General features: G+C 39.6%; 2 protein-coding genes and 1 long non-coding RNA gene across 5 annotated transcripts; 1 reads left to right on the top strand and 2 right to left on the bottom strand.

The window, feature by feature from the left end:
* Nucleotides 1–259,409: 259,409 nt before the first annotated feature.
* On the top strand, nt 259,410–1,014,804 carry ADAMTSL1 (ADAMTS like 1). 3 transcript variants are annotated; one of them, XM_059924671.1, is made up of 29 exons: nt 259,410–259,486; nt 578,786–578,913; nt 606,743–606,788; nt 648,403–648,639; nt 701,392–701,518; nt 730,571–730,645; nt 734,071–734,228; nt 744,129–744,240; nt 747,872–748,010; nt 760,638–760,688; nt 765,201–765,405; nt 766,690–766,837; nt 772,173–772,257; nt 789,168–789,469; nt 795,487–795,616; nt 827,559–827,769; nt 841,877–842,056; nt 852,919–853,072; nt 853,925–855,053; nt 879,937–880,064; nt 911,602–911,730; nt 920,771–920,950; nt 924,732–924,866; nt 974,507–974,719; nt 976,328–976,508; nt 979,725–979,932; nt 1,011,358–1,011,467; nt 1,012,260–1,012,480; nt 1,014,007–1,014,804. In XM_059924671.1, the coding sequence occupies exons 4-29, from the start codon at nt 648,616–648,618 to the stop codon at nt 1,014,111–1,014,113; spliced, it is 4,842 nt and encodes a 1,613-aa protein (XP_059780654.1). In that variant the 5' UTR covers nt 259,410–259,486; nt 578,786–578,913; nt 606,743–606,788; nt 648,403–648,615; the 3' UTR covers nt 1,014,114–1,014,804. The 3 variants fall into 3 exon arrangements, with proteins under 3 accessions (XP_059780654.1, XP_059780652.1, XP_059780653.1); XM_059924669.1 differs by lacking the exon at nt 259,410–259,486 and adding an exon at nt 544,569–544,728; XM_059924670.1 differs by lacking the exons at nt 259,410–259,486; nt 760,638–760,688 and adding an exon at nt 544,569–544,728.
* On the bottom strand, nt 973,833–1,031,647 carry LOC132367047 (uncharacterized). The gene is made up of 5 exons (XR_009503654.1): nt 1,031,621–1,031,647; nt 1,020,062–1,020,115; nt 1,019,207–1,019,257; nt 978,568–978,768; nt 973,833–973,956 (listed from the first exon to the last, which is right to left on the bottom strand). It is a non-coding gene; the product is annotated as an uncharacterized LOC132367047 (long non-coding RNA).
* Nucleotides 1,031,648–1,034,482: 2,835 nt separating this feature from the next.
* SAXO1 (stabilizer of axonemal microtubules 1) lies at nt 1,034,483–1,048,860 on the bottom strand. Its single transcript, XM_059924668.1, has 3 exons — nt 1,048,780–1,048,860; nt 1,046,316–1,046,518; nt 1,034,483–1,035,486 (listed from the first exon to the last, which is right to left on the bottom strand). The coding sequence occupies exons 1-3, from the start codon at nt 1,048,785–1,048,787 to the stop codon at nt 1,034,483–1,034,485; spliced, it is 1,215 nt and encodes a 404-aa protein (XP_059780651.1). The 5' UTR covers nt 1,048,788–1,048,860.
* Between the last annotated feature and the right edge of the window lie 104,573 nt (nt 1,048,861–1,153,433).

Raw genomic sequence — 1,153,433 nt, 5'->3', positions numbered from 1 at the left:
AGGAGCACCTCAATACATAAGGCAAATGCTAACAGCCATAAAAGGGGAAATCGACAGTAGAACAATTGTAATGGGGGACTTTAACATCCCACTTTCACCAATGGACAGATCAACCAAAATGAAAATAAATAATGAAACTCAAGCTTTAAATGATACATTAAACAAGATGGACTTAAATGATATTTACCGGACATTCCATCCAAAAACAACAGAACACACTTTCTTCTCAAGTGCTCATGGAACATTCTCCAGAATAGATCATACGTTGGGTCACAAATCAAGCCTTGGTAAATATAAGAAAATTGAAATTGTACAAGTATCTTTTCCGACCACAACGCTATGAGACTACAAATCAATTGCAGGAAAAAATCTATAAAAAATACAAACACATGGAGGCTAAATAATACAGTACTTAATAACCAAGAGATCAATGAAGAAATCAAAGAGGAAGTCAAAAAATACCTAGGGACAAATGACAATGAAAACACGAAGACCCAAAACCTATGGGACACAGCAAAAGCAGTTCTAAGAGGGAAGTTTATAGCAATACAATCCTACCTCAAGAAACAAGAAACATCTCAAATAAACAACCTAACCATACACCTAAAGCAATTAGAGAAAGAAGAACAAAAAAAATCCAAAATTAGCAGAAGGAAAGAAATCATAAAGAACAAATCAGAAATAAATGAAAAAGAAATGAAACAATAGCAAAGATCAATAAAACTAAAAGCTGGTTCTTTGAGAAGATAAACAAAATTGATAAACCATTAGCCAGACTCATCAAGAAAAAAAGGGAGAAGACTCAAAATCAATAGAATTAGAAATGAAAAAGGAGAAGTAAGTAACAGCTGACACTGCAGAAATACAAAGGATCATGAGAGACTGCTACAAGCAACTATATGCCAATAAAATGAACAACCTGGAAGAAATGGACAAATTCTTAGAAAAGCACAACCTTCTGTTACTGAACCAGGAAGAAATAGAAAATATAAACAGACCAATCATAGCACTGAAATTGACACTGCGATTAAAAATCTTCCAACAAACAAAAGCCCACGACCAGATGGCTTCACAGGCAAATTCTATCAAACATTTAGAGAAGAGCTAACACCTATCCTTCTCAAACTCTTCCAAAATATACCAGAGGGAGGAACACTCCACAACTCATTGTATGAGACCACCATCACCCTGATACCAAAACCAGACAAAGCTGTCACAAAGAAAGGAAAGTACAGGCCACTGTAGTATCACTGATGAACATAGATGCAAAAATCCTCAACAAAATACTAGCAAACAGAATCCAACAGCACATTAAAAGGATCATACACCATGATCAAGTGGGGTTTATCCCAGGAATGCAAGGATTCTTCAATATACGCAAATCAATCAATGTGATACACCATATTAACAAATTGAAGGAGAAAACCCATATGATCATCTCAATAGATGCAGAGAAAGCTTTTGACAAAATTCATCACCCATTTATGATAAAAAACTCTCCAGAAAGTAGGCATAGAGGGAACTTTTCTCAACATAATAAAGGCCATATATGACCAACCCACAGCCAACATCATTCTCAATGGTGAACAACTGAAGCCATTTCCTCTAAGATCAGGAACAAGACAAGGTTGCCCACTCTCCCCACTGTTATTCAACATAGTTTTGGAAGTTTTAGCCACAGCAATCAGAGAGGAAAAAGAAATAAAAAGAATCCAAATTGGAAAAGAAGAAGTAAAGCTGTCATTGTTTGCAGATGACATGATACTATACATAGAGAATCCTAAAGATGCTACCAGAAAACTACTAGAGCTAATCAATGAATCTGGTAAAGTAGCAGGATACAAAATTAATGCACAGAAATCTCTTGCAGTCCCATACACCAGTGATGAAAAATCTGTAAGAGAAATTAAGGAAACACTCCCATTGACCATTGCAACAAAAAGAATAAAATCCCTAGGAATAAACCTACCTAAGGAGGCAAAAGACCTGTATGCAGAAAACTATAAGACACTGAGGAAAGAAATTAAAGATGAAAGAAACAGATGGAGAGATAAAGCATGTTCTTGGATTGGAAGAATCAACATTGTGAAAATGACTCTACTACCCAAAGCAATCTACAGATTCAGTGCAATCCCTATCAAACTACCAATGGCATTTTTCACAGAACTAGAACAAAAAATTTCACAATTTGTATAGAAACACAGAAGACCCGGAATAACCAAAGCAATCTTGAGAAAGTAAAACAGAGCTGGAAGAATCAGGCTCCTGGACTTCAGACTATAATACAAAGCTACAGTAACCAAGACAGTATGGTACTGGCACAAAAACAGAAACATAGATCAATGGAACAGGATAGAAAGCCCAGAGATAAACCCACGCACATATGCTCACCTTATTTTTGATAAAGGAGGCAAGAATATACAATGGAGAAAAGACAGCCTCTTCAATAAGTGGTGCTGGGAAAACTGGACAACTACATGTCAAAGAATGAAATTAGAACACTCCTTAACACCATACACAAAAATAAACTTAAAATGGATTAAAGACCTAAATGTAAGGCCAGACACTATCAAACTCTTAGAGGAAAACAGGCAGAACACTCTGACATAAATCACAGCAAGATCCTTTTTGACCCAGCTCCTAGAGAAATGGAAATAAAAACAAAAATAAACAAATGGGACCTATGAAACTTAAAAGCTTTTGCACAGCAAAGGAAACCATAAGCAAGACGAAAAGACAACCCTCAGAATGGGAGAAAATATTTGCAAATGAAGCAACTGACAAAGGATTAATCTCCAAAATTTACAAGCAACTCATGCAGCTCAATATCAAAAAAACAAACCACCCAATCCAAAAATGGGCAGAGGACCTAAGACATTTCTCCAAAGAAGTTATACAGATTGCCGACAAACACATGAAAGGATGCTCAACATCACTAAACATTAGAGAAATGCAAATCAAAACTACAATGAAGTATCACCTCACACCATTCAGAATGGCCATTATCAAAAAATCTACAAATAATAAATGCTGGAGAGGGTGTGGAGAAAAGGGAACCCTCTTGCACTGTTGGTGGGAATGTAAATTGATACAGCCACTATGGAGAACAGTATGGAGGTTCCTTAAAAAACTAAAAAAAGAACTACCATATGACCCAGCAATCCCACTACTGGGCATATATACCCTGAGAAAACCATAATTCAGAAAGAGTCATGTACCACAATGTTCGTTGCAGCACTATTTACAATAGCCAGGACATGGAAGCAACCTAATAGTCCATTGACAGGTGAATGGATAAAGAAGATGTGGCACATATATACAATGGAATATTACTCAGCCATAAAAAGAAATGAAATTGAGTTATTTGTAGTGAGGTGGATGGACCTAGAGTCTGTCATACAGAGTGAAGTAAGTCAGAAAGAGAAAAACAGATACTGTATGGTAACACATATACATGGAATCTAAAGAAAAATGTTGGTTGTGAAGAACCTAGTGGAAGACAGGAATAAAGACGCAGATGTAGGGAATGGACTTGAGGACACGGGGATGGGGAAGGGTAAGTTGGGACAAAGTGAGAGAGTAGCATGAAGTTATATATACTACCAAAATAGATAGCTAGTGGGAAGTAGCCGCATAGCACAGGGAGATCTGCTCGGTGCTTTGTGACCACCTAGAGGGGTGGGATAGGAAGGGTGGAAGGGAGACGCAAGAGGGAGGAGATATGGGGATATGTGTATATGTATTGCTGATTCACTTTGTTATAAAGCAGAAACTAACACACCATTAAGACACCATAGTAAAGCAATTATACTCCAATAAAGATGTTAAAAAAAAGACAACAGTAACATCAAATGCTGGATTAAATGCGAAACTTGGCAGGATGAAAGAATAGTTGGTGTAAACCATGACTGTAATGTAATCCTCTCCACAAGGTTGGTATTATTCCCCCATTTTACCCGGGAGGATACTGAGGCTCAGACAGTTGAAGCATCTTATCCAGGATCATATAGGTAGCTAAAAACATCTGTATGATTCCAAACTCTTATCACACTGTAAATCACTGTCATTTTAGTAGCTGACCACCTTAGATCTACAATAAAGGTACAGTGTTAACTAATTATGGGTCCTCAATACAAACTTGTATTTAAAAATACATTTACATGTTTTTACTTATGGAACCTTAACATTGTGTACAAGAGGGTTGAATGAGAGATTAAGTTATGACCACTTTCCCAGCAGGGATTCTTGGAGCTTAGAGGGATGGCATAGAAGTGAGGAATGTGGTCTACCAGGGAAAGAGTCAGCAGGTTGGAACCAAGCTTGAGTGCAAAAGAGCTGAGTGAGTGGATGCAGAGTTTTTGCTGTAACAGTTTGCCCAGCAGGTACTTAAAAGTCAGTTGGTCAAGGAAAAACAAATTAGGTTGTTCTACTATTAAGCAGGGCTCTGAAGGAGAGTGAAGGTCTTGTGTTTATAGTTCAATGAGAAAACATCCCAGGGCCCTAAGGAGAGAGCTGGCTGGCTGAGGTTTTTGTTTCTTCCTTTCATTAATCAACACCTTCTAACTGTGTAAGACCTTTATTCATTTATTTGGAATCCTGGTCATTCCAAGTCATAACAGCCTAGTTTCTCGACAATATGGACAAAATGGTATTTTTCTGACTTATTCCTCTTTGGCAGAATAGTGTAAATCTGAGTTCCTTGCTTCTCTCTCTCCTCTAGGACTGATGTGCTCGGTGCCTACAATGTGTCTCGTGTGTTTTCCCACAATAACACTCCCAGCCAATATGTAGCATCATTCTCTTTGCAGAGATGGCCACGTGCCTGTCAGGTCTCTGATGTGAGTTTCTGAAATGCTCCTGACATGTAACCACTCCTCGATTTGACATCAAAATATGGAAAACCAGCCTCCTCCCCCAGTGTTGTTACGTGCTGTTACCATGATACTTCACGTTCTTGGATTTCTTTTAGAGATGCTTTAGAAATTATTTAGGAAAAACGATACAGATAATGTTTTAAAAATACTCATGAACCTACCACCTAGAAATAATGTGCATTATATTGTCACGTTCCTTCTTACTTTATTAAAGAATTAAATATTATAGATAGCAGGGAGGTCCTCTTTGCACCTTTTTCCTAATCCTCTCTTTCCCCAGAAGCAACTGCTCCCATGAGTTTCATGGGTTTCTTTCCATCTCTCTTTTTATATTGATATTTTAAACTACGTAGGTGTATGTATTTTAAATTATAAACATTTATATGAATCGTCTATATTATATATTATATTGCATGAAACAATCTGTAACAGTCTGTAACTATTTTATGCCATGCTCTGCTTTTGTGATAGTCATATTGATACATGGAGATCTAGTCATGAATTTGAATGGCTGTTTAATATTTCCATTATATGAATATATCAGAGTTTATGCATTTCTCTATTGATAAACATATAGGTTGATATTCATTGGAGTTACAACACAAAACAGATGGCACACTCATGCTGCTTTATCGAGGAGAATTTAATAAAGGGATTGTTAACGACTGTGTGGGCCAGGTTTCAGAATAAAACAAGGAAGGGTACAGTATCCCACAGAAAAAACAGCACACTTATTGCCATCCCTAGGCCTGACACAGGGCAATTGTTCCCAGAGAGAGAGCTGTCTTGAGAGGCCTGACGTGAGCTGTGTCCTCTGTAGAGATGCAGCTGCCTCCCCATGATCCCTCAAAAAGAGAGGAGAGGAAACACTTTGACTGCATTCTCTTCCCTCCCTCCGGCTTCCCGTTGGGCTCCCCCATTGGATGACAGGGGTTCATTGCTGTAGTCCTTAAAGATGAGCTTCCCAGGTCGCAGCATCACGGAGGAGGGTGGACTCTGGATCTGGAAGGGTAAAAGGAGATATGCAGCACACCTTTGTTTCATAGGTTTTGCTACTCCAGACACTGCTTCAGGGCCCATCTTTGTCATGCCTCCATATCATCTGTCCAGAGTTTCTCAGGGTGTGTATGTATAGCAGTGGAGTTGCATACTCTTAAGGATATAGATTTTCCCCTTCTCTGCATGTTGTAATCTTGTTCTCCAAAGTGGTTGTATTTTTACCAACTCTGCACTCAAGTTCCTTTTCCTGTGTCCTCACCAGCACTTGACATTTTATTATTGCCAAAATTGTGAGTTTGAAATGGTATCATGACATGGATTTGAACATACTTTTCCTTGATTATCTGTGAATTGAATGGCTTTTCCTATGTTGATCAGATATTCTAGTTTCTGTTCCTGTGTTTTGTGATTTGTAGCTGTTGCTCATTTTTCTATTGTGTTGTTTGTCCTTATTGATCTGTAGGAATTCTTTTTTTTTTTTTAAGAATCTTGAATGATATTTATTTATGATTTCTTAGATTTAAAGTTGTAAGTCTTGGTATCTTTAGAAATTTCTTATTTCAAGTATTTATGTAATGAAGGAAATGCAGTCTTTGTGAAATTCAAAAACAGATGTTATCCTAGGGTGGAACGTTTAATTTTGAGGTCCTGTTTGATGCTGAGTACAATTGCTAAGTTGGTTTTTTTTATTGTTTTAATTTTTATTGGAGTATAGTTGCTTTACAATGTTGTGTTAGTTTCTGCTGTACAGCAAAGTGAATCAGTTATACCTATATCCCCTCTTTTTTAGATTACCTTCTCATTTAGGTCGCCAGAGAGCATTGAGTAGAGTTCCCTGTGCTATACAGTAGGTTCTCATTAGTTATCTATTTTATACATAGTACTGTATATATGTCAATCCCAGTCTGCCAGTTCATCCCACCCCCTCATCCCCCCTTGGTATCCATACGTTTGTTCTCTACATCTGTGTCTCTGTTTCTGCTTTGCAAATAAGTTCATCTGTACCATTTTTCTAGATTCCACATATAAGTGATATTGTACTATATTTGTTTTTCTCTTTCTGACTTACTTCACTCTGTATGACAGTCTCTGGGTCTATCCACATCTCTGCAAATGGCACTGTTTCATTCCTTTTTATGGCTGAGTAATATTCCATTGTATATACGTACCACATCTTCTTTATCCATTCCTCTGTTGATGGACATTTAGGTTGCTTCCATGTCCTCGCTAGTGTAAACAGTGCTGCAATGAACACTGGGGTGTGTATATCTTTTTGAATTATGGTTTTCTCTGGGTATGTCCAGGAGTGGAATTTCTGGGTCATATGGTAGTTCTACTTTTAGTTTTTTGAGGCACCTTCATACTGTTCTCCATAGTGGCTGTACCAATTTACATTCCCACCAACAGTGTTGGAGGGTTCCCTTTTCTCCACATTCTCTCCAGCATTTATTGTTTGTAGATTTTTTTTTAAAATTTATTTATTTATTATTTATTTATTATTTTTATTTTTGGCTGTGTTGGGTCTTCATTTCTGTGTGAGGGCTTTCTCCAGTTGCGGCAAGTGGGGGCCACTCTTCATCGCGGTGCGCGGGCCTCTCACTATCGCGGCCTCTGTTGTTGCGGAGCAGAGGCTCCAGACGCGCAGGCTCAGTAATTGTGGCTCACGGGCCCAGTTGCTCCACGGCATGTGGGATCTTCCCAGACCAGGGCTCGAACCCGTGTCCCCTGTATTGGCAGGCAGATTCTCAACCACTGCGCCACCAGGGAAGCCCATTTGTAGATTTTTTGATGATGGCCATTCTGACTGGTGTGAGGTGATACCTCATTGTTGTTTTGATTTGCACTTCTCTAATAATTAGTGATGTTGAGCATCTTTTCATGTGTTTGTTGGCCATCTGTATGTCTTCTTTGGAGAGATGTCTATTTAGGTCTTCCGCCCATTTTTTCATTGGGTTGTTTATTTTTTTGACATAGAGCTGCATGAGCTGTTTATATATTTTGGAGATTAGTCCCTTGTTGGTTGCTTCATTTGCAAATATTTTCTCCCATTCTGAGAGCTGTCTTTTCATTTCGTTTATGGTTTCCTTTGCTGTGCAAAAGCTTTTAAGTTTAATAGGTCCCATTTGTTTATTTTTGTTTTTATTTTCATTACTCTAGGAGGTGGATCAAAAAAGATCTTGCTGTGATTTTTGTCATGGAGTGTTCTGCCTATGTTTTCCTCCAAGGGGGGAGTTCTTTTTTTTTAATTGAAGTGTAGCTGACTTACAATATTGTGTTTGTTTCAGGTGTACAGCAAGTGATTTGATTTTACATATATATATATATGTGTGTGTGTGTGTGTGTGTGTGTGTATGTAAATGTCTGTATTTTTTCTTTTCTTTTCCATTATAGTTTATTACAAGATAGTGAATGCAGTTCCATGTGCTATAGAGTAAATCCTTGTTGTTTATGGGAATTCTTTATGTAACCTGAATTCTAGTCCTCTACTTAGTATGTATGTTGAAAATATCTTCTCCTAGTATGTGGATTATCTTTGAACTCTGTTTCTCAGGTTCTTTGTTCTAATATTTAAAAATTTTATGAAATCACTTTTTCCTTTATTAAACATGTTTAGGTCCTGTTTGTGAACAACTTCCTGACCTGGAGGTCATACAAGTATTCTTATGAAGTATTTTTCTAAATTTTTTAGTCTAAAAGTTTTATTTTTGACTTGTAGGGCTTTAATGCATTTGGACTTTTTGTTTGTTTAATGTGATATAAATATCTAATTTATATTTCCTATGGAAAATTCAGTTATTCGAATACAGTTTACTGACTCATTTCTCTTGTTTACGATGCCGTCTCTCTGATACCCAAGTTCTCATTCAAGCATAGGGTTACATCTGGACCTTCCATTCTGCTGCATGGATCATTCTGAATGTTCCTGCACAGATACAACCATGTTCTCTTTACTGCAATTTAATAAGCTACAATGTTACGAGTTTTGTTATCTGGAAACAATTTCCCTCCTCTCTACTCTACTTCCTTCTCCTCATGCCTTCTTTAGTATGTCTTAGCTGTATTCAAACCTTGACTCTTTCACATGAATTTTATTAATTTTCGTACAGTTTTTTGATTGGACTTGCATGGATTGCTTACGTTAATTTGGGTAGAAATGGCATCTTTATGATATTACGTCTTTCCATTCTTGAACTTGGTATCTCTCACCACTTATCAGGTCTTCTTCTCTGCCCTTCAATCAAATTTCATAATTTTCTCAGGAAGGTCTTGTATATCTTTGGTTGGATTTCTTCCTAACTGCCTCATTATTATTTTTTGTTATTATTGAGACTAGAATCTTTTTCCTCCATTGTGTTTTCTCATTGGTCATTATCAGTGTGAAGAAATGTTATATAATTAGTATGAAGGAATGTTATGTGTTTTATCACTTCTGTATCAGCTTATATTATTCTTTTCTCAGAGTCTTCCATAGGCTTTCCATCTGACTTAGTGTAACATCCAAAGTCATTATGGTGGCTTGTACAGTCCTGCTGTGGTCTGGTCCCTTGACCCCCTTCTGGGTTTATCTCCTACACTTATCTTATTTTTTAAGTTCTCTTCCTGCCTCCCCACACTATAATTAAGCTCCACAATGATGGGGACTTTGTTTTAGTTACCTTTGTATCTTCAGTACCTAGAGCAGTGCCGGGCACATAGTACGCTCTTGGTAAATACTTGTTTGAGTGAGTGAATAAATGAATCCAGCAGCTTTGCTGAATTCTCTGTTAGACAATCAAAGACAAAAGAGTAGAACTCTGTTTACAGTGTGCACATCACGACAGTATTGAAAGAGATGCCCCCTTCATTATGACCCCTTGTCCTCAGGACTCTGGTGTATGCACACATGATTGGCTAATGAGACACCTAAGTGGACACATCATGTTCCTCCTGCATGCATCTCCGCTGAAGTCGTGGAAACTTCTTGTGTACTCAGGCCTTCTCTCCCCATAGGGTGAGCTGTCTCTCCAGGCTGTTTAGCACAACATGGAGGGACATCCCTGATGAACTTGAGTCATTCCCTGAAATGTATATGGGGGCCTCAGCATCTGCTTTGATTGTACTGTTTATAAGCATTGACCCACGTGGCAGTTTGGCCAACAAAAGAGCTGACCTTGGAAGAACACTTTGTCACATGAGTCACTGCATTGCTAGAAGTTCAAGTTGTTCTTACTGCTAGTGATGTTCCACAGTACATTCGTCACTGTGTGCACAAGTGCATTTGCCCATTCACTCATTTATTCATTCTACAACCTTTGATAGAACAAGAGCATGGTTCAGGCACTCTACCTGGTGGGGTAGGTTGTGTAATAACTGTGGCAGAAACTGTACCCTTGGCGGGCTTCATAGTTTATTAGTGGAAATTGTTAAAGTGTTGTGCTCAGGGACACCAGAGAAGAAGAATAATTCATCCTACCTGGCAGAATCTTGGGAGATTTCACAGAGAAGGCAACAATAGAGTTTGGCCTTGTTTGTCAAAAGATAAAGTTTCTAAGGGGAGAATGGAAAACCAGCTTTATAGAAGCAAAGTGTTTTCAATCTAGAAATTTCACTTACAGTAATTTGTCGTATGTGCACAAAGATTTATTTATGAAGATGTTCATTCAGTCATTCAGTATTGTTCATAAATACCAAAAAAATTAAAAGTATTTAAATGTCCATTATTAGGGGATTGGTTTTATAGTCTGCAAACTTTAATCATATTCAGTAAGTCTGCATGCACCCATTTAGAAAGATCTAACATTAAATTTGAAAAAAAAAAAAAAGCCCCAAGGCTCAGAATAAGACATGTAGAAAGGAAAAGGTTATGCTTATATACGCATAGAATAGGATACTCTTTTAGTTATCTATTGCTGCAAGACAAACCACTCCATAGCTTTGTGTTTCCAAACAGGGAAGTTTTTATGCTCTTGATTTTGTGCATGAGGAATCTGTGCAGGACAAGCTGGGAAGACTTACTTCTACTCCAGGATAACTGGTTTCTCAGGTGAGGTCTCTTGAATGGCTGGATTGACTGAAGGAGCCATATATCTGGCTGTTGGTTGGGTTCCTTGGTGTATTTAATATGGCTTCTTCAGTCACAAGTCTGGTGGCTAGGCTGAGATAGTTGGAAGATCTAGGTCTAGCTAGGGAAATCTCTCACTCCTCTCCCACCTCTCCCCATGTGGCATCTTCATGCGGCAAGCTTGGGCTTCCCCACATTATGGCAGTCTCAGGGTAGTAAGACTTCTTATAAGGCAGCTGGCTCCTTCCACAGTGAGCAGTCCAAAAGGTCCAGGTGGAAGCTGCAAGGCTTCTTATAACCTGGCCTTTGATGTTCCAGAATTTTACCTCTACCGCCTTCCATTAATCATGCAAGTCCACTAAGACCAGCCCAAATTCAAGGAATTGGATGCCACCTCTTATAGATGAAAGAGCAAAGAATTTGCAAATGTCCTGATTGTAAACCTAACTTTAGATTGTCTTTAATCTCTCTTTGTTTATATGTCTAAACTCAGATATATAAAAAGTTTGTTAATAGTAATTGCCTCTGGAGAGGGACTCAGAGGGTTTGGGATATTAGGGAGACTTACATTTCATTGTATATTTTTCAGAATGGCTTAATTTGAAAAAAAAAAATCCTCATTCTATCTGCATGATGTTTTCAACTGGAAAAACAGCCCTCAAATCTAGTTATTCATAAAGCTCAGGGGGCATAGGATTGTTTGACTTGTTGGGCACGGCAAGGAGCTCAGTGGTTCAAATTGTCGTTCGGTGTGTCTGTGAAGCATTGGCTCTATTCCACAGATAAGGGGGTTAGATCCTGAGAACAGGGGAAGTAGAGGGCTAGAGTTTTAGTCTAAGTTAAGAGCCTGAAGTTCTAAAAGGGAAAAAAAAATGCAGTTGGGTCTGTTTAGGGTTTTCACTTAAATGGAAATCACTCTGTACAGGAAAGGTTCATGTTTCCCCTAAACGTCCTGAATTCCCACCCCTTCCAGCTCAGCCATTTGATGGTGCTGGACCTGGAATCTGTCAAACCAAAGGTGAAAAGGTACTGGCTTCTCTGGAAGTCCTGAGATCCCTTATGCAGTGCAACAGTAGCATCCAGGTTGTAAGATGGAGGGTAGGTGCAAATGGATGTGGCCTCAGCTAAAAATAATGAAGCATAAGGTAAATGTACATATACACATGTATATGTGTGTATATTTTATGTCATATATATGTATGTGATATCACGTGGCCAGAAAGTTATAGAAAGATTTAATCTGCCACCTTGCATATATATGCCGTGGCTTTCACTTAATGATGAAGAGTAGCTTGCCTCTCCTGTGACTGCCAAGTCTGTTTCCTGTGGCTCTCCAGTTCTTGGCAGCCTTTCAGGCTGTTGAGTCGCCAAAGTGGCTCATCCCTACGTGGGACCTGGAATAGGAGACTCTGTTGGCTATACTGTCAGCAAAAGGAAAGGGGAGGGCTTTTGCTTTCTTAATTTGCTTGGTTTGCTGAAGCATGAGTCTTGAAAAATTCCAAATTTAGGATTGTGGTTATAATGTCTTTTGGGCTTCTAATTTTATGTTTCTTTATTCAATTTTTATTTTAGGAAACTTTTTAATTTGAAAAATTGCAAGGGAGAAAACTATTTTTAAAATATTTGCTGAAGTTTTTTAATAAATGGCAACAAAATACCATGGAAAAATCGGAATATTTCAATTTTTTAAATTCAAGTATGCACAGTTATCCATGAGACTAATATTATGTAAATCAAATAATTTATTTAACAGAAATTTGCAGTTTTCGTGAATACATTTTACCTTGTAATGCTCTTTGAAGTGGTTATAAGGCTTTTTTTGGAAACACATACCCTCAGTGTTTTGCAGAGATGATCTAAGTCTCATAATCAGTTACCCTAAATTTAAAAAATAGTTTGAATGCTGAATTCTGATCTTGTTTGTTTGTTTGGCTATACTGCTTGGTACAAATAGTATTGATAATGATGTTGATTATTGATAGTATTGATGGTGATATTGATTATTGGTAGTATTGATAGAATTGATAATATTGTTGGCTGTGTTCTTTTGATGTAAAACAGAAATTCCAATCAGATTTTTTGTGGTTTAAGCAAATAAGAGACTTGAAGATAGCATAGAAAGTTCCAGAGTAAAGCACCTTATGATTGGGAAACCTAGGTGACTGTAACAGTTTCAGTAGGTTAGGTGCTGGCAGGCCTGAGTGTCTGTAGGAGGACTCAGTTTTCCTGCTCCCTTTCTTTGTTTGGACTGTTGAAAGCGTTCTCCATATTGCCACAGTGGAGCTGGTGTCCTTCCCTTGGCCTAAAAATGAAAGCTAAATGTTGAGTGCACTGCTTTTCTTTTCCTCATTAGTTTGCAACAATTAAAATCATCCTACTTTGGTGCCACTAACATGCATGTTAAAATTACAAGTTGTCAGATGATCCAGAATGTATATTTTATTTTCCTAGTTTTTCATGAAAATGAAAACAAAGAATTAAAAAAATGCTTCAGTGCTCACAAGAAAACTATTAGAAAGATTGATTGGAATTCAAAGATGGATCAAATATATATGTGTGTGTGTGTGTGTGATTTTTTTAAACACATGAGAAAAAATGAAATGTTCCAGAGATACTCACAGATCTATAAAACCTCAGTATGAGGAACACTGCTGGAGAATCAGAGCATAGAGGAGCCCATTGGAAACTCCTTAGAATTCTGTCCTCCACCCCCTTTCTGCCTTTCAGATAGCTCCTGCTGCTACTTCTCTTTAGTCTCATACTTGCTAGTATTGCTGATTGGCATGCCTCAGACCCTAATGGACGCTGAAAGACACTCCCACCAGGGGAAGGCTGCCATCATTGGCCTTACAGCTCTTGGAGATTCTGACACCTCCATTCTCAAGCTTTCTCATCATCTCTGCTACTCCAGCTGCTGCTCTCTTGCCAAGCTATTATTATTATTATTATTTTTGCCTCTCTATAGGTCAATTTCCAATGGTAAGGGAAGCAATAACTCAGATTTGGCCTTTGCTCCCCATTGTAGTGGGTTAATATTATCCCTCCAAAGTTACACCCACCTAGAACCTCAGAATGTGACCTTATTTGGAAGTAATTAAGATGAGTTCCTACTGAATTAGGGTGGGTCCTAAATCCAGTGACTGGTGTCCTTATAAGAAGAGAGGACACAAGAAGCACAGAGAAGATGACCATGTGAAGGAGGAAGCAGGGATTGGGGTGATGCAGCAATAAGCCAAGGAACATCAAGCATTACTGGGAGCCTCTAGAAGCTAGGAAGAGGCAAGGAAAGATGCTTCAGAGGGAGTGTGGTCCTGACAATACCTGGATTTCCAGCTTCTAGCTTCCAAGACAATAAGAGAATAAATTACTCTTCTTTTAAGACTCCCAGATTGTGGCAATTGTGGCAACCCTAGGAAACTAATACACCCACCTGTCAAAATATATTGATCATACCCTCCTTTGTCTCACTTTTCTCTAGCTAGAAAGAGAAAGAAGTCCTTCTTCCAAATGTCTCTTCTTTCATTCTTCCTTCTTGTGTCTTACGTTATTTCACCTCTTTCTAGTCAAATGCCGCTATTTAATGAGGGATGAGTAAGTTTTAGCTGTACAGTGCAAGCCATCCTTTCACACAAACCCCCTTTCCTATTTCCTGTTAAGAGCAGTGTAGACAATAGAGCCACAACAAATGGTTTTAAGATTTGTTTTTCCACTAGACACTCAGATGAGATCATGGGGAAAGGAAGCAACGTGTAGAAACATTCCCTCCATGTTGGGAAATACTTAGCAGTCTTGTTTATTAAAGGCTCAAGTTTTGTGAGCCTTTTTTAAGTTTATTGCATTAATTTTTGTTAAAGGAAGATTATTTTAGCTGACATTTTTCTCTTCCAAGTAAAATTCATGGAGTGCTAACAATGTCTTAGGCTGGATCCTGAGCCAAAATAATTTGGTTATCCCTAGATGAATAATGGCTTCATTAACTGGGCATTGGACAAAATGTTCTTTTCCTCTCCTTGTCCTTAATTACATTAATTAGCTGCGATTTCTGTGGCATTGTATGTTTTGTGCATAACACATTCCAGGGCAGTTCAAGTAAGGTGATTTAAAAATTGGATTTGTGTATCAAAACCCCAAATCCAAACCAAACCAAACCAAAACCCACATTTCTTCCATGCCAATGAAAAGGAAAATAAGTCTTAAAAATTACATTTAAGAACATGTGAGATCTTGCCTGATATAAACAATATGTACTATTACAGAGAGATAACCCTATTAAATTCCATGAGAAATTTTGGCTTGTCATAATTCCAGCAGTAGTTGAGAAAACCCATATCAGTTTGGTATTAATACTGTCATATTTTAAATCAGGGTGAAACCAAATTCTGACTAAGCAGAAATTTAAACTTTTTATTTTATCAGGACCCTAAAAGTAGTCAGTCGAGTACTTCACTAATATTTCCAGATTTTAGAGACTTTGAGAATTGATATCCTTTCTTAAATTATTCTAAAGTTTTCTGTCTGTGGGAATATTAACTTAAAATAATTACCCCTATAGTGCATTAATAGGTTATTTTCAAGCGCCAACAAAAATTCTATACATACTTTAAAATGTGAAAAGGAACCCTGAAAGAATTTGAGTATCTTGAGTATGTTTAAGTTCCCAAAGAAGGTAAAGGAAAAGTTAAATTTGTGCCTAGGATTTTACCGAATGGCATTTAGACTTTTAGCTATGTAATGAAGGTCATTTTAATGTCATACTTTTTTTTTCTCATTTCCTGTTGCCTTCAAGGTCTGCTGCTTTTAGCTTTCCTGGATGATTATTTAATTGATATTGTACAGATGATAATGACAACCCCTCTTTCCCCACCTATAACTTTACTGAGTATTTGAAATATGTCACAACCATGGTTAAATTTTGTAAACTGACCTGGGTTTTTTTTTGTATTTTCTTCTTTTTTTCACCCTGACCCCTGCATCCTGTCCTAGAGTATGACTTTCTCAGTTTGAATTTCCAAGTCTGATCTGACTTATCCATAAAATGGGTCTTTATGACCTTTTGCTAACAGTGGTTTGGGCACTGCTTACCTTTCAGGTCTATCACTGGAGTCACCGAGAGACAGAGTAGTGTATTTGTTAAGGTTAATTTCAGCTGTGATAGAGAACCCAAAGTTTTACAGTGCCTTACACAAGATATAAAAGTGCATTTCTCTTTTTCATCAAACACTGATGGTCCAGGCTGGTTTCTGGCTTCATATCCCCATCCCGGATCCATCTTTCTTGGGTCTCCATTGTTTGTTCTTCAACACACAGTTTTTTTTAATGATTAATATGCTTGATTTTATTTCTTGCAGTTAACCTATTTTTTTTATTATTTATATTACATTTTTTTTCTTTTTTTCCGTTTTATTGACATATAATTGGTATTTAACACTGTATAAGTTTAAGGTGCCCAGCATAATGACTTGACTTACATACATCATGAAATGATGACCACAGTATGTTTAGTCAACATCCACCATCTCATATCAATATAAAATTAAAGAAATAGAAAAAAAAACTTTTTTCCTTGTGATGAGCACTCTTAATATTTCCTCTCTTAATGGCTTTCGTATATAACACACAGCAGTGTTAATTATATTTATCATGTTGTACATTACATCCTCAGTACTTATTTATCTTATAACTGGAAGTTTGCTCAGTAACTCACTTTTATACAGAGCTTTATCATGTAAGGATTATGTTCCCTCGCAGCAGGGAGACTGCTTACCTTTACTATATATAGGTGACAAAAACTGAGTTTTGTAGAGGTTAAATGAGCTAGCCAGAGGTCACAAAAACAACTAAGGGGCAGAGCTGGGAATTGGATCCAGGCATTTTAATTCCCAGTTTCACCCAGACCAGGGTGGAAGCCAGAACCCAGGCAAGGTCTTATCACCTTTAACTGGTACTTGAAAGGCTATCATGAGACCACACTCTAGCACTGGGAGGGCAAGGAAAGCTTGACTCAGAATTTTATTCTTCACTCTGTGTATTCACAGTCTTCACTGTGTGTATCACAAGATTCCTTCTGAATGCTTTTTCAGTCTTTTAATATTTTTCATCCTCTTGGTCTTTTGCTCAGCATCAAGTGTTATGATCTTTGTCTATGGAAATAAGCCCTGGTTAGGGTCAAATTTCTGACACCTCCCATCTCTCAATACTATGCTTCACCTTATACATTCCATGTTAGAGCAGAAATCCAGGGTCAGCTTTGTATGTGAAAGGAAATCTCTTTTTTTTAAATTTATTATTTATTTATTATTTATTTTCGGCTGTGTTGAGTCCTCGTTTCTGTGCGTGGGCCTTCTCTAGTTGCGGCAAGCGGGGGCCACTCTTCATCGCGGTGCGCGGGCCTCTCACCATCGCGGCCTCTCTTGTTGCGGAGCACAGGCTCCAGACGCGCAGGCTCAGTAGCTGTGGCTCACGGGCTTAGTTGCTCCGCGGCATGTGGGACCCTCTCAGACCAGGGCTCGAACCCGTGTCCCCTGCATCGGCAGGCAGATTCTCAACCACTGCGCCACCAGGGAAGCCCTCTTTTTTTTTTTAAAGTTAAAAAATTATTTTATTTTATATTGGAGCATAGTTAATTAACAATGTTGTGTTAGTTTCAGGTGTATAGCAAAGTGATTCATTTATACATATATATCTACCTATTCTTTTTCAAATTCTTTTCCCATTTAGGTTATTACACAATACTGAGCAGAGTTCCCTGTCCTATGCAGTAGGTCCTTGTTGGTTATCTATTTTAAATATAGTAATGTGTACGTGTCAATCCCAATCTCCCAAGAAAGGAAATCTCTTATGGAGCATGTCATCTAAATCATTAATGGCTATAATTATGGCACAGCAGAAAAATATGAGATCATGGCGTAAGCAATGCTTAAAGTCCAGAAATTTCAAGTTCTAGATCTGCTTTATGATCCTCTTTGTGAAGGTTCCTTGAACCAATTTTACAATCCCCTCCTCCCATATATTTAAAAAAAATTATGATTCCTGATATATTTGTACATTTTCAAATTTCAAATGTTTTCATCTATTTTTCTTAAGAAATCTGTTCAATTTTTTTCCTTTGAAGACAACATTGCACAGCATGTAGTTATTTCATTGGCTCAACAGTGATGTCATACTGAAAGTACACAGCCTTTTTGCCAAAGTTCCTAGTGAAGTAATTGTCTGTTGGTATTTAAGAACCCACATCAATTGAAACTATTTCTTATGATGTCACCGGTGTCAGGGCAGGGGTCCAGAAGATAGGATTCCCTCTGACCTTCAGGGCACAGAAACATGCTATTAGCTACCATTTGGCAAAATGCCCTTGAGATAAGTAAATGAGATTAAGAGGTCCATTTGAACAATTCCATTAAAGTACTTTAAAAATTTTAATTTATGATGATTTTCCCAATTTTATCTAGCTCCCTTTCTGAGGCTGAAGTTTTTTTTTTCCCCCCCTCTTATTTTGAAACATTTCAAACATACATAAGAGTCAAACATACATAAGAGTCAAACTATGAAAACCCATATACCTCTGCATAGATTCTACAAATAACATTTTGCTGTTTGCTTTATCACATGTTTATTCATCTATCTCTTGATATTGATGGAGTTTTTAAGCATCTTTAGACACTAAAGAAGGCCAGCTGTTAGACTGTAGACATTTGGGAATTTTAAGGGGAAAATTAGAGCATGGCTACTAGTCCTTCAAGAACATTCTTCATGACAGAAAGAGTGATTTTAAGATAATTATTGTTCAAGTAATACAATGTGTCAGCAATATTGGTGAAATTGAATTTGAAGGTGAAAAAAATTCCATATGAAAAAAATAGAGAATCAAAAGAGATGAGTGCAGTTTTAGAAAGTCCTTATACTCTGATGTTGTTGACTGTAAAGGGATAGACTTTCAATTCAGGAAGCATGAATTCTAGAGTCTTCCTGCTTTTAACATGAGTCACTTGATTATGTTACACCAAGTAGTCCAGACTGAGATCCAAATTGAAGAACACTAAAACTCTGATGGGCCTTTATCTCTCTAGCCTAGCAGAAATCTTTGTTAGTAGATCCCTTCAATTTTATTGTTGAAAGATTCCCAGGAATAACAGAATTCTATACCCTGTCTCCTCATTTTCCTACTTAAGAGACAAATTTTTAAAAAGGAATCCTCAGTGATAATGGGAAGAGTCATGCTGGCTCTCACTTTGCAATCCCCCTTGTGATGGTTAGCTGTGCCTTTGACAAACTAATAGATTTATGTCCCGCAAATTATTATTTTTTAGTTTAGTGGGACATACAGCATAAAAATTAGACAAACTTTTGCAAAGCAAAATTGGAAAGAAAACAGAAAATAGCATGTCCCCTGGACCACCCTGGTCTTTGAGAATTGATCACAAAGTTTACAAGGTTAGTTATTAGTGACACACTATGCATGGAAAAATAGCTCTTCCTGGGTAGTGAAAATATTTTGTTGTTTTCTCGATGAAACACCATATGCTCTGGAGTCTTGTTCATAAGATAGGTCATCCCTGTGTCTTCCTTTCCCAGATTTTTTTTCCTTATGACTTTAAAACCCATTATTTACTGGAACCATATATTCTCCAAACTCTAAAAACAATATTCCATATTGTATGATTCCATTTATATGACATTCTTGAAATAACAAAATTATAGAAATGAAGGACAGATGAGTGGTTGCCAGAGGTTAGGGAGAAGGAGAGAGGCAGGAGCTGGGTATGGTTATTAAAGGGCAACACAAGTGATCATTGTATGGTGATGAAGCTCTTCCGTGTCTTGAATGTAGTGGTAGAAACATGACCATACACAAAGGACAAGATTGCATAAAGTTAAATGCACACATATACACAAATGAGTGTAAGTAAAACTGTGGAAATCTAAGAAGATAGGTGGCTTGTACCATTGTCAGTATCCTGTTTATGATATTATACTGATGTTGTGTAAGATGTTACCATCAAAGTCAACTGGGTGAAGGGTACATGGGCTATCTCTGCATTATTTTTTTTACAACTTCATGTGAATCTACAGTAATCTAAAAATGAAAAGTTAAAATTTATTCAGTGACCTTCTTTGGGGGGGGGGAGTAATTTTCTTGTTTAAAAACAGCCTTCACTTCTAGCTTTTTTTTTCAACTAGCATTTTTACAATTACAGTGACATATATTGAACAACTTGGAAATTAATTGGAATCACTATAAAGTAAAAACTTAATTTTTTAAAACCTCGTGATAATTTTCATTTCTTTCCTACCTATTTTTGATGTATTTTTCAGTAGAACAGTCCCTGTTTTTCCTGATGAACATTTAAAGAGAAGAGAATATTTTATACTAGAATAAAAGTGAACAATTTATTTTAAAAAAGAAATACGATACAACCAAAATTTAGCATATTTTGTACTTTGTATCTCTAGAGAATATACTTACATTAAATAACGATGAATTATTATAGACCATAAAGGCATGCATATTGATTTCTCATTGATTAAATGCTGAATTTCTGGTATTGTGGAATAAAAAATATTCCATCAATGTTAATTACTAACTGATGTGCTGTGTATAGCCTGTTTTTTTTTTTTTAAATTAAAGCCATCATACCACTTATGAAGTTTATCTAATCAATAGAGACAAACCAAACCAAGGGGGTCCTGGTAGAGATTGCTATGTTATCCTTAAAGAAAATTCCATTATACATGATAAATTGGGGTATTCAGGGTTTTGACAATTTCTATGACTAAAAGGAAATTATTTTCAAAATTTCAATTCAATAGGGCTTGGATAATTGATTCTGTAAGAGTTGGAGGCCCCAAGGGCATGCAAGTACCAATCCAAGTACATGTGGTTACTGCGTCTCCAGGCTCTGAGAATGCTAGATAGCTTTGGTCTGCTCTGGATGCTCAGATATCCCAGTTCTCCGGGGGAGCTGCTCCTACATCCCAGAAGTAAAGCCAAGCAGCTTTTTTTTTTTTTTTTTTTTTTTTCCTGGTGACTGCACATCTTCTAGCCTGGGGCTGCTGCCTGTCCAATCACTGTGTTTTCTCTGGTTTGTTTGTCTCCTGCCAAATTTTGAACTAGTGATGCAAATTAATCTCCTATTACTGAGTATCAATTCAGTGGAATAAAAGCTACATTTGCTACCTTATTGCAAATGTAGTGCAAAATATACACATTTTAGGAATGCAGAGGCCCATCAAGAGCTTGTAGGATAGATTCAGGTTAAGATGGGTCCAGGAAACCTACTGAATATGTGAAATGAACACCTCAAGGCACAGTCGTTGCTTTAAGGAATCAAGTCTAGGGGAGAGAGAAGGCATAAGCCATTATAATCAGAGTGCTATGATGGAGGAAGTTTGCTTATTTACTGATTTACTAATTTTTTGTTTTAATATTTTCCTGTAAAATAAAACACAGATACCGAAAACCACAGGAATCAAACATACGGCTTAATGAATATAAGGTGAACACTACCCCAGTCAAGAAATAGAATTTTGCCATCTACTCAGAAGTCTCTTCCATTTGCCATATTCCAGTCGCAAACCCTTCCCTTCTGTAATAAGTAACCATTATTCTGCCTTTATAGTATTTTTTTCTTCCTTGTGTTTTTATTTTTATAGTTTTATCACCACAATGTAATTGTGCAAAATGTACATCCACAGATCATATAGTTTAGTCTTGCCCTTTAAAAAATAAATGCCTTTTAGTTTTCTTTTTGTCTGTATGTCCCCCCATCCCCTGCCCCATCCCTTTCTTTTCCTTAAAATTTTCCATTGTAGAACAAGGGCCATTTGACCAGTAGAGTTTTTCCTGCATCTGGGTTTTGTTGACTGCCCATTCACGATGCAGTTCAACGTGGTCCTCCGTCCTTGATAACTCTCGAAATCGACCACTAGACCCAGAGACCAGATCAGATTCTGCTTCCATCTTTTTGGCAAGACTTTATCACTTGTAGCTTAACATGGCTAGTTGTCTTTCTTTTTTGTGATTTTAGCAAACGTTGATACTTAATGCTTATGTCTCTTCATCCATTAAAGCTTGTACATGGTGATATTCTAATAGTAGCCTTACTTTTTCATTAATAGGTGGATTACATTTAAAGAGAGATTTCCCCTCATCCTGTTGTTTGATTACGTAGTGGTACAGTTTATGTAAGAAAAAAAAAGTGCCTAATATTTCCTTTTATTTAGCAGTTACTAAGATAATTACTTAGTTTTCTATCATCTTTTTTTTTTTTTTTTTTTAAATTTTATAGCTACTTTTATTTATTTATTTATTTATTTATTTATTTATTTATTTTTGGCTGTGCTGGGTCTTCGGTTCGTGCGAGGGCTTTCCCCAGTTGCGGCAAGTGGGGGCCACCCTTCATCGCGGTGCGGGGACCGCTCTTCATCGCGGTGCGCGGGCCTTTCACTATCGCGGCCCCTCCCGCTGCGGGGCACAGGCTCCAGATGCGCAGGCTCAGCAGCTGTGGCTCACGGGCCCAGCTGCTCCGCGGCACGCGGGATCCTCCCAGACCAGGGCTCGAACCCGCGTCCCCTGCATTAGCAGGCAGACTCTCAACCACTGCGCCACCAGGGAAGCCCTATCATCTTTTGATAGTGACCAATATTTTAAAATATCATTATGAACTCATGGATTTAAAGGTATTTGGGTTTCAATCCATTGAAATTTTTATTATTTTTGAAATTCAGATTGACTGAGTTCAAACATTTCTTCAAAAGCCATGATTACTTTTAGTGAGAATGACATTTCAGGACCATAATTTTGACACTAAGGGAAGCTTATCGCTACTGGGTTGATAATTGTCTTTAGGGCTTTCAGTAGACATAGATAGGAAACAAATGAAAACACATGTACACATTCATTCCTATATTTGAAATTTCTGGGAATTCCTGGTATATTCAAACTTAAGGGTCTTAATATTTTTTGCCTGATTTCTTTCCAGACAACTTATACCAATTTATATTCCTACTGCCACATTATTTATAATTTTATGGTTAATTAGGTTAATCTTTTCCCCAATCCAATTTGTCATGATTTGCTATTCTTATGTTCTTAATTTAGATTCGTCTCTAAGTTGTTGAGTATATTTGTAATTCTTTAGAGGTAGGCAATAATAGTAATAATAACAATAATAAGTAACATTTCTTGAGCAACTATTATGAGTCAGGCACTCTCCATAGCACTTTATACATAGTCCTCCAAACAACCCAATTAGGTAAACCTATCATTATTTTGATTTTCTAGATGACAAAATGAGATTTAGGGAGATTGTCTTTCAGTGTAGATTATAAATCTGTAATAGGATTTTTAGTTTCCTTGTCATCCTACTTTATCTGATTTAGTTTACTTTTTTATCTCAGCTTTTTCTTTCTTTATAAATTTCTGTTCCTGATTCATAGAGGTCTTTTTGTGTCCCATTGAGGATGTCAACTGGTTTTCTGAAATATTCTTTTAGTTCCTGTAATAAAAAAATTTTTAATGTATACATTTTCTTCATTTTCTCCCAGTGTTGTCTAATTTTCCTTGTTTTGTCCAAGGTTTTTTTCTGTTTATTCACCCTGGGACAATGAAAAGTCTATCCAGACTTGGTATCTGCCAACAGACTGGGTGTGTAGCTTGCACTTGGCCTTGCTCACTGACCACTTGTGAGCTGTCAGATCTCATTTTCTGTTATTCAACTGGAGGGCAAGTTGCTATGCACTGCTCTTACTGAAATCTTTGTTAACAGACATTTGTCTAATGTGGCTTTATTTGTTTGAAGAGGAATCTTCTCTTCCTTTCTTCCTAGTTCTCTGAAACTGCACTGATTGGTTACAGCAAAGACTACAAATCTTAGCATGAACTGGGTTCATCACATCTTTGTCCTCTACCTCATGCTCATGGTACAATATGTGTTGATTCTACAACTTCCAGGATGCATGTGCCACTAACAGTTCCCATCCTTTTTCTGGGTTGTGTGTGTGTGTGTGTGTGTGTGTGTGTGTGTTGTCTGTATATGTGTTTTCTTCCTGAATACTGCAGTTTCTAAATACATGTTGGAAGAGAAGAACTGAGTGGATGGTATCACAACAACATGCTGGACATTCAGATTGCTTATAGCATGAGCTGTAGAGGTACGGCTGCCCAACATTAGCTGGTTAGTTCAAATGCTAGGTCTCCCAGCCAAAGGCTAGGCAAAGCAGGGCAGATGAAATTCTATCTATATTCATTCAGGTTGGTGAGTGTGCTTTGTTTCAGCTGGTAAAGCAGGCATTGACTACTGATGTTTGATTCTTAGTTTACCTCCACTGTAATGTAATTAGTAGAATTTTCTCCCAGATTCTGACAATGTGTTATTCTCATTTATTGGAGCTGACTTGACTTCATCCATTTCTTAATCTTAGAGATTGCCATGTAATGTTAGGCCGTGCTACACACTAGCTAGAGCCATGACATTTTAAAACTAGCATCCATAAGTGAATTTTGACCATCAGTTGTTTTGAAAGAGCTTTGGGAGACATTTTAACATATTGACAGTCCTTCGTTGGGGTTTTAAGCAATTTCTTTACATGCAGAATGGTTTATAACTACCTCAGTGACATTTCATATAGGATGTTTTTTCTATTCTGAGTACTGCCAGTATTGGCTTTTAATTGCATTGACCCATAAGATAGGTCTGATGTTCTTCACTTGTTCTTTCTTTTGAGGCCTCTCTCTGAATCTTGCTACAGGAGTTCTGTATGATCAAACTTTGTTCCTCCCACAGCTGCAGGAGCTTATCTCCTGATCGAATTATATTATTCACTGTCTAGGATTTTTTTCTTTAGGTGTATACATTGAGCCTTATTTTGATAATTTGCATAAACACCAACTCTGCCTAAAGCATCACAGAACAAAGAGAACAGAAATGGAGTGTTTACTAGATTGCCAGTTGAAATCAAATTTCTCTCTTCTGTTGGGAGAAATAAGCTTTACAGGAAATAGGCAGGAGATGTGATGTTAGAGAATGATGTTTCCTGGCCAATTTTGAGCCTTCCTCAGCAGGGAAGACAACGTGACAATGCTTTCTGGAACAGTGAATGAGAGTGAGTTATGAGGAAGGAAGCTCTGAAATGGCAGAGGCTGACTTTGCCTTCATGAGGTATCTGGTTTCAGACACAGTGTTCAGCCATATTCTAATAAACAAAAAGAAATCATAGTCAGTAAATCAACACCCTTTGGAAGGATTTAAGGTCTTATGCAGCAATTCTCTTTCCTTTACACATCTTACCTTTTCTTCCAGAGCTAAGGAAATGTATATGAAATTCTGTCGAGTATTAGATGCTGTTTATTATCTAAAAAGGAGATCTGAAAAAATAGGTAGAACACCTACTTGTAGATTGAAAACATATGTCTTATCCACACATTATTAAGTTTTTCTTAGAGAGTGTTTTTAACAAGCTGAATATAGATAATTTTTGAAGTCTAATATTTGTAATAGTAACAAAGGAGAAAATAATTTTATGAAAAAGTTATTTTAGCCATATGCAAACTTTTGTTGGTGTTGAGTCCATATTACATCCTATATTAAAATCTAAAATGAAATTCTTTGTAAGGGTAAAAATCATGAAAATAATTCTTGGAGCACAACACTAAGATGAAAAGTCATGTTGCTGTATATTGGTATATGAAATAATATATATGCTTCATTCCATGAATGATTTCCATAATTTCAGTAAAGCCCGATCAGGGCCCAGTTTTGTTTGTTGAAGTAAAGGCACAATCCCGTAAATTCTCGTGTACACACTTTGGAAAAGATAAAACAATATAATAGAATATTGTTATGTTACATTATTATATTATAAAGTACCTGGGATGGACACACATCTATTTAAAATACAAAATTGTTAGATTTCTATTTCCTCCAATGCCCTTTTTAATGCCTTCTCATGAGGAATGTTGTGTTAATTCAAGGACCTGCTTGGGGTCTCCACAGCATAGCTATACATAATAAAAGAGCATGTAGCTCTCTTGCTTATTTAATGAAATAAAGGCTTAGGGAAAGGTGAATAAAAGGACACAACTGGTATTTTCATGTAGACAATGTGTGTGAAAATGTGTGTCTAAAGTATAAGTGGTGTCATGCACAAAAATTGAGTGACTTGGGGTTACCCTTTATGACGTTCTTCAAGTCCAGTAAATGTTAGGTACTTTATCTTCTTGGGCAAAAGGGAGGGATATGTTAAAGGAAGACATTTTTGCCACATTTCTCTCATATGTTCTGGAAATCTTTACATGCAGAGTCAATGACATGCAGCATATTTCTCTCAAGCAATCAGGCCAGACTGTGTTTTAGTTACTGATTTTTACCATTGGATTTTACTGGGGTTTAAGTTGGTTTCAGTGTCAAGTGCCCTTGTATCTGGTGCTGGTGCCTCTTTCTTTGAAAGTTTAGATTTAAGTCCTTCCTTATTTTTTAACTACTTACCTAGAGAAAAAATTGGGACAATCTTAGATCACTGTAGTAACCTTACCCTACACCTTTGGGCTGACCTCTTTCGTCGGCCTTCGGCTTTTAGTTAATCTTCAAGTAGTATGTTTAGATGCTGGATGTACATTTCCATTTGGGTTTTAAGACTGATTTTTCTTATATAATGTGGCCTCATCATCTTTCTCCAGCTCCTACCTTACACCATAAGTATTTCCTGCTTCAATTAATTTTCCAGCCGTTTGTCCAACACCAACAAAAACCATGGGAGTCCTCTTAGATTCTTCCAACATGGACCCATTTTATCTTATCAACAAGTCCTGAAAACCATCCTCTCCAATCTACCCTGACTGCCTTGGTAGCTGTTACTCAGAACATGGCAGTATCCTTCTTACCTGCTCAAATTATTCACATGAGCATCTATGCCATTTTCCTGTTTAAAACTTTCCTGTGACTTACCACTGTACTCAGGATGAAGTCAAAACAGTTAGGCATGGGATACAGGCCTCATGGTGACCTCCCTAAGCCTCTTGGAGGCTGTCCCCTTTCCCTCCTCACCTTTCACTTTGTGCTTCAGTGGTTGTGAGCTGTATAGATGTTCAGGCTTCCATACTGACCTCCCTTCTGGGCCCTGGCTGTTTCCTATGTACAGAACAATATTTGCCTTCTCTGCTGACATGCTCCTTCTCACCCTTCAAGTCTCAGCTTATGAATCATAGTCTCCAGGCTGTTGTCCCTGGTTCTATCTCCTCCATACCCTCACCCCCTCTCAGTCCCTACAAATACACATCCACTCTAGAGATTGGATTAGGTGTTTCTACGCTCCACTGACACCGTGTGTTTACTCCTATGTTTGCAATTGTCTGGGTGCACGTCTGGCATGACACTTATCAAAAATTATCTGATCTTTTGTCTTCCTCATGAAATTCCATGTTTTTTGAGGGTTGAAATCAAGTCTAATGTCTAGTACAGTTCCTGAAGTATAGAAAATGATTGATAAATTACATATACAGTTATATGTCATGCCTTAATAAATGTTTCTCTAAACATTTGCATATATATTTGATGTTTAGTAAATTTGGTTACTGGTACATGCAGATCTGTTTGCACGTGTACACATAAATAATTCTGTTTATATACCAAGACTTTGACTTTTGAAATATGACCTTTCTGCTCTTTGTTTTGTGAAGGGCAAACAGGTATAGGAAAATGAAATGTACCATCAGAACACTGTTTTCTTCAATTGATTTTTTGGGGTTAGGATAAAGGTGCAAAAAGTGTACTCAAACAAACTGCCAAGTATCCTTTGAACATTAAAACAATCTTCTTTTCTGGAGCCAGCTTTTGGCTTTGAAGAATAGCTCCTTGTCTTCTCATCTGAAAAGAGCTAAGTCCTTAGGATCTCTAAACTAATGAATAATCTTGTGACTTAAATTTGTTTTGGCCATTTAGCCTCCAAATGCGTGATAACTATCAATGCTCGTTTGATTTTAAGGGGGCTCTTAAATCTAGGATACACATGGTCAGAGCTAATTAGAAGTCTTCAGAGTTGTAGAATTGGTCCATAATTAAATTAACCTATGAGTATAAAATTTTAAAAAAAAATCCTTAATCCACGAAATACTTGTGTTGTTTCTGGAAAGGTAAACATGTACAGATCTTCCTTGATTTAGGATGGGATTATATCTGATAAACCATAAGCTGAAAATATCTCATGTCCAAAATGCATTTAATACACCTAACCTACTGAACATCATAGCTTAGTTTCGCCTACCTTAAACGTGCTCAAACTCTTTCATTAGCCTACAGTTGGTCAAAATCATCTAACACAAAGCCTGTTTTATAATAAAGTGTTTATTTAATGAATGCTATACTAACAGTGAAAATCAGAATGGTTGTATGGGTTCAGAATGCTTATAAATATAGTGGTTGTTTAAGCTTGTGATTGTATGGCTGACTGGGAGCTGCAGCTACTGCCACAGCCCAGCATCTTCTGCCTGTATATTTGAATATCCCTGTCCAAAAGATACATTTTACCTTCTTAAATGTGACCATTGATCCGGAGGAAATCATTTAATACACCTAACCTACTGAACATCATAACTTAGTTTCGCCTTTTTGTTGCTTAATTTATGGGGGGAAAAAACCAATGTAAAGCACATTAGCTGTGCATTTTCCTTCTGGGAAATTCTAATGAGAACCAGATTAGACTTTCTCCCTATATCCTCAGTGTCTTTTATTCTTCTGTATTTTCATCTTGTCTCTCTATGCCACATTCTGGATAGTTGCTTTTCTGTTTCTTTTTCCTTTTTTTCTATTTTCCAATTCACTAATTTTCTCTTCTGTTATCACACATGGCTATCAGATTTTAATTTTCATCATGTCTATTTTTCATTTCTAGCACTTATTTTTTTAAAGTTATCTGTGTCACTTTTTGTGACTCCCTGTTCCCTGAAGATATTTTCAAGCTTGTCATTTATTTCATTAAGCACTCACAGTTATTTTGATAATTGTAATATCTAAAGTCTCTCTAGAGCTCTTTCTGCTTATTATTTGTGCTGGTTCTTACTTATGTTGCCTTGTTTCCTGTGGGCCTCATTAATTTTCACTGCTGCTTGTCATTGACCCTGGACATGGTGTGAGCCAAATTTATGATCTAGGATGAATATGCCCTTCTTCAAAGATGCTTTGTATTTTCTTCTTCCAGGCACCTGAGGACACAGTCTTTACAAAGCACCTTCCACAGATTTATGGTTGAGTTTCCCTGGCCCACTCAGGCTGCTAGCACCTGAGGTCCAGATCTTCTCAAGGTCCAATCTGCAATCACACATGCTTAGATACAGGCTCTTTTTGTCCTTTTTCTTCTCCTGCTCTGCTCTGTACTAGAGCATCTTTTTCTTTAGTTCTTGGAAGCTGATGGGGGTGGGGCAGGACTTAGTTCTGGGTTACCCTGACTATAGGGTTTAGCCATTGGGGCACCCCTTTAGTGTGTAAGACTTCCCACAATGGCCTTGATTAATGCAGGTTGAGGAAACAAAGGCTCAAGGGTAAGGTGTTAGCATATGTCCTTGGGGCAAAAGTGGCTAGAGGCTCCTAAAAAAGACAAAAGGCACAATTCATGGACAAACCACATACTTATTGCTTAAATATTTTCTATACCATAATTTTATACTTTTAAATACTACTTCTGATTATACACATTCACTACTGACATGGCATGACATTAGTTTAGTGATAAAGCCATGAAAATTATACAGGATTCAATCAAATAATTTATCTATAAGAGTTGTGGCCCTGCCAGACAGGAAGACTATGGATGCAATTAAGAATAAAATCAAGCAGGAAGTAGACTAGCAAATCAAGTGTATGGAATTGCAAACTCAATTCAAATAGCAAAATCAGTTAATGAATAACCTGACCATTTATTCGAGACTATTCCATTTTTAGGGAATGATATATTTAAATGGGCTCACCTGTCTTAAATTTCAGGAGCATTCAACCTCATTGCCAGCCCCCAGAACTCCATCAGAATAAGCAGGTCAGCTTATTGCCACTTAGCACTGAGATGGTAAAGCCAGTTCTTGCTTGGGTTGGTATAATTATTTCCTTAGAACAGGGGTTCTCAAGCCTGGCTGCATATTACCATCACCTAGACTTATTAGAAAAAAAAAATTATCCCCAGAGATTCTGAGTTAAATGGGTTGGATTGGCTTTAGTCTTTTTTTTTTTTCTTTTTTAAAGAATCCTAAGTGATTTTAATGTGTAGTCAGGATTGAGAACCTCTTCCTTATTGGGTAAGCGTATCCTATAACCCTTAAATACTTAGCATTATATATTTTAAAAATACATTCTATTAAAATTTTGTGTTGCATGTGAGAATAAGCTCTGTATATGGTTAGTATTTAAAGATTTCATTAATGTTTAAGAGAATTTGATATTTAATTGACTAGCCTTGTGATTCTTAATTAAAACGTGTAATTAGTTTTAGGATTTGGGATTTTAAAATTGAAATGTAATAAGTTAATTTGGCTAAATTTATAGATAGAATTGGACTGTTAAATGTACTTGAAAGAGACCATATTTATGGGTAATTGACTAGATTTATTAGGATTAATAACCGAGGAATGCTTTGTTTGTTAGGCTTTTGAAGTTTTTAAAAAGAAAATCCCACATATTAAAATTTAAAATGCAGTTTGAAATGTTTAGGGGGTTTAATTATCTAATTTCATAAATGAGACCAAATGTTAATCAAATCGTCCCTTGAAGATGATTAAAAAATATATTTTTGGCTTATAAATAGATAATGAGATTTGTAAGTTCAATTTAAGTACATAAGAAATACTAGAATTTTTAATTTATAACTTCAGTTAGTTGAATATTATTTTCAAAGTAGTCACAGATGGTCTTTTAAGACCATCTTTTAATGGTGTGCTTAAGAACCATTCTCATGAATACCAAAAATACCTACTTTGACACTTGCCAGGTTCTTGTGATTTTTCCTTTTCCCTTCCAAAACTAAAATAGTTTATTTTTTTCTCTCTTTTTGAAAGTGACACACAATTCAGAACACAAAAAGTTGTAAGGAATGAAGTGAAACTCACATTCACAGCACTCTGATAGCAGTTGTTAGCATTTTGAAGTATCCTGCCCAGTAACTGGTTGGCTCACTGACCTATGTCTCTCTATCTCTCTGTCATCTATCTATTTAATATTTCATTGAGTAAATGGGATATTACATGTGCTGTTTTATAATATTCTTTTTCCTTCAGTCTCTTTTGGACATAATGTCCTTATAAATTTCATCTATAAGGATTGCATCGCATTCCACTATGATTTACCATCATTTATATGAGCAACATACCCAATTTATAATTTATTTCCAAACTTTTCTATTATAAGCATGACTATGAGGAACATCCTTGATTTTTTTTTTTTTTTTACATTTAGGCACTTGTGGGATTATTTTCAAGGCTTAATTTCTAGAAGTGGAAATGGCTCTCTGAGTTATGAATCTTTGGAATTCAGAGAAATAAACCTCTTCTTTTGATGGCAGTTAGGCACTTCAGATCATTGAAACCTTCTCCTCCTGTTGAGATGAGTTGGTGGCCGTACTGTAGTTCTCACTGAGACTCTAATGCCTTAGTAGTAAGAGTGTGGAGGGCTGGATCAAAATCCTAGCCTTAACCTTGTCTATCTTTGTTATTTGAATTGTCACTGAAATTTTCAATTTTCTCCTTTCGTAAGGAGAAGATAATAAAATTTCCCTTAAACCAATTTTGGGAGAGGACAGTTTTGTAAAAAAGAGCTAGAATGGAGCCTAATGCACAGTAAAGCTCAGTGCATATTTATTTTCTCGCTACTTGAAGCTGAGAAGATGGAATTCAGTTAATTCCTCCTGGTTCCATGACTGTTTCCATTGCAGAAGAGATTGGGAGGTAATTAACTTTTCTGTTCTTGCTTGAGACCTCATTCTCATATCTCTCTTTCCGGGTAGCTGATATTTAATAAGATTTTGAATAAAATGAAATACCCTATTTACAAAAGAAGCTTCTTAACGTGTTTTGTCAGGACTGAAATATATTTTTGCAATGTTAATAAAACTTCCTTTGCAAAGATAACTAGCAAGACCATTTAAAATAGTTACAGTAGTGTGTCCTTTCTTACACGTACCATAAAACTTAAATGGGCGGATGTAACCACAGGGAAAATAAAATCTTGGAAAACACTTTAGAGTTCTGAATATTACACAAAGAGGCACTTGGGCTAAGATATAAAGTTAAGTATTAGCTTGTAGTATATGAGACAAGGAGGAAATGGATTGATTCAGGCAGAAACATTGTGCTTTGTTGAGTTTGAGTTGGTGCAACTTAGTGAAAAGGGTTTTTCCTCTGAATGAATAACTTTGTATAAATTGCATAGTTGTACATGGGATCCTACAATCTCTAAATATCACCTGGGAAGCAAGTTTAGAGACCATATAATCCAACCCCTTTATTTTATAAGTGGGCAAAATGAGACTCGGGGAGATTCTGATGTATTTGAAGGTTTATGGAGAAACTCGCGTTTTTGTTAGAATGAATTGCAGACACCAACTTCATTTTACACAAAGGGAAGCATGGCTGGAGAATCTGAAGTGCATTGTCAGTGATAAACCAGAATCCAGGGCTAGGACTCTTGTTCCAATGTTCCTCTAACACTGGTCAACACACATACTCAATAGGCAAGAATAATAAATGGTTTTATTCATTAGCCTGAGATTCTTCTATATATGCATGATAACTCAAAATCTATTGAAGTTTGAATCAAACAGTCTAGTTGATCCTTGGATATTTCTTGGAAGCTCTGCGTTCCTGAGAGCAGAAAGGTTTTTAGGGGTATCTTTTAAGGAATATTAGAAAGCCAGTCCCATTTTCCCTCAGGTCAGTTGGTCATTAGAAGACACACATTTCTTTAACTGCTAAGTTGCAGTGACCATTGTCCCTAGGGACTCAGCTGCTGGCCCTCTCTGGTTGTCCAAGTAAAAGCTGACCCATTCATTCAGCTCAATTATCCACAAGGTGCAAGCCCAGGAATTGTGGAAGAGCTACCCCCTCCCCTGCAAATAGTTCTGAGTGCACACCCTAGTAAAAAGCAGCAAACGTAAGAGAAAAACTCAATGTGAACAAATATCAGAGAGCAAGAACGATCCGTAATTCACTAGCTGTGTATAAATAAATGTTCGTTAAGTCTTCTCCTTTTTCTTTCCCCTGCACTTTTCAAAGAAAAGATGCACGTCCAAGTTTAAGACGTTGTTGAATTTACAGAGGATAGACGAAGACATCCATTTAAAATTCTGCTCTTTTTCTCTACGGAGGTTGGAGGTTTCTGGTGAGCCCTCCCCATTGCCCAGGCTAGCAAACCCTAACGGGGCGTGTGGCATCACAGAACAGTAACTTATTTCAAACTCCAGGTGTGTATGCAGTACCAGTGTTGGGCCTTAAGAAAATTTATTACAGATGTCTGGAATTGAAGACTGTTGACTAGGTGCAAACATTACCTCATCGTCCACTTGACACTAGCACAGTTGGGGGGAGATTATAAAGGTAAATACAAATGTGCTAAAATGTAAACGTGGGCTATTTCTTTAGCAAATTGGGTTTTCTTGTTATAGCCATCTCAGTGTTTTATGAGTCAGATAATAGAAATCCTGAAATTAGGGACAGATTTACAGCTTGTTAGGGAAGTTTCCATTAATCCCTTGAATATTTGATACTCATGGTCTCTTTCATGGACTTAGTGAGAATAGCTTCTTTTAATGTCACGTCTCTTTTAGTTGTCAGAGTCTCTGTAAATTTTGATGACAGACAAGACTGTCTTGCATAAGGAGATCTAAAGCAATGGCAGTAGTGGGTGCACCAGGGCAGTTAACACAGACTGGTGTTTCTATCATTGTGTTCATGTCATGTTTTTTTCCCCTCCTAATGGTGGGTCCCCACATGGTAAGCACCGTATTGTAATTATTTTAGAGGGCCAAGGAGGTAGGGCACTGAGGACAATGGATACCATTTGATGATTATTAGCAACAGAAAGTGGCTAAAGGTAACTAAGCAATCTGACCTTATTGTCATATTACATAGGTTGGAAAATGACATGCAGATCTGATCTGTACAGCTAAAGCAAAGAGGATTTAAAGAGAAATATTTATGGACGAGGGAGCTCCTTGGAATATTTGGATCATTTTGGACTCGTAGACTTAACATGTTTGGAATAGGTTACTAAGCAGCCTTTTTAAAGGGCTGGGCAGGGAGAGGCTATTTTGGCCAATGAAACCCCCTGAAATGTGCCTGTTGAAGCATCTGGTAATAAAAGAATTGATTAACCATCAAATCCTTATAGAAGTCAGCCAGCAACATGCTCGTGATGGTCTCTAATGCCTAGCTTTTGCTTTGAAGCCATTGAAACCTTCTCCTGTCTCTCTTTCAAGATCAGTGGAATCAAGTTCCCTAAATGTGTTGCTTGACTATTGGGGTCAAGTGCAGATTCAGTCATCAGGAGTTAAGTGGCTCTTGAAAGGGCTCCTATATTCTTGTTAATCTCTCTGTGATAACCCAGGATGTGCATGCTTGTTTCTGCTGAGACCCCAGCCCAGAAACCCAAGCACATTTGTGTAGCTTTCTGTCAATTACATGGCTTAGGATGGATAGGTTTTGGTCCACTAGAATAGTAATTGCAGAAGTGCAGTCTAAATTCAGTTCTGCGATGTTGGGATTTGCGTTGCCTGGTGTTGATCGTCGCTTCCCCTGTTCTGACATTTATGGCTGTGTTTCATCTTGGAAACAATGTGCGGTTGTAACTGGGAGTTGGCAGGTGCAAGAAAAGAGTAAGTGAAGCTTTATTGGCATTGTTTTATTCCTCAGGATTCCTTTCAGAAGGTGAAATAAGAAATATTGACGAAATTGGGAGAACTGGCCTGTTAAAGCCTGTTAAAGCCTGTTAAATGTGTGACCTGATTCTGAGTTCATATGTTACTTGCAGTTGCCATTGCTGTGGTGAAACATTTAACATTAGGTTTCAAATATTTACCTCAACAATTATTCTTTCCCTCAATGAACAGTAACCGGAATAAGAGATAAGATGGCCCCTAAGTGAATATACTGTAAGTTTCCCTAGGGATTATTACACTGATGTGAAAAATCATGTGTTCACACCAACCCATGTGTTACGAGTTATGTAATTCTTTTATACAAAGTCCCTTATCAGTCTTTAAAAAATCAATTTATTGGAGGAGCTGGCCAAGAGTACCATCATTTTAAAGTGAAATCTCTGACTTCACCTGCCAAGAAGAGCCAATTTGATATTAAGGTCTGTTAACGATTTAACTTTTCTTTGGCTGAAGTGAGCTTGAGTGTGATACTGCTTTCAATTATCAGTGAGACCTTTGCCTTTTTTCAGAGGAAGAGAATATACATAGAAAATATATGTTGGAATAATGATTTTAGTTTTGATTATAAATTATTTTTATACTTTATGTGCATATTGTAAAACAGTTTCAGCTTGATCTACTTCAGTGTTTCTCAACTTTTAAAAGATTATTGCCCCGAACAAGCTTATTTTTAGATATTTTTTTGTTCCAAATTGTTCTCCCTTACCCTCTGCATGAAATTAATACTAAGAATAAGAAGATTTTATTGCGTAGGGTTTTTCACACACTCCCAAGACCCAATTTTCACCCTCTTGGGAGTGATATGGCCCTCACTGAAAATGCATGGCTTACTTTAAATGAATATATATATATATAGTAAACTAATTTTTAAAAGAAACAATTTATGTTTAGTGCAGAAAAATCAGAATACAAACAAAGAGAACATAAAACACACTCATAATCCCACCTACTGAGACACAGTCCATGATTATTCTTTGATATACATATTTGCAAATCCTTGTCTTGATATGTTATGTTTAGTATTTTAGACAAATGAAAAAATAGATTACATGGTATGTAATGTTTTGTAACCTGCTTTGTTAATTATAATATTTGATGAACATTTTTTTTCAGGACAAAAATAGACTTGTACAACATCATTTTTACTGACTGAATGTTTCATTGCTTTGTCAAAATTTTTTTAACCCTATTATTTGATATCTTGGTTGTTTTAGAAATCATTGCATTGATTCAGAATCATTTAGGGAGCCCAGAAATAAACCCACCCACCTACAGTCAATTAATCTTCAACAGAGGCAAGAATATACAGTGGAGAAAAGACAGTCTCTTCAGCAGGTGGTGTTGGGAAAGCTGGACGGCCGAATGTAAATCAGTGAAGTTAGAACACTGTCTCACACTGTACACAAAAATAAACTCAAAATGGCTTAAAGACTTAAATATAAGACATGACACCATAAAACTCCTAGAAGAGAACATAGGCAAAACATTCTCTGACATAAATCATAGCAACATTGTCTTAGGTCACTCTCCCAAGGCAAAAGAAATAAAAGCAAAAATAAACAAATGGGACCTAATCAAACTTATAAGCTTTTGCAGAGCAAAGGAAACCATAAACAAAACGAAAAGACAACTTACCAACTTGGGGAAAGTATTTGCAAATGAGGAGACCAATCAGGGCTTAATTTCCAAAATATACAAACAGCGCATACAACTCAATAACACATAAAAAACAACCCAATAAAAAATGGCAGAAGACTTAAACAGACATTTCTACAAAGAAGACATACAGATGGCCAATAGGCACATGAAAGGATGTTCAGCTTTACTAATTATTAGAGAAATGCAAATCAAAACCACAATGAGCTATCACCTCACACCAGTCAGAATGGCTGCCATTAAAATGTCTACAAATAATAAATGCTGGAGAGGATATGAAGGAAAGAAAACCCTCCTACATTGTTGGTGGGAATATAAGTTGGTGCAGCCACTATGGAAACAGTATGGAGGTTCCTTCAAAAACTAAAAATAGAGTTGCCATATGATCCAGCAATCCCACTCCTGGGCATATATCTGGAGAAAACTCTAATTTGAAAAGATGCACCCCAGTGTTCATAGCAGTACTATTTACAGTAGCAAAGACATGGAAGCAATCTAAATATCCATTGACAGAGGAATGGATAAAGAATATGTGGTGTGTGTATACATACATATATATGTATATGTATGTATGTACATATATACACAATGGAATATTACTCAGCCATAAAAAAGAATGAAATAATGCCATTTGCAGCAACATGGATGGACCTAGAGATTATCATACTAAGTGAAGTAAGTCAGAGAAAGATAAATATCCTATGATATCACTTATATATGGAATCTAAAAATATGATACAAATGAACTTATTTACAAAACAGAAACAGAGTCACAGACATAGAAAACAAAGTTATGGTTACCAAAAGGGAAAGGGGGGAGGGATAAATTAGGAGTTTGGGATTAGCAGGTACAAACTACTATATATAAAATAGATAACAAGGTCCCTACTGTATAGCACAGGGAACTATATTCAATATCCTGTAATAAACCATAATGGGAAAGAATATGAAAAAGAATATATACATTATATATATAATATATATATAGCTGAACCATTTTGCTGTACACCAGAAACTAATACAACATTGTAAATCGATAATACTTAAATTTTAAAAAAAGTCACTGTACTTTCCTTGTAACTAAAACTTTTTGCACATTCCTTAAAATTTTTGAGAAGCAGGATTAAAATCCATGCACACTTTAAAACCTTTATCAACAATCTTGCACCACCTTACATTCCCATTCCCACGCATTAATTGAGGGCGTCCATTTTCCTGCTGCTTAACTAACAATAAGTTATTATCACTTTAAAAAATATTTGCCACTCTGATAAGTAAAACGCTTGTGTTAGTAGGTATTCTTTTATTTCTAGAAAGAGTAGTCTTTTTTTTTCCGTCTGTTTCTTGGCCATTTGCATTTTGTTTAGCCTTTTTCTAACTTAAAAAATGAGCATCTGATTTTTTCTGTAGCATGCAAATGTACAAGGTCAGTGTAAAAACTTATTGTGAGAACAAGCGGATCCTGAATATAAGTTCACAATAAGACAAAGCAGTTATTTGTATTTAAGACACAGATATATCAAATAAGAAGTAAGATTATTTAAACAGAACCTTCTTTGGGATGGCAGAGGATTAGGGAGACCAAGCAAGAATTATTTTCAGATTTAGGGCTTATTAAAATAAGTCATTTTTCTCAAAGGAGAAAGCATCTTTTAAGTTGCTAACATGGCACAGAGAAATTATGTTCTGTCATACGTCTGTAAGTTTACTTTTTATGTGACAAGCTTGACCTTTTGAATAGTGAGAAGAATAGCTCTTTTATTTGGGTGATTTTGTAGATGACCACTTACTTCTACGGTTGAATCCACATCATTGATCCTCAAAAGTTTACACACTTTATCATTGGGATGTTTGGACTCCTCTCATTCTGTTTTTATTCAATTTGTTGACTCAATGAATTTCATCCATTTACTGCCGCAAAATAGTAACTAATTTATATTATGACTCTCAGTGGCCATGAACTATTACTTCACAAGAGGAGCCTCGAGATCTTTGATTCTTTTCATATTTTTCAAGGTAGATTTATGTACCATTGTACACATTTTATTGGCCTCATCTTGAGTTGAGCTCATGACTTCCTAGGTGTCACAATGAATCATTAAGTCCTGTTTTCAACAACAAAACCCAGAAAGCCAGATGTGTTTTTTTTAACATCTTTATTGGAGTATAATTGCTTTACAATGGTGTGTTAGTTTCTGCTGTATAAGAAAGTGAATCAGCTATACGTATACATATATCCCCATATCCCCTCCCCTCTTGCGCCTCCTTCCCACCCCTCTAGGTGGTCACAAAGCATCGAGCTGATCTCCCTGTGCTATGCAGCTGCTTCCCACTAGCTATCTATTTGGCATTTGGTAGTGTTTATATGTCCTTGCCACTCTCTCACTTCGTCCCAGCTTACCCTTCCCCCTCCCCATGTCCTCAAGTCCATTCTCTACATCTTTATTCCTGTCCTGCCCCTAGGTTCTTCAGAACCATTTTTTTTTTTCTTTTTAGATTCCATATATATGTGTTAGCATACGTTATTTGTTTTTCTCTGACTTACTTCATTCTGTATGACAGACTCTAGGTTCATCCCCCTCACTACAAATAACTCAATTTCATTAAGCCAGATGATTTTCAATGAAATGTTGAGAAATGATTATAACCATTGCTTATTTCTAAGCTGAGCCATGTCTCTGGATAATATTGTTTCACTTTTGAAATGACGTTTTTCAAAGGACTGATGATTGTATTATTTCTATCCAAAACTATGACAGCTGTTCTCTACTCTTTGGCATATGAGAACTTAACTGCTACACCAACTTTAACTGGTAGAAAGCCCGTAGGTAGAAAGATGCATGCCCTTTATGGATGGTTAGAATCCTTTTATCAAAAATCTCAGTAACAAAGTGGATGATAAGACATTAAAAGCAAGGAGACATTAACTTTTAATAGAAAATCCCAAATATTTACTTAGTTTCATTAAACATTTTGCCAAGACTTGGTTCTAGATTATATAGCAGCAATAACAACAAATACACACACACACACACACACACACACACACACACAGAGACACACGCAAAGGGTATGTGAAATTCACACATAGACATGTGTTACTCTGTCCTAGATACTGTGCTAGGAGTTAGTCGAGTACATTTTATCCTCACAAAAATATTGTGACCCTTATTTAAAATGGGGAAACCAAAGTTCAGAGAGGGTTTATACCTTTCCAGCTCAATCTACATACTATGTGACTGGTCTGGAATCCGTGTTGCTGTTATTGCAACCCTCTGCCTTTTCCATGACCATCTATGTAAACACATAGACATACAACATTAGATGGTTATATATACAGGCAGGTGGGTCTGAGAAGTGTCTGGTAAAGAGGTTCTAAGCCTCTGGTGGGTTCAGGGACACTGGCGTGACCACTTCAGAAGTCAGCTCGACTACTATTGAGATCTCCGTCCCAAATACCTTAACCTTTTCTCAGACGTGGACAAGCCATGTCTTCTAAGGGGTGAATGGTTATGGTATAGCTCACATCTCCCAGATTCCCTCCCTCAATGGCCCCTGTTTGAGTCACTCAAATTTCCTACTGCATTGCCCAAGACCCATAAGGGAGAAGAAAGATAGCAACCTGAAAGTATTTGATTTCACTAATAAAATTTCAGTCTTGTATGAGAGCTGGGAAAGTGTTCCATCACCTCCTTCTGAGTTTTGCAGTTGTCTTTTTTTTTTTCCCCATACACATGCATACTTGTGTGACTTCTGCTAGCTAGCTTCACATTCTACAACAGTTTGAACCTGGGTTTTATTGGAAGGGAAGAAAACTTTATGCTCATTTAGTCCTTCTCCTTTGTCAGAGGCTTTCATATTCAGGTACTGCTCGGATTTCATGGTGAGACTCTTTCACAGGCTTTGTTTGCCTTTCATGTAACTTTTTTTTACTAAATAAAATGCAGTCTAATGAATGATTCAGCCAACTCATGAGGTTTTCTTGCTTACCTTGGAGGCACTTCCTTGGGAACATGGACAGCCCTCTTCATCCCCGATACCCTGTGTCACCTCCTTGCTCCCCTCCCCCTGCTATTTCTATCCTTTGGAATGGAGACCCCCAACCACCAAGGGCTCTAGGATTGACCTCTCTTCCCAGGAGAGGCCCAGGATGTGTGTTGCCTCTCCCTGCCCACCTTCCATCCCACCTAACACGTTTATTCTCGCCCCTTCTTTGATATGAGACCCTGCTTGCTCACAGGACACACAGAATGGTCACAGAAAGCAGTGACAAAGCCTCCTTTCCTGCACCCTTGTTCCAGGTTATTCTTCCCTGGTTATATACCAGACCCCTGTTGAGGAGAGGTTGACGAGAGAGCAGAGGTAAAGGCTGGAGTGGGTACCTTTCTAGGGGCCAGCATCCTGGGAAGGTTTATCCCTTCCTGCTGTGTTACCTGCACATGTCATTCATTTTAGAAGTGGGTGCCTTCTAATATTTTGTTGCTTGTAAAATATATTTAGTGCCATTCATAGTGTTTAATCCCAGCTATCCTTTTTTTTATTGATCTAAAAATTTTGATGAATGATTTTTCAGTACTTCTGAAAAATACTTGTGTACTTGGTCTCTTTAACCTGTAGGAAGTAAATATTACTATCCAACCTCTTATAATTGGAGAACTGGCAGGTCATACAACTAGGGAGTGAAGGCAAGATTAAAACCCAGGTTTGTGTAATTCCAAAAATCATACTTGGTATGTTATCCATGCTGCCCTCCCACATGATACATGGCCCATTACTGAACTTGAAAAGCAAACTGAATGGAAAATTGCAAATGTGGAGAGAGGAATATTCATCTATTTAAATTGATATGTGATGCTAAGTTTACTAAAGTGAATAGCCAACTTATGGCTTATAAATAACATGATATACCCTAATACTGTATTCCAAAGATGGCAGAGGCAAGTAATACATTCTTACCAGCATGGGATTTATTTCTCTAGGGATTTACATAACATCTCTTCATGGAAAGGAAGAAAGATCATAAAAATGCTGGTAGGTTATCTCGTTGGGTGGAGTTGTAAGAATGATGAAATCATGCAAAAGGGTGTGGCACGTATCTGGCCTTTTATGAAGTTAGGGGAAAGTGTGACATTCATTTCTATTCAGTATGTTAAGTTACATATTTTGTCATGAATTTTTCTCTCTTTCACTTTAAAGATTTTTACTCCACGTGTAAATGGTTCCCTTTCAGATTGTCCATAAAAAATGTAATAAGAGCCTGTCGCAGCTCCCAGAGTTCTATTCAAACAGAAATTCTTTGGCTGTTGGAAATGAATGTGTTTACATTCATGTCTATTGGTCATAAATTTCCATTTTGGGGCAACCTGTTCCAATCTAATAAAAGTGACAAGATTCCATCAATGTCAGGAATCTCAACTTGCTCACCATTAGCCTTTCTCTCAGTCACTTTGCTTGCAGGAATCACATAGTTAGTTATGCTTATTAATGGTGGGAAGTTAGGGAGTGGTTGATCCCTGAAGTTTTTCTAAATCAGTGTGCTGTTTGGATCATCACGTCTACGAATGAAATTGACTATCACATTCTGCAAATTTCTGTTTGTTTTCTGTAGCGTTTTCAAATTTCTTACTGTCCTAAACTTCATGACTGAAACTGTGCACCCACATCTTGTGGGATTTGGATATGCTTCTGTTGAAGAATAGTTGAGTCTAAGATATTCCTTAAAGTCTGGACCTTCGTATTAGTAGGAATATACTTCCTTGTCTTACTTACATTTGTCTATTTTATTGAGAGATCAGAGAGGTCTTTAGAAACCAACGTATGTTTGGATGAGCTGTATTTTGGTTTCCATTTTTAGACCTACAGTGATACTTTGCTGTATTTTCTGTCATTACAGATTATTTCTCCACCTTGGCAGAAATGCCTTAATTTTTTTTTTTTTTTTTGGGTCATTCTATATGATTGGCAGGAGTGATACTCAAAATATTTAGCAACTGGTTCGTCAAAGGCACTGACCAATCTGAACAGCTACTCTGGCCAGATACAAGGGACACTGGCTATAAACAGCTGTGGTAGCTGGGTCCATGCACAAGGGTTGAGTGTTTCTGGTTGGGGAAGTTTTTGGAGCATCTGTCTCAAATAACTCTTTTTGTTTTTTACTTATTGTGCAGTCAGTATCATAGATCACAGAAAATGTTGACAGAGAAACCATTGCAATTATTAAGATGACACTGATGAAAAAGTAATTAGGAATTAGCTTTTATGTCATATTCATGTGGACCTGTAATAATTAGATGGCTCAGTGCAATTCAAAAATGCATTTACTAGGTTTTTGGTGTATCCAGTTCTACTTTGTTTCACCTTTCTTCTGTGAGTGCAACAAACTTCACAAATACTAATTCGCAGCAGGTGTACATAATGTATGAGAGTTAACTACCCCATATTTAAGGTAAAGTTAACAGAACAGGGAGATTAAATCTGAATGCTATCAGATTAGTGGTAAATTTAGGGTCAGGGTTCAAAAGAGATGGTTCATTTACAGTTGTGATTTTTCATGTTCCTCTGATGTCCGGGCATGAGCTCTTCTAGGTAGGCAGAAATGTTTGTTTAAACACTTCACAGTGATATATTAAAGTGGCTACATCAACATTGTCTGTATGCATGTGAAATCCTTGAGAGATTACGCAATTAAAAAGGAAATAGATGAGACCCCTCCCTTCACAGGACCAAAATTCCCTTTAGCTGAATTCACGCTTGGAGAAAGAGATTAACCATTTTTAAAGAGGAATGTCATCTGTTTATGTTTATTTCTTTTTCTCTCCTGGAGATCCTTTCTCACAGTGAGAATGGGTTCTGTAGCACTGCCTAGGGAATCTCAAGCTTTTCTCCCTCCATTTTCTTTCTTTCTTTCTTTCTTAACAGAGAAGGGGAGACAGAAATTAAGGGCCAGCAGTATCTATTCTTTTAGCTACACTTTGCACTGGTACTTACATCTACCCTTTCTTGCTTAAGCTACAGGACCCATCTTTCCAATTTTTTTTTTTTTTTCCCTGAAGGGTAAAAAGAGGAGGTGAGAAACACCATGATCGCTTCATTCCCTTTTAAGTCTGATCAAGGCATGGGGAATCATATTTCTGGTGGGAAATAGGAAGATATTCTTTGAATATCTGCTTTGGCCTGATAGATGCTACTAAACAAGAGTGCTTCTTATCTCTGCTGGCAAAAGAAGGGCAGGCAGTAAAATGCAAAACAGGTAGGTTGGAGAGAAGAGTTATAATGAACCCAAAGACTCAATAGGGAGGAATTTGTATTTTTTGGAGAAAAGAGAGCTAAGTGCTTAACTATTACAGTATGGCAGAGTCACAAAGCCCTTTTATTTTAGATTAGTTGGGAAGAGTTTGGTCTGCAGTTTTGAAAAGACTCAACGGTAAAATTTTAAGTAACTTTAGTTTTATTAATGTAAAGATGAATTTGTTTTAATTCTAACTTTTTATTCTGCTAATTCCTTATTAAATTGTTTCTTCTCAGAAGGCATTAGAAAAAAAAAGTCTTGCCAAGATTGCTTTACTTAGTAGAAGAGATACATTTATAGTTAGTGGTATCTGTATAATAGGAGTTAGAGTGCTAAAAACTTAAACATACTCTGTTATCTGTGGCATAGTAGATAAAAGCGCTGGTTCTGGAATCAGATGATCCAGGTTTAAACCCTAGTTCTCCATCTGCTGAACTTGGGCACTGACTTAACCAAGCATTAATTAATACTTCAGTGTTCTCATGTCTAAAATGACATAGAATGTGTAGCTAAGCCAATGGGCTGGGATGAGGATGAAAGTAATGTAAGTGCCTCAGAATAGTGTCCAGCCCAAAGTAAGTGCTCTGTAAATGTGAATTGTTACCACCGAGTAAACATCAGTCTTTTTATAGTGCTAATATGTGTATCACTCCCTTTCTCATGGGTAAACTTGAGGCTCATCTCTATTAAATGATCACGTTGTAAATTACCAGTGTCCAAAGTGTGTTTTTCATTTTTTTGTTTGTTTGTTTTTTAAAAACAAACTCTTTTGCAATCTTCCCATTGTGCCCAGTCCCACCTCCACGCCCAACCCCCCCGCCCCCCCCCCCCCCCCCAGTACGCCTTCAGGACTGGACCCGGCACCATCACTGGCACCGTGTTCACTGGAAGATGAGTACAGGAATTCTTGGCTTGATTGCTTTTACCTTTCCTGGCACACAAGCCAAGATGTCAGACAAGATGGGTTTGGGGATAGCGGAGACCCTTTTAGTATTAGGCGAAGATGATGCTGATTACGCCACGATGTTATTTTCAGTGAAAGTAACTGCCTCTTTTGTTAACTGGTTCAGAAGGAGCAGGGAGGTAAAGATTAAATGCAGGAATCATTGGGCAAGGCCGAGTTAATTCTTGGAGAACTCGACAACACACTGCCCCATAGTTCTGAAAGGTCATCACAGTGCTACTTAATATTCTTCATGTACTGGGTATTGTTTTCCATATGGAATCCCCAAGTGCTTTCAGCAGCTCGCTTGTTAGCTGCTGACAGCTTTTCACCCAGCGTTTTCTATTCCTCCCCCCCCCCCCCCCCGCCGCCGCCCCATGTCCTCTGCTTTACCCAGATTCTAGATCTTTGCGCTCCACATCTCTTTCCCTGTACTCCCTTCTCACCACCACCACCCCCCTGTTGCATTTTTTATGGTAAATAAAATAATTGTGCAGTGTAAGCCCACTGGGGTAACAAGGCATTTGTTTTTGCATAGCTTTTTGGTAACATAAGCCAGAGGAGGATGGTGAATATTCTTTTATTTACAAACAGTCTACACATAATTCCATTTAACTGTAGATAACAGCGTAAACTGCTTTCTGATTTAACCCCCTTGCTATTTCAGATAAAGAACCTACACAAGCTTTCATTTGAGCAGGGATTTTGCCTAAAAATTGACCCTTTGATAGTGAGCGTCTCAGGGCAATTCTGCATTCCACTGGTGCCATTAGCCTTTAGTATGCGTGTTACAAAGTAGCATACAGAGTTGGATTTATCCCAATCGGTTTAGCATCAAGCTGAAACTTGCACGCAGTCTAAGAAGACAATTAAATCAAGCCAATGGGTCTAAAAATAGGTTCCCCAATTAGAATGTGAGGTCTGGGCTTGAGGGCACTTTCTTGCATTTTGATATTAACTGTAACAAATTAGGGTGTTGGTTACAATTTTATAGGGCCCAAATATCCTGTTGAATAAAGAATGGACTGACATTGGTTGTGATAAAGAGTTATTGTGGCATAGATGGGTGAGGGAATACATATGTATCATATTAGAATTGAGAACATTTGTCCCTCTTCAATACTCTAGCCAGGAAATTAATTCATTGGGAATCTTATTTACACATCTGTTGGTAATGTTTATTACTTGTTAATTCTATGTAAATGGCTCTACTTTTTTTAAAGACAAGTATCTATTTGAAAAGAAAAATGTTTCTCAGCACAGGGATGCCTGTGTGTCACCAAGCTTTATAAACAAGGGCTGGCTCTTGTGTTAACACATGACTGTTCTACACAGGAAAAAAAAGTACTAGTACTGCTTATAAGAATTCACTGCATTTTCTGTTCTGTGCCTTTTACTGTATTTTTATTTACTTGCTATTCTCCAAAGGTGGCCATTTTGAATTGCTTAATATATTTCGTCATCTGAAAATGTCAATGTACTTATGTAATGAAAATGCCAGTATGTATATGGAATTAGCATAGAGATGATGAAAGCAGTTCAGTATTGATCAATAATCATATTTGATTTGGGCTTTTTACTTTGCTTTCCTCAACCATCCTGCACTTTGTTACTTATTGCCACTCACTGAGATTCTGGTCCTGACTAAATAGAAATTGTTCGAGGAAATTTTTTTAAAAAGTGCTAATACTTACCTTCCAGGGGTCTTTTGAAGATCATCCATGTAATACATGGTATAATATATACTAGCATTTCACAAATGGCAGTTAGTATTATTTTAAGAAAACAGACTTTTCATAAAGATGGACACCCGTGGAAAAATCCATCTTTCATTCCGGATCTCTTGTCTTTGAGATCCTGACGCTCCAAATTAGCTGCTGCCACCAAATACTGCCCCTCACTGAAAATGCCATACTGACAGCTCTGTCTTCATCTTAGCTGGAATGACTGGCACCGCTGTATTTTCTGTTCACAAAAATAAAAATACTATTCACCATTAATAAAAATTGTGCCATCCTCCATTAATAAAAATTGGACCACTTGGGCATCTCATGTAGTTCTAGCCTTTCTGTTCTTAACAAGCTAAAAAAGGTCAATTTCACCCAATAAGTGGAAGCAGACATATATTTGAAGAATATGTATTTAATATATGCATATATGCTTACAAACGTATGTCCATACATACCTATACTTGTGCAAATTCGAGTACCATGCCGTTTATTAATAGCAACCAATGTCTCCACAGAAGGCAGGGCATAGTACTGAAAAATAAAATAGTAAAAGTGACAAAAGATAAAAATAATATGTTTAGCATTTCATGTGTACAGAAATGATAAGGTTGGGAGCAGAGCTAGGCACACGGGGGGAAGACTGAAGAAACACGAGTGGCTTGTTAGCAAAATAACCCCAGGCTTCTGGTCCGTGATACCAAGGAAAATGTAGGAATGGTAATACTCACAGATAAAGCTGTATTAATTGAGAGGCTTTTCTGGAGAGAAGAGAAGGAAGTATCTTCTACATGCCGTGAAGATTTACATGTGATTTCCGTAACATCAGGGTATGTTTAGCTAAACATCTTTTTTCTTTTAATAATCATCTGATATTACCAGGTCCTCTGGGGAAGGAAATGCTTTGGAAAAGGAAGTGGTAATGAGGAAGAAAGTCTTAGGAAGTCAGACTGTGGCGTGGGTTGGTGGGTTCTTTATAAGTATTTAATTTCCTGTCTGGGAGGTGGGTTTCTGACTTTGTGTCTTACAAGTGAAGTGACCTATCAAGCTATTTGCTGTGACGTCCGCTGCTTTCCTGCCTGTTTTATCTCCTGGATGCCTAGAATAATATGTGAGGAGACAACAGAAAGCAAGCATATGTTCAATACAAAGGCTCTGTGAAATCTGTGAGCCTGCTGTGCATCAAGCCGATGTAATTCATTTATTTTTTTAAAGCAGTGATGATACACTCTTTCCTCTGGATGACAAATTACAGAGCACTTCTGAAAAGCCCTCTCTTTCGGGAAAACATTCTGCCTCTTTTTTGTTCCTTGCATAGCATCTTTATTCTGTATAATGGAAAAAAAAAAAAAAAGCAACATTGACTGAATACTCCTAGAAAGAAAAAAAAATGATAAAAGAACTAGATTTGAATATGTGATTGTAATAGTGAGCACAAAGGCAATACACATACTGTATACATAACCTTAAGCTAAGAGAAGCAATCCTGTCATAGTTTTCCTGCAGCTATCTAAAATATAAATTATGGCTAAGTCTTGTTGTCTTTTCACTATGTTGGGACCGGAGACTAGAACTGGTTAAGTCTCTTGTAGCAGAGGTGACAGGCAAAGTTTATTTCTGTAGGATCTAATAGGTTAGCTGCAAATAATGATACCTCTCTAAAAAAATACACTAAGAGAATAGTTTTATTTTCCTCAAAGAATACTTTTACTAGTTAGTACTAGGATTTTTGTTAGCCATTGTAGATCTTTGTTATACTTGCAATAGGAAAGATTTACCACCGGTGCTTTCATATTGGGATATATTGATACTTGTCTTCAAGCTGCCCAGTGATCCGCATCACCTTTGATTGTTCAGTTTCCTCCCCAGACAACCATTTCAGATATTTTTCCTGTCTCCTAAAAACCCCTTATATCCCTTCCCTCACATAATTATCTCGTTCTCAAATAAAAATCAAGGTCTTCCAGACTGACCAGCCTCATCTGCTCTTTTTCTTTAGCTTAACCTTTCTCTCCTAGGACCAGAGCCAGAGGAAGGGGAAGGGTGCCTCTCCTCTGAGCCAAGTCCCTTTGGCATCCACAACTTAGATCTTCCTTCTTGCTGCCCCAGGGGTCTTCCTGTGTTCATTATCTTTCTTTGTAGCGTACTTGCTTCCAAACCTTCATACTTCTAGGAATTTATATGTCTTTTTTAACTTGGGAAAAACATCCCTTTGATTCACGTATTCATTCATGATTCATTCAGGCAACATTTGTTGACTACCTATGCATGACTTAGTGTTGGTTGTTTGTAAGCAACAGAAACAGACTTTGGTTACTTTGAACTGAGAAGGAATGTACGGGAAAGATATAAGGGGACCCATAAAATGGGTAGAAAAGTTTAAGGATCTGGTTTTGGAGATGACATAGGCCAGAGCGGTTCGGGAGAATCCAGGTGACAAAGGCTAAAGAAAAAATCGCTTCTGGGATGAATCAGGTTTAACCACCCTCAGCCTCTGTATCACTTTTCTCAAAATTTAAATTCCAGGGAGTGACTGTGTGATTGGCGTGGGATACAACCCCATCCCTAGATCTGAGAAGGGTGGGAAATCTGGATTGACAGACTCAACTAGGACTGCATCCAGTGGGAGAGGGTTAGTCTCAAGATGCTACCGCTAGGAGAAAGAAAATGGGTACCAGTGAGGCAAAAACAATGGCTAGCCATTATAGCCTACAATATGCCAGGCAGCCGGCATGCTGGTCTTCAGAATAGAAGGACAAATAAAGGAAAATTAACATTTATTAAAAGGAAAATCATATGATAAAAATGAGAGAATTGAATGTGAATTTGTAATAATGGGTTTAAAGATAGATGTTGTGCACATATCATGACATATACAGGAGAAATGGTCCCTATTGAAAGATGAAGGGATACAACTGCCAAAGCGTATGAATTGTGGCCCAATCACACTATCTTGTCCCAATGTGTGAATAAGAGACTGGAACTGGTCCAAGATAAGACAGTAGTTGTCCTTGAGGAGCTTATAGTCAGTGGCATCTAGGGCAGGAAGAGGTAATTTTAAGAAAATACAGAAAGCTACTAGTATGGAGACACTGAGAAGGTACACCTCATCTAAGGATGGGCTGATTCTGAGGAGGTTTCCAGGAAAAAAAAAAAAACAACCACACCTCATCTGGAATTTAAGAAGAAATTGTCTGTGGTAGATGGAGTGGTACAGTGGTGGGAAGGGTATTCCTGAAAGAGGGAATAGCAGGAGGAGAGGCAGGGTGACGTGTGTAAAAAGAGCTGTGGAGATTGTGTGGAGAAAGGATTTGAAGGAGTGGTGACTGGAGGTATTGAGTCTGGGCACCATCAACATCTACACAGTAGAGAGGCCAGTAGGATGGGGAGTGGAAAACGCCCGTTGGTTTTGGTAGGTAGGAAGCCAGGGGCGAGCAGGGAAAGAGCAGTCTGAGTGGAGGAGGGCAGACCGAAACCAGATGGTAGTGATGGAGGAGAGAATCGGGCCTGAGGAGGTTGACAGGAAGTGGAGGTTACCGTGTGGAGGGTTGTAGGTGAGAGAGTGTTCTACACTAAAAGGATGAAGTCAAGAAAGGAAGAAAGGAAGTTAGAGAGGAGAAGATTGAGGGGGAGAGTGATACTTAAAGATCAGAGAAACAGGAAGGAATGTTGGCCTTAAATAGATGGCTTATCCTCTGATACTGGAGATGAGGACATGAGAATAGGTGTCAGTATCTGGGAATCTGTGGGTAGGAGGATGAGGATGCTGAGGGAGGAGATTATGGAGAGTCTTGACAGGAAACTAGACACACTTTGGAATGAAAAGAAAACCTGAGTTCAAATTCTGATTCCGCAATATCAAGCTGATGACCTTTGGAAAGTTACTTAACTCCTCTGAGCCTCCCTTTCCCCATTTGTAGAATGAAAAGATGAAAGAACTTACCTCAAATGGTTGTGGCAAACTTGAAACACTGACTATTGTCCCTGACACCTAGTAAGTACTTAGTAGTGGTATCCATTATTATTATTATTAGCATAAGTATAATGAACATAGTATGAGTGAGTGACTTTATAATATACGTCATCGCATGTTTAAGACTAGAGTGTGTAGACTCTAGAGCCATGAGCCCAGCTCTGCCCACACACTTTATCAGCTTTGTGACCTTGGGGCTGAAAATAGTATCTACCTTATAGGGTTACTGGGGAGATTAAATTGATTCGTATAAAACCTTCAGTGAAGATCACATAAGTGGTAACTATTATTAGTGTTTTAATTTGTATTCAAGAGCCAAAACAGCACTCTTCAGTATAGATTGTTATCTCTGTTTTATAAGGGAGGGCCTCAAAGTGCAGAAGGGTTAAACGATTTATCCCGAGCCAGATAACTAGCCAATGGCAGGGTTGGACTACAATGCAACCCAGATTCCTTGTGTCTCCACATTCTATCCACTCAGCATTACCCTGTGACATCTGACTGACTGCCTAACTTTGACCTTTAGTACCTGTTTATCCATACTCTGAATGGCTTAACATCACATACTCCGTGAGTTCATCTTGACCATTAGCTTCCAGGCTCATCCTTGGGTCTAGCCAGCCAGCTTTTTGTCCTGCCTTTGTGACCCACTGCTCAAGCCCCAGCTCCTGGCAGTCTGTATGTATGTGAAGAAGCACGGAAGTAAATAGAAGTTTGATTCACCAAGGGCTGTTCTACAAGTACATGATGGAGGTCACAGATACTTGAGAGAGAGAGGATACCATCATGAGTGCGAGTATTGCATTCGTTTCTGTGAATGTAGTGAAAGAAATTTGTACTGGCCAGGTCCAAAGACGCTGCACACCTGTGCACGCTCTACCTACATGTCTGCATTGCTTTCTCATCAGCTTGGCGAATTGTTTTATTGCCATACGATTCGGTACTTTGGAAACACCCAGAGACTTACCATTTGGATTGTTGTATGGATGCTTGATGATAAAAGTCTGACTCTGTTTCTGCTCTTGTAGCAAATCTGAGGGGAAATCTCAGTTCCAAATGTTGTATAACATCATGACCTTTCTTTGATGTATCGTGGTGTGGCAGACAGATGTACATAAGCACCAACATCCCGAATATTTCAAACTACCCTTGTTCTTCATAACAGGATTAGGAGACAGAATGGGCCTTCTGTGCAATCCAGCTTTACCATATGAAAGAAAACATATATAAAAAGCAGATTTTCCGTATTTAGAAATGAGGTTCTTTGGGGTCAGGTTTTATTTAATTTAAAGACACTTAGGTTTTACATTCAAAATGTGTTCCCACTTCATGGCCTTAAAGAGTCAAACATTAAAGATTGAAAGAAGAATTCCAATAGTATTTTTAAAACAATTAAGCTGCAGAATGTCAATATTTGGACACCTAAAAAGAAAATATTTCTTATAATGAGTGGTAATGTAATCACTAATACACCAAAGGAAGAGTTCATAAGGAAACCTTGAATTCACTGATATTTGAAAGAAGGATAGTTTTAGTTCAACTGCTGAGGAAATGTTTTACTTCAACTAGGAATTAAAGGGTTTTATATACAAATGAAATGATTTTACAATATGGGAAGGATTTGGAGGTAGGGGAAAAAACCCTAAGGATCAGAAATGTTAAACAGGGAACATGAAGGGAAGGATGAGAATGAGAGGTGTGAAAGGAAGAGGGGGAGGGAAAGGGCTGCGTTTCAGACCTTTGGTTGCTTCCATGGGGTGCAAACTGGAAGCTTCTTCTCTAAGTCGTAATGGGACTCACAAAGATAGCCTATGGCCAGCCTGACACATGGGTGTGGACCCCCCAAAACACAGAGCAGATGCAGGCACAAAATGAAGAGGAGGGCAGAGCATGTGAACTGCCACATGCCAGAGAGAGCAGAAACATGCACGGAGGTAAACTGTACATAGGCCCCACAAAAGGTTTCTATTATACTCAGTTATCTGAAACCCATAGAATAGATGCCAATATAAAGCCAAATTTACTAACCTGGAAGCCTGGGATTCTTTGACATCCCCTCTATCTAGGGAATTAATGTCCACGCATCTCATAGGGGCTGTAGAATGGTGCCTCTGATGGGTTACATGGTATAACTAAGGATAAGAACTTAGTACCTGTATTTTCTTGGAAAATGTGGGAAACTAGTATCATTTGGTAGAAGAAGAATCATTGAGACAAAAAAAGCATTGACTGAAGGAGGAAAATTAAATAGAAACGTGGGTGCTAAATAAGTGAAGAGAGGTACCAGATGTAACCAACTGTCTAAAAAGATCTAATAAAATCATTCATTTACCCTAGCAAAAAAATTTAAATTACCTCCTGTGTGCTAAGCCCTGGGCTGGGCCCTTCGTATATAAGGGCAAGTAAGATAGGCGTAGTTTTTTGTTTTGTTTTTTTTTTTTAAACATCTTTATTGAAGTATAATTGCCTTACAATGGTGTGTTAGCTTCTGCTTTATAACAAAGTTAATCAGTTATACATATACAATATGTTCCCATATCTCTTCCCTCTTGCATCTCCCTCCCTCCCACCCTCCCCATCCCACCCCTCTAGGTGGTCACAAAGCACCGAGCTGATCTCCCTGTGCTATGCGGCTGCTTCCCACTAGCTATCTATTTTACATTTGGTAGTGTATATATGTCCATGACACTCTCTCACCCTGTCACATCTCACCCCACCCCTTCCCCATATCCTCAAGTCCATTCTCTAGTAGGTCTGTGTCTTTATTCCCGTCTTGCCACTAGGTTCTTCATGGCCTTTTTTTTTTTTTCCTTAGATTCCGTATATATGTGTTAGCATACTGTATTTGTTTTTCTCTTTCTGACTTACTTCACTCTGTATGACAGACTCTAACTCCATCCACCTCATTACAAATACCTCCATTTCATTTCTTTTTATGGCTGAGTAATATTCCATTGTATATATGTGCCACATCTTCTTTATCCATTCATCTGTCGATGGACATTTAGGTTGCTTCCATGTCCTGGCTATTGTAAATAGAGCTGCAGTGAACATTTTGGTACATGACTCTTTTTGAACTATGGTTTTCTCAGAGTATATGCCCAGTAGTGGGATTGCTGGGTCGTATGGTAGTTCTGTTTGTAGTTTTTTAAGGAACCTCCATACTGTTCTCCATAGTGGCTGTATCAATTTACATTCCCACCAACAGTGCAAGCGAGTTCCCTTTCCTCCACACCCTCTCCAGCATTTATTGTTTCTAGATTTTTTGATGATGGCCATTCTGACCGGTGTGAGATGATATCTCATTGTAGTTTTGACTTGCATTTCTCTAATGATTAATGATGTTGAGCATTCTTTCATGTGTCTGTAGGCCATCTGTATATCTTCTTTGGAGAAATGTCTATTTAGGTCTTCTCCCCATTTTTGGATTGGGTTGTTCGTTTTTTTGTTATTGAGCTGCATGAGCTGCTTGTAAATCTTGGAGATTAATCCTTTGTCAGTTGCTTCATTTGCAAATATTTTCTCCCATTCTGATGGTTGTCTTTTGGTCTTGTTTATGTTTTCCTTTGCTGTGCAAAAGCTTTTAAGTTTCATTAGGTCCCATTTGTTTATTTGTGTTCTTATTTCCATTTCTCTGGGAGCTGGGTCAAAAAGAATCTTGCTGTGATGTATGTCATAGAGTGTTCTGCCTATGTTTTCCTCTAAGAGTTTGATAGTGTCTGGTCTTACACGTAGGTCTTTAATCCATTTTGAGTTTATTTTTGTGCATGGTGTCAGGGAGTGTTCTAATTTCATACTTTTACATGTACCTGTCCAATTTTCCCAGCACCACTTATTGAAGAGGCTGTCTTTTCTCCACTGTATATGCTTGCCTCCTTTATCAAAGATAAGGTGACCATATGTGCGTGGGTTTATCTCTGGGCTTTCTATCCTGTTCCATTGATCTATATTTCTGTTTTTGTGCCAGTACCAAACTGTCTTGATTACTGTAGCTTTGTAGTATAGTCTGAAGTCAGAGAGCCTGATTCCCCCAGCTCCATTTTTCGTTCTCAAGATTGCTTTGGCTATTCGGGGTCTTTTGTGTTTCCATACAAATTGTGAAATTTTTTGTTCTAGTTCTGTGAAAAATGCCAGTGGTAGTTTGATAGGGATTGCATTGAATCTGTAGATTGCTTTGGGTAGTAGAATCATTTTCACAATGTTGATTCTTCCAATCCAGGAACATGGTATATCTCTCCATCTATTTGTATCATCTTTAATTTCTTTCATCAGTGTCTTATAATTTTCTGCATACAGATCTTTTGCCTCCTCAGGTAGGTTTATTCCTAGATATTTTATTCTTTTTGTTGCAATGGTAAACGGGAGTGTTTTCTTAATTTCACTTCCAGATTTTTCGTCATTAGTGTATAGAAATGCAAGAGATTTCTGTGCATTAATTTTGTATCCTGCTACTTTACCAAATTCATTGATTAGCTCTAGTAGTTTTCTGGTAGCATCTTTAGGATTCTCTATGTATAGTATCAGGTCATCTGCAAACAGTGACAGCTTTACTTCTTCTTTTCTGATTTGGATTCCTTTTATTTCTTTGTCTTCTCTGATTGCTGTGGCTAACACTTCCAAAACTATGTTGAATAATAGTGGTGAGAGTGGGCAACCTTGTCTTGTTCCTGATCTTAGTGGAAATGGTTTCAGTTTTTCACCATTGAGGACAATGTTGGCTGTGGGTTTGTCATATATGGCCTTTATTATGTTGAGGAAAGTTCCTTCTATGCCTACTTTCTGCAGGGCTTTTATCATAAATGGGTGTTGAATTTTGTCGCAAGCTTTCTCTGCATCTATTGAGATGATCATATGGTTTTTCTCCTTCAATTTGTTAATATGGTGTATCACATTGATTGATTTACGTATATTGAAGAATCCTTGCATTCCTGGGATAAACCCCACTTGATCATGGTGTATGATCCTTTTAATGTGCCGTTGGATTCTGTTTGCGAGTATTTTGTTGAGGATTTTTGCATCTATGTTCATCAGTGATATTGGCCTGTGGTTTTCTTTCTTTGTGACATCTTTGTCTGGTTTTGGTATCAGGGTGATGGTGGCCTCGTAGAATGAGTTTGGGAGTGTTCCTCCCTCTGCAATATTTTGGAAGAGTTTGAGAAGGATAGGTGTTAGCTCTTCTCTAAATGTTTGATAGAATTCACCTGTGAAGACATCTGGTCCTGGGCTTTTGTTTGTTGGAAGGTTTTTAATCACAGTTTCAATTTCAGTGCTTGTGATTGGTCTGTTCATATTTTCTATTTCTTCCTGGTTCAGTCTCGGCAGTTTGTGCATTTCTAAGAATCTGTCCATTTCTTCCAGGTTGTCCATTTTATTGGCATAGAGCTGCTTGTAGTAATCTCTCATGATCTTTTGTATTTCTGCAGTGTCAGTGGTTACTTCTCCTTTTTCATTTCTAATTCTATTGATTTGAGTCTTCTCCCTTTTTCTCTTGATGAGTCTGGCTAATGGTTTATCAATTTTGTTTATCTTCTCAAAGAACCAGCTTTTAGTTTTATTGATTTTTGCTATTGTTTCCTTCATTTCTTTTTCATTTATTTCTGACCTGATCTTTATGATTTCTTTCCTTCCGCTAGCTTTGGGGTTTTTTTGTTCTTCTTTCTCTAATTGCTTTAGGTGCAAGGTTAGGTTGTTTATTCGAGATGTTTCCTGTTTCTTGATGTAGGCTTGTATTGCTATAAACTTCCCTCGTAGCACTGCTTTTGCTGCGTCCCATAGGTTTTGGGTCGTCGTATCTCCATTGTCATTTGTTTCTAGGTATTTTTTGATTTCCCCTTTGATTTCTTCAGTGATCACTTCGTTATTAAGTAGTGTATTGTGTAGCCTCCATGTGTTTGTATTTTTTACAGATCTTTTCCTGTAATTGATATCTAGTCTCATAGCGTTGTTGTCGGAAAAGATACTTGATACGATTTCAATTTGCTTAAATTTACCAAGGCTTGATTTGTGACCCAAGATATGATCTATCCTGGAGAATGTTCCATGCACACTTGAGAAAAATGTGTATTCTGTTGTTTTTGGGTGGAATGTCCTATAAATATCAATTAAGTCCATCTTGTTTAATGTATCATTTAAAGCTTGTGTTTCCTTATTTATTTTCATTTTGGATGATCTGTCCATTGATGAAAGTGGGGTGTTAAAGTCCCCTACTATGATTGTGTTGCTGTCGATTTCCCCTTTTATGGCTGTTAGTATTTGCCTTATGTATTGAGGTGCTCCTATGTTGGGTGCATAAATATTTACAATTGTTATACCTTCCTCTTGGATCGATCCCTTGATCATTATATAGTGTCCTTCTTTGTCTCTTATAATATTCTTTATTTTAAAGTCTATTTTGTCTGATATGAGAATTGCTACTGCAGCTTTCTTTTGATTTCCATTTGCATGGAATATCTTTTTCCATCCCCTCACTTTCAGTCTGTATGTGTCTCTAGGTCTGAAGTGGGTCTCTTGTAGACAGCATATATATGGGTCTTGTTTTTGTATCCATTCAGCCAGCCTGTGTCTTTTGGTGGGAGCATTTAATCCATTTACATTCAAGGTAATTATCGATATGTATGTTCCTATTCCTATTTTCTTAAATATTTTGGGTTTGTTATTGTAGGTGTTTTCCTTCTCTTGTGTTTCTTGCCTAGAGAAGTTCCTTTAGCATTTGTTGTAAAGCTGGTTTGGTGGTGCTGAACTCGCTCAGCTTCTGCTTGTCTGTAAAGGTTTTAATTTCTCCATCACATCTGAATGAGATCCTTGCTGGGTAGAGTAATCTTGGTTGTAGGTTTTTCTCCTTCATCACTTTAAGTATATCCTGCCACTCCCTTCTGGCTTGCAGAGTTTCTGCTGAAAGATCAGATGTTAACCTTATGGGGATTCCCTTGTGTGTTATTTGTTGTTTTTCCCTTGCTGCTTTTAATATGTTTTCTTTATATTTAATTTTTGACAGTTTGATTAATATGTCTTGGCGTGTTTCTCTTTGGTTTTATCCTGTATGGGACTCTCTGTGCTTCCTGGACTTGATTAACTATTTCCTTTCCCATATTAGGGAAGTTTTCAGCTATAATCTCTTCAAATATTTTCTCAGTCCCTTTCTTTTTCTCTTCTTCTTCTGGGACCCCTATAATTCGAATGTTGTTGCGTTTAATGTTGTCCCAGAGGTCTCTGAGACTGTCCTCAGTTCTTTTCATTCTTTTTTCTTTATCCTGCTCTGCAGTAGTTATTTCCACCATTTTATCTTCCAGGTCACTTATCCTTTCTTCTGCCTCAGTTATTCTGCTATTGATCCCATCTAGAGTATTTTTAATTTCATTTATTGTGTTTTTCATCATTGCTTGGTTCCTCTTTAGTTCTTCTATGTCCTTGTTAAATGTTTCTTGCATTTTGTCTATTCTATTTCCAAGATTTTGGATCATCCTTACTATCATTATTCTGAATTCTTTTTCAGGTAGACTACCTATTTCCTCTTCATTTGTTAGGTCTGGTGTGTTTTGACCCTGCTCCTTCATCTGCTGTGTTTTTCTGTCGTCTCATTTTGCTTATCTTACTGTGTTTGGGGTCTCCTTTTCACAGGCTGCAGGTTTGTAGTTCCCGTTGTTTTTGGTATCTGTCCCCAGTGGGTAAGGTTGGTTCAGTGGGTTGTGTAGGCTTCCTGGTGGAGGGGACTATTGCCTGTGTTCTGGTGGATGAGGTTGAATCTTGTCTTTCTGGTGGGCACGTCCACGTCTGGTGGTGTGTTTTGGGGTGTCTGTGACCTTATTATGATTTTAGGCAGCCTCTCTGCTAATGGATGGGGCTGTGTTCCTGTCTTGCTAGTTGTTTGGCATAGGGTGTCCAGCACTGTAGCCTGCTGGTCGTTGAGTGAAGCTGGGTCCTGACGTTGAGATGGAGATCTCTGAGAGATTTTTGCCGCTTGGTATTACGTGGAGCTGGTAGGTCTCCTGTGGACCAGTGTCCTAAAGTTGGCTCTCCCACCTCAGAGGCACAGCCCTGATGCCTGGCTGGAGCACCAAGAGCCTTTCATCCACACAGCTCAGAATATAAGGGAGAAAAAAATAGAAAGAAAAAAAAGAGAATAAAATAAAATAAAATAAAGCTATTATAATAAAAAATAAGAAAAAAATTATTAAGAGTAAATGTATTCAGAAAAAAATTTTTTTTAATTTTTAAAAATAGATTTATTAATTTTTTATAGTAAAAAATAAGAAAAAAAATTTTAAGAAAAAAATTTATTAAGAAAAAAACATTTTAATTTTTTAAAATAAAAAATATGAAAAAACTTATTAAAAAAATTTTTAATTTCTAAAAATAGAAAATAAGGATAAAATTATTAAGAAAACATATTAAGAAAAAAAAAATTTTTTTAAGTAAAAAAAAAAAAAAATGGACGGACCTAACCCTAGGACTGATGGTGAAAGCAAAGCTATACAGACAAAATCTCACCCAGAAGCATACACATATACACTCACAAAAAAAGGAAAAGGGGAAATTAATATATCCTGCTCCTAAAGTCCACCTTTTGAATTTGGGATGATTCGTTGTCTATTCAGGTATTCAACAGATGCAGGCACATCAAGTTGTTTGTGGAGCTTTAATCCGCTGCTTCTGAGGCTGCTGGGAGAGATTTCCCTTTCTCTTCTTTGTTCGTACAGCTCCCAGCGTTCAGCTTTGGATTTGGACCCGCCTCTGCATGTACGTCGCCTGAGGGCGTCCGTTCCCCGCCCAGAAAGAACGGGGTTAAAGGAGCAGCTGCTTCGGGGGCTCTGGCTCACTCAGGCCGGGGGAGGGAGCGGTACGGAGGAGGCGGGGCGAGCCTGCGGCGTCAGAGGTGTCGTGACGTTGCAGCAGCCTGAGGCGCGCCGTGTGTTCTCCCGGGGAAGTTGTCCCCAGATCATGGGAGCCTGGCAGTGGCGAGCTGCACCGGCTCCCGGGAGGGGCAGTGTGGAGAGTGACCTGTGCTCGCACACAGGCTTCTTGGTGGCAGCAGCAGCAGCCTTAGCATTTCCTACCAGTCTCTGGGGTCCACGCTGATGGCCGTGGCTTGCGCCCGTCTCTGGGGTCTGCGCTGTTAGCCGCGGCTCGCGCCCGCCTCTGGAGTTCGTCTAGGTGGCGCTCTGAATCCCCTCTCCTTGCGCGCCGTGAAACAAAGAGGCAAGAAAAAGTCTCTTGCCTCTTCGGCGGCTGCAGACCTCCTCTCTGGCTCCCTCCCGGATCGCCACGGCACGCCAACCCCTTCAGGCTGTGTTCACGCCGCCAACCCCAGTCCTCTCCCTGCGATCCGATGGAAGCCCGCGCCTCAGCTCCCAGCCTCGCCCACCCCAGCGGGTGAGCAGACAAGCCTCTCGGGCTGGTGAGCGCTGCTCGGTGCTGAGCCTCTGTGCGGGAATCTCTCCGTTTTTCCCTCTGCGCCCCTGTTGCTGTGGGATCCGCGCTGATAGCCGCGGCTCGCACCCGTCTCTGGATTTTGTTTAGGCAGCGCTCTGAATCCCCTCTCCTTGCGTGCCGCGAAACAAAGAGGCAAGAAAAAGTCTCTTGCCTCTTCGGCAGCTGCAGACTTTTTCCCGGACTCCCTTCCGGCTAGCACCAAAGCCTGAGCCTCAGCTCCCAGCCCCCGCCCGCCCTGGCGGGTGAGCAGACAAGCCTCTCGGGCTGGTGAGTGCTGGTTGGCGCCGAGCCTCTGTGCGGGAGTCTCTCCGCTTTGCCCTCCGCACCCCTGTGGCTGCGCTCTCCTCCGTGACTCCGAAGCTTCCCCCCTCTGCCACCCACAGTCTCTGCCCGCAAAGTGGCTTCCTAGTGCCTGGAAACCTTTCCTCCTTCACGGCTCCCTCCCACTGGCGCAGGTGCCGTCCCTATTCTTTTGTCTCTGTTATTTCTTTTTTCTTTTACCCTACCCAAGTACGTGGGGATTTTCTTGCCTTTTGGGAGGTCTGACGTCTTCTGCCAGCGTTCAGTGGGTGTTCTGTAGGAGCAGTTCCACGTGTAGATGTATTTCTACTGTATCTGTGGGAAGGAAGGTGATCTCCGTGTCTTACTCTTCCGCCATCTTGCCCCTAGCTTAGGCGTAGTTTTTGACCTCATGGTGCATACGGACAAATAAGTAAGGGGTGACACATGTTTAACCTGTGTTCTGATGGAAGGTTACACTATAACAGGGCAAAGTGCTAGAGCACCTAATCAGGTTTATCATGTGTCATGGATAGCTTCTCAGGGGACGAGACGCTTAACTGATGCCTGAAGGGGAAGAGATATCCGGGCAAAGACAAGCACACCTGGAAGAGTGACCAGCTGGACCTGGAGAACACCCCAAAGGCCCACGCAGATCGCCAGAGAAGTTGGTGGGGAGGGTAGACCGTTGCTGCAGAAGGGACGGGAGGATGAGAAGCAGCATCTGCTGAGTGCCCATCGTGAGCCAGTGCTTTATGTGCATGCTCGTATTTCATCTTCAGTACAGCAGATTTTGCTTCCATTTCATAGATGAAGAAAAAAGAAGTGCAGGGAGAGTAAGTGACTTGGCCAAGGACACACAGCTTAGTGCCAACCCCATCTAGAACCCAGCTTCAACCATTCTGGCCCCTTAGCCTCTATGCTTCCCACTGTACTACCCTATCTCCCCTCTATGCTTCCCACTGTACTACCCTATCTCCCTTGGTTTCAAGGAAAAAATAACCTATCACATACAGATGGCTATTTAAATTATAAACCACCTAGGTCTTCTTCGCCTTTAAATAATACCAAATCTTTTTGGTGAAAGGGTTTCATGGTCACTCAACAAGTGGGTGGTAGGTATTCGGAGTGTAAGTATAAGAAGCATAATGACAGAAATATAATGGAAGCCAAATGGTATTTAGTTTCCTTGGATCTTCAGTGTATCACGTCATCCTTAGAAATCCAGATCAAATCCCCTCTTGTACCGTCTCGGCTGCCATGTAGATTTCATGGCTTCCTGCTCTGTCCATCTTGTGACCTTAGGACTTTTTTGTATTATAGTTAGTTTTGCATAGTGCTGTCTTTTATGAGTCATAAAATCTGTCTCACAGACTTATTTGGAAGAGTGTATGAGATCATGCATATGTAAATTCCTAGTCCTTCTGTAAAGTACACACTACAGTAAAGTGCACCCCATATGTATATTAGTTGAATGCAGTGGTGAGGTGGTAAATGTTGAATAGCCATCTCTGAGGGAAAAATGTCACTAATTTGCAGCATCTGCCAGTTTCCATTGTGTAAACGCTCCGCTGATTTCAAACTACCCGTGTGATATCATTGAGTGTAGACTTGGGAAGAGATGTGCCAGAGGGTTCCATTATCTAGATTTTCCACTGTACACATACGCTAGATGTAAATAACATTAAGAACACAGAAATGCAGTAAGATAATTAGAAAGTGCTGTGTTTTGAGTACTTGTTACCTTTAATTTCCAAATAATTTATTTAATTGTCAGTTTATGTAATTTAATTTTTAATCATAGCTATGTTTAATAATTGGCTCACAAAATTCTTGAGAATTTAACAATTGGCCCTTCTGGGCTGGTAGCAGCTGGTTCCAACACAGCACTGAATCATGAGCCTCTGAGGCAGGACCTTTTTGTGTTCGTCTTTATGTTTTCAGTGCTTAACTGAACTCAGTTAAGCCTGGAACTCAGAAGATGTTTGGAATATCAATAAATGATGAATAAAAAATTGGACAAATGCAAATGTAAAACCAAGTTACTGCTGCATATAAAAAGGATCTTGGATATATCCCATAGCCTCTGTTGGCCTCAGTTCCTTCATCTATAAGGCAAGGGGCTTGGGCTGACCTAAGGCTCCCCCCATCTCTCACATTCTACCGGTTTTAATGGCCAGAAGCAAAGTCTGTGATTATGTTAACTCTTTTCTTAGCTGTGTGCTTGTATTGCGATGACAACATTATAACTACCTCTTTTAGGACTTAAGCACTAAGTGAATGGTAGATTCAGAACTTACTTTATCTTGAACAGAGATAAAGACTATGTAATTTGCTTTGGTTTACTCTTTGAATCATTAGAACATTTGTCTAGATTTGCTATAAATAGGACACTGTCATGTGCTCCTATACACTTGGATTTAATGGAAAAAAACCCCTATTTCTTTAAGTGATAGAAAAAAGAAATTAGAAACAGAGAAATTCCTCATTTTCAACTATTTAATAAAGCTTTAAATGCTAACTTTTTGGAGCTGTGAGCTTAAGATTAATCTTGCCAAGCATTTCCTTTGAGGGGGAGATCAGAATCAACACTAAAGATGAAGTCTTTAACATTAAGTCTTGTTCCTGAGACTCATCTGATCCTAGAACCCCTTTTCCCTGCAAATGGCAGTAAAACCTCACGGGACACTGGTGTTCCATGGAACCCAGTTTGGAAAATGCCGCTTTTGATGGTTTTCACTGATAACCAGCCATGAATTAGACCAGAAAAAAAAAATGGCTTTACTATTTGTCAACATATGTTGGATAATTTACAATTTTGAAGTTTCGTGTTTTTAATTATTAATTTAGAATTCTACCTTTTCAGGTGTCATACTACCAAATCCATTAACCTGATCTGTAGTAAAAAGCAAAACCAGATGGTAGATTAGTATAATCTCAGAGTAAATGTAGAAAGACTAAGACATTTTCCTCTTCCAGATTTCCTGAAGATATCTCCAGTATAATTTGCCACCTTGGTCACCGTATTGTAAAATGAAGCTGGTGGATTACATAGGCCTGAGAGTCTGTGATTGATACCATTAGCCATTGCAGCCACTGTATAGGGAGCTCTGGCATTGGGGAGGATTATGGTACTAAAGCCTTGAACACATTCACAGAAGTGAAGGGGGAACCAGAGAGGAGTTTGTTTAAGCTAAATGTTCTGATGTTTGAATGTTGACACACTCAACTGTACTTAGGTCCAGGAGAATTTAAAAAAGTGTTTCCCCTGGGAGGATAGACTTGATTTACATGGCACTTCTTTCATTAAATTCAGTGAAGCCTGCAAAAATTGCTAATGAAGGAAAATTATGAAGTATGCTGGCTCAGTTTATTTGCTCTTTCCATAATAATTTGGCCTCCAACCATCTTACACAGAATCTAAAGTAATCAGATTTCAAAGAAATTAACCCCTCATTCTTTAGCTTAAAATTCAAAGGAGGATATTTTGCTTTTATCAAAAAGATTAAGAAGATACGGTAAACCTGGATTGGTAATTTCACTTCATTGTGAGATATTGAGGTTACATTAGACATGAGATTTGAACGTATTTTTAGAATATTTTTAGGTGTCTCCATAGAGCTTTTCAACTTTTCTGAGGCAAGTTACTGCTGTCTCAACACTTTGAAAATAGGACTAGAAGAGATGTTAAACTAGTGGATGAAATGGGTAAGTAAGTCTTTGCTGTTCTGGAATTTGAGATTTTCCTGTTATCCCCTATAGTCCATTCTGTATTTTGCAGTCAGAGTGATCAATATTAACATGCAAATCTGATCAAAACCCTCCTTATATCCCTTTAAAGGACTCCCAGTGCTCTCAGCATGAGACACAAACTCCTCAGCAAGGCTGGGGGGCCCTACCTGATACAACTCTTATCTGCTACTCTCATCCTGAATAAGGTAGGACGCACTTCATTTTATTTACGCCTCTTCCATGGTGTCAGCAACCCCAGCTCTCAGATGCCCGAGGCACCAAGAACAACTCAGGTCAGCAGTGGGTAGTCGTCTACTCAGGGACTCCAGCTACCTGGGCATCTTGAATGTTGCTGGTGGTTTTGCCAGAGGGAAAAAGAGCTCTGGCAGGTCCCACCTCAACAGTTAGGTGCTCTAGCCTGGTAGTGACAACTCATGGCCACAACTAGCTGCATGGCCTCATCCAACCTCAAGAGAGCCAGGAAGACAAGACAACCCTCTGGTGTGTCCAGAGGGCGAGGGGGGACTGGATATCGGTGAGCAGCACTAATGACTGTCACAAGCTTCATGTCTCTTGCTGTTTACTCTCCCCTAGAGGTCTCCAGTCCAGATGCCAGGAAAGCATCATTCATTTAGTCGCTCATGCCCTTAATCATGTCACCGGGTTCATTCCCTCAGCCGGTTCACCCTTGCAATCCCCTCATTCATTCCTCTCTCCATTCTTCCTCCTCCACTTTGCACTGATGCTCAGAATATTCTTCCTCTTCTTCCCTTCATCTTCCTCTTCCCTCTTCCTTTACAATTCAGTGTTTCTACCACCACCTTCAGGAGGCTCTTTATCTGCACTCAACAAAGCTGGCTTATCAGTCCTTTGTCTGGTCTCCCTGTCGTAAATCTTAACACACTGCATTGTGATCGCTTATTTACCCGTCTCTGTCTTGGAGACTGTTGTACTCCGAGTACTTTGCATGATGCCTGGCAAAGAGTCAGTTGGTAAAAACTTTATTACCGTTTTCTGTTTGAGTGAATTAGTTACAAGAGATTCTTTATAGCAAAGAACTTAGCGTCATGGTGTATACGAGAAATTCCTTCACTCTGGTTTTCAGACTATTGCTTTATTTAAACAAAATTATCCATCTCTAGGTCTGTTGATTTTATTTGATGAGAACAGTTCAGAAAATGAATTTTAGATTTCCAAGTGGCTGAGAATATAACTAGCCACTAAAGCTAGTGGCATCAGAAATGGGGTTGAGCAGCAGTGTGTAAGATCAAGTTAAAGTTCAAAGCAAAATATTCCAACTTAATGGCCCTTACGAACATAAAGCAAATGGTCACCAAACAAATCTGCTTGTTCTTAGAATCCAGCCTTGCAGATACAGGTACTCAATGCAAACATGTCAATTTTCTTTCAATACATTATTTTCCTTCATGGAACATTTAGAAAATAAATCAAGGAAGAGAAAATGTAAACATTCCTTGTTCTTAACTTTAAAATCTTCAAAAGAAACTTCTAACCTATGCATCAGTTATATGGGAAATTTAAACTCAAAGTAAGAATAATTCTATTTCTCATTCCACAATTGATACTGTGTGTGGTTGAATTACCCTAGGGGGCAGTTTTGACCACCAGTCACTGTACACTAGCCTGTTTTTCAAATTCTGTCCCACAATTTGCCAAATTTCTCAGAAGAAGCTCAGGCAGCTCTGAGAATTAACACAATCGTTAAGGCAGATACTTAAAGTATACATTAAGGATTAGCTCTGAGCCTTACGTAGAAAAATTGCCAGAAAACTAGAGGGATAACAGCATATAAGCAGAAAGAAAGTTTTCTGACTACACACACATGCACGCACGTATATAATTATTTATATATACATTATATGATATGCTTTAAAGTCTGGAGAGATTGTCACTAGAATATGAAATACCAGGGAAAATCATTATATGGAAAAGGAACACATGCAAATAAAGGATTAAACAACCAGTAGTCTAATTCTATAAAATACTTTCCTCAGATTGTAAGGACCTGTACTTGTTTCCTTCAGAGCCAAAACTGGGAGAGATTAATAGTGAACTCAGTGAATAGGTTCTGAAGCCAGAACTTAACATCTGCTGAGGGATAGCTGTCAATTCCATGAGACGCTGGGGAAGAGGAAACCTATGAGTATCTGCAGTGCTGCTTCTCTGCTTTCTCAACCCAGGAAACATGCACAGCCCCAACAGAGTGGGTGGAGGGCTAGTTTAGCCAAACGGGACTCCCAGACCTAGGTTTGTTCCATTTGGTCAGCATAATCCTAGACCTAAGGGTATTCTTTACATAATTATGAAATCCAAACACTGCTTTGCAATGTACCCAAATCCTTTCAAGTTTATATGTCATACGTATAATGCGCAGTTAATTTTGCTTGTGAATTTTATGTGATCATTATATCTTCATATATAGTTACTTTGGTGTACCACATTTGTTTGGATTATTTTATAACTTCTAAAGGTAGTCAGATTCTCAAAGACATGAAGCATGTGTGGAATGAAAACTATAAAAAATGTTAAGACAGTGTCAGGTATCTTATGAATGGTAGAAACGTGGATAAGAAGAATAATGAGAACAAATTATTCACAAATGACGTGAAAGTGCTAAAAAAGTTCTCATGACTTTATAGATAGCCGAGAACTAATGTGTGATTTGGGGACAAAACAGATATAATTCAGAAAAGATCTTTCGTAACTATGAGATTAAGTTGAAGGTAATTTGAGAGCTACTATTTATGAAAAATAATAGCTCAGTTCTGTTTGAATTATTGTCATGATCATCATCTCAGTCAAATATTATCTATGCATTTTAACAGAAAAATGTTCAACAACTTAAATAAACTCTTACTGAGCCAGGGAGTGGGATAGGCACACAATGCTTACACCCGGTGGTCGGAATATTAACCGCCTGAAAGGGGTGGAGGAGGTCACTCTTGTGCCCATAAGAGAAGGACGATACATGGCAGGCAGCTGCCCCCCTCCCCCTTGTTGGAACTTAGATTCTCATAATTAGAGAAGGCAGGTCTATATGAGGTCACTGGCTCTGGAACTCTGCCTTCTCCCCTTCTTGACGCTTCTGCGAGATGCGTCTTGAGCCTGCCAGACTGAGTCCAGGACCTAACTGAAGCTATCAAATAGGGAACAGAGATCTAAAATTCAGTGTTTTAGAGCTCAAAGGAGTGGTAAGATCACTGAGCCTACCTCTTTCATTTTACAGATGGGAAACCTGAGGCCAAAAGGGATTCTGTGACTTGTCCAAGCTCACACAAGTGAGTAACACAAAAGCCAGACTCTTGACTTTTAGCCCAGTGTATTTTCCATGACACAACACAACACATGAGTCATCGGGAGAATGGAGCCTAGAATTATGAGGGTGGGGCCAGCAGTTGAAGAGAGGGTTAGGTATGTAGCTTTGGCAGAGTGTTCCCTCTAAGACAAAGGGGCCATTCTTAAGAAGACGTCCCTGGTGCGAGCACTGAGAAATCCAAAATACCCAATGAGGTCTTTAGCCGTCAGGATAAGGAGGTTCCTTTCTAGAGAAAGAAACAAGTTTGCCCTGGCGAGGGTCCAAACATTGCAGGTGTTCTCTGTGGGACCACAGTCACAAAATCTTTCCTTGGCTTGTTGGAGAGAACCCACCATGGAAGGGTCTCCCCAGGAACTCTGAGCTACAGGCCCTTGTGGCTGGTAAGGAGGGTGGTGCTTTCTAACAGATGGCTCCCATCTGACCACCAAGTCAGAACAGCTTTTATGAAGACTCTGCTGCTTTCCAGGGTTTCTGGCATGTGCATTCCAAACAGGATCAAGAACATCTGGAGAACTTGGAACCAGCAACACGCTTAGGGCATGGCCTCTAGGCAAACGATCAGCAAACTGAGTCACTGAAATCTCTCTTTTATGAAGCGTTAGATGTAGGTCTGGAAGCAGCACTGAGGCCAGCCCATGTCAGTGGAGTCTACTTTCCTTTGCCCATTTCCCTGGGTTGGGCTTGTCCTGGAGCCCAAGTCTCATATGTGAATGTTGCTTTCCAACAGAGGAATTTAAAAGCATGAGGAAAGAGGATAGCCATGGCTTCCTGAGGGATGCTGAGACAGGTGGCCAAAGACCCAAACCTAGAGCCTTTGCAGATGTCATTGGTGGGTATTAGGAGGGAAACTGTGGGGCGAGGGCTTCTCCCATGATATTGAGAGACGTCTGGAATATTTTGATCCTCTGTAGCATCTTCCACAGTTGATTGAATGAATATGAAGCAGGGGCTTCATTTTTCTTGCTCCACCTTGTGTTTTCTTTGCCTGGAAAGAAAGGAAGAAAGAATGACAAGACAGTTAGTGTGCATAACATAAATTTTACTCTGAAATGGCATTTGTAGATAGGTACCTTTACAGTTAGGACTTGGATTCCAAGATAATTATCTTAGTCCAAAATAGCTTCTTCCCTCCCCTACCATTTCCTCACACAGCAGTGATCATTTCAGCACATATTACTTTGTGATGTTCTGTTTTCTTGTTTGTCTCACCCATAGATTCTGAGTACCTTAAGGACTTTATTTCATGATCCATTCATCCTGTCCCCTTAGCACCTGCTGTTGTACATATTGAATGACAAGAAGTAATGATATTAACAAAGTAATAATTGCTAATGTGCAACATTTTATATGTAGCTTGCGCAGCACTTTCACATATATTGTACCGTTTCAAAGTTTCACTAAGCCCGTAAAGTAAAGAAGGATGATTTCCTTTCAGGAAATTGAACCTCAGATGGAAGTACCTTCCCTTGGGCTCGCAACTAACGACTGATAGAAATTTGATTCCAGCCCAGGTCTTCTGACTCCAAATCAGATGCATTTTTTCAACAGTCTGAAGGATATCTAGATTTCAAAACTATGTGTTCATCAGCGTATAGGCTGACTAAGGTTGATAGTTTTATATGTATACATCATGAGAGATGGAGGTATGTACAGTCTTGAGTGTTTAAGTAAAATTTCAGAGCAACATAATTTTGTAGACTTTTAAATGAAGGAGCTTTATAAGAGTGAAGAGCCAATTCAAAAATCAACCAACCAACCAAACAAAATTAAAGGGACTCTAAAACCTTAAATGAGGACATTCTTGAGTAAAAAAAATGGTCTTTCGTTTCCTGCTTTTGGTGTCACAAGCAATTATGTCTTTAGTTATATGACTTAACTTTTATTTTCCCATCTGAAAAATGATGGAGCTGAACCAAATCGTGTCTCTTTCATTTCCTGTCTTAGTCCATTTAGGCTGCTATAACAAAAATACCATAGACTGGGCGGCTTAAACATCAGACATTTATTTCACAGAGTTTTCACATTTTTGGAGTCTGTGAAGTCCAAGATCAAGGCCCCAGCAGATTTGGTGTCTGGTGAGGGCCCTGGTTCATACATGGCCACCTTCTCACTGAGTCATCACAGGGCAGAAGGGCTGAGAGAGCTCTCTGGGGTCTCTTTTAGAAGGGCACTAATCCCATTCATGAGGGCTTCACCTTTATGGCCTAATCACCTCCTAAAAGCCTCACCTCCTAATACCATTACATTGGGGGTTCGGATTTCAACATATGAATTTTGGGGGTCATCAGCATTCAGTCCATAACACTTCCCCTGGCAAAATTCCCTACTTCTGTTATTCTAATTAAAAGAGTTGGAAGTATTTAATTATAGCTGTACAAAGCATAGTACTCATTTCTAGTGGAAGAACTTCTTTTATCTGCCACTTGAGCAGAGTTACTGAGATGCTGCTAGTTAGGACTCAACAGATGAAGTTCTCCATATACTAAATGGTTAAAAATTAGAAGCCAAGATTTGAAAGGTCACTTTTCATCAGTCTGTAACTATGGGAAAATAGAGAAACTGGGGGTGGGGGGTGTATGTGTTCCTCAAGCATTTGAAACTCATACCCCTAGAAAGTTTTCTCATGCCACTGACCATTACCATCGGTCAAGGACATGGTCAAGCACAGTTGGTAAAACTGCACTGAAGATCGTATTCTGAAAATAAGAAGGTCCATTAAATACACTTTTGCACATCCTATTTATGCTGTTGCCTCTCCACAACCCCAGGACCTGTGGCTGCAGGGCTTTGTGCCACCACTTGACAGTGAGTTTAAGGATGCAACTTGTAAGCAGGACCAGTGCTCCGTTGGCAAGTTGCGGTGCTAACAAATCACAGGCAGAACCTGAAATCCAAAGCCGTGTGAAAATTTAGTACTGTTTCAGTAACCTCATGGAATGGATTTACAGTCACATCAAAGCATGATTTGGGAATGGACGCCTTGGTTCTTTAGGAAATATAAGCATAACAGTGGTTCTTATTCACTCACAGAATATCCTAAAGGGGATCTATTTAAATCTTCTGGTGAGAGAATTCAGAACCTAGAATTATTCCAGCAATAAAATATTGAAACAGCCTAGTGAAAATGAATTCACTAAGGGCTTGTACCTGATGTGTTCAAAACTCAACAATTTTTATGCAAGCTGGGTATGTGTGAAAGGCCCAGAAAATGCAGGCTGAGATCTTTACACAGCCATCTCTGCGTGTAAAATCCTTTTCACTACTGTTTCAAAGCAAACTTGTTAATGCTGGAGGATCATGTTGGATCGGTGGGAATTGCTTGCAGAGGAATAGCAGGGAGGCCAAGGCAGTGGAGACTGTTGACAGCTTGGGTCTGAATCATGCAGAATGATGTTGGCTGATGCACCCCAATACATCAGAACCATTTTCTCTGTGTTTCAGAGTCACTTCTAGGAGTGTATGGAACTTGTGGTAAAACACTCATTCTGTAGGGCCTTCCCTTCTCTATTAATATTTTTAATGAATAAAACTCAAGTATGGTGAACATCAAGAAAAACATGATAAAATTAGACTAGAGTGTAGACATCAGGAACAGCCTGTAAGTGGTAATGGAAATCATATCAATAACAGAAGTCATATTCACTGAATCTTTACTGTGCTGCAGAGAGTATGCTGAAATATTAATTTTTTAAAAACATATTTAGTTATTTGCCTGTGCCAGGTCTTAGTTGCGGAATGCAGGATCTTTAGTTGCAGCATGCAGGCTCTAGTTCCCTGACCAGGGATCGAACTGCTGGACCACCAGAGAAGTCCCTGAAATGTTAATTTAATCCTCACCACATCCCCATGGGGCAGGTATGAATGTTCCCATTTTACAGAATTAAGGAGCTGAGATGGGGAGAAAAGAAGAAGCATGCTCTAGGACTCATGCCCATGAGCTGAGCAGTTAGGGTTGGAACCCAGATGTGTCTATGTTCATATTCTCAATCTCTCTTTGTCTCTCTCCCTCTCTCCCTTTCTCTCCCCCTCTCTCTCGAACTTTGCCAGGAGGGATCTAACCAAAGGATGATAAACAGCCTATGAAAGTTCCTAGAGGGAAGTGGGGAATTTAGATGATGATGATCTCATTTCATGTGCTGATAGAAATTGATTTAAGTTTTCGCTTCCATTAATAGCCTTCTTTTCCTCCTATTCCTACCACTGCCTTGGGGTCACCCAAACCTTGGAGATTAACCATAGGGACATTTTGATGCTACAGCATATTTTGTTTAACACCATTTATTCCAAACTGCCTGTGGCTCGGAGGACTGTGTCACTCCCTTGACATGCATTATCGCTGTGAGCCTCACTGTGACTTAACTAGATGGGTAGCATTCCTATTTTACAGTTGATGAAATGGTCTCAGAAAGTGTAATATTCCTAACATCCTGTACTAATTTCCTTGTGGAGCAGGATGAGAACTGAGGGCTGCCTGACTCTGAGAACCTTCCCACAGGAGAGGACCAGTGCTTCTCATCCCAGGCTACTCAGTAGAAACACCTAGGACTTCAAAAAACAGAAATGCCTGGGTCCCTCCCCAGATCAGTCAAATCAGAATCTCGGGATGAGGGAGGACCTGGGCCTCAGTATTTTCCAAAAGTTCCTCAAGAGATTCTAATGATGGTCACGATTGAGAACTACCACCTCATGGACCACTGATTAAGGTATTTTGTGGAACATCATAATCTTACAGTCTCTTAAAGTATGGTGGCTGAGTGATTAGCTCTTTTTTTTTTTTAAGCTACTATGACAGATCCAGCCCCCTCTGCATAGCCTTATATGCCAGGTAAACAGGTAATCTACTAGATTCTTCAAGGATTTGAACAGGCAGGAATTTTCCTGGTATGAGGTAACAAAAGAGGGAGTCAGAGGAGGTACAGTGAATGTCTGTCTATTCATTCTGATGGCTGCTTCATCTTTCTAGTAGAAATAGAAATGGAATTAGGAACCATTGAATTCAGGACTGTTATTCCTGTGAATACCACAGTACCCAGCTTCCAGCTAGGCTAACAGAGCCTTAGGTGGACTGGGAAGAAAGTTCTGGTCATTGTTCTGACCTTTTGCATCAATGAGCCCCTACTATTGATGTCAGTAGTCACAGGTAATTCTTATCATAGTTTCCTGTATAAGTCTTCCGTCTGCAAGATGATGGTCTACATGATATGGTTTGGCATGTCATAAACTCTATTATATGCATGAGACTTATAGAATCACGGAACAAAGGGTCCTGTGAGTAAATAATTTTCCCCTAACAACATTTGCAAGATACAGGACTGAAGAGAATCCGATGTGTACAGTATTTTTTCTATTTCTTCCTTCCCACCCTTGACCCCTTTCCCAACTCTAAGCACATAGTAAATAATTAAGGAATGGAATAAAAATTCTGGGATAAAATTATTCTAGAAGTCAGAGACTCGGTTGTATTTTTAAAGCTTCCCTAAGATGGTTACCCCACATCCCATAAAGCTACCATGTAAAAAAAGGACCTAATGATTTGTGTTGGTAATTATGGTGTTAAATTTAATTTCACATTGGTGGATGGGCCAGCAGAATGTGGTCTCTGAGTTTAAATTATCAGTATTCTATGTCAAGTTTAAAATCAGTATACTCAAACTGTGGAAGCTGGCTTTGTAGTAGAATCTGTGACTGAAATGATATTTTTTCTAGGAATCACATATGAATACATTGGAAGAGATAATAACCCTGCATATTTGCATACTAGTTGGATGGCAGATACCTAGCATGTATACTCTTATTCTACCCTCTCATGCCCTGTTCCTGGAAGACATTACTAATGGGTCATGGTACTTTATCTCCTCTTTTTCTGGTTAAGCACAGGCATGGACTCAGAAACCCTTCCAACACTGTGACCTATGCAGTGACTACCAATAGAGCAGATTTAGCCCAAAAGATAAAACCTATTTTCCATCTCTATTATAGCAAGTTACAGTTTACAAATGATATTCAAGCCCAATACCTTGTTAATGTTGCTCTTTGCAAAGGTAAAAGCTCTACAAGATATAAGGTGGTAGTGATAGTTTAAAAGATGGCAGAGCTCCTCATATTCATTTTGAATGAGTCTACCTATCATTCTACCTATTTGAATGATAGGTAGAAGCTGCAAGTATTTTTTTTTTTTTGAACATACCTCTGTGTTCCTAAATCCAGCAGAGGAAGTATCCCGCTTTCCTAGACCCTGCTTTTAATAGTTGCTCAATTTCAGTGCTGATAGTTTATTTTATAATCCCCCCACATTGGAGGAGCCAGTTGGGAGAAATCACATTTAGGCCTTACAGGATTGACCATCAAGGAAATTAGAGCTCAATTCTCCCACAACTCATGGAGTCCTACCTGTGGTACCTCTTGTTCTTCTCTTGGATATGACACCAAAGCCACATACAAGCCTAATGATGTGCGCTGCAAGCATTTTTTGTTGGAAGCCGTGTCTTTATAATTGACCATGAAATCATGATCAGATTTTGTCTTGAGTCTAATAGGTTGCATAACCCCACCCCCATCCCGTATACTGGCTAGGTTTCAACTTAGGTAATTATATCCAGCTTCCCAAATTCCAACTTAGTTCATATTGTTCTGTTTCTTTACTTGTCCCCGTTAAAGCTGTATTGTCAAGGAAAAATTGTGGCATTCCACAGGAACAGGCTGCCTTTTCCTGGCATGTAAAGTAATGTCCCTTTGATAAATGACATCACACGTATCAGATCAGTGCACAAGTCATGGCGTTCTTTGTGATAAAAGGAATATCAGTCTCTTTGCTGCCCTCAAAAATATGTCTTAGTATCAGGAATCAGCAAAATATGGCCCATGGGCTAAATACAGCCTGTGACCTTCTTTTTGTATAGCTCTTGAGCTAAGAATAGGTTTAGTATTTTTTAAAGCATTGTGAAAAAACCTACACATGCAAAGAAGAATATGCAGCAGAGACTGTATGTAGCCTGCAAAGCCTAAAATGTTTACTAACTGGCCCTTTACAGAATAAGTTTGCTGAGTCCTGCTCAAGGTGATCATAATAATAATAGTAACAGTATGAATAAAAGCCCACTTACATAGCACTTGTTATATAATGTATTAAGCATTCTTCATGTTTTAACTCAGTTAATCTTCATAAAGACTCTGTGGGATAGTGTGATAGGCAGCCTTTAAGAATGTCCCCAATAATTTGGACTTGAGGACACGGTGGGGCCGGGGAGGGGAAGCTGGGATGAAGTGAGAGAGTAGCACTGACATATATACACTACCAAATGTAAAATAGACAGCTAGTGGGAAGCAGCCGCATAGCCCAGGGAGATCAGCTCGGTGCTTTGTGACTACCTAGGGGGTGGGATAGGGAGTGTGGGAGGGAGACGCAAGAGGGAGGAGATATGGGGATATATGTATACATATAGCTGATTGACTTTGTTATACAGCAGGAGCTAGCACAGCATGGTAAAGAAATTATACTCCAATAATGATGTTAAAAAAAAAAATGTCCCCAATAATTCCTACATCTGGCCTTCATGCCCTTGTGTGATCCTTCCTCCTTAAGTATAGGCTATATTTAGGGACTCCCTTCTAGTGAATAGTGATTTCCTTCTAATGGAATATGGCGTGGATATAGACTATATAGAATATGATTATAGGATATTACCGAGATTAGATTATAAAAGACTGTGATTTCTTCTTGGATTTTCTCTCAGGCTCTTGTGCCCTCCCTCCCTCCCTCCCCATCCTTTTCCTCATTCTCTTTCCTCCCTCCATTTGTTTCCCCCTCTCTCTCTTCCCCCTCCTCCCACCTCTCTTTCTCCCTCTGATTGATCCCTAGAGGAGAAGCCAGATGTCATGTAGAGATGTCCATGTAATAAGAAACTGAAGGCTGCCAGTTAACCCTCTGTGTGGACCAGAAAGCAGATCCCTCCCTCACCCCACTTGAGCCTTCACATGAGACCAAACCCCAGCCAACAGTTTGACTGAGACCTTTTGAGACACCTTGAGCCAGAGGAAGCTAGCTAAGTTGCATTCAGATTCCTGACCCTCAGAAACTGAGATAACAAAGATTTGTTGTTTGAAGTCACTAAGTTTCGGAGTAAATTGTTAGGTATCAATTGTTAGGTATCAATTAAATGCAGATTGTGTTACCTGGAAGTGGGAGTATTGTCGTAACAAATACATAAAATATGGGAGTGGTTCTGAATCCAGGTAGTGGGCAGAAGCTAGGAAGGATATAAGATTTTTAGGAGAATGTTAATGAAAGCTTAAAATACCTTGAATACATTGTTCATAGAATTTGGGGCTTTGCAGACACTGTAGGTGAGAAACTGCAGGAAAGTGAAGAATACTGGAGTAAGTGGGATCTTTGTTATTTAGTGGCAGAAAGTTTAGCGACACTGTGGCCTGTGGTTAGGAGGAAAGTAGAAAATGAGGCTAAGGAACTGGCTGATTTACAAGCAAAATCTTGAAGATGCTGCCTCATTTCTTCTTCTTGATAACAGTAAACTAAGAGGAGAGAGAGAAATTGAGGAATAAACAAAAAGGAGCCAGGACTTGATGGTATGGGGAATTCTTACTCTCCGTAAATGGCACTGATGCTAAAATTAAGAAATGTTTTCTAAGCAAAGATCAAAAACAGGGCAGTGTCCGAAAAACATAAAGACAAAGCTGAGGAAGTGACTGTCAACCTTTTGTTAAGACCTCAGAAAGATAAAATGTAGTGCCTCAGAATACTATTGAGCCACACAAAAGGCTCTTTGAAGAAATTAAGGATATACCTCACACATCCTCTCAATTAAACCACAGGGCCTCTGGGAAGTTTAGGCTGTTATCTCTCAGCCATCTCCTTAACAGCCCAAGGTGGAAAAGGACTAATTTGGAGGAGATTTGTCGTGTGAGTTTTGCCTAATGGGGAGAACTCAAGTAGATTCACAGGAGACTTACTGGGGTCTCGTAACAGCTACATATGCAGAAACATGAAAGCTTGAACTGAGGTGAACAGAGGGCAGAATGAAGAAACGCCTTTGGACCCTCAGAATCCTACTGGCAGGAAGCAGCCTGGGAGAGCTGTTCAGCTGCAAACATATGCTACCTTTCATTAATGAAAGGAAAGATGACTTAGAGTGTAGAGCCCGAAGCCCAGAGGACAGAGCTGAGAGCCATGGAGAATTACTCTCAGGCCTTGAGACCTAATCAGAGAGCTCTCGACATTTTTCTGGCTTGATTTCAGAATTCCTATGGACCAGTGACTCCTCTGCACCTCCCGTTTATCCCCCTTTGAACGGGAACACGTATGGTTATCCTACCTGTATCTCACCCACTGCATTTTGGGTGTATGTGGGGAAGAGAACTTTTCTCTTTAGTTTTGCAAGTCTAGGATCTACATTTGAAGAGATGCACTCAGAAACTAAATCTGAGGAGAGTCATCTGCACCTGGACTTGATTTACATAAACAGATTCTGGGCTTGAGTTGATACTGTCATTGGATGAAACTTTTGGGGGCTGTAGAAGGGGGTGAGTGGATTTTCCATGCTCTGGGGGTGTGAATCATTGGCGATCAGAGGGAGGACTGTGCTAGGCAGCTTCTAAGACAGCCCCCGTCTACTGGCCTTTATGCCCTTGAGCGTGAACAGGATTTAGTGACTCATTTTTAACAAATAGGATATTGCAGAAGTGATGGGGTGTCACTTCCAAGTTATAAAAAAAATTGTGGCTTTTATCCTGGGTGCTCTTTTATTCTCTTTTGCATCTCTTGCTCTGGGCAAAGCCAGCTATTGTGAAGAAGCTTTGTGTAGAAGGATTGAGACCTGCCAACAGCCAGGTGAGTGAGTCAGGAAGCAGATTTTCCTCTCCCCACAGGCAAGTCTTCAGGTGTCCCCGGCCAACTGCTTGGTCTCTGCTGGGAGGTTAAGTTAATTGCAACTGGATAACAGAAAGAAATTGTGAGGTAATAAATGTCTGTTGTTTTTAACTACTAAATTTTGGAATAATTTGTCACATATCAATAAATCACTAATACAGATAGGTACCATTCTTCCCTACATTTTATAGGAGAAATTGAGGTCTAGAAACCTATCCATTGCCATAGCATTCAGATTTGAGCTCAGGCAATCTGGCTGCAGAGCCTGCACTTTGAATCACAAAGATCGTAAGAGAGTGAAGTAAAGCAGATGAGAATGTACATTTGTTGAGTGAGTGACTAGGGCACATCAGCATTAAGAGTGCCTTTGCTGGTGTGTGTGTGGGTATGTGGTCAAACCACATGTATGGCTATATTCACTGTGAACATCTTGGAAAGCAAGGATGTTGCCTTCTGGGACCTTACTTTATTGCCAGGTGGTGCTGGGTACAAGCATATATTTTTAAGGTGGCCCCTTTCTTTCAAGCAATACTTTCTGGAAGTCCAGGCTAGCATTCTGCAACCGGGGGATTCCTGAAACAGTCTTTGGCCTCAAGCCCTCAAAATTTAGGGAGAATGTGGGAGTAAATAAGCCTAAAACAATGGGGTAAGTGCTATAGCTGAGTTCCCCCCTTTTCTCAACGTTTATAACATTGTACACATTATGAGTAAGATGTGGATGTCAGACTCCTAATTTAAGTAACTTTTTGGCCCATGCAAAGGAGGGTTGTTTCGAAGTCATGATTTGCCGGGAAAAAGAAGTCACTTACATTAGTCACTTTTGTATTTAAACTGATACCTTGAAAAGTTTTTATTAATAGACTTAATTTCCTCGAGCAGTTCTAGATTCACAGCAAAACTGAGAGGAAGGTACAGACAGTTCCCTCAGATCCGCTGCCACGACACCCTCTTCAAACTCATAGCCTCCAACTAATACCTTTTAAAAGTGAGGTTGAATCACCAAGTTCTCACTAAGAAATCTCCAATGGTACCATCACATATAAGTAATTTAGTCAGTTCATCATGTATTAACATGCCAGGGACACATGTATTTTCTTTGGTTCCAGGGCTACAATAATAAACTGCTAGGTGATAACTTCAATTTGAAGAATTTAACAAACTTCACTATTTTTTTTTTTTTGCACATTCTTGGTTCTTTCTTTCTTTCTTTCTTTCTTTCTTTCTTTCTTTCTTTCTTTCTTTCTTTCTTTCTCTCTCTCTCTCTCTCTCCCTTCCTTTCTTCCTTCCTTCCTTCCTTCCTTTCTTTCTTTCTTTCTTTCTTTCTTTCTTTTCTTTCTTTCTTTCTTTCTTTCTCTCTCTCTCCCTTCCTTTCTTCCTTCCTTCCTTCCTTCCTTCCTTCCTTCCTTCCTTCCTTCCTTCCTTCCTTCCTTCCATACAAAATGCCACCACCAGGAGACCAAGATTTTCTAGACACAGCTCAATAAATAGTTACACAGCTTAACTTCTCTTCTTCTAAAGGAGATGAGAATGGGGGTGGCAGGTTCTTGGTATGTGCGGTAAGGAGATATATGACTTTCAGCTCTGGGAGGCTGGTCCTGTCAGACTTCTGTGTTTTATTAAGGACATCTGTCAGTTGTCAGAGTGTTTTCCTGGGTTCCTTAGAGGAAGTGTTGATTGACACTGAATGGACCTCTTGAAATGTATATCCACCCTATTGTTGCTTCTGAGCCATCATTTTGGTTTGCTTGTTGATCAGCTACTGGTGAAAGAGTAAAGCATCAGAGACTTTGAAACTTATTGGCACTGTCACTTTTACAATTTCAAAGCTATGATTATATCAAGGAGAAAGATCAGATGCTCTTGGCAATGTAATTTGAACTCTGCTTTTCTTCTCTGAATGCCTAGTGATCGGGTGATAGGTGCACTCAGAAGGGGGCCTGAACACTGGTAGGTGATGGTCCACATCACCTGCGAGCTTATTAAAAAATACAAATGCTCGGGCTCCATCCAGGTGTAATGAGTCAGGATCTCTGGGGCTGGGCCCAGCAAGCTGTGCTTTGACCGGTGATTCCTACACACACCGAAGTTTGAGAAGCAAACTTGTAAACCTGGCCTATAGGTTTGATTAGCATCGTCACAGCTTTCTGAAAGCTGAAATATAGTTTTAGCTCTTCTGGCAAGAGTCACTTTGTTTACAGTAAATTTTTATCTTAACACTTCATTTAAAAATTCTGTATAGTATTGATATTTGACATGTGATTTGCAAGAAATCATTTAAACAGGGGGAAACACCTCAACAGAACAAGTGGATGCTCATATAACTCTCTTTTTCCCGGTGGGCCCTCCTGTAACTTTTGTCTGTCTCAAGATTAATTTTTCTTTTCATTTGAAAGATGCCATTAACTTTACTAATTGTAATAGCTTCAGAATTTAAATTTCTGGTTAGAACTGTAATATCTCTCCTTAAATCCCTTCTTTACAAAACAAGTGATTGTTGTCATGGTTCTGTGGTGCAAGCATAAACTTCCAGTGCCATTACAAAACAATTATTAGCAAGCTCTAATAACCGTTTATTATAGATAAAAAGTGATTTAGTTATATAACTTCTCAGATGACACTATTTAAAAGAAGATGGGTATCTCTTAATCTGTCTGGGGGTCTTCTTGTTAATTGTCAGTTGAACTGTGCCAGGAAATTATTCTGCCATTTATATACTATTTTAAGCTTATTACAGATGTGGAGCCTCATGTTAAGGCTGGAACATTCTTAATCTTTCCTGTCTCTTCAGAACGAGAAGATAATAAACATTTCTGACAAACTGTAATCAAGAACTGGCCTGGTAGTTAATGAACAGGTCAGAAGTGGCCACCAGGGATGTTTCTGAAGAATGTTCATAATGAATGATCATTGGCTTAGACCTACAGCTCCATAAAAGTGGTGATAAAGGGCATGGGGGGCGTGGATTAAAGAGAGGAGGATTCTACATGGCCTCTAAGAGTCATAGTACTCAGTCTTCTCTCATTTTATTAAGACTCCTTCAATATTTCAGGGAGTCTGGGTCTAAACCACCCATCCTGCACTGATCGCCACCTTGGAGAGCTAGGTTTGGTTTAGCACCTTCTCTGTAGCCCTACAAGAAACACCACCAGAAACTAGGAGGAAAGAATCTGAGGTTGAATTTGGATTTGGGCACTACCTCTGCCTCAGAGTGTCCTTAGGAAAGTCATAGCTATCTGAGCAGCTGGCCAGGAGGCAGGCGGCACTTAGGCCCAGGAAGAGGCAAGAGCTTTTGTCCTGTGTTTTCCTTCCTTTGGCAGTACTATTACTGAATACTGATGCTTTAACAGAGGAGGGTACCACACACTATCTTTACCCCTGCTGCCACAATATCCTCCCTCCTAGCCACCGAAAGAGGGCAGGGATCATAAATCCTGCAACAATTCTAGCCTCTCTTACCACTTCTTCCAGGTTGTAGCATACATGTAACACAATGCTTTTTTTTTTAGTTGAAGAAGAGTGTGTGATGAAGTTTGAATATTGTGCTAAATCTGATTTTTATGCGTGTCACATAAGGCTTGTGAATTTCAAATATATTACGTAGAAACAATCTCCCTTTTACTAAGGGATACCATAAAGCAAAAGCAATTTTTAAAAAGCTAACAAGCTTTATAACTCAAATATACACAGAAGCATGATTTATATATCTATGCTAAATTATTTCCATTGTGAACATGAACTCGGAATGTCTCCTCTATAAATATTTACCCTGAAAATGTTTTTTGAGCACCTACAATTTGACCATTTTGGTTCTGGACCATGATGCATGGTTTGGTGCCTGTCTTCTTAGGTAGGTGGAAATTGATCCCCCAGCTCATGGCCTCCCTCCCCAGCCTCTTCTTCCTGCCTCCCTGTTCCCCTTCTTTGGTCCTCTTTCTTTCCTGCTCCCTCTCCCTGCATCCTTAACATTTTTTCATGTGACTTAGTCATGCAGTGGTATGACTGGTTTGGAAGTCATTCTAAAGTGACTGCTTCCTGCAAGTACTTCTTATATTTATGGATTTCTAGATCTCTGTGTCAGAATAGTTTATGATGGGTATCTAAGTTAGCAATTTACCTAGGACAGTGGCTCTCAAATTCTGGGATGCGTTAGAGTCACCTGCAGGGCTTGTTAAACCACAGATTGCTGGGTCCCACTTCCAGAATACCTGATTTAGTAGGTCTGGGGAGGGGCGCAAGGATTCACATTTCTAATAACTTTCCAGTTGATGCTGTTCTTCCTGGGACCACATTTTCTGAACCGCTGACTCAGGACATTGTTTTAGGGGCAGTTTGTTTGTTAATATGTCCTTTATTGTGGAATAATTAGAGAAGAAAAACTTGTGGTAGGATATTTTCAAGGGATGAATGACCGTCTGGGGTTAAGAACCTCATGATCGTCCACTTTCTCCAGACTGCCCTTAATCTCCAGGAAATGCCCTGTGTCTGGCTCATTAACACTTAAATTTACACTCCTGTTGATGGAGCCAGGGTGGCTGTTGGCTTTGGGATTTTATTTTCATTGGGTGGGAATGGAGTTGTATGATGGCATATCATCTCCCCAGATTTCTCCTGCTGGGTGGATTGTGGCCATCTGTGCATAATATTCCAATTTAGGACACTTGTGTGTTTTTTCTGTTGCTTTGTATAAAAATTCCAAATAACTGCTCCGATGTCTCTTCAAAGACTAGTTTAATTATTTTCAATGAAAGCAAACAGGAAGTTTGCTAAATGATCTGGACATTCAAATATGTCATAATGTACAGACTTCACAAGAAGGTAGTTTGGTAAAATTGAATTGTGAAAGAATCTGAACTTATTAAACTGTCATGTTCAGAAAGAAAAGTGAAAATATTTATTTTTTAAAATAATGAGATATTCAATTAAAATACTTTTTCCTTTGTAAGTATTTATTTAAAGGTCTCCCCTCCCTCCCTTTCTTCTTTCCTGTCTGCTTTAAATTATTATTTTGTGTCTGGTTAGATCTTAAATTGATCAAATACTTTAATATAGTTTATTGCTTAATTTTGTATTAGTAAAAATGGATTGGTAGTGTTCTTTGTCTCGATAATAATAAATGTTTTATAATTTCAGTGGTCATTACAGTAATTTTGTTAAAATGACAACAAAGGAAGAACAGCATTTTAAATTTGTATGACTATTATTATTTCCTTTTTCCTAACCCTACTAGCCTGTGGCACACAGATGCCTCCATTCTCCACTTGACCCCTCCATCAGTGACAATTACTATTACTTTTCAAAATTAGTGAATAATATTTTTCAGATTGAGTTAGCATATTCTTCTTACGAGATAGGCCAGGGCTTGGTAGCAAGGTAGATCCATTCTTAGGGTACTAGTTCATGAAAAGAAATCACTTGCTAAAGTTTACTAAGTGCTGTAAACGTAATTTTGGCATATCGTTTCCCCTTCTTTCCAAAGCTCTTTCAGTTGTCCAAAGTCTGCTTCAAATAGAAATACTTATCTGTGAAAAAAAAAAAAAAGGGAAGTTTAAGGAAGGCCCCTCTATTTTGCCTGTTTCCTGGACACAGGGCTAGAAGTATGAGTCTCATTGTAGCCATTTACTGAAACAGAAATGGAAACAGCCTCTCAATATGGTGTCCAGTTTTGAACTTTGGGACAACCGAGTTTCATATTTAGTCCACAGTTAACTCTTACTCTCACCGTCTATTGACCTTAGTGCCAACTTTGCCCTTCGTACTGTAATAAGCATCTCCCATTTGCACCTCTTGAGTATACCCATTAGCCTAAGCTCCTTTAAGAAGGGAGTAACTTTTACATATGTCTGTCCCCCATGTAATACAGCATTGTAGGTGTTCAACACAATTTTATTGATTGTTTTTGTCTTTTCACTTTAACATAGATTATCCTAAGCCCTTTTCTCTAACTCATGTTTTGCCTATGTTCTCACACCCTGTGTTTTCCTTCCCTCTCTTAGAGTAAGAGGACAGAAATCAAAGCTAACAGTTCTTGCTCAGAGAATCTGTTTCTCTCTAGTACTTCTATCCCTCTTGCTTCAATGGCTTCCTTATTTGTCTCATTTTTTTTCTATGAACATACTTTTCTCTTTCCCACCTTGAACCAACCATAGAAAGTTTTGTTTGAATCCCTAGTCCTTTGAGTTAACACTCTTGCTTTCTACACCTTTCACTATCAACCTTCTGGAGAAAATAACCTCCACTTTCTTATCACCTGTCCATTCATTTTCTGGCCCTCTTGTTCCTCAGTGCCACTAAAATGACTCTCTTTAAAAAAACAAACAAACAAAAAAACCAAAAAAAACCCCACTACTCTTTTTAAACATTACTCTTGACTTTCTAATTCCCATAGCAGACCCTCTTCATCTCCCATCTTTCTTTCTTCAAACTCTCCTCTCCTGGCCACTTTGGCACCGTGCCATCTTGAGCTATCTACTCTCTCCATTGATCATTCCCTCCCTGATTTCAATATCACCTCTTCTTTCTATTATTTAAATGTGGATATGCTCCAGCCTTCTGTCTCCCATCCACTTCTGCTGTTTCTTTTTACTCTCTTTCTTTTGTTATTTCCTCTAGTTTCGTGAATTCAACTTTCACTTTATACAAGTAACTCCTACATCTTTATCTCAATCCCATAATTTTCTGCCATGTTCCTGTTCCATGTTTCTATCTGGCTCCTAGAAGTATTCATCTGGGTTTCTCCCCAGGATTTAAACTTAAGCATATATAAATGTAAACTCATAGTTTTCTGTCCCTTCTGTCAAACTACTTTTCCTTTGACTTCTGTACATCTGTGAAGAAAACCATCATTCTTTGTGTGACCTTAGCTCAAAACTTCGTACCACTTTTGGCCATTTTCTCTTCTTCTCCATCCAAATCATCAAGTCCTGGTAGTCTTTCTCTGTCACTCACACCTTCATTTTCAGATATACTCCCTTCACCCTGGCTTAGTCCCTCCCTAACTTACACTTGAACTATTGCTACCAAGATTACATAGGTGGTTTGGTTTCTGTTTTTCTCTATTTTCTACCCATTTGAGCCATCCTGAAGACTTTTTGCCTTATCTTTATAATACCACACAAAAGTTGTATCCTTTGCGGCTCTGCAAATCTCAGTCTCTCCTCATGTTCTAACAAGTAAATTTTAAACTCCTTGGTCAGGTAGTCAGCATGTTCTAGTCTAAACTTGCCTGTTTTACGATATGTAGAACATATCCAGTATTCGAACTGTGTACCCTGTTATCATTGTCTCACGTTTGATCCCAGCAACCCTATTGGTTCACCCAGACTATATAGAATGTTTCTTATAGAAAATGACATTAATTAAAATTATTTTAATAATTAAAGCCATCAACATTTTTTCAAAGACTATATTGTGCTTAAGTTAGTGCATTACTGAACAAAGGACTGTACAAAAAAGAGAACTTGAAGATTCCCATAGCTGTTCCTCTGCTTCCAAGATTCTCAGCTTAGACAAGGAGAGGAAAAATGATATGCTTCAGTTGAGCTGGGCCTATGCTCTCCTATTGGCAGTCAAATGGAGTAGAAGAAAGGCCAGATTGTGTCCCTGTCCTGTAGGGATTGCAATAGTGGGGAGGGAATGCAGTAGCAATAAATTATTCCAGAGAAAGCAGTACAGTTACTTTGTCTGGAATATCCGGTGAGGTGTATGGTTTACTCCCTCACCACCCTGTCAGGTCTGAGCAAATGGCCGCTTTCTCAAGGAGGCCTGCCTGGGTCATCTTATTTAAGGTTGCAACCTCTTTCCCTTGGACACTCCTACTCCCCTTTACCCTGCTCTGTTTTTTCCCCATAGTATTCCCCACCTTCTAATATTCCTTATAGTTTTACCTGTTTTCTATATTCATTGTCTGCTGTTCCCACTAGTATTTAATCTTTATGGGACAGGTGTCATTGACTGTTTTATTATAATGATGCTCCTAGAATGATGTCTGCCACCTAGTAGGTGCTTAGTTAATATATGTTGAATCAAGAAAAAAATTAACTTATTCAACAAATAATTTTTGTCACGCCAACTACATGTTAAGAACTATGCTGTTGATGGGGACCTGTAGTAGAGAACAATACAGACTTGGTCCTTGCCCTTGTCTACCGTACGTCTAGTCAAGAAAACCTAACACCAACATCACAATGAAATGAGATGAGTGTTTTGATCTGAGAACACTGAGCTATAAAGGGACCTTGTAGAGGATGTTGGTAAAGGCTTCCCTGAAATGATGACCAAGCTGAGACCTGAGGATGATTAGGAGTTGGCCAAGTAAAGAATGACATTAGAAGAAGAAAGTGGCCTCTTCCAGGCATAGTTTAAATATTACTAGTTCAAGGAGTTGCAAGAAGTCAAATGGCTGTACTATAGAGAGCGAAAGGAAAGCTGGTGCTGGAAAGAGAAGCAGGTAAGAGGTTAGAGAGGTCTTTTTAAGTCCTTCTAAGGAGTTTGTGCTTTTCCCAAAGGCCAGGGGTCTCTCAGTGCACACTCCATTACCCACAGAATAGAGTGCATTTCAGAGTATGAGTGTCTTCTAGTTGACTTAGCTCTTCAGTGGATTGGAAAAATACTTGGTAGAGAAGCATGCACTTGGTCACAGTCATTTTAGGTATAATGTCACATTTTTATTTGCTGCATTTGTAGCGGTGGAGCAGTCACAATTCTTACCATGGTACGTTTGGTTTGGTATTAACAACAGCTTGTTGTTTAAATAATATTCATATCTTACTTAAAATAGCATAGCACAATTTCACGTTAATCTCCACAGTAATCTGATCAGTGACACATATTGGCAAAGCAAAGAAAATAGTTTTAGGAGGTATCAGAGATCTTTCTTGGTAAGGTCCTACTGTGATACAGGTCTCCTCTAATTAATTATGTGTGAAAATCCTGCTTTTACTCTGCGTATAGGCCAAAGCCCAGACCATATTATTGATGTGAATAGAGGTTTGTTTTAAACTGTCTTTTAATGCTCTCCCTTTAGTCCCTCTCTGTTCTTTTAGAGTTCCCTTATGGAGTTTCCTTCTGTGATGAATGGTTGCCTAGAGGGACACTCTACCCCTATTATTACCTGGGATTGTCGGTTGTTCATCTGACTAGTCTGTATTCTCTACCACTAGCAACCTCACAACTTATCCCTCCTCTGTCCCATCCCTTTTGGGTCTTCCTAGGTGATTTGTTAACTAATCTCTACTAATTTTAATTTATTCTGTTGCCTCTATGACTACTACAGCTCTTGGAAGTATTTGCACTGTAAATGATGAAAGATGCATTAAATCAATTTGTACTCATGAAACTTCAAGCTTCAGGGCTACTGAGTTGGCAATATCTTGTTTTTCAGGAAAAAAAATAAGAGTACAAGGTGGGACTTGTAGCCACTTTAATCCTTATGTGTCTGATACTTGGTCGATTTCTAAGACCTGTCAATTTCCAGGGAATCTATCTCGATGATAAAAGTTCACAAGAGTTTTACTGTCTCCTGAGTGTTTGTGGCAGACCACCCTATTTTAGGTGAAACTGCTTAGCAGTGTAGAGCAAAAACACCCATGTTAAAGGTAGAGGAGCACTGATTCACAATAGTCACAAATAGTGATTTGCTGCCTAACTTCTTGGAAGCTTGTTTACTTTTTTCCTCCTTTTCTAAAATATACTTCTTTCCACTTATTTCCAAAAGATAAGTATGAAATGATTATCAAAGTATTTCAAAACTACACAGGATATACAAATAGGAGCCAGTATTTAAGTGCTCTCTTTTAGAGTTCTGCAGATTTTATTTGTATAACATTTAGGGTAGCTGCTCAAATGAAGAATTCGAGTCTATTGCAACTCATACTGATGTATATAATAAAATTTAAAAGGTTTATATTTGTATTTATTTAACTAGAACTCCAAGTTATAACTTTGTCTTTGACTGAAGTAAAATTGTTCCATGTAAGAGAAATATATCCTCTCCAAATAGAATGTGCAGAAATAGCATCTAAAGATTTATTACAGAAACAAAACAAATGGTGCACAATTAAAATAGCCATGTTCTCCAGGAAAAATGTCCCTAGCAGGCCTCAAAACACCGACTCTACTTTTGGATTTGTCTGGTCTGGCATATATACCAAGAATCAAAGGTATTTTTAGGGTGATGCAATCTTTTATTTTAGTGATCATGATACATGAAATCAAAGGGTGCTCGGGAAAGTGTGATTCAAAATGTGACCCAACAAGAGGTGGTATCCATGGGTGTCAGTGACCTGGCTTGACCCAACTCCTGGGCTGCCGCCATCATGGCCATTAATTACGCCCGTCTATCCCTGGAAGTGTCGGCCTCTCCTCTGTCATCAGGTAGATCATCTGCTCATGCTACTTGCCCATGTGAGCTTTGGTTGTTCATTCCAGGATGGCTAATAATGGGACAGCAGCTTGGGGACATTTCCAAGTGGCATTTTTGGCTGTTGTCCTCTCTGGGCCTCTGGGGATCTTAGAATAGTCCATTCTCCGTATACTCCAAAGCCAAAACCAAAATCAAAACCCAAACCGTTCCTGCCAGCATTTCAATTAATTAGGAAATCAAGAAGGCCCTAATCTCCTTGAAAGATCAACTTGGAAAGACCTTTTCCACTTTAAATAAGTCTGATTTCAAAAGTATTAAATACACTGGTCATCAAAATATCTTTCAACCTGATGGAAATTTAATATTTTTTCTTAACCTAGAACTTTCCTATCTGATATCTTACCTATAGGATTTCAAAGGGCGATAGAGAGAGACAGAATAGAGAAATCAGCTGGCTGGAGCGGCGCGACCTAGGGGAGAAGCACTGGCTCGGGGTCTGCCTGACATGGTGTGAATCCCAGCACTACCTGTTCCAGTCTGTCTTTAAAAAGTTACCGCAAACTTTTCACATGGAGTTTTGGATTAGGTAATGAACGTAAAACACCTAACAGTGAGGAGCAGAATACATGCTAGTTCTACGTCTCCACAGGAATAAAAATGTTATGGAGAGACCATTGTCTGAAATTTACTGATACCGTAACTTCCCACATAGCTCAAGGTCAGATTTTGGACAATAATTAGCAATGATACAGCTGCGAACACATAAGGAAGTTGAAGAATGGATGGGTCACCTGCTGTAAAAGCTATGCAGTTCTTTTCATAGGAAAACAAGGTGTTAACCCTAGAGCATAACCAGATATTCGTGAAATAAAAATGGAATCCCAGGACCTCAGGGATAACAGTGATAAGGAAAAGCTAGCCCCAACGGAGAAATGACTTTACAGGAAAAAAAAATGACACCAAATTTCCTGGGTCATTATTTTAGGAACAAACTGTGTAGCTAATCGCAACAGAATAGTTATCTTGTGCCATTAAGAGAAGAATTGAATTATGTTTGGTGTACTGATTTTATAATACCATGAACTGATTGAGATTTAGACACATAAATAGTTATCTTTATTCATCTGGAAAGTGTCATGTGGACATCACACTGACAGATTAATGGGATATAACTCTATTTTAATGACAAACAGTGTCTTCCTATAGATTATTTTAAGAAATCATTCTCCCCTCAAAGAATCACAGTAAATCAAGAGAGTCTTCCAGTACTTTGGGTGCATTCAAGAACTAACACGAGTGTATTATTATTTTATGAACTTTTCTTGTTATGGGATGGGGTTTCTTTCTGTAAAACAAGCATTTCTCACAAGGAGCTTTCCTCTCACAATACATTGAATGAACTAACTGAGTTAGTTTCCAAGGCAATTACTGATGGGAATTTAAAAAAATTTAGAATGGGAAAACTGTCAAGTTAACCCTGTGGAGACATGCACACATAAACACCCAGAAAAAAAACTTGATTATTTCATCCCATTTCTCTTAATGACTACCATAGATCCAAATAGTATTAAAATTAAGATTTTAGGATGCCCATTTAAAAAAATTAACTTTATTCCTCAGTCAGGGTAAAGATTAGGGAAGGAAGGAAGGTTGATTCTGAGGATGTTTGTATATTTAACTAGCTAATCAGATGTTGAATCTGATTTGTGTCTCTGCTTGGCATGAGGAAATTGGCAATTTTCCTTTGTAGGCATGTGCTGCTATATAGTGCTGTGACACAATGTATACGTAAAGGGTAGGGTAACCATATATTCTTGTTTCCTCGGGGCAGTCCTAATTTATGCCTTATGTCTTAGCATTTTGTCTGGTTTAACATTTATTCAGTATTTATTTTATTTTTTAACAAAGTGTTATCATTAATGGTATATTAAAAATAAACGAGGGTTTATTTTTAATAAAAAATAATAAATAAATTAACAAACCAGGGTTTATTTTTGAGGGGTTCTATCACAGTCTCATTCAGTAGCACATAAGATGCATTTGCAGTGAACGGAGTTTTCCCTTTAAATTGTGATTAAATCTGAAAAACCACTAGTGGTGACCTGCTGCTTTTTCCCAACCCTTTCCAGGACACCTCCCTTTCAATGACAGCATGCTCTCTGATAAAGACGTGGCCTCCTGGACCTGAGTAGATAAGGAGAGCTAACTGCTTCTGGTCTTAAGTCGTGGTAGAAGAAGTTCTTGACACTGCGGTCCCTGCTGGCTACTTGGCTTTCCAGCCAGTTGAGCTGTGGCCCAACCATGCAAAATGAACAAACCCTTCAGGCCACCAGGATGCAGGGCCAGTGGGAAACAGAGTAAATTATGCATTAGGAGTACCTGAACTATGTGTGGGAAATAGAGGTTGAGCAGTCCAGTGCATACAGAGAGAAATCTGAGTAATTCTGTGATTTTTAAAAAAAATAAGCGATTTTTGTCATTTACAGTATGGTACAAATCTATACCAAAGTATTTATTTTATCCACGTAGTCAGAATTATTTCAGGGTTATTAGAGTTCTTACAACCCAAATGGTTCACTGTTTCAACTCTTATTTGGTTTACATTTCTTTCTGGAAGCCAAGTGAAATGGAAAATTAATTTTGGGGAGATTAGATTTGTGAAAACCTGGAGATATAATTTCTGTTTAGTTGTCAAAAGAGTGCCCAATAAGATACCCCGAAAGTCTGAGGCTCAGTTTAAATGATCATTTGTGCTTTTGTTTTTAACCCTTTTATTAAAAATATTTCAATAAACCTATTTGGCCCCAGTGAGTTTTAAGTGTAGTGTAATGAAAATATCAATTTCTCAGGTAATTGCTAACGAATGGGAAAAATGTAGAGAATGCTTATTGACATTTACTTTCCACTGGGGGGGCTGTGGTGATATCAGTAACCACATGAAAACCAAGACAGAAATCTGCTGAAGGAGCATTAGAAGCTATTTCCGAAACTACTAGTTATGTTAAGAAGATTGTATGTGAAGAAGATGATTTAGCACATACAGCTGCAGAAAGTGCTTTTATCATCACTCTGTGAAGCAGGCCCTTTCATTTAGAATAAATGGCTGTTTCCCTGAGTTAATTTAGCTCATTTATTTCAAATTTTCTTGTGCAAAAAGTGAAGCAAGAAGAGTCGCTAATGTGTTAATTTCATTAGCTGGAGAAGAATTTTGCACATGTTAAGTGGTGCAAATTTTATATCAATGTCATTAGCTGCTTCAAATAGACAAGCAATTAAGCTAATTCCAGTAATGGTTTGATTATTTCATTCAATTTATGGAATAAAGGTAAATATTTGGAAGTTAATTCTGTTGAAGGCAAAACCCTTGACACTATTGTAAATGCTATTGTATGTTCAGTTAAAAATCCAAACATAATTGTGAGGTTTTTTTTTTGGCCATCCATAATAATACAATTACACATGGTGGAAGACTGAATCATCCTCAAAATGGCCTTGTTAAAGTAAGAAGCCCACTATCGCGGCCTCTCTTGTGGCAGAGCACAGGCTCCAGACGCGCAGGCTCAGTAGTTGTGGCTCACGGGCCTAGTTGCTCCGCAAGCTCGAACCCGTGTCCCCTGCATTGGCAGGCAGATTCTCAACCACTGCGCCACCAGGGAAGCCCCGGAGTGGCCCCCACTTGCCGCAACTAGAGAAAGCCCTCACACAGAAACGAAGACCCAACACAGCCAAAAAAATTAAAAAAATAAAAATTAATTAATTAATTAAAAAAATAAAGAAAGAAGCCCATAGCAAAAAATTACTTAGAATTGGTTTGGTGTGCATATAATTCATAATTTATGTCCAACCAAGCCGATATTCTACTAAGTATGGTATTCTACCAATTGATAGAGAAATTGTAAATTTCCAAATGTATAAATATTTTCTACATACAGAGGTAGTTTGAATAACTGATATCCACTGATGTTGAATATAAAAACAGATAAGATGCTACAACATGGTAATACATGCTTTCTCTCTTTGCTGTCCATAAATCAGATTTTAGGAATGTTTGAAACTTTGAAGACCCTCTTTGCATATCAACTTCAGTGTCCTATAATCACATTGAAATTTTTAGTATTCTAAATTTGGTTACATTTTGTTCAAAATCAGTTGGGTGAAGTCTTTGATCAAATTATTCAGTACACTAAATGCCAATTTTTTTGTTTTACCTTTAGAACTTTTAGTGAATTGCAATCACTGAAGAAAAAAAAACCTTGCAAACAGTATGAAATTGGAATTGATTTCTCCATAAATATGAGAGGTGCTGAACAAATTAAACCATGAGAGCTTAAATGATGTACAAATTGTAAGTCATAGAGATAGTTACATGTCATATGCAAAAGTCTACCTAGCTTGATTTAGGGAAAATTACATAATATAGCAAACACTAAAAACACTGGGATTCTAATTCTGACTGAACTTAGCAAAATCAATGAATTTCTACCAGAGGAAACTAAAAATAACATTTACTGAGTGTTGATTTTATGCCAGCAACTTTTCATGGACTACCCAGTAAGTCCTGATGACAGCTCTCTGAGATGGGTTAAATAAAATCTCTTCTCTAGATGAAGACATGAGGGGTTGAGATGTCAAGTCACTTGTGCAAGATCATCACTAATATATGAAGATCTGAAACCAGATCTGCTTGATAAGAAAGCATTCTTTATTACTACACTCTACGGCTTCTGAGTAGTTAGGATTATATCAGAATTATCAGAGAAAGCTCTTACAACCCCAGTGGTTCACTGCTACAGCTTTTATTTAGTTGGTGTTTCTTTCTGGAACCCAGTTGAAATGGAAAGTTATATTTTGGGGAGATTAGACTCAGGAAAGCCAGGAGATAAAACTTTTACTCAGTTGTCAATGGAGTGCCCAATAGGATATCCTTAAAAGTTTTGCATTTCAGTCTAAGTCATAGCATATATGTAATACAGAAGGATGAGATTGTCAGGTGACATTTTTCCGAGTTTGCAGTGGTCAAGACCTCCTTAATCTTAGAGATTTGCCAGCTGGGAAAAAACCCACAAGGGACCAGTGGAAATGTTTTGTGGTAAGCAGTGATGGAAGCCAACATTCATAGCTGGATAATTAAATGAGGATTCCTTCTGCAAGGCAAAAACTAGGAGGAAAAATCATTGAAAAGAACATTTATAGTCTAGAAAACCTGAGAGGCTGAAACTGATATAGGCCAGTCTTCTTCAAACATGCCATATACCAGAATTATCTGGGACACATAAAATAGTACCTACATGCCCCACTGAGAAGGGTTGTGTCTGAATTTCAGGCAGTGGGATCCATGTATGTTTTAAGAACTTCTAAGGTGATTTTTTTTTTTAACATCTTTATTAGAGTATAATTGCTTTACAATGGTGTGTTAGTTTCTGCTTTATAACAAAGTGAATCAGCTATACATATACATATATCCCCGTATCTCCTCCCTCTTGTGTCTCCCTCCCATCCTCCCTATCCCACTCCTCTAGGTAGTCACAAAGCACCAACTGATCTCCCTGTGCTATGCGGCTGCTTCCCCATAGCTATCTATTTCACATTTGGGAGTGTATATATGTCCATGCCACTCTCTCACTTCCTCCCAGCTTACCCATCCCCCTCCCCGTGTCCCCAAGTCCATTCTCTATGTCTGCGTCTCTATTCCTCTCCTGCCCCTAGGTTCTTCAGAGCCATTTTTTTCTTTTTTCTTTTTTTTTTAGATGCCATATATATGTGTTAGCATACGGTATTTGTTTTTCTCTTTTTGACTTACTTCACTCTGCATGACAGACTCTAGGTCCATCCACCTCACTACAAATAACTCAATTTAGTTTCTTTTTATGGCTGAGTAATATTCCATTGTATAAATGTGCCACATCTTCTTTATCCATTCATCTGTCGATGGACACTTAGGTTGCTTCCATGTCCTGGCTATTGTAAATAGAACTGCAGTGAACATTGTGGTACATAACTCTTTTTGAATTATGGTTTTCTCAAGATATATGCCCAGTAGTGGGATTGCTGAGTCATATGGTAATTCTATTTTTGTTTTTTTAAGGAACCTCCATACTGTTCTACATAGTGGCTGTATCAATTTCCACTTGCACCAACAGTGCGAGAGAGTTCCCTTATCTCCACAGCCTCTCCAGCATTTATTGTTTGTAGATTTTTTGATGATGGCCATTCTGACTGGTGTGAGGTGATACCTCATTGTAGTTTTGATTTGCATTTCTCTAATGATAAGTGATGTTGAGCATCCTTTCATATGTTTGTTGGCAATCTGTATATCTTCTTTGGAGAAATGTCTATTTAGGTCTTCTGCCCATTTTTGGCTTGGGTTGTTTGTTTTTTTGGTATTGAGCTGAAAGAGCTGCTTGTAAATTTTGGAGATTAACCCTTTGTCAGATGCTGCATTTGCAAATATTTTCTCCCATTCTTAGGGTTGTCTTTTCATATTGTTTATGTTTTCCTTTGTTGTGCAAAAGCTTTTAAGTTTCATTAGGTCCCATTTGTTTATTTTTGTTTTTATTTCCATTTCTCTAGGAGGTGGGTCAAAAAGGGTCTTGCTGTGATTTATGTCATAGAGTTCTGCGTATGTTTTCCTCTAAGAGATTTTTAGTGTCAGGCCTTACATTTAGGTCTTTAATCCATTTTGAGTTTATTCTTGTGTATGGTGTTAGGGAGTGTTCTAATTTCATTCTTTGACATGTAGCTGCCCAGTTTTCCCAGCACCACTTACTGAAGAGGCTTTCTTTTCTCCATTGTACATCCTTGCCTCCTTTGTCATAGATTAGTTGACCATAGGTGCATGGGTTTATCTCTGGGCTTTCTATCCTGTTCCACTGATCTATATTTCTGTTTTTGTGCCAGTACCATGCTGTCTAGATTACTGTAGCTTTGTAGTATAGTCTGAAGTCCAGGAACCTGGATCCTCCAGCTCGATTTTTCTTTCTCAAGATTGCTTTGGCCATTTGGGGTCTTTTGTGTTTCCATACAAATTGTGAAATTGTTTTGTTCTAGTTCTGTGAAAAATTCCAGTGGTAGTTTGATAGGGATTGCATTGAATCTGTAGGTTGCTTTTGGTAGTATAGTCATTTACACAATGTTGATTCTTCCATTCCAGAACATGGTATATCTCTCCATCTTTTTCTATCATCTTTAATTTCTTTCCTCAGTGTCTTATAGTTTTCTGCATACAGGTCTTTTGTCTCCTTAGGCAGGTTTATTCCTAGGTATTTTATTCTTTTTGTTGCAGTGGTCAATGGGAGTGTTTCCTTAATTTCTCCTACAGATTTTTCATCATTAGTGTATAGGAATGCAAGAGGTTTCTGTGCATTAATTTTGTATCCTGCTACTTTACGAAATTCATTGATTAGCTCTAGCAGTTTTTTGGTAGCGTCTTTAGGATTCTCTTTGTATAGTACCATGTCATCTGCAAACAGTGACAGCTTTACTTCTTCTTTTCCGATTTGGATTTATTTTTCTTCTCTGATTGCTGTGCCTAAAACTTCCAAAACTATGTTGAATAATAGTGGTGAGAGTGGACAAGCTTGTCTTGTTCCTGATCTTAGAGGAAATGGTTTCAGTTTTTCACTATTGAGAACGATGCTGGCTGTGGGTTTGTCATATACGGCCTTTATTATGTTGAGGTAAGTTCCCTCTATGCCTACTTTCTGGAGGGTTTTTATCATAAATGGGTGTTGAATTTTGCCAAAAGCTTTTTCTGCATCTACTGAGATGATCATATGGTTTTTCTCCTTCATTTTGTTAATATGGTGTTTCACATTGATTGATTTGCATATATTGAAGAATCCTTGCATTCCTGGGATAAACCCCACTTGATCATGGTGTATGATCCTTTTACTGTGCTGTTGGATTCTGTTTGCTAGGATTTTGTTGAGAATTTTTGCATCTATGTTCATCAGTAATATTGCCCTGTATTTTTCTTCCTTTGTGACATCTTTGTCTGGTTTTGGTATCAGGGTGATTGTGGCCTCATAGAATGAGTTTGGGAGTGTTCCTCCCTCTGCTATATTTTGGAAGAGTTTAGAAGGATAGGTGTTAGCTCTTCTCTAAATGTTTGATAGAATTCCCCTGTGAAGCCATCTGGTCCTGGGCTTTTGTTTGTTGGAAGATTTTTAATCACAGTCTCTATTTCAGTGCTTGTGATCGGTCTGTTTGTATTTTCTATTTCTTCCTGGTTCAGTCTTGGAAGGTTGTGCTTGTCTAAGAATCTGTCCATTTCTTCCAGGTTGTCCATTTCATTGGCATATAGTTGCTTGTAGTAATCTCTCATGATCCTTTGTATTTCTGCAGTGTCAGTTGTTACTTCTCCTTTTTCATTTCTAATTCTATTGATTTGATTGAGTCTTCTCCCTTTTTTTCTTGATGAGTCTGGCTAATGGTTTATCAATTTTGTTTATCTCTCAAAGAACCAGCTTTTAGTTTTATTGATCTTTGCTATTGTTTCCTTTATTTCTTTTTCATTTATTTCTGATTTGATCTTTATGATTTCTTTCCTTCTGCTAACTTGGGGTTTATTTGTTCTTCTTCCTCTAATTGCTTTAGGTGTAAGGTTAGGTTGTTTATTTGAGATGCTTCTTGTTTCTTGAGGTAGGATTGTATTGCTATAAACTTCCCTCTTAGAACTGCTTTTGCGGCATCCCATGGGTTTTGGGTCATCGTGTTTTTATTGTCAATTTTTTCTAGGTATTTTTTGATTTAAACTTTGATTTCATCAGTCTCTCTTGGTTATTATGTAGTGTATTGTTTAGCCTCCATGTGTTTGTATTTTTTACAGATTTTTCCCTGTAATTGATATCTACTCTCACAGCATTGTGGTTGGAAAAGATACTTGATATGATTTCAATTTTCTTAAATTCACCAAGGCTTGATTTGTGACCCTAGATATGATCTATCCTGGAGAATGTACCATGAGCACTTGAGAAGAAATTGTATTCTCTTGTTTTTGGATGGTATGTCCTATAAATATTAATTAAGTCCATTTTGTTTTATGTATCATTTAAAGCTTGTGTTTCCTTATTTATTTTCATTTTGGATGATCTGTCTATTGGTGAAAGTGGAGTGTTAAATTCTCCTACTATGATGTGTTACTGTAGATTTCCCTTTTTATGGCTCTTAGCATATGCCTTATGTGTTGAGGTGCTCCTATGTTAGGTGCATAAATATTAACAATTCTTATATCTTTTTTGTGGATTGATCCCTTGATCATTATGTAGTGTCCTTCTTTGTCTCTTGTAATAGTCTTTATTTTAAAGTCTATTTTGTCTGATTTGAGAATTGCGACTCAGCTTTCTTTTGATTTCCATTTGCATGGAATATCTTTTCCCATCCCCTCACGTTCAGTCTGTATGTGTTGCTAGGTCTGAAGTGGGTCTCTTGTAGACAGCATATTTATGCTTCTTGTTTTTGCATCCATTCAGCCAGTCTGTGTCTTTTGGTGGGAGCATTTAATCCATTTACATTTAAGGTAATTATTGATATGTATGTTCCTATTACCATTTTCTTAATTGTTTTAGGTTTGTTATTGAAGGTCTTTTCCTTCTCTTGTATTTCCTGCAGAGAGAAGTTCCTTTAGCATTTGTTGTAAAGCTGGTTTGGTGGTGCTGAATTTTCTTAGCTTTTGCTTGTCTGTAAAAGATTTAATTTCTCTGTTGAATCTGAATGAGATCCTTGCTGGTTAGAGTAATCTTGGCTGTAGGTTTTTCCCTTTCATCACTTTAAATATGTCCTGCCACTTCCTTCTGGCTTGCAGAGTTTCTGCTGAAAGATCAGCTGTTAACCTTATGGGGATTCCCTTGTGTGTTGTTTGTTGTTTTTGCCTTGCTGCTTTTAATATTTTTTCTTTGTATTTAATTTTTGATAGTTTGATTAGTATGTGTCTGGTGTGTTTCTCCTTGGATTTATCCTGTATGGGACTCTCTGCGCTTCCTGGACTTGACTGACTATTTCCTTTCCAATATTACGGAAGTTTCAATTATAATCTCTTCAAATATTTTCTCAGTCCCTTTCTTTTTCTCTTCTTCTTCTGGGACCCTTATAATTTGAATGTTGGTGCGTTTAATGTTTTCTGAGAGGTCTCTGAGAGTGTCCTCAATCCTTTTCCTTCTTTTATCTTTATTTTGCTCTGCAGTAGTTATTTCCACTATCTTATCTTCCAGGTCACTTATCCGTTCTTCTGCCTCAGTTATTCCGCTATGAATTCCTTCTAGAGAATTTTTAATTTCATTTATTTTGTTGTTCATCATTGTTTGTTTGCTCTTTAGTTCTTCTAGGTCCTTGTTAAAAGTTTCTTGTATTTTCTCCATTCTATTTGCAAAAGTTTGGATCATCTTATGATCATGACCCTGAATTGTTTTTCAGGTAGAGTGCATATTTCCTCTTCATTTGTTTAGTGTGGTGGGTTTTTACCTTGCTCCTTCATCTGCTGTGTGTTTCTCTGTCTTCTCATTTTGCTTAACAGTGTGTTTGAGGTCTCCTTTTCACAGGCTGCTGGTTTGTAGTTCCCGTTGTTTTTGGTGTCTCCCCCCAGTGGCTAAGGTTGTTTCAGTGGGTTGTGTAGCCTTCCTGGTGGAGGGGACTGGTGCCTGTGTTCTGGTGGATGAAGCTGGATCTTGTGTTTCTGGTGGGCAGGACCACATCCAGAGGTGTGTTTTGGGGTGCCTGTGACCTCATTATGATTTTAGGCAGCCTCTCTGCTAATGGGTTGTGTTGTGTTCCTGTCTTGCTAGTTGTTTGTCATAGGGTGTCCAGCACTGTAGCTTGCTGGTCGTTGAGTGGAGCTGGGTCTTAGCATTGAGATGGAGATCTCTGGGAGAGCTTTTGCCGTTTGAGATTATGTGGAGTCGGGAGGTCTCTGGTGGGGCAATTTCCTGAACTCGGCTCTCACACCTCAGAGGCACAGGCCTGACAGCCGGCCAAAGCACAAAGACCCTGTCAGCCACATGTTTCAGAAGAAAAAAAGAAAGAAAATAAAAAAGTAAAATAAAGTTATTTAAAGAAATTATTACAAATAAAAAAAGTTAAAAAGTAAAATAAAAAGAAAAAAGAAAGAAAGAAGAGAGCAACCAAACCAAAAAACAAATCCACCAATGATAACAAGTGCTAAAAACTATACCCCCCCCAAAAAAAAAAAAAGAAATGGATAGACAGAACCATAGGAAAAATGGTCAAAGCAAAGACGTACAGACAGAATCACAGAAAGAAGCATACGCATACATACTCACAAAAAGAGAAAAAGGAAAAAAAAAATATATATATATATAAAAGAGAGCCACCAAATCAATAAATCTACCAATGATAATAAACTCTGAATACTAAATTAAGATAAACATAAAACCAGAAACCAGTCAGTTGTATATAGCACACCCCAAGTCTATAGTTGCTCCCAAAGTCCACTGCCTCAATTTTGAGATGATTTGATGATGTCTATTCAGGTATTCCAGAGATGCAGGGTACATCAAGTTGATTGTAGGGATTTAATCCACTGCTCCTGAGGCTGGTGGGAGAGATTTCCCTTTCTCTTCTGTGTTCACACAGCTCCCGGGGTTCGGCTTTGGATTTGGACCCGCCTCTGCGTGTAGGTCGCCGGAGGGCATCTGTTCTTTCCTCAAACAGGATGAGGTTAATGTAGCAGATGCTTTGGGGGCTCTGGCTCACTCAGGCCAGGGGAAGGGAGGGGCATGGAATGTGGGGCAAGCCTGTGGCAGCAGAGGCCGGCGTGACGTTATAATAGCCTGAGGGGCGCCGTGTGTTCTCCCGGGGAAGTTGTCCCTGGATCACGGGACCCTGGCAGTGGTGGGCTGCACAGGCTCCCGGGAGGGGAGGTGTGGATAGTGACCTGTGCTTGTACACAGGCTTCTTGGTGGCGGCAGCAGCAGCCTTAGCATCTCATGCCCGTCTCTGGGGTCCGCGCTGATAACCGCGGCTCACTCCTGTCTCTGGAGCTCGTTTAGGTGGTGCTCTGAATCCCCTCTCCTGGCGCATCCTGAAACAATGGTCTCTTGCCTCTTAGGCAAGTCCAGACTTTTTCCTGGACTCCCTCCCGGCTAGCTATGGTGCCCTAGCCCACTTCAGGCTGTGTTCACGCAGCCAACCCCAGTCCTCTCCCTGGGATCTGACCTCCAAAGCCTGAGCCTCAGCTCCCAGTCCCTGCCCGCCCCAGCAGGTGAGCAGACAAGCCTCTCGGGCTGGTGAGTGCTGGTCAGAACCAATCCTCTGTGAGAGAATCTCCCCGCTTTGCCCTCTGCACCCCTGTTGCTGCACTCTCCTCTGTGGCTCGAAGCTTCCTCCCCGCCACCCCCCACGTCTACCAGTGAAGGGTCTTCCTAGTGTGTGGGAACTTTTCCTCCTTCACAGCTCCCTTCTAGAGGGGCAGGTCCTGTCCATATTCTTTTGTCTCTGTTTTTTCTTTTTTCTTTTGCCCTACCCAGGTACGTGGGGAGTTTCTTGCCTTTTGGAAAGTCTGAGGTCTTCTGCCAGTGTTCAGTAGGTCTTCTGTAGGAGTTGTTCCACATGTAGATGTATTTCTGATGTATTTGTTGGGAGGAAGGTGATCTCCACGTCTTACTCCTCCACCATCTTGAAGGTCTCCTCCCAAGGTGATTCTTTGTTCAGCCAGAATTAGGAACTACTAGGCCAGAATACTTTCAAGTAATAGAAGGTTGCTGCACTTTAGTTAGCTGGAAAAAATTTACCCTGGGAAAGTAGTTGAGTTCCTTTAAAAATTGTTTAGAGAGTTTTGGGTTATTTAGAAGTAGAGAGACTAGACAATTCATGTTCTTTCACCACTTGTGCTAGAGCAAGCAAAAGATAATTTGGATATATAAGAATAAATCCAGATTTTAGTGAATTCTCCTAAATTATACACTAGGATGATAGAAAAGGAAAGAATATTAATTTAGTGATAATGAATGATTTTCCTGGCACCAATACTAAATATTGGTTCATCCTGTTCCTTCATTCCTCTTCATCCAGTTTCTAGTGAGTTTTTACAACTGCCTCTCCTCATGTATGCTCCCCCTCCCACCCAGTAACTTACTTTCTATCATTTCCTCTTTTTGTCACCCTTGGGAACCATTATTATCATCATGATCAACACTAAATATTTATTAGGCACCTGCTATGTGTAGGCTATTGCACTGGGTACAAAAATAGGTCTATGTCATTTCCTGTAGAGAGTGGACTTTGATGTAGTTTGGGACAGAGGGCATTCATCAAGACTAAGTGCCAAGTGGCTAAGGATCAAACAGATGGTCAGAAAAAAAGATATTGCAAAGTAGTAGGCAGATGCTGTATGGAGTAGCTGCGGCTCAAGCTGGGCCTTGAAGGAAATATCAGGACGTGAGCTGATAGAAATAAAGAGGGTATTCAGCAAAGACCCAGAGGCAGGGAAGTTTATGGCTCTCTCTGAAACAACAAATAGGCCAGAGAGTAGGATAGTTTGCTTGTTTTTCTTAAGTGGGAGGGTCTGAGCTAGAAGGTTAGAACTAGACTTTATGGCTTTTGGTACAGGGAATTTAAGGTGGAGGACAATATTAATAATTTATTCAGCTGATTGTATTGGCTTTTTACTTCACCATCAATTTCTTTAGCATTTTATTACCAATTTATGAGAAGATTAGAAGATAAGCAAGATGGATAAATTTGAATTCATCTGCCAAGATAAGTGTTTAGTGATCTTTCTCCCAGTTTTAGGGTCATAGAACCAGAGCATGTAAGGAGCTTTTGAGAATATTATTTAATCTCTTCATTTTACATTAGCAGAATTTATCTTAGTCAACTCAGAAAGTTATTAGTTGAGTCATACCTGAAATAGAGATCCACTGGCTCCCCTTTCAAAGCTCTTTCCTCTGCAAAGTGCGACTTTCTTCAACTATGTAATATTAGAAAGTTTGGTTCTTTTTCATTTCCTGAATTGTGGCTAATTTGAAAGATTCCAACTCATTTTTACTCATTAGCTTTCATTCTTGATCTTCAGTGTAAAGCAGTGAAAAGTCGAGGTAAGAGCACTGTTGTGACATGGGATTCTGGGTTCTACAGCAGGCTCTGCCTTCTGCTAGCTTACAGTACCTTAGGTAGGTTCCTAGACTTCTGTCGGCCCTGGGTTCCTCATCGGCAAAAAAAAGGTTATATTAGAAGGGCACTACAGTACTGGAGTCTTTATTTGCCCTGAATTGAGTACTTTTTCATGTTGGAAGTGTCACTTGCCAGAAAGTTAGACTGTGTCACAACCGAGTATATGTAGTTGGAGAATTGCAAGATTTATTCTCTTGCTAATTGTATACTGATGTGGTGGGTTATTCTATTACATGTCAAGTATTTCTTAAATTAGCAGTTAGACTTGGCATTAGTGAATGGGGCACCAATGAGTGTAGCTCTGAAGTCTTAGCACAAAGAAAGTGATTTTGCCTTCTTTTGCTGACTCTAGGCAAATTCAGCAAGAAAGAAAAAATCTGCAGAGATGGTTTTGACTAAAACTTGGCATTTTGCTTTAAGTCTGTCCACAAAGATACCCATTCATGATCAATGAATGCTTATTAAATTAGATGAATGGCTAGGTCCCAGAGGGAATTTCATTGCCCAAATACAAAAGCATTGCCCTTCCATAGAAATTCTCACATATAGTGATAGGTCATAGCTTTCCACAGTGAATTTAACTCTATTTTACCCTCATACATTGTAGTCATCATTTTCCATGGATCAGGCTATTTGGCTTTCTAAAAAAATTTTTTTGGATTATTTTATTTAAGTTGCATGTCCCTTTCCTACTCTAGGCCCTGCCACTTGGACGGTACATTTATTTTCTAGACACTTACCTGGCATCTTTGTTTTCTACGTGATATTGTCATAGATAAATTCAAATATGTTAACATTTCTATCACAATCAACAGTTTTGGAGCCAAAAATTCCCTGTTCTAAAGAGAAGAGTAAAAGAAAAGGGGAGATAGGTTTCAGAGAAATCATCTGTAATTAAAATATCTCAGGGGAAAAATACCTGTTGATAGCCATTGTGGAGAGAATCATCTTATTCCTGGATGATGATTCCTGGATTTTTTTTTCTTGGTATTCAAATCCATCAAAACAAAACCACAAGGGCTTTTTAAGGAAATGGCACGTTGAGGCTAAGTTATGCGAGACATATCATAAAGGAAATGTACTAGTTAAAATACAGCCTTGGCTACTGTACTGAAGACACACTCAAACAATAGTGGGTTAAATAAGATAGCAATTTATGTCTTACCTAAGAGTCCGGCTAGTTGGTCCCAGGCTTCTGTGATGGCTCCACAATCTTGAGGGGCACTAGCTATTTCTGTCTTGTTGATCTGCCATCCTCAATGCATGGCTTTCATCTAGTGGTTCAAGATTGTTGTTCCTGCTCTGATCATCACATATACATTTCAGTCAGCAGGAAGAAGAAAAAGAGGCAGGCAAGCTCTTTCCTGTTAAGGACATGATGCAAAATTTACACTATCACTTCTATTCTCATCCGTTTGGCCAAAACCTAGTGACATGGGTCACATCTCGTTGCAGAGGAGGTTAGAGTAGTCTTTAGCTTGGTGACTATGTGCACAGCCAACTTGTTAATATGTTAGAAACGAAGAACTGCAGTCTCTGTCACAGGGAATAAAATGTATTGAATTCATATTTTGTGCAATTAGTTATCTATATAAATAATGACAACTGTAATAATAATAATACCAATAGAATCTACCATTGATTGAACTGCACCTGCCTCATTACTTACATTATATCTAATCTTCCAACAATCTTACAAGTGAAGCAGTAATCTTACAGAGAAGAAAACTGAGGCTGAGAAAAGATAATCAACTTGTCCGAAAATACAGAGCTAGAATAACATCTTTGGAATTGCAGATAAATTCTGATTCCTGGAGATCTCTGAAGGCCAACATAAAGAATTTGGATTTTCTTCTGTAGGATGTCACAATTGAAGAAAATGATAAAAATTAAATGAGCGATGTGTTTTAGGGTCAGGATGGATTGCAGAGTGGAGAAATGGAAGGCATGGAAACGGCTTAGGAACTGACTACCTATATCATGGAGCCTTAGATCCAACTGACAAGGGTGAAGATAAAAATACAGGGACAAATGCAGGAGATGTAATTAGAGAATACTGTAAGGGTCCAGCCAGGAGATGGAAACTATACCAGTTACTTGAACGAGAGACTTTCATATGAGAAGTGTTAACTAGGTGTAAAATTATTAACTAGTTAACCAAAAGTGTTAAAAGTAAAGTCTAAGATAATGATCCTCATCCCAGTGTGATTTTGCCCCCCGATGCAACCCCCAAAACATTTGGCAATGTCTGGAGACATTCTTGGTTGTGGGGAATCTGTGGGGAAAGTTATTGGTGTTTAGTGGGCAGAGGACAGGAATGCTGTTACACATCTTAAAATACACAGGATAAGCCTCAGTAACAAAAAAGTATCCAGCCCGAAATGTCAGTATTGCTGAGGTTGAGAAGCCCTGCTTTAAGGTATTGAGAGGTAGTGACTGCAAGAAGCAGCTACCACCTCTGGGCTTGCAAAGTAAAGGGAGGAGATTGGAATGGTTAAAATTGACAGGATTAGAGTGGGGGGCTTGCAGTGCTAGAACTCAGACCTCTGAGGAGGGGGCACTGGTTAGATGGTGCTCACATCTTGAAGGTGTGGGTGGGATGGTGAGGCTAGTTTGCTAAGTGTTTGAGAAACTACCAACTGGATTCAGCTGAACGGAGAGACTTAAAATTGGCATATGGGTATATAATCAGATGTAGGATGCAGGCAACGAGGAATAAAAAATGACTTTGAAGTAGAATGCTCACTACTACTAATACTGAGAGAAGTACTTCCCCGATTACTTGATTTGGGAAAAAGATGTGTTCAGTGTTTAGATTGTTGACCTCCAAGTGGAATCATCCAGTAGGCAGTAGGATGACAGTAGAGGTCAGGGAATGAAAATAAAGAAATGAGTCCTCCACCAGAGGTCAAACATGAAGCTCTAAGAGGAGGTGAAATCAACAAGGGAGAGACTGAATGGTGAGAGGAACAGAGCATGGAGCATGGAGTTGTCAGAACCAACGCCTTTAGGAATAGGGAGTAAACACATCATGTTCCTAGCATTTGTTATCTTGGAAGGGTTGTTAGATTTTTTATTTGGAAATGTTGCAGCTCTGGTAATAGTTATTCTGTGGTATCATAGTATTTACCAGGTCACTGTGGTTCTTATCTTTAGGCTATTCTTGACCAGAAGTTTATTTTTTCATCAACCCGCTTCTCGTTTATTTGTACTCTATAGAGTCTTTTTGTGATCCCATTCTGCCCATGTTTCCTTTATACGGAAAAGTGTGTGCATATACAAATTTCATGATGATTTTTTTTATAACATCTTTATTGGAGTATAATTGCTTTACAATGTTGTGTTAGTTTCTGCTTTATAACAAAGTGAATCAGTTATACATATACATATGTTCCCATATCTCTTCCCTCTTGCATCTCCCTCCCTCCCACCCTCCCTATCCCACCCCTCTAGGTGGTCACAGAGCACCGAGCTGATCTCCCTGTGCTATGCGGCTGCTTCCCACTAGCTATCTATTTTACATTTGGTAGTGTATATATGTCCAAGACACTCTCTCACCCTGTCACATCTCACCCTTCCCCCTCCCCATATCCTCAAGTCCATTCTCTAGTAGGTCTGTGTCTTTATTCCTGTCTTGCCACTAGGTTCTTCATGACCTTTTTTTTTTTTTTTTTCCTTAGATTCCATATATATGTGTTAGCATACTGTATTTGTTTTTCTCTTTCTGACTTACTTCACTCTGTATGACAGACTCTAGGTCCATCCACCTCACTACAAATAACTCAATTTCGTTTCTTTTTATGGCTGAGTAATATTTCATTGTATATATGGGCCACATCTTCTTTACCCATTCATCTCTCGATGGACACTTAGGTTGCTTCCATGTCCTAGCTATTGTAAATAGAGCTGCAATGAACATGGTGGTACATGACTCTTTTTGAATTTTGGTTTTCTCATGGTATATGCCCAGTAGGTGGGATTGCTGGGTTGAATGGTAGCTCTATTCTTAGTTTTTTAAGGAACCCCCATACAGTTCTTCATAGTGGCTGTATCAATTTACATTCCCACCAACAGTGCAAGAGGGTTCCCTTTTCTCTACACCCTCTCCAGCATTCATTGTTTGTAGATTTTTTGATGATGGCCATTCTGACTGTTGTGAGGTGATACCTCACTGCTGTTTTGATTTGCATTTCTCTAATGATTACTGATGTTGAGCATTCTTTCATGTGTTTGTTGGCAATCTGTATATCTTCTCTGGAGAAATGTCTATTTAGGTCTTCTGCCCATTTTTGGATTGGGTTGTTTGTTTTTTTGGTATTGAGCTGCATGAGCTGCTTGTAAATTTTGGAGATTAATCCTTTGTCAGATGCTTCATTTGCAAATATTTTCTCCGATTCTGAGGGTTGTCTTTTCATCTTGTTTATGTTTTCCTTTGTTGTGCAAAAGCTTTTAAGTTTCATTAGGTCCCATTTGTTTATTTGTGTTTTTATTTCCATTTCTCTAGGAGGTGGGTCAAAAAGGATCATGCTGTGATTTATGTCAAAGAGTGTTCTGCCTGTTTTCCTCTAAGAGTTTTATAGTGCCTGGACTTACATTTAGGTCTTCAATCCATTTTGAGTATATTTTTGTGTATGGTGTTAGGGAGTGTTCTAAATTCATTCTTTTACATGTAGTTGTCCAGTTTTCCCAGCACCACTTATTGAAGAGGCTGTCTTTTCTCCATTGTATATTCTTGCCTCCTTTATCAAAAATAAGGTGACCATATTTGAGTGGGTTTATCTCTGGGCTTTCTATCCTGTTCCATTGATCTATATTTCTGTTTTTATACCAGTACCATACTGTCTTGATTATTGTAGCTTTGTAGTATAGTCTGATGTCAGGGAGCCTGATTCTTCTAGCTCCATTTTTCTTTCTCAAGATTGCTTTGGCCATTCGGGGTCTTTTGTGTTTCCATACAAATTATGAAATTTTTTGTTCTAGTTCTGTGAAAAATGCCACTGGTAGTTTGATAGGGATTGCGTTGAATCTGTAGATTGCTTTCGGTAGTATAGTCATTTTTCACAGTGTTGTTTCTTCCAATCCAAGAACATGGTATATCTCTCCATCTGTTTGTATCATCTTTAATTTCTTTCATCAGTGTCTTATAGTTTTCTGCATACAGGTCTTTTGCCTCCTTAGGTAGGTTTATTCCTAGGTATTTTATTCTTTTTGTTGCAATGGTCAATGGGAGTGTTCCCTTAATTTCTCTTGCAGATTTTTCATCATTAGTGTATAGGACTGCAAGAGATTTCTGTGCATTAATTTTGTATCCTGCTGCTTTACCAAATTCATTGATTAGCTCTAGTAGTTTTCTGGTAGAGTCTTTAGGATTCTCTTTGTATAGTACCATGTCATCTGCAAACAGTGACAGCTTTACTTCTTCTTTTCCGATTTGGATTTCTTTTTCTTCTCTTACTGCTGTGGCTAAAACTTCCAAAACTATGTTGAATAATAGTGGTGAGAGTGGACAAGCTTGTCTTGTTCCTGATCTTAGAGGAAATGCTTTCAGTTTTTCACCATTGAGAATGATGTTGGCTGTGGGTTTGTCATATACGGCCTTTATTATGTTGAGGTAAGTTCCCTCTGTGCCTACTTTCTGGAGGGTTTTTATCATAAATGGGTGTTGAATTTTGTCAAAAGCTTTTTCTGCATCTATTGAGATGATCATGTGGTGTTTCTCCTCAGTTTGTTAATATGGTGTATCACATTGACTGATTTGCATATATTGAAGAATCCTTGCATTCCTGGCATAAACCCCACTTGATCATGGTGTATGATCCTTTTAATGTGCTGTTGAATTCTGTTTCCTAGTATTTTGTTGAGGATTTTTGCATCTATGTTCATCAGTGATATTGGCCTGTAGTTTTCTTTCTTTGTGACATCTTTCTATGGTTTTGGTATCAAGGTGATGTTGGTCTCGTAGAATGAGTTTGGGGGTGTTCCTCCCTCTGCTATATTTTGGAAGAGTTTGAGAAGGATAGGTGTTAGCTCTTCTCTAAATGTTTGATAGAATTCCCCTGTGAAGCCATCTGGTCCTGGGCTTTTGTTTGTTGGAAGATTTTTAATCACAGTCTCTATTTCAGTGCTTGTGATTTGTCTGTTTGTATTTTCTATTTCTTCCTGGTTCAGTCTTGGAAGGTTGTGCTTGTCTAAGAATTTGTCCATTTCTTCCAGGTTGTCCATTTCATTGGCATATAGTTGCTTGTAGTAATCTCTCATGATCCTTTGTATTTCTGCAGTGTCAGCTGTTACTTCTCCTTTTTCATTTCTAATTCTATTGATTTGAGTCTTCTCCTTTTTTTCTTGATGAGTCTGGCTAACGGTTTATCAATTTTGTTTATCTTCTCAAAGAACCAGGTTTTAGTTTTATTGATCTTTGCTATTGTTTCCTTTATTTCTTTTTCATTTATTTCTGATTTGATCTTTATGATTTCTTTCCTTCTGCTAACTTGGGGTTTATTTGTTCTTCTTCCTCTAATTGCTTTAGGTGTAAGGTTAGGTTGTTTATTTGAGATGCTTCTTGTTTCTTGAGGTAGGATTGTATTGCTATAAACTTCCCTCTTAGAACTGCTTTTGCTGCATCCCATAGGTTTTGGGTCGTCGTGTTTTCATTGTCATTTGTTTCTAGGTATTTTTTGATTTCCTCTTTGATTTCTTCAGTGATCTCTTGGTTATTAAGTAGTGTATTGTTTAGCTTCCATGTGTTTGTATTTTTTATAGATTTTTTCCTGTAATTGTTATCTAGTCTCATAACGTTGTGGTTGGAAAAGATACCTGATATGATTTCAATTTTCTTAAATTCACTAAAGCTTGATTTATGACCCAAGGTATGATGTGTCCTGGAGAATGTTGCCTGAGCACTTGAGAAGAAAGTGTATTCTGTTGTTTTTGGATGGAATGTCATATAAATATCAATTAAGTCCATTTTGTTTAATGTATCATTTAAATCTTGTGTTTCCTTATTTATTTTCATTTTGGATGATCTGTCCATTGGTGAAAGTAGGGTGTTAAAGTCCCCTGCTATGATTGTGTTACTGTCGATTTCCCCTTTTATGGCTGTTAGCATTTGCCTTATGTATTGAGGTGTGCCTATATTGGGTGTATAAATATTTACAATTGTTACATCTTGTCCTTGGGTTGACCCCTTGATCATTATGTAATGTCCTTCTTTGTCTCTTGTAAAGTCTATTTTGTCTGATTTGAGAATTGTGACTCAGCTTTCTTTTGATTTCCATTTGCATGGAATATCTTTTTCCATCCCCTCACGTTCAGTCTGTATGTGTTGCTAGGTCTGAAGTGGGTCTCTTGTAGACAGCATATATGAGTCTTGTTTTTGTATCCATTCAGGCAGTCTATGTCTTTTGGTGGGAGCATTTAATCTATTTATGTTTAAGGTAGTTATTGATATGTATGTTCCTATTACCATTTTCTTAATTGTTTTGGGTTTGTTATTGTAGGTCTTTTCCTTGTCTTGTGTTTCCTGCCAGAGACGTTTCTTTAGCATTTGTTGTAAAGCTGGTTTGGTGGTGCTGAATTTTCTTAGCTTTTGCTTGTCTGTAAAGGTTTTAATTTCTCTATAGAATCTAAATGAGATCCTTGCTAGGTTGAGTAATCTTGGTTTTAGGTTTTTCCCTTTCATCACTCTAAGTATGTCCTGCCACTCCTTTCTGCCTTGCAGAGTTTCTGCTGAAAGATCAGCTGTTAACCTTATGGGGATTCCCTTTTATGCTATTTGTTGTTTTTCCCTTGCTGCTTTGAATATTTTTTCTTTGTATTTAATTTTTGATAGTTTGATTAATATATGTCTTGGTGTGTTTCTCTTTGGATTTTTCCTGTATGGGACTCTCAACTCTTCCTGAATTTGATTCACTGTTTCCTTTCCCATATTAGGGAAGTTTTCAACTATTATCTCTTAAAATATTTTCTCAGTCCCTTTCTTTTCTTCTTCTTCTCTTGGGACCCCTGTAATTCAAATGTTTGTGTGTTTAATGTTGTTCCAGTGGTCTCTGAGACTGTCCTCAATTCTTTTCATTCTTTTTTCTTTATTCTGCTCTGCAGTAGTTATTTCCACTATTTTATGTTCCAGGTCACTTATCCGTTCGTCTCCTCAGTTATTCTCCTTTTGATTCCTTCTAGAGAATTTTTAATTTTATTTATTGTATTGTTCATCATTGTTTGTTTGCTCTTTAGTTCTTCTAGGTCTTTGTTAAACGTTTCTTGTATTTTCTCCATTCTATTTCCAAAATTTTGGATCATCTTTACTATCATTACTCTGAATTCTTTTTCAGGTAGACTCCCTATTTCCTCTTCATTTGTTTGGTCTGGTGGGTTTTTACCTTGCTCCTTCATCTGCTGTGGGTTTGTCTGTCTTCTCATTTTGCTTAACTTACTGTGTTTGGGGTCTTCTTTTTGCAGGCTGTAGGTTCATAGTTCCCATTGTTTTTGGTTTCTGCCCCCAGTGGCTAAGGATGGTTCAGTGGGTTGTGTAGGCTTCCTGGTGGAGGAAACTGGTGCCTGTGTTCTGGTGGGTGAAGCTGGATCTTGTGTTTCTGGTAGGCAGGTCCGTGTCCGGTGGTGTGTTTTGGGGTGTCTGTGACCTTATTATGATTTTAGGCAGCCTCTCTGCTAATGGGTGGGGTTGTGTTCCTGTTTTGCTAGTTGTTTGTCATAGGGTGTCCAGCACTGTAGCTTGCTGGTTGTTGAGTGGAGGTGGGTCTTAGCGTTGAGATGGAGATCTCTGGGAGAGATTTCACCATTTGATATTACGTGGAGTCAGGAGTTTTCTGGTGGGCCAGTGTCCTGAACTTGGCTCTCCTACCTCAGAGGCACAGGCCTGACACCCGGCCGGAGCACCAAGACCTTGTCAGCCACACAGCTCAGAAGAAAAGTGGGAAAAAAAGAAAGAAAGAAAGAAAAAAAATACAATAAAATGAAGTTATTAAAATAAAAAACAGAAAGTTATTAAATATACAAGAATTAATAAGTAATAAAAAAAAGAATAAAAAAAGATAGGAAGAAAGAAGAGAGCAACCAATCCAAAAAACAAATCCACCAATGATAACAAGCACTAAAAACTGTACTAAAAAAAAAAAGAAAAAACGGACAGACAGGACCCTAGGACAAATGGTAAAAGCAAAGATGTTCAGACAAAATCGCACAAAGAAGCATACACATACACACTCACAAAAAGGGGAGAAGGAAAAAGATATATATATATCATTGCTCCCGTAGCCCACTGCCTCAATTTCGGGATGATTAGTTGTCTATTCAGGTATTCCAGAGATGCAGGGTACATCAACTTGATTGTGGAGATTTTATCCGCTGCTCCTGAGGCTGCTGGGAGAAATTTCCCTTTCTCTTCTTTGTTCGCACAGCTACTGGGGTTCAGTTTTGGATTTGGTCCCGCCTCTGTGTGTGGGTCACCTGAGGGCACCTGTTCTTCACTCAGAAAGGACGGGGTTAAAGGAGCAGCTGATTCGGGGGCTCTGGCTCACTCAGGCCAGGGGGAGGGAGGGGTACGGAGTGCGGGGCGAGCCTGCGGCGGCAGAGGCCGGCGTGACGTTGCAGCAACCTGAGGTGCGCCATGTGTTCTCCCCGGGAAGTTGTCCCTGGATTACAGGACCCTGGCAGTGGCGGGCTGCACAGGCTCCCGGGAGGGGCGGTGTAGAGAGTGATCTGTGCTCGCACACAGGCTTCTTGGTGGCTGCAGCAGCAGCCTTAGCGTCTCATGCCCGTCTCTGGGGTCCACGCTGATAGCCGCGGCTCGCGCCTGTCTCTGCAGCTCATTTAGATGCTGCTCTGGATCCCCTCTCCTTGCGCACCCTGAAACAATGCTCTCTTGCCTCTTAGGCAGGTCCGGACTTTTTCCCAGGCTCCCTCCCGGCTAGCTGTGGCTCACTAGCTCCTTCAGACTGTGTTCACGCAGCCAACCCCAGTCCTCTCCCTGGGATCCGACCTTCAAAGCCCGAGCCTCAGCTCCCAGCCCACGCCTGCCCCGGCGGGTGAGCAGACAAGCCTCTCGGGCTGGTGAGTGCTGTTCGGCACCGATCCTCTGTGCGGGAATCTCTCTGCTTTGCGCTCTGCACCCTGTTGCTGCGCTCTTCTCCGTGGCTCCAAAGCTTTCCCCCCACCTACCCCCATCTCCGCCAGTGAAGGGGCTTCCTAGTGTGTGGAAACTTTTCCTCCTTCACAGCTCCCTCCCAGAGGTGCAGATCCTGTCCCTCTTCTTTTGTCTCTGTTTTTTCTTTTGCCCTACACAGGTACATGGGGAGTTTCTTGCCTTTTGGGAGGTCTGAGGTCTTCTGCCAGTGTTCAGTAGGTGTTCTGTAGGGGTTGTTCTACATGTAGATGTATTTCTGATGTATTTGTGTGGAGGAAGGTGATCTCCACATCTTTCTCTTCCGCCCTCTTGAAGGTCTCCCTAAAATGTTTATTTTAAGAACGAGATTGTTCCCGAACAAAGTTTGTGTGCCTGATGCACAGTGAGGCCAAACAATACTGAAATGTCAGAGTTTGGAGCAGAGGAAGATTTATTGCAAGACCATGCAAGTAGACAGGTGTCTCATATCCCCCAAATCCCAACCTCCTCAAAGGGTTTCAGCAAAGCACTTTAAAAGGCAAGGTGAGGGAGGGGCAAGGTAGGTGGTTGCAAACTTCTTGGTGTCAGAATCCTTTTTCCTTGCAGCTGTCCACATAGGTCAGGTCACGATCTTCCTGTAACCTCCAACAAAACAAATGTTATTCTCTGTTCAGCAACTTTTAATCTCTATATGCATGGACTCTTAAAGGTCAAAGCCCTGAAATAGGCTATCCTTTATATTTCAGGCTATAGGTAACATTTTTTTACAGAAGGTGCAGAGCCAGCATACCTAAGCACAAGCCACAAAGCACAAAGGTTAAAGCAAAAGGAACAGATCTAATATGGAGCCAGATTTGTTCTTCCCTGTTACAAGACTTTCTGAATGGCTGAAGTTCAAGAAACAGGAAAGTATCTATAGGACACATCCTTAGTTGCCCACCTCCCACCTAACCAGCTTTGTTCATACATTACTCTCTTCCGTGTCATCCTTTGCTTCAGAAAGGATAATCCAGCCCCAGAGAATAGACTCCATGTAACAGTTACCTAGGACTGCTGTAACAAAGTAGCACACCTTGGGTGGCTTAAAATAATAGAAATTTATTCTCTGGAGTTCAGGAGGCCAGAAGTTCAAGATCAAAGTGTCAGCAGGATTGATTCCTTTTTGAAGGAGAATCCAGTCCACAACTCTCTCCTGGCTTCTGATGGTTGCTTGCAGTCCTTTGTGTTTCTAGGCTTATAGCTGCATCACTCCAATCTCTGCCTCCATCTTTACATCACCTTCTTCTCTGTGTCTGCTGCCCCTCTCCTTTCTCTTGAAAGGGCACAGTCTTTAGATTCAGGGCCCACCCTAAATCCTGGATGATCTCATCTCAAGATCCCTAACTTAAATACATCTAAATGAGGTCTCATTCACAGTTACCAAGGGTTAGGATTTGGACATATCTTTTTCAGGGACACAGTTCAACCTACTACATCCTGAATGGTTAAAATTAATAGTAGTGGCCAGTGAATGTTGGTATGTCTAGATATTATGACTGGAATTACAAGGGCATTTTATGAGCATGTGGGGATCTTGTCCAGTGATAGACACTACATGGAGATACTGTAAGGGCAGAGCCAAGAATCAGAAACTTACTTAGAGCCCTGATAGAACTATACCTGAAGCCTCCTATTTTCAGACATCTTACTGTCTAAGACAAAAATATCTCTTTTTTTAAGGCATTTGAGTTGGGAGTTTCCATCTTTTGCAGCCAAAGGAAGTGCAACAGATACGCTATCTATGTTTACATATTTCTTGCAAGCAAATTTAATGGTCTCGGTCATCGAGTGGAAAATTTTAGATACTGTTAGAGTTTTCTCACAACCTAAAATGACATTGAATAAAAAGCAAATTGTATGGAGTTAAAATCTCATTATATAGAAGACATAAAATATCCTGCTTAAACTATTAAAATTAAAGTAAAAATATGGTCTAAGCATTAACTAGTAGGTTCTGATACACCAAATACCTTCTTTAAGTTTACTTTAAAATTTTCTGATAAGTGGGTAATACCTTCTAAAAACAAATATAGAGACTAGTAAACTGTTTTAGTCAAGTTTTCATATATCTATAACAAATTATTAAATACTTGGGTTTGAAGTCAGTAATCTGCTACCTTCCAGAAGTGACTTTTTAATAAGAATTCCCCCTGTAAAAAGAATAAAAAGTAATTTCATTATTATGTAAAGGATTCTAGCCTCAAATCATATGCCAAATCTCTAAACTGGCACAGCTGCTCCACATTGGAAGAATCTCTTTATTTTATCAAACTAAGTCCTCTGTGAAATAATATTGGAGCTTGAAATATATTTTCTCTAAGTCAGACTGTTGTGAAAAAAAAATGCTCTGGGAAATCTGGACTTTTGTAAGTCTATATAAATGCTGATTTTCAGGCTGATTTTACTTATTTTTAAAATTTATTTTCACTTATTTTTAGGCTGGTTTCAGGCTGATTGTTTTTTATTACTGATTTTATTGATATTATTATTTCCTGATTTTATTATATGACTTTACTGGTGTGAACATTTTGTGCTGAGACACTCCTATCAAGGCCCATAGGAACATCTAAAGGGACATTGCAGCAGGTGACACAGGTTGGGAGCCCGACTTACTTTGGTATAAGAGGGAGGGGGAGAGGTGTAGGCTGTGTCATCAACTGGGGTACCATGTTTCCGTGTCAAAACGATTGTTTTTTAGTAAAACAAGGAAATCCTTTTTTAATCCTGTTGTTGGTAAGATGACCATTGCACACCAATTGTGATGTGACATTTTTTCCTATACACTGGAACTTTACATTAGTGCTTTTAGAATTCATTCTAATCATTAAATCACCTTACTTACTCCTTAAAATATCCAGGATATAAAGACTGGGCCTCATTTATTGTGTTACTCTAGGTTGGAAGCTGGACCACATTGGAGAAAGTCATCAATGAAGGGAAAGGTAGGGATATTTGGAACATCAGGCCATGGGTAGATCCCAAGGGACCGTTTCAGTAGCTTGTATCCTCTTGGGATACATGGCTTCAGCCCCAGAATTGGGTTCTCCCTAGAGAGTGAGAAAGATGGAAAGATGCAGACAACTATTTAGATTTTTTTTTTTTTATGTACAGGGAACTCCTGGATTAAGTGGGCATTCTTCAAATACAGTTAGGCTATATGTTTTATATATTCTATTTAAATGGCACATGCCTATCAAATCACTGTCTATATAATACGGCATAAATAAAATGAGAAGAGGTTCTCATGTTGAACCTTTTGGAAAGAAGAGTGACTCTGTCAAAATTTTGATTCACATCTATATTCTAAGATAGCTCTTCTATTTCTCTCTCTGTTGGTTTATTATACTTTGCCTGTGTAAACAGAAGCTGGGTAGACCTAAGCAGATTTTCTCGTACTTCATTGATTCTCTGTGTCTGTTGACGTAGGGAAATAGTAGAGTCATTTCCAAATTTTTCTGTTAACAGCCCTTTGTCTAAACATCTTTCGAGTTAGTTCATGACATGAACAGACAAACATGGAGCTCCTGTGTTTAGAACGGGCAGAATACAAGTACCAGGAGCTCTTCATTTCTGTCTTTTGAAAATCATTGTTACACTTATTTCAGTCAGTGAGTCAATCAACAAATATTTATTTAACTATTACATTTGGAGACATGGCTCTTGCCTGTCTGGAACTTACGGTCTGGATCAGAAAGCAGGCACCATATGCATAACCACACAAATGAATACATACTTCACACTGAGGTAAATGTCCTGAAGGAAAAGAACAAGATGCAGAGCAAGAGAATAACAGAGTACTTACTTGAGGTTGAGTAGACTGGTAAGGCTTTTCTGAAGCAGTGGCATTTAAGCTGAATTTTAAAGGATGAGTAAGAGTTGTCCCAATGGAGAGATGGGGGGAGAATCTTCATTCAGAGGACCCAGTATGTGCAAAGCCCCTGAGGACGGACAAACTTGCTGGTAGTAAGGGATTGGGCTCAGAGAGGCCTAGACTTCCGGTTCTGGTTCTGTGCTGGGAAGGTCTGCGCCTCCTACCTGCCCACCTATCTGTGATCAGGCTCCCTGCCTTCTCTGTGCCTCAGTTGATTCAGGTGAAACGTGGGGCAATAATACATCCTTGCAGTGTTGTCCTGGGGATTAAAGAAAATGACGTAAAGCAGTTGCGTGTAGCAGACACTGTATTAACATCATCGTCATCGTCATTTTTATTAATTTACCTTTTGAAGAATCTTTTTCATGTTGTTTTTTAACTCACTTATGTTTTGTACTGTGTGGTGGTGGGGGGATGTCACATTTTTGAAAGTCAGAGCAGGAAATCCTCTGAACAAATTTTGAAAACTATTAGAATTAGCACAAACCAGAGTGAAATCATCTTTATCGCGCTCTTTATCGGCTACCATCTTTTCAGGAGCTAATAGGTTTGAACATGGGAATCTAATTAAGAAATGGATTGTCTTTCTTTAAATTTTGCCCCTTCTGTTTCCTCAACCTTTCAAGTAAACTTTAGGGAAACGTTTTGTTTTTTTGATCCTTGCCTGTGTCATACTGGGTCAAAATCAAAACCCATGAAGCTAAGAGAACACCAAGTATGTGATTCTGTTCTTCCACTTTTGTGTGGAAATGGGATCTCAGAGCTCAGGACTGTTTTTTTGGTTTTTTTTTTTAGGTATTCTGTTTAGGTAAGATTTTCTTTTTTTTAAATTTTATGGGAGCACAGTTGATTTACAATGTTGTGTTAGTTTCAGGTGTACAGCACAGTGATTCAGTTATATAGGTATACATATTATATATTCATTCTTTTTCATATTCTTTTCAATATATGTTATTATAGAATATTGAGTAGAGTTCCGTGTGCTATACAGTAAGTAGGTCCTTGTTGGTTATCGATTTTATATATAGTGGTGTGTTCAAGGCCTTTTTGCCTGAGTGTTCAGGCTTGCCTTCATGGAGAAGGTCTTCAGGTGGGGCAGTTGCACTGGGGGTAATGCTACTCTGATGCATACCGTCCCTGCTCCGGATTTTGTCCTAAATTTAATAATGAGATGGAGAGGGCAGGAAAGGGAGGAGGTATCTACTTCATTGCTCCTTATATTGCACTTTTATTTTCTAAAAAAATGTCCTCTTGGGAATTAAAATCTTTCATGCTCCTTCACAGTGAAGAGATGAATTTGTTTCCAGAAATTATAAGGCAATTGGTTCAGTATATTTCAGACATGACACTATCTTAATTTTTAAAAACATGGGATATTTTCTGATTTAATGAAAAGTTGTATATTGTAGTAATCATATAATGTACTCCACCTTCTTAATTGTCAACCATTCTTGCTCATTCTGAGTGTATTTCTTTGAACATTGCTTGTCCAAGTCTTTTTGTTAACAAGAAAAAAAAAAACTGAAACAAAATAGAAACCATGAAATCCATTATGATTATCCATTACTCCCATGCTACATTCATTTATTAGTTCTTTGAACAAATATTTACTGAGCATTTACAATGTACCAGGCTCTGAGCAGTCTTCAAGAATAAAACATGGGCAAGACTCTGGTTACTCTGGTCTGTATTTTGCAAACCATTACAGTTATCAGACCGTGTTTTTTGAAGTGAAGGTATCTTTTTTTTTTAAACTGTTGGTGTTCAGCTTTCACTATTTATGACATTTTGATCAATGTTCTGATAGTGTAAAAGTGTAGAATGTGGCATAACACTTTATTCACAGTGTTTTAGTAGTCTGTACAGCTCCAGACATAAAAGGACACAGATACTTATTTATAAGAGAAATTATTTGTCCACATCTTTTATCTGGCATATTTTTCTGATTACACAAGATATCTAGATATAGACATAGAAATATCTTATATATGTATGTGTATATACAGTATATGTGTACATGCACACACACATACACACACAAACACACTGTAGAAAATTGAGACTATGAAAAATCCCAAGGAATAAATTACGTGCAATCCTACCTCCAAGAGATAACCACAATTAATACATTGGATTACAGTCTTCCGTGTTTTATGCTATACCTATGTCGTCTAAGTATGTTGGGAGTGGAACTAGTATTTATTGAATCTTTCTTATTAGGTGCTATTATGCTAGCACATGCTTTCTCATTGAGTTATTCCAACCACCCTTGCAGTGTTATGTCCAATTTACAGATAAGGGACTTTGACTCACCAGTGTCTGTCTCTCAGCTATTAGGTAAAAGATTTGGGGCTGCACACACATGGATAATATTTAAGAAAACCCCTTTTCTATCAAAGTTGTCTTTTCATTATCTAGATAGTTCCATATATATTCAGATGCTTGGCGGGATGAGATTAAAATTAGAAATTGACATTGTCCTGGTGGTAGTGGGGGTGGAGGAGGGCTGCTTTGTAATACATGACATTTTTTCGTTGCTTCCTTTTACTTAAAGAAGCATTTTTATAAAACCAAATCCTTCTGAAGAAGAAGTAACTGAATTGGTCCAACTGCTTACTTGGAACTTCGTACAAAATTTGGAAGGACGTTGATTCTGACATGAGGGCATGTGCCTGGTCCCACCTGGCATCGCTGGAGAGAAGGGAGTGGATTTCTGGTGTGCAGGGCACCGCACCCAGGGAAGAAGAGTCAGCACGGGGTGGCCTGTCTCTCTGTCCCAGGGCTCAGACGCAGCACCCTGCATCCTGTGACTGGACCACGGCTGTCTCTGCTGAGCAGTTTTCCTAAAAACCTGGGTAAAATGACCGCATTTGGTATCTCAACCAAAATATTCAAGTAGTCACAAAGTTCTTTTCAGCACCTATTCTTAGTGTCATAAAAGCAGTTATGTAACTATTACAAACCGAGTTGTAAAATGTAAGACTTCGGGCCTCACAATCACAGCCTGGTTTTATTGGTTCTGTTTTCAAAGCATTTGTTTATAATCTTCGTACTTGCAGTACCTTTCCTCCATGTGGTAAGTGCTGCCACACCCCAGTCAAAGGAAGTGAGTAAAAGTAGGGTGAGGCTCTTGTGCTCTTGAGGATTAAAGTTTTCTCATGGAAACTGTAAAGACTTGCCTAAAAACCCTTCTATAAGCTCTAAATAAGCCCCTAAGACCTACTTGAATATCTATACATGAAACGCTTAATGTATGTTTAAAGACCAAAGTGGTTTTGCTTTCCTAGAGTTCCCTTCTAAAATTCCACAGTCTTTCTAAGTTACAACCACAAGGAATCCTGGATGCAGGCTTCATCTGTATGTCACCTAATCGCCGGTGTGTTGTGTCTTGGAGAGTGCCGTGTGTAAAATCAAGGGATCCACACGTGCCTCTGGCAGTTTAGAATATTTACAATAGAGAAGTATGATGAGGTAGATTAGGATGGAGCTCTGGCTTTGGTTTTATTTATTTATTTTTGTAAACTTTTTTTTTTTTTAACATCTTTATTGGAGTATAATTTGGCTTTGGTTTTAAATTTCCTAGATTTTACAAGTCCAAGTCATACTTTAGCCATGCTGACAAGGTCTAATATTCAGAATATAGGCTGGAAGTCTTTGTGAGAGTAATCAAATGTTATCTATACTTTAATGTTTAGTTCTTAAAGAGTTTTAAAACATACTCATTAATTTGAAATGCTACTACTGCAGCAAACATTTTCTGGAAAATTTTCCTGCCTGAGCTATTGACCAGATCATCATGGCAGAAGAACTCACCTAGGATCAGCTGCGTTTCACCTTGCAAGGGGAAAGGGGCCTTGGGAACAGGTGGGTGTATTCAGGAAGGGTGACATTTTTTTTTTTCCTTTCAGCAAAAGCAAAAACCTTTTCTCCTCCTTGGCCCTACTCCTAAGATATTAATACCATAAAGCAGTCTCTTATACTTAAAAGAAAAAAAAAAACCAAAACACAGAACAGTTTTTCCAAGTTGTAAAATGCTGCTCTGGAGGGGGGAGATTTTCAGTGAGGGGATCTGGGTGTCTGCTGTCACAAATATGGGAGCAGGCTTGCATTCCTTTAGTGTGTGACAGCCTGGACCAGGACTTGCTTCACCTCCTTGCTCTTGAGCGTGGGCTCCATTAGGGCCGCCCACAGCAGCAGCTTAGAGGTTAATGTTCCGTGCAGCTCCACTGTGGAGGGCAGATGAGTCATTCTACCTTCAGAGGGGGACCTGTTGGTGCTTCCTCCCATGGCCTCAGTATAAACAACACACAGGGAGCGGGTTCGTTGTTGGCAAGATCTCTTTCTGTGGGAGGTAGGGAGCAAAAGGAGAGGCAATAAAAAGAGACTTAGATAGTTGAAAACTACAAATCTCAACATGGCAAGCAGTTCAGAGCGTGGTAGCTGGCCAAGAGGAGGAATTTGAAGTGCACAAACACCCGTCTAATCTCGAAGACCCTCCAGGTAGCTCTTCAGCAGGGAACTGTCTGCTCTCTGGACCCCACAGGGGAGCCCCCTCTGGGTTTCTGCTCAGCCTGGTTGCCCTCACTGTCACCGTCTGCCCTTTCTTCAGTTCCTTTTCTCCACTTTTCATTTGTCTCCCTATAGAGGCTTCTTTGAAGACTGGAGCCTAACCTAGACACTCACTCCATCACTTTTTGCTGTGTCTGATTCTCCCTTTCATCAACCAGGACTCTCTCGTTATGGAACAGCTTTAAGGGGCATCTGGAAACATCCAGGTGGGCTTCACATTGTCTGTGTGGAGGAGAACTTCCACATTTGTTCACACGGAGGCCTCCCCTCCCCTACTCCCCGACCCAGACCCCCCAGTAGGTGGTTAGTAGCCTCTCTGGAAATGCGGTCTTTCTGAGGGCGATAGAGACCACAGGCTTTGCATTCTCCACATAAAGAATTACTCTGCACTTAGTCTTCCTGTGCATGGAATCGATGTGCAGTATTGTATCAGATGATTTTTCCCTCCATGATGGGAAATCTTTCAGAAATACCATAATGGGAAACTTAACTGTTTCTTTACTAACTCATTTTTGGGAAATTGGTTATATGGTGCTCGTTTCAGTAATGGTTTTACAAACATCATGTGTAAGGAAATGAATATGTTTTCTAAAAAGGGCAAAGATTTTTCTCTTCTCCCAATATATTCCTAAAATGCCCGTGAAGACCCAGGGAAAGTTGGCTACAGGTGGATTTGCAAAGTTTCTTATCCCAGCTGGGGGGTGTTTGTGACTCAAATATTGAAAACAAGGGAGGACTCATATCAGCAAATTCAGTGTCTTAATTCCCTGGAAGAACAGTTTGAGAGATGTTTTTTCAATGAAAATTGGATTGTGTCCTGACTATGGGCTATAGCTCCTACGTCATCTAGGCCTGGTCCAAAAATCATGTCTTGCCACTTCCAGCCGTGTACTTTGGGCTCCAGCCCTACCTGCTGAAAGCACCAAGCCCCTCTCTGCCTCAGAGCCTTTACACATGTTGCTCCCTCTGCCCCTGATGGTCTTCCAAGCCACTCTTATCTGCTGAATTCTTCCTCACTCGTGAGGATTGCATTTTTTTTAAATTGAAGTATAGTGGATTTACAATATTGTGTTAGTATCAGGTGTACAGCAAAGTAACTCGGTTTTACATATACATATGTACCTGTCTCTCATCTTCTTTCTTCCATTCGTTTCAATCCTAGTTTATTACAAGATATTGAGTATAGTTCCCTGTGCTGTACAGTAAATCCATGTTGTTTTATCTATTTTATATATGGTAGTATGCATCTGTTAATCCCCGACTCCCAATTTATCCCCTTTTCCCTTTGGTAATCATAGTTTGTTTTCTAGGTGATCCTGTTTTATAAATCAGTTCATTTATACTACATTTTAGAGTCCACATGTAAGTAATATCATATAATATTTGTCTTTCTCTGTCTGACTTATTCACTTAGTATGATAATCTCTAGGTCCAGAGGATTGGGTTTTAATGTCACTCTTTCAAAGTTCAAAGGCCATCTTCTTTGAACACCTAGTCTTGTTTAGATCCCCCATATTATCCATCTTAATTGCCTATGTATTTCTTCTTGAGAGCACTTATCTCTACTGTGAATGCATGGACATCTAGATGGTTGTTTTTCATCGTCTCCCTGGTTAGGACATAAGTTACAAGGGCAGGGAAACCTGCTTCCGTGTTCATCATTGTGTCTTCAGTACCCAACAAAGAGTATGGTACATAGAAGTATCTAAATAAATATTTGCCAGATGGATGGGTAAGAGAATGGATAGCTTGGAAGAGTAGATGAATGAAAGAATAGATAAAAGAATGCAAGGGTGTTTAGAACAGTAATCTATAATAATCTTTTTTTTCCTACTTAATTAGGGTCTGAGTACAATCACCATAATTAAGAGCAGGAGATAAACCCTCCTATCCCTTGATGAGATGACAGATGAGTCTATCTTGTGGGTACCTGAAAATAACATTTATACAAAGAGAAGAGACTAAATGGGCACAGGAGCTTCCTGGGAATCTTTGTCTAATATATAATGGCCCTATTTACTTTTGCCATTGTCCAATCAAAAGATTAATCATTGGAAAGAAAATATTACATCTCATTGGTATGTGTGCCATTTGTTACATTTCAGAATGTAATGCACCAACATTGTGAATATTATGAACATGCTCCTTTTTCAATGAATATAAACGAGGAATTGGGGATGAATGGACTTTCACTGATACAGTATAAATACTGGCATTGCTCACATAAGGAAAACAATGTAAAATCCCACACCTTTGACCCATGAAATGGTTCTCATTAATTCTTTCCAAAACAGAGAACTTGCTTTGTCCTTATGTTGTGAATGCACAGAGAGACCATATTAAAACACCTTTGTCTGTATATCTATTGTATCCCTACACCATTTTATTTTATGAATAAGCCCAGGAGGAAGGTTTTCCTCCCATAAATCTTTTACAAGAACAATTCCAGCAAAAGAAACCGCAGATGTAACTGCCAGTTTTAAATTTCTAACAAATTACTCCTCCAGCCCCACATGAGCTTCCAAGTTGAAAGTTTGCAATACTTGCAAATTTTATGGAGATTCCTGCATTTTAGCTTTGGGATGAACTTTGCCAGTGATAAAAGCATGTTCTTATTTAAGCCTAAGGAATACCGGTGTTTAATGTTTACTTAAGATTAACCTCTGCTACTTGGTCCCTGTCCACTATTTTGCCCTCCTTTTCCTCCTTCTTTCTCAAATGTCCCCAGTTTTCCATTAAATTCTGTGCTTCATTGCCTTGGAGGGTGTCACCAAAACAAACTCTTGCTATCATAACACTTATCACATAGTCTCCCCTGAGTAAGTTAATTTTCCCACTGGACCATTAGCTCCTTGCAAAGGTAGGGTGCAGGCCACCTTTGCACCTCTCAGTGCTGGGACAGCAACTGGGGTCTTGAGGATGCTCCGGAAGTGGTGGTAGAATCAACTGAACTGAATATCTTTTATTTTGTTGAGTCACTTATGGTACTAATTTTCTGTCATATATTTTGTAAAATTTTGAAATGTGTATAAAATGGCCATCTCTTAATATAGTGGAGAAAATGATGTTATGGAAGCAAGCATATTCAAGGCTAGTAATATTTTGATACACATGACATATTATTTTGATACACATGGCATATTATAATACAGTTTATGGTACAATTTTGATAGGCTTTAGTGAAACATGGAATTTTTTTCTCAGACACTGATAAAGAAGTGGATACTCTTTTACACATACACACACACACACACACAAACATGACAGTAGTTCAAGGACTGTGTATAAAAGCAAGTACAACAAGGTTTACTCTTAAATGACTGCTCTTGACCTTGTAAAATCTTACCCAGGGATGTTTGTGTATCCCATATTTTTATACTTTCTAAGCTATAAAAGTGAATTTCTACCTCACCTCATTAAATTTTGAAACATTACGGTTTGAACTTAAATAAAAATACAGAATTTGGCTTGATTTCTCAGCCTGTATTATAAATCTTACTTTGGTACCATTTTAAGTTCTCTTTATGTGCATTTTTTTCTCCTAACTCGAAAGTACTCAACAAACCCTTCTTTAAAACAACCTTCAATTTTATTTTTTTGAATAGGTAATACAGTCACATAGCACAAAATTTAAGAGGTGCAAAGTAGAATATAATGATAAGTCTCTTTTCCTTTGTTGATCACCAGCCACTCAGTTTAGCTCCTTGGAATTAACCACTATTGACTGTGGCACAGGTATCTTTTCAGAGTTGGTTTATGCTTATACACGCACACACACACGCATATTTTTGAAAATGCAAGTGGTAGCATACCATATATTCTTTGCACTTGCTTTCACTTCAGAGTATATGTTTAATCCTTTTTTCAACATGGGTCAAATGTTTGTGTTTACCAAGACTTTCCATTTGTGGGCTCACATCAATGTGTGTTGCAAGTCTGTTCGTTTACTGTTGTAAGTAACTCAGATCATCTGTAAAATGACCCTATGGGCTAAGTCACCTGCAATATTTTGTTTTCTTCATTTCAAATGGATGAGTCTGGCTTCTGTCCATGGAGGGTCAAAGTCTCTGTGATTATCTTTATTACCAGTTTCAGCTTCTGACATGTTGGGCAAGACTGAACACAAAGCTGCTTTAGTAAGCTGCCTATAGAAATTTGGCAAAGAAACAAATGCCTATCATTTATTGCTTCTTGTATTTGTCTCCTTAAAAAACGCCTCCTTTTATTTTCGCTCTGACATGTCTACCCTACTGATTTGAATCAGGTTAACTCACTAATTCTTCTCACCACTCTCACCCCAACTTGTAGAAATTCTCAGGTCCTAGAATCCCATTGCCAGCCTTTTCCCACACTTAGCAGATAGGAACATTACCTTACTTATTAACTTTGGGGCTTGTCCTTGCTGGACCAGAAAATGATTTTTTCCGTCCTTTTTATTTATTTATTTATTTATTTTTTTAACCACAGATGTTAAACAGGTACAGTGTCACCTAACTAAGAAAGTGACTCAAACTGAACTAGAGAAGTATTCTGCCTGTTAATAATAATAATGATTCTAACTGTGACTCAGACTCTTTTGCAATGAGGGTTTTAGTGTCATGTATCCTAAGAGTACTCTTCTTCCATTTTGGGGGGTTTCAGAAAATCCAAATTCTGTACCTTCCAACCCAGGAAGTGAGAGTCATACAAGAAAGAACATGACTTCTCATCAGACAGTCTTGATCAAATCTAAATAGTTGCACTTATAAACTAGTCTTGTGACCCTTGACCTGCCACCTAGCATCTCTGATGGTAGCATTAGCAACTACTGTGAGCAAAAGAGGGGCTATGAAAGCATTTCTGAAATGCTTGGGTGGTTAAAATTGAGTAGATTTTTCTTTCATGTAGCCTTCCTTTGTTTCCCATGGATTTCTCATTTTTTGGATGTCTTGTAATATTTATTTGCTTCCACCACAAATCATGGTAACTTCAGTTTTTATTCCCATGGAAATTGGTACTCCTAACCCTTTCCTTGACTATTTCACAGAAGTGCTGTGGAGATCAAACAAGGATAATAGATGTGAGATTTCCCCATAAACTACAAACATATAAAATATTAGTGTGCTGCTTCCTTACACTTGGACAGGAACTGGGTCCAGACTGCTTCATGTGACCCAATCTTGTTTTTCCTCAGTGAGGGTCAGGTTAGGCATTTCCATAGAAGCTGGAATTGTGCTGTATGTGCTGTGCTCATTGCGTTCAATACTCTTTGAAATGAATTTGTTGGAGGCTGGTATCATATCATCTGAAAACAAGCTTCAGTTCCCTGTCTCTTATAAGTCATTCTTTCTTGTATTTCAAAGAGTTCAGTTTGTGGTCAGTCTAGTTGAGTCTATGCAATAGGCAAAATGCATTAAGAGTTTCACAGTCTCTGATAATAGAAATACTTTCAATTATGAAGTGGCGTCTGCAGTTTTCAGTAGAAGAATGACCAGTCATTTGTGTACGGAATCTGAAGCCCAGTAAAATCTTTAAGTGGTTGCTTTGTCATTTACCGGGATATAGGACCTACAAGTCCAAGTTATAGTGTGGCGAGGTGGGCCCAGCTGCAAGCTACACACAGCTCTACCAGTCACCACTTTAGGGGAACTGTCAGTGCTCAATGGTGGATTTATAAAAACAGGAAGAACAGATATTTTATGAACCACATGAGTTCCTGAAAGAGACACAACTAAGGTTGGCCTAGAGAGAAGCTGGTAATGTAGAAGAACATAAAACAGGTTATCTTTATTTTCTGGATATTTCAACCTAAGGACTTAATTTCTGGAACATTTTAGGTTTATAACATTTTCTCCCTAATGAAAAGTGTCATGGTTGACTTATGTGTGAATGTCAGAGAATATGTTCATTTTATGTGAGTCTTTTCAGATAAAGGCAACTCAGAGTTTAACACTGAGTTAAAATTATCGAGTTACTGAACATGAAAATAGCTTGCAGAATATCGCAGCATGTATCTGAATGCTGCTGTAATGTTATTTAATAAATAACATAACATAATAGATGTAATACATAATAAATAGAATAGAGTACAATAAATATATGAGGGACATTGTACAGTAATCAGTTATCCTTTTATTCGGTAAATACTAATTAAACGTTGACCATGCATAAGCTATCTAATGTGTCATAAGCCATCTACCCTTAACTGTAAACGAGTTAAAGACAAAAGTCAGAAATTTATAAGAAGAAGATGATTTTGAATAGTCTGTAAGAAGAAGTGTCACAACATAGACATTTGGAATTAAGGAATTACACAAGATTCTAGAAATTTATAGTACCCCATTGCATAATTGTATTTTATTCATTCAGTCTGTGGGGCTGTAGTGATGGCACTGAAAAAACAATTCTAATCCTTTTCAAAATTCCATTTAAAAAATTATTTTTCAATATTTTCCTGTGATTTGTGACCAGAGACATTGATGAAACCTTCCATTAACAGATACTTAATAACATTATTTCCTCCTTGGTTTTGTTAATTTCCTCAAATTTAGTTTCATTTTGTTCCTTAGGTTGTTGAAAAGAAACTGTTTTGCATAGCACGATATGCCAAGAAAAAAATCACTTTATTAAATAAATTAAAGTAATATACTCTATTTCTATTACGTAAGATTGCATATTTAAAACAATAAATTGGTGTGTCCACCCTTTTATCTTAGAATAGTTAACTAACGGCAGCCTTTAGTTAAGGAGGAAAATATTATATTCTGAACCAAATAGCTTAAATCTGTTTTCTCTTTTATCTAAACATGTTTGTGGAATATTCATTTTCAGTCCTGGAGGAGGCCACAGGGACATGAAGTGTTCAAAATGGGCATAATTCAGTGCTCTTTTGTGGTAGTGAAGCCAGTACCGGGGAAGAGCCAGGTTGAGTGGGACACGTCCGAGGTGGGGCTATCACCCAGGAAAGGACAGTACTCCTCAGTCATTGTGCCGCAGAGAAGAGCTTGTGGATACTGCACACAGATCATATGCTTTGGTTTCTTACATTTAGATGAAAAAATGGGAAAAGTAAACCAGAATCATCTTTCGAGTATCTGCCCATGCGTAAAGTTTTGGGGCTGAGTGATTTGGCTGTCACGAAACACCTTCTTCTTGCAGCTTCCGCCTCTGGCTCTTGCAGAGACGTTTGGCTCTGCACCTCCTTTACGAGTGGGTGTCCTACACCAGAGCCAGGGCTCCAATTTCCATCCTGGTTCTGAATCAGTGATGGCAGGACTCCTATTTTATCCCTCCACTGCCTCCCTCGCTCTCCTCAGTTATGTGTATTTGTATCAATCCCCTCCCTTTTACAAAGTTAAAAAAAAAATTGGTAAACACAGATGCTTCTGCTGTAACTCCATATGGAAACCCACTTTCTGAAATGAGCAAGCTGTAGATCTAGAAAGTGCACTGAGCTGTCTCGAGCTTCCCCTCCTGGGAACGTGCAGCTGGATGGGATTCTTAATTCAAAAGAGCCAAGGAGAAGGGGATGTGTGTTTGGGAGTTGGTGCATACAACGGAATGATCAATGTAATCTGTAGGGACGTGCAGGGGGAAGGCTGCAAAATGTTAATCTGCTCCATCCCAGATGATTCTCAGTCTCTCCAGTTGTCAGTTTCCAGTAGCATTCTAGAGACACTTGGAATTTGAGAAGTCAGGCTTAGATGAACTTTCTGGCTGTTTCTTTGACCATTCACAAGTTAGGATTCCCATTTCATCAGAATTAATTCCAAAGGCCTCTCTGTAAGAACGTAAAGTCAAAGTTCTCCTACCACCTCTTTAATCCATAATTTATATTCACTTTTAAGAATCCAATATATTAATACAGATATATTAATATGTATTAATACTTTGATAGCAGGGATTCTCTTCCCTTTTAATATGCCCTATAGCATAAACCTAATACTGTAAACATTCATGAATGAATATATGGGTCAATAAAAGAATAATTACATGTAGCTTAAAATTAATGATCAATGACTAGATTTCTGTGAAATCTCATTGGCTTATTTGCTTCTTTTTGGTTTTTAAAAAATTTTTTAATTTAATTTTATTTATTTTTTTATATAGCAGGTTCTTATTAGTTATCCATTTTTTGCATATCAGTGTATATATGTCAATCCCAATCTCCTAATTATTTGCTTCTTTTTAACTTATAGATGCATACCTGTTTTTGAGGTTTGTAAATGCTTAATTTCAAATTACATATATGTTTTTGAAAGTTTTATAGACAGGTAGGCTAATATTTTCTGGAGACACCTTTGAGTCATGAAGTTGGAATGAAATACCGAATAGGATTGTAGCTCATCTCCAGCACAATCACACTGGTATTCAGAGATTGATTTATAAAACAGTATTTGCTATAGATTTTGTTTTGTGGGTTCAGAATAAATCTGGGAACAAGGAGAGGGTTGATAAAGATGCAGATTTTTAGTAAATATATTTGAAGCGATTCAGTACCTTGGGGAAAAACAATTTCAAATTCCAAGAGCTTCTCTGCAGCTGGGAAAGTAAATTTCTATAAAACCTTGTTCACAGTTAACTCCAGAACATGAAGACTGGCTCTGTACACTGCATTGACTCATGTGTGTTACCCAGAGGGACAGATTCCCATCTCTTAAGATGTGCCTGCAAGAATTTCCTGTACACAGAGATGGAATAGCTATTGTCTTTGCTGGCCATTTCTGATCACAGAGTAGGGAGACTGTCTTTAAGGATTTAGGTTTTCATCTTAATTACAGTGGGCTAAGCCATGATGTTTCATTATTCCCTTCTCCAAGTTCAGTCATTTGTATGCCTGCTTTATAATTATTGCCATTTTTTCAGGTACTATTATAATTTATTTCATTAAATCAGCTGACTTTACAATTCAATTCATTTAAAAGTACACTTTATATCACCAACAGAAACGGAAAGTCAGTACTACAGGCCATACATCAAAGGTAACTGTAAAAATGCACACAAAGAAAATAAAACAATGTAATTAAATGCTGTTATGTACTGTTGTCTGTCCAAGTCTCTGTGCTTGTGGTCTATTCACTTTTCATTAAATGGGAGATTATCAAGTGCTCAAGAAATTAAATAAATAGGACTACCACAATGACCCTTTCTCCTTCACTGGAGCAGAATGATTCAAAGAGATGAGGAAAGAAATAAGCTTGTGACTGTATTATATCATTTAATTTAGTGACACTGTATTCCTTCAAATCATCTCACATGCTCTGCAAAGCAAATTGAGCTAAAATCCTGTGTATAGTCAGTGGCAAGGGACCCCACATCTTGGGAAATCCTGTTTTCTGATGAAGAAAGGATTTCAGCACGGAAACTGAAAACAGTGATAATCAGGTTACTGGGTATATATTTCTCATATTGCTGGGATGCTAGCATCATCAGATAACTCGTTCTGAGTTAAGGGAAAGACAGTTACAAATGTTCATGACCTTAAGATTCAGAAGGGAGAATTATTTAAATCTGGTTAATTTTAAGGTGGCTTTAAGATATCTAAAATAATGATTTTATCTATACTCCAAACTTTTGAAAATAAATAGTTGATATCTTTACATAATAGGTGCCTGTATGTCTAGGATGCATATGATTATTAGAAGACTAGCACTTTACTGAAATATTGTTCCTATATTTTGGGGTAGTTAGTGACTACTATTCTCAGGAAGTGTTTTGTTGAAATATTTTGCTGGTGCTTATTCCTTTAATTACAGAAGCATCTCCTGGAGAGGTTGAAAAAACATGGCTGTGAGGTCAAAATAAGGATAGTAGCAGCGGGTTCAGTAAACACACTGTTAGATTAGAAACCAAAGTGGCTGAGAGTAAGGCAGACTCTTTGTATTCTGATCTCAGCTCTAACATTTACTATCCACGTAACTTCGGTCAAGTTACTTCATCTTCTTGTGCCTATTTTCTCATTAGTAAGGTGACAGTAATAATAATAGCGTCTACTTCATTTGTTTTATTTAAAAAGTTAATGCATAGAATTATAGCGTTAATACCTGGCGTGCCGTAAACATTCAAAAGCATTAGCTGATGTGACTACTGCTGTTGTTCAGCCCAGATGGCCCTTGGCCATAATGTGAGGTGAGCAATATGAATGCACGAAATGCCACGCAACTACACGGAAACCGTAATCATTGTCATCCCATTGTCATATTTTAAAAATAAAAGCAGAAGGCAGTTTAAGTTAAACATAACAAATTCCTGACTTCGAGAATTACCATCATGCTGATTCGAGTTTTCTTGAGGCCATTACACAGTACGAAGGGGATATTATTACTAGTAAGGCTGAAGTAACACTCAGAGCTGTCGGTAGCTCTAGGCTTTACAACAGCGGTAGGATGTAGGAACTTGGAGAGCGTAGTCTGGAGGCGTGCCACGTGGTGATTAAAAGCTTGTAAGAGAAGATCTATGGAGGAAGGCTAAAGAAATTTGGATTGTTTACCCTGGAAAAGAGAAGTCTTAAGGGTGATTTAATGCTGTTATTGAAGTATAAGAGGGTTCTTTTTTAGAGTCTCATGGTAATCTCTTCTGTAGCTCTCCTGAGATCCAAACAGGAGGAGGTGGGCTGACAGTGTGCAGCACGAAGGATTTAGGGTAGGTAAGAAAAGCTTTGCAACAGAGGGATTTTTTAATAATTTGAGTGGAGGACTATGCGGGTTTGTTTTTTTTTTTCTAGAAGTTTTAATAATAATCATCTGAAGTGGTTCGGTCTGGCCCTGCCTTGAGGCGTGGTGTGTGGGGTATGTTGCCAGAGGCAGCATCTTCTGAGAATTGGTAAAGGGCTGACACACAGACTCTCAGAAGTAGCTGCTTTATGAAGGTCACAACTCTTCTCATTAGTAAGAATGTAAGTTGCCCCAGATAGTAAAGCCCATGATGCAGGTTTATTACGTAGAAATGCAAACATCTCAGTCCTGGGGACCGAAGCTCTCAGCTCAAGCCATGACTCACTGTGTGTCCCCCTGGATCCTTCTATGTTTTTCGTGTTGTGAATCTAGACATTTTAATACACTCAACAAGTTTTCACTGAGTGCCCTCTGTGTGGTAGTAGCTGTGCTAAGTTCTAAGAACCTTCTTTGCCTGCAGGAACCTCATACTCTAACTAGGAAAGGCAGCATGTATTGAATAAAAGAACGATTCCAGTGCAGTATAGTATTGCCGTAGGAGCATTTTGCTCTAGGATCCTAGAGGAGAGTGTCTAGCTTGGCCTTGTGGATCAGTGAAGTTTCCAGTGGCTGTGGCCCTTGATGTAAATCTAAAAAGATGAGTCGGAATTACCAGGTGATTTAAAAACAAAAGAACAAAACTGAAGGGAATTCTAAGCATAGGGAACAGTATGTGAGAAGACATGAAGGTGTAAGGAAGAATGGATTGTTCAGGTAGTTAGCTACGCATCTATAACTATCATATGTTGAGTGGTTAGAGTATTCACTAACCATAGGTGACTACTGAGCACTTGAAATGTGGTATTTGAATTAAGATATGCATTAAGGGATTTCCCTGGTGGCACAGTGGTTAAGAATCTGCCTGCCAATGCAGGGTACATGGGTTCGAGCCCTGGTCCGGGAAGATCCTACATGCCATGGAGCAACTAAGCCCATGCGCCACAACTACTGAGCCCACATGCCTAGAGCCCCTGCTCTGCAACAAGAGAAGCCACCGCAATGAGAAGCCTGAGCACCGCAACGAAGAGTAGCCCCTGCTCACTGCAACTAGAGGAAGCCCGTGCACAGCAACAAAGACCCAGTGCAGCCAAAAATTAAATAAATAAATAAATAAATTAAAAAAAAATTTGTAAAAAAAAGATATGCATTAAATGTAACATACACATAAGATTTCAAGGACAATACAAAACAGAATATATCTCAGTATAATTTTTTTATTTATCGGATGTTGAAATGATAATATTTTAAATGTGTTGAGTTAAAGAAAACGTACCATTTAAACTAATTTCAGCTATTTTGTTTTACTTTTATTAAGGTGATTACCAGAAAAATTTAAATACATACATGGCTTGTACTGGTGGTTTGCATTCTATTTCTGTTGGAATGCCCTGGTCTAGGATATAAAGTTCTGGAAGAAGTGAGGCAAGTGATGGGAGATGAAGCTGGAGAAGTATTGATGGATCAGACTACCATAGAGCAGGAGATTTAGAAATATTTTCTGCAACCTCCCAGTATAAAACACATATTACACTGCCCTATCTATCTATCTATCTGTCTGTCTATCTCAGGTCTATCTATACATACACAGAAGCTTGCAAAAACTGAAACAGAAGGTTCACAAGTTTACCCTTCTACTTGGTAATACACTCTGGTATTGTCTATCCTATTCTATTTCATATTCTTTTAATACTGGTTGAAACTCACTAAATCGATTTTAAAATCCACTAATGGGTCACAATGTACAGTTTTAAAAACACTGAAATACAATCTTATCCACTAAACTGGGCTTTAGCCTTTGGTTGATGAAGTATTTTTTAAATCAGTACTCTGATATTATTGGCTTTATCTTTAGCAACTGTTCATATGTGTAGGGTGGACTGGGTAGAAATGAGGCAATGACCAGAATGCAGACATGGAGTTGAAATCACCGTAATAGTCCATGAGAAAGGTCAGGAGGCTCTAGACTGTAGCCATGGCATTAGTGGGGAAGAGAAGGGTATCTTGAAGGTATCTTGGTATCTTGAAGGTATCTTGAAGGTATCTTGAAGACAAAGGGAATATCTCGTAAGATGGTATATTAATGGGATTTGGTGAGTGATTGGACGTGGGAAGGGAGAGTGTAGGAATCTAGAGTTGAGTCTTTAGTGTCTGATTTGAGTGATGAGAGGAGGCAGTGCCCTTCACAGTGATAAAGAATACAGACAGAGCCAGTTTGGGGAAGGTGAGGAGTTCAGGTTTATATGTATTGATTGGAGATGTCTGCATGGCATCTAGAGTGGACCACTGAGCACAGTCATCAGTGTTCAGCTTAGACATGAGACTGCATATAAATGGAAAAATCCAAGGACACTGTGGAGTGAAAAGAGACTAGGGAAGAGGACTGAATTCAGAGAAATATGAACATGTGAAAAGTCAGAAGAGCAGTAAAAAAAGATCAGAATTGGAGAGCATGGTCTAATGAAGTCAAGAGAGGAGAGAGTGTCAAGGAGGAGTGGATCACTAGTCATTCTACAGAAAGGACAGCTCTGGGAAAAGCTGGTCGGACTTGGTCTAGGAAACTATTCAGAAAAGATGCTTACGTAGAAACATAGCGGGGCCCTGCAGTTGGTTGAAAAATTACAAGAAAAAGAATAGAGATGATGGACCCTTACACAGTTTTTCAAGAATTTTGATTGGAGAGGGAATATGAGATTAAGGAAAGGAGAGAGGGAGATAGGAGTAGGAATGCATGAATGAATGGATGAATGGTAGAAAGTGGAGGATGTAACTTTGTGCAAGTGTTGTGGACATCAAATTTGTCTTTTTTTTTAATTTTAAGAAGGGGAAGAATTTGGTACCCTTCTAAGTGAAGCTAAATGGGCCAATGGAGCGGGAGAATTTGAAGATAAAATCATGAGAGAGGATAATGAAGCAAAGCCCCTCAGGAGATAGAGGGACCTTAGAGCTAAACAGGAAGCCATGGAATGGTGAGTGAAGGGGTGGGACTAGATGGGGAGGATGGTTGTGGGGATGGGTGCTGAGGTGCTGAGCAGAATAGAAGGACTCCATCCCCACCTCCAACCCCACCCCGGGGATCAGACACTCTGTACAGCTGCTGGCCTCAGATACACGGGAGAGGCCTTTCTTCAGCATCAGCCTAGGTCCAGGGGCAAGAGAGGAAGGTGATGGGTTGATTCAGGATCAGAGTCAGGCCAGAGCTGGAGAACCTGAGCTAGACAGGACACGAAGAACAGCACAGCAACGGGAGAGAGGAGGGGCCGAGGGACTGAGGATCTGAATGAGGCCCAAGATTACGTGTATTTTTAATAAAAGAGGAAGAGAACAGAATGGAGAGAAGACTGTAGTGAGGGTTTATGGTTTTAAGTCCAGTTTCCTGAGACAGAGTTTTTGTGGAGAATGACATGTACTCAAGTAGATGATAATCCCATGAACACAAGTGAGCAGGATGTAGAGCTGCAATTTGTTGTCTGTTACTAGATGTTTTCTGGTCTAAAATATTCAAAGATTTGGTCACTCCAGAGAGTATCCATGTGAGCCCTTTAGAATTTGTTTGGATAACAAGGAGAAGAGAGAGAATGTGTGTGTGTGTGTGTGTGTGTGTGTGTGCGCACACCTGTGCGTGTGTGTGTTTCTTATTCTGTCCAGATATTTGGAATGACAGGGATTCCTGCCTTAACCAAAAGGATCTCCGTGGTGAAGAAATAAATAGTTAAGTGAACTGTAGTTCAGGATTCAGTTAAAAGATAAGGAAGTGGTTATATTATTTTTACAGATTCTCAAATATGAAAAATACTTTGTAAATTATTAGAACATGAGAAACATGCAAGGAATGCTAATATCCTCAGTGGGCGGTGATGATCAAGCTAGTGGCAGGTCCAAGTGAAATGGCACTTGTCAATGACATTCTGCTCTTATCCATACACCTAGTAGAGCGCAAGTGAAAATTTCTATTGAGAAGTTTCCCTGTATCAGCGTATGTCCTCAAAGGAAGGAGGTAACTGTCGTAAGCACGTGCCCATTCCTCAGAGCGCAGCCAGTGAATTATTTGATGTACTATGTGTTCCAGGATGACTCGATTTGGGGAGATTGGACATCAGTGCTGGAGAGATCTGGGGAAGGGTGCTAAGTGATGAGATTCATCAGCCTCACTTCCTATGTGTCCCTCGCTAGAACACGATCCTCAACTTAATCCACATTTGAGAAAAAGGACTCTGAGTGCTGTTTTAATATAGAACAAGCTTAACAGTTCCAAGCCATTGACAGTGCCAGAAACTTCCTAAGCCTCTTAGCTATTCTGGCAACTGTGCGAACAAGAACATTGCCCTTCAAGTGGCCAAGCTTGTGTTTTCTGGGTGGTCCCAAAACCATGGGCCTTGGGGATCCCACGTTTGGACTGAATGTGTCATTTTTTCTTGTTTTTCAGGGAAATGATAGTTGCAAAGGCAAAAAATGGGACTGATGGAAGGCCTCTCTGAGTATTTTTCATTTCTTTCAGTGGCAACTGGTAGTTTTTCTATTTCTCACTACTGTTATGCGAAGTGTGATTTCATGTCAGAATCACATTGCTGGAGGGGCAAAAACAGGAATCGAATAAGTGTGACCCTCCAATGTGAGTCACAGTAGAACAACCCAAGCCTGAAGCGTGTTCCAGTGTTAGGTCATTTGTCCAAGTTTTGTACAGGTTCCTGGATTTATATTTGAGGAGTTAAGTCCTGAAGGTCTTGACCCATTCTTCAAAACTCACACATTTTGCTAGTATTCTTTGTGAGCTGTGTGTGGGAACTCAGCTATAGTGTGTTTTGTTTTCGTTCTTAAAGTAGAGAACGTTATTTTCTTCCTTATAAATAATGTGCCTTTAACATTGCTGTTGCCAAAGATTGGTCATCAGCAGGTATCTGAGAGTCTGCATTGCTCAAACAGGAAAAAAAAATTCTTAGACCACCTGTATTTTTTATCAGGACATTTGTGGAAGGTCCACATCTCTTTGGAGGGTCGGTAGCTATTAGGCTGACAATTTTCAGTGCCTACTGAAGGCTGAGAAGGGTGATGGATACTGCTGTCCCCCACTTCACTCTAACAGGGACGGACATACAAAACCATCCTCTGGCTTATATAATATCTCTTCTCTTTTCCAAAGACAAAGTGATATTTTTCCTTACTAGTAAAGATTGTATCTGTTATCCATTTGCGGCTTAGGGGCAGCATGAAGGATATTTTGTGTGCTGTTCAGTTCAATGTTTGTTTCTTGTTCAGGAAGTGACATAATAAAGGTGATGTGGATGGAGATCATTTCCCTTTGGGTAGATTAACAGAATTCTCATCACAGTCATGGTTAACTTCATCAGCGAAGTGCACTGAAGTTCATGCCATCTTAAGAGGCACGGAACAGGCACCTCATGCCTGTCTCCACGTGTTTTCCGTTCTTCTAAATGCCAGGACTCCTTGGAATTTATGGATTGAATATACCTACTGTCAACTCTTCAAAGTAACCCCCAAAGTGTTTGATATACAGCAATTCATAACCTGCATTGCGTGCACTGTGCGGAGAGGGCTGTTACGAAGATGAGTGATTCAGTCCCGGCGGGCACCCAGCCTGTTGAGCATCTACAACTCAACTGATTTTGCTGCCTTCCACTTGGTCACATGTACTCTTGTGAAGCGCTGCCCTATAAATCAATCTGCATATATTTATAGAACTATTAGGATCTAAAGGGGTCACATGTTTTTTTCATTTATATCTTACACATTTGCAGAGGATATTAGATGCCACAGTGGTATTTGCAATCGAGGGATCGGTGAAGGCCTTTGGACAGGGCCATCATGCATATCCAGAAGCAGTGCAGTTCTGAAGAATCAGAATGCTCTCTTTGCAGAGTGAAAATAGGAATACTTTTACCCATGATTTCACTAAATCATGCTTCTACATTGTAAAAACATACATGCAATTTTGATACCCATGGAACTGTACTGGGATGAGAGACCACATGTGATGTACTTGAAGGAGCCCTGGCAAGGAATTAAAAACAATGGGTTCTGGTTCCCACTAAGTGAGTGACCACAAAGAAGTCACCTAGCTTCTGGGGCCTGGGTGTCATCCTTTGATGAATAAGGTAGTCTTAGACATAACTTCAAGATATACTTGAGGACTGAGAATTCTATATCAGAATCCTCTGGCCCTATTTTAGGTTAATTCTCTAAGACCTGGATTTGCGCAAAAGATCGCCAGTATGCCTGGCTCATAAAATTTGGAATTTCTTGTATTAAAGAGGGTGAGGTACAGGAGGAAGCAGATTTCTTTATTTTTCAGTGAATGGTGTAAGTTTTTAGGATCATTTCTCATTTCTTGAAGCATTTCAGAATTCCTTATACTTGGAGCATTGGGGACAAGAGATTGAAAATCCAAGTCCCTTGGCTCTGGTACAGGTCCAAGGTGCCTCCAGCTGATCCACGGCACATTGGCTCTAATGGCAGGTGGCTCGGGCTTTCCTTTGGCTTAACAAATGTCATTTGGAGCTTCTGGGGTTATTTCCTTTTACAGAACTATAAACACAATGCAGGAAGCACCATTCAGGATGTCCTTGTGCTGCCAAAGGATGCAATGATTGGGATGGAGATGCGCGCAGAAAAGTAGATGTGACTTGAACAGAGAAACAAAGAGAATGTAGTCTGTTCTCAGGTGGAGGGGGCTCAGCCATTGTAAGGGTGGGGGAGGGGAGCTGTTGGCTTTCTGTCTCCTGCACTGCACTTGACCCTGGTGAGCTGGGTGCTCTGGCGTTCATCCCTGGAGTGGTGTGGGGAGGTGAGCTCAGGAAGTTCCCGCGCTGCAGCTTGCATTGCATGAATCTCAGAAATCCCTCAGGTTCTGTGTGGGTCTGCTGTGTTTACACAGGACACATGCAAGTGTGGCAATAGCTTCCTTCTTCTGTAAGCTCTCTTGTGCCTCTCACTTTGGCCATATTTTTATTTGGCAAATTTATCCATTTCTCCACTTTGTGTTTTCCATCTTCAGTGAGGGATGCTATTCAGCCAGGCAGAACAAATTTATTTAAAATGAATGTACATTCCTCAATTCCCTCCCTCCTCTCCCCTCCCTCTCCCCCGCTTTCCTCCCTTCTTCCATCCCTCCATCTCTCCCTCCCTCCCTCGCTTCCTTCCTTCTTTCCTTCCTTCCTTTCTTCCTTCTTTCCTTTATAAAAGTTTTGTGAGGGAAAAATGAACTATTTTCTCTGAGCCTTGATACAAAATTTCTTTCTATAATTGATATTTGTATCATTTCTTACTTATTCTAATGCAAATATTGAAATAGCTGCTATTAAAGTTATTAAGACTCCTAGAAGTATGTATGGTAACACTTATATGCATTTTTAAAAATCAAGCACCTAATCTGAGGTTACAGTCAATGTCCAAAAGTTTTATTTGAAGCAAAAAAAGCCATGGCAGTTTAACCCATGTGGGAGCCACTCAGAATTCTGAGGACTCATTTCCCCCCGCCCCTCCCTTCTGAAACTGCAGTTTGATTACTGTGTCATAAAACAAGTTTAACATGTATAGTTTGAAGAAGTCAGTTTCAACATAAAAGCTTTATAAAAGTCAACTACATTACTTTACAACACACCAAAATCATTTACTTTTGGCATATACCCTAGCTGACTGCATTGATTTATCCAAGAAGGAATACAGTTTGATTTCTAAAGGAAGAAGAGGTAAAACCATAGCCAACATCAGAAAATGAATTAGGGAAAAAGAGTAACAATGTTGGCCCTGAGCCTGCTCTGAAAGGGCCGTGTGACCACAGCTCCTTAGAGCTGACCCAGTCTTTGGGGTATTTCCAAGCTGAGGGCTGAGCAATACAGGGAGGTTCCTGCTGAGGGCAGCCTGTGCATATAAAAGATGCTGGCTAAATATTTATTGATAAGCTATTAATGAAATCCTATGTACCCCCGACTGTCATCCAATCCATCTGAACTCCAAAGGAAATAGTGTTGTGTCTACACAAACAAATTGACCTAACTAAAGAACAACTTAAAAAATCGCACAATTTAAAGATCACTTCAGGTTGAATATCCGATTCAAGAACAAGGGTATTAGGTTTTCTTTTAATTAGGTTCCTGTTTCATTTCCCAACACAACTTGGCTTTAAGAATTGTGACTTCCTGAGATCCTTCAAAACAAAGGTCTGTTCCTGTGGTTTGGCTTTTTATTTTGGTCCCTTTCTTTGTGTGGATAGCTGAACCCTAATAAAATCATTGCTCAACATAGGGAGTAACTGAAATGTTTTATGAAATTTCAGTCATGGCCGTGTTGATGCATTACTGGGTGAATACATTATTCTGCACGTGTCATGGAGATCCTCCTGTAGGCCGGGTATGGTCCCCCTTGTTGGGTAGACACAGGTTAACAACACTGACATGGCTCGTAGCTTTAAGGAGCCTAAAGTGTGTAGAAAAAGATAAGTTGTCAACTGCACGCATGGTTACAAGTTGTTGTGAGTGCACTGACAGCGGTGGTGAGGACACTGAGAAAAAATAGCGCCTGATGGGGTGATCAGGAAAGGCCTCTCTAAGGAGCTGAGCATCAGGCTGAGTCTTGAAAAAGAATCACAAGCAGCCTGTGTTCAGATATGTGTGCTTTGTTTCCCTCCCGTTAGAGGGAACAGAACATTTCAAGGCCTCTTAGTGGCGTGTACAGGCAACTAATGTTGGCCAGTGTGGCTGCATCACGTGAGCAAAGATTTGGAGTAAATGCCTTGATGGGGACAGAATTTTGTTGAGTGAATTGAGAACCTTTATGTGTGTGGAGAGGTGTTGGGGATAATATATACGTTGTTGGAACATCACTTTTGATAACCTGGGGAATGTGGTTTGGTGGAGGATAGGAGGAAAACTGAGTAAAGAAGAGGCCTTTGCACTAGTCCAGATGCACCGTTTGATGGTGGCAGCAATGGAGGTGAGTAGCCAAGATTTGCTTGGAATTACCCATTGATAGATTGGCTATGGGAGATGAAGAAAAGGGAGGAACACAGAATGACTCCTAGGCTCCTGGTATATTTAAATGTCTTGACGTTAATAAGAGGGAAAGTATGAAAGAGAAACAGTCTGAAAGGTGGAGGAGGGTGGAGATCTAGTGGTCTCTTTTGGACAAGTAGAATTTCACATGCCTCTGAAATATCCAAATGGAGGTATAAAGTGAGAAGTTGGATATAAAACTCTGAATTTCCAAGGAGGAATTTGGGCTGGAAATATAAATATGGTATTTGTCAATACACAGATTGCGTTTAAAGCCATGGAGAGAAAGAGAGGGCAGAGAACAGAGGTAGGAAGCCTCAGAGGCAGGTGCTGAACCCTCCCACATTAATAGGCCAAGAAGAAGAGGAGGAGGTTGCAAAGGAGACGGAGAAGCAGCAACCAGGGAGTGAGGAAAACTAGAAGAGAGTGACATCATAGAGGTCAAGAGTAAGATAGGGAATGGTGATATGGAAATAATGAGTCCTATGGCCAAAAATAAAGCCCCTTGGGTTTACCAATGTGAAGTCACCAGTGACCTTGTTGAGCAGTTTCAAGGATGGGAATGGTGGTCAGAAGCCACAGTGGAGTGGCTGAGGAGTGAATGGGAGGTGGAGAAGTGTAGCTGTCAAGCAAATGCTACTTCCATGAAAAGATGACTCGTGAAGAAAAGCCAAGAAGTGGAAAAATAGCTGAGAATGAGTGTGGAACCCAAGGAAGATTTTTAAATGTGTATTGACTTTAAGGAGGTAAATGGATAAATAAACTGTGGTACATCCAGACAGTGGAATATTATTCAGCAGTAAAAAGAAATGAGCTATCAAGCCATGGAAAGACTTGGAGGGACCTTAAATGTATATTGCTAGGTGAAAAAACCTATCTGAAGAGGCTACATACTGTATTACTCCAACTGTATGACATTCTGGAAAAGGCAAAACTATGGAGACAGTAAATTTCAGTGGTTGTGGGGTAGAGCGGGTGAGATGAATAGGCAGAGCACAGCGGATTTTTAGGGTAGTGAAATTGTTCCATACGATATTGTAATGATGGATATATGTCATTATACATTAGGCCGAGCCCATAGAATGTACAACACCAAGAGAGAACCCTAAGGTGAACTATGGACTTTGGGTGATCGTGATGTTTCAATGTAGGTTCATCCTTGGTAAAAATGTACCATTCTGGTGAGTCATGTCAATAATGGGAGAGGCTATGTGTGAGTAGGGGCAGTGGGTATATAGGAAATCTCTACACCTTCCTCTCAATTTTATTGTAACCCCAAAACTGCTCTTTAAAAAAGCCTTAAAACATGTGTATGCTGATAGAGTGAGTAGGAGGGAGAGTCTGCTGAGGGGAGTAGAGGATAAACCCAGGAGGAGAAAAGAGATGGAGAGGGATTAGCCTTTTACAGAGGAGTGTCTTGGGGATGTAACGGGAGAAAATGCGGCTGATTTAGGCAATTTTGTGGATGAGAAGTTTGGGCATCACCATTTTGGAGTTTCTGGCATCTCACTGAAGTATGGGATATACTCATCATCTAAAGGTGAGGCGGTAGGAAGGGAGAAAGGTAGGAGATGTGAACCAAGAATGAAGATATAAAACAGTCAAATAGGAGAATAGTGGGAAAGCAAGCCTACTAGAGAAATAAAAATAGTAGCATTGCTGGGCTAGGCTGAGAGCTCATTCAGGGCTTGTGAAAATGGAATTAACATGAAACCAGTATAATCAATATATTTAAAAGCATGACTCATGACATAGAATAAGAATACAATTTTTAATTCTATTTTTCATTTTTTCTCTCCCATTATCCCTTTTATAGTTATGCAGTGGGAAAAGTTTTCTCTCTGTCACAGATTGGAAACTCTGGATAATCCCTATGTTTCCTAGGGAACAGAAGGTCCTACAGGTGTAGTAGGTTGAAAAACACTCTAGATTCAGAAATGAGAATGTTCAGTTCTACTTATTCATCAGTATTTCAGCCTTCAATCTTCATCCAAAGGGAAGACTTCTTTTCTCCCCACACCTCCTTTGTCCTCACAACCAGAGTTGTGTTGGCCTTGACTTTCTGGCTCATCCAGGGCTGGTGCTCAGCGAAAGAGAGAAAAGAAGTATCGAGGATTTCTGCTCTGCTTGACAGATGCAGTTGTCTAAAATGGGTAGATAATTTGGGGGCTTGGCATATATTTAAATCTGTATCATTTTCTGAGTACTTCTGTGGGTTTTCCTAGATTCCCCATTCTAAGCCCCTCCAATGGCAACTCCTGTGATGTAGGCATATTCCATTCCTCTGGCCAACTTCTCCTCTCTCAGCTTCTAGTTTTCCAGAAGTCTAGTCCACACATATTCTCTTTGGGAATCCCATTACCTTCCCAGTTGGTCCTCACACCCACAAGCCAAAAAGGCTTCAAGTCTGGCACTTTCCTTTGTGGCTCATCTTGGCCCTCAAAGAACAACAGTGCTTCCTTTGCTCTGATAAATTGCAGGGTAGTGGATTCCATCCAGCTACCTTTCTGTGGCTCCCACATCGAAGCAGTTTATCAGCTCATGTCTTTTGTCCTCAGTCTTTCCAATACAGGGATGAGAACCTTTGTCCACTGAGCTTCCATCCATAGGTGTGGATTATTGCGTTCTGAGTGGTCCCATAGAAGCAGCCCTCACTAGTGTTGACTTGGGGGGGGCGGTGGATATCCCTAGACACCCCTTCCTTTGTGATGGGTACTAGGCTCAGCGTTCTGGCAGTTCCCACCAAACAAATCCCCCTCTTCTGAAAATGCATCTTGAGTCTTTTACTACCATCCTTAGAGAGGAGGAGTTTTTAAATGTCTGGAATCATTTATACTCTTGTATTTGTTTGTTTGTTTTTTTGGCCACATTGCACGTGGCTTCCGGGGTCTTAGTTCCCCAACCAGGGATTGAACCTGGGCCCCTGCAGTGAAAGCACCAAATCCTAACCATTGGACCACCAGAGAATCCCCTACTCTTGTATTTGAAGATGTGCATTCTGGTTAACATTGGAATTTCATTTCTATCATTTCCTGGTACTTCAAAGTTCCAATGTAATAGCCTTTCAACTTGTTTGCATAATATTTTAAGTGAATCTTGGTACATATCTGAGGAACACCATGATAGAGAGTATCCAGATTTAGTTTTTTTCAGACAAATAGTACAGGCAAATGAGGGTTGGATGTGTTCCTGAAGGGACGATTTTATCAAAGGATCTTAGAATCCTAGCTGGCCCATAAGAATAACTGAAAACAGGAGAGGACTGATGGATAGTGAGGAAGTGGATGGATTGAAGGTCACAATGAAGTTGAAGAATTTTGTAGTGGAAGTTCTAGACCAGATGAGCTGGACAGAGAGGAAATGGTGGTTAGAGTAGATTGTTTACTGATGACAGCAAGAGTCAAAGGATGACCACAGGAGGGCCTGGTAGAGATAGAATGGAGGAAAAGATGATTTGTAGTCAAGTGATGAGAAACCAGAGTGATGGATGGTTCACATTCAGGATGTTCTAGTTCTATGATTTCTGAATGGGTTGAGCACAGGTGAGAAGAATAAACCAGAAGTTAAAGCCCTGAGTAGAGTAGGAGTAGTGACCATACGTTGGTAGAAACATCAAAGAGATATGGGGTGGAGGGTAAAGTATTTGGATGGTGAGAGGCTTAAAGGAGCAGTGTTTTTTTTGTTTGTTTTTTGTTGTTGTTTTTTTAAGACAGAAGGGGAGGCATGATGCAGAAGTAAAAAGGGCAAGCTAGAAGGATACACACAAAATGCCTCTGAAACAAAATTTTAAGATGCCATTATGCACTATGAATGATGATTAATCCTTTTTTCTGAGAATAGGTATATAATACAAGGGACAAAAGTACACTGTAGTAAAAAGGGTGCAGACAACAGCCAGGAAACCAGATTTCTACAAGTAACTGGCTGTGTGATCTGGGACAAGTCACATAACCCTGAATGCCAGAATGCTACTTTGAAAGAGCAGTTTACAAAGCACTTTTGTAATCAAGTCAAGTCATCATTTTATAGGGATAACCACTCTGTGTGTTACGCTTTATATTATCCTTTTCACAATTTGGATACCGAGGCCCAGAAACATTAATTTGCCCCAATGGTAGGATTGGACCTGAATGTAGATCTTCTGGTCCCAAGTTGTATACCATCCATTTCCACTCTAGAATCACCCTGTTATCTTTCCCTTTGGACACAGCAATGCCCATGTAGATTAGTACAGTTTGTATTTTGATTTTAAAAAAACTATTACGATGTCAACCTTAAAATATTTTAACTAGAATTTAAAAATATTTATTAATATTTTATATATTTGTGAGTCAGTATTTTTATGTTAATGATTTATCTGGTGATATGATATTAAAACTAAAAAATTAAAAACTAAAAAAGATTTCTAGTTGTGTCTTCAACAGAAAGACTACTGGGTATCTTGAACTGGTTATTCTTCTGGAAAAAAGGGAACGTTATACAGCTTGTTAATATTTCTTCAGCTTGCAACTTTGAGTTGTGGAAGACTTTGGGAAGTCTAGTCTATCAGAATTAGTAGGCAGAGAGTTAATGTGGTCTCAGAGTGGAAAACTGCTCTTTTAATTCTGAAGACAGCCGAGATGCCAGCCAATCTAGAGCTTACAGATATACGCTCCCTGATATATTTATTACTGTTTTTTCCACAGTTATGCTTTATTGTGAAAAAGAATTCTTTTAAGCTTGTAACACAAATAATTCTTTCCCATTGTTTTTCTGTCTTGTATTACTCTCACTTTATAAAACATTCCCAATTTTAAGAATAGTTCACCATCCCACAACTGACCTTGCACACAGGAATACTCAGGAGTCCTAGTAAACATTTAATAAGCCTTCATGAAAATTGTATGCAGGTGGATCAGAGCAAAACTTTTAAAAATCAATCTATCTGAATGACACGTTTTTGCATATTTTCATAGATCCAGTGCTTTTGTCATTTGGTAAAGCTCATATTCTCGAAGAATTTAAAATCAGGAAATAGAACCTTAAAAATGAGAAAATGACTTTCTTATTATGTTCTTGCCTCTCCCAAACTGAAGAGCTAAAGTAGAATCCCCGATTTTTGTTTATTTGCATTTTTGATGTAATTTTAAGAGTTCAGTTTTTTAAAGATTATGATGCAAGCATATATAAGTGCTATCTGTATTATTTTAACCATTTGTTTTCATACAATGGAGAAAAGCTATATATCTGTGAAAATACAAGGGTATGCTTTGTCACGGGTACACTCTAGATAAACTCTCTAGATGTGCTTATGGCATAAGTACAAGGTTGAGATTATTGAAAAGTCTTTATTATATGATACAAGTTATAAATTGGTAGCTTAATATTATTAAACTGCTTTTGCTTTTTTATGATATGAATCATTCTTTTGGTATACATCTGTTGAAGTAATTTTTTTAACAAAACAAAATGTTAGTAAGCAAATTTTCAACTATAATGATTTTTAATGTTGAAAATTGAATCACATTCTTTAGGACAGCAGGCTTATATAAGGGCATAGCAATACCTTTATGTTGTCAAATAGCATAAAGAGGATAAAGAGGGTGAAACTAAGTATGTGCCCATGTTAAGTTTTGAAGGAGTAGAAAATGTAAATTGAGGGGGAGATTTGCATTTTGCTTACTTCTGTTTAACCTAGATTAATCCCTTCTTTAAGGACACCTAAGGCAAATACTATTCTTCACTTGCCCTCTCTTTAAGCCTCCCCAAGCCAGATGACCCCCAAAGCTGTCCACAAGTCCCTGCACCTCTAGCCTGGCTCTAGATGACCTCCTACTGTAGACTCAAACGGAGGTTGGACTTGTTCCCCTGACAGCCCTCTGCTAGCTGATGTGAAGGAGCTGACAGAGGAAGGAGAAGCTGAGAAAAGGAGGAAGTAGAGAAGGAAGAAGTAGAAGAACTTAAGGGACCAAGGAAGAGTGTCTGGCCTCCATTATCTAAAAATCCTTAAATGACTAAGGACGTGAGAAGGTTGTGATAAGGAGGGTAGGAAAGTCCATAATTAGAAGTGAAAACTAATGTGACCAACTGTACATGGAAATGATATGTCACAGCTTATATTGCCAGGTGCCCTAAGGCTGGGAGAGCCACACTGCTGTCAGTCTTGAAATTTCCTGGTTTAAGTTCAATCTGTCTTTCCAGTTTAAACTGGATCAATTACTGGTCCTCCAAATGAACAGCATAATTTTAAAAATTATAATTCTCACTGATTATTAACACTAAGATGACGATGATGATGGGGAAAAAGAAGAAGAGGAGGTGATGGAGAAGGAGAAGAAGAGCCTATTAACTTACAGGCAATATCATAATTTAGGTGTATACACTCTTTACACCCATGATTTCATTTAACTGTGAAAATTCTAATAGGTAAATATTATTGTGATGCCCATTTCATAGATGGTAAATCTGAGAATTCAAGATGTTAAAGTTACTTGTCCACGATCACACAGTTAGAAAGTGACAAAACAGAGAATCTAAACCAGGAGTATCTGACAATAAATCTGTCTTCCTAACTACTATCCAGCTTCCCATATTAATAATAAATGTGCATTAATAATAAAAAAACTTATATTGCCACGAACTTGAACTCTGATACAATTAATTACTAAGCAAAATAGTATTAGATAAGGGTTGAAAAATGGAGAAATTAAAATCATGTCTTTACTGCAGTAATGTTACAGACCCATGGAATATAGGACTTGAGACCAATTAAAAAAACCTCTTTTTTTTTTTTTTAAAGATTGGGGACCAAACATGAAATTTTGTATCTTTAAATTTGACAACTGCTCAAGTCAGTATGTGAGGTCTTTAGGACCACTGAAATGCTGAGAGTCTAAGGCACTTATGAGAATTAGGAAAGCACTGGTAAGTGTAGGTTCAGGCACTTTAAAAGCAGATATTTCTTGTGTAAGTTCAAGCCTCAAGGTTAGAACTCTGTAAGACTGAAATAATGCCTCACGGTATTCATCTACAATTGGCTAAAGTCATTGAAGAAGAAAGTTATTGTGTTAGGAAATCTTTCAGTGCCAGTGAGACTAGGCTTTTCTGGATAAAAATGCCCATAAGCTTGACTATGGCATACATCACCCAAGAAAAATCTTTGTCTGGTTTTAATGTTTGTATTTAGCCTTTGGCTAGGTTCAAATGCTTTAGGTAATTTCAGGCTTAAACCCTCACTTGTGTAAAGCTCTGAAAATCTCAGAGCACTTAAGAGTTATATGAAATACAGACCTGCAGTCATCTGGAATTCTAATCCTAAACCTGGTGCAACTAGGGCTCTTTATGAGGGACAATTTGCTGTTTTGTACCTGCTCTTCAGAATTGTGTGAATAACCTTGTCCATAAGACATTCATTTTAAACAGTGTTTCTGGATATTCTGCATAACTTGTAAATATTATTCCTGATACTAATGTTAGTTTACGCCTGCTCCCAACATGACATTCTTGCTCTAGCCCTAAAACTTGGGTTATTTCTTCTTTTTTTAGGGTTTACTACCTTAGAAAACTCTTTGCCCCAATTCTCACTTCTAGAGAACTAGACCAAGATGGTAGTCCTGCATTCTCTGCACTCAGTGAATTCTGGATAGGATTCAGTCAAGATGAAATAAAGCATTCTGAAAATTAAGGGAGGCCGATTAATGTATTCACAATGGAAAAATGCTTGCTTCTGATTAGTAAGAAGGAGAGGACTTCTCTCTTCTCCTTTCCCATTGTAAACAAGGTTCCCTACTTCCCATGTGACTTCCTAGAGTGAGCTCCAATTCTTTGCCTTAGCTAAACCCAAGACTCTTATCTTGGGATTACAGATTAGGTGAGTGGGGTCCACTCTTGGGAGTCAGATCAGGAGGTAGTAATGGAATTCTCTTAGCTTCTCATTAGTGTTTATTCATAGACTCATTGGAAAAAAACTGATCAATTACAATCAAGCTCTCTTTCTCCCTGACTTCTTCCTCCTTTCTCTCTCTCTTCCTCCCTCCCTCCCTCTCTTTCCTTCCTTCCTTTTCTTTCTTTTTCTTTCTTTCCTTCCTTCTTTCTTTCTTTCTTTCTTTCTTTCTTTCTTTCTTTCTTTCTTTCTTTCTTTCTCTCTTTCTTTCTCTCTTTCTTTCTCTCTTTCTCTCTTTCCCTCTCTCTCTCTTTCTCTCCTTCCTTCCTTCCTTCCTTCTTTCTCTCTCTCTCTCTCTCTCTCTCTCTGTCTCTCTCTCTCTCTCCCTCCCTCCCTCCCTCCCTCCCCCGCCTCTCACTCTCTCTCTCCCCCAAGTGCCAAACACTATTCTACGTGTTGGAGACAACGAGTGAACAAAACAGACAAAAATCCTTACCTTCATGTAACTTACATTGCAGTGAGGTGAGGCAGAAATATACAACTTAAAATGTATATCTTGTCAGGTGATGCTAAGTGTTGGGGATAAAAATAAAGCAGGCAAGGGGGGATAGGGAGTGAAGGGAGAAGTGATTTTATTTTATTTTATTTTAAATCTTTATTTAAAAATTAATTAATTTATTTATTTTTGGCTGTGTTGGGTCTTTGTTGCTGCGCGTGGGCTCTCTCTAGTTGCAGCGAGCAGGGGCTACTCTTCAATGCAGTGTTCAGGCTTCTCATTGCGGTGGTTTGTCTTGCTGTGGAGCACTGGCTCTAGGCGCATGGGCTTCAGTAGTTGTGGTGCACAGGCTCAGTTGTTTTGTCTCCCAGGCTCTAGAGCACAGGCTCAGTAGTTGTGACGCATGGGCTTAGTTGCTCCGCGGCATGTGGGATCTTCCCTGACCGGGGCTTGAACCCGAGTCCCCTGCATTGGCAGGTGGATTCTTAACCACTGCACCACCAGGGAAGCCCCAAGGAGGACCATGATTTTAAATAGGGCTGTTAGGTGAGTCTCTACTAATCATCTGACATGTGAGCAGACCATGTGGGTATCTGGAGGAAGTGTGTTCAAAGCTGGGGAAACAGCAAGTGTCCATATGCTGAGCGGGGAGCCTGCTGGTGTGTTTGAGAAAGAGCAAGGGGGTAGTGAGACCAGAGAGGAGTGAGAGAGGAAATTAATAGGAGGCATGTTGAGAGAGGGCCAGATTATATAGGACCTTGTAGACTTTGTTTTTACTCTGAATAATATGAGCGTCCTCTGGAGACAATAAAGGTACTAATGCGCAGACTGCCTGGGTTTGAATCCCAGCTTTGCCACTTACCAGCTGTGTGACCCCAGGCACAATACTTAACCTTTCTGGATCTCTATCGTCTCCTCTGTAAATAGGGATGATCATAGTTCCTTCTTCATAGAGTTGTGATGATGAAATGACTTAATGTAAGTAAAGCATGTTGTACAGTGCCTGATACCCAATAAACATTATATATGTGTTGACTGACTGGTTGGCCATTAGAAGGCTCACTCTGGCTGCTGTTTGGAGAATGATGAGAACAAGATCAAGGAAGGAAGCAGAGGTGGCACATCATAGATTGTTTGTGTAATGCAGGCAAGAGGGGGACAGTGGCTCAGACCAGGGCAGTGGCAGTGGTGGTGGTAAGAAATGGTCAGATTATAGAGATATTTTGAAAGTAGAATCAGTGAAACCAGCTGTCAGATTGGGTGTGAGCTGTGAGAGGAAGAAGAGAGTCATGAGGGCTCCAGGACTATTGCTCTCAGCAAATTGTCATTTACCAAGATGGAGGAAGAATATGTGAGAAGCAATTTTTTTTGGGGGGGGGGTGGAATTCAGAAATTTAATTTTTTTGGCATGAGTTTGACATGCCTGTTGGTCATCTATGGGGATTGACTGGGCAGAAGTTGTCTTTGTTACGGAACAAAGCGGGCATCAGATGGAGCCCGACTGAAGGAAGAGCAGACCTCCCCAGAGATAGGGACCACCAGATAGGGGAGTGAAACCTTCAGGCATTTGAGAGTTGCAGTTGTAGTTTGAAGGGATAGAGCCTAACCTTAAATAAAACAGAATGACCAATGACTTGAATTCTCTTGCCTGTGCTTGGTACAAGAGAATTTATAATGAATAAAAAAAGCAAAATAAACAACCCAAATCAACTTCTTAAGAGCCATCACATAATCCTAAATCTCCTTAAAAGTTAGATGAGAATCTCCCTAATGCTGCCTTTCTGAATTCCATGACTATGATAACTACATTCTTCCACATTCTGATTTATTGCCGTAAAAATAAAACATATTATTAAGCAGTAAGATAAGAATGTGTGCTGTACACTCTGATACACAGCATATTAAATACAATCTTAAGTGATTGGTTAACTGTGGTGCTTTGGTTAATTGTACTTTAGAAAGCTTTTAAGTGATTTTATATGACAAGGATGGTTATAGTTGATTAAAATGCTGCTTATGACAAATTCTATAAAAAGCTGAGCCTTGAACCTTAATTAGGAATGACTGTCTTTTAATTTTTCATGTGTTAGCTTTATCTTTTTTATTTGAGTTCAAGGACTTTGAAAACAGTCAATATTTATGCTTTTTATGTTTTCTATATTCAAGACTTAAAATTTTGATGACTTGAAATTGCTGATTGCTTGTAATTTTAAGAAAACGCAAACATTGACCAATTACATAGTTCCACAATCAACTCTTTTTTTGTAAAGCCATCTCCCAATCAAAATTCTCATGAGGTTGAGTTAATTTTGCTATTAGACATTTAATCCTGGCTTTGTTTGACTTGGGTTAGATAGCTACTTTGTTTTATTGATATAAACTTTATTTTTTTGCTTTTGTTTTTCTCATTTATCACAGCTATAGTTAATTTCAGTTATAACCTTCTTTTCACTCCTTCCCTGAATACTTTAAGATTAAAAAAGGGCTGTCAGCCAGAAATTTTTCATGCTTAATTTCATCTCAAAGCACAATCTTTTGGAAGTTTGAGCAAAATATACTTAACATAGGGTATATTTTATAGAAGAAAATTAACTTTCCATTTTTAAAGTAATTAAGTTTTGTGCATGGATAGTTTTTGAATTGACAAACTATAGATTGGAACTATCCATGTGTTTAGCTAGTTTTTAATGAGAAATTCTGGGTCACTTAAATTGGAACAATAGGAAAGTTGTCAGTTCTACAAATCAGCCTGAAGTCTCATAAATTAAAAAAAATTTACATATGTTTCCATAAAATATACTTTCTTACCAATAGATCTAGATCCATGTTGCTCTGTAGTTTTAGACTTGCATTTCATGATAGAAAACTTAAGGTAATGTAAAATGGTACAGCTCCTTTGGAAAATGATGTGGTGGTTCATCAAAAAATTAGACATAAGATTACCATATGACCTAGCAATCCACTTCTGGGAATATACCCCAAAGAGTTGAAAGCAGGCTCAGATATTTATACACCCATCTTCATAGCAGCATTATTCACAATAGCCAAAAGGTGGAATCAACTCAAGTGTCCACTGATGGATGAATGGATAAACAAAATATGCTGTATACATATGATGGAATATTATTCAACCTTAAGAAGGAAAGAAATTCTGGTTCAGGCTATAACATAAATGTACCTTGAAGACATTATGCTAAGTGAAATAAGCCAGTCACAAAAGGACAAATCTCATATGATTCCACATATATGAGGTACCTGGAGCAGTCAAATTCATTGAGCCAGAGAGTAGAATGGTGGTTTCCAAGGGCTGGGGGTAAGAAGAATAGGGAGTTAATGTTTAATGGGTACAGAGTTTCAGCTGGGAAAGATGAAGAGGATTCTGGAGATGGATGGTGGTGATGGTTGCCCAACAATGTGAACATACTTAATGCCACAGAACTATACACTAAAAAAAATGGTTAAATGGTAAATTTTACATTACATATATTTAACCATGATGAAAAGATTCCTTATAAAATAAAGCCTACTCCACTCCACTTTAGCTTGAAATTTAAAACCCTTACCAACTTTATCTCTACCTTCTTTTCTTCATGTCTCTCGGATGTGAAGATGTTTTTCCTGCTGTTCTTCATAACCACCCCACCATTCTCTTTCTCTGCTTATATATACCTGGAATGCTCTTCATGTCACCTCCCTCTCTTCCCTACCCTTTCTGATTCTGCTCACAGCTGCCTCTCCATGAAGCTTTTCTTTCCAGTTGGAGAGAATCTCTTGTTAAGTTGGTAGCACTCTGTGTGTGTATGTACCTAACATCAAAATGGCCAGTCACTTGTTGAATATCATTGATTGCCAACCATTCACTCCACTGCACCATTTTTATTTTTAATTTCTTTGGTATCAGACATAATTTTTCACTTTAAAAATGGTTGCTTCTAGGGAATTCCCTGGTGGCACAGTGGTTAAGAATCCCCCTGCCAATGTAGGGGACATGGGTTCGAGCCCTGGTCCAGGAAGATCCCACATGCCACGGAGCAACTAAGCCTGTGCGCCACAACTGCTGAGCCTGTGCTCTAGAGCCCGCGAGCCACAACTACCGAAGCCTGCGCACCTAGAGCCTGTGCTCCGCAACGAAGAGTAGCCCCCGCTCGCTGCAGCTAGAGAAAGCCCGCACAAAGCAATGACGACCCCACGCAGCCAAAAATTTTAAAAAATAATAAAAAAGAAAGGTTGCTCCTGTAACATTGAAATGGTGTCTTACCTATCCTGTTGTTGTATCTGTGTTTTGCAGAGTCATGCTGAAGTGTGATGATAGTAAATTATCATCCATATTTTTAAAAAAGAACATCAAGAGGGTGAGTCTTTGAAGTAATAAACCTGTGTAGGGACTTGACTTCTACCCTTGTCTCTGGTTGTGCTTCTCTAAGATCTTTGAATGCACCATTTAACTTCTCTCATCCTGAGGTTTTACTCTGTGGACTCAGAATCTTCCTTGTACCGCAAGAATAAGCTATAGCATCATCAGACAGTGTTTAGGACACTCTTGTCTGAGACATTAGAGAGTCAAAGATATTTTGGTCCTGATCCCAGCTTTGTCATTTATCAGCTGTGCAAACTTAGTCCAAGTCACTTAATTTTCTCGATTCTCAGTTTTCTCATTTGCAAATGAGGATAGCTGCCACAATAAGCTTATAGAACAGTGTGACTAACAGAAATTTGTAAACACAACATGCTATGAAAAAAAGTCAAGGAGCGTTATGATTATTAAGGCACGGCCTCATCCATTAGTACAGAGGTAGTACTTGTATCTAAAACGATAAATGAAAAACAAAGCTCACAGAACACTGTGAGGTGTGTGAATAGTGAATGCTGGAGAGGTCAAAAAAAATCATAAAGGTCCAATAAAAACTTTTTATTTTAATAAATCTCATGAAGTTCTCTCCTGATTGAGTTCTTTGGGAATAGTCCGTGTCAGTTTCGAATCCCAATTTGATATTTCACCTGATATTTTTGTTCATCTGTAGATATTTCTTTGATACCTATTCCCCTATCAAGTTGGGATTACCTAGGAGAATAGTCATCCAAAAGTGTTTCCTAGGCATTGTGTATGCTCTAGGTTTGCCTCTTAGGGACCATTAGATGAATAAAACATTGGCCTTACCCCATGGATCTCATAGGACAGTAGGGGAAGAGAAACACATAAAGGAACAATTACAGTTCAACAGAACATATGCCATGTAGGCATAACACATGTAGGCGCCCAAGGCTGTGAAAGCACAGGAGAGAGAGAGATAGACATTGATTATCTCCCTGGGGAAGGCAGGGAAGACTTCATAGAGGAAGTGACATTTGTATCTGGTCATAAAGGATGAGTGGACCTTATCAGGCAAACTACAGTGGCAAGTCTTCCCAGGCAGAGAAAACCGCTTAAACAGAGTTGAGTAAGAGAAATGTGCATGTGTGTGTGTGTATGTGTACACGTGTATGTTCCAAAGTCAAACGCAAATAATTTGGGGATTATCTGCCACCTTTGCTCCATACCACTACTTCTTTTTTCTTAATGTGGATAATTGAGAAATAACTCTCCTGACATTGGAGCTTTTAGAATAAGCTTTTATGCCTGGCATTTGCACTTTGGATTTTCTCAGTCTTTCCTCAGTGCTCAGCCAAGGGGATCCTAGTAAGGAATTTTTCATTTGCTCTAGAATCCCCCCAATTCCACCTCCCACAAAGATAGTCTGGTCAGGATACTTTGGGGCCACCAACAGAATAGCAAGTTGCCAAAATAAATGTTTTCCATCAAGATTTCACACTTGCACTTAATGAAATAGACATTTTCCAAACTGTTTCTTTAGAGCTAAGTTTTTCTTTAAGATTTGTAATGAAAATATTTCATGACCTGTTGACATATTCATATGGTGGTTTTCAAAAGGCAGATTTCGTTTACAAAATGGACTTGGCAACAAGTAGGAATATCTGGGAAGTTGAACAAGGCTGTTGACAGGGAAAATTAGGGCTGAATCATAACTGACATTGTTTTGCAGCTGTGCCATTTTTTAAGACTGACCAATGGGACAGGGTTTATAGAGGCTTCGTGGTAATAATGCTGAGATTGGCAGCTAATGACCATTCATAATGGAACTGCATAGCTGTAGTAGCTGACAAGCACAGAAGAATTAGGTTCTGTAACTGATTTTTTTTTTTTGGTGAACGCCAAAGGAGAAATTATGCCATTTAGAAGAAAGATACTAAAGAATAAATTCTGTAGTATTTTTCTAAGGAGCAGATTAAAAATCAGAAAATTTTCTTTGTAAAATCTGTTCTATATTTTCTTTATCTTGTGTTACCTCATTCAGTTAGCTCTTTTGTTGCTTGAACTAATTGACTAACAGATATCTAATTTAAAATTGTAGTTGCAGTGCAGTTCTGAGCAGAATATATTTTGTTCCCTTCAGTAGCTGAAGATTAAGAAGGGATGTTCAAATTCAGATGTCACAAAGCAGCACTGGAAATAGTTCTAAAAATTAATCAGTTTCAACTGTTCCTTTAGGTTTACAAAATTTGTATTAGATCTATTCTCATTTTTCTAAGTTTCTGCTCCTTATTTCAGTAGACTAAGAGGAAATAAGAAAAATGTAAATATTGTTACTTAGAGTTCTCTAGTGACAAATATAATTATAAAAATCTAATCAAATTCTTTAGGAACTGAGAAACAGGCATGTCTAAAGCTTTCAGCCATCCCTGGAAATGGTATCATAAGACTTTGCAAAGAGTATAGTATGTGAGCTTTGGTCTTGGAAGAGAAATCACTTTTCATAGAGCAAGAGGTCACAGAGGGCTTCTTGGAGAAGGTGGAATTAGAACCAGGTTCAAAATAGGGAGGGTGAGGCTAATTAATGATGGGATTCACTAGGGAGAGAAATATGGGAAGGTCATCGTGCAATGGGGCAACTCCAAGAGGAAGGGAAAGAGGTAGGTAGTTACAAGTCATGAAGGGTACTGGAAAAGTAAGAAGGTCTGAGGTAGAATTCTCAGTTTGGAAGTTGATAGAGTATTTCATTTTGTCAGATACTGGGAAATCATTGAGACAGTAGTTTTCTTGGATAATTTACCCAGAGTAAAATTTAGAATTTAGAAACAGGAGGCCAGGAAAACCTATTGAGTAATAATAGCTGCCATTTTTGATTTGTCTATTAAATACCACTCACTGTGATACAAAAATTGGAAGTATTTTTAAAAAACGCTTTTAAAAAACATATTTCAATTTTACAGATGAAGAAATTAAAACCCAGAGAGATTAGATCTCTATTCTATGATCACTCAGCCAGTAGGTGACAGGCTGAGACAAGACAGCTTTATCTGACTCCATCACCATGTCCCTGACCACCAAATATACTACCGTGTGTGAGCTGATTAGTTATGATCTTGGTATTACAGTTCTCTGCCTACTTCCTTCCTTCCTCCCCCATACACCTATCACCTATATATTTTATTTGATTTTTTTGTACACCTGCCTGATTTTTTTCCATCTTTATTGAGATATAACTGACATATAACATTATGAACATTGCATAAATTTAAGGTGCACAACGTGATGATTTGATATATGTGTATATTATGAAATGATTACCACAATAATGTTAGTTAACATCTCTGTCACCCCACATAATTACCTTTTTCTTTGTGTGTGTGTGTGTGGTGAGAACATTTAAGTTCTACTCTCTAAGCAAATTTCAAGTATATAATACAGTATTGTTAACTGTAGTTACCCTGCTATACATTGTATCCCTAGAACTATTCATCTTATAACTGGCAGCTTGTACCCTTTGACCAATATCTCTTCATTTCCTCCACTCCCCAGCCCCTGGCAATCCAATTCTACTATCTGTTTCTATGCGTATGGCTTTTTTAGATTACATGTGTAAGTGTGATTATACAGTATTTGTCTTTCTCTGACTTATCGCACTTAACGTAATGCCCTCAGGTCCATCCATATTGTCACAAATGGTAGTAGTTCCTTCTTTTTGTGGCTGAATAATATTCTATTATATATACATACTACATTTTCTTTATCTTTTCATCTTTGATGGGCATTTAGGTTGTTTCATACCTTGGCTATTGTAAATAATGCAGCAATGAACATGAGGGTGCATATACCTCTTTAAGATAGTGAGTGAATTTCTTTCACATATATACCCGTAAGAGGGATTGCTGAATCATATGATAGTTCTATTTTGAATTATTTGAGGAACCTTCATACTCAGTTCCATAGTGGCTGCACCAATTTACATTCCCACCAACTGTGTACAAGTGTTCCCTTTTCTCTACATCCTCGCCAACACTTCTTATTGCTTGGCTTGTTGAAAATAGCTATTCTAATGGGTATGAGGTGACATCTCATTGTGACCTTGATTTACATTTCCCATATGATTAGTGATGTTGACTGTGACCTGTTGGCCATTTGTATATCTTCTTAGGAAAAAAATGTCTATTCAAGTCCTTTGCCCATTTTTTGGTTGTTATTTTTTTGCTGTTGAGTTGCATGAGTTCCTTGTATACTTTGGATATTAACCTCTTATCAGATATGTGATTTGCAGATATTCTCTCCTATTCCACAGGTTGCCTTTTCATTTTGTTGATTGTTTCTTTTGATATGCAGTAGTGTTTTAGTTTGATATAATCCCACTTGTTTATTTTCACTTGTGTTACTTGTGTTGCTTGTGCTTTTGGTGCCGTATCCAAAAAATTGTTCTCAAGACCAATGTCAAGGAGCTTTTCCTCTATGTTTTCTTCTAGGAGTTTTGTAATTCCAGGTATTACATTTAAGTCTTTAATCCATTTTGGGTTAACTTCTCTGAGTGGTGTAAGACAGAGGTCCAATTTCATTCTTTCACATGTGAATATTCAGTTTTCTCATTGAATATTCTTGGTTCCCTTATCAAATATTTGTTGACCATATATATGGGCTTTTATTTCTGAACTCTTGATTCTGTTCCTGGTCTATGTGTCCTTTTTTTTTTTTTTTTTAATGCCAGTGGAATACTGTTTTGATCACTATAGCCTAGTAATATAGTTAGCTTTGTTCTTTCTCGAGATTGCTGTGGCTATTTGGGGTTTTTTGTGGTTCTGTATGAATTTTAGGATTGTTTTTTCTGTTAATTTGAAAAACGTCATTGGAAATTTGATAGGCATTACATTGAATATACAGATAGCCTTGAGTAGTATAGAAATTTTAACAATATTCTTCAATTCATGAGTACAAAGTTTCTATTTATTTGTGTCTTCCTCAATTTCTTTCATTAATATCTTACAGTTTTCAGTATGCATTTCTTTCACCTCTTTGGTTACAGTTATTCCTAGGTATTTTATTCTTTTTTGGTGCTATTATAAATGAGATTATTTTCTTAATTTCTTTTTCAGATAGTTTGTTGTTATTGTATAGAAAGGCAACTGATTTTTGTATGTTGATCTTGTATCCTGCAACTTTATGGATTTGTTTATTAAGCAATTTTTTGGTTGAGTCTTAATGTTTTCTATATATAATATTATATCATCTGCAAATAGTTACAGTGTTATTTCTTCCTTTATGATTCAGATGTCTTTTATTTCTTTTTCTTGCCTAATTGCTCTGGCTAGGACTTCCAGTACTATGTTTTTTGTTTTTTTTTTTAAGTATTTGTTTTATTTTTATTTTATTTATGGCTGTGTTGGGTCTTCGTTTCTGTGCGAGGGCTTTCTCTAGTTGTGGCAAGCGGGGGCCACTCTTCATCGCAGTGCGCGGGCCTCTCACTATTGCGGCCTCTCTTGTTGCGGAGCACAGGCTCCAGATGCGCAGGCTCAGTAATTGTGGCTCACGGGCCCAGCCGCTCTGTGGCACGTGGGATCTTCCCAGACCAGGGCTCGAACCCGTGTCCCCTGCATTGGCAGGCAGATTCTCAACCACTGCACCACCAGGGAAGCCCCTCCAGTACTATGTTGAATAAAAGTGGCAAGAGTTGGCCTTCTTGTCTAGTTTCTGATCTCAGAGGAACAGTTTTCAACCTTTTACCATTGAGTGTAATGTTACCTGTGGGTTTGTCATATATGGCCTTAATATGTTGAGGTACATTCCTTCTATACACAATTTGTTGAGAATTTTTAATTGTGAAAGGATGGTATATTTTGTCCAATGCATTTTCTTCATCTGTTGAGATGATCATATGATTTTTATCTTTCATTCCATTACTGTGGTGTATCACATATTGATTTGTGTATATTGAATCACCATTGCATCCTAGGGATAAATCTCACTTGATCATACTGCATGATCATTTTAATGTGCTGTTAAATTGGGTTTGCTAGCATTTTGTTGAGAATTTCTGTATCTGTATTAATCAGAGATATTGGCTTACAGTTTTCTTTTCTTGCAGTATCCTTATGTGCCTTTGGTATTGGAGTAATGCTGGACTTGTAAAATGAGTTTGGGAATCTTCCATCTTTTTCAATTTTGGGGAAGAGTTTGAGAACGATTGGCATTAATTCTTCTTTGAAATTTTGGTAGAATTCACCATCTGGTCCTGGGCTTTTCTTTCATGGAATTTTTTGATTACTAATTCAGTCTTACTCATTACTGGTCTCTTCAGATTTTCTATTTCTTCATGATTCAGTCCTATTATATTGTATGTTTCTAGGAATTAATTTATTTCTTCTAGGTTATCCAATTTGTTGGTGCACAATTGTTCATAGTAGTCCATTATGATTGTTTGTATTTCTGTGATTTCAGTTCTAATATTTTCTTATTCCTTTTAAAATTTTATTTATTTAGGTCCTCTCTTGCTCATGGGAGCAATAGTTTCTAAGATTTTTTAAAATCATCTTTTACTGAAGTATGATTTATATAAAATGCACCCATTAAGAATTCACTTTAATGAGTTTTGACAAATGTACATATTGTAAATTCACCACCCAAATGAAGGTTAGAATATTTTTGTTACTCCAGAAACTCTCCAAATTCCACTTTCCAATTAATTCCTTCTTATCCCTGCTCCAACTAATGACTGATCTGATTTCTATCACTAGAGATTAATTTGACCAGTTCTAGAAGTTTACATAAATAAAATAATATGGTATGTACTCCTTTTGTGTCAGCTTCTTTTACTCAGCATGTTTTTCAATCCATTTTGTTGGGATATAGTGTACATATAATAAATGGCATCCATTCAAGTATACATTTTGATGAGTTTTGACAAGTGTAAATACCTTTGTATCAGATACACTGTTAAGATATACAGCATTTCCATTATCAAAAAGTATTCCCTGTTTACCTTCCGAGTCAGTTACCTATCTCTACTGCAAGCAAACAGTGATCTCTGTCACTCTAGATTAGATTTGTCTTTTCTAGAGTTTCATGTAAATGGAACTGTGTGATCTGCACTCTTTTGGGTCTGGCTTCCTTGGCCAGCATGATGTTTTTGAACATTGTGTGTATCAGTATTACTATATAGCCTTATATTGTAGGCATGTATCAAATTTTGTTAGTCCATTCACTGGTTGATATTTGTCTGTGTTTTTTTCTAGTTTTTGGCTATTATGATTAACACTGCTATGAACTTTAGTGTACAGTATCTTGGTAGTTGTATATTTTCCTTTCTCTTGGGTAAATATTTAGGAATGGTATTGCTGGGTCACATAATAACTGTGTATTTAACTTTATAAGAAACTTCCAGACTATTTTTCAAAGTAATTGTACCCTTGTATACTCCTAGAAATGTATAAAAATTGCTAACATTTCAAATGGTCAGTCTTTCAAATTTTAGTGAATCTAATGGGTATGTTGTGGTACCTCACTGTGGCATTTTCCTGGTTAATGATGTTGAGCATCTTTACACATGAGTATTTGCCATTAATATGTCTTCTCTTGTGAGTCTTTACAGATTTTTTAAATTAGTTTTTGTCTTCCTATTACTTAATTGTAAGAGTTCTTTACATATTCTGGATAGAAGTCCATCATCAAATAAATTTTTTATAGTTTATCTTTTTTTCTATTATGATTAGTGCTTTCTTTGTGTACTGAGAAATCTTTCCCTCCTCCTAAGTGGTGAAGAATTTCTCCTATACTTTTTCCAGAAAATTTATAGTTTCAGCTTTTAGCTTTAGGTCTTTGATCCATTTTGAATTAATTTTTATATATGATATAAAGTAAAGGTCAAAGTTTATTTTTTCTCCAGAATTGGTATCCAGTTTTTACTGAATTTATTGAGAAAATAACCCAGTCTCCTATTGAATTATGTTTTTACCTTTCTCAAAAATTGTGTGGTCGTTTCTGGAATTTATCTTGTCCTATTTATTTATATGTTTATTTTTATTCTAATACTAAACTGACTTGATTAATATAATCTTATAGTAAGTCTTGAAACCAAGTAGTGTAAGTCTTCCAACTTTGTTCTTCCCTTTTCAAGATTATTTTGACTGTTCTAAGGCGTTTGAATTTTCATATGAGGTTTAGAATCAGCTTATCAGTTTATGCAAAAAACGTGCTGAAATTATAATTTGGATTGTGCTGACTCTATTGATCAATTTAGAGGAAAAGGAAGTCTTAACACTGGCGTTTTCAAGTGTCTGTTCTTTGACTTAGATCTTCTTTAATTTCTCTTGGCATTATTTTGTAGTTCTCAGTGTAGAACTTGGATATCTTTTGATAAAGTTATTCCTGAATTTTTAATCTTTTTTGATGCTATCGTAAATGGTATTGTGTTTTAAATAGAACTTTCCAGATGTTGTTGCTAGTCTAGAGACATGCAGTTGATTTGTGTATATTGACCTTGTATCAGGCATCCTTGCTGAATTAACTTACTAAATCTAAGAGTTTATTTTTACAGATTCCTTAGTGTTATTTATACAGACAATGATGTTATCTGGGAACAGTGACAGTTTAACAACTTCTTTTCCTATCTATGAGCCTTCTATTTCTGTATCTTGCTCTATTGCATTGGTTATAACCTCCAGAGTACAATATTGAATATTAATGGGGAGAGTAGATATTCTTGCTTTGTTCTTTATCTTAGGGGAAAGCAGTATTTCATCAAGTAGGATATGAGTTGTTTTCTCTGTCAGTTTATCAGGCTAGAGGAAGTTTCTATCTATTCCTAGTGAGTGTGCTGAGATATTTTTCATAAAAAGGCATTGAATTTTGTTACATTTGTTCCTCTGGAACTGTTGAGGATACTGTTTTGTATTCTGATAATATGGTGAATTATCTTAATTAATTTTCATTACTTTAATTTGTGCATTCTTGGGACAAATCTCATTTGGTCACGATGTATTATCCTTTTTATATGTAGATGAATACTATTTGCTAATTTTTTGGAGAGTTTTTGCATTGATGTTCATGAGTGATATTGGTCTATAAACTTCATTTTTTAAATATCCTTTTCTAGTTTTGGTATGAGGGTTTTCCTACACTCATAAAATTTGTTGGGATGCATCCCCTTCTTCTCTATTTTTTGGAAGAGTTTATATGAGACTTAAGTATTTGATCAAATTCACAGTGAAATAATCTGGACCTGGAGTTTTGAGGGAGGAGTTCTTTAAAGATGAATTCAATTTCTTTAGTAGATAGAGCTCTTGATATTTTCTAAGTATTTTGTGTTTTCTCTCTTTTTTGATTAATCTTGCTAGGGTTCATTAATTTTGTTAATATTTTCAAATATTCCACTTTTGTTTTTTTAAGTTCTCCATTGTTTTCCATTTCATTCGCTCAATTCAGCTCTTTATTATTTCTTTTCTTCTTATTTTGGTCATACTCTTCTCTTTAAGTTTACTTGCCAGCTTTTTAAGGTAGAATCTTAAAAATGAACATGGAAATCACTTACTTTAAACTTTCTTTCCTAATACAAGTATAATATTTGGAGCAGTATTTTTTCTATACACTTTTATAGCTATGTCTCATAAGTCTTGATATTTTCCATTTCCATTAAATTTGAAATATTTTCAAATGTTCCTTGTGAATTCTTCTTTGATCCATGGTAGAAGTTTGTTATTTAATTTCCAGTCATTTGAACATTTTCTAGTTGCCTTATTTTTATTGATTTCTAAGTTAATTCTGTTGTGATCAAAGAATGCATTAAGCCTTAGTTTAGGATTCAGCATAGGGTCTACCCTGGTGTACTTTCCTGGGCAAGCCTCATATAGTTTCTCTCTCATGCACAGTCTAGCCCTTAGCTAAGAATTCAAGAGGGAAACCTCCCCTGCCCCCTCCCCCAACATTCACAGAATTCTGGGCACTTTCTTTGTGCCTCTCTCTTCTCTGGTGTTCTGCTCTGCAGATTCCAGCGAATTCACATACTTTGAACTGTGGTCCATGCCTTCTAATCTCTGCAGGACCACAGTGCTCAGCTGGGACTACAGATCACTGAACTGTAACAGGGAATTGACAAATGTCCCTATACAGAGTCTGGTCAATTCTGGGGCTTACATCGTGAGCCTTTTCTTTCAGGGATTACAGTTTTATGCTGTCTGTATATTAATGTCTGAAAATAGTTTCCTTATATATTTTGTTCAGTTTTATCATTTATGGTAGGAGAATTAATTCATTTATTCCATCATATCTGGAAGTGGAAGTCCATTCCATGAGTTCTTGCATGTTGACAATAATTTTTCTGTGTGTGCCCTTTATATTTGGGAAGTCAGTTTTGCTGCATATGAAATCTTTGGCTCACATTTTCTGCCCTTGAATATTTAACTGTGTTACTCCATTTCTGGCATAATGTGTTGCCCTTGATAAAGTCTGATGACAATCTAATTTCCTTTCCCATTTAAGTCACTGATTGTTTTTGCTTTGATGCCAAATGGATTTTTTTTTTAACTTAAAGTCTGGTAACTTTACTAGGATATGTCTTGGTTTTGGTCATTCTGGAGGTTGATATTCTCTAATATGGGGTATGTTTTTCCAATAGGAAGCTTACATATTTTCCTTTAATTTCAGGAACTCCTTTAAACAATATAGTTTTAGTATTTTTTCCATTCTCTTGTGGTTTTCTTCATTGACTCATTTTATCTGCATTTTAGATTTTCTTTGCCTAACTTTTAATCTTTGTCACTTGCTCTTGAAACCTGTTAATTTCTTCCATCTTCAATTTTAAAGTTTCCTGCTTTTCACCTTCCATTTGTACCAAGGCATTGTCTTCTATGATCATATGTTTGTGTTCCCCCTAATTTAGTTTCTTTTCTGATATAATTTTTCTTATATTTGTAATTATTTTCTGATGCAGTCATTTCATTTATGAGCTTTTCTAATTCTGATTTATGTTATCCTTTGTGTATTGTATCATCTTCTTAATGTGCTTTAGCCTAGTTAAATAGATAACCTAGTTAGTTAAATAGAATTTTACAGTTTTAAACTGTTCCCTTGTGTATTTTTTTCAGCCATGTTTTCTTTGTCTGCAGGAGTGTCATTCAGTTCTTTCATCCTTTTTTGTTCTCAGTAATTTGCATGGGAATTGACCTCAATATTTTTATGTTACTTATTTTTATGTGAAATTTCTTTCTCTGAAGTTTTAGAAGGAGCATCAGGTAGTTTTTCTGACTTCACAGAGCTCCATCTTGTATAGTTTTTATGTGCTATTAAAAATATGGCAAAAGTACAAGTGAAAGACTGGAATTTAAATGAGACATCAAGACTAGTGAAACTGATTTGGGAGTTGTTTACACATAGAGATAATAGCTGAAATGTTTGGGATGGATGAGATCTCCAAAGGAAAACGTGAAGAAAAAGAACAAAGGTCCAAAACCGGGAAATGCTGAAAATCCACACTTTTGGAAAAAGAAGAAAAAATAAGCTTGAGAAAGAAAGAAGGTAGTCTTACAGTCAATAAGAGAAATGGGATGATGCTTTGGGAGTTGAGACGACTGTGACTAAAAAGAGATGGCAGTGGGATTTAAGAGGACATAAAACAAGTTAGTAAAACTAGGGTGGAGTATCCTTGATTAGAGGAGGTGACAGTAGCAGATGTGAAACACTCATTTGGCAAGTTTAGGGTTGGAGAGAACAAGGGAGGTGTTGACATGAATGGTAGAGTTGAATGAAGTCTTTTTTTCCAAGATAATTATAATTTGATTATGTTTGAAAGCCAGGAAGAAAAAAATCTGTGAAGACAGGAAAATTGAAGATGTTAACAAGAGAAGATAAATGAGAAGCAAAGGAAGCATGAGGAAATTAAAGGAAATTTCTTCCTCTGAAGTAGGAAGAAAAGAAGAAAAAAATACATAAGGGATAGACTTGCAGTTAAGAAGGCCAGGAAACATATTGAAAGATACTTAATCTAAAACAATAAAAGATGACAGCTTGCTTTCTGAAATTTCCTGACTCTACTTCTCTCCTCCACTTTTTTCTTTACCTTTTCTTCCCTTCATCTTTGTTTTCCTGTCCTTGCTCAATTTTGAGTCCATTCCATTCTAATTTCTTTTCCGTGTGGGACTCTTTCCTGGAAGGGAGACCTGGCTGCTTAGTATTGAATGCTCACGGGGGCCAGCCTCTCCTACCTTCTCATGGACCCCTTGTACTAGCCTATTATTAGATTGGTCAAACCCTTCTCAGTTCAGCTTCTGTTCTGAAATGGGCCTGCCATCTTTTACAGTAAATACCTGTTGGATATTTGGGGATTCTGGGGATTCTTCCCTTCTCTGATGTTTCATATATCCCGTTTTTTCTCTCTGCTATCGTTCACACAAACGCTAATGCCATGCCAGTGTTTTTTTGTTTTTGTTTTTTGTTTTTTACTGTTGGTGGCTTGTACTCGTCTGCTTGTAGTTGGGGACTCATGGGGATACCTTGTCATGTACTTCTGTTGTATATGATGTCCATGTGGTTTCTTTTCTCCTCCTTCCTTCCCTTCCTTCCATCCATCCATTCATTCATCTAGATGCATTGTCTTTTTAAGTCTACCATGGTTTCTGCCATCTTTCTAGAATTTCTGTAGAGTCCTTTTATTTAAAAATGAACCCTAACTGAAATCAAGTACGGAGAAATGCATTAAATGTGGACTGTGTTTCTTGGAAAGCTTGTTAAACCACTTGCCCTAGGTAGCACAATCCCATCAAAATGTCTGCTGGTTGAGCTACTTCTAAGGGCTCCTAGTCTGGTTCAGCATAGGTCCTGGGAAGAAGGATCACTCTGAACTTGGATGTAAGGGCAGAGGATGGGGGTCTAAGAGATGACAGAGATAAGGCAAGGCAGATAGTTATTATAGGTAGGAGCAAATGCATGCACTATGTTCAAGTAAGAAGGTATAGTTGAGAATCCACCTAATCAATAAAAGAATAGAAGAACTATAGCCCTTAGCTCTTGTGCTGCTATTAAGAGCTCTACATCTTGACTCTAGGTCAGAGGATGAGGTGCCTTGTCTCACAATGATGTTGATTCTATATAGAAGTTAGATAGTGGTGATGAGAGGGCAGAAACACATAAGCAAAACTTACTGTGTTTAGTGCAGGGACATAAATTTCCATTTAACCTCAAAAGATGTGGCAGAATATTTTTATGTTTCTTTTGGATTTTTCATTGAGTGCCTTTTGGGAAAGATGTTACATAAACATACCGTTTTTTAAATATATACTAGAGAAACTTCTCAAAGTTATGCCATTCTAAATCCTGAGGAATGTAATTTGCTACCTTCCAACTTAAGTTGATCTTTTCACACATTGATTTTTTTTTAACATCTTTATTGCAGTATAATTGCTTTACAATGGTGTGTTAGTTTCTGCTTTATTACAAAGTGAATCAGGTATACATATATCCCCATATCTCCTCCCTCTTGCGTCTCCCTCCCACACTCCCTATCCCACCCCTCTAGGTGGTCACAGAGCACCAAGCTGATCTCCCTGTGCTATGCAGCTGCTTCCCACTAGATATCTATTTTACATTTGGTAGTGTATATATGTCCATGCCACTCTCTCACTTCGTCCCAGCTTACCCTTCCCCCTCCCCATGTCCTCAAGTTCATTCTCTATGTCTGCGTCTTTATTCCTGTCCTGCCCCCAGGTTCTTCAGATCCTTATTTTTTCTTTTCTTTTTTTTTTTTTTAAGATTCCATATATATGTGTTAGCATATGGTATTTGTTTTTCTCTTTCTGACTTACTTCACTCTGACAGACTCTAGGTCCATCCAACTCACTACAAATAACTCAATTTCGTTTCTTTTTATGGCTGAATAATATTCCATTGTATATATGTGCCACATCTTCTTTATCCATTCATCTGTTGATGGACAGTTAGGTTGCTTCCATGTCCTGACTATTGTAAATAGATCTGCAATGAACATTGTGGTACATGACTCTTTGAATTATGGTTTTCTCAGGGTATTTGCCCAGTAGTAGGATTGCTGGGTCATATGGTAGTCCTATTTTTAGTTTTTTTAAGGAACTTCCATACTGTTCTCTATAGTGGCTGTATTAATTTACATTCCCACCAACAGTGCAAGAGGGTTCCCTTTTCTCCACACCCTCTCCAGCATTTATTGTTTGTAGATTTTTTGATGATGGACATTCTGACTGGTGTGAGGTGATACCTCATTGTAGCTTTGATTTGCATTTCTCTAATGATTAGTGATGTTGAGTATCCTTTCATGTGTTTGTTGGCGATCTGTATATCTTCTTTGGAGAAAAGTCTATTTACATCTTCTGCCCAGTTTTGGATTGCGTTTTTGTTTTTTTGATATTGAGCTGTTTGAGCTGCTTGTAAATTTGGAGATTAATCCTTTGTCAGTTGCTTACCAAGTTCATTGATTAGTCCTAATAGTTTTCTGGTAGCATCCTTAGGATTCTCTATGTATACTATTATGTCATCTGCAAACAGTGACAGCTTTACTTCATCTTTTCTGATTTGGATTTCTTTTATTTCTTTTTCCTCTCTGATTGCTGTGGCTAAAACTTCCAAAACTATGTTGAATAATAGTGGTATGAGTGGACAACATTGTCTTGTTCCTGATCTTAGAGGAAATGGTTTGAGTTTTTCACCATTGAGAATGATGTTGGCTGTGGGTTTGTCATATATGGCCTTTATTATGTTGAGGTAAGTTCCCTCTATGCCTACTTTCTGGAGGGTTTTTTTTTTTTTTTTTTTTTTTAATGTCTGAAACATTTATATTAACATATTTCCATACAAATACAAATATGATTTTTAGAAATTTCATGTAATGTCTGAAACATTTATATTAACATATTTCCATACATATTTCCATACAAATACAAATATAAGATTTTTAGAAATTTCATGTAATGTCTGAAACATTTATATTAACATGTTTCCATACAAATAACCCAATGAAAGTTTAGTATTAGTTGTTTTGTTTGTTTTTTTATACTGCAGGTTCTTATTAGGCATCAGTTTTATACACATCAGTGTATACATGTCAATCCCAATCGCCCAATTCAGCACACCACCATCCCCACCCCACCGCAGTTTTCCCCCCTTGGTGTCCATATGTCCATTCTCTACATCTGTGTCTCAACTTCTGCCCTGCAAACTGGCTCATCTGTACCATTTTTCTAGGTTCCGCATACATGCATTAATATACGATATTTGTTTTTCTCTTTCTGACTTACTTCACTTTGTATGACAGTCTCTAGATCCATCCACGTCTCAACAAATGACTCAATTTCGTTCCTTTTTATGGCTGAGTAATATTCCATTGTATATATGTACCACATCTTCTTTATCCATTTGTCTGTTGATGGGCATTTAGGTTGCTTCCATGACCTGGCTATTGTAAATAGTGCTGCAATGAACATTCGGGTGCATGTGTCTTTTTGAATTACGGTTTTCTCTGGGTATATGCCCAGTAGTGGGATTGCTGGGTCATATGGTAATTCTATTTTTAGTTTTTTAAGGAACCTCCATATTGTTCTCCATAGTGGCTGTATCAATTTACATTCCCACCAACAGTGCAAGAGGGTTCCCTTTTCACCACACCCTCTCCAGCATTTGTTGTTTGTAGATTTTCTGATGATGCCCATTCTAACAGGAGTGAGGTGATACCTCATTGTAGTTTTGATTTGCATTTCTCTAATAATTAGTGATGTTGAGCATCTTTTCATGTGCTTCGTGGCCGTCTGTATGTCTTCTTTGGAGAAATGTCTATTTAGGTCTTCTGCCCATTTTTGGATTGGGGTGTTTGTTTCTTTGATATTGAGCTGAATGAGCTGTTTATATATTTTGGAGATTAATCCTTTGTCCGTTGATTCATTTGCAAATATTTTCTCCCATTCTGAGGGTTGTCTTTTCGTCTTGTTTATGGTTTCCTTTGCTGTGCAAAAGCTTTGAAGTTTCATTAGGTCCCACTTGTTTATTTTTGTTTTTATTTCCATTACTCTAGGAGGTGGATCAAAAAAGATCTTGCTGTGATTTATGTCAAAGAGTGTTCTTCCTATGTTTTCCTCTAAGAGTTTTATAGTGTCCAGTCTTATATTTAGGTCTCTAATCCATTTTGAGTTTATTTTTGTGTATGGTGTTAGGGAGTATTCTAATTTCATTCTTTTACATGTAGCTGTCCAGTTTTCCCAGCACCACTTATTGAAGAGACTGTCTTTTCTCCATTGTATATCTTTGCCTCCTTTGTCATAGATTAGTTGACCATAGGTGCGTGGGTTAATCTCTGGGCTTTCTATCTTGTTCCATTGATCTATGTTTCTGTTTTTGTGCCAGTACCATATTGTCTTGATTACTGTAGCTTTGTAGTATAGTCTGAAGTCAGGGAGTCTGATTCCTCCAGCTCCATTTTTTTGCCTCAAGACTGCTTTGCCTATTCGGGGTCTTTTGTGTCTCCATACAAATTTTAAGATGATTTGTTCTAGCTCCGTAAAAAATGCCATTGGTAATTTGATAGGGATTGCATTGAATCTGTAGATTGCTTTGGGTAGTATACTCATTTTCACAATGTTGATTCTTCCAATCCAAGAACATGGTATATCTCTCCATCTGTTGGTATCATCTTTAATTTCTTTCATCAGTGTCTTATAGTTTTCTGCATACAGGTCTTTTGTCTCCCTAGGTAGGTTTATTCCTAGGTATTTTATTCTTTTTGTTGCAATGGTAAATGGGAGTGTTTCCATAATTTCTCTTTCAGATTTTTCATCATTAGTGTATAGGAATGCAAGAGATTTCTGTGCATTAATTTTGTATCCTGCAACTTTACCATATTCATTAATTAGCTCTAGCAGTTTTCTGGTGGCAGTTTTAGGATTCTCTATGTATAGTATCATGTCATCCGCAAACAGTGACAGTTTTATTTCTTCTTTTCCAATTTGTATTCCTTTTATTTCTTTTTCTTCTCTGATTGCCGTGGCTAGGACTTCCAAAACTATGTTGAATAATAGTGGTGAGAGTGGACATCCTTGTCTCGTTCCTGATCTTAGAGGAAATGCTTTCAGTTTTTCACCATTGAGAATGATGTTTGCTGTGGGTTTGTCATATATGGCCTTTATTATGTTGAGGTAGGTTCCCTCTATGCCCACTTTCTGGAGAGTTTTTATCAGAAATGGGTGTTGAATTTTGTCAAAAGCTTTTTCTGCATCTATTGAGATGATCATATGGTTTTTATTCTTCAATTTGTTAATATGGTGTATCACATTGATTGATTTGCGTATATTGAAGAATCCTTGCATCCCTGGGATAAATCCCACTTGATCGTGGTGTATGATCCTTTTAATGTGTTGTTGGATTCTGTTTGCTAGTATTTTGTTGAGGATTTTTGCATCTATATTCATCAGTGATATTGGTCTGTAATTTTCTTTTTTTGTAGTGTCTTTGTCTGGTTTTGGTATCAGGGTGATGGTGGCCTCATAGAATGAGTTTGGGAGTGTTCCTTCCTCTGCAATTTTTTGGAAGAGTTTGAGAAGGATGGGTGTTAGCTCTTCTCTAAATGTTTGATAGAATTCACCTGTGAAGCCATCTGGTCCTGGACTTTTGTTTGTTGGAAGATTTTTAATCACAGTTTCAATTTCATTACTTGTGATTGGTCTGTTCATATTTTCTATTTCTTCCTGGTTCAGTCTTGGAAGGTTATACCTTTCTAAGAATTTGTCCATTTCTTCCAGGTTGTCCATTTTATTGGCATAAAGTTGCTTGTAGTAGTCTCTTAGGATGCTTTGTATTTCTGCAGTGTCTGTTGTAACTTCTCCTTTTTCATTTCTGATTTTATTGATTTGAGTCCTCTCCCTCTTTTTCTTGATGAGTCTGGCTAATGGTTTATCAATTTTGTTTATCTTCTCAAAGAACCAACTTTTAGTTTTATTGATCTTTGCTATTGTTTTCTTTGTTTCTATTTCATTTATTTCTGCTCTGATCTTTATGATTTCTTTCCTTCTGCTAACTTTGGGTTTTGTTTGTTCTTCTTTCTCTAGTTTCTTTAAGTGTAAGGTTAGATTGTTTACTTGAGCTTTTTCTTGTTTCTTTAGGTAGGCTTGTATAGCTATAAACTTCCCTCTTAGAACTGCTTTTGCTGCATCCCATAGGTTTTGGGTCGTCGTGTTTTCATTGTCATTTGTCTCTAGGTATTTTTTGATTTCCTCTTTGATTTCTTCAGTGATCTCTTGGTTATTTAGTAACGTATTGTTTAGCCTCCATGTGTTTGTCCTTTTTACGTTTTTTTCCCTGTAATTCATTTCTAATCTCATAGCGTTGTGGTCAGAAAAGATGCTTGATATGATTTCAATTTTCTTAAATTTACTGAGGCTTGATTTGTGACCCAAGATGTGATCTATCTTGGAGAATGTTCCGTGCGCACTTGAGAAGAACGTGTAATCTGCTGTTTTTGGATGGAATGTCCGATATATATCAATTAAATCTATCTGGTCTATTGTGTCATTTAAAGCTTCTGTTTCCTTATTTATTTTCATTTTGGATGATCTGTCCATTGGTGTAAGTGAGGTGTTAAAGTCCCCCACTATTATTGTGTTACTGTCGATTTCCTCTTTTATAGCTGTTAGCAGTTGCCTTATGTATTGAGGTGCTCCTATGTTGGGTGCATATATATTTATAATTGTTATATCTTCTTCTTGGATTGATCCCTGGATCATTAGGTAGTGTCCTTCCTTGTCTCTTGTAACATTCTTTAATTTAAAGTCTATTTTATCTGATATGAGTATAGCTACTCCAGCTTTCTTTTGATTTCCATTTGCATGGAATATCTTTTTCCATCCCATCACTTTCAGTCTGTATGTGTCCCTAGGTCTAAAGTGGGTCTCTTGTAGACAGCATATATATGGGTCTTGTTTTTGTATCCATTCAGCCAGTCTATGTCTTTTGGTTGGGGCATTTAATCCATTCACGTTTAAGGTAATTATCGACATGTATGTTCCTATGACCATTTTCTTAATTGTTTTGTGTTTGTTTTTGTAGGTCCTTTTCTTCTCTTGTGTTTCCCACTTAGAGAAGTTCCTTTAGCATTTGTTGTAGAGCTGGTTTGGTGGTGCTGAATTCTCTTAGCTTTTGCTTGTCTGTAAAGCTTTTGATTTCTCCATCAAATCTAAATGAGATCCTTGCCGGGTAGAGTAATCTTGGTTGTAGGTTCTTCCCTTTCATCACTTTAAGTATATCATGCCACTCCCTTCTGGCTTGCAGAGTTTCTGCTGAGAAATCAGCTGTTAACCTTATGGGAGTTCCCTTGTATGTTATTTGTCGTTTTTCCCTTGCTGCTTTCAATAATTTTTCTTTGTCTTTAATTTTTGCCACTTTGATTACTATGTGTCTCGGCGTGTTTCTCCTTGGGTTTATCCTGTATGGGACTCTCTGCGCTTCCTGGACTTGGGTGGCTATTTCCTTTCCCATGTTAGGGAAGTTTTCGACTATAATCTCTTCAAATATTTTCTCTGGTCCTTTCTCTCTCTCTTCTCCTTCTGGGACCCCTATAATGCGAATGTTGTTGCGTTTAATGTTATCCCAGAGGTCTCTTAGGCTGTCTTCATTTCTTTTCATTCTTTTTTCTTTAGTCTGTTCCGCAGCAGTGAATTCCATCATTCTGTCTTCCAGGTCACTTATCCGTTCTTCTGCCTCAGTTATTCTGCTATTGATTCCTTCTAGTGTAGTTTTCATTTCAGTTATTGTATTGGTCATCTCTGTTTGTTTGTTCTTTAATTCTTCTAGGTCTTTGTTAATCATTTCTTGCATCTTCTCAATCTTTGCCTCCATTCTTATTCCAAGGTCCTGGATCATCTTCACTATCATTATTCTGAATTCTTTTTCTGGAAGGTTGCCTATCTCCACTTCATTTAGTTGTTTTTCTGGGTTTTTTTCTTGTTCCTTCATCTGGTACATAGCCCTCTGCCTTTTCATCTTCTCTATCTTTCTGTAACTGTGGTTTTTGGTCCACAGGCTGCAGGATTATAGTTTTTCTTGCTTCTGTTGTCTGCCCTCTGGTGGTTGAGGCTATCTAAGAGGCTTGATGGGAGGCTCTGGTGGTGGGTAGAGCTCTCTGGAGGGTTTTTAACATAAATGGGTGTTGAATTTTGTTGAAAGCTTTTTCTGCATCTACTGAGATGATCATATGTTTTTTTTTTTTTTTAAAATTTTATTTATTTATTTATGACTGTGTTGGGTCTTCATTTCTGTGCGAGGGCTTTCTCTAGTTGCGGCAAGTGGGGGCCACTCTTCATCGCGTTGCGCGGGCCTCTCACTATCGTGGCCTCTCCCGTTGCGGAGCACAGGCTCCAGACGCGCAGGCTCAGCAATTGTGGCTCACGGGCTCAGTCGCTCCGCGGCATGTGGGATCTTCCCAGACCAGGGCTCGAACCCGTGTCCCCTGCGTTGGCAGGCAGATTCTCAACCACTGCGCCACCAGGGAAGCCCCAGATCATATGGTTTTTATCCTTCAGTTTGTTAATATTGGTGTATCAAATTGATTGATTTGCGTATATTGAAGAATCCTCGCATTCCTGGGATGAACCCCACTTGATCATGGTGTATGATCCTTTTAATGTGCTGTTAGATTCTGTTTGTTAGTATTTTGTTGAGGATTTTTGCATCTATGTTCATCAGTGATATTAGCCTGCAGTTTTCTTTTTTTGTGACAGCTTTGTCTGCTTTTAGTATCAGGGTGATGGTGGCCTCGTAGAATAAGTTTGGGGGTGTTCCTCCCTCTGCTATATTTTGGAAGAGTTTGAGAAAGATAGATGTTAGCTCTTCTCTAAATGTTTGATAGAATTCGCCTGTGAAGCCATCTGGTCCTGGGCTTTTGTTTGTTGGGAGATTTTTAATCACAGTTTCAATTTCAGTGCTTGTGATTGGTCTATTTATATTTTCTATTTCTTCCTGGTTCAGCCTCGGAAGGTTGTGCTTTTCTAAGAATTTGTCCATTTCTTCCAGGTTGTCTGTTTTATTGGCATATAATTGCTTGTAGTAATCTCTCATGATCCTTTGTATTTCTGCAGCGTCAGTTGTTACTTCTCCTTTTTCATTTCTAATTCTATTGATTTGAGTCTTCTCCCTTTTTTTCTTGACGAGTCTGGCTAATGGTTTATCAATTTTGTTTATCTTTTCAAAGAACCAGCTTTTAGTTTTATTGATCTTTGCTATTGTTTCCTTCATTTCTTTTTCATTTATTTCTGATTTGATCTTTATGATTTCTTTCCTTCTGCTAACTTTGGGGGTTTTTTTGTTCTTCTTTCTCTAATTGCTTTAGGTGTAAGGTTCGGTTCTTTATTTGAGGTGTTTCTTATTTCTTGAGGTAGGATTGTATTGCTATAAACTTCCCTCTTAGACTGCTTTTGCTGCATCCCATAGGTTTTGGGTCGCCGTGTTTTCATTGTCATTTGTTTCTAGGTATTTTTTGATTTCCTCTTTGATTTCTTCAGTGATTTCTTGGTTATTTAGTAGTGTATTGTTGAGCCTCCATGTGTTTGTATTTTTTACAGATTTTTTCCTGTAATTGAAATCTAGTCTCATAGCGTTGTGGTCGGAAAAGATAGTTGGTACGATTTCAATTTTCTTAAATTTACCAAGACTTGATTTGTGACCCAAGATATGATGTGTCCTGGAGAATGCTGCATGAGCACTTGAGAAGAAAGTGTATTCTGTTGTTTTTGGATGGAATGTCCTATAAATATCAATTAAGTCCATCTTGTTTAATGCATCATTTAAAGCTTGTGTTTCCTTATTTATTTTCATTTTGGTTGATATGTCCATTGGTGAAAGTGGGGTGTTAAAGTCCCCTACTATGATTGTGTTACTGTCAATTCCCCCTTTTATGGCTGTTAGCATTTGCCTTATGTATTGAGGTGCTCCAATGTTGGGTGCATAAATAATTACAATTCTTTTTTTTAAATTTATTTTTATTTTTTATTTATTTATGTCTGTGTTGGGTCTTCGTTTCTGTGCTAGGGCTTTCTTTAGTTGCGGCAAGCGGGGCCTACTCTTCATTGCGGTGCGTGGTCCTCTCAGTATCGCGGCCTCTCTTGTTGTGGAGCACAGGCTCCAGATGCGCAGGCTCAGTAATTGTGGTTCACGGGCCCAGTTGCTCCGCGGCATGTGGGATCTTCCCAGACCAGGGCTCGAACCTGTGTCCCCTGCATTGGCAGGTGGATTCTCAACCGCTGCGCCACCAGGGAAGCCAATAATTACAATTCTTATATCTTCTTCTTGGATTGATCCCTTGATCATTATGTAGTGCCCTTCTTTGTCTCTTGTAATAGTCTTTATTTTAAAGTCTATTTTGTCTGATATGAGAATTGGTATGCCAGCTTTCTTTTGATTTCCATTTGCATGGAATATCTTTTTCCATCCCCTCACTTTCAGTCTGTATGTGTCCCTAGGTCTGAAGTGGGCCTCTTGTAGACAGCATATATACGGGTCTTGTTTTTGTATCCATTCAGAGAGTCTGTGTCTTTTGGTTGGAGGATTTAATCCATTTACATTTAAGGTAGTTATCGATATGTCTATTCCTATTACCATTTTCTTAATTGTTTTGGGTTTGTTATTGTAGGTCTTTTCCTTCTCTTGTGTTTCTTGCCTAGAGAAGTTCCTTTAGCAGTTGTTGTAAAGCTGGTTTGGTGGTGCTGAATTCTCTTAGCTTTTGCTTGCCTGTAAACGTTTTAATTTCTCCGTCAAATCTGAATGAGATCCTGGGTAGAGTAATCTTGGTTGTAGGTTTTCCCCTTTCATCACTTTAAATATGTCCTGCCACTCCCTTCTGGCTTGCAGAGTTTCTGCTGAAAGATCAGCTGTTAATCTTATAGGGATTCCCTTGTATGTTATTTGTTGTTTTTCCTTTGCTGCTTTTAATATTTTTTCTTTGTATTTAATTTTTGATAGTTTGATTAATATGTGTCTTGGCATGTTTCTCCTTGGATTTATCCTGTATGGGACTCTCTGTGCTTCCTGGACTTGATAGACTGTTTCCTTTCTGATATTAGGGAAGTTTTCAACTATAATCTCTTCAAGTATTTTCTCAGTCTCTTTCGTTTTCTCTTCTTCTGGGACCCCTATAATTAGAATGTTGGTGCATTTAATGTTGTCCCAGAGGTCTGTAAGACTGTCCTCAATTATTTTCATTCTTTTTTTTTTATTCTGCTCTGTGGTAGTTATTTTCAATATTTTGTCTTCCAGGTCACTTATCTGTTCTTCTGCCTCAGTTATTCTGCTATTGATTCCTTCTAGAGAATTTTTATTTCGTTTATTGTGTTGTTCATTATTGTTCGTTTGCTCTATAGTTCTCTTACGTCCTTATTTAACGTTTCTTGTATTTTCTTCATTCTATTTCCAAGGTTTTGGATCATCTTTAGTATCATTACTCTGAATTCTTTTTCAGGTAAACTGCATATTTCCTCTTCATTTGTTTGGTCTAATGGGGTTTTACACTTCTTCTTCATCTGATGTGTGTTTCTCTGTGTTCTCATTTTGCTTAACTCACTGTGTTTGGGGTCTCCTTTTTGCAGGCTGCTGGTTCATAGTTCCTGTTGTTTTTGGTGTCCCCCCCCAGTGGCTAAGGTCGGTTCAGTGGGTTGTGTAGGCTTCCTGGTGGAGGGGACTGGTGCCTGTGTTTTTGTGGATGAGGTTGGATGTTGTCTTTTTGATGGGCAAGACCGCATCTGGAGGTGTGTTTTTGGGTGCCTGTGACCTTATTTTGATTTTAGGCAGCCTCTCTGCTAATGGGTGGGGTTGTGTTCCTGTCTTGCTAGTTGTTTGTCATAGGGTGTCCAGCACTGTAGCTTGCTGGTCATTGAGCGGGGCTGGGGCTTAGCGTTGAGATGGAGATCTGGGAGAGCTTTCGCCATTTGGTATTATGTGGAGCCGGGAGGTGTCTGGTGGACCAATGTCCTGAACTCAGCTCTCCCACCTCAGAGGCACAGGCCTGATACCCGGCTGGAGCACCACGATCCTGTCAGCCACACAGTTCAGTATAAAAGGGAGAAAAAAGAGAGAAAGAGAGGAAGAGAGGAAGGGAGGAAGGGAGGAAGAGAGGAAGGGAGGAAGGAAGAAAGGTAATAATAAAATAAAATAAAATAAGAAGTTATTAAAATAAAGAATTAAAAATTATTAAAAATAAAAAACAATTTAAAAATAATAAGAAAAGAAAAAAAAAAAAGAGAGGAAGAAAGAAGAGAGCAGCCAAACCAAAAAACAAATCCAACAATGATAACAAACAGTAAAAACTATAGTAAAAAACAAAAAAACAAAAACGGATGGACAGAACCCTAGGACAAATGGTAAAAGCAAAGCCATACAGACAAAATCACACAAAGAGGCATACACATACAGACTGACAAAAAGTGAAAAAGGAAAAATATATGTATATCTATATATTAAAAAAAGAAAAGGAAGACAGCAGCCAAATCAATAAACAAATCTACCAAAGATTATAAACTCTAAATACTAAACTAAGATAAACATAAAACCAGAAACAAATCAGTCACAGACAGCAACCCCAAGTCTACAGTTGCTCCCAAATTCCACTGCCTCAATTTTGGGATGATTCGTTGTCTGTTCAGGTATTCCAGAGATGCCAGCTACATCAAGTTGATTGTGGAGATATAATCCACCGCTCCTGAGGCTGCTGGGAGAGATTTCCCTTTCTATTCTTTGTTCTCACAGCTCCTGGCGTTCAGCTTTGGGTTTGGACCTGCCTTTGCATGTAGGTCGCTTGAGGGCATCTGTTCTTCCCTCAGACAGGATGGGATTAAAGGAGCAGCTGATTAGGGGGCTTTTGCTCACTGAGGCCGGGGAGTGGGAGGGGTATGGAATGTGGGGGTAGTTTGTGGCAACAGAGGCCAGTGTGACGTTGCAACAGCCTGAGGGGTGCCATGTGTTCTCCCGGGAAAGTTGTCCCTGGATCATGGGACCCTGGCAGTGGTGGGCTGCACAGGCTCCCTGGAGGGGACGTGTGAAGAGTGACCTGTGCTTGCACACAGGGTTTTTGGTGGCTGCACCATCACCTTTAGCGTCTCACGTCCATCTCTGTTGTCCGCACTGCTAGCTGCGGCTTGCGCCCATCTCTGGAGCTCATTTAGGCAGTGCTCTGAATCCCCCGTCCTCGTGCACCCCAAAACCATGGTCTCTTGCCTCTTAGGCAGCTCCAGACTTTTTCCTGGACTCCCTCCCGGCCAGCTGTGGCACACTAGCACCCTTCAGGCTGTGTTCACGTAGCCAACCCCAGTCCTCTCCCTGGGGTCTGACCTCCGAATCTTGAGCCTCAGCTCCAGCCCCCACCTGCCCCGGCGGGTGAGCAGACAAGCCTCTCAGGCTGATGAGTGCTGGTCGGCACTGATCTTCTTTGTGGGAATCTCTCCACTTTGCCCTCTGCACCCCTGTTGCTGCGCTCTACTCCGTGGCTCCGAAGCTCCCCCACCCACCCCCCATCTCTGCCAGTGAAGGGGCTTCCTAGTGTGTGGAAACTTTTCCTCCTTCACAGCTCCCTCCCAGAAGTGCAGGTCCCATCCCTATTCTTTTGTCTCTGTTTTTTCTTTTTCCTTTTGCCCTACCCAGGTACGTGGGAAGTTTCTTGCCTTTTGGGAGGTCTGAAGTCTTCTGCCAGCATTCAGTAGGTGTTCTGTAGGAGTTGTTCCACATGTAGATGTATTTGTGATGTATTTGTGGTTTGGAAGTTGATCTCCACATGTTATTACTCTACCATCTTGAAGGTCTCCACACACATTGTTTTTTAAAAGTGTTTGTGCATTCATCTGTCGATGGACATTTAGGTTGGTTCCATGTCCTGGCTATTGTAAATAGTGCTGCAGTGAACATTGTGGTACATGTATCTTTTTGCCGTCTCATTTTTTTTTTTTTTTTATGAGTGGGATTGTGTTCCTGTCTTACTGGTTGTTTGGCCTGAGGCTTCCAACACTGGGGTTTGTAGATTACTGGGTAGAGCTTGGTCTTGGTGCTGAGATGAGGAGCTCCATGAGACAGGGAGGATGGGAGGGAGGCTCAAGAGGGAGGGGATATGGGGACATGTGGGTGCATATGGGTGCACCCATATGCATATGGGTGATTCGCTTTGTTGTGCAACAGAAGTTAACACAGTATCATGAAGTAATTATACTCCAATAAAGATCTATTTTAAAAAAAGTGTGTATGTACTCTATTTGATACAAAAAATCTTAAAGTTCACTTATTTCTGAAAGTATTATTTACCAAGTATCTGAGATAAAGACATGGTATATATCATGGTCTTTTTCCTACATGTCATATACAATCATGGCAGATAGTAAATACTTCAAAAAAGTGTTCAAGATGGGAAGGGGTTATTGGTTCAGTTAGCTGTCACATCTACATGAAAGAAACAGAATGGTTAACGCAAGACTTAGAAATGAGCAATGTCTTGGATGATGAATGCAATTTTGACCAACATGATATGGAAGTGGGGAATGAAGAAAGAACAGAGTGTACCATTCAGCCAGAAGGCTTTCTTGAACAAAGGTACAAAGGCAAAAAGCATAGGCTGTACTTGGGCAACACCAAGTAGACGAGGTTGGCTGGAATATATGACATGTATAAAGAAGTTGTGAGAATTAGCCTAAAAATCTTATACATATTATCAAGGGATGAATGGCAGGTAGAGGAATCTTCACTTAATCTTGTAGATAAAGGGATCGTTCAGAAGTTTCCAAATAATAGATTTATGTGATCAGAGCTAGAAGATGACTCTCTGGGGAGGATGGGTCAGAGAGGAGAGAGTACAGAAGTAAGGGGCCCCCAGTTATGATACCTTTGAGTTGAATAACAAAGCTGGTTGTTTTTGTTTAAATTTGAACTGATGGCCTTGAGTCTTAGTATTCTCTTCTCCTTTTACATATATACACATGCTACATTGATGTCTGTTGTCTGAAAAGTAGAGTGTCCAGTGGGAAATGGTTTCTCTATATTTGTGGGCCGTTTCATAGTAAGCAGAGTTGCCAAAACTTTCCAGGATAAAGAGATCTTTAATGATATGTAACAAATTAGATTGTGAAAGGTCAGGAAAACACATTTTTTTCATTGAAAATTAAAGACACCTGGGCTTTTCATTGTAAATATTTTATATGCTTAGTACTAGGCTAACTGATAATTTTAGGGACAATTTGCAGTAAAATATAAGATGTTTAAGCTCATATGCTACATATATTTTGAAAATCAGAGTTGGAAATTTATAACTATGTTCTCTCAAGAGATGATAGTCTTTTCTGAGGATTTTTATGATGTCAAGAACAGGAACGTATTTTAAGAAATAATCTCCTCAGGCTGGCACTATGAAATTCTGAAAAATAGATACAGGACCATCTTAGATTCCTATGGCAAGTAGGCATTACAAGATTATATTCTCTGCTTGATCAACAGTTTTTAAGTGTGAGAATTGTATATTTTAGGCTTACCAGCTGTAAAGTATCTATTACTACACATTTATAGTAGCATCTGCATGCCTGTTACAAAAAGAGCAATGTTGTATGTGATGTGGGCATTTTTTTTTGGAAATAAAATTTAGATCCTTCAACCTACATTCCGTGGAATTGTATATAAGAATTTAAGAGCTGGAAGGGGCATTAGTTATCTTCTTGGTCAGTGTTCTGAATATATGCTCTGTAGAACACTAGTCCTATAGATGGCCTGTAAATAAGAATTTCTGAGGGCATTGCTGCGTACTGCACTTCTCACCTTGCAGATACACATGAATATTAATCTATTGAAGGCTCTGGGATTTTCCTAGTGATAAGCCAGTTTGACTTTTTATAACCCAGAGTTTCTCAAACTTATTTGATCATGTGTATGTGTTTATGAATGTGTGTATGCGCATGTGTGTGAGTGTTCATTCAGTAAATTAACATCTTGTGGCACTCATGTTATTTAGAATATGCTTTGGGAAACTAACTGTTCCTTCTCTTCATTTTGTGGGAAACTGAAGGCCAGGAAGGTTTATTTCTCTCTGCAGGTCACACAGCTCTTGACAGAACTGTGAACCCTATTTCTCAATTCCCATATTGCCACTTCCCTTTTCAGTGATCTCACGGATCCATATGTGATATAGCACTGGCAGTGCTGTAATTATCCTTCTCCTTTTTCCTTAGTTACTAGAAACTTTCCTGCCACTGATAAACTTTTCACTCAAATGGAAGGATGAACTCAGGGATGAGCAACTCCATCCTAAAGACAAAGCCTTTGGCTTGATTCTACAGTGCTTAGTGCTGGAAACTGGAGTCTCCATCATCTCCATTTTGAATTTTGCCCTGATCTGCCCTCTTCCAACTACCACATGTGCTTCCTATACCTGCATGTGACCACAGTCAGGTTATTGGACCGCCTCTTTAATTGGACCGCCAAAAGTAATTATTCATCCCTTGCAAATTCCACTTGTGAATCACTAGTGCTGTATGCTTGCTTTATCTTCCTGTGCCTATTTGTCATTTTATCACTTCCATGATGCTCCAAAGTAAGGATGAACAGGGGCAAAGTAAGGCAAATCAGACTTAAAAGTGTGAGTTAGGGTTTACTCAGCACCTGTGCCCCTAAGAACTTTAGTTTGGGGGAAAGAGGTCAGGGTTGTATCTTAAAAAACATAAATAAATAAAAATAAAGCCTGTAAAAAGAATTCATGGGAGAGAGTAGAAAGAGAGACATAAAGGGTAAGTCAGAAACTCAGTTCTGCTCTAGGCTCTACCCCTTATTAGGTGTGTGAATTTGTTCAAGACACTTAACCTCTCTGACCTCGGTTGTCTCACCTGTAAACCAAATAAATTGTACTAAATGCTCTCTGACCTCCCTTCTAGCTCTAACTTTCTGTGAGCCTATGATCTTGGAGTGTTAATTGTCCATGACCTGATCTCTATGGATAATCAAGATTTGGCTGCATCTATTCACACTGACAGCATCTTGATGGAATGGCCTGGAAAGAGAAGGAAAAGCAGAGTCTCTGTTATGTTTTGACAGCCTTCTAAGCTACACATTTTATTTCATTTAATATTGCAAAATTAAAATCACCTTACTGTTTGTGTTAGAGTATTTTTAAGCCCTTCTTTTTATAAGACACCATCTTCTTAATTTTTGGAGGGTTCTGGATGAGAGAGAAGAATATGGTATTTGAAAGAATGTCACTGTACTGGAGAAATCACATAGCAACAAGAAAGCAGAAAGTAAACTGGCCTCCCAGAGAGTTCTTAGCAGACCTCACCCGTAATGCCAAATGCAATAAAGGACATGGGCTGTTTCCATGGAAAAGGTGTTGCAGAAAGATACAACCCATTAGAATGTATACATAGGCATATTTCTATTTAAGTTAGTGACACCTTATACGGCATAGTCATTTTTCCCTTTGGGAAAAACCATACTGACATATTAGTCAACTAATCCTCCCTGGAGAGTAGAACAAAAAAACACGGGCCCTCTGGACCATGACAGGGTTCTAAAAATTAGGGAAGATCATCAAACAAATTGGCTGCAGGACAGTTTTAGTTACAGCAGTTGGATGCTCCCTTCTGTAACTGAACATGTGCTCAATTCTGCAACATTAGTCAGGAGGTTCTTGATTTATTCTCTGTACAAATACTTCTTTTTTAAAAATTGAAGTATAGTTGATTTACAGTGTTTCAGGTATACAGCAAAGTGATTCAGTTATACATACATACATACATACGTATATATGTTCTTTTTCATATTCTTTTCCGTTACAGGTCATTACAAGATATGAATATAGTTGCCTATGCTATAGAGTAGGTCCTGGTTGTTTATTTTATATATAGTAGTGGGTATCCATTATTCCCCAATTCCCAATTTATCCCTCCCCACCCCCTTTCCTCTTTGGTAACCATAATTTTTTTTTAGTACAGTACTAGAAATTTCTTATCTTTGAACTCCTAGGTGACTCTCAGCACCTCATTTCTTCCCTGGGAGCTTCGTGCAGTGCTCATTCTAAGTTCTCCAATCTATTGCTAGGTGGGCCAGTGATGAGAGGGTTGTGCTTGAAGGGGTGTAGAAGAAGCACACTGCTGAAGGCTGGCATCTCACTTTAGCCCCCCTTACTTTACATCCTGTTCTCCCAGCTTCTCAATGAAAGCAGCTAACTCAGAGAGAGAGGGAGGCTCCCATGAATAGACATTTGTTTTCACATACAATGCCAAACTGGGATGGCTGGCCCATGCTGTTTTGCATCAGCAGATGCTTTAAGAGTGCAGTGAAAACATCTTATAAAGTGAAAACCTATCATTTGTAAAGCTGTAAAGAGAGAGCTTTGTTTGCCCACACAGCATTTCTCAATGGAACCCCTGAGGCTATGAGTTTTTCAGGACAAGTTTCAACTCTGCTTAGGGCACACTTATTGTGCTAAGGAGAAAAGGTCCAAATAAGCAGGGCATACTATTGTGACTCTTGTAAAGACTGCATGAGTTTAAGATCTCTGTCCTTCTGGCTTTGAACTAGAGCCAATTCACAATTACCTGTGATCAAAAAGACAAGAGTGTAGACAAATTAAAATGGAATCCACATAATCTCTTCCTGACATTGAAAATGCCACCCTCACCTTTGCTTGTTTAGTTATTTGCAACAGCAGCTTGCAAGTAGCAAGAATTGTATATTTGAGCTTTGGGGTGAGATTCTAGCCAACAAGAAAAATGGTCTAAGTTTAGATAATAAGAATGGGCCTGATGTCCAATCTAGACATAATCAAATAGACTGTATTTTGCCAGGGCCATGTTTTAAAGGGAGGAAATTTCAAAAAGATACAGTAATACCCACATCAAAACTTTCTTGACAAATTAACAAGAACAGGTTGTAGACTACATAGGTTTGGGATTTTTTAATGCAACTTTTTCCAGTCATTTGGGAATAGAATTTGACTTTTTTCGCAATTCTTCTGATATTCCTTATTCTTCTAATCTCCTATTCTATCTTTTATTAACCCCACATCTAATCTTTCTTGTATACCTGCAGTGCCACACGTGTCCTAGGGGTACAGAGAGGCTGGATTAGATACTTAAGATAGATATGTAAATTACTTTCGTGAGTTGGAGGTAGAATTAATCCACATATAAGGCTATAATAGTTCTCATCCTCTTTCATGATCTGTAAGCTGGATGGCTCCCAACCTAGCAGTTTTACATTGACTGGGTCCAGGAAATATATAAATTTTGCAATTTCAAGGATCTTAACACAGATTTTTAATTGTATTAGTGATAGAATTTACCTCTGACTGCTGTAGTAGAAGTATTTCCTCGCATGCGTAAAGCTGAAACAAAACTTCCTGTGTGGAAATCCACAGTGAGAGAAACTGTTAAACGAGAACGATGTTTTGAAATTGTGCTGAGCATGGCAGTACTTTGGGCTAAAGGCACTGAAGTTCTAGACGATTATGGAAATAACATGATTTTTACAGCTAAGCTCTGGGTCTTAAGAAGAATATAGACTCAAAAAGAAAAAAAAAAAAAGAAATAACACTTTGGAGATTTGAAAATAATTTAAGCAAGAAAAATAAATGAACAAAACAAAAAACAAAGACTCATTTCCTTGAGCTTTGGAGCAGAAAAACACCTGAGGTTTAGACTGTGTTTCATATGCTGCCTTTTCCCCTAAACATTAAATCATCATTGTGAACATGATGTCAACTGCATACCGGCAGACTTTAACCGTGGAAGGCAGGTACATAACCAGGATGGATTAGAACATTACACCACCAGGTGTTAAATGCTGAGTATGGAGTAAGTCTTGGATAGACCAGCTCTTCTCACCCACAGTGCCGAGCCTCTAGTGCAGTTTCCTGCCACTGCACCATTGCTGATTTCTGGTGGGCAAATCGAACAAAATGATGCCTGAAAGAACCCTGTCTCTAAAGCATGTAGCGAGTGGCTTTACACCTCGTGGTTTTAGAAGGGAGGTTGTTATAGACTAGAGCAAAGAATTTCCAGAGCTAAAGCCTCTTTTGAAGAAAGAATCTGTGGGGTTTACATTCCTCCAAGGCCCAAGAATCTTAAATTTGAGAGAAGTGGGCAAAAAAAGTATTCATGTTAACTCTTAAAGACAAGAGTTTTAAAAGATAAAAAATAAATAAATAAATAAATTAATTAAAAAAAAAACAAAACAAAACTGAAGGGCTTCACACCCCCACCTGTTTCCTCCATTGTAAACTTCGTGTATCATAAAAAAAAAAAAAAAAAAAAAAAAGACGAGTTTTGAGAATGGTGATTTTATAGATTTTGGGAGGCCAGATCATGGAGAATGTTACAATGAAAAATAATGGTTTGTCATTAGTAAATAGGAGGTTACGGAGCACCTGGAGTCCTATTCTAGTTTCTTGCATTTATTTAAAGAAAACACAACACTGCACCCTCAATATCAAAGACGGTATTTAGAGCTGTTTTTAATTTTACGCTTATAATCTACTTGAACATAGGTAAGTGAAACCCAGTCACTGGGATGAACCATTTAATATCCCCTGTTATGAACATTGGAGGAGAGGGTTATCTGAATTTTTTTCTTTTTAATTGTATAATTCTTTATATATTGAGGTGAAACTCTTTTCAGTACTAAAATAAATATTACAAGGATGCATTTGCAGTTTAAATTCACCAGAAGTTCCCCGTGAAAGCGCTGGCATGTACAAGGGGGAGAGGGGATACATTTTATTGCTTTCCCTGACAGTGGTATACAATTATTAAAAGTTTGGAACCATAATGAATTGATAGGCCTTAGTCAATCCTACAGTCTTTTCACAACCCACCATCAATTTCATAAAATGACCTAAGAGAATGTTTCATGAAAGACTCTTTTCAACTGCATGTGTAGATACTAGAAGTTTAGGACTTATTTAATACACATTTTGGGGGACTAATTTCCATCCCTCACCTAATTTGCAGTTTGTTGGAAGAAATAAATTCTCCTGATAATATTCCTCCTTTACATTTGTATCTGTTTGTTCCTATTCTTGTACCCTCTTTGTGTCCCCACTTCCCCTAGAGGGGCCCTGGTGTTCTGTAAGGCACTGCCAGGGATCACTCAGGAACATTCAGATGTTTTCTCCTATACAGCAGGTCATTCAGGAAGAGTTTTGATTCTGTGCACATTAACCTGGGGCACAGTTGACCGCAGGCCTTCCTTGGATCATATGCTTGGCCACCTTGGGGACATTCTGAAGAAGGTAGGCGCCCAGGCAATGAATCACCCTCCTGCTGCATATAATCCAACTTCAGCTTAGGACTCATGTGTTCCCTCTTTCCTGAGCATAAATTTAAGGCAGAGCCCTGTGATCTCTTGACCATGTCTTAAAAATTCAAAGGGTATGAATAGAAGGACATCTTTGCCTTAGAACTTGGAGTCCCTGAAACAAACAGATTCATGATGTAACAATAAAACGTAGCCTCTTTAGGAGGTTGGGATTAATATATACACATTACTCTATATAAAATAGATAACCAACAAGGACCTACTGTATAGCACAGGGAACTCTGCTCAGTACTCTGTAATAACCTAAATGGGAAAAGAATCTGATAAAGAATCTATCTATCTATCTATCTATGTATATAAATGAATCACTGTGCTAACAGTGATTAGCTAATGAAACTAACACAATATTGTAAATCAACTATACTTCAATAAAAAAAATATATATATATATAAATTTTTAAAAAAGTGACACAAAATTCTGGGTATAAAATAAATAAGCAACAAGGATATATTGCACAGCACAGGGAAATACAGCCATTATCTTGTAATAACTTCAAATGGAGTATAATCTATAAAATTTTGAATTATTGTACTTTACACCTGAAACTAATGTATTGGCTGGCCAAAAAGTTCGTTCAGGTCTTTCTGGAAGATGTCATGGAAAAACCCGAATGAACTTTTTGGCCAACCCAATAATATTGTGTATCAACTATGCTTCAATAAAGCAATAGAGAGTAGTGGGAAAAAAAGAAAAGAAAAGAAAAAAAAAAATAGCCTAATTCTTCAGCACTGTGAACCCCAGGTCCCTCAGAATTCTTAACTGTTGGCAGCATGGTAATGCTCTTACAATTGTGCGGTGCCCACAGCCCTTTGAATGTACATGGGAGTGACTTATCATTACACTGCTGCTGCCTCTTGCTCCTGCCCATAAAACCAAAGCAGAGAGAATGACAGACTGATACCATATTTCCTTTCATTAACAGTGTCACCTTTTGCTGCTCTGTGTAAATTAATTTATTTCATGAAGGAAAGAGAGGGTGACCTAGATGAAAGAAGGAGGGACTGCCCTCCATGCCTGGCCACTCAAGGCGGATGATGTGCTAATATTTGACCTCTTTCCATGAATCTGAATGCTCTTTATGGCATCTAGAATGGTGAATCTTTTCTGGAAGTTTTCAATTTACTTCCAGATGCCTTTTCTTTATTCATCAATGCTTTAACTTTTTTCTTTCCCCAAAGACTACTTTTAGTTACTCAGTTATCCTTGAATTGGGTTCTCCTCACTGGTGCCCAAGGGCTCCATTTCTCTGAATATTTTCCACAGGCATATATTGTTTGTTTCTGACCTGGATCTGAGAGCTGTTGGCTATAGAGTATCTTGTTCTCAGCTCTCAGGCATCTTATGGCTGATCAAGGCTTATCCCTGATCATTCATTTTTCTCCAGTTGACAGTGATTCCAGGTCGGTCAGTGGATCATTAAGAAGGACATGGTTCTGAGAGCTGTGGTTCAGAGAATGCTATGGGTAGGGAAGGTATAGGACTAGGGAGATTTAGAGAATCTCTGAGAATTCAGGCCACCAGGGTCTAGGACTAAAATCAAGATCCTCAGTTCAAGGGTTGAAGCCTGAAGATAGATGATTTCCTGGGACTTCCTTCCTTTGCATTGTCCTTTGAAACAGCTGCAACTTCCAACCGGGACATCCTAAGCCAGAAGCTTTTATGGGTCCAGAGTTGAGCCTGTCATCCATTGTGTGTCTTCTGCAGGAGAAATACTGGTGGGATGGAATTGTCAGTGGCCATTTTTTTTTATGGCGACCACAGAACTTCAGCTCAGGCGTGAGGACTCCCCAGGCTAAATGGAAATAGGCCCTTTATACTTACTAGGAAAAGCGACCAGTTTACACAAAAGCCACTTAGCTAGGACCCAGAGCACAATTCTCTTTTGATCTTACTTTGCTATGTCTACTTGTAGGTGACAGTTAAGGGGCAAACTGAATCTGGCTGCACATGAACAGTATAAGTTAACCCAACCCTTCCCTCACATCATATGCATCAGTTGATATGGGGGGAAATTAAAACTTAGTTTTTGATCAACTTTGTTTGACAAATTTAAGTGAAGCAAATACGCCTCTCATCTACCTCTGAAGTATAATCTGGTTTTAGTTGATGTAAAAAAAGTAGCAACAATTTCATTCTCTACATTGATGCTCTTTCCATGTGTTTATTCTTCAGTGTCAAGTACAGAAATATGTTGCTGTAAGCTTCCCTTGCTAAAAATAACAGCAAGAAAATTGACCTTTTTGCTTCTAAATGAGTGAAGAATTTTCTCCATCTTAGGTCAGTGCTGAGTTCTCATAAATGTTTATCTATACTATCTTCCCAATCATTATATGACAAGCATTATTTTATAAATCAAGAGCTTATACTCAAGCTAGACACATTGAATTGTAATTTGTCTTAATATCCAAAACTGAAAATAATTTTTGCAGTGGGCAAAACCCCAGATGTGTTTTGTCAGTCCCTTTTTTCACTTAATGTCTAAAGCTTTATGTATTTAAGGAAAATTTTATCCATGTGTTTCTCATTTATTTACACTTAACTCATCAGTATGTTTTGTTTGAGTTATTTGATGTCCAAGAAGTCTTTTTAACCATTTTATGTGCTTACTTTATGTGCCTATGAAATAGGAAGTGATTTTATGCCACAAAAGCAAACTGCGCAAACCTATCATTGTCGACAAATATTTATCTCTGAAAGTTCATGATTGATTTAAAAGTCTGAACAAGAAATTTCTGAATAGTTCTAGACTGATCAACATAAAACTTATGTCTCTTTTCTACAGGCAGTCTTGTGTGTTCAGGGGCTTTTGTAGTTAAATACAGCCTTGTTTAAAGAAAGAATTGGGGGTCAGGGACTTCACAGGGGCATGTATATCAAGTCACTGGCTATTACCATGCAACTCTTTCCTGATACCATTGGTGAACCCACCTCACCATTACCATTCATGTTTTCCAATGTGGTTGTCTTAGTCTGCTCAGGCTGCCATAACAAAATACCATAGACTGGGTGGCTTCAACAACAGAAATTTATTCCTCAGAGTTATGGAGGCTGGAAAGTCCAAGATCAAGGTATGGCAAGGTTGGTTTCTGGTGAGGACTTTTTCTGGCTTGCAGACAGCTGCCTTCTTACCGTGTCCTCACATGGTGGAGAGAGAGAACGAGGGAGCCATAGAGCACTCTCTGGTGTCTCTTCTTTTAAGGACACTAATCCTTTTAGATCAGAGCCCCTCACGTTTATGACCTCATTTAACTTTAATTACCTCCATAAAGGCCCTATCTCCAAATACAGTCACATTGGGGATTGAGGCTTCAACATATCAATCTGGGGCAGTGGGGGACCCAAACAGTCAGTCCATAACAATGGTCACTGGTTAGAAAGAAAGAAAGAAATCTTTTTAGGCATCTTATCAATGAATTTCATATCTGGTATTTTACCAAGAAAACTGTGTCCCCAATAGGTACCTCTTCCCCTGGGCCCTTTTAGCCTTCAGTGTTGCAGAGCAACAAGAATCTTTGAGAGTATTTATTTTTTCATGTTATGGAGGTTCGTCCATTCGTTTGGCACACAGACTGAGCGGGAACTCTGGTAAGTTCTATGAATAGGAGGATGGGTACTGTACACTTCTTGCAGTGCTCAGGCTGGTAAGGGAACTGGATAGTGTAGGAGATGTTATTGAGGTCCTGCCATTCTTGCCTTGGTCCATTTGAATTGACCCACATGCAAGTACAGGCTGGAAGTACAGTGGAGTTAATGTCCCCAAGGAGTCACGTTTCGTTAATAGAGATGAGGTGCTCCGGGTCCCATACCACCTGGTGTGATGGTTCTGAGATATATAATTTCTCAGCCGGATTTCAGGGGCATTGAGACCCAGTTGCCCTCTGCTCATTAAAACGCCCCTTACTGGGTTTCTTCCCTTTCTTGTCTCCCTTTTCCTCATCTGTGCTTCCTGAGATCATTCCCCAAATAAACCACCTGCACCCAGGTTCTTGTCTTATCATTTCTTCTGGGAGAAACCTAAGCTAAAGCACACAGAAAACCAGGAGTTGCAATACAGCGATATGAGCTATAATAGGAGTAGGTGCAGTAAGAGGAGACAGTGGCAGAACACAGACAAGTTATTTCTTTTGGTAGAGATTTGCGGGCGATTTACAAGCTCAAAGTCAATATCTCTCCCTACACTGTAAACCTAATGAAAGCAGAGGTATCATCTATTCACTGCTATATTTCTGGAGTCTACCACAGGACTGGCATATAAGATCTTAACACATATTTGTTGAATGGATAATGCTTCTTTGACAGAGGAAACACTGAGGTTTAGAAGGGTACAATCACTTGTAAGGTCCATCAATCAGTAATGATACTGAATTGCTCATGTTCTAATTCAGAGCTTTCCCTCCAACCAACTCTAAAAGGATAAAGGGTTAGCTAGAAAGTTATGAGGATTAGGAAGTGGGGTAGTATGTACTTAGCCTGGCTTTTCTGAGCAATGATGGTATACTTTGGAAAACAAGTCATTTAGATAGGACTGGATTATAGAAGGTGACTGTTGGCTGGAAAAACAGAGATGAAAGGCAATAGATAGGACAGGTGGGAAGACGTGGTATGCCATGCTAAGCATTTGGACTCTCACTGAGTAATGACGGTGGTAGTGGCATTGGTAGGGCATCATAGAAGGATTTTGGGGGGAGCTCTGTCTGATTACCTTGTAGAAAGAAAATTCTAAGTTTTCTAAGTTTTCTCCTCTGTAGTGAGGCGGATAGATAAGATTGGGCAAGGTTGGAGATAGAAGGATGAATTCCAATTAGGTCTAGAAAAGTGGATTAACCAGATGGATGGTGAGATGTGTAGGTTGAGGTGGAAAAGAGAGTCAAGGTCAGTGTCCTGGCATGAGGTGGGTGGTGCCAGTTCTTTAGACAGAGCAGTAAGAAAAATCATATTTGAGAGTTAACAGACCTCATGGTACCCATGGGGCCTCCAGGTGAGGATATCTGGGTTCTAGAGAGAGAGAGAGATCCTGGTTGGAAATGCAGATCTGGAGAGTCATTACTACCGGTCATCACACGTGGTGATTTGAAGCTATGGGAGTTAATGAAGGAAAAAATAAAGAAACAGTTAAATAGTTCTTACTCTATGCCAATGACTGTTCTGCATGCTTATAAATATTAATTCTATTTAATTATTAAGTATACTTATTATTAAGAATTTTAGGTATTAATTAGCTCTATTTAATGATTAATCACTATACTTATCAATTAAGATACTAAATATTAACTCAGTATCTAACACAACAACCTTAGGCAGTAGATACTGTTATTCCACTTTGTCCATGCGGAAACTTAGGTGCAAAGAAGTTAAGTAACTTTCTCAAAGTCACACAGCCAGTGAGTGATGGAGCTAGGATCAATCAGTTGAGTGAACAGAGAAACAAAAGACAAGTGTCATAACTACAGGGAATGGAATGGGAGCTTGCAATCCTTTAAGACCAATAATGACCATCAAGAGAAGTGAGAGAGGTATCAGGAAAAATGTGGAAACTTAGGAGATCAAAAAAAGGGCTTTCCTTGGGTCATATGCCACTGAGAGATCAAGCAACACAAAGACTAAAAGATATTCATTGGGTTGATTTTACATTGGAAATTGTCAGTTTTAATGAAATGATGCAGGTTGGCCATTCAACTCAAATATTATCCCAGGGTCAGAAGAAACAGCTATGGGCAAAGCTATAAAAACCAAACAGGTTAACCAAACTAGAGGAATCGATTCTAGAGAATTTGTTTGACCTGACTGGTTTGTGCTGCAGATATTATATGAGGAAATTTTGAATGAGCCATGCTTTCTGGAGGCTGCAGCTACCTACCCTGATACCAGAATGGGCAAGCCTTAAGAAGCAATCATGCTAAAAAAGGAAGGAAGGAGGGTGGAATGGAAACCTGAGTGAAAACCACAGTAAAACTTAAAAATTGAAAAAGTTACCCCCATAAAGAATGTTCTCGAAAGTATTTTTGAGACCTAAATTCTTTGCTTTTGATATTGCTCATGTATGAAGAAATAAGTGTTACAAGAGCGTCTGGAGCTCAAAATATCAAGAATAAAAAGAAGATTCATGTTAAATCCCTTGCTGATGGATATTGGCAGCCTACAAGAAACACGTGGGAGAAAGTTCTCAAGCTTGGAGTACAAGGGGAATGACTTTTGCACATGCAGGAAAAAGCATGTCCAAAGACAGCGGTGAAGGCTGGAGGGAATGTGGGAGTTGGAAATCAGTGTAGGCAGGCCTAATGAGGTGGAGACAGTTCTTTCCTCGGTCATGTTTTAAGGTAAGTCAAGAGTGTTTGGACATAAGCTGCTGTGGTCAACTTTCTCCATAAGGGACTTTCGCTGATACCTGCAGTGAATTCATTAGATGTCAATGATAATTGAATCAATTTGGGGTGTTTGCCTGGAAAAGACTGTACTCTCCTTCTGACAAGCCAGGTTTTAAAAAACGAAGCTTTAAATCGGTCAGCTGAAATTGGTTTATGAATTGCTGGAAATCCCTAGACGGATTTCCATCAATTCAAAACATCAGAGACAATCTTGTATTTGCAGTGGGCTTTGAGTTATTCATGAAATCCTATTGAACATCTTTTTTGCATTAATTTAGTGATATTTCTCACTGACGTCAAGGTGATGAAAAATCACGCTAAACCTTACTTGGCTGACTGGAGAGAACTTGGAAACCCACCAGGCATGCTGCAGGCAATTTCTGGAAGGCAGGCAGGGAGACCCGGCATGCCTCAGAAACTATCTCAGAGATGAGTTTTTGAGAAGAACGAGTCTACAATTATGGGAATAAAACTCAAATATATTTAACTGCTGCCATCAGTTTCTGAAAAGTTATAAAAATATGAAAAACATGCCCCAGTGGCAGAAGTAAAGCAGAAGGAGGTATGCTTTAAGAGAAAAATCAGGATTTTATTTACTTACCAAACACTTCTGTAGGTTTTACTATGTTTCTAGCACTTTTCTAATAGCTTTATAAATAGTAACTCATTTAATGTTCTTGACACCCCTTAGGAGGTGGGTACTGTGATTATTCTCATTTTATATACAGTGGTGGTGTGACACAGAGAGGTTACGTAGCATGCTCACACTCACACAGCTGGGATTGAGCTGGGTTTTCGAATTAGGGATCCTGGCTTCAGAGTCTATGCTTTTAGCTACCTTGCATGCTCTGTCTCTTAAAAGAAAGCAGAGGAAACAACATTTCCTTTCAAGAGTCTGTACCTATTATCTCTAATAATACTCAGAATGACTTTCCCATGGGGTAGCTTCTTCTTGATTCTAGTTTTACTACATTGTGCCTTGTAAAACTGTCCTCTGGTATTGTGGAGTGAAGCAGAGACACGACATTGGTAACCTTACAGTGTGGTGTGGTGTTGGTTTTCTTTTCTGTTCTGAGGTCTTCAGCATATGTTGAAAGATTATAAATAGGAATGATTCCCATTGTATAAACTGTGAACGCAAACATTTATGAACAATATATGGACTACATTATTCTCACAGACTGTCCGCAGACAATCAGTAGTTTCAAGAAATTGTGAGAAGCCAAAAATGAGAAAGGAAATATGGGTAAATACCTTCTACAAAGAACTTTTCTCTTGAGACATACATTTTTTTAAAACAAAATCACTATATTTGCACCAGTTATGTTGGACTATTTTGAATAAGATTTTTGCTTTGCAGTGACTTGAAAAGATATCTGCACCCAGCAGCATTATTTCTAATAGCTAAGACCTGGAAATAACCTAAGTGTCCTTCCTATTGAATTGATAAGGAAGTCGTGGTGTATGTATATACAGTAGAATATTATTCAGCCATTAAAAAACAAGGAAATTCTAGAAACCCTATTGTTTGTAACAACATGGATAAACCTTGAGGGCATTATGCTGTGTGAGATAAGTCAAACAATGAAAGACGAATACAGTATGATCTCACATGTGGAATCTAAAACAATAACTCATAGAAAAAGAGATCAGACTTGTGGTTCTACCAGAAGTGGGGCGTGGGGAAGGTAGCACTGGAGGATGGTTGTCAAAAGCTACAAACTTCCAGCTATAAGATATGTAAGTCCTAGCAACATAATGAACACCATAGTGATTACAGTTAACACTGATGGGTGATACATAAACTAAGGGTTCTCATCACAGGAGAATTTTTTTTTCCTTTTTTCTTCTTTCTTTTCTTTTTATTCTATCTATTTGAGAAGATGCCTGTTAGCTGAAGCTTTTGTGGTAATCATTTCACAATGCATGTAAGTCAAACCATCGTGCTGTATACCTTACACTTATATAGTGGTATATGTCAATTATTTCTCAAAAGTGGAAAAAAACTGTGTTTGTGACATAAAGACTCTTGGTTGCTGGGTTTTTAATTTTTTTTAATAACATACCTGTCCGTTTGATTGACAAATTACTTGGAAATAGGGTTCTTCATCTGTTATTGTGGAGATTCTCTATTGATTCTTTTTTTTTTTTTTAATTTTTTAAAAAATTTATTTATGTTTGTGTTGGGTCTTCGTTTCTGTGCGAGGGCTTTCTCTAGTTGTGGCAAGTGGGGTCCACTCTTCATCGCGGTACGCGGGCCTCTCACTATCGCGGCCTCTCTTGTTGCGGAGCACAGGCTCCAGACGCGCAGGCTCAGTAATTGTGGCTCACGGGCCTAGTTGCTCTGCGGCATGTGGGATCTTCCCAGACCAGGGCTCGAACCCTTGTCCCCTGCACTGGCAGGCAGACTCTCAACCACTACGCCACCAGGGAAGCCCCTCCCTGTTGATTCTTTAAAGCCAATAGTAGTTCTCCCAAAAGTCTTTCAGCTCATTATGGATGGGTCTTGTGCTTTACATTGTAAATGTCTCATATAGTAGCCAAAACAATAGGCAATTTTTATTAAAATATACTATCTCCAGTCCAGACTTCTCTCCTTAGACTCTGGTACCCCACTGTCTATTCAGTATCTCCACTTGGATTTCTAATTGATAATCTCAAGTTTAAGATGTCTAAAACAACCATCCTTTTTACCTGCAGCCTTCCCCATCTTAATTGAAGGGAATTCTGTTCTTCAAATTGCTGAAGCCTAAAACTTCAGAGGCATCTTGACTTCTCTCTTTTTCTCCCACCCCTCGTCCAGTCTAGCAACAAATCCTGGCTCTACTTTCAGAATATGTCCAACATCCATTCAATCCTTACTTTACCTCATGCTCCCACCTGTTTTGAACCACCATCTTTACTCAGATTACACTAGTCTGCTAATGGCCTCTGTTTCTCCTCTTATCCCTCTATGGCAACCAAAGTTATCGAGTAAAAATATGCTGACAAATGTCACTTCTCTGCTAAAACCCCTGTAGTAGGTTCCCTTTCAGAGTGAACAGCACCCATTATCTCTTCTCCAACTACTTCCATTCTGGCTTCTCCGCGCCAGTCACCCTGGCTCCCCCATCAGACCCGCTCCTGCCTTGGACCCTTACTTCGGCTGTTTCCACTGCTAGAAAGCTCTTCTCCTGGATATTCCTTCTGCCTTTTTAAAATCTTACCTGAAATGTCACTTCCTTAATGAGGTTCATCCTGACCATCTTGTTTAAAATAGGTCTTTCCTTACTTCCAACTCCCTTTCCCCTTTTCTTTTCCCACAGCACTTGTCAACTGACAAATGGTAGAATTTACTTATTACAATTGATCATTTAGTATCTGTGTCTCCCAACTAGAAAGTATATTCTTCAGGAGCATGAATCTTTGTCTGCTTCGTTCACTGAAAAATCCCAAGTGTCTAGAATAACATCTGACACAGAGTAGATACACAATAAATATTTGCTGAATAAACAAACAAAAGGATTAATGAAAAAATGTGTATTGCATTGGACCTCTCTAACGGAACTATCCCGGACTGCCTTGCCTCTCCACTCCTCCATGGTTAGCCACACGAGGGTTACAAATTTATACTACACATTTTGCTTTAACGCTGGACTATTTAAAGCTTCGCATTCTTTAAACTTCCATTGAACATACCTATTTGAAATACAGTCCTAAAAATAGCATCCACCACTTTAATTAAATCCATCGTGAATGCATCATTATCTAAAACACAAAAATAAACTCCTAGAGAAACATCTGGCAGGTAGGGCTGGATTTGCCATCATGAGTGTCCTCAATTGTCTTTCTATTCTGAGAGTCAAAAAAGGATCACTTGCCTCTTGATTAAAATAAAAAAGAACTATTGCTGCTATTTGAAAACGGAGCTGATGAGCAACAAGTCTGCTTCACTCAATGATTCTTATTAAAGAACAGATTTGCTCCTTGCCTGAGGAGATGTACCTGGGAAACAGTGTGAAATCTCCTTCTATTTTGATTTAAGATGATGAACAATAAACAGTCCTTGAAGCTTCCAGTATCCAAGGACACAGATCTAGTGTTTTCCACCTTGTTTGAATGTTCAGTTTAGGCAACACATGGCAGCTGGACTCAATCCTGTCGTTAGAAACATCCCTAAATGAAAGTGCCCGGTCATTACTCATGATCCAATTGGTATACTTAGAGCAGTGGACCGGCCAGCTTTCAGTCTGAGATGGCCTTTAATGGGGGAGAGGGAGAAAACTTTGGAACGAAGAGGCAGAAAACAAAGATAAACATAGAAACGGCATGGCCAAGTGTTAAAATCGCAAAATGCAGACAGGACAATTTTGTCTCTCCATACTCAGCGGTTAGGATTAGGTGGGACTTAAAAAGCTGCAGTGTCATCTGCCCTGTCAGTTTGACACAGAGTGGAGGCGATTGTCACAAGCCTGTCTAAGCTAATGAGTCTTCATTGGAAACTGTAGTTTATTTAAAGGTACTACTGTTCCCAAGCTGTCTAGGATCTGTGCATTTCCTTTTTTTTTTTAACATCTTTATTGTAGTATAATTACTTTACAATGGTGTGTTAGTTTCTGCTTTATAACAAAGTGAATCAGCTATACATATACACATATCCCCATATCTCCTCCCACTTGAGTCTCCCTCCCACCCTCCCTATCCCACCCATCTAGGTGGTCACAAAGCACCGAGCTGATCTCCCTGTGCTATGCAGCTGCTTCCTACTAGCTATCTCTTTTACATTTGGTAGTGTACATATGTCCATGCCACTCTCTCACTTCCTCCCAACTTACCCTTCCCCCTCCCCGTGTCCTCAAGTCCATTCTCTATGTCTGTGTCTTTATTCCTGTCCTGCCCCTAGGTTCTTCGGAACAATTTTTTTTTAAGATTCCATATATATGTGTTAGCATACAGTATTTGATTTTCTCTTTCTGACTTACTTCACTCTGTATGACAGACTCTAGGTCCATCCACCTCACTACAAATAACTCAATTTCGTTTCTCTTTATGGCTGAGTAATATTCCATTGTATATATGTGCCACATCTTCTTTATCCATTCATCTGTCGATGGACACTTAGATTGCTTCCATGTCCTGGCTATTGTAAATAGAGCTGCAATGAACATTGTGGTACATGACTCTTTTTGAATTATGGTTTTCTCAGGGTATATGCCCAGTAGTGGGATTGCTGGGTCATATGGTAATCCTATTTTTGGTTTTTTAAGGAACCTCCGTACTGTTTTCCAGGGTGGCTGTACCAATTTACATTCCCACCAACAGTGCAAGAGGGTTCCCTTTTCTCCACATCCTCTCCAGCATTTATTGTGTGTAGATTTTTTGATGATGGCCATTCTGACTGGTGTGAGGTGATACCTCATGGTAGTTTTGATTTACATCTCTCTAATGATTAGTGATGTTGAGCAGCTTTTCATGTGCTTCTTGGCCATCTGTATGTCTTCTTTGGAGAAATGTCTATTTAAGTCTTTTGCCCCAACTTCTTCATTTGTAAGATAAGAATATTTGCTGCACCTCCTTCATGAATTTGTGAGAATGACATGAGTTAATCTATAAAAAGGGGTCAGCACAGTAATGGTAAACATTATGTATACATTTACTATTATTCCAGTGAACAATTTTTGTAATCATGATACTCTTACTTTTGATGTAGGCTAGACATTATTATTCGTACCTAAGAATGAGTTCTTGCCTCTCCAAATATCTTTAACAAGATTGTAATGTAGCATGCCAAGGGAGGGACACAGATAAGGCAGTGTGCTACTTTCTACTACTGTAAGTCACTGTTTGGTTTTTGGAGGAGTCTACGCCAGGCTGCTGAATTGGGGGAATGTAAGATGATAACACCACCGGGTTTGGGGTTTAGGGCATGCGTGCATGAGGGTGGCTGGCTTCAGTCTCCCCCTCTTCCATCACTGCTCTGTGAACAGAGACAGAAGGAGATTGATAAGACATCCTAGACCATTATACTGTGTGTTCTTTTAACTGTGGGAGGTCAAAAATTCCTATTTGAAAAAGTTTGAGTTCTATTGAGAAACAGACCAACTTTCTGTGGATTTATTACTACATATATCATTTTTGCCCATGTGTTTGTTATCTATTGCTATGTATATACTCCTAAACTTGGCAGCTTCAAACAGCACACTTTTTTGAAGTCAGTGTTTCTGAGGGTCAAGAACCCAGGACTAGCTTAGCTGGGTGATTCTGGATCCGATTCTCTCTGAGGTTGTAGCCAAGATACATGCTGGGGCTGTAGTCATCTGAAAAGTTGACTGGGCTGAAGGATTGCCTTCCAAGTTCACTCACATGGCTGTTGGCAGGAGATCTCAGTTCCTCACCATGTGAGCCTTTCCATAGGACAGCTTATACCATGGCAGCTGCTTCCCCCAGAGTGAGTGATCCACTGAGCATGCAGGAGAGCCCAAGAGGGAAACCACAGCATCTGCTATAACCTAATCTCAGAAGTGACACAGCATCAGTTTGGCTCAATTCTACTGATCACACACCAACTCTGGTGTAATATGGGAGGGGACACAGGAAATGTAAGTACCAGAGGCAGGGATCATTGGGAGGCCATCTTGAAGGCTGGCGACCACAGCTATATTTAACTTTTTAAGAGGAACTTATATTTCCTTTTTATAAATAAGGAATAAGGCTATAGCCTTAGAATAGTCTGAATTGAAAATAAAATGACAAAAGTTATATCTAAAAGCATGTTTTCGTCATTAAACATCATAATTTTATCTGTGTATGCATACTATTACTGTTTGTGCACACACACACAAAAACACACATATTAGAAATGCAGACTATTAGCCCTTCTCAGATTTACTGAATCAGAATTTACATTTTAACCAAACCCTCAGATAATTCTTATGCACATTAAGTTTGAGAAACACCAGTATAGGATATATTTTAAACTTTTTGTATCATAAAACCTAGTATGTCTTGAAAATTAATAGTGGAATGGAACTAACAAAATTACCTATTAAATTAGTATTTGTTACTAAAGCTCTCTATTCTCTCTGCCCCTCCCCCCAACCCTGACTCCTTTCCTACACACACTCTACACAGAAATACAGTCTGGCTTTCAAGAATATGGAAGTCAACCAAAGCTTTTTTTATCCCCCCTTACAAGAAAATAGGTGGAGTACTACAATGACATTTCAAAAAACCATGTTTTGAGATAAGGTTGTTTTTATTGATGGCAGATGGGAATAGACTTGCAATGGATACAGTTGGCTCAAGGAAAAAGAAATAGTTTTGAAAATCATCAACTGGTATTTGCAAAATGTCATCAGGGACCTTGTTTTTCCCTTGCCGAAAACAAATACAGACAATTCTACATAAAGAAAAAGCTGTGTGTAAAATTCAGCCATGTGTTTGAAATGATTCTCTTTTTTATAAGACAGCTTGAAGTACCGTGACAGTTGTGCATACAAAAAGCTCAAACTAATTTGTTTTTGTGGTATTAATGAATTGGTATTAGTCTTGTTGGCACAGGGATTAATACCTACCCACTATTTCCGTACAGGGTCAGTCCCTAGAGGGGAGACCTTGAAGTAAAAGCAATTATGCAGCCTGCAGCTTATTAAACAAACCATTAAAATGTATTTTTCTCTGATTACAAAAGTAATACAAATTCACTGCAGAACATATGAAAAATAACAAAAATATAAGTTATTTAAAATCCCACTGAAAGATAGCTACTTTAAAAAGAGATAACTTCTATTAATATTTTGACCTGTTCCTTACAGTGTTTTTCTATGGTATACCTCATATATATGTACAGTATACGGATGACATATACACACACATCACACAAGAGGGAAATGCGCAAGACTTCTGCTGTGAGGAAGAAAATTAAAATGATAGCATATTTTTACCATGTAGACACAACTTCCGAAACTGTGGCGAGTTTCTGGGTGACCATTTCCTGCCATCTGTACACTGCCAAACTGACTTTGCACCCAGTGTTTACAACCATCACCCCCTTAGAAGTTTCTAGAACATTTTAGTCACCTCAGAAAGAAACCCCATACCAATTAGCAGTCATTCCCCATTCCTTCCTCCCCCAGCCCTAAGTAGCCACTAACCTACTTTCTAACTCTGTGGACTTGCCTATTCTGAACATTTCATATTAGTAGAATCTTACGACATGTAATCTTTTGTGTCAGCTTCCTTTCACTTAGCATAATGTTTTCAAGGTTCATCCATATTATACCATGAATCAATACTTCTTTTTTTTTTTAACATCTTTATTGAAGTATAATTGCTTTACAATGGTGTGTTAGTTTCTGCTTTAAAACAAAGTGAATCAGTTATACATATACATATGTTCCCATATCTCTTCCCTCTTGCATCTCCCTCCCTCCCACCCTCCCTATCCCGCCCCTCTAGGTGGTCACAAAGCACCGAGCTGATCTCCCTGTGCTATGCGGCTGCTTCCCACTAGCTATCTATTTTACATTTGGTAGTGTATATATGTCCATGACACTCTCTCACCCTGTCACATCTCACCCCTCCCCCTCCCCATATCCTCAAGTCCATTCTTTAGTAGGTCTGTGTCTTTATTCCCATCTTGCCACTAGGTTCTTCATGACCTTTTTTTCCCCCTTAGATTCCATATATATGTGTTAGCATACTGTATTTGTTTTTCTCTTTCTGACTTACTTCACTCTGTATGACAGACTCTAACTCCATCCACCTCATTACAAATACCTCCATTTCATTTCTTTTTATGGCTGAGTAATATTCCATTGTATATATGTGCCACATCTTCTTTATCCATTCATCCGATGATGGACACTTTGGTTGCTTCCATGTCCTGGCTATTGTAAATAGAGCTGCAATGAACATTTTGGTACATGACTCTTTTTGAATTATGGTTTTCTCAGGGTATATGCCCAGTAGTGGGATTGCTGGGTCGCATGGTAGTTCTATTTTTAGTTTTTTAAGGAACTTCCATACCGTTCTCCATAGTGGCTGTATCAATTTACATTCCCACCAACAGTGCAAGAGTGTTCCCTTTTCTCCACACCCTCTCCAGCATTTATTGTTTCTAGATTTTTTGATGATGGCCAATCTGACCGGTGTGGGATGATACCTCATTGTAGTTTTGATTTGCATTTCTCTAATGATTAAGGATGTTGAGCATTCTTTCATGTGTCTGTTCGCCAACTGTATATCTTCTTTGGAGGAATGTCTGTTTAGGTCCTCTACCCATTTTTGGATTGGGTTGTTTGCTTTTTGTTATTGAGCTGCATGAGCTGCTTGTAAATCTTGGAGATTAATCCTTTGTCAGTTGCTTCATTTGCACATATTTTCTCCAATTCTGAGGGTTGTCTTTTGGTCTTGTTTATCGTTTCCTTTGCTGTGCAAAAGCTTTTAAGTTTCATTAGGTCCCATTTGTTTATTTGTGTTTTTATTTCCATTTCTCTAGGAGCTGGGTCAAAAAGGATCTTGCTGCGATTTATGTCATAGAGTGTTCTGCCTATGTTTTCCGCTAAGAGTTTCATAGTGTCTGGCTGTACACTTAGGTCTTTAATCCATTTTGAGTTTATTTTTGTGCATGGTGTCAGGGAGTGTTCTAATTTCATACTTTTACATGTACCTGTCCAATTTTCCCAGCACCACTTATTGAAGAGACTGTCTTTTCTCCACTGTATATGCTTGCCTCCTTTATCAAAGATAAGGTGACCATATGTGTGTGGGTTTATCTCTGGGCTTTCTATCCTGTTCCATTGATCTATATTTCTGTTTTTGTGCCAGTACCAACTGTCTTGATTACTGTAGCTTTGTAATATAGTCTGAAGTCAGGGAGCCTGATTCCTCCAGCTCCGTTTTTCGTTCTCAAGATTGCTTTGGCTATTCGGGATCTTTTGTGTTTCCATACAAATTGTGAAATTTTTTGTTCTACTTCTGTGAAAAATGCCTGTGGTAGTTTGATAGGGATTGCATTGAATCTGTAGATTGCTTTGGGTAGTAGAGTCATTTTCACAATGTTGATTCTTCCAATCCAAGAACATGGTATATCTCTCCATCTATTTGTATCATCTTTAATTTCTTTCATCAGTGTCCTATAATTTTCTGCATACAGGTCTTTTGTCTCCTCAGGTAGGTTTATTCCTAGATATTTTATTCTTTTTGTTGCAATAGTAAACAGGAGTGTTTTCTTAATTTCACCTTCAGATTTTTCATCATTAGTATATAGGAATGCAAGAGATTTCTGTGCATTAATTTTGTATCCTGCTACTTTACCAAATTCATTGATTAGCTCTAGTAGTTTTCTGGTGGCAGTTTTAGGATTCTCTATGTATAGTATCATGTCATCTGCAAACAGTGACAGCTTTACTTCTTCTTTTCCGATTTGGATTCCTTTTATTTCTTTTTCTTCTCTGATTGCTGTGGCTAACACTTCCAAAACTATGTTGAATAATAGTGGTGAGAGTGGGCAACCTTGTCTTGTTCCTGATCTTAGTGGAAATGGTTTCAGTTTTTCACCATTGAGGACAATGTTGGCTGTGGGTTTGTCATAGATGGCCTTTATTATGTTGAGGAAAGTTCCCTCTATGTCTACTTTCTGCAGGGCTTTTATCATAAATCGGTGTTGAATTTTGTCGAAAGCTTTCTCTGCATCTATTGAGATGATCATATGGTTTTTCTCCTTCAATTTGTTAATATGGTGTATCACGTTGACTGATTTGCGTATATTGAAGAATCCTTGCATTCCTGGGATAAACCCCACTTGATCATGGTGTATGATCCTTTTAATGTGCTGTTGGATTCTGTTTGCTAGTATTTTGTTGAGGATTTTTGCATCTATGTTCATCAGTGATATTGGCCTGTAGTTTTCTTTCTTTGTGACATCTTTGTCTGGTTTTGGTATCAGGGTGATGGTGGCCTCGTAGAATGAGTTGGGGAGTGTTCCTCCCTCTGCAATATTTTGGAAGAGTTTGAGAAGGATAGGTGTTAGCTCTTCTCTAAATGTTTGATAGAATTCGCCAGTGAAGCCATCTGGTCCTGGGCTTTTGTTTGTTGGGAGATTTTTAATCACAGTTTCAATTTCAGTGCTTGTGATTGGTCTGTTCATATTTTCTATTTCTTCCTGGTTCAGTCTCGGTAGGTTGTGCATTTCTAAGAATCTGTCCATTTCTTCCAAGTTGTCCATTTTATTGGCATAGAGTTGCTTGTAGTAATCTCTCATGATCGTTTGTATTTCTGCAGTGTCAGTGGTTACTTCTCCTTTTTCATTTCTAATTCTATTGATTTGAGTCTTCTCCCTTTTTCTCTTGATGAGTCTGGCTAATGGTTTATCAATTTTGTTTATCTTTTCGAGGAACCAGCTTTTAGTTTCATTGATTTTTGCTATTGTTTCCTTCATTTCTTTTTCATTTATTTCTGATCTGATCTTTATGATTTCTTTCCTTCTGCTAGTTTTGCGGGTTTTTTTGCTCTTCTTTCTCTAATTGCTTTAGGTGCAAGGTTAGGTTGTTTATTCGAGATGTTTCCTGTTTCTTGATGTAGGTTTGTATTGCTATAAACTTCCCTCTTAGCACTGCTTTTGCTGCATCCCATAGGTTTTGGGTCGTCGTGTCTCCATTGTCATTTGTTTCTAGGTATTTTTTGATTTCCCCTTTGATTTCTTCAGTGATCACTTCGTTATTAAGTAGTGTATTGTGTAGCTTCCATGTGTTTGTATTTTTTACAGATCTTTTCCTGTAATTGATATCTAGTCTCATAGCGTTGTGGTCGGAAAAGATACTTGATACTATTTCAATTTGCTTAAATTTACCAAGGCTTGATTTGTGACCCAAGATATGATCTATCCTGGAGAATGTTCCATGAGCACTTGAGAAAAATGTGTATTCTGTTGTTTTTGGGTGGAATGTCCTATAAATATCAATTAAGTCCATCTTGTTTAATGTATCATTTAAAGCTTGTGTTTCCTTATTTATTTTCATTTTGGATGATCTGTCCATTGGTGAAAGTGGGGTGTTAAAGTCCCCTACTATGATTGTGTTGCTGTCGATTTCCCCTTTTATGGCTGTTAGTATTTGCCTTATGTATTGAGGTGCTCCTATGTTGGGTGCATAAATATTTACAATTGTTATATCTTCCTCTTGGATCGATCCCTTGATCATTATATAGTGTCCTTCTTTGTCTCTTGTAATAGTCTTTATTTTAAAGTCTATTTTGTCTGATATGAGAATTGCTACTGCAGCTTTCTTTTGATTTCCATTTGCATGGAATATCTTTTTCCATCCCCTGACTTTCAGTCTGTAAGTGTTTCTAGTTCTGAAGTGGGTCTCTTGTAGACAGCATATATATGGGTCTTGTTTTTGTATCCATTCAGCCAGTCTGTGTCTTTTGGTGGGAGCATTTAATCCATTTACATTCAAGGTAATTATCGATATGTATGTTCCTATTCCTATTTTCTTAAATATTTTGGGTTTGTTATTGTAGGTGTTTTCCTTCTCTTGTGTTTCTTGCCTAGAGAAGTTCCTTCAGCATTTATTGTAGAGCTGGTTTGGTGGTGCTGAACTCTCTCAGCTTTTGCTTGTCTGTAAAGGTTTTAATTTCTCCATCAAATCTGAATGAGATCCTTGCTGGGTAGAGTAACCTTGATTGTAGGTTTTTCTCCTTCATGACTTTAAGTATATCCTGCCACTCCCTTCTGGCTTGCAGAGTTTCTGCTGAAAGATCAGCTGTTAACCTTATGGGGATTCCCTTGTGTGTTATTTGTTGTTTTTCCCTTGCTGCTTTTAATATGTTTTCTTTATATTTAATTTTTGACAGTTTGATTAATATGTGTCTTGGCGTGTTTCTCCTTGGCTTTATCCTGTATGGGACTCTCTGTGCTTCCAGGACTTGATTAACTATTTCCTTTCCCATATTAGGGAAGTTTTCAACTATAATCTCTTCAAATGTATTCTCAGACTCTTTCTTTTCCTCTTCTTCTTCTGGGACCCCTATAATTTGAATGTTGGTGCATTTAATGTTGTCCCAGAGGTCTCTAAGACTGTCCTCAGTTCTTTTCATTCTTTTTTCTTTATTCTGCTCTGCAGTAGTTATTTCCACTATTTTATCTTCCAGGTCACTTATCCTTTCTTCTGCCTCAGTTATTCTGCTATTGATCCCATCTAGAGTATTTTTAATTTCATTTATTGTGTTTTTCATCGTTGCTTGGTTCCTCTTTAGTTCTTCTACATCCTTGTTCAATGTTTCTTGCATTTTGTCTATTCTATTTCCAAGATTTTGGATCATCTTTACTATCATTATTCTGAATTCTTTTTCAGGTAGACTGCCTATTTCCTCTTCATTTGTTAGGTCTGGTGGGTTTTGACCCTGCTCCTTCACCTGCTGTGTGTTTTTTGGTCTTCTCATTTTGCTTATCTTACTGTGTTTGGGGTCTCCTTTTCACAGGCTGCAGGTTCGTAGTTCCCGTTGTTTTTGGTATCTGTCCCCAGTGGCTAAGGTTGGTTCAGTGGGTTGTGTAGGCTTCCTGGTGGAGGGGACTAGTGCCTGTGTTCTGGTGGATGAGGTTGGATCTTGTCTTTCTGGTGGGCACGTCCACGTCTGGTGGTGTGTTTTGGGGTGTCTGTGACCTTATTATGATTTTAGGCAGCCTCTCTGCTAATGGATGGGGCTGTGTTCCTGTCTTGCTAGTTGTTTGGCATAGGGTGTCCAGCATTGTAGCTTGCTAGTCGTTGAGTGAAGCTGGGTCTTGATGTTGAGATGGAGATCTCTGAGAGATTTTTGCCGTTTGGTATTATGTGGAGCTGGGAGGTCTCTTGTGGACCAGTGTCCTGAAGTTGGCTCTCCCACCTCAGAGGGAGAAAGAAAGAAAGAAAAAGGATAAAATAAAATAAAATAAAGCTATTATAATAAAAAATAAGAAAAAAAATTATTAAGAATAAATGTATTCAGGAAAAATTTGTTTTAATTTCTAAAAATAGATTTATTAATTTTTTACAAGAAAAAATAAGAAAAAAATTATTAAGAAAAAAATTTATTAAGAAAAATTTTTTTAATTTTTTATAATAAAAAATATGAAAAAACTTATTAAAAAATTTTTTTAATATCTAAAAATAGAAAATAAGGATAAAATTATTAAGAAAACATATATTATGAAAAAAATTTTTTTAAGTAAAGAAAAACAAAAACCAAAAAAACGGACGGACCTAACCCTAGGACTAATGGTGAAAGCAAAGCTATACACACAAAATCTCACCCAGAAGCATACACATATACACTCACAAAAAAAGGAAAAGGGGAAAAATTAATATATCCTGCTCCCAAAGTCCACCTCTTGAATTTGGGATGATTCGTTGTCTATTCAGGTATTCAACAGATGCAGGCACATCACGTTGTTTCTGGAGCTTTAACCCGCTGCTTCTGAGGCTGCTGGGAGAGATTTCCCTTTCTCTTCCTTGTTCGCACAGCTCCTGGGGTTCAGCTTTGGATTTGGACCCACCTCTGCATGTAGTTCGCCTGAGGGCGTCTGTCCCCCACCCAGACAGAACGGGGTTAAAGGAGCAGCTGCTTCCGGGGCTCTGGCTCACTCAGGCGGGGGGAGGGAGGGGTACGGAGGAGGCGGGGCGAGCCTGCGGCAGCAGAGGCCGGCGTGACGTTGCAGCAGCCTGAGGCGCACCGTGTGTTCTCCTGGGAAAGTTGTCCCCGGATCACGGGAGCCTGGCAGTGGCGAGCTGCATCGGCTCCCGGGAGGGGCGGTGTGGAGAGTGACCTGTGCTCGCACACAGGCTTCTTGGTGGTGGCAGCAGCAGCCTTAGCGTCTCCTGCCCGTCTCTGAGGTCCGTGCTGATCGCCGCCTCTCGCGCCCGTCTCTGGAGTTCGTTTAGGCGGCGCTCTGAATCCCCTCTCCTCCTCGCGCACCAGGAAACAAAGAGGTAAGAAAAAGTGTCTTGCCTCTTCGGCGGCTGCAGACTTTTTCTCGGGCTCCCTCCCGGCTAGCTGTGGTGCGCCAACCCCTTCAGGCTGTGTTCACGCCGCCAGCCCCAGTCCTCTCCCTGCGATCCGACCAAAGCCCGAGCCTCGGCTCCTAGCCCCCACCCGCCCCGGCGGGTGAGCAGACAAGCCTCTCCGGCTGGTGAGTGCTGCTCGGCGCCGAGCCTCTGTGCGGGAATCTCTCCGTTTTTCCCTCTGCGCCCCTGTTGCTGTGGGATCCGCGCTGATAGCCATGGCTCGCGCCCGTTTCTGGAGCTCGTTTAGGCGGCGCTCTGAATCCCCTCTCCTTGCGCGCCGCGAAACAAGGAGGCAAGAAAAAGTCTCTTGCCTCTTCGGCAGCTGCAGACTTTTTCCCGGACCCCCTCCCGGCTAGCACCGAAGCCCGAGCCTCAGCTCCCAGCCCCGCCGGCCCCGGCGGGTGAGCAGACAAGCCTCTCGGGCTGGTGAGTGCTGGTCGGCGCCGAGCCTCTGTGCGGGAATCTCTCCGCTTTGTCCTCCGCACCCCTGTGGCTGTGCTCTCCTCCGTGGCTCCAAAGCTCCCCCCTCTGCCACCCGCAGTCTCTGCCCATGAAGGGGCTCCTAGTGTGTGGACACCTTTCCTCCTTCACGGCTCCCTCCCACTGGTGCAGGTCCCATCCCTATTCTTTTGTCTCTGTTATTTCTTTTTTCTTTTACCCTACCCAAGTACGTGAGGATTTTCTTGCCTTTTGGGAGGTCTGACGTCTTCTACCAGCGTTCAGTGGGTGTTCTGTAGGAGCAGTTCCACGTGTAGATTTATTTCTACTGTATCTGTGGGAAGGAAGCTGATCTCCGCGTCTTACTCTTCCGCCATCTTGCCCCTCTGATCCCAATACTTCTTTTTTTTAATGGCTGAATAGCATACCATTGTGTGGATATTTTGTGTATCCATTCATGAGTTGTTGTTACCATTTTCCACTACTATAAATCATAATTCTATGAACAGTCATGTGCAAATTTGGTATGGACATAGGTTTTTATTTCTTTTATGTATATACCTAGAAGTGTAATTACTGTCACATTATCGCCTGCTTTTTAAAAATTTTTGCCATTCTACTGAGTATGAAGTTGTATCTCGTTGTGGTTTTGATTTGCATTTGCATTTCCCTAACGATCAATGTTGTTGAGCATCTTTTCAAGTGCTTATGCACCATTTGTATATTTTCATTGGAAAAAATGTCTACTCAAATCTTTTGCCCAATTTTGCCTTTTTATTATGAAGTTGTAATAATTTTTTATATAAATTATATGGATCGTATGGCTACTAGGCCCTTATCAGATATATGATTTGCAAATATTTTCTTTTATTCTGTGGGTTGTGCTTTCACTTTGTTGATAATATCCTCTATACAAACATTTCTAACTTTGATGAAGTCCAATTGAATATGCCTGATGTATGTGATACAGAATATGGATGGCATAGATACACACACATAAACATACATAAAATTAAGGTCATACTTGAACAGGCCTTTAAAAATGGTAATAATTTAAAGAGAATTTCTGAGTGCTTAAGATATGTTATTTCAGCAGAAAAAAAAAGCGCCATTTTAAGGCAAGGCATACTTGACTCCTTTGCGATACAAAGGGCAATTCAGTAAGTATAAACATTTCCTAATGGCTTCAAAAAATAGTTTTCTGGTCCTAAGTTCTCTCTCTAAATATTCTCTCCTTTGAATATATTAAGGAGAATTCCTAGTGACTAATGCCAGAAGCACTGTTGAACTCAAGATATGAAATAGAACTTTCTTCTTTCTTATGAATAAAACTTTCTTCTTTCTCATGAATCTGTTGGAGGGACTCATTCACCAAGTTTGGTATTGGAAAGAAAAATGTTTCACATTCTTAGAGCAGGTTCCGTCTTTTGTTGTTAAAAAAAAGTTAATGGAAGTGCAACTTCATTATTTCTTTGGTTGCTTGTGCTTTTGTTATCATATCTAAGTCATTGCCTAATCCAAGGTCATGAAAATTTACACCTATGTTTTCTTCCAAGAGTTTTATAGTTTAGGTCTTTGATCCATTTTGAGCTAAATTTTCTATATGATAAGGCAGGAGTCCAAGTTCATTCTTTTGCATATGGAGATCCAGTTGCCCCACCACCATTTGTTGAAAAGCCTGTTCTTACCCCATTTAATTGTCATGGTACTTTTGTTGAAAAGCAATTGTCCACCAATGTAAGGGACTTTTCTCTATTGAATCTTTTCTCCACACTGTTGCCAGTGGTTATTCTAAACTGTATATTTGATCATGTTTTTCTGCTACTGAAATGCCTTCAGTGGCTTCCAAGGATTATAAGAAAAATGTTAAATCTGGCCATGTGCAGTGTGCTAGAAAGGGCAGGGGCTGTGAGTGAGGCATAGTTAGTTTTGAATCTGGCTCTGCCTTTTAAGTGTGACCTGGGACAAATTATTCAGTTACAACTAGATTGTGAACCTCACACCAGCAGCGACCTTGCGTGATTTGCTCACCACCAAAGCCCAGCACTGTCACAGAGCCCAATATATCACACACATTCAGAAAGTATTTGTTGAATGGTGAATAAATCTCAGTTTCCTCATCTACAAAATGGAGATTATTATCTGTATAACTATTTCATAAGGTTCTGATCATTGTTAAATTACATAAGATACCCCACTGATCTTTTAAAAATGTTCTTCTTAAATTACTTTCAGAAAAGGGCACAAATCGTAATTGTAAGTGTGATGAATTAAAGTGAACACACTCCACTCACATAACCACCACCACCCAGATCAAGCAACCCAGAATCTCCCCACAAACCCCTTTTTATCACTGCTTCTATCACTCTTCTCTCTATATAGCCAGGTCCCTCTTAGATTTAGTTTTAACATTACCTTCTTCCTGGAAATCCCCTTGGAGCTTTCCATATGGGGCTTAATACCCTTCTATATGCTTCCAAAGCTCCTTTGACATCGTCTTTATCACACTGTACTGTAGCATGTTTTTACTTGCCTGTCTCCCCTGTTTATTGCCGTATCTACCACACTCAGCCGAGTACCCACCGTTTGTAGCAGCCATTCAATAAACACTTGGGGAATGAAATCAGCTGATGTTACTTAAGCCTATTTAATTTCAACCTATCATTATAATATTTTAGAAAACAAAGTGACAGCAGTTTGGCAGAATAACATAGAAATGGCAGAAGATTGGGTGAACTCATGATTTGGGTAAATCTAATAGTAAGCAGCTATCCAAACAACTCTCCATGGGTCTTAATGAGTTATCTGTGAATCTTTGAAAAACGTGTCTATAGTTAGGCCTCTGGATGTAAACACAGCGTGTTGAAAACCCAGATTGCAACAAATAGTTGCAGTGTGGGAAGAGAGAGGGAGCTTCCTACATGAGTTATTTCAGTTTGAGTTATTTCAGTTTGTCGACAGCAGCCTGCATGATCGCAACCGCAGTGCCTTTGCCAACCTGGGTGGGGAAGGAGGAGTGACAAGGCTGACCTTCTAAGCTGTGTGTCCACCAGAATGCAGGGCAGCCAGCAGGGAGGTAGATACGGGTTGTATAGACAACATTTCAGTGGGTAACTAGAACACACTGTTAATAATGTGTGACACATGGCATAGCGGTGAGGGTTTTGTGCCAAGCAGGGTGACCTAGTGGGAAGGCATGTGGAGACAACCAGACCATTTAGACCTGAAGAGAAGCCTATGCTGCTAATAGGAATGATACCGACCAGGGTTCCTGGCCTTCCCCAATCAATAGAAATTGATAAGAGGCCAGAAACTCAAGGCATGGGTTTACTGGGGCCCCTGCTGCATCAGGAGAGAGTGAAAACAAGTAACAGGTTCCCTTGCTCGCTCCCTGAGCGGGGGTGAGCTGGTTCCTTATATGGGGTGAGGATAGGGGTGTGTCCAGGGGTCAGGCCGGAGGGGTGCCTTAGGTGTTTTGCCCACCCCTTTGATGGTGTTGAGGTTCAGGGGGTATGCGCAGCACCCTGCTTTTGCTCCTGACACCGTGTTTTTCGCTCCCGGCTCTTCAGAAGTGGCAACTGGGTGTTTTGGTCTTTTTGTATCTTGTTGTCCATAATTTGCCCCAACTGTGCATGCATGCAGTTATTTTTAGTCCCTTATAGTTTCTTTGTATTTTGTTGCTCGAGGAGAGGTGTGTCCAGTTGCAAGCATTGCAGCACTGCAACAAAGGGTCCCAGGTCCCAGCCTGTCTCAGGAAGAGCAGGTGATAAAACTATTTTCCTTCATAGCATAAGGAAATCCCTTTGTGATTCACTATCTAGGCCACCAGATGCATCGTACTGTACTACAGACAGCATTTTCTGATGTAATAGCAATGTAAAATGGGTGTGGGTGTGTGTGAATGGAGTGGGAGTGGGTTGGGAAAAAAATGAAAGGGGGTTTTTAAGTAATGGAGTGTGTGGGTGTGTGTGGGGTACGTGCACAGGCACATGTGCATACGCACATACACCCCCCCACACACACACACGCTTTAATAGAAGGAGAATACATTTTCATCAGAGCCAAAATGTTCCTCTAGCTTGGTGGGCTTGAAAAGTAATACTTTCAGTTTAGGTGTTAGGCATGCTGCACGTGGAAAGTTTTCACATTTTGTCATCCTTCTTTTAAGGAGTCCTTGCTGTCAGCGCTGAGAAGGTTAGCGACCTTGGGGCTGGGTGGGGAGAGAGGAGAGGTGCATGTCAGTTTCGTTCAATAGAGAGAGTGGAAATGGTCACCAGAAACTCACCACCATACCGGAAGGGCTGTCTACAGCAAAGCCTCCAAGCCCACACCATCTGATTTTCTTTTTTTCACTCACACAGCAGGAGTCTTACATCTGTTTCCCTCGTGTTTCTATGGCAATAGTGTGGCAATGCAGCATATGAAGATTGGACCTTTATTTTTGTTTAGAAGAGGCATGTGCAAATAGATTAGGGCTTCGGTAGATGACCAATTTTAGATGTTTTTCATGTAGAGATGACAAGTTGCCCAATTGTTGCTGAGTTTTACGTACATTTTTGGTCTATCAGATGACTAGTCACATAAAGTTGTCAAGTAGTTTGTATCATGGGAGAGTTTGAGTTAGGTAGAAAGACATAAGCATATAAAGTCTCAAATACAAGTTAAATTTGGGGAGCTTTCTATTAGACTATGATTCTCGTGGGATGTGATCATGGAAAATCAGAATATTGCTTTCTATTTCTTCTTCAGCTATCAATGTCCTCCGAGGGTAATGAGATTTGCATTTATTAACATAGCACCAATGATAGTATTTCTGGATGTCTTCTGTGTTAGTGGAAACAGCCTCAGGTTGTACAATTTGAACTAAAATATTGAATGTGGTACATGAATCACCGTCTTTAATGAAATAAGGCATCACTAAGATTCCACAAATTTAGCACTTCAAATATAAACATAAATTAAAGATCTCTCTCTCACTGTCTTCCCCTCTCCTTCCCCCTCCCCACCCCAATTCCTATTCTCCCTTTTCTATACTGGCTGAGCAAATAAATAAGAAGGTAGTTATTTAGGCTATAGAATAACCCTAACATACAGATAACCATAACAACTAACAGCAGAAGGTAAGTATAGGAGGCTTTTGTGGGTCTTATTAAAAGAACACCAAAGTACAACATTATTTCCTTTTAAAAGGAAGAAGCAGTATTTTGCATTCATTATTCATAAAAACATGGAGACAATCTATGAAGTTTTTTGTAAGACTGACCACAAATACATTAAGATTATGTCTCCTCTTTGTTTAATCCAGATAATGTGCAGAAATTTCTCATTTTAATAACACATTATTTTACCAGTGGTATAATCTGTTTTATATCTATGTCCAGGGAAGAATAAACTCTGGTCAGCCTAGTGTAATGTTATGATGAAAGGAGACAAAAGACCCACCTGCTAAATATATCTTTCCCTCTGAATGCAGTTCTTACCGGTGTTAAATTGTGAAATCCTAAAAGCCTCTTGCAAGCAAATGCGTTTCCAGGAAGTTCATATTATCTTATTGTCACAGAGGTGAGGTGCAGAATCAGAGACTGACAGAGCTGGAGGAGAATTTGTAATCATCTTTGGACTGCATCCTTTTTAAAGATGAGAACATTGCAGTCCAGAGGGGAACAAGGGCCCATCCTAGGTCACATAGTTTGGTGGGGCAGAGTTGGGACTGGACACAGGGTTCCCAGAGGAACACAAGACACTCAGAAGAGACTTTCTCTTTTTTGCCTCATTTATTTCCTCATTATCTTTTCAGTCTCATTCCTTTTCTGCAGGTACATATCTTTCTTCTGTATCAATATGTAGATGAGGGATGGGTCCATAACAAATAAGACATAAGGACGGATACGTTTCTTAAACTTTTATGTTTTTATTTAGTTAATCATATTTATAATAAAATAACAAAATATTAAGCACATCATAAACAGAAAAGCATCCATTCTTTTGGATGAACATGTAACACCAGCTTTTTATGAAAAAGATGGATGACTGTTGAATTCCTTTCAACCCTGAGATTCTGTAATTCTGAGTCAGAACTGCAAAATGGCTAAAGTAGGGGATGTTAGCTGGTATGTGCTTCCCAGGCCACAGGTAGTAGTTTGAGGTCAGGAGAGGAAGGGAATTTTGATCTAGGGAGATGTGTTTAGTAACTGGTTCTTGTCCACATTTCTTACTCTGAATTGCCCATTGTCGGTCCATGTTGGCCTCTTTAGGTCCTGCCCACTGGGGTCTTTGGCAACAAGGTGTGTCCTTGCAGGCACGCCCATCCCACCACAGGACACTGGTTCAGAAAGAGAGGAGTGTAGGGCCCCGCCTCCTGTGGAACTGCCAGCCTCCCGCTAAATTCTCACCATCACAACAACCTCTACAGTTTGTCTCTCTCCTTGTCCCACAGGTCTTCCTCAACCTACTCAGCTGTATCTTTACCTGGTGTCACCTTTTCTGGGAGGGTAGGAAGCACCATGGCCATCAAGCAGCTTTTGCTTGCTGGATATGTTCTTGAAATGGAGAAAGAAAATATTTCAACCCATTTTGAGTTTATTTTTGTGTATGGTGTTAGAGAATGTTCTAATTTCATTCTTTTACATGTAGATGTCCAGTTTTCCCAGCACCACTTATTGAAGGGAATGTCTTTTCTTTATTGTATATTCTTGCCTCCTTTGTCATAAATTAATTGACCATAGGGGGCTAGGTCTACTTCTGGGCTTTGTATCCTGTGCCATTGTTCTGTATTTCTGTTTTTGTGCCTGTATCATACTGTTTTGATGATTGTAGCTTTGTAGTATAGTCTGAAGCCAGGGAGCCTGATTCCTCCAGCTCCGTTTTTCTTTCTCAAGATTTACTTTGGCTATTCAGGATCTTTTGTGTTTCCATACAGATTGAAAAAATTTTTGTTCTAGTTCTGTGAAAAATGCCATTGGTAATTTCATAGGGATTGCATTGAATCTGTAGATTGCCTTGGGTAGTATTGTCATTTTCACAATATTGATTCTTCCAATCCAAGAACGTGGTATATCTTTCCATCTGTTTGTATCATCTTCAATTTCTTTCATCAGTGTCCGATAGTTTTTGGAGTACAGGTCTTTTGCCTCCTTAGGTAGGTTTATTCCTAGGTATTTTGAAATTAATATAGTATTTTAAGTCAATTATATTTCAATAAAAATGAATATTAAAAAAATAAAAATAAAAATAAAATATTTCAAGAATAAACAAATTATTTCACAAGTGCTGCTACTACATTCTCTTATTTTCCAGCTTTCATTTCCTTAATCCTTATAACCAGTTGTCATGATAACATTTCTTATGAAATCCTGGCCAGTTGTATATACATATTCATCATGCCCTCCTGGGTGGAATCAGGCTGGAATAGAATGTTCATTCCATTGTCAGATGAGGGTCAAGACTTTAATCGGCCTGATGGCAAGATTTCCTCTGTTTCACAATTATTGTTACAGAGAGAAGCTAGCAAGTTTTTTAGGGACACTGATGAAGTATTTTAGATGGACAGGAAAATACGTTATTAAGGCATTTAGTGAAAATTAGGAATACAGACTACTAAATATGATATAAAACCCAGCATTATCACTGGACACATAAGGAACACTTTTTTTTTTTTTCCCAACAGACAGTAGTCTGTTCCAGTGCCCTTAGGATCCAATGAATAATCAGTTTCTCTACCGCAACCTTAGAACATGAGCAGAAGCAGTGCAAGCAAGGGCAGCCCCCCTGTGGTTTGGCAGTATATGTCTCTATCATCCACTTTTCTGGACTTTCTTGAAAAGTGGTTGCCATTCCTGGCTCCTGGTTTTAATCAGTTCCATCAGAAACCAACACCTGAGTGGCCTGAAAGCCTCGAGAGCATGTTAAGAACTGAAAGAAACCAGTGTCCCCAAGATATTAACCAATCATAGAAGTAGAAAATGTCTTAGAAAGGGAGTTTGGCCTGGAGCCTTGCTATCCCTGAGAAAGGGTTTATTTGGCTCCAAATCCTGTGTTCTTTCTATAACATCACTGTACCTTAAGTCTTGGTGTCACTGGTTATCTTTGGGTCTTAATTATTTTGACTAAGTTATTTAAGGAAATTTTGATAAGTTATTTTAACTGTTCTCCCCACGTTTTATGGTGTAGTAAGGCATTTGGGGATTCTCTGGGAATAACACCCAAAGTTATACAAATATTTCTATGGGAAATTTGTCTCTGAATAATACTGTTTTAAGTAAAGCTGGAATCTCCAAAGTCATGGCCACAGCATTATTGTAGTAAAGATTATGTGAGTGCTGAGGGATCCTGTGGCAGAGATGTGGTTACTGTTTATGAAGGATTTTTGGAGAAGGACAATGGTGTGCAATGCAGACATCAAGTGACTCAGAGGGTTAATGGAAATGAGGCAGGAGGTTCTTTTCTGAGCTTTCATTTTGAGCTTCCAGGTTCACGTTCTTCTTGAAGTTCTCTCTCCTGTGTCCTAATGATAGACCCTCTAGGGCCTCTCATTTCTTCTTCCTCTCTGGACCTGTTGGTGATGGCCATTCTTTAGAGTAACCATCACCTCGCTCATCCTTTCCCTCAATCATCTTTCTCAAGGAGTTTATGTTTTTACCGAATTTCGGATGATCACTGCTGGATAAATAAAATGAAGGGGAAAAGGTTGAGGTTCAAAAAGCCTCATTCACTCCTGGGTGACCTTGTCTGAGCCACCCCCCTTCCATAAGGCTTGGTGTTGCCATCTGTAAAAAAGAACAGGTGAGATCAGATAATCATAGTAAATTCTTCATAAGGAAGAACCCTAGGCTTCCATTTGGTAACATCGCCGATCATTTCTGAATCTATAGCATCACTGCTGATTGTCACTCAAGTTCTGGGCTGCATTTCCATCTGTTAAAGAACAGTCATTTTTCCTTATGTGTACTTCCAGCCCTAAACTGCAAATTGTCCACCATTGCAATCATGATCTTCCCCACCTAACAAGATACTCTACTTCACTCCCCATTTTCCAGAAGTGCTGTCCCCGGGCACCCAGGCCTAAGTCCCCATGGTCTGTTTTTTGGGCTTTTAAAATTTTTTATTTATTTATTTATTTATTTTTGGCTACATTGGGTCTTCGTTGCTGTGCACTGGCTTTCTCTAGTTGTGGCGAGTGGGGGCTACTCCTCGTTGCGGTGTGCGGGCTTCTCATTGCGGTGGCTTCTCTTGTTGCAGAGCACGGGCTCTAGGCATGCGGGCTTCAGTAGTTGTGGCGCACGGGCTTAGTTGCTCTGTGGCATGTGGGATCTTCCTGGACCAGGGATCGAACCCATGTCCCCTGCATTGGCAGGCAGATTCTTTACCACTGTACCACCAGGGAAGCCCCTCCATGGTCTGTTTCGATCTATTTTTTTTTCACCTACATCCTTTCAGTCATCCATTCTGCCATATTTTTCTTTTAAAAGACCTTGTGTGTTTGTGTTTATTTCTTCCTGTCTATTCTGTGTGTGTGTTAAAATATACATGACACAAATTTATTATTTTAACCCTTTTAAAGTATATGATTCATTGGCATTAAGTACATCCACATTTTCTGCAGCCATCACCACTATTCATCTCCACAACTTTTCCATCATCCCCAACTGAAACTGTTTCCATTAAACTTTCTTCATGTCTACTCTAAATGGCATGTCAGAGTGTCTTAGAATATCAGAGCTAAATAAATTCTTTGAGATCATCTACCACAACCCTTTGACAGCTTATGTAAGGCAACTAGAGCCCAGATGGGTTAAAGCATGTACTCACCAGGCCTTCATTGCACTACTCCTGGATTACATTATACTTTCCTAGCTGGTTTCTTTGCCTCTGGCAACTCCCAACTTCCCATCCATCACATACATTACTTCGAACTGAATCTACTTATTATACTTTTTTTCCTTTCACTCTCTGCTAAGAAACTGTAAGGCTCACGTCCCATTCCCCACCAAACACCAATTTCCCACCATTTTTGTTGCATATCATATATGTCATGTTGGTGGCCTGCCTGCTGCCACGCCCAACACACATACACAAATATACATTCTTTTCTATGGTGGTTGTAACCTATTTATTTTATGTCCCTCTGATTTTCAGACCGGTTCAGGAACTTGCACAGGAGTGCAGAGCTAGGGTTCAGATTCTCTCCCAGGGGGCCCTGGGTAGCCTGTATCTCCTCTGATGCAGTGAGGTGGTCACTGAGATCAGTGGTAAGGGGCCGCCTCAGTCCGCTTTGCTCCAGCTCCAGATGGCCAGGCCAGCTCTCATCACTGCTCTTTCTCTATTTCCTGCCTTAACAACAGTACCCACCAGCATTATTGAGCTGTGTCGGCATGGGACTGGGCCAACCCTTTTCATAAAGTATTTCATATTTATCTGTATTTTACAGATCCAACAACTAAGTATTATACTAGTGATTTTCAATCCTGGTTACACATTAAAATCACTTGGGGTGCTATTAAAAATGACCCATCTTTAGGCTTTATCCCTTGAGGTTTTAATTCCATTGGTCTGGGATGAGAGCCAGAAGCAGTATAACTTGTTCAAAGTCATGCAGCCAATAAATGGTGGAACCCGCATTCAAACCCAGCTAGGGTTCTCAATCCTAGCTGTGGATCAGAATTACCTGTGAATCTGTAAACATTGTACATAAGGGAGGTTATGATGGAGCTAGGGTAAGAGATACCTATAATATTAAAAAACATAAGCAAATAAACAAATTAAATGATTTTAATAGTCAACTAGAATTGAGAACATGGCCATAGCCGCGATGCAATATTACGTCTCTTTGGATCTGATTCAACAAATGCATAACTTCCTCATCTATTCATAAAAAGGCGTTCGTGGGCAAGGTGGCACATTGGGAAGTGTTGGGAGAAGATGGAGTAACAGTAACAATATTGTATTGTTGAATGAAATGGGAATGAAATGAAAATGGGACATGTAATTCTTTAAGTAACCTACATTTGCAAGCCATTATTTGAAATAAACTCCCATTAAACCAGATCTTTGCAATCCTAATTTGGCATAATGCAATTCTGATCATCTAATAGGAACTCCACATGTGGAAGTAAGTATCCATTGTGAGAGGAAATAGGACTCTGACCTGAAAGGTTTTAGTGTAAAGATTTGTGAGTGCTCTGAATGCAAGAACTGACAGGGACGTCCAGCGTGATGCTACTTCTTTGAACTTCTACAGGGACTCGTGAGTTGTTGCTGCGTGGCGTGGGTACCATTTGATTATTAATATCATTAAGCTGATGTCTTGGGAGCACACCCATTATCCTATTTTGGCTTCAGATTCAATTCTGGTTATTGACAAATGGTGGGATGGAGCTGAAATGAACTTTGCTGTTCGAAAGAGGCCCTCAGAGTATAATGTCTCTCAGGGCCCTGTAAAAAGTGCAGTTATATAATTTGTTGAGATGAGTTAAGTGCTAATCATCCTAATGTTTGACATTTACAGATTCTTCCCATAGTACTAAACATTTCACTTAACCACACATTTGACACTGAAAAAGTACTGTTCTATGTAATGTACTCAAAACTTGCCAGTGGGTGAGGTGGTTTTTTCCTTAAAGTAAGCAAACAGCCTGAGATTTACCAAGGTCATTATAGAATACAGGGAAATGAACTCAGTGGAGAAATGAAGCCCAAGCGTCTGAAATGATACTTTGACCTTCAAAATAGGAAACAGAATGGCAGGGTTTGCTGGGGAGACAGACAGCTCTTTTAGCGGTGACAGCAAGGCCATCAGCCAACATAGCGGGATTTACTGGGATAACTAGGATGACTAAACATCCACAGACACACCTTCAGAAAGTGTAGGAAAGGCATTGTCAATACAGAATCGCAGTGATATTCCATCTGGTTAATTACGCTGGTCTCTTCACTTAGAGAAAAGTCACGGCTGGACAAAGGAAGCAATGCTGTTTTTGCTTTGCCTTCTGTCATCATTAGTAACAACTGGTTTTCACCTGGGGGCACATTCGACCTCTGTTTATTTCCTGGTTAAATGAGATATTTCACTACTGCTGATTATAAACATCTGACTTAAAGCTGACCTGCATGTGCAACTCCATATGTGGAATTTGCTTTGGTTCAGTGAGGAGAGTAAAACAGTACAAGAGACAAATAGGTCAGAATTGACTTGTAACAGAGCACGTCATACAAATTATACATTCAGATCACATTTTCAAGGATAAACTTCAACACAGTGTTTAATAAGATTCATGAGATTATCAGGAAAGCAAGTGTTGCAGAATATAAGATCAGAGACTCAAATCTTAAATGTCTTTGAAAGAAATTACTTACTAGGAACTATATTGTATAAAAAGAAGGTGGGCAGTGCTCACCAGTGAGAATCTCATTAAAACAATAAGAGCAATCTGATATTTGAAATCTGCTACCAGTGAGATGGCTGAAATAAACTTAATTTGAAAACAGAATAGTGAATATTTAAATAACAAACTACAGTTTAAAGAATGCATTGCTTATTAACAGCATCTTAATTGTTTTTTTTTTCCACTGAGGGGCAAAGAAAGCACTTAATCATTGCTTCCCAAAATTTCAGTTGTATTTCAGTTTTATCTAGGCTGTTAAGTTTCAACTTCTCATGTGAATCCTCTGCAGGTTATTCATGTGTGTTTACTTGAGCCTTGATTTTTCTGCAATCTAACAGTATGTGAAGGCAGGGGACTCTTGCTGCTGGGACACGGTGACAATACGGTTCTCCTGCTTTCTCTTCTTTGGGCCTCTTCTCTGCCTCCTTGCCTCTGCATCCTCCTCTCCTCTCCCACCACTATCATCACTGCCCTTGTCACTTCTAGCTCCTGTATTGTGTAGCCCTTTGTTAGATTTTACAGAAAATGTTACATCATGAGACTATCAGGAGAGCCAACTATTGTGGAATATAAGACCAGACACACACACACATTATATATATATATATCAGAGGAACAGGCTCAGACATTCAGTTGCAAAAGGAGCCCTGGTGATACTCACCAAAGGAGAGCAGGCAAGCCTTGTGCAAATTAGCACATTTTTAAACGGTTACCTGCAAAGTATGATGATAGAATACATTTACAAAGGGTCACCATGTTTATCCTTAAAATTTTAAGGATATACTGTTTTGTTATGACTTCCACTCTCCCTCTCTAACTCTGGACACGCAGTGCCGTCTTCCTAATGAGGGCCAATGTCACCATCACAGCTCATATTGAGCCCTTTGTTCACGAGATGCTGTATACTAAGGGCTTTTATAGGCTGCCTTTCACAAATAGCCCTCGAGAGGCATAGCATTTCTCTCATTTAAAATGAGAGATAAAAAATAAATAATAAAAAAAATAAAATGAGAGATAAATTAGGAGTTTGGGATTAACATATACACACTACTATATATGAAACAGGTAAATAACAAGGACTACTGTATAGCACAGGGAACTACACTCAATATCTTGTAATAATATATAACAGAAAAGACTCTGAAAAGGAATATATATATATATATGTGTATAATTGAGTCACTTTTTTGTATACTTGAAACACAACATTGTAAATTAACTGTATTTCAATAAAATAAATTTAAAAAATGAGAACTCCAAGGCACAGATTAGTTCATTTCTTTGCCCACGTAGTCTAATAGTTAGAATGCATAGAACCAAGATTCAGACTGTCTTACTCCGTACCCTGTGCCCTACACTGCCTCCCTTTCAGCCGTATAATACTGATGGGGAAGAAGGTAGGGAGAGCATTGACAAGACTCAGTAAGTCAGGTAAGTGGCACAGTGTTTCCCAAATCTGGCTGCACATCAGAATCACCCAGGAGCAATTCTGAAAATGATTGCCAAGGCAGACCTCTGACCTCCTTAATCAGACTCTCAAAGGGTATTCCTTGGAAATCTTTATTTTTAATACATTTCCCAAGTGATTCTGATGTGGGCAGTCAACACAGCATTTCAGAACCGCTGAGTTAGATAATGCACAACAACAAGGGGCATTTAGGCAACAGGAAGTGGCATTCTCTAAAAACACTATATTCAAGAGGTATGTTGGTGTATGTTAATCCCAATCTCCCAATTTATCCCTCCCCCCATTCCCCCCTGGTAACCATAAGTTTGTTTTTTACATCTGTAACTCTGTTCTGTAAATACGTTCATTTGTACCATTTTTTAAGATTCCACATACAAGCGGTATCATATGATCTTTGTCTTTCTGACTTACTTCATTCAGTATGATGGTCTCTGGGTCCATCCGTGTTGCTGCAAATGGCACTATTTCATTCCTTTTTATGACTGAGTAATACAACATATGTACACTACTATATATAAAATATTGATAGATAACTAATAAGGACTTACTGTATAGCATAGGGAACTCAGTGCTCTGTAATGACCTACATGGGAAAAGAATCTAAAAAAGAGTGGATATATATATACGTATAACTGATTCACTTTGCTGTACAGCAGAAACTAACACAGCATTGTAAATCTACTATACTCCAATAAAAAATTAAAAAAAAAACCCAAAAGGTATATTGGTAATAGGGATATAACATGAATTCTGGAAACAGCCCCTGACATGGTAGTATGTTAGGAGAGACAGCTTGGTCAACCAGAGCGCACAGGTAAAGTGCTTTATTCGAGGTGGACGAGAGAATTGCACCAACATGGCACAGGGGAGAGAAGGACTACCTCTGTTTGAGGAAGTCAGCAAAGGCTTCACAGAAGGGCTATCAGTTAAGTGAAACTTTACATTGTCTCTACAGAAGAAAAAAGGATTCTTTCATGTGTCTGTTGGCCATCTGTATATCTTCTTTGGAGAAATGTCTATTTAGGTCTTCTGCCTATTTTTGGATTGGGTTGTTTGTTTTTTTGATATTGAGCTGCATGAGCTGCTTGTAAATCTTGGAGATGAATCCTTTGTCAGTTGCTTCAATTGCAAATACTTTCTCCCATTCTGAGGGTTGTCTTTTGGTCTTGTTTATGGTTTCCTTTGCTGTGCAAAAGCTTTTAAATTTCATTAGGTCCCATTTGTTTATTTGTGTTTTTATTTCCATTTCTCTAGGAGCTGGGTCAAAAAGGATCTTGCTGCGATTTATGTCATAGAGTGTTCTGCCTATGTTTTCCTCTAAGAGTTTGATAGTGTCTGGCCTTACATTTAGGTCTTTAATCCATTTTGAGTTTATTTTTGTGTATGGTGTTAGGGGGTGTTCTAATTTCATACTTTTACATGTAGCTGTCCAGTTTTCCCAGCACCACTTATTGAAGAGGCTGTCTTTTCTCCACTGTATATGCGTGCCGCCTTTATCAAAGATAAGGTGACCATATGTGCGTGGGTTTATCTCTGGGCTTTCTATCCTATTCCATTGATCTATGTTTCTGTTTTTGACAGGGTGAGAGAGTGGCATGGCCATATATACACTACCAAATGTAAAACAGATAGCTAGTGGGAAGCAGCCGCATAGCACAGGGAGATCAGCTTGGTGCTTTGTGACCACCTGGAGGGGTGGGATAGGGAGGGTGGGAGGGAGGGAGATGCAAGAGGGAAGAGATATGGGAACATATGCATATGTATAATGGATTCACTTTGTTATAAAGCAGAAACTGACACACCATTGTAAAGCAATTATACTCCAATAAAGATGTAAAAAAAAAAAAAAAAAAAGAAAAAAGGGAAGGGATGGCATTCCAAGCAGGAGGCTCTGAGATCAAAGGCTGTGAAGCCGGAGAGCAGATATTTGGGCAGCAGCCCCAAGTTGTAGTGTGGTTGGCCTCATACACTGTGGCAAGAAGTGAGAACTGTAGTAACTGGCAGCCATTGGCGTATTTAAACAGGGTAGTGAAAGAAAAGGGCTGCATTTGAAAAAGGTCCAGGGGGCTGAAGTGTGGGGGCGTGGCTTAAAGGAGGTGAGGTTGGAGGGAGGGAGATGGAGATGGGTGGGGAAGCTGAGTAATACTTAAGGTGAAATAGGAAGAAGCTCTAATTGAGGCAGAGCGAGTGTGGAGGAAAAGGAAGGGGTTAATGCAACATGTCTGTGAGAACCTCCGAAGAAAAAGAGAACTGATTGGATGGGGTGGGGAGGGGGAGGCCAGTGAGGGATGAGTCAGGGATGAGGCTACAATTTCTACAGACAATGATGGTATCCCAGGCTTCTGGAAGACTATCTGTTGTTGCTGGAGAAGCACAGTCTAATCCTAGGTTTTCCTTCTATTTTCTTGGCAGAGTCCATCATTTTAATAGAAAATAAATTAAGTTTGAAGACAAGTGAAAAAGGAATTTTATTAATGAAATAATTATAATATTTATAGAAAGAGAAGTGTGGGTCTTTATACTTTTATTCATGCTAAATTGGGACTGGTCAAAGTCTTGGGCCTTCAACAGTCATCTTTGAAAAAGACATGGGGATCTTTTAAGGTATTTTTGTTTGTTTGTTTGTTTGTTTTTACAGTTTTCTGATAGACTAATATTGAAAGCCCAAGCTCCATTAGTCCCAGTGGTCAATCTTAAATTTCTTGACGTGTAAGTCTTTCTGTAGTTGCATTCTAGTAATAAAATGCGTGATGGAATTTTTAAGAAAACACTTTATGGCTCTGCAATATATGAATTTTTCCACCGGGATATATATAATGATGTTGGAGAAAGCTAAAACAATGTATAAAATAAAACCCTGTGGAAGAAAAATAATTGCAAAGAATTCCCACCTGAAATGTTGGAATTTCTATAATGGTAGAGTTCTGTATTGTGTTTCACTATCTATTTTATAATTAAGGGGCCCTTTTAGTAACCAGAAGTTGCGTTTTCAAGCACATTATTCTAGGGCTCTAAGAATTCCATTGGTGGAAAGCAATAACTTTTTCCAAATGTGGGGAGTGAAACATTCAAAAGAGAGGTGCCCTTGGCCTAAGATTCAAACAAGTGAATGCAGACAGGGAGGATTGTTCTGGTTGGGAGGAGGACTTCTCAAGGTAGGGGTTACCTACTGGACAGCTGGACCAAGAATTGAGAAGTCCTGACATACACAACCTTTGGCTCTGGCTTTTGAAATCCTGCAGAGTTGAGTGTGGGACCCTATTGTGCCACATGCTGGCTGTGTGTTCTCAGGCAACCAATTTAAATGCTTGAACCTCATTTTCCTTCTCTATAAGATGAGTTGATAAAACTTGCCTAATGGGAATATTGTCAAAACTATTCAATTAAATGAGGTAATATGTGTTCACATTGCTTTGTAAATTGGAAAGACTTGTGTAGTTGTAATTATTATAGTTTTAGAACTTTCTTAAGTTAAAACCAAGTTGTGTTTATGTATATATCTTGCAAATGTTTTTTCTGGATAGATATCTCCCTGATTATGTATTCTTTACCCACATCGCCAGCAGCTAACACTTTTAAGGCTGGGTATGCTAAGTTTAGGGAAGAATGAACATGAGAAGGCTCTAGGTTTGTGTTATTTGCATTTCAAAATGAGTTACTTGCAATTTTTAACACAATTTGGAGCTTCCAGTGCTAAAGCTGGTGTGCTACCATGGGGTCTGGCTACTAAGATGAACCATAGCTTCTGCTGTGCTGTTCTACCTATGGAAAACCAACTTTGAAAACAAGTGTTCTTGTATTATAAGTGTTCTCAAAATACCTGGCTGAGAAAGGAAGCACTGTAGAGACACAGCAAGCCAGTTCTAGGAGTCCCAGAGAAAAAAGGAGGGTGGAGTTGTGCTTTTTGTAGCATATTTATTAACTCATGCTGGAGCACTAGCATTCCAATGAGATTATTTAGTTTAAAGTAGATCTTATCTGGAGTGGTTAAATTGTCAAGACCTAAGTAACATTGCCTTGAATGGATTGTACCATAGCCATGAGCCTCTTATATGTCCCCATTGACTATGGGTGTGTGAGTAGCTGAGAGTACACGTGTGTATATGTGCATATACTAGGAAGACTAAGAAGACATCGATGAGAAGACGTCTGGATACATGGATCCTACTCTGATATCTGTCACTAAAGAACTATGAGACCTTGGGGGAAATCATCTCACGTGTCTGAATCTCATTTCTTTCCCTTGGAATAAAAAGGGCAGAATATGATGCTCTAACATTTTATGGTCTTGTGACCAACCGACTCACTGATTGATTCAGCAAACCCTGGACTTCATAATATTTTCATTCTAAATGCAATGTTGAAGGGGAAACTGTCATCAGCCTGGTTTACGTGTTCAATATTGAGGCAGCATATTGTATTCCCTAAGTCAGTATTAGATTCTCTCCTTCCCCTCCCAAGGCAGCAGAGGGATCACTGGGGGGGTGTATACACCTGATTCTACAAGGTCCCCCATACCTTAAAGCAGAACAAATGACATCGCTTGTCAGAAGATTTTTTTAAAAATCAAGAGTATTTTCCTTTGTAATGCAGGAAAGCTTCCCAAGCAAGTGATAGAGAGCAGAGTCGAAGAAAAAGGAAGCCAACTTTCTTCTGTTACAATCCATCCTCTTTTAATTTTCCTATTCTGAAAAATCCCTTGCAAATCCACAGAAGAGTTTTCAAATCACTCTAGATGAGAATCCTCCCAAAACAAGTTCCATCCAACTTTAAGGCAGCCAGGAAGTGATGAATTAAGATACTAAATATATGCTCTGTTACCTAACCCTTGTACAAAATGGTAAAAATGGCCATCCTATGTGATTGCCGTGTGTGTAATACTTTAATCTTATAAACTTCATGAGTCAATACAAGCTATACGCATGAAATCACAATTTTTCCCACTGATACTGGGCTAGTGAAGTTTGAAATTTGACACTTGAATTCTTCATTAAGAAATTTCCAAAATATATCCTGCATTTCTTCCCCTAAATTGAAATCTGATTCCTCCTTATTGGTTTCTTATGATAATCAGCCAATCACAAAAGGTCATATCTTTGTCTTCAGAGACTTATGGAATTATTAGAAGCTCTGGAAGTTAGGAGATGCTAATGACCTCACTTCCAAACAGGTCAAATAAAAGTATACAGTATTTTGAGCCAGGGATTGTAATTGAGAGAAATAGCTAAGTGACATTCACCCAGTCAAGTACAAACTATTTACTAGGTATATTCTTTGTATAAGGCACTGGACCGGATGATACAAAGCTGAATCAAGCCCTGGCTTACTCTTACGGAATTAATGACCTTGTAGCAAAGTTAGGCTTGGACAAAAATGACCTAAGTACAACGAAAAAGAGCTGAGGCCATAAAAGGGATACAGTTGAAACAGGAAAAGTTTCTAAGATTTTAGAAAAGCTTTTTTTTCTTCATCTTCTGTGTTGGGGGTCCCTAAGACCACCTTCATGTTCAATGATTTGCTAGAAATCACAGGACTCAATATGTGGTCATAGTCACAGCTATGATACAAAGTAAAATCAAAGGTAAAAGGTGTATATGGCAAAGTCCGGAGGAAACCGGAAGCAAGCTTCCAAGAGTCTTCTCTCCTAATGGAGCCACATGGAATGAGCTGAATTCCTCCAGCAACAAGTTGTGAAAAAGTGTATGAGGTATTGTCCACCAGGAAAGTGGACAATATTGTCCATCAATAGATACTCAGCACCAAAGGATTTGGGGGTCGGGGGCTGGTCATGTAGGCACCCTCTCCCTAGCACATTCCAGAATTCCAGCCTCCCAGAAGGAAAGCAGGTGTTCAGCATAAATCACATTGTTTTGTACAAATAGCCAAGGCCCAGTGAGCCACTCTCTAAGTTCTGGGAATGGTGGGAACCACCCCCGTCCGCCCCTGCTCCCCCTGCAAATCCACCTTCCCAGATGCCAGCCAAGGACCAACCTTCTAAGCAGGCTTTTCGAAGGATAGCAGTGTTTGGGCTGATAAGTTAACTATTTTTTGTACACCATCAAGATCTTGTCTCAAAAAGTATTAAAGGAGAAAAGGTCCCAGAATAATTAGCTTATACTGAATAGAAAAGAGCCGTTCAAAATTGGGCTAACTTGGAACACATTCAAAAGGAGGTACAGTTCCGGTAACGTTCACTCATCTATGCATTTTTTGTGTCCGTATATTATATGGTGAGCTCTGAATAAAGGAGTGAAAACCACTTATTTATTTAAATCTATCACGTGAGTCAACACCCTAGAGTCAGAATGAGATTTCACTTAGACATTCACAAATTTTCACTGAGTGACTGTTTTGTGCCAAACACTATGCCAGGTGCTGGCAGCATGAAGCAGTCAGAGCAGGTTCCTGACCTCACAGAGCTCACAGGTGCACAGACTCCCACCTCCTGGACCCCAGCTCAGTGATGCTGAGCTCATTAAGAAGGGAAGGCCAGTGAAAGAGCGGATGAGGAAGGTTTGGATTTCTCATCAGGTACAGGGAACACCGCCCGCTGGGACATCAGTGCCTTTACATTCCAGAGATCTCTAGGTTGGGATAGAAGGTTCTAAAGAATCAGCTCTGGGCTCCATCGACACGCTGTGCTGCGTCCCAGAACACGGGACCAGTGCTGGGACAGACTCATGAGCCGTGAAATTAAAGCAGTTGAAACAAACACCAGCTCCCACCATTGGAGAAAATGATAGACCTCTCCCTCCACTCCAAGTAGCCAGCTAGAGGCAACACAGTGGCGCCCGGCAACCCAACCACACAGGTGTGGCTGACCCGTCCTCCAGGTAGCCCTCCATCTCCAGGTTGGTGGCCTTCTCTTGGTGGAGGCACCTCTCACTGGATCGGAGAAGTACTTCTTGACGGTGCATTGTTGGCAAATTCCTCACGACAGCTGCCCCGCAGCATCTTCACCCGTCAGACATCCCCGTTGACCTCTGTCACTTTCTCCAGCAGGTGTTAATGAGCAAGGAGCTACTACTACTTCAAACTTAGGAGATTGGCCAGATGCTACATCCCCACAAATGGCTGTGCAGCTGTAGGCAAGTGTCTTAACCTTTCTGAGTAGCCGTCTTCTACTTAGAAAAGAGGATAATCGTATTTCTCAGGGCTTTGGCCAGGTTTAAATGAAACAATGCGTTGATGTCACCCAGCATGACTCCTGAAGAGTAAGCAAACTCAATAAATAGCTCACTTTGTTGGGTAGAGGACACAGAGGGCGATTCCTATAGCTATAGGACCAAGGGCTCCAGGCTCTTTTTCTCCTGCCTGTAATGTCTTCCACAGTTGAGTTATAGAATGAATCTGGAGAGGACTGTTGCTTTTGTTCCCTGCTCCACACACACAACTTGCTGGATACATGAGGACATTGGATGCCAAGCATCGCCCATGTTTCTGTCCCCCACTGTGATTTCTTCAAGTTTCTTGCTGTCATTGTCTTTGCTGCCAAAGGACAAAGAAAAAATGAGTGGGTCAGGAAACAGTGAAATTAAGCTAGCTTCCTTTACCCTAATGACATATGCTCTGTTTTCTTTAAAACTTAAAAATAACCAAAAAACAAAACCTCTCTTGCCTGTAACTCCCATTACCCATCTTTGATCTTCATGGAGGGTGCATGTTCGAAGTCCCCACTGTAGAAGCTGAAGGGTAGGCTTAGGTGAGGGTTTTGGACCTCTGGTGTCTAAGCTGAAGTGTGTCTGGAAGGATGAGTGTGGTCCTTAGAATAGGCCTCTTGTGTTATGTTCTCTCTTGACTGGAACTGCAGTGATCTCCATGGCGAGGGCAAACCCATGGTGAAATGTTGGGATGGCCGCATTATAGAAGGTAACGCTTCTCCCTCTTCTAGACTGAAGCTAGAGTTAGGGTGTTGTTTTATGACAGAGTCCGGCCCTCACGCCAGCAGATGGCTAGAGTCGTTTTCTGCCTCACTTGCTGCTGACACAACCACAATCCGGGGTGTTAACAAATGACCCAGCCCTAGTTAAACTTCCCTTGCAATGGTTCTTTATATAACCTTGAGAAGCAGGTTGGGTCCTCAAGCGTGGTTCTGAGCAACCGTATTCATCACAATTTTTGTTTGGTGGGGAGTTGAGCGGGGGCAGGGGGAGGACGTACTAAGTTAGAAAGCCAAACTGGTAATGTTTGTGAGGCTGCATGCACATTTATCTTGGCTATGTTAAAAAAAAAATAATAACAAACTGGTGTGACTTGCTTTTGGTTCATCTTGACTCAACAGGTATATTTTTATGTGAAAGGTTTATTTTTTTTCCCCCATGATTTGAAGAGTGAATGACTTCCCAAACATAGCCAGGAATGCAGTCAAAAGAAAGGCATGACTCGAGAGGAAGAGGAGAGGATTGAGCATTGGGAATTATGGGCTGTGTTTAGTCTCACTATTGATTTAACCTCTGAGCAAGTTACTTAACCTCTTGTTCTCAAGAACTCTTCTCCACCTCTTGTATAATAGTTCTTGACTAACAGATGTTTTAACAACATTAAAAAAAAATTGGCAAGGCGATCGGCTGACTTCAAATCGATTGGCCCTGTCCACAAGCACAGCTCAGAGCCATCAGACCTTAAAAGTCATGACATGACAGGACTCAGAGCTGATGCTGGTGTTTTCCAACTTTCTCTGTAAAATCTTTGCTGATTTGCAGTACATTATGTTTCCCTCTCAGCAAATCATGAGCATCAGGATTGTGTTTCTGTGTCTTGCTACGTCTCATCTTCCTCAGACTCCTATGAGGCAAACAATAATAGAGAAGATTTCACGAGTGGCCTTCTACATGCCAAATGCCCCTCTAATAGTGTTACATTTAGTGATCCATCCCAGCCTCATAAACAACTTACAGAGTAGGTGTGGCTGAGGAAACTGAGACACAGAGAAGAGAAATGACTTGCCAAAGTTCCTCAGCTAGCGAGAGATAGAGCTAAGGTTTGAAACAAGAAAGTGTGGGATCTCTACACTCATCTACAACACTGTACTGCCTCTCTAAAAAGAGAGTGGCCTTCAACAGGAAACCACAGCAGGGTCACGTCACAAACCCAGCCTCCTAACAAGTGACCAAGGCCATGTGCATGTGTTATAGCTAGTATATAAAAGTGTGAAAACCTACAGACTTCAGAATGAGGTAGGCATGAGTTCAAATCCTACCCCAGCCAGTTTTTACCCTGATCTTTCTGAGCATCAGTTTTCTGGTCTATAAAATTGGGTGAGTAATGTTACCTTTTTGGTATGATTTTGAAGATTAAATGAGCTAGGGTACATGAAGCATTAGTTTGGGTTCTGGAGTCCAGAGGAACTCAGTAAATACTAGATGGAGTGAGAATGATGGTGGTCTGTAGGGGGCAGTCTCAATTCAACCTTGACTGGACAGCCCTGAGCCTGGATAAAGTAGGGCTGATTGGAGTTGATCAAGCTTGGGATCAGAAGTTTTAACCACCGCCCCCTCTCCGCTGCCATCGAGGAGAATGGAGCCAGAGCCACAAGGATGCACTCATCAATGTAATACTCACATTTGGCATGTTCCCTGTAAGGGGTGTGCTCAGAGGGACCCCCTGGGGCCCCTGAAGCAAGTTTCCTTCTCCCTCACTTAGCAATTACATATGAGCTTGGGTCAGCTGGCTCTAATGGGAGGATTTGAAAGAGCAGGTTTGCAGCTTCTCTCCAACCTGAGTCCATCTTCCTTTCCCACAGTCAGTAACTTTCACTTTATTTTTTATGGCGGTGGGAGGGGGTAAGGGCTGGGGAAGTGGGAGGCAATGTTGCTTAGCAGCGAATCTCAGAGCTGCCATGTGCCTTTGTGTTTTTCCAAGCCCGGGTTTTTGTCGCTCGGTCCGATGGAATCATACTGGCGTTCTCCCTTGTCCAAAGCCCATGGGTCAAGTGGAGGCGTGTGCATGCTTCATAAAAGAGTCCCTGTTCCTGCCTGGAGGATGCTTGCTGCTGGGTTTGTTTAACGGATACTTCATGCTGCAAATTCTCCAGTGCAAATCACCTTTTGTTTCTTTTATCCCTGGCAATAACGAAGGGCTGAACTGGAGCTTCAATAATTCTTTCAATGAATCCATGAAGCAGACTCTTTCATTATGGATGTTAGAGGAATGAAAATAATCCGCACAAAGCCACATTTCATTCACAAAGTTTTAAAAGAAGTGAGGGGACTGCCAATGAGGGAACAGTTAATTTTGTTTCTGTAGGAAAATGGGGAAGGGCAGATGAAATATGTTTCAGGACTTTCAAAAAGATTTCTGGTGGGAAGATTTAACAACTGAGTAAAACATTCCCTGGGGAAAGACAGTGTTATTTGGATCTGTGTTCTTCCTGCCTTTGAGAGCTAGAACTTACGACAGAGACAAATTTTGAGAATGGCATTTCTGTAAAGGCTGTGGAAGCCACTTAACATGTCATAATATTGTCTGTTTCTTTATGGCTGAACCTATGCAAAGTTGGCTATTTAAACCGTCTTTCTCCTATTTCAATGCCCCTTTCATCCTTCCTACTGTTTTCTTACTCCTAGGGTGCTTTCTCATTATTTACTTTTGTTTTTAGTTGAATTAAAAACTAATTTTTGTTGCTTATCTATTTTATATATAGTAGTGTGTACAAAATAGATAACCAACAAGGACCTACTGTATACCACAGGGAACTATACTCAATATTTTGTAATAACCTATAAGGGAAAAGAATCTGAAAAAAATAGATACATATGTATGTATAACTGAATCACACCTAAAACTAATGCAGCATTGTAAATCAACTATGCTTTGATTTTTAAAAATCTAAAAACAAAAACAAAACAACAACAGAAACTAATTCTTGCCAACTTACGGGATTTTTTTAGAAGCAGGGAATTTGAAAACTTTCTCTTAAATGAAAGACTTAAGACTTACGGGAATGAAATGCCTGACCCAGATTGGTACCTCAGCATCTTTCATTGAGTCAGTGCTCCTTTCACGATACCAGGCTGAGGATGTTCTGTTTGATTAAAAACGGTGGGACTTTGGTGATGTTACAGGGAAATGAACTCTGACTCAGTATGATGATGAAGATATCCCTCCCTGCTAATATCTGGAGCTGTAAGCAGGCTGCCTCAGGAAGTAGCAAACCCATAGGTAATAGAGTCCCCACAAAGGCTGTGAGAGCTGCTGTTTGAGTTGGGGAGGAGAGGAGCCTCATTCCGGCTGAGGGTCTACAGTGCTATGTATGCTATTTAGGTATAACCTGGGAATTCTAACTAAAGAAGTGAAACGACTCTCAGTGGTATATGTGTGTGTTAAAAGTGGACTGCTGAAGACAGAAAAGACTTCAGAAGCTAAAAGAAAGAAACCCTAAAGGTATAGTAACAACAAGAGCTGAACCTTCTTGAATAATGCTCCATAGGTACTAAACACTTATGACCACCATTTGTTCTTAGTTCTCCAAGGACCACGTAGTGGCTGACTTTAGTCAATTACTACATCTACTGAGCCTCAGTTTCTTTGTAAAAGGCTCATGTTGACAACTCCTAATACTTTACAAACTCAAAGGCATTTTTATCATCATGTTAGTTTTATTTATTAATCCATCAATAAGCACATATAACCTAAAGAATCCATTCATTCTTCTGATATTAAATTGCACTATTAGGGTGCTAGAACAATTGGATGTCCATATGTTAAAAAAAAAAAAACGACCCCAGACACAGACCATACATCTTTCACAAAAATTAACTCAAAAATGAATCATTGGCCTAAATGTAAAATGCAAAACGATACAACTTCTAGATTAAAACATACAAGAAAATCTATGTGACCTTGTATTTGGTAATGAGTTTTTAGATAAAACGCAAAAAGCATAATTCATGAAAGAGAAAGTTGATAAACTGACCTTTATTAAAGTTAAAAGCTTCAGCTCTGCAAAAGAAACTCCTAAGAAGCAACCTAAATGTCCATCGACAGAGGAATAGGTATAAAGAAGATGTGGTGTGTGTATATATATATATATATATATACATATATATATATATATATATATATATATATATATATACATACACACACATACATATATACATACATAACAGAACATTAGCCATAAAAAAGAATGAAATAGTGCCATTTGCAGCAACATGGATGGGCCTAGAGATTATCATACTAAGTGAAGTACATCAGACAAAGAGACAAATATCGTATGATATCACTTCTATGTGGAATCTAAAAATAAAGATACAAATGAACTTATTTACAAAACAGTCCCACAGTCATAGAAAACAAACTTATGGTTACCAAAGGGGAAAGGGGTAGGGAGGGATAAATTAGGAGGTTGAGATTAACATATACACACTACTATATAGATAACCAACACAGGGAATATAATTCCCTGTGCTATATAGTAATGTGTGCGTGTGTGTGTGTGTATATATATATATATCTGAATCACTGTGCTGTACACCTGAAACTAACACAATATTTTAAATCAACTATACTTCAATTAAAAAAATGGCCACAAACTGGGGCAAAACATTTGCAAAACATATATCTGATAAAGGACTTATGGGCAAGAGCTCTGAATAGACAACTCACCAAAGAAGATATGCAGAAGGAAGTAAGCATATGAAAAGGTATTCAACATTATTTGTCATTGGAAAAAGATGCGTTAAAACCAGTGTTACCACTACACACCTGTTAGAATGACTGAAATCCCCAAACCTGACAGTACCAATTGCTGAGGAGGAAGCAAAGCAACAGGAACTCATTCATTCAAGCAGGAATGAAAACTATTACAGCAATTTGAAAGATCGACTATTTGGCAGTTTCTTTCAAAGCTAAATAGAGCCTTACTGTATGACCCAGCAATCATGCTCCTAGGTATTTACCCAATCTATTTGAAAATGTACATCCACATTTGAAAACTCTGCAGGTGAATGTTTAAAGCAGCTTTATTCATGATCATCAAAACTTGGAAGCCACTGATCTGGTGTACGGAATTAGGTGAATGGAGAACTATTCAGCAATAAGAAGAAACGAGCTATCAAGTCATGCAAAAACATTGATGGTAATCTCAAATGCATATTGCTAAGAGAAAGAAGCCAATGTGAAAAGATTACATATTGTATGATTCCAATTTCATGACATTCTCCAAAAGGCAAAACTATAAAGACAGTTGACAGATTAGTGGTTGCCCGGGGTTTAGGAAGACAGAGGAGGGTTTAATAGGTGAAGCACAGGGATATTTTAAGGTGGTGTGTTCTATATGATACTTTAACGATAGATACATTACATGAAGAACAAATATTTTTTAAGCACATGCCATCTGCAAAGCGTCTGCTCAAAAAATATTTGTTGAATGTTTTGGTCTTCAGTGAGCTTGGTAGTGTGCCCTTATAAAGAAGATATGGGATTCAAGGGTTTAGTAGATTTTCATTTTATAGTCTCCATATGCTTCTATATTATTGAAAACAATTTTTAGGAATGTATTTATATGTTATATATATTAAACACAAAATTTATTATGTAGCTTTTTATGGTGATAAAGCAAATTCATTCTATTCTACGTTTCTAAGTGGTTAACACCTCCCTATTCCCCTTTCTCCTTTTAGATTCTCTTTGAGGGTAAGGATCTTATCTTTGAATTATTTACAGCTTTTAGCACAGTGTTCTTCATGTACTTATGTGCTCAGGAATATTTATTTAAGTAAATATTATGCCTTAATTTCTACAAAAACATAGTCCTGGTTTCAAATCGCAGCTCTACTATTGGGCAACGTATGTAACCTCTCTGAAACAGTTTCGTCAACTATTGAATAAAAATAATAGTGCTTAATTTGACTTATGAGAATTTGAAAAGATTCTTAGAATGTTTAGACCAATTCCTAATATAAGTTAGGAATCCAATAAATGGTCTTGAAGAAAGTAATGACTACAGATTGGTAAAAAGAGATTGTATTTCAATTAATCAGGAAAAAAAAAAGGCTGAGTAACCAGAACAAGAAAGATGGTAGGTGGTATGGTGAGGAGGTGGGATGGCTCATCATTCAGCACCTATTGGCCATAATCTTGCTTTCTAGCAGCCCATTGGTTGCTTAGGACCAAGTTTCAGCTGGTCTATCTGCATTATTGTAGAATGGCTGTAATTATTGGGAAATACCTCTTCTTAGGTGTTGTTGACATTGGCGATAATACCCAAGGAGTAGATGTGCTTGACCTTTTATTCATCTTATTTTCACAGCCACCCAGCAAGTGGAGTAGGACTTTTTATAGACTCTTGCACACAGAGTGGAGGCTCAGTGCTATTTGTTGATTGATCCATCCCTGAGATTGTTGCAAAAGACCAAGACAACCTAAGAAATTGTTATTTAGACACTCTTCCATTCATCAGTTGAACTTCAGCGATTCACATTAGCAAGCTTGAAACTGAACATGAATGGTTTGTAGTTCTCAGAGCACGTGTCATTATACTTTGAGAGAACATTCTATTCCACTATTTTCTACAGATCCAAGGCATGGAGCTTGTATCTCCATGTAGCAGATATCACTGTGTTTTGGGCATTTTGACATATTGTTACTACTACAACTTAAGGAAATAAAAATCAAAACCAATGAAGTACACCTACCTACTATGGTACATACCTATCATTCTCTTTCTCCTACTAGACTGTAAGATCGTGAAGGCCAGGGACCATATTTATTTTTGTGTCCACCCCTTCCAGCACCTAGCACAGAACCTACAACATAGCAGAAGCTAAATCAATATTTGTTGAAATAAAATAAGGTAATAAAGGACCAAAAGCTCCTTCACAAATGTAAAGAAGGCTTAAAAACCTTAGAAACATAATAATGTTTTAGCAATGGAAAACATGACAAACTTTTAGAGTTTAAAAAATATAGTTTTGGAAGTGAACAGAGTGGGCTTTTTGAAACCAAAGGAAAAACTCACATTTTTTTTTTCATATTTACATAGTATAAACAAATGGAACATCCTATTTTCAGTGTGAATTTGAAAAAGAATGTTTATTTAACATTCAGTCACCTACACTTCACTGACAGAAATAGAAATGATTAATAGGGTACAGGAATTTATTTGGTATCTATAAAACAGAAATGTCTCTTAAAGTCAAGATCACATACTAAAGTTGAGTCAAATGGGAATCTGCAAAAATATAATTAAAATATGCAACCTTTATAAAGAGTAAGCAAAATATGAAAGCATCCATGAGTTGTGTCTAGGAAAGACAAGAAGGACAAATCATAACACTCTAAGGAATCTTAGCTTTAATAATAAATAAATGTTGATTTTATTTTATTTAGTTTTTGCTTTTCCCAGGGTATTGATAACAGTTGATGATTAGGTTCCAGGCAATGAGGCTGTAAAAATTGATAAGCAGGACCCTCAAATGACTCAGTGGCTAATCCTTCATTATTATACATTTAACACATTTAGTAATATGCTCGGGAGGCACATTTAAATGCAAGAGTTTGGTGAAGCAATTTGAAAAACATGAAAATATTTTTATTAGTGATAAATTTGCTTAAATTCCAGTTGATCAAGTGGAAGACAGGGTCTAACTCTACAGGTAATATGTGTTTACATTATAGGTTTTTTTCCTCATCTACTCCCACTTTAGTATTTGTTTTGACTTTTAGCACTCCACTAGGAAGTTTTTAAAGAGTGGTGGGAATTTTTAAGAGTCTTGTGCTGTAGACAAATAGGTTGTAGACTGATTCACCAAACTTTGGAGACTAGCTTCTCTGGGCCAGGATACTCTACTAGGTGAGGACCTTGAAATGAACCAGACTCTTCTCTCAGGGAGCTCATTGCCTGGTGTGGAGACAAACTTGTGAAGATAGAATTGAGTTCAGTAAGAGTGAACCAGTAGACTTCTATAGGTGGGCATGCAAAGCAGATGGAACTGAAAGTGTGTAGGCATAGAGGAGAGAAGCTGATGATCATAGTGTATCTGGACAGCCACAAGCCATTCAGTGTTGCTGGAGCATTAAAAGCAAAGAAAGAAAGGGTTGGAGAAGAGGGTGCAGGGGCAAGTAGAGGACCAAAAAAAAAAGGCTTTGGGGGCCTTTAAAAGGAGATTGGGTTATAATCTGTAGAATCTGCTACTGGAAATGTGGTTGCTGGACCCCAGCATCAGCATCATCAGGATAAATGTTTCCACCAATCGCTGAACATATGTTCTGTGTCTCCTATTATAAAGGAGGTGGGGAATGACAGCGGAAATAATGGAAATAATTTTAGCTAATTAACCCACAGATTCTCAGAGTTAGAAAGACTCTCAGAATTCATCTAAATGCTTTCTTCAGATCCTGAGTGAAAGCTTACAGTGTCAGAGTCTTTATTACCTACTAAGTAGCCAATTTCATGATCAAGACACCATACTTAATTGTCTGAAAAGTCTATTTTTTCGGGATAAGTTATGGCTAAATTCCACTTTCTTGAAAGCAGATGTGCCAAATTTATTTTCATTCAATTCAACAAATATTGTGCACTTACTAAGTTTAAGGTGTTGTTCGTGGCCTTCCAGGATGATCAGTAGGTCAGGGTCTCTGACCTTGATATCTTTACAGAGGTAAGACAAGTTCCCAAATGACCACAAGAGAGATGAAAGTATGTGCCATTAGAGAAGTAATAATGTGCTGTGCTCTTTTTTGTTTAAAAATGAAGTGCCAGGACTCATATCTCAATAAATTATGACATGTGTCTCCTACACCCCCTCCCCAATGCTGTTTACATTGGAATGTCCACATGTTTTCCCAGCCAAGTGAGTCAGTGAAGATGGAAATACTAATTTATTTGACTGGACATACTCTGCTAGCTTATACTGTCAAAAAACTCCCTGGTTGTTGTAATGATACTACCAAACTCTGTATAGCACTTGAGTTTACAAATCACTTTTCATATGTTAGCTCATGTAATCATTGCAATGACTATGTAAGGTAAGTAGTAATGTTCTCTTCCATTTACATATGAGGGACCTAAGACTCAGTTTAAGCAATTTACCCAAATTATACAGCAGGGAAGTGGTGAGCTAAGACATCCAGGTCCCAAGACTCCAGATCTCAATTAGAAGAGCAGAACCTCTGTGGATGGCAGTGGAGGAGAAATTATACATGCTTAGAGGGTATGGGGAAGATGCAGAGAAGAAGCAGTCTTTAAGGATTGATGCAATTTCAGTACAAGGAGATGGAAGGAAGGCATTCTAGGCAGAGGACATGGCAAAGTTCAAATCATGGATGCAGGAAATGCAGGATGTGCTCATGTAAGAGCCATGGTTCCATGTATGGGTTTGGGAATCATCTGTCCAGAAGAGGTGGCTGACTCTCTGAGCACTAATAAAAATCCCAGGGCAAGTAACAAAAGAGAGAAGAAAAGATGCCCGTGGACATAGCCCTGGAACCACCTGTGGTTAGTGGGTGGGAGGTGTAGAAGGAGCTACCAAATGAGAAACCAAAGGAATGGCCAGAGAGTTAAGATCATTCGAAATGATTATAGAAACCAAGGGGGGAAAGACTTCCAAGAGAGAGTATGTGGTCATTACGGATGGTGACTGAGGACAGATGGGTGAAAGCCCAACCTTGATGAGCTTGGAGAGAGCAAAGCAGTGACTATAGTATTCAGAATGTAAGGAGCAGGTGGGTGAGAAGGAAATGAAGATCAGGAATGGGGTGAGGAAGACCAAGGCAAGTAAGTTTCCTCTCTCTTGGAAGGGGCCCTTCAAGACTTAATGACAGTTCTCAAATCTTCTCCTTCCCTTTGTCAGGCAAAATGCCCTTAATTAATTCAACTGATTGTCTTAGGCTTTCCAGACAGTCACAATCGTATTTTCCTTCTTTAGGAATTGTTGGTTTATCAGTTGTCCTTCTTAATGTTTGGGATCTAATAACTTACTCTGTACCCCATGTAAATGGTTAGTTGAACATGGAGTAGAAGACAGCTATCCTACGTTTCGTTTCCTACACTGTATTTTTAACCACAGCCCCAATTTAAATTAACCACATTTCACTGTTGATTGATTGAGCTTGCAGTCAGTTATGATTCCATGTCATCCACATCCTGTACTTGCCAACTATTGCGGGAGACAACCCAAACGGGGGAGAGGGACCCTGGAGCCGTGGGGTGGAGAGGACACGGGACTGGCGTCCAGAAATCTACATTTTAGTCTGGACTTTGACACATGAAATCTATGTTCTTGGGAAAGTCAGTCAGTTTCTCTCTGGGCTCCAGAGGGAGCTAGATTGGATGATTTCTAAGCCTCTTTCAAGCTCTAAAAATTCTGAAATTAGTAACCGAGAACAATAAAAGATGTTCATTAATTTACTACTCAGATATCTATAGAACTCAACTCTCTGCCAGGCACTGCTGGATTTCAGAACGTAGTGGCGCACGAGACAGAGGTGGTTCTCATCCATGGAGATTATAGTCTCACGGTGACATTCTGAGACTAAAAAGTACTTGGTCAAATGCAGGGAAGAATGGAAAGGATTCACATGAGTATCAGTAGCTTCCATGACATACCTGGCTTACTTTTGCCCTACCTTTCACTGTAGGCCTTTCAGGTCTTTGCAAGCCCTTCTTCTTTTCCTTTTGGGATGCTTTCATGAGGTGGACCTACAAGTAAGTCCTGTTAGCTACCTCTCCTGTTCCAGCCCTTATGGTGATGCCCACTGCCAAGGCCTCTGTGCCTGGGATGCTTGGTGGAAGCACCACATGGCTGCCTGCAGTGTTCACCGCTGATACATTTCCTGCCACTACCCCCCTTTCCTCCTGGCTATCCCTGCCCGCTCTGCACGTGCTTTTTTTTTTTTTTTAACATATTATATCTCCATTTATTTAGATGTTGTTTGATTTCTTTGTTCAGAATTTTGTAGTTTTTTTTTTTTTTGCATTTTCAGTTTTTTTTTTTTTTTAAACATCTTTATTGAAGTATAATTGCCTTACAATGCTGTGTTAGCTTCTGCTTTATAACAAAGTGAATCAGTTATATATATACAATATGTTCCCATTTCTCTTCCCTCTTGCATCTCCCTCCCTCCCACCCTCCCCATCCCACCCCTCTAGGTGGTCACAAAGCACCGAGCTGATCTCCCTGTGCTATGCGGCTGCTTCCCACTAGCTATCTATTTTACATTTGGTAGTGTATATATGTCCATGACACTCTCTTACCCTGTCACATCTCACCCCACCCCCTCCCCATATCCTCAAGTCCATTCTCTAGTAGGTCTGTGTCTTTATTCCCCTCTTGCCACTAGGTTCTTCATGACCTTTTTTTTTTTTTTCCTTAGATTCCGTATATATGTGTTAGCATACTGTATTTGTTTTTCTCTTTCTGACTTACTTCACTCTGTATGACAGACTCTAACTCCATCCACCTCATTACAAATACCTCCATTTCATTTCTTTTTATGGCTGAGTAATATTCCATTGTATATATGTGCCACATCTTCTTTATCCATTCATCTGTCGATGGACATTTAGGTTGCTTCCATGTCCTGGCTATTGTAAATAGAGCTGCAATGAACACTGTGGTACATGACACTTTTTGACCTATGGTTTTCTCAGGGTATATGCCCAGTAGTGGGATTGCTGGGTCGTATGGTAGTTCTATTTGTAGTTTTTTAAGGAACCTCCATACTGTTCTCCATAGTGGCTGTATCAATTTACATTCCCACCAACAGTGCAAGAGTGTTCCCTTTCCTCCACACCCTCTCCAGCATTTATTGTTTCTAGATTTTTTGATGATGGCCATTCTGACCGGTGTGAGATGATATCTCATTGTAGTTTTGATTTGCATTTCTCTAATGATTAATGATGTTGAGCATTCTTTCATGTGTCTGTAGACCATCTGTATATCTTCTTTGGAGAAATGTCTATTTAGGTCTTCTGCCCATTTTTGGATTGGGTTGTTCGTTTTTTTGTTATTGAGCTGCATGAGCTGCTTGTAAATCTTGGAGATTAATCCTTTGTCAGTTGCTTCATTTGCAAATATTTTCTCCCATTCTGATGGTTGTCTTTTGGTCTTGTTTATGGTTTCCTTTGCTGTGCATAAGCTTTTAAGTTTCATTAGGTCCCATTTGTTGATTTGTGTTCTTATTTCCATTTCTCTGGGAGCTGGGTCAAAAAGAATCTTGCTGTGATGTATGTCATAGAGTGTTCTGCCTATGTTTTCCTCTAAAAGTTTGATAGTGTCTGCCCTTACACTTAGGTCTTTAATCCAATTTGAGTTTATTTTTGTGCATGGTGTCAGGGAGTGTTCTAATTTCATACTTTTACATGTACCTGTCCAATTTTCCCAGCACCACTTATTGAAGAGGCTGTCTTTTCTCCACTGTATATGCTTGCCTCCTTTATCAAAGATAAGGTGACCATATGTGTGTGGGTTTATCTCTGGGCTTTCTATCCTGTTCCATTGATCTATATTTCTGTTTTTGTGACAGTACCAAACTGTCTTGATTACTGAAGCTTTGTAATATAGTCTGAAGTCAGGGAGCCTGATTCCCCCAGCTCCATTTTTCGTTCTCAAGATTGCTTTGGCTATTCGGGGTCTTTTGTGTTTCCATACAAATTGTGAAATTTTTTGTTCTAGTTCTGTGAAAAATGCCAGTGGTAGTTTGATAGGGATTGCATTGAATCTGTAGATTGCTTTGGGTAGTAGAGTCATTTTCACAATGTTGATTCTTCCAATCCAGGAACATGGTATATCTCTCCATCTATTTGTATCATCTTTAATTTCTTTCATCAGTGTCTTATAATTTTCTGCATACAGGTCTTTTGTCTCCTTAGGTAGGTTTATTCCTAGATATTTTATTCTTTTTGTTGCAATGGTAAACGGGAGTGTTTTCTTAATTTCACTTTCAGATTTTTCGTCATTAGTGTATAGAAATGCAAGAGATTTCTGTGCATTAATTTTGTATCCTGCTACTTTACCAAATTCATTGATTAGCTCTAGGAGTTTTCTGGTAGCATCTTTAGGATTCTCTATGTATAGTATCATGTCATCTGCAAACAGTGACAGCTTTACTTCTTCTTTTCCGATTTGGATTCCTTTTATTTCTTTTTCTTCTCTGATTGCTGTGGCTAACACTTCCAAAACTATGTTGAATAATAGTGGTGAGAGTGGGCAACCTTGTCTTGTTCCTGATCTTAGTGGAAATGGTTTCAGTTTTTCACCATTGAGGACAATGTTGGCTGTGGGTTTGTCATAGATGGCCTTTATTATGTTGAGGAAAGTTCCCTCTATGCCTACTTTCTGCAGGGCTTTTATCATAAATGGGTGTTGAATTTTGTCGAAAGCTTTCTCTGCATCTATTGAGATGATCATATGGTTTTTCTCCTTCAATTTGTTAATATGGTGTATCACATTGATTGATTTGCGTATATTGAAGAATCCTTGCATTCCTGGGATAAACCCCACTTGATCATGGTGTATGATCCTTTTAATGTGCTGTTGGATTCTGTTTGCGAGTATTTTGTTGAGGATTTTTGCATCTATGTTCATCAGTGATATTGGCCTGTAGTTTTCTTTCTTTGTGACATCTTTGTCTGGTTTTGGTATCAGGGTGATGGTGGCCTCGTAGAATGAGTTTGGGAGTGTTCCTCCCTCTGCAATATTTTGGAAGAGTTTGAGAAGGATAGGTGTTAGCTCTTCTCTAAATGTTTGATAGAATTCACCTGTGAAGCCATCTGGTCCTGGGCTTTTGTTTGTTGGAAGATTTTTAATCACAGTTTCAATTTCAGTGCTTGTGATTGGTCTGTTCATATTTTCTATTTCTTCCTGGTTCAGTCTCGGCAGTTTGTGCATTTCTAAGAATCTGTCCATTTCTTCCAGGTTGTCCATTTTATTGGCATAGAGTTGCTTGTAGTAATCTCTCATGATCTTTTGTATTTCTGCAGTGTCAGTGGTTACTTCTCCTTTTTCATTTCTAATTCTATTGATTTGAGTCTTCTCCCTTTTTCTCTTGATGAGTCTGGCTAATGGTTTATCAATTCTGTTTATCTTCTCAAAGAACCAGCTTTTAGTTTCATTGATTTTTGCTATTGTTTCCTTCATTTCTTTTTCATTTATTTCTGACCTGATCTTTATAATTTCTTTCCTTCTGCTAGCTTTGGGGTTTTTTTGTTCTTCTTTCTCTAATTGCTTCAGGTGCAAGGTTAGATTGTTTATTTGAGATGTTTCCTGTTTCTTGAGGTAGGCGTGTATTGCTATAAACTTCCCTCTTAGCACTGCTTTTGCTGCGTCCCATAGGTTTTGGGTTGTCGTATCTCCATTGTCATTTGTTTCTAGGTATTTTTTGATTTCCCCTTTGATTTCTTCAGTGATCACTTCGTTATTAAGTAGTGTATTGTGTAGCCTCCATGTGTTTGTATTTTTTACAGATCTTTTCCTGTAATTGATATCTAGTCTCATAGCGTTGTGGTCGGAAAAGATACTTGATACTATTTCAATTTGCTTAAATTTACCAAGGCTTGATTTGTGACCCAAGATATGATCTATCCTGGAGAATGTTCCATGAGCACTTGAGAAAAATGTGTATTCTGTTGTTTTTGGGTGGAATGTCCTATAAATATCAATTAAGTCCATCTTGTTTAATGTATCATTTAAAGCTTGTGTTTCCTTATTTATTTTCATTTTGGATGATCTGTCCATTGGTGAAAGTGGGGTGTTAAAGTCCCCTACTATGATTGTGTTGCTGTCGATTTCCCCTTTTATGGCTGTTAGTATTTGCCTTGTGTATTGAGGTGCTCCTATGTTGGGTGCATAAATATTTACAATTGTTATACCTTCCTCTTGGATCGATCCCTTGATCATTATATAGTGTCCTTCTTTGTCTCTTGTAATAGTCTTTATTTTAAAGTCTATTTTGTCTGATATGAGAATTGCTACTGCAGCTTTCTTTTGATTTCCATTTGCATGGAATATCTTTTTCCATCCCCTCACTTTCACGCTGGATGTGTCCCTAGGTCTGAAGTGGGTATCTTGTAGACAGCATATATATGGGTCTTGTTTTTGTATCCATTCAGCCAGCCTGTGTCTTTTGGTGGGAGCATTTAATCCATTTACATTCAAGGTAATTATCGATATGTATGTTCCTATTCCCATTTTCTTAAATGTTTTGGGTTTGTTATTGTAGGTGTTTTCCTTCTCTTGTGTTTCTTGCCTAGAGAAGTTCCTTTAGCATTGGTTGTAAAGCTGGTTTGGTGGTGCTGAACTCTCTCAGCTTTTGCTTGTCTGTAAAGGTTTTAATTTCTCCATCACATATGAATGAGATCCTTGCTGGGTAGAGTAATCTTGGTTGTAGGTTCTTCTCCTTCATCACTTTAAGTATATCCTGCCACTCCCTTCTGGCTTGCAGAGTTTCTGCTGAAAGATCAGATGTTAACCTTATGGGGATTCCCTTGTGTGTTATTTTTTTTCCCTTGCTGCCTTTAATATGTTTTCCTTATATTTAATTTTTGACAGTTTGATTAATATGTGTCTCTCTGTGTTTCTCCTTGGTTTTATCCTGTATGGGACTCTCTGTGCTTCCAGGACTTGATTAACTATTTCCTTTCCCATATTAGGGAAGTTTTCAACTATAATCTCTTCAAATATTTTCTCAGTCCCTTTCTTTTTCTCTTCTTCTTCTGGGACCCCTATAATTCGAATGTTGTTGCGTTTAATGTTGTCCCAGAGGTCTCTGAGACTGTCCTCAGTTCTTTTCATTCTTTTTTCTTTATCCTGCTCTGCAGTAGTTATTTCCACCATTTTATCTTCCAGGTCACTTATCCTTTCTTCTGCCTCAGTTATTCTGCTATTGATCCCATCTAGAGTATTTTTAATTTCATTTATTGTGTTTTTCATCATTGCTTGGTTCCTCTTTAGTTCTTCTATGTCCTTGTTAAATGTTTCTTGCATTTTGTCTATTCTATTTCCAAGATTTTGGATCATCCTTACTATCATTATTCTGAATTCTTTTTCAGGTAGACTACCTATTTCCTCTTCATTTGTTAAGTCTAGTGTGTTTTGACCCTGCTCCTTCATCTGCTGTGTGTTTTTCTGTCGTCTCATTTTGCTTATCTTACTGTGTTTGGGGTCTCCTTATCACAGGTTGCAGGTTTGTAGTTCCTGTTGTTTTTGGTATCTGTCCCCAGTGGCTAAGGTTGGTTCAGTGGGTTGTGTAGGCTTCCTGGTGGAGGGAACTAGTGCCTGAGCTCTGGTGGATGAGGCTGGATCTTGTCTTTCTGGTGGGCACGTCCACGTCTGGTGGTGTATTTTGGGGTGTCTGTGGCCTTATTATGATTTTAGGCAGCCTCTCTGCTAATGGATGGGGCTGTGTTCCTGTCTTGCTAGTTGTTTGGCATAGGGTGTTCAGCACTGTAGCTTGCTGGTCATTGAGTGATTCTGGGTCTTGATGTTGAGATGGAGATCTCTGAGAGATTTTTGCCATTTGGTATTACGTGGAGCTGGGAGGTCTCTTGTGGACCAGTGTCCTGAAGTTGGCTCTCCCACCTCCGAGGTACGGCCCTGATGCCTGGCTGAAGCACCAAGAGCCTTTCGTCCACACGGCTCAGAGTAAAAGGGAGAAAAAATAGAAAGAAAGAAAGAAAGAAAGAAAGAAAGAAAGAAAGAAAGAAAGAAAGAAAGAAAGAAAGAAAGAAAGAAAGAAAGAAGAAAGAAAGAAAGAAAGAAAGAGGCTATAATATAGTGAAGTAAAATAAAGCAATTATAAAGCAAAGCTATACAGAGAAAATCTCCCCCAGAAGCATATACATATACACTCACAAAAAAAAAGGAAAAGGGGAAAAATTAATATATCCTGCTCCCAAAGTCCACCTCCTGAATTTGGGATGATTCGTTGTCTATTTAGGTATTCAACAGATGCAGGCACATCAAGTTGTTTGTGGAGTTTTAATCCACTGCTTCTGAGGCTGCTGGGAGAGATTTCCCCTCCTCGTCTCTGTTCGCACAGCTCCTGGGGATCAGCTTTGGATTTGGACCCGCCTCTGCGTGTAGGTCGCCTGAGGGCGTCTGTTCCCCGCCCAGACAGGACGGGGTTAAAGGAGCAGCTGCTTCAGGGGCTCTGGCTCACTCAGGCCGCGGGGAGGGAGGGGTACGGAGGAGGCGGGGCGAGCCTGCGGCGTCAGATGCCGGCGTGACGTTGCAGCAGCCTGAGGCGCGCAGTGCGTTCTCCCGGGTAAGTTGTCCCCGGATCACGGGACCCTGGCAGTAGCGAGCTGCACAGGCTCCCGGGAGGGGCGGTGTGGAGAGTGACCTGTGCTCGCACACAGGCTTCTTGGAGGCGGCAGCAGCAGCCCCAGCGTCTCACGCCCGTCTCTGGGGTCCGCGCTGATAGCCGCGGCTCGCGCCAGTCTCTGGAGTTCGTTTAGGCGGCGCTCTGAATCCCCTCTCCTTGCGCGCCGCGAAACAAAGAGACAAGAAAAAGTCTCTTGCCTCTTCGGCAGCTGCAGACTTTTTCCCGGACTCCCTCCCAGCCAGCTGTGGTGCACTAACCCCTTCAGGCTGTGTTCACGCCGCCAACCCCAGTCCTCTCCCTGCGATCCAACGGAAGCCCGAGCCTCAGCTCCCAGCCCCGCCCGCCCCGGTGGCTGAAGCCGACAAGCCTCTCGGGCTGGTGAGTGCTGGTCAGCGCCGAGCCTCCGTGCGGGAAGTGCGGGAATCTCTCCGCTTTGCCCTCCGCACCCCTGTGGCTGCGCTCTCCTCCGTGGCTCCGAAGCTTCCCCCCTCTGCCACCCACAGTCTCCGCCCACGAAGGGGCTTCCTAGTGCGTGGAAATCTTTCCTCCTTCACAGCTCCCTCCCACTGGTGCAGGTGCCGTCCCTATTCTTTTGTCTCTGTTATTTCTTTTTTCTTTTGCCCTACCCAAGTACGGGGGGAGTTTCTTGCCTTTTGGGAGGTCTGACGTTTTCTGCCAGCGTTCAGTGGGTGTTCTGTAGGAGCAGTTCCACGTGTAGATGTATTTCTACTGTATCTGTGGGAAGGAAGGTGATCTCCGCGTCTTACTCTTCCGCCATCTTCTCTCCTCCCTCCTGCAGGTGCTTTTGTCTCCCCTGGTATAGCCACTGTCCTTGCTGGGCACTCTTGCTGGTCCATATAACTGATACTCCAAGACTTGAGGGAGCCAGAGCCTTCACCTGGTGAAATGGGAAAGCAGACTTCTATGCTCTATTAGAGGAGTTTTTAGCACCATGCCTTTTTTTTTTTTTTTTTTTCTCTTAAAGATTCCCTCCACTGAGTGAAATCTGAGTAGTACTCACTATGCTGAGTATAGAATTGTTCTTTATTTCTTTGATATCCAAGGCTCTGGGACTAGACCAAGCTGAGATGAACTCTCTCTCAAGAGACTTTTCCATCCCTCACTGAGATAGACCCATCATCTATCAGGCATGCCTAGGTCTCACAATTTAGTGTCCCACTGGGATCTCTGCTACTCACACACACACTTACACACACATACACGTTCATACATAAATATGCATACATGTGCCTATCAAGTACTTTCATTTCCTTACAAAGAGCATACTTCTTTAAAAGGAACAAAATATTTTTAATATAAAAGAATGATAAAGTCATAATAGACAAATATATTCAGAATTCCACTTCTCTTTCCCCAAGAAATACATGGACTGAATTTCAGAAATAACTTGGGGGTTGAGAGACAAAAACGTTTTGAGGAACCAGCTGCCATCGGTGTGGAGTACATTGAGAAAGACAAAAATGGGTGAGGAGGAAAGAGTGGACATTTAAGAATGCTTGCTATGCATTAAGTATAAACCTCCCCATTTCTTGTGTATTTTCTTGAGATACAGAGTAAATATTTGAAATTCTTGCAGTTACATATGCAATATAAATACTGATATAAATTCTCCCAATTTTTTGAGTTTACATTTTTCAGAGACCGGGCCATGGGGTATGTGTTTGCAGTGGCGAGAGGGTATGGTGAACTCAAATATATCTGAATTACACTAAGGATACCATTAAAGCACTATCCAGAGAATTGTGCCTTGAATATTTTTTTTAATGGGGAATAAATTTGCATGGGTCCAAGCTATCCTATTTTTTCTTCTCTGTAATATGGCACATGTTGGTGAGACTTCTAGCCAGGGAAAAGAGAAACTTCTCAAGTTTGTGAAACAATGAAAGCTTACTTGCTCACAAAATAATTTAGTTTATTACCTTGATCTTTTTTGTCTGTAATTAAAGTCATTGAGCCAGCTGTGGGTATCTGCTGTACATCTGCATTTCAGGGCTAGGGTGAAGAATGCTAGAAAAGGAGTGAACTTGGAGCCAGGTAAAGACATTCTGGGTAAGGATCATGGATCAAAATCAGAGCTGTTTCTCATCCACCAGTTCTCATCATTATTTCTCAGTTTTGTAGAGAACTAACTGAGACTTCAGTGTAAAGAGAGCAGAGAGAAGTGTTCCCAGCATTTCTTTAGCATCATGGAGACTGGGTGGCCTTTTTTATACAGATAGGGGTGGTGAATTGGAAATATTAGGTCCAGTCCAGTAGTACTTGGGTCAAAAGAAGAAAAGCTGTTTTAGTTTAGGTCCAGAGCAGGTGCCAACACAGGATGAGGAAGCAAGAGATTTATTGGTGAAAAAGGTGAAGAAGACAGAGGAGGTCAGAAAAGCCATCAGTCTGTAACTTGGACTACCCCTAGTGAAGGAGAGACAAGACCCACAGGTTCGATAGGAAGAGTCTCAGACCATAGTGCAATGCTAAGAAAGGTTTGGCCAGACTGTGGGGGGTCTTTGAGCAGAGGTCACCTGTCAGAGGGGCTCTGCATCTCTCAGGAGTGGACTTGCTTTGGTATCTCTGCTGTGCTCAGTCATTGGCTGGGAGCACCAGTGGGCAACAAGGATGTGAATTCAGAGGACAGCATCTGGGGTCGTCTGTCCATTAAGCTCTGCAGCAAGGGATCTGGGTGGCACATCATTATGGCCTCAAAAGAGCTAATGTAAATAGTAAGCAAGGGGGAAGAAAGACACTCCTGCCCTAATATCTTCATCTTGGTTCAGAATACGAATGGTACCCTGACTTCATATTCCTCTTAGCTAAGCAACTCTCTTTAGAAAAACCTGGGTAATAAGGTTGATCTATATAAACATTTGCTAAGTAAACAATGAAAAGAGTTGATTTCTATCTACCACTGCATGTGTACATAGTCATCTTTATGTTCTTTCCTTTTTTTCTTAAAATTCTCCTCTAGCTGCTCAACTCTCTCCCTGAATTCTTGCCATGAGTGAGGGTTTCATTTTACACGTCAAATTTAAAGCATACACACACACACACAGGTGCACAACTTGAAGACTATGCCTGTTTCTCTGTGTCATTAGGAGATGTGACAATAACATGCCCATTCACCTAGGAGCAGAGCACAGAGGATTCCACCTTTTCTGTTTCATGGGTTCTTTCATTATTTAAGTGTAGATCTGAGTCACAGCTCTTATCAGTGTTCTGAAGCCTAGTGTCTTTTGAATTCTGGAAATTGTACTCTGTTCCCCTTTTGATAGGAATGGAGTAGGATGGTCTTAAAATGTTTGAGAAAAATCAGGGAGAAGAGAGTTGGCTTTATATTTTGGGGAAGTTATTTAAGTTTCTTGAGTTATTTGGCTGTTTTTCCATCTTACATATGCCAAAGGAGATGTCTCAAAACCCACATATTTTCTCTTCCCTATACTTATGAAGGCGATTTATTTCCTCATCTGAAAACATAAGAGCTTGGTGAAGATGGTCTTTAAGTTCTTCTTAGCACTTTCATTTCAGCAACCATGTTTCTGACAAGTGATGGAAATGCCACAGCTTAGCTATAGATCAAGCCCCTATTACACACAGTACATACCCTCTGATGGAATTCCTGGTGTTACCTTTTCTTTCCTTTTTCTTTACCCACTAGTACTGTGAGGGTAGACTTCTCTACATTGTTCGTTTGTTTCACTTATTTTTTTGTAAAAGAATCCTTGTCTCCTCAAGGTAGATATCCATCTACCTTAATGATAAAGTAGATTATTTTTTAAGCATAACTTTTTTCCCCCCTCCTGTAAAGGTTTGCTAGGGTAGTAGAGTTTCTTTTCATTGACATTCTGGGACAGATCTTTAAATTCAACTACATCTGGTCACTTTGTCTCAAACCGTATTATAGCTATTTCTCTAAATCAGACCTGAACTAAGTAGGAACATCTGTACCAAGAATTATGAGGCCCAGCTGAACATTTTGGACCAGCATGTCCCATCTCACTTCTTTCTGCTTTAACCTTTTAGCAATTATCTTTACAATCCTTAGAAATAATAATTAAAGTTGGTAGAAGAACAAACAGAATACTAAAATGGATTTCAGCTCCAAACAGCAGGTATATATAAATGTCAGTGGCTTAAATATGGTTATAAGAATGTTTTTATTAACTTCCCCCCACCGGTCTTCTTGAGATCATGTTTAGCCTTTGCTTCAGGGAGTATAACGCAGCTAATCAGCTTGCATAGTTGGCAGCCATTAACTGGGACACCTGAAGGTACTTTAAGACTTGATTTTCCCAGACAAACCGGCTGTAGAAGTAGGTATGAATATAGGTCTAGGGGCATTGTGAAGTCTCTCTCTACAAAGACTGTCACTCCCCAACACAGCAACTGAAAATACTTTCAAAGTTAAGCCGATGGTTTTCTAAGTGGACCCTTTCAACAATGAAAGTGGGTTCTTCAGCGACACTGCCTCCCCGCTCTCTGTACAAATCTGTGAATGTGTGCAGACAGAATTGCTGATTCTCAAGCATTATAAGCTGGTTGAGCCTTGTCTGGTGGGCGACTATGAGTTTGGAGACATTTATAAATATTTTGGTGCATATTCTCATATACCTCTGAAATACTTCTCCTTCTGCATTTTAATGAGGACATGTCTTTAAGTGAAATTATATGCTGATAATGTTTTCCTATCTTTTACAATTGAATTACTCTTCACTCATTTCCCCATTTTACTATATTTGAATATTCCAATCAGGAATGAGGTTATTGGGATTAATGGAAAGGGACCACTGAGAGTAGATTGGATTCTTTTTCCATAGCGTTTGAGTCCATTAGAATAGCCAGAGACAGGCTGTCAAGTGATTGATTTCCTTCCAAAAATCAGGGACCCTTGTTCATTGCCAAATAGAATTTACTTATATCAGGCAAACGCAGTTTGTTACCAAATGTCAAGATCTTTAATCAAGTTGAAAAGATCTATACTTTTATTTCAAATCTACTTCTTAGTTGATATAATCCCGAAATTTCGTCTGGGGCTATTTGCATTTTTGGCCTAAGCTAAATATATCAATATTTTAAGGGCTAGTGATAGGATATTCATCCTTTGGCTCAGTTTCCTTCAAACCAGAAGTTACTTATCCTTTCACATTGGGAACAGATTTTCTCTTTCTTCCCTTGGCCTCTGAGTAGCGTTGATTTTGGGGATCAGATGGTAATGATATTGGGTGGCAGGGCTACGTTGGGGACCTTTGATTGAGTCCATGTAAGGTCTCATTATTTCTCCCTGTTACTTAGCAGCAACTCTCAGAACTGGAGCTGGAGATTTTTTTGGCTCCAAGAAAACTTTCTATTCAGTATTCAGTAAACACTGAGTGACCTCCTTGTGCCAAGAACTCATAACCCTGACCCAATCATTTCACTACCCACTGGTATTTAAATATAGGTGTGTATTCAGATAACACAGTGGCCAGTTACTTAAGTTGTTTAAATTATTATTCTAATCTGATCAGAATTTACAGCTTCACTATCTTAATTCTTAGTAAACTATGAACCAGAATATGGGCATAAATATACTTTGCAAAATCCTTTTGGTAGGAAAAAAATTTAACAGTGTGGTTTTCAGTGCTGTACTTTATGAGTAATGCTGTAACCTAAATCCTACCCATGGGACAAAAGCTTGGCTACATTTACGTTTTCACAGAAAAACTAAATGAAGAAAGAAGAACAATAAAATGATAATGTGAGGGCATGTTTGTATGTTTAAACTTCTGTTATTTCTACATCCCTTTCTCTCAGCCTGGAAGGAAATGGCTGCCTCCCCTGGAGTTATAAGAACATTATAGCCGCTTAAAAGCTCTGGTCTTAATCCACGCCCATCATCAACATTACAGTTTCTATAGAGATGATGACTCTTCCTTAATGCTGTAGAAGTCCAAAATGTGAACCAGTTGCTCTGAATTGTAACTTTCCAAATTCTAGTCACAACTCACAGAGCAAACTTGTAAGAAGTAGGAAATTCTAAGGCGGGGGTGGGGTCATCTTTTCTTACAACAAAATGTGCACGGGTGAACAGAAAAGTCAGAATACTAACTGGTATTCTCTGGATCCACTGAAAGGCAGGTCAAGCCAAGGAGGACGTCTGGTGCCAGGTTGTGATGGGTGCAAGCTTGAAGTAGAAGACGAAAGTTATCACAGACATAGTTTCTGACTGTGTCCAAAAGCCAAATGCAAGAACTTTTCTTATTATTCAGTGACTTTTGTTTTAAGCTACCTTTATCTTCTTTTTCCCTCTAATGGGGTAGAGAAGACACAGTTATTTGGAAACTCCCTTGTTTCCTGTATTTACCTGTGTCCCTCCCTAAGAGCTCTGTAAGGTATAGAGAGAGAACATATACCACAACAATAAATTGCTTCCATGCTTTCCTGGATCTAATGAGATTCTCTTTTGGGAGCTGGTATTTCTACATTCCTGGATTCTCTAAGGAGTACTCTGGTGTGCCAACGGGCAGAAAGAAAGTCGCTGTTTGCAGCAGGAAATCAGACTGCAATTGGAGAAGCAGTCTTCATCATACGGTACAAATTCTAGCACATGGCAATCTTCATGCTTCCTGAGGAGCAGTCCTTACGAGTCTAGAAATCCTATAGAAACAGATAGGTATCTTAGAAATGATTTTTTGTTTCTTGCCCTATTCCTCTGGATGAATAACCGGGTTTGAATCTAGCAGAGATTTGAGTTTTTAAGAGACACTGTCTCTGGTCCTTAATCCTAACATAGCCACTGGCCACGTACAAAATTCTTCAACTTCTCACATTTCTGTTTTCCCATCTGTGAAACTAACACTGTTGAACCGTAAAATGCCATGGGGTGCCAGTTTTGATGCATTTTTATGATATGCTAACTACCTTAAAACTGCAAGGGGAGTTTTGACATATCAAATGTAAAGTAACCATATTTTCCAAACCCCAAATCAGGAAACCTGGTCTGACCATCAGAAATAGAATTTTTAGTCTTAGTTCTCCTGGAAATTTTCAAATTTCATTCAACATTTAGTTGAATTCAGAGGCTGGGATTGATAGATCAATGAGACATGTTCTCTGTTCTCAAGGAACTAAATATTTGTAATAAGTTGGGTGTAGTGCTGTCATCAGTGTATTTTCATAGAAAACCAATGAAAGGAAGCCTAAAAATGATGGAAATCTGTTAAAGTTGGAGTTCTCCTTGTTGATATTTTCTGTGGGCATAAATGGACCATTGGAGACTGGAACCATGTTCCATGTTAAATATCAGTGCTCCCAGGGTTCTTAGCTCTCATATCTTCTCATTCTCCAACTTTCTCTTGGCAAGCTCATCCATGCCAACCATCATCTACTCCCCACATGATGCCAACACTTCCATATCATCTCCAGACAAGTTTCTTTCCTAGGCACAGAACTCTGCTTTCTTTCCCCAAGGCACCTCATTCTCCGCTTCTCTGGAATCAGATTCCTAATCTAACCCATATACTTGCTTCTCCTCCTCTGTTTTCTATTTTCTTGAAGGTGATACTATCCACTCTGCTATTCTGCTCAAATCCAGACTGAAAACAGGCAGAACCTGAGACTTATCCCCTGCATTCAGTTGGCCACCAAATCTTATGACCATTTCCTTCCCCACCAGCCCCTTGGGTCTTCATAAATTCTCATCTGAATAACTGCAACAATCTGAAACTGGTCACCTCATCTCTATCTTACCTCCTCAGGGCCACCTGCACACACTTCCAAACTCATAAGTCCAAGCAAGACACTGGCTGCTTGAGTCTGTCAGTGACCATGATTCATGATCTGGCCCCTGCCCACTGTACACGTTCTGTTCCCATCACTTGCTCTCATGTACCTCATGCTTCTGTCATGCTAGATGACTTAAAACATACTGAACAGAATCAGATATCTCAAGCCTCCATGCCTTTTCCCAGACTGTTCCCTCTTCCTTGAACAAGAATCTTCCCTTCCCCACTCCCATTCCCCTTGTTCAGCTAGTAAATTCCCACTCATCCTTTAACCTCACTTTAAAGTCTTTCATAATCCTTCCCGGGAGAGGTCATTGCGCTTGCTCTATATTCTCATGGCATCCTTGGCTCACCTAGATTTTTCATTTTATTAATTAAGGTAGCTTAACTGCAGTAAGAAATAGTCTCTAAAATGGATAGTGGTTCAAACACGGAAAATTGTTAATTTCTTTTTTTTACACTTTTCATTTTTTATTGAATTATAGTTGATTTACAATACTATATTAGTTTTGGGTGTACTACATGGCAATTCAATACTTCCATAGACTATACTCCATTTAAAGTTACTATAAAATAATGGCAATATTTCTCCGAGCTGTACAAGACATCCTTATTGTTTGTTTATTTTACATGTAGTGGTTTGTATCTCTTAGTCTCCTATCCCTGTTTTTACCCCCTCCTCTTCCCTCTCATGTTACAGTATTAGGTAAGTGAACAGGTCATGGGGTGGGCTTCTTGCATGCAGTCATTCAGGAAACCAGCTAATGGAGCCTCTGTGACCTTTAACAATGGACTCCAAGATTTTCCTGAGACTCTCTCCATTCCAAACAGACTTGAGGCAAAAGAGCCTGGAGGAGGGAAAGCGGGAGATTTTTATGGGCCAGGCCTGGTGGTATCACCCATCACCTCCACCAGCTAAGACTCAGTCTCAACCACCTTATCTGCAAAGGAGGCTTGGAAATGTACTCTAGGTGTGTGCCAGAGATGATGAGAAGATGGTGGCTTTTGGGAACATCTAGTCATCTCTGCTACATCCACGTACTCATTCGAATGGCTATGCCCTGAAAGGAAGAAATATGTGCTATAGTCAAATATGTGCTATAGTCATGGAGCTCCTGACACATGATAATACTTGAGTAAATGTGTGTACACATGAATGAATGAAAGAATCAGTAAGATAAAGGACTACTCTGGATTTAAATAATAATTCTAAAAATCAGCTTGAAATAGAAGTATAAGATTTATATTTTTATATACCTTTATATATTTATGTATCTCCTTCATTGAAATAGTGTTTGTAAAACACACAAAATATAATTATTATTGTCCATGGTTGATACAGATATTCAAAACTAACTTAAAATTGACCAAATTAATTCGGGTAGTTTAAATTGTCTAATTAGTAATAGCAGTCATGGATAGAAATTAAATTAAAAACAGATATGCACACGATATCTATAGGGGTAAAGTGGTTGTAATTACATTCATCTAACTTATATATTCTTATCTGTTTCCAGGATTAAATTGAATTTTAGTTTAATGAAGACCTTCTGCCTTGGTACATAAATAAAATCAAATACATAAAAGTATTTGATAAGTTGAGCATCTTGGTGAGAATTGTATGACTTAGAAAATGTCAACATTCTTGGGAAAAATAAACAGGCAGAAACTTTCTAAAACAAATACACAGTTATGATTGAGAATTAAAATATAAATCGAATGCACAGGGTGTTTGCTGATTGTTCTTCATTTTTGTAGTGTTAGTGAGTATTCCGTCTTCTTATCTGACATCTCACTGTCTCTTTTCGAGGATATTTGAGTCATTTTTGTCTATTTCTTTAATCAGTTTAACAAAAAGAAACGTGATTTTCACAGGCACAGAAGTTCTCACAAAGAAAGTGCACTGAAGTTTATTAGTCTTATCTTCTGATTGTAGCTTTTAAAAACTATGGCATTGCATGACTAAAGATGGCCACCATTTTGAATAATAGAGTTAGATTCAAAATAGCGTACACTTTTTGGAGAAATAATTTGTAAAATGTCAGTTCAGTAGTGATCAGCATACATTAGTCTTTTTGAAAGCAAGAAAGTAAAAACACATCAATTCTAGGTTACTTTAAATTTGGGTCTTGATCTTTTCCAGAAAGAGAGTTGCACGAGTGTAGCTAGTCCATATCTAGAACTTGAAGAGCCGTGAGTGGTCCTGAATACCAAGTTCATGAATTTGGAATGTACCCAGCAGGAGGTGGGGAATCCTGCAAGCTTCTGAGCAGGGAAGTTACATAGACAAGATGGGTTGTGATGTATATTTAACTGTAGACTCAAGGAATGGTTGACCCTGATGAGAAAAGAACTAAGAGAAATTAATTTTAAATGTAACACGCATTAGGTTAGCTGGAAGGATACATTTCCAAGAATTAATCTTGCAATTCTACCTCTACTTGTATCATACTGGTTAATTCTTACAAAGCAATGTGGGAGAGGAAATAAGATAACCTTTCATTGCACCCTGCCTCTTGATGATTCTATCAGATTTCTCTTACTGCCATAACGAATTACCACAGATTTGATGACTGAAAACAATACAGAAGTATTACCTCACAATTTCTGTAGGTCAGAAGTCTGGCAAGGCATGGCTGGATTCTCTGCTCGTAGTCTCACTGGGCTAAAATCAAGGTGTTGGCCAAAGATGTATTTTTCTAGGGCAAGGGTCATCTTCCAAGCTCCTTCATGGTTGTAGAACTCATTTTCTTCTCATGCTTCCCACATGGCCCCCTCCATCTTCAAGCCAGCAGTGGCGGGTCAAGTCCTTATCACCCTTTGAATCTCCCTGACTTCCTCTTCTGCCCTCAGCCCAGACAAAGCTCTGTTTTTAAGGCTTCCTATGATTACATTGGGCCCATCTGGAAAATCCAGGATACTAACCCTTTTTTGAAGTTAACAAATAAACTTAATTATATCTGCGAAGTCTCTTTGCCATGTTAAGCAATATATTCACAGAGATGACAGTAGGGAGTGAAGGGCCCAAGATTCTGTCCCCCACAATGATACTGACTGTACTGTATAACAACAGAGGCCATTTATATATAAATTATAGAAAATTATACTATCCAAAAGACTGCGGGTTTAAAATTATTTTAATTTATTATGAACTATTGCAGACATTCAGGAAGGATATGATGAAATTAATATGATGAACACCCATATATTCCTTACCAATATTACCAATACCATAAAAAGGTATAAAATTCAAAATGTATAAAAGTTGAAAAGTTAAACTAATATGAAGATAATATGGAGATAATATAATACCTATTGTAGTATTCATTATAGATATTATAAATATGGTCAAAGAGCTTCATGTATGTTAAAAGCTTAGGTTTTTATTTGTTCCTTGAGCAGCATGTGCTTATGATGATAGTAATGGCTGTTATTTACATTGCTGTGCTTAATTTCTGTTGTACAGCACAGTGACACAGTTGTACATATATTCTTTTTTATATTCTTTACCACTATGGTTTATCACAGGATATTGAATACAGTTACCTGTGCTATACAGTAGGACCTTGTTGTTTATCCATCCTGTATATAATAGTTTGCATCTGCTAATCCCAAACTCCCAGTCCTTCCCTCCCCGACTCCCCTCCCCCTTGGCAACCACATGTCTATTCTCTATATCTGTGAGTCTGTTTCTGTTTTGTAGATATGTTCATTTGTGTCACATTTAGATTCTACATATAAGTGATATCATATGATATTTGTCTTTCTCTATCTGACTTACTTCCCTTAGTATGATAATCTCTAGGTCCATCCATGCTGCTGCAAATGGCAATAATGGATGTTATTTATTGAATGCTTATTATATGCAAGTCACTGTACAAAGTGCTTAAGATATATTATCTCCTATCTTCTCAGCGATCCAATAATACTGTTATCTTTCCTGTTTTATGGTGAGTAAACTGAGGCTCAGAGAGGGAGGTCGTAGGAGGCCTGGGTGAAGAGATTATTCCTTGCATTTCTAGGATTTACTTAACAATTTGTTCTTCACCAGAGGAGGTTTGAGTAGCTCAGTGGCAAAATGAGACAGTGAACAGAAAAGGGTTTTAGATTCAGACCTGTATTTGAGTGCTGATTTCAACACTTACTAACTCGGCAAATTCCTGAAACCCTTTCACCTCCAGTTCCTCATTTGTAAAGCATGGCTAATAACAGACACCTCCTGGGGTTGGTGCAAGATAACACGTGTAAAGAACCTGGTATGTGATAAGCTCTAGATAAAAATTCTCCAGTGCTTCCCTCTAGAGTAGCTCAAGTGCATCTGGTTCTAAAGCCCTGGAATAACTCAGGAAGTCAGATGCGGGTGCAGGCCAGCTCCTCCTTATCTGGTAGATATGTAACAGGATGACAGGATCCACATAGAGGCTCAGATCCATAGGACCAGAGGTGGATCCCTGTGGGTCCAAGACCCCTATGTGATGTATACACATGGATATTCCAATGGAATAAGTCTAGGAGCCTGACCACGCTGGACGTGGCCTCGAAGACAACTTATAATCACTGAATTTTGACATTGTACACCAGTCAATTAAGATGTGCCAACTTAGCAGGAGACTTTCCTGGCATCCATCCAATGAGCCACATGCCAGAATGTTCTAGTGGCTCTCGCATTAATATGTATTTCTGTGTGTCATTTTTGATTGCTCTAATCAGACTTGAAATGAATCCAAGAGGTTTCTACAACTCTGAGACATTAATTCCTCAGTGCCCCCTCCCTCCAGGCTCGGTCTGAAGGCTTAATTCGGCTCTCTTATCTCTCTAGGTATGTGGAGACCAAAGCCAAGGGGCTGTTTTCCTGCGGGAATTTACACTGATTCGAAGAGAGAGCCTTCATGAAGATTTCCTGTCTGACCTCTTGAATAGTCACAAAACTGAAGACCCGGTACAGTGCCTCTTCTATTTATTCTTAGAAACACAGAAGTTCAGTTGCTAATTCTGCCTTGTGGTGGTGGTTGGTTTTAGCAAATCTGAAGAGGTTTGGATGGTATTTTCTCATATCTATTAGCAGGGGAGGGAAGCAGAGTGATAGGGCAGTGGACAGACTGTATCGGGCAACTTTCTAACTTTTCCTGTGTCTGGTGACCTTCAAACATTTTACTCGAGTGGTAAAGTTTGTTTGGGGCAGCATGTGGAGAATTCACATTAAAATAACTGATGTTTTGCCAGCGAGTCTGAACGTGAAATGGTAATAATTTAAATGAGTGAAGAAAAAAGGAGATTTATATGTAAAGCCCAAATTGTTGTATGGGTCAGTGGAAACGCCACCATCTTCCAATCCTGGCTTCTTTGTGGATATTTTTACTTCGAAGTATTAGTCGTATTTATTTTATGAAAGTTTGTTTCTCTGGTTGTGGTTTTAGAAGAAAAATGAAAGTCTAGAAAATGAGCTCTCAAATGAAAACAAGTAGTAGAGTTGGAGATGTCAAGATATAGATCCCGCTCTACTTGCAAATCAAGCTGTGATTTGTAATTTGTACTTGGTGTGAGAATTGGATGGATAATTTCTAAAAGTTCTAAGTGTGGCTCTTCGTGGTGATGACCTTGTACTCAGAAGTACATTGAAATTAGAGGATGCTGTATGCACAGCAAACCAGTGGATTCCTTGTCCAGTCGTAAAATGGTAGGATCCCAGGAAATAATGCCTTAGAATACCTCCAAAGCAAATACACCTCCTCTACCCTGCCTTCTTACAGCCCTCTCTCAAGAAGGTGTTTTGGCATCTTTATCTCATAAACTTCTCTTCCAGACACTGAGTAAATTAGCTCTCTCAGTAGCCACTCACAGGCTACTTCTTACTGTTTTTGTCATTTCCACCTTCTCTATGATGGACGTTCACATCCTTTTCAGAGCTTGTGCCCCAGCTGTTACCAGCCAGGGTTCTTGGCCTCCTTAATCAATAGAAATTGATCAGAGGCCAGATAAGAAATTTAGGCAAGGCTATACTGGGGCCCCTGCTGCAGCAGAGGGAAGTGAGAACAAGCAACAGGCTCCCTTGCTAGCTTGCTCGCTGAGGGTGGGGCCAGCTGGTTCCTTATATGGGGTAGGGGGTTTGTCCAGGGGTTGGGCCAGAGGCGTGGCTTAGGTGGTTTCCCCACCCCTTAGGTGGTGTTGAGTGCAGGGGGCATGCGCAGTACCTTGCTTTTGCTCCCTACCCCCTGCTTTTGCTCCAGGCTCTTCAGAAGTGGCAGCTGAGATTTTTGGTCTCTTTGTATCTCATTGTCCAGAATTTGCCCCAAGTGCACAAGTACTCAGTTATTTTCAGTCCCTTATAGTTTCTTTGTATTTTGTTGCTTGAGGAGGCTTTTGTCCAGGTGCAAGCACTGCAGCAAAGGGTCCCAGGTCCCAGCCTATCTGACAGCGTCCGTGGGTAGGAGCGGTATTGAAGTTTCCCAAGGGCGCTATAATTAATTTTCAAATGCTTCTTATAATATATATTATATATATAATATACATATTATATATACATATTATATATATTTTATATATATATGTTTTAAGCTCTGAAAATGCAGAGACTGCCTTTTAAACTTTCATTGTTTGCTCAAGGCAGTTTTGGTGATTCACTAATGGGACACACACATTGCCACTGAAGTTTTATTACTTCTTAAGTGAATTCACGGTATCTTGTAATTATATTTTAATTTTGTCCCGTTTGATGTTATTCAGTATCTGAAGTAGGTTAGCTCATTTTGGATTTGGTTTATGCAAAGTCCTGGAAGTGCTGCTATGAGATACTATATGCAAACTTCATGAGCTAGTCTAATTATTACATAATTTATACCATAAAGGAAATTGAATAATATGAACTAATTATGAACATAATGGAATTATCAAAGTGGTGCCACTAAAAATAATTTTTGTCACCTGGCAAGCATTGAAGGGTGTTGCGAACATTATTATTACAAAGTATTACATTGATTTACATCATGATAAAAATTGCATGCTGGGCTTCCCTGCTAGTGCAGTGGTTAAGCATCCGCCTGCCAATGCAGGGGACACGGGTTCGAGCCCTGGTCTGGGAAGATCCCACATGTTGCGGAGCAACTAAGCCCATGCACCACAACTACTGAGCCTGGCTCTAGAGCCCGCAAGCTGCAACTACTGAGCCTGCATGATGCAACTACTGAAGCCCACACACCTAGAGCCCGTGCTCCGCAACAAGAGAAGCCACCACGATGAGAAGTCCGCGCAACGAAGAGTAGCCCCTGCTCGCAGCAACTAGAGAAAGCCTGTGCGCAGCAACGAAGACCCAATGCAGCCAAAAATAATAAATAAATAAACTTGTTAAAAATAAAACAAAAAACCTGCATGCTGCCGAATTTTCTCAAACTTACTGAGGTCGTAAGTAATTGAGTGGGTGGAAGCATTTAAGCCGAAAGAGAAATTACCGACCAACACAGAGAGTCAGACCTGGAGCTGTACAAGAAAATGTGAGGGAAAAGGAAAGAACAAAGCTTCCTGAATACCAGAAGGTAGTTCAGCCTTCTAATAAGTTTATGACATTCTAACAGTTTCTTTGGAGGGTGTGTCTCTCTATCTGAGAACTTCATTTGGCCCACAGGCTATAAAACTTTTAAAGTGTCACTTTATTTTCCAAAGAGACATGAAAAGATGAATCACCATAATCTCTGTGTTTGTCTAAAGGAAAGAGTTCAAACATGAGTTGTTACTTGTATTCAGAGCCAGAAAAGTGAAATTCCTTTTGTGCCTCTTTTGTGTGTTTCTGCTACATTGGGAGGAAGCAGAATGGTAGAGTCATGAACAAGAAAATTTCCTGGTATGGGTCACAAAAACCACTTCACAAAGGCAGGTGAGTGAGAGAGGAAAAATGGTTGCGCAACATTATCTGTACAGTTGTACAGGCTTTCACGTAGATCCTCCCTAGTAGCCCAATGACATTTATGCACATATTTTACCTCCTTACCAGATTAGTAGCTCTGTTCCTTGAGGCCAGGATCCATGTAGATTCTCACCCCCTTAGCATCTTACCCTGCTCTTGCATATGATAAATGCTTAGTTGTGTTAAGTGTCTGTTGATGGAAGAAGCCCACCATGACTATTCTCTATTGCCCTATGGTTAACATTTTTATATTGAAAACACTTACAGGATTCTATCACAGACTATGCATGAAAAGAGTCTTATAAATGAAAATCCTTCTAAATACAAAGTGATTATTGCTAAAATGGTATGAAAGACTTCAGTTTTTAATGAGGTGATAAACCGTTTGGGATTATTTTACATATGGTCCTTTCAAGCCAGGGTATGTGAATTTGGGGATGTTTGCCTACTAGAAATTTATAGTTGTGGAAGTAACAAATTTATCCCCAATATGTCTAACATTTTGGACAGAGGTAGCATTAACTGTGGGAAACACCTTGTCATACTTCTGGGTAAAATTATTGCCATCCTCTTTTTAGGTGTTTACTTTTTCTTTGCTCATATTCTTTCTTTATCCTTTCAAATAACTTTTGAAAACCAGAACAGCCTTACTTACAACTTGTTTGTGGAACTCTTTCACCTAAAAGCTTAATTTTGGGGGGTCATTTTTGACCTTTAAATGTCACTTCCTCAACTCCTCCTCAGCTAGGGTTTTTCGGCATGAATTGACTTTGACATTGCATTAGAAAAACTTTTTAGTTTTCAGTTTTTCTGCAGGGCAGAAATAGAGACACAGATGTAGAGCACAAAAGTATGGACCCTAAGGGGGGAAAATGGTGGGGGGGGTGTGTGATGAATTGGGAGATTGGGATTGACATATATACACTAATATGCATAAAATGGATAACCAATAAGAACCTGTTGTATAAAAAAATAAATAAAATAAAATTCAAAAATTCAAAAAAAAAGATAATTTGTTTATGACCTCACAGTTGGGAAGATTCTCTTAAGACGTAAAAAGCCCAACCTGTAAAGGAAAATATTGATGCTTTAAATTACATTAAAATTTAATATATCATTAAACATTTAATGTCTAAAAACTTCAAAAAGTAAAAAGTAAAAAGATAAGATACAAGCTGGAAGACATTTTTTGCAATGTATATAACTGGCAAAAAATAATATCTATAATATATAAAGAACTCCTAGAAATTATATTTAAAAAGACAAACAGTCCAGTGGGGAAAAAAACCCAAAAGTCATCAGAAAGAGACATGGTTAGCTAATACTCATTAAAGGTATGTTCAATCTTACTAATCATCAGGGATTTACAATGTAAAATAACAAGGACATGGCATTTGATGCCCATCAGATTGGCAAAAAATTAAAAGAACTGACAAAGGCAGTGTCAGTGAGGAAGAAGTAATTAGAAATACTCCTGTTTTGCTGTTGGGGTATAAATTGGTCTAACTACTTTAAAGAGTAACTTTCCAATGTCTCTAAAGTTGAATATGAGCATGTGCTACATCTCACCAATTTCCCTTTAGGAATCTACCCTGGAGAAACACTTACACATATGTTTAATGCAGTGTTGAATGTTATAGCCTAAAGTTGATAGAAAATCTTAAATATCCATCTGAAGGTAAATGGATAAATAACTTGTGGTTTATTCTTATAATAAAATGCTATCAAAGCAATTCAAATGGATAACTAGATTGACATGCATTAGTATAAATATCAAAAATATAATGTTGAGGGGGAAGATGATACCATTGTGTAATATGATACCATTTATATCAATTTTAATATCACATAACTATTTATTAGATATTATTTAGAGAAAATGTTTATATATAAAAGCAGAGGTGGAAAAATATGCTGCAACCTTGTAATGTTGGTTGCCCTCTGGACAGAGAGAAAAGAAGGGGAATTGGATTGGGAAGGTGTGCATTGTTCACTTTAAGTTTATAATATCTATAATATTTTATTTAAAAACATATGGTGAATGGTAATATATGTTTAAATGGCTAGTGGTTTACAGAACAGTTTACTTTATTATTCATTTCAGTTTTTATGGTTCAAGTGTCTTTAAATACATGCATAATAAAACTTTCAGGATAATATTTGGCAAGTAATCAGCACAAAATAAATGCTGTTTTTATTAGCAATGGTTGAACTGACAAATCTTTGAGGCATAAAATGACAAACCTCAGTGCCCAAGATTTAATATATACACTATTCACATTTTTGCCTCACAATATAATTAAGGAGTAGTCAAATGTAGGACAACAGACCATAAGATCATGGGGCCTCCTATCAGTTCATGAACTGCAACTCTGGTAAATAATGTCAAGATGATGAATCTCAGTATTTAAGGAGAGGGACTACTTTTTCACACTTGACCTTTGGAATTAACTGAAAAAACCATTATCATTTAAGAAAAAAATTTTTTTTCTATATCCAGTTCTAATTTACTTACAGCTTATACAGTTCCTAGCTGCTGAGATGTCCTCCATTTGCTAGGATTCTGTCGTTAACTCCAAACAACAAATAGATAACAAGATTAATTATCTAAAAGGCACCGAAAGTAATAAAATGTGAAACACTAAAAATCCTAACTCCCATGCCAGCAGATTTTTAAGATCAAACAACCTCTCAAATAAAAAACATAATTCTCTTTAAAAATTTTAACATCAGTTAGAAATACATAAATAACACATGTGAATTTTAGGACTCTTTTTGAGCACATTTTCAGGTTTCATACTGTAAGGTCCTTCTCCAAAAAACTTTGCCAGAATGGTGAAATTTCAATATTTAATAAACTATTCTAGGCATGAATTCAACTTTATTCCTCTAAGCTAGTATTCAAATTCCTGAGGTAGTCTCCACTTATAGTTATCCTAAAGTAAACTAGCACACTTTGAAATAAATATCAAATATCTCTAGTAAAAGTTATAAATGTGAGGAGTTGACTATTTGCTGCTTAACTTTGGAACTTTCCTAATAAGCTTAAACTAACTCTATGGGCTGTGATTTAAATTACACCTCAGAAAATCACTTTGGGCACCAAAGAATAATTTATTGCTTCCTTAATATAAAGAGCTAATGTATCTCATGGAAAGACAAATCACTTTCGAAGGAGTTCCTTAGTTGTTTATAAGGTAGTGCTCAAACTATTAGCCCGTGTGATGAGTTTAAATGCCTATCTTTAATACGCCATTTATGACTTAGTTTTGCATGGAGGTCCATCAGTAGTTGAAGGCAACTAGAGAGGAATGGTTACTGACTCCTCTGGCAGCTGGACAAGGTCATTTGGCCAGATATCTGCATAGAGAGGTGCTGAGAACTTTCTGAGAGGTTAGAGGACAGCCTAATGGAATCATGTGACTAAGAGTCCAAATTCTTTCACCGGAATTTAAGAAAATATGAGAGGATATGTGGGTTGTGAGTAGGGGCAAGATGTCCCTTTGATGTAGCACATCGTCTTAGAGGTTATTTTTAAATTTTTCTAATATGGAGAGATGTGGGATTTTTTTAGAGTAGATTCTATTTCAGGGTAGGTAGAAATGTAGGCTTTTAAACAGATTTTAATTAGGTTGGACAATTGAAGCAAAACATTAAAACAACATTATTTACTAGCATGGTATTATTGATTAGATGTAGTCTCTAAATGTTGATTTTAAAATTCCGTATACCATTTTGCTTTTGTTAATAGTAATTTTTAGGTAAGAAGAATAATGTCATATTTTTGTTTAAAAAGCTAAAAATAGAACTATATAGAACTACTATATGACCCAGCAATTCCACTCCTGGGTATATATTCGAAAAAAACAAAAACACTACTTCAAAAAGATACATTCACCCCAATGTTCATTGCAGCACTATTTACAATAGCCAAGACATGGAAGCAACCTAAATGTCCATCAACAGATGAATGGATAAAGAAGATGTGGTATATATATACAATGGCATACTACTCAGCCATAAAAAAGAATGAAATTTTGCCATTTGCAGCAATGTGGACAGACTTGAAGGGCATTATGCTAAGTGAAATAAGTCAGACAGAGAAAGACAAATACTGTGTGATATCACTAATATGTGGAATCTAAAAAGTACAACAAACTACTGAACATAAAAAAGAAGCAGACTCACAGATATAAAGAACAAACTAGTGGCTACCAATGGGGAGAGGGAAGGAGGGGGGACAATATAGGGGTAGGGAATTAAGAGGTACAAACTATTAGGTATAAAATAAGCTATAAGGATATATTGTACAACATGTGGGATATAGCCAATATTTTAGAATAACTATAAATGGAGTAAAACTTTTAAAAATTGTGAATCCCTATATTGTACACCTGTAGCTTATATAATATTGTACAGCAACTATACTTCAATTAAAAAAACAGCATAATTACTCAGTGAAAAGTTTTGAAAAGGGACACATTTTAGTTTTCTTTTGTGTTATCTTATTTGATTTTAACTTGATGTTTACAAACAGGAGAATGACTACTAAAAGAAGGAATAAAGGTCTGTATTACTTAAGTATATATATGTAACTTTTGCTAAAAGAAAATATCATTATCTACAATTAAATTGTTTTACCAAAACTAAAAATGTGGAATTTGATGTACAAGTGTCGCTTATAGAGACAAAACTTGAGGAGTGGTTGTTTTTTTGGGTTGAGGCTTTATTTCCAACTGGCTGTGAGACTTCAGGCAAGTCATGTACTTTCTGAACCTTGTTTTCCTGACATTTATTTTATTTACTTATTTTTTACTGAAGTATAGTTGATTACAATGTTGTGTTAATTACTGCTGTATGGCAAACTGATTCAGCTATTATACATATATATGTTCTTTTTTATATTCTTTTCCATTATGGTTTATCAGAGGATATTGAATATAGTTCTCTGTGCCATACAGTAGAACCTTGTTGTTTATCCATTCTGTATATAGAAGCTTACATCTGCTGACCCCAACCTCCCACTCCATCCCTCCCTTAATTCCCTCCCCCTTGGCAACCACCAGTCTGTTCTCTATGTCCATGATTATGTTTCCGTTTCATAGATAGGTTCATTTGTGTCATATTTTAGGTTCCACATATAAGTGATATCATATGGTATTTGTCATTCTCTTTCTGACTTACTTCACTTAGTATGATAATCTCTGGTTGTATCCACGTTGCTGCAAATGGCATTATTTAGTTCTTCATGACCTTTAAAATAAACATGTTCTGAATGATTCTGCAGCCTTGGATACTGTGTTTCAAATTAGATATTTAATGGAAACTTCAAATTCCTTACAGTTGCTGTTTGATGAACCTCTTTTGATCTCTACTCAAGTCATTTTTTATGCCAAAACCAATTATGTGTTTCTGGAGTCCGGTCTTCCCACCTCCAGTAGACTCGCTTTCCTTCCAATTCTTCACAAACAACTGGCTGCCATTCATTCTCCATGTACCTTTAACAACATAATATTCCTAAAGCTCCACTTTGCCCTTCACACAATGTGTACTTGTATGTCAAAGCTAATTATCTCTTTTGGGAAAGTCAAGCTCCTCAAACACAGTTTAATGTCAAAACCCCTTAGTGTGGCCCCTGCTTAACTCTAACCTTGTCTCTGATGACATCCACTTAGATTTTCTTCACTCCAGCTTGTTCAGACCACACTTTGTTCCTGTATCAAATGATCAGTTCAGTGTTTTGCTCACAGGGCATCTTTTACCTAGAATGTCCTCCTCCGCTTTTCACTAGACCTTCCTTTATTAACCCAACCCTACTCTCCCCCTCTCCAGGAAGCATTCCCTCTGAACTCTCCTATAGCACTCACTGTCCTAGCTCATGGAACCAGCCAGTGCCCCGCCTTCTCAGGCTGCCCAAAGGACCCTATACAGATGTGGAGAGTCCTTGGTTCAAGCTTCAGGGCAGCCCACTACTAGACTCTTAATCTGCAGGGATGATCTGCCAAGAGGGGAGTCTGAGTGCAAGTCTGGGAAAAGAAGCAGGAAATCATGAGATCTCAGAGATTAGGTTATGGTGGAGGAACTAAGAAGGGACGAGGGGAAAAAGGGAAGTGAGGGTTTGGCCAGAAGTGCAGTGGGGCACAAGGGAGTCAAAAAATCAGACTAGGAATTAATTCTGGGATCCTGTTCCAAGAACGTTGTCCATTTGTTGTAGCATCTCTCCTACTCTGCGTCCTCATTTATCTTTTCATACATACAGACCATCTGCCCTGGAAATCTTTCAGGCAAGGAGTATGTTTTACATTACTTTGCCCAGCACACAGAATAGAATTTTAAGCAGAGTAACAATGACATAATAACAATGAAAATATCAATAACTGCAGTAATGAGGATACCACCTATCATTTATTGTCTTCCTCTTCTGCACCAGGTGCTGCCTAAGGCACTTTGCATACATATCTCATTAATCCTAGGAAGAGGGTGATCCCTACCCACCCCCAACAGATGAAGAAATGAAAAAGCAAAGGAATTTAGCCAAGGTTGCAAAACTGATCTGTTACTTAAATGATCATAAAACACTGTACATATGAAGAATACTGATTCATCTCAGCACCTACTATACTCAACACACTAGTCCAGGTGCTACCAGGAGATATAAAGATAAGTTGAACTGTCCTGGCTCTCTAGGGGTTTAGAATATTGACATTTTAATTCTGTTGAAATGTTTTGTTTTTAGATAAACTCACCAGAGTAATGGCAGAATGCTTAGATTATAGGTATCATTTTAGGATACCTCATCCTTTTAATAAGAAAGTCTTCAGAAATAGCACTTGATTTATTTTTTTAAAGGTTGAACCTGATTATACATATATGAAGCAGATTCAAAGGAGCTGCTGAAAATACAGCATTTCAGGTGGACTGTATTTTATTGTCGTTTGCAGTTAGATTCCCACATAGAGTTGTGGCTTTGCATACTCCATTGCCCTTCAATGGGTTTGAGTGTGGATTATGTATGTTCAAATGGCTGCTTGCCTCCAGTTTGAAAGTACAATTTAGTAGACCACTTACCACTGTTGGTTAGTATTCCAAGTTTCTATGGGGACTATTGATCTTCATGTATTACACAGGCCCCAAAGTATGAATTAGTGAGTGTATGGAGAATATATGCAGGAGGCTAAGCTAAATAAGTTGCTGAAAACTATGGTGTCCTGTGCTGAACTCCAATTTGGTATAATTCTTATGAAGAGCAAAAAAACTTGGCTTTAGCTTTTCAAGTACTCTACCTTCTTGGCACCTCAAAATGTATGACCCTCATGGGAATATGGCCAAAAGGTTGTGTCATTTAGTAGCAAATTTACTGTATGTGACTGAAAGCTCCCCAAATAGAGATATTTGCTTCTCTCTTATGTAAGAGAAGTTTTCTAGAGAGAGAAATTTGAGATCCATTATGATCAAAGGTACTAGGGACCCAGGCTCATTCTATTTTTCTCCTAAATCCTTCTAGCCTCTGACTCCCATTGTGTTGGATACGTTGTGATGCTAAATGGCTGCCAGAGCTCCTGCCATTACGCTCATTCTAGGCAATGAGAGGGAGGATGGGACAAACAATAAGGTGCTAATGAAGAAAAAGGCATAAACCAGCGGGCTCACAAGGGCTTTCCCAGAAGCTGCCACTTACTATTTCCTTTAATAGCTCACTGGTAAGGGCTTAGTTACACAGCCATGCCTAGGTGCAGGGGAATCTGAGCCATGCAGTCTTTACACGGTGCAGCCATGTTTTAAGGAAGTTTAAGGAAGAAGGGACAATAAATTCTGAAGTGAGCAGCTAAGATTTTCACCCACAGTGAGATACTAGGTGAAACAATAATTGTAATAAAATTACCACGGTTTGCATACTGAATGCGAAATTCATTTCCCAGTGGCTTTTGCATTTTGGAGGATGATTAAATCGTTTTGGCATTAGTGGTGATGGTTGCACAAAATACTAAGAACCACTGAACTATATACTTTAAAATGGTGAATTTTGTAGTACATGCGTTACAACTCAATTACAAAAATTTGTAGTCTATAAGTTTCAATCTAAAAGGAGAGGACACAGATGTAAAAATCTATATTTCCCAGAATGTAAGGAGGGTAGCTCAAAAGAGAGAGCAAAGGCTATCACAGCATGTCTCAGTGGTTCTCTTTTCTGTAAGGACAGCTGCCTCCCACACCAGGACTCTGCCTGATGCTGGAGTGGAAGGAAAATGCAGGATAACTGGCTGAACTGTGGAGCATTTGGTGCTGATGGTGATGGCTATGAGTATAGCGACAGCAAACGTTTATCATCTCTCAGATACTGGCTATATTTGTTATGTATATGAGAATCATAATAGCAAACATTTTAGATAATACCAAGATAATCTTATGAGAAAACTGAGGCCCCTGTTGGTTAACTAATTTGCCAAGGTCACACCCTTTGTATGGAGTAGAGCCTTGTTTCAGATCCAGTGGTCTGGGTCCATGGTCCATCCTCTTAACTGCTACACTACACTGAAAGGCTTTCTCTTGCTGTCAAAAATGAGCTCTCTGATTTGGAGGAAGAAGTCATCATCTTTTACGGATTTTGTGATTTTTATAATATAAAAATTATATGTGATGATAGTTATTCAAGTGATTTTATGAAGGAGGACTGGACGGCATCTGTCTCAGGATTGCCTTATTCATTTTCATACTAAAATGCTCTCCTGGAGTAATTAGGAACGTGAGATCAATTATCAAGCCACATGTGCATGCGCACGCGTGCGCGCGCGTGCACACACACACACACACACACACAGCTGAGGAAGGTGACCTGCTATGCGAGCCTTGCTTTTAATTAGATATTTAAAGCACATACTTCCTTTATCAAACCTCACCTGATACAATAAGACAAATTTCTTTCACTTTTTTCTTCCAGATGATCCGTTATGGTCCTGGTAAGTGCATGGCTTGCTTTTGACAGGCATAGCATCTTCTTTTAAAATTGAAGTTGTTTGCAGTTTTCTGACCATTTAGGGTACAGATGTTTATTGTACTCTTATTGCTATAATTAAACAATACACGTGAATCTGAAGATTTATTTTTTCACATTTATTTTTCAAGGCAGTTCAAAGCTTGGGCAGTCCTACCTTGGAGCAGAAATATTCTCTTTCAAAATGTATGTACATGGAGCTCTTTTGTATGTAATCAGGGTACATGGATGGGCTGAACACATCAAAACTTGGGGAAATTTACATATTCGTAGAAGTATAACTTTGACTGAGTGTTTTCTTTAGATGGGTGCTGCCTTATGCTATGAATAGTGGATGTTTTTGTATTTATGGCATATCTGTTTCCATACCATCATTTGACTTATTCTGTGACTATCTTAGGGCAAACATTAGGACAAAAATTGTTCAGATATCTTAATTTCAAAACCAAAAATCACATATAGGGACATATGATCTCAACAGAGATATAATAAAAGGATGGTTTTAATGGAAAGACAGTAAGACTCTACCTGGCTTCTTTAAGGAATATCCATTATCTCCAAAGAAATAGAATGGTTCTGGCACATTTTTAAAAGTATTTCAGAATTTATAATTGTGCCTACTCAAATACAGACGTGGTGCGTATAAATGTGAGTCCCACACTCAGGTGTGCAAAGGAGTGACTTCGGTTCTTTTTGTAATCAAATTTAATTTTTCTCACACCACTCTGTTTGGTCTGATGCAGGAAGTTAATTTAGTCCCTTGCAGGTAAATTTAGTCCAAGTTAGTAATCTGGGTGCACAATTGTTTGTCTGTTGTATGCGCACTCATCCCCATCATCTGAGAAGCATGTATAAATAACACCACAGAGAAGAGGCGAAAGGTGCATGGTATATGGTTCTAACCTGGCCTCTCACTCAAGATGTTACCCATCCCACCGGTTCTCGGCATAGATGGGGTTTATGGCCACTCAAAAGAAAACTTGTGGTGGAGGGAAAGGCAGCCTGGACCTCCTGCCAGTGCTGACTGAGCTCTGGGTCCTTGCTACTACCTCCCTGCCCAGGAGCAGCCTCACCCATCACATTCCCGGTGGGAACTGTCCAGGTCTTGTCCATCTGACTAAGCATTATCAACGATAAACATTCTGGCAGACAGGCCACCATTTTCTCTTTCTCTGATAATCCCTGAGTCCCTCTGGAATCCATAGGATATGTTAGATGCTACTCTAGAGCCAAGTGAAACCAGAGTTGAGGGTGTGGACACGTGAGTTGCCTCTTTCATTCCTCGATCTGCACGTCATACCACCATTTCTACTCTGGCCACCAGGGTGACATGAGGACTTTTCTCGGATGCCTGACATCCCCTTCCTCTGAGACAAAGTGGGCAACGTCTTTTCTTCTATAAGATCCCCACACTTAAAGTAGGGGTACGTGCTGCCCTTTTTCCCAAGCAAGACCCTTTCTGGTGGGTGAGAAGGGCATCCAATTTCCAGACTTGTCTCACTGTCTTGAATTCTCTCCATACTCTACCTCCTCAGCTTCCATAGAAGGGTCTCATCATGTGGAGGTAGTTAGGAGAAGGATGCATGGGGAAAAAATGGTACACTAGGTCACATCTACTATCAAATATTAGATTTTTAACCTGAACTTCAGCATTTGAATTTAGAACTCAGGAATTCAACATCTTTGTTCTGTCGTGGTCTGATACTCTTTTACATGGGATTAATGGCGACCTCCATATCTTGTGGAGCAAATGAAAAAAATCAGTTAATATCTCAAATGATTATTCCACTGCACTAACTTATGTGCAACATTCCGTAAATTATATAAAAATGAATTAGCCAGGTTGTATTTACAGATTGGGTGATTTAGGGCATAATTTCATTGTTCCAGTTGAGTTTTGAAGATTCTTGTACTGCTAAACTCTCTACTATTTTGAATTTGCACTGTGGAATTAAATTTTATAGTTCTAATGAGCACAAGGTAATTAAATACCATGACTAGGGAAAAAAACATTTTAACTGTGATTTAAAATAAGAGATATTGTTTTACAGATAGGATTTGGAATCAGAATAAACTTGCCCTGTTGCCTTGTTCCCCAGTGTTGTCTAAAAGAGGGAGAGATTATTTCATCATTCAACAAATAATTCCTAAATGTAAAAAATGCTGACAGAAGTGACAAGCATTTGATTTTCTTTGAATGAATTCCAAAGTTCATTCCACTGCATACATTTCTTGTTCTCCAAATAACTGCTCCGAAAAAAAAATTAAAGTCTGATAGCAACTTTGGTCTAAAAGAGTTATGCACATTAAATTTGATGCCTATGAGCTCTACCCATGGTACCAAAGAAGGCATAGGGATCTTATCTTTTAACTCCTGGAAGAAGAAACTAATTTAAACAAGTTCCAGACTGGTGGGTATGGTGAAGGTGATGTCAATTTTGTTCATTTATGTAGGATTTTTCAAGGATTTCCTACACAGAACCTTTACAAGGACTTTTTAATCCTTACCTACCAATATCAAAATATTTCATTGGTAGTCAAACAGCACAGAGCCTAAGAGCATAATCTTCCTATTTGTCAGGATCAGAGAAGGAAGATTCCTACTTTTACTTTGCTTAGTATCTTGGGAATTTCATAACAGCAAATGCCTGGTCCTGACCAACTATGGTGCTTAGGCAGTCTTTAGTAACTGAGCAGTCACCAGAGACAGACTCAACCTACTTAATAACAAGCTGTTTCAATGTAGGAATGCCAGTGAATTGGCCAGCATTTCCACAACCTATCTAGAGAAGAAAGAAAATAGGAGGCAACACTGTTATTCTTTGAAAGTTATTCCTTGAAAAAGCATCCATATATGTAAAAATCACATACTGAATAGCCTGGACTATCCAGAACATGGTCAAAAATCAGAAAATAAGTAAAATGGATGTCCTAAAAATAGTTATAGTTGACTCACAAAGGCCCCTTGGTCTCTTGTTTTGAGTGTATTATTCTAACTTTGTGTTTGATTTTAAGTGGATTAATTGGTGTGGTTGTCAGATTTTAAAGTAACCTACATGTTCCCTAACTCCTGGTGTTTATGGCCTTGTATAATTCCTTTCCCTTGAATTTGGGCAGGACCAGTGACTTGCTTCTGACTAGTAGAACATGGCAAAAGTGATAGGATGTTATTCCTGTGATTATGTTACATAAGATTCCATCTTGCTAGAAGACTTACTTGAGAGTCTTGCTCTCCTTCTTGCTGGCTTTGAAGAAACCAGCCATCATGAGTCCTATAGACAGAGGAAATGAATTCTGCTAACAACCTGTAAGCCCAGAAGTGGACCCTTCCCCAAATGAGCCACCAGATGAGAAGCCAACCCAGACTGGTACTTTGCAGCCTTGCAGAGGACCCAACTAAGCCATACCCAGACCTCTGACCCACAGAAACTGTGAGATAATGAATGTGTATTGTTTTCAGCCTTTAAGTTTGTGGTAGTTGTTACACAGCATAGCAAGCTAACACAATTTGTTTCTTAAGCTATAAAAGAGAGGTATTGCTACATGAAACAGGTTTTGATTGCAACAAGGGAGGAGACAACTGACAGGTAACAAAACAAAAGATATGAAAACATAAAAGATACGAGATACAAGAACAAAAGATATGAGCTCAAAAATATCACATAGCTGTCTGAACCAAGTTAGCTCAGAAACCAGTAGCCTTATACACCAGAATAATCTCTGAAGGCATAACTGAACAGTAAATGGTATTCATAGTTATCACTCTGAATCCACAAGAAGAGGGTATATCATGCAAAATATATTCTGTGCAAGAAGATAGAGGTCTATGTAATAAAAGTCATGAAAAAATTTCATAATCATTGATGTAGCATTGCATATGTTTGCCCACAGATCTTGGAATTATTTGAGAATTTGATATTTATTCTAGGATTAATTCAAAGAGATCATAAAATAAATGTTTATTATCAGAGTTACATATGCCTTTCTCACAATGTGATATGTCAGAATGCTTATAGAATCTGAAGTGAGAATTTTAAGTTATGAATAAATACTTGAGCTAAAAATTCAAGTATCACTTGTCCATGTAACCTGTGGACAGTTTGGCCTCTGTTTCTGAGCAGGAAAGGTACCTGGAATTGGAAGCAATGAAGAAAGGCTGATATGGTGGTGGGCTGTAGGTTGGTTTTTCCTTTGGCTTGCACGGTACAGGAGGGAGAGAGTTGCCTTGGTCTATGGAAGAGCTAGTAAGAGAAACAACAACCACCATCTGTTTCTTATTAAAAAGACCCAAAGTTCAAGCATATTTTTATAACCATGCCATAAATCTGCTTGAGGTGATTTTTTCATAGTCTTCTCTGCATCCCATGAGATTTGGAGTAGGAAGGGGTCATGTGAGTAAATATTGGAAATGCTCTGGATTCTGCAGATAATGAAGCCCTGTAATCTAGTTCCAGCTCAAACACCTACTAGTCATGTCACCTGAGATTTAGTTTTAGCAGTTGTAAAATGGGGATAATATTCTCTACCATAGAAGTAGACTATGCACCATCAACCCCTTTGACAGACTGTTTGTAGAACAATTTTGTTGCAATATTTTTTGTGAATGGTGCTGTTAAAAAAAAAAAAAAGCAGCTGTCAAACATGTTTATAAAGTCCATAAGATGAGGAGTTTTGAGAAGGATCCCTTTATATAGTTTGGATGTGGGATCCCATTTCAGTTTACAAAGCACTTTTCATTGCAGCCAGTTGTTTGATCTTCTTGGTCATTCTGGGAAATAGGTATTATCATCACATCAAGTCAGCAGTGTCTCCTATTGCTATGTAGTACACACATACAAACACACACACACACACACACACACACACACACACACACACACAATTATTGATTATTGAAGGATGGAGTTGCCCAGTGTCCCATAACTGGTGAATGGTGAAATCAGGACTGAGGGCAAAGACTTTTGACTAGATCCCACGTCTAACTCTGGAATATTTTGACGGAAATCACTTAATTATAAGCAGCAGTAGTCATCTCTTGAGAGCAAAGATGCTTCTGAACCACCATGCTGCCTTTTCATCAGCAACTGTTATGTCATGTTCTGAGTTACTGACTCACGTTTGGAGTGATGAGCAATTCAACCTCAGGCCTAACTGCTTTCTGTCCATGCAGAGTTCTAGGTAAACAGGAAGCCCTTGTCATCAGCCTGTTTCTAGTAACTCCTCTAAGTGGAGTCCATTCCTCATAGAAGATGGTAAAAACATGGCTTTTCTCCTTGTCCCTGGAACCCTGAAGCTAATTAACTCACGTTTAAAGTATTGATACTCTGTGAAAAACTATATTAGATCTAATCAAAGAACTAAAGTTGAAATACAACCTGCCCATGCATTCATGTTGGGGATTATTTATTCTTTAAGTTATTTATTTAGTGATGTAAAGGGTTTAAATATCTAAATATAATAATAATAAATAAAAGAATAAGCTTGCCCAAAAATGTATATAACATGGTCTCTGTTTTGGATCAAAAGTAAAGGAAAAGAAAAAGAAATTTAAATATGTGTATGCATTTATAGGAGCATAGAGAAACATGAAAGAAACAGCTAGATTATTTGGTTTCTCAAGTGTATGAGAAAAGTTAGAATTTATTAACTTTTTAAAGTATATCTGGAGTTTTTTCACTTGTAGCAAGGATCAAATAATAATTTTGTAATTTAAAATTATCCAGTAAGTATAGCAATAGGAAAGAAGGAAGGAAGGAAGGAAAATGAACAATCATTCTCACAGCTGAGAGGGACTTCATTTGCTAACTCATAGATATAATTTATCTTGTTTGTCATTATGAAAGAAATAAGAATATATTGTATATAATTAGGCAGTGTATTTATCCTATGCTTCAATAAATGTTTTAAAATGTCATTTATACATTCTCTGTGATATCTATTGCTTATGTTACAGAAATTTAAGAATTTGAGACTATGGTGGATACTGTAGAGTGTATAAAATGTATGATAAAAAAAACCATTCATCATTGCAGCTAGGTGCAGGGGAGCACAGGATGAACAAACTGTGATCCCGAACTTGAAAAATAAGAAAGACCTAGGAGAGCTCACAGCCTGTTTAATAGTGATGATAAGTGGTTGGCATTCCTACTACCTTCTCTGGCTCCCCTACCCCCATCCCATGTAAAGTCTCTAATATGTTACTTGGCTACTGAAGTCAGAGCATCCTTCAGGTGTCCTCTTAACCGCAGGTTAAGCATCATTAGGAATTGGTTGGCATTGGTGCCAGCATCATTAGGTGCCAGCAGGTGCCAGCATCATTAGGAATTGGTTGGCATTGGTGCCAGCATCATTAGGTGCCAGCAGGTGCCAGCATCATTAGGAATTGGTTGGCATTGGTACTTAACACTTCTTAGGAAATTGAAGCCTATGAAGTCTTTCCATTTGGCTTGCCAGTTTTGTTTTCTCATTGGTCCATGAAAATATGAACTACACTGGTGACCTTAGATGAGACGTTGTTGTCTGGGAACATGGTAACTATCTTCCAAATAGCTGTCATGTAGAAGATGAATTTGACTTTTACTGTATAAGAAAGGGGACAAATGGGTAAAAATCAATGGAGGACAACTTATAGAAATTTTTTTTTTTGCTTTTATTTATTAATTTTAAATTGAAGTATAGTTGGTTTACAATGCTGTGTGCTTTTATTTTATTATTATTTTTTTTATCATAGAGACTTTTAAGACTTATTTTTAAGGGAAACTAGTGCAGGAATTAGAACTGTCCCATGAGGTGTAGTGAATACTTTGTTGCCAAAGCTATTCTGAAGGATTCAGGGATATTGTAGAGGTGATTCATGGGTTAACCCTCCTTGGTGCTTTCACTGTGTCTTATACATACCTTTTATGATTTCTTTATTTCATTGTTTTGTAGTTATTTGTTTATCTGTTTACTCACCTGTTTACATGATGATGATTAATTCATTGGACACTGTTATGAGCCAGGCAGCCCTAAATCTTGTTAGCATGTTTCTTTTTCATTCAATATTCACGATAAGAATTTGAAGCAGAAATGAACATTGTCTGACATGTGAGGAAACTGAGGTGTAGGAAGATTAAGTAACTTGCTTAGCTCACTATGTTAGCAAGTTTGGGCCCTTTACCCCTGCACAGTACAGCTTCCCAAGGCAATTAGTGGCTGAGTGATGCTTGGATGAGAATGATAATAGGCTTGAGTAAGTGGGAAAAGCTGTATCTTAAGTAAATCATTTCTATTTCTCACCAGCTAATTGGAGACAGGCATTAAGAGGAAGGAATTAGTTCCGCTCCAGACTTGCCAGGCTCAACTGTGTATTACCTCCACCAGAGGTGGGGGAGTGGTAGGCACAAGAGCATTGTTCTAAGGGAGATCATAGAGGAAATTGCTCTTCAAATGGCTGTGAATAGCTATATTGAAATTTTATGTGCTGTAATTTCATTAGCTTTCAAAGCATATTTAGTAGGTAAATTTTGCCGTTGTAATTTGCAAAGCAACAAAGTTCCCAGTTGCTCTATAGGAGGCTAGGAGATGTCTAAGATTTTTCTCAAGATAACCGCCAGCCAAATATAAATCTTTATATGGAGCCAGATCCTGTGAACCTAAGGAGTCTTTATACTACTCCAGAGGGCAAGATTGAAGGCCTTTCCCCCCCAATTTTATTTTAAAAAATTAATTTAAAAGTTAGGGATATGATATAGTTTGAAATATGTATGCCCTTCTCATTCTCTGTGCCCATTGGTTCCCCTACTGTACAGAGTAAAAGCCTCATAGGAAATATTTTCTCTTAGGAATTAACTCTTTAAGTTCCCAGAATTATACACGGCTTCTACTCTATTACAGAACTGTTTGGAAGGTACGGAATTTTTTTAATACTTCTCAAATTCCTTCTTTTATGCAGCCCAGTTTTGTGGACTTTTCAACTCTGGGAGAACTGCCCTTTGAAAAGTTTTGTACTCTCTATCAACTATTATTCAATAAATCATTTTCAACAAGTAAGTCAAATAAGCATATTAGTCTATGTGTTGCATTTAAACAGCCCTGTTAAACTGGCTGCATTTTGGCAGGGTGCCCAATTAAAGGTTGTCATAATGAATCTATCTAGAGCAGGAATGCGCTGGGTCAGGTTTCAAATGAAATGTATGTTTTTGTAGAAGTAACCTCTGAGGGGATCCAGCCCTGCAAATTGCATAGTGTGATACAATAGTCACAGAAGCTCAGAAATTTACGGGAATGAATAGACTCCGAACTATGTCATATATTAATCAAAATGGTTTAGTGTCAGCTCTTGCTTTTAAATTCCAGTGAATAAGAAGACAGCTTATTTTCGTAAGGATATCGTGATGTGTGTGTGTATTTTAAGTGCGATGTTATGTGAATGAGTTACGCTTGTCTAACCAACTCCTTTTAATCCTTGACCATTTAAATGGAAAATCCATCTAAGCTGACTTTATTCCATGGAAGTCACTTTTCAGTGGGGGAGATTAGGAGCTGTCATTGTGACCAGCACACTCTAGTACTTTAAACAGAGGGCTGTTATTATGCTTGTCTGAATTTTATCCTTTATTTTGTTAATTAGAGTGACTATTTCAACCAGATTTCAAGCCAGGCTTTTATTGATTGTCCTTGAACAGGGAGAGAATTCAGCTATTTACATAAGAATTAATTTCTGGCCCTGAGTCTAAACGACAGGCTTCTCCGGATTTGAACCCATTAAATAAATCATGGGGGTCCTGCTGAAGAATTACAATTGTTCTTTGAAATTTGACCAAAAGAATTTTTATTGTGTGTTAATTTTTTTGAATAAATTTATTTTATTCGGTTTAAAACCCATCTCTTTGGTTTAACAAACTGTGCCTTCTCATCAGTGTTCATGGCAAGACTGGAAAGAACAGTTCTGACCACCTACCACACGGTGGCGCTATGTCTTTGCCATTCCAGAGTACTGGTGGGTTTTGCTCGGACCCACCCGTAGGGCAAATGAGCTTACTCATTTTTCTTATTAACCTGCCTGCAGGTGTCAAAACAATCCAAATTTCCACATGAAATCTGGGATGATGTTACAAATAAGCAGATGAAAATTATCCTCTTATAATCGTTTTTACAGTGGTAAAGGGAACAGGAGAGGACTCCAAAAGAAATATTTTGGTCATATATTTCTGCTGGAAGATGCCAGTTGGGGAGTGGGTTCCGTGAGGAATGCTTATGAACAGGCCTTGATATTTTGCCTGGGCGGCTGCCTGCCAGACAGTCATCTGGCCTGACAGATGGGGGTGAGGGGGAAAAGAAGTTAGCTTGTGTGCTTGTCCCTCCCTCCCATGCACTCTCAGAAAATTACTAGTAGGAGCTTCCGTTGAGTATGCCTCAGGTCTCCCCACCCAAGGGGCTGAGGAGGACAGGCCTGCTTTTACGAGGAGGCCCAGACACCATGGCTTGGAGATTGGTGGTTCCTCTGGCAACAGAGAACACACCCATACTAGGCCTCGGTTTTCCTCAATCCCTGGAGGCACAAACCTCAGTCAGGGAGTCTAGCAGACTGAGCCCACAGTCTGGAGAAAGTGACCTGTTACCTGGGACCAGAGAGAGGCCTCTTAGTTGAGCATCAGAACCCTGAATTAAAAAAAAAAAAAACTTCTTAAGGGCTCCAGCCTTGGCAGGAAGGCTTCTTCCCTGAATCTAATTATCAGCTTAAAATGCAGTTCCCGGCACAGAGACCCAGCTTCTATGAATCTACAGGCCTGCTTATTAAGATGTCACTTAAGGACTGCAAATAATTGTGACAACTGGCATCAATTCTTAGAGGGCCTTGTGAAGCTTATTATTCCAGAGACTTGTCTTTATTTCTTGAAATATTTTATTCCGCTTATATTCTCTCTCTACATTTCTTGAAGTTATAATACAACATTAGAAAGAAGAGAGTTATCAAAGGAAATTGTAGGATCTTGCAATGGAAACTTTATTGTTATTTTAGTCATGATTGTGTAACTGGCCCCATGATAAATGCAGTTAATATCCATTTGTGATGAAGGAAACTGTACTGGAGTCAAGATATTTGATATTGATGGTTTAGTCTTTCCTGAAAGTGGTATATATATATACATATTTTTTAAAATGAGGTTAGACCTCTTTTTTTTTTTTTAATTTATTTATTTATTTATGGCTGTGTTGGGTCTTCGTTTCTGTGCGAGGGCTTTCTCTAGTTGCGGCAAGCGGGGGCCACTCTTCATCGCAGTGCGCGGGCCTCTCACTATTGCGGCCTCTGTTGTTGCGGAGCACAGGCTCCAGACGCGCAAGCTCAGTAATTGTGGCTCACGGGCCCATTTGCTCCATGGCACGTGGGATCTTCCCAGACCAGGGCTCGAACCCGTGTCCCCTGCATTGGCAGGTGGATTCTCAACCACTGCGCCACCAGGGAAGCCCAAAGTGGTATATTTTTAATGGTCATTTTATTTTCTCATCTTACTGTCTTTGTGCTTAAAAGTAATTGTTTAACTTTTCTAACAGGAATACATGGATTCTTGGTTGCTGCCCTCTATTCTTACGATGACTTATTCTGCTTCTTTCTTCTATATTTTAATAAATCAGTAATGGTGTTCCTAAAAGACCTGTTTCCTCAGACTTTGTTATTGAAAATGCTGTTACTTGGAACATCTCAAGAAGGCACAATTTTAAATTGAGCTGTTCTCTGATCTGGGCAAAAACGTTATATTTCAGTTTCTTCAAATGTACTAAAGAAATGTTATCAAGTTAACTGTGTGAATTGTGATTATTAACAGATCAAATGTAATACAAATTAAACATTTCATGGGAGGTGGTGCCCAGAAATTCATCCTGCCATGTGTGTCCAGTGTTGAGGAGAACATTAAACTTGCAGAACCCTCTTGTGATTTAATTTTCACAATGATTTTTGGAGAAAAGAAATAAGATTTTGGAAACTATAATATTCTCCAGTGGTAAATGAGAGTGACCTTTGGTTCTTGGAGAAGACGCTTCTAGATTCCTCTCACTATAATTTATGAACCACTTCACAGATGTTCAGTGCTACATTTTTACCAGACTGAGGAAATATTTAGAGTATGTTCTGAAGAGAAATTGATGCAGAAGAAAATGTAAAAACATAGAAACACTCAATGCATGGCTTCAAAGAAAGGAGGAAATGCTTGACCAACTTAGAACATTTATATAACCCTATTCCTAGAAGGTTTTATTATTCAACATGTATTTATTGGGTACCTCTTACCTCGAGTACTGCACTAAACACAAACTTTAAAAGTAGATTATGCCTGCTTTATATACTTCCTATTTTAATTTTATGTGTAATATACACAAGAATTATCTAACCACAGACATGAAGGGTATAATGAATATTTAGATTAAAAGTGCTGAAGAAATCAAAGGGACCAGTGGCCACTGAGTCATTGTACCAGATCTGTATTGCCTTCTCCAAGGTTTTTTTTTTAATGATTTTTAAAATAAATTTATTTATTTTATTTATTTATTTTTGGTTGCATTGGGTCTTCGCTGAGGTGCGCAGGCTTCTCATTGTAGTGGCTTCTCTTCTTGCAGAGTACGGGCTCTAGGTGCGTGGGCTTCAGCTAGTTGTGGCACGTGGGCTCAGTAGTTGTGGCTCACGGGCTCTAGAGCGCAGGCTCAGTAGTTGTGGCACACGGGCTTAGTTGCTCCGCGGCATGTGGGATCTTCCCAGACCAGGGCTCGAACCTGTGTCCCCTGCATTGGCAGGCGGATTCTTAACCACTGTGCCACCAGGGAAGTCCTCCAAGGTTTTTTGTTGGGCAAAATCAATAAAGCTACTGTTGTTTAGGTTTTCTATTCCTCTCAGAACATATTCCCAACAGATTCAAACTATTTTCCAGGTCGTATTTGAACCTCAAGAGTCACTGTATATTTCTCAAGTCACTATAAGATGAGAATGATTTTAAATGGTTTAAACGGATGGCTTTTAAAGGATGATCTGATCTGTTGTGAGATTAAGAAGGATAACTAGGAATTTGTAGCAACCTAATCTCAAGTGGGTTAGGAAACTGGGAAAGAATCATATAGAAACAATGTTATGGCAGACAAAGCAAGGGGACCCAGTGACACAGAATATGCAGGATGAAAGGAGTATTATGAAGGGTTCCAGTTTGCTGAGAAACAAGGGAGTTGATGGTGCCTTCACCAGTGATGTCACTGCAAGGAAAGCCTTCTTTGCCTTGGATAAAGGCCTTCTCCCCTCTCCTATGCCCACTCCTTTTCCTTTTTTTTTCTTCACCTGTTAGATTTCAGGTATTGCTATAATGTCCAAATGTAAATGTGAGGAACTAAAAGGAAGAGGGGACAACAAAATAGAAGAGTTAATGGAGAAATGGAAGGAGAAAGAAAAGCACAATTTGCCACGCATATCAAGAGAGAAGGAACAGGCCTGTCTCTTTGGCCAGCCCTCTTGCATGGCAACTCACACAATTTTCCTACAATTGACTGAGCCCCCCAGTATGGGATTTCTTGGGGGAGGATTAAATGTACCTTTCCTTTTCCTCCCAGCCCAGTACTATTTCAATCCCTGTATTAAAATTGTTTGCACTCACTTATCTTTTATCACATTTTTTCCATGAGGATGAAGTATCTGCTTAATAATTCCTCATGTTGTCCTTCTCACTCAGTACACTGCATTTAATTGTATTCAGTGGCTACTCTTTACTATGGACCATAACAGCTACCAGAATTACAGCAGAGAAGAGCTATTGGGTTTGGCTAGAAATTTTTCATTGATAAACCTAGTAAAGAGGACAACTGGAGCAAGAGTTTAATTGTAGTTGGGAAAAAAATAAGGTGCTAAGAGGTGAGGGATGTGGGGAGAAAAAAGACCATTCTTTTGAACTTAGGTACTGAAGTAGTGACCTTAGATTTCTCCTTAGTCCCGGGAAAAAAGCAGAATAAACCGTGATAGAAAAGGAGTGGCAGAGTCAGATGATTTTTCATTAAATAAGAATTATGAACATATTTAAAGGCAGAAAAGAAGTTCCACTAGAGAAGAGTTGCCCAATGTTGGCTGGGGAACAAGTGGTTATCATAGAAGGAGATGAACAGAATAGAAAATTAACAAAAGTCACAAGTGCCGCCTCAGAGGCACTTTTCTCTCCCTCTGACCCCACGCATCTTATGGTCCCTTCCACCGGTCCCGCTACTTGGCCTGGTGATAATGTTGAGATGTCTTGCTTTCTCACCCCACCCATCCCCGTACCATGAGTGGATGGCGCCTGACGAAGGAATGGACAGCATCAGTTCAAGGGGATCAGAGAGTCCTGAGGAGCAAGAATCTCACTTCTCCTGCTGCAGAGGCCACTGTCCCCATCTTCTTTCTTCTCCATGCTTTTCCATCAGCCCTGGCAGTGTACATAACTCATGGCCCAAGTGTCAAGGATTGTGCAAAAGTGATGTTGGCAGAACCCCGGCACCTGAGCCAAAATGGCCAAGGAAAGGCAGCACTTCCCGTGTGCTGCTGCTTCCCTCTCCCCTCCTCCACCCCCCATTCCATGCTGCCCACTCATGCTTCCCTTACACCCAAGTTCTCCAGTTTGGACCCCATTTACTTCCTGCCAAGTCCTCATTTCTTACGATTCACTTAATAGGGGAGTCAGATGATTCAAGTACTTCATACTAAGGAATGAGGGAACCATGAGCTCAATCTTCTCAGGAATTATTGGCTTAGCAAAAAATGACATTGCTACCTCTTCATAATGTCCAAGTTAAGAATGAACGAAAAAAAAAAAGAATGCACGGAAGACTAGTAACCAGTTAGTGCTTTTAAAATCATAGTACCTATAAATTATGAGGGTTAAATTAAATAATACATACAGATACTTAATACTGTGCCTGCCATATAGTAAGCAGTCGATAAAAGTTAGCTGTTATTATTTATATTATTTTATGTTATTTATTTTTGGAGGTATGGGGGATTTCGCCACCAATGTCCAGCAGGAGTAAAATATATAGCCAGCACACTTGAGTTCACCAGTTCTTAACCAGTGAAGTGGTTCTACCCTCCAGTAGGCTGTGTCTAGTTCTTTCTGTTAGAACAGACAGCGTTCTGTCTGTTCCAGCATTCGAGTGTCCACGGGGTGACGTCTCCAGCTCTGTCCTTCTGTATGGCCTTGTCTTTGGTGGTAAGGATCAAGGCAGCCTTTGGGAAGACCTTCTATGTGCCAGGCTGTGTGCTAGGTACTTTCCTGATTTCATTTCATCCTCCTGACAACCTTAAAATCAGGTCTGCATAGCCTCTTTTTATGGATGAGGAACTAGAGCCAAGGGGCTGAGTGACATGCTAGTAAGTGGCAGGACTGGAAACAAACATAAGTTATCTGATTCCAAGTCTCATGCTACTTCTAAGGACATGGCTGAAAGTTTAATAAATGGTTCTGAAGAAGTAATGATGCATTCACATGGAGACATTGCTCTTACTGGTGTTTTCTTTGGCCTTATAATCTGAAAAGAACTGGTACTTGTTGATCTTTGTTTGATAGTTGAATCCATCACTGTAAGACAATTTAGGTACAAGCAAATGCCATGAGCCATAAGCCGTATTTGTAATGGGCATCAGGCATTAGCTTCACACTTGAAAACTTGTTTATTTCAATGCCATTTTAAGTTATTTCTGTTTTCTTTGCTAAAATGGAAGTCATGTGTTCATTTGGTAAGATGTTTAATAAATTGTTAATTAGATGTCCAGATAAAGTGATTTTCTCCGTACGTTTCTCCAAACAATTCATATATCACTTTCCATTTTCTGTTTAGGACCAGTTAAATACATTTGTGTATTTGAGGACATTGAATGTAACATGCTCTGGGTGGAAGTTTTGTAATAAAACTCAAATCCCAGGGACTTTGTCACTCATCTACAGCATAGAGCTTTAGTTCAGGCACATCTTGCATGAAGTTAGAGTTCTCTATATTTACATTCCTTTTTCCACACACCCCCTCTCAAGCCAGTTTCTCTAAACTAAATTCAGTTGGCTGGGAAGTAGATGAGCTACTGATGTGAATAATTTAAGAACTAACGTGAGTTTACTTGCATTTGAAGGTGTGTATATCGTATGTGCATGTGCGTTATTTTATTCTTTGCCTCATCGTAGAAGAAGAGTTCCTTTAATGGAATAGATGAATTTAAGCTCAGTTTTAGAAACCTGGCCACTGAAGCCAACCAAGCTGAGTCGATGGGCCTCCTTGGAGATTCCTTGATAAAATTTTAGGAAAAGCAACCTAGTAGGGCAGGGACGCAGAAATCTGAGAGTATGGAGAATAATCTGCATGAGTGATTCAGAGATGGTTTTACTAAATCTAATTGCAAAAACATTAGTGTATTTTTAGCCTCAGTTTCTTCAATGGTCAAAATCTCTTTAATTCCTCCCCCTAAAGAGTCTATAGATGTCCTTGAAATATTGGTCAGTATTTATATACGTTGTAATAACTATTAATTTTATCCTGGGAAAGTATCCTGAGCAATAATGATCAAAAACCCCTAAAAGTTATACCAAGGATAATAAGCCCATATATAATACCTTTCTTGCTGTGTACTATCATTGAAGTTAGCAGCAGCAAACATGGGTTTTGCACACATCACCTGACTTTGGCTGCTATGATACAGTAATTGTTCACTCAGATAGCATACCTCTCGTGATTTTGTTTTTCAGGGAAACAATGCAACATATACATAAATGTAAATTAATAGAGTACTGCTTCAAGGCATACTTTCTAAATGAATTATCTTTGCGTTGAAAACTTAGTCTAATGCATATAAAAAATTTCGTATCTCTTTTTCCTCTTATTTATGTGATCCTAGCAATTGAATAAGAAGGTAAATAAAATAGAATACTAATAAGGATGAACAGTTATGATGTCTTCTTTAAATGTACTTTTCTTATTCTCCAGAGATAAACACAGTGGCCCTCAGACCCACATAATTTACATGAATTAGAAACACAATTATGCTACCTCTGATGCTGGAGTTCTAGTCTTCATCTCTGCTGATCTTTTTTAACACTGAGAAATGTTATCAAGCTATGAAATATTCAATCTGGAAAAATTCCTGATTGTATCCCTCTGAAAATTCATTTATGTCGCTTGATGTCCTATAACTTAAGATGACGTTTTTTAAAAAAAAAACTGAAAGCATAGACAGTTTATCAAACAGCGTTTCAGAGTTTGAGGAAAGAAGTTGATTTCCCACAGAGAGTGAAATCTGGTCCAGAAATGAATTCAGCACATTGGCTTTATTAAGGAAATGCTTGGCTGTATCTATTTGGGAATCTCCTCGAGTGATAAATTTGATGATTTAGGCATGAACCTTCCAATATGTCTACTGTGTCAGATGATGTTATCTCTGATTAGGGGGAGCATGGTTCGTTATGCTAATAAGTTGCTTTCATCATTATTCATTTTTTAGCCATTTTCATGTATTCTCTTGATATTTTCTCATTAATATTCAAAGTCAACTTGGAGTTTGCCAAACATTTTGAAAGGTTCCTAAGAATATTCCTCTTTCATTTTTTCTCTGCCCCCATCATCCCTACTATAGACTATACAATATCCTGTCCTTAGAAGGAGCAGTGGACTCAAAAACTTTTCATCTTGTTTTGTTGCGATCGGAGCAGGAATTTAAGGGAACAGATCAGGAATTTGAATATGTAAAAACTAATTAAATAATAGAAAAAGTACCGTTACCTCTAGTCTTGTTCTCATAATATATAAGACCATGGGGTTTGAAATCTTAAAGACCTAAATTTGCATCCTTGATCTGTAACTTATTGCCTTTATGCCTTTGGATATATTATCAAACTTACTAACCTTCAGTTTCTCTATCTGCAAAATAAGAATAATAATATCCATATCTTTCTTTTGCTTTGAGAATTTATTGTGAATAATATAGATGAGGTACTCAGTAATACATGACATGTATATATTTAACAAAAGGGGATTTTTGCCTTTTGTAAAAATCTTATATATTAAATTAATATACTTCCTAAACAGTATTTTGTAAGAAAATCACTCAGTATGATTTGCTGTTACCATTTTACTCAGGATTGTGATTGTGATTGTTGGGTAATCTGCAGTGATTGTTATGATAGATGAAATAAAGTGGGTTATAAATAAATAGATAAAATCCATGTGTTTCCCAGACAAACATGAAGTTATAGAGGGAAAGCATGAATGTAGCTTCAGATAGAGTTAGTTGTTTTTTTTTTTTTTTTGGTAAATTTATTTACTTATTCATTTATTTATTTATTTAGTTTTGGCTGTATTGGGTCTTTGTTGCTGTGCACGGGCTTTCTCTAGTTGCAGCACATGGGCTCAGTAGTTGTGGCTCGCGGGCTCTAGAGCACAGGCTCAGTAGTTGTGGTGCACGGGCTTAGCTGCTCTGTGGCATGTGGGGTCTTCCTGAACCATGGCTCGAACCCGTGTCCCCTGCATTAGCAGGCAGATTCCTAACCACTGTGCCACCAGAGAAGCCCAGATAGAGTTAGTTTAAGATTCTGTTTCTAACATAAGCTGTGTGACCAAGAGAAATTTAATTAAACAGGTTTATTTGGTCTTTAATTTGAAAGAACAAAAAAAGATAAAGCTATATAAAGAATTGTTTTGAAGATAATATATGTTAATACTTAAATTAGTGTTTGGGACTTAATATAAAACTCAGCTAATGTCCTTTCAATGAATCCACTCAGTCTTGAGCAGAGCTGGTATACAGTCCTACAAATGGTGATCCCTGATATATCCTAATTATCTTTCAAGTTGGTCCCATCATTGGACTTCATCTATTGCTCTAAGCCCATCTGCCCACTGGAATGTTATTCTGTCTCCCAAACCTCCCTTCATGCCCAACCTGCAGGTACACCCTCATCTGTCAAGAGCCAGACGAAGGCTTTCCTGACTCCTGGTAGAATGGATGACCTTCTTCTGTGCCTCCACCACACCCTGAACACACCCCTACCTTTGCACTGCTAACACTTTTGTCCCCTTATTCATTTGTGTATACACTTCCCTCTTTAAGACTCAGTCCACTCCTTGGAGGCCAGGATCATGTCTTATCTGTTTTTTGTCTCCAATGCTTGTCACAGAGTAGATATTCAGTCTTTTGCTGAGTGGGTTGGTGGATGGATGGATGAGAGAAATAAGCAGATTGGCAGAAAAATGATCCCAAGAGCTCTTTCTAGAATGCCTAGAAATTAGCCAAATGGAACTAAGGATGCTGCCTCCCAACAGGCGTGGTTATATGCAAACTCAGTTATTATGGGACACAAGGTTCTGGGGCTGCCAGGGTCTGTAGGTGTCAGGTGACCACCTTTCCCAGCTCTCCCCTGATCAGGTTATATCCAAGCTTAGACTTTGGTTCCAAAGCCATCCATGAATCCCACAAGGCCATACCATGCTTGCTTTATAAAAAGAGGATGGTGAACTCTTCTGGAGGCCCCCTGCTGAAATCCAGCACCACAGTGCATACAGCTGCATCTCAGCCCTAGGATACCTCCAGTGGGATGCTGAGCGAATGGGGGAGGGGCTGCATGCACCCACTGACACTTCAATGTAGACATGGGTTCCAGGTTGCACAAAGAGATGCTGTTGGTGTTTTCTCCAAGTTCCCTTAAGGATAGACAAGGTGACTTCACAAAGCCATACATATTAAATCTATTAAATGATAATGAAAGAATACAGAGTCTGTGTAATGAAGGAGTTTGGGTGATAGAGAAAAGCAAGTCAATAACTGTACCAAAAAGCCTAGGCTCAGGATAGATACTGGATTGGAAGTGAAATTTGATCACCAGAATTCCCAAAACATAAGAGCTAAGCCCTCAAGAGAATAAAACATATTTGCTCATATATCTATGCATATACATATTTACTCAAAAAGGATTTGAGGTATATTACAAGTTCACATATAATAAGATAGAAAAATATAATAGAAAATCAAAGACAGGGGAAAATACAGACTGTCCTGAAAGGTAAGTTTGGAGGAAATGAGAATGAAGTTATGTAGGCCACAGGATCCAAAGTGGTTAATGCAAGTGTGTCTCAGATTCAGTCCAAACTTCACAGACAAACACTGTCAGTGAAAGAATCTGGTCAAAAGGAGACTTTGCCCCATGTTTATGTGCTAGAAATAGAGTTGAGAAGGAAATAACACCTCCTCCATGACCTCCGTGATCGGCACATTAGCAAAAGAAACACTGAGGAAAAGTTAGGAGTGCCTTCAAGATGGCAGAGGGGTAAGACGTGGAGATCACCTTCCTCCCAACAAATACATCAGAAATACATCTACATGTAGAACAACTCCTACAGAACACCTACTGAACACTGGCAGAAGACCTCAGACTTCCCAAAAGGCAAGAAACTCCCCACGTACCTGGGTAGGGCAAAAGAAAAAAGGAAAAACAGAGACAAAAGAATAGGGACGGGACCTGCACCTCTGGGAGGGAGCTGTGAAGGAGGAAAGGTTTCCACACACTAGGAAGCCCCTTCACTGGTGGAGACGGGGGATGGGCGGGGGGGAAGCTTCAGAGCCATGGAGGAGAGCACAGCAACAGGGGTGCAGAAGGCAAAGTGGAGAGATTCCCATACAGAGGATCAGTGCTGACCAGCACTCACCAGCCCAAGAGGCTTCTCGGCTCACCCTCAGGGGTGGGTGGGGGCTGGGAGCCAAGGCTCGGGCTTCCGAGGTCAGATCCCAAGGAGAGGACTGGGGTTGGCGGTGTGAACACAGCCTGAAGGGGGCTAGTGCGCCACAGCTAGCCGGGAGGGAGTCCGGGAAAAACTCTGGACCTGCCTAAAAGACAAAAGACCATTGTTTTGGGGTGCGCGAGGAGAGGGGATCCAGAGAACCGCCTAAATGAGCTCCATGGATGGGCGTGAGCCACGGCTATCAGTGCAGACACCAGCGACGGGCATGAGACGCTAAAGCTGCTGCTGCAGCCACCAAGAAGCCTGTGGGCAAGCACAGGTCACTATCCACACCTCCCGTCCTGGGAGCCTGTGCAGCCCGCCACTGCCAGGGTCCTGTGATCCAGGGATAACTGCCAGGGATAACACACGGTGCGCCTCCGGCTGTTGCAACATCACGCTGGCCTCTGCTGCCGCAGTCTCACCCCGCATCTATACCCCTCCCTCGCCCTTGGCCTGAGTGAGCCAGAGCCCCCTAATCAGCTGCTCCTTTAACTCTGTCCTGTCTGGGTGGAGAACAGACGCCTCAGATGACCTACATGCAGAGGCGGGTCCAAATCCAAAGCTGAACCCCAGGATCTGTGCAAACAAAGAAGAGAAAGGGAACTCTCTCCCAGCAGCCTCAGGAGCAGCGGATTAAATCTCCACAATCAACTTGATGTACCCTGCATCTGTGGAATACCTGAATAGACAACGAATCATCCCAAAATGGAGGTGGTGGAATTTGGGAGGAACTGTGGACTTGGGGTTTGCTTTCTGCATCTAATTTGTTTCTGGTTTTATGTTTATCTTAGTTTAATATTTAGAGCTTATTATCATTGGTAGATTTGTTTATTGATTTAGTTGCTCTCCTACTTAAAAAATTTTATATATATATTTTTTTTTTCCTTTTTCTTTTTTTGTGAGTGTGTATGTATATGCATCTTTGTGTGATTTTGTCTGTATAGCTTTGCTTTTGCCATTTGTCCTAGGGTTCTGTCTGTTTTTTGTTTTGTTGTTTTTGTTTGTTTTTTAGTATAGATTTTAGTGCTTGTGATCAGTGGAGGATATGATTTTTGGTTTGGTTGCTCTCTTCTTTCTTCCTTTCTATTTTTTTCTTTTTTTAAATTACTTTTTAATTTTTTTATTTTTAATAATTTTTTTTATTTTAATAACTTTATTTTATTTTATTTATTTATTTTTCCTTTCTTTCTTTTTTATCTCACTTTTCTTCTGAGCCGTGTGGTTGACAGGGTCTTGGTGCTCTGGCCAGGTGTCACACCTGAGCCTCTGAGGTGGGAGAGCCGAGTTCAGGACATTGGTCCACCAGAGACCTCCTGGCCCCATGTAATATTAAATGGCGAAAGCTCTCCCAGAGATCTCCATCTCAAGGCTAAGCCCCAGCTCCACTCAAGGACCAGCAAGCTGCAGTGCTGGACACCCTATGACAAACAACTAGCAAGACAGGAACACAACCCCACCCATTAGCAGAGAGGCTGCCTAAAATCATAATAAGTTCACAGACACCCCAAAACACACCACTGGTTGTGGTCCTGCCCACCAGAAAGACAAGATCCAGCCGTATCCACCAGAACACAGGCACCAGTCCCCTCCACCAGGAAGCCTACACAACCCACCGAACCAACCTTACCCACTGGGAGCAGACACCAAAAACAACAGGAACTACAAACCAGCAGCCTGTGAAACGGAGACCCCAAACACAGTAAGTTAAGGCAAATGAGAAGACAGAGAAATACACAGCAGATGAAGGAGCAAGGCAAAACCCAACCAGACCAAACAAATGAAGAGGAAATAGTCAGTCTACCTGAAAAAGAATTCAAAGTAATGATATTAAAGATGATCCAAAATCTTGGAAATAGAATGGAGAAAATACAAGAAACGTTTAACAAGGACCTAGAAGAACTAAAGAGGAAACAAACAATGATGAACAACACAATAAATGAAATTAAAAATTCTCTAGAAGGAATCAATAGCAGAATAACTGAGGCAGAAGAATGGATAAGTGACCTGGAAGATAAAATAATGGAAATAAATACCACAGAGCAGTATAAAGAAAAAAAGAATGAAAAGAATTGAGGACAATCTCAGAGACCTCTGGGGCAACATCAAACGCACCAACATTCGAATTATAGGGGTCCCAGAAGTAGAAGAGAAAAAGAAAGGGACTGAGAAAATATTTGAAGAGATTATACTTGAAAACTGCCCTAATATCAGAAAGAAAATAGTCAATCAAGTCCAGGAAGTACAGAGAGTCCCATAGAGGATAAATCCAAGGAGAAACACGCCAAGACACATATTAATCACTATCAAAAATTAAATACAAAGATAAAATATTAATAGCAACAGAAAAGCAGCAATTAACATACAAGGGAATCCCCATAAGGTTAACAACTGATCTTTCAGCAGAAACTCTGCAAGCCAGAAGGGAATGGCAGGACATACTTAAAGTGATGAAAGGGAAAACCTACAACCAGGATTACTCTACCCAGCAAGGATCTCATTCAGATTTGATGAAGAAATTAAAACCTTTACAGACAAGCAAAAGCTAAGAGAATTCAGTACCACCAAACCAGCTTTACGACAAATGCTAAAGGAAATTCTCTAGGCAGGAAACACAAGAGAAGGAAAAGACAAACCCAAAACAATTAAGAAAATGGTAATAGGAACATACATATCGATAACTACCTTAAATGTAAATGGATTAAATGCTCCAACCAAAAGACATAGACTCCTTGAATGGATACAAAAACAAGACTCATACATATGCTGCCTACAAGAGACCCACTTCAGACCTAGGGACACATGCAGACTGAAAGTGAGGGGATGGAAAAAGATATTCCATGCAAATGGAAATCAAAAGAGAGCTGGAGTAGCAATTCTCATATCAGGCAAAATGGACTTTAAAATAAAGACTATTACAAGAGATAAAGAAGGACAGTACATAATGATCAAGGGATCACTCCACTCCAAGAAGAAGATATAACAATTGTAAATATGTATGCATCCAACATAGGAGCACCTCAATACATAAGGCAAATGCTAACAGCCATAAAAGGGGAAATCGACAGCAACACAATCATAGTAGGGGACTTTAACACCCCACTTTCACCAATGGACAGATCAACCAAAATGAAAATAAATAAGGAAACACAAGCTTTAAATGATACATTAAACAAGACAGACTTAATTGATATTTATAGGACATTCCATCCAAAAACAACAGAATAAACTTTCTTCTCAAGTGCTAATGGAACATTCTCCACGATAGATCATATCTTGGTTAACAAATCAAGCCTTGGTAAATTTAAGAAAATTGAAGTCGTATCAAGTATCTTTTCCGACCACAATTCTATGAGACTAGATTTCAATTACAGGAAAAACTCTGCAAAAAATACAAACACATGGAGGCTAAACAATACAGTACTAAATAATCAAGAGATCACTGAAGAGATCAAAGAGGAAATCAATAAATACTTAGAAACAAAGGACAATGAAAACACGATGACACAATACCTATGGGATGCAACAAAAGCAGTTCTAAGATGGAAGATTACAGCAATACAGTCCTACCTCAAGGAAGAAGAAACATCTCAAATAAACAACCTAACCTTACACCTAAAGCAATTAGAGAAAGAAGAACAAAAAACCCCCAAAGTTAGCAGAAGGAAAGAAATCATAAAGATCAGATCAGAAATAATGAAAAAGAAATGAAGGAGACGATAGCAAAGATCAATAAAACTAAAAGCTGTTTCTTTGAGAAGATATAGAAAATTGATAAACCATTAGCCAGACTCATCAAGAAAAAAAGGGAGAAGACTCAAATCAACAGAATTAGAAATGAAAAAGGAGAAGTAACAGCTGACACTGCAGAAATACAAAGGATCATGAGAGATTACTACAAGCAACTATATGCCAATAAATTGGACAACCTGGAAGAAATGGACAAATTCTTAGAAAAGCACAATCTTCCAAGACTGAACCAGGAAGAAATAGGAAATATAAATAGACCAATCACAAGCACTGAAATTGAAACTGTGATTAAAAATCTTTCAACAAACAAAAGCCCAGAAGAGATGACCTCACAGGCAAATTCTATCAAACATTTAGAGAAGAGCTAACACTTACCCTTCTCAAACTCTCTCAAAATATAGCAGAGGGAGAAACACTCCCAAACTCATTCTATGAGGCCGCCATCACCCTGATACCAAAACCATACAAAGATACCACAAAAAAAGAAAACTACAGGCCAATATCACTGATGAACATAGAGGCAAAAATCCTCAACAAAATACTAGCAAACAGAATCCAACAGCACATTAAAAGGATCATACACCATGGTCAAGTGGGGTTTATCACAGAAATGCAAGGATTCCTCAATATACTCAAATCAATCAATGTGATAAACCACATTAACAAATTGAAGGAGAAAAACCATATGATCATCTCAATAGATGCAGAAAAAGCTCTCGACAAAATTCAACACCCATTTATGATAAAAACACTCCAGAAAGTAGGCATAGAGGGAACTTACCTCAACACAATAAAGGCCTTATATGACAAACCCACAGCCAACATTGTTCTCAATGGTGAAAAACTGAAACCATTTCCACTAAGATCAGGAACAAGACAAGGTTGCCCACTCTCACCACTGTTATTCAACATAGTTTTGAAAGTTTTAGGCACAGCAATCAGAGAAGAAAATGAAATAAAAGGAATCCAAATTGGAAAAGTGGAAGTAAAACTGTCACTGTTTGCAGATGACATGATGCTATACGTAGAGAATCCTAAAGACGCTACCAGAAAACTACTAGAGCTAATCAATGAATTTGGTAGAGTAGCAGTCTACAAAATTAATGCACAGAAATCTCTTGCATTCCTATACACTAATGATGAAAAAAATCTGAAAGAGAAATTAAGGGAACACTCCCATTTACCATTGTAACAAAAAGAATAATATACCTCGGAATAAACCTACCTAAGGAGACAAAGGTCCTGTATGCAGAAAACTATAAGACAGTGATGAAAGCAATTAAAGATGATACAAACAGATGGAGAGATATACCATGTTCTTGGATTAGAAGAATCAACATTGTGAAAATGACTATACTACCCAAAGCAATCTACAGATTCAGTGCAGTCCCTATCAAACTACCAATGGCATTTTTCACAGAACTAGAACAAAAAATTTTACAATTTGTATGGAAACACAACAGACCCTGAATAGCCTAAGCAATCTTGAGAAAGAAAAATGGAGTTGGGGGAATCAGCCTCCTTGACTTCAGACTATACAAAAAGCTACAGTAATCAAGACAATATGGTACTAGCACAAAAAAAGATATATAAATCAATGGAACAGGATAGAAAGCCCAGAGATAAACCCACACACATATGGTCACCTTATCTTTGATAAAGGAGGTAAGAATACATAATGGAGAAAAGACAGTCTCTTCAATAAGTGGTGCCAGGAAAACTGGATAGCTACATGTAAAAGAATGAAATTAGAACACTCCCTAACACCATACACAAAAATAATCTCAAAATGTATTCAGGACCTAAATGTAAGTCCAGACACTATCAAACTCTTAGAGGAAAACATAGGCAGAACACTCCATGACATAAATCACCGCAAGATCCTTTTAGACCCACCTCCTAGAGAAATGGAAATAAAAACAAAAATAAACAAATGGGACCTAATGGAACTTAAAAGCTTTTGCACAGCAAGGAAACCATAAACAAGACGAAAAGACAACCCTCAGAATGGGAGAACATATTTGCAATTGAAGCAACTGAAAAAGGATTAATCTCCAAAATTTACAAGCAGCTCATGCAGCTCAATATCAAAAAAACAAACAACCCAATCCAAAAATGGGCAGAAGACCTAAATAGACATTTCTCCAAAGAAGATATACAGATTGCCAACAAACACATGAATGGATGCTCAACATCACTAATCATTAGAGAAATGCAAATGAAAACCACAATGAGGTATCGCCTCACACCAGTCAGAATGGCCATCATCAAAAAATCTACAAACAATAAATAGTGGAGAGGGTGTGGAGAAAAGGGAACCCTCTTGCACTGTTGGTGGGAATGTAAATTGATATAGCCACTATGGAGAACAGTATGCAGGTTTCTCAAAAAACTAAGAATAGAACTACCATATGACGCAGCAATCCCACTACTGGGCATATACCCTGAGAAAACCGTAATTCAAAAAGAGTCATGTACCACAATGTTCATTGCAGCTCTATTTACAATACCGAGGACATGGAAACAACCTAAGTGTCCATCGACAGGTGAGTGGATAAAGAAGATGTGGCACATATACACAATGGAATATTACTCAGCCATAAAAAGAAATGAAATTGAGTTATTTGTAGTGAGGTGGATGGACCTAGAGACTGCCATACAGAGTGAAGTAAGTCAGAAAGAGAAAAACAAATACCGTATGCTAACACATATATATAGAATCTAAAAAAAAGAAAAACCAATAATGGTTCTGAAGAACCTAGGGGCAGGACAGGAATAAAGACGCAGGCGAAGAGAATGGACTTGAGGACACGGGGAGGGGGAAGGGTAAGCTGGGATGAAGTGAGAGAGTGGCATGGACATATATACACTACCAAATGTAAAATAGATAGCTAGTGGGAAGCAGCCGCATAGCACAGGGAGATCAGCTCGGTGCTTTGTTTCTACCTAGAACAGTGAGATAGGGAGGGTGGGAGGGAGATGCAAGAGGGAGGGGATATGGGAGTGTATGTATATGTATAGCTGATTCACTTTGTTATACAGCAGAAACTAACATACCATTGTAAAGCAGTAATACTCCAATAAATATGTGAAAAAACAAAACACTGAGAACTGATTTTTTTTGAGGGGGGTCAGGGAGGAGGGGAGGCCAGAGAGAGAGAGAGGAAGCAGCAGTGTAACTTACTGAATTATTTCATAGATGTTAGCAGGAGCATCTGAGATTCTGTCGTCTTGAGCTGGACACTAAGTATTATCTTTGTTTCTTTTCCTAAGAACCTGTAACAATATTAATAACACTCTTTAGTTTCCACTGCAGGTTAACTTCTCTTTGGAATTTTCTCAGGCATTCATTAAATAACCCTGTTGCACAGATACAGTATGCACTTGAGAAAACTGAGAAATCTAGTGACTTCCATGCTGAGGAAGTAGATGTACACAGACTCCTAGCCCACCATCATACCATAATGCTTCCGGATAGACCCCTCTGAACTTCTGAAGACTGATTTGCCAGAACCCTTCTATTGTTCATCATGATGTATTTGGGTTCAACCAGAAATTTGCAAGGGAGGAAACTCTACTGGCTGCGGTACAGCAAATCGTTTCCAAAGCCAGCAATCCGATTGCCCTGGATGATAACTTCAACGTAAGATTTGAGAGGCTCTCTCTGTTCAGACTTGTTTGTTTGTTCTAGAATAAGCTTGCAAGAGCATCTATGTTCATTTTAATGCACTATTGTGGCCCTGGTGAGGAGGAATGAGTATGATTAGGTTGATGTTAGAATTGGGCATTCCAACAGGCAAAGTGCATTCCAACTTTGGAATTGGGCATTCCAACAGGCACAGTTTTACCAAACTCATCTTTTGTAAGGTTCCCACAGACTGCAGAGGGTGGAACCCAATCCACAGTGGAGCCACCAACATGAGTTAGGAGTTGTGGGCACACCTTGCATCTTGTTGCAGGGTTCGCTTCCAAGGAGGGATCAAGCTCAGCCCTGTTTTAAGGGGATCTGACAGAATTATTGCTTGGGGTGGCATGTAAACACTGATTTTACTCTTTTAAAACAATTAAAAAGCCATCAAAAGATTTTAAGCATCTGTAATAATTATATATAGTATAATGCTTTTAGAAATACGACTTACCAGTTTAATTGATCTCAGAACTAAGAAAGGTAAAAATGAAAGTACACAGTAACTTCTTAGGATATGATTTTACAGTTCTCAGAAGTTGTATTTCCAAAACAAACATCTTTTATTTTTATTATTTTCAATAATGGATTTATGATCTCCCTTTCTGTTTTGAGTTAGCCACAAAAAAATGTTCTAGTGTCTCTTATATTTCATCTCTTTTAGATGATTTACAGTTACTGGGCTTAATTTTCATGTCTACCTTGAGAAATCTGAGGCACAAAGAGGCCAGGAACCACAGTCAAGGTCCCACAGGGGAAAAGCAGACCCAGGTCTCTCTGGTTCCAAAGCCTGTGCTTCCCCCATAATCCATGCTCTTCATCCCTGTGAATTCATTCACATACTCTGGAGCAAATAAACACCAGAATTCTCTTCTGAAATCTTAGTCTTGTGACATTTGGAATCAAGAGGGTTCTTCACAAAAGCCAAGTTCTCAAATTTTTACATGGAAACTTCCCAGCATTAGTTGTGATATCTTGTTCAGTAAGGATCATCTTTTCATTGCAGAAGCCAAAAGTTGGAACCTCTGGCCAGGAAAGGGTCCGTTAGAAGCTGATATACTTTCACTCCTTGACCCCTGCCATCTTCTTTGATGTGAGGCATTTGCCAGTGTAAAGTGTATAGTATGTATTTGATTTACTTTCTCAGTGCCCTGTAGGTGCTTGATATGGAGTCCAGGGAGTTGAGGGTCCTGGAGTGTTTTTGCTGCACACGATCCTGGATTGCCCTTTCCTCCTATCTTCCCTTCTTTCTCTAGCTACTTCTCTTTAATGAAGCTCTCAGTAAAAACAAACAAACAAAAACCCCTTTTTGTTCTCTTTTGACTTTATGAAGTGTGTTATTATAATTTTTTATTATTGTATGTCGTCCCTCTCATCTACATGCTCCTGAAATATCCTCTGCAGATTTCTAGCCCTTCCTTCACCGTATCATGCCCCAAATGATCTATTTACCAGTGCCTGTTTCTTTAAGCTTCTTTATCCAGTCTCATATCCTCGGCTGGTAGGCAGTAAAATATATATATTTGTCAGTTCTTTGTGAAGAATATGAATTCCTTATACCAGAAGCCATGTTTACTTATTTCACATCCTCACTTTTCCTTAGCTAGTACTTGGCTATCTTAGATAGCGCTTTAGAGCTGATCCCTGAAGTACTTAGAAATCTCTAGACCTGGATGGAATTGAAATAAATTCTCTAGGTGACCGGCGAGAAAAGGAAGGGGAAGGAAGAAGGTGGGAGGGAGAGAGAGAAAAAAGGAGAAGAGGAGAAAAGGAGGAAAGATTACAAGAATGTTGTCCTAATAGCTACTTATCAATTATTGAGTTCTTATTATTTGTCAGACAGTATCCCTTACAGTACAGTCACTCATTCAGTGCTCTGAATCACCTTGTGAGATAAATACTATTTTACAGGTGAGAAACTAGCTTAAGATCACCCAGATAGTTAATGGTCAAATTGAAATTAGAAGTTAGGTTTGCTTGGCTAATTAATGGTGGTTTTCGAATGGTTCAACACCGCTGTATTCAACAGTACCTAACGTGTGCTTAGACATACCCTCCGCCGGGGCCCTACATAATCTTAATGTTTCATGCTCCTCCCTCAGTAGAGGGAAAGGAGTTAACGCTTCAGCGCTGATGGGAAGTTGAATCACGGTCCAGTACTAGCCATTTTCACCCGCCTTTATCTCATGAGTTTCATAGGCTAACTTTTTATCCGGTTTCCACTCTGTTTTCTCTTTTCTGTTTTTCATCCTCTCAGAAAATTGTTATTTAGTTCATATATTTGTATAAGGAATTTCAGGTCCTTGTGAAACAATGCAGAACATAAAACAAAATAGGATCAATTTGGTTTTATTTTAATATAAAACAAGATAGGACGTATGAATATTGCATGATTTGGCCCTTGGAGGAAACACTGTATTATGTCAAGGGCAGAGCTTTTGGAGTCAGACGACACCTGTGAGCCAGCTAAATGTGGGTTTGACAACTTGCTGTGTCTTTGGGTAAACTAACTCCTTAGAGTCTCACTTTTTATTTATTTATTTATTTATATTTATTTTTATTTTTAAAATTTATTTTATTTATTTTTTGGCAGTGTTGGGTCTTCATTGCTGTGCACGGGCTTTCTCTAGTTGCGGCGAGCGGGGGCTACTCTTCATTTGTGGTGCGCGGGCTTCTCATTGCGGTGGCTTCTTTTGTTGCGGAGCATGGGCTCTAGGGCGTGAGGGCTTCAGTAGTTGTGGCACACGGGCTCAGTAGTTGTGGTGCATGGGCTTAGTTGCTCTGCGGCATGTGGGATCTTCCCGGACCAGGGCTCGAACCCATGTCCCCTGCATTGGCAGGCGGATTCTTAACCACTGCGCCACCAGGGAAGCCCGAGTCTCACTTTTTAAATGGAGGTAATGGTGCATACTTGGTAAGGAGTACAAAATGGCTAAAAACACCTAGCACAGTGTTTTACGTGTAGTAGTTGCTCAATAAGAGGCAGTGGTTATTGTTTGCAACAAATTAAAATAGAAGAGTGTAACTGCTCAAAATATACTGTATAATTATTACCCAGGGCTAGAAAGAGGCCCTGAGTCCCAAGTGGCAGAGTTCCTCCATGTCTTTGGATAGGACACTATGAAATTGCTCAATAAATGTGGAGAAGGGAGCTCCCCAACCCCTCAGGGCAGGGTTCCTGGGGAGCATGTGGGCATCAATGCTGGAAGCTCCATCTGACTGCAGGTGTCCGGGCAGTGAACCAGGCACTCAGGGTCCATGTGTTAACTTTGGTTTGCTGAAATTTGAAGAACTGTATTTTATTTTCTAGGTGCCAGACACTGTTTTAAGTGCTTCATAAATATTTTAATTCTTGTGACAATGCTTAAGACAGGTGATACTGTTATCCCAAGTTTAGAGCTGGTGAAATAGACCCAGAGAGGTTAAGTAACTTGGCTAGAAACACATAGCTAATAAGTGGTGGAGTTGGGACTCTAATCCAGGCACTGTGAATTGTTTTCATTGCAACAGTGAACAGCATGTCATAATGATTTTTGTTTTACCTGGGTGAGTTATGTTTAGAGGATAAAACATGAAAATTGGAAACAGAAGACCTTGATTAGTATCTGACCTTGCCTCTTTTCAGTTCTGTGGCCACAAACCAGACTTCTAACCTTGATTTCTTCATCTGTAAAATGGGGATGATAACAGTGAATGACCTTACAAAAGTGTGAGGAAGACGATGTACTCAGAGATGTTTTGTGAACTGTGAAATGCTATCTAAAGGAAAGCATTGCTTATTGCTTATAATTTAGGTTTATATTATGCCAGGATGTATGCATGTGTGTCTGTGCCTGTTGCAGATTCAAGTCTGTGTTGTATGAACTTGTAGGAACATTGTACAAGTTGCTTTTTTTGCCTTTTGAAACGTTGCTATGTTTGCTTACAGTTGAAAAAAATCTTTGCAATGAAAATGCATATAAAATTCGTGCCAGACAGTCTTGATTGTGATGACTGCAAGAAAGCACTTGGGTTTATTATGATGCATTATATCATGGGTAGAACCTTCACTATTGTTCTGCTGAATATGGCACATTTATGCATTTTATGTTACTGCTGGAATGTGTAGCATAATGCCTTTTTGTTGTAGAATCAGTACCTATTACTCAGAGTTATGTGAACACTCATTTGAGACCTATTATAAATATTTAGACCATGGAACCAAAACCAAATTCTGCTCAGACTCTGTGTCCAGATTTAGTAAATGGAATTTAATTTTATAAAGCTATAGGGAAGCTCTGATTAACTTAATTTTTGAATTGAAATAAACCACCTGAATTCAATTTAAGGATCTTAGCCATTCCAATTAATAGGTTGGTGCTGTTGAAGGTATGCAAGTTTTAGCTTTAGTGATGCCATTTTTTTCTTAGTGAAAGATACCCTTGCTCATTTAAATACATTTCCAATTGCTTTTTGCTAGATAATACTGACTTTTCGCTGTAGGACTTCCTCTGTGCTCTATTTGAGTGACATATCATAATGGATAATTAGTTCATTTTGTTAGTAGGTGATTTTGATGGGAGCTACATAGGACGTATGCCAGCTTGCAGGTGGACAATGGAAAAAAATAGAACTTTCTTCTGAATCGTCTCTGAAGCTGTGTCAGGTCCTCTAAGCTGTAGATTCTAAAAATGGAAAGCCTTGCCAGTATAGAATATATGGAAGGAACAGGTATTGGTTTTCACGTGTTATATTTAGGTTTATGTCTCTGTTTAAAATAAACTCTTGTTTCTAAGAGTGCTACATTGCTGTCTCTGGTTAAGCTTATCAAATGAGCCTTCTTTCTGATGCCTTCCGTCTCTTTGTTTCATCAGACTCTTTCTCTTAATATAACCACAACTGGGTCACACCAGTCCTCAGCCATGGGCACGTGTTCTTTCCTGCTAGCCAAGGCTCCATTTTCTTTCTTTCTTCCTTTTCCCCCTCCTATTAGGATATAATTTTTTAAAGATAAAATCATGACTCTCATACAAATAAAATGAACACATATCGAAGATTTTATATAACTTCTTAGTTAATGAGAGAAATGTGAACATTTTACAACTGATTTAAAAAGAAAACTCAAAGAATACACTAGGCAATTAGGAATGCTGAGATGAACTTGTTACTAATGCAAAATTAGTCAGTATCCATGGGTATTAATCAATTGCATATTCACCAAAACCCCTTGCGTTTCCATGGATGAGAATCATTTGCATTATTATCAGTTTTCTGCAACATACAGAATAAAAAATAATACAGGCAGTGAACTTCTCAGAAAACACAGAAGGGTGAGCTAGTCAGGACACCCCATAGTCTTTGTTGCCCATCTAAAATCTTTCACAATTTCTCCTGCCTCTCTGGTCCTTAAATGAGAATTGAATGCCTTGCAGGCATTATGTAGCAATCAACACCAGAAGTAAAACCTGACCTCTGAGTTTAAAGTTCATTTAGAAACCAAGAGAGAAACATTAGATAAACACGAATGTGTAATTGTGGTAAGTGCTATAAAGGAAAGGTGAAAAGCAGAATGAGAGATTGTAACAAAAGGAGCAGCAAGGAAGATCTGAGGGAGCGATGTCTAAGCCATTTGTAGGAAGTGCCAGAGTTAGCTGGGCAGACAGAGGAAGACATCCCAATTTCACAGACGGATGCTGGTTGAATCAATACTGTAGGCTGAAACCCTGGAATAGTATTTAATGGTCCCAAATCGTTAAATCCTCTTTAGTTCATCTTCTATCTCTTTTTCTCCAAAGCACTGAAATTTTCATGTCACCAGTATCTCTGCATTCGTAAAATGTCTTCAGCTTTCTAATTCAGTAGCTTTTTTGGTTAACTCCTATGTCAGCATTTTTTTCAAAAATTTTGTGACCATGACCACCCAAATAGTAAGAAATACGTTGCTTCCCTGCTTCCCACATACACAAAATGAAATAGATATTTCACGAAATAACATTCTTAATATTCTCAGATATTTTCTTTCTGTTTTGGTTTTTTCCTATTATATTTTATTCTAAAAATGCTAGTCTCAAGACCCACAAAATGGATTTCATAAGCCAAATGGGTAACCGTTTCAAATGTGAAAACCACTGTTCTCAAACAAATGTTTTATTTATTTAGCTTCAGTATCTCTGTCATAGGATGTCTTATTAAAAACACAGCAAACAAAAAAAAAAACCCTCTGGTTCCAGGACTGAGAATCTCCTGATTGTTTTTTGTGAATGTCCAGCCTGGATTCCCAAACTGAACATTCAGGTCCATATCAACAATTCTGGACTTGTGACCAAAAATCTAACCTTGATGCTGAAAAGACCTTCCTTTAACTTTTTGCAGGGGGAATCATTAACATCTTTATTTATATCGAGTATTCAAATCTATAAAGTACATGGTTTTTCCTTTCATTTATTATATCTTCTTTTATGTTTTTTAGCCATTTTAAAAATTGAAGTATAGTTAATTTACAATGTTGTGTTAGTTTCAGGTGTACAGCAAAGGATTCAGTTATACATATACACGTGTGTGTGTGTGTGTGTGTGTGTGTGTGTGTATGTATATATATAGATATACTTTCCTTTTTCAGGACCCTCCTTTAGCTTTAACTTCAGTTCCCAAGTATTCCATGTTTATTCAAATGCCTGTGCATTTGGGCACGCCCTTGCAGCCTCCTGGACCCTCTCTCCGTGTCATTATCATTCCACTGGATAACTCATATCCCATCCTTCAAGTTTCAGCTCAGAAGACTCTCCCAGCAAGGCTGGGGCTCCATCTCTGACGCTTGTTCTGCCCTATTGTAATAATTATGGCCCTCAGAGCTGCGTCAGTCCTGTACCCTAAATGCCTTTGGGAAAGTTGTCTCCCTGCTAAGAATTCAAGATTTGTGAGGGCAAGAATCAAAGCTATTTCCCACTATCATGGGAGAGTGGGGTGGGATGAAGGCCCCTTGGTCCAGCCCTCACATGCTCAAAAGGCTTCAAATAATATCATCATCAACTACGAACTTCTATACACAGAGATACACTAAGAGAACTGAAAGGTATTCATTATATAACTGTAGATCTGTGTCCTTTTACTACATCATATAGCCGGTAGGGTACTATAAACTAACTGTTTCATATACTATTCTGTAATTATCCTACAAACAGCATAGTTGTACTGTGACTTTATGGTTTTAATTTATGAGATGTAAAGACTTAAAGTGTACCACCGTTTTGGCATTATTCTTTTTCCATTTCTTCATTTTTGAAAATAGGTGTGGGAGCTTAAAAATATAGAAGTGAGCTGAGCCACTGCCCACCTCTTAACAGGGTAACTGCAAATATTGTTGGTGAATGAATGAATGATTCAAAAATCATATCAGTCTGATGTTGGGCGGGAAGTAAGGTTCAGGGCAAGAATAAGGAAACATTATTAATAATAATTTTACCCTTTACCTTTAGGACAGCATTTCTGTGTATATTGAGACCATGATTTTTTTTTGAACTCCTGAACCAGTGTTCCTTATGTGATGTGACTAAATTCCAAGTGTGCCCAAGATTTTAAACTTTGTATAGGTCATGTTTGGCAAAGGTATTTGTAACTAGCTTGTGTTGACCGACCAAAAAAAAAAACTTCATAGAAATATTTTACCCATCAGTTTTGTCAAACACCAGGTTCAATCTGCTGGTCTTGAAGGAGACTAAATTGATGAGGCTCAAGTATAATTTAAAAAGTTGTTGTTGTAATCACCCGGTACAATCTTCCCTTTGTAATTTTATATGCAATTGCAAATAACTATGTAAGTTAATGTTAGTCCTTTTAAAAAACGTGTACATATCCAAAGTATAAGAAGCTACTAAATTATACATTTCCTCTAATATGTAGTTTGTCTTCCATCCAAAGGCAAGACAACTTCTGGCCCTAAAGCAAGTTTTACCTTTGTGGTGTGAACAATGGCCCTTAGGCAGTCAGGCAATGAATGAGACCAGGTGAGACATTTTTCCACTTAAAAAAAAGGTTTTTACATCAGTCATAACACTAAAAAGATTTGGGACAGAATATCTGAAAGTCATATTTCCATTTTGCCTTTTTTTTTTTTTTTTAAATAAAATTGGCAGCTCATGGTCCTAAATGCAGATTACTTGCCCTTAGGGATGTTATTATAATGGAATCTTCTATATTTATGTTAACAGTATTATGAAAGTTCAGCTCAGTCTGAGTTTAAATAATGCAGTACTTGACCATTTGTACATGTTTTTAAAGGTAAATGACTGTTTGATATTTTGGCAGAAATTCTCATACACACTCATACACACTTTTACACGCGCCAAAAATGTACTAATCTGCACGACTTGACCAAAAGAAACTGTAAGTTACAAGCTCTGCTCTTGCCCCTTTGCTCTCTTTGGAATCTGTTTAATATCTTTTTCACCTGCTTGCATGATAGACTGTAGACGATCTGCTAGAGCCAACGAGATTCTTGTTCTCTCTTCGAGTTCAAGCAAAACACATTTATAGGTTCGTAATCTTGTTTCGTTGGAGCCCTGATGGTTAAGGGTCTTTTTCAGGGACTGAATTAGAATTGATGTCTGTCAGGTACAACGCTGGGTGTTGCTGGCGGAGCAGCCTTTAAATTGCAAACTCCTACCGCCCTCTAGTGTTACTTTCCCTCAGAGTTTGGCAAGAGCCGAAGCTTTTGCTATAGTGAAAAGACGCTGAAAAGGAGATTGAGGTTGGAACTCTTGGATCCAGTGATTTGACAATAAAGCATAAGGGTCTTTTTTATTTTCTGCTACTCCATAGCTGTAACTAGGAAATTAGGGTATTCTCTGCCCACTTTAAAAAAATTCTAATGCGTAAAACAGTCTTATGTCTCTGCAGGAACTTAAAGGTTTTCAGGGTAGTATTTACATATGGGGACACCAAGGTTAGAGGATGTTATACCTGGGATACCTAAAAAATAGAATCTGTTTCCCAAGAATTTTAATTGTAATTTAAAATTTTACATTTATTTACTGTTTGTAGATAATATTACAAGATACATGGTTAGCTCTTAATGTGACTGTAAGCTAGTTTTTCATGGTCAAATTATCACCTCACATTTCCTTCTTCTCTTTCTAACAACCATATTTCTCTATTATGTACATCATTCTACCCAGAATCATATTCACAGAGTAGATTTTCATTTTTCTTTTTTATATGAAAAATAAAGAGGAGTGTAATTATACTATGAGTTATCATAAAAGATGCTCCAAAGTCAAATACGATTTATTTCCAAGTAGCTTGTTTGAAATTATTTAGGGTATTTGTTATTAGAAAGTGTAGCTTCTAATGTGCTCATAGCAATGACACCCTTTGGAACAATACAGAGATTATACATCATGTTTTTTGGATTGGTTCAAATATGAACATCTTGATGAAACAAATGCCAAAACTGACCTTATAACCAGTGTGCCAGATGGCTGGTAATGCCGACTCAATGTTATTAAAATATTTAGATTAAATTTTTAAAAGATACACAGAACAGTTATGGGATATCACAAAAGATGCATAAATGAAGAGTTAATCATGGCCTTTTGCAGAAACTAATTTTGAATTTTTGGTACCCATAATTATTTAGTATGAACTCTTGCTTGCTATTCATAACATTTGCAGAAGTTTTATTTTGTAAAAACCCAGAAATATAAAAGTTTGTTTACTCCATTTGTAAAGGACTTAAAAATATTTTATTTAGGGAATGATTTTACTGAATAAAAATAAACTGGGAAGCAGCTTAACAAAAGTGGCACTCCAATAAATGTGATGAACACTGTAAAGGGAAAGATTTATGTATGAGTAGTCCTGAAACTAATTTGTATCACCGTTATTTTCTGGCTACCATGGATCAAAGGATAGTCTTAATTGCAAGAGGATTTTAACAAATTGATAAACCTACTGCTGGCTTTGGTTTTCTTTATAATAGCATTGAAAAAATTGAAAGAAGAGAACCTAAATGCTTTACAGATCTAGATACTGCTTTAAGAGATAATGGAAGTTGAAAATGCGATGGTGGTTTGAATGATGAGATTAAAATATTGTTATATTTTCCACAAAAATGAAAAATTATCATATGTGATTTTATTACAGCGTTTGAATATTAAAGCAATGTATAAAACTAATGGGGCATTTAAAAATCTGATTTACGTTGAGAATTTTATTGACAATTCCACGTTATTGTCTCAGCAGAAAGAAAGTTATCTAAATTAAAATTAACAAAACGAATATAAGAACTACCATGACTCAAGAAAGATGATCTAATTTAACGTTACTGTCAATATAAGAAAATCTATGTGAAAATCTTAACTATGATAACATATTTATTTTACAAAAATGGAAGCCAGGAAAATGAAATTTTATGTAATAAAAAATATCTCTGAGTTATGTATGTGTTTATGACTCATCTAAACATTGTTGGCCCATCAACAGAACCCTAAGACATACACAATACTAATGAACATTAGTCATCTTTGATGTCTCACTGACTAGAATTCATTAAAAAAAAAACAAACATAGTTTTACACTTGTTCAATTATGTTGTCATGGAGGTTTATTTATCACGGTGAGGAGGTAGAATATTTTACTGGTTTATTAGCTTGACTTAGAACCTTTGAACCAGTTAGGTTCATGGTGTGAGAGCCCCCATGTGTTCCCTTGGTCCTGCTGTTGTAAATGCTAGAGCTGACCTGCAGAGGGAGCTTCTGAGCATGACCCCAAGGCAGGGCCGCCCATGCCTGCTGTCCCCACAGAGCATTCTGATTCACAGATAAAACAGTGGCCACAGGAGCAAGACAGACACCACAGGCAAGTTTTGTCAGTTCACTGGAAGTTCAGGGTTGTGAATTCCCTTCTTCCTGATTAAGAGACAGACTCCATCACGAGGACAGCATTAGAATCTGAGACCTACATAATAAGAAAGAGTCTGTGGTAAAGTCCTGTGATAGTGCCTCTTAGAACACCACAGTTCCTGGTAAAACATCTTAATTTATATTTGTTCCGTTGATTACTTGAATCAAGGTGTGTCTCTAATAAAAGGGTCCTCAATGCAGCTACATCAAAAAAAAAAAAATACTAGGCTTGTGCTAATTGAGAAAATGAGATCCAACTTCTGTTGTTCCTTTTTAGGACTCGTTACACACCCTCAGGCATGTCCTGTTTTGGAGGAAAAGGTTGGCTTTAATCTGAGATTGGAACACAGCATGAAGTGTAGTCATATAGTATTTCATTTTAAGTAATTTGCAGATAGGGCTGGAAGTAAAAACTCTGCCACGTTAAAGCTGTTGATCAGGTGGCTTTCATCACAACTAATTCTTTTACACTTGCACGAATGTCTCCAAAAGAAAAACATATAAGAGTATCAGCAGGAGAAGAATTTAGCATAAGCACGAGGGAAGCAAACACCAGAGCATTTGGAAGGTTGGCGGCAACATCATACTCACTCTGACAGGTAAGTCCCTGAGCCAAAACAGGGAAGCCAGGACAAGCCAGCACTTCCCCAGACTGATTTGGGCACGCAGCAACAACACTTACTTACTTACACCCTCAGATGATAATCCTGCATGCCCTCCTTTAAAATTTTTGTTTGGTTTTATTCCAAGAAAACAACCATTTCATAATTCCTTTCCTTCTTCCTTTAGTCTTTTTCTACTCCCTTCTTGGGTTTTAAACTCCCTTCTTGTTTAAAACCCATCCTCTTGGTGAATGATGAAGCCAGATAATAATATTTTTGTTTTGTTTTGTCAATTTCCATCTTTTATTCAAATTCTAGATCAGGGAATATAGCATGGGAGTTAAAAGCAAGGACACTGGAGCCACAGTGGCTGGGTTCAAATCCTGGCTTTATTCCGTACTTGCTGTGTGGCCTAAACTTTTCTCGGACTCAGCTTTCTCATCTGTAAAAGGGGAGTATTGATAGCACCACCTCATTAGATTGTTGAGCACTGAGATAGGGCTATGAGGAAAACAATTACTAAAAGGCCAGGTGGAGAATAACAGACACTTACTCTAGGTAGGTGATCAGAGAAGACTCTCCAGGGAAATGTCACTTAATCTCAGCCTTAATGGAAGAGAGAAGGGGCCAGTTATTACCATCCTGAGAGGCATTTTTGTCACGTCTGTTTTTTCAATTAGAAAAATTAGTGCTTTCACATGTATCTTTTTACCATTTATTTTTCATAACAACCCTGTGAAGTTTTGATGTAGAAACTGAGGCTCGGAGAAGTTCATTGTTTTGCTCATGTGTTGTTTCTAAGATCACCATGGCTCCTCATCCTGTGCGCTCTCATGCAAATGCTTCCTGAAGCTCTAGGAAAGTAGCACTACCCTCACTCTCCTCCCTGCCCGCCTCTCACTTCACAGATCTTGGGATCTTGTATTTTCTTTCCTGCTTTCTGGAACCAGTGGAGGATCCTATGGCTTTCTTCTTTCCAAAGACCTAGTCAGTTGATCTCATCTCCTTATTTCTTAACATCACATATCTCTGAGGAGTTGTGTGTGTATCGTTGTGGACATGACTCATGACATCTAAAATGTAGTTTGGGTTCATATGCATTCAACTCTTTCTCTCTTGACAAATCATCTCTTGTGTTATTGCCAAGGGCCATGTGTACCTGACCCTTTGGTCATTGTGCCTCTTAGCCAGGATGGATGCCAGCTTCACCAGAAGAGTGAGGTTTTCCAGAAAATGTGGCTGATGGCTGAATTCTTCACCACAAAAGGCTTCCTTTTGATTTAGACTCAGGGAAGTTTTTTCCCCCTGTACCCTAAGTACATGCAATGTTGAGAAGCATGTGGAGACCTTCAGCTTCAGGGGGGCATAACTGCTAATGGCTCGAATTTGAAGTTCTTTTTAGCAACCAACAAGTTAAATCATAATGAACTGTTAATATCGAAGTGGGAGAAGGAATCTATTTTAAAAGAGAGATGAAAAATTAAAAAGTTTAACTTGACTCTTTCCTGACATTTTCAAAATGCTTGCTTAGTGTAAGTGGAAAACAAATGCTTTTTAAAAATCCCCCGAGCTACAGCTGTCTTACAATTAGTCATGATCATAAACTGAATCATAGGCTGAAGATACAAATCTTATACTAGATATTTGCTCTCATTTTTTCTGACATGTCCAACTCTACAGAAAATACAAGTCCTACCAAATATCAGTACCCTTTTATAATCACATACATGATTTTTTCTGGCGTCACCATTGAAAAAGGCATTTCATTTAAGTTAATTTTGGATATTAAATCCATACTATTTGGCTGCTAATTTAACGTAAAGCTTTTTCTGTCACAAATATATTGACTATTTGTTAATCTTTATGATAAAATTAATCATTCCTTCAATTTTTAAAAAAGGTTCAAATGTTACAGAATGACATGAAATAAAAAGTGCAGCTATAAAGACTCTCTTTGATTAAAAATGATGTTGGGAATCATTATATATGTTTATTGACCATTTCTGGGTTTTTTTGTTGTTGTTGATTGCACATTGAATCTTTCGCTTGTTTTTTTTTATTAGGTTGATTGTCTTTATCTTACTGATTTGCATGCACTCTCTGTATTCTGGACACTAATCATTTCTCCGTATATGAAGGTATCTTCTTGTAAGCTGTGGCTTATTTTTTATTTTTGTCTTTGTAGAATTTGTCTATACAAATGTTTTTAATGTTAATGGATTCAGTTTGTCAGTCTTTTCCATTATGATTTGTGCTTTTCTGTCTTGTTTAAAACCTTTCTTTATTTTGGTTCATAAAGATATGCTCCTTTATTCTCTTCCAAAACTTTAAAGTAGTGATTTTTACATTTAGAAGTTCAATTAATCTAGTATTTATTTAATGAATAATTTGATATAAAGATTTAATTTTATCTTTTCTAATGTGAATTACCAACTTTCCCATCTTCTTATCCATGTTAATTTGTAATGCTACATCTGTCAAAAATCAGAGTATATTTCTCTATTTAGTTCCATTACTCTGTTGGTTTATATTTGTTCCAGTATTTTACATTGTTGTAATTGCTACAGGTTTATTGAGTCCTGCTATATTACCCTTCTCAAACTTGTCTCATCTCTAAATGTTCAATGTGTATTACACTTGGCTTTTCAAGTTCCATTAAAACAAAACAAAACAAAACAAAACAAAAAAACCCTGTTGGAATTAGTATAGCATGAGATTTATAGATTAATATATGGATAATTGATATCTTCATGATATTTTATCCTCCTATCAACCTAGCATATATGTGCAGTTAAAGTAATTTTACATCTTTTATTAAAGTTTCCTAATTTTCCTATAATGACTTTGAATACTTTGTTAACTTTATGCCAATGTTATTTATACTTTGTAGTGTCATTATACAAAATTTTTTTAAATTAAATATTTTGTTTGCTGGTGAATAGGAACACAATTGATATTGGTTATACTGATCTTGTATCTAGCAATCTTGTTAAACTCTATTAGGTTTTCTTCTATACAGTTGCCTGGATTTTCTATGTATATAAGCATGATGTCTGAAAGTCTGGACAGTTTTGTATCATCCTTTTTGATCTTTCTTTTTGTAATTTAATTCATCCATTTTTATTTCATCGATTAGGGCCACCAGTCATATTGATCTTATTTGTTATTTTAATGGAAATCCTTTTAATATTTTACCATTAAATGACTATTTTATGAGCATTTGTCAGGTTAAAATGTCTCATATCACTCTTAATTTGTCAAGATCAAATCTCCTATATCTTTACTAATTTTTCACCTGCTTGATCAATCCGTTTTTGGTGAAATATGATAAGGTTTTCCTTTATGACAATGGATTTATTGATTTCTTTTCATGAGACTCTTTTTTTTCTTTATATTTAGGATCTATTTTTAAGTATAGAGAGGCTCAGAATTTTTTAGCTTCATGGTGAATTGTTCTTTTCCACCACTGTGTAGTGACCTTCATTATCCTGATAATTCTTTTCCTTAAATTCTATATTGTGTGATATTAATATATCTATAATAGCTTTTTAATTAGTAAGATTCATCTCTTAGGTAATTTTCAATACTTTACTTTCATCATTTAATGTCCTTATGTGTATTTTTTCTAGACATCATGTTGGATTTTTTTTTAAACTGTTTTTAAATCAAGTATGGAGAATCTCTTATTCTTTAACTGGTGAACTTAGTTGGATTATGTCTGTGAATACTAACATATTTTGGTTTATTTTTTCCATCTTACTTTGTACTCTCTATTTTTTATGCATTTTCTCCTCTCTTATCTGCTACTGTATGGATGAGCTTTTCCTTATCCTCTTTTCTGCTAATTGTTTGTTAGCTATACGTTCTAGTTCAATCTTAAATTTTAAACATGCATACTCTTTTAAAGAAAATCTAAGTGAATACGATGCTTTCCTCTTAATTTCAATTGTCTCACTATTTAGTCATTCAGTTTTGCATTGTTTTTGAACGTCCCTAGTTGGACAAAATTATTGCTGTTGCCAAATACAACAACTTGACCAGGTATAAATTCATTTTTATTTAATCTGTTTGGGATTCACTGTATATTAATGAGGATTCCATAATTTTCTTCAATTCTGGGGAAATCTCAGCCATTATGTGTTCAAATATTGTCTTATTCTAGGACTCTATTAGATGGGTGTTGATATGTCTTATTTATCTTTCACATATTTTAACCTATTTTTTCCATTTTCTTTTTAAAAAATATCTCACTATACCACAGTAGGTTGAGTGCTTAGTGCATTTGTTTTTAGGTTTATCTTTTTTTTAATATAAGAGTTAAGTGTATAAATTTCCCTTTAATACTTTTATGCTACATACCACACGTTTATTATCATTTAATTCTAAGTATTCTCTAATTTCCATCACATATTCTCATTTAGAAGTGTGTTTATAAATTTCCAAACATATGTAAATTATCTTTTTGGTTTTGGCCTAGCACATGGTCAGTTATGTTCTGTATATGTCCTTCATATTGTTATTTTATTGTTGGTACTGTTTTCATATCTATATCCTTGTTGTTTTATTTTTGTCTACTTTATCAGTTTTTCAGGCGTGTTAGAATCTCACCATGATGAAAAATTTATAATTTTCTTCATGATTTGTTCAATGTTTGCCTTTTATATTTCAGGTTATAGTATTAAATGCATGGAAGTTTAGAATTGTATCTTAAAAATTATATAAATATCCTCTACTCTCTTTACTTCCAGTAATGATGTTGCCTTGAAGTCTGTTTTAGTTCCCTTTAAAATAGCTATCTATGATTTATTTTAGCAGTATTTTCCTGTTAAATAATACTATCCTTTAACTTGCAGCATTTTGTTTCCTATATTTTAGATGTGTCTCATATATAGCATATAGTTAATTGTAGTTTTGCTTTTTCTTTTATTAAGTCTGATCAACCTTTTTTTAAGTTTAATTAGTCTACTTATATTATTGTTATTGTCATTTTGATTCATTTATAATTTCTATTTTTTCTGTTACTTTATGTTATCTTTTTTCATACTTTCTTATCTTCTCATTTGCCTAATTCTGTGTCTTCCTTCAATAGTTTGGAACTTAAGTCTCTATTCATTTTTTTGATATCTTGGAAATTATGCAAAATTAAGTTCACAAAGTCTAAAGTTAATGTCTTTACTCATCTCAGAAACAAGGCCATTTGGAATGCTTTCCCTCCAGTCACCGTCTCCCACTTTGTTTGTTGCTTTTGTCTGGTATCTTAGTTCTATTTTGATTTTATTTTTACTCCATGAATTAGTTATTAGTAGTATTATATAATACAGTCAGTGTTTCAGTTTACTCATGTACCAATATTTTTCTTGCCATTCCTTCTTTCTTCTTGACTCTTAATTCTGGGATCATTTTCCTTTTTCATGAAATAGTTCAGGATTTCATGTATTGAAAATGTGTAGGAAATAAATACTTTCCTTATTTGTTTGCCTGCAAAGATCCTTGTTTCACCCTGACTCTTAAAAAGTAGTTTTCCTTGGTGGAGAATGTACGTTGCCAGTTTATTTTCTCTCTGTCCTCTCCAGAATTTACTACAGTGTGCTTTATCTCCCATAGTGGTTATTGAGAATACAGCTGCTGGTTTAACTGTAGTTCCCTTAAAAATAATCTGCCTTTTCCCTCTGTTTTTAAGTCTTTTCTTTTGTGGTTGCTTTGTAATCTCTGTGCTATATCTCAGTATAGATTTCATTTTTATTCATTCTTTATGGGATGTTTTTGAACTTCCAAAATTTGAAGATTGGTGGTTTTTTTTTAATCAATTTTGGAAAATTTTCAGTCAATATAGTTTCAAAATCTGCCTATTCCCCAATATCCCTATAGTTTCCTTTAAGAACTGTGGGTTTATAGGTCAGAACTTTTCATTTTATTTTCTAAGTTTTTTTACTGTATTTTTGTTTCTTTTTGAGCCTTTGATTTAATATCTCTATTTCAGTTCATTAATTCTGTCCTCAACAGTGTATAATTTGCTCTTTAATCTGTCATCTGAGTTTTAAATTTAAATAGTTACACTTTTTGTACTTTCCTCGGTGGAAGTTCTATTTGGTCATTTTTCAAATATGCTTGGTCAATTCTGAAAGTATCTTGTTACTTAATACATTCAAGAATTTTATCAATATTTCATTCCTTTAAGTATATTAAACATGCCTGTTTTATACTTTGTACCTGAAAATTCTAATATATGCAGTGTATCTAACTCTAATTGTATACATGTTGCTTCTGCTGACTCTTACTCATGGTGGCTTGTTTCCTCATAAATTCAGTGATTTTTTTTTTCCATTGTGAGTTCATTTTCTTTTGAATTTATCTGTGAGAATGTTTTGAAACCTAGGTTTAAAGTGCGTTCCTCCACAGAGGTTTTATGTTTGCTTCTGTTAGGCATCTGGGAGCATTGCCAACCCAGGACTCTTTTGTATTCATTTTTTTGTTACCACAGAGGTATTATTAATCCAGGTTCTAAACCAATATGACTAAAAACTGTGTCCTTTCTTTTTTTCTTTTCCCACTCTTCCAGAGACAAGGCTGAGACTGAAACATACCCCACCCACTCCTCCAAGAAGTCAGGGTTTTTTCCTGGTTCATCTGTTGAGCAAACTCTAGAGAACCAGAGTTATGTGAGGTTCTCCAGTTCTTCAGTTTATTTCCCTTGGGCCTCTGGCTTGGCCTTCTGTTACCAGAATGAATAGCTCAAAAAACAAACAATAACAACAACAATACACACACAAGCTCAAGGCTGTTAGCAGTTACCTGCGTAGTAAATACCAGCTTCAGAACTCACTTACTCCCCTTAATTTGTGCTTTCTGAAGTTTCTGGTTATGATTGCTGTACTAGGAGGATATCTCTGAACATCAAGGATATCTCTGAATATCATGTCCACCAAATTGTTGGGGAGGGAAATCCCTACCCTCTTAAATAGAATTACTAAATATTGTTCGATCTTTTTTTGTTAATACTTGGTTATCAATGTAAATAACAGTTATTGTATCGCATCAAATACAGTGAGGCACATAGCATATAGTAAGAGCACAATAAATGACAGTTGGATAAAGGGTATTCTCAAGATTGATTTATTTATGTAAACTACATTATATTGTCCCAGATTTCTATGAGTTTTGATCTAAATAAAATGCTCTTGGTGCTTGTGGGTGTACCTACCTATAGGAATACCCCACTTTCTGACTCTAAAATTTACCAAATTTTCCCCATGTATATGTTAAAGATAGCTTTGTATTCTATTTATAACACATTTTGAAAAGAAAAGAGGTAGTCCTTGAAATTCCGTCACCATTTATACTCGGATGATTTCCTGTACCCTTTTTGTCTATGTGTGCCCCATGTACCTATGATTGACCTCTTAGGCCATCAAAAGGGAAAGGAGAGTTCTTTACCCAGCAGGCTGAAGAGATTACTCAGAGCTCCCATCAAGTGACAAAGGGCACCAGTAGATGGAGCTTCTTCCCTTCCTGAAACCATGGTTCTTCCCAGAAAGTAATACTGATGAAAAAACAGGTAGAACAACTCAGTTAAACAACTGCATTATTTATTATTGTCATAGAATTTATCAGTCAGTGGGGAAAAAAAAATTTAAATCAAGAGTAGACCCTCATGCTGGCAGACTTGAAAGTATTTTTACGTTTAATTCAAATTCTCCAGCTTTATTACATCATTCTTTGTAGTGTATGTGAACTTCTCAGATCTTGCCCTAAATAGGCTACCTAGGACACAGGGGCAATTCCTCCAAGTATTGTGTCATTTGCATATGGTTTTTCTTATTATAATACTATTACCATAGGTGAGAGTAAAGTACATGTATAGTTAACATTCCTACTATTAGACACTGGATATAGTTGATGTTTTACCATACTAACAATCTTATAACCTACTGTTTTCATTTAACAACATGTGATGTCAGACTGTTACAATATAATTATTTTAACAAATGTATAGCATTCTGTCATATTGGTGTTCGGCAATTTATTTTCTTTTTTGGGAAGGGGTTGTTTTTTTTCCCCAATTTTTTACTGTTGCAAATACCTTATTATGAACATCTTCATACATAAAGTTTTTTCTAAGTTTATGATCTTTTTAAAGTACATAAAACTGTTGCTATAAACTACTCATTTGCTGCTTCTAACTGCTCTGGGATAGGAAACCCGTTAAGTAAGCTTGTTAGAAGTAAACCTAAGTTAAAAGTTAATAGGATCTGAGGGAAGATTAAATCCATGGACTTTGTGACATTCTGATGTCACAAAAGCCTTTCATGTTTTTTTTTCCCCCTCCTTTCAGGCTGGTCCAGATGGTGAGTGTGGCCTAATAAATGCCTTCCCCAAAAATGAGGCACTGGATTTCTGTAGACCTGGTTGAAAAGCAAAGGACACTTTGTTGTACAGGTTGTTGATTTAGTTTAGAAGCAGAGACATAAAATAAAACCTGATTTGTGGAGATCCCATTAGGTCATTATATATATGTGTGTGTGTGTATATTTATATATGTAAAATTATTCTAGGCAAAAATTTACCTTGTCCTGACAATTATCTCCATAATAGAAATAATGTAAGCATTTTAAAAACTTAGTGTTTGCAAAAAGTATATATTTATCCATTAGATGTAATTTTGCTAAAAATCATCTACTGGGCAATTCCTTATTAGCACAGTTTGAATTATTCTTTGTATTTGAAAGCAATAAAAGCATTTTAAAAATATTAAAAAATGCTGAACTATGACCCATTCAGATGATCCTCAATTATTCTAATTACTGAATTTTTACAATATTAGCTCAGTAGAAATATTGCTTCAGTTGGAAACACTTTTAATAATGCTGAGGATAATTAATGCAGAAAAGAAAAAATGAGTTTGGCTCCTAGGCAGTTTAAATTAAATATTATCATTTATAGAATAATTATTATTTTGCATAGTTTAATGAAAATCTCTAGATACTTATCTTGCTTTATTCTTGCCTGAAGAATACATTAAAGTAACAAAAGTCTTTTTGAATTGGAGGCATCTATTTTGCTTCTGTTTATGTCTGATTAATTTTCTTTCTGTCTTTTTCTAATTATTTGCTAAACCAAATATGTGGGTGCTGACTTTATAGTAAAATTTACGTTTTTGAGAGTAAAGGTTTGTGGTAGGCACATAGCTGTTTTCTTTAGTTGCACCTGCCTTTTATAAAAGAGTGGTGGAGAGGTCAAAGTAGTAGTAGAGAGCTAAAGAGAGTATCATATTTAAGGCAACCTTATGTTTAATGTGTTTAATAGTTTTTCTGATTGTGGAAATATATTTGTACCGTTCATCCTAGCAGACTATTTCCATCACATACACTCATCCTCTTGCCTTCCCTGTCCTGGGCTTGCCATTCTTCTGGTCACCCTGGTTCGAAACGACAATTATTTCCAGAGCTTCCACCCTTCATCTTCCCACTCAATCTGGCTTCAATTCTTGCAGGTTCTATTTCCTTTATAACTCTTCTGTTCATCCTCTTCATACTGTCTCCCAGCTAAGGGTCTTTTACATTTTTCCTGGATAATTGCAATCATATCCTAGTTAGTCCTTTTGTTTCCAGAACTTTCCATGTCTTTCTAGATATTTTCATCTCTAGCCTTTCTTCCCATGGCTCTAATCATGTCACTCACCAATTTATGTCTTTACTTGCCTTCTTTTGACCTTAGCATGGCATTTGAGGCTCTCCTCATTCAGCTTTGATCTGTCTTTCTAGATTTATCTCCTCCTGCTCCATTTATCTGTAAGGCCAACTTACACTGCTTACTGCCTGAGCTACTTTTAGGGGTTCATGAAAATGTTTTAATTCTAATGTATTTTAAAATCAAAAGAGAAAAATGAATATGATGATAGTAATGGATAATAATCATGATTCTAGCCTGAATATATTTAGCTTTATACTGACACAGTTATAAAATATAATTTTTAATGTGTTTTAGTGGAGAAAGGGGTTCACAAATGCAATGCCTAGGGCCCGTGAAAATTACAGTGCATCCGTGTTTGCGTACATTAAATTCCAACTTTATTAGATTTGTCACTGTTCCTTACACACCTTTCCTGCTTCTTTGATTTCATCACTGTTGTTCTCTTTACCTACAAGATGTATCCAGACTTAACCACTCCAGTTTTTCGTAATAAAACCGTACCCATACTTCAAAGCACAAATGGCTGTTTATCCCTCATCTTTTCTAATCTCTCATCTGTTTTACATTCTTCCTAAATCAATTATGTTCTGCATTGTTATACATTTTTAACTCAGTAATTATTTATTGAGTACGTACTATGTATCAGGCTCTGTACAAGACTGTGGAGTACAAGAAAAATCAGACACCCAACCCTCAATGGATTCTCATCTTAATGGGAGCAGAAAGATAGGAAACAGATAATTATTAGACTCTCATGTGATAATGCTGTAGTAGAAGTACATTCAGGGTGTTCCTCTTTTGTTGTCTGTAGATTGCAAACTCACTGGAGGCAAGCCCATCATATATATTAGTGTGCAGACAGTTATTACCCTAGAAATAAGTCGTGTTCCAAATTATTTTTAAGCACACACCTCACTTACATACTAGACCCAACCCTATGTAAGGTGGCCATCTATTCCCTGATTGGACAGCAAAAAAATGCCCAGACCTCAAACCTCTATCTTTTTCATGCAGGAATGTATGAATACTCTTAGGTCCTTTGCTGCCTATTGAAGATTTAGCTTGAAAATCTCTTTGAAATCTTCCCTAACACCCCAGGTAACACTCATTTCATCTCCTTGTTTCCTGTAGTGTTCTATATGGATGTATTATAATGCGATATATCATAACTGTTTCAGAATGGAGAAGAAAAATGTGTGGTTGGTGCTCTTTGTGGGTATTCTTCCTTTCTCCCTTCCCTCCTCCCTTTTTTCCTCCCTCCCTCCCTTCCTTTCTTCCCTCCCTCCGTCCCTCCCTCCCTCCCTTCCCTCCTCCCTTCCTTTCCTCCCTGCCTCCCTTCCTTCTTTCCTTCCTTCCTCCATAGAGTCTGGTCTGTACAAGGTACTCAAGTCATGTTTCTTAAGTAAGTTCCTCAAAGCATAATAAGGTCAGTTGTTTGGAATTCAGAATATATTTTTCCATTTTAACATAGAAATGTATCAGGTAAGGAGGTAGCTCCTCCAGCCCAGGTTACAAGTAACTCTGTAACCAATAACACAACTGAAAATCCAATAGTCAAACTCCACCTAAATACTGTGGATTGAGTAACAGTGTTTCTAGGCAGAAGTTACTCAAAATGTCAGTGGAGGACACCATAACTTTTCTTCCTTAGAGAGAGGATATTGGCTTTAGCACTTGTTGGCTGGTTGAAGTAAGAGGAAAGTCTTCCAGATTGTAAAGTTTGATGATGATTCCTGTGTATCCTGGACCCCAGACTCTATAGTGGTTGGCTGTGGACACATCGGTATAGAAGGATCAGAACTCTAGACCCTTGAAAAGGTGGAAATGGTGGGACTGAAGACCCCCATTATTTACCAAAAATCTCATCGCACCCACCCCCATCACCACCTCTGACCAAGGCAAAACCCAAATGTTCTTGTCCTGTTTGAATCTGTGTTCTCATACAAAGCTAAATCCTACTTCTTCCATCCTTATACCTCTCTCAGGAAACAGCTGTATGATTGGCATTGAGTAGTTCCACTTTTTTTTTTTCCTCTGCTTCCCTTAAGATTAAATCATCTGCTTAAAACAGCAACCTTTTGCCTCTTCACTGAGTTACATTTTTAATATCAGCATAAGAAATAAAATCTTTTGAGTGTTCTTAGCACATTTGTGCAAGTCTTAACTATTCTTATGTGTTTATAGATTGATGTCTGTTTTATATATTCATCCTTGATTATGTATCCCTCCTTCCATCTTTGTAATGTGCCTTTTGTGTTTAAATTCACCACTGCCTCCCAAGCCAGTTTGCAGTGGTTACCATCATCGTCAGCACCATTAGAGCTAACATTTGTGACATACCTGTTAGATGCCAGTGCTTAGCAAAGTGTCCCAAAGTTATCATCTCATTTAATCCTCACTTAAAAGCACAATGGTCAATTTCCCAGACAAACATCAGTTTCCCCCCAAAACTTCTTGAATCCCTCATCTTCTTTCTTTATTTTTATTGAGACATAATTGACAAATAATATTATATTAGTTTCAGGTGTAATGATTTATTACTTGTATATATTTTGCATTGATCACCACAGTAAGTCTAGTTAACATCTGGTACAAAATATTTTTGCTTGTGATGAGAACTTTTAAAATCTACTCTCTTAACAACTTTTAAATATACAATACAGTATTATTAACTATAGTCATCATGCTGACATTATATCCCCAGGACTTATTTATTTTATAGCTGAAAGTTTGTACCTTTTGACCTCCTTATCTGCTTTATATTCATCCTAAAGCACTTATAATATTCTTCATTGTTATCCATCTTTGGAAAGTCTTCCAGATCTTAAGGCTTAATGTGCTCTGGATCTTAAACTCTAGAAAGGCTGCTTATGGGCACACAAAGATAGAAGGACCAGAACTAACTCCAGGGCCTTGGGAAGGAGTAAATGATGGAGACCAGAGCTCCTTGTTGCCTTGCGTGACACTCCCCTTCTCCATGACAAGGACAAGTTCTGTCATCCCAAGGAAAACTTTCCAGAGATGGTGATGTCTCCATAGAGTCCACGGTGACAGTTGGAAGCTGACTGGGGGAAGAGTAGAGAAAGGGCCTCCTAGACTGAGGAATAATGTGAATCAGATCTGCAAGCCAGGGAGATAACCTCATACTTGGAGAACTGCCCTTATGTGACTGGAACATAGAATCCAATGGGAAAAGGAGATGGGTAGGGTCCTGGCACACAGTGGGTGCTCAGTAAATATTATGGAACATATGAATGAGACTGAAGAGAGAAGAGAGGTGTACCATGAAATCCACCTTCCTAAAATCTAGGGAGGAATTATTGCAAGAGAGATCCTTGGAGTCACATGCATACCAAATGTTATCTGGAAAGATAACGCAGAGTGTCTCAAACATGTGCTCTACTTTTTTTTCAAATAGTATTATAATTAATAAAATACAAACTTGAAATAAAAGGATTACTTAACTCATGGTAGCTTTTTGTCATAATTTTTTAGGCTAGAAGCTAAAATTACATCCTTCCAGTGACAGGGAATATATTTTTTAGTAAATCAGACTTGAAAGGCTGAAATTTACTAATTTGTTGAGGCGATCTCCTTCTGTTCCTAATTTGTTGAGAGTTTTTAATCATGAAAAAGTGCTGAATTTTGTCAAGTGCTTTTTCTGCATCTATTGAGATGATCATACAGTTTTCATCCTTCATTTCGTCATATGCATTGATTTTCTTTGTTGATGAAATTCACCAATCTGTTAGACACATTTGTGTGTAACACTCCCCCTTTGGGACATTTTTGTATTGTCCAACAAGATGCCATTTATCACTTTCTCACTTCTTTTCTTATACCTCCTCATCAGACTGGGCAGCGCTTTCTTGCACTGAACTTCCCAGCATTACAGACCAGATCTACCTTGATGTCTTTTTTGTAATTCCCAGGAAATTTTGCTTCTTCTCCTTTAGGGGAACTGCTTGGAAACTTTCATTGCCCACCACACCCCCCCAACCTGCTGTTTACTTCTCTGTACTCCTTGATACCAGACCTTTCAAACATGTTCTATACTCACTGTTTCCATTTCTACTCCTCTCTTTCTTAATCTCATTTTAGTCAGGCTTTCACCCCAACCATTCCACCAAAACTATCCTTGTTAAGGTCACCAGTGATTTCCACATTGTTAAACCCAATGGCCGGTTTTGGGTCCACATGTTCTATGACCTAGAAACCTAACTGGTTTCCATACTTCCACCCTACCCTTGCCTAGTGGTAGCATTTGACCAGTTGACCGATAATCCTTCCTCCTTGGAATCCTTTTGCACTTGGCTTCCAGTCACACATTCTTTTGCTTTTCCTCCTACGTCTCTGGTTGTTGCTTCTGAATTTTCTTTGCTTGTTCCTCCTTATCTTCAGGGCTCAGAACTTGGATTTTTTTCTTTATCTACATTCATGAACTTGGGATCTTAGCCAGTCTCATGGCTTTAAGTATAATCAATGCACTGAGACTCCTAAAATTTCACTCTGCTCTGAATCGCTCCCCTGATCTCCAGACTGGTATATCTACTGCCTACCTGATAGCCCCATTTGGATATCTGTTAGCGATCTCCAACTAAACTGAACTAAACTCCTGATCTTCTCACCATGCCAGTGTGTGGCTACTCTATCCTTCCAGTTACTTAGGCCAAAAATCTTCCAGTTATCTTTGACTCTTCTTGGCCAGGCCTATGGCACATCCTATTGTTTTACCTTTAAAATATATCCTAAATCTTGCCATCATAACCCGAACCACTACCACTTTGGTCTCAGCCATTATCACCTCTGCCAGGAGGCAAGAGCCTCTTACCTGGTTTCCATACTTCCACCCTCACCCTTGCCCCTAAAGCTTGTTCTCAATGCAGGAGCCAGAGTGTAACAGTAATGTCATCAAAACACAAGTCGGATCATGTCACCTTTGGCTCTCCATTTGACTCAAAGTAAAAGCTGAAGTTGAAACAGTGTCTATAAGGCCCTGTAGGAGCCAATCCCTTATTTCCTCCCTAACCTTTTTTCTCCTTCTGTTCTTCCCCAGCTCACTCTGCTCAAGCCACACTGGTTTCTTTGTTATTCCCTAAAATATCCTCCCTGGTCCTTTATACTTGCTGCAAAGTTCCTTCTACTTGGACTTTTCTTCCCCAGGTATCTGCATAGTTTGCTTCCTTGCCCAATTCAAATCTTCTTTGGTGAGTCATCTTTTTGGCAAGACTCTCTCTGGCCACCGTATTTAAATCGCAACTTCCTACCCTGGGCTGCAACTTGTTTTATATTTCTCCATTTATCACTTCCATGTAATCTACTCAGTTATCTTGTTGATTCCACGAAAGTATTATGTTTGTCTGTTTTTTTTTTCACTGCTGTATATGTAGGACCCAGAAAAGTGCCTACCGCATAGCTGAATCTCAATATTTGTTCCTTGAATGAATTGGGTGAAATAGATACTTGTAGTCAGACCTCTAGGGTTTGATTCATTCACATTCCTCCTATCTCCACTCTGAATCATCCTACCAAAGAGAATGTTTGGGTCACCAAACCTCTTTCTTTCTGAATTTACTTGACAGCAGTGTCATTATTAACCTACTTGGGGGAGGGGCATCTTTATTTAGAGAAGTAGCATCTTGCTCAAGTGTACATAGTAACTGATAGAAAAGCCATGCTGGTTGTGGAGAAAAGCTGCTTTCAAATATATTTATAAGCAGAATATTTTCATCTCTTCTGAAATGTTTTGGTAGCATACAGGCTAGACTAGAGGGGAATTAAAACAACTACATTTTTTTGGTACCCTATAGTTCACCAAAGACAAAGGTAGGGCAGGCATTATTATCATCATCTCTATTTCTCATCCAAGGAAACTCTTCAAGGTTTCTGTTTGTCAAACACAGAGTGAGTCAGTGCTGAAATTAAAGCAAGAACTTCAGACTGCAGAAACCATGTATTTTACAGAATAAAATAACAAGAATATCCTTAGATTGCAGTACAAAAAAAAAGACTGACTTACCCAGAAAGCACCTTATACTTCTTATCACGAGTTCATTATTCTATAGTTTAACATAAAATAAAATTTCTTTCCTAGCATGTAGGTAATACTCATTAATGCTAGAGATATTGTAAAGTACAAAAATATGAGAAACAAAATTAAAATAAACTTTAACTCCATCAATAAAAGGTAATAACCATAACTATTTTGGTAAATTTTATCTTTATTTATATGTATTTCTCATATATTTTATTTACATAAAATTGGGATCATGCTATGAGTCTACATTTTTGTGGTGCTTTTTAGTAGAATTGAAAGATACCTTACTTACCGATTCATTCATTCATTCCGTCAGTCAGTCAATAAATTGGGCACCTGCTGTATGCCAGGCAGTTTTCTAGGCACTGGGCTTATATCAGTGAATAAAAAGGCTCCTTCTCTTCCCTCTAGAAACTTGCAAAATTGTGTGGTGAAACAAACAGCAAACAAACAAACAGAGATAAAGCATTATAAAACGTGGAAACTGCTGTGAAGAAAATGAACCAGGAACAATGAGAGAGGGGTAGACAACCCTTAAAAAATCTTATTGGAACAGATGATGAGAGAAGCTGTCAATCTCTAGAGGCTAAGCAGCAGCCAGTTATGGGAGGTGCCTGGGGAATAGCATTCCCAACAGAGGGGAGAGCACAGGAGGCTGAGAACGGTCCAAGTGGCGCTGGGTGGCCATTGGGAAGAGTGAGGTGCTATGGTGCAGGGATTTGACTTTATTCTGAAAATTACGAAAAGTCCTTGAAATCTGTTAAGAATGGGGATGACATGCCCTGATGAATGTTTTTCAAACTGCACTCTGGCCGGTATGTGGAAAATTGATTGCGAGGAGCAGAAGTGATTGAAGAGACCTGTAAAGGCATTAATTACTTGAAACAGAGGTGGAGGCAAGGCAGATGGAGAGAAGTGGTCAGATTTGAGAAATATCTCGCAGATGGAAAGGACAGGACTTGCTGAAGGATTGGATGCGGAGGGTGAGAGTGAGAAAAAGGAAGGAATCAAGGACGACTCCTACACTTCTGGCTTGAGCAACTGGGTGTCAGGTGGGCTGGTTGTGCCATTTACAGAATTGGGAAAGTCTAGGAGAAAAACATGTTGGCAGGGGAAGGAGTGTGCGAGGGGATGTAGGATGAGTCGGGAGTTTAGTTTGAAACCCGTTAAGTTTGAGAAATATGGGAGATATCCAGGCAGAGATGTCAGAGAGGCAGTCAGATGGTAGCCACTGAAAATAGGAATGGAAGGGGAGGAAATGGATATTTCTCGAGCATCTGCAATGCTAGATACTGTACATATGTTGCTTAATACTGCCCAGAACATTGAGAGATGAGTAAAGCTGTTTAATAGACACAGAAACTGAAAATCAGGGTGGTGGACCTGACTTTTCCTAGATGGTAATATTGTTAAGTGTCAGGGCCAAGACTTGAATCCCAGGTGGCCTGGCTCCAAAATCCACTCTGTTTCCACCCCACCGAGACTGACAGTTGTTCTCGTTGGATTGACACTTAACTGAGCTAGAATTATCTAGATGGGCATTCAACTAGGATGAGTATTTAAGAACGTAGCAGTATATTTATTCATTTAATACAGCAAATTACAAAAAATCTGCCTGTGGATGATTTAGAAACAGACTTGTCCTCAGGCAATCTCATCATTGCACTTCCTAGCCTTTTATTAAGAGTTCAGATATGTGCCACAATAGGTCAAGTACCAAATTGTCTATGGAGCCTATTTTTAAATAAATATTTTGTTTTAGAACAGTTTTAGATTTATGAAAACATTGCAGAGTTAGTAGAGAGAGTTCCCATATACCCCACACAGATTCCTCTGTGGTTAACATCTTACATTGTTATGGTACATTTGTCACAAATAAGGAACCAGCATTGGTCCATTATTATTGTTAATTAAATTCTAAGTTCTATTCAGGTTTCACTAGTTTTCCCCTGGTATCTTTTTTCTGGTCCGGAATCCCATCCAGAATCCCACATTATATATAGTCATCATGTCTCCTTAGGCTCCTCTTGACTGTGACAGAGTTTCAGACTTTCCTTGTTTTTCATGACCTTGACAGTGTCGAGGAGTACCAGACAGGCATTTTGTAGAATTTCTGCAATTCGGATTTGTCTGGTGTTTTTATCCTGATTAGAATGGTGTTAGGGTTCTTGGGAGGGAAGTGCCCTCCTCAGCACATCATATCAAGGGTACCTACTGTCAACAAGACTTATCACTGATGATGTTGACCTTAATCCCTTGGCTGCAGTGGTGTTTGCCAAGTTTCTCCACTGTAAAGTTACTAGTCCTTCTCATGGGGCATATTTTCATTGTCTTGGATTTCCTTCATGTGCTTCTGGGGCTGACATGTTATACCTACAAAGGTATTAGATCTGGTAATTAACAAAATATTGAGTACTTGCCAAGTACCTGGCATTGGGCTAAGTGATTACCTTGAGATAATCCCATATGGAGTATTAATATTTCTGTTTTATATGTGAGGAGAGGTTATGTAACTTGCCCACAGTTACACAGTTGTCAGCTCCAGGCAGTGGGACTCTGTCCATTTTTCAGGGGTGGAGCTGACCCCTCACTCTGCCTTGTTTCCCACTTTGCAGAGCCCAGGACAGAATAGAAAGGCCAAGCTGAAGGCCCAGAAGACTTGCCATCCTCCTGCTGGGAATTTCTCCCTGCCTTTGGTGAAGTCTTCAGCTTTGAGTTCTCTCTTCCTTTCCTTTTAGCATTTGTTGTTCATGACCACATTGCTAGAAATTAAGGAAAAAGTACATTCATGGGGGAGATGGTACATTTGCCAGGTTTCTACTCTTAGAAAAGAAGTCCAGAATCTCTCACTTTGATGTTTTCAGATTCTAGCGGAAGTGATGTTTTGGGGAAGATCCCATCGTGATTGATGCCTTTCTATATAAATTCCAAACAATCAGTACCCTCTCCCCAAACTGACCAGTGGTGTTTTCACTATGCCACTCACACCCTTGTGTCTTAACTACATCTGTACACGTCAGATTCCAGGACCCAGTTAAATATCTCTGAATGAAAAGGCTCATACTGTTCACATCAAATGCTATTTCATCCTTAGCAGACCTACTTCCCTTTCCTGTGATAATGATGGAAAATGTGCATTTGCACTTTTCATCAAAGTTGGGTAGAAATTCCATCCAGTTGTTATTTTTAGGTTGCTAAAAAAAGATAAGCTACAAGTCTGTCTACTAAATCTAATACATATTCATACAACCAAGATTAGATCTCTTTGGTTAATTTATCTCAGAAGCACAGCAATTAAATTAAAGCTTTGATATATTTTCAGGAGACTCTAAAGAAAAATATACATCTCATTCACATATATTATTTTGGAAAATGCAAAATGCAGTACAATGCAGACAATGGATATTCTTGCAATTCCAGTGCTATTCAGTTTCCCATAATGTAATACACCTTTTATCTTCAAGAGTCATAAAGGATATGGTTCAGAAAACTTTGAGTTATGTGCCTTTAGAATTTCAGAAGTAATCAGATGTTGTTCAGTTTGTCATATTTTATTCCAGTGTGAGGGGCTGAATCTTCTCACAGATTATCCCTCTTTCAGAGACTGAATCTTGTCCTATGTATTTTTTTTAATTATTTAAAAATTTTTTTAATTGAAATAGAGTTGATTTACAAAGTTGTGTTTCAGGTGTACAGCAAAGTGATTCAGTTATACATACATATATATATTATATATATAAACATATATATTCTTTTTTTACATTCTCTTCCATTATAGGTTATTACAAGCTATTGAGTAGAGTTCCCTGTGCTATACAGTAGGTTCTTGTTGGTTATCTATTTTATATATAGTTGTCCTATGCATTTTTAAACTGCCTAATATTTACTAACACTTTTGCATCTCCAAATGAAAGCAGATCCAGTTAACAAACAAACATCACTTTTTGATAATCTTTGACCCTATACCCCCAAGATATCCAGAAAGATGTCATGTGTCAGGAGGTGTGTCTTGCTTGGCAGATCATGAGCCCTCCAATGTGGGGGAAGGGTCACCTGCCCACTAGCATCCCTGGAATTAGCACTGTTTGCCCTGTATCACCACATCCCCAAGTGGAGTGATCTGGTTTGGCATATCTGTGTACTAGCTCAGGAGTGACAACATGACAGTAGTGTTTACAGACGTGGGGAACTGTGTGCAGAAAGGATTGATTTACTCCACGTTGGCATTTTTAGATCTATTTGCATCTACATGTCTGCTCTTATTTTCTCACTGTTCTCACGTTTCATGCTCACCTGTTTACCTGAGTTGCTTTTGGCATTTTGAGAAGCATTTGGTATTCTTTATATAAGTGTTTTGGATGAGGCACTTTGAGCTCTTCAGAGGAAAATCACTGTATAAATCTAATATGTCTAAAATGTCCTCTTGTACAGAAACCTAATACAGACTACCTCTGAGATACATACATTTGATTGACTTCTATGTGAGAGAAATGAAAAGTGGGTATTTACAAAAGCCTAAGGAAACACTGAATCATTTTTGTTGCACCCTGCTGCATTGAAAAGACTCTGTCACCCTAATAAATTGTTCTATTCCATTTTACGACGGGCATCACTACTTAACATTCTTTCTTCGCTTGTTAAAATTTTTTATTTTAAACTCTGTATTTGATGCATCCTTTGGTTAATACAAAGGAAAATTAAATGTAATTGTTCTGCTAAAAGTCTTTCTTTTTTTTTTTTTTTTCATTTATTCTTCAGATCTTTCATGTATTAGCCCATGAGCCAGTCACACTGGAACCTATGTGGGAAGGAGGTAGAATCTCCCGGTTTGGCCATTACTCACCCTGTATCGCCCTCTAGAGGCTTCCCTGAAGAACTATGCACTTTTTATCTGGGTTCTAAATATTTCTCTGAAGAAAGCCACTTTTCATCAACCACTCTGATTTAGATTCAGAGGCCTAGGAGATGTTGACTACAGCCCTCCGTAGAAATAATTGCCGCACGGTTTTCTTTAAGAGACTTTAAATGAATGAATATTGGGATTGTGTGGACATTCCCTGAGATGTTCAAGATGGTCGCACATAATTTTGAAATGGGGTGATTGCAAAAGAGAGGAAAATGAATTAGGACCCTGTCATTACACTTCCATCTTCTGTTGTCTGCAGTGAGTGAGCGAGCGGCTCGTTCATCCCATGGCCCCTTTGGGAGCAGGAAAATGCGCAGTTTGAACCACCCTACTTTGCAGGCAGCTGAGTACAGGTAGAAGGACTGGACTTTAGGGCTAGACCTGGGTGCAGATCTTGCCTCTGCCCTCTAGCTGTTAATCTGAGTGTGTTTCTCCATCTGTAAAACGGGGTTAGAATAGGATTGTTAGGAATGTTAGATGAGATTAATCAACACAGTGCGTGATGTGTAACAGGTACCCAAAAATGGATACTTCTCTTTCCCAGCCCTTCTCTAATATTACAGAAAGAAGGAAGGAGTCAAAGAAGAACAATGATATAACTCTAGTGAAGAGAAACAAGGAAAAAAGGCCAAAAGCCCCTTAAAAATTGTCTAGAGATGATCAGGGCTAGAAGTTTCCAGAGAGAAGCCAGTATTTGGAGAAAAGTTGTGATTCCCTCAAGTGAATGGAAAACATTTGTTCCAGATAAATTTGCTGTATCAAGATTGTTTCCTGATAACTTGTTTGTGTTCCAGAACTGGTCAAATAGTATGAGATAAATAAGGAACACTTTGGGGTTTTTTTTTTTTAATTTACTGGAACTTTAACACAATTGACTTTTAAAATCTCGATAGAGATAACTTTACATAGGAATAAACCTCAGTATTCTAACATAAAGGGGACATAGCGGAATGTTCTGATTGAATTTAGGGGAACATTTAGAACATTAATCATAAATTGGTAATAATGCTAGTGTTTTTTAATAGATGATTAGGTTCTCCAGAGAAGCCAAGCAGTAATAATAAAGTTGGCTAAGGCTGCCTTAAGCTCTAATGGAGCAAGTGGTAATCCCAGGAGTAAGATTTTAAGAGGACCAGATATGGCCTCTTTTTTCTATTATATCCTCAACTTAGGTATAAGAGTTAGTTCCATTAGAGAGTCATTCCCAGCATTTGTCTCCTTTTAGCAGATGCTAAAAATGCGACAATACTAGTGGGTATCATTAAACTGATTTACAGTAAAGTGCTAGTGTTGGTAAGGATTTTTCCAACTCACTGTCTTGTACAAAGTGAGATTAGGATTGGGAGCAGTATGGAAGAGAAACAGATCAAGAGAGATAAAGATATCAAGATATCAAAGTCAGACTGAGTTGTAGAGCAACAGAATGGGCTCCATGTACACTTGTCTGTTCTTACCTGTAAAAATGTTGCAAATGATTTTTCTTCCTTATGCTTAACGCAGTAACTACTAAGGAATGTTTTTACTGGCAGTGAATTTTGTTGTTTTTATTGTGAGTAAAATAAATGTTTGATTTCAATATTTTTTTGTAAACAGAAAATATGTGGGAGAAGAATTAAAGAGAAGCCTTTTTTTCTCTGGTTTTAATGAAGCACCGTTTAAAACAGTTTTTAAGTCATATATTTGCATTTTCACCACTCCTCCCTTTGAGACCTGTATAACAGTATTGTTGGCATGAAAATGTGGGTGGTTACTGATACTGAAATAAGCGGCAAAATAAAATACAGTGGTGAAGGATAGACGGTAGACATGTTGAATGAATGTTGAACCTTTTTTCACTCTAAGTTGTTACTTAGTATTGCAGACAATAGTTTAATATCAGGTGCATTCTAAAAAAGTGCAATGAACTAGTCTGCCTTCCTCCCCACTTTGGAGCCTGTGTCATACCTGCTTGTGCTTGCCAGTCTCTTGACTCCACTGTGTTCGGGGGTTCATGGTTGGCCAATGGATGTGTGTCCACACGGGCTTTTCCACCTGGCCGCCTGAATTGGATGGAGCCTTGAACCGGTCTGAATGGCCAGCATTGTGTGTTGCTGGAATGAGAGAATATTAGAGAATGATATTTTCAGTGGTGAATAAACATGTTGCCCATGGTCTTATAACATCTACATCTAAGGTATTGTACAGTAATAATCAATAGTCACAATGATTTGGTCATTCATTAATTCGTATGTTCAGCAAACATTCAGCCCCTTTCTGTCTGCCAGACTCTGTGATGGAGGATACAATTTAACCCTCCAAGGACTCAGGGTACCGGCCACCAGCCTGGGCTTTGGAGCCAGGTGGGCCTGGACGAGAATCATGGTTCCCCAACTTAATGTAGTGACTAATGATGAGTTATTTACCTTTCCTGAGTTGCTAAATATTCCTGTGTCTTTATTTTCTCTCTCTTTCTTCACTATTGGCTCAGAAGGTCAGGCCTCTCCTAATTTCACCCCACCTGTGCCCTTGATCACATTTCCTTAAGCTTCCTGGGTTTTGTTCCATCCATGATACCTTTTCCAGGTTATATTAATCTTGCCCTTTGCATCAGAGCCTTCCTTTCAGCCTATGAATATACCCATTTCAAGTCTTATGTAGCCTATGGAAGTCAAAATGCATTCCTTCTCTCTTGGAATTTTTTCAAAATAGCGTTCCTTTTTCTACTCTCTTTTGCTGTGCTCAATGCTTTTATGCCCTTAATCATCAGCTCACTCCATTGTAGACTTGCTTCCATCTTCACCATCTCTAACACTGAGGACCCTCTCAAAGATGATCAGTGATCCCCCAGTGAGCAAATGTGATTGTCGTTTTACCACCTCTACTTATTCTGACCTTTAAAGCAAAGAATCTCCTTAAAATTCTCTTTCCTTCCTCAGTCTCTAGGGAACTCCATTAGTTTTGTACTCTCTGGGACTCTCTGATCATATGTGCACTATACCCACCCCTTCATCCTGCACACAAACGTAGGCATGCTCTGAAATTCTCTCCTCCCACCTTCCCAGGTAAGCCCGTGTTTTCATCTCTGACTTCTGGGTAGAAGACTCTCCAATCAAGACCTTCTGACCCATCCTCTGTCCATAGCCCCAGGCCTGCACATCCCAAAACTTCCTGGGCTTTTCTTTCTAAATGATCTAACACTGTTTCATATGCAATTTAACGACAATGAAACTCATCATCTTTGATGGGAAGACCACAGTCTTTAGGAGCGTCTCTGTTTCTATCTGTGGCACAAATATTATCTTAGTTAAGAAGGCAAGAATGCTCAGTGCAGTCATATTCCCTCCCTCCAATGAGATGCCAGAGGTATATATTCAACATCTGAGATGATTTTGTATTTTTCCTCTTCTGCCAACATTGCTACCACCCTAATTAAGGGTCCTAACACGTTCGCTAAATAAAGCATAGGGAATCAGTTTTCTTCCATATGCCAATGTATAGCTTCCCGCAACATTGTTGAGAAGAATCCAGAGGTTGCATCTGGGAAAGAATGCCATGATCAGCTGGCAGTATGTACCAGGAGTATGGAAGGGAGAAGGACAAATCCCTGGCATAGATTATTTCAAGACTCTTGTAATTGGTCTCTTCCCTTCTAGCCTCTCCCTCGTTTCACTTCAACTGTACAACATTATGATTGTTCTCCCTAAAGCATAGCTGTGGTGGCTCCCACTGTCCACCACGGTAAGAATCCAGCCCAGAATCCAGTGTTTCTACATTCTCAGTCCCAACCTTTGCTACCTCTCCAGCCTTTTGGACCCTCTGCTGCAGCCAAACTCAATGACTCATTCTTCCCTAAACATTCTCTACACCTCCCTGCCCTCTTCCTCTTTACCGAAAATACTTGATCCTTCACTCTTCCACCCCAGCCTTCAAGCATGAGCTCATTTGTTATTCCTGTCATGAGACTTTTCCTGATTTCCCCACCTATCTGGGTTTTCTCTCATTTCTAAATCCCTGTGGTGCATTGTAACTTTCTGATGCAAACAAGCAGTGGTGATGAATGGGATGGTGTGTAAGAACCACATCAGCCTGGGAACTCATCTCCCTATTGAATCATGCCCTTCCCCTTCCACTTGCCTGGAAGCTCATTGCTGATGGAAACTGCACCTAAGCCCTACCTGGCTTCTTTGTAGTCTACGCAGTGCCTCGCATAGTTTCTGGCATGATGGCATTGGACTGAACTGTCACAAACAATTATTACAAAATAATGCTGCATATTACTTTTCATTTGCATTTCATTTAGAAGTTCTGAAATGGAGCCCTTGTGTCTGGCAAAGAGCCTGACCATCAGGGTGGGGGTGAAAAGTGGAGATCAGGTGAATTCCTGCTTCCTGCAAGGGAAGCAAACAGCCTTAAACGATATGGAAAGCTGAAATCCAAAACATCATTAAAGGAGCCTAGCATAGTACTGTCCAATGGAAATATAATGCAAGCCACATATGTAATTTAAAATTTTCTAGTTGATATGTTTTTAAAAAGAAACAAATGAAATGAATTTTAATAGATTTTCATTTAACCTAGTATATTATAAATATTATTTTGACATTTAAACAATATTTTAAAAGTATTAATGAGATATTTTATAATCTTTTTGTTAAAGTCTTAGACTTCCAGTGTATATTTTATATTTATAACACATCTACATTTAGACTAGTCACATTTCAAATGCTCTGTAGCCACATGTGGCTTATGGCTGCCTTACTGGGCAATTCAGGTCTAGAGCAGCGCTAAAGGCACTGTAGGTTAATACAGAATCTGGAGTTCAGAACTAGGAAGCTAGAAATTATGGGGATGAGAAAAAATGTGTCAGGATATAACTGCTGCCCCAGTTGGGAAGTCAAGATGGGAGAAGTGAGTAAGGTCCCACAGGCTCAACCTTAAGTTATCTGTGTAACAGTTTGTTCCAGAATTGGTATAGTGCCCACATAAGCAGCTCATTCAAATTTTGAGAGCCAAGAAACAAAATTGACCCCAAGCACTGATTGCAAAGTCTCAGGCTCATGAGCTCTGCAGTATCTACCTTTTGCTAGAAGGTTAAAGAAATTCAGTAAGTGATCAGTTCAGTAAGTGATCGTTTGAATGGTTTGGAGGAACTTATACAACCACGGATATTTACAAAGGAACTTGGTCCAATGTTTGCTTGGTTGGTTGAATTTTAAAGGAAGAATTTATCTGCTTATTTAAATCACTTATTTTGTTGCAATTGTATATATATGCATGACTGCAAGTCAGATTAAAGGGAAAGAAATCTCATTAAAGGAAATGAAAAAGCAAAACCTTCATTTTTCCTCACTAATCCCTTTCTCCCTCCCACGCCCTCCTCTGCAGGGGAATGAACACTGTAATCCCATGAGGGCAGCCCATGTCTATTTTGTTCTTCATTGAGTCCCCAGGACCTAGAACAGTACCTGGCACAAGTAAGAGCACAACCTTCTTTAAACAAGTATTATTTATGTTAATTTTTCACTTTTTTCACTGAAGGAGTAAAATAAAAGGGCAAAGGAATATGGCCTGAGGTTTTTACTCAGATGGTATTTTGAGTAGCAGCACAATATACCACTCTGAGTTTTTAAATTGAGCATCTACAAGCAAAATCTAATTTCTTTCTTGTCCTTTGACATCAACTAGCCCTCACCTTAGAAACCCGAGTGTCACCCTTTTTTTTGTCTACTTTGAAATCTTCAAATCTTTTTAGACAAATTAGCAGAGACTGTAGTTCTGAAAAGCATGCAGAATTGTTGCTATTACCATCAATTAAAATACATTTCACTCTTGTATCCCTCAGTTGGTTGCTGTGGGTAAGCTACAGACACAGATTAGACACAGATTTTGCCCTTGGGGAATCTATAAACAATCAAGACTCTTACATTTTTAATAACCATGTCACCCTAGAGCCATCTGGTGTATATTTAGAGTAATGTAATTTCTACTCTTGCTTGATGATACTGATGGTATGCAGCAAATATATGGCCATTTTGAAGAATAATTGGGTTAATGTCTCCTTATAATCCAACAGTGATTTAATCTTTCATTCTGGGTGAACTGCAATAAATTCTGAACTAGTTCTATTTTTAGAAAAGTCGTCAAAAGGCCAATGTGTATTACTGTGTGGAAAATCAAAATGATTTTTAAAATATGTTCATCTAGTACATTGGTCTAAGGGTACCCAAGTAAGAGGGAGATGAGAACATCAGACAAAAGAAAATCCTGCTTATGTATCTAAGCAGGATTATAATAGTCATTTGCTGTGTGCTTACCTATGTCAGGTACACAGTACCAAAGAGACTTCACCTATGTCTTCTTATTGAGTTTTTATAACAGTGCTCTAAGGTATATCCTATTTCCCTCCTTTTAAAGATAAGGAAAATTAATCAGAGAAATTAAATTACATGCCTGCAGTCAAACAGCTGCAAAGCGACATAACTGATACGCAAACCAAGTTCTCCCCACGACTTCTTAATATGTGAGTCCTATGGAAACACACACACACACACACACATACACACACACTCACATACACACATATATACACACGAACCACTACCAACACCACTGTTGCCACCATCAACCCACGTTAAAATTAAATAAGTATCTCCAGAAAATGAATGAGTAATTCAGTAGGACCAATTTAATGAATATACTGTTGTGGAGAAAAGACACTCTAATTGGTAACTCTGCAAGACATTGCATATCTAGCTTTTTCTAAAGCTCAATAACAGAAACATTTTACCTTTGCTTTGGTTACACTTAGGAGAGTTCATTAACCCGTCAATTTTCTAGAGAATTTAGGCTTGTATGCATTTTTCTGGGTATAGGATCCAAAAGATTTAATCAGATTGGATCAGATTCCCAAAGAGATACAAGACAACAAAAAGGTTAAGAACAGCTGTATTAACAAATGTAAAGAATGCTGGAGGCACAAGATGAATTGTATAGCGTTTTATTCACAAGTAATGAAGTATAATATGGATTATCATCCCGAGTTCTAATATTAATAATAACTAGTAATAGCAACAGTAGTATTTTTTTTTTAATTTAGTTTTTTTGTTGTTGTTGTTGTTGGCTACGTCAGGTCTTAGTTGCGGCACGTGGGAGTCGTTGAGGCATGCGGGATCTTTCATTGAGGCGCACGGGCTCTTCATGGTGGCGCGTGGGCTTCTCTCTAGTTGTGATGTGCATCTCTAGTTGTGGCATGCAGGCTCCAGAGTGCATGGGCTCTGTAGTTTGCAGCACGCGGGCTCTAGTTGAGGCGCACGAGCTCAGTAGTTACGGCCCGCGGGCTTAGTTGCCCTGCGGCATGTGGAATCTTAGTTTCCTGACCAGGGATCAAACCTGCGTCCCCTGCACTGAAGGCCGATTCTTTACCACTGGACCACCAGGGAAGTCCCGCAACAGTAGTATTGACAGCTAGTTACTAAATGTGACATTATGACATCCCGCTTCTCAGTATAAGACTGCTGAGAAGCGGGATGTAATCATTATGTTGTTTGCTTTAGTTTTGAAGAAGCAGGAAGAAAGTGTCATTTATTCATTTTTCCAACGATATTTCATTCATGTCTTTAACAAATGCATATCGAGCGCGGATGTTCTGGGTGTTGGGGATACAGCAGGACTCTCAGAATCCTCTCTCCTGTAGAGTTTACGTTGGCAGAAAGCACAGGTAAGAGAAGGAAACCCCCGATGCTCTTTTGGTGGGAAGTGCTCAACTGGAAATTGAGCAAGTGAAGTGCAGAGCGTGATGGCAGATGACGGTCTTGATTCGGTGGTCTGCGAAGGTCTCCCTGGTAAGGTGATGACTGAGCAGAGGCCTGAAGAAGGAGGGAAGGAGCCATGAGGATGGACAGCACAGGCGCTGAGGAAACCTAGGAGATGGTAGGGAGGATAGGAGGGGCCGGGCAGGATAAAAGATGAAACAGGCAAGTGTGAGAAGGGTGACCCTATAGGGCCTTGCTGGCTTGGTAAGAAATTCAGATTTTATGCTAAAAAAAGGAAGGGGATGGAGAATTTTGTCCAGAGGGTAACTTGACCTGTCAGACCAGGTAGTAATTTTATTTTCCTTCTCCATGGACTGGGAATGATATTCCAAAGCTGATTGTCTTGTAATTTGAGGGCTGCAACTTTGAAAATCTCTAGATACTCTAATTTCAGTATTTTCAAAATATTTTCAATATTTTGAAAATCTCTAGATACTCTAATTTCAATAATATCAGTGCATTTTTCACTGTTTAATTCTCAGCTTGTTACCTGAATCTCCCGAAAATTGTCAATTCTGTCAATAAGAGTCTTTGAATCTGAGCACTCACCCTGCCCACTATGGATGGTCGTGTAATACGGAAGCCATAATTCTAACAGCTGGGAGGGCAGAGGCTAGCATGCACCCCATCCCTTCTTTCTGAAAGCAGTGTCAGGCAGAATCAACGATGCTGGACCGTGGATTGTGTAGTATGTAAAAAGCTTGGCTTCCCACACTGGCTATTCCAGCCTGCTGCATAGGAACCGGTAAGCCAAGGTGTATCCAACCGGTCCAGGGGCCTCGGGGCAGTTTCCAAAACACTGTTCTGTCTCATATTCAGAAATGCTAAGTCTGAACATTATGTAGTGCCTTGAGTCCCTGACAGTGATGACCTTTAGTATAAAAAAAAGGAATTAGTGGCAATTAAACTCATTACTCAAATAAAAGGAAAGGAAGGAAAATGAAGTGGTAGTATGTAAATAGTATGTATGTAATAGTATGTAAATATCACAGTCAGAAGATTTCAGAGCTGCTACAGGGCTTGGATTCTTTTAAAATTCTGTTCGATTCCTGAGCTGCAGCAAAAACATCCTACATTAGGGGGTCTCATAACCATGCTTTGGTCAGTGTGCCTTGTCAGTAAAGAGATTCATATTCATTCTCGCTCTCTCCCCTGCAGTTTCTCTCTCTCTCTCTTTTTGAATATCTCCCTGTCTCTCATTGAAAAATATGCTAACAATGTGTTATGTGTCTGTATTTTTTCCTAAATTGTTGTATAAGGCTCAACATTTGAGCAAAGAGAATACAGTACAGTGTGACACAGCAAGGAAAAATCATGAATGTGCCACCTTGTTGTACATAGTCTGGGCATTGATATCATTGGGTTTTGCACAGTTTCAAAATGGATTGAGAGATAATGGACTATTATAAAGAAGCTTGGCTATTGTAAGGAATGGAGAGGTCTGTTGTGGTAAAGAGCCTTACTTTACCTCCTTCACCTTCAGACAGGGAACAAGGAACCCAACTACGTGGTTGTTTCCTTAATCCTGAGGTCAGAAGAGCAAGTGATCAGCAAAAAATAAAAATGATGGAGTATAGGTAGGACACTGTAAAAAACACCCCCATTGGCTCACATCACACACTTACATTCTAGAATCACCAAGTGGAAATTAGCAGCTTATCAATGCATTTTTCACTGTTTAATTCTCAGCTTGTTACCTGAATCTCCCGAAAATTGTCACTTCTGTCAAGAGTCTTTTGAATTTAATACAAAATACTTCAAACCTACAGAATAGTATAGAGAGGGACATCACAAACACCAATGTGACAACCCTAAATTTAACCAATCTCATCATTTTGCTATATTTGCTTTATATTCTTTTTTAATGCAACAAGGTTAAAAAAAATTTTTAGGCTACTTTGGCCTTCTGCTAATGTTTCATGCCTGGTTAGAAGATTTCATATTTAATGGAAATTCTTATGTGGTATCGCTAAGGCACTGTGAGTCAAGAATAATCAAACATGATATTTTTGAAAACCCTGAGGATACATAGGTCTCAAGGCTCCTCATGTTACCTTCACCAAAAGCCAAAACCAAAAGGCATGACTCAGAAACTATTAGACTGAAATATTCTTTGGAAGGAATACTTCAGGCCAGAGAGGTTGGCCTGGACTTGGTGATTGACGAAGATGTGAGTCACGGTCAGAAAGGGTTTCTCTCAGAGGAAGCTGCCGAGCTGTTTGGAATCCCTGATATATTCCCTGATGGAATCATATGCCGTGAGGCTTCTCAAAAATATATACTTCCTACCAGTAATAATGGCATACCCATATTTATCTATGCTAAATACTTACTATCCAATCTTCTGTCCCTCTGTTCAGAAGTGTGAAATAGTGACGAAGTAGAAAAATATCCCCAGCTTAGGCTACATAAAATATCAGTCTGATTCTCTGTGATTGGAAAATAACTGTCTGACAGTAGCATAGATGTCTACTGTTGGCTCTCTCCAGATCTAATTATGGATCATGGGAGGAAACGATGGAATACCTCTTCCTGCTTCCCTTTTCAGGAGGGGCTGGAGGGCACCTATGAGGCTGTGGTTCTCTTGGGATCCCCGGAGACTAAGCAGGTAGAGAATGATTGTTCCTGGTGGCCAGTGAGAGCCTGAGGAAGAAGAAAAGATTGTCCTTTTCCAAGGCAAAGACCCACCCTTAGAAACTACCTTCTGAACCCTAGGGATCCCCTGCCCTCAAGCAGGAGTCTCACCTACCCAGTTGCTCCACGTGACCTGGTTGTTAATACCAGCGGTGACTTCCCCCTGGAAGGCAGAAGTGTTCCCAGGCCTTGCGAATGGAAAAGGGGGTGCCTGCCCTGGGGAGAAGAGTGGCAATTCTACACGTGCCCCCCCGACACCCCAGAATACTAACAGTTTGTGAACTGATTTACTGGGAGATAGTAGGGGGAGAAGCTCTCGTCTGCCACTCCTGGCTGGTTTGTCACTTCTCAAGAGACTTTAAAAACCTGAGCTCTGTGAGTCCTAAAGAAGCACAAAATCCTGGTCAGGAGAGAATCATGACAACTCACTAAAGAGAAATGTGATCTTGAGAGCATGTGACGATCTTAGGACAGCAGGTCTCGAGGAAGTTCAACTAATGGGAGAAACAGGAGAGAACCTTAATCAAAATGGCAGGGAAGCAGCAGGAAGATGTAATTCGGGCACCAAATTAAATTCTAAAACTAAAAAAATTAATAAATAGCCTGATTAGGAGAATGATTAATGCAGAGAACTGAATTTGTGATGTAGAGGATCAAAAAGCAGAAATACCCCAACATGGAGTGAAGGCCCAGAGAAATTAAAGTCGTGAGAAAACAGGAGACTTGGAGAACATATTTAGAGACATAACGTGCAATAATAGAAAAAATTCTGGATCAAAAAATGAGGATAGAAGTTGGAGAAATAATTAATAATAGAAAAAAAAAGTTTTCCTGAGCTAAAGAACATTTTGAATCTCTAGACTAGAGAGGTTTATTGAGTCCTGAAAGAGGATGTATATTTCAACCTTTCCTAGTAACTTTCTAAACTCCAAAGAGTATGAAAAAACAGTCTTCCAGACAGAAATCACAGTTACTAACAATGGACATTCCTATATGGCAGGACGTTGTTATGAGTGCTTACCCTTTTAAAATTATTGCGTAAGTTGAATTCATTTTCTTGTAGACCATCAGTGGGCTTTTGTTTTGTTTGACTGTGCAAAGGGACTGCATAAAATAATTTCAAGGCTCACATATAAGAAAAATGGTGTGAGAAGAGCCAAGAAATTGATGGGGGAAGAACAGTGTGAGGAAACTTATCTTACTGGACGTCAAATGTTTCTATAAAACTACTGAAAACCAAGCAGAATAGAACTGGCAAAGGCATAGACAGAGACGTTAATGCTGCATAGTAAATGTCCAGTAATAGATGCAAAGATACCTGAGAAATTACATTTGACAAAAATGGTATTTCAGTCCAGTGAGAAAAGTTTGGTTCAGCTAAACAGAAAATTGGATAGCATTGCTGACATACTTGAACATCCGGCATAGGAGAAAACAAACACTAAATACCAATGCATTTTACAAAATGAATTCCAGATCAATTAAAGGTATAAATATAAAATATGAAATAATGAAAATGTTAGAAAAACTTTCCTAGCAAGACAGGAAACCATGAAGCCCAAAGGAAAAAATACATTAAACTGTGTAACTTTTTAAATTGGATGGTAAAAGATATTATAGGAAGAAAAAAGAAAAATGAGAGACTGGGAGAAAAGTTTCAGTGCATATGAAAAGCAAAGGGCAAATATCCCTAATATTAAAAGAATGTTCAGAATTTTTTAGAAAGACATATAACCCAATAGAAAAACAGGCAAAGAATATGGATGTGGAATTCAAATAGCCTATAGACAAGAATATGGTCAACCTCATTTACTTGTCATAGAAGAAGTGCAAATTAAATACAAAATGAGATATTTTAAAATTCATCACATTCGGATAACTTAAAGAGTAAAAGTATGCATTACTGGTAAGAATATTAGGAATCGGGCAGTCTTACACATTACTAGTTGGATAGTCAGTTGTTATCATTTTTGAAAGATCTTGCAATATCAAATAAAATGTAAAATACACATATGCATATGCTTTGACTAAGCTGTCCAACTTTGGAGAGTCTCTTGAAAGCAAGCACCAGGGAGTAAAGATGTATGTTACAGGTCAGTTGCCTCAGTGTCTCCCAGCGCTCTAAACTGGAAAGAAAATCAATTTTCACCAACACGGAAATATTAGAATTAATTATGGCATATCCATACTAGGAAATATTGTGCAGCTATTTTAAAAGAATCTTTTGTTGATACCGGTCAGCTTGGAGAGGTGTCCATGATATAGTGATGAGTGAGAAAACCAAGTTGCAGAACAATATGTATAGGACATTTTATTTATAAAACATGAGATCTTGCATATGTCTGTATATGAGTGTGTCTGTCTGGGTATAGAGAAAGTAGTGGAAGGACGGGCATCGAATGTTAACATGGGTTACCTCAGGGAATAAAGGGAACTCTGGGTAGATGGACATACTCACTTTTCCTATGTACATCTTTTGATGATTTTACTGGTAACAATGACCATGTATTACTTTAGTAATAAATAACAAGAAAGTAAAAGAAAATAAATAAAACTAGTTATCTATCTTTATCAAAGATAATATAAAAAGCTAAGCCTTTATTTCTTATCTAAAGTTAGAGCTAAAACTCTCACTTTCTCCATTACGATAGGAACTGCCATTAATTACTTTCCAAATCCCAAGCACAGAAGAGGCTTACAAAGAAAAGTCAAGTGTATTCTCAATGATCTGGGCCATCATCTCTGGTTGCTCTGCAGGAAATTGAGAGAAAACACTTATTTTCAGAGGCTGTCAAGCCTCTCTGGAGTCAGGGCTCCAGTATTTTCAGCATGCATTTAGCTGGCCCCTTGTTTCTAGCCAGAACTACTGTTCAAGATTTTCATTTTACCCTGATTTTATGCTTTAAGAAATGCCAACTGATAGGAGCAGCCCCTAAATTTCCACAGAGATCTCCCCTTAAATAACCTCACCTTAAATCTCACATTAAGTAACCTCAGGAGAGAATCTCATCTCAAAAGAGCATTGTAGGGGGTCACAGCTGTAGTTCAGAGGTGGTAGAATGAGGCAAACACCAGTGGTGCATAATGACACCCGATTTTCAAGGTCACTGTTTGTACACAAATTCTCAAACATGTCACCATTCCCATCTTGGGTCCTTGGCAACAAAATTACATGCCGATTCATGTGCCCGCCCATCTGTATCACCTTCCCCTGTAGACTCTATGTTCTATTCCTGCCTTTGGGGGACAGAATATTCCAGAGTGATTCAGAGCTTGAGCGATGGAGTCAGACTTTCTGGGTTTGACTCTTCCCTCAGCCACCCCCTTGAGCTGTGTGGCCTTAGACTTGGTTTCCTTCCTCCCCTATAAAACATGGGAGCATGTGCCCACCTCACTGGTTTGTTATGAGATCATTTCTAAAACTCCTAATAACTAGTATGTAAGTTATCCTCATCATTATTATTATTGGGACATGAACATTCTTTGAGAGGTAGTCAGCTTTTCTTTTACTAATATCTTAAACAGCCATAACTATGGACCTACATTTGACACTCTGATTAATAGACTTATAATAAGGAGAAAGTACAAGAAGAAGGGAAATGTGAGAGCAGCATTTTAAAATCTACCAAGATACCTCATTATTTAAAAAAAAAAAACACTTGGAAGATATAACATTAGCTAGCTATGTGACAAGAAGGGGAAAGCTTGATCTTCTCTACTGATTTACTCTTTAATAAATTTAAATCTGATATAAAGGAGCTAAATGTATCACATTACCTAGAGCAAAAATCAGATTAGTCAGCTCCCCTTATCCTGGCACCAGGGACCCAGTTTTTGAAAGCCAACTCACCTTCACCTGATAACCCATAGGTGTATATTGTTCCTGTATTCCGAGTGTTGCTTACTGGATGTGCAAGTAACATTGCGTTCGTCTGCGTTGCAATTGTAAAAATTGCTAATTAAAATGTTTGGCTGAAAGTTCCTATTTCTGATTTGTATTCATTTTTCCTTTTAACAAAACTTCATATTGCTTGTAGTTGGGTTAGGAATTATAATGTTAACAAATCCAAGCTTTTGGGTTTGGGTGTTCTGTCTGTCTAGGGATGAGAATCGAAGGGTCCCATACTTCATACATTCCTGGACTGCAACTGGACTCAGCGAGCACTAGGGGGCGCTGGTACATTCTCTACCCTGTGCTGGGCATGTCAGCGTTCATGAGCATCTTTAAGCATGATGTGTGCATGCACATACTTAGACAAAAAGAATGAGGCTTTCAGAGTAAAAACAGATGAAACTCTCAGCAGGTTTCACATGTCGATACTTAATTTCTGCAGAGTCAGAAAGAAGGCTTTGTTTTTTAGGCTGTACTCCTGTGACCAACTACTTATGTGAACTTCTCCTAGAAAAGCTTTGAGCTTTTCTGTGAATCCCCAGTGCATTTAGCATTTCCTATGTAATAAGAAATAGACCTTTTACATTACAGGATATGTATGAATACAGGTGTGAAATATGAACCAATCATAAATACTGTGGTTTCCTCTCTAAAGGAAATATCTAGTGTGCAAATCCAGGGACAGGTGAAAATGAGGGCTTTGTCTTTTCATACCCTGTTATTAAATCTTATTTATTTGGATGCAATTCATCGTCCTGTCAAAATGCTACCGTCTCCCTGCCCACTTGCTCCCACCTCCCTGCCTCTTTCCTGATCTCCAGCAGGCCCTTCATAAGCTTTACCATTTACTCTATTTGCCAGAAGACCTGTGGAGTCTTTTTGACAACAAAACTGAGAAAGAGAGATTGTAATCTGTTTCTAAATCCGCTTGCAGTCTTGTTTGTCAGATGCCACTGACTTTGACTTCATCAAAGGGCCCTGTGTTTGATTTTTCATGTCTGAATGACTGTAACATTTTCTTTGCCAGTCTTTCTTGTTCTCTATCCTAAAATACTCTTCCAACCCCGAAGTATGATTTCTCACGCTCTTATCATGTGATTCCGTTTCTTAAAACTTCCCTGGCGACACTGTAGTTCTCTGAGCATTGTCTACATTCTGTACCTCTGTACTGAAGGTCCTGTCCCTTCCAGCCTTCCTCAGCTTCCATGGTACCTCAGACTTGGCCTTGAGCTGGGACAAGGTTTTTGCTGAGTTGAGACAAGGCCAAAGGGCATCATGCAGGCTGAGAGGTTTAGCTGAGCGTGAGGTCCCTGATGAAGATGGAAGACGCTAGGCAGGTGATAGATTGGTTATAACAAGGAGGAACAACTTGGACCCTTGAGATCTTGATAAGATTTCCAAGAGTTCCTCAGAGGTAGGATGTGAATACAGGAAAAGAAGCCAAGTGCAAGGTCTAATGGGCCCTAAGGTTAGAGTATGTAGGTGCTTGAAGGGCTTCCGAAAGTTCAGTGTAGACCTTCTCTGTCCAAAACACTATTCTAGGTGGTAGGTGGTGTAATAAAAAAAGAGATGGGTATAGAAATGGATAGAACATGGTCCCTGATTTCCAAGGAGTTAACAAGCCAGTGGGGAAGACCAGAAAGTCATTTCAGTGGGAGTAGAGGGAGGCTTAGAGCTAATTCTGGAAGCTACTAGCCTCACGCACTTTTACTTCTAGCCCCAGGATTCATTGCTTACACATGCACCAGATGAGCCAGCAGCGTTGCCCAGCGACCATAGTAATGTACAGCCCGGGTGCTATGACGGTGACGTCCTCCTGTCAGCACTGCCTGTTCCCTAGGAATATTTTCTTTGATTAATTTTCCCAAGAAATCTCATTAAGGCATGTTCAAAGTAAAGGAGCTAACCCCCCACTGACTTTTTTTTTTTTTTTTTTTTTTATTTATTTATGGCTGTGTTGGGTCTTCGTTTCTGTGCGAGGGCTTTCTCTAGTTGTGGCAAGTGGGGGCCACTCTTCATCGCGGTGCGCGGGCCTCTCACTATCGCGGCCTCTCTTGTTGCGGAGCACAGGCTCCAGACGCGCAGGCTCAGTAGTTGTGGCTCACGGGCCTAGTTGCTCCGCGGCATGTGGGATCCTCCCAGACCAGGGCTCGAACCCGCGTTCCCTGCATTAGCAGGCAGACTCTCAACCACTGCGCCACCAGGGAAGCCCCCCCCCACTGACTTTTAACCCTCTTCTGCTCTTATACTTTATCTGCCAGAGAAGTCCCAGAGACAGCTGTATCCCTGCCTCAACCTTGCTTATACATTTTATGAGACTGCGTTTTTTATTCATTAAAAAATTATTTCTTGATATCTATAACTTATTTTTGAAATGTACCCACAGAATAACCTTGACTGATAGACAGGTAGAAGGTTGGATAGATGATAGATAGGTATGAGGTAAGTCAAATATAATAAAATGTTAAGTGGGAAGAATTACACTTCATTAGGTATAGGGATGTTCACAGTGTAATTCTTTCCACTTTTCTGAATATTTGAAAGTTTTCATATCGTCTCGGAAAAAAAGCATTTTTTAATTCATTCGTTTATCAAGAGTACCTAACTATGGACTAAAGGGAATCTGAAAAGATAATACAAAAGGCAAAGAGTTCCACAAATAAAACCAAAACCCTCAATTAAAAAATGGGCAATGGACCTTAATAGACAGTCATCCAAAGAAGATATACAAATGGCCAAGAAGCACGTGAAAAGATGCTCAACATCTTTAGTCATTAGAGAAATGCAAATCAAAACCACAATGAAATACACCTTCACATTTATTTTAATGGCTATTATCCAAAATGATAATAAAAAATAATAATAACCGAAAATAAGTTTTGGTGAGGATATGGAGAAATTGGAACCTTCAGCCATTGCTGGTAGGAATATAAAGTGGTACAGCTACTATGGAAAATAATTTAGCAGTTTCTCAAAAAGTTAAACATAAAATTAGCATAGGATCTAGCTGTTCCTCTCCTAGATATATACCCAAAAGAACTGGAAGCAGGCATTCAAACAGATAGCTGTACCTCCATGCTATGGCAGCATCATTTACAATAACCAAAAGGTGGAAACAAGCCAGTGTCCACCAACAGATATATAAATATACAAAATGTGGTATATCCATGCAATGAACTATTATTTGGCCATAAAAAGAAATGAAATTCTGATACACGCTACAGTATGGATAAATTCTGAAAACATGCTAAATAAAATAAACCGTATAAGAAAGGACAAATATTGTATGATTGCACTTATATGAGGTACTTACATTAGCCAAATTCAGAGAGACAGAAAGTAGAATGCTGGTTACCAGGGCTGGCGGTGGGGGAGGGCAAGTTACTGTTTAATGGGTACAGTTTCTGTTTGGGGTGATGAAAATTTCTGAAAATAAATAGTGGGGATGGTTACACAACACTGTGAATGAGTGTACTTAATGTCATTGAATTGTACGCTTGAAAATGGCTAAAGTTGCAAATTTTATATTATGTATATTTTACCACAATATTTTAAAATGCAAGAAGTTCCTTTCCCAAATTGTATACCTAAGAAAAAATTACAGTATGCTGTTATGCCAAGTGAGGTAAATGAGTATTTATCTGAAAGAATTGAGAGAAAATAAGCTGGAGGCAACAAAAGAACCAAAGAACACCATGGGGGATGTGGCTTCTGTGCCAGGTATCCAAGCGAAGGAACAGGGCTGGGGAATGCAGGGAGAGATTTGCCAAAAGAGCTTTTCATCTGCAGCTCTGGGAGGGTTCTCTGTTCTTCCCTTCATCTGCCCATCCTCGCCTCTTGCCATCCGAAGCAGAGGTCCCACCTGGCAAAGGCAAAAACGCTTGTGTGGAGCCTGGACCGCCACACCTTCTTTAGGACCTGGACCCCGAGTGATCCTCTCCCAACATCAGTCCCTTCCTGGCTCTTGGATTCTTCCAACAGCACTTAAGTCTGTTCAGATCGCTCTCCAAGTAAACAGACCAGCAAAGCCTGGAAATCTTTCCTGTGCCTTCACCCACTTGCTTGTCTCCCATCTTTTTCCTCCCCTTCATGACCAGGCATCTTCACTTGCCATCTATACTTCCTTCATTTTTATGGAGCCTTTAACTATTCTAATCTGGTTTCTCTCCTGCTCATCCAGTGGAGTTACCATGGCCCAGGTCAGCAATGACCTTCATCTCACTAAGTCCAGTGACCACGTCTCAGTCCTTGTCTCATCAAAACTGCCAAGAAGGGTCAACACAATGGATGATTCCCTTCTTGAAATATTCTCTGTCCTTGGCTTCCGGTAAAGTTGCCTGTTTTTCACTCTGTCTTCCTTGCTAGTTTTGTTTCTGCACATTTCTCCTGGTTCAATGTTATGTCCTCTTCTCTTTACATTTACTTCAGGGGCAATTTCATCCCCTCACATGGCTTAAAATACCATCCATATGCTTACTGAAGTCATAGTCTCAGCCCAAACTTCGGGAAGAAAATGAGTCCCAATAGCCAAACTACCTACTCCCCATCTCTATTTAAGTTGCTCAACTAGCATCACAAACTCAGTGTGCTCCTGTAATGCAGGTTGCAAAACTGAGTGAGCACAGCCCTACCCTCTTTTCCCTACTCATTCTGCATCAAACCATCTTCGACCCACTGGGTTTCTGCCACCATGTCCTTTCTGATCCCCAAATGCGGCAAATTCTAGTTTTCTCTGTGAATGGGGATCTAATAATACCTAACCTCTATGGTTTTATAAGGTGAAAAAATATCTGAGGTGCTTAGAGTAGGAAGTGTTACAAGTGTTATTATCATTTTTTATCCATGCTGGTCTACTCAGGTTAAAAAAAAAAAAGAAAAGCAGAACAATTAGCAAAACAAATTCATAATTATGATTGTTTTCTAGTCACTGAGAGAACAGGTATCTTTGGTAACTGCTTGGCATTTTTAACTCATTAAAAGAGTTGGGAATAATTTGTTGATTCTCCCTCCCCCCAGAAATCTTAGAAATTTGTTTTTATCCATATCTTAAAATAGAGAAAACTGAGTCTGGCAGTTAGGCCATCAAAGGAATCAGCCAATTCTGGGCAAATAGTCACACTATTATGTATGATTTAGCCTAGGGAAAAGCTTTAATTCCATTTCACTTTTCCAGCTAGCAATGCTAGTATTGTGTAGACATCAGCATAGATGCTAAAAATGGTGACTGGCCAATTAAAGCCCCCTGCTGAGGCTTCCACCCACTGAACTAGATTCCTTACTCTTTCATGCAGCTCAAAGCAAGAATGTTTCAAGTACCAAATCATTTGGCAGTCTTCAGTGGCATGAAAAAACAACTGTTTGTATCGCAAAATATTTTCCAGAACTAGAAGCCCATAAAGATTATTGCCTTCTTTTTAGTACACAGAAATATTTCACAAACACGACTCTCTCAGCTTTTTGCAATATGGTACGCAGAAGGGAGAAGACCCTCTTCTCCTCCTCTGTGGCATTCTCTGCTTTGTCATCAGCTCTTGGGCTACCTGGGTCCAGGACCTTCCATGGAACCTGATCAATCACTGCCCATCCTCCCACCAATTGGGCTGATTGTCATCCAACCCAGCCTAATGAGAGAGAAAATCCAACTTGGCGAGGTTGGCCCCTCCCTGCTGATGTTGGGGCCTTGGCATTGCTTTTGCTGCCAGTCGGGTTGCTTCCTTGTTGCCTTTGGAAGCCTGCATTTTCTCTGTGGCTTTTGTGGTCGTTTCCATCCGCCAGTGTGGTCCCTCTTAGAGGCGCTAGCGTGCCAGACCAGCCTATTTGAATTGGTGCCAGGCCACTTACTGGGGAGGTGAAGCCAAATCCCATATATTTAAAACTGTAATGCTTTGCTTGTCTACCTAGCTCCTGTCTCCTGAAGTCATTAGTTGTGGTTTTACTTTACTGTTAAAACACTCTTCTTTTTTTTCCTTTCTCTCAACTCTGGCTATTTTCTGCTCTATATATTTAGCAAGTTGTATGTAGGTAGAGATTCTGCTGTTCTACTTAAATCTCTTTATTTTTTTTCTTTCTTTCTTTTTTTTTTGGAGGGGGGTGTGTGTCCTAAGAAAAGAGAATGTGTTTCTTATTAAATGGGGGCGGCTGGGGGGAGAAGATAGAAAGACCCGATATTTGACCAGAATAGAAAGTGAGAGAACAGTGGTAGCCTGTCCAGCAACACAGGAATAGGAAGAAGCCCATTTACATGGCCACAGGACAGATGTCATCCCTGATCTTGAATTTCTCCAGGAAAATAGACCTTTGGTTTCTGGAGAGAACCCTTTTGTGCTCCATTTTGCTTGGTATATTTGAAGATCCTTAGACTGTCGTGGGATTCCCTTTGCATGATGCCACATCCAAGGCTTTGCAAAGATCGAGCATGACTGTACAATGTACGGCAGATAAATAATAACATTTCCACTCTACACCTGAATTTAGGGAAGTTAAGTGATTTTCCTGAAATCCCACAGGAAGCTAGAGACACATCTCAGGACACAACATGTGCATTCTGAGTTTCAGACCTTTCACCTGTGGCCACATCACCCTCTCTCTATTTATTCTAGAATTCGACACATATGTTTTTCAAGTAAATATTTGGTTCTGGGGAGATTTACGATGGAACAGTCTTCTAACCTTTGCCAGTTCAAGGTGCTGGATTAACAGTGCTGTAGACCAAAGTCTGCCATTTATCAACAGGTAGCTACAGTCTGAATAGCAGCTGTCTCAGCACTCCTAGAGGACTACACTGCAGTAAAAACAGAACACACATTTACCAAAAGCAAAAAGAAAACTGCCTTCGCTGGCATTCATATATTATGTATTTTTTGGAAGCAGCCTAAATAAAATCAAGAATGGAACTCAGAGCATGGAAAAAATAGCCTTCAACAGGTGATAATAAAACAGTTTGTTGATGATCGGTAAATGAGAGTGCCCCATGAAAGAACCAGGTGTTAATGAGTCTCCACCATAAAACCTCTAAAGCTCATCCTCAGCAAAATATGTGAATTTCTCATCTGGCTTGAAAGATACAATTATAATATAGATGGTCATTTTAGACATGCCAGAATTTATAAAAAGTGAGAATTCGACTAAAGAGTTGCATGATAGATACAGTTGAGCGAACCCTACAGCTTCCTTGTAGATGTGTCTTTCCAGAGGGAGGGTCATAAATGCAAATATTTGAAGAGCCCGATAAGAAATGAAATGAGAGCAGTGACCTGTGGAGTACAAAGGAGCTGGGGGTTGTGTGTGAGGAGCGGTGGAGACTGTGGCACATCAGAACACCTATGATCCTGGTAAAGGCTGCAGGGCCCACGGCACTAACCAGTGCTTGGCAGGCAGGATTGTGGTCAGATTGTCTGATTTTTCAAGAGAACATCGAAATCCAGATTTTTTTTTAATGTAAAAAAATTCCCGATTTTTAAATGTGAGAAACTAGTTGTTTTAAATTTACAACACTGTGTTGGCCAAAGAAAGCATATTCTACAAGACCCGTTCAATGGATAGACTGCCAGTGAGTTTCTCTTACTCTTGAAGGTGACGATTTATGTGATGAAATACGGAAGCTTCTGGGCGAGTGAGTAGAGAATCTGAGAACCAGGGGAGGGATGGGATGATTTGGTACAAGCCAGAGATTCTCATATGACACCAACAAGAGCTGGATACTGACGTACGAATATCAAGTCCACCAGGAATATTTCAAACAGGATAAAGGAAACCCAAGAGGGATCATTGGGGTATGCGGGCTCAAAAGATAAACTGGTTCTGGTCGAGTTCTGCAAGTAGGGGAGCAAGAGACCATATGGATTATTCACGTGACTATAGAGAGAGTGCTTTCAACGCGGGTACACCTGGGATCCACACTGAAAGAATATCTGAGCAGGTTAAGAGCAAAATTTGGAACTAGGAAGTGAAAATATACATAACAGCCTGTTACACATTTGATTAATGAATTAGGCTGGGCCAGAATAGTTAGACCAAGGAGACTGGGTACAAGCCCTGTACCTGTGTGCCCAGGACTTGTAGCTCAGAGCTTTCTGACAGCAGTAAAGTAAGTGTTTCACTATTAAGACCCTGGAAGGCATATGTTATTTATCTTTTTCATCACTGCCCCTAGCACGGTGGTTGGCACATGAGGAGCTCAGTAAATGATTGCTCAATCAAGAAACTATAGCCGTGTGATAGCACATGTTGTGTTGAAGGGATGCAGGTTACTAATAACACATTTGGTACCATATTTAATGGGTATTTCTCACTGCACATACTACTCAGAGAAGGGGTTTTAACATTATTCAATCTCCAGTCATCCTCTCCTTGAATGCCTTAGTATTCCTCCTGCCTGGTCGTACCTTTACCTTTCTGTTTGTTTGTTTCCTTAATTTCCTGGCTCCTGCTGCTTCCTGCATGTGCTTCCTCAATGTTGGCATCAGCTGGAGTTGTAGAACCCCTCAGCACTCCTCTTTCTGCAGTGTTCTTCAGTAATCTCATCAACAGTGATTGGTTCAGTTCTCATTTATAGGTTGACATTCTCACATTCCAGCCTGAACTCAAGTTCCAAAACCAAAATCCCACATACTGTTATGAACTGAATGGTTATGCCCCCAAACCCCATCCCCTCATATGGTGAAGCCCTAACCCCTGTGTGGTTGTATTTGGAGATGGGGTCTCTAAGAAATTTATTAAGGTTAAATGAGGTCATAAGGGTAAGTCCCTGCTCTGATAGGATTAGTGTCCTTATACGAAGAGACATCAGAGAGAGTGCTTTCTCCCCTGCCTTTCTTTCCCATCCCCCACCCCAGGCACACATGGAAGAAAGGCCATGTGAGCACACAGTGAGATGGTGGCCACCTGCAAAGCAGGAAGAGAGCTCTCACCAAAAACCAAATTTGCTGGCACCTTGATCGTGGACTTCTGGCCTCTAGAACTGTGAGGAAATAAATGTCTGTTGTTTAAGCCACCCAGTCTGTGGTATTTTGTTATGGCAGCCCAAGCCTCCCCCACCTGTATTTCAGGATCTCATCATTTCTTGCCTGAGATTTCTCTAAATTGATCTCTAAGCTCCATTCTCTCCAGACTTGAATTCATCTTCCACCTTGCCTCCAGAGTTACTATTCTAAAACATCTGATCATCTGTCAGTCCTCATTAAAACACTGTCTTTCCTACCAAGTCTAAATTCCTTGGTGCAGTATAGGAGAGCTCTCAGCTGAAGAGGTGTGTCATCCAAAAGAAGAGCCTGTAGGGGTGGGAAGTGATATCCACAGACAAGAGGTGGAGGCATTCGGAAGCCAGGAGCATGGTCTAAGAAACCCCCTTCCAAGGCCCCAGAGGGAGCTGAATGACTCCTCATTTCCTTACCCAACAGGAGTGAAGTGAAGGACATTAGAAAGTATGGTGCCTGAGTGACATGGTGAATTTCTACTTAAAATTTAATGACAATGTGTTTGAGGATATTTTTAATGTTAGTAATTTTTTAAATTTTCAAATAAATAAAATTATTTATTAACATTTTTAAAAAATGTGTTTTATTGTGGTAAGAACACTTAACATGACATCTTCTCTCTTAATTTTTAAGTGTATAACACAGTTTATTGACCACAGGCACAAGGTTGTGGAGCAGATCTCTGGAGTTTATTCATCTTATTTAACTGAAACTTTATGCCCATTGATTAGTAATTCCCCATTTCCCTTCCCCATAGGCCTTGGCAACCGGCAGTCCACTCTTTGATTCTATGAATTTGACTATTTTAGTTACTTCAACGTAAGTGGAGTCATGCAGTATTTGTCCTTCTGTGACTTGCTTATTTCACTTAACATAATGTCCTCAAAGTTCATCCACGTTGTCGCATACTGCAAAATTTCCTGACTGAATAATATTCCATTGTATGTATATTCCACATTTTTTTATATCTATTCACCCATTGATGGGCATTTGACTTAATGTTTATTACAGGTTATTTCCTGATGATTAGTGAACAGACATATCAAAGTTGGTTTTGGCATACAACTGGTAAAGAAGTAGGCAAAATTTTGAAATCTCTCTCTTTTACACACACACACACGCACACACACTCTGAAGTACAGGATACTGATTTGTATTGGAGGCACTGGATTGAGAGTCAAACAGCCGAGATTTAAATTCTGACTCTTATCACCCACGGTGTAGCCTTGGACAAATGACTTTATTTTGCCAAGCCTTTCCTCTCTCTGTTATATGGTTATAATAACAGTATATTTTAATAATAGTAACTTGTTTTACAAAGTTGCTGTAAGGGTTAAGTAAGACAAAGTGCTTAGCACACTGCCTGGCTTGTAAGTACTCAGTCACTGTTTATGCTGGTATTAGAGGTAGCCACTATTGTAGTATTTTTCTCATAATCTTTGAGTAAAAATGCTATCAAAAGACACTTTAGAATCCTAGGGATCAAGGAACCCAGTTTGAGAAACACTGACTTAGGCTCTAGATACACTGGCCTCCTGTTCCTTGACTTTGCCAGGCATGTCCTACCTCGGGGCCTTTCTCCAGATGCTCTTCTTATTTTTTTGAGTTTCACATTTGAATTTTTTTTTTATTGGAGTACAGTTGCTTTACAATATTGTGTTAGTTTCTGCTGTACAGCAAAGTGAATCAGGTATATGTATACATATATCCTCTCTTTTTTGGATTTCCTTCTCATTTAGGTCACCACAGAGCATTGAGAAGAGTTCCCTGTGCTATAGAGTAGGTTCTCATTAGTTATCTATTTTATACATAGTATCAGTAGTGTATATATGTCAATCTCAATCTCCCAGTTCATCCCACCCCCCCTTCCCCCTTCGTATCCATACGTTTGTTCTCTACACTGTGCCTCTATTTCTGCTTTGTAAATAAGGTCGTCTATACCATTTTTTTTTCCTAGATTCCACGTATAAGTGATATTATCTGATACTTGTTTTTCTCTTTCCGACCTACTTCACTCTGTATGACAGTCTCTAGATCTATCCATGTCTGCAAATGGCACTGTTTCGTTCCTTTTTATGGCTGAGTAATATTCCACTGTATATATGTACCACATCTTGTTTATCCATTCATCTGTCAATGGACATTTAGCTTGCTTCCATGTCCTGGCTATTGCAGATAGTGCTGCAATGAACATTGGGATGCATGTGTCTTTTTGAATTATGGTTTTCTCTGGGTATATTCCCAGTAGTGGGATTGCTAGGTCATATGGTAGTTTTATTTTTAGTTTTTTAAGGAATCTCCATACTGTTCTCTGTAGTAGCTGTATCAATTTACATTCCCACCAACAGTGTTGGAGGGTTCTCTTTTCTCCACACCCTCTCCAGAATTTATTGTTTGTAGATTTTTTGATGATGGCCATTCTGACTGGTATGAGATGATACCTCACTGTAGTTTTGATTTGCATTTCTCTAATAATTAGTGATGTTGAGCATCTTTTCATGTGTTTGTTAGCCATCTGTATGTCTTTTTGGAGAAATGTCTATTTAGGTCTTCCGCCCATTTTTGGATTGGGTTTCCAGATGCTCTTCTGCCAGGTATCTGCACAATTCATCTTGATCCTCAACTCATTCAGGTCTTTACTCAAGACAGCTTCCTGATGAGGCCTGCCCTGACCAGCTCATCTGAATGTCAATACTACCCCCACCCCAGCACCAAAGCTTTATATCCCTCTTCCTGCTTCATTTCTTCCCTTGAGTACTTATTCCTAGCATACTTTTTATTTTACTTACTCATCCTTTATTTTCTCTTTCTCCCGCTACACAAAGTCGGGGATTTTTTGTCTGTTTTGTTCCCTCGCACTAATAGGTTCTTGGAAAATATTTATTGAATGACTGAATAAATAAGCTACAGTAAAATATTCAGCATGTTGTCCACCCTGTGAACACGCTATATTCATTTGACAGTCTGCAAAGATAATAACTTTTTACTATTCATTTTTAAAACAGACTATGATAGCTATTGTCTTTACATGAGCATTGAGAAATTTTTGCAAAACTGCCTTTTAAAATCATCTAAAATAGAATATTTTCACACACATGGTATACAACTCTAAAAGGAAGGAGGATGCTTAAATGTTTAAGAAAATGAAATTATGGGAAAACTGGGCTGTACTGCAACTTATTATAAATTTGCAGATATGGCACAGGATGGATGATGTTACCTGAACCATACCCATCATCCAGAATGAAAACCCAGACTGTGAAGGTTAGACCTGCCAATAAGGGCACTAGAGAGCTCACTGTTTTTAGAGTGATATTTTTGACATTAAAATGAAATATTTTAAATTTAAAATAAAATAACTAAAATTTAAAGCAAAAATATACGAATTTAATAATTTTTAAAATATTAAAAATTTTAAAAGTACATCCTGGTTTGTAGCATTATTTTTATCAGGCATTGATATCCCTAATAATATTAATATCCCTAACATTTAGCAGGACAGCAGGAACCACTGCTTTCTCTGATTGTGTGCTTCTAATTGCCTTGCCTTTGCCTAGAAAACATTGATCATTTTCTCATTTGTGTTTCTTTTCTAGCATAACTTTTCTACCTGGGTGAATTGTGGTTTGCTAGGAAGGATGTTGTAGTGAAGGGGATGGGTCTCATCTAGGAGGCCATCACCTGAGCGAAGTCACTGTGGACCAGGGTCTAGTCCTCAGTTTAAAAATAACTGTGTTGGGTAGTCCAGAGTCAATCATCCAAGAGAACTGAATGAGACTTACTAATCGAACTGATTTAAGTAGACAGAGATGAATATGGATATCCATTCATAATCAAAGATGATACTTCATGATTTCCTGGTGTCATATAAACTGTCAAGTAAGGGTCAGGCACTCTCTCCCTGTGGATGAGCTCTGGGAAAGCTGAAACTAGAATAAGAAGTTTTATGTGTTTACTGAGCTTTTATAGATATAAAGCCAGAACAAAGGAATCCAGGTGTCTCTAAGGGGTCACCCTCAGGGAACATGACTTGCATCCATCTTCTTCACTAAGGTGATCGTTTCACTTCAGGGGCTATAATGATTAACCTTGTTGGCCATAATTGAGTAAACATGACCAACCTCTGACTCTTTGGAATTTTTCCATTTCTGTGCCTTGCATCATTGGTTCATTTTTTTCCTTAAACCTTTCTCTGGACAAGTGAATTACAGTTGATGAGGCTTGGGCTTGCCAAATTGCAATCACGCTCCAGGCCCAGTATCCTTGAGATGAATACTCCTGGGTCCTCACCTTTGGAATTGGATTGCCTCTAACCTCTTCAGTTCCTCACCTGCAGACACTGTGCACAGCAAGGATGAGCTTGCTCAGGTACAGGATGGATTACAGGTCGCAGTATCTTGCTACTGCTTCATTTGATCTGACGTCTGTGTGCTTTGCCTGAAGAATTGCAGTGACATCTAACAGTTCTACTGTGCAGGACTTTACAGACATCACTTTATAATACTCTTCTCCCAGGTGCACTGGAGCTATTTTGAATCATGTCTGGGCTCCCAAGGCCAAGTTAGGTGCAGTGTCATTTGGGGACTATTTTTGGAGGCAGTATAGTCAGTCATGCAGTGATTTCTTACCTCATTGTATGGGTATCAGCCAAGCTCAGTTCCAGATGGTGTTTAAAGGGTAACGTTTTGAGCTTTTATCTTTTATAGTTCTTACAGGTGAGAGAGCTGGTAAACACAAGACCTGAGTCTTGCAAATGACCAAATTGAATTCAGATTAGTTCATACTCAGAAATTTATCAGAAACACATTTTTCTTGCCACCAGAAGAGAGGACAAATGGCAGGAAATGTAAAATTTGTGCATTACCCATGCTTCAGCGCATGGCTTACAGAAATGAACCTGTCATTGTATTCAACCCACAGAAGTTCTTAGTTAAGGGGAAAGCACTCTATGAAAAGTAAAGAAAGAATAGACAAAATTCAATCTCTTCAATCTGTAAATGTTCTAGATATAAAGAACTAGATTCCTAAACTATCTTTATAAGTATATTTTAAAATTTTAATTTCAGAAAAGTAGTAGGAAATTAACTTATGCATTATAAGCACTTAAGCTTTTCTCAGCTTACTCAAGGGCTATCTATCTACCCCTTAAAAAAAACTCTTAGAAAAGTAGGACACTGATTCCAGAAGCCAAGATATTTTCTTGCGGAGTCTTTGATGCATACATTCCTTTCTGAATGAAAGTTTCCTTAGAAGTCTTCTACCCTGGGTTCTAGTTTTTCATAATCTCATGCATCTCTTTCAAAGTAAACTCTAGAATCAGTTTTAAACATTTTGATCTAGCAATTTCTAAGTTGTATTTTACAAAATAAATGGTCAGATTTTTAAAATGCAAGTATTGTACTGAGAACAGAAATTCATTTAAATAGGAAATATGTACTGTTCTATTAAATTTTTAAAAAACCAGGAAGATATGAACCTTCTATTTGTTTAATTTGCCACGTTAAATTATGTGTCTTTTATCAGAAGCTTTGGAAGTTGAATCTTATACTCAACATTTGGAATGCTTTTTACTAGATGCTTTTGGTCATTGTATTTATTTTGCTATCTCTTTTCCTGTCAGCTATATTCAAGAGTCTGGGGTTGGGGGTCACTGGTACCTGTATTTATTGTAACAGCATATAACTCATGAACACAATAACCTCCTTTTGGTATTAGTCCCAAGATCAGTGACTTATTTTCCCTTCTTGCTAGTTTCTTTCTACTTTGATTTAATTACTCAGTTTTAAATTACAGATCACAGTAGCTCCACAAAAATATGCTTGATAAGATTTCAGAGTCATTCTTTTATGTCATTTGGTCAGATATTAGTCATTTAAAAATATTTGGGGGAAGAGAGAGGAGTGGACATGATGAGAAGAAGATGATCAATGTGTGAAGCATTCCTGTCCTCTCTGGGCTGACAATGCCTCCATTCATTTCTCTAGGCCCTGAGCAGTATGTTTTTCCTTTCTTCCAGGAGTGTGGGTTGGCCAGAGAGAAAACGGAAGAGAGAAGGGCAGTGGAGTCCTCTCTAAATCACCAAATACCTTTTCAGCTGACAGACTGGCTCACTGTCAGTGTGTACTTTCAAAAGAAGGAAAGCTGCAATAGGTTCTTTCTATACAGCACATGGTGATTCCCTTGCTAGTAAGATCTTTTGTCTATTCATGACATTGGAAAATAAGGCTATTTGGTGATACCTCATTGGGGTTTTTATGTTCTTTTTCTCCTATGGCATATAAAATTGAATATCAAACTCCTTCAGAAATGAACATATATCCCTCAATAAGCTAAACTTTCAGTAACATTAAAACTTCAAAGGATCCTATAGAAAGAAGATTGTTGCCTACAGAATGGTATTTCTTAGAGTTCTGAGAGTCTATATAAAGTGTTGGGTATATCCTAGTCAGTCTATACTGTTACATAGCTATACAAGAAGAAAATCAGATATGTGTTAAAATGTTTTTGGTAAACATTTATAGAACACAGAATAATAATCCTTCTTGGACTCATATTGGAAAGTAGTCTATGGAACGAGGTGATGCGATATGATATCATGCCCAATAAAATGTGTAGACTCTTGCTTTATAGTTATATAAATATCACCTCTCTCCAGCTATATTGTAAACTCCTTGCGGGGTGGGGGCGGTCAATTTACTTTTATATCCTTTAAAGAATTTAGCCTGGTGTCTCTACGTCGAAAGTGCTCAATAAACATGTACCAAATGAAGGAATGATGCTGTAGGATCCCTATGCATGGATTTCTTGAGACCTTCTCTATAGGTCTTTCTAATAAACTTGAAACTTGGAGATCTATGAAAGTACATAAAACATCAAATAAAAATACCTGAAAATTGAATGCCAGTAAAAAACACCAAAAGGAGAATATATAATGGTTTTCTAAGAATGGATCAGTGTTGTCTCATTAGTGATAAATTTGGCAATGGATTTCCTTTAAAATATAGAAACAATTAGAGCATAATCATCTTGGCCACTAATGGGTTTTGCAAAAATGTCTCTTTTCATTTTATAACTGACCTACTTGAAAAACATGGTGAACCCTAAAGGGTCATTGCCTTGGAAAAGAGTATGGACAAGCCCCTTGTAGTTTTGTTCAGGTGCTGTTCAAAGCCATACTCTAAACTTTCCCCAGAACTAGAAACAAATGTGTTACCACAAACCAATGTGGGAGACTCCATGGAGGGATTGTTTCCTCTTCATCTTTTATTATTTTGTTTGTGTGTCCTAACCGCTTATTTAGATTTATCCCGCTTTCTTATGGATGAGCAACTAGCTCTGTATGGTGACATCTCAGGGACCAGGATTTAGGAAGAGCAGCTTTTGGGAGATTTATTATTAGGTGCTGTCTGTACAAGACTATTTTCCGTAAGAGGCCAGAGGGACTTCTAATGAGACAATTCAACTAGAATACCAAAATCTACAAAGACAGAATTCTCTTACTATCCTTCCCTAGAGCCAGAAAGACTTTGCTGAGGAGCTGAATTTCTGATAAGTTCTTTTTTAGGGTGATCATTGAATGGAATGAATGCCAGCTGAGAAATATGAGTAGTAATCTAAGAATGATTCCTAGGTAAGCCTTATTAATATTTCTATCATAATCCAGTTGACCTATTGCTTTACTGGAAATTTTTCCAAAAATGCAAGATCATTTAGACATAATGGCCTAATATATATATATATATATATATACACACACACACACGCACACACACACACACACACACATTTGTAGAGGTGTGGCAGGAACAGGTAGCTGACTATCAAAGTTTCATGTTTCCCTTCCACAATGTTGAGTTGTCATGGGGTAGTAGTCCCTGTCCAACTAGGAACTACATTTTCCAGCCTCCTTGCATCGAATTAGGACACTGTAACTGGTTGTAGCCAAAGGACATAGGACATATGAGTGGAAGTGACACATGTCATGCTGGGAAGTGCTGAAGAGGCAGATGTATCTTCTCCATGGTCTCTTTCTGAATGAAGAGGAGTCTAAGACCCTAGAAGGGGGTGGGACTGCAAGATGGAAGGAGCCTGAGTTTCAGAATGATCAGGTGGTTGGTGGGTAGAAGGCCACCCAACTTGTAGCATCTACATTGGTCTGTATTGTGAGCAAGACAGAAATGTTTATTGTGTTAAGTTAATGAAATTTTGATGGTTTATCTGTTCCATGATCTCACCTCACTTTAACAAATACAGGAGGTAAATAAAAATGTCCCAAACAAAGGTCATTGTAAAATGGCAGATTTGTTCCCATTTTCTATTAATGCTAAGAGTTTAGGATCTGTGCAGTTGAAGGTAGCCTTTAAGAGTCATTTTAAAACTATAGGACTTATACATGGAGAAGGCACACATGTTCCCTGAGTGTTGAGCCCCGCATCAACTCCTCCCCAGAAAATGGTTTTCCTAGACATTACTAAGATCATCCTAGACCCTTATCTCTCTTTGATCTACCTGCCCCTTTTCTATCCATTTCGCACTCAAGTCCCATCTCCTCCATTATGCTTTCTCTTACCACTAAAGATATCATTCCTTTCTTTGAGCTCATAGCAATTAAAGTCTGTACCAATCTTTGTACTGTCTCATATGCTGCCTAGTGAGAGCAGTCACATTGTTACATTAGTTTTGTTTTGTTTTCTTTTATTTTTGGCTGCATTGAGTCTTCGTTGCTGCACGCGAGCTTTCTCTAGTTGCGGTGAGCAGGGACTACTCTTCCTTGTGGTGTGCGGGCTTCTCGCTGCAGTGGCTTCTCTTGTTGCAGAGCACAGGCTCTAGGCACGCGGGCTCAGTAGTGTGGCACACGGGCTTAGTTGCTTCGCGGCATGTGGGACCTTCCTGGACCAGGGCTCGAACCCATGTCCCCTGCATTGGCAGGCGAATTCTTAACCACTGCACCACCAAGGAAGCCCCTGTTACATTATTTTTAATGAGTGAAGGCATCATTTGTCTAAATTATAATGTAAAGGTAGGAGAGAAGAATAAAATTTTTTAAATAATAAGTAGAATTAGGATACCGGAAATAGACACACTTATCCTTTTGCCTATAGGAAGATGATTACAGGGGGAAGAAGGGTTCAGGACATACACTTCACTGTAACATCGGCGTTCATAGTAGAACACTTTTAATGTTATATCCCAGAAGTCATATAGCAGTCACTGAGCCTTTTACTTTCCTACAAAAATTAAGACATTTACTTATGAGCAAAGAAGTAGAAAATTAGTCAAGAGCAGTGCAGGCATCTCTAGTAATTTTGGCTATACAGGCCCCCTGGCTACAGTCATCTTCCAAATTTGAGAGAAAAATTTTCAGCTAATTTAGTTCTTGGCATCATTCTTATTCTACCAGTGAGAATGTCAATTGTGTACCATTAGGAGGGCAAGTTTTATGTGTTGATCCCACCTGAAAGTTGAAACCAGATTCATTCCATCCACAGTGCCAGCCATGTGGTAAACCCCATCCAGTTCCTTGGATGGGACCTACATTTCAATGGACAAAATGTCATGTGAAGGCTCCACATCCTGTTACCCAATTGTGAGTGATCAGTCCTCCACAGTTGAGTATCAAATGTCTACATTTATCGTACCAGATCTTAATCATTGTCAACTGTGCAGAAAGACCCTTAGAGATTTTTATATGCTCTAAATTCAGGAAATTCTCACGTATGCTTCTCACAACAATGTAAGTCATGCCCCTTGTGTGCACACATGCAAATCATAATTTGAAAGACCTATTTAACATTTAGGCTTAAATAATTCGGACGATGAATCCCAGATGAAGCCATGGAAAAGAAACTTTAAATGAAAGGTTTAAATATCTCACACATGCATTGCTAAAGTAAGAACTGTGAATTTTCTTCCATGCAGTTTAGTCCAATTATTTCAAGTATGTTATAGAAAGGCTTGAATCATTAACAATCTCTCTAGACATGGTTTATTTGAGGCATTTTTAAAAATATACTTGCTATCTAGTGCTCTTTCCTTCTATGCATTAAGTTTCAGATTAACATATAGTAATAATGCAGCATTGTTTAGTTGTGTGATTCTTCATATAGCAGGAAATATAAAGTACAAAAGCACACGTGAAAACTGAGCTAATATTTCTTTCACCCAAATAAGTAACAATTATTAATCTAGATTTTTTTCAGTTACAGAAATTGATGATATCTTCTTGAAAGGAACTAGTAGTTTAAAAAGAATCCCACAGTGTTTGAGTTATTTAATAAGACAACAGGAATGGATGAAATGAAAAGAAAGTTTGTACTTGATGCAAACAAAATACATAAAAGATCTTATTATGCCAATGTAGGGAGAAAAAAGTCTGAAAATCTTCCGCACCAAGGTTAATTTTTATATAATGAGTGCAGAGAAACAGAGTGTGGAAAAGACGTGATCTTCAGTCACTTTTCTCACATAATTCTACAGTAACAACAGAAACTAAAATGAGTTGAATTGTTGCAAAGGAAGGAGACTATCATAAAAGATAGTAAGTAGATTTACCCACCATTTATTATATCATCCTGTTCACAGCACTACATTTGAGATTGTGTCAGCACTTCCATTATAAGCCTGTACTTTGAGGAATTTGGAATGTGGCCAATGAAAGATCATTCTGAACTAAAAGTTGGCACAGCAAATTTCCTCCCATGAGCAAAAGTTGTTTTCATTATTTCTTCTTCATCGTTGTCTTCTTTTTCCCCCTCTCTTTACAAAATTCCATAAAACTTCATCTGGTTGCTTTTAAACTTGGATATCTGAAGTAAAAGTTAAGTATAAGAGAGCCAACCGAGTGGTTTGAAGACAATACATCTTTTGTCCATCTGGGCAGAATTTGTATTTGGTATTTTAGATGAAGGAACCACTACTATTCAGTTGGGAGTATTTAGAGAAAGAGTAAAAACTAATTTCAAAAGCCCTCTTAGTCATTGCCTCTAGTAATGAAGTTTAAAAGCGATGAAATGAGGGTGAGAGAGAGCTTGTTCGCTTATTCCCATTATTGTGCATACTGCTTTATAGCTGTTTACAAAAACTGTTGTTCACAGCACTCCTGCATAGTTTCATACCCTTTACTTAACAGTTTTATTGATGTATAATTTACATACAATAAAATTAATTCAATTTAAGTGTACAGTTCTATTAATTTGGGTAAATACATGTAGTTATCCAACTACCACCAACCACAATCAAGTTTCAGAATGATTCCATCACCATGAAAAGTTATCTTGTTTTATTGGCAATTGTTTCCCACCCCCAGCCTCAGGCAACTACTGATCTTTCTGTCACTATAGATTTGCCTTTTGTAGGATTTTAAATAAAATCAGATGCTGTATAATTTCTGTTATTTCATTATTTCTATATCTGACTTCTTTCACATAGCATGATATTTTTGAGGGTCATCCATATTCTTTCATATATCAATAATCCATTCTTTTTTTTTTTTTTTTAATTATTCCTGAGTAGTATTCCATTGCATGATTGTACCAGTATTTGTTAATCCATTCATGAGTCACGGACATTTGCTGCTGTTTCCAGTTTGGGACTATTATTAATAGAACTGTTGTATATATTTGTGTACAGGTCTTTATGTAGGCATGTTTTCATTTCTCTTGGATAAATACCTCAGAGTACGATTACTAGGTTTTATGATAAGTTTATGTTTAACTTTATGTTGAGCTGCTAAACTGCTTTCCAGGGAGCATGCCTATTTTTCATTTCCATCAACAATGTATGAGAGTTCCAACTTGATCACATGCTCAGTAAGTCTTTTTCTTTGAGCTTTTCTGGTGCGTATGTACTGATATCTCACTGTAATTATTGGCCATTTGTGTTTTTTCTTTGGTGAGTTGTTTTTTCAGATCTATCCTCTGACTCCTTTCTTATTGGGTATTTGTGTTTTTATTATTGAGTTGTAAAACTTCTATATATTTTAGAAAATAATTCTTAGTCAGATAGATATTTAGCAGATGTTTTCTTCCAATATACGGTTTGCCTTTTCATTTTATTAATGATAGTTTTTGATGAGCAAAATTTTCGTTTGAAGTCCAATATATAAATATTTTTTCTTTCATGATTCATTTATTTTTGTGTCCTAAGAAATCTTTGCCTAACTCACAGTCTCTAAGATTTTTTCTGTCTTTTCTTTTAGAAGTTTTGTGATTTTTAGCAGTTGGGTTTGGGCCTCTTATCCATTTCAAGTTAATGTTTATGGTATGAGGTAAAGATAGAAGTTTACTTTTTTTCCCATATAAAAATACAGTTATGCTGGCAGCATTAATTAAAAAGACTATCCTGTCAACATTAAATTACTTGGCACCTTTCTCAATAAACATTTCATATATCAAATCAAATATGAGTCTATTTCTTGACCTTAATTTTTGTTCCCTTGATCTATGTGTAAGTTCTTATTCTAAAACCACACTGACTTGATTATAGTAGCTTTATAGTAAATCTTTAAATCAGGTAGTGTAAGTCCCCTGACTCTGTTCTTCTTTTTTAAAATTATTTTGGCTATTCTAGTCTTCTGAATTTCCATATTAATTTTATAGCCAGCTTGTCCATTTCTACACACACAAAAAAACCTATTGGATTCATGCTGGGATTGCATTATATCTGTAGAACAGTGTGGCAAAAATTGCCATATGAACAATATTGTCTTCCCATCTGTGAACCTAGTATATCTTTTTATTTAAGTTTTCTTTAATTTATCTCATCAATGATTAGTAGATTTTAGTGTTCGAGTCTTATATATCATTTATTAAATTTATTTCTAAGTGTTTTGTTTGATGGTATTATTAATGTATTTTTAAATGTTATTATCAGATTGATCTTTGCTACTGACTAGAAATATGATGACCTTGCTAAATTCATCGTGTAATTCTAGTAGGTTTTTGTTGGATTCCTTGAGATTTTGTAATATAAGCATTTAAAGCAGTAAGTTTCCCCATAGGCATGGCTTTAGCTGAATCCCACAAATTTTGATTTGATATTTTGTTTTCTGTCAATTTAATATATTTTCTTATTTCTTCTTTGACCCGTGGGTTACTTTGAATTGTGGCAATATGTGGAAATTTTCCAGATTTATTTCTGTCATTTATTTCTAATTAAATTCTGTTGTTGTTGGAGAACATAATTCCAGATCTTTGAAATATATTCAGGCTTATTTTATGATCTAACATATGGTCTATGCTAGTCATAAAATGAATAGAATTTTCTATATGCACTTACAAAATATATCTATTTGTTATTATCTGGAGCTTTCTATAGATGTCAGTCAGATCAGGTGATTTATAGAATTTTTAAATCTTCTGTAGTTTCATTTACTTTCTGTATATTTGTCCTAACAATTGCTTATAGAGATTACAGTTCACATCCTTCACTTATCACAATCTGCTTGAAATTAACTGACTTACATTAAAATATAGGAACTGTATATCAATATAGCTCTTTCTCTTATTTTGTGTTTTTTTTAATTACATCTATATAAGTCGTAAATCCAAAAGTACAATGTTACAATTATTAGCTTAAACAGCAATATATCTTTTAAAGTAATTAAAAGAAGAAAATAATATACACATACAGATACATATACATAGGTACACACATACACACCCCATTTCTGTGGTTCTTCATTCTTACTTGTGAATCTAAGTTATAATCTGTTGTCATTTCCTTCCATTTAGAGAAATCCCTTCAGCATTTCTTATAACAGGTCTGCTAGTGACAAATTCTCTTATCGCAAAATGTCTATATTTCACCTTCCTCTTTCTAGGATACATTCAATGGATATAGAATTCCTGGTTAACACTTGTTTTATTCTCAAGCACTTTAATTATGTAATACAATATCTTGTGGCCTCTTGTGTCTGATAAAGAGTAAGCTGTTAGTCATGTCATTATTCCTTGTGTATGATATGTTGTTCTTCTCTTGATACTTTCAAGAGTTTTTTTGTAATTTTTGCTTTCAGCATTTTAACTGAGATGTCAAACTAAGTGTGTCTTTCTTTAATTTATCCTACTTGGGGGTCTTTTGAGCATCTTAGTTAACATGAATTAAGTTAACGAGTTAATTAATATTGGTTAATTTAATTAGTTAATTTAGTTAACAGTAGTTAATATAACAAATTTGATAAGTTTTAGATATTATTTCTTTAAATATTTTTCTGCCCCCTTTTATATCTCTTCTCTTTTTGAGATTCCAATGACATACATGTTGAAATACCTCAGTTCCATGTTCATTGTCTTTAATATCTTTTCTCTGCATTCTTCAACTTGAATACTTTCTATTGCTCTATCTTCAAGTTTACTGATTCTTATTTCTTCTCAAATCTGTCAAGCTGATTTAGGTTCATGTTTATGGTTTCTTTTAGATTATTTCTATAGTTTCTATTTTTTTGTTGGCATTCTCTGTGTTTACTTAGTAATAGTATATGTTTTCTTTAATTATTTGGGCATAATTTTCTTTAAGTTTTTAAACATATTTATAATAGTTGCTTTAAAGTTTTTGCTAAATTCAACATGTGGGCCAGCTTGAAGTCAGTTTCTATTGAGTATATTATTCAATGACTGTGAATCATTCTTTATGTTTCCTTTGAATATCTAGTTATTTTTGGTTGAAATGTGGACATTGTAGGTAATATGCTGTATCAGTTCTGAATTTCATTTTGTATTAGGAGGGAGCTAGTGGTTTTGTTTCACTTTGTAGGTAATTAAATTTTCTGTACTGAAATATGTCTGAATGAAATCTGTCACCTTCATGATATGCAGCTGCTGGTATCTCTGCTCAGTTTCTTTCTTTCCTGCTTCTTGCTTTTAGTATGACTTCTTAAGCATCTTCCTTGCACTTATGTAATTTAGTGGCTAACCAGCCAATAATTGGGCATAGGCTATATTAAGATAGTCAAGCCAGTAAAGTTTCCATTGTTGCTATTAAGCTGTGTGGGGGTCAAGGACATAATGACACAGCATATTCGTATGTGTCCTTTTGTCAGGCATGTATGGGTTAGCCGTCATACAGGGGTGTATGGAGAATTTATCATCACAACACTTCTATAGTTCTTTCACTTCTAAAATCCCTTCTCCCTTAAATTTCTAGCTACTCTGTCCCCTGCTCCAACTCAAGTCCATCATCTTCAACTGGTAAAGCTGTAGATTTTTGCCACCCAAGCTTGAAGGGGATGGAAACACTCACAAGCAAGAAGGCTATAAATTCACAGTTTTTAATCAAATACAGTAGCCGTTTTTCATGAATAAACACTTTTCAAACTGTTGCCAACTTTTGTCTATTTCCGCTCCCTAAAATAGCTGTATTGAATAATCTTATCCGGTTTTATACTTGTTTTCCCCTGAGAGAAATTGCCCAGGTTCATTGCACTGACCATTCCCAGAGGCTGGACTTACACCTACTTTATAAAGCGAAGTAAAATAAGCTTATCCTTTCCTTGATATTCTTAGATACTCACTAGACAAAAAAGAAAAAGAAAAAAATACCTACTCTTGGATGAGAATGTAGGTAAGAGGCACTGCTGTACAAAATTTTGACACACTTTCTGAAGGGTGTTTTGGCTATAGCCTTACAAAGATGGATACCCTTTGATCCAAACTTTAAATTGTAAACATCTTTTGACCTAGCTATTATATTTCCAAGAATTATCCTAAAGAATAATTAGAAATGGGACCAAAATTACAAGTACAGACTTACTTACTAAAGCAATATTTGTAACAGTGGAAAGTTGGACAGAACCCAAATGTCCTACAATAAGGTTTTTGGTGTATCTATAAAATAAAATGCCATGTTGCCAGCATAAGTAATGGTATAGAGTAGTAGATGTGTTTTTATTACTATATGAGCAAAGCAGGGCACAAAGCAATATAGCAATGTAGTTCCACCATTCTCCTACTTTTTAAATTTCATATAGATACATTGTAAAAACAATCTGGAAGTCCATATATCAAAGGTTATTCTAGATACTGAGTTTATAGGTGATTTTTGCTGTTGTTCTTTACCTATATTTCATTTTTTTTTTTTAATTTATTTTTGGCTGCATGGGGTCTTCGTTGCTGCTCGCGGGCTTTCTCTAGTTGCAGCGAGCAGGGGCTACTCTTCGTTGTGGTGTGAGGGCTTCTCATTGCGGTGGCTTCTCTTGTTGCAGAGCACGGGCTGTAGGCACGCAGGCTTCAGTAGTTGTAGCACATGAGCTCAGTAGTTGTGGCTCGCGGGCTCTAGAGTGCAGGCTCAGTGGTTGTGGCACACGGGCTTAGTTGCTCCGCGGCATGTGGGATCTTCCCGGACCAGGGCTCGAACCTGTGTACCTGCAATGGCAGGCAGATTCTTAACCACTGCGCCACCAGGGAAGCCCTATATTTCATTTTATTTTCTATAGTGAACATGACTTTAAGTATAAAAGAAAATGGTGGCATCACTAGTTCCATGATGAGCCCTGTGGTGGTTAGATCTCATTAAGTCATACATTTAAATAGAATCACTGCTTGATTTGCCTATTTTGTCAGGGACTAGAGTTGATCTCTTTCTCGAAAGTTGCTCTGCCAGAGAACTGGGTTTGCCTGGTGCTGCAGCAGGGTGGAGAAAGTAGCAAGAGCAAGATGGCAAAACTGTGGTAAATCACAGCCAAGAGGAGTCCTGCATCACACAGTTTGATGTGTTAAGGCTGAGTTCACCATAGATCCATATGGACACCAAAGAAGATGGCTGGGCTTGAGCCATCTTGTAAGAATCTCTTTCCCCTGCCATCCCCCTTCCCAAGCTACTAGCCATGGTAGAGGCTTGAGATAGGGTAAGGAAGAGCTCAAGCCTAAGATGGATCTCTCATAAAGGGACTGTGGAGCAAAAGGCCACAATAGGATCTTCTCCCAAAACTAACGCATGTACCCCACAAAAAGAATTAGGATTCAGAAGTCAGCCACATACGTAGATCCTGTGCCATTCAGTGTTAGACCCAGAAATGACAACAACGAAGTCACCACAGGCAGTGTTTTCCCTTCATCCTACTCCATCATAGGGTAATAAGAGCATGGGGTCAAAAGTTGATTTGTGAATTGGATGAGAGATCAGATTTTACCCCAAGTCATCTAGCCAGGGCTGTAGGGGAAGTGAGCAAGAGGAGAAGAACAGAGCTTGGAATTAAATATGAGACTCAAGTTCTAAAATGAAACAGATTAAACTCTAAGAACTGGAATGAAGCTCTATACCCACTGGGAGTAATTACTGGAAAATGAAAACTGATTTCATATTTATGCCTGAACAAGTCAAGACCCTTCCATATCAAGACCCTTCTGCTATCTGTTCCTCAGGTAGCAGAAGCCAGTTTAAAAACTAGAGGCTGTTATGCTATCATTCATTCATTTGCTCAACAAATATTTACTAAGCACCTATAATATGCCAGACACTGCTCTAGGTGAAGGTATAGCAGCGAGTATGGATCGTAGGGACTGGCTTTCCCAACCCGCTATCCTGAAATATCTACTCCAGCCCCAAGAAGCTTGAACCATCTCATAAGCACCTTATGTGGACTCTTTGTTTCCTGTCTTTATACCCACAACTGAGGATCTGTCTACTGGATTCTTGCCACTAGTAGGCTCAAAGCCAAAAGACAACCTCCCCCATCCTCTGACATACACAGACACACAGACACTTCCATCTCCAAGGGAATCTCTTTAAATTCTCTTCCATAATCCAAAACACGTACCTGTAGATACTAAGAATGACTTTATCTTTTAGGTAAGACTCTGCCCCTTCATACAAGGATGTGCCTTTACTCTTTACAGCCAATAAATGTTGATCATACAAGATCTCACATCCATATTTCAAGAATCATATACATAAGATAATAAGAATTGTGTGAGGTAGGTTGTGGGCCCGGGGAAACTGGAACAAATGGAAGAGAACAGTAGGACTGAGACTCAGAAGCAGGGCTTGGAACAGGCTGGTTCAAGCTAGTAGTGGGCACTGGAACATTACCCAAGTCAGGAACTAGTCATTTGATAAATGGGATATTAATCCCAAGAAAGATCTGGATTTGGATGATCAGTCCTGAAAGGAAGCTTCAGATAACTCCCCAAGAACCATTAATTAGAAAGTTCAGATGAAGTTCATATCCCGGGCAGGGCTAGAGCACGTGAACAGCAGGTAATCAGCAGAGGTCTGGCCCAGCTTGCCAACTTGGAGGCTAGGATTCCCTGAAATAAATAGGGTGCAGAGCAGTATGATCAAATGGCAAGCAAAGCAGTTAATAGGAAACCAGGGTAGCAGGCAAGTTCTCAGTCTTAGGGATTTAAGGCCAATCATAGTTATTGAGGAATTGGAGGTGTCAGGATTAGAGTATAACCAGCTGGGAAAAGAAGAAAAAGCGTATTTATTGAGGGAGTACTAAGTGCCAGACATTTCCTCCTAACAACTCATTTTTATCTCTCAGAAACTTTGTAAAAAGTTGATACCTTCCTTTTTCACATCCTTCCTCAAACATGGCACAATTATATACTGAGCACTTTCTTTAGGGATGAGCAAACTGTGCCCCAGAGAGGTTAATAACTAGCCAAAAGTCACACAGCCAGAAAGTTATTGAGCCTGGAATACAGTTCAGATCTTTCTGACCCCAGAGTGAATGTCTCCCACTTCATCATTCTGCAAAAAAGATGAAAACAGGAAATAACTATCCCATGGATTCTTAGTCTATGTGAATGCAAATGACATTCAGAAACTGGGGCCAGATCACACTCACAGTGGAGAGGTTCACAGGTATGCATAGCCAGCAGGCAGCAGGTTATCATGTTATCATACCAGCCTTAGAAGTTGCCTATAGTTTCTACCACTGGAATCACTCCTTTGAGTTGGGATATGGCAGGCAGTACCCAGATATATTAATAAGGAGGATATACAGTGAGGATGGAATCAATTGTAAGTAACAAAATGCCAGATGGCTTGGGTTCTGTACATCAAAAAGGAAGAAAAGAATAGCTGTTATATTGATCAGGGTTGGTTGGCAAATTTTTTCTGTAAAAGGCAAGAAAGTAGATATTTCAGGCTTTGTAGGCCATATGATACAGTCTCTGACACAACTACTCATCCTACTCATCACACTGTGGTATATAAGCAGCCACAGTTTGTACATAAACAGGTGTCCCAATAAAACTTTATTTAAAAAAAAAAACAAAAAACAAGCTGTAAGCGGGACTTGGTCCACAGGCTGTAGTTTACAGTCTCCTAGTCTAGAAAACCTGTAGTATCTACCACAGTGGAGGCAGATGTATTTAGCTAGAGACTAGTTAACTTGTAAAACTATGTTAACTGATTACACAGGCAGCCATCATCTTAAAAAGGAAGTTGCCTGGGCCAGCCCAGTGCAATGGGGCTCCTGTTAACAAGGGGACCCCAGGTTCCTGGCTCAGAGGAAAACACTGAAAGTCACACATAAAGAGCTCGGTGGCCAAGAAGATGAACTCTGCTCTCCTCACGGTTTGTCTCAGGCTGTGCCAGAGTGAGCAAATGAAGAATCGTGGGGAAAATCAGATTCTGAGAACCTCATGTGGTCTTCGGTCATTCTTCCCCTCTGCAGGACTGCAATACGGGCCCTGGCCCCATACAGGAAGGAAAATAACTTCTGCTTAACTAGTTACTGTCAGGATGTATTACCTTCTGCCCAAAGAGTGGGTCTTAGTTCTAGACACTGCATGAGTTACATATATAGACCCTACAACTGAAAGATTTGCAAGTACTAAATAAGGAATACGGTGCTTCCTATCGGCCAAAAATGGATTGGGGGTAGAGTGGAGGAGGAGCTGATATACTGTAATAGCCATATCAAACTGTACTGAACTTGAAATAATGGGGAAAATATTTCCTAAAGCTAATAGGAAAAATCAGTTACCAGACTCAGAACCATGAATCTAAGTTGTTACCCAGCTGCATGGGCAAACAGAAAGAGTTCCTGTGCTGAGGTTTTCATTATAAAACACAGAGGCATTATTGGGGATAAATGAACCAATATAAATGAAATACCTGTAATGGCCGACCTGAAATTTCACGCCCCAAATCATCTGAATCCCAGTGTTTTTTCTTAAAGTCAAAAAGACTCCACTTTATTAGTGGAGTGGGATACGTAGCAGGAGTATGTTTATAAGCCTGGATTCTTCAGCTTTCCTCTAATGTTGGAAACAGAGGAAAGGGAAGTTCTTCCTTGAATTGTTTTCCCTGAATCTACTTATTGGGGTCTTTTGCTTGGTAGGCTAAAATAACAGTAATTGTGTAATGGTGCCCAGCCACCAGGGTGAGGAGAGCCAAGATCCTGCCAGGCTCTGGTGGCCCAACTGAGAACCAGTGGGACTGTCTGCCCAGCGTGGGTTCCTTCGTCCAATTCATCTGCCCTGATGGGTCGCCTTTCTCCACATTTGCATACAGGAGATGCATAGTCTGATGGTGGCTCTCCTGGTGGTACCTACTGGAAGGCTGGGCACATCTTGGACTTATTGGGAAGGGAGAAGCCTGTGGGAATGTTTGAGGCCTTTCCAGTGAACCGGCCCAGGAACATTCAGTGGGATCCAGAGGGGGATCTGAACTGAGCCCTGCACCCCCTTCTCCCACATCCCAAGAGCAGAACTTTGCACAGTGAAGTCACATGATTATAAATAAGGCCCAATGGAAGACTAATGATAAGAGGGGGTTGACTAAGCAAGTGTTTTATGGGAATCCACATGGGTTGTAAGAGGAGAAGGCCTGCCACGCTGCTTCTCATTTGCTTGTATTTGATAGATTTCTGTGCCCTTCTCTTCCCTCCTCCCCTTTTCCCCTTCCTTCTTCTGCCTTCTCTACGTCTCCCTTCCTTTTATCACTACTGAGATCAGCTTAGATCACAGTATTTGTCTGCCTCTCCCTCTCCCGTCTCCCCTCCTCTCATGGACTCCCTCCTATTTCCCCTTGCTACACCTGTGCGCCATGTTGCCGTTTCAATAAAGCTTTTAAAATGTCTTTGTAAGGTATCAACCTATATGTTTTACTATATATCATGGTCCTAATAGGAATGGGTCATACAGCTTTATGGTCCCAAAGTGATGAGTTAATTAATTGTGACGGTGAGTCCACACGTCAGTAAATCATTAGCTTTATTGAGAGGTTCCAGTCGGTGTAGGGAGCACCAACTTGCCAGAGTAAGGAGAGGGCAAAATGGGTGGCATTACAATATAATTCAAGGATGAAGACACTGACCTGCAACCATTGTTCTTAGTCACTTTTGTGTCTTTATCCCCTTTGAAAATTGCTTGAATTTCATATTCCCTAGGCGTAAGTATATACATAACATTTTGCAAGCAATTTTAAAGATTTCATGTACATCCTCCAAGCTTATCCATGGATATGAGGTTAAAAATTCTTGAGCAAGATAAATTGGTAATGATTTATACACAATATATTAATAATTTAAATAATCAATTAATTAATAATCAAAATAGATACAGATTTTTAAATGTAATAACAAAAAGGGGAAATGTACTTACCGTGGGGAGATCAGTCCATTATACCTTAATTAAATGATTGTACTCAATGTCTCTAATGTCACTGTCTTGAGAAAGTCAAGATCTTTAAAAACCAAACAAATAAACAAAACATCTGTGAGGACTGTTCTAAATTAAAAGAAACTATAGGAACATAACAACCAAAAGCAAATGTGAACTTTGATTGGATTCTGGTTCAAATAAACAAACTATGTAAAAACAAACCAACAAATATTGGATAACAATTAAGAAAAATTTATTATGAGCTAGATAGTAGATGAAATTAGGGAATTATTGTCATTTGTGTTAGATGTGATAATGGTGTTTAATACATATTTACATATTTGATACGTATCAATACATGGATGCATATACATTTAAATAAAATGCATATGGAAGAATCTTAACGTAATGATACATCATTCTTTCAACTTTTCTGTATGTTTGAAATCTTCAAAATACAAATAGAAAAAAAGAATTAAATTTTTTTTTAAAGTAATAGCACAAGGAATTATGGTTCTTAGTCATGTATCTTATAAACTTAAAACCTTTTGCTGAAATAGCTGGTTCTGAATAGCTTGGCTTCACAGAGCCAAGACTGAGCATTTTACAAAAGGTGATCACATACCAAGATATCACAGTGAAGCTCTGTCTTTGTTTCTCCCATTCATACTAGAGGTAGATGTGGTTAAAAATCTGTGCTTTTAACACGAAAAATGCAGCATTGCTTTGGGGGGCTTTGTATCTCGGAGGCTTAAATAATGCTTTCTGGCAAACGCTAAAGTTGAGTACTTTTTAAAAGAAAACATACCAGAACTGCCACTGGCCACCACCTCCAGCACCACCACGATCCTCTGATGTAATAAAAGGAGATACATAAAAGTTAAGGAAATGTTATCACCTGAGATCATATTTTCCAACTGGAAGTCATTGAGAAATGACGAAGTTGGACTTACAGAGTCACGATATGCCGGCATCCCGCAGTCTAAATTAAGTCATCCCGTATTATCTCATGTCCCGTCCGGTGCAGTACTATGTAATGCTGCAGATTACTGGGGATTGCCAAGGACTTACTGCACAGTATTAAATTGTACAGATAATGGCTTTTGGCATTTTTGTTAGAAGGGACTGGTTTCAATATGCAGTAAGGCAACATCGTTGTACTCTCAATGGTTAGTTCATCACCAACTTCTTTCTTTTTCCTCTTTTTTTTAAGTCCTGAAAATAGCTTACCAAAGATTTGTCATTTCCTGCCTGGAGAAAGTTCTGGAGTATTTGTGTTTTTATAAATATCAGATGTGTAATCTCAGACATGAACTTATTATAACTAGCCCCAAGGCATCGTGAGCTGCAAGTTGCCACACGAAAATGAAAGGGGTCAAATTCAAAAGGGATGTGTGTCAGAAGACTCTGGAAGAGGGCACGGGCTTAATAAGCACCCCTCAGATGAACCTGTGATTGCTGCAGAGCCTGCCATCTGTCTTCTGCTGTTGATTAGACTCCCAAATACCTTTTATAGCCCCACAGAAGTGAATGGGGTCCCCTGGGCTCAATTGGAAGAAAAATATATTAAGTTGGCTCCTCTTAACTGAAGGGGAAGGGAGAGAAGTGTTTAAAAGACTTACTATCTCTTGGGCTCTATTTACTCTGTTAAAAAATATTGTACCTAGTATTTCAGAAATGGGAACTCTTTGAACCTCAGTAAAAGTCTTTTGGGGGTCATTTGGTATCCTTTTGGAGCAGGGGACTTGATGCTATTGTTTTACTGGCAGCATTTATCATTCAGTTCCACTTCCTCTTTCACCTTTTTCTTTAACGTGGGATGATAAAGTAGCATCATAAAAAGAGACTTGCAGGTTTGAATTAGTCTGCATTCAGCTAACCCATCATTTCTCAATTGGAGTCTGCTACAATCAGGCGCAGGTTCTTGGTGCTGGGATATATTCCCAGGGGAGGGAAGAAAGTGGCTTAAACAAGTGGGATGAAGGCAGTGATTAGAATGAAGAGGAAACTCTAGGGAGGCTAGAATTAAAGTAAGGGCATGGAGAAGTGCAGGTACTTACACGCAGGCAAGGAGAGACCAAATACCAAAAGAGCCAAAGACTGGTGCAGTGGAAAAATAAAGAAATATAGCCCATGAGTCATCGAGAGGACAGATTCTTCTTTTTTAATTGAAAGGGATGCCAGGAAAAAAATCAGGTGACAGAAGGGCTCATGTCCAAAATAAAAGGTGGGTGGAGCTACTCTGAATCCAGTAGCAGTAACCATGGGGCACAAGGCACTGAATGTTGACTCAGAGGTACTGTCTCTGGCCTGGGTAGGTCAGCTCAAAGTATTTGATAAAGAGTAGCATGTGTGTGTGTAGCTAACTAACTTTTCTGAAGTACTTAGTGTGCAGGTACTGAGCAGTACTTTAGTATCATTTAACCATTTGTTCTTCAAAATCACCCTATGAAGCAAGCATTCTAAGTATTCTCATTTTCCAAATGAAAAACAAGACTTGGGGTAAGCACTTTGCTCAGTCACAGAATTAGTGCCAGCCGAGGACAATAGTAATAGCTGCCATTTCTGCTAGGCAACATGTATACTTACCTCATTTAGTCCTTACAATAACTGCATGATATAAGCACTGTTATTACCACCATTTGGCAGGTGAGGAAACTGAGGCTGAAAGGAGTTAGGTGAATTTCATAATATCCTGCAGCTAGTAAACGTGAGAAACAGAACTCAAACCGAGGAAATTTGAAGACAGTGCCTGGCCTCTGAGCCGCCACACTATTCTGCCTCTTCATGTAGTTTTTACTGTATACATTTGAGCTTTTTCCTCCTCAGTGTCAGTCTGTATCTTCTCCATTGGTTGAGAAAAGGACTTGGTAAAAATCATCTGGTATGTCTCAAATTAGTTAGGTTTTAAACAAATGCCATAAAACAACTACTACTATCATCAGTTGAAATGGCAGTTCATGTTGCTGAGTAGATAAAGGTATTAATAGTCTCTGCTGTTGCTTAGAATTGAACTTGGGAGTTCTGACTGCCACAGATGAGAAGAGGAGTCTCAGAGACAGAACTGAAGACACTGGCTTAGTTCTGAGTCCTGCCATGTTGTCTCTGGGGAAGACAATCATGGGACCGGGGTACACACTCACTATTTTCAAACATGCAATTCTTAGCTTGCATCAAAATTGGCTGAAAGCTGAGGCTGACAAACCTGAGTGATGAAGCAGAGCGTTGGTGTGAGAATCTTCAAGGGTCACAGGTGACTGACTGGAAGCTGCAAAAATAGGTCTGGGGACCCAGGGCCAGGCCGATAAGAGCCAGAGAGTAACACAAATCTAGAGCCTGTAAAATGAAAAAAAAAAAAGAAGATCCACACCAAAGCATACTAACTGGTGAAATTTCAAAATCTCAGGGAAATTGGGGCATTCTTACAATATTCCAGAGAACTAGGAATCAGAATTATATCCGTCTTCTCATCAGCAATATTAGAAACCAGAAAACAGTGGAACAGTGCTTTCAAAAGTCTAAGTGAAAATGATTTCTAAGGGAGCTATTAGTGGGTGTGGACCACAAAACAAGACATGAGATCCTGTGAGCAGATGACTCAATACAGGAGAAAGGCAAAGGAAACTTTTAAGATGAAGGCGAGAAAAGTCCCAGGATGACAGCTGAATCCAAACCTAGAGCACCCAGCCCAGATGACAGTAAAGTGTACAGGGTTCCAGAGGGAAATTTACAAAAATATTAAACTAAAGATTACTTGATAGTTTGGGGCCATGTAGGAAATTATATTGATAGGCATTTTATCGATGTTCAGGATAAATTAGGTATAGGTTAAAAAAAAATTGGACAGTTATTTCAGTGTGGGTGAAAAATTATAGAAGAAAATATGTAATCAAGTCACTACTTAGCTCCACAGTACACACTAATTTTGTAGACATAATAATGAAGTATGGAATATGGATATAATACAAAATTATTTTATCAATCCAAGTTACCTTGAGTTGTAAGATGAACCGTTAATCATAGGTACCTACGTAAGGAAGAAAAAAGAATGTATGACACATTCATTACAAAATGCCTATCAATTTCAGAGACATTAAAATGTATGAAAACAATTCAACTTAGAATTGATGAAATGCAGTTTATTAGAAGTAATGAGAAGTGTAAAAAACTAAAACCCTCATCTAACATGATCAGAAGTGAATATATATTATTTTGATTTGATGAATCAAGATACTGCAAAACTGCAAAACATACTTATAATTTAGAAAAATAGAGCAAATAGCAGAAGAAATTACTAAGATAAACTGATTGCCTTATTTAGGGCGATTGGAGGATGAAGGGAAACTGCGCTATTGTTTGCTAGTTTGGTTACAAATCTTTGAGCCTTTTTTATCTTTTTTTTTTTTTTAACATCTTTATTGGAGTATAATTGCTTTACAATGGTGTGTATCTTTTTAAATGGTGTGCGTGCATTATTTTGATAAATATAAAAATTATTTAAATTTAACTGTTTCATATTCCACATATGTGGGAAAAGACTCTTGTTCTATGCTATTGGTAAATCCTCTAAACTTCAGACACATGATCGTAGAGGCCTCAGATTATATTCCAAAGGAAAAGTATGAAGCATTGTATTCATTTCCAAAGAGTTGAGGCTGTACCATCTTTAAAAGTTCAGTGGAAGTTCTGTTCCATTAAAGCTTGTCATAAGTTCTGATATTATGTGACCTCTACCTTTTCTGAGTTCCTGTTGTCCTTGAGCTGTTCCATGAACTCTCCATGGGGAGGACAGGGTTTGGGCAAAGGCGGAGAGAGCTCACCCTGCTGGTGGGGACTGTTATAACACCACACAAATGAGTCATTGATACTTTTCCAAGATAATACTCTGCATCCCACCCCATCAAGGCCCTGTTGTCTTGAGTCATTGCCACGGTTACTGATGAATGTATTTTATATATTTTTTTATCATGTTTGGGCACAAAAAATTTGAGAGCCATATCACTCAGCCCTTCATTATATGGGTTTCTATTTAGATATCTGAATAGCGACTTATTTCTCCTTTTTTTCCATATGTTTAGGTCTTGCCTCTGTAATAAAACTGTAAAGTATTTGAGGGTCCAGACTCCTAATGTTCTCGTGCTAAACAGAAAACATATAAATATGTAAACAGATAAATAGCAGGTATGCTATAAATATTTACTGGTTGATTTTAATATGATTTAAACCTTTTCTTGGTTGAGGCTGATAAGAGTTAATTGCGTATATAACAGTCTAATAACCAGTTACTCATATTGTCTTTTAATGCCTTGTATCAAGTTTCTTACTAATAATTAGTGATGGCTTAGATTTTTAGGCATCTTTTAAATCCTATACTTGCAATGTTTGTAATGAAAGAATATTCTTTGAAAAGAGGCCATTTAATTTTTAATGTTAACAACCCACCAAAGATTTTGGTATTTTGGTTCCCACTTTTGGAATGAGTGTGTGTAATGTACATTAAGAAAATAGATCTGAGTTAATGAGATATCTTGGGCATGAAATTATCTGAATATCATTCCCATGATAGAAAGTTCAGTTATTAACAAGGGTGATTTAATACATAAGGAAGGATTCATAGAAACTCACGCTTTTGTCTTTTCCATTCATCAAATATATTCAAACAATTAAAAAGGATAGAGTATGGGAAGTGTCTGGCATTGTCCAGGGAGTCAGTAGGCACTTATTTAAAGAAAATAATGAAGTAGATGCTGAATAACAGCTTTGACATGTAAAGGAATCAATAACAGCTTTGACATGTAAAGGAATCAAGAAAAGATCATGGAGTGTTCGTGTACAAAGTAAAAAACTGAAGATAAAGAAACTATGTTTCTTTCTTCTTTTGGGAGAGTTGCCCAGTTCCCCGGGTGGAATTGCTTACCTTAGAGACCTGTCTCCAAGCTGTCACTCCTTTCAGGAGGCAGAGCTTCTCTGATCCTGCAGCCTGCACCAGGTAATGATGCAGGGCTTATTTCCCTAACACCTGCCTCCCCTACCCCCCACCCCAGCCTCCTCTACTTGGGCTGCTCCACAGGGAATGGGGAGCATTGGTCGTTCCTTTTTGCAGCACATGCAGGTGTGGTTTATTCCACTCAGCTCAGCCCTGATGCCTTCACCTTCCAGGGGCTTCTGTAGCTACCATGAAGGTCAGCAGAGTCACCCTGAGTAGATTTCTCTCCATACTTGCTGAAATATACAGCTGAGGGCTCAAGGGAGCCCTAAGAGAAAGGGAACAACAAGGAGAAGGAAGGTCAGGAGAGGAATAGAGAGCTCAAGAAAGGCAGTAATAAAATGAAATCAGAACACTCTCTAACACCATATACAAAAATAAACTCAAAATGGATTAAAGACCTAAATGGAAGACTAGAAACCATAAAACTCCTAGAGGAAAAACATAGGCAGAATACTTTTTGACATCAATCACAATAAATTGTAGCAATATTTTTTGGATCTGTCCCTCAAAGCAAGGGAAATAAAAGCAAAAATAAACAAATCAGACCTAATTAAACTTAAAAGCTTTTGCACAGCAGAGGGAACCATCAACAAAATGAAAAGACACCCTGCTGAATGGGAGAAAATATTTGCAAGTCATATGACCCATAAGGGGTTAATATCCAACATATATAAACAGCTCATACAACTCAATATCAAAAAACAACCCGATTAAGAAAAAGGGCAGAAGAACTGACTAGATATTTTTCCAAAGAGAAAATGCGGATGGCCAACAGGCACATAGAAAGATTCTCAGCATCACTAATCATCAGGGAAATGCAAATCGAAACCATAATGAGGTATCATCTCACACCTGTCAGAATGGCTACCATCAAAAAGAACAGAATGGGAGAAAATATTTGCAAATGAAGCAACTGACAAAGGATTAATCTCCAAAATTTACAAGCAGCTCATGCAGCTCAATAACAAAAAAACAAACAACCCAATCCAAAAATGGGCAGAAGACCTAAATAGACATTTCTCCAAAGAAGATATACAGATTGCCAACAAACACATGAAAGAATGCTCAACATCATTAATCATTAGAGAAATGCAAATCAAAACTACAATGAGATATCATCTCACACCAGTCAGAATGGCCATCATCAAAAAATCTAGAAACAATAAATGCTGGAGAGGGTGTGCAGAAAAGGGAACCCTCTTGCACTGTTGGTGGGAATGTAAATTGATACAGCCACTATGGAGAACAGTATGCAGGTTTCTCAAAAAACTAAGAATAGAACTACCATATGACCCAGCAATCCCACTACTGGGCATATACCCTGAGAAAACCATAATTCAAAAAGAGTCACATACCAAAATGTTCATTGCAGCTCTATTTACAATAGCCAGGACATGGAAGCAACCTAAGTGTCCATCATCGGATGAATGGATAAAGATGTGGCACATATATACAATGGAATATTACTCAGCCATAAAAAGAAACGAAATTGAGTTATTTGTAGTGAGGTGGATGGACCTAGAGTCTGTCATACAGAGTGAAGTAATTCAGAAAGAGAAAAACAAATACAGTATGCTAACACATATATATGGAATCTAAGGAAAAAAAAAAAAGTCATGAAGAACCTAGTGGCAAGACGGGAATAAAGACACAGACCTACTAGAGAATGGACTTGACGATATGGGGAGGGGGAAGGGTAAGCTGTGACAAAGTGAGAGAGTGGCATGGACATATATACACAACCAAACGTAAAATAGCTAGCTAGTGGGAAGCAGCCACATAGCACAGGGAGATCAGCTTGGTGCTTTGTGACCACCTAGAGGGGTGGGATAAGGAGGGTGGGAGGGAGACGCAAGAGGGAGGAGCTATGGGGATATATGTATATGTATAACTGATTCACTTTGTTATAAAGGAGAAACTAACACACCATTGTAAAGCAATTATACTCTAATAAAGATGTTAAAAAAAAAAAACACAAATAACAAATGGCAACAAGGATGTGGAGAAAAGGGAACCCTCGTGCACTGTTGGTGAGAATATAACTTGGTGCAGCCACTGTGGAAAATAGTATGGAGGTTTCCCAAAAAACTAAAAATAGACTACCATATGACCCAGCAATCTCACTCCTGGGTGTGTATTCAAATAAAACAAAAACACTAATTTGAAAAGATACATGCACCCCAATGTTCATAGCAGCATTATTTACAATAGCCAAGACGAGGAAGCAACCCAAGTGTTCATCAACAGATGAATAGATAAAGAAGATGTGGTATATATATATATACAATGGCATACTATTAACCTATAAAAAAGAATGAAATTTTGCCATTTGCAGCAACATGGATGGATTTGGAGGGCATTATGTTAAGTGAAATAAGTCAGATAGAAAAAGACAAATACTGTATGATATCAGATATATGTGGAATCTAAATAGTACAACAAAAACTAGTGAATATAACAGAAAAGAAGCAGACTCACAGATATAGCAAATGTGGGGAAACGGAAGGGAGGAGGAGTAATATAGGGGTAGGGGAGTAAGAGGTACAAACTATTAGGTATAAAATAAACTACAGTGATATAGTGTATAACACAGGGAATATAGCCAATATTTTATGATAACCATAAAGGGAATATAACCTTTACAAATTGTGAATCACTGTATTTTACATCTGTAACTTATATAGTATTGTACAGCAACTATACTTCAGTAAAAAAATAGTAAAAATAAATAAATAAAAATGTTTTCCTGGGAAGGGAAGGCATTAATAAGACTTAGAAGTAACTGACATTTGAAACCAAAGAGAATAAAGAACAATCCTGTCTAATGAGAAGAAGGGTGACATTTTTATGACCATAAATGGATTTAGCAGCAAGATTTCACTTTTTCATCATCATGGAGTCCATTTGCAAGTTTCACTTGGGCTTGGAATATCCAGCCGTCCTCTTCTGCCCCCTACTAAGCTCGCTTCCTTTCTTCCTCCAGCCTTTGGTCTTTCTTCCTCTGCGGAGCCTTCTGGGGTAGATCCGTGGGGAGGTGACAGCTCCCTTCCCACAGCTGTCTACCCATTTAGACAGCTACATTGCTCCACACCAATAAAATGCATTTAACCTTGGCCAGCAGGTGATGTAAATCTTTCAGGGTCTATTTAAGTATCAGTTTAGTATTTTTATTTTCCTGTCTAGATGTCCTCTACTTGTCTGTCACTGTTGTAACAGTGGCTTTCAAACTTTTTTTTTTCTGTTATGGAATACTTGGTTCAAACTTGTTCTCACACGGAACCCAATTTTTCTGTGAGGCAACATGAACCTGGGCTTTTTGATGTGAAGGTGGGAAGGAAGGGGTCAGGAACTTGGCCTACTTCTCCATTCCCACCCCTACCCCCAGCAGGCCCTGAGGGGCCTCAAGAAGCAGAATTTTGTAAAGGCTACTTTAAAAAAAAAAAAAAAAGCCTTATGAGCCCCTGAACATTGGAAATGTCTATTTTATTTCCTCTGTACTATGTCCAGGGTTGGTTGTTGTGTGATATTAAGATAGCAAAACCTCAATTGATATTTGGAATCAATAATCCTTCCCAAAGGATACAGGCTCAAATTTATCTTTTACTATCAGTGAAGCAAAGGATTTTCTCAAAAAACCCACAATTATAAAAAATACAAGAAGGTTATTTACCTACATTGAGAAAATAAACTATTTCCAAACACATTTGGTGCTATTAATGTAGGTAAGCTTTGTAACACAAGGGCCTAAGCTTTTTTTGGAGGACTCTTTAGTAGGCTAATTATAAATCTTTTCTAATGAATAGTATGATTTCCAAAACGTCTTATCTCTTTTACTTGTATGGATTTTAGGACTATTCTGTAATTCATATTTGCATTAATCCAAAGTTGCTTTCTCATGAGTCTTAACTAGTGAAGTTTTACTGTAAATTACTTTTATAAGAAAGATTCAGGAAAATGTTTCTTTTGTACATAAGGAAATATACACTTAAAAAGCATAAACCTTCAGAATGGTATGGTTTTATTATTCTCTTCTTCCAGAGCCAGTGGAAGCAACTATCCTGTTGGTGTGTTTACCGAGCCAGAGTATCAAATGACACTAGGTAACAAGTATGGTAGCTATCGCTGTGCCTGGAAATAGTAGAAGCTTTCACAGTGGTAGCTCCTGGTCTTCCCCTTACTTCAGACCCAACCCAGCTCTCCTCCTTGCTTGTTCAGTGTGGATCTGTACCTTCAATGTTGCCCCAGATCTGAACTGATGAACATCATAGCCAGTTAATAATTGGTCTGGGAAGCCCACAGACCATAGAATCCTATTGAAATCACTTTCTGGAATCATTCACCGAAAGTACCCTATTAACAAAGAGTTGGTGCCTGCCCTCAGATCCTCACAAGCTAGGGGGGGAGGTTGAAATGCGAATACTTATAACACAGCTGCAATAAAGAGCGCCCTCTGCCTACAGGGGGCTGGGAATGCGACCTAATGGCCAAGAAGGCATTTGCCAAGTAGGGGAGTGTGCAGAGTACATTCCAGGAACAGAATAGAACAGGGAAGGGCACAGGGAATTACATATTTATTGAATGCACTGGTTCAAAACAGGAATTAAAACCAAGTCCCAGCTCCCATGAAACTCACATCCTAGTAGCATGAGAGGACATGAAGTGTTCAGGTAATGGCCAATCATTTAGTGTCAATAAGAGGAAGTGATGAAGATGAGGCTGGTGATACGGGTTAGCTCCCATGTGAAGGGTCTTGAAGGACAAACTAAGGAGTTTGAACTTTAACCTGTACGGTGGGTCCAAGGGGTACTGACCAGTTTGGCCTCTGGAGAGCAGGAGGGATGATGACTTTCTGTGGATGAAATTAAAACCACATGGTGTGTCTAAAAGCGCAACAGTGTTCATCTTGGCATTTGCTGGAGCAAAAGTCCTTGAGCTGATTTCATAGCCTCTGTTGGGTGGAGATTAAAATGCCATACCATCGCGTGTAAGAGGATTTAAAGGGAAGAAAAATTGAAGTGAGAGCGGGAGTCACAGGAAATGGCTGCAAAGTGGTGGCCTTGCACACTGGACTTGGACTTGAACCTGAATTCCTGTTGCCTGCCAGTGCCTTGGAGTGTGTACACGGCTTCACCTGAGGTGGCCAGATGAATCACAGCAAATGCTATGCCAAAATGTTCCCACTGGGCACTTTAAATGTTCCTGGAGCAACACAAGGCTTCTCTGCAAAGCCTGGAAACGTGTATTCTGGGAACCCATTTTTCATCCTCAGTTTGAAAACACGAATGAAATCTGTTGACAGTTGTCTACCCACTATCCCCAGCCACAGCCTCTCCCACTGTGTTAAAGTTCCTTGAAAGTGCTCCCCATACAACTTTCTGCGAAGATGATTGCTCTTTTTTTTTTTCCTAATGGCGGTCACACTAATAGCTTTGTCTACAGTAGAAAGGGTGTTTTTAAAGATATTTATATGAGCGATGTGCTGCTTCTGGCCATTACCCACCGAAGCGTGCACTTCTGTTCTTTAGAGTCGTAATAAGGGACAGCGATTCACTCACACTGCCTTTGACCAAAGGCCTGGATTAGAAGTAGAATCTGTAGCAGCAGACATCATCACATCACTTTGACCCGACACAGCTCGTTAACCAGTGGTTCTCAAATTTGGGGTGTGCATCAAAATCACACGGGACTTTTAAAACACAGACTGCTGGGCTGCACTCCAGAATTCCTGATTCAGTGGGTCTGGGGTAGGGCCCAAGAATTTGCATTTTAAACACGTTCTCAGGCAATGCTAATGCAACCTGGACAACACCTTGAGAACCATTTATCTTGTATCCCAAATTTACCTGACCTACTGGAACAGAATTTGCAGGGGAGGGGTCCTCAGATGTTGATTTTTTGTTCTCCAGAGGGCCCAGGTGCTTTCAGCCATCAGGGAAATTTCAAAAATACTGCTAACAGCCCCCAGGTGAATTATGTGATTATTATATCTAATAACCTATTTTAATAATCATTTAGGTCAATGGTTCTCAACCTTAAATGCATAGTAGAATCACTTGGAGAGGTTTTTAAAAATACTGATCTCTAGGTCATACTCCCAGAGATTCGGATTTAGCTGGTCAAGGTAAGCGCGGACAACTGTATTTCTTAAAAGCCTCCCCAGGTATTTCTCATGTGTAGCCAGGGTTTGGCTGAAAGCCTGTTAGAAGGCCTTTAGCCTCCTGCTTTCCCAGACTAATTACTTCAGCACCCAGCCTGATCCCTCCTCAGGAAGGAAGAATCCCTCATACCTCCACCCCCAGGCAGGGTGAAGCACTCTTCCACCTCCTCAGAATCAGCCATTTCATCCAAAGAGTGCACACAACATTTGCACTCATTGTGGACTTCATTAGTTGCTCCTGTGAGGAGGTGAATTTTCTTGAGGACAGACAGCAGGTCTGAATTTTCTCTGAATCCCAGTGCCTGGAGAACAGGATGCAGTTGGCTTTGGGCTTTGGAAGGAGTGAGTAGAACTCTTTTTGTTTTCTGTGTTGCCTCCTGCAGTAGAGCAGAGGGCAGACGCAGCTCTGCCGTTCACAAGCCCTGGGCATTGGACATGGAATTTAGTCTCTTTGAGCCTCTGTTTCCTTCTGTGTAGAATGGACACCTCATGGGATTGTTGTGAGGCTTAGATGAGATGATCGATGTAAAGCACATCTCACAACGCAAAGCATGTAGTCAGTGATATGTCAAGGCCAATGTCAATTTTGCTGTTATGCTCATTTGCACTGGTGAGTTCACTTCATGTTCTTCAACATCACTGCCTCTAGACTCGGTGATAGTTCATCCATACCCAGCAGTGCTTTTAGACAGTGGCCCCAAAATGTGCTTTATGAATAGACACACCTGCTTTCTTTTCTCATTCTCAAATCATTTCTAGAGCAATAGTTCTCAAAATATGGTCCTTACATGAATCAGCAACATCAGGATCACTTGGGGACGTGTTAGAAATGCACATCCTTGGGCCCCACAGCGCACTTACTGAATCAGAAACTCAGAACTATTCCCGGCCATCTCTGGCTCAGTAAACCCTTCAGGGGATCTTCACATACACTGAAGTTTGAGAAACATTTATTTAGAGGAATAACTGCTTTAAAAACACTTTTAGCTGCCTGCTACACATTCCTAAATTGATCTGAACCACTGGTTCCTGACCAGGGGAGAGGATTGTGTCTCTCCCTGCAGTGTTGTGTCAGACCTCCAAGGGGCATATGTGATTTGAAAAAGTGATCTAGAGGTTCTGATTCTCCAGAGATTCTTTAGAGGCCATGTTCCCTGTAGTTGAAAATTGTTTTTAAAAATTTTGTTTTTAGACCATAATTTTAGGAGTGATTCAGATTCAGCCAACTCTTATTTAAAGGATATTATATGCCACGCTCTACGCTGATTGCTTTTACTGAGTATAATCTTATTTAATGCATATATCCATAGCTTTATTATCAACACTTTACAGATAAAGGAACAGGATCAAGGAATATAAGTTTTGTGGCTTTGGTCACACAATTAATAATGATAGAGCTGGGATTTAAGCTTATCCTATTCTTAATCATGGATATTTTTCTTTCAATTTTATACTCTAATTATACGACAGTCTAAATAGTCTACTGATCTTTGGAGTGGATTTCTTTAAATATAAAATAATGTTAATCACCCTATTATCATTAATTTCACTACTATGAATTATAGCAATTTGGTATTTCTCTCACTTTAAAACCAAGGCAAGGGAAGAAGGAATTTCCAGTTCTGGTAGTAGTAGAGTCTCCCAAAGCTAACTATATAAATCTCAACAAATATTTTTTAAAAATCCAATTTTGAACACAGTGGAAAGAGAGAAAAAACTGGCAGAAGCTGGAGAGGATTTGACCCTTAAAAAAAAGAGAAGTGTATTTGTTGAGATCTACCCCTCTATATTGAGAACAACTATTGAAAGCTCAGTTTCCACCAGAGTGGAAGCTGTGGTTGGCAGAATAAGAAACCTTACCCCATGATGTTCACATGCTGATCACCAGAACCTTTGAATATGTTACCTTACATGGCAAATGGGACTTTGCGGACATTGATTTAGGGTGTGGGCCTTGAGAAGGAGAGAATAGCCTGGATTATTGAGCCCAATCTAATCACATGAACCCTTAAAATCAGAGTTTTTCCAGGTGGAGTCAGAGAAATAAAAGAGAAGAGGCAAAGGAGACTTGATGTGTGGGAGGACTTAAAACCCCACTGTTGCTGGCTTTGAAGGGGGAGTAAGGGGGCTACCAACCAAGGAATGCAGAGGCTTCTTGGAGCTGAGAACTGCCCTCAACTGACAGCCAGCAAGGAAAAAAAGGACCCTGATCCTACAACTACAGGGAATTGAATAGTGCCAATGATCTGAATGAACAAGGAAACAGATTCTCCCCAAAAGCCTCCAGAGGGAGTGAAACTGTGTCAATGCCTTGCTTTCAGTCTTGTGAGTCGCTAAGCAGAGGAACAGCTAATCCATGCTGTACTTGAACTTCTGACCTAAGGAACTGTGAAATAAATGTGTGTTGTTTTAAGCCACTGTTTGTAATAACTTTTCTAGTAGTATTAAAAACTGATACTGAAGAAAATGTGTAAATATCTTTCAAGTCCTTTATAGGACTTGAAACTTTTCAAGTTTCTTTTAAAGGAAAACAAGTCCACGTATAGTTCTGTATATGACAAAAATATCTTTTATAAATGAAAGTGAAATAACCATATTACAATAAGAAATGCTAAAAGAAGTTATTCAAGATGAAGGGAAATGACACTAGATGAAATTCCAGATCTAGAGGAAGAAATGAAGAACACTGGAAATGGTAAATAAGTGCATAAATACAAAGATTATTTTCTTATTTTCTTTAAAAAATAACTGATTTTGATGCAAAATTCTAAAATTGCATTAGAGAGTTTATAAGTCAGTGGAAAAAAAATAAGTCAGCGGAAAATATATACAAGATTATCACAGAATACGGGAGAGGTTAATGTAATTATATGTAGTATTTGCAAAATACTTATAGTATTTCATGTAAAATAATACAACATTAACATATCTAAGTAGACGGATGATTTAAGGGAGTGTATGTAGAACAGATAAAAAGCCTTTAGGGAAATTTAAATGGCATACTAAAAAAACAAAAATAGTATCTGAAAGAAGACAAGAAGATGGGACAGAAATATAAAAAAGAGGTGGAACAAAGAGAAAATAAATAACAAAATAGTGGATATAAATAAACTGTAGCAATAATTACTTTAAATGTTAGTTGAATAAATCCAGATTGACAGAATGAATAAAAAGTAACACTAATGTAGCTTTAAGAATTGTAACACATGTACCACTCTGAGGGGGGATGCTGATAATGAGGTAAGCTATGCATGTGTTGGGGGAGGTAGTGTGTGAGATATCTCTGTAACTTCAGCTCAATTTTGTTGTGAACCTAAAACTTCTCTAAAAAAAAATAGTTATGCTAAATTTTATGCTGTCTACAAGAGACACACTTTAAATATAAAGCCACAGGTAAGTTTTAAGTAAAAGGATAAAAAAAGATATGCTATGCAAGCAGTAAGCATAAGAAAATTGGTGTGGCTCTGTTAACGTCATACAAGGTAGACTTTAAGAAAAAAGATTACCAGAGATAAAGATATTATATAATAATTTAAAAATTAATGACAAGAGATCATAAATGTAGATGAACCTAGCAAACAAGCTTAACAATACATGAAGCAAAAACTGATACACTAAAGGGAGAAATAGAACTACAAACATGGTTGACGTTTTAAAAAGCTTTCTCTTAATATTTCATAGAATAACTAGACAAAAAAGTCAGCAAGAATATGCAAGATTTGATCAACAGTGTCAACCACCTTGACCTGATTAACATTTATAGAGCATACATCCAGCAACCTCAGGATATACATTCTTTCCAGGTACAGATGGAATAGTTACAAAGATAAACCATATGCCATCTCATTAAATAATTCTCAGTCAATTTCAAAAGATTAAAATGTTACAATGTATGTTTTCTGGTGATGATGGAACTAAACTAGAAATGAACAATAATAAGATATGTAAAAAATAGCCAAATACTTGAAAATTAAACACACTTTTAAATAATCCATAAGTCAAAGAAGACATCACAAGAGAAATTAGAAATTATTTCAAACTAAATGATAATAAAAAAAAAATTGACAGAATTTGTGGAATGAAGCTAAAACAGTGCTTAGAGGTAAATTTATAGATTTAAATTATATTAAAGAGGAGGAAATGTTTAAAATCAATCAGCTAAGTTTCCACCTTAAGATTCTAGAAGACAAAGCATAAATTTACCCAAAATAAGTAGATAGAGGAAAATAATGAAAATAAGAGCAGAAATCAGTGATATAGAAAAATTGTTAACAAAGTAAAATCTGGTTTTATAAAAAGATTGTTAATATTGATAAATCCTTAGCCATGCTGATTAACAAAAAAAAAGCAAGAGAGAGTGAAAACACAAATTACCAATACTAGGAATAAAAGAGGTATAGTATCAAAAAATGGGCAGAAGACCTAATAGACATTTATCCAAAGAAGACATACAGATGGCCAACAAACACATGAAAAAATACTCAACATCACTAATTATTTGAGAAATGCAAATCAAAACTACAATGAGATACCACCTCACACCGGTCAGAATGGCCATCATCAAAAAATCTACAAACAATAAAGGCTGGAGAGGGTGTGGAGAGAAGGGAACACTCTTGCACTGTTGGTGGGAATGTAAATTGATACAGCCACTATGGAGAACAGTATGGAGGTGCGTCAAAAAACTAAAAATAGAACTACCATGTGACCCAGCAGTCCCACTCCTGGGCATATACCCAGAGAAAACCATAATTCAAAAAGACACATGCACCCCAGTGTTCATTGCAGCACTGTTTACAATAGCCAGGACATTAAAAACAACCTAAATGTCCAACAACAGAGGAATGGATAAAGAAGATGTGGTACATATATAATATGGAATATTACTCAGCCATAAAAAGGAACGAAACAGTGCCATTTGCAGAGACATGGACAGACCTAGAGTCTGTCATACAGAGTGAAGTAAGTCAGAAAGAGAAAAACAAATATCATATAATATCGCTTATATGTGGAATCTAGAAAAATGGTATAGATGAACGTATTTGCAAAGCAGAAATAGAGACACAGATGTAGAGAACAAACTTATGGATACCAAGGGGGCAATGGGGAGTGGGATGAATTAGGAGACTGGGATTGACATATATACACTACTATGTATAAAATAGATAACTAATGAGAACCTACTGTATAGCACAGGGAACTCAATGCTCTGTGGTGACCTAAATGGGAAGGAAATCCAAAAAAGGGGATATATGTATACACATAGCTGATTCACTTTGCTGTACAGTAGAAACTAATACAACATTGTAAAGCAACTATTCTCCAATAAAATTTTTAAAAGAAGATCAATAATCAATAAGACAAACATAAAAAAGAGGTATATTAGAGATCCTAAAGACATTAAAAGAGTAAAAGAGAATATTATCAAAAACGATATGCCAGTAAATTCAACAACTTTGATGAAATGCATAAATTAATATAGCTCTCAAATATGTCACAAGAAGAAATAGAAAGTCTGAATAACTTTACTTCTAGTTATTCCTACAAAACAACCTTCCAGGCCCATTTCTTTTCACTGGGAAATTGTATCAAATGTTTAAGGAAAAAATAATATCAATCTTCCAGAAAATAGAAGAGAGGATATGTGGTAATTTGTTTTAAGACCAGCATTAGCTCTGTCACCAATACCTGAAAAAAAGACATTACAAGAAAAGGAAAATATGTAAAAATATATCTCACACATATTGGTGTAAAATTCTCTAATGATGTATTGGCATATAAAATCCAGTAATATACAAAAAGATTAATGCAATATCAGCATCTAATTTATCTCCAGTAATACAGGTTTGGATATTTAAAATCAATTACTGTAATATACCACAATAACAGAATATAAGAGAAAAATTGTATAATTAGTTCAATAGATCCATAAAAACCATTTGACAAAATACAGTACCCATTCATGATAAAAACTTTCAGCACATTAGAAGGAGAAGGGAATTTCCTTAATATGATAAAGGACACCTATAAGAAATCTAAAATTAGTGTCATTATTAATGATGAAATATTAAATACTTTTTCCCTTAGATCAGGGATCTGCACCTAAATCAAGATGGCTGCACCTCTATATACAGTATTTTACTATGTGACCGACTGAGTACAATAAGACAAAAAAAAAAAAAGATAAAAGAATTGGAAAGGAAAAAGTAAAACTCTATTCATAGACAACATAGTTGTTTATCCTAAAGAATATACAAAACACTTATTATAACTAATAAGTGAATTTAGCAAGGTCACGGGATACAAATTCAATAGACAAACATCAATTGTATTTCTATATACTAATAACAAACAATTGGAAATTGAACTTAAGAAATACTTTTTATGATAGCATTAAACATATGAAATACATAAGGAATACATTTAAGAAAATATGTGCAAAACCACATGCATAGCTCAGAGAAATCAAATAAGGCTTAAATAAATGAAAAGATATGCCATGTGCCTGGATTGGAAGATTCACTATTGCTAAAGATGCCAGTTCTCCCCAGTTTGACTTATAGATTCAGTGCAATGCCATTTAAAGTTGCAGCAGGCTTCTTTGTAGATATTGTCATGCTGATTCTTAAATTTATGTAAAACTGCAAAGGACCCAGAAGAGCCAGAAGAATTTTGAAAAAGAAGAACAAGATTAAACAGGACTCACACTACCTGATTTCAAGACTTACAATAGGCCACAATAATAAAGACAGTGTGGTGCTTGTACAAGGATAAACAACTAGATGAATGAAACAGAATTGAAACCAGAAATAGACCCACATATATATGGACCTTTGACAGAATTGCGAAGGCAATGCAGTGGGGAAAGGAAAGTCTTTTTAACAGGTATACTGGAACACCTGGATGAATATAAGGGGAAAAAAAATGAACGTTGATTACTGCCTCACACTACACACAAAATGTAATTGAAAATGAATAATAGATCTAACCTTAAAAGGTAAAAATATAAAGCTTCTAGTAACAGCATAGAAGAAAATCTTGAGGGTCCTTATAGCCTGAAGTAGGCAAAAATTTCTTAAAGTAGACACAAATGGTATTAAATGTAAAAAGGAATAACAAACTATATCAAAATTTAGAATTCATCCTCATCAAAAGGTACTATTAAGAAAATGTAAAAGCAAGCCACATACTGGGGACCTCCCTCAAATGAATAAGGGGCAACTCAGTATTTGTAATGGACAAAAAGACTTGAACAGACACTTCACAGAGGAAGAGCTACAAGTGGCCAATAAAGTTCTCAGCATCATTATTCTTGAAGGAAATGCAAATTACAACCATATAAAATTTACTATACATTCAGAAGAATGGATAAAATTAAAGATTTTGACAACACCAAGAGTTGGCGAGAATGTGGGGCAACCAGAATCATCTTTTTTTTTTTTTTTTTTAATTTTTTTTTTATTTGTGGCTGTGTTGGGTCTTCATTTCTGTGCGAGGGCTTTCTCTAGCTGCGGTGAGCGGGGGCCACTCTTCATCGCGGTGCGCGGGCCTCTCATCATCGCGGCCTCTCTCGTTGCGGAGCACAGGCTCCAGACGCGCAGGCTCAGCAATTGTGGCTCACGGGCCCAGTTGCTCCGCGGCATGTGGGATCCTCCCAGACCAGGGCTCGAACCCGTGTCCCCTGCATTAGCAGGCAGAGTGTCAACCACTGTGCCACCAGGGAAGCCCCAGAATCATCTTTTGATAATGATTGTGTGAACTGGTACAACCATTTTGGAAAAGGTTTGACAGTTTCTTATAAAATCAAACATACGCATAACCTATGGCCCAGTAATCCTACTTCTGTGTATTTACCCAAGAGGAATGAAAACATAACATCCACAAAAAGGCATACACAGGAATGTTCACACCAGCTTTATTCAAGCTTGACTAATTTTGGAATCACCCCAAATGTCCATCAGTAGTAGAATGGAGAACCTAACTGTGATATATTCATGCAAGGCAATACTACTTAGCAATTTAAAGAAGAACTACTATTACAACAATATGGATAAATCTCGAGTATTATGTTGAGTGAAGGAAGTCAGATACCAACTAGTTCTATGATGTGTAAAAATAAGCAAATCTTATGTATAATGATAGAAATCAACAGTGGTTACCTCTGAGGGGAGGCTTAACCGGAAGGAGGCACAGGGGAATTTTCTGGGGTGATAGAAATTTGTATCAATTGGGGTGATGATTATATGGATGAATTCTTTTATCAAAACTCATCCAGTTATGCACTAAAGATGTGTGTGCTTTTCCTGCATGTAATTTTTTAACCTCAAAAAAAAGGGAGCAATAATTTGAGATTGGTTGCTAGATAAAAATGGTCATAGTGTGCTTTAGATTTTCCTTACCCTAATAGAATACATCTTATATATTGGATATTTAATTAAATCAGGCATCTTCTATGTTAATTAAAATTTGATTTAGAAGCATTTAAGTGTTAGCATATTTCTCCTGAGGAATGCGTTGGCCCTGCACATTGGCCCTGCATGGCCCCAGTCATCCCCTCCACCTTGGTAAATGAATGAAGACTATTGAAATGTTTTGCAGATCAGAGCTCCACTTTCCATATACTTGACCTCTTTGTGGTAGTTCATTATTTCCCAGAATGCCGTTTTCCTTCTGTGGAACTTTTATGTAACAATGTCTCTAATATAGGGCTACCTGCCATTATTTAAGTGAAATATGACCGGTTGCTTACAGCTGATTTAAATGCAAAGTCAACCATGAATAAAACATTCAAGTCAGTTAAATTTTTTTTGAAAAGCCCTATTTTTGCCAATAAAAAGGAATAAAAAAGAGCCAACAAATATATTCAAGACCCTTTTAGCAAATGAGGAAATGGTTTTTTGGTTTGAAGTAGAGAGAACTTAGCAAAAGCTGATAAAAACCTCAAATTACTGATCTTCCACTTTTATTGAGTTTCACAATAGGTCATTTTTAATTATATGAAGCTTCTTTCTAAACAGCAGTGACACTCCTGTTTCTGTAATAAGTGACTGGGCAAAACCCTATGCTCTACTGGTATGGCATTTTACAAAATTAACTGAAACATAAATGGAATTAGACTTATGGGTGTTTGGCATGATGTCATAGTGTGATTGTGTTTTTCTTGACTGAAATGACGTGCTCCAAAGAGTGAACTGAAGAGACCTGTTCATGACCCCATGTAGAGTCAGACCCTGTGGGCATACTTCTCTTTTTATTTTGGGGATTTAGAAATTGACCCTCCAACTCAAAGCAAGGGAACTTGGGTTCTTTCCTCTGTAGAGCTGAAAGGCAATCAGCCCATGTATGTGTTGTTTCCCTCTTATCTATGGAAAGTAGCAATACGTTAGAAATTGTCTTCCTATATCACAGATGCACATACTAAGGAACAGAAGGGCAGTCAGGGGTTTCCAAAGCCACAGAATGAGGCAGAGAGAGGCAACAGTTACACCTCAAATTCCCAATTCTTGCTTCAACATATTAATGTTCCTTTTGTTAGGCAAATGGATTATAGTCTGTTGATATGAGTGCCTTTGGGCTAATGATTATGCAATCAAAAAACTGTAAGCTTTTGTATAGTTAAATATAGACTATTATAATGCTAATGTAGTATTAGCTTCAATAGGTATGGAGAACAACATTTTGAAATATGAAAATCCATAAAGGAGGGTTAGTAGTTCCATAGGCATTATAGTCCCTGCTCTCTAACTTTAGATTTAAAAAAGTAATGACCCTGATTATCTGAGATGGTTAAAGCCAGTTTTTGAACTTTTGTTGTGGTGGAGCCCCACACTGTCTTAACAACATCTTCAACTTACTTTAATTAAACAACTCTAAAATAAATGCACTCCAAGAAATATCAATAAATCTTTACCTAATTTAAAAAAAAAAAAGAAAAGAAAAAAAAAAATCACTACAAAACGTCCTGACCCAGAGATTAATAGGTAAGGGACAAGAGGTATGTTTTGAGTTCAAAGCAATCCGACTCGGAAAATACCTGTGAGGAAGAAATATAACTTGCTTATCAATCTAATGAACTTGGCTTCTTATTCATTTATTCAACAAGTATTTTTAGCATGGTTTTAGATTGTGGGAGTTCCAAGTTATTTAAGATGATTTTCCTATTTTAAAGTCACTTAGGATCTAGTTGTAAGGATAAAATATACACGCTAGAAAACTTGAATGAAGTAACAGTATGAGACTCAAATAACAGAACACGTCTGTGAAAGAGGTGTAACAAGTCAATAAATGTGCAAAAGATCATCTTTAATTAAGATGATCCTGCAAAATTTGAGAAGCAAACTGAATACCTAGGAAAAATCAAATCTTATTTTTAACAAGGGCTTTCCTGGGTGTCAGGTTAAACTAGTTAACCAATTTGTTAGTTTTCACTCCCTTGGAGAGCACACATGTGTCTCATCTCAGCAGTCTATAGTGAACTCTCTTACTGTAAATGTACATGCTTAACCATCAGAGCTATCTGTTATAACTCTGATCACAATGTGTTATAATCAGTTATTTTCCTATTTGTCTCTCTTTCTCTGCTCTGTGATCCCGAGAACATGGATGGTGACTTAATAACCAACATTTATTAAGCTCTTACTGTATACTGAGTATCATTTTTAATTTCAAGTCCTTTTTATATATTAACTCACTTAGTCCCCCTACTAACCTGATAACATAGGTATTACTCTGTGTTTCAGATGAGGAAATTGAGGCATGGAGAATTTAAGAAACATACCCAGAAGGAATATGTGGCAGATCTGGGATAGGAAAACAGGCAGTCTGGCTCTAAAACTCATGTGTTAATTCCTCCACTGTATTGCATCTTATCTTAGTATCATTTGTACCTAAAATAATGGTTGACATTGGCTAGTATCACTGGCTAGCTGAACACATAGATGATGAATCATTTTTACAATTGTAAATTTTCTGGAAGGGTATGTCAGGATTCACGCAAACATTAATAGAGCAACTCCAGAAAGTCATTTGACCCTGAAGGATACAGGACACAGATATCCCCCCAGAAATGGCAATGTGTCCCCAGTCTGTGGATGCCCTTAGGCTTTCAATCGTCTCTCTGTTCTGTCCTATAGTTACAGCCTATATTTTAGCATGGATGATTGTCTAGTCAAAGCTCCTTGCAAGAAATAGAAACCCCTCAAACTTGTTCAAGTATTAAGTTTACTGAGAAATGTCATGGGTAAAAAGGGAGGAAAAGAGAACATTTCCCAGAGAATGGATTGTGGCCCAAGCAGTCCCCTAAAATGTGTCTGCTACAAGTATGTAGAACTTATACTTTTAAGTGTTATAAAGTAACTCATTTATTTATTTATTTTTCTCAGAGGGCATTAAAGCACTCAAAATGAAGGCAGTGCTTAAAATCCCTCATTGAAATAGGCAGTAGCCTGTCTTTATCAGAAATACTCATCTAATCCTGTACCCAAGGGTCTGGCTCAATCCAAAGCTTTGTGCCTTTCCCTTGAATGTGTTCTTCATTCATTCATTTATTCATTTCCTTGTTTATGTATACATTCATTCATTTGGAAGCCTTACTGTTCTTTGCTTCCTGTTTGCCAAAGCTTGCTGTGGGCAGGGGGTACAGTGGTGAACAGACAGGCTCAGACCATGACCTCTTGGAGTTTACAGTTTAGTGGTGTCAATATATAAACATGTGTCTTAGTGAGTAGACTTTTATGTCACATGTAATTCTTAGGCACTTAGTTACTGAGTCTTGCTTTCTTATTTGTATAACGGGGTTAAATACTGACCTGGCCTTTCTCACATGTTGAAATGAGACTTAATGTACACGAAATCCCCTTTTTAATGTAAAAACTTAACTCAGAAATAGAACGCTGTATTTGGTCAGTTAACAGAAGGAGATCATGATGGCGGCTGGAGCAGTTGGCTGTTTGATTGGTTTTAGGAGGCAGTCTGGCATGGTGCAAGGAACGTGGCTTTTCAGAGAATAACATCTGAGTTTGAATTCAGATAACATCCCATACTAACATGTCTCCTTGGGTAAGTTACATAACCTTCCTGGGCTTCAATTTCTTCATCTCTAAGCAGAGGCAAATCATGCCTGCTTTGGAGAGTATTTTTGAGGACCAGAGAGAGTTTATAACTCACTTGACAGAGTTTAGTCTTCAATAAATGCTGGCTGGTATTTTTAGAATCCTGAGCTCTCCAGGAATCAGGTATTAGGACTCTTAGCTTTCCTAGGTACCTTCCTTCTACTCCTCCCTTTCCTGCCTGTGGCCGTGCCACTCCCTGCATCTCGTTAACCTTCCCCGGCCCTTCAGTCACCCTTGCAGCCCCACAGTCCAGGTGTACCTTCCCAGTTAGTGTTCCACACTCCATCAGTAGCTTCTTGGTTTCCCAATGAAAACCAGCATCCCTCATTCCGTCCCCTTGGGGTCCTGCTTTCTCTGTCGGTGCTAGAGACCTAATGTTACCATCCCAGGGATGAATCCTACTGGTTCCTTTGTTGAGTACCAAGTGTGTGCGAGGTATTTTATCCCTGTAATATTTCTGCAAGGCAAATATTTTTTCCATTTTATAGACAGGTGGAATATTATCCCAAATTCACACAGTTGAAAGTGGTGAATCTGGGATCTGAACTCTTTGTGCAGAATCCAATATCTAGTGACTCCCTACAGACAAGGTAAATCTCAGTTGTAAAGAAATTCAACCCTTAGGTGTAGCCCTAAGCAAGCAAATCCTTAGGGACTGTATTTTAAGAAACACATGGCCTTCCTGGAAACAGATTAGTAAAATCACTGATTAACCAATATTTGTTGAGCACTAGTTGCATGCCGGTAACTTCCTAGATGCTCAGTATATGGAGATGGATAGGCATGATCTTGTCCAAAGGCACTCATGTAAATGAGGAGGGGGAAGTGGGGGAAATAGGAGGTGATTATGAACCTGAGTTCAGTCTGAATTGGGGATGGCATAGTCAGGGCATATTTTTCAAGCAGGTTTTACAGGCAGAGAAAGAAGGAAAGGTGCATAAAAGATAAAAGTAAACAGCATGACAAGGTGATAAACATATGAGAATGCAGGAGTCATTTGAAGGGATTGTGAGAAAGAATGTGGCTAGATAGAACAAAATAATCATGGAGAGGAATGAGAGATAAGGCTAAGGAAGAATGTTGGAGTGGGGCAAGATGGTAGAAATGTCTTTAATGCTATACAAAAGCATCTGGACTTGGGCCTATAACTGGTGAGCAGCCATAAAAAGTCTGAATTTTAAAATAATGACTCTGATAATGGATATGTTAACTAACCTTACTGTGGTTATCTTTTTGCAAAATAGACGTATCCTCTACAAATCATCATGCTGTACACCTTAAACTTACATAACGTTACATGTCAATTTTATCTCAATAAGGCTGGAAAACATAAAAATAAAATAACGACTCCAAATATCATTTAACCTCATTGTGTTAGCTTATGGTTTCTAAGATACCACGGATCAAATCATGCCTTCCTCCTAGGTCTGCCATGAGTAAAAGATTGGCATATTTAATCTGAATGAACAATGGAACTGAGGCCTAAACCATGGCTTGGTGTTTTAATGTGCTACACATGGTAATAAAGAATATGCCCCCAAGGACCCGTAAACAATATGAATGAATTATTGGGGTCCCTCTGCTAATTTTATCTCTGATGTAGAAGCTGAACTATTCATTAAAGGAGTCCTAGGAAGAAAATCAAGAAAGCCCCATTTGCTACAAGACCCCAGATTTTCTCCCCTACTGCCATCTTTTCCTTCTATCATGAGTTCCATTTTAAGATACAACTTTCCTAAATCAAATGTTAGAGTTTTAGGAGCTAAGCATCAGTAGCTCTGGCATGGCTTGGAGTCTTCCTCAATCCAGTCATGGAACTAAAATGAAAATAGAATTATGGAAAGGGCAGATGCAGTATCTTATATCACTTTTATTACATTATATTTTAGCAGCTGAGACAGGAGGGGAGAATATTATAGAATCAGCTTGCTGCAGTCTCGCCTATAATTATATTTTTCCTTGATAAGACATTGGCGAGGAGCCCACCAAAATATTGATGCGAAATTTGATCTCCCAGTGCTGTGAAATTTCTCCAGGCCTGGGATTGAGACCGAGAGGTTTTGGAAGTGCTTGGCAGCTGTAGTAAATTCAGGAGCTAGAGGCAAGGAACAATCCCTCTAGCATAAGCCCAAATTCGATATATTATATAACTACAAAAGGCACACTCCTTACTGTATCTTTATACTCATGATTGGATCCTGTCCAGCTCATGTATCTTACCTAGGTATAAGCGTAAACACACACTTTACAAAATATCTAGGGAAAAGGGTGGGAGCCCTATAAAGTTTTCATGATTTTGTATTTTAAATGAGTGTATTACGTATAAATAGATATGCTGGTTCTGAAGTTCTTCAAAAACAAGTAGCAGGAAAAACTGCATGCCCCATGCTGTCACATATTATGAGTTTTACTCTCTCTTGCTATCTTTTTTGATAAGTACCAGTCCAGTTTTTCTTTTTAAAAAAAAAAAAAAAATTGCTGCAATATGGACATACCTCATGAGCAGAGTTTGCTGAGGACTACATATTTGTAAGTAAAGTTACTTTAAATTAGAGCCTATACAGTTATTTCCATAAGCAAAGCTGAAAGGCATTATATGCTCTGGCCCATTGGAATACCTGAGTTCAGCATGACTCTATCAGGAGGCTGCTGGCAGAGTGAAAAGAGCATAAGCTTAGGAACCACAGACCTGAATTTAAAATCCCAACTCTGGCACTGACGAGTTGCACGGGCTTAGCTAATACCAGAGTCTCTTTCATCATCTGTGAAGGTGTGAGGAATAAAATGGGATTATGTACATGAAGCAGGCAACCGTAGTTGGCACCTAGCAGAAGCTCAATGATGCATTATTTTCCTGTATCTTCCTTTCTCTTTTCCATCTCAGAATGTAATTATTTGTGGACAGAAGGCCAGGAAATTTATATCAAACATTATCTGGCAAGGAAGGGATCTGTTTACTAAGGATTTTTAATGGCTTCAGGTGTGATTTATTTTTTTACTGTTGCCATCTATTTATAACATGCTATTCTTACAAAGATGATTTGAGACAGCTTTCCAAATAAGACAATTGCCATAAGCTTGTAAAAATGATAGTAGAGAGAAAAGAAAAGGAACCAGGGACCAAATATTCTAACCTAGTTACTGTAACGGAGTATAATTTTTGGCCAAGGAAATTCCTTGGAAATTTCCATTCTATGTAGCTTTCATTATAAGAAAAAACAAAGACAACAATTCATCAGAGGAGACAGTTTTGCCTGGTATTCAAAAAAAGTTCTTATTTGGGTAATTTTATTGGGACTATTTAGAGGCACTATTGCTTTTAATATGACAGGTGATATTCTTAACTCATACCCTTGGGACTCCAACTCCAGGTTAGGCCTGACCAAGCCAGCAGGATATACACAGAATCTGGGCAGATCCTAGATTGGAGGTCTTCACTCTAAGAATCAACTAACTTCATAACCAACCCAGGGAAGACACTGGTAGAGTGGAGATTTCCTAGGCTTTGAAGTGAAACCAACCTAGGTTCAAACCCAGATCTGTAACCTACTCTCCCTTGAAGCCTTGGGCAAGCTGACTTAAGCTCTCAAATCATTGTAAAAAAAGAAAACGGCGGGGGGATAACGATACCCACTTCTTAGAGTGTTCGTGGGCATTTCGTGAAATAAAATATAAGGAAAGGGAGGGGAATGTGCCTAAACAGTCTGTCTCCAGTCCCAGAAGTGCCATGGCATTCATTTTCTAAGCACAATACAAGTTTGTATTGTAAAGCCCTGACTTAGGTTCCATGCAGTCTTTTGCTGGAGATCCCTCAGGAAAGATGCTTGTGAGCTATCACCTCCTTCACAAGTGCTTGTACACGTGTACACACACACACACGTACACACACAAGCACGCACAGATTTAGTCCTTGTGTATTACTTTATGAATCATAAAAAAATTATACAGAAAATTATTTCTCTCCTGCCTGTCTAAAGTGCTGCTATTTCTACTTTAATTCTGAAATTACATCATTGGCTAGTTTGTAAATTTGAAGTTCTTAGTCCTAATAGCGGTATTATCCAGACAATATTTTCCTTTTTTTTTTTTTTAACATTTAACATACTTACAAATCATTTTCTAAATAAGCCAATTCATCTAGCTAATTTTTGCATTTCTTCCAAATTTATATGGCAGACAGAATAATCTTTAACAAATTAGAGTCTGTTATCAATTTAGGTCACAAGACTGAGGCTTGGAGAAAACAGAAATCCAATAGAATTAAACGACTTCCCTCTTATTTGTTTTTAATTTATTCTCCTTTATTCTTATTTAAAGCTACCACTGCTAAGTGTTCTCTTCTCCAGTTCTCTATTCAGAATATTTTCTATTGTTCCATTACCCAAGACAAATCCACATGCACATAACCATCTATAGTTCTCAAAGAATTATTTATATATAATATATAATAAAAGCTCTTGATAATTTAGATCCCTTAAGGTGAATGTTGAATAATACATTGTGAAATATGTCAGCATCTCAATGTAATGACAATCAAAGGGCTGATTGCCATAACAGACCTATGGAAAAAAGAAATATTCATCTTATCCATAGGGCTCCAATTCAAACAGGAAAGGGGCCTCATATCTACATGTTTGTCTTTTGTATTGAAAATGTTCCTGAAATTGTTGGCTTAAGACAAGCTACTACAGCACAGTGAAAGTATTCTAAGCAGGTATTAAACTCTTTTTTCCCTGGCTCTATATTTACTAACAATGTACTACTGGCCATTGATTAGTTCCAAACTGGGAAGGCAGTGTATTCCAGTCTTCGTAATGGAGTTGCCACATTTTGTAATCTATACAAAGGTCTTTTGTGGGTTTGGTGAATGTAACCAAATTTTCTGAGCATAGATGACCCCGTAATAAGGAGAGCAGATTCTGGTCCCCCTTCTAGGTACTTCATACATTGTAAGGCCCAATTCAAGACAATCTTACTATTCACTATCACCATTATATAACCTCATAGCTTTCCCATTTTAGAATCATATATTCCAAAAACAAACCTTCAAAAATGAAAATCGGAACTATTTATGCTACATCTATATGAATTGATATTAAAAGTATATCAATACTATTAGACTGTCAAAGTATTTGGAGTTACTACCGTATTTTAAAAGTTTATTTTTAGTACCTTCAGACTTTCATAAAGTACTAGGACAGTTGAAGATTTGAAGGCTTGCAGAATTGAATTTGGGAAGTTACTGAAATTTTTCCACAAAGAGAAAAGAAAATTCAGGTGCCCTGATTTTAGCATCTGTAGGAATGACTTAATTGACTATAGATGTATTGTCTATAGGGGAGAGTAATCAACCTGGCATTAATGGGAGGGGCTCTGAAGCAAGTCTCTAAGGCATAGTCTCATATGAGTAAACAAGTTCAGGTTTTATTACACTGCATATAGCACAATTACCTGGAATTTAGCAATTTACCTAAACTTTATACCAAAACGTATGCCGTAGAGTTTAAATAAATTCTAGTGAAATGCCTAAAGAGTTTGTGTTCCAGGTAGCTGGACCTAGCAAAAAACTTAGAGTTGCCTTGGGAAAGGTATTTTTGTCTGTAAGACAGGCTATAGGAAACTTTAAGCCTCTTGGAAGGATTAATGATGACCTTGAAAGATTTTGCTTTTAGGAGGAAGTCGTAATTTCACATTCACATTTTTTTTTTTTTAACATGGGCACCAATTTTTCTACCCAAAGACCTAGCAGCCTTGTGCACTGATGAAAAGATCTAAGCTGAAATTTTTTTTAATGGTCTGGATATTTGAAGTTACTCGATAAAGATACTTACATATTTCAATTTTTTTTTAAGTAATAAAATTGCTCTAGAGTTGCCAGTGTAAAAGTGTATAATATTCAAGAAGTTATCTGCATGGCTGACTATTTAAAAGCAGAACCATGTGGTTGATATCAAATTCTGCACATGATGCAGTCTTATATTTTTTATTTATTTATTTTATTGACATATAGTTGATTTCCAATATTGTGTTGGTTTCAGGTGTACAGCAAAGTGATTCAGTTATATCTGTATATATGTATCTATCTATAGTCTTTTTAAAAATTCTATTCCATTATAGTTTATTACAAGATACTGAATATAGTTCCCTGTGCTATACAGTGATTCAGTTTTTTATGTGGTAGAATTTTTAATTTTTAATGCAGCCTGAGATCTATCTTTATAGATAGGTGAAGTCATTTGACCATACTTGCAAGTTGATGTAAATATTGGACCAGATTTGCCTACTTGAAACTGTAAAGACACTCAGGATTTTTTTCTATGGTGTTACTAGAAGCTTTACATTTTTACCTTTTAAGGTTAGGTGAGGCTTTTCCAACACCACTAATTTTTTGGCTTTATTCCGGTTTTCTGGTTGCTTTTTTCTCATCTTATTGACAGATACCTTTTTCTTTGCTCATTTCTGACATTTCCGACATTCTGTCATATGCTACCTTCTCCTCACTGTGTACACTTGGGTCAATTTTATCAAGACTTTAAATATTATCTATGTGCTTATTATTCTTGAATCTATGTACTTAACCCAGATATTGATCCTGAATTACAAATCCAAACTCAAATCCAACTTTGAGGCGTATTCCAAACTCACATCCGAAGCTGGACTCATAGTCTTCTCTTACCTTTTTAAGCCCTCTTCCTCTTCCTTGTGTTTCCTATAACCCAAGTATTCACCAAGTTCTGTCAAATCTACTTACCTGTCTCTCAAATCTGTCTACTTTTTTCTCCATATCCACTGCCTCTGCTGTCATTAACCCAGACCAGACTCCCACCGTCTCTCAAATGACTAACTACTAGTCTCCAAACCTGTATGCTGTGCTTATGGTCTCTTCCAACACCGCAGTCAGGAGAATCTGTCTGAAATACAAAATTGACCATTTCAGTTCCTATTTAGGTAAAATTTCATTCTATCATACTTTCCCCCTTGCTCCCAAGCCCAATCCTGTCCCCATTCCCTCCATTCCTATGGAAGTCTTTTTACCCCAGTATAGATATGTAGGTCTAGTCTCCAATGTAAAGGAGAGAGAAGGTAAGGCACAGGCCCAGTGAAATTACAAGTTAATTACAATCTGGGAAAATTAGAATTTTTTTCTTTGATCTTCCTTTGAACAATTTTTATAACTGTTCAGACAGTTCATAGATCATTTCCTTTAATTCTTATTTCATGACTTTTATGTTGGTTTAGTAAGTTTCAGACACTATTCACATGTATCACCTCAAATGGTAGTAACCATTTGAGCTATAGAAATGGCAAAGAAGAATCAGATTAGTATGGTACAAGGGACCATGAGGAGGATCCATTAGTTTTTGTAGCTCATCTCATTTTAGCTGCATCTCTCTACTTTAGATATTCATATTAGAAAACACCATCACTTTTTACTTAAATTATATGTATATACTTTAAACTTTTAGACTTTACCTTTTAACCTTTAAACCTGATTATGGTTTAGTAAAATATTTTGTGGGGTAAGGAGGTGGCAAACAGGGCCACTCCTGCCTAACTGTTCTCTTTCCCAAGTGATTGTATATGTTTGGAGAAGTTGAGACCTTTGAAAATGTGTGTCCTGAATGTTTTTTTCCTGAGCCTTCATTTACATTAAGTTAAAATGCTTAAAATTGGCTCAAACCTTGACATACAGAAAGTCCAGGACTGAGAAAGGTAGAGCTCAGGATTTTCTACTCCCAGTACTGTATCTAATATCGACTGAGGACCATATCTCTTCCTGTCCTGAGCTGAAAAGGAACTGGATTCAAGGAAGATTCCATCCCAAGCTTCTTATCTCTTAACTTTTCACTACCAACAAGCCCTAGCTTATCAATACTTCCTTTAATAAGGCCACTGGAGTACAGGTAACAAGCTACACTTTCAATTTAATGGGAGTGAACATAATTCTCACTAGACTGAATGCTTTTTTTTCTTTTTTTAAAGTTTCTTCTTTAATATGTATATCAGCTAAGTGGATGGTTTTGTAGGTCTCATGGATTTTAGTTCTCTTTTAGGAAAGCTTCCCCCCTCTTAAATTTTTAAAGAATGTTTCTGCCCCCTTTCATTTTTCAAACCTGATCTTAAACCTTACTTCTTTGCTTTCCTTCTCCCTCTCTCCTTTGCATGTTAATATCTATAAATGAAGTTCCCGCTCCTCCATCTGAGCCTAGCAGAGATCAATGAAGTGAGTATCAATTACAAGCACTCATCCAGCAGGAGCCAGCTTGGCTTAAAATCATCCTTCCTTGGTAAACCAAGAGAATATATAATAATCCTGATTGATTACTCCCAAAGAATATATTGGTGTCATTGGTATTCGGTGCAATGGAACTAAAATAGTTCTTAATTCTAAATCCTCCCTTGGATTTTTACCTTCTTACATGTCTCTACCACAGGTAAACAGTTGGGCTAAAGAAGGAGGAGATGAAAGTTTATTTCTAAGCTTTGTACAGTAATAAATAGGTAACACCATCTGAGATCCTTAAACTTCTTAAAATTTGTCTTAGAAGATGTAAAAAACTGTGATACATTTGATCTAGCCCAGGATCCCTGGGCATTTATGTTTGAAAAAAATCTATTTATTGAGCCCTTGACTCTAATGCAGGTACTCCAAACTCAGTGTGTTACTAAAACAGCATTACCTCTGAAGATTGTGATAGGCATAGTTGCTCTCTTGGGAAACAAGGTTCATAATTCCTTGTATGAAAGTCTCTCTTGAAGTCCAGTAGAATGTCTCTTGCTGGAATCCAACTTTATGTCTTCATCTTTAGTACAGAGTACTAAACCATCCATTTTTTCCCCAGAACTACTTCATCTATTTCAAGGAAACATTGACTAATAGTCTCAAAGAATGTCTATGCAATCTAGAACTACTTTCCTTGTCATGAGAGTGGAAAATGTCTTCATAACTGAAATTTAGGATTCCCCCCCAATGCTGAAATTCTTTTAACCAAAATACCTTAAGCTCCAGTTGATTTATTTTTCATTTATTCCCTGCTTCCTTCTCATAATAACTCTTTAGATCCTCAAAGGGATAATCTAACTTTTCCTGACTTTTGCTCTTTGTAACATTTTAATTATTTCTATTGACATCTTTGGAACCAAGTCTATATGTGTCTTTTAAACTTAGAACCTTTTAAGTGCATAATATACACTTGAGATTCACAAATAGGTTTTGTTGGTAATAATGATAGAAGAAACTTTGGCATTCCACACAAAAGGAACCCATCCTGAGTACTTGGGGTGATGGGGAATGGGGAGTTGAAGCCCAGAGTTCCCTTTGGCCATTAACACTGATACAGAAGTAACAAGTTACAATCCTAGAGAAGGGGTAAGTGGATCCACAAGGCTGGTTAAATGAACAACAGTGATGTAGGGGTGGGAACAGCAGGAATAGCAGCAGGTGCCAAGTCTGACCACATCACATACTTGAAAACTAATGTCTAAGACTTGATCTGAGTTCAGAGCCCAGGGGGTTTGGGAGGAAGCTCAGCAGGAGAGTTTGGAAACTCTCTAGTCATTCTGATGGAGCCATTTAAACAGAGTTCTCCTCTGGAGGGCCTCTTCTGAGGCCTGGTGGACATGTCTCTACTAAACTCAAAGGCATGGTCCTGGCTTCTGACAGATATGATGAAAGTAGCCAGGTGACTCAGACCTTCCTCTCCCATCCTTTGGAGTTGAGTCTGATCACCCAGAGACAGTGCGGTACTTTCCTCATGAACAACTTCACTCTGACCTAGTTCTCTCTATGGATTCAGGTCCCTGTCAAGAGTATTCACAGGTCAGACAGCATATTGACTGCTGCCTAAATCAGGAAGACACACAAGTTAATGAACATGCATCTCAGAGGTGAGAGGAACTGCTTCCGTGGCAGCTACCATTGGGTTCCACTTTGCAGGTTCCATTGTCACTACACAGAACCCTGAGCTGCAGAATTGGCCCCTGATCATCCTTAAACCCAAGTGGCAGGTGAGACCCCAAATCAGTGATGAGGAAAAGAGTAAGGAGACCCATCCAAGTACGATATGTCCAACAAAAAAAACCAAAATACAAAAAAAAAAAAAAAAACCCACGAAAAACAACAACAAAACAAACACAAACAAGTCAGGGACTTCAGACTACTAGATGGCAGTCGGCCTGGCCCTCGCACTTTACTCCTATTGTAGCTGTCTTCTCCTGCCCCATTCCCAGATTCCAATCCCTTCCAATCTGTTGCTCCCCTCTGGCCCTTTAAGACTAAACATCCATTAGTCTTCTACTTCTTGGAGGTTCTTATTTATTTGAACTAATATAACAAACACATCTGTAGTTGTTATGTTACTGTGTGCCACATACTCATCTAAGCACTTTACAAATCTTAAGTCCTGCATTTAAGAAGCAGTCCTATTGTTACTTCACTTTATAGATGAGTTTGTCCCCATTTGTGGTTCTGCATGTTCCCGGATATTGTATATGGATAGCCTGTTGAGGACCTGGAGTGTCAACGTTACCAGTGCTCAAGCAATGGCTCCCTCAGAGCAAGGTTGGACAGTGACCATTGTGTAGCAGCAAAAGAACTTGAGCTTTTGAAGCAGGATCCTTTGGGTTCCATCCCAGGCCTGCCACTTCCTAGCTGAGTGCCTTTAATCAATTTAGAGTTTTCTCATCTGTAAAATGGGAATCATATTGACCTGAGAAGGCTTTGGGAGGTTAGAGATCACATGGGGAAAGCTCTAGCACAGTGCCTGGAACAGATAGCATTTAGGAAATGGTAGCTACTGTTATTCGCTCAGCTTCAGCTAGGTGTGTAGAAAAAGTCCCGCTTGATTAAATGCACCCAGCAGAAACTTTAGAAATGAAAGTGACCTTAGATGTTGGCAAGATGGATTCCCTCCTTTTTGAATGAGGAAACCGAAGCCTGGAAAGCTTTAGATTTTCTTGAAGTCATCTAGCTAATTAACAAGAGGACAGGGAAAGAACTGAGGCTACCTGGTTCCTACCTGAGTCTTTCTCCACTGTCACACCTCGCTACTGCTGATGTACTGAGGGACTCAAGCCGACAGTGACAGAGCTCGAGACTGGAGATGATCTGTCAGGACCTGTGGGCCCAGGCACATTCTTCTACCTCCATTCATTTTCCGGTAGAAGCAACCCCTCATCTCAGACCTCTCCCTCTCCCTTCAGGATCCTAGAATAAGAACGCCATTGTTCAGAGGCAAACAGGCCGAGCCCTTGCTGCAGCAGCCTTCTTTTCAGCTGCAGTGGTTTTCTGACTCAATTCTTCCCAGCTTTGTAGAGGGTCATCTTGTGTAAAACAGAAACACACCCCAGTCTCTTCTGCCTTTTCTGTCATATATATAAGTGGTTACCCCTCTCTTCTAAAGGGACAGTAGGGTACATTCAATAGAACCTATTACTTTAGTTTATATCATATTTATTCTATCCTGATGATTTAGAGATTGAAATTTCCTTCTTAGAGACATGAAAATATTCCTGGGTGTGGGGCTGAAGTTGAACTATTTGATGTCTCTGGTAGCAGGAATTTGGTTGCGGTAATATTGTTACCATATGGATGGATGTGTAACTATTGAAAACTGGGATGAGAATTCCAGGGCAGTTTACTGGGACCACCAAGATGATGAATGACATATTTGATTCTAAAGAACTAAAGCGAAGTAGAATTTCACATTTGAAATTGGAGTTGTCATGTCAAAATGAAAACCTTGTTATAAATAAAAGTACATATATGCATAGGAACAAAGCCTCTTTAACTCTGGGAAGGATCTATGTGACAACAACATTGTTAGAATGTTTCAGAATTATTTAAAAAAACAATGAATCAGCATGGCTGTCACTGTCATTTATTCCTTTCTTCCTCTGTAATGTAGCAGTGCTCTTTTTCCTCCACTAAATGAAAGTCGGTTGGCCCTGCCTTGAAATATTGAACTCTTTGGGGGTTTTCAGGCCTCTTTTGCTCACGATATTTATCACTGAGGCCACTGATTGGTGAGCTGGATCCACCGTACTCCGAGTAGCTTTTTGTTTCAAGCCCTGCTTTGTTTTAACTTAGGTGTTGAATGCAGCATCAAAGGTAGGCAAGCAGACATCCAGAGGCAGATGTGGGCACATTCCCAAAAGTTCAGTGCCAAGGGCCTTGTGTTTCTTAACAGAGGTGACTTGGCAAGACTCCAAAAACAAGATGAAAAATACAAAGTTGAATTTAGTTAGAGGGAAGGAGAAAGGAAAGCATTGAAAGCTTGAGTCCCGTTAACATGAAAAGTTGAGTTCTGGCTTTTAAAAGCTTCCTTCCAAAACAGACCTGTGTTAGTTTAATCACTGGCCAGTTGTAGATTTAAATTGAGCTTCTCACACTGATTAATCTTTTTAGGAGTGAAAATGGCCATTGTGGCTAATAGGGAACTGATTTTCTGTTTATAATGGACTTTTACTTACTCGGATGGTTAAAACAGAGACCATTGTTATTCTATTAATGGGTCCCTAGCTGAACAGATTGGGAGCAGAGCACAATGATTAGGACCTGCACACTGAGTCAGTCAGACCTGAACACACTTCCAGCACTGCCACTTGGGAACTTAGGATGGCGGGCAAATTGCTTAATACCTCTGAGTCAACCTCACTGACATCATCTGTAAAATGGGAATGTTTTTGTAACATTTAAGTGAGCAGAGGCATGTAAAGTATAATGCTTGCTACATAGCAAACAAATTCTCTATGTCATGGACACATTAAGTTGCATATCCTTAGAAAGATCTGGAAATCGTATCAAGAGATTATTTCATTTTACACTTGAAAGAACTGAGATAAAAGAGGATGCCTCTCCTGCTATCATGTGACCCAAAAGCTGCAGAGCCAAGGCAAGAACCCAGGGCCTCGTCTTCTCTCCATCCAAGCCACTCTGTATGAAGCTATAAGACTATTTTTAATGTAATTATTATAAAATAATTATTTTATAGCTGTAAAGCTATAAGGCTATTTTAATGTAATTACTATAAAATAATTATAGCTATATAAAATTCACAATATTATAGCTATGATTATTATAACAGCTCTGTAAAAGAATAACCATCTTATTAAGCAAGTATTGTTTGCCAGTCATTCTACTAAATCCTTCCATCTATTATCTCATTTAATCCTTGTAATGTGCTTGTTTGGTAAGTACTACTATTGTACCTGTTTTTCACTGTTGAGGATAAGCTAAGCACAGAGGGTTTAAATAATTTGCTAAAGTCCTACATTTACCAGTGGCAGAGGCAGGGTTTAAATGCAGGAAGTATGTCTCTGGAATCAGCCCTCTTAACCAGCATGCTGACTGTGTTTGACAGTTGTCCTAAGTAAATGAGACACCCATGATTAATGGCTCTTATCTCCATAGGCAACTTGAAAAACAATGAGAGCACATCACAAAAGAACTTTAAACTTGGACAGCCACATCCTGTTCATCACAGTTTATGAATTTATTTAAACGAGTGCCCAGAGGATACAGGTAGCTATAGCTGACGAAGAACATCATAAGTTCAGTTGTCAGAAGCTCTGTATTCAGATCCCACCTCTCTGTCTTTCTAGAAGGCTGAACTTGTGTCCTTAACCCTGGCTGAGCCTTGATTACCTATTTTGTTAAGTGAGAAGGGTGACCCTCAGGTATTTTTGCCTGGATTTAGTAAGGTGTAAATGCAACTCCCTGGTGCATAAGAGGTCCCCAAAGGAGGCCTCTGTCTTAGAGGAAGGTGGAGAGTGATTTGGTACACTTTTCTAGTTTCCTCTACCAGCTTCAGAAAAATCAAACCCAGCAACACATTTACCCGTTTCCTTCAGGTTGGAATATATTTGTGGTAAAATTCAGTTATTCCTGGGTCAGCCTGCCCTGGGGCACAGATCCTAAAAAGAACTGCAGACCGTGAGCCACTCACGGGGCTGACTTCAGGGGGAGAATGGCTGCCCACAGCTTCCTTGGTGCATTTAGCTTTCACAAGGACACTGGGCCCAAATTTAATCTGAGGGAAGCTTTCTAACTTCCTTTGAGCCTAGACCTCTGAAGACAAAAAAAGCCCACTGCAGGTGCTATAGCAACCTGTGGCAACCTGGGCCCCAGCATAACCCAAATGGAAAAGACCTCCAAGGAGTTGGAAGAGAGGAGCAGATTTGAAAAGAGTTTTAACTAGTGTGGCAAATGGTCCATCACACACTCTCCTCTCCTAGTTTATTTTGATACATCCCCACCTGGTCCCCAGGTGTGTAAGAACCACAGAACACTGTTCACGCTGCTGCTGTGGACCAGACCTGCGCAGTGGAAGCCAGGCTGCCCACCTTGGAACAATATGGCTTTATTCTTTCAGGTGCCTGAAGAGAGGTCTGCTACTGTGAAAGACAAGGGAAGAAAAGGAAAGGAAGGGAAGGGAGGGGAGGGAAGGGGATGGGAGGGGGAGGGGAAGGGGGGAGGGGGAGGGGAGGGGAGGGAGAGAAGGATGGGGGAAGGAAGAGAAGGGAAGGAAAGAAATTGTATACTTTGAGGAATTTGGTCCCAATGAAAAACATCAGAAAGTAGGAAGAAATCCCATTAAGAAAATGCAAAGCCATTTCTTCCTCCCTGCCTCCCCACCAGCCTGCACCCCAGCCTGAAATAAATGTCAAGGTAAATTGGTTGCCTATTGAGAAAGGAGAGGAACAGGGAGAAAACCTATTTCTTCAAAAACCCAGGAGTTTAAGTCTAGAAATACAAGACAGTTGCCAGAACGGAAAGTTGGGAGTGTTCGTGATTCCACATATGGATTTGTAGAAATAAAGCAAGCTCTGGAGAGTTTGTTTTGGCGTTAATTATCTCACACTGGAAATCATCATAACAAAATGGTAAATTCTGGAATTTCCACTTTTCCTTCACCTGAAGAGGATATATGTTTTATTTTGGCCAGACAGAGATGTCACATTATTAGAGACATGAATGAATTGGAGGGAACAGTTTTCCACCTCACTCTTTTGTGGAATTGGCAGGAGAACTTTATGAGTCTCAAGGCAAAATGCAGTCTGTGATAGTCTCAACATTTTCTGTAAGGAGAAAAGGTGGTGAGAACTTCATAGAATTTTGTCTGAGGAGCACTGGAAGAGTACCTTACTGTATGTGTGTATATATGAAATTAAATTTCTTGTATGTGCCTTTTAGCAATAGAGAAACAAGTTGTATCTCGCATGGGATGGGACTTCTTAGTCCATGTGTATCCTCATTACCTTGAAATAACTAAATTGAAAAAAGACATTAAATAATAAGCAGCCTGACTAAACACAGACTGAAACAAATGCCTTGCATCTAGATTAATAAGGTGATGCAAGACGCTACATCACCTGGCAGAGGAAGATTTAAAGCAGGTCAGGTTCCTTGGGAGGACAAAAAAATAACTTTCAAGATGAATGACCAAAAAAAATCTATGTGTGGTCCAAGCCTTTTCTTTTTTAAAAACAAAACAGTTTGCCAAATGTGCTTAAGCTGCATGGTAATGGTTTTCATAAAGTTTTAATGATTTGCTTGCAAGGCTTGATGAGTCATATCTTTGACTAGAGGAGGAACACATAAATAAGAACTCGTTTTTATCATTAGTGTTTGAGTCTAAGAGTACTGGGAAATGTGATGAGAGAAGGTACACTTAATACCTGTTCTCAAGCAGGGGCAAGGGAGTGTTGGCATGTAATAGCACATTATACTTTTTAAATATAATTACAAATACTTAGTAAGTTTAGACAGAAAGGGGAAAGAAGTCTGGCTGAAACAGAGGTCAGACCTCCAGGAAAGCTTAAACTTGACCTTCCTCCTTATCAGCTCCTTCTAGTTCTAGACTTGCCGTGGATATACTGGATCAGACTTATTTCATCTGTGGCTCAGTTAAATCCTCTGAAGAAGAACAGTTTCTGTATTAATTGTCCATTAAAAATATGTGTGCTGATCTTCCTGACACCACATTCTTTAAAGCAACCAATGTAGTGTAGGGTAACTTTGTCACAAGAAAATTAGAGCAATTTTTTAGAGAAAAAATTTTATGTAAATATTCTTTTATATTTCACTTGGCAGTTAGGGGCCAGAGATAATGTTTTCAAATATCAAGGATGACCTAGTTGTTTAATTATAATCACTCTGTATTTGTAGCTCCTTTGAGAACTGTGAAAAGTAATAGATGGGATTTCTTGTCCTAGCACCTGTGTACTTGGTAAGATTTAACAACTTTTTTTCTTATTATTATGGTAAGAACACTTAACATGAGATCTATTCTTATAATAAATTTTGAACAATAATGTATAAAATGTTACTGTTGTCTATAGGTACACTGTCGAACAGCAGATCTTTAAAACTTATTCATCTTGCCTAACTGAAACTTGCTGCTGGTTGATTAGTAACTCCTCACTTCCCCCTCCCCCAGCCCCTGGCAACCACCATTCCACTCTTTGAGTCTACGAATTTGGCTTAGTTATCTCATGTAAGTGGAATCATGCAGTCTATCTGTGACTGGCTTATTTTACTTAGCATTGTGTCTTTAAGGTTTACCCATGTTGTTGGTTATTGCAGAATTTTCTTCATTTTTAAGGCTGAATAGTAAATATTCCATTTTGTGTGTGTGTATGTATATGTATATAGATATACATGCAACATTTTCTTTATCCATTCGTATGTCTGTGGACATTTAAGTTGTTTCTACATCTTGGCTATTGTGAATAGAACTGCAATGAACATGGGAGTGCTAGTATCTCTTCAAGGTCTTGATTTCAGTTCTTTTAGATAAATACCCAGGAGTGGAATTGCTGGATCACATGGCAGTTTATTTTTAATTTTTTTGAGGAAGCTCCATACAGTTTTCCATAGCAGTTGAACCACTTTGCATTCCCACCAACAGTGTGCAAGGGTTCCAGTTTCTCCACATCCTCGCCAACACTTGTGTTTTGCTTTTTGATAATAGCCATCCTGACAGGTGTGAGATGATATTGTGGTTTTGATTTGCACTTCTGATGATTAGTGACATTGAGCATCTTTTCATATACCCATTGGCCATTTGTATGTCTTCTTTGGAGAAATGTCTATTCAAGTTCTTAGTCCATTTTTAAGCAGTTTATTAGTTTTTTGTTGTTGAGTTATAGGAGTTCCTTATATGTTTTGGAGATTTAAATATATTTTATAAAATATTATAAAATAAAATAAATTTTGGAAATTAAAACCCTCATCAGATATATGGTTTGCAAATACTTTCTCCCATTCCATAGGTTAACTCTATACTCTGTTGATTGTTTCCCATGCTGTGCAGAAGTTTTTTAGTTTGCTGTAATCCCACTTATTTATTCTTGCTGTATTGCTTGTACTTTTTGTGACAGACCCGTGAAATCATTGCCAAGACCAGTGTCATGAAACTTTTCCCCTGTTTTTTCTTCTAGGAGTTTTACAGTTTCAGGTCTCATGTTTAAGTCTTTAATCCATTTGGAGTTGATTTTTGTGTGTGGTGTAAGAAAAGGGTCCAGTTTTCTTCTTTTTGCATGTGAATATCCAGTTTTCCCAAAACCATTTGGTAAAGAAACTAACCTTTTCAACAATTACTTTAAACGTAAATAGATTAAACCCTTCAATCAAATGATATAGAGTGGCTGAATGGATAAGAAAACAAGACCCAAAATACTTTTTTTCTTTCATCTCAAGTTTAAAACCTATAAAATATATTTATTCTTTCTTTTAAATTCTTATTTAAAAATACAGTTTTTTTCTATGTTAGTATCTTTAGTGCATCTTTGAGTAGAGAGACAAATAGCATACTATACAGACTGATGTTAACAGCAATTTCTTTTAATATTATAAGAAGCGTTTGGAAGAGGACATGCACAGTGAAATTTACAAGACTGCAGATTTTGCGATGTAGGAGAAATGGTTCAAAGGTAGATACTGTAAGATTTTGAAATGCTTTATAAATACTCTATGAGGACATTGTTGTAGTTCTTCCTTCTACCCATCTCCCAGATCAGTATCCAGAGAGCATATGCCAAGTCAGGTGATTTCCTCATCTGCTCTGCCCTGTTATGGGCCTCATCACATAGTATATAACTGGTACAGTGTCTGCCTTCCTTTTGGACTGTCAACTTTTTCAGGTTAGGGATTATGTTTAAATTTTTTTCTGTATCCCAGTACTTAGGATAACTTCCTAAGTGTTTGTGTCCCTCTGCCTTTGTACTCTGGTAGTATATTATTCTATTTGCCAACCACATCTAAAAATGTACTCCATATCAAGCAGTTTCAATGTATTCCCTATAGGAAGCCATCAAAAGTTTTAATTTTCTTTTTGATTAGTAATATATGCACAGGGTACAAAATATAAAAGTAACAAAGCGTAAATAGGAAAAAATAAGTCAGCTTCCACCCTATTCCCCAGTCACCTAATTTCCCTAGCAGGATACAACCTCCGTTGGATATCTTATTTCTTATGACTATCTCCCAGAGATATTCTATATATACCAAAGCAAATATATACATTTGCTAGGCTATGACCAAGCCCACCATTGGCCCTTAATGCAGTGAGAAATAAAATATGGCAAGCTGAAAATTCTGTATATGGTAGTAGTATAGACCCTTGAGTGTTAGCATGATGTGTCCACCAGGCACGTCCAGAAAAGTAAGTCCTCCATTCTGGGTTCCTCTGATGCAGTCATATCTCACTCCACGTAGCCATCCTTGACCACAGAATATCAGGCATGCCTGTAATAAGGGAACAGGGAGACACCAAGGAACTCAATTCATTTTTACTCTTATCTCATGGATATCCTTTGCAGTGCTTCTTTATCTCAGATGTAAAAATAGTAGTAGTAGTACAGTGGTTAATACGTATCTAGCTCTTGGATTGTACCAGACATGGTTCCAAGTATGTACTTTTTCTTCACTCATTTAAACTAAAGTGAAATCAACCTTAATCCTGAACTTGTATTCTTTCTCTTCAGTGACCAAACCTGGAGCAGATCTGAAGGCCTAACATACCTTGCTGTGAGGAGTTTACCTCCAAGTGAACAGGATTGATAGCTTTATATAAGTTTTAGGTAAATTTATGGACATCCCCAATTGTTTATTGAGGATAAGGAGATGTTTCTTGGCTTAATCCACCAAATTAGGTTAGGATGAAATGGGCAAACGTTCACTTGGTCATAAAGCTATCACTGATCTGACTTTGGATTCAAATATTTCATGGGTTAAATTTAGCTGCTAAGGATAGCCTTAAAATTCTTGTATTGCTTCATTGGGGGCAGTTGAAAGTATAGCCATGGCTTCTATTTTCACAGGTTATAAGGCATAAACCAGTGGTTGCCGTGTGTGTGTGTGTGTGTGTGTGTGTGTACACGTGTGTGTGTGTGTACGTATAAAATTCAATTGCCTTTTCCTCCAAAATCAGAATAGCCTTATTATTTCTCCTGATTATAAAAGTAATATATGCCTATTGCAGAAAAACTTAGAAGATGCGGTCAAATATAAAGAAATATTGAAAAAGAGTCATAATGTAACCTCACAAAGATAGAAATCACTGCTAATAGTTTAGTGTATATCCTTCCAGACTTTTTTCTATACCTGTATATAACTATAAATATTAATTTCTCTTTTTTGCTAGAATAGGATCATATTCTACACAGTTTTCCTTCCACAATAAATAAATCATGCACAGCTGTTCCTGTTATAAATAAATATCTACATCGCCTTTTAAAATAGTTGTCTAGTGTTCCCTTGTATGGATATACCATAGTTTAACTAACAAATCCTCTACTGATATACTTTTAGATATAGTGGTTTTGATAATACAAATAAATAATTAGTATACATACATCTTTATCCATATCTCTGGTTATTTTATGTGCACTTGGTTGTTAGGTTCTTCAACAGCTACTAACCACAGATTCCATAAGTAAATTTATGTCTTCTTATGGAGAAATATTTCAGACACTTTGCTGCTATGATCAATAGTCCCTTCTTTTTTATTTTAAATGAGAATTCATTTCTCGTGACACAATCATCGGTGTATTGTAGATTCAATGTTTCATTATTCCTCTCTCCATTTTTAAAGAGGAATATGGAGGATAAAAAGTGATATTAGTGCTAAGAGGAGGCAATACAGATGTAGGAGGTGGGAAGTGGCGTGTGTCTAACGTGGTTCTGGGTTTTAAGTAGATATTTAGACTATGGAAAGAGACAGAGTACCTTGATATTGCCCCACTATCCCTGCTGGTTTCCATGGAGCTCCAGGAAGACTGAGTTTGGAAATCCCTGGTTTAGAGGTCAGGCCTGGGAGACCCTCACTGATGAGGCCTCTGGATCCTGCTGTTTCACCTCCTTGGGATTGCTTCTTTCTTTGTAATGTCGTAGCACTTTGCCATCTTTCTCAGGCAGTGTCATAAAAATGAACCAAACACCAGTCATTTGAAAATCCTTAAACTTCTAGAAGCAATTTTTAATGGTAGAAAGTGGTAATGTAAAGTACATTGTTTAATTTTTATGAAAAATCTAAAACTGGTTAATCAAACAACTAAGGATTTCTCAATATGTATATTTTAGGAGTGCCAGTAGAACATTAAGCTGGCTTGAAAACTGGAGGTGGTGTTTTCATCCATCTTGTTTGTCATTCCATAGCAAGAAAAATTCCTAATATCATAAAATCTCTTTTCAAATATAAATGAGAGTATGTTTCTAAAGCTATTTTGATATATTTTTGTAGTATAATATCCAAAACTACATTTTATTTTAGACCAGTCTATGAACATTCTTAAAAAGGGGACGTGCCCCTGAGCTTATTCAGTAAATGTTCGAGTTTCCACTGTCAGCTCACCTTGTAGCACCAGACTTTAAAAGGGTTGTTTGGATCAGGCTTAATTTCTTTGATTTTCCCTGACTACGCTAAGTAATGAGTCTTACTAAAAAAAATTATATTATCTCTACCCTAAAATTTTCATGCATCTACTGAATATCTATTTCCCTTGAAAAAAATCTTCCATATTCTGCTTTGCACTACTTTTAGAAAGTGTTAAAATGAATCAGTAAATTTGACACGTATCAGGAGGTAAGGAATAAGCTCTATCTTCAGAGAGATGAGGTAGCAGGAGTGGATCTGAGAGGGTGAAGAATTTACTACAAGCTACTAATTGGCCTCATAGAAAAGGAAAAGATCTGTATCCCATTAATTTATGTTCCAAAAATCATAAAAGTTTTCTCATACTAGACACATTGCAGACATCTGTGCTGAGATCTACTTTGACTTTAAAAATCCACCACCCCCAGCACAACTTGCCCTGGTGATTCCTGCAACAGTTTCTTAGTAACATTTACATGGAGCTCTTTGAACAGGTATTAAACAATGTTATCAAAGCTGAGCGACTTTCAATTTGTCATTGTCCCCATCTCCCCAGCCTATATACATGTCAGCCATACCAGGGCATTTTTCTCTCCAAATTTACAGAAAGGTATTGAGTGTGTGAAATGTATAAGGGGATGCCTTTTAATAGAAAAGGCCCCAGGGTATATGCCCTAATCAGAAATCTCACCTTTGGACGCTCTTGACTGAAAATATAAGTAGGGCCACCAGAGCGATGTTTTTTTTTGTTTGTTTTTTTCCCAGTTAATTCAGAAGAATCCTGTTGAAAAAAACTGAAAGTTTTGATTAAGACTTTAATTAAAAATATGTCATGGACATATATACACTACCAAATGTAAAATAGATAGCTAGTGGGAAGCAGCCGCATAGCACAGGGAGATCAGCTCGGTGCTTTGTGACCACCTAGAGGGGTGGGATGGGGAGGGTGGGAGGGAGGGAGATGCAAGAGGGAAGAGAAATGGGAACATATTGTATATGTATAACTGATTCACTTTGTTATAAAGCAGAAGCTAACACACTATTGTAAGGCAATTATACTTCAATAAAGATGTTTAAAAAAAAAAAAAAATATGTTAAGATCCACCATTGGTAACTTCTTTGGTAGAGGTAGTATTAACAAACTCCAGTTTACTTGAGCAGAAAATTGAAAAAGGATACGGATTGAGTTCCCATGCCCATATCCATGGATTCCCATAGGGCAAGTAGTTCTAGATCAGAGTTTTTCTAATCCAAGAATATCTAAAATGCTTCCTAGAGTTCTTTGGGGTATTTTGTAACCAGAGATTAGCTTTAAGTGTTCCTGTGACATTCCTCATTTTTTCACTATTTCAAGTTTCCATAAGGATAACATTTCAGAATCTGAATCTAATTCTCTTTCTTCATCTGAATTTTATCCTTCAGTTATGTATTTTTTCCTAAGTAGAGTCAAATATAATGCCAAAAGCACAATTGTATAAGTATTGCCAGCTACAAGGTAGAATATGTATTTCATTTGTTTTTCCATAACCTCGAATAGGAAAACATGAAAATGAAGAAGAGTTCTCATTCATTGCGATCTTGCAGTCTTCATCTCTAAGTTTATTATTTTAGTAGAATGATCCTGCTATCCTACCCACCCCCCGCCCCGCCGCCCCTGCCCCCCCCCCCCACCACAATGGATTAGACTCCAAAGAAGAATATATTTTACTTCATTGTTGCTCAGTCTAAAGCTCCTTCTCACACTGTTTTCCAAGGGATAGAATAGTGAATGAGAGTATTAGGCTTTGGACTAAATAGATCAAATCTTCCTTCTTCCATTTACTAGACATATGACCTTAGTCATATCAGTTAGGCAGTTTTCTCATCTGTACAGTAAGGTTACCAGTAGCCCATTTTGGGTTGTTGTGAGAATTAAATGAGAAATATATGAGGCACATTACAGTGCTTGGTGTACGGAAGAGCTTAATGAATGCTAGTTAACCTCAGAACTGTTTATCCTACATGTTGAAGAATAGAATATGGAGGAAATGATAGTTGGCTTCAGTGGGTTTCCCGTTACTTGTTCCCTCCATGGGAAAGTCAGGACCATTTCTTGGTAGTTTTTTAATAGAGATAAAATTCACATAAAACTCACCATGTTAAGTGTAAAATTCAGTAGTTTTTAGTATATTCAAAATGTTGTGTAACCATCACCACTAATTCCAAAGCATTTTCATCACCCCAAAAGAAACCCTATAACCATCAAGCAGTCCCTCTCAATTCCTTTCCTTCCCTCCCCCTATGCCCTGGCAACTACTAATCTACTTTCTGTCTCTGTGGGTTTGCCTAGTCTGGACATTTCATATAAGTGGAATCGTATAATACACGGCTTTTAGTGTCTAGCTTCTTTCACGTAGCATAATGATTTCAAGGTTATCCATGTTATATGATATATTATATACTTCATTCCATTTTATGCCTGAATAATACTCCCTTGTATGCATATAGTACAGTTGTTTCTCCATTCATCATTTGATGGACATTTGAGTTGTTTCCTTGTCTGACTATTATGACTAATGCTGCTGTGAAAATCCGTGTGTAAGTTTTTGTGTGAACATGTTTTCAATTAGAATCATTAATAATTTGATTCCCAATATCATGTGTTAAGTAGTAGAGATTGTTGTCACTGTCTAAAGCAGACTTTTAGAGTCACAGTGGGGGGGGGTGTAGTTATTAAATTTCTGTGACTTCAGGAAATTTGATCCCTTTCCCTGTTTTTAGAGTACATGTCACAATCAGATATACTGCCATGCTCTTAACCAATAAACTTTGGTAAATTTCAACTCAATCATTATTTCATTTTTATAATACTATATACAATTATATGGCACACATACAAACACATACACGCACCCACTGAGCTGCAGTGACTTTTCTAGTACAAATTAAGGCTCGTCCTGGACTCAGATGTTAAGGAGTTTTGTATGTGAAAATATCTCCTTCCCTTCACGTGGGACCTTCCTGATTCCTTGTCCCCCATCTCTTCCATTCCTCTGCACCCGGAATCCGATGCTGTTCTGAGGATGTTTGGCCTACCATAATCTTTGATGAACAGTTATGTGATTAAATCATTCACTGATGATTTATTTTTCAACAATGTGCTTGTTTTTCCCCCTAGAGATAGTTCCACGTTAAAGAACAAAGAGTAAGGACAATGTTTACTAGTAATGGTATTTTACTCACCAGAGAGATACTTGAATCAGGATCCTTGCCAGTGTTCACAGCTTTTCATCAGGGAGGTGACTACACACTTTGCTTTCTTATGCACCAAAATTGTGTTTTCAGGTCTTTTTCTATCTTCTCTGTGCATTCAGCCATTTAGATCATGTATGATATGGATTAAGCATAATTCATACTATTTTTAATCTAATGGTGTTTCCCATTAAAGTATTGGCATTATACCAAAAGTCTCCACCCAGCAGTGTTAATATCCACCCCCTACCACACATGTGTGCACACACACACACACAAACACACACATGCACACACACACCCTACTTTGATATTAGATACGCTTGGGCTCAAGTCTTGTTATATAACCTTGAAAAAGTTACTTAACCTCTCTAGGCCTCAGTTTCCTTAGCTCTAAAGCAATCATCATAATAATATAAATCCTCCAAAATTATTGTGAGGATTAAGATGAAAGCATCTAGCAAAGTGTCTAGCGCTTAATTAGTGCTCAGTAAATAGTAACTTTTATTATTGCTGTTATTCCCTGTGAGGGGAAGCCAGAATGTGTTTTCCCAGGCCCTGCCCATCCATGGAGGGCTCAGTGTCTGGTGTAGCTTTCCTAGGAGATGCTCTGTCCTCCCCGATCCCTGAGCAGCTTCCCTGCCATGGTTTCTATGTACTGGGTTGTAGGAAGTCAGAAACCTGGGTTCCAGTTTTGGTTCTGTCATTTCCTAGGTATATAGAAGTCTGAGCAAGATTTTTAAACTCATTCATCTTCATTTCTTCTGAGAGATGGAACTAATGGTATTTGCACTAATGACTGCGTGTTCTAGTGTAAATAAGTAAGATACTCTATATTAAGGATGGGCAAAGGGAGGCAACTGTAAGTTGGTGGGAAGATTTTGATTATCCCAGTGACTGGGAGAGGACATCACTGGCTAACTCAGGGTGCGGAAACAGGGACACTCAACACTCTGAAGTGTGGGACATTCCCACGTACCAAAGGACTAGCTCATTCCAAATGCCAGTAGCACTACTATTCAGAAACATTGTACCTTATGAATATATTTTGAAAAATCTAACATCTGACATGAAAAAGTTAGACAATACACACTAATACCCACTGATTAATACATGGATTTGAATGGCAGGAGATGGGTCTCCCTTCCTGTGTTCTGTTCCTAGCAAGTCTTGGGCACAATTCTAATCTTTTTATTTTTCCTTGGAAAAATGGATAAAAAAATTATCTAATTTTAAATTTCCAATATTTTGTTTTCTGTGCCACCAAATAAATAAATCTGCATCTGAGTAAATCTCAGGAGTTAATAATTGGTAAAAAAAAATGTATCTCAGAAAAAAAGTGATTGGAATCATGAAAGGAGGCTTCTTAAACGTGTGTTCGGCCCTTTGGAGTGCAGGAGTTACACAAAATACAAGATGGTATTATTTTCTCTGAATTTGGGGGCCTATACAAGTCATACTGTCGACAGGTTTACATTCATAGCAGTATGTGAATGGCATGAGAAGAAACAAAACCATCTGTAAAGAATCTAGGGTTCTTTTCCAATAAAGGTATTTTTCTACTATAAAGAATATTAAAGTTGCATTACAGAAAACTTGGAAAATAGAGAAAAGAACAGAGAAATCATCTATAATCATTCCACTCCCAAAATAACCACTATTAAAATGTTGGTGTATTTCCTTTTAGTATCTTTTCACTTGATATAGTATCAATTTTTCACTAAGAGTTTTTTCACTGAACGTTCCATTGAATATTTATATGATTCCTTTTGAAATTGGAAATTATTTTTCGATAAATGTCTTTGTGGCTGCAGGCTTTAGTGGGAAACATTTAAGTTCTTCCATTGAAATGATTTGAACTTAATGATGTGTTGCTCCTTGAAACAAATAAAAAGGAAAATTCAGTTTTGTAGTATCTAGAGTGGTCTGTGTCCTACTCCAAAGCCACTTCTGTTTTCCAATTTTTAATCCCCTAGAGTACTTCAAGGAACATAACTGAAAAGCAACATCAAACTGATTTAGTTTTCGTGCAGACAAAGATTCTAGTACTGGATTCAGATATTTTTGTGAGCAAATAAAAGCTCTAGAGACTTTGTAGCTTAGTGAATAAAGGATTGGCCTCCAACCAAACCCAATTCAATGATTTTGGTGGTTTCAGCTGAGTTTCCAGCAAGTTTTAGCCTGCATTACAAATTCATCATGCACAATTATGTACAATTTGGCACAATTTCCAATCCCTGCTTAGGAGAAGCCCTCTGTTTGGGGCTGAAGTGGAGAATAAAATACTCCTTGTGCCTAGAGGGAGCAGTTCTCTCAGGTCAAGGTTGTGTTACCTGTGGAAAGGGATGGGGTAGAAGTACTGTCGATTACAAAGACTCTAGTGATAAATGGATACTGGACATCAGCTGTGCTTACCATTTGAAATTCCTCACTCTTAGAATCTTCATTCAGACAAAGTGTGTTGATAATTCCAACACTAATGGGCATATAGATTTTCTCCCAGCTATACTTGGCACAAGTGAGTTAAGATCCATGAAAATTTTCTACTCTCATAACCCTGGAACATAGGGAAGGATGCAAAATCAGTTTAGAAGGTAGTTAGGGAAAAAATTCACAGACTTGATGAGGTGCCTAATAAGTTGGAACAAATACATTATGAACCTCTAGAAATCTCAAATATTTCTACTATTGCAGTAATGCACAATAATTGTTTGATTGAATATAGGCCAACTCAGGAAATGAAAATTCTAGCAATTAACTTTTTCTTTCCATAGTCCATTCCTCTCACGTTCCATATATTCAACTTGGATTTGTTTTAATTATTTGGAGAGAAGTATGCTGATCAGCAAAATGTTCCTTGCTTTGTGTTCTAATTCTTAAGGACTTGGCATTTTACTGGCAAGATCACTGTGTATAAGACTAAATAATTTGATTCCTGCAGAAATAATCATAATTCATAATCAGGGACTGGGCTGTAAGAGTCCGTCCCGTGTCGTTCATTAGTTAAGTCTGGGTGGCAAGGTGAATCCACCCTGGAAATTCTGCTATTGATAAATTGGTATTTCTTTTCCTGAATGAGTCCCATATTAGTGGCTAAATTTACAAAACTACGGGGACTAGAGTTTGTTGGTAGTAGGACATAACCTAAAACAGCCCGCTGTTATTGCATCATCACTAATTAAAACTTACTGAAAACCAACAAACTGTTGATTAATGTGAGCAAAGAAATCCAACAAGTAGCCAAAGGACAATAATCCAAATAAGCAGAATGTTGCCATTTCAGCTCTTACTCCAAGAAACTCTGGCATGGAAATTAAACAGGTTGTCTTTCTAATTAAGAACAAAAGGACACGAGCTAGTCAGGGGTGCATAGATCGATAAGAGAACTTCCTCTCTCTTCAGTCTCATACTTGAAAGTGATATTGGAGACAAAGCAGCTGATGATGGGAATAGCCCATCAAGAATATCGCAAGGCAGTTTGTTGACTGGGAGCTCTAGCCATCTTCCCCAGGAAAATCAGCACCCTTCCCATCTAGATGAAGTATTAACTGAGGAACTCACACGACTCCCACCAACTCACCGCTCAGGCATCCCCCAACAAATTGGTGGCGATAGCTAATGGGATTCTTCTGAGGTCTGTCCTAAAGAAACAGTCATAAACTCAGCTGTGTAGGCAATCTAATTTCTTATTGGCTTGTTATAAACTGACCAACATATACAGGAATTAATTAATTCTTTGGGAGGCAACATAGAAAGACCCTAGGCTTAGAAGTCAGATTAACATTCAGTTTTGATTTGCCTCTTCCAAGCTGTGTGACCTTAAATTAAATTACTTAAGTGTCTGTGGTTTGGTTTATTCATTCATAAAATAGGAATAGATAATTCTTCATATTTTTAGTAAGCAGTGCTGGTGAACCACTTAACATAGATAGGCACACAGCTGCAAGTACTACAGATGATCTTTAAAATATTGCTACGGTACTTGCGGTGAGCCTGTATTATAGGTAAGGTAATGCATAACAAAGTTCTTCTGATTAATGCTTGAGGAAGGAGAAAATCAGAGCTGACAATTCCTCCTTTCTAACATGTTAACAGCTCTAAGTAATACCTAGGTGCACTGGTTCAGGCGCAAACGAGAAAGGAAAATTAAAGAAGGCAGTGGTGAAGAAATTTAAAAAGCAAGATAAAGAGAATGCAGAGGTGTCCTCTGGAAACCATAGATGGAGAAGTAGCAGGATTAAAACCACCAGAGATAGAAAAAGAGCCATAGTTGCTAGCAACATCGTGGTCTAAACATCCTAGATACAGAACACCTGAAGAACCTGACTAGAATATTAAAATCACATTATTAAAGCATATCTGAGCTATAAATTAAAAGAAATTCTTAAAATGAAGAAAAAGTGTGAATCCAGAGGGAAAAACATGGGCTGGAGCCATCTGTCAAGTCCTCATGGTGATACACTTACTCGAATGAGAGACAAAGCCTAAGGGCCAGAGAAGACCAGGAGATGGGGTAGAGACTCCTTCTTAAATCTGGAACCACCACCCCCCTTACCCAAATAGCAGTAGCCTCCATGGGAAAAACCACTTGGTAAAGGGACACCTTAATTCTCCTTGTCTTTGCCTTGACTCTGAATAGAATTGGGAGGAGAAAAAACAAAACAATGGTACTGATGGACCTAGTGGCAGGGCAGGAATAAAGAGGTAGACATAGAGAATGGACTTGAGGGCATGAGGTGGGAGGGGGAAGCTGGGGCGAAGTGAGAGTAGCATCGACATATATAAATAAAATGTACCGAATGTAAAATAGCTAGTGGGAAGCAGCCGCATAGCATAGGGAGATCAGCTTGGTGCTTTGCGATGACCTAGAGGGGTGGGATAGGGAGGATGGGAGGGAGACTCAAGAGGGAGGGGATATGGGGACACGTGTATGCATATGGCTGATTCACTTTGTTGTACAACAGAAACTAACACAGTATTGTGAAGCAATTATACTCCAACAGAGATCTATTTTAAAAAAAAAGAATGGGGAGAATCTAAGATGTCTACTCACAAACACAAGTGTAGGGCCCCAAATAAAAACTCAAGTGACAATTTGAATTTGAGTGGTCCATGCTGATAATGACTCAGAGTAGAAGCAAGCCCAAATTCTCTCTCAAACAGTAAAATGTAGTCTCTGACCTTACAGAATTCCTAGAGAGAAAACTCCAAGAAATAGGAGTTCACAATCAAAGCTCCTTAAACCCATGTATGTCTTTATGAAATATAATAAGCAAAAACAGAAAACTATACAAACAGACCCTCAAAAACCTACAGATATTGAAATTATCAGATACAGACTAGCTTGCCCTTATTATATGATCCATATATATACTCTACAAAGGCACTGGCACATGCCGCCAGGAAATATGTACAAAATATTAATAGCAGCAGTTTTTTTAATAGCTCCAACCTGGAATCAACCTAAAATTTCCACCAACAGTAGACCAGATAAGTAAAGTGTAGTATATTTATTGAATGGAGGCCCTAAAAATTAATGAATTATAGTTATGCTTATGAACATGGTTATATATCAAAAACATTGAGGACAAAAAGCAAGTCATAGAAAACTGTATTGAGTATGTTTCTATTAATATAAATTTCAAAAGCAGCACATTATTTAGAGATGCATGCAACAAAAACAATGGATTTATTAATACAAAATTCAATATAGTGGAGCAAAATCTTGGAGAAGCCTTTAAGCCTGAGTGGAGGTAAAGAGGTGTTTATTTTTCAACCTTTATTCATCATACATGTACATTGTATACATTCTTTGGATGCATGGTAGTTTCACAATAATAAGCAGAAGCAAATAGGAATTAGAAGAAAGAGGCAAAAGAAACAGGATTTAGGCTGAGGTAGAGGAAGAATTTGGAGGTCTTGAAATGGAACAGATAAGAGTCAGAGAGAAAATGCGGGTCGATTTAGAGTATTGCTGCATATTTTGAGTATAATTTCCCTTTGGCATTTTCTTGAGAGATACTAAGAATGATGTAATCTACTTTTTATTTATTTTTGGATGCCAGAGTGGAGTTTCTTTGAATGCAACCAAGCAGGAAACAAGGCAGATCAGAGTTATACAGGTGTTACAGACTTTCTTTTTGTGTTTGCAGCATAAGTTTTTCATGGTAAGAAAAAGTCAAACTTCTATCAGCTGCTTATATATACATAACTGAAGTCATCACCATGCTCCATGTCATCATATTCCATTATATATTCATCCTATTTCTGTTTCCTTTCCTCATTAGTCCCATATATCATAATCCTCCTTTACATGTACATTTCTGAGTATCATTATGTACTTTCCTTATTTCCTTATTTCTGAGACACACAGGTTTTTCATATTCTAGCTCTTCAGAAGGTTGAAAGCACATAATTAGCACATACTTTTATGGTGGCATAGTAGTTTCTCCTCCAAAAAAAAAAAAAAACCAAGTTTTGTTTTTAAAAAGATGGTGTCTCTTCAATCAACAACCGTTTAGAGTGGAAAAAAAATATGAAAATCAATAATTAACTCCTATTCCTTTGTCTGATTCAGGTGTAGGCAAATACATTTTCCCTCCCTGAGTTCAGTGAATATTAAAATGGTAACATTTCCTCATGTAAACAGCCCTTGCTTTTTGACACTTCCCTCTTTAACCCTCTGTTTGTTCTACTCTACTTAGAAAAACTCTTCACTGACCAGCGTAACCTGCTTATTTAAAGGTTTCTACCAATGTCCAAACTGACAGAGGTGACAGCCAGAAAACTGAGATATAATTGATTTATAACACATATAAACATAGAATTTTGTTTAAAAGAGACAGAGTCCCCAGGAATGCATGAAGTTCAAGTTTGTCCATTTATAATGAACCATAATTATTTAGCTCTTGGAATTCTAGTATTTTGGATAGGTTTATCTTTCAGATAACAGAAGATAAGAATTTTTTTCAGAGCGATGGCAAAGCATAGTGAGGAGAAATGGACTTTGGCATGAAAAAAATACCTACCTGGGTTCCCAGCTCTAGGTTGCCATTTAGTAGCTGTGAAACTTTGCCAAAGCCTTAACATCTGAGCCTGTTTCTTGATCTCTAACAATCATACTTTAAAACAATGATTTAATGAACCACTACCCTGCTGTCTGCTGTGGCACAAAGAGTGTGTCCTTGTAGAGGTGCCCACAGTCCGTGACTAGGGGAAAGAGCAATGGAACTTGTACTTGTGGCATGAGCACAACATATGGCAGTGTGACCATTTTACTACATATTTTATTTAGATTTCATTATCACCATTTTATACAAAAGGAAATTGAGTCTCAGAGAAGCTAAGAGATTTGCCCAGTGTCTCACATCTCTTAGGTGGCGGAGGCAGGATTGAAGTGCAGATTCAATCAGCTGCCTCTGAAGTTTGTCTTTATGTACATGAGCTGCCTTCTGTGGTGAGACCAGGTCTGTGGATGGAAGGAGAAATTCTGGATGATAAATGTGTTTGATTCTGTTAAAGATCAGTACATGAGCTATGCTATGATCATTTCAGTAACATTCATTGAGTACAGATACAATCAAATTGCAGTAAAGATCAGTATATAAGCCGTGCTATGATCATTTCAGTAACATTCATTGAGTGCAGATATAATAAAATTGTAGACTTCAAGTAGGATAAAAAAAAAAAAAAATTACTACTGAGACCTTAAGGTGCTGCTATTTGGTTCAAATTTTTGTAGGAAAAACGCAAAACAATATTTCACTAATGATTCAAACTAATATATATTCTTTGTCCTTTGATTCTTGGTTAACTTTGTTTATACCCAAGACAAGGATTCCATTCTGGAGTTACCGTTCTTCAGTTAGAAAAAGAAAAAAATGTCTAAATAAGATAATATGATGAGAGGAGCTAGAACTGTGTAATATTATAGGATAATTTAGAAACTGATCAATTAACTATAGTTTATATAGAAAAGGGAGTTGCTAAATTTAGTGTTTTTTAAAGGAGAGTTCACATTTGAGGTAAAGTTCATACTCTGTTCACTAGGTAGGAGCTTGGGCTCTTGAGTCAGACTGCCATGGTAATCTCACTTCTACCACTTACAATTCATGAGATCTTGAGCAAGGTAATTAGCCTCACTAAACCTTACTTTTCTCATCTGTAAAATGGGTATAATAACTGTATCTATGTTGTGGGGTTGTTGTATTAAATGCTGTAATCCGTGCAAAGCACTTAGCCTGGTACCTCATACTTGCTAAAGGCTCAAGAAATGACAGCAGCTGATATTCATATTGATAAGGTTAATGACAGAAATTGCTATAGCTTTTATTTTATTTATTATTACTGCATATCTAAGCAGTATTTCCTCTTTTGGCATGTGTGTGTGTGTATTTCAAGTGTAAATAAGTTGTGTTTATATGTGTTTATAGAACATCTTTATTTAAAAGAGAGCACAGCACTTTTACATTGAATTCAGCCACTATGAGCCAGGCACAATTTTCTAACTAATTGGATGTAGATGGAGACAAAGGATACTGCTCTTGGGGTTTTTGTTCTGTTTTGTTTTGTTTTGTTTTGTCTTTTAGATGGATAAATTGAGGTACTGTAATCTCAAGTGATTACGTCAACTCATAAAATTAGAATGTGAGTTCAGGGAGATATTCAGATGTAAATATTCTAGATAGAGCCATTTTCAAACATTGGCATGTATTCTGGTTGATATAAGATGCTACGTTGAAAGCCATTGCTTAAGAAAGTAAATGCCTCTTACAGGAATTCTTGGTTGACCTTTATGTCTGATTCTATTTTATTTGCTATACTTGGATAACAACCTTTCTAAATTTAGCAAGTGATTTCTTGCTTTAAGCGATGCACGTCTCAGATAGAATAAGGTCCTTGATTTTGCAGTGCTCATAGAAATTTTTTTCATGTTCTGATGCTTTGTATTTTGAGTCATGTATGTGTATGTGCATTATTCACACTGACCTTGTTAAAAGGTCTCAATTTAGGTTTGTTTTTTGATATAAAACTCAGCATAGCTATCATACATTCCATCATTAGAATAATACTTTATGACTATACACCAAATGTCTTTCTCCTGCAATTGGTATTTTAATAAGGGTGGGGTACATCAGAAACTTATATCACATTGCAAACTGTGTATATTGCCAAACCTTAAAAATACACTAGGCACAAGAGGGAAGTTTTTCTTTTTAGTGGAATCTGATATTATCTGAGTTGTTACTCTTAGGTTTACTGGGTATTTATATTTGCTTTATAAATATATGTTTGCTAAAGCATAATAGTTTTATTATTGTGATAGGTTTATGTAGTTCTTTAAACATACATTGTTAAACACAAAAGGATAGTGAAATTATATTAAAAAGATTTTTAGAACCGCAAAATACATGGCACTATAAAATGTATCAATGTTTTTTGTATGATGTCCTGAATTTTGAAAGTGTTTTTCACAATCACAAATGCGGGCATTAGGATGTAGGAAGGCAAATCTTACTCAGTTTAGACTCTCTCTCTGGAGCCAGATGCAGTTCTGATGAAACTTAGAACTTGAAATGTAGTTATGTTATGTAAATAAAGCCCTTTCCCCTCAAGGGCTCTGGGCTCAGCTCTGGTATTAGATCTCTGAATATGCATGATCTGTTCTCACCAATGGGCACCACAATGGGAATGATGTTCCAGGTAATTCCAAGACAGGCCCAATATCTATACATTATAGACAATGGGAATTTTTAATCAGTGCAATAATAGGCCTGGATGACAAAGCAACTTAAAAGTCAGTAGGGAATCCTCTAACTGCACTTCCCCACTTGATTTAGAGACCAAAAGCTAGGAGCTTAGAAGTAGCAAAATAAGATGTGTCTGCCATACAGCATCTAAAACAAGACGGAATGCATAATAAAATAACCTGGAAACTAACTTCGAAATGGCAGCTCTCAGGACTAAATAACGCCAGCAAGAAAATCACTAAACGGGCTTCCCTGATGGCACAGTGGTTAAGAATCTGCTTGCCAATGCAGGGGACGCGGGTTCGAGCCCTGGTCCTGGAGGATCCCACATGCCGCTGAGCAACTAAGCCTGTGCGCCACAGCTGCTGACCCTGCGCTTTAGAGGCCACGAGCCACAACTACTGAAGCCCGCGCACCTAGAGCCTGTGCTTCGCAGCAAGAGAAGCCACCACAATGAGAAGCCCGTGCACCGCAACGAAGAGTGGCCCCTGCTCGCCACAACTAGAGAGAGCCCATGTGCAGCAAGAAAGACCCAAAGCAGCCAAAGAAAAGAAAATCACTAAATGTCATCACCCAGGTTTAAAGGAGGAGAAAAGAGGCCTAGAGAAGGACACTAATGGATAATTAGAAGGATGAATATCATGCCATGACTAGACTCTTCTGGAATACTAGCATTGCATGTTTGATTAGCTGTTACAGTTTACAAAACCCTTTAAAGTAAGTATCTAGTTTGATTGCCATGATCACCTTAGGAGAAGTAGAGCAGGAATCATCTACGTTTTATAGCCGAGAAAAAACTGAGGGAGAAAGAGAGGATGCAGGCTAGCCCAAGGTCTTAGTAGTGGACTTGAACAGAAGTCTTCAGACCCCTAGTCCAGGACCCTTTCCATTACCACACATCCTGATTCCAAATTTCACAAGTCTCATTTTCCTAGATTTAATGTACGTCCACCAACACTATGAAAACACATAATCACTAAGCTGTATCACCAAGGTCTTTTGGCTTGGCTCTTAATTGAAGGCTTGCTCCCATCTATTATAGATATAATACAGTATTGAAGGGTTTGGTTACATGTGGGGCTCTCTAAAATATATGCTTTCTGTACCCACAACCACTTCCTGATTCCAGATTGAAATATGGGACAAATCATAATAAAATCACAACCATAGAAAAAGTAGCAAAAATGGGACAAAGCAGCAAGCTGCGGATGGTTCCACTCACTCACAATGCTTGGGCGAGGTGGAGGATGGGGAGGGCGGGGAAGCGTAGGGTAAATCACATTTGCCCTGGGCATGTTGTGATTACTAAGTGAGAGTGGGCCAGGCTGTCAGGAAGGGCCTGAAGAAAGCTATCTGCATGATCCTCAGGGAATCCTTTCTCTTCTGGAACTTGCTGCTGAGATTTTTTAAATTATAGAATTGAATTGGATTATTTCTAGAATCCCTTTCCATTCAACTCTAGGATTCAATGACCTTTTTTTTTTTGCCCTTTGATAAGAACCTTTATTTAAATAAGTTCTTTTTCTGCTCATAAAACTATGGATGTTTATAAAAATTATCAGTTTTATTAAGTGTTTTTAAAGGTTATTTTAGATAGGTACTCTCATCAAACATGAGAAACTTATTTTTTCCCTTAGCCTTATGCCTCTTGTATAGTTATCTATTTCACATCCCATTTTGTTTCTCAAATTGCCTCCTCCACTGTGTAAAGCCCACTTATGGCAAGTTGACATTTTTATAAATGAATGTGTAGAATATTTTCAAGTGCAAGGAAAGGTAAAATAAAATTTAATAAACAATCAAATCCCAGCTGCACTTCATGTCTAAACTACTTCGCACTGCTCATCAAGAAGCTTTTTGTGTCATCCTAGTGGAACCCTTCTGTCTCCCTCATCAATTTTATTCATCTTTCCCCCCAGACCACAGCCATAGATTATAAGCGGAGTTTGTTGGAAGCCAATTGAGTGAAATATGCTTGGTTATGGTTGGTTCCTTCCGTTTCTCCTCATCTCTTCTACAATTCATGAAGTGCCTTTTGAATTTTTGTAAAGCAGTTTTCCGATCAGTTGGAAGTCAGCAAAAAGTTAGCATTAATGAGTTCACTTTCACAAAAATTGGCTTATTACCATGCAGACTTGCAGTGTTATATGCTAGTGGTTTTATAGTCATTTTCTGTATTCTTTTATAAAGATATTCTTTTTTTTTAAACATCTTTATTGAAGTATAATTGCCTTACAATGGTGTGTTAACTTCTGCTTTATAACAAAATGAATCAGTTATACATATACAATATGTTCCCATTTCTCTTCCCTCTTGCATCTCCCTCCCTCCCACCCTCCCCATCCCACCCCTCTAGGTGGTCACAAAGCACCGAGCTGATCTCCCTGTGCTATGCGGCTGCTTCCCACTAGCTATCTATTTTACATTTGGTAGTGTATATATGTCTATGACAATCTCTTACCCTGTCACATCTCACCCCACCCCCTCCCCATATCCTCAAGTCCATTCTCTAGTAGGTCTGTGTCTTTATTCCCGTCTTGCCACTAGGTTCTTCATGGCCTTTTTTTTTTTTTTTTCCTTAGATTCCGTATATATGTGTTAGCATACTGTATTTGTTTTTCTCTGTCTGACTTACTTCACTCTGTATGACAGACTCTAACTCCATCCACCTCATTACAAATACCTCCATTTCATTTCTTTTTATGGCTGAGTAGTATTCCATTGTATATATGTGCCACATCTTCTTTATCCATTCATCTGTCGATGGACATTTAGGTTGCTTCCATGTCCTGGCTATTGTAAATAGAGCTGCAATGAACATTTTGGTACACGACTCTTTTTGACCTATGGTTTTCTCAGGGTATATGCCCAGTATTGGGATTGCTGGGTCGTATGGTAGTTCTATTTTTAGTTTTTTAAGGAACCTCCATACTGTTCTCCATAGTGGCTGTATCAATTTACATTCCCACCAACAGTGCAAGAGTGTTCCCTTTCCTCCACACCCTCTCCAGCATTTATTGTTTCTAGATTTTTTGATGATGGCCATTCTGACCGGTGTGAGATGATATCTCATTGTAGTTTTGATTTGCATTTCTCTAATGATTAATGATGTTGAGCATTCTTTCATGTGTCTGTAGGCCATCTGTATATCTTCTTTGGAGAAATGTCTATTTAGGTCTTCTGCCCATTTTTGGATTGGGTTGTTCATTTTTTTGTTATTGAGCTGCATGAGCTGCTTGTAAATCTTGGAGATTAATCCTTTGTCAGTTGCTTCATTTGCAAATATTTTCTCCCATTCTGATGGTTGTCTTTTGGTCTTGTTTATGGTTTCCTTTGCTGTGCAAAAGCTTTTAAGTTTTCAATGACCTTTAATTGAGCCTCCCCGTTCTAAAAACTTTGATCATTAATCATTATGACACAAAATGACTTCTGAATTAACTGTCTCAGCTGCCATTTATTAAGAATTTACTCTAGGGACTTCCCTGGTGGTGCAGTGGTTAAGAATCCGCCTGCCAATGCAGGTCCCACATGCCGTGGAGCAACTAAGCCCGTGAGCCACAACTACTGAACCCGCGTGCCACAACTACTGAAGCCCGTGCACCTAGAGCCCGTGCTCCGCAACAAGAGAAGCCAGCGCAATGAGAAGCCCACGCACCGCAATGAACAGTAGCCCCTGCTGGCCAGAACTAGAGAAAGCCCGCACACAGCAACGAAGACCCAATGCAGCCTGCAGCCAGAAAAAAAAGAATTTAAACTAAGCATTAGCTAAAGAGCTTTCCGTTTTTCCCGTGGAGTCTGGAATTTAGCCTAATACATACATGCAAAGAAAATGTAGCATCATTTTATAAAATTAATTTTGATCATAAGTCCCCTACTCTGCTGGATGGATCATGGGGAAACTTATACTTGCCTGATAATATTCTAGCCATCTCCTTTCAGATATTCTCTAATCCTTTTCTTCCCCAAATAGTATCTGAGTTTAGCTTTGGTGGTTTAGCTTTGCCTTGGGAGTCAGCAGAGGCATCAGAAATCTACCAGCTGATTCTCGGGCCCTCACTGTCCTCTGTGATAGTGTTCTGTTAGCCTCCTTGGCATTGCCAACAGGGGATCTTCTAGAACCAAGGGAGCATTTGGAGATCGAAACTTCCAATCTATTCCATACCAAGGTGTGCGTGGACAGCACAGCTGTGAATTCCATTCCTGTGCTCCTGAGGTGAGGCGGACAAATATTTCTTAGCACCCTGGAGGCTGCTGTGGGTACTCTCACCAGCACATCGGTCCTCAGTCTACAGCGACTCCCTGAGGGATGAGAGCATGACGTCATTTCCCTGGGAGAAAGCACCTTCTTTCTTCCCTTTCTTTTTCTTCTGAGTAAAAAAGTGGAGGGGGGAGGCAATAAAGATGGCTTTTGTTTATTCCTATCTGCTGGCTCGGCAATATCTGTAAGGCCATGACATGAAAGGAGAAGGACCTGCTTTTAGTTCTGCCTTTGGCCTCGGAAATAAGTCTTTAACCACATTCACATGCAAGGATTGTTATTTGAGGACTAAAGGAAATAATGTATGTGAAGCTCAGGTGTCTGGCACATAGTAAACACATGATAAATGGTAACTCTTATGAGCTATTTTTTCAAAAGTATAGTGAGAGTGAGCAAGTAGAGACCTTGAATAAAGAAATCTTTCAAGAATCTTGGCAATACAGCCAGAGAGGGATGTAGGATTGAGGGGGCTTTTCAAATTTTGCTTGTTTGTTTTTGCTTTTGTTTTAAAGATGGGGGGATATAGCTTTATTGCAGCCACATCTCACACACTGACAATTTTCTTGCTTTGTGTCACAGCAAAAGAAGCACATCCTAAGAGAAAAATGTCTTACTGACATCTCTTCCAGGATGCTAAAGTAGATCCACATCAGATCCCCTGGCACAATCCCATTTCTCACTCCTAATCCTCTTCAGAACAAACCTCTTTCCTCCTTTACCTCCCCATTTAAGACTTTTCCTCCCTCTTCCTTCTCTCCCCTTTACCCGACCCTGCTTCTTTATTATGTACATTACCTTCATCTTATTCATTACGTTCTTTCCTTCCTCTTCCTCTCTGGTCATATCATTGTTGAAAGGTAAACTAAAACCTACTAAAATTTTTATAAAGAGTTTATTGGGGCAAAACTCTATTCAAATCAGGCGATGCCAAACCAAAGGGGTTAAGCATGCTTCACTAACAGGAGCCAGGGGAAAGAGTCAGAGAAAGTGTGGAAGCAAAGGAAGGAAATTCGATTGGCTGTAGCCTAAAGTCTGGTTGGCTGTGATTGGTTGTCCTTAGGTTTCAATTTCTTAACCTTTAGGCATTTACAGGCTTAGGTTTGGTTTGCTTGTGTAGGTCACCAAAGCATTAGAGCCACCTCAGTCTAATGGCCTCCTTGTTTAATTAATTTAACATCATTCTTTGACCTATCCCATATATATATGTGTGTGTGTGTGTGTATGTTTGTATGTTTATGTATACGTATATATACATACTTAGCATTACAAAGGCTAGTGGGATCAAGATAGGATTGGGGGTGAAAATAATTGATGAAGCAGGGTCCTTGGAAAGGATGGGATTGAGAGTCCAGGTGAAAGAATTAGCTTTGGGCTACAGAACACTTGATCACAGAAGTAAGTGAGGTAGCAGATGCTCATGTGAGTGTCAGGAACTTGAGGGGAGCTCCTGACCAACACCGATAGTGTTTTTCTATGAAGAAAGAGGCAGGGTCATCTTCTGAGAGTAAGGATGGTGGTCGCTGAGGTGAGATGCTTGGTGAGGAAGAGCTGGAATGACAGGACAGTCGTGGCTAGCATGGGAGAGAAAGCTGATACGGCTGCCAGAGAATGTACAGGCTGCCTTAAAAGTTCAGGAACAGGGAAAGGGAAAAATGGATTTCTAAGAGGTGAGAAGATAAGAACATGATGAATATGGGATTAAGGTAAGAAAAGACAAACTGTGTCATGGAACAAAATATAAAAGGCATGACTACTACAAAGAGGTGTAAATGTGAATAAGGAAATTAGGACATGGACAGCACGTCCCATATTTGCATCCTTGGGCCATTTCCTTTACTCCATCATCCCATTGGGGATTAAGTGCTTTCATTCAAGTCCCCTTTCCTGTTTTCCCATTCCATGGGCATAAAGAAATAAAGCACATACTGAATGGGGTAGCTGAGTTTGGGGAGTACCTGGGGGCTGTTAAAATAGAAATGTTGACCCTTTTCCTACTTTCTTTTTTTTCTCATGCTCTTTCTATCTTTGCGGTTTCCTTTTCCTCCTATGTTCTTATTCTTCATCCATTGTATCTCTTTTAAGATTTCTCACTATTTATTTTTGTAACAGCCTTCCCTCCATTTTATTAATTCCCTAAGCTTCTCTTTTCACTTGACTTTGTTAGTATAAGAACTTAGAAAGAACATGAGGGAAGAAGGATTACAGAAGACAGAGAATTGTAAGAAATTGACTCAATGAGAAACTGAAAGGTTTAGAATGAATACACAATTTATTAAACAGAAAGAGAATATACAATAAATGAGAGAGAAACAAAATGAATAGACGATCTGATATAAAGGTGTAAATAAAAAATAAGGGAATGAGAAAATAAAGGAACGTGTATAGTACTTTAAATGGATACTATAAAGCAAATTTGGATTTTCTATTCCCTCCTTACCACACCAATAGCCCTAGCAGTTGTTTTCAGTTATAAATATTTTTTTACTTGTTGACTTTCAGTTATAAATATTTTTTTACTTGTTGACTTTACTCTTCTGGTCATCCCTTCTGGGAAAAGAACATAAAACGTTGCTACTTTTTAACTGAAGCAAAGAGCAGTTTAATAAAAAACTTGGGGAAGGAAGAAAGTGCACATTTTTATGAATAAACTTCCAGATGACTCAGTCAATCTGGAGAGTTCACATTTTATATATTAGCGCTTAATTTTTTTAAAAATGAATTTTCATGTTTTTCTCATTATAGCTGAATTTACCTCCATTTCTATCCATCTTATTTTTCTCACTTATTCCAGTGCTTTGGGTAAATCCATGCCACAGACAAATGCACATGAGCCATTACAAAATGCAGTGAGAGGAGTGGGTCATCTCCACCAAGGAGAACGCTTTATTCTGAAACAGCTATAGACCCTCCCATCAGACTTGATGGAAACCCAGGTGGATAGCAGGTGGTTCCTGGTAGTCCAGCTCCTTTGTCCCACAAGGCGTGCTAACATATTTCAGTATTTATTTAGTTTTCTCTTATTTTCTCTAGATCTTTCAGTTCTCTTCCTGGCTGAAATCATGCAAGTGGAATGCATCTGAATGGGTGAAAATAACTGAAATGAACTGTAATATTCATACATTGAACTAATATAATGAAAGCTTACACTGTTCTTCGAGTGGTTAAACTCTTTCTAGAGCTTGACCTTCACTCCACCCCCTGACCCAAGGCAAATTAGACCTTTAAAGAAGTGGTTTTAATATGTGAAAAGGATAGAAAAGGTGTGTAGGCTAATCAATAAATTGTTATGTTGGTTTATCCGTTCATTCATTCATCTTTTCCCTCAAGTTTAAAGACTTACTTTGTTTCTGCTGTGAAAAATTAGTAGCATTTTGTATCTGTTTTCATAAGGTATAATAGTAGTATTAACCATAGCTACCAATTATTGAGCACCTACATTGTGCCAGCTACTTTTTTGTATATTTTATGTTTAGATTTTTGAGCAACTCTTTGAGGCAGATATTATTAGTCCTGTTTTACAAGTTGTGAAGCTGAGGCTTGGAAAAGTTAAGCTTCCTACCCAGGGTCAGATGCCTGTTCGGAGTAGAGCCGTATTGAATCCTGGACTGTCCACTGCACGCTGTCTCTCAGTGGTGTAATCCCACGTTGCTGGGTGATAGTGGGCGGAGAGGGCAAAAGGCTTCACCTGGAGAAGAAAGAATGTTCTCTCTCATGGAGAATGAAACATTCCTTGTAATGAAATGTCTGCAGAAATCTGGAATTCACACTTGATGAAGGGCCACTGTGTCACTGACTCTGTAAAGAAGAAAAAGAAAACTGACCTCATTTTAAAAACTATATATCACTGAGAGCTTATTTAGAGCAGGAGAGGAGAGAATCAGACTTTGACTCTCTTCATATTCTCCCGGTGAAGTATTTCACCATAATCAGTGAGAATCATTTTAAAGACAGCTGAAGGATGAAAGAAAAAACACTAGTGTTTGCACCTTTTATTTGAAGTGTAGTGATTTTAGATGTTTCCTTTTTCCCTTCCATAGCCAATAAAATACTGTTTCTAGACAGCTCAAGGAAATAATTTTTTCCTGTGCTCTATCTTGGCTCCTTCCTGAGGATTTCTGCTTTTCCAATGACTGCTGGCATACAAAGGCGATCAACCAGATTCCTTTAGTCATTGCTTAGATACTCAGCCTGCCGCTGGAGACATTTGACAGGTGGCAGGTAGTTTTCTCTTCCTTGCAAAGTGGCTTGGAAAAGGACTGGCTTTTAAAACTAAGAACTTTCCATGATCATGAATGTGTTTTTCTGGCTAGCAAATAGAAAAGAACAGCTCAAGTTCAGAGACAGTTAAGTGTTTAAGAAGCTGGTGAAGAAGCTATCTTCCTGCCCCGACTCCAGGGAGGCTTATATTGCCAGTTGCCAAGCCTCCTGCCACATATACCAGTTGTACCACATGAGACTTTCTTTTTTTCATTTTGTTCCAATTTTTATTATTTAATACATTCTTTTGTTTTTTTAAAAATTGAAGTATAGTTGATTTACAATGGTGTGTTAGTTTCAGGTGTACAGCACAGCGATTTCAGTTATACATACATATATATCTATTCTTTTTCAGATTCTTTTCTCTTATAGGTTATTACAAAATATTGAGTAGAGTCCCCTGTGCTATACATTAGGTCCTTGTTGGTTATGTATGTGACTTTCTAGTGCAGAACTGTTTGGAAATTTTAATTTTGCTGAAATCCAGGCAGGAGAGATGTCTCCAAAACTTACGTCTAAATTTAGCCACTTTCCCTTTCAACTGTGGTAAGATGACTTTCTTTTTCCTTTTTTAATAGTGAAAACTGCTTTAGATTGGGAAGAGTGGGAGGAATGTTTGTTTTGGAGAACCTCTCCAGGCACATGGAATCTTACAGTACAGAAAGGAAAGAAATACCAGTATCTCCAAAGAAACAAAGGAGCCATAAAACCCAGAGCCTGTTTAGGGATATGTTAATGGCAGGAAGGAGACCAGTGCTTCAAGGATACATCCTGAATATGTGTGAGACTGGATTAGGAACAACATCACAGTGTACTTCTTGTGGTTTCCTTGAAATTACCTCCCAGCCCTGCTGAACACCCACTGGCAAGAGATTCCCACTAACAGAGGTCTGAGTTGTGATGAACAATGCTCATTGTAACACAGCTCTCTAGGCTGGACCTCTGTATAGGATGGATTTCCAAAGAACAGTCAGATGCCAAATAGAAGGATGACCAGTACATGGAGGGAGCATGTGAAAATGGCCATAGGCATACACTGAAATAGAACATCAAACTTTAGAACATAGCTGAGGGCGAATACAGAATAGTAACACTGTGTTCAGTCCTTAGACATTTCCTTACCTGAGGTAGAAAGGGACAGCTAGACTAGGTTCCATTCCTGGCCCTGCCATATACATAATGTCCCTGTGGGAAGTTCCTTAAATACACTGAGATGAACGTCCCTCATCTGTAAATATCTATAGTACAGGGTGGTAGAGTTTTGGGGGTGTGTGTATTAAATAAGATGTCTTAAGTTATAAATACAATGGATATTTTTAAACATTAAAAAATGTCGCTCTTCTCCCAGACTTTCTTCTATCCCTCGTCTTTCCCTCACTCTTCCGGCAGCTTTCTGTATGAGCTGCTTTTGGCTGTAGAGGGAGTGGTGGGTAGGGCTGATAAGAGGTCATGATCCCCCTAGAACAAAGACTTTTCTACGTTAAGTACGTGTTTAAGGCCTTGAAATTCTGACTTTCATTGGCAAAAGTGGGGCCCAGGAGAGACCTTGCAGCCATCAGCTGACCACAGAGATCAGTCAAGCCAGCCTGGACCAGACCCTGTCCAGCTGATCCAGAGAATCATCAGAAAATTTTCACAAGTGATAGTTATTTTTAAGCCACTGTGTTTCAGGGTCATTTGTCACTGAGCAATAAATAATAGATGTGAGATTTCTGAGATGGTGGAACTGCCCTGATTGTCCCATTTGACGGAAGTTGAATCTTGAAGGAATGACATACTTGCCCCAGAAAGACTTTTAAACTGAAAGACACTGCCCCAAGTGGAAGTGACACATGTAAAGTAGTTATTGTTCCCACCAGATGGGAACTTGAAGGTTTGTGATGAGGCCGAGCTCTGGTATGGAGGGATGAAGAATATCATACTCCCATGCTTCTGCATATCTTTTAATGTAAATTTCAAACAGTGCTCCTCAAACTTCAGTGTGCATGTGAATCTCCTGAGGTCTAGTTAGATGCAGAGTCTGTTTCAGTAGGTCTGGATATCTAGATCAGGCTGTAGATTCTGCATTTTTACTGAGTTGCCAAGGAACACCGATGCCGCTGCCCTGGGGACCACACTCTGAGTAGTGAGGCTTTGCATTACCCAATGCTGATCATGGTAGATGACGCTCAGCACATGTCACCTCCTTCCTCCTTTGACGTCCTCATCTCTTTCATCCCAAGAAATCTCATGTGGAGAGATTTGACTCCACAAACGCCCTCACATTCATCGAGAATGAGGACACCCTCATTTTGCCCTCACCACTGCGGCATCTTTCCTTTCTCATGACTGCAGCTGCCACCCACTGAACTGCCTTGATCTCTTAGTCCTTCAGGTCAAACCCAATAGGATTATTTTTTCCACTTCTCCCTCTCTTTGACATTTCTGCTCCATTTGTCCCTCTTGACCATTTCTTTATTCTTGAAATGTTCTGCTTACTGAGTTCTCCTGATTCTGCTTACACATCTCTTGGGTCACATTATTCTTTCCTTATCTACTCTACCATCTCCCATTCCCTTCCTACACTCCTTGTAAACATTTTGCAAAGAACCACCTTTAGGTACATCTTCTAAATCTATGCTTTGGGACGTTATCTCCCAGTATTTTTGTCTACTCAGTGATAAACTTTCGTTGATCTCCTCCTATTGTGCCGGACTCACCAGGAATACAGACATAAGTCCTGCCCCCTAGTAGCACACAGTCAAATGGGGACAGCCTGCTGGCAAAACTTAGAGGGGAAAGGGATTGAAATGATGCTATTATGGAGATTCTGGGCAATTTTTCTCTTTTATCCACCATAGAAAATACGACCCAACAGCTTTTCCACCTAAATTCTTCTGAAGAATTGACCTCTTGCCTGCATTTCTTGGACCATTCTCTGGGCCTCTGGCTTTATCATCTATCCAGAGTCCCACATTAGCCTCCAAGATGTAGTGTTTTCAGACATCAGTTGAGGGCAGGAATGGTATGACTCATTCTATGGTGAAATGATTAAGTGTCTCCTCTGTAAGTAATGAAGAATTTATTTTCTACAGGCTTGAAATATTTTGCCTTACTTTTATGTTAGTCCTTGAATTTACTTTGAATAACACCTTTGTTATAATGATTTTATAAATATTTTATGTTGATTTACGTTGACTTTGAAGAATATGTAATAATAAAGAATAAAGCTTCTTTCTAGCTCTTCCTTTTCCAATACTGTCTCCATACAGCAGTCCCAAAAGTTTTTAGTAATGTTAGCTGTAAAACGAATGTTAAGTTTTAACTTCAACAATGAAAAGAATAATTATCCACCTTTAAAATTTCAGCCCTCTTTTTAAAAAGCACAAAATTAAATTTTAAGTCCTTGATACATGATGAATTGTGGTTTTCCCTCCTCCAATAGTATCTGGCTGACATTTCACTTAATACTTGTCACATTTATAGTCCCAAACTAGCAACACATGGTGTAGGGAGTTATAGGCAACTGGTGGCAGGATTTGTTTTAAATGATGTGAGAATGTCAGTTACTCCCTCCTGTTTCTCAAGTAGCTTTCCCCCCACCTGCCTCCTTTCTATTCCCCACTAAAATGATAATAATAATTTTATGGCAGTACATAAATACCAGAGAAGTCAAAGAATGTATAATAAAATAAATAGCCAAAAACCATTAATTCATGATATCTGTGCTTAGCTATTATTTTTTTAAAAATCAGCAAAATGTTATTATTTTAGTTCTAACTGCTTCCCTCTTTGTTGTAAGAAGAGTCTTTTAGGATTCACTGTCTAAAATAGCTGTTTGATCAAGAGTGCTGAAAAATATTCTTTTCAACAAAGTTGAAAATACAGTGTTGGTTCACGGAAAATGATCACCAGTTCTACCACTGCAAAATAATGGCAACAAAATGACAAATTGCTGAGTGTTGAATCTTCCATTCCACATGGTTCAGCTTTTCAGCCCTCCATGAGTCAGGATTTCTCCACCATACCATTTAGTGGTGAGGTAATTACTGGAGCCAGGCATAACTGGGAACTCTATCACATTAAAGACGTTGAGATACTGGGGTTCAGAATTATTTCTCCATTCCAAGCTAGCAGTGTGCCTCCCCACAAATTTGCTATCAGACTTCCTCATGCAAAATTTTAAAATATTTCTCTCCCTTCAGAGAATCTTTAGATCTTTCTTGTTTAATAAGGGGCTTCTCTTTTCCTTTTATTTTTTTCTTGATAGTTGCTCACCTGAGCTCTTTCAGTAATTTTGCCTAACTCTATCTGAAATTGCTTCTATTTCTTAGATGCTTAGCTCATAATAGGATCCAGTTCAATATTTCTTCTTCACATTGTGGCATTTTATTTTGAATTGTAGTGTATTCTGCACTTTTTCTGTATTTTCACTATTCTCCTTTCTCCCCCCTCTACCGATTTGGAAGTTAAATATTTTATTTCAATTTTTTGTTGAGTAACATTAAATTTTAACACGTATTTGATTTCAGTAAGTTTAAAAATTAATATTTCTACACTTTTCCCAAGCAATACAAATACCTTAGATTTATTTTTTACCCCAATCACTTGCACTTCTACTTCTCTCTTTTTTTTTTTTTAAGAAAATGAACAGTTTTAAATTATTTGCTTAATTACTGAAGTATAAAGACATCTTCAGGGCTCTATACTGGCCATGTCAATAAATTTTTTTAAGAATTGCTTTCTATGTATCTTCTAGGAGATGTAAACTGGTTAATGTACATAACCCAATTTCAATCCAGTCACCAAATTAAAAACTTGAATTGAACATCAAGTATATTTCCAGAGGTGTCCAGTATGTACTAAGGAATGTAAGGAAGCTGCTCATCTAGTTTACTGTCCTATCAAAATAGTTATCCTACATTCTAATTACTGAAATTATTTCACCGAGACTTGGTTCAGCAAGTCCGAATTGCATTGTAGTTCTTGTTAGGAATCTTGAGCTTCATAATTCTCATGTCTCCAACAGTGTCCTGGATCCTAAGTCTTGGAGGTTCATATGCAATGTGTAGGAATAAAATTTGGCAAGCCCACTCGTGGAAAAAAATATTCCAAATTTCACATTCTCATCCATATATTAAATTCTGAGCACAGGAGGTAATTTTTAGTAAGGACTTTGCAAATACAGATGAGAGCCCTATATTATTATTAAAATAAAAAGTAAATGCCATAAGAAGAAAAATAATTGAAATTATAATCTTATAATAGTTTTTAAGAGTATATGTTTAGAGACTTTTAAATAAATATTTAATTTTAAAATATTAAATATATTTTAATATATTAAAAATATATTTTTAAGAGAATATATAGCTGAAGACTCCCACAGAGAGGCACAAATTGCTTGTTTACAGCAATAGCTCTGATCTTACAGTCGTGTGCAGTTTGCATTGTTCCAAAAGGGCTTTAAAAATATATATATGTATATATTTTTTTAAATTTATATACATATAAAGGAATATGTGCACTGAAGTAAAATAAATTTTAAAAAGTAGGTAATAAAGTTTGGGTTGGTTAAAAATCAGAATATTTATTTAAGCCAGAATTTACAAGAATATCTGCCATGATGTCCTATATGTGTCATAGAGGCGGGAAAAAAATGCTTCTCTAGACTCCCTAACAGTGAATGCACAGGGGGTTGGGGGGATCATTATATGATTCATAATGTCCATAAGATTAAAGAAAATCACTCAGGGAAATATGCCATTTCTGACACAGAGACTGGAAAAAAATTTTTTTTTCTGGGTAGTCATGAAGCCCTGAAATGTTGGGCACGATAATCTCAACAACTAGCACAGAAAATTCTGCCATGAGATGCACAGGCATTTCCAGGGTAGACAAGTGGCTTCATAAATCAACAAAGGCGGTCTGTGGTATTGAGTCCTAAAGTGACCTGATTTGTTGGACTATCCTTCAGCCAACCTAAACTTACTTTTTCTCGGACGGCCTTTGCTTGGGTACCACCAGGCAGTCAGCATGAGACTGTTTACCCCATGGCCAGCATCTGGAGCACAGGCTGTTCTGACTGTTAGCGACAGTGTGGAACCACAGGCTGTAACAATCAGCTGCGAGGGGTCTGGCCAACATCCTCTCACAATTGTTGACAAACTCCCAACCGGAATACCTAAGGAGGAGTCTTACTCTCTTCCCCATGGAGGAAAACCAAGATATCTGTGTTCAGGATGAATGTTTTCTAAGGAAGCAACCTGGGGTTCACTTCAGCACACAGATAAACATAGAAAAATCCTTTAAAGATTCACAGTGAAGCACGCACAGAACTTTAACCTTTACTAATGTAAGTAAGCCTGTCTAAGAGAGCTCTCCAAGATAAACAGGGTTTCATAATGTATGTTGAGATAACTGGGGGTGTTAATTTGTTCATATTTGTTAACTATAGGCTAGATGTTGGGGTCACCTAGTGAAAACGATTGCTTTGGCTGTAAGATGAGTAATCTACACAAGCCCTTCTTCCTGGCAGGCATGAGAAAGCTGGGTCTCCTGTGGATCCACACCATTTCTAATTAATCACAGTAAAACCCTGCCCTGTTGGTGAGGATCTCATTTATTTTGTTGGATCTCAAACATGGTGGGCACTTTTGATATTTAGACTTACTTTTTCACACCTTTTCCCTGTCAAAACTCTGATATTTTAAAATCTAGTTTCTTTGCCCTTGCAGATTTAAAAAATCTTTTCAATATAGTTCTTCAAAATTACTAGAGACAAATTATTTTACTGGGAATTAAATTCTTGTTGCCATAATTTGCTAAATATTGTAGATTATATTGTATTCATTTACTCTACAATCTCTGGTTAAAATTGTTAGTACTAAGCAAGATGTTACAGAGTGTAGTTGGTCTTTTTGCTTCTTTGTTTGTTTTTTCAGCAGAGATCCTGAGTGTGGTTTTCTTGACTCCCTATGAGAAATTATTCTTGCTCATTATTTTTGCATGATTCAATGTCAACATTTCATTTACACTTGGGTGTAAACTCGGGGCACCTCTAACAAGATATTTCTTTCTTTCAAACATCACTGTTATGTTCATGAAACCTTAATCAAGGTACCCTCACAAGACAAATAGAAAGCACTTCATCGTGGCCGTGCTAGAACTGGCCACTGAAATCTTTCATCATACCAGTTTTACTAGAAACTTTAACTTGATGGACGTTAAGAAAGAAGTTTAAAACTCCAGGTAGAGGGTGGCAGTGGCGGAGGGAGGCAGAGACTCGGTGGAGACACTGGGGGGAGGCGGCGGCGGTGCGGGGCTACTGGAGGCAGATAAAGAGAGGCATGGAGGAGCACGGGGCCGCCACCACCAGCACCCAGAGAGGCGTGGAGGAGCGCTGGTGGCGGCGTGGAGGAGTGTGGGGCCGCCACCACCAGTGCCCAGAGAATTTCCTGGGAAGAACTGATGAGTGGTCATAGAAGTTGGAACCAGGCTGTGAAAGCAACTCATAAGCTTTGCATTAGAAATTAAACAGAACAATGAAACCCCAAATGAAACCAAAACAAACTGCTGCCATCTCCACTACCAACAAAAATACCACCCTGTGACTGACAGGGTCTTGGTGCTCCAGCCATTCAGGCCTGTGCCTCTGAGGTGGGAGAGTCGAGTTCAGGACACTGGTCTACCAGAGACCTCCTGGCTCCACATACTATCTAACAGCGAAAGCTCTCCCAGAGATCTCCATCTCAACACTAAGACCCAGCTCCGCTCAACGACCAGCAAGCTCCAGTGCTGGACACCCTATGACAAACAACTAGCAAGACAGGAACACAACCCCACCCATTAGCAGAGAGGCTGCGTAAAATCATAATAAGGTCACAGACACCCCAAAACACACCACCGGATGTGGTCCTGCCCACCAGAAAGACAAGATCCAGCCTCATCCACTAGAACACAGGCACTAGTCCTCTCCACCAGGAAGTCTACACAACCCACTGAACCAGCCTCACCCACTGGGGGCAGACACCAAAAAAAATGGGAACTATGAACATACAGCCTGCGAAAAGGAGACCCCCAAACACAGTAAATTAAGCAAAATGAGAAGACAGAAACAAACAGCAGATGAAGGAGCAAGGTAAAAACCCACCAAACAAATAGAGAGGAATTAGGCAGTCTAACTGAAAAAGAATTCAGAGCAATGATAGTAACGATGATCCAAAATCTTGGAAATGCAATGGAGAAAATACAAGAAATGTTTAACAAGGACTGAGAAGAACTAAAGAGCAAACAAACAATGATAAACAATGCAATACATGAAATTAAAAATTCTCTAGAAGGAATCAATAGCAGAATAACTGAGACAGAAGAATGGATAAGTGAAATGGATGATAAAATAGTGGAAATAACTACTGCAGACCAGAATAAAGAAAAAAGAATGAAAAGAATTGAGGACAGTCTTAGAGACCTCTGGAACAACATTAAATGCACCAACTTTAGAATTATAGGGGTCCCAGAAGAAGAAAAGAAAAAAAAAAGGGTCTGAGAAAATATCTGAAGAGATTATTAGAAATCTTCCCTAACATGGGAAAGGAAATAGTCAATCAAGTCCAGGAAGCGCAGAGAGTCCCATACATGATAAATCCAAGGAGAAACACGACAAGACACATATTAATCAAACTATCAAAAATTATATACAAAGAAAAAAATATTAAAAGCAGCAAGGGAAAAGCAAATATTAACATACAAGAGAATCCCCATATGGTTAACAGCTGATCTTTCAGCAGAAACTCTGAAAGCCAGAAAGGAGTGGCAGGACATATTTAAAGTGATGAAAGAGAAAAACCTACAACCAAGATTACTCTACCCAGCAAGGATCTCATTCAAATTCGACAGAGAAATTAAAACCTTTACAGATAAGTAAAAGTTAAGAGAATTCAACACCACCAAATCAGTTTTACAACAAATGCTAAAGGAACTTCTCTAGGCATGAAAAACAAGAGAAAGAAACGACCTACAAAAACAAACCCAAAACAATTAAGAAAATGGTAATAGGAACATACATATCGATAATTACCTTACATGTAAATGGATTAAATGCTCCAACCAAAAGACATAGACTGGCTGCATGGATACAAAAACAAGACCCGTATGTATGCTGTCTACAAGAGACCCACTTCAGACCTAGAGACACATCCAGACTGAAAGTGAGGGGATGGAAAAAGATATTCCATGCAAATGGAAATCAAAACAAAGCTGGAGTAGCAATTCTCATATCAGACAAAATAGACTTTAAAATAAAGACTATTACAAGAGACAAAGAAGGACACTACATAATGATGAAGGGATCAATCCAAGAAGAAGTTATAACAATTGTAAATATTTATGCTCCCAACATAAGAGCACCTCAATACATAAGGCAAATGCTAACAGCCATAAAAGGGGAAATTAACAGTAACACAACCATAGTAGGGGACTTTAACAGCCTACTTTCACCAATGGACAGATCATCCAAAATGAAAATAAATAAGGAAACACAAGCTTTAAATGATACATTAAACAAGGTGGACTTAATTGATATTTATAAGACATTCCATCCAAAAACAACAATATACACTTTCTTCTCAGGTGCTCATGGAACCTTCTCCAGGATAGATCATATCTTGGGTCACAAATCAAGCCTTGGTAAATTTGAGAAAATTGAAATCGTATCAAGTATCTTTTCTGATGACAAGGCTGTGAGATGAGATATCAATTACAGGAAAATATCTGTACAAAATACAAACACATGGAGGCTAACAATACACTACTAAATAACCAAGAGAACACTGAGGAAAGCAAAGAGGAAATCAAAAAATACCTAGAAACAAATGACAATGAAAACATGACGACCCAAAATCTATGGGATGCAACAAAAGGAGTTCTAAGAGGGGAGTTTATAGCAATACAATCCTACCTCAAGAAACAAGAAATATCTCAAATAAACAACCTGAACTTACACCTAAAGCAATTAGAGAAAGAAGAACAAAAAACCCCCAAAGTTAGCTGAAGGAAAGAAATCATAAAGGTCAGATCAGAAATAAATGAAAAAGAAATGAAGGGAACAATAGCAAAGATCAGTAAAACTAAAAGCTGGTTCTTTGAGAAGATAAACAAAATTGATAAACCATTAGCCAGAGTCATCAAGAAAAAGAGGGGGAAGACTCAAATTAAGAGAATCAGAAATGAAAAAGGAAAAGTAACAACTGACACTGCAAAAATAAAAGGATCATGAGAGATTACTACAAGTAACTATATGCCAATAAAATGGACAACCTGGAAGAAATGGACAAATTCTTAGAAAAGCACAACCTTCCGAGGCTGAACCAGGAAGAAATAGAAAATATAAACAGACCAATCACAAGCACTGAAATTGAAACTGTGATTAAAAATCTCCCAACAAACAAAAGCCCAGGGCCAGATGGCTTCACAGGCGAATTCTATCAAACATTTAGAGAAGAGTTAACAGCTATCCTTCTCAAACTCTTCCAAAATATAGCAGAGAGAGGAACACTCCCAAACTCATTCTACGAGGCCACCGTCACCCTGATACCAAAAGCAGACAAAGATGTCACAAAGAAAGAAAACTACAGGCCAATATCACTGATGAACATAGATGCAAAAATCCTCAACAAAATATTAGGAAACAGAATCCAACAGCACATTAAAAGGAGCGTACACCATGATCAAGTGAGGTTTATCCCAGGAATGCAAGGATTCTTCAACATACGCAAATCAATCAATGTGATAAACCATATTAACAAATTGAAGGAGAAAAACCATATGATCATCTCAATAGATGCAGAAAAAGCTTTTGACAAAATTCAACACCCATTTATGATAAAAACTCTCCGGAAAGTAGGCAAGGAAGGAACTTACCTCAATAAAATAAAGGCCAAATATGACAAACCCACAGCCAACATCGTTCTCAATGATGAAAAACTGAAACCATTTCCATTAAGATCAGGAACAAGACAAGTTTGCTCACTCTCACCTCTATTATTCTACATAGTTTTGGAAATTTTAGCCACAGCAATCAGAGAAGAAAAACAAATAAAAGGATTCCAAATTGGAAAAGAAGAAGCAAAACTGTCACTGTTTGCAGATGACATGATACTATACATAGAGCATCCTAAAGATGCTACCAGAAAACTACTAGAGCTAATCAATGAATTTAGTAAAGTAACAGGATACAAAATTAATGCACAGAAATCTCTCGCATTCCTATGCACTAATGATGAAAGTTCTGCAAGAGAAATTAAGGAAACACTCCCATTTACCGTGCAACAAAAAGAATAAAATACCTAGGAATAAACCTACCTAAGGAGACAAAAGACCTGTATGCAGAAAACCATAAGACACTGAGGAAAGAAATTAAAGATGACACAATCAGATGGAGAGATATACCATGTTCTTGGATTGGAAGAAAAAGCAATCTGTAGATTCAGTGCAATCCCTGTCAAACTACCAATGGCATTTTTCACAGAATTAGAACAAAATATTTCACAATTTGTATGGAAACAAAAGACCCCAAATAGCCAAAGCAATCTTGAGAAAGAAAAACAGAGCTGGAATAATCAGGCTCCTGGACTTCAGACTATACTACAAAGCTACAGTAATCAAGACAGTATGGTACTGGCACAAAAGCAGAAATATAGATCAATGGAACAGAATAGAAATCCCAGAGATAAACCCACGCACATATGGTCACCTTATCTTTGATAAAGGAGGCAGGAGTATACAATGGAGAAAAGACAGCCTCTTCAATATGTGCTGCTGGGAAAACTGGACAGCTACATGTAAAAGAATGAAATTAGAACACTCCCTAACATCATACACAAAAACTCAAAATGGATTAAAGACCTAATGTAAGGCCAGACACGATAAAACTCTTAGAGGAAAACATAGGCAGAGCACTCTGTGACATACATCACAGCAAGATCCTTTTTGACCCATCTCCTAGAGAAATGGAAATACAAACAAAAATAAACAAATAGGACCTAATGAAACTTAAAAATTTTTGCACAGGAAAGGGAAACCATAAACAAGACGAAAAGACAACCCTCAGAATGGGAGAAAATATTTGCAAACAAAGCAACTGACTAAGGATTAATTTCCAAAATACACAAGCAGCCCACGCAGCTCAATATCAAAAAACCAAACAACCCAATCCAAAAATGGGCAGAAGACCTAAGTAGACATTTCTCCAAAGAAAATATACAGATTGCCAACAAACACTTGTAAGGATGCTCAACATCACTAATCATTAGAGAAATACAAATCAAAACTACAGCAAGGTATCACCTCACACCAGTCAGAATGGCCATCATCAAAATATCTAGAAACAGTAAATGCTGGAGAGGGTGTAGAGAGAAGGGAACCCTTTTGCCCTGTTGGTGGGAATGTAAATTGATACAGCCACTATGGAAAACTGTATGGAGGTTCCTTAAAAATCTAAAAATAGAACTACCATATGACTCAGCAATCCCACTACTGGGCATATACCCTGAGAAAACCTTAATTCAAAAAGAGTCATGTACCACAATGTTCACTGCAGCTCTATTTACAATAGCTAGGACATGGAAGCAACCTAAGTGTCCATTGACAGATGAATGCATAAAGAAGATGTGGCACATATATACAATGGAATATTACTCAGCCATAAAAGGAAACGAAATTGAGTTATTTGTAGTGAAGTGGATGGACCTAGAGTCTGTCATACAGAGTGAAATAAGTCAGAAAGAGAAAAACAAATACCGTTTGCAAACACATATGGAACCAAAAAAAAAAAAAAAGGTTCTGAAGAACCTAGGGGCAGGACAGGAATAAAGACACAGATGTAGAGAATGGACTTGAGGACACAGGGAGGGGGATGGGTAAGCTGGGATGAAGTGAGAGAGTGGCATAGACATATATACACTACCAAATGTAAAATAGCTAGCTAGTGGGAAGCAGCTGCATAACACAGGGAGGTCAGCTCGGTGCTTTGTGTCCACCTAGAGGGGTGGGATAGGGAGGGTGGGAGGGAGACGCAAGAGGTAAGGGATATGGGGATATATGTATATGTAGAGCTGATTCACTTGGTTATACAGCAGAAACTAACACACCATTGTAAAGCAATTATACTCCTATAAAGTTGTTAAAAATTTAAAATAAATAAAATCCAGTTATTAAAAAAAAAACAAAAAAAACTCCAGGTCTATTTTCCTTTAATAAAACCAGAACTGTTTTCTTAGAAATATTTTAATTCCTTCCCAAACTTAAATACTAACAGGATTTTACTCAAATTTCCAGAAAGAAAAGTCATCCTTGGATGGCTTGGATAAGAAAGTTTGGACATTTTCTGCGAGACAACCATATTAAAAAGTTGGATATAAATAATAGAAATATGGGCTTCTCTGGCCATCATATTCATTGGCACAGGAATTATTCACATGCTTAATACTTCATGCCTCTTCCAAAATCAATGTTTGGGAGTACATTTCTGTCTTGAAAACCAATTTTCTTTAGTTCTTAAAAAGAACCTTTGATTAGAAATGGAGTATGGTTCAGCAGAAAAGACACTGACTAAAGACTCAAATGATTTTTGGTTCAAGTCCTGGATCAACTACTTCCTAGCTTACTTTGGGCAAGTCACCTAAATTATCTGAGTCTCAGTTTATCAGTAACAAATACAATTAGTAATACCAGTCCCACTACCTGACAGTGTTGTTGTGAGGACCAAAATGATGTAATGTATGTGTGAAAACATTTAATGCTGTCAACATGTTGCTTTTAGCAGCATGTAGTTTGTAAGGTGGCACTAACCCAGATTTGCAGTACTGGTAAAAAGAACAGAGTAGTAGGTTATTTTAAAAACTTTTCTGCAAATATCTTCTCCCATTCATTAGGTTGCCTTTTTATTCTGTTGATGGTTTTCTTTGCTGTGCAGTAAGTTTTTAGTTTAATGTAGTCTCATTTGTTTGTTTTTGATTTTGTTGTCCTTGTCTCTAGTGTCAGATCCAAAAAAATATCACTAAGAGTTATGTCAAGGAGAATACTGCTTATGTTTTCTTCCAGCAGTTTTATGGTTTCAGGTTTTACATTCGAGTCTTTAATCCATTTTGAGTTTACTTTTGTATATGATGTAAGATAGTGTTGTACTTTCATTCCTTTGGAAGTAACTATCCAGTTTTCCCAACATCATTTATTGAAGAGACTCTCTTTTCCCCATTGTATATTCTTACCTCCTTGGTCATAGATTAATTGGCAATATATGTAGGGGTTTATTTCTGGGCTCTCGATTCTGTTCCATTGATCTATGTGTCTGTTTTTGTGCCAGTACCATACTCTTTTGATTACTATAGCTTTGTAGTGTAGTTTGAAATTAGGGAGCATGATACCTCCAGTTTTGTTCTTCTTTCTCAAAATTGCCTTGGCTATTCAGGGTCTTTCACGGTACCATACAAATTTTAGGATTATTTATTCTAATTCTGTGGGAAATGCCATTGGTAGGTTGATAGAGATTGCATTGAATCTGTGGATTGCCTTGGGTAGTATCGACAGTTTAACAATGTTAGTTCTTCCAATCCATGAACACAGTTTTTCTTTTCATTTATTTGTGTCTTCTTCAATTTCTTTCATCAATGTCTTAGAGTTTTCAGAGTACAGGTCTTTCACCTCCTTGGTTAAATTTATTCCCAAGTTTTTTATTTTTAATGCAGTTGTAAATGGAATTGTTTTCTTAATTTCTCTTTCTGAAAATTTATCATTAGTGTATAGAAATGTGACAGGTTTCGTATGTTAATTTTGTTACCTGCAACTTTGTTGAGTTCATTTATTAGTTCTAACAGATGCTTTTTTCAGCTTTAAAAGTACAACTGGGACAAAATAATTTTTTGAAAGGGGAGGAAGGTGGAATAATTGGATGGACAATTGAACAATCAAAATCATCTGGGGTTGCATTATTTTAATTCCTCACATTAATTGGTAAAAAGAGTAACAACTTTTAAAATCCATGTGCCTGGACTCTTCCTGACTCCAATAGCAGAATCTATTCATAGCATTCCTTTTTGGTCCCACACCTCAGTAAGTCCCTTTTTTCTTTTCACATGTTATTTGTTGAATGGATATAATATCCCTGACATTATAGATGTCAGACCAGATCAACAAAGATAGAAATATAAATGAAGGGGATCATTCTGTGAGAGAGAGAAATTTGTGATAAACTATTCTACTTTAAACTTACCACAGAAAGTCCGTTTTATATTCTCCAGCTGCAAAGACAGCAGGCTAAAATAATGGCCTTCAGGGTAGGTAAAAGAAAGTGATTAGAAATTCAACATGAATTTAATTATTCATTTAGTGTCTCCAGATTACACTTATCACACAGGCACACCAACACAGAAAATAGTTACTAAATCTCCATTTTCGACAGCATGAGACAATATGAGAACAGCAAGTCTGAAGCAAAAGAAAGCATTCTTTCCATTACAGTGTTAAATGGAACACTTAATCAGCTCTTTTGCCAAAAGAGAACTTCCCATTATGTTAAGTTATAAATAGAGCTGTGGGAAAAGTATCTACAAGCTGAAAGGACGTAGACCTGTGTCTGTTGACTTTGGTTGTTTTATAAAGTGTTATACAGGCAGCATTTGTCGCAAAGAGTAACTCACAAAGACTTTGGGAAACCTTCGTTTTAAGAAATTCTGTCTATCACTTAGTCTAAGGTTTGAGGTACCAACTTGGTAAATAGTGCATTTTTCAGGGCAGGTCTGTCAGGGAGTTTTCTCTCGCCCCCCTTTCACTCCTGCTTTATCCTTAAGCCATTTCCAGGTGTGTGAGTATTATTTCAGTTTTCCTATATTACGTCATGGAAAAGTAAGATTTGTAAACTGCATTTCCAAACAGTATTCACAGAAAGCCAGACTGAATTTGCTTAGGTTTTAAAAAGTGCGGTATATGTTAAACCAGTGGCGGCTTTAAATTCTGCTTTTTCCACTAGAGATAAAAAAAAATGAAAACCATGAATACTGGTTGTTGCTAGGCCAGATCTTGACCTGAAGGGTGTAGCAATTCGGTATAGAATTAAATTTCCATGCTTTTGAAAGGATGCTCAACATCACTAATCATTAGAGAAATGCAAATCAAAACTACAATGAGGTATCACCTCACACCGGTCAGAATGGCCATCATCAAAAAATCCACACACAGTAAATGCTGGAGAGGGTGTGGAGAAAAGGGAACCTTCCTGCACTGTTGGTGGGAATGTAAATTAATACAGCCACTATGGAGAACAGTATGGAGGTTCCTTAAAAAACTAGAAATAGAACTACCATACGACACAGCAATCCCACTACTGGGCATATACCCTGAGAAAACCTTAATTCAAAAAGAGACATGTACCACAATGTTCAGTGCAGCTCTATTTACAATAGCCAGGACATGGAAGCAACCTAAATGCCCACTGACGGATGAGTGGATAAAGAAGATGTGGCACATATATACAATAGAATATTACTCAGCCATAAAAAGAAACGAAATTGAGTTATTTGTAGTGAGGTGGATGGACCTAGAGTCTGTCCTACAGAGTGAAGTAAGTCAGAAAGAGAAAAGCAAATACCATATGCTAACACACATATATGGAATCTAAAAAAAATAAATAAATGGTTCTGAAGAACCTAGGGACAGGACAGGAATAAAGACACAGATGTAGAGAATGGACTTGAGGACACGGGGAGGGGGATTGGTAAGCTGGGACAAAGTGAGAGAGTGGCATGGACATGTATACACTACCAAATGTAAAATAGATAGCTAGTGGGAAGCAGCTGCATAGCACAGGGAGATCAGCTTGGTGCTTTGTGACCACCTAGAGGGGTGGGATAGGGAGGGTGAGAGGGAGATGCAAGAGGGAGGGGATATGGGAATATATGTATACGTATAGCTGATTCACTTTGTTATACAGCAGAAACTAACACACCATTGTAAATCAATTATACTGCAGTAAAGATGTTAAAATAAATAAATAAATAAATAAATAAATAAATAAATAAATAAATAAATAAATAATAGACTTCTAAAATTCCTGTTTAAAAAAAAAATTCCCATGTTTTTTTTTGGAAGTCTCATCCATTGAGGAATGAGATCATTTAGCAACATGACTAGTGGATTATACCTATTTTCTCTCAAAAGGAAGACTTTGAAATTTGTACTTTAAGTGACATGATGGAAACTGACCCATTTTCTAACAGGGTACTTTATTTGAATTTGGCAATATTAAATAAATGGGTGGTTGGAGAGTCAATGCAGAAGAAATTCTGTAGTTTCTGGAGCAGTCCTAGACCAAATTACATCCTGAATTGGATTCATCCGGACCTGTATGGCTCAACTGTGAGTGAGCAAAGAGCTCTGAGGCTGTGAATTTGGAACTGAACGATGGTGGGAAGGGTAATTTAACTGATCTTGATTCAGCCTGGTTTAAGTGGGACACATTTTAGTTTCTTCGGGTCTGTGATGCAGATGCCTGTTGGATGCGTGGTATGCTAAAAGCTAAACTAAAATTTACTAATGTGCCATTTCTCTGCGGAGGTGATGTGTACATCAAAGAGGAAATGCAAGATCCCGATATGCTGTTCTGCTCTCCAGATGTTCCTGAAGTGACTCCCTTTCATACTGGCCTTTCTCGAGAAGGAAACCTTTGATGCTAATCGACATTTGAGTTAGATGATTGAGACTGAGGATTCATAAGGCTGGATCTTGTCTCTGAGAAAATCTTTCATAGGTCTTCTCATGCAACCCATGAGGCAGGCAGGATTGTACTTTGCTCAGTCTTGAAAGCACTCCTGTCCTCATTAAGCTGGTGGCCTGCTTCTCAGGTGTTTCTGCCTTTGCACAGTCCCACGTGATGCTGAGACGGTTGGTGCCGGTGGCTGAGAAAATGTAGCTCAATGTGGAAGTAGTCAGGAGGTTGACCGAATCCTTGAATGTCAGGGTGAGTCCTGGGACGAACCTTACCCAAAATTAGATTCTGGCTTAGATAGAGGAAGTTTGCTGTTACTCCTTAAAAACTAAGTCTCTGATGCTGCAGTTTTTGGTTTTATGTTAACATTGTTCAGTGAATAGAATATAAGCCTTTATCTACTTAAAAATTGTCCCCCCCCTACACAAGACTGTACCTTTGTTTTGCCATGATGATATTAGTTGGCAAGGTTTAATCACTTTCTGGCAATTTGCAAACCCTCTTTTGTTCACTTTGTCATTTTTAAGCTTGTAAGCATCAGAACTCAGCACGTTCCTGAAGAGGGCTCCTAAGAAATGCATGTATTGATTCTATTTGCACTGTGCCTCTTTGCATCTTAATATTGATCTGACTCTTAACAGAGTCCCTGATAATTATTTTTATTCTCCACCCCATGCCATTTACTGTGATCCTGGGACCTCTTATTTTTCAACTCATTTGCATAGATTAGACATTATCACTGGGTTTGGGTTTATTTCCGATATTTATTTCTTCTCTCTCCCCACTCTTTTATCCATAAGTGGTATTCTTGAATGATTTCCCAATAGTCTATGAAGTTAAGTTATGAACTTAGCCTGAGTAGAGAGTACTTTGCTTCCTTTTCAATCTGATATTATCACCCCAGAAGGAAATCCTGCCTTTTTGTATTACTCTTTCCTGGAGGAGAAAGGGGCAAATTCTCTGAGCTTTATAATATAATATATAATATAATAACTATTATATTTCTTGAATCCATAATGCCTTGATGAAAAAAAGCACCACTGTTTTATGTGCGTCCACAAAAGAAAAAGGCTTAAGACAAGGAATCTAATATAGTCTATAATCTAAGAGAATCTAATAATATAAAAAAGCTTATTGCACGTGAGGGCTACATCCTTACTATATGAGTAAATGAAAAAACAAACAAATAAACAAAACCACCATGTAGAAAAAGCCAGAAAATGCATTTCTCAATATTAGCACTGGCTGGAGGAAGGAAAAAACAAAAGCCTCCCCTGATTATTTGAGCCAAAATCCAGTAGAAACACAGCTTTGCAGTCTGAATTCACAAAAGTGATTGTAAATCGCTATTGGATTATAAGACATATCTCAATTTCAGAGATGTTGAAATGTGTAAGAAAAAGAAGTTTGTTTTAGAATCAATGAAAGGAATTAATTTAAATTGAGGTTGGTGTTTATAGGTTTGCCTGTCTTTTCTTAACTTCTAAAAGGTTTAGATAAGCATATATACCTCATTGTTCTATTCCAAACTGGATTTCCAGATGTCTTAAGGTCATTTATCACTAGATAAACCTCTCTGCTTCAAATTGATGTTTGCTCCCAGCCTCCACCAAGATGGAACATTTTAGAGGCTAATGTCCCAATGAGGTGTGTACATTTTAAAGGCCTCTGGAGCAATGCAGTATTGTCTTATGCTAAGGCAATGTACATCAAAATGCAATTGTCAGATGTAAAATGACAGTAAAAATATATTCAGTCTAACAGCTGGCTTTGTGGTATTGGTTTTCAACACTCTCTTTCCATCAGATACACAAAAGACCATCATCTCACTAAATTTCTCAAATTAAGTGGGATCAAACTTCTCATTTACATTGAATGGTTGACCCTCAAGAAATACCCTGATGTTTCATGTGACTTATGTGTAGTTGAATTACTTTGTTGCTGACCCATATATCCTCCCATGGTGTCAGACAAAACAATGTCATTATTATAAAATAGAAGTATGAGATCACATTCAGTTAAAATAACTTAAGATATTCCTCTTTACACTAAGAATGACTTGGAAACTTTCGTATTTATCAAATACTAGATATATGCAGATTTTTCTCTACTTTGATCTGGATCAGGGTTTTTTACTCTGGAACGTTAGTCCAGTGATTAACGTGAATTAAATCTGGAAAATTCTGCACACTCTGTTCCCCTTTTAAAAAGTCACGATACACAATTGAATATTAAATGTTCTGAGAAGCCCTGTTGTAAGGAAACCTAGTCAAAATTTCACAGCCATTTTACCACGAAGCCATGTCTTTCACATAAAATCTATTCTTCTTCATGTTACACAGTTTAAGGTGCTGATCTAGATTGTTATTATTCATTTTGACTCTATTAGCAGTGATTACAGACATAAGGAGGAGGCAGCTCAGATGGACGAGCTTTAATGGGAATCCGCTGAAGGGTTTTAGGTAAGGGAGTGATCTAATTTGATATGCCATGGGGATAAAGAAATCAAACCCCCTTAATCAATAAAGTGTTCATTCCTTCATTTGCTCATTCTTTCAACAAATACTCAATGAGTATCTATTATATGTCAGGCATCGTGTTAGATGCTAAAGAATGAGACTCAAGTGGTAGAGCAGATGGGAAATGTCAAATGATGAAATGATGGTCATCACCAGGGCCAGAACCTTAAGATAATATGTCAGAGAGGTGTCATGGTAGGAAAGTTCAATTCAACAAACATTCACTACCCTACCACTTACGTACTAGACCGCTGTTCCCTCCAGGAGTTGCAGAGATGGATCTAGTACATTCCAGGCTGCTGGGGAGCCCATAAGCTTGTGGTTGGAAGCACATCTGTTTGGTGCCAAGTGTCCCACACATTTGTAGAACGAGAACTAAAGAAAGCACAGCAGTCTTTTCTTTGCACTGAGACAATTCATGAACTTAAAGATTGAAGGAGACTGTACATTTCTGGAGTTCCATTATCCACTTTAGCAATTGACCTAATATGTGTAAGTTCTCATTTTAGAATACACTGTGCCCTAGCTTTACTAAATAATGTATTTTATCATGAAAGATTATAGAAAAGCATAAAAAAGAAAATTTAAATAAGCCATAGTCATGGAGCTGGCTTGCTCTGTGACCGAGAGACCAAGGTTTTCTGGGGTTGTCTTGGTTCCTGACAGATTTCTAGTTTCAGTTCCAGTTCACATAGGTTCTTAAAATAAACTCCCTGATTATAGAAAGTAACTTGGGGAAGGGTCTCTGTTCACAATAACAACAACCAGAAAACCTAATTAGATGCACTGTAGCACTGTAAGTTAGTGGTGATCAATAACAGTGCTTTACTCGGAATGTGTGTTTTAGCTCACGATGATGAGCTAAAAGCTTGAGAGATGTTGCTCAAGATGATGTTTTTCACTATGTTCTTGTCCTCAAATCTAACCCTAGCAACTCCCTCTTTTTCAAAGACTTTAAATTATGGCATTTTTTTCTGTGACAAAGAAATAATATTTTAAATTATTGACATACCTCTAGAAAACTTTTTCCTGAATGTGTGAGCTGTATATTCTTTGATCATCCTATTGTAAATATTTCAACGAATTGGTAATAATAATTTTTTATAGCAAGCATAGCAACATAATTCAGTCTTTCCTCCAGTGTGGTTGGTTAATCAGAACAATTTTATTGATATTTTTAAAAGCTTCTTTTAACTTCAGTTCTCAACATTGGTAATACCATTCAAGCTTTTAGGATTGTTGTCCAATTTGGAAAACCTTTATCAAGTTCCTTTCATAATATGCTCTTATAGAACACTTGCTGTTTGTAGAACTACGGTAAGTTTGTGCCTTCCAGACACAGGAATTCAAATAAGGTCTATTTTGTACTCCCTGTAAAAATGTATGATTGTTTATAATTATATATAGAATATGTTTCTTACAGGAGTGAATTTCCATTTTGACTTGGTGTCAAATCCAAATCCTCAGCTTAAAATTTTATATGTCTAATGAATGGAAAAATTTTCCACAGACCAGATTCTAGTTCCATACATTTCAAAACTTGTTTCTACTCATTACCCACATACTTCTGGTGTTAAGTGCCCCTTACATCAGGGTAAATTTCAATAGGACCTCTGGCCCTATACTTTTGTGTCATGACACGGGGCGAGTCAACACAGTGAGTAGTTGGAGTATTCCTGGAAGCCATTCATATACCAGAACAACTAGCAATAAGCAAACTGTAAACAACATAAATACACCTCCCTAAGTATAAACTAATCTACCCCAATTTCAACTTCCCCTTAGCTGGATCTCAAAAATGCTCTTGATCACTCCAGGGAAATTTGACCGGAGAGAAAGTATAATGAAGGCAAAATTGAAATGAAGAGAGACAGCAGGCTTAACCAGTTGTGGTTGAAATATTTTATTTCTGCAATCTTATTGTACCAACTGTGCTCATATGACACATTGGTAGGGCCCCTCCCAGGGTCTTGGAAGGGATTCATGTAGTCGAGGAGTCTGAAGCTTAAACTTCATTAGCTTTTTACCTCTGAGTTCCATTTTTCTCTTCTTTCCAACTGACTTGGGCTTTTTCTATCCACACTATACCTTTTTCTATTCTGTGCCTTCCTCTTACTCATAGTTTCTCTTGACTCCCATGGAGCCCAATTCTACCTTCTAACTTCTTTTACTGTGGCCTTTCAGCTTAATCTCTCACTGCTTACTTTTTGTTTTCCCTCTCAGAGTGGTTGCTTTTGGTTTAAGTACCAGTGTCTAGAATAGGTGCCTATAACCACAGGGGTAGGGGAGAGTAGGGGACAGTATTACATGCTCTGAAGAGGACTGCCCTGAGGCAACACCAGGTTCCAACATTAAGAAAGCAGGAAAGTGAGTCAAGGAACTAGGCCAGCTGGATGATGAGATCACCACTCTTGCTTAATGGTGGGGAGATTACATTTAAAGGAATACCACCTCTTGATTACTAGGTTTCTCACAGTCTTTCCATCACAGTGAATCCTTTTCATCAGAATATTGATAAGAGTACCTTTAAAATGCTTATGAATACACCACTTTGGGAGAATGTGTTCAGGCAGAGGAACCTGCTCCCCTGATCTCAGATGTGCTTCTGGGGGGTTTCCCTTTAATGCAAAGTATGAGAAGATCATTCTCACATAAAGGGGTTTGGGGAGAAGTAGGACCCATGACTGGCATTTCTAGGACAAATACATATTTAAATATGAAATGTACATTTATAATGTAGGATTTGTCATTTTGCAGAGTTGGTTATCTCTGAATGAAAACTGTATTATTGTGAGCTATCTGGCGATATGTGGAAGTTTATTTTCTTCTCAGTCTTCTCATTCCTGTGGATCTTCTCCCAATTTCTGCGTCCCCCCAGATCATCCTCCTCTGAGCTTCCCATGAAACTATCCGGAAGATCCATTTGTCTAAAACCAGACTTATTCCAGATCCGCCTTTGTTCCATTATTTATTTTCACAGTGAATACCACCACTTTTCGTCCATACCAGCTGCCCATGACAATAAAGAACCCCTTTAAACTTAACTTATATATTGCCTGTCACACTTAATTGGTTAATAAAATTTATCAATTCTGAGTTTAAAGATTTCTCAAATCCACCCACTTCTCTCCATTTCACTGCCGCTATCATTGACGTGGCACTCAACATTTCATGATGGATTAAGGCATCAGCACTCTGCCAACCCATTTTCCCTCCCTCATTTCTGGTCTGAATTTTAAAAAATGACTACTTAAATCATCTCTCTAAATCACTGATCTCTTCTTGTCCTTCCTCTGTTTAGGATCTCAGGATAAAGTTCAGATTTCTTGGTATCCCTGTGATACCTTTCAGCCCTCGCTTTCAAACTTTCTCCAGCCATTCTTAATATCTTTCAGTCCATTAAACATGCCATGCACTTCCTTGTCCCTAGGTCTTTGCATCTTTTGGTTACTCCCTCCTGAAACACCTTACGGTCCTTCATTATTCAGCTCAGGTAACACCCCTTCCAGAAAGCCTACCCTGACCTCAGACTCTACCCAGCAGTCTAAATTAGAGATTCCAAATCTGCTATTGGGCTATAATCACCAGCAGGATTGTTATAGCTAATGCCAGTAAGAATTAGACAGTTACTGGATGCTAGTTTCTATACTTGATATGCGTTCTTTCATCTAATCCTCACAAAATGTTATGAGATTGGCTTCATTAATTTACCCATTTTACAGGTTAGGAAGCTGGGGCTTTGTGAGGTCAATGAACTGGCCCAAGATGACACTGGTAGTAAGTAGTAAGGAGCAGAGCTGTGATTTTAGCCTGAGTTGATCTAATGGATTCCAAAGCTAATGCTATTAAGTTCAGCCTAATAGCTGCTCATTCATCACACTCGCTTGCAATAATATTTAAAGAGATTTTTATAGTAGACTTTATTTTTTAGAGCAGTTTTAGATTCACAGCAAAATTGAGGAGAAAGTATAAAAATCTCCCATGTGCCCTCTGCCCCAACACATGCTTAGGCACCCCCATTACCAACATCCACCACCAGAGTGGTACATTTGTCACAACTGATAAACCTACATTTATACATCATTATCATCCAGATTACATAGTTTATATTTAGGTTCACTCTTGGTGTTGTACAGTCTCTGGGTTTGGACAAATGTCTAATGACATTTATTCACCATTATACTATCATACAGAATAGTTTCATTGCCCTAAAAAACCTCTGTGCTCTGCCTACTCATTCCTCTCACTCCCTAGCCCCCGGCAACACTGATTGTTTTACTGTCTTCATAGCTTTGCCTTTTCCAGAGTGTTATATAGTTGTAATCATACAATAGGTAGCCTTTTAAGATCAAGTTATTTCACTTAATAATGTGCATTTACATTTCACCACATCTTTTCAAGCTCATTTGTTTTTGGTACTGAATAATACTCCATTGTTTAGATATATCACAGTTTATCTGCTCACCTACTGAAGGACATCTTAGTTGCTTCCAAGTTTTGACAGTATGAATAAATCTGGTATAAAAATCCATGTGCAGGTTTTTGTGTGGAAATAAGTTTAGCTCCTTTGAGTAAATACCAAGGAGCATGATTGCTAGATTGTATGGTAAGAATATGTTTAGTTTTGTAAGACGCTGCCAAACTGACTTCTAAAGTGGCTGTACCATTTTGCATTCCCACCAGCAGTAAATGATAGTTTATGTTACTCCACATTCTCATCAGCATTTAGTGTTTTCAGTGTTTTGGATTGGGACCATTCTAGTAGGTATGTAGTGGTATTATATTGTTGTTTTAATTTGCATTTCCCTAATGACATATTTTATGAAGCATCTTTTCATATACTTATTTTCCATCTGTATAACTTCTTTGGTGAGGTGTCTGATAAGGTCTTTGGGTGGTTTTTTAATTGATTATTCATATTCTTAATGTTGAGTTTTAAGAGTTCTTTGTATATTTTGGATAACAGTCCTTTATGAGGTATGTCTTTTGCAAATATTTCCTTCCATTCCGTGGCTTGTCTTTTCATTCTCTTCACAATGTCTTTCACAGAGAAGTTTTAGATTTTATTGAAGTCCAGTCTATCAGTTCTTTCTTTCATAGATCATGAATTTGGTGTCATATCTAAAAAGCCATCCCTACACCCAAGGTTATCTAGATTTTCCCCTATGTTATCTTCTACTAGTTTAGTAGTTTTGCATTTTACATTCAGGTCTGCAATTCATTTTGAGTTAATTTTTGTGAAGGGTATAAGATCTATACTTAGATTCATTTTTTTGCATGTGGATGTCCAGTTGTTCCAGCACCATTTGTTGAAGAGACTGTCTTTGCTCCATTTTACTGCCTTTGCTCCTTTGTCAAAGATGAGTTGACTGTATTTATGTGAGTCTATTTCTGAGTTCTCTCTTCTTTTCCATTGAACTATTTGTTTATTTTTTTTTTTACCAGTACCACACTGAGCTTCTGACCTATATCTTTTCCTTCTCTCTGAAGAACTTCAAAAATTGCCTCAATTTTCATTTGTCTGAGAAAGTCTTTATTTCTCCTTCACTTTTGAAGGGTAACTTTTCAGGGTACGATATTCTACTGAGTGCTTTTTTCTCTCAACACCTTAAATATTTCACTCCATCGACTGATGAATGGATAAAGAAGATGTGGTATATATATGTATACAATGGAATACTACTCAGTCATAAAAAAGAATGAAATAATGCCATTTACAGCAACATGGATGGACCTACAGATTATCTTACTAAGTGAAGTCAGAGAAAGACAAATATCATATGATATCACTTATATGTGGAATATAGAAAAAAAATGATACAAATGAACCTATTTACAAAACAGAAACAGACTCATAGACATAGAAAACAAACTTGTGGTTACCAAAGGGGAAAGGTTGGGGGGAGGGATAGATTAGGAATTTGAGAGTAACATGTACACACTACTATATATAAAATAGGCAAACAACAAAGACCTACTGTATAACAGAGGAAACTATATTCAGTATTTTGTAATAACCTATATGGAAAAATAATCTGAAAAAGAATATATTTTATATATATATAGATATAGATATATAGATATATATCTATATCTATATATATATATCTATATATATGTAACTGAATCACTTTGCTGTACACCTGAAATTAACACCTTTTAAATCAACTATACTTCAATAAAAAATAAATACTAAATAGTTAACTCTCTCCTTGCTTGCACTGACTTCTGTCTGATATAATTCTTATCCCTGCTCCTTTATAGATAAGGTGCTTTTATTCCCTCTGGCTTTTTTCAGGATTTTTCCTTTATCTTTGTTTTTCTGCAATGTAAATATGATATACCTAGGTCTAGAGGTATAGTTCTTATGTTTGTCTTGTGTTGTTTTTGTTTTTTCACATTTATCTTGCCTGATGCTCTCTGAGCTTCTTCCTGGCTCTGTGGTTTGGTGTCTGATACTAATTTGGGGAAATTCTCAGTCATTATTGCTTCACATATTGCTTCTCTTCCTGTTCCTCCTTCTCCTTCTGGTATTTCCATTACGCACGTGTTACATCTTTTATAGTTGTTCCACAGTTAACAGATATTTTATTCCGGTTTTTTTTCATTCTTATTTCCCTTTGCTTTTCAGTTTTGGCAGTTTCTACTGTGATGTCCTCAAGCTCAAAGATTCTTTTCTGAGCTATGTCCAGTCTAGTAATAAGCCCATTCAAGGTATCCTTTATTTCTGTTTTAGTGTCTTTGATCTCCAGCATTTATCTTTTATTCTTTCTTAGAATTTCCTTCTCTCTGCTTACATTTCCCATCTTTTCTTGCATGCTATATACTTTTTTCAATTATAGATCTTAGCACATCAGTCATAGTTGTTTTAAATTCATGGTCTGACAATTCCAGTATCCCTGCCATATCTGGTCTCGTTCTGAAACTTGCTCTGTCTCTTCAAACTGTGTTTTTTGCCTTTTAGTACATCTTGTAATTTGTTGCACTGGATAAAAGGAACTACTCTACATAGGCCTTTAGTAATGGGGTAGTAAGATGTAGGGGAGAGGAAGCATTCTTAGTGCTCAGATGAGGTCTCAGTCTTTTAGTGAGCTTGTGCCTCTGGATTGTGAACTTCACGTGTGCTTCTCAGACCTCCCCCACCTCACGTGACAGGATGGCTAGAGTGGGCTGGAGCCGGGTATTTCCCTTCCTCCAGGTCAGTTAAGTTTTGCTAAAACCCTGGCAGATTAGGCTCTGGTTAAATAATTTCTCCTAAGGGCAGACATTGTTAAGAAGAACAGAATGTTCAGGTGTATTTCAAAATGGTTCCTTTTCCTCTCCCCCTGCCAAAGCATGAGGAGATTTTTCTCTGCTATTTACTGTGAGAACCTGATTAAGCTCCGAGAGGTCAAACTCACTAAAGTATGGAGAATGCCCTAGGTCCTCTTGGAGTTTTTTTACTCTCAGAGTTGTTCACACAGAGCCTCTAGCAATTCATCAATTACTATTTATTTACAGGGTAGGTTCTCCTACCCTGACATTGGTTCTCATGGATGTTTCTGCTTGTGGATGTCCCACTAAGCTGTGATACTCTGTATCCACCTGTCTGTCTCTCCAATTTGGGGGATAGCGGTTTGCCGTGTGACTGTTCTCTTATGGATCTGAGAAGAGTTGTTGATTTGTTCAGCTTTTCACTCCTTAGGATGGAGTGAAACTCAAACTGCTTATTTTGAGCTAAATCCTCGAGGGAAGAGACCGTGCCCAATGTCTGTATCTCAGCAGCACCTAACACAGAGCCTAAGACACTGAAAGCTATCACTAAAACTGGGTTTAATGCCTGACTGGTGAATAAATAAATTGATGAGCTCATGACTTTAGCATTCTAATGACATTGATTTAATGGACATAGAGATCTGTAGTAGGTATAGTTCATTTCTCCTTACTATACCGTCCCCTCTACCTCAGATTTCTGTTTTCTAGTCAGTTGACACAACCTTGCCCTTGAGCTGCTTTGGGCATTTTACTTTCTTTATCTGAAGTTTAAGAACATTTATTATGTCACTCAAAAAGATTTTAAATTAATATTTTATTATGTCTTTTTACATGTATTAACTTTAAGTGCGTCTTTGTTCTTTAGGGAGGGAGGGAGGGAGGGAAGAACTGTTGTAATATATGAATGAGTCTTTCATGTAAAAATAAACTTCCAAGGAATTTCTCAAATGTAGCTCCACATGGAAAGATCAATAGAAAGAAATAATGATGAGGTTATGGCCTCCAGTTCCATCATTTTATGGCTTATAATAAAATAATGCTATATAATTTTCATAAGGGGAAGATTATTTATTCTGTCTTTTCTCAGATAACTTTTTTCAAGAATATGTTCTACTCTACCATGATCTAGCTTCTCTAAATCTAAATCAACTAACTTTTATATTGAGTATCTGAGATGAGTTTATGCATTTTTAAAGTCATTATCATTTTATAGAAACATTTTATCTTTTTGCCTCACCCTTCGCTTTTTAATTAGTATGATGAACTCTTGAATACTTCAAAGCCTTTTTCCTTTTGTACCACCAAACAATGCAGTATAATTATGGCAGTTAATATTTGTAAAGGATTTTATGAATATTTGAATCTAAAAAGCCTCATTCTCCCGTAGCTCAAAGAATGCAGATTTAATGGGTTTCTAGCTGCTTTGAACCCACAGGAACGCAAATCTAAATCATATCGGGGTTTTGTTCACCAGGCTCATGTCAGCCTCTGAGGAGGTGCCCTGTTAATCTTGATCTCTCTCAGAATGGCCAGATGATGAATTCACCCAGGCTTTCCTTTTCAGCTACATTTCTCTCAATCCACCTAAGCGTCTTTCAACAAATAGTCAGAGTATCTTAATCACTTTTTCTCCTCTCTCGTCACCTCTCCTGTCAGGACCCTAGCATTGGGCCTAGTGGAGGACAAAACAGTAAATTTCCATTTAAGCTCATCAGTGGGATTTCTGTTAGATTCCTAGGTGCCCCCATTGAGAGTCGCAAAGTCTCCCATTACAGAGGCTCAACAGACTAGGTGTTTTCAGCATTCCTGACTCCCTGGAAGGGAAAACCATTACTCATGTCTTTTTTTTTTTTTTTTTTAATTTACTTATTTATTTTATTTATTTATTTTTGGCTGCATTGGGTCTTCCTTGCTGCGTGCGTGCTTTCTCCAGTTGCGGTGAGCGGGGGCTACTCTTCGTTGCGGTGCGTGGGCTTCTCATTGCGGTGGCTTCTCTTGTTGCGGAGCACGGGCTGTAGGCGCGCGGGCTTCAGTAGTTGGGGCACGAGGACTCAGTAGTTGTGGCTTATGGGCTCTAGAGGGCAGGCTCAGTAGTTGTGGCGCACGGGCTTCATTGCTCTGCGGCGTGTGGGAACTTCCCGGACCAGGGCTTGAACCCTTGTCCCCTGCATTGGCAGGCGGATTCTTAACCACTGCGCCACCAGGGAAGCCCCATTACTCATGTCTTGATTCCATTTTCCCTTTTTCTTGATTATCTCTCATTGCTCCATGTACCCTACTCCCCATCTTTGATTTGTCTCTCAGCCTCCCTCCCTTTGGTCCCTGGATTTAGTCTGCCTTAACTCTGGCCAGCAACTTTCTTTTCTCCCTCTTCCTCTCTTTCCAGAGCTCAGCTTCCACTCCAGCCCCTAAGTACCTCTAGTGTTTGCCTCTGTCCAACCTCATGAGATAGGGTTTAAGGTTCAACTTGAGTAGCTGCATCTTTTCCTTATGGTACCAGTTCCAACTAGAGGCAGGCCTCCAAGATATTGCAGGTTCCGTTCCAGACCGCTACCATAGAGCAAATATTGCAATAAAGGCGAGTTGCACAAATTTTTTGATTTCCTCGGTGCACATAAAATTTATGTTTGCACTGTGCCATAGTCTAGTAAGTGTACAAAAGCATTATGTCTGAAAAAAATCTTCTCCCTTAATTAAAAAATACTTATGGCTGAAAAATGCTATCATCTGAGCCTTCAGTGAGTCGTAGAAGTGACATCAAAGATTACTGATCACAGATCACCATAGCAAATGTAATAATGAAAAAATTTGAACTATTTGTAGAATTACTAAAATGTGACAGAGACATGAAGTGAGCCAGTGCTGTTGGAAAAATGGTGCTGATAGACTTGCTCGATGCAGGGTTGTACAGACCTTCAATTTGTAAAAAAATGCAGTATCTGCAAAGCACAGTACAGCAAAGCAGATCTTTTTTTTTTTTTTTCTGAAGGGAAAGAATCCCTTGACTTTCCAATCATGTCAGCTACAGCAAACACCTTCTATTCACTGCCCTTAAGCATCTGTTCCTCACCCTCAACACATCTGTTTTTTCTCCACTTGCTTGATAGGCAGCCTCTAAGATGTTTCCAAACTCTGAATCTCTTGAGAGGCTGGAAATGGAAAATGATAATGATGACACAGGATGCTCAGGCAGCAGATGACAGGGACACTTTTCCAAACCTCTATGAATATGTACAGTTTAAATTCCAGAATTAACTTTACAGATTTGGCCTTGGGCCACCCTGTGTGCTGGGATTGCCAATTCTAGTCAGACCAAACAAGAGACGAGATGAGAGGGGAGGATCCTTCTCAGGTGAGGGGAAAAGGTCATGCCACCCTCATGGTCCTCCAAGTGTTCTCTTTGGAGAGAAGAAAGGGGAAAACTTGGAAAAATAGAAGGGTGGAAAAAAGAGTTACATATGGCTCAATTTTATTTAAAACTAACATAGTGACTCTTAGAGGAAAACATAGGCAGAATACTCTATGACATAAATCACAGCAAGATCCTTTTTGACCCACCTCCTAGAGAAATGGAAATAAAAACAAAAATAAACAAATGGGACCTATGAAACTTAAAAGCTTTTGCACAGCAAAGGAAACCATTAACAAGATGAAAAGACAACCCTCAGAATGGGAGAAAATATTTGCAAATGAAGCAACGGACAAAGGATTAATCTCCAAAATATACAAGCAGCTCATGCAGCTCAATATCAAAAAAACAACCGAATCCAAAAATGGGCAGAAGACCTAAATAGACATTTCTCCAAAGAAGGTATACAGATTGCCAACAAACACATGAAAGGATGCTCAACATCACTAATCATTAGAGAAATGCAAATCAAAACTACAATGAGGTATCACCTCACACCGGTCAGAATGGCCATCATCAAAAAAATCTACAAACAATAAATGCTGGAGAGGGTGTGGAGAAAAGGGAACCCTCTTGCACTGTTGGTGGGAATGTAAATTGATACAGCCACTATGGAGAACAGTATGGAGGTTCCTTAAAAATCTAAATATAGAACTACCATACGACCCAGCAATCCCACTACTGGACATATACCCTGAGAAGACCATAATTCAAAAAGAGTCATGTACCACAATGTTCATTGCAGCTCTATTTACAATAGCCAGGACATGGAAGCAACCTAAGTGTCCATCGACAGATGAATGGATAAAGAAGATGTGGCACATATATACAATGGAATATTACTCAACCATAAAATGGAACGAAATTGAGTTATTTGTAGTGAGGTGGATGGACCTAGAGTCTGTCATACAGAGTGAAGTAAGTCAGAAAGAGAAAAACAAACACCATATGCTAAGCCATATATAATGGAATCCGAAAAAAAAAAAAAAAAGGTTCTGAAGAACCTAGGGGCAGGACAGGAATAAAGACGCAGACATAGAGAATGGACTTGAGGACCCGGGGAGAGGGAAGGGTAAGCTGGGACGAAGTGAGAGAGTGGCATGGACATATGTACACTACCAAATGTAAAATAGATAGCTAGTGGGAAGCAGCTGCATAGCACAGGGAGATCAGCTCAGTGCTTTGTGACCACCTAGATGGGTGGGATAGGGAGGGTGGGAGGGAGATACAAGAGGTAGGGTATATGGGGATATATGTATACGTATAGCTGATTCACTTTGTTATAGAGCAGAAACTAACACACCATTGTAAAGCAATTATACTCCAATGAAGATGTTAAAGAAAAAAAAAGTAACATAGTCATACCAGTTAATTTGCAAATCATTTCTAGTAGTGGGTAAAATTTTACAAAACCGTGTATTATGCTTAGATAAAAGAGACTAAAAAGAGAGAGAGAACGAGGCAAAATAACACTTGTGTCAATTAATGTAATCTCATGGGTATTCCTCCTCGCCTGACAGTTTCATGGCCCTGAATAGCTTGGTTTGGCTCTATTTCTTTTTGAAAAACAGCTGCTTTTGGAAAATGTTTCTGCTTCCTCTAAAGGATTATGAGCAGAGAATGTTACAGAAAAGTTACCCAACTAATTTATCATAAATATCTTTAAACCTGGTTGTTTAGCTCTTGTTGGGAATGTTAAGTCTTGAACAAATTATATATCCATTATCAAATTGGCAAGACATGCAGATTGAAAACAATCTGCTCATGTTTTAGATATTCTCCCTAACACATCTTTTCTTTGCCAACTCAAGAAGGTTTAGGTCTAAAGAGCAATCCCATTTTCCATTTCTGAAAGCATGATCAGGGAGAGAAATCATGTAGCCTTTGGTGAAGAATACCCTGCTCAAAGAACTTGCTATGAAAGTAGAAATAAAATGACAGGGCTCATTGCTATAAGGAACTGTTCCTTCTTCGATGAAAAACTACTCATCTGCTTCTATTAATCAGTAGCCTTTAACTGATTCAGAGAAGCAAAAGCTGTTAACATCAGTATCTGTTGTATTCTACTCAAGCTGCCCGATTGTGTTTTGCCCCAGTCCAGTGACTAGAACCCTGGAGACAGAGTGAAGATTTGGGTTCATGTCCTTTGTCTGCCATTTAATAAATATGTACTCATGGGAAAGTGCTGTTTTTCCTCATTTGTAAAATAGGGGTCTTAATAATCGTATCTGCTTCTTGGGGAGGCTGTGAGAATTGACTTTGAGAATGAATGTGAGAAGCAGTTTTAAAACAACTACAAGAGATTTATTTATTCCCCCAACAAACATATTTATTGAGGTCCTAATAGGTATCAAGCATTGTCCTAAGTACTGGGACTATAAAAGTAGAAATTGAAACCCATCTCTAGGGCACTTTGCCATCCAGTAGAGGTCAGATACAAACATTTAAACAATGAGATAATTGCTTTAATTAAAGTGGATTCAAAGCGCAGGAAATGCAAAGAACTCGGACCTGATGGGGAAGTTGTAAAGTGATACAGTTGAAATAAACATTGGGGCTAAGTGAAGGATATGTGACATTTTGCCCAATGAACAAGCAGTGGGAATTGATCCAGGGAGAAGGAAGAGAATGTGTGCAGACACAAAGGCATGAGGAAACATGGCACATTTATAATATGAAGCTGAGGAAAAAAGATCTGAACTGGCAAGATATATTTAGGAGGTATCATCATATAGGAAGTGATGGAATCCAGGATGGAATGAGAGATGAGAGCTAAGGATGGTTTCAGAAGGATAAAAGATGATAATGAGACACAGAATGAGAAGAAGCAGCCAGAGAAGTAGATGGAAAACCAGACGAGAGTCATGTTCATGTTTTAGAAATTAATGGGGGAGAGAATTTTAAGAAGGGAATGGCAACAGTGAGATCAAGCAACACTGAGAGATCAAGCAAGAAAAAGTCTTAAATGTATCCAACAGATTAAAAAAAAAACAGAGATCCTTAATAACCTGAGTGAGGATCAAGGAAGAGATCAACAAGCATTATCTTGATGTTTAGAGGTGTGAATAGCGAGTCTCAAAGTGACAATAATAAGTACTTGCTCCCTGTTAGCTGAGAATAGAAAGAGCAAGATGGGGTCAGAGAAGATGGATCAAGGTTCCAAGCATACTAGGGAATGTTGATGCTTATTTCCAGCAGCTAGACCACGAAAAGACAACTGTATAGGGCTGTAACCAGAGAAGACAAAACTATTGCTGGGGACATTTCAGACCAAATAGAAAAACTGGAACATGTTTTTATGTTTATATATAGCATATGTATCTACATAATTTAGAATTTTCTCACTGAATTCCTACAAAATATCTTTTCATGGTTTAATCAATAAAACTTGAGTGTGTTTATCACAGGATATGGCTTTAAAATAAATTCAGGAAACATGGATAATTTTCTTGAAGTTGAAACTGCGACAGATAGCTGTACATCCTGTCATTGAAGAAGTGTATTCAGCATCCACTATGTGTCAGTAACTGCACTAGGTCCTGGTGCTACATTGTGGGCAAGGCAAATTCAATCCCTGATGCACTAGAACTTAACAGTCTAACGGGGGAGGCAGACACCAAAGAAAAAATTATAAAAACAATTATTGAAACATAATTGTGTTCTATCCTTTCCTAGATGTGCGCCTCATGTTTCCACCTTTCAACTTTCTAACATCACAACTATCCCCATTATCATCCACAAAGCTTTCTACATTTTATTTCAACAGGTATTCATTGGGCATCATATGTTGTCAGACAATCTGCTAGGCACAAGGGGAAACAAGGATTTGCAAAACATTTATCCTACTGTGATGCAGCTTATAACTTATTGTGCAAGCTGGACCTAAGCCTTTCAAGAGTATCGTATAATAAAGGGTCACATATAATAAGTTTAAATGAGAAATAAAACACTTTTACAGGAGTTCTACCAGTTTGCTAGGATACACATAAAATTAAAACACATTTTTAATTGTTCTTTTAATTAATGAAGGTCACATAACATTAGAACTATTAAGAGATCCTAATGATCAGGTAATCCATAATTTATTTTACAGATGAGAAAACTAAGAGCCAGAGAAATGAGGGACTTGCCTAAGACCTACAAACGTAATTTAAAAATTGCAAGTCTAATCCAGTGCTCCCATTTGCATGTTATGCAGTCTTTGAAACAGGAAAATGTTTATGATATAGGGGTAAAGTTTTTTTATTACCAATTCCCTGCAGTATTTCTAGTCTGAACATGTTCCATTCCAGTACTCTCAGTACCTGTGGTAGCCAATTTTGGGGTTTTCTAAATAGACATAGATAACATATACACATAAATAATGAGAATTTCTTTCTTTCTTTCCAATTTCTGTATCGTGCTTCTTTTACTCTTTTCAAATTGTACTGGCTAGGACATGCATTGTAATAGAATACTGAAAACAGATATCCTTGTCTTCTTCCTGAGTTTAAATGCAATTTTTTAAATATTTCAGTAATGAGTTTAATAGTTATATGCATTGTTTAGCTGCCCTTCATTACATTAAACACCTTTTCTTCTATCCCTAAAGTGTGTTAGTATGGATAGTTGTTGAATTTATTAAATGGTATTTCCTGGATCTAATGGGACCCCTAAATCTTTTCATCTACTCATGCATTAAATTACATTGGTAGATTTTCTAATGTGAAACAGACCTTAAAAATTTTAAATCAATTCACCTTGATTATAATATACTATCTTTTTGTACTTTCTGGATTTGTTATCGGAATTTTCAAACATACACTAAAAGAGACAGAATAATAATATACATCTTAATGCTATCATCACCTAGCTTCAAAAATTATCAACATTTTCCTCTTCTTGCTTTATCCATCCCTCTCTCAACCTCAATTTTTTTTAGGGTGGATTCTTTAAAAACAAATCTTAGACATCATGTCATTTCACCCATAAGTAGTTCAGTATGCATCATTAACTGATAAAGGTATTGTTAAAATACGTAGCAACCATTCCGGTATTGCATCCAGCAGAATTAAGGGGAATTCCTTAGTATAATCTAATACCTATTTTATATCCGTATTGCCAGGAGACTCTCAAAGGTATCCTTATACAATATTTTGTTCCCCTCCAAATCATTATCTAAATGAGATCCATACATTGCAAATTGCACATCATGATTATGTCTAAGTCTCCTTTATTCTATAACAGTTCCCCCACAAACACACACACACACACGTGGTCCCTCTTTTTCAAGACGTTGATTTGTTGAGAAATTTAGGTTATTTGTTCCAGAACATTGTACACTTTGGGTTTGGCCGATTAACACATTCTTCATGGTGTCATTTCACTTACTCTTCTAGGCTCCACTTTTCCTGTTAACTGAAATTCAGATTTAGAAGCATTATGGAATTTAGTTAGAGTTTTTTAGGCAGGAATACTTCATAGTGGTGCTGTGTCCTTCCTATTGCATCACATTGTGAGAAACAAAATAGCCAATTGTCCCACACTTAGTGATGTTCAGATTGATCGGTGGACTCAGGTGGGGTCAGCCTAATTCCTCCATTGCAGATTTTCTCATCATCATTTACCTAATGATTGTAGCATCTGCGATTATTGCCTGCATGTATTATTTCATTTGGTGTTGTAAAATAATGAGGATCTAATTATATCATTAATTTTGCATTTATTAACTGAAGTCTTTTTCATAGAACTGTCTCATCAACTTTTTAGGTACAAAATAGAGTCCATACAGAAAAATAGGGATAAATGCTTTATTCTTTCCTTTTATTTTTCAATTTTCAGACTACAAGTTTTTGTCCTAGCAACCACCATTGATGACCAATAAGGTGGTTCTGTTTTTGTTTTGGTGTTTTTAGTGTCATTATGGTTTTCTGATTTTATTTTATTTTTTTGAATTTTATTTTATTTATTTATTTTTTATACAGCAGGTCCTTATTAGTCATCAGTTTTATACACATCAGTGTATACATGTCAATCCCAATCTCCCAATTCATCACACCACCACCCCCACCACCAGCTGCTTACCCCCCTTGGTGTCCATACGTTTGTTCTCTACATCTGTGTCTCAATTTCTACCCTGCAAGCCGATTCATCTGTACCATTTTTCTAAGATCCATATATATGCGTTAACATATGATATTTGTTTTTCTCTTTCTGACTTACTTCACTCTGTATGACAGTCTCTAGATCCATCCACGTCTCAACAAATGACCCAATTTTGTTCCTTTTTAAAGCTGAGTAATATTCCATTGTATATATGTACCATATCTTCTTTATCCATTCATCTGTCGATGGGCATTTAGGTTGCTTCCATGACCTGGCTATTGTAAATAGTGCTGCGATGATCATTGGGGTGCATGTGTCTTTTTTTTTTTTTTTTTGGCATTTGAGCTAAGACTTTATTTCACCCAATCTTTATCTGATTGGATGTGTCTTTTTGAATTATGGTTTTCTCTGGGTATATGCCCAGTAGTGGGATTGCTGGGTCATATGGTAATTCAGTTTTTAGTTTTTTAAAGGAACCTCCATAATGTTCTCCATAGTGGCTGTATCAATTTACATTCCCACCAACAGTGCAAGAGGGTTCCCTTGTCTCCACACCCTCTCCAGCATTTGTTGTTTGTAGATTTTCTGATGATGCCCATGTAACTGCTGTGAAGTGATACCTCACTGTAGTTTTGATTTGCATTTCACTAATAATTAGTGACATTGAACAGCTTTTCATGTGCCTCTTGGCCAACTGTACGTCTTCTTTGGAGAAATGTCTATTTAGATCTGCCTCCCATTTTTTGATTGGGTTGTTTCTTTTTTTAATATTGAGCTGCATGAGCTGTTTATATACCTTGGAGATTAATCCTTTGTCCATTGATTCATTTGCAAATATTTTCTCCCATTCTGAGGGTTCTCTTTTCATCTTGTTTATAGTTTCCTTTGCTGTGCAAAAGCTTTTAAGTTTCATTAGGTCCCATTTGTTTATTTTTGGTTTTATTTCCATTACTCTTGGAGGTGGGTCAAAAAAGATCTTGCTGTGATTTATGTCAAAGAGTGTTCTTCCTATGTTTTCCTCTAAGAGTTTTATAGTATCCGATCTTACATTTAGGTCTCAAATCCATTTTGAGTTTATTTTTGTGTATAGTATTAAGGAGTGTTCTAATTTCATTCTTTTACATGTAGCTGTCCAGTTTTCCCAGCACCACTTATTGAAGAGACCGTCTTTTCTCCATTGTATATCCTTGCCTCCTTTGTCATAGATTAGTTGACCATAGGTGCGTGGCTTTCTATCTTGTTCCATTGGTCTATATTTCTGTTTTTGTGCCAGTACCATATTGTCTTGATTACTGTACCTTTGTAGTATAGTCTGAAGTCAGGGAGTCTGATTCCTCCAGCTCCGTTTTTTCCCCTCAAGATTGCTTTAGCTATTCGGGGTCTTTTGTGTCTCCATGCAAATTTTAAGATTTTTTTGTTCTAGTTCTCTGAAAAATGCCATTGGTAGTTTGATAGGGATTGCATTGTATCTGTAGATAGCTTTGGGTAGTATAGTCATTTTCACAATATTGATTCTTCCAATCCAAGAACATGGTATATCTCTCCATCTGTTTGTATCATCTTCAATTTCTTTCATCAGTGTCTTACAGTTTTCTGCATACAGGTCTTTTGTCTCCTTAGGTAGGTTTATTCCTAGGTATTTTATTCTTTTTGTTGCAGTGGTAAATGGGAGTGTTTCCTTAATTTCTCTTTCAGATTTTTCATCATTAGTATATAGGAATGCAAGAGATTTCTGTGCATTAATTTTGTATCCTGCTACTTTACCAAATTCACTGATTAGCTCTAGTAGTTTTCTTGTAGCATCTTTAGTATTCTGTAAGTATGGTATCATGTCATCTGCAAACAGTGACAGTTTTACTTCTTCTTTTCCAATTTGTATTCCTTTTATTTCTTTTCTTCTCTGATTGCTGTGGCTAGGAGTTCCAAAACTCTATGTTGAATAATAGTGGCGAGAGTGGGCATCCTTGTCTTGTTCCTGATCTTAGAGGAAATGCTTTCAGTTTTTCATCATTGAGAATGATGTTAGCTGTGGGTTTGTCATATATGGCCTTTATTATGTTGAGGTAGGTTCCCTCTGTGCCCACTTTCTGGAGGGTTTGTATCATAAATGGGTGTTGAATTTTGTCAAAAGATTTTTCTGCATCTATTGAGATGATCATATGGTTTTTATTCTTCAGTTTTTCAGTATGGTGTATCACATTGATTGATTTGCATATATTGAAGAATCCTTGCATCCCTGGGAAAAATCCCACTGGATCATAGTGTATGAACCTTTTAATGTGTTGTTGGATTCTGTTTGCTAGTATTTTGTTGAGTATTTTTGCATCTATATTCATCAGTGATATTGGTCTAAAATTTTCTTTTTTTTGTGACATCTTTGGTTTTGTTATCAGGGTGATGGTGGCCTTGTAGAATGAGCTTGGGAGTGTTCCTTCCTCTGCAGTTTTTTGGAAGAGTTTAAGAAGGATGGGTGTTAGTTCTTCTCTAAATGTTTGATAGAATTCACCTGTGAAGCCATCTGGCACTGGACTTCTGTTTGTTGGAAGATTTTTAATCACTGTTTCAATTTTATTACTTGTGTTTGGTCTGTTCATATTTTCTATTTCTTCCTGGTTCAGTCTTGGAAGGTTATACCTTTCTAAGAATTTTTCCATTTCTTCCAGGTTGTCCATTTTATTGGCATAGAGTTGCTTGTAGTAATCACTTATGATGCTTTGTATTTCTGTGGTGTACATTGTTACTTCTCCTTTTTCATTTCTAATTTTATTGATTTGAGTCCTCTCCCTCATTTTCTTGATGAGTCTGGCTAAAGATTTTATCAATTTTGTTTATCTTCTCAAAGAACAACTTTTAGTTTTATTGATCTTTGCTATTGTTTTCTTTGTTTCTATTTCATTTATTTCTGCTCTGATCTTTATGATTTCTTTCCTTCTGCTAACTTTGGGTTTTGTTTGATCTTCTTTCTCTAGTTCCTTTAGGTGTAAGGTTAGATTGTTTACTTGAGATTTTTCTTGTTTCTTGAGGTAGGATTGTATTGCTATAAACTTCCCTCATAGAACTGCTTTTGCTGCATCCCATAGGTTTTGGATCATCGTGTTTTCATTGTCATTTGTCTCTAGGTATTTTTTGATTTCCTCTTTGATTTCTTCAGTGATCTCTTGGCTTTTTAGTAACATATTGTTTAGTCTCCATATATTTATGTTTTTTACCTTTTTTCCCCTGTAATTTATTTCTAATCTCATAGCGTTGTGGTCAGAAAAGATGCTTGATATGAATTCAATTTTCTTGAATTTACTGAGGCTTGATTTGTGACCCAAGATGTGATCTGTCCTGGAGAATGTTCCATGTGCACTTGAGAAGAACTGCCACTTTTGGATGGAATGTCCTACAAATATCAATTAAATCTATCTGGTCTATTGTGTCATTTAAAGCTTGTGTTTCCTTATTACTTTTCTGAATGGATGATCTTTCCATTGGTGTAAGTGAGATGTTAAAGTCCCCCACTGTTATTGTGTTACTGTCAATTTCCTTGTTTATAGCTGTTAGCATTTGCCTTATGTATTGAGGTGCTCCTATGTTGGGTGCATATACATTTATAATTGTTATATCTTCTTCTTGGATTGATCCCTTGATCATTATGTGGTGTCCTTACTTGTCTCTTGTAACATTCTTTATTTTATAGTCTATTTTATCTGATATGAGTATTGCTGCTCCAGCTTTCTTTCGATTTCCAGTTGCATGGAATATCTTTTTCCATCCCTTCACTTTCAATCTGTATGTGTCCCTAGGTCTGAATTGGCTCTCTTGTAGACAGCATATATATGGGTCTTGTTTTTGTATCCATTCAGCAAGCCTGTGTCTTTTGGTTGGAGCATTTAATCCATTCACATTTAAGGTAGTTATCAATATGTATGTTCCTATGACCATTTTCTTAATTGTTTTTGGTTTGGTTTTGTAGGTCCTTTTCTTCTCTTGTGTTTCCCACTTAGAGAAGTTCCTTTAGCATTTGTTGTAGAGCTGGTTTGGTGGTGCTGAATTCTCTTAGCTTTTGCTTGTCTGTGAAGCTTTTGATTTTTCCGTCGAATCTGAATGAGATCCTTGCTGGGTAGAGTAATATTGGATGTAGTTTCTCCCCTTTCATCACTTTAACTATATTGTGCCACTTCCTTCTGGCTTGTAGAGTTTCTGCTGAGAAATCAGCGGTTAACCTTATGGGAGTTCCCTTGTATGTTATTTGTTGTTTTTCCCTTGTCGCTTTTAATAATTTTTCTTTGTCTTTAATTTTTGTCAGTTTGATTAATATGTGTCTCTCTGTGTTTCTCCTTGGGTTTATCCTGCCTGGGACTCTCTGCACTTCCTGGACTTGGGTGGCTATTTCCTTTCCCATGTGAGGAAAGTTTTCGACTATAATCTCTTCAAATATTTTCTCGGGTCCTTTCTCTCTTCTCCTCTTCGGACCCCTATAATGCAAATGTTTGTGTGTTTAATGTTGTCCCAGAGGTCTCTTGGGCTGTCCTCATTTCTTTTCATGTTTTTTTCTTTATTCTGTTGTGCTGCAGTGAATTCCACCATTCTGTCTTCCAGCTCACTTATCCGTTCTTCTGCCTCAGTTATTCTGCTATTGATTCCTTCTAGTGTATTTTTCATTTCAGTTATTGTATTGTTCATCTGTGTTTGCTTTAATTCTTCTAGTTCTTTGTTCTTTAATTCTTCTATGTCTTTGTTAGATATTTCTTGCATCTTCTCGATCTTTGCCTCCATTCTTTTTCCGAGGTCCTGGATCATCCTCACTATCATTATTCTGAATTCTTTTTCTGGAAGGTTGCCTATGTCCACTTCATTTGGTTGTTTTTCTGGGGTTTTATCTTGTTCCTTCATCTGGTACATAGTCCTCTGCCTTTTCATTTTGTCTATCTTTCTGTGAATGTGGTTTTCGTTCCACAGGCTGCAGGATTGTAGTTCTTCTTGCTTCTGCTTTCTGCCCTCTGGTGGATGAGGCTATCTAAGAGGCTTGTGCAGGCTTCCTGATGGGAGGTACTGGTGGTGGGTAGAGCTGGGTGTTGTCCTGGTGGCAGAGCTCAGTAAAACTTTAGTCTGCTTGTCTGCTGATGGGTGTGGTTGGGTTCCCTCCGTCTTGGTTGTTTGGCCTGAGGTGACCAAACACTGGAGCCTACCCAACTCTTTGGTGGGACTAATGGCAGACTCTGGGAGGGCTCACCCCAGAACTTCTGCTGCCAGTGTCCTTGTCCTCATGGTGAGCCACAGCCACCCCCTGCCTCTGCAGGAGACCCTCCAACACTAGCAGGTAGGTCTGGTTCAGTCTCCCTTGGGGTCACCGCTCCTTCCCCCTGGGTCCCAGTGCACACACTACACTGTGCATGCCCTCCAAGAGTGGAGTCTCTGTTTCCCCCAGTCCCATTGAAGTCCTGCAATCAAATCCTGCCAGCCTTCAAAGTCTGACTCTCTGGGACTTCCTCCTCCTGTTGCCAGACCCCCAGGTTGGGAAGCCCGACATGGGGCCCAGAACCCTCACTCCAGTGGGTGGACTTCTGTGGTATAATTGCTGTCCAGTTTGTGCGTCACACACCCTTCGGTTATGGGACTCAATTTTATTGTGATTGTACCCCCTCCTACCATCCCACTGTGGCCTGTCCTCTGGCTTTGGATGTGGGGTCTCCTCTTTGGTGAGCTCCAGTGTCTTCCTGTCAATGATTGCTCAGCAGTTAGTTGTGATTCCAGTGCTACTGCAAGAGGGAGTGAGCACACATCCTTCTACTCCACCATCTTGAACCAATCTCCTGAATTTTATATTTTTGATGTATTTTAGTACAATAGAGTTAGTGTTTCTTTTCTCAAATTGTCTCATATTATACCAGTGGGAGCCCCTTCATATTTTATCCTATGCCCTTTTGACATGATTCTCTTCATCTTTAAAAGCCTCCTTCCTTTCTGACACAAGATTTCCCAGGCTAACCTTTTTTATTTCCTTCATGAGATGTGTACTTAGCCATTTCTTCAAGAAGCTTTGGTTCTTTTTATTGGGTAAGGTTTGTTAATATTTTATATAGGATTTTTGCATCTGTGTTCAAGAATGAGATTCATCTTTTACACATACACACACTGTCTTGTTTTGTCATGATTTAGTAGCCACACAGAAAATTTAAGGAGTGATTTCTCTGCTTTTTCTATACTTGGAAAGAAGTTGTATAAGGGTGGAGTTGTTTGTTCCTTAAATGTTGAGCGTATTTATCTTCTAATCCTTTTCAGGATGGTGGTTTCTCTGTGAAAACATATCTATCTACTGATTCTATCTCTTTAATAATTAGTTTACCACCAGCTCAACTGTGATTTAAAGTATATAAGTAATTTTTAACATTTTCCATAGCATTTTTAGATGTTTTCTATAGGGAGAGTTATCTCAGCACATCTGGTACAATATACTGACTTATGATTTTATTTTAAGTGAGGGAAAGATGGAAGAAAAAGTTTCAATTACCCCAGAGCCTAACTCTTCATTCCCTTTTATTGTTGAATTGTTGTAGCTTCAAAGTATTGGTTGTAAAGTCTCTTTCCTCACACAACTTCCTGTCCCATTTTTCTTGCTTTCCATCATGGTAGAATTATTCAAGACATGTTTATGGGATTTCCAACAGAGCTTTAAAATGGAAGATTGGCCACAGTATGATATCCTGGCTAAATTTTCAGTTTCTCAAGTACTGGTTAAAAAAATGGCATAATTCTGTCTAAAGTACTAAATATTTTGTAAAATTATAGAATCTGAATTGCTGGAGTATTATAGTGAGTGGCAGTAAAGCAAAAGGAGTTGCCAGTTGATCAAGGGCAGTGAGGTGCTGGATACAGCTGGCATTTTTAATTGGTTCTACAAAAGATATTTTCTCAGCAGTCGACTATTTAAGTGTGAGTGCAATAAAGTCTCTAAAGCTTGTATCATAAAATTCTATCACTTCATCAGTTTTAAATTCTAATTCTTCAAAAGAGGTTTATGCTTCAAAGAAACTAAATCTGAGATGTCACATAAAATGTGCTGATTAATGCATTTATCAACATCTGGAATATATAGAATATTCTCCCTATTGATTGGTTCTAAAGAGTTAACTGTAGTGGAAACATAATCTTTAAATAAATGAGAATTTCTTCATTATATGCAGATAATAGATAAATTTATTTGTTTATTTTTTTCAACATCAACAGCTTCTATTAAGCATTCGAATGAAATTCAAAAAATAGAAAAAGAATAATACAATACAATCAAGTACAGCTTAACCTGGAAATGCAAGGCTGATACATTATTCTTTTCTAAAAATTGGTCAGAATAATCCACCACCTTAATAGTTCAAAGAACTATTTATAGACTATCGATTGATACAGGAAAAAAATTTAACAAAATTCAACGTCATTCATGATAGAAACTCTTAACAAACTAGAAATAAAAGGGAACTTCTACATAATAAGGGGCATGTTCAAAAACCCTACAGGTAATGTTATACTTAAGGTGAAAGGCTGACTCTTTTCTCCCTAACATTGGGAATAAGACAAGGCTGTATATTATCACCGCTTTTATTCCTCATTGTACTGGCAGTCCTAACCAGTGAAATAAAGTGAGAAGAAATTTTGAAACATACAATACATACTGTAAAGGAAGCAGTAAAGCTATTTCTATTTGCAGAAGGCATGGTTATAATCATCTATGAAGACAATCCCAAATAATCTATTTTAAAAACTCCTAAAAGTTTAAGTGAGCTTAGCAAGGTCACGGGATACAAGATGATCACACAAAAATTAATAATATTTCTATATACCAGTCATGTAAAATTTGAAATTAAAAACCAGTAATATTTTTAATAATAAAGATAAAGAGTGAAAACGAAATGCAGTTGAATCTGATAGAACATGTACAGCATCTGTTTGCAAAAATACTAAAAAATGCTGACGAATAAAATCAAATAAGACTTAAGTAGATGGAGAAGCATACCTTGTTCATGGACTGGAATACTTAACATAGTAAAGATGTTATTTCTCCCCAAATTGATTTATAGTTTTTATGCATTTCCAGTAATAATCCAAGGAGAATTGTTTGGATATATGGGCAAGCTGATTCTAAAATGTATGTATGAAGGCAAGGGAATCAGAACAACTGAAAAAATTTGGAAAAAAATAATTGGAAAAATTACATTGGTTGGTTTGAATGCTTACTATAAATCTGCAGCAGTCAAGACACTGTGGGTTGACAAAGAGAGAGACATGTAGATCAGTGGAACAGAATACAAAGTACAGAAATAGACCCATACTAATATGGCCAATTGATTTTTCACAGTTACAAAGCAATTCAATGGAGAAAGAATACTCTTTTCAGCATATTCTGTTGAAAAAGTTTGACATTTATATGCAAAAAAAGCCACCTCAACCTCAATCTTATACCTTATATAAAAATGGACTCAAAATAGATGAAATATCTAACTGTAAATTGTAAAACTATAAAATATTAAAAGAAAACAAAAGAGAAAATCCCTGTGACCTAGGACTAGGCAGAGTTTTTAGACATGATACTGAAAGCACAATCTGTTTTTAAAAGGGTTAATAAATGGACTTAATCAAAATGAAAATACTGTGTTGCTCTTATAAATATCCTTATCCTATAACCTAGCAATTCCACTCCTGGGTATTTACATTAATGAAATAAAAACTTACATTTGCACAAAAACCTGGACTGGAATATTTATAGCAGCTCTATTCATAATTGCCCCAAATTACCCAAGATACATTTAACAGAGGGGTGGATTAACAAACTGTGGTACGTGTGTACCATGGAACACTCCTCAGCAATAAAAAGAGACAAACTACTGATTCATGCAACAACTTTGATTGACATCAAAGGCATTATGCTGTGTTAAAAAGCCAGTCTCAAAAAGTTACAATCTGTGATCCCATTCATTTGATATTCTTTAAAAAAAAACACTAAATTATTGTGTTGGAGAACAGATCAGTAGTTACCAGAGGTTAGGGGTAAGGGGTGGAATTTGACCATAAATGGATAGAATGAAGGACTTTTGGGGGATGAAGAAATTGTTTTGTATCCTTAATGTGATGCTGGCTATACAAATCTATACATGTATTAAAATTCATAGAACTATATATCAAAAAGTCATTTTTGCTGTATGATAATTCAAAACATCAGGTTTTTTAAAAAATAAAAATTAAAGAGTAACTAAAATCCACCACTTAGAGGTAACCACTATTAATAGATTTCCCCCTATATACAGTATACACATTCTTTACAAAATAAATGGGATCATAAAATGTAGGTTATCTTAAAATCTTATAATGCAACAATTCATTGCAAACATCTTTGGGTAGCAGCAAAAATATTACAAAATTGATTAAAAATGTATAATATGTCAATATACCTTAATAAAGCTGTTATAAAAAGTAAATGACTAATATCACAGCTATGCTTACTGTAAGAAATATGCATGATTCAAAGAATGAGGCAATAGCATTTTTATTTCTCTCCCAAAATGGGTGGGTCAGATGCAGCACACAGGTGGCACAGGTAGACCTTCCCAAGGGGTGGGAGATGGTCTTTATAGTTCAAGGAAAGATGCATCATGTGTGGGTAGAGGTGCAGAGAGCAGGAAGGGGAGGTAGGGAGGGGACTAAAGAAACTGTGCTCATTGGAACTGAGAATTAAGGAGGAACAGAAGAAGGAATATCATGAGTAAGTTGAATCAAGATTGTTAAGACTTAAATTCCAAGTAATAAAATCTGAACTACTTGCTGGAAAACCATTAATTTGGGGGCAAGGAACAGAAGTAGTGTTTCAAGACTAATCATTTGACTACACGTCCATGTGTTTCATTCATTATTAATAAATATCGAATGCTTAACCTATGACAATTACAGGATGACCTGGAAAATTACAGTTATCCATAGGTGAGATGATGAGGACTTGAACTAGAGTGGCATATTGGCTATGACCAGACCACTGTAACTCAAGATTAGCATTAGAAGTATGTGGGTCAGGCACGGAATCACTTGTACATGAGTGGTAGGATAGACCCCTGGGCACTTGTCTTCCCCTCCTGTCCAGGTAAGAAAGGCAACAAGCCCACAGCTTTGAGTTTCTCTGACTTGGTGGGTTTCTTCTTCTTCTTTGGCTGTCAGGACCTCCCAACTTTGGGCATGCCTCTGTGAGGAAGTAAGGGAGCTGCATCCACTCACCTAGGTTATTTGGTATATAGTCTTTCCATACTCTGCTGATATCATCGAAAGCAGTGGATATGTTGAGTGGGTGAGGATTTGAGAGAAAGGATGATGCATTCACAACCAACACACAGAAAGTTCTATACAGTTTGCTGAATGGAGGGAGCAATGAAACTCTTTTGAGTTACTTGTAATGGAGCGTTCCTTAAGGTGCTTCAGAAGAAAGAACTAACTGCAGAAAGGCAACTCTCATCTCAAATGCCAACTCCAGTGAGTGGTAATGGCTGCTTGGAGCTCTGGGTTGAGTAGTAATTTGAGGTTGTGTCTGGGTTCTATAAGAAAATGTACTGGGCATAATCATCAGTGTCTACCTAGATCAAGGGAGAAAGAATGGCAGCAGTAGGTGAGAACAGGAGTGTAAGCAGAAGCTGAGGAAGAGGTCAGGCTGGCGACTGGGACCTTATCGCAAAGGTGAAAGCAGAAGCGTTAGCAAAAGATGAACACCTAGAAGAGGAAATGCAGAGAGAGAAGTCACATATCACCAGAATTCCTTCCCTGGCCTTCTCTCCAATTTCTATCCACCTTTGGGCTGGGCTGGGTGGGAAATGTGGCTATAGCTATTTTATGTAGACACATTTATTTTATTATTTTTAAAATTTTTTTATTTTTAATTTTTTTTAATTGAAGTAGAGTTGATTTACAGTGGTGTGCCAATCTCTGCTCTACAGCAAAGTGACTCAGTTATACACAAAGAGACATTCTTTTTTTAATATTCTTTTCCATCACTGTTTATCACAGGATGTTGAATATAGTTCCCTGTGCTATACAGGACTGATAAACTTGTTGTTTATCCATCCTCTGTATAATAGTTTACATCTGCTAATCCCAAACTCCCAGTCCTTCCCTCCCCCAGCCTCCTCCCCCTTGGCAACCACAAGTCTGTTCTCTATGTCTGTTTCTGTTTTGTAAATAGGTTCACTTGTGCCATGTTTTAATTCCACATATAAGTGATATCATATGGTATTTGTCTTTCTCTTCCTGACTTACCTCACTTAGTATGATAATCTCTAGTTTCATCCATGTTACTACAAATGGCATTATTTCATTCTTTTTTATGGCTGAGTAGTATTCCATTGTCTATATGTACCACATCTTCTTGATCCATTCATCTGTCAATGGACATTTAGGTCGTTTCCATGTTTTGGCTATTGTGAATAGTGCTGCAATGAACATAGGGGTGCATGTATCTTTTGAATTATAATTTTGTCCGGGAATATGCCCAGGAGTGAGATTGCTGGATCATATGGTAATTCTATTTTTAGTTTTCTGAGGAATCTCCACACTGTTTTCCACACCAACTTACATAGACACATTTAATATTGTAAGTATAGATTGCCGTTGATAGCAGAAAGAGCATGAACTTTGCAGTCCTAGTTTTGCATCCTGGCTCTACCACTTACTAGCTGTGTGATACTGGACAACTTTCTTAACCTCTCAGAGCTGATTTTCTCACTTTTAAGAATAGAATCATAATAACTTGTAAGAAGTTTGCAATAATACAGATGAAGTGTGTAATAAAATAGATGTTCAATAAATGGCAGTTACTACAAGCGTTGAACAGTTACTCAAATGCAATACTCTATTTACCAATGGGATATTACTTTATTATGGAAGTAGACTATTATAAATGGTCAAGGATTTAAGATTGTAATATTTGCAAGATATTTCTTTCATCAGAATTTGCTATATAATGCTAAGAGTAGTTTTAGTATTAATTATCTGAAGGCTGGAACTGGTGATAGCTTTGTGATACAGAACTAAGTAAAATAATGGCAGCCATTTAAATGTTATACTGCTTATATCTGTTAAACAATGTCATAAAATTGACAACTTACAACTGCATCCGGCTCATCTCCATTTCATTTCTCCCTCGTCGCCTATAAACTCTCCCTGGTGGTTTTCTTTAGTTAAAAGTGCAGTATATTCTGGCTATTGAATGAAATCTTATACACACACAAGCAGCCTTAACCACTGGAAAGTGCATTTAGGATATCTGCCATTTTCTGAGTTTTGGTGAGGTCCCTAAAATTTTCAGTCACGTCACAACCGTCTCTCTCTGTCTCTCTGATCTTATTATCTGGCATCCCTTGTGAGTTCTTCACATACATCACTGAATTCCCTTCTTCTAGATCAGGAAATGTACGTTGACTTCTCTCTGAATAATGTTAAGCCATGTTCCTATGGCATTCAGACACATCCTCCTTGTTGTATTTATGTGGTTTCTTTATCATCCTTCCTTTTAATAATATAAGTCATGATCTTGCCACTGCTTCCCTGAACCTCATTTCTCATCCACATGTATACTGTGCTCCAGCTACTCTGACTCCTTGTTCCTCACATGCAGTGTGCCCCTCGTTCCTCTGTGTCATTTCCCATCTTGCCCTACTACAAAGAATGTCTTTCCTTGTCTGATCTTCACGAAAGACACAACCGAGGCATGTCCTGGGAAGCCTGCCCACGTGTCCATCAAAGGATGCGGAGCTTTCTTCCTCTCTGTTCCTATAGTGTCTGGTATGGCCTCTATCACAAGCCCTTATCATATTGTTCAGTAACTCGTTGCTTTCCTGTTTATCTTTCCTAAAGATAACCTCCATGTGGATAAAGACTTTATTTTGCTTATTTTTGCATCCCTAACACTATGACAGTGTCTTAGAGCAAAGAATACTTAAATGTCATCGAGTGACCAAATAGAATACCTTGCCCCCTAATGTTCTTTCTCAGGGTTGACAGTAGCACTAAATTATTAAATAGTGTTCATTGTAGAATCTTCTGGAAGATCCCCCTTTATGTTTTCCAGATTTTGGTGTGTCCTGTGTTGTAAGACCTTTTGTGTAGGATATAAAAACTCCTTCATGTTGTGGTGGCCAATTGCTTTAATTTCTTTCCCCTTCCTGGAAATCTCTTTAATTAAATTTTCCAAGTCCTTTTGCTAGTGACCTAAAGGCCCCCAGGGATTATATGTGTAGGAACTAACCTGGCTTTGAGCCTAAAAATGTTTTATTGCTTCAGAGAGAGAAATTACTTTCTGGACGATTTAAACTGGATTTTATTTCTATATATGTTTTAGATAATAATGGAAAAAATCATAAATTAACCAGAAACTAAGAAAGAGGGCTTTAAACTTGCTGTATGGCATAGGTCACGTGTGTAGGAAATGTGCATTTTAAGAGATGCCAACAAAGGATTGATTACCCTATAGTCTCTGGTCCGATTGATCCCCTTAGATCCTTACCCCCAGCCCCATTAATTATTAAACATGTAAACACACACACTCAATCTTGCTCTTTCTTTGACATTTCTTGAGAGAGAAGTAGCTTACATGAATACATTATTTATTCATTCAACAAACCTTAATGGAGAATCTGTTAGAGGTACTTAATGGAGAATCTGTACTAGGCACTGTACTAGGCACTTAGAGGGATGCAGTTCCTTGAGAACAATATAGTCCCAATTGACAAGATGATAAACACTTATGAAACAAAATAAAAATGGCATTATGCTTGATGAGAGGTACAGGATGTGTTTTGGAGAACAGAGGAAAGGGAAGACACATTTTCCTGAGCTTCATTATAGAAGATTGGCTGTTGAAACCAAGTCTTCTTGCAAAATGAGTAAGGAATCCACATCTTATTTACAATATGGGATGGTTTCCATGTTCAAAGAATTTAAAGATTTAAAATGTATTCATATCTTCAGTCCTAAATTTCATGTCTTCAGTTTTCCAGGATAAGGTTGAGATAAACATATCCCTTAATAGCATTTATCCTTCACGTCTTTACCCCACTGGCTAATGGGTACGGTTTTGGTATGTAGATAATGTTTCTGAGTAAAGGGCACAAAGCTAGCTCAACATGACAACATTTGAGCTAGTTCTGCAAAGATATGCTAAATTTAAACCTCAAAGAAATTCTTACTTCATTGGTATCTCTGAATGTCTTCTAAAATAAGATCAATTCCCCACCCCCTTACCCCCGCCCACCCCTGTCTGGGATGTTTTAGATCCGGCCTTGCTTAATGGTGAGGAAGGGAACAAGAAGCTGAGCTATTCATGACTTTCAGTTTCCAAGACTCTCTAATGACCCTTCCAGCCAATCAAAGCACAAGCAAGTGAGGCCTAAGGCAACTGCCCTGTTGAACTCATGCTATGAGAAGATTCATGCCACGCCCAGCAACTCATTCAGTGAGTACTGGACACTAAGTGCTGTGCTAAGCTGAGGGACTGGAAAGGTGGATCTTGGACAGTCCCCATGACAGCGCTCATGACCTAGCGAGGCAACAAGGAGTGGACACTACCTTAAGTCAAGACTTAATTTAATAAGCTCACAAGAGAAGTGAAACAATTACTGTGAGAGAGGTAATTCTCCAGAAAAGTCTGCACAGAAATGATGACATTTGATAACATCGACTAATGAATATTAAAGTTAGAAAAATAGGGCTTCCCTGGTGGCGCAGTGGTTGAGAATCTGCCTGCTAATGCAGGGAACACGGGTTCGAGCCCTGGTCTGGGAAGATCCCACATGCCACGGAGCAGCTGGGCCCGTGAGCCACAACTACTGAGCCTGCGCGTCTGGAGCCTGTGCCCTGCAACGGGAGGGGCCGCGATAGTGAAAGGCCCGCGCACCGCGATGAAGAGTGGCCCCCACTTGCTGCAACCGGAGAAAGCCCTCGCACAGAAACGAGGACCCAACACAGCCAAAAATAAATAAATAAATAAATAAATAAATAAAGTAGCTATAAAATTAAAAAAAAAAAAAAAAGTTAGAAAAATAGAAGAACCAAAATACTAAGCATAGATGAAGGGAGGAAAGCCCTACCCACATTTTCCTGTTTATTTCAAAGAACTAAGATGATTAACTCACTTCTGATCCAGAAAGAGGTGCTTTAGATTGTCTTTCTGGTGGTGGTTTTGGTTGAGCCACTGAGATGCTCCTACCTTGTCTCATGTATTGCCAAGTGGGCTTTACTTTCAAGCAGAATCTTAAGTTTTCGTGGGGTGTTCTGGAGCCAGCCTTTTCTGACCCACCATACTCTTCCGTACTTTCGTGATATTTGAAGCTCCACCATCCTCCATCATTCAAAATACATTAGTCTTCAGATTACCTATTATGCAAATATCCCCTCAGAAAACAGTTGACCACCTATAATTTGGATATTAGTTGGCAACTGCCTGAAAACAAGGCTAAACTACTAAAGGTATTTTTTTTAATTGAACTGTAGTTAGTTTACAATATTAGTTTTGGGTGTACAGCATAGCGATTCTGTATTTTTACAGATTATACTCCATTAAAAGTTATTATAAGGCTATAATTCCCTGTGCTATACAGTCAATCCTTGTTGCTTATCTATTTTATACATAGTAGTTTGTATCTCTTAATCCCATACACCTGTCTCCCCGCTCCCCAGTCCCCCCCACTGGAGACCACTAGTTTGTTCTCTACATCTGTGAGTCTGTTTCTGTTTTGCTATATATTATACATTTGTTTGTTTTATTTTTTAGATTCCACAAGTGATATAGTACAGTATTTGTCTTACTCTGATTTAACTAAGCATAACATTCTCTAGGTCCATCCACGTTGCTCGAATGGCAGAATTTCATTCTTTCTTATGGCTGAGTAATAGTCCATTGTGTTAAAGGCCTGAGTTACACTTTTCAAACACTACTGAAAGCACCAAGAGGAGGGATGGGGGCTGAAATTGGGAACTGATAGTATCTGCGTTACAGTGTCGCTCTAGGGGTTCACGTGGGCATTTACTAACTCTCGCTTTCTCTCACCTAAAAAAGGGAATTGTAAAATGATTGGCGTTACGGGAGTTCCCATAGTAGAGTGGAACAACCTGGGCAAGATGTGTACTAAACGCACACATTCAGTCTTATCACAGCCATCTCTTAACCAGATTTGCTACCCTCTCTAAGAATTCTCTTTTCCAACATGCCGCCCAAAAATATACCCTTAGCCAAGCACCAAAAATTTATTAATCCCCAAACGTTGCTAAAGTATCCAAGAGAGCTTCCAATGCCTGTGAGAATTTGGAAGAAAAAAAAAAGCCAACTTCTTACTTCACTATGGCCCTGACACTGGTTGAGTATAGTTCTTAGTTTCACAGCAATACTTATGTGTCGATTAAAAAAGAAAACTTTAAAGATTCTAAATAATAAAGGAGTTGGGGGGAAAGTGTGATTGCTGGAAGAGGAGACCGTCAATGAAAAATTTCCCAGAAAAATTCTTACCCATCTGAGAGAGCTCAACATTGAGCGTGGGGTATGTCTATTTTTTCCCCTAATATACTCAGTTTATTCCATCAACGATGTAGCTACAGAAATTCTAATTAGAATTCTTTGGTGGAGGCGCACTGACCACTAAATTTCTCAGAATCATAAATAGATCAGATGAGATAGCCTGATTCATGGCACTACTTGGTCAAGAACAAAAACCTAGTGATGGGAGGAAGAATCCTTGCCAAGGGGTCAGTCCACTGGCCAGCTATGCTACACCCAGGAAATCTCCATGACCCAGACAGCAGAGGACTGGGGTAGAAGAAAACATGTTAATAGCAACTTTTTCTGTTGCATTCAAGTTACTTCCCCTGCCTAAAGGAATACCTGCATTTTCAACTTCTCTTAAATTAGATTGGCAAAGAATTCACTAGATATAAGAAAAGACCATGGTCAAAGGGGTAAGGAATTCAGTATTTGTTTTGCATTTTGGGACTCAGCTGCTTGGCTTCCTGGTGGCAATCATAATTATGAAATTAGTTACTAATAATAGCTATTATTTATTGATTGCTTACCATGGTTAGGAGTTTCTAAGTATTTTAAACACATATTCTGCTTTTGAGCTAATAACATCTCAAATGATGAGAATTTAGGTAATCTGCCAATGGTCATAGAGTCAGTGCAGGTACCAAGCTCTGATCCCAGGGAGGTCCCACACTCAAACACAGGTCATGCTGTCTCCTGTGAGGAGACGGAGACCCAGAGGTATTTCTACTTGCCCAAGGTAACACAAGCTGGACTCACACTTGGGCCAGACTCCAGAGCCTGCACACTTTCTAAATTGCTATGCTGTTAGTCTGAAATGAGCATCTGTAGCCCTTAACCAAATGAAGCATAGGGAACAATTTACCTCTTTATTTTTTCCAAAGAGGCTATTCCTTAATGAATCAGGTCAATATTATAAAAGGTTTTATTACTAGGCTTGGAGAATTGTTGTATCTTGGAAACATTTTTATCAGTTGATGTATATATCTCATATAAAGCCTTACTTTGAAATTACAGCTCTCTTGAAACATTTTAAGCAGAATAGCTATACTGAAGCTTCGGTGATTATTGTTCCCAAATGGCTTTTTCCACCTGCTTGTCTAGTCATCTAAGATATATTTTAAAGCAAACTGGGAAAAATTGGAATTAAATAAATCTAACTAAAACCCAGTAACCACAACTGTTCATTAATTAAGAACAGAGTTAGTAATTATCAGCTTTGGTTAGTAAGCTTTCAGTTTATATTTGTATTAATTGACTCGCTAAACTGCTGAATAAGGATACACTCAGTTAAATACACTTTCAATGGATTTTTCCATGAATCATTCTGTATTTGGGAGATGAAAGCAATTTGATAGGTAGCAAAAACAGGTAATCTGTCTATTTCATAGGTGTATGTTGCTAAAAAATTAGTGAGGTTACTTTTATTCAAAGCAAATAATAAAAGTTACCATGAGTGAATATTCAATGATAGAGGTAATAAGACAGTATATGGTAAAGAGAAATAGAATGTTTAAAAAATCTTAACAGTTTTATGCCTATTGCCTTACAGCCCTTCTTTTAGTGCACTTTAACTTGAACTAGAGAAGCTGACTAGCTTTGTCCTCATTCTTCTCTTGCTCTCTTAACATCTTCAGAGATGTTCATGCTCAGGCAGGAGCCCAGGACCTGCCTTGAGGCTTGAAGCTTCAAAAGGCAAGCACAAAGCCCTGCAGGTTACATTTTCAAAACCTTTCAATTAGCTCAAAAGTTTTGCTTAAGCTTGTGGCTAAGTGTTGGGTCTTTATTCTAAAGCAGGGGCAGGGCCTGCTGTGCCATTCAAAGTGAATTCAGAGATGATGAAACCCACTCGATCCCCACTTATTTCCCCGTGACTGCGTTAAAGTAGATATGGTTTGCACTTAGTACGTGGCAGAGAAAAGAGTCCGCATCCTTCTTTTGTGCCTGGTCCAGGTCTTTGATGTCTAATGTTGCAAAGTATTGCAATGCTGGAGCTGTCAGGCACTTTGCCACCCTCCTTCTCCACCTCCCCTGCCCCCTCCCCAAACGGTGTTATTTCTTGAGGGTTTACCTTTTGTATTAAGATCTTAGTCATCGAAGCATGGTAAAGCAATTTTAGATCATTATATAATTTTTCCACAAAATTCAATCGGCTTTTATAAAATCTGCTATGTACCTGGCATTGTACTTGGCACTAAAGCGCACGGAAAAGATTGCAAGGATCTCTCTTGTTTGCAGAAAAAAAAATCATACATATACAACAATTGCAAGACATCATAAGTCAGAACACAATCAAACAGTAGCATGTAAACAGGAGAAGGCGAATTATGTTGTATATAAAAATGAGGCAATATACATGATTTTTGACCATTTCAACTGTATTTTTCTTTAATGTGTATAAATAAAAAGCCTCAGTTCTTTTGAATGTCTTCTCTCTTACTCATTCTGATCTTTAGCATGTAATCCATAAAAAGCCATTGCTCCCTCCATAAATCTTCTTTAATTCAAAGCATGACTCTTAGAGTTCAAAAACTGAGCAGATTAGCTATTGCTGCTGCCCCTCACTGAAATTGTCGGCGTATAAACATCTTCCTGGAGTCACAACTACAGTCGGCACAAGAATAAATCAAAAGTCAGCTATGAATTCCAATGATTTATCAATGAGTTTTTTAATGGTGTGTGTCTGAATTATAGCATTTTTGCAAACCCCACCAGCAATTGCTATTTTCATTAGTTCATAACATTTTTAGAGTTTGTGTTCTCACATGAATACACATACACACATACGTGTATTTGCATCTGTAGATTTTGCATTTCATAATGGCATATCCTTTGCCACTAGGTCAGCCACACTATTTTTGGAAACATTACTCTCCTTGCTTGGAATTCATAACCCTTTAATCAATCTAAAAATGACTTCATAACTTTTATAGCTTTCACTCCATGTTTTTGCAAAACCTTATTGTGATTGCAAAAGAGCTCTGTGCGGTTAAGGGGAAAAAAAAAAAAAAAGTGACTTCTCAGGATATACCCCCCAAAATGCTTTAGGTTTCTGTTTGGTGTTGAGATCTTGATGTGACTCATGAGTTGGTGTGCTAGGGTGAGCAGAAAATCGGAGAGGTGAAATAAAGGAGCGTTTTTAAGTTAAACTGAAATTTTTACTCTATTGCTTCTCCAGTCACTAATTAAATTATAGTTGAATCACCCAGAACAATGCTTTCAGAAGTCCCTTTACCCTGGAAAAAAAGATTAACATTAATTTCAAATGCAGAACGTCATTAATTTTATTCATTAGGCTTAAATAGTTCTCTTACTAATTCATCATTCCCCTTTAGGGGGAGGGGGTCTAAAAGTTTTGTTTCCGCTTTTAAAACACAAAGGTTTTTGTTTTTGTTTTCCATTAAGTGAAATTTCATTTCACTTTAACTCTCTATTGATCTGATCGTAGTAAGTTTTTTTTTTTTTTTTTTTTTTATTTATTTATTTATTTATTGCTGTGTTGGGTCTTCGTTTCTGTGCGAGGGCTTTCTCCAGTTGTGGCAAGTGGGGGCCGCTCTTCATCGCAGTGCGCGGGCCTCTCACTATCGCGGCCTCTCTTGTTGCGGAGCACAGGCTCCAGATGCGCAGGCTCAGTAATTGTGACTCACGGGCCCAGCTGCTCCGCGGCATGTGGGATATTCTGGGACCAGGGCTCGAACCCGTGTTCCCTGCATTGGCAGGCGGATTCTTAACCACTGCGCCACCAGGGAAGCCCCTGATCGTAGTAAGTTTTAAAGCAGGACTTCTTAACAGTTTATACACATAGGACTCATGGGAGGGTCTTGTTGAACAGACTGATTCAGAAGGTCTGGAGTGGGGCCTGATATGCTGCCTTCTTAACAATCACCAGGTGATGTGTCCTTGCTGCTGGGCTGCAGATGATGCTTTGAAAGCACAATGCTAAAGTATCGGTAAGCAGGTGTGATTGCAAGCCTTCATCAATACTGTTATTTTTCTGTGAACCCACAGTGGCTTCCTAGGGTATATTTGCCTGAGGTCTCCTTCTCATGCCAAGTTCAGCCTTTCTTCCTCTCTGCAATGCTTATGTTAGAAGTCGCCAATCCAGAGGAATGTTCCAATAAACCTTAGGGACTTGGAATTGAGCTGGTTCTAACCTTTCTCCAGGTGTGTGTTTGTACAGAATTTGAAAATGTTCTAGCTGTGGGTAGAAAACTAAAATATGCTTTAGATGGATACATGTAAATGAGTTTAATGTGACACCTGCAGTCCCATCCCACTGACCTCTACTCTTTCCCCAACTGCCAAGCATCACAGATCTAGAAGCAGCTCTGTGAGCTCCTCTCTACCAGGGATACTGAGGCAAGGCCAATCCATCCTCTGTCATCTGCCCTAGTCCCCAGAAAACCCCTTGTACCAGGCTTACGCCCCTTCAGCTGGAATGAAAATTGTGCGTCTCAAAAGAGGAAATATAAGTCTGCTGAATGAACTTGAGTAAGAGGAACAAGAAGTTGAGGCCACTTGTACTACTAACAAATACTACTTATAAGTGCTTTTAGTTGGGGCAAGGGGTGGGTTAAAATGATGAGCCCTGTAGTGATTTAGCCATAAATTATCTATAGAGACATATAATAGGAGAGCAAATGAGTCACGTGACATTTACGTATTTTAGGTCCCCACAGAGACGGTGGGGAAATGGTGCCATGCTCTCCAGGTGGATGCACTAATCGCTGAATGCCACACAGACTGTGTGTCCAGGTATGCAGAACAGTTGTAACCTGCACCCTACTGGGTGTACACATGTGCCACACCTGTGCCACCAGCCCCTACTGGCCAATAGCAAAAAAGGAGATTTCAGTCAAGATAGACTTAGTTTCAGAAATGCCCCAGAGGTGTTTTGATTTGTTGAGATGTTGAATTTATAAGTCCAGAATACGAACGCATGTGAGTGCTGCTTAGATGACTTCCAAGAGCCTGGTGCTGTCAGAAACAAATCACATAAAATACCCCATTTGTGGAAGAAGCTAAAAGAGTATCGACGTGGCTCATTATGCTGTTAAAAGATAAAATAACAAAAATAAAATAAAAGTAGGTCATTAAAAAGGACATGATGGAACATGAAAAATTAATAACAGAAGTTTAAGGAGCTTTTATTGTGAAAAATGAAAGTACAGAAAAGAAATTTAAATACATTTAAAATGTATGTAGATTCACAGTTATAGTTGTATTTGAGTATATCTTGAGAGAGCAATGATACTCCCTTTCTCAAAGTCAGTCACTAAGGATTCAGAGTCTAATGTAAGTTCTTTATGATATAAAAAAAAAACCTTTCTGTAAATTTCTTCATGTTTCCCTGGAAATAGAACAGATGAGGGATGCTGGTATTTCTTATCAATATCTGTAACCTATATAACTGTTAGTACATATCTGAACTAACACATTTACATGTTCCACCACGTGTCCAGTCCTTGTATTTCACCAAATTATCTAAGTCTGATTCTGTGCCAAATAACAAAATTCCATCTGCATCATGTTCTCCACCATCAAATAGCAAGACAAGACAAAACAAAAATCACCATTTTCAAGAAACTTATACTCATCATGAATCACAGAACTATTTCTTTTTGGGGGCTGGAATGATCTTGCTTCTTCCTTTGCCTCCAACTTCTAGTATTGAGTGATAAATCTGGTAAAAATGGCATTACAGAACAAGCTGTTGTATCTAAATTAGCTAAAGAACGGATAGTTAAACCTCTCGAAGACTGTCGTGAATGATTAACCGCCTCTTTTATATTTGCCGTAGCTTAATAAACTTTTAGTTTTTTTTTTTTTTTAAAGATCAAATTTATAGAGAGAATGTTTTGCTTATCTCTTTTTTAAATTTTATTTATTTATTTATTTATGGCTGTGTTGGGTCTTCGTTTCTGCGCTAGGGCTTTCTCCAGTTGCGGCAAGTGGGGGCCACTCTTCATCGCGGTGCGCGGGCCTCTCACGATCGCGGCCTCTCTTGCTGCGGAGCACAGGCTCCAGACGCGCAGGCTCAGTAATTGTGGCTCACGGGCCCAGCTGCTCCGCGGCATGTGGGATCTTCCCAGACCAGGGCTGGAACCCGTGTCCCCTGCATTGGCAGGCAGATTCTCAACCACTGCGCCACCAGGGAAGCCCAAACTTTTAGTTTTGACAGGTGGGCAGGGTCACTGTGCTCAACAAAGGATTTGCAAACTGATATGTTATCATTTTCTAGTACAGTATGCCATCTGGCCTTACATTCTCTTATTTCTTACTTCCAGTAAGTTTTCTTATCACTGTACTTTCTATCAAGTCACTATATGTAGTTTTCATCATCCACTATTTTAACACCGCCACATCTACTGGTCACTCTATGGACCATTATGAGGCCTAAGATTTATATAATATCAAACCTGTTTGAAACTGTCAGCCCAACCTGTCAACCAGTTATTTTATCTTTTATGACAAGATTGCCTTACAGCCAATTAGTTGTGTGGGAAACTGCTTCCTGCAAAGATGTTTACAGAAAATACCGGGCCCTGTGCATGTTTATTCAAAGACAATTATGAACATCCTTTGAGATGTTTAAAGACCCAGATTCTGGAGATTTAGAACAAATTTCACAGGGCATAAGGATTTGTGCATAAGACACTATACTAGAAACTCCAAATCTTAGAGTTGGAAGCAACATTAGAGGTCATTAGTCCAAACTCCACTCAAAGCTGGAATCCTCTCCGCCGCATTCCTTGGCAGATGGTCATTCAGGCTCTGTCTGAACCTTTCCAGGGATGGGAAACACACCACTTTTTGAGATAACCCATCCCCTAATGACAGCTCCAAATGTTGAAACATTCTCCCTGACATGGAGTCCAAATATGCCTTTCTTAAATTTCCACCCATGGGTCCTATTTCTGCCATACGGAGCCATAAAGGATGTCTTCACCTTCTTCCACCTTGAAGAAATTTACTAGTTTCACTAGACATAGCAGGGAGCCCAGTACATAGTAATTGCTCAATAAATGTGTGTTGAATTGAATGTACAGGTTTTCCGCCATCTGTTCAGTTAGAATCTCATGTGGTTCATATTGTTCTCTCTTGCCCATTGTATATCACCGAAGATTATCAAATGCTTTGCTAAAATCAAGCACTGTCGTATAATAGAAATGAGCACACTAGACTAAGTAGACCCAGATTTTAGTACTTGCTTTCTGTGAGTCTCAAATAATCATTTTTAGTCTTTGTTTCTACTTTGTTTCCACTTATAAATTATTATTTATAATAATAATGAGAATTATTATTATCTGGCCTGTTACACATACAATGATTGTAAGGAGCAACTATAATAATATACATGAAGATAGTCCATAAATTACCATGTCCTAACTACACAAACATTAGTGCTCATGATTCTGTTATGCCATTCCTTTGATCTCCTAATCAGTGTAGTATTACTTAGATTAAAAAAAAAAATAGGATTCATTTAATACCAATTGTCCTTAATGAGGCCATGCTGGATGCTAGTGATCACTGCTTGATTTTTCTACATGCTCACAAAGGACTAGGAGTCCTTACCTTCTTTGCTTCCTATTTTGACTTAGCTTTTAAAACCTTAACTGTACTGGAAAATTCAGTTTCTGTTTGTGTTTACGTAAACTATGCAACACTGTTTAGTAGACAGCAGGATTAGAAGAAAACACTTTCATCTTTCTCATCTACTGTGGGCACATACACTATTTTAAATCTTTAAAATAATTTTGGATAGATTTTTTTAAGCAACAAAACCTCTTGTCAATTTTGTTTTAAAAAGGAGTGGAAAGCAAAGCACAAATCATGCAGAATGGGAACATTTGAGGAGGCCCTTATAAACCCTTACCATGCAGACTACAACTAAAAAGCAAAAACAAAAACTTCATTTGTATGACTTCATCACATGAAGGTTGTGAACAATTTTAACAACCATGAATTAATTCTTTATATAGACTCTGTTGAAAACCCATAATAAGCAAAATGATATCAATGTTTGTATTTAGTTCCCCTAAAATGATAAATACCTTTATGAAATAAAATATGACAGAATTATTCCTTATTTCCTCTGGCCTGAACTGGAGAATTTTATCCATGGAATATAATAGAAATTACTGAAATTTCTCAGCAACTGTAAATGAATTGATTACATTTAATGCTGCTGTTTTACAAAACATTCGAACTTCCCCGATGATGCTGAAATTGGGGAAGCCAAATCACTTTTAATAGACTTGATCTGGCTGTGTGTAAAGATGGTGATACACCTCAGAAAAAACTAGGCAGCTACCCATACATGTCAAATTAAAGGCACAATTTGAAAAGGAAGCCATGATTTTATAACCAGTTTTATATTAATCCCAGAGATCTGAGCAGAAAACTCAGTTTATTCACACAAAACTAATTAAGCCTAAATACTGGCTAGAATCTAAACTACACATTTAACAGTAGACTAGGAGAACTTTCAAATACTTCCACAAGTCTCAACAGAATAACTCATAAAACGCTAACCAACCTGGTCCATAATTCGTGGATGTCCTGACATAGAGAATGTGGAATTTCCACTGGATTCAATACAAAATGTGTCCACATAATGCTTTGCTGTTTGTGGGGGGGTGTTAATTGCAATTCTCATATCGTTCCACCACCCAAGGAAGTGTTAGAAACTATAAATTTTAGTATTTCACACATGTTGGTTATGATAACAAGTTGTCTGGCAAGGAAACGCTGAACCTTTATGTAACATTTCCAACTCAGGAAAAGTAGTTGGTAGATCTTACCTTTAGTAGCTTAGAAAAGAATAATCACGGAGAGGGGTGCACGTTTACATTTAGCCCCACTCTTGGTCCCATAAAGACAGAGCTATTAAGAAGTTTTCAAAATCCCCTTATTTAAAAGAGTTTAATATCATAAAACCTTTGGGCAAGGTCCTGTAAGCCCATTTTCATGGAAGAACTAGGAGACTTTGCTAAATTGGTAAAGAAGAAATATTATTCCCAGAAGCCCAGCAACATGTCCCTTCCGTGCAACCTTCCAACGACAGAAATTAAAATTCAATGTTGGCAAAATGTTATGGACACCTGTTACATGCCAGGAGCAATTCCACACATTCTACAGTAAAGAACAAGGGAGAACAAAATCCCTGGCCTTCATGAAGCCTACATTCTACTGCAGGAGGAGGCTGGGACAGAGGAGAACAGAAAATTAGAAAAAGGAAAGAAAACGTTCATTACTGATAAAGGTTTTAATGAAAAGAAGACAGGGTGATCTGATGGTGTTCCTGGCCAGTTCCTGTAGATTGAGGGAGTAGCCAAATATTCTGTGAGGGATGTCTACTTTGGAAATGCAGTTGGTTAGTACTTCTCCCACCCTGCCTCAAATGGCTTCCCTTTGCTCGGAGGACCAAGTCTACATCCTCAACATGACCCGCTGGCCCTGCAAGGTCTGGCTCTACCTGCCTCTCTGTACCCTGCCATGGTGTGCTACCATCACTCCATTAGGTGTTCAGCTTTTATGTCTTCATAAACAGTTGGAATTTATCATCTATTTGCATGACTTTTGACTTGTGTCTGAGTCCACTAGTAGACTGGAAACCCCATGAGGACAGGGGCCACACCTGGTTTTGCTCACCACTGTATCCCCAGCACCTGGCACAACTTCTGGTACCTGATAGATGCTAAATACATGTTTGGGTATGTATGAATGCCTGAGAGGGGCATGCAGGGATCTCAGATACCAGTGCACAGCAATCCCCCTTACCAGTCAGCTCCATGATCACAGGGTCTAGTGATTATTTTTCAAGTGTAGTTTAAAAACTGTTGATTCTCACTCAGCTAAGGTATTTTGAGTAACTATCAGGTACAGGGATCTGTACTAGACATTTAGGAAATAAAAAGATGACAATGCCTGGCTCCTGTCCTTAAGGAATTTGTATCTTGTTTAGTCTTTTCATAAGTGAAATAACTGTAAGGGAGATTATAGCAAGTATTCATTTATTTATCCAACCAAAACATGTGCCAGGAGCTACTCCATGATGAGTCCGTGACTTTACAAAGTTATGGTCTAATGGGGAAACCGGGCTTAGTCAAATATTCACCCAAATACATAAGTGCCACTGTGATACGTGTTACGGAGGAAAGCACTGCTCTTTGACTGTATAATGGGGCTTGGGAGTGGGCATCTCATCCATCCACAGTCCAGGGAAGGGTTCTGAGGGAGAGTGTGCTAGGCAGAAGTGGAAGTGAGCTTCACTTCTCAGGACCACTTCATAGACCTGAGCAGCGGTCGCTGAGGCCAGGACAGAGACAAAAGAGGAACGTGTTAGATAGTATTTCACCTTCTACTTTAAAGAACAGGCAGAAGCTTAAAAACACATAACCCTGGGTAAATCCAGAAGGGCAGGCTAAGGAAATGGGAAGAAGAGGTCCAGTGGCAATAGAATTGGGAGGACCTTGGAGGGTTTGCAGTGGTCTGGGTTGGTTTGAGGGTTGCAAGCCTGAAGGAGGTTAGTGGGACACAAGGACAGAAACAGAAGTTGAAGAAGACTGTGCAAGACTATACGTGCTCAGAGAAGGATTGATGTAGAAATAGTGGACAGCCGTGCTCACCTCCTCCATCTCCTCCACACCTCCTTGCTGCCGGTATGGCAGAAAGACATAGCCCGGATGGCATCCTACCTTCCTCCTCAAGTACATCACTACCTTCGTGCTCTGCTCTTTCCCCAGCAGTATCATCCACTTTCTTTCCATTGGCTATTTTGCCTCAGTCAGTTCTTTTCACAGGGGCCTTGATCTTGTATCCTTCCCTAACATCCACCACCTGGTCTCTCTTTATCTCTACAGACAAGCTTCTTCAGACATCAGTCTACACTGACCCTCTCCACTTGCCCATGTTGCTCATTGAGGCTTCAACCCGCTGCCACGTGTCTTCTACACCATTGTTCCTTTACACCGCCCTTGCCAAGGGTGTCCATGGCCCACCTCCTTGGCTGTTCAGCACGCACTTTTCAGCCCTAATTTTGCTCTACACCACTCTGTGGTGTTCAGTACTACTGACTCCTGTCTGCTCCCAGAAACTTCCTCTTCCGTTAGTTTTCAGAACCATATCTCTTCTATTTTCTGGGCCGTCCTCATGGAATGCCTTTTCTCTAACCACACTCTTGTACAGTGTCCCTGGAAACAGACGGGGGGGTAGAGAGTTACCTGCAGAAGGTTTGTTGGGGAGGACCCTTGGGAAATACACCTGTAAGGAAGAGAGAAGACAGGCGTGGGTAGAGGGAAAAGCTGACCCACAAGGAGGCTGTAGCCAAGCCTAAGGGGAGCTCTAGAGCAGGAATAACCCTTCAGAGTTGTCCCAGATTGAAGCCAGGGGGCTGGGCCTTTGTATCCAGGCATCAGCCAGTCATTGGCGACAGGCCATCATCTGGGAGGGTTGTGGTGTTTGGCAAGGCGAGTCCCTGTGGCTGAGAGGGATTCCCATTGAGGGCCATTCGCTGCTATGAAGACCTCACACTCTGCACATCGAAACTGAACTCACTACCTCTGCTCCAACACTCTTGCAAACCTACTTCTTAATTCCCCATCTTTTTTAATGGCACCAGCACCCATGCAGCTGGATTTCTAGAGCCAGACATGTTCTTCTCTCTCCCCTCATGTCCCACTTCCAAATAGTCACCATGTCCTGTAAATGTTACCTCCTTAATATCTCTTGCATCCTTCCCCCCCCTCCATTTCTGCTGCGAACACTTAGGTTCAGACCCTCATTCCTCACTCCCATTTCTCTCAGTGGGGCCCCTTTTTCCAGTCATGACATCCTGCAGTCTACAACTCTGTTTTGTATAAAGTTTAAAATCCTTTAACTGCCTTCTCACTGCTGCGAGGTCAAGTCTAAACTCCTTAGGATGTCACAAAAGTCCTTTCCTGATCTGCCTTTCCTGTTGTCTCCCTCCCTTTCTGAATTCCCCTTGAATACTTATTCCTAGCTAACTGACCCTCAAGAGTCTGATGTACAGAGGCAACTCTTGAGAGTTTAGGAAGGCAACCCACACACTAGATCATGTTATATTTGGAAATGATTTCTTCTCAGTCAGAAACAAAGCCTTTGGCCCAGAACAGTGATAAGCAAGGCATTTCATTAAATGCCAGTATTAATCCCAGGGGGTCACGTGACCTTTGGAGCTGCCCAGCCTTGGCAAGAAGACAGCCCCTGCCTGCTATCTGCACTAATCTGAGACCACATGTCGCCTCTAAACCCTTATTGAGCATGATGTATGCACCCAGCTGTTAACAATGATACACTGTCAATGCCAAGATTAGGCATGATTCCCTGGGCACTTATACAGCCCTGCTTGCTAATCCAGGCTGCCCGCTGGGATAGGCAAGAGAGAAGCAAGGTCACCCCCAAGTTGATGAGGGGCAGTGGGGACTCTTGCCACCATGTGCCTGGTGGCGATATGCTGTGTCTTGTTTATTTCTCCACATCAGGCCGGATAACATCAAGTGGGATATAAGTTCTCTTCATTGGTCTTATGTGACAGGAAGGCATTCATTGCAAGTTTCTGGTCTTAATCATGGCCAGAGAAGGGAAGAAGGGGGCAAGAGAGATAACTTCTGGTGAAAACAGAGCCCCTCTCTGAAAAGTGCATGCCAAGTTCTGCTTCAAGTGTAGCAAGCTCGCCTTTTGATCTCTGGCAGGGAACCCAGCACCACCAGGGCAGCCAGCCCCAGCAGCTGAACTCAGCCTCCAGCCCCTTGGGTGGTGAGGGATGTTTTTGCTTTGGTGTCAGCAGGACCTGACTGCAGTATTTTGGAACCACGGCTGGCTTCCTCCTCGTCTCCCCCGGCCCCGTCCCCTCGCTCAGGTTTCAAGCCTGTCCCTTCCGAGCTGCCCTCTTGCATCGGCTCTCTTCTTGCGCTGCTGAATGTTACCCTGGAGGGGGCTGCAGCACCGCAGGCTTCCTCGCCGCCGCCAGCATTTGCTGTTGTTGGCTGCAAGTCCCTTGCCCGGCGCCAGCTCCTCGGCAGCCAGCAAGGACCCTGCGCTCGGCTTACGCAAACAGACAAGCGGGAGCAGAGAGAGTCTGGACACGCAAGGCAGCTCCTCTCTCCGACCCCCGCCCCCGCCTCTGCATTCTGAATCCGACCTGTGCGTTTCATCAAATGTACATTTCACCAAATGTGCGTGGTCCCCAGCTTCCCCGGCGGACACAGCGGCCAGGGCTCCCTTCCAGAGCCATTGTAGTCCTTCCCCCATCTATACACACTGCCCTGCTGTACGTGATGAGGGGGTGGCAGGTCTTTTTCTTCCTTATTCTTTTTACATAATTCAATATTGGTATTCTGCAAAGTTCCTTCTGGAAGTTCCCTGTGCATTGCATTCTAGAAGCATATTAAGAAACATTAGAGGGCTTCCCTGGTGACGCAGTGCTTGAGAATCTGCCTGCCAATGCAGGGGACACGGGTTCGAGCCCTGGTCTGGGAAGATCCCACATGCCGCGGAGCAACTGGGCCCGTGAGCCACAATTACTGAGCCTGCGCGTCTGGAGCCTGTGCTCCGCAACAAGAGAGGCCGCGATAGTGAGAGACCCGCGCACCGCGATGAAGAGTGGCCCCCTCTTGCCGCAACTAGAGAAAGCCCTCGCACAGAAACGAAGACCCAACACAGCCAAAAATAAATAAATTAATTAAAAAAAACAAAAAGAAACATTAGAGTCTTCTTGCCTAGGTCATGACCGACCGCCCTGTCAGGGACTTGTATATCCAGCATTGGCATGTCCCATGTCCCTTGGACAACAGGGTCACCCCTGGTGCCTTTGGCTTCATTTTCCTTTACTGATGTGTTCCAGCAATGCAGTAAAGAATACATAACTTCCTAACAACTGGATGTGCTCATTGTTATTTCTTACTGAAGAGATTCAGTTTTTAGAAATATATGGCAGATATAAGGAAATGAGAAACACCATCATCGCAACCATTTTTTTTAAAAATTGGATACTTACATTGTACTTTGTTTGCAACTGTATCCTCGGAGTCCCATGGCTCCCAGACGCTTCATCAGGTCTCACTGAATGAATACCAGGCAGTGTGCTAAGCACATTACATCACCGTCGCATTTCATCTTCATGCAGTCCTGTCATTTGATAGATAATTAAATGGAGATGGAGAGGATGATCTGTGTCCCCTAGGTCGTATAATCAGAAAGTCCCTTTGACCCCCGGTGTGGTTTGAACCTAGGCTCTTATTTCACTACACTGCTTCATACAATTCAGTAACTTGCTATTTATATTCAATTTTTAATTTTCCCCCAAATCCTCAGATATCTTCTCTATAGCACTGGCTAGCTAACCACTGCAGATCCTGCTTAGAATTTTCTTATTATATTCTCATGTAGCCCATTATACTTGGCGTTATGCTTTTACATATCCAAGCAGTTCTACTATTGTGCGGTAGGCATTTCTGAAAAGCCTTGCATCCTGGGAAATATGCACTAAAACTAGCAGGCTTTATAAGAAAATTAGATCAGGGCAGGCCATTAAACACCCGTGGAACGTTGGGAGCAGAACATCCACAAAAACAAAAACCTGTAAAAACACTAGCCCCGTTTAAAGGGTGTATTAGATTCCTAACAAATACCGCTAGAGATATAGGACTTTACCACTCAAACAAAAAGTAAAAGTCGCTTAAGAGAAGGGGAGAACTGCTGAGTAAATGGAGGAAAGAACAAAACGCACCAAGCTGGGAGAATCAGCCACAAACGCTTGCTGGCAGAGCATGTGGCTGATAGCTGAGACAAAGAAGAGGGAGTGCGAATAGCTGAGACAAAGAAGAGGGAGTGCGAGGTGCAGGGCACGGCACCGCAGTCCTCCCCAGCTGGCCCAGGGCGGTGTGCACCCGTGTCCTGCAAGGGGTGGGGGAATCGCGTATCCACCAGCAAACCTGCTTATGATTCTGACATCGTTCCTTCACCAGTTGCATATAAACCATTTCTGCAGTGGTGGCACAGCAGACTATTCCTCCCCGTAGGAGGGTAAATTATAAGAACATATCTTATATGATATGAACATATCTTATATATAAGAACATATCTTACTCTTTCCATCTTCCCACTGCTGCTCTACACTTTCCATATTCCCAACGCCTGGCACTTACTACCTTTGCAAAACATGAGTTTGTAGTTCCCTCTCTCATCAAAGAACGTACACATGTACATGTTACTCTTTTTTTTTTTTATTATAAAGCAGTATATACATAGTTGACTATATATCACTTATATAACTGTCTCTGATAAATAATCAAGTCCTTGTTTCAGAAGGTCTACAAGTGTTAGCAGTAGTATGTTTTTCCTCAATTCACTTTAGCTTTGTATTTTGTGTATAGTATTACTTAACAAAAATGTGCAAACCATGACAGAATGTATCCTATATCATCTCTAAAGATGACTTAGTGTTAGAAAAAGAGATAGTTTGATTTCTGAATCAATATCCATCCATCCACTCATCCATCTATCCATTCACTCAACGAACACCTCTTCTGGGCCAAACACCATGCTGAGAATTAGGATACAGTGATCAGTCTCACAGAGTTAATTCATGAAAAATATTTTAGGTTAAAATTTTGGATGAATAAAAATGACACTTTAGTCAATAATAGACTGTTTCAAATGTATATCTCTTCAATTCAAAGTCAAATATTTCTTATAAGTAGGCTTTCTTTAAAATTGTCACAAATTTAATATTTTACATATCATCTGGAAGAGATGATCACATTTTGAAGATTTTTCCAGTGAAAAGTTTTTTTTCCAACAATCATTATTGAGAAGTGAAAGCAGGAGAGGGGAAAATCAAAAGAAATTTTGTTTCACTTTAACTTACCAGATACCAGGAACTTCTTGACTTCAAAATCTATTTGATTGAGCTCTTAATATTTTTGCATGTAGCATAAGTTCTCCTCAAAAGCTATTCAAAGACCCAAATTAGCAACTTACCCAAGATGAGCAATAATTTATCATGGGCAATCGGAAGAGGAAATGTCGGAATGTTATTCAGCCATAAAAAGGGATGTAACATACTGATTATGCTACAACATGGATGAACCCTGAGAACATTATGCTAAGTAAAAGAAGCCAGACATAAAAGGCAACATATTGTATGATTTAATTTATATTTAATGTCTAGAATAAGCAAGTCCAAGGAGACGAAAAGTAGATTAATCAGTGTCAGGGGCTGGGGGGAGGGAGGAATGGGGACTGACTGCTCATGGATATGGGGTTTCTTTTGGGGTGATGGAAATGTTCTGGAATTAGGTGGTGGTGATGGTTGCACAACTTTGTGAACGTAGTCAAAACTACTGAATTGCATACTTTAAAAGAGTGGATTCTGTAGTATGTGAATTATGTCTCAATTTTTAAAAAGAAAAGAAAATGCTGACTCCATTCATTCTTCTAATAGCTGATCTGTCCTGTGGGGAAACCCAGACTAGAGAGAGATTCGTGTGGGCTGGCAAATATTAGTTCTTAGTCACAAGGCTGCTCGACAGGATTTCAGAGCCAGCGTTTTCCTTCTGCTGGGGATAGAAGATCTGGGAAATTCACCATGGACTTGCAGGGAAAGAAAAGAATTGACTACAGAAAATACAAACAAGCTAAAGCCTCATGTGTAATGTCAGAAGATGAAGAATGGCATGATGCCTCTTCAAAGACCTGCTAAGTTTGTAAAAGGAATCCATTTTTTTCTATAATAGGAGATGTTAGGAAGACCAAAAAAACCTTTAGATATGTGTGTCCCAAGAGGCTTAGAAAGTAATGATCTCAGCCTGGGAGGGATAACATTTGAAGTGCAGTTTCTCCAAACGGTTGAACATAAAGTTTTGAGCTGTGTTGCCTGGAACAAAAGGTCCTCAGTTCAATTTTTAACTAAGTTTTTGGTGCTGCACAAGTATACAAATATTTAAAAGGCAAAAAATATAATAAATTTTGACGCCAAATAAACCAAATCCAGTAAATGGCTGCTTTGGAATGGCTGGACAAAAATGGCTATTATGTTGATATACACACACCGATTGTAAATACAGTTTTGGCTATAGGAAAATAGCTGTTGGATTTTCATTGTGGCCTTGCGTATTAAAAGTGGCCACTTCTTTAACACCCTTCATACCCAAGGCTCAAAATATCCTCTGAAGATGTAAGCTAGAGCCTTACTCTAAAAGCACCATTATATCCAAGAGCTTGGTTTAAATTTTAAATGGAATGTTATGCCTCAAAGTAGCCTAGGATGTATAATAAATGTGTATTTTTATCTACATAGCAGACCTTCAGCTTCAATCTTCCTGTAGTAATATGTGCTAAGTTTGAGGAAAATATGAGAGAGAGAAAACAAATAAAATATGCTATTCTCTGAAACTTTGCCAAGTGTTTACTAAAGGTTTAATTCATGTCTTCTATGCAGATTTTCAGAGGAAGTTATTGAAGTTCAAAGTTGGGAGACACTGCCTTTTCAAATGGCTCCAGACATTAGCAGCTCAGTTGGATGTATGTTTTGTGCTCTCCCAAAAAGGAAAAAAATCAAACAAATAAGCCTGGGTCCTCAGTTTAGTTTTTTTCTTTAAAATTTATTAAATCCCCCAAATGTGCTAGATATTTGTTTTTACAGTGCTGGAGGAGAAGCTTAACCACAGGAGTCCAAAACAGATTTAATAATTTACCTCCAGCTGCTGTGATAAGGAGGAGAACCTGACACTTTATTCTTTTCCCTTTAAACTTTTTAATAAGATAGAGCTCCTGACAGGTGGCTTTGCCATCACATATTAACTTGGGAGTACAAGAGGGCGCCATCTAGTGGCCTGCCAGTCATTTGGTCTGTGCTGTACTCCAGGAGAGAGCCCGGCCAGGGAAAAGCAAATAGGAAATGAGTTTCTACTCAGCCTTCTGCTATACCTGCCGCAAGTCAGCACAGTACCTGGTTTTATAGAACTGAACGGCGGTTCCGGCTCTCTCCGTGCCAGCCTCTTCCTAGTCAATGCTGGTGTTAAGCAGTGTCTTTACAAGCCTGAGCTTGCACTTTCAAACCTTGCAGTTGCCACTTCCATCTGCTTAAAATGAAGGCTTTGGGGGCCTGGATATACCTCTTTCCAAATGGCCAGCCATGCGGGGCTTTGAAAATCTGGCCTTTGATGTATTTTATAGGGATAAGGAAACATATATTAAATTCCGCTCTGATGTACACACTCAGCCATGTAACCGAGTCAATCCTAAAGTTGTAATTTCATCTTCATTTTTTTGGGAGCTTAAGTGTTCTAGCTTTCTGGTTGCTGATGACATCATAGGAAGTCACTGATGAGCTGACAACCTTTTATGATCTAGCCGAGGATCATTACTTTTGTCTTTCTCCTTCAGTGTATAATGAATACCAGTGCTGTGTAAACGTTAAAGAATTATCTGCAAAAGAAAACTGAACCTTCTTAGAAGTAGATTGAAAGGCAAAGCCAGTGAGATATTCTTTCCAGGGTTTTATCTTTTGCTCCTTCATCAGCCATGGAGGTTATAGGTATAGAACTTGTTCAGAGTTGGAAGGTGGAGGGGAGGGAGTGTTTGTAAGCAGATGAAGGCTGGAGATTATGGGAGAGAAAATGACTTCACAAACCAGCTTGGGGGTGAATCAAAGATCTGGTGAATTTGCAGTTCTTTTTCAGCGTAGATGTGTACTGATGTTTAGTTTCTCAATAAGGGTTTGGAGAGCTGTGCTGTATACTTGCGGCCCAAATCATGAATTCAGTGTGGATACCTCACAGCTCCATATCATCAGAGGGGGGTAAGCTGGTATCCTAGAGGAAAAAAGCTAGGACTTTCTCTTTATATAGATTTTTTAATATTGCCAGCAGCCATTTGAATAGATCGTTTATCTATGCCACAAGCAGAAGTGGATCTAAAGTGTAAAGACCCCTTTTTCATTAATGGATTGTTGAGTAGAAACAAGTGGTTGTGAAAAGGAGGGAGGTCATTTTGTGTTTTAATGCCAGAGGTGTAGATTATTTTCAGATTTAGGTAAGATGAACGATTGTGTAGCCTCTACTATCGGAACGATCTTGGTATTGATAAGGGGGTGTGTCCAGAAGCCACTTTACTTGAAGGATAAAATGGACAACAGAAAGCTTGCAAGGATTTACCATGGTATCAAGAATACAGGAGAATAGCTTCATGGTTTTAGAGAATTCCTAGAATCTTCATGTTGTTAGTTTATGCAGTTAATGGGGAAGGAAAATTATTGAGAACCTACTAAGGATCAGGAACTGATGGCATGTGCTGAGTGCTTTGCACATGCCATTTCATTTAATCCTCACTTTGATCTTTCGAGCTAACAGGTAATATTTCCCTTTTACAGATGAAAAAATGGGAGCTCAGAGAGACCAATGAACTTTCTCAAGTTCATGTAGCTGCTCAGTGGTGGAGATGGGATTTGAACTCAGGTCTTTCTGATTCCAAAATCTATGCTCCTCCAACATTGGCTTACCTGCGAACAAAAGAAAAAAATGCACATTATGTATATGTAAAATTCTACCAGTCTTCACTATTTATTTAAAAAAAAAAAAAAGTTTATTTATTTACTTTTGGCTGTGTTGGGTCTCCGTTTCTGTGCGAGGGCTTTCTCTAGTTGCGGCGAACGGGGGCCACTCTTCATCACGGTGCGCGGGCCTCTCGCTGTCTCGGCCTCTCTTGTTGCGGAGCACAGGCTCCGGACGCGCAGGCTCAGTAGTTGTGGCTCACGGGCCTAGTTGCTCCGCGGCATGTGGGATCTTCCCAGACCAGGGCTTGAACCCATGTCCCCTGCATTAGCAGGCAGATTCTCAACCACTGCGCCACCAAGGAAGCCCCCACTATTTTGATTTTTAGCTTTGAAGGATAAAAAAGTAAGCTTTGAGGACTAGCCTTCAGATTCCCGGTTTTTCACCTGTGCGTACTTTTTCTCTGTTGAAAGAATATTCACTCCTCGAAGGCAGGGTTCTGACTTTTGCTTTACTTTAAATAACTGGAAAAAAGGAGAACAGATGCAGGTGGTAATGGTAGTGCGAGTGAAGTGAGAGCCAAAGGATGGTACTCAGTGATGAGGGTAGGCAAACATCCTTAAAATTTTCATCCAAATGCAAAAATGCCATATTTAATGTCTTGCCTTCTACCAAGTAAAATAAAAAGTCTGTGAATTTTACCAAGGGACTAATAACATCAGCAGCCACTAACACTGAGCTCTTTCTTTGTGCCAGATACTTCTCTACATCCTTTACATGTCGTATTTAATTTTCTCACAGTAATCCAGTAAGGTAGGTACTATGATTAGCTCCATTTTATTGGTGAGAAAAACTGAAATTCAGAGAGTTCAGGTAACTTGCCTAAGATTAAATAGAGTATTCTGGTTCCAGGATCCAAACCCAGTCATTTATATTCCAAAGTCCAATTCATAAACACTGTGCTATTCTTCAATCAAATTAATGTATGTACTCATTGTCCTTGGTGGGAAAGGGTCCTTCTCAAGTTTGAAGTTCCTATGGGATTGTTCTGGCAGTGATAACCAGTTTCTCTTCACTGGCTCAGTTCAGTGGTCCCTAAAAGTAAAAACTTTGGTTCCAAAGCTCACCAATCTGTCACTACTATTAAGCGTCAAATACATGTTTAATCCTTAGGAGAAAAAAATTAAGATCATGGATAATAAATGCTTTGACCATGATTCAATATACAAAAATGAATTGAATGTCAAACCCTCAAAGTTCACCTAAATTCCTAAATATAAAAATGATGTGCTTGTGTCGCCCCTTTAATCACAGTACATATATGTAAAATAGTTCTTCAACATCCCATTATTTACGAAATAGGCAGTCAATAGTAATCTTTGGTATTTGTTTTATTCTAAGGTTTCAAAGTTCTGTCATTCCGTTTTATTGAAGGGGAAACTGAAGACTTAAGAGAGTCTCTCTAAACAAAGAGTTTACCAAATGGATACCAAAGCAGAAAATACTAACCAAGACTCATATACAAAACACTGACAGTATTTGACAAACTACTTGTTTGTAGACATCTTGAAAATTGTTTGCATTTTTTATATAACGTCTTTGATTGTCTTTTTCTGCATCTATATAGGAAGTCCAATATTTTTTAAAACTACATTAAAAAAATTACTCTTATCAGAATAATCAGAACAATGTACTAAGAATAATGAGGAGCCAATGTTAACTATACACACTATACTGTGTTGGCTGCTTTTTAGATATTATTACATTTAATTCTTTTAGTAACCTTATGATATTTTCCTTATGGTATTATTTTCCTTATTAAAAAAGAAAGTGTGGTTTGGGAGGATGAGTAAGTTGCTCAAGATCATACATCCAGGAAATAGTAGAGCCAGGGTTTGATTCCAGATCTGATCCCAGAAACCAAGAATTTTCCCTATTGTACAGCACTGACATTAGCGCAACTGTGTGAGCACCTTTAGCAGGAAGGCAGAAGTTTTATAAACGTCCTATAAAGTAGAGAAAGGAAAAAGCCAACTCTAAAGTGTTCTGTTAGGATCAAAGTTCCAGAAACTCTAGATGTGGGCTTAAGTCTAAGACAGAAACTAAATCTTACTCCCAAATTCTCAGTGGGAAGGTATGTCCATGGGGAGAAATGTTGATATAAATATTAGTCTGGATTCGTGCTGGCATACGTGATTTTCTGAAAGCCTTTAACAATAGGAACTAAAAATGTTCTTCTACTCTGGGTTTATTTTTCTGGTAAAATAAGCTGGTACAGGGTTTATAGGTGGGATTTAAGATCAGTCAAAAGTCTACCAAATTTCAAAAAGTATTAATCACAAAACGTCAAAGAGCAAGGATTCAGATGCAGGCAGTCTGGATGGACATGTTTATTGTAATGTGCATATGCAGAAACTAAACCATAAAGTTAGCCAAATGGGTCCATTTCAAGTCTGGACAATCTTTTAAAGCCAATTAAAGTACACAAGGCATGTTGGTTCTAGAACTAAATGGAATCAGCAAAGCCAGTACAGTATATCTAAATATAGGTAAAATGCATCTGAGTACACTCATATATTTCTAACAACTTATGTTCTTACCTAGGTATTACCTAAAATATTAGCACTTGATGTTTGGGGCAATAGTGTTTGTCTTAGAGCAGAATTAGGCCTCCCTTGGACTTCATCCAAAGAGGTTTAGTTCCAAAAGTACCTTGAAAAGACTTCATTGTGAGGTGACTTCCCATAAAAGGCAACCACCAGAATAGACTAAAAGACAGTCCTGAAGGGCAAAAGTGGCTTGAAAATTTAAAATTGACCTGAACTTCTTTTTTTTAAACAAAATTTTCCTTTTCCTGGAAAGGGAGGTGAGGCGGTCACAAGATCTGGGCCACACAATCACTCTGCTGTTTGTTTACATAGTTTGTGACTAGTTTGGAACAATGGTAATAGAGAGTATTTTGAACTTTGTTTACCACAAGGAACAAAAATCAAAAGTTGGCTTCATAATGAAGCAAATATTTTCTGTATTATGTAGTAATAAAAGTCAGTGTGCGCTGTAAATAAAGTTTGTTCAAGGGCTCTGTGAAAAAAAGCCAAATGTCAAATGACAGCCAGATTCTACTACAGAGCACAGAGAGCTTAGAAATTAGTCACGATCCCTGAAGCTGAAAGTTGCAGAGTGTTGTGTTTGCTTTGGGTCTCTTTTATTTTGTAGAAAGAAGAAAGTGTAAAAAGCGGGTAGGATTGGCTCCCTGCCTTTGGTGTCATTACTCATTGGAATAACGGGGAAAACGAGTGCCAAACCTAGGGGGAGGAGGGGAGCGGGGGGATGCCACACAGACCTCAGTTTGGTATTTAAAAGAAAGGGGAAAAAATAGAGCCCATGAAAGAAAGAAAAGCAATGGCATTGTCCTAAGGGTCATTAATGGGGGAATCAGGCTGTTGTTTCACCTGATGCAAAACAAAATGTCCTACAGTTTTAACTGTGTGTTTGGGGAGTTAAGCAGGACACGGGGGGTAGATGTGTTCTCATGGGACACTTTGCTAGACCCTCCCTGGACATCTTTCTGTTCATTCTTTCTTGAAGTAGAGTACCTTCCTCCTAAGAGTCTGCCAAATGAGTTTGCTTCCCTTCTCCACAGGCATGGGCCTCAGAGGCCTGATGGTTGGAGCTCTTTGAATGCAGAAGAGCCCAAATTTTAATGTATAAAAAAATCGCAGGTGTCAAGTACCCAGGGCTGTGCATTTGTGGGATGTGAGCAATTCAGCTTGGCTTATAAGTTTCTGTCCCAAACTTTGAAAATTTTGGAAAACACTTTTCAGGACTCCAACAAAACAGGAAGTTTTACAGGCTCACACTCACTCGCTCGCGCGCTCTCCCTCTCTCTCTCTCTCCCTCTCTGCCCCCTCCCCCTTTCCCTCTCTCTCTCTTTCTCCTGCACAAAGTATTTGTTTGACCAGAAAACAAGAGAGAACAAAAACCAATTAATAAACAAAACCTCAAGTCTCAATAATAAATCCTTTTATAAAGTTCTGAATACCCAGTTAAGAATCACTCTGGGTGTTTTGTTCTTTTATGATGCTTTTGTTGAGCTGCACAGGAAGAATGTCAAGGCTGAGCCCTGGAGAAAGGAGCTTGGCACTGATGGCTAGGGGTCTGCTGCCAGCCAACGTGGGAAGGACTCGGGTACTGGATGAGCTTGTCATCCACTCGGTGTGCAGGGAACATTATTACTATTGTAATGGCAAACTAAGAAGCTTAAAAACTAGAACAATGAGATCAAGGCCAATGTCACAACTGCCAGGGAGAAAAGGGAAAGAATTATAAAGGCTGTGACCTACCTTTCAAAATTTTTACTTTCAAACTCCCTAAAAGAATTTAGAAAAATTGTCTACCAGAGGCATATTTTTAAGTTAATATTTAAACTTTGTCATTATAAGTTAAAATAGTTGCAAAGGATATAATATCTAGAGAATTATAAAATTGACAATTCTAGCTGTTTCTACTGGAAGCTTAACACTATACCAATTAGACGCTCATAATTAGCCATTACAAATATGTACTGGACATTTATTTTGTTCTCTTTTCTCTTTGAACTCATATTATTTTAATGTATTTTATGATTGAAAGTTTTCCCCCTTTAATATTTCAAAATAAAAAAGAACCAAAATTATGATCACCAACAAAAGAAAAAATATGAAAAAAGAAATATGTGTATAAAATGAAATTTAATTTTTGTTAAATTTTCTATGTTCACAAGTCTCTAGGTTTGAAAAAAGTTTTTCTGGGTGATGATATTGTTTCAGTTATTATCAGCACTCAAGTAATAACATACATAATACAGATTTTGATAAGTAATATGCTTCATTAAAACTACTTCTCTAAATAAAATATACGAGGCTTTCTTTTTTCATAAGTAGCCCATCTGTCAGTGGATAAACATTATTTATTGCCAAAATGAGACAGGGTTACTCATAAATCCTATTTCTAATGTTCATGTTTATTCATATAAATGCTAAAGAACATCGATTACATAAAAAGAATGAATTTGGAGGTTGAAGGAAGGAATTTTGTTATAATATAATTCAACTCTTTCAACTCTTTCTGAGTTATATGCCAAAAATCACTTAGTGATTACCCATCAAAATTTATGTTTAATAGTTTATCAACTAACAGCTTAATTATATCACTTGAAAGCAAAGAAATATAAATGGCTTGACCAGCAAGATGATTTGTACAGAATCATTAGAGCCACTTACCTTCTCTGTTTCTGCTTTACTGAGACTTATCACATGATCATTAATCATACTTATTGCTCTTTCTCTTAGAGACACCTTGTTTAATTTAATATATTCAGGAAGAATTAGGAAAATTGAAATATAGTCAACTTACTATATACCTTTGCCCATACAATATGTTTTGATAAAATGGTATTATCACATCCCATGTTTTAAATGGACTTTTTATCAAAACCTCAGAATTGCAAAACACATATCTGATATAGAACTTATGTCCAGAGTATATAAGAACCTCTCACAACGTGGTAATAAGGACACAAACAACCCCCCCAAAATTGGACAAACGATCTAAACAGACATTTCACCAGAGAATAGAGAAAAGTGGCAAATTGTCACATGAAAAAATGTTCAGTATCATTCGTCATTGGGGAAATGCATATTAAAGCTATAGTACTCATAAAGAAAAAAAGGGAGAAGACTCAAATCAATAGAATTAGAAATGAAAAAGCAGAAGTAACAACTGACACTGCAGAAATACAAAGGATCATGAGAGATTACTACAAGCAACTACATGCCAATAAAATGGACAACCTGGAAGAAACTGACAAATTCTTAGAAAAGCCCAACCTCCAGAGACTGAACCTGGAAGAAATAGAAAATATAAATACACCAATCACAAACACTGAAATTGAAACTGTGATTAAAAATCTTCCAACAAACAAAAGCCCAGAACCAGATGGATTCACAGGCAAATTCTATCAAACATTTAGAGAAGAGCTAACACCCATCCTTCTCAAACTCTTCCAAAATATAGCAGAGAGAGGAACACTCCCAAACTCATTCTATGAGGCCACCATCACCCTGATACCAAAACCAGACAAAGATGTCACAAAGAAAGAAAACTACAGGCCAGTATCACTGATGAACATAGATGCAAAAATCCTCAACAAAATACTAGCAAACAGAATCCAACAGCACATTAAAAGGATCATACACCATGATCAAGTGGGGTTTATTCCAGGAATGCAAGGATTCTTCAACATACGCAAATCAATCAATGTGATAAACCATATTAACAAATTGAAGGAGAAAAACCATACGATCATCTCAATAGATGCAGAAAAAGCTTTTGACAAAATTCAACACCATTTATGATAAAAACTCTCCAGAAAGTAGGCATAGAGGGAACTTACCTCAACATAATAAAGGCCATATATGACAAACCCACAGCCAACATCATTATCAGTGGTGAACAACTGAAACCATTTCCACTAAAGTCAGGAACAAGACAAGGATGTCCACTCTCACCACTGTTATTCAACATAGTTTTGGAAGTTTTAGCCACAGCAATCAGAGATGAGAAAGAAATAAAAGGAATCCATATCAGAAAAGAAGAAGTAAAGCTCTCACTGTTTGCAGATGGCATGATACTATACATAGAGAATCCCAAAGATGCTACCAGAAAACTACTAGAGCTAATCAATGAATTTGGTAAAGTAACAGGATATAAAATTAATGTACAGAAATCTCTTGCATTCCTATACACTAATGATGAAAAATCTGAAAGAGAAATTAAGGAAACACTCCCATTTACCATTGCAACAAAAAGAATAAAATACCTAGGAATAAACCTACCTAAGGAGACAAAAGACCTGTATGCAGAAAACTATAAGACACTGATGAAAGAAATTAAAGATGATACCAACAGATGGAGAGATATACCATGTTCTTGCATTGGAAGAATCAATATTGTGAAAATGACTATACTACCCAAAGCAATCTACAGATTCAATGCAATCCCTATCAAGTTACCAATGGCATTTTTTACGGAACTAGAACAAAAAATCTTAAAATTTGTATGGAGACACAAAAGATCCCGAATAGCCAAAGCAGTCTTGAGGGAAAAAAACAGAGCTGGAGGAAGCAGATTTCCTGATTTCAGACTATATTACAAAGCTACAGTAATCAAGACAATATGGTACTGACACATAAACAGAAACATAGATCAATGGAAGAAGATAGAAAGCCCAGAGGTAAACCCACACACCTATGGTCAACTAATCTATGACAAAGGAGGCAAGGATATACAATGAGGAAAGGACAGCCTCTTCAATAAGTGGTGCTGGGAAAACTGGACAGCTACATGTAAAAGAATGAAATTAGAACACTCCCTAACACCATACACAAAAATAAACTCAAAATGGATTCGAGACCTAAATGTAAGACCGGACACTATAAAACTCTTAGAGGACAACATAGGAAGAACACTCTTTGACATAAATCACAGCAAGATCTTTTTGACCCACCTCCTAGAGTAATGGAAATAAAAACAAAAATAAACAAATGGGACCTAATGAAACTTAAGAGGTTTTGCACAGTAAAGGAAACCATAAACAAGACGAAAAGAGAACCCTCAGAAAGGAAGAAAATATTTGCAAACAAATCAATGGACAAAGGATTCATCTCCCAAATATATAAACAGCTCATGCAGCTCAATATTAAAAAAACAAACAACCTAATCCAAAAATGGGCAGAAGACCTAAATAGACATTTCTCCAAAGAAGACATACAGATGGCCAAGAAGCACATGAAAAGCTGCTCAACATCACTAATTATTAGAGAAATGCAAATCAAAACTACAATGAAGTATCACCTCACACCAGTTAGAATGGGCATCATCAGAAAATCTACAAACAACAAATCCTGGAGAGGGTGTGGAGAAAAGGGAACCCTCTTGCACTGTTAGTGGGAATGTAAATTGATACAGCCACTATGGAGAACAGTACAGAGGTTCCTTAAAAAACTAAAAATAGAATTACCATATGATCCAGCAATCCCAGTACTGGGCATATACCCAGAGAAAACCATAATTCAAAAAGACACATGCACCCCAATGTTCATTGCAGCACTATTTATAATAAGCAGGTCATGGAAGCAACCTTAATGCCCATGGACAGATGAATGGATAAAGAAGATGTGGTATATATATATACAATGGAGTATTACTCAGCCATAAAAAGGAATGAAATTGGGTCACTTATAGAGATGTGAGTGGACCTAGAGACTGTCATACAGAGTGAAGTAAGTCAGAAAGAGAAAAACAAGTATCGTATATTAATGCATATATGTGGAACCTAGAAAAATGGTACAGATGAACCAGTTTGCAGGGCAGAAGTTGAGACACAGAAGTAGAGAACAAACGTATGGACACCAAGGGGGAAAAGCCGGGGGGTGGGGGGTGGGGGTGGTGTTGTGATGAATTGGGCGATTGGGATTGACGTGTATACCCTGATGTGTATAAAATTGATGACTAATAAGAACCTGCTGTATAAAAAAATATATTAAATAAAATTTAAAAATAAAAATAGATAAAAATAAAGCAGAAACGAACACACTATTGTAAAGCAATTATACTCTAATAAAGATGTTAAAAATAAATAAATTGAATAAAAAATAAAGAAAAAAAAAAACTATAGTGATCTATTACTTAATACCCAGCAGAATAACTAACATTTTAAAATTTGACAATATCAAATGCTACAAGGGTGCAGAGAAACTGAAACTATTTTATATTGTGGGAATGCAAAATGGGGCCGCCATTTCAGAAAGCATTTTGGCAGTTGCTTATATTAAGTCAAACACACACTTACCATAAAACCCAGCAATCCCACTCTTAGGCATTTACAAGAGAAATGAAAATATATATACAGGCAATTATATGTACAGGAATATTTGTAGCAGCTTTATTCATAATCACTAAAAACTGGAAACAACCCAAATGGTCATCAAACAGTGAATGGATAAACAAATTATCGTACATTCATACAACGAATGTATTTTCAGTGATAAAAAGTAGGGTGAGGATTAAGTACAAAGGGAGCTACATGGGGTGATTGAAATCTATATCTTGATTGTCGTGGTGATTAGACAACTGTATATATTTGTCAAAATTCATAGAATTGTATACCTAAAACGGGTGGATTTTACTGTATACAAATTATACCTCAATAAACCTGATGTTTAATAAAACACAAAACAAAACATTTTGTAGCTGCAGATTTAACTCACTCAATGGGAAAAAATATTTGCCATGTAACTTAATCAGCGAAGTCAGAAAATATCTAACTTCATTTTCAGTGAAAATGGATATGTTAATACTTAGCTGCATGAAAATGATATGACTCTTTAATTCTAAGAAGACAGACAGATTCATACATATATTCATTCATTCATACATAGATACTGTATATATCATAATGTATATATGCATACGGTAAAGAGCTTCCTGTGACCTGGATAAAATAAGTTGATGCCCCATTAATATTCCTTACCAGACTTTTTCTTTTGCTCTCATGGATGCCCTCTGAAGTGATTCATTCTTTGATAATAGTTGGAGAATGGAAGAGGCAATAATGGTTGAATGAAAGTTGTTGTCACTCCCATTGCCCACTCTGCAGTACATCTGTATTCAGAATAGCTTTAAATAGACCCAGATATTCTGTTCCTAAACCATGCTTTGTCTTTACGGAAAACTGCATAAAGCAGGGAAAGACAGGAACTCTACTGTGTGTTGATGATGCCTTAATTAAATGAGGCTTCACTGACACCAGTATTTTGAATCATTCTTTTGTTCAGTGCCCCTAGTTTTACGCCCTGGGATAATACAGCAACGTAAGTTTCAGGTACTTTTGAAAAGCTGGAGTGCTTTAAAAATGGAAACAGGGATAGGAAACCATCAGAACACCACAACTGCATGTGCATTGTCCTGCAGTTCACTTTTAGGAAAAAAGTCTATATAGAAGTTAAGAATATGGAAATTCTTCCCCTTAAAACAATCATGTTTGTGTATTCCTTGCAAAGGCTTTAGGTGCCTCAGTCTGAAGATCACAGTCGTGCATCGATTTTTATAGTATGAGAACCACATATGATAATTTACTGTCATTTTATATATATATGTATATATGTATCTCTTTTTTGCATATTTTATTTAATTTATTTATTTTAATTTTTAGTTTATTTTTTAAATTAATTTTTATTGGAGTATAGCTGATTTACAATGTTGTGTTAGTTTCAGGTGTACAGCAAAATGAATCAGTTATACCTATACATATATCCACTCTTTTTTAGATTCTTTTCCCATATAGGTCATCACAGAGTACTGAGTTTTCAGTGTGCTGTACAGCAGGTTCTTATTAGTTATCTATTTTATATATAGTAGCGTGTATATGTCAATCCCAATCTTCCAATTTACCCCCCCAATATGTATATATCTTTTTAACCTAGCTCATCAGTTTAGAGATGGTTTTATACCTGTAATTTCCATTTGATTTTATGCCTGTAAAATGAAGTACTGTCTAAATGAGTTTCTTTATGTGTACCTGCGTTATGGTGATGTGAATGGGTAGGAAAGAGGAGTTATGTTACTAAAACCATTATTCGAGCAGCTTTCAGAAAAGCTTATTGCCACTTCCATAAGTACTAGCTTAAAATTTGTATGACTCAAACAGCTCTTGTGTAAATATATCTGTTTATCTAGCTACCCCAGAAATGAAACCTTACAATTTTCAGCTCCATGTGTTATTAATTTACTGTATCTGAACTTGTTGTTTTATTGCATGCAATTCTCCTTTAAGTCTGAAAAGGATGGAGGCCAAAGGTTTGCTGCAAATGTGTCAAATATGCCCTAGGAGTATATGTACCTGTCATTCTCTGCTGTTACTCTGTCAACTCAGGCTCACACTTTGTGCTCCCAGACCAAGAATCCAGAGAAGAGAGTTCTAATCCCATCTTCTCTCTCATTATTTCTGATTCTCGGTTTTTCTACTAGTTTGTATACTATTCCCATTTTTTAAATAATGGAGCCAGAACGAATGAGAATTTAAGATTTTGTTGTGTTTCATAAAATAATTATTTTATACAGACAAAGAAATGATTGCTGATGATCAAATAAAAAATGATGGCAAATTTATGCAAAATCAACCACATGTACTTCAAAGACACACATGAGTTTTTTTAGGCCTCATAAACTTTCTACCTTTTATTATTGCTTCAAACATGGAGGTAAGAACAAAATAGAATTTTGCGTTTCACCTGTTTCAGTGATGCTGCCATTTTTCCTGTTTGCATAATTCATAGGGATGGGTGTGTGTGGATATTATCTCTATCCCTGGTTGATTAGGATTTTTGTTAATCACTTCTTGTGGATCTCTGAAATTTATGCTATATCGAAAACTGTTTAATCCATCAAGTTAAAATGACTGTTCTTTGCAAAGTAAGCTTTAGGTATGAGAAATTTAATACGGAACCTGATAGCCTCCTACTTATTAACATTATGATTTCTTTCAGTGTTTTACTGCTTGCTTATAAATACATTTTTTGTTAAAACAAAATAGTGCATTCATAGTCACGATTGTATACAGGTACAAGTTGTTCACTTTTCTCAAACATTTGGAAGAAATACAAACAAAAACCATATGTTTTAAATATTCCACAGAATACCTTTCTCCCATTTGTTCCTATGTTGCAAGCTTTTTTTAAGTTGGTACTATTCCTGAGAAGTACCACTTACTCTCCAGTTTTATGACAAGTATCCCTATATATATTCCTAAATGCATTTTTCACTTAAAGGTAATTTTTAAAACCAAACATTAAACTACTAATTAAAAACAAATTTTAGAGCAGCCATGCATGCAGGTCTCCAAGTCTCCTAAGCAGCTTATAAGATGCTAGGCAAACCTGAAAGGGCATCTAGCCTACTCTCCTGCTTCAGACAAAGTGTTCTTCAACTGATCCAAGCAGATGAGAATATAATCAATGTTTTTAAAGCATTTTTAGGCATGGACCCAATCTAATAAAAGTTACCAATCTTCTTCCCAGAAAAAAAAAAATGTACATGTGTATACATATACCCACAACATTTTACATTGAACTTGGCAAGGATCACCAAACCCATCCATGTGGAAGGGGTTGAAATAGCCCCTACTGTAAAGAAAGAGACACAAAATCCTTGCTGGGTAACTCACTCTGTTTTGGATAGTTTATAATCTAAAAATTCTTGTCTCTAACTAAAAGCCCTCCCATTTCAACTTGTTCTCTTCATAAAGGTCATAAAGAACAGTTAGTCACAATTACCTTTCATATTCTTGAAGGCCATATTAAGCCACACCTTGGATGTGTCTTCACCAAGATAAATAATCTCAGCTAAGTAATTCCAGTTTGGCTATACCTTTTCTCAGAGGCCCCATTATTCAATTCTTAATCATCTTTGTTGACTTCCTCTGAATAGTCTTCAAGTTTTCCATACTCCTCTGAGATTATTGAGCCTGTAACTATTCCTCAGACAGTAGCAAAGTTCTACCTAAGAGGCCTTCCTGCTTAACAAACCCACTATCCTGAGCTTGGTGGGTGCACACTTTTCCTGCCATGTTGGAAATCTTGCACTAACAAGTTGCTGAAAATTTCATCCGTGGTACTCTTGATTGCTTGGTCAACTAGATTTCCCTTTTGGGATACATGATATCTCTTCACCAGGCCACCAAGATTGCAAGCTGTGCTCTTCAGGCGTGCCATTTCCAGAACTCCAGGGGCATCGTTTACAGCTTGTACGATGGTAAGTGGAGGCCCTTCCCTTAGTACCTAATGGATCCACTTAAAATAAACATCTCTGAACAACTTTTACTACCTAGATTTCTTTTCTTCAGTTAATACATGTCTATTTCATTTTCTTTTCAAGTCGAAAGACTTTTAAAATAATGGCTAACTAAATATCGGTGCTCACACCTACTTGCTTTAATGTCCCTGGAAACTCTGGCTACCTTCTTGTTCATTGAGATATTGATTCAAAGGTCCCCTCAGTGACCAGTGAAATTTCAGTTCTGTGCCCCAACTCCACCATCAGGTCACTCCTGCTTTCTCTATCATAACAGCTACCACTATCTGAAATTACCCCATTCATTTTTTTTTTGTTTAATTTTTTTTTCATACCTTTCCCCCTGACTAGAGTAAACACTGCAAAATCAGGGATCTTATCTGCTGGTCTCATTCGTCCTGTAGCATCTAATACAGTCCCTGACATACACTAGCCCTTCAGTAAACATGTATTTTGTGTGTATGGTTTTTAAAAGAAACTGTCCCATCTCCTATTTACCACACTTCACAATCTTTAAACTCCATGTCCTTATGAAAAACTTTTATTTTTCCATATACTTTATGTACATAATTACTTATTATGTTAGGGTGCTGTGGACTGTCCAGTTATTGAGCTAACTTCGAGGTTTTACTTTAAAGGAAAAAAAAGTTTTGATAAATAAAAGGAAATGTAAATACTGACTCATCACTTAAAGTAAAATTGAATTACAAGAAATTGAATTATAGACATATAAACATACACCTAGAAGAAAAGAGGAATTTGCAGAGGAGGTGTTTCCACTGCTAGAATAACCATCCCTGTCCTCCAGAAGCCACTGTGGCTTCTGAGAAATCCTTTAGACAGAAATACAGGATGCCAAAGGAGAAAGAGGAGTGGGAGAAAGCTACAGGGCCTCTCCTTTCCCCTCAGGATGGAAAACAGTTTCCTATTTGCACTTTTCTGTATGAATGTTATGCTTCCACCAAATGGTTTTTAAAAAATCCTTTGGCTGGCCTGTACTCTGTTTTAACTAAGGCTTAATTACACTCCGGCGTAGCCAACATCCATCGTCCACCAGGGACAAAACAGGGGATGCGCTTGTGTCTCCAGTCAGATCCATTAGATGGAAGAGGTTGATCAGAGACCTAGGCTTCTGGTGTTCAAAATCAGTGGGTTAGTTTGGTACTTCTTTCCTCTGAGGAAAGAAACCTTTCTATTCAAACTCTACCTCTTTTCTGTGATTGCGAAGGATGCCCATGAGATCTTCAGGATTTCATAGCAGTAATTATAGCATTTGAAGAGACTTTAAAAGGCTGTTTCCATTTAAACCAATAGTTTTCAAACTTTTTTGAATGTGTCCTACAGGAAGAAATACATTGTACCTGGTGACCTAGTATGCATACACCTACACTGAAACACACACACACACACACACACACACACACACACACACACACACACACCTGAAATAAAAGTTTCACCAAACAATATTTACCCTTACTATAGGAGATACACTCAATATTTTCTATTCTACTCTGAACTACTTCTTTTTTTTCCCTTTATATTTAATGCTGGTTGTTACACACTAAATTGATTTCATGACTTATTAGTGACTCACTACCCCCAGTTGAAAAATAATGCTTTAACCATTCTGCAGAGGGCTGAACATGAGATCTGATCACTTTACATAGTTTGGCCTTAACCTTTCATGACATTTGGTGTCTTCTTTTATTGGGGCATCGATTCTCAAATTCAGTTATGGTTCATGATGGGCTCTCCTCAGCTTATTTCACAAGATTTCCAGAGCATCCTTAAAAGATAAAGACTTTATCGAGGCTTAACATACTATGAGCAAGACTTGAGCCAGAATATGCTGAATCAGTGAAGAGTATCTGTCCAATGACAATGAAAATTCTGAGTGAGTTACAAAGACACTACTTCCCCATGGGTGATTTTTTTTTTTTTTAATCCAGAGTCATAAAACTTTAGAGCTAGAAGAGACTTTAGCAAATCCTTTGATTTTATGACAAAAATATTCCCATGCCCGTTCTGAGGAGTTCAGAGCATGAGTCTTGTTCCCTTATTAAAAATATTTTAAAAAACAGTTATTTGCTGCCATGAGCAGATATATTTTAAACAAACAGAATTTTTATGTTTTAAGAAGTAACACAAAATCTTATATTTGTATTTGTATGGAAATGTGTATGGAAATATGTTAATATAAATGTTTCAGACATTACATGAAATTTCTAAAAATCAAAAAAAAAAAAAAAAAAGAAGTAACGCAGGACTAAGTTTTTTAGTATTATAGAAATACTAGAAATAATAACTGAATTGTAGAAGCCTTACACTCTTCTGCTTGAGACAGTAGTCTTGTGGGCATGGATTTTCCATTATTTAGACATTCTTCAAATATTATTTGAGAATGTAGTATCTGCTTTCAAGCAGCTTATATTATCATGAAATATAAGATGCTTGTTTTTTATATTACAAATTATGTTATCCAGGAAATCAGACATCATAAACAATGTGTCCTTTGTATTTCGTTGGACAGACTTTATTAGTGTTTTATTGGACATATTTGCTCTAGTTTCTTGGCATAGACCTAGACCTTTTGACTTCCAGTCCTCTGTTGTACTTTGAACACTACCTCACTAGTTATTTTATTCATTAATTCAATAAATATTTACTGACTACCTTAGCTCTGTCAAGCACTATTCTAGACCCTGAAGTTACAGAAGTGAATGGGAAAAACCAAGTCTCTGCACTCAGGAAACTTACATACCAGGAGGGCCTATGATGAGTAGAGAATCCCGCCTCCCAATCTGGCTTAGTTCATCAGACTCCTTGGGAAAGTATTGAACTATGTCAAATTAAAAAAGAAAAAAAATGATTCCCAAATCTCCAACAGAACTAAGGAGATGAATGTTTAAGAAGTTGGATTCATTGGGTTATCTAAAAAGTTGTGAGCTCATTAGCCCACATTGCTGGGTGTTTTGAAGAGCAATCCCTAAGTATGATTCTCCCCATTTGATTTTAACCCCTGCAAGAATGATACTATTAACCAGCAATAATTGACAAAGAAACAAGGATGGAAGAGAGGAATAGAAGGAATGTGGGAGGATATCAGGCTGCAGGGGGAGAAGATATCCTCATAATGCACAAGCAAGCAAGTACCAAATTCCAGCTTTGCCGAGAATATTTTTGGAGTCATGACTAGACATAGTAACGAGAAAACCTTCTAATGCTCCCAACTCGAATAGAGTTGAATCTAGCAGAAGTGGGAAGACTGTTGGCACTCTCCTTCCAGAGTTGCATTGTTTTGATGTTCTGACTCAAGTCTTAAGCATGACATTTCATGATCGGCTAAGCCACGGAGCAACCACACCCTATTCTTGGCAAAAATATACATCATATTACATTACCAAGGAGAGCACAATGGAAAGTTTTTAAAGTAATAAATAAACACTGTGTCTTATTTGTAAATCTTGTCAAGATTTTCAAGGACTTGACTAGCTCCACAGTGAAACCCCTGTTTGTTTGTTGTATAAGATGTGGCACGCAGACTAACTGCTTCAACAACCGGCTCCTTTTTAGTTTCAGCTTCTTCAGCCCTAACTGAGGGGGAACTTTCCTCTTTAGTGGTAAAAGTAGATCCATGTTTTATGGCTGGAGAGAGTCCAGGGCACTCAAAGTGAAGCAGACGGTTGTGAAGAATTATTTATGGCAGATTTTGTGATGCCTGTGTCGTACTTTGATTTAATAGGGGGTAAAATGAAATCTGAAGCAGAATGAATTCAATTTCCAAATTTTACTAGGTATACATGCAGGTTTTACACCGGGGTACCATCGCTACCCCCAGCTTCTTTTCATGGCTTTCAGTCTTTGCAAAAGTAAGCTCTTCCTTGAACAGACCTGTGAAAGTACTACTTTGGATCATCCACAGAAGTCTCCAGGATAACACTCTGAAGTCTAAACAGCAGACCTATTCGGCTATAACACACATGGTGGATGACATCCTTGTCTACGATGAGCAAACTCACGTTTCAATGGAAATCACCCTCCAAAAGAAGGAGAAATAATTATAGAATCCTAAAGCAAATGGCACCACAAATTGCTTTTGCCAACTTTTCCTAAAAACATAATATTGGCCTATGAGTGGTAATATTGGCCATTTAAAGATATCATACATTGTCATTCTGCAAGGAAAATTAAATACTTGTTTCTAATCTAATTTTTAGTAAGTATAACTTTTAAAACAAGTCTTCCTATACCTCATCCTCAAAGGGAATATTGTGTTTCCAAAAAAAGTGGCATAATGAATAAGCAAAATAAATCTTATTGCTAAGAAACATAATACACAGATGTGCAGATTTTAGTAACTATCAGAATCAAATTTTGTTAAATATAAGATTTTAACCTATATCAAAAAATATTATTATGATAAAAATAATTAATGTGCATCATCTTTTTCTCTTTGATTTGGAGAGCAAACTGTATCGTTTTGGTTCTTATATCATTACTAATAGACATGTTCAGTGCATCATTTTTGTCCATATATAAGGTAGAAGTAGATGAATTTCCCTTGCCTTTTTATTAATCTACCCAACCAGTGTCATTATTAAACTGGTATCCCAGACTGAAAGAAGAAATGAAATTGCATTCATTTGTAAAGCAATGAGCTACTTGTCTTAACCTGTCAAACACAGACCTCAGGACTGAGAGAAGGGAGAACTAGAACAAGGTGCTGAACCACAATAATGGTCTTTGAGATAGCAGGCAGGGAAGGGAGTAGACACAAGGAAATAACATTCAACTTCCTTGGCCCATTGATTAACAGTTGGGAAATAAATGTAAAGATAAATAAATAAAATAAAAATAAATTTATAAATGCACACATATATAAAAAGTCTGTGTGTGTTTAAGGTATACATAATATAGGTATAAATTAATACATGTATATGTGTATAAAGTATTTAAAAAGTGCCTATTAGCCATTACTCAGCTTAAGAGATTGAGTGGTACCAATGTCTTTGAAGACTTTTGTTTAGAAATAAATTTATTCATTCAACAAGTACTTATTGAACACTTACTTATGTGCTCAACCCTGTACTAGATACTAGGATATGGTGTTTAACAAGACCGGCATGGTTCCTGCCCTTATGGAGCTTACAATCTAATAAGGGAGAGAGAGACGTTAAAATTGTAATCACACAAATAAATATAAATACAAATGAATAATAACTGTGAACTGTGATAGGTCCTGTGCCAGAAGCATTGAAAACAAACAACAGGAAAAGCCAATTTAGATTGACAGATCTAAGAAGGTCTCTCTGAGGAACTTTTAAGATGAAAGTGAGGAACCCTTGGAGTTGAATCAGTAGAAGAATGAGAGGGAGAACGTTCGAGAGACAACAGGAAGAGTGCAGAGGCCCTGGGAGTGCACAGGCCCTGGGAGTCCAGCCTCGTTTACACTTAAACTGAGAGAACCAAATCTAATCTACATATGTGAAAACTTAGTCCAGAGAAATACTTCCCTAATATTTGCTTTCCTTTTGAGTGAGGGTGGCATTTTTGATGTAGCTTTGGTAAAGCTTGTGCTCGTTTTATTTTCTTAACTTATAGGAAATTTAGTCATCAGGCAGGGTTCAACATATCCATTATCACACTGAGTTCCAGTTATTTGGCATAAGGATTAGAAGTTCATATCAGGGCTTTCACTGGGATTGCTTTTGCACAGGTAAATTAATACTTCTTTCATATTCTTTTTTCTCTTCCTTAAAAATTTTTATTGTAGTAAATATGCATCACCTAAAATTCACCATTTTAGCCATTTTTTAAGAGCACAGCCCTGTGGCATTAAGTACATTCAAATTATTGTGTGACCATCACCACCATCCACTCCAGAATTTTTTTAACCTTCCCCAACTGAAACTCTATACCCATTAAACATTAATTTTCCACTTCCTCCCTACCCCCAGCTCCCAGCAACCACCATTCTACTTGTCTCTGTGAATTTGACCACTCTAGGTACCTCATATAAGTGGAATCAGTCATGTCTTCAAGGTTCATCCATTTTGTAGCATGTGTCAAACTTCATTTGTAAGGTGGAATAATATCCCATTGTACGTAAATTCTATGTATATATGTAAATGTGGTGAAAAGCACATTTCAGTTATCCATTCATCTATCAACAGACACTTGGGTTGCTTCTACATTTTACCTGTTGTGAACAACACTGCTGTGAACATGGGTATACATGTATCTGTTTGAGTCTCTGTTTTCTTTTGTTTTGGGTATATATCCAGAAGTAGAATTGCTGGATCATACGGTAATTCTATGTTTAATTTTTTGAGGAATCAAACTTGTGCTTTTTTAATTCATATATTCAGCAAATGTTTATTGGACTCCTACTGTGTGCCAGATAGCTGTGCCAAAGGTTGGGAATGAACAAACACAACACAGACATTGCTTTCAAGGCTTACAGTCTAGTTTGAGTAGTTTGTTGTTGTTGTTCTTTCTTTTAATTGTAGTGATGATTTGGAATTGATTCATTAACTTTCTTTCAGCCTTCTTGAGACCAGTAATGTATTTGTGCAGTGTATGGCAAGAGTGCCCTCATGACCCCAAGCTTCACTAACTTGAGGCTGTGAGCAACTGAGTCAACTAGAACCAGATGGAAATAGTACATTGTCCAGTAAATCAGGTGACTTGGGACATGGCCATCCTCTCCCCCATATGCATCATCTGTAATAGTAGAAAATCATTTCAGCTAAGTCTAAAATTTGATTAATAGAATCTCTACAGATGAAATTGTAGTACTGTTCTATGAATTCTACTAAGATATTAAATTTGATTTGGGGGAAACTAATTTTTCCATTTGAATGGCATTATACCAATGGAAGTAACATATAAGAAAGAATAATACAGTTCAAATAAGTTTTCTTAAATAACTGTAAATTTCCTCCAAATAACTAAAGGTAGAAAAATGTAAACCTTAGCAAGGGTAGAATAGGCTTGGAAAGCTTAATAAATCATGATGGTGACAAAAATGAGTTTAGCCCCCATAAGGGTAAGGAGAAACAGTGTTTTAATCATCATCACAAAATCACTCTCTTATTCCACCATCTCCTTCAGAGTGCTGCATAGCCAGCTCCCAAACACATTGAAAAGTTGTTTAGAATAAAATTGCAGTGCAAAACAAAACAAAACAAAACCCAAGCCACTTACGTGAGATTTTTAAAAATGTGAAAATCAAGAAAAAAAGATAAAACCGTAGGCTGAGGAAAGATTTAGCCCCTAAGCCCAAATTTTTATCCTGAGCTTCCTAGTAGCTAAAGCAAAGATGGAAACTCAGGGAGTTACATTACTCTCATTAACTGAAAAATAAAACATACCAGCCTGTCAAAGACATGCTTTTTGTACTTGACCATGATGTGCTGAGAATTTGCCATGGGAATTTTTATATAATTGAGCTATATAGGCAAAACTGTCTTAGATAACTTTACAAGATCTCAAGAGTATTTCACATATACACACTTCTATGTTAGTCATTAGTCAAATCCAGGGGCATAATATTTATTCAGAAACTGTTAAGGCAGTTCTGAAAGAGACCAGTATGAAATGGGCCAGGCTTGTGGCTTTCTGATGGTCTAAGCTGACAGAGGACTATACTGTATAGCTTGGCCTCTATTTGTTTGATAGTTTTGCAAAGTCCTGCCCTCCATAAGTTATGTTAAAACGTACATGTTGTATTAAACACATTGTCTCATAGAAGTCTGGAGGTAGGCAATCCAGGAGTGATATTCCGGAGTGTCAGGCTGTCAGGACCCTTTCTCTGGGGCATCACATCCACTGAAGGTTATCTCAGTCCAAGATGGCTGCTCCAGCCTTCACATCATCATTCCAACCACAAAAAGGAGGGAAGAGTGAAGCAGGAAATGCTCTTTTCTTTAAGGACATTACTTGGAATTGTACCCAAGACCTCTATTTACATCTCCTTAATGAGAATGTTGTCACATAGTCACACATGGCTGCAAGAGAGGCTCGGAAATGTCTCTTTTCTGAGTGGCACTATGTATTCATTACCAAAGCAGAAAAAGAATGACAGATATTATTTAATATTTCTGCCACAAATAGGTTATTTAAAATATTCTTTCCTTTAAAATGCAGGCTAGAGTTTAAAAACCAAGATGATGAGAGCAGAAGTAAATGCATATGATTACAGTAAACATTCTGCTTACAAAGCCATTCTATTTACAATGCTACTGACAAGAGTGTTTCTTTTTTTTTTTAATTTATATTTTATTTATTTATTTATTTATTTTTGCCTGTGTTGGGTCTTCGTTGCTGCGCGCGGGCTTTCTCTAGTTGCGGTGAGCAGGGGCTACTCTTCGTTGTGGTGCGTGGGCTTCCCATTGCGGTGGCTTCTCTTGTTGTGCAGCACAGGCTCTAGGCGCGCAGGCTTCAGTAGTTGTGGCTCACGGGCTCTAGAGCGCAGGCTCAGTAGTTGTGGCACACGGGCTTAGTTGCTCCGCGGCATGTGGGATCTTCCCGGACCAGGGCTCAAACCCGTGTCCCCTGCATTGGCAGGCAGATTCTTAACCGCTGCACCACCAGGGAAGTCCCCGACAAGAGTGTTTCTATCCCAGTCCAACTGATAGAAAGTGAGGAGGGCACAGAAGGAGAGCTGGGGTGGGGGGGTGGCAAAGGAAAGACATGTAACCAAACACCAAAACCCATAACTAGGACTGTGTGACCATTTTGATTAGAATGTACCTCTCTAGAGCAGACCATAACAAAACCTGCATAGTCGTGTGCCTTGGACCTTGCTGCTTCTTTATTTTGTACATCCTAGATGTGCCCCCACTGGCATTACTCCTCATAGTATTGTCAAGTGACATGTAGCGAATTTCCCTCCTTCACTCTCTGGCCTTGAATGCAAACATACCTCCAGGCTAGGACTTGTGTCCCTTCCAGCTGCTCCCAAAGGCTTCTGTGATTGGCTTCCACTCTACAATCATGTCTAAGGAGGGGGGTTTTCCCCTTTAGCCTTGGAACCCTGTACTTTCCATAACTACTAGTTTCTGTGCTGGGAAACCAAGATTGGATTTTAACTTCTAGGAAATGCACATGTGAAAAAGATAAATCTCTGAATTCTTTTACCTGCTTCTGCCAATCACACCTCTTATTTTCCCCTCAGGACACCTGCATTTTAGTCATGTTTTCATTGTTGTTGGCTTGTATTCAGTTCTCTATGTTATCCTTTTTTTTTTCTCCTTTGGCCATGCTTACCAAGTTCCATATTCCTCATGAAAGTCTTCCAAAGAAAGGCCTACCACATTTTCAAGTAGGAAAGATAAAACATCCAGTTTTACCCACAAACCTCATGTCCTTTTCAGAAACTTAAAAAATAAAGTGTATTATAAATTATTTTCAGTTAGAGGCTCTTTTTTTGTATTTCACTATGTGACAGTTTTGGATATTTCTCTGACAGTATTTATCATTGTGATAGGAGATAATCTTTGTAACTTAACAGAGAAACCATGCATCTAGCTGGTGTCAGCAAATAGCACAATGATCTATTTTATTTTAGAGGAAGAGTTCTATGATTTTCCATAGTTTAACTGCTGTTCTGAAATTCAAATTTTATTTCAAATGTCATCTACATTTTCCCTTAGATTTTAGAGACTATATTTTCTTTTCTTTTGTAATTCTGCTCGCTTTTCTTCCTCTTGTTTTTCTTTTTTCCTGCTACCGTATCTGTAGACATAGCATATGTTAATTAATGCCTGCATGAATTTAACGAATATTTATCTAATGCCCATTATGTACAAGGCTTTGTGGAGGAGCTGGCATTGTCTACACCTTAAAGAATGAAAAGGATTTTTAGAGAAGCAGAGGTGGGAGGAAGGATCTTCCAGGCAGAAGGGACAAGATGAACAAATACACAGAAGTGGGGGGATTTGGAGTATTGGAGTCAATCAGGTATTTCAATTGGGCTGGAGCAGGACTTTCTATTATCCTGGGACGGGAAGCGGATCAGGGAGGTCCTTGAATGCCAGGCTGAGGAATTTGGCTTTTGCATTTTAATCCTGCTCTCTCTATATTGTCTGTAAATCTGTTCACACCCCTTCACCTATTGTCTGGCTCTGGGATAATTATTTTATCTGTAGAGGATGATGTCATGGAAATAGTGCTGAACTAAGAATCAAGGGCCTTGGATTTATATATTACACTTGGGTTTAATATGTGACTGTTACTACCATAATTCAAACCTTGAAGATTAAACTGGTGTCTCTCTGTGTCAAAAAGGCTATGAAAGACAGTTTGTTGCCAGAATTCTCTATTTATCATGCCTTGCACACAGTAGGTGCTTAATAAGTGTTTTGTTGACTCTACTTCAATAACAAGTCTCTGAGATCCATGATGTAACCCCAGCAATGTAGAAAAAGGAAGAACGAGAACCACCAGTTTGAAGGTGATGAATAATTCTATCCTCCCAGTGCAGTTCAGTGCTCTATTAATGAGTTTGCTTGCTTGTTTGTTTATTTGTTTTTTTCCAGGGAAGAGGGTATCCTAGAATTAGAATCTAAATTATGATAATGATTTTATCCCAGAATTTTATTAGAATTTTCAAGCACATAGAATAGTTGAAACACATGTACAATGGACACTCACATAGCCACCGCCTAACTTGGTAAAGATTTATCGATCTCTTATTTAGTACCAAACTCTGAGCCAGACTCTGCAAACCCCTCGCTCCACCGCCCACAACAGCCCTGCAGTCCTGAACAGTAGTCTCCTCATTTAACAGCTTAAAACAAAAACCAAACAAGCAAAAGAATGGGTTCAGGGACTTTCAGCAATTTATTTCCTTAGAGCCCTGCTGGTGGTAACTAGGACAGCTGGGACCGTCTGGCTCCAAAATCTGGGTTCTTTCCCCTCCACCAAGCAGCCACCAGAGTTCTTCTCTGCTGCTGGCCAGGCTCACAGATTCTAACCAAGTCCCTACAGTGTGAGCAGCCCTGAATTCAGCCTTGTAGACAATAGGAAGAGATGTAAGCAGAGGCTCCTAGTGCTTCAGGAAGCGAGAGATGAGTCAAATCAAATTTTAAATTTTGTTGCGCGCCTTCCACATGTAACATGCAGTGCTAGACACTTTGTAGGGGGAGATCACTGAGTATGGGATCTGAGACTATGGGACAAAGAATTTAAAAAACGTATCTTTACCCTATAAGCAGCCTAAAATAGTGGGTCAGCGTGAGTCAAGCATGGGTCTCATATGTCCCTGCTTTCTCTCTGTTTACTCTGTTCTCTTCACTTGCACAGGCTTTCCCTTTTTCTTTGCAACCCTAAAAGTCTCCATAGATCTCAAGGTCTTTTTCAATTTCCATTTTTTCCATCTGGATTCTTACTCCTCACTGAGTCCTCAGACCAGCAATGACCTCTCCCTTCTCTGAACTCCTGTGGCCCTTTGCTCTACAAAGAGGCAGTGCTGTCTAGTGGTTATGAACACAGATGACCTGGGTTCAGATCTTGGGCCTTCCCCTCTCTGGGTATATGATCTTGACAAGTAATTTAATTCCCCACGCCTCAGTTTTCTCCTCTGTTAAAGAATCGGTCTAGGTTTTCGTAAAGAGAACAGAATTTACTCTTGCTAATTTAAGCAGAAAGTGTTATAAGGTATTAGTTAACTCACAGAAAATTGGAATTGTCAGTGAAAAAGACTAGTTTGAGCTTTCTGAAGATTCTCGTGCTACTGTGCAGTTGAAGATTACCAAAGGAGCTGCTGCCTCTTCCATAGCCAGGAAGTCACCTGCTTAGTGGAAATGCAAGAGCTGCATAGCCACACACCCACTTCTCTGATGCAGCTAAAAAACTGCATGTCCCAGGCCTGCCTCTTGACACCCACAAAAGTAATGACTATTAGCATGGTTGCAGGCAAGCCACATTGCTCTGTAGCCATTTTTACAAGTACAGAGAGCAAAGTGCGGTCTCTGCCTCACTTCCGCCTTCCAAATCTTAATGGGAGTGCTTCCGAGTGGCCAAATCTAAGTTGCATCCATATACTCTGGTTTCTCCTCAAATCGTATAGATGCTTTGCCTTTTTAAAAAAAATTGCACCCAGTATGCTAGCTGCAAAGGAGTCTGGGGAATGTAGTTTCTAGGTTTCAGGCCTCTGTGTTTCAAGAAGGCACTGGGTGATGAATGTTGACAGCTAATCTACCAGAAATAACATCCATATGAGGATAATGTATACCTATTCATAGGGTTGTTGTGAGGATTACAGGAAATAATAAATAGAAAGTACTTAGAACAGTGCCTGGCATGTGGGAGACTCTCAATAAATGTAGCTGTTTTCGTCAACTTCTCAGAGAGTTGTCCAGAGGAAAGTCAAACTACCTTAGATAGAGCTCCAATTTCCCACCTGCTAATAAGTAACTAGGATGAACCCACTTATCAAGAAGGGCACCAGTTTCCTCATCTATAAATTGAGGATAGTAATCCCTTTCTACCTGATAGAGTTTCTGTTTATATCACGTTAGGTCACGTGTGAAAGATGATTTGAAAATGGTAACGAATGCTCCAGTTGCTTGGGTGTTAAAGGGCTATTAGGTGAATTGTACAGACTCCTGCTCAAATTCCAGCTCTGCCCCTGAGACTAGCAGTCGGCTTCCAGTAGCTTGATCTCATTCAGCCTCACTCTGTTTCTTCTCTGTTTAATTTTCAGAATTAGCCAGGGGAAATCAAACCACTTCCACACATGCCCGTGAGGATAGTTAAGACTTGGGCGCTGCCATAGCCACCTCCTTCAAGAGGGGAGATGAGGCCCTAACCAGCTCGCCATCACTTCCCACCCCTGAGTTCTTTCCAGAAGACCCTCTGCCCTGTCTTGACAACAGTCACTGCAACTAGAGGGCCAAGCGAGAAGGCCCAGCCTCAGGAAGAGACAGGTGGCTCCGGAGTGAACCCTGTAAGGCAGTCTCCCCGGGGAGAGAAATTCCGAGAGTTGAGCTCACTCTTTCCTGCCATAAAGCACACTGAATGTTAACAGCTTGCTCCTGTCCGAGCTGGTGTTTTTTAAATTAAGTATTGTTAAATCCATACCATTTGGAATGATGCTTCAGACAGCTCTGATACTCTCTCTCTTGCTTCTGCTTTCATTTCACCTAATATATTGTGCAGGGGGGCCGTAACCAGTATTACAGCAGCTGGGGCCGCCACCACTGCTGCTGCGGCGGCAGCTGCTGGTACTCAGACACTGGCAGACGGCTTTCGTTTAGATACCTGGAGAGGGAAAAAGGAACGTGGCCAACGCCCTGCTCAGATGCCCTAAGAGGCCCTTCCCAGGCTGCTGCTAGTATGGGTCTCAATTACCTAGGCTTTTATGTTATTTTTCCTTGGCACTGAAAAACGGTTTTAGAAACGACAAAGATGGGAGACAAAGGAGTTGTAGACTAAAATAAGACACTTTCCATTGTCGGGTAACATATGCCCACCCTAAAACCTGGGTAGCCTGCCTTCTGTTCTTTTGCCTTTACTGTAAACGTCCCCCTCCAACCAGTAGGACACCACTGTCAACATCTGCATACACACACACACGTATACACATACATACCTACACGTACATACATATATACATATATATTTACATATATGTGTATGAGATGAAAGTGATTTAGAGTCAGAAGACCCTGTTCAAAGGCCATCCAAGGTAAGTCACTTAACTTTTCTGAGCCTCAGTTTCCAAATATAGAAAATTGGGTGAGTACTTAACCCACTTCGCAAGTAGTCAGAAAAGTCAAATGAGATTGTGGGTATAAAATCATTTTGTAAACTTTAAGGAGAGTGCATAAACTTTGGAAATTTGTCAGAATTAGCTCATCCCCCAAACTTACCCCAGTCACCATAACGCAACTTGATTTTGTTCTTCTTTTTCTGAAATTACAGTCAGCAGGGAGTTTGCACTGCAGTGTGTAATGCTTGACTGTACAGTTGCTTTTCCTCATTTCTCTGGAAGGGAAACGCTACTCACAAAGGGACCAGAAGCTTGAAACATTGTGGCGGGCATCCTCTGAGCATTCAACATATGGCTGAGGGCTTGAATTAAAAATATACTATTCAGTGACTTCATTAAGGTGACTATCTTGCTGGATATTGACATGTTCATCAAACCTCCAAGGCAGAAACCTCTGACTCAAAATATCTAGCCAGTGTTTATTTCCAAAGCAGGAAGGAATCTAGACTAGCACAGAAGTGGCTACCGATTATTCTCTGACCATGGCAATTTGCTATCTATTCTGCTACAAATGGTACTGTATCATAGTCATTCTTGCTACCCTTCCTTTTCCCACCACCTGTTCTTCCCTTTGGATCCTCCTGATGAATGATGTTTATGTGTGAAGAGGGAGGAAGTGGTATTAGATAAAATATTCCATTTTTTAGAACGAGTTGAAACTCTTTAGCCAATGACACTGATAGAAGAAGAAAACCCGTAGCAGAAAGTTCCATTGTGTAAAAGAGAGATATATAACACAGCTTATGAGTGAAAGTTTATTTGAATCAAGCCATTTTTAATATGATGAGGATTTCAGATAATGCCAGTCAAGCATTTTTACATCTCCTCATGAATACTGTTTAGCTTGTGAGCATTAGCTAGTTTTTGAGAGATTTGTAAAACTAATCTTTCTGAATGGGAAAAGCATACTTCAAGAAAAGGACCTCTTTGTTGTGGATTTGTACTATCCGTCTTTCTAGGTGGGGGAAAAGGTGGATCCTTATATGCCCTGACTTTCCTAATAGGTTGAAAATGGGATTTTTAAAGCTCTTCTGTCTTTCATTGATATTCCGTATGAAGTACGTAACCTGAAGTTGAACAACCTGCTTTTCTCCACCTTTTTGAAAAGCAGCACTGCAGGTATGTATAGAAGCAGACCTGCCTGTATTCACATGCCTGTTATGGCTTGATCAGGGTTTCCATATTTGAGCGTTTCATGCCTCTTGTCAGTATTTTTTTTTTACCAATGAAAGGAAAGAACCTTAATTCTAAATGTCTTCTACCTTCACCCTGTTATATTTCTGGGCTATCAGGAGATCTACAAAGGAAGAATTTCCTGGTGACACCCCTATGGAAATGTAAGGCCAAGTTTGCTATTTCATTCTTTCAAAAATTCAATGATTTCCTTAACAGATAAGGTGAAAGGCATCCTTGTTTGACACTTGATGCTTTTCTAAAACTATAATAAAATCCCCCTCTATTAGAATTCAATCTTGCTTGCTGGTGGTTTAACCAGACTCAGAAGCTTCCTGACCTTCTCTTTGCTGTTGCTGGCCTGGCCCCGTCATCATTTCGCTGGTCATCAGTACTTCCTCCAGGGCTGGAGTGGATGGGGACGGTCATCTCCTCATCCAACCTCTTGCAACAGTAGAAGGAAAAGGAGGTAAAACTCCCTCCAGCCTTTTCTGCTATATTATAGCAGCTCTGATAAAGGACGTGGATAAGGAGGAGGCTGAAACTGTTGGTTAAAAGGTTTAGGGATTAACTGAGGATTTAATTCACCCTTTCTTTCCCTCCTTCTGCTAAAGCCGATAGTTGAGAGTTGGCACTGTGTCAAGACCAGGCTGTTCCTCAACCCCGAATTTCAGCCCCATACATCTCAAGAGTCTTTGCTAAGGGCTTCTTTTTAAACAGGGGATCTAAGTTTCTAATTGTGCCTTGAGCTTTAGTAAACCTGGGCTATTTTAAATTGTCACTTTACAAAGAAGCAACCTGCTTTTTTTCTTCTCCTTCAAATCAAGTCATTACTACACAAAGTAACTTATGCCTCTATTTAGGCTTAGTGAGGAACTTTCAGAATTTTATACAGTCTCCCTTTTCTAAGTGAAGGGGGAAAATAAAGAGGAACTTTATGGAAGAGGCATAAAGCAGTTGTACAGAACACGTTTAAAGGGCACATTAAGTCAGTTTTTGTCTGTGATTCTTTCCCTTTATGGCATATGTTATATATTGACAGGGATTAAGTTTCTCTCCTGAATGGAACAATACAGAGTCACAGGGAGCTACTGTACTTTACAAAGCAACAGGCACCAGCACAAGCAAACGGCAAATAGAAATGTATCTCACAAAGAACTAACCAGGTTAGTTAACCGCACAGGGCTCTGCTTCATCTTTTGCAATTCTGCATCGTTTGCATTTCTCTTCTGGTTCTGCTGCGCGCTCCTCCGCTCTCGTTTCTTTTTCGTCCTTTCCTCCCTTTCTCGCTCGCACTGTTACACTTTCTCTGTCCCCCTGGCTTTGTTATTCAGCATGTCTGATTAGCAGGAGCCTGATTGGCTGGCTGCCGGCTCCGAGAGAGATTCCATTCAGCTTACCCCCCACCCATCCACCCACCCACCCACCCCTCAGTCAGGAAATGTGAGCGGGGCTGATGGAAGCTGATAGGCAGGACCGGAGTGTTAGCACCAGTACTGGATGTGACAGCAGGCAGAGGAGCACTTAGCAGCTTATTCAGTGTCCGATTCGGATTCCGGCAAGGATCCAAGCATGGAATGCTGCCGTCGGGCAACTCCTGGCACACCGCTCCTCTTTCTGGCTTTCCTGCTCCTGGTAAATGCCTTTTCATTTCAATACATCGCTATGGCCATTTAGTCTGGGTGCTGTTGTGGTGGTGTGTACGTGTGTGTATGTGAGCGTGGGTGCCTGTGTGTATCTTTCTCTTCAAACGCCAGGTAAAATAATTTACATGATTAAAAAAAAAAAAAAAAAAAAAGCTTCTTGCAGAATTTTAACCCTAACTTCCTAAGCAAAATAAAGTCTGCAAGACTTTGTGGGATTAGTTAGAGGTAACTAGGAATACTGAGACATACGGAGACATGAACTTTGGGACATACTGCATGGAGTTTGTGAGCTGAGGGCTGTATAAACGGTGGTGTGCATGCTTGGAATTTAGGTAACAGATGTCCTGAAATCAAACTCACTCACTGAAGTGTTCCTGGAATACTTTTGAAGGATGGGCTGTGAGGGGCTTTCCCCCACTACCTTTTATGAGTCCTCCTTCCTCTGTGCACATGTGCTAGGGAAACAGGTAAAAGAGGGAATGAAAGCCTCTCTGTGGCCAACCCAGATTATAGCTCATAATTACGGCAAGTCATCTGCGGATACAAGTTAATGCTAGTATTTATGAATTGAGGATTATGGTCTTTGATCTCAGATCTGCTTTTGAAGAAGAAGAAAATGCTGACTTTTTGTGCAGCTTCTTTCCACAGTCACAGTGATAAGATGCTCTGCTCTGGAACGTCAGCACACACTGCATTTTTGACTCGAAGTAAATGTTCCGTTGTGACTCATACTTGGTTTTATGGGCAGAAAATGAACCTTTACTGTCCAAAAAAAATCTACACTCAAAATATTAATAGCAATGCACATTTTTTTAAAACCAGAGTGTTCTGGGCAGGCAGCTTCGTAAACCTCATCTGCAAGTTTGATTCCAGAATGTGCACACACTGAGTCCAAACAAACGTGCTTGTAGCTCTCCCTGTCGCATTTATGGAGAGCCAGGCCTTCCTCAGAAGGTAACCAGGCAAGAAGGGAAAAAGGGAAAAATGCAATGCATGTATAGGTTGCATTGATTTGTCGAAGATGAAGGGATGTTTGTTCTGATTAGACTCTGACAAATTTGATCTGCACTATCATTTTGAAGAAGGGGAGCAAGCTATTTAAGCACAAATTTTAAAACTCCAGGAAGGCTCATCATCAGAGAGTGATTAAATATGTTAACAATTCCACTTCTGATTTGCATCATTGTAGCCAAGAAGTCATAAAGCTGCATTGCAAAAGCTGTATATATAGAAGTATATTTTCAAGTTCTCATAGAAATTTAAATGCAAACTGAACTTTAGGCATGAATGGACTGTACGTTTTTAGCTGTTCTGAAGAATATAAAAAGCAGAACGTTTAGGTGTGCTTTATGACTAGTGGGGCAAGCAATTTATGAAAGGTGTCTCATTTTTTCCATATGGGACGTGTTACTTATATACACGCCATTGGTTTGCCTCGTCTTTCCCTCTTTGTATTTTTTTAAACGCAGGGGTTATTTTCGCATTTAATTACATCATGAAGCAAATTACCAGCACACAGTACTTTTTTGGTATCTTCATAAAGAAGTATGATCTCATTATACTTTGGAAAAACTTGCCCATTCAGGAATAGATTGTTTTGCTACCCACTTGGTAAATTACATTATATTTCTCTTTGATATCTTGAATATTCATATATGTGTTTGAACATATAATGACGCTTATATGGATAAAAAGGAGTGTTTGCTTATTTCCGATTTGAAACATAAAACATTTTGTTTAAATTACACTAATTGTATTCTGAGGATAAAAGGAAATAAGACCCAGGTTTGCTTTATACCTGTATTTAAATGAATTTGGATTCTGAGAGTCAGGCTAGGAAAGAAAGAACTGCCCGGTGAGTGCCAAGATACATCCCTGTGCAGAGTAATAACAGCGTTAGTAGTACCTGCCATGTATTGTGTGTCTGAATGTGCCAAACACGAGACCAGTTGTTTGCAAAGCATTACAGTGAATCCTCACGATAACCTTGCAAATAAGGCATCTTTAAACCCATTCTACAGATAAGGAAATAATCTTATATTTGAACTCAAAGGTGAAATAATGGAGAGAAAATAACTTGTTTGCTTTGTACTGTGGTTGTAAAATGTTTAGCCGTGATGGAAGCAATGACACAGGTTGGTCTGTAGTCTTTGTTGGAGGTATTTAGGCTTTTTGCCTCATCTTGGCCAATAAAGATGTGTGCAACATTAAGGGCACTTGTCACACTTGCTCATTCACTGTCCCATTTAGCTTTTGAGCCAAAAGTAAATTATTGGCCCAAGAGAAAGTGACCTCTAGCCTGATCAGTAGTTGACTTAGAACCAGAAGTGTGACATTTTCAGCTCAACCTTTTGTCTGGATCAGGAAATTGAACTGGGTGGCTTGTTTTTCCTATAATTGTTTTATACATTATAAGAGTCTGTCTACTCTTAGAATTAATTTAAGCAATTTTTAAAGATTCCTTTTTTTACTTACTTGGAAAACAACCTGTTTGTTTAGTGGCAAAGCCCAGTTTCTACTTCAAAACAGCCTTCATATCACTGATAGCAGAATCGTCTGTATCATGACTTGGTTCTTGAGTGTATACAAATATTGTATGCTGTTCACCCTCAGTTTTACCAAGACCCTTTCCCACTGGAGCATTATTCCTGAGACAATGAAGTCCCTGTGTCTTTTATATCTATTTTTGGTCACCACCCACATTTTCATGCAAAGCTCAAACATCATAGACTTCTTTTTTTACTCTGGACACAGTAGGACAGTAGTGCTGAGCAAGAGATTTTATTCTGATATTCAGGTCAAAGTAAGCCACATAACCCAACCTTCCCCATCTCCCCACCCTGCTCCCCTTTTCCCTTCTCCCTCCTTTGTCCCAATTGTTTAGCTCAAAAGGAATGTGGCAAAAACCATGACCGGCCATTGACATATGTGTCCATCCAAATTGAAGTCAAATCACTTCTTGTCAGAAAAGCATTTAATCAAATCTGCATTTGCTTTTTGTTTCTTTTAAGTGGTTTTAAGCTGTTTCGCCTGCTATTGTGGCAGTTGCAAGGGTAACACTCAGAATTATAATAAAGTACATGTGTTTTTCTGTTGAATTTCTTTTTCTTCTCTGCACTAATTTATACATGGAAACTAGTCAAACACAATAGCCCATTCCCTTTGGTCGCTCTGGCACTCTCCTCCACTATTATCTAAGTGGATCTATCTTGGATGGCGAGAAGCACCATTAGCTTGTGGAATGAATGTTAAATTCCTTACTTACAGCAGACTGTGGCCTGCTCCAATAAGTGTGTGTGTGTGTCTGTCCCTGTGCATGCACAAACACCTTTCTATAACTGTTTACATCTATTTCTTACTCTTATGCCTACATTGTCTTTAAGTCAAGCTTAAGGATATTTCATGTAAATCTGGAGAACGTAGTGAGGCATTTCTTTAAACATTATTTAACTTCATGTGTTTGTGACGTTTTTTGTCTAGACATGGTCAGCTACATTTTTGTTTTCTCCTGTTTTTAGCATTTCAGTCTGTTTCAGGATGACTTTCTGGCCCCCGTTATTATTTTCATGTGAACCAGTTCTATGGCTTCATATAAGTTGAGGGAAGTATGTCCAATAGTGGTCACTAGTGAACTACAAAAGAATCCTGTTACACCAAGCAAGTTTTTCCTTGAAAGACTCTGTGGATATATTAAAGACTTTTGAAAGAAAGAATGAATAAATAAATGTATTTGTGCATTTATAGGAGTGTTAATACATGTTGGTTCCCCTTTACCAATATGTATGAGTAAAATGGAAAGCAAATCTCTAGCAGACCACATGGTAGGCTATTATTCAAACTTAGGAGTGCACAGAGTTCATTCTTAGATCTTTATAACAATGTGCAATTTTAATCAGCGAAGTGTGGTTAACCCCCGTCCTTGCTACTCCTTTTTTAACCCAGTTTGTTGGTACATTTTGCACAGGGTTTATGTTTGCATGAAACATGGTTTGGTATTTTGGTTCTCCCCTTTATTATGGCTTAATCAAAATATAATTTTAAACTCATTCAGGAAAAAATACAGAGTCCTGTGAATTTCTGCATTTCCCCCAGTACCCGGTAGAATGTGTTATATATACAGGCATCATAACTATTTGTGAACTAAATTCAGAGAGCAAAGGATGTAAAGAGACTCACATGATTCTCTAATTCTCCACATGTTCGGGGTTTTCTGACTTCATATATATATCTCGTTTTTTTGGTCAAGTGACAGCTCTGCTTTTAATTTGTCTATTTTAGGTTCCAGGTCTAATTATGTAAGTTTCATTCTACCCTTCCCTCCTTGTGCATATTCTACTGTTTCTTGTGGTCTCCTGAGTAGAGTGACCCAGAAGTGACCTCTTTGTAGCGGGAGGACCATAGTCTCTTCTTGAGTGAGAGCATTCCTTGACTCATCATGAATAACCTACTGGTGAAGCATGTTGAGATAATGACAGGAAAATGTGTCTAAATCAAGTTTGAGAGTCTTGCTGTTTTTACTAATTTTCTTCATCTAGAGAGCTGGCTTCAAACTTTGTGTTTTCACCAGAATGAGACAAGTTCATGTCATCTTCTGTCTGCATCATAAAAGCCATACCATGTGGTTGAATTTTGGCTTGATTGGCAGGACTGGCTCACGAGCGGCTTAGGACTGGCATAGCAGAGGTGATGTAAGTCCGAAAGGATCCTAAATGAAATAGGCCAGCACAGCTGGGTGGGGAACCTGCCTGCTAACTGGGTATGCTGTTGCTATCAACCCCTTCTTTCCATGAGCTCAAAAATAAATGACTAAATCTCCCCAATTCCTGAACTTCAAGATTAAAAACTACATTGAATAAAGCTTAACTCTTCTGGTTTCTTCTCCCAGGGACTTTGCTAACTGAGAGCACCCAGCATGTAGGGCAGTTAGATGTTTTCTGGCTGTGTCTAGATGTCCCAATGGTAGTAGTCTGCAGACAACAGTGACCTCTGGCTTTTTGTTTGTTGTATTTCCAGAAACTCAGTATTTATAAATCATTTTGAATAGTTTCCTCTACTTGTTAATAGTCTCTCTTCCGGTCATAGAAGTATATCTTATCTCAGCCACTATTGTAACCTTTATTTGAAGAAAAACCGTAATTTTTGTTTGACTGCCCCACCCTAAATTCCACCAGTGTACAGTCAGTATTTAGTAATTGTTTGTCAGAGGCGTACATAATTCACTGTATTCTTGACAATATTTTTAAATGTAATTTCTTCAAGTTCTTGTGCTTCCTTGTATTTATTTCTCATACTGTACTTAGGTTTCTGTCTAGTCAACAAGGTTGTGGGTGACAGAAGAGGGAGTGACTTGTTTCTCCTACCTTTATCAGAATGCCTGGTCTCAGTAAATGTTGTCGAATGAATGAATAAATGGATGAATATGAATGACTTGGTAAGAAAATATAAGAAAAGGGTAAAGCACAAGTAGCAAGGGGAACGTGTGAACATCCATTTCACATGCGAAGCATTTCACCAATTCTGGTTTTAGTAAGACCAAATCAATAAGCCTAATACATTCAAAAGAGAAGGTACATATTCTGTTTTTCTTCCTCTCCACACAATGAAAAACAATTGAATGACGATCCTTTTTGCCATTGTTAATTAGAATGAATTTTGCATGTTTCATATCTTTTTTTAAATCCATTTAATTCTCAAGTATTTTTTCCTTTTACAAAATTTGTCCTCAGGAAGAAAATGATACTTATATTAGCCACAGTTTTATAAAATTGGAAAGTTTCTCATTATAGCAGAGATAATGTTGTGGATTCACCAAAAATTCATTTCTTTTTACTACTGGGCACAAAGATAAACTTTATTTCGCAGTTTTCTCTGTAATTAGTTGGTGCAGTATGATTGAGTTCTGGTCAATGGAATGTAGTTAGAAGTGATATATGGCACTTCTAGGCCTGACATCTCCCACATAATCCTCCAAGTAAACAAGAACTCTCTCTTTATACACCTTCTGGATGCAGAGAATCCAGTAAAGAACTTCAAGACTCTAGAAAATAGTCAAGCCACCAAATGGAAGGCCTCATCCCTGAATGAGCAGAGCCCCACACCGCCATGCCAGCCAGTCTCACAGAATTACATTTGTGAACATTCGTTTAACCACGAGCAAGCAATAAACCCTCGTTGTGTTAAAACACTGAGAGTTGCGGGAAGGTGTTCTTTGTCGTACTGAAAACCTTTTAAAATAACATTGCTTCACATTTAGATGAAATGAATGCTTTTAAGTAAGTACGAATACCACTTTCCATTTATTATACGAGAAAATTAAAATAAGGACATGCCATGTCACCCTAATGGTGGTTTAGTCTTTGTGGTTTCCACTTACTGTATACCTAGAGTTCTCTAAGTACTTGCAGGTATGTGGAAAAATGGGAAAATGGGTCCAAGTCCTTTTTTCAAACAAAATCCAGGAGGGGGTGGAAAAGGCAGGGCTGTGGTAAACAGTTGGAATCTCATGGAGCAGAACAGGACCACACAACCTGGCCAAGGGCACAGAACCACACAGACCCAAGGGTCTGAAAAGGATACCAAGAAGCAGAAACTGAGGCACAACACCAATGCAGCGCCAGAGATGTCAGAAAATAAAGGAGTGAACAAGTGACAGAGAGGGGAACAGACTCATACACGTGTGCGCGCGCACACACACACACACACGCACAAAACTTATAAAGTAAGACACACTTCTTGAGTATATCTAGTCTCAACCATCTTTGATACATTTTTCTAGGAGGTGTCCAGGTGTCAGGAAAGAGCCCTGGTTTTAGAGTGTGGCCATCTGGGCTCTAACACTGATTCCAGCCCTATGATCGTGGCCCAGTCACATAACTCGCTGAAGCTATTGTTTCCTCATCCATGCACGATTGTCCATCTCTCCTAACTCTCCAGGATACCTTGAGAGGAAAACGCAGCATTAGATGTTGAAGTGTTTTGTCAACTTCAAAGTACTATAAAATTTCAAGTGATTTCTTTCATTCATGTGAAAATCACTTATCTATCACCAACTGTATACCCAACACAGAGCCAAGCTCCATGGAAGATAATTTAAGGCACAGTCCTTGCAGTGAGGAGCTTGGAAGGTTGTTGGACATTCTGTTGTCAATGTTTTTATTTTTTAATTTTCAAAAAACTCTTCTGTAGGGAATAGTTTTTTGATGTATATAATTACTTTCAATTACCCCACAGGATGGCTCATTTTGCTTTTCCCCTCCTGCTTAGACACTGGCAGTTTAATCCTCTCATCCATGTGTAAATGTAAATTATGGCTTCCCACAGATGATCAGTGTATTATCTTCATGGATATTATCAGTCAGTATTTGACTTCAAACATTAAATTTTTTTCCAATTTCTATAGTTAAGAATATCAATTCGTGCAGCAGAACACACTATAACAGTGTCTTAGTTAACATAAATTCTTTGGGAAAAAAACTTTTCTCAAAGCAAATATTTATCGTTGCGAGAATTATCATTAACTGTGTGCAACCAATATCTAGGGAGTTTTCATCTGCCCACTATCATTGGGGCATCATGATGGCAGACTTCAGTCTTACGTAGTTTCTACTCCATTGTGCTTATTTTATAATAACCAAAATCCAGGCAAAATATAAGCATATTCCATTTGGAATTATAATTCTGTAAGTGCAATTAGTATAGTAAGTTGCATCTCCCTACCTCACTAGATTTTTATCTAAAGTTCTTATTAAAATAAGTTAATTACAACAAAACCCAAAAGGCCTTGTGCATGGAAGGGGGGGATAGTTCAGAGAAAGGGAATAGCAGAGAAGTCACAAATGTGAGCATACGCCATTTATAATACTGGAGACTTAGTCCACTTCTGAAGCAAGAAATTGCAGGACTCTAATAGTTTCACCACCTGTGAATTATTTGGGTGCACCTCATAAGCGGGTTCTTTCTTCTATTTGTTTAAAGAAATAAGTGGTATGTTCGCCAATTCTACACTACATTAACTTTCACAGAGTTTCCATTTTCATTTTCATTGCTTTTTCAGATTTTTTTCCAAAGGTTCTGCCCTTCTCCAACTAAACTTTTGGGTATTTTCCCCTTCAATTTTCGTCTGGGGACTTTCTCTAAGTCAGTTCATTCTGTTGGTATAAATGTTAGGACAATGGAGGGAAGGAGAGTGATAACCTAAGACATCCTGACATAAATTCCAAGAGCACTAAAGAAATGAGACAGGAAATTAGAGCAACCTATAATAAATTCAAACTGTCCAATAAAATAAATATACCTCACTTTGTTCCCTTAGTAAAGTATGGTAGGGTGTCTGATTTCTCAGCCCACTTTACCATTTGAAGTCTGCCAGAGTATTGTTCAAATATTGTACTTCATCAATAGAACCAGAAATGAAAAAAGGTGTTGGAAACAATAAGAACTCCTACTGTTTAGGTGCTGCAGTGAGATTTAGAAGAAAACTTTTTAGAAATAGTCTGTTTTTTTATTACAGTTATTATAACCATTTGTCATCCAGACCAGGTGCCATACACTTTTACTTTGGGGCTTGTACCTGGTCTAAGATAGCAAACATGCTTTGAAATTACTGTTACAGAGTGAGTTTAATTGACATTTGGATTCCCAGGACATAGATTTATTGTGTTTTCGAATTAAAAAGAATCTTTGAGGTAGCATAAAATGTGACCTCAGTTGACTGGGATCTCTTTGAAGGCAGAACTTTGGTTTTATTTTGTCTTAGATATCTTTATATCCCCAGCACCAGACAAAGAGTTTGATTTACAGAAAATGTTCAGTATAAGTTTGTTGTTTGAATAAATGAATTTATCACCTATTCCAGCCCTTTGATTTCACAGATAATTGAATTTAACATATAAATGTTTGCAAAGAGATTGGAGACATATTTGCCAGGAACACCTAGTAGGTAGGATCCAGAGCCTGGAATCTGGATCTCTTTCCTTTGAGTCCATACTCCTTTGAGAAGGAGTTCATTCTCTTTCTGTTATACTGTATGGCCCCTGAGGACCTTTGTATAAGAGTCAGCCGAGCCGGCCTTGGTAGAGAAAGGTTGAAATGTTGAAATGTCACATGCAGTGGAAACCGAGGAAGCAATGAAGCTGATGGAAAATCATCTTGAGTTAAAACTCGAGGATCATTGTTGGTTTATAAACATTGGGGTGACCTGGCAAGAAGAGGGGACTGAAGTCTATAAAGTTTATGTCTTGCCCTAGACCTACAACATTATCAATAAGCTTCATTTCTCTTGCTTTCCATATCAATGAACAGTGTGAATGTGAAATACAAAATGGTGATGTATTTGTGAAAAAGACTTCATGGGGGACCTTGCACATAGTAGGTCTCCAAGAAGTGTTAGCTTCCTTCCCATCCCCCAGTACAAAGTAGTATATTCATTGAGAGCCTGCTGTATATCAGGCCCTGTGCAGGGTACAGGGTATACTGTGTTGAACAAAACAGACATGGTTCTAAAGATGGGTCTTTCTACATGTAACATCAGAAAGGATTTGAGATCGGGAGTGGGGAGGACAGGAATGAATTGGCCAGTACGTTCCATTGGTTTTATGTTGCTGTCATGATATTGTTTTCTTTAAACTGTATATTTAACTATTGCTGATGTAAGGGCATCTCTGCCTAAAGAAATAGACACATTAATTCATTATTTATAGTGATTCCAGAAAGAATGTGTTAGAAAAACTCTAAAACTCTGAAGATTTATATTTAAGGTCACTTCTTTGAGCTATGCCTTTTTTTTTCTTTTTTTCTTTTTTTGCTGGAATCCTCTTTTTTAGTCATACTGAAACCAAAGCTTAATGAGTGTATTACTTGGTCTCTGTTTATTTGATACATAAACACTTGTCTTTTCCATCTTAGAAATATGCTCAAGCAGGGAAACCTTTACACCAGCCCCTCATTCAAGTGAATAAAAGACCAGTCAACAGCATATAGAGCACTAATTACAGTAGGTTTTTCCTCAAAAGGTTTAGCTTGCTCTGGGGAAACCATTTGTATGAAGGACCTTTAGAAATCTTTGAGCATCACCTGGCAAACAGTCAGCATGTTCTCAGTTCTCTGCTAGGAGGGGTTCTGATTTTCCAACACCTCTGCCATGTCCCTATGACCAGTCCTAACCTGCCTTAATCCAAGGCAGGCATTCTTACCCCTGGTAGTTTGCTAAATTTGCTAACTTTGCTAACTTCAGTTTGGTGGTGCTGGGACCCAAACCCTGTCCTTTATGTCCGTTTTAGAGTTCTAGATAATTGAAAGAAGTGGTTCCCAGATCTTGGATGTCGTAGACCATTAAAATTTCAAAAAGAAATAAGATTGTGTTTGCAGGTAGGCAGGGAGTATGGAAGACAAAGTTTCTAATGTTTTAATTTTATTAGGTAAGGACATATAAAATAAAGTTCTATCACCTAAGTTTCATAAGTGAAGTAATAATAGTTAATACTATAGAGAGTGCTTGCTTCAATGTGAGATATACTTTACATATATTAAGTTATCTGATTGTCCTAACAACCCTAGGAAGTAGTTATAATTATTTTCCCCATTTTACAGATGAGGAAACTGAGACACAGAGAGATTATATAACTTGCTTTAGGTTACTCAGCTAGTAGTGGCGGAGTGCAGCTTTGAACACAGGCAGGGTTCACTCTTGTTCCAACAATGCCATTTTGTTTCACCAGTGGTTCAAGAAATGACAGGTTATTTGAATAAGCCCAAAGTTTCAAGTATATAATTTCAGAAGAGAAACTAAACACATTTAGCTCTATGGAAAACTAACCAGGGACCTTATTGCTCTCCTTATTCTTCATATCAGTGAAAAACTTTGTTAGACTGACCTGCTCTAAGCCAGACAATTTCCCTGGGACACAGAGATGAACGAGACACAGCCCCGCCCCTGAGGACGCTCACAGATTCTAAACAAAGTTTTAAAAAGATAACACAGGGCTTCCCTGGTGGCGCAGTGGTTAAAGATCCGCCTGCCAATGCAGGGAACACGGGTTCGAGCCCTGGTCAGGGAAGATCCCACATGCCGCAGAGCAACTAAGCCCGTGCACCACAACTACGGAGCCTGTGCTCTAGAGCCCGCGAGCCACAACTACTGAAGCCCGCGAGCCACAACTACTGAAACCCGCGTGCCTAGAGCCCGTGCTCCGCAACAAGAGAAGCCACCGCAACAAGAAGCCCGCGCACTGCAATGAAGAGTAGCCCCCGCTCGCCTCAACGAGAGAAAGCCTGCGCGCAACAAGGAAGACCCAATGCAGCCAAAAATAAATAAATAAAATAAGTAAATTTATTTTTTTAAAAAAAGGTAACAGACTGAGGCTGAGTGGAGGACATAAGATGCCACAGCAGCACAAGGAAGAAAACAAGAGAAGGAATTTGGCATTTATTTGCTGCAGTGCCCCAGGCTCCGTGCTAGGCAGAGAATCACTCGGCCTCTAGGTGGGTCAGTGAGGGTGACTTAAAAGATGGGACATTTAAAGTGAGCCTTAGGAGATCAATGGAGGTTCACCAGGTAGACAAGAGAGGGAAAGGGGGCATTAGGCAGAGGGACCTGCACGGGCAGAGGCACAGAAGAAGGAAAAAAAGTGGAGTCCGAGGAGCTGTGAGTGAATCCCAGTGGCCAGAGCATGACAGCTCCTGCAGGGCCTGGCGTGACATGCCTGGGAGCTTTGGCCCAAGTTTGTGTTTTAGAAAGACATCTGTGCTGGCCACACAGAGTGGAGAGACCCCGAGAAAGGAGGCTGGAAGGCCATTTGATTATGACACCACTGATAGCGAGAAGCCATGAAGACGGCAGCAGCCCCAGTGATGGCAAAGAGGGGGAAAGATCCACCTATACGGCTACATAGTCACTTGCAGGAAAAAGCCCTGTGGTCCTCTGGGCTCAGAGGCTCTTATAGCACCAGCTGTGTGCCCTTTAGGTCCCCCTGCTCAGCAGACAGCCTGTACCCTGGCACTGAGTAGGTGCTCAATTGTATGCAGAAGGAATGCGCGAAGGAGTGAATCATTTTATTCAAGGCTCCCCTGTTCAATCCCTTCCCTACAGTCAGAGATTTTTTTCTTTTTTTACTAAATTATAAAAGGCCTTCTGGAGTAACAAATGTCTCAGTCTTTAAAACCTGAAGAACTTTCTGTCATTCTCTCAGGAAAGAGAATTCAGACTCAACCTTTCTGAAGAGATGGCCACACTGCTGTGACTTAACCCTTTATTCACTCTCAGTGAACCTTTCCAAATACATAGAGGCTATTTCAAAGGGGCACTCCTGCACTTTTTGGAAAGTTTTATGACCTCACGTAACACAAAGGCCATCGTGGGGAGTCATTTTTGTACTTTGGGGTGATTGTTGTCCTCAGAGACGGCAGTGTTTTCCCACTTGTGGTTATTTATCTGTTTTCTCACCAGACAGTGCTTTATTCAACTCTTATTCATGTCACAGTCATGAATCTTTCCACGGGAAGCCAGCAAATATCTTTGCCCTAATTCTTGCAGCGCTCCACATTATCTAAAATGGGCTCCACATGCAGAGTTCCCTTTGAAAGCAACTGAAACTCCAGTAAAAGATGCTGCATTCAGTGTCTAAATTTAAGTTAGCTGCCCTGATGGAATAGTAATTGTGGTCTTCAGAAAAAAATCAAGCCATATCTGAAATTCATCAATTCATCATTTTGTACTAAAAGCATAATGTGACTGAAAAAAATAACCCGCAAGTTTTATTAAAGAAAGTGTGAGTTAAATGTCACATAATTATATTCTTTATATTTTTTCTTTATGAATCCAGTTGCTAAGGCATCAGATTTTTAATCAGCCATTGGAATCCTGTGGGTATATAATTTCTTCTTCTCCTAATTAGGAATAGTCTCCAATTTACTCAACATTAGTACAGAATTGATTATAGCTTGGCCTCACCTCATAAAGTAGACTTACTTTGGAACAGCATCAAACAGGTATTTATGTTTTAAAACGTATGGTCCTTCTGACTTTCATTCTAATTTTGGACATTTACTACTTTTCCTTTCCTTCCTTCTTCCCCCAACTTGACTGCAAACAACACAGAAATCTCGTCAGACTTAGCAAAGGGGGAAAATGTGACTTTTAGTGTCTTCCTATGTGCTAGGTACTGTGCTACTCGTTTCTATAGGTCATCTCAGATAAGCCTTACCACATCCTTGTATAGATAGGAAAACGGAGTACTAAAACGTAAAAGGTGGCATGAATTCCTCTACTTTTAGTGTACACGTACTCAATTCTTATAGCAAACAAATTATATTAAAATATGCAGGACAGACTGTTTTCCCTGTTGTTGGGACTATGTTATTTGGATTGTCAGCAGGAGCCTCCCCAACTTGCTGAGTGATTTCCACAGTTTCAGAACCAAATTCATTAGCGTTCACTGCTTGTACCGTATTTCATGGATCCTAAGATACATAATTTTTCTGATTTTAGAAACTTTGATGCGTCTTATAATTGACAGCAGGTCACTGTTTAATGGGTGGCTCTTTTTTTATTCTTAATGGTACATAAAATAGTGTGACTTCAATCTGTGTCATCTTGGATTCGGTGGAATGGTGTACCAGGGTCCTTCCAGTGTCTAAATGATGGGAGCAAAGCTTGAGATTCAGTTACAGAAATAGGATTGTGGACCCCTGACCCTCTCCTCCCGTTCACAATCCTCTGATGCAGATGGCTCCTGTCTTTGCTTGCCAGTCTGAGACATTGAGAGTTTGTACCTTGAGCTCAACTTACTTCTGTCCCATAAAAAGGTCAAAGTCCCCTTACCGAAGATCTCTTTTCTTCTTAATCTAAATGTACCTTCAGTTTTTTTTTTACCTGTAAGCAATATAGTATAATGTGGTAGCTGCTGATCTTTGGTCAATATCAGAATCAGCTGAGCACCTATTAAAATTATGAAGGCCCAGGATGCTCTTGCTTACTTCAACGGGCCTGGGCCTCTGTGTACTTGTTTTTAGCTCTCCAGGTGATCCTGATAAACACGAGTTTGAGACTCACTGGTGTAGTTGTTGAGAGCAGGAATCCTTGAGCCCGACTGCCTGGGCTCAAATCCTGGCTCCACCAGTGTAACCTTCCTATTATTTTCTGTGTCTCAGTTTCCTTATCTGCAAAACAGGGACCAACAACAGCATCTACCTCAAAGGATTATTGTGAAATTTAATCAAATGAGCCATGCAACCTACTTAGCCCAATACCTAACACATGTAACAAGTGCCCAATAAACATCAGAAGGTTTCATTACTCCCTTCCTACAAGGCTGAAATTTTCTATCTCATTCCCAGAAACCAATCTCATCTTTTCCTGGATTCAGGGCAGCTGACAGCTTTGTTTGGTAACTCGAGTCTCCCATGTAATCTCAAAGAAAAGGACTGAGAAGAAAAACTATGATTCCTTTTTAATGAGCAGGGGGAGGTCTGGTGTCTGTTGAAACCAGGGAGTATAAAACAGAATAAGGATAAAGGTAGGTTCAAAAAAGTCACACTGTGAGTTCTCTTGTAAACGCTTGCCTAATTCAGGGTTCTAACCCTCCCCTGCGTCCAAATCACTGCAGGAACTGAGAACTAAAAATGTCTGGGAAGCCTCCAGGCTCCCTCCCACAAGAGATTCAGATTCAGATGGTCTGGGGTAGGGCTCAGACATGGGCGATTTTTCTTGAGTTCCCAGGTAATTTGAGTATGCAGTCAGAGTTGATAGCCATTGATCCAACTGCATATTTAAAAGATTCTAAACACCTCTCACCTGTTAGGGGATTTGTCTCTTATTTGAAGATATTTTATAGAACCCTCTCCACCTCAAAAAAAAACAAAACAAAACTTAGGAGACCCTCTTCCCTAAAATAGAGATGCTATACCAGTTCCAGTAACTCATACAGTTGATGTGAATGCACTTTGTAAATTGTAAATACGTGTGTGTATGTGAGGGAGAGACAAAGAAAAAGAGAAAGGGAGGATTATGCTGTATAATGGGAAGATGATTTTCCTATTATGTTAGGTGGCATGCACAAAGAGACCTGGAACTCTTCCAGTTAGTAGGGTGTAGTGTAATCTGAAGTCTAATCTATCAGCCATTTGAATGCATAAATTTTTTATTCAAAAATAGGGACCATGCACATTTTGTACAAGATAGAAATTAGAACCTTTCTGAGCCTGATTTGAAGAAATAAAAAATAACAAAACAGATACTCTGAGGGTATCCAGTCTTCTGCATATACTAGTCATATAATCTTTTATTTTCTTTATTTTCTTTTTCTGGATGGCCACTGTAATAGATTAAGTATCTGGTCTTATGTTCCCCAGCTTTCCTCAAACAGCTAAGTTTAATTCCTGTCCAGATGACTGACTGACTCTTATCTCTCCTTATCCCACTTACTGAGTTAGACATAAAGAGATTCTAAAGTCCTCTTATCTGTTGGAGAAGCGGTTGTAAGGTGGATTTCTCTCTTATCCTTTTCATAGCACTCTCTATCTGCCAACCTTAGTAGTCTCTTTTTTTCTAAAATGCCCATAAACCTGCTATGCCTGCTATAGGGATATTATAAGGATCAAACAAATATGTGTAAGCACTTTGAAAACCGTAAAACTCCCATCATATCATGCCCTGCTCAAAAGCCTTCATTGGCTTCAGCTGTCAGTCTACTTAAGGAGCAATCCCTCAGCTGGAACTCAAGGCCCTCTATCAGACCACCATTCCAACCTTGTCTTTGGCTGTTCTGACACACGGAGAGCCATGCTGCAGGGGAACCGATCTGCCAGACTGGAAGCAGACAGAGGTACCAATTGTGTATTATACAGATGACAGTAAGGAGAATCTGATTTAGGGCGCTGGCAGCTGGAATGGAAAAGAGGGAACAGAAAGGAGGTACATCACCAAAGTAAAATATCTAGTACAGGTAATTGTTTGGATATATGTGTGTGGATGGGCTGGGTTGAGGTGGAGGATGGAGAGGCTGAAGGTAGGGGAAATGTTTTATAGAAATGTTTATATATCTGTAACTGGGTTAAGAGGAAGGACTGCTAAAGGAAGGATTGGGGACCCAAATACTGAGTTTGGTTTTGGACATGTTGAGTTTAAGGTACTTCGGAGGCGTCCAGGTGAGTCGAAACAGAAGCCTGGAGATTGGGGTAGAGATGTTTTTGTCTCTCATCTACAAAGAGAAGAGCGCAGGCAAGGGAGAGTGGGTGAGATCAACAGGAGGGTAGAAAGAAGAGCAGGGGCCCAAGGAAAGAATCTTGAGGATTCCGGCATTTACTAGTCAGGATGAGTAAGAAAAGGCAGGGGAGGAACCGGCCAGGAGTCACTGCCAGTGAAGCCAGGGGATCACGTCCCACAGGGAGGTCTGAGGGAAGGTCCTCGGATGTGGTGAGTTACAGGCTCCTGATGAATTTCAGAGGAGCCACATCTCTCAAGTGGCAGGGCAGAAGGCAGATGATGAAGCGTTAAAGAAATTGGGAGTATTGAGGAAGTGGGCGCCGTGGGCATGGATTAGCCTTTCAAGAAGTTTAGAAGTGAAAGGAAAGGAGGCAGAAGACAATTTAACGCTTACCACTAACAAAGTGGAAAGTAAAGGCAGGAAAGCACAAAGCTGGAGCTGTGAGATAAAAGTGAGCTTGTTTTAATAAAAAGAGGAGAAAGTGCTCTCGTCTTAATAGCTCAAAGAATGCTGATAGCAGCCGTGTGTGAAATTGATTTCTGAGGCCCAGCACCAGAGACAGACAGGCTGTGAGGCCAATGGGGTAGTAAAGCATGATTTAGCACCTTCACTTTCTCTGCTTATTACAAAACGGGCTTTAAAAAAAGGTGCCTGTGGTGCATCTCGGCAATCTTCATATTGTCTGTGGCCAAGATCCATTTTAATATATTCCTGAGGCATTTTAGTGATTATAACATTACTTGAAGCATCAGCCTATTAACTTTTCACATTGCTAACCATGATTAATGCAATGCATACAAATATTATCCCTACCATTAAATAACATTGAATGATGCTGAAGGAAAAAGAATTCCTCTTGCTGAAAACAAAACGATGACAGACTCAAAATGCTTGCAACATTGAAAGCAAAAATTAAGTTTTATGAATTCTCAGGGAAACTGTATTTGCTTCTACTTTATCAAGCATTGAGGGTCAGAGAAGTGCTCACGAGAATCACAAAAACCATATTATGTTTCATATGCTAATAAACATTTATAAAAGGTTTCACTAATGGCTCCTTGACATTGTCATTTAATTTACAAATGAAAGACTGCATTACTTCCCAGGTATACAATACTGACTGATATTTTTCAACTATGATTTCAAAATGCTAACAGTACGGGGAATTTAGCCAGCTCAGAAACGTAAATACTTTTCATGAACTTGACTGGGAGATAGAAAGAGACAAGTGGTATATATGTCTTTAATCACCAGTATTATATTCCGTCTCAATTTAAGTAGATCAGTATTGTTTACAAACAGTGACAAACTATAAGTGAGAAAGACAAGTCCTTTTAGAACACCAGAGTCTTTCTTGCAGTGATTTAAAATAAGGGACTTATTCTACAGTCTACTCCCTACAATATTAGAGAAAAATTGTAGGCTATTTATGAAAGACAGCATCGTTTCACTAGGGAACGCCTGCCCTCATTGCTGTAGTTAAGACAGCAAAAGCTGTATAAAGGCTACTGACTCTCAACTGTTACTGATAAAGGACTTAATAATATGTTGAAAATATACCTAGAAATCAGAATATCTTTTAAAATAACCACTAGAAGTTATACTCGTAGAGAACCACAATAGCAGTTTCTGTTTTGATACAAAATAAATTATGTCATGAAAATTACTGATATAGCCATTAGTAGAAACAGCATAAAATGAAAAACCATTATTCTTTACCACCTGGATAGGAAATAAGTCAATATAGAAACTGAAAACCATCATATAAAGCTAACTTTTATCTCATCATTTGGGAAATTTTTGCTTACCCGTACTTAGTGATTTTAATTAAATAATACACATTTATCAACAAAAATACAGTATATAGTTTAGCATTTTTTTTTATTATTCAGGAGTCACAATGATTTGACAGAGGTTCTGGATGCTGATAATTGTATTGTAAAGGAAAGGAGTCCCCATTAGAGATTCTTTGTTTCAAGAATTACTTTTAATGAAATGATTCTTACAGCTGAAGCCGTAGGATCATCTCTACTTGAATTTCATTTAGCAATTTAGTACTGTCAACATTTTCATATTTTAGACCTTTTATTTTTTAAACAATTTTTATAGCAATCCTGAGTTAAATTGAGCAAATGTTCATGTCTCATCGCCAAGTTAGAAAATTTATTTGTAAATATGCTTAAATGAGATAGGCTCATTTAGAATTGTAGACATATTTATGGCTAGGGATGTTTCAGAAAGTATCTGGCCCCAAATCCCACAATGGCCAAGTCCTGACCCCCAGCCTGTGTCCCTCTTTAGAAGTTTTGCCATCAGTATCATCCATATCTGTTCTGTGATACATTGTAAAATTAAAATTGCTCACAAAAATGTCAGTTAAACACTACACATCCATTGAACATTGATCTCTGTATCAAGCCCTGTTTTAGCAATTAGGGGTGTCACAGGGAATTCCCTTTGACACAATTTAATGAAAATACAATTTAATTAATGAAAATACAATTTAATACAATTTATTGACAATACAATTTAATTAATGACAATACAATTTAATTCATCTTTTTTTACTTTTCTATTGGTAGAGGCCTATGCCTTTGATCAAGTCAGGACTCCCTCCTCAACCCAGCACACTCATCTCCACAAAGTGCTGCTTCCCAGGTGTTGCGGAAGGACTGACTATTGTTTACTCAGTGATGAGGATTCTTTGGCAGATAAGCATCTAGGATTTGAATTAGGCTAAATTAAGGCAAGATGTGACAGGTTAATCAGCTTTTAACATTTTGGGTAAATTTCAAGTTGGCATAAAAAGACACATGAAGAAGCAGAAATGTGATCCTCTTTTTCTTCCATGAGTCAGATTAATTTTTTTCCTCTTCCATTCCCTTACTTATCTGCAGTTTCTGCATACAGATTTCCCCCCTCTGTCTTCAGAGAATCTGAATGTATATAAATGAGAGTGAAAGCTGACATCGGTTATGAATTAGACACTCAACTACAATTTGTCCTGGCCTGCCTTGTGTTAATTATTCATTCAATGAATATGCACTGAGACCGATTACGTATCCGGTGTTCTACGGGGCACTGTGGGTACAAAGGCATGTTCATCTTTGTCATGGTCCTTAAGAAACACACTGTCCATTCTTTGGGGTAGATGTATAAATAAGTAACTACAGTACAGTGGCTGACAAATGCTAAAATAGCCATGCGATCAAGTCCTAGCAATATGTTCAGAGTACACAGGAGAGGCAGTGATTGATTCTACCTGGAGATTAGAGAACATTGCATGAGAAGATGGCATGGGAGCTGCAGGAGCAGAAGTACACAAGTCGAAGAAGGAAAAAGATGCAAGGAACACGGAGAGGAAGACAATCTAGGCAACAGGAGGCTCATGAACAGAATATCAGAGGTGCCCAAGCAGCTTGTCTGACTGAGCAGCAGTGCCCTGTCACTGGAGTGTCGAGGATGTGTGATCAGGTGTGACAGAAATGAGTCTAGAACGTTGATTTAGGGTCAAGTTAGGAAGAGTGTTGTATGCCACTCTAATAATTTGGACTTTATCTTATACTCAGTGGTTCTTAACCTTTTGTGGAGAACGTGATGAAAGCTATGAATCCTCTTTCCAGAAGCATGATAATAACACACAAACACCCAAAATGTTGCATACCGTTTCTGAGTCCTCACAGCCCATCTGAAATCTATTACTTGATGCCACCAGCTCTAGGCAGGCAGTGGAACCACAGGACCCCCTTAGGGAGTGAACTTTAGCTCTGCATTCTAGAAAGGTAACGGGCAGCAGTGTGGAGGACAGACTGGTGGGTGGAGAGGCTGAGGTCCGAAAATCAGATGGGAAGCCTATTGCAAAACGCCAGGCATGAAATGCTGGAACCAGAATTAAGGCAGTGAAAGTAGGGATTGGAGAGGGTGGGAGTGGAAGAGAGACATTTCAGAAGTGGAAGTGATGAGACTTGGTATCTGATTAAATGCAGAGAATGTTGAGCAGTCAGATATTTTGTTGTTGTTGTTTATCTCACTTCCTCAGTAGATTATAAAGGAAACATAAGAATGCAGAATTAGAACTTAAGATCCATGAGAGAGCAACAGGTTCTTCCATAAGCCAAGAGGCAGAGGGCTATGCGGTAGTGAGCTCCGCTGATACCTACTGGGAGATGCTGAGAATCGAATAGGGAGCTGTTGAAATTGGTACACGTGGATGGGAGACGGTCATTTCAAAGCAGCAAGTTAACTTGCTGGTTGCCACCTATGCCTTGCTTACAAGGCTTCCTGGCCCCTGTTGAGTGTTGTCCTTGAGTGTTGAGTCAGGTATAGATGCGAAGGAAATCTGCTGATGATTGGCGTGAATCTACATTAAGCAATTATGGTGCTTCTGGATTGCTGGGACGCCGGGTTGCTTTGCTTTACTTTAATGATGGAAAAGGATCATCAGGCCCATAAGTAGACCCTCAAAATGATTTACTGCCAAACTGCAAAACTCGTGAAACTGTTCCAATTATTCAAGCTGCTACCTATAGCTACAGTTACAGGTTAAAACTAGAGGGAATGTTATCTGTTGAAGATACAGAGATATGGTAATTGAGAGAGCTGTTGCTTTAAAAAATGGATCTGAGTCATAGGTGCAGTGTTTTGACAAAATTTATCTCCTAGTGTGGAGGAGGGTGGGTGGTGGTATGCATTTGAACTGAAGAAAAGAATAAAGTCCCAGAACTTGAAACCACTTGGAAATTTTAAGTAACTAGATATTTCTCTCTGTCTCTCTCTCTCTCCCCCTCCCTCCCCCCTCCCCCCTCCCCCCCCACTCCTGTGCTTATTGTATATCCTATGTATGTTTTTAAGAAACAGATGACAAGTAAATGAGTAATCTAAGATTTAAAACAAAACATACTTCCAAAGCCTTTCACCCTCTCTTAAATATTTGTCCACAACTATTACATTTTCTTCTAAATGGCATGCATAGGAATTATTGCAATGCCAACAGTAGGTAGTTCAAAAATAGAAAGCATAATTCCTGCCTTCAGCAAGTTTACAGTCTAACTGGGAAGATCATTGTTATGTAAAAGGATCACCCTAAAGAGCTACAGAGTCTTGTTTTCAGTTTCATGTATCCTTGCAAATTGATAATGCATGGATGCAACATCAAATAATTGCAAATTAAAATATTGAGATAGTAAGAGCTTATCATTCTAATACTTTTTCTGGGTAAAGGGAATTTAATGTGAGCAAAAGTAGAAAAAAGAATGCAGGAAAGAAGAAAATATAATATTGCGTCAGAGAGAATGTTTTAGATTTCGATTCCAAACATTCATCCCGCAGTATCTGAATGGCACTTGAGAGAGAAATGACCCGATCATGAGCGTCGGGCAGGAACGTAAATTACACACCCAAAGTCCTCTGGAAGTTCATTCAGAACCATTTCAGCAAATTTTCTTTCTTGGCTCAGATGGCACCATGGTCAACCAAAGAAGAGTTAGGAAAGTTCTCCTAAAACCAAAGGCTTGATTGTGGCGTGAAGTGAACTAGTCATTTCTTCCAGCTTCTCTATTATCAATTGCAGTTTGGGGTTTTTGTTCAGCAAACTCTAAGCCATATTAATCTATTAACTTTCCAGTTTTCTCAAGGAATCACAAAGTGAGCGTTTTCTCTGTCAGGAATTCTTTCTCCATTGATTCCAAACCCCAACATGTGCTTTCCAGAGCCTCTGATGTTTCATTAGTTCTACAGATGTTTTGTAAATGCATTGCAGCAAAATTTGCCTGTGCTGCAGAAAGTATGGCTGATGGGAGTTGCAGTTTGGACAGAGCTCGGGTTAGAGGAGATGGAAACGGAAACTGAAACTTCTAACTGGCTCACCAGGAAGTCAGGAATTCACAAAAAGAGCGGAAGAAGGAATTTCATTTGAGGGGGTTTTTCAAATATGCCTGTTCTGGGGAGTGGAGGGGTGTGGATGCCCCAGGATATAACTCGGCACTGTTTTCCTTGGTGCTTGGCCTATAGATTATTTTCCACTGGAGATTTTTTCTTTCTTAGAAAAAAAAAGCAACCAGGAAGAGGAGCTTCAGTTTTAGAACTCCAGGTAAATGGCTTAAGTTTCACACTTGAGGAGAAATAGAAGAATGGCTTCAAAATATCGGTACAGTGCAAAGGCCATGGAAGTAATGACGGTCGGTGCAAACATGGGAATAGATGATTTTTTTTTTAAATGACTGCAGTTTCTACAGCATACAAGTCTCCTATTGTCCAATTTTCTTTTGTAAAAGAAATGGAATTACCAGTTTCAGCCTTCTATTCCTAATTGAGGGGCCCCTAGGTTTAGGAGTTTGGCTGCTACAGTTGTTATTAAGAAGAAAATTATTACAGTGGAAAAAAGAAAACCAGACTGACAGGTTCTTTCTAGTAGAAAATCTCTTTAAATCTTCCAGACTCTCTCAGAGAGTGTGTCTGGAAGATTTATATGTATATATAAATATATATACACACACACACACATATATATATATACACACACATATGTATATGTGTATATACATAATCTACATACATATATGTATATGTATACACATAAATATATATATATATATAGGTTTTCATCCAAACTTGTTTGAAATCTCTCTCAGAAAAAGAAATGTATAGTAGTATTTATGTTAATATTCTATCAGCATCACAACAAAGCAGAGTCTTTCTATTTGTGAAGTTTAGGCTTCTAAAGTAGTAGAAACTGACAGTGATAGAATATTTTACTAGGCCTTTCCTTGAGATAAACTGGCTCAAAATACTCCATGACCAGTCACAAATTTCCTGAATGCTAACCTTTGCTCATATCAGCAATTATTGATTTGAATTCAGCTGGCTGTGAAATTGTGTTCTGGTTGAGCCTTCCAAAATGCCCAGAGGTTTCTCAGCAGTTTCCGAGATGAGATGTAATCCAGCCTGGGCCTTGGATGGAATACAAACAAATCAAGTTACCCTCGTTCTGAAATCAAAATCTTCCTGAAGCATTTGACATTGAGCAGAGGCAGGCTTTCATTTCTTAAAAAGTAACGAAGCTGTCTTAATTCCATCTCCAAGTTGTTATTCCTAGATTGAGAAAGGATGCTAAGGACAAAATCATTTTTCAGAAGAAAAGCAACAACATTAGTGCTTGTCATTCTATTAAAAAAAACTGTGTACTGATAAAATGCTGTCTAAAATGGAAAGGAAGGTCAAAATTGGAAGCCAGTCAGCACAAAAGATGGTCAGATTATGAGTATAAAACCTGGTCCCTTGGTGAAAGTGAGGTGTTAAAGTCCCCTACTATGATTGTGTTACTGTCGATTTCCCCTTTTATGGCTGTTAGCATTTGCTTTATGTATTGAGGTGCTCCTATGTTGGGTGCATATATATTTAAAATTGTCATTTCTTCTTCTTGGATTGATCCCTTGACCATTATGTAGTGTCCTTCTTTGTCTCTTGTAATAGTCTTTATTTTAAAGTCTTATTTTGTCTGATATGAGAATTGCTACTCCAGCTTTCTTTTGATTTCCATTTGCATGGAATATCTTTTTCCATCCCCTCACTTTCAGTCTGTATGTGTCCCTAGGTCTGAAGTGGGTCTCTTGTAGACAGCATATGTACAGGTGTTGTTTTTGTATCCATTCAGCCAGTCTGTGTCTTTTGATTGGAGCGTTTAATCCATTTACAGGTAAGGTAATTGTCGATATGTATGTTCCTATTACCATTTTCTTAATTGTTTTGGGTTTGTTTTTGTAGGTCTTTTCCTTCTCTTGTGTTTCCTGCCTAGAGAAGTTCCTTTAGCATTTCTTGTAAAGCTGGTTTGGTGGTGCTGAATTCTCTTAACTTTTGCTTATCTGTAAAGGCTTTAATTTCTCCATCGAATCTGAATGAGATCCTTGCTGGGTAGAGTAATCTTGGTTGTAGGTTTTTCCCTTTCATCACTTTAAATATGTCCTGCCAGTCCTTTCTGGCTTGCAGAATTTCTGCTGAAAGATCAGCTGTTAACCTTATGGGGATTCCCTTGTATGTTATTTGTTGCTTTTCCCTTGCTGCTTTTAATATTTTTTCTTTGTATTTAATTTTTGATAGTTTGATTAATATGTGTCTCGGCGTATTTCTCTTTGGGTTTATCCCGTATGGTACTCTCTGTGCTTCCGGGACTTGATTGACTATTTCCTTTCCCATGTTAGGGAAGTTTTTGACTATAATCTCTTCAAATATTTTCTCAGACCCTTTCTTTTCCTCTTCTTCTTCTGGGACCTCCGTAATTCAAATGTTGGTGTGTTTAATGTTGTCCCAGAGGTCTCTGAGACTGTCCTCAATTCTCTTCATTCTTTTTTCTTTATTCTGCTCCCTGGCAGTTATTTCCACCATTTTACCTTCCAGCTCACTTATCCGTTCTTCTGCCTCAATTATTCTGTTATTGATTCCTTCTAGAGAATTTTTAATTTCAGTAATTGTGTTGTTCATCACTGTTTGTTTGCTCTTTAATTCTTCTAGATCCTTGTATATGTTTCTTGTATTTTCTCCATTTTGTTTCTGAGATTTTGGATCATCTTTACTATCATTACTCTGAATTCTTTTTCAGGTAGTTTGTCTATTTCATCTTCATTTATTTGGTCTTGTAGGTCTATACCTTGCTCCTTTGTCTGTAACATATTTTTTTGATGTTTCATTTTTTTTTTTTTTTGATGGGTGGTGCTGTATTCTTGTCTTACTGGTTGTTTGGCCTGAGACGTCCAGCACTGGAGCTTGCAGGCAGCTGGATAGAGCTGGGTCTTGGTGCTGAGATGAGGCCCTCCTGGAGGACTCACTCCAACTGATATTCCCTGGGGTCTGAGGTTCTCTGTTAGTCCAGCGGTTTGGACTCGGAGCTCCTACCACAGGAGCTGGGGCCTGACCTCTGGCCTGGGAACCAAGATCCTACAAGCTTCGTGGTGTGGTTATAAAAAAAAAAAAAAAAAAGGAAGAAAGAAAGAAAAAAAAAAGGAGCAGTACAATATCAAAGAATAAAAAATAAAATAAAATTAGAAAGATAAAAAATATATTAAGAAAAGTAAAGCTATTATTGAAACAACTGCAACAAGGTAAAATAAAACCACAAGAGAAAAAAAAAAGGGTGGGGGGGAAAAGCCAAAAGGAGAGATCACTGGTCTCTGGGGGTTCCTCCCGTCCCCGTTAGGTGTGCGTGGTCCCCCACTGGTGCCTGGTAGGTGCCTTAGTTGTGAGGAGACACGAATTCCACATCCTCCTCGTACACCATCTTGACTCTGTCACCTTATCTTTGATAAAGGAAGCAAGAATATACAATGGAGAAAAGACAGCCTCTTCAGTAAGTGCTGCTGGGAAAACTGGACAGCTACTTGTAAAAGAATGAAATTAGAACACTCTCTAACACCACACACAAAAATAAACTCAAAATGGATTACAGACCTAAATGTAAGGCCAGACACTATAAAACTCTTAGAGGAAAACAGGCAGAACACTCTATGACATAAATCACAGCAAGATCCTTTTTGACCCACCTCCTAGAGAAATGGAAATAAAAACAAAAATAAATGGGACCTAGTGAAACTTATGAGCTTTTGCACAGCAAAGGAAACCATAAACGAGACAAAAAGACAACCCTCAGAATGGAAGAAAATATTTGCAAATGAAGCAACTGACAAAGGATTAATCTCCAAAATTCACAAGCAGCTCACGCAGCTCAATATCAAAAAAACAAACAACCCAATCCAAAAATGGGCAGAAGATCCAAATAGACATTTCTCCAAAGAAGATATACAGATTGCCAACAAACACATGAAAGGATGCTCAACATCCCTAATCATTAGAGAAATGCAAATCAAAACTACAATGAGGTATCACCTCACACCAGTCAGAATGGCCATCATCAAAAAATCTACACACAATAAATGCTGGAGAGGGTGTGGAGAAAAGGGAACCCTCTTGCACTGTTGGTGGGAATGTAAATTGATACAGCCACTATGGAGAACAGTATGGCAGTTCCTTAAAAAACTGAAAATAGAACTACCATACGACCAGCAATCCCACTACTGGGCATATACCCTGAGAAAACCATAATTCAAAAAGAGTCATGTACCACAATGTTCATTGCAGCCCTATTTACAATAGCCAGGACATGGAAGCAACCTAAGTGTTCATTGACAGATGAATGGTTAAAGAAGATGTGGCACATTTATACAATGGAATATTACTCAGCCATAAAAGGAAACGAAGTTGAGTTATTTGTAGTGAGGCGGATGGACCTAGAGCCTGTCATACAGAGTGAAATAAGTCAGAAGGAGAAAAACGAATACCATATGCTAACACATATGTATGGAATCTCAAAAAAAAAATTGGTTCTGATGAACCTAGGGGCAGGACAGGAATAAAGACACAGACGTAGAGAATGGACTTGAGGACATGGGGAGGGGGAAGTGTAAGCTGGGACGAAGTGAGAGAGTATCATTGACATATATACACTACCAAATGTAAAATAGATAGCTATTGGGAAGCAGCTGCATGGCACAGGGAGATCAGTTTGCTGCTTTGTGACCACCTAGAGGGGTGGGATAAGGAGGGTGGGAGGGAGATGCAAGAGGGAGGGGATATGGGGATATACGTATACATATAGCTGATTCATTTTTTTATACAGCAGAGACTAACACAACACTGTAAAGCAATTATACTCCATTAAAGATGTTAAAAAAAAAAAAACGTGGTCCCACCAGGTACTGGCTGTGTGACTTGGCAAGGGGAGAGGGGAATGGAGCAGGGGGGCAAATGTTCGTGACCTGAGTGGAGAGATGAAATAATTAACACCAACATGCTGGAAACTACACTAGCCACCTTACATATGATTTCCCAGTTAATCTTCACCATCACCCTAGGAAGAGAAGCATTAATATCCCCATTTCACAGATGGTGAAACCCAGGCTCAGAGAGATCCAACAAAGGGCTCTCGTCAAGTTTACTAACAGATGACTAGGAAGGTCTGTCCCACCCCCAAGCCTGTGCTCTTTCTCCTGTACCTTGATGCAAGGTGTTCAACCTCTCTCAGCCTCAATTTTCTTATTGGTAAAATAGGAAAAATCTTCTCCTACCTGACATGGCTCATCGTGAGGGTTAAATACGCTCATCCATGTAAATTCTAGCATACTTCCTGGCACATAGGTACTTAATAAATCCCAGCATTTTCCCCTCACCACCCACCCCCTAGGTTTTGGTGCAGCTAGGTGCCCTAACAGCAATGTGAAAGGGGCACCTGTGTGTGCATGCATGGACACAGCAAAAGGAAAAGGAGAAGAGGTACCCAAAAGTCCTGCTGTGGCCTAGATAGCTTTTCCACCCTGTTACAGAACTGACTTTTCTCCTCAGTAGCAAGGGACAGGCTTCACGTAGTGGCCTCTGGAAGACTGTGGACTGTGTCACTGGCAGCTCGTCATATTCCCCAGCAGTGCAGCTGTGATAAGAACCAGATGATCCAAATTTCCTCAGCAAAGCCAGCAGCGAATATCTGGGAAGGCGCATGCCTCAGTATCCATCCACACACCCTGCTCTTTAAGAAAGTACATCAAAAAGCTAATGGACTTTTACAAGAGCCCGGTTACTGCTTAACGTCTGTAAGCTCTCAGGAGCAGAGCATCACGACTCCTACCACGTACAGTTGGCGGCAGAACCCGTATTCCAAGTTCTTAAAGAAGCCAAGGATTAGGTAAGATTTATAGGGACCTGATGTAGGGAAGCTAAAAATGAAGTCTGCAGATTCGTTTCCAAAGCTTGGTACACAGATGGGATGTACCTCTGTATAGATTTCTCCACATTGCATGGGCACAGCACAGGAAAAATGGTTCTCTCATCACTGGAGGAGTTGCCCCCCCGCCTTTTTAATTTCGAGGTGTGTGACATCCATTTAGTACATCACATACACAGGTCCAGATGGCTTAAGCTAAATGCTGTCTGTCTGGGAGAAGAGGAAAACCTCCTTGCTGATTTTGAAAGAGTGAGAATCGCTCTTCCATTCATCCCATTACCCATTTTGCTACTTTTGAGGATCTGTTGATGTCTGAAAAACACTTTGCTTATAATATAACTTCATTTGCTATAAGACTTCAAGTCTACAAAAACCTATCATCCATTTCCTCAGAACCTACTTTCGTTTTCATTTTGTTCTGTATCACTTGACCTCTTGTTACAACATTTGGAAAAAATATTTTCCAAATACTCTGTGTATGTATCTCCGAGTAGATATAACTCTGTCTTCCTATTGCTAATTTGTGCTTTGTCCTACAACATCTTTCCTAAGTCTTTGATAACCTGTTCAGGTTCCAGTGGAAGAGGGTTCTGGATAAGGAGGTACATAGGAGGTCATTCTGAGGTTAAGTGCCTATTGGGCTGTGAGGTTCAGGGAAACTATTGCTTCATGTGATTACTCTAAGTTTGTTAACTACTTGTAGCTGTCAGGCTTAAAGCTGTTCACCTGAGACCTGGTTGCTGCAATTGCCTCTGAAATTAACCACAAAATGATCAGATGAAAACCATGTTTAGATATGCAGTAATGGCGAGAAAATGACACCATTCTGCGGTTGATGGATTTAGAGAAGCTCTTCTAATCTTCTTCGAATATTCCTAGGAGGTATACAGTGATGTCGGCCACAGTCTATATTCCATGCAGTTGGCATGGACTGAGGCTTAGAATCACTTAACCGACCAGGAGCAAGGATGGATGGAAACTGAGAAGTTGATGGCTGAATTTTCTAACAAGAAACTACAGTTGACCCATAAACAACTCAGGTTTGAAGTGCGCGGCCCCACTTATATCAGATTTTTTCAATAGTAAAGACTGTAGCTCTACATGGCCTGTGGATATGGAGGAACTGCGTGTAGAGAGGGCCGGCCATAAGTTACACTAGATTTTCAATTGAGTGCAGGTCAGCACCCTTCACCCCCAAGTGTTAAAGGGTCAACTGTAGTTGACTTAGGAGTCATCATCAGTGCTACATTCAAAGGTCATCATGTGGCACCAAAGATCTAGAAATAGCTAGACTTTTTTTAAATTGAATAACTCAAGGGATGTATTCAATTTTCATAGGATTATAGAACCAAGACTCAGGCCTTTCTCCTCTCAGTGTTCACTAGATTTCTGAAATGTCAACTCAAAGGAGGTGCCAGTTATCCATTCTAACCCATCCAGTGACTATAGAAAAAAATAAGTGCTATACTAAGAAGGAAATTTATAATGGGCTTTCCCCTCAAGTTCAATATCAGATGCAGTTTTGACCTTTTCTGATAAATCCCCTATTGGTGAAACCTTGGCTTACATACAGAATTTAATGGTTGCACTTTAGTTCTCCGTCAATTAGTAGCTAAAGACCATCGTCTCACCTGACACTGTTGCTGAAATTTCTAGCAGTGGTCAGGAATAATCTCTTGATCACTGTGTTTTTATAACATTCATGACCTTGTTTCTGAGACATTGACATTAAAATATTAGGTTTATGTGATGGAAATCAAATCGAGAAACACTGGTTGGGAAGTAATGGGAAAGCTTAGAATTTTGGTTTCAGAAGCAATCAGCATTGCCTCTAGGCAACTCATTATCTATTCCTGTTTTCTTCTGCTTCAGTTTTTCTTCCTAGATGCAATTCAAAGTTTACACTTTTTAAAAAATGCTACTGTGAAGTGGAATGCACATTCCACAACAAGAGAGTAATAAACATGAGTCCCACCTGGACTAAGCACGAAAGTTATTTATAATGAAGGCCCTCTTAACAACTGTAATAAGCAAATGCTTCTGTGTCTTAAATGACCTGCAAGGCATTGCTGAAATGTCATTTCTGGTTATAGATGTAAAAATCTGGCACAGTTAAAGAGGAGGAAAATTACTTTCTCTAACATTAAACATGAATTCAGTTGAAATGAATTATGTTTATTCTGCTGGTTAAAAGAAAAGTTGGAGTTTGTTCCAGTTTAAGGAATAGGTCCATGGCTTTCTTCTGGGCTAGCGTGCAATGTCCTTCAGAGAAATGTGGGCATCTAATATGTCTAGTTGTGTGGAAACTTGTAACTGGTGATGAGGTAAGATGTTTAGTCAGTGAACCCTCACCTTAGAGCCATTTTAGTGCCTCTCCAGACAAGGCACATGAAAAATATCAAGCAACTTTAGCACAGAGTTTGAAACAATCTGCTTCTCTAGAAAAACCAAATCTCAGCCATACATTATTTCCTAAATATCTTATCCAGAGAGCCGCCAGAGAGAAACTGCTGCAGGATTTGGCATTCTGGTGTTCTTACCTCACATGGAAGTAGAGTTCACATGTGAATGCCGCATGTGGAATTTTTTTTTTCAGTTGTAGTAATTGGATAGTATCATAATTTGTAATCACTCATCTTGCTTAGTTTAATTACTTCATGCAGGCTAGCATTTGTGATGCTGGTTTTCATCTCAGTCAGATTGAATTTTAATAAAATAAGGGAAATTGCATTGTACAGTGCATGTGTGTCACGGAAATAATTACTGCATCAGGCAAATACTCTCTCAACAGAACCATCTTCGAGTCACACAGAGCAAACAAAATGGGAGCCAGGAGGTGCACAATAAACTTTTTAAAAATCTGAGGAATGAATTTACTGGGTGAGCAAGAGACTCGGTATGTATATTTAAATGGCAAAGGGTCTTTCCTCCCTCACTAGTGTATTAAGCTTGGAAACAGAGTACCCCGTATTGCTGTGATTAGAGATTGGTTTTATTAACCCTAAAAACCAGGCTTTGGAGCTCAGTAAATACTTCCTTTAGAAAGGACAGGTTTGGGGGTAACCAATGTGTTTCTGTTTCCTATTCAATGCTGCATTTATAGGAACCTCAAGCTCCTGGCAGGTCATATCACCAGGTCAGTGTCATGTGGCAGGAGACTGGAAGGTTCTGCTATGGGAAAGTCAGGGTTTTAAGAAAGATGAACCTTACATAGTGCAGTGTTTCAACTAAGCTCAGCAGAAAAAAAAAAAGCACTGCTACCCATGATGTTAATAAGTAATATTAAATAATAATGTTAATAATAGCATCAAATGCTTACATAGTATTTATTATTTAGGCCCTGTGAGCTTTTTAAAATGTGCATATGTATTTGTTTTTATTGTGGCATAGTATATACAACATAAAATATACTGTCTTCCTCATTTTTAAGTGTACAGTTCAGTGGCAGTAAATACATTCACATTGTTATGTGGCCATCACCACCATCGATCTCCAGAATTATTTTCTTCTTACCAAATTGAAATTCTGTATCCATTAAACAATAACTCCCCATTCCCCCCTCCCCCCAACCCCTAGCAACCACCATTCGACTTTCTGTCTTTATGAATTTGACTACTCTAGGTACCTCCTGTAAGTGAAATCATATAATATTCATCCTTTTGTATCTAGCTTACTTCACTTAGCATAATGTCCTCAAGGTTTATCCATGTTGTAACGTGTGTCAGAATTTCCTTCCTTTTTAAGGCTGAATAATATTCCATTGTATGACTATAGCGTATTTTGTTTATCCATTCATCCCCCCATGGACACTTGGATTATTTCTGCCTTATGTGCTTTTTATATATTAACTATTTTAATCCTCACAATGTCTCAGTGATGTAGATAGTTTTTATTATCTCCATTCTATGATAAGAAAAGTGAAGCACAAGAACATCACAGCTGGGAGGCCCTGGAGCCAATATTCCACTCCAGGCTGAGGACGTCTGTAGTCTCTACTTCTAACCACTATCTATCCTACTGCTTATTTCAAATGATTTGGGACTCTAAATATAGCATGCACCAGCTAGACAATCCTTGATATAATACTCTCAGGCCAGGTTTGTGGCTCCATTTATACAGGCTGTAAAAGTTCCAAGGAGTAGTCAGTTTGACAAATGAGCCCCATAGCAACATATTTATAAAGAATCCCATTACTGCAAAATAAATAGTTTTCTACGGGTGAAACAATGTGCTTTTCTTTTTCAGGAGCTCCTCCTAATTGGATGATATAGCCTTGAGTATAACTAGATAGGGCGTGAGAAAGTCTTTAAGAGCTACCATTTATAGAGCCTACTATATGCTGGTAATTTTACTTGCATCATCTCAAGTTCTCACAATGCTTTATAAGAGGTTACCCTCCTGTCGCCTCTGTATTCCATGCTCTTCCAATGTTATACACTGCCTATGCTCTCTCCTTAGAGAAAAAAACTGAAGATGAACCGTCATATTGCCTATCATGCACATTTTCTTTACAGTTTGCTTTTTCCAAATATAAATAGTTTTGAAATTTTAACATTTGTCATGTGTATGTTATTGACATGAAGCAATACCACCTTTACTATACGGGTATCACTTGGTTTATTCAGTAAAGTAACTTGGCCACAGTTTATACTAGCTATTTGTAGAACTCTTGCCATGGGCTGAGTTGTATCCCCCCCAAATTCATATGTTGAAGCCCTCCTGCCCAATGTGATGTTATTTGAAGATGGAGCCTTTAGGAGATAATTAGGGTTAGATGAGGTGGTGAGGATGGGGCCCTCATGATGAGATTAGTGCCCTTCTAACAAGAGACACCAGTGAGCTTGCCCTCCCTCTCTTACTCACATAAAGTGGAGGTCATGTGACCACATAGTGACAAAGAAGCCATCTGTAACCCAAAAGGAAAGTGTTCACTGGGAGCCAACCATGCTGGCATCCTAGTCTCGGACTTTGACTCCAGAACTGTGGAAAAATAAATTTTTATTGTTTAAAACACCCAGGCTGGTATTTTGTTACGGCAACATGAGCAGACTAATACAACTGTGAATGTACATATGTGACACATTCTCAATTTATAATAACATAATAATTATAGGTAATATTTATTTGTGATTTACTCTGAAACTAGTCCTAAGTTTAGTTTGTATAACTAGTCTTTCTACAGTGTGTGTGTGTGTGTGTGTGTTTTGTGTGTGTGTGCATGCACACACGTGAATGTAGTGTCATGGTTATAATATTATCCCCATTTTATAGAAAGGGAAATTGAAGTGTAGGGAGGTGGTAAGTTACTTGTACAAGGACATATAATTACTTAAAAAACAGAATCCATATCCAAACCCAGGCAGTTTCTAACTTCAGAACCTGTTCTATTAACTATTATTATTATTCTATTATGTAACTGGCACAAATTTTCTCTTTAACTCTTCTAAGAAATGTGAAGCACTACATGGAGACCTACACATAACAATTTTCCTTACAGTAAATGCAGATTTCACTAGGAAGTCTGTCAATAACAAGCAAATCTGTCTGTCTGGAGCCAATCCTTGCGTTACTGAAGTTACTTCATGCAATTATTCTCATTAACACATCTGAAAACTAGGAATGATGCTGCTTCATTTAAAAAAAGAGTCAGTTGTATAAAATGTTAAATTTTGGAAAGCAGTGCTGGTATGCACATGCCAATCTTCTCAGAGCAGAAACATCTCTGAGTGCAGCTTCTCTCTTCACAAAGCAACAAAAGAGGAGACTCATGAACCCTGGGCAAAACTGTGACTTCAGTGCAATCTATCTTCCTCTGACCCAGATTCTTATTTCTGGCCACCTTTTTCTGTTCACTCCCATAAATGCAGTCCCTTGCCCTTTTCAGTCACAGCCCAGGGTCCTTGAACTCAAATATCCCTCTCCCTAAACATATGCACAGTATTAAATTGGAAAGAATCTGAGAATCTGAACCCGTCTTCATCCTCAGCAAGGCCAGCATGTACAGACACACAGACCACCCACGCTTTAGGACGCACATTTCCGCGTTCACTGAGGACTCATACTGACCATCCTCTCGTTCCTCACAGAGCTCCAGGACCGCACGCTCTGAGGAGGACCGGGACGGCCTGTGGGACGCCTGGGGCCCGTGGAGTGAGTGCTCACGCACCTGCGGTGGAGGGGCCTCCTACTCGCTGAGGCGCTGCCTCAGCAGCAAGTAAGTCCTGAACCCACAGCCTGGGGCTTTTGCAAGACCCCGAGGGAGCAGGTTGGAGGCATACTTTTGGAGAAATGCAGAGCATTTTGTTGCACACAAATCCAGATGAAGGAATGAAAGGAAGGTCCAAAGAATTAAATATGACCATCTCCAGCTAAGTATTTAGATACCCTTATATGATAAGCAATATAGAATTTATCTCATTCACCAAGCAAATTTTCTTATCTGTTTTCATGTTAGAACTGGAAGGAAAATTTATTATTAGAAATGGATCTAGCATTTATAGCTCCATAATATATTATACTTTTGGTACCATCTTAATTATGGTGACAATAATAACAAAAATATTAACGTTAATAGCATATTATGTTGGATTCCAATGTTACCAAGTAGTTTGCAAATGAAGGATATATTGATTTGGTTTCTTTAGATATTATAATGGCCAGAAGTTCCCCAAGGTAATTCTGTTTCCTGAATGATGAGTTTTACATATTATGAGATTTGGAAGAATAGAAAGTGCAGTGGAAATTGGGGCATGAACACTGGGAGAGATGATGAAAGGGGAAGTAAGAGTGGCTAACAGTTCCTAAGCTGAAAGGAAAAGGCTGGAGGTGTTAGAATGGAAAGTCTTTACTTAGAATAATAATAATAATTCAAAACTGCTTCTTGAACTGTGTGGTCTATGACTAGATTTTTCTCCAAACTATAAAATACAAAGTACTATGGTAATATTTTTTTAATGAAAGATTTTATTCGACAGTGAAAAGTGTTATATGTGGCAAGGAAGAGGTTTGATCAAAATTACTATATATTATAAATAAAACATGAAACAGAAGAAGGAAAGATTATGTATCTGCTGATTCTTCTAGACCTTTCATGAACAGCAGAAAGTGGTGAGATATAGTTTCAGGAAAATGTCAACTTATTCTAATAAGAGTGAGAATTTCTTGAAATCAGGGTCCAGGTCTTACTTTTTTCCATATCCCCCAGGTCTGCACAGGGTCTGAGAGATATTAAGAGCTCAATAGATATTTCCTCACTGAATCCATTGATAACTAGATATCGTTTTGGTTCCAGAGAGGCCCAAGTGGAAATAACATACCCAGGGGGAAAATGACCAAAGGGCATATCTTGAAAGATACCAGATCAATTCTGGTATTTAGCCATTCTGGTGTTTGGGTCTACACTGAAGATCAGTCTGTTGGTTGAATCCACTAGCGAGTTTGTCTTCATTGGAGGCCAGCTTCATATCAAACCAGATCTGTGAGCCGATAAGAAAGAATAGACTTTTCATCCTAATGATTCACCTGTTCTCTTAATCATGAATATCAAAAACTTCCTAAATCTGTACTACGTGATGCTACATGGTGATAGCACTGTGGGGCATAACTCATGATAAACACACATCGGTAAAGCCAAAAGGTACAAATTTGGAATGTTCCTATTATGTAGTTTGCCCAAGTAAGCATGCTTGAATATTCTGTAGGGATGAGCCAAAACACGTATCTCACAAAGCTGGTAAGAAATGTATGGGAACTTTCACATTGGCTCAGTGATGTGAATGTTACATTGTGAAAACCTTGTACTGAGTGAGAGACTGAGAAACAACTTCAGGAATGAATTAAAACCACAAGTGAAAGTCTGTCATCTGGCAAATCATCAAATATTGATGTCCTGTTATATTCAAAACTACCATTTTTGTCACCTAGTGAATTAAGGCTCCAATCATTAGGATTTTATTAAGATACTATGGGAGGTCCCAGTGTCATCTTTGGGTCAGGGCTGTCATCTACTTATAATGAACTGAAAAAGTAGAATGTAAATTCTAAAATTATGAATGTATATATGTCCCTATTTGACTCTCAAATATTGAAAAAACACATTCAGTAAACTCATACTGGTGTGGATAGGAAGTAAAAAAAGAATGGGGAGAGAAGTGGACCACCTATTCTTTAGGGATTTGAAGAAAAAGAAAAAAATCTTCAAACAGATGGCATTTCCAGATCTGGTAAGAACATAAAGAAATAGTAAAAGAAGCGACTGCACAGCTGAATCAACCTATGTGTTGTTTTTCTCAAGAGAACCAGAAATCAGTACAGTTCAGCATAAAGTCACTTCACAACACAAGCCCCGTTGAAGAATGGTGTCAAAATATATGTCGGGCACAGATAAATAGTCCTGTCATAATTTTTTTAAAAGATGTACATTGGCCAAAGTAAGTTACCTAGCCAAGTCCAAAGTCAATGTGCGAGAGCAAAAATGTTACAAGGAAAGCCATGCGATGTAGGGCAGGTAAAGAATTGGGACCATTTTGGCAATCTACCATGGATAGTCTTCTGTGGCAATTCATTTCTGATGGTTAATGGACATAATGAGTTTTCTCTCATCTCTCCACTCCATATTTAGGCATCCAAATTCAATTTAGTCACCTTATAACTCTTGGGAAAGGTCAGAGGTTATGAATGTATATGTCTTTAGAGGCCCAGCAGGTAACTAGAATGTGTGTTGTAATGTAATAGTTAGCATTCCAATTCAGCCCAAGTAACTCCCATCCACCTGATGAGTTAACCTGCCAGGCCCATTTTCTAGCCCTGGTGATATGATCTCATAGGTCACATTTAGGTCTGATATCAGATAGTAATTATTCCCAATATGATAGAACTGTAATGGAAGCTAAAATAGTCAGATTTTATGGAATAGATGACAGTGGCTCAACTTCTGGAGCTAAGTATGTTCCCTGATGGATTGGGAGCTTGGAGGAGGCTTGGTTAATCCCCTGAGTATAGAACATCTTCTCTGATCTTTTGGGAAAAAAAAAAAATCAGTGGAGGCAAAGCACAGTGAAAATATAAACAAGCATTAAATATAAAATCCTTCATTCTCAACTGGCAGTACTTAATGCTGGGAAAACAGCCCTGACCCAGGAAGATACTGAGCAGAATCCTTTCCTTGGCTTCTCCCCTGTCTTTTTTCTAGGCTCACAGAAAGTAAGCAGTGCTTGATTTTCCCAATTTCTGATATTGCAGCATTGATTATTGCCTTTTGCTGCAAACTTGATTTGAGCAATAAAGGAAGGCACTGTATAAAATTTTTTCTACAACTTTTGCTAATTTCTGTAAGATTCCATTAGGTTTCATTGAGTAACTCTAATAATGCAGTTGTTGCTAATCACCAAGTGGTATATAATGTCTGCTTTTATTTTTTTTTAATTAAAAAACAGACTCTACCTACTTATACTTTGTGATGGTCCTTTGTTTTATTACACATGAATTAAACAATGTACCGACTACCTTGAGAAGCTGCTTCTCCTCTCTCCAGTTTTCCACCTCTCCCACTAAATACTCTGAAATCATATTTTTAGCAAATTCATTTGTCTGGTTGACCTCGTATGGTGTGTTGTTTAGTGGAAATGATCCTTCTGCAACCTAAATGACTTAAGCATATTTTTTAAAAATTTGATACTAAAGATGTGTCTCTGAGAGCTCTAGGTTTGTCTTCAGCCAGGTCATTTAGCTTTTTGCCTGAAAGGAGTTCCAGATGCATAAGGCACTTAAGAATAATGTGTCTAACATCACATGTACCCCTATATTAGGTCTGTGCCAAGATCAAGGTCAAAGGTGTAAACTGCAGCTCATTTACTCAGCCATAAAAAGAAACGAAATTGAGTTATTTGTAGTGAGGTGGATGGACCTAGAGTCTGTCATACAGAGTGAAGTAAGTCAGAAAGAGAAAAACAAATACCGTATGCTAACACATATATATGGAATCTAAAAAAAAAGAAAATGGTTCTGAAGAACCGAGGGGCAGGACAGGAATAAAGACGCTGACGTAGAGAATGGACTTGAGGACACAGGGAGGGGGATGAGTAAGCTGGGACGAAGTGAGAGAGTGGCATGGACTTATATATACTATCAAATGTAAATTAGATAGCTAGTGGGAAGCAGCCGCATAGCACAGGGAGATCAGCTCGGTGCTTTGTGACCACCTAGAGGTGTGGGATAGGGAGGGTGGGAGGGAGACGCGAGAGGGAAGAGATGTGGGGATATATGTATATGTATAGCTGATTCACTTTGTTATACAGCAGAAACTAACACACCATTGTAAAGCAATTATACTCCAATAAAGATGTTAAAAAAAAAAATAATGCTGCACTGAACATGGCGGTGCAGATATCTTTTAGAAAAAAAAAAAAGATAGCAGTGAGTGAGTCAGCTGATACTCTTAAGTGTAGTGTCAGCCTTTGCATTGGTGGCTGAAGAAGATTTAAAGGTCTTTTATGACCTTTTTTCACTTTCTGAAATGGCAAATTAATCTCCAGACTAATTAATACTATGGATTCATAAATTAATACAATAGGTATTTAATACATTAAGAGTACGAATATTTTGTTAAATCCCAACTGATTAAATGAAATACTTGTTGACTTCATAGATATCCAAATAACAAAAGAAAGAGGCATACCTATAAAGGATGAAAACATTTTAAAAAGTTAATAAATTTTGAATTGAATTCTTGAGTTGAATAAAAATTTTTTGAGTTGAACAAAATTATTAGATGAACAAGAGATAAAAATCATCACGCTATAGAGGTGCCTAAAAAAATTAAGATTGTGATATTATTCCAAAGGGATGTGGCTGCCAGAATGTTGTCAATATAAGTGCAAAAAAATTAAAATAAATATCCCAAGGAAGATTATCTCACAGGAATGGGGAAGATCATTCAGACTTGTCATTTCATAATAATTGTGCTAAGGGAAAATAAGCTAACTCCTCTGATTTTGTTTTTAATTGCAAATACAATTTTTCTCCCATAATAATATTGATACTTACATGAATATAAGCTTTAGTTAGCAAATAATTTATACACTGCATAACAATAAACACTGAAAGAAATATTTTAATTTTAAGATTTGGTGTATAATAATAAATACCAAAAGGAAAATTTTAATGTTAAGATTTGGCTTCTTAAACAGATGTTTTTTCTTTTCAATTCACCTCATCTCTGTCATAACATCCAATTAAGGTTCACAAGACTTAAGAGGTTTTAGGACTTCCAGCACAAGTGAGCCCCAAAGCAAGATTTATCTGTTATTCTTCATCAAATGTTGTGTGTTATCAGCCTTGTTTTCCTTGGAAATGTTTGAGGTTTGTTTAACAGAAAGATGTACAAGTTCAGAATGAGTCCGACTAGTCATGTCATTTATATGAGGTGATCTTTTCATTGTGTTAGAGGAGATTTCACACTTTGGGATATATGTTTAAGAGTTTGCAGTTGCCTTCCTTTAACTTTTTGGGTCAAAGCCTATTCTAAATGTATTACCAGGATTTCTAATATTCCAGGTCATATATCTTAAAGGGATGTTTTGTTCCAAGATCTGATGTTCTTTCAGGAGGAAAATACACTAAGGCCAATGACTGAATGTTTGGGGCCAATTTATGGCCTGGTTTGTCCCAGAAACCTGTTTGTTGAAATAAAAGATGGTGGAAATGTGTTTAGTGTCCATAACCTTTACTAGCCATATTGGGAATTTGTAACTCTTGGCTGTCTTTTTCTGTTTATTTAAAAATTCCTTATTTGGTTTGTTCAATAGCTTTTCTGAAGTTTTTTATTTCTACTCAGTTTTCTTTTTTTTTAAACTACTTTATTGAGGTATCTTTGACATGTAAAAATAATATATATTTAAGGTGTACAACTTGATGTTTTGATAAATGTGTACATTGTGAAAAGATCACCACAGTCAAGCTAAGTAACATATCCATCCCATCTCCGTAGTGTGTGTGTGTGTGTGTGTGTGTGTGTGTGTGTGTGTTAAGAAGATTTAAGATCTATGTTCTTAGCAAATTTCAAGGATGCTATACAGCATTGTTAACTGTCATTACCATGCTGTACTTTAGGTCTTCAGAACTCATTCATCTTGCACAACTGAAACATTGTCCCCTTTGACCAACATCTCCTCATTTCCCCCCCCTCCTCTGCACGTGGCAACCACTATTCTGCTCTCTGCTTCTATGAGTTTTACTATTTTAGGTCCCACATGTAAGCAAGATCATTCAGTATTTGTCTCTCTGTGTCTGGCTTATTTCACTCAGCATGATGTCCTTCAGGTTCATCTGTGTTGTCACAAATGGCAGGATTCCCATCTTTGTTAAGACTAAATAATACCCCATTGTATGTACATACCACATTTTCTTTATCCATTCATTCATCAAGGGACCTTTAAGTTGTTTTCATAGCTTGGCTATATTATGAGTGATGCTACAATGAACACAGGTGTATACCTATTCGAGATCCAGATTTCATTTCCTTTGGGTATATACCCAGTAGTGAAATTGCTGGGTCATATACTAGTTATTTTTAATTTTTTGAGGAATCCCCATACAGCTTTTCATAATGCCTTTACCAATTTACATTTCCATCACCAGTGCATAAGGCTCCCTTTTCTCTACCTCCTCTCCCACTTATCTTTTTGATGATAACCATTCTAACAGATGTGAGTGATATCTCCTTGTGGTTTTGATTTGCATTTCCCTGATGGTAGTGATGGTGAACATCTTTTCATGTATCTTTTGGCCACTTGTGCGTCTTTTTTTGAGAAATGTCTATCCAGGTCCTCTGGCCATTTTTTAAATTGGGTTATTTGGGATTTTTTTTTACTCTTCAGTTATATGAGTTTTTTAAAAATATATTTTGGATATTAACCCCTTGTCAAACATATGGTCTGTAAATATTTTCTTCCACTAGGTAGGTTGGCTTTTCACTCTGTTGATTGTTTCCTTAGCTGTACAGAAGCTTTTTAGTTTGATGCAACTTCACTTGTCAATTTTTGTCTTAGTTGCCTGTGTTTTTGCTGTCATGACCAAAGAATTGTTGCTAAGACCAGTATCAAGGCGCTTTTTTCCTATGTTTTCTTCTAGTAGTTTTACAGTTTAAAGACTTATATTTAAGTCTTTCATCTATTTTGAGTTAATTTTTGGTACTTGGTGTGAGATGAGGGTACAGTTTAATTCTTCTGCACGTGGCTATCCAGTTTTCCTAATACCATTTATTGAAGAGACTATCTTTTCCCCATTGTGTGTTCTTGGCACCTTGTCAAAGATTAGTTGACTGTATAAGCACAGGTATATTTCCAGGCTCTTTATTCTGTTCCATTGGTCTATATGCCTGTTTCTGTCCCAGTAACATAGTGTATTGATTACTATAACTTTGTAATGTAGTTTGAAACCAGGAAATGTGATGCCTCCAGCTTTGTTTTTCTTGTTCAGTTTCTGAGTTTGAAAGTATTCCCTCTTCTGTTTTTTGGAAGAGTTTAAGAAAGATTGGCATTAATTATTTTTAAAATATTTGGTAGAATTCACCTGTGAAGCCATCTGGTCCTGGGCTTTTCTTTGTCAGGAGGTTTTAGATTACTGCTTCAATATTTTTGTTTGTTACTGGCCTGAACTAGAAAAAGGAGAACAAACTAAGCCCACAGTTAGCAGAGGAAAGAAATAATAAGAACTAGGGCAAAAACAAATCAGAGAATAGAAAAACAATTGAAAAGATCAACTAAACTGAGTTTGTTTTTTGAAAAGATGAAATTGACAAACCCTTAGCCAGACTGAGGGGAAAAAAAGGGAGAAGATGCAAATAAATAAAATCAGAAATGAAAGAGGAGACATTACAATGGATGCTTCAGAAATTAAAAGGGTGATAGAGACTATTATGAACCATTATATGCCAAAAAATAGGAAAACCCAGAAAAAAATGAATAAATTCTCAGAAACATATGACCTTTAAGACTGAATCTCAATTTTCATGCATTCATTTAATAAATATTTATTGAACATCTACTATGTATTAGGCAAATTTCTAGGTGTAACTAAGGATATAAAGCCCAAGGGACAAGAGTTTGCTGTTGGGAATTTATCATATTATTAAGTTTCTACTGATTATATTGAGTTTCTACTGATTATAGTTGCTAGATATTTTAAGAACTAAGAGAATTTCCCCCAGTTCTGTAAATAGGTAATACATCTGTAGCGCTGGTTCTTAACCCCGGCTGTACTTTAGAGTCACCTGGAAAGCTTTATAAAAAATACAAATATCTGGGCTCCACTGAAGACCAATTAAATTAGGATCTCTGGGGTTGGAGCCCTGCCATCAATAATTTTGTAAAAGCTCTCCAAATACTTTAATGTGTATCCAGTGTTAGAATTGCTGCTCTATTGGAGGGCATGATAGTGAAATGATGAGGTTTGTCTCCAGCTTTCTGAGAATTTAGAGGTTGGGGTTATGAAGAAAAGAAGATATTTTCTGATAAAGAGATTTCTTTATGTTTAACTTCCTCATTCAGGTTTTTATAGAATGACTTAATCTGCAGTGTGGGAGGAAAAGTCATGGACACCAGCATGTCAGGACATAAAAGTAGTGATTTCCTCTATACTCCTGTGAGCCACAGCAATAACCTTTCTGTGTAGTTCTCCAGTTGTCTAGTATTACTCAAGATCAACCTTGCCCAAAGTGGCGAATAGACTTAGTGATTTCTGAAATTTTCTTCCATTCCATTATTAAGCTTATAGATATGACCCTTTAAACCTCCAGGTTGTTAGTGACTAAGTTAATTCCCAGTGACTGGGGTGGTTTATGCAATTTCTCTGAGGTCAACTTCCCCTCAATTTCATTAAATTACTTAACCATAGAGTTTAACTTTCCACCTTCAATTCAGCATTCATTATCCCTGTCCCCCTAAAAAAAGAAAGACTTCCTTGAATTCTATTTCATCTGTTTGATCCCAATTTGTATCAATACAATAGAAGAGAGGAGTTTATCTAACTCTGTTTTGCTTAGTTTCAACCACTGGGGATGGGGGGTGCGGGATAAAGGGACGAAAGGGTATGTGCCTACGTGTGTGCGTGCGTGTGTGTTTGTGAGAATGAGAGAGAGAGAGATTGAAATAAAAGAACACAAGATATTAAGAGAAAACAAAAAAAGAGAGATACCAGAATTACATACATTGGGGAATGGATACTTTACCTAGAGACAGAAAAAAATAAGTACAGAACGCTAAGTAACATCATATTTATGTGTGATCATCAGCTGAAGCCCATAACTACACATGCCAAGCTCAAATAGCTTCCGGGCCAAGCTCTACCTTGGCTTTGCGGTAGGACTCATTAGTCAAGATAGAGATCCTTTCCTATGGGAAACAGTCACCTATTTGGGAACCTGACTCTTAAGAAAAACCGTGTGTCTCATTGCCTCTGATAGAAACTTTATCCTATTTTGTGGATTATCCCCTTTATTTTTTTTTTTAATCAAACTACTAATTTTGAATATTGACCCCACTCTTTTCTAGCTGTGTGATGTAGGATTAGGTTCTCAGTTTCTCTGGGATTTAGGTGGCTCATCTACGATGTCAAGTGGACAGTGCCTGGAACAGAATAGGTGTTCAATAAATGTTTATATTGAAAGAATGTCTAAGGTGCCCTTCAACTCCAAATCGAATGTGTGGCCCATTTTGCTGTTAGATAGGAAGAGGAGTCTAAAACTGCTCTGAATATGAATGGTTTTAAAGAAAAATGTTGTGATTCTCCAGGCCCTCATTTTGCAGTGGACATCTGGGTGATACAGGCATATCGAAGAGCTTTTGTCTCTAGCCAAAATAATTCATAAATTCCCAGTTCCAGGGCTGTATGGGGTGAGGTTGTGAGAGTCCTAGAGTTTCATAATACACATTTTCCTCATGGGGAAGATGGAAAAGTTGGACTTGATGTTGCTAAAACACATTTGTTTTTATTCTCATTCTTTGCCTCTTTTGGCTACCGAGCAAATGTAAGATCATTTGCAAATCTTATGGCATGTGTGTATGTGTTATAAAGTACATGTCCTTCCTGCTGGTGGATCTCTAGCCAAAGGCAGCAATCCCCCTGACCCCCACCCCTCGCCCTCTTTCAGAGGGAACAAATGCATTGTAGTGACAAATACAACTTTGAGTAAATATGTGAAAATAAACATGTCTGTAGAAAAGAGCCAAAGTTTCTTTCCTTTGGTAGCTACTTAGTTTCGTTGTAAACTTTTCATCTTTGGTTTATTGTAGAAAGATTTTAATTGGGTTTCAGGTTCAAAAATTAGAGCAAATATGAGGCCCAAAATTCTTTGTGACCTGAAATTATCCTTATAGCATTTCCTTCTGTTCTACTCCTTCCTTCCTTCCTTCTTCCCTCCCTCCCTCCTTCCTTCCTTCCCTCCCTCCCTCCTTCCTTCCTTCCTTCCTTGCATTTCTCAATAAATGCTTGTGGAATGCTAACAGTAAACCATGCTTCACTGGGCACTGGAACTCAGAGATCACACACAGGGACTGCAAAGGAGAAAAGCAAGTAACCAAAAATACATTTTCTAAAAGTGGAAAGTATCCTGGGTGGCTGCAGGCCTGTGTCCTGATCCTTTCAGCTGATGGCCACGCTGCGGACTCTGTGCCTTTTCTCCTGACGAGCCCTCTTCCTACAACGCCTCCCACTGCCCATGCCCACAAACCCTCAGTGTTATCTAAAGTAACCTCCAGCGGTGATCCCTAGTCTCACTTTGCTATATTTCTAAGGCACTATGTTTGCACCACTTTTAATCACTTTTACCTAGCCTGACTTGTGTTATAGTTATTAATAAGACCCTGTCCCCCACTAGACTGTCAGCACGATGGGCACAGGTTTTATCTTGCTTTTCTTTATGTCTCCCTGTTTTGCAAAGCAGGTACTCAGTCAGTGCTGGCTGAATTGACCGAATGGACTATGGGGGCCAGTAACCTACTGCCGTACTTTAGGAAGCAGGAGCAGGGAGGGAAGGCTGTGTTTTGAATCCTCCTTTCTCCCATCACCCTCTTGGGACTTGTATGGCCCATACAGGACACCCCTCCTAAGATATCACCTTTGTAAGTTACTTCTGTCTCTCATCAGTCGGTCCCTTTGTCTAATACCTCCGTATTTAGTATCCAGACCATGCCCATTAGCTGTTGATGCTACATTATACTGATATGTGTTCTATTTGGACTTGTGGATTATTTTACAACTAAATTATAGCTTTGAAAAGGGTCAGGGGAGTCCTCATTTTTGTACCTTTCACAATGCCTTGGCTTAGTACTGGTTCCGATTGGATGCTCAATAAATGTGTGAAGTGACTGTAAATCAGAAAGCATTCTACCAGAATTTGTGAACCAGAACGTCCTGCCCAGGGGCTCCTCTTCACTTTGAGATTGCGTGTTGTATGTTGTCTCATTAGATTATCTGAGCAGTCTGCTCGGGGCAGTTTCTGGTTTCATTAGAAGCTGGGCATGATCACTGTGGTTTCCAGTGTCTCGTTCTTGCCTTCTTCTCTTTTGATTACATGAGTGCCCTCCTCATTTTCATAACCCTAGCCGCTATTTGTGAGAACTCAATGCTTTGTTGTAGCATGTCTGTCTTTGAAGAATAGGCAGAGATATGTAAAATCATACTTGTTTGGGAAAAGAAATTGGCACTGGTTTTTCTAGTTGTAATTTAGAACATACCAGACACTCATAATAGCAAATAAACCAATTTGAAACTCACAGGCCAAACTCCAAAATTCAGTCTGTAGTATCCTCATGTGTATCTATATTTTAATTGAACAGCTCTGCAGCCTCTAAGCTGCCGCTCAGGAATCTGTAAAAGTACAGTTCCCTATTGTCAAGAGAAGATCAAAGAACAGAGAAGATGTCATCTTAGAATGTTTTTCCTAAACCTATGTGGTTTCCATTTATACTGAATTTGGTCTACACATTAAGTTTTAGTAACTCTCTCTGTATACATAAATCAGAGTCTCCAAGCCGGCACAGCATTCAGAATGTCTTTATAATGAGAGATTAGTATAGAGCAGAAGTGTTGAACTGTAAAACTAATGTTACAAAAATATGTTACCTATGCCAAAGAAACACTTTCATGTCGAGGACTCAATTTATGGCACCGTTTTTCAGTGTGGAATTCCGTTACCCCTTCTTCTTTTTAAAATTGCTTTTAAAATTCAGCTTTCAGGCCAACTCTTATTTTGGGTCCTTAGGCCGCATTAGAGCCCCTAGCAGATCAGGAAGAACTGGTGTGACACCAGGGTCTGGTCTGTTCCCCGCCAGCTCACCTACTGATGGATGACGCCTGGCCGCATGCCTCCTTGTTGTTTGCTGTATTATTACAACAGAAAGCATTTTCAAAAGCTACATTTATCAAGTTGTCATAATAGTTTGGCTTGCATATCTATCTAACCAGAAAAAATAAAATAAATCTCTCCCTTAGCACTAATCTGTTTGAGCCACGTGATACATCACATGCAGAAGAGGCAGTGCAAAACAAATAGGCATCCTATATGACATTCAGGGACCTTTCAACTAAATGCTTATGAGGGGAGATATCTTTTATGCTTGCATTTGTAAGTCCCATAGCACGAAAGACCTCTGTCTCCTTGTTTCAAAGGTACTTTTCCACTGGAGGTCGTATGTGTGTTGGGGATACATTACTCCTAGAATTTTGGCGGCTTTGTCTAATGAAGGAGCTTTAACCTTAAATGGAAAAAAACTGACGTTTACCAGGAAGAAGGTCCAAGACACCTTTAACATTTAAGATCAGTTTTTCATAGGCAAGTGATACCAGATTAAACATTATTTGTTATGTAGACTCTTATAAGTAAATTTCTTATTTGACATAGGTGGTTGTCTGGGAGTACATGACTGTTCAGGGGGGATCGGTGTGGGTAGAATGAGATTCATGTTCAGAGTCAATATACATTCATTAAATGTTTGTTAAAAATACTTCAAATCTATTAATGTTAATAAATAACTAGGGGTGCATACTAGAACATCTCCAATCATTCAGAGATATATAATGAATATATAATATAAGCATAGTCATCTGTAGATACTTTTTTATTGAGATATAATTGACCATATAGCATTGTGTAAGTATAAGGCATGTGAGTTGATTTGATCCATGTATATATTGCAATATGATTATCACTTTAGCATTAGCTAATGCTTCTATCATGTCACATAATTATTCTTTCTTTTCTTGTAGTGGGAACAATTGAGATCTAGTCTCTCAGCAACTTCCAAGTTTACAATATGGTCTTGTTGTCTATAATCACTAGGCTGTGCATTAGATCTCCAAGACTTATTTATCTACTAGTTGCAAGTTCATACCCTTAAAGGACATCTCCCCAATTCCCATGCCTCCGAGGCCCTGGTAATCACCATTCTACTCTCTGTTTTTACGTAGTTACTTTTTTTTTTTTTTAAGATTGATTGATTGATTGATTGATTGATTGATTGCTGTGTTGGGTCTTCGTTTCTGTGCGAGGGCTTTCTCCAGTTGCGGCAAGCGGGGGCCACTCTTCATCGCGGTGTGCGGGCCTCTCACTATCGTGGCCTCTCTTGTTGCGGAGCACGGGCTCCAGACGCGCAGGCTCAGTAGTTGTGGCTCACGGGCCCAGTTGCTCCGCGGCATGTGGGATCTTCCCAGACCAGGGCTCGAACCCGTGTCCCCTGCATTGGCAGGCAGATTCTCAACCACTGCGCCACCAGGGAAGCCCCCATAGTTACTTTTTGAAGAAGGGACAGAGCTGAATCAACTCATCCTGTTGGGACCAAGTGCCACACAAAATTTCCACATGAAAAAGGCTCATTTTGATTCTCATGAAAGACATTCTAAATTAGAATTAAATAATTATTTTAAACATGGAATAAAATGTAGAGCATTAAAGAATGACTTTTTTAAGCACAAGAGTGAGACAGAGAGAGATAAGGGGAAAATGAGAACTCGGGACTTAGGAGATGCACAGGGATGGCGTGTCTTCTAACTCCTTTTCTCCCCGTGCAAAGCAAGACCACCACTAACCATCTGTGGTGCACGGACTCCAGTTCTAGCCCCTAGGTTTTCACCATCCAGTTTGACCCACAGATTAGGGTAGTGAGCATCTGAGGATAGCTTCACACACCGTGTCCGCAGGTTCGTATAGCTTCCTTTTTAATGGCCAAGTTCATTGGTATCAAGTTTTGTTTCCCGAAAGAAACTCTTACGATAATATGTCGTGGAACGTGAAAAGCAGCCCAGCAGTGCATTTGCACTTCGTTCTCTTGGGTGTTCTCAGAATTTGTTATTCCTCTGGAGGTCTTTGGAAAAAGCCCTAAAAATGGCGAAGTATTTTAACCGGCTCCGTAGGGACCCCCTCCTGCACTATGCCTCCCGTGAGTACTGAAAGGCTCACTTGAAGTGAAGGAGGAAATCAGTGTTCCAGTACTCCGTGAAGCCCCGGCTGAGGCTCTCAATCTGCCGGGCTTGTCCAATTCATGGTCATTTTCAGACCCATGGTCTAAAGGACCCGTAGTCCTTCTGGCGTGAATTGCTGCCATGGTTTTATGTCTGTTCTCTTGTAAAGAGCTCAGAGTGTCCTTTTGGATGACCAAAACAAGAGAGAGAGATAAGCAGATGGACTGTCTTACTTCAGAATTCTTTGCCCATGAGTCCGTATTTGAAAGGCAGGAGGTACTCAGAGAAATACAGTAACCTGTTCTGACTTAGCAGCACTCTTCGGTTTTTTGAAAATCAAAGGCAAAGCTTCATGAGCCTAATACAAGTGCAATTGTCCTTAAGAACTCTGGCATTTAATATACACATTTATCAGATTTTCTTATAACGGTTCACTAACACGAAGGATGAATCTGGTTGTGTCACCAGAAGGATCTGTTTGCTTAGAGAGGAGATGTGAAGAATTTTTAATTTAAATTGATGTATTTACCAGATCCTTTTTATTCTTAATGAGAGATGAATGAATATACCTTCCTCTTTTAAAGATTTATGTAAGCAGGGGGGATAAAAGCCAACAAATGGCTAAAGCCTGGAAAGAGAGCTTTTAATTTTCCATGGCAATTCCACTCTTCTAAGGTTGTTAAATTATGGTAATAGAAACTAAGATAACATTAGGATGTTAAGTACTGGAAGAGTTTGGATGGTTTGTTATGTGTTAATCGGAGACCGATAAAGTATGCTTCAAGCCTATACTAATCTCATTATAAGTGAATTAAAATAAATCACAAATGATAGCTTTTTTTTTTTTTAAATTTATTTATTATTTATTTATTATTTATTTTTGGCTGTGTTGGGTCTTCGTTTCTGCGCGATGGCTTTCTCTAGTTGTGGCAAGCGGGGGCCACTCTTCATCGCGGTGCGCGGGCCTCTCACTGTCGCGGCCTCTCTTGTTGCGGAGCACAAGCTCCAGACGCGCAGGCTCAGTAGTTGTGGCTCACGGGCTTAGTTGCTCCGCGGCATGTGGGATCTTCCCAGACCAGGGCTCGAACCCGTGTCCTCTGCATTAGCAGGCAGACTCTCAACCACTGCGCCACCAGGGAAGCCCCACAAATGATAGCTTGATGTTGAGGTGATTTCCTTTTTTGAGAAAAGGAACTAAGTCAAAATTAATAAATGACTGGTTAGGAGTAAAGAGGAAAGGAAAGGAAAGGAAATTTCTGTACAAATTTGGTTTAAACTATATTTTTATTTATATTTTGTTCTTTTATACTTGAACCAGTTTCTGATTCATTAATTGGTACAATATTTAACTCACTAAATATAGTCCTGTAACTGTTTCATAGTTTTCATTGAGCAGATGCATTTACTTAAATCCTTTGTTATTGGTGGCCTATAACTTTCCTCAGAAACCATTTTGGACTGAAATTTCTAATGTTTGTTTTCATTTCCAGAGGTGAATTTTATTTTGTTAAAATATGAAGAAAATCTTTCAGCTGTTTTATATTAACTGCTTTTTTAAGAATTTTTTTAAAAAACAGAAGAAAATATTTTTTACTGCATAATTCTCAGATGAGGCTTTTATGCCCAGATAAATGCCTTCAGTGAAGAAATTCATGCTTGGCAAGAATTAGAATCCTTGCAGTGGAATAGTCACTTTGTTACTTAAGTAAAAATGATATTCCGATTTAACAAACTTGAACTTTCAAGAAATACAAGCTTTTCTGCACTGAAGTTCTTTCACATTACATTTTACTGCCGAGTGTGGTTCTCTTGGAGATGTTCCCAATGTACAGTGTGTATCTAGATGTCATTTACTTACTGGCTTTACCAGAATTGAGAAGCAGGTTATGTACTGATGTGGAAAATAAGGTGCAGTTAACCCCCAGTCTCAGCCTCCAAGGTTTAATCTAGTGTTAGGATTTTCCACGTCTTGAGTACATCTTGTTCCTTTTGTATTATTATTGTTGTTGTATATGCTTTAGAGTTAGACACACCTGGGTTCCAATCCCTGGTTCTCTCTTTCCTGAGTAGGTATATGGCTTTCAGCCTCCTAGTCTTTCTCAACCTCAGTTTTCTTATCTATTAAATGGGAATAATGAAGCCTTTCAGTTGTTGGAAAATTAGAGATAATGTGCACAGAATACCTAATACTGGACCAGATACCTATAGCAGACACTCAGTATATAGTAGACGTTAATATTAATATTATTGTCCACAATTTGATAGTGTCTTTTAATAACAAGGACTTTTCCAAACTCAAACATTACCACTTTACTATCATATTTCACTCAAATTAAATAAGGTCTCACTCAAAAAGTAATACAATACAGTGAAGGGAAGACTTAACTCAGGAGCAGAATTAAATTATTTGCAAATCAGTATTAGGTGTTAGATAATTACAGAATGTACTTTGGAAATGGTGGCAAGTGTTTTTTTCTTTGCTATGTTTTGTGTTTGTTTTCTTAATAGTTTTATTTCTGCAGGAACCACTGATCAAAAAGTGGCTAAAGTCCAAATGAGATTGAAAGTAACAACATTTCTTTATATAGAATATGATACATTTATCTAAAATGAGGGTGATTTTGTAGTTTTGAAAAGTGCCAGCATTTGAAAGACAGCAAATCAGTGTGGGAACAGCAAATTCAAAGGGTGTACCTGTCTGCCTTATGATTGCCCATATAAACTTGGATTCTCTGAGATTGGGAGACTGGTGAGTGGGATAGAATTTTTTTGAAGACATCAAATTGTAGACGGCAGGAACAAAGAGTCACATTTCCTGGGAATCAGAGAGTCTTCTTAAGGCTTATCTCTAGTGAGTGGTAACAGACAGACTCGGGATGACGATACTCCCCCGGAAGTCCAGCTCAGCTTTTTTTTTGAGGGGGGTGGTGGTGAGTATAGCTGCTTTACAATGTTGTGTTAGTTTCTGTTGTACAATGAAGCAAATCAGCTATATGTATACATATATCCCCTCCCTCTCACCCCCTCCCCCATCCCACCCATCTAGGTCATCACAGAACACCAAGCTGAGCTCCCTGTGCTATACAGCAGGTTCCCTCTAGCTATCTGTTTTACACATGGTAGTGTATACATTGTCAATCCTAATCTCCCAATTCATCCCACCCTTCCCATCCCCCACTGTGTCCACACGTCTGTTCTCTATGTCTGTGTCTCTATTCCTGCCCTGCAAATAGGTTCATCTGTACCACTTTTTTAGATTCCACATATATGCGTTATTATATGATATTTGTTCTCCTCTTTCTGACATACTTCACTATGTATGACAGACTATAGGTCCATCCACATCTCTACAAATGACCCAATTTCGTTCTTTTTTATGGCTGAGTAATGTTCCATTGTATATATGTACCACATCTTCTTTTTTTATTTTTATTTTTATTTTTATTTATTTATTTTTTAAGTGTTTTTTTTTTTATAGCTACTTTATTTATTTATTTTTTTTGGCTGTGTTGGGTCTTCGGTTCGTGCGAGGGCTTTCTCTAGTTGTGGCAAGCGGGGGCCACTCTTCATCGCGGTGCAGGGACTGCTCTTCATCGCGGTGCGCGGGCCTTTCACTATCGCGGCCCCTCCCGTTGCAGGGCACAGGCTCCAGACGCGCAGGCTCAGTAGTTGTGGCTCATGGGCCCAGCTGCTCCGTGGCATGTGGGATCTTCCCAGACCAGGGCTCGAACCCATGTCCCCTGCATTAGCAGGCAGATTCTCAACCACTGCGCCACCAGGGAAGCCCTACCACATCTTCTTTATCCATTCCTCTGTCGATGGACATTTAGGTTGTTTCCATGGCCTGGCTATTGTAAATAGTGCTGCAATGAACAATGGGGTGCATGTGTCTTTGGGAATTATGGTTTTCTCAGGGTATATGCCCAGTAATGGGATGGCTGAGTCATACTGTAGTTCTATTTTTAGTTTTTTAAGGAACCTCCATATTGTCCTCCATAGTGGCTGTATCAATTTACATTCCCACCAAAAGTGCAAGAGGGTTCCCTTTTCTCCACACTCTCTCCAGCATTTATTGTTTGTAGATGTTTTGATGATGGCCATTCTGACCAGTGTGATACCTCATTGTAGTTTTGATTTTCATTTCTCTAATAATTAGTGATGTTGAGCATCTTTTCATGTGCTTCTTGGCCATCTGTATGTCTTCTTTGGAGAAATGTCTATTTAGGTCTTCCACCCATTTTTTGATTGGGTTGTTTCTTTTTTCTTATATTGAGCTGCATTAGCTGTTTATGTATTTTGGAAATTAGTCCAAATATTTTCTCCAATTCTGAGGGTTGTCTTTTCGTCTTCTTTATGCTTTCCTTTGCTGTGCAAAAGCTTTTAAGTTTCTTTAGGTCCCATTTGTGTATTTTTGTTTTTATTTTCATACTCTAAGAGGTGGGTCAAAAAAGATCTAGCTGTGATTTATGTCAAAGAGTGTTTTTTCATATGTTTTCCTCTAAGAGTTTTATAGTGTCAGGCCTTACATTTAAGTCTTTAATCTGTTTTGAGTTTATTTTTGTGTATGGTGTTAGGGAGTGTTCTAATTTCATTCTTTTACATGTAGCTGTCCAGTTTTCCCAGCAGCACTTATTGAAGAGACTGTCTTTTCTCCATTGTATATCCTTGCCTCTTTTGTCATAGATTAGGTAAGCATAGGTGCATGGGTTTATCTGTGGGCTTTCTATCCTCTTCCATTGATCTATATTTCTGTTTTTGTGCCAGTACCATACTGTCTTGATTACTGTAGCTTTGTAATATAGTCTGAAGTCAGAGAGCCTGATTCCTCCAGCTCCGTTTTTCTTTCTCAAGATTGCTTTGGCTACTCAGGGTCTTTTGTGTTTCCATACAAATTGTAAAATGTTTTCTTCTAGTTCTGTGAAAAATGACATTGGTAGTTTGATAGGGATTGCACTGAATCTGTAGATTGCTTTGGGTAGTATTGCCATTTTCACAACATTGGTTCTTCCAATCCAAGAACATGGTATATCTCTCCATCTGTTTGTGTCATCTTTGACTTCTTTCATCAGTGTTTTATAGTTTTCTGCATACAGGTCTTTTGCCTCCTTAGGTAGGTTTATTCCTAGGTATTTTATTCTTTTTGTTGTGGTGGTAAATGGGATTGTTTCCTTAATTTCTCTTTCTGATCTTTCATTGTTAGTATATAGGAATGCAGGAAATTTCTGTGCATTTATTTTTCACCCTGCAACTTTACCAAATTCATTGATTAACTCTACTAGTTTTCTGGTGGCATCTTTAGGATTCTCTATGTATAGTATCATGTCATCTGCAAACAGTGACGGTTTTACTTCTTCTTTTCCAATTTGGATTCCTTTTATTTCTTTTTCTTCTATGATTGCCATGGCTAGGTCTTCCAAAACTATGTTGGATAATAGTGGTGGGAGTGGGCATCCTTGTCTTGTTCCTGATCTTAGAGGAAATGCTTTCAGTTTTTCACCATTGTGAATGATGTTTGCTGTGGGTTTCTCATATATGGCCTTCATTATGTTGAGGTAGGTTCCCTCTATGCCCACTTTCTGGAGGGTTTTTATCATAAATGGGTGTTGAATTTTGTCAAAAGCTTTTTCTGCATCTATTGAGATGATCATATGGTTTTTATTCTTTAATTTGTTAATATGGTGTATCACATTGATTGATTTGCTTATATTGAAGAATCTTTGCATCTCTGGGATAAATCCCACTTGATCATGGTGTATGATCCTTTTAATGTGTTGTTGGATTCTGTTTGCTAGAATTTTGTTGAGGACTTTTGTGTCTATGTTCATCAGTGATATTGGTCTGTAATTTTCTTTTTTGTGATATCTTTGTCTGGTTTTGGTATCAGGGTGATGGTGGCCTTGTAGAGCGAGTTTGGCAGTTTTCCTCCTTCTGCAATTTTTTTGGAAGACTTTGAGAAGGATAGGTGTTAGCTCTTCTCTAAATGTTTGTTAGAAGTCATTTGTGAAGCCATCTGGTCCTAGACTTTTACTTCATGGAAGATTTTTGATAACACTTTCAATTTCATTATTTGCAATTGGTCTGTTTATATTTTCTAATTCTTCCTGGCTCAGTCTTGGAAAGTTGTACCTTTCCAAAAATTGTCCATTTCCTCCAGGTTGTCCCTTTTATTTGCATATAGTTGCTTGTAGTAGTCTCTCGCGATCCTTTGTATTTCTGCTGTGTCAGTTGTAATTTCTCCTTTTTCATTTCTAATTTTATTGATTTGAGTCCTCACCTTTTTTTTCTTGATGAGTCTAGCTAAAAGTTTATCAGTTTTGTTTATCTTCTCAAAGAACCAGCTTTTAGTTTTATTTTCTTTGCTATTGTTTTCCTTGTTTCTATTTCATTTATTTCTGCTCTGATCTTTATGATTTCTTTCCCTTCAGTTATTTTGTTGTTTGTCGTCTTCTTTCTCTAGTTCCTTTAAGTGTGAGGTTAGATTTTTGGAGGGGGGGGATTTTTCTTGTTTCTTGAGGTGAGATTGAATTGCTACAAACTTCCCTCTTAGAACTGCTTTTTCTGCGTCTCATAGGTTTTGGGTTGTCATGTTTTCATTGTCATTTGTTTCTATGTATTTTTTAATTTCCTCTTTGATTTCTTCAGTGATTTCTTGGTTATTTAGTAGCGTATTGTTTAGCCTCCATGTGTTTGTGTATTTTACAGTTTTTTTTCCCGGTAATTGATTTCTAATCTCATAGCATTGTGGTCAGAAAAGATGCTTGATACAATTTCAATTTTCTTAAATTTTCCGAGGCTTGATTTGTGCCCCAAGATGTGATCTATCCTGGAGAGTGTTCCATGTGCATGTGAGAAGAACTGCCACTTTCAGGTGGAAAGTCCTATAAACATCAATTAAATCTATCTGGTCTTATGTGTCATTTAAAGCTTGTGTTTCCTTATTTATTTTCTGTCTGGATGCTCTGTCCATTGGTGTAAGTGGGGTGTTAAAGTCCCCCATTTTTATTGTGTTACTGTGGATTTCCCCTTTTATGGCTGTTAGCTTTTGCCTTATGTGTTGAGATGCTCCTATATTGGGTGTATAAATATTTATGATTGTTATATCTTCTTCTTGGATTGATGCTTTGATCATTATGTAGTGTCTTTTTTGTCTCTTATAGCAATCTTTATTTTAAAATCTATCTTGTCTGATGTCAGTATTGCTACTCCAGCTTTCTTTTGATTTCCATTTTCATGGAATATCTTTTTCCATCCCTTCACTTTTAGTCTGTATGTGTCCCTAGGTCTGAAGTGGGTCTCCTATAGACAGCGTATAAACGGGTCTTGTTTTTGTATCCATTCAGCCAGTCTGTGTGTTTTGGTTGGAGCATTTAATGCATGTACATTAAAGGTAATTATCAATATGTATGTTCCTATTACCATTTTGTAAATTGTTTTGGGTTTGTTTTTGTGGGTCTTTTTCTTCTCTTGTGTTTCCTGCCTAGAGAAGTTCCTTTAGCATTTCTTGTAAAGTTGGTTTGGTGGTACTGAGTTCTCTTAGCTTTTGCTTTTCTGTAAAGCTTTTGATTTCTCCATTGAATCTGAATGAGATCCTTGCTGGGAGAGTAATCTTGGTTGTGGGTTTTTTCCTTTCATCACTTTATATATGTCCTGCCACTCCCTTCTGGCCTGCAGAGTTTCTGCTGAAAAATCAGTTGATAACCTTATGGGGATCCCCTTGTATGTTATTTGTTGCTTTTCCCTTGCTGCTTTTAATATTTTTCTTTGTATTTAATTTTTGTTAGTTTGATTAATATGTGTCTCGGCACGTTTCTCCTTGAGTTTATCCTGCCTGGGACTCTGCAGTTCATGGACTTGGATGGGTATTTCCCTTTTCACGTTAGGGAAGTTTTCGACTATAATCTCTACAAATATTTTCTCAGACCCTTTCTCTTTCTATTCTTCTTCTGGGGCCCCTATAGTTTGAATGTTGGTGCGTTTAATGTTGTCCCAGAGATCTCTGAGACTGTCATCATTTCTTTTCACTCTTTTTTCTTTATTCTGCTCTTCAGCAGTTATTTCCACCATTGTGTCTTCCAGCTCACTTATTTGTTCTTCTGCTTCAGTTATTCTGCTATTGATTCCTTCTAGTGTATTTTTCATTTCAGTTATTGTGCTGTTCCTCACTGTTTGTTTGTTCTTTAGTTCTTCTAGGTCCTTGTTAATCATTTCTTGTATTTTCTCAATCTGTGCCTCCATTCTACTTCCAAGATTTTGGATCATCTTTACTATCATTACTCTGAATTCTTTTCCAGGTAGGTTGCCTATTTCCTCTTCATTTATTTGGTCTTGTATTTGATCTTTACTCCTTCGTCTGTAACATATTTTTTTTGTCTCATTTTTTTAATGGGTGGGGCTGTGTTCCTTGTGTTCCTGTCTTACTGCTTGTTTGGCCTGAGGCATCCAGGACTGGAGTTTTATAGGTTTTTTTTTTTTTTTTTTTTTGAAATTCACGTTCTTTTATTTATTTATTTATTTATTTATGGCTGTGTTGAGTCTTCGTTTCTGTGCGAGGGCTTTCTCCAGTTGCGGCGAGCGGGGGCCACTCTTCATCGCGGTGCGCGGGCCTCTCACCATCTCGGCCTCTCTCGTTGCGGAGCACAGGCTCCAGACGCGCAGGCTCAGCAATTGTGGCTCACGGGCCTAGTTGCTCCGCAGCATGTGGGATCTTCCCAGACCAGGGCTCGAACCCGTGTCCCCTGCATTGGCAGGCAGATTCTCAACCACTGCGCCACCAGGGAAGCCCCAGGACTGGAGTTTGCAGGCAGCTGGGTAGAGCGGGCTCTTGGTGCTGAGATGAGGACCTCTGGGAGACCTCACACTGATCAGTATTCCCTGGGGTCTGAGGTTCTCTGTTAATCCAGTGGTTTGGACTCCATGCTCCCACCACAGGAGCTCAGGCCCAACTCCTGGCCTGGAAACCAAGATTCCGCAAGCTGCGCAGCATGGCAAAAAAAAAAGAAAGGCAACAAACAAAAAGGAGCAGAACAATAACAAAGAATAAAAATAAAATAAAATTAGAAAAATGAAAAATGTTTTACAAAAAATAAAAATATAAGTGAAACAACAGAAAAAGGCAAAACAGAACCACAACAGCCAAAAAAAACCCCCAAAAAGGCCTTGGTGGGGGTCGGAGGGGTAGGCAAGGGAGGGCAGGGCTGAGGATCAGGAACTGTGCAGCCAGAAAAGGCCCTGGGGGGTGGGGTGGGGGCGGGGCTTAGGCTCAGCATGGCCAGAGGGGGCTCTGCAGGATGGCGCTTCAGGCCCGGGACCTCAGCAGGCTCGCCAGGCCCGAGATGGCGGGGGGGGGGGCAGAAACACTATCCACATTCCCCTCTGATCCCCTGATCCCCCGATCCCCCGAAGGTCTCTCCCTGTCCCTGCTAATCCCCAGTCTGTGGGTGGGCCCCTCCTAGCATGGGAGCCCCTCTCCTCCCCCACCGCCGTTTGTTTTTGTTTTGTTTTTGCTAAATGAGAAGCATTTAATTCAATCTTTTACATTATATACTTACTTTTCCTATTACCCAAGGATGCTTTTTTTAAATTATTGAACTATAGCCGATTTACAATACTGTGTTAGTTTCAGGCATACATCAAAGTGATTCAGATATCTGTATTTATATATCTATATATCTGTATCTATCTATCTATATATATGTATTCTTTTTCAGATTCTTTTCCATTGTACGTTATTACAAGCTACTGAATATAGTTCCCTGTGCTATACAGTAAAACCTTGTTGTTTATCTATTTTATATATAGTAGTGTGTATATGTTAATCCCAAACTCATAATTTGTCCTCCCCCTCCTTTCCCCTTCGGTAACCGTAAGTTTGTTTTCTATATTTGTGAGTCTGTTTCTGTTTTGTAAATAAGTTTAATTATATTATTTTTTTAGATTCCATATATAAGTGCTATCATATACTATTTGTCTTTATTTGACTTACTTAGTATGATAATCTCTAGGTCCATCTCAAGGATGCTTTTAGAACATACGTAGTAGGTATTCATAGTTTAAAATATCTGGGAAAAGGCTCATTTAAATTATCGAACTAGATGTTTTTCTGCTTTTTAATTTTTTTAGTAAGCATTATCTCTAATAACCCCATTGACATTTGGATAGAACTTTCGTGAGTTATCTCAGTTGGTGATAACAACTTTAGGCACTGCCATTTCCATATACAGTGATATCCAGTTGACAGATGAAGAAGCAAAAACCCTGAGAGGACAAGAGGCTTATGCAAGCGGAAGAGCAAAGTCTATGACTCAGATTGTCAAACTCCTAATTCAGATGTGTTTCCATTATTCCTTTCAGGGAGATAAGGTTAGGAAAAGAAAATAAAAGGAGGGTGAAAAACATAGCATTTTAAGGTCTTCATGATTAATGCCAGAGTTCACTTTTTTAAGGCAATAAGTCATCATTGGATCTCCTTTGTTTTAAAACCTTCAGTGGTTCCCCTCTGCCTCTTGCAAAGTTCACAGTTAGAAGGCTTTTTTTAAATCTCTTTCAGTTCCCCACATACACCCAAAACTACACAACCAAACTGCTTGAAAATGTACAAACACACCTTATCTTTTCATTCCTCTATTCCTTTGCCTATGGTTTCTTCTCCACATATCCTTCACCCTCTTTTAATATCTATTATATTTTTACATCTATTACATAATTAATTTATTTGTTAAATGTCTATATAATGCTTACTATGTGTGAGGCACTGTTTGAAGTGCTTCACAAATATTAACTCAGTTACTCCTCATAATAATCTCAGGAGATAAGTAATATTATCCCATTTTACAGATGACAAAACTGAGGTATAGAAACTAAGGAATCAGGATTCCAGAAAGAAGATTCTGCATTCAAACCGGGTACTCTCAACCACTACAGTATGTCACATACGCACTAGGAATTTCAAAATTGAAAAACATATCACATTCAGCCAACACTGATGTCTACATGGCATGCTACCAAAGGCCTCCAGGCCATAGCATTAATTACTTTGTAAATTTACCATCAACAGGAGCCTAGCTCTCATCTTTTTAAACTCAGAAACCTGATATTTTTCAGCAATCACACCAAGAACAAATCCTTCTCTTGGAGGTGGACTCGCAATGACAAGTCATTAACCTGTGAGGTTAATATTTCAAGTTAAAATGCCAATTTATTAACTTACAGTGAAAAATAGAACTGTCCATAACATGGACCATTCCCATGTCAGCATGACCAGCGCCTCTGCCTCTTAGCAGTCATGTAAAAACAGACCACTCTTGGCAAATTGCTTTGATCAACATGGCATTGAAATGAGGGATATTTCTGGGATGAGCAAAAAATTCACTGGCATCAACTAGGTTAGTGTGAGGCATCTGGACTGTGATAGCAACAGCCTAGCCAAAGGGATCGGGAGGACGTGAAGTTCATGGGCCCTTAGCCTGGGACATTGCTGGGCTGGGCACTGGCAACCTAGTATCTCTTCCATTCTCCTTTTTTTCTATGATTCTGGCCAGCCCTTTTTTTCCTTTGTTACATTCTACTGTTGAGTGCATATTTATATAGTCAATCTGGTTACAGTCAAGTCTTCAAGCCTGGCACCTTTCTATCTCTCTAAGCTAGCCTTTGTGTAATTGTATTTTCAGATGACATTTTTCTTTTTGATGACGTTCTTGAGACCTAACACAAATACTATCTAGCATTTTTTACACTGAATTATATGAATAATTTTCTTAATAACGAAGACCAAGTCATGCTCATTCTTCTTTGTATTCCCAGAAGTAAATGTATTGCCCAGTATATAATAGGAGCTCAATGGGAGTGTGCTAAACAAACAAGTGAATTAGGGGGCAGTAAAGCATCATGGTTATGAGTGTAAGCTCTGAATGGCTCGGTTTCAAGTCTCAGCTCTACTACTTAATAGTTGTGTGATTTTGGCAAGTTACTTAACCTCCCTAAGCTTCCATTTTCTCTTCTGTAAAATGGGTATAATGATAGTACTCTGTCTCCCAGTGTTCTTGAGAAGAGTAAATAAATTAATACATATAACAAACTTAGAAATATACCTGGAATTCCATCACTATTAGTTATTAATATTATCATTCTCTCAGAATTTCATATTTTACTTGTTTTTTTATAAGTGTGACTTTTTTTTAAAAATTTATTTATCATTTATTTATTATTTATTTTTGGCTGTGTTGGGTCTTCGTTTCTGTGCGAGGGCTTTCTCTAGTTGTGGCAAGCGGGGGCCACTCTTCATCGCGATGTGCAGGCCTCTCACCATCGTGGCCTCTCCTGTTGTGGAGCACAGGCTCCAGACGCACAGGCTCAGCAATTGTGGCTCACGGGCCCAGTTGCTCCGCGGCATGTGGGATCCTCCCAGACCAGGGCTCGAACCCGTGTCCCCTGCATTGGCAGGCAGACTCTCAACCACTGCGCCACCAGGGAAGCCCAGTGTGACTTATTTTGAAAGAGCAGAGTACTGCTGTTCTTAAGTGTCATCATTGAACAGTTAATAAAAAATTGATTGTTTTTGTTCACAAAAGTTCAGTAAAATGGAAACTCCCATATATTGCTGGTGGGAGTATGCAATGGTACAACCTTTATGGAATGCAATTTGGCAATATTTATCAAGAGCCTTATAAAAGTTCATTCCCTTTAGCGCTGTAATTCCCCTTCTAGAAACTTATCTCTCCTAAAGACATAGTGAGAAACTTGGATAAAACATATGCATGGACATGGTTTATCACACGATCACTTATCAAACCCCAAGTTAGAAACTTGGGGTTTAATGACAAGAAATGGAAGAATGATTACACAAGTTATATCATTTGATGGAATAGTATGTAGCTCTCAAAAGGATGTCTTTAAAGTTATTTAGTAGTGTGGAAAAATACCTCCAAAAATTTTTACGTGGAAAAAAAACAAGCTATAAAACTGTATAAGTGATGTTATTTCCTCTGCACTGGAAAGAAATTAATAAATCAAAATAATAGTGATTATCTTTAGATGAGACAGCTGTGGGGGATTTTTGTTCTTTTGCGTCATCTTTCTTTTCTAAAACCTCCACAATGAGGATATACTTTAGAAATGAAGATAATTCTTTAAGAATTATAACTTTCATATTCTTAGATGTGTAATTTTAAAAGCCATGTTGAATGTTAAGTCCAATTTTTATCATATTCTAAATGTAAGATCTATCGTATTAGTGAAACCTATCTTTAGTTTTATACCAGAAATAATTGAGAGGATTCATTTAATATTAATATTTTTCAGAAAACCTTGCATTAAATCTATTTGATTAAATAAGAACTCACTGTAAGTACTTACTTTGACAACTTTTGAAGCAAAATTAATGCTTAGTTTCAACCCTCATAGAGAAATCAATTTATGTATACAACTCCTTTAGATCTGCTCAATTTAACATTTGATAGTAATTCCTCTAAGAGCATACTCAGAAGAAAAGAGAGGCTTTTATATTGGTATTGAGAGGAAATGGTTTTTATAACAAAACACTTAAAATTTTGGGCCCTTCATAGGTAGTAATGAGTTGTTGTTGTTTTTTCTAGGAGCTGTGAGGGAAGAAATATCCGATATAGAACATGCAGTAATGTGGTAAGTATTAAGGTTCTATGATTATGATAAGGTATTTTTTTTTAATTTAATTTTATTTATTTTTTTATACAGCAGGTTTTTAGTAATCATCCATTTTATACACATCAGTGTATACATGTCAATCCCAATCTCCCAATTCCTCCCACCACCCCCCCCACCCCTGCGCCGCTTTCCCCCCTTGGTGTCCATACGTTTGTTCTCTGCATCTGTGTCTCAATTTCTGCCCTGCAAACCGGTTCATCTGTACCATTTTCTAGGTTCCACATATATGTGTTAATATACGATATTTGTTTTTCTCTTTCTGACTTACTTCACTCTGTATGACAGTCTCTAGATGCATCCACGACTCAACAAATGACCCAATTTCGTTCCTTTCCATGACTGAGTAATATTCCATTATATATATGTACCACATCTTCTTTATCCATTCGTCTGTTGATGGGCATTTAGGTTGCTTCCATGACCTGGCTATTGTAAATAGTGCTGCAATGAACATTGGGGTGCATGTGGCTTTTAGAACTATGGTTTTCTCTGGGTATATGCCCAGTAGTGGGATTGCAGGGTCATATGGTAATTCTATTTTTAGTTTTTTAAGGAACCTCCATACTGTTCTCCATAGTGGCTGTATCAATTTACATTCCCACCAACAGTGCAAAAGGGTTCCCTTTTCTCCACACCCTCTCCAGCATTTGTTGTTTGTAGATTTTCTGATGATGCCCATTCTAACTGGTGTGAGGTGATACCTCATTGTAGTTTTGATTTGCATTTCTCTAATAATTAGTGATGTTGAGCAGCTTTTCATGTGCTTTTTGGCCATCTGTATGTCTTCTTTGGAGAAATGTCTATTTAGGTCTTCTGCCCATTTTTGGATTGGGTTGTTTGTTTTTTTGATATTGAGCTTCATGAGTTGTTTATATATTTTGGAGATGAATCCTTTATCTGTTGATTCATTTGCAAATATTTTCTCCCATTCTGAGGGTTGTCTTTTCTTCTTGTTTATGGTTTCCTTTGCTGTGCAAAAGCTTTGAAGTTTCATTAGGTCTCATTTGTTTATTTTTGTTTTTATTTCCATTACTCTAGGAGGTGGATCAAAAAAGATCTTGCTGTGATTTATGTCAAAGAGTGTTCACCTGTGTTTTCCTCTAAGAGTTTTATAGTGTCTGGTCTTACATTTAGGTCTCTAATCCATTTTGAGTTTATTTTTGTGTATGGTGCTAAGGAGTGTTATAATTTCATTCCTTTACATGTAGCTGTCCAATTTTCCCAGCACCACTTATTGAACAGACTGTCTTTTCTCCATTGTATATCGTTGCCTCCTTTGTCATAGATTAGCTGACCATGGGTGTGTGGGTTTACATCTGGGCTTTCTATCTCTTTCCATTGATCTATATTTCTGTTTTTGTGCCAGTACCATATTGTCTTGATTACTGTAGCTTTGTAGTATAGTCTGAAGTCAGGGAGTCTGATTCCTCCAGCTCTGCTTTTTTCCCTCAAGACTGCTTGGGCTATTCGGGGTCTTTTGTGTCTCCATACAAATTTTAAGATTTTTTGTTCTAGTTTCATAAAAAATGCCATTAGTAATTTGACAGAGATTGCATTGAATCTGTAGATTGCTTTGGATAGTACAGTCATTTTCACAACATTGATTCTTCCAATCCAAGAACATGGTATATCTCTCCATCTGTTGGTATCATCTTTAATTTCTTTCATCAGGGTCTTATAGTTTTCTGCATACAGGTCTTTTATCTCCTTAGGTAGGTTTACTCCTAGGTATTTTATTCTTTTTGTTGCAATGGTAAATGGAAGTGTTTCCTTAATTTCTCTTTCAGATTTTTGTCGTTAGTGTATAGGAATGCAAGAGATTTCTGTGCATTAATTTTGTATCCTGCTACTTTACTGGATTCATTAATTAGCTCTAGTAGTTTTCTGGTAGCATCTTTAGGATTCTCTATGTATAGTATCATGTCATCTGGAAAAAGTGACAGTTTTAATTCTTCTTTTCCAATTTGTATTCCTTTTATTTCTTTTTCTTCTCTGATTGCCATGGCTAGGACTTCCAAAACTATGTTGAATAATAGTGGTGCGAGTGGACATCCTTGTCTTGTTCCTGATCTTAGAGGAAATGCTTTCATTTTTTCACCATTGAGAATGATGTTTGCTGTGGGTTTGTCGTATATGGCCTTTATTATGTTGAGGTAAGTTCCCTCTAGGCCCACTTTCTGGAGAGTTTTTATCATAAATGGGTATTTCATTTTGTCAGAAGTTTTCTCTGCATCTATTGGGATGATCATATGGTTTTTCTTCTTCAATTTGTTAATATGGTGTATCACATTGATTGATTTGCATATATTGAAGAATTCTTGCATCCCTGGGATAAACCCCACTTGATCATGGTGTATGATCCTTTTAATGTGTTGTTGGATTCTGTTTGCTGGTATTTTGTTGAGGAGTTTTGCATCTATATTCATGAGTGATATTGGTCTGTAATTTTCTTTTTTTGTAGTATCTTTGTCTGGTTTTGGTATCAGGGTGATGGTGGCCTCATAATATGAGTTTGGGAGTGTTCCTTCCTCTGCAGTTTTTTAGAAGAGTTTGAGAAGGATGGGTTTTAGCTCTTCTCTAAATGTTTGAATTCACCTGTGAAGCCATCTGGTCCTGGACTTCTGTTTGTTGGAAGATTTTTAGTCACAGTTTCAATTTCATTACTTGTGATTGGTCTGTTCGTAGTTTCTATTTCTTCCTGGTTCAGTCTTGGAAGGTTATACCTTTCTATGAATTTGTCCATTTCTTCCAGGTTGTCCATTTTATTGGCATAGCGTTGCTTGTAGTAGTCTCTTAGGATGCTTTGTATTTCTGCAGTGTCTGTTGTAACTTCTCCTTTTTCATTTCTAATTTTATTGATTTGAGTCCTCTCCCTCTTTTTCTTGATGAGTCTGGCTAGTGGTGTATCAATTTTGTTTATCTTCTCAAAGAACCAGCTTTTAGTTTTATTGATCTTTGCTATTGTTTTCTTTGTTTCTATTTCATTTATTTCTGCTCTGATCTTTATGATTTCTTTCCTTCTGCTAACTTTGGGTTTTGTTTGTTCTTCTTTCTCTAGTTCCTTTAGGTATGAGGTTAGATTATTTATTTGAGATTTTTCTTGTTTTTTGAGGTAGGCTTGTAAAGCTACAAACTTCCCTCTTAGAACTGCTTTTGCTGCATCCTATAGGTTTTGGATCGTCGTGTTTTCATTGTCATTTGTCTCTAAGCAGTTTTTGATTTCCTCTTTGATTTGTTCAGTGATCACTTGGTTATTTAGTAACGTATTGTTTAGCCTCTATGTGTTTGTGTTTTTTACGTTTTTTCCCCTGTAATTGATTTCTAATCTCATAGCGTTGTGGTCAGAAAAGATGCTTGATATGATTTCAATTTTCTTAAATTTACTGAGGCTTAATTTGTGACCCAAGATATGATCTAGCCTGGAGAATGTTCTCTGTGCACTTGAGAAGAATGTGTATTCTGTTGTTTTTGGATGGAATGTCCTATAAATATCAATTAAATCTATCTGGTCTATTGTGTCATTTAAAGCTTCTGTTTCCTTATTAATTTTCATTTTGGATGATCTGTCCATTGGTGTAAGTGAGGTGTTAAAGTCCCCCACTATTAATTGTTTCTGTCGATTTCCTCTTTTATAGCTGTGAGCAGTTGCCTTATGTATTGAGGTGCTCGTATGTTGGGTGCATATATATTTATAATTGTTATATCTTCTTGGATTGATCACCTGATCATTTTGTAGTGTCCTTCCTTGTCTCTTGTAACATTCTTTATTTTAAAGTCTATTTTATCTGATATGAGTATTGCTACTCCAGGTTTCTTTTGATTTCCATTTGCGTGGAATATCTTTTTCCATCCCCTCACTTTCACGCTGGATGTGTCCCTAGGTCTGAAGTGGGTCTCTTGTAGACAGCATATATATGTGTCTTGTTTTTGTATCCATTCAGCAAGCCTGTGTCTTTTGGTTGGAGCATTTAATCCATTCACGTTTAGAGTAATTATCTATACGTATGTTCCTATGACCATTTTCTTAATTGTTTTGGGTTTGCTTTTGTAGGTCCTTTTCTTCTCTTGTGTTTTCCACTTAGAGAAGTTCCTTTAGCATTTGTTGTAGAGCTGGTTTGGTGGTGCTGAATTCTCTTAGCTTTTGCTTGTCTGTGAAGCTTTTGATTTCTCCGTCAAATCTGAATGAGATCCTTGCCGGGTAGAGTAATCTTGGTTGTAGTTTCTTCCCTTTCATCACTTTAAGTATATCATGCCACTCCCTTCTGGCTTGTAGAGTTTCTGCTGAGAAATCATCTGTTAACCTTATGGGAGTTCCCTTGTATGTTATTTGTCATTTTTCCCTTGCTGCTTTCAATAATTTTTCTTTGTCTTTATTTTTTTCCAATTTGATTATTATGTGTCTCGGCATGTTTCTCCTTGGGTTTATCGTGTATTGGACTCTCTGCGCTTCCTGGACTTGGGTGGCTATTTCCTTTTCCATGTTAGGGAAATTTTCGACTATAATCTCTTTAAATATTTTCTCTGGTCCTTTCTCTCTCTCTTCTCCTTCTGTGACCCCTATAATGCGAATGTTGTTGCGTTTAATATTGTCCCAGAGGTCTCTTAGGCTGTCTTCATTTCTTTTTATTTTTTCTTTTCATTTTTTCTTTATTCTGTTCCCCAGCAGTGAATTCCACCATTCTGTCTTCCAGGTCACTTATCTGTTCATCTGCCTCAGTTATTCTGCTATTGATTCCTTCTAGTGTAGTTTTCATTTCAGTTATTATATTGTTTATCTCTTTTTGTTTGTTCTTTAATTCTTCTAGGTCTTTGTTAAACATTTCTTGCATCTTCTCGATCTTGCGTCTATTCTTTTTCTGAGATCCTGGATCATCTTCACTATCATTATTCTGAATTCTTTTTCTGGAAGGTTGCCTATCTCCACTTCATTTAGTTGTTTTTTTCTTGGTTTTATCTTGTTCCTTCATCTGGTACATAGCCCTCTGCCTTTTCATCTTGTCTGTCTTTCTGTGAATGTGGTTTTTGTTCCACAGGCTGCAGGATTGTAATTCTTCTTGCTTCTGCTGTCTGCCCTCTGGTGGATGAGGGTATCCTGCTAGTATTGGAGGGTCTCCTGCAGAGGTGGGGGGTGGTTGTCTCTCATTGTGAGGACAAGGACACTGGCAGTAGAAGTTCTGGGAAGTACTTCTTGGCATGAGCCCTCCCAGAGTCCGCCATTAGCCCCACCAAGGAGCCCGGGTGATAAGGTATTTTTTTAAGCACTGACTAATGCTAAGGAGTTCCACGTATCCTGAGCAGAAATCAACCAATTAGTATTTCACCAAGAGTTATTTATTTCACAGTGTATGGATTATGCACATCAAAAAAATAGGTATTTTTAATGTTCCTCAATGCAAACTTCAATCATTTGGCCAGATTGAAACTTCAGAATAAGGACTCTCTCTGTTTCCTCTCTGCTTTCTGGCTTTTCACATCCAGGTCTCTTGAGAACAAATAAGAGGAATGATAAAAGGGAAACCACTTGGGCATCATGAAATAAATATCAGTTAATCAAACTCAGATTTGACAAATTCATTTGTTTAACAAATACTATTCAATGCCAACTGTGTGAGGCACGGCACTACTACAAGGATAAATAGCATGTGGTCACTGTCTTAAAACATCTGTTTTACGGTAATGGATGTAGAAAGAGAAGACTGATGTGCACATAACCACATCCTAGGGCAAAATATGACAGACGTAGTAAGAAAGGGATAAAGTTCTTGTGGGTTAAAAGCAGAGAGAAATCTGAAGGGCCTTCAAGGAGGAGGTGATTTGAGGTAAGGCTAAGAAGGCTAGGAGCGCTGTGAATGGCTCAGATTGGGTGGGAGTGGATGACAACCAGTCCAAATGGAGGAGACATAATGGGCAACTTTGAAGACAAGAATGTTGAAGGTGTTTTCTGAACATGAATTTGGGTAGGATTGTGCTTAGTTGTATGGAAGAGAAGACTTGAAAGATATTTTGAGGTTACATCATGAGCAGATTTGAATGTTAAGCTTCTGAGTTTATATTAGTTCAGTGAATAATGGAGGGTCACCAGAGATTGTGGAGCGAGAGGATATTGTAGAGTTCCACTTTAGGAAGTTTAATTCTGTGGTAATATGAGGGATGCACTGGAACAGGAAACAGGTGGGGAGCAAGAAGTAATGAGGGCTGAAACCAGGAGGAAATAGATATAGGAGAGATCAAAATTAAGGTCACTCTGCACAACTTAACAAGTGATTTAAATGAGAGTGATGAGTTGAAATGGGAATAAAGGAAACAGAGGCATATGCATGTTTAGAGCTCTAGCACTTCCTGATCCCTCTGTTGGAAAAGCTCTTTCTTTGATATTTGCATGATGGGCATCTTCCTTATTCCGATCTCAGCTCAGATACCATTTCCTCAAAGAGGTTTCCTTGACCACCTTATCTAATGTGGTGGTCCCACTGCCTGGCCCCATTCCTCACAATAGTCAATCAACCACATTTTACTTTTTTTTTTAAAGGACTTATCTCTACCAGAATTTATCTTATTTGATTACTTGTTGCTGTTCTGCTTTCGCACTCTCGAATGTAAACTCCATGAGCATAGAGCCTCATTCACCTTGTCCACTCCTTCGTCCCCAGTGCCTAGAACTGCTGACTTACATATATTAAGCATGAGGTAGATATTTGTTGAATACAAAATGAGTACCCATCTTCTGGAAGAACAGTGAATGTCATTATCAGAAGTACAAATATTGAGAGGAGGTTTCGGAGAGGAAAATAGTAAATTTGATTTAGGGACACTGTTGAGTTTGATATGCGAGCTGGACTTGTAGGTATTATATTCAACTAGGTTAAGGGGGGATCTGATCTGAGGAAAGAGATCGGGGCTCAAGAGACAGAAGCACAAAGCAAGAAATACAGAATTTAAAGATTTGGCAGTAGTTTTTGTAGGTAGAGCAAATAGAATAATGAGAGAAGGGAACCTCAGAACTTTGATGCATGTCTGTACTCAGGAAGAAAGAGGACATAGTAAGAGATAAGCCATAAAAAGCATCATGAAAGAGGTAGCAGAAGAAATAAGAGAGAATTCTTGAAGATGTTGTGTAGGATAAATGTTGCCGGAAGGTCGAAGTCTGAAAAAAAAAAAGGCCAGTGGGGGAGCAGTTTCTCTAGTGTATTAGGAATAGAATCAAGATGGCAGTGGGTATAGCGTATTAATGAGGAAATGGAATCGATAGGTCTAAGTTATTCTTATAAAGTGTTAACAGAAACACTTCATCATTTGTAGAGTCACAGAAGGGTGGGAGGGCGTGTTGTTTTGTTTGTTTGTTTAAATAAGAGACCCCTTAAGAGATGAGTTGATCTGGAGGGAGAGATTGATGATATGTGCAGGTGAGGTTATACCTGATGCCACAGGTCCCAAAGCAGACATTGGGTGACAAGAAGAGAAGGACTCTTGATAAAGGAAAAAGACATACACTCTATTCTTAAAAAAACAGACACAGATCGAGAAAGAAGAGATGAGGATATAGAAAGCTTTTGAAGATGAGACAAGTTGAGGCTACTCGTGATGAACAAGCTTAAGGTTCTCTATAGAGAAGTCTTCTAAGTCCTCTGCAGAAAGGGAAGGAGGGAAGTTGGACTTGGGACAGTAAGCATGAAGGCCTAGCATAGCCACTGGGGAAATTGCATGGAAGCCAGCAAAGCAAAATAAAAGAACTGTTAGTAGTAGCAGAGAGGGTTCGACTGAGATTAGAGAACTTGCCCTTACAGAGTATGTGGTCAGGAGGGTGTTAGGACTTAGTTTGGCAATACTGAGATGCACACAAAAAAAATAGAGAGTGGATTCCACATATAAGCAATATCATATAATATTTGTCTTTCTCTGTCTGACTTACTTCACTTAATCTCTAGGTCCATCCATGTTGCTGCAAATGACATTATTTCATTCTTTTTTATGGCTGAGTAATATTCCATTGTGTACATGTACCACATCTTCTTTATCCAAATGGTACAAATTAACTTATTTACAAAACAGAAATAGAGTCACAGATGTAGAAAACAAACTTATGGTTACCAAAGGCGAAAAGGGGGTGGAGGGATAAATTAGGAGATCAGGATTAATATATACACACTACTATAAATAAAATAGATAACTAATAAGGACCTACTGTATAGCACAGGGAAATCTACTCAACGTTCTGTAATAACCTATATGGGAAAAGAATCTAAAAAAGAGTGGATATATGTATATCTATAACTGATTCACTTTGCTGTACACCTGAAACTAACACAACATTGTAAATCAACTACAATAAAAAATTTAAAAAGAAAATGGACAGTGGAGGTGACCCCTGGCCAGAATACAGATGAGATGAGAAAGACTAAAATGAATGAACAGTATATATTTTTAAATGCCTGACCAGGGAGAGCATAAGGAACTAGAAGCCTTGATAATTGGGAGTGGAAGTAATTGTTCAATAGAAAATTTTGCCTAGTTTGTTTCTCTGTTTCCATATAGGACACTGGGTGCCACATAACACAACCCATAGCATTGTCTTCTTCACCGCACACACATACCTCACTCAACTGTTGATTGATTAAAAAGATCAAATAGCTGTAGTGCTTCTTTTTATATTTTTAAAAAACGGTATCGACAGTTTGTTGTAGTAATAGTAAGAAAAAAATTTGATGTAAATATACTATAGCTCATTGGTTTTCTTTATGATCCCTTTTATTGTAGTGATATATAAATATCATGGTTTTAAAAACACATGACATAAAAAACAAACTTATGGTTACCAAAGGGGAAAGGAGGCAGGGGAGGGATAAATTAGGAATTTGGGATTAACATATACACACTACTATATACAAAATAGATAACCAACAAGGACCTACTGTATAGCACAGGGAACTCTACTCAAGACTTCGTAATAACCTATAAGGGAAAAGAATATGAAAAAAAAAATATATATATATATACATATATATATATATATATATATATATATATATATATATATATATATCTTTGCTGTACACCTGAAACTAACACAACATTGTAAATCAACTATACTCCAATTTTTTAAAAAAACCAAAACCACAAAAAAACAAACTGCAAAAAAATTTTTAATTAAATGAACCATGAAATATGAAAAAAACACATGATGTTATTAAAGAATCTCTTTAACTTCCATTCCTTTTCTTTCTAGCTTTTAGGATAATAGAATGGTTCCAAACTATCCTAAGTAGATGAATGCCTAAAGCATCATGAGCAGATGTCTGCCTGCTCTTTCCTTAAAGCTCTTCAGAAACAGCCCCCAACTTCCATGCTATCGTTATGAACGTTTCCATGTACAGATGCAGGCTAAGACTGACCTAACATTACTTAAAACCCATAGCACCAGCCAACTCTTTACAGCTTGTAGAATCAAACTGACACTGAATTTTTTATGAGAACCTAGAGTCTTCAAGTAATTTGATGCTCTTTTTCTGGCTTTTGGCTACGACAAAAGCAACATTGCCAAAAAACGAAAAATTTCATAAGAAAGAATCTTTTCATAATCACACTCCAATTTTTCAAACTAAGAAATTCTGAACAATTCATTTAAATACTCCCCTTTTAGATGCTTGTTTTGGAAAAACTTGAGGACCTCTTGTTAGATAAGCCTCCAGCGTCACTCCTTAATCCCTGGACAGCTTCCTACGGCTCTTCTGGACCACTTCTCCTCCAGAGATTCACCGTCTATTTCTATTCTTTGTACTTGTTACACACAACATTTCTTTAGGTTCTTGTTCCCCAAAACAAGAGGGGGAGAAAACATCTTCTTAGATTCCCAATTTTTCTGGCTTGACTGAAATATCAGCTCATGTCCTTTTAAGGTTTTATTGTTAATCACTCTATAGACAGAGTGTATCAGTATAAGAAAGTTAAAGTTCCCATGATGTTTGCATGGTTCTCGGAGTCATGGTACTTTCTTACATCATTTCTAGCTGGTCCAAGTAGGCTATTTTCATTCATAAGGACATAGTTCATCCAACCTTTCCCATTGGACTGTCCCTTCTCTTTTTTAGGAATGTGGCAAGGCTCTCTCTTTCTGAAAGAAAAAGCTAAGGATACCATTGGGAGAAACAGTAGGTGTGAACCTGGCAAACCAGTCGAGTGGCTCACTATGTCTCAGACCTTCCCTGGGGCCCCTCACAAAGGTCTCCTTAGGTCGCATCTTCCTGTTTATTCAAATAGGCTCAAATCTGAACCCCTTGATCTTAATTAGGCATTTAAAATTGACTTCCAATGTGTTTAGAGAAATGCTATGTTTCTTGCAAACTGTTTCTTCGTAACTGTCCTTAATCTTCGCTAGAGTTGAGATTTAGGAGACAGCGACCACAATTAGCATCCTATTAGGCCAAGATGCCTGTGGTAGCTGATGGCGCTCTCATGTTCTTCATTAAGATTTTATCACAGTATTTTGCAACACTTTACTGTTCTTCAAAAAAAATACATTTGCAAGATTACAGTTGGGAAACCACATTTCCATATCTCTTCTAAAACTCTCAGGGAGCAATCAGAAGTGGGGGTGAGGTGAGTGGGCAGGGATTTCTGTCTTCTGAGGAATGGTTGAAACAACTAAAAGCGTTTTTAGCACATGGAGACAAAACATCATTCATTCCAAGAATAATTAAGCACAAGAATTGTTCTCAGGACTGGGGTATACTGATGAATAAGACCAAAACCTAGTTCTCCTGAAGCTTTCATTCTAATGGAGGAAACCAGATTACAAATCAGTAGACAGACAAGTTACTTAAAGGAAACAATATCAGGTAGCGATCAGTGCTCTGCAGAGAATTAAGTGATCAGTGGCGACTTCAAATTGGAAGGTTGGGGAAGTCCCCTTGGGGAGTGACACTTGAATGACAGGAAGAAATGAGCTTTGGGAACATCAAAGGAAGAGTGAATCAGAGAGAAGGAACAGCTAGTGCAGAGGCTCTGAAGAGTGAAGGAACGTGGTGTGTTCAAAGAAAGAAGAAAGCCCAGTATAAAGACTAGTGTGCAAGGGGAAGAGTATTAGAAGACAAGAAAAAATAAAAGTGCAGGTAGACAGAAGCTAGATCGTGCTAGATGTCATAAAGTGTTACAGTTTAAGCACAAAGGGGAACTACTGAGAATTTTAAGGAGGGGAAAATAGAGTTGGACTTACGATTTTAAAAAATAAGTTTGGCTGCAGGATCACTCTGGAGATAGATGGCAAAGAAGAGAGTGGAAGCAGAAATGCCAGTTAGGAGGCGATTCCAGTAGTTTTCATGAGCACTAATGGATGCTTAGACTAGGTAGGCACTGGTGGGAAGATGTGAGCTATGTTTTAGAGGGAGAATGTCTTTTCCTAAGCCACTTGATACAATCCACTTTTATGGTCTCCAGCATCGTTGCTATGGAATGCCTTACGTGCAGCATTCTGACAAGAGACAAAGGCAGCAGCTATAATGGCCAGAGAGGACAGAATGATCCTAGGCAAGTTTATAACTTTTGGGGGCCTCAGTTTCTACACCTAAACAATGAGGGGGTTGAACTAAATGATTTCAAAGATCCCTTCCAGCTCTAAAATTCTGTAAGTCTTCAAAAATTTTATGTCTGGGCTCTAGCAGATTTGGATCTAAATGCAGACCCATGAAGATATCTATGTTGGTTTAGTGACTGGCAGTACTGCAGTGAACAGATTTACAGCCACCAATAAAGTAGAGTCAGATCGAAGTGACCCCACGTGGACAGTAGAAGCAAAGTTTCCTGTCTTTGCTGTAGACCTTGATCATCCATCTTAACCAGTGATTCTCATCACTGAGGTTGTAAAGTTTCATGGCTTTCCTAAAGTCCCTCACATGTTTATTAATGGTCAATCTAAGGTCAATTTCCATTTGACCCCATGTTCATTTTTCTCATCAGGTCTTTGTATGGCATAAAATCAGGGCACATTTGGTGCTTTATGTCAAGAGTCAAATAGTAACTCATGGAAGGAAAGAACATTCTGCTACAGGCCTTTCTTGGCCAGAATTTTCTTTTAAATTTCTGGAATAACATTCAGACCCGTGAAATACCCCTAGAGTGTAGACAGATGCTGTGGTAAATAACAACAACTTCAGGAGTCAGTGAGCCTGCATGTTGGGCCATTTTCCAGCCAAGAGGCATGTCTAAGATAGGAAGAAGGATCACTTTCTCATAATCAAGTCCTTATTCTGAAAATAAGACATTGTGCTGTGTGTCAGGGCCATTCATTTGTTCATTTGTTCACTTATTCATTCTCTTGTTTACTTGTTCATTTATTAACCAACATTTATAGAGCACCCAACTTTTATTCTGCATTAGGGATGTTAGGAGTTGCTGCTATCTATAAAAAGACGGGCTACTTGTCCTCAGGGAAGTCCAGAGTCTAGCAGGAAAAACAAATACACAAACACATAATGAATTAATGTATGATAAACACTATCAGTGTGGAGGTAAACACAACATGCTAAGAGGTCACGGAAGGACCACGCCTGCTTCTCTCACTGCTGTACACCCATTGCCTAGCATGAAGTGTAAACACCATGCTTCTGAAACTGTGTGCAGGAAGCACAGCAAGGCCCCAGGGCTGCAGGGGGATGTTTTAAATACTCAAGGGAAACACAGCAGTACTTGACATCTGATGGGCACTGTACAAACTACCACATCATGTTGTATTTTTTTTATATGATGTCTTATCTTTGGAAAGTTGGCATCTGCTTTGATAAAAAGCACGTCTTTTCAGAAAATCAACATGGGACAGGAAATGAGGGTGGCATTTTCCAATCTGATTTCAGACTTTGAGAAGTTGTGCAGTACACAACGGGTAAATACATCCCATCAGTAAGAAAACGTGGTTATTTATGATTGAAATAAAATATTATTTTTCTTTCAAGTCACATGTATTGTTTTTCCAATGGTCACTAAGTTGTTAGGACACAAATACCTATTAAGTTGTTTGGACCTAACTATTTAATGAATGGAACCAAAGGTATTCCGCTTGGCCTAAAGGTACCATAAAAAAGATTACTGAGACATTAAAAGGACGGTGAACAGGTGAGGTTTGGCAACCTCTATCACACGGTAAGCATTCAACACATATAGTGAATGAGTGAATGACATCCTAAATTGAGTGACACTTGAGCTGAGCCTTTCAAGATAATGGGTTCCAATGAGAAAGTGTTATGGAAAATGGGAATGGAATTCATTCAGCAATTTCTACCATGACCTACTATGTACCAGACACTTTTTCTAGGCCCTGGGGTATAATAGTGACAGAGAAAGAGAAGGCCCCTGTTCTCATGAAGCTTATACTCTAGTGGGAGAAAGCATATGATTAACAAGTAAATAAAGAAAAGTGTGACAGTTTCAGATAGTGAAAGAAAATGAAGGAAATAAAGCAGAGTAATGAGAGTGACGGAGGGAGGCTGCACTATATGAGGTTGTCAGGAAATTCCTTCTGAGGTGACATTGGGGCCCAGTTGTATGTGCGAAGGGTGAGACCTGAAGTAGCCCTGCTTGGTTTAGGCCCTGCCGGGCCATTTTATGAGGTGCGGTACAAGGTATGTTGTGGGGAAGGAGGTATTTATCTGTGCTGAAGAATCTGAACTTAGTCCCAAATGTTATTTTGTGAGGGGCATTCTTAGCCCTTAGGCTGATAGGTAGTGCTTGGAAGAGGACCAGAAGGCTGAGAGAAAGCCGGCTGCTCTGACTACCGCTTTGTGTGTGTGTGTGCCTCTTCCTCCAGGCCCAGAGCCAGTCAACTCCAGACTAAGGATCTATGAAAGGCAGTAGAGGGAGTTCTTAACCTCAAGTAGAAGTGTCTTAAGTAGTAAAGCAATTCTGAGGGAAAGATGTTCATTTCTTCTTAACAAATGTTCAAAACCCACCACCTGCTAGAGGGGGGCTTCCCAAGGACACTGTGGCTCTCCCGGGTGGTTCTCCCCTAGGCTAACTACTCAGCTCTCTCCAGCAGTGGACCCAGGAAATGGGCTTCTTGTCAGATCTACCCGCACTTCCCTCCTTACTGATCCATCCAGCTGAAAAGCAGGAACTTTCCTTATACTGTAATCTTCACTGAGAAGGAAAGTGCTCTCATTTTGAGGTCTAGTAGGACGTGTCTTTTCCAAGTAACTTTATTAGGACTTCATTTGTTCCTTCGTATACATCCATTCACATAACAAAATGGGGGCCAGGCTCTCCTGGTTTTTAGATCCCACATGCATTTGTATCTGAGCAGACTCTAAGAGGCCATCAGGATGTATGGGGAAGGGGAGGGGAGAGTGGTTCAAAGGACGCACTCTCCATTTTTAATCCCACATATTCAGAGAACTAAAAGCATCAAAGATGAGCAGAAAGAACACGGGCTTTTCTGAGTCCTGCTACTTAGTAATTATGTGCTTTCAAATAAAATTCATTAACCTCTTTCAATCTCAGCTTTCCTACCTTTAACAATATCCTTCTTATATATGTACCAAGAATGTCTGTCAATTGGATGTTTATGGTAGTTTAAAAATTGGAAACAAATGGAGTGGGAGCTGATTAAATACATTGTGGTATGTCCATACCATGGACCACTATACCATTATTAAAAAGAATAGGGTACCACATCTTCTTTATCCATTCATCTGTCGTTGGACATTTAGGTTGTTTCCATGTACTGGAAAATAGATAGCTGGTGGGAACCTGCTATAAAGCACAGGAAGCTCAGCTCGGTGCTCTGTGGTGACCTGGATGGGTGGGATGGGAGAGGGGGTGGGAAGGAGGTCCAAGAGGGAGGGGATATAGGTATACATATAGCTGATTCACTTCATTGTACAGCAGAAACTAATACAACATTGTAAAGCAATTATACTCCAATAAAAAAAAAAAAGAATAGGGTAGATCTCTAGGTAATAACCTATAATAAAGTTCTTCCAAGACATAGTAAGTGTGAAATAAAGCAAGTTGTGGAGTAATATCTTTAACATGATCTCAGTCAGTTAAAAAAATCCCTAAACTGAAATGTACCTTGCACATCATAAGTCTTGAAGGACACACATCAAACTGATCACAGTGATTATGTGTGTATGTAATGCAGAGAGAGAGAATTTGAACTGTTTAAGAGAGATTTTCCTTTTTTATTCTATATACTTTTGTAGAGTTTTGGGTTTTTTACAGTGAACGTGTATTCTGTGATTGGTATAAATTTTAAACTACCTCAAAAATGAGGTCGGGTTAAAGTATTTTAAAAGTCATTGGATATATATTTATTTTTGAAACTGAAAAAAATGCCATCTCACAGGGGGTTTACATGAGAAAATAGCTTAAAAATCACTCAGCCTGGTGCCTGGCTCAGTAATGTTGGTTCTGCCCTCCTTCAATCCTTTTTTTTTTTTTTTTTTTTAATCAACTTCCCCCTTTCTATGGCAAAGTACCCTTTCCAGGAGAATGCACTATTTAAAAAAGTGAAAATCCGGTCACTTAAATTTCTGAAAGTCAGCCTTACTGTATGGTATCATGGGGAACTTCTCCTGGTTATTTTGCTAAGTAACAGGTTCCAGGTCTTTTACAACAAAAACATCAGACCTCATCTCTGGCAGAACTGCAGAATTATAATGCCCCTTCCTTTGGAGGAACTATAGAAAAACAGACTTTCTATACCCTGCCCCGTCTTTAGGCTGGACAGTTAGGTCTCTGGCAGTGATAAAGCTTGGCTGTTCTTTGGCCAAATACTTGGTTAGAATTGCTGTGTATTCTCAGAAACATATCCCAGGGGACCAATCAATATCCCCCATAACGAGTCTAGCTTACCACAAAGCTAGAACAAATGTAGAATGCGACTTAACTACTTGTAGGGCTTTGTGGTTTGTGTGTGTGTTTTCCCTTTTAACATTGCGAAGGATTGCCTTTGCTGAAACAAAAGGATGTTCTTTAAGGAACACATTTTCAAAAAAATCCATGTTTCCCTGACTTGGGCCCCAGTTCTGTTTATGCTGAAGTTAGATAAACCAAGGAAAATAACTTTTAGGAAGTAAGAAGTGATCAATGACTTTTATTGTTTCTCTGAGGACAGAGACCCTCTCCAACCTATGCTAACTAAGCTTTATTTGGCCGTCGTGCTAATGAATTCATCTCTAAATGCAAGTATACAGCATGCCATGGGGATAACTGGAGATTGATTTTGGTTCAAAACACACCATTTCTTTCTCAAGAGTGAAACACTGAGCATTCAGAATAATGGTTAAAAATATTTGCAGTAATTTTACTCTGGGAAAAAATACCCTCATATTTTATGACTGACTGTTTTATCATTTGTGGCATAAAGAAATAAACATTTTTTTTTAATGATTCACAGATTCCTTCCTTTGGTGGATCTGGTGGATATAGATCTCTCTGCCGTGCTCTTTGCCAGGCAGTCAGCCAAGTTTTTTGGGTTTTTCCTCCCCAGTGGGTTGGGCCCTTCTGCTTTCCTTCTCCCCTAGGCCTTCTCCTGACTGCTGTACACATTTCTTTTCTTTTTAAATGCTTTTTCTGACATGTCTTTATTGGACCCCTCCTAAGTCTCTCTACTCTTCCTTTCTCCTTAATGTGTTCTCAGCTTCTTATCCTCTGCCTCAACCTTTTTTTTTTTTGATTTAATTTAATTTTATATTGGAGTATAGTTGATGTACAATGTTGTATTAGTTTCAGGTGTACAGCAAAGTATGGAGGTTCCTTAAAAAATAAAAATAGAACTACCATATGATCCAGCAATCCCATTCCTGGCCATATACCTGGAGAAAATCATAATTCCAAAAGAGACATGCACCCCAATGTTCATTGCAGCGCTGTTTACAATTGCCTCAACCTTTTATGCTCCAGGAGTGCTGTGAGATAAGCACGACTCCGTGGAGAGAACACAGGCTTGGAGCCCTGCTACTCACTCACTTTGTGGTTGAGCCAGCTCTTCGATTTCCCATCGCCTCAGTTTCCTCAAGCATGAAGTGGAAGCAAGAGTAATAGTCACTTTCGAGTCTTCCTTTCCAGGAATCAGTGCAATCATGTAAATACACGGGAGACGCTCAAAAAATTTTAGTTCCTTCTTCCACCTTCCTTTGGCAAAGATAAGTAAGTGATGGTCTTACAGAACACAGGGCCCTAGTGAAACAGCCGCTCACAGCATCCCAACAGCATTAAACGCTTTATTCCAGAACAGCTGAATTCTCCAGCTAAGGACACTTTCCCTTTTTTCCATAACTCAAGGTAATACAAAGAGCTTCAGATTTGGTGGGGAAGATATCAAGAGAAATATATTGAGACGACTGACTTCTGCTCCTTGGCATCCTTCTGGTGTACTTAAAAGATCATAGGAGGTCTTTTCCCCTAAGTTGATCATAATTAGTTTTTTCTAAGCCAGCATCGTCTCATGGAGATGTCAGAGGGAGTGTTGGAAATACTTGTAAATGGCCTCTGAGTGATAGGAGCCGACTTTTCTGAACTGAAGAGTCACACACGGAGTTCCAGGTCACACATGTGATGCTGACTGACTAGAAATCAAAGGGCCTCATATAGCAGCCATGTTCTTTGCATGAGGATCAATAGACAGTGTGAAGCAGCTGTTTTCCTAAGGCCATTAGTATGAACAGAAGACCTGCTTGGTCAACCCAGAATTTGTTTCCTTCAATATTATCATGATCCATTGCCATATTGAAACTTTCTGAGGAAAAAGTTCAGCTGGACCTTTTGTCAGGTGTGTGTCTCATTATTAATGGTACAGTAATGGCTTAATAGATTTTGGGAGGAAAGAAAAATCCTTCATCAGTCAACTGATGAAGAGGATTGGAGGCTGAATTCATCATTTTATAGAGTGTCAGGACTTACTAGATTGAGAATAGCTGCTCTGAGCCCCATTTTCCAGCAAACTCCACAACCTCGGGCAAAGAGCTTTAACCTCTGTGTGCCAAATCCTCCTTATTGAAAATGACTAGAACATTGATCATACACTTCAAAGGGATCCTGGCAAAGTCATAGACTTACAGGATGGTAGAATTAGAAAGAAACTAGTATATTTTGGGTATCTGTCATGTGCCAGGCATGGTGCTAATGACTTTCCACTCCCTAATTCTTTTAATTCTCACCACCACCTTGAAAAGTGAATATTACCCTGATTTTACAGATAGGGAAACTTGACCATTTAAAGAGATGAAATACTTTATCTAGGTCACACTAGATACTTTATCTAGGTCACGCTAGGAGTGGGGCTGTGTGTTTTGAATAATGCCAAAGCCCGTAACACAATCAGGTATACAGATGATCTAGACTAACTCTCATTTAGCAAATAACAAAACTGAAATACAAAGAGTTTAAAAGCTCAAACATTTTTCCAACATGTTTTTCCTTTTAAGAAAACAGATAGTCAAATAAGTTTACCATAGCAATTATCATCCTTCAAGGCTAGAAGTATATGAACTGCTAAGGATTTTCAATGTGCAAATTAAATACAACAGAAAAGGCAAACCCAAAAATGCTTGTTGAAAACATACCAAATTCCCTCCCCTTTGAGCTTCTCTACCTGTCAAGAGGATATAAATTTATTGAGTCAAACTCCTTAAAATCTACTTTCCCAAGTCCCAGTTTCTGAATTGCTTAAGATATATGCTGGCCTCTGGTGACCCAGATAGAAGCTTGAAGTGGGAATGTGACAGTGACTTAGGAAGAAATTACTACTGCGGCTCATCCCCTGGCAGAGTGCCTCGTGGAATGAAACTAAACAAGCTGCCATGCATAGGTTGCTAAGCGTGCAAATACTTGTCTATGCTCAGCCTGGTCTCCATGAGACTGGAAATGGTAAGCAGCAGCAGATCTTCCGATTCACACCAAGATGGGCTGAAACTCAAGGAAGATAAACTCCTACGTGTTCTTCCCTCCCAGAGATCACTCAGAGACCTTTGTGCTGAGTCCAATGAGCGAGGGTCATTATTTCATTAGATAACTCGCTTTTGTACGCTCTTGTCCTTCTAGGAATCTTCTCCTTCATATGTTTTTCTTTGCATTTTAACCATTCTCCTCCTTTTCAGAGGAAATTGTGAAATTTACAAGGGTTATCTTTCAGGTTTGGCTGTATCTTTGTTTATCACCTTACTGTGAACAGAAGGCTACAGATGGTTCTTAGAGTGTGTTTGGTTTGGGTTTCAAATCCAGTTGAGAGTTTTGAGTGAAATATGGTCATCACCATATTTCAGAGTAAAGAGGCATTCTTTCGGATTCTTTTCCTTTGTATCTCAGAGAGCAAGTATGTTTCAGAACTCATTCAACACCAATAACCTATAATGTACCAGCCTCCTTTTCCCAAGCTATCTTTCATTACAAAACCTCCTTCCCTCCCAAGACAGCAGTTTTAAAATGATGTATAACTACATTTGTAACTTTTTAATTTTTCTTTTTCCTCCTTTGAAATATTGCTGGGAGTTATTTGCTTTGAATTGTTATAGATATTGGAAGTAATTCAGACAAACCTCTCAATCCTTTATAGGACTGTAGTTTGTAAAACAATTTTTTAACAACTTTCAGTGGAGCCACCTTGACATCATTGCTGGGAGATGAAGGCTAAAGAGCCGGGTTTCTAAGTCCATCACCCTTATTTCATCTGGAAGAGCTCTGTTTTATCTGCTTTATTAATTAGCATCCTGAATAAGATTCTTTGAGGGGAAGAACAGTTCTGCAACAAACAAATGAACAAAAAAGAGTATGAAAATTCCTACTTTATAACTTCCCTCCTAAGACGTCTTCTGGATTCTGCCTGATTATTTCTAGGGAAGAAAATTCTCCATCTTCCATATTTTGTGTACGACGCTAATTGCCAGAAGGTTGTTTCTTATAATAAGCCAGTGTGTACTTTCCTACTACTGCTTAATTTAGTTCAACAGATATTTCTTGACTGTGTGCAAGGCATTGTGCTGGGAGCAAATGAAGATGAAAAGATTTATATGAGACAGTTTCTATTTTCAAATGTGTTGAAATTGGAGGCAGGAAGACCAAAAAGACACAAATGCAGATATTTCTAATCCAATGTAGAATAAGGTAAGTTGTAAAAGAAAAGTATAAGGAAAGAGCTAAGCGGGCTTCTAATCAATCTGTTATTCCTTCCATTTCCAAACAAGCAGCAATGTCAGATAAAATATAAAGTGATAAAACAATGACATAGCCAGGTTCAAAAGCAAGATCAAAATGTCCATGGACCAAAAATGAAGCAAAAATGCAAGATGGTGAACAGGGCTGATATCAAAGGCTTTTTGGCTCTGTGACTGGAAGTCAGCAAAGATTAGCAGTAGTTCAACTCCTGTGAGATAACAGGGACTAAACTTATTTTATAGAATAAGGGGCACCAAAGCCAGGTAGAGAACTCCGTGTCAGGAGTTTGGAGGGCATGTCTGTGGAGAGAATTAAAGAATATTTTTTAAAAGTATCATGACCTATTGCTTGGGATGAGTGCCTTATCTGAAACTGTGAGTCTAGAAAGGCTGGTGGACGTTGATAAGAGACTGTTGGACATCACGGACTGCACCTACCAAACTACACTTTAGCTCTGTGATGGACTTGCAATTTCCTCGTTACGGATTAAAACCCAAAATCCAAGTATTGAGATTCTGAACTGGGGGCTGTGTGAACCATGTGGAGATAATCACAAAACTATTAGAAGAGATAAGGATGGAGAGGAAAAAAAGAAAAGCCAAATCGTTCCATTAAAAATAAGCCTACAAAGAAAAATTCCAAAGCACGTGCAAGAAATACAGTACCAAGAATGCTAGCAAAATTAACATTCACTCCAGATAAAAGTATCTGAAACAGATAAAAGTATCTGAAAAACTTTAAAATGGGTACAGTCGATCCTCATTATTTGTGGGTTCCAGTCATTGTGAATTCACCAGTTTTCTGAAGTCCATCTATCCTCAGTCATTCGCAGACATGCGCAGAGGGACCCAAATTTTGAGTTGCCCAAGGAGCACGTTCCCAGCTGAGATGGAACAAGGTGATATGCTGCCTTATTGTTTCGGCTCTCGGACTGTAAACAGGTGTTCCTTTCTATTTAGTCTATTTAGTGCCAAGCGTTTCCCATCTCTGTGCTTTTTTGTTGGTGACTTCACTGTTTAAAATAACCCCAGCTGAAGTGCTGCCTAGTGTTTCTAAGCTCCAGAAGGCTGGGAAGTGCTTATGGAGGAAAAGAGTCTGTTAGATAAGCTTTATTCAGTTTTCAGAGTGCTGTTGGCTGTGAGTTCAATGTTAGTGAATCATCAATGTATTTTAAATAAGATGTCTTTAAATAGAAACACACATAATGCAAGGCTACATATTGCTCTGTTGACTAAAGTGTTGTGACCAGTAACACACAGGAACTGTATTTCTCCTAGGAGCAGCGGTTCACAATTCACCAGTTCAGTGTTTGTGTCAACTTTATAGAACGTAACTACCACGAATAATGAGAATTGGCTGTGTGTTTAAAAGAAACTCATTGAGAAGTAACCATTAAAAATAAACAGTAAATGAGAGAGGAAAACTAGGTAGAAATGAAGAAATATATGGATGGATAAAGAAAAATACTACTAGAAATTTTGCAAGAAAAGAATGTAGTAATTGAAATAAAAATCTCAAGAGATAAGATAAATTCTAGACTGGTTGCAAAGAGAAAAGCAGTGAATTTGAAGATAGCAGTTAAAAATTTATCCAAAATACAACTCAAAATTCCAGAGAAACATGATATGAAAGAGCCCTTAAGAGAGATAGACAGTGAATAAAAGCTTCCAACATGCATGTAAAAGGAGTTTCCAAAAAAGAGAATGGAGGGAATGACATTTAGAATATTCCAGAAAGGAAAAAAGACAAGAGTCCTCAGACTAGAATTTCAATGAACGTGCTGAGCAGGAAAAATAAGAATACACACCCAAACGTAGCATAGTCAACAGCAGAGAAAAATATTAAAAGCTATCAGAGAAACAGCAGGTGACCCACAAAGGAATGAAAATTTGATTAATGGAAATTAGATTAATGGCAGAAGCTTCTCCGTCAGAAGAGTCTGGAAGGTAATGAGCTAAGTATCTTCAGAGTGGTTCTGGAAAATAATTGTCAGTGTAGAATTTGGTACTTTCACCTTCATCAATCAAGAGTGTAGGCAAAATCAAAACATGTTCTTGTGTACAACGACAAGAGAGTTTACCACCCACAGACTTTCACTAAAATAATTAATACAGGATGTGGTTCAGAAAGAAAAAGTTGGACCCTAAAACGGGTAGGCATAGAAGAAAACAATGATGAGGCCAAAGTGGTGTGACAGTGTGTCTTGTCTATGCACACATGTTACATTGCTGCCCTGTCCTAATATTCCTGGTTTTCTTTTTCTAATGAGCATATGGGAGGAGTGAACTTTTCTAACCCCTTGAAGCTAGGCATGACCATATGAGTAGCTTTGGCCACTGAAATGTGAGTTGAAGTGAGTATATTGCTTTCAGGATGAAACGATTTAGGGTCACTTTGATGGTTTCCGTGCTCTGTCTTCCCTTGTAGTACTGACCAAGGAAACTGTGTTGTGAAACCCTCCTTCTCAAAGGGTTGTTTGGGGACAGCAGCATCAGCATTTGCTGGGCTCATGTGAGAAGTGGAAAATCAGGTTCCATCTCAGGCCTGAAGATTCTGAATCTTCACTTTAACAAGATCGCCAGATGACTCCTCCGTACATTCAAGTTTGAGAAGCACTATTGTGCATCCTCTCTCAGCCTGGGTCACTCAGTTACCCTATAGATAACAGCTGCTCTGGAGAGTCTAAGATTGCACGAGTGAAAAATAAACCTTTGTGCTGGTAAACCAAAGATTTGTATTTTCAGGATCAGCTAACCTATCCTGACAGCTATAGTCAGTGTGGAAGGCAGAATGGTCTCCCAAAGATATCCATGCCCTAATCCCTGGAATTTGTGAATATGTTCTATGTTACATAGTGAAAAGGAATTTACCAATGTGATGAAGGTTATAGACCTTAAGACAGTAAAAGTAGACAGGATTATCCAGGTGGGCTGATTCTAATCATTGGAAACCTTAAAAGCAGAGAACTTTCTGTAGCTGGAGGCAGAAAAGATGTGGCAAAAGAAAGTAGAGAGACGCCAAGCACAAGAAGGACTTCATGTGCTACTTATTACTGGCTCTGAGGTAGAGGGGGTGACAGCCAAGGACCAGAGAGAGGCCTCCGGAAGTATGTATGGCCTCTGGCTGACAGCCAGCAAGGAAAGAGGGGTGTCTGTCCTACGATCCCATAAAACAGAATCTGGCCAGCAACCCAAATGAACTTGGAAATGGATTCATTTCCAGACTCTAGAAAGGAACTTAGCCCTTCCAACACCTTGATTTTGACCTTGTGAAAGAAGGTCTAAGCCAAGGACCCAGTTAAGCCGCCATGTACCTGGACTTCTGTTTTACTGAAATGTGAGATAATCAATTTGTGTTTTAAACACCTAAGTTTATGGTAACTTGTTAAGGCAGCAAATAGAAAATGAATACAGTCAGTAAACCAACTGTTGACCGTTAGCTTTGTTTTTATTTCATGTTTGTGTGTTAATAGCATCTCAGTGTTTAGCATGTATTAAAATCCTTCCTTTGGGAAAATGATAGAAACACAAAATAAAGTTAGAGTTTCAGAAAATTTAAGTTGAAATGTATACTAAAAAGAAATAAAATACCCGTTAAAAGAATAGAAATATAATCTCTAGTTTCAAAACTAGAAGAAGAAATACTAGAAAATAAAGAGAATCTTACCAATTAAATAGAAGTTAGAGAAAAAATAATCAGAAAGGACAGTAAACAAATACAAAGCAAGCTAGTGCTTGTTCAAACTTCACAAGGCATGCCAAAGTTTTCTACAGTGATTGCTTCAATTCACACTCCCACCAGAATCGTACACGTTTTTGTTCCATATCCCGGCCAGTGCTTGATATTATATGACTTTTAAATTTGTGTCTAATCTTGTGGGTGTACTTCTGGAATATACCCAACTTGGTCATGTATATTTTTTTGCATAGCATCTGGTTTCGGTTTGCTAATATTTTGTTTAAGACTTTTGCCTCTATGTTTATGAGTAATTTTCTTTCTTACACAATCCTTATCTGGTTTTGATAGAATGAATTGGGAATGTTCTCTCTTTTTCTAGTCTTTGAAAGAGTTTATTTTAGATACAGTTGTCTGTTCCTTGCATGTTTAGTAAACTTTGCTTATATAATCAGGAGTGAGGTTTTTTTTTTTGTAGGAAGATTTTTTAATTAACTGATTGAATTTCTTTAAAGGCATACGAAACATAGCATAGTGGGCAAAAGAATGAAATTCGGAGCCAAACTATCTAGGTTTAATCTCAACTTTGATCTATCAGCTGTGTAAAAGTCATTTAACCTCACTGCGCCTCTGTTTACTGATCTGTAAAATGGGACACATAGGGTTATTGTGAGGATTAAAGGAGTGGATATACATAAACAATGTAGGACAGTGCCTGATACATAGTCAATTCTATGTACATATTTACTTTTATTGTTGTTATTATTTTTGCTTCTTCTTGAATCATTCCCTTTCTCTCTTGAATAATTTTTTTTCTAAGACTAAGTTTTCAAAGTTTTTGGCTTAAAGTTGGCCAGATTTTTTCTGTAACTATATATATATTTTAAATTTATTTGTCTTTATTTTATTTATTTTTTGGCTGCGTTCGGTCCCCGCTGCCATGCGTGGGCTTTCCCCAGTTGCAGCGAGTGGGGGCCACCCCTCATTGCGGTGCGTGGGCCTCTCATTGCAGTGGCCCCTCTTGTTGTGGATCATGGGCTCTAGGCGCACAGACTTCAGTAGTTGCGGCTCGTGGGCTCTAGAGCGCAGGCTCAGCAGTTGTGGCGCTCGGTCCTAGTCGCTCCGCGGCATGTGGGATACTCCCAGACCAGGGCCCGAACCCGTGTCCCCCGAATTGGCAGGCAGACCCCCAACCACTGCACCACCAGGGAAGACCTGTAACTATCTTTTAACTTTGGCTGAATCCGTAGCTGTCTCCACTTTTGCATCACTTATAGTGTATGTTTGGGATTTCTTTTTTCTTAATTTTATCATTGAATAAAGTTTGTCAGAAGTTTATTTTTTTAGTCTTTTCAAGTAACCACCCTTGGGCTTTGTTGAGTCTGTGGTTTTGTTTTTTCTGTTTCATTGGTCTTTGTATTATTTTCTTTCATCTACTTTCTTTGGACTTATTTTATTGTACTATTTCTAATTCCTTAGGTTTGATGCTTAGTGTATTAAGTTTCAGCCTGTCTTGTTTTCACATGTAAATGTTCAGCTAAATACTGCTTTGGTTGCTTCCCATGGTGTGATAAGGAGATTTTTCATTATCATTCAGTTCTAGGTATTTTTCAATTTCCATTATGGTCCCTTCAAGTCATAAATTATTTACAAGCCTGTTTATTAACTTGTAAATATATGGCAGTTGAAAACTTATCTTTATTAATCTCTAACAATTGCATTGTGAGTTTTTAAAAATGATCTTTGCATTCTGTTTCTTTGAAGTTTGTTGAGACTCGTTTTATGACCTAATATCCATGTGTTTTTGGAGAGAACATGTATTCCTTGATCTGAGGGTGTAAGCTTCTATTTATGTCAAGCATTTTGAATGTGTTTTTCAAATCTCCTACATCTTCAATGAATTTTTTTTTTTAACCTGCTTGAGAGAAGGATTTTAAAACTATTATACTTGATTGGTTAATTGGCCAATTTCACCTTGTAGTCTGTTTGGAATAATTCAAACCTGTCTTATTAGATAGATATATATTTTAAAATAGTTTTATCTTCCTGGGGAATGTAACCTTTATTCATAATGTAGTGATCATCTCTATCAGTAGTAATGCTTTTGGTTTTAAATCTGTTTTATCTGATATTAATATAGCCAATCCACCTTTCATTTGGTTAGATTTGTCTCATACATCTTTTTCTGTTCTTTTACTTTCAACCTTTCTCTATCTTTAAGTTTATGAGGATCTAATGTAAACAAATTTTTAATTGCAATCTGATGGTTTTTGCTTTATTTTCTCTATTTGCATTCACTGTGTTTACTGGTAATATGGATTTATTTCTACCATCTTATATTGTGATCTCTATTTGTCCTGTTTTTCCAGTGGTTTTTTAATCTTTCTTGCCTTGTTTGAACTATTGAGACTCTTTTTTTCTTATTACTCTTCCCCTTGGCTGGTTTTAAAGTTATACATCAATTTCTGTTCTTTTAGTGGATACTCCAAATTTTAACGTGCATACTTGAAGACCAAAGTTAAGTAGCATCTATACCTGCCTATCAAACAATTTAAATCTTTCAGAACATTTTAACTCTGATTTCCCTCCTTCAGACTTATGAGCTTTTGTTGTCATGTGTTTTAGCTCTATTTTTATTAACCTCACAGATTTAATATTTTTTATAATCAATGCTTTATATAGTCAGCTCATCTTTATTATCTTATCAGCTTCCTTTATATAGTCATTGTTTATTTAGGTATACTTGAAAATATTCCATGTTCTTTGATCCATATTTTTTCTTAAATCACAGATCTTCTTCAAGGCTCTATTTTTTTCTATCTGGAGTATATCCTTTAGGAGGTATTTTGGTGAGGGCTCTGTGAAAATAAGTTCTCTTAGTTGTTTTCTGTGTTTGTTTATGTAAAATATCTGTATTTATTTCTCTTAAAATTTATTTTTGCTGTGAAAATAATTTTAGGTTGACAGTTATCTTCTCTCAACACGAAGATAATTGTCCACTGACTTCTAATTTCCACTGTAGCTGTTGAGAAGTCAGCTGTCATTCTAATTCTTCTTCCTTTGTCTTTTCTCTCTTACTTCTTTTATGATTTTATCTTTATTATTGGCATTCTTCAGTTAGCTATAGTTTGTATAGGAACAGATCACTTATTTATCCTGTTTGATTTTCATTTGGCCTCTAACCCTGGAGATTTTTATTTTTAATTATTTCTGGAAAATTCTCAGGAAATGATTTGCTCTATATAATCCACATTTCTTATTCTGTTGTTCATATTTTCTGTATCTTTGTCTCTCTGTCCTGGATTTTGTATAATTTGTTCAACTCTTTCTTCCATTTAACAGTTTGTCTCCCCTGCTGTGACTAATATGCTTTTTATTCCACATATCGAATTTCTAATGTCATTTATATTTGTCATTTACTTAAGTTCTATTTGTTTCTTTTTAAAGTATATCTGATTACACTTTTCTTTGGTTATACATTCACCATTCTTTTTAAAATTTTTTCTTAAGTATATTGTATTTTCTTATTTTGTATCCTGTGTCTAATAATTTAGCTATGGAAACTTTCTGTCAGTTTGATTTTCTTGTTTCTATTGTCCCATTTTACCTTGTTTCCTCATATATGTTGTGATATTTCTATGTGCTTTCATTATTGTTGGCATTTAAAAGAGAGTTTCTTGTAGCCTGGATTTACAAGTGTACTTTCTGGGAGAATTTACATTTGCTTTTGAGGACGATGATATTGGAATGGGGTGGTGATCAGTACTAACCAAGACCATTTTATTTTATTTTATTTATTGGGGTGTAGTTGCTTTACAATGTTGTGTTACTTTCTGATGTACAGGGAACTGAATCAGCTATATGTATACATGTATCCCCTCTTTTCTGGATTTCCTTCCCATTTAGGTCACCACAGAGCACTGAGTAGAGTTCCCTGTGCTATACAGTACGTTCTCATTAGTTATCTATTTTATACATAGTAGTGTATATATGTCAATCCCAGTCTCCTAATTCATCCCACCACCCCACTTTCCCCCCTTGGTGCTCATACATTTGTTCTCTACATTTGTGTCTCTATTTCTGCCTTGCAAACTGGTTCATCTGTACCATTTTTCTAGATTCCACATATATGCGTTAATATACAATATTTGTTTTTCTCTTTCTGACTTGCTTCATTCTGTATGACAGTCTCTAGGTCCATCCACATCTCTACAAATGACCCCATTTCGTTCCCTTTTATGGCTGAGTAATATTCCATTGTATGTATGTACCACATCTTCTTTATCCATTCGTCTGTCGATGAGCATTTGGGTTGCTTCCATAACCTGGCTATTGTAAATAGTGCTGCAATGAACATTGGGGTGCATGTGTCTTTTTGAATTATGGTTTTCTCTGGGTATATGCCCAGTAGTTAGGATTGTTGGGTCATATGGTAATTCAATTTTTAGTTTTTTAAGGAACCTCCATACTGTTCTCCATAGTGGCTGTATCAATTTACATTCCCACCAACAGTGCAAGAGGGTTCCCTTGTCTCCACACCCTCTCTAGCATTTGTTGTTTGTAGATTTTCTGATGATGCCCATTCTAACTGGTGTGAGGTGATACCTCATTGTAGTTTTGATTTGCATTTCTCTAATAACTAGTGATGTTGAGCAGCTTTTCATGTGCCTCTTGGCAATCTGTATATCTTCTTTGGAGAAATGTCTCTTTAGGTCTTCCACCCATTTTTTGATTAGGTTGTTTGTGTTTTTGGTAAGGAGTATTCTAATTTTATTCTCTTACATGTAGCTGTCCAGTTTTCCCAGCACCACTTATTGAAGAGGCTGTCTTTTCTCCATTGTATATTCTTGCCTCCTTTGTCATAGACTAGGTGACCATAGGTGTGTGGGTTTATCTGTGGGCTTTCTATCCTGTTCCATTGAGGTATCTTTCTGTTTTTGTATGCCAGTACCATACTGTCTTGATTACTGTAGCTTTGTAGTATAGTCTGAAGTCTGGGAGCCTGATTCCTTCAGCTCCGTTTTTCTTTCTCAAGATCATCAAGACCATTTTAAACTAAATTTTCCACTGTCTGTGTTGTGCGAATTGTGTTCTAAACTCTCATGAGTCCCATTGTTAGGAATTCTGAAAGAGAATTCTAGCCCCATCCTTAACCCATAGCCAAGCTGAGATAGGCAAGTTTCCTTATTATTTCCCTTCATGAAGCTGAGTTGGTTTGGTTTGTTGATATCATCCCATTTTATTTTTTTAAGTAAACTTTACAGCAGCTTTAGATTCACAGCAAAACTGATCAGAAGATACGGGTCTCTCATGTGCCCCCTGCCCACCACATGCACAGCCTTCCCCACTCAACATTCCCCACCAGAGTGGTGTATTTATTTCAGTCAGTGAACCTACATTGACACATCATTATCACCTAAAGTCCATAGTTTACATTAGAGTTCACTCTTGATGTTGTACATTCTATGGGTTTGGACAAGTGTATGACATGTATCCACCATTGTAGTTTTATACAGAATATGATAATTCCACTGCCCTAAAAATCCTCTGTGCTTTGCCTATTCATTGCTCCCTCCTCCATACCCAGAAACCACTAATATTTTTACTATCTACATTTTTTGGCCTTTTCCAGAAGCTAAGTGTTTTGTTTCTTTTCCTAGTTTACTCTTTCTCTGAGGGTTTTGCTTAGGGTCTTGGAATTATGAGGGGATCTTGATCCTGTTCCACAACTTGCAGTCTATACACTTTATCCATTGTCTCCTGCTCTTATAGCCTACTAAAATGGAAAGTTGTAAACCACCAGAAACCAACAGATCCCTTTTGGACATCCATCAATTTCCTCTGTGAATTTATGCTTTCTCAAATTTTTTTTCTCTATGGAAACTTCCTTGCCAGTTCAGTTGTGCATATAACATTTTTTTAAATGTTATTTTTACTTGAATGTAGAATTTTTAGGTGTTCTGTAGTGGGAAGCTTTGTCAAAATATCTGGTTCTATATATTGTTGCATATGGAAGTCCCTTAATTCAATCCTCGACAGATATTTATTTAGCATTGATTTTGTGCCAGGCTGGTACTAGGCCCTTGGTAAACCAAGAATATAATACAGTGTGTTAAGTCCAAGGATGAAGGTATGTATAGGATTCTATGGCATCTCAGAGGGAGCTGCCTCTCTCAGCCTGAGGATAAGAAGTTGTCGTAGAAGGAAACCAGGAAGTGATACTTAAGCTTTAAGGACTCAGCCAGGTGAATACAGGGAGGCCATGCTGGATAATGTAAGCCAGAGCAGCAAAGCATTGAGGGAATGGCAGCTATTCTGATATAAGGTGTGGGGTGGATGGAGAGAAGAGGGGAGCTCTGAGGCTATGGAACAGGCAAAGCTAGGTCAGCTCCCTGCAGAAACCTGCTGAGGTATTTGTTGTATTGTCACACCATATAGAAGAGAGAAAGCAGACTGAGCCCATTGCAAAACTGAGGACACTCAGGGGGAGAGACAGTTTCAGCGGCCCTTTTCCTTCACTCCTTTTTCAGATTCAGCCTTAAAGGGAGACCAAATAAGAAGGGAGGTGACTTCTGTCCAAAACTTATCCTCCAGCTTTGAATTGTCTGTCATTCTGCCTGTAATTCTATCGTTAGAATAAAAGCTTGATTTATGGTCACAATACCTATCTTCCCCCTTTAAATTGTGAGCATCATGAAGGCAGGGAGAATATCTAACCTTTCACTATAGCCTAGTGCTCAGCTAGTGTCTCCGTGTTCTGTGAACACATGGAAATTAATAGCTATTGGGAGTGATTAATTAGAAAGCATTGTGATTCATCCAAACCTGACTGTAGATAACTTGAATCAGTTTGCTTTCGTCTTCCCTCTTCCCTAGTACAGCCACGGAAGGAAAAATGGAAGTTTTAGGGGAAGAGGAGAGGAAAATCACCTTGGAAGCCCAGGGCTCTTCAGGATGAGACTGGGGCTCAGGGGAAGTGCTTCAGGCTTCAGAGGACAACCTGAAAATACTGGGTTTTAGGGGTCAGGAAATATATTTCTCTAATTCTTTTCTGGTTTCTTAAAATATGTCCATAGTCCAAGATCAACAAACTAAGAAGCATGAGCACACATAAACAAAGTTGAGTGTTGTCATCCATCAAACTTATAACCCAATAAATTTGGCACAAGATATCATTTGATTAGACTCATATGTTAAGACATTCATTTAAGTCCCCTTAATTAAAATTATGTTAAAACAACTAAATAAAGTAGTGCTAGAGGCAGCAAGGCAATGGGGAAGGCAAAGCTGGATGAAACAAGCACTGTCTCAGGTTCCTCTGAAGCCCCCAGGAGCTGTATAATGCTCCCCTCTATGCTGTTGGTAATATTAATAATACCTGACATTTATTGAGTGCTTACTATGTGCCAATACTGATTTAAACGTTTTACTGGTACTAACTCATTTCTGTCCCATTTGCCTACAGAGCCACCATATGACAGTGCCATTCCCCTTTATGCCAGGGTGAATATTGAGATCCTTCAGAGGGATAGGCTTCTTTGGGTTTTTTTTAAGGAACTGACACGTTTCACTGTGTTCTGAAAAGAGTGCCCAGCTGTCCAATTTATAGCTGCCAATTTGGAAGCTGGTAAGAAAAGCATTAAAGGAGCAGTGATGGATCCAGTCTCTCCTGCAGGGTGAAGAGGTTTGGGATGTGGAAATAGAAGGCAGAGGTATGATTTGTGACAGCATGTAGGTCCTGGGCTCCTAGGAACGGAGAAAATAAGGAAATTTAGAAAGGGAACTGGGGGAAGAGAGCAAACAATTTCAAGGTCCCACTTGACCACAGTAAACGGAAGGGTGGACTCCTTCTCTGGTTATGTAAGGGAAGCTTTTACTCTACCCTACAGCAAACCTATGGGGGAGGGGGGTCTCCTTTCTACCCAGGACCACTGCCTGACACCAATTGAGTTGAAACTCCCCACTCTGCTTCTTTTACTTTCTGCTTTGTTCTGATTCCATGGCTACCCAATTTTTCTAAGATAATCCCACTTTCAGTGATTTCCCTGGTGTTGCCATAAGTATCCTCAAATTTATCAAGCATGAATTCTAACATTTCCTGTGGAAAGTATTGTCACCATACCCATGATGAAGCTTCCAGCCACTTGAGAATACTTCGTTTAAAAGGTCAGTTTATATAGTAAATCATGAACGTGGGTGTCTGGAATAGGAATTCTGATCTAGAAGTTGGAAAGAGACAAGGGAAGGAAGAGAAAGTCATTAAGCTCTTGATCGTTTTATCCATGGTAATCCTACTGTTTCCCCTCACTCCACAGTCTATAAGGAAAGACTCAGCTAATCTTCACTGGTACCATGGACAGTCTGAGGACATCTGATTTCCTCTCTGGAAACCTGTCTCTTGCCAGGATGACTTACTTGTATTTGTGGTCAGGGTTAGAATCTACCATCCAAAAAGGAATCTGGCTGAGAGGAGGCGCTATTCCATTCCACTGATTGGAGAATAGATGTCTTTCTCCTCCACCCATTGACCTGGAACCTTCTCCAAGTTGGGAAGCAGCTTCACTTCTAATGTAAACTTCAGGGAACTGACTGGATAATAATTCAAATAGCAGCCTGATGTCAGCTTTGTAGGAACTAACTCGGGAACCTTCAATTGCTTGCTTCAAAAAACTTACCTATCGAGTGCCCAGAAGTATTTCAAGTACTCAAGGACAGAGGTATTTCAAGAGGTGTTCATGGTACTGTATTACATGCCTCCAAAAAAGAGCATTGATTAGATACAGTGCCAGGAAAACAGACAGCTGTCAGGATTCAGTGACAGCCGAAAAGAAGTTAAGCTTGCAGGTAACACTAGGCAGTTTGTTATAGACTGGGAGGGAGAAGAGGAGAAGAGAATACTATGGTCTTCTCTGAATTGTCTAACATGGTACAGGTTTCTCCCCTTTCTGAAAGTAGAGCATGCCTATGAAACCTTTTCTAAGTTGAAATGGCATAAAACAAAGAAGCAATTACCTTAGTATGCATCTTGCTAACAGATGCACAGAATAAATGGAGTTAAAGCACGGATGCTCACAGACACAGTTCAAATGTAGGCTTGAGGCTGAGATGCAGAGTGTAGTTCCTGGGGAAGGAGCTTGGTGGTGCCACTTTCCCTGCTTGGGGTGGGTGTCTAGGCTCGCTGCAAAATAAACACTGAACACTATTTTGCTTTTCACCTCTTTTTGTAAAAGCAAAAATCCTCTTCGGATTTCTTTTGGTTGGCAGAAGCAGGTATTAATGTAAGGTCTTTCGTAAAAGCAAAATGGCGTAAAGCGAACTTTGGAAAAGCAGGGGATTACTGTATTTATCTTTGAATTGCTCTGGATGGTATCTTTTTCCAGTTTTCTTTAAGCAGCTGGCATAAGCACCGGAGGACAACTTCAGCCTCCGTATTTGCTCCTTTGTCGTATATCAAGCTTTATTACCTTTCCCACTTATAAATAGAAGCATAATGAACTTGTTATGCAGCAGGCCCCAGCAGTAGTAACAGCTTAAGTATTTACATGCTAAAATATTTCCCTTATATGAGTCCTTCTTCTAACCTGACTCTCCACCACAAATATTTTGGTAAATACAGTCTGAAAACAAACAAACAAAAAAAACCCTGTGGACTTGAATGCTTTTAAAATGAAATTGTATGCCATATTCCAAAAAGGATTACAAATTACCACTTCAAATATGTTAATTTGGGGAGGGAGAGAACATTTATTTTAGACAATAATAAAAAATAGTAAAAAGTCAGAAATGCTGATTTAAGAAAAGATACTGCTAAATTGGAGCTAATTCAGAGAAAGGGACTAAAAACAATAAAAGCCCTCAGGGAATGGATATTTTCAAAATGGAGAGAATTTAAGAGTCTAATATGACAAACAACAACCAGTCCTACAAATACCTCTAGGGAATTGGATTCCAAAAGTCTGCATTGTTCAAAGGAGAAAAAAGAAAGGCACTGAAATAAAAGCTACCCAAGGAGGGGAGAAAAAAACACGAACTTTGAAAATGAAATGTTTTAAATGTTTTTACTTAGATCAGCTCTCAAATGCCTGGAGACATTAAAAACTAGCCAAGCAGAGCATTTGTTTTCAGATAACAAGCTCTAATCAAGTAAGTAGGGTGGGGTTAATGATTTATTGTGTGATACATTTTGAGTCTCTTATGTCTGGACCTGGATAAACACATTTGGACTGGTTTAGAGCTCTTTAATATACCTGTAACCAGCATTCACTTAGTGGGCCCAGAGTAGGGCACACCCAAAGCTTGAATAAACTCAAGAGTTCCATATTATTTTACAGGGTCACAAATCTGTAAAGATGTTATTTTATATGGCCCGACCCTGATCCATAGTAAGGCGTTCAAATGGTTAATGATTAATTTTCATAGGCACTTACTTTCCAGAAGTATTGATGGTTTGGAAGGAAAATAAAGAAAATCTGTAAATCTTTTATACCAGGAAAAAAAAAGAACAAAACAAAGAACTCTTAAATATGTCTTATATATTATACATGAAAATATAGTGTCCCAAGAAAGTCTGTTGGTATTTTCAAATAGGAGGAAGAATGAGCCAAGAGTGACCTTTACCTGCTGTGGCACCACCTTCCAAAATCGACCCCATTTTCTGTTCTTTGCACTGAGAGTGATGTGTTTGAGATTTAAATATTATGCTCTTGAAATATAATAGACTTGTCTCCATATAGACTGTCTAGACAGGGCAGGGGCTATGTTTAATTTCATTTTTCATAGCAGCTAGCAGTCTTGCACAAATAAATGCTTTTGATGATAATGTTGATGTTAGTATAAGCAGGTGGCCAAAATTTGGGGATAAAGCTTGATACCTTCACATTAGTGCTTTATAGTGCACGCATATAACAGTGAATGTTATATAAAATTTACAACTGTCTATTTATGGAATAATAAATTATTTCAGCACATTTTATGTTTCTTAGTATTGCCCTGTTAAATTTGTTTACATGCTGGAGGAAACATCAATCTGCCTTTTTATTCAGAAAGTAGGCAAGAATCCCTATTCAATTTTCCTAGTGTCTGAAATGAAAAGTATTCTTGTAAATCTGTATTTCAAAAGAAGAAGAAAAACTAGATATTTCATCATGGTTTTCTAAGAGTCCTTGATTAGGAAACTATCAAGATTTAGATTCCCTGCAAGATTTTAAGAAAACAAAATAGGAGTTTCTACAATGAAAGACATGACTTCTGTTTCATGTATTTGATGTGTTAGTCATTCATTCTCAAAAAAAATTTTTTTGCGTACTGGTATATAATAGCTTGTGAGCCAAACAGTCAAAGATCCCCATCCTCCTGGAGCTTATACTTTAGTGGAAGGACACAGACAAAAAATAAGCAGAATAAATAAGTAAATTATGTGGTGTACTTGAAGGTCATTAAGTGTGAAGGAAAAAAGGAGAAGTTGAGAGGATAAAAAGGAATCAGTAGTGGGAATTGCAATTTTGCATAGACGAGTCAAGGTAGGTCTCATTGGGAAGGTGATATTTGAGCAAGACTTGATAGAGGTTGAGGTTAATTAGCCACCTGGAATCTGGGCAAAGAAAATTCCAGGCAGAAGGGGTAGATAACGCATGTGTCCTAAAGTAAGTGTACTCCTGGAGTGTTCAAGGCGTAGTGGGAATCCAGTGTGGCTGGAGCCAAGGGCATAAGGAAGACAGAAGGAGATGATGGGGCCACATCTTGACCTCCGTCTGTGATGAGGGTTTTGGCTTTTGATCTGAGTGAAGTGAGGAGCCATGGCAGAGGTGTAGCTGAAATGTGACACAATCTCTTTTCTGCTTTAATAAGGCCATTCTGGCTGCTCTGACAGAAGTCTCTTGGAAAGCAAAGGAAGAAGAAGAAAGATCAGTTAGGAGACTATTGTAATAGTGCAGGCAAGACATGATGGTGGCTTGGCTGAGTTTGTGGTCAGATTCTGCATACTTTTGTGTATAGAACCAGCATTTCCTGATGGATTGGATGTGGAAGTCAAGGATCATTCCAAGGCAGTGGTTCTCAAAGTGTGGCCACCAAACCAGCAATATCAGCATCACTGGGGAACCTGTTAAAAATGCAAATTCCTTTACCCCCCCCCCCCCCCAAATCTACTGAATCAGAAACTCTGGAGCAGAGGTCCCCAACCTTTTTGGCACCAGGGACCAGTTTCGTGGAAGACAATTTTTCCATGGGGGTTGGGGGGCAGAGGGATATGGTTCAGGCTGTAATGAGAGTGATGGGGAGCTGCAGATGAAGCTTCGCTCACTCGCCCACTACTCACCTCCTGCTGTGCGGCACGTTTCCCCTGCTCTGGAGGATGGGACCCTAATAATCTGGTACTTTGATCAAGCCCTCCAGGTGATTCTGATGCACACTCAAGTGTAAGAACCGCTGTTTTAAGATTTGGGGCCTGAAAAGGATGGAATTGGCATTGACTGGGATGGTAAAGGCTGCAGAGGAAACAAATTTTGGGGGGAAGGAGGGGATTGGGAATTCAAGTTTGGATATGATGAGTTTGTGATATCTTAGACATCCAGATGGTGAGGAAGCAGTTGTATATATGAGACTGGAGTTCAGGAGAAGGGAGTCTGAGTTGGAAATAGAAATTGAAACATTAATTATGTTTCTGAGAACAAAATATCATATTAGATTGGATTGCATCAGTGGATAATTACTGTTTAGTAGTCTCAGCTTAACTTCAAATAAAAGAGGCAGAAAGCCAAGTAGTAAAGCCAAAATATATAAAAGAGGTGTCTACTTCTGTGCTGAGATTTGAGAACTTTAGGGTGTATATTTTTCAGAGCTTCCGTCTGTTTATTGTGCAGGAATCTTTTATGGTAATCTTTTCCCATTTTACAATCAGACCATTGAGGGTTCCTAATATTCTGAGGGGTAAAACTTAGCACTAATAAAATTTTCTAAAGTCACCAAGTAGCTGATAAATTTCCATATATGGTTTCATCATGGAGTAGCAATCTCAAATTTCTGGAGGATAGAATAGACACCTTATTAAGCAATTATAATTTTGTTTTCTTGCACAGTAATGTTTATGGTGGGTGAGTGATTAGGACCGGATGGAGGGGAGACACGGAATTTGGAGGAACAGTTACGAGATAGGGAAATGCAGTGAGAAGGATAGATTTCTTCAGTTACTACAGTCCAAGTGGTCACCTAAATATAATTTCCAGTATTTTCTTGATACTATCAGGTATTAATATTGACTTTATAAATAAAACCAAAGAATCAGAATATGGCATCTCTACCATGGCACTCGTATAATAATTTCAATGAAACAGCAAAATTAGGAGAAAAGGCCAACCACCGGATAGAGGTAGAGCAGAAGGGTAGAGGTAGAGGTAGAAGGGTATCCCTCAGGGAGGAAAATGTCATCTTTAAAAAGAGAAAAAGTTATGTTTCTCCTGACCCTGAATCTATATTTTTTCAGAACCATTTTAAAAGCCTTTCTGATGCTACCACCTTAGCTGCTGAGATTATAATCTTCTACATTTCACCCAGTGAGTAAACTCTGGGAAGCTTGACCCTCTTTTGTCCCACAGTGTAATCTGATCCACCTGTCATCATCAGGGGACATCTGGGATCCATCTTATCTTTCCCACTGGCTAGTTAATTAACCAGAAAATGTTTTGAATTGGATTCATTTATGGCAGAACTCCACGGACTTCATGAATTATAATGGGAGTACATTAAAGGTCAGCTTTTATTTTTGTGCTTTTAAAGAAGAAAACTCTGACATGGTTAGGATTGAGTGCTTTAAAATTGGAGAGAAAAAGTATTATATTGTATTAAATGGCTAAATGCAGTAATTCATGGGATCATCTGACTATGTTAAATAAAATATTTTTTTTTTTCAGAGTGAGGAAGCCCTAGCTCAGTAGCCTGACACAGAGTTGTCAATCGTCAGGCATTACAGTTAGTTGGAAATAGACAGAAGGCCAAGAAATGCATTCCTTTGCTCTCTCTTGCTCTGTTTCTACTGGACAGTGTTTCTGGCTGAAAGTTGGGGGTCTTTAGTCCAGAGCGTCTTTCCCACACCATTTTTTTTTGCCAGGTTCTTGGTGGGGGTTGTGTTTAGTTCAAATAGCTATGAGAATTTTCAGCAATTTTATTTGTCTTCATCATTACTACCTATGAGATATTTCAAAGATGATGCCCAGGATAGGATGTTAAATATTTTTCAAAGCAGTTAGGTCATCAGTTTCTAAGTCTAACTTTAAGGAGGATCAAGAACTATAGTGGTTTCACGCATCAAATTATAATTCAAAACTAAAAACTTTGTACATGATGAATCTCTATACAAGTAAGAGTTATTGTAATTATTATTATTATGATACTTGTGGGACAAGAAACTATGATGACTTTGCTTGAGTTTCCACTCCTGCAGCTGGGTGATTCCAGATGCATCAGGAGTTCAGTGAGTGTCTTGAACTATGCTTGAGATGTTTTGGGTTCAACAAAAGAAGCGTTTGCCAAATCCTTCTTCCCTTAATTTTTAAACATGTGTATTTCAAGGGAAATTTGATTCATATGTTTCTGATTCATTTACACTTAAATCATGAAAACGTTATTTTGTAAGAGCGATTTGATGTCCAAGAAGCTTTCTGAACCTGTTTTATAAGCCCTCTTAAGTTCTTTTTCTTAAAACAGGAAGTTGCATTTTGCCAAGTACAAATAAACTCAAACATTAAGAAGGTTCAAGTTCAGTTTCCAACGTTGAACTCCAGGTTTTAAGTGCATTCTCAATTTAGCAAAATATATATTCCCACCCCTACAGAAGTAGGGGCAGGAGGAAAGACCATAGTGAAAAAAGTGAGTAAAGGTGTTCGCAAGCATTATTATTCTCAGAGACATTTCTCCAGTTGTGAAAGTTTATAAAACCTGTAGCAGGTGTTCTCAGAGCTAGTAGATATAGGTGAATGGCAAACAGGAACATCTGTCTGCCTGTTAATTCTCTGTGATGTGTTTATATATGTCTACTTTTTTGTCACTGAAAAGAAAACCAAAAAGTCTTAATAGTTTAGCTTCACTTTTTAGTAATTTTACTTTTGACTGACTTTCAGTCTTATTTATTTTAGTAAAGGTGGGAAGACTCAACACGTTTTGTTGAACAGAAGGGACTCATAAGAGATTCTGTGGGAGTTTTATGTCTGTACTAAGATGATGTAACATCAATTTTAAGATGTAATTGACACTCCTTTCTTGCAATTGGATAAATGCAGAAAAGTATCTCAGGTTCATATGCAAAGGTCTCTTAATTATATATTATCCTTCTTACTTAATGCAGAGGTTGATTCAACCTGACCCTGAAATTCCCTTATAGCTGATTCACTTTTATTTATAGAAAAAGAAGGTAAAAGTAATTATGAGGAAAGTTTGGGACCATTCTAAACAGTTTGCTCCGTATTCTGCTTTATTGAGTTCACTTCAGTATTTCTTCTGTACTACTGAGTAATCAGCTGACTCTTGGAATGACAGGTATCATGAAACTGAAAATACTTTATTTAAAAATTATTAATTAAACTATCAGTTCAACTGTGGAAGCCCCCATGCAGCGGCCACCAGGGAAACGTGTTAATCATATAAAGCTGGTTTCATTAAACTTGCTAAACAAGGGGAAGAAGCACCCTGACAGTCTGTAGTTTCTCAGATGGGGGAATTTAGGGAAGAAGACTTGTAGAGTTTGGGGCTGTAGTTAATTACAGGGTCATTTCAGGACAGAAGCTAGTAAATGAGGTCTAGTTGGAGAATGGTAGGATTTGTAAACTGGGCAAGTTGTGGTCTTGCCTTTGGAATGTAAGTTCTTGAATAATTAATGTTAAATTTGTTTGTGTTCTTATCTTGGAACACATCGTCTGAAAGGAGATGGGGTTAAAACATTTGAGTTCAGATAGTTTGTGTTGCATAGTACAGTTTACCTGTTTTGTGATTTATAGCATAGGTTTGCAGATTGTGAGTTTTGTTTTATTTCTTACAACAAACAACTAACTATCACAACAAAGTGTAACACACACTTATTGACTGGTTTAATGATCTTTAAATTTTTTTCAGACAGTATTCAAAATCACTTAAGCCTTGTTGGGTACCCATGTATACTTTATTTGTTTAAAGAATAAATAAAATGTATTCTTTTCCTTTAGTACTACATTTTATTCACTCTGAGAACATATATGATACTAACAATAAAATGCCTTTCAGAATTTATATTGTATTTTGAGCTAGTTTAATTTCAACTGAAATAAGTAATTGTTTACATCCATTTTGCCTAGGAAGAATTTATGCTTTCTGAAATATTAAAGCCTTATATGCTACTTAATAGTAACACTGAAATTTGAGGAAAGAGTCAGGATTTCATTTTATAAAATAGCATAATGTTATTCTCACAGTGTTTATTTAAATGTAAACAGATTTTCAGAGGAAGAAACCTTGTAAAAGAGAACTCTTAAAAGTGATAACGTAGTAATCAGGAACTGCTAAAAGGCCACATGAAAATTCATTATTTAAGATAAAAAATTTTAATGAAAGACTTCCCTGTCATTAATATCCATCCTTGTAGATGGATATTCTACAATCTTCCATAATAAATCCTAATCTGAATGCAGGTACAATAAAATAGACCTACTTATCAAAAAGCTTCTCGGAGGGATAGGTGATATTTATCTTTTTTAAATTAAATCATAATTGTTTTCACTAAAGTTTATCATTTATTAGATAATAGCCATGGTTAGTTATGGTTTTACATTTTAAAATTCCATTTATAAAATATACATGTAAAACATTCTTGTTTTCTGCTGGTCTCAGCCAGTGTGATTTCAAATTCAAATTCAGAGGCTTTCCTAATTCTCCAACAACACTTTCTCTTCAGTGGCTTCATTAAATAATCACAGTAATAGCTACCATGTACTGTCTGTCTTCCTTGTGCCAGTATTTGGCCAACAAAAGCTCATAAAATTCTCACTATGACCTTGAGAGCTGAGTATTATCATTGCCTCTGTTCTAAACACAAGGAAACGTAGGCCCATAGAGACCCACCATATTGCATCCAACTCCCATCTGAGGAGAAAGTCCAAAACATTCAGCCATGCTGCCTGAAGCTAAAGAAATTCAGGTGTAAATGCTGTTTTCTCTATTTTGGTCTCCATGTTTAATTCTGGATACTGTGTAGCCTAAGTATACTGTTTTAGAAAAAAACGCACAAACAACCCCACAAAAAAATTTTGAACAAAATCATCAAAACTTTTTCTCCTAGTTTCTAAAATAACATTTTATCATAGCTTTTGGTATCAGAACGGAAAATGACAGTGATACTTTTAACTAACCCTGTGACTATACTCAGTTCTACTTAAATTACAAGGAAATAAAAATGACGTTGCAATGTGGAGGGAATCCATGGACAAATAAACATCTTTGAAAAAATATATTTCAAGGTGCTTACTTTCCCAACTAGTATCCATCAGATCTATTTCAAGCTGGTTTCTTTCCCATTTCACTTCTATCAGAAAATATATTTCAAGGTGATGACTTTTCTCAAATCTCTACCTTCTGAGGGCCAAATAATCATATAACCTTTCAGATGCTATGGGAGTGTCCATCTGTAATGACAGAACATTTGCTTTGTTTCCTAAGACCTGGAGCACATAGCTGCTCTAGTTTTCTGTCTGAGGCTGTTCTCCTAACCTGTGCTTCTCCCTTCCCTCTTTTTCTTCTCCAGGACTGCCCACCAGAAGCAGGTGATTTCCGAGCGCAGCAGTGCTCAGCTCATAATGATGTCAAGCACCATGGCCAGTTTTATGAATGGCTTCCTGTGTCTAACGACCCTGACAACCCATGTTCCCTCAAGTGCCAGGCCAAAGGAACAGCCCTCGTTGTTGAACTTGCACCTAAAGTCTTAGATGGGACTCGCTGCTACACAGAATCTTTGGATATGTGCATCAGTGGTTTGTGCCAAGTAAGTGCTGGCTTCTTCTCATTCTATTTTTCCAGAGGGTTTTGTGTCAGTAGCTTCTGTGTAGTCCTGCTATCTGAATCAGTGTTACTTTTTCTAGAGTTTACAAATGATGACCCATTTGAAAATTGAGGTTCAGCTTCAGTTAAAACTACAAGAGCTGTATTATGTGTTAAGGAAAAGTGGACTAGAGTTTCTTCTTTCCTTTGAGTCTCACTTCAATATAGAAGAACCAAAATTCTTCAATATTGTGTATCACTTTTTGTACTAGACTCTGAAATTACCTCTACCTTGGTTGTCCCTGAAATAATGTGGGGGGTGTGTGTGTGTGTGTGTATCTGTATTCAGAGGCATCAACTTTCATTTACTTAGAGCTTCAGAATCGCTCAGGTGAGATTGGCTCTAAAATCTCCACGTACACTGTACGAGAACTTGTTGCTTCTCTATCATGACTACAGTTATGCTGAAAATTTAGACAAATTGTAGGAAAAGGCATGGCAGTGTCAACTAGGTCGAATTCAGCCAGGTAAATCTTTAACAGGGAGAGCAAAGAGATTTGATTTCTGGTATCAGTTTTTCAATGTCTACTTTAGGTAGGGAGTTAGTAAGGTGAGGGAGAGTTAATACGTTTGCCATCTTGATTTCAGTCTATGCTTTCGATTAGGATGACCAGCCTAGTTTTTGGAGCAAGCAGTTGCTACAGTTTCCTGTGTGCTATACTTGACCATTATACTTTTAAATTTCACGTAGTAGACAATTTGGGAATCTTTGCCTCTCCCAAGAAGACATTGGTTGAAATTTTTCTCTCTTCAGAATTTCTGATATCACAACTAGCCATATAAGAATAAACTTAAAATGTGTTTCAGTAATTTGTTGTTTCAAATTCACGTGTTTATTTAAAAGCTAAATCTGTTTTCAGATGTAAAAGGAATAGCTGTAGTGTGAATGACTACAAGAGGTATGAGACGTCCTACAAGGTTCTGTGTAGATGAGAGAGAGACAGACATACTAAACCTTCATGAGGTCTAGAATCATGAGACAAACTGTGACAAGTCCAAGCACTTCTTAGATAGGAGGATGGAGTGATGTTTACATATCTGTAACTATTTTACTATTTTAAAGCTAGGAAAGGCCTAAGAGGTGATCTAATCAACATCCTAAAAAGCCGTATATTTGAATCATTTGTGATACTTGGTATTTGCTTCCTTCTCTAGAACTCTCAGTGGTGTTGAGATGTAATTATGGAATCTACAAAAGCTTTGGGAATGACAGAGAATTGTAAAGCAAATATATACAGAAAGGGACTACGTTGTAGGGAATGGCAAATATAATAATAATTTCTTACGTATGTGTAGTGTTTGAACAAAGAAAGACAGATTTCCATTTTGTAAATGAGAAAAAACCAGGGACCAGAAAAGTTGTGTGATTTTCTGAAAGTTATATGGTTGGTCATGGAAGAAATGGGATTAAATTTCACGTTCCCTGATATCTAGTCCAAAGTCGTGGGTACTATATTATACTGATGAATGAACCAAAATAAACAAGATTGGCCAGTAAATTAGGTTTCATTTGTTTCTGCTGCATGGGAATTCAATGTGGCCTCTTTTTTTCCTAGACTAACCCCGCCAGCTGGCTTCATGTACCTTGGCAACTGAAGCAAGAATAATCATGCCTCCTCAACTTAGATTCTTATAAGTGTGACCTGTTAGATTTGGGGACAAATGTAAATTAGAGAATATCTGAATAGAATGGTGACGTACCTAGAAATTGTAATTAGTTATTATTCTTTTCTTCATTTATTTGTCTTGTTAGAGGCAATAGTAAGGTAAAGGGATGGAAGAGTTCGGATTGCATTTAGATTCTAACAAGTAGTTTGGCCAGAGAGCAGGATACCCCCCAGGTACTCAGTAAGGAGAGAGAGGTATTTTGGGAGAAAATCATGGTGTCTTGAAATGGCAGACAAGACCATGATCTCTCAGTAAAGAGAGAGAGGTATTTTGGGAGAAAATCATGGTGTCTTGAAATGGCAGACAAGACCATGATCAGCAGTGGGTGGCGAAGAAAGAGTTTTAGTGGAGAATAGACATAACCCTAGCTCTGCTTTAGAAAGATGAATATAGCTGCAGTTACAGGATGCTTGAAGTGGAGCTTGGACCACTTACAGGACGCTGGAGGCAAAGAGACCAGCTGAAAAGGAGGATCTTAGAGCAGCCAAGGTGAGGAGAAGCATGAACCTTGGGCCAGGCCAGTGACAGCAGGAACAGAAAGGAAACGCTGTCTAAAACCAAGAAGGAGTTTTCATTTTGACTATAATCAGAGCAGGGGAATAGTTGTTAAAAAAAAAAAAATCAAATTAATCATGCTCAGGAATCAAAAACTACCACTTAATATGAATTTAAGTGATATCATTTTTAGATCCTTGCTACCATTACCATAATGGCCTTTTTTTATGATTAAAAACGACTTGACTTTTATGAAAAGGAGGGAAGGAGCAGAAAGACAGCAATGTGAGAGAAAGACAGCAAGGTGAGAGAGGAATATGATAGAAGTTTTCCCAAATGGATAACAATCCTAAAGATTTACTTGGCTTTGCCAATAACAAGTTTGACATTATCAAAACAATTAAAAATTTTTCCTTATCCACAAAAAAATGATAGAGGAATAACGATGGAATACTTAAATGCAGTATATACTTTTTCAGAAGGACAAGAGTGAGGTTAGTCAACAAAAGAAAAGCACTCACTGCTACCTTGAAAGAGTGGACATACGTAAATTCCATCCTACTTAGAAAAAAGTTCCTTTATTTAGGTTGCATCTGTATATTGGTGATTAGCATTTGTGGTCTTTGGTAAGAAACATTAAGAAGTCTTATGTTCATTATCTTAAAAACACTGTCAAAAATCTTAACGCTAACTTAAATGTACAGTTTTTATAAAGAGCTTCTCCTGGCTTCCTGAAAAAAGTCATCTCCTCTGCCCCATTTTCCCTTCTCTTCCTTTTCTACCCCATTTTGGGGGAATTGTCAGCTCTTTCACTGGCTTCATTGTTGTCTTATTATCACTTTTTGTTGGTAAGCTGCTTCAAATATTTTTGATGCTAGACAGATATAAATTATAAACTGTAGAGAAGCAGATGTCTAGCTTTGGGCATAGTCTTACCTTGGTAGAAAATGGCAGCGTAACTAAGAGATTTGTCATTTTTAAGTACCAATTATTTCAGTTATGCCTGTTTAATACTCAACTAAAATCCACTTCCTCAAAACCATCTGAGGCTTTAACTCTTAAATAAAATTATGGAAACTTTGACTTTTAGAATCAAAAGATACTTTAGCAATTTACAAATATAACTATTTCACAGAGGAGGGAACTGGGACCTGCAGACAGTTCCAAAAGTCATAAATGAGGGGGTTATCTGTATTTGTAGTGAATTTGCTTCAGGAAAATTCTAGAATCATTGCTACTTATAAGAGATACCTTATTCAGTAATATTAGGCATCGTATTATTAGGCAGTATATTCACTCTAATAGTAGTAGTAATAATAATAATAAAATATCCTCCATTTTTTAGTAACTACCATATCTAGGCACTTTACGTATATTTTTTAAAATATTTACAACTCTGCATATTAGGTGGCATTATCCTTATTTCACAGATGAAGGACTGAGGCTCAGGTATATTATAGGACTCGCTCAGAAATACCCAGCTCTGACTCCAAAGCCCCTATTCTTCCTGGTGAGGCTAGCTGGACAGAGGCAGTGTGATGTTGAGTACTGGTCCCCAAACTTGACTGCCCTCCAGAATCCCTTGGAGGGCTCTTAAAAGATCCTCCAGAAATTCAGGTTTATCCATTTGATGTTTTTAAAACACTCTCCCTATGACCCTAGTGTTTGGCCAGATTTATGAACCACTCGCCGATTAGAAAGCAGATAGCATTTAAAGTCACAAGATACAGATTACAATCTGGATTTTCTTTACTGATCTGTGTAATCTTGATCAAGTTGCTTACCCTTCCTAAATTCTATTTTTACTCCGCAAAATAAGATTATCTCGCAGACTGCAGAGCACCAAGTGAGAGATAATTCATGTGAAATGCTTAATAAACTGTCAAGTGCTGTGGAAAAGTAGAGTACCCTGAACATTTTGAATTGCAAAATATATTAATGTAGTGGTTCCCTGTGTGGAACTTCATAACCCTGTAACAATTCAAAAAAGTTTATAGAATGAGATAAAGTAACCTACTTCTTATTCTGCTAAGAACATTCAAAAGGAAAAGGAGACCTTCTCTCATGGACTTTCACCATCATTTCATAAATGAAGTTTTAATAACAAGAAAGCAATAAGAACCTGATTTCAGAATGAAGGACAAACCTTTAAATTGAATATCGTTTGCCTTATGAGAAAGTTACGACCCTGTACTTATTTTTCATTCTTTCTCCAGAGCACAGAAATTGTTACTAAGAGTGAAAGCACTACCTTTGCGATCATCTAGTCCAGCCCTGAGAAATATTGCTGTGCTAGGTTATGCGATTTTCCCAGGATCTTCCAGCTAGTTAATGGCAGACTAGAGGTCAGAGAATGTCACTGTTTACCAGCATTTTTTAACTATGCCCCCTGTGTTGTTTCTTCAGCCTCTCCCACAGGCCAAAACCTTGTCCAGCTTGAATTCTGTCATTTACACATGGAGACAATAGGTTTAGTGAATGTCTTTTCAAACCACATCCTCCCCTTGACATCCCCGCTAGAATCTGAGCATTGTCCCCAAGGGGTACCTGTGTTGATGTGTCTCCCCACCTTACATCTCAGACTGAGAAACACTGGGCTTTTTATTTGCTCATGATCATTCTAGACTCGATGAAGTTGGGGATAAAGCAGAGCCAGGAAGGCAATTTGTCATCCATGAAGAGTTAAGAGCGAATGCTCTAGAGTCATCATGCCTGGGTTTGAATCTAAGCTCCACCACTCACTAATGTATGACTTTGAGCAAGTTCTTGAGGCTCAGTTTCTTGAGGATAGTATCTGGAACTACCTGATAGGATTGCCGTGAGGGTTAAGTGATCAACTGCATTGAAGTGCTTACTATGAGCTTGATCGGTACTAGCTTGTGGTAGGAGTAGTACTCAAATCATTTCGTTGACTTTTCCCTCTTTATGGCCTTTTTGAGTGCATGGTTTAAAGTGGTTATACATGCTAAAGGGGATCCTGACTTCCCAGCGAATGAACAGACCTTCTGTTAATTTCCTGTTGCACCCTTCTTTGCTAATAGCTCCATGCTGCACCATTATCAACTCCTGATCCAGGGCAGTGAATTGCATCCTGTACAGAGTTAATGAGCCATTGCAAATAGGATCAGCTCTATTAGTGCTGCTGTTATTCATTTATTTTCATTATCCAAATTACCCCATTTATATTTGTTATAAAGCACAAAGCCTGTTTCTGTTTTAAATATAAAAAAAGAGTAGCATAAATTTACAGATAGAACATGTGCTGCTGTTAAAAATAATTTTGAGGTTATTTTGAAGTCAAATACAGAAAAGTGTGTTTTATTTCATAATTAATGAAATTCATCAGTTGTTACCTAATATACATACATCAAAAGACAAAGTGCAATTATAAGCCAGCTCTTTTTTAATGAATCTGCATATTTATAGTACTGCACAGTGCTGTGTCAGAAAACAAGGCATTTCGAAAAGGAAAAGGTGAATTCCTTTCCAGTAATGCCTCATATAATGTTGCTGTAAAATGAATAATACAATAAAGAAATAAGCAATAAATTGGATCATGGAGTTTTGAGGTTTATACTGTGGTGACACTAAAATGAACCACAGCTCTAACAAAGAAGTTCTTTACGTTTTTAATAATTCCTATGGTGAGTAGTTTGAAACGAATTGAGTGGAATGCTTATTTCTCCATCTCTGTCTGTGACCTAAGTCACTACTATCAAATGTCTACCAGGTATTCTAAAGGTAGTGATGTCAGAAACACGGACTTGGCTGTTTTTCCTTCTGTGTTTTGTAATCTAATTCCACATGGAAGCATGACATTGCTTCAGAGATTTAATGCATCATCTTTCTTTTTCACCCCTTTGCGTGACACAGTAAAGATGAAATGAACTGCTTTACTGCCTACTAGTTGAATTTTAACAAATTACTTAGTTTCTGAACATTGTTTATCTGTTCTCCCGATAATCTGGTGGGTACTGAGCTTACAGAGTTAAATATCATCCCTCAGGAATGGTACCTTTGTAGGGCTATTGTGAAAAATTCAGTTTGTTTGTTTGTTTAATAAATATTTACTTAAGAATTAGCAGTGTGCTAGATCCTGGAAATACATGAATGGACAGGAAAGAAAACACAGTCCCTGCCCTCCCTGAACTGACGCTCTAAGGGGAGATGAGTCAAGTGTAAAGGAAAGTATACTATTACCCCTATACTATATTCACCTAACTGTGAACAGGAGTTTACAGTGAAAACAGGAGTTTCCTTTCTAAAATACAGATCTGACTTCATTTCTTATCTGCTTGAATCATTTCAATTGCATTCTATCACCATCAGGATAAAGAAAGCCCAGATTTCTTTACATGGTAGCTTTTGTTACTGGGTGGCTTGAAACAAGAGAAATTTATTCTCCCACAATTCTAGAGGCTAAAAGTCCAAAATCAATGTGTCATCAGAGCGATGCTTCCTCTGAGGCTCTGAGTATAATCTCTCTTTGCCTCTTCATAACTTCTAGTGGTGGCTGTCAGCCTAGGCCTACATCTTCACGTGGCCTCCTCCCCTCTGGGTCTGTGTATGTCTCTGTCTTTACATGGCATTTTTCTCCCAACGTCTCTCTTTTCTCTTCTTATAAGGACACCAGTGATATTGGCTTCTGGCCAGTTCTAATTGAGTATGACCTCATCTTTTTTTTTTTTAATTTATTTATTTTTGGCTGCATTGGGTCTTCATTGCTACACACAGGCTTTCTTTAGTTGCGTCGAGCAGGAGCTACTCTTCGTCGTGGTGTGTGGGCATCTCATTGCGGTGGCTTCTCTTGTTGCAGAGCGCAGGCTCTAGGAGCACGGGCTTCAGTAGTTGTGGCATGCGGGCTCGGTAGTTGTGGCTCACGGGCTCTAGAGCGCAGGCTCAGTAGTTGTGGTGCACGGGCTTAGTTGCTTCGTGGCATGTGGGATCTTCCCGGACCAGGGCTCGAATCTGCCTGCCAATGCTTGTGTCCCCTGCATTGGCAGGCAGATTCTTAACCACTGCGCCACCAGGGAAGCCCGAGTATGACCTCATCTTAACTTGATTATATCTGCAAAGATCTATTTCCAAATAAGATCACACTCACAGGCACTGGGGGTTATAACTTCAACATATCTTTTCTGGGGGACACACTGCAACCCACAATAGCACACATCCCAGTTTATTTGTACATAGTACAAACATATTCATATATGCATATACATACATACATACATACATGTATATATATACATATAATTTTGAATAGTTTGTAGGAACCAGAGTGGGAGAAATTTAGACTGTCATAAGTAGAAGGAATATTTGACCAAACATGGAATCAAGAAATGCTCAGAGGAAGAGATAGCTGGAAAGACCTAACTAGCGCCTAGAATTGAAGAAGGAGAGTGAAGAAATAAAGGGCTAGAGAGGTTGTCAGGACCTGTGTCATAAGGAGCTACATAAGCTATATTAACAAGCTTGGGGTTTGTAATATTGAGAGACAAAGAGTGCCAGTGAAGTAATTCAAACAGATGCAAGATAAAGTGAAACATGTATGTTAGGAAGAGTGCTCTATCTGCATTGAGGGCAATGGATTAGAAAGGACCCAAAATTGGTAGTGGGAATAAAAGGGGGGATTTCAAAACAAATCAGGAGATAGAGTCCCTGGACTTGGTGACTGGTGAAATATAATAGGAGAGAAAAATTGAGAGTTGAAGACAATGCTCTGGCTTCTAGTTTGAGCAAAGCATGTTGCTGCTGTTCACTGGGGTGTAGAACATAAGAGAAGGGCCAGGCATTGGTTTGGGGCGGTACGAGGGATGAGGAGATGCTGTATGTATAGCACACCATCTGCCATGTGATTGTCACTCAGTGAATTCACATCCTTTCTTCCTCCCTCTTACGTCTTCTTAAGTGAATGGTGTGATTCCATCAAGTTGATATGGTCACTGTCCTGTTTATGTATGATTAAAAATTTGTCAGGTTAACCTTTTCTGTGATCACATGCTAGTTAGTTAACAAGTCAACTTAAGCGTCTGTCACTTTTGGGAAAAACTGAAGTCAAATGACTGTAGTTCCTTAACGTATCCTCTCTATTTGAATAGCTAAGAGATAGAGAAAGTGACACTCCGTAGGGATTCATTCGTCTCAAACTATCTCCTTCCTGCCACCCCAGTTGGGTCCTTTATTTATTCCTGTATCATCTCTACTCATGGAAAGGATTTCTTGGCCATATGAGAATATTTTTCATCTTGATATTCAATTTGTGGGGCAGAAACCCTTCTTTTTTAAAATTTTATAATAACTTTATTTTTTGTGCTCTTTTGTTGTTTTTTAAATAAGCACTTTTACAGTTTTATTGCTTAACATACGTCACACACACAAGCACACAGATACATAAATGCTTCTTTCTATAGCTTTCACAGAAAAACTTTTTGAAAGTTATATCTATTTAATTTTTCCTTTGAAATTCAGTGTGTACTGGGAAAGACAAGATCAAGGATTTTGTTTTCCCAAAGAGATTCAGTGAGGTAGATGAAGGCAGTGTGAATCTAATTTAGAAAAAAACTTTCAAATGTTATTATTTTTCGTGCTGTTTAGTTTGCAGAGTGCATCACGCATATCACCATGTGCTTCTTGTACCAATTTTGGGGAATATCTTTATTATTTCCATCTTATAAATGAGGAGATTTAGGCTCATAGAAGGTCATACAACTAGAAAAAGGCAAAGCTACAAGTCAAATCCTATTAGTTCTATTATATGTCACCTTCCCTCTGAGAAGATATTTCAGTAATGAAGCAGAGTATCAGTAAGCACACATTTTTGTTAATAGGGGTATGAGTATGTGTAGCTGAGTCAGGGAACTCTGGCCTCGGAATTCTGTGTTCTATTTTTTTTTTTTTTTTTTTCACTTCCTCTTGGATCATAGGCCTTTATTTTTTTTTATTTTTTATTTTTTTCACACACACACACTGTATTTTATTTTTACAAGAGATAAGTAGACTGACACCAAGCATTGTACATGGATGACCACAACAAAAGCAACAATGATTGCAATTACCAAACATGAAACACACTCATACTATGTCATAATATTGACATTCAATCCAGTAATCCTCCACTGTAACAGCTCCTTTACTTTGCAGTGAAAATTGATTTGTATATTCTCTGCCTCTGAGTCCTTGTTGGATTTTTTTTTTTTAATTCAGACAGAAAGTCACAAAAATTATACTCATCCTCATCAGTTCACTCAGTCCCATGTAATTAATTTTTTTTTCATCTTGATCTTTTGTTAGCACTTTTATGAGTTCATCAGTTTTTCATTAGAGTTCTGAAAATTCAGTTCTGCTTATTCATTCAGTTCAGCAGTACAGTCAGTTACCAGAAACCTGTACTTGTCAGAGTCTTTTCCATGAATTTCTTAAAGATGAAACCCTTTTATAGGAACATATTTGCAAAAACATCAGAGTACACAGAGAACTGTCTGTAAATAACAAAAGACTTAAAAGTGACTACAGTTAAAAATTTGATGAAAGTTCATAATAATGCAGTTGACAAGAAAATTAGTTATTTCTGAGATATACATTTTAAGGTAATAACTAGGATTATGACTTATAACATTATACCAGAACATATAAGATTTTTAGAAATTTCATGTAATGTCTGAAACATTTATATTAACATATTTCCATACAAAAAACCCAATGAAAGTTTAGTATTAGTTGTTTTGTTTGTTTGTTTGTTTATATTGCAGGTTCTTATTAGGCATCAATTTTATACACATCAGTGTATACATGTCAATCCCAATCGCCCAATTCAGCACACCACCATCCCCACCCCACCGCAGTTTTCCCCCCTTGGTGTCCATATGTCCGTTCTCTACATCTGTGTCTCAACCTCTGCCCTGCAAACTGGCTCATCTGTACCATTTTTCTAGGTTCCACATACATGCGTTAATATACGATCTTTGTTTTTCTCTTTCTGACTTACTTCACTCTGTATGACAGTCTCTAGATCCATCCACTTCTCAACAAATTACTCAATTTCGTTCCTTTTTATGGCTGAGTAATATTCCATTGTATATATGTACCGCTACTTCTTTATCCATTCGTCTGTTGATGGGCATTTAGGTTGCTTCCATGACCTGGCTATTGTAAATAGTGCAGCAATGAACATTTGGGTGCATGTGTCTTTTTGAATTACAGTTTTCTCTGGGAATATGCCCAGTAGTGGGATTGCTGGGTCATATGGTAATTCTATTTTTAGTTTTTTAAGGAACCTCCATATTGTTCTCCGTAGTGGCTGTATCAATTTACATTCCCACCAACAGTGCAAGAGGGTTCCCTTTTCTCCACACCCTCTCCAGCATTTGTTGTTTGTACATTTTCTGATGATGCCCATTCTAACTGGTGTGAGGTGATACCTCATTGTAGTTTTGATTTGCATTTCTCTAATAATTAGTGATGTTGAGCATCTTTTCATGTGCTTCGTGGCCGTCTGTATGTCTTCTTTGGAGAAATGTCTGTTTAGGTCTTCTGCCCATTTTTGGATTGGGGTGTTTGTTTCTTTAATATTGAGCTGAATGAGCTGTTTATATATTTTGGAGATTAATCCTTTGTCCGTTGATTCGTTTGCAAATATTTTCTCCCATTCTGAGGGTTGTCTTTTCGTCTTGTTTATGGTTTCCTTTGCTGTGCAAAAGCTTTGAAGTTTCATTAGCTCCCATTTGTTTCTTTTTGTTTTTATTTCCATTACTCTAGGAGGTGGATCAAAAAAGATCTTGCTGTGATTTATGTCAAAGCGTGTTCTTCCTATGTTTTCCCCTAAGAGTTCTATAGTGTCCAGTCTTACATTTAGGTCTCGAATCCCTTTTGAGTTTATTTTTGTGTATGGTGTTAGGGAGTATTCTAATTTCATTCTTTTACATGTAGCTGTCCAGTTTTCCCAGCACCACTTATTGAAGAGACTGTCTTTTCTCCATTGTATATCTTTGCCTCCTTTGTCATAGATTAGTTGACCATAGGTGCATGGGTTTATCTCTGGGCTTTCTATCTTGTTCCATTGATCTATGTTTCTGTTTTTGTACCAGTACCATATTGTCTTGATTACTGTAGCTTTGTAGTATAGTCTGAAGTCAGGGAGTCTGACTCCTCCAGCTCCGTTTTTTTCCCTCAAGACTGCTTTGGCTATTCGGGGTCTTTTGTGTCTCCATACAAATTTTAAGATGATTTGTTCTAGCTCCGTAAAAAATGCCATTGGTAATTTGATAGGGATTGCATTGAATCTGTAGATTGCTTTGGGTAGTATAGTCATTTTCACAATGTTGATTCTTCCAATCCAAGAACATGGTATTTCTCTCCATCTCTTGGTATCATCTTTAATTTCTTTCATCAGTGTCTTATAGTTTTCTGCATACAGGTCCTTTGTCGCCCTAGGTAGGTATTTTATTCTTTTTGTTGCAATGGTAAATGGGAGTGTTTCCATAATTTCTCTTTCAGATTTTTCATCATTAGTGTATAGGAATGCAAGAGATTTCTGTGCATTAATTTTGTATCCTGCAACTTTACCATATTCATTAATTAGCTCTAGCAGTTTTCTGGTGGCAGTTTTAGGATTCTCTATGTATAATATCATGTCATCCGCAAACAGTGACAGTTTTACTTCTTCTTTTCCAATTTGTGTTCCTTTTATTTCTTTTTCTTCTCTGATTGCTGTGGCTAAGACTTCCAGAACTATGTTGAGTAATAGTGGTGAGAGTGGACATCCTTGTCTTGTTCCTGATCTTAGAGGAAATGCTTTCAGTTTTTCACCATTGAGAATGATGTTTGCTGTGGGTTTGTCATATAGGGCCTTTATTATGTTGAGGTAGGTTCCCTCTATGCCCACTTTCTGGAGAGTTTTTATCATAAATGGGTGTTGAATTTTGTCAAAAGCTTTTTCTGCATCTATTGAGATGATCATATGGTTTTTCTTCTTCAATTTGTTAATATGGTGTATCACATTGATTGATTTGCATATATTGAAGAATCCTTGCATCCCTGGGATAAATCCCACTTGATCATGGTGTATGATCCTTTTCATGTGTTGTTGGATTCTGTTTGCTAGTATTTTGTTGAGGATTTTTGCATCTATATTCATCAGTGATATCAGTCTGTAATTTTCTTTCTTTGTAGTGTCTTTGTCTGGTTTTGGTATCAGGGTGATGGTGGCCTCATAGAATGAGTTTGGGAGTGTGCCTTCCTCTGCAATTTTTTGGAAGAGTTTGAGAAGGATAGGTGTTAGCTCTTCTCTAAATGTTTGATAGAATTCACCTGTGCAGCCATCTGGTCCTGGACTTTTGTTTGTTGGAAGATTTTTAATCACAGTTTCAATTTCATTGCTTGTGATTGGTCTGTTCATATTTTCTGTTTCTTCCTGGTTCAGTCTTGGAAGGTTATACCTTTCTAAAAATTTGTCCATTTCTTCCAGGTTGTCCATTTTATTGGCATAAAGTTGCTTGTAGTAGTCTCTTAGGATGCTTTGTATTTCTGCAGTGTCTGTTGTAACTTCTCCTTTTTCATTTCTGATTTTATTGATTTGAGTCCTCTCCCTCTTTTTCTTGATGAGTCTGGCTAATGGCTTATCAATTTTGTTTATCTTCTCAAAGAACCAGCTTTTAGTTTTATTGATCTTTGCTATTGTTTTCTTTGTTTCTATTTCATTTATTTCTGCTCTGATGTTTATGATTTCTTTCCTTCTGCTAACTTTGGGTTTTGTTTGTTCTTCTTTCTCTAGTTTCTTTAGGTGTAAGGTTAGATTGTTTACTTGAGATTTTTCTTGTTTCTTTAGGTAGGCTTGTATAGCTATAAACTTCCCTCTTAGAACTGCTTTTGCTGCATCCCATAGGTTTTGGGTCGTTGTGTTTTCATTGTCATTTGTCTATAGGTATTTTTTGAGTTCTTCTTTGATTTCTTCAGTGATCTCTTGGTTATTTAGTAACGTATTGTTTAGCCTCCATGTGTTTGTCTTTTTTACGTTTTTTTCCCTGTAATTCATTTCTAATCTCATAGCATTGTGGTCAGAAAAGATGCTTGATATGATTTCAATTTTCCTAAATTTACTGAGGCTTGATTTGTGACCCAAGATGTGATCTATCCTGGAGAATGTTCCGTGCGCACTTGAGAAGAACGTGTAATCTGCTGTTTTTGGATGGAATGTCCTATAAATATCAATTAAATCTATCTGGTCTATTGTGTCATTTAAAGCTTCTGTTTCCTTATTAATTTTCATTTTGGATGATCTGTCCATTGGTGTAAGTGAGGTGTTAAAGTCCCCCACTATGATTGTGTTACTGTCAATTTCCTCTTTTATAGCTGTTAGCAGTTGCCTTATGTACTGAGGTGCTCCTATGTTGGGTGCATATATATTTATAATTGTTATATCTTCTTCTTGGATTGATCCCTTGATCATTATGTAGTGTCCTTCTTTGTCTCTTGTAACATTCTTTACTTTAAAGTCTATTTTATCTGATATGAGTATAGCTACTCCAGCTTTCTTTTGATTTCCATTTGCATGGAATATCTTTTTCCATCCCCTCACTTTCAGTCTGTATGTGTCCCTAGGTCTAAAGTGGGTCTCTTGTAGACAGCATATATATGGGTCTTGTTTTTGTATCCATTCAGCAAGCCTGTGTCTTTTGGTTGGAGCATTTAATCCATTCACGTTTAAGGTAATTATCGATATGTATGTTCCTATGACCATTTTCTTAATTGTTTTGGGTTTGTTTTTGTAGGTCCTTTTCTTCTCTTGTGTTTCCCACTTAGAGAAGTTCCTTTAGCATTTGTTGTGGAGCTGGTTTGGTGGTGCTGAATTCTCTTAGCTTTTGCTTGTCTGTAAAGCTTTTGATTTCTCCATCAAATCTAAATGAGATCCTTGCCGGGTAGAGTAATCTTGGTTGTAGGTTCTTCCCTTTCATCACTTTAAGTATATCATGCCACTCCTTTCTGGCTTGTAGAGTTTCTGCTGAGAAATCAGCTGTTAACCTTATGGGAGTTCCCTTGTATGTTATTTGTCATTTTTCCCTTGCTGCTTTCAATAATTTTTCTTTGTCTTTAATTTTTGCCATTTTGATTACTATGTGTCTCGGCGTGTTTCTCCTTGGGTTTATCCTGTATGGGACTCTCTGCGCTTCCTGGACTTGGGTGGCTATTTCCTTTCCCATGTTAGGGAAGTTTTCGACTATAATCTCTTCAAATATTTTCTCTGGCCCTTTCTCTCTCTCTTCTCCTTCTGGGATCCCTATAATGCGAATGTTGTTGCGTTTAATGTTGTCCCAGAGGTCTCTTAGGCTGTCTTCATTTCTTTTCATTCTTTTTTCTTTAGTCTGTTCCGCAGCAGTGAATTCCACCATTCTGTCTTCCAGGTCACTTATCCGTTCTTCTGCCTCAGTTATTCTACTATTGATTCCTTCTAGTGTAGTTTTCGTTTCAGTTATTGTATTGGTCATCTCTGTTTGTTTGTTCTTTAATTCTTCTAGGTCTTTGTTAATCATTTCTTGCATCTTCTCAATCTTTGCCTCCATTCTTATTCCGAGGTCCTGGATCATCTTCACTATCATTATTCTGAATTCTTTTTCTGGAAGGTTGCCTATCTCCACTTCATTTAGTTGTTTTTCTGGGGATTTTTCTTGTTCCTTCATCTGATATATAGCCCTCTGCCTTTTCATCTTGTCTATCTTTCTGTAACTGTGGGTTTTGGTCCACAGGCTGCAGGATTGTAGTTTTTCTTGCTTCTGCTGTCTGTCCTCTGGTGGTTTAGGCTATCTAAGAGGCTTGATGGGAGGCTCTGGTGGTGGGTAGAGCTGACTGTTGCTGTGGCGGACAGAGCTCCGTAACACTTTAATCCACTTGACTGTTGATGGGTGGAGCTGGGTTCCCTCCCTGTTGGTTGTTTTGCCTGAGGCAACCCAACACTGGAGCCTACCTGGGCTCTTTGATGGGGTTAATGGCAGACTCTGGGAGGGCTCATGCCAAGGAGCACTTCCCAGAACCTCCGCTGCCAGTGTCCTTGTCCCCACGGTGAAACAGAGCCACCCCCCACCTCTGCAGGAGACCCCCCAACACCAGCAGGTTGGTCTGGTTCAGTCTCCCCCAGGGTCACTGCTCCTTCCCCTGGGTCCCGATGCGCACACTACTTTGTGTGTGCCCTCCAAGAGTGGGGTCTCTGTTTCCCCCAGTCCTGTCAAAGTCCTGCAATCAATTCCCACTAGGCTTCAAAACCTGATTCTCTAGGAATTCCTCCTCCCGTGGCCGGACCCCCAGGTTGGGAAGCCTGACGTGGGGCTCAGAAGCTTCACTCCAGTGGGTGGACTTCTGTGGTATAAGTGTTCACCAGTCTGTGAGTCACCCACCCAGCAGTTATGGGATTTGATTTTACTCTGATTGCGCCCCTCCTACCGTCTCTCTGTGGCTTCTCCTCTGTCCTTGGATGTGGGGTGTCCTCCTTGGTGAGTTCCAGTCTCTGTGTTCTATTAAATGAAAGTTCCACCACGATCTGACAGCTTTCTTGATTCATCCTATGATGCTTTGTCTCATGAATGAGTCTTTGGGACCCTTGTTTGTAGAAATAATGAATATGCTAAATTTTACCAAATCATCTTTAATATTGTTTCAGCACTGTTAGTAACTACAACGTTTGGATTTCCCCAAATTACCCTCACTTCTTTTACTAACTTCAAGTTCAGGGCTCCTCAAGACTACTCTCAGGTTTGATAATTCACTAGGACACACAGAACTCACTGAAAGCTGAGTTGTACTGTTGTACTCAGTTACAGTTTATTACAGCCAAAGGATACTGATTAAAATCAGCCAAGGAAAGAGGTACATACAGCAGGGTCCAGAAGAGTTCAAGTGCAGACCTTCCAATTGCCCTCTCCTGGAAGAGTGGTGTGGATGGCACCTACTTCTCCCAGCAATAGTGTGTGACAATATGTATGGACTACTGCCAACCAGGAAAACTCACCCAAGCCTTGGTATCCACAGTTTTTATTGAGGCTCCATCACGTAGACTTGGTTGAGCACCCACGTGGCTGACCTTCGTCTCTAGCCCCTCCAGAGGCTGAGCTGATACCATGAGGCCCAAAGCCCTCATCATAAATCACATTGTTAGCCTGGACTCTCTGGCATGGCCCAAGGCCCCAGACAAGCAAAGATACTCTTACTGGTCAGTGACAAGAGTTTAGAAATTGCCTCCCAGGAGCCAAGGGCAAAGGCCAGACCTCTCCTTGAGCAAAGTATATCCCTTACCACACAGTACCTTTTTGAAGCTATTTATTCATTCATTTAATATTTAATGCTTACTATTGGGCATTAGGCTATCCCCTGGGGTATGTAGCAGTGAATAGGACTCAAGCCCTCCCCTCAAGGAGTCCATAGCCTCAGTTTTCGTAGCTAAAGAAAAAATAGTGCCCAATTTTTCCCTCATTTACTGTCTCTAACTTTGGAGAATCACCTTATTACCTATGAGAAGATTCCATGAGAATTACCACAACATTCACACCAACTAGCCGTTCTTTTTGTGTTGGTATGACTCTTGACTCTTGTTGCAGAATGGTGCAGCTGCTTTGGAAGACAGCCTGGCACTTCCTCAAAATGTTAAACATAGAGTTACCGTGTGACCCAGCAATTCCACTCCTAGGTATATACCTAAGAGAAATTAAAGCATACGTCCCCCCAAAAAACCGTACTCAGATGTTTATAGCAGCAGTATTCATAATAGCCAAAAAGCAGAAACAACCCAAATGTGGATCAACTAATGAATGGATAAATGAAATGTGGTCTAATCATACTATGGAATATTATTCCACAATAAAAATGAATGAAATACTGATACATGCTGTAACATAAATGAACCTGCAAAACATTATGCTAAGTGAGATAAGCCAGTCACGAAAGGTTACATATTCTATGATTCCGTTTATATGAAATGTCCGGGATAGGCAAATCTGTAGAAACAAAAAGTGAATTAGTGGTCGCCTAGAGCTGGGGCTTGGAGTAGAATGGGGTGGGAGGGTGACTGCTGACGGACACGGGGTTTCTTTTGGGAGTGTTGAAAACATGCTAAACAGATTTTGGTGATGTTTTCACAATTCTGTGAACATATTAAAACCATTGAATTCTACACTTTCAACGGGTGAATTTTAGGGTATGTGAATTATATCTAAAAAAAAAAGGTGTTTTTAAAATGTAGTATAAAGATTCAAAAGTCTGTACACTAAATCTAAAGGTTGTGTTAGCTGTGAGTGACCTGATCTCACACTTTGGCACAGTTAATATGACTAACCCATTAGTCTAAGTGGGTGTCCCCTTCATTTATTATGGTTGCAAGAAGTCATTTAGAACCGTAAGTATTTCTACACATTGAAACTGATTTGGAAACCAACACATCGTTAATATGTTAAAATGAATGCATAGTGATATCAGGCCGGAAGTTGAACATCTTTCAGCTTTGGGGGGAGCGCGGAATAAGTTTGGATTTGAGAAGATCTTTACTAAATTCTCAATAAAGCATTATGCATTTAGCTACACTATAGATTAACTCTGGTACTTCATTCATTGAGTGACTTCAGAGAAGACAGTTTTGAAACTGAAAAGGGAATTTGACATCTTGCAGTTGAATCTTTCCATTTTACGTTTGAGATCCAGATAAGTTCAGTTTTTGAAATAGTACCGCCGTGTGGTCTGGAGTTAGGCTCTCTGGGGATATGAAAGTACATGTCATCATCCCTGTCTTCAAGAAGCTCCCAGTCTGTGGGTGACGTGGCTTAAACCCAAATAACGATAATCAGCAGCGGCATGAGATGGGAGGAAGAGCTTCAGTTTGGGGCTGGGGCAGATCCAAGTGTGAAGTCTGACTTCCAAATTTCCTTTCTGTGTGATCATGGGCTAATTCAGTAGGTTAATTAAGCCTCATTTCTCATCAAAAATAGAGGTAACGATACCTAATATTAGTAATAATAATGAGCTAATTTTTATTGAGCACTGACACTCTGCCAGACACTGTGCTGTGTTAGCATTTAACACGTTATCCCCTTTAATGCTCACGTGAACCGACACGTGGTTATGTTTTAACCATTTTTATAGTGGAGGGAAATGATGCTTAGAGAGATTAAGTACTGTTGATTCATTCATTCAGTAAATATTTATCGAGCATTTACTAATGCTAGGCATTTTGCTAAACACTAGGGATGCAGCTGGACGTTCAGGATGCAATGGGATCAGGTAGGAGGAGCGTTTAGAAGGAGCACGGTAATTCAGTTCTGGGCAGGTAGGAAGGTTTTGTGTCTCAGGTCACCCTCCTCCCTAACATTCACAGTCCTTCAGTGAAACTCCACAGAGGAACTGATATTCCTTCCTATCTCTTGCACCCATTTTTCATCTTGTTTCCTTTGTCTTATATTTATTTTCCTAATCAACTAGCCCATTAGATTGAGACCTCCTTACTGGCAGAGACTGTATTCTACTTACTCATCTTTAGTTTCTTTATATTGAGTTACTCAACTTAAGACTCTTGCATGGAATGATCAACGAATCAATAAATCTCTCTGTTGACCATTTTTGTCTTTTGATAACCGCGTCATCTCTAAATAATGTAAATTATTCATCCAAAATGCCTTTTTTATCTTTTAATTTATTCGGGCCTTGTTCTCATTTCCTTCAGGCTGTGAAACAAAGTCCATTTATGTGTTGCACCTTTTTTTGTTTTATGATACTAGGCTAGAAGTAATTTAGAATCTGAGGCCTCCTGCAATCTCCTCTTTATTTACCATGGCTTAGGAGATGGCTCAGATCTACCCAGAACTTTCTCCATCAAGATAACTATTGGTTTGCTTAGTATATCAACCAGATTCTCTGGATGAACTCTCACTGCTGAAGCCATTAGATCCTTCCTGGGATTAAACTCACAAAATGCTAAGTTTCCAAAGACCGTAAATATCAATCAGGATTCCAGTGTGTTGTAGTTTCTTTCCCAACTGTATATTAGAAAATGGCTCTGGAGATTGTTTGCTTCTGCAGGATATTCCATGGGTAAATTAGATGATCTTTAGACATAATTTTAATTACTCCAGCTCTCTCCGTAATTAATATGGTTATCAATTTTAGGGCCATAAAATGCTGATCTTCCCAAAAACTTGAAATGCAAGGTTTAAGTATATCAGAAATTGGAAAGATTTGAAACTTTGCCTTAAGTTTAAAAGAAATGTTTTGAATTTCTTTAAAAGTAGAATTGAGGAAGCCTTTTTGAAATTGGGTATCTTAAGACACTTCATATAATTATTTTTAATGTTAAAAATTAAATCCAAATATGAAAGGCAATTAGTAAGTAATTATCCTTTGGCTGATTGGCATATCTGAAGTCAATATCAAGTTAGGTGAAGGGGTAATTTTTTTTTTATGTTGTAGCTACTTTAATTGTCAAAAGCCTTAATAAAAACAATTTAAAGCATCAGGTACCTTCCAGATTTTGAATCATGAACATAACTTTACCCAAATTTTATCACACTCATGGTTGCCAGAGACTCTCTTGGAATGTTCCTAGGAAGGGCCGCTTGCCAGCGTCAGGAAAATCCACCCAAGCACCTAAAGTTAGTGTAATAAACCCCACCTGTTCTTTCTATTGCCTCTTCGGTTGGACTGCCCCTGAGGAATTCAAAGCAAGAAGGAACAAAGTGTTATTGCTGTGGGCTAACTACCTGTGATCCAAGAGAACACTTAAGAATCTGCGAAATCTAGAGAGAAAGGCAAGAAATTATCTGTGTGGTTAATAGCACACAGAGGCCAAGACAAATTCAGAGGCCTCAGGAGATATGTTGAATCTCTTTGCAAAGCTAATCATGAAACAATGGCTTTGAAAAGGACCTTGGAGATCACCAACTGAGTCTCCTCATTGTAATTCTGAAGACACAGAACATGGGAGCAAGGTAGCATGTGACTTACCCAAGCTCTCCCAACTAGCAAGTAACACAGCCAAGAAGACTCAAACCTATTCCGGCTCCAAATCCAGTGCTTTTTAATTTGTATTACGTGAAAACGCTTTTCATATGTGTGTTTTTCAAGAACCTTTAGAGTTTATTTTCTTTTGATTTGGATTATTTATTCATTTTGTTGGTCTTTTTCACCATTACTAAGTGCATTTCACTCCCTCGGCTAAATTTCCCTCCGGTATGGCCAAATTGTCACAGGACATTCCATTCACTTAAAAATAGTTGTGCTATAAAAGAAAATACAAGTGGAAAACTTTGCCAACAATAAACATTCTAAAAAACTTAATGCGCACCACGTTCATTCCTGCGGAAATGCCAACTGCAACCCCACGGCACCTGCAAGCTGTAGCAGCCACTCAGTGGCCAGGAGCTAGTGGCTGCCTAGTCCCATGGCACTTCAGTTTACAGTTGCACTTGCGTACCAGTTTAGATTCTTTGCCAGCCGAATTATGGGTGATTTTAAAAAAAACAAACAGATATTTCAGAGGAAGGGGAGTGGGGTAGGGAAGCTTGGGAAAAAGTGGCCAGAGTCACATTAAAATGAAAGAACGTAGCCAGTGTTTTGTTTCCCCAAGTTCTCAACTCTTCTTGACCGCTGTCCTCCCTCTGTCCTCTGGGATTCTCCTGGTGGGGGAAGAATTCCTCCCATTGGATGACTCTCAGCTTCTACGGCAGAAACCTCAGTATCACTGTTGATCGGCAGGAAGATGGTTAATTTCTTGATTCATCCATCCAGGCAACAGTCTTTTATTGAGCAACACAGTATAATGTCTGTGCAGCCATTTCCACTCTTGATTTTACGTGACCTGAGCTAGAGATAAAAGGTTTTTTTCTTTTTCTTTTTCTTCTTTTGAATAGGAATAGCAAGGATACCCTTTGCTTGGGTAAAGGATATCATTTGGTTAGTTAGGGCAAAGACACACTCAGTGGTGAAGCGGGTGCAGCTCTCCTGGCACCTGACTTTCGCATCCCCAAGGTGGGCCCTGGGACAGGCATACATGGCAAGTGCTGAGGGGATGAAGGTTTAGAAGGGGCAAGGTCCCACCAGGCCAGCGGAGCTGAGTCTCTTCATCCACGTGGGTTTTTTTTCAGTCCAGAGAAATATTTTTACGCTTCTTTGAAACGCGCTGTCTTAGGCAGTGTATATGTAGAATGGTTTCATCAAGGCTATGTTGGTCCAGCCTATTTCCAAGTATTCTCCAAGTTTCTCCTTATTTGGCGTATAGTTTTTTTCATTTTCTCCCCAGATGGTTTGCATGGCTCTAAAGCAGATGTTGGAAACGAGTAACCAAATATATCCCACTGACAACTTTTGTTTGGTACACATAGTTTGGTTTTGTGGAAATTGGAATTGGTTGCCAGAATTTAAATACACTACTTCCAATAAAAATCCCAATTCACAACATAGCCTTTAAAAAAATCGGATATGCTACATTTGGTCTGCGCTCCAGCATGGCAACCGTTTGACAGAGCTGAATAGTTGCTGAGACTTCCAGATGGTGCCAACACTTTCAAGCCTCCTTTGTTACCCACCTAGCCTGGACTCTGTAGCTGTTTGCATTCCTGACCCTTCCCCAAAGTATACGTAGGCTAGATATTTCTCAAAGGAAGGAGAAAGAGTCAAAATCATCATCACAATTATGATAAGAATAATAAAATAATCCACCTCATATATTGAGCACTAATCATGCCAGACGCTATGCCAAGCACTTGGCATACCATTTAAACTTCACAGGAATACTTTCTATAGCCCAAAAGTTTAATTTGCTGGTCCAAGGTCATACAGCTTGTGAGTTGCTTAGCTGGGATTTGAACTTAGTCTGTTGGACTCGCAAGCCTGTGCTTTTCATTTTATCGTACTCCCTCTCAGAATCACTCCTCCCTCCCACATAACCCTTGCTGAATCTCAGGCTTATAAGAATCTACAACTGGATTCCAAGAATTGGGTATTCTATCGGCCACTGGTTTTCTAGTTTCTTTCAGGAAGAAGAAAAAGGAAAACTTGGTGAGGTTTCTTCTGCTCACATCTTCTCCTCCAGCTAAGGGGCAGCTCTAGGTGTTAATGCACCCAACCATTCTCCTGGGTAAAAGGAACTCTTGTGATAATGTGTTCTAAGTCAATCTGAAGCCACGTGAAAGGCTTTTTAAAAAACATTTGAATATCAGGTAAGGAGCAACTACTCAAATTTTTAAAAATCTTAAGATGTGTAAATGCAAAATCGTAACCTGTGCAGGTAGTTCTTTTTAAAGGAAAAAAAATTAAACGTCTTGGAATGGAATAGCTTACTTATGTTACCTTCCTTTCCCTTCATTCCAGGCTTGTACTATCGTTAAAGCCTACTGTTCTTCAAATCCAGAATATTAGAGATTTTCTATTGCTTTCCTTTGTCATTATTCTCCTTCACTTTGGTTTTTTTCTTCTAGATTTCTCAAAACCTTAAAATAATTCTTCTGGTTTCACCTTCTCCCTTTAAAAACACTGAAAATATATACATCTTAACAATTAGCCCCAGGGTGGGAAAAGAAATGCCCCTCCTGGCAAAATACATATGCTCGATGTTAAGATTCTTTTGGTTAACAAGCAATAGAAATGTACTCTGTTCAACCTACGTTCAAAAGGGAGGATTATTGAAAGGGTAGGAATCAGTGACAGGAACATCAACTGTGTTCCTGTGTTAGGAAAAACACTTACTGGTGACTAGAAGCGTAGAGCAAGCTGGAGGGCCAGGCTTTGGGAAGCACAGGAACCCTGGCAGGTTTGAGTCCTCAGCCACACATGTGTGTATATCTGGCAAAAGATAACTTAGCTCCAACCATATCCTGTCTCTCTCTGTCTCCAGTCAGTTTTCAAATTCCCAGGGAAGACCATCTGGCCTAGTCTAGGTGTCTCTACTATGGCACTGATTAGCCATGACCAGGGGATGGAGCAACTAACACAGCCATGGCCACTGGGAACGTCTTAGGGATGCTCTACATGACTGTGATTATTGTCATTTTTAATTTTCTTATATGTTTATATCTAAATCAGGGCTTCCATCTACAAGAAAAGAAGAGTTGAGTGTGCGTAGCTTTTGTGAAATATGGTAAGAGACAGAAGGCTCTTAGAATTTTTAACAGTCCAGCATTTTAGTTGTTTAGAGATTCAGTTTGAGAAGTAGCCCAGATCTTTTTCTGTAATGGGAAATAACGTATTAATAAGGCAATGGTTTTGCAAGTCGCGTTAACATTCTGTTGCCTTTAGGATTATTAGTCATTGTAACAGGGCACTGCAGTGTGGCCTCATGCATAAGGAATGTCTTCCTGCTTAAGAAATGGATATGATTTTGCTACTGCCTGTGGGAGAATAGTTACACCTTGAATCATCCTTCTCTTCCCTGGACGGTGAGGTGCATCTTCCATCCATTGGTGGTTGAGTCTAATGGGCTGGAAATGCTCACAAGTTAACACTGATAGACCAGCCGTGGAGACTCCTGTCTTGGTTCACACTAAACTCTTTTTCTGCTAGGACAAGATGAACTTTCTGCTGCAAACATGAGCCTTCTCTCTTCTTCAGCCAAAAGTTCACCAGGGTTCAAACAGTGTCTTAATGGATTCCAGCAAGATTTTCATGGGGCTGTAAGAAAGAAGTTTCTGGTTTGCAGCCAGAAGGAATGTGTCTAGCACAGTACCAGCCCTGGAATCAGGACCCACCTAGATTCAAACCCCAGACCAGCCTTTGAAGTCTGCTTCCGATTTGGGAAGGGGGGTGGGGGACTTGGCAGCCTGCCTTTATTGTTCCAAAGTATGGCTGCCATTCTTTAATTCACAGCTCACATCTCACCTCTTCCATCAACCCTTCCTAGACTAATGAGAAATCAGCCCCATCTGTACCCCAAATCTAGTACAGAAGACCCTTTTATTTCTCCCATTCAAACACATAGAGACAGACAATTCTCAGTTGTCCATACTGATAAAGGAGTATGCTCCCGTAGATGATCTGTTACTAGATGTGGTCTGTCAAGACTTTTCTTCCTCATGCAGAGGTGTATGGCACATGGAGATAAGTAGGACGCTGAGAAGCAGGAGGACTAGAAAGCTGACTAAGGGCACAACCAACGTGTTTGTGATGGTGGATTCTCTCTGAATTTTTGATACTTATTCTGAATAATCCTATTTCTCTTCCTTAGATCAGCAGTCAACTTTTGAGAGGGCAAATTACATCATTTGAATAATGAATAATCATTTTTAATGTAAAATGAGAGTTCCACATTTGAGTTTTAAAGAACAGTAGAGAATAATTTTAAAAACACATATTAGCATCCACTTCCTTTTTCATTTCTTCAACTTCCATAGTTGTATTTGTTGTTGTAATTAATAGGAATAAGAACTGCTCCTATTAGTGAACTCTGAGAGCTATACCTTCTTACAGTGAATCTTCACAACAGCTTTCGGAGGTGTGATTTGATTGGTACCATTTTACAGAAGAAGAAACCAAGGCATAAGAGATGCAGTAACATGGACAAGGTCAATAAGTAACAGAGCTTGTGTTCAAATTCAGATCCATTGGGCTCCAAAGCAGTTATACTACCCCATCCCATCCCACACTATACCACACTATACTGTACTGCACTTCACAATGTAGTGTGGTTAGGTCCATATAAAGCTTGCTCAGTGGTAGAACAGGGGATGCAAACACATGGGACTTTGTCCGTGTACAGACAGAAGGAGGCCATAGGAAGAGCTGAAGTTAAAGTCATCAACAACAACAAAAAACATCATAGCATATGTTTATTTGTATGTATGTGTGTCTTTACCCCATTGCATCTATGTGCTCCTTGTGTTAATTAGTTATGTCTGTTGCTTCCCTACCTCCTATTCTTTTTTTGTTGTGGTAAAATAAACGTAACATAAAATTTAGCATTTTAACTATTTTTAGTTATACAGTTCACTGACATTAAGTACATATACATTATTGTGTAACCATCACCATCATCCAGCTCTAGAACCTTTTCATCTTCCCAAGCTGAAACTCCATACCCATTAAACAATAACTCCTCCTCTCAGCCCCTGATAACTACCTTTCTACTTTCTGTCTCTCTGAATTTGACTGTTTTGAGTACCCCATATAATTGGAATCATACAACAATTGTCGTTTTGTGTCTTCTTGATTTCACTTAGCATAATGTTTTCAGTGTTGATCCCTGTTGTATGATGTGTCAGAATTTCATTCCCTTTTTATTTTTTTAACATCTTTATTGGAGTATGATTGCTTTATGATGGTATGTTAGTTTCTGCTTTATAACAAAGTGAATCAGGTATACATATACATATATCCCCATATCTCCTCCCTCTTGCATCTCCCTCCCACCCTCCCTATCCCACCCCTCTAGGTGGTCACAAAGCACCGAGCTGATCTCCCTGTGCTATGTGGCTGCTTCCCACTAGCTAGCTATTTTACATTTGGTAGTGTATATATCTCCATGCCACTGTCTCACTTCGTCCCAGCTTCCCATTTCCTATCCCCGTGTCCTCAAGTCCATTCCCTATGTCTGCGTCTTTATTCCTGTCCTGCCCCTAGGTTCTTCAGAACCTTTTTTTCTTTTAAGATTCCATATATATGTGTTAGCATACCATATTTGTTTTACTCTTCTGACTTACTTCACTCTGTATGACAGACTCTAGGTCCATCCACCTCACTACAAATAACTCAATTTCGTTTCTCTTTATGGCTGAGTAATATTCCATTGTATATATGTGCCACATCTTCTTTATCCATTCATCTCTTGATGGACACTTAGGTTGCATCCATGTCCTGGCTGTTGTAAATAGAGCTGCAGTGAACATTGTGGTACGTGACTCTTTTTAAATTATGGTTTTCTCAGGTAGAGGGATTGCTGGGTCGTATGGTAGTTCTATTTTTAGTTTTTTGAGGAACCTCCATACTGTTCTCCATAGTGGCTGTATCAATTCACATTCCCACCAACAGTGCAAGAGGGTTCCCTTTTCTCCACACCCTCTCCAGCATTTATCATTTGTAGATTTTTTGATGATGGCCATTCTGACTGGTGTGAGGTGATACCTCATTGTAGTTTTGATTTGCATTTTTCTGATGATTAGTGATGTTGAGCATCCATTCATGTGTTTGTTGGCAATCTGTATATCTTCTTTGGAGAAATGTCTATTTAGGTCTTCTGCCCATTTTTGGATTGGGTGGTTTGTTTTTTTTGATATTGAGCTGCTTGAGCTGCTTGTATGTTTTGAAGATTAATCCTTTGTCAGTTGCTTCATTTGCAAATATTTTCTCCCATTCTGAGGGTTCTCTTCTCATCCTGTTTTTGGTTTCCTTTGCTGTGCAAAATCTTTAAAGTTTGATTAGGTCCCATTTGTTTATTTTTGTTTTTATTTCCATTTCTCTAGGAGGCGGATCAAAAGGATCTTGCTGTGATTTATGTCACAGAGTGCTCTGCCTATATTTTCCTCTCAGAGTTTTATAGTGTCTGGCCTTACATTTAGGTCTTTAATCCATTTTGAATATATTTTTGTTTATAGTGTCAGGGAGTGTTCTAATTTCATTCTTTTACATGTAGCTGTCCAGTTTTCCTAGCACCACTTATTGAGGAGGCTGTCTTTTCTCCATTGTATATTCTTGCCTCCTTTATCAAAAATAAGGTGACCACAGGTGCGTGGGTTTATCTCTGGGCTTTCTATTCTGTTCCATTGATCTATATTTCTGTTTTTGTACCAGTACCATACTGTCTTGATTACTGTAGCTTTGTAGTATAGTCTGTAGTCCAGGAGCCTGATTCCTCCGGCTCCATTTTTCTCTCTCAAGATTGCTTTGGCTATTCGGGGTCTTTTGTGTTTCCATACAAATTGTGAAATTTTTGCTCTAGTTCTGTGAAAAATGCCATTGGTAGTTTGATAGGGATGGCATTGAATCTGTAGATTGCTTTGGGTAGTAGAGTCATTTTCACAATGTTGATTCTTCCAATCCAAGAACATGGTATATCTCTCCATCTGTTTGTATCACCTTTAATTTCTTTCATCAGTGTTTTGTAGTTTTCTGCATACAGATCTTTTTATCTCCTTAGGTGGTTTATTCCTGGGTATTTTATTCTTTTTATTGCGATGGTAAATGGGAGTGTTTCCTTAATTTCTCTTTCAAATTTTTCATCATTATTGCATAGGAATGCAAGACATTTTTGTGCATTAATTTTGTATCCTGCTACTCTACCAAATTCATTGATTAGCTCTAGCAGTTTTCTGGTAGCGTCTTAAGGCTTCTCTATGTATAGTATCATGACATCTGCAAACAGTGACAACTTTACTTCTTATTTTCTGATATGGATTCCTTTTATTTCTTTTTCTTCTCTGATTGCTGTGGCTAAAACTTCCAAAACCATGTTGAATAATAGTGGTGAGAGTGGGCATCCTTGTCTTGTTCCAGATCTTAGTGGAAATGGTTTCAGTTTTTCCACTGAGAACGATGTTGGCTGTGGGTTTGTCATATATGGCCTTTATTATGTTCAGTTAAGTTCCCTCTATGCCTACTTTCTGGAGGGTTTTTATTATAAATGGGTATTGAATTTTGTTGAAAGCTTTTTCTGCATCTATTGAGATGATCATATGGTTTTTCTTCAGTTTGTTAATATGGTGTATCACATTGATTGATTTGCGTATATTGAAGAATCCTTGCATTCCTGGGATAAACCCCACTTGATCATGGTGTATGATCCTTTTAATGTGCTGTTGGATTCTGTTTGCTAGTATTTTCTTGAGGATTTTTGCATCTATGTTCATCAGTGATATTGGGCTGTAGTTTTCTTTTTTTGTGACATCTTTGTCTGGTTTTGGTATCAGGGTGATGGTGGCCTTGTTGAATGAGTTTGTGAGTGTTCCTCACTCTGCTATGTTTTGGAAGAGTTTGAGAAGGATAGGTGTTAGCTTGTCTCTAAATGTTTGTTAGAATTCACCTGTGAAGCCACCTGGTTCTGGGCTTTTGTTTGTTGGAAGATTTTTAATCACAGTCTTAATTTTAGTGCTTGTGATTGGTCTGTTTATATTTTCTGTTACTTCCTCGTTCAGTCTTGGAAGGTTGTGCTTTTCTAAGAATTTGTCCATTTCTTCCAGGTTGTCCATTTTATTGGCATGTAGTTGCTTGTAGTAATCTCTCATGATCCTTTGTATTTCTGCAGTGTCAGTTGTTACTTCTCCTTTTCCATTTCTAATTCTATTGATTTGAGTCTTCTCCCTTTTTCCTTGATGAGTCTGACTAATAGTTTATCAGTTTTGTTTATCTTCTCAAAGAACCAGCTTTTAGTTTTATTGATCTTTGCTATTGTTTCCTTCATTTCTTTATCATTTATTTCTGATCTGCTCTTTATGATTTGTTTCCTTCTGCTAACTTTGGGGTTTTTTGTTCTTCTTTCTCTAATTGCTTTAGGTGCAAGGTTAGGTTGTTTATTTGAGATGTTTCTTGTTTCTTGAGGTAGGATTATATTGCTATAAACTTCCCTCTTAGAACTGCTTTTGCTGCATCCCATAGGTTTTGGGTCATCGTGTTTTCATTGTCATTTGTTTCTAGGTATGTTTTCATTTCCCCTTTGATTTCTTCAGTGATCTCTTGGTTATTTAGTAGCGTATTGTTTAGCCTCCATGTGTTTGTAGTTTTTACAGACTTTTTCCTGTAATTGACATCTGGTCTCATAGAGTTGTTGTCAGAAAAAATACTTGATATGATTTCAATTTTCTTAAATTTACCAAGGCTTGATTTGTGACCCAAGATATGATCTGTCCTGGAGAATGGTCTGTGAGCACTTGAGAAATGTATTCTGTTGTTTTTGGATGGAATGTCCTATAAATATCAATTAAGTCCATCTTGTTTAATGTATCATTTAAAGCTTGTGATTCCTTATTTATTTTCATTTTGGATGATCTGTCCATTGGTGAACGTGGGGTGTTAAAGTCCCCTACTATGATTGTGTTACTGTCGATTTCCCCTTTTATGGCTGTTAGCTTTTGCCTTATGTATTGAGGTGCTCCTATGTTGGGTGGATAAATATTTACAATTGTTATATCTTCCTGGATTGATCCCTTGATCATTGTGTAGTGTCCTTCTTTGTCGCTTGTAATTGTCCTTATTTTAAAGTCATTTTGTCTGCTATGAGAATTGCTGCTCCAACTTTCTTTTGCTTTCCATTTTCATGGAATATCTTTTTCCATCCCCTCACTTTCAGTCTGCATGTGTCCCTTGGTCTGAAGTGGGTCTCTTGTCAACAGCATATATATAGGTCTTGTTTTTGTATACATTCAGCCAGTCTATGTCTTTTGGTTGGAGCATTTACCATTTACATTTAAGGTAGTTATCGATATGTATGTTCCTATTACCATTTTCTTAATTGTTTTAGGTTTGTTATCGTAGGTCTTTCCTTGTCTTGTGTTTCCTGCATAGAGAAGTTCCTTTAGCATTTGTTGTAAAGCTGGTTTGGTGGTGTTGAATTCTCTTAGCTTTTGCTTGTCTGTAAAGCTTTTAATTTCTCCATCAAATGTGAATGAGATCCTTGCCGGGTAATCTTGGTTGTAGGTTTTTCCCTTTCATCACTTTAAATATGTCCTGCCACTCCCTTCTGGCTTGCTGAGTTTCTGCTGAAAGATCAGCTGTTAAACTTATGGGGATTCCCTTGTATGTTATTTGTTGTTTTTCCCTTGGTGCTTTTAATATTTCTTCTTTGTATTTAATTTTTGATAGTTTGATTAGTATGTGTCTTGGTGTGTTTCTCCTTGGATTTATCCTGTATGAGACTCTCTGCACTTCCTGGACTTGACTGACTATTTCCTTTCCCATATTAAGGAAGTTTTCATCTATAATCTCTTCATATATTTTCTCAGTCCCTTTCTTTTTCTCTTTCTCTTCTGAGACCTGTATAATTCGAATGTTGGTGCATTTAATGTTGTCCCAGAGGTCTCTGACACTGTCCTTAATTCTTTTCATTCATTTTTCTTTATTCTGCTCTGCAGTAGTTATTTCCACTATTTTCTCTTCCAGATCACTTATCCGTTCATCTGCCTCAGTTATTCTGCTATTGATTCCTTGTAGCGAATTTTTAATTTCATTAATTGTGTTGTTCATCATTGTTTGCTCTTTAGTTCTTCTAGGTCTTGTTAAACATTTCTTGTATTTTCTCCATTCTATTTCCAAGATTTTGGATCATCTTTACTATCATTACTCTGAATTCTTTTTCAGGTAGGCTGCCTCTTTCCTCTTCATTTGTTTGGTCTGGTGGGTTTTTACCTTGCTCCTTCACCTGCTACATGTTTCTCTGTCTTCTCATTTTGCTTAACGTACTGTGTTTGGGGTCTCCTTTTTGCAGGCTGCATGTTCGTAGTTCCCATTGTTTTTGGTGTCTGCCCCCAGTGGCTAAGGTTTGTTCAGTGGGTTGTGTAGCTTCCTGGTGGATGGGACTGGTGCCTATGTTCTGGTGGATGAGGCTGGATCTTGTCTTTCTTGTGGGCAGGACCGCGTCCGGTGGTGTGTTTTGGGGTGTCTGTGACCTTATTATGATTTTAGGCAGCCTCTCTGCTAATGGGTGGAGCTGTGTTCCTGTCTTGCTAGTTGTTTGGTATAGGGTGTCCAGCACTGTAGCTTGCTCGTCGTTGAGTGGAGCTGTGTCTTAGTGTTGAGATGGAGATCTCTGAGAGAGCTTTTTCCATTTGATTTTATGTGGATCCAAGAGGTCTCTGGTAGACCAATGTCCTGAACTCGGCTATCCCACCTCAGAGTCACAGGCCCGACCCTGTCAGCCACACGGCCAGGTACGTGGGGGAGTTTCTTGCCTTTTGGGAAGTCTGAGGTCTTCTGCCCACGTTCAGTAGGTGTTCTCTAGGAGTTTTTCCACATGTAGATGTATTTGTGGGGAGGGAGGTGTTCTCCACGTCTTACTTCTCTGCCATCTTGAAGGTCTTCTCCTGTAGATGGATTTTTTTATGACGGTCATTTTGACCTATGTGAGGTTATACCTTGTTGTTTTGATTTGCATTTCTCTAGTAATTAGTGATGTTGAGCATCTTTTCATGTGCCTGTTGGCCATCTACATTTCTTCTTTAGAGAAATGTCCATTTAGATCTTCTGCCCATTTTTTGATTGGGTTGTTGTTTTCTTGTTATTGAGTTATATGAGCTGTTTGTATATTTTGGAAGTTAAGCCCTTGTCGGTCACATCGTTTGCAGATATTTTCTCCCAGTTTGTAGGCTGCCTTTCCATTTTGTTTATGGTTTCCTTTGCTGTGCAAAAGCTTGTAAGTTTGGTTAGGTCCCATTTGTTTATTTTTGCTTTTATTTCTATTGCTTTGGGAGACTGACCTAAGAAAACACTGGTACAATTTATGTCAGAGAATGTTCTCTTCTAGGAGTTTTATGGTGTCCTGTCTTATATTTAAGTCTTTAATCCATTTTGAGTTTATTTTTGTGTATGGTATGAGGGAGTGTTCTAACTTTATTGATTTACATGTAGCTGTCCAGCTTTCCCAATACCACTTGACAGAGAGATTGTCTGTATATTGTATTGCATACAATTGTATATTGTATGTGCATTGTATATTCTTGCCTCCTTTGTTGAGGATTAATTAACTATAGGTGTGTGGGTTTATTTCTGGACTCTCTATTCTGTTCCATCGATCCATATGTCTGTTTCTGTGCCAATACCACCTTGCTGTTTTGATTACTGTAGCTTTGTAGTATTGTCTGAAGTCTAGGAGAGTTATGCCTCCAGCTTTATTCTTTTTCCTCAGGATTGCTTTGGGAATTCTGGGTGTTTTATGGTTTCACATAAATTTTAGGATTATTTGTTCTAGTTCTGTGAAAAATGCCATGGGTAATTTGATAGGCATCGCACTGTATCCTTAGACTGCTTTGGATAGTATGGATATTTTAACAAGATTAACCCTTCCAATCCAAGAATTGGCATATCTTTTCATTTCTTTAAATCATCTGTAATTTCATATACCAGTGTTTTATGGTTCTCAGCATATAAGTCTTTCACTTCCTTGATCAGGTTTATTCCTAAGTATTTTATTCTTTTTGAGGCAATTTTAAAAGGGATTGTTTTTTAACTTTCCCTTTCTGATATTTAATTATTAGTGTAAAGAAATGCAACAGATTTCTGTATGTTAACCTTGTATCCTGCTACCTTGTTGAATTCATTTATCAGTTCTAGTATTGTTTGTGTGGAGTATTTAGGGTTTTCTATATATAGTATCATGTCATCTGCATACAATGACAATTTTACCTCTTCCCTTCTAATTTGGATACCTTTTATTTCTGTTTCTTGTCTGATTGCTGTGGCTAGGACTCCCAGTACTATATTGAATAGAAGTGGTGAGAGTGAGTATACTTGTCTTGTTCCAGATTTTAGCAGGAAGGCTTTCAGATATTCACTGTTGAGTATTATGTTGGCTATGGGTTTGTCATAAATAGTTTCTATTATGTTGAGATATGTTCCCTCTATACCCACTTTGGTGAGAGTTTTTATCATGAATGGATGTTGGATTTTATCAAATGCTTTTTCTGCATCTATTGAGATGATCCTGTGTTTTTTATCTTTTTTGTTGTTGTTGATGTGGTGTATCACATTGATTGATTTGCGTATGTTGAACCATCCTTGTGACCCTGGGATGAATCCAACTTGATCATGATGTATGATCCTTTTTATGTGTTGTTGGATTCAGTTTGTTAATATTTTGTTGAGGATTTTTGCATCTATATTCACCAAAGATCTTGGCCTGTAGTTTTCTTTTTTGGTAATGTCTTTGTCTGGTTTTGGTATCAGGGTGATGGTGGCTTCGTAGAATGACTTAGGAGTGTTCCTTCCTCTTCAATCTTGTGGAAGAGTTTGAGAAGGATTGGATAAGTTCTTCTTTGTATGTTTGGTGGAATTCCCAAATGAAGCCATCCAGTCCTGGACTTTTGTTGGCAGGGAGTTTTTTTTATTACAGATTCTGTTTCACTTCTAGTGATCGGTCTGTTCAAATTATCTATTTCTTCTTGAAAAAAAATGTTAAGAGTTTATTTGAGCATTTATTGATTAAGAATCAAGTAGCTTCAAACCATACGTGGTTTGGAGCGCTCCACCAATAGGAGCCAAGGGAAAGACTATGGAAAAAGTGCAGGAACAAAGAAAGGAAATTATTTGATTGGCTACAGTTTAAAGCCTAGTTGGCTATGATTGGTTGTCCTTAGCATTTTGATTTTGTAAGGTTGAGGCATTTACTTTCTTAGAGTTTGGTTTGCCTACATAGTCTGTCAAAGAAGTAGAGCCACCTCAGCCTAATGGCCTCTTTGTTTAATTAATTTAACAGCATATACCACATTTTGTTTATCTGTTCATCTGTTGATGGATACTTGGGTTGTTTCCACCTTTTGCCTGTTGTGAATAATGCTGCTGTGAACATGGGCCTGAAAATATTGGTTCAAGTCCTTGCTTTCACTTCTTTTACGTAGATACCCAGAACTGGAATTGCTGGATCATATGGTAATTATATGTTTAGTTTTTTGAATAATCTCCATACTGCTTTCCACCACACTGCACCATTTTTCATTCTCACCAGCTCTGCCTCCTACTCTTACATCTATACTTCTAGCTTATAAAGCCCTCTAAAGCAGAGCTGTGACTTTTTCAACCTTTTATCCTTTAACAGCTCCTACAATACTGTTCCTATAAAAAGTGTTGAGTACAGGACTTGCTCATTGTGATGACGATCAGGATGCTGAACCGTGTTCAGTTTCTCTAGGCAATTTACACATGTTTGGGCATGGAATTCCTCTAGCCCTTATTCTTCCCTACATTTTTTCCTTCTGCTGCTCCCAAGCTCAAAGAAGAACCATGAAAATAGTGAGATGCTGTCTTGAAAGAAGGGAATAAAAGTATAGCTGTGCCTCTTTGCATACCAATGAGGTGTTGCAGTGTAGCAGCCTGCTATGGATGGGGGTGTTGATTTATGATAGTGAGTACCTGTTTGGCAGACTGAATCCACATCTGCAATTTAGATGACTGCTTACAAAATGGAGCCTTTTCTTCTTAACATCTAATTAGACCCAAAGGTTAGCCTTGTCGTTGAGAAATTAATTGTGTCTAAAACAAAGTTCTAATCCCGTTGCAGAAGAAATTATCACTTGTGGAACAATCAGATAAGCACATGGTCCAGGAATATAAGCTTCACAGTGTATATATATATATTTTTTTTCTTTTTTGGCCCTGCCGCACTGCATGCGGGATCCTACTTACTCGGCCAGGGATCGAAACTGTGCCCCCTGCAGTGGAAGCATGGAGTCCTAACCACTGGACCACCAGGGAAGTCCCATGACAGTGTATACATTTTAAAGCAATGCGTGATTGTATTCAGCAGTGAATTCTGCCCTCACTTCAGAAAATTTGAACAGAAATGGGGGAGACCACTTTGAGTTCAGGTCGGGAGACAGAATTGTGCCTTCAGGGATATATGTGGGATGTGAGTTCCTCATGTAACTCTTCCCATCGTCCATATTTTGTACTTGCATCACCTCTGCTATTGTAATCTTGAACATTGTTGGAGCTAAAGCTGCCAATTTCCCTGCTTTGGGGAACTATGTGAGGTTCCCAAATAAAAACTAATGTGAAAATACTCTGTTCCCATGTTTTCCAAAAGTTTTTATTTGACCTTTGACAGAGAAGGTCAGAGGTGAGTGTAAGATGCTTCCATATTGGAACGTATTCTTGCCTCATGCCTTGGCCCTTGACCCAGGCTGGCTGGGGAAGCAGAGGCAGGTACTATTTGTGTGAGCCGAGGGTTCAAATCAGTTGCTATAGAATCAACAGTGTGTCATTCTGGGTGTCCTCCTCCTTCCTGACACTGTGTGGTGCAAATCAAAAGTTCACGTGGAGGTCATCCTCACTGGCCATTGGCAGGGATCGTGAGGTCTCTGCCGAGTTAAGCCGCCCAGATGTAAGCCGCTTTTGGGCTGAGTTCAGTGCGTTTCCACTCTGTCGCTTCTCACCCCTCCCTTCTTCCTTCTCCTTAGTCTTGCCAGCTGCTACTGGAGATGTTTTTCCCACTGTTTAAGGTAACAACTTACTTAGTGCTGAAGCCAAGCTACAGGCAAGCCTTAAAAATAAATTTGCAGAAGGCTGATTTTCATACTATTGGAGAAAACCTCAGAATCTTTTTGGAAGTTTTTGTCTCCCAAGAAACTGCTTTTCAAGAGCTTCTTTCTCCCTCGAGTGCCCTTTGCTGGGTGCTAAGAAACAAACTTAGTGAACATTATTGATATACGAGATATATGGTGGGTATATTATTGATGTACAGAGTGGTACAAACATTCCCTTAGAACAGAATATTCTCATGAGTAGCTGCTGCATACAATGTAGTGCTGCTCTACTGTTTTGAATATACACACTGTTGACTTACAAGTCCTCTGGTATATTAAGCGACCTAGAGTAGTAGGAACGATGTGTTAGAAAGAGGTTGAAACTAACACAATATTGTAAATCAACTATACTTCAATAAAAAAAATTTTTTTAATTTTTTAATAAAATAAAAAGAAAGAGATTGAAATCCAAATTCTGCCATTTTCCAGGTAGGTGGCATAGGAAGTTGCTTTGGTTTTGTCATCTGTGCGGTCACAGAGTTTGTTTACAGGCTTCATAAACCCTGCAAAACACCTGACAGTGCCTGGCCCATAGTTGGTGCTTCATAAGAATCAAGATCCCTTTCCCCATCATGATTTATTTACTGTTGTGTCTTCTTGACATCAGATTTGATAAGTAGGAATTTTCCATTCCCACAGCCTGCAATTACCTCATCTCTCACTCTTCAGAATAATGGTGGCCGATGGTATTTATTTTCTACCTTCCTGCCAACTCAGATACAACTGCCACTCACTAGCCACAGAAAAGGAGGCCTTGTGGGCTTCAGCCAGGAAGACCACACACCTCACTGACACAGTCGCTGTCATCTCAGAAAAACCCATGTGTCCTTGCTCTTGACACGTTCATTAGAGAGAATTCAAAACTCAAGGTTGGAAATCATCTGAGAACTCAGTGCCCAGGTGTTCTGGGGAGCACTGTATTCATAAAAATCCTCATGTTGATACTAACAAATATTTTCATCTACTCTTTGTTATATATCCCAGTAAGTGATTCCTTGTAACACACCTGCACCTACAGAAAATAGTTCGACTTTAAATAGTGGAATTTTAATGTAGAAAAATGACATGAAGACTAGGTCAAAACCATGCAAAAAATCCGTTTGAAATAACACTTGAAAACCTTAAAATCAGTGGTTAAATCATGTTCTTCTAACAAATGTGGTGTTTGATAGACCCAGACTTGCAGAATTTGGGGATATTTCTGTTTGGATTCACATAGATGTATTGATAAAGACATATTGCATATTTTTAAAATATAAACCAATTATCTCAAATAACATGCCTTATACACAGTACATGGAGAGGAATTATTACTTGGTTTAGTATAGCCAAATTATGATTGTTGCATGAACCACAAATTTTCTTCTCTTCTTTGCCCATGGTCCACCAGGAAGCAGTAAGGTGAGGGCACTGAGGCAGGTCCTTTGGGTACCTTTAGGACAGTTAGAAGATAGCATATATATAAGCTTTCTGTGTTAACTTTTTTAGGTAGTTTTTTAAAACTACTGAAAAAAAACTGATTATAACTATTATACAAACCTGAATTTTAAAATATTTCTAGATTTCAATGTGAATTTAATTTTATTCTTGCATTAGACAGCTGCTGAGTGTTGAGTACTGTCAGATTTGAAATTTGTAGGTTTCAGCTAGTTTTTTAAACTAGGCCTGCAATTTTAGGAAAGAAGCAGAATTCATTTTTATGTATGTGAGTGGGTGGCTAGTGGAATTTTCTTAATCTTTCTGAATGGGAAAAATGTACGCAGTCATTTTTTTTTTTTATCTTGGGGCCTTTAAGTGAATTTGTTTTTGTGTAAAATGAAAGAAGCAGCAGTTCATTTTGCCATTGTCAATATTGCAGTGATTCAGCAAAATGTTACTGCTTATCCTAAACCCACAAGTCTAGAGCTTGAAAGCATGGCCAGAATTGATCATTGTCAGCCTTCTTCCAGCCCGATCCAGCAGCTAACCTTCCTTCTGGCTCAGGAAATTTTTTGACCTATTAAAAATCAGTCAGTCCACTTTTCTTGTAGGACGTTGTGACTGCTGTTTGATTGGTTTGTTGCTAATTCTGATTAATAAGCAATTCAAATTCCCAGTTTCAGGAAGACTACTTTTCCTTTTTAAAAAAAAAATTAACTGGTTTGTTTTTGGCTTGCACTTTCAGATTCCAGGTTTCCTCCTCTTTAAAACAAATAGATTTTGAATATTCCCTATGCCAAGAAGGGTTTGCTGAGTACTCACTTTCTTTCATTAAATTCAGCTGTAATAGCAACACATCCATGTGCGTGCAGGCTCCTATGGAGAAAACGGGACTGAGCTATTGCTCCAGCCCCTGAAAATACAGCTTTTCCTAAGACTTCAGATTTTAGAAGAATGACTTTGGGAAATCTCTATTTTGTATTGACATTTACATTTAATGATTGTTACTCGCTCATACACAGTTGAAAGTGGCCCTGAATTAACTCCAGATTAGTGGTCTAGAATAGAGATCTAAGGAAGGATACTTTAAGAATTCTAAGCATTCCCCTCTCATTTGAGTGCGCTGCGGAGGAGATGATTTGCTACCCCACGGCAGTTCCCGAGAGGTTTTTTTCATTACTAATAGAATCCTTAAAACTCCCAGAGATCATTTCCCTGGCTTGCTGCTACTTCATTGGCTACTTCACCAGGATAGAGGAAAGTTAAAAAGGGGAAAAAAAAACATTCTCCAGTGAAGCTCCATCTGTTCTGCCTGATAAAGGAAAGTCTATTTCCGTACAGGATAAGGGTTGTGACCTTACTTCAAATGTGCTGTTGTCAAATCCAGAGGCACTGCAGTGGATCTGAGCTTTTGCAAATTTGACCCTGTGCCTAGAGCTGTGAGACAAGACTATGGGTGCTCAAGTCACTAAATCGCCCTTTACAGCTTCAGACACATTTTCACATATGGCAGCAAATACCTCCTATTTGCATAATGACCATGTATCCCCCCAAAGTGACTAGGACACATGGTCTGATAATCACGAGGACTATAAAACAGATTTGGAAATAGAATTTTTTCAGAAATTCCAGAATATATGGTCAGAGTGGTTATGTGCTTGGCCTCTTTTTATATAAGGTATCACTTCAACTTGTTACAACAATATAAAGTAGATCTGATTATCCTCGGGAGAGAACTGAATCACACACCGAAAACATGTGATGTTTACAAGCAGTTGGTTATAAATCGTCACATCCAGGTTGAGTCATTTGTCCCCCGCCCCCCAAGGTCATGCTGCCTTTTTCATGGTTTAGGGCTGTACAACATGTAGATTCTTGGTTTAAGTAATGATGTTCCAGGGTAAGAAATGGCCAGGGAAGTGAAAGCGTGGGTGAAAGGCTAAGATGCGACAGTATGGTCTGGTTGGCCTTAAGTGTAATGTTCCAGAGGGAAAAAAATTACTTTGTCCAACTGGAAGGCTCCTTGGTAGAACTGACTATTGCGACGGCTCTATTTGTTCTGACAGAATTAAAAAATTATGCACATTTTTTTCAATAAAAGAAGTTTACTATCCCACCCAAATGTTTTGGGCTATGACTTACTCCTCTGAGAATAATCTTAGATTAATAACCTTTAGTTTCTCGAGCTGATCTGAAACCTTTTTGCCTTATGTAGGCATTAGAGCCACATGGGACAGAAGTGTGGAGTTATTTTACAGGTGATATTTTTGCATAAACTCTGTTTTGCTCAATTTTCTGAGGCTTTACCTGAGACAGAAATGGCAGTAGAGAGCCCAAGAAAAGGAAATAAATATATCATTTGAGAATATCTTTGACTGACTTTGAAGAAGACTAATAGCACTGTCCAAAAGCTTCGAATTAGTATAAAATAATATGTTTGGGGAAGTAACCAGGAATTGACTTGAGAGCCAAGGAATGGCACAAGCCCTCCTGACTGGGGATCTGAGACACTTGAGAAATTATAATGGAGGAGAATTATTTGGGGAGACAGATACACCCCTCCTTACTGTTCCTTTCTCTATACCTCCAGCCTTGACACACACATATAGCCAGCATACTACTGCTTTTGGAATATTGACTGCAGGTAACATATCCAGACATATCAATGAGAGCTTTATTGTATGCAGAATTTTGCTGAGTTATGGCCCTAGGTGGAATTTTGAACTCTGTAGAGGTAAATTTTCATTAAAGTTTCCAGAGCTCTGTGTGTGAGTTCTAGTCATCAGAGCAGAATGGCTACTTTGTGGTGACTTCCTGAACAGGAACATTCCAATAAGATCCACATTGGTACCAGGGCAGAAGACCAGCTGCTATCCTTTCTTCTCAACAAAGCGTTCTTGTGTTGAGACAAAAACTCTGCGCTGTGTGCCCAGTAGCAGAAGGAAGGCTGAGCAGTGATGTCAAAGTATAGCATGATGTCACCACAGTTCACAAAGAATCACAGTTAATGCCATGTGAAGTGAGGCCAAATTCAACACTTTCCCTCTTGGGCACTTCACAGTCTTCTAGACAGAAGCAAGGTCAGGGGTCAGGCCTTTGTATAATTTTGTTTCGCATTCTCCAGACACCCTAATTTTGGAAGCTGGGGAGAGAGAAGACAGCCTGCTAAAGAAAAGTCCTCTGACCATATGCTGAGAATGAATTCCAGTGTCTGTATGCACAAAGGTCTATACTAGGTTAATTCTTGGGATTTCTGCTGAAGACTACTAGACAGACACATTTAACTAAAAACAATATGCCACTGTAGAGCACAAGGAAATATACTTAATATTTTGTAATAACCTATAAGGGAAAAGAATCTGAAAAAGAATATATATATATATATATATATAAACTGAATCACTTTGCTGTACACCTGAAACTAACACAACATTGTAAATCAATTATACTTCAACTAAAAAATAAAACCAACATGCCAAAAAAAATCCAAATGCTTTTAGCCATAAATTTACAGAAGAATTCGGCCCAGACCTCAAAATAAATAAGAAAGGAGAAATGTAAAATCAGTCCGGTAGCACGTGGAAGATTGAATAAATGTTAGAAATAGGAGTTAGTCATTCTCTTTCCCTTTTAGGGTGTTTATCCAGTCATTAGATGGATTAGATTCTTCATCACAAGAAAGGCAATCCAGCAAAAACTCTTAAAAATGTTTGCCATCTAATCAATTCACTGCCCTTCCTATCAGCTGCCTCATACTCCCAACATCGACATCCCCCTTTCTCCCATTTACTTTATAATATGAAGAGATAAGTACCACAGAACCGCTCTAGAGGGTAAGCAAGCTCTTAAGGAGGACAGGAAAATATCTCTACCTCAGACAATGAAGAAGATAGAGCTGGCTCCCTTTAAAAGAACACCTGGCCAAATCTCATTCCAATGAAAACAGGTCCTCCTTTAGCCTTTAACCGCAGAGGAGGTTGACGCCCTGACACTTTGATGGGGGTGGGGGCGGGTGGGTTGTAGGTCAAGTAGGACAGTGGTTCTGGTCCAGCCAGACAACCAGCCAAAGGGCTAGAGCTCACACAGAGTAATGGCAAGAGTCAGGCCAGGGGCTGTGCAAGCTCCCATCCCTCAGGAAGAGCCAAGAATCAGACACTCAGGAGATCGAGTACAAAGTGAGCTTCCGGGCCCAGAGTTGGTGTTAGAGAGAGGGCGTGAAGCCCTGAGCACCGTGCCTAGTGGAAAAGAGGTCAGAGGAAGACACTCAAAAATAATAAGCATTCTCAGCTCAAAGCCATTCTGGAGTAGTGGAAGAAGACTAGAGACACAGCAGGCAGAGTGACAAGTGGAAGTAAACTCTCGGATTACAGTGCTACAAAATGATACATCTGTAGCGATCTTTTTCTTTTTGACAGAGAGCACTTTTTGGTCTTTGGAACTAGCGGCAGAGAATATAAGTGATGGAAGCCGTTATTATGTTCTAGGATAAGACAAGGAGGAAAATTCTTTGAAACCCACAATCGATGCCTGTCCCCTGTGGCCTTACCTATATACTGAATTCATTCATTCATTCATTCAATAAACTTTTATTAGTTGCTTATTATATCATTAGACACTGTGACCTTGTGGTGTCATGTTCTAGTAGGAGATAGAAAATAAGCAATAAACTTATTATAAATAAATAAATTATATTGTATTACAAAATAAGTGCCCCAGAATAAGTAGAAAAAATGGGACAGGGTATGAGAACCTGGGTCTGGAAAGGGACACAGGTTTAAATAGTCTGGTCAGGGTAGACTTTATTGAGAAGGTGAGGGTTTCCAGTAAAGACTTAAAGATGGCAAGACAACTGCTCTAGAGGTGTCTAAGGAAGAATGTTCCAGTCAGAGGCAACAACCAGTGCTGTCCTAAGAGAGAAAGTGCTTGGAATGTTTGAAGAACAGCAAGGGGAGAGAGAAAGAGAGAGATGAGGTCAGAGAGGTAACTCAGTTAGGTGATACAGGACCTTTTTTTTTTTTTAATTGAAGTATAGCTGATGTACAATGTTGTGTTAATTTATGCTGTACAGCAAAGTGATTCAGGTATGCATATATATATATATATATATATATTCTTTTTCATATTCTTTTCCATTGTGGTTTATCACAGGATATTGAATACAGTTCCCTGTGCTATACAGTAGGACCTTGTTGTTTATCCATCCTATATATACCAGTTTGCATCAGCTAATCCCAAACTCCCAATCCTTCCCTCCCCTACCCACCCTCCCCCTTGGCAACCACAAGTCTGTTTTCTATGTCTGTGAGTCTGTTTCTGTTTCGTAGGTAGGTTCATTTGTGTCCTATTTTATATTCCACATATAAGTGATATCATATGGTATTTGTCTTTTTCTGACTTACTTTGCTTAGTATGATAATCTCTAGGTCCATCCATGCAAATGGCATTATTGCATTCTTTTTTATGGCTGAGTAATATTCTGTTGTATATATGTACCACATCTTCTTTATCCATTCATCTGTCGATGGGCATTTAGGTTGCTTTCATGTCCTGGCTATTGTAAATAGTGCTGCTATGAACAGTGGGGTACATGTATCTTTTTGAATTAGGGTTTTGTCTAGGTATATGCTCAGGAGTGGGACTGCTGGATTTTATGGTAACTCTATTTTCAGTTTTTTGAGGAACCTCCATACTGTTTTCCATAGTGGCTGCACCAATTTACATTCTCACCAACCATGTAAGAGAATTCCCTTTTCTCCACACCCTCTCCAGCATTAATTGTTTGTAGACTTTTTAATGATGGCCTTTCTGACTGGTGTGAGGTGGTACCTCACTGCAGTTTTGATTTGCATTTCTCTAATAATTAGTGATGATGAGCATCTTTTCATGTACCTGTTGGCCATCTGTATGTTGATACAGGACCTTGTGGGCCATTGTAAGGACTCTCATGAGTCTAGGAGGAAACTGAGAAGTCCTACCAGTGATTGATAAACCCCAGAGGAGAGTGCCACGTACGAGGAGTTTCCCTTTGGAAAATCTTTGCCTGGAGGAGTTAATGCCTTCACATAAACTTTTTCCAGATTGTGGTGTATTAGAGTGTAGGAGAGCTACACCTCATCCGTTTAGCCTAATAACCTGTGTGTATTTACCAGTATTTCCCTGTGGCATGTGGGTGTGGCTATTGAACAAAAGCAACTAATTTTTTTAATCAAATCAGTTGCTCCCTCAAAAAGGAAATCCTGGCCATTAAAGATATACTTTCAAAGCTACTGAATGCAAAAGATTGTACTTTTTGCCTGGTGCTTAGTCTTAGTACTTAGTAGGTTAAGGTAGGCCCATAAGAAAAAAACTTATAGCGGTAGGCCCATATGAAAAAAAATAAAATAAAGGACCCCTTTGTGTTAAAAAGTTGGGAACCGTTGGTGTAGTCCATTGTTCGTTGTTCAAATGCCCTTGTTACCTTTTGGCAACAAGGTATGGCTGAAAGAAACATGTTCATTCTCCTTCTTCTTGTCTCTCCACTGCCCTTCTAACCCCTAAGAGGAACACACATCATAGAATAGAGGGATCACTCATTGATTCAACTCCGGCAACACCAATTCCTAGTAATGTGATCTTGGGCAAATTGTTGAATCTTTGAGTCCACTTTTATTTTTGTAAAATAAACATAAAGTTAGTTAATTTTCAGGGCTACTAGAAGAATTAAATGATGTTAACTAGACTTGGGGAGATCATTTTGCAGTATACACAAATAACAAATCATTATGTTACCCGAAATGAATATAATGTTACTGTCAATTATATCTCAATTATTAAAAAAAGAATTAAGTGAGACTATATATATTATACCTAAATCTAGCAAGCATAGAGTTTCCTTTCCCTTCTCTAGGCTTTCCCTTCTGTCTCTCTCCTCCTCTGTACCCCTATGACCTTTAGTCTTAGTGATCTTACTCCCTTTCTGTTCTCTCCTGTTCTGAGGAAATGATCTGATTAAAGCCATTCACCCTAGATTGGGACCATGCCTATTATCTATGTGTACTCCCCGCAGCACTGTAACAGCCAGCATAATGCCTTATGCTCAGTGGATTTGGTTTGATTTAAGCATAATCCACAGCTTCATGTGTTACTCCTCCCAAGGGCATTTGGACAACAAACAAAGGACCACACCAACGGTTCCCAACTTTTTAACACAAAGGAGCCCTTTATTTATTTATTTTTTTTCATATGGGCCTCGTGTTTTGTAAGTTTCCAGCGACTCAAAACACTGCATGTATTAAGCAATAATTTGTTTTCTCATTTTATGCCTTAAGACCTGAGTGCAGTTTTAAAATAAGTACAATAAAGATCAGGATTTAGTTTATTTGTATAATGAGTTGGTTGAGGTTTGGAGGACCTTATGTGGTTTTATGGCAGGTAAACATATTTTCATCAGGCTTTTGGAAATATTAAACATAGCACATGGGCCACTATTAGCATCTTTATGAATGACCGGGGATCCTGTTTTCTCGTATCAGAGAGATGTGGAGCACAAAAATAGATGAGAAGTGGTACCTTCCCATTTACTTCCTAAATATGCTTCCAAGTCACATTACATTTGAAGCCATCTATTCACCCCTGCACGTAAGTCTGGCTCTGGAGGTGGTGATCTTGATAAGATTATTCAACCTTCTTATCACCATTGCCATATTAAATATTGACTCATGTGTCTTTCCATGGTTCATAGGCATCCTACTATAACTTATAGTCAAGAATCCCAAGTTGGAATTTTGGTTTTGTTAGTTACCAGCCATGTGACCTTGGGGAAGTTGTTTATCTTCCCTGAACCTCGTGTTATAATCTGTACTTGAAATCATTCATATCTTCAGAAAACATTCATCTTAAGAGAAATATTTGTGGAGAATTGTCTAAAAGATAGCCAGTTCATTTCTCTGACTCTGGAGTAGTAAATTAGTTTAGTCTCCCTGCAAGACATCCATAGTCTAATGAATTTGGCTTCTAGATCACAATATTATAGAGGTTCTGTGGCCACATAAAATCTCACTGGCAAATAGTGCTACAGTTGGGTGGCAATGTCCACTGTGGGTCCTGGCGGAAAGATAGCTGCGCATGTGCCATATTTGTGCCAGCCCAGCTCTAAATGCTGGAAAGTCTATCCTTAGATTAAGTCAGACCATCACAATGCTCTGTACCTGGATGATTTGTTTTGGTTTCTTAAGGTTTGGTTTTACTAAATGTTCCCTGACCATTAGGATTCATCAGTGGTTATTGAAAAGCCAGTTCTTTGAAACTTCTTGTATTTATTTGCTCAGATGTTCTTAGGACATTGTTACATGGCACTGTCTTTCAGAAAACTCACAGAAGATACATATCTAGGATTTCAGTGCTTTGAGTAATTATGATTCTCCTGAACCAGTTTGTCATTAATTCATTACATAAATATTTATTGAGTGTCCACTGTAAGGAACACATTATCCTATACATTTTCTAAAAGATCGAGTAGATGCTGTGACCCTTGTCACTGCTCATGTTTTCCTCTTTTCTAGGAAGCTCACGTCCAGATCTGTGACCCCTATCTAGAAAATGTATAGGACTTAACAATGTGCATTTATGTAGTTCTCGTTTCTAGCTGTAACTCACCTTTTTGACCCTTATTTTTCTCTTTTGTTTTTTAAAAGTTTTATTGTGTTTTATCATGTGTATATGCTATAAATCATTTTATAAAAAGGTAAAGCATAAACAAATCAATGTCTAAATCTTTTAAAGATAAGGTTGGAGATCTACTATTTTCCCTATTAACATAGATAGTAAATGAGTTATAATGTGTGTAAGAGCACTCTCTTCCCCCATAAAGTTCTATCTGAATTAAATAATTATAAATAAGAGCAGCTGTGATCAGATTTGCAGAGTTTCATTTTCCATATTTGTCTTGCCCAGTGCTGAAAATAAAGGGATTTAAAAATTTCTTACCTCATGGTGTTGGATCAAGAAAAGCTTGACATCACTGGCTCAGTATTTGATGCTAGAAGTTGAGGTCCTTACGGGAAACCATTTGAAACGTGGCCAGTGTGAACCCATCTAAGCATGTCATTCTGAGGCATGGTATCTGCCTGTGGACTGTGTTTATTTACATTCTCCAAATTATCCATGCAGTGATCTTTCTTTCTCCTGGGGCTCCTGGTGAAGACATTTTATTATACATATTTCAGTGTCTAGAGAATTTCAGTCTTGTGTTCTGCCTGTTCACTTGCTATCAGCTATGTGAGGTGAAGAAAGAAACCCCTATCAGCACATACTGTAGGCCTGATGCCTAAAATCTGCATGACATGCTCAAAGTCTGTGAGCCAACTTGGACTGGATGTTATAGTTCTAGTTTTTTGTTTAGGAAGGGTTTCCCCTGCCCCCTTTTAAGTAAATCCTGAAAAACAATGAAGAAAAATCAACAGTGTTAAGTGTGTGTGCTCCCCTCAAGAGACAAAGAACTGCCTGTCTGTATGCATGTTATACGTATGTGTATACAAAAAGCATACATTCAAGACACAAAAGCAAAAGTTGACGATGATGTCTAAACAACAAAAACATCTTGGAGCGTCTCACTTTTTATATCACCTGGGACAAAAATTTTGTCTTTTTTTTTTTTTAAAAAAAAACCAAAACTGTGCAATCATTTTGGATGGGGAAGAAGTTAGACCACCGAGCTGACACCTAGTAGCAGAATACTAATAAGCTGCATTAGGCCAAAATACTGTTAGTTTTCCACCCTTTACAAAAAATTCCATGCAGTTGACAAGGTTATGAGTGGTCATTATCTTGCTTTAATGTTTTGTCCAGAATGGGGTGGTTCTGGGAACTCAGTGACCTGAACATTGCCTTCCATAACATTTCATTAATAATGAGCATAGGTGCACATGGGTGTCTTAAAAATACTAGCCCAAGGGGCTTCCCTTGTGGCGCAGTGGTTGAGAATCTGCCTGCCAATGCAGGGGACACGGGTTCGAGCCCTGGCCTGGGAAGATCCCACATGCCGCGGAGCAACTAGGCCCGTGAGCCACAATTGCTGAGCCTGCGCGTCTGGAGCCTGTGCCCCGCAACAAGAGAGGCCGCGATAGTGAGAGGCCCGCGCACCGCGATGAAGAGTGGCCCCCGCTTGCCGCAATTAGAGAAAGCCCTCGCACAGAAACGAAGACCCAACACAGCCATAAATAAATAAAAACTAAAAAAAAAAAAATACTAGCTCTTTATAGTAATTCTTGTTCATGTACCAGGACAGAAGTTTAGGTTTGGCTTCTAGTTGTCATTTATAGTACATCTGTTTCTCTGTGTAAACAGATACATGCAGACACACATGCACACATATATGCGCATTTTTGTACACATGTATGTCATCAGTGATGGCAGTCTAAGGTTGCCTATCTGTAACCTACACTGGAATTATTAGTAAACCATTATGTTTGGTGCTATGTGTTTCAGTGATTCACCGACATTCACTGTACATCACAAATGCCAAACGTTGTGCTAACCAGCAAAATAGAAAGAGTAATAAAACAGGGACTTTCAAATAGCCCATGATCTGCTGTGGAGACAGACATGTTAATAGATTAAACTCAGTATAAATTATACAGCTGTTTGAATTGAGTATATATAAAAGAAACCCCAAAATAATATTGGCGTAAGCACATAAAGGAGTTACTCTCTCACCAAAAAAAAAAAAACCCAAAAAAGAGTCAAGATGTAACCAGTCCAAGTGGGGTTCCAGAACCAGGCTCTTTCTCTCTCTCTGCTCTGCCATCCTTCCATTCTCAAGACTGTCTCATTTTTTAAGAAAGCCACTGGAGCCAACAGAAGGCCGGCAGGCAAAAGGGACCCTCCCCAACTAAGTCAGCTTCTTGTAAGCAGCCTTCCCAGGAGTCCCACATAACTCTCCCACTTTTATTTCACTAATTACAACTTGGTGACATAGCCAATGAGAAATGTATTCTTTTAACTGGATATATTGCCACCCTAAATAAAATTGGAGTTCTGTTACTGAGAAAAATAGGATAGATGGGTATTAGGTGGCAATTAGTACTCTCTGCTACATGGAATTATGAACAAAAGGCTGAGAAAGTATTGACCATTAAAGTACATAATTCTGGAATCTGAAAAAGGCTTTTTTGAGGAAGAGACACTTAATTGGGGATTTGAAGGATGAATAGGAGTTTGCCAAATAAAGAATTGGGAAAGAGCACTCCAGGCAGAAATAATATCACGTGCAAAGGCACAGAGGAGTCTGGCATTGCACCTGCCAACTAAGCCATTTCTGTATTTCTATTTATTTTTTCTCTATTGTTAATGATAGCTCTTTAACTGATAGTTTAACTGATTTTTAATTAATAGTTTTTCAAGTTCAACAGGTTGAGACATGTCAACAATGATTTTCCTGATATAACTGCAAATAATTTTCCACTTGGACCAAAATAAGAACATTTTATCTATAATTGAGTTAAAATATTTTGGCATTTTAAAAGGGAATTGATACAGAAAGAAAAGAAAACTATTGTGTCAGGGAGATATTTGTCTTTTCAATTCTGAAGTTAAACAAAGCTCAGTTAGAACTGACTTGGTTCATATCCTAGGGTCCATAAACCCACACTGGGAACACTAAGTTGGTGGTCTGGCCAAGTTAGCCTTAAAGTATGTCACCTTCTATTTAGCTATTCCTAATATGACTGTTACTTTGGATCTATGAAGCTGGATTATTCTTTTCTTAAAATGGCTTTGGAACCAAAAGAAATCTTTAGGATTAGAGAGAGATTTTCATGATTATCTCCTTTCTGACTCCTTTAGAGACATCAGAGTCCATTAAAATTTTCCCAGAGAAAGTTAAATCCTTTGAAAAACCTGAAATTTCTTTAATTTAAGGAGTAAACCTACTCAGGTTTGAGATACCTGAGAGTATGAGTTCCCATGCCCACTGCCCTTCCACACAGCTGAGTATCTCATAAGATTAAGGTCATCTCTCTTCAACCCCAAACAAGAACAGTAGAGTCAATGGTTCTTTGAATACTGCCTAAGTTAAGATTGCCATATTTTCTCAAAGGATTCAACACTACTAAGGCAATCAGTTGCTTTAGTCTTCTGATATCTTTTTATTGAGATAGAATTGACATAATATTGTATTCGTTTTAGGTGTACAAAATAATGATTTTATATTTGTATATATTGTAAAATGATCACCACAATAAGTCAAGTTAATATCCATCACCACACATAGTTACAGATCTTTTTTTCTTGTGATGAGACATTTTAAGATTGACTTTCTTAACAACTTTCAAATGTACAATTCAGTATTATTAATTATAGTCACCATGCTGTACATTACATCACCATGATTTACTTATTTTGTACCTGGAAGTTTGTACCTTTTGACCACTTTCACCCATTTCACCCACCCTCATCCTCCACCTCTGGCAACCACCAATCTGTTCTCTGTATCTATGAGATGTTTGTTTGTTTTTGGATACCATATATACATGAGGTTGTATGATATTTGTCTTTGTCTGACTTATTTCACTTAGCATAATGCCCTCAAGGTGCATCCATATTGTTGCAAATAGCAGGATTTTCTTCTTTTTCAGAAAGGTAGATAGATAGATAGGTAGGTAGATAGATAGGTAGGTAGGTAGGTAGGTAGGTAGGTAGGTAAGTAGGTAGATAGAGATTATCCATTCATCTGTCAACTGACACTTAGAATGTTTATATGTCTTGGCTACTGTAAATAATGCTGTGATGAAAATAAGGGTGCAGATATCCTTTCAAGATAGTGATTTTGTTTCTTTTGGACAAATACTCAGAAATGAAATTGCTGGTTCATATGATAGTTCTATTTTTAATTTTTTGAGGAACCTCCATACTGTTTTCCATAGGGGCTGCACCAATTTACATTCCCACTAACAGTGTAGGAGGGTTCCCTTTTCACCACAACCTCACAAACACTTGTTATTTGTTGTGTTTTTGATAATAGTCATTCTGACAGGTGTGAGGTGATATCTCATTGTGCTTTTGATATGCATTTCCCTGATAATTAATGTTGTTGAGCATCTTTTTATGTGTCTGCTGGCCTCTGGATGTCTTCTTTGGAAAAATGTCTATTCAGGTCCTCTGCCTACTTTTTAATTGGGTTGTTTGGTTTATTTTCTCTTGAGTTGTATGAGTTCTTTATATCAATATATTTTGAATATTAACCCCTTATCAAATATATGATTTACAAGTATTTTCTCCCATTCGGTTGGTTTTCTTTTCATTTTGTTTCTTTGTCTCCTTTGCTGTGCATAAAGATTTTAGTTAGATGTAGCCCACCCCCCTTGTTTATTTTTGCTTTTGTTGGCAAATCCAGTCTGATTTTTTTTTTTTTTTTTGCCAGCTTTGGGTTTTGCATACTTTCTAATTAGCTAGTATCTAGGCATGACTAAAAGATACAGTAAGCCTCACAGCAACACCTCCCTTTCATCTAGTTAAGTCTGACTCCTCATTCAGAATTCAGCTCGAAAGACTCTTCTTCAGGAAAATCTTCTCTGGCCCTTCTAAACAGATCTACCCATACTTTAAGCTCTCAGAGTACCCCATATCTGTGTTTTATAGCTTTCATCTAATTATCATTCTGCATGTGTGTGATGATTTGAGTAATATCTGCCTCCACCACTAGACTCTAAGTCCCATGAGGGTGGACCCATATGTACTAGAACTCACCGTTGGATTGCTCCTAGCAGAGTGCCTGGCTCATAACAGGACTTCAATCACTGTTGGATTCAATCACTGCATTTCACACTGTGCTTGGAATATAAGAATGAATGCAGTTGCTCAGCTCATGTGTGGGTTCATCTACAGATAAGAATTTTGAAAATAATTTCACTGCAGTTATAGAGAAGGACATCAAAGAAGCCAGCACATGCTGGGCTCTGCATGGACAAAGCTGACGTGAATCCTGAAGTGGCCTCACTGTAACTTCTGAACATATTCAGACCGATTGCAGCTTGACCACAGTGAACGCCCAGAGGTGGAACCAACCCCCCTTCACTCTCCACTTAAGATTTGGGCACTATGTTTTCCTGACATCTTTACATTTTAAAACAAGTACAGCTGCTGAAAGAGTTGTTGTTTTGTTATGTATTTTTAAAGATGCCTGTGTGCTTTTAGGGGAAAGGTACATGTTACCACATTTTAAAAATATAGCACATAAATAACACAATAGTAAAACAGTTGTATTTTTCATACTTTTGCCTAAACATGTGTTTGCAATTATTAGTTGAAGGTGCACAAAATGAAAATCAAGCCTCAAAGAGAGTTCATGTTAACAACCTTTTGAAAGACAGGATGGATTGTGGGGACATTGTGAAGATAAGCCCCTTCAAATGTCACTACACTTCTCATTTTATTTTGTCAAAGACAGTAGTTGAAGTAGTTTGAGAGTAGAATAAGTCTTTTGATATTAGGTTTCACTAGAACTATAGAGGTACAACCTGATTTAGTTTGGATTTGCATTTTTTTTTAACTTGAACATTGGAAAGAAAAGATTAGGGATACAGATGAGTTTGCCCATATAATTGATGAAGGCTTGTGATTTTGTTAAGCCCGATTTGGATGAAGCACAAATGTTTTGTTAGATGTATTTAGAAGTCGGCTACTTATTAGCTAAGTGACCTTGGCAAGCTTCATGACCTCCATGATTGTCTTGAGAATGAATGAGATGTGTGTCTTGTGCCTGGTATAGGACAGGGCCAGTCAATAGCAGGCACTCACCGTTGGCTATCTCTGCTGGCCTCTGTGTCAATCCTCTCTTCCACCACACACACGCATGCTAACCTTGTTTTTGTCTGTTGGCTGATTCTGTGATTCTGTTTCTCTTTTCTTAGTTGAAGTGCTAGCTAGAAAAGGGAGTATTTTTAATTATCATTTAGCAAATATATTTTTTTTGGCTGTGCTTCATGGCATGTGGGATCTTATTTCCCGGACCAGGGATGCAACCCATGCCCCCTGCAGGGGAAGCATGGAGTCTTGACCATTGGACCACCAGGGCAGCCCCAGCAAATAATTTGATGAAGTCCTACAATTTTCCAAGCACTGTTCTAGTTGCTTGGAATACATCAATGAATCCAAAATACAAAACCCCACCCTTATGCATCTTACATTCTAAGGAACATATAGAACATAGAGATTATTCATAAAATTTTTCCTGCTGCAGTTATCTCACAGTTGTATTTTTTGTGATTTGGGTGAAGCATAATTATTGACATTGGGAATTTTTTTTTTTTAGTTTTTTTTTTTTTTTTTTTTTAGTTTTTATTTATTTATTTTTATTTTTGGTTGCGTTGAGTCTTCGTTTCTGTGTGAGGGCTTTCTCTAGTTGCGGCAAGTGGGGGCCACTCTTCATCACGGTGCGCGAGCCTCTCGCTATCGCGGCCTCTCTTGTTGCGGAGCACAGGCTCCAGACGCGCAGGCTCAGTAATTGTGGCTCACGGGCTTAGTTGCTCCGCGGCATGTGGGATCTACCCAAACCAGGGCTTGAACCCGTGTCCCCTGCATTGGCAGGCAGATTCTCAACCACTGTGCCACCAGAGAAGCCCGGGAATTATTTTTGAATTAAGGTTCCATTATGTTAATAGTTCAGGATCTTCCTCTCTCCCTCACCTTCTCCTCCTCCCTCCCTCCCTCCTTCCCCCCTCCCTCCCATCTTTCTTTCTCTTTGTATATTTCAGTATATTTGAACTATGAAAATGTCTTTATCCACGCTACATTTTTTCCTTCTTAGCCTGATTCAAATTCCAGCTGAATTCAGTCCCCTTCATGGGAAACATGTCTTAGCCTTCTCAAGGATGATAGGAGGATGATTTGGCGGTGATGGGGCTCACCATGGATCCCTCCATATCAGTAGGCGCCTGGTTGAATTGCACATCTCTCTTTCTTGTTAGATTGTTGGCTGCGATCACCAGCTGGGAAGCACCATCAAGGAAGATAACTGTGGCGTCTGCAACGGAGATGGGTCCACCTGCAGGCTGGTCCGAGGGCAATATAAATCCCAGCTCTCTGCAACCAAACGTAAGACACTCCAGAGATGGGGCAATTTCTGGGCCTTCTGATACTCCCTGGCTTAGCTCCCTGCAACTAGGGAATAACACCTCCATCAAAATGAAGACAAATATGAAAATACTGTGGGAGGAGATTCAGGTTCCTGTTTTGTGGATTAGTTTGGGTAAGACAAGTCAGGTCACCCACTGCAACCCCAAGCAAGAAACCTTTGCTTTTGAGGCACATTAGGAGGGAACTAGACTTGGATCTAGATACACTCTATGTGCAAGCGTGAGCTTTGCTGCCCAGTGTGAGGACAAACTGAATCCCGACCCCTAACTGAGACTTAGTCTGGTGGAATAGCAGAGAGAGAGGGCAGATCAGAACTAATGCTCTCCTGCCACTGTGAAATCACATGGTCTTCATTTACAAAGTGACCTTTGATCAGTGCTGATCACAGGTTTCTCCAGAATTAATATTGGGCAGTGATTATGTGAAGCCATTTATTGACTGTTGTGCCCTAATCTCTCTATAGCAGCTGAATAAATGTGTGCCTGCTATACATGTACATGCCGGGAACTTTACATGATCATCTCATTTAATCCTTATAACAACCTTATAGCAAGGTACTGTTTATCCCCATGTTATGAATGAGATAACTGAGGCTTAGACAGATTATGTGACTTGCTCAGAGTTATACAACTATGAAGTATCAGAGCCAAGATGTCAGCCCAGAGTCTGATTCCAGAGCTTAAGCACTCATTTGTTCCTCTGGACTGTCCCAAACCCCGCTGACTGTTTCCATGGCGGGACATTTGTAAAGCAGTTACATGGATCAAGGCGAGGTACTTCAAGTATCTACCCAGCTGGGTCCTGCTAGGGTAGATGGTACATGTTTTCAGGATACCTGACCCAACAACAGAGTCACCCAGTCACCCAGGAATCCAGATCATTTTACCATACACGCTTCTCTGTGACAATCACTGTTCTAGGTGCTGCAGCAGATGCAGATAGAAATAAAACAACCCTTGTAGTCAAGGCCATGCATTTTTTAGAATAATTTGACCTTGTTTGGCATAATGTCTCAATTTTGCCTTTATCCAGAATGCTCCAGTAGGTCCTTAATGAGGGCCTCTTTGAACATGTCTCCCCTGGCTTGGGAAATGAGAATGAATGTCTTTACTGACTGTGGTTTTGTCCTCTTTACTTGTTGACTAGCTGGAGGAAAACACTTGACATATGGGGGCTTTATGGCTTTAAATGGACTTGTAGGTCAAGAAGAAAAGGCACTGTTTGCTGGAGAACTATTCTGAGAAGTCAGGAAAAGGCAGCTCGCCAAAAGGATGAGGGTCTGGGGAAGAAGAGGAGGCAGGAAAAAAGACTAGGAACTTTTAAACACGTGAAACATCGGAGCTGCCAGCGTAGGGAACTCTCCCCATTCTACCACGCCTGCAGGCAGTAAAAAATGTGATTCTGAAGAAAAGGGAAAAAAAAAGACCTGAGCAGAGAGAATGATGAAGGGTGAGGTAAGTTAGACATTGATGTAGTACATTCAGGTGAGATTTTTTTTCCTGTGGTTATGCATTGGTAGCTTCCCCTATTAGATGACAAATTAAACAATTTCGAAGATGAAAAGTAGAGAAGGATAGAGCCATAATTCTTCTGTAAATCTCTGAAGTCATGGTGGGATATTTGGGGAAAAAAAGTTACATTTAAAAGGTCACTATGTGATTTTTTTAAAGCGTAGAATCTATTAAAGCCCTATAATATTTATTAAAAAAAAATAAAAACGAAAGGTCACTTTTATAGAGCTCTTTAAGGAATACTGAAGAGTCGAGGTCATTCTAATCATTTGTGTCACATAATTGAGTCAGTGTTCATTATCTAGGAATCTAGGGACTTCTGTTAGGCACAAAAAGAGACGACTGGCGTTCGTGCAGTGACTGCTGTATGGCAGCTCGTTGGGGTGTGTTTTCATGGTGAGATTCCTTCCTTTATTCCCTCTCGCGTCCCCTGCCTTGCTGTCCTCAGAAAAGCCCAATCACTCTGCTCAGATAGATATTCCTCTTACCCTCCTGTTTAAAGGGTGATCTGGGTCCTTTGGGGCCTGAATCACTGGAACAAAGGCGGAGAAGCTCTGAAAGAAAGAACTAAAGCAGACTGAGAGCCATAAGTCATCTCTAGGTCTGCAAATAGATACCTCAATGAAAAGTGCTCTATTCAAACCAACAGTGGGTAGATTACATAACACACAACCCAATGCTGATCCCTAATGACACAAGGCGATTGATTCCTTTACCTTAGCACCGACGATGCCTCATGACAAAATGATTTATATCAGTAAAGCCCAGCGTATGCATGCATCTCACCACAATCTATAGCAGATGCTGAACAGGATGCTTCACTTATGTTTTCTCCACCCCCAGAAGAACCTTCCACCCTGTATTTACAGACTGTGAGGTGACCCACAGGCAGGAAAGTTTAGGCTGCTCTGCGGGGCCCAGTGTCTGAGCCAGGTGAGCGGCTTTCCACCCGTGCAGGCCTGGAGGAGTTCTGCCAGGTCTCTCCCCTGCTCTCCGCCAAAAAGCACTAGAAGCCAGCCACACGCTCTTTTCAAACTCCTTCTATTGATACTCCCCACATTGAACTCATTTTCTTCTGAACTTACATTCAAGTTTTTCCCTTATGTTATCAAGCCTCGAAGGAACAAAGAAAAAATAGGAGAGTGGAGAAAGACCATGGTGGAAAGTGCCAGAAGGAAAAGGAGAAGTAGGAGAAACTTAGCAAATGGCTGCCATTTGCTGGTGGATAAAAAAGAAGCCATCTTTGTATTAAAAGACATTATTATTGCCTAATAGAAATGCAGAAAACAGAACTAGAGCTGGACCTAGGCACTCTTGCCCCCCTTTTGAAGGAAAAGACTGTCCACTGATAGCGTTCAGCCTTTCCATTTCTCCTGGTCACTTTTTTCTACTTCCCCAACCCGATGAAAAAAAAGCATCAAATTTAGGTTGCATTGACTTACTTTTGATTTTTAAAATTAAAGGCTCATTTTCTCACAGATGTTATTGGCTCGTACCATATTATGTATTCTCCAAGTATACTCAGAATATACGTAGACCCAGAGTCAGCCTATATGGTATCAATCTGATGTCTCCAGCTTTGCAAACTTCTCAAATGTAGCTGCATGTTTTGAAAATGCCTGGGTATCCAAAAACTCTCTCTCTCTCCCTTGAGTGTCAAGGGCTAGATAAACTAATTTATATCAAGATAAAGTGAAGCTCCTAATACCTAGCTTTCCTTCTCAAACTGTGCTTATGCTGATTTATAATGGCTATGGGTAAACGTATTCCAGGTTTATCATTCTGGCTCAAAGATTCTGAGGTAAAGGCTGTTTATAATAAAACACATAACATATGAATGTTTTTAAAGAAAGCACAAAACTCTAAAGAAATTTCCACCTTGCACCTGACCTCAGGCTATATTCACAAGCCACTCATTCATTTGTTCAACAACAAATATTTCTTGGGTACCTGCTATGTGCTGAGGAACTGTTTTAGGTGCTGGAAACACAGGAAAGAGCAAAACAGACAAAAATCCATTTTTCTTATGGGACTTTCATACTGGTGTTAGGGACAGACAAAAGGACGAAACAAATAAATAAAATATATATGTGTCATGGGGTGGTAGGAATCATGGGAAAAAGGAAAGGGGAGGAAAAGAACCAGAGATAGAGATGGGCTGCCAGCCAAAGCTGTTGGAGGGGATTGCAATTTTAAATAGGTTAGGAAGAAAAGACTCACTGATAAGATGGCATTTGAGCAAGGATCTGAGGGAGATACAGGTAGGGTACCATGCACAAGATAGCGGAAAGAAAATTCCAGGCAGAGAGATAAGCAAGTGCAAAGGTCCTGAGGTAGATGCATTCTTGACATTTTTCCTAAAGTGACTAAAGTAAAGTGAGTTTAAAGGAGACAAGAAGAATTGATGAAGGTCAGAAGCCTGTGAGGTGGGGTGAAGAATGGCACAGATACTGTACGATTTTGTAAGGATTTTGGCTTTTAGTCTGAATGAGGTGAGAAGTCACAGCAGAGGAATGACTTCATTTGATTCATTTTTTAAGAGTATCACTCTATATGCTCTGTTGAGAATAGACTATCGTGAGTCTAACTGTGGAAATAAGAAAAGCAGTCAAGAAGCCAGGCCAAGAATGAGGAAGATTTGGACCATGGTAGTGTATCCCATTCTGGGTATACTGCATTTCTTTGAGTCCAATACATCATTGATTGAAAGGTGTGACATTATTTTATGCACGAATAAGAAAAAAAGCCTCCACTGAAATTAAGAAATTATGACACAATGCCTTCTAACCACTCAGGGATTTTACTTGGTAGTTATAATAAGATCTATTCGATTTTTTATTTTTTATTTTTTTAACATTGTTATTAGAGTATAATTGCTTTACAATGGTGTGTTAGTTTCTGCTTTATAACAAAGTGAATCAGCTATATCCCCATATCTCCTCCCTCTTGCATTTCCCTCCCATCCTCCCTATCCCACCCCTCTAGGTAGACACAAGGCACCGAGCTGATCTCCCAATGCTATGGGACTGCTTCCCACTAGCTATCTATTTTACATTTGGTAGTGTATATATGTCCATGCCACTCTCTCACTTCATCCCAGCTTACCCTTCCCCCTCCCCCTGTCCTCAAGTCCATTCTCTGCATCTGCGTCTTTATTCCTGTCCTGCCCTTAGGTTCTTCAGAACCTTTTTTTTTTAGGTTCCATATATATGTGTTAGCATACGGTATTTGTTTTTCTCTTTCTGACTGACTTCACTCTGTATGACAGACTCTAGGTCCATCCACCTCACTACAAATAACTCAATTTTCTTTCTTTTTATGGCTGAGTAATATTCCATTGTATATATGTGCCACATCTTCTTTATCCATTCATCTGTCGATGGACACTTAGGTTGCTTCCATATCCTGCCTATTGTAAATAGAGCTGCAATGAACATTGTGGTGCATGACTCTTTTTTAATTATGACTTTCTCAGGGTATATGCCCAGTAAGTGGTGCTGGGAAAACTGGACAGCTACATGTAAAAGAATGAAATTAGAACGCTCCCTAACACCATACACAAAAATAAACTCAAAATGGATTAAAGACCTAAATGTAAGGCCAGCCACTATAAAACTCTTAGAGGAAAACACAGGCAGAACACTCTATGACATAAATCACAGCAAGATCCTTTCTGACCCACCTCCTAGAGAAATGGAAATAAAAACAAAAACAAACATATGGGACCTAGTGAAACTTAAAAGCTTTTGCACAGCAAAGGAAACCATCAACAAGATGAAAAGACAACCCTCAGAATGGGAGAAAATATTTGCAAACGAAGCAACTGACAAAGGATTAGCCTCCAAAATATACAAGCAGCTCATGCAGCTCAATATCAAAAAAACAAACAACCCAGTCCAAAAATGGGCAGAAGACCTAAATAGACATTTCTCCAAAGAAGATATACAGATTGCCAATAAACACATGAAAGGATGCTCAACATCACTAATCATTAGAGAAATGCAAATCGAAACTACAATGAGGTATCACCTCACACCAGTCAGAATGGCCATCATCAAAAAATCTACACACAATAAATGCTAAAGAGGGTGTGGAGAAAAGGGAACCCTCTTGCACTGTTGGTGGGAATGTAAACTGATAGAGCCACTATGGAGAACAGTATGGAGGTTCCTTAAAAAACTAAAAATAGAATTACCATATGACCCAGCAATCCCACTACTGGGCATACACCCTGAGAAAACCATAATTCAAAAAGCATCATGTACCACAATGTTCATTGCAGCTCTGTTTACAATAGCCAGGACATGGAAGCAACCTAAGTGTCCATCAACAGATGAATGGATAAAGAAGATGTGGCACACATATACAATGGAATATTACTCAGCCATAAAAAGAAATGAAACTGAGTTACTTGTAGTGAGGCGGATGGACCTAGAGTCTGTCATACAGAGTGAAGTCAGTCAGAAAGAGAAAAACAAATACCGTATGCTAACACATATATATGGAATCTAAAAAAAAAAAAAAGGTTCTGAAGAACCTAGGGGCAGGACAGGAATAAAGACGCACATGCAGAGAATGGACTTGAGGACACAGGGCGGGGGAAGGGTAAGCTGGGATGAAGTGAGAGAGTGGCATGGACATATATACACTACCAAATGTAAAATAGCTAGCTAGTGGAAAGCAGCCACATAGCACAGGGAGATCAGCTCGGTGCTTTGTGGCCACCTAGAGGGGTGGGATAGGGAGGATGGGAGGGAGACACAAGAGGGAGGGGATATGGGGATATATGTATATGTACAGCTGATTCACTTTGTTATACAGCAGAAACTAACACACCATTGTAAAGCAATTATACTCCAATAAAGATATTAAAAAATATTAAATTAAGATATACAGTGAAAAAAAAAAAAAGAACTACCAAAAGATCTATTTTAGATTTAGATTTTTTTTTCATATGTTACTCTTATGCATAGAGATAAGGAAAATAAAAGAAATGAATTAGTAACTTGATAAATGAAATTGAAATAAAAACTTTTCTTGAACTTCAACTTCTCTTTAATCATTTTTGGACTCAGTCTCCACACGTTATTGGGCTACTTGTGATACAGCATATTTAAAAGAGTCCACAAAAGAAATAAAATCCATTGGAACTGAGCTCTTTTTAAACAGCTTTTATAAACGGGCTATTTAAAGTATAAAGTTTGATGAGTTTTCACATATACATACACCTGTGAAACCATAACCATGATCAAGATCATGAATACTCATCATCCCAAAAGTTTTCTCGTGCCCTTGTAATCCTTCCCTCCTGCTCCCTCCTGCCCCTCTCCTCTGTCAACCACTGATCTTCTTTCTGTCACTATAGATTAGGTTTCATTTTCTGGAATTTTATATAAATGGTATCCGTGGGGTCTGCATCCATGGATTCAACCAACTGTAAACATAATACTTTGGTTGGTTGAATCCATAGACCCTGCAGATACAAAGGACCAACTATGGGACTTGAGCATCCATGGATTTTGGTATCCACAGCAGGTCCTAGAACCAATCCACCTGTGCATACTGAGGGAAAACTCTATAGTCTTCTATCTGGCTTTTTTCATTCAGCATAGCTATTATGCGATTCGACATTTATTAACATTGTAGCACACATCAGTAGTTCATATTATTTTGGAATATATATACTGCTATGTAGTAATTCCATTGTATGGACGTACCACAGTTTGTTTATTCATTCATCTATTGATGGATATTTGGGTTGTTTCCACTTTGGGGCTCTTATAGATAAAGCTACTGTGAACATTTATGCAGATGTCTTTGTAGGGATATACACTTCCCTTTCTCTTGGGTAAATTTCTGGAAGTAGAGTGGCTAGATCATATGGTAGGTGTATGTTTAAGAAACTGCCAGGCTTGGGACTTCCCTGGCGGTCCAGTGGTTGAGACTTCGCCTTCCAATGCAGGGGGTGTGAGTTCGATCCCTGGTTAGGGAGCTAAGATCCTACATACCTCGCAGGCAAAAAACCAAAACATAAAACAGAAGCAGTACTGTAACAAATTCAGTAAAGACTTCAAAAATAAAATGGTCCACATAAAAATAAAAATTAAAAAAATCTTAAAAAAAAAAAAAAAGAAACTGCCAGGCTGTTTTCCTGAGTATTTTACTATTTTGCATTTCCACCAGCAATATATGAAAGTTTCACTTGCTCTGCATTCTTCCCAGCACTTGATATTGTTAGTGTTTTTTATTTTAGCCATTTTTAATTGGTGAATAATGGCATCTCATCATTGTTTTCATTTTCATTTTCCTAATGGCTAATGATTTTGAACATCTTCTCAGGTTGTATTAGTTTCCAGTTGCTGCTGTAATAGATTAACACAAATTTAGTAGCTTAAGGCAGCACAATTGTTTTACAGTTCTGGAGAGTCAGAAGTCTAAAATGGGTCCTGCTGAACTAAAATCAAGGTGTTAGGAAGACTGTGTTTCTTCTGGAGGCTCTAGGGGAGAGTCCATTTTCTTTGATTTTGATTTTCCAGCTTCTGGAGGCTATCTGCATGCCTTGGCATCCTCAAAGCCAGCAACATAGCATCTTCAGGTCTTTCTATGACTGTAATTGCCTCTTCTGCCTCCCTCTTCCAGTTTAAAGAAGGCTTGTGGTTACATTGGGCCTACCCAGATAATCTAGGATACTCTTATTTATTTTAAGGTGAGCTGATTAGCAAGCTTAATTTCGTCAGCAACCTTAATTCCCCCCTTCCATGTAACATAACATGTTCATAGGTTCTGGCGATTAGGATATGGACATCTTTGTCAGGAGGAGGGGCCGGGAATTATTCTGCTGGTCACATATGTGCTTATTTCCTCTTTGATATAGTGTTAATTTAAGTCATTTGCCAATTTTTAAAACAGGTTGTTTTGAATTTTGAGGGTTTACATGTTCTGAGCACTAGTCGTTTCTTAGATATGTGACTTGAAAATATTTTCTCTCAGTAGGTACCTTCTTTTTTCAAAATTGCTAACATTATCTTTCACAAAGCAAAAGCTTTTAATTTTGATGGAGACCAGTTTACCATTTTTTCTTTCCATGGATTGCACCTTTAATGTCATGTCTAAGAACTCCTTGCCTAATCCCAGGTCACAAAGTTTTCTCCTGTGTCTTCTCCTAAAGTGTTATAGTTTTATATTTTACCTTTAGATCTATGACCCATTTTCAGTTAATTTTTTTTTCTTTTTTTTGGCTGCATTGTGTCTTCACTGCCGTGTGCAGGCTTCCTCTAGTTGCAAAGAACGGGGGCTACTCTTCATTGCAGTGCACGAGCTTCTCATTGCGGTGGCTTCTCTTGTTGCGGAGCACGGGCTCTAGGCGCGTGGGCTTCAGTAGTTGCAGTGCACGGGCTCTAGAGCACAGGCTCAGTAGTTGTGATGCACAGACTTAGCTGCTCCACGGCATGTGGGATCTTCCCAGACCAGGGCTTGAACCCGTGTCCCCTTCACTGGCAGGCAGATTCTTAACCACTGTGCCACCAGAGACATCCCCAGTTAATTTTTATATAAGGTATAAGTTTTATATCTAGGTTGAAATTTTTTTGTATAATGATGTCCCATTCTTTCAGCCATTTGTCAAAAAGATGATCTTTTCTCCCTTGAATTGCCTTTTAAACTATCAAAAGTTCATTGTCCATTTCTGTGTGGGTCTATTTCTGGACTCTCTATTCTGATCTATGTGTTGATCCCTTCACCAGTACCACATTGTCTTAATTACTATAGCTTTAAAGTATGTCTTAAAATCAGGTAATTTGATTTTTCTAACTTTATTCTCCTTTTCAAAGTCATTTTAGCTATTCTATACTAATTCCTTTGACTTTCCATATAATCAGGTTGTCTATCTATCTATCTATACAAAAAAAATCTTGGTGAGATAGTTATTATAATTTTGTTAATTCTACAGGTTAACTTGGAGGGAATTTACATCTTCAATATGTTAAGATATTAACCTATGAGCACTTCATGTCTATCCATTTATTTAGGTCTTCTTTGTTTTCTTCATCAGCCTTTATTAGTTTCCAGCATATATTTTAGTTAGATTTATACCTCTTTCATTATTTTGCAGCTGTTACAAATGGTGTCGTATTTTGCATTTCAGTTTCCAGTTATGTATTGCTAGTTTATTCTTGGCCATCTATTTTGCAAACTTGCTAAACTCACTTATTCTGAGAGTTTTTTAATTTTCTACGTAAACAGTCATTGTTTACAAATAAGGATGGTTTTACTTTCTCCTTTTCAATTTGTAAACTACTTATTTATTTATAACCTTACTGTACTGGCAAGGATATCTAATACGATGTTGAGCAGAAGTGGCAAGAGTAGATATTCTTACCTTATTGCCAATCTTAAAAGGGAAAGCATTTAGTTTCTTAGCATTAAGTATGATGTTAGCTGTAGATTCTTTGTAGATGCTCTTTATCACCTTGAGGAAGTTCTCTTCTATTCCTAATTTGCTGAGCATTATTATCATGAATTAATGTTGAATTTTGTCAGATGCTTTTTCTGCCTCAATTGATATGATCATGTGAAAGTTCCTTAGAATTTTATTGTAATGGAGAACATTAAATGATTTTCAAATGAAGAACCAACCTTGCATTCCTGGGATATAAACTCTACTGGGTCATAGTGTATTATTCTTTATATAGATTAAAGGATTTGATTTGCCAGTAATTTTTTTTGGCTTTTTTACATTTGTGTTCATAAGAGAGAGTTGTCTATAGTGTCCTTGTTTTATACAATCTTTGTCTGGTTTTGGTATCAGCATGATGCTGACCTCATATCATGAGTTGGGAAGTGTGATCCCTTCTCTTCTGTTTAGTGGAAGAGGATATAGGATTGATGGTATTTCTTCTTTAAATGCTTAGCAGTATTCACCAGTGAAATTCTCTGGGCTTGGAGATTGTTTTTTCTACTTAACCTTTTCAACATATGAAATAGAATTACAGTAACTATTTTAATGTCTCTTCTATGTTTTAATTGATTGATTTTTCTTTTCAGGTATGAGGTGTATTTTGGGGAATTTCTTTGCATGCTGGGTAATTTTTGACCTGATTTCAGACATTGCAAATTCTACCTTCTTCGAGACTAGATATTTTTTTATTCCTATAAATATTCCTGACTTTTGCTCTAGAAGCAGTTAAATTACTTGGAATCAGTTTGATCCTTTGGGGTCTTAAAATTTGGTAGACAGGACTAAGCCATGTTTGGATTAGTGGTAAATGTGCCCTGCTGCTGAGACAAGATCCTTCTAAGTACTCAGTGTCCCATGAATTATTAAGTTTTCCAGCCTAGATGCTGGATAAAATACTATTCCCAGTCCTATATGTGTGGGTTCTATTTTGTGCGGCCCTGTTTGTGTGGTTCTTTTCCTGGCCTCAGATTGGTTTTTCACATACATGTACTGATTAGTATGTTGATGCTGCTAGACACCTAAAGGGAATACTCTTAAACCTCCACAGTTGTCTCTGTGTCCTTCTGTCCTCTCTGGACACAGAGAGATAACCTGTCCTTCAAACTCTAGCCACTTTGATCTCTGGACCTTTACCTTTGTCTCCTCAACTCAGGCAATCCACTGGGCTCTATCCAAGTTCCCACTTCCATGGATGGCCTAGGAGGTCTTTCAAGGCAGAAGACTGAGGCAATGTTAGGGTTCATCTCATGTTTCCTGAATCTCAGGAATCACTGTCCTTCTTTGCTTTATATCCAGCATCTTAAAAGCCCACCTTTCATATAATTTTTTCTGACTTTTTGATTGTTTCGGGTAGGAGATTAAGCCTAGACCCTGTCCCTTCATCTTGACAGGAAGCAGAAGTCTTGATATTGGGTTCTTTTTTTTTTTTTTTTTTTTTTAAATTCTTGTTTACACAGTTAGCTTTAACCAGAGGCATTTATTTTATTATTTTTGGCTGTGTTGGGTCTTCGGTTCGTGCGAGGGCTTTCTCTAGTTACGGCAAGCGGGGGCCACTCTTCATCGCGGTGCGGGGACCGCTCTTCATCGCAGTGCGCGGGCCTTTCACTATCGCGGCCCCTCCTGTTGCGGGGCACAGGCTCCAGACGCGCAGGCTCAGCAGTTGTGGCTCACGGGCCCAGCTGCTCCGTGGCATGTGGGATCTTCCCAGACCAGGGCTCGAACCCGTGTCCCCTGCATTAGCAGGCAGATTCTCAACCACTGCGCCACCAGGGAAGCCAATATTGGGTTCTTGATTCAGGTTTGCAATTATGTAGATGTAGCCTGCTTTGGGCTCCCACTTTGGGAACGTTGTTAAGCGCTTCTTTTATTTTTTTATTGAAGTATAGTTGATTTACAACGTTGTGCCAATCTCTGCTGTAGAGCAAAGTGACTCAGTTATACACATATATATAAAAAAACAATGTTACACACCTCTGATTCCTCCTCTCCCTACAACCGCCACAACCATTGGATTTCAAGAGATTAAATACTGTGTTGAACTATTGTCTTGGCATCTTCTTCCAAGCTGCTGACACCCATTTTGCACGTTTGATGTATTGCCTGTTTGGAGGTTGGCACCTCTGCAGGCAAAGAAAACGATGACAGGATCACTACCTCTGCGAGAGAGAATATAACTATTTATTGTGAGGCACACTCTGATTTTATATATGTAAAAACATGAAAGGTTGTTGCTCTCAAAATCGATTAAATATAGTATGTTGACTCTAGGGACAGTAGGACTTTCTAAGTGATTAGAGGTAAAGGTGAAGTCAAGGGTGATTCCACGGTTTTTGGCCTAGGGAACTGTAAGGATGAAGTTCCTCAACTGTAGAGGAGGCTGCACCTTGTTTGGCCTGTCCAGTATGCATCCTCCAGTGTGCAAGACTGATAAACAATGCGGTGGGGGATTTGAAGGACTCAAATTCTTAATTTCACATTAGTTTATTGGATATATTTTAAGAGTAATAAAGTTGTCATGAAGAGAAAAAATATACCATTCAAACCTCCTCAGGACTGACAGACTACATTTTTATTGAACTGTAGTTGATTTACAATGTTATGTTACTTTCTGGTGTACAGCAAAGTGATTCAGAGATAGATAGATAGATAGATATGCATACACATACACACACACATATATTCTTAGTTATATATATACACATATATATATTTTTCAGATTATATATATAATATATATATATATACATATTCTTTTTCATATGCTTTTCCATTATGGCTTATTACAGGATATTTAATGTAGTTCCCTGTGCTACACAGTAGGACCTTGTTATTTATTGGTTTTATACATAGTAGTTTGTATCAGCTAATCCCAGACTCCTGATATATCCCTTCCCCACACCACCTTTCCCCTTTGTAACCATAAGTTTGTTTTCTACATCTGTGAGTCTGTTTCTGTTTTGTAAATAACTTCATTTGTATCACATTTTAGATTCCACATATAAGGGATATCATATGGTATTTGTCTTTCTGTCTGACTTACTTCACTTAGTGTGATAACCTCTCGGACCATCCATGTTGCTGCAAATGGTATTATTTCCTTTTTTTATGGCTGAGTAGCATTCCACTGTGTGTGTGTGTGTGTGTGTGTGTATTCCACATCTTCTTTATCCATTCATCTGTCAATGGACATTTAAGTTGCTTCCATGGGCAAACTAATTTTATATGTACCCAACTGTATTAACAATGGCTCTTTCAGGACTTCCCTGGTGTCACAGTGGTTAATAATCCGATTGCCAATGCAGGGCACATGGGTTCAAGCCCTGATCTGGGAAGATCCCACATGCCGCGGAGCAACTAAGCCCATGCGCCACAACTACTGAGCCTGCACTCTAGAGCCTGCAAGCCACAACTACTGCAGCCCACGCACCTAGAACCCATGCTCTGCAACAAGACAAGCCACCACAGCGAGAAGCCCATGCACCACAAAGAAGACCCAATGCAGCCAAAAATAAATAAATAAATTTATTTTTTTTAAAGGCACTTTCATTTAAAAAATACTAATAAGATTAAGTATCAGCCTCATAGGCTTAGAGAGAAGAGTCTTTAAAAACATGAACTTACCAACAGATCTAAAAATAAGACAAACTCAGATACCAGAATACAAAATCCTGTCTTTTCAAAAATTATTATTGTCATTTTTCTCTGATACAGCAATAAATCACACTAATAAATCCACATATGACAAAACTAAAAACAAATCTAAGCAGAAGCAAGAAGAACTACAATCCTGCAGCCTGTGGAACAAAAACCACATTCACAGAAACATGGACAAGATGAAAAGGCAGAGGGCTATGTACCAGATGAAGGAACAAGATAAAACCCCAGAAAAACAACTAAATGAAGTCAAGATAGGCAACCTTCCAGAAAAAGAATTCAGAATAGTGATAGTGAAGATGATCCAGGACCTCGGAAATAGAATGGAGGCAAAGATCAAGAAGATGAAAGAAATGTTTAACAAAGACCTAGAAGAATTAAACAACAAACAAACAGAGATGAACAAAAGAATAACTGAAATGAAAACTACACTAGAAGGAATCAATAGCAGAACAACTGAGGCAGAAGAACGGATAAGTGACCTGGAAGACAGAATGGTGGAATTCACTGCTGCGGAACAGAATAAAGAAAAAGAATGAATAGAAATGAAGACAGCCTAAGAGACCTCTGGGACAACATTAAACGCAACAACATTCGCATTATAGGGGTCCCAGAAGGAGAAAAGAGAGAGAAAGGACCAGAGAAAATATTTGAGGACATTATAGTCGAAAACTTCCCTAACATGGGAAAGGAAATAGAGCCACCCAAGTCCAGGAAGCGCAACGAGTCCCATACAGGATAAACCCAAGGAGAAACACGCCGAGACACATAGTAATCAAATTGGCAAAAATTAAAGACAAAGAAAAACTATTAAAAGCAGCAAGGGAAAAATGACAAATAACATACAAGGGAATTCCCATTAGGTTAACAGCTGATTTCTTAGCAGAAACTCTACAAGCCAGAGGGAGTGGCATGATATACTTAAAGTGATGAAAAGGAACAACCTACAACCAAGATTACTCTACCCAGCAAGGATCTCATTCAGATTCGATGGAGAAATCAAAAACTTTACAGACAAGCAAAAGCTAAGAGAATTCAGCACCACCAAACCAGCTCTACAACAAATGCTAAAGGAACTTCTCTAACTGGGAAACACAAGAGAAGAAAAGGACCTACAAAAACAAACCCAAAACAATTAAGAAAATGGTCATAGGAACATACATATTGATAATTACCCTAAACATGAATGGATTAAATGCTCCAACCAAAAGACACAGGCTTGCTGAATGGATACAAAAACAAGACGCATATATATGCTGTCTACAAGAGACCCACTTCAGACCTAGGGACACATTCAGACTGAAAGTGAGGGGATGGAAAAAGATATTCCATGCAAATGGAAATCAAAAGAAACCTGGAGTAGCAATACTCATATCAGTTAAAATAAACTTTAAAATAAAGAATGTTACAAGAGACAAGGAAGGACACTACCTAATGATCAAGGGATCAATCCAAGAAGAAGATATAACAATTATAAATATATATTCACCCAACATACGAACACCTCAATACATAAGGCAACTACTAACAGCTATAAAAGAGGAAATCAACAGTAACACAATAATAGTGGGGGACTTTAACACCTCGCTAACACCAATGGACAGATCATCGAAAATGAAAATAAATAAGGAAACAGAAGTGTTAAATGACACAATAGACCAGATAGATTTAATTGATATTTATAGGACATTCCATCCAAAAACAGCAGATTACACTTCCTTCTCAAGTACGCACAGAACATTCTCCAGGATAGATCACATCTGGGGTCACAAATCAAGCCTCAGTAAATTTAAGAAAATTGAAATCATATCAAGCATCTTTCTGACCACAACACTATGAGACTAGAAATGAATTACAGGGAAAAACACGTAAAAAACACAAACACATGGAGGCTAAACAATACATTACTAAATAACCAAGAGATCACTGAAGAAAACAAAGAGGAAACCAAAAACTACCTAGAGACAAATGACAATGAAAACACGATGATCCAAAACCTATGGGATGCAGCAAAAGCAGTTCTAAGAGGGAAGTTTATAGCTATACAAGCCTACCTCAGGAAACCAGAAAAATCTCAAATAAACAATCTAACCTTACACCTAAAGGAACTAGAGAAAGAAGAACAAACAAAACCCAAAGTTAGCAGAAGGAAAGAAATCATCAAGATCAGAGCAGAAATAAAAGAAACAAAGAAAAGAATAGCAAAGATCAATAAAACTAAAAGCTGGTTCTTTGAGAAGATTAACAAAATTGATAAACCATTAGCCAGACTCATCAAGAAAAAGACGGAGAGGACTCAAATCAATAAAATTAGAAATGAAGAAGGAGAAGTTACAACAGACACCACAGAAATACAGGACATCCTAAGAGACTACTACAAGCAATTCTATGCCAATAAAATGGACAACCTGGAAGAAATGGACAAATTCTTAGAAAGGTATAACCTTCCAAGACTGAACCAGGAAGAAATAGAAACTACGAACAGACCAATCACAAGCACTAAAATTGAAACTGTGATTAAAAATCTTCCGACAAACAAAAGTCCAGGACCAGATGGCTTCACAGGTGAATTCTATCAAACATTTAGAGAAGAGCTAACACCCATCCTTCTCAAACTCTTCCAAAAAATTGCAGAGGAAGGAACACTCCCAAACTCATTCTATGAGGCCACCATCACCCTGATACCAAAACCAGACAAACATACTACAAAAAAAGAAAATTACAGAACAATATCACTGATGAATATAGATGCAAAACTCCTCAACAAAATACTAGCAAACACAATCCAACAACACATTAAAAGGATCATACACCGCGATCAACTGGGATTTATCCCAGGAATGCAAGGATTCTTCAATATACGCAAATCAATCAATGTGATACACCATATTAACAAACTGAAGTATAAAAACCGTATGATCATCTCAATAGATGCAGAAAAAGCTTTTGACAAAATTCAACACCCATTTATGATTAAAACTCTCCAGAAAGTGGGCCTAGAGGGAACCTACCTCAACATAATAAAGGCCATATATGACAAACCCACAGCAAACATCATTCTCAATGGTGAAAAACTGAAAGCATTTCCTCTAAGATCAGGAACAAGACAAGGATGTCCACTCTCACCGCTATTATTCAACACAGTTTTAAAGTCCTAGCCACAGCAATCAGAGAAGAAACAGAAATAAAAGGAATACAAATTGGAAAAGAAGAAGTAAAACTGTCACTGTTTGCAGATGACATGATACTATACATAGAGAATCCTAAACATGCCAACAGAAAACTACTAGAGGTAATCAATGAATTTGGTAAAGTTGCAGGATACAAAATTGATGCGTAGAAATCTTTTGCATTGCTATACACTAATGATGAAAAATCTGATAGAGAAATTAAGGAAACACTCCCATTTACCACTGCAACAAAAAGAATAAAATACCTAGGAATAAACCTACCTAGGGAGACAAATGACCTGTATGCAGAAAACTATAAGACACTGATGAAAGAAATTAAAGATGATACAAACAGATGGAGAGATATACCATGTTCTTGGATTGGAAGAATCAATATTGTGAAAATGACTGTACTACCCAAAGCAATCTACAGATTCAATGCAATCCCTATCAAATTACCAATGGCATTTTTTATGGAACTAGAACAAAAAATCTTAAAATTTATATGGAGACACAAAAGATCCCAAATAGCCCAAGCAGTCTTGAGGGAAAAAAACGGAGCTGGAGGAATCAGACTCCTTGACTTCAGACTATACTACAAAGCTACAGTAATCAAGACAATATGGTACTGGCACAGAAACAGAAACATAGATCAATGGAACAAGATAGAAAGCCCAGAGATAAACCCATGCACCTATGGTCAACTAATCTATGACAAAGGAGGCAAGGGTATACAATGGAGAAAAGACAGTCTCTTCAATAATTGGTGCTGGGAAAACTGGACAGCTACGTGTAAAAGAATGAAATTAGAACACTCCCTAACACCATACACAAAAAAAACTCAAAATGGATTAGAGACCTAAATGTAAGACTGGACACTATAAAAGTCTTAGAGGAAAACATAAGAAGAACACTCTTTGACATAAATCACAGCAAGATCTTGTTGATCCACCTCCTAGAGTAATGGAAATAAAAAGAAAAATAAACAAATGGGACCTAATGAAACTTCAAAGCTTTTGCACAGCAAAGGAAACCATAAAGAAGACGAAAAGAAAACCCTCCGAATGGGAGAAAATATTTGCAAACGAATCAACGGACAAAGGGTTAATCTCCAAAATATATAAACAGCTCATGCAGCTCAATATTAAAAAAAACAAACAACCCAATCCAAACATGGGCAGAAGACCTGAGTAGACATTTCTGCAAAGAAGACATACAGATGGCCAGGAAGCACATGAAATGCTGCTCAACATCACTAATTATTAGAGAAATGCAAATCAAAACTCCAGTGAGGTATCACCTCACACCAGTTAGAATGGGCATCATCAGAAAATCTACAAACAATAAATGCTGGAGAGGGTGTGGAGAAAAGGGAACCTTCTTGCACTGTTGGTGGGAGTGTAAATTGATACAGCCACTATGGAGAACAGTATGGAGGTTCCTTAAAAATCTAAAAATAGAACTACCATATGATCCAGCAATCCCGCTACTGGGCATATACCCAGAGAAAACCATAATTCAAAAAGGCACATGCACCCCAATGTTCATTGCAGCACTATTTACAATAGCCAGGTCATGGAAGCAACCTAAATGCCCATCTACATACGAATGGATAAAGAAGATGTGGTACATATGTACAATGGAATATTACTCAGCCATAAAAAGGAAGGAAATTGAGTCATTTGTTGAGACATGGATGGACCTAGAGACTGTCACACAGAGTGAAGTAAGTCAGAAAGAGAAAAACAAATATCGTATATTAACGCATCTATGTGGAACCTACAAAAATGGTACAGATGAACCAGTTTGCAGGGCAGAAATTGAGACAGAGATGTAGAGAACAAACATATAGACACCATGGGGGGAAAGCCGCGGGGGGTGGTGGTGGTGGTGTGATGAATTGGGTGACTGGGATTGACATGTGTACACTGATGTATATAAAATTGATGACTAATAAGAACCTGCTGTATTAAAAAATATATAATTCAAGTCAAAAAAAAATCCATAAAAGAAAAAAATAAACTGGACTATATAAAAAATTGAAAAAAAATAATATCAAAGAGCGTCCCATCCTCTTGTCAAAAAAAAAAAAACAAATCTAAAATGTTTATAGAAAGTTGTGGAATATATATACACATGTAGATTTTTTGAGGAAGTATTTTAGGTACAATCCTTGAGGACAGTGTTCTTGAGAAAGAGCTTTTGTATCCCATATATGTGAAATGGCAGAATTTATGATTCCCATGGAAAGCTTGTCCATTTAACTGAGAAAGAGGTTATCTAATTTCTGAAGCAGGTCTTTTAGAATTGTTGATTAATAACCTTTAAATATATTCTGATGATTGGCATCATGGTTCTGTCGACAAAGCCAGACTAGATTAGAGCAGATTCATTTGAACATAGTGCAGTGTGCCTTTACGGGAAGGTTACCCAAGGAATGCACAACGCGGTGAGAGAGAATGTAGCCACCTGCCTTGCCAGCCATACCAACTAAATTAATCATTGAGAAGGCAGGTGATGAAACCAGCCTTCTCACACATTCTCCAATGTCTTTTTTTTAACCATTTTTTAAATTGAATTATAGTTAATTTACAATGTTACACAATGTTGTTAACACTAACAATGTTGTGTTAGTTTCAGGCATACAGCAAAGTGATTCAGTTACACATATACACATATTCTTCTTCAGATTCTTTTCCATTATAGGTTATTACAAGATATTGACTATAGCCCCCTGTGCTATACAGTAGGTCCTTGTTGTTTATTTTATATATAGTAATGTATATATGTTAATCCCAAACTCCTAATTTATCTATTCCCCACCTCCGACCCCTCCTACCCACTTTGGTAACCATAAGTTTGTTTTCTATGTCTGTGAGTCTATTTCTGTTTTGTAAATAAGTTCATTTGTATCATTTTTTTTAGATTCCACATATAAGTGATACCACATGATATTTGTCTGACTTACTTCACTTAATATGATAATCTCTAGTTTCATCCATATTGCTGCAAATGGCATTATTTCATTCATGTTTATGGCTGTGTAATATTCCATTGTATATTGGAATCGTCTTTATCCATTCCTCTGTCGATGGGCATTTGTTTCCATGTCTTGGCTATTGTAAATAGTGCTGCAATGAACATTAGGGTGCATGTATCTTTTTGAATTATGGTTTTCTCCATATATATGCCCAGGAGTGGGATTGCTGGATCATATGGTAGCTCTATTTTTAGTTTTTTAAGGAACCTCCATACTGTTCTCCATAGTGGCTGCACTAATTTACATTCCCACCAGCAGTGTAAGAGGGTTCCCTTTTATCCATACCCTCTTCACAATGTCTTAAACACCTCTCTGTGCACAATACTGTATTAAATGGCAAGTAGAAGAATCTTCCAGCCCATCTCTAATCATTGAGAATTTATCATCAAATGAGACAATTATTAATAAATCTACGGCTCAAAGACTGGCTTTTTATCAGCATGCAGCAAATAAAAATAATTTTTTTTCCTATCTTGCTGTTTGGCAAATGAAGAACACCATATCTTAAAGTATATTCTGGGACATATCAGCTGGTGTGAAAAGATGATAACGTACGGAAATGTTTCCCTGGGTAAACACATTGGGAACACAGTTAAATAGAGTGAAATGGATTTCTTTGGTTCAGGGATCTTAAGATATTAATTAATGTGCTTTGGAATTTCCATGATTGGGGTATAGTATGTGGTATTTCCCTGTATATTTTATCTTAGGTCCCTTTTTCAGGAACCATCTTGCAGGGCTGATGCTTTGTCTTCTTTGTCACTGATTATGTGGTACCTAGTATGAAGCCTGACACTAGGAGACACTCAAAAAGTATCTGTGGAATAAAATAATGAATTTGCTGATTGCCTGATGACCTGCCAGTTGTCTATTAGCCCTTTATAGAAGCACAGAAGAATAGGCTGTGACTCTTCCTACGTCTGGTGCTGTGTACTGCTGACTGTTCATGTTGGCACCAGCCTAAGTTCTCTGTATTTCTCTTTGACTTGGCAAGTGCAGAGAGGCCTCTGGAGACATTCCATTCTTGCCTGGCCCGCTCTTTCCATCCTACCCTCTTCCCTCAAGAACCTTGTAGGTCCCTCCCCATCTTCCTCAGGGAGTATACAAAGGCAGCGACTGTGTCAGCCGAAAGCTTGCATTAATGCCCCCGGCTTGTGGAATCTGAGTCACTTCTCAGCAGAACAAGAGCGAGGCTGCCTGCGCCATGTGGGGGTCAGAAGCCCGCTGCTGAGCACTGCAGAGCCACACAGAAAGCTTTCCTTCTACTTGCACTTTACTTGACCTGTGGCTCAACAAAGACTTTCTATTTCTAGAAATCCCATTGTCTTAACTGCTTTGAATTTCTTTTGTAAACTTAAAAACCCATGTCTTTATACAAGGCATTTAAAGCTCTGTGAGCCCGGTCTGAACATTTGTTGTTCCTTTTCTATATTCCCCTTACGTAGTATTTTGTTCTTCTATGCCACAAACTCTTAGCTATCCGAAATTCAACCTTTTCTTTAACAATGCCTGAATTAAAAACAGCTCAATTGTTGTAGTGTGTGTAGCGTATTCAACATTGTAGACAACTTGATAAATGTAACCTTTTAGGGAAGGAATTGAGAGCATATGATTCTTCTTTCTCATTCAGCTGGCTATGTGCTAGGGGTCTTGGAGCGTTTAAAAACATCAAAATAAACGGTATTTCAGTGCCTATCCTTAAAGAGACTTGGAATAGAGAGATAAAATGATATGTACAAAATACTGTGTTCCACGCTGTACACCTATATATGGTATACATATCTATAGCCATACCTATATCTGTTCACAACAATATTATAAAGTAGGTGTTGCTTTCCCTGTTTTACAAACAGAGAAACTAAGGATCAGAGAAGTTAAGGAACTTCTGAAATTCATTTATTGAAATTAAGTTCTCCTAAAGACAGGATGATAATGTTAAGATTCAGAGAAATTGGCTAGCTTTGGGGATTCCTTTATTTAAATGAAATTCTTCCAGTGATAGGATGGTGATGTATAATATTAGAAAGACATATGTGAAACAGAGAATTTCACAGAGCTTCTTAATATGCTGGTGAGTTTTAAAATAACTGCCTTTCCCTTGTCTTCTGGAATACCCCCCTGTTCTTTGACCTTGGGTTACTCATTATACTTCTCAGAGACTTGATTTCTTCATCATAAAATCGGGATGGTAGCATCCTCTTTGCCCATGTTACAAGTTTGGGGTGAAGGAATAAATAGTATATTTTAGGAGAAGTGAAACTCTTCAGTGCCGTGTAAATATAAGGTATTATTGTCACAAATAGAGTTCTAAATAAAAATGCCTGTGTGGGTTTGGAATGTGTATAATACACCTCTAATTTTTTAACAGATGTAGAATTGCGGAGTGCTGCCACTGAACTGTGGCTAAGTTTTCAAGTAGGATGAAAATTAAATAATTTTTAAAATAATTTCTAAATCGGTCAATTTTTAAAAATTTTCGATATAAAGAGGGAGTGTCAGGGGAATGTTAATAACCATTTATGGGACATTCACTATTTATAGTATTAGATGTAGATAGTGTAAAGCAGGGGCCACCAACCCCTGGGCGGCAGACTGGTACCGGTCCAAGGCCTGTTAGGAACTGGCCGCACAGCAAGAGGTGAGCTGCAGGTGAACAAGCGAAGCTTCATCTGCCACTCCCCATCGCTCGCATTACCGCTTGAACATTCCTCCCTTCCCAATGCCTGGCCATGGAAAAATTGTCTTCCATGAAACCGGTCCTTGGTGCCCAAAAGGTTCAAGACCACTGGTGTAAAGTATATTAAAGAACTGGAATGCATGATTTCTGCCCTAGAAAGTTTAAAAAATACAAATATTTTCTCTTCTATTCTTTTTTTTTTTAACATCTTTATTGGAGAATAATTGCTTTAAAATGTTGTGTTACTTTCTGCTGTATAACAAAGTGAATCAGCTATACGTATACATATATCCCCATATCCCCTCCCTCTTGTGTCTCCCTCCCACCCTCCCTATCCCACCCCTCTAGGTGGTCACAAAGCACCAGGCTGATCTCCCTGTGCTATGCGGCTGCTTCCCACTAGCTATCTATTTTACATTTGGTAGTGTATATATGTCCATGCCACTCTCTCACTTCGTCCCAGCTTACCCTTCCTCCTCCCCGTATCCTCAAGTCCATTCTCTACGTCTGTATCTTTATTCCTGTCCTGCCCCTAGGTTCTTCAGAACCTTTTTTTTTTTTTAGATTCCATATATATGTGTTAGCATACAGTATTTGTTTTTCTCTTTCTGACTTACTTCACTCTGTAGGACAGACTCTAGGTCCATCCGCCTCACTACAAATAACTCAATTTCATTTCTTTTTATGGCTGAGTAACATTCCATTGTATATATGTGCCACATCTTCTTTATCCATTCATCTGTCTGTGGACACTTAGGTTGCTTCCATGTCCTGGCTATTGTAAATAGAGCTGCAGTGAACATTGTGGTACATGACTCTTTTTAAATTATGGCTTTCTCAGGGTATATGCCCAGTAGTGGGATTGCTGGGTCGTATGGTAGTTCTATTTTTAGTTTTTTAAGGAACCACCATACTGTTCTCCATAGTGGCTGTATCAATTTACATTACCACCAACAGTGCAAGAGGGTTCCCTTTTCTCCACACCCTCTCCAGCATTTATTGTGTGTAGATTTTTTCATGATGGCCATTCTGACTGGTGTGAGGTGATACCTCATTGTAGTTTTGATTTGCATTTCTCTAATGATTAGTGATGTTGAGCATCCTTTCATGTGTTTGTTGGCAATCTGTATATCTTCTTTGGAGAAATGTCTATTTAGGTCTTCTGCGCATTTTTGGATTGGGTTGTTTGTTTTTTTGATATTGAGCTGCATGAGCTGCTTGTATATTTTGGAGATTCATCCTTTGTCAGTTGCTTCATTTGCAAATATTTTCTTGCATTCTGACGGTTGTCTTTTCGTTTTGTTGATGGTTCCCTTTGCTGTGCAAAAGATTTTAACGTTCATTAGGCCCATTTGTTTATTTTTATTTCCATTTCTCTAGGAGGTGGGTCAAAAAGGATCTTGCTGTGATTCATGTCATAGAGTGTTCTGCCTGTGTTTTCCTCTAAGAGTTTTATACTGTCTGGCCTTACATTTAGGTCTTTAATCCATTTTGAGTTTATTTTTGTGTATGGTGTTAGGGTGTGTTCTAATCTCATTCTTTTACATCTAGCTGTCCAGTTTTCGCAGCACCACAATTGAAGAGCTGTCTTTTCTCTATTGCGTATTCTTCCTCCTTTATTAAAGATAAGGTGACCATATGTGCGTGGGTTTATCTCTGAGCTTTCTATCCTGTTCCACTGATCTATATTTGTGTTCTTGTTCCAGTACCATACTGTCTTGATTACTGTAGCTCTGTAGTATAGTCTGAAGTCCGGGAGCCTGATTCTTCCAGTTCTGTTTTTCTTTCTCAAGATTGCTTTGGCTCTTCGGGGTCTTTTGTGTTTCCATACAGATTGTGAAATTTTTTGTTCTAGTTCTGTGAAAAATGCCATTGGTAATTTGATAGGGATTGCATTGAATCTGTAGATTGCTTTGGGTAGTATAGTCATTTCCGCAATGTTGATTCTTCCAATCCAAGGACATGGTATATCTCTCCATCTGTTTGTATCATCTTTAATTTCTTTCATCAGTGTCTTATAGTTTTCTGCATACAGGCCTTTTGTCTCCTTAGGTAGGTTTATTCCTAGGTATTTTATTCTTTTTGTTGCAATGGTAAATGGGAGTGTTTAATTTCTCTTTCATATTTTTCATCATCAGTGTATAGGAATGCAAGAGATTCCTGTGCATTAATTTTGTATCCTGCTACTCTTCCAAATTCATTGACTAGCTCTAGTAGTTTTCTGGTAGCATCTTTAGGATTCTCTCTGTATAGTGTCATGTCAACTGCAAACAGTGACAGGTTTACTTCTTTTTTTCCGATTTGGATCCCTTTTATTTCTTTTTCTTCTCTGATTGCCGTGTCTAAAACTTCCAAAACTGTGTTGAATAATAGTGGTGAGAGGAGTCAACCTTGTCTTGTTCCTGATCTTAGAGGAAATGGTTTCAGTTTTTCACCATTGAGAACAATGTTGGCTGTGGATTTGTCATATATGGCCTTTATTATGTTGAGGTAAGTTCCCTCTATGCGTGATTTCTGGAGGGTTTTTATCATAAGTGGGTGTTGAATTTTGTCAAGAGCTTTTTCTGCATCTATTGAGATGATCATATGGTTTTTATCCTTCAATTTGTTAATATGGTGTATCACATTGATTGATTTGCGTATGTTGAAGAATCCTTGCATTCCTGGGATAAACCCCACTTGATCATGGTGTATGATCCTTTTAATATGCTGTTGGATTCTGTTTGCTAGTATTTTGTTGAGAATTTTTGCATCTATGTTTATCAGTGATATTGGCCTGTAGTTTTCTTTTTTTGTGACATCTTTGTCTGGTTTTGGTATCAGGGTAATGGTGGCCTCGTAAAATGACTTTGAGAGTGTTCCTTCCTCTGCTATATTGTGGAAGAGTTTGAGAAGGATGGGTGTTAGCTCTTCTCTAAATGTTTGATAGAATTCGCCTGTGAAGCCATCTGGTCCTGGGCTTTTGTTTGTTGGAAGATTTTTAATCACAGTTTCAATTTTAGTGCTTGTGATTGGTCTGTTTATATTTCCTATTTCTTCCTGGTTCAGTCTCAGAAGGTTGTGCTTTTCTAAGAATTTGTCCATTTTTTCCAGGTTTTCCATTTTATTGGCATAGAGTTGCTTGTAGTAATCTCTCATGATCCTTTGTATTTCTGCAGTGTCAGTTGTTACTTCTCCTTTTCCATTTCTAATTCTATGGATTTGAGTCTTCTCTCTTTTTTTCTTGATGTGTCTGGCTAATGGCTTAACAATTGTGTTTATCTTCTCAAAGAACCAGCTTTTAGTTTTATTGATCTTTGCTATCATTTCCTTCATTTCTTTTTCATTTACTTTTGATCTGGTTTTTATGATTTCTTTCCTTCTGCTGACTTTGGGGTTTTTTTGTTCTTCTTCCTCTAATTGCTTTAGGTGTAAGGTTAGGTTGTTTATTTCAGATGATTCTTATTTCTTGAGGTAGCATTGTATTGCCATAAACTTCCCTCTTAGAACTGCTTTTGCTGCCTCCCATAGGTTTTTCGTCATCGTGTTTTCATTGTCATTTGTTTCTAGGTATTTTTTGATTTCCACTTTGATTTATTCAGTGATCTCTTGGTTATTTAGTAGCATATTGTTTAGCCTCCATGTGTTGTACTTTTTACAGATTTTTTTCCTGTAATTGATATCTAGTCTCATAGCATTATGGTCAGAAAAGATACTTGATATGATTTCAATTTTCTTAAATTTACCAAGGCTTGATTTGTGACCCAAGATATGATCTATCCTGGAGAATGTTCCATGAGCACTTGAGAAGATAGTGCATTGTGCTGTTTTTGGATGGAATGTCCTATAAACATCAATTAAGTCCATCTTGTTTAATGTGTCATTTAAAGCTTGTGTTTCCTTATTTATTTTCATTGATGATCTGTCCATTGGTGAAAGTGGGGTGTTAAAGTACCCTACTATGATTGTGTTACCGTCGATTTCCCCTTTTATGGCTGTTAGCTTTTGCCTTATGTATTGAGGTGCTCCTATGTTGGGTGCATAAATATTTACAATTGTTATATCTTCTTCTTGGATTGATCCCTTGATCATTATGTCGTGCCTTTCTTTGTCTCTTGTAATACTCTTTATTTTAAAGTCTATTTTGTTTGATATAGGAATTGCTGCTCCAGCTTTCTTTCGCTTTCCATTTGCATGGAATATCTTTTTCCATCCCCTCACTTTCAGTCTGCATGTGTCCCTGGGTCTGCAGTGGGTCTCTTGTAGACAGCATATATACAGGTCTTGTTTTTATATCTATTCAGCCAGTCTGTGTCTTTTGGTTGGAGCATTTAATCCATTTACATTTAAGGTAATTATCAATATGTTCCTATTACCATTTTCCTAATTGTTTGGGTTTGTTGTTGTAGGTCTTTTCCCACTCTTGTGTTTCCTGCCTAAAGAAGTTCGTTTAGCATTTGTTGTAAAGCTGGTTTGGTGGTGCTGAATTCTCTTAGGTTTTGCTTGTCTGTAAAGGTTTTAATTTCTCCGTCAAATCTGAATGAGGTCCTTGCTGGGTAGAGTAATCTTGGTTGTTTTTCCCTTTCATCACTTTAAATACGTCCTGCCACTCCCTTCTGGCTTGCTGAGTTTCTGCTGAAAGATCAGCTGTTAAGCTGAATCCCCTTAAGATTCCCTTGTATGTTATTTGTTGCTTTTCCCTTGCTGCTTTTAATATTTTTTCTTTGTATTTAATTTTTGATAGTTTGATTAATATGTGTCTTGGCGTGTTTCTCCTTGGCTTTATCCTGTATGGGACTCTCTGTGCTTCCTGGACTTGATTGGCTACTTCCTTTCCCATGTTAGGGAAGTTTTCAACTATAATCTCTTCAAATATTTTCTCAGATGCTTTCTTTTTCTCTTCTTCTTCTAGGACCCCTATAATTCGAATGTTGGTACATTTAATGTTGTCCCAGAGGTCTCTGAGACTACCCTCACGTCTTTTCATTGTTTTTTCTTTATTCTGCTCTGTGGTTGTTATTTCCACTCTTTATCTTCCAGGTCACTTATTCGTTCCTCTGCCTTAGTTATTCTGCTCTTGATTCCTTCTAGAGAATTTTTAATTTCATTTATTGTGTTGTTCATCATTGTTTGTTTGCTCTTTAGCTCTTCTATGTCCTTGTTAAACATTTCTTGTATTTTCTCCATTCTGTTTCCAAGATTTTGAATCATCTTTACTGTCATTACTCTGAATTCTCTTTCAGGTAGACTGCCTATTTCCTTTTCAGTTGTTTGGTCTGGTGGGTTTTTACTTTGCTCCTTCATCTGCTGCGTATTTCTCTGTCTTCTTATTTTGCTCAACTTACTGTGTTTGGGGTCTCCTTTTTGCAGGCTGCAGGTTTGTAATTCCTATTGTTTTGGGTGTATGCCCCCAGTGAGTAAGGTTGGTTCAGTGGGTTGTGTAGGCTTCCTGGTGGAGGGGACTGGTGCCTGTGTTCTGGTGAATGAGGCTGGATCTTGTCTTTCTGGTATGCAGGACCGTGTCCAGTGGTGTGTTTTGGGGTGTCTGTGAAGTTTTTATGATTTTAGGCAGCCTCTCTGCTAATGGGTGTGGTTGTGTTCCTGTCTTGCTAGTTGTTTGGCATGGGGTGTCCAGCACTGGAGCTTGCTGGTCATTGAATGGAGCTGGGTCTTAGCATTGAGACAGAGATCTCTGGGAGAGCTCTCGCTGATTGATATTACATGGGGCCAGTAGGTCACTGGTGGTCCAGTGTCCTGAACTCGGCTCTCCCACCTCAGAGGCTCAGAGCTGACACCTGGTCGGAGCACCAAGACCCTTTTGGGAAGTCTGAGGTGTTCTGCTCACATTCAGTAGGTGTTCTGTAGGAGTTGTTCCACATGTAGATGTATTTTTGATGTATTTGTGGGGAGGAAGGTGATCTCTACATCTTACTCCTCCACCATATTGAAAGTCCTCCTCAAGATATTTTAGACATGCCCATCTTTTGGGTCCACCAACATAGGTGAAAGTAAAGGTGGAGTCTGAGTATCTGAAATCAGGCAGGGCACGGTTTGGCAGGGCCAGAGGTTGTCTTCTATTCTTAACTGTCCTACTCATCCAAGACAGTTACTTTGCTAGAGAGAAATCCAGATTTTGTTATAATAAAGTCCTTCTTTGAGCATTAAAAGTTATTTTCTTTTTGTAATTCTACACAGTTGCTCCAGTCTAGAGAAATCTGAGGATTTAAGACCAGGTTTTAAAATCAGAAATGAACACTTCCAAATTCATTTTTAATGTATCAAAATTCATGTATTTTTTCAAAGGCCGGATCCCCCATGAGTTAGCCAGGGACCAGCTTTTTCAGCGTATTTTATTTTGAAGAAAGTGGAAATTTTGATTCCCACATATTGGTGTTCACATTGTAAACACTTTTTTAAAAGATTATCGTTTGGGGGTGTATGTAAATCAGTGCATTTATATAGGAGACAATCAGTAATTTTGTATAAAATTATGTGCTTTAAGACTCTGCTTTGTTTCTCTCTAGTGGACGACACAGTGGTTGCTATTCCCTATGGAAGCAGACATATTCGCCTTGTCTTAAAAGGACCTGACCACTTGTGTAAGTAAACTCAGTTGTTGTCCTTTGGGTATTGGGAATTTTAGTAATTATTATTTATTTTTTGTTCCCAGAAAAGATTAAGATTTAGAAATACAAATCTTAATCCTCTATCATAATATGGTATTTTGAATGCTTCTGTTTATCTTTTGGTTGCCTAGGAGACAGCAGAAACGTCTGTGGTAATTACCTCCAGCCAGTCATCCTGAAAGATACAAAATTGATGTTTCCAATAGGGTGTTCATGAGTTAAGCACATGTTTATGATTTTGTGAATATTATTTTTCATTCTCTCTCTTCTTCCTCTCCAGTCATTCTCAATCTTTTCCTTGCCTCACCTCTTTCTTTTTTCTTCTTCTTTTCAACCTTCCCTCCCTCTCCTTCATTCTTTCTCTTTTAATTCCTACTCTCAGGCTCCATTACTTTATCAATTCAGGGGAACACAGAAACTCCAAACAGCCTTAACCCTGTGGCATTTGAAGAGAACCATGTGGTCTAGTTAAGCATCCCATGTAGTAAAGATAATGCAAGACCCTAACGTCTTGAAGATAGCTTTTGGAATTCAAGATTGAAGGGTAATCGTAACCCCGAAGATCAAATGGTAGCATGGTCCCACCAGAGTTTGTGCAAGAATTGATTTTCAGTCATGGCAAGCCAGCAGTCCACAGCCACATCTTTTTTTTTATTACCATGTAGTGCTGTTTAGATGTAGACCTGTAAATTACAAGCAGAAAATTATAGACTATAAACCAGGGAAGGGGTAGGAGAGGATATGTTAGCTTTTTCTGCAAAATTCACTTTCACTGAAAGACTTCACTTCAGTTGGTCCCTTGAGCATTTCTGATCTACTCCGCTATGATTTTTCCTAGGTTCCTCCAAAGCCATCTATCATCTTCTGCTCTCTATTCCCTCCCACACACATGCCTAAGAAGCCAATTTAGGTAGCAAGCATTATCTTTTGGCAATTGGATTATAAATGAAATCATTCCAAAAAGACAAACTGGAGGGAGACAAATTGGAGCCTGTGAAAGTTCAGATAGCCTACAGAAGCCTTTCTAAAAATAAAAATAAGTACATTTCATGGGAAAGGTGGGCTTTGAGAGTTCATGTGACATAAAGGAATAAGTAAAGTACAGTTCAGGCAAGGTCAAAAGATGCTGAGAAGTCACCTTATATGGATCCAAGTGCTTTTCTAACCCTGAACATCCCCCAAAAATATATTGTTCATGTGTCAAAGGATGATATATGTGTGTACACTGTTACCATTCAAATGATTTGTTTTTCCCCTTAAGAATTGGACAGAATTAACTGCTGGTGTAACAACCTCAGTCAGAAACAGTATTTTTCTGTGCCGTGAGAGGCTAAAATAAAACATCCAGACTAATGCATCACCAAGTGGGCGACTTACTCCTCATTGCAAAAGAAAGAACCCAAGGGAAGAGGTGTAAGAGGAAAATTGATTTTTATAAATGAATTAGTCTAGCCTCCCAGACTTAGTTTATGATTATTATGAATTAGTAAAGAGGATTCATTTTTATAAATGAATTAGTCTAGCCTCCCGGACTTCCTAATTATGTGATCACTGAGAAGCTGAAGAACTGGCCTTGTTTGGTTTAATTGCTCTAAGGATTTGATAGGTAAAGTGTCAGATGATAGTCATAAATGATTAAAAGCAAAATGGAATCTGCTTTTTCCTTCAGAAGGCATACTGTTGGTAACATATGTATAGCCAAGGAAGTTTCTATTTTTTTTTTTTTAATTTTGTTTTTGTATTTGGAATATAACTCAGCAAAATGAATGTGTAAGTAAATGATGCCTTGTTTCTCTGGCAGCCCTTTTACACTTCACTCCCAGAAGCTGGCCCAGTATGGGACCAACCTCAGCAAGAGTTAAGGAGGGCCAAACCAGAAGAGTAGACCATCTGTCCAGGTCCAGCTCATCTTTAATCAGAAGTACCTGGGAGGTACTTCTGGGAGGCCTGGTGATAAAATTGAATCAGATGCTCAGGCTTAGACCTCCAAGAGTTTTCCAAAACTAAGTTAATTTATGTCCTGGAGATACTTCCACAGATGAGTGCAAATACATGGAAGGCAGCTCGAGGAGTGAAGGCTAGAGGAGGGAGATACAGAGATGCTGCTGCTTTCCTCTGATTACAACCACTGTGGTTCTCCCACTCCAGCGTTCTCTCGATGCCTTTCATTCTGTGAGGTCCTCTCAGCCCTGGGACAGGGGAGGAAAGCCAGACCTACTCCCAGAGAAGGGCTACACGACTTCATCTGAGGGGCATGGGCATTTAATTGGACACCAGCATTTTCTACCTGTTGGTATTCCTTCTAGTAGAGAACTTGAAGTAGACAACATCTAGAATAATTTAGTGGAAATACATTAGATACCTTAGTGCCTCCAGAGACCTTAAAATTGTCCTTAACCCCAAAACCTCAATCTGTAAAACACATAAGAGGGGAGTCATTCTGATCGAATGTGGGTAGGAGACCCAGATCCCTACCCAGGCACCCCATCTTTCTGCTAAAGAACCCCTGCCAAAACCAAGGGTCCTTGTGCAAGTTTTACAAACCATTGTTAGACTTAGTCTATCCATCTTTCATCACGCAGGAGGCAATTATTCTAAAATACTCAATCACATGAGAACTTAACCTACTTTGAAATATATATATCATAATTACCCTCATCCTCAGCATGCTCTGATTTCCTAAAACAAAAGATGCTTCCTAGGCTTTGTCATTGGGCAAATTCAGATCGGAATGCTCCAGGAATCAAGTTCCTCTCTCTGTCTTGAGTTCTTGTGAAATATCATATATGTATATAAGACTGAGTGAAGTAATAAAAAGGATTTTAAAAAGAAAAAGAAGTAAAGAGGATAGTTAGTTCCCTGTCCTTAAGTCACTATAGTTTCTTTATTTTGAGCAATAGCACAATTCAATAAGTAACCAGAAAGTATAAATAAATACAAGGTAATACATGAATATCAAGTCTCACAATGAGTGCTGAAGGAACTCAGAGAGGCACCCTGCGCCTCATAGAGCAAAAGGGAAACTTCAGGGTATTCTAGACGGAGGGCCATAAAGCCTGAAATCAATAAGATATGTATGGGAGATGGTTTACTCAAAAGAATAGGATTGTGGTAAAGTAAGGTCCCCAAAGGAAGTCATCCAGGGAATCAAAGATTTCTTGACAGGGAGCCCTGAATGCTTGGCTAATGAGTTTTAAAATAACTTCATTTGCTGCATAAATTCCTCTGTGATCCAGAGGTGCCCATATATTTTGTTTCTATCACATTTCAATTATGTCAGCCATATAAAGAATACTACTTCTCCCTGACATAGTTCTTTTGCATGAGATGTGCTTGCCTGTGGTCTGTGGTAGCCCTGGGAACATCTTTCTCTCCTCTTCATGTGTTTGATTATGTAGATCTGGAAACCAAAACCCTCCAGGGGGCTAAAGGTGAAAACAGTCTCAGCTCTACAGGCATCTTTCTTGTGGACAATTCTAGTGTGGACTTCCAAAAGTTTCCAGACAAAGAGATACTGAGAATGGCTGGACCACTTACAGCAGATTTCATTGTCAAGGTAAGCCCATTTAGGTACCTTGTTTTCGAGCTACCTCCGAACTGGTGTTACTTATAGTCCCCTGAAGAGAGAGAGACTTTAGGTTTTGACATAGATTTGGAAAGCTTGTTATCCAGGAAATGTTTAATTCAAGGGTGTTGAGCTACATCCTAGACTTTATAAGAACATGCAAAAATTTTAAGGTTCTAGGGGGAAAAAAAATATATATATATATATGTCTATATGTATATATATTTGTGTGTGTATAAGTTAATAAAAAGACCCCACTCAAAAAGCCAACATATGATTAGTTGAGGGATATAAACTGTTTTTAAAACAACTTAGGATACAGTCGTTGACTCACATAAGGTATCTGCTGTCAAAGAGAAAGACTAATTAATGATCCATAGGCTTGATCATGCTTCCAGTTGCAAGGTTTTTTTCCCTCTTGTACTGGCAGCAATACCAAGTTGTTTCCTTCTGTCAGAGCTTCCCTAGTCTTCAAGGTAATATAAAACACATTGCTGGAAGCAACATACATGTTCTGTAGGAAAAATGTACATACTAGAAGACTGTTTGGGAATCCCAGTAAAAATAAAGCATATTTTTGCCTTCAGTAGATCAGAAGGACCTGAAGGATTTCAGCTGTAAAGCTGTAGAACTTGTAATGTGTCCAGGACTCCATAAATTTCTCATCATGGGATCTGGAGCCAGAGGACATTTGATTTAAGCTAAGGCTTGATGACCCCATGGCAGCTGGCAGTCAGGATGCATGTTGGAAATGTGATAGGCAGTGAGGCTGCATGGAAGAAGGGTTCCAGAGTCCGTCCTCTGTCTCCATCTGCATGGTAGCCCCTTTAATCCAGTCCAGACGCCAGTTACATGACCGTGAACAAGAAGCCACAAACCATCAGAGATAGCTCCCAATAGAAGTGATGTAGTTAAATAATTTCAGTTGAACAAACACATACAGTAAAAGAATAAGAGATGCCTTAATTTCTTGAAGCCCTTAGAATAAACCACTTATACTAATTTCCCTAGTAACTTTGCAAGAGTTAATACACATACTGAAAATATAGAATTGAATTCAAGTAATATCGTCCATGTTTGAACAGTTCACAGAATTGTCAAATGCATTTCATATGTCCAGCTGCCTTCTGCACATCACCCACAGGTACAGTGAGCTCAATGTGTCCAAAATTGGACTTGTCTAGCCCCAGAAACCTACTTTATCTTCTTTATTTCTTATCCTGTGGAACAATACGCTATTTACCCAGCCAAGTCAGAAACCTCTGATTCACACCAATTCCCTTCTCCTATACACCCCTAGTTAGACATTAAACTTTGTCAGCACTACCTCCATATCATCTCTCAAGACTGTTCTTTCTTCTCCATCCTTGCCACCACTGTCTCAGTTTAGGTCTTTGTATTTCTCACTTGAACTAATGCGATGGGCTCTGAATTAGTTTCCCAGCCTCTGACCCATTGTCCGTGTTACCTTCAGAGTGAGTTTTCCAAAAACCAGAGTGAGTTTCCCCTATTCATGCTCTTGCGTTGCCCCTCACCTCCACTCATTGCTTTGGGATTAAAATGCAAATCCATAGCCCAGCATCTGTTACTGTCAATAATCTGGATTCTATCTACCTTTCCAACCTCAGCTTTGACTTTTCCTCTCCTGTTTCAGTCAACTGAATGACTGGCAAGTCCCCCAACATCTTGCACTCTCATAATTCATTACCTTTGCATAATGCTGTGTCCTCTGTCTGCGATGCTCTTATCTTTTCTTCCCCCATTTTCTTCACTAACTCATACTTGTACTTCAGGACTTTCTCCTTCCAGAAGCATTCTGTGACTTGACCGCAAATTCCAGTTTCCATCACATCTCCCCTCTTCGTGTTCCTCAAGGGCAGGGGCAGAATCATATCTGTCTTCATATCTCCGTAAAAAACTCGACAAGTGCTGGATGAATAAGGGACTTTTACCACATGGCAGTTGCTGAAGTGGGACAAATATGACACCTTTATCCTTCCTGAAAGGACACTGAATCTGAGGGAAGTTGAGTGATGTGCCCTAGCTCACACCAATGACAAGCCAGGACCAAAGATCATGTCTCTACTTCTGGCTCAAAACTCTTTTTAGTATTCTATGTTGCTTCTAAGCGGGTATTTTTTCTTCAATGTATAAATATACATAGTAAAGGAAAAATGAACTTTGAGGAACTTTTTGATGCTTTCCTAGATCCCTAGCACCTGTAAGTATCTTCTTTCAGAAGCAGGCTGAGCTATCATTTTACTGTCTTTTGCATTATATCATCTTTGGTGACCTAGCTTCAGGTTGCAAATGAGATGAGATTAAGGTTTCATTAGAAAATATCAGGATCAAATAAATGTAAAGTTATTCTAAAATAGATTATATAATTTTTAAATATTTTTACTCAAACTTGAAAATGAGCCAGATAGTGGAAGGAGATATAGGGAAAAAGAAGAAAATTACCTTTTTTGCCAGTGATTTATAATAAAGCAACATTTTCTCCCTTAATTTTCCCCAGGAAATAGCTGAAAATGAAAGATTACCATTTGCTTATTTGCCATCTTTCATGATTTAGGTGCTTAGAAATTACACACATAGTTTGTAATTCAGTTTTCAGTGTCATTCAAAGTATAATCTCTTTTGCATTATACATTAATTTAAGTAACAACTTCCTTTCTAAATGAAATACATAGGGATCAGAATGGTCATTTGTCAACATCTCCTTGGAAGTTTATTGCCAAAGTACCATTTTTGTTTATTTAAAAGGAAAAGACTTTTTTGCACGTAAGGAAGATTTTCTCACAGTGAGAATTCTTATATATTACAATTGGTGCCAAAATTATTTTTGGAATCTCTTTTTCTGGCCACCTTTAAAAATGGACTAAATGTTCATCTTACCTCCTAGGGGAGCATGTCTTCCAAAAATTTGTACTTCATACACTGGCTATACATTTTTGGCAATGCTAGTGTAGAGGGGTAAAAAGGATAAACACTCTAGAATTTTGTATATTCTCCTGCTTACTGGGGGTGTGACCTTGAGTATGTTGTTTTACCTCCTTGAGCCTATTTACTCGTTTGAAAAATGGTAATAAAATCTCCCCCCATAGAGCCTTTGTAAGGAATTGAATGAGATAGTGTGTATAAAAGCAAACAGAACCAAGTGACTTCCTTTCCATCTTTTTCAAATGCTTTAACTTCCAGTCAGACTTATCACGATACCCTGTCTACACAATGGCAGAAAACTGTTTCTCTGAAGACGGTCAGAGGCTGATTGATTTACAAGTGGTACACCCAGGAACAGTGTGGCAGGTATAGCTATAAGACAAATAGAGGTGGGCATAGGCTGGCTGTGACACCTATAATCACATTAATTGTTAGGGGTGATTGGCTATTGGCTAGATGATTGTCTGGCTTAGCATACCCTTCTTCCCTTACCAAGCCATGTGCATCTTTTCTGAAGCTACAGACTCAGTGAAAGATAAGGACCTTCCCAGATTAGAAGAGGGTTTTTTTTGGTCATAGTCTGGTCTTTTTTAGAACATTGAACTTAGCTCTACTTGTGAAAGCAGCTAAGGTGTATTTATACATACTCAGTTTGTGCCCATTTTTAAAATTTAAGAAAGCCATATTAGCTGGAGAGAAAAGTGATTGATGAGTACCTAAGCCACCAAAGTAGCAGAAATACACAGCCTAATAGTAAACCATCAGCGTATTCAGAGCTAAGAACACTGATTCACAATTCATGCACTGACAATCAGAGAACAGTTATTTCCTACAGAGGATAATTTTCTAAATGCATTACACTTCCATAGTTGGGGAATATGGTTAGGAAGATTGGCATTATCCCAATTTTTGCCTAAGTACTCTAGGGAATAGAAAGCTGGTGGTTTCTATTTGCAAAGTTAGGGCATTAGGCAGAGATGATGCCTTCATATTTCTTTCTGGACAGCCTTGAGCATTACCCTGTACATAATTCAGCACCCCCCAAAATTGTTTTTATTAAAGGGGACACAATAGGAGGGGCCCCTGGACAGAAATCACACATGCAAAGTTATGAGAGTTCACTTCATCAAGTAAGTTTATAGAACTTCCATGTATATTCTTCTTTCAGGAGATGCTTTCATGCGTGGGGCAGATGGATTTCGAAATATGGTATCTGCCCTCTCCTAGCTCATAATGCCATTTGACAGATAAAACACTGAAGAGGAAATTTTGAAATAGTGGTGCATATCATTAAGTACCAAATTAAAATGGATAGTAAAAGCTATAGATACTTGCTACAAGCTAATGTGATGAAGACACACTTTGTGAGACTTGGGCATCCTGTGAATCTCAGGTAGGATTGAAATCATCGATTCTTTTCTCTGGTGGAGGCTGAGCTTTGGCAAATGTTTAATTCCCAGTTGATTTCACCCTGCCACCCGGCCTGTCTCTAGATGGACCCCATACTGGTCAACCTATGTTCATACAAAGGGAAAATCATTGTTGTAAGCCAGACATTCTAGAGCGGAAAAGTCTAAATTAACTATAGGAAAAAAAGGAGCATGTAATAAATAGTGATTTCATTCCCCCAATAAATATGCTCCTTTATGCTAATCGATTCCAAGAGTTTAGAACTGAGCTGAGTACAATACCCTGCATTTCTTGTTGGGCTTCGCACATTGTTCTACCGGTGCAACAGCTAGGTTTAAGATACAGCGTCAGAACCAACTCCTTACATTTCTGTGATGCTGAGAGAGGCAGACCCCTGCCCAGTCCTAGCCCCACTGGCTCCACTCTGCTCATTTCTTTTCTGCCCTCCTTCTGCATCGCAGCACCGAGACAGTCCTTCTGTTACCGAGTCTAAGCTCACTCTGTTCGCCACACAACAGGCCAATGAATCGGGAGACGAGGTGCTGAGGCAAGGAATACAACTTTATTCGGAAAGCCGGCAGACGGAGAAGATGGCAGACTAGTGTCTCAAAAGAGCCATCTAATTGGGGCTCTGGATGCCAGTTTCTTTTATAGAACAGAGAGGGGGAGGAGGTGGGGAAGTAAAGTAAAAAGACCATTAAGTCTTGCAAATATCTCCTGGAATGGCCAGCCTCGGGGAGGGGATGTGTTAATTCCTTCTTTCTTGCAGCCATCCACAGGTGGGCAGGGTCAGGATGTTTCCCTGAACAAAGGCACTTTGGTTTAACATTCCGGCAGAGGGGCAGGGTTCCCCGAGGCAGACCATTATGTACAGGCAGTATTCTTTTAGTGAGCAAAAGCAACGGGAAGCAAAGGTTAAAGTAAAAGAAACAGATCCAACATGTAGTCAGATTTTGTGTTTCCCTGTAACACATCCAGTAGACTCTAGTTTGCCCTGCCTAGCATCTTCGTCCTGACACATTGCTTCCACCTCTTTGTTCCTTAGCCAACATTACACTCATTATTTCCAAAGAAGCATCCCTGATCTACTGCCGTACGCAAGGGCTTTGGGCAGTAAATCCATAACCAACATCTCTCATGCAACCCTGAGCCGAGGGCCTATGGGCTGAACTGCTGTATCTCCCAATATTGAGGTCTGGCATTTTAGGAGGACTAGAAAACTCTATAGGAAGTGTAAAAGTAAAGTTGGGTGCTAACAATTTTTTTTTCATTATTTTTACTGAATAACCTCTAACCTTAGCATTTCCAACTGTTAAAACAGTGGAAAATTTAAGTCTATGTTTTATTCCAATAATAACTAGCATTTTTACAAGCCCTTTCCGCTACACTATCCTGCCTAAAGAGATAACCTTCAAAGGAGAGTGAAAAGTACTTTTGGGTGAGGGCTGCGTTGTAACAGTACTGCATCTTTTCGTGAAATTTATCAACATAATCAATTTTGTCAACAGGAAATGATTAGTAACATCTTCAAGAAAACTGCAAGATGTGTATAAAAAGATAACACTTCCAAGAATTTGTCACAAATAATAGTTTGCGATTCCAAAAGTGCTTGAAAGGACCGTGGTCAGTAAATAATTCATTTGTTTTCTTCATTCATGCATTCATTGATTCAGTTGTTTGGACACCTACTATGTGCTTAACATTGTAGATAATGCTGAAGAAAGAGCAATAAGCAAGATAAGTGATACTTGCCTTCCTGGAGTTTACAGAATAAGGAAGAGAAAGGCAAGAGAATAACAAATGTATCAACATTAAGTATTTGTAACCACCTAAATGCTAATAAGAAAGATCTGATTATTGTTGCATATTCTTCAAAGCCCACAAAAGCATTTTAAAATATTTTTACAGTTTTTTGAGGATTTGCTATCACCATCTGCCACCAGAACAGCCCCAAATTAAAATATAGTAGACTGAGGCATTTAATAAACAGGTTCCCCTCTTTTCCGTTTTATTCCCTCCCTAGCAGGCATACTGATGTATTTGCACCATTTCCAAGCCTTCCCAAGTCATGACATCCCTGGCTGCCCTAAGAGCAGGTGACCAAGTTGAATACCATTGTGGGTCCGGGGGTCCCAGCTCAGTGGCTCACAGTGGCAGGTCTGCCCACAGCTCCCTTTTGTCCACCTCTCCTCATTCCAGAGCAGCAACTTAACTGCCGGCAAGGCGGGTGAGAGAACCCTGCCTGCCAGCTCCCCCCCTGACAGTCCTTCTGGGGCAAAAGTTTCTACAACATTTGAAAGAGAAAGGAACCTAGTTGGGGACCATCCCAAGGCTCACAAGTTACCCTTTTCCCCACTGAGAAGGAAAAGTATGGCATTTCGTAGTGCTTCATCTGCAAGAGCCTATGTGTGCTTGATGTCTTTTGTGAGTTTGAAATCTCTCCTTGATTTCCTTCGATTTTACGTGGACTTAACACTTACCAGTTATCCAAGCACACATTTGTACGCCCTGCAGCTCTACCGTGACAGCGTGATCAACTGTTATGGAAAGTGACCAGTTTTGTCTCCTCCTTTACGTTCAATGTGAGAAGTCATTGTATTGAGTTAGAAACACTGAACCATTATAATTATAGGAAGAAAAACTTGGTTCGGAACATTCTTTTTCCTTATTAACTTGAAGAGGTCAAAATTACATATGCCAGATGGTTTAGTTCCCTAAAACAAAATTCTAATGTGTCAGAGTGAAGCTTTCAATGTACATTTGAGAACCAAAACCTGATGTTTGAGGATTTAGGGTTTATGAAGCTCCAGACCTAATGATAAAAAGAGTCCCAGCAGCCCAGAATTAATAAAACCAGGAAAAAGGAACACGGTGGTTCATCTCTGTAAGCAACAATTTAGGCCATCAAAGTTAGGCATCCAGCTAGCCTCTTCTTTTTTTTTTTTTTTTTAATATTTTTTCTACTCTAAAATGTAAATGTAAAATTAAGAAGATACTGAGAAGAGTTACAAGGATACCGCTAAAGATAAATGTCTGTATCTTCACAACACTGATAGGATTGCTTGGTACCATAGAATGGCAGCTTTAGAGACAGGCAGACCTGCATTCAAATCCCTGCTCTGCTGTTTCCTTGCTGTGTTGCCTTGAGCTAGTCACTTAACCTCTGTGACCCTCATTTTTTTCATTGTAATGTAAATGTGGAAGATAATGCAGAGTAGTTTTAAGATTCAATTTCATATAAATAAAATGTTCCCTGCACACGGTAGGAATGTAGTAAGTACTGTTTGTTGTGGTAGTTGTAGCTGTCCTTATTAAAAGAAGGCAACTATTGAGAAGGGAGAAGCAGGAGTGCTTTCAGGGCGGAAGGAACCAAGCAAGATTATGAGATGAGAGATTTGGATACACCATAATTGGTTTCATCTGTTTGAAATAAGATGTCCGTGTTCTTTCCAATCTCTTTTCAAATCTAGGCATAGGGTCTCTGCATTTGTGGTCATTGTGCATCATTTCATTGAACTCATTGAGAACAATATTCTTTCTAAGCTGCTTGTATTCTTTCCTTCAACATGGTATTTACTAACGCTCCCTCTTGACGCTAAAACTCCTTGACATTCATGCCTTTCTCTTTGGGCGTGTGGTGCTTTTATTGGTAATTCCGAGGGAGCTGAAAAAAGGACCTGCTCCATTTTTTGCCTCTTTAAGCAGACCAAAAGATAAGCCCGGACACTGTAGATATTCTAGAACAAGGTTTCTCCAAGTATTTGGATGTTATATCCTCCTCATTTTGATTCCCGCCTCCCCCCCGCAACGCACACACTTTCTTAGGACTAGTTTAATTTCTAGCATCCCGAAAGGGACCTCTGCAAAATAATCTGTCTCTCCAGATCTAAACAAATTTTCTGGTCTTTTTATTTTGTATGGAGCTTGTGTTCAAATGAGAGTCCTCTTCTAATAGCTTTCCAGCGTGATAATCACACATCCCAAAAGAGCTATCGGCTTTTGTGAGCTTAAAAAAAAAAAAAAAAAAGCTTTCCAAAGAATGTGATTAATACTACCTCCCTAATAAGCAAGCAATTAGATATCCTGTATCTGACACATAGGACTGAAAAATATTAATCTGTAGGCCATGCTCCCCTTTTGTGAAAGATACTGTATTGCTTCAGCTGCTGTTGCTTTAAAGTAGGGAATTGTATCACTGTTTATTCTAATTAGGAAAGATCTGGATGCTCCGTGGGTCAGAATCCTAGCATAATATGAGATATTCTATAGCTTTTCTCTCTTCTTTCTCCTTTGCAGCGCTTCCAGATTTTCTGAGGAACATTTCATATTCTTATCCAAATGCCAAAAACTGAGCTAGGGTTTAGCACCTGTTCCTTGTTTCTTCGGTGTTGCTATTTCCCTCTGCACCCTAGGTATTTAATCCAGTTTTTAAACTCAGTAGCAAAAAAAAAAAAAAGGCTATCTTTTAAAAAAAATCTGAAGCCCAAATCCATCAATTTCTTCTACATAAAGGGCAGTTGGAACAGTGCTAAGACTTGAAAACATTAACAAAGACTTAGGCCACGTGACTCTGCTGACTGTTGCTTCTCTAATTGCTGTGATGGAGTTGGAGTTGTCCGTGGAACTTCCTTTAGTATAATAAATAGCCCGAGCCTTGCCCTTGCCCAACTGTCTAAATGTTGTATGAGGTCATTCTGTCTTTGTAAAAGCAAGGCATTGTTCCTCTTGGATACTTTTCCTTCTCTTTCAGTTTGAGTTTGTTTCCTCAATCTTGTACTTCTAAACTATTAAAGAATTATTGCCTCACATTCCTCCCTTTTAAAAAACAAAGGAGCTATAATTTCCATAAACACATGTTTTATTTGAAGTAAATGCTTTTATAATGTAAGTTGGTGTTTTTCAAAGTTTGATTTTTGGACTGTCTACATTTGCATTGCCTGGGTCTCTGGGCTGGAACCCACGAATTTGCATTTTAGCGAGCTTCCCATTGATAACTTTGCACATTAAGATATATGAATCACTAAATTGCCAGGAAACTCCAAGTATGTCCCTGAGTGGGAAGAGCTACTTAATTCTTTAACTCTTTATTTCTCTTAACCAATGACAGTACCTTTAATTTTTTTGCAGCATATTGCATTTATAATTTTCTTAGAACAAGTTGTCTATTTCTGAACCTACATTGGAAAATCCATTTATTTTTACCCATCATACCAGAGAGGTTGGAAATAAAAGAGGGTAAAGGAATGGAATAAGTGGGTTGGGATACAGTCCTGCTAGAACCACAAGTTGAGACATCGCCATTCCTTGTTCTGTGGCAACAGAACTGAGAAGGTGATGATAGTAATGGTTTATGCCAGGACCATTTGCTGGTTAGATGGTAAGATGGGTGATACTGCCATTTCCCCTTCTCTCCCAGTGCTGTCCTGGACACAGCCTGAGGCCATCATTACTACCACACGTCCTTGTCCAAGCTGCAAGGAGCCCAGAGGGCACCCCTCTGTCACATTAGTTCCTCTGCTTTGCCGTTGTCTCCTGCAGATCCGCAACTCGGGGCCCGCAGACAGTACAGTCCAGTTCATCTTCTATCAGCCTATCATCCACCGATGGAGGGAGACGGATTTCTTTCCTTGCTCAGCAACCTGTGGAGGAGGTAATGGTGCTCACTTAGTCTAGGAGCTCTTGGCGTCTCTGAGGGAAGACTCAGCTGTGATAAAAATAGAGTCACTTCAACATATGGAAGTGCTGGGTGCATCAGATTCTTTCTTCTCAGTGAGGCCAAATCCTGAAGCCTTCCTGTAAGGCAGATACCTCAGTGTAGATGCCCCATGAACGTTTCTTGTCTGTAGAGCCCCATCAGAGGAAATGGTCTTTCCTCCTTTCCTTGATTCATGGAAGTCCAGGACAAGCTGTGTCATACCCAGGCAACAGCTTGGTCTAGAGGTGATTCTATTCATTTGAGAACAAACTTCTCTGGTTGAATGAACTTATCTATTAAGGAATGAAGTGAAGAGTGCTTATCAGGCCTTCTATGTAGCATGATGTATCCAAGAAGAATCAGAGATTAATTAAAGAGAATAGTTTATTACCAGAAAAAAAAAAATCACTGCACCATAGGCTTAGGCTCAGTTATTTGTCAGCTCTACCCTGTCATCCATACAGTAAAAAGAATGCCACTTGACTTATTTATACATTAAAACACATCTCTCCTGAAAAGTCACCAGGTGAATTCCCATCTCTGCTCCATCATGTCTGTAACATGAACAGCATTTTGTGTTACTGGAAAAGGTCCCCCGCACCTTTAATAATTACTACAATGGCTACAGAATAATTTCCATGAATTATTTTATAAGAATTTATTTAACCATATCCCTGTAGAAGATCATTCAGTTCATTTAAACTTCTCTATTATAATGTAATGAATAACTTAATACCTAAGTATTTTTCTCCTTTCAAATTGTTTTCTTGGACTAAATTCACAAGAGTGAGTTTCAGAATTTTTGTGGCTATTGGCATATATTACCAAAATTCTTTCCAGAAGGGTAATAAACAGTCTATGAATATTTTAGTTTCGTTGCTAACTGAGCCAGTATTTGTGGACTATCACTTTTTTTCAAGTTTTGGTAATTTAATGGGTATAAATTCTATGTATATTCCTTTAAAATTGAGCACATGAAATAAATTGTAGCTCCAGCTTCATGGAAACCTGTTAATTGGCTCACTTTAAGTAGCTAATCCACATAGGTATCACTATATTATTTTGATAAGAGAAACCACATAGGTATCACTATATTATTTTGATAAGAGAAACCACATAGGTATCACTATATTATTTTGATAAGAGAAAAGAAGGATATTACCTCAAAATGGAGACAAATGATTATCCATTAATTTTCATAAAACAATAAGAATATATGATATAATTCATCTTCAGCTGTTACCTGTGTCTGCATAATGTGAACAAACCGTTGAAAAGGAGGTTCTATAGAGCATTGTTCAATTTTACCTTAAAAGCACTTAGTCAAAAATAAGTGCTTTCACTTGGTTGTTACATAACGATTAATTCAACATTTTAAGCATTTCAATAAAATAGTGTTTCTAGTTGCTCTGTCTGTGCTGAATGGAAAATTACTTTGCTTAAAAATAAAGTGCCAATTACTTTGATATTTATGGGAATATGTTGTTTTGATACACCTATTAATGACTAACGCAGGAAGCAGTTTCGAAAAAAGAAATCTAAGGAAATATTTTTTTTGTCTTTTATTTTTAAATAAAAAACATGTTGTGTGAGAAGTAGCAATTCAATAATAGGCCTGCTGCGTCAGTTTCACATAGAGCTGCTGCTGGCATATAATTTCAGTAACGTTGATAATGGCTTGCTATATAATAAGGCAATTAATGTTAGATTCATATACAAACCAACCTCTTTGGGCTTTATTTTCCTCACATCTAAGTGAAGAATTAGAACCATCAGTAGTTCGCAAATGTGCTGAGCTATCAAACGCTTTCTTCAAAGGAAATCTTACTAGGGAGCCTGATAAAGGAACACTGTTCAGAGTGAAGACCTGAAAGATGTAGAAACCAGCCTTCCGCACGTTTCATGGACCACAGTTTGAAAATTGCTGAAGAAATGATCTTTAAATTCCTTTATATGTTTCTGGTTCCACATTCAACTAGCTGAGCATTTCGCTAAGTGTAAAGAATTGCTACTCCAAATACCCTGTGAAACTTTAGAAAACGCAATTATCTGACTATTTTGGTCCTTTATTTCATTTGTGTTCTAAGTTTTCATTTCATACACACTGGAAGAGCTTCCCAGCCACATTTTTAGCTGACAAATTACAATTTTTAAAAATCATAATCTCACATTTAGTGTTTACTTACTGCTTGTGCCCACATTTTACTACCCGATAAATTCTGTCCTTGAGTGGAAATTATTTTCTGGAAATTTATAAAATAATTAGCTTGTCATCAAGTTATCTGCTTTAAGTATAATGTAATTGAAAAACAAAAGCATATTTACTTATGTAGAATATCATTTTGCTTTTTGATTTTCTTATAAGACATAAAATTAAATGGAACGTGTTTTTAGCCATTACTTTCCATGCTTTTCATCTTTACAGTAAAATTGTTAAAAGGCCTTTTTTTTAGGTCTTAGTGAACAATTAATTTTTGTGGGTGGTCTGAGAACACAGCTTCAAGTCAGGAAATCTGATTTAGAAGCCTCCTTCTGATTTCCTAAAATCTTTTGCAGGACTTTTAACGACTCTAAATCTGACTTTCTAACACTTATTTAGCAATAACAATATTCAACCACTGCCCATGGGGAATATATTTTGGAGTTGATTAGGGTTAGGATGATACAAAAGGCCTAATTTTTAAAAAATACTCTATATACATTTATTTTTCACCCCAAGAATCTAAGTCCTCGTCACCATCCCACCAGAAATACATAGGACAAGAAAAAGGTAGGTAGGAAAGGTAAAACATACTATGAGTAGAATTAAGTATTACTCAGCAACACTATTTTTAAATAAATAAATAAAGAGGATTCTCTAAAGAGTGGAAATTTGTGCATGGAAATCAAGAAATATTGGCTAGAGAATTAAAGAGAAATGGTAAAGGACTTTGAAACAAAAATTGAACAGTAGGAGGTATTTTTTTAGTTGTGCAGGGAAACTTGAGATTTATGATGGCTTCTGTTGAGGTCTTAGTCATCCATTTACTCAGCTTAACCCATTCAGGTTGAATTTAGGCAAAGAAGAAAAAAAAAAGTTTCCAGGCAGCTAGCAGTATCCAATCCTATGTCATGTCCCATGGTCACCCTCTGACCAAGAGGAGTGGTGTTGGGGGTTATTTTTTTTAATTTGGGAGTTTATTCTCCCTGAGGCCCCAGGTACAAGGGAGGCAATTTTGCATCCTTGCATGAGATGGTTAGTAAATAAACACTGATGACTTTTTTAGATACAGAATTCTGTGTTAGACTTTTAGATTATACAAAAGAAATGAATAAGAATAGTACTTACGACAGTCTTATAATCTAGCTATGCTCTTATGTAGTTCAAGCCCAATGGTATAATTTAATTATTAAAATTAGAGTGGAAAAACACAGTTTTCGAGGCCTGCAAAAATTAGCAAGCCTTCCATTTATCCGTCTTTGGTCCTGGAAATGACTGGAGCATTGGGGAAGAATTTTCATTAATATGAGATGGCCAAAAAAGCCTAAGGGAATATATTGCATTGATGTGTGCATTGAAATTTGCCTGAATCGTTTGATACCTCAGGTTACCAGCTGACATCGGCTGAGTGTTACGATCTTCGGAGTAACCGAGTGGTTGCTGACCAATACTGTCACTATTACCCTGAGAACATCAAACCCAAGCCCAAGCTTCAGGAGTGCAACTTGGATCCTTGTCCAGCCAGGTCAGTCACATTTACCAGTTTGTTTACCATAAACATAAATCAAGTTCAAATAAGCTTCTTAAAAACTATTTCATTAAAAATAAATAAGTGCTGCTGTCCAGTGTCCATTCCTAGTCATGTGTTATTAGAACCCATGCCCCTTACTCTTGCTACTGTAAGATGCCATCTCAGGGTCTATAGGTTTTCCATTGGTAAAGCTGCAGGTAAAGCACTCTGCAGAGTCATTTTCTCTTCTGATTTTGTTTCACTCTGGTTACTTGTTTCTGACCTTAACAAACGTGATGGTACAATGTTCTCAGGATTCTTTGCATTTTCACTCTGTCACCTGATCAGTGAGATGATCAGAGCTGACCATATTTCAGGGTCACAGCTGACCCATTTTAGCCTATGGTGGGCCACACCGATTAACCAGAATCAAAACCAGCCTTAGAACAGTTCTTCCACATTTAAATAAACTCAGCCTTTGTTGAAGAGAAAGCAGGACTTATTTCTAATAGTCAGATTCTTTTTTAAAGGTCTTTTTAATTAGGAGCCTTAAAGAGACACTTGACACTTTCACATATGTTTGCTTTGGGGAAACCATAATTGACCCTCAATTATTTGCAGGATCAAGAATCAGGCTGATGAATGAACTATCTCAGATGATGACTAGTCATAGAAGTGCAGGTCAAGAATCTTTTCATGGGTGTAATGTTTGCCTTTTTAGTTGCAACACTACCTGGTAATTTTATTAACTTGGCTTATTCATCCTCAACACGTGAGAGAGGATATATGAAAACTCTTATCCTACAAAACTCATCATGAAGACCAAAAGATAGAGAGTCCTTTCCAAGACCCTTGGATTTCTGAGAAACATCTCAATGGTATTTTTTAAATCATAGTTTATTAACTATATATTCATAAAACAAAACTTTGAATAGGCAAAATACTACATGAGCCATGTGGCTGAAAATCACTCTATCTTTGAATTGTAGGCAATGCAATTTTAGTTTTTGTTTTCTGCTGTTACCTTGTTAAAGTGTATTTTCTTGTACTCTTTCTGCCTCACATTCAGGAATTCTAAATTCTACAGGTGATGTGAAATTGCTATTATTAATTTACTCATAGGCACCACATTACCTAGCTGATAAAAGTGAACTCAGAATAACAGGTTTTCATTAAAGAAACAGAAGAGTAGATATTTTATAAATATATAATTCAGGTGAAGTTTAATTTTGCTTCATATTACACCGGAAAACTATGTATTAAAGATTGGATACGGTATAAAACTAAATGAGGTGTTAAAATTTTGCTTGGACCTCTTTATTTTGGAAATATTAAGGGTATGAGGTATTTTTAGCCAAGATAATTCTAACTCATGCAATTCAACCATAGTTTAAAATTATTGTACTTATTATACATCTTTATCCATATCTATACCAGGAAGACCAGTGCATAAAAAGCATAATTATCCCAATTCAAACGGGTTGACTCAGCCATAGAGCAACTTTGAAGGTCTTATACACAGTTCCATGAAAATTTATGTGTGTATTTCTAGGAGAAATGACGAATTCACTTCCCACAACTGCCTAAAGCTTTTCCCCCACTCAGAAAAAACTTCAGTGAAGAGATGGCCATGAAAAACAGTTGTGGAGTGAAAGCATTTTGTTAACAATTTTAAGAAATACGTTTCTAATCAGTAAATAATTTACTCATTTTTTTTTCTGGCTTCTGATTTTCACCTATCTTTTCTGTTGGAGTAATATTTTTGGCCTATTTCTTATTATTCAAAAGCAAAAGGCCATCCTACATGAAAGAAGTTTGTGAAATTTATACTTTTTCTATGTCTATGTTATTTTAAATCATCTAATACAGCACATGTATAAATGTTGGGACAGGTGGCTATTAAAAAAGAGAGAGAGAAAAGGAGACAAAAAATAAGTTAGAAGCAAATGTCAGGAAGCTGCTTTTTTATTACAGAGGTAATTAAAGAAAGCTGTAAAAATTAAGACCTAGCAGTAGAAGAGGTTTAAGAGGAAACTGCTTTAGGAAATGTAGATATGCTAGTCTGAGGTTAAGATACTTCAGGATTGCTGTGAAATTCACTGAACTCATTTGCATATCCAGGATCAAAGCAACCTTCCTGAATTCCAAGAGAAAATAAGAAGTGATAGTCTGAGAAAAGGAGGTGAAGAGACTCGATAAAATAGGTCTGCCCTCTCATCAGACACAGCAGAATCAAACCCCCAAAGAACTGTTTTTTAACTACAGATTTAACTGTCTAATAGTAAAATCAAGAGTGACATGGTGACATTAAACAACACCTTTGCGTCCAAACCTAGAAGCCCCTAAAAGGGAAAACACAAGAGGTATTGTTTAGAACAAAGTCACATATTTTGGAATTTCAAAAGAAATTTATTTTGTGTAGCCATTGAGATAGTTCTTCACTTTTCCTGTATTAGACTATGATTTTTGGCCGATTATTTGAAAGCAAAATCCCATTTAGATAGCCACGTTCATTCCCTGTCGAGATTGGGAAGTACCATGGACAGCAAAAAAGGCACTAAATAAGTCTGTATCCCTGGGTTTATTATTTTACCCTTCTGGGCCTTAGTTTTCTCACCCACTAGTGGAAGTGAGAGGGTTATTTGTTGTATTAAATTAGTGGTTTTCCAACTGTGCCTATAGACGTTGTTGTTCCCTGGAGTTGCTTCATTAAATTTCATTTTATATATTTGGAAGTATCTTTAAACAGTAACTCACAAAAAGTATACTCAAACATAAACGAATGTTAACTTGTTCAAGCTAAGCTAAAATTAAAAATTGTTGTCAACAACAGTAAAAATATTTCACTACCAAAGGAAATACTTTTTGCCCTCATTGTTAAGTTCCGTGATTATGTCTGTTTAATTAAAAAATAAATATCTGAAGATTGTAAGGTGAGCTGTAAAAATTGTCACCATTAGCAACTACTTCTCTAAGAATCTTCTCATTACTACACACCTAAAACCAAAACAAATCAGAAATAAACTGGATGTGATAACCGTTAGCCATAATCCTTGATACCCAATTTTTCTGTTTACCAAAATAGCCTCACTGTTGTCATTAATTTGCTTTATAATAAGTGGAGATGGTATACATTTGAACTAATGAATGACATCACTTACTCACTTCACTCACCAACAGCATCCATAGGTTTCCATGGTTGTGGCTGGATTCATCTAGTGGTTCTTGGGACTAAAGAGATTGTTGCCATCTAGCCTATTCTTTCCAAAATAATTTTCATGTTTTCATGGCTTTTTTCTGATTCTTCATGCTAACTCAGAAATGTTGGTAAGTTAAAAGACTATAATGAAAATGATAAAATTCTCTAAAAATCTCCAGTGCCCACAGATAATCACTATTAATGCTTTTGCTATATCTCTTTCCAGATTTGTCTATAGCTCATACATAGGTAAAATCATTCTGTAGATAATAGACACGTGGAATTCAATGACCTAGCATTCTTGGTTTCCACTCTTCTAAAGCAAGCCTGAATATCCATGACATGTAGTAACTTGACATTTCCTGAGATAGGAATTTGAGTTCCTTTCACTACAAGACCGACAAGTGAGCTTACCCGGTGGCCAGCTGTTCCATCCCAAGGAAGCTGTATTGCTCTCTACGGATGTCATTTATGCAGTTATTTTTATGACATGACAAAATACTTTGTTCCCAGGCCAAAAGCGGTCTCAAAAAAGAAGCTAAAACAATGCTTATAATGGGACAGAAGAGAAAGTGAAGTTTAAAATTTAATAACTTTTAGCTAAAATTGAGCATATTTCTCACGGGTGACTCAGAGCTATGTTATCACTAGTCCCATCACACACCCTATACAGAGTATAGTATATGTTCTGGTGGTGGTCCCAACTTGGGCACACCCAGAAGTGCGGAGGCATGGCCCTTCTGGATATCAGAGATCTGGACATGTTTAACGTGTTTTCTGCTTCATTGATTTAACACTATAGTAGCTAAGACACTTGGAATCTTATCAAATGTAAAATCCTCCTTGTGCCTGCCATGCTATAATCATAGCTTCTGTTTTACACGAGGGGAAATTATTTTTTTTAACGCAGTACCTGGTGATTTGTGCAATGGTTTGTGTCATCATTGCTTCTTGGATGAAGGGTAAAGTCTATCATGTGGCCAGAAAGCCTCCAAATGTATACCTGTGGTTCAGCAACAACTAAAAAGGCATAGTTTTAGTTCAGCTAATAAGCACTTTATGTTTTCAGAGTGTCTTTCAATGTAAAAAAGGCTACATTTGGCCTTACATAACTCAGTCTAGGAGACTGGTAAGACTGTTAAGGTTGTCTGGGGGGAATTGTGCAAGACATTGTTTGTGAGAAGATCAGAGAACCACCTTTTCAGGTTATTTTTGGTTTGTTTTTTGAGGTTTTTTTGGCACAGACCTCTGCTTTTCTCTCCAAGGCAGTAATGAAGGGGGCTTAAATCGGCAAGGGTTGGAGAAGGGAAAAAAGCTCTCACTCATCACACTATCATGGTCACAGTCATTAGCAAACAAATCTGTTTTTTGCTGAAACTACATCCAGATTCCCCCTTCCCTCGAGGAATTCAGAGCAACAGTCCCAAGCAAATGCCTAAACTTGTATGCCCCAAGTGGGAGTACTTTTGAGTTCAAGTGGACTTACTTTGTCCAGCTCCATTTAATTTGACAGCAAATTGCAAAAGTCATCCCTGGCCATGGGACCGAAGTGTGAACAAAATCTCAGAACTGAATCCTAATGCAACTTAAATCCTAATGCAAGAGAAATAATCTGCTTTGTGAGCGACAGTATGTACAGTGGGCCTATGAAACCCAGTCACACTAACTTGGTGAGCAACTAGTCCAGTGGTGATACAGTGATTATCACTATACCATGGTGATTAGGAAGGGAGCTTTGGAACAACATAGCCTGGCTTGGGATCCTGGCTCTGTCACTTACTGGTTTGGGTAGCCTTCGGCAAATTACTTGTTCTCACTAAGCCTCAGTTTTTTCATCCTCTGAAGTAAGGATAATAGCTACTTACTTCATAGAGCTGTCATGAGGAATAAAGGGTGTAATACATTTAAAGAGCTTAGCAGAGTGCCTGACACACTCAATAAGTGTGAGTGGCTGCAGCTATTATGACTAAGATCACCATTATGATAATGTTGATGTTACTTCAGAGAAACTCCTAAACTCTCCAGAAATCAGCTTTCTCCTCCATGAAAGGACTTGGAACTCTAAAATTGCATGTGGGTCTTCTAGAGAGGTAGCTCTCTATCTGCTGTTTTAACAATAGGAAACATAAATTCCTAGGAAATTGCTTCATGAAAGCAAATCACATTTATCAGATTTTTTAAAAATCATGATCATGAAAAATTAAGATAATTAGCAACTCCTAAAATCCCCACTTAACCAGCTATGAGACACTGCCATTCAATCTGCACAGGGTTTATGCCATGTGCGTCTCCAAAAAAGGAGAACTCAATGTAAGGGCTAGAAAATGGTTTTCTCAGTTGGCAGTTAAAGTATAATGAAATGTTTTCCTAGTCACGAAGCTCTTTTTGTTTTATAAAAGTAGGTAAATTACTTAGAGAAGTAACAACTTCCTTCTTTTTGCTCAACCTCATTTAAATATACTACTTTAAGTAGCTAATGAATAAGCGACAAAAAGTACCATCGTAAAATCCCATTTGCACTTTCATGCATTTATGATGAGATAAATAAAGCAGAGTTCTGATGCTTTTTAGAATACATGGTCGTACCCTTCCCAAGTTTATAGACCTACCACACAGCATCAGACAATCAGCTCTAACTCAGTTACGGGACAATTCTGTTCTTCCACCAAGCCAGTTCATCACTAATAATAATGATCACTTCATATGTTACATTTTAAACTTTTTAAAAGTGTAATTATACGCAATCTTTTAATTAACTTGTAAATTAATAGGACAGGTATTATCATCATCCTCATTTTTTACTTCAATTTTTCAGTTTGACTTTACTAGCTAAGTAGCTTCATTACTTAATTTCTCTAGGCGTTAGTTTTGCCGCCTGTCCAATGAGTATAGTATTCCTGTCAGACACTAACTATAAGGAGGAAATGAGATGGTGCACGTAAAGCTCTTAGCAAGATGCCAAGCACTCGATGAAAGTCAGCTATCGTTATTGAGAACCAACCCTATAAAATGACTGGCCCAATGTTACTGCTGTCTGAAGTTTCTGCAGTGCTTTCACATCCGTTATCTCAATCCAGTTTTACCTTCCCTAGGAGGTTAGCAAGACAGGGATTATCATCTATATTTACAGATGAAAATACTGAAGCCCAAAGAAGTTATGGGATCTGCACCAAGTCCGGGCAGGCAGGAGAAAGCTGGGTCACGGACCTAGGTGCCTCCGCTTCCAGAGCAGCTCCTATGCTACGTAAACTCAGGTCACCTGCCCTGGTGTCATCATATCCTACAGGTACCCTTGTTCTGCATGATGCCTGCAGCAACCTGTGAGATCTGGTTTAAACCTACCATACACCTCCACAGCCAACACAGAACTGCCAACCACGTCAATGCAAAGTTTGGTGCCCTGGATCTCTGAATTGACCACAAACCTGGGTTAAGCTCGCCTTTTTCATGTAAACGTAAATACTGATGTTTACTCAAATCAAACAGTGACCAAATCACTTGGGACAGGACAGGAAAAGCTAAACAAAGCCCAAGGAAATATTAGTCCCATTTATTTAAAAGCAGTTCAGAAATTGCATTCATTAATATCATAAATGTTTAACCACAGAAATATAGATATAAGGAAATTATGATATTTTGGATCAAATGATCAAAAACTCTCCAGTAGTTGGTTTTATAGCAGAAAATGAATATGTATCTTTAAAATGTTTTCAAATCCTAGACAACGAAGCAGGGTTTTTTTGGTCTGATTTCTAAAAGATAAACGAATGTTGCCTAGCAGCTACTATGTTTTAAAAAAATTGTAACCTGTTTACAGAATATTTCCTCATTTGCTGGATCTCCAACTTGCCTCTTTAAATGATAGGGAAACCTATGGTGTTTTGTAAAATCATCAAGTTTTAAAATAGGAGAGATTTTGAGATGATTACCTAGTTCAGTGGTTTTCAATCTGTGGTCCACAGAACTCTGAGTTCTGCCCTTAGCAGCCACTAGGAGGGGGACAGATAAGATAGAGCTCCATGAGATGGGTTTCCAGGCACCCATTCTTACTTCATCTTAAATGTCCTGATTTCATCCAATACTTAGATTTTGCAGAAGACCAACACAGAGATCCAAATGCAGTGCACTCAAGGTCACACAGAAAGAGAGTTGGCAGAGAGGAGAACAGACCTTCCATCTCTCAACTCCTCAGGGGGTCCTTGTCCTCGTTATGCTATAATCCTTTGTGCTCTGCCACTCATGAAAAAGCAAATGCTTGAGTCTCTGCCAACTTTTTATTACTTCTCTCCTCCCCCAATCTGAACAGTTGCTTGGGAACAGATTGGTTTCTATTGGCCTGGAGTTGTTGAGAGAAGATGAATTACTCTCTTCTGTGCGAGAACTGCCCCCACCACCCACAATTTCATTCATTTTTTTATTGAGTACCAATCTTTTGCCAAGTTCTGTGCTTGGTACCATGGCAAAGGCAAAGTAAAGCCAACGAGAGTCTGGACCACAACACTGCCCGAGGGAAGTTGAATTGTACAGTTACAAAGCAGCATGATACCTGAAAAGACACATCAGACAGACAGGGAAGAGAAGAGTTTTTTTAAAATTGTCATGGCTATTTCTGGGAGATGCCCAGTGGAAGAGATGTAGAGCTTAGCCAAGCAGCTTAGAAGCACAGTTGCCATTAAGCTGTCCTTTCTCTGCCCCAGGTCACCCAATCACCTCTGCTTGTCAGAGCAGCCAAACTACCCTCTAACACAGCCTGCCCCTCATACAGATGGCAGAGCTAGCAAAAGGCAAGGAATGGGACTAAAGATGTGCACCGTGAGTGACAGTTTGTTTGGAAGTTTCTTTAACCTTGTTCTTATTTGTTTGCGTGCTTTCATTCTGGATGGTAGCTTTGCTTTTGTGTCTGCACATCAATGGCATGATTTCGTTGACTGATTATTTATGAATTGCCTCTGTGCAGGGCACTGTGTTAAAAGATATAGTAAAGAACCAATATGGATTTTGTCCCATATTGTGAAACTAAAGAAAATGTATACATAGTTAAAAGATAGTATACAGTTAAAAGTGGTGAGGGGAGTTAGTGCTATGGGTATTTGGAAGAGGAAGAGAGAAGCGTCTGGCTACATGTTGAGAGGGAAAATAAGGACAGGCTTTAGAAGAGGTAGCACTTGATTAAGAAATTTCATTGGGTGTCATGGGCTGCATTGGGAAGTAAAGTATCTGTTGCTCTGACGGCAGTGAGCAGGCTGGATTGGAGGAGACAGTGCCTGCAGGCAGAGAAATCTGTTAGGAGACTGATGTGAAAGGGCCTAAATTCACGTCACAGAGATGTATTTGGCAGACATCACTACTGGAAGACCTCCGTGTGTGTAGGGAATACAGGAAAGAGAAGAGCAACGATGCCCCGCGGTATCCAGCCTGGGTGGATGGGAGGACGGCAGTGCTCTGAACAGTAACAGTGATCACAGGAGAAGCAGCAGTTTGTAGGGGAAGAGAATGAATTGTCTGGACCCACTGAGCTTGACATACCGAGAGTACATCCAGCCATCAGGACGTTAGAAATGAGGTTCTGCAGCCCTGGAGAAGAGGCAAGAGGTCGTGAGAGATGCACTGGAAGGGACAGTTGAAGCCATGAAAGCGACTCCTTATGATTCATTTCTATTGTAAGAAGAACCCAGAACCTCGCAAATTAGGTGCTCATGAAGTTAGTTATATGAGGACTTTTCTTGGAAAGAGAGATATGTCACAATATGTAGATTTCACACCTGAGTAGTGTGAGCCTGAAGAGGGCTTGATTTTTAAAGTCAGGGATATTGTTCTATAATAGCTTCTGACATGATTTCAGGACAAAGACTCAGTCATCTTTAAGTGACACATGGGAGTTGAAGGGACAGCCTCATTTCATCCATTTATATCATGTTTCCAAATGTTTCTGTCTTTTGCTTTCTCAGACTTGAATTTTGTTTTACTTAAAAGTTCTAATTCCTGAAAACAGAGAAATATAAAAAGAAGAAAGCAAAAAAAAAAAAAAAAAAACACGCATAATACAAACACCAGGAACTAACAACTGTTTTGGGTCCTTTTCTAATATATTTATGTGTACCCACACACACACACACACACACGTATACACATACACACACACACATGCATACACATACACACACATATATAGGCTTTACAAAAATGATTGTATAGGTGGTATATGAACACATAAGTTTGCTTAGTATTGTGGATTACATTGTCCATTCTATTTTGCATTGAATTTTTGCAGTTGACATTACATTTGAACATTTTCCATGTCATTAAAAATAGTTCAAAAGACTTCATGTTCATATGCTGCATAATATTTTATTCCATGAGTTTGTCATAACATGGAAGCATTCTCCTGTCATTGGACAGTTCAGCAAGGTGTGGACTTTGAGAGGATTATGTGCAATGTCTTTCTTCTACTTATATCACATGAGTCCAGAGTGACCCCTTCTTCATCCTCATCTTCTCCTCTTCCCACCACAACCCTTGATTTGAGAGACTTTAGATGGAATCAAGTCATTGCCCAGTGTAGGAAGTGCATGAGCAATCAGAATAGTGAAGGCAATGGAGAATGAGTAGTTTTACCCCCAAACCAACTGTTTATTACATTTCCCTTGGCGATCATTTTTTAAAATTATTTTTGCCTCCTTCCCCACTGCATGTATGTTCAGACACGTCTGAATGCATACGTAAACATGTATGCACGCACGTACACATAAAAATGAAGACCTAAACATGGAAAGAATTTCTTAAAGTCCCTAAATGGCATCCTTTTCCATCATTCTTCAGAAGATACACTTTGCCTAAGAAAAACATTAAGTGTCTTAAAAGGAAGCAATGGAGAGTTAAGTTTAGGCAGTGTTGCCTGCCCCTCTGTGACAGTGTGGTGAAAGGCCAGGGCCATGGCATGAACCCCAAGAGAGAGCAGAGCCCATGCACATGAATATGCATTAACAGGACTGGACAGAGCACCATTGTTTTGATATCTTTCTGTTTTCACAGGTGCCATAGAGTCATTTTATGAGTCTTCACCATGACCTATGCCATAGAAAGACAAATATAGCTATAGTTTTGCTGAATCCAGGTTTAAAGCTCCTCGTTCAAACAAAAACATGATTTCTAAATCAGTCCAATGCAAAGCCCAACATCTTGAATTCTATAACTCCCTCTTTCATTCCCCTTCTTTTCTTCTAGCCTGTCTCCTTCAATATTACTGCGTCCATTTTAAAAATCATCAGCTGATAAATCAGTTGGCAGAGATCTGTAACAGTTCGTTCGAATATTGAGAATGACAAATCATAGCTATAAATTTTTTCAGGAGAGAAGACAGAGATATGCATTTCTGCATTTAGGTCTGGATGTAGGCATGAGTGAAGATACTAGGGTTAGCTAAAATATAACTGCAAAGTCAGTTGTCTGTGTTCCTTAATTAACTACCAAAGTTATTAGAAGATCTTTGGAAGGTTGGAATTCTATCAAATACAGTTCTTTTAGAAAGAAAATTTCCTTAATTACTAGGCAGAAGAATTATTGGAAGGAGATCACATGATTCTACCCGAAGACAGGATTAACCTTTCACATCCAATTTCTTGTCAAAAGAAGGCAGAAAAGAATAGGAAGTTTCTCTATCTTGGAAAACAGGGAGAAGAGTTTAATGTCAATATTCATCCCATTCTTGTGTTTGTTAGAGCTATGGGATTTTGAGCTTCCTCAAAAGGCAGCATCCATTTTCATGAACATTGTTACTGAAGAGTAATGCACGTACACACAGCATCAAAGTTTAGTGATATAAATGAATACCTTTAGTCCTACAAATAAATGAAGAAAATTAGTCGTGTAAGATAAATAAGCAAATTACTACTCCAGTGTTTGTACCTCTTCGGAAGAGAAATCTATATTCAAAGATTTGTTTCTCGTTTTCTTTCAAATTTAATTTCTCTCATTTCTCCCTTACCTTTCAGTAATTTCTTCAAGAACTACCCTTTTTATTACTCCCTCTTTCCTCCTTATCGGGCACAATGTCCAGCCAGTGCTATTTTTTATCTTTCTGTTCCACAGTATACCTTGCTCACTCTACCCAAAAGCTTAGGTTTACTGGCCATATAAAAAGAACGTACTGTATCATCCTATGTCAGAGGATGGGATCAAAGTGATTCTTAATGTATTTATTTAAATATAAATACAAACATTTATATTGAATACGGATATTCATCCCAGAGTATCCCGGAATACATGGGTTCCATTCATCCCAGAATAGAATACATGAGTTCCTTCAATATTCAAAAGAAGGACTTGCTATCGTTTGTCAGTGGTAAGATAAGTGTCTTCTGCTCATGACCTACCATCCGTGAGCTGAGCTCTCTCTGTCTCCCACTCTTGCTGGAGAGTCTGTTGTATTAGCCCTTTTATCTGAGATTCACGAGTCATAAATCTCCCACAAACAAGGGGGCTCAGCAAGAAGAAAGTCTTGCCAATTGGAGGCTTTCCTTGAAATCAGTGAGGTAGTTAGTGTACTTTATTGGAGTCCTAAAGGCCTCTGGGGACTCCCACACAGCCTATAATATCATTTCTTGTGAATCCATTAGCCATACAGCCTAAAATGTCATTTCTTATGGCTCCTTTAGTCTTTATCTCTAAATCTCACAGGTTTCCCAGAGCACCAGGTATACTAACAACAGTCAAAACAATCACAACCACCACCATAATAGCAGTTACCGCCATATCACATTTTATAGACCACAAAAAAAAGATCTTTCATCTTTATTATCACTTTTTAACTGCCCTACCTTTATTTTGGTAGGGAATGCGCTTTTGTTGATTGTTGCCTACTATATTCACTAGTTCCCCTTCCCTTTATAAAATAACCAAGTGGCTGCTTTCCAGATTTTACTAAAATCCTCAGATCTGCCAAGGATGCATTACCTATTTGCTAATGCATGCTACATAGTGTTGTCAGTTCCCAGGTACATACTCTTATACATAGCTCTCTCGTTCATCGGAAGTGAGACCGTAACTGTAAAATTGCTTGGTGAGCATCTGGAAGTAACATTAATAATGATGATAATAATGACCTCATAGGATGTATAATTGGGGGGATTAAAGAACATTTACAAACTTATTGTGTCATTGTTAATGATGAGGTGCCCAGTCTTCTTACTACCACCCTTTCCACTGGTATTTCCTGCCTGGATCAGAGAACTAATTATAGTAAACGGTGCCCTTTCAAAGAACTTGCCCCATCCTCAAACAGATGCTAGCATAAAGATTTTGAACTGTTTTAGTGTTGTTTTTTAGAGACAATTTATTAATGTTACTTTGCATTTGTCTAAAAAAATTGTATAATGTAATCATTTAGTGTTTATTTTATTGTGTGTACCTTCTACTCAGAGGGTTGGCATTATTGTTCCTAACAGTGACGGATACAAGCAGATCATGCCTTATGACCTCTACCATCCCCTTCCTCGGTACGTAAATCAATCATCCTGATGCTAGAATTAGTAAATTAGTCTTCTGCTTCTTTTATACATATATATATATTATAGATTTTGTGTTTCTCTGTAAAAATAAGATGGTAGATAGTATGTTTTGCAATCCATCCTGAGCTCTGCTTTTGAATAACACTGGTCTGCTCAGACCGTAAGCTTGTCATTCAAAAACCATTTTAAGATACGATCGGATTACATTGCAGTGGACACAGTAATTCACTATGATTAGATACAGTGTATGGGTTTATGTTATGTCTTTCTTTCACTCCCTTTGTCCTTTTTTATGTTTCCTCTGCAATAGGACCCTAGTCATTAAAGCACTGTTGCTAACTGTTAAACAAACACTGCCTGAATTATTATCCCAATACCACAAATGTGGAATTCCAGATGTGGTATTACTCTGCATAGGGGCTTTGAATATCCTTTTTTTGTTCCAAAGAAATTATAATTAAATACAAAAAGGCAGTTTTTTTCATATCCTTATTGTTCAGAACATTTGGTGGGGAGGGGAGGTTTTTTGTGTGTTTTTTTTTTTTCCCAAAACATAAAATTCCATGCACTATGCTGCTTTTTTAAAGTACGGTATTTTTTAAAACTAGAAAAAGTCATTAAAGTGATTGAGGAACTTTTAAAAGAACTTGTTCTCTTTATTAATATATTCGTAAGAAAACTGGAGAAGCTGAAAAATACTCTAGCTACTGAGCGTATCGCCTGCCACATTGGAAACAGCTCCCCAGAGAGCAGAAGTTAGATTTGGGTGTGAAGCCACCACTGTGCTAAGCAAGACCTTTGCTCTATTCTCTTTGCTCGTTTGGACTTCAGGGAGTCAGCTGCTGTTTAGAACCCAAGGTTTAAATCAGATCACAAATAATTGGAAATCATCCACGGTGGTTTGCGCAATTTCAAACTAAACAAAGCCCAGAAAATAATTTTATTCTGAGCTGTAAAATAAAGCAAAGTTTGACTGAAAATCTTCAAATACTTAACGAATTGAAATACAAAAAGAGGACCTCGAGGTCTTTTAGTCCAGCTCCCCAGTGATGCTTCATTTTCCCACTCTTCCCCAATAATCGCACCCATTCACCACACATATGTGAACACATGTATTTACACAAATATGCATATATGTGTATTCCGACATATTTTATGTATATATACACACACACAGACACACACGCACACACGCACACGCACACGTATAAACCAATACAAGTTGTCATCCAGCCTCTACTTAAATACTTCCAGTGACTGGCCTGGAACTCACTTATCACCATTCTAATGGTAGCATATAGAAAGGGTTACTTGATTAATACTATATATAATTGTTTCGGGCTTTTTTAAAGTTCTTCCACTAAGGAGTTACTTCATTCATCAGCTCCCTCCCACTTTCCTATGACTATATTGATAAAGACAATAAATGACTTTAGAATGCTACTGATGTATCCTTTTGCTGGTTTGATCCAGAACCAAACTTGAAAAAAAATTGGAATGAAAATATAAAAAGATTAATTTAACTGAACCAATATTTTATTTGATTTTAATTCCTGTATCTATAAAATAAGTATTCATAGGACGCATGTATCTGGTTGGGTGAAGGCCGTGTATTTTGAGATAAAGGCACAGTTGGGTATCAGGGGTGAGAACATCAAGTTGATGTTTTTCCTGTCATGGCACTCCTCAGTTTCTTTCATATCTATGATCTCTCTTGTTTATATTTCTCTGGTATGACTAATGCCTGTCTTAGGTTAAACTTGATTTCTTATATATTCGGATTTCCCGCAAGTGCCTGAAGCTCAATATTCTCAATGAGAGATTGAGATGAACCTGCTTGATGTTTATTTGCACCCTGTCTTCTTCACACTTTGGCCTGTCCATGCATCACAATGGGAAAAGACAACTAGCAAATAAACAGACTATATTTCTTACCCCGTGCACTTCTGTTACTAAACTAATTCTAAAGTTAGATATTCTGCCTTATTGATAAAGCCTTACTAAATGTAAGTTATTTCTATGAATATGTTTTCATTTCTTAAGAAGAATTAAGGCTCAAAAATGGTTCTCAGAGGGCAGCTACTTACTGATCAAGGCAGAAGGCTTTACTTATTGAAATTATTTGAATGGGTTTAAGACCACAAGTGTAGATACAAAACACAACATTAACACAAACAAAGAATTTTTAGATTCTTTTTTCTTGCTTTCAGTCTTTGACTATAACATATATCTGAATATAATATAAGAACATAGTCTGGTGAATAATCTTTAATTTATACTTAATATATGCAACTTTTCGACATAATCCTTAATTTTGAGAATTTCTTAAACTAAACACACTGTGTACTTAAAAATTAAAAGCCAAAGGAGTTAAAATATATGAAGTCATCTCTTATTCTTCCAGGGCAAGATTCTTGGATATATATATTTTTTCCAAATACTTACCTGGTCCCTGTTTTAAGATATCCTAACTGATGCCCTCTCTGAGCTTTTGTTATACTTTCTTTAAAGCACTGAGATGTTTTGCTTTGAAATTCCACATAATCCTATTATTAGGCAAGGATTCACATTATAACTTTTCACATATAGAACTACAGTTGAGTGCCAGAACCATACTATAAATACTTGGAATAATATTCAAATCATTTGTCTTTCTGTGATCACTGACACTGAAAAGGATACTTATTACTGTTTACAAAATTACACCATGGATCAGGTCCAAGTGTTGAGACAGAAATTAATCACTGTCTCTTTAGAAGGGTCCAGTTTAGGGATGTTAGAGTACCAGTTAGAAAATGTGCTCTTTTTATGGCATCTTAATGTTCTAAGAGATTAAATGTCCTTTCAAAACATATTCCCAGTTCACTGTCAAACTGAGTCTAATGCAAATTTGTACGTATACATTCAGCCCAATTTCAGTCTGAATCAGACCTGTTATCCACCTCCAGCTCTCCAGAGATTTACATGGAGACAAATGAGAATTGGTCTTACCCCTTTGGAAGAGAAACTCTCTACAGAGCTGCTTCCTTCTCTTGAAAGGGAACAGAGAGTCTCGAAAGGGCTAAACAGAGGACCTCAGTTTCCCCATAATAACATTTTCTTATGTGTCTCCTGGGGAAATATGCATAGGAAAATATTGTATTTGGCAGCATGTTTAGGCTGTTGGCAGTGGAGATAACAGTTGTTGCCTAGACTTGAACAGTGCAGAAAAATTCTCTGTAACTGGGAAACACACATTATCCAGGCTCTTGCAAAAGAGAAAGCAGGCTCACGATACACATGAAATCCCATGTAGAGAATAATTCACGTCTCCACGGTATGCCTGTGTGGTATTTTTACATTTAACTATTCAAGTGGATCAACTTGGTGACATTTTGTTTTTCTCTCATTACAATGATATCTCTCATAATTCTAAGAGAAATCTTAAATCTTTAGCAGTCTTTATCAACAAGCAGACTATATATGCAAGAAAAAGAAGCCCAGTCCCCATGTTTTTATTGTTAAAAACTACGACATTCTTTAAACCTACGGGAAAAGAGAAGAGAATCGGGCAAAGATATCTCTCAGCCTCTGGTCCCAGATGCATCAGAGCTGTGTAGAGATCTGAAAAATCAATGAAATTCTCTTAAATGCTATTGACAATATTGTTATTTTTTCCCTTACTTTACTTTATCTATAGATTCCAATGCCATCAGCCTTTGAACCAGAGCCAAACTTCTTCACAATTCCAGGAGTTCTTTAGGGAGTGCTAACTGTCAGTAACCCAGCCCCTAGCAGCTAGGGAACAAGTAGATAACGCCTATATTAACATTTTGGCTCCTTAATGATGATACAGTTTGAACATCAGAATTATGCTAAATCCATGTACTCCCAAAGTTGATGACTGTAGAAGCAAGGGAGAAAGAGTATTTGGTTTACCTGAATCTTTCTTGAGCTTCTCATGTAAAAGTATTCCGAAGCTAAGTAATAAAGTATTGCATCGAAAATGAAAAGTATTATCCCAGGTACAAACTATTAGTGTTAACTGATTAACCAATTTTAGTCTTGAGATAGATACTTAGACAGATAGATATTACATAGATGCAAATATATTTATAAAATACAAAATAATGTAAATATTATATATACACGTACACCCACACACAAACACACACACATGCAGACACACTCAGAATCTATACTGAAGCTGTAAGAAGAAGGACTGAACAGCCCTCTTTGGAGTAGGCTACAGACCCCACAGTTATCCTTATAGACCGCTCTCAAAGAGTAATTTCTTACATTTGTGTAGAGCTTCGAGGCTTACTTACAGAGCACTTTTGCCAGCATCGAATCCTCTCTGACTCGTCAGATTTCAGGCCAGAGCTGGCTGTTGGTTCTCTGGAGTGTAGCCTCTCAGAACCTGATCACCCCAATGGGCGCTGGGAAGGGGTTGGTGGGAAAGCTCACTGAGGAGGTGGGCAGTGTGCGTGTCTGCCCTGATGACTCCCCTTGCTTCTGTAGGTGGGAGGCCACCCCGTGGACCGCGTGCTCCTCCTCGTGTGGGGGGGGCATCCAGAGCCGGGCAGTTTCCTGTGTGGAGGAGGACATCCAGGGGCATGTCACTTCAGTGGAAGAGTGGAAATGCATGTACACCCCTAAGATGCCCATCGTGCAGCCCTGCAACATTTTTGACTGCCCTAAATGGCTGGCACAGGAGTGGTCTCCGGTAACTGTGCCTTCTTTCTTTGTTCGTTAGGAGAGTAAGTCCACTCTTCCCTCTCCTCGTCATGACCCCACCGCCCAACCTGTGCAGCTCCCCGCTTCTCCTCTGGAGGGGTCTAGAAGCCCACCCGTTTAGCCCCCAGAGTAGGCTTGGCCTGAATCGAGCCCCGCCAAAAGTAAATGAGGAGGAAAAATATATATATTTTTTCAAACATCTTTCTTCAAGCTACTTTAAGAAACCTCTATCACTCCCCATAACACTCCTTCAAATGGCAAGAGGAGGCAAATGTCTGTCAAGAATAATTGAGACCGATGACTGAGCCTGAAGCTGTGTATGCTGTTCTGATGGTCAAGCTCAGTAGACCAAAAGTTTGGTTTCATTTTTTATTTCTTCTACTTTGTCTATGTCCAAAAAGTGTCTTCAGTGGATTAAGATGAAACTTATATATATTATTCACTGAAAAAAAGAGGAAATGAAGATAGCAACATAATTAGAATGGAGGTGAAATGGGATTAATTAAAACCAAAACGGTCTAGACATTAAGGAAGCCACTGCAGCAGCTTAAGCATATAATGTTATTTGGGGGCTCCTGGTTGCTAGTGGAAAAAGGTGTGAAATGGCACAGGAGATGGAAAGATGTGCCCTCAGCCACAGAGATGGCAAAGGGCTATTCACTTAGCCTTGTGGCTTTGTGGCAGCAGATCAGAGATGTGACGTCTCTTTCTATCTAGACTTGCTCCCAGGCATGTAGAACCACTGGAGGTGCTGTCTACATCTGGCCATTGAATCACTTCCTTTCAATGTCTTTTTTCCACGTCACTGTAATCAATTGGATCAGCCATGCAGCAATATAAATTAGCTATGATGGCAGTTAAAAACATTTTAATGTCCACATGGGAGCTGGCATTTCCCATACTTTGGACCTAACAGTCATTAGCAAAGTGACTAATAAAATTGACATACAGTCTTGGTAATCAAAATCGGGCACACTCTATAATTTCTTTTCTCCTTCTTTTTGTGACTTGGTTTGGGACTTTGCACACAGTGGGTGCTTAAGAAAGGCTGACTGACTAATCCAAAGCTAAGAAATTGCAAGTGATTTAATGTTCAGCCAGCTTTACCCTCAAATTGCCAAATAGAACAAAGATCCCATGACTAGTAAGAAGTGGTATAAAGCCACCAGGAGTCCTTCTGTAAAAGGAGCCCTTTAAAAAGTCTCAGGCGGGAAATGAAGAAAAGTAAACAAGGCTTTGCCTATGAGTCTCCTCTCTTGCATTCTCCTTCCAGTGCACAGTGACGTGTGGCCAGGGCCTCAGGTACCGTGTGGTCCTCTGCATCGACCATCGGGGAATGCACACCGGAGGCTGTAGCCCCAAAACCAAGCCCCACATAAAAGAGGAATGCATCATACCCACTCCCTGCTATAAACCCAAAGGTAACTTGACAGGGGCTCTGTAACCGGTCTTGTCATTGTTGTACGTATTCAGTACTGTTTTCAACTCCTTGGAATATAATTAAGTATCCCAAGTGTTCTTAGTAGCTATTCTTTGTAACTTAGACTCTACTAAATGGACTTAACTCTTTCTAAAAATCTTTCAAATGGTTTTGCTTGCACATTGTTTTTAAGCACTATGTATTGCTATAATTCTCTCCTGGTTCAGAAAGTTGATAGAAGACTGTTGCTGAAAAATATCAGATATATTTGCTCGAAAGGAGATATTATAGAAATATATGTCTGATTTACTATCCATATTGCTTGCTGTTAAAAACAAGGTGGTGACAGCTTCCCTGGTGGTGCAGTGGTTAAGAATCCGCCTGCCAATGCAGGGGACACGGGTTCAAGCCCTGGTCCAGGAAGATCCCACATGCAGATCTTTACCGAATTCAGCAGCTAAGCCCGTGCGCCACAACTACTGAGCCTGAGCTCTAGAGCCCGTGAGCCACAACTACTGAAGCCCACGTGCCTAGAGTCTGTGCTCTGCAACAAGAGAAGCCAGCACAATGAGAAGCCTGCGCATGCAACAAAGAGAAGTCCCTGCTCTCCGCAACTAGAGAAAGCCCACGTGCAGCAACGTGACCCAATGCAGCCAAAAATAAATACATAAAATAAATAAATTTAAAAAAACAAACAAACAAGGTGGTGAGGCTCATCAAGAAAAAAAGGGAGAGGGCCCAAATCAATAAAATCAGAAATGAAAAAGGATAAGTTACAGCTGACACCACAGAAATACAAAGGATCATAAGAGACCACTATGAGCAACTATACACCAATAAAGTGGACAATCTAGAAGAAATGGACAAATTCTTAGAAAGATACAATCTCCCAAGACTGAGCCAGGGAGAAGTAGAAAATACGAACAGACCAATCACAAGTACTGAAATTGAAACTGTGATTTAAAAACTCCCAACAAGCAAAAGTTCAGGACCAGATGGCTTCACAGGTGAATTCTACCAAACATTTAGAGAAGAGTTAACACCTATCCTTCTAAAAATATTCCAAAATATTGCAGAGGAAGGAACACTTCTGAACTCATTCTATGAGGCCACCATCAGCCTGATACCAAAACCAGACAAAGATATCACAAAGAAAGAAAATTACAGACCAGTATCACTGATGAACATAGATGCAGAAATCCTCAACAAAATGCTAGCAAACCAAATCCAACAATACATTAAAAGAACCATATACTGTGATCAAGTGGGATTATCCAAGGGAAGCAAGGATTTTTTAGTATCTGTAGATCAATCAAATCAATCAATGTGATACACCACATTAACAAATTGAAGAATAGAAAGCATATGGTTATCTCAATAGATGGAGAAAAAGCTTTTGATAAAATTCAACATCCATTTATGATAAAAACTCGTCAGAAAGTGAGCATAGTGGGGGAATACCTCAACATAATAAAGCCTATATGTGACAGGCCCACAGCTAACATCATACTCAATGGTGAAAAGCTGAAAGCATTTCCTCAAAGATCAGGAACAAGACCAGGATGCCCACTCTCGCCAGCTTTATTCAACATAGTTTTGGAAGTCCTAGTCACGGCAGTCAGAGAAGAAAAGGAAATAAAAGGAATCCAAATGGAAAAAGAAGAAGTAAAACTGTCCCTGTTTGCAGATAACATGATGCATTACATAGAAAATCCTAAAGACACTACCAGAAGACTACTAGAGTTCATCAATGAATTCGGTAAATTCACTAGATACAAAATTGACATACAGAAATCTGTTGCATTTATATACACTAATAACAAAATATCAGAAAGAGAAATTAAGGAAACAATTCCATTTACCATCGCATCAAAAAGAATAAAATACCTAGGAATAAACCTACCTAAGGAGACAAAAGACCTGTACTTCAAAAACTATAAGATGCTGATAAAAGAAATCGAAAACAACACAAACAGATGGAAAGATATACCATGTTCCTTGACTGGAAGAATAAATATTCTTAAAATGACCATACTGCCAAAGCTAATCCATAGATTCAATGCAATCCCTATCAAATTACCAATGGCATTTTTCACAGAACAGAAAATTCTAAAATTTGTATGGGAACACAAAAGACCCTGAACAGCCAAAACAATCTTGAGAAAGAAGAACGGAGCTGGAGAAATCAGGCTCCCTGACTTCAGACTATACTACAAAGCTACAGTCATCAAAAGAGTATGGTACTAGCACAAAAATAGACATACAGGTCAGTGGAACAGGATAGAAAGCCCAGAAATAAACCCACACAGTTATGGCCAATTAATCTATGACAAGGGAGGCAAGAATATACAATGGAGAAAAGACAGTCTCTTCAATAAAGTGGTGCTGGGAAAAGTGGATGGCTACATGTAAAGAATGAAGTTAGAACACTCTCTAACACCAAATCCAAAAATAAACTCAAAATGAAGTAAAGACCTAAATGTAAAACCAGATACTATAAAACTCCTAAAGGAAAACATAAGCAGAACACTCTTTGACATAAATAGTAGCAATATTTTTTTGGATCTGTCTCCTAGAGTAATAGAAATAAAAACGAAAATAAACAAATGGGACCTAATCAAACTTAAAAGCTTTCGCACAGCAAAGGACACCATTAACAAAATAAAAAGACAACCTATGGACTGGGAGAAAATAGCTGCAAACAATGCTACCTACAAGGGATTAATTTCCAAAATGTACAAACAGCTCATACAGCTTAATATCAAAAAGAGCAAACAACCCAATCAAAAAATGGGCAGAAGACTTAAATAGACATTTCCCCAAAGAAGACATACACAGGTGGCCAACAGGCATGTGAAAATATGCTCATCATCGCTAATTATTAGAGAAATGCAAATCAAAACTACAGTGATATACCACCTCACACCAGTCGGAATGGCCATCATCAAAAAATCTACACACAATAAATGCTGGAGAGGGTGTGGAGAAAAGGGAACCCTCTTGCACTGTTGGTGGAAATGTAAATTGATACAGCCACTATGGAGAACAGTATGGTGGTTCCTTAAAAAACTAAAAATAGAACTACCATATGACCCAGCAATCCCACTACTGGGCATATACCCTGAGAAAACCATAATTCAAAAAGAGTCATGTACCACAATGTTCATTGCAGCTCTATTTACAATAGCCAGGACATGGAAGCAACCTAAGTGTCCATCGACAAATGAGTTGATAAAGAAGATGTGGCACATATATACCATGGAATATTACTCAGCCATAAAAAGAAATGAAATTGAGTTATTTGTAGTGAGGTGGATGGACCTAGAGACTGTCATACAGAGTGAAGTAAGTCAGAAAGAGAAAAATAAATGCTGTATACTAACACATATATATGGAATCTAAAAAAAAAAAAAAAAGATTCTGAAAAACCTAGGGGCAGGACAGAATAAAGACGCAGACGTAGAGAATGGACTTGAGGACACGGGGAAGGGGAAGGGAAAGCTGGGACGAAGTGAGAGAGTGACATGGACTTATATATACTACCAAATGTAAAATAGATAGCTAGTGGGTAGCAGCCGCATAGCACAGGGAGATCAGCTCGGTGCTTTGTGACCACCTAGAGGGGTGGGATAGGGAGGGTGGGAGGGAGACGCAAGAGGGAGGAGATATGGGGATATATGTATATGTATAGCTGATTCACTTTGTTATACAGCAGAAACTAACACACCATTGTAAAGCAATTATACTCCAATAAAGGTGTTAAAAAATATATATATAGGAAGAAGTAGCCACTGATACAGCTGACAGAGTTCGGTTCAAAAAGACAGTAAAGTATTAAAAGCCTACTATTAGTACCAAGCTGAACTCTTCATTATATTTGAAAGACAGGGATGGTTCGAGCTGTCATAGACGGCTTCATTGACCGAGTCATTTATCTAGGGGAGGTGGCCTAGTTGTAAAATGATGTATGTATTTTCGGAACCATCTTCCTGGATTCAAAATGTTATCAAATCCTTTTGGCTTTGGCAGTTTTACATCAGTATTTCTCACTGGCTTTGTTTTCTGACCATAAACAATTGTTGTGCATAGAGGATAAGTGATGCCTCTAACTTAAAATAGTCCATTCTTTATTTGTTTGTCCTTTACCCAGCCACTTCAGAGAAAGAAAAGCAGTTTGTGGTTAACTATCAAGAATAAAATCTGGGGACTTCGCTGGTGGTCCAGTGGTTGAGACTTTGCCTTCCAGTGCGGGGGGTGTGGGTCTGATCCCTGGTCAGGGAGCTAAGATCCCACATGCCTCGGGGCCAAAACCCAAAACATAAAACAGAAGCAATATTGTAACAAATTCAATAAAGAGTTTAAAAATGGTCCATTAAAAAAAAAAAAAAGAATAAAATCTGGATTTTCACAACTAAGTAGTAAGTCTGGCTCTCTAAACATCATTAAAATACCATATAATCCTATGGTGTATGCATATATAGACATATTTCTTTCAGCTTTACAATTATTTGTTATAAAATGGTGATAGAGCTTCACTGGTTCATACTGTAAAGGCAAATATGCCTATAAATGACCCTAATAAATATGTCAGAATGGGAATCTTGGCAGTTACTTCTGTAGGAGCAGTTATTACCTCCCTCTTTCTTTTTCTCCTCCACATTTTTTTTCTAGGAAGTAGTTAGGAGGCTTGTTCTGAATTGTTTGGCCAAAGCTAAATAAATAGTTGAAGCAAGTCAAATTACGAGTTGTGGACCCTAAGTTGATCATATTCCAGTTGTCATAGAGCCTTGGGTTGGTATTGAATGAGTCAGATGCCTAAAGCAACATTTTGTGAATTTCAGAGTGTCAATTTTGTTTGTTTTTCACAGTATGGAACAGATCACACTTAGCCAAAAGGCAAAAGAAAAACAAGTTAGAATTTATGAAAGTATCACAATATAATCCATTGTACTTTGTGTTTGTTTTAAAAGGTAAATAGTGCTCTATCTTTTCAACAGGAAATGGAATCAAAGATACTTCGATGACTCTTTATACACATACTGAGCTCTAGAGTTATGATTTTCATAATAAAAAGACTTTCCTTTGCTAATCAACATAATAAAGGGGACTTATATGCAGAGACTAGTGTTATTAAACATTTTAAAATCTGATTTTCATTTTCTTCATATAACTATCATCAAAGGCAGAAATTTACCTAAAAACATAGTTGCAGTTATTGACATCATAACTTTTAGGTAGTACAACATCAAGAACTGGGGAGGAGAAAATGAAATTTTCCTGAAATCCTAAATTGGTTCTAACCTCTTCTCTTTTGTGTGCATGCACTTAATTCTCAGAAAAACTTCCGGTAGAGGCCAAGCTACCATGGTACAAACAAGCTCAAGAACTTGAAGAAGGAGCTGCTGTGTCAGAAGAGCCCTCGTAAGTTTTCAACCATGAGTTGTTCTGCTTTTGAAGCTGACTGGTTTAAAGAAAGCAGTGTCTTGCTGATTGTGGCTTTCATGGGTTCTGAGCTAAGTGTACTTCTCTTACCAAGGGTGGAATGAGGCTTTGGGGCTGTCATGTTGGAGATTTATCAGTTTCAAAGTGTTTCTCAAAATATGATTGCTCTCTAAATCTTTTCAGTTATGAACTAAGAAAATGAAAGTGTAGTGCCTACCCTCTTCTCCAAAATCTGGCCTCCTGTTTTCTTTTGCCAAGAGGCCAAAGGTGAGAAGGTCCAGGCTGCATCTGATGATGTAGCGTAGATTTGATGTGAAAGCCTAGGCAGCTTTTTATACTCGTTATCTCCCAGCTTTGCAGTATAGCCATTCACCAAAATGAAAGGGTAAGTGAAATATATCCGAGGTCAAAGGAAGCTTATTAGCTTTTCTTTTCCCTTTCTTGCTGGGCTTGGTATCAGATGGATACCAGGTCTTTGCCCCACTTGATCAAGGTCCCACACTGGCTCAGTTTGATCAAGGCCATGAAATCTGTAAGACCACTAGGCACAGATTTTCCAGATACTTCAGAAGAGGAAACAAGAAAGAGAGACAAACCTAGGTTGATTGATTAATTGACCAATAACTGTATATCGATTCTACTACAATACACTGATAGGCCTCTCTGCTGCATCATTTTTAAAAATACAGGAAAGCACTTTATTGATGAATTTCATCTATGACCAAAGCAGTTTCTCTGACTGATGATTTTCTAGATTAATTTATTTAATCCAAGTACTAGGCTCAGTGCTATGCATTGGTACCTAAGACATGTTATGTTACCCACCCTCCAAGAGCTCACAGTGTAGCATTCAGGATACAAAATGGTTTCCAAATTCAACCTGTAGTTTAAATTTTACTAAATATAATATATAAATTAAGATTATAATTTATATATTCAAAAGCAATTTAGAACCTCTTCTGAGTCATCCTGTTTGAATCTAAATCTGATATGGTTTGCCAGAACACAGATTGCGTTCTGAATCACACCCTAAACATCAAGAGATTGAAAAAGAAATCCAAAATACAGATTGGTAAAATGAACAAAGTTCATTTGTAAAAAAATGGCACTTGGTTTCACAGAAAAATGGTTTATATGTAAGGTAACACATTTCTTACTTAAAAGGACAAGAAGCAAAACATAGATTATTTCTGAATCATAAAGTTGCTACAGCATTTTGTTGCAACTTCTTTGAGAAAAGGCTTTAAGAAAAAGCAACTAGCCCCTGCAGAACTTTGGAGGAAAGGCAGTGGTTAAAGATACAGTGCAACTTTTATGTGACTATATAAAGGCTTAAAACTTTGTTTCTCTCCTGCCAGTACCTGGCTTGACAGACCTTCTTGCTGCTGGAGAGGAAGGAAGCAGTTCATTTTAGAGGGGTATTAACTCTTGAAGCCGCTAAGGGGTCCTATTTAAGACACGGAAAGATGCCATGTAATTGGAGCTTGTTACTCCTTATACGTATTCCTAGATTAAATACATTTACAGTCAGATAGGTATTATTTTACCTAAATAAACTCTGCTCTCCTGTACATTATATTTTGTCATTTGGTCTAAAGCGTAATTCTGGGAGTAATATTGCATTATGACCGATGTTAAATAATATAACAAAGTTTAAATTAGATCAAGACACCTTATACTAATAATTAAAAGTCTTTCTCTTTATTAGACACCCCTCAAATGAAAGCTGTAAGTAGAGTTTAATGCTTCTGCAGAAGCATTACATAGACCACATTCAACTGTATTTTGTAATGAGTGTTTTCCACTAAAATTCTGATTAAGATGCATTATGCGTAACTTTAATCTTAACAAAATCCCTAAAGTAGTTAAATACATAGTTTTAACCATTGAAACTATAGCCATATATTAGATTATTAAATTTTACTCTTGGTGTAATGGAATTGCCATCTTGGCATGATTAATCTGAATTGAAGTAGATTGTAATTGGAGTGCTAGTGCCGGGTAAAGGAAATGTACACTGTTATGCTCAGAACAATAATTACTTTTATACAAAAATGAAATAAATGACAGCTGTAGAATAATGTAATGAAAGGTATGTGGCTTCCACATTTTAATACACTTTACATGTTTACCGCATTGGACCCTAGGAAAGGTCCTACGTGTCACATTATTTTTTTTAATTGATTTTGAATTTTAAAAACATAATTTTGCAGGGTCTTAATCCTTTCTTTTTTATAAACCACACAGACTAGTTTCTGAATGTATGGAACAACCTATAATTACTCTCCATAGTATAATGAAAAAATGATACACTGTCAGCAAGTCTTTCCTTCCCCCCACCAAAGAGACTCACATTGCTTAAATTAAATAGTAATGTTTAGAAGCTGTGGTTGTCACTTCTGAACTAATACAGAGAAGCAAGAACAGTGGTCCAGGACTATTATCTCTTGCTTTGGCTCCAGTTAACATGGAGAGTTCTGTAATAAAACAGCAAATATCATTTACTTCCCCTTATGTAGAATAAAAATATTATCACCAGCCTGTCTCATTAAATACTATGGGAAAATCAGTAGCTTAAAGTCTTTAGTATATGGAGATACCATTATTGAATGTCAGATGCTTTTGGTAACCCCAAAATGAAAAAAAAAATTTTGGTTTTCACTGTAGCCAAAAATATGTTTGAAAGCAACCACTCTAAGACATGTTTAGAAGAAAACTATAGTAAAAGACTGAAAACTGAACTGCTAAGAAATAACTAAAACTTTATAGAACAGAAGTATGTTACATATTCTGCTAAACTAAATGCCATGCAGAAGATACAAATAACAGTTATTAGTCTCATAGAATAGCTGAAATAAATATCAATAGTGGGTCACATGATAGTAATGAACTTACTATTGATGAGATTCATCTTATGAAGCTGCAGCTTCATTTATAAATGCTTTTAGACATTGTTTTTTCCTCAGACCTGGTTTACTTACAGTGTATTTGATTCATATGGTACAGAGGTAGGAATATTGTGATGAGTATATTTTCTTGATCTGCAGAAAATGATTTCTTAACCCACTTGTGGGAGTCCTGCGCTCTAAACTGACTTTTCACTGGTGGCCATAATTTGCCTTTAATCCACACACATGTTTTTATCAGGTTTTCCTGACGACCTACATCAAGAATCTTTAAGCAGCTTTGTCTCTCTTAATTGGGCAGAACAACGTGAACAAGATCCAGCCCCAAACTGAGACTAAGGGATGGGGGGCTTTAGCTAGTGAAGCTGATAAAGCACAGACAACCTTATAAATTCACGCAGTAAAGTGAACTTGCTTCCAAGGATGTCAGCTGAGAAATCCATAGAAATCCCTGCTACACAATTAACATGGAAAGAATTATGGTTTGAGATAGACTTGTACAAAAAAATAAGATTCTGGGAGAGTTGCATTTTTCTGAGGGTAATAGCAGTGCCATGCTACCACTAGAAAGGGGGAAACGGGAGAGGGACTGACAGAATTCCCTTCTGCTGTTATTCAACCTATGTTTTTGAATTTGCCTCCAGCTGATGAGAGTAATGTTAGATTTAGGACACATCAGTGAAATGCCAGCTGGTTGCTTCCACTAACAAATATATGGAAGTAGCTTTCTAGGTATTTTTTAAACCCTCAAAATTTTACTTTGGTTTGGTGAGAGATCAGAACTGCATTGTGGTCATACAATTATACTCATTGATCAGATAGAAGCTAAAGAAATCACTGACTTGATTTCGCATCTCCTGCTTTTATACCTTCCTTTCAGTCTTTGTTGGGATGTGTGTATAAACAGCATGACCACTTCAAGCCAAGTACACAGCATGGCCACTTTGACAGCTTAATTTCTTGAGCAAAAATAAAACTATGGTGACTTCTAGGACCTGTCAAGACAGCTGTCTACTGCTACTGCGGTTAATCAGCTGGCCTTCTTAGAAAACCTAATCTGACTTGGAATAGGAAGAAAATTTTTCATTTTCTTAACTCCTTCAAGCCACTAACAAGCCACCCAGTGCCCTAGAAGGTGATGGCATGGGGGCTCTCGATGCCCTGCCTTTCTCTTTCTAGACTTTCTGCTCTCTGAATCAAGTCATCCCAGGGAGAGGAAGGTCGGACTAATTGGGCATCTAGGGAAGTCAGGTCCACCCCAGAGTGATTTCAGTTGCCAGGAGTTCTGCTTGGTTGGCTCAGAACAAGTGACGGGAGACAGGTGATTCCCTTGGGTACCACTTGACCAGCACCGCTATTTTAACTAGCCATCCCTCCATCAAACCCCAGCATACACCAGGTGGAGACCCCTAACGGTGCTGTCCTTTCAAAGGTGGGATTGGGTGGTCCTCTGTGCCTTGATCTTACACTTAAAAAATGTTGACTTATCTTATTAGATTTTTCGTGAACAGCCTTACTGCATGGTTAGGAAAACATTTTGGGGCTGCACCACAATACCCAAGTCTTAAATGTATTGCCACAAATAACCTTGGTGTGAGCCATATTAAAAAGGAAGATGAGGGAAAGCAAGTGGGCAGAAGGCAGAGGTAATATCTGGATGCCAGATGGCATCAGCTTAGTGATGGGGCTGATTCAATAAGAGGCAAAGGGAAATTCCTGTCATGCATCTGTGTGAACAGAACCCACAAGGAATTAAGATACAGACAGAAAAGCCAATAAGAGTCTCCATGGTGATCCTATAGTCATTAAATGGTTTGTTTACCTTGGTGAAAATAGTATTTAAATATATAATATTTATATAATATTTAAGCTATATGTTTATATTAGTCCATATTTATATCCAGTAAGTTGTCTGAGAATGTGGATGGCTTAACTCAGTGGTTAAGAATGTGAATTCATACTTTTTTAAAGTGGTTAGGACTGTTAATTGTGTGACACGTGATTTTATATTTTCCCCCAAAGGATATTTAGGGACTCAAACCTTGGTAATGGATCCAGATAGTTTTGCTGTTCATATCCTCAATACAAGGTACCTCAAGTACATTCTCTTTGTGAATCTCAGGCCACAGAACATAAAAAGAAACATCTTCTATATAAAGAGAAACAGATATATCTCTTAAGAATTAAGAGTCACCTAAGATCAAGAAATGTAAACACTATTTGCAGATCATTAAACCCTCAGAAAGGATGTTCAAGCATAACATGGCATTAGAGTTACGGGATAAAAAAGCACAAAAGCATTTAATTTTGATTTGGCACATGGTGGAGTGAAAGCCTCATACTGGCCAGACTGAATGAGTCCTTATCCCCATAACGATCATGACCTCTCTCTTTTCCAACTCCTTCCTTTCTGGTCTCCCTGTCTACCCAAATCATTTTTATCCCTTATATCCTCTGCAGAATGCTTAATATAAATTCTTTGGCTGATTATGTATTTTAAATAACACTGGACCTGCTAATTGTTCACACCTTCTGATGAAAGAAGCTGAATTCACTCTTTAAGTCACCTGCTCTGGGCCAGACTTTGTGTCAAGTGCAGGTACTGTACAAAAGAAACCCAATAGTCCCTGCCCTCAAGGAACCTTGAGTGCATGCTTACCACAGGCATGATAAGATTGTGAGCAAAGTATTGGCCAGTCATCCACAGACTGAACAAACAAGCCAGTCATTTTGAAGAAATGCCATTTGGTGTTTGGGTACGCACAGCACGATTGTGTTATTGATTTCACAAGGAGTGTAGGAGAATTATTTATTGAATTCCCAAACTCTCTCTACTACCCAATGTTCCTCTGAGCTACAATATCAGGATAGTTAAGCTAGTACATGGTAAAAATGCACAAATATGAGAAATGAGTGAAAGAAGAATGCAGTAGACACTGAAGGGGCTTGGTGGGGATATAAATGTAAACTGGGGGTTCGCAGATTATGATAGAATTTCTGTGTATCTGACTTTGACTCCAAAACTAGCACTTGAGGAAAGATCATTGTATCTTTTTATATAGCAAATGATCAGATATTTTGTATCAGTAGATGTACCTCACTAATCCTTGGTAGGTGTTGAAAATACGCTACTGAAACCACAGATAATTTCCTAAAATATGAAATTTTTTTCAGGTACATCAGGCTGCCAACTATGTGAGTTGGTGAGGGGGGTGAGTCTGTATATTTGTGTGCTCAAACAAGAATACAGCCCCGCTGGAATCAAAGTAAAAAGCACTTTAACTGTTGATCAAAGCTACATGCATGGTAGCAGCATGCACAGTGGTGAAAAGTGTGGGCTCCAGGGACGGACCTCCTGGGTGTGAATCATGGATCCCCCAACAGTAACAGGGAACCCTGACAAATCATTCAACCCCAGAGACCTTAATTTCCTCATTTGAGAAACGAACATAATGGTATCTATATCACAAGGCTATTTAGAGGATTAAGTTATGTGTAAAGTACCTGGTATGCAGAAAACTCTGTTTAGGTGTTAACTGTGGTTATGATTGGACCTTTTCCAGCATCATTCATGTTCTTAGAGAATATTTAAGAAAGTAAAATTGTATAATAATTACTCATTTACAAATGGAGAAATTGAGGCAGGTCTTATCTCTGTCTCATACACGTTGTATCATGTGACATGTGAGAGAACCACAAGTAACCACAAATAACCCCAAATTCAACTAGTGGTTCCCCAGCTAGCACCACCTTCCTGCGTCTCCTCTATACTTCTGAGGCTCTTTGAAGACTCACTTGTAAGCGGCACACTTTGAATTTAGCCAAGAATTTATCCTAAGGGACGAGGGTTAGTTACCTTTATTTGAACCAAAAGAAATCTATAGCAAATGGCAAAAATGAATAAGGAAAGTTTAGAAAATGCTCGGATGGAAAAGCATCCTCTCTCAACTCTGAGTTACGTCCAGTTGATACCCCAAGCTTGCTCCCAGCATTCACTGAGACAGAAAAATCAATAACAAATTCAAGAGAGCAGACAGAGCCATTTTTATGTAGTCATTAGAAAAGCCTTTCTTGCAAACCAAGAAGTTCTAAATTTGTCAGCCCCTCCTACTGTCTCCACTTAATGCTCAATCTGGAGCTACTTTCAGAACTAAATCTGAACTACTGCTCAGCTGAGCCCTAGAGAGTGGCAAAGACAAATTAATGGGATCCTTGTGTGCCAAAATACAGTATGGACCCTGTCACCACCAATATATGTTAAGTCCATTAAGGTCATTTTTAATGAACTGAACTTTTCTTTGGAAAGCTTTGCCAAACTTGTTGAATTAAGGGAAAGAAACCTTTACAAGATTGCAAGATAAACTAATTCCACTCCATGTGAAGAAGAAATGGTTCATGACAAGTATTCTGAGTTTACAATATTTTAGATTTTTATCCAAGTCAGAGAAAATAATATGCCTTAAAATCTACCTTCTTTTATTAAGCTAAGAACTCCAAATGCACTAATAGCGTTGTAAGCTATAATGGCATTTTAGTTCCTGGGGTATGGCTTTTTAAATCATCAGACTAGCCTTAAGGAAAACCAAAATTTTAAATCACGTTCTGTTCACATAGGTCAGAAAAGCAACGGAGAGAAAGATGGTCTGAAACGAGTGTCGTAGCCTCATTTTTCATTGGTGGAGAGTGCTTTGGCTCCATTTGTATCTGCTCATACAGTTAAGGGTCTATCTTCTCTTTTTCCCAAATCTCTGTGTGTAATGAGTTTTAAAGAGTGGGCTCCTCTAAACTAGGAACAATTCCATAATGCTCCAGAGTCTTCACTGTTGGGTGGCTGGTTGTATAATAAGGCAGTGTTAGACCAGAGTCATGTATAAATTACTGAAGACATCCTCTGTCTCAAAGCTGCCCCAAATCCTTTTATTCTATAAAGCAGCGTTTTTATTGAGATTTAACGTAAGTATGATAGACACAGAACTTAAACTTGTCTCAAGCTACATGATAACCCAAACCCCATCAAGATGAATCAAGGCCAGCACATACTGCCCAAAGGCAGCTATTAGAAATATAAATAAATAAGCCCATGATAGCTACTAAATCTGGGCACAATCACTTTTTGAAAGACCATAAGAAACTTTTAAAACAGGAAAATGGTTTCAGATTTTCCATGCCAATGCCTGGAACTTAAAAGTATGATTTAATTTCTTTGAAGTTTTAGGCTATTGCCTCTTTATCTAGCTTGGTTTCAACCTCTGGAGCCAAGAATAAGCCCAATATCAAATCACTCATAACATCAACCCTTACCCTCCTATTTACCCATTCACTTATTCATTTGGAAAGAAAATGTATTTTTGAGCACCTATTATGTGAAGTTCTACCTTCATGGAGGTTTGGTCTAATAAATGAGATAGTTATTCCATAAAGATTCACACTTGATTATCAAAAACTGATCACTGTTATAAGAAAATGAAGAGGTTCTGTCAGAGAGTCTGACAGGGGCCCCCAAAAGGTCTGGGAGTCCAGGAAGTCTTCTTTGAGAAGGGACATGTCAGCTGAGACCTGTAGGATGAGCGGAAGTTATTCTAAGCTGAGAGAAGGGAGGAGGGTTATCCAGGGAGTGATCCACACATGCCAGAACCTTGAGTCAGGAAAGAATTACACACATTTAAGCAAGTGAAGGAAGACTAGTGTGTCTGGAAGCTAGTGACTGTGCTGGGGGTGGGGAGAATTGTAGGAGATGAAGGTGGATAATGGCATAATATAAACCTGGGTAAGGAGTTTGGCTTTGTTTCTGGGTATAGCAGGAACAATGAAAAGGTTTATATTTTAAGAGCCCCCTGGCTACAGCATGAAGAAAGAATTATTAAGAGCTAACAGAGGAAGAAAACAGACCACTGGCTATTGTGGTAGTCCAGGAGAGAGCAGATGTTATCATCAATGATCTGGCTTACATGGCAGCCTTAGAGCCAGGACAATGAGGTGGTAAAGAGCATGGATTCTATAGTAAATGGCCATGATTTGAATCTTGAGTCTGCCATTTATTTAGCAGTATGACCTTGGGAATATCTGTGTCTCAATTTTATCATCTAGAAATTGGGATGAAAATATAACTGTTAAAATATAATTTATTTTTGTTAGATATATAATTTGTCAAAATATAATTTTCAGAAAGGTAAAATCGTGATTTATAAATATAAAATGAGCACATGTCAAACTTTTTATTTAACTCATGAATTATGACAGAACCAATAAGATGTTAAAACTAGTTCTAATGTGAACTGGATTTAGAAGAGTTTATATTTTCTATCAGACAAAATTATTTGCATTGACATGAACAGAAAAATAAGTTCCATCGCTATGAACGAGAAACATCTACATCATCACTAGCTCTCTACAAGGAAACTTTCATCTCTATGGAGTTGCAAAACAGACTAGCCAAAGACAAAGACTCACACTTCCATAGAATTTGACAGCCCCTGAAAGTCTGCTAGTAGTCTTGTTTGTCCATTTCACAATGTTTCTGACAGTACCCATCTCCTAACAGTGTTATAATGAGCTAATATATAGAAATGCTTAAAACATATCAGTGAAAGTTAGCTATTATTGTTGTGGTTGTTGCTGTTATTATATCAAGGCGGTAGTAGTCGAGATGGAGAGAGGTAAATGAATTTCAGATATATTTTTGAGGGAGAATTAACAGAATTTGGGAATCGTTTCAAAGTGAGGAATTAGGGAAAATGAGGGGTCAAGAATAACTCCTAATTTTTCATGTGAGCAATTAGCTACCCAGTTGAATCATTTGCTGTGATGGAGAAGGTTGGAAGAGGAATCGGATGCTAAGAAAGGGAATCAAGAATTCCATTTTGGACACTTTAAGTTGGAGATAGCTTTGAAATATCCAAGTGAACATGTCAATCAGGAGAGATGTCAATGTGTACTGGTTAAGAGCATGAAACCTTACTAGGTGTGTGGCTTATATCTCAGTTTCCTCATCTGTATATTAAATGGAGATAATAATAATTCTTTTCTCATCAGGTTATTGTCAGGATTTAACAACATTTATTTATAAAGCACTTAGAAGTGAGGCTGGCACATAAGAAGCACTGCATAATTTTTTGATAAATGGATTGTGTTAAATTAATGTTTATTCCTTTCAAAGAGTAAAATGGCTTGCTATCCCAAATCTTACTTTAAAAAAAAGTTTCGATATGAAGCTTAGACAAAAGGTCTAGACTGGAGAGTAAATACTTAGAAGTTGCCTGTACTTTGGTGGCATTTGCAAACAAGAATCATTGGTGAGCACATCAGAAGACCGCACCAAACTGAGCCTTCAGGCACTGCAGTATTTAGAGTTTGAGGAGAGAAGGATCTAGAAAAGGAGCCTGAGAAGGAAGTGACCAGAAAAGAAAAACCTGGAAAGTTTGGTGTCATGTAAGTCAAGGAGAAAGTAATTCAAGAAAAAAGGCACAATCAGATGTGCTGGATGCTACCGGAAACAAGATAACTGAGCACTGGATTTGTTGGGAAGAGAAGACAATGTGGGACCAATACTCTTAAACATTTATTATCAACTGTCTTTTTCCTGGCTTTTCTCTTATTGTTAAAGAAGAACAACATCCTGATGGTCAAGAGGGTCCCTCCTTTAGTAAGATTCCTTCTAATATCTTTTTTTTAATTTATTTATTTTTTGGCTGCATTGGGTCTTAGTTGTGGCACGTGGGATCTTTCGTTGCGGCACGCGGGCTCTTCGTTATGGTGCATGGGCTCCAGAGCACATGGGCTCTGTAGTTGCAGCACATGGGCTCTCTAGTTGTGGTGCACAGGCTCAGTGGTTGCGGCACGCGGGCTTAGTTGGATTCTTAACCACTGGACCACCTGGGAAGTCCCATCCTTCTAATATCTTGTCTGGAACCATATTAGAGGAAGCTGGGTCAGACCTACAAGATGAGTTTAACAGAGTACTCATACATACGAGGTCCTAGGCTTTGAAAGAGCCCAGTCATCTCTGGCTCGTTGGAATTTGGAGAGAACTCTGATCTCCTGCAGCATTTCCTTCTAGTACAGAGTCTCCTTGAAAGGAAAATGTGCTCTTTAATGCAGTCAGCCTTTCTTCCCCCACTTCCAGCACTGAGCATTTCTGCAAGAAATCCATTGAGGCATTCTTGCCGAGGCCAGCTGCCTCTCAAAGAACCCAAAAGGGCATCACTATCATCAGAAAAAGAAGTCAACTGCTTGGAAAATGCCACTAAATATTGCTGTCCCAGGACTGCCTTAGAATGTTATGGAATTGGGTCCTTCCTTCACATCACTGGTTAGCAGCACTATACGGGGCAGTCACTGAATTTTTTTTTTTTTTTTTCAAATAATTGTATTGGTGACTGCATCAAAATTGTCATTTGTTTTGTCATCTTAATTTCTAGAACCATTCTATTCTTGGTTATACTACTAGGCACCTTACGGTGCTGAAGACCCTCACAACTCAGGCATGATACTTAAGGATGTGAGGAACCTATGAAAAAAAGTGGTGCTATTAGATGTTTTGTAGAGTGATGTCCTGGACACCTTTGCAAAATTTTGCTTGGAGACTTCAATATGCATTTCATAACCAGCATGAATTATTTGCAATTCCAGAGAGTTGTAAGCTAACAGCTGCAGTTGAGAAATATTTTCATAATTCCACATTCAGATCAAGTATCCTTGACTAAAGAGCTTTCACAATAAGTTAGATTCCCATTTATTTGGAATGATTTAGGTGTGGTTCTAAGTGAATGTAGAGGCATATTTTGTAGAGGCATTTTAATGCTTTAGATATATATATATATATATATATATATTTTAAAAGCTATAGAATTTATTTGTATTTCACAAGTTTTTCATGCACTTTCTTCATTTTTTTTAATAGTTCTATGAAATTTTATCACGGACATAGATTCATATAACAACCACCACAATCAGGATAAAAAACTGTTCCATCATCCCCCCTAAACTGTCACCTTCTCTCCCTTTATAACCACTTTCCCCACAAACCAAGCCCCTAATTGCTACAATGACAAAAGAATTCATAAATAAGTTTGATTTAAAAACACAATGTCAATGAATTAGGTGTATATATTCATTAATGAAATTGTCTAGCTTTGTGTTGAAAAGCCAGTGATTACTTCTCGTACAAACATGAAATGCAAAGCTAGCTATATTTTTAAATAATCATTTTAAGTTTGTCTTAGTATGATGGACTTTTTTTTTTTTTTTAGTATGATGGATTTTATAGGTAAATCACTTTAAAACTCCTAGAGTGATTCAGTTAGAGTTGCCTGCCCTTTGTAACATTCCAAAGGTTTTTTGTTTGTTTACTAGTTTGGAGGATTTTTTTTTTAAACATCTTTCCTTTTAATTTCATTGAGAGACATTGAATAAATAACTGAGTAGATGAAAGAATGTGTTTCCCTTTCCCTCTCCTAGTTCCTTTCCCACCCAGCAGCAATTATTTTTTTCTCATAGATCCAAATGCCTCTTCGATATAAATGCCCAAATGCCCAAATGCCCAGCTAGGTTTAAGTAACTGCACCTTTTCTTAAAGATTTTACTGTCTCAAAGATTGTCCAGAATCAGGAGAAGAGCCAACTCTTCAAAACTAAAGAAAAAGAATAGAGAAAGATTGAACTAAAAATAAGATGAGGTAATATGAAATACCATTTTTACCAATGACATATGATGATTTTTTGTCCCCAAATGACATATTTTTGTAAAAGACTTAATTCTTAATTTGGTATAGAATTACTTATACAGTATTTTATTTTTCCAATATACTCTTCTCCAGATCCCTCTGTGGCCACTGGTTAGGTGAGAAAATTTTAGAAAGGGAATAATCATGATTCTCATGTGAATATAAAATAAACATCTGTCAAAGATTGTATTTACCTCATTGATTAATGAAGAAACCAGGAATATGTTACAGCCAACTCAACGGAAATTTAAAAGAACCAAACATATTCAGGCAAATAAGAATAGTGAAATGAATTTACAAGTAGATGCAAAATGGGTCTATCCACAGGACAACCAATTGCATTCCATGAGACACAATTCATCTTCATTTCTATGGGAAAGAATCTCATGATCAATTTCCTGCAATTTAAAAGTTGTAAAATAACTCACAGTCAATGAAAGATTTTAAAATTTTATAATAACTAGGAACAGTGCACTGAACAGAATATTCAGTAATCTTTGGGGCCTCTTTTAAGTTTTTATAATTTTTTTCTACACTATTCAGTTCATTCCCTCCTCTCCCCTCACCCTAAAATCACCAAAAGAAAGAGGAAAAAGAAATGCACAACCCCTATCAACTTATAACTCAAATGTTATAAGATTGAAAACTAAACGAAAATTAAGTATTTCTAATGTGATTTTCTGCAAGTTTCAGTTTGCATTTTGAAACTAGAGAATGGGGTGAGGCTCGTAACAGCATCAAAATAACACAACTATAGAGCTACTATATTGTGCTACACTTATTTTGAGTAATCCCAATGATATTTTTTTTAACAAGCACTCATATGAAAGGAGGAGAGAGGAAAGGAAGAGGAGAAAAGAAAAAAAAATAGTAGGCCATGTGTGTATAAAACTAGAGCTAAGTCTGGCTAATATCTGCAGGAATGTGAGACTAACCAAGGGTGAATTGTTTCTCTTTAGCATCATATTAATAAAGTAATAGTTTTTATTATTTTAGTCCATGCTTCTGACTCCGTAATAGCCACTAATAAACTAAATCACTTCGGGATTTTACAAGTGAATTTGATTATCACTCTTTTCTATTTCATAATAGGGACTGTGGTAATACCTCTAATTAAAGGATAAGTATTTTGGTAGTGAAATGAACAATGAATCTTGCAAACAGAAGACCAGACAGAAACATAAATTACTTATTTGCCAGGGATCTGTTCGTTTGTTTGTTTTATCCTGGAGATGGGAAAACTAAATGCAGAAATCATATCAATCATTTCTGAAGCTCAAGCCCACCTTTGAAAGAACTCAACTTATCCAAGCCATTCTTCATTCATCTGGCAATAGTGCTGCTAACCAAAACAATTTTTAAATTACCCAAATTAAACTTCAATAATATATTGTACATCAAAACGATTAATATACTGATTTTTAAAAGACACGTTGACTGCATTTTAAAGGTCCCACTTTAAAGGTTCTAACTCAGCAAGAACTACTCAAGATGTGTCTTCTAAACATTGCAGTTAAACCTCCTAGCTCATATGACTGCCCTCTCACTGACCTTGCTCCCTCCCACTTGTGGCCAGAAAGCTCAAGATAGTAAATACAGAGTTGGGAGATCTAGGGATGTGGGGGAAGGTTTCACATGAAAAACAGTTATTATTCATTTGGCCGTTTGCACTATTAGATATTTTTCTTTTGAAATACAATCTCCTGCCTTCAGTGAGAGAGAATAGTATATCATCCAGTGTATGCACTAGAGATATTAGGATGACTGCCAAAAGACAGCACCACTTAAAGACCAAATTGTTCTTAATTGGTGTGAACTTGATGAAGACCTAAGGATAGTGGGTTGGGAGATAAGCCAGTAAGGCTATTTGACACTTGATAAGGTTCTAGCTTGGGAGACATAAAGTAGATTAACCCTAAGTATCCCGACAGTCAAAAATACACACATACACCCTCACACACATATTTCTTTACTTTTTTCATTTAGATGCTACTTTAAAGTAAACAAGTCTCAATCATTGCAACGAGTTGATGGGGCTTTGGTAGCACCCCTTTTCTACTTTGTGCGCTTTTGGTGTATCTTCCCGGTCCTAGAGAGAGAACAAATGCAGAGTGATTCATGTTATAGGCAAGGAGAGCTGAGGGTTTCATTTGTGCAGCCTCTATATTCTAGATTTCATCTGGGACTCACTTTTTATCTAGGAGATAATCCATAAAGAAATCAATTTAGCTACTTGTCATAAATTTATATATATAGGGGAAAGATGGAAACAGAGGTTATTGCAACAACAAAGACTCACAAACATGGCCCACAAAGACTAAAATCTTCCCTATCTGGCCCTGTACCGAAAAAGCTATTTGATCCTTGGTCTCTTGGAATAGTCACTGAAGAGGGCTATTATAGCTGACAGAACAATAATCCTTACTGCATGGGAAAAGCTAATAGGGTGCCATCCTTTTTGAGATCTTGTCATCTTCTTCATTTGAAAACAAAATTCAGGACCACATTATTAAACAAGCATTATTCATCACTATTGTCAAAGCTGGCAGACTTATCATTTGCTTCTGGGTTTTCTCTTACATATAAAATAATTTGGTATGTAATTTCAGTGCTTGTGTATTTGTTATGATCCTTGTTCCAGGACTCAGGCAGATAGATGTGAATGTGTCATAAGAGGGTTAAACTTATTTCGATTGCAGATTTTGGTTTTATATTCCTAAAAGACTGCTACAGGTAGCGTTATTTAAAGAGGGAAAGACATTTTAATCTTTTAGGATACTGTTTTCCCCACCACGTTCTCTAGGTGCCAGGAGATGGTCAGGAATTCAAAAATGAAAGAGGGAGGTGACTCTGTGATGAGAATTTCTTGGGAATAATTCTGGGTGATGCTTCCTCCCTCATCCACCTTCCTGACAAGGTTGTATGTGACCTTCGTTCACCCCTAGGGGATGGCTCTTCAAAGGAAACAAGCATCAGGCCTTTCTTAAAGGGACTCCCTCCATGCCTCAGACACCATGGGTCTGGGTCTCCGGGCCAGTCCCCCTGCTCTGCACACAGCCCAGGCTCAGGCCCAGGCCACATCTTTGTTGGGCTTCTTCCAGTTTGAAAACTTGGATAGGTTTCCTGTTAGAATTTCAGTTTCCCTACACTAGATAGGAACTATTTTCACTTGCTGGGATTTAATGCTATAACCTTCTTATCACTTCTTTCCTTTTCTGCCAAAGTCAAGGTTAAAGAGCCAGGTTTGCATGCCTCCTCAGCATGACTCCCTGTTCAAAAGCAGTAGGATCATGGAAAAGTAAAATTTTTTTTTAATTCCAAAGTCCTTTCTCCAGATTATTATACTAACTTTGTGAAAATGTTAGTGGTTCCCTCTGGGCTATTTTTTCTAGGCACTTCTCAAGGTCATTGCAGATATGGCCACTGTTGATTAGTGGGAGGAAAAAAGCCTGTTTTGGAATTTGGATATTGTCCTACATTCTAGAGAAACTCAGAGAAAAACCAAGTTCTCCCTAATGTGGCTTTTCTCGGTGGGGAGGCGCTGGAGGCTGTTGAACAAACTCGTATGAATGCAGAGCCCCTCGTTTACTGTGACATGCCTGTGGATTTAAATTTGTAGCAGGGCTTTTCTCTAGGATATAAAAAGAATTGCAGTCCAGACTAATTCAAAGAATGTGTGAGGAACAAGGCTCTGCTCCATTCTTGGAAACTTACAAAAAAAAAACCTCTTTCTCTTTCTGTATATAAATAAATCTTGGGAAGCACATTGAGCAGAAAAGCAAAGAAAGTTACAGAATCTGAAATCCAGACTAAAAACAAAACAAAAAAATACTTCCTTAAATATCTCTAAGGGCTGATTTTGTTAGAGTTTTTAGTATTAGTATTAGTCTGCTGGAAGAATAGCCAGCATCTGCAGGAGACACAAGTGCTGGGATTTAGACCGATAGAGAAGAAACCAATTCCCTGCTCCAAAGAGCTACCACTGTGGGTGCAAAGCAGGGAGAAAGCAGGTGGTCTGTGGCTGGAATGTCTTCCAGCTGGGGGTTCATATGACACTCACGAAGAAACCAATCCAGAAACAGTGGCAAATGAGCTCATGAACTACACCGAAGCGCCCAGCACAGGACAGAGTGGCTGAGCCCTGAGCACATCCTGGGACGGCACTGGGCCACGGTGGCAGGTGGGATGTGGACCCTCCCAGTACCCGCGGTCTCCTGCTTGGGGCTTCTCATCCTGTCCTCTTGTCTGCTTGCGGACTGCAGGTTCATCCCAGAGGCCTGGTCGGCCTGCACGGTCACCTGTGGTGTGGGGACCCAGGTGCGAATAGTCCGGTGCCAGGTGCTCCTGTCTTTCTCTCAGTCCGTGGCCGACCTGCCCGTTGACGAATGTGAAGGGCCCAAGCCGGCATCGCAGCGCCCCTGCTACGCAGGACCGTGCAACGGGGAGGTTCCTGAGTTTAACCCGGAAGAGACAGATGGCCTCTTCGGTGGCCTGCAGGATTTTGACCAGCTCTACGACTGGGAGTATGAGGGCTTCACCAAGTGCTCCGAGTCATGTGGAGGAGGTAAGAAGGGGGAATCTGGCTCAGATCTTTGCCACCGTCTTGTCCTTTTTCTGTTAACTTCTCTCTCTGCGTGCAGCTGTGTCACGTGATTGCCTCTAGTCCAAGCATGATAAGTAGGGGGAGGAAGCCATTCTAAATGTAAAGCGGACTGAATGAAACACAGATGTATTCCTCTTTGGGCTTGAGCAGCTTTTAGACTGTCAGCTATGAGTAGCCATCACAAGTAATGCTTTTACTTCTAGTTGTCATTCTGACGTTTTGCACTATATCTTAGCGTATCTGACTGAGAAACAGAGTTGACACTGACCTGGCAATGCTCTCAACATTTACTTTTATTTATCTATGCCCTTGCCTCTGTGCATGTGGTATGAACCAAGACCCAAGATGACAAGCAGTCTGCTGTTCCCAAGGACAGGGTACAGCCCATCTGATTTACTCAGCTGATTCCCAAAGTAATATCTATTGACAAAGGGAAAGGGTGTATAAGGACAATTAACACTGTGGTTACCCAGAACTGGAAAGGAGTTTAAAGATTAAACCCTGACCCCACTGCCATTTTATAGAAAATGAGAAAACTGAGATAACAGAGAAGCTGAGTGACTTTTTCAAGATCACACAGCTAGTGAGTGACATTTGGGACTAGGCCTGCTGTTTATTTCTCTGTCAAGGGTCTTTCCATCATACCTCACTTCTTTAAGCATTTAGAGAGTTCCCAAGGCTTTCTCACTGAATGAATATTATTTAAATAATGTTCAATGTTTCCATGTATATTGACCTGGTTCTCTTAGGTCTAGTTCATGGTGATAACGGATTCAGTGATTTTTCTATTTCGGGTGTTAGTAATGGAACTGTAGTGGGAGAAGAAGGCATTTTAAATCAACAATTAATTTTTTAACATTACGATCTTTCGTACCACTGTAGAAAATACATTAGATGCCTGTCACCACTGTCTCCCATGTCTACTCCCAAGAGAGATTTTGATAGGTGAGGAAACGCTAGCTGATTTCCCATCAAATCCCTGTCACTGGCTCTCAGTAACCCCTGTTGTCACATTAAGGGTCTGCATTCCCAGCAAAGTTTCTTACTTAATTGGTATAAAAATATCTATATTAAAATTATTTCCCCAAACTGCTTTCTAAACCATGACATTTTGGAAACTCTTCTATAAAAGCATCTTTTCTCATTACTGGGAATGTCAGAATACATGTTGTTCTGACATGTTGTTCTGCCCAAATTGTTCATGCGTAGTTGAAAAGGAATGGATAGTGGAACAAGTACGAGCAGAGAAATCAATTTTCTCCATTAGGTCGCTTCGTAAGCATTTAATAGTCTTGACCTTGAGGTTCTCGTTTTTTTCTAAGTCTTCCAATTTCAAACCGTGGAGTTCTTAAGTGTTTTCATGGAGAGCCTATTATTTTAAAACCTAAGATTTTCCATCTGATTCTGGAAGCCAGTTTCTTGGAACTCCGCTATAATCCATGTTCCTGTGGTGCCCTCCACTCACAATGAGGACATCTTTTCTTCCATGCTTAATGAGGGAGAGGTGTTAAATAAGCTTTGGTGATCTCTGAGCCCCAGCAGGAGCTCAGAGGCCAGGTGGAAAGGACACAGCAGTGGCTTACAGTTGCTTCTTTCCAACATAGTGAACGACTCAAGAGTCCAGATGGTGTGTGTTTATCCCCAATTTCCACGATCACCTGAATTGAACAATCATGATCTTTAGTCTAAAATGAATGTGCTTTGAAACAAATTATTCATGATCTCTCAGTCATGATTCTCAGTTATAAGTCAAGCCTGGAACTTTATGAGCAGATGGGGAAAATGATGCTGTAATGGAATATATAAATGACCAGATACTTTTATCTTTAAGATTCTAACCATTTCTGCTGGTCAACCAGGGGTATAAAATTCAAAGCGTAGAGAGTATGTGGAATGTTTTTCATTTAAAAGGTTTTCAGAAGCTATTGATCTGGAAATAAGATTTGTATATTTCATACACAAATGATGTCGGCTTGTAGGAACTGAGCATCTTTGTATAACATAAAGTGTACATCATTTATATCCAGTTAGGTCTTTAACTGTCAACAACTGTGCACACTTACCTACAGTTGTGTCACTGTGCCAAGGTAATATATCTATGCCTAAAATGTTAAAAGTTGAAAATTCCAAAGTGGTGAAACCATGCTCGGGTCACAGGGTCCATATGATGCCCAGACACACTAACAAATTATTTTGGTATACGGGATATGTATATTTTGAAGTCATCGTTTGGCAGTAACATTTTATGGTACTACCAACTTTGATCTTTCACTAAAATATAACCCACAAGGTTGAAGATATTTTTAATCATTCCTGCTGAAGCCAATCAAAAATCTGCAGGATTAACACATAGATTTTAAATCAATTTTGGGTTATAAGACCAGTCGAGCTAATTTTATTGTTTTTGCAACCTCAAGAGATGAAATTGGATAGACACAAAAGTAACCTTTCACCTAGCAGAGGTAGCAACCAGAAGGAACTAGTTAGTAATTTAGGCTGTAGTTGGTGGCTGCGTTTCCCCAAGCTGTCATCAAATATCATGTAACAATTATGCTATTCTGGGAGATATAAACACTGAAAATCCCATTTTCTGGAAGATTGAAAGTGAGTCTAACCTGTTCAGATCTGTGTCCTGTTGTCTCACTAACATCTCCTGATTATATTTTAATTTTCCACATGTGAACGGATAGGTGTGGTCAAGGAGAGCGGATTTGAACCTGAACAGCTTTATTGACCTCCTAGATGGTAAAATCGACGTTAAAAATCTAGCTGAAGGAAAACTTGAAACTGATTTCAGCAAGTATAAAAGGTGAAATCCTGTGCATCTTGCTCCCTTTTCCTTATGAGTCCTCTCCTTTTGCTTCTGTCAAGAAAGGAAAACTCAGAATCGGAAAGGACCATACATACACGTGTGTTCTGTGTTGGTTTAAAACGTCCTTCTCAGTGCAAAAATTAGCCCATTTGGAAAGTAGCAAAGACTTGATGAGCTAACTTCTCACATCCGGGCCCGACTGCCCTGAGCCAAGTATACTGTGAACTGACAGGTGAAGTCTTCACACGTCTTCCCTCTCCAACTTCCCACACCCCCATACCAGGGCTGCTCCCTCAAGCCACGTTGCTTCCTCCAGGCCCCCATTCCTTCCCACCGCCCCTTGGCCCAAATTGCACGCTCTGCTTTGGAATGCCCTGCGCTTTAGGCATCTCATTCATTAATGCCACAAAAGTTTCTTGTGTGTTGACCACAGGGCTGGTCCCAGATCCTCCTTCATTACGACGGAGCTCTGCCCTTAGCCTCCCGCACCCCAGGCCCCATCTAGGAATGCTATGACAACAGACTCTGAATGCAGTGTTGCGGAGGCCAAGGGCATCCTTCTAGAAGACGTTAGATTAGAAGGTAGTAACTCTAGAATGCTTCTTAATCTCAGCGTTTCACCAACCCGAAGGTGACTTTTATCCTGAGCTAGGATTATTGGCTGGGCTCATGTAAATGTGTTCTATGTGTCTCAGAAGATTACTGATGTCATTTTAGAAACTTTAACCCTTGCAATCCCATTCCATGCAGTCCTGAAAGGACCTCAGTTCTCTAAACAAGGATTTCACAAAGTGGAAACAGGTCACATTACTCATACACCCCCAATACATGCCCTGCCCCAAGCAAGCCTTTTCAAGTAAGGCAGGTGACAAAAGCCCTGTGGTCACTTCCTGCCTCAGGGATTGCCAACTCAAATTCATAAGCTTTTCAATAGCTGACTAAAGCCAAAATATATTTTATTTTAGAGTAACATTTAGAATCTCTGGAATACTACCAGGTAGGCAAATGAACTGAAACCTTAATTTCAAACAGAATCACAGCTCTAGATTCTGTATGGAACAGTTCGCCTCATCTAGTGCCTTGTCATCATGACCTTAATAATGCCAGACTGTTCCGGTGGGAAGTATCAATGAAGATATCAACAATTTCTTGTGGAGTGTTTTGCTATATCATCATACCATGAATTCCAAGTGGCTCACTCCAGCTGCAACCAGGAGGACACCCTGGAGTCAGCATTCCAGAATGTGATGGAATATCTTGAATGTCTAGCATAAATCTCAAATGCTCCACCCTGAACTGGCCGTCATATATTCAAATTAAATTTTTGAAGCTCGTAAAAGGCTTAGAAAAAAGAAAACTGACAGGGAAAATATTGTGACTGATTTTTTTAATGTTTGATTTGTCAGACTTACTAGGAAAAAAGAAAGGCGATTCTGATTCAGGCTTTAAAATGTCACTTTTTAAATGGTGGCTTGCTGAGTGACCTTTCTAAGTCAGTGTAACATCACCTCGGAAAGCATTAGCCTGTTGATTGGGGTGATAACTTCTTGGGGAAACACAGGGTAGATAGGAGGAGGGAAGTGACAAGGCTGAGAAGTGATAGGTCTGTTGTACTATGTTAGGTACTATCTGATGAAGCAATGCAGAAAATTTTAGAAATAAAATGTATGTGTATTTATATATAAAACTATTATATGGATGGCCACATACTCTGCTATAACTGCATACAAATATTTAACAACACATAGGTATCTTTAGATGTACATATCTTTATATATATAGCTATGAATGACTGAAAGCAAATTATCAGGAATGTCCTGTCTCTCTTCTTCTTTAAACTGAATTCTGCTGAAATGATTCCAGACAAATGTCTAGTTTATTCCTGAAGATCTCCAGCAGATATAACATCCTCTTAGTATTTTTGAATGTTAATGTTGTCAGTCATTAAAGCTCCAGTGCTAAGGCACAGCCACTACAGTTTCACCATTTATCTATCAACTGTATGACCTTAGCAAGTCTTTTCACCCTTCTAAGCCTCAGTTTCCTTATCTGTAAAATGGGGATAAAAGCGGTGCTTGCCTCATGGAGTTGTTGAGAGGATTGAATGGGGCATGTCAAGATCCTAGCCTCAATACTTGGCTAATAATGTCACTCAGAGGATTTTTGCTACTGCTATGATGACTGGGAAGCAGGATGAAATGTCTGGCTATTACATTAAATTAAATTAAATTTAATGATATTAAATTCATTGGACCAAATTAAAGATCCATTCATGATAAAAACTCTCAACAAAGTGAGTATAGAGGGAATGTACCTCAACGTAATAAAGGCCATATATGACAAGCCCACAGCTAACATCATACAAAATGGTGAAAAACTGAAAGCTTTTCCTCTAAGATCAAAAACAAGACAAGGATGTCCATTATATCTGGACACATGGTTACATGTGTCCCTGTCCCATGATAGTCTCCATGAGAGATCCTACACCCCACCTTGGAAGAGCCGCCAAGTAACCGTATGCCAGTCACTCCTCAAACTCCTGTTTTACTAGGTCTGTAGTTAGGGATGTGTGGGTGGCAGTGGGAACATTGTCTTCCATGGATGTCACTCGTCATTAGGCATCTTGTTCTCTTTCTTTGTTCCAACCTCCCAAGCTGCTCTAGGTCACTAAAGAAATGAACCCGAATCAAAAGGAAACCAGCAAAGCCCTAGATGCAAGGCCCCAGAAGCACAGCAATTTACAGAATGCTGGATATTCAAACACGGCTCTGGGCCTGCCTTCCAAATACAGTCATCTCCTGTTGATTAGAATACAATGTGTGAAGGTCTTGGGGTCATTATTTTGGTCATCCTGCTCCCCTTCTGCTTTAAATTATCCTGTTTCAGCATTGGCGGCTGCGTAGCCGGGCGGCATCTTCCTAAGCATTTCAGCGATACTGGGAGCAGCCTCCGTACTTTGGCGGAGTTGCCCTCCTCAAGGGGCACAAACTTCTGAGTGCTTTCTCCAGACGGAGCGATGCCTGACGAGATGGGCAGCCCCAGACTTTCAACTGCCTGCCACGCAGCGAGTCGCCCCAGTCGCAGAGACCTCCCGCCAGCTGCCCTGTCTACACTTGCTCGCCGCCCACACGCCCACTCTGGCCTTGACAGTGTGATCTGTACACAGGTGTCCAGGAGGCGGTGGTGAGCTGCCTGAACAAACAGACACGGGAGCCCGCGGATGAGAACCTGTGCGTGACCAGCCGGCGGCCGCCCCGGCTCCTGAAATCCTGCAGTTTGGATCCCTGCCCGGCAAGGTAAGGGGCGCACTGGCCGCCCTGCTTCCCAGGAGCATGTTCAGAACGGGGTACGTCTGTCCGTGGGCAAGACCAGAACGCTTATTGTTACCCACTGTTTTGAAAACCAATTAGCATCAGTTCAAACTTTTAGTCAAATCCACTTGAATTTAATTGAAACCAGGGCTTTGGAATTCCAGCCCAGTGGTCACGCTCAGGGTCCAGAAGCTCATGCTCCGTGCACTGAAGCAGAGCCCCGTGGTGTGGCTGGTATGTGCACGGGCCCCACTGCTGCTTTCTCCTGGAGGGAATGTGAACTGACCACAGGCTTTATGGTCTCTGCCACCTTTCAGCCTGTGCCCCGAGCCCTTCCACCCTGGTAACAGATTGGCTTGTGGATTGCAGGAACTGAAGGATCTGGGTGGTATAATTGACCCACCATGAAATCTGTATGCACACAGCATGCAGATTCATTATAGCATGATCGGGGGTGTGCGTGTGTCATTCCACATGCATAAAATCAATTAGAGCATTTCATTGTTCAGCCCTGCCTGGGTCTCATTATTATCCAACCTTGAGTCTTAGCTCATCAATCCAATCACTGCTTCAGCCTACGTAATGTTATGGGGTCTTGAGAGACTTGCCTTCAGATACGTGTTTGGAGCAAGTCTCTGTAGAAGCTACACCATCTCATCTATGATTCTGGTTTCAAAGGGGAGACATTTAAAGAACCAAAGCCAGACTTTCAAGTCTGCTGATGGGCTGAAGAATGTTCCCGGATCATGTCCTACATATGGAGGGGTTTGCTGTTTCTGAAGGGTATTTCTTCTGTTTCTGCAAGGTATCATGTAAGAAGCAATGTGTTGCCTACAGGAATTAATGATAGTTTTCTGGTCAAGCTAATGCTGCTTGTCTTACTTCTCAGCCAACTAGATGCCTTTCTTGGGGACTTAGAGGATACAGACTGCAGGCCTCCTCGCATCATCTCAGGGCACCATCCCCCAGTGACACTCTCCTGCTCACCACCAGAGTTATTATTCTGTATATTGATCTGAAGGGTGGGCCTGCCTTCCCTCTTCAAATGCAGAAGTGAAGAGGGCCACTAGTGCCATATTCTCCAAGGCAACCAGAAAATCAATCAGCCACTGCTTGGAGCAGCACCCCACCCATGGGAGTAGCAGCCGGTAAAATAGAGTCAAGGGCTGGGCCAAGAAAAACCTAGATCCAGTGCATAGAATCCTGAGAAACCTCTTTTTCTATCCCTGTGCACGTCTCTATCCTGACCTCACTGTTTATCAGTGAGTCTAAGACCTAGCTGCCTGGGCAAGGGATCCAAACCCCTCCATTTGACTGCAGTCTCCTTAATAGGAAGAAGCGGAAGGCATACAGCAGGGACAGCCTGCAAGGGCCTTGGCTAGCAGGTCAGGAAGCCTGGCCTCTCATCCTAGCTCGGCCACCCACTAGCTGTGTGGCATTGGGCAAGACGTCTGCCCCTTCTGTTTCCATATCTGCAAAATAAATTAGCTACACGAGATAATCTGAGGGCACCACGTCCTGCTCCAATAATCCCATAACTCTTCTTGGCTCTGTAGGCAGGAGCATTAGACTGCTGTTACTGCTGCTTTGTGCTGATGGTTGATATCATTTCTGTTCTGCTTATTTACCATCACTTTAAAAACAAGCATGACGGTCTTTGTAACCACATTCCAGTGGTGTAATGACATCCAAATGCTGTGATGAGCCGAGGCATGGCCGAGGAGTCAGAACCTGGGACAAACTGCACATCTTTTGGGACTTACAACCCCTAAACCCCTCCCTTCCTGGGGCAGCAGAAGGAATAGGACACTAGACGTTACTTCCCACCCTCCAAGTACTGATTACGGTTAAATTAGATAAGCTTAATTTACAACCTTTTGATTGTCTCCCGGACAAGGACTCTTGTTGGACTTAACGTTATTGCATCTGCTCCAGGTCAATTCACTGCTTTAATGTCCACCAGCGAACCGTCAGACTGACAGGCTGGATGTCTTACTGGGCGCAGGCATGGTTTTCTTGGGCCAACTATACATAGCTGAGTGTTTGTAGCATGATGCTAATTGAAACAACAAAGCGGGCCAAAGTGGCCTGATATGACTCACTCTCTTTGCCTCCCATCCAAGAGCCAAAACAGAGTTTCATCTTAAAAATGAGAAGTGTATAGAGGTGCATCTCCTGTGGAATACTTCAGTCTGACATCACGGGAAAATCCCTCCTTCGGAATGTTGATGTCAGATGTGTATGAAAGAGAAAATGTATTTAGTAGGGGCATGGCAGTGCGTCATTTTCCCAAGCACCTTCTATTCATTTGGGACTAATTTAAATCTTTAATTCACAATTCTTACTGTGCGTGGATCAGTGTTACCTGCACATTTACAGCGCTCCCTGTATTCCCTGATGGGCTGCCAGTTTCTGTATACTGTCTTTTAGTTTCTTGGCTTGTGCTGATGTCCATGTGTTCAAAAAAAAAACAAAAACAAAAAAAAAACCATAGCATTTTCTGTGGGATATACAGAAGTGATGATCTGAGTCTTGGTCACTGGGCTTATGTCTCTAAGAGGTGGCACTGGTTAAGAGAAGTAGCTTTTCCAGGAAGTTATTTGTCTTACTGAACACCAAAGGAAGCTGCTTTTCTTCTTGTGTGTGATCAGAGTTATCAGATCACACAGAGAATACCAAAGACGCTAGAGGGAACGTCCTATCTGGGCAATCTTTCTGAGATGAAACTCACCTTCTGATTTCCTCTGTGTGATTGACAGAGCTGGTATCAGAAGCACATGTCCAACTTTCACCAGGTTCAGGCAGATATATTCTCATGCCTGGCTATTCACAGCAGGAAGGCCGTGTTCTCAAACAGGAGGTATTTTGATTGTACCAAATTGTGTGTGCACATGGACTGCTTGCATTTTTTAGGACACGTAAAAAAATAGTAGTTGTCTATTGGAGAGGACTAGATTTTTTTAATGCAGATTTAATTTTTTATTAAAGTATAGTCAATTTACAATGTTATGTTAGTTTCAAGTGTATAGCAAAATGATTCAGTTTTATGTATATATAATATATATACACACACACACATACATATACGTATTCTTTTCCAGAGTCTTTTCCATTATAGGTTATTACAAGGTTTGAGTATAGTTCCCTGTGCTATACAGTAGGTCCTTGTTATTTATCTATTTTATATATAGTAGTGTGTATCTCTATTTTCTATATAGTAGTGTGTATATATTAATCCCAGACTCCCAATTTATCCCCGCCCCCCCATTCCTCCTTTGGTATCCATAAGTTTGTCTTCTATGTCTGTGAGTCTATTTCTGTTTTGTAAATAAGTTTGTGTGTATCGTTTTTTTAGATTCCACACATAGGTGATGTCATATGATATTTGTTTTTGGCTGACTTACTTCATTTAGTATGATAGTCTCTAGGTCCATCCATGTTGCTGCAAATAGCATCATTTCATTCTTTTATATGGCAAGTAACATTCCATTGTATATATGTACCACATCTTCTTTATCCATTCATCTGTCAGTGGACATTTAGGTCGCTTCCATGTCTTGGCTATCATAAATAGTCCTGCTATGAACATTGGGGTGTATCTATCTTTTTGAATTAGAGTTTTCTCCAGATGCATGCCCAGGAGTGGGATTGTTGGATCATATGGTAATTGTATTTTTAGTTTTTTTAAGGAACCTCCAGACTGTTCTCCATAGTGGCTGCACCAATTTACATTCCCACCAACAGTGTAGGAGGGTTCCCTTTTCTCTACACCCTCTCCAATATTTATTATTTGTAGACTTTATAATGGTGGCCATTCTGACTGGTGTGAGGTGGTACCTCACTGTAGTTTTGGTTTGCATTTTATAATGTGTGATATTGACCATCTTTTCATGTGCCTGTTGGCCATCTGTATGGAAGAGGACTAGATTTTAAAGCCCTCGCTCTCAGCTTTATGTCTTAATCCTCCGCTCTATCCACCTAGCACCTAGCATAATGTCTGACACGAAGTAGGTGCTTATTAAGTGCTTATTGAATAAATGAGTATAAGGACTAGGGTTAAATTTTGTCCATAGCAATGCTTAGACCCTAATAAGTGCGCTCTCTCCCCTCCATCCTTCTTATCCTGTCTCTCCCACCCAACAGATGGTGCTGAAAATGTTATTATTAGAGTCTTTTCTTTAAGGCTTTACGTATTAATTTAAAACATAAATAGCCTTAAGGTAAATAACCCTTTATGTTAGCAGCTGTGTATGACAAAGTATCCTCAGAGTAAGAATGTGAAGACAAGCTTTTATCAGAGGGGAGAGTAGACACCCAGGGAGGGGTTTGATTGTCGGGAGCATTGGAAGGTAGTACAGCGAGGCCAGGTATTAACCCCTTAACAACCTGGCCTACAATTGGCCGGAAGAAATTAGGACCATTTTTGCTTATGAGCTGACAATTGTGAGAATTTTGCATCCAAGTTGATAGCAAAGAAGGTATCAGTACAAGGAAGAAAAATTATTTTAGGTGCCTTTACCACCCTCTGAGTAATCTGCGTCTAGAAGCCCCCCAACCCTGCCCACCTTCACTGGTGGGTTAGATCCATGTAACGGAAGAAATAGCCAAAAAGGAGCTAAGATCAGTCATTAGGAAAGTGGTCAGCCTCTGTTCCTAATTTAAAAACTAAGTATTAGAGTTCTACAAGTGATACATGAATATTCTCATTCTTTGACACTCAAGCACAGCAGAAGTCGTGAAGAAAGAAAGGCACATTCTCCCCTTTCACCACCACGCTCTACAGCTCCACGCCCTTGTTCTCCCCACAGAAAATAACGGTTAATGGTTCGGTACTTTTCCAGACCTTTTTCCATGCATTTGTATACATACATGAACATATACAGATGTATAAGATTTTCTTCCCTTTGTAAATGAGATCGTATTATGTATATTGTTTGGCAACTTGATTTTTCCCTTAATAACATGCACTAAACATCTTCCCCATCCCTGAGACCACCAAAATAAAAACCTGCAGGTAGATTAAGACCTGTGTTCAAATCCTGCTCCGTCACATTTAGCTATGTGACCTTCAAGAGTTCATACACCTTTTCGGATCCTCAGATTCTTCATCTCTAAAATAGGATCATAGTAGACACTTAGAAAAATTAATTCTCTTCTCCTTCCCCTTTCATTTTTGGTGAGAAATATTTTTAGTTTGTATTCAGGACTTAAATTTGATTCAATTTTCTCTTTTATTCAACTACGTCTTAATAATTAAGCTTTACTGACCATCTCCCTGGTTTATAATAGCTATGACATGAGCAGCCAAGGAAAGCCAGAAAGCACTCCCTTAAAAGAAAAAAAAAAAAAGGAGTCTGACTGTTATTAATTATAAACATTTGATAGCTCGGCCAGCGTGTGTTGAAAAGATTTGGTAAACGTACGTGGAGGAGGGGAAAGAAGTACGCAATGAAAGCCAGATGGCTGAAAATGAAGGAAATTCCAGGCAATTTCTGCAGCTTTGTTCTAACATACTTTTTAAACTAAACTTTTATTTCTCTGCAACAGAGAACAGCTGAGTGGTGCAGAATAGATAAACAGTGAAGGGGGGGGGGGGAAGAAGCCCATAATTCCAGGAATAGTACTTGGCTTCTGCCCCCCACCCCAATCGCATTCCCTTTTCTCTGACCTAGGGTGGTTCCTAGGACCAGCAAGAACTATAAAAGAAGTTTGAGGATCCCTATCTGAAACGAGAAAGTTAAGGAAAAACATCTTAAAGATCACAGAGTCTCCTCTTTAAAAGCAAACTGCAGAATGCCTATTTTATTGTACACTAACAAAATCCATGCAGACTAGCAGCAAATGATTTCCAATTCCTAATTTTCTTTTATATTAGCCTAAAATGGCCACAGCACAAGGTGCTGCCCTTTTACACAACCATGTTTTAATTTACTTGATGGAGCTTTCAAAGCTTTACAGGAACCGACCCCTTTGACAACTTGTTTTAAGGGTTAGTGTTTCAACATGCTCTCTAAATATTGGTTTATCTTTTGCTGGGCTCCCAAAGTTTCCATATGCTGCCTTTTGGCTCTGTCCATGCTAACTTTTAAGTGCTCAAAGCAAAAGCACACCAAAGCTCACTGACGTCCACAGAAATTGAGTCCAGATTTGGAGGCCATGTTCAGACGTCCTTAGAAATCTACTACTACTACTATTGTCATCCTCTTTGATAAATCCAGATGCATAATTATACTGTCTCTCTCTTTTCTTCCACCGATGGACAAGTTACAACAGAAGAACCTGCCAAGACCTGTTCCTTAACAACTGGGCCTGATTGGCTCAGTGGCAGCCTCTGCTATTTCTCTACCCAGGAATGTGCTGGCCTAGTGATCAGAATTGTCCCCAGCAGCATTTTGACATCAACAAGGGTAAACATCACGTGTATGCTTGCCTTGGGGCTTAAATCTTCATTTCTCCTAATGAGAGCCCTCTCCATGTTTACACATCACCTGTTATATCAACCACAGACCTCTGTGAAACGAGCTTTGCTGGTATTAGAAGTTACAAGCATAGGTTTAGCTGTTGCATGAATCTGGGGTAAAAATCAAGGGATTGGATCTACCGTCTCATCATGTCACCTGATGAGGGAAGCTTTCCTTGTTTCTTAACATCGATGTGGTTGGACAGCCTTTTAGACCGCATATTTCTGCCTGGACTGTGGCAAAGTCGTTATACAAACCATTGACTGAAATTAACCTTCTGCACAACAAAAAATACGGCAGAAAGTGTTTTACATCTCAATTCAGTAAAACATAAAAATGCACTGGGCATCTTCATGCACAGCAGTCTGCTTGTATTTGGTCCTCAGAAATGACCAGAAGACAAAACCTGTTCTAACGGAGTTACCAGTTACTGGAAGAAGATTTCAAGACAGTAACTTCTTTGAGTGAGGCAAGCACAAAGTTCTGTGGGAGCGTGAGGCTGAGGGGAAGGCTTCCTGGCGGAGGTGATGCCTGTGCTGAGTCATAACGCATAAGCAGGAGTTACCCAGGTGAAGAAGGGAGAGAAGAGATGTTACAGGCAGAAAGAAAAACATGGGCCCAAAGGAAAGGACAAGAAATGGAAGCTAGTGTTAGGGGGTGGGTAGGGGCCAGCTCCAGGATAGCCCAGTACGCTAAGTTAAGCTGTTTGGACTTTACGTCCTATAGGCAATGGAGAGCCATTAAGGGGAGTTAAACAGGGGAGTGGAACAGTCAGATTTGCTTGGAGAAAGATGACTCTGGCTGCTCATCCAACAGAGCTGAAGTAGTAACAGTGGCTAGCTTTTATTGTCTTATAGGCATCTGCTCTTTTTCTCATGCAATGTCGCAAATAAGTAGTGTGCTCTGTGTATTCTACACCATTCTATTTTCATTGAAATTAATAAAGACCTCTTATCCTAGGTATGTTAGCATTTTGTATGCCTCCACATTCAACCCAGTATGATGCGGACTCAGCCCATCCACCCGGCAGGAGGATAGAGCTCCAAGGAAGGGTATCACAAAGGAAGGAATGAGAGGTGCAGCTCGGTGATCCCTGAGGCCCTTCAAGTTCTGACATTTTGTGGTTCCTTGAAGGTTATGATAATTATCCACAGAACTGAAGCTTTTCAAGAAAGAAAGAAAAGGTGAATTATATTAGGAAAATACCTTGAGTCAAATTGAAGTCCCCAAGACAAAGCACCTCTATAAGTCACAAAACAGGAACTGGCTTTAACTATAAATTAAGAAGCCGTGAGAAGTCTACAGGGGACAAGACTTATATTTCCATAAGAAAAATGTAGGTGAGAGCATTCAGGCAGCAAGGATGGCGAAACACTGAAATGATGAACAGTTTTAGAATACCTTAATGTTGTTTGTCCATATGTAAAAGGATACAAAATGTTCTTCATCCCTGGATTTAGAATTTTACAGTGCTCCTTACTATAATGCCTTCTAACTAGAACTTCTCTTCATTCAACCTCCATTGAACAAATATTTATTGAACGACTACTTTGTGCCGGGCATTGTGCTAGGGATACAGGGGTAAACAAACCCACCTTGTTCCCTGAAACAGGTAAAGCCAGAGTTTGGGGAATGGTCCTGGAGAAGCCATTACATTTTTTAAATCTTGGGTACTACCCTCCTAAGTATAGTTATTAAACTAAACAACCTCCTGCATTCTTCACTGCTCTAAGAGCTGACATATCTGTACCAGTCATCAATCCCATTGCTCATAAGCACCATGGGGATGGAAATATCACCACCAGATAGCTTTCTGCTATGGGTATGGTGATGAAACATTGGAGTTTTACAGTTCACAAACCTTCTAGCTTACAAATCTATCAGCAGAAGTAGAGTGGAGACTCCCAAAGTAAATCTTGTCTACTATATATATATATATATTTTTTTTGCCTTTCCCTATAATCCAGTGTTTCTAATGTACTGAAGTAACGATTTAAAGGCAAGCAATGATTCAGCCAAAGCTTTGAAATGAGAATTATTGCTGCCTAAGTGTACCCGATACCTTCTTTGGAAATTTTGAAAGAAGGCCTTGCGCAATTTGAGATGAAGAGCTTTTCTATGACCTCAGAGTTAGAAATCTCCTCTGTTGCTGTGTTTCTTAAACTTGGAAAACAAAGAAGTAGGGGAAAGACTGGAGAAAGAGATAGAGACAAAGAGATGTTTAGGCAACATAAAAATGAGGGAGTGAAAAAGAGAATGCTCTGATTTGTGCCCAGTAACCTGGGGGAATACCGTTCAGAAACAGTTCATCGTTCTGGAAATATTATTCCCATCATGGCACCAGTCCAAGGTCAGGAATTTCTTGGGTTATCTGCCATACTTACAGAAAGATCTGTTACAAAGCAGAGTCCAGCTAACTACTACGTTTCCTGTGGTGAATCAGTGTTCTTCCTTTATTCTTGTCTTTACCATTTCTTTTTTTCTTCATCATTGTGCCTAATTATCTCTACCAGGACTGCAAGGAATTTTGTTTGGTGTTTGTGTTAGTGACATAAAAAGGCCTAGAGTGATTGTCACTGGATTAACACAGCTTCCAGACCCACCAGATGCCCACTGCTTTTGCACGGGGCTCCTAGGGGTTTTTTTGTGTGTGTGAAGTTTGAAAGTATTCTGTTTTTAAAATTTTTATTGGAGCATAGTTGATTTACAACGTTGTGTTAGTTTCAGGTGTACAGCAGAATGAATCAGTTATAGATATACACATATCCACACTTTTTTTAGATTCTTTTCCCATATAGGCCATTATAGCGTATTGAGTGGGGCTTCTAGTTTTACTGGTGGAGTGACTATCCAAGGGACCTAGACAGACACGAACACAGGCGATTGGCTCTACGTTAGAACCGTGGAAGGTGGTACATTCTCTGTCACGTACGGCTGTCGACTCTGGTTCCCAAGTGGATAGACACAACCGCCTTTTCTGGCTGGCCACTATTCGTGTCATTCAAAGAGCCACAAAGGACCCTCCACCCAGGTTGCATAGAACTTGACACTTATTCCACTATTAGCAATGGTGGTAAACACCAAACCCACGGTTTGCTTTGATGGTGTGCGTGCCTCTGGTAGTTCATTATCATCTTAGCATGATTTTTTTTTTATCAGACACCATATTTTTCCTAATAGGAATCTGGGCAATACTTGGGGTGACTTCAGGATAAGAACCAAAGGAGACTTGGCATTGCCAGAGCTAAATAATAAATGGGAATCGGGAGAAGGCCTGGAATTAGGGAGAAATCGTGGGTTTTCAGGTCAGACAGATCTTGGCTCCTTTATTTGCTTTGTGGCGTTGGGTTGGCTCCTTTAACCTCTCTAAGACTCAGTTGTCCTCAACTGTAAAACAGATATAATTGTCTGAACCAAGGGAAGGAGGGGTTGTAAGGATGGTCACATTCATAAAACACTCAGCCAGTTCCTACCTCATATAGTAGATGCTCAAAAAAATAAGGGTTTGCCATCCCTCTTAGTTCCCTATTCAGGAACATATATGATATAAAAAGACCTTCATGTTTATTTCGTAGTCATTGCAGTTTATTCCTTCATTTTCTTAACCACCTATTGTGGGAGCAGAGTAATGGGGAGGGCGTGGATAGAACCGAGCTTCAAGGCAGCCTTCTGTACAGCCTTTGCCCCATCTCTTGGGCAGTTCTAGAACAGAAAGCAGAGCAGCTGGTGCTCGTGCGTTCCATCACTCCTGCAAAAGGTACCAGTTGTTGGGATATTCCGTTTTGTTTTAACACCTAATCCAATAAGGTGTGTTTTTTAAGAACAGCAATGAACTGATGAAGTGGGAGCAAAGAGGTCAGAGTCCAAATATTCCTAAAAAGTTAATATCCTGTGTGACATGATTGAAGGAAATAAGGCCCGTGGGCAAGTGAGACATGAGTCCTGGAAATGAGCAGCTGTGTCCTGATGGTTGGAAAAGCCTGTGAGAAGTCAGGGAGAAATCAGAAAGCTTACATAAATAGTGTTATTCCTACCCAGTTGTCTCCTCAAATACTTGTGGGAGAGAGAAGGAAAGAAAAGATGAAGTAAAATCCAGCCCAGGGTACAGACAAGTTAAGGGCGTCTTGCCCCTACCTCCTCGCACATCTTCATGGGCCATCTTTGAGCAAGGTAGGGTTTCCCTAATAGCTTCCATTTATTAGCAGTTTACAGTATGCCGGGCACTGTGTTCATCTCTTTCCATACATTATTTTGTTTAATCTTCCCCACAGCTTTATGAGGATTTACTAGTCCTGTTGTAACTTTACAGCTGACGAAACTGGGTCTTTAGAGGGATCGTATAACTAGCCAGCGGCAGGTTCATATTTGGAACAAAGTATGTTTAATTCCAAAGTTGTTACTAAAGAGCTTATGCTTCACTCTTTGCCTCTATTAATGATGTTTACACATCCTCCATTTCTCCATCCCTCCCTCCATCTAATCCCTCCATCCCTTCCTCCCTCCTTCCACCCATCCCTTTATCCACCCATCCCCTATCCTATTCTAGGCACTAAGCTCTAGGTATGGGAATTACCACAGTGAAAAGAACCAGTCCTCCTAGCCCCATAGTAGTTTATAGCCTAGTGAAGATCACAGAGGGAAATTTACAGACTCTTCTTTCTTTATCTCCAGCAGTTAGCTTTCATCTCATACCTCAATTGCCAAGGGTAGAACTAGACTCTTGGTAAAAGCTAATTCTTAAGGGATAGTGAAAAACTCTTTTGAACATACACATCTCAGGGCAAAACCAAATATAGAGGAAATGAACCATGCTAAAAGAAAAATCAAATAGACCTAAAGTGGATTTCTTAAAATCCAGCACTGAGTCATTAGGTAAAGCACTCAGTTCCTAAGAAAACATTTTTATAAAGAAATACTAAGTCATCCAGAGAGATGCAGCCTGGGCTTATGAATCTGGAAGACATTGGTGGCTACCTTGGAGCTTTGCATCTTTGCTCTGCCACTGCTAACAACCACTGGCTTAGTTTATGCTTCGCTGATGGCTTGTTTGTGTTGTAAATTACCAACACCATTACTCTGTTACACACACACACACACACACACACACACACTTCTCTTTCCCCAGGGTCCCCCATGCGACCCTGGGTCCCTACCTCCTTTTCCGTGCCACTCTCTTCTCTGAGAACCTCTTTCCTAGTACCTCTTTCTTCTCTCCCCCAGAGACTTAATCCTAATCACCTTGCCCTCTTACTATCCAAATTCCCAGATGACCTTTCTCTACCACTTGTGCCAGGACCCCAATTCTTTCAGCTCTTTTTCTCCCTGCCCACACCCCGGCCACCAATTCATTTAGTTCAACTCACCTAACAGTTAGGAAAACAGAACTACCTAAGCTAATTCACACTAAGGTATGAGTGACTGATCCCCATGCCTTCATTCTAGCCTTAAGAGCACGGGCTTGGGAATCGTACAGATCTGGGATTCTACTCGCTCACTGGCCTTGAGCAGATGGTTTAACTTTTCAGAGCTTCAAGTCCTCTGTCTTTAACCCTTGGATAATTGTTGTGCGGATATGTACGTTGAGTGCTTGACATAGCACCTAGCACACATGAAGCACTCAGTGAATAGTGATAGGTATTGGCTGCGTCGTTTGTGTCTGTTTTTTTAAATATATATCTCTGTAAGAAGTTGTGCCTGGGTTGGAGGATGTGGGTGGATTTGTATGTGCTTTAAGGAACTGGGGCTCCCAACTTTTTTCCTTAAGGAAGGAGAGAGAAACTCTGTTACAAAGGGAAGGGGCTGTCCAGTCTAAGCCAAGAATACCTGGCCCTTGACTATATCTCATTCAATAAGCTCTAGCCCCCAGGGAGAGGGAGCATTTTCTGCTGGTTAAGGGAAAATCCAGCTCAATTCAGCACACACTTATTAAATTCTTGCTGTGTTGCAGGCCCCGAAGAAACACACAAGTCTGGGACATAGACCCTGGGGCCAGGTACTAACAGCTAATTGGGAGGGAGGTCAGTACACAAATAGATCATGACGATGCACAATCACAATGGCCATAGCAGAGGTGTGGATGACTGTCTTCTGGGAACACTGAGATGAGTCACCTAATCCAAATCAGGGAGGGTGACCCAGAGGAGGTGATCACTGAGCTCAGTGAGTCTCTTGTTCTTATAGATGTCAAAGTATTTTTTCCTAAAATTCTAATCAAACATATTATTGATATACTACTTAGATAGTGCCCCTAAAGTCCCAATCCAGGTTTTTCAGAAGCTCTTGGGACAGCTTTGTGTCCTGCTTTCTGTCCCCTTTCAGTCTTCCAGATGAGCCTGAAACTGCTTGATTCCCCTGTATTATAAGAGCATTTCTGGTTGCTCTCAATTAATTAACAGGAAGCTGACGTATTTATGTCCCATAATGATGTAATGCAATAACAACTCTACCGACTGTTTAAAATAGGTCAGATTATTTTCTACCAGTTTTGTTGGAGTTTTGTCCCTGTGAGTGACACAAGAACTTGAGACTCGATCATTTATCTGTAGCTTCCCTGTCCTCTCCAAGGTACCATGCTGCCCTCAGACAGTTCTGATGGCTCAAGAGATGCAAAAGAGGGACCGAGAACGTAGAGCAATGTATTTGTGTTGCATCTTCAGGCAGTGGTAGAAAACTCTGAAAAACAGAAGGATCACTAATATCCTGCCATCTCCTTCAGCTGCAAACTCAGGGTCAAGAGCTCTTAGATTACACAGTTTTGCAAAGTTTTCCGAGTTCTGTGTAACTTGGCGTTATGTAAATACAAGATACTGAATTATTACTCTCTCTTTATTTCATCTTTTAAGCCACCTCTTCATCTCTTGCCCTGTGAGATACTCCAGGGGGTTGGTTTTCAGGGCGCCACTATCTAATCAGTCCTCCAGATACTTGCTTATTGTGCAGATGTCATTGCAAGATTGGCTTAGTGCACAGAAACAGCAACATCACAGAGAAATCTCAGTTTGGGAACTGACACACAACCTGTTTTGAGGTTTAAGGAGTAAACAAAAAGGAGATGTATGCCCTGGCCTTGGCAAAACCCCACATGCCAGACACGGGTTCCTCCTTTATTCAAATCAAGCGTATGTGGGAGGACTCTGTAGATTGCTGAATACATTCGGGATGCTCTTTGAGAAATTGAATTAAAGTTCTCAATAATAGAAAATGAAGCTTATGCATCACTGACGCATTTACTGGGAAATTTCCCGGAATTAACCAAACCTCTGTGGGTGGTCTATCGCCCATCCCACCCCCACCTCCACTCCCACCCAAGGACCACACTTTAACTGCCTCAACTCCTTCTGCAGACGAGCAAGCTGGCAAAAATCAAAGACTGCAATGCCCAGAACTTGTACAATTTTAGCTTCATCAAGCTATGGAAAATCACAGAAGGAAACTGTTATAAGCAAGGTATTTATTGATGTAAAATCCACCACAACTAGACAGATACCATTTATCAATGCTCTTTTTGTGAGGAAAGTGATGCCAGAATTATGGTGTGGGAGAGAAGCTGATAATGGAGCCAGATCTTCCTCACAAGACGCTCCCCACTGTCAAGCTCGATTTTGTGGCTTTTCCTTTTTGGCACTCATGGTAGGCTGTTTGTTTGCAACCGGGGGCAGACAGTAAGATAAGAGTTTGGGGGCCGGGAAAGCTTCCATTTTTCTCCTACGTTACCTGCTGGGCGCTTCCACGGGCCTTCTGAAGGCCCATCCCAGGCACACCTAGAAACGCCTTCTGTGGAAATGGGCACTGTCACGCACTTCATCTTTCATTTAATGGAGGTTGACGATATAACTGACCCATGGTGGAGTGAAGTGAAACCACCTGTGGGCTGGATTGACCTCCCCTTGATCTAGAAAAGAAAAGTGCCGTTTTCCAGCTCACCCCTGCAGGCTTAACTTCGCCAGGAGGGTCGTTGGGCAGAACAAGGTTGGCACAGTGTAGACTACTTTTCACCACACATGGTCTTGCTGCAGCTGCATATTTAGGTCTAGAAAGTGGGCCCATGGATTGTATTCCTTTCTCTTGACACACAGAAAGGTAGTGCGTTGAAATCTTATATGCTTGGTCATGACATCTTGGTGCATCTTTTCATCCTCAGATGTGTAAAATTCCCTGTCCATTGTGTCTCTGAGCATAGGCAAACTCTAAATGTCAGCCTATCCAAACATTTATGCCAGTCCCATAATTGTTTCAGCGTTTGCTATTTATTGCACTTGGGAGCCCCAAATCCTCCTCTCTGGACAGACCAGTGTCTGAAATGGATGGGTTTTTTGAATATCAAATGCACCCGTTTGTTCATAAAGAACTCTCTCTTCCTGAAAAGCCAGTTTAAACAATGAAGCACAAGGTGGGTTTCCAGTCCAAATTGCTGTGCCCAGGTCCACGGCAGATAATGCTGATGGACCAAGAGGCTTTATTGTGAGTGCACCGTCCTCAAGAATCATTGGGAATCCTTGTTTGTTGTGGACAGTTTTGCCAACCAGTTACTGGAAGCTGGATTCTTTCGCTTCCAGGGACTGAGGCATCATGGTCACATGAAGAGCTTGGTGGCCATCAAATTCTCATCACTCCCCAGTCGGCTCTATCAGTAGTATCAGTACTAAAAGACGGCAGGGCTTCATTCTTTACACTCTAAAAAGCCAGAAAGTGGTGAGGAGTTTGGCTGACAGACTTGTCTAGAAGCTACACATTTGACAAATGAGTCTCCCTCAGTGACTGGGGTTGTAGAATCCCAGAATGTAATATGCCTTCATCTTATCTGCGAAGGAAGACAGGTCAGAGGTGACTTGCCCAAGTAGCCATGGCTAGCAGAGCTCAAACTAAAAGCCTGAAAAGTAACGCTTCCCAACTTCGAGCTCAGTGTTTATCATAAACAGGTGGGCTCCAGAAACTCGTATAGTGAGTTAGAATGTAGGATCTAGAGCCAGACTTCCTAAGTTCAAATCCTGATTCTGCAACTTACCAGTTATGTATACTTGAGCGAGTCACTTAACCCCTGTCTGTCCTTGGTTCCTTGTCCATAAGGTAAGGATGAAATAATACCTACCTCAGTGGGGTTCTGTGCACATTAGTGAGTTAATGTATGTAAGGCACTTATTAGAGGACCTGGTTATAGGCCCTGTGTAAGAGTTTTCCAGTGCTAAAACTGCACTAAGAGGTGGAATCAGGTGACAGTGTAGGGGACCCAGATGGTCGAAGGTGGCCCTAACGTACTCTTTACTAGGATAAGAAAGGATTTTCTCACCAAACTATGAAAGAAGTTTTTATTCTTTCTCTCTACCTTATGAACACTATAGAAATGAATTGAGTAGTTTATGTACAGCTAAGGAGATACCAGTTACCTCAGATAGAAATCTTTTATCCTTTCCAAAGATAGCATATCAATCCATGAGAAAAGTATTCCTCCCCCTTTGAGAATGAAGAGTAGAGGGTATGGAGTCAAGTGGGGCATGAAAGGCAAAGAGAGAAAATTCATAGAACATGAGGGTTTTTCTAGTAACTTATGAATGAATGATAGTCCAGAATTAGGAACTCAGTTGACCTCCATGTGGCATGGGATGGAAATCCTCTCCACAGTTTTTTGGAAGTCATATGGCTTCCACTGTTCTTACTCAGAATTTAGTTACCAGGTTGCCCCACTGTTTCCATTTTTTTAACTAGAAAAATATACAATGTGTTCTGAGGATCAGAGGGCAGCTAGAAAGTTCTCTGTGGCCTGGGGAATGTTGAGCTGCATGAAACCAAACTGTTACTTATTGTAAGTGTGGGATAAAGCAAGCACAAGTGAATACCAAAATAGTTGCTCTGATTCGGGTATAGTAATAGCAGTCATTTCAAGGAACCACAAATAGGCAAAAAAAAAAAAAAAAAAGAAGACCCATTCTTCCTATTGGCCTCTCTTGTGCAAGAGAAATAATATTATAACAACAGTGACAACAATAATAATGATGACAGCTACCATGTGGTATTTTGCTTCCAGCACCTTTGCAAGGTAGAAGGTAAGAACACAGTCAAAGCTCTGGAGACCACTTAGGATTGAATCCTGGATCTCTACTGACTAGCTGTGTGACCTTGGTCACATTACTTCATTAACCCATATATAAAAGGACATAATCATAGTCTGTCTATCTTAGGTTGCCATGAGGATCAATGAGTAAGTACATGTGAAGTTCTTAAACAGTACCGTGTACATAACAAGCATCCAGTAACTCCTGGAAGCTATTATCGCAGTTGCTGTCCCATTTTACAGATAAAGAAATTGACATTCAAAGTGGGTAACTTGCCCAAAGTTAGAAAGCGCAAGTGGAAGTAGATTCCATCCCTGATTTGTTGGAATCCAAAGTTCTGGGTCAGTCTGACTCTCTGACATCATGCACACATGTCTCCTGCTTGATGAACACCACTCAGGGATTCAGGGCAATTCATCAGCACTATTCAGATGCAAGCGTGCTTAAACATAGTGCTCCAGGGATAAAAGTGCTAGCAATAAATAAGCATCATGGATAATCAAGAACAAATGAGGGATTTAATAAGCCAAAATAAATCCTAATATGAGGGTTTCAATTTAGTCAGACTTCAGTCTGATAATAATCCTGAGATAACAAAACATCAAAGAGTAAAACGTATATTCTACTTGAAGAGATCTTTGAACCTCACTTGAAAAATAACTTTAGGTCATTTGCATGTGGTCAAATATGAAAACATTTGTGCACGGCCTTCCTCTTTCTCCTCAAGAAGACACCCCTCAGAGCTAGAGAGTACACGGGCTGCTGCTTTCTGCATCCTGTGGGTACAACATCTGTGTGAATAGAAACATTCTTGGTTGGCAAAGAGCAGGTGTTGCCTATAGCCGTGTGTGTGCGTGTGTGCATGCGCGCACGTGTGTGTGTGTGTGTGTGTGTGTCTCGGCACTGATGGAATTCATCACACCCAGCATCCATAGTTAGCTGCTTCCTCTCCTGACTCCTCACGTATCAAACCCTGGAGACTGAGACAGAGACATCTCTCCAGGGGAAACAGCTCTATCTTTTGTTTTCCTCTGCTAAACCAGGGTTGAAATGAATTTCTGGTCTGATTAAACATGGCGGAGGGCCTGCTTAAAGCCCCATGTCACCGTGTGCCATGGGCCTGTTGGGATTCACACCAAATCCCGGCACCCCTCGGGATGGACAGAAAGGGGTCGTGCTGGGCATCTAGTTGTCAGCTGATGGGACGTGTGCTACCCAGCACTGTCCTGGGGGCTGTGGGTTTGAACTGTAGTGAGCTTAAGTCATCTTGGTCATTGGGGGTTTGGCTGCCTTACCCACCATAACTACATCGAGGAAAACAGAGGGGAGTGAGAACCAGAATTTTCCAAGTATTTACTAGGCTTTCTACTCAATATTCTTTCCAGCCCTGAGCATGGAAATAGATAAACTGGAATTCCCCAAATGCAACTTACAACTCACTCTGCCTGGAATACTCTCTCTTTACTTCTGCCTTTGCCTGGCCACCTCTTACTCACCCTTCAAGACTCAGCCCAGGCATCACTGACTCCAGGAAGCCTTCCATGACTATCACTTCCCTTTTGACTCCCAGTCTGTGTTTTCGTGCTTCCCTACACCTCATGCTTACCTGTCTCACAGACTAAATTGTGAGCCCCATGGGAATAGGGTCTGTGTTTCTCTCCTTTACCATTCTGTCCCTTCATGTAGAGCCTGGCCACATAAAGGGCTCAGTAAACACTAGTTGAATGAATAAATAAATGAACAGCACTTATTACAGTATCTTGTAGTTGTCTCCAAAAGCCCTTAAGATCAAGAATTTTTTTTTTTAAATCTCTGTATCCCCATCATTCAGCATAACACTTGGTACCTAGTAGGTTTTTATCCAATGAATGCATGGCTATAGGCACACATATGTATATGAATGGCCAAATACGTGGGTGGAAGAAAAAATTTAGTCTACAAGACTGTGAAATCCATTATGATGAAAGGAAAGAGGCAGAATCTTGCAGGAGATTATATCAATAGAAGCAGATCTGTGGATCCTGACATAAAGGCCTGAACTTCCCAGGCATTTCACTTGGAGAGAAAGCCATGAATATAAATGTTCAGAAAGGTTTCCATTTACAACATAAATAAATGGATTAAAAACTGCTCAAGAGAACTAACTTGAGGGAGTGTGTTGGCTTGCTAGGGCTGCCATAATGAAGTACCATAAACTGGGTGTCTTAGAACAGCAGATATTTATTCTCTCACAGTTCTGAAGGCTAAAAGTCTTTAAATCATCTGAGCAGGGCCATGCTGTCTCTGAAATCTGTAGGGGAAGGATCCTTCCTTGCCTCTTCCTAGTTTCAGCTGGTTTTTCAGCAATCTTTGGTGATCGTTGGCTTGTAGATGCCTCTCTCTAATCCCCCATCTTACTGTGGTCACTTTCCCTGTCTGTCTCCTTTTTCTAAAGATACCAGTCATAATGGATTAGGACCTCATTTTAACTTGATTATCTCTAAAAAGACCCTATTTCCAAATATGGTCACATTCTGAGGTGCTGGGAGTTCGGACTTCAGCATATCTTTTGGGGAGGACATTATCAACCCATAACAGGAAGAAACTCTTAGGCTTGTAGGGTTTAAGTGAGAAATGCCCCCTGCAAATCAACAAAGAGATAGCAATCTTTATGGCCTGATTTGATGGATGCCAAACAATGCTCTGAACTCCAAAATACTTGATCCTACATCTTAAAAGCCTTATATTCTACTTGGGATGATAACTGGAGAAAAACATTTAGACAAATAGAATTATGTCAAATAAGATACTCTAACCTTGGCTTGGAACAGCTACACAGTCAGTGTTATAGAATCTAAACAAGGGCCAAATGACAGTAAATCTAATAGGATTGTAAAGAGGGTGCAGTCGATACGAGCTAGGATGGTGAGGGAGACCCTCCCCGAGGAAGGACTTGAATCAGACCTGGAGCTGGGAATATGGAGAGCATTCCAGGAAGGAAAAGTTGGAAGCAAATTCACAGATGTGAAAAAGAAAAATGGTGTGTTGGGAAGCCAGCAAACGGTGAAGCCTGGAGAAGCGCATCTCTGTTTGGGGGATTTAATTCTGGAAGCGGAAGGGAGTCCGTTTAGTGCTAGACCTTCACTGTGAGGATGCTCATCAATTAAGATCAAAGAGAAAACTGGAATAATAACCACAAGAGGGTGTTAGAGGGAGAAAAAGAAAAATGCCAGGTGACACTCGTGTTTGTGATCGAAGCGGTTCCTTCTGTGATCTTGACCACAAGGAGGACGACCCTGTGACGGTTTTTGTTTTTGTTTTTGTTTTTTTGTGAGTCAAGTTTTATTTGGGGAAAAATGAGGACTATAGCCTGGGAGACAGCATTTCAGATAGTTCTGAGAAAATGCTCCAGTAAGGTAGGGGGGAAGGTCAGTATATATGTGATTTTTGTGAAGGGGGAGTCCATACAATCAAGCACATATTTTTTTGCAGAAGTTTTCTGCTAGTCATGAGGAGCAGTCATCACCATGAAGGATTTTAATGCTTTTCTAGATATGAAGAGATAACAAGAATTGGGTTCATAGAATCAGCTCCTGGAAGTATCTAACTATCTGAAGACCTGTTCTGCCAGTTTTTCCCAGCCTGTGACTATTTTTAATAGGAAATTTCCACCTAGAATTCTAAGCAAGCCAACTAAAATCTCAGACTTCTAAGGGCACAAGTGATTTGGCAGATCATCTACCCTCCTAACCTGTGTCTCAGGAATCCTGTCTGAATCATAACAGCCAGCAGAAATTCTATCTCATTTTAATGTACTAACACCCAGAAGACAGGGCGATCAGAGAATGGGAGGGAGACCTTAGAAGTTTTAATTGAATCAAACTGCCTGTAGGTAAGCAGACACGTGGTGTTTCTTGGACAATGGGATGCCATAGAGAAGTGTTGGAGGGTGTGGGAGAGAAGGCTGGAGATGCTTTGTACCACTGGGCCTAGTTTCCAGGCCCTTCTGCTATTTGACATGCTCTATGAAGGAAGTAGGTTTAAAGCAAATGGCATGCTTGTAATGAGAGTGTAAATGTATATCTTGCTGCAAGTGCTCTTTTTTTCAAGAGCTATTCATTAATCTCTTTTTTAAAATTGCAAAAAAAGCACCAAGGAGTTATTTGCAATGTTGGTAACCTTGATTTTTTTTTTTTTTAAAGAAGCGATTTAGAAGGTGAGGCCAGCTGGCATGGCTAAAGTCGTCACTTCCACCACAATGTTCTTCAGTAGATATAAGTGCTTTGCCACCTCAGGTGTTTGGTAATCTTGATTATAAGCATTTTTATGGCGGCAAAACCTTGTGCCAAGCAGGCTGACTTCCAAGAGAAACGTGGCTCTATCTCCTGTTTCCTGAGCCACGCCAGCTCTTCTTTTATAGAGATCCCTGATTCTCACGATGCTGTTTATCATATATGCTTTTGGTTGATTTTTGGCCTTCAGATATATTTGTACTGTCTCTTGTCTAACATCTCCTTTGATCTTTTATTTTTCCTAGGCCCCTTTAAGCAGCTTTCTAAAGCACAGAGGCTGTAGCAGATCCATCTGCTGCGGAGTGTAACTGTTTTTCTAAACTTGTCTATTCTTCCTCTCTGACCCTTCATGAATCCATCCTCCATCCTTAGTGACTTAGCAGGGTAGAAGGAGTAACCTGACTTCCCTTCCCAACTTTGGGGAAATCACTGGTTTCTCTGAGCCCCAGCTTGCTGATCTGTAAGATGGAGGTAGTGATGCTGGCTTTGCTTTACTTCTGAGTTAGGTGGATCAAGTGAGATAACGTTGATGGACAGACATCGTGATTTGCGATCAGCCGTATAGATGCAAGTGGTATGAGTACCACACTGCCTGTCTTCTGAAATTCTGCGGTGTCCATGCTTCAGCCGAACAGTTTAGCACTTAGCTCATTCCTCTTACCTAACGTTGTTTGCTGTGTGTCCTGGGTGTTTGTCAGTTCTCCCCATCTTTGCTGAAAGCATGTTGAAGGTGGCGAGCACATTCCCCACTTCTGTATCTGCCGCAGGGCTTATTAGCAGGGTATGCGTAAATGCTCAGTTAATGGGGGCAGGTCACAAATGTCCTTTCCCTCAGTCTCTGTAACCTATGGTACTTTGACTGACTCACTCTGGGAAGAATTCTCACTCTATTCGTTAAACTCTATCTTCACAATCATCATCCACGCATTTAACAAATATTTACTGAGCAACCGGTAGGAACAGTTCATATTAGCTAATGTTTACAGAGCCCTTCATCTGTGCCAGGCACTGTGCTTATGCCTTTTACATAGATGTTTTTACTTAAACCTCCTAACAATCCTTTGAAGGGAGTATTGCTATTATTCCTATTTTAAGTATGAGTAAACCGTTTAGTAACTTGCCCAAGGTTATGCAAATAGAGAGTGGCAGGGCACGGTTCATTCACAGAGAATCCAATTCCAGAGCCAAAGGTCTCCTTCGTTAGGCCACGATGCCACCCTGGGCATCCTTGTTGTGCCGGCACTGGAGTAGGTCCTGGAGATATTATGTTGAATAAGTCAGGGCCATTAGGGTCTAGTGAGAGAGAGAAATAAGTAGACAAATAACTACAGTGTGGTGAAGATGAGCCTGAGGGAAGAAAAGAATGCCACTAGAAGGAAAGACACAGTAGCGTGCTGGAGAGGGAAAGGTCTAGCTCTGCCTTGTGGGAGGGGCATCGGAAAAGTGTTCAGAGAGGAAGGTGATGTTCGAGATCCAACCTGAGGGAAAGGCATCTGCCAGCCAGAGAAGAGCAGTCCTCTTCTGCTGGGTACTCAGCAAAGCTGAGTATGGGGTGACCAGAGATTACACCAGGAAGATACACTCAAACTTCTTTGGGAAGCACATTGCAGGCGAGCCAAGGATTTGACCATTGGCCTGTGGGTAACAGGGAGCCAGTGGATGTTTTTTTATAAGCTTTATTTTGAAATAATTTCAGTTTTTAAAGAAGTTGCCAAAATAGTACTCAGATCTCCCTTATACTCGTCCCCTCAGTTCTATAGTTGTTAACATTTTGGGACCATTTGGGAATAATTTTAGGTATATACCCCACATGCATCTTAACACTTCAGTGTTTATTACCTAGACACAAGAATGTTGTCATAAATAACCACGGTGCAACTAACCATCAATCAAGAAACGACATGAATTCAGTGTCACCATCTCATACACAGACTCCATTCACATGTTGCCTGTTGCCCCAGCAATGCCCTTTATAGGCCCCAAATCCAATCTAGGGTCTTGTGTTTGGCTGCCATTTCTTCTTAGATGTCTCCCATCTGGGACAGGCTCTTCTTGTCTTTCATATCCTGGACATTTTTGAAGAGTACAGGCCAGTTACTTTGTAAAATGTCCCTCAGTTTGGGTTTGTTTGATGTTCCCTCGTGATTTTTGAAATTTGACAAAAGCGCTGCAGAAGTATACTGTGTCCTTCTTAGTGCATTGTGTCAGGAGATGATGAAAGGTGTTCCATTCCATTCATTACTGATGATGGCAACTCTTATGACTTGGTTAAGATGATGTTGGCCAGGTTTTCCACCATGAAATTAATAAGTATGTTGATCATGTTTATAGCAAGTAACAAGTATTTTATGTAGATAATCTAAGGCTAAGTGAATACCCTATTCCTCACCAACCTTTCACCCACCAGTGTCAGTGTTCATTGATGATTCTTGCCTGAATCAAGTGTTATTATCATTGTTGTTGTTATTGTTGACAAATGGTGACTTTATAAACTCTATCATTCCTTCTAGTTTATTAGTAGGCATTCTACTGTTGGGTAGAGATTTCTCTTATTTATTTACTTATGAATTTCTGTTTTACTTAGTTAAAATTCATTACTGTCATACTGTCTCAGACGTGGGCAATGAGAGCCCCTTCAAACTGGCCCATGTGTCCTTTTGATTTATACCCCATCATTCTTTGAGTACTTCCCAGTTTCCTGGTACAAGATATTCCAGGCTCACTTTTCATTTTCCCAGCCCCTGCCCCAGAGCCCTTTTTACAGGAACTGGTTCCTTAGTGAAGAATGATATTTAGAAACCAAGATCTGGGCACTTGATATGCTTGATACTACTAGGAGACCTAGAGGTCATTGCTTCGAGACCTGTTAGCAGAGAGAGCTAGGAAATATTTTAAATATTTTAAACATATACATCTGTATATACACTCATGTATATCTATTGATATATCTTTGTCTATCTAGGTATCTGTCTATTAAATATCATGAGTTCACAGTTTTCAATACCAATCTAATTTTATCAGGTTTATTCTAGTCTTCCCACTTTCTGTATCTGTAACTCCTCTCTGACAGTAAGAAATCTGGTTCCCATTCTCCTTCATGTATTTATGTATTTGTTCAGTCCTTCCTGAATGTTTGGTTCCCAGTTATCCTTGCCCACGGTGAGCTCTGTCACATGCCCATGAACCACTCCCCACCAAGCCTCAGGCTGAAGTTCGGTCCTGCAAAGCAGAAGAGGGAAGGAAGGAGGAAAAGCCAGTGAGAAAGTTCAGCTCCAGACAGGCAGCACCACCTCACCCCCTCTGGGTGCACTGGACCAAAACTGAGCCCTGGACACCCTGGCCCCCCCCCCCCCCCCCCCCCCCGCAAGCCCAGCTCGGACTCAAGTGGAGGTTTATAATCAGAGGAAGTCAAGTGAGCAGATTCACATTTCAGACTGACATTTTGGAAGCTTCAGGCTATGGATAGATTGGAAACTGGAAGATGTGGAGATAAATGAGGAGCCACTAATAATCGTCCAAGAACCTTAAAGTGGGACAGGGTCATAGTGTCCCTGGTGAAGGGAGGATTCTCTTGGCCCTACCTTAGGATTTCTAGAGCTGGCCACGCTCCATGGTATCTGATTTATTATTGCTGGATTGCCATCTACCTCCTGACCTCAGAGGCATTGTAAAGGAAACAAATATTTCGGGGGGAACCTTAAAAAAAAAATCACAAGGTAGAAATGTTGGGCAGAAATGTCAAGTTGGAGGATTACACACAAGTATAAAGAATGCCTCTAACAAATAACTGAAATTTATAATGGTATTTTGCCTCCCAATAAAAACTGCATTTTAAAATTTTGAGTGGAGAAACAAACCCTACTTTGCTGCAAAAGCCAAGGTAAGAGGAGGTTCTTAAGATAATAGCTTGTGGTGGGGAGAGTCTGCGTTAGAAATTATGTGCATTTATACCAGCAGCAAACAGTGAGTTGCTGGAGGCCTCTCTGAAAGAGTAGGGGAGCAAACCCTTGGCAACTCACATAATGAGCCCTTGTCTAAAGGAAGGCAAAAATTCCTCCTTTTGTGTAGCTAATACAAACACCAGCGGCTAAGAAGCTGCAACCACCATGGGTCCTTGATTGCCCAAATTACCTCTGACAGCCACCTTCACAAAAAAACAAACATGCGCGTGGGGGAAAGCACACTCTGCCTTTGCCCTTCAGCTGCCAAGTCCCACTGCTGCTTCTCTGAAAAACAACTGTTCATGACCCTGGGCTGCTTCAGTGGTGGTTGCTTCCATTACTGAGGAATAGATCTGTCATTTTGTCATTTGTCATTTTCTGAAGTTGTGAGCACCAGGGATCCTAGAATTTGCATCTCAGATCTAGTTGGTACTGCTGCCTTCATCATCCTGGCCCTCAGAAGCCGTAGCCTGGCTGCCGGGGTTTGAATCCTGATTCCCTTGTTTACTAGCTGTGTGAGTTTGGACAAGTTGCTCGGCTGGTCAGAGCCTCTGTTGTATTGCCCTATAAAATGGGAGAACTGATAGTACCATCTTCATAGAGTTGATGCAGGTAATACATAAGTTCAGATATGTATCCCACATCTTGGGGGAGCTTAGCCCTGAGTCCTGCTGGGATAATGCAGAGCTGGGGCTTCTAAAATCCACAGTGCTGGCCTCTGTCACAGGGAGCAGCCCCATTCTCAGCACCCCCATGTCCAAGTCATGGGAGACTTTGATGTGCTGCAGGTGGCATTGACATCAGTGTGAGGCCTGGCAGGAGGCATTCTAGGCCATGACTAATTAATCATTTAACTTCTTCAGACCTCAACTCCTTGTTGTTAAAATGCAAATAATCACAGTACCTCTCTCACAGGGCTGTGGAGAGGATTAAAGGAGGCAACTCATTTAAAGCAACTAGCACAGTACCTGGCTCATTGTAAACACTGGTAATGTTAGTATTATTATTGTTATTGGCCATAATACGTGACATCAGCTGGATATGTTGTGGTCACCTCATGGCTTATGGCTCACGGCGAAGGGTCTCTCTGCTCTGCCCAAGGCCAAGAACTGGCCAGATACAGGCAGGGTGACAAGACCACGTTCCATTAAGTCAGACTTTGGGCAGAACTCCAGCACCATCAGAAAAACAAAGGGGAAATCAGGAAACCAAGCCTAAAATCTAAAATCCAATTATAATGACAGGCCAACCCAAGGACACATGATGCTGGGCAGAGGGCAGGAAGCCTAATTCCAGCCTTGCGGGGTGGGAGGTAACCTGTCTCCTGCCTGCCCTTGGTCAGGAGTCAGTTGCAGGAGCTTGGCAAGGTCCAGCCTGAAGCTACAGGGCATCACTGTGATCTCTCGACTCCTAGTGCCTTCCCTGCAAGCAGGTTTTGGCAGAAAGAAACAGGAATGTGGAGAAGAAGGGTTCAGCAGAAAGAAAATAGTATAGAGAGAGAATTTGGGGGGAACCAGTCTCCCTAACATTTTGGCCGTGAGCCCAACCATGAAGCCAACACCTGAAGCCTAGAAGCTAAAAGAAATCATAGTGATCATGTTTACTCTTCTCTGTATACAGGACCACAGATCCTTTAGCCAAAACCATTGGAGCAGATGTGTTTTGGAATCCAGAATTTGGGGCATTTTAGAAACATGTTAGGATTACTAAGACATTAAGTGTATAATATCTGTAGTGAGTTCTGGGGAGAAAAACACCATAATCCAACAGGCTACTATTACTGCAGTAAAATGTATAAATATTTACATCAAGTGAGATGTGGCCTGTCAAGGCATCATGTCAATCCAGGTCTGGCTTTGTTACCAGATAGTTTGCACCACACTGAAGAAAACCTAGTGGTGTTCAGAGCTTTGGGGACCTTGAAATTGGGGTGGGCGGTTGTTCAGAGGACACAGCTGAGATGTTGACCAGGCAAGTGACGAATCCAAAGGGGCACACACAGGTCACTGGGGTTCCGCTCAGCTTGAGTCCCCTCGTCCTTCCTGAGCATCTGCTATGTGCCAGGCACTGTGCTAGGCACTGAGGTCGCAGTTTGGTTTCCTAGAGCTGCCATAACAAAGTATTTACTACAAATGGGGTGACTTAAAGCAACAGAAATTTATTCTCTCAAAGTTCTGGAGGCAAAAATCAAGTCCAAAATTATGATGTCAGCAGAGCCATGGTCCCTGAAACGTGTGAGGGAGAATCCTTCCTTGCCTCTTCTAGCTTCTGGAGTTTACCGGCAATCCTCGACATTCCTTGGCTTGTAAATACATCACTGTCATCTTTGTCTCTGTCATGACATGGCATTCTCCCTGGGTGTCTCTCTCTCTTCTTATGAGGTACCTGTCATGTTGGATTAAGGACCCACCCTACTCTAGGATGACCTCATCTTAAGTGATTACATCCACCATGACCCTACTTCCAAATGAGGTCACATTCTGAGGTACTGGGCGTTAGGACTCCAACATATCTTTTGGGGGGATACAATTAAACCCATAACGAGCGGTAAACCAAAACAGGCATAGCCTCATGCTCTCATCAAGGTAATAGTCGAGCAGGATACTCAGATTACAGGTGCGTTCTAAAGAAGACATACAAATGGCCAACGGGTATACGAAAAATGCTCAGTGTCACCGATCATCAGGGAAATGCAAACGAAAACTACAATGAGATATCATCTCAGACCCGTCAGGTTGGCTATCATCAAAAAACCAAAGACTACAAGTGTTGGCAAGAATGTAGAGAAATTGGAACACTTGCACACTGTTGGGGGAAGTACAAAATGGTGCAGCCACTGTGGAAAACAGTATAGTGGTTCCTCCAAAAATTAAAAATAAAACTATCACATGATCCTGCAATGCCACTTCTCGATATTTATCCAAAAGAATTGAAATCAGGACCTTGAAGGGATACTAGCATTCTCAGATTCATTGTAGCACTCACTGTTCTCAGTAGCTGTTTCCAAGATGTGGAAACAGCTTAAATGCCCATGGGCAGATGAATAGATAAAGATGTGATGTATACTTTCAATGGAATATTATTCAGCCTTAGAAAGGAAGGAAATTTTGCAATGTGTAACAATATGGATGAACCTTAAAGACTTTATGCTAAGTTAAATAAACCAGTCACAGAAGAACAAATACTACATGATACCACTTATATGAGGTATCTAAAATAGTCAAATTCATAGAATCAAAGAGTGGAATGGTGGTTGCCAGGAGCTCAGGAGAGGGGGAAATGGAGAGTTACGATCAACAGGCATAAGATTTCAGTTAAGCAAGATGAGTGTTAGAGATTTGCTGTACAACACTGTACCTAGAGACAGCAATACTGTATTGCACACTTAAAATTTTGTTAAGAGAGTAGGTCTCATGGTACGTGTTCTTACCACAATATAACAAAAAAAACCCAAGTGTGTTGAGAATTTCCAAATGGAGAGTATTCGTGGAACCGTATCATAGAGGAAAATTTTACCCAGTTGAGGGCTTCCTCCCTGAGGAAGTAACATTTTCAGTGAAGATGAAGAGATGAGTTAAAGTCAGCCAGACAAAGTAGGGGAAGAAGCACAAATGCCCTCGCCCTCTGATGTCCAGAGCCCCTGTCTTCCTCAGCACTGGGCTTATGAAAAGCCAGAACCCAGAATCCCAGGGAAGGCCTGTCAGTGTCTCCCAGGCTGCCAGCTACAGCTAATCCTGCCCGCAGGCTGGGTCCCACCAGCCTACATTCCCTCCCTCAGCAACAGCCAAAGGCACAGAATACAGGGAGGCAGCTGTCGGCAGCCAGCAGGACCCAGCACTCACAATCGAAGCCCTTATGCAGGCGAGGAGCAGCGGGGGCATCTCTCTGTTTTCCCTCGTTTGGCCTAAATTGATTAAAATACTTTGAGCCAGAATCAGCAAAGTGCTTAATACACAGATAGCTTCTGCTGCCCTCCTTCCCTTGAGAAAGCAGTGTACCTTTATCATGAGTAAGCAGATATGTCTGTTTTGTGAGTTTTTCCAGCAGCATTGAAGTGGCCTCATGGCTGCCAGATGCCTCTGCTTCAAGATCCCAGTGACTGAGTTTCTGCCAGAGGTGAGGGCAGGAGTAGGGGGCAGCCACGGTGTAGGGACTAAATCAGGGCAAGTTTCAGCCTTGGGCCAGCACTCGCTGTGTAAGCGGCTCCTTTATGAGACATCCATAGCGTGGTCATCAGCATCGGGTGTAGTTGTTGGATTCTGTCTTACACCCACAGTATTTTAGTGTTTCTCTTGAAAGTAGGAGGGGGGAGGGAGGAAAACATCCTTTTTTGAAGCATGACAAATATAGAGAAAAGTGCACAAATTCTGCACGTATGGCCTGGTGATTTTTCACACCGAGAGCGCAGATCCAGAGCCCAGATCAAGATAACATCCCAGAAGCCCTCCCCCTCCCCCCACCGTACTCTACTTCTAGTTACTACCCACCAAGGGTAACCACCACCCTCACTTCTAACGTTGTAGATTAGTTTTGGTTTTCGAGTTTTATGTAAATGAAATCACCCTATGGATTTTGCAGTTGTGGTTTTGTTCACTCAGTTTTATGTTTGTGAGATTCAGCCATGTTGCTTGTTGTTGTAGTAGTTTATTTTCATCGTTCTATCAAGGTTTGTGTGAATATATCATAATTATCTATCCGGTCAACTGTTGATGGACCTTTAGGTTGTTCCCCAGCTGAGCTATTAGGAATAGTGCTTCTTTGAACCTTCTTGTATATGTCTTTTGATGAACATATGCAAGTTTTGGGGAGAGAATATATACTTGTATTAGTTGTCTATTATTGCATAATGAATTTCTCCAAAACCTAGGAGTTCACAACAAAAATAAACATTTATTACCTCTCACAGTTTAATGAATGAGAAATCTGGGAGCAACTTGGAAAGGCAGTTCTGGCTCAGGGTGTCTCATGAGGTTGAAATCATCTGAAGGCCAGACGTGGTCCAGCAGAGTTGCTTTCAAGGTAGCTCACCCATGTCATTGGCAAGTTGGTGCTGACTGTTGGTGAGCAGCCCCAGTTCCTTTGCATGTGAACTTTCCTCCAGCTTGTCTCAGGGTCCTCATGCCCTCCCCTAGAGTGAGCAATCAGAGAGAGAGAGCCAAGTGGAAGCTACATCCTTTTTCTGATTTAGCCTTGGAAGTCACATAGCATCCGTTCTGCCTCATTGGTGTGGACATATTTTTAAAACCAATAGCCCACAACATTTTGAAGCTTGGAATTTACCCAAGCTAGGGATCTAAAAATAAGTTTATAGACATTCATACAAGGATCTAAAGGAAATATATTCAACCCAACCTCTCCTCTTTTATTCATTTAAAATTTTATGAATGTTTGTAGGACAGTTCTCCAGGTATTTTCCGGAGATAAGATGATATTGTATAATAGAAGGTACAAAGGCTTTGGAGCCAGACACACCCAAGTTTGAATCCTGGATTCACTACTTACTAATTATGGGTATTTGGGCAAGCAGCCTCTTGGATTCTCAGATTCCTTCAACTTTAAAATAGGGAAAAACAGTAGAGCCCAACTCCGTGTTCTGGAAGTAATTAACTGAGATAATGTGTGTAAGGTGCTCATGATGATGGTAGGTCCCTTCCATTTGCTCATTTATTTAAAAAAAAAATATTAACCATATACATTAACTATCTAGTAGTAAACGTATACATTAACTATCTAAAAAAAAAAGTATTAACCATAGATATTAACCATATACATTAGCTATGAAGAACCCTGCGAGAGATACAAAACCGACTCAGACACAGACCTTGCCTTCAAGAGGTGTATATTCTAGTAGGGTCCTTGATAGACTGAATAACTGTAATACAACTGAGAAAATGTTCAGTGTCTGGAGCAGATGTGGATACAATCCTTTAAATATGGGTTAAATTTGGATATATAGAAATGGAAGAAATTTAGAGGGGCAAGGAAAGACCAAAAGTATTCCAAATTAGGAGTAACAGCTTCAGTAAAGACAGAGCTAGAAAACCAGGGGGCATGAATCGAGAATAACAAAGTACTTCATTACAGATGTGGCTTAAATATAGGGTAGGAAAGGAGGTTGTGGAAATAGGGGTTGGAAAGGTAATTACCTATCAGAGTAGTTGAAAAGATTGAGAAAGCTACACTCATTTTTACAGCCTGATGAAAAACATTAAAACCAGAGACTTTTAAACCAATTCTCAGGGCTGGCTACAAAAGCTAGGCAGGCCTAGCTACTGAAGGATCTACTTGCCATGCTTTTCTTGGCTAACTCCTGTTTGTAGAGTCTTTGTGTCTCACGCTGTAAACAGAACTTTCTAAAACTGATCATAAAGAACACTTCTCACTCCAAGCCCAAGCAACTGAGGTGTTTCTTTATTTTTCCCACTTTGGAGGCTGCATCAACAGGGAAATGCAGTGAGACTGTTTTTACAGGCCCTTAGGTCACTGTAAATGTACTTGTCAAGACTTGGCCATTTGGAATGACCAATTCATGCACATAACTCATCTGTGTGTTTGACTTCCTCTTCTAGGTAATAAGCTGTTCTCTCCACTTATTCCTCCTCAAGAAGAGTAATCTATTTAGCAACTCTCACTTTTGTTACATTCTCCAGTCCCAGGCAGTAATGATATTCATACATAAGACCGAGACGTTTCTATGCTATGATGGAAGCTTGAAGGAAGTTGGAACCGGCAACCTTTCATTTTGAAGCCAAAGAAAAACAAGCACAGATTTTTCAGTCTTGCTAAGAATGGGGGCTAGAGAGATGAGCAGAAAGCTTTCTTCTAGACCCGCTATTCAGTACGTGGTAACCAAAGCCTTTATGCGCTCAACTTATATCTTATCTAACATACCCTCTTATTTTGATGAAGCTTATATGTTTCATCAAAAGAGACGTGGTTGTGACCATTCTTGGTGATTTTGTGCGTAAAAATTCGAGGTTCCGTTTTATCACCCTCTTTGTTTACTCTGAATGAATTCTAGAGCATGAAGGGAAAGGATGGGTTCTAGGTTTGGGATAGAATTCCTAGCCAATCTTGTGCTAGAACTTCCCAAATACCCAGGTAGGTGTTTTTACTCCATTAGGTAACGTTTGACGTCATGGGAACTGTTCTCTACACAAGTGCTCAGGGTGTCCTCTTCCTCTCTGGCTCTGATTTCTTCCCAGGTGGGAAATTGGCAAGTGGAGTCCATGTAGTCTCACCTGTGGGGTTGGCCTGCAGACCAGAGATGTCTCCTGCTCCCACCTACTTTCCAGAGAGATGAATGAAACAGTAATCCTGGCTGACGAGCTGTGTCACCAGCCCAAGCCCAACACGGTGCAAGCTTGCAACCGCTTCAACTGCCCCCCAGCCTGGTACCCTGCGCAGTGGCAGCCGGTGAGTTCTGGGGTTACCCAGTATTGGAGTTTGTGTTTGCAGCAGTGATTCGGGACAGGGAAAGTGCTCTGTGAGAGTGTTGTCCCATTAAAGGACTGTTCGAGATCCGCTCATCCCTCCTTGCTTAGTACTCCCCCAACCTTATCCAAATCCAGACCTTTTCATTACAGTTACCAAGCTCTTTCTACTGTACCTCCCCCAGTGATCTCCAAAGGCAACTCAAATGACCATCTCTTAACCTGAACATTTTCATGACAAAGTTTTCACTGAGCTAAGGAAAAATTTTTTTCATAAGGACTGTGTGGTGGGTAAATTTCCATAAAGCCACATTTTCTGAATGTGTGCTTTTTCTAGCTTTTGCTATTTAAAATTCGAAGAGATAAAGATACCAGGCAATGGCTTTTCTTTTTTTTAAACATAATTCCTTAGCAAAATAGAACGTTAGAAGTCGAGCTAATTACAGACTTTTAAAATTTTCCTGATCCATGGGGAACTATTGTTTAAAGCAGGGGTTGGCAAACTGTTGCCCAAAGCCAAATCCAGTTCACAACCAATTATTGTAAATGAACTTTTATTGGAAGACAGCCACACCCACTCTGTTATGTGTTTTTTGTGACATTCCTGCATTATAAGGGCAGAACCTCTTGGTTGTGACAGAGACCATATGGACCACAAAACCTAAAACATTTACTCTGCCCCTTTACAGAACAGTTTGCTGACCCCATTCTCAAGCATATATTATAATAATAAAAATACAATTATTTTATCCTCAAATCCTCTCTAAAATTAATATATATTTATCAAACTTTAGTTAAGTAACCTTTTAGCACGCCTTTAAAAACTACAGGATTTTAGATTGATTACTTGGATAAAATCTTATTGTACAATTGCTTCCCTATTAGAATATCAGACGTAGTTTTAAAGTTGACAACAAAGGTCACAAAAAGTAAGCCTGAAAGGCGAGGGGGGACTTACATCTTCCTTTTACTGAAACAGTTTTTCACTCTCAGAAGTGTCCCAGTTAGAATGATAAATCATGTGGTCATCCAACTGAGAAGGAGAGAGGAAGACAGCCTTGGTGCCGAGACAAAGAGCTGCCATTTCCATGCGTCCTCTCTGCTTCTTCACAGCCAGTGGGCAGAGCCCCTTCCTTTTTCCTTCCCCTTCTTGGGGCTGTGATTTAGCAAAGTGCTCAAAGAATCAAACTGTAATGAGTGGGCAACACACTAACGTATAAAACATCTAGAAACAGACATTGACTATATATATATCCTTTTTGAGCTCAAATGTACCTATATGGCTAGGTTTGTAAAGTCCATGCTACTGTGTGATGGTTTGTGCAAGTCAAGAGAATGTTATATATTTTGAACATCTATGTACCATGTTCTGTTAAGAAATATATATTGTGACACACCTAATTGAAGTTAAACCTCACAATAGTCCAGTGAAAAGTAGATTTTATTGTCTTCATTTTAGTTACAGATGATATAACTGTGTCCTAGATATGGTTTTGCCCAAGGTCATAGAGCCTGGTCCAGAACCCAGGTCTCCTGATTTCTGGTGCATTTATACTTTTACCTTTAACTATACTTCGGCTTCATACTGCACCACTAACCCATGATAACACTAAGAAAGGATGAGGTCAGCCCAAATCAACCTCTACTGTTGAAACTAAGTCCCTGTATTAGTAGTTTGTGTTGCCATTAAGTACCTAATACGTTCTGGGTAAAATGTTTATTGAATAACAAAATGAATGAATAGGTCAATCGTACTGCCCACAAGCCCTGAAATTTTTTACTTTATATCCTACTGATAGGTTTGTTTCATAGTTGTAGGTCATAATATTGACCGTGAAAGTCAGTGAAACACCAACCTCTTTCAATAGCCACACATGCTGCTGAATAATGGCAGTGACCTATGCTGTTTCTTTCAGTTTTTACAGCACATCCATATACATGACCTTTTCCTGTCTGTTGCCAACACTACCACCCCCATGCCCGGTGGCCCTGTTTGAAACAGTTGATTTCTAAAGAGTCAATTACTCTTCCACTTTCCATCGCCCTTGGGCCTGTTAAGACATGAATTTATTTTGAAAACTTTTCCTATTTCCTTCCATTAGGGAGAAGACTTTGAGATGAGTTGGATTTAAGTCCATTTTTCAGATAGGGAAAGTAATAGTAAAAACTCTTTGAAGTTTAGCCAGTGAACCACTGACTATACTTTATTAGGACCTTTAAAAAGATCTTTTTCATACCCAATGCATAATAATTGTGAAAAATATTCAAACATAATAAGAAATAAAGAACATAGAAAGTGAAAGCCACCAGGGATTCTATCTTCCAGAGAAAAATCCCTGTTAAACATTTGGTGCATAGGAATCCTTGGTCACTTTTAGGAATCTCTCTGAACCTAGAGGAAACAATAGACTATTCTTCTTATATTATTTCCTAGAATCCTACTTCTTTAGTTAGGTTTTGTAGGCAAAATCAGCTATTACCGACCACTTATTAGGAGAGAGGAGGTCATTGTGTATGCTTATGGAATAAGTCAGGAGTAATTTAAGCGTCTCCAGGCTAATTGGCTGTTGTCCTAGGACGCCACTTAGTTAAGACATCAGCTGTTGACCATCCATTTGCCTGGTCAGCCCTCTGGTCCCTTGGCAGTCCTTGCTGGGAGAGGGGACCTGCAGTGCACTTACATGGTCTTTTCCATTCAGCTGCCTGGATGTACCAGGAGATAGTGCTGAGGTCTCTAATCCTTCAATAGCCAGTTTACGGTCTTTTTTCATATGAAAGAAAAGAAGAGGGTGGATCAAATGCTTCATTTAAAGGAAGACAGATAACAACCTGATGGACATTGGCCTGCCTGAGGAGAGAAACTCCCCCTCCTTGCTTTTTGAATATTGGGCTACCACTGACCTCATACGTATTAACTTTGCTTCTCTTTCTGGGGAAAAAAACATAAATTATGTAAATTGTCATTTACCAGCTAAGAATGCAACCTCCTTTGTCCTTGGTAGAGCATTTGCCTGACAAGTAACAAGTAGCCAAGATTTACACATTTTATAGGTCTGAGGAGACAAGTATGGAGTCCAAAGATTTATGTTAACGTTTTAGTTTAGAAACAATTATGCAGAAATGAAACACAGATCTAATTTCTAATTCTAGCTTTGGTTTTTAGGGGGCCATCTTTATTTCAGTTCTACCTCTTACTCACTACTGCATCCCTTGGTTTTCATCTTTGGTCTTGTGTGAAGGACTCACTTAATATTTATCTTTATCATTTTAGCTACAATAGCTTGTTGAGTTTTTTTGGTTGGCTTCTGAAACACTTACATATTTAGTACATTAGTCTCCTGAATCCTGTCTAAGTTATTAAATATACACACATACTCTACCTCCTCCTCCTCCTCCTCCTCATCATCATCTTTGGTGTTGGCTGTATATTACTTTTTTAAATTTTTTATTGAAGTATGGTTAATTTTCAATGTTGCGTTACTTTCTGGTGTACAGCAAAGCAATTCAGATTTATATATATTTTTTCAGATTCTTTTCCATTATAGGTTATTACAAGACATTGAATATAGTTCCCTGTGCTATACAGTAGGTCCTTGTTGTTTAAAGTTTTATATATAGTAGCGTGTATCTGCTAATCTCAAACTCCTAATTTATCTCCCCCCACTACCTTGCCATCCCCTTCAGTAACCGTAAGTTTGTTTTCTATGTCTGTTAGTCTATTTCTGTTGTGTAAATAAGTTCATTTGCACCACTTTTTTAGATGCCACATATAAGTGATATCACATGATATTTGTCTTTCTCTCTCTGAAGTCCTCCATTTAATATGATAATCTCTAGGTCTATCCATTATATTACTTTTTATACACCTCACGAGAGATCATTTTCACAACTGGTGTGTTCCAGCACCATGATTGAGAACCACTGTTACAGATGCATAAGTCATTCGGAGACACCTTGATCATGAGAGTCTTCTGCTAGGATTTTTTTTCAGTGACTCTCCATTGCCATATAATAAAGCCCAATGGCTTAGTCAGGCCTTCATCCCTCTGCACGTCTACCCCTGCCCATCTCTTAACTGTGGTTCTCCCATCCCTGCTTGCGCATTCCTTCTGCCCACGCATCTCCTTGCCCACCCGCAGTTCCCCTCCCCTCTGCCTGTCAAAGCCGGCAGGAGTCCCACCTCTCGCACCAGGACTCCTCTACTGCCCTCCTGCTCTGCAGCCACGTGGCGTTCACGGTCAGTGCTGCTCATTTAGTCACATACCACCTTACCTGCTGCTTTCCTGGGACTCCTGAGTTAGACCATCAGGTCAGTAACAGCGGTAACCCAGTCTCAGTGAGAACCCACCACGCCCATGCAGGTGTGTAAAGCATAGAGAACGGTGCTGGAAAGGTCCATGGCAAGTGTGCCTGTTCATTTATGGAGCACTTGATACATTTCAGGAGCTTCTTCTTATTCTAAAAAGAGCAGCACTTACGACGTATCCAGTGCAGTTCTAGGAACTTTTTTTTTAATTTTAATTTTATATTGGAGTATAGTTGATTAACAATGTTGTGTCAGTTTCAGGTGTACAGCAAAGTGATTCAGTTATATATACACATGTATCTATTCTTTTTCAAGTTCTTTTCCCATGTAGGTTATTATACACACTGCTGTACTTGAAATAGGAAAGATTTTCTTTTTTAATAAATTTATTTTATTTATTTATTTTTGGCTGCATTGGGTCTTCGCTGCTGCGTGCAGGCTTTCTCTAGTTGCGGTGAGCGGGGGCTACTCTTCATTGCCGTGCGCGGGCTTCTCACTGCAGTGGCTTCTCTTGTTGCGGAGCACGGGCTCTAGGCACGCGGGCTTCAGTAGTTGTAGCACGTGGGCTCAGTAGTTGTGGCTTGCGGGCTCTAGAGCGCAGGCTCAGCAGTTGTGGCTCACGGGCTTAGCTGCTCCGCGGCATGTGGGATCTTCCCGGACCAGGGCTCGAACCTGTGTCCCCTGCATTGGCAGGCAGATTTTTAACCTCTGCGCCACCAGGGAAGCCCAGAAAGGATATTTTTAATGCTAATCTAAAAGTAGATTAAAATCATTTTTAAAAAGATCACAAACGAGGGAGTTAAGGTTGGACATATGCTCATATCTATAGCAGGGTTCCAATAACACTTATTAACTCACTTTTAAAAAAATTTTATTGGAGTATAGTTGATTTACAGTGTTGTGTTAGTTTCAGGTGTACAGCAAAGTGACTCAGTTATACATATAACCACTCTTTTTTATTTTTAGATTCTTTTCCCATTTAGGCCATTACAGAGTATTAAGTAGAGTTCCCTGTGCTATAGAGCCAGTTCTTATTAGCTATCTATTTCATATGTAGTAGTGTGTATATGTCAGTCCCAATCTCCCAATTTATCCTCCCCCCTCCCCTTATCCCCTGGGAACCGTAAGTTTGTTGTCTTCATCTGTGACTCTACTTCTCTTTTGTAACTATAGGAAACTTACTTTTATTTTTAACTCATTTAGTCTTCACTATCCTTGATGTGATAGTTACTACTCTGATCCTCAGTTTACAGATGAGGAAACTAAAGCACTGTGAGGTTAGCGTGAATTCAGACTTTATTTAGTAGAGTTCATTCTACTGCTCTTCAGTTTATCTTTTAATCCCTATGGCAATCCTTTGAGGAAACAAGGCTCAGAGAGGCTGTGTTTGTCCCGGCTCACATAGCCAGTAAATGGAAAAGGGATCTGTTTGAGTCAAAATCCATTCTTTTTTCCACTATGCAGTGCAGCATTCCCAAAACCTCTTTACAATTTGCCCTAAAGTGTTAAATTGTGAGGAAATCTGATAGCAGCTCAAAAATCAGCAGTTTACATAAAACTCAGTATTGGTTGCATTATCCAGGGTAGTTAATCTGTGTATGTTTCCTCTTGCTGCTGTAACAAATTACCACACACTCGGTGGCTTAAAAGAACATGAATTTATTATCTTATAGCTCGGGAGGTCAGAAGTCTGAAATCAGTTTCGCTTGGCTAAAATCAAGGTGTTGGCAGGTTTGCATTCCTTCTAGAAGTTCTAGGGGAGGATCTGTTTGCCTTTTCCAGCCTCTAGAGGCTTCTGGCTTCCTTGGCTCATGGACCCTTCCTCCAGCTTCAAAGCACTTCCCTCCAACCTCGGATTCTGTCTTTATACCCTCTCTGTCTGACTCCAGTCCTCCTGCCATCGTCTTACAAGGACCATTGTGACTACGTCAGGCCCACCTCGATAACCCAGGTAATCTCCACATCTCAAGATGTCTAACTGAATCCCCTCTGCAAAGTCCCTTTTACCATGTCAGGTCAAATGTTCACAGGTTCCAGTGATATGGACATAGATATCTCTGGGGTCATGACTCAGCCTGCTTCAATCTGCTAGACTGTGGGCTGATGAGCCTATTTGTCTCCATTAGCACAAAGTAAAAGTCTGCCTTCTACTCCTCTTGCCACTATTTATGAGCTCTGTAGGCATCAATCTTATTTGTTTTTATTCTAAAAAAAAAAAAAGTTTAAAACAGAAATGATAGAAAAAGAGAAAGATTAAACTGAAATGAATGAGAGAGTCCACTCTGAAGCATTATTTCTATTTCTCTATATGGCCTGTGTTTTATGTGCAGGATTGTGTCCACCCACTGTACATACATATTGCTCACATCTGTGTAGAGACTGAAACAATCACCACAGCCCCTATTTTCCCCCCCTTGCTTGAAACTGCGATTATGTGGCCACTTACCTGTAAACCTTTTTCTTTTTTTTTTAATCAGGGTTACAATTCAGAATGCCTGTAGTTTAGCTATGTAAAAAGATATATGAGAGAAGAGTCCCTGCTGGTAATATTTAGGAAAAAAAAAAAGAGAATTTTAATAACTATAAATACTTGAGAATTAAATTTTTCATTTAGATTTAAACACACCACACAGAAAAGAATGACTTTGATCTGGATTAGAGGGCTGAATTCTGGCAGAAAGAGGCAATGTAGTCATCAGTTTTGTTATATACCAGTGACTAAAATGTAAATCCTCATGAGTTAGAGACCATCTTTATTTAAAATGTTGTATCCAGGGAGGAAAAAAATCTATTGGGATATTTATCTTAGTTTTTAGTAGTGTATTTCATAAAGAAATGGATGCTTGATCCTACCTCTAGAAGCAACAATAAATGTCAGACTTCCCTGGTGGCACAGTGGTTAAGAATACGCCTGCCAATGCAGGGAACACGGGTTCAAGCCCTGGTCCGGGAAGATCCCACATGCCGCAGAGCAACTAAGCCCCTGCGCCACAACTACTGAGCCTGTGCTCTAGAGCCCGCAAGCCACAACTACTGAGCCCACGTGCCACAACTACTGAAGCCCGCAGGCCTAGTACCTGTGCTCTGCCACAGCAGAAGCCACTGCAATGAGAAGGCTGCGCACCACAACGAAGAGTAGCCCCCGCTCACCGCAACTAGAGGGAGCCCGCGTGCAGCAACGAAGACCCAACGCACCAATAATTAGTTAATTATTAATTAAAACATAGATAAATGTCAGCAAAACAGAGATCAGAGTTCACATTTCACAGGTGAAGTGTTTTTGTTTTTATTTATTAGCAGAAAATTCTTTTTAACAATTGCTCTGAATTTTAGTGGGTATGCTAGCCCATGCTTCACGAAGTAACAGGAATATTAAACCCAGAAGATATGCTGCACACCCCTTGCACTTCCAGGATTAAGAAAGCTTAATCGATATTAGATTAACTAGATAATTTTAATTCACAAAGTGGCCCATATAGAAATTCTGTTCTTATTTAATAATTTTGTTTAGTAAGGGAGATTCCAGTCCTCATGGGGTTTTTTTTTGTTTTTCTGAACCTTCCTTCAGAAGGTTTGACTTAGTTTTGCCCACTGTTATATACTAAACACTCTCTAATTGTCCTTTGAACCTCTCAACCTCATATATTGCAAAGTTACCTCAAATTCTGAAGGTCTAACATCAAGCTCGATAACACACCTACCTGCCACCTTCCCCCGCAGGCCTGGCCTTCCCTCGTGCTGTGGGTAACACCACCATCTAGCCTGTTCTCCAGCGAGAAACTGGTGCCATTTCAGCCTCGTTTGTCCTTCATGTTCAGTCAACACCCAAGTCCTGTTGATTCCACCTCCTGTATCTTCCCAACCCCCCAATGCTCTCTTCCTCTCTCATCCTTCTGCCACTGCCTTGGTTCCAGGACTCACAACTAACCAAACTACTACAAACAGCCTTTTACTTGCTCTCCCTGTACTGTCTCACCTAACTCTGATCTGATGTTTCCCAACCTGGTATCAGTGGTTCTTTACTACAGGCCCTCTGTCAAGCCTTTAAAATATTAATATGTGCTTAGAACCCCCAAATAGGGGTATGGCGTGCATTGTTGTTTAGACTTATTTGACAACGAAACCTTTTCTCCGTGGCACACCTATTAACATCTCACAGGGCGGTACTCTTTGGAACCCATTTTCCTTTGCCACCTGAGTCATTTCTGCAAATTGGATCGTGTTACCTCCTACTTTAAAACCTTTAATGACACCCCAGGGTCTTAAGAGTATGTCCAATTATGTCCAAGGCCCTTCACTGTCTGCCGCTCATCTGCCTTCTCAGTCTCCTTTCCCAATTACACGTCCCCATGAACCCTAAGCTCTGCCTTCTCAGGACTCCTCGGACGTGTGTGAACATGCTGTGTTTCTCTGTCTGTGCACACGTGGTCTGACTCTGCCAGCGCTCCTATCTCCCTGGTCAACCCTTTCTGTGTCACTTCTTCTGCAAGGCCTTCCCCATCTTTTCCGTAAAGACTTGGTTGCACTCTCCTCTATATTCCCTCTTTTGTAAAACTGATCACACCTTAGGGTAAAGTGCAGTGACTGGACTGAGGCGTAGTGACCATCTTAAGTCATCTTAAGTCCCCAGCACCTAGTACAGTGCCTAGCACTCAGCAAGTACTCCAGAAATGTTTGACGAAAGAATGAATGAGCGAATGAAGAAAGGAATGAAATGAGTTAGAAGCTAAGCAGAGCACATCATGTTAAAACTGGCAACTTGACCTTGGAAACAGAATGTAGACATCACTTTATGTTGGGCTCAATGTGTGACTTGAGGCACCAAGGAAGCGAACTCAGCTCTCAGTGAATTGAACTGTCAGCATGAAACCAAAAATGTCAAAAGAGGCAGAATTTATGAATGTGCTGATCATGGGGAAATCCTTAAAAATACAGGACACTCAGGCCATTGTATTTTTGTATAGAAACGTAACTTTTACGTGTTCCTCATGTTGTATTATTTTTACTTTTCTTATAAGACTAATGAACCCATGACCTTATATCATGAAATATGCATGGCAACAAGGATAAGCAATATAAATGCTATTTTGGGTTATTTATTCTGTTTATGGAATATATTTTAAAACAATACCCATTACCAGAGATCTACGTCTTCATACCACAATATTATTTTCAACGATGATTCATAAAGCAAACATTTTTCATTGCATTTTATTAAATTTCTCTTGCTGCTGCTTTTTTTAAAAATATTTTCTTTCCTTTTTTAAAAAAATTTTTATTTATTTATGGCTGTGTTGGGTCTTCGTTTCTGTGCGAGGGCTTTCTCTAGTTGCGGCAAGCGGGGCCCGCTCTTCATCGCGGTGCGCGGGCCTCTCACTGTCGCGGCCTCTCTTGTTGCGGAGCACAGGCTCCAGACGCGCAGGCTCAGCAGTTGTGGCTCACGGGCCTAGTCGCTCCGCGGCATGTGGGATCTTCCCAGACCAGGGCTCGAACCCGCGTCCCCTGCATTGGCAGGCAGAGTGTCAACCACTGCGCCACCAGGGAAGCCCCTCGCTGCTGCTTTTAAAATCTTTTCTCCTTTGCATTCTGCCTCTCACGTCAGAGCTATCAGCCTCACCACGTAACCTGGACCAGTTCACAAAGCCATCACAGACTTTGGAACCTTTACTAATTTGAGATTTCACCTTCTACAATTTAAAAAAAAAAATTTGAAAACCACCTTTTCCTCGGTGTACATACCAGGGAAACTTTTTGAGCGAAGTTGAGACAAGCACTTAAACGCCAAATCCCTGACGACATTAACCCAGCCAGAGGGTTGTCTGCCATCCCTGGAGGATCAGAGCACCCCGCAGACCACGCACGGCAGCTGGCTGAAACCCGCTGCTGACTTGCTTAGGAGAGGCTTCTGGCTAACGATAAAACAGTCCGATAAAAGGTGGGTGTTCAGCCCATCAGCTGGATGTTTGTTTTACATCTTTTCAGCATCTGGCTTGTTGGCTCTTTCATTCATCCAGTCATCGGCTCAACAAACATTTATGAAGTGTACACTCTTTGCCAGATGCTATACTAGGCACTGGGAAATAGAAAGATGAATACGTTCCCTTTCCTCAAAAGTCACATGATCCTATGTGAATGCAGGGAGGCGGAGGAAAATAGTGGGCACATAAGCTACCAACCCTAATAGGGGATGTGCAGTACCCTTCCAGGTCAAGGTGGGGTGGAAGGTGACTTATACACCATGAGGCAGAGGGGTTAAAAGAGGCTCTCCTGAAGAAGTGGCCGGTGAGCTGGGCCTTCAAGGATGTCTTGGAAGTTTCTGGATGGACAGAGAGGTGAAGGGCATTGCTCCCAGAGTGAACAACGTGATCAAAGGCCTGAGCAGAGGCGGCATCTGTGGGCCCAGGGAAGGGCAGATTGTCCACTGCAGCTAAAGCACCAGCCCACATCAGGCCGGCAAGGAACGTGGCTGAGAAGCTCAATGCAGGTCAGACTGTGAGGGCCCTGAAGGACATTCTCAGGAGTCTGACTTTATCTTTGGGTGTTGAGAATTTCCTGCAAGTTTTCTGTGTAGGTCAAACTTCAAAATAACAAGCTGATTTTTTTTTAACTTTTCTTGCAGCTGTTTTGCCATACAGTTGGCACAGAATTCCATATAGTGTTAGGGGGGAATCATCTGAGGGTATGTCCCTTAAATCAGGTCCTATCTGCAAAGTGACAACTCAGCTCTGTTATTTTAAGTGAGTGGTCACATTCTATAGCACATTACAACGTCACCCTTAAAATAAAACCAATTATTTTCATCCGCTCCTTAATTTGAAAGAGAGAAAAAATTAACCTGCATTTTACCTTATTGCCACATTCAGTAAGATGCTTAAATCTGAACGCTGTTCTTATTCAGCTACCTGTTTATATTGGGAGCATTTATTCAAATTGGATGGACACCCATACACCTTATAAGATACTCCACACAACCACTGGCTCTAACAGAGGCTGCTCTGGGTCCCAGGTTTTCCCCTCCATGTTTATTTTATTCCCACTGGAAATGATGGAGGGGCATTCATTTGGAGAGATGGTTCTCAATCCTGGTTGCATAGAATTACCTGGGAGGTTTAAAAAACATTTTTTTTAATTAAAAAATTAATGTCTGGGACATATACCCCAGAGTTTAATGGATCTGAGATGGGGCCCAGGACTCAGGACTTTTTAAAAGCTCCCAGGTGGTTTTAAAGTGCAGCAGGGGCTTCCCTGGTGGCACAGTGGTTAAGAATCCACCTGCCAATGCAGAGGACATGAGTTCAAGCCCTGGTCCGGGAGGATCCTACTTGCCGCGGAGCAACTAAGCCCGTGTGCCACAACTACTGAGTCTGTGCTCTAGAGCCCGCGAGCCACAACTACTGAAGCCCGCGTGCCTAGAGTCCGTGCTCTGCAACGAGAAGCCACTGCAGTGAGAAGCCCGCCCACCGCAACAAAGAGTAGCCCCCGCTCTCTGCAGCTAGAGAAAGCCTGCGCGCAGTAACAAAGACCCAACACAGCCAAAAATAAACTAATTAAATAAATTTTTAGAAATAAATAAAGTGCATCAGCATTGGGACCACTGAATAAGAGGGAGAGAGCTGGGCCACAGCAGTGTTCTGACTCTACTCAGGAGCACTGTATCACCATCCTCACCTTGACTCTGGGTACACAACCCCCTTGCAGTTCTGACTCCAGCCCACTCAGCACAGACCCCCATGAGTTTGGAGAGGCCAGTGCTGCAGCACGAGAAGCTCCTACAGCACAAGCGCTCAGCCTTTGTATACCCAGGCCTAATTTCTCAACAAGCACAAGGGCAGCAGATTCAAGAAAAGGGACTATTCTTGAAGAAAGCAGAGCACGCCTTAGAGTTTTAAAATTAAATCCCTCCACCCCGAGAACAGAGCAGTCACGGTTGATAGATTAGCTAGGGTTAGATTTTTTTTTTCTTTTCCCTATTTCATAGCATTTGTGCCTATGCCTCCTTTTTAAAAAATTTTTTATACAGTTTTTAAAAGTTACTTTCCATTTAGTCATCACAAAATATTGGCTATATTCCCTGTGTTGTACAGTACATCCTGAGCCCATCTTACATCCAGTAGTTTGTATCTCCCACTTCCTCACCCCTATATTGCCCCTCCCCCCTCAACTGATAACCACTAGTTTGTTCTCTGTATCTGTGACTCCGCTTCTTTTTTGTTACATTCACTAGTTTGTTGTATTTTTTAGATTCCACATGTAAGTGATTTCATACAGTATTTGTCTTTCTAGCTAGAGTTAGATGGACTAAAAATGACAGGACACCCAAAGGCATAGTGGCTTAGATAAGAGAGAGAAGTGTTTTCCTCTCATACACACACAGGCCATCCAGGGCCGGTATGTTGGCTTCACCCCCAGGAAGAGAGGCTGCTTCCCTCCTTTTGCCTATCACTATCCAAGGCGGAAGGTTAAATTTTAGACATCGTGTTCATATTCCAGCCAGCAAGGACGAGGCGGGAAGGGGAAAATGCCACATTCTCTTTTTGTGTGTTTTTCCTTGAAGTTGCACACAACATTCTACGTATATCCCTTCGCCCAGCACTTAGTCACGTAGCACCTTCAAGGGAGGTCAGCAAATATAGTCTGTATGCCAACAGGTCTTGTGCCCAGCTAAGAAGAGAGGGTTGCTTTGCTACCGCAAGGGAGGAACAAAATCCTGGAATAACGGCCTCCTGCCCCACCTCGGGCAACTGTATGATAACAACTATTAAATTATATGTAAATGCTGTGTTTGATTGGGGTCCTGCTGAAAACCACTAAAATGAGGTGATTTTTCTTGTATCCCAAATTTCCATCGGTCTTGCTCCCACTGCCCTAAAAAAACACCAATCCTACAAGAAACGTGTTCCAGGGAGTCCTTTGGAAAACCAAGCCTCAAATCTACCGCCCCTCCAATAGGGTAGAGTGGATGTTTACACTTAGAGAGAGAGGAAGTGCCGCCTTCTCTGCAGGTTAATTCCTCCAGATCTACACTGGTGGCAGCAGCTCTCTCTTGTTCATTCTGGAAGCAGCACAGATTATTTTCACTGGGTCATATATATATTTAACCCTCTATTACATAACCTTTTAAACCAGTTGTCTTGGGTGACTGCAAATCATAGTTTAGAACCAACTTTTCTTTTTTTTAACATCTTTATTGGAGTACAGTTGCTCTACAATGGTGTGTTAGTTTCTGCTCCATAACAAAGTGAATCAGCTATACATATACATATATCCCCATAGCTCCTCCCTCTTGCGTCTCCCTCCCACCCTCTCTATCCCACCCCTCTAGGTGGTCACAAAGCACCGAGCTGATCTCCCTGTGCTATGCGGCTGCTTCCCACTGGCTATCTATTTTACATTTGGTAGTGTATATATGTCCATGCCACTCTCTCACTTCGTCCCAGCTTACCCATCCCCCTCCCCATGTCCTCAAGTCCATTCTCTACATCTGCGTCTTTATTCCTGTCCTGCCCCTAGGTAGAACCAACTTTCTAAGATTTAAAGGCCCGTGAAATTCCTGGGTGCTCTAGCTACATACTTGAGATTAAGAGCAGAGGGTGAGAACTTGCTACAAAATTCATTTCAAGGAGAGGAAGCAAAATCCTTTGGGCTGGTCCCTGGGTAGTCTTCCTTTTCTATTTTTTTTTTTTTTTTCTTTTTTCACTCTTGAGTCAAGCCAAGGCTAAGGTAAGAATTAGCAGTCAAATGTGCTACTGTCCTACGCAGGGTCTGCTTTCTCTTCCTTCCCCAGTGTTCCAGGACCTGTGGAGGGGGCATCCAGAAGCGCGAGGTTCTTTGCAAACAGCGCATGGCTGATGGCAGCTTCTTGGAGCTTCCAGAGACCTTCTGTTCGGCCCCCAAACTGGCCTCCCAGCAAGCCTGCAAGAAAGATGACTGTCCCAGCGAGTGGCTGCTCTCTGACTGGACAGAGGTAGGTATGCTTCTCAGAAGGAGATAACAAAAGAGGCATAAGGAGGAGAAGGCACCCAAACTTATAGATACGGAAGGCAAGAGGAGAACAAAATAATCCTCCTAACACTGTGGAACAGAGTTTTGTTTTTTTAATTTTTATTGGAGCATAGTTGATTTACACTTTTGTGTTAGTTTCAGGTGTACAGCAAAGTGAATCAGTTCTGCATGGAACAGAGTTTGTGTAAGCACTGATACCATATTGTGTAACTAGATTTTAACTAGGCTGCAGGGATGGGAGTTAAGCAGCCAGCCCTCACTCAACCGTCAGAAGCAGGGAATTGTTAACGGGCCCTTCGCGGAACAAAACCAGGCCTCATTCATTCGTACTGTTCGGGCCCAGGATTCTACTCAGAACACCGGGTTCTTCCTCTACCTTCACTCCTGCCTTCTTGACCCCCCTGCATCTCATACTCCCAGATGTTTCTAGTCTCTCCTCAGGAAAGGCAAAGCCTCTCTAATTTTTCTCTTCCAAGTTACTGGAGAATGAGGCACATGATTTATTAGGAAAAGAAGGCCAAGGAAATCCCGCCTCTTTCCTGTCAGTTTCCTGGCTCCAAAACATCAACAGCTTCCCAGCAAGAGAAGTTGATTTCCCCCGTTGCCCTGCATCTGGGGAGATGGCTGCATCGGCATTACCGTTCCTGACTTACCTCCTAAGTTAGGGATAGGCCCCCCACTAACCTACTTCTCTAAATCATTCCTACTTGAACACTAGCATGAACTAATTCACTGATACCCAGCTTCAACTTGTTTTCAGCCTCTCCTCCTTCTTTGACTTGCCTGCAACTCCCCCAGCTTCATGGGCCTATGTGCCTTTCATAGAGAAATCCCCTTCGCAAGCAGATACAGCCAAGAACAGAATGACGAGGCCTGAAGTGAACATCTCTGTGTCCCAGGCAGATTCGAGCCCCTCTCCTTTCTTTCATAGAAGCATCTGAACTGGCCTTGGTGATCTCACTGCCTCCTTTTGCAGTCTGTCCAACTCACAGGACAGAGCTGCTGCTGGTTAAAATACATCACAGAGGGGAAAGCTGCCTCTGAAAATTAAGATGCCATGTCTTTCAACCTACATTCTGAGAATTCTTGCCCCGTGTTTTGTCAACCCGTGTAGAGGTCCATCAGATGGTGCCTGCAAAGGGCACTGAGATTGAGAGGTAACCGACGTCACCATAGATTTTGTAATTTGGCAGTAAAATTGCCTTCTGATGGTAGCTCCCCGCAAATGGCTCAGAACAGAAGGGGCAATGATTGTTATTTCATCCTTTAGAAATAATTTTGTTTCAGAAAGATAAAAGATTAAATGTGTGGAATGAGCGTATCTGTATGTGCATGTGTGAACGTGTTAGTGACAATTTTTCCATGGAATGTTGATTTGGGGTGTGGTATCATGTATGAAAAATCATTAACAAAGCCAGCAGTGCAGACGAGGGCACTGATGTATCTGCCAAGTAAGTGACTCTAGATGAAGACTTCCTCCCAGGGGCGTAGTGTAAAAGGCGCTGCTCTTCTGAGTCTGTCGGTGATAGTCTTCCATGAGTGGGATGCTGAGAAAGGGACTTGTGTGTATTAGAATTGTCCTCCCAACTTCCTGGAGTTTGTGGCCTCTGAGCATATGGAACATGGAGAAAATCTGAAGGAGGGACCCTGTGATTAGGCACTAAGGAAAGGAGACTGCTGCATTTGCAATCCCATGGGTCCCATTACGTAAAGGAGACCTTTAGAACAGTATCACGTGTAGTTAAGAGTTCAGACTCAAAGACAGGCAAACTTAGGTTCGAATCCTGACTCTGCCACTTACTAGCTATATAACCTGGGCTAGTTACTTAACCCTTCTAGGCCTTAGTTTGCTTAGCTAAATATTGGAGATGATAATAGTGTTCACTAACATGGTTATTGGAAGGCTTAAAAATTAAATGATGCACATAAAGTGCTCTGTGTCTAGTAAAAGTTAACCCTTATTATTGTTATGATTTTCTTCCATCCCTCCTCATTGTCGGGAAAAGGAGAGGAAATAAAAGAAAGCACTTGACTGGCTGGACCCAGGATCATGACCAAGGCCTCCCACAAGCTTTGCTGGTCTTCCTAGGAGGTGGAAGTTACATTTGGGGAACTAGGAAGAGTTAGCCCTTATCCAGGGAATGTTACTAGGTTCTGCATTATCTGGGCTGATGAATGGAAATTCCAAACATTGAGAAGGGGCTGGGAATGGTGGGATTTTAACCCCGATTCACTGGGGTTAAACTCAAGCTGGTGCCATACAAAAGTGCTCCTGGGGGTGTTCACAGGGTTTCCAGTTGCCCCTATTATCCCAACAACCCTTCCCTTGGCCCCTCTGGCTGGGATGAGACGTGCATTCCACACACCCTCACACGACTCCCCTTGGAGAAAGGAAGACCTGGATGATCTATGGGTGTTTTTCATCCTTAACTATCTGGGCGCAATCTCATGGTTGCTGCACAGAATCCCTCAGAGACAGAATTAAGCCAAAGTTTTAAACACTTCAAATAAAATTACTTTCAGATTCTATTCTGAGGAAAGGCCTCTCAAAAGACCTTACTTCTTTTCTTTAAAAGAAACACTTGCATCTCTTGAAAGAGTTGGCTATTCATTATTTTTAAGTCATATTTTTACAGAAATTCCTCCCTCACAAAAATATAAAAGAAATTAAACTCAATTTTCAAGCTAGAAGGAACTTAGGAGATCCTATAACCTAGTTGTTCTTTTAAAAATTAAAGCCACAAGACCCTTTTTTCCATTGAAATGTTATTGTGAAGCCAGAAGTCTAAAACAGAACAAATCAGAGCTGTTTTGGTTGAAGTACGGGGTAGGTTGGGTAGGGGTCCCGGATCTCCAAGTGGTTGGGTCTCCAGACCACCTGAGAAGCCCCTAAATCACTTGTTCAACATAGTTAAAAAACACAGTTTGAAAATCCCTGCTCGAGTATAGTTTCCCTGTTTTAGAGATGTGGAAATTGAGAGAAATTTAGAAATTGAGAATTTTAGAGAAAGAACTAGACTTGATCAAAATCCTAAACTCGTCTTCTGACACACAGCCCATTTTTCCATTTTTCTACTTGGCAGCACTAAAATGACCAGGCTTTTAAAATTTCCAGGCTCTTTACCCCCATCCCACCTGATCCCTGGATTCGGTGCTATCATTTACAATAAAGTAAGGGATAGGTGGAATCTGGAATCCACGATCATCAGGGAACAAAAGCAACGGGCTTGATTCTCATCCCTGTTTTTTGCGTCTTAAATGTCTTTCAGGGTGGTGGACATCACAGTGCCTTGCGTGGAATAGTTCATTTCCATGGGCTAGCATATAAAACTTAGATACATAAGATAATATTTTTTGGTTTCTACTGTCATTTTTCCAGTTAACGTGGCATGCTGCCATGACCCTAGTTCAGGCCGTTATCATCTCAAGCCTGGACTACCGTGGCAGCCTTCTTAACTGACATCCCTGTCTGCCATTCATCTCCTACTCCCATTCCTCCCAGACACTGTTGCCAGATTAACCTTCTCAAAATACCTCTTTCATCATTTCACTCCTCCCTTTAATGGCTCCTCATTGCCTTATGGACCAATTCCAAACCTTCTGTCTGAAAATTAAAAGTCTCCAACATCTGGCCCCAAACCACCTCTTGAGCTCCTGACACTCTCCACTTGGCCCCTCTGTTGAGTCAAACTGGTTTAGCTCTGCCCCCAGGCCTGCCTTGGCCTTGTGCACTGAACTCTTCTACCTTGATTTTGGTTATTTCCCTGACTCCCATGCTTATCCCTGGTTCTCTACACTCATCCAGACTCCAACCATCTTCCAGATTAGGCCAGGAAATCACTAGTATACCATAAGCATTCACCAACTGTTAGCATTAATATTTTAATACTTCACTTGACTTTGAGTTTTATATTTTTACTAAATTCTTTTATTACTATATAATTCTTTAAACAGCTTTACTGGGGTATAATTTATATACTATAAAATTCGACTTAGCATAATGTCTTCAAGGTTTATCCATGTTGTAGCACATTATCAGAACATTCCTTCTTAGGGTGGAATAAAATATTCCATGATACAGTTATACCACATTTCATTTATCCATTCACCAACTGAGGGATATTTGAGTTGTTTCCACTTTTGCCTATTAAGAATCATGTTGCTATGAACCTTAGCATACAAGTCTTTATATGTTTTCATTTCTCTTGGGTAAGATACCTAGGACTGAAATTGCTGGGTCATATGATAAATGTATGCTTAACTTTTTAAAAAACCATCAAACTTGCTTTCTAAAAGGGCTGTGCTATTTTACATTCCCACCAGCAATACAGGAAGGCTCTAATTTTTCCACATCCTCACTTATAATAATAATACTTATTGTTGTCTGTCTTTTTGATTATGGAAATTTTAGTGAATATAAAGTGGTATTTCATTGTGGTTTTGATTTCTATGTTCCCTAATATACTATTTCATTTTAACAATGCATTTGTATTTCTTCCCATTATTTGATGACATCCCCTTGAGGTTAGGAACCATTTTGCACATTTTGTCCCATAGCATTTAGTGCCCCACCTCAAACAAAGTAAATACATAAGAATTATCTGATACTTGACATTAAAGTATTATAATTTATTTGTAAAGGAAGGAGAAAGGAATTAGCATTAACTGAATGTCATTTCTATGTGTGAAATTTTAAAATATATTATCTCATTTAATTCCCAGCATTGCAAAATAAATATTAGAAGTGGTAACAGACTCAGAGAGTTTAAGTGACTTGCCAACTAGTGAAATACTGAGTTGGACTCTTTGACTCTCTAACTCTAAAGCCCAGGCCACAAAAGTAAAAACAGGGAGCCCAGTGGGAGGGAGGGCCCCCACCAGCCGAAGCTGCGACCGTCCTTGGGACCACGGGCCAGTTGTTTCAACAAGTAAATTAAAGACAAAATGGAAAAACAAGGAGGTTTGTGCCTGAAATCATGTTGATGTGAAACCAGGGATGGCCACCCTGGGCCAGTTTCCTGAAACCTGGACCTCAAAGGCCACCTTTATTCAAACAAAGAAAGGATTTTTCCATTTGGAGGTCAACATGTTAGAGCCGTGCAGCTGACAGGGTCTTGGTGCTCCAGCCTGATGTCAGGGCTGAGACTCTGAGGTGGGAGAGCCGAGTTCAGGACACTGGACCACCAGAGACCTCCCAGGCCCACATAATAGCAGTCGGTGAGAGCTCTCCCAGAGATCTCCATCTCAATGCTAAGACCCAGCTCCACCCAATGGCCAGCAAGCTTCAGTGCTGGACACCCCATGCCAAACAACTAGCAAGACAGGAACACAATCCCACCCATTAGCAGAGAGGCTGCCTAAAATCATACTACGTTCACAGACACACCAAAACACACCACCAGACGTGGCCCTGCCCACCAGAAGGAAAAGATCCAGCTCCACCCACCAGAACACAGGCACCAGTCCCCTCCACCAGGAAGCCTACACAAGCCACTGAACCAACCTCACCCACTGGGGGCAGACACCAAAAACAATGGGAACTACGAACATGCAGCCTGAGAAAAGGAGATCCCAAACACAGTAAGTTAAAAAAAATGAGAAGACAGAGAAATAAGCAGATGAAGGAGCAAGGTAAAAACCTGCCAGACCAAACAAATGAAGAGGAAATAGGCAGTCTACCTGAAAACCAATTCAGAGTAATGATAGTAAAGATGATCCAAAATCTTGGAAAGAGAATGGAGAAAATACAAGAAACGTTTAACAAGGACCTAGAAGAACTAAAGAGCAAACAAACAATGATGAACAACACAATAAATGAAATTAAAAATTCTCTACAAGGAATCAATAGGAGAATAACTGAGGCAGAAGAACGGATAAGTAACCTGGAAGATAAAATAGTGGAAATAACTACTGCAGAGCAGAAAAAAAAGAATGAAAATTGAGGACAGTCTCAGAGACCTCTGGGACAACATTAAATGCACCAACATTCGAATTAAAGGGGTCCCAGAAGAGGAAGAGAAAAAGAAATCATCTGAGAAAATATTTGAAGAGATTATAGTTAAAAACTTCCCTAACATGGGAAAGGAAATAGCCAATCAAGTCCAGGAAGCACAGAGAGTCCCATACAGGATAAATCCAAGGAGAAACACTCCAAGACACATATTAATCAAACTATCAAAAATTAAATACAAAGAAAAAATATTAAAAGCAGCAAGGGAAAAGCAACAAATAACATACAAGGGAATCCCCATAAGGTTAACAGCTGATCTTTCAGCAGAAACTCTGCAAGCCAGAAGGGAGTGGCAGGACATATTTAAAGTGATGAAAGGGAAAAACCTACAACCAAGATTACTCTACCCAGCAAGGATCTCATTCAGATTCAACAGAGAAATTAAAACGTTTACAGACAAGCAAAAGTTAAGGTAATTCACACCACCAAACCAGCTTTACAACAAATGCTAAAGGAACTTCTCTAAAGGCAGGAAACACAAGAGAAGGAAAAAAACCTACAAAAACAACCCCCAAACAATTAAGAAAATGGTAATAGGAACATACATATCAATAATTACCTTAAATGTAAATGGATTAAATGCTCCATCCAAAAGACATAGACTGGCTGAATGGATACAAAAACAAGACCCGTATATATGCTGTCTACAAGGGACCCACTTCAGACCTAGGGACACATACAGACTGAAAGTGAAGGGATGGTAAAAGATATTCCATGCAAATGGAAATCAAAAGAAAGCTGGAGTAGCAATTCTCATATCAGACAAAATAGACTTTAAAATAAAGACTATTACAAGAGACAAGGAATGACATGACATAATGATCAAGGGATCAATCCAAGAAGAACATATAACACTTGTAAATATTTATGCACCCAACATAGGAGGACCCCAATACATAAGGCAAATGCTAACAGCCATAAAAGGGAAAATCGACAGTAACACAATAATAGTAGGGGACTTTAACACCCCACTTTCACCAATGGACAGATCATCCAAAATGAAAATAAATAAGGAAACACAGCTTTAAATCACACATTAAACAAGATGGACTTAATCGATATTTATAGTACATTCCATCCAAAAACAATAGAATACACTTTCTTCTCAAGTGCGCATGGAACATTCTCCAGGATAGATCATATCTTGGTTCACAAATCAAACCTCAGTAAATTTAAGAAAATTGAAATCATATCAAGTATCTTTTTGGCCAGAATGCTATGAGACTAGATATCAATTACAGGAAAAAAACTATAAAAAATACAAACACCTGGAGGCTAAACAATATGCTACTAAATAACCAAGAGATCACTGAAGAAATCAGAGGAAATCAAAAAATACACAGAAACAAATGACAAGGAAAACATGACGACCCAAAACCAATGGGATGCAGCAAAAGCAGTACTAAGAGGGAGGTTTACAGCAATACAATCCTACCTCAAGAAACAAGAAAAATCTCAAACAACCTATCCTTACACCTAAAGCAATTAGAGAAAGAAGAACAAAAAACCCCCAAAGTTAGCAGAAGGAAAGAAATCATAAAGATCAGATCAGAAATAAATGAAAAAGAAATGAAGGAAACAGTAGCAAAGATCAATAAAACTAAAAGCTGGTTCTTTGAGAAGATAAACAAAATTGATAAACCATTAGCCAGACACATCAAGAAAAAAACAAAAGGGAGAAGACAGAAATCAACAGAATTAGAAATGAAAAAGGAGAAGTAACAACTGACACTGCATAAATACAAAGGATCATGAGAGATTACTACAAGCAGCTATATGCCAATAAAATGGACAACCTGGAAGAAATGGACAAATTCTTAGAGAAGCACAACCTTCTGAGACTGAATCAGGAAGAAATAGAAAATATAAACAGACCAATCACAAGCACTGAAATTGAAACTGTGATTAAAAATCTTCCAACAAACAAAAGCCCAGGACCAGATGGCTTCACAGGCGAATTCTATCAAACATTTAAAGAAGAGCTAACACCTATCCTTCTCAAACTCTTCCAAAATATACCAGAGGGAGGAACACTCCCAAACTCATTCTATGAGGCCACCATCACCCTGATACCAAAACCAAACAAAGATGTCACAAAGAAAGAAAACTACAGGCCAATATCACTGATGAACATAGATGCAAAAATCCTCAACAAAATACTAGCAAACAGAATCCAACAGCACATTAAAAGAATCATACACCATGATCAAGTGGGGTTTATCCCAGGAATGCAAGGATTCTTCAATATACGCAAATCAATCAATGTGATACACCATATTAACGTATTGAAGGATAAAAACCATATGATAATCTCAATAGATTCAGAAAAAGCTTTCCACAAAATTCAACACCCATTTATGATAAAAACTCTCCAGAAAGTAGGCATAGAGGGAACTTACCTCAACATAATAAAGGGCAATATATGACAAACCCACAGCCAACATCGCTCTCAATGGTGAAAAACTGAAACCGCTTCCTCTAAGATCAGGAACAAGACAAGGTTGCCCACTCTCACCACTATTATTCAACATAGTTTTGGGAGATTTAGCCACAGCAATCAGAGATGAAAAAGAAATAAAGGGAATCCAAATCGGAAAAGAAGAAGTAAAACTCACTGTTTGCAGATGACATGATACTATACATAGAGAATCCTAAAGATGCTACCAGAAAACTACTAGAGCTAATCAATGAATTTGGTAAAGTAGCAGGATACAAAATTAATGCACAGAAATCTCTTGCATTCCTATACACTAACGATGAAAAATCTGAATGTGAAATTAAGGAAACACTCTCATTTACCATTGCAACGAAAAGAATAAAATACCTAGGAATAAACCTACCTAAGGAGACTAAAGACCTGTATGCAGAAAACTATAAGACACTGATGAAAGAAATTAAAGGTGATACAAACAGATGGAGAGATATACCATGTTCTTGGATTGGAAGAATCAACATTGTGAAAATGACTGTACTACCCAAAGCAATCTACAGATTCAATGCCATCCCTATCAAACTACCAATGGCATTTTTCACAGAACTACAACAAAAAATTTCACAATTTGTATGGAGACACAAAAGACCCCGAATAGCCAAAGCAATCTTGAGAAGGAAAAATGGAGATGGAGTAATCAGGCTCCCTGACTTCAAACTATATTACAAAGCTACAGTAATCAAGACACTATGGTACTGGCACAAAAACAGGATATAGATCTATGGAACAGGATAGAAAGCCCAGAGATAAACCCACGTACATACGGTCACCTTATCTTTGATAAAGGAGGCAAGAATAAACAATGGAGAAAAGACAGCCTCTTCAGTAAGTGGTGCTGGGAAAACTGGACAGCTACATGTAAAAGAATGAAGTTAGAACACTTCCTAACACCATATACAAAAATAAACTCGAAATGGATTAAAGACCTAAATGTAAGGACAGACACTATAAAACTCTTAGAGGAAAACGTAGGCAGAGCACTCTTTGACATAAATCACAGCAAGATCCTTTTTGACCCACCTCCTAGAGAAATGGAAATGAAAACAAAACTAAGCAAATGAGACCTAATGAAACTTAGAAGCTTTTGCACAGCAAAGGAAACCATAAACAAGATGAAAAGAAAACCCTCAGAATGGGAGAAAATATTTGCAAATGAAGCAACTGACAAAGGATTAATCTGCAAAATATACAGGCAGCTCATGCAGCTCGATATCAAAAAAACAGCCCAATCCAAAAATTGGTCGAAGACCTAAATAGACATTTCTCCAAAGAAGATATACAGATTGCCAAGAAACATATGAAAGGATGTTCAACATCACTAATCATTAGAAAAATGCAAATCAAAACTACAATGAGGTATCACCTCACACCGGTCAGAATGGCCATCATCAAAAAATCCACACACGATAAATGCTGGAGAGGGTGTGGAGAAAAGAGAACCCTCCTGCACTGTTGGTGGGAATGTAAATTGATACAGCCACTATGGAGGACAGTATGGAGGTTCCTTAAAAAACTAAAAATAAAACTACCATACGACCCAGCAATCCCACTACTGGGCATATACCCTGAGAAAACCTTAATTCAAAAAGAGACATGTACCACAATGTTCATTGCAGCACTGTTTACAATAGCCAGGACATGGAAGCAACCTCAGTGTCCATCGACAGATGAATGCATAAAGAAATTGTGGTACATATATACAATGGAATATATTGTATATTCCTAGGGGCATATACAATATGTATATGAACCTAGGGTCAGGACAGGAATAAAGACACAGACGTAGAGAATGGACTTAAAGACACGGCAGGGGGAGGGGAAGGGTAAGCTGGGACAAAGTGAGAGAGTAGTATTGACATATATACACTACCAAATGTAAAATGGATAGCGAGTGGGAAGCAGCCACATAGCAGAGGGAGATCAGCCTGGTGCTTTGTGACCACCTAGTGGGGTGGGATACACAAGTGGGAGGGGATATGGGGATATATGTATACATATAGTTGATTCACTTTGTTATACAGCAGAAACTAACACAGCATTGTCGTGCAATTATACTCCAATAAAGATGTTAGGAAAAAAAAAGTAAAAACAGGTGAAAGGTCCACAGGAGACCTGAGACTAGAAAATCTTAGAGTAGAATATGCCTACAGTATGGATGTGTCTTCCCACATTGTTACATAAGTAATATTTCTCTATCTCTCTTAGTTGCTATTGCTTTTCCAAGCAACTTCTTCCTTATTTTGGTGAGTTTCAGAGCCCACACAAACCCATTAGCCTTTAGTTACCTGAATTTACATGCTTTGGGCCCTTCTTTCCCCACCAGTGTTCCACGAGCTGCGGGGAGGGCACCCAGACGCGAAGTGCCATTTGCCGGAAGGTGCTGAAAACAGGTGTCTCAGCTACTGTCAATTCCTCCCTGTGCCCGCCCCTGCCGTTCTCTTCATCCATCAGGCCCTGTATGCTGGCCACCTGTGCAAGTGAGTATGTCAGAGCTCTGGGGATGGGGAGACGGCAAGAGCAGTAGCTTTCCCTGAACCCAAGACCAGCGGCAGATAGGCAGTAAAGCCCTCTGAGGGCATTAGGCTTGTGAGCTCAGCTGGAGGTGGGAAAGGAATCTTAATTACATGTGGCCAGGCAGGATGCTCTTCTCTGCTAGAAAAACAGTTTGCAGGAGGTAGAGCAAAGTTCACTTGCTGGCATATGGAGATCTGGAAGCTGGAGTCAGCATGTTACTAATGAAGCCTAATGTTACCCACTCCAGTGTTTTAAACGAAACAGATTTGTTTAATATTAATCCCTAGAGGTGTAACACTTCTGGGGTCTCCTCCCCAGGTATACGGGGACCCTGGGGCTCTGCAGGACCCAAAAGGGATCCATTCTTCTTCTCTTTGTCCTCTGCCTCTTTTTATGATGCTGATTTCTTTTTCTTTCTTTTTTAAGTCCTTTTAATGAGAGGAACTGTCTTTCCCCTGGAATCGCCCTCCATCTAGAACCCCGCATCTCAGCTTCTAGGGGTAGAAAACCCCAGCAGCGTGATAGCAGGTTGCCTCACTGCACCTCATTAGCTCTCCCATGATTCATTGCGGCAGCAGCTTGATGGTCCACAGCTGGTAGCCATTTACTCCCATAAAACAGAAGGTGGTAAAGGAAGGCCCTGCCCAAAGCAAACTCTGAAGTGCTTTCCTTCCCTCCTCTCTTTTGTCCCCCTGGCTCTCTTCTCTTTGCCCTCTCCTTTTCACTGTCTCTTGTCACTGCACCCACTGTCCCTTTTCTCTCTCCGCTTCTCTTTGTCCATCCATCTGCCTTCCCTTTCACTGCTGTCATTCCAGGGCCCGGGCGGCCATCCACAAAGCACAGCCCTCACATCGCGGCAGCAAGGAAGGTATACATCCAGACCCGCCGGCAGAGGAAGCTGCACTTCATCGTGGGGGGATTCGCCTACCTGCTCCCCAAGACCGCGGTGGTGGTACGCTGTCCCACGCGGCGCTTCCGCAAGCCCCTCATCACCTGGGAGAAGGACGGCCAGCACCTCGTCAGCTCCGCCCACGTCACCGTGGCCCCATTTGGGTACCTAAAGATCCACCGCCTCAAGCCCTCTGATGCGGGCATCTACACCTGCTCGGCCGGCCCGGCCCGGGAGCAGTTTGTGATTAAGCTCATTGGAGGCAACCGGAAGCTGGTGGCCCGGCCCTTGAGCCTGAGGAGCGAGGAAGAGGCCCTCGCGGTGAGGAAGGCCAGCCCGAAGGAGGCCCTGCAGACCCACAAACACCAGAACGGGATCTTCTCCAACGGCAGCAAGGCCGAGAAGCGGGGCCTCCCTGCGGATGCCGGGAGCCGCTATGATGACCTGGTCTCTCGGTTGCTGGAGCAGGGCGGCTGGCCAGGGGAGCTGCTCGCCTCCGGGGAGGCCCAGGACTCCACAGAAAGGAACGCGTCCTCAGAAGAGGACCAGAACGCCGAGCAGGCCCTTCTGCACCTGCCCTTCACCGTGGCGGCCGAGCAGCAGCGCCTGGACGACATCCTCCGGAACCTCTCCCAGCAGCCCGAGGAGCTCCGCGACGTCTACAGCAAGCACCTCGTGGCCCAGCTGGCCCAGGAGATCTTCCGCAGCCACCAGCACGCGCACCAGGACGCGCTCCTCAAGCCCTCCGAGCGGGGCATTCCCCCAGTGGCCATCCCTCCGCATAAACACGTGTCTGGCTTCAGCAGCTCCCTGCGGACCTCGTCCCCGGGGGAGGGCGGGGGCAGCTCTCGCCGGCCACACCGTAAGCCCATCATCTTGCGCAAGATCTCGGCCGCCCAGCAGCTCTCAGCCTCCGAGGTGGTCACCCACCTCGGGCAGACCGTGGCCCTGGCCAGCGGGACACTGAGTGTGCTTCTGCACTGCGAGGCCATAGGCAACCCAAGGCCTACCATCAGCTGGGCCAGGAACGGAGAAGAGGTTCAGTTCAGCGACAGGTGAGCTTTGCAGCTACCCGGTCTGGGAAGGAGGAGGGCCAAGGGGCCACACTGCGTGGGAGACACCCTGTTCATGCTTCCTTCGAGGTGTTTCCAAGGGTAGGGCTTAGAGCACTGGGCCTCAGGGATTGCTCCCATCCTGGGTTTCAACCCTCTCTTGGCACTGATAGACTGTTGAAGCAAAGACAAGGTATTTAATTTCTCTAAACTGTATGTTCTCATCTTTATAAGGTAATAGTAAGAATGCCTACCAACCCCAGTCCCCGTAGGATCCCAAAGATTAATGAGATACTCTCTGGATAGCTTTGAACTTTTGGCAGAAAAATGTCATTCCAGGCCAAGGCATTATTCCATTACCATTTTGTGAGATGAACCGCTGAAAATCTTGTACACCAGGATACTGTCTCTGTGTGTGTGGTCCCCCAGGGCTGGGGAGAGAGTGCAGCCAGCACCTGCTGCTTCCCGTGGGTGAGCCCGTCCTCTGTCTGGGCTGGACAAGGCTCTTTGTTCCAGAAAGCTTTTATTCCCTGTCGGACCTGTGATGAATTATCCTAATATCTCTTGGTGTCTCTGTTTTGATGTGTCTTTACTGGGATGACAGCATATATTACTTACTGGTTTCCTTGGGCCATGGCCATTCATAATGTAAAATCAATAGTGATAGAAGAGGTAATAATAATAACAATATTTTTAATACTATCTATGTGCCAAGCAGCATGCCATGCTTCCTTTGGACATCCTCTTTAATCTTTCCAGTGGCCCTGACAACAAAGATAGCTGCCATTGATTGAGTAGTGACTGTCTTCCAGCCAAGTGTAAACTCTTTATGTGCTTCATCTTACTGACTTCTAACAGTAGCCCTAAGAAGTAGGTATAATTTTTATCCACACTTTACGGAAGAGGAAACCAGTCTAGCAACTTGCTAAAGATCACATTTATTAGGTGGCAGAGCCAAAATATGTGACCAAAATAAGATGGGCAGCGAATAGAAGAATCAGTCCATGGATGAGGGAGGAACCTTTAAGGTCCTCCGGCCCAAAGTCCTCATTGTAACTTTTTATCTTCTCTGAATCCATGGAGCGTGCTCTTTTCATTAAATCTGCTTTGAAATACTATTGTTCAGCTAATCCTCTTCACTGGCTTGCTAGCTTTGAGTGAGGAAGGAAAGATGGCAGGATTTATTGTGCCAGGCAGGGTGCCAGTTTTATTTATATGTTACTGCATTTGTTCTTCTGACAGTCAATCTGCAAGATTGACATTATCCCCCAGTTTCACATAGAAAATTGAGGTTCAGCAGCTCACCCAAGGTCACACTTTAGTAAGGACCAGACCGAGGACTCAGTATCAAGTTTATTTGATTCCAAAGAGTAGTTCTGTCTACTCTTCTGAGACTTGAACAAACATGACTTTGTCCATCCTGCCCACATCTTTTGTGCTTTTGAAATGTCAATAATATTGTCTCTCAGCCTGAGCATTTACAGATTAAATAGCTTTAATAACAATACTAAGCATTTTTTCTTTGACACTGTGCTCAGTGCTTTAAAGGTAATATTATCTTGTTTAATCTTTTAAAAAAACAAACAAAAAAACCCTACGGGGTAAGTACTGTTATTGTTACCACATCAGTAATTAAAAAGCTGAGGCACCCACACAGAAGCACTGGAGACAAGGATTGAATGCACTATGTTTTGAGAGCCTGTGGTGGTAACCTCTCCTCTTGTTTGCTTCTTGGTCCTCCCCAGCTTATACTTTCCTTGATCAGCTTAACTGCTATGATCCCTGCAGTTCTTTCCAGAAATCTTTGTAAGGAATTTGTGGGTCAGGCCAAAGCTGCAGTAAATCCCCTTGAGGCCACAGGGGCGAGAGACACCTCCGGCATCAGACCCCCAGGATGATGGGCGCTGATTGAAAGTGGTACCCTGGTGCTCAGGTGCGTGCTACAGTGGAACTCACCTCTGTGACTGTACCTGTCACACCTGTTGTGCCCAAATCATGCCATGCCTTCTACCAGCCAGTCAGTTTCTCAAGTGTAGATACTGTTGCATTCATATCCCCTGGCCTATTGCCCGGGATTGGTGTTATTGAGATCAAAGGGGGTAGCAGTTGGCTGTGTGAGGGAAAAGATGGGAATTAACATTTCTTGACTAACTCCAGATATTGTGCCCCCATGCTAGCAACTTCCATAGCCATCACCTCTGTTAATGTCCACTGCAAGGTGTAACATATGAACTGATATCCCTATTTCAGAGATGAGGAAACCGAGGCTCACCATAATTAAGGAAGTTGACCAATGTTAAATAGCTAGTAAAAGGCAGAACCAAGAGAGCAGATTCAAACCCAGTCCTGCCAACTCAAGCTCATGCTGTTTTGAGTGACTAAGTTCATGTTTGCATGTATCTCCTATACTTCACCAGGGATACCAAGTTATCTCAAGATCCCTGCTGTTTTCTAGCAGCTTCTTCCAGGATCCCTTCCTTTGCATAGTGACTATTTCCTCCTAAAAGCTGTACAGCAAGACAGCCCATTGGGGATGGGGGAGGGGATGATTAGGACTCTGCTCTGCCCGGAACCGCAGGGAGAATATTGAGGCCATGGCTTACTCAGGGGTCCTGACAACTTCCTTGAGTGCTGGAGATTATGAAATCCAAGGATCAGGGCCCATCTGGGTCACTGGTGACTACAGGAAAGATGTGGAGGGGGTTAGATGAGGATTGAGGGCTTCGGGCTGGTCTTGCCCTTTACTTTCCATGGCCTTAATCCTTTCGTTTTAAAAATGAGGGGGGGGGTGTAGCAGATCATCTCTGATCTACCCCCTTCACTCATTTGTAGAAGGCCACAGAAGGTTAAAACCCGTATGTTGGTGGAGAGTGGGGAGAGCCTTGAGCACAGTAACTTCAAAATTTGTCGTACAAGTTTCCAAGTGGTCCACAAAACAGGGATTCATCGATCACGTGAGTTTGAGACATGCTCGCTTAAAGCTAAACAGAGGTATTTACTGCCGGACTTTACTTCTATTTTTTTAATATAGTAGTTGATTTTTTTTCTTTTTTTATTATAAAAGTAATGAAGAGGCTATAAAACAATTCAAATAATACCTGCGTATGTATAGTAAAAGTGCAAGTCTCCTTCATGCCCTCAATCCTATTCCCCAGAGGCTGTCAGTCTTAATAATTCGGTATTCATCCTTTTGGAATTTTTATATATTTTATTGTATTATATATAAAACACATACACACATAGGATTTGTGTTTTTAATGGGAAATTACTCATGGTTAGAAGTTTGACTTGATTTTTATTCAACAACATGTCTAGGAAACATTTCAGAGTAGTATGTAGGGGTCTGTATCACCTTTTTCTTGAATGTATTTAACTAACCCCCAGGTGAAAATGATTTTGGTTTTTCCATGTTTTAACTCCTTTAAGCAGTCCAACATGTGTTGTGACTTTCCAAGTGGATGATATAGTATTCAGTGTTTTCCAAGTACTTCTTTGATCAGTGAACAATTTTTTGGCCTAGTAATCTCAAGGATATCGATAATTCTTGAAATACTGCTTAGAAATATGACTTTTGCCTTTTAATTTGCACCTTAATGGGCATTGAGAGTCTAATGGCTTTAAGATGAAGAACTTTCAACAGAATCTTGCTAAAAAAAGAAACATAGCAGCCAGGTGCTAAAGATAGGCGCTAAAGATATGAAACATAGGTGCTAAAGATATGAAAAGTTGAAAAGTTATGAAAAGATATGAAAAGTTGTAGGCCTAGGACAGCAGAGGGCAAATCCTAGGTCTTGAGTCACCAGGACATTGGTGAGAGTGACAGTGGAGGGTACATTCAGAAGGAAAGCACATGGGGGCCATGAGCAAACAGTATTAAAATTCTTGCCACTCTCAAGACCTTTTTCCAGATCTAGCCTCAGCAGAGCTTTTTAAAGCAAGTTAATAGCACGTGGTAGGGAAAAATAAGAGATTTCTGTTTCTGATCCTTGACATCATAATTTTTCCATTTTACTTAGCTAGCCAGTAAGAAATATGGCTGGAGCTTACTTTTCTATGCAGTTGTCCAAGTGGAGTTTCAGAAAATAAAATGGATGCATCTGTACAGAGCACACAGAAGGCACAGAAGTGCCATTGGGACTGCTCTGCTATGGTTGTTGGTGACCCCTTTTGTGTTGGGTTTCATTGCTTGTCATCATTAGTGCGTCTGGTAGCGGTTCCGAAATGCTTATTAATTTTCAAACAGAGAAGTGCTGAAATGCCCAGTGTTATAGTTCAGTTAGTCTGTTTTTGTTTAGCGCCCAAATCCATCTTTCTGAAAGAGTCTGCAAGCTTCAGCTGGCTATTGGTCTGTAGGACTTTGCAGATATATTAAAGTATACTCTAAATAGCCTGAGCCAGCAAGATAGGTCAAGGTAGAAAGAAAGTGACTGAAGTCTATTACTTCTTGGCTTTTAAATATGCCAAAGCTTGATTTGAAAGAAATTGGTTTTCAGAAAGAATCAGTAACAATTCAGATAGTACTGCGTCTCATCAGATATATAACTTACTAGTTAAAATGAATTCACATCATTCTTAGAAGCACATGCCAACTTCTTAAGCAATCGTTTACAGGATGTCCCTAAGTGTATTATGACAGACTGGTTCTTCTTAATTCCTACTTCTTCCTTTATTTCACAAACTTTCCCATGCTTACTCTGAGCCAGACCCTATGTTAGATATGAGGGATGGAGGAAAAGGAGACTCATTTCCTGTCAATGCAACTCAAAGTCTAGTTTGGAATCCAGAGAAGTAAATGCAGTGTTTAAATGCTAAGAGAGGGGTGTGCATATTTATTCATTCCATAAATATTTATTAATCTACCTATCATATGCCAAATATACACCTACTTGCTAGGATATTGTGATGAATGAAACAGAAGTCTGTGTTCTCTTGCACTTTACGTACATTTAGATATCTGCTGAACTGGCACACATCAGAAAGATCTTTCCTGATCATTCTAGCTAAAAGAGCGCTCTGCATCATTCTCTAACCCTTCAACTCTATTTTATTCACAGAATTTCATCGTCATCTGACATATTATATATTTATGCGTTGATTGCCTGTCCATTAGGGTAGAGGCTTTCTTTACTGCTGTGTCCCTAGTGCTGGAAAGAGTAGCTGGCACTAAACAGGTACTAAATAAACAGTGAATGAATTAATGAGTGAGTGTGGAGCAAGAGAGCAAACACAGAAAAGGACACAAGAAAAATATCAGAGGGTGATAAGTGCTGGGCAGAGAATGAAACAGAGCTTTGATAAGCAATGATCTGGTGACCACATTAGATGGGTACTCTGAGGAGGTGACCTGGAAGCCAAAAGCTGAATGATGACCAGTGTCCAGCAATATGACTTCAGAAGGAAGAGCATTCCTGGGCAAGGGAAAAACGGTGCAAAACCCCTAAAGTGAAAATGAGTTTATTGTGTTGAAAGAACCCAAAAGAAGCTCATTTGGCTGGAGTGTGGCAGGCTGAAGATAGAGGTGATACGGGATCAGGCCATGGGGGCAACCAGAGACCAGGATGAGGAGTTGAGGTTTTAGTGTGAGCATCACAGGGAGATTTTGGAGGGTATTAATCAGGAATGTAAAATGATCTAATTTCCATTTTTATAGACTCACACTGGCTACTTTGTGGTGAGTGTATTTCAGAGGAGCATGAGTAGAAGCTGGGGGCCTCTAAGGGGCCCTTTGCAATCGTCCCTTCAACTCCCCAAGTATCTGTTGGGCATTAGGTACAGTGATAGGTACCAGAAAGTGAGATCATAAATAAGGAAAGGTCCTTGCTCTGCAGAAACTAAGATACACTGAAAGGCTAATAGAGGATACAGTAACTTGAGCCTCAAGTTTTTTTTAAACTCCAATGGTCACAATACTTCTCTTAAAACTTCTAAACTTTAAAAAGGGGATACGGGATTCCCTGGTGGCACAGGGGTTAAGAATCCACCTGCCAATGCAGGGAACACGTGTTTGAGCCCTAGTCTGGGAAGATCCCACATGCCGCGGAGCAACTAAGCCCATGCGCCACAACTACTGAGCCTGCACTCTAGAGCCCGCGAGCCACAACTACTGAAACCCGCGCGCCTAGAGCCTGTGCTCTGCAACAAGAGAAGCCACCGCAATGAGAAGATGGTGCACCATGACGAAGAGTAGCCCCCGCTCACCGCAACTAGAGAAAGCCCGCACGCAGTAACGAAGACCCAATGCAGCCAGAAATAAATAAACAAATTTTAAAAAATAATAATAATAAAAAATAAAAAGGGGGTAGAGGAGGGGTTCCCAAATTCAGTGTGCATAATAATTGCCAGGAACATGTTAGAAATGGAGACACCCACATCCTACCCTATCCCAGAAACTCTTTCTACAGTAGGGTCCCATCATTTGCATTTTTTTGCGCTAAATCCAAACTCAACTTTATTTTTTCATTGTTGTTTTTTATTTTGTTTTTATATTGGAGTATAGTTGATTAACAATGTTGTGTTAGTTTCAGGTGTACCACAAAGTGATTCAGTTATACATATACATGTATCTACTCTTTTTCAAGTTCTTTTCCCATTTAGGTTATTACAGACTATTGAACAGAGTTCCCTGTGCTATACAGTAGCTCCTTGTTGGTTATCTGTTTTAAATATATCAGTGTGTTTATGTCAATCCCAAACTCCCAATCTATCCCTGCCCCCCACCCTTCCCCCCTGGTAACCATAAGTTCGTTCTCTAAGTCTGTGAGTCTGTTTCTGTTTTGTAAATAAGTTCCTTTGTATCTTTTTTTTTAGATTCTGCATATAAGCGATATCATATGATATTTCTTTCTCTGAGTTACTTCACTTAGTATAATGATCTCCAGGTCCATCCATGTTGCTGCAATGGCATTATTTCATTCTTTTTAATGGCTGAGTAATATTCCATTGTATATATGCACCACATCTTCTTTCTGTCATTTGCATTTTAACAAGCACTACAGGTGGTTCTGAGATCGGTGGTTCAAGGACCACCTTTTAAAAGAGCTGAGAGAGGAAAAATGGGGGGAGGTTAACCTCAGAGTCAAATTAGGCACTTGCTGTTTGTTCTGTTAAAAGATGTGGTGGAGACAGACAGAACTCCATGCCTAAATGACACTTAGGAATTCCAAGCGCTCTCCCATCCCCCTGCCTCCTTCCCAGATTCCCACCAACCCACATACTTGCACATGGGCTAGATTTAGTTCACCCTGAGCCTGGGATTTGAGAGAGACCATGCCCACGAAGTGCCCATGTATGGAGGGAGCAGACATGGTGGAAGCTAACAGACTCCAAATCTGCCAATTTTCTGGAAAAATTCTGGATGGCTAGAGGTTAAGATAACTAAGTGTGGCTACCTTGTTCAGCCAGAGAACAAAGAAGCAGGACTGGACTTTGCAGCATAGCCATGGGGGGTGAGTTAGAAAGTGCTTTTCAGGGCTGTGTGCCAGTTGATTGAGAAAACAAGAGAACTCTGCCTTGTTTTCCCTTTGCTTTCATTGCTGAGTCCATGTAGTTCATGTGGATCTGTAATTGACTGGTTCCACCATATTGCTGCCTGCAAAATCCACCAGAAGACAAGTATTCTAGCCTCACTCCACGGTCCTAGTGCATTACTGGCACCTGAGTGGTTTGAAAACATTACTCTTATAGGCCTCTACTGCCAATTTATAACCTAGAAATATTTCACATATAGAAGGCTACTTTAGGTCCCCCCTCCAAGGTTGTTAATTATGAGTTTTTTAAATCCTGCCTAATATTTCCACTCAGTTCATTACGGAGTTGCTTCTGTTTGCCCATCTCACATTCTAAGACCGCATGTAACATATAACATACACTCCTCTTGGGTAAAGCCCCTTCCCCACCCCCCAAAAAAAGTTATTTCTTGTTTGTTCAAAAAGAAGAAAGTTGTCTCTCAAAACAGGCCTTATCTAATCTGAGCTCTCGGCAGCATTCTACACAGGCTGGGCCCTTCTTCCGAAAAACACTTTCTTGCTGCTTTAGAAACCACACACACTTGGCTTGCTTCCTACTTCTCTGGTTATTCTTTCTCAGCATCTCTGTGGATTCCTCTTCCTCTACCCACCTCTTAGCTACCCCCCTTAGGAGCCTCACTGTCTATACACTAGTGATCCCGTGGCTCCAGGACTCCTCTGTATGCTGCTGATTCTCCTGTATCTAGCACAGAGCACATCTCTCTTCTGACTCAGATGTACACTTGTCTACTAGGCATCCTAACCCAGATGCCCCACAAAAAGGTCAACTCAATATCTCTAAAGCTAAACTCCTGAATCCTTATCTCAGTAAAGAGTACCCCCATCCATCCAACTTTCCAAGCCAAAATACAGGCATACCTTGGAGATGTTGTGGGTTCAGTTCCAGATCACCATGATAAAGCAGGTATTACAATAAAGCAAGTCAATTTTTTTTTTGGTTTCCCAGTACATCTAAAAGTTATGTTTACTCTATACTGTAGACTGTTAAGTATGTGATAGCACTGTGTCTTAAAAACCAATCTGTATACCTTAATCTAAAAATACTTTCTTGGTAAAAATGCTAACCATCATCTGAGCCTTCAGCAAGTCACAATAGTAGCATCAAAGATCACTGATCATATATCACCATAACAAATATAAGAATGAGGAAAAAGTTTGAAACATTGCGAAAATTACCAAAATGTGACACAGAGACATGAAGTGAGCAAATGCTATTGGAAAAATGACGCCAATAGACTTGCTCCACGCGGGGTTGCCGCAAATCTTCAATTTATGAAAAAATGTCATATCTGCGAAGCACAAGAAAGCGAAGCACGATACAATGGGGTCTGCCTGTATTTCTAGATTGTTCTCGCTCTTCAGTGGCTCTTTCACCCTCCACTGGTCTCTGTTCTCACTGCCTGTACTTCATTTACCTTTGTCAACTCTGCATGATTGCAGCAGCCTCCTAACCCTATATTTGCCTTCTCGAGACCAGGGCTTGGCAAATCACAGCCAGTGGCTTTACATTTTTTTAAAGGGCTTACTAAGAATGGCTGTTAAAGGGTTATTAGAAGAGCCATTAAAATTGATCCCAGAGCTCTTTGATTAACTTGATTGCACTTAATAAGTGTTGGAGCTGGGATTTGAGCCCAGGTTATTTAAAGGGTTATTAAAGGAATGGCTTATGCATTATTTATTTTTTATGATGAACCTAAATTTTTTTATTTTGTTTTAATTAGTCATCCAGTTTATACACATCAGTGTATACATGTCAATACCAATCGCCCAACTCATCACACCACCACCACCACCACCCCACCGTGGCTTTTGCCCCTTGGTGTCCATACATTTCTTCTCTACATCTGTGTCTCAATTTCTGCCCTGCAAACTGGTTCATCTGTACCATTTTTCTAGGTTCCACATATATGCATTAATATACGATATTTGTTTTTCCCTTTCTCACTTACTTCACTCTGTATGACAGTCTCTAGATCCATCCACGTTTGTACAAATGACCCAATTTCGTTCCTTTTATGGCTGAATAATATTCCATTGTATATATGTACCACATCTCCTTTATCCATTCGTCTGTCAATGGGCATTTAGGTTGCTTCCATGACCTGGCTATTGTAAATAGTGCTGCAATGAACATTGGGGTGCATGTGTCTTTTTGAATTATGTTTTTCTCTGGGTATATGCCCAGTAGTGGGATTGCTGGATCATATGGTAATTCAATTTTTAGTTTTTGAAGGAACCTCCATACTGTTCTCCATAGTGGCTGTATCAATTTACATTCCCACCAACAGTGCAAGAGGGTTCCCTTTTCTCCACACCCTCTCCAGCATTTGTTGTTTGTACATTTTCTGATGATGCCCATTCTAACTGGTGTGAGGTAGTACCTCATTGTAGTTTTGATTTGCATTTCTGTAATAATTAGTGATGTTGAGCAGCTTTTCATGTGCTTCTTGGCCATCGGTATGTCTTCTTTGGAGAAATGTCTATTTAGGTCTTCTGCCTATTTTTGGATTGGGTTTGTTTTTTTAATATTGAGCTGCATGAGCTGTTTATATATTTTGGATATTAATCCTTTGTCCGTTGATTCGTTTGCAAATATTTTCTCCCATTCTGAGGGTTGTCTTTTCGTCTTGTTTATGGTTTCCTTTGCTGTGCAAAAGCTTTGAAGTTTCATTAGGTCCCATTTGTTTATTTTTGTTTTTATTTCCATTACTCTAGGAGGTGGATCAAAAAAGATCTTGCTGTGATTTATGTCAAAGAGTGTTCTTCCTATGTTTTCCTCTAAGAGTTTTATAATGTCCAGTCTTACACTTAGGTCTCGAATCCATTTTGAGTTTATTTTTGTGTATGGTGTTAGGGAGTGTTCTAATTTCATTCTTTTACGTGTAGCTGTCCACTTTTCCCAGCACCACTTATTGAAGAGACCGTCTTTTCTCCATTATATATCCTTGCTTCCTTTGTCATAGATTAGTTGACTATAGATGTGTGGGTTTATCTCTGGGCTTTCTGTCTTGTTCCATTGGTTTATGTTTCTGTTTTTGTGCCAGTACCATATTGTCTTCATTACTGTAGCTTTGTAGTATAGTCTGAAGTTAAGGAGTCTGATTCCTCCGGCTCTGTTGTTTTCCCTCAAGACTGCTTTGGCTATTCGGGGTCTTTTGTGTTTCCATACAAATTGTGAATTTTTTTCTTCTAGTTCTGTAAAAAATGCGATTGGTAATTTGATAGGGATTGCATTGAATCTGTAGATTGCTTTGGGTAGTATAGTCATTTTCACAGTATTGATTCTTCCAATCCAAGAACATGGTATATCTCTCCATCTGTTTGTATCACCTTTAATTTCTTTCATCAGTGTCTTATAGTTTTCTGCATACAGGTCTTTTGTCTCCCTAGGTAGCTTTATTCCTAGGTATTTTATTATTTTTGCTGCAATGGTAAATGGGAGTGTTTCCTTAATTTCTCTTTCAGATTTTTTATCATTACTGTATAGGAATGCAAGAGATTTCTGTGCATTAATTTTGTATCCTGCAACTTTACCAAATTCATAGATTAGCTCCAGTAGTTTTCTGTTGGCATGTTTAGGATTCTCTATGTATAGTATCATGTCATCTGCAAACAGTGACAGTTTTACTTCTTCTTTTCCAAATTGTATTCCTTTTATTTCTGTTTCTTCTCTGATTGCTGTGGCTATGTTGAATAATAGTGGCAAGAGTGGACATCCTTGTCTTGTTCCTGATCTTAGAGGAAATGCTTTCAGTTTTTCACCATTGAGAATGATGTTTGCTGTGGGTTTGTCGTATAGGGCCTTTATTATGTTGAGGTAGGTTCCCTCTATGCCCACTTTCTGGAGAGTTTTTATCATAAATGGGAGTTGAATTTTGTCAAAAGATTTTTCTGCATCTGTTGTGATGATCATATGGTTTTTCTTCTTCAATTTGTTAATATAGTGTATCACATTGATTGATTTGCGTATATTGAAGAATCCTTGCATCCCTGGGATAAATCCCACTTGATCATGGTGTATGATCCTTTTAATGTGTTGTTGGATTCTGTTTGCTAGTATTTTGTTGAGGATTTTTGCATGTATATTCATCAGTGATATTGGTCTGTAATTTTCCTTTTTTGTAGTATCTTTGTCTGGTTTTGGTATCAGGGTGATGGTAGCCTAATAGAATGAGTTTGGGAGTGTTCCTTCCTCTGCCATTTTTTGGAAGAGTTTGAGAAGGATGGGTGTTAGCTTTTCTCTAAATGTTTGATAGAATTCACCTGTGAAGCCATCTGGTCCTGGACTTTTGTTTGTTGGAAGATTTTTAATCACAGTTTCAATTTCATTCTTTGTGATTGGTTTGTTCATATTTTCTGTTTCTTCCTGGTTCAGTCTTGGAAGGGTATACCTTTCTAAGAATTTGTCCATTTCTTCCAGGTTGTCCATTTTAATGGCATAGAGTTGCTTGTAGTAGTCTCTTAGGATGCTTTGTATTTCTGCGGTGTCTGTTGTAACTTCTCCTTGTCATTTCTAATTTTATTGATTTGAGTCCTCTCTCTCTTTTCTTGATGAGTCTGGCTAATGGTTTATCAATTTTGTTTATCTTCTCAAAGAACCAGCTTTTAGTTTTATTGATCTTTGCTATTGTTTTCTTTGTTTCTATTTCATTTATTTCTGCTCTGATCTTTATGATTTCTTTCCTTCTTCTACCTTTGGGTTTTGTTTGTTCTTCTTTCTCTAGTTCCTTTAGGTGTAAGGTTAGATTGCTTACTTGAGATTTTTCTTGTTTCTTGAGGTAGGCTTGTATAGCTATAATCTTCCCTCTTAGAACTGGTTTTGCTGCATCCCGTAGGTTTTGGATCGTCGTGTTTTCATTGTCATTTGTCTCTAGGTATTTTTTGATTTCCTCTTTGATTTCTTCAGTGATCTCTTGGTTATTTAGTAATGTATTGTTTAGCCTCCATGTGTTTGTGTTTTTTACGTTTTTTTCCCTGTAATTCATTTCTAATCTCATAGCGTTGTGGTCAGAAAAGATGCTTGATATGATTTCAATTTTCTTAAATTTACTGAAGCTTGATTTGTGACCCAAGATGTGATCTATCCTGGAGAATGTTCCGTGCACACTTGAGAAGAAAGTGTAATCTGCTGTTTTTGGATGGAATGTCCTATAAATATCAATTAAATCTATCTGGTCTATTGTATCATTTAAAGCTTCTGTTTCCTTATTTATTTTCATTTTGGATGATCTGCCCATTGGTGTAAGTGAGGTGTTAAAGTCCCCCACTATTATTGTGTTACTGTCGATTTCCTCTTTTATAGCTGTGAGCAGTTGCCTTATGTATTGAGGTGCTCCTATGTTGGGTACATATATATTTATAATTGTTATATCTTCTTGGATTGATTCCTTGATCATTATGTAGTGTCCTTCCTTGTCTCTTGTAACATTCTTTATTTTAAAGTCTATTTTATCTGATATGAGTATAGCTACTCCAGCTTTCTTTTGATTTCCTTTTGCATGGAATATCTTTTTCCATCCCCTCACTTTCAGTCTGTATGTGTCCCTAGGTCTGAAGTGGGTCTCTTGTAGACAGCATATATATGGGCAGCAAGCCTGTGTCTTTTGGTTGGAGCATTTAATCCATTCACGTTTAAGGTAGTTATCGATATGTATGTTCCTGTGACCATTTTCTTAATTGTTTTGGGTTTGTTTTTGTAGGTCCTTTTCTTCTCTTGTGTTTCCCACTTAGAGAAGTTCCTTTAGCATTTGTTGTAGAGCTGGTTTGGTGGTGCTGAATTCTCTTAGCTTTTGCTTGTCTGTAAAGCTTTTGATTTCTCCATCGAATCTGAATGAGATCTTTGCTGGCTAGAGTAATTTGGTTGTAGGTTCTTCCCTTTCATCACTTTAAGTATATCATGCCACTCCCTTCTGGCTTGTAGAGTTTCTGCTGAGAAATCAGCTGTTAAACTTATGGGAGTTCCCTTGTATGTTATTTGTCATTTTTCCCTTGCTGCTTTCAATAAATTTTCTGTGTTTAATTTTTGCCAATTTCATTACTATGTGTCTCGGCATGTTTCTCCTTGGGTTTATCCTGTATGGGACTCGCTGTGCTTCCTGGACTTGGGTGGCTATTTCCTTTCCCATGTTAGGGAAGTTTTCAACTATAATCTCTTCAAATATTTTCTCTGGTCCTTCCTCTCTCTCTTCTCCTTCTGGGACCGCTATAATGCGAATGTTGTTGTGTTTAATGTTGTCCCAGAGGTCTCTTAGGCTGTCTTCATTTCTTTTCTTTCTTTTTTCTTTATTCTTTTCCGCACCAGTGAATTCCACCATTCTGTCTTCGAGGTCACTTATCTGTTCTTCTGCCTCAGTTATTCTGCTATTGCTTCATTCTAGTGTAGTTTTCATTTCAGTTATTGTCTTGTTCATCTCTGTTTGTTTGTTCTCTAATGCTTCTAGGTCTTTGTTAAACATTTCTTGCATCTTCTTGATATTTGCCTCCATTCTTTTTCTGACATCCTGGATCATCTTCACTATCATTATTCTGAATTCTTTTTCTGGAAGGTTGCCTATCTCCGTTAAGTTGTTTTTCTGGGGTTTTATCTTGTTCCTTCTACTGGTACATAGCCCTCTACCTTTTCATCTTGTCTATCTTTCTGTGAAAGTGGTTTTTGTTCCACAGGCTGCAGGATTGTAGTTCTTCTTGCTTCTGCTGTCTACCCTCTGGTGGATGACTAAGAGGCTTGTGCAAGTTTCGGCTTTTCATTTTTGAAGGGTTATTTAAACAAATAAAAACTAGAATATACAACAGAGACCATAGGTGGCCCTGAAAGCCTAAACTATTTGCTATATGTCCCTTTACAGAAAAAGTGTGTGACTTCTGCCCCAGATCATTTGACATGCTATTGCCAGAGCATCTTTCTTTCAAAATTGTCCATGCTGCTCCCAGGCTTAAAATTCTTTTCATGTCCAGCTAGCACTTGAGGATAAGTTCCAAATGCCCTAGCATGATATACAACGCCTTTTATCATCTGATATCTGCCTGCCTCTCTTGCTTCATCTCTTACCACATCCCCTCACTTCACCCCACTGAGCTCTGCCCTTCTGAGGTACCCACTTACTTGCTGTTTACAAATTTGCTTGGGAGCTTCCAACCCACTTTGTCTATCTAATCCTATCCTTCCTGACAGGAATCCTTCCCTGCAAGGCTGGGTCAGATGGCCCCCTCTGCAACCCACATGGTACCCTGTGCGTAATACTCTATCTCTGCCCTACCATTGTGTATTAGAATTAGTTATTTGTTTTTCTATATTACCTTCTGGATTATGTTACTCTTCTTCAAAGGCAAATGCTTAAGAATGTATCTTATTTTCTCCACAATTCCAAGAACATAATAGACACTAGACAGATGATAAACTGATGGATGAAGGAAGGAAGAAAAGAATGATGGATGCCAGTGATGAGGAGGGAGGTCTCCTAATGGCTGGAGACAGCAGTCTGCATGGTTTTGCATAATCTGGACTTCCAGTCTCTAATGTGCAGTTATGGCGGAGTTCCACAGTGGTACCCACTCCCAACTTAACATTTCTACCTTGCCCACGTGTTCTCCCCTCAAGAAGTTTCAGGAACCCCGAGGTTCTGTGGCACACAACTGTACAATCTGCAAAGTACTGCTATAGTGTGAATAAGTGCGAGAGTAGATATCTTATGGTATCCTGTCTCCCATTACATCCAGGCCAAGGGATAAATCCTCCTCATCATCACCATCATCGCTAACATTTATTGAGCACTTGCTTTGAGCTATAAGCTGTTCTAAGTATTTTACAGGTGTCCATTTATTCTTACAATAACCCTTTGACGTTACTATCCCAATTTTACAAATGTTTACAAATTGAAGCACAGAGATGTTAGATTAAGTCTGGCTCCAGGGACCCTGTTTCTTTGTATTGATTTTAACCTTAGTTGAATACATGGGCTTGCCATTATTTTAGAAAGAAGCCATTGGGGTCAGCTAGACCTAGCATAAAAAAACATGCTATCTTCTAGCCAGCTGGCTTCCAATTTGTGAGGCTTTTGTTTTTATTGTGGCACATCTGTTTCAGGGAGAGCCTTTTCTTCTCTTGATCACTCTACCTTTACATACAAACCCCCAGCTGTAAAGATGCACAGTGCTCGGCACATAATAGGCACTCATAAATATTATAATTGTCACATCTGTGTTTGTGTCTCTAACCGTGTATGTTTACAGTGTTGATGGCCTGTGTATGTGTGTGCTTAGATAACTCAACCACAAACAAGATGAAGCTGAACTGTTTCTTGCTTTTTGGTCACTCTGATAAATACTGAACACTTCCTGGGCCCTTCTACTTTTCACCACATTTTGAGCTGAGATTCAGGCAAAAGCTGAATTTGCATTTGGAGAGGGGGCAACCCTAGTTGAAGAATCTTGTAAATAACTCTTCCCCACATCTAATACTGGGAGGTTCATGTCATTATGGGCAAATATATATGTTCAGTATTCCTACATCGGAATCCAAACTCCAGAAACAACACCTGCAAGGGCACTGCTAACTTCTTTACAGAAAAGTCAGATTTTCCAAAATTGCCACAGGGAGCTGGGTTACTAAACTGGGAAGGAAAGCTGCATGAGGATTGATCCTGTCCTCTGAGAAGGATCTAAACACTGCTGATAGCCCCACAATAGGGCAGGGAAGTCCCTGCTTGCTACGCAACACCTTTGGTCCAAGAGTGAGCTGGTAGTCACATACTCCTCATAGCTCAGCTGATAGAAGTCTTAAAGCATTTAAACAAGGCTTTCCTAAAAGTTATGGGCTTTTTCAAAGGAATGCAGTTGAACATAACGAAGAATACGAAACTAGATACTTGGAAGAAAATACTGATCCCTTTTTAGGGATGGAGAAGCAGCTCACAGGTGCCATTCCATCTATATGGAACCCTAGGGAACAGGCTAATGCCATGGAGTTTCTGCCTTTTAATCCCTAAGCTGGTCCCTGCCTTCTTTCTATTGTGTGCCTGGGTGCACCCACCTCACTCCCCCACCCCCTTGGTCAAGAGGAGCAACCTGATGGTATATCAGTTAACCCTGGGGACAGTCGACAGTGGTGGAGGATGGGAAGGCTAGAATCACAGCATCTTAGTTCTACCACATAGTATCCACATAAGTCTAACCTCTCTGAACCTTGGTTTTCTCATTAGTTAAAATGATCATACCCACCCTGCAGAAAAGTGGAGTGAAGAACAGAAATATTATCTGTAAAGTGCCTGGCACACAGTGGATACACATTTGACAGTATAATTGTCACTTGGAGATGAGACCAGTGTAACACACCATCTTCCAGGATGTCACAAAATTAGGAGTTTTACTCTTATTTTGAGGAACCCCTGGGCAGTTGTTCAAAGAATAGCACTAGAAAGGTGTCTAGGAAAACACAGTGTGATTGAGAATTATCAGCCTAAATCCAGACAACAGGAGAGGATGCTTATACTCTACTGACAGTTTTTTGCTGACATTTCTGATCTGGTAGGACAGAGAAATCGGTATGCTCTAAGTGTTTATACTTTCCAGAAAGCTCTGGACAATGTTCCAAAGTGGTGTTGAGTAGGAGATGAATTAAGGAGTATTTGGAAGGCTTTAGCTTGGGCAACGCAGAGTATCCACACATGGAAACTTCTTAGAATGGAGGAGAGAATCAGATGGAAAATGCCTCCAGGGTCAATTTCAGAACCACAGTTGTGAATAATGCTATATGTAAAAGTCATAAGCACATGAAATGCAGTTTCCAAGTTTGTAGATAATATAAAAACTGGAGGCTGGGCAGTTAGGAAGGGAAGAAGAAACCAGTTTCAATTTGGTTTGGCTTGTTTCCTTTATAGAACTAAAGGAAATGGGGAGGACAAATGTTTCTCCCTGTTGAAAAGTGTAAGAATAGCAAGTCAGAGAAAAAGGAGCCATCCCAGTAAATACATAAGCTTAGCCAAAAAAAAAAAAAAAAAAAAAAAGTATAGAAGGTCAATGCAAGGTCACAGAAATGACTAGCATGAATCAGACAGCAGAGAACATTAGAGGACATCAGTGAAAACCAGAGACAATCAGTGACAACCAGCCACTGTCTACTCTCTGAAAAGCTAGAAGGTCTCAAAAGATCCCCCTAGCAGTTAATTTATTCTTCCTAGAAAAGTGGTCCTAGCAAATAGCAGTTCTGAAAAAGTGGTTAACATTTTCGTATAAATGAGGAAGATCCTGAAACAAACCAGAAATGAAAGTGCTTCCATGTTCTAGGTCAGGGTCAGCAAACTTTTCCTGTAAAGGGCCGGATAGTAAACATTTTAGCTTTGCAGGCAATCCCGTCTCTGCCTCAACCACTCAATTCTGCCAATGTAGCATAAAAGCAGCCATAGAAAGTTCTTAATCTGCTGTGGCCGTGTGCCAATAAAACTTTATTTACAAAAGCAGGTGGCAGCCGACTGGAGTTTGGTGATCTCTATTCAAGGTAAATAGGAAATCCAGTCAGAGTCATTTCACGCAGAGGTCTGTAGTTTGAAATGAATTACCCAGCAGGCAGATAGAACTACTCATATTAGCAAATTCAAGACTTTATGATTTTCTTAAGAGAAGGAAGCTGAAGGGTTTGGCAGAAAGTATTAGGACAGGGTTAAGAGTGTGTGGTTAGGTGACCTTTCCCATTCCAAAAATATTTTCTATACTTCCACCTGGAGCAGTCATGGAGCTTCCGGCATTAAATAACTTTTAGTTGCAATTAAATTAAAAACAGCCAAGGTTAAAAAAAAAAGTTGCCCTCACCAAATGGTGATACAGAACTCTTCATGAACCTCAAATCTGTTCCCTAAAATATCTGTACAAAACAAAGCTCTCCCTTGCAAGTCTCTGGGCTACTATATTTTTTGGTTTTGGAAAAAAATTCTTGCTCGTGGAGGACGTCTTCTCATAGCATTCTTTCTGTCCTCCAGCTTCAAGCTACTTAAAATCCAGAATGTTCTTGTTAGTGACTGTCCATTTCCCTAAGTAACTACAAATCTTCTCACAACTTACCCCCAACCCAAAATAAAGCCAAACCACAGGCCTTCCTATTAGGCCCCAGCGGATGCTTGAATAGAGTCAGTTTTTTTTAAAGGTCAAAGGTCATTCCCCATTTCTGATTCCCTGCACCAGCTGAGCAAGCTACTTAACTTCTCTGAGCTTCTGCGTCCTCTCTAAAATGCGATGATAATATCAATCTAGTAACATGATAGAATAAAGTTGTATAAAACTTGTCCACTTACCTACTAGATACCTGTTCCCACTCTCCCTTTGTGGTAGATTTGATTATCCTAATCTTAGGAATCCCTAAGCAGAAAAAAGAAAAAAAAAAAAAAAAATCTGCATTTCAGGGTAAGGAAAAGACCTCAACATGTCCCCCTAGGAGTTGGGAGCTGATGTTCTTTGCACAGTACCCCTTAACTTACTCGCTTCTAAGCGCACTTTTTTCCAATTCTTATTCTTTTACTCTTATTTCTATACTTTTTTTGCAATTGCAGAATTCTGGCTTTTTTTCTTTTCAGTGTTCTAAGATTTCAGTATTTGGTTAATAGTGTTAAAACAGTTATGGAAATAACTAGTTGTCCTTATTCCGAGATTCCTGAGTCAAGAATGGAATTGAGGCAGTTGCCAACCCAGTGTGCCATGTGGCCTCAGTCCTCTGCTCCTCTTTCCCATCCCCAGGGCTGCCACCAAGGTAAACACACTGTGGCCCATGCCCCACTCTCTCACAGGGCAAATGCCTTACCACCTGGCCATGGCCCTGACTTACGTTTTTTTTCTTGAAAACGCTACATTTCTCAGTCATTTACCCATGTCAAAGCAGCTCCTCACAACATCCAGAATACGTAGGTTCAGACATGAAGAGTGAATGATGATGGCGATGGTGATGTCGACAACACCAAATAATAATAGTAACCTGCACTTCTGTAGTATTTACTATGTCAAGTACTTTTGTATGTTCTTGAAATACCCGAACTCACGTAGAATATTCACAACAACCCTAGGTTGGTGCAGTAATTCTCCTCATTCTATAGATGAGAAAACTGTGTCACTGAGAAGTAAATTACTGGTCCAAGGTTACAAAGCTACTACGTGGTACAGCTCGGGTTGTGACCCAGTCACCATGACTCTGGAGTCTGTGCTCTTATCCACTGTGCTATATTGTCAAAATGATCATCTTCAGCTCCATTGCTTTGAAGGTCACTAAATAAGTCTTTGTTAAGTATTTATTCAGCATGCCAGCACTATACTGAATACTGAAGAGAGAACTATAAAAGAAGTAGGAGTCCCAGCCCTTGAAGTATTCGTTTACAATCTAACTGAAGGAATGAGATGTTGTAGAATGGAAGGGGCTTTGTAGTACAATTTAAGACAACTCTGGAAGATCAGGAAAGGAAGGGATTCTTGTGGACTGTGGTAACAGGAGGTTGAACTTGAACTTACTCTTAAGGGATGGGGAGAATTTGGAAGGATCAATAGGAGGAGGAAGAACATGAACTCTGTCCAAAACTAATGACAAGGAGAGTCAAAGAGGCTATCTTGAATGGAAAGACAGGTTTGTGTTGGGATGTGGGACAGATAAGTTTGAAAAGATGAGGAAGACACTGTTCTAAAAAGAAAGGATGTACCTATAATTTCTAGGTTCTAGTCGTGTGTTGAGACCTAAAATGGGCTTAAGAATGATTTGTTAAGGTGAGAGGCCTGAGATGGTACATCATGGCCGATGTAACAAATGGGTATTTCTGGGTCCAGAGCTTGAAATTTTCCTCTGACAACTGGAAATTCCAAGGAGGACTTTCAAGATGGTCATGTAGGTTACCCACACCTGTACCATCAAAAATTACTAATTTACTAGATGTATCTGATGCTTAAGCTGATACTTTTTTACTTAGAAAACAGTAAGAAACTGTTCCTTAGAAATAGGTCCTCAGAAACAGTAAGCTCACTCCTTTATTTGATCCTCACAAGAACTCTCTGAGGTGTTATCCTCAATTTGCAGAAGGAACTTAGAGGCTCGCAGAGCTGAAAGGCTTGCCCAAGAACACCACGCAAGTCTATGTCTCTTGACTGAAGTCGGGAAGGCTTCTCCTCTACCGCAGTTTCACATGGTTGGTTGCGGATATGACTTTGAGAGGTGGGCCTGTACAAGACAGTGGTGTCACCGTTGAGCCAAGGATTTAGAAGGCATCATGATGCCCCCCCCACACACAGGATTGCTAGAGCCTTTCCTCTAGACACCCAGAGCAGCCTCCTTTTCAAATGAGAGTACTTTCTGACTATGCATTGCAAATGCAGAGGAGAGAATTCCACCACAAGGAGCTTGTGCTTGGTAGGACTGGCCCACGAGCACTTTGTCCATATCCTACTCGTTTGGACAACAAGGGCTTCACTTGTGTAACTAAAACAATTGTCTGTATTCTCTCAAGTTGTCCTTAATTTGTAGAATGCTTGAGAAGACAAGCTGTCACAAAGAAGCTTACAAGTAAAGGCCATGAGAAAAGCAAAACTGTTCTTTCATTTTCTAGCTAAAAATAATGACCAAAGAAATAAAGCAGTAAGTTTTAGCCCAGTAAACCAAAACGGATTGTATGGGAGAAAAGCAGAGAGTATTAATATACCTAATATGACCACAGTACCATTTGCTATGTATGTCTTAATTATGCCCCAATCCACGTCCCCTCATCCTCTAATTCCATAAATTCCAAAACAACCCTGAGAAATCTTTCTGGTTTTGTTTGGAAAGCAGCACTATGTTTCTGTGCCTGTGCATTCTAAAACAGGCCTGTCAAATTTGAAACCTAAATTCAAGCTGACAGAAGTCAGCTACCAACAAATTAAGTTAAATTAATAGAGTTAAAAAAAAATTAATAGAGTTGATGCCTGAAATACAAAGAAAATGCTTTTTACCCCAGGAATCTCTCTCCCTAGATGCCAGGCTAGATAGAGAGACTAAAGCAAACCTCAGTCTCCAGCAAGCCCTTTCCTTTGCCTTGTCATGTTTGCTAGAGAGTCCTGCATGGGAACCCTCTCCAGAAGTATTTCTTCCCCTAGTGGCAGCCTCCAAACTCCCATCTACCAATTTTATGGGCATATTAAAGACATGAGAGATTGGAAAAAAGTACTGGAACAAGAAACCCTATTTCAAATCCCTACTCACACACCAAATAATTATGTACCTCCTTGAGCTAAAGAGTTCAGTTTTATGACTAGAAACAATTTCTAAGTATACACAATAAATGAGAAATTCAGATTTTGTCCCATGTAGATTTTATCTTAAGACAATATTTAAGACTGTTTTATGAAGGCAAATATTTTCGCTTCTTTATCTTTGTATGCATTTTATGGAATAGAAGAATATGTGAATGCTAAATTTTGAGATCTAGATTCCTTTTTTTTCCATTCCCATTATTTCCATCTTAGTTCAGGCCCTCATGGCTTTGTGCCCAGTGTGATGGAGCTCCCCCTTCTCTTCACCAACTTTGTGGGAATTCTTTTCCAGGCTTCATACGGGCAGGAAGCATCAAGGCTCACTCAGTAGCACCGGTGCCTGGAGGAACTGATGCAGCTATAAAAGCTAACCACCACCTAAAAAAAGTTACATGTGTTGGGCCCAGTGTGGGAGTGGGATTTACAACTCCCTGCATGAGATCAGGCAGGTGCAGTAGTTTTACGGGAAGAAAAAATGATCTGAATATAGAGAGCTAATAAATTGTCTGGCGGGGGCATATTGGCCAGTATCGTGAGCCCCTCTCCCTTTCTTCCTCACAACCTTTTCATCCCCTGTCCTTCCTCACATTTAATTCTTCATTCAGGGTGTCCAACATTACCAACAGAAGGGTCATTGGAAATACCAAAAGGTGGTCTGCAGCTTCCTTATATACTTCATTTTAACTGTTCCTTCTGCTGGATAAGAAAACATACTTCAACTGGGGTTTAGAACGTGATAAGCTGAAATGTAGAAAGAAGGGATTTGCCTAATGGTAAAACTTAGAAACAAAATCAAGTTCGAAGACCTGTCTTCTAGTCTTGTGCTCTAAATGTTCACTTCAAGAACCCCTTCTGATAGGGCTCTGATAGGGAAGGAACTATGCCAACAGACTTAGGAATTTAGCAAATCTTAATCCCTGCCTTTTGTGGATGGTAAAACTGATTAATGATCTTACACTAAGTTGAGTCATCGTAAATTGTCAGTTCTAATGAAATTTGGTTAAGCCTGCTTTCAATATTCCCGTTTGGAAATTCTTTTGGAGGCATCCATGTTCCTGGGACATCATAAAGATTTAAATCATTAAGTCAGTGTTTCATTTTTTTAATCTAAAGCAGCCTGAACACCTGAAAAGATTTAGCAATGATACTATGATGCATCTATTAAGATTCCTACAAAACAACAGTGATATTATTACTTAAAATATTGTATGGCTTACTAAAGATAAGCAAATTATAATCATCTTTCTCTTATTAGCTCTTTGAAATAAACTAAGCGGTTAGTATGTAATTGTTGACTTTGAGAGAAAACACCTAACATGGGTGAATGAGTGAATGAATGGGTGGATGAGTTCTATCAGAATGTCTCGTAGCCTCTGTCATCCCCCACAAAGTTTCAGCTCTAGTTCAATGCCACAGAAGCTAGACTGTCCCTGTAATAGCGGTGATGGTCTGGAACGGCACTGAATCAAACACAAACCATCCAGAAACTTCCCTTTAGCTGAGATTTTCTATTTCCTTCCCTATTTTTATCCGAACTGCCCATACATAGGCAAATTGAAGAATGATTAATGTAAGCCTTGCTTTTTCTCTCTCCTGCCTTTCCTCCAAGAGGAGGCAAGAAAAAGCAAAGCAACAGCTCCAAGGCCAAAAGCAGAGCTGAGGAAGCCTGATTCATTGGCAGACTGGTCACCCACCTCAGAATAATTAAGAGCTGACTAGAGGCGGCACCAAATTGCAAATACCATAGAGTCTGGAGAGGACCCAGCAAGAGACATAGTAAAGAAAAAGAATTGTATAGTGGGAGACTGCTGCTGGGACAGGAGATGTGACTCCTAGTCTTAATTTCACCACTAAGTCTTGTGAGTTCCCTGACCTTTTCATGACTTTTTTTCCCTTTCCTGAAAAACAAACCCTTACCTGCTTTCTTCCCCTGGATGGATGTTAACATGATATTAGGTGAACAGTTCTTGGAGCCTTTGGAAATCAGAGAGGTGGAAATAATCACAAAGATGGAAATGACTGACTGCAGGAACCCCAAAGCCACCGCTAAATCATTTCTGTGCTATTGAATGATTTATTGACCTAAGGCCCTGCCAGGTCCGGCACTGGATCTCTGAAGTTCTCATCCAGTCCTCCCCCCAACCCTTCTGGGTTCCCGCCTCCGCATACACACTCCAGTCATCGTCAGCCTCATCAGGACATCAGCTTCAAGTCATCATTAGACATTAATCCGCTGAACTGCCATCATGTCACAGGTAGTTCTTAGAAATGGCATGAATCTAGAAAAGAAAAAAATAGTAGACTGAGAGGGGAGTGGATTCTGAGGCTCATGGAAGGTACTCACAATTTGATTCTTATAATTCTTTTCAGGTAAAGTATCTGAACTATGTGGTGATTATTCTGGAATTTACTCTACCATGACCCTGAAGGGCAGGCTTTACCTTCATTCTGCTGGCACCTTCTCTACAAAGAGCCCTCTGCCAAGCACTGTGGGAAATAAAACAATAAATAAGGTCTAATTTCTGTGCCCAGTGATATTTACAGACTAATGAAGGCAATAGAATTGAGATACAGTTACACATACAACTTCCTTCCAACGTGTGCATCCAGACCCTCTCGTCAGTATTCAATTTGGCTGCCTCTCTCCCACCTCCAAGTCTTAACAGATGCCTTTCTCCGTATCTGGAAGCTCTGCCTACTTCCCACCATCCAGCCAAGCCCCACTCCTCCTTTATAACTTGGCCTTTTCCTGAAGAAGACTTCCCCAAATCCATCTGCAGCATTCGTTCTAGCATCTCCTCTCACCCCCGGTGTGTGTGTCATGTGTATTCAGCACACATATGCTGCCTGCTCCAACTGTTAGCATTTAGTCCAAGTAATCAACAAACTGCGTAAGCAATCCAAAAGCTCCTTATTTGGGCTTGCTAACAGAATCACACCCATCAAAGTGGCAAGAGAGGCTGGTTTCCTGAGTGTCACTGCGGCTGGTTTGTGCCTGTTGTTAAAACAGGGTTCTGACTACCCCTGAGGTTCCTTCCAGCTTTACCAATATCCAATGCCAAAAAGGAGTCAACCAACCTGACCGGCCCTACATTTCTTTTCTGTTGCTCCAGGATTCTTCTACAGCCAGATGATTCCTTACAGATCCTGGCACCCGTGGAAGCTGATGTGGGTTTCTACACTTGTAATGCCACAAATGCCTTGGGATATGACTCTGTCTCCATTGCCGTCACATTAGCAGGTAACGTGGAAATCCCTGTTCAATTCAGAAACCGTTGACTGGTGCCTACAACGTGCCAAGCAGGCCAGGGACACAGACATAAATGAGAGCCATACCCTGCCTCCGGAAGTTTATAATCTGTAATTGTAATCAAATGGAGATAAAGTGTAATATGAGATAGAATGAAATAAGAGCTGATAACTAAAGAGGGTGCAGTTTCACTCTACCTGAGAGGTCTTAGACTTGGAGTAGAATTTTGATAAACAGAGATGCAGGAAATACTCCAGGCAGAGCGAACATGAGCAAAGGAGATGTATACAAGTAAGTAGCCTGTTGGGGAACATGAATCATGACCTAAGATCATTGAATGATCTTTTCATTTCTCCTCCGTCCACGTGTTGCAAAGACGACTTTAAGACCTGGGTAGCTGGAATTCTGTGGCTGTGGGTTGGAGCACAAGTGTTCTTCTCTGTGACTGTTTATTTCAACCTCTTGGTCTAATACACCTGCCTACACTTCACCTTTATCCATAGAGGTTAGGCAAACCATTCTACACATAGCAACTTCAGAAAATTGCGATTCAGAGTACCATGCCTCCCAAGGTTGTGGTCTCGTAGTAAGGTACTCTTACAAAACCTCTCTTACATAGGACGGATCCTTGCCTTTGAAACTGAAAGAGACCTTAGATACCAGCTAGACCAGAGCCCTCAGTTCTCAGAGGCCAGGCAACCTGAGGTCACATAGCCTCTCAGCTGGTGGCAGGGAAAAAGGGAACTGAGGTCTCCTAACCCCCAGATCATTGTTCCTCCTTCTCCCCACTGATACTACCATCCCGGGCTCCCTTTCCTCAGATCTGGGCCACGCAGCCTTTGTGGCGGTGTGTTGCATGTGTTTGTATTTATTCTTTTCCATTGCCGCTCCCATCAGATGATTCAGTAGATGCTAGAAAAGCCGACATCACCCCACACTGACCTCATCCGTCCACGCCGGGATTATGTTGTCACGCTGTTTTCCAGTCACACATGCTACTCCCTTGCATATCTGTTTAGCAACAGTATATCTACCCCATGACCTAAGGCTGATCTGGGAAGGGACCTTGAGCGGGACGCTTTGCAGAGAGGATGAAAGTCAACAAAGAATAAGGCGAGCTAAGGGGCCCTGGGGTGGATTACAGACTGATAATAATGCCTATTCTTTTGTGTGTGTGAATAGAACATTTGCTTTGCTCCTAATGTATTCCAGTCACAATCTTTATGCCCCTCTTGGTTATACAGAGTCCAGATGCTCGGCACCCGTCTGGTTAATTCTCTTCTGCCTTACCCCCTCCCATCTGCCTTGGCCAGGGCACTGCTGACACCCTTCCAACTGCTGGCAAGTAGTGGCTCTTACAGGATTAACTCTCTTGTTTATATTTATCCAGATACGGTTCAGCTCTGTCACAGACTAAATACCCTTTGTTCACCTGAATTTAATACGATTCACGGAAACCTGTCTGGAATTAAGCAAAGCAATTGTAACATCAGGCTTGTCTTCAGCTCTTTGAAGAGGAGCTATTGGAGGCTGCCAAAATATTCAAAGCCAGGGAAGAAAGAGAGCAGCCAGAGAGGCACCGGGGGAAAGGGAGAAAAGGAGCTGAGTGATGAAGTAGTTCACGCACACCACACCCAGGGCTTAGCAAGCTGTGTCCATGGGCTTCAGTGGTGGGGTTTGTTCAGGTCCGCTAGCAGATCTGTCAAACAGATCTGTCCCTCTGAAAGGTAAGGCCCAAAATGGATACGCTGCTTTCAGACTGTATTTGTGTCTTTACCTGGGATTATCGTCTAGCCTGGTGTCAACGTCTGCACTCACAGTTTTAAGTGACTCACACCCTCTGCCAAGTATTACTGACGAAGAGCAACAAGTTAGACCCGAGTTTTGTGATTCGTGACGCTTACAGACTAGTGAAGGCAATAGATGCATGTGTGACTACCTCGACTGCAGAGACAGTTACAGTTTCCTTCAAAGGTACCCCGCATAGGCGTATAAGATACACCCTAAATATAACGTGAATGGGTGCGGGGCGGCGGTTTGCAGGGGATAGATGTGGCGCATTTCTAAATCTCATTACCAGTTATACTGTTCTTTAACCGTGTGACCTTGAACAAAGTGTATAACCTCACTGAGTCTTTGCTCTCAGCTGTAAGAGTGAAATTAATCCTATTTTACAGGATTGTTCTGAGGTTAAATAAGATTGCACGTGTGAAAAAGCCCTTAGCCCAATGCCAGGCACATAGTTCACACTCAGTAAATGTTTCGTTTTCTTTCTCTAGCTCTCCTAAAATGAAACGCATCCTGAAAACAATTTTAAAATGTGTAAAACATTAGCCCAACTTTGCTTCCACGTATTTTCCACTGGAAGTCTTCACACTGAAAATTTTCAAGTACGGACTTAGGAGCTGATTCAGCTCACTTGTGATCAAATCCTCGTGGTAAATCTCAGTGCTTCTGTGCTTTTAAAGACATTGTACATACAGCTTTTTCTGGGTTTTCTTTTTTTTTTTTTTTGGTTTTTTTACCTTGACTTCAATATAAATGTAGGCCAAAAGGAAAAACAAGATTTTTCTTGAGGCTCAAGCACTCAGGTATCCCCATGATTTTATAAGAAATGTGTGGATTTTGGCCTTGCCTATGCACCTGAATCAACCAGATGCAGGGAAATTTGTTCATAGTAATTCACAAGAGCAGGCAGAGCATGGCAGTTAAGCCTGCAGGCTCTGGAGCCTCATGGTCTGGATTTGAATCCTGACTCTGTCACGTCCAAGCTACATAACCCTGAGCAGCTTCTTCACACTCTCTGACTCAGTTTCTTTATTTGTCCTATGGTGATAATAATAGTGTTTGACTCAGAAGCTTCTTGTGGAGATTAAATGCCTTCATCATGTAAAATGCTTATAAGTATGCCTAGCATGTAGCAAGCACTCAATACTCGTTAGCCCTTATTATTATTGTGAGGATAAAACAAAAGCCAGGTTATTTTTACAGTAGGGGAGATTCCTTTGCCGAGACCAGAATGCTCACAAACCCTTTGTAGAGCACCTCACTCTAATGTCTCAGCGTCTCAATGTCAAGGGGGAAGCTGAATTAGCTATCTGAAAAGCGGTTGGAGTGCCTGGGTCCAGAGCAAGGGAGGTGGCTACACGAGGAACATTTCACGTGAGCCAGAGGAAGGGAGGTCTGGTGAACCCTCCCTGGCCCATAATTGGACCTCTCCTGTTGAGTTGCCCCATCCTCTGAGTTGAGTGTGTTGTCAATTCTGCTTCTCAGGTTCATTGTAGGTCCATTTGTACTCTCTACACAGTTTTTGCTTAAACATATAAACACCATTTAGTTTTAAACACACCAAACCTTCCTTGCTCTGGCCTGTTTGAGCCTGTAAGATATTGTCTTTAGAGCCCTTTGCTTCTCTCCAAACTCATCAGTATGTGTTGATTTTATGTTTTAAGTCCCAAAGGTTTGAGAGTACTTTGCGAGTATGTCTCGGCGTGGAGATGGCTTTCGTTTCCCTACCTACTACCCTGGTTCTGGAAACTCACAGCCATGTAGACCCAGTGGCACAAAATTCCCTTCTGTCCTAAACTGACTTAATTGGATGCCTGTTTCACTGCTCAGAAGGTAAATGAGAGGGGAGGGTAGCAGGGGCTAGGGAGGAGGATAAGAATGTCACCAAAATGTCACGTGCCTAACATGTTGAAGAACTTGATTACTTTGTGTGCGGGTATAAACACAGGTAAAGAAGAGTTTCTGGTGTGTGCAAAGACAGGCATTAAGATTGGAGAGCCATCTTGACTAGTCAGATTCAGCACTCAGCCAGAGTTGCTCAGAAGGCTTCCAGATCTGAATGGTGTAGGCAGCGTTTTGAAGGAAAGCAGTAGTTTCCTGGTAAATTGCTTCAGTCTGGATCAGTGGAGGGGAGCTTTACTTACCAGTGCAGATGAGGCTTGTCCAGGTGTAAGCCATTGATGAGGTCATAGCCATAAGGGAAACGTTTTTGGTTGTCATTGATTTTATAAGATCACGAAAGAGATACTGTAAGGCCTGCTTGACATCATCAATGGAAAATGAGAAGAAGATGGGGGCTGAGGGTTTAGCGTATCTTTCATTGAAAGGAGAGAACACAGATGACCTCATCCAAAGTTTTCACAGGAAAAGAGAGACAGAAAATATTCCTCCTTTCCTGGCATGTTTTTCTGCGTTTTTATGAGTTGAATAGCTGACACATATTGTGTCTAATAAAGAGATCACAGAAACCTCACTGGGAAAATAAAAATAAAAGGCAGTTGTTGTTTTTTTTAATTCTTCTTTCTCGGCCCCCTCCTCATGATTTAGTAGCTGCAATAAAAGACAAGCAGTTTTGTAAGCTTTTCATAATGTAAGTCATTTCAAATTGGCATTTCTGAATTTTTCATCCAGCCATTGTTAACCAGAGGAGGATTTTGCTTCATAGAGAGTTAGGCTCAGAGAAGGGTTTGTCACCAGCGGCAAAGACCGACAAAGGAAGGTTTGCCCCAGTGCACTAGATCAGAAGGAAAGGCACACAAGTTTGGCTGTCTTCCTGATGGTGCTCTGAGCAACAGGGTAATGGCCATTGACTGATTCAAGCTGCCATCAAGGGACTTCATTATCTAATACAATACCAGGTAACCAAGTTCCTTAAGTTTTCCTCAATATGTATAGATGTGTAGCATGCCCACTAAAGAGGCCTAGCTTTTAGAGAATTCAGGTAAAATGGATGAGAGTATAGCAGGAGAATCCAACTTACTCTGCTCCCCAGTAGACTAGAGGAAACAAACAAGGAAGTACAAATGATCTAGGCTAACCCATCTCACATCCTGAAAAAGCAATTTCCACATCTGTCCAATGGAATGAAGGAAGGATGGGTGGTTGGACATGTAGTGGGTACCATATCCTTGGTTGGTTGTTTCTAGGAGAGGCTGCAGCATCATGCAGCTGTACTGGGTATGGGGTCCCTCCTCTAGGACTCTGCAGTGGAACATGCAAAAGAAGTTAGGTCAGCACCACTTGCTGCCTTAGTGTCCTGAGGGAGCTGTCAACTTCAATTGAACAATCAGAAGAGGTAATGGCAGTAACCTGAGTAACCTGACACGCTGGCATTGGCAAAAATATCTTTAGGGAATGGTGATTGAACCAAGGGAGAGGAGAAGGAAGCCATGCAGCCTGGGGATGTGCAAGAAAGGGCAGTCTAAGCCCTACCCACTTCCTTAGATCCTAAGGGCCCTGCAATATTGATACCAAAGGCACACCAACTAAACAGAATCACAAAGGTGGAGAAATACCAAGTCCTTCTCATTTTTTCGTGCAAGGTAATTAATTAGTAGTCACAGTGTAGACCCTGACTCATCAAGAAAAGGTTAAATTTGGTTAAAACTGTTTTATCAGCTTTATTGAGGTATAATTTACATCCCATAATATTCACCCATTGTAAGTGTTCAATTCAGTGATATTTTAGCAAAATTTTTAAGTTGTGTAACAATCACAGCAAACCAAGGTTATTGTTTGCTGAAAAACTCCATGGAGGTATAATTCACATACTATACAAGTCAACCATTTAAAGTATACAATTCAGTGGCTTTTAGTACATTCAGAGTTGTGCATCCATCACCACACTCAATTTTAGAACATTTGCATTATCCCCAAATAAACTCCACACCTCTTAGCCATCACTCCCCAATCCCCCCATTTCCTCCAGCCCTAGGTAACTACTAATATACTCTGTCTTCATAGATCTGCCTATTCTAGACACTTCAGATAAGTAGAGTAATGCATGGTCCTTTGTTACTGACTTAGCATAATACGTTCAGGATTCATGCATTTTGTGGCATGTATGCTGCATTCCTTTTCATGGTGGAATAACATTCCATGGTATGAATATACCACATCTTCCATTTGTCAGTTGATGGACATTTGGGTTGTTTCCAGTTTTTGGCTGTCATGAATAATGCTGCAGTGACCATTCATGTGCAAGTTTTTGTGTGGACATGTTTTCATTTCTCTTGGGTATATCTACCTAAAAGTGGAATTGCTGGATTGTGTGGCACATGTATGTTTAACTTTTTAAGAAACTGTCAACTATGTTCCAAAGTACCTGCCCCATTTTATATTTCCATCAGCAGTGTATGAGGATTCCAGTTTCTCCACATCCTCACCAATGCTTGTTACTGTCTATTTTTTTAATTACAGCCATCCTCATGGATGTAAAGTGATAATTCATTGTGATTTTAATTTCCATTTCCCTAGTGACTGACGATGTTTTCACGTGCTTATTAGTTGTTTATATATCTTCTTTGTTGGAATAGTAACTTTGGTGATAAAGACAGTGTATATGGCCTGTGTATTAGTTTTTTATTGCTGCCCTAACAAATTACCACAAGCTTAGAGTCCTAAAACAACACCAATATATTACCTTACAGTTCTGTAGGTCAGAAGTCCAGTACAGTCTCACCAGGATAAAATCAAGGTGTCAGTGGGGTACACTCCTTTCTGTAGACTCCAGGAGAAAATGCTTTCCCTGTTCATTTGGATTGTTGGCAGAATTTAGGTCATTGCAACCTACGACTGTGGTGCCTGTTTTAACTGAGTGTCATTCCCAGGTTCTAGAGGCTGCTGCATTCCTTAGCCCTTGGCCCTCTTCCTCCATCTTCAAAGCTAGCAGTTGGGGGTTGAGTCTTTCTCATGTTGCCTCTCTCCGGACAAACTCTTCAGTCTCCCTCTTTTAATTTTAAGAACTCAAGTGATTAGACTGGCCCACCTAAATAATCTAGGATAATCTCCCTATCTTAAGGTCAGTTCATTAGCAACCTTAATTGCAGGAAATTGCAACTTTAATTCCCTTTTGTCATGTAATATAACATAGTCACAGATTCCAAGTATTAGAATGTGGACAGCTTTTGGGGGGGGGGGGGCGCATTATTCTGCCGACCACACCCTGTCTGAAGGGCACCGCTCATTTTCATCTTACTAATGTCAAAGGAAAACACAAATCTAATGTTGGTAGACCTTCCAATTTTTCCATACAAGCCAAACCAAAACACACACATGCACGCACACACACACACATGCACGCACACACACACGCCTTTTGTTTTTAATCTCTCCAATTTTTTACTGAGCCCAACTAATTCAAATTTTTAAAAAATTCTTTCCAGACCAAACATGTCAGTGGTCTGCACATAGCCTGGAGGCTACCAGTGCCCTTTGGTTAAATCATCCATTTTCTATATTCTCTGCTCATGTATTACAGCTCATTTCCCAGTATAGTCAAGAGTGTTACTAAAGTGTAATAATTTATTTTATTAGATTACACTAAAACCATGTAATGATTTGGATGGGAGAGAAATATTTAATTTTTTACTACTCCTAAAAAGGAAACTTATTGTAACAATAGAATAGGTAAGATTTTAGGGAAAGTATTTGCCTCATTACAAAACTTAGAGCAGATTTAGAACTATAAACCTGTGTCCTTATTGTAAACAGAGGGATTTTAAATAAATGCACACTTGGGTCATTTTTTAGATCTAAAAGTTCTATGAATCTCTTACATACAAATAAAGTACAGCAATCTCCACCCACCACTACCAGCTCTAAACTCCCCTTACTTGAAATTCTAACATTTGCAAATTCTATCATTTACTTCCTTTATCTTTGGGAGACTAGAAGACTAGATGGCAAAGAAGGACAGCTTTTGCAATAAAATCTAGGAAAAATTACAGATGATGGGGAAAGGTATCAGAGGACTGGTGAGGAGAAAGGGTGTAGAGTTGACTAAAAGGTCAAACACTGATTCAGGAGGCAGGAAGTGGGAGTGAAGGAGACCTTGCAAGAGAGACAGCAGGACAGGAAGGAGTTAAAAATTCCTGAGCTATAAAATGTGAAAGGCACTTGGAAGGAGAACCAGGCTAAAGAAAATACCATGCATTTTAATATGACTGTTATCTGTAACAAAGCAACTCTTGTTGAAATTGCCAGGTAGCCACATCCTGAAAAGTTTCTGGCCAGCAAGGGATAGTAACTGGCCATTAATAGTCAGGACCCATCATTACTGATTTCAAATGTACAAGATGTTGTTGGTATTTTTAGAAAAGGTTTCATAGGTTCATAAGACAAGTTTTCGTAGGTTCATACTGATTGTGGTTCCTTAAACATTATTTGACTCGAGTTCTTCAGTTCGTCAACTGGGAATGCTCATTTCAGGGAGTTTTCACAGATTTCACTCCAGTGGCCCTTCTGAAAGACCTATGATAATTGCAGTGTAAGCAGAGGCTAGCATTTCTTAAGGTGTTGCTTTGATATTCTCACTGATTGCAAGGCATTATCCATGGATTAAATCTGGATTAAATACAATTTGCTTAGTTTTAGGTAGTGAAAGTATGTGAAATTTACAACACCTTATGGCTGTATACTCAAATATTTTAATTAGTGGGCGTCACTATCTTATTCACTTTTCTCTTGAATTAAGATTTGGGTCTCCTGTGGATCTCATTACGGTTTTCTTGAACAGAGTCATAGGGGCACCAGCAAGTCAGCCTGGCATGCGTTGTTTCACAACTTCTCTGGAAGTAGATACTTTCTGGGGACTCCAACAAGACCAGCCTTGGTGTGACTTGAAGCTCTGTCTGTCCAGAGACTGATAGCGGTTTCAGGAGAAGCTGGAGTATTTAAATAATTTCTTCTTTGTTTAGCCTGAAACCCTCACAGTTCTTCAAAATAGAAGCACTTGAGTTCCTTCTCACTAAAAGATTTGTTCTCTCTCCTCTTTCCTGTTTTTTCCTCTTTCTTTCTTTAAACTTGTCCTTTCTTTGTGTTTTCTTGGTTTCTCAGAAGTTCCCAACGCTGCTCCTCAGAGCATTTTCTCCATGTATCATAGCAAGGATAATGCTGATGATAGCTAACATTTATTCAAACTGCATGCTGTGCTAAGGAATCATTCATACAGTTTTACAAGCATTAATGTGCTTATTGCTCTCAGCAGCCGTAGAAGTAGAAAACCAAAGCACAGAGAGACTAAATAACTCACCTAAAGCCACTCAGCTATTGAGGGATGGAGTCTGAACACCTGCCATGGAGGCACCACTTCTCATGCCCATGCCCCCTGCAGGCATCATTACTTATCATGCACTTCTGCTGCTCAGTCCTCCTGAATGTAACCCAGAATCCATATCTGAGCAGTGCTCCAGGAAGACTCTGACGATCGCTGCAATCATAATCTCAGGTCTATTTGCCATTTTTGCATCCTCCCCGGAGTTTTTGGGTCATTTCCAAACCTGCCTCCTGCAGTCCTGGTTTCCAAAATTGCCCAGTTTCCCGGTCACCTTCAACAACTCTTCTCATTCTCCTTGGGAGTGAATGCACATGCACACTTCCTAGAATAGACTGCCTCTCACGCAACAGTGAGCCTCTGAAGACTTTAAAGTACAATCCAGTTTTTTCTCTATTTTTTTCAATTTTTTAAATTTAATTTATTTTATATTGGAGTATAGTTGATTTACAATACTGTGTTAGTTTCTGGTGTACCTCAAAGTGATTCAGTTATACATATATCCATTCTTTTTCAAATTCTTTTCCCGTGCAGGTTATTACACAATATTGAGTAGAGTTCCCAGTGATGTATAATAGGTCCTTGTTGATTATCTATTTTATATATAATAGTGTGTGTATGTTAATCCCAAACACCTAATTTATGCTTCCCCGCCCTCATGTTGCCCCTTTGATAACCATAAGTTTGTTTTTGAAGTCTGTGAGTCTGTTTCTATTTTATAAATAAGTTCATTTGTACCTTTTCTTTTAAGATTCCACATGCAAGTGATATCATATGATATTTGTCTTTCTCTGTCTGACTTACTTCACTTAGTATGATAATCTCTAGGTCAATCATGTTACTGTAAATGGCATTATTTCATTGTTTTTTATGGCTGAGTAATATTCCACTGTATATATGTGCCATGTCTTTTTTTTTTAATTTTTTAATTTTATTTTATTTTTATACAGCAGGTTCTTATTAGTCATCAATTTTATACACATCAGTGTATACATGTCAATCCCAATCACCCAATTCATCACACCACCATCCCCATCCCCACACGGCTTTCCCCCCCTTGGTGTCCATACGTTTGTTCTCTACATCTGTGTTTCAACTTCTGCCCTGCAAACCGGTTCATCTGTACCATTTTTCTAGGTTCCACATACATGCGTTAATATACAATATTTGTTTTCCTCTTTCTGACTTACTTCACTCTGTATGACAGTCTCTAGATCCATCCACGTCTCAACAAATGGCCCAATTTCGTTCCTTTTTATAGCTGAGTAATATTCCATTGTATATATGTACCACATCTTCTTTATCCATTTGTCTGTTGATGGGCATTTAGGTTGCTTCCATGACCTGGCTATTGTAAATAGTGCTGCAATGAACATTGGGGTGCATGCGTCGTTTTGAATTATGGTTTACTCTGGGTATATGCCCAGTAGTGGGATTGCTGGATCATATGGTAATTCTATTTTTAATTTTTTAAGGAACTTCCATACTGTTCTCCATAGTGACTGTATCAATTTACATTCCCACCAACAGTGCAAGAGGGTTCCCTTTTCTCCACACCCTCTCCAGCATTTGTTGTTTGTACATTTTCTGATGATGCCCATTCTAACTGGTGTGAGGTGATACCTCATTGTAGTTTTGATTTGCATTTCTCTAATAATTAGTGATGTTGAGGAGCATTTCATGTGCTTCTTGGCCATCTGCATTTCTTCTTTGGAGAAATGTCTATTTAGGTCTTCTGCCCATTTTTGGATTGGGTTGTTTGTTTCTCTAATATTGAGCTGCATGAGCTGTTTATATATTTTGGAGATTAATCCTTTGTCAGTTGCTTCATTTGCAAATATTTTCTCCCATTCTGAGGGTTGTCTTTTCGTCTTGTTTATGGTTTCCTTTGCTGTGCAAAAGCTTTGAAGTTTCATTAGGTCCCATTTGTTTATTTTTGTTTTTATTTCCATTACTCTAGAAGGTGGATCAAAAAGATCTTGCTGTGATTTATGTCAAAGAGTGTTCTTCCTATGTTTTCCTCTAAGAGTTTTATAGTGTCTGGTCTTACATTTAGGTCTCTAAGCCATTTTGAGTTTATTTTTGTTTTTGGTGTTAGGGAGTGTTCTAATTTCATTCTTTTACATGTAGCTGTCCAGTTTCTCCAGCACCACTTATTGAAGAGACTGTCTTTTCTCCATTGTATATCCTTGCCTCCTTTGTCATAGATTAGTTGATCATAGGTGCGTGGGTTTATCTCTGGGCTTTCTGTCTTGTTCCATTGATCTATGTTTCTGTTTTTGTGCCAGTACCATATTGTCTTGATTACTGTAGCTTTGTAGTATAGTCTGAAGTCAGGGAGCCTGATTCCTCCAGCTCTGTTTTTTTCCCTCAAGACTGCTTTGGCTATTTGGGGTCTTTTTGGTCTCCATACAAATTTTAAGATTTTTTGATCTAGTTCCGTAAAAAATGCCATTGGTAATTTGATAGGGATTGCATTGAATCTGTAGATTGCTTTGGGTAGTAGAGTCATTTTCACAATATTGATTCTTCCAATCCAAGAACATGGTATATCTCTCCATCTGTTAGTATCATCTTTAATTTCTTTCATCAGTGTCTTATAGTTTTCTGCATACAGGTCTTTTGTCTCCCTTGGTAGGTTTATTCCTAGGTATTTTATTCTTTTTGTTGCAATGGTAAATGGGAGTGTTTCCTTAATTTCTCTTTCAGATTTTTTATCATTACTGTATAGGAATGCAAGAGATTTCTGTGCATTAATTTTGTATCCTGCAACTTTACCAATTTCATTGATTAGCTCCAGTAGTTTTCTGGTGGCAGTTTTAGGATTCTCTATGTATAGTATCATGTCATCTGCAAACAGTGACAGTTTTACATCTTCTTTTCCAATTTGTATTCCATTTATTTCTTTTTCTTCTCTGATTGCTGTGGCTAGGACTTCCAAAACTATGTGGAATAATAGTGAGAGTGGACATCCTTGTCTTGTTCCTGATCTTAGAGGAAATGCTTTCAGTTTTTCACCATTGAGAATGATGTTTGCTGTGGGTTTGTCATATATGGCCTTTATTATGTTGAGGTAGGTTCCCTCTAGGCCCACTTTCTGGAGAGTTTTTATCATAAATGGCTGTTGAATTTTGTCAAAAGCTTTTTCTGCATCTATTGAGATGATCATATGGTTTTCTGTTTTTTGTTTTTTGTTTTAAACATCTTTATTGAAGTATAATTGCCTTACAATGGTGTGTTAGCTTCTGCTTTATAACAAAGTGAATCAGTTATACATATACAATATGTTCCCATTTCTCTTCCCTCTTGCATCTCCCTCCCTCCCACCCTCCCCATCCCACCCCTCTAGGTGGTCACAAAGCACCGAGCTGATCTCCCTGTGCTATGCGGCTGCTTCCCACTAGTTATCTGTTTTACATTTGGTAGTGTATATATGTCCATGACACTCTCTTACCCTGTCACATCTCACCCCACCCCCTCCCCATATCCTCAAGTCCATTCTCTAGTAGGTCTGTGTCTTTATTCCCATCTTGCCACTAGGTTCTTCATGGCCTTTTTTTTTTTTTTTCCCTTAGATTCCGTATATATGTGTTAGCATACTGTATTTGTTTTTCTCTTTCTGACTTACTTCACTCTGTATGACAGACTCTAACTCCATCCACCTCATTACAAATACCTCCATTTCATTTCTTTTTATGGCTGAGTAATATTCCATTGTATATATGTGCCACATCTTCTTTATCCATTCATCTGTCGATGGACATTTAGGTTGCTTCCATGTCCTGGCTATTGTAAATAGAGCTGCAATGAACATTTTGGTACATGACTCTTTTTGACCTATGGTTTTCTCAGGGTATGTGCCCAGTATTGGGATTGCTGGGTCGTATGGTAGTTCTATTTTTAGTTTTTTAAGGAACCTCCATACTGTTCTCCATAGTGGCTGTATCAATTTACATTCCCACCAACAATGCAAGAGTGTTCCCTTTCCTCCACACCCTCTCCAGCATTTATTGTTTCTAGATTTTTTGATGATGGCCATTCTGACCGGTGTGAGATGATATCTCATTGTAGTTTTGATTTGCATTTCTCTAATGATTAATGATGTTGAGCATTCTTTCATGTGTCTGTAGGCCATCTGTATATCTTCTTTGGAGAAATGTCTATTTAGGTCTTCTGCCCATTTTTGGATTGGGTTGTTTGTTTTTTTGTTATTGAGCTGCATGAGCTGCTTGTAAATCTTGGAGATTAATCCTTTGTCAGTTGCTTCATTTGCAAATATTTTCTCCCATTCTGATGGTTGTCTTTTGGTCTTGTTTATGGTTTCCTTTGCTGTGCAAAAGCTTTTAAGTTTCATTAGGTCCCATTTGTTTATTTGTGTTCTTATTTCCATTTCTCTGGGAGCTGGGTCAAAAAGAATCTTGCTGTGATGTATGTCATAGAGTGTTCTGCCTATGTTTTCCTCTAAGAGTTTGATAGTGTCTGCCCTTACACTTAGGTCTTTAATCCATTTTGAGTTTATTTTTGTGCATGGTGTCAGGGAGTGTTCTAATTTCATACTTTTACATGTACCTGTCCAATTTTCCCAGCACCACTTATTGAAGAGGCTGTCTTTTCTCCACTGTATATGCTTGCCTCCTTTATCAAAGATAAGGTGACCATATGTGTGTGGGTTTATCTCTGGGCTTTCTATCCTGTTCCATTGATCTATATTTCTGTTTTTGTGCCAGTACCAAACTGTCTTGATTACTGAAGCTTTCTAATATAGTCTGAAGTCAGGGAGCCTGATTCTTCCAGCTCCATTTTTCTTTCTCAAGATTGCTTTGGCTATTCGGGGTCTTTTGTGTTTCCATACAAATTGTGAAATTTTTTGTTCTAGTTCTGTGAAAATTGCCAATGGTAGTTTGATAGGGATTGCATTGAATCTGTAGATTGCTTTGGGTAGTAGAGTCATTTTCACAATGTTGATTCTTCCAATCCAGGAACATGGTATATCTCTCCATCTATTTGTATCATCTTTAATTTCTTTCATCAGTGTCTTATAATTTTCTGCATACAGGTCTTTTGTCTCCTTAGGTAGGTTTATTCCTAGGTATTTTATTCTTTTTGTTGCAATGGTAAACGGGAGTGTTTTCTTAATTTCACTTTCCGATTTTTCGTCATTAGTGTATAGAAATGCAAGAGATTTCTGTGCATTAATTTTGTATCCTGCTACTTTACCAAATTCATTGATTAGCTCTAGGAGTTTTCTGGTAGCATCTTTAGGATTCTCTATGTATAGTATCATGTCATCTGCAAACAGTGACAGCTTTACTTCTTCTTTTCCGATTTGGATTCCTTTTATTTCTTTGTCTTCTCTGATTGCTGTGGCTAACACTTCCAAAACTATGTTGAATAATAGTGGTGAGAGTGGGCAACCTTGTCTTGTTCCTGATCTTAGTGGAAATGGTTTCAGTTTTTCACCATTGAGGACAATGTTGGCTGTGGGTTTGTCATAGATGGCCTTTATTATGTTGAGGAAAGTTCCCTCTATGCCTACTTTCTGCAGGGCTTTTATCATAAATGGGTGTTGAATTTTGTCGAAAGCTTTCTCTGCATCTATTGAGATGATCATATGGTTTTTATTCTTCAGTTTGTTAATATGGTGTATCACATCGATTGATTTGCGTATATTGAAGAATCCTTGCATTCCTGGGATAAACCCCACTTGGTCATGGTGTATGATCCTTTTCGTGTGTTGTTGGATTCTGTTTGCTAGTATTTTGTTGAGGATTTTTGCATCTATATTCATCAGTGATATTGGTCTGTAATTTTCTTTTTTTGTAGTATCTTTCCCTGGTTTTGGTATCAGGGTGATGTTGGCCCCATAGAATGAGTTTGGGAGTGTTCCTTCCTCTGCCATTTTTTGGAAGAGTTTGAGAAGGATGGGTGTTAGCTCTTCTCTAAATGTTTGATAGAATTCACCTGTGAAGCCATCTGGGCCTGGGCTTTTGTTTGTTGGAAGATTTTTAATCACAGTTTCAATTTCAGTGCTTGTGATTGGTCTGTTCATATTTTCTATTTCTTCCGGGTTCAGTCTCGGCAGGTTGTGCATTTCTAAGAATTTGTCCATTTCTTCCAGGATGTCCATTTGATTGGCATAGAGTTGTTTGTAGTAGTCTCTTAGGATGCTTTCTATTTCTTCAGTGTCTGTTGTAACTTCTCCTTTTTCATTTCTAATTTTATTGATTTCAGTCCTCTCCCTCTTTTCCTTGATGAGTCTGGCTAATGGTTTATCAATTTTGTTTATCTTCTCAAAGAACCAGCTTTTACTTTTATTGATCTTTGCTATTGTTTTCTCTGTTTCTATTTCAGTTATTTCTGCTCTGATCTTCATGATTTCTTTCCTTCTGCTAACTTTGTGTTTTGTTTGTTCTTCTTTCTCTAGTTCCTTTAGGTGTAAGGTTAGATTGTTTACTTGAGATTTTTCTTGTTTCTTGAGGTAGGCTTGTATAGCTATAAACTTCCCTCTTAGAACTGCTTTTGCTGCATCCCATAGGTTTTGGATCACCCTGTTTTCATTGTCATTTGTCTCTAGGTAGATTTTTATTTCCTCTTTGATTTCTTCAGTGATCTCTTGGTTATTTAGTAACGTATTGTTTAGCGTCCATGTGTTTGTGTTTTTTACGTTTTTTTCCCTGTAATTCATTTCTAATCTCACAGCATTTTGGTCAGAAAAGATGCTTGATATGATTTCAGTTTTCTTATATTTACTGAGGCTTGATTTGTGACCCAAGGTATGATCTATCCTGGAGAATGTTCCATGCATACTTGAGAAGAAAGTGTAATCTGCTGTTTTTGGATGGAATGTCCTGTAAATATCAATTAAATCTATCTGGTCTATTGTATCATTTAAAGCTTCTGTTTCCTTATTTATTTTCATTTTGGATGATCTGCCCATTGGTGTAAGTGAGGTGTTAAAGTCCCCCACTATTATTGTGTTACTGTCAATTTCCTCTTTTATAGCTGTTAGCAGTTGCCTTATGTCTGAGGTGCTCCTATGTTGGTTGCATATATATTTATATTGTTATATCTTCTTCTTGGATTGATCCCTTGATCATTATGTAGTGTCCTTCCTTGTCTCTTGTAACATTCTTTATTTTAAAGTCTGTTTTATCTGAAATGAGTATTGCTACTCCATCTTTCTTTTGATTTCCTTTTGCATGGAATATCTTTTTCCATTCTCTCACTTTCAGTCTGTATGTGTCCCTAGGTATGAAGTGGGTCTCTTGTAGACAGCATATATATGGGTCTTGTTTTTGTATCCATTCAGCAAGCCTGTGTCTTTGGGTTGGAGCATTTAAACCATTTACGTTTAAGGTAATTATCGGTATGTATGTTCCTATGACCATTTTCTCAATTGTTTTGGGTTTGTTTTTGTAGGTCCTTTTCTTCTCTTGTGTTTCCCACTTAGAGAAGTTCCTTTAGCATTTGTTGTAGAGCTGGTTTGGTGGTGCTGAATTCTCTTAGCTTTTGCTTGTCTGTAAAGCTTTTGATTTCTCCATCGAATCTGAATGAGATCCTTGCCGGGTAGAGTAATCTTGGTTGTAGGTTCTTCCCTTTCACCACTTTAAGTATATCATGCCACTCCCTTCTGGCTTGTAGAGTTTCTGCTGAGAAATCAGCTGTTAACCTTATGGGAGTTCCCTTGTATGTTATTTGTCGTTTTTCCCTTGCTGCTTTCAATAATTTTTCTTTGTCTTTAATTTTTGCCATTTTGATTACTATGTGTCTCGGCGTGTTTCTCCTTGGATTTATCCTGTATGGGACTCGCTGCGCTTCCTGGACTTGGGTGGCTATTTCCTTTCCCATGTTAGGGAAGTTTTCGACTATAATCTCTTCAAATATATTCTCTGGTCCTTTCTCTCTCTCTTCACCTTCTGGGACCCCTATAATGCGAATGTTGTTGCGTTTAATGTTGTCCCAGTGGTCTCTTAGTCTGTCTTCATTTCTTTTCTTTCTTTTTTCTTTATTCTGTTCCACAGCAGTGAATTCCACCATTCTGTCTTCCAGGTCACTTATCCGTTCTTCTGCCTCAGTTATTCTGCTATTGATTCCTTCTAGTGTAGTTTTCATTTCAGTTATTGTTTTGTTCATCTCTGTTTGTTTCTTCTTTAATTGTTCTAGGTCTTTGTTACACATTTCTTGCATCTTCTCAATCTTTGCCTCCATTCTTTTTCCACGGTCCTGGATCATCTTCACTGTCATTATTCTGAATTCTTTTTGTGGAAGGTTGCCTATCTCCACTTCATTTAGTTGTTTTTCTGGGGTTTTTTCTTGTTCCTTCATCTGGTGCATAGCCCTCTGCCTTTTCATCTTGTCTGTGTTTCTGTGAATGTGGTTTTTGTTCCACAGGCTGCAGGATTGTAGTTATTCTTGCTTCTGCTGTCTGTCCTCTGGTGGATGAGGCTATCTAAGAGGCTTCTGCAAGTTTCCTGATGGGAAGGACTGGTGGTGGGTAGACCTGACTGTTGCTCTGGTGGGCAGAGCTCAGTAAAACTTTAATCCACTTGACTGCTGATGGGTAGGGCTGGGTTCCCTCCCTGTTGGTTGTTTGGCCTGAGGCAACCCAACACTGGAGCCTACCTGGGCTCTTTGGTGGAGATAATGACAGACTCTGGGAGGGCTCACGCCAAGGAGTACTTCCCAGAACTTCTGCCGCCAGTGTCCTCGTCCACATGGTGAGCCACAGCCACCCCCCGCCTCTGTAGGAGACCATCCCACACTAGCAGGTAGGTCTGGTTCAGTCTCCCCTGGGGTCACTGCTCCTTCCCCTGGGTCCCGATGCACACACTACTTTGTGTGTGCCCTCCAAGGGTGGAGTCTCTGTTTCCCCCAGTCCTGTCGAAGTCCTGCAGTCAAATCCCACTTACCTTCAAAGTCTGATTCTCTTGGATTTCCTCTTTGCGTTGCTGGACCCCCAGGTTGGGCAGCCTGATGTGGGGCTCACAACCTTCACTCCAGTCGGTGGACTTCTGTGGTATAAGTGTTCTCCAGTCTGTGAGTCACCCACCTAGGAGTTATGGGATTTGATTTTACTGTGATTGCGCCCCTCCTGCTGTCTCATTGTGGCTTCTCCTTTGTCTTTGAATGTGGGGTATCTTTTTTGGTGAGTTCCAGTGTCTTCCTGTTGATAATTGTCCAGCAGCTATTTGTGATTCTGGTGTTCTCACAAGAGGGAGTGAGAGCATGTCCTTCTACTCCGCCATATTGGTTCCTCCAGCTACCATGTCTTCTTTATCCATTCCTCTGTCGATGGACATTTAGGTTGCTTCCATGTTTTGGCTATTGTAAGTAATGCTGCAGTGAACATTGGGGTGCATGTATCTTTTCAAATTATGGTTTTCTCCATATACATGCCGAGGAGTGGGATTGTTGGATCATATGGTAGTTCTGTTTTTAGTTTTTTAGGAATTTTTTAGGAACCTCCATATTTTTCTCTGTAGCGGCTATACCAATTTACATTCCCACCAACTTGTAGGAAGGTTTCCTTTTCTCCACACCCTCTCCAGCATTTAGTGTTTGTAGACTTTTTTTTTTTTTAATTTTATGGCTGTGTTGGGTCTTCGTTTCTGTGCGAGGGCTTTCTCTAGTTGTGGCAAGTGGGGGCCACTCTTCATCGCGGTGCGTGGGCCTCTCACTGTCACGGCCTCTCTTTTTGCAGAGCACAGGCTCCAGACACACAGGCTCAGTAATTGTGGCTCACAGGCCCAGTTGCTCCGCGGCATGTGGGATCTTCCCAGACCAGGGCTCGAACCCGTGTCCCCTGCATTGGCAGGCAGATTCTCAACCACTGCGCCACCAGGGAAGCCCTGTAGACTTTTTGATGATGACCATTCTGACTGGTGTGGGGTGATACCTCATTGTAGTTTTGATTTGAATTTTTCTGATAATTAGCGATGTTGAGCATCTTTTCATAGGTTTTTGGGCCATTTGTATGTGTCCTTTGGAGAAATGTCTATTTATATCTTCTGCCCATTTTTTGATTGGGTTTTTTTTTTTATATAGAGTTGCATGAGATGTTTGTATATTTTAGAGATTAATCACTTGTCGGTTGCATCATTTGCAAATATTGATATTTTCTCCCATTCTGGGTTGTCTTTTCATTTTGTTTATGTTTTCCTTTGCTCTGCAAAAGCTTTTAAGTTTAATTAGGTCCCATTTGTTTATTTTTCCTTTTATTTTTTTAGAAGGTGAATCCAAAAAGACATTTCTCCTTTTTTGTCTCTTGTAACAGTCTTTATTTTAAAGTCTATTTTGCCTGATATGAATATTGCTACTCCTGCTTTCGTTTGATTTCCATTTGCATGGAATAACTTTTTCCATTCCCTCACTTTCAGTCTGTATGTGTCCCTAGATCTGAAGTGGCTCTCTTGTAGACAGCATGTATGTGGATATTGTTTTTGTAACCATTCAGCCAGTCTATGTCTTTTGGTTGGAACGTTTATTCTATTTACATTTAAGGTAATTATCAATATGTATGTTCATATTGCCATTATGTTAATTGTTTTGGTTTTGTTTTTGCAGGTCTTTTTTCTTGCCTTCCTGTTTTGTTCTCTTCTCTTGTGATCTGGTGACTATCTTTAGTGTTTCATTTGGATTGTTTTTTTCTTTTTTTCTGTGTATCTATTGTAGATTTTTGGTTTGTGTTTACCATGAAGTTTTGATATAGCAGTTTATATTTATACAAGATTGTTTTAAGTTACTGGTCTCTTAATTTCAAATGCATTTCCAATATCCTGTGTTTGTACTTTCCTCTTCTCACAATTGCTGGTTTTGATATTATATTTGTTTGTAAATGATTTCCTACCTCTACTGTATGTTTGCCTTTACTGGTGAGCTTTCCCATTCGTAATTTTCTCATTTCTAGTTGTGTCCTGTTCTTTTCCACTTAGAGAAGTTCCTTTAGCATTTGTTGTAAAGCTGGTCTGGTGGTCCTGAGTTCTCTTAGCTTTTGCTTGTCTGTAATGCATTTCATTTCTCCATCGAATCTGAATTAGAGCCTTGCTGGGTAGAATACTCTTGGTTGTAGGTTCTCCCCTTTCATCACTTTAAATATATGGTGCCACTCCTTTATGGCCTGCAGAGTTTCTACTGAAAAATCAGCTGATGTCCTTATGCGGATTCCCTTGTATGTTATTTGTTGCTTTTCCCTTGTTGCTTTTAATATTTTCTCTGTCTTTAATCTTTGTTAGTTTGGTTAATATGTGTCTTGGCGTGTTCCTCCTTGGGTTTATCCTGTATGGGACTCTCTGTGCTTCCTGGACTTGAGTGTTTCCTTTTCCATGTTAGTGAAGTTTTCGGCTATAATCTCTTCAAATATTTTCTCAGGCCCTTTCTCTGTCTTCTCTTTTTGGGACCCCTATAACATGAACATTGTTGCATTTAACGTTGTGTCTGTGGTCCCTGAGACTGTCCTTATTTCTTTCATTCTTTTTTCTTTATTCTGTTCCATGCAGTGATTTCCACCACTCTGTTTTCCAGGTCACTTATTTGTTCTGCTATTGATTCCTTCTATTGCACTTTTCATTTCAGTTATTGTATTGTTCATCTCTGTTTGTTTATTCTTAAGTCTTCTAGCTCTTTGTTGAACATATCTTGTATCTTCTCAGTCTGTGCCTCCATTCATTTCCCAAGATCTTGGATATCTTTACTATCATAACTCTGAATGCTTTTTCAGGTAGATTGCCTATCTCCACTTCACTTAGTTGTTCTGGGTTTTTAATCTGGTTCCTTCGTCCAGAACATATTTCTCTGCCATCTCATTTAGTCTAACTTTACGTTTTTGTGGTCTCCTTTTTGCAAGCTACAGGGTTGTAGGTCCTCTTGCTTCTGGTTTCTGCCCCCTGGTAGGTGAGGTTTGTCCAGGGGCTTATGCAGGCTTCCTGGTGGGAGGGACTGGTGCCTACCCACTGGTGGGTGGAGCTGGGTCTTATCCCTCTAGTGGGCAGTGTTGTGTCAAGGGGTGTGTTTAGGGGTGGCTGTGGCTCAGGACAACTTTAGGCACCATGTCTGCTGATAGTTGGGGCTGTGTTCCCACCTTGTTGGTTGCTTGGCCTAAGGCGTCCCAGCACTGGAGCCTGCAGGCTGTTGGGTGGGGCCAGATCTCAGTGCCAAAATGGCAACCTCCAGGAGAGCTCACACCAATGGATATTCACTGGGCCCTCCACCACCAGTGTTTTTGCCCCGACAGTGAGGCACAGCCGACCTCTGCCTCCCCAGGTGACACTCCAAGACCGCCAGTAGGTTTCACCCAGGCTCCTTTGGAGTCACTGCTTTGTGCTGGGTCCCAGTGCATGTGAAATCTTATGTGTGCCCTCCAAGAGTGGAGTCTCTGTTTCCCCCTCTCCTGTGGAGCTCCTGCAATCAAGCCCCACTGGCCTTCAAAGCCAAATGCTTTAGGGCTCTTCCTCCTGATGCCATACCCTCAGGCTGGGGAGCTTGATGTGGGGCTCAGGACTCTCACTCCTGTGGGAGAACCTCTGCAATGTAATTATTTTCCATTTTGTGGGTTGCCTCCCCCACCCCAGCGTGTATGGGATTTGATTATATCATGAAAGTGCCCCTCCTACCATCTCTTTGTGCCTTCAACTTTGTCTTTGGATGTAAAATATCTTTTTTGGTAGGTTCCAGTCTTTTTTGTCAGTGGTTGTTCAGCAGTTAGTTGTGATTTTGGTGTTTTCATGAGAGAGAGTGAGCTCAATTCCTTCTACTCCGCCATCTTGTCCAGAATTGAGGGGCCACTTTTAGCTTGGATGCTTGGTGCCTCTTTCTTCAGCATGTGCTGGCTGTTATCCCCTCAATATGGGGCATACAGGTGCAACCACCTGTGTGCGCTCAGATGGTGGGGGCAGCAATCAGTGCCCACTCGTGGGTCTCCTGCCACTGGCAGCCCTCACACCTCTGGGACAGCTGGGGTAGCTATTGGCACCTGCTCCCCGATCTCTTGGCAGTGGCAGCAGCCCGTGCACTGATGGGACAGCAGGGGCAGTGATTACCATCTGCTCATAGCCCATGTGCTCTTCCTGGATGGCATGGGCAGAGATTGGCACCTGCTCGTGGGTGTCAGAGTGGGGGCAGCAGCTCACGCACTCCTGGGACAGCAGGGCCAGCACTTGGCACTTACTTGTGGGTCTCATAGTGGCAGCAGTGCCCCGCACACTCCTGAGACAGCAGAGGCAGCACTTGGCACCTGCTCGCGGGTCTTGTAGCAGCAGCAGCAGTGCACACACTCCTGGGACTCTTAGCGGTGGTGGCAGCCCGTGCCCGCCTCTGGAGCCCAGGATAGCAACAGCATCTCATGCCTGCCCCCAGAGGTCATGTAGGCTGTGTCCTGTTGCCTGAGAGTGTGCACAGAGAGAGAAGCTCCTATGGTGGTCCCACCCCTTTCCTCCTGTGCCCCCCCAACAATGGTGCCTTGCCTCTCTGGTGGGCCAAGACTTCTTCCAAGTATGCCCTCAGTTGCCACATTCCAGCCTCTTCAGGCTGTCTCGGTGCAGCCAACCCCAGTCCTCTCCCTGAATCTGACCTCCAAAGCCCAAGCTCCGGCATCCAGCACCCCCTGCACCAGTGGACAAGTGTCTGAGACTGGGGAGCGCAGGGCGGTGGTACTGACCATCTGTGCAGGTCACTGTTTCGCCTACCTCAAACCAGTTGCTGCGCTGTCCTCTGAGGCTCCAAAGCTCCCCCTCCATCCAGGCTGATCTTCCCACTAGTGAGGCCACTTCCCAGGGTGCAGGAACCTTTTTTCCTTCACAGCTCCTTCCCTGGGGTGCAAGTCCCATCCCAATTCCTTTCTCTCTTTTTCTTTTTTCTTTTGTTCTACCCGGTTACATGGAGGTTTTCTTGCCCTTTCAGAAGTCTGAGGTCTTCTGCCAGTGTTCAGTAGATGTTCTGTGTGAGTCGTTCCACTTGTAGATGTATTTTTGATGTACTTGTTGGGGGCGGTGAGCTCCATGTCCTTCTCCTCTGCCATCTTGATTCCCCCCTCCAATTTTTATATTTTATTGAAGTATAGTTGGTTTGCAATATTTTCGGTGTACTGCGAAGTGATTCAGTTATACATATATACATAGGTATGTATTCTTTTTCAGGTTCTCTTCCATTATAAGTTATTACAAGATATTGAATATAGTTCCCTATGCTATACAGTAGGTCCTTGTTATTTTTGATGGCTAAAAATCGTAGAGAACCATTTTCAAATGCCATTTGTGACTCATAATGTTAGAAGAGTTGAAAGAAGACCCATTTGATTCATTCAGTGAGTCAATAAATATTAATTAAACATGGATTAATTAGCATCTGTGCTAATTTGGCGCTTTTTTCTGTTTGCCTATCTCACAAACAAAACCATAAATATAGGATGGTTAAAATATGATAGATTTTTTCTCACTCACCTAACGTCTAAAACAAATTATTGCACAAGAGGTTTTTTGTGGTTTGGGTCAAGAAGTGGTACACTTGACTTCTGCTCCCATTCCATTTGCTGGAATTCACGGTCTTGCCCACCCCTAACTGCAGAGAGGCTGGTAAATGACCTGACTGTGTGCCTAGGAAGAAGAAAAGTATTTGGTTGGTAGCAGATCCATCTCTGCCATCGCTTCTAAAATGGAAGGCATCGTGCTATTGAAAACAAAGTTGCTGTTAGCAGAGGCCTAGACTTCGGCCCTGAGAAAAAGTTACTTACAATGCTCTCTGTTCTTGGCTGCACTCAAAAAGCAAGACTTCATCTCCTCTGGCTCCTCTCTCCATCTCCCTTATACTGGGCCAAAGATATTTTTCAAGCACATATGTTCAGATTTTTTCCCATTGGGTTTTGATTTTACCCAGAGTCACACATGAGCGAAAGAGGTGTGAGCCAGAGCCCAGACTGTGCACAGGAATGTATTTCCAAGATTTGCTCCTAGGGCTGCTCATCTGTCCCTGCCTGTCTCTCCAGCTGCTGGTCCTTTCAGGTCAGGACAGTGCCTGTTTGGTCGAAGGCCTCTGCCCTAAAGGCAACACAAGATGGCACTCTTCCACATCAGTGCATGTTGACATGCAAGTGTTAGTGGACCTTAGGTTCACCCTTGTACCAGGGCTCCCCTTGCTTACCACTGAGGCTCTGGGTCCCCTGTTCCATATCACTTGAACAGGAGCCATAATCCAAAAGCTCAGGGGTATGATGAGGTCTAAAGGAAATGAACAATAAATGATTCTCTTAATGGTTTCTTTTCTGTGTCTGACTCTGTTGAAGAGACTTGATTCCTTATATTGGGCCTGATAAATTGAAAAGCTTGCCTTTGTTTCTATTTCCTTGTTCTTCTTATATATATGCAGATATAAAACTAAGCATAATCTCCTTGGATGTATAGCTCTCATGCGACTATAACACCAATTTACAGATTCAATGAAAGAGTAATCTGTAAACCCTATCAATTTCCAGAAATCAACACGAATGTAATCTGCTAGCTGATGCTGACCCACAGAGATGACATGGTGGACATGGGCCTGATGGCTGAGGCTCTGCCCACGCTGCAGAGGCTCTGTGATCATGGCTCAGCCTCTCTTTTTTTTGTTTTGCCTATTGTGAAAAGCTTTTTGGTCAGGCATGCCGTGACCTTTTTTAGCATTCTTTTAGCACAAATACATAATTTATCACTTCACTCCCTCTCTGCATCTCTATTTTTTTTCCTTCTTAGTTGACTTCCATAATTAAAATAATACTAGCTAATGGGATTGTAATCAAGCATAAACATAGGCATGGCATCACACAGCAGTACTCATCTCACCTAGGTGACTATCTAGGTGATCTAAAGTGGACTTAAATTATTTTTGTTTTGTTTTTTAGTTGACCATTAAAATAAGAATTCCAACCTGAAATTTTCTTTTTTTTTAAATTTTTATTGAAGTATAGTTGATTTACAATGTTGTATTAGTTTCAAGTGTACAGCAAAGTGAATCAGTTATACATATACATATATCCATTCTTTTTCAGATTCTTTTCCCATATAGGTTATTACAGAATATTGAGTAGAGTTCCCTGTGCTATACAGTAGCTCCTTATTAGTTATCTATTTTATATATAGTAGTTTATATATATTAATCCCAATCTCCAAATTTATCATTTCCCCCCATGTTTCCCCTTTGGTATCCTTAAGTTTGATTTCCCGATCTGTGAGTCTGTTTCTGTTTTGTAAATAAGTTCATTTGTATCATTCTTTTTAGATTCCACATATAAGTGATATAAGATGATATTTGTCTTTCTCTGTCTGACTTACTTCACCTAATAAAATAATCTTTAAGTCCATACATGTTGCTGCAAATGGCATTATGTCATTCTTTTTTATGGCTGAGTAATGTTCCATTTTATATATGTACCACACCTTCTTTATCCATTCCTCTGTCAATAGACATTTAGGTTGCTTCCATGTCTTGGCTAGTGTAAATAGTGCTGCAGTGAACGTTGAAGTACATGTGTCCAACCTGAAATTTTCTAATATTGAACTAATGGGCTCTCAAAAAAACCCTCAGCTCTCACCAGGACTCAAGAAAAACTAACACAGTGTAATTCACTGATTATCAAACCTGGTTGAATGTCAGAATCACCTCAGAACTTGTTCAAAATAGAGATTAGAGCTTCCATCCCACCACCTGAGATTCAGGCTTAGTAAGTCTAAGAGTGCAACTCAATAATATGTACAAGCTTTTTCTAATAGATGTAAGAGGGTCAGTTGATTAAGGACACTTTTCAGTATAAAGTTCTATTAATTGTAGATACTTGGGTAACTCTGTGCTTTGTCTTAACAATGGATTATGAAGGTAATGAGAACGCATAAGTAGCCTGTGCTAACAACAGCGCCTCTAGTGACAGGGCGAAATGTCGTTACTTTTCAGCAAAAGCTCAATATAATTAATTAAGGGCTGGATTTAATTCAGTGACATTTGAATTTTATAGCTATACACTTGCAGCTATAAAACCACCTTTATTATTAAAATTCCTATAGGAAAAATAACTTGGTAATTGTGAGTCTGAAACTGGTCCCTAACTTGCTTTTCCCCATTGGCACAGTTGTTTTTATTACACACAGTGAGGCAACTATTATATGTAGCAGGACAGATTATGTTTTTTTAACAAGTGCCCTGGGGGTTCTGAGGCAGCTAGTCCGCAGACAAGGATTTGGGATCTCCAGTTACAAGCACCAGACTTGAGGTCAAAGTTCTGGGGTCTACTTCAGTCCTACTACTTGCTTGCTCTCTGGCCTTGGACAAACCATTGGGCCTTTCTGAGCCTAAGTTCCTCATCTATATAAAAGATGGAAATTCTTTACCTGACTCTCAGGGTTGTTATGACAACAAAAACAAATTCAGATAATGTGCATAGTACACCGTATGCACACATATATTCATTTATGAGATATTTATTATGGACCTACTATGTGCCAGGACTGAGTGGTAAGAACAAAGAAGAGAACAAGAGGGATGTGATCCCTGATTTTATGGAAGTTACATGGTGAGGGGTGGGAGGCAGAAAACACACAGATAAGGTAAATTTTGATAGTTCTAGTGCTTAGGGAGAAAATAAAATTGGCATTGAGCTGCGTAATGACTGGTAAGGGAGGGAAGGCATGTATGCTTTAGAAAGGCCCCAGTAGGAGGTGATATTTGTGTGGAGACGTGAATGACCAGAAGATAACTGTGCAGAAGTCTTCGGGTGGAGGATATCAGGGAAAGGGAACAGCTGGGACAAACGTGCTGATGTTCTGGAAGAAGGGACCGAAGGGCAGTGTGGCTGCAACAACAGTGATCAACTGGAAGTGTGGCCTCAGGGAGGTAGAGGGAGGGTAAACAGCTGGGCCTGAACACGTAGGGGATGGTTGGGCATGAAAAGGAGCTTGAAATTTCGTTGTAACTGCACTGAAAAAGCACTAGATAATTTAAGCAGAGGACTTGTGTGATCTGATTCATGTGGTGGGAGTGAGGAGACCAGTTAGGCTGTGGAATAGTCCACCCAGAGAACATGGCGGCATCAGATTATAGCAACGGAGGGACTGGTTAGATTTAGAGTACAGTTGACGTGCGAGCCGAGAGCTTCTTAGGGTCAGGAGGTAAGGTACAATACACCCGTATTAATTGTGTCATTCCCGCTGCACTCTCTTGTTATCACCCTGCATTAGTCTCAGAAAGCATTATAGTAAGAAATCACTCACCTTCACATCAGGTCATACATAATCTCAAACACATTGAATATAGGTGAGATAAGGAAAAGGATCCCAGTCAAAACAGATAGACAGCCTATGCATATATTCAAAGGTGAACTCCTCCGAACCCTCCTCAAGTTTCTGTCCTTAAACATATTGATAGTTCTAATGAGCTAATAACCCATGCCTAGAAGGCAATTAAAGGGGAGAGGAAAAGAAAGAAGGACAGCTTCTAATATGAAGCTGGGTGACAGTGCAAGCGGGAAGAAAGGATAAATAGATGATGGAGAAAACAAGAAGTATGAAAAGCAGGTGTAAGACTCCGAAGGGCATTGGTGAATTATGGTTTTCTTCACAGTTAATGAAGGCACAGAAGAGTGAATGCCATTGTAGATTGTCCTGCCTATAAAATGGTTGAAACAAAATTAAATCCATTTGGCTTACAAAAAATTAAGCTTTGGGTGTATGAAAATGATCTCATGTGGACCCTTATTTCCCCAGGTGCTCAATAAATGAATCTTTTCATTGTATTTTGTGGTCATGTACATGAAGTGCTGTATTTTTATCCCCAGCTGGTAAAGGCCTATTAAGGTGTAATGTACACAGAATTTCCACTTCTGGGAAGATGCCATAGATGTATTTTTTCCCTATTCCTCCTGGTAAATGCAACTAAAGTCCAGACATTGTATATAAAACAAACATAAGAAGACTGAAAAGGAGAGAGGAGAAAACAGACTGGCTAGGGACCTTGGGTACTGAGGAATGACACAATTGTGACTTCATTGGGTTTTCTGGGCTATTTGTTTGTTTGCCTCATAAAGCCCAAACTTGGAGCTGAAGAAGGCGGCTGCCAGGAAATGCAACAGAAACAGAAAAAAATGTCCCAGCTTAAGCCTGCTTCCTCTACCCAAAGGCACAGGAAAGGGGCAACCTAGCAGGACAGAAAACTAGAAAATGCTGCTCTAGTCCAAACACCACCCACACCAGCAAAGCCTGAATGGGAAGACTGGACTCCTCGGCAGACTGAAACATGGTTCCCCAACACCCCCATGGATGTGGAGTCAGAGAAGATGGATTTTATCCCCACAGGGGCATAATGTGGAGACCACATGGGGATCCTAGACTTCTACCCTCATCCTGCAGTGTCCCTCTTCCTCTTCCCGCTGGGGTGGTGGTAGAGAAAGCCTCCTGGAGAGTTAGGACTTTCACTCATCACCAGCAGTAACAAGGCTTCTCCCACGGCAGGGTCAGTGGAGAGCAGGGGGGAAACAGAAGCTCCACCCAGGCCCAGCAGTTAAGAGGAGTGCCCCATGTGGATCACAAAGGAAGCCAACTGGAGAACCTGGACTTCTACTTCCACTGGGTAGTAACCAGGTGGCATCTCCCTGCTCCCCGACCTGAGTGGTTTCAGAGAACAGCAGCTAAAACAGATTTAAATAAGGTCCAGAGTTGTATAACATGATATGAAAATGTCCAGGTTTCAACCAAAAAATCACTCATCATACTAAAAACCTACTTTTAACAGTTTCAATGTAGTGATGGAAGTTCTATCCAGTGAAATAATCCAAGGAAAGGAAATAAAATGCATATAGATCAAAAGGAAGGAATAAAACTGTTTGCAGAAGAAATGATCCCCTACTTAGAAAATACCAAGGAATCTTCAAAAAAAGTTCTAGAACTAATATATAAGTTTAGCAAGGTCACACGCTATGCAAAACAACTGTTTCTGTATACTAGCAATGAACACTGAGATTGAAAATACAATATCATTTACCATCCCTTAAAAAAAATAATAATTGGGTATAAATCTAACAAATTATGTCCAGGACTTGTACACTGGAAACTACAAAACTCTGATGAAAGAAAGTAAAGGAGATCTAAATAAATAGACATACAGTGTTCATGGATTGGAAGACTCAACACAGTAAAGATGTCAATTCTCTCTAAATTGATATTCATGTTTGTATATTTCCTATCAGAATCCCAGCAAAATTTTATGGTTGTAGACAAAACTATTCTAACATTCATGTAGGAAGGCAAAGAAACTAGCATAGCAAAGAATAATAAAGTGGGAAGAATCAGACTCAAGAATCAATTTCAAGATTAATTATATAACTACAATAATTAAGACTGTGTGGTATTAGTAGAGAGATAGACACATAAATCAGTGGAACAGAAACAAGAACACAGAAGTAGAGCCACAAAAATATACTCAGCTGATGTTGACAAACACAAAAGCAATTCCATGGAGGAAAGATAGCTTGTTCAATTAATGGTGGTGGAGCAATTGGACATCCATAGGCAAAAAACAAATAAACTTTGACCTAAGTCTCACACCTTATATGAAAATTAACTCAAAATATATCACAGACTTAAATGTAAAATGTAAAACTAGGAAACTTGTAGGAAAAAAATAGGAAAAAAATTTTAGGAACTTGGTCTAGGTAAATAGATCTTACACTTAACATTAAAAGCCTGATCCATGAAAGGAAAACTCGATAAATTGGACTTCATCAAAGTTAAAAACTTCTGCTCTGTGGAAGATCCTGTTAAGAAGATAGGGGAGGGCTTCCGTGGTGGCGCATGGGCTTCCCTGGTGGCACAGTGGATAAGAATCTGCGTTCCAATGCAGGGCACACAGGTTCCATCCCTGGTCCAGGAAGATCCCACATGCCACAGAGCAACTAAGCCTGTGCGCCACAACTACTGAGCCTGAACTCTAGAGCCCGCGAGCCACAACTACTGAAGCCCATGCACCTAGAGCCCGTCGTGCTCTGCAACAAGAGAAGCCACTACAATGAGAAGCCCACACACCACAACGAAGAGTAGACCCTGCTCGCCGCAGCTAGAGAAAGCCCACGCACAGCAACGAAGACCCAACGCAGTCAAAAATAAATAAAATTTAAAAAAAAATTTTTTTTTTAAAGAAGATAGGGGAAAAAATCTATAGACTGGGAGAAATTTATTACAAACCACGTATCTGACAAATGACTTACATCTAGAATGTAAAGAGCTCTCAGAACTCTATATAGGAAAAAAATAATCCAATTATAAAATGCTAAAGGACATGAAGAGACATTTCATCAAAGATATAAAGATGAAAAATAAGTACATGGAAAGATGTTCAATATCACTAGCCATTGGGGAAATGCAAATTTAAAAAAAAACACAATGAGATATCACTACACACCTATCAGAAAGGCTGAAATTAAAACCAATGATAACGTCAAATGCTAACAAGGATGCAGAGAAACTAAATTACTCGTACGTTACTGGTGGGAATGTGAAATGATACAGCCACTCTGGAAAACAGTTCAGCAGCTCCTTAAAAATCTACTGTATGACCTAGCAATTACACTCCTGGGCATTTATCCCAGAGAAAATGAAGACAAATGTTCACACAAAAACTTGTACAGGAATGATTATAGATGCTTTATTTGAATAGCCAAAATGTGGAAACAACCCAGATGGCCTTCAACATCTGAATGGCTGAACATACTTGGTACATCCATACCATGGAATACTACTCAGCAATAAAAGGGAGCAAACTATTGATACATGCCACCATGGTACCATGTGAGACCTGTAAGAAGCTCCAGAGAATTATTCTGAGTGAAAAAAAGCCCATCAAAAAAAGTTACGTACCGTATGATTCCATTTATATAACATTCTTGAAATGCCAAAATTATAAGAAATGGAGAACAGATTAATGGTTGCCAAAGGATTAAGGCAGGGCTGGGGCAGCATAAGGGATCCTTGTAGTGATGGAAATGTTGTTCTGTAGCTTAACTTCATCAATGTCAGTGTTCTAGTCATAACATTGTACTCTAGTTTTGTAAGATATTTCCATTGGGGGAAACTGGGTAGAGAGTACGCAGGATTGCTCTGTGCCATTTCTTATAACTGCATGTGAATCTACAACTATCTCAAAATAAAAATTTAATTAAGCCCATAAACACAGAATTTATTGGATCATTTGTTAATTTAATGATAAGATGCACAAATCATCCCAATTTGTTGGATACCATGCTCTCTCCTCAGATTCTTTTTGTGACAATTCTATGGTAGCTAAACAGGTGGGTGCGTGGACGGATGGTTTTTATAGTATACAGTTAAGAGTTTTTTCCAAAGGAAAACACGGTCAGTGGAAAAAGCCTGGGTATGTCCCTTGTTCATTGTTGGTCATCTCGAGTTTCAAGGGAATACCCAAAGCCACCATCTAATAAAATGTCACGCTCCTTCTCACCCTCAGGAAAGCCACTAGTGAAAACATCGCGAGGGGCTGTGATCAACACGGAGGAGCCCGCGATCACAGTTGATGTAGGAGGCACCGTCAAAACAGTTCGAGGCGTGAATGTGACTATTAACTGCCAAGTTGCAGGTGAGAAATGCATTCATATGTTAATTCATTTGTTCAAATATTAATGGAGCCCTGTGCTAGGTTGGGGGCTGGAAAGATAAGTACAAATTCTGCTCTCAGGGATTTGGGGCTAGTAGGAAAACTCAAGCATGAACCTCAGTCACTCTGAAAGTGGAAAGTGCTGCCGCAAGTTGAGAGGAGGAAAACTGGGACAGATGAAGGGAGAAGAGGTGGTTTTTATCTCCGTCTTGCATACTGGTAGAATGTGAGCATGCAAAGATGGGGGCAGAGGGTGTTCCAGGGGGACGACAGAGTGTGAGAAAATTCATGGAAGTAGGGAAGCCGCAGGACTTCAGGGGAACAGCGTGTGCTTTGGTCTGGCCAGAGCCCAGAGTGCATAGATAGGGTGGTGGGGCTTAAACTTTAGTAATGTGGGTTGCACCTGTGCCGTGGGAGAGTTTGAACGCCTGGATGAGGAGTTCAGACAAAGGCAGAGTGAAAGTGACATTAAGGGGCCATGCAGTGCATAAAATGGATTGAAGAAAAGAAATACAGGGACAGAGAAGCCAGTTAAGAAGTCATCATAGGCTTCCCTGGTGGCGCAGCGGTTGGGAGTCTGCCTGCCGGTGCAGGGAACGCGGGTTCGAGCCCTGGTCTGGGAGGATCCCACATGCCGCGGAGCAGCTGGGCCCATGAGCCACAATTGCTGAGCCTGCGCGTCTGGAGCCTGTGCCCCGCAACAAGAGAGGCCGCGATAGTGAGAGGCCCGCGCACCGCGATGAAGAATGGCCCCCGCTTGCCGCAACTGGAGAAAGCCCTCGCACAGAAGCGGAGACCCAACACAGCCATAAGTAAATAAATAAATAAATAAAATTTAAAAAAAGAAAAAAAAGAAGCCATCATAGTAGGGCTTCCCTGGTGGCGCAGTGGTTAAGAATCCGCCTGCCAATGCAGGGGACACGGGTTCAAGCCCCGGTCCAGGAAGATCCCACGTGCTGCGGAGCAATTAAGCCCGTGCGCCACAGCTACTGAGCCTGTGTGCCACTGAAGCCTGTGCGCCTAGAGCCTGTGCTCTGCAGCAAGAGAAGCCACTGCAATGAGAAGCCTGTGCATGGCAACAAAGAGTAGCCCCCGCTCGCCGCAACTAGAGAAAGCCCGTGCACAGCAACGAAGACCCAACACAGCCAAAATAAATAAATAAATAAATTTATATCCAAAAAAAAAAAAAAGAAGCCATCATAGTAGTTTAGAGCAGAGGTGCTGGGGCCTGAACTCAGGGCAGTGGTGGTAGAAAGCTCGGGAGTGGATGGCAGGGGTGAGACCAACAGGAACCTGGAGCTTACTCACATCAGAAGTAGGTAGGAGTCACTAATGAAAACAGCCAATTTTGTTAGGGGTGTGATACAGGCATTGCCCTTGGGTAGGCCTTGCAAACTCAGAGGCCTAAAGGGACCAGAAAGTCACAGGGAAGTGGAGGAGTAGTGGACCAGAGGTGGTTGTAGTATGCTCTTCATAAAGGCATCTACTGTCAATTAAAAAAATAAAAAACACCCACATAGACTGGAACAAAGCCCAGCTACCAATTCTGCCTTCCTGTGAACTGCTAGCCTGTCTACCCTAAGGGTTTTCACCCCCACAGTGCAAAGGAAAAATGGATGGCTCTCGTGCCCAGCGACAGTCCCCTGCTTGCTGTCCTCATCAGATATACCTTCCTGCGGCACCCAAACCACGGTTCCCCAGTCATACCCTGTCTGCAAAAACGACAGGCATTGGCACCCCCTGCTCTGGGGGTTTCTTCCTCTTAGATCTCAGCCCCAACACTGGAAGATTTACCTCCACTTGTGATTTATAAGGCCAGAGATAACCCATTTTAAAAGAAGTAGGAGGAGAATCTTCATCTACAGCATGTTGTTTCCAAAGAACAGCCAGGTCTGGTTTTTCTCTGAAATGTTCTGGTAGCTCCAGGAACCCAAAAATATAAATCTCTCTCTGTCATCATGCATTAGCTTCTTCTTGGTAAAGCTTCCCTTGGCCTGTGCATCCAGCCTCATCAGTGAAAGCTTCTGGAACTAAATCCCTTCAGGCTCTATACTCCGAGATTGGGAGTAGGACAAAATCTCTGACAGGGCTTCCCATGAACGAGTTGCCCCTCTATACACAGACTGGTGGTAGAGGCAGGGTCCTTTGTGCAGGACCATCACTCCTCATGTGATCACTAGGAACATGGGCCTTGGAGACGGAACACCAACTGGAGATATGATGGACCATGTTGGTTCTCCTCTTGAGCGCTGGGATTGGTAGGACTAAAAGAATGGGAAGCAAAGAGCAGCAAAGCAAGGAATTGGGCATTTGAGGGAGACTGAGAGAACCAGAATGCAGGTGGAGAAGTATTTATCATGGGGAACCCAAGACAGTCAAACCAGCTTTGGTCAACTCTTCCATGCCACCTAAGGCCATGTCTCCCGACTTCATCCAGAGACTCACTCTTGGTAACCTGATGGTGAAATCCTAGGTTGTTAAGTCCAGTTTTTGCCTGGCCATGTACATTAGGTTCTTTGCTTTAATGTTTATTCATAGGGCCATTTGTATTAATCATGGTTAACTAAAATAAATGTGTGTCTCTGCCATTATGCCTTTTGATTTTTATTCAATGTAGATGGGAAAGAGTCTGCTTTTGATTAAACTGTTGGTCTGTGAATTTACTGGACAAAGAAATCATTCTTGAGCTGAGTCTCCAGTCAAAATACTGACAGCTATAATGCTAAATGGCAGAAAAAACTAGTTTTACTTTGATGCTACAAGTGGCTTTTATGGCTCTCTTGTGACATAATTTTAATGGCTATATAATAGTGTATTTTAAGAATATTACATAATTTACCTAGAATAACTCATGTCCTTACATGTTTGAGTTGTTAGCAGTTTTTCATTAAATAACTTTTTGCATACATATGCTTTCAACATGTAAAATTCAGCCTCACAAATTCTTCCCAACTCTTAAGCATAAAAAGCATTAAGCAATGAGTATGATGAGGCTTTTTCTTGAAAAGTGATCCAATCCCTTAATACCACTCCCAAACTTGTTCTCTATTTAAGAAAATTCAGAAAACTGAGTAGGAGATAAAGGGTTGGAGGAGGAGTGTTTCAGTCATTGGGAACAGGATGTGCCTGAGGTAGAAAGAGTGTGTTGGATCTGAAGGAGTGAAATGTGGCTGGTGTGTCTGTAGGATGGAGAGCAGAGAAGAAAGTAGTGTGACATGTGGCTGGGAGGTGGGGAATAGTAGGCAAGGGCTAGATCTTACATGCTTTCCTAGATTATAGTACAATTTGGAGCAAGGGAAGCTTTTGCAGACTTAGGATATAAAATTGTGAGGACTGGTCATGTAGAAATAACTAGTTGAGGAGTCAATGATAGGCAGTGTATTAGCTAGGGAAGGCTAGACTCTGGTAACAAGTAGACTCCCAAATGTGTAATGACTCAAACACAATAGAAGTTCATTACTGCCTACCTAGGAGTCCAAAGAGTGGTCCTGGTCAGCTGGAGGGGATCTGCCCCCCACAGTCCTTCAGCATCACAGAACACTGGTGGCTCTGTTATCTTGAATACATGCCTTCCAAGGTCTCCCCAGAGGTTCTCTCTATCCTGTCAACCAGAAGAGGGGAAAAACAAAGTGTAGACGATGGTTGAGAAGATTTTAAGGGTGACACCTGGAAGTAACACACATTACTGCTTCTCACATTCCTTCCTAGTCACATGGCTACTCACAGCTACAAGGGCTGTTGGGAAATATAGCCGGGCTGGGTACCCAGGAAAAAGAAGAAACAGCTTTCAGTGTCTGCCACAGTCAGTGTGAAGAAATGTGGAAGGCTGTAAACCTTTCCAGACTTACATGGTTCTTTAGAATAATTGCCAAGGCTGACATTTAAGTTACTGTATCCTTTCCTTGTCTTGCACCAAGCCATCAAAGAAACTTCTAGAACTTATCATGTCAAGATGTACCTTTCAGTGGATGCCCCACCTCAAGATGTTGACAAGCCGCCATGGTGCAAGCAGCCTTCCAAGTGTAACAAGTGGTCTAGTTAACAAGAATATCCTGTCTGGGATTTAAAAAAAGATGATTAGGGCTTCCCTGGTGGCGCAGTGGTTAAGAATCTGCCTGCCAATGCAGGGGACACGGGTTCGAGCCCTGGTCTGGGAGGATCCCACATGCCGCGGAGCAACTAAGCCCGTGAGCCACAACTACTGAGCCTGCGCGTCTGGAGCCTGTGCTCCGCAACGGGAGAGGCCGCGACAGTGAGAGGCCCGCGCACCGCGATGAAGAGTGGCCCCCACTTGCCGCAACTAGAGAAAGCCCTCACACAGCAACGAAGACCCAACACAGCTGAAAATAAATAAATAAAAATTAAAAAAAAACAAAATGAGAATTCCCATAAATTTATAAAAAAAAAAAAAAAAAAAGATGATTATACATCACCCTACCTGGCAGCTCAGTGGAGATTAAAGACACTAATCCTCATAATCATATCAAGTTACATCCCATTATGACTACACTCAGTTACTGATCCTTTCAAGCAGCAGGGAGAGCACTGTGTTATTGATAAGGTATGCCACAAAGGGGGAGAAGTAAAGGCAGGTCCTTTTCCTTCCTTTTTTAGACACAAATCATACCAGGGAGTCCAGAGTGTGGAGCCTATCGAACTAACTTGTCAACAGCATAGCTTTGGACTTTGTTCTGTGGTGGAGTATATTTTTTGTCATTTTTCAGACATTTCTTTGTGTAGAATGTGCTGTCACATCACAACAGGCTTGGGAAAAAAAAAAATCTTCCACATCCTGACTAAGCTTCTCACCAAGAAGAGCACTAGCAAAGCCAGCAAAAATGGATTCTAGAAAGTTCTCTCTTAACAATAATCTTGGTGTTACAATTACAGCAGAAAGGTTAATTCCAAAAGTAGGAAATATTTAAGGATTTGATACCAGAAATAATAGTGCAGCAATTCATACCTTTTCTAAGGAAGCAGTCTGGTATAATGGCAGGCAGTGTCATGTACTTGTTAGGATGGGGATCCCTAGCATCAAATGTATCTGAGTTTGGATCCCCACCTGCCATTTGTAGGTCACTGATTGGCCATGAGGTAGAGAGGAGGTACAGGGACTCTGTCACCATGTAATCATTCAGGAATCCAAACTAATGTCATTTTAGGCAGATTTCATAATCTCTTCAGGTTCCAATTTCCTCATCAGTAAAATGGAGTTAATAACAATGCTTCATATGACCTTTGTGAAAAATGAGTGATTATGTTTATTAAATGTCTGGCTGATAGCAAATACTCAGTAAATGTTCTTTCTCCATCTAATGTGTTCAGGATATTTTTGTATAGCTCCTGACCTTGGTGCATTCCCAATGTCTAGGTATTCTAAACATCATTGTTAGGCATGTATATCTGGTACCTTTTCCAGGGACTCTGGCATATATGAGGGCTGGAGATATTTTCTGAAGCATCGTTGTCATCTCTTGAGAGGAAAAGAAAAAAGAGATCTCTGGTGCATTGTTTACTTTTCTTCTCCCCTTGTTCCAACTTTGTTTGTAATATGTCAGAACCAGTCACAGCAGGACTGGCTGTAATTCCAAAGTATCTTTTTGGTGTCATTCTCTGCTTAAGGCGCATAATCGCAGGCAGGAATCCCCCAAAATGTGACACCAGCAACTCCATCTCCATTGGCAAATTCTTGATGCAGGTCCATGTTTGAGGGAGTCTAAGAGAGGTTTGCTAATCTATGTATTAAAGAATGATTCCTACATCATTTGGCTTCCCTCGGCACTGCTGTCACTTCTGTGGTCCCAGTTTTACAGAGACTGGAGGTCACTTCCTTCTACCCTTCATTAACCTGAACATGTCCATTCCTCCCATGAACTCCCCTGCTCTCAACTGAGGAATTCAGCACTTTTGGCAAAGACTGTTTTGTCCTGTTAAACAGACTTGCTTTCAAAGGGACATGAGGCCAAGAGTGATGAAGTGATGAAGGAAGAAGCTTACACCCACTTCCTGGAGACATGAGAAATGGCTCCATCCCTGGGTCATCTCTCTCTCCCTCCTCCTCCTCTTTCTCACCATCCGTGTCTCCCCTCTGGCTGTCCTACAGGCACATAAGCCCTGACCAGTGAATGACACATAGGGGAGCAGCAAGTCTTGCTGCAGGAGCTGACCATGTAAACACAGTGTTGGCTCTGGAGACACACACGCCATGGCCCACGGACACCGTCATGGAGAGAGAGCATTCCCCCCGACCATTCACTTAGTCATCACGCTTTTGCTGGTGGAACTGACAGCCCATTAGTCTGGTTCTCCTACTCGGCCTCCTCGCTCTAGAACAGCCTCAGTTCCTATCAGGGATTGTGTGCTTACTGCCCACAGCCCTCCTCCGAGGAAGGTGCCAGTGACAAGTGCTACGTGTAATCAGTTCATGGTGAGGGAAAGTGGGTGAATACTTGAAAAAGATGGTTTGTAGGACCTCATTTTTCCTTACACTTTCAGGAGAGAAATGACTGGAAGGGTTTTCTTCAACTTACTTTTCAGAGGCTTTCTCCTGAATGCCATGGAATTTTTCTTTTTTTTTTCCCCAACATGAAAACGGAGCTCAGGGACCAAAGTCTAAGCTGGCATGGCTGGGCATCATGATGCTCTTGCTCTCCCTAGTGGTGCTGCAATGAAAAATCAGCTTTTCTGCCTCTCACCTGCATCTTTTCTCCAGGTGTATTTGGAGATAGTGCCAGCCTGACTCCTCTCATGCACCTGAGCCTTAAGTTTCACAGTGTGTGCCCCTCCCTGATGGAACAGGGCTTCGGTATCCAGGTCTCCACCCCTTTCAGCAGCCTTGCCTCCTTTCTCCGGCCAGCCTGCCAGTCCCTAGTGATTCACATTGAATTATGGGTAATCTGAACAACAGCAAAAGAGAGAGGACCAGAGAGTCACTCTCCTGTTTCCCATTAACAGGGAGAAAAGCCCTACAGATTGGCCAGACACTTGGGCCACACACCTTAGGCCACCATTCCACCACTGGAAACTCCACCTGAGGCAGCAGGCCAGCAAGGACACCAGTGAATTCACACAAGATAGCTCATTGTTAGTGAGGGAACATATGAGACCACCCTTCCACCCCACCCCACTTCCTGACACTGGGAGTTCAGGAACAGCAAGTGCTCAAGGGGTCATAATGAGGGCTGATGAGCTGGCTGTTACAAAGTAGACTGTGGGTAAATTTTGTTCATCAAGGACAAGCAACAGGTACACAGGTAACTCCTTGAAGGTGTCTTCATTCTCAACAGTACCCTGCCCATGAAGGGTAAGGCTGCCCTTGCCCCAAGGGCAAAATCCATCCCCAACTCAGGGAAAGCACAGGACTAAAGCTCTGGCTCTGACTGTTCCTGGCTTTGACCCTGTTTACCTGGATCTGACATTCTGAACCTGCCCTGGATACATGTCTAAGAGTTTTATGAACAAACGTTGCGAGCTCAGTTAGCAGGCTAGACAGTGCAAGGAATGGAGCTTTCTACTCCCTGGAGACCTGTGAATTAATGCCACACGCTTTCTGTCTCTCAGCTCACTCAGAACTTGGTCTCCTATGCAGACCATCTCAGAAGGCTTGTCCTAAACTGGGGCCTCCTTACCAGCATGTGACCCACAGGGAAACTTCCTCAGGAATTAAAGCCATTCTTTTGTCTTAGTCTACTCAGGCTGCTATAACAAAATGCCATGCATGGGTGGCTTAAACAGCAGAAGTTTATTTCTCATGGTTCTGGAGGCTGGGAATTCCAAGATCCAGGTGCCAGCCCATTCAGTTCCTGACCAGGACTCTCTTCCTGGCTTGCAGACAGCTATCTTCTTGCTGTGTCCTCACATGGTGAAAAGAGAGAGAGAGAGAGAGAGAAAGAGAGGGTCCCTTCTTATAAGGGCACTAATCCCATCACAAGGGCCACCCCCCTCATCACAATCTCATCTAAACCTAACAATCTCCAAAGGCCTCACCTCCTAACACCATCACACTGATGGTGCTTAGGACTTCAACATAAGAATTTACAAAGGACACAAACATTTAGTCCATAACACTCCTAGAGGATAGAGCCTGACTTCCAAAGACAGGAACCCCATCCCAATTCAGATGTGCATACTCTCCCCAGCTCTCTCTCACAACAATAACTTAGATTGAGGAGAGAGCAGAACACTTTCTTTTTGTCTTTCTTTTTCTGTGGTGATACTGATAGTTCACTCTTTTCTTGTTCTAAGAAAATACTTAGGCTTCAAAGAATACAGGCTTGTTTTCTACATAGAGTGTCAACTCTGGTAAGGATCTAGCAGCTTTCATTTGTCTGGTTCATGAATATATCTACATTTTGTAGCTTTTAACTTTCTACTGAGATATAATATTTATACAGAAAAGTGCACATATCATAAAGGTCCCAAGCCCACCAAACCAGCCCCCAAGTCAAAAAACAGAGGATTAGTAGCAACCAAGCTCCCTGTCCCCACTCTCAGTCACAGCCCCTCCCAGTCCATCCCAGTCTCTCAGAGGAACCCCCCCACTCTGACTGCTGACAGCAGAGTACTGATGTTACCAGTTTTTGTTTTCTACTTTCAGAAACAAAATCATACAGTGTGTACTCTTTCACGTCTGGCTTTTCTTATTTAATGTTAGGTTTGTTTCATGTAGTTGTCAGTCATTCATTTGCACTGGTGTATACATTCAGTTCTGAGGTGTTTTCTCCAAAGAATTTGGGTTCACTCCTTCCACCCTGGCAAGTGCCCTTTTCCCAGCTGCCTCCTTCCTCTTCTTTGAACCGGCCTCTCTCTTCCTGCCTCATCAGTGTGAGGTTTAAAAGGCAAAAGATCCCAAGACGGCTGAGAGGTCAGAGGCATTATTTAGTTTGGCTGAAGGGGAGTAGAAGACGCCCAGGCACATGCTTCCTGCAGAGCAGCCCTGGGGCGGGCCCTGGCAAGAGTCTATAAATGCCTCCAGGGTCACCTGAATGTGTTGGCTGATGAGTTTATTTTTTTTTCCTCCTAGGTGTGCCTGAAGCTGAAGTCACTTGGTTCAGGAATAAAAGCAAACTGGGCTCCCCTCACCATCTGCACGAGGGCTCCTTGCTGCTTACAGCCGTGTCCTCCTCGGATCAGGGCCTGTACTCCTGCAGGGCGGCCAATCTGCACGGGGAGCTGACTGAGAACACACAGCTACTGATCCTAGGTAAACACCTCGAGGCCGGCTGCCCCCTGCGGACCCCACTGGGGGTGACTGTCTAACCCACCCTCTACCTCCTGTCCCTGATCCAATGAAGTGCATAAAGGTAAAATCAATATCCCTTCCCTTCTCCCCACCTTAGGGCCTCCCAGTAGAAAGAACACAGACCTTGGGCCAAGCAAGCCAAGCAGACGTCAGTTAGAACCCTAGCTCTGCTGCTGACTCACTGTGTCACCTTGGGCAAGTCACTTAACCTTGCTAAGCCGTAGATGCTAGTCTCTGTGTAGAAACTTATGGAACAAGATTGCCCATGTTTGGGTAAGAGTTGGCAAATAGAGGTAACAGAAGTACAGCAGTCGCTCTTAACTCCTTCTATGTTAAGGACTTCTTGGAGAATCAGACGAAAACTATGGATTTACCTTGTCGAGAAAAATTCATAAATGCAAAATTTTTTTTAAATTTCAGGAAGCTCATAGTCTAGTCCACCTGAAGTCCACACGTGCACACCCCCTGTCTTTGTCCGTTCCGGCTGCTATAGCAAAATAGCCACAGATTGGGTGGCTTGTAAGCAACAGGAGATTGTTTCTCACCCTTCTAGAGACTGGAAGTCCAGAATCCAGGTGCCCTCATGGTCGGGCTCTGGTGAAGGCCCTCTATGTGGCTGCAGAATCATGGCTTCTTACTGTGCCCTCGTATGGCAGAAGGGATGAGCCAGCTCTCAGGGGGTCTCTGTTATGAGGTCACTAATCCCAATCAGGAGGGCTCCACCTTCATGACCTAATCATCTCCCAAAGTCTGTACCTCCTAATATCATCACCTTGAAGGAGTTAGGATTTCAACATGTGAATTTGGGGGATGCAAACATTCAGACTACAGCGCCCCCAAACGTAAGGACCTCTGATTAAAGAGTCTATCACAGTTCCTGGCATAAAATAATTATTTAAAAATAACAACAATTGCTGAGACACCATCAGCACTCACTGATGCCCAGGGCTGGACTCAGCCGCGTGCAAGCTACAACCCTTTTGTCCTCCGGATTAGGACTCTCTGCTTCTCTTCCCCACAGAGGCTGGGAATTGGTGGGATAGGATAAAGAAGCTTGTTTTGGTCTTACTTTTTTTAAAAGGCAATTATTAGAGCACGTGTGCTGGCTATCTCAGGAAGAGAAAGCCATCATTCTTAGGGGAAAAAAAAAAGGAAAATGTGAGAAATATGAATAATTACACACCACGCATACATACACATACATACATTATGGGCTTCCGCAGAGAAAAATAAGTAAACTTCTATTTTCACACCCCAAATTGATGATATACTAAAGCATAGGGTCTACCGCTGCCCACTCAGATTTCGGAGATGCCCACATGGGTTTTCATCTCAACAGTGGCTGCATAAACCTCCAGTTATCTTAGGAAGCCGCAGAAAATCAGCTCCGTGAAGGATGTGATTTGTTTTGTTTTGGATTTCATCTGGCTGAGCTGCTCGTCTGGAGCCTGGGGCCCAGAGACTCTTGCCCCACACTGAGTTATGGAGCTTACCGTGGTCTTTTCCTCCCTAATAACCCTTCCTTGTCGCCTCTGCTAACAGAGCTGAAAGCATAGGATGTGTAGCTGCTACCGCAGCTCCACCAGTGAAGTGTGTATGGTCTGGGAGCCAGATCTGCAGCATTCCAACGCTAATGCAGTGTGACCGTGAACGTGGAGTTTGAAGAGCATGACGTCTTCCCATTTTAATCAAACTGGATGGGAAAAAAAAATCACTAGTTAGATTCTTAATTTTAGGGCTTTCCGCAATCAGAAGTCTTGGTTTATTCATCAAAGTTTGTTACTTTCTTTAGGTACTTTATGGACATAGGAGTAGTGTTTCTCTTTTTTTTAATCAGCCCAAAATGTGACTTCATTTTTAAATGAGGGATTTCATGTATAAAGCTGAGGTTTCATGCCAAGGCCTGTGACTTAACCTGTAATGTGGAGACTTGAAGTGTCATGAGGCTGACTTTCACTCATGTGTTCATATAACTACTCATTAAGTGGGATGACTATTCATTAAGTGTTGCCTCGGAGTGCCATGTAGAGCTTTAGGATAAATACAAGCAGTGACCTCTGTCCTTGGGGAATTTACAGTTTCCCTCAGAAGATCAGCTGGACATGCCCTGAAGAAGTAAATTATGACAGAAGCTGTAAGGACATTAGGAGGGTGTGACATTTGGCCCCGAAAGATCGATGGTTTTAAAGATGGGACATAACCTCCCCTTTTGGCTCTTAATAAATAAACAAAGACTTCTTGAATTTTAATATTCTTGAAGGAATATTCAATTTCAGTACTCTTGAGGGAATTCCATTTCCCTCAATATTCCATTTCAATATTTTTGAGGGAATATTAAAAAGGATGGAAGGAAAAGAGTCTAGGTTTGAATAAACTGTCACTATCAGTTACTAAAATGATGGTATATCAGAGTAGAAAGAGACCTTGGAAATGATGAGGTTTTTCATCATTTTATAGATGAGGAAACTAAGGCTTAGAGGGATTAAGTGACTTGCCCAAGTTAGTGAATGAAAGAGCCACAGCACAAATTGAGTTCCTGAATCCAATTACGATGTTTTTACCCTATACCATATAAAGAATATTTTTAAATTATATAGAATATATATAGAATGTCTTTACAATTTTTAATTTATATATATAAATATATAAACTCATCACCGTTTTCTGTATGTGTTGGTCTTTTGTAGTCAAAGGCACAGTAGACAGAAGGCATGTTTCTGAAGTAGATTCAGGCACCACTGTGACTTCTTTATTTGCCATCCCTAAAAAGTACTGAACAAGGTGACAAGCACACAGTAGGCCCTCACTGAACACTGTTGAAATGACCATCAGTTACAAGGGCAACCCCTCCTGCTTCTCTTTCCACTCCAACAAGTGCTCTAGAGAAAAAGGTGGGAGTTGGCCTTGGGGTGTGAAGCAGTGCTACAGGAAATGCAAGAAGAAGCAGAGCAGAATTCTGCTTCTTTCCCAGGAGAATCTGGGATCATCCTACCACTAGGTTCAGCAGGTGCTTGCCTCTTTATTTGTTCAGTGGAAATAATAAGCAAGCCACTATACTTCCCTTTTTGTCACTTTTACCTCTGGTTAACTGTGATTCCTGAAGACGTCAGCCCTGACTCTTTATAAGATTTTGAATAATAAATCATCCCTATCCTGCTTCTCTGATCCTACTTGGGCATAAAAATCCAGATCACAAAGCAAATTCCCAGCCTCACAATTGGACCCTTTTCTTCCTAGAAAAAAGCCACTCACAGGATCCTTCGAAATAAGAAATTCCTGGGGTGTATCCCAATCTGTGGGGACAATAACAAAGTACCTCCCTCTAAAGGTTGTTATAAGAGTTAAATGAAAAATATTTTAGCACAGGACTTGGCATCTAGTAAATGCTGAAGAAGCACTGGCTTTTTTAAAGTGCCTTTATAATATAGTTTTATTTAGCTATGCGTTTATAGAGTACCCAGTGGTACTGTGGGCTAGAGTGGCATACAGTAAGGAACTCCGGAAATCAACATGCCTGATTCTTTATTACTGACCTTACAGTTTCAGGCATCAAATATTATATTTGAAATTCAGACTCACCTTGATGGGAACACCTTCTCTATAGGAAAAATGATGTTAAAGGTAACAAGAGTAACGCCTGCCTTACACACAGACACACTTATATGCATGGCCGCCTCCCCCTGTCCCCTTAGCACAGCCTTTATGCTTTAACCTGCCTGATGCACCATCTGCCTTCTCACAGATCCCCCCCACGTCCCCACGCAGTTGGACGACATCAGGGCCCTGCTCTCAGCCACTGGACCGAACCTTCCTTCGGTGCTGACGTCTCCGCTGGGAACACAGCTGGGCTTGGATCCTGGGAATTCCGCTCTCCTTGGTGAGTCCAGCCCTCTGGAACATTGGGCAGAGATCCAGGGCCGGACAGGATTTATGGGTGGGTGACTATTTGCAGGTGGGAGGGAAGCAGCAGTTGGGGGTGGCCAACAGGAAATCACTAAATTGCCTACAGAATCCAGACTCACCAGTGGAAACTTGGCTGACTTTCCATATGAGGTGACTGAAGTTCTTAGTCTGGACCCGAGCTTGTCCAGAGTCTAATGGGACTCCTTTCTAAATCCTCTTGGGCTGATGCCACAGTCCAGATTCTCTCAGTCAGATTGATGGCGCTGAACTTGAAGAAAGATACAGCAGTGCAGAACAGCTCCTATATCTCCTCACCCCTTGCCAGCTGTATCCCAGTACTCCTCCATTGCCTCTTCTTACCTAAATTAGAGCTATAACCAGCTTTCAAGGAGAAAACTGCAATATCAGTACCTCCCAAAAGCCAGGCAATCTATTTAAACCTCCTTCAGTAGGTGGGGGCGTAAAACCAACCCAGAGAGGCTCCTCTGCTTCTTTCCCAGGAGAATCTGGGATCATCCTACCACTAGGTTCAGCAGGTGCTTGCCTCTTTATTTGTTCAGCGGAAATAATAAGCAAGCCACTATACTTCCCTTTTTGTCACTTTTACCTCTCTCTCAAGGCAAGTGTTTAAATAACTCCACCAGGAACAACTTCCCTGGCGTCTGTCATTGGTAACCTCCACCAAGTTATTGCCCATGTGGCTGGCACCCTCTTGTAGCAGAGAGTTGTTCAAGGGCATCCGCATCCTGGGCCCCTCACCCCAGAATCGTGGAGATGCCAGAGCAACCTCTACATTCCCAGCATGACCTCTGGAGATGGTCAAGGTGGAGAAGAAGTCCTCTGCCCTCAAAGGCCTGGGAAGAACAGGCCTACAAAATGGAGAAAATCTTCATGCTCACTGTACGTGGCCCCAAATGTTGGTCACGGTAGCTAGAATTATGTCCTTGGCTCAATGTTGAAATTTCCTCTACTCTTCTCCTCGCCCACTTGCAGGGTACGGGAAGCCAATGGGTTCTCAGTCATACTGGTCATAACTTAACAATATGGCCCCAGGGCTTGGTATCTTTAGGGTTATAGCACAGAAAGATTACCTTCCGTTTTTGTTAACATCTGAAATTAGCAAAGAATGCATACAGGCCTATGGAAAAAGCTTCTGATTTCTCTGTTTCTGATCTGGGTAAAAATAAAACACAGATACAGTAAAGAGTAGCGCTGTTTCTCGTAACAAACTTGGCATTGAGTTTTTCCACGTCAGGTTGATCAGAATTCACAGAAGTTTAAACTTGCTTCTTTTTTTGGTTTGTTTTGGCATATAAAGGGTAAATTTATTCCAAATTAAACATGTGCATTGTAAACTTTTTATCTTAGGCCCATCACTATGAGAGATTGTCATAACTTATTATCATTGCCCAATCACTAGCAGGGTGTGCAGCAGTTGTTTATTTTCAAGTTCAGTAACTCTTGGGTCACTCAGGTGCCATTCAGCGTGCTGGAAAAGTTGACCTGCTCATATTTTCCATGATAGCTTTACTTTCTTTCTCCCTTATTCTGGAATAATATTTTGTCTTATTTTAGCCATGGGCAATAAGAATTTATTGTGCTATATGCTGCTGCATTCCATTCCTAGTTTATAGTGCTTTGTTACCTTAGACTGGTATTTAAATCTAACAGTTAAGAGACACCTTAATGCCCTAGTTCACATCCAGACCGCTCCACCTGAGTAGACCACGGAGGCAGTATGCATAAAGTCCCTGAATGTAACTGCATGGGCAAAATGGACTCTAGTGGTGAATGTCAGTGTCTTGCCAACACCATTGAGCTAGGAGAGATCCACGTGGAATCGTGGAGATGAATTAGGGAATGGTGTCAAGTATCAGGACTCTGAGAAGCAGGTCACTGGAGACAGACCAGAGCCTCATTGTTATGCTTTGATGCTGAGCACTGAAGGATGGGGGGTAGGGATTCAAATAGGCACAAAGGAAAGGAAACAGGCCCTCAAGGTGAGGAAGATGCCAGGAGCCCGGAGATGAAAACGTGTGGGATGTGCATCAGGTGTCTGTTCAGAAACAGCTGTAAGACCCCACTGCTTTAAAACTGATGCCAGGCAGCGAAGCTGGGCTAGAAACTAGGCCTTCACAAGGAGCAAACCTCAGCCAGAGCTTGTCCTCTCAGGTGTGACTCCAACCCTTACCGGCAGCGTTCTAACAGCCTCCCTGCATCTTGGGCCTCCCTGGCTAGTGACTCATCCTGATGTGTTAGTCCATTTGCTCCCCTTTGGACCAGCTCCCATCCCTGGCTCCTGTTGGTGGCCCTTTCAGACCAGAGTATGCGCTCTGGGTACAAGAAAGAAGCCAGAGGCCAGAGAGGAGATTCTGTGGAGGGTTGCTTAGAACTCAGAATGGTAAACAGCATCAAATTGTGGAGGACCTTGATTATTAGGTATGGGGGTAGCTTTGCTATGTGGGAAATGGGGAGGTATCTTTAGAGGGTTTTTAAGTAGGAGGGTGATGTAGTTAAAGTAATAATTGAAAGAATTAATCTGACATTCTATAAGAGTGAGTAATCAATAGTGAGAGAGATTGAATGAAGAAACACTGTGCTGAGGGTAACAGATGTTCTAGATCAGAATGGAAATATATGGCAAACATATTTGTTAATCACCCCTTCCACAGCCAAGACACCCCTAATCAATCATGACACTCAGCCCAGGCTCTGCCTTGAAATTCATTTTTTTTTTTTTTTTTTTAATTTTTATTTATTTATTTATTTATTTATTTATGGCTGTGTTGGGTCTTTGTTTCTGCGTGAGGGCTTTCTCTAGTTGTGGCAAGTGGGGGCCACTCTTCATCGCGGTGCACAGGCCTCTCACTATCGCGGCCTCTCTTGTTGCGGAGCACAGGCTCCAGATGCGCAGGCTCAGTAGTTGTGGCTCATGGGCCCAGCCGCTCCGCGGCATGTGGGATCCTCCCAGACCAGGGCTCGAACCCGTGTCCCCTGCATTGCCAGGCAGATTCTCAACCACTGCGCCACCAGGGAAGCCCTGAAATTCATTTTTTTTTAACCCTTTTGTGTGTGTGTGTGTTTTAAAAAAAATTTTACTGAAATATAGTTGATTTACAGTGTTGTGTTAGTTTCAGGTGTATAGCGAAGTGATTCAGTTATACATATATATATAAATATATGTATTTTTTTACATTCTTTTCCATTATAGGTTATTGCAAGATATTGAGTATAGTTCCCTAAAACAACTATACCCCAATAAAAAAATAAAATATATACACTACTATATAAAAAATAGATAACCAACAAGGAGCTACTGGAATTCATTTTAACATTCCGACCAAGCATGCTGGCGATTGATATATAGGATGAAAGCCATTTGCCAGCCCCATTGTAGCCAGTAAATGTTGAGATTCTTGTGTATGTGTTTCTCCCATCTACAAGGCGACTTGGCCACAACAGATCCAAAGAGCTCCACGGTTCTGTGGCACAGGGACAGTTACTCATGGGCCTTGATTCTTGTGTTTTCATGGGAGGAAGGGGAGAAAGGAGACTTGGGGTTTTTAAAGCCGTATGTCAGCACCAACTCTTCTCCATAAAGGTTGAGTGTTGAGGGTCGCAGTAGGTGAGTCTACCCAGAAATGGCTGTTTTAGTTTTCAGACAGTCTAGCATTGTTTTCACTTCAAGCCACTGTTACAGCTTTCAAGAAGGAATGTTGATTGAGTGACACGTGCATGGGCTCATCTGAGCCTCACTTTCCATAACTGTAAATGAAGACTTGGGGCAAGTGAGTCCCTTGCTGCTCTCACACTCTTTGCTATATGACATAGACATGGAAAATGCCCAGTAGAGGCTCGTCCATGCAGAGTTGACCCAGCCTAACTGAATCCCTTGTCCCAGGCAAGGCAGATGCTAAATTTTTTGTCCTTGTTTTCCGGTTGTTCTTTGTGCAGGGAGGCCTAAACTGCACCATCTGCTCTGGAGGGCAAGGCCAACGCCCATGCCACCACCTTTGGTGTTCCAAGCCCGAGCAGTACCCTGCAGGGTTCCATTTTCAGAGCAGCACCTAAACCCATTTGCAGCCTTCTGTCAAATATTTCTTTTGGCCACTAAGGCCCAAGACAGATATTTCTCACAGCATCATTTATAGGGCATTAGCATTGATATTTTTTGAAAAATAAGTTTTATTGGAGATTTTATTATAAGAGCAATGCATCTGCACTGTAGAGCTATTAAAAATAGAAGCAAAAAGAAGAAATGAAAATGATCTATAATTACCTAGCCCAGAGGTAACCAGCACAAATATCTTTTTCCTAGCCATTAATATAAACATTATATATTTTTTTATCTAAAATGAAATCATACTCTGAGTACTGCTTGTAACTTTTTTCACTTAATGGTACATAAGAGTCATCTTTCCGTGTCTCTAAATATTTTTCTACAGTTTTATTTTTGATGCCTGCATTAGTAGGAGGTGTCATATCTTATTTAACCAATTCTCTAATGTCGAACATTTAAATTCATGCAATCTCTTGCTAATATAAAAACATAGATACTCAATACTCTGTAATGACCTATATGGGAAAAGAATCTAAAAAAGAGTGGATATATGTGTATGTATAACTGATTTACTTTGCTGTACAGCAGAAACTAACACAACATTGTAAATCAACTATACTCCAATAAAAATTAATCTTAAAAAATAAAAACATAGATATGATAAATATTCTTATTCCTCTACCCTTGTGTACATCGCTGTTTACTTAGAATCAATTTCTAGAAGTGGAATTATTGTGTCCAAAATTTTGTATATTTTTGGTTTTTGCTGTATGTCGTCAAATTGCCCTTCAAAAAAGTTTTACCCATGTATGTATCCATCAGCACAAGATGAGAATTCCCATTTCCCGCAAATATTATCAATGCTAGGTATGGCCAAGTGTTATTATATTTACCATTTTAATAGGTGAATATACAATAGGATAAAATATAATACAAAAAATGGTATCATTTTTTATTTTTATTCCTTTGATTATGATTTTCAGTCATTTTGTTTTGAATGCTTATCAGTCATTTATATTCATTTATGAGTTGCCTGGAAAGGTTCCTTGTTAATTTTCTATAAGTATTTATCCTATTTTATTGATAAGATACAATACATATTCAGGTATTTTTGCATTTATTTGACATAGAATTTTTTTTAATTGAAGTTTAGTTGATTTACAATACGATATTAGTTTCAGGTATACAACATTTTGATTAAATTTTTATAGATTATATTCCATCTAAAATTATTATAAACTATATTCTCTGTATGGCTATTTTCTCTGTGCTGTACAATATATCTTTGTAGCTTATTTGTTTTATACATAGTATTTTTGGGGGTTTTCTTTAACATCTTTATTGGAGTATAATTGCTCTACAATGGTGTGTTACTTTCTGCTTTATAACAAAGTGAATCAGCCATACATATACATACATCCTCATATGTCCTCCCTCTTGCGTCTCCCTCCCACCCTCCCTATCCCACCCCCCTAGGTGGACAGAAAGCACCAGGCTGATCTCCCTGTGCTATGCAGCTGCTTCCCACTAGCTGTTTTACATTTGGTAGTGTATAGATGTCCATGCCACTCTCTCACTTTGTTGCAGCTTCCCCTTCCCCCTCCCCGTGTCCTCAAGTCCATTCTCTACGTCTGCGTCTTTATTCCTGTCCTGCCCCTGGGTTCGTCAGAACCTTTTTTTTTTTTTTAGATTCCATATATATGTGTTAGCCTACGGTATTTGTTTTTCTCTTTCTGACTTACTTCACTCTGTAGGACAGACTCTAGGTCCATCCACCTCACTACAAATAAGTCAATTTCATTTCTTTTTATGGCTGAGTAATATTCCATTGTATATATGTGCCACATCTTCTTTATGCATTCATCTGTCGATGGACACTTAGGTTGCTTCCATGTCCTGGCTATTGTAAATAGAGCTGCAGTGAACATTGTGGTACATGACTCTTTTTGAATTATGGTTTTCTCAGGGTATATGCCCAGTAGTGGGATTGCTGGGTCATATGGTATTTCTATGTTTAGTTTTTTAAGGAACCTCCATACTGTTCTCCATAGTGGCTCTATCAGTTTACATTCCCACCAACAGTGCAAGAGGGTTCCCTTTTCTCCACACCCTCTCCAGCATTTATTGTGTGTAGATTTTTTGATGATGGCCATTCTGACTGGTGTGAGGTGATACCTCATTGTAGTTTTGATTTGCATTTCTCTAATGATTAGTGATGTTGAGCATCCTTTCATGTGTTTGTTGGCAATCTGTATATCTTCTTTGGAGATCTGTCTGTTTAGGTCTTCTGCCCATTTTTGGATTAGGTTGTTTGTTTTTTTTGATATTGAGCTTCATGAACTGCTTGTAAATTTTGGAGATTAATCCTTTGTCAGTTGCTTCATTAGCAAATATTTTCTCCCATTCTGAGGGTTGTCTTTTCATCTTGTTTATGGTTTGTTTTGCTGTGCGAAAGCATTTAAATTTCACTAGGTCCCATTTGTTTATTTTTGTTTTTATTTCCATTTCTCTAGGCGGTCGGTCAAGAAGGATCTTGTTGTGATTTATGTCACAGAGTGTTCTGCCTATGTTTTCCTCTAAGAGCTTTATAGTGTCCGGCCATACATTTAGGTCTTTAATCCATTTTGAGTTTACTTTTGTGTATTGTGTTAGGAGTGTTCTAATTTCATTCTTTTACATGTAGCTGTCCAGTTTTCCCAGCACCACTTATTGAAGAGACTGTCTTTTCCCCATTGTATAGTCTTGCCTCCTTTATCAAAAATAAGGTGAGCATATGTGCGTGGGTTTATCTCTGGGCTTTCTATCCTGTTCCATTGATCTATATTTCTGTTTTTGTTCCAGTACCCTACTGTCTTGATTACTGTAGCTTTGTAGTATAGTCTGAAGTCAGGGAGCCTGATTCTTCCAGCTCCATTTTTCTTTCTCAAGATTGCTTTGGCTATTCGGGGTCTTTTGTGTTTCCATACAAATTGTAAAATTTTTGTCCTAGTCTGTGAAAAATGCCATTGGTAGCTTGATAGGGATGGCACTGAATCTGTAGATTGCTTTGGGTAGTATAGTCATTTTCACAGTGTTGATTCTTCCAATCCAAGAACATGGTATATCTCTCCATCTGTTTGTATCATCTTTAATTTCTTTCATCAGTGTCTTATAGTTTTCTGCACACAGGTCTTTTGTCTCCTTGGGTAAGTTTATTCCTAGGTATTTTATTCTTTTTGTTGCAGTGGTAAATGGGAGTGTTTCCTTAATTTCTCTTTCAGATTTTTCATCATTAGTGTATAGGAATGCAAGAGATTTCTGTGCATTAATTTTGTATCCTGCTACTTTACCAAATTCATTGATTAGCTCTAGTAGTTTTCTGGTAGCATCTTTAGGATTCTCTATGTATAGTATCGTGTCATCTGCAAAAGTGAGAGCTTAACTTCTTCTTTTCTGATATGGATTCCTTTTATTTCTTTTTCTTCTCTGATTGCTGTGGCTAAAACTTCCAAAACTATGTTGAATAATAGCGGTGAGAGTGGACAACCTTGTCTTGTTCCTGATCTTAGTGGAAATGGTTTCAGTTTTTCACTATTGAGAACGATGTTGGCTGTGGGTTTGTCATATATGACCTTTATTATGTTGAGGTAAGTTCCCTCTATGCCTACTTTCTGGAGGGTTTTTATCATAAATGGGTGTTGAATTTTGTGGAAAGATTGTTCTGCATCTATTGAGATGATCATATGGTTTTTATCCTTCAATTTGTTAATATGGTTTATCACATTGATTGATTTGCATATATTGAAGAATCCTTGCATTCCTGGGATAAACCCCACTGGATCATGGTGTATGATCCTTTTAATGTGCTGTTGGATTCTGTTTGCTAGTATTTTGTTGAAGATTTTTGCATCTGTGTTCATCAGTGATATTGGCCTGTAGTTTTCTTTCTTTGTGACATCTTTGTCTGGTTTTGGTATCGGGTTGATGGTGGCCTCGTAGAGCAAGTTTGGGAGTATTCCTCCCTTAGCTATGTTTTGGAACAGTTTGAGAAGGATGGGTGTTAGCTCTTCTTTAAATGTTTGATAGAATTCACCTGTGAAGCCATCTGGTCCTGGGCTTTTGTTTGTTGGAAGCTTTTTAATCACAGTCTCAATTTCAGTGCTTGTGATTGGTCTGTTTATATTTTCTATTTCTTCCTGGTTCAGTCTTGGAAGGTTGTGCCTTTCTAAAAATTTGTCCATTTCTTCCAGGTTGTCCATTTTATTGGCACAGAGTTGCTTATAGTAATCTCTCATGATCCTTTGCATTTCTGCAGTGTCAGTTGTTACGTCTCCTTTTTCATTTCTAATTCTGTTAATTTGAGTCTTCTCCCTTTTTTTCCTGATAAGTCTGGCTAATGGTTTATCAATTTTGTTTATCTTCTCAAGGAACCAGCTTTTAGTTTTATTGATCTTTGCTATTGTTTCCTTCATTTCTTTTTCATTTATTTCTGATCTGATCTTTATGATGTCATTCCTTCTGCTAACTTTGGGGGTTTTTTGTTCTTCTTCCTCTAATTGCTTTAGGTGTAACGTTAGGTTGTTTATTTGAGATGTTTCTTGTTTCTTGAGGTAGGATTGTATTGCTATATACTTCCCTCTTAGAACTGCTTTTGCTGCATCTCACTGGTTTTGGGTTGTCGTGTTTTCATTGTCTTTTGTTTCTATGTATTTTTTTATTTCCTCTTTGATTTCTTCAGTGATCTCTTGGTTATTTAGTAGCGTATTGTTTAGCCTCCATGCGTTTGTATTTTTTTATAGTTTTTTTCCTGTAATTGATATCTAGTATCATAGCATTCTGGTCAAAAGGATATCTGATATGATTTCAATTTTCTTAAGTTTACCAAGGCTTGATTTGTGACCCAAGATATGCTCTATCCTGGAGAATGTTCCATGAGCACTTGAGAAGAAATTGTATTCTGCTGTTTTTGGATGGAATGTCCTATAAATATCAATTAAGTCCATCTTGTTTAATGTGTCATTTAAAGCTTGTGTTTCCTTATTTATTTTCATTTTGGATAATCTGCCCATTAGTGAAAGTGGGGTGGTCATAGTAATAAAAAAAAGAAAGAAAGAAAGAAAGAAGAGAGCAACCAAACCAAAAAACAAATCCACCAATGATAACAAGTGCTAAAAACTATACTAAAAAAAAAAAAAAACAGACCGAAAGAACCCTAGGACAAACGGTAAAAGCAAAGCTATACAGACAAAATCACACACAGGAGCATACACATACCCTCTCACAAAAAGAGAAAAAGGGATAAATATATATATATTGTTGCTCCCAAAGTCCACTGCCTCAATTTGGTATGATTCGTTGTCTGTTTAGGTATTCCAGAGATGCAGGGTACATCAAGTTGATTGTGGAGACTTAATCTGCTGCTCCTGAGGCTGCTGGGAGAGATTTCCCTTTCTCTTCTTTGTTCGCACAGCTCCTGGGATTCAGCTTTGGATTTGGCCCTGCCTCTGCGTGTAGGTCTGTTCTTCGCTCAGACAGGACGGGGTTAAAGGAGCAGCTGATTAGGGGGCTCTGGCTCACTCAGGCCGGGGGGAGGGAGGGGTACGGAATGCGGGGCGAGCGTGTGGCAGCAGAGGCCGGCGTGACGTTGCAGCAGCCTGAGGCGCACCGTGTATTCTCCCAGGGAAGTGTTCCCTGGATCACGGGACCCTGGCAGTGGTGGGCTGCACAGGCTCCCAGGAGGGGTGGTGTAGATAGTGACCTGTGCTGCACACAGGCTTCTTGGTGGTGGCAGCAGCAGCCTTAGCGTCTCATGCCCGTCTCTGGGGTCCGCGCTGTTAGCCACGGCTCGCGCCTGTCTCTGGAGCTCGTTTAGGCGGCTCTCTTAATCCCCTCTCCTCGTGCACCGCGAAACAAAGAGGCAAGAAAAAGTCTCTTGCCTCTTTGGCAGCTCCAGACTTTTTCCCAGACTCCCTCCCGGCTAGCTGTGGCGCACTAGCCCCCTTCAGGCTGTGTTCACGCCGCCAACCCCAGTCCTCTCCCTGGGATCCGACCTCCGAAGCCCGAGCCTCAGCTCCCAGCCCCCGCCCGCCCCGGCGGGTGAGCAGACAAGCCTCTCAGGCTGGTGAGTGCTGGTCAGCACCGATCCTCCGTGCGGGAATCTCTCCGCTTTGCCCTCTGTACCCCTGTTGCTGCGCTCTACTTCGTGGCTCCAAAGCTTCCCCGTCTCCGCCAGTGAAGGGGCTTCCTAGTGTGTGGAAACTTTTCCTCTTTCCCAGCTCCCTCCCAGAGGTGCAGGTCCCGTCCCTATTTTTTTGTCTCTGTTTTTTCTTTTTTCTTTTGCCCTACCCAGGTACGTGGAGAGTTTCTTGTTTTTTGGGAAGTGTGAGGTCTTCTGCCAGCGTTCAGTAGGTGTTCTGTAGGAGTTGTTCCACATGTAGATGTATTTCTGCTGTATTTGTGGGGAGGAAGGTGATCTCCACTTCTTACTCCTCCACCATCTTGAAGATCTCCTGTACATAGTAGTTTGTACCTCTTAATCCCTTACCCCTATCTTGTCCCTCCCCTCTGCCTTCTCCCCATTGGTCACCAGTAGTTTGTTCTTTATATCTGTGAGTCTGTTTCTGTTTTGTTATATTCATTCGTTTATTTTTTAGATTCTATTTGTAAGTGATAACATACAGTATTTGTCTTTCTTTGTGTAACTCATTTCACTAAGCATAATGCCCTCCAGGTCCATACATGTTGTTGCAAATGGCAAAAATTCATTCTTCTTTGTGGCTGAGTAATATTCCACTGTATAGATATACAACATCTTCTTTATCCATTCTTCTGTTGATGGACACTTAGGTTGCTTCCATGTCTTGGCTATTGTAAATAATGCTGCTATGAACACTGGGGTGTGACATACAAGTTTTTTAACAACCTTATTGAGATAACTGACGTACAATAAATGATACATATTTAAAGTCTAAAATTTGATGTTTTGATATATGGATGCACCTATGAAACCATCACCACAATCAACCTAATGAGCATATTCATCATTCCCAAGAGTAACCTTGTGCCCCTTTGTAATTGTTCCTTCACGCCCCTGCCCCATCCCAGGTAACTACTGATCTGCTGTCAGTATAGATTAGATTGGATTTCTAGAATGTTATAAAAAAGGAATCATACTTTTGGGAGATTTGGCTTCTTTCACTCAGGATAATTATTTGGACATTCACCCCCATTGTACTTGCATCAGTAGCACATTTCCTTCTATTGTTGTTTAGTGTCCATTGTACAGATAAACTACAGCTTGTTCAGCCACTCATCTACAGAAGGACAGAATGGTCATTTCCCACTTCTGGGTATTACAGATGAAGCTGCCATACATATTCATGGGCTAGTCTTTGTATGGACACCTGCTTTCATTTCTCTTGATTAAATACTTGATAGTAAAATGGCTGGATCGTATGGTCAGTGCATGTTTAACATTTTAAGAAACAGCCAAACTGTTTTCTAAAGTGGTTGCCTACTTTACAGTCCTACCAGCAGTGTCTGATAGTTCTAGTTGCTCCACATTTTCACCTGCACACACTATAGTTGGCCTTTTAATTTTAGACATTCTGCTAGGTGTGTAGTGGTTTCTCGTTGTGGGTTTTTTTTTTTTTAAAGTTGTCTTTTTAAATTTTTATTTATTTATTTGTGGCTGTGTTGGGTCTTCGTTTCTGTGCGAGGGCTTTCTCTAGTTGTGGCAAGCAGGGGCCACTCTTCATCGCGGTGCACGGGCCTCTCACTGTCGTGGCCTCTCTTGTTGCGGAGCACAGGCTCCAGACGCGCAGGCTCAGTAATTGTGGCTCACGGGCCTAGTTGCTCCACGGCATGTGGGATCTTCCCAGACCAGGGCTCGAACCCATGTCCCCTGCATTGACAGGCATATTCTGAACCACTGCGCCACCAGGGAAGCCCTCGTTGTGGTTTTAATTTGTATTTTCCTAACAACTGATAGTGTTGAGCTTTTCATATGCATATTTGCCACCCTGATTTCTTCTTTGGTGAAATGTCAGTTCAGTTTTTGCCCTGCTTTTTTTTTAATTGGGTTTTTGGTTTACTTATTATTGAGTGTTGAGAGTTCTTTTTATATATTGGATACAAGTCTTTTATCAGATACATGAATTCCAATATTATGTGCCTGTCAGTGGCTGTCGTTTCAGTCTTTTAATGTCTTTCAAAGAGCAGAAGATTTTAATTTTAATGAAGTTCAACTTATTAATTTTTTTCTTGTATGGATGGTTCCTTTGGTGTTGTGTTTAAAAATCTTTGCCTACTCCAAGGTCTCAAGGTATTTTCTTCTAAAAGTTTTATCGTTTTAGGTTTTATAGTTAGGTGTATCATTTATTTTGAGTTAGGTGTTATATATGTGAGGTACACATTGAAGTTCATTTTTTGCATACAGATACCCAACTTGTTCCACTACCATGTGTTGAAAAGATTATTCTTTCTCCACTGAATTGCCTTTGCACCTTTGTGGAAAATCAGTTGTCCTTATATGTCTGGATATATTTTTAGACTCTCTATTCTGTTTCAGTGATGTATTGGTCACTTTAAACTGCATTCTACCCAATACCATACAAATCATGAGGTTTTTTCAGTCTGGCTTATGGGAACAGGATCTATTCCCTTTCAGCTCCTTCTCCTAAACTGAGGGAATCCACCAGGTCCAACTGGGTTTCCCTGTACTGCAGCCTGGAAACTCTCTCAAGGCACGAAGCTAGAGCAACATGGGCTCACCTTGGTTTATTTCCCATTTCTCAGGGATCAGTGCCCTTCATTGCCTAATGTCCAGTGTCTTGAAAACCATTGCTTCATATTTTTCATTTTTTTAAATTGTTTTGGTCAGGAGGGTAAATTCAGTTACTCCATCTTGGTCAGAAACACACTTATATATATGTCACATGCACACACACAGGACATGTGTGTACATGTGTATATGTATATATATAGAGAGAGAGAGAGATGAATATCTATATATATACACACATACACGTATACACACACATACATATAACATGTATGTTTTAAATATTTTCCTAGACCAAGCTGACACTCAAATTTGATAATCTTGTTCTAGGATTATTACACAGATGCTTTTAAGAAATAACATCTCCTAGGGTTGGCAGACTATGGCCCATGGGCCAAGTCTAGTTTACCACTTCTTTTTGCAAATAAAGTCTTATTGGCATGCAGCCACAGCCATTTATTTACCTAGGAATTGTCTGTCTGTGGCTGCTTTAATACCATAATGCCAGAGCTGAGTGCGTGCTACCGAAACCATATGGCCCACAAGCCTAAAATATTTCCTATGGAGCCCTTTAGAGGAAACATTTGCTGACCACTGATCTAGTCCGTGCAGCTCATTATGTAGAAAGCATGCCAAGGTCTCTAGTGGTGATCTCACGTCTCCTGTTTCCGAGGAGGACCAAACTCTGTGTTACTCTGTCCTCTATCCTGTCACTGCGTTAGGCTTTCTCCATGAAGTACAAGAGCTTGAAAGAAAAAAACAAACATAACTTGGAGGAGTAGAGTTCTTCCTCAGGAAGGCCAGGAAAGAGAAAATCTTATTATAAAGGCTCTGGATTTTTGTCAGAATTAGATGACCTTAGGTGTCTCCAGTAACAAAATACATAATTTTATGTGGCTTAAGAAAAGCAGTTCAGTACCTTTGCTCATACCTTCTTTAGGTCCAGAACCTGTGAGAATGTCTTACAGGCTATCTATGAGGTTTGGTCCTCTGTGAGTAGGTAAGCTCCGATGCCCAGTCAGAGGAACTCCCCGTGGCATCTCTGCTGGAAAGACATGTCATGCTAGCCCCACAGAGAGCCAGACTGCACAAGCCTTGTCTCGCGTCTTGTGATTTACCAAGAGGAGAGCGATTCAGGCATTCAATCCTGAGTTTGCAGAGTAAAGTTTTTCCATGAAAGAAGTCATTGTGCCTAGCGCCTCTCCCCAGCTGGGGCTCGAGGGTCACGGCCAACACACACAGCCGCCTCTCAGCAGCATCGGTATTCTCCCCCCAGGCCCTGCACAGGGAACAGCTCCGCCTCTCAGAGCCCTTCCAGCCCCGGAGAAGCCGGGCCTTGAGGCCGAGGCCCGCAGTCGGGTGGTGGTGGGTTCCTTCTGGCATTTTCTCTTCTCCTCGTTTGAAGGGCTGAGGACCGCAGAGCCCGGCTGGGGTGACATGCAGTTCCAGGTGTCTGCTAAGAGCAACAGTGTTCTTGTTGACCAGAATCTCAAGCTCAAAGGTGAAAAAGTGTTTCTGTCTCCCATCACTGAGGTTGTGACTAGGCCATGCCTACAAATCCTATCACGCCGATAAGGCAGCTGTGGCCGGAATACAGGAGACCCAGGTCTGGAGCTGAAGGTGGAGCTTACCGTCATTGGTCACATGTCAACCCCTCAAGGTAGGAGGGTATATCAGAAAACATTTGAATAAATATTAATGTGCAAAGTTGAAAGCCTTGATAAAGGGCCTAAAGAAGGCAAAATCTCATAGATAGATTGACTTACTCATTCCATAAATATTTGTTGAGAGCCTGTCATGTGCCAAGTTGAATTCCAGTGGGCGCCTCTTGAGTCTGGTGGGGAAAGTAATTCAAGTTAAGAGGACTCTGATAAAAAGAGGAAGAACTGGGGGCTTTGGGGGCCTGTGACAGAGCAGCACCCCTGGTCTGAGCTTTAGGCAAGGTTTCTCTGTGGAGGGGATATTTGGGCTGAGGTTAGGAGAGCAGGTGGAAATTATCTGAGTGAATAGAGGGCATTCCAGACAGAGGAATTCCAGAGCATTCCAGGCAGAGGAACCAGCAGAGGTTTTGAAGCAAGAAAACTGAAAGCATTTGAGAAACTGTCACAGGAATAACTAAGGGGAGAGTGGCCTAAGAGGAGGCCGAAGAGGGCAGCGGGAGAAAATTGCTGGCCTCTAAGCCACGGTAAGACTTTCACACTTTGCTCCAAGTGTGATGGGAAATCTCTGAATGGTTTAAAAGCAGGAGAGAGACATCCTCTGATTTGTGTTTTGGGTTTTTTTAAAAACTTTTCCTCCCTTTGTTATTATCTCCAGCTTCCTTTCTTTTTTTAAATATTTATTTATTTATTATTATTTTTGGCTGTGTTGGGTCTTCGTTTCTGTGCGAGGGCTTTCTCTAGTTGCGGTGAGTGGGTGCCGTTCTTCATCACGGTGCGCGGGCCTCTCACTATCGCGGCCTCTCTTGTTGCGGAGCACAGGCTCCAGACGCGCAGGCTCAGTAGTTGTGGCTCACGGGCCCTGTTGCTCCGCAGCATGTGGGATCTTCCCAGACCAGGGCTCGAACCCGTGTCCCCTGCATTAGCAGGCAGATTCTCAACCACTGCACCACCAGGGAAGCCCTGATTTGTGTTTTTAAAAGCTTGTTCTGGCCACCGTGGAGAGGGTGGATTCTAGGGGAAGAGAAGAGATGGAGTACGCCACTTAGGAAGTGGTTGCAGTATTGTAGGGAAGAGATAACCGTGGCTTAGACTAGAGAGCTGGAGAGAACAGAAAGAGTGAATAAATTCAGGGATATGTAGGAAGTAACATGGACGGGACTTGGTAAATAGATTAACGTGGGAACGGAAAGATAATCCACACAACCAATAGATTCTCAGAAGCATCTGATTGTTTAGGCTTTTCTCACTGCAATTCACATACCTCCTATGTGGTGAAGTTACATTGTGGTCCATTCAAGTCAAGATGTTAGAATAAAATGGAGAGCTACATAGGTGTGCAACTGCAGAAAGTGTAGCTACAAGCAGAAGAATAGTCCAAAGCTGCTGTTGCTCAATCCTGACTCATTTCCTTAACATACACCTGTTCAGCCACCACCAGTGCTAGGTCCTGTGCCCCCACTCCCAGCCTTGGAGGAGCTCAGAAGTAGGAGGAGAGACAGAAAAGCTCTAAAGAGTTGCAGAAGAAGTCCGAGGGAAGAGAGGAGGGAGGTCTCTTTCTTTGGGAAAGGGGAAATCGAAAAGGTTTAACAGAGGACTTTTCAAACTCAATCCTGAAGGATGAGTAAAAGCGTTCCAAACACTGATGCAATAAACACATACTTATTGAGTTCCTTCTATGTTCTGGGCACCATTGAAGGCACTCTGGGGATGCATCAGAGAACAAAGTAGATAAAAGTCCCTTCTCTCATACGGCTTACATTGTAGCAGGAAAATAGAAAATAAACAGAATGAAGTAAAATGGCACAGTATGTTAGAAGGTGTTAAGTGCTACGGGAAAGGATAAAGCAGGGGAGGAAGGATGGATAGTGCTTCTGTGGGAAGGAGGATGCAATTTTCAATTAGATGTGGGGGCAAGGACTCACTGAGACAATAATCCTGGAGCAGAGATTTGAATGTGAGCTATAAGCCTCGTGTATGCCTGGAGGAAAAGAAGACAAGAGCATCCCGGGCAGGGAAAAAGCGAGCGTGGGGTCCTTGAGGCGGGCACATGCCTCGTGTGTTCAGGAGTGACAGGGAGTCTGGTGTGGGGTGGTGGGAGCAGAGTCATTGGGGTCGTGTTTGGAGAGAAAAGATCAGAGGTAACAAGGCTGAGGGCAGATTGTGTAAGGCCTTGTGAATGCTCATGCTAAAATAACAGTGAGAGAAGAATCTATAGATGCCCAAATTTATAAACAGACTCAATATTGCATCGAGCACCACCGGCTTTTCCAGGTTTAAGCAAGGGCTGGCAGAAGTGATCTCTTTCATTGACAACCATGTGGCCAACTGACTGTTATAGAGCTGACTCTAGTTAAACCCAGGCTTATCGGGCTGGCTCTGCTACAAGCCAATGTTGCTGGCTCAGTGTGACTCTCATATGTGTGCACCTGCTCCATCTACCTGACCCCGAGCTGGGCTTCTGCAGGCACGTGACTAGCCATTGCCTTCATCTAGGGAGGGGTTCCCAACTGCACAGTAGAGTCACCTGGGAAGTATAAAAAACAATGTTTCACCTGAGACTAATTCAGACAGAATCTCTGGGGGTGGAACTAGGCATCTACTTTTAAAATTGATTCGCAGAACTTGAATGGAATTTAAAAGTCAGTTCCTTATCCTCTTCTACCCGTGTAGAGGCTGGTATGGGAAAATGATGTGTTTTATCATTTAGAATATTTTAGCCTGGCATTCAAGGCTCTGTGCTATTCAGACTTAGCCTCTGTATTCATCCTTCCATCTTTTTCCTGCCTCAAATACAGTTGACCTTTGAAAAACATGGGTTTGAACTGCACAGGATCCACTTATATGTGCTTTTTTCATTTCAAAAAAATATATAGGTGGTCCTCCCTATTCGCTGGTTTCACATCCACAGATTCAACCAATGACAGATTGAAGTTTCCATCTACAGTTGGTTGAATCCCCAGATGGGGAACCCAAGGACATGAGGGGCTGACCATGCTATGCCTTTATATAAGGGACTTGAGCATCGTGGACTTTAGTTTATGTAGGGGGTCCTGGAACCATTCCACTGTGGATACAGAGGGCCGACTAGAGTCCTTCTATTCCAGTCAAAGTTCTCCCTAGTAATTGCCATGGTCTTGAGCCTTCCTGGCCTGGAATACTATCTCCCATTCCTTCCTCTCTAACTAAATCCTAGAAGTCTTCAAGGCATAGTCAAGCCCTTCTGTGCAGCCTTCCTGTAGCAAACCAGCCTGAGTGATCTCTCCCTGCCTACCTCCTAAGGCACCTGCTCTAGACCAGGGTTGGGCAAATTTTTTTGGTAAAGGGATAGATAGGAAATTCCTTAGGCGTTGAGGGCCATGATGTGTTGCAACGACTCAACTCTGCCCTTGTAGAGTACAGCAGCCTTAGACAATAAGTAAACAAATGAGTGTGCCCATGGGCCAGTAAAACTATTTACAGAAATAGGGCTGGACTTGGCACTCAGGCCACGGTTTGTCGGCCCCTGCTGGAGACCACTGATGAGACACTTAACCTACGATACCGTGTATTATTAAAGGTATTTCCCACCTGTGTCGTATCTCCCAGCTAGATTCTAGGTCCTGGGGAGAGAAGACGCTGCATAGATATTCTCAGGCAATTTGAAACAGGGCTCAGGTAGCAGAGCCTTGGCTTAGAAGTCCTCTTGAGTCATTTCCATCTCTCATTTCTATTATAATCGTAGCTTTATCATCTGTCCCACATACTTCCACTCTCACCCCACCCTGTACACTTCCTGCTTCTTCTGGTACAGACTGGATTGGGCACTTCCTGAACCCAATTAGGAGGAAATTCACACGGCAAAAGTCAGTGAGTACTGTAGGCCACATCTGTTGGGAAACCACTTTTCACATGATAATTCAGAAGACTGAGATCATCACTACTTCCTCTCTAAAGATAGTTGTGGGAACAGCTAGTTCTGATGGTCAAAGGTTAGGTAAAAATTAATCCACAGTGGGGACCACACCCCATCAGAAATTGCAGGTGTAGCAAGGAAAGTGATGCAGAGGAAAGACCAAAAATAAAAAACCATGAAGGAGAAGGCTAGCATACTTGATGAGGAAAGGGAAAGAAGAAAAACTTATCCTGACCCTTTTCAAAGAGACATGAGTTGGCATCTGTTTCCTCATTTATATTGGAAGACTGAGGTTTTATGTCACATGGAAAATGCTTTTGATTTCCTATAGCTTTGTCCACAAAGAGAATATGCTTTGCTATTGAGAAAAAGGGTCAGCATTTTGTGGTTGTTTATGGCACATGTTTATGTACTCTTGTCCTTTTTTCTTTTTAAATAAAATCCAAAGTAGTGAATAGAGCCCCCATAGGAACTGCAGAAAGCTCTATAGCACATATAGTGTAAAAGTAAATCGGTATTTCAGAGGGCATTTATGAGGAAGCCACAGGAAGGAGTATAGCAGTTCTTTGGACTGGGGTGAACATCCATAAATTTTAAAAGACACCAGAGCATAAGTGACCCTTAAAATAGTTGGACACAAAAAGCAAGGCAGTAAATCTCCCTGCCTAGCCACTGTTCCAAGCCACAGCAAGCATTCAGGCACAGGCTTCTTTTAAGACTCCAAATAGGAACTGGGACCTTGAGAAACTCACTCACATTTGTCCCTGCCCTTTCCTGGCACCAGGAAACAATTCCCAGGCCCATCTGCCCTCCTCACCATGTTTAACAGGAATGACGTGAAAGAGTTGGATGCCCCTGAAATAGAAAGGTATTGAAAGTCCATCAGTGGGAAAATGAGGAACTCTACACTTTCCCTAATAAATCCTTCCTCAACCCTGAACCGCCTCTTGAAAATATCCATGCTGGTCCTGTGCCTCCTTGTGTCTGTGTGGTGCTAGAGGCAGTTTTACATCAGTCTCAGGGCCCAGAGGCCACACAGGCTCATGGCAGAAAGGAAGGCAGGATCAGGACCTAAGACCTCCTGCCTTGGTTCCCAGGGCACTCTGTAGAGCAGAGTAGAGGGTACCTCAGTTAGAAGACCCATTTTCAAATCCTTAGCATCTGCCTCCTCATTTATAAATAATTGTCTTAGTCTGTTCGGGCTGCAATAACAAATGCCACAGATTGGGTAGCTTATAAACAGCAGAAATTTGTTTCTCAAGTTTCTGGAGTCTGGAAGTTCAGGATTGTGGTACCAGCATGGTCACGTTCTGGTGAAGGCCCTCTTCCTGGTTCATAGCCAGCACCTTTTCATTGTGTCCTCACAAGGTGGAAAGGGCTAGGTAGGGATCTCTGTGGGGTCTTTCTTATAAGAACACTAACCTACTCATGAGAGCACCACGCTTATGACTTAAGCAAAGGTCCCACCTCCTAATACCATCACATGGGGCATTAAGATTTCAACATATCAATTTGGGGGGACACTAACATTCAGACCGTAGCAATAATGCCCATCTCACAGAATGAATTATACTAAGGGTTACATGAGATCTCGTATGCAACCTGCCCAGTTTAGGGCTTGGTCTAAAGTGGATCCTAATATATGTTCATTTCTTGCCTCTGTCCCTTACGTCCCTGTTGAATCTACCAACCAAGAAGTCCATTCTCTTCTCCACTATGATCTGCCACAAGTTCTTCCTTATAGGATCAGAACTTGTTGCTGTTGTGAGTGTGAATTACTGGGTGAAAATCACACAGAGGTACCTTATTGAAGGGTTCATTTTGTGCCAGGTTCTGGGTAGGAGGAAAAAAGCATGAGGTGTGCCTCCTGACATCAAGGAACTCCTTATCTAGTTAGAAAACATCAACACAGAAGGAATGGTGAGAAAGCAGTATGAAGTAGGTGAGGTGGGAGAATAGCTTTGTGGATTTATAATAAAGGACCGAGGTTTCCATCCTCTCCTAGAAGTTCTATTCCCATCTCTCCACCTGTCCCATGCTGTCTGTTGGGGTCTTGCACATGCACATTAGAGCTTGCATAGCACAGTGGTTGGGAGCACAGGCTCTGGAGCCAGAAGTCCTGGCTCTGTCATGTGCCAGCAGCTGCATGACCTCAAGCAAGTTCTCGAAGTTCTCTCTGCCTTTGAGTGTAAAGTGGAGGTAATAACTGCATATACCCCCAGGGTTTTTGAAAGGAGTAAATGAGGTAATATATGTAAAGCATTTAGAATAGTGCCTTGGCACACAGTAAGTGCTCAGTTAATGTTAGCCTTCGTCATCTTGGCAGTACATGCTTTTGCCCCAGCCCTCCCCTTCTTGAAGTAGAGGAACCAGGAAACTGAAGAATGCCCTGGGAGACTGTATTATATACTTGCAAGTTACTGAGAGAGTAAATCTTAAATGTCCTCACCACCAAAAAAAACTGGTAATTATGTGAGGTGATGGAGGTGTTAGCTAACGCTATGGTGGTCATCATTTTGCAATAAATAAGTGTATTAAATCAATACTTTGTACACCTTAAACTTCTACAGTGTTCTATGTCGATTATATCTCAATAAAAGCTAGAAAAGAAAAAAAAGAAAAAGAATGCCCTTGGGGGCCAGGTCCTGGAGGCAGGGATAAAGAAGCTAGATTCAGGCCTCAGTCAACCTACCTTTTCCTTAACTGACCCATTTTATGCTATTTATATTTCCTTTGTGTATTTGCTAGTTAATTTAACATATTTAAGTCAAGTTCCCTTTGACAACTCCAGCCTATCTCAGATAAATTAAACAAGAAGAAGGAAAGAGCTTTTGCCCACTCCTGAACCAAAAGGATGAAAAGAGCATGAACTTTGGAATAGGAGATGAACCCTGGTCAAGTCATACAACCTTTATGAGTCTTCCTTTCTGATGACTAAAAGGGGTTGATAACCTGTCTCTTAGGACTGATTTGAGAGTCACATGAGATTAAATGTGTGAAAACATACTGTAAACTCTAAAACACTCTATAAGACTTAGTCTCTGCCTTATTTCTGGGGCTAGAAGCAAGGATGGCAGCAAAGGTCAGATTTCTAGGGACCCCAAGGAGAAGGCAAAGCCTGGGGGGCAATTCTGAACCACTTGTGAAGCCCCCTTCTAGCCAAGAGCAGTTTCCTTACTTGCTCCTCTTGGCTACCCAGTGGAATACAGATTTCACTGTGGTTTTTTAAGGGACCTTAGGAGAGGATGCTGACTGTCCTGGAGAGTGTCCCTCATAAAATACAGAGAACTCAACAGCATCTGAGTAGACTTCATGGGGAAATGGGACCTAGGCAACACCATGAAGGAGATGGGGTTGGACAGGCCAAGAAAGGAACTCAGGTGTGAATTAGACATCCCTCCGTGGGAGGCAGGGAGTACTGGAACGCAGAAGACAAGGACCTGTTCTATAGCCAGTGCTTGGCCTGTGGAGTCCAGACGCCTGGACTCCCTTGGTTTTTCGTGCAAATATATGACTGTAATGGAATCAAAACTCAGGCACGGTCTCATCTCTAATCAGTTACCTGTTGCCACTTGTAGGGGTTTGCAGCCTTCCACCTTTTCATGTGTTATACCCTGGTATCTTTAGAAAACAATTGGAAAAGTTGAGTTTGGCAAATATTGTGGAGGTCAAGTTTGTTTAACTTCCTACCATAATTAGCTTCAGTTTCTTCTACCTTTTGTGAAGCAGGAGAATTTCTACCCAGCTTCTGCTTTATGGTACCTTTTTGTCTTCTGGATAAAAGTATTGAAGTCATTCCCATCTCTCTGTCTCTCTCACACCCACACATACCCCTTAACTTCCTCTCCTTGTTGCCATGGGTGTTGGCCTTGATAGTCTAACTTTAGGACTTCCTTAGACCTTAAAGCCTCCGGAGTTTTAAAAAAGCAGCCCATTTAATTGTACTTTGCTCTTGAAAAGAAAAAAAAAAGCAAGGTATGGTTTTCTTCGGGGTATCAGTTTGAATATCTTTTTTTGTGTCAAAAAAGTACCTTCCAGATATATAAGAAACTGGGAATGCTGGTTGCCTGTGAGGAGAGAAACAAGGAAGTTGGGGTAGAGGGGTGAGAGGGAGAATTTCACATCATTCCCTTTTGTTATCTTTAAATTTTGAATCATGTATTAACTATTCAAGAATAAATGAATAAAATCTAGATTGGAGACTAGTTCAATTCCACACATATTTCTAGTGCCTCTACTATGTGCCAAGAAATCCATGATTTCTTGACCATCACAGAGCTTCTGGGCTGGGCCTCCCATCTCATGGAACTATAGGACTAACCACTTGGGAAAACACAGGGGAGGGAGCCAGAATCTCATTACAGCACCCTTAAAATCACAATAAGGAACACACAGGTAGAGCTGAGTTTTGTTTTGTTTTGCTTTGTTTTTCAATTTTAGTGAAGTATATTTGATTTATAATGTGTTAATTTCTTCTGTACAGTAAAGTGACTCAGTTATACATACGCATACACACATATTGTGTATATATATATTCTTTTCCATATTCTTTGAATTATGGTTTGTCACAGAATATTGAATATAGTTCCCTGTGCTATACAGTATGACCTTGCTGTTTATCCATCCTGAGTTTTGTTTTTGTTTCAAAGTTTCCATGAGCATTCTGGGACAGACTTAGCCAGGACACCCCCCCATGCTAGGACTGCAGGTAACATTCCTGAAAATAGAAAAAGATTTGCACTGTCTTTGAAAACCTATACAGCTTAAAAAGGATTTTGTTGACCATCTGCTGTTCCCTACCCACTTTAGCATATGAAAGCACATCTTAGAAAGCAGACTGGGCCAGCGGTAGGTTAGGCCAAAGGAAAAAAATGATGATAACAATAATTGTACTCTTATTCTAGGAACATAACCTAGTAATATGTCTATATCTGTTTGAAAGTTCAAACTCTCTTTTATCCTTCACCTTTAATACTTTATCTCTGAGAGGTATGTAGAAAGACAAGTTTCATTCCAAAAACATCATTCTGTCAAGTAGCTTTTCATGTGAAAATCCATTATGATTATGGAATTCTCCATTTCTCTGTTGGCAGTGCCTGCTCAGAAATAATGAGCTCCCTATAACTTTTGTTGCCAAGGAGATAAGACCAAAAATTCATTCAAGGCCCTTTCTGGAACATGGCAGGGACCCTTGTATCTAACGTGTGACTCTCTGAAATGCTATCGAGAGAGATAAGCCAGCACGAGACTGTGTGTCTGTTGTCCTGCCAGCTTCCTGAGCCCAGAAAAAGAATTTAGGCACAGAAGAAAATGACCACAGTGTTCCTATCTGCACAGTAAATGCTGCAGCTTAATTCTTCTCCTTGTAATCCTGCTGTTCTCGACTTTCATGAATTTTCGCGGCATCTCGGATCTTTGCTGAAAGCCACTGTTCAGAGACTGACTCTCACTAGGAGTTCAGAAATGCCTAACAGGGAGATGGAGAATGCCTAGAGATTTTGCTGAAAATTTTCCTTTAAGCACACTAAAATTGGTCCTAAAATGGTGTTGTTGCAGTGAAAAAAAATATTATGCAAAGTTAAATTAGAGGTAAAATGAAGTAAAGCAAAACATGTTAAGTAGGCTTTACGGGGCTATAAATATGAGCTTTTTTTAAAAAACCAACAAACACATTCTGTTCCATGGCTTTTGAAGGATTTTCCCTCCTTTCTCCACCTGGCTTCTCCTCTGAAAATGGGTCCTCTCTAGCCATTAAATACTACAGTCAACTCAAAGTCTGTAACATAATAACTTTTAGTCAAATGCTGACGATTTCTTCTCAAGTCTTTTAAAAAATCATTAAAATCTGATTCAACATATGTAAACTCTAACAACCCCATCTTCTGAGCCGTCAACCATTTTGCTGCTTTGAATACTCACAGTTATCAATTTCCCAATCCTCCAGATCCTGAGGTCTTGGTGGATAAAGCAGGTTTTTCTCTCTCCTTTCCCATGTTGTTTTATTTCTTGATTGGTATAGGAATTTCTTTTTCCATTACCATACTTTTATTTTGAAATAATCTCAACTTTACAAAAAAAAAGTTGGAAGTGTAATACAAAGAACTGTTTCTACCTGATCCATTTGGGAGTGAGTTGATGACATGATACCCCATCACCAGTGTATATTTCCTTCAAGTTTTGCCAGTTGTCCCAATAATGTCTTTAATAGCAAAAGCAACCAGTCCCTAATTACACACTGCACTTAGTTGTCATGTCTCTTAAGTCTTTTTCCATCTGGAACAGTTCCTCAGGCTACCCTTGACTTACACAACCTTAACCATTTTGCAGATTATGGGCCTGTTATTTTAAAACATGTTCCTCAATTTGGATTTGTCTCATGTTTCTTCAACAATTATATTCAAGTTACGCACCTTTGGCAGGAACGGTACAGAAGTGATGCTGTTTTCTCGTTGGCCCCAGTCACATGACCATGACTGCCACTGTACCATTACGGCTGATGTTAATTCCAGTTGCTTGATTAAGGTGGTATCTGGCAGGCTTTTCCATCATAAAGTTACTCTTTTTTCCCTTGTAATGAGTATTTTGTGAAGAGGTGCTTTGAGACTATGGTAAATACCTCATTTCTCACTGCACTTACAATGTATTCATTTATTTATTTATATCTGCATGGACTCACGGATTTCTGTCATATCCAATAGGTTATAATCTACTACTACCCTTTTATTATTTCGATGTAAAAAATATTTCCCAGATTCAGCCGAGAGCCCTTTAAGATGACTCCTGTACCCTCTGACATGTCCATATCATTCTTTGAGAACTTCATTACTTTCTGGCACAACAAGATATTCCACCTTGAACTTTCCCTGTTCCAGTCTTGGAGAAAAGTATTTAGAAACCAAGATCTCAAGGTCAGGTCTGTTCATTGCTATTGGAGGGTCACTACTCATGGGCCCTCTCAGTGCACAGAAGTAAAGAATGTATGTGTATAAGTATGTATATGCATACACACATGCACAAACACACTATATTTCTGTATTTATCTATACATTGGGACCTGTGGGTCCTTCCCTGTATCTACAATTCTTTTCCAACACCACAGGATTTATTCTAATTTTCACCCTTTCCATATTTGTAATTCTCTGGTGCCCACTCTCCTTAATGTATTTACTTATTTAATCAATCCATCTCTATATAACCAATGTCCTATCACCACTGCCTCTAACCCCACACAGTGCTGGTGTGAGAATTTCTGAACAGCAACCGAAGTGCTCTAGGCTTCGAAGCTAAAGAGCGAAACAGGTGGAGAGCAAGAAGAGTGGACGCTGGGCAGTGCCCAGCCTTTATACTCTGTGTTGCTGGAAGGCTCAGCTTGGCCAGATCCCTGATTGCTACCCTCTAGGCCAGGCACTTTTTACAACATCAGATCTTAGGTTGCCAGAGAATGCCACCATGTTTCATGTTTCTGACTTTGAATGAGAGAATGCTATCACTGGGACCCTTTTCCCTCCTGTTCTCTAGCTCAGGAGTTCATAACCTGGGGTCCATGAGCTCTGGGGACTCTATAAGCCCCCAGTGTATGTGCAAGTGTGCTTTTCTCTGGTGACAGAATCACAGCTTTCTTGAGATTCTCAAAGAGATCCATGACCCAGCAACATTAACTATTTGCTATACATCAAAGGTTAAAAACAGATTCAATCTTACTAATAAGCGAAGCAAATAAAAATGAGATATTTGTTGAATATGAGATTAAAGATGAAAAATATTTATGAAATCTGTATGAGTTTCCTATTGCTGCTGTAACAAAGTACCACAAATTTAGTGGCTTAAAACACCACAAATTTATTCTTACAGTTCTGGAGGTCAGAAGTCTAAAGGAGTCTTACTGGGCTAAAGTTAAGGTCAGTCAAGTGTGTTTCTTCTGGAGGCCCTAGGGGGAAAGCCATTTTCTTGCCTTTTCCAGCTTCCAGAGCCACCTACATCCTTTGGCCCTTCTTCTGTCTTCAAGACCAACAGCTGGTATCTTCACATCTCTCTCTGACTCTGACCCTCTATTCTCCCAATTGTTAGGACTCTTGTGATTACATTGGGCCTACCTGGACAATCAAGGATAATCTCCCATTTCACCATCCTTTCTTTTTTTTCTTTTTTTTAAAATGTGGAGCCCACCCATCTAAACTATGCTTGACAGATGTTTGCCTATCTTCTTTTATTTTACATCGGAGCATAGTTGATTAACAGTGTTGTGTTAGTTTCAGGTGTACAGCAAAGTGATTCAGTTATACATATACATGTATCTATTCCTTTTCAAATTCTTTTCCCATTTAGGTTGTTACATAATATTGAGCAGAGTCCCCTGTACTATACAGTAGGTCCTTGTTGGTTATCCATTGTAAATACAGCAGTGTGTAGATGTCAGTCCCAAACTCTCTATCCCTCTCCTCTCTGGTAACCATAAGTTCACTCTCTAAGTCTGTGTGTCTGTTTCTGTTTTGTAAATAAGTTCATTTGCATCATTTTTTTTTAGATTCCGCATATGAGTGATATCATATGATATTTGTCTTTCTCTGTCTGACTTATGACAGTCTCTAGGTCCATCCATTGTTGATGCAAATGGCATCATTTCATTCTTTTTAATGGCTGAGTAATATTCCATTGTATGTATGTACCACATCTTCTGTATCCATTGGTCTGTCAATGAACATTTATGTTGCTTCCATGTCTTGGCTATTGTAAACAGTGCTGCAGTGAACATTGGGGTGCATGTATCCTTTCACACCATGTTTTTCTCCGGGTATATGCCCAGGAGTGGAATTGCAGGATCATATGGTAGCTCTATTTTTAGTTTTTTAAGGAACCTCCATACTGTTCTCCACAGTGGCTATACCAATTTATGTTTCCACCAACAGTGTAGGAGGGTTCCCTTCTCTCCATACCCTCTCCAGCATTTATTGTTTTTTTTTTAATATTTATTTATTTGGCTGAATCGGGTCTTAGTTGCAGCATGCAGGATCTTCACTGCAGCATGCGGGCTCTTTGTTGCGGCGTGTGGGCTCCAGAGCACACGGGCTCAGTAGTTGTGGTGCGTGGGCTCTCTAGTTGTGGTGCATGGGCTCTAGAGTACACAGGCTTAGTTGCCCTGCAGTGCGTGGGATCTTAGTTCCCCAACCAGGGATCGAACCCGTGTCCCCTGCATTGGAAGGCAGATTCTTAACCACTGGACCACCAGGGAAGTCCCAGCATTTATTGTTGGTAGATTTTTTAATGTTGGTCATTCTGACTGGTGTGAGGTGATATCTCATTGTAGTTTTGATTTGCATTTCTCTAATAATTAGCGATGTTGAGCATCTTTTCATGTGCCTCTTTCACCATCCATTTTTAATCACATCTGCAAAGTCTCTTTTGCCATGTAAGGTAAAACATTCATGGGTTTCAGGGATTAGAATGTGGATATCTTTAAAGGGCCATTATTCTGCCTACCAACCACAATAGCCAAGAATTGGTTGACATGTACTATCATGCACTGTAACCCAAAACATAAATTAGTATAACATTTCTGGAGGGCAACTTAGCAATATGTACCAATATTTTTATTTATTTTTTGAATTTTAACTTTATTGGAGTATAGTTGATTTACAATGCTGTGTTAGTTTCAGGTGTACAGCAAAGTGATTCAGTTATACATATACATATATTCATTATTTTTTAGATTCTTTTCTCATATAGGTTATCACAGAATATTGAGTAGAGTTCTCTGTGCTATACAGTAGGTCCTTGTTGGTTATCTGTCTTATATATAGTAGTGTCTGTATGTTCATCCCAAGCACCTGATTTATCCCTCCCCCTCACATTTCCCCTTTGGTAACCATAAGTGTGTTTTTTTGTTTTTTTTTTTTTAATTTTATTTATTTATTTATTTATTTATTTTTGGCTGCGTTGGGTCTTCGTTTCTGTGCGAGGGCTTTCTCCAGTTGCGGCAAGCGGGGGCCACTCTTCATCGCGGTGCACAGGCCTCTCACTGTCGTGGCCTCTCTTGTTGCGGAGCACAGGCTCCAGACGCACAGGCTCAGTAATTGTGGCTCACGGGCCCAGTCGCTCCGCGGCATGTGGGATCTTCCCAGACCAGGGCTCGAACCCGTGTCCCCTGCATTGGCAGGCGGATTCTCAACCACTGCGCCACCAGGGAAGCCCCCATAAGTGTGTTTTCTAAGTCTGTGAGTCTGTTTCTGTTTTGTAAATAAGTTCATTTCTATCATTTTTTTAGATCCCACATATAAGCGATATCATATGATATTTGTCTCCTTCTGACTTACTTCACTTAGTATGATCATCTCTAGCTGCATCCATGTTGCTGCAAATGGCATTATTTCATTCTTTTTTATTGCTGAGTAGTATTCCATTGTATATATGTACCACATCTTTTTTATCTATTCCTCTGTTGATGGACATTTAGATTGCTTCCATGTCTTGGCTATTTGTACCAATATTTTTTTTCATCTTTATTAGAGTATAATTGCTTTACAATGTTGTGTCAGTTTCTGCTGTACAACAAAGTGAATCAGCTATATGTATACATATATCCCCGTATCCCCTCCCTCTTGAGCCTCCCTCCCACCCTCCCTATCCCACCCCTCTAGGTCGTCACAAAGCACCAAGCTGATCTCCCTGTGCTGTGCAGCAGCTTCCCACTAGCTATCTATTTTACATTTTGTACCATTATTTTTATATGATGCTCATTAGCCCAGTAATGCCACTTCAGTAATGTAACCTAAGGAGATATTTGGATACAGAGATGTATATGCTAAAAAAAAAAGTCACCATACCATAGTTTATATTGGTGAAAAATTGAAACAATGTAATCATTTATAAATAGAGAATTGACCAAATAAAAGTTCTGGTACTTTCATGTACAGAATCTTAAACAGCTATTTAAAAGGATGATAATATATCTCCATTCATTGATGAGACTAGCTGAGATTTATCAATCTGTCCAGTGATATACGTACATATGTGAAGGAACAACATTCATAGTGGTTAGGATTTGTTTTTAATTTTTAAATTTTTCTGGACTTTTAATCTGTAATGAACATGCATTGGTATTTTTTAAGACAAGTTGAGCCTGTTACGTGGCAAAGAAGGTATTGGATTTATCTCTCTTATGAAAATGGCAGTTGTCTTTGGAGGTAAAGATACGTCTTGCACAGGCATTTAGTGATTTTACTACACTGTGTTCTCAGTGAACAGAAACGCTAATGATCTCATATCCTAGACCAGGGGTTGGCCCTTGGGCCAAGTCTAGACACCACCTGTCTGTAAATAGGGCTCTATCTGTGCATAGCCGCACCCATTTCATTTATGTATTGTCTATGGCTGCTTTCAAGTTACAATGGCACAGTTGGGTAGTTGTGACAGAGACCATACAGCCCACAACATCTAAAATATTTACTATCTGACCTTCTGCTAAAAAAGTTTGCCCACTCCTGCTCTAGGCTTCCTTACCGACAACAATGGCAAAAGTCTTTCTACTGCTTTGTTTTTAAGAAGTTGTTTGAGAAAGAGTCAGGTAGCAATGTGTGAGGGCCTTATCGTAAGCTCTTTTCTTTCCTGCCACACCCTTCAAAGCCAGAATCCAAAAGTGCATTTTAGAGGGAAAAAACCTTATTACTTTAGGAAAAAGTGGTCTTTCCTTCTCTATTTCCGGGAAATTCCCGGCTTTAGTCTTTAAAAAGCTCTGGGAGCAAAACTCTCACAGAATGCTAATTGCACACAGTAAAGTGGAGTAGAGGTGCCCAGTGAGGTTACTGTCTGTCATGCATAACCCCACCCCTCTACTGAGTGTCCTTGCTCTGCCCAAGCCTGGACATCGAGGCTTTCATCTCTCTGTGGTCCGTGGGATGCCTTTGAGAAGTTCAGTGGGAACATCAGTTCTCACTTCCGTAAGTTGTCAAGAGACTAGGTACATGTCCCTGTTTCAAAATGCGTATTCCTTTCTAGACCCTCTACCTTCATCCAGTGTAAGTGCTATGGAGAATGGGGAAGCCCAAAACAGAATAAGTTTGATCAAGAAATGATCTGTTCCCAACAAAAACACCGCATGTTCTGCCTCGGGCCTAGATGGCCTTGAATCTGGGGTCTCCTAAGGAGACTGCATTGGCATCTCTAAAACCAGATGATTCTTTCAAAGATCAAAATTGGCCCCCCCAAGGGTCTGGGCCATACTACCTCTCCCTAAAGCCTGCAGGGAGCCCACTAAATGCTCCAAGGGAGCCTCTGGATATAGATGACCGAGGCAGATCTGGGAACCAAATGCAAAGAGGATTAGAATCCAAAACAAATCAATCCTAGAAATACTGCAAGACCAAGAGGAAGCATTTGGACAGCTACTCTCTCTGCTTTTTAGAGGCAAGTGACGTTGCCGCCGTGGCCTTTCCCCTCGGGGTGGTAGGCTTCTGACCTCTTCTTCAGAGGACACCTCTATTTATGGGCCCTTGACACACCACACAGTCTTCAGGCTCTGCTGCCAGAGGCCAGACGTCGCGCGCCAGGACTTACGATTACCCCAGCAGAGTTAGCCAGCAGCATCTTCGCAAACACTCAGCCACGACACCTCGCCTCACGCAGCTCTCTCCCTCTCCGTGGCTCGTGTCCCGACTTCAGCTCGCCTGCTTCACACCCCGCGCCCCCCCCTTAGTCACTTCGCTCACACTGTTTATTATTTTCTTTACTTTGTCGAGAAGTTTCTGGAGCCTCGACACCCAGGAGACTTATATGGGGCTAATAAATTCAGGAGAGGTCTCCACGCTTGCCCAGCCGCGGCCGCGGGCTTTGGAATTCCTTGTCGGCAGTTGCGCCTTCCTGTGACTTGCCGCTGAACTCTGTGGCGTGCCCCGGTGAGGCCTCTCAGGATACCTGCTATGAATCTTAGCCATTCTTCATATCCGCGGCTGATCTGTGGCTTTGGTTCAACAGAAGAGAGCTGAAATGGGGTGTGTACAAGGCCATGAGCAAAGGCTCTTTTTTTTTTTTTGAGTGTGTGGGGTTTTATTTCTTTTGCAAAGGCTCTGGCCCATAAACAGAGCCAAACCTAGGCTGAGTTCATGAAAGCACGTTGGCTCTGAGCCGCTGCTGGCTTTTGGTTTTTTTCCCCAAACCTAATCTGGATATTTTCTAGCTTGTCTCGCCATTGGCTGGAGTGAGGGGGTGAGTCGGTTATATTACTTCAGGGAAGAGAATATTCATAGAGTCCACGGCTTTTACTCTGAAACTGTCCTTCTCACAGCAGTAGCACCTTGATTATACAGAGCACTTCTTCAGAGTCCTGAAATACTGTGCCATTTTGGACCAAAGGTGAACTATCAGTCTCATTCCTTACAAAATCTAGTCTTGGTGGGTGTAATCAATAAACATACACAGAGAGGGGAGTTCTAACTCAGAACCCTCCTCAAAAGTATGGTATGGGGGCTTCCATGGTGGCGCAGTGGTTGAGAATCCGCCTGCCAATGCAGGGGACACGGGTTCAAGCCCTGGTCTGGGAAGATCCCACATGCCGCGGAGCAACTAGGCCCGTGAGCCACAACTACTGAGCCTGCGCGTCTGGAGCCTGTGCTCCGCAACAAGAGAGGCCGCGACAGTGAGAGGCCCGCGCACCGCGATGAAGAGTGGCCCCCGCTTGCCGCAACTAGAGAAAGCCCTCGCACAGAAACGAAGACCCAACACAGCCCAAAAAATAAATAATAAATAAAATAATAAATAAATTTTTTAAAAAAGGAAAGTAGACATTTGGATTTAAAAAAAAGAAAAAAAAGTATGGTATGGCCCAAGTATGATCCATGTTCTGGGGTTCGTTCAAAGGCCATCTCATCAGTGGATTGAAACTCCTTCCTCAGCCCCAGGCAGCCTGCAGCCAGGCCTCCTCTGGTCATCCCTGTCTTCCCTCCTACAGGCCGGGTAGCACCTGCCAGCAGCCTGAGGGTAGACTCAACCAGGGACTTATAAACCCAGAAATCTGAAACTTTTTAAAAAAATGCTGATGTATCTTTAAAGGTGTGTTTTATGCCCAGAGCCTGCTGGCAGAGAAGGACACCTGGGAACTCTGTATGTTATCCACTTGAGATCGCTTCAATCCCAATCAACACTTCTGTGAAGTTAACGAAATTGGACCAGTTTCCCAGAGCCCCCTCCCCACAAGGTGGCCCAAGCAACCCTGGATAAGCACATGGCTCGGCACTTCCAGGCTCTAACTGAGACCACGTAGTCATATTTTCACAGCCAGTGAAACTGTATGTACATCCACATCCTAAGTGGCACCTCGCCTCCGTTACCTCTAAGAGAGTTAACCAGGTCCTAAGGTTATGGATGAGGGCAGTGACCAAGCAATAAGCAAGTCATTTTGGAGAAGGCAAGGCCTTCATCAAGTCATAAATCTGGATGGAGCTACTTTTCATGCTGAGAAATGTATCAAGTTCTTCCACCAGATGCCCAGGGAGATGGAGACATTAGCATGCCCCCTGCCAATGGAAACCCAAAGCTTGCCCTAGGGGTAAAAAAGACATTTGGGGAATGGAAAATGGGCTCGTATTTTTTCCTTTTTTCCAGGAATGTTTTAATGTTAGTTTTCTTTGGGCAAATGTACATGGGAATAGTCTTGGCCTGGTTATTTGACCAGCTTATTGGGAGGTCTCAGAAATCAGAGTGAAAATTAAAGTCACTTGTCTTCTTCCAGAGCCTTCTGGGGTCCAGCTGACAAATGGGGAGTGAGGAACGGAGTTTTTTCAGACATGAATTAGTCATGTCTCTCAGCCTGCTGCCTGGTGCCAGCCCCCAGTCATTCAGTGCTGCTTGAGAGACCAGCTCTGTCACCCAATGGGGACACCAAACCTGAAGGGAGAGGGAGCCAGAAAATGCAGTGAGGCTGCTTCCCTACTTTCATCCAGTCACCCCACAGTCTTAGAGTGAGGCCATACCTACCCTATACCACGTGCAGCATGGAGATCCTGCCATCAACGTTAAATGGCTGAGCGAGCGTTTTCCAGTTGTGCAAAATTAAATTAAGGAAAGGACTCCCAGACTGACTACACCAAGTGCCAAGTTTCATCCCAGCACACATCATTTTTATAGTAAGTTTTAACTCTGCGAAAAAATACAGGATTATAATGGAAATGCTGACAGGCCTGGAGCCAGCTCGTGAAGTAATAATGCCACGTCTCTAATATTTTTACACAGCATGTCCTAATCTGCCACAGCTTTCTTCTCCTTTAAATAGCAGTTAAATAAGTGAAAATCCCTAGAGCACTGCTTTTCTGTCCTCCTCTTTTAGGTGGTGTATCCCCATTTTCCAACCATCCTTCCTTGAGAACCTCTTTCAGTCCATTTATATTTTCCCCTCTGTAGAATCAATGTCTCGAGCTCAGCTGCCTTTTTCTGAGCTGTTTGGCTGAGAAAGGAGGAGAGGAGGGAGAATATGCAAGTCTGAACTCTTGCCTTGTGCTCGTTAAGGCTAAGAACTCATGAAAATAAACTCCGGATGTGTGACTCTCTTAAGTGACAGGCAGCTAATGAAGGCCTGGGTTGGCTTGATCTATCCTACAAAGGAGCCCACAAATCAAGCTGCTTGCCTATCTTTTAGCAGGACCAGAATTCCTGCTAACTTTCAGCCCTTCCACAAAAATATCCAGTGAGTAATGACCATCATGAGTTCAGAGCTTCTTTCTAGACAGGAGACTCAAAGGCAGCCCTATCCCACCGCCTTTAAACTCTTCCACGGAGGGTGCAAGGAAGCTGAGGTCAAGGGCACCAGGACTCCCGGTTTTCCATCCCCCTATTTCCCTCACCTGTTGAACTCAGGCTGTTTCCCTGAGCAAGGCTATTTTAGTGCCAGAAACTCATGTGAAATAGGAGACAATGGGGAAGAAAGTCAGTGAGGTCAGTCGGACTTAATCAGGGATGTCAGCTCATGGCAGGTGACAGCTAAACTGACTCCCGGCAGATACAATTTCGTATATAATTTGATTTCTTATTGCACACATCTTCCCCATTCCAAACTTTTATCCCTCTCCAGTTAATGTGATTGAAAAAAAAAAAAATGTAGGTGAAACTAGGAGGAAAACCCTCACAAATATGTGAATCCCACCTGGCTCTGGCTCAGTGTGGAGCCACAGTGGACCCAGGAATGGAGGTCTAAAGGCAACATTTTCTTTCACTGGTTAAGAATGGTTGATAGGACTTCCCTGGTGGCGCAGTGGTTAAGAATCTGCCTGCCAGTGCAGGGGACACGGGTTCGATCCCTGGTCCGGGAAGATCCCACATGCCGCGGAGCAACTAAGCCCGTGCGCCACAACTACTGAAGCCCGCGCGCCTAGAGCCCGTGCTCTGCAACAAGAGAAGCCACCGCAATGAGAAGCCCGCACACCACAACAAAAGGTAGCCCCTGCTTGCCGCAACTAGAGAAAAGCCTGCGCACAACAATGAAGACCCAATGCAGTCAAAAAAACCAAAACAAATAATTAATTTAAAATAAAACAAAATTCTTAAAAAAAAAAAAACGGTTGATAGAGAGGGGCTTTCTGCTGCCAGAACTCTCATGATCTAAGCCGCCTTCCTAAGCACTGCTTCGCCCTCAGCCACCTACCCAACCCAAGACCTGTACTAACCAAGTTCTGAGGAGGGAGCACCATCATTCCCTGGTGATGGACTGTTTCCTGGGGTGGCCGTTGAGTTTGGGAGGATGGAAATGGTCTGTGTTCACGGAGCGGGGAGGGAAACAGAAAAAGAGATGCCAGCCCCTGCAGGAAACACTGTTAATATGTTCATGGAAGCAAAGGGGAAGAGGTGTGGTTTATAATCGAGCCTCTCTAGAGGTGTGGAATGCATTTGCACAGTTTTCGGTGTCCTTGCAAATGTCACCCAGAGAGATTGCTCACCTTCAAAGAATGATTGATACTTCTCTTACTTTAACAAATGAGAAATGTCCGTGACAGAAAGGAACCCCTGTGACAAGCCAGGTTTTCTCATTAGCAGTGAAACATGGATAATTATTCACTGGGAACATACACAGTGGGAATTCACGTTAGATTCCTTCTTTTGACTCTTGCTGCTGGCAAGCCTCAGAGGCCACTGTGTACACACAGACATGCACATAAATATGTACATAAAAGCACAGGGGCCTGCACTCCATGTGTGCTGAGGGGATACCAATTCTGAGTACAAAGAAAGTTTTTAAGAAGCTATGTGTTCAGTTAAAAGCACTGAAAGATTTGTGATGAAAAAGGCAGATGACCTGCAATTTTGGTCATTCACTTTAGTTATAATTAGTTTACTTTGGTCTTTACTTTCCCTTTCCTATTGAAAGTAGACTTTCCTAAGAGCATTTTCTTTTTTCTTTTTTCTTTTTTTTTTTTTTTGGGCTGTGTTGGGTCTTCGTTGCTGCACATGGGCTTCCTCTAGTTGCGGTTAGCAGGGGCTACTCTTCGTTGCGGTGCACAGGCTTCTCGTTGCGGTGCGCAGGCTTCTCATTGCTGTGGCTTCTCTTGTTGCAGAGCACGGGCTCTAGGTGCGCAGGCCGCAGTAGTCGTGGCACGCAGGCTCAGCAGTTGTGGTACATGGGCTCAGTAGTTGTGGCTTGCGGGCTCTAGAGTGCAAGCTCATTAGTTGTGGTGAATGGGCTTAGTTGCTCCTCAGCATGTGGGATCTTCCCGGACCAGGGATCGAACCCGTGTCCCCTGCACTGGCAGGAGGATTCTTAACCACTGCGCCACCAGGGAAGCCCCCTAAGAGCATTTTCAATCCAAGATGAGTAGTCACATATATTCTCTGTGGTCAGTTTCCAGATGTGAGGGGAAATACAATAACCTATCTAGCAGATGGAGGCTGCCTCAGTAAGGAAAGAATATTTAGGATTGTCATAGTTAGGATATACATTCAGCAACGTACAGCAAAGACCCAAAATAACAGTCAACAAGAGAGGAATATATTCCTGTCTTACATAGAAGTCCAGAAAAAGACATTCCAGGCATGGTATGGCAAACTACCATGTCACCTAGGGACCCAGGCAAAAAATGTTTTAAACTCCTGCTGCTCTGCCATCCTGGAGTATTGCCCTCATCCACCTAAGCCAGATGGTTTGCTCCACATACACGTTCTCAGTGGCATGATGGAGGAAGGGGGAAGAAAGGCAAGTTCTTTTCTTTGAAAGCCATGTCCCAGGAGGTATACATATCACTTTCCCTCTCATGTCACTGAATGGAATCACATGGCCCACACCTTATTTCAAGGGGTGATGGGAAATGTCTCTATTCCAGGCAGCTATGTACCTACGTAAAAATCAGGGGTTCATGTACACTAAGAAGGAGAGGGCAGATATGAGGGGATAACTAGCAGTTTCTGCCATACAAAGCAACCACACTAAAGTTGTTGCAGTCAAGGGTGACACAAGTATCAATACAAGGGAAAGTGATCTCTGACTTCAACAGAGCTAAATGAATGAAGGTGAACCTACCAGCATGAATTTTTTTTATTGAAGTATAGTTGATTTACAATGTTGTGTTAATTACTGCTGTACAGCAAAGTGATTCAGTTATATCTGTATCTATATATCTATATATACATTTTTTTTTATATATTCTTTTCCATTATGGTTTATCATAGGATATTGAATATAGTTCTCTGTGCTATACAGTAGGACCTTGTTGTTTATCCATTCCATATATAATAGCTTACATCTGCTCACCCCAACCTCCCACTCCATCCCTCCCCCAACCCTCTCCCCCTTGGCAACCACCAGCCTGTTCTCTATATCTGTGATTGTTTCTGTTTCATAGCTAGGTTAATTTGTGTCATATTTTAGATTCCACATATAAGTGATATCATATGGTATTTGTCTTTCTCTTTCTGACTTCACTTAGTATGGTAATCTCTAGTTGCATCCATGTTGCTGCAAATGGCAATTTCATTCTTTTTCATGGCTGAGTAGTGTTCCATTATATATATGTACCACATCTTCTTTATCCATTCATCTGTCGATGGACATTTAGGTTGTTTCCATGTCTCGGCTATTGTGAATAGTGCTGCTATGAACATAGGGGTGCATGTATCTTTTTGAATTATAGTTTTGTCTGGATATGTGGCCAGGAGTGGGATTGCTAGATCAATGGTAATTCTATTTTTAGCTTTCTGAGGAACCTCCATACTGTTTTCCACAGTGACTGCACCAACTTACATTCCTACCAACCGTGTAAGAGGGTTCCCCTTTCTCCACATCCTCTCCAGCATTTGTTATTTGTAGACTTTTTAATAATGGCCATTCTGACCAGTGTGAGGTGGTACCTCATTGTAGTTTTGATTTGCATTCTCTAATAATTAGCATTGTTGAGCATCTTTTCATGTGCCTATTGGCCATCTGAAATGTCTATTTGGGTCTTCTGACCATTTTTGGATAGGGTTGTTTGTTTTCTCGTTGTTGAGTTGTATGAGCTGTTTATATATTTTGGAAATTAAGGCCTTGTTGGACACATCTTTTGCAAATATTTTCTCCCATTCCGTAGGTTGTCTTTTCATTTTGTTTATGGTTTCCTTTGCTGTGCAAAAGATTGTAAGTTTGATTAGGTACCATTTGTTTATTTTTGTTTTTATTTCTACTGCCTTGGGAGACTGACCTAAGAAAACATTTGCACAATTTATGTCAGAGAATGTTTTGCCTATGTTCTCTTCTAGGAGTTTTATGGTGTCATGTCTTATGTTTAAGTCTTTAAGTCATTTTGAGTTTATTTTTGTGTATGGTGAGAGGGTGTGTTCTAACTTCATTGATTTACACGTGGCTGTCCAACTTTCCCAACAGCACTTGCTAAAGAGACTGGGTTTTTTTTCCTGTTGTATATTCTTGCCTCCTTTGTTGAAGATTAATCGACCATAGGTGTGTGGGTATATTTCTGAGCTCTCTATTCTGTTCCATTGATCCATCTGTCTGTTTTTGTGCCAATACCATGCTGTTTTGATTACTGTACTTTGCAGTATTGTCTGAAGTCTGGGAGGGTTATGCTTCCTGCTTTGTTCTTTTGCTTCAGGATTGCTTTAGCGATTCTACCAGCAGGAATTTTTAAGTTGGGCAGGTTGTAAAATATTTGAGGAAACATCTGTAAATGGCAGGCTGGAACAGCAATTTTTTAAAACTTGTTAAAATTTTAAAGAAGAAGCATAAAGCTGAATAAACAGAATATGTGAAAAGCAATTTTTTTGGACACTGAGCCATTTCTGATGATCAATAATTTCATGTTTTTTCCCTTTTTTATTATGGGTAATTTCACATATATGCAAAGTAAACAGAGCAGCATAAAGAACCCCGTGCGCTCATCACCCAGCTTGAAAAATCAACTTCCTGCCATTCCTATTTTATTTGTACTTCCACCTACTTCCCACCCCCATTCCTACTCAATTATTCTTTTAGGTAAAATTTACAATTATTAAAATGCACAAATTTTAGCCAGATAATTTTGGCAGATATACCCATGTAACCACATCCTTGGCTAACATATGTTTGACCACTTGATTTTTTTTCTCAGTCTTTTTCTCTCTTTGCTTCAGTCTGGATAATTTCTATTACTACATCTTTAATTATCACAAATCTTTTTTCTATAGTATTTAATCTTCTATTAATCCTATCTAGTGAATTTTTCATTCCATAAAATGTTTTGTTTTTAGAAGTGCATTTGATTCTTTTTATAACTTCCACTTTCTTACTATGTACATGTTTTCCTTTAAATATTTAACTTATTTTTAATACCCTGTTTTAATATCCTTGTCTACTAATTCCGTCATCCCTGTCATTTCTAGATATGTTTCCACTGACTGATTTTTGTCTTTGTTATGGGTCACATTTTCCTGCTTCTTGACTTAACATGTAATATTTGACTGAAAGCTAAACAATGTAAATTTTATATCATTAAGTGTTTGGATTTTATTGTCTTCTTCTAGTGATTGTTGGATTTTCTTCTCTTAAGCAGTTAAGTTATTCACAGTTTAATTCGATCTTTTTGAAGTTTGTTCTTAAGTTTGATTAGAGCAGGTCTATAGTAGCCTTTACCCTAGGGCTCCTCAGGGGTCTCTATTGAGTTCCTCTGATGATGAACAAGGATGTTGCACTCTGGCTGGTCAGAACTTGAAGCCCTTCTGGCCCTACTTGAGCTTTGGGAAATAGTAAACTCACAGCTCCCTGACTGATCTTTGGTCAATCTTGTAGAGTTTCACTCAATGCATGTACACCTTCATTTGGGCAAAGACTCAAGAGGAATTTATGCATATTCCTGGGGCCCTTTTTCTACATAACACCCTCATTTCCAGAATTCTGCTCAGCTTCCGGCTGCCTCAACCTCACTGAACTCTGTTCTTTGTCTCATTAATTAGTCCAGACTGTCATGCTCTGCTTGGGATAGTCTTCTGATGTGGGTTAAATTGTGTCCCCCCCAAAGGTTGCTGAAATCTCTCATCCTCAGTACCTGTGAATGTGACCTTATTGGGAAACAGAGTCTTTGCAGATGATCAAGTTAAGATGAGGTCATTAGGATGGGCCCTAATCTCATTTACTGGTGTCATTATAAAAAGGAGAAAATTGGACACAGAGATAGGCATGCACTCAAGGAAGAACTCCACATGAACATGAAAGCAGAGATTTGAGTGATGCATCTACAAGCCAAGGAACACCAAAGATTGCCAGGAAACCACTAGAAGCTAGGATAGATAAAACAGACTGTCCCTCACAGCCCTCAGAAGGAGCTAACACCGTTGACACTTTGATCTCAAACTTCTAGACTCCAGAACTGTGAGACAATAAATTTTTGTCATTTAAGTCAACCAGTCTGTGGTACTTTGTTCTGGCAACCCTAGGAAACTAATATATCCTCCCTACTTTGCAGCTCAGAATGTACCTCCAGGCACGAAGGCAGAGAATTCACCGGGCTCACCTAATCTATTTCTCTTCTTTCAGGGATCACAGCCCTCTACTGTCTGTTATCTAATTCTGAAAACAGCCATTTCATACATTTCTGTCCAGTTTTCTAGTTATTTATGGCAAGAGAGTAAACCCAGTCCTTATTACTCCCTCATGGCTTTCAAGATTTTTTTTTAATCTGCTAATTTCATCACTTTGAGTATGATGTTCCTAGGTGGTTTGTTAACCTTATTGAAACTTTATGGTTTTCTCAAAATTTGGGAGATTTGATAGTTTTATTGCTTCTACTGTGTTTCTGTCTAATTTTCTTCTTTCCATATTGGGCTCCAGTTACACATATATTAAACTTTTTCCCACAGGTCCATGGAGCTCTGTTTATTTTCCTTCCATCTTTTTTCCCTCTGTTCTTCACACTGGATAATTTCTGCTGAACTGTCTTCAACTTCATTGACCCTTTCTCCTGTCATCTCCAATTTTCTGTTAGGCCCATCTAGTGAATTTTTCATTTCATTTTTTGCACATTTCAGCTCTAGAATTTGTTTTCATAGTTTCTACTTCTCTAGTGAGATACTCCATCTTTTCATTTATTATGAGTAGACTTTCCTCTAACTCCTTAAACATATTTATATAGCTGCTTTAAAATCACTGTCCATTCATTACAACACTTGCATCATCTCAGGACTGGTTTCTGTTGACTGCTGTTTCTATTAAGTATGGATCACATTTTTTTCTTATCTAGTGTTTCTTAATTGTATTGGGTTGGCAAAAAAAGTGCCTTCGGTTTTTAAGTAAAAACAGAAGACACAGTTTTCATTTTCACCAAGAACTTTATTGAACAACATATTCACCCTTCTGTTCCACTACCTTTTGCCGTTTTTCAAGCAACTTCATAATTCCATCTTCCCAAAACTTTTTATCTTTTTGAGCAAAGAACTGTTCCAGGTGCCTTTTACAGTCTTCCAGGGAATTGAAATTTTTTTCCATTAAGAGAATTTTGTAAAGACCTAAATAAATCGAAATCTGAAGGTGCAATGTCTGGTGAATGTGGTGGATTAATCAGAACTTCCCAGCCAAGCTGTAACAGTTTTTGCCTGGTCAGCAAAGAAACATGCGGTCTTGCATTATCCTGATGGAAGACTGTGTGTTTTCTGTTGACTAATTCTGGACGCTTTTCATCGAGTGCTGCTTTTGGTCTAACTGGGAGCAGTACTTGTTGGAATTAATTGTTTGGTTTTCCGGAAGAAGCTCATAATAGAGAACTCCCTTCCAATCCCACCATATACACAACATCACCTTCTTTGGATGAAGACTGGCCTTTGGTATGGTTGGTGGTGGTTCATTTCGCTTGCCCCACAATCTCTTCCATTCCACATTATTGTACAGTATCCACTTTTCATTGCCCATCACAATTTGTTTTAAAAATGGAACGTTTTCATTACGTTTCAGCAGAGAATCGCATGCGGAAATACAGTCAAGAAGGTTTTTTTCCGCTTAATTTACGTGGAACCAAGACATCAAAGCAATTAACATAACCAAGCTGGTGCAAATGATTTTCAGTGCTTGATTTGGATATTTTGAGTGTGTCGGCTATCTCCCTCATGGTATAAAACTGATTGTTCTCAATTCATGTCTCGATTTGATCACTGTCAAATTCAACTGGTCCACCCAACTGTGGAGCATCGTCCAGCAAGAAATCTCCAGCACGAAACTTCACAAACCACTTTTGACATGTTCAATCAGTCGCAGCACCTTCTCCATATACTGCACAATCTTTTTTGCGTTTCAGTTGCATTTTTACCTTTCTTGAAATAATAAAGCAAAATATACCGAAAATGTTGCTTTTTTTCTTCTATCTTCAATATTAAAATGGCTATGCAAAAATTCACCAATTTTGATGAGACTTTTTTAAAATGCACGCTAATATGACAGCTGTCACATACAATCTAACAAATTTGTTTTGAATGAAGTTAAAGACAACGAAGTGCTACTAGAGCCATCTAATGGGAAAAAACAATTGAACATTTTGGCCAACCCAGTATAATGAAAATTATAGATGATATACTGGAGAGACTTTGGATTCTGTTATGTTCCTATGAAGAGTGTTTGGTTTTGTTCTAAAAGGCAGTTAATTTGGCTGGACTCAAGTTCCAACCTCTGTCTTCCCTGCAGTGGGCACCGACTGAATTCTCCACTCTATTGTCAGCTTCTAGCTGCTGCTCTTTTGCTGGGTTCCTCTGGGGTCTGCTAAAAAGAATTTGGACAGGACTTATACAGATTTTAAGGTTTATCTAAAAGGATTTACCCCCTTAACTTTCCAGCTATTCTAACAGCCCCCAGACACTGTCCTCTGACATCTCAAGACAATGAAGCTATACATTTTCCAGCAATCTGGGCCATCTGGGGATTGAGGAATTTCCTCAGGCAAAAAGCCACTAGGTAGCAAATCACACCTGTTGCAGTTCCTGGGTTTCTAGGATGGACTCCCCTTCTGTTTCTGCCATTGCTTTTGGTCACTCTTCAGTGCTTTCCAGGAGTTGTTTCATGTATTTTGTTGTTGTTGTTGCTGTTGTTTAAATTTTAAGACTAGTCCAAACTAGTTATTCACCATTACTGGATGCTAGAATCCCTAGTCAAGTTGTTTTGAGAGTTTTCTGGCCAAGATCTGCTCTGTTCCTGTTTTGCAACATTTAAAGCATTCTCATTCACCCTCTTCTTTAATCCTTTATCTTCTTAATAACACAGTTGTTGGTACATTTCTAAAGATTCAAGACCCAGAGGTAAATTCTCTCTTAAATAAAGAAATATGTGAACATAGCATTGAGTGGTATGTTCTGATTATACAGAACACTTTTATTTCCAATTCCGCTAACTTGAAATTTCTGATCATTCAAACGTGAGTTGGAATGAAGTTTACCTTTATATTACCTGGGCAAAGTGGGTGGAGGGTGGTTGTGGAAAGAATATGTTTGGTTAGTTATTTTCATGTAAAAAAAAAATGAAACCACTCATTCATTCCACAAATTCTTATATAAATCAGTTATTTGCTAACAACCTGTTTGTTTAATCCCTTTCCTTTCTGGAGTCCCATGACATCACATGGTCTCAATTTTTCTCCTATCCCACAGACCCCTTTAATACCTCCTATTTCTTCTTCAATCACTGAATGTTAGAGTTCTCCCACTGTCTTGTCCTGAGACCTGACCTCTTTTCATTGAAGACTCCTTCCACAAATCCATGAGACTGGTTCCCAAAATCTGTCTCCAGTTCTTACTGCTGACTAACTTCCATTTTCATCTTTATAATCTCAATGGATTTTTCCATCCTTTGGTTCTGTCACAACCTTTAAAGTCAATATGCTTAAAACTAAACTTATTCATCTCTAGGGGTAGAAATAAGGAATAGCTTCTCTTCCTGATTTACCTACTTCTGTTAACAATCCCACTAGTGTTCCAGTCTCTTTAGCTTCTCTTCTTTGTCTCTACCCCCATCCTCCTCATATCCTGTCAGAGCTACTTTTGCAAATATGTCTTATTTCTTGTCACCTCTGAACTGATATCCTAGCTTCTCCTTTCTCTCAAGCCAGTGCATCTTGGAAAGAACCACCTTAATGATTCTTCTAAAGCCAACCTAGATCACCCCCTGGTCTTCAGAAACCTGCAGGGGCTCCCAAAAGACCAGATTCTGGCCTTCAAGATCCTCCCCATTGTATCTCTCACCCACCATGCCAGCATCATCTATGTCCTCCATGTTCCAGTCAAGTCAACCAGTCATTTCTCAAAGACACATCACCAGTTTTTTCATCTTTTCACCTTTGCTCATACTGTATCTTCTAGACTGCCCTCTTCTACTATCCCTGGTCTCTGCTTATCTTAATCCTAAATAACCTCCATATATAACTTCTCTTCCAGGAGCCCTTCATTGGCACAGTTCAATTTCACTACATATCGACCTAAACAATATAGATTGACTAAGTCTACTTTGCCCTATCTGGGAAGAAGAGGGGTGAGAATGATGAGTTTGAGATGCTGCTTAGAAAACCTTGGAACCTAAAAGCACCTTAAAAATCATCTAATTCACTGGTTACCAATAAAAGAATCTTCTTATGCAGAAACCTGATATGTAATTCTGCTATGAGTGAAATGGGGATGGAGACCCCAAAGCCCCATCTATGCAGATTCCCTATCAAGGTTCCCCACCCTCCTCCCCCATACCTCTGCAAAACCTTAGGGCCCCAAGGAACATCAATTTGAAAAGTATTGATTAAATCAAAAGCTCTCATTTATAGATTAGAAAACAGAAGCCAAAGAGCCCTATCAAAATCTAGAGCTCTCCTTGAGAGTCATGTATCTGTGTAACTGCATTTGAAAGTAACAAAACTGCTTTTCCTTTAAAAGCTTTCTACAAAACAGTTCTTCACCCTGATAGGTTTCAGAGAGGCATTACTATGAAGGCAGCCTCTCAAAGACTCAAAGTCTTAGTCACTGCTACTCAAGAGTCTTTCTCAAATTGAGTTTCAGGAACTCCACATCCATGGCAGCCCTCATGCCTCACTAGGATCACCAAGCTAGAAGACCCTGGAAATATATCCAAGATGCAAGACCCAGATGGGCTAAGAGAGGTATCCTGGCTGTTCACTCTGGCCTCGGATTCCAGGAAAGAGGAAGGATTTTGAATGTAATTGTTATGTAAATGTACTACTTATTTAGCTGACTAAGATTTCTGGATCCTAGATAAGTAACTTTATCAGCCATAGAAAATAGCCTGTGGCTGCTACCACTCCTTTTCCTGCCTAAATAGTCTCTCAGAAAATCAGTCCTAATGGAGTTGGGAAAAAAAAGACTAGAGCTAAATATGAGAGATTCTCTGGCCAAGTATCTCCTGTTTCCTTGGGAATAGCAAGGTTCTTATTTTTCAATTTGGAATCTAGTCAGCCTCACTGCGCTCTATCCACACCGACCAAACAAAAGGATTCGTGGAGCCAGCATCTCAACAGCATATGGCACCTCTTTTTCTTTAAAGCAGATGTGATAGGAAGACATATATCTGTCTGTTTCAGTGAGTCTGAAAAGCTGTACTTGTTTCAAGCTTCACTTTTGAAATCATGCTATTTGCCTAAACAAACGTACAGCTTTCCTGCCTCTTGTTAGAAAATGAAACCCACGTCTGACTCCGGACAACATTTTTGGACTGGAGGGAGTGGGTACTGCTGGTCTCTGGAGGTCCCCAGTGGACTGATTTCTATACACCTCTCCCCAAGGCCGTTCTCACACCCACTTCATAACAGGAGTACAGTGACACCACCATGGACCTCATGGCATATAGATGCCTAGATGCCACCAGAAGCATGTGGGGAGCCTGCTCCTTCGGAGTACCTGAGTGAGAAGATCCAGGTCAGGCGAGAGCTGGGTCAGTACACAGGTAGAAACTCCACCCTACTGGAAGCCTTGGATCCATGGCTCAAGGAGCTCTGGAAGCCCCTACTCCCTAAATGTATCAGTTAGCTACCTCACCCCACCCCTGAAAAAAAAAAAGAGGTTCTGCATTAAAATAAACGCAAGACTCAGTGGCTAAAACATCAATCATTTATTCTTACTGCTCTTACTTAGTTCAGCTGATCTAAACTGGGTTTGGCTGGAGTGACTTGACTGTTCTCCACATTTCTCTCATCCTCCCCTTGAGATCATCAGGCCACTCCAGGCATGTTCTTCTTCAGTGATGGCAAAGGCATAAGAGCACAAGCAAAAACTCACCAGGTCTCTTGAGGTCTAGGATTGAAATTGGTACCCAGTGCAGCTTTTGCCTCATTTCTTTTATTATGGCAAAATATACATAACATGAAACTTACTATTTTAACCATTTTTAAGTGTACAGTTCAGTGGCATTAATTACATTCTCATTGTTGTACAACTTCACAGTATCCATGTCCAGAACATATCCATGTTTCATCCCAAACTGAAACTCATACCATTAAATAATAATAATACTCCATTCCCTCCTTCCCTCAGCCCCTGGTAATTACTATTCCATTTTCTGTTTCTACAAATTTGACTACTCTAGGTATCTCATATAAGGGGAATCATATAATATTTGTCCTTCTGTGTCTGGCTTCCTTCACTTAAATTAATGTTTTCAAGTTTAATCCATGTTGTCACATGTATCAGAATTTTATTGCCTATTTAAGGCTGAATAATAGTCATCATATATATTTATCACATTTGGTTTATCCATTCATCTATTGATGGACCTCTGGGTTGTTTCCACCTTTTGGCTATCGTGAATAATGCTGCCGTAAACATTGGTGTACAAATATCTATTCAAGTCCTGCTTTCAGATCTTTTGGGTATATAGCCAGAAGTGGAGTTGCTGAATCATACGGTAATTCTAATGTTTAATCTTCTTTTAGGGACCTCAATATTGTTTTCCACAGTTGCTGCACCATTTTACATTTCACCAACAATACACAAGTGTTATAATTTTCCCACGTCTTCACCAACTCTAGTTAATTTTTTTTCTTTTTTTAAATAATAGCCATCCTAATGGATATAAAGTGGTATCTCATTGGTTCTGATTTGCATTTCTATTAACAATTAGTGATGTGGAACATCTTTTCCTGTGCTTATTAATCATGTGCATATCTTTGAGAAATGTCTATTCAAGTGTTTTGCTCATTTTTTAAATTGGTTGGTGGTTTTTGTTGTTGAGTTGTAGGAATTTTTCTATATTCTGGATATTAATCTCTTATCAGATCTATGATTTGTAAATATTTTCTCCCATTGTATGGGCTGCCTTTTCACTCTGTTGTTAGTGTCCTTTGATACACAAAAGCTTTTAATTTTGATGATGTCCAGTATATCTATTTTTTTTTCTTTTGTTACCTGTGCTTTTAGTGTCATATCCAAGAAATCATTGCCAAATCCAATATTATGAAACTTTTCCCCTGCGTTTTCTTCTGAGAGTTTTATACTATTAACTCTTATGTTTAGGTCCTTAATCTATTTTGAGTTAATTTTTGTATATGGTTTAATATAAGGATCCAACATCATTCTTTGCATGTAGAAATCCAGTTTTCCCAGTACCATCTGTTGAAAAGACTATCCTTTCCACATTGAATGGTCTTGGCACCCGTGTTGAAAATTGACCATACACATAAGAGCTTATTTCTGGGTTCTCTATCTATTCCATTGGTCTATATGTCTGTCTTTATTTCAGTTCCACACTGTTTTGATTACTGTAACTTTGTAATAAGTTTTGAAACCAGGAAGTATGAGACCTCTAACTTTGCTGTTCTTTTTCAAGATTGTTTTGGCTATTCGGGGTCCCTTGAGATTCCATATGAATTTTAAGATGAATTTTTCTACTTATGCAAAAACAATTTTTTTAAGTCATTGGGATTTTGAGAGGGATTGAATTGGGTTTGCTTTGGGGAGTACTGACACCTTAACAAAATTGTCTTCCAACTCATGAACATGAGATATCTTTTCATTCATTTATGTTTTTAATTTCTTTTTTTAGCAATGTTTTATAGTTTTCAGTGTACAAGTCTTTTGCCTCCTTGGTTTAGTTTATTCTTAAGTATTTTATTCTTTCTGATACTTATGTAAATGGAATTGTTTTCTTAATTTCCTTTTCAGATTGTTCATTGTTAGTGTTTGTTAGTGGCCAGAGTAGTCACATGGCCAAACCTAAAGTAAGGAGGTGGGGAAGTAAAACCCACCCATCATGGCAGGGTCCTGTAAAGTTACATGGCAGAGTGCGTCCACATGGCGAGAAGTGAAAAATTGGATCCTATAACATGATATTCCATGCTGAAATTTTGAGGGTCAACTTTAGCATTGCTTTTCCAGGACCCTTCTTCAAAGTAGTCTGTTCCCACCTCTTCAACCTACACAACCACAGTGAAAATGCAAAAAGCCAAGGGAATGAAGGGAGTAAGCAGACGAAGGAGGTATCAAGAGGCCTAAGTAAATTGTTGGCGTCTAACCAGACAAGCAGTAGGTATGGGGGAAAGAACACAAGACAGTGAGTCAGATAGAAGATCTGCCCCTTGATCTTGGGAAGGTCTCTTAACATCTCTGGGCCTCAGTTTTCTCCTCTGGCAGTAAGCTAGATCATCTCTTAAAGACCTTTCCTGTGTGTTAACGCTGCCATACTATAAAAATTCTACCGGTGCTGCCCCCAGAACACAGAACAAGTCAACGTTAGAAAATCCATTCTCTGTACAGATCCATAGGCACACACATCCATGCAGGTGACCATCTGTGTGTCTCACTGATCTCATCTTCTGCCTTACATCTCAGTTTTATTAGTGTGCTTTTTTGCATCCCATACCAGCTGGGATCTCCTTGCAAGAGAGAAGATAGTCTTAACTAGCTTTACTGTCCCCAGAACACTAGGCACCAAATAGATATTTTTTAACTGAACTGAGAGAAAACCTCCACTATCTTTCATTTTGAATGATTTATCTTGCATTTTAAACCTCCAAATAAATCTCCTCTGGAAGCTAAGTTTCTGGGGTCACAACAGCAAATTCAACAAGTACGAATTTAGAGGTAACGAGTTTTCTCTCACAACTGCAATCAGTTTATTTTACTAATTCTATGCTACAAAGGCTTGAGTAGACATCATATCTCAGTTTAATATTTTGGAATTTTAATGCATCAAAATAGGCTCAATGACTATGTAATAAGTATAACGTTGTACATGTCCAACGCAGGCTTGGTTGTCAGAAGAGCTGTCAGAAGGCCAAGGTTCTTGACCTATAGAGAAATGAGATCAGTGTTTAAAATTGTTTTCCTAGTCTCTGTTGAAAATTTTTGGCTTGAAAATCACATAAAGAGTAAAATGGAGGCAGACGTTAGACATTTACCAATTAAAGTTTGATTCCTAACTATTACGATATAGTACATGGGGGTTTTTTTTCCCCCACTCATTGCGTTTGAAGAAGTGATTTCTTTCAGTATAAAACTGGCATAGGAACTAATTAACTTCAGAAAATGTCCAATGAGTAAATCTTAATTGCTTCATTTTTTTAAAGTTATTACAGGGACATAGACAAAAATAGGTGCTTTGTGTTCCCCAGGAATTTTTACTTTAATTGAATGAGTAACAGTCACCCTCCAAGCATCCAGAGAATAAAAACATCTCCCATTTGCTTGGGAATGGGAAACATAAGAAAAATGCCATGGGGAAGCCACATCAAATGTATGGCCTCAAAACCCACGGAAACAAACAGCTCAACAGGAATGTGTACTTATTGGCTTTATCCTTAAGTACCTTATCCTTACTTCTCCTCACCTCTCCTTCTAGGCTGCCCCATCAAAGGCCACCCTACTCCCAATATCACCTGGTTCCATGGTGACCAGCCAGTTGCCAATACCACAGGACTGACGCATCATATCTTGGCAGCTGGACGGATTCTCCAGGTTGCAAATCTTAGTGGCGGGTCTCAAGGGGAATTCAGCTGCCTTGCTCAGAATGAGGCAGGAATGCTCGTACAGAAGGCCTCTTTAGTGATCCAAGGTAAGAAACCCTTCAGGCGTTGGGTGCCAGGCTTGTTTCTTGAAGAAGAGAGTCTACTTGGAAATGTAATTCTCCAGCAGAACAAAGTGATTTCTGATCTCCAGTGGTTCTCAGAACGTGAAAATGGAAGCCCAACCGTGTTGCCATATGGTGAGGCTCTTCAGAAGGGCCACCCACCCCCATCTCAGCAGAAGCTGGAAAAGTCAGTGCTGCTTTCATAGATGCGCCCTTCTGCTCATCATGTTACTGCTGCTCGGGACCAAGGAGATTTCGCCATATAGCAAAGCAACTGTGTTTCCTTTCTGCTGGTTTAACTAGTAAAGAGCACACACACACACTCGCAAAGTTGCCTATTAAGAAAATGCAAGTTTTCTCTGTTGAGCTGGTTTAAAATTACCTCTTGATGTGAACTACGTGGTTACTGCCCGCCTCGGAGAACCAGGGCTGGTGCCAGGACCGCTGATCATCCAGAAGAGGCTCCAGCTGCAGTCACACGCCAAGTGCTTTCCTGGCACCTTCTCTGTGGCCTGTCCGTGTGGCTCATGCATTCACCTTCCAGGCACCTGGGCACGTCAGAGAGCCCTTGGGTGGGGCCTGGCATTCATGGCCCCAAGAAAGGGTTGTGAATGAGCCCAAAACAGTGGGAAAGGAGCCCAAACTGGCCTTGTTATAGAAACTACGTGGGGCTTTTGAGTTTTCCGTAGACTGGTTCTACCTGTGGCCTATGTGTGATACTTGTAGGGAAAGCAAAATTCTACTGCATGTCTCCTAAAGTGGAGGTTTCCGTGGGAAGGGACAGAGTTCATCCCAGAATAGCACATAACGGGGGAGATTTTCCTGAGCGTAGGTTTTCCCCTTAAACATCCTCCGCCACCATCTCACTTTCTAGACAGGAAAGTCAATGTTGCGTTTTCTTGCCAGCCAGGCGCTCTCTGCTGAAAACCAGAAGGCAGTGCCTATCTGCAAGATTTGTAGCACACAAATCTTCTGAGTGCAAATAAGCACTCAAAATTTACCAGCCCAGTTAGTTTTAACAGCTTTCCTACCAGTTGAGTCCCAGACCCCCAAATAGAAAATCCAAAGAAATGGCCTTTCTGACCGACGTCATCATCTCCGTAAGTGCGCCTCTCTGGATAGGCTGTTTTTCTGTAACGTATACAAAGTCCAACTCCAGTATAGACTTTTAAATATGATTGTTAAGTACCTCTGATATTTTTATATCTCTTTGTTGAAAACTAAAGTCACTTTCTGGGAAACTAATGGAAGGAAAGAGTACTTTAGGAAGTAGGTTTAAAAATACGAGAGCTACAGCCACTGATGAAGTTCTATGTGCCAGGCACTGGGCTAGGCCCTGCACTTTCTTTATATCCAGTCCTCGCAGTAGCATGACAAGATAAGGGCTACTGTACCCACTTTATGGATGAGCCAACGGAGGCCCCTGGAGACCACGTGACTTGCCTAGATCGGTGGGGAATGGAGCCTGCCGCAGGGCAGGGCCTCATTCCTAACAGCATATCATTCCCACCACACCCCACCCCGCCACTCTGAAGGAATAACATGAGCATTGATGCTATCTTCTTTTCACCTCTGGTCCTCCTTCTGTGATAGATTACTGGTGGTCTGTGGACAGACTGGCGACCTGCTCAGCCTCCTGCGGTAACAGGGGTGTTCAGCAGCCCCGCCTGAGGTGTCTCCTGAACAGCACGGAGGTCAACCCCACTCACTGCGCAGGGAAGGTGCGCCCTGCTGTGCAGCCCATCGCCTGCAACCGGAGAGACTGCCCTTCCCGGTGAGTGCGCCGGAGGCTGGCTCAGGCCGCCCACTCCCAAGGATGGGCCTGGACTTTTAGCCAAGTTCATGGCCAGCCCTTGTCTAGCACTGAGAGAGCTACATTAAGTGCAGGTGAGGGGCCCTGACGTCCTTTCCTGGAGGCCCCGGGCCCGCCAGCCTCTCCACTGCACAGAAAACATCCCTCAGGATGAGTCTCCTCCCTTGGCTGTTTCTTCCCTCACTGTTCAGCCGGCTAAAGGCTGCCCAGGCTTCCCAAGGGCCTGACAGGGTCTGTTCAGGGGCCAGGAGCATCCCAGGCCCTGGCAAGAGAGAGCTCCCACACTGCAGTAAGAAGCGGGCTCTTTGGTTGGTTTGTAAGAAAAGAAACGTGTTTGCAGTTGAAGCGTTTAGGGGATAGTGACTACTGGCCTATACCCCAACTCCTCCCCTTTCTTCTAGCTGTAAATACCTGTGCTCATCAGTGCTCCAATTTAGTTAAGGAAATATTATCCTCTCTTCTACAAAGGGTTGCATCCTGCTAAAGCTGACATAAATTTCCATTTCCCATAGTTGCTTCAACTTTGGGTTTACAGTTGACCCTTGAACAATGCAGTGGTCAGGGGCGCCGACCCCGAGCAGTCAGAAATCCACCTATAACTTGATAGTCGGCACTCCATATCTGCAATTTCACAACAACGGATGGTGTAGTACTGTAGTAGGTATTTTGTGAAAGAGATCCGAGTATAAGTGGATCTGTGCAGTTCATACCCGGGGTTGTTCAAGGGCCAACTGTACATTCTCTGCATTTGGGTCCCTTATATAGCTCAGAATGACACCCACAGTCTCTGCCTCTTCCCTCTGCCTTGAGCTTTGAGCAGCTGTGAGTCCCACCGAGCAGTACCCTTCCCCTGCCACCCAGTGTCAGGCAGCAGCTAAAGGGATACTGGGTGGGCTTGGAGTTGGCACCAGCATGGCGCCCAGAGCCCGGGGAGACTTGGCTGGGTCCTGAAATGCCCCTTTACTACCTATCTGTGGGACGTTCATCCACTACTTAGGCAACTGCTTTGTGTTTTGCCAGCTGAGTCATAAGAAGCAGCTGAAACCAGGAGAGCCTCAATGAAATATGAAACACACTCCTTAGTATCAGCAGTTTGACTTGCTGACGGGAAGGTTTCCACAGGAATGATTAATGTCCTTTTATACCCTTCCTGAACTGTAACATAGCCCGTACCTCTCCTTTCTCAAAGCCCCCACCCCAACTCCTGAAAAATTGCTGAAATGGATATCTGGAAATAAAAGTTGATTGAAAGGCAGGCCTGACATTCACCAGGGATACGAGAGGCTGGAAGACTGCCCTTGCCAAGCTGTGTGAAATGAAGAAGAGGTCTTGGACATGCCAGGGACTTTTTGATTTGCTGTGGTGATGGTCAGAGTCCATCAGCCTTATTTACTTCTGCAGATGAAACAATGGCTGGGTCTGCTTGGGTTTCAGTGCCCCCCAGAGGCATTAAAACACCATCTGCCTGTTTCCTAAGTGGCTCTGCTCCTGCGGGGTGGAAATCTGCACGCAGTCATCTCTCTCCAGGGCTAATGGAGCAGAGGAGTTCCACCAAATTAAATAAGTCACAGATCCAGATTCAGGAGGAATTTGCTCCCCGTCCCTGCTACTTACCTCTCCTGAAAGCCAGATGTGGCGCCACTGGATTAGGAAGTGGCCACAGGCTCACCTTTGCTTGGTTTCCCCACCAGGCTGCCTGGGCACGTCAGCCCCCTTCTTTGCATACAAACAAGTGTGGCCCTCGTAGGCTTTCTGAATAACACTGCGAAGTCCCGCTTTGACCCAGGTAGCTGTTTCAGCCACTTCATTTAGATAAATTTTTTTCTCAGGCAGTAACACAAAATGTTTTCTCTAGATGGAATTAAATGGCTGGAAAGCACCAAATTTTTTTCTCATTCTTTTCCCCAAACTGCACCCCCTTCCCCTCTTCTTTGAGAATTAGCCCAGGGTACAAACATCCAAAGAGAACCCCTCCACATCTGTATAGAGACCAAGGATTTCACAGTGTTTCCCAGCTTACAGCTTGGCTTTATGAGGAAAGCCATTTGTCCCAGTCCTGGTCAGTCTCGCTTCTGAGGGCCCGAATTGCAGTTAGAAGCTAACATCCTGAGAACAACTACTGTCACCACGTACGCAGCCCTCTAGGAGGTGTAAGACCTGTGGACGGTGACTCATGGGCGTGGGAACTGCTCCAGAGAGCCGGAAGGAACTTCGTAGGTTTCTGAGGGATTAAACAAAATCAAATGAGACGTGGGTTAAGGCGAGGTAGAAAACACAGTGAGTACGAGCAGACAGAACTTGGCTTAACCGAGACCCAGACCGCCTCCAGGGTCAGGGGGCGAGCCAGGTTTGGATCTGACTTCCCTGGGAAACTGTCCCTTCTCTGCCCCACACTTGGATGCCATGAGGAAGTACCAGAACTGCAATGCAGCGTAACCAGCTAAAGGACTGTCTTCCCAGAATGTGTCATCCGCAAGCTCACGGCTTTTGGGGCCAATGTTAAGAAAAGGCAACTGATCTTCAGAAAACTCTTTCACATTGCGCCTTTTTAGTCAATTTCCAAAGGGTATTTGTTTCCTGTGGCTGCCATAGCAAATTACCACAAACATCGTTGCTTAAAACAAGAGAAATCTATTCTCCTACAGTTGTGGAGGCCAGAAGTCCAAAATCAAGGTGTCAGCAGGGCTGTACCCCCTCCAGAGGCTCTGGGAGAGAATCAGTTCCCTCGGCCCTTGCAGCTTCTGGAGGCTCCTGGTGTCCCTTGGCTTGTGGCCACATCACTCCAACCTCTGCCTCTGTGGTCACACTGTCTCCTTTTCTATGTCAAATCTCCCTCTGCCTTTCTCTTATAAGGGTACGTGATGGTATTTAATGCCTACCCAGATAATGCAGGACAATCTCATCTCAAAATCTTTAACTATATCTGTAAACACCCTTTGTCCAAATAAGGTAGCATTCACAAGTTCCAGGGATTTGATATAGATATCTCGGCGGGGAGGGGGGTGGATTTTCAGCGTACCACCCCAAGCATATACTGTGAAAAGAGACATGGCCCTGCAATTAGCTGCTGTGTGGTGAGAAGAGGAAGATGCACGGGGCTCCTTTTCTGAGAGTGTATGACATCGTCCCTCTCCTCAAGGCTTGACCCTTTGCCCTGACTCTTCTTCCTCTCTCCAGGTGGATGGTGACCTCCTGGTCCGCCTGTACCCGGAGCTGTGGGGGAGGTGTCCAGACCCGCCGGGTGACCTGCCAGAAGCTAAAAGCCTCTGGGATCTCCACTCCTGTGTCCAATGACATGTGCACACAGCTTGCCAAACGGCCAGTCGACACCCAGGCCTGTAACCAACAGCTGTGTGTGGAGTGGGCCTTCTCCAGCTGGGGCCAGGTGAGAGGGCTTTTTTATTTTTATTTTTATTTTTTATTGAAGTAGAGTTGATTTACAATGTTTCAGATGTACAGCAAAGTGAATCAGTTGTGCATATATATATCTTCTTTTTCAGATTCTTTTCTATTATAGGTTACTACAAGATATTGAGTTGAGTTCCCTGTGCTATACAGTAGGTCCCTGTCATTTATCTTTCATATATATAGTAGTCTGTATCTGTTAATTCCAAATTTATCCCTCCCCCTTCTTTACCCTTTGGTAGCCATAAGTTTGTTTTTCAAGTCTGTGAGTCTGTTTCTGTTTTATAAATAAGTTCATTTCTATCATTTTTTTAGATCCCACATATAAGCGATATCATATGATATTTGTCTCCTTCTGACTTACTTCACTTAGTATGATAATCTCTAGCTGCATCCATGTTGCTGCAAATGGCATTATTTCGTTCTTTTTTATGGCTCAGTAGTATTCCATTGTATATATGCACCACATTTTCTTTATCCATTCATCTCTCAATGGACATTAGGGTTGTTTCCATGTCTTGGCTATTGTGAATAGTGCTGCAGTGAACATTGGGGTGCATGTGTCTTTTGGGGTTTTTTAAAATTAATTTTTATTGGAGTATAGTTGATTTACAATGTTTTGTCAGTTTCTGCTATACAGCAAAGTGAATCAGCTACACATATACATATATCCATTCTTTTTTAGATTCTTTTCCCATATAGCTCATTACATAGTATTGAGTAGAGTTCCCTATGCTATACAGTAGGTTCTTATTAGTTATCTATTTTATATATAGTAGCGTCTATATGTCAATCCCAATCTCCCAATCTATCCCTCCCCCTCCTTCCCTCCTGGTAACCACAAGTTTGTTTTCCACATCTGTGACGCCATTTCTGTTCTGCATACAAGTTCATTTATACCATTCTTTTAGATTCCACAAATAAGCGGTATCATATGATATTTGTCTTTCTCTGTCTTACTTCACTCAGTATGACAATCTCTAGGTCCATCCACATTGCTGCAAATGGCATTATTTCCTTCTTTTTTATGGCTGAGTAATATTCCATTGTATATATGTACCACATCTTCTTTATCCATTCATCCGTTGATGGACATCTAGGTTGCATCCGTGTCCTGGCTGTTGTAAATAGTGCTGCAGTGAACATTGGGGTGCATGTATGGTTTTCTCTGGATATGTGCCCAGGACTGGGATTGCTAGATCATATTGTAGCTCTATTTTTAGTTTTTTAGGAACCTCCATACTGTTCCCCATAGTGGCTGTAGCAATTTACATTCCCACCAACAGTGTAAGAGGGTTCCCTTTTCTCCACACCCTCTCCAGCATTTGTTACTTGTAGACTTTTTAATGATGGCCATTCTGACTGGTGTGAGGTGGTACCTCACTGTAGTTTTTATTTGCATTTCTCTAATATTTAGCAATGTTGAGCATCTTTTCATGTGCCTATTGGCCATCCATATTTCTTCTTTGGAGAGAGGTCTGTTTAGGTCTTCTGCCCATTTTTTGGATTGGGCTGTTGGTTTTTTGTTGTTGAGTTGTATGAGCTGTTTGTATATTTTGGAAATTAAGCCCTTGTTGGTCGCAGCATTTGTGAATATTTTCTCCCATTCTGTAGGTTTTCTTTTCATCTTGTTTATGGTTTACTTTGCTGTGCAAAAGCTTGTGAGTTTGATTAGGTCCCATTTGTTTATTTTTGTATTTATTTCTATTGCCTTGGGAGACGGAACTAAGAAAACATTTGTACAATTTATGTCAGAGAATGTTTTGCCTATGTTCTCTTCTAGGAATTTTATGGTATCGTGTCTTATGTTTTAAGTCTTTAAGCCATTTTGAGTTTGTTTTTGTGTATGGTGAGAGGGTGTGTTTTAACTCCATCCATTTACATGCAGCTGTCCAACTTTCCCAACACCACTTGCAGAAAGAGGCTGTCTTTTTCCCGTTTTATATTCTTGCCTCCTTTGTCGAAGATTAATTGACCTTAGGTGTGTGGGCTTATTTCTGGGCTCTCTGTTCTGTTCCGTTGATCCATATGTCTGTTTTTGTGCCAATACCATGCTGTTTTGATTACTGTAGCTTTGTAGTATTGTCTGAAGTCTGGGAGGGTTTTGCCTCCTGCTTTGTTCTTTTTCTTCAGGATTGCCTTGGCAATTCTAGGTCTTTTATGGTACCATGTAAATTTTAGGATTATTTGTTCTAGTTCTGTGAAACATGTCATGAGTAATTTGATATGGATCTCATTAAATCTGTAGATTGCTTTGGGCAGTATGGCCATTTTAACAATATTAATTCTTCCAATCCAAGAGCATGGGATAGCTTTCCATTTCTTTGAGTCATCTTTAATTTCCTTTATTAATGTTTTATAGGTCTCAGCGAATAAGTCTTTCACCTCCTTGGTGAGGTTTATTCCTAAGTATTTTCTTTTGGGGGTTGCAATTTTAAAAGGTATTGTTTCTTTTACATTCCCTTTCTGATATTTTGTTGTTGGTGTAAAGAAATGCAACAGATTTCTGTATGTTAATCTTGTATCGGGCTACCTTGCTGAATTTTTCTAGTAGTTTTTGTGTGGAGTCTTTAGGGTTTTCTGTATATAGTATCATATCATCTGCATATAATGACAGTTTTAGCTCTTCCCTTCCAATTTGGATACATTTTTAAGATTTTTTTGATGTGGACCATTTTTAAAGTCTTTATTGAATTTTGTTACAATATTGCTTCTGTTTTATGTTTCGGTTCTTTGGCCACGAGGCACGTGGGATCTTAGCTTCCTGACCAGGGATCAAACCCACACCCACTGCATTGGAAGGTGAAGTCTTAACCACTGGACTGCCAGGGAAGTCCCCCCAATTTGGATACCTTTTATTTCTTTTTCTTGTCTGATTGCTGTGCCTAGGACTTCCAATACTATGTTGAATAGAAGAAGTGAGAGTGGGCATCCTTGTCTTGTTCCAGATTTTAGCAGGAAGGCTTTCAGCTTTTCACCATTGAGTATTATATTGTCTGTGGGTTTGTCATAAATAGCTTTTATTATCTGGAGATATGTTCCCTCTATACCCACTTTGGTAAGAGTTTTTTTTTTTTAAATGAATGGATGTTGAATTTTGTCAAATGCTTTTTCTGCATCTATTGAGATGATCATGTGTTTTTTGTCTTTTGTTTATGTGGTGTTATCACATTCATTGATTTCATATGCTGAACCATCCTTGTGAACTTGGGACGAATCCCACTTGGTCATGGTGTTACGATATTTTTTATGTGTTGCTGGATTCAGTTTGCTAATATTTTGTTGAGAATTTTTGCATCTATATTCATCAGATCTTGGCCTGTAATTATCCTTTTTGGTGGTGTCTTTGCTAGACATTGGTCTTTTAAAGAAATTTCTCCAGTGACTCTAAGTCAATTGCTCAGGAGAGGGATCTAAACATGGGCATGTTTTAGAAGCTACCCAAGTGATTCTAATATGCAATCAGGGTAGAGAACCATTGTTCCAGGCCAAGAAGAGTTGAAGCCTAGCTGCTACCAGCAACTCCTTTCTCAATTCCCTGCTGGAGGTTAACCAAAAAAGTCCCAGGTTAGCTCAAGAGAGAGCAGAAATGGGGGCTCAGCTGGATGGAGGGAGGAACCACAGTGACTCTCCATTTGGAGAGGAAATTTTATGTTTTAGTTATAACTTAAAAGAAAGACCAACACAAACTGAAGGTTCTTCATCAGGAAGAGCAAACCTGAGCAGTGACACACACCAGGCCATGACAGAAGCAGCCAAGGGCTGTGCGGTGCTGTCATCATTTCTGAGCCAGGTCATCGTTTCTGGGCCAGGTGGGACTGAGCACAAGTCAGGAACTCCCATTTGTAATTAGAGGCCTAGGTTTTGCCCAGTGCAGGTAGATAGGGCCTCTATTTAGACAAAGCAGAGGTGTCCTATTCATCATCTGACTCCTTCTCTGTTTTAGAATGTTGTTGGCACCAAAAAAGAAAAAAATCTGGTGTGGTCCTTGAGGGAAATGATATAATTGTATATAATCTGTTTTTCCTAAAGTCTGGCTTCAAAACTTACTGGAGACCTACTGAGCATCTAAGAGCTGCCTGCCAGGACTGATAATCAGCTGGTACCTACCAACTATGTGGGAACAACTGTTGGGGTTTGTCAGAGGCCCGTGCTTATTGGTAGGATAACTGTTTTGACTGGTCGGGCATAATTTCCGAATGGTCAGTATCTGAAACATACCATTAAGCTTGGCCTGCGAGGACATGCCAAAGCAACCACACAGCTCCGAATTCTTTGTGTAACTCTACGAAATAGTGTGACCGAATGCTTGGGGGCAGTTAGCAACTTGAACTTATTGGGACTGGTATCTACACATTACTGCATTCATGTTCCCTCATCCCAACCCTGAAGTGTGTTCTTTGGAAAACAATCACTTGGAACATCCTATTAAGTTAATACACTGTGGTCATCTCTAATGAAGACGAAATGTTATTTGGGGGAAAATGTGGCCACAGAATTCATTTGCAACTTATAAGCCATTTGTGTCCCAGGTGAGCCTGGGAATAATGCTCAACACTGGCAAATCAATATGCTCAGCCGGAGGCTCCTTTTTGGGGCCTCTACCAACCCCCCTTACTTCCAGTGACCTAATACATGTGCTTCTTAATCAAAGAGGCATGAGCTCCCCCTTGCTCCCATGCCTGGGGGATATCATCTTTCTTTTACCTGGAAAAACCCACTTCTGATAGCTCTCATTCCACCCAAGGCACCTCTGCTTCTAGGCCCTCAAGGCTTATTGGCAGTTTGTGAAATTACAATTGGGAACAGATCTGGCTACACATGGGAGATGTTTCTGCATTGTATCACTGAGGTCACTCAAGGGCATATACGTGCACACTGATCATGCTGAGTGATTATTTTTCCTAAAAGACAGAAAAATAGGTCGTTCCCCCTTCCTTCCTCTCTAACACTCTTCACCCCCTTCTTCTTTCTTCTAGAACCGTCTAGGCAAATTTCTCTCAAGCTTTAATGTGAATCACCTATGGATCTTGTTTAAAATGCAAATTCTCATCTAGTAAGTCTGGAATAGAGCTTTGGATGCTGAATTTTTTTTAATGGAAGTATAGTTGATTTAGTTTCAGGTGTACAGCAAAGTGATTCAGTTATACATATTTTTCAGATTATTTTCCTTTATAGGTCATTACAAAATATTGAGTATAGTTCCCTGTGCTATACAGTAAGTCCTTGTTGGTTATCTATTTTATATATAGTATGTGTTTATGTTAATCTCAAACTCCTAATTTATCCCTGCCCCCCCCTTTCCCCTTTGGTAACCATAAGTTTCTTTTCTATGTCTGTGGGTCTATTTCTGTTGTGTATATAAGTTCATTTGTATAATTTTTTTTAGATTCCACATATAAGCAACATCATATGATATTTGTTGTTCTCTGTCTGGCTTACTTCACTCAGTATGACAACCTCTGGGTCCCTCCATGTTGCGGCAAATGGCAGTATTTCCTTCTTTTTTTTTTTTATTTTTATTTTAAACATCTTTATTGAAGTATAATTGCTTCACAATGGTGTGTTAGTTTCTGCTTTATAACAAAGTGAATCAGCTACACATATACACATGTTCCCATATCTCCTCCCTCCTGCATCTCCCTCCCTCCCACCCTCCCCATCCCACCCCCCCAGGCGGTCACAAAGCACTGAGCTGATCTCCCTGTGCTATGCGGCTGCTTCCCACTAGCTATCTATTTTACATTTGGTAGTGTATATATATGTTATTTCCTTCTTTTTTATGGCTAAGTAGGATTCCATTGATAAATATACCACATCTTCTTTATCCATTCCTCTGTCAATAGACATTTAGGTTGCTTCCAGGTCTTGGCTATTGTAAATAGTGCTGCAATGAACACTGGGGTGCATGTATCTTTTCCAACTATGGTTTTCTCCAGATATATGGCCAGGAGTGGGACTGCAGGATCATATGGTAGCTGTATTTTTAGTTTTTTAAGGAACCTCCATACCGTTCTCCATAGTGACTGCATCAGTTTACATTCCCACTGACAGTTGTAGGAGGATTCTTCTTTCTCCACTCTCTCCAGTATTTATTATCTGTAGACTTTTCGATGATGGCCTTTCTGACCAGTGTGAGGTGATACCTCATTGTAGTTTTGATTTGCATTTCTCTAATAATTAGTGATGTTGAGCATCCTTTCATGTGCCTTTTGGTCATCTGTGTATCTTCTTTGGAGAAATATCTATTTAGATCTTCTGTCCATTTTTTGATTGGGTTGTTTTTTTGATATTGAGCTGTATGAGCTGTTTGTATATTTTGGAGATTAATCCCTTGTCAGTTGCATCACTTGCAAATATTTTCTCCCGTTCTGTAGGTTGCCTTTTCGTTTTGTTTATGGTTTCCTTTGCTATGCAAATGCTTTTTTTTTTTTTTTAATTTTTATTTATTCATTTATTTATTTATTCATTCATTCATGGCTGTGTTAGGTCTTCGTTTCTGTGCGAGGGCTTTCTCTAGTTGCGGCAAGTGGGGGCCACTCTTCATCGCGGTGCGCGGGCCTCTCACTATCGCGGCCTCTCTTGTTGCGGAGCACAAGCTCCAGACGCGCAGGCTCAGTAATTGTGGCTCACGGGCCTAGTTGCTCCGCGGCATGTGGGATCTTCCCAGACCAGGGCTCGAACCCATGTCCCCTGCATTGACAGGCAGATTCTCAACCACTGCGCCACCAGGGAAGCCCGCAAATGCTTTTAAGTTTAACTAGGTCCCATTTGTTTTTGTTTTTATTTCCATTACTCTAGGTGGTGTATCCAAAAAGATATTGCTGTGATTTATGTCAAAGAATGTTCTGCCTATGTTTTCCTCTAGCAGTTTTATAGTATCCAGTTTTACATTTAGGTCTTTAATCCATTTTGAGTTTATTTTGTGTGTGTGGTGTTAGAGAATGTTCTAATTTCATTCTTTGACATGTAGCTGTCCAGTTTTCCCAGCACAACTTATTGAAGAGACTGTCTTTTCTCCATTGTATAGTCTTGCCTCCTTTGTCATAGATTAATTGACCATAGATGCGTGGGTTTATTTCTGGGCTTTCTATCCTGTTCCATTGATCTATATTTCTGTTTTTCTGCCAGTACCATACTGTTTTGATTACTGTAGCTTTGTAGTATAGTCTGAAGTCAGGGAGCCTGATTCCTCTATTGGATGCTGAATTTTTAATTGAATTATTTTTATAATTCACATAACATTATATTAGTTTTAGGAGTACAACATAATGATTTGGTATTTGTATATATTTCAAAATGATCACCACAATAAGTCTAATTAATATCCTTCACTCTACAGTTACTAAAAACATTTTTTCTTCTGATGAGAACTTTTAAGATCTATTTAACTTCCAAATATGCAATACTGTATTATTAACTATAGTCATCATGCTGTATATTACATCTCCATGACTTACTTATTTTATAACTTGAAGCTTGTACCTTTTGATCCCCTTCACTATTTTACCCACCCCCTGACTATGACAACCACCAATTTGTTCTCTGTATCTATTTTTTTGGTTTTGTTTAGATTCCACATATAAATGAGACCATATGGTATTTGTCTTTCTCTGGCGTATTGTACTTAGCATGATGTCCTCAGGTCCATTAATGTTGCCACAAATGGCAAGATTTTATTTTTTTTTATTGCTGATTAATATTCCTGTGTGTGTATACACACACGTCACTTATATATGTATACGTGTCTGTTTTTATGCAAAACTATACTGTGATTACTATAATTTTGTATCACTAGTATAGTTTGAAGTCAATGATGCCTCCAGTGTTTTTTTTCCCTAAAGATTGCTTTGACTATTTGGGGTCTTTTGTGATTCCATACAAATTTTAGGATTTTTATTCTATTTCTGTGAAAAATGCCATTGGAATTTTGATAGGGATTGTAGTGAATTGGTAGATTGCTTTGAGTAGTATGGACATTGTAACAATATTGATTCTTTTAATCTATGAGCATGGAATATCTTTCCATTTATTTTTGTCATCCTCAATTTCTTTCATTAATGTCTTCAGTTTATAGGTATTTCATCTCCTTCATTAAATTTATTCCTGGGTATTTTATTCTTTTTGGTGTAATTTTAAATGGGATTGTTTTCTTAATTTCCCTTTCTGAGAGTTTGTTATTAATGTATAGAAATGCAATTGATTTTTGTATGTTGATTTTGTATTCTGCAACTTTACTGAATTTGTTTATTAGTTCTAACAGTTTTTTTGGTGGCGTCTTTAGGATTGTCTATAAATAGTATCGTGTCATCTGCAAATAGTGACAGTTTTACTTCTTCCCTTCCAATCTGGATGCCTTTTTTTTTTTTTTCCTTGCCTATTTGCTCTTGCAAAGACAATATTATGTTGAATAAAAGTGGCAAGAGTGGGCATCCTTGTCTTGTTCCTGATCTTAGGGGAAAAGCTTTCAGCTTTGCACTTTTGAGTATGATGTTAGTTGTGGACTTGTCATATATGACCTTTATTATGTTAAGGTACATTCTGTCTACATACACTTTGTTGAGAGTTTTTATCATAAACAGATGTTGAATTTTGTCAAATGCTTTTTCTCCACCTATTCAGATGATCAAATGATTTTTATCCTTCATTTTGTTAATGTGGTATATCACATATTGATTGCTTTGTGGATACTGAACTGTCATTGCATTCCTGGAACAAATCTCATTTTATCATGGTCTTTGATCCTTTTAGTGTATTGTTGAATTTGGTTTGCTAATATTTTATTGAGGATTTTTGCATGTATGCTCATCAGGGATATTGGCCTGTAATTTTCTTTTTTGTGTCACCCTTGTCTGGTTTTTAGTTTCAGGGTAATGCTGGCCTCATAAAATGAGTTTGCAAGAGTTCTCTCCTCTTGTATTTTTTGGAGGAGTTTGAGAAGAATTGATATTAATTCTTCTTTGAATGCTTGGTAGAATTCACAAGTGAAGCTGTCTGGTCCTGGACTTTTGCTTGTTGGGTGGTTTTTGATTACTGACTCAATCTCCTTACTTGTATTGGTCTGTTCAGATTTTCTATTTCATCGTGATTCAGTCTGGGTAGGTTGTATGTTTCTAGGTATTTATCCATGTCTTCTAGGTTGTCTAATTTGTTGGCATATAATTGTTCAGAGTAGTCCCTATGATACTTATATTTCTGTGGTATCAGTTGTTATAGCTCCTCTTTCATTTCTGATTTTATTTGAGTCCTCTGTATCTTTTGCTTGGTGAGTCCAGCTAAGACTTATAAATTTTGTTTATCTTTTCAAAGAACCAGCTCTTTGTTTCATTGATCTTTTCTATTGGCTTTTTAGTCTCTACTTCTGCTCTAAAATTTAAAATTTGTTATTGTTCTCCCTTCTACTAATTTTGACCTTCATTTATTCTTCTTTTTTCTATTTCCTTGAGGTGTAAAGTTAGGTTGTTTGAGACTTTTCTTGTTTCTTGAGGTAGGCATTTATCACTGTGAACTTCCCTCTTAGAACTGTTTTTGCTGTACCCCACAAGTTTTGGTATGTAATATTCCCATTTTCATTTGTCTCAAAATATTTTATTTCTCTTTTGACCCATTGAATGTTCAGTAGCATGTTGTTTAATTTCCACATATTTGCAAATTTTCCACTTTTCTTCTTGAAATTGATTTCTAGTTTCATACTATTGAGGTCAGAAATGATTATTTATATCATTTCAATCTTACATTTATTAAGATTTGTTTTTTGGCCTGTCATATGATCTATCCTAGGAAGCGTTCCATGTGCACTTGAGAAGACTGTGTGTTCTGTTGCTGTTAGATGGAATAGTCTATATATATCTGTTAAATTCATCTGGTCTAACATATTGTTTAAAGCTGATGTTTCTTTATTGATTCTCTGTCTGGATGATCTATCCATTGATATAAGTGGGGTATTAAAGCCCCCTGCTATTTTTATATTGCTGTCTATTTCTCCTCTTAGGTCTGTTAATATTTGACTTTATATATTTAGGTGCTCCTATGTTGGGAGCATAAATATTTACAAATGTTATATCCTCTTGTGGATTGACCCCTTTATCATTATGCAGTTCCCTTCTTTGTCTCTTATACCAGAAAAATTAGACTTTTAAACAAAGACTGTCATAAATATAGCTACCCCCAGTTTCTTTTGCGCTCCATTTGCATGAAATATCTTTTTATATATCTTTTATCCCTTCATTTTCACTTTGTGTGTTCTTACGTTTGAAGGGAGTCTCTTGTAGGAAGCATATACATGGGTCTTGTTTTTATCTATGCATTCAGCTACTCTGTCTTTTGAATTGCGAATTTAGTCCATTTACCTTTAAAGATATATTGGTATGTATGTACTTAATGCTTTCTGGCTGTTTTGTAGTCCTCTCTGTTCCTTTCTTCTGCTCCTGCTTTCTTCCTTTGTGGTTTGATGACTTTCTTAAGTGGTATACTTATATTCCTTTTTTTTTATTTTTTGTGATTATATTTTTGCTTTGTGGTTACTATGAGGCTTATATATTATAGAGTATATCCCTAACAGTCTATTTTAAATGGATAAAAACTTGTTTGTTGTAAACTTAAACCCTTCTAAAGCTTAACATTTTTACTCTTACCCCTTCCCCATGTTTTATGATTTTGATGTCACATTTTATATCTTTTTATCTTGTGTATCCTTAAAGAATTATTGTAATCATAGTTATTTTTACCACGTTTGTCTTCTTACCTTCATACTAGCTTTATAAGTGATTAATCCACTACATGTTCTGTATATTTACCTTTCTATTGAGGTTTATGTTTTCTTGTTACTAATTATTGCCCTTTCTTTTCAGCTTAAATAAGCCCCTTTAACATTTCTTGTAAGGCTGGTTCAGTAGTGATGAACTCCCTTGCCTTCTGCTTATCTGGAAAACTCTTTCTCTCTCCAATTCTTTTTTTTTTTTTTCTGGTGATGCTTTATTATTTTTTTTTAATTCTTGAATTTGATTTTATTTACTTTTTTATACAGTAGATTCTTATTTGTCATCAATTTTAAACACATCAGTGTATACATGTCAATCCCAATTGCCCAATTCATCACACCACCATCCCCACCCCGCCGTGGCATTCCCCCCTTGGTGTCCATACGTTTGTTCTCTACATCTGTGTCTCAACTGCTGCCCTGCAAACCGGTTCATACGTACCATTTTTCTAGGTTGCACATACATGCGTTAATATACGATATTTGTTTTTCTCTTTCTGACTTACTTCACACTGTATGACAGTCTCTAGATCCATCCATGTCTCAACAAATGACTCAATTTCGTTCCTTTTTATGGCTGAGTAATATTCCATTGTATATATGTACCACATCTTCTTTATCCATTCATCTGTCGATGGGCATTTAGGTTGCTCTCATGACCTAGCTATTGTAAATAGTGCTGCAATGAACATTGGGGTGCATGTGTCTTTTTGAGTTATGGTTTTCTCTGGGTATATGCCCAGTAGTGGGATTGCTGGATCACATGGTAATTCTATTTTTAGTTTTTTAAGGAACCTCCATACTGTTCTCCATAGTGGCTGTATCAATTTACATTCCCACCAACAGTGCAAGAGGGTTCCCTTTTCCCCACACCCTCTCCAGCATTTGTTGTTTGTAGATTTTCTGATGAAGCCCATTCTAACTGGTGTGAGGTGATACCTCATTGTAGTTTTGATTTGCATTTCTCCAATAATTAGTGATGTTGAGCAGCTTTTCATGTGCTTCTTGGCCATCTATGTGTCTTCTTTGGAGAAATGTCTATTCAGGTCTTCTGCCCATTTTTGGATTGGGTTGTTTGTTTCTTTAATATTGAGCTGCGTGAGCTGTTTATATATTTTGGATATTAATCCTTTGTCCATTGATTTGCTTGCAAATATTTTCTCCCATTCTGAGGGTTGTCTTTTCGTCTTGTTTATGGTTTCCTTTGCTGTGCAAAAGCTTTGAAGTTTCATTAGGTCCCATTTGTTTCTTTTTGTTTTTATTTCCATTACTCTAGGAGGGGGATCAAAAAAGATTTTGCTGTGATTTATGTCAAAGAGTGTTCTCCCTATGTTTTCCTCTAAGAGTTTTACAGTGTCCGGTCTTACATTTAGGTCTCTAATCCATTTTGAGTTTATTTTTGTTTTTGGTGTTTGGGAGTTTTCTAATTTCATTCTTTTACATGTAGCTGTCCAGTTTTCCCAGCACCACTTATTGAAGAGACTGTCTTTTCTCCATTGTATATCCTTGCCTCCTTTGTCATACGTTAGTTGACCATAGGTGCATGGGTTTATCTCTGGGCTTTCTATCCTGTTCCATTGATCTATGTTTCTGTTTTTGTGCCAGTACCATATTGTCTTGAATACTGTAGCTTTGTAGTATAGTCTGAAGTCAGGGAGTCTGATTCCTCCAGCTCCGTTTTTTTCCCTCAAGACTGCTTTGGCTATTCGGGGTCTTTTGTGTCTCCATACAAATTTTAAGATTTTTTGTTCTAGTTCCGTAAAAAATGCCATTGGTGATTTGATAGGGGTTGCACTGAATCTGTAGATTGCTTTGGGTAGTAGAGTCATTTTCACAATGTTGATTCTTCCAATCCAAGAACATGGTATATCTCTCCATCTGTTAGTATCATCTTTAATTTCTTTCATCAGTGTCTTATAGTTTTCTGCATACAGGTCTTTTGTCTCCTTAGGTAGGTTTATTCCTAGGTATTTTATTCTTTTTGTTGCAGGGGTAAATGGGAGTGTTTCCTAAATTTCTCTTTCAGATTTTTCGTCGTTAGTGTATAGGAATGCAAGAGATTTCTGTGCATTAACTTTGTATCCTGCAACTTTACCAAATTCCTTGATTAGCTCTAGTAGTTTTCTGGTGGCATTTTTAGGATTCTCTACGTATAGTATCATGTCATCTGCAAACAGTGACAGTTTTACTTCTTCTTTTCCAATTTGTATTCCTTTTATTTTTTTCTTCTCTGACTGCCATGGCTACAACTTCCAAAACTATGTTGAATAATAGTGGTGAGAGTGGACATCCTTGTCTTGTTCCTGACCTTAGAGGAAATGCTTTCAGTTTTTCACCATTGAGAATGATGTTTGCTGTGGGTTTGTCGTATATGGCCTTTATTATGTTGAGGTAAGTTCCCTCTATGCCCACTTTCTGGAGAATTTTTATCAGAAATGGGTGTTGAATTTTGTCAAAAGCTTTTTCTGCATCTATTGAGAAGATCATATGGTTTTTATTCTTCAATTTGTTAATATGGTATATCACATTGATTGATTTGCGTATATTGAAGAATCCTTGCATCCCTGGGATAAATCCCACTTGATCATGGTGTATGATCCTTTTAATGTGTTGTTGGAGTCTGTTTGCTAGTATTCTGTTGAGGATTTTTGCATCTATATTCATCAGTGATACTGGTCTGTAATTTTCTTTTTTTGTAGTACCTTTGTCTGGTTTTGGTATGAGGGTGATGGTGGCCTCATAGAATGAGTTTGGGAGTGTTCCTTCCTCTGCCATTTTTTGGAAGAGTTTGAGAAGGATGGGTGTTAGCTCTTCTCTAAATGTTTGATAGAATTCACCTGTGAAGCCATCTGGGCCTGGACTTTTGTTTGTTGGAAGATTTTTTATCACAGTTTCAATTTCAGTGCTTGTGATTGGCCTGCTCATATTTTCTGTTTCTTCCTGGTTCAGTCTTGGAAGGTTATACCTTTCTAAGAATTTGTCCATTTCTTCCAGGTTGTCCATTTGATTGGCATAGAGTTGCTTGTAGTAGTCTCTTAGGATGCTTTGTATTTCTGCAGTGTCTGTTGTGACTTCTACTTTTTCATTTCTAATTTTATTGATTTGAGTCCTCTCCCTCTTTTTCTTGATGAGTCTGGCTAATGGTTTATCAATTTTGTTTATCTTCTCAAAGAACCAGCTTTTAGTTTTATTGATCTTTGCTATTCTTTTCTTTGTTTCTATTTCATTTATTTCTGCTCTGATCTTTATGATTTCTTTCCTTCTGCTAACTTTGGGTTTTGTTTGTTCTTCTTTCTCTAGTTCCTTTAGGTGTAAGGTTAGATTGTTTATTTGAGATTTTTCTTATTTCTTGAGATAGGCTTGTATAGCTATAATCTTCCCTCTTAGAACTGCTTTTGCTGCATCCCATAGGTTTTGGATCGTCGTGTTTTCATTGTCATTTGTCTCTAGGTATTTTTTGATTTCTTCTTTGATTTCTTCAGTGATCTCTTGGTTATTTAGTAACGTATTGTTTAGCGTCCATGTGTTTGTGTTTTTTACGGTTTTTTCCCTGTAATTCATTTCTAATCTCATAGCATTGTGGTCAGAAAAGATGCTTGATATGATTTCAATTTTCTCAAATTTACTGAGGCTTGATTTGTGACCAAGATGTGATCTATCCTGGAGAATGTTCCGTGTGCACTTGAGAAGAAAGTGTAATCTGCTGTTTTTGGAGGGAATGTCCTATAAATATCCATTAAATCTATCTGGTGTATTGTGTCATTTAAAGCTTCTGTTTCGATATTTATTTTCATTTTGGCTATGATCTGTCCATTGGTGTAAGGGAGGTGTTAAACTCCCCCACTATTACTGTGTTACTGTTGATTTCCTCTTTTATAGCTGTTAGCAGTTGCCTTATGTATTGAGGTGCTCCTATGTTGGGTGCATATATATTTATAATTGTTATATCTTCTTCTTGGATTGATCCCTTGATCATTATGTAGTGTCCTTCCTTGTCTTCTGTAACATTCTTTATTTTAAAGTCTATTTTATCTGATATGAATATAGCTACTCCAGCTTTCTTTTGATTTCCTTTTGCATGGAATATCTTTTTCCATCCCCTCACTTTCAGTCTGTATGTGTCCCTAGGTCTAAAGTGGGTCTCTTGCATACTGCATATATACGGGTCTTGTTTTTGTATCCATTCAGCAAGCCTGTGTCTTTTGATTTGAGCATTTAATCCATTCACGTTTAAGGTAATTATCAATATGTATGTTCCTATGACCATTTTCTTAATTGTTTTGAGTTTGTTTTTGTAGGTCCTTTTCTTCTCTTGTGTTTCCCACTTAGAGAAGTTCCTTTAGCATTTGTTGTAGAGCTGGTTTGGTGGTGCTGAATTCTCTTAGCTTTTGCTTGTCTGTAAAGCTTTTGATTTCTCCATCGAATCTAAATGAGATCCTTGCCAGGTAATCTTGGTTGTAGGTTCTTCCCTTTCTTCACTTTAAGTATATCATGCCACTCCCTTCTGGCTTGTAGAGTTTCTGCTGAGAAATCAGCTGTTAACCTTATGGGAGTTCCCTTGTATGTTATTTGTCATTTTTCCCTTGCTGCTTTCAATAATTTTTCTTTGCCTTTAATTTTTGCCAATTTGATTACTATGTGTCTCGACGTGTTTCTCCTTGGGTTTATCCTGTATGGGACCTTCTGTGCTTCCTGGACTTGGGTGGCTATTTCCTTTCCCCTGTTAGGGAAGTTTTTGACTATAATCTCTTCAAATATTTTCTCTGGTCCTTTCTCTCTCTCTTCTCCTTCTGGGACCCCTATAATGTGAATGTTGTTGCGTTTAATGTTGCCCCAGAGGTCTCTTAGGCTGTCTTCATTTCTTTTCATTCTTTTTTCTTTATTCTGTTCCACAGCAGTGAATTCCACCATTCTGTCTTCCAGGTCACTTATCCGTTCTTCTGCCTCAGTTATTCTGCTATTGATTCCTTCTAGTGTAGTTTTCATTTCAGTTATTGTATTGTTCATCTCTGTTTGTTTGTTCTTTAATTCTTCTAGGTCTTTGTTAAACATTTCTTGCCTCTTCTCGATCTTCGCCTCCATTCTTTTTCCGAGGTCCTGGATCATCTTCACTCTCATTATTCTGATTTCTTTTTCTGGAAGGTTGCCTATCTCCACTTCATTTAGTTGTTTTTCTGGGGTTTTATCTTGTTCCTTCATCTGGTACATAGCCCTCTGCCTTTTCATCTTGTCTATCTTTCTGTGAGTGTGTTTTTTGTTCCACAGGCTGCAGGATTGTAGTTCTTCTTGCTTCTGCTGTCTGTCCTCTGATGGATGAGGCTATCTAAGAGGCTTGTGTAAGTTTCCTGATGGGAAGGACTGGTGGTGGGTAGAGCTGACTGTTGCTCTGGTGGGCAGAACTCAGTAAAACTTTAATCTGCTTGACTGCTGATGGGTGGGGCTGGGTTCCCTCCCTGTTGGTTGTTTGGCCTGAGGCAACCCAACACTGGAGCCTACCTGGGCTCCTTGCTGGGGCCAATGACAGAGTCCGGGAGGGCTCACGCCAAGGAGCACCCCCCCAGAACCTCTGCCGCCAGTGTCCTCATCCCCACGGTGAGGCCCATCCACACCCCACCTCCGCAGGAGACCCTCCAACACTAGCAGGTAGGTCTGGCTCAGTCTCCCCTGTGGTCACTGCTGCTTTCCCTGGGTCCCGATGTGCACACTACTTTGTGTGTGCCCTCCAAGAGTGGAGTCTCTGTTTCCCCCAGTCCTGTTGAAGTCCTGCAGTCAAATCCCACTAGACTTCAAAGTCTGATTCTCTAGGAATTCCTCCTCCTGTCTCCGGACCCCCAGGTTGGGCAGCCTGACGTGGGGCTCAGAACCTTCACTCCAGTGGGTGGACTTCTGTGGTATAAGTGTTCTCCAGTCTGTAAGTCACCCAACCAGCAGTTATGGGATTTGATTTTACTGTGATTGCGCCCCTCCTACCGTCTCATTGTGCCTTCTCCTTTGTCTTTGGATGTGGGGTACCCTTTCTGGTGAGCTCCAGTGTCCTCCTGTCAGTGATTGTCCAGCAGCTAGCCGTGACTCTGGTGTTCTCACAAGAGGGAGTGAGAGAACGTCCTTCTACTCTGCCATCTTGGTTCCTTCCTCTGGTGATGCTTTAAACAGTGTCAGTACAAAGATACTCTCCCCAAGTATTTTTATTTCCAGGAGGTGTTTCCTGTCTTGGCTGCAAAGCACTGTACCATGCAGGCCTATGCTGAGTACCACCAGTCTATCCTTTTTCCGTCCTTTGTGCTTAGTCTAGTTTCATTTGCTCGTAGGGTACCACATGTGGAGGTACTGCACTGGGCACTTCACACAAGAGTTCCTAGTGTGAAACGACTGCACCAGCACCTCAGCTTAGACGCTGCTGATGACTCTGTGTCTCTCTCTCCAATTCCGAATGATAACTTCTCTGGGTAGAGTATTTTTGATTGGAAGTTTCTTTCTTTCAGCACTTTGAAGATACTGTGCCACTCCCTTCTAGGCTACCAATCCTGCTAAAAAATCTGCTGTAGTCTTATGGGCGTTCCCTTGTACCTAACAAGTTGTTTTTCTCTTGCTGCTTTTGAGAGTCTCTCCTTGTCTTTAACTTTTGACGTTTTAATTATGTGTTTAATTATAATGTCTCTTTTGGGTTTATTTTATTTGGAACACTCTGGGCTTCCTGGAACTGGATGTCCATTTTCTTTCCCAGAGTAGGGAAGTTTTCAGCCATTGTTTCTTGAAATAAGTTTTCTGCTCCTTTCTATCTTCTTTTTCTGTGACCCCTATGATCTGAATGTTAGCGTGTCTGATGTTGTCCCACAGCTCCTTAAGCTATCTTCACTCGGTTTTATTCTTTTTTTTTTGGCTGGGGGGCCAGGAGGCTGCTCTAATTGGGTGAGTTCCACTGCCTTGTCTTTGAGTTGACTGATGCTTTCTTCTGCTTCATCTAGTCTGCTGTTGAACATCCCTAGTGTATTTTTCAGTTCAGTAATTGTATTCTTCAGCTCTGTGACTTCTGTGGTACTTTATTATATTTTCTATCTCTTTGTTGAATTTTTCATTGTGTTCATCCATTCTTCTCCCTAGTTTTATGAGCATCTTTATGACCATTACTTTGAACTCTTTTTCAGGTAAACACCTTAGCTCTATTTCATTGAGGTCTCCCCCGCCCCCCACCACACACTGAGGTTTTATCTTGTTCTTTCATTTGGAACATATTTCTGTTTCTTCATTTTGCTTAACTCTTTGTGTTGGTTTCCATACTGTAGATGAAACCACCACCTCTCCCAGTCTTGAAAGAGTGGCCTCATGTAGGAGGTAAACATTGTCTTTCAACCCTGTCCCAGCTCTTTGTCATCTCTCAAACCTTTGTGCTTGTCCCAGCAGCCTATTATATTTTTAATAGCTCACACTGACCAGGTGATCAGTAGTATTCCTAGGATGGCAGCTGCACATACCAGAGGTCTAGATGAGTGTATAAGCTCTTTCCTAAGAGATACTGGAGCAATGCAGAGGAAGAGTGCAAAGACAGCATCCACAGCCTGCATTCCTTGAGAGTAGTTTTGTAGTCCAACAGATGTGTGCCAAACCTGAAGCCTGCCCCTCAGGCCATAGCTCCAGTACAAATAAAGAGGATTCCTCCACAGAAAGGCTGGGGGATGTTCCTTAGTCTGCTGTCTGCACAGTACCCTAGGGGTGGCAGCCTTCCAAGAACCAGCTATCTGATTGCCACAGTCCCGTGGGACACAGAATTCAAGTTCCCCTGATCACCTGAGCCAGGCAATCAAGGGGCATCCCTGGAGTGGCAGCTGCAAAAACTAGTGCACCAGACATAAAAACCAGGGCACCAGCTGCATGTAAAGCTCCCCTCCAGGAAACATGTGCTCGGGAGCACAGCAGAGGGAGAGTGCAAAGTTAGTGCCTACCCTCTGAGGTCTCTAGAAAGGATTACAGTCAGTCCCTAGATGCATGTTTAATTAGAAGTCGGCCTCTCAGACTGCAGCCATGATGACTGGCTAATAAGACTCCTTCACAGATATACCAGGGTTCTGGCTCTGTTGCCTCTTGCTGAGCCCCAGGTGTGATGATAGCTGTTTAAGAACACTTTTCTCCATTGGTTATAGTCCTGTAGGACCCACAAGCATAAGCCCCACTGGCTGTCAAGAGTCAGGCTATGTAGTGGTGTCCCCTGGCAGCAGACAGGGGTATGGGCTCCTTTACTTTAAGTCTGGGTATGATCAGCTGTCTCTGAGCTGGGTCCTGGGATGTAAGCTATAAGCCCCATTGGTTTTCCAAGTTACATTTTTGGGGGGCTCATCTCTCAGATAACAGGTCCCAAAAGTTAAGGTGCCCAATGTGGAGTTTGAACCCTTTGCTCCTTGGGGAGAAGCTCCAGGTTTTGAGTTTTCTCCCAATTGTTGGTCACCTCACTGGGGGCAGGGTTTATGTCCCAGTCCCTCCTACTTGCTTTGATGTGGTTTTCTTCTTGTTTGCCTAATGTGTGGTTGTCCTTCAGGCACCCTTTAGGATTTTTTAGGAAGAAATTGTTCCATATGTAGATGCAGACTCAGTGTATCTGTGGGAGGAGGTGATTCAGGATTTTCCTGTATCACCGTCTTAAACTGGAACCCCAAATCTTGTGTTTATTGACATTTTTTACCAAGAGGCTCCAGGTTTCATCAGATGCTTAAAGAACCTGGAAGGTTACCAACCACTGAAGGAGAAGGATTTAAGGTAAAAGCAGTCCTCTTAGGTTAGGCAAATATGTCCAAAGCCAGTTACTGCTCCTCCTGCTACAGCCAAGTATACCAAAGTCTTGCCAACCACATCTTTTTGTCTGACCAGGTGATGCTAGAAGGTGTGAACTGAGAAGATAAAAGAGTAAGGCTCTGAAGGATCCAGCGTGACAAGGTTGTTCACAAACACACAAAGGGTAGGGAAAATGTAAAAATGCCCCCTTGACACCGACAACTGGAAGTCCTTTTCTTTAAATTATTGTGATAAAATATACATAACAATTTAACATTTTAACTATTTTAAGTGTACAATTCAGTGGCATTAAGTACATTCATATTGTTGTACTATCACCACTATCCATCTTTAAAACTTTTTCATCATCCCAAACTAAACTTTGTACCCATTAAACAATGATTCCCCATTATCCCTTTCTCCCCGTCCCTGGTAACCACTATTCTACTTGGTTTCTATGAATTTGACTACACTAGGTAAGTGGAATCATACAGTATTTGTCCCTTTGTATCTGGCTTCTGTCACTTTAATGTTTTCAAGATTCATCCATGTTGTAGCATGTATCAGAATTTCATTCCTTTTTAAGGCTGTTAGTTGTGGGTTTTTCATATATGGTCTTTATTATTTTGAGGTAGCAGTAGTTTCTTTCTACTCCTAGTTTTTTTAGTGTTTTTATCATGAAAGGGTGTTGAATTTTGTCAAGTGCTTTTTCTGCATCCGTTGAGATGGTCATGTGTTTTTCCCTTCATTATGCTAATGTGGTATATTACAGTGATTAATTTTCATATGTTGAAACATCCTTACATTCCAAAACTAAATCCTACCTCTTCCTGGTGTTTATTCCTTTCATTATGCTGCTAAATTTGGTTTGCTAGTATTTTGTTCAGGATTTCATCATCAATAATCAGAAGAGATATTATTCTTTAGTTTTCATTTCTTATAGCAGCTTTGTCTGGCTTTGGTATCAGGGTATTGCTGGCCTCACAGAATGAGTTACAGAGTGTTAGTGTTCCCTCCCCTTCAAATTTCAGGAAGAGTTTGAGAAGAATTGGTATAAATTATTTTCTTAAATATTGGGTAGAATTCACCAGTGAGGCTTTCTGGTACAGGGCTTTTCTTTGTTGGGAGGTCTTTGATTACTGATTCAATCTCCTTACCACTCATAGGTCTAGTCATATTTTTATTTCTTCATGATTCAGTCTTAGTGGGTTGTATGTTTCTAGGAAATTGTCCATTACATCTAGGTTATCCAATTTATTGGTGTACAGTTGTTCATAGTACTCTCATTTAATATTTTTTTTAATTTCTATAAAATCAGTAGTAACGTTGACACTTTCATTTCAGATTTTAATAATTTGAGTGCTCTATTTTGTTCATAGTCAATGTAGCTAAAGTTGTCTATTTTGTAGATCTTTAGGGAGAACTAATTTTTGGTTTCCCTGATTTTCTCTACTGTTTCTCTATTCCTTATCTCCACTCTTATCATTTCCTTTCTTCTACTAGCTTTGGGTTTAGTTTGCCCTTCTTATTTCAGTCCCTTAAGGGCTAAAGTTAGGTACTTTACTTTGAGATCTTTCTTTTTAATTTTTTATTTTATATTGGAGTATAGTTGATTTACAATGTTGTGTTAGTTTCAGGTATACAGAAAGTGATTCAGTTATACATATACCCATTCTTTTTCACATTCTTTTCCCATAGGTTATTACAGAATATTGAGTAGAGTTCCCTGTGCTATACAGAAGGTCCTTGCTGGTTATCTATTTTAAATATAGAAGTGTGTACATGTCAATCCCAAACTCCCAATCTATCCCTCCCCCACCCCACCCTTCCCCCCTGGTAACCATAGGTTCGTTTTCTAAGTCTGTGAGTCTGTTTCTGTTTAGTAAATAAGTTCATTTGTATCATTTTTAAAGATTCCTCATATAATCAATATCATATGATATTTGTCTTTCTCTGATTTACTTCACTTAGTATGATAATCTCCAGGTCCATCCATGTTGCTGCAAATGACATTATTTCTTTCTTTTTAATGTCTGAATAATATTCCATTGTATGTATGTACCATGTCTTCTTTATCCGTTCCTCTGTTGATGGACACTTAGGTTGCTTCCATGTCTTGGTTATTGTAAGTAGTGCTGCAATGAATATTGGGGTGCGTGTATGTTTTTGAATTACCGTTTTCTCCAGATATATGCCCAGGAGTGGGATTGCAGGATAACGTGGTAGTGCTATTTTTAGTTTTTTAAGAAACCCGCATACTGTTCTCTATAGTGCTTGTACCAATTTACATTCCCACCAACAGTGTAGGAGGGTTCCCTTTTCTCCACACCCTCTCCAGCATTTACTGTTTCTATACTTTTTGATGATGGCCATTCTGCTGGTGTGAGGTGATATCTCATTGTAGTTTTGATTTGCATTTCTCTAATAATTAGTGATGTTGAGCATCCTTTCATGTGCCTTTTGGCCATCTGTATGCCTTCTTTGGAGAAATGTCTAATTAGGTCTTCTGCCCATTGTTTGATTGGGTTGTTTGTTTTTTTTAATATTGAGCCCCATGATCTGTTTGTGTGGTTTGGAGATTAATCCCTGTGGGTTGCATTGTTTGCAAATATTTTCTCCCATTCTGTGGGTTCTCTTTTCATTTTGTTTATGGTTTCCTTTGCTGTACAAAAGTTTTTGAGTTTAACTAGGTCCCACTTGTTTATTTTTGTTTTTATTTTGATTACTCCTCTAGGAGACAGATAGAAAAAGATACTGCTGTGATTTATGTCAGACTGTTCTGCCTGTGTTTTCCTCTAAGGGTTTTATGGTGTCTGGTCTTACATTTAAGTCTTTCAGTTTATTTTTGTGTATAGTGTTTGTTAGAGAATCTTCTAATTTCATTCTTTTACATGTAGCTGTCCAGTTTTCCCAGCACAACTTATTGAAGAGACTGTCTTTTCTACATCGTCTAGTCTTGCCTCCTTTGTTGTAGATTAATTGACCATAGATGCGTGGGTTTATTTCTGGGCTTTCTTTCCTGTTCCGTGATCTGTATTTCTGTTTTTGTGCCAGTACCATACTGTTTCAATGACTAACTTTCTGGTATGATCTGAAGACGGGAAGCCTGATTCCTCCAGCTCCGTTTTTCTTTCTGAAGATTGCTTTGCCCATTTGGGGTCTTTTGTGTCTCCATACAAATTTTAAGATTTTTTGTTCTAGTTCTGTGAAAAATGCCATTGGTAATTTGATAGGGATTGCACTGAATCTGTAGATTGCCTTGGGTAGTATAGTCATTTTGCCAATGTTGATTCTTCCAATCCAAGAACACGGTATATCCTTCCAACTGTGTTATCTTTGATTTCCTTCATCAGCATCTTACAGTTTTCAGAGTACTGGTCTTTGGTCTCCTTAGGTAGGTTTATTCCTAAGTAAGTATTTTATTCTTTTTGATGAGATGGTAAATGGGATTGTTTCCTTATTTCTCATTCTGATCTTTCATTGTTAGTGTATAGGAATGCAAGAGATTTCTGTGTATGAATTTTGTATCCTGCAACTTTACCAAATTCATTGATAAGCTCCAATAGTTTTCTGGTAGCATCTTTAGGATTTTCTATATGTAGTATCATGTCATCTGCAAATAGTGGCAATTTTACTTCTTCTTTTCCCATTTGGATTCCTTTTATTTCTTTTTCTTCTCTGATTGCCACAGCTAGGACTTCAAGATTATGTTGAATTAAAGTGGCAAGACAGGACATCCTTGTCTTCTTCCTGATCTTACAGGAAATGCTTTCAGTTTTTGACCATTGAGTATGGTGTTAGCTGTGGGTTTGTCATATGTGGTCTTTATTATGTTGAGGTAGGTTCCCTCCATGCCCACTTTCTGGAGAGTTTTAATCATAAATGGGTATTGAATTTTATCAAAAGCTTTTTTTGCATCTATTGAGATGATCATATGGTTTTTTTATTCTTCAGTTTGTTGATGTGGTGTATCACACTGATTGATTTGCGGATATTGAAAAAATCCTTGCGTCCCTGGGATAAATGTCACTTGATCACAGTGTATGATCCTTTTAATGTATTGTTGGATTCAGATTGCTAGTATTTTGGTGAGGTTTTTTGCATCTATGTTCATCAGTGATATCGGCCTGTAATTTTCTTTCTTTTGTGGTATCTTTGTCTCGTTTTGGTATCCTGGTGATGGTGACCTCATAGAATGAGTGTGGGAGTATTCCTTCCTCTGCGATTTTTTGGAATAATTTCAGAAGGACAGGTATTAACTCTTCTCTAAATGTTTGATAGAATTCGCCTGTGAAGCAGTCTGGTCTTGGACTTTGGTTTGGTGGAAGTTTTTTAATCACCGTTTCAATTTCAGCACTTGTGATTGCTCTGATCATCTTTTCTATTTCTTCCTGGTTCAGTCTCAGAAAGTTGTGCTTTTCTAAGAATTTGTCCATTTCTTTCAGGTTGTCCATTTTATTGGCATATAGTTGCTTGTAGTAGTCTCTTATGATCCTTTGGATTTCTGTGGTGTCCGTTGTAGCTTCTCCTTTTTCATTTCTAATTTTATTGATTTGAGCCCTCTTCCTCTTTTTCTTGATGCATCTGGCTAAAGGTTTATCAATCAATTTTGTTTATCTTCTCAAAGAACCAGCTTTTAGTTTCATTGATCTTTTCTATTGTTTTGTCATCTCTATTTCATTCATTTCTGCTCTGATCTTTATGACTTCTTTCCTTCTACTAACTTTGGGTGTTGTTTGTTCTTCTTTCTCCAGTTGCTTTAGGTGTAAGGTTAGGTTGTTTATATGAGATTTTTCTTGTTTCCTGAGGTAGGATTGTATTGCTGTAAAATTCCCTCTTAGAACTGCTTTTGCCACATCCCATAGGTTTTGGATCGTCAGGGGTTTTTTTTGTTGTCATTTGTCTCTAGGTATTTTTTGATTTCCTCTTTGATTTCTTCAGTGATCCATTGGTTGTTTAGTAGCATATCGTTTAGCCTCCATGTGTTTGTGTTTGTTTGTTTTTTTCTGTAATTGATTTCTAATCTCATAGCATTGTTTCAAAAAAGATGCTTGATATGATTTCAATTTTCTTAAATTGATCACAAACATGTGATCAAGTTTATAGCAATACAATATACAAGGAAATAATGTCATTTGCAGCAATATTACTCAAACATTAAAAAGAAGGAAATAATGTCATTTGCAGCATTAAAAAGCAGTAATGTCATTTGCAGCAATGTCATTTGGAGATTATCATACCACATCAAGTAAATCAGAGAAAGACAAATATCATATGATATTGATTATATGAGGAATCTTTAAAAATGATACAAATGAACTTATTTACTAAACAGGAACAGACTCACAGACTTAGAAAACGAACCTATGGTTACCAGGGGGGAAGGGTGGGGTGGGGGAGGGATAGATTTGGGAGTTTGGGATTGACACGTACACACTGCTATATTTAAAATAGATAACCAACAAGGACCTTCTGTATAGCACAGGGAACTCTACTCAGTATTCTGTAATAACCTATGAGAAAAGAATGTGAAAAAGAATGGGTATATGTATAACTGAATCACTTTCTGTATACCTGAAACTAACACAACATTGTAAATCAACTATACTCCAATATAAAATAATTTTTTTTAATTAAACAATTTAAAAATAGATAAGAAAGACCTACTGTATAGCACAGGGAACTATATTCAGTATCTTGTAATAACCTATAATGGAAAAGAAAGAATATGAAAAATTATATATATACATATATGAATCACTTTGCTGTATACCAGAAACACAACATTGTAAGTCAACTATACTTCAATTTCTAAAATACTTCAAAAATAATAAAGTGAGTCTCTTGTAGATAGATTGCCAATCTATGCCTTTTGATTGGAGAGGCTTGTTTTTTCCATTTACATTTAAAGTAATTACTGATAAGGAAGGACTTACTTTTCCCACTGTTATTTGTCCTAGGCATCTTATAGCTTCCCCCACTCATTACCTTCATTACTGCCTTCTTTAGTGTTTAGCTGATGTTTTGGTTTTTGTGGTTTTTTTGAGTATAGTCTGTAGGTATTTAATGTGTGGTTGCTCTTGGAATTACATATAACATTCTAAAGGTATAACAATCTAGCTTTAGTTTATAGCAACTTAACTTCAACCACACACACAAACTCTATTCCTATAGAGCTCTGTCCCCTTTCCTGTATGTTAATAATATAAAAGTTACATCTTTATACATTGCATACCCACTTACAGATATATAATTATTTTTAATGCATTTTGTCATTTAAATCCTATAGAAAATAAAAAGTGGAGTTACATACCAAAAGTATGATACCAATTTTTATATTTGCTCATGTATTTACATTTGCTGGCGATCTTTATATCTTCATATGGCTTGGAGTTACTGTCTTGCATCCTTTCATTTTAACCTGAGGGTCTCTCATGTTTCTTATAGTCAGGTATAGTGGTAATGAACTCCCTCTCATCTTAAGTTCACCCTCATTTCTGAATGACAGTTTCTCTGGATATAGAATTCTAGGTACATAGTTTAGTTTTGTTTTGTTTTCAGCACTTTAAAGATATAATTCTACTACCACCTTTTGGCCTGCAAGGGTTCTGCTGAGAAATCATCTGCTAATCTGTTTGAGGATCCCTTGTACCTGATGAGTCTATCTTGTTGATTTCAAGATTCTTTGTGTTTATTTGTAAGACAATTTCCTTATATTGTGTCTCAGTGTGGTTCCCTTTGAGTTTATTTTATGTGGAATTTGTTGAGCTTTTTGAATTTTTAGATTTGTATCTTTCATCAAATTTGGGAAATGTTTGGCAATTAATTATATCTTCAAATGATCTCACTGCCCCTTTCTCTCTCCCTCCTTCTGGGACTCCTACATGTGTATATGTTGGTCCCATTGTCTTTTCTTTCAGCTCATTAGACTCAATAATTTCAATTGTCCTGTTTTCAGGTTTGCTAATTGTTTCTTCTGTGTACTCAAACCTGCTAGTGAAATTTTCAATTCAGATACTGTATTTTTTAGCTCAAAAATTTGTTTAGTTTCTTTTTATAATTAATAACTCTTTGTTAATATCAGTTTTTCTGATTTCCTTTAGTTCTTTATTCATGTTTTTCTTTAGATCTTTTCACATGTTTATGATGGTTGTTTTAAAGTCTTTGTTTAATACATTTGATGCCCTGCTTCTTTAGGGCTGGTTCTGCCACTTCACTTTCCTCCTTGCATGGGCCATGATTTCCTGTTTCTTTGAAGTGCTTATGATTTATCCTTGGAAATTGGGCATTGAAAAAAACAGACATCTCTCCCAGTCTTTGAATATACTTTCTCTGTGCCTGTGCACACCTTCACTGCTTAACTGGGTGTTCTCTGAACCTCGGGATCAGCCTGAGATGAAAGCTTAAGGTCTTCTCAGATCTTTCCTGAGCATATGTCTTGCCTGGGCCTGCTTGTGACTTTCAGAAATCCCCTTTATATATGGCTGCTTTTGAATGTCTTAATTTCCAAGATGGTCTCACCCCAGGTTGTCCCCAGGGCCTTAGGTGGTCTATTGCATGTCTCCATCTGTAATCTCCTGCCCCAAGTGTCTGTAGTCCCCTTGCAGCTTTCACAAGTAGTGGCTGCCACTTGATACCTGAGTTAGATGAGACCAGTCCTTCAGGTAGCCCTCTGACAGACAGGATAGAACATTACACACTGCAAATAGGATCTTCTCTGCTCCCTACAGATGGTGGGAGGAAAATGGGCTACTGCTGCCTCTAGACCAAAACTGCCATGCTATATACCCTGAGAAAAACCATAATTCAAAAAGATACATGTACCACAGTGTTCACTGCAGCACTATTTACGATAGCCAGGACATGGAAGCAACCTAAATGTCCATCAACAGATGACTGACTGGATAAAGATGATGTGGCACATATATACAATGGAATATTACTCAGCCATAAAAAAGAACGAAATTGAGTTATTTGTAGTAAGGTGGATGGACCTAGAGTCTGTCATGCAAAGTCAGTCAGAAACAGAAAAACAAATACTGTATGCTACCACATATATATGGAATCTAGAAAAATGGTACTGATGAACCTAGGGGCAGGAATAAAGACACAGACAGAGAACACGGCAGGGTGGTGGGGGGGGGGGCGCGGAGGGGAAGCTAGGACAAAATGAGAGAGTAGCATTGACATATATACACTAACAAATGTAAAATAGCTAGTGGGAAGCTGCTACATACCACAGGAGGATCAGCTCGATGCTTTGTGATGACCTAGAGGGGTGGGAGGGAGGGGATATGGGGACATATGTATGCATATGGCTGATTCACTCTGTTGTATAGCAGAAACTAACACAACATTGTAAAGCAATTATAAAGATGGGGGGAAAAAACTGCCATGCTGGGGAAGGATGAGGGAAAACACCACAAATTTTCTTACTGTTTTGAAGGTAAGATTTTTCTTTATTGGGCACTTGCTAGGTTGCTGTAGACCTTTGACTTTTTCAGAATTCCTATAAGATTAGTTCAGCCAGTTTCCAGTTGCTTTTTGATGTTTCTGTGTGTGAATGAGGACTTAGAGCTACCTAGTCTGCCATTTTGCTGATGTCTTTTGACCACAATTGGGAATTCTTGAAGGAGTGATATGTCTCCAGGAGCCCTATTTCTTCCACTCTCATTTGTTTCTCTACTCATTGCTGGTTTGACTTCAGTGCCAACTGCCACACTGAAACTGCCCCTCACAGGGTCACCGGTGCAGCCTATAAGTCAAGTTCCACTGGGTACTGCCAGTTCTTACTCTATCTTGTTTGTTCTTTTTGACACATTTTGATACTACTGACCCTTTTTCCTTTCTGGAAACTCCTTTGTTGGTCTCTGTGAATACATTTTCTAAGTTCTTTTTTTTCTCCTTTCCTGCAGTTTAATTCCTTTTTTTTCTCCTCTTCCTACAGTGTCCCCCAGGGTTCTGCCCTAAGCCTTTTCATCTCATGCTTTCCCTCCCCTTGGGTTATACTACCTATGACTCCTAGCCACCACTGGTCTACTGATGACTTTCAAATGGATAGTGTTTAGCACAGCTCTCTTTTAAGTCACAGATCTATATATCCACCTGCTTAATGAACATATATATTTGGATATTTCACAAACATCTCATACAAAACATCTTCAAAACAAATTCTTATCTTTATGTTCAGTCCATAAACCTGAGACTCATCTTAGCCCTCCCTGTCAAGGCACCACTGAAGCCATGTGAATCATACTTTCATAGAATCTTCTCTCCATTTCTATTGCCCAGTGCCTTCATTTTGATCAGCAAAATTTGTTACCTAGATTACTTTCTCCAGTCTATTCACTTTCCAATTCATTACTGTACTGCTGACAGAATAATCTTTTTAAAGAGTAACTCTGATCGTGACACTCCCACTTAAAAACCTTTCTAGGTGCCTCCCCTCCCCCACCCCAACAAAGTGGCATTCATAAGAAAATCCAAACTCCTCAGACAGACAGCATACAATATTTCTCATGATCTGGCACACGTTTTACAGCCACATTTATAATTCTACCTCTCGTATAATTCTCCTGCAAACATTCCAGGGCTGTTTTTGCCATCATTCTTTCACATACGCTTTTATGGAACACATTCCCTACCCAAGACAGGTGCCTAATAAATGTATGTTGGATTAAAAGAAGAAAGTTGAATTATTACATGAAGCCAGGTTGTTAGAACTGAGAAGGTGGTCTTAGTTCTACTTAGACTAAAACCAGCATGGTTTTCAAAGACTTCAAAGAGGTAGGAAGATGAAGGAATAGGTCTTTGAATGACACTCTTCCAAAAGGATTTTCTTGTCAGAAACTACTATCATCATTTTCATTCTTACAGGAGTGGAATATGGAGGTTTGGTGGGCATCTATAGTTTGAATCACATCCCAACAATATATCACCAATGCAAAAATGTTAAAAGGGGGGCTTCCCTGGTGGTGCAGTGGTTAAGAATCCGCCTGCCAATGCAGGGGACACAGGTTCCAGCCCTGGTCCGGGAAGATCCCAATGCAGGGGGCACAGGTTCCAGCCCTGGTCTGGAAAGATCCCACATGCCGCGGAGCAGCTAAGCCCGTGCGCCACAACTACTGAGCCTGCGCTCTAGAGCCCACAAGCCACAACTACTGAGCCCGCATGCCTAGAGCCCATGCTCCACAATGAGAAGCCACCACCATGAGAAGCCTGTGCGCCACAATGAAGAGTAGCCCCCGCTCGCCACAACTAGAGAAAGCCCACGCACAGCAACGAAGACCCAACGCAGCCAAAAATAAAATAAATTTATAAAAAATTATATTAAAAGGATTTTGAGCTCAAGCAGTTCCCTGTAATTTGTAATGCCTCAAGCCTTGCTACTCTTTAAAGTGTGGTCCATGGACCAATAACATTGGCATTACCTGAGAGCTTTTAGAAATTCAGCATGGATGAATTAAGATGGCTGAACAGAGTGAGAAATTCAACAAAGTGATGATAGAAAATATTAAAAAGTACCAAATAGAAGTCACAGAGCTGAAGAACACATTAACTGAAAATTGTTAAGGTGTTCAACAACAGACTACATGAAGCAAACAAAGGCTCAGTGAATTAGAAGTCAGGGCAGTGAAACTCACCTAATCAGAGAAGGAAAAAAAGTGATGATGCTAGATTAAAGGGCTTGCATTATATAGGTCCCAGAAGGAAAAGAAAGTGAGAAAGGGGCAGAAATCCTGTTTGAAGAAATACTGAAAGATTCCCTAACCTGGGGAAGGAACTAGACACCCAGCTCCAGGAAGCCCATAGGGTTCCAAATAAGATGAACACAAAGAGATCATAAATAATCCCACATATATAAGGTCAAAAAGAATGAAATCTTGCCATTTGCGACAACATGAATGGACCTCAAGGGCATTACGCTAAGTTAGATAAGCCATACAGAGAGAGACAAATACCATATGATCTCTCTTATATGTGGAATATATTTTTTTTAAAAAAAGCAAGCTCATAGATACAGAGAACAGATCGGTGTTGCCAGAGGTGGGGGTTGGGTGTGGGAATAATGGGTGAAGGGCTCAAAGACTAAAAAAATAAATAAAATGTTACACAAAACAGGATTTCTGCTTATAATTTTAAGGGTCAACAGCTCCCCTGTGGACCCCTAGGACTCCAGATACTTCCAAGTTAAGAGCCCTTGTTCTAAAGTGACCCTCCAAGGGATGTCTGTCCCTTTACCCTACTCAAATAGCAGATGTTTTGTATTTTACAGACACCATCATTGGTGGCGGTTTTTGCCATGATAGTCCGGCTCTGCCAACCCTGGGGAGAGCTTAACCATCTCCATGAGCGTGGACTAACTATACACACCTAAGTCTACTTTTCTTCAGCCACCCTTGGTTTATCCTGGAGAAAATGAAACCAAAGAAAGGAAAGAAATCATGGACTTGGTTACTTGGATGAATTTAGCAAGAAAACAATAAACCAAATTACCCTCTGGACTGAAGGAGGGAAGGGGGGCTTATTGAGAGGTGTTCAACTCTAAAGCTTACCACCACATTCCTAGTACATTATGCCAAGATTAACCTTCCATACGGTTACTCTGGGAGGGGGCTGACATCTCTGACCGGCTCTATACTGCCATTAGCCATTTGCTAGCAGAATACTCACAGACCACAGCAAAGCCAACCCTCCCACTGTGGACTAAGAAAAAAAAGTGCTGGTGGATATCCTTTAAGTTGGTGTAAAGAGGGGCAAGATAAATGATCTCAGGGCCTCAGACAAGCCCCTGCACAAGGATCTTTTGCCCCACGCAGCCTGGGCATTGCAGCCTGTCCTGTGACTTGGCTAACGTGTATGTCACCTGTTTCTGCTTCCCAGTGCAACGGGCCTTGCGTCGGGCCTCGCCTCGCCGTGCAGCACAGACAAGTCTTCTGCCAGACCCGGGATGGCATCACCTTACCATCAGAGCAGTGCAGCACCCTTCCGAGGTAAGAGAGAGCCATGGACTGCCTTCTCCCAGGCACTGTGTCAAAAGCACGGAAAGATGGTGGCAAGTAAACGTTTCTCCTCCCACCTTCCATGGTCCCAGCGGTCAGACACTCTTCCCTTTCACCTCCACTCTCCCCAGGTCACTGGCCTCCTAAAGGTAGATGGCTCAGTGGTGGCCTCGTGCTTACTGAATGGGCCAGGCGGGGCTTTCCCCTTTCGGAGACGGAGAGAGAATGCAGAGGATGCTGTTCCCCTGAGGAGGCCTGGTGGCACAAGAGACCCGTGCTGGCTACAGGGCGGGCAGGAGGTCAGGTCCACAAAGTGGGCACCAGACCCCAAGGGCTCCACCAGCCTCTCACTCTTGTCCACCTCCCTCTAGAAGCTATGCTGAGAGCCCTGTCCCCAGGTCTCAGCCTACCACTCCTCTCCAGCCCCCAGCCCCTGTCATCCTTCCTTCCCTTGGGGAGAGGGCTCATCACCCCCCTCGCTAAGGTCCCAGCCCCTGAGAGCGGCTCTGCCAGCCCCCACCCTGGTAGAGCTCATTCTCAGGTCATGCAGTGACACGGACATTGCAGAGATGAGCAGCCAGAGGCCCAGTTAGAGGAAGGGGTCTTCCGAGACCCTACAGCCGTTCAGTAACAGAGCAGAGATCAGAACCCAGGGCTGGCAGCGCTGGGAGTTGTTCTCAGGGATACCTGAGATTTGGGGGTTTCCAGCACTGTTCTCACATCCACTCCCCTGATTCAGCCCCCAGAGAGGCAGACCCTAATCCTGCCACCCTCCTACCACAGGCCCGTGAGCACCCAGAACTGCTGGTCCGAAGCCTGCGGCGTACACTGGAGGGTCAGCCTGTGGAGCCTGTGCACGGCGACCTGCGGCAACTACGGTTTCCAGTCCCGGCGCGTGGAGTGCGTGCACGCCCGCACCAGCAAGGCGGTGCCCGAGCACCTGTGCTCCTGGGGGCCCCGGCCCACCAACTGGCAGCGCTGCAACGTCACCCCGTGTGAAAACAGTACGTTCCAACCCCACAGAGCCTTCTGCAGATTCCCCACGAGGCGTCAGGTGCGGCGGGCAGTCCCCGGAACTGAGCCTGAGCATAGATAGGGCAGTGGACCAGCTTTCCCAAGGATCCTGAGCTAGGGCTGGAGTTGTGTATTTTCAGAGGGTGCGTGGGTGCATGCGGGCGAGCAAAGGTGCGTGCAGGGATATATGTGCGCGTGTCCAGGCCACAAGAGATGGCTGGGTGTGGCCCAAGGGCTCCATCCCGGCCCCTGCGACAGCCAGGTGCTTTTGGCCAAGTGCTGGATGAAACCAGCCTCCAGCTCACCTACAGCAGTTCGGCTGGTACCCAGAGGGGACAACTAAACAATGGCTCTTGGGGAGAAAGCACTGTTTGCACCCAAGCAGCACACAGAGCACCTCCCGCTCAGCCAACCCTGCACCCATCACGGCTCTGCGTCTCCCAGAACGAGGACCTGCCGACCCCCGCCCTCCTTCGCAGCCCCGTGGGCACCCACCGGTCTGTGCAGGAGCCACACCTGCGATCTGATACTCATTCACTCCCTCTTCCCTCGAGTCTAGCTCCTCCTCCTTAGCCCAACACCAGCATTTGTATCCCCATTGGGCGAGGATCTATTTTTTTTCTTCCTCTGGACCCAAAACAAATTGGAGGTGCTTCTCCACAGGGAAGGAGACAAAGCATGAGGCAAAGAAAAGGGAATTTTTAAATGTTGCTGTGCAGTTTCCCCCACAAACAGGGCCACACTGAGCCTCCGATTCCCCACGCTGAGCAGATGCCACGTCAGCCAACAGTGCCAGTCCTTTTTCTAGACGGGGTGGGATTGTCTGTGTCCTCTTGTGTGATGCTGACCCACCTTTGTCAGCTCCCCACACTCAGGACCACTGTTCCATGAAAGTAGTTCAGACTTACTGTATTAACCACAGATGTCCACAGCCCGAATCCACGCCAGTATTAAAGACCCATCAGCCTGTCCCAGTGCTGAACTAGGACGCCACGGCGCTCTGGTAGGCACGGTGAGGGGAAGGAGTAGAGAGGCTCGGGAGAGAGGACGAGCAAGTGAAGCTTCACGGGGGCAAGGAGGGCTCACGTTACAGGGGATGAAGCCACCGGGCAGGTCCTCACTCACACACCACCCCGAAGTGAGCAAAATTTAGTCCTTCCGGGAACCATCTCAAGGAGGAAGAGTATCAGTCAGATACTCCAACGCCATGGGAAAAGGCCACCTTGCCTAGGAGGTGAGGCGGTCCCGAGCGCCTTCGGGAAGGAAGGGGGCTATCAGAAAGGCCGCAGAGCCCCAATATTCGGCCCCCAGCTGCAGCCCGAGCCGCCCCCATGGTTGGCAGCCTGGGGAGCAAATGGCCAAGGTCCGCCGGAGCAAGGCCAGCCCAGGGGTGCTGGACAGTGGTGGCCCCTCCAGCACGGGAGCCTGGTGCCCAAGGCAGACCCCAGGAGGCACCCAGTGGCCACGGCTATTACCAAGCCTCCGTTTCACCTCTCCTTTCTGTCCCCTTTCCCAGTGGAGTGCAGAGATACCACCAGGTACTGTGAGAAGGTGAAACAGCTGAAACTCTGCCAACTCAGCCAGTTCAAATCTCGCTGCTGTGGAACTTGCGGCAAAGCGTGAAGACAGGACGCGGGGAGAACGCTACCCTGGCAGCACGGAGGACTCACGCAACCACCTTGGACAGAACTTAAGCTTTCTTCGTTTTATTTATTTATTTCCCCCTCTCCACCTCCACCACACACACCCTCATCAACCTCCTCCCTTGCCCTTCCCCCTCCCCAGACATGAGGACCCCAGCATGTCTTCTCTCTCAGTTAGCTGGAGGACAGAATGAGGGGACAGGACAAGGACGGAGGTCTAACGGAGGTTGCAGAGCAGGCCGGGCCAGACAGAAAGAGTTCCCTGGAAGAGCCAGCTCCCTCCCAAACCTGGGTCCCAGAGAGACCTAGGAAGAGGCCAGCGCAGCTCCCCCCCGGGGCCAGCAGGGAGCCGGAGCCAACGGCAGACGGGAGAGAGAGACAGAAGGGGAGGGTGCCAGAGGGTTTGTGAAGCAGCGGTACTGACTCCGGACAACCAACAGCATCTCTCCTGGCAGGAGATGGTTAGGGCAGGGGAGGGAGGGCACCATCCGTGCTGAGAACCCAGCCCAGAGCTCAGCGCTCCCAGTGGGGGGCACAGAGCAGTGAGAACTCAAAACACGGCGGAGGTCAAGGGGAGCCCATCCAAGTAGACCTAAAGCGCACAGCGATGCAGAAAACGAGGTGGGGAAGGAAGGGACAGAAGCACAAAGAAGCCTGTGCGTGTTCCTGAGAGGGGGAGCGAAGGGGACGGGGGAGCGAGCGGGCCGCCACACGAGGCTCTGAGCCCCGAGCCCGAGTGCCTGGCCTGGCGTACCGGTGCAGGCTCGGGGGGGTGGGGGTGGGGGGCTGCGGTGCTCAGCTCTGGGCTCAGCACGGGCCCAGGCCGCGTGCAGGAGGTACGCCCTCCCTGCGGCGGAGAGGGGTCCCCGAGCGAGCCGCTCAGTGAACTTCTGCCCGTGCCCCCCATGGCGGAGCTGGTGAGACGGCGGGGCTTAGCTGTGCAGTCAGGCCACCCCTGGCGTCTCCGAATCAAGCATCCCCCAGCCCGGAACGAACTGCTGACCTGGGCCAGGGTGTTTCGCTCATGAGTAGGCTGGGTTTCCTGCCTATATGGTTTTTACTGCTCCGCTTGAGGGCCAAGGACTGGGGTCAGCTGGCCAAAAACCAACCCACTATTCAAGCTGCCAGAGTATCCATCACATGAGAGCGACCGGGGCACCGGTGGAACCGCAGGCTTGCGTGGGCCCCTCCCGGGGCACGGTGACGGCCGCCCCTGTATTCAGACAACAGGCCGGGGCGGGGCGACGGGGCACAGAGGCAAAGCCAAAGGGTAACTAAAGCTTCCCAGACGGTCCTCAAAGGCTTTTCAACCCATTCCCTCCACACAGTGAAATACTATGAACTCTACCAGAATTAATATACATTGGTTTTGCTAACTCAGTGGGCAAAGCAGCATACACACTCCAGTAATGCCCGTCAGCTACGGTAACGTGGCTGCAGCAAAGTCAAGTGGCAAAACTGAAAATCTGGGACACTGTGGCTCATTGTCAATGAAAGCTCTCGCTCAGCAGAGTGGTTTGGGGGGGGGCGAGTGATTTTGGCCTGTGCCCCCCATCCCAGTGGCCACCATTTAGTAGCAGCTGGGGCAGAGCAGGGTGGCCAGAGTCACTCACCCCTCAGCCAAACCGCCCCCTCACATACAGACTCGCAAAACGTCACACACCCCGGGGCCACCACTGACATCAGGGCTGCATTTTCTAGCCAGCCTGGAAGTACAAGTTAGTGGGGGAGACATTATGCTTTGTCCTCCCCTGGTGAGCTATGGACAGTTAAGGCAGTTCTTTCTTCCTCACCACAATAATGGGCTCTAAGAAATCATGTTCCTAAAAATCAGTGTAATGTTTATTTAAAATAAAAGAGAATGTTTTCTATGTCTGTATATCTTTTGTGAATATTTATTAGGATTTCCTGTATAAAAAAGTGCAATATTAATAATTGTACATTGTCTCCCAGAAAAAAACCCAAAATATTTGGGGGACTTTTTATTAACCTCCTGCAGTTGTGTTCCTGTAAACTCGGTGGTGATTACTGTATTGTTCCTATTTTTAATAGAACCTGATGTTTAACTCTGGATCCATTCGCTGTGTACAGAATACATTGTAAAAGCTAGCACAGGATGACGGGGCAATAAGAGGGGATTCGTTTGTGGCACAATAGTTATGCATGGAATGTGGAAGGCAGATTCCATACTACTGCTAATGTGGTTGATAATTTCTAGTTCAATAGCTATGGAAAACCAGTGGCCAATATTTCCATTTCCTAAATAGCAGGTGTCCTCCAGCCCCACCACGTGTCGGGTTGTAGCAGGTGGAGGTGGGTTTCAGAGCGAGCTTGGAGGACCGAGCTTTGGGGTGGGCAGCAGCGTGCTCCTTGCATGAGATGAATGTACATTTACTGTTTGTTCTGTGAATTGTGACTCAGCCGCACCAGAAGATTATTAGGGCTGCTGAAGAATGTGGAAGGAGGCACTTCCTCCTCTAAAACCCAAGACTCTATTTATATTTTTTGTACAGATAATACAGCTTATTTATTTAAATCTTGTCGTCCGAGTCTCTATTAAGCTCAGCCTTCCTATCTTGTTTTGGGCGGGGGGGGGGGGGGGGGGGGTGAGGCTGGTTCCCAGTCACTTACGTGAGTTTGGCTGAAATGGAAGAATCGCAGTTTTCAGCTTTGCATGGGAAGCTGGGGGCCATGAACCCAGAGGAGCTAGATACGCACAAACTGAGGCTTAGTGCTGTCTTTGACAATCATCTCATTTATGACCCTATCTATCAGCAGACCTCGGAGATATTGAGGATTTGGTTCCAGACCACTGCAGTAAAGCAAATATCACAATAAAGGAATTCCCACGGATTTTTTGGTTTCCCAGTGCACATAAAAATTATGTTTACACTATACTGTAGTCTATTAAGTGTATAATAGCATTATGTCTTTAAAAACAATGTACATACCTTAAGTAAAAATACTTTTTTGCTAGAAAATGCTAAAGATCACCTGAGCCTTCAGCAAGTCATAGTAGTAACATCAAAGATCACTGATCACAGATCACCACAACAAATGTTAATAAGGATGAACATTTTGAAATATTGTGAGAATTAACAAAATATGACACAAAGACACAGAGTGAGCAAATGTTGTTTGAAAACTGGCGCCAACAGACCTGCTCAGGGTGGGGTTGCCACAAACCTTCCATTTGTAACACACACAGTATCTGCGATCCACAATAGAGCAAAGCACGATGAAGCGTGGTATGCCTGTGGTGGGAAGAAGGGAGCCACAGCACCTTCAGGAAGAAGAGCGAGTGCAGGCATCTCCGGGGCTGTGTGCAGACTCGGGAGCAGGAGGGGTCTCACCCCCGGCCAGCCTTCCTGCCCCCAAGGGCACACACAGCGCGCAGTGGCTGTGTGCTGAAATCCTGGGTGTGCACCCTTGTCGGGGCTCCCATCTATAGATCATTCCTACATTCAATCCTCACACGCACCCTGTGATCATCTCCATTGACATGTGGGTAGACAGAGACCCATAGAAGCCCAAGGTCAGCCAGAATTCAAACCTGAGCAGTCTGGCTTCTTAGCCAGAGCCTTGCTCTTCCCCGCGATGCCGGCCCTCAGCTCCTCTGTGCGCAAGCCGAGCAGGTGTGGCCGCCCAGGTGCGGGCACCTTTCTCTCCTACCGCTCAGAGGTTGGGAGAAGACGATGGCGGGAATTTTAATGGAGTTGTTGCTTTCTCACCCCCTAAAATCAATTCTCATGGCATTGTAGGGCTCCCCCTATTTTTAAAGCATTTAATAAAGCTACTATAGAGAGTGCAGAAGAAAACAAAAGCATACTTGTAGAGTTCTTTATAAACAGGCTCTGGTGAAAGGGCTGTGTGTCCCCAGACCCAGACGATGTCCACACAGGGACCTTTGTGAGATACGCTCCAGGGGACCCCAGCCTGAAAGCCCAACTCCAGCCTGTTTCCAGCAACTCACCACAGCACGTGACACTCTGTTGAACAGCGTAAAAATATGCCAGAAAGCTCTTCTTGAAATTCTAATTATTTTCTAAGGAGTTGTGGGGTTTGCTTTAAAGAAAAGACCGATGCTAGCGCTATAAATACTCACATACCAGCAACCAAACAATGTTCCACAGAGACCCCCATGGAGGGTTGGGGGGAAAGAGTCAGAGACGCCAGAGCGAAAACCCAGGAAGGCTCAAAGGGTGGGAAGGGCTCAGACAGCATGTATGGAAAATCTTCCAGCCAAAATCACAAAGCTCAGCAGGGGAAAAAGAGAGATTCTGACCAAGATGCCACCAACCACAGTGTAAAAGTTTGGAATCTTAACCGTGAGCCAGTCCTAGGATTGTAACTCCTCATGCGAGAGTGCCCTGCTTGGCTTCAGAAGTTTCCAGGACTTTGACAAGATGAGCTCAGAAAATCTGTGGGCCCATAGAGACCAGAATGATCAACAATCACCAGAGCTCACTCATGTCCCAGCTTCCTCACCTCTGAAGAGAGGATACCTCAGGGGATAGGGCTGTTGTAAAGAACTGGTTCATTCCTGTCGAGGAAATAGAAGGGGGCCTGGCATGTCACTGAAACATCCACTGAATGTTAATTGCTATTATCATCATCCAAGCTACCTTAGAGAGATGGGGAGATGATGGGCAGGACTGGCAGAACGTTTGCTATGTCACGTTACTTCCCATTGTCAGCTTTCAGAGACTCTCGCCTATGTTTCCATTTTCGATTGAGAAACACATCAGTCATTCCTTAAAAGTTCAGTACCAGACAATAGCGTAAACAAGAGAGGTATTAGTGAACCAAGCTCTGTATCTTGGAAGAAAACAGATCCATCCACGTAGCAAACTCAAACATTCACCAAAATACTGACAAACTTCCAGAAATACTTCCCGAGACAGATATTATTTTATAATCCCAAAGTACAACATAGTCTCAATTCAAATACCCAAATGTACACATAAATCCCATTTCCTCTGATTTAGTTAAAAAAAAAAAAAAAAGATGGAGAAATAGTCATTCATGAGCAAATACACAAGTAAAAGGTAAAATTAAGGATATCTCACTTACCAAGTGGTAGGCTTTCTCATAAACAGCATGGTATTATCCTCTCACCTCATCCTGCAAATAAACCCAAAGGAAATAACCCAATTTTATTAATGGTTCTCAGCTTAAATGAGACAAGTTAGATCTCAATAGTCTATCTGCAGGGCTCCCCAAAATAGGCAAATTCGTCCACAAGGAGTAACGGAATCGTGGGGTAGAGAGAAGGATGGAGCTTTTGGGAAATAACCCAATGAAAGCTGACCTGTCTAGCAAGCTAACCCATGGGAGAATAAATTAGGAAACAAAATAAGGTGACACCCCCTTGGTTTTTTTCTCTCTCTGTCCCGCATTTTGTTTGATGAACCAACTGTGATTTAAGGACTTCAGGATGCAGACTCTGAACGCACTGAATGTGAGTTAAATCAGGGAAGGTTATCTACCCATGTCATAGACTGCCAATTAGGAAAATATCGGTGTTGATGCAAGCCTTGAAGTGAATAGTAAAGAAGTGAATACCCAGTGAATTCTACCAATCCTCTAAGATTAATCTAAAATTATTACCTCCCCCCACCCACCTATCCTGTCCACTCGGAGATGCTTTCACAGGTCAAATGCGTGTGAGCTGATCAGAGATTGTTATCTTCAACCAAATCTTAGCTTCTTATTCACAGCACCCCAAGGTTTTCAACTGTTTGTTGCCACCCCTAAAATTGGAAGGCAGGTATTGGTAATCAAGCCTCTGCTAATAAGAACTGAGCTGTCACCGTCTCTGTCAACAAGAGGTTTACAGCTTCACTCAGATGGATTCTGTGAAGCACCTGGTCTCCATCAACCACATGTGTCACGCTTCTGATAACACAATATACAGATGTCACTCACCTCTGTTTTCCAAAGGCAAAATCCAACTTCAACCAAGGATTTCCCAGGCTGCTCCTAAAGATATAGTTTATATATGTGTAAACAGACATTAAATGTGCAGTTTTATGTGAGTGAAGAGAAAGCAGACAGTGGGGAATGGTTCTCCTGCCGAACATAAATAATGTTTGCTTAGGCAGAATGCTTAGGGGGACCTGAGAGATTACACAGTCAGCATCCAGACCGGAGAGCATGCCTGGGAAACCTGCTCCCTCCCTCTCCTAGATGCCATAAACAGCCTTCCTCCAGGTCTTTGTGATACCAGGGTTGACCTCGTTACAAATCCCACGAAGAATAGTAGACAAGCTGTGAACAACTTAGTTACCAGGTGAGCAAGTCTAGGAAAGGTTTAATGGTCAAGGAAGGGAGTGTGGTGATGAAGTGTGTCATGGGCTTGGTTTTATTCCCCCAATCCCCACCACCATTTTTTAAATAACAAGGAAAGGGCCAGGAAATGACGTAGCTGAGGTCAGCTGAAGGGTGATGAAGTCAGTCCTCCAGGTAGCTCTCTGTCCCATAGCTGGAGCTCTCTGTCCCATAGCTGGAGCTCAGCAAGTCACAGTGCCAGGGCACAGAGCAGGTGCCAGGTTCACGGACCAGCCACTCCTGAGCTGGATTTCTTCACCTGCACACCTCCCCCCTACTGGAGTGGAGACCCTCAAGGTAACCACCTGGGAGCAAACCCCCATGACCTAGATCCTCCACTCCTTTTGCACTTGTGAAGGTCTAGCCTTTGCAAGTTGGGCCCAGCTGGGATGGAAAACCACCAACCTCTTCATCTGGTCCTAGTGGACCTCACTCTACTCACCGCCACCAGGCAGTCCTCTGTCTCTTCTGATCTCATCTCCTTCTCCCTGATTTCTTCTCCCATCACATACCTTTCCTTTCCCTCAGAGTTTGACCAACGCTAGCTAAGCACCAACTCTGTGCCAGGCCCAGGCTGGACCCAGAGGACACAGGGTGAAAGCCTAGTCTCTGCTTTGAGCCCCCAAGGAGCTCAGAGTCCAACCAAGAAAGCAGACACATCCCACCACAAAGGCCAATGTGCCCTACTCCTCCAAGTTTGGGGGAATCTCCAGCCTAGTTTTCTTCCTCATTTGGTTCTTTGCACAGTCAGCAAGCCAGGGATTGCTCCTTTTATTCCTAATCCTCTCTCACTGGGGCTTTTGCAAAGGTATCCCGACTTGACTCCGGTCTCCTCCAACCACTTCTCATATAGCAGCTATCACTCCTGTTATATTGCCTGCAAATACATCAATGTAAACTGATGCATACGTGTAAAATTAACTTAAACCTACACCCTGGGACTTACCTGGTGATGCAGTGGATAAGACCCCACGCTCCCAATGCAGGGGGACTGGGTTTGATCCCTGGTCAGGGAACTATATCCCACATGCATGCCACAACTAAGGAGCCCACGTGCCACAGCTAAGGAGCCCAATAGCCACAACCAAGGAGCCCATGTGCTGCAACTAAGGAGCCAGCGAGCTGCAACTAAGGAGCCCACCTGCCACAACTAAGACCCAGCACAACCAAATAAATAAGTAAATATTAAAAAAAAAAAAAACCTACACCCTAGGGGGCAGCTAGCTAACATTTAATTACCTATTCATAAATCTACCCTCCAAAAGTGACCACTGCAAGCATTTCAAATATTGTTATCTAAATCTGCACCAGAGGGTTTGTTAATTACACAAAGTTCATTAATTACACACGAGTGAAATGAGCTATATTAGAGGACTGGAAAGGGTACACAAGCACCACTGCCCTTGTACAAACCATCTAAGTATCCAGCAAACCCAGCAGCCTAGAGCTCCAAGTCCAAGCTCTCCTTGGTCCTGTGTATCCCCACTGCCCGCACCCAACTGTTGCTTGATCTGACCAGAGAAGTTTCTGGCTGATCTCACCACAAGAACATCCACCTTGGAGTAACTGTCAGAGTGCCTAGGGTTGGAACGATAGGATTTATTCAAGTTCACAGAGCAGGCTATGTGGCAGCACGGGGCCAGTCTGCGAGCATTTATGCCTGTGCCAGAATTTGGTCTGAGATTGTTTCCACTGAAACACACCACCTTAGGGAGTGAGGCTGTGTAGGTGGAAACACAGAACTCCAGCCTCTCTTAATGGAGCTCCCATTTTACCAAGATAACCTGGAAATTGTTGGTCAGCCAAAACGGCTTAAATTCATTCACAAAGAAATAGTCTCAAAAGACAGTTTGGGTCATACCAGTCCTCTGTTTTAAAGCCTTCTCCACCTCCCTACTGTTGTCAGGATAAGGAACGGACTCCTTAAAATGTCCTGAGGCACCCCGCAAAAGCCCAGCCTCATCGCCGGCTGCTTTCTCTGGGTGACTGGCCTCAGTTCCTTGAAGGCTCCAGGGTCCATCCTCCTTCCCCTTGTCACCTTCCCATGAGCCACGGAACACTGGCCGCCATACCCACCACCACCTACTCATCCCTTGGGAGTTTCCTTGGTACCCAGGGTGGGACAAATATGGAGGCTGTAAGATTTATTTACCACATCTCCTCTTGTAAACAGAGTGGATCCCCAAAAACGATCTTCTGTTTTGCTGAAAAGATGATGGTGGGTGAGAATAAAGAAGACAATGACCAACGGAAGACTATACTGCATGACATGCTAGAAGGACGAAGAAATCCTAAAGGACAAGTTCTGGATAACTGTGGCTGGAGAGGCTGGGGGGAGAGGAGACAGAGGAGGGAAGGGGGAGAGGTGAGGGGAGTGCCACCTCAGCATCATACTTACAATCTCAAGGAGGCCATCACCACCCTTCAAGCTGACCCCCTGCCCTCCCCTCCCTCAAAGCACCCAACACAATTACAATTACCTGACCCATCCCGGTGCCTGGTAACTCAGAAGATCTTTCCTTCTGTACTTCAGGAAAGACCCCTTTCTCCCTAAAAGTTGTAGTGGAGAAAGGAGAGGCAGAAAGAGGAAACATGTCTGGAAATTCTAGGATAGTCCAGTCACCCCTTACCAGGGACCACACTGGGACCACAGCGGTAAGTGGAAGTGCCAGGCCTGTCTGGCTGCAGAGCCTCTTCAAAGGCCTCACTGCACCTCGCTTCCCGTTTGAATGGCGGTCCTGCATTCAGATGCCCTATCCCAGCCCTCCGTGACCTCAGTGGACGGCAACTCCATCCTTCCAGGCACTCAGCCCAAAGGCTCTGGAGTCACGCTGACTCCCTGTTAATCTCACTCCACCTCCAATCAGCAGCACAGTGTAGTCTACTCATTGCCCCCATTTCTACCAGCCAGGTGTGCACCTGCATCATTATGTAATAAGCCTCCTACCAAGCCCTGCTTCCACCCTTGCCCACTGCCGCCCCTCACAGCAGCCGGCAGGGTGACCATAGCGACAGTTGTAATAGAAACCTGATCTGGGCACTTCTCAGTTGGCTCCCCTTAGAGTAAAAGCCAAATTCCTGGCAATGGTCTCTACAGCCCTCACTGGCCTCCTGACTGCTCCCTGGACACACCTAGACCAAAATACGCCCACCTCAGGGCCTTTGCTACAGCTGCCCCCCGACATCCTCATCTCTGCCTTTGAGACTCTCAAGTCCCCCCTTCTCAGTGAGGTCCACCCTGACCGTTCCATTCAAGACACCCTGTACCTCCCAGAGCTCCCGGGCCCTCTTTATCCCGATCACGTTTTCCTTTTCCCATGGCTCTTATCACCTTCTAACTTACAATACACATGATGCTTTTTATTTATCATGTGTGTATTACTGCATTTCTATTATATATTACACACTATTAGATACAGTCATATATTAGTGAATTGCACAGTACACTTATTTATTATTGAGCGTCTCTCTCCCCCACTAGACTGTAAGCCCCAGGAAGGGTAGGATCTGCATCTGCTCTGTTTACTGATATAGCCCGAAGCACCTAATAAATATTTTCTGAAGGAATGAACAAATCTATGTATGTATGCGTGTACAGATGGCTGGGAGGGGGAGGAGGAGGAGGGAGGGTGGTCAGCGCTATGACAGACGGGGCATGCTGTCCCTCCTGGTGACGGAGCTGAGACAGCAGCTGTGGGACTGTAGGGGACAGGGAGGCTTATCTAGGGGGCGGAGGCACATATGATGGGATGTGTGGAGGGAGAAGGGAAGAGTTCTGAGAAACCACCCATCAGACAGGGAATTCACTGGATGGAGTAAAGGAAACGAAAGCCCATGGAGACGCTGGAGAACACCTAAGGGCCATCTGGATGGGTCCCCTGGAGGTGCCCACAGGGCAAGGGCATGGCGAGAACTATGGCTGACCCAGGAGTCTGGGAAAAGGGCTGCAGAGACACCATGATAGCCTCAAGTCAGACAGACCCCTGGGGCAGCCGGGCAAGCAGAGGTAGGAGATACAGCAATCTTCAGATCTCAGGGACACAGCCTCCCTTTGAGAGCTTATAATAAAACATACACAGCAGATGTGACCGTATGTTACCAAATCACAAGATGAAAATAACTTTTTCCTTGGAAAATCCCAAGGGATCTTTTTCTAAAGTGATTAACTATTTTAGACCAAAAGCTTAAAATGTAAAACTCTCTGCAAGTAACCTTCATCTCTAAATGTAATCATTCCTCATTATATATTACACTTGTAAGTAAGTGAGCATCATGGAAAGAAGCCCTATTGCAACTTAATCAACATTTTTGTATCTATTTGTATGTGTGTGTGTGTGTGTCTGTGCGTCCAGAAGCAATTAGTGACTAGGTCTGAATGCTAACTCAGTACTAGGTACAGTGGCAAATCACTCACACATACAATTACCGTTCCCAAAGTTCTTTCAACCTTATTATTTCTGAAGCCACACACCTGCAAACCACAGAGCTTTTTAAAAGCATTCCAAATTCCATTCTTTTCTCTCAACTTCAAGAGCCTCCGGCCTCTCTCTAGTGGTGCTCCCCTTCCTCCAAATCCATGGCATCATTCAAAAACGTCTCTTCACTGTTCACGAGGTTTGTTTTACATACATCTTTTCATCCAATGCCCTGAGCAAGCCTGTGAGTAATTCGCCAAGTTGCTTAACCTCTCTGAGCCTCAACTCCCCGTCTGGACAGGAGAATAACAAACACAGAGAGGTTTGTGTGTGTATAAAGTGAGGTGGTTTGTGCTGGTGCTGTGGGAACTCGATAGAGTACGACACAGGAGATACGCGCTTGTGTCCACTGTCCCGTGCATGAACTTTCCCAGGCTCCCTGTGCCCTGCGCTCCGGCTGTGCCATAACTTCCCATTTATCAAGAAGCCAAACAATCTCAATGGACGGTGAGCAGGATGTTTCAGCACTCAGAGTTGACCCTGAGGCACGGCAGGATCCACTGTGTTTCTGCATCATCAAAGAAAGGTCCAACCGGGCTTCCCTGGTGGCGCAGTGGTTGAGAATCTGCCTGCCAATGCAGGGGACACGGGTTCGAGCCCTGGTCTGGGAAGATCCCACATGCTGTGGAGCAACTAAGCCCGTGCGCCACAACTACTGAGCCTGCGCGTCTGGAGCCTGTGCTCCGCAACAAGAGAGGCCGTGATAGTGAGAGGCCCGCGCACTGCGATGAAGAGTGGCCCCCGCTTGCCGCAACTGGTGAAAGCCCTCGCACAGAAACGAAGACCCAACACAGCCATAAATAAGAAAGAAAGAAAGAAAGAAAGAAAGGTCCAACCACATGTTTGCATGCGTATGTGTTTTATTGCATTCTAAACTTCTTTGAGAAAAATGTATGATGAGAGGGAGATGCAAGAGGGAGGAGATATGGGGATATATGTATATGTATAGCTGATTCACTCTGTTATAAAGCAGAAACTAACACACCATTGTAAAGCAATTATACTCCAAAAAAGATGTTTAAAAACAAAAAATCTATGACGAGCTCTTGGCAGTGTTTCTCCATGTGTGTTCCAATAGGTTTTGCACAATAAAAGCACTCTGTTGTCGGAGTTGGAAACTACTGTTTCTGCCTGCTCGGCATTTATCCCTCCCTTCCCTGGAAACCATATCCCAGTTTTCTTTGGGGCATCCCCCTCACTCCCAGCCCTCCTACAGCTCGTGTAGTTCGCATGGGATTGACCCCACACATACACACTGCTCAGTCCAGGGGTGGACCCCGATTCTGGCCTGGACAATGAGTATTTTCCATCTCCCTGGCCATGGCCATCAGTTCAGGGACCAGCACGAGACACAGCCAGGCAAGACAGACTCAATTCAGGGATTTTTACTGGAACCACTGGAAAGAAACCCTTTAGCTAAAAGGATACTGTAAGGTTAGAATTGCTGGAAACTACCACAAGGAAAGAGCCTGCCTAAGAGGGCAATGCAGAAGAAAAGAAAGCCAAAAGACGAAGACCAAGCCCCCATCACAGCATTCAAGCCCCTGGATCCAGCTGTGCCTAAAGCCCACAGATAAAGCCCTAGACTGTTCAACTGCCTGAACCAACAAATTCCCTTTTTGATTTGAGCACTTGTAATTTGAGCACTTACAAGAATGCTGAGTCACAGCCTGGGTTATACAAAGTTAAACAAGGTGCCTTTACTATAGTGTTTCACAGAGCTTTCAAAGGATTAATTCGCATCATGCATCTCCAACAGGAGGCTCTAATATGCAGCCTTTCCCAAACTTATATGTCCAATGAATACTTTTGATAACCATATCACAGGGCTGGTATTCCAAAGAAAAAACCTTGGGCTGATACATATTACCTGTAGGTTAACCTCAAGTTAAAATACTCCAAATCCCCATTCCCTTATTATTCTGGATAAATGAGATAAACGGGAATTCATTTATCCAACACTACTGATGCATTTGTCCAGACTTTGAAAATGTGTGTGTATGATTTTTTATTCTTTTTACTAAATTGGGGTCATAAGCACAAACTATGGTATATTTTCCAGACTTAATATGTATGCACATACGTGTGTGTGTGTGTGTGTGTGTGTGTGCATGTGTGTGTTATATTGGGATAATTCATAAGCTGCCATACTTTTGAGTTCTGCATTTTGTAATTGGGTTTGTTTTTTTTTTTTTTTTGGCCTCTAGTCCCACTGCCAAGCTATTAGCTGTCACTGCTTTCTGTTCTAAATGTGTCTACTTCTAGCAGCAGAGTCTCTGACTCTTCTCTGGGCTAGTAAACCAGGTAAGAGAAGCTCTTTGGGAACTTTGTGTGTTAAAAAAAAAAAAAAAGTGGAGGACAGGGGCCAATATGCTGAGAGTGAGCGCTGCATAAAGTACCTGAGTTTCCATACATGAATTGCATGTCAATGACTTTTGGCAGTTTAAAAGCTGCTTATTTCCAGGTTCTTGCCTCAGTTTTGGACAGCTGAAGTTTCCAAATAACTGACCTCCAAATGTAAGAGATGTTACAATGCTTAGCCAAGGAAAGAGCCCCTCCAAGTCAATAGTAAGCATTGCGCCCTGCTTAGAAACTTCAAAATGAAAAAGTTTTGTTGTTGTTTTTTTTATGTCCAGGAGAGCCTATAGTCCAAAAAAATTCCATTTCTTAGTTTATAAGTCATTCACTGGCATAGATGTCAAATTTCAGTCATTTTTCAGGTATTTTGTCTGTCTATAACTCTCAAGTAGCTGCTTGCCTGTTTAAGGAGTATTTGTGGGCTCCCCTGTTTTACGGTCCTATAACATGAAATGGATGGGGTATTGGGGACATCAGGGAAGAAACCAAGCTTCCCCCTTGTCGTTGAAAGAACAGCCTTGGTCCTGATGAGGCAGGCAGGTCACAGGTGTGCAGGCGGGCTGGCTGGTCTTGGGCAGTAAAAGCCCACGAAAATCAGTGTTTTAGATTCAACCACAGGAATGGAAAGTTCCTGAATCATTTCAGTTAGCATCAAGCTGGGTTTGCTGCCACACTTCGAGGCTTGACAAGGAAAAGCCATCAGTACGTCTCATGTCGGCATCCAACCTTGTGACCCAGAGGTATGGCTTAAAGAGAAGCCCAGCTTAGCATTGCCCTGATGCCTTTTCCAGAATCCAGAGCACATGTTCTGAAAGGCTCCCCCAGTGCACCCCCAATGTGGGGAGGAACCAAGCACCTGCTCAGCCAGCCATGTGGAAACTCTGAGCCTGCCCGGCCAAAGTAAACACCCCTGTCTGTCCCCACCCCTGGTGTTTATGCTCAGAAGGGCCTCTGTCCTCCACCTCACTTCAAGGCCTGAGGACCAGATGCGGGCCTGGGTGATGGCTAGGCAGGCCTGAGGAGCCAGGGGGCCATTTAATCCGCAATTAGGACCTATACACACCCCTCACCTGCCCTGACCACTTCCTCTTGACAACTGCACAGCTGAAGAGCACTTTAGGAGGAAATGGACTGCTCAGTTCATCTTCATGCCATAAATGACCAGATCCCACAAAGGTGCACCCCTCTGGGAAGGTTCTGTTGTGCCGATCCCATTGTCTTGGAGCAGTTTGCTTCACTCCTGCATTAGTGGCAGAAGTAATGGAGCGGGATGGGGAGGACAGCTGCTCTAACCGTGTACCTTACTGCAAACACTTTCAGGGCCATGTGACTATAACGAAAAGGCATCTGGACACAGAGCAGGGAGTGCTCGCTACCCCGCCACCGCCCACAAGGCCCTGGCTGGGACAGCCGCTCCTGGTGTCAGAACTGGGCTGCGATTTCCGCTTAGTGGAGGGCTCTCTCTGAGCCCCCAGACCCTCCTCCATGAAATCGCTGGTGATGTCTGAAAGGGGTAGGGAGGAGGGTGACTGGCGCCGAGGACGGAGTGGGAGAGCACTGTCTGATGCCGTCTGCACAGCCTTGGGCTCAGAGGGTAGTGGCCCAAGATCCAGGGCTCTCATCACTGCATACACTGGTTGGCCTGGCACTTGCTCTACACGGACTGCCCAGGTTTGCCTTTCGGTCCCATCAGCGGTAAAAGTCACCCTCCAGGTGTGCTTTCCAGTGGAGAAGACCCCACAAAATTCCATTAGTGCGGCACCACCTTCAACGGGCCCTCTGCCCACGCAAGTGCCTTCCCTCTCCCTCACATATACCATTCAACTCTAATAAAGCAATAATGAAATCATGAAATACCACAGGGAAGAAGATGGGAGGAGGGTCATCAGTGAACAAGGGTTTTCAGGAAAATGGAAGAAGATGGGAGGTAGATGGCAGAATGAGCGTAGAGCAAAGCCCAGAATAAAAATGCCGCAGACGGGGCTTCCCTGGTGGCGCAGTGGTTGAGAATCTGCCTGCCGATGCAGGGGACACGGGTTCGAGCCCTGGTCTGGGAAGATCCCACATGCCGCGGAGCAACTAGGCCCGTGAGCCACAACTACTGAGCCTGCGCGTCTGGAGCCTGTGCTCCGCAACAAGAGAGGCCGCGATAGTGAGAGGCCCGCGCACCGCGATGAAGAGTGGCCCGCGCTTGCCGCAACTAGAGAAAGCCCTCGCGCAGAAACGAAGACCCAACACAGCCAAAAATGAATTAATTAATTAATTAATTTAAAAAAAAAAAGTGCCGCAGGCATGCTAGGGCTAATAGGGAGCAGGTCTGCCAGGCAGAACCCAGTAGGGGCTCAGGATTTGAAACAGCAGGTACCATTTAAAGCAGAGGGACAAACGGTGCTAGAAATGGGGATTCAATAGCCAGGACATGGAAGCAACCTAAGTGTCCATCGACAGATGAATGGATAAAGAAGATGTGGCCCATATATACAATGGAATATTACTCAGCCATAAAAAGGAACGAAACTGAGTTACTTGTAGTGAGGTGGATGGACCTAGAGTCTGTCACACAGAGTGAAGTAAGTCAGAAAGAGAAAAACAAATACCGTATGCTAACACATATATATGGAATCCAAAAAAAAAAAAAAATGATCAGAAGAACCTAGGGGCAAGATGGGAATAAAGATGCAGACCTACTAGAGAATGGACTTGAGGACAAGGGGAGGGGGAAGGGTAAGCTGGGACAAAGTGAGAGAGTGGCCTGGACATATATACACTACCAAATGTAAAATAGCTAGCTAGTGGGAAGCAGCCGCATAGCACAGGGAGATCAGCTCGGTGCTTTGTGACCACCTAGAGGGGTGGGATAGGGAGGGTGGGAGGGAGGGAGATGCAAGAGGGAAGAGATATAGGGACATATGTATATGTATAACTGATTCACTTTGTTATAAAGCAGAAACTAACACACCATTGGTAAAGCAATTATACTCCAATAAAGATGTTTAAAAAAAAAAAAGTTTTTTAAATAACTAATTATGCATCACATCTAAAACACAAATTCTCAGCCAGACTGAATCAACATTTCAGTAAAGCAAATGTTATAAATATGAAAATAAAAAATAAAAATAAATAAATAAATAAATAAAAATGGGGATTGTTGAAAGAATCACTGACAATGCGCCCCACCTTCCCCAGCCTCTAGACACTGCCTGGCATAAGATCTCAAAGCCAAGCCAAAACAGGGGGGCACATCTTCAAAGACTTTGACCCCTGTGAAAATGCAACAAGCAGTAAAACAGAGATCCTTCAAGCTATTCTTGGTGCTGTATTTATATCATAATTGGGAGGCCAAATCAAAAGACGGTTCCTGATCTTCAAAAAATACAAGTGATGTGCCAGGGTCTTTATCCACACAGGTGGCCCCACTGTAAGGTGAACCAGGGGATAAGGGATTCCTTGGCCACCTAGCCTTTTGACACAGGGCTGCCCCGTACAAAGCACAGGCAGGAAGACACCATGTCAGGAGTGGGACATCCCAGCAGATGCCCCCGGGCACCATATGCTAAACCAGCAGACCACATCCACCCCACCCAGGGTCTCCACACCAACTAATCCCACTATCTCCAGCCAATCAGCCTCACCCTGAGGCCCCGCCTTCCTTAAGCAGGATAGAGTTTGCCATCTTTGGGCTTTAAAAGCTCCACCTGTTTTCTTCTCCAGAGCCTCATCCTCAGAGCATATTGGATTCTGCACTGGAGCAGGTTCCCTGCTTGGCCGTAACTTTTCTTCGTGTTCGATTTTTGGTCTCTAATAATTTTTCTTTTATAACATGCTGAAAGCCTTGAAAACCCTGTGCTTTGGTAGGTGATTAAGCTCCCACATCATTCCCACAAATGAAAAATTCATGAAATAAATTATAAATGTGTGTGTATTTCAAGAGAAGGCAACATGTTTGAAGTCTTCCATCATTGGAGTTTGTTGAATAGGATGCTATGGGGTATTAGAGCAGTGTGTGCATGCATGTGCATGTGTTTTCACAGCTGTTAAAGAATCTTTCTCCCACAAACTCTTATATGGGAGCCCAATACACAGAACTGATTACAAGAAGCTGCCATGGCAAAGCAGGGGAGGGGAATCAAGGCCCCATCTGCTCAGCTCACCTTCTCTTTCCCTTCTCGTGGCCCAAGTAACTTCCTAAAATGACATTTCCAGGGAGCACCGTTAGCAACCCTGCCTCGGAACAACTAAAAAGTAAATTTAACTATATGAAAAAAAGGAGGCACTTTAACTTTATAAAATATACAAAATTTAAAACATGAGCAGTTATCCTTACCTGCACACTTGTAAACACTGACCAATAAAATCACAGGTAAATTCAGCCAGGCGGAATTCAGCCATCACCACCACCGTCTTCACCACCACGGTCCTCATCCTCACCTATGTTTAATAAATTAAAGGTGAGCCAGGCCTAAGTGACTGATATATACTCAGTCATTCAATCCAAACAACAAAACCATGAGACCAGTATTGCTATTATCCACATTTTAAAGAATTGGACCAAGGTCTCATAGCTAGTGGGTGACAAGGGCCAAGATGCAAGCCCAGGTCTGCTGGACTCTCCTTGCACACTCTTAGTCATGGTGTTCCACTAGGACCCATAATAGCCACTTGTGTCCTTCTTTATGTGTTTTATGAATTTTTTTTACTTGCATTAACCACTTTCATAAGAAGGAGGACAGGTAGTAGAGGGATAGCCAACTCCTTAAGTCCTAAAGAGACAGGCAAGGCAGGGATGCCCTGGGTGGCTCATCTAGCCTGGGGTCACCACGGAGGTGACCCCAAATGTCCCAAAGGAAGGGCTCAGAGGAAATTTCTCACCCCAAGGGGACTCAGTGCTCCTGAATCTGCCAGGTCTGCACATCCTTCTTCAGCTTCTTCCCTTCCTACTCATCAGAAACATTAGAAAAGCTTATTAGTTTTGATATAACCACACACTATCATGTAACTATACTAAGAAGACGGGGGAGAGAAGGAAGGGATGTAAAAGAATTAATATTCCTAATCTACCAAAACAGACAATGTCTAAAATTGATGAGTCAGGGACTTCCCTCATGGTGCAGTGGTTAAGAATCCACCTGCCAATGCAGGAGACACGGGTTCGATCCCTGGTCTGGGAAGATCCCACATGCCACGGAGCAACTAAGCCCGTGCGCCACAACTACTGAGCCTGCGCTCTAGAGCCCGCGAGCCACAACTACTGAGCTCGTGAGCCACAACTACTGAAGCCTGCGCCCTAGACCCCATGCTCCACAAAAAGAGATGCCACCCAATGAGAAGCCCACTCACCACAACTAGAGAAAGCCCGCACACAGCAATGAAGACCCAATGCAGCCAAAAAAAATAAATAAAAATAGTGAGAAAATATTTTTTAAACTTTTTTTTAGTTAAAAAAATAAAATTGATGAATCAACAGACAGCAGTATATGTATATTATTTAGGAATTTGAAGGAAAATATTAGCAGAAACAGATCCAATAATTTACAATTGTTCTCTGGGGAAGTCACAGTAGAGGCCAAGGGGCAGCTACTTAAGAGATTGCTACATTTTTATAAGCATTTTAGCACCATTTGATTTTTCAAATCAAGTGCCAATATTTGATTTGTGAAAATGAAACAAAAATAATAAAACCTACCCTCCTAAGTGGTCTCCTTTAGCTTAATGGACTCCAGAAAGGAGTTCAAACAGAGACAGTGCGGTTTGATGTGGTTTGTGGAGCCATGTGATCTGAGCCACTGCAGATGGGGGGTGCCTGGTGTTGGGTGAAGAGCCCTGGATCTTGAAACAGAAGACCTGGGTTCCAATCCTGGCCTTGGTGCTCCAAGCTCTGTGGCTTTCAGCAAGCTGCATAATCTCTCTGAGCTTCTTTACCGCATAAGGGCAGGCATCCAGACCTGATATAACCAAGAGGATTAAATAATATAGATCCCAACCCAGTGAAGCAAACCTCGTGAGGAGAAAAGGGGTGGGGACCTGAATGTCTGGGCCAGGTAGGTGAGAGCCATGGAAAGACAGACTTGGATAAGAGACATAGGTTTCTTGCCCATGAACAGGCACTGAGCTGAAATTTCCCCTCTCCCCTCCACACTGTTCCCCAGTTCTCTGAGACCATGGAGTATATTTTAGGGTTCCACAGACTCAAAAGAGAGGCCGGTATCCCAGGTGTCAATCTGCATCCCTCTGTATGAGGCTCACCCAGACCTTGAATCCATCTGATCCAGGCCTGGGCCCTCTTGAACAAAGTCCCTCCTTGACTCTTCTGAATTAAAAAAAAAAATCTCCAAACTACTTAGCCTTAGGATCAAACCTTAGGCCCCAAAGAGGAACCTCCAGCCCTTTCTCCAGGACAGGATCCAGCTCACCACTGTGTCAAGCCTTGTGAGAGGTCTGGTCACAGCTGTCATTTTAGGACAAGCAGGTCCAGGAACCAGCCCAAGCTGAGGCCATTTTTTCCAGGTTCTGAGCATTTAGAAGAGCTCACAGCTCAAGGGCCAGCTGCCGACTGGCAGACAACACTGCTCGTGCTCATATGTCATGATGTGAAGAGGTAGAAAGATGCCCTGTGCAGCAGCCCTGGGCAGAGAGAACCCAAAACAAGACTCCAGATCAGGCCCAAGGCACTCCCACCAGGATGCGGAGGCAATGAGAGAGTCAGGCTGAAATCTCCCCGAAGGTCGCAAAGAACACAGCCTGCTCTCTGTGTAGACAGCGTGTGGGGTGAACACACAGACCTGCAGATTCAATCCCCCCAAAATAAAGTTTATATTCTTCGGCACTTCATACTTGGCAAGGGTTAATCATAATGTCAATTAATACAATGATTAAATTAATAAAATACTTCTGGATGGGAAAAAAAACCCTCAGAGACCAGCTTTGATTCCATGAGCACACGGTAAAGGACCCAAGAGGGGGAGACAGCAGAAGGAGGATTAAGGGGACTAATTAGCCAGTGATTAAATGTCATTTTCCTTGAGTCAAGTGATTCTCATTTTATTCAAGTGTGCTGGAAACGATGGTGAAGATTTCTTTTTTTTCATTTTGGGGAATTCTTTTTTTTTTTTTTTTTGGTCCAACGAATAACTCAATCATCTGCTTTTAAAAGTAGTGTGCAATTTCTAAATTACAATCTTTTTAAAAATCAAGCTGACACTGTCAACTCCTGCTGGTTAGGATTTTCTGAATCACCTACAGAAAGACGGCTGCTCCGCCGAGAGCCTATCTGGGAAACTGGCCTGTATATTCTGTGCCCCAAAGCATCTGTTTCCTCAAAGATGTAGCCGGGAGGCTCAGGATATGAAGCCAGGCACCTGCTCATTGCCTTAGGAGTAAAGCTGATGGTATATGTGGTGTGGCCCTCCACAGGGATATCTCCTCGGGGGCCAGACCAGGGGGGCTTACAGCTTTTGGTAGTGATGGGAGGGCAGGGCACATAGTGGGCTCGTGTGGTGGTCAGGCAGTCCAAGGGCTCGGTGGGAAGGTTGAGCTGGGGGATGGGCTTGACTGGCTCGGTCTGCATGCTGGCCCACTGCTTATAGTCCTCTTTGGTCGTGGTGGAGCTTTCAAAGCGGCCACCCTTCTTGACCGAGAGCACCGGTCGGTAGGACTGAGCTGGGGCACCCTTAGGGTACGTGTAGTGGGCCCGCACTGTCGTCAGAAGGTCCATCTTTTCTTCAGGAGCAACAAAGGTGGCGGGAGCTTTGGAGAACATCTGGGGCGTTGGCCAAGCTTGGTACTTATCTCGAAATTCGGTGGTGTTAGAGAATGGCGTGTCTAGGGCACTAGGCCTGGCTGGAGGTTTCAAGCTCTTGGCTGGCTCCCCCATCAGGCCCCGGTATGACTCATTGTGAGTGGTAAGGCTTTCAATGGGGATTTCACAGGGTCTGAACTTCTCCGGCTCATACACATAGCGTTTCTCCATGGGGTGGGCCATGTAGCTCATCTTGTAGTTTGTCAGATCCTCCAGGGGGATGTTACAGAGCTTGAGTGCAGCCGGAGGCTTACAGCTCATGGTGTTCACCAGGCCCTTCATGGAGTAGTCATCCTGGTGTGTGGTTCGGCTATCAAACTTGGTTGACGCCGGCCGGTAGTTGCGTGGCAGACGAAGCAGTTCTCGTCTTGGTTGGTTCCAGGGTAAATAATCAGCTGAAAATAAAGCAGAAGTGGTAATCACTCATAAATCCAGTCACTCAACCTGCATGTATTCCAAGAAGCCCCAAAGCCACAAGCCAATCTCCAGTGAGATGTTCCCTGAAACAAAGAACAGAGTACATCCCTGCTACCACCTCAACCAAGGCCTTGGTGTTCCAACTTTGTGGTATTTGAGGGCTACTGTGCAGAAGAGACAAATTTATAGGAGTCTCATCATACCCACAATGCTGCATGCAGGGATTTTAGAGGGTCCACGGCCATGGGAGGATCCAGGGAATCGATTCCAACAGAGAAGTCCAACCGTTGGTTTACCCTGATCCAAGAACAGTTCCACTCCTCTAAGGGGAAGGTGGCCTCTGTGAATCAGCAAAGAGCGACTGGGAAGGTGCATGCAGGGCAGTGAGACAGGGGATTCACAACCCACCACTGCTGGGCCACCAGCCAGACCTACCAGGCCTCCCTGGTCATCTGTAGAGTGACAGCCATTAAGTCCCTATAATCCACACAAATCAAATATGGCACTCCAAGGGAATAAGGGCATTGTGTTGGCTAGCCAACTCTGAATCCACAGGGAATTCTCTTGCCTACAAGAGAATTTACCTCTTGCCTACAAGAGGTTTTACAAAGAAAACAAAAGCAGCTTCCCAGGAGTCTTTGAGGTATATAGCCAACACCAGTGGAGTCCACAGGCACACTTTCTTTAAACAGCTTTATTGAGGTATAATTTGTGTAACATAAAATGTACCATCCTTCATACACAATTCAATAACTTCTACAGAGTTGTGCAACTATCTATAATCAAAATCTAGTTATACTGAGTCACCTTGCTGTACAGCAGAAATTAACACAACATTGTAAATCAACTATACTTCAATAAAAAAATAAATTTTAAAAATCTACTTGTAAAACATATCCATCAACCCAAAAAATATCAATCAAGCCCATCTGCAATCTTCATTCCCATCCCTGGGCAACCATTAATCAGTTCTTGGTCTCTACAAATGTGCCTTTTTCTGGACATTTCCTATAAATAGAATTGCACAATAGGTAGTGTTTTGCATTGGCTTCATTCACTAAGCAAGTAATGGAGGTTTATCCCTGTCATAGCATATATCAGTTCACTCCTTTGTATTGTTGAATAGTACTAGAGTATATGGATATACCAAATTTTGTTTATCCATTCATCAGTTGATGGGCATTTGAGTTGTTTTCACCTTTTGGTTATTATGCAAATTTCTGCTATGAACATTGATAGACAAGTATTTGTGTGGATATATCTTTTCATTTCTCTTACATAGATACCAAGAAGCAGAATTGATAGGTTATATGTTAAATCTATGTTAACTTCTCAGGATACTGCAAACTCTTCCAAAGTGGGCGTGCCACTTTACATTCCTACCAGCAATGTATGAAGCTTCTCATTTCTCCACATCTTCAACACTTGTTATTATGGTTTGTTTTTTAATTATAGACATCCTGTAGTGGGTGTTTAGTGGTATCTCGTCGTATTTGAATTTACATTTCCCTGATGACTAAAGATGTTGAGTATCTCTATATGTGCTTATTAGCCATTCATGTGTCTTTTTTGGTAAAATACCTACTCAAATCTTTTGCCCATTTTTTAAAACAGTTGTTTGTCTTATTTTTGAGTTATAAGAGTTATTTGCATATTCTAGATACAAGTCCAATAGCAGATATGTGATTTGTAAATATTTTTTCCCGGTCTATCACTTATCGTTTCATTTTCTTGCTGGTATCTCTTGAAGCACACAGAGGTTTTGAATTTTCATAAAGTTCAGTTTTTTCCCTATGTCTTAGCCTAAAAGATTTAAAATTTTAGCTTTTACATTTAGGTCTCTAACACTTTTTGAGTTAATTTTTTAGTATGGCGTGAAGTAAGGTCTAAGCTCACTTTTCTGCATGTGGATATCTAATATGTCAGCACCATTCGTCAAAAAGACAAATTTTCAGCTCTTTTGGTTTGATTTTCACATATAACATTTAGGATCACTTTGCCAATTTCTGCAACAACAAGAACAACAACAAGCCTGCTGGAATTTTGATAGGAATAGCATTAAATCTATAAATAAATTTGGGTGGAACTGTATCTTAACTGTATTGAATCTTCCAGTCTATGAACATGGACTCTCGCTACCTGTTTCCATATTATTTCTCTCAGCACTATTTTGTACTTTTCAGTGTACAAGTCTTACATTTATTTTTTTTTAATTTATTACAAATATTTTATTCATTTTGAGGTTATTATGAAAACTGTCTTCTTAATTTTGTTTTCAGATTTTCAATGCTAATATATATTTTTTCAATGCTTATTTTTATATATTGCTCTTCAACACTGACACATTGATGAATTCATTCTAGTAGGGTTTTTGTGGATTCTTTAGGATTATCTTAACTGAGAATAAAGACAGATTTACTTCTTCCTTTCTAATCTAGATGCATTTATTTATTTGTTTTTCTTGCATTACTGCACTGGCTAGAACCTCCACTACAATGTTGAATAAAAGAGGTGAGAACTGCTATCCTAGCCATGTTCCCAGTCTTAGGGGGAAAGCATTCAGTCTTTCCACATTAAGTATGATGTTAGCTATAGGGGTTTTTGTGGAAGCACTTTATCAGGCTGAGGAAGTTTCCTTCTATTCCTAGTTTCTTGAGAGCTTTTATGGGTATCAGATCTGGTCAAATGCTTTATCTGTGGCTTTCAATCATGTAAGTTTGTCTTTTACCTTATTAATATAGTATATTACATTAATTGATTTGCTGATGTTAAACCAATCTTGCACTCCTGGAATAAACCCCACAGTTTTATAATTATTGGTTCTGTAATTGTCTTTTAATTTAGAGAAAAGTATATATTTACCTACATAAGCAGTTTTATCAGTGCTCTTTATTCTTTGCATGGATTTGTGTTAACATTCAGTATTATTTTCTTTTAGCCTGAAGGACTTCCTTTATTATTTCTTGTAAGGCAAGTCAGTGAGCTACAAATTCACCCAGTCTTTGTTTATCTGGGAATATATTTTCCCATCATTTTTTTTTTAACATCTTCATTGGATTATAATTGCTTTACAGTGTTGTGTTAGTTTCTGCTGTATAACAAAGTGAATCAGCTATATGTATACATATATCCTCATATCCCCCCCCTTGTGTCTCTCTCCCACCCTCCCTATCCCACCCCTCTAGGTGGTCACAAAGCACTGAGCTGATCTCCCTGTGCTATGCGGCTGCTTCCCACTAGCTAGTTATTTTACATTTGGTGGTGTCTATATGTCCATGCCACTTTCTCACCTCGTTTCCCATCATTTTTGAAGCATAATCTTTAATAGTTATAGAATTCTTGGTTGACAGGTGTTTTTTTTTTTCCTTTCAGTACTTTGAGTATGTCACACCACTGTTTCTGATGAGAAGTTAGTTAGTTATTGTTGCCATTTCCCTGTATGTTATAAGTTGTTTCTCTTTTGCTTTTTCCCAGATCTTTGGCTTTCAACAGTTTGACTGTTATGTGAATAGGGGTGGATCTCCTTGCATTTATTCTCTTTGGATTGTGCTTCTTGGATGTGCAGATTAATATTTTTCATCAAATTTAACAGTTTTGACAATTAAATATTTTTCTGCCCCTTCTTCTTCTGGGCCTCCCATTATCTGTCTGTTGGTACACTTAATGGTATCTCACAAGTCTCTGAGTTCATTTTTCTCAATTTTTTCTCATTCTTCAGATTGGATAATCTCTACTGAGACCTCCATTTTCATGGATTCTTTCTTCTGCCAGCTCAAATCTGCTATTAAGCACCTCTAATGAATTTTTTTATTTTGATTATTGTCCTTCCAATTGCAGAGTTTTCATTCAATTATTTTTAGGATTTCCCTTTATAGTATTCTCTATTTGATTGGAAATTGTTGTTATATTTCCCTTTATTTCTTTAAGCATGGTTTCCTGTTGTTCTTTGAACATATTTATAATAGCTACTTTGAAATATCTGTCTGCTAGGTCTAACATCTGGGCCTCTTCAGAATTAGTTTCTATTAACTGCTTTTTTCCTGGATCACACTTCCCTGTTTCTTTTTATGCCTCATCATTTTTTGTTAAAAACTCAACACTTTGGACAATATGCCGCAGCAACCCTGGATTCTGATCTTCCACTGGGAATAGTTTTTGCTGTTTGTTTAGTGACCTGTCTCAGTAATTCTACAGAGTCTTATCTCCCCTGCAATGTGCAGCCACTGATGTTTTTGCTGAGTTTTTTCTTTTTAATTGATTTTATTTTTAAGCCTAGGTTCCTAAGAGCCACCTCTATCAGCATAGTTTAGCAATCAGCCTATGATTAACCAGAAGTTACACTTAATCACCTTAAGCCACTAAGGCTTTCACCATTTGCTAATGGATCTGTGTGTGGGTTGGAGAATATAGTCAAAGATCAGGCAGTTAACAAGTCTTCTCCGGCTTTTATTTTCTGCTGGGCTGTCTCTTGTCTCCTCTGCACATGCACCAGGCATCATATTCAGCCAGGAAAGATGAGTAAATAACTAGACCCTTTCTCTGATCTCTTGAGCCTGCACACTGCCTTGCCCATATGCACAGTCTTCCAGACCACCAGGAATATGTATGAGCTTATCAAGGCCTACTCTGTGTCTGTCTCATTCTCTGGATCTCTTTGGTAAATTTCTGACTGTTCTACTGGACTGTTGCTTGCTTCAAGTAGTACTGCAACCTCAGACTAACTGCATAAGTTGTCTTCCCTGGTTGTTTTGCCATTAATATCACTATTGTTTTTATTGGAATGCCTGGGTATGTACTTTACTCCAATCAGCCCCCATTGGCAGCAGAGCGTCTGGTTTTCACAGCCCAGCCTGCCCAGGCAGAACTACCACACAGATGGAACTTGGGGGAGGGGTGATGGAAGCAGCCCCAGGATAAAACACCACACACCCCCCACTGTTCATAACAAGGTTTAGTAGTTTTTCTTGAATAAATGGTTCTCAATTTGTTGTATGCCTTTGGTTGATTTCCAGAGTCCTAAAATGGTTGGTTTTTACTATTTTGTTGCTTTTTGGGAAGAGAATTTGTCAAGCTCCTCACTCCACCACTCTGTAAGGCCTGACATACCCACCCCCCAGGTACACTCTTAAGCTTATTTTAGGCTAATAATACTACCAACTATTTATTTTAAATTGGCTTCATTTTAATTGAAAACCTAATCTTTCTCCAAGAGCCATTAATGGCTCTATCAGCATCTTGAAAGCATTAGGGGGCCTTAGAGGGAACCATCTTGCTGAATATAAACCACATGTTTCCCCCTCAGACTTTAAGCCTCACTGAAATGGGGGCATCTACCTGTAGATGCCTACACACTGCCTCAAGGTGCATGGCGGTGGGTAGGACAGGGTTTTCTGGCCCTCCTCTGTGATGGATGAAGTGTTAAGAAAACAGGTTCCTAAACTGAAAGTTGCCTCATGTGATTTCTGATACCCAACAATACAGTTGAAACCACATTATTATCTAAACTCCTAACTTCCTCCACCCAGCATATATTACAAAAAACCTCCACAGGACCCTGAAAACCTCAGAATTGCACATGACAAACGATTCACACGCCTGAAAAGCCACCAGTAAAAGCCTTTCAGGGCCAGAGTGTCATGTGCATAATTGGCAAGAACCTCTTTAAAAGAGATTCCATTCAATAATGTGCCTTTAAAAAAAAAAAACAAAAAAACTTAGCTAAACCTAAAGCTGAGTATCAACTAATTACACTCTCAATCTTTCCAATTGCACAGTGTTTTGAAAATGTCAAAATTACAACCAAATGCTACTGGAGCATATATTACAGGTGGTTTTCTGGAGCCCAGGGAAGGCGCTGGCCATAAGAGTAGTAAGAGAAAACTTTGAATATTTTTCCTATGGAACGATAGTAAGCAGAGCATATAGACATAATATAGATGCACCCATTGAAATACATATATTTAATGACCTTGGTCTTTGATTTCTTTTTTCCACAAGAGAAACAAGTCATCAAATGAGTGATAAACCAAGAGATAAGGCAAGGATGTGGACCCTCGAAGATGCATGAGGTTGTGCAGGACCAACCAAAGGGCAGAGTAAATGTCATGGGTCTTCTCTAACCTTCACTCCTGCTCTTGGCCTGCACCCACAGAGTAACAGACCTGGTGGGGACTTGTGCAAATCTAATGCCAAACGGTGTCACCTGGAGCCCTTGTAAACAGTGATCCAGAACCATTCGTTCATTTATTCCCTCACTAAACACATCTTTGTTGCTGCATCTCCGGTGCTAAAAACTGTGAGTACATGTTTGGCATTCAAGACCAAGTTTTGGAAGCCACTATATCATAGAGGAGTAATGGAAAAATTAAACCACTGAGATTATATGATATGGCAAGTATTATTCAAAAAACTAGTAAGACACATAGGTCGCAAACTGACACCTATAGGTGAATTCTAATGACAAATATGTTTTCTTTGACTACAAACTGATTTGTTTCTTTTTAAACCTGAATTTCAGAGGAGAACTATGAAATCCACCCTCAAGTACATATGTAGCCAGAATAAAACCAAAGGGTCGGGACTTCCCTGGTGGTACCGTGGTTAAGAATCTGCCTGCCAATGCAGGGGACACGGGTTTGATCCCTGGTCAGGGAAGATCCCACATGCCATGGAGCAACTAAGTCTGTGTGCCACAACTACTGAGCCTGTGCTCTAGAGCCAGCAAGCCACAACTACTGGAGCCCATGCACCACAACTACTGAAGCCCACACGCCTAGAGCCCGTGCTCCACGACAAGAGAAGCCACCGCAATGAAAAGCCCACACACTGCAACGAAGAGTAGCCCGCACTCACCGCAACTAGAGAAAGCCCACGTGCAGCAACAAAGACCCAACACAGCCAAAAATTTTTTAAAAAAAGAAAAAAAAGAATCTGCCTGCCAATGAAGGGGACATGAGTTCAATCCCTGGGCCAGGAAGATCCCACATGCTGCAGAGCAACTAAGCCCATGCACCACAACTACTGAGCCTGCATGCCGCAACTACTGAGCCCACATGCTGCAACTACTGAAGCCCGCGCACCTAGAGCCTGTGCTCCGCCACAAGAGAAACCACCGCAATGAGAATCCCGTGCACCCCAGCGAAGAGTAGCCCCCGCTCGCCGCAACTAGAGAAAGCCCGCGCACGGCAACCAAGACCCAACACAGACAAAAATAAATAAAAAAAAAAAAAAAACCAAAGGGTCTAAGCATGCCTGGTTCAGAAGAGTACTGTTGCTACTTCACTGGTATACATTCATTAAATATGTGTAAGTAGATAGCAGTTAACAGGTGCCAGAAGTTTAAGAAAAATAAAAGAGAAGAAAATAGGGTTTTCTCAATCTTAACTTTCTCAGTAGGGAAAAGTCAGCCATGATTCAGTTTTAGCAGCGGAATATTGTTCTCTGGTTTGCAGAGGGCAATTTGAGACGTAACTGTTTGGAGAAGGGGAGGAATATGGGAGAGCTGGAGGTAGGAGAGATTAAAACTTAAGTATTAGATTGTTGTTTTTTTTTCTGTGTGTTGATTTTGAGGGGTGAGTATTCTGTGGGAGGAAGTGGGGGGACTTTCCTTAAAATAACACCACTAGGCTACTCCATCCTTGCCAACCCCTAAGGAAAGCAAGGAGCATTTCTCACCCCTAGACCTCTCCTTGCACGTAGGGCAAGGCGGGGAAGGAAAACTGAGTTGAGCAGGCAGTTGTTCTGAAGAATCTCTAACTATTCCAAGATTTGTAAATCCAGGCAGCCCATAGGGAGGATGTAGAAAGTAGAGGATGTAGTTGGATGAGCCCTACCAAATCCCTGCCCCCTCCCCTGGTGAAGGTAAGTGCTCACTCCAGCTTTGTTTTTTCCTGCTGCCCAGTGTCCATTTTTGGCCCTCCTGTAAACACTGGATGAAAAGGGAGACAAACGAGCCCTGCAGAGGCCTGAGTGCCACCCCACCACACGCCTGGTTGTGCTGACCCCTTAGTAAAACATCTGCTATGGTGCCTGCTTTGTTGAGGGTAACGGGCAAAGAAAAAGATCCCTGCCCTCCAGGAGCTTGCAGTCTAGCCAAGGAGACAAATGTTAAACAAAATTACAAAATGAGTTACAAAACAAGGGAGTACAAGACACTCTTAGAGCACCTAACAGGGTGTGTTTGGTCTGGCAAGGGGGAAGGTCTGGGACTCCCTCTCAAGGTGTGAACCTTCCGCCACTCGCTGAAGGATGATGCTGGACCGGAGACAGAAGGACAGCTCTCTAAAGAGGGAAGAGCAGTGCAAATGCCCTGAGACAGAAAAGAAATGGAGCAAAGGAACTGAAAGAAGTTCCTGTGGCCGGAGCAGAGGGGCTCAGGGAGAAGGAACCAAATCTGCAAGGAAGCAGAGGAGTTGGTAAAGGTGTGGGATTTTATCCTAACAGCCATTATAATTACTTAAGGAGTTTTAGGCAGAGGTCATGTGAGACTGCCATCTGCAAAAGCCCTCTCTGCTTCCATTCTGTGGATGACGGAGATGAGCTGACAAGGTCGAAGTGATGCTCAGGCCCATGTCCAGGTGTAGACATGGAGAAGACAGGGTTCGGTTGCTGCTAGGAGGAAGCAACCGCAGGACAGAAGAGAGGGAGTAAGAGACGGGCTGCAGCGATATAACGTGGAATAGGCTGTATGACAGGCACAGGTGGGGCTGACGCTGAGAAGGAAGGTTGAGGCATCAGTGGGCTGGAGATCCCGGTGAGGCCAAGGACTGCCAAGGTGGGCGTAAATAGGGGAGCAAGCCAGAAGGACCCGATGGTGGAGGGCGCGAAGGTGGAGCCATGTAGGGGTATGACAATATCCAGAATGTGGCTTGGCAGAAGGCGGCTACAGAGCGTGGAAGAGGACGACTCTGAAGGTAAGAAAGTAAAAGGACGCACGCGCGCGCGCACACACACACACACACACACACACACACACACACACACACACAAAGAAAGAAAAAGCAGAGAAGCTCAGCCACATGCAGAATCTTCAAGAATAATAGATTTAGAGCTCCTGGAAGGGCTTCAGGAAGATTCCTACACCCCCTCAAGCCTCCCCACCTCCCCTTGGCTAAGTGTTTGGCATGGCTAAGTAAAAGCCATTATCATCACAATCACATAGACACCCACAGACATGTGACAGGAACAGTTTAGCACATACTTTTAAGGCAGCCACGTGCATCGTAAGCAGCAAAGTTAATGGTCACAAAGCGGGCCTCCATCCCCAAGGTCTCAGCCCTGCGGCTCGTGCTCCACGGAGTGAGCGACACGCTGCCTGCGCTACCACACCCGCCACTCCACACCCTCTCTCTCCTACTAGACCATGAAGTCAAGGGCAGGTCGTTACGCTTCCTGCACAGTTCCCAATACCATGCCTGGAATGCAGGAGGTGCTCAATGAAGAACGCAGTCGTCCCATTAAAATGAAGTTCAAAACTGGCAAAACTAATTTATGAAGTTAAAAGTCAGCATAATGGTTCTATCCTGGGTGGAAATGGTAACTGGAAGGGAGTATCAATGCTATATGTCTTGATCTGCATCCTGTTTCCACGTGTATTTACTTAAAATTCACTGGTCTGTATCATTATGTATTTGTACATTTTTTCTGTATGTTACTTTTTCATAATTTTTTTAATGACCCAATCAATCAGTCAGTGGTGGAACCCAACTAAGCTTAAACTTGAAATGCTTCCCTCATATAGGATGGGAACAGCAAGCTGAGGCAGGGGTTGGCAGGTATTTTCTGTAAGCGGCCAGATATTAAATGTGTTAGACCTCGCATGCCATATGGTCTCTGTCTCAGCTCCTCAGCTTTGCTGCTGTAGCACAAACGTAGCCATAGATAACAGAGAAACCAAATGGGTGTGGCTGTGTTCCAGCAAAACACAGTCATGATACTGAACTTTGAATTTCACTTACTATCCACATGTTCTAAAGTAATAGTCTTTTTCTCATTTTTTTTTTAAGCATTCAAAAATTTAAAAAGCATTCTTAGCTCCCTAGCTGTACAGAAACCGGCTGCAGGCCAGATTTGGCTACAAAAAGTACTCTGCCCAGCACTATTTACAACAGCCAGGACATGGAAGCAACCTAAGTGTCCATCGACAGATGAATGCATAAAGAAGATGTGGCACATATATACAATGGAATATTACTCAGCCATAAATAGAAATGAAATTGAGTTATTTGTAGTGAGGTGGATGGACCTAGAGTCTGTCATACAGAGTGAAGTCAGTCAGAAAGAGAAAAACAAACACCATATGCTAACATACGTATATGGAATCTAAAAAAAAAAGACGGTTCTGAAGAACCTAGGGGCAGGACAGGAATAAAGATGCAGACATAGAGAATGGACTTGAGGACACGGGGAGGGGGAAGGGTAAGCTGGGATGAAGTGAGAGAGTGGCCTGGACATATATACACTACCAAATGTAAAATAGATAGCTAGTGGGAAGCAGCCGCATAGCACAGGGAGATCAGCTCGGTGCTTTGTGACCACCTAGAGGGGTGGGATAGGGAGGGTGGGAGGGAGACGCAAGAGGGAGGGGATATGGGGATATATGTATACATATAGCTGATTCACTTTGTTATACAGCAGAAACTAACACAACATTGTAAAGCAATTATACTCCAATAAAGATGTTTAAAAAAAAAAAAAGTACTCTGTCCAACCTCTGCGCTGAGGGGGTGTGTGTATAAAACCCATTTCCCGGCCAGCACTCAGGCTCAGCCCATCCTTCCCCCAACCTGCCCCTCAAGCACTCTCCCACCTTTATAAGTAGGCAGACACTCCATCTTGTCCCCGCATGGATATTTACTGTCCCGAGGTTTGATGGGGTCCACTCGACTGACAGGGTACGGGTTGTAATCTTGTTTATACGACGTGAGCAGATCCATATTCTCTCCACTTGGGACAAATGGGTCGGGCTGGTGGATCTTCACCGGTAACACCTTGTGAGGCCCAAAATCTCTCCTGTAAGGAAAATAAGCACACACCTTGGAGGCCCTTGCCTTGGAATAAGGCTCATGGTTTCCATTCAACCCAGTTCTACAAATGCTTGCTGAGAAGTCATCCTCTCCTCTATCCCTTAACCGCTCTTCTTCCTGTTTCCCACTTTCGAGAGAGATACCGCCATTCACTCCTCTCTCAAGTCAGACGCCTTCACGTGAGGTCCAGTCGTTCACCAGGTGTGCCCGCCTCACCAGCTCACCGGTGTGTCTCTCCCCCTCAGTTCAGACCCTGACCATTTCTCATGTGGGTCATGTGATAACCCATTCCCCGGGCTTCCTGCATCGTTCCCACCTCTCCTACTTCTATCCTCATAGTGAGGTCAAAATCAACTCTCTAAAACTAAAATTGCATCCTTTCACTCCTCAGCTTAAAAATCTTCCAGTTAAAACCCAGCTTTCCAGCATAGTATGCAAGCCTTCCTGGACCTGCCTCAGCCTCCTCCCCAGCCACAGCTGCCCCCTCTCTCTCCCACTCCCCACGCACATTCCACCTCAGCCACCCTGGACCCCTGGGATGGTCTCCCCTGTGCCTGCTCACTCCACCTCCCTCCCCCAACCTGTTCACTGTGGAGCTAACTTCTATTTTTCAGGTCCCACCACCTCCTTCTCTGTGCTCCCAATAGCTCCTGCTAAGATTTATCTCCTGCCTCTATTCAATCTCACAGAAAACCCAGTAGAAAAGGCCAATAAATGGAGGCAATGAACCTTTCACTTCTCAGCTCTCTGGCATCAGCACCCCCATTATGTCAGGATATATGAAAACAATGGCATAGGAAAAGCATGACACCCTTTACTAAAGAGTTTAGGAAGCGCTCTCTTCCCAAAGCATCCCACAGTTCTAAAAAGGCCAAGATGCTACTGCACCACCACCACGAAGCACCCTGCAGCACCAGGGCTCAGCCTGGGCACCCACTGCCTACCGGGGCTGTCTCCGCCTCCCACTGCCCAGGGCAAACCCTCTTCAGCTAACATTCCCCCCATCCTCCGAGAACTTCTGCTTTACACAATGGCCGGTTTTTGCCTGAAACCCATTTATCCAACTGGACAAGAGGAAGGTAGGTTTTCCCTGATGGTGCTTGCCAAAACAACCTCACCAAGGGAAGGGGAAGGCTTCCGGACAGGAAGACATCAGGCCCGAACACCAATAAAACCTACTTCCTGGCCAAAATGCGGAGCAGCATTACCGAGCCATGCTTGACTAGCAGAGGTGACACGCTCCACTGTAACCTGTCTTGCATGAATTATACACATGGTTGTCGATAAACCCAAACCGGGGCCTGAAAATGCTTGCTGGGATGGGAGGAGGGAGTTAGGAAGCCGGAGAATTAGTCTCTCTAGGCCTCAAAGGGGGAAATAGGAGATGCTTCGGTTGAACTCCCTGTAATACCCTCTGGGTAGGTTTAAAAATACATCTCAGCAGCAGTTACCGGACCTGCAGCCTGGGCTGCCTTCTCGGGGGCCCCATGTTGGCAAAGAGCAAGAGGAAGCCGAGTGACCTGAGGCGGCCGGAAGCTGACTGTGTAAGTCGGGGTTGATGGGGGGAATGGGCTAAACAAGAACCCAAGAATCAACTCCACGCTCCTACCCTTCTTAGTGTGCAAGTACCTCACGCTGGCGTCTGTTCGGTGCTAAACCAACTGCAGCAGGGAACTAGAAGCGTCAGGCCCTAGGCTTCAGAGAGAAATGGAAATGCCCAGAAAACCCTGGCTGAAAACCAGTTAACTGCAAAGTGGCTTTCGTCAGAAAGTCTCTGTTCTCAGGGAAGGGCTCCTGGGGGGAGGTGGCTCTCCTCACTCCCCAAAGGGGCGGAGTGGGGTTGGAAGCAGCCTGAGACCACACAGCTCCATACAAACTTGTCTTCACTGACGGCTACCCAAGGGTTCAGCCCTCTTTGCTTCCAACAAAGGAGGTACCAGGGGATACCAGGGGCAGGCACTGAGAACCAAAGCTGAATGCCCAAGCTGCCCCGTGGAGCCCTCCGAAGCCCAGAGCAGCCAGGAGCGCTTTCCTGTCATGGCCCTGTCGCACCCTGGAACCCTGCACACAGGCCACAACGTTCTCTTCTGCTGTTACTTCTACTGAGGGAACCAACTTCCCCCGAGAGATACTGCAAGAACCTTCCTACAAGGCCTGCCAAGCTCTCTGGCAACTAAAATGTACTTAATGCCCCCATTTCCTGCTGCTACAAGAAAAGAACAGATAAATGCCCACAACCAAACTCACCAATTCATGGACTTTCCTGAAGCTGGTTTCTCAAAAGCAAAATGTGACGCAGCAAAATCCTTACTTACCACACTCAGGGAATGAAATTGTTAACTGAATCTCCTTCTCTGACAAAAAATTTAAGTTATTGTAATGAAAGTACATTTATGGGTTGAATTTACTGAGCTAGTGATCTACCTCTGAAGAGAGGAAAGAAGTTTAAAGTTTAATTCATTTCTCTTCCACCCAAAATTATTTACTGTGGCTTAAGGGTGAATTTAATCAGAATTTATGTGTTTTCTCATTATGTTTTTATGTTCAGAACATTCACTGAAACCTATCATTAACCACAACATAACTGCAGGTCCCCAACCTCACATAATCTTACAGCCTTTAAGCTCACGTAAAAGAAAAATATTTTATCCTTCCCAGAAATTGCTCAAATTTAGTAGCTTTTTTTTTGTTTAAGAACACTCCCTTCTCTTCCTGTGGTACATTTCCTAGTCCCTGTGCCCATTCTGACTATGAACCAAAAAAAAAATTGGTCAAAGATGTTAAGTTTCTTTTAGGTGCATAGCCATAAAAGTTATCTAGTATGGAAAGCCCCAAGTTAAACTCTGAGTTAAGTAAAGGTTAAAGAGAACCTGATGGGAAGCCATAACAATTTGACTTCCCATCATTAGGCAAAATTAAAGAAAGGCATTTGACAAGAGTCTGGCAAAAGGAAAGAAACTGTAACGTAACAGCTAACTAGGGTCATGAGCCTGGAAGAGGGAAAAGGATATTTTCATCATGATAAAGAGGATACGCAATACTTTTTTTTTAATCTATTTTTAACGTTTATCTACGCAAACTTCAGAATTTGTGAGTATGCCCAGATAGTTCATCATATTAAATGGAATCCATTTTAAGAAGAGCTCCTGCCTGGAAATTAACCCATGAACTTACGATCAATTAATCTACAACAAAGGAGGCCAGGATATACAATAAAGAAAAGACAGTCTCTTCAATAAGTGGTGCTGGGAAAACTGGACAGCTACATGTAAAAGAATGAAGTTAGAACATTCTCTAACACCATATACAAAAATAAACTCAAAATGGATTAAAGACCTAAATATAAGACCAGAAACCATAAAACTCTTAGAAGGAAACATAGGCAGAATACTCTTTGATAAAAATCGTAGCAATATTTTTTTTGGATCTGTCTCCTAAAGCAAAGGAAATAAAAACAAAAATAAACACACGGGACCTAATTAAACTTAAAAGCTTTTACACAGCAAAGGAAACCACCGACAAAACAAAAAGATAACCTATGAAATGGGAGAAAATATTTTCAAATGATATGAGCAGTAAGGGGGGTTAATATCCAACATATATAAACAGCTCATATAACATCAAAAAAAAAAACCCAAAAAGCCTGATTAAAAAATGGGCAGAAGACCTGAATAGACATTTTTCCAAAGAAGACATGCAGATGGCCAACAGGCACACAAAGAGATGCTCAAAACTGCTAATGATCAGGGAAATGCAAATCCAAACCACAATGAAATATCACGTCACACCTGTCAGAATGACTATCATCAAACAGAACACAAGTAACAAATGTCGGAGAGGATGTGGAAAAAAGGGAACCCTTGTACACTGTTGGTGGGAATGTAAATTGGTGCAGCCACTGCAGAAAACAGTATGTAGGTTTCTCAAAAAACTAAAAATAGAACTACCATATGACCCAGCAATTCCACTCCTGGGTATATATTTGAAAGAAATAAAAACACGAATTCGAAAAGATACATGCACATCAATGTTCATAGCAGCAGTATTTACAATTGCCAAGATATGGAAGCAACCTAAGTGTCCATTAACAAATGAATGGATAAAGAAGATGTGGTGTACATATATATATACGATGGAATACTACCCAGACATAAAACAGAATAAAATTTTGCCATTTTCAACAACATGGATGGATTTGGAGGCTATTATTCTAAGTGAAATAAGACAGAGAAAGACAAATACTGTATGATATCACTTACATGTGGAAGTGGAATCTAAAAAATACAACAAACTAGTGAATACAACTGAAAAGAAGCAGACTCACAGATATAGAGAACAAATCATCAGTTACCAGTGGGGAGAGGGAAAGAGAGAGGGGCAATATACCGGTAGGGGATTAAGAGGTATAAACTATCAATATTATGCATAAAAAGCTACAAGGATATACAGTAGAAACTCACACAACATTGTAAAGCAACTATACTCCAATAAAAATTAATAAAAAAAAATTTTTTTAAGCTACAAGTATACATTGTACAATACAGGGAATATAGCCAATACTTTATAATAACTATAAATGGAGTATAATCTTTAAAAATTGTGAATCACTATATGGTACACCTGTAACCTATATAATATTGTACATCAACTATACGTCAACTAAAAAAAAAAAAAAGAGTTCCTCCTCTTGGCCCAAAGCCACTCCCTTCACCCCTGCCCTAAATCTCCTCCCTCTTTCTCAAGGACCCCTATTGTGGAACCCATCAGTGGTTCCACCTTTTCCTCCTACTGGCTGCTTTCTGTCAGTTTTGGGGGGTTTTTTTTTGTTATTTTGGCCAAGCCACGCAGCTTGTGGGATCTTAGTTCCCCGACCAGGGAATGAACCCAGGCCCTTGGCAGTAAAAGCATGGGAATTCCCTCTATCAGTATTTAAACATGCTGCAGTCTTTCCCACTTTTAAAGGAAAACAATAAACAACAACAACCCTCACTGGAGTTCACTCTCCTCCAGTTCTCTCCCTTCCACTCCTCTCCCCTAGAAAGGGCTGTCTACAGATACAGGCTGGCCTTCCTTACCCCCTACTCATGCACCATCTATCAAATCTCATTCTACTCACTCCTTGCTTCAGCCAAGGCCTCCAAAGTACCACCTTATTTCCAAATCCAGTCACTGGTCCCCAGGTTTTTATCATTATGCACATCTTCATGGCATCCATCCTCTCACTCATTTTTGTAATACTCTCTCCCTTGACTTCTTTGATACTACTCCTTGTCATCTGTCCCCTTAATCTCTTCTATGGGGTTTTGCTCCTTGTCTTTCCATTAATTTCATTTCACTACTTCCACATGTAATTCTGAAACTCCCAGGGTACACGAACCCTCTAAGGAAACCATTATGTCATTGCAGGCAGGTTGGGCAGGCCATTCCAGCACACTGAGAAAGATCCCTAGGCTGATTCACAGGGCTTGATTCGTGCCTCTTAACCTGGTAAGGACACACTGAGCCCTCCTAATCTTCTCTGTGACAGACCGGATTCCAAGAATACACCTCCAGTACGGACATCCCTCAGTATCCAGTATCCGTGGAGGATTGCTTCCAGGACCCCCCATAGATACCAAAATCTCTGGATACTCAAGTCCCTTACATAACATGGTGTAGTATTTGCATATACCCTGTGCACATCCTGTTGTATACTTTAAATCATCTCTAGATTACTTACAATACCCAGCGCAATGTAAATGTTATGTAAATAGCTGCTAGCGCATGGAAAATTCAACTTTAGCCTCGGGGAACTTTCCGGAATTTTTAAAAATATTTTCAATGCACAGATGTGGAACCCATAGATATGGAGGGATGACTGTACCTGTCTACTCCTCTACTCTCTCATCTCCTCAAACCCCACTAAAGCTGAGGATAGAATCTGTCATTGCTTCATACAAACTCTGGACAAAATATGAAAACAACTAGCTGTGAGCACTAAAGAGCAACAGAGATAGGCAAATTCTGGATTAGAACCAACAGGGGGAAGAAGCAAATGGTACTGGGTGAGTCTCCGTGTTAAGCTTCCTTTTTTTTTTTTTTTTCAGTGCTTCCAGTCTGAAGGCAGGCTCCAATCTGTGCCAGGCAAGGCAGCTAAAATGTGAATAGACAACCTTCCATCCTTCTTGACTGAAGAACCAGAGGATGAAGTTTGAGGCAACCACAGATGCTGGAAAGTGAGGAAGGAATCCTGAAAAGGGGAGACCAGAGACAGGACGGCTCAAATTCTGTTTATAAATTGGGCCCAAATCTCTGGCTGACCTCACTTGCGTGGGACAGACTTCAAACAATTGTGCTAAAGATAAAGAACTGAACTGAGATTAGAATTGCACCCAAAACACCAAGTTTCCATTTTGAGTCCAATCAACTTACAATCTGCTTTAAAAAACACACTCTACAGAGGAATGTAAAAAAAATCCAGACTCTACATGCACTCCAATGTTCATTGCAGCACTATTTACAATAGCCACGACATGGAAGCAACCTAAGTGTCCAACAACAGAGGCATGGATGAAGAAGATGTGGTACATATATACAATGCAATATTACTCAGCCATAAAAATGAATTAATGCCATCTGCAGCAACATGGATGGACTTAGGAAATTGTTATAGTGAAGAAAGTCAGACAGAGAAAGACAAATATCATATGATAGTGCTTATATGTGGAATCTAAAAAAAAAAAATGGTACAAATGAACTTATTTATAAAACAGAAATAGAGTCACAGACATAGAAAACAATCTTATGGTTACCAAGGGGGAACGGGGGGAGGGATAAATTAGGAGACTGGAGCTGACATATACACACTACCATATATAAAACAGATAACTAATAAGGACCTACTTTATAGCACAGGGAACTCTATTCAATACTCTGTAACGCCCTCTATGGTAAAAGAATCGAAAAAACAGTGGATATATGTATATGTATAACTGATTCACTTTGCTGTACAGCAGAAACTAACACAACAGTGTAAACCAACTATACTCCAATAAAAAAAAATTTTTTTAATCCAGAGTCTCCACAACATAACAATAACAATGCACAGGGCAGGAGGGACTCTGAAGGGTCGGGTGAGAGGCCTCTGCATTTGGCACCCTATGAGCAAGTGAAACTAGATGATGCACAAAGGAAAAGAAAAAACAGGTTCTGCTGTTTGCCTTCTGCCACAAGAGTAGCATGTCCCCAAAAGGAGCTTCTCTTTGACTCTGGTACCCCAGAATAAGAAGACCTGTGGAACAGAGTAGCCAATATGTAGCAACTGCCATGCAAGACTTAATGACAAAAACACAATCTGGGGGGACCTTCAAGACGGCGGAGGACTAACACATGGAGATCACCTTCCTCCCCACAAATACATCAAAAATACATCTATGTGTGAAACAACTCCTACAGAACACCTACTGAACGCTGGCAGAAGACCTCAGACCTCCCAAAAGGCAAGAAACTCCCCAATACCTGGGTAGGGCAAAAGAAAAAAGAAAAAACAGAGACAAAAGAATAGGGACAGGACCTGCACCAGTGGGAGGGAGCTGTGAAGGAGGAAGTTTCCACACACTAGGAAGCCCCTTCACTGGCGGAGACTGCGGGTGGCGGGGGGAAGCTTCAGAGCCACAGAGGAGAGCGCAGCAACAGGGGTGCGGAAGGCAAAGCAGAGAGATTCCCGCACAGAGGATCATCGGTGCCGACCAGCACTCACCAGCCCGAGAGGCTTGTGTGCTCACCCACTGGGGTGGGCGTGGGCTGGGAACTGAGGCTCAGGCTTTGGAGGTCAGATCCCAGGGAGAGGACTGGGGTTAGCTGTGTGAAGACATGTCTGAAGGGGGCTGGTGCGCCACAGCTAGCCGGGAGCGAGTCCGGGAAAAAGTCTGGACCTGCCTGTTTCGCAGTGCATGAGGAGAGGGGATTCCTTCCCCATGTGCCCACAGAAGGCAGAGCACCACCTAAGTGAGCTCCAGAGATGGTCGTGAGCCATGGCTATCAGCTCAGACCCCAGAGACAGGCATGAAACGCTAACGCTGCTGCTGCTGTGCAACACGCCACTGCCAGGGTCCTGAGATCCAGGGACAACTTCCCCAGGAGAACACACAGTGCGCCTCAGGTTGTTGCAATGTCACGCCGGCCTCTGCTGCCGCAGTCTCACCCTGCGTTCCAGACCCCTCCCTCCCTCCCCCCCCCGAGAAAGCAAGAGAGCCCTAATCAGCTGCTGCTTTAACCCCCTCCTGTCTGGGCGGGGGACAGATGCCTGAGGGCGACCTACACACAGAGGCGGGGCCAAAACAAAAGCTGAACCCCAGGAGCTGTGCAAACAAAGAAGAGAAAGGGAAATCTCTCCCAGCAGCCTCAGGAACAGCGGATTAAATCCCCACAATCAACTTGATGTACCCTGCATCTGTGGAATACCTTAATAGACAATGAATTGTCCCAAAATTGAGGCAGTGGACTTTGGTAGCAACTGTACACTTGGGGTTTGCTGTCTGTGACTGATTTGTTTCTGACTTTTATGTTTATCTTAGTTTAGTTTTTAGTGCTTGTTATCATTGGTGGATTTGTTTATTGGTTTGGTTGCTCTCGTCTTTTTATTTTTTTTCCTTTTTTTAAATTTTATTATTATTTCTTTAATTTTTTTTTCTTACTTTTTTTTCTTCCTTTTCTTCTGAGCTGTGTGGCTGAAAAGGTCTCGGTTTTCCAGCCGGGTGTCAGGCCTGAACCTTCAACACAGGAGAGCAGAGTCCAGGACATTGGACCACCAGAGACCTCCCAGCCCCACGTAATATCAATTGGCGAGAGCTCGCCCACAGATCTCCATCTCAACACTAAGACCCAGCTCCACCCAGCGGTCAGCAAGCTCCAGTGCTGGATGCTCCATGCCAAACAACTAGCAAGACAGGAACACAACCTCACCCATTAGCACAGAGGCGGCCTAATATCATACTAAGTCCACAGACACCCCAAAACACACCACAGGATGTGGTCCTGCACACCAGAAACACAAGATCCAGCCCCACTCACCAGGACACAGGCACCAGTCCCCCCCCCACCAGGAAGCCTACACAAGCCACTGAACCAAACTCACCCACAGGGGACAGCCACCAAAAACAACAGGAACTACAAACATGCAGCCTGAGAAAAGGAGACCCCAAACACAGTAAGTTAAACAAAATGAGAAGACAGAGAAATATGCAGCAGATGAAGGAGCAAGGTAAACACCTACCAGACCAAACAACTGAAAAGGAAATAGGCAGTCTACCTGAAAAAGAACTCAGAATAATGATAGTAAAGATGATCCAAATCTTGGAAATGGAGAAAATACAAGAAATGTTTAACAAGGACCTAGAAGAACGAAAGAGCAAACAAACAAATGATGCACAACACAATAAATGAAATTAAAGATTCGCTAGAAGGAATCAATAGCAGAATAACTGAGGCAGAAGAACAGATAAGTGACCTGGAAGATAAAACAGTGGAAATAACTGCCACAGAGCAGAAAAAAGAGAAAAGAATGAAAAGAATTGAGGACAGTCTCAGAGACTTCTGGGACAACATTAAATGCACTAACATTCAAATTATAGGGGTCCCAGAAGAAGAAGAGAAAAAGAAAGGGTCTGAGAAAACATTTGAAGAGATTATACTTGAAAACTTCCCTAACGTGGGAAAGGAAATAGTCAATCAAGTCCAGTAAGCACAGAGAATCCCATACAGGATAAATCCAAGGAGAAACATGCCAAGACATATACTACAAAACTATCAAAAAGTAAATAGAGGACTTCCTTGGTGGCGCAGTGGTTAAGAATCCGCCTGCCAATGCAGGGGACACAGGTTCGAGCCCTGGTCCAGGAAGATCCCACATGCCACGGAGCAACTAAGCCCGTGTGCCACAACTACTGAGCCTGCGCTCTAGAGCCTGCGAGCCACAACTACTGAAGCCCGCATGCCTAGAGACCATGCTCCTCAACAAGAGAAGCCACCTCAACAAGAGAAGCCCGCGCACCGCAACAAAGAGTAGCCCCCGCTCACCGCAACTAGAGAAAGCCACGCGCAGCAACGAAGACCCAATGAAGCCAAAAATAAATAATAAAATTAATTTATAAAAAAAAAAATTAAATAGAAAGAAAAAATATTAAAAGCAGCAGGGGAAAAGCAACAAATAACATACAAGGGAATCCCTATAAGGTTAACAGCTGATCGTTCAGCAGAAATTCTGCAAGCCAGAGGGAGAGGCAGGACATACTTAATGTGATGAAAGGGAAAAACCTACAACCAAGATTACTCTACCCAGCAAGGATCTCACTCAGATTCGACAGAGAAATTAAAACCTTTACAGACAAGCAAAAGTTAAGAGAATTCAGCACCACCAAACCAGCTTTACAACAAATGCTAAAGGAACTTCTCTAGGCAGGAAACACAAGAGAAGGAAAAGACCTATAAAAACAAACCCAAGACAATTAAGAAAATGGTAACAGGAACATACATATCGATAATTACTTTAAATGTAAATGGATTAAATGCTCCAACCAAAAGACACAGGCTCACTGAATAGATACAAAAACAAGACCCATATATATGCTGTCTACAAGAGACCCACTTCAGACCAAGGGACAAATACAGACTGAAAGTGAGGAGCTGGAAAAAGATATTCCATGCAAATGGAAATCAGAAGAAACCTGGAGTAGCAGTTCTCATATCAGACAAAATAGACTTTAAAACAGAGACTATAAGAAGAGACAAAGAAGGACACTACATAATGATCAAGGGCTCAATATAAGAAGAAGATATAACAATTGTAAATATTTGTGCACCCAACATAGGAGCATCTCAATACATAAGGCAAATGCTAACAGCTATAAGAGGAGAAATCGACAGTAACACAATCATAGTAGGAAACTTTAACAACCCACTTTCACCAATGGACAGATCATCCAAAATGAAAATAATTAAGGAAACACAAGCTTTAAATGACACATTAGACAAGATGGACTTAACTGATATTTATAGGACATTCCATCTAAAAAGAACAGAATACACTTTCTTCTCAAGTGCTCATGGAACATTCTCCAGGATAGATCATATCTTGGGTCACAAATCAAACCTCAGTAAATTTAAGAAAATTGAAATTGTATCAAGTATCTTTTCTGACCACAAAATTATGAGACTAGATATCAGTTACAGGAAAAAACTGTAAAAACTACAAACACATGGAGGCTAAACAATATGCTACTAAATAACCAAGAGATCACTGAAAAAAATCAAAGAGGAAATCAAAACATACCTAGAAACAAATGACAATGAAAACACGACGACCCAAAACCTATGGGATGCAGCAAAAGCAGTTCTAAGAGGGAAGTTTATAGCAATACAATCCTACCTCAAGAAACAAGAAACATCTCAAATAAACAACCTAACCTTACACCTAAAGCAATTAGAGAAAGAAGCACAAAAAAAAAACCCCCAAAGTTAGCAGAAGGAAAGAAATCATAAAGATCAGATCAGAAATAAATGGGAAAAAAATGAAGGAAAAAATAGCAAAGATCAATAAAACTAAAAGCTGGTTCTTTGAGAAGATAAACAAAATTGATAAACCATTAGCCAGACTCACCAGGAAAAAAAGGGAGAAGACTCAAATCAATAGAATTAGAAATGAAAAATGAGAAGTAACAACTGACACTGCAGAAATACAAAGGATCATGAGAGATTACTGCAAGCAACTCTATGCCAGTAAAATCGACAACCTGGAAGAAATGGACAAATTCTTAGAAAAGCACAACCTTCCAAGACTGAACCAGGAAGAAATAGAAAATATAAACAGACCAATCACAAGCACTGAAATTGAAACTGTGATTAAAAATCTTCCAACAAACAAAAGCCCAGGCCCAGATGGCTTCACAGGTGAATTCTATCAAACATTTAGAGAAGAGCTAACACCTATCCTTCTCAAACTCTTCCAAAATATACCAGAGGGAGGAACTCTCCCAAACTCATTCTACGAGGCCACCATCACCCTGATACCAAAACCAGACAAAGATGTCACAAAGAAAGAAAACTACAGGCCAGTATCATTGATGAACATAGATGCAAAAATCCTCAACAAAATACTAGCAAACAGAATCCCACAGAACATTAAAAGAATCATACACCATGATCAAGTAGGGTTTATCCCAGGAATGCAAGAATTCTTCAATATAAGCAAATCAATCAATGTGATACACCGTATTAACATATTGAAGGAGAAAAACCATATGATCATCTCAATAGATGCAGAAAAAGCTTTTGACAAAATTCAATACCCATTTATGATAAAAACTCTCCAGAAATTAGGAATAGAGGGAACCTACCTCAACATAATAAAGGCCATATATGACAAACCCACAGCTAACATCGTTCTCAATAGTGAAAAACTGAAACCATTTCCTCTGAGATCAGGAACAAGACAAGGTTGCCCACTCTCACCACTATTATTCAACATAGTTTTGGAAGTTTTAGCCACAGCAATCAGAGAAGAAAAAGAAATAAAAGGAATCCAAGTTGGAAAAGAAGATGTAAAACTGTCACTGTTTGCAGATGACATGATACTATACATAGAGAATCCTAAAGATGCTACCAGAAAACTACTAGAGCTAATCAATGAATCTGGTAAAGTAGCAGGATACAAAATTAATGCACAGAAATCTCTTGCATTCCTATACACTAACGATGAAAAATCTGAATGTGAAATTAAGGAAACACTCCCATTCACCATTGTAACAAAAAGAATAAAATACCTAGGAATAAACCTACCTAGGGAGACAAAAGACCTGTATGCAGAAAACTATAAGACCCTGATGAAAGAAATTAAAGACAATACAAACAGATGGAGAGATATACCATGTTCTTGGATTGGAAGAATCAACATTGTGAAAATGACTCTACTACCCAAAGTAATTGTCAGATTCAATGTAATCCCTATCAAACTACCAATAGCATTTTTCACAGAACTAGAACAAAAAACTTCACAATTTGTATGGAAACACAAAAGACCCTGAATAGCCAAAGCAATCTTGAGAAAGAGAAACAGAGCTGGAGGAATCAGGCTCCCTGGCTTCAGACTATACTACAAAGTTACAGTCATCAGAACTGTATGGTACTGGCACATAAAAATAGAAATATAGATCAATGGAACAGGATAGAAAGCCCAGAGATAAACCCATGCACATATGGTCACCTTATCTTTGATAAAGGAGGCAAGAACATACAATGGAGAAAAGACAGCCTCTTCAATAAGTGGTGCTGGGAAAACTGGATAGCTACATGTAAAAGAATGAAATTAGAACAATTCCTAACACCATACACAAAAATAAACTCAAAATGGATTAAAGACCTAAATGTAAGGCCAGACACTATCAAACTCTTAGAGGAAAACATAGGCAGAACACTCTATGACATAAATCACAGCAAGATCCTTTTTGACCCACCTCCTAGAGAAATGGAAATAGAAGCAAAAATAAACAAATGGGATCTAATGAAACTTAAAAGCTTTTGCACAGCAAAGGAAACCATCAACAAGATGAAAAGGCAACCCTCAGAATGGGAGAAAATATTTGCAAACAAATCAACTGACAAAGGATTAATCTCCAAAATACACAAGCAGCTCATGCAGCTCAATATCAAAAAAACAAACAACCCAATCCAAAAATGGGCAGATCTAAATAGACAGTTCTCCAAAGAAGATATAGAGATTGCCAACAAACACATGAAAGGATACTCAACATCACTAATCATTAGAGAAATGCAAACCAAAACCACAATGATGTATCACCTCACACCAGTCAGAATGGTGATCATCAAAAAATCTACAAACAATAAATGCTGGAGAGGGTGTGGAGAAAAGGGAACCCTCTTGCACTGTTGGTGGGAATGTAAATGATACAGCCACTATGGAGAACAGTATGGAGGTTCCTTAAAAAACTAAAATTAGAACTACCATATGACCCAGCAATCCCAATACTGGGCATATATCCACAGAAAATCATAATTCAGAAAGAGACACGTACCACAATGTTTATCGCAGCACTAATTACAATAGCCAGGACATGGAAGCAACCTAAATGTCCATTAATAGATGAATGCATAAAGAAGAGGTGGCACAAATATACAATGGAATATTACTCAGCCATAAAAAGAAATGAAACTGAGTTATTTGTAGTGAGGTGGATGGACCTAGAGTCTGTCATACAGAGTGAAGTAAGTCAGAAAGAGAAAAACAAACACTATATGCTAACATACATATATGGAATCTAAAAAAAAAAATGGTTCTAATGAACCTAGGGGAAGGACAGGAATAAAGACGCAGACGTAGAGAATGGACTTGAGGACATGGGGAGGGGGAAGGGTAAGCTGAGACAAAATGAAAGAGTGGCATGGACATATATACACTACTAAATGTCAAATAGATAGCTAGTGTGAAGCAGCTACATAGCACAGGGAGATCAGCTTGGTGCTTTGTGACCACCTAGAGGGGTGCGATAGGGATGGTGGGAGGGAGGCGCAAGAGGGAGGGGATATGGGGATATATGTATACATATAGCTGATTCACTTTGTTATACAGCAGCAACTAACACAACATTGTAAAGCAATTATACTCCAATAAAGATGTTAAAAAAATTTAAAAACACAATCCAAAAAAAAAAGCAATGTACAGGATCAATCCAAATTTCTTGACATACACAGGGAAAATGTGACCCATTCTCAAGGGAAAAAAAAGATAATCATGAAGACCAACCCCAAGCCGACCCAGATGTTGCAACTAGCAAGCAAGGATTATACAGCAGCTATTTTAACTATGCTTAGTTGCAAAATGGAAAATAAGGTCACAATGAATTAAAAGGCAGGGAAACACAAAAGAGAAAGAGAAACTATATATAAAAAGAACCACATGTAAATTCTAAAACTGAAAAACACAACATCTAAAATAAAACACTCACTGGATGGGCTTAATAGCAGAATGGAAATAGAGGAAGAAAGAAAGACTCAGTGAACTTGAAAATGGATGAATAGAAGCTCTCCAATATGAAGGATAGAGAGAGAAAAAGATTGGGGGAAAGAAATGAACAGAGCCTTGGGTACAGAAAAAATACTTAAAGAAAGAACGGCCAAAATGCCCCCCAGATTAATCAAAGATGCACATCAAAGGCTCTTAAACTACCCAAGCAAGTCTAGTGCTGAGACCTTTTACTGCATGTCTTAATTCTCAGATCCAATCTATAGAGGTGAGGAAGTATATCCCCACTGGGATAGCTGTGAGTGGAGAAATATGTATTTGAACAGGAAATGTGTAATATTCAATAGGTAGGAAAAGACTCAAGCCTACTACCGTCTTGCTTCTTTCCTGGCTTTTCTAAAAGCCCTTTCACTTTTAGCTCTTCCCCCTTACACTCCTGTTTACCAAGGAGTCTTGTCAATACATGAAGGAATCTGTGCCACCAACTTTCTGCCCTCTTCCCTGCGCCAAGCCCATCAAGTGTGAACCCGATTCCATCCTCCCCCTCTGCACCTCCATTTCACCCTACCCTCGGCCCCCTCCCTTTAAGAAGAAAGGTCTAACACCATCTTGAAGACTCACCTCTTTTTTCAGAGGCTGTCCACTTTGCCCATCTTTAGGGATCTCACTTAGCTAACAAAATAATGTCCCAAAATGGGGCCCAACTGTTTTACATGGTGACATGCCTAAGGGGAAATGAGGCTTGAAGTGCAAACCTCTTATTCATAAACTGATCTCAGGTCTACCCGAACCAAAGGCAGATCCTCTGTGAGAGAATTACTAAGGGCTGCAAGAAACAGTTCAACGTTAAGAAGGGCTGAAAAGCACAAGCATTCACCTCATGGCACCTGCTGTAAATCCCCAAGATTTACAGTCAGTAAGAGTTGTGTGCAGCTGTAATCATGCCTCATGCTGGGATGATAACCTTTCCAGGAACCAGGTGTTTTTGTGTCTGAGCTTAATCGCCAAACCTAGCCAAGCCACAGGCCACGTGACTTTTTCATGCAGCAGGTGGCAGCCCCGCGTCCAATCTCAGAAACTAAGCCAGGTCAGCCTTTAGATAGGTAAGCGGGTCGGACATTCTAATAATCAGAGTTCTAAGGGCAGAGGATGACAATCTGCACAGACACAGAGGTGTGCAGACACAAGGCTGACCCATCCTTTCCCCAGCATCCTCTGGCAGAGAACCTAGATGACAGCATCTCTGCATTTCCCAATGGGGAATAGTTTTACTGTATGTATTCAGATATGGGCCAGAGTCTCTGCTGAGTTTATAAAGTTCAGAAAAGATGGTTAGTAAAATCTTGATTTTTGTTCATTTATGTCAATAAAAGCCCACCGAAGCTCAAAAAAAAAAGGAGGCATCCTGATAGGGGCATAGGTTTTTTTTCAGCCTATGAAAACGTGCCCAGCAGGGTAGGCACGGGGCTGAGAAATGATGAGATTGAGGGACGGGGGAGAGAAGAGATGTCTTCTGCTCATCTCCCCCTTAGTCCTCTTTCTGGGGAAGGAAATAAAGGAGAGGAGAGAAGCATTTCTGGTCTTTTTTCTTCCCATGGGTAACCATGATCCTGCCACTTTTTCTTTTTAAGGCTCTTACAATCATTAATAAGTTGTTTTGGAAATTCTTTCAGTATCTTCATTCTTCCACTCTGGCCATATCTTAACATGAATGATTTTGTTATTCTGGCCTTGGCAGGGACAGAGAGACTTTCTGGGTGATATGTTTATTGTTGTAAGTGACACAAGGCAAGGATAATTTAGGACAGGTCAAAGGGCAAGTTTTTGTTTTGCAAAGCACCAGCGGGAAGAGGGCGGGCGTGTGGGGCTCCACTGGGGGCCTCAGAGATAGGGGATGGGACAGGACGCCTGCTCCAGAGAAAGGATTTGTCCTCATTCTCCTGAGCTTGTGGGCAACAAACAGAAAGCATCCCTCAACATCCAACCCTCCAAGTATCCAAATATTTCCAGGACAATATCTGAAGCTGGCCTGTACTCTGTATCCCACAAGGCACTCTTGACTTCCTGCAAATTGGGTACAAAGAGAAGTGAAGACCAGCATCTAGAAACTGAACGTGATGTTTGTAATCCATTCCTCAACACTGCTCTTATCCTTTCCTACCAATTACATGTCTCTTATACATAAGCCTAGTTCCTTTCATGAGCGTTGACTGTGGTTTCTTAAAACGGAAAGCAATGCTCCAGAATGATCCACTTCTCTTGTTGTGGTCTTTAGACTCATAGAAACAAAGAACGCTGTTTTCCTGGGGAAATGAAGCCCAAACTTTAAGGTTTATATTGTTTAGTAAGTCACAGGTTGAAAAACAGGTTGCATAGATTACATTTTTTTTCATGAATCAGGACCCAGAAACCTTGTGCTGACCTCAAATCATTTAATATAACTACTCAGCATAAAGGTGATCTGATTCAAGTCAAGAGTCAGATAAGACCCTCGACTCCCTCTCATTCTCAAGCTGCCCCTGTCCAAGGGTTCCCACAAAGCCGAGGAATCCCTGGGCTTCATTCCCCACATTGTGGGTCTTTTCTGCCCCATAACCCAGACATGGACTTCTTCCTTTGGATCTAGAAGACAGCAGCTTTTAGGAGGAATACTTCATGCCTCCAACCCACATTCTCAACAGAGGACATTTCCAGGCCTATCCTGGGGGACACTGAATGAACTGGTGTTCTGCTTAGCCAGGCTCACCTGGGACCTTTACAGAAAAGCACAAAATTGCGAGGCAAAGGGGGAAGCAATAGGAAGAAATTTTACCAGGTCTTGCAAACCTGTAATGTGCGGGCATCGTGGTAGAACAATTTCACCTCCACCGCACAGCAATCCTGCCCTGTAGGGATGAGGAACTTGGGAGGCAGAGACGGCGCCCAGCTCTCAGGTCTCATGTGGGGACTAAGCTCTACAACCTGAAACACTGCCCAGCTGACTCAAAGATGTTTCTACTCCTCTGGGTCACCAGTCACAGGTCATCACCTGGAGATCACTAACTGAGCTGTCAACAGCAGATTCTGTTAGAGCCCTGCAACGTGTGGAACAACCCTGAGACTGACCATGTGTCCCCACCCCCTCAGTACAGATATCTCTGGCAGGCCTGACACGCTGAGCCACGGGGTTCAGTCTCCACACAGAGCTGGAGCTCAAGAATCAGAGTTGCTAAGTCAAGGGTAATGTAAAAGGAAATAGTCTTTGTTCATATTCCTGAGGAACGTTCAAGGGGACCCCAACTCAAACTCTATAGCATAATTTCAAAAAAGCTCAAGTTCTCTTTCACCACGACCAACATCACTACCACCACCCAAGGTGACCTGGAGCTTCTGTGCAGAAGCCCAAAGCTCCTTTTTCTGCAGGAGCCATGCTCTTTCTAGTTATTATTTTCCTTTCATACTTAACTTAACCTCCCACCCTTTTGATGTAGATCAATTTACAATTCCCACCCCACAGCTCCCCCTTCCCCTGCCCCAGCCCCAAGCAAGAATCCTTTCTCCTTAAGAGGGGGCTAGGGAAAACTAAACAGGCTAATAAATGCAGGATCTTCTTTCAGAGATACAGGAAATTAACATTCAGGCATTAATAGCATGTATTGATAGTGCACGTCAATGCAATCTGAACGTTAGGTTAATGCTGTACATTACTCCATTAGTGGTGTGCATTTATACGTTCACACTATTGCCCTCACCTCGATGTGGTCAGGCCTTCCATTGGCGTGCACCCTTTCTGGTACTCCAGCTTGGGCTTGAAGGACTCTCTGGGCAGGTAAGAGTGATAGAGAGGGTAGTTCCCGGTATATTCGGAGAAAAGACATGGTTTCTCTGTTTTATCATAAATCTTGGTAGGGAGGTGTGGACAGTGATGCCGCCTAATTTAAGAAAAAGAAAAAATAAAGGAACGTTAGGTTGGTTACCTTCTTGGGAAGAATACATTCAGTTTGCTACCTCCTCAAAATCTGACCCAGAGTATAAAATCATGACTGCCGGCATTGAAAACAGCAGTTTAACCCTTCCTTTTCTCTACTGAACTATGTGAAGCAGCCAGAATTTCTTAAATGATCTGTAACTGCAATTGGTCAATTGTCAAAATTCCTTGAACCGTAAAATGACGCACAAGCATGGCTGATGACCAGCCATCACAGGTGCCATGCTGCTTGTTTAAATACTGAAATACTTCCATTACGTAATAGGTGAATGGCTGTGGCCCCCAAGGCATCTGAGTGCCAACCTAGTCCCTCCCCTGAGACCCTCCCTCCCAATCACCCAGCAATTAAGGGCTTAACAGCTGCCCTAATGGGGGCTCCAAGGCTGTGCTCTAGGGCCAGGCTACTGTCTTCCCTCATTAGTTCCTGGGTCAATTCAGAACATCACCCTCGCACACAAGTGGCATCACACATAGCAGAACCACCTCAGTTCTGAGTATACTAAACACCACTGACTATGTGAAACCATTTCTACATTGAAAGTCTGGCTCCTTTATTCTTTCAGGTCTCACTTCAATTGTTGCCTCCTTAGGCTTCCACTAATCATCTTTACCTAAAATACACCCCTCCAAGCCCTCACCTCTCAAACAGAGTTTCTCTCATCACGTGGATGCCTTTCCCATCACTTACTCTTATCTGTAATTGGCACATTTGTGGCTGAGTTTATTATGTGTCTCGTCTATCAAGCTCAGAACCTTTTTCTATCTTGTTCACTGCTGCATCCCTAGTACCTCTCATATCCTGCCTGGCACAGAGTAGGCATTCAATAAACATTTATTAAACAAATACTGAACATATGAATGAATGATTAAATAAACTTTATGCCTCATTATGCAGGTAGATGATAGATAATAATTTGAAGTTATAATTTATAGTGAGTTTTTCCATTTGACATGCATGGTAATAAATGACCTTATTATTCTACTTACAGGTGAATAAAGGGCAGCTATTTGAGCTGTCCAAAACAAAGTAGTGTATCAATTATTTAAATGCCCACATACAATCCTTGCAAACCAGCTAGGGTACCTCTAATCATCAGACACCAGCACATCAACAAAACTCCATGTTAGTGATCTCCAACTTAGTTATATCCAGAAATGGCATAGAATTTTTTTAAATGTTTTACACTAAACTGATTCTGATTACAGAAACTAGGATACACAGTATTCTGGGGCAGCACATCAGAGAAAAAAGAAAAAGAAACAGACATACAGAGAACTCATCACTGCTCCAATCAAAAGCTGGTTTCTAGGCAACAATTAGCGTGCTGCTCCCATTGTTAAGTTCAACCCTCTACATAAACATTGCTGCCACCACTGTTATTACTGTGTGCCTCTCTTCAACCTCCAGCCACCGCCCCGCCGCCCGACCCCCCCGGGGAAAATGGTCAACACCTGCATGGTTCGTATGGATAGAGCTGCATATGAACAAGTTTATCCCTATTTTCATTTCACGTGTAGATTTGTGTATCAGATTAGGATTCCTACAAACCTCAAATCAAAAGCCAAGAAGTGCTGGTTACTCAAAAATACCTCTGCAGATAATTCAGCCACACTCTGAGAGAAAAAAATCAAGATTTTATTAAGGGTAACTTAAGATGTTACAAATTTGTTATATTTACTTTTCACTTTTGCTATTATAAAAGTACTACTGGTTCATGGTGAATGTTTTCTATTTTCCTAATTTACAAGAAAATTTTCCATAAAATGCAGTCCTTATGATACGAATATCTGAATTTCAGTGTCAAATACACTGAAAAGTTTCCTTTTCCTTTTTTTAAAATGTACGTTGTTGGCATTTAATGTGCAAATATCCATATTTATATTTTATATATATTTAATGAAGTATCTCCTAAGCATAAGTACACAAATGAGTGCTTTCTTTTGTTTACTAAGAAACACATTTCCCACAGTATATGTTAGACGTTATTACCATTTCTATGCTCAGAATCAGTCCAATTATCTGAGATTTCAATTTGGGCCAATTAGTACCCTATCATTTTAGGATTCCTACAAACCTCAAATCAAAAGCCAAGAAATGCTGGCGACCCAAAAATACCTCTGCAGATGTATTTTATTCACCCATACTCTGAGAGAGAAATCAAGACTTTATTAAGGGTAACTTAGATTCAGGCACTTGCAATAAAGTGGACTCCACAGGCCTAACAGTATTTTCCCTCTCTAGTGCCCTTGTTTTTTAAACCAGTAAAACTTTGCTTTTATATAACCCCCTTTCCGTATTGTTACTTTTTAAAAATGTAACATATTGTAAAGGCTCATTCCAAAAGAAAAATAAATGGCAAGAAAATACACTGCAACTGGTATTATAAGAGGGGATTTCAGTATAGCAACACACTTGCATCCAGACATTGATGTTCCATTAAATGGAATTACATCTAATATATATTTATAGGGCAGATTTTATTTATTTGACATGTTGGTAGTTAACTAAGACCTTGTATCACTTTGAAACATCAAAAACGCTCAACCGAAAGTCAACTTTTCATCGCCTAGTGTGCTCATGGCGCCACCCTCTTTCCTCACCTGTGCCCACCCCAGCTTGAATGCTCCTCTCAAGACAGGAAGCACCGTGTATTCACCTTGTTGGTGAAGTTTAAAGGTGGAACCCCTTTATCCAGGAGTTCCTCAAGGATAAGGACCAAGTCTTCTACTTCTGTGTTGTGGAAACTAGCCCAATACCTGATATATTTTACTTAATAGCAGATGGACAGTGTATAAGAGGATGAACTGATGAAAGAAAGATATTTACAAAGACATGACTGATTTGTTCTAACATTAGTAGAGCCAAAAGGGAAAATACAGATCAGATTCTCAGTTTTTATGGACCTAGACAGTGTCTAAATAAAGTTTGTGGGATCACCATGCATGAGGTATTCAAAAGCAGTCTTAACAGTCATGAACCAAAGAAAGGAGAGACCTCTTCTCCCAGCTCTCTGATGCTTGTACCATTTTAAAGGAGCTGGTGGGCCACCTTGCTCAGGAGCACACTGAAACAAGCCAAGATGGGCCAACAGACAGAGAAGAGAAGGAGAGTAAGGTTTCCTTAATCTATCAGAACTCTGAAGTCTTTCCACTCCAAGAATTACTAAAGGACCACAAGTAAGAGGAAATAATCCCGACTTTTTCTGACATTTGGTAAAGGGAGCAGTAGAGACCTTTCAATGGAACCCAGAAAAAGTTAACAGTTGACACCAAGCTAGAATCATAGAATTTTTTAATTGAAAGGGGCCATGGAAAATATCTGATCTAACGTGCCCACTACACAGATGAAGTATAAGCTCAGAGAACCATGTATGTAACCTAGCCATAGAGAGAACCTAGGTCTCCATCACATCTGAATGACCAAGTATGTTTCCTGAGGTGCACCCAGCTCAAAGCCATCTAGGACTCAGATGACCCTAGAATGGATGATAGAACTTTACGTACATAACAAGTCCCTCCAGAATAGCACCATCCAATAGAAACAGAAGGCAAGCCATGAATGAGAACCACACATGTCATTTTAAATGACACATTTTAGTAGCCACATTAAAAAGGTAAAAAGCAGGTGAACTTAATTTTAATATTTTACCTTTAATCCAATCTATCCAAAATACCATTTCAACATGTAATCAATACCAAAAATTGAGATATTTTATTTTCTTACTATGTCTTCAAAATCCAGTGTGTGTCTCACATTGACAACACATGTCAGGATGATCACATTTCAAGTGCTCAACAGCCATATGTGGCGGTGGCTTCCCTACTGGGAAGTGCAGGTACAGACAAAAGAACTGCAAGCACCCTGGTGCTGGAAGCTCCCCTACAGATGGAGGAAAGACAAAGATGCTTAGAAATATTTCTGTTGACAAATAGGGTATTTGCCTCTTAGACTCTCTGACCTGCATTCATGTAACACAATCAAAGGCATTAAAAGACATGAAAAATTAGTTAGAGGATTTTTTTCATTATCTCCTCACTCTACAGAACTGAGCTTCAGTTTTATGCACCTGGAATGCACCCTGTAGCTGCTCTCTTTCCTGCCACCTCCACTTTTCCAACATGTTTCCCTTCCTTCAAGGCCCATCTTGAATGCTGCTTCCACCACCACCATCACCGCCACCACCACCATCACCACCATCACCACCACCACAGGAAGCTACTGATGATCCCACTGTGCCCTGCTACTGGCTGTGACTCTCTCTCCTCTGACTGTGCATGGTGTAGTGTCCCTACCTCTTTCAGGACCCTTTACCTTCTGCTCTGCCTTGCATGGTCCTCTACTTATAAATTTTCAGGTTAAGAATTTTCATGGTTGCAAACAAAGCTGTTCATCAGGGGGAAAGCATGGTAATTCTTCCTGCCCCCAAGAGGCAGCATGAACAGTAGCTACTAGAATATAACTTTGGACTTTTCAAACAAATGAACTTCCAGTAGTTCTTTAGAAGCCAACCTGTTTGTAAGCAGAACAGCTTTCGGTGGATATGGGTGACTCGTCTTGCCTCTCCCATGGTCTTTTAGAATCCCCCGCTGAGCCCAGCCTGCTGTGGGCAGTGAGAAGGGCTCTCCACTCCAGGGGGCAGAGGGCATGGCAGAAGGAGACTCTGGAGGCAGGGAGATGGAGGTTTCCAATCCTAGCTCTGGCACTGACTGCTTGTGTAATGTGGAGGACATTATTTAACTCTTCTGAACTTCGATTTCCTCCTCTGTAATTTGTGGCTAACAACTTCTACCATTTAGTGTGATCGTGTGACTTTTTCCTCAGACACCAGAGGAAAAACGCCTAGCCCAGTCTAAGGCAAGCGCTCTGATTAAGAGGCTATGTTTACTGAGCAATTACTGTACACCACATGGGCTAAGAGTTCTGTAGCTCATCCCATCTAATCCTTACAGCAACGCTATGATGGAAGCACTCTTACTTTCCTCATCTTACAAACATCAAGACTGAGGTTTAAGAGATGTGATCTCACTCAAGGTGACAGAGCCAGATGGTAATGAAGTCAGGACTAGAACCCCAGGTCTTCTGCCTGGTTCCAAAGCCTGTGCTCTTAATCACAGCCATACACTGTGTGGCTTAATGGGATGCCAGCCTGTACCAAACACCTCTGTTTCCTGGCTGCTCTGATAAACCTAAGGGCAGACAATTAATAGGCAGTTCTTAGACCTACCCATTCCCCATCCCCCTAGCTACACTCAGCCTTCCAGGACAGGATGTGCTCCTCTTTCCCGAGGACCCCAAAACCATTCTAATATAAACCAACAAATAGATGCAATTCCAATTGCTTTTCAAAACGCTGATCATTCCACAGAACTTTCTTTACTGTCTAAACAAGACAGTCTCATTAGACAAAGTCATAACAGTAACAACCAGGAAAACAAAGAACATGGAACGCCAGGTCTCAAAGGACCCTCAAGATCAGCCAACCCTTCAGCTTCGTCAGGCAGGTGTGGGCACTGAGATGGAGGGACGCCAAGCTTCTGGCCAAGGTCACACAGCTGGTCAGCGGCAGCGTCCACCCCGGGTCCCACACCACCTCCCACATAATTGACTTCCATTTACAACCTGACTTAAAACTCCAAGTGCAGACTCTTCAAGGATTTGCAGCCCAGTTTTCCTTTTGTCCGGTAGTTGGGAGCCTGTGACCTGTCACAGCTGCCATGCGAGGGAAGAAAACACTTACAGCGGAAAATGCATTCTTGGTCTAGAAGAGGTGAAGGTGCCAACCATCACCAAACCTCAAGTCAAAAAGTCATCATTCTATGCCGACGGTTTAGAACGATTTCAGGGTATCTGGAATAACAAGAACTCTGAGATCCTAGAGGCAGGGTCCTCTCAGAGGAGGACCTACATCTCTGGAACGGTCTTCTCCCTGAACAGTTCACAAAGCCAACCCAATTAGCCTCTGAGGATGGACAAAGCCGGTGTTTTTCCCAACGTGCATGTGTATCTACCTGCAGTAGCTTATAAACTTCTAAAATGTTTACTAAACTTTGTTCTCTCCTATTTAGAATATACTCAGAGGCAAAGGGATAAGTGAGAATGCTTTTATGAACTGCAAAATAAGACCACTGTTGAACATACATAGATATATTTCATACCAATCTTAAGACGACTCACGTTCCCCCTACCTACATCTTCTACCTAGATCTTTCAAGAAACGTTGCATTGTGAGAACTCTGAATAACTCCAGCTTATACCCTGCCCATGGTGCTAGGAAATTGGGCAGGGATTATAAACTGAACCTTTGGTGGTGACTAATCCTTCAGGGGACCAGATTCTGGGTAACAGAATGCAGGGCCATCTGGTACAAATATGACAGATAGATGCAACTGATGTACCAACTAGCAGTGGCTGCCTGGGATCCATACTGAAAAATTCATAGGTCACAGCCAAGTTTAGTGAGGATGACCGTCTTGATTGATTAGCCATGCCTGTCAAGGGTGCTGGGGTAGGGAAGTGGGGATGGGTGATAAATATATGAATGAACTTATCAACAAAAGGCAAGGAAAGGGAGGGAGGGAATTCTGGTGGAAATGTCCTAAGTGGTGACTTACAGGAATCACACGTTTGGAAGACATCTAGAAACAACAAAGCCATAAGACTATAAAGTTGCCAAGAGGAGAAAAAAGGAATAAAAACAAGGCCAAAATCTTGAAGAACACCACATTTAGGAAGCAGGATAAAGAAGTCTCAGGAGGAAAACACTGACAAAAAGAAGAAAATTCGGTGACAGATCAAAGAAAAGATTTTAAGTGTTCAACAGTTGAATGCCTCAGAAAAATGTCACATGGTGACTAGAAAGCAGCTTCAGCAGAGTGGCTGTGCTGGATCCAAGGAACGGATGCCGCTGAGGAAGTGCAGGAGGGGAGAGAGACCATGCTGAAAAACCTGGTGGCAAAACCAACAAGAAAAGTCCAACAGGAGTTCAAGAAATTACCCAGGACATACACAAGAACTGTAAACTATGTGATTATCATCATGCGGTATTGGGTAAAAGAAGTGAAATCAGATCATCTTTGTAGGTAGAGGAACAGAGTAGCAGACAGGGATTCTTTGATGAGCAAAAACAATTGCTGGAGCCAGAGCCTGGACTACAGAGGAGATATGATTAAGGGGGGGAAGGCGGGCGGGGTTCAAGAGACAATTTGAGAGGAGAGATGGGAATCTGAGCAGCACCAGTCTGGTGGCCTTGACCCAGGACACAAAGGCATCAGGAGAAAGAAAGCGGATGAAATGAAGAGGTTCAAGGCATGCACAGGGCACTCTAGAGAGTGTGTTGAAGGGGCAGCTAGAAAAGAGTGCAGACTCGCTTCCAAGGAGTAGTGATGCCAAGGGAGAGGGGCCCAACTAGGACCTTATGCGGCAATGCTCAGAAGCTCTGAGAAAGATACTCTGGTTCAGCAGACTGTGAGGCAGAGGGCCTTGTGGGATGGCAGGCACCAATGAGAGGAGCTCTGCTGGGGCATGTAGCCATCAGGCTGAGTGGGCAGGAGGGCAGTCAGTGAGAGCCAATGGTCCTTTGAAAAGCCAAGAGCCTGGAGAGAGCAGCAGACAGTTATGTTCAGAGCCACAGAAGAGCACCCCAGGGGCTCTCCCTGTCCCTTCCTCCTTGGCAGTCAAAAGGAAGAAGAGTTTCTTCAGTGAAAAAAAAATAGATGAATTGAGGAAACCTCTTCAAGAAGGTGCAACTGGTCAAGGCATCCTGAGGAGACACAGGGCAGGCATTTTGGCAATGGCCCCACTGAGTCTTGGAGAGACACACAGAAAGGACCATGCCAATCACCAAGGCACCTTCTCTTTCCACTTCTTAGACAACCAACGCTCTGGGGGAAGGCAGGTGCCACCTGGGCTGTTCCAACTTGGCATGTCTCCTCCCCACCAGCCCTGACAACACTCTACCCAGACCCCTAGTCCTACCTGACCCCTTTCACTGCCTTCAGATTTCAGCTCAAAAATCCCTCCTGCCAGGAGGACTTCCCAGACCCCTCATCAGATCACGGCCACTCTGCTCATCCCCCCATTCTCACACCACATGCTGGCAGCCCCCTGCTCAGTCTGACGTCCTGGCAGGCGGGTCTTGGGTACCACTGCCTTCGTGCCTGGCACACGGTGGGCATTCGATACTCGATTGCTGAAAGCAGGCAAGAAGAACAGGGGCAAGTACCATATGCAGCTAAGTCGTGTCCATTGTGGCCTGAGCAAGCAGCACACCTAACAAACTGTTTAAAAAGAAAACCCAGTGGCTAGATTCATATTTGTTTACCCTTGTGGCATGGCGCTTCCTAGGTAAACATAGCTTAGAAATTGGTTTTAAAAAAACAAATCCTTGACCCAATCTCAAATCACACACATACATAATTTGAGCTGGATCACAACAAACCCTAACGTGCAAGCTAGAATTACAAAGTTTTTAGGGGAAAACACAGGCAAATACCTTTGTAAGAGTAGAAGGCAAAGATTTCTTAGGTCACAGAAAATAATAACCATAAAAGAAGAAATTGGTTAAGTTAGACAAAGTCAAAAGCTTCTGCTCATCAAAGATACATTTAAGAAAATAAGCAAGCCACACATTTGGAAATATTTGCAAAACAGATATCTAGCAAAGGACTGTTATCCAGGATATATAAAATCATCTATAACTCAACAATAAAGACACAAAAGTAACAAGCAAAAATCTGAACAGACACAAAAAGATATAAATGGACAATAAACATATACAAAAGTGCTTAACATCATGAGTCATCAGGGAGAGACAAGTTTAAACCACAATGAGATACCACTACACACATACCAGAACAGCTAAAATTAAAAAGACTAACAAAACCTACTGTTGGCTAAGTAGAGTACCAGCATTGTCATTCACTGTTGGTAGGGATGTAAAATGGTCCAAACCAATTTGGCAAAAGCTATGGCAGTTCCTACATGCTGGCCTACCTCCCAGCCCAGCAATTCAATTCCTAGGAATTTATCCAAAGAAATAAAAGCCATACATTCACAAAAAGGAGTTGGACAAGAATATCCAAAGAAGCTAATTCATATAACCAAAAAATAGAAACAGCCCAGGCATCCATCAATGGGAGGATAGATAAATCGTGGTATCATCATTCAATGGAATACTAATCAGCAATAAAAAGAAGCAAACTACTTGCAGCCACAAAGCAGCAGACACATAACAGCATGGATGAATCCCACGAACACTTCTGTTGAGTGAACAGAATCAAGAGTGCATACTTTATGATTCCATTTATATGAAATTCTGGAACAGTATGAACTAACCTATAATAGAAAAAAAATCAGCTCAGTGGTTACCACAAGGAGAGAGAGATAAGAGAATGATTGGGAAGGAGTATGCAGGAACTTTCTGGGGCGCAGGTATGGTTCTACATCTTGATAGGGATTGGAGTTACACAGGCACATGAATTTGTCAAAATTCAGCCAACACCTCAAGATCTGTGCATGTCATTGTAAATTTATCTCAAACGAAAAAGGAAACCAATACTAAACTGTTAATGACACGAATGCTGAACTATTTAGGGGAGAAGTTTACTGATGTATGTGATTTACTTTGAAATACATAAACGAGACGGACTGACAGATGGATGGAGGGATAATGGTAGGACTAGATGGAGAGGTGTGTCGATGCGGATGATAGCATCTAGGCAGTGGATATACAGCCGTGCACTTTCAAAATTCTCAACTTTGTCATATGCTCAAAAAATTTTTTATTTTTTATTTTTTTTTTGGCTGTGTTGGGTCTTCTTTGCTGCACGTGGGCTTTCTCTAGTTGCGGCGAGCGGGGGCTACTCTTCATTGCAGTGCACAGGCTTCTCACTGCAGTGGCTTCTCTTGTTGAGGAGCACAAGCTCTAGGCACGCGGGCTTCAGTAGTTGTGGCACACAGGCTCAGTAGTTGTGGCTCACAGGCTCTAGAGTGCAGGCTCAGTAGTTGTGGTGCACGGGCTTAGTTGCTTGGCAGCATGTGGGATCTTCCCGGACCAGGGCTTGAACCCGTGTCCCCTGCATTGGCAGGCGGACTCTTAACCACTGCACCACCAGGGAACTCTGCTCAAAATTTTTCATAATAAAATGTTGGAGAGGAAAAAGAGCAAGAACAAGTTTCTAAAAATCCTCTGTAGATGTGATCATGGCATTGTGATTACATAATATAGTGTCCACACGTTTAGAGAAGCACGGTGAAGTACGTAGGGGTGAAATGACATGACGCCTGGAATTGATGGATGAATCAAATGTGACAAAATCTTGATAATTATTGATGCTGGAAGATAATTATTGACAGGGGTTCATCACTATTCTCATTTTTGCAGATTTAAATTTTTTTAATTAAAGAAATATTAAAACAAATCCCTAAGAGGCAGGGCCTACATGAAACAAGCATGTATCTGCTTCAGCAAGAGTTTCCCCGAGGCCAACACGGCTTTAATCCAACCACCTGGGACAAAACAGGATCTTGATTTAAGCTGATGATAAGTGCAGAGCCAGCAACCAAAGGAAGCTTTCCTTCTCACACTCTGAAGTCTGTGTCAGCTGCACCCGGCTTGTTCCCATGTGGCCTTTTAGGGTCCTCCAGCCAAAAAGCAGCAAGCTCACATACTTAACCGGAGTTTCACTCTCTTCTCAAGAAATCGAGTGAGTACCCCGTGCATTTCAGATGAAACCCAACAGCTGTGCTCAGCAAATCTTCCCAAGGCTCTCTTCCAGGCATTGCCAAAAAAAGAAAAAAAAAAAAACAAACAAAGCCTCTTTAATCCCTATTTTTAAATAATAACTGTCTTTGACCCACCACCTCACCCCTAACCCAAGATTGCGTTGATGCCGAGCACACTGTAATTATTCTTATCACAGCACTTATCCCACAGTGTTACAGAATGCTTGTTTGTTGCCCAGACTGGGCTCCTTGGTGTGGGGAGTGGGGCGGTATCTTGTTCACTATTATATAACCAGCTAAGCACAATGCCTGGAACACCTACATGCTTCCTAAAATAGTTTTGGGTGGCTGGGTGAACAATCTGTAAAACGTGCACAGTTCACAGAGCTTTTCCATATGGTCTCCTTCTTCCTGCCACCCTAAGAGCTAAGCAGGGCAGAAATTATTCGCCTCCCCACAATATCCCAGATAAGGAAACAAGGCCAAGGGGGCATTCAAGACGCGCTCAATCTCACAGAACAATCAGTGGTAAAACCTGGGCCAGGGCCAGTTTTGCTAACTCCTTGAGATGCTCTTTTCATCATATCAAATTCCTTTCTGAGGAAAATTCAAGTTGATCACTCAGAAGACGAGACACTTCTCTAACCACGATCAAAACGCTTGGAGTTAGGGATCCTGTGGCCGCTGAACTGACTAAATTTAAGAGTGAACAGGACCCAATGAGCATGGATCTTCCTCGGAAAGCAGGGAGAGTAAACAGCTGGATAAACGCCACTACCCATAAAACCCCAGATGTTCGGCTTGATGTTTCAACATATTAAATGTCTCATCTAATTAATTAAGGTAAAAAGACAACAGGGGCGCTGTACACCATGTTAATCTCCACCAGCCAGCTGACATCAGCTGCTCGACATGCATTAATCTGTTGCAAAATTTCTCCCTCCAAACACGCCCCTTCCCTCATTTTGCATAAACAACAACCAAGTGCTGTTTTCATAGCCCCTTTGGAAGGATCAGGGGCTGGCTAGGATTACCCTGAGCTGTCATCTACGAGGTCAAATTACCCCCAAGCAGCAGTTCACACAAAACTCGTCCTCTTCTCTTAGCTTCCAGTTGGGGGAAAGAACTGGAAGTTCTGGTGAATCTGTAAATAAAACACTGGCCATCAGCTGAGGTGCATGCCCTCCCCGAACCCATCCACGCACACATGAAATGCAACCCAGGATTCCTGCTTTGAGTTTCAGCAGGTGAACTGGCAACAACTTGCACGGGGCCAAAGGTCCAAAGAGCAGGTCTCCAGGCACAGCTGCGCTCCATCCCCTTCAGAAAAGCAGCCCAGCGTCCCGTCTCTAGGGTACGAGCATGCTTTATATGTCCTATACGGAGTTACCAACAGGCCTGGGAGCTGTCAAGGGCCTTGTGAATTACTGTGGAATTACCAGGCACTTCACTGTATTTATTGATATTCCATTGCCTTGGGCTCCAAAACTTGGTGCTGAGGTATCTTAGCCTCCATGCTAGGTTTTCAATGCCAAGGTCTTGTTGTGTGAAGATTTCTGGGAACCTTTCCTTCTCTAAATGTGGACCTGTCTCATGCTGTGGGTAATGAGGAGGAAATGGTTCCCATCACCTCTCCCCAGCCCCAGCCCTCCTACCCAATATCATTTCCCACCTAAGCAACCACAGAAAGGAGTACTTTTGTCCTTCACAGCAGCAAGTGGCCAAGCAAGACACGCAGACAGAACAGATCTGAATCTAGTAGCCAATGCCTAATTTCAACTGTGAGGATTTTCTCCACTGCTTGCTCATAAGCTACTGACTTTACCATCATAAACTGAGTATTCCCCGTGCCCCACTGCTGCTTGCTTCAATTCTAGAAACCTCTGGAATTTCAACTGATACCAAAATTTCAACTACTGTTATATCCTCCATCAAAAAAGATTTACCAATGCTAATCTACATTTTTTTGTCCTCTGCCTCTAAGGAGCTTCTCAAAATTTGAGCCAAACCTCCTATAATGTCATTAAATAGAAAAAAAAATAATTTAAACAATGAGTGGAATGATTTTAGAAAAGTAGCCTTATTGAGCTAAATTTATTCCTTTGAGTACCAGAAATATTTTTAAACAAGCATTTGATTCTTAGGGACTGAAGTCACTGTTACAAGATCACCCCCCCTCAAAAAAAAGCAGGAGGCTGAATTTCCAGTTTAATTATGACCACAGATGAGCAGCTGGAATGAAATTACTTCACTGTGCTGTGTGTTCATAATTCATCATATCCAAGTGATCTCTGACTTCATTAATGATTTTTCTCTACTTCTCAGATGTTTAGCTTAAAGGGAAATTTTTTAAATTACCTCTTTCCAACTGTACTTTTTCAATATACTCTTCACTCTGGAAATTCAAGTTTACTGATATTAACTTTATACTGATAGTGTAAAACGCACTCCTTCAATAAAACATGACCTTATAAAATGTTAAAGGCAACCCACTCTTATCTCTGAACAAATATCCTGCTTTATATCAACTGCCCAATAACCAATAACAAAAGATTCAAGTTTTACTTTGTTACCTGACAAACACACAAAGATTTCTGGCATAAAAAACCGAGTTACAGGGCTTCCCTGGTGGCGCAGTGGTTAGGAATCTGCCTGCCAATGCAGGGGACACGGGTTCGAGCCCTGGTCTGGGAAGATCCCACATGCCGCGGAGCAACTAGGCCCGTGAGCCACAACTGCTGAGCCTGCGCGTCTGGAGCCTGTGCTCTGCAACAAGAGAGGCCGCGATAGTGAGAGGCCCGCGCACCGCGATAAGAGTGGCCCCCGCTTGCCGCAGCTAGAGAAAGCCCTCGCACAGAAACGAAGACCCCAACACAACCATAAATAAATAAATAAATAAATTTAATAAAATTAAAAAAAATAAAATAAAACCGAGTTACAGAAATTGTACTTTTTCCTTTTTAGGTTTATATGTTTTAGCTAAAATCAGAACTTGTTAAACCCCTTGGGCTTCTGGAAGAATGCAGCGGATTTAAAGAGCATTTCTTACTGGACCCGCCAGATGCTGGCAAAGTCCTAGGGAAAGAGGAGGTTAGGAGAGAACAGGCAGATATACACACACGATGGGTATTCATTCCATTCTTGATTTCTGGTAGAAGACAGTCCTTTACCAAAAAAATCAGATTCACAAAAATAAAATTCTTGGCTCACTATCATCTTTGCGAAGTGACCTCCTCTTTCTCTTCTCAAACCACTGAGGAAATAAACACCATACGTTTCCATTAACCTGGATGAAAACTGTTCTCCATGGGGCCTTTGGCTTTTCATAAAGGTAGAAAATCCGTACACCGGTAGATTTGTACACCTTCAAAGGTAACAATATGAATACTCAACATTTATTGAGCACTGACTGTGTACAAGGCACAGCCCTTAACTCTTTATCTGTATTATCTCCGTCTTTACAACAACCTGCCCTTAGACCAAAAGGCTTACAAAAGACCCAAGTCCTCAAGTTGTGAGTCAGGCTGCACAGAGCCCAGGGCTGCAAAGGGCAGTTAGAGGACCAGCTCAATGCAAAAGGCACACAAGGGCATGAACGAGGGAGTGGACCTGGGTGTCCATCTCTGAACCTCTAAGAAGCCTGAGGTGCCAAGGGTGGGCCTCCCCCAGGCTTCCGTCAGACTCCATCCCTTTCCTCATCCTCACCCCTTTGCTCTTCCCCTAGCTCTTTCTCTCCTCTTGGTGCCCACACTGCTCTAAACCTTGAGTCCTTCAGGATTGACGGCAGAGACCATCCCCAACCTAGACAACACTCAGGGAGAGAAAGCCCATTGAGAGAACACAGTGTCAGCGGCCTCAGGTACTCAGGAACCTAACCTTCTGCAACCAGACAAAGGAAAAGTGAAAGCTACTTCCCATAAACCTTTTCACTAACTGGAATCAGGTCATAAGCCACACCCAGCAGCAAGGGGAGCTGCAAAGTCAAGGATCAGGTTTCTTTGGTCACCACAGTGGGCAACAGGCGAGACAGATGGGGATACTTTGAGTGGTCACCCAACAGAATCTGTTGTCAAAGTGATTCTAACAAAATAAGGCATTTTTATGTATTGTCATGTGGTACATGCAGGTACCATGTAAGCATTGGTGAAAACTCTAATGGAATGGCAATGGGTTTTAAGTATTCACAAAACTAATATGCACATTTATTTCCAGTAGCACACTATTAGAGAGGATTCTAAAGCACTAGCACCTTTACACTAGCAACTGTCTAGCAATTGTCAACATAGTTGCCGTAAAGTTGCACATCCCAATGGAGTTGGACAAAAATGTCATGAAATACTGCAAGCCAAATAGAATTTCAGAAATCACATAGGGGGACAAGAACTATTTACTCTGGAGTGTTGCCTTGTATTAGCTCTAACACACACACACACACACACACACACACACACACACACACACACACGAATCTCAAACAAAATGAAGCAGCCAAAGCTCAGACTGTGTCTTGCACTTGTTCCCATCATTATATCATTATACCTCCTGGTTAAAGGGTCCCCTGGAGCTGTGCTGGATACAAAGACAAGCTAGTGGCCTCATCTGTCAACTGACTCCCGAGTTTCATTTAGCTTCTCTGGCTGCTTGAGCAGGTATTCCCATATCTGCCCCTTTCCCCTGTAGCCTTCCAAAGCTGCTTACAAGGGTGAAAAGAGACAAAAATCTTCCTGGATAGAGAAGATGCTTTGGTCTTACCTATTCTATTCTCATCCTCTGATAATCCCAACATAACATCCACAAGATAAACAATGCACAATAGTAGTACAAGTTTGTTTACTCTTCTATTTGTTCATTGATCCATTTATTCATTCGTTCATACAGCATTCATAAAGTTCCTATTATATCATGTACCATGTTGGGTGGGGAAAAGAGAAAGCACATATTCCCTGCCTAAAAGCACATATCCATTACTTCTTATCTCCACTTCTTAACATTGGTGCTCAGCATTCAGAAATGTGGGGAGGCAAAAGAAGAAGCCCTTATGCCTTATGAAGACATTGGTGGCAGCATCCCCAAGGGGCAAGAAAGCAGGCAGTAAGAGGTTGTAGATACGGAGGTGGCAGACAGAAGAGGCAGCCAGACAGTCAGGAAGATTAGTTACACTGAACAAATAAGTAAATATAGTGAGAATAAAAGGAGTCAGGTTTCTCACTCTGAGAAGGGATTTCTGAACATGGAAAGAAGGCTGGAAAGACCTCTGAGGTGTTAGATTGGAATCAGAAGTATTGGTGTAAAGTGATGGGTTTTTAAATAAAAAATAGATAAAATATTTATTTTTTTCTGTATTTGTGTGTGTGTATATATACATATTTATACGCACGACTGTGTGTGTGCATACAGAAGCAATGAGCACAGTGAGAAATCAAATTTTGGTTTCTAAATATCACCCTCCACTAAAATGAATCAGAACAATTTGAAGAAAAGTTGATTTCAGAGTGGGAGCAGAGAAAATACAAGATGATCCTGGGACATCTGTGTCAGAATATAAGGAAATGCTTAATAAATGATGGGCATCTGTCAAGAAGACAGAGCCACCTTGAAGAAAACAAATCAGGAACAATTTGAGGATTAAAATGATAGTTAACAGGTTATAACCCATTGGTTAAAACAGAACCATGAGTCCATACTGAACATACATATATAAATGGAGGAGAAGGGAACCCTCTTTCTTACAGTAGAAAGCCAAGTAATAAATGCAGAAATGGGGGAAATAGATTATTTCTATTCAGCAACCATGGTGGTGGTGCATGCAGGTGGGAGTCGACCATGGATGCTAAGGTTGATGGGTGATATTTTGATGAGGAACAGGATATTAGTACAGTACTGTATACCATAGTAATTAAACACAAAGGGAAAATGGCAGCTGTACAGTGGAGACACCTGGCAGACCCCATCATGACCAGATGATCAAGGTTAACATCACTAGTGATAAGACAGGTCATCATCATGTGTCTCTTGACGTGATACACCAGGAATATCTCAGTGCACGGCCTGAGTCTAATTATGAGGAAACACTGGACAGACCAAAGTGAAAGGTTGTCCTACAGAATGAAAGGCCTTTCAAGGGCATGAGACACAGGGAAAAGACAGAGGAATGTTTCCAGGTGAAAGGATACTGATGTGGTAAGATAACTAAATAGAATGCATGTTCCTAGATAGGATCCTGGACCAGAATGGAAAAGGGGACATTGTTGGAATGCTTGGATAAGTCTGAATGGGGTCTACAGACTGTACAGTGAGTATTGTTGTATCGATGCTGATCTCCTGATTGGGATGTTTCTACAATGATAATGCAGGAGGAGAGGTCCTTGTTTGGGGCGACATTAGTGGTGATGAGCATCTCAGAAAAAAGATGTGTGTCATGTGTGGCCACGTGCATGTGCAGAGAGAAAGAGGGTGACCGGAAATGGAGGTGAAATATTAAAAACTGGAAAATCTGAGTGAGGTGGAGGAGATACAGAATTCTTATACTGTTTTTACATTTTTTTGTATGTTTGAGACCATTGCCATTTTTTATAAGAACGCATGATATAAGAAAGAGGCCCTGATGCCACTAGGACCTGAGTTTAAATTCTAACTCAGTAATTTATTTGATCTATGACCCTAAGGAAATAATTTGAGGTTCAGTTACAGCATTTAAAATTAATTCCTACTGTGCCTCACAAAATTGAGATTAAAGTAGATAACCAATAATAGTCACCATTTACTGAGGACTTACTATTGTATGCTCACATTTTAGAAATCCTATTTCTAAACCACTCAACAACCTGGTATAGTATTATGATTCCCAATTTACAACATGAAGAGCCTAAGACTCAGAGAAATGACATGTCCTCTCCTTAGTAAAAAAGCAGGGCTCAAGCCAGGAAGTCAGCTTCAAAACCCTACCTTCATTCTACTGCACTGGGCTTTTCGGATGGGCAGCTCTTCCCAGTGTATTTAGGACACTGAAGAAACTCGATCAACATTAATTTTCCTACCAACCACCTAGTAGAAGAGCAGATATATGATTAAATGATTGTACTATAATGTGTTAACAATATTATGTATATGCAAAATGCAATGAGTAACTAAAAAAAGAACAAAGTGATTTTGTGGGGTCTGGCTCTGTGGCAAAAGGGTGAGGAGGGTTCAAAGGCAGTTATACTTTTTTTTTTTTTTTAATATTTATTTATTTATTCATGGCTGTGTTGGGTCTTCGTTTCTGCGCGAGGGCTTTCCCCAGTTGCGGCAAGCAGGGACCACTCCTCATCGCAGTGCGCGGGCCTCTCACTATCGCGGCCTCTCTTGTTGCGGAGCACAGGCTCCAGACGCGCAGGCTCAGTAATTGTGGCTCACGGGCCCAGCCGCTCCGCGGCATGTGGGATCTTCCCAGACCAGGGCTCGAACCCGTGTCCCCCACATTGGCAGGCAGACTCTCAACCACTGCGCCACCAGGGAAGCCCAAGGCAGTTATACTTAATTGATGTTGAAGGGTGAGAAGGCAATGGAGAAGCAAGGGGAGGCAAGAGGCAAGGGACTTCAGGCAGAAGTTCGGCAGATACAAAGCCATGTCAGCATGGCGTCCAGGGTGTTGGGGAAGCAGTGCACAGAGGGAGGAAGCCAGCTGGGGAGGGGTAAGTGATAGGTGGGCAGAAACCAGATCAGGAAGAGTCTGACATGCCATGTTTAGAAGTTGACACTTTGGGGCTTGCCTGGTGGCGCCGTGGTTAAGAATCCGTCTGCCAATGCAGGGGACACGGGTTCGAGCCCTAGTCCAGGAAGATCCCACATGCTGCGGAGCAACTAAGCCCATGCACCACAACCACTGAGCCTGCGCTCTAGAGCCCACACGCCACAACTACTGAAGCCTGTGCGCCTAGAGCGCATGCTCTGCAACAAGAGAAGCCACGGCAATGAGAAGCCTGCGCACCGCAACGAAGAGTAGTCCCCTTTCCCTGCAACTAGAGAAAGTCCGCATGCAGCAACGAAGACCCAACACAGCCAAAAATAAATAAATAAAATAAATAAAATTTTTTTTAAAAGTTGACACTTTGCCCTCTTGGCTAGGGAGGACACGGCACATCTGCTATCAGCGCCTCTCCCTACACGTCAGACATTACAAATCATGGCACTTTATGACACTTCAGGCAGCCCACACTTCAGACAGCCACTACCAAATAACTGGAATTGACATCCGAAATAAAATCGTTTGCCGCCCCTGCTCTAGACAACGGGGAAACTTACAGGGTTTTTAACAGGTGGCTGGTAAGATTGGCTCTGTTCTTAATAGAGCACAACCAGCACAGCAGCAAAGATTGGTCAAGAAACAGACTGCAGGGAACTTCCCTGGCAGTCCAGTGGTAAAGAATCTGCCTTCCAATGCCAGGGGCGCAGGTTCGATCCCTGGTCAGGGAACTAAGATCCTACATGCTGCATGGCACAGCCAAAATAAATAAATAAATAAAAAAGAAACAGACTGCAGGCATGGTGACAGGTGAGAAGGCCACTACAACAGTCCTGTGCGATGTATAAAGGAAAGGTGCACATCCAAACAAAGTCAGGATTTGGTCAAACTCCAAGCTTTCATCTAGTCATTGTCAGAAGGCATATTATGGTGGAGAAAGCATATAAAGTGCTCTTCAAACAATAAAATCCAAGGCAAGCTGAAGGCTGTGCTCAGGGGACAGTGAGACCCAGGAAAACAGACTACACTAGGAGTGAAGCAGGCAGACCAAGAGAGATGTAAGTCTCACTAACCTTGAAATTCCATGCAAACATAGTTGCAAACTGACCACAGCAGTACTGTAACACCTATCAGGTATCAGGTGCTGTCAGACTATTAGTCATTCCCGGCAACACTGAGGTGCTCAATTAAAGGATATTATTGAAAGGCAACTAGTCGCAGTTTCTACATCTTGGGAAAAGACATGATATTTAAGCACATATTTTTTTGTTTCTTTTTTTAATTAATTTTTATTGGAGTGTGGTTGATTTACAATGTTGTGTTAGTTTCTGCTGTACAGCAAAGTCAATCAGTTATACATGTACATATATCCACTCTTTTTTAGATTCTTTTCCATATAGGTCATTACAGAGTACTGAGTAGAGTTCCCTGTGCTATACAGTAGGTCCTTATTAGTTATTTACTTTATATATAGTAGTGTGTATATGTCAATCCCAATCTCCCAATTTATCCCTCCCCCCCTTTTTCCCCCTTGGTAACCATAAGTTTGTTTCTGACATCTGTGACTCTTTATCTGTTTTGTAAATAAGTTTAAGCCCTTAAATTAAAATGCACACACATAGATAAACCCCTGTGGGCACAGAGACCTAGGACACAATGAGGAAGCATTCCAACCCAGGATGTGGGTGAGAAACTGGTTTCTTGAGTTTTAGGAGCAGTGGAGTGCTGGGTGTAGTCAAGAGTACTGGGTAGAACTGGGTTTCATCTCTTCTCTGGGCCTCGGTTTCCTTGACTGGAAAGTGAGAGGATAAAGATAATCTCTTCACACATAATAATGCTGCCTCTGAACTCTCCTCTCAGAATGAAAAGAGCAAGGAGGTTTGGGAGAGCGTTCTTGCTATGAGCACAAGAACGTCAGGCTAAATCCTCCTGAGTGCGAATCTGGTGAGGGTAGCAACTCATGTCACATCCAGAAACGTGGTAATACGATTGAGAAAACTGGAAACACATTGCAAGGGAAAGCCTGGGGAGCATACTACATTCTGCTTAAAGATGCTGACTGTTTTTGAAATAAAACTTTAAAACATGCCGTAAAAAGCAACTTTTCCTCTGGGGAAAGAGTGGCCTAAAGTGTCTTTGATTGTAACTATGGGAACGGCTTTCATCTGCGCTCTTTATGAGGTTAATTGTAACTCTCCCCCAAGCTCAGAATCTTTCTGAATCTTGTGGTTGTAATCTTACACTCTGCGTGATAAACCTTCGTGTTCAACAGGCACATTCCAAAATGTTTGAACTCGTGGCTCAGAAAGCAGTCAAATGAGTGAAGGCTGATAAAAAGAAGCTCTGTTTTTGCTAGCCTGCATGCGTGTGTGCACGTGCACGCACACGCACGCACGCACACACACACACACACACACACAGCCTGCTGACTTCCAGCTACACCCAGTGAAAGTGCTTTATGTTTGACTTCTGCTCTTCTAAGTGATCAAGCTTCATCAGAAAGGACACCACAACCCGCACAAATGTGAGGCACTTAGCACAATGCCTGGCTCACGGTAACCCCTCAGTAGCTCATAACTGTTATCATTTATCCTTCTTTTTCTTCATTATTGCTGATGGACTATAACACTGTTAGTATTTAGCAGTCACTGCGAGATTTATTCCCTCCAATGAGGTCATCTTCGTGGAGCACATAACCACAGAAACACCCCTATGGAATGCTGTTGTGGTAGCCCTTTTTTACCAATGGGCAGAAGACAGTTACCATAAATGTGTTGTTGATACAGAAAAAAAAACCCCACCATGTTGTTCTTCACATTGTTTCATATAACAAGGACCTCCACTGAAAACTGTGGTTCATTTTCTCCTCCCAGATGCTAATAGGAATTAATCTCCTGCTGTACTTTCATGGCTCCCTTATAACAGGCTCACTAGTAATAATTATGTGTGAACATTTACCGAGCATTTGCCACATGCCAGGCCCTGTGCTAATCGTTTTGTTTATTATTTCATCTTCACTACAACCCCATAAGATGCTGCTGTTATTCTCACCTACATGAGATGTCTGAGGCTTAGAGAAGTTAAGTTATCCAAGATCATACATTCAGCGAGACACATAGCTGGCAAGGGGGTGGAACCAAACTCGAACCAGGTGTTTCTGAATCCAATGTCCGTGTTCATGTTTTTCACTAGATTGTAATTACTAAATAAAGGGTTCTTAACTTAGAATCCTTAAATGAACTTCAAGGGATCCATAAGCCCCCTGGAATTGTATGTAAAACGGTATGTGTATGTACACATTTTCCTTGGAGAAAGTCCAAAACTTTTACCGTATTTTCAAGAGTCCAGGACTCAAAAATATATATATATATTTTTTAAAAAGCCCAGACTCAGGGCTTCCCTGGTGGCGCAGTGGTTGAGAGTCTGCCTGCCAATGCAGGGGACACGGGTTCGAGCCCTGGTCTGGGAAGATCCCACATGCCACGGAGCAACTAGGCCCGTGAGCCACAACTACTGAGCCTGTGCGTCTGGAGCCTGTGCTCCGCAACGGGAGAGGCCGCGACAGTGAGAGGCCCGCACACCGCGATGAAGAGGGGCCCCCGCTTGCCGCAACTAGAGAGAGCCCTCACACAGAAACGAAGACCCAACACAGCCAAAAATAAATAAATAAATTTAAAAAAAAAAAAAAAGGAAAAAACTCAACTATATGCTATAAAAAAAAAAAAAAAAAAAAGCCCAGACTCAGGTGGGACTATATCTTACCATCTTTATATTCTGCACCACCACTCCCCTCACTGCCCCCAGCACCCAAAAGCAGTGCCTAGTACATGATAAGTACTCAACTACCGGTTATCTAATTGACCCCATTCTCTTCTCTGGTCCTTTCTTAGTCTTTTCCCCCATGGAGACGCAATCAGAGTGATGAATTTTTTACAGTTCTGTTTTTAAGCCACGCACATGTGAGAGCTCCATCAGCACAGTTCCAGGGCCCAGCCTTTCACACACTGTTGCCCTTCGCAGCCACACGCTACAAAAGAGCAAACAGGACCCCATCCTGCCTTCTCATCTCAGAAAACCACACATCTGCTTGTTCTGGCCTGAAAAGCTCACCTGCCGAGGGAGAAATGTCCAGCACGGCATAGCAGCACACCTGGCCCTTCTGCGTGAGCCCGAGCCCCATTTTCAGAGTCGGCTGTCAAGTAATCCTCTGCTTTGTGAACGATCTCACATTTTAATAAAAGCCATTGTGCAAGGTGAGCTTTTGAAATATGTAAAGTTGGTTTGCAGTCTGCAGCTGCACTTAACAGACGCCCCAATTTCCAACTGAACCGTGTGTAATGGCTAGGAAAATAATAACCCATTATTGCACTTTGGGCATGCCTGTGTGCCAGGCACTGTCCTAGATCCTTCCATCCATCATCCTGCAATCCTCACAACAGCTTAGGCAGATATTATCAACATTTTGCCAATGGAGAACCTGAAGTCCTAGCAGAAAGCTTCAATAACTTCTCAAGAGCCAAGATCTGACCCCATGTTGGGCCAACGCCAAAACCCTAACACATCTCTATCCCTGCATGCCCCCATTTTCTCATGGAACCAAAATTATTCTGTTTTTTAGAGAAAGTTTACTCAAGTTGGAAAGTAGCAAAGTTGTCCAGGCCTCAACATCTTAAGTAGCTGCAAAACTATCATTTCACAGCACTCTATCAATACTAAAATGGGATAGCATAGAATGTTTTCCACTCTTCACGAGTAAAGGTAAGAAACAACTAGTGTATTTCTTAAATCTATTCTAGATGCCTCATTAAAAGTCATTTTTGAATCCCATTATTCAGTTACATTCAACAAACAGAGGAGGTTCAAGGCACTCAGCTAGAGAGTATGGAGAAACCCAAAAGAGTGAGGGAGCCTTGGCCCCTCCATGGACCTTCCAATCAGCTGAGCAGACGAATCCCCAGATTGTTTCATACATGGCTAAAGCAAGAGAAGAACAATTTCCTAGCATGCTAATGGACCTCAGAGGAAGGAAATAAAGACAAATTGATTTTCATGGGGGCGGGGGTGGGGACAGGGGTAGGGAGGAAGGTATGTAATAAATACAGAATTCATGAGGAGACAGCACCCAAGCTGAGAACGAGCAGGCTGTGGCCTGTGAGGGATGAGTGGACAAAGGTGAAGGGCGGTGTCTGAGCAAAGGCTCAGGGAGAAGGCACAAGGCCCTTGACATGATGGTCCATAACCACTCTCTGCCGGAAGTGCGTGGCCTGGAGGTGGCCGTGAGGCTGGGAACTGCACTGGGAAGGGCTCACCGACCTGCTCCATTCAGTGAGGGCAATGCGAGCTCAATGAAGGTTGTGGATTGGGAGTGACCCGATCAGCTCTATTTTCCAGCAGGATTGATCTGGTGGAAGTGTACAGAGGGAGAAGAGTCCAGAAGCAGGGGGACCAATTACAGTCATCTGGTGGTGAGATGATGAGGCCTAAACTAGAATGTGGAAGCAAGAAAGTAAGGAGTTAAGAAACGGCTGTATCAGGGGGATGCAAGGAAATTCTCCACCAGAGCAACAGTCTGAAATGGGGTGGTTAGAAAGGGAGTTTTGCTTGAGAAAGGGAAGGATTTCAGGTTTTTAAATTGATTGATTCTGATTGATTCAAGCATTTACACGTTAGGATTAACAATTTAGACTAATTTCAAAGTTTAATTGACAGGGAGACCTGGAAACGGGGTCATCCTGGAGTCATTTTCATGCTCTGAGGTTGCCGAGCTCTTTCATAAAGCTGTTTTCTGGCACCCTTTGGCTTAAACTCTCAGAAGCAATCGTAGGAACAGAGGCGCTGCTTGGGAGCGTGTGTTTAAGCAAACAAATCAGAAGTACAGTGGGAGGTGGAACATGGCTGTGGTAGGTTGTGTTTGGAATCTGCCGTTCAAAAGGAAGCTTCAGGAGATGAAGAAGGCGAGTTTCAGCAGCTCATTAATCCGCCAGACGCACCGAAACTCGTATGTGATGCTCACCAAACGCCCCGCTCCGTAAGGAAGGCCTGGCCGGCAGGGGAGCTTTGTGGCCACTGGCCCGGCTCCGAGCAGCTGCGGGAGAGGACGGAGGGGGGCCCTGTGCTGAGCTCAAGGGAAGTCTCCACCTGGGTGGGCCCAGCTTGCCTTTGGGAATTTTCCAGATACACTAGGCCTCTTCAGTATACTGGTAGATCACAAACTTACAAAATCCCTATTTTTCCAATCTGAAATAGCATTACATTCAATTTGCGTGAGGAGGTGCATATATTTTTTGGATTCCAAACAACAAAACTTGTTCTTGAAAGGTTGCAAAGTACAGAAGAAGGGTAGAAAGAAAAAAAGAAAAACTCACTGAGAACTCAAGTATGAACCATCAGTCAACATTTTGGTACTTTACCTTCCAGTCTTTTCCACCTGCATTTTTAACATAGTCAAGAGATTTTCACCTTTAAAATGTGGTTACCCTGTAGAGCGTTATCTAAGAGCTGAGGAATACATTGACTCATGGACTTGTGAAACTCAGATCTGACCAGCCCCTAGTCCAGCACCTGACAGCAGAACAGGTGTCAAGTGTTAAGCCAACTTCAAAGTCTCTCCTCAGAACCTCTGGAAACGGATATGACCACATCGATGAGCAATCACTTCAACAGAAATGCTTCTCCCCCGTGCTCCTAGTTTCTTTCTTTGTGGCTATGATGATTAAATAGCCTGCTCATGGAAGGAAGGGAGAGAGAGAGGACAAGGCCGCCCCCCACTCACCCCTACTCTCAGTCATAAGATACCCCGTGGTGTTCTCATAACAACACTTGCGCATCTACATCATTTGCTTTTATGTCAACAAACACCTTGGGAGGTGAGCGAGGCTGGTCCTCACCAATTTCCAAAGGAGTCTGGAAACTGAGGCAAATGGAGGGCGAGTGACTCACCAGAGGTCATACAGGTGGTTGGGGGGCAAAGCCAGAACTAGAACTCAGGCAATGTGCCCCCTCCACCCTTTCCAGAGGGGCCCCTGAGCAGACGCCCTGGAGAAGGGCGCAGATGGAAGCTTCTCACGCCGCGGGGAACCCTCCCTGCACCGGTGTGATACGAGTCATCACAGCCATCTCACCGGTCTGGCGTGCAAAACCAACTCACTCTCCCTCTCCGCACCTCCGCAGACTTCTCAAATGCACTGAAAGAACAGATATTCACAATTGGGAGTAATAACTTTTGCGCTCCTGATGTGCATCACATTTCATCTCACAGCAACCCACAAGGAGCCTGGGCCCTATTTTATAAGTATAAAAAACCAAACAGAAGGGCTTCGCAACTTCTCCAAAGTCCTGCAGTAAGTTCCAGAAACAGGATCCTAAATGCAGCTCTGCACAGCTCTGCATTTTGCCACTCTTGAAGTTCCGAGGCATTCAGCTCCCGGAAGCTGGGTGAGCTGGACCTTGTCACCCAGGAGAAGGAAAACCCTATCCCAGCAGAGGCTCTCAGACCTCTCACACGTTACCCCGTGTCCCCACCGTGGCCAGGCAGGGCTGCATTCCCGAGGGCGGCCTGCAGGATGGGCGGCAGAGCCCTCACCAACCCACTCAGCCAAAACTGGCCGCAGGCCACAATACTAAGATGCCCAAGCAGTGAAGATACAGTTGTCCCCAAATCTGGAGAAAATATAAGCCCTGTCGTGTGAAACCAAGAAAACATTTCACTACAAAATGCAGCGTGATGAACTGACATGTCCTGCACCACCCCGAGTCATCGGCAGACTTCAGAAGCGTCACCATCGCAGTGGGGGGTGACCCTGAGCAGTGCCTTCCTTCAGGTGACTTTGTATGTAACATAACATAGGAGAGAAAGCAACAAGCAGAGACATGAAAAGGCAGTTCAGCTGATTTTTCACCAAGATACCTGAGCTTTTTCACCAAAGCCATTCCATTCTAGGTTAACTTGCCAGATTTAGAGATACCCGCCTTTGAAAAGAACGGCATTTGAAGACTGACCTTGGTAATCTCTCCTTAATTCATTCATGGAACTTCTATATACCCAGTTTGTGAGAGTTTATGGAGATATGAATTAAAAGCTATGATCCTTGACCTCAAGGAGCTCCAAGTCCAACAAGTATTTACGCTCCTAGGTAATTGCTTTGATGGCTGTGTTTACATAAAGCTCAAAGGGAGCACAGAATGCTGAGTGCCTCAATCAGGAGAGGAAATCAGGGAGGGCTTCCAAAATGAGGTGGTATGGGGCTAAGGAGACTTAGCCAGATCGACCATTCGCAGGGAGGACATCCAAGGAAGAAAGAGCAAAGGTACGAAGTGAGAGAGAGCAAGGTAAATTTCCAAAATCACCATCAGTCCTATATTCCTGGAGCATAGAATGACAGGTGAGAAAGGTCAGGAGACTAGGCTGGACAAGGAGGCAGAGGCCACACCTTGAAGGGCATGCAGAGAAGCTGAACAACATTCAGAGAAGTTTCCATTATACGCTGGAGGTGACAGGGACCCCAAATGAGTCCCGAGCAGGGAAGAGAAGGTCACGTGTCTTTCAAAGATCTGTCTCTGGTTACAACGTAAAGGGTGGATTGGAGAGGCCAGGGAGGCCTATTCGGAAGCTCCTGCACCAGTTCAAACACAATTCATGGGATCCTGAAGCAGGCAGGGGTCTCAGCAGTGGAGAGCAGAAATGTTACGAAGTAGAATCGTCAGGACTTGGAACACTCTTCAGCGTTCTCTGCTGTTAAAGAACCAACGCAGGCCTCGCTCTAGCGAGTATTTTCAGTGGAAACCCGAATGTTGGAAGTTTAATTACATACAGTGTTGTACATACAGTGGGACAACGGGAGCTGGACTGCAAGGAGAGGTGAGGTCCATTTTGTTATTTGGTTTGTTAGCTAAACAGAGCAGCCTTGGGCTTAGGTTATGGGGCTCCCCGACTGCACCTCCTGGCACGGCTGCCCAAGGAAGAAGCGGGCCCCTGCAGCTCAGAATGGAGCCCAGAGGTCTCCTGCCAGAAGAGGTGAGAGTATTCGGGGCCACCTCTCCGTCTCTGTCTCCCCTGCCCCTTCTGTTCCGGCAGCTGCATTCCAAAGACTAATGAGAACAAGATGCAACATGGTTTAACAGTTTTGATACATTCCTTAGCAAAACATAATTTCTTTAAAAATACATGGACTGCCTTACAGTGACTCCATCAGGCAAGACACATGTCAGGGAAAAAGCATGAGAAAATTTGGCAGGTACATATAACGTGTCAATAAATTAAACGAAGTTTATTTTCACAAAACCAAATGGTCGGACTTGCGTGCAGTTTCCTACAAAGGACTAAGAATTACTCCCTAGAGAGAGTAATCAAAGTGCAATTAGAGCAGTCTTGGAATTTTTTTAAACATACTATCCTTTCTTCACACATGATTGCTCCTGCATTTTTAGCAAGGGTCCTTAACTCAGAGAAGTAGTAATGGGCTTTTCTAGGTTTGGGTCCTTCTGTGATAACATACAGTCATAAAACAGGTTTTGTGGGGGTTTTTTGGTTTTTTTTTACAAAAGCAATTGGTTTACAGTTAAGGCTAAATGTCCTTCACAATGTATCCACTCATCTGTTCATTTAACAAATAATAGCATTGCCTGTTGGGTTGGTCTATTTCAAATGCCGGCAACAAAAAATTTATTTTCCTAATGATGTCAATAATTTTAAGCCCCCCGGCAAGACTTTTACCACTCTGGATATTTCATTAAAATCCTAAGTTATTTGAGTAAAAGGTTTTTTTAATAAAAAGAGACTATTGTACCAGGGTGACTCCATATTTTCAAAATGCAGCAAGTGGTAAAAAACTAAAAATAGAACTACCATACGACCCAGCAATCCCACTACTGGGCATATACCCTGAGAAAACCGTAATTCAAAAAGAGTCATGTACCAAAATGTTCATTGCAGCTCTATTTACAATAGCCAGGACATGGAAGCAACCTAAGTGTCCATCATCTGATGAATGGATAAAGAAGATGTGGCACATATATACAATGGAATATTACTCAGCCATAAAAAGAAATGAAATGGAGGTATCTGTAATGAGGTGGATGGAGTTAGAGTCTGTCATACAGAGTGAAGTAAGTCAGAAAGAGAAAAACAAATACAGTATGCTAACACATATATATGGAATCTAAGGAAAAAAAAAAAAAGGTCATGAAGAACCTAGTGGCAAGACGGGAATAAAGACACAGACCTACTAGAGAATGGACTTGAGGATCTGGGGAGGGGGAGGGGTGAGATGTGACAGGGTGAGAGAGTGTCATGGACATATATACACTACCAAATGTAAAATAGATAGCTAGTGGGAAGCAGCTGCATAGCACAGGGAGATCAGCTTGGTGCTTTGTGACCACCTAGAGGGGTGGGATAGGGAGGGTGGGAGGGAGGGAGATGCAAGAGGGAAGAGATATGGGAACATATGTATATGTATAACTGATTCACTTTGTTATAAAGCAGAAACTAACACACCATTGTAAAGCAATTATACTTCAATAAAGATGTTTAAAAAAAAATGCAGCAAGTGGTCAAAGAACAAAGAAACCAACAATTGAGGAAGTTAAATATAGTTTTCAAACAAATCAGACTAAAGATGGATGATATATGTCTCAGAAGATGGCAAAGAGACTTCGCCTTCCTGTGGCCTAACAGAACTGAAATCATCTTCTTCCAAAAAATAATATCCCACCAGGTTTACAAAGATTTTCAAGATTTTTATCTGGAAATATCTGCAGAATTTCAAAAAGATTCAACAGTAGGAGGCAAGGGGAACAAAGGCTGCTATACACAGTTGTACAGGTTATGTACTGCACAAGGATGACAGGGTGACATCTAAGAGGACACCGTTCACTTTGGAGACATTATCAATTTATAAATTTAGACAGTTTTTCAGCAGACACTAGTGAAAGGTATTGCTCTGAAACTCAGCATGACAATTTTCTGACAGGTGGAAGTAAAACACATTGAGGAAGGGGGTGCCTGTTTCTAATTTGCACAAAGGCTTCATATGGGTAACAGTGGCTCTGGTGGAAAAGTTATGATTTCTGGATGACACAGTTCAAGTGATTCTTTGGAATGAACTGCTGCTTTGAGTCGGCTTTCCAACCCAGTGCCTTGCACATAGCACTCCTTAAATGTTTATTAAAACAAGCCACCAACATGAGTGTCAGGTACAGTCAGCTCAGGTGATTGACCAGGATGTTACTGAAGACAGCATCACGATTCAATTGTTGTAGAAGCAATCGTCTCAGCACCGAGAAGAGCAGGCGAGCTTGAGACCACACACCCCACACCTTAATCCAGGGACAGCCACGTGCTTCCTCTCCCTCTTCCTCAAACCTGGAAACAAGGAACTCCAAGATGGCTGAGCTGCAGGATGGCAGCAGCCCTGATCCTTTGGTCACTGCACAAAAAAGAGCCTCTGACTTTGATAAACCTTTGTCATAACTAATGAGATGGCAGGGCTTGTTTCTGCAGCACTGACTAGTATTACTTGACTAATACACTAAGGTCAAGACATGGGGCCCTGCGTCCCCCTTCCATGCACTCTCCTCAGGCTGTCCGCCTGCCCAGCCTGCCGTGACCACCTGTATTCAGTAATGCTACGGGGAAGGAAGGGGAAGGGAGGAGGGAGAGCAAGGACTCAAGAGTCTCTTACTCTCTGAACCCTCACAGCTGAAGTCTTCTCTGAGGACTGCACGCTTGCAGACGCTAACAGTTCCCTTTGAGAGTGACCCCAAGTTTGAACACTGCTCTAGGATGCCTGAAATAATCTTGAGGCCATCTGCTTATCCCAGGGACAAATGTCAGGTCCTCATGGTGTATCTGAAAGGGCACAGAATGAGGAATCAGGAAGAACAGGTTTTAGTGTGGGATTTACAGCTTCCTAGTGACAGAGTGACTCTGAAAGTGCCCCTCATCTCTGATCATCACTGCCCTCTTCTTCAAAATCGGGCTAATGGTATCTTCTCTAAAGGTGATAATGAGGCTACAAAACACATGTAAAAAGAACATTTGAAACAAAGCATGTAAGCGTAAGAAATAGTTACAAAAGAAGAAAAGCATCCGTTCAAACTTCTCTATATAACCTAGTTCATGAGTCACCCAAACCCCCAAATGTCCTTCCAAATCCTCAGGAGAACAAAAATATTCCTAACTAGACATTTAGGAATGTCTTATTGCACGTGTATTACGTTAGGCTATATGCACAACGCTAATAAAATTTCAGCTTACATCTGTATAACACTCTATAGTTAAGTTCTTTCATATACATGAAATCATGGCAGAGCTGTGTATTTTATATGCTGAATGTATGTTTTATAAAGCACTTGGGCCTTTGGATAATCTGTGTATATACTACATCCATGCCCATCGTATGTAACTAGGAGTATAATATTATTTAAATTATTACACGATGTATTATCATTGTATCTTTATTTTTATAACATATTAGTGGCAATATATATGATTTATACCATGCTGAGCACTTTGTCAGGAATAAAACCCCTAATTAAAGCTAGATTCAGGGACTTCCCTGGTGGCGCAGTGGTTAAGAATATCTTTATTTTTATAACATATTAGTGGCAATATATATGATTTATACCATGCTGAGCACTTTGTCAGGAACAAAACCCCTAATTAAAGCTAGATTCAGGGACTTCCCTGGTGGCACAGTGGTTAAGAATCTGCCTGCCAAGGCAGGGGACACAGGTTCGATACGTGGTCCAGAAAGATCCCACATGCTGCGGAGCAACTAGGCCCGTGAGCCACAACTACTGAGCCTGCGCTCTAGAGCCACAACTACTGAAGCACGTGCCAAAAATCAATCTATCAATCAATCAATCTAGACTCCTGTGGGAAAATATGATTTGCTTTATGATGATTCATTTTATACTGGTTTCCAGATTATATAGCTACATAAATCAGGGTTCTACCTGAACACAGTTTGTGAAAATAATTAGAAAAAGAGGATATTAAAACCTTTGGAAATTTCCTCTGTTTTTAATTTTCCCCTATGGAATTTATAAGTTTTTTATTTTTAAAAGGAAGTGAGATCATTCGACTTTAAGTGCACAAAAAGCAGTTATAGAAGGAAGTTATATTGATTATAAAAAGGCATGAATAATCTCTCTCTCCCATCATCTATCATTACTTTCCTGGAAAATGGCAAATATCCCACCTCCTTTTAACGGAATCATCTGAGAATGGCTTTGAGACTACAAAATTAATAAAACAAAATGATGCCAGAACCTAACATTCTATGCCTCTTTCTTTCCCTACCCCACTGCTTTTTAGGTGAAACTAGAGAGGAGACTCTTCATCCAATACCAAAAGACTAATTCAATTAAGCTTAAACAGAAGTCCTGTTTTATATGGATATTAGTACAGTCTGCACTGATGTTTATAAAGAGCTTAGAGATTTTTAGGTTATTGATGTTATCTGAACCCCAAGTGCTCAAATAGCCATAGTTATTAATGCAGATTTATCTTAGAGAACTTCAAAAATATACATTTAATTTCTAGAGATGACCAATTCATAATTAAAGAATACTAGCTATAGGAAAATTTACTTTTTTAGCCATCATGCACACACACACCCCTGTCTCATGATACCTCATTCTTCAAATGTTTAGTCCTTTCAGACTTTTTTTCTAAATAAACAACTCAAAAGTTATATCACCAAAAGAACCATAAGAAGAATATCAAATTCACTTCGTACTATGCTGAAATAAAGCTTTGAATCTGAATTATGTCACTCAAAGGTTCTCAGCATGTAGGTGGTGGGTAGCTTTCTCCGGAGTATAATTTAAGGGGCATAATAAACTCTTAACCTATCCCAAAGCAACCTCCACATCAAGCCTGAAGCGACCAACACCTGAGCCACTGACAGTTGAGGAATGGGGAAGAGGGGAGGAGAGGAACTTTTTTGTTTGTGCGTAGGATGTACCACATAGAAGAGGTGTTTCTTTACCTATGTTATCTTCCTTAAACCTTAAAACAGCCACTTGGGCAGGTAGCATCACCTTTGTTTTATAGAGAAAGCAGATGCTCAGAAAGTAACTGGCCCAAGGCCACACAGGTACAAGTGTCAGACTGAAGCCCACATCTGATTCCAGATGCCAACCACCTCCCAAACTCTGAGAAGGATTTTAATTCATAGATTTTAATTTTTCTTCTATCACCAAATAATCTGGGTCCTACTTCGTATAACCTACAGTGACAGGCATTCAAAAGTAAGGAAATCAATAGGTACTTAAAGGTTATTGTATAACCTAACAAAGACTCCCTCTTAAAATGGTTACCAGAGAGGGTCCTCAGCCCATTAACACATACTAACCTATTAGGATGGGATGGTTTTGCAGATTATCTGTTTGTCACTGAGCACATTGTCTGGAAATAAAACCCCTAATTCAACTAGATTTCCATAGGAAAATATGATTTGCTTTACATTAAGGTTTCTAGATCTATGGCCACAGAAACCAGACCTGGCTCAACAGCTTCTGAAGAAATGCAAACAAGGGACTGAAAAATGCAAAAGTGGCCCAGGGCTGAGGAAGTCTGGGAATCTATGCACTAACAGCAAAGGGACACCATCAATAAAGGTCTTTTCAAAATGCAAGGCACTATTTAATCCTCAGAAGAACCCTATGAGATAGGTGTGATTTGTCACACCATCCCATTCTACAGATAAGGAAATAAGGCTGAAAATTTTAATAAATTTGACTGCTTCACATAATACATTCGTTTCCTCCAAAACAAAGTACCACACACTGGGTGGCTTAAACAACAGAAATGCATTGTCCCACAGTTCTAGAGGTTAGAAATCCAAAATCAAGGTGGTGGCAGGGTAGGTTCCTTCTGAGGGCTGCGAGGCAGAATCTGTTTGTTCCACACCTCTCTCCTAGTTTCAGGCAGCCTCAAGCATTCCTTGGCTTCTAGATGTTCTCTCTGTGCCTTCACATCGTCTTCCCTCTGTATGTGTCTGCCTCTGTCCAAATTTCCCCTTTTAATAAGGACACCAGTCATATTGGATTAGGGCCCACCCTAATGACCTCACGTGACCTTGATTACCTCTGCAAAGACCTGATTTCCAAAGAAGGTCACATTCTGAGGTACTGGGGGTTAGGACTCTGACATCTTTGGGGGGCACGCAATTCTACCAATAACACACAGCTATTAAGTAGTCAGGCTGGCTCTGATTAACCACTCATCTATAAGCCTGAGCTCCTTGAGGAGGCCAAGCCCACTCAGGGGACAGAGTAGAGCCTTCCAAGCGAGAGGGCTGGAGAGAGATAAGGGGAGCAGGAGGCAGCAAGGGTGAGGAAGACAGGGACCACCCCTTGAGCATGTACTATTCTACTGATTTGTTTCAAAAACCACCCCACAAATCCACTGAGAGCTTATCCGAGATCACACCTGCTGTGTGGGCAGTATGCATTAACGTCCTGTAGGAAATGCAGGGCTTGTTCAGCCTCAGCATCTGTCCTCAGACAGCCTTCATTCAGTGGCTCAGCTGGGAGGTGGGGGGGGGGGGGAGATACACAGAGAGCTCCTCCATAATCACCACAGTGAAAGACATCACATCCAAGACCACATGGGAGGGGCGGAAGGCACAGTGCACTATGGAAATACAGAGCAGCACAACTTCATTCCAACTGGGGGTGGCTTCAGGAGAGGGCAAGCTTTGCTATGCGCAGGTGTCAACATGAGAAGGTGTAAGACACACAACTAGAAGGCAAAGAAAGCCAATACCTGTTGAGAGCTTTAGATGGAGGGCCTATGATGCGGGGCTCTCGTGGAAGCTACCACCCTCAATCCTTACAATAACTCTAGGCAATGGGTATTCTCCGCAATTTACAGGTGAAGAAGCTGAAGCCTGGAGATTTCAGGGAGGGGAATAAGGTGAGAATCCTAACCTCCAACTCATCTGGAAACCCAAAGGTCTTACACACAGCACAGGACTCAGAGCTGGCTCTCAAGAGCTACAAAACTACAAAATGAGTAAAGCCAATTCATCTTCGTATCATTCCTGACACTAAAAACAAAAGCAAAAGTATGGTTCAGCATGCAAAATCAGAAGAATTTTATTTCAAAAATACCAAGTCTGCTCAAATCCACTGCAGTATGAAATAAAATCATTTCCTGTAGCCAAAGTAGAAAAAAAATTCAGAAAGGTATAAAATTGGTGATTTCTAGAAACAGAAGTGATCATGTAGCGAGCTGGGGTAGCTATGCATATGTGGGTGTGTTTGTGTACGTGTGTTTTTACGTGTACATTTTTTCCTTTAAGCCATTAGAACCTTAGGAAAATTTTATGACAATAATGTGCCATGTACATAAAAGACAGATGGGTTAAACTTACTGTTTTCTTAGGATCTGTCTGGCGTTTGACAGCCACACACCAGTGCACTATCTGGAAAGATTTAGGACCTCTGCTGTAAAATTATTTATTAGTTGTTATTTATACTACGTGCTCACCAGCAGACCACCCAGTGCTGTAACAACAAAAGCAGTCACGCTGCATCTCTCCAAAACAAGCAAAAGACTACAGGGGCCACCTCTGGGTGTCACCACTGAAAGATGTGGCTTCCGGCAGGGAAGTATGTTCTATGTTCTGAAGGTGCTGCCATCCTAACAGAGACCAAGTAAATGGAAAACGCTGGGCTCAGCATGAGGGGGCTCTGGCAAAGCTGTCCCTTTGGAGGTCTCAGTTCTGTCATCTGTAAAAGGAAGGGCTGCACCAAAAGCCTCTCAGATCCCTTCCCCTCTGAATCCTGGATCTTTAGAAGACCAATCTGTTAGCAGTTGCACACTAACCCTCAGATGTGATCTGGGGCTAATCTCAGTGCCTGGGGGCCTCAGGATCTGACAGGCTGCCAGCATCTTTTTGACCTCCCAATTTGACTTGAGTAAGCTAACAAGGCATATCTGAACATTCTTAAAGGCTTCAAAAGAAAAGCTCTTTGTATAATGCTTAATTATGATGTATTAAATATGTCAAGGTTGTGGTTCCACTAGACCATCCAAGAAGAGATCGAGTTTTTCTTTTTGAAATGTAGAAAGTAACTATAGAATGCCATGTTTCTACCACTTACACTGATTTAAACGAATAAGTAAGTATAAAAATAAATGAATAAAGTAAGCTTCTCCCCCCAAACCCCCGCCCAAAAAAAAAAAATCCTTTGATAATCTGTAGTTTTTCTTTTGAGCTATTTGTCTAAACTTTCATCAACCTAATACACAAACATCTTCTTCGGTACATGGAATTATTCCACATTAATCCCCTCATTTTTAGTGGTCAACATCTCTCTCTCAGGCTGAAGCTGGCATCAGCCAAAGTTTCATCATGAAATAACTCATTCAGGGAGCTCACCACTGGTATGGTTCAGTCTCCTAATTTTTCTGAGAGTGAAGTTACCTGTTCAGCCAAAGTCATCTAGGTCTATGGCCTGGACTGGAACTTCTGATTCCAAGTCCTGCTCTCTTCCCATTAAAGCAAGAGAGTCTCTAGGCTGGAAGGAGGGAACACAAAGGGATGTTGCCCCCATGCCCTTTCTGAAGTCTTGTTCATATTTAATGATTCCCAAACCTGGCTGTATCGCAACCATTTCTGGGGACTAAGTCCCACTCCAGGCCTGATGAATCTGTCCTACAGAATCTACACTTTTTTCAAAGCTCCCTCAAGTCATTCAGGTTTAGAAACTGCACACTCATAATACCCAAGAGATCACAAGAATCAACTTTACCAACTTCTAAAGGCAGGAAGAGCACTTTAAGCAAGAGTGAGACTCTTAACAAACAGAAAAAATATAAACAGATACTTATTCTATCTTGGGAAAAGGCAAAAGCATAATATAGCTGGATGTCGCAAAAGAACACAGTAAACCCTAAAACGAGGAGAAAGTAAAAGTAGTCAAAACAATAATGAATTTAAAATAGAAATTTTAATAAATAAAGGCATTCAATAATGTAAAACAATAAAATAAGTACCCTAATAAAAGTTTAATTTCCAAACATACTCAAAAGTAGAAATAATCATTTAATAAATTTCCAAAGCATCATCCATTCTCCACAATTATCCAGATTTTGCCACACTTCAAACCCCCTTTTTTCTTTGCTGAAGTATTTTAAAGTAAAGCTCAGAAATTACCCTTGTATACTTTAATATGCATGTCTACAGAAAAGGCTTTTCACAAAATTCAACATCCTTTCTTGATTTAAAAACAAAAACAAAAACTAGGAACAGAAGGAAACTTCCACAACACGATAAAGGCCATATATTAAAAACACAGAGCTAACATGATACTCAATGGTGAAAGACTGAAAGTTTTTGCCCTAAGATCAGGAAAAAGACAAGGATGTCTACTTTCACCACTTCTATTCAATATAGTATTAGAAGTCCTAGCCAGAGAATTAGTCAAGAAAAAGAAATAAAAGGTACCCAAATTTGAAAAGAAGTAAAATTATTTCTGTTCACAGATGATATAATCTCATATGTAAAAACACTAAAAAAAATTGTTTTGACTGTTAGATCTAGTAAATTCAGCACAGTTGCAGGGTAAAAAGATAAAATAAAAACACAAAAATCAGTTGAATTTCTGTACACTAACAATGGACAATCCAAAGAGGAAATTAAGAAACCATTCCCATTTATAATAGCACCAAAATGAGTAAAATACTTAGGAATAAATTTAATTAACAAAGGTGGTGAAAGACTTGTACACTAAAAACTAAACTGTCTGAAAGAAATCAAAGACAACACAAATAAATGGAAAGACATTTCCATTTCCATGTTCATTGACTGTCAGATTTTAATATTATTAAGATGGAAATACTACCAAAAGTAATCTGCAGATTCAATGCAATCCCTATCAAAATCCCTGGCATTTTTTGCCGAAATAGAAAAACTCATGCTGAAAATCATATGTAATCTCAAGGGACTCCAAACAGCCAAAATAATCTTGAAAAAGAAGAATAAAATGGGAAGACTCATACTTCCTGATTTTTAAACTTTCTACAAAACTACAACAGTAATCAAAAGAGTGTGGTACTGGCAATAAGAACACATATATAGACCAACAGAATAGAACAGAGCACTCAAAAGTAGACCATCGCATATATAGCCAAATGATTTTCAGAGGGTGTCAGGACTATTGATAGAATCTTCAACAAATGGCGCTGAGAAAACTGGACATCCACATGCAAAAGAATGGAGTTGGACACTTACCTTACATCATATATAAAACTTAACTCAAAAGGGAATAAAGGCCTAACTGTAAAAATAAAAACTATAAAACTCTCAGAAGAAAACACAAAGGGAAAGATTTGTGACACTGGATTCAGTAATGCTTTCTTGGCTATGACACAAAAACACAAGCAACAAAAACAGATAAGTTAGACTTTATCAAAATTAGAAACTTTTGTCATCAAAATATACTATCAAGAGAGTGAAGAGACAACCCACAGAATGAGAGAAAATATTTGCAAATCAAAAATCGGATAAGGTATTAAAATCCAAAATATATAAAAGAACTCCTACAACTCAACTACAACAACAACAAAGAAAAACACAATAAAAAATCAGCAAAGGACTTGAACAGGTGTCTTGCAAAGGATTTATACAAATGGTCAATAAGCACATGAAAAGATGCTCAGTATCATCAGTCATTAGGAAATGCAAATCTAAACCACAATGAGATACTACTTCACATGCATTAAGATGGTTATTATAAAAAAAAAATTTTAATAACAAGTGTTGGTGAGGATGTGGACAAATTGGAACCTTTGTGCATTACTAATGGGAATGTAAAAAGAATGCAGCCTCTGTGGAAAATAGTATGGAGGTTCCTTAAAAAGGTAAACATAGAATTACCATTTGATCTAGCAATTCCACTTCCAGGCATATACACTAAAGAATTGAAAGCAGGAACTCAAACAACACTTGCACAGTAATGTTCATAGCAGCATTATTCACAATAGCCAAGAAGTGGAAACAACCACTTTATCCATCAACAGATGGATAAACAAAACGTGGCATATACATAAAATAGAATATTATTCAGCCTTAAAAAGGAATGAAATTGTGATACATGCTACAACATGGATGAACCTTGAGGACATTATGCTAAGTGAAATAAGCCAGATAAAAAAGGACAAATAGTGTATGATTCCACTTATATGGAACCTAGAATAGGCAAATTCTCAGAGACAGAAAATACAATAGAAGTTATGAAGGGCTAAGGAGATGGGATAATGGGGAGTTATTATTTAACAGGTACAGAGTTTCTGTTTGGGATGATGAAAAATTTCTAGAAATAGATAGTGGTAATGTTTGAATGTACTTAATGTCATTGAATTGCACATTTAAAATTGGTTAAAATGGTGAATTCTGTTATATTTTATCATACTAAAAAATGAAGACAATGTATTTCTTTAAAATATGGTTATTCTCCTAATCTGGTGACCTATTTTTAAGCATTTTAGAATATGTGGCCTCAAAACTTCATCAATTCTTCTAAATATTTTTAGATTCTCCTTCCCTCTGCCCCATTCCTAAATCTCACCCTAGTTGACCAACTTCTATTTAGAATAGCAAAACATTACTTTCTTTTCTTAGAGCTTATTTCTAACAATCATCATCTAAATTAGGAATCAGCAAACTATAGCTCTGGGGCCAAATTTGGCTTACCACCTGTTCTTGTACAGCATGTAAGCTAAGAATGATTTTTACATTTTAAAATAGCTGAAAAAATTAAGACAAATATTTCATGACACATGAAAAATATATGTGATTTAAATTTCAGTGTGATAATAAAGTTTCACTGGAACACAGCCATGCTCATTCGTCTATGTACTATCCACAGCTGCTTTCATACTACAAAGGCAGAATTGAGTAGCTGCAACACAGAGGACATGGCCTGCAAGGCCCCAAATATTTACTATCTGGTCCTTTACAGGAAAACTTCGCCAATACCTGATGTAAACAATCAACTCGAAAAAGGCCAAACTGCAATGTAAAACCACACTGAATTTTCCACTGAGCTAATGCAGCACTTGGTCATTTTTTTTTTTAATAGATCTGACATGGCCATTTCAGATTATTTTAAAGACCATGGTGAATAAGAAATCCGGGGGGGTGGGGGGGGATGGTCACCACTATATTTGAAGGGTTGAGTGATTGTGGCAGAAAATGCTAGTAGCTACCTACCCCATTATCTATATTCCCCTTCTTCTGTGATAACAGAATCCCCAATTTTTAGCTGCACCAGCTAGAAAGGCTTGTATGACACTTCTGTGAAGTGTACATGATTTGGGAGTTAAGGGAGACTACCCTTTCCTGCAGCCTAGAATATGGATGTAATGGCTGGAGGTTAAACAGCCATATTAGATTATGAGGCAAAGCACTAGAGAGGGCAAGTCATGAAGACAGAAAGATCCCGGGCCCCTGACCTTGTGAGCTGCCCTATTAGCCCTGGACTTCTCTTAGGGGAAAGAAAAACAACCTTTTATCTTGTGTAAGCCACTGTCATTTCACATTTTCTAACACATGTGGTCAAACCTTGTCCTAAATACTTCAGTGGTATAAAGAAATAAAGGTACGGACTTCCCTGGTGACGCAGTGGTTAAGAATCTGCCTGCCAATGCAGGGCACATGGGTTCAAGCTCTGGTCCGGGAAGATCTCACATGCTGCAGAGCAACTAAGCCTGTGCGCCACAACTGCTGAGCCCACATGCCACAACTACTGAAGCCCGTGCGCCTAGAGCCCGTGCTCTGCAACAAGAGAAGCCACCGCAACGAGAAGCCCATACACCGCAACAAAGAGTAGCCCCGGCTCGCCGCAACTAGAGAAAGCCCGCGTGCAGCAACGAAGACCCAACACAGCCAAACCTAAATAAAATAATTAATTAATTAAAAATTTTTTTAAAGTCTTGATTAACAGTAAGGTGAAAAACAATGAAATGAATAAAAAATATTAAAAAAAAAGAAATAAAGGTAAAGTTGACCCTAAAACACAATTCTGAATGAGATGAATTTTAAGGACAAATATATGGCCTATTTGGGAATGGCTGAGGGGAAGGAGTCAGGTGACCCATTTGGTCAGGGCCTTACATTAACAGAGCATAACAAATGGGCATATTACATCTCATATTATTTAAAAAGTAGGCTGCAATTTGTACTTATGCTTGTATACTTATAGAAACTCTCAGAAAAGATACATAAGAAACCAAAAACAGTGGTGCCTTAGGTAAAGGGAACTGGGGGACTATTTAAACTTTTTAGTCATGAACCTTCATTTCCTTTAAAATTTTTTTTCTTAAATCTTAAATTTCTGAAAAATAAATTAATAGTACAAATGCTGCAAACTCAAGCCTAAATTCCCTAGAATGCTTGAAATAATAATGATGAAAGATTTGGGGCAGTCATTTGTATTTTAAGACGGATTAGTTTAGTCAGATTGCTTTCGATCAGTAGACTAATTATTCATTTATTCATGCAAATACTCATCGAGAGACTACAGTGTGCCACTGTCTTTATGGAAATATAACCATAAGTCAGTCACCAAACAAGTAAAATGCAAGTTGCAAATAACAAAAGGGCATTTCAAAGTCAGGAAAGAAAGGAGAAGTAATGGTAGAGCCTGGGACACAGGGGGTGCAGGCAGCCCTGGGTCTCACTGGGGGTCTTTGCACAGCCACAGGACACTGAACTCCTGAAGGATGGGGCAGCAGACAGCTAGAAAGGGGATGTGACAGAAGGACCACAGGGACCTGTAAGACATTTTCCCAGGTCTCATGTCCGACCTCTAACCCCCTGGCAAGCTGCTGCTACTGTGATGGCACTCAGCCCACCTGTGGTGTCACAGGGTGAAGAATGGGACAAATGGATTTGGGGGGCACGGAATGTAAATTGGTGCAGTCGCTATGGAATACTGCATGGAAGTTCCTCAAAAAGTTCAAAATAGACCTACTATATGATCCAGCAATTTCACTTCTGGTTATACATCCAAAGGAAATGAAAACAGGATACCAGAGATATCTGCACGCCCACATTCACTGCAGCACCATTCACAATATCCAAGGCATCGAAACAACCTAAGTGCCCATCAAACGATGAGTGGACAAAGAAAATGTGGTATCTATACACAGTAGAATATTACTCAGCCATGAGAAAGAAGGAAACCCTGCCATTTGTGACAACGTGGATGGACCCTGAAGGCATTATATTCAGGGAAGTAAGCCAGGCAGAGAAAGATAAATAGTACGTGATAACATTTATATGTAGAACAACGAAGTCAAACGTCAAACTCATAGAAACAGAGTAGAAAAGTGGTTGCCGGGGACGGGAGGTAGAAAAAATAGGGAGAGGTTGGTAAAAGGTACAAACTTACAAACTTCCAGCTGTAAGATGAATAAGGTCTGAGGAGCTCATGTATAACATTATGACTATAGTTGATAACACTATATTGTATAATTGAAATTTGCTAAGAGTGGAACTTAATGTTCTTACAAAAAAAAAAGATAAATATGTGAGGTGATGGATACGTTAATTAACTAGATGGGAGGAATCCTTTCACAATGTATATCAAACCATCACGATGTATATTTTAAATATCTCAGTTTTATTTGTCAATTATACTTCAATAAAGCTAGGGAAAAAACTGTAAAAATAAAAAAATCTTTCCAATAATGGTTTAAAAAGGGGAGTTGTGGAGAGGCAAGTGTGCCCTAGCCACTGCGGGGACCTTTTCAAGGGCAGGCCAGCTCTCTGGAAGCACTTTTGAGCACGCATGCAACTTAGCCCCTCAGCTAGGTGAACGCTGATGACAAGACCCAAAACTCATTAATCCCCAAATCAAAAGCAATTCATCATCCAGCTAATTGATGGATCAGTTTAGTCAAAATGGCCAAATTTCATACATGCAAACTTATCTCCAAACAAAAATCCATATTTTACCTTCAAATAAACAAAGATGCTTCATTTTAATCAGTGCCACACAGCTCCGGCAGACAGAACTGAATCTTATCTTTATTGCCCGTCCTTTTCCTCTCTGTGTTCAGAGAATAAAAGACTGATGCTGACAAGGTTACACTAAAGCTATTTTCTGTATCTGCAGAGGAAAAAATAATCTTTATTTTTAAAAATCTTCCAAATTTAAAAAAAAAGAAAAGAAAAAAAAAATCCCAGCAGAGATGAGAAAGGTCAAAAGGGATTTTCAAAAATTAAGTCACCCCAAACCATCACAGCAGAAAACTCCCCAAGAAGATGTTGGTTTTTAAGCAGGGGGAGAGGAGACCCACCGCTTCTGAGATTCCAGCTTCAGCTGAAACTAAAAACTCAACTAGGAATACCCAGAGATATAGCGATGATGACATAAACAGTTCACAAAGAAGCCCCCAGTTCTAACACGTGGGGGAAACAGCAGATGCTTTTTTGGCTCTCTGCAAACTCCTGAGACCCCAGGTGGAAACTGTGAAGTAAGAGAAGCAATTTGGTATTTAAATCTGTGAGGAGAGGAGTACACAGAACAAAATGGAACAAGTATCAGGGAAAATCAAGATTTCTTGTGGTGTTATTCCCCAAGTGCAAGCACTCTGCCTACTAAAACAGCTGTGAGAAATCCTGACTTTCTTACACTCTTTCATTACCAAAGCCAGTCAGATTTTCCTTTACTCATGCAATTTCCATCACCTTCAAAAGAGAATGTTCACTCTTTCAAGAAGCAAAGTCCATTAAAGTTTTTGGGGGTTGGGTGGGGGGGTGTTGGTTTACGAATAAACATTATTAACCTAAAAAAAACAATCTTATATGAAGTTGAGACGTAGTAAGTTCATTTCCACTCATTCTGCACCTCGCTCTTCCCAGGAGGGTCTAAAGTGCCTCAGCAGCTCTGAAGACCTCGTTGGGCGTTGAAAGCCACATTCCGTGCAGAGGCAGGCCTGACAGTGTGAGGGCCGGAACCCCCATCTCCTGCCTGCTTATGAACCAGGCTTTGCATCATGCTCACCTCGGATGCGAAATAAAGATGATGCAGGGGCTACTCACTGTTTCTTTACACTTCTGGTCCTACTATACAAACACTCCATGTAGCCACATTCCACACTTCTAGAAACCCCAATCTTTCAGAGCACGGCCAAGAAGGTGGAAGCGATTGGAGTACCCCCCAACACTGAAGATCTCCCAGAGCAGGGAGATCTTATGAGGCCTCCTGCAGGCCCTTTACTTGACTCCGTTGTATACATTGTTTGGTTAGCTGATTCTCCAGAACAGAAGCAGCTTATTAAAAAACAGGGATTAAAAAAAAAAAAAAACAATTACAGGCAGGCACGCTGACTTCAAACAAGGCACTTTTTAAGAGAGGATCAATGGGTCCATATTTCTGTCATCAGAAAAAAAGTTTATTAAAGAAATAGAAATGGTATATAATAGTATTTTAGGAAATTTTCTTTCAAAGTGATTTACCTGAGCAGTAAACATGGCAAACCCTGCCCTTCTCAATAAAAGGGCATAAAGAAACATTTTATTCGACCCAATTACTATGATTATCTACCAAATATTGAACTTTTAACCACATGCCAGGCTCTAGGCTAAATGCTCTACATACATTATCTCATATAATTTTTACCGTATCAAGGAACTAAGACACAGAAAGGTTAAAAATAAATGCAGGGGGCTTCCCTGGTGGCGCAGTGGTTAAGAATCCGCCTGCCAATGCAGGGGACACGGGTTCGAGTCCTGGTCCCGGAAGATCCCACATGCTGCAGAGCAACTAAGCCCGTGAGCCACAACTATCGAGCCCAAGTGCTGCAACTACTGAAGCCTCGCACCTAGAGCCCATGCTGCGCAACAAGAGGACCCACTGCAACAAAGAGTAGCCCCTGCTCACCGCAACTAGAGAAAGCCCGCGCGCAGCAACGAAGACCGAACACAACCAAACATAAATTTATTTATTTATTTATTTATTTATTTATTTATTTATTTATTTATTTATAATAAATAAATAAATAAATGCAAGTCTGTCTAACTCCAGAATCCCTACCCTAGTCACTACACTACGCCGTCCTGCATTGCTCTCTCATTGCTCTATGTACATGATGAAATTGCATAAATTTTAAACTCTACAGAAATAGGAATTAAGTCTTCTACTTATCTACATAGTGCCATGAAACTCAAGCAAAGGTCAGAGCATCAAAAGGCATTTAAATACATGCCGACTGGACTTCAGTAGCAAATAACTCATTTTTTAACAGTCCTATTTCTGCAAATCCTCTAGAACTACCCAAGGAGGCATCCAAGCCATGGCCCCGTCTCTGATGAGGGAGGCAGGGATGGGCACAGTCAAAGCATCAACACACACGTGTCTCTTCCTCCCTCTGCACTGAGAACCCAAGGACCATGGGTGATTTTAGCAACAAATGGACCCAAGGAGACATACCCTGGAGCCTATGGAGATTCCCCCTCAACTAAACTGAGCACAGGAGTGAAAATAACCAGAAATGTTTCCCAGTCAGCACTCACACCCCTCACCTGTCCAGAACTAAGTCTTAGACTGTTAAGACCCGAGGCTGGGTCAACAGCCTTTCTGACTGAAGGCAAATTAGTGGAAAATGAAGGCAAAAATAGGATTCATAGGCTAGTATGTTATGTATCTTTAATCAGTATTAACTTTACCTAATGTCATGTGGCTATTTATTCAACCCAAACTGACACAGAAAAAAATTTACAAGTTTAACAGCCAGTTTTTTAAAAACCCAAGACCCAAATATTCCATATACGCTCTTTCTCTTCCCCCACTTTTCCAAACTTCCACATTCTTATTAAACCATTGCAAATATTACCAGCATTTAGGATGGATAAAAAAAGAAATGAGAGGAAACAATGAGGCAAAGATGAGCCACTTTGTTGCTTTAACCAAAGGCAAGCAAAGAGAAGAGAAAGTAAGATTTGGAACCTTTGTTTTCACTTAGCTGTACTTAAAGTCACTATATGCGGTTAAGAGCTAGTTTTATTTTCTTAAACCTTTGCGATACCTTCAGGTATACTCAAAGGTGCTAAGGGGCCTCAACCCTAACACCACCCAAAATACTTAGGCCTAAATTCATAAAATCATTTGTAATACGGGACGTCCCTGGTGGTCCAGTGGTTAAGACTCTGTGCTTCCACTGCCGGGGTCGCAGGTTCAATCCCTGGTCGGGGAACTAAGATCCCACATGGTGCAGGGCACGGCCAAAGAAAAGAAAAAAATCATCTGTAATAGCTAAGATGTAAACAGGACCTAAAGTAAAAAATGGCACATGCGAATGTAATTTAATAATTTATGGCGTTATCTATTGACTTGTACATCTGGCACAGACCACAGGGGCAGGGCGCAGACTGAGTCAGAGGCAAACGTGGGAAGGCACCCACAGCACTGCTCCCACAAGGAAGCCTGGCAGAGATGCTCCACTCAGCCAGCCCCTCACTACAGGCTGGGGCGTCAGAGCACCACCACGGGGCCTCCAAATGAGCAAATCAGAGCACTCCCCTTGCTCAGAACTCAGACAAGCAACCTGGCAACTATATTTTGGCTTCTACTGTTAATTTTTCTAAAAGCAAAGTACACTCTGGCCAGCAAAAGTGAGTTTCTAGGCCCCCCTCGGCAGATACGTCATTCTAAATTGAGAAATAGACATTTTGGTTAACACACCAGTCTCTATTGGCCTGGTTAGTGTTAAGGCACGCCCAGGGGTGACGGCTCAGCTCTTGGGGTGCTGACAAGCAAGATTCTGTGCCAGTGAGAAGCATTGCCGAAAAATGTTAGGCTGTCTCCACGCATCAGGCATTTTCCCAGAAACAATCCTGCCTCATCAGCCTCCATCAGACCTCCACGACCCCCACCTAGGCTGAGAGGCAGCTCCCGAAGCTAACTGGAGGCCCTGCTTGCACACGCTTAGCTCAAACTGGCTTTCAGATTAACTGATTAAGATCAGGAGGGGAAAGGAGTTCGTGAAAGTGTGAAGAGCACACAGCCTGCTGCAAGCCCATTCAGCATGCAAAACGCAGGTGGGCGCCCAAATAACTTCACTACGGTGATAGGGCCAGGCTAGCAGCTTCTGCAACTTTTACTTTTTGAGAGATTATATTGCCCTCTTGTGGGATATGGGAAGGTAAAGTTTCAGGGCTCTTCCCCTTCCCTGTATCCAAGGACACTATGGAGAGAACAAGCCCCTGCTTGGGGCAAGAGCAAGACGTTCACCACTTAGGAATGTGGGCAATGGTAACTGTCACATCTTTTACTTTTTCAAGAGAAACAAAGTCCAGACTTCTTAAAAATTGGGAAATATCACATTTTAGCAACCAATTCCTTTTTGGAGGAAAAATATTTGGCAAGCTCCCCATTTGTGAACTGGGTATTGCACACTAGTCTGTAGAACAGTCTGATGAGCCTGGAAAACAGGGTGTTAGAATAGTTAGCATTCCGAGTATAGTTAGTATACAGGGTGTCAGCACAGCTTGGGGAGCCTGGGACACAGGGTGCATGGTAGGGAATAGCTGGAAAGGCAGGGTAGGGTCTTGAATGATGGAGAGTTGGTTCTTTGATCAACGGGCAACTACCAAAGGCTTTGAACCAAAGCCACGTGATCTGAGTTTTAGAAAAACTGTTGTCGGAAATAGCATTGTGTCTAGTCCCAGCCAGAGCAGAAGTGAAAAGAGAACCAAGGAGCTCAAGTAAGCACCCTGTCCCCCAAACATGGTAGAAAACTGCAAGATGCTGTGTCTGTGGGTGGAATCTTCTTGCTGAGATTTAAGGCTTCCTGAGAGAAGAGCGCAGAGGCTCAGGAGGGCCACAGCTCTGTCGCAGGTATTACCAGATGTCTCCTCCACCCACAGTTAGAATGCAGGACCTCCCACCGTGGAGGCTCCACAGGCGGAACGAAGCCAGCGGTGCTGACTCTGCTCCTGCGGAGGTTACGGCATCCGTGAACGAGACCACTAGACAGGCCAGGGAGAACTGGAAAGCATTAAAAACCTCCCTGCGAGGTTTGACTAATACTTACGGGGGGCGGTGGCGGTTGAAGTGAAAGGTCCTTTCCCAAGGGGGATTGAGAGGCAAGTCAGAGCTCCAAACAGAAGACACTTCTCACTGATGGTGATGGAGGGCGATGAGTGCCCGCATCACATGTCAAAGCTGCTTCCAAACAACCCTTGCCAAAAACTCCTGTAAGAACAGACTACATCTTTACCTTGTTTCTTTTTAATCAACAACTGAAAAGATCTGAAAGCCTCAAAACCGTGTCTCTTCTCCTTAAAGAAACACATGCCTTTTGTTTTTGAGGCCAACACTCCATGAAGGAGCTATGTGTTTCTTAACGTGTGGTCTGTAGCCCACCTGCGTCAGAATCACGAGGGTTCATTGTCAAAACTTGCAGATTCCTGGACCCTCAGGGCCACAGAATCAAACTATATGGAGGCAGGGCCCAGGAATTCACATCTTGCAAAGAGCTCTCCAGCGGATTCTTAAGTACACTTAAGTTGAAGAACACTGAAATTTCAGACATTTGCATGCAGGGGAAGGGCACCAGGTGGGGAAAGCTTTGTCTCTCTCCAAGGACAATAGTATAAGATCCATTCCTGTGATACAGCCATCATTGCAAGGCTATCAAATCATAATCCGTGGTTTGAGAGTGCCTCTAGCCCAGTGATTCTCAACCAGGCCGATTTTACCCCCCAGGGAACATGTGGAAATATCTGAAAGCATTTTTTATTGTCACACCTGGGTGGCTGCCACTGACATCTAGTGCCCAGAGGCCAGGAATCCTGCTAAACATCCTACCATGCACGGGACAGACCTCCACATCAAAAATACCAAAATGTGCCACAGCTGAGAAACCCTGATCTAATTTTATTTTCCTAAGTTGGTACAGAAGTGTAAACAAATTAATTTTCAGCAATTTGTTTTTTTAACTGCCTAACATCCGAAACCCTTCCTTTAAGGAACTCCCAACCAGGTTCATCTTGTGAGAGGCGGTGCCCACCTCCAGAAACCAAAACGTAAAACACCCCTCCCAACACCCAAGTCCACAGTGAGGCCTGAGCACATGACCGAAGCACAGCAAATCAGAAACTCCCACCTGGAAATTTGAATATAGGACAAGTGATGCAAAAATAAATAAATAAAAAGTGGGGTGAGAGTGAAGAATTTGCTCCAGGGGAGTGACATCGGCAGGGCCAGGGCTACGTCCAGGGGCAGTAGCTACATCAGCAGGATCCTCACCAGATGGTCTCTGGAGAATGACTTGGGCTGTGGCTCTGGTCTCCTGGTCTCTTCTATATCTTCCCATCTGCCATCCTCGGCTCTCCACCCTTCTCAATCATTCTGTGCATTGCACTACAGCTTTTCATTTGTTTAAATCTGCTTAAACCAGCCAGTGTTGCTTCAACCAAGAATTCTGAATACTATAACCATCCTAAAAGCTCTCGTTAGTACCAGCACCATCGTTAAAAGATAGCCACACCAAGTTCCTACACCTTATGCAGGGACTTAGAAGCTTGAGAAGCTAAGGACAGCAAAACAGAGACCCTAAATCCACACACGATAATGACTCAGAGAAGGCACCCAAGTGCGCTATGAGGATGGAAGATCTGGACCTAGTCACCATGTTTTTCTTTCCTATGGTACTGTATTATGTGACGTTATTTAAGATTCCCCAAACTCCTTTTGGGGAAGAAAGCACCTTGATAAAATCCATTTCTAAATAGAGCAGTAGAAGAGAAACAGGAAGGCTTGATTCATGGAAGTGTTAGAATTTCAGGAACTGCCATCATTGGCAGCAAGGAGGGGCTTTCAAGCCCACAGCTCAGCTTAGAAAAGGCCCCAAGGTGGTGTGCAGTGAATCGTCACAAGGCGAAAGAAGCATGGGTCACTCCAGCATTGCAACGGAACACGTTTCAGAAGTCCCTACACTGCTTGTTGGACTTGAAATACATTTCCCACTAAAGTATTGCTTCATGTGATGGCTAGAGTCCCAGGCTAGCCCACAAAAGCCTCCTAAATATGAACTTCTACATGTAGACATAATCAGGGAAAGTTATGGAAGCAAAAAAATGAAGCTCCTTTATACATTAACCAAAGGTTATCAAAGGGCTCTCAGAAAAGAAAGGGCACCAAGTAATGAGGCAGGTTCAACAGAAGCAGTGGATGGAGACAGGAGGCTCAAGTCTGCACATGTGCTTTATGCATTAAATATGAACGTCTTAATAACCCTCTTAACTTCCTTGGTTTTTCAGGCACATATGGATCTCAGCTTATTCTTCGTATCACATGTACCCATAGTTCTTTCCTCTGCAGTAGTCTTTCAAGTTCAATCATCATATTAAAATAAATGCTATGCTCCCCTTCCAGAAATCTGGGTTTTCAGTGCTGAAAGGGACCCTAGAGATCCTTTCGTCAAAGCTCCTGTCCAAGCAGGAATCCTTTCCACAGCATCCCAACAGGCACCTGCCCAGCTCAAGGGCGAAAGGCAGTCCCCTTCAAGTCCCCGCGGTTCTAACTGCTACAAAATTCTTCTTTCTTCGTATTCACCTCGGATAAGCTTTCCTGAAGTGACCACTCAGTGGTCTTAGTTCTACCCTCTGAACAACCCAGAACAAGTACAGGCCCTCCTCTGCAGAATATAGCCTAGTTAACTGTCTATCCGTCTACTGATCTTGTCAAGTTCAAGTTCTCTCACTTCCAGAATGCACTCCCCATAACCTGGCCTTTGTGATCACTTGCTGGTATTCTTTAAAAAATACAGTGCCCAAATGGAAAAGCATCCTTCAGTTGTGATCTGATCAAGCCCAAGTCCAACGAAGTAATTACATCTGCTGACTTGGACACCCTATTGTCATTTAGCATGAAACGAAGTTAATGTTTCTTATCAGTCACATCATACCATCAGGATCATATGAAACTTGTGGTTAAGTAAAACCCCCAAGACCTTTTCACAAACTATGGCCAAGACAAACCTCTCCCATTATGAATATGTAGAACTGATTTTTCATCCCAAATGCAGAACTTCATGTTTACTCTTGTTAAGTCTCAGCTTGGTTTCGGGCCCTGCATTCCAGCCTGTCAAGATAAGTTTGAATCTTGACTCTGTCGTCTATCACTTGCTATCTTCTTCTCATTTTGTGTTTTCAGTACATTTGATAAGGATGACTTCTATGTCTTCGTCCAAGTTTTGATAAAAATGTTGAACTGACAGAGCTAACGATGGAGTCCTATGGCATGGTACTAGTGAAATCGTTCCAAGTAGGCAAAAAGCCATCAGTCAACACTCTAATGGGTCTGCTTGTTCAATGAGCTAGGAATCCACCTCATTATACTATCATCCAATCCATCTTTCACCAATTTCATCTTCAAGGATATCTCGGCAAGAGTCTTCAAGACGCCATTCATTTCTCCTAATCATTCTTCTTCCTACCCATTTCCTCTTATACAAAACAGCCCCCTCCCCCAACTGCCCAGTTCTTATCATGTAACTCCCACAGCTCAGCTGACTGGACCAAGAGGAAGGACCCCGGATGCCAGAGGAACCAGGGCACAGGCTGATCCAACCAGGCCCTCTTCCCCTTGAAATGTGGAAACAGTACACTGAATTCTAGTCAGTCTCTTTGGTTACCTGAAATGGTAAGCAGTGTAAAGCGAGGGCTGGGCAGCCACACATGGCCGAGGTGCAGAGTGCTGAGAGGAAGCCAGATAAGACATGCCCCCAAGATCACACTAGGCCACAACGAGGCCTGAGAAAGACATTCATTCTCAGCAGCTACTGAGTAATTTTTGGCAAACTCGAGAACATCTGTCCATCTTCAGCTCTGTAACACATCTCCACTTTTCCCTCACTTCTCCAAGATCACCAACAGAAGCCCCAGGAGACCTCTGCAGACACCTTCAGAACCCTGAGATAGAAATTCTCTGGGCCTAGAAAAAAAAAAGCTGTTATGGACAATAGGGGTTACTGCATTGGGACTTCCCTGGTGGCGCAGTGGATAAGACTCTGCTCTCCCAATGCAGAGGGCCCAGGTTCGATCCCTGGTCAGGGAACTAGATCCCACATGCATGCCGCAACTAAGAGTTCCCATGCTGCAACTAAGGAACCCGTCTGCTGCAACTAAGAAGCCCGCCTGCCGCAACTAAGACCCAGTGCAACCAAATAAATACATATTTTAAAAAAATAGGGGCTACCTCACTGTCTGAAGATCATTAATTTTTTATTTTAGTTTTATTGTGATAAGAGCACTTAACATGAGATCTATCCTCTAAATTTTCAGTGCACAGTACAGTACTGGTGACTACAGGTACAATGCTGTACAGATCTCTAAAACTTATTCATCTTATACAACTGAAACTATATGTGTTGATTAGAAACTCCCCATTTCCCCCTCCCCTCCTCCCTGGCAACCACCATTCCACTCTTTAATTCTATGAATTTGACTCTTTTAGACAACAGGATGAGTAGAATCACATTTGTCTTTCTGTAACTAGCTTATTTTACTTAGCATAACATCCTTGAGGTTCATCCATGCTGTCACATATTACAGCATTTCCTTGGTTTTTTTAAACTAAAGAATATTATATTGTGTGTATATATACAATATCTTCTTTATCCATTCATGCATCAGTGGACATTTAGGTTGCTTCCACATCTTGGCTATTGTGAATAGTGCTGCAACAAACATGAGAGTGCTAAGATCTCTTTAACATCCTGGTACCAATTCTTTTAGATAAATACCCAGAACTGGGATTGCTGGATCATATGGCAGCTCTATTCTTGCTTTTTTGAGGAACCCACCATACTGGTTTCCATAATGGCTGCACTTTGCGTTCCCACCAACAGGGTGAAAAGGCAACCTACAGAATGGGAGAAAATATATATCCAATAAGGGGTAACTTCCAAAATACCTAAGGAACTCATATAACTCAATAGCAAAAAGAATAACTTGATTTCAAAATGGGCCTAGGACTTGAATAGACACAGATATATGGAAAAAAATGTTCAACATCACAAATCATCAAGCAAATGCAAATCAAAGCCACAATGAGATACCCCTATTATTAAAAAACAAACACTAGGCTTCCCTGGTGGCGCAGTGGTTAAGAATCCACCTGCCAATGCAGAGGACATGGGTTCGAGCCCTGGTCCGGGAAGATCCCACATGCCGCGGAGCAACTAAGCCCGTGCGCCACAACTACTGAGGCTGCACTCTAGAGCCCACGATCCACAACTACTGAAGCCTGTGCAGCTAGAGCCCGTGCTCCGCAACAAGAGAAGCCACCGCAATGATAAGCCCATGCACCACAACGAAGAGTAGCCCCCGCTCACCACAACTAGAGGAAGCCTGTGCACAGCAACGAAGACCCAAAACAGTCAAAAATAAAATTAAATAAATAAATTTATTTTTTTTAAAATACTATTTGTTTTTTAACAATACTATTATCAAAAAACAAAACTGATGATCACTGATTTTTAGAAGCCCAGAGATGTTAAAGGACCTGAACAAGTTCACAAACCTTATCATTAATTAAAACCAGGACTAGAATGCAGACATTCTGACTCACTGTCCCAAATTCTTTCCTTAACACTACCCACTGCCCTCCCATTTGAAGCAGGATACAAAACAAGGGATTCAGTCAATTTTTTGCTTTTCATCTTGAGCTCTTGTTCACAGATTTATGTAGACTTTATTTGGAGAACAGAGTTGAGATATACTTGAAAGAGAAAATGGGTCGTTTAAGAGGAAAAGTTTTGATTTTTTAAAATAATCATGTAAATGGTAACGTTTCCAAACTAAGTAACTGACCAGCATGGGCAGAAATTTAACTTGTTCCTTACCTTACAACTCAATTTGTTAACATAGGAACGAGGGGCTTTTGGATATCCTGGATATCTAAGATACATGGATATAGTTGGCTAAGTGGTTAACTTGACAGCTGTTTAGAAACACTGCCGTTTCCTTTTACAGAAACAATCACAGATACTTCAAAGTTATTCTGAACGAGCCCGTAAAGAAAACTCCAGAACAGAATGGTAGAATATGCTATGCAGTGAGGATGCCTTTAATCCCTGGGTCATTGTATTTAAGACTTGGAAAGCTCTAAACTGAACAGAAACTCAGCCTTAATGTTTGTTAATGTTAGTCGGAACTTGAGAAGTATAATCATTGCTGGACTCAAGGGCAAACGGCCCTACAAGGGCAGAGGGCCTCCCAGCTGTGTCAAGAGCAGATTCAATCTTTGCAGACCATCCCTATCCTCCACATTTAATCGAGGCCCCCGAGCACTTCAGCACATCACTCTGCTTTCATTCTCTGCAGAGCATTTTTCACTACCTACCAGTGAATAAACAAAATTAACACTCTCCCCTAGAGTGCAAGCTCTTCACGAGAGCAGAGATCTTGTTCACACCTCCCGGAACCTCATGACCTAGAACACAGACCGGCATCTTATTTATATTTAAATAGTAACACTTATCTATGCCTTCCGATGAACGCCAGGCATTGTTCTGTTGGCTTAATAAGGACATAAGCCTCACAACAACCCTATGAAGTAGGCTCTGCTGTCATCTGCATTTTACAGATGAGGACCCTGCGGCACACAGGAGACTGTGCTGTAAGATGGGTCAACGAGACACAGCTGGCGAGTGGAAAGGCTGGGATTTGAACCCAGGTGGTCTGGCTTCACGATCTGTGCTAACTCCTATACTCAGCTGGCTCTCATAGTAAATTCATCAATAAATTATCTGTTGAATTTTTTTAAATGCCAAGAATAGAGTGGAGAGTATACATTTTTAAAAAAAATATTAACGAACTACAAATCCATTCAGGAGATCTAACTGAATAACAGGCTTAACGTCAGTCTGATTCAGACACTGGAGATCTATTTTAACAGAAAAAAAGAGAAGGGGGGGATAGAGAGAGGAGAGAGGAGAGAGGAGAGGAGAGGAGAGGAGAGGAGAGGAGAGAGGAGAGAGGAGAGAGGAGAGGAGGGGGAGAGAGAGAGAGAGAGAGAGAGAGAGAAATGCTGCTTCTTAAGTACTTCTTTTGGGGAGGAGTGTTTTATCTGTGATTCGCCTGCTCCAACCCGTGGCTCTCTTTGCTGTGTGAGCTCACATTCTGAGGCACGGACGGGCCCCCGTGCAACCTGCCTCCGTGGAGCTTCTGGTATGATCCCCCGCTTCAGGCCCGAGCCCTCAACGTGGGTGTGATGTCTCCATGTCTCTGTCCACCAGGCCCCTGCAGCTGGTGCAGACAAGCCCTCAGCAACATAACATTTTCCTTCAGAGCTTGCCCCGCCTGTTAAGGTATGGTTATTACCCCTGTTTTCAACTTGCACAAGCTTGCACAGTTACAAAGCGGCAGAGCCAGGATTCGAAACCGGGCAGCCTGACTCTGGAGCTTAATTTCCTGACCACCCCAAGCATATCATTTCCCCTTCCTATAGCTTGCACGGTACCCCCTCCCAGAGTGATCTGTCCCACCCCTGAAATCCTACATCACTTATTTTATTCATCTCGTTCATTTGTAGCTTAGCTATGATTTCCCCCCATGGGACATGTCATCTCCTCAAATGAACTTTATCACCTGAAGGCCAGTCTAAGATATTTTAATATCGATGGAGGGAAGGGTGTTTAAAACTACCCAGGGCAGGACGGAATTGGAGTGGGGTTCTCTAAACTCATCCACTTAGAAACTCTAAGACTGAGTAGGTCATTTTAACGACTGTAATTTGAATTACTACTAAGCTGTACTCTGCAATTTCCTAATATCTGAAATTTGACTAATTATATATACTGACTTATATTCATTTTATAAGATTAAGGGTATATACAAACAAATATTAATTCTGATATCACAAAAATACCATCATTTTTGATGAGCATATAACATTCAAGTGCATAAGTTCTACAATAAAAATAATTCAGTGTTAAAGTGAAAGATTGTTTTTTTTTGTCTTGGCTTCTCTATCTGGATTCTGTTAAAGATAAAAAGTCACCAGCAAGCATCTATTAAAAGCTGTTCTTTGTCTTTTTTTCTTAATCAGAATTTATGAAGTCAATTTTATTTAAATTAAAAACAAGAATTCTTCTTGAAACATGTAATATCAAACCAACTCCTCGATTTTTTTTCCTTCCTCTTAATTTATAACAGAGACTCTAAGAAAATAAAATCTAAGGTTAAGGAAATTTCCATCGATGTGAAGAAAATATTTTCCAAAATTAAAATAACAAGTTCCTCCCTGGTTAACATAACTGATTTAAGTTGCAGATACATGGCTGCCCCTGAGATCACCTTCCTCCCCAAGGTCTGTGAAAAGGCCAAATCCACATCCTTTTCAACAATTTGCAAGTCCTCTATGGGACTACCTTTTTTATGAAATGCTGCACATACTACCAATGCTACATAAATATTTCATGATACATTACCCAGTCCTGGAATTTCCTGCAAGATTGCACAAAGTCTTTAAAACAGTGCACTGCAAGCCATAAAATAATCAGATATAAAAGTAAGCTGTATCAATCCCTTGATTAACCACAATTTTTTTTTACAAGAATTTCAGAAAAAGTACTGTTACTACATCTTAATCTCAGGAGAGAGATTTGCTATTTATATTACTTTACTAAAAGGCTTTTAGAATTACACCTCTTTTTTTACATCAGGTAATATTTCTCAAATGGACAGGAGCCTTTCCGTTATAATCTACGTTCAAAAATTACCCATTGTGACTTGAAAACAGATCAAAGACTGAACTGTAACATCTAGCAGAGTCTGATACACAGTAAAAGATGAAAAAAATTTAATTGTTGACCTAATTGTGCCTAAAGCTTAACAAAATGTGTTCTTGTATATTAAAATTAACCTCAATGCTTCAAATTCCTTATCTGTAAAATAAGAGCTAGAGACCGCTAAGATTCCTTTCAGATTTAAAAAGCTAAAGCGGGACTTCCCTGGTGGCTCTGTGGTCGAGAATCCGTCTGCCAATGCAGGGGACACGGGTTTGAGTCCTGGTCCGGAAGGATCCCCCATGCCATGGAGCAACTGAGCCCGTGCACCACAACTACTGAAGCCCGCGCGCCTCAACTACTGAGGCCTGCATGCCTGGAGCCCGTGCTCCGCAACGGGAGGGGCCGCCGCAACTAGAGAAAGCCTGTGCACAGCAACGAAGACCCGACACAGACAAATAAATAAATAAATGTATTTTTTAAAAAAGCTAATTAGCAATTTATTTTATCTACAGCCCTCCCCAGAACCCTCCTCCTCCCCACCCCCAGTTGCAAATTTAGTAATCTGGGACAAGAACAGCTCAGTAAACAGAAACCTTCCCCAGGGAAAATGAAGGCTAAGATCAAGGAATCAAATTTCCAAGCTAAGCAATGCTCCCCATGTTGAGGGACCACCCCCCCGCCAATCCCGAAAGATAATAATGTATAAGAAAGTGCTTTTAAAATTTTCGAAACACTACAGAAATGTAAGGTAGTATAATACTGAAAACTGTGAAAGGTGGCATTTTTTTCAGTAACAGGAAGTACTGGGGACATTCAGATGATCTTATTTTCTCATATACAAAAGTAGGGTGACTACAATCAAACACTCAAATCCCCCAATGTAGCTCTGTTGTGTCAAGATGATTAAGTGGTAGGATGGTTAGAAACAATTTTTAAACTGTTCCATTACTGTATCTCTACAACTCATGAATATTTTTGCTTACTTGGCATTGATTGCACTGAAAAGAGATTATAACACTTTATGGTAATAATACCGATCGCCAGATCTTGATTGTCAAGTGGAGTGCTGCTGTGGATGGAAAGCCTTGAGCTTAATTCAGGAAAATGCGTCTGGTTTTTTAAAACCTGCAAAGCCCATTAAAAAGTTTTATGAGGGGTTGGAATCTCCAGATTTAGATATTTGCAACACCTTCACTTTGTCATCTGTGATCTACTCTCAAGGTATACCACTTCCTGAGCTCTGCTGGGCCCTAAACTCTAATTGCTCATTCTATAAAACTTAAGGTAAATCTATAAAAAATTAAGCTGAAGAAAAACCCAGAACGAGGTGTTGCTTTCCCTTTAGGCTGATCTGGCAGTGAGAGTTGGTTGGGAGAAGGCTGCCATCTTGTGGCCAAAAGAAAGAACTGGCTCCAAGAGCGCCACCCATTCCTCGAGCCTCTGACAGCTGCTCCCACAAAGGAAGCCTACCTATCCAGCTCTCCGTGTGCATCCTGAGCCTCCTCAGTAACAAGAACGGAGTCTTCAAAAATTAAAGTTGAGGACTTCGCTGGTGGCGCAGTGGTTAATAATCCGCCTGCCAATGCAGGGGACACGGGTTCGAGCCCTGGTCTGGGAAGATCCCACATGCCACAGAGCAACTAAGCCCGTGCACCACAACTACTGAGCCTGCGCTCTAGAGCCCGCGAGCCACAACTACTGAGCCTGCGTGCCTCGAGCCTGTGCTCCGTAACAAGAGAAGCCACCACAACAAGAGAAGCCACCACAACAAGAAGCCCGCGCACCACAACAAAGAGTAGCCCCCGCTCGCCGCAACTAAAGAAAGCTTGTGCACAGCAACAAAGACCCAATGCAGCCAAAAATAAATAAATGAATAAATAAATTTTTTTAAAAAATTAAAGTTGAAAGGACATTAAAGAACTATTTGCTCAAACAAAGCCTTAGGAGGAAAATGCAGTGGAAGAGGAAGAAAGAGATGTGGGCTTCCTTCCCTCCCTGGCAGTCCCAAGAGCCTCCACAAGTCTCCTGATTTTAAAAACTTGGAGGAACTGAAGCCCTGGGAGATCAAATGATTCACTCAGAAACCCCAGGCTCCCCTCTCCCACTGAAAGACTCTCTCCTCTGACCAGCAGTGTTCATCTTCACACATGCTTTTCCTCCAGATTTCTCATCACTTTTTCCCATAATCTCAGGCTGGCAAAGTAAAAAATCTTCGACTTCTAAAGCTTAGAGAACACCTATATAATTCCTCTCATTCCTTCCCAACCCATTTCTGAGCAGATTTAATTGGGGGTGAGGAGGAAGCCTTCCAAATAATGAGACTCTAGGTCAGGGTTGTCCAGTGTAACTCTGCAATGATGGAAATGCTCCCTATTTGCACTGAGTAATAGAGTAGTCACTGCACACGCGTAGCTACTGAGTGTTTGGAATGTGGCTACACACATGACTGAGTACATTTTATTGAATTTCAAACAATTCAGATGAAGTTGCCACATGTTGCTAGTGCTAACCTATGGGACAGCACAGCTGTAAACCCTGCCTCCCTAATCCATTCCGGTATAACACCTTGACAAACAAAACCCATCTATTTATTCAAAAGGGTATGTTTTGACTGCTCTATGGAGAACAGTTTGTTAGTATTATACGGCACACACACAAACAGAAAACATGGGCTCTGCTTTCCAAGAGTACACAAGGAGGGGAGAAAGCATGCAGACAGATAACTAGAACCATTAACAGAAAATGGGGTCCCTCTCCAATGGGGAGCTACGGGGCTCGATTAATGAGGCATGCAACAGATGCAGGGCCTTAAAAGATCATGCAACAGGAGGAGGGGACACAAGCATTTTAGAAAAGGGGAAGTAAGGGTAGGGGAACAGAGACGGGGGGTTCACAAGGTCTGCTTAGGGGATGCCAGGAAGCCCAATTCAGTATGAGTGGTCTTATGTAAGGGGGTCATGGAGAGAACTAGAAAGGTACATTAGGACCAGTTTCCAAACATAAAAATTAGAGACCCAAGGGGAGAAAAATGAGAATAAAAAGGAAGGAACCAATATAGATTGCAAAGAAGGATGGTTCGAGACTTTGGAGATGATATGAATACTGGGGATGGTGGAGGATAAGAGATGATTCAAATTTTTAAACCCAGGGTAAAAAGACAAGGATGTCCACCCTAGCCACTTTTATTCAACATAGTTTTGGAAGTCCTAGCCACAACAAACAGAGAAGAAAAGGAAATAAAAGGAATTCAAATTGGAAAATAAGAAGTAAAACTGTCACTGTTTGCAGATGACATGATACTATACATAGAAAATACTGAAGATGCTACCAGAAAACTACTAGAGCTCATCAATGAATCTGGTAAAATTGCAGGATACAAAATTAATACACAGAACTCTCTTGCATTCCTATACACTAACAATGAAAGATCAGAAAGAGAAATTACACAAATAACCCCATTTATCATCACATCAAAAAGAATAAAATAGCTAGGAATAAACCTACCTAAGGAGGCAAAGACCTGTACTCAGAAAACTATAAGATACTGATGAAAGAAATTGAAGATGACACAAACAGAGAGACAGACCATGTTCTTGGATTGGAAGAATCAATACTGTCAAAATGACTATACTACAGAAAGTAATTGACAGATTCAATGCAATCCCTATCAAATTACCAATAGCATTTTTCACAGAATTAGAATTTAAAAGTTTGCAATTTATATGGAAACACAAAAGGCTCCAAATAGCCAAAGCAAACTTGAGAAGGAAAAATGGACCTGGAAGAATCAGGCTCCCTGACTTCAGACTATACTACAAAGCTACAGTAATCAAGACAGTATGGTACTGGCACAAAAACAGAAATATAGATCAATGGAACAGGATAGAAAGCCCAGAGATAAACTCACGTACCTATGGTAACCAAGTCTATGACAAAGGAGGTAAGAATATACAATGGAGAAAGACAGTCTCTTCAGTAACTGGTGCTGGGAAAACTGGACAGCTACATGTAAAAGAATGAAATTAGAACACTCTCTAACATGATATACAAAAATAAACTCAAAATGAATTAAAGACCTAAATGTAAGACCAGAAACCATAAAACTCTTAGAGGAAAACATAGGCAGAACACACTGTGACATAAATAGTGGCAAGATCTTTTGTGATCCACCTCTTAGAGTAATGAAAATAAAAACAAAAATAAACAAATGGGACCTAATTAAACTCAAAAGTTTTTGCACAGCAAAGGAAACCATAAACAAAACAAAAACACAACCCACAGAATGAGAAAAAATATTTGCAAACTAATCCTGACAAGGGATTAATCTCCAAAATTTACAAACACCTCATGCAGTTCAACATCAAAAAAACAACCTGCTGAAAACAACTGGCAAAAGATCTAAACAGGCATTTCTCCAAAGAAAACATACAGATGGCCATAAAGAACGTGAAAAGATGCTCAACATTAGTAATTATTAGAGAAATGCAAATCAAAACTACAATACGGGGGACTTCCCTGGTGGCACAGTGGTTAAGAATCCACCTGCCAATGCAAGGGACAAGGGTTCAATCCCTGGTTCGGGAAGACCCCATGTGCCACGGAGCAACTAAGCCCATGCACCACAACTACTGAGTCTGTGCTTTAGAGCCCGCAAGCCACAACTACTGAAGCCTGCATGCTCTAGGGCTCACGTGCCACAACTACTGAGCCCACGTGCTGCAACTACTGAAGCCCATGTGCATAGAGCCTGTGCTCTGCAACAAAAGAAGCCACCGCAATGAGAAGCCTGCGCAGCGCAACGAAGAGTAGCCTCCACTCGCCACAACTAGAGGAAGCCTGCGTGCAGCAACGAGGACCCAATGCAGCCAAAAAAAAAAAAAATTTTTTAAACTACATGAGGTATCACCTCACATCAGTCACAATGGCCATCATCAAAAAGTCTACAAACAGTAAATGCTAGAGAAGGTGTGGAAAAAAGGGAACTCTCTTACACTGTTGGTGGGAATGTAAATTGGTACAACCACTATGGAGAACAGTATGGAGGTTCCTTAAAAAACTAAAAATAGAGCTACCATATGATCCAGCAATCCCAATCCTGGGCATATATCCAGAGAAAACCATAATTCAAAAAGATACATGCACCCCAGTGTTCACTGCAGAACTATTTACAAAAACCAGGACATGGAAGCAACCTAAATGTAAGCAACCACAGACAGATGAATGGATAAAGAAGATGTGGTACATATATAAAATGGAATATTACTCAGCCATACAAAAGAATGAAACAATGCCGTTTGCTGCAACATGGATGGACCTAGAGATTGTCATACTGAGAGAAGTAAGTCAGACACAGAAAGACAAATATCATATGATATCACTTATATGTGGAATCTAAAAAAAAAAAAATGGTACAAATGAACTTGTTTACAAAACAGAAATAGAGTCACAGATGTAGAAAACAAACTTATGGTTACCAAGGGGGAAAGGGGAGGGGAGGGATAAACTGGGAGATTGGGATTGACATATACACACTACTATAAATAAGACAGATAACTAATAAGAACCTACGGTATAGTATAGGGAACTCTACTCAATACTCTGTAATGACGTATATGGGAATAGGATCTAAAAAAGAGTGGATACATGTATAACTGATTCACTTTGCTGTATACCTGAAACTGACACACACTGTAAATCAACTATACTCCAATCAAAATTAATTTTAAAATAAATAAATAAATAAACCCAGTGTAAATGGACAACAGACGGCACCATTAATAGGGCAGATACTGGAGAAAGGGAACGTGGTGACTATCTAAAGGTTGTTGAAGTTGAGGTTGAGGAGATAACCAGATGGACCAACAAGCACTTTCAGAAGTGAAATGAGACTGAAAGAAGAGAAGAGAGGCTGAGGGATGTGAGAGTCAAACCAGAGACCCCTGACGGAAATCGGAGTAGAGGGGTAGGTACAGGAGGAGGAGGAAGCAAAGAAGAGACCCATGGACAGACTTTGCATCCAATGGGAAATAGCCCCTTTTCAGGGGTGAAGGAGAAACAGGGAAGGAACGTCGCCTACTACACGGACAGGACGGAGACTTCTCACTGCACAACCTCTGTACCTCTTCAATGAGCATTCCTGGCTTCCTAACTGGAATGCATACTGGGCAAAGATGGAGACTGGATCAGATATTTCAATCCCAATGTCCACAAGAGAGCAAATTAAGCCCCAGTCCTACCTGAATGACTCAATACCTCAAGAGGAGAAGGGAGGGTATGGAAAGGGCCCCAGCAGAGGGTGAGCTGTAGAGCTTTTGCCTCAGCAGTGTGGAAAATTAGCCCTAGATTAAAACACTGCTCTGGATCCCCCTAACAAACCTTAAAAAGCAGGACCCGTGCTTCTGTGTGATCTAGTTCACTGGTTCCCAATCCTGGCAAATGGAGAAATCACCGAAAGACTGCTGGTGGGGCCCACCCTCGGAGAGGATGATTTAACAGCCTGGGAAACCAGCATCACTTTAAAGCTCCCCAGGTGACTCTAGGCAGCAGCCAAGGTTGAGAACCACCCACTGATGCCAGAGATCTGTAAGATTTCTCACCCAGTTATTAGAGTCCCCTTTTATTCTCCCCACTACTGATGACATTTGCAATATTGATGTAACAAAGTTAGCAAGCATTTTTTGAAGCTTTCAAGATGCTAACGTATTTTAAGCACAACCCATTAGCAGGAGTCTCACACACCTTATCTCATTGACTACTTAGAGAATGCTGGAGAAGTTCAGTTACCTGCCCAAGACCCCACAATTAGCAACAGCCCACGAGCGCTGACCCCAGAGCCGCCCCTCTTTTCTGTTGCTCCTGTGCTGTCCTCAAGCCCAGCAATTCTTAGATGTCCTAAGAAGGAGGTGAAAGAAGCACCTCAGGCATTGGGAGATACAGGAAAGGAGTCAGCGGCAGAACTTTGACTACAACCCATGATTTCTCCCTGGAACCACCTGCTTCACCCAAGCATGGTTCATAAAGGCAATGGCCAGGAGAGACACCTGGCAAGGCCAGGACAACACAGTGCAAAAATAATTTCCTTTCCTTATTCTTGTTCACCTCCATACCACTGTGGACATGAGTTTTAGAAATACCTTACACCCCTAAGTAGTAAGAATTTCTCTGAATGAGAAACTCAGTTACATGAAAGGATTCCTCTTCCCCAAAAGGAGACCAACAAAAGATGCAAGACTTGGCCCAACCTGGCCAGGGGGGTTTCTATCCTTGTCTGACACTCTCCAGGCTGCAGGGAAGGGAGCACAAACTCTGCGGGTCCGTGCCCATTGTCCACATCCGTGCAGCTCTGGGGGAAAGGAAAACGGAGAAGGCCTGAGAACAGCCACGTTCGTCGGGGCTGATTCAACGCGGCGCGTTAACTGCTAACACACAGTCAGCAGCAGCCTAAAAGAGGCCGACAAGTGGACACATCCGCCGTGCTGCTGCCTGGTCTCGAAGCTCAGGGTCAGGGCTCAGCCTAGCTTTCAGAGTCTGAAATGCCAGGTTCCTGGGCCCTAGGCGCGGGCGCGGCCGCCTTACCCGCAGGAGCACAGGTCGCAGATGCACTTCCTCTTCACCGGGGCCATGCAGAGGCCTGCAGGCCGGCGCAGAGCATCCCCCGCCGCTGCCTCCTAGACCCCGACCGCCTCGCAGGGGGCGCGCCGAGTCTCCTGGGCCTTGCCAAATATCCTGAATACTGACTCCAGAGAAAACTTAAGTGACCCTTTCGCAAAGTCCGCTCTTCCGTTTCCTTCCCTGAGTAGGCCTTGCACGGGAGCAGAACAGAGCGTGGACCACGCGGGCCCGGGCGACCTCCCCCTGCACGCACCGCCCCCCCCCCGCCTCCGCCCGCCCTAGGCCCGCTGGGCCTCTGTGACGTCACCGGGAGCACGGGTGCACCTGTGAGGTCAGGAAGCTTGCAGCGGCTTGCCTGGCAGGCCCAGGACAAAGGTCCCTCATTGGGCCTTGTTGAAACCTCAGGAAAAGCGAAGAATATGACGACTTTGGAAAGCTCGTGGGTGCGCAAGTCGGCAAACGCCCTGCTCACTTGGGCAAAAAGGCCGAAAGCCCCACCCCCATCACACTGGGTGGCATTTTCTATCTCTAGGATCCAGGGTGCCCCTTGGTACAGACCGGCGTCCATTTCCAGATCTTCCTCGTGGAAATCGATGCCTTCAGATCTTCACATAGACCTCACACTCTGAGAACAAAGCAGTTTCAGGGCGCCTCGGCCTTGACTGCTCAGGTGGGTGCTCAATCACTGCCCCAGGTGATAGTAATGGTGCCGGGGCAGTGGTCCTCAAGTTTCCGTGTGCGTCAGAATCACCTGGCTTGATAAAAGCCAGATTGCCACACCCCACCCCCGAGTTTCTGATTCAGTGGGCCTAGCAAGTTCTGAGCCACTCCGATGCTGCTAGGCCAGGGGCCACACTTTAAGAAGCGCAGTTGGGGAGATTATTTTGCCCTCTCTATAAGCAGCCTTCCCCTATTATAGTGTTTCTTCAGCTCACCTGACCCTGAGAACCACTACAGATCCTACCTAGAAACCACGGGCATCAACATCTCTAATCTGGGACCCTAGTTTCAACAAGAAGCCAGGTGATTTGAATCACAGAGCAAGCTCAGGAGACACTGCTCTGATGGGTGGTTTGGAATTAAACAGGATGACTTCTCCATTGTGGGACATGGGAGCTTCAAGTATTGACAGTCCTATGCTTGTTTTTCTTTCCCACACTTCCTCACTCTTCCCATTAGTTTTTTTTTTTTTTTTTAAGTATTTATTTATTTATTTATGGCTGTGTTGGGTCTTCATTTCTGTGCGAGGGCTCTCTCTAGTTTTTTTGGCAAGCGGGGGCCACTCTTCATCGCGGTGCGCAGGCCTCTCACTATCACGGCCTCTCTTGTTGAGGAGCACAGGCTCCAGACGCGCAGGCTCAGTAGTTGTGGCTCACGGGCCCAGCTGCTCCGCGGCACATGGGATCTTCCCAGACCAGGGCTCGAACCCGTGTCCCCTGCATTGGCAGGCAGATTCTCAACCACTGCGCCACCAGGGAAGCCCCCTCATTAGTTTTTGTGAAGGAGTGAGTCAGTAAGTCAGAGGCATTTTAGACTGCAGAACACTTAACATTCAGAGTTTTTTGGATTTTTTTCTTCCATGTTAGGCTCTAGAATAGAGATCAGCAAAGTATTGCCAACAGGCCAAATTCAGCCGGCCACCTGTCTTTGTAGGGCCAGAAAGCTAACAATATTTTTTTACATTTTTAAATAGTTGAAAAAAATTAAAAGAATAATACATGACCCATGAAACATAAAATTCAAGTTTCGGTGTCTACAAAATTTGTAGAAATATTCCTGATTTTGCCTCTTGGCCCACAAAAGCTAAAATATTTACTATATGACTTTTTACAGAGAAAGTTTGCTGACCTCAGCTCTGAAAAGTCAACGAGGGAGATCCAGAGGGGAGCAAAGCTTACTGATCATTCTTAAGAACAGGGGAGGGTGAAGCTGCTCCTCGCCTTCTCAGTAGGAGGTCAGGGCCCTAAAGGGGAGGATGGAAACCTGAGGGGACAGGATGGAGACAGGGGAGCTATTGGAAGCCGAGGAAAAGCCTGCATGCCATCCCCTGCCATTGACAGAGAACATCACATGGGCCTTACACAGGAACTACAGTGATGAACACCAGCCTTCTCTTGACAGCTGTCTAAACATTATCTATGAATCTTCCAGAAGAAAAATGTCACACTCATGCCCCCAGACTTGGATGAGAACCACCCCCCCCATTCAAACTGCCCTTGTGGATAGCAGCTTTGTCAACAACCCATGGCACTCCCAACTTCCCCCATCCCTGCTCTCAACAGAGGGTGGAGATCTTGAAAGATGAAGATGGTATGGATAAAATGGCATCAGCACTGGTACTTCTGTAGAGCTGGTGCTGGACAAGACAACCTTTCCTCCCCCTCCTTGTTACAATTACTGCCCATGTTTTGTTAGTTCCAGACAACTCTACCCTAACTCATATAAACAACTCTCTAACCCTGTTCCAAAACGTCCTTGCCTATGAAGAATTTACTGTCACTTGCTATGCATTAAACACCTTTGCATACTTTCCCTTAAGCTCTCTTGTCTATCTCTTAAAACTGGCATAAATCTATCTTACCCATATTGCAAACAAAAACACTGAAGCTAGGAGGTAAACTCACTCAAGATCACACAGCTAATGAGTCCTAGAGCTGAGATTCAGGCCCACTTTGAGCTTTCTTTTCAAACTTTTCCTCCCAGGAAAAAGAATGAATGGGTAAGCTAGAGATCTTAGGGACCACTGCAAATGGTATTTTATCTTAATTTTATATTTACTTCTTAATATGGCCATCTTTAATATTTCCCCAAAATCTTTTTGTAAAATTGACACTCAGTGAAGCTATACAACTTCCTGTGGCCTTAAAACCCATCCAACCCCTAACTCACAGCTGTATACCATCAGAAAATCTACTCTTTGTAGAGCACTGTTAAAAATCTCTAGTTACTCCTCTGAGTACAAAGCACTTTAGCAAACATTGCCTTTTTTACCATCTTTAATTATTTGCAATTGCTAAACTTCATTGGCACCAATAGAAGACTAGCCCATCATGACACATAAATCGGGCATCTACCATTCACTCCACAAACACTTATTGATCTCCTATGATGAATCAGACACTGTGCTGAATGACAGAGACAAGGAACAGGAACCTCATGGAACTTAATATAGAAGGAGAAGCAGGTGACCAAAATATTGCCCAAGTGTATCATTATGAACTATGTTAAGTATCAAGAAGGATAAATACGGGGACCTGGTGAATTCTATCAAATATTTGAGAAAGAAGTAATACCAATCCTACACATGATCTTTTAGAAAACTTAGGAACACTTCCCAGTTAATTCTGCAAGGCCAGTATTACCCTGATTCCAAAGCCAGACAAAATTGTCATACGAAAACTACAGACCACTATCTCTTGTAAATATAAATGTAAAAATCCTTTTAAAATATTAGCAAACTGAACCAGCAATATATATAAAGGATTATATGCCATGACCAAGAGGAGTTTATCCCAGAAATACAAGGTTGTTTTAACACTGGAAAATCAATTAATGTAATATACCACATCAATAGAATAAAGGACAAAACTACCTGATCTTCTCAATGATTCAAAAAGGCATTTGACAAATTCAGTAACCATTCTTGATTTTTTTTTTTTTTTACAAAATCCTCAGGAAATTAGGAAAAGAATGGAACTTACTCAACCTGATAAAAGGCATTTACAAAAAAGCTACAACTACCATCATGCTTAGCAGTAAGACTGACTATTCCCTACCACTGTGAGAAACAAAACAAGATGTCTGTTCTCACCACTTCTATTCAACACCCTACTTACTGGAGGTTCTTGCCAGTGGAATAAAAAAAGAAATAAAAGTTAAAGGCATTGGGCTTCCCTGGTTGCGCAGTGGTTGGGAATCCACCTGCCAATGAAGGGGACACGGGTTCGAGCCCTGATCTGGGAGGATCCCACATGCCGCGGAGAATCTAAGCCCGTGCACCACAACTACTGAGCCTGCGCGTCTGGAGCCTGTGCTCCGCAACAAGAGAGGCCACGATAGTGAGAGGCCTGCGCACCGCGATGAAGAGGGGCCCCCACTTGCCGCAACTAGAGAAAGCCCTCACACAGAAACGAAGACCCAACACAGCCATAAAATATAAATAAATAAATAAATAAATAAAGTTAAAGGCATCCAGATTGGGAAGGAAAAAATAAAACTGTATCTACAGACGACATGGTCCTATATGTAGAAAATCCTAAGAACTCTACACACACACACATACACACACACGCACACAGAGAACTAGCAAAAACAAGAAAGTTAAACAAAGTCGCAGGAGACAAGGTCAATTACAAAATCAATTGAATTTTTACATACTAGCAACAAACAATCCAAAAGTTAAATTAAACAACACAATTCACAATAGCATAAAAATGAATACAACACCAGGAATAAATTTACCCCTTAAGTACAAGACTTTTACAGTGAAAACTATAAGGCATTGCTGAGAGAAATTAAGATATAAATGAATGGAGAGATATACCATATGCATGGATCAGAATATTCAATATTGTTAAGAAGGCAATTCTCCCCTAACTGATTTATAGATTCAGTGCAATCCCTGTCAAAATCCCAGCAAACTTTTTCCTACAGAAATTGGTGTGCTGATCCTAAAAATGTATACAAAAGGCAAAGGACCTAAACTAGCCACACAATTCTGAAAAAGAACAACAAAAAAGACTTAAACACCCAATTTCAAAACTTAGTATCAAAACTATAGCTAAAGTAATCAAGACAGTATGATATTAGATAAAGATAGACATACAGATCAAGGAAAAGAATGGAGAATCCATAAATAAACTCTTACATTTGTGGTCAATTGATGCCAAAAATGTCATGGCAAGTCAATGAGGAAAGGATGGTCTTTTCAACAAATGACACTGGGATAATTGGACATCCATATACAGGAAATTAAAAAAAGAACTTAAACACTCACACCACCTTATACAAAAACTAACTCAAAATACACCATAAACTTAAATGGAAAACCTAAAACTGTAAAACTTCTAGAAGAAAGCATATAAGTAAATCTTTGTAACCTTTCTTAGACAAAGATATCTTAGACATACACCAAAATCATGATCCATAAAAATAAAAAATTGACGTATTGGACTTTATAAAAATAATTTCCTCTTCAAAAGACACTATTAAGGGACTTCCCTGGTGGTGCAGTGGTTAAGAATCTGCCTGCCAATACAGGGGACATGGGTTCACTCCCTGGTCTGGGAAGATCCCACGTTCCGTGGAGCAACTAAGCCCATGCACCACAACTACTGAGTCTGCACTCTAGAGCCTGCAAGCCACAACTACTGAAGCCTGCATGCTCTAGGGCTCACGTGCCACAACTACTGAGCCTACGTGCTGCAACTACTGAAGCCCACGTGCCTAGAGCCCGTGCTCCGCAACAAAAGAAGCCACCGCAATGAGAAGACTGTGCACCGCAACAAAGAGTAGCCTCCACTCGCCACAACCAGAGAAAGCCTGCACGCAGCAACGAGGACCCAATGCAGCCAAAAAAAAAAAAAAAAAAATTGTTAAAACTACAATGAGGTATCACCTCACATCAGTCACGATGGTCATCATCAAAAAGTCTACAAACAGTAAATGCTACAGAAGGTGTGGAAAAAAGGGAACTCTCTTACACTGTTGGTGGGAATGTAAATTGGTACAACCACTATGGAGAACAGTATGGAGGTTCCTTAAAAAACTAAAAATAGAGCTACCATATGGTCCAGCAATCCCACTCCTGGGCATATATCCAGAGAAAATCATAATTCAAAAAGATACATGCACCCCAGTGTTCACTGCAGAACTATTTACAAAAACCAGGACATGGAAGCAACCTAAATGTAAGCAACCATAGACAGATGAATGGATAAAGAAGATGTGGTACATACATACAATGGAATATTACTCAGCCATACAAAAGAATGAAACAATGCCATTTGCTGCAACATGGATGGACCTAGAGATTGTCATACTGAGTGAAGTAGGTCAGACAGAGAAAGACAAATATCATATGATATAACTTATATGTGGAATCTAAAAAAAAAAAAATGGTACAAATGAACTTGTTTACAAAACAGAAATAGAGTCACAGATGTAGAAAACAAACTTATGGTTACCAAGGGGGAGAGGGGAGGGATAAATTGGGAGATTCGGATTGACATATACAAACTACATAAAACACATAACTAATAAGAACCTACTGTATAGAATAGGGAACTCTACTCAATACTCTGTAATGACGTATATGGGAATAGGATCTAAAAAAGAGTGGATACATGTATAACTGATTCACTTTGCTGTATACCTGAAACTGACACACATTGTAAATCAACTATACTACAATCAAAATTAATTTTAAAATGAATAAATAAATAAACCCAGGGTAAATGGACAATAGACGACACCATTATTGGGGCAGATACTGGAGAAAGGGAACGTGGTGACTATCTGAAGGTTGTTGAACTTGATGTTGATGAGATAACCAGATGGACCAACAAGCATTTTGAGAAGTGAAATGAGACTGAAAGAAGAGAAGAGAGGCTGAGGGATGTGAGAGTCAAACCAGAGACCCCTGACGGAAATCGGAGTAGAGGGGTAGGTACAGGAGGAGGAGGAAGCAAAGAAGAGACCCATGGACAGACTTTGCATCCAATGGGAAATAGCCCCTTTTCAGGGGTGAAGGAGAAACAGGGAAGGAACGTCGCCTACTACACGGACAGGACGGAGACTTCTCACTGCACAACCTCTGTACCTCTTCAATGAGCATTCCTGGCTTCCTAACTGGAATGCATACTGGGCAAAGATGGAGACTGGATCAGATATTTCAATCCCAATGTCCACAAGAGAGCAAATTAAGCCCCAGTCCTACCTGAATGACTCAATACCTCAAGAGGAGAAGGGAGGGTATGGAAAGGGCCCCAGCAGAGGGTGAGCTGTAGAGCTTTTGCCTCAGCAGTGTGGAAAATTAGCCCTAGATTAAAACACTGCTCTGGATCCCCCTAACAAACCTTAAAAAGCAGGACCCGTGCTTCTGTGTGATCTAGTTCACTGGTTCCCAATCCTGGCAAATGGAGAAATCACCGAAAGACTGCTGGTGGGGCCCACCCTCGGAGAGGATGATTTAACAGCCTGGGAAACCAGCATCACTTTAAAGCTCCCCAGGTGACTCTAGGCAGCAGCCAAGGTTGAGAACCACCCACTGATGCCAGAGATCTGTAAGATTTCTCACCCAGTTATTAGAGTCCCCTTTTATTCTCCCCACTACTGATGACATTTGCAATATTGATGTAACAAAGTTAGCAAGCGTTTTTTGAAGCTTTCAAGATGCTAACGTATTTTAAGCACAACCCATTAGCAGGAGTCTCACACACATTATCTCATTGACTACTTAGAGAATCCTGGAGAAGTTCAGTTACCTGCCCAAGACCCCACAATTAGCAACAGCCCACGAGCGCTGACCCCAGAGCCGCCCCTCTTTTCTGTTGCTCCTGTGCTGTCCTCAAGCCCAGCAATTCTTAGATGTCCTAAGAAGGAGATGAAAGAAGCACCTCAGGCATTGGGAGATACAGGAAAGGAGTCAGCGGCAGAACTTTGACTACAACCCATGATTTCTCCCTGGAACCACCTGCTTCACCCAAGCATGGTTCATAAAGGCAATGGCCAGGAGAGACACCTGGCAAGGCCAGGACAACACAGTGCAAAAATAATTTCCTTTCCTTATTTTTGTTCACCTCCATACCACTGTGGACATGAGTTTTAGAAATACCTTACACCCCTAAGTAGTAAGAATTTCTCTGAATGAGAAACTCAGTTACATGAAAGGATTCCTCTTCCCCAAAAGGAGACCAACAACAGATGCAAGACTTGGCCCAACCTGGCCAGGGGGGTTTCTATCCTTGTCTGACACTCTCCAGGCTGCAGGGAAGGGAGCACAAACTCTGCGGGTCCGTGCCCATTGTCCACATCCGTGCAGCTCTGGGGGAAAGGAAAACGGAGAAGGCCTGAGAACAGCCACGTTCGTCGGGGCTGATTCAACGCGGCGCGTTAACTGCTAACACACAGTCAGCAGCAGCCTAAAAGAGGCCGACAAGTGGACACATCCGCCGTGCTGCTGCCTGGTCTCGAAGCTCAGGGTCAGGGCTCAGCCTAGCTTTCAGAGTCTGAAATGCCAGGTTCCTGGGCCCTAGGCGCGGGCGCGGCCGCCTTACCCGCAGGAGCACAGGTCGCAGATGCACTTCCTCTTCACCGGGGCCATGCAGAGGCCTGCAGGCCGGCGCAGAGCATCCCCCGCCGCTGCCTCCTAGACCCCGACCGCCTCGCAGGGGGCGCGCCGAGTCTCCTGGGCCTTGCCAAATATCCTGAATACTGACTCCAGAGAAAACTTAAGTGACCCTTTCGCAAAGTCCGCTCTTCCGTTTCCTTCCCTGAGTAGGCCTTGCACGGGAGCAGAACAGAGCGTGGACCACGCGGGCCCGGGCGACCTCCCCCTGCACGCACCGCCCCCCCCCGCCTCCGCCCGCCCTAGGCCCGCTGGGCCTCTGTGACGTCACCGGGAGCACGGGTGCACCTGTGAGGTCAGGAAGCTTGCAGCGGCTTGCCTGGCAGGCCCAGGACAAAGGTCCCTCATTGGGCCTTGTTGAAACCTCAGGAAAAGCGAAGAATATGACGACTTTGGAAAGCTCGTGGGTGCGCAAGTCGGCAAACGCCCTGCTCACTTGGGCAAAAAGGCCGAAAGCCCCACCCCCATCACACTGGGTGGCATTTTCTATCTCTAGGATCCAGGGTGCCCCTTGGTACAGACCGGCGTCCATTTCCAGATCTTCCTCGTGGAAATCGATGCCTTCAGCTCTTCACATAGACCTCACACTCTGAGAACAAAGCAGTTTCAGGGCGCCTCGGCCTTGACTGCTCAGGTGGGTGCTCAATCACTGCCCCAGGTGATAGTAATGGTGCCGGGGCAGTGGTCCTCAAGTTTCCGTGTGCGTCAGAATCACCTGGCTTGATAAAAGCCAGATTGCCACACCCCACCCCCGAGTTTCTGATTCAGTGGGCCTAGCAAGTTCTGAGCCACTCCGATGCTGCTAGGCCAGGGGCCACACTTTAAGAAGCGCAGTTGGGGAGATTATTTTGCCCTCTCTATAAGCAGCCTTCCCCTATTATAGTGTTTCTTCAGCTCACCTGACCCTAAGAACCACTACAGATCCTACCTAGAAACCACGGGCATCAACATCTCTAATCTGGGACCCTAGTTTCAACAAGAAGCCAGGTGATTTGAATCACAAAGCAAGCTCAGGAGACACTGCTCTGATGGGTGGTTTGGAATTAAACAGGATGACTTCCCCATTGTGGGACATGGGAGCTTCAAGTATTGACAGTCCTATGCTTGTTTTTCTTTCCCACACTTCCTCACTCTTCCCATTAGTCTTTTTTTTTTTTAAGTATTTATTTATTTATTTATGGCTGTGTTGGGTCTTCATTTCTGTGCGAGGGCTCTCTCTAGTTTTTTTGGCAAGCGGGGGCCACTCTTCATCGTGGTGCGTGGGCCTCTCACTATCACGGCCTCTCTTGTTGAGGAGCACAGGCTCCAGACGCGCAGGCTCAGTAATTGTGGCTCACGGGCCCAGCTGCTCCGCGGCACATGGGATCTTCCCAGACCAGGGCTCGAACCCGTGTCCCCTGCATTGGCAGGCAGATTCTCAACCACTGCGCCACCAGGGAAGCCCCCTCATTAGTTTTTGTGAAGGAGTGAGTCAGTAAGTCAGAGGCATTTTAGACTGCAGAACACTTAACAAATGGATTTTTTTCTTCCATGTTAGGCTCTAGAATAGAGATCAGCAAAGTATTGCCAACAGGCCAAATTCAGCCGGCCACCTGTCTTTGTACGGCCAGCAAGCTAACAATATTTTATTACATTTTTAAATGGTTGAAAAAAATTAAAAGAATAATACATGACCCATGAAACATATAAAATTCAAGTTTCGGTGTCTACAAAATTTGTAGAAATATTCCTGATTTTGCCTCTTGGCCCACAAAAGCTAAAATATTTACTATATGACTTTTTACAGAGAAAGTTTGCTGACCTCAGCTCTGAAAAGTCAACGAGGGAGATCCAGAGGGGAGCAAAGCTTACTGATCATTCTTAAGAACAGGGGAGGGTGAAGCTGCTCCTCGCCTTCTCAGTAGGAGGTCAGGGCCCTAAAGGGGAGGATGGAAACCTGAGGGGACAGGATGGAGACAGGGGAGCTATTGGAAGCCGAGGAAAAGCCTGCATGCCATCCCCTGCCATTGACAGAGAACATCACATGGGCCTTACACAGGAACTACAGTGATGAACACCAGCCTTCTCTTGACAGCTGTCTAAACATTATCTATGAATCTTCCAGAAGAAAAATGTCACACTCATGCCCCCAGACTTGGATGAGAACCACCCCCCCCATTCAAACTGCCCTTGTGGATAGCAGCTTTGTCAACAACCCATGGCACTCCCAACTTCCCCCGTCCCTGCTCTCAACAGAGGGTGGAGATCTTGAAAGATGAAGATGGTATGGATAAAATGGCATCAGCACTGGTACTTCTGTAGAGCTGTTGCTGGACAAGACAACCTTTCCTCCCCCTCTTTGTTACAATTACTGCCCATGTTTTGTTAGTTCCAGACAACTCTACCCTAGCTCATATAAACAACTCTCCAACCCTGTTCCAAAACGTCCTTGCCTATAAAGAATTTACTGTCACTTGCTATGCGTTAAACACTTTTGCATACTTTCCCTTAAGCTCTCTTGTCTATCTCTTAAAACCGACATAAATCTATCTTACCCATATTGCAAACAAAAATACTGAAGCTAGGAGGTAAACTCATTCAAGATCACACAGCTAATGAGTCCGAGAGCTGAGATTCAGGCCCACTTTGAGCTTTCTTTTCAAACTTTTCCTCCCAGGAAAAAGAATGAATGGGAAAGCTAGAGATCTTAGGGACCACGGCAAATGGTATTTTATCTTAATTTTATATTTACTTCTTAATATGGTTATCTTTAATATTTCCCCAAAATCTTTTTGTAAAACTGACACTCAGTGACCCTATACAATTTCCTGTGGCCTTAAAACCCATCCAACCCCAAACTCACAGCTCTATACCACTGGAAAATCTACTCTTTCTAGAGCACTGTTAAAAATCTCTAGTTACTCCTCTGCGTACAAAGCACTTTACCAAACACTGCCTTTTTTACCATCTTTAATTATTTGGAATTGCTAAACTTCATTGGCACCAATAGAAGACTAGCCCATCATGACACATAAATCAGGCATGTACCATTCACTCCACAAACACTTATTGATCTCCTATGATGAATCAGACACTGTGCTGAATGACAGAGACAAGGAACAGGAACCTCATGGAACTTAATATAGAAGGAGAAGCAGGTGACCAAAATATTGCCCAAGTGTATCATTATGAACTATGTCAAGTATCAAGAAGGATAAATAGTGGGACCTGGGGAATTCTATCAAATATTTGAGAAAGAAGTAATACCAATCCTACACATGATCTTTTAGAAAATTTAGGAACACTTCCCAGTTAATTCTACAAGGCCAGTATTACCTTGATTCCAAAGCCAGACAAAATTGTCACACGAAAACTACAGACCACTATCTCTTGTAAATATAAATGTAAAAATCCTTTTAAAATATTAGCAAACTGAACCAGCAATATATATAAAGGATTATATGCCATGACCAAGAGGAGTTTATCCCAGAAATACAAGGTTGTTTTAACACTGGAAAATCAATTAATGTAATATACCACATCAATAGAATAAAGGACAAAACTACTTGATCTTCTCAATGACTCAAAAAGGCATTTGACAAAATCCAGTAACCATTCTTGGTTTTTTTTTTTTTACAAAATTCTCAGGAAATTAGGAAAAGAATGGAACTTCCTCAACCTGATAAAAGGCATTTACAAAAAAGCTACAACTACCATCAGGCTTAGCAGTAAGACTGAAGATTCCCTGCCACTATGAGAAACAAAACAAGATGTCTGTTCTCACCACTTCTATTCAACACCCTACTGGAGGTTCTTGCCAGTGGAATAAAAAAAGAAATAAAAGTTAAAGGCATTGGGCTTCCCTGGTGTAGCAGTGGTTGGGAATCCACCTGCCAATGAAGGGGACACGGGTTCGAGCCCTGATCTGGGAGGATCCCACATGCCGCGGAGAATCTAAGCCCGTGCACCATAACTACTGAGCCTGCGCGTCTGGAGCCTGTGCTCCGCAACAAGAGAGGCCACGATAGTGAGAGGCCCACGCACCACGATGAAGAGTGGCCCCCACTTGCCGCAACTAGAGAAAGCCCTCACACAGAAACGAAGACCCAACACAGCCATAAAATATAAATAAATAAATAAATAAATAAAGTTAAAGGCATCCAGGTTGGGAAGGAAAAAATAAAACTGTATCTACAGATGACATGGTCCTATATGTAGAAAATCCTAAGAACTCTACACACACACACACACACACGCACACAGAGAACTAGCAAAAACAAGAAAGTTAAACAAAGTCGCAGGAGACAAGATCAATTACTAAGTCAATTGAATTTCTACATACTAGCAACAAACAATCCAAAAGTTCAATTAAACAACGCAATTCACAATAGCATAAAAATGAATACAACACCCAGGAATAAATTTACCCCTTAAGTACAAGACTTTTACAGTGAAAACTATAAAGTATTGCTGAGAGAAATTAAGATATAAATGAATGGAGAGATATACCATATGCATGGATCAGAATATTCAATATTGTTAAGAAGGCAATTCTCCCCTAACTGATTTATAGATTCAGTGCAATCTCTGTCAAAATCCCAGCAAATTTTTTCTTACAGAAATTGGTGTGCTGATCCTAAACATTTATACAAACGGCCAAGGACCTAAACTAGCCACACAATTCTGAAAAAGAACAACAAAAAAGAATTAAACACCCAATTTCAAAACTTAGTATCAAAACTATAGCTAAAGTAATCAAGACAGTATGATATTAGCTAAAGATAGACATACAGATCAAGGAAAAGAATGGAGAATCCATAAATAAACTCTTACATTTGTGGTCGATTGATGCCAAAAATGTGTCATGGCAATTCAATGAGGAAAGGATGGTCTTTTCAACAAATGACACTGGGATAATTGGACATCCATATACAGGAAATTAAAAAAAGAACTTAAACACTCACACCACCTCATACAAAAATTAACTCAAAATACACCATAAACTTAACTGGAAAACCTAAAACTGTAAAACTTCTAGAAGAAAGCATATAAGTAAATCTTTGTAACCTTTGTTAGACAAAGATATCTTAGACATACACCAAAATCATGATCCATAAAAATAAGACATTGACGTATTGGACTTTATAAAAATAATTTGCTCTTCAAAAAACACTATTAAAGGACTTCCCTGGTGGCGCAGTGGTTAGGAATCTGCCTGTCAATGCAGGGGACACGGGTTCAAGCCCTGATCTGGGAAGATCCCACATGCCGTGGAGCAATTAGGCCCGTGAGCCACAACTACTGAGCCTGCACGTCTGGAGCTTGTGCTCCACAACAAGAGAGGCCGTGACAGTGAGAGGCCCACGCACCACGATGAAGAGTGGCCCCCGCTTTCTGCAACTAGAGAAAGCCCTCGCACAGAAACAAAGACCCAACACAGCCAAATTAAATAAATAAATAAATAGCGTTCCCTTTAAAAAAAAAAAAATTATCTGCCTGCCATTGCAGGGGACATGAGTTTGATCTCTCGTCCAGGAAGATCCCACATGCCGCGGAGCAACTAAGCCTGTGTGCCAAAACTACTGAGCCCGCATGCCACAACTACTGAAGCCTGCGCACCTAGAGCTTGTGCTCCACAACAAGAGAAGCCACCGCAATGAGAAGCCCGTGCACTGCAATGAAGAGTAGCCCCCACTCACTGCAACTAGAGAAAGCCTGCACACAGCAAGACCCAACGCAGCCAAAAATTAATTGATTAATTAATTAATTTTTAAAAAGACAATTAAGAGAATGAAAAGACAAGTACAAGCAATCCTGAGAAAGAAAAATGGAGCTGGCGGACTCAGACGCCCTGACTTCAGACTATACTACAAAGCTGCAGAAATCAAAACATAATGGTATTGGCACAAAAACAGAAATATAGATCAATGGAACAGGATAGAAAGCCCAGAAAGAAACTCACGCACCTATGGTCAATTAATCTATGACAAAGGAGACACAAATAAACAATGGAGAGAAGACAGTGTCTTCAATAAGTGGTGCTGGGAAAACTGGACAGCTATATGTAAAAGAATGAAATCAGAACACTCTCTAACACCATACACAAAAATAAACTCGAAATGGATCAAAAACCTAAATGTAAGGCTGGATACTATAAAACTCTTAGAGGAAAACTTAAGCAGAACACTCTTTGACATAAATCACAGCAATATCTTTTTTGATCCACCTCCTAGAGTAATGAAAGTAAAAAAAAATAAATAAACAAATGAGACCTAATTAAACTTAAAAGCTTCTGCACAGCAAAAGAAACCATAAACAAAATGAAAAGGCAAACTTCAGAATGGGAAAAAATATTTGCAAATGAAGTGACCAACACAGGATTAATCTCCAAAATATACAAACAGCTCATGTAGCTCTATGTCAAAAAAACAAACAACCCAATCAAAAAATGGGCAGAAGACCTAAATAGACATTTCTCTAAAGAAAACATACAGATGGCCAAAAAGCACATGAAAAGATGCTAAACATCACTAATTATCAGAAAAATGCAAATCAAAACTACAATGAGGTATCACCTCACAACAGTCAGAATGGCCATCATCAAAAAGTCTACAAACAGTAAGTGCTGGAGAGGGTGTGGAAAAAAGGGAACCCTCTTACACTGTTGGTGGGAATGTAAACTGGTACAACCACTATGGAGAACAGTATGGAGGTTCCTTAAAAAACTAAAAATAGAGCTACCATATGATCCTGCAATCCCACTCCTCGGCATAATCCTAAACCATAATCCTAAAGCATACATGCACCCCAATGTTCACTGCAGCACTATTTATAATAGCCAGGATATGGAAGCAACCTAAATGTCCACTGACAGCGGAATGGACAAGGAAGATGTGGTACATATATACAAGGGAATATTACTCAGCCATAAAAAAGAATGAAATAATGCCATTTGCAGCAACATGGATGGACCTAGAGATTATCATACTAAGTGAGACAGAGAAAGACAAATATCATATGATATCACTTGTATGTGGAATCTAATTTTTTAAAAAAGAAAAGAAACAAATGAACTTGTTTACAAAACAGAAACAGATCTACAGATATTGAAAACAAATTTATGGTTATCAAAGGGGAAACATGGCAGGGGGAGGGGAGGGGAGGGATAAATCAGGAGCTTGGGATGAACACACACACACTGCTATATACGATAGATAACAAAGGACTTCCCTGGTGGTGTAGTGGTTAAGACTCTGCACTCCCAGTGCAGGGGGCTGGGGTTCAATCCCTGGTCAGGGAACTAGATCCCACATCCATGCCGCAACTAAGAGTTTGCATGCCACAACTAAGGAGCTGGCGAGCCGCCACAAAGGAGCTGGCAGGCTGCAACTGAGGAGCCTGCTGCAACTAAGGAGCCCACCTGCCACAACTAAGACCCGGCACAGCCAAATAATAAATAAATAAATAAATATTAAAGAAAAAATGATAGTGCCTACTTAAAAAAAAAAAAGATAGATAACCAACAAGGACCTACTGCATAGCACAGGGAACACTTGTCAATATTCTGTGATAACCTATATGAGAAAAGAATCTAAAAAGGAATGAATATATATACATGTATAACTAAATCACTTTGCTGTACACCTGAAACTAACACAACATTGTAAATAAACTATACTCCAATAAATTTTTATTTTATTTTATTTTATTTTAATAAATTTGTTTATTTATTTATTTTTGGCTGTGTTGGGTCTTCATTGCCGCACGCAGGCTTTCTCTAGTTGCGGGGAGCAGGGGCTACTCTTCGTTGCAGCGTGCGGGCTTCTCATTGTGGTGGCTTCTCTTGTTGCAGAGCATGGGCTCTAGGCACACGGGCTTCAGTAGTTGTGGTACATGGGCTCAGTAGTTGTGGCTCATGAGCTCTAGAGTGCAGGCTCAGTAGTTGTGGTGCATGGGCTTAGTTGCTCTGCGGCATGTGGGATCTTCCCGGACGAGGGATTGAACCCATGTCCCCTGCACTGGCAGGTGGATTCTTAACCACTGCACCACCAGGGAAGTCTCTCCAGTAAAATTTTAAAAAAGAAAAAAAATTGCTACTATGTGAGTGACCACTGAAGCAACTTGGAACTGATGTCAGTGATAAGGCCAACAGAAAGAAAATAATTTAGTGAAAAATTAAATAAAGAATAGTTGATACAGGAAAATAAAAAAGATAAGCACAGACTGAGAGAAATACTTGCACATCATTTATCTGATAAAGGACCATATCCAGAATATGCAAAGAACTCTTACAACTCTTAATAACACAACCCAATTTTAAAAGAGCAAAAGATTTTAAGAGATACTTCATCTAAGAAAATATATGAATGCCTAATAAGCACATGAAAACATACTTGTGCAGAAAAGAGTTAACAAAGCAAGCCTGAGACTGCTATGCTTAGAAAGTCCTACTTGCAAGGATTGCCCTTGGCTAAGAACTTGGATCTCAGGAGAGTTCCCACCATTCCCTAGTAACAATAACTCACTGTGCCTAAATTGTAAACAATGTAGTTTACACTGAACACCTACTTTCCTTCTAGGAGCCTGAAATTTTGGTGCATGGTAGGTAAATGGTGCCTACATGACTGGCCCCCAATAAAAAACCCTAGGCCCCGAGTTCCTAATGAGATTTCACGGTAGACAACATTTCACACGTGTTGTCACAACTCGTTGCTGGAGGAATTAAGTATATTTTGTGTGACTCCACTGGGAAAGGACTTTTAGAAGCCTGTGCCTGACTTCCTCCAAACTTTACTCCATGTGTCTTTTCTCTTTGCTACTTTTGTTATGAGTTCTTTTACTGTAATAAATCATAGCCATGAGTATGACAACATGCTAAGTCCTGTGAGTCCCCCTAACAAATCATGGAACCTGGGGGGTGGTCTTCAGGACCCCCAACACAATGTATGACATCAATAATCATTAGGGATATGTAAATTATAACCATAGTGAGACTCCACCTCACATCCATTAGAATGGCTATGAACCAACATTGTTCCCAAGGATATGAAAAAAGTGGAACTCTCATGCATTGCTGGTAGGAGTATAAAATGCGTCAGCCACTTATGAAAAAGTTTGGTAGTTTCTTTAAAAGTTAAACATATACTTACTGTAATTCTACCCGTAGGTATTTACCCAAGAGATATGAAAACATGTGTCCATACAAAAACTTTAATATGAATGTCTATGGTAGCGTTATTCATAATGGCATAAAAACTGGAAACAATTCCCATTTCCATCAACTGGTGAATGAACAAAATGTAGTAGTATATATTCATACAATGGAGTACTATTTAGCAATAAAAATAAATGCAATACTGAAACATGTTACAATTTGGATGAACCTCCAAAACCTTATGCTAAGAGAAAGAAGCAAGATACAAAATAACTATATGATTCCACTTACATAAAATTTCTAGAGAAAGCAAATCTATAGAGACAGAAAGCAAAACAGTAGTTGCCTGGGTCTCAGGTTGGGAGTAGAGACTGACTGCAAACAGAAGCAAGAGAAATTTGGTGGGGGGTGGTGTGATAGAAATATTCTAAAAATGAGCTGTCGTGATGGAAATGTACCTTATATACAATGGATGAATTATGGTAGGTAGATTATACCTCAATAAAGTTTTTTTTAATATTTCAATTTCAGTGGTGTATAGTTGATTTACAATGTGTTAGTTTCAGGTGTACAGTCAAGAAAGATTTTTTTTTAATTAATTAATTAATTTATTTTTGGCTGTGTTGGGTCTTCGTTTCTGTGCGAGGGCTTTCTCTAGTTGCCGCAAGCGGGGGCCACTCTTCATCGTGGTGCGCGGGCCTTTCACTGTCGTGGCCTCTCTTGTTGCGGAGCACAAGCTCCAGACACGCAGGCTCAGTAGTTGTGGCTCACGGGCCTAGTTGCTCCGCGGCATGTGGGATCTTCCCAGACCAGGGCTCGAACCCGTGTCCCCTGCATTGGCAGGCAGATTCTCAACCACTGCACCACCAGGGAAGCCCAAGAAAGATTTTTTTAAGAAAAAAATCACTTGTAAAAAGTCCCCTTCAGTGTCATTATCAAATTATTATTTAGTTTTGAATAATTTAGGTAAAGATTTTTCTTATTTCCCAACAAGGTGGTAGATTAAACATACAGATTTATCTTTCTCTCTCCAAAATCCCACCAAAATGAGAGTAATGGGAGGACAGGGTATGGACAAAGATAGAATAAGAGATAATAACATCAAATTTGGGGAAGCAGAAAAGCACAAGGAAGAATGGTGCTTGACTTAGCTGACCCAAGAAAACTGAATCCTTAGCCAACAGCAAAGAAAGCTGGGAAGAAGAATTATTTTTACCACAGAACCTCCAAAATGTTCAAGATTCAGCAGCATCAGTGACAGTAAAACACTAGAAACAGAAGGACTGATTGAAGACCTGTTTAAGAAGCAGTTAGAGGATATATGGTACAACACAGGGAATATAGCCAATATTTTATAATAACTATAAATGGAATATAACCTTTAAACATTGTGAATCACTATGTTGTATACCTGAAACATATAATATTGTACATCAATTATCCCTCAGTAATTTAAAAAATGAAGCAATTAGACCCACAGATCCCCTCCCCAATTCCAGATAGCCAGGGAACTGCTCCTCTCCCACTAATCCCAAATGCTATCAGTTTTTATTCCCTGAAAAGAGTAAACCAGAGTGTCTCTGAATTGGAGGAACACCAAGGACATTGAGGAATGGAGTACCATGTTGAAAATAGGAGGATTAAGTGAAGTCTGCCTATAAACTGAATATTAGGACCCTGGTTTTCTTCTCCTAGAATGACCAGAATGTTATTTATCAGGCTTATATTCATCCCAGCCCAGCAGAAGAATCTTGGAAGAATCAAAGCAGCCAAATAGAACAAGTCTAAAGATGCAGGCAACAGAAGTTTCCTCAAAGAAATGGCTCAGCCAGATGACTTTCCAATGAACCTCATAGTCTGCCAGTGCTACCCACAGGCTTTAAATGAATTTAAATAGGAGCAGACAGCCAAAAATCACTAGACAACTGAGGAAAGTTTCTAACATGAAAAAGACAGACGAAAACAAAACAAACCAACAAAAGAAATTTGGAAGAAATCAAGACTAAACAGAGATGAAAACTTTCTTTAATGTTACCAATATCCTCAAAGAGGTAAAAGATGTTTTGTCCAAGAAAATAATTTATATTTGTAAAGGAACCATCAGAAAAAGAAATAGCCTATGTAAATTTAAAATATGATACCAAAATTTAAAACTCCAAAGAAGAGATAGAAGGTTAAGATGATGAAAATCTCCTGGAAAACAGAACAAAAAGACAAATAGAAAATAAGAAAGGGAATATAAAAGCATTAGAGGATAGTTCATGAGATCCAATATCCAGATCACTGGAGTGTTGATAAGAGAGAACAGAGAATACAGAAGAAATGTATCATCAAAAAAGTCCAGAACATTTTCCAGAATTAAAGGACATGAGAAGGCCCAACACAAAGCAAATTGGGGCTCAAAGTTTCAGAATGCCAGACATAATGAGAAAATCTAAGTTTTTAAGAGAGAAAAAATAGATCAATAATAATAATAGTAAATAGATCAAACACAAATTAACGGGCATCAGACTTACTAGAAGCTAAAAGACAATGGAGTAATGCCTCTAAGACTTTGAGGGAATATTATTTCCAACCAACCGAATGTCAGAGTAAAAATAAAGACAATTTCAGAAAGGCGATGTCTTGAAACTTTTATTGCTCTCATGCTTTTTATCAGGAAGCTACTGGAAAATGTGTTCCACCAAGTGAGCGAATAAGGTAAAAAATGAGGAATGGATAGGATCAAGGAAAAAGGGTACTTAAGAAAGGGTAAGGAAATCCCAGGATAGTGAAAGGAGATCATTTCACCTGTAGAGGAGACACTGAGGATCCCAGAACAGATGTCACCAAGGAGATGAAATTGAGTTTGAATGTAATGAGATTTTCCATACATTATTTTGTATTATGACATTTTGCTGTATGTTTTATTTCCATAAACCAGAGCAAGGGAGGATTTTTTAACTTCTTGTCTTGCACACATGTTAACATAGTACCCTACACGTACTAGATATTCAAATTTTTTTTAATTACAAGGTATTGTTTTTTTATTTTTTTTATAATTATTATTTATTTTTAAAATTTTTGGCTGCGTTGGGTCTTTGTTGCTGTGCACAGGCTTTCTCTAGTTGCAGCGAGCAGGGGTTACTCTTTGTTGCGGTGCACAGGCTTCTCACTGCAGTGGCTTCTCTTATTGTGGAGCATGGGCTCTAGGCGCACAGACTTCAGTAGTTGTGGCTCGCAGGCTCTAGAGTGCAGACTCAGTAGTTGTGGCGCACGGGCTCAGGTGCTCTGCGGCATGTGGGATCTTCCCGGACCAGGGCTTGAACCCATGTCCCCTGCATTGGCAGGCGGATCCTTAACCACTGTGCCACCAGGGAAGCCCAATATTCAAATATTTTTTATTTTATTTTATTTTTTTCTGAAAAGCAGCACTGTTTTTAATGAGTTTTAGTCCAGAATACAAAGCAAGGTGCTAGTTGTTGCCTCAATGATAGTACGATGATAAACAATGGCTTTTTCTTCCCCCATTAGGGAAGTTACAGATGTGTATCAGATGGACAGGATGAGACATTTGAATAAGTGAATGGAAGAATGGAATACCTATATATTCCATTAGAATAGAGTATAGCACACTAAAAAGGGCTGTATGGTGGATCTGGAGTATCCTAACTTAGGAAGCTTCAGTATCCTGAAAACACTGATAAATTCTGAATGAATGATACTGAATAACACTAATTCATTCATCTACTTAAAGACCAAGGACAGAACAATGTTATATTTTCAGGGGGGCAGTATGGCCTATTATTAGGCAAGTAGACCCTGCAGTTACTCTATATGAGTTCAAATTTCCATTTCAACAACTATAACTAAATTATATTAATGGATACATACTATTAATTGAGGTAAATTATGACATCAATAGTATAAAATGTGGAGAAGAGGTAAAAATGGAGAGTTCTTATATGCAAGTGAAGTTAAGTTTTTATCAGCTTATTTTAAGTCTATTTTAGACTGTTAAAACTATAAGATATTTTATTTAGGCCCTTTGTAATCACAAAGCTAATGCCTATAGAAGTTACACAAAAGAAAAAGAGAAAAGAATCGAAACACTACAAAAAAAACAAAACACAAAGGAAGATAACAAGAGAGAAAAAAAGGACAAAAGAACTACAAGACAAAGAGAAAATAGTTAACATAATGGCAACTGTAAATCCTTCCCTATCAATAATTACTTTAAATGTAAATAGACTAAACTCCCCAATAAACAGATACAGAGTAGCTAAAAGAATATGAAAACCAAGATTCAACTGTATGCTGCCCATAAGAAACTCACTTTAAATCCAAGAACACACATAGGCTAAAAGTGAAGGGATGGAAAAAGGAATTCCATGAAAATGGTAACCAAAACAAACAGGAGTGGCTAAACTTCTATCAGACAAAGTACACTTTCAGTCAAAAAAACCCAAAAAACAAAAAACTGTCCCTAGAGACAAAGAAGGTCACTACATAATGATAAAAGGGTCAACTCAACAGGAAAATATAACAATTATAAATGCACGCACATCCAACATCAGAGCACCTAAATATATATTTAAAAAATATTGACAGATCTGAGAGGAGAAATTAACAGCAATACAATAATAATATGAGACTTCAATACCCCACTTGCAATAATAGACAGAACATCCAGACAGAAAATCAATAAACAGTGGACTTGAACAACACTATAAACCAAACAGATATATACAGAACTTTTCACCAAACAGCAGAGGAATACACATTCTTCTTAAGTGCATACAGAAACATTCTCCAGGATAAATCACATTAGGTCACAAAACAAGTCTTAAAAAATTTAAGATCAAAATCATATCAAGTATCTTTTCTGATCAGAATGGAAAAACTAGAAATCAATAAAGTAAGAAAGCAGGAAAATTCACAAATACATGGAAACTAAACAACACACTCTTGAATAAATCACTAGGTCAAACAGGAAATCAAAAGGGAATTCAAAAAATGTCTTGAGACAAAAGCAAAAACTCAATGTACCAAAACTTATGGGATGCAGCAAAAGCAGGACTAAGAGGACTTAGGACGAAGTGATGAAAAGCTACCTTTAAAAAGATCTCAAACAACCAGACTTTACACCTCAAGGAACTAGAAAAAAGCAGAATAAACTAAACCCAAAATTAACAGAAGAAAAGAAATAATAAAGATCAGAGAAGAAATCAATCAAATAGAGAATAGGTGGAAAAATCAACAAAACTAAGAGTTGGATTTTTTGAAAAACTAAAACCAACAAACCCATAGCTCGAGTAAGAAAAATGAAAGAAGACTCAAATAAAATCAGAAATGAAAGAGGAGACATCACAATGGATGTCTCAGAAATAAAAAGGATCAGAAGGGACTATTATGAACAATTATGTGTGTACAAATTAGATAAACTATAAAAAATGGATAAATTCCAAGAAACATACAACCTACCAAGACTGAATCAAGAAGAAATATTGTAGAAAGCCTGAACAAACCAGTAACATATAAGGAGGCTGAAGTAGTCATCAAAAACCTCCAAAGAAAAATCCAGGACCAGATGACTTCACTGCTGAATTCTACCAAACACTAAAAGAAGAATTAATATCAATCCTTCTTAAAATCTTCCCCAAAATAGAAGGGACTTCTGTGGTGGTCCAGTGGTTAAGACTCCAGGCTCCCAATGCAGGGGGCCCAGTTCAATCCCTGATCAGGGAACTAGATCCTTCATGCTGCATCTAAGAGCCTGTATGCTGCAACTAAAAGATCCCACATGCCACAACTAAGATCCCACATGCCACAACTAAGACCCCGTGCAGCCAAATAAATAAATAAATAAATAAAAATTTTTAATGGAAGTAAAGGGAATACTTCCAAACTCATTCTATGAAGCCAGCATCACCTTGATAACATAAGAAAAGAAAATTGGAGGCCAATCTCTCAGATGAACATAGATGAAAAAATCCTCAATAAAATACTAGCAAACCAAATTTAACAACACATCAAAAAGATTATACCAATTTCGATTTATCCCTGGGATGCAAGGCTGTTTTAACTTATGCAAATTAATCAATGTGATACACCACATTAAAATGAAACATAAAAATCACATGTTCATCTCAATAGATTCAGAAGAAGCATTTGACAATGTTCAACATCCATTTGTGATAAAAATTCTCAACAAAATAGGTACAAAAGAAAATTTCCTCAACATAATAAAGGCCATTTATGAAAAGTCACAGCTAACACCATAATCAGTGGGGAAAAACTGAAAACTTTTTTCCTAAGATTCGGTACAAGGCAAGGATGCCCACTCTTGCCACTTCTATTTAACATAGTACTACAAATACTGTAAATATCAATCATACAAAAGAAAAAAAAAAGGAATAAAAGGAATCCAAATCAGAAAGGGGGAAGTAAGATTCTCACTGTTTGCCAGTGACATGATCCTATACATAGAAAACCCTAAAGACTGCCCCCTCCCAAAAATCTTAGAACTAATAAATTCAGTAAAGTTGCAGGATTCAAAATCTATACATCTATACACAAAAATCAGTTGTGCTTCCAAAAACAGACACATAGATCAATGGAACAGAAAAGAGAGCCCAGA

This window comes from Balaenoptera ricei, chromosome 6 (genome assembly GCF_028023285.1).
Source record: "Balaenoptera ricei isolate mBalRic1 chromosome 6, mBalRic1.hap2, whole genome shotgun sequence".
Taxonomy (NCBI): domain Eukaryota; kingdom Metazoa; phylum Chordata; class Mammalia; order Artiodactyla; family Balaenopteridae; genus Balaenoptera; species Balaenoptera ricei.
This window is presented reverse-complemented; position numbering and strand designations above follow the sequence as displayed.

Coding starts and splice junctions, on each gene's coding strand:
- SAXO1 (XM_059924668.1), bottom strand. Junction 1,035,487..1,046,315: donor GTGTCTGCCTACTTATAAAG/GTGGGAGAGTGC, acceptor CTTTATTTTCAG/CTGATTATTTACCCTGGAAC.
- ADAMTSL1 (XM_059924669.1), top strand. CDS start 544,666: ATGGAATGCTGCCGTCGGGCAACTCCTGGCACACCGCTCCTCTTTCTG. Junction 748,011..760,637: donor TTGGATCCTTGTCCAGCCAG/GTCAGTCACATT, acceptor TGTTCCTAACAG/TGACGGATACAAGCAGATCA. Junction 974,720..976,327: donor GGCCTCTTTAGTGATCCAAG/GTAAGAAACCCT, acceptor CTTCTGTGATAG/ATTACTGGTGGTCTGTGGAC.